An 836,520-nucleotide genomic window follows, 5' to 3' on the forward strand; every position below is an offset into this window, starting at 1 on the left:
AACGTGGGCATGTGTAGTTACCAAAGGTAATGTAGTTTCACTGGGCCCATTTATAAACAGTGCTATGGGATGGTTTATGTTTTACCCGCGAATTTGCATGTTTGAATAGTTTTTTCTGATAAGTGTTCCGGTAGACACATGTTAAAATTAAGCCTGTTTATGGGTATAGTGGCGCTACTAGGAATGGGGGGTTTCTGTTTGATTTTGTACTGTTAACCAAGGGCGGGGTGGGTGTGGGGGAGGTAGTTGTGTTGCTGTTTGAAATACAGAATATAGTAATGTGGAGATATGGAGCTACTAAAGGTGATGTAGTACCACTGGGAGCACTTATAAAGCACCCTATGGCATGGTATATGTTTTACCCGCAAATTTGCATGTTTTAATACAGTTTTCTGATGAGCTTTCCAGGAGACATCTGTTGAAGTTAAGGCTGTGTATGGCTATAGTGGCGCTTCTACGTTTGCTTGGGCTCTTTCTTTTATTGTGTAAAGTTAAGCAAGGGCGGGTGTTGAGGTGGTGTAGTGGTACTGTGACTATTTATAAACCGTCTTATGGTATGGTGAATGTTTGAGTTGCAAAATTGTAAGTTTTAATAGCTTTTGCTGATGAGCGTTCCAGCAGACACCTGTTGACATTAAGTCTATCTATGGCTATAGTGGCGGTAACGGGAGTGCAGAGGCTCATTGTTTGATTTCGTAAGGTTAAGCATGGTATGGGTGGGGGATGTGCGTATGTTGCTGATTATAAGACAGACATTTGTAACGTGGGAATGTGTTGTTAGTAAAGGTAATGTAGTTTCTCTGGGCCCATTTATTAACCGTGCTATGGTATTGTTTATGTTTTTCCAGCGAATTTGCATGTTTGAATACTTTTTGTTGATAAGTGTCCCGGCACACACCTGTTAAAATTAAGCCTATGTATGGGTATAGTGGTGCTACTAGGAATGGTGGGGGTTTCTTTTTTAATTTGTATGGTGAAGGAAGGGCGTGGGTGGTTGTGGGTGTGGGGGAGGTGGGTATGTTTCTGAATAATACACAGAATATAGTAACATGCAGATGTCGAGCTAATAAAGGTGATGTAGTATCACTGGGTACAAAAGGGGGTGGCGATGGACGGAGCATCAGAACCAATCAAACACTCACACCCAGTCAACAGATCTGGGTTTGATCCATCACCATTCTTTAGCCCACTCTGCCACCCCAGTTCAGACATGGCCATATGCAAATCAGTCTGACCCTGTGCCTCATGGGAACAGTCCAGCCCGAACTGCCAAGCCATGCCTTCCCTGGACCGGAAACAAGCTTCCTAGGACCGGTTTCTGGCATTTCAGCCGTCTTCAGCCAGGCTTGCTTGAATCCAGTGGCAAAGTGAGCAAGGGACTCACGTCTGAGCATACCCTGCCAACTTATGGCGAACAAAGCGGTACAAAAGGGGGTGGCGATGGACGGAGCATCAGAACCAATCAAACACTCACACCCAGTCAACAGATCTGTTGTAGTATCACTGGGAGCACTTATAATGTGCCCTATGGCATGGTATATGTTTTACTCGCAAATTTGCATGTTTTAATACGCTTTGCTTATGAGCGTTTCAGAAATTGGGGGTGCTCTAAAAGGGGGGGGCAAAGCTCTTAAAGGGGTGTGGGCAATTCAAGTTGGGCTGTGGTCTAAATCAAGATAAGTATCATTGTGTGCTTTAGAAAATCCTCTCCAATTATCCTACGTTTGGAAAAAAACATTCTTTAAAGGATTTCCCTTCCTTCTACAACGTGGGTAAGGTAGCGTGATGTCTCCAGTTCTCAGTAGTGAGCAAAATAAGTATACGCACATCGATGTGCATGATCTCACTGCAGTGCAATAAAAAATTTAAAAAACTTGATTATGTTTGCGAGGGCCGAAAATAAAATTGAGTATGTTTGCGAGGGCTGAAAATAGAGACTGATAGAGACCCTTTTGGAGGCTCCTTGAAAATAAGTGCTGATCTTTAGACTCGGCCCAATTAAAGCCCAGCATTCGTCTATTCTAAGCACTGCGCCATAAAACCATCTTTTAATTGATGCATACATTACTACTTATATACATACATACATCTGTTCCTGCACTTATCTTAAGCATCTATGAGCGCACTTGCCTATTTTAAGCACTGTGTCGTTCATGCAACCATACGCCTATATATCCATAGATACATCTGTCCCATAACCAATCCTAAGCATCTATCAGTCTACCAGTCTATCGTAAGTACTGGTCCCTGTATTCATTTATCCTTCTATTTATACATTGATACATCATCAATGTATATATGCATTGATGCATCTGGCCATGCATCCACTCACCATTTATTCAACTATACGTTCTTATTTTCGGGCATCGCCCGCCCAATCCTAAATAGGACGTATTATACTCATCCATCCAGCCTGTTAAGGGGTCGAAAAGGTTTGCGAAAAGCATTGACAGGCAGATTATTTTATAAAGAATAACAAAGCTTTGAGTTGCTCTTTGTGGAGCATACTTCACCATCCTTCTCTGGTGGTGTTTTAAAGAATGGTACATATAGCGAAAGAAATGTAAAGGAGCTTTTAAGTGTAAGACGTTAATTTAGAAACATAACGTTTTGTCGAGTTGTATATAGGTACACTGTTTAAAAGTGGCCGTGACTGACAGATACTGAATACCTGTATTTCTTACATTTAAGAAAGTATACCAGAGAGGTAATTTGGGGTGGTGAGAACCTTGATTTCTATATTTCCGTGTGAAGTACAGTATAGGAATTTAAAAGCAAGTGGAAAGCTTTTATGTTCATATTAAAGAGGGGGTGTGACAACTAAGTGAGGCAGGCAAAGAGTGTGTTTTCGTAGCCCTAAAACAAGAGAATGTGTAAGGTCAGAGCAGGTTCGTGCTGGAGTTGCTTGCTTGTGGTGGTTTCAAGAGGCGCAAGCAGAGCGAAATTTCAGGGGAGCCTAATTTTTTCAGCAATAGGCAGAGTGGGGATGTAGGGGCTGTAAAAAGGGGTGAAAAAGAACAGAGTGTGTTTGCTAATTACCCCACGATGATGTTGCTCCTGCGTTGCAAAAAGAGAAGGGAAATTCTGAGAGAAAAAGTGTCTTTTTAAAGGATTTCCCTTCTCCTACAATGCGAGTCACCTGGCATGATGTCTGAACTTCTAAGTAGTGAGTAATGTGCATGCTCTCACAGTCTCACTGCAGTGCAATAAAGAAAAAAAAAAGCGATGAGGTTTGCGAGGCCCGAAAGTAGACCCCCATAAAGACCTGTTTGGAGGCCACCTAAAATAAAGTGCTGTTGCTCAGACACCCACAGACACCCCTCCTCCCCCGCAGTTAAAACCAGGGGGGGCAGTGTTATGTAGCTAAAATTGTAGGCTAATAATGGTCATTTTTATGTGTGCTTTTTGGTTGATAATATCATCTTAAGTACATAGATTACATTTTTAAAAAAATACTATCTATAAAGTTGTCTGTGGTGGGTTGCAAAGAGAGTGGTGTGGGGCGGTGGGGTACGGCGGAGAGGTGAAAAGTATGAGGTAGTGCAGTTACATATAAATTGTAAAGGTGTTTGTAAATAAATAAATACTTGCTGTATGTTCTATGGCACTACTTGTCATGTTAGTGCTGCTCTGTCGTGTTCAATCACGTTGCAGCACTGGGTGTGGAAGTCGTTAGTGGAAGTTTTGTAATTGTACGTTCGAATTTTAACATAGTGAACAAATGTGAAAAATAATTGAATCTATTTTTTTTTCAGAAAAATATTTCGTTTGGATTCAAATTTGGAAATGCCAAGAAGAAATAAATATAAAAAAGAAAAGAGAAGGAAATATATATTTGTGCAAAAGGCAAAAGTTTGTATTTGGAAAAAATGGGAGTAGTACAGAAAAACTTTGTTCTACTATAAGTACAAGATGAAAAAGGGATCACACAAGAGGAAAAATAGGAATTTTTCAAGTAAGGTGAAGCAGAGTTCACTTTCAAATACCAGGAAAAGGAAAGATGATAAAGAAATAGTATCTGTTACTCGGAGACAAAAGGAGTTTCATGAAAATCGTCAGGGACTGTTTCGATCTAGAGTGATTCAGAATTCAATGAAAGAATGCTTCAAATATAAAAGGAATGTTTTTGAATTGAAAGAGAAACAGCGTATTGAAAGTATAGTGGATAATGCTTTCAATTTAAAACAGAAGTTTTTCATTGTGATTTTGAAGAGAAAGTATTAAACAGAAGGTTAAGTTGTTACAAGGACTAGATCTATGTCACGTAAGAAAATATACTGCATTCTCTGACTTGTCTTTGAAGAAAAGTTTGTAAAAGTGTTTTTTATCAGTTGAGGATGTTATCAGTATGTTATTCAGAAATGCGGACGTTTGTGAGGAAAGTGTACTATGTAAAAAGTTCTGCATTATTTTTAAGTGAACTGATATAAGTCTTTTATATGCTTCTTTATTAGTTGTTCAAAAAAAGTGTGATGATATTGAAATACAATATTTTGGTTCAGAGGAGCAGTTCATAGGATGTGGAAGTTTGACAATTACAAATGTTGGAGGAGATGCGAAAGTGATTAGCACTGATCAGTTTGAAGAAGAAATTGGAAAGTTTAATGTAGTGTAGTGTGAAATATGAGACTATGTTTGTGTTTGTTGTCGACGTACTGATTATAAAAGCCAAAGTAGGAATGTTGATTTGTATTTGAAATGTGAAAAGGAGAACAATGGTAAGTGGGTAGAATTTACAATTTACTTGTTGGTGGAAGGTCAATTTGAGTTAGGTAGTGATCAACGTATATGTAAATATTGTTATAACAAATTAGAAGAGAACAAAATGCCTTTTAGAGCAGTACATAATAACTTAGAATTAGTAGCTATTCCGGAGGAACTGGCAGAATGGAATACATATGAGTATGTTCTAATTCAATGTGTTAATTCTTTTCGAACTATAATTCGGATGGAGCCTAAAACATGTAAACTGTCACCAACAGACTTTCAAAGAGGTTTGAAGGAAGAGTGGTGTACTTACCTTTGGATTTTAAGAAAATATTGAAACTATTGCTGGAGTGAAAGAGGAAAATTAGGCAGTAGTCATTCTAGTAAATGTTGTAGTAACAAAAAGTTGGAAAATATGGAAAGATTTTGTGGGTGTTAATAAAGTTGAAAAGGCTACCTTATATCTTATAGAGAACAATATTTATTACAAAACTGTAAATGTGGGTGAACAGGTAATAAGTTTAGAAGAAGAATCTTGTTGATCGATATGCTGAAGCTGCAATCGGTACAGGTGGATCATTATACCGTCCACCTTCTCCTGTAGGAAACAGCTGTGGAAAATAATGACCTTCCAAGGTTTTCTCCCATACACTTATTGGGGTTCCCTGTGCTTTTTACATTTCAAATAACTCAATGCTGCTTTCTATTACTTCTTTTGAATGCAAAGGACATATTGTGTAATGTTCATAAATATCTTCAGTCCTTGACTTGTCCACTTTCTCTATTTGACCACTTGAAATTTCAGATTATATTCTGAAGATCCTAGATCTCGACAGTGCATTTTATACATATTTCACCTTTTTGGTTGAAAGTGATCTGAAAAGTACGAGGTAGTGCAGTTACATATAAATTGTAAAGGTGTTTGTAAATAAATAAATACTTGCTGTATGTTCTATGGCACTACTTGTCATGTTAGTGCTGCTCTGTCGTGTTCAATCACGTTGCAGCACTGGGTGTGGAGGTCGTTAGTGGAAGTTTTGTAATTGTACGTTAGAATTTTAACATAGTGAACAAATGTGAAAAATAATTGAATCTATTTTTTTTTCAGAAAATTATTTCGTTTGGATTAAAATTTGGAAATGCCAAGAAGAAATAAATATAAAAAAGAAAAGAGAAGAAAATATATATTTGTGCAAAAGGCAAAAGTTTGTATTTGGAAAAAATGGGAGTAGTACAGAAAAACTTTGTTCTACTATAAGTACAAGATGAAAAAGGGATCACACAAGAGGAAAAATAGGAATTTTTCAAGTAAGGTGAAGCAGAGTTCACTTTCAAATACCAGGAAAAGGAAAGATGATAAAGAAATAGTATCTGTTACTCAGAGACAAAAGGAGTTTCATGAAAATCGTCAGGGACTGTTTCGATCTAGAGTGATTCAGAATTCAATGAAAGAATGCTTCAAATATAAAAGGAATGTTTTTGAATTGAAAGAGAAACAGCGTATTGAAAGTATAGTGGATAGTGCTTTCAATTTAAAACAGAAGTTTTTCATTGTGATTTTGAAGAGAAAGTATTAAACAGAAGGTTAAGTTGTTACAAGGACTAGATCTATGTCACGTAAGAAAATATACTGCATTCTCTGACTTGTCTTTGAAGAAAAGTTTGTAAAAGTGTTTTTTATCACTTGAGGATGTTATCAGTATGTTATTCAGAAATGCGGACGTTTGTGAGGAAAGTGTACTATGTAAAAAGTTCTGCATTATTTTTAAGTGAACTGATATAAGTCTTTTATATGCTTCTTTATTAGTTGTTCAAAAAAAGTGTGATGATATTGAAATACAATATTTTGGTTCAGAGGAGCAGTTCATAGGATGCGGAAGTTTGACAATTACAAATGTTGGAGGAGATGCGAAAGTGATTAGCACTGATCAGTTTGAAGAAGAAATTGGAAAGTTTAATGTAGTGTAGTGTGAAATATGAGACTATGTTTGTGTTTGTTGTCGACGTACTGATTATAAAAGCCAAAGTAGGAATGTTGATTTGTATTTGAAATGTGAAAAGGAGAACAATGGTAAGTGGGTAGAATTTACAATTTACTTGTTGGTGGAAGGTCAATTTGAGTTAGGTAGTGATCAACGTATATGTAAATATTGTTATAACAAATTAGAAGAGAACAAAATGCCTTTTAGAGCAGTACATAATAACTTAGAATTAGTAGCTATTTCGGAGGAACTGGCAGAATGGAATACATATGAGTATGTTCTAATTCAATGTGTTAATTCTTTTCGAACTATAATTCAGATGGAGCCTAAAACATGTAAACTGTCACCAACAGACTTGCAAAGAGGTTTGAAGGAAGAGTGGTGTACTTACCTTTGGATTTTAAGAAAATATTGAAACTATTGCTGGAGTGAAAGAGGAAAATTAGGCAGTAGTCATTCTAGTAAATGTTGTAGTAACAAAAAGTTGGAAAATATGGAAAGATTTTGTGGGTGTTAATAAAGTTGAAAAGGCTACCTTATATCTTATAGAGAACAATATTTATTACAAAACTGTAAATGTGGGTGAACAGGTAATAAGTTTAGAAGAAGAATCTTGTTGATCGATATGCTGAAGCTGCAATCGGTACAGGTGGATCATTATACCGTCCACCTTCTCCTGTAGGAAACAGCTGTGGAAAATAATGACCTTCCAAGGTTTTTTCCCATACACTTATTGGAGTTCCCTGTGCTTTTTACATTTCAAATAACTCAATGCTGCTTTCTATTACTTCTTTTGAATGCAAAGGACATATTGTGTAATGTTCATAAATATCTTCAGTCCTTGACTTGTCCACTTTCTCTATTTGACCACTTGAAATTTCAGATTATATTCTGAAGATCCTAGATTTCGACAGTGCATTTTATACATATTTCACCTTTTTGGTTGAAAGTGATCTGTCTTCTTTGTCATATGCAGTGAACCACATACTTAAAACCAAAGTTCATCAATAAGTTCTTTCTGCAAAAGAATTTGTGGAGAAACTTCAAGAAAGAGATGAAAATTTAGAAGGACACTTAATCAATTTGATGGCATGTCAATGTGGAACAAATGAGTATTGGTATTGTCGTCATGAAGAACTCAAGTGTATGTTACGGAACGTAGGTACAAGAACATGGTTTGTCTCAATTAGCTGTGCAGAGTATGCATGGGAAGATTTGCTTGACTTTCTAAGAGAAGCGAATTCCATTATAAAAAATGTTGAAATAAAGACTTGTGGTGAACTGTGTTCATTGGATCCTGTATATGTGTGCAGATATTGTAATGATAGGTTTCAACCTATAATGTCTTTTATCTGCAATAAATAGAATACAGCTCTTGGAGAGGTTACAGAATTCTTTTGGAGAAAGGAGTATCAAGCAAGAGGTGCACCTCATATACATATGCTACTATGGATAAAGGATGAACCTAAATTTGGAAATGATTCTGGTGAAAGAGTATTGTCGTTCATTGAATAGTACGTGACATGTGAGATACCAAGAGAAGAAGGAGATAGAACCTTGAGAATGAGATAGCAAGTTTTACGTTTCCAAAGTCACAATTGTTGAAAGTATTGCAGAAGAAACTACAACTTTAAAGGAAAATTTTACACCAGATGTCGGTTTGGTTTCTCCTGTCCAGTCATTTGTAAAGGAAGAGTAAATTATTTTTTTTCTTCTGTAAGGCACACAATAACTCCGAAATCTCAAAAGAATAACTACAAGTTAAAAAGAAGAGAAGTGTCAAAGTATATAAATGATTACAATCCAGTCATTTTAAAAATGTGGAATGCGAACATGGACATTCAGTATGTTGCAGATAACTCAATTGCTGTTGCATGTTACGTTACATTGTACATAACAAAATCAGAAAAAATAGAGATGAAAGAACTGTGTGAAGAAATTACACAAGAGAAAAGTCTTAGTAAAGAATTGTACAGCTTTACTTTGAAAATGCTTTCCCACAGAGAAATTGGATTGTATGAATGTTCAGACTGATTGTGCTCTTCAAGTTTAAATTCAAAGTCACGAGGAATCATTTGGGTAAGTTTAGGTCTTATAACACACAAAAATCCTGAGGTCTATAAAGGCAAAGAGAAAAGGTGGTATGTAGAGTGAGGGAAAGAATCCTAATGTACGTGGTGGAAGGGCAAACACTCCGAAGACGTGGTCATATAATCACCCTGGGTAACTAACCCCATCACATGGGATATTCATCCCAAAGAGAATCTCAAACTCTCAAGGGGCAACAAGTCCCTCAGCGAGAGGTGAGAGCTTTATGCTGTAAGTATTATGCACTGGGCAGTGGACTGAATCCACATATGAACGAGATGTGAGTGGGGGTTGCAGTGCTGGTGAAAAAGTAGTGCAAAAAGGAGTGTATTAAAACTAGTGACGGGACGGCCAGGAGAACTCGGTTAGACAACGCCGTACCGATGCTAGATTAAAAGGAGTGAAGGCACCACTAATCCGATGTAATCAGTGGAGCAAGGTATGAGGTAATGGTCGACATGTTTCAGCCGTGGCGCCTAACTAGGCTCGGCTTTCATCAGGACCTAGTAAGCTACTGCAAAAAAGAACGTAACAAAGGATATAGAGGGCACCCTCAAGTTGCTTGTAGGGTGCGCGTGTCCTCAAAGATACATACATCACCTAGACAAAAAAAGAGAGGACTCAGTGTCAGAATGTGGGACATGGTTGCTCAGTAATGACAAGTGTAAATGTATAAACTTAAAGCAAACTCCACTCACCCGTAGAAACTGGGTGGAAAAAAGGACCTCCACCTGGCAACCGCTCAGGAAGGAACACCGCTCTGAAAAAAAGATGTAAGACAGCTGAAGGGATAGTGGCTTACATGTCATGAGCGAGTGTGAGAAATGTGAGTAGGTCATCTAAAAACGAGGGAGACTAACAAAAGCAGTGTTTGCACAGAAAGTTGAACTGAGCAAAGATCATCGTTTGCCAATCGGAAGAAGCGGGATTGGAAACGTGACCTGGGCTGAGTAACGGGTTAGAGCGATGTGAAATAGCACATGTCTGTGTAATAGTGAATCAAAACCAGGACATATACTTAAAAACATCGCTCGAAGTTGAAGGGATAATTGCCTTCATAGTTATGTGAGCCACAATGAAAACAGGGGCTCAGGAGCCCAACGAGCAAGAATCCTACCTATCCGTCGGGGAACCGGGCTGGAATGAGCCTGCAGCCGGAGGTCCCGCGGGGTTAGACGGAGGCGGATAAAGTAAGAATGTGTCAGCAGAAAATGGACCAATCGCGGAGCAGGTAGTTCGTGCTCGCAGGAGCGGGAGCCAATGCGGAGCGGGGAGCCGCCCGTATGGCAGTAACCTAGGTGATCGGAATGTGGCTGACAAGTAGAGGCTGACGCTGTCAGAAGTTCAAAGGTAAGAGCGCCACACTTGAGTAGGGAGATGACGTGGTAGCGCACTAGCGCAAGGAATGCGGAAACGCACGTCTTGTAGCAATGCTAGCTGTCATAGCGCGTGTTGCTCCGTGATACCCAAGACGCTGAGGAGGGTGCGAACGCAAATGGGAGAACGGCTCCAACAGCGCGGAGGGTGAAAAATGCACTGTGTTTGCCGGGAAATAGATGGCGAGTAAATGATAACGCTGCAAAGAATAGTACATCAGCAGGGGGTGTATGTGTCGGTGTACAGAAGCCGTGCAGAGCAGATGCACGCAAAAGTTTGTCACGACAATAGATTAATGTGAAGGCTAGATAGGAGGTGCCCATGAAAGCGGTGTGAGGCCTGGGTCAGTAAGTAAGGGGATACGGACGGGCCAAGTGTGTTATAAAGGAATATCATCGTTCAGACCCTGAACGTGTGTCTTCAATTTGTACACCCACCTCTGCTCACGTTTAAATAGGAACGAGGAGCTATCTGTAAGATATGGTGGTATGTAGGGTTTGTCAATGACTGTCCAGTGAAGGTCATTGGGTGCATGATTGACCTCTAGAAAGTGGTTGGTAAGTTTGGTAGAGGAGGGACCACACCGTATCGTGCTCTTGTGTTCCAAAATGCGAGTTTTGATGCGGCGGGTGGTCATTCCAATATATCTCAGCCCGCAGGGGCAGGTTATCAGATAGATCAATTGAGAGCTGTTGCAATTGCTGTGGCTTCTAAGAGTCCACGGTCTGCCAGTGCCAATGTCAATTTCCTTGGTCACGGAGGTGAGGCTGCATGCAGCACAGGAGCCACATGGGTAGTGGCCCACAACTGGAGGGAGACCCCACAGAGTTTGTTGGGTGCATCTTTGATTGGTGCGTGGGCGGGTGTGTACCAACTGGTCTCTGATACTGCTACTGCGTTTGAACGCAAAAAGCGGTCTAGGCAACCCTACTTCACCTATGTTGAGAATTTTCCAATTGGATAAAATGATTTTCTTAAGTTGGTTGGAAAATTGACAATAGGTGTGCACACAAGTGAGTCTATTCTCGGATGCCTTGGGGATCTTAGGTGCCAAAAGAGCCTCCCGATTGTTATTCGCGGCTCGTTTGGAGGCTCTGCGGATCAAATGTTTGGGATAGTCTCTGGCCTGCAATTGTCTAGATAGATTGCTGGCGTGTTCCTTGTACTTGTCAGTAGAGGAGCAATTCCGTTTGAGGCGCAGAAACTGGCCGAAGGGCAGGTTATCACGCAGAGCTCGTGGGTGAAAGCTATCATATTTTAAAAGGGCATTCACCGCCATGGGTTTTTTGTATAGCTCAGTACTCAAGCGGCCATCCGACGGGGTTATCAGAATGTCAAGGAATGGTAGATGAGTCTTAGAGTACTCACAGGTGAAGTTCAAAAAGGGGTCGCAGTTGTTGTGCCAGTTCTTGAAAGCCAAAAGAGAGGAAAGAGGTCCCTGCCAAAGTGCGAACACGTCATCTATATACCTCTTCCATATTTTGATGTGATTTCTATATGGATTACTGGTATTGAGCACATGTTGTTCCTCAAAAACATGAACGTACAAATTTGCCAGGCTGGGAGCAAAAATGCTCCCCATTGAAGTGCCTGACACTTGCAAAAACAACTGTTCCTCAAATTGAAAGAAGTTCTCTTTCATGGCGAGCTTGGCACACGACATGATAAATGAAACAGGAGTGACTAACTTTGACTGTGCTACAGAATTCTTAGTTTCTTTCGATGTAGAGTCATTGTACACATGCATCCCGCAGGATGAGACTTTAGCTGTCATCGAATCTCTCCTGCTGGCAGATCCACCTGACTCCATCACTCCTGTTTCATTTATCATGTTGTGTGCCAAGCTCGCCATGAAAGAGAACTTCTTCTTCTTCTGGCAGGGACCTCTTTCCTCTCTTTTGGCTTTCAAGAACTGGCCCAACAACTGCGACCCCTTTTTGAACTTCACCTGTGAGTACTCTAAGACTCATCTACCATTCCTTGACATTCTGATAACCCCGTCGGATGGCCGCTTGAGTACTGAGCTATACAAAAAACCCATGGCGGTGAATGCCCTTTTAAAATATGATAGCTTTCACCCACGAGCTCTGCGTGATAACCTGCCCTTCGGCCAGTTTCTGCGCCTCAAACGGAATTGCTCCTCTACTGACAAGTACAAGGAACACGCCAGCAATCTATCTAGACAATTGCAGGCCAGAGACTATCCCAAACATTTGATCCGCAGAGCCTCCAAACGAGCCGCGAATAACAATCGGGAGGCTCTTTTGGCACCTAAGATCCCCAAGGCATCCGAGAATAGACTCACTTGTGTGCACACCTATTGTCAATTTTCCAACCAACTTAAGAAAATCATTTTATCCAATTGGAAAATTCTCAACATAGGTGAAGTAGGGTTGCCTAGACCGCTTTTTGCGTTCAAACGCAGTAGCAGTATCAGAGACCAGTTGGTACACACCCGCCCACGCACCAATCAAAGATGCACCCAACAAACTCTGTGGGGTCTCCCTCCAGTTGTGGGCCACTACCCATGTGGCTCCTGTGCTGCATGCAGCCTCACCTCCGTGACCAAGGAAATTGACATTGGCACTGGCAGACCGTGGACTCTTAGAAGCCACAGCAATTGCAACAGCTCTCAATTGATCTATCTGATAACCTGCCCCTGCGGGCTGAGATATATTGGAATGACCACCCGCCGCATCAAAACTCGCATTTTGGAACACAAGAGCACGATACGGTGTGGTCGCTCCTCTACCAAACTTACCAACCACTTTCTAGAGGTCAATCATGCACCCAATGACCTTCACTGGACAGTCATTGACAAACCCTACATACCACCATATCTTACGGATAGCTCCTCGTTCCTATTTAAACGTGAGCAGAGGTGGGTGTACAAATTGAAGACACACGTTCAGGGTCTGAACGATGATATTCCTTGGCTATCTTTATAACACACTTGGCCCGTCTGTATCCCCTTACTTACTGACCCAGGCCTCACACCGCTTTCATGGGCACCTCCTATCTAGCCTTCACATTAATCTATTGTCGTGACAAACTTTTGCGTGCATCTGCTCTGCACGGCTTCTGTACACCGACACATACACCCCCTGCTGATGTACTATTCTTTGCAGCGTTATCATTTACTCGCCATCTATTTCCCGGCGAACACAGTGCATTTTTCACCCTCCGCGCTGTTGGAGCCGTTCTCCCATTTGCGTTCGCACCCTCCTCAGCGTCTTGGGTATCACGGAGCAACACGCGCTATGACAGCTAGCATTGCTACAAGATGTGCGTTTCCGCATTCCTTGCGCTAGTGCGCTACCACGTCATCTCCCTACTCAAGTGTGGCGCTCTTACCTTTGAACTTCTGACAGCGTCAGCCTCTACTTGTCAGCCACATTCCGATCACCTAGGTTACTGCCATACGGGCGGCTCCCCGCTCCGCATTGGCTCCCGCTCCTGCGAGCACGAACTACCTGCTCCACGATTGGTCCATTTTCTGCTGACACATTCTTACTTTATCCGCCTCCGTCTAACCCCGCGGGACCTCCGGCTGCAGGCTCATTCCAGCCCGGTTCCCCGACGGATAGGTAGGATTCTTGCTCGTTGGGCTCCTGAGCCCCTGTTTTCATTGTAGCTCACATAACTATGAAGGCAATTATCCCTTCAACTGCGAGCGATGTTTTTAAGTATATGTCCTGGTTTTGATTCACTATTACACAGACATGTGCTATTTCACATCGCTCTAACCCGTTACTCAGCCCAGGTCACGTTTCCAATCCCGCTTCTTCCGATTGGCAAACGATGATCTTTGCTCAGTTCAACTTTCTGTGCAAACACTGCTTTTGTTAGTCTCCCTCGTTTTTAGATGACCTACTCACATTTCTCACACTCGCTCATGACATGTAAGCCACTATCCCTTCAGCTGTCTTACATCTTTTTTTCAGAGCGGTGTTCCTTCCTGAGCGGTTGCCAGGTGGAGGTCCTTTTTTCCACCCAGTTTCTACGGGTGAGTGGAGTTTGCTTTAAGTTTATACATTTACACTTGTCATTACTGAGCAACCATGTCCCACATTCTGACACTGAGTCCTCTCTTTTTTTGTCTAGGTGATGTATGTATCTTTGAGGACACGCGCACCCTACAAGCAACTTGAGGGTGCCCTCTATATCCTTTGTTACGTTCTTTTTTGCAGTAGCTTACTAGGTCCTGATGAAAGCCGAGCCTAGTTAGGCGCCACGGCTGAAACATGTCGACCATTACCTCATACCTTGCTCCACTGATTACATCGGATTAGTGGTGCCTTCACTCCTTTTAATCTAGCATCGGTACGGCGTTGTCTAACCGAGTTCTCCTGGCCGTCCCGTCACTAGTTTTAATACACTCCTTTTTGCACTACTTTTTCACCAGCACTGCAACCCCCACTCACATCTCGTTCATATGTGGATTCAGTCCACTGCCCAGTGCATAATACTTACAGCATAAAGCTCTCACCTCTCGCTGAGGGACTTGTTGCCCCTTGAGAGTTTGAGATTCTCTTTGGGATGAATATCCCATGTGATGGGGTTAGTTACCCAGGGTGATTATATGACCACGTCTTCGGAGTGTTTGCCCTTCCACCACGTACATTAGGCTTCTTTCCCTCACTCTACATACCACCTTTTCTCTTTGCCTTTATAGACCTCAGGATTTTTGTGTGTTATAAGTACTTTGTTGGGGGATCCAATCCTGTGCGGTCTCTAAACTTTCTCCCTCTGACCCTCCGGTATCTAACCGTTTTGTAACTAGATTTCATGTACAGCTTTCTAGCTGTGGGTCTGTAACACGGCACATAGGTAGTGCCTTAAACTGCTGTGCAAAATTAACATTTTTTTGCTGGTTGATTTCTTCTCCGGTTGTGCACAGTTTGCACACACTTTATATTCATCCTTCTGTGAGTTCTCCTCTTCTGACTCCTTGGTTGAGACTTTCTTTACTTTGTTTGCACTTATTCAGTTACTCTTATAATCATGGCAGAACGCCTTGGTTTAACGTTTGATGACACAGTAGCTCAAGCCATCCTTGATACACCCAGTATTATGGACACCTTCCAAGGTCCTCCAATCAGCGCTGAGGTGGATTGGACCAAGGTTCTAACTTTAAAAACATCACACTCTCGAGTATATATCCACGGGGCTATTATGACCGAATATTTGAGAGCCAATTGTGCCCCGACAGGACTCATTGTGACGAACGCTCCCAGACTTTTTCTGGACGACAAAACTTTTCTCAATGATTGGTCCCTAATAGCATGGAAGTGCACCAGAGATTGGCTTATTCTTATCATAAATACCGCCAAACGAGTTGCCGACGCTGTGTTAATTGAGATCCAGGCCTTGGAATCACAGATAAAAGTGACACTCACTGGTGCACTATTTAAGAAACAGCAAGAGGAATCCAATAAACACAATAAAGAATTCAAGGATTCAGTATTGATGACCAAGATCACCAAATTCAGAAAAGATTTGGCACGTTTCTCATTAGAGAAAGTGTACCCATACACGAGTGCTGACTACGTGCCTCCTCAACTCAATCGACAGGGCCGTAGGTATGGATCCAACTATTCCACATCAGGCAGTGATGACTGGTCCAGTGGGTCAGACACTGCTTCAGGCGAAGATTCTTCATTGAGAGGAAACAAAAGGAGAGGTGGAGGCAACAGGAGAAACCAGAGGGGTACACCCAACCCTATGTATCCTTCTCAATGGTGGCCCCCTGCTGCTTATAACTACCCCCCGTTTCCACCATTTGGACAACCCCCTCCTTTCGGACAACCCTGTCCCTATCCCCCTCCTCCACAAATGTATTCCAACCAGCCTTTTTTAGGGTTTGGCCGAGGAAGGTCAAGGGAAAGGAGACGGAACCAAGTCCAGTGGTCAGACCAGCAACAAGGAACTCCATCATCGAGCTCGAGGGACACTCCAGCCGTCCCGAGCACGAGCACAACCTAGTCATCAACTTATCCAGCAGAGTTCTTACACAGGACGAGAAGTCCCTCCTGAACAAAGGATTAGGATTTGTTCCTTCCTTCAAAGGAGACATGTTCTCCATTAATCACGAACTCGCTCAATTCTTTAGAAAAATTCACTTGAATTTCTTCTTTCGTGCGGAACCCAGCACTTCTCTAAGTGACCAGGACTTGAACACGGGCCTACGTGTTAAATCCACTTTTAATCCCTTGCCCAGTCAAGTCCCTCCACAGGTACTCACGTTTGAAAAAGCAGTGACCTCACAGATATCTTCCTCCTGTGCCTCAGGAAACCGCCAATACCAGAACCTTACCAAATTAGAGCGCCTGGCTTTGCGCTCCCTTACCTCTGATGATTCTATAATGATCAAGCCAGCTGACAAGGGTGGCGCCACTGTCATCATGGATACCACTGCTTATCGCTCTGAATGCTTGAGACAGTTGGGCAACACCAATTTCTATCAACCGCTTGCTGAAGATCCTACCACTCGTTTACTTCAGACCATTCGGATCTTAGTGAATGAAGCCAGTACCAATGGATGGATTACTTCTAATGAAGCACAATATTTGGTCAACTCCATTTCCACTGTACCTTATTTCTACATCCTTCCCAAGGTACATAAAAACGTGAATCCTCCCCCTGGCCGCCCCATAATTTCAGGACTGGGGTCCCTATTGGAACCACTGTCGGCATTCGCTGACCACTTCCTTCGTCCTTTTGTGGCCAAAATGCCAACGTACCTTAAGGATACCAAGGATATTCTGATCTTACTTGAAGACTTGTCCTTTGACTGTGCTACAGAATTCTTAGTTTCTTTCGATGTAGAGTCATTGTACACATGCATCCCGCAGGATGAGACTTTAGCTGTCATCGAATCTCTCCTGCTGGCAGATCCACCTGACTCCATCACTCCTGTTTCATTTATCATGTCGTGTGCCAAGCTCGCCATGAAAGAGAACTTCTTTCAATTTGAGGAACAGTTGTTTTTGCAAGTGTCAGGCACTTCAATGGGGAGCATTTTTGCTCCCAGCCTGGCAAATTTGTACGTTCATGTTTTTGAGGAACAACATGTGCTCAATACCAGTAATCCATATAGAAATCACATCAAAATATGGAAGAGGTATATAGATGACGTGTTCGCACTTTGGCAGGGACCTCTTTCCTCTCTTTTGGCTTTCAAGAACTGGCTCAACAACTGCGACCCCTTTTTGAACTTCACCTGTGAGTACTCTAAGACTCATCTACCATTCCTTGACATTCTGATAACCCCGTCGGATGGCCGCTTGAGTACTGAGCTATACAAAAAACCCATGGCGGTGAATGCCCTTTTAAAATATGATAGCTTTCACCCACGAGCTCTGCGTGATAACCTGCCCTTCGGCCAGTTTCTGCGCCTCAAACGGAATTGCTCCTCTACTGACAAGTACAAGGAACACGCCAGCAATCTATCTAGACAATTGCAGGCCAGAGACTATCCCAAACATTTGATCCGCAGAGCCTCCAAACGAGCCGCGAATAACAATCGGGAGGCTCTTTTGGCACCTAAGATCCCCAAGGCATCCGAGAATAGACTCACTTGTGTGCACACCTATTGTCAATTTTCCAACCAACTTAAGAAAATCATTTTATCCAATTGGAAAATTCTCAACATAGGTGAAGTAGGGTTGCCTAGACCGCTTTTTGAGTTCAAACGCAGTAGCAGTATCAGAGACCAGTTGGTACACACCCGCCCACGCACCAATCAAAGATGCACCCAACAAACTCTGTGGGGTCTCCCTCCAGTTGTGGGCCACTACCCATGTGGCTCCTGTGCTGCATGCAGCCTCACCTCCGTGACCAAGGAAATTGACATTGGCACTGGCAGACCGTGGACTCTTAGAAGCCACAGCAATTGCAACAGCTCTCAATTGATCTATCTGATAACCTGCCCCTGCGGGCTGAGATATATTGGAATGACCACCCGCCGCATCAAAACTCGCATTTTGGAACACAAGAGCACGATACGGTGTGGTCGCTCCTCTACCAAACTTACCAACCACTTTCTAGAGGTCAATCATGCACCCAATGACCTTCACTGGACAGTCATTGACAAACCCTACATACCACCATATCTTACAGATAGCTCCTCGTTCCTATTTAAACGTGAGCAGAGGTGGGTGTACAAATTGAAGACACACGTTCAGGGTCTGAACGATGATATTCCTTGGCTATCTTTATAACACACTTGGCCCGTCCGTATCCCCTTACTTACTGACCCAGGCCTCACACCGCTTTCATGGGCACCTCCTATCTAGCCTTCACATTAATCTATTGTCGTGACAAACTTTTGCGTGCATCTGCTCTGCACGGCTTCTGTACACCGACACATACACCCCCTGCTGATGTACTATTCTTTGCAGCGTTATCATTTACTCGCCATCTATTTCCCGGCGAACACAGTGCATTTTTCACCCTCCGCGCTGTTGGAGCCGTTCTCCCATTTGCGTTCGCACCCTCCTCAGCGTCTTGGGTATCATGGAGCAACACGCGCTATGACAGCTAGCATTGCTACAAGACGTGCGTTTCCGCATTCCTTGCGCTAGTGCGCTACCACGTCATCTCCCTACTCAAGTGTGGCGCTCTTACCTTTGAACTTCTGACAACGTCAGCCTCTACTTGTCAGCCACATTCCGATCACCTAGGTTACTGCCATACGGGCGGCTCCCCGCTCCGCATTGGCTCCCGCTCCTGCGAGCACGAACTACCTGCTCCGCGATTGGTCCATTTTCTGCTGACACATTCTTACTTTATCCGCCTCCGTCTAACCCCGCGGGACCTCCGGCTGCAGGCTCATTCCAGCCCGGTTCCCTGACGGATAGGTAGGATTCTTGCTCGTTGGGCTCCTGAGCCCCTGTTTTCATTATAGCTCACATAACTATGAAGGCAATTATCCCTTCAACTTCGAGCGATGTTTTTAAGTATATGTCCTGGTTTTGATTCACTATTACACAGACATGTGCTATTTCACATCGCTCTAACCCGTTACTCAGCCCAGGTCACGTTTCCAATCCCGCTTCTTCCGATTGGCAAACGATGATCTTTGCTCAGTTCAACTTTCTGTGCAAACACTGCTTTTGTTAGTCTCCCTCGTTTTTAGATGACCTACTCACATTTCTCACACTCGCTCATGACATGTAAGCCACTATCCCTTCAGCTGTCTTACATCTTTTTTTCAGAGCGGTGTTCCTTCCTGAGCGGTTGCCAGGTGGAGGTCCTTTTTTCCACCCAGTTTCTACGGGTGAGTGGAGTTTGCTTTAAGTTTATACATTTACACTTGTCATTACTGAGCAACCATGTCCCACATTCTGACACTGAGTCCTCTCTTTTTTTGTCTAGGTGATGTATGTATCTTTGAGGACACGCGCACCCTACAAGCAACTTGAGGGTGCCCTCTATATCCTTTGTTACGTTCTTTTTTGCAGTAGCTTACTAGGTCCTGATGAAAGCCGAGCCTAGTTAGGCGCCACGGCTGAAACATGTCGACCATTACCTCATACCTTGCTCCACTGATTACATAGGATTAGTGGTGCCTTCACTCCTTTTAATCTAGCATCGGTACGGCGTTGTCTAACCGAGTTCTCCTGGCCGTCCCGTCACTAGTTTTAATACACTCCTTTTTGCACTACTTTTTCACCAGCACTGCAACCCCCACTCACATCTCGTTCATATGTGGATTCAGTCCACTGCCCAGTGCATAATACTTACAGCATAAAGCTCTCACCTCTCGCTGAGGGACTTGTTGCCCCTTGAGAGTTTGAGATTCTCTTTGGGATGAATATCCCATGTGATGGGGTTAGTTACCCAGGGTGATTATATGACCACGTCTTCGGAGTGTTTGCCCTTCCACCACGTACATTAGGCTTCTTTCCCTCACTCTACATACCACCTTTTCTCTTTGCCTTTATAGACCTCAGGATTTTTGTGTGTTATAAGTACTTTGTTGGGGGATCCAATCCTGTGCGGTCTCTAAACTTTCTCCCTCTGACCCTCCGGTATCTAACCGTTTTGTAACTAAGTTTAGGTCTTGCCTGCAAACGAAATGGAGTCTTGAAATGATTTGAAGAAATTGAAGAATTAGCAGTAAATGAAGCAGACAGTACAGACAATCTTAAAACTAATATGTTGGACACGTACTAACCGAAAAGGAGTCAAGATCTGGAACTGCTATGTCTGTATGAAGTACTTCAACATTACAGCTTGAAATGTTAAATAGAATGTAAAAGAAGGAAAATATGCAGTAGTTGGATGTTATGGTTGTTTAGTAAAACATGCAAAGAGTAATCTCATAAACCACAAGAAAGTTAGTTGTGAAAGTTTAGATAAGGGAGAATTTTACTATTTAGCACTTCTGCAAGTGTTTAATTCATGGTGTAGTGAAAGTGAATTATTTGGAGACGTTGACTGTTACGAAGATTCTTGTAATACATGTAAAAGTAGCGTTGCATGTACAATTTTTGGTATATATTTAAAAATGTTGAATGATGAAGTTGAACAGAAAAAAAATATTACAGCTGAAATTAGTAATGAAAGTTCTCAAGATAGTGAAACTAGTGGTCCATGTAGTCACGATCTTCTTGGACGAGCAATACTGAAAAATTAAGCAGCCATTGCTATGCATGAAGTTGAAATTGCAATGCCGTACAGCAGGTCCGAACAGTGAAACGGGGTCTTGATTCTATGATTCAGGATGTCAGAAGTTAAAGTCTGTGATAATTTCTGTGTACCCCCTCTTACCAGGTGCAATCAACTCTAGGTCCCAACAGTGGAATGGCGTCTTGATCCCACAATGGATGATGTTACAACTGCATCTGAGAGTGGAGATGAAGGTACTCCCTTCGACTAGGTGCAACTAACTCTAGGTCCCAACAGTGGAACGGTGTCGTGATTCCACCATGGATGATGTCCGATATTACCTGCTGCTTGTTTTTCACAGAACTCACTCTATTGAGGTGCATCATACTCTGTGCTTCCATAGCTAACTGCTGTACAGGATTATTGGGGTTGGTTGAGTGTAGTCACTGGAGTACACCGTGGTACAGCAGGTCTGAATACTCAAACGGGGGCTTGATGCTATTATTGAGGATGTCAGAAGTTAAAGTCTGTGTTTATTTATGTGTACCACCTACGACCAGGTGCAACCGGCTCTAGGTCCTAATAGTGGAATGATGTCTTGATCCCAGAATGGAAGATGTCCAATATTACTTGTTGCTTGGTTTTCATAGAACTTCCTCCGTTGAGGTGCATCAGAAACTGTGCTTCCGTAGTTAACTGTTGCACATGATTATTGTGCTTCGTTGACACCAGTCAGTGGAGTACACCGTGGTACAGCAGGTCCGAACAGTGAAACGGGGTCTTGATTCTGTGATTGAGGATGTGAGAAGTTAAAGTGTGTGATGATTTTTGTGTACCCCCTCTGATCAGGTGCAACGAACTGTAGGTTCCAACAGTGGAACGGTCTTTTAATCTCACAATGGAGGATGTTAGAACTGCATCTCAGAGTGGAGATGAAGGTACTCTGTTTGACCAGGTGCAACCAACTCTAGGTCCCAACAGTGGAATGGTGTCTTGATCCTAGAATGGACAATGTCCGATATAACCTTTTGCTGGGTTTTCACAGAACTGTGTCTGTTGAGGTGCATCACACATTGTGATTATTTAGTTAACTGTTGCATATGATTATTGGGCTTGGTTGACTGCTTTCGGTGAAATAGACCGTGGTATAGAAGGTCTGAACAGGGAAACGGGGTCTTGATTCTATGATTGAGGATGTCAGAAGTTAAAGTTTGTGATGATTTCTGTGTACTCCCTCTAATGAGGTGCATCAAACTCGAGGTACCAACAGTGGAACGGTGTCTTGATCCCACAATGGATGATGTTAGAACTGCATCTGAGAGTGGAGATGAAGGTACTCCTTTTGACCAGGTGCAACCAACTCTAGGTCCCAACAGTGGAATGGTGTCTTGATCCCACAATGGACAATGTCCGATATAACGTGCAGGTGAATTTTCAGAGGTCCTTCTGTTGAGGTGCATCAGACTTTGCGCTTCCGTAGTTAACTGCTGCACACGATTAATGGCCGTGGTTGACTGTAGTCGGTGGAGTACACCACGGTACAGCAGGTCCAAACAGTGGAACGGGGTCTTGATTCTATGATTGAGGATGTCAGAAGTTACAGTTTGTGATGATTTGTGGTACCCCCTCCGATGAGGTGCATCAAACTCTAGGTCCCAACAGTGGAACGGTGTCTTGATCTGACAATGGAGGATGTTAGAACTTCATCTGAGAGTGGAGATGAAGGTACTCCCTTGGACCAGGTTCAAGCAACTGTAGGTCCCAACAGTGGAACGGTGTCTTGATTCCACAGTGGAAGATGTCCGATATTACTTGTTGCTTGGTTTTAATAGAACTCCCTCCGTTGAGGTGCATCAGACTCCTTAGCTAACTGTTGCACATTATTATTGTGCTTGGTTGACACTAGTCGGTGGAGTACACTGTGGTACAGCAGGTCCGAACAGTGAAATGGGGTCTTGATTGTATGATTGAGGATGTCAGAAGTTGAAGTTTGATAATATTTCTGTGTACCCCTTCTGATCTGCTGCAAGCAAGTCCATGCTTTCGAATTGAACGGTACATGGCTGTCAGCTGGTAATGAATAGTGAGTCTGGCCTACAATGAAGACAGAAGTGTTCACAATTCAGATCGAGTGCTGATTGTTTAATTATAAAATCCAGTAGTCAAGTAACTACAACGTCTATTGGAATATACATATTATGCTTTTAGCATACTTCTTTGAAGACATTTTTTGAAATGGCTTATAGGTTTAGTAAAATGACCACGTTTAATTTGCAAGTGCAAAGGAACACTGAATAGTCTACACTGTAGACAGCAGAAATGGTATTTGAATTGTTTTGTTTCATTTATTGCAGATTTTTCTGCAATTTATGTTGTTATCACATTATCACATGGATGATGTCATCAGTGATGTCATCAGTGATTCCCAGAATTAAGAAGGCACGCACTGGAGGTAAAGCTTTCTCTTACCTCGCCCTGAGTTTTTGGAATAGCCTTCCTCAATATCTTCGCGCTGAAATGACCCTCCTCCAGTTTAGAAAGCTAATCAAAACATATCTCTTCTAACTCCTTTGATAGGGTCGCATATCTGTTACAAGCGCAGAGATACCCCTCGGGGTGATTCAGCGCTATATAAAATTATAAAATAAAAATAATAAATTTGAGATGTCATCAGTGATGTAATCAGTGATGTCACTGACCGTGTCATGAGTTATGTAATATGTGACGTCATCAGCAGTGCATTGCGGGCGCGCAATTTATTGTTAGCTCAACTAACTATAACTGGTGAATTTCTCTGGTTTTATATGAGGCAAATGCCCAACTAACTATAACGTTCCTGAAACCTATAGTTTTTGCAGTGAATATATATATATATATATATATATATATATATATATATATATATATATATATATATATATATATATATATATATATATATATATATATCTCGCTCCAAAGTCCACCTTGGCGTACTGCACTCTTGAGACGGGTGCAAGATAAGTGGAGGTGGGTCCACTTAAATATGAAAGGCTCAGGTGTAAAAACACAATGCACTCACGGGAAGTTCAATCCTTTATTTTCAAAGCACACATCGCGAGGACGCGTTTCGGCGTTCTTGCCTTCTTCCAGCTCGCATGTGCTAAACATTACGTGGATGTGTCCGTTCTTTAAATTGAGAGAGCAGGATGCTCATTGGATGCGGTAGTTGGTAGGGAGGGAGGGATAGGTCGATCAATATCCAGTGTTGTATACCCCTTCAGTTTGTACATCTCCCATTACTGCTAACTCTGGCACCTCTCCACGTTGTATGAACATCCAAGGAAATCCCTCGTCTGCCACCAGGTTTCAGGATACATAGCGCTGGGGTCGGCATATTTCCGATATCCCTCCAGTCTGTATGGCTGGCGCTTCTGCGACGCTGATGCTTCTGCGCCCAGTGGCGGTGCAGGACGTAATTTACCACGCTCCGAAGGCCACCATTTATGCATGGCATATAAGAGCACAGCATTTCCCAAAAAAATTTCAACAGATTAACTATCACAAGGAAGCGCATAATATGTCCTCCATGTGCGCACGGTGCGCAAAGCGCATCGTGCGTACATGGCCCATCTAGCGTAACGTGGGCACGCGGTGCGCGTAGCGCACCGCGTGCCCACCGTGCGTGCACGGCACTAACTGCGTAAAGTGGGCGCGCGGTGCGCGAAGCGCACCGCGTGCTCACTGTGCGCGCACGGTGCGCGAAGCGCACCGTGCGCGCACGGAACGAACTGCGTTAAGTGGGCGCGCACGCCACGAATGGCGTAAAGTAACTTAGCATTTAAAAAACCGTACAAATTCACTGAAAAAACCATAGGTTTCACACACGTTATAGTTAGGAATTAGCATTTAAAAAACCTTGCAAATTCACTGAAAAAACCATAGGTTTCACACATGTTATAGTTAGCGGAAATTTTACTGATAAAAAACCAATGAAATTCCCCCGTTATAGTTAGTGCAGGAAACTATAACTCACGCGACCGCAATCTTCTGCTGATGACATATGTGTCTTTAGGAAAAAAAAATATTTGTAATATATGTATAGCTAAAAATTTATGGAAGAAGACATGGGCAAATAAGTGTCTAAATACAGTATTAGCATCAGCAGAGGATTGCGGTCGCGTGAGTTATAGTTTCCTGCACTAACTATAACGGGGGAATTTCATTGGTTTTTTATCAGTAAAATTTCCCCTTTACATGTTTTTTGCCTTTGTTTTTCCTCCCCCCCTCAGAGTGCGAGAGAGAAAATGGCGGCCGCCGCTTCCTGGTTTCGACCGATTCGAATGTTTACTAAGATCTAACAGCCAATCAGAATCGCGCTCGCGCACGTCACCGTACGCGTACGGTAAGCTAACCGTAAGCGCACGGTAAGCGCACCGTAAGCTGCCACAGATATATATATTGATTTAAATGCTATTTTCTCAGGATGTACTGAACAGATTTACACCAAACCTACAAAAGGCACTTCCTTGACCTGTAGACTACCTCTCTGCCAAATTTCAAGTAACTCTGTTCAGCCGTTCGGGCTGTAGCTGTGTCTAAAGGTCCTATGGAAAAATGCATGGGAAAAACGCGTTTTGGGACCCCCCTTTTTTCTCAGCCCCCGCTTGACGAATCTCCCCGAGACTTTCAGGGTAAGAGCGGAGTGTAGCGCCCCACCTATTTTGAAAATTTCGCAAGGATTCGTCGACCGGCGCCAAAGTTATTCCAAATAGAATGTTGCGGTTTTCCTATGGAAACAGGGTCCTAACTATAACTATCTACTGGCGACCGCCAGTAGATGATATATATGTATATATATATATATATATATATTCACTGAAAAAACCATAGGTTTCACACATGTTATAGTTAGCGGAAATTTTACTGATAAAAAACCAATGAAATTCCCCCGTTATAGTTAGTGCAGGCAACTATAACTCACGCGACCGCAATCCTCTGCTGATGCTAATACTGTAATTAGACACTTATTTGCCCATGTCTTCTTCCATACATTTTTAGCTATACATATATTACAAATATTTTTTTTTCATAAAGACACATATGTCATCAGCAGAAGATTGCGGTCGCGTGAGTTATAGTTGCCTGCACTAACTATAACGGGGGAATTTCATTGGTTTTTTATCAGTAAAATTTCCGCTAACTATAACATGTGTGAAACCTATGGTTTTTTCAGTGAATTTGCAAGGTTTTTTAAATGCTAATTCCTAACTATAACGTGTGTGAAACCTATGGTTTTTTCAGTGAATTTGTACGGTTTTTTAAATGCTAAGTTACTTTACGCCATTCGTGGCGTGCGCGCCCACTTAACGCAGTTGGTTCCGTGCGCGCACGGTGCGCTTCGCGCACCGTGCGCGCACAGTGAGCACGCGGTGCGCTTCGCGCACCGCGCGCCCACTTTACGCAGTTAGTGCCGTGCACGCACGGTGGGCACGCGGTGCGATGACAAAGCAAGAAAGCACGTCAACAAATCTGTTTCTGCTTTCCTCCGTGACTATGGTATGGGTGCCATTTACCACAACAACTTGCGTTATGACATGCAAGACATTTATAGAGGAGATGGTGTGCACTTCAATGATGAAGGGAACAAAGTCTTCCTCTTGAACCTTAGACTCTGCATCGGTACTTACTTGTAGGTACCACTAAAAAATCATTTCATAAACACAACGGCTCTTTTTAGAGCCCCCTAATATCTAAACACTTAAATCTGATTTTCATTTTTTTTTTTTTTTTTTTCTACCGTACGCTTACCGTAAGCTTACCGTACGCGTACCCCGTGATTTTTTTTAAAATCAATAAATGTTTTTTTTGTACTTTTCTGTCCTTCTTTGACCCCCTTACAAATGTTAGGGGGTCTGTAACTCTCCTCATTGCCCCCTTTCCTTGTTTTCACTCTTTTTTTTCAGAGTGAAATACACAAAATGGCGGCCGCCGCTTCCTGGTTTCGGCCGATTCGAATGTTTACTAAGATCTAAGAGCCAATCAGAATCGCGCTCGCGCACGCCACCGTACGCTTACCGTAAGCGTACGGTAAGCGTACCGTAAGCGGGCTCAGATATATATATTGATTTAAAGGCTATTTTCTCAGAATCTACTGAACAGATTTACACCAAACCTACAAAAGGCACTTCCTTGACCTAGGGACTACCTCTCTGCCAAATTTTGAGTAATTCTGTTCAGCCGTTCGGGCTGTAGCTCGTTCTAAAGGTCCTATGGAAAAATGCATGGGAAAAACGCGTTTTGGGACCCCCCTTTTATCTCAGCCCCCGCTTGACGGATCCCCCCGAGACTTTCAGGGTAGGAGCGGAGCGTAGCGCCCCACCTATTTTAAGAAATTCGCGAGGATTCGTCGACCGGCGCCAAAGTTATTCAAAATAGAATGTTGAGGTTTTCCTATGGAAACGTGGTCCTAACTATAACTACCTACTGGCGACCGCCAGTAGGTAATATATATATATATATATATATATATATATATTTTACCTACTGGCGGTCGCCAGTAGGTAGTTATAGTTAGGACCCCTTTTCCATAGGAAATCCGCAACATTCTATTTTGAATAACTTTGGCGCCGGTCGACGAATCCTCGCGAATTTCTCAAAATAGGTGGGGCGCTACGCTCCGCTCCTACCCTGAAAGTCTCGGGGGGATTCGTCAAGCGGGGGCTGAGATAAAAGGGGGGTCCCAAAACGCGTTTTTCCCATGCATTTTTCCATAGGACCTTTAGACAGGGCTACAGGCCGAACGGCTGAACAGAATTACTTGAAATTTGGCAGAGAGGTAGTCCTCAGGTCAAGGAAGTGCCTTTTGTAGGTTTGGTGTAAATCTGTTCAGTAGATTCTGAGAAAATAGCCTTTAAATCAATATATATATCTGAGCCAGCTTACGGTACGCTTACCGTAAGCTTACCGTACGCGTACGGTGGCTTGCGCGAGCGCGATTCTGATTGGCTCTTAGATCTTAGTAAACATTCGAATCGGCCGAAACCAGGAAGCGGCGGCCGCCATTTTCTCTCTCGCACTGAGAGTTAGGTTGTTAAAAAAAAACAATACACATGTAAAGGAGCTGTTTTGACAGCTCACGCACACATAGCCATGATGAGGGAGTCCCCCAAGACCCCCAAGGCCAAAAATGCCATTTTTATTTTTTCGCTAATTTCGCCGATTACGCTTACCGTACGCGTACGGTAAAAAATGTTAAAAAAAAAACACTATCCACACTTTCCCCACCCCCTGTGCTTTTGGTGTCCGGAGGCCACCCAATGTGCAGGGCTTATCAGAGGTGTGAAAAACCACAATATTTTTAACAAAAATAATAGAAGAAAAAATTATCCACATTCTCTCCACCCCGTGTGCAAATGGTGCCCGAAGGGCACCATTTGTGCATGGCTTATAAGCACCGTAAGCACAGTAAGCACCGCGTGCTTACTGTGCGCGCACGGTGCGCGAAGCGCACCGTGCGCGCACGGAACGAACTGCGTTAAGTGGGCGCGCACGCCACGAATGGCGTAAAGTAACTTAGCATTTAAAAAAACGTACAAATTCACTGAAAAAACCATAGGTTTCACACACGTTATAGTTAGGAATTAGCATTTAAAAAACCTTGCAAATTCACGGAAAAAACCATAGGTTTCACACATGTTATAGTTAGCGGAAATTTTACTGATAAAAAACCAGTGAAATTCCCCCGTTATAGTTAGTGCAGGCAACTATAACTCACGCGACCGCAATCTTCTGCTGATGACATATGTGTCTTTATGAAAAAAAAATATTTGTAATATATGTATAGCTAAAAATGTATGGAAGAAGACATGGGCAAATAAGTGTCTAAATACAGTATTAGCATCAGCAGAGGATTGCGGTCGCGTGAGTTATAGTTGCCTGCACTAACTATAACGGGGGAATTTCACTGGTTTTTTATCAGTAAAATGTCCGCTAACTATAACATGTGTGAAACCTATGTTTTTTTCCGTGAATTTGCAAGGTTTTTTAAATGCTAATTCCTAACTATAACGTGTGTGAAACCTATGGTTTTTTCAGTGAATATATATATATATATATATATTACCTACTGGCAGTTGCCAGTAGGTAGTTATAGTTAGGACCTAGTTTCCATAAGAAAAGCGTTTTTTGTTTTCCCAATAACTTTGGCGCCGGATGACGAATCTTCACGAAATTTTCAAAACTCGTGGGGCGCTCCGGTCAGCTCCTATCCTAAAGTTTCGGGGTGATTCGTCAAGCGGGGGCCGAGAAAAAAGGGGGGTATCAAAACGCATTTTCGCCATGTTATTTCCCTTAGGAAACTTTAGACACGACTACAGCCCAAACTGCTGAACGGAATTACACCAAATTTGGCAAAAAGGTAGCCCTTGGTTTAGAAAGAGACCTTTTTTTTTAAATGGTGTAAATCTGTTCAGTAGTTCCTGAGAAATTCAAAAAATAGAGGTCAAAAAATCAATTTCCCATAGGAAACTTTAGACACGGTTACAGCTGAAACTGCTGAACGGAATTACACCAAATTTGGCAAAAAGGTAGGCCTTGGTACAGACCCCAGGGACCGTCAGGATTCAAGGGGACTTAATCTCCCAACTTAAAACGGCCACAGGGCGTGTTTGCACACATGTCAACGCAGGCCCCCCTCCCTTCACCACTGTGCAAACGCGCCCCGTAGCGCGTTTTAAGAGGTAGTTTTAATCCCCCTGCCCTATTATGTGCTAGGGACTTACAGAGGAGGTCATGCTATTCACAGGAGTACCCCAAAGCATAGTGTTCCCTAGTGTATGCAGGTGTTTTCACTGTATTTTAAGTGTCTTTTAGCACAGCACTGGCTCTAGGCCTAGTTAGTCAGAGTCAGTTACCACCAGTACCCGTCTGAAAAAGTTGTGGGCACAGGATGATTTTGCAACAAGGCCTCTTTCTGCTACTCTGTTGGTTCTTTCTGCACATGTCCTGCTTCTTCCTGCACTTATCTTAGTCTTCATGGACTTCTGTTGCTTCTTTCTGCATTTCTTTTACTTCTTTCTGTGCATTTTTTCTTCTTTCTTCACATGTCCTACCTCTGTAGGCATAGTTAGAAACTAGCATTTAGAAAACCTTTGAAATTCACTTTAAAAAACATAGGTTTCAGGCACGTTATAGTTAGAAATTAGCATTTAAAAAACCTTTGAAATTCACTGAAAAAACCAATAGGTTTCAGGCACGTTATAGTTAGAAATTAGCATTTAAAAAACCTTTGAAATTCACTGAAAAAACCATAGGTTTCAGGCACGTTATAGTTAGAAATTAGCATTTAAAAAACCTTAGAAATTCACTGAAAAAATCATAGGTTTTAGTGAAAGTTATAGTTAGTTGGATATTTCACTCGTATAAAACCATAGAAATTCCCCCGTTATAGTTAGTTCAGCTAACTATAACTCGTGCCCCCGCAATGCACTGCTGATGAAGTCACATATTACATCACTCATGACATGGTCAGTGACATCAGTGATGACATCACTGATGACATCTCAAATGACATCACTGATGACATCACTGATGACATCATCCAGTGACAGAGTGTTTCTGTAAAGTTTAAACATGTTTAATATATATAGGGAAAGGCGTATTGAAGAATGAGTGGGCGTATAAGTGTCTGAATCGATGATTTAGTAGGTGTGTGACTGACTCTACAAGTGAGTGATTAAACTTATCTTACTGAATGTATGGGTTAGTGAGTAAACTGAGTGAATGTCTTTATCCGTCTGTCTGTTGGTGTGTAAGCGGCTGCATGGGTTTGCGAATAGCTACATGAGTGTCTATATGGATTATTGATTGGTTGTCTGAGTATCTGTATGGGTGCCTGAGTGTTTGTGTGGGTGGGGTGTGAGTGACTCTGTACATAGATGTGTGAGTGGGTGATTTACTGGGTGCATGGTTTCAAGAGTACATCTGTGATGGACTGTATGGGTGGGTGAGTGTGTGTATGGGTGTGTTAGTGAGTGAATGTATATCTCAGTTGTATATGTGTGGGTAACTACATATGTGAAAGACAGTATATATGTGTGTTGGAGTATATAAATGGGTATAAGTGAGAGTGTGTGATTGTGAGAGTGGTTGTATGGATGAGTCTGTGCTAGTATCAGTGATTGTATAAGAGCGTAAGTATGTGCTAGTATTTGTATGAGTAAGTGAGCTGGTGTGTGTATAACTGTATAGGTGAGTAAATGGCAGTGTGATTAATTATTTGCATGACTGACTAGGTGTGTGAGTACCTCTACGGATGAGTGGTGGTGTGTGAGTTTCTATATAGGTGTATGAGTTCATTTGATAGTCCTGTACTGAGTGACCATAAGTATGAGTGACTGTATGGGTGAGTGAGTGGATGTGTGTGTAAACCTAAGAATCAGTGAGTGTGTATGTAGTTATTGCTGTTGGAGTGTCTATGGTTTTGAGAATGGCAGTTTGTAATTTAAAGTGGGTATATCAAAGGTTATATTAGGGTGTGAAAAGATGCACCAAATTATCACATGGATGACGTCACCAGTGATGTCATTTGAGATGTCATCAGTGATGTCACTCACCATGTCATGAGTGATGTAATATGTGACGTCATCAGCAGTGCATTGCAGGGGCGCGAGTTATAGTTAGCTGAAGTAACTATAACGGGGGAATTTCTATGGTTTTATACAAGTGAAATGTCCAACTAACTATAACTTTCCCTAAAACCTATGGTTTTTTCAGTGAACTTCTAAGGCTTTTTAAATGCTAATTTCTAACTATAACATGCCTGAAACCTATGGTTTTTTCAGTGAATTTCAAAGGTTTTTTAAATGCTAATTTCGAACTATAACGTGCCTGAAACCTATGTTTTTTTCAGTGTATATATATAGATATACGGAAGTTAAAATTGAAAAAGTACTTTATGATCAAGGACGGTAACAAACAGCAAGGGGAAAGTGAAAATCATGCTAAAAATGACATAGTAATGGGTCCCAATCTTCAGGTATCGGATGCACACGTTACTGACCCTACATGATTTAAGTGATGAAACGAATCAAGAACAAAGAGATCTAGTAGAAACAGGGTCAACACAAGAGAGATTATCAGCGTTCAATTTAACTCATCCCAGTGCAGGTAGCAGCCCCTTTAAGGCTAAATCTACATTCCATCCCATGATGCTGAAGGATGCAATAGATACCTTCCATGACAGATTGACAGAGGATGTTAAAGAACTGTACTGCAACACCACGCAATGCAAAAAGAGATTAAAATTTAGAAATCAGCAATATGAGAACCTTTTTAGGAAACTTAAAAATAATCAAGAAGTCATAATAAACAAAATGAGGGAATGTTGTTATTTGGCCCTGCAAGGAATACATTCAAGAAGCACAGAAACAACTTAACAATATTGAATGCTACGAAAAAACTAACATGACTGAATACAAAAAAGCATTAGAGAATCTGAAAAAAGAACTGTATGCATGGAAAAGGCAAGGACTGATTTTCAGTCAGGAACATACATTTCTTCAAAATGATTTCCCAGTGATCCCAGCGTATCTCATTCCAAAAATACTCAAAGAGACAATTCCAATGCCAGACAGACCTGTAATATCTGCCATTGTAGGAGTAAGCGAACATGTAAGTCAATATGTGGATCATTTCTTGCAGAACTTTGTGCAAGCACTCCCTTCATATATAAGGGATACAAATGTTTTTTTAAATAAGATCCAACAGATACAATGGGATGAGGATTTACTTTTAATAACATTGGATATAGAATCGCTCTATACGAGCATAGATCACCGGGTAGGATTAACTGCTATCAAGCACTATCTGGATACAAGACCATTGACATTCCACAGTCACAATTTAATACTCCTTGAATTAACAAAATGGTACCTTTTTAACAATTTCTTTATGTTCGACAAAGACTTGTATTTGCAAAAACGTGGAGTAGCTATGGGGGCCGGTAGGATGGTGGGAGGAACAGGTCCTAAGAGGAAAATATGCTAAAACTTTCACCACCCATGTATTGTATTGGCTACGATTCATAGACAACGTATTCCTAGTATGGAGGGGGGATCGGCAAAGTGCTGACAATTTTATTTCAGAGTTCAATACCAATGATATCAATCCTGAATTTACATCTAAAATTAGTCAGCAAAGTGTAGCCTTTTTAGACACGACAATATATGTAATTGGTGACAGGCTTGAATCTACCTTACATAGAAAACCCACAGCGGGTAATACAACATTATTTGCAGGGAGTACACATCCTAATCACCTCATCAAGCGTATCCCGTACGGGGAACTCCTTAGATTGAAGAGAATTTACAGTACTAGGGATGAGCTAGAAAAATGCACTCATGATATAATATTGAGATTCAGAGAACGAGGATACAGTGAGGCCATTTTAAAGGAAGCCTGTGAGAAAGCAGACCTGGTAACTAGGGAAGCTGCATTAACAAGTAAGAAGAATAAAAAGCATCAGATCTGGTGTGCAACATTACTGATAATGACAAAGAAAGGACAGCCCCACGCTTAATCACAACGTACAGTAGACAACAAAGGCAATTGAAAGCCCTCATTAATAAAAATCGGCCTATATTAATGACAGATGCAGTACTTGCACCTTCTTTGCCCACCAAATCGACAGTTACTTTTAGACGCGCAGTATCTATGCGGTCACAATTGGTAAAAAAACAGCCCAGAAATAATATTGATGGCTTGAACCAAAACAGGGCTTCTTCAAATGCAAGCCAAGCCGTGCCTGCAAATTTGGTACCAACAAAACTCATTATGAAACACCCTTTAGTTCTAAAAGCATACTCATTAGAGGCCACTACTCATGCCGCACTGAATATGGAGTGTATGTTCTTAGCTGCACATGTGGCTTGAACTATATTGGAAGTACCAAATTGCAGGTACATGTACGCATACTGCAGCATCTAAGGGCAATTGTAAATAATGACAGCACTTACCTGGTCGCGCTTCATTTCAAGAAGGTGCATGACAACAATCTCGAATGCCTATCATATTATGTGATTAACGCCATTCCAAAACTGCGGCGCGGGGGCAACAGAGAGCGTATGCTGAGACAACTAGAAACTCGTATGATTATTGAGTTCGACAGTAAGGCCCCCAGAGGACTCACTAATACTGAGGATATGCATAATTTTCTATAAACAGTCATTTGGATGCATCTTTCATAATCAGCACATAACTCAGCATTAGCAGTACAGTTTGGTATGAAGCTCACTCCAAAATTAAGATAAAGATAAGATATGAGATTATCAGCCATTTTAAAATTATTAATTTTTTGAATTCTTTTTAAACCAATTTTTTAAAAATAAAAAACATACAAAAAAACCCATAAAAACAATCGTATAGATGTGTATATTATCTGAGCAAATGTGCACTCTTAATGTACTGTATAGCACAATGCACCTTTTTCAGAAAATTTTGCACATGACGAGTTATTAAAGCACAAGGAACTTTAGGAGGTAGTAAGGAGGTAAGACATCTTATATGTTCATAGAAGTTTTCAGATCCAAAGTGGATAACGGGAACTTGGATATATGTTATAACATAGTATTCAAGATTCAATACTGTGGGAAAATTGAAGAAAAGAGTGACGAGTTTTGCAAAGCTTCTCTAATTCTGCATTCATGTAGATATAAGAAATGATAATTGTGACCAATTCATTACTTGCATTTTAAGAAATACCTTTTCTAAGTATTCTTTTACCATTTTATATGATATATTTATACAATTATATTTATATGTCTATTTATTTATTTACATACACTATAGAGTTATTAAACTCATTATGGTAACATGTATTTACAATGAGGATAGAATGCACTTTCCAATTTTAAGTTCGAAATTGAGAAAAAGCATGATCCAGAGTATTTAGAATTATGGTAACTATGAAATATATTATTCATGAGTCGATGGACATTTTTAAAAGTATGTAAAACAAGATGAAGTATTGTTTCATTGAGTATAAGTTTGCCAATAGTCTTTTCTCTATGTTTAGGGGTCACGTGACACAGTTGTAAAAGCAGAAAAAAATATAAAAAGCTTCAACGCAAAGCAGTCTTTATGTGATGATCAAGGCCGGTTTTGCCGGCCGAAACGCGTCATGACATTTGAGAATTAAATAAAAAGACTATTTGCACAGGCAAGTAGGAGTTCTTGCAGTCTTTATCGCCGTCTGGAAGTTAAGGATTTGTTTTCAGTTGGAATAGATAGATAGGTAGATAGATAGATAGATAGATAGATAGATAGATAGATAGATAGATAGATAGATAGATAGATAGATAGATAGATAGATAGATAGATAGATAGATAGATAGATAGATAGATAGATAGATAGATAGATAGATAGATAGATAGATAGATAGATAGATAGATAGATAGATAGGTAGGTAGATAGATAGGTAGGTAGATAGGTAGGTAGATAGATAGATAGATAGATAGATAGATAGATAGATAGATAGATAGATAGATAGATAGATAGATAGATAGATAGATAGATAGATAGATAGATAGATAGATAGATAGATAGATAGATAGATAGATAGATAGATAGATAGATAGATAGATAGATAGATAGATAGATAGATAGATAGATAGATAGATCTCTCAAAAATGTCTGAATGGATTTACACCAAATAACAAAAAGTGTTGTTTTTCGACCAAGAACTACCTTTCTGCCAAATTTGCTGTAATTCTGTCCATCGGTTCGGGCTGTAGTCATGTCTAAAATCCCTATCAAAGTTAACATTGGAAAACCACTTCTTTTACCCGCACCCCCTTTTTCAGGGCTCCAACTTGACAGACCGCCCCAAATTGTTCCGTGCACAAGAATGACAGGCACTTTTTTGGGGTAAATTTCACTCGATGATTCGTCAAACCACCAAAGATATAGGCAAGTAAAAAAAACGCTTTCCTATGGAAACTTGGTCCTAACTATAACTACCTACTGGCAAGTGCCAGCATCTAAACCAAAGGTGACAGCCTCTATGTGGTTTGGTAGAAGAGAAGGATTTGTCAAATGCTTAAAATGTAAAGCTTGTGTTCATGGGATTAACAGCACCATATACAAAACAGGACTCTCTAATAGGGAGATGAAAATTAAGGGTCAATACACATGCAAGATGGATTTTGCTGTTTACGTACTTCACTGCCCTTGTGGCCTGAGGTATGTGGGCAGCACAATCCTACCAGTCCATAAACGAGTGCTGCAACACTTAAGAACCATCAAAAATAGGGATAGAACTTATCCGGTGGCACGTAATTTCGAGCAACACCATTGCAAAAGCACAGATGGACTATCTTACTTTGTAATTGATGCAATCAAACCCAATGTGAGGGGTGGAACCCGGGAAAAACAATTAAGAAGGCTAGAATCTTCTTATATAATAAAATTGAACAGTGAAATCCCAGAGGGTCTAAATATTGAGGAAGACCTACACCCCCACCTGTAGTTAATTACAGCAATCTGTAAGCCCTCTTCCCTTTCGCTATGTTTTTATCTGTTTTTTCACTTTATACAAAAAACTATGAAAATGTTTATTTTTTCTTTAAGCACTTTCCCTTTTTTAGAAGACATCGATATGTTTATGTACAAACCATCTTTGCCATTTATAGATGCCCACTTGGGCTGGAATGTGACATTGTTACATTAAGATGTTCCTGTGCCTGCAGAGCTGTGACTATCGTGCAGGAATGCTATCTGCCTATTGAGACTTTATATTGGCAATCTCCCCCCAAAATTAGGTGCATGCCGATAAATGCGTATCTATACGATGTACAGCAAAATATTTTGTCACGTTGTTAAATTGATTCGGTTTTTCGGCACATGTCTATAAATGTGTGTCAATACAGGGTGCAGCAAAATCGAAATGTTATACATTGCTGCCATGTTGTTACATTGATTCGTTTTTAATTTAGGAATCATGTTGGGCAAAGTGTTTGTGTTTTCTTCAAACATTGTGTTTTGATTGTAAAAACTACCAGTCTGTCTTCTAATGCACTTTTTAGTAGTTTCACATGTCACACGGCACTTAAGTAACATTTAAAAATGGCTGAACACTTTTTTGGTAAGCAAGCCTGCAGGACAGGTAAAACGCGTCCGACAGCTGACAATTAAATCGTAATTTTGTCAAGACACGGTGTTGTCATCCTTTGTTGTTCGAGGGAAAGTGTGCTGATTCGTATCGGACTGTGCTTGGGTGGGCCGCAAGATGACGCGCACTCTGGTTTGGAGCAGTGACTGGTTAACACAAGCAAATGTTGCATATATATATATATATATATATATATATATATATATATATATATATATATATATCCAAAACAGCACGAGTTTGCCCATAAAGGAGAGCCACACACACAGGAAGGTAAGTTTGCCATTTTTAATCATGACGGTACAGCACAGCAGAAAGGATATCTTCTCAAAATAACAGCTGCCTGACGGGTTTCATGCTACCTTGCATTTCTTCAGAGGCAGTTAATGGCACACAGCGTGATGTGGCGGCAGTACTTGTAATGCAGATCAGCTGCCCATGTGGGCGAAGACTCGCGCTGAGCCTGCTAGTCATTGAAGTGCCGAAAAATAAAAACTACAGTGAGTTGCTGCCACGCTGTGAAGATTCTGCCCTTTAATCCCAGTGGATGGTGAAGAGTACCTCATTATCTGTGTGAACAATAGTCTCTCATGAAACGGCCTCCTGCCCCCAGCGCTGATCGTCGTTTGACTCCAGCAGGTCCACTTTGCAGCTTCGGGCTCCCCTGCGACCGGGACCAGCCGTTAAACATCCAAAACAACACGAGTTTGCCCATGAAGGAGAGCCACACACAGGAAGGTAAGTTTGCCGTTTTTAATCATGACGGTACAGCACAGCACAGCAGAAAGGATATCTTCTAAAAATAACAGCTGCCGGACGCGTTTCATGTTACCTTGCATTTCTTCAGAGGCAGTTAATGGCACACAGCGTGATGCGACCCCCCTTTTTTCTCGGCCCCCGCTTGACGAATCACCACAAAACTTTCAGGGTAGGAGCGGAGCGGGGCTTGCCAAAGGTTTGGAAAATGTTGCGAAGATTCGTCAATCGGTGCCAGACTTATTGGAAAATAGGTCCTAACTATACCTATCTACTGGCGACCGCCAGTAGATAATACATATATATACATATATATATACATGATATAATCAAGACTCCAAGGAGTTGAGACGTGTCTTTTCTGTCTGTTGTGATTAAAGAACTCACAAATACCAGAGACGTTGTCGGAGTAGCTGTTTTCGTTTCCCAACTACTACTGGGAATTGATAGAATATTGAAAACAGTAAAAAACAACGTTTGAATGCTACACGTTACAATCGGCTAAAAGTGGGATCAGATAACCCAGGTAGTTCAGAAAAATATTTGCAACATTGTTTCAATTGAGAAACCGGCAACTTTAAAACGAACATTACTAAACCCTGGAGGAGATCTATAATCCCAACAGTTTCTTTTCTGCTTATACCAAATAATTACGTGACTGCAAATAAAGTGCCAGGAATCACACAGACATCCAAATAAAATGGAAAAAAGAGAAGCAAAGAGACAAGAACAACTATTATCTATGTTTGAAAAGGGAAACCAACAAAAGGAAACAGACAAATCTCAGACATCAGGAAAGACAGACACAAAAAGTAAAATTCGACAGTGGGAAAAATTAAGTAAAAAGGAAATCAACAAATCCTGGGAAATAATATCACTTCGTAAATATTTGGAAGTACAAAGAGTCCCAAGAGGTCTAAGGATTTTATTAATGCCTAGCCACCAAGACGCAACCAACGACTTACTACAAGAATGGGGCGAACACACCCTTAACTCATCGTTGGGACTAATTAACATACTGGTGAAACACGGCGAAATAGCCTTACAAAAAATCAAGGAACAATTACAGGATTTGGAAAAGGAACTTGAATCTGCAAAACTGAACCCTGAAATGCTAAAATTCAAAGAGGACTTGGAAGGCCAGATAGATAAACACGAGGACATTGTACGTAAACGCAAACACAACAAATTCGTGCGAGACACTATCGATTATGCTGAGGGCAGAATCTTTACCTTTGCAAGGAAATTTGATCCCTTCCAACAACCGGGATTGGCAAGTAACTTAACGGCCACATCCAGCAGCTTCTCATCTCTGGCATCAACAGACCCAAGCGGAGGCGAATCGGAAACCCCTATGGACAGTACCAAACAGGTTTTTTTAGGGGACATGCGCCGCGTCTTACAGCAGCGACAATGGGAACAGAATCAGTCGGCGCAAAGACAACCCCGCGGTCGAGGCAGAGGAAGACCATGGTACCAAAGAAAAAGAACCGAAGGGGCCGAAGAAACAAGCAGCAAGACAGAACAAACTGGTATCAAAACCAGGAGCATGAGACAGAGGAAAGACAAATAACGGATGAATTACAAGTGGTAAATCTGTCCAAACACGAACTATCCTCAGCAGAAATCTCACTTCTCAAACGTGGTATCAATTATTGTCCTGTACAGAAAATGGATTTAGCCCAAATGAGAATAGACTTCTATATCAGAAAGATTAAATTGGCGAAATTCTTTCTGGAAAACCAAAATAAAACCAAACAATCAAAGTCACTGGAGCAACCAACGTCAACACTATTGGCTAAAGAAACCAGTGACTTCCTCATATTACTCAATCTAAATGCGGAACAGGGGGAAGAGATACCTTTAGAAACAGCATGCCCACAACTGGGAGCAGGTCTAAGCAAAAAGCGTCCGAAATCAAAATTCTACCCACAACTACCGCCCGGCAATAAAATCGACCTCTTTCAGGAAGCAGTTGTCCATGACCTCTATAAAATGAAAAAGATCAAGTACAAGGACAACCTCACTAAACATGAAAGAGAAGCACTTGAGAAACTAGCTAAAGATCAAGACCTGGAAATCAAGATGGCCGACAAAGGTGGCAACATCGTGATATGGGACAAAACCCTTTACATTACAGAGGCCATGAGACAATTACTGGATACCACATATTATGAAAAATTACAGACAAATCCCACAGCAACTTTCAAATTGGACATGGATAAAAAACTAAGAACATCGTCTGCACAAAACCTGATAAATGAGGAGGAAAGCAAGTACCTCAAGGTTGATTTCCCTAAACTGGCAACAATGTATTTTCTCCCGAAAATTCACAAACATCAAACAAATCCACCGGGGAGACCCATCTTATCAGCCAAAGGATCCTTACTAGAACCCATTTCAAATTACATTGATTTCTTTCTGATCCCATACGTAACCAAATTACGTTCATACATAAAGGACACCACAGATCTGCTAAGAATCCTTGGAACAATCAAATGGCAAAGTACATATCATCTAATCACAATGGATGTAGTTGGCTTGTACACCAACATCGACAACGCATTGGGCTTGAACGCCATCAGTTTCTTCCTACAAGACAGAAATATACACTACAAACACCACAACGATATGCTCTTGGACATGATCCAAACATGCCTAACATGTAACATCTTCTTGTTCGGTGAGGACCTCTTCCGGCAAAAGAATGGGGCGGCTATGGGTTTTTCATTCAGCCCTAGCTACGCCTGCTTAACAATGGGTTGGTGGGAGGAAACAGTTGCATGGAACAACCTGAATGAAAAACATACTAAACATATAGTGAGTTGGACTCGCTTCATTGATGACCTATTCATTATTTGGAATGGAAGGACTGATGAATTTGAGGATTATTTCTCCATACTTAACAACAGTACAAAGGGATTGAAATTCACCTATACAATCAGCAAAGAAAAAGCGACCTTTCTAGATACTGAAATCTATGTGAAAAATGATCATCTGGAAACAACACTTCATCGCAAGACAACAGCCACCAATGCGACTTTGGAAGCAACAAGCTTCCACCAACCTGCCCTAATATCGAGCATACCGTACGGTGAATTCTTACGTTTAAGAAGAATTTGTAGTGAAGAATCTGAGTGGAAAAAACACAGTGCTGGGACAATTCAAATATTCAAAGCCAGGAAATACAATGCAAAAATTGTTAATCGATGCTGGTCTAAAGCCAACAAAACCTCCAGAAATGAATGCCTCAAACAAAAAGATTTGGAACAACCATCTGATGCAGACCCCATCCGATTAATCATGGATTTTTCGTTAGAATCAAGGGAAGTAGCCAAGATTATACAAAAAAATTGGAAAATCTTACAAATGGATGGCACAATTGGTGAAAAAATGGGATCCCAAGCTACAATAACATTTCGAAGAGCAACCAATTTGAAGGATCGACTTATACACAGTCATTTACAAATCAAACAACCAAAGGAAACTTGGCTCAAAACCAAAGGTTTTATCAAATGCCACAACTGCAAGGTATGTCAAATTGCACAACCCATCTCAGAAATTTCAATGGCCAGTGGGAAAGTCTGGCACATACGAAACTTAATATCTTGCAAAAGCCAATACACCATCTACATCATTGAATGCCCATGCAAGTTAAAATATGTGGGGAGCACTATATGCGAACTAAAAAAGAGAATTTTAGAACATGTTCGCGCAACCAAAAACAGAGACAAAAATAATGCAGTGGCAAAACACATGGACACGCATCACAATGGCAATTGGAAACTGTTGAAATTTCATGGGATAGAATCTATCCCTACCTTGACACGCGGTGGCAACAGAGAGAAAATGCTACGCCAACGGGAATCACGCCATATCCTGAATTTCAGGACCTTGGCACCCAATGGATTGAATCAATCGGAAGAACTCTACATACATATCTAATTATCAAACCGCACAAAAACACAGCAACTGAAATGAAAATAAACACTCACTGCTCACCCTGGGAAACTAAGTGAGACACTCCGCTGGAGGAGACCCAAAGTGCACCACAAATTTTTCCTCAAAAAAGGAAAAAGGTCGATCACAATAAGACTGATATTAGTTTGATCTAAAATAATTTAAAAACTCATCATTGAGTAGGACAAACAAGATACTATAACACTTGGGTATAACCAATTATTGTGAATAACCACGGTGTCGCAGGTTTGCAGGAACTGATGCAACTCATGCCATGGACACATGTGAAAGTCGACCTGATAATGTTGATTTGTTTTTCACTATCCCGCCCCTCTTTGAAAGAGTTTAACTTTACCATGTCTGAATGTTTCTTTACACTTCACGGATGTATTTGTTTACACATATAAAATTATCGGACTACAACTCCCATAAGTCAATGGAGTGAGTCCTGATGGGAACAGGAAATGAGGTAATTAGCATTTCCTTTGAAAGTTATTTTCTACATTTAAAAACCAATCATGTGATATGTTACAATCGACCGTGACCAAGGTATTGTGAGAATACCGAAACGCGTTGGTTTTGGAGACCTGTGTGTCTGGCACGATTGCTGATGGAATACTAAAATAAAACTTCTACAAACTGATCAAACTGGAGTGCGACCCTGATTTCTCCCACGGAGAAGACTCTTGGCATATATATATATATATATATATATATATACACACACACACACACACATATATATATATATATATATATATATATACACACACACACACACACATATATATATATATATATATATATATATATATATATATATATGTTTGCCACTGATGGAAGGATGTAATTCCTGAAACGTGTTTGGCTGCACAGATTGATGCTTTTCCTGTAGCTGCTTGATGCATGGTGCCTTCAGTAAAAAGACGAACGATTTTCTGCTGGTAGCTTCTTTCAAACTGAGGGCTACTCATTGTTATTATATATGTATCCGCGTTTTCCAGGCCACCCAAGGAGCAGATCAGTGTGGTTTGAGTCATTTTGGGGACTCGGGAGGAGTGATTGTTTTAAATTGCCTCGACTACTACAGCCCTGAACAGCGTTATTGAAGGTATCCTGATGGTTTTGTTTTACAGACATTGCCGGCTGAAGTCACTTGCCTAGCATCCGGTGAGAGTGCATGCTGGGACTTGCAGTTTACTACTGGGATTGCAGGTCTGTGTGTGACTTTTAACTGGCCTATCAGGAGAGCCACCAATGGTGGAACGACTGGAGGAACTTAAACGGAACTGTGGTTGATCGGGGGAGGAGCGGGCATTTGAGAAAGGCAATGTCCGAAACGCGTCATGCCCATGCTCTTTGAAATAAATCCCCTATTTGAAGTACCCCATGGTGTCCCTCCAGTTCTTTCAAGCAAAAGGATCTCTTTGTGGCATATGTTGTGTGCAAGTTCTGGGCGCACATGAGGAGACCCGTCTCAACAAGAGGACAGAGTCATCCGGGGCAGCTTCGACACTTTCTTTGTATTCATGGTAATGGATAGGCTCTGACCCGCCACACCCGCCCGCGGTATCTGTGCCGCTGTTAACTGCAGTTCGTGACTCCACGAAGGAATCCGGATCACTGTATCCACGTTTTCCAGGCCACCCAAGGAGCGAATCAGTGTGGTTTGAGGCGTTTTGGGGACTCTGGAGGAGTATTTGTTTTAAACTGCCTCGACTACCACAGCCCTGAACAGCGTTCTTAAAGGTAACCTGATGGTTTTGTTCTACAGACATTGCCGGCTGAAGTCACTTGCCTAGCATGCGGTGAGAGTGCATGCTGGGACTTGCAGTTTACTACTGGGATTGCAGGTCTGTGTGTGACTTTTAACTGGCCTATCAGGAGAGCCACCAATGGCGGAACGACTAGAGGAATTTAAACGGAACTGTGGTTGATCGGGGAAGGAGCAGGCATTTGAGAAATGCAATGTCCGAAACGCGTCATGCCCATGCTCTTTGAACTAAATCCCCTGTTTGAAGTACCCCATGGTGTCCCTCCGGTTCTTTCATGCAAAAGGATCTCTTTGTGGCATATGTTGTGTGCAAGTCCTGGGCGCACATGGAGGAGACCGATCTCAACAAGAGGACAGAGTCATCCGGGGCAGCTTCGGCACTTTCTTTTTATTCATGGTAATTGATAGGCTCTGACCCACTACACCCGCCCACGGCATCTGTGCCGCTGTTAACTGCAGTTTGTGACTCCACGATGGAATCTGGATCACTGTATCCACGTTTTCCAGGCCATCCAAGGAGCGGATCAATGTTATTTGAGGTGTTTTGGGGACTCGGGAGGAGTATTTGTTTTAAACTGCCTCGACTACTACAGCCCTGAACAGCGTTCTTAAAGGTATCCTGATGATTTTGTTTTATAGACATTGCCGGCTGAAGTCACTTGCCTAGCATGCGGTGAGAGTGCATGCTGGGACTTGCAGTTTACTACTGGGATTGCAGGTCTGTGTGTGACTTTTAACTGGCCTATCAGGGGAGCCACCAATGGTGGAACGACTGGAGGAACTTAAACGGAACTGTGGTTGATCGGGGGAGGAGCGGGCATTTGAGAAAGGCAATGTCCGAAATGCGTCATGCCCATGCTCTTTGAAATAAATCCCCTATTTGAAGTACCCCATGGTGTCCCTCCGGTTCTTTCAAGCAAAAGGATCTCTTCGTGGCATATGTTGTGTGCAAGTTCTGGGCGCACATGGAGGAGACCCGTCTCCACAAGAGGACAGAGTCATCCGCGGCAGCTTCGGCACTTTCTTTGTATTCATGGTAATGGATAGGCTCTGACCCACCACACCCGCCCGCGGTATCTGTGCCGCTGTTAACTGCAGTTCGTGACTCCACGAAGGAATCCGGATCGCTGTATCCACGTTTTCCAGGCCACCCAAGGAGTGAATCAGTGCGGTTTGAGGCGTTTTGGGACCTCTGGAGGAGTATTTGTTTTAAACTGCCTCGACTACCACAGCCCTGAACAGCGTTCTTAAAGGTAACCTGATGGTTTTGTTCTACAGACATTGCCGGCTGAAGTCACTTGCCTAGCATGAGGTGAAAGTGCATGCTGGGACTTGCAGTTTACTACTGGGATTGCAGGTCTGTGTGTGACTTTTAACTGGCCTATCAGGAGTACCACCAATGGCGGAACGACAAGAGGAATTTAAACGGAACTGTGGTTGATCGGGGGAGGAACAGGCATTTGAGAAAGGCAATGTCCGAAACGCGTCATGCCCATGCTCTTTGAAATAAATCCCCTGTTTGAAGAACCCCATGGTGTCCCTCTGGTTCTTTCAAGCAAAAGGATCTCTTCGTGGCATATGTTGTGTGCAAGTTCTGGGCGCACATGAGGAGACCCGTCTCAACAAGAGGACAGAGTCATCCGGGGCAGCTTCGACACTTTCTTTGTATTCATGGTAATGGATAGGCTCTGACCCGCCACACCCGCCCGCGGTATCTGTGCCGCTGTTAACTGCAGTTCGTGACTCCACGAAGGAATCCGGATCACTGTATCCACGTTTTCCAGGCCACCCAAGGAGCGAATCAGTGTGGTTTGAGGCGTTTTGGGGACTCTGGAGGAGTATTTGTTTTAAACTGCCTCGACTACCACAGCCCTGAACAGCGTTCTTAAAGGTAACCTGATGGTTTTGTTCTACAGACATTGCCGGCTGAAGTCACTTGCCTAGCATGCGGTGAGAGTGCATGCTGGGACTTGCAGTTTACTACTGGGATTGCAGGTCTGTGTGTGACTTTTAACTGGCCTATCAGGAGAGCCACCAATGGCGGAACGACTAGAGGAATTTAAACGGAACTGTGGTTGATCGGGGAAGGAGCAGGCATTTGAGAAATGCAATGTCCGAAACGCGTCATGCCCATGCTCTTTGAACTAAATCCCCTGTTTGAAGTACCCCATGGTGTCCCTCCGGTTCTTTCATGCAAAAGGATCTCTTTGTGGCATATGTTGTGTGCAAGTCCTGGGCGCACATGGAGGAGACCCGTCTCAACAAGAGGACAGAGTCATCCGGGGCAGCTTTGGCACTTTCTCTTTATTCATGGTAATTGATAGGCTCTGACCCACTACGCTCGCCCACGGTATCTGTGCCGCTGTTAACTGCAGTTCGTGACTCCACGATTGAATCTGGATCACTGTATCCGCGTTTTCCAGGCCACCCAAGGAGCGGATCAATGTGATTTGAGGTGTTTTGGGGACTCGGGAGGAGTATTTGTTTTAAACTGCCTCGACTACTACAGCCCTGAACAGCGTTCTTAAAGGTATCCTGATGATTTTGTTTGATAGACATTGCCGGCTGAAGTCACTTGCCTAGCATGCGGTGAGAGTGCATGCTGGGACTTGCAGTTTACTACTGGGATTGCAGGTCTGTGTGTGACTTTTAACTGGCCTATCAGGAGAGCCACCAATGGCGGAACGACTAGAGGAATTTAAACTGAACTGTGGTTGATCGGGGGAGGAGCGGGTATTTGAGAAAGGCAATGTCCGAAACGCATCATGCCCATGCTCTTTGAAATAAATCCCCTGTTTGAAGTACCCCATGGTGTCCCTCCGGTTCTTTCATGCAAAAGGATCTCTTTGTGGCAAATGTTGTGTGCAAGTCCTGGGTGCACATGGAGGAGACCCATCTCAACAAGAGGACAGAGTCATCCGGGGCAGCTTCGGCACTTTCTTTTTATTCATGGTAATTGATAGTCTCTGACCCACTACGCTCGCCCACGGTATCTGTGCCGCTGTTAACTGCAGTTCGTGACTCCACGATGGAATCTGGATCACTGTATCTGCGTTTTCCAGGCCACCCAAGGAGCGGATCAATGTGAATTGAGGTGTTTTGGGGACTCGGGAGGAGTATTTGTTTTAAACTGCCTCGACTACTACAGCCCTGAACAGCGTTCTTAAAGGTATCCTGATGATTTTGTTTTATAGACATTGCCGGCTGAAGTCACTTGCCTAGCATGCGGTGAGAGTGCATGCTGGGACTTGCAGTTTACTACTGGGATTGCAGGTATGTGTGTGACTTTTAACTGGCCTATCAGGAGAGCCACCAATGGCGGAACGACTGGAGGAATTTAAACGGAACTGTGGTTGATCGGGGTAGGAGCGGGCATTTGAGAAAGGCAATGTCCGAAACACGTCATGCCCATGGTCTTTGAAATAAATCCCCTGTTTGAAGAACCCCATGGTGTCCCTCCGGTTCTTTCAAGCAAAAGGATCTCTTTGTGGCATATGTTGTGTGCAAGTCCTGGGCGCACATGGAGGAGCCCCGTCTCAACAAGAGGACAGAGTCATCCGGGGCAGCTTCGGCACTTTCTCTTTATTCATGGTAATTGATAGGCTCTGACCCACTACACCCGCCCACGGTATCTGTGGCGCTGTTAATTGCAGTTCGTGACTCCACGATGGAATCTGGATCACTGTATCTGCGTTTTCCAGGCCACCCAAGGAGCGGATCAATGTGATTTGAGGTGTTTTGGGGACTCGGGAGGAGTATTTGTTTTAAACTGCCTCGACTACTACAGCCCTGAACAGCGTTCTTAAAGGTATCCTGATGATTTTGTTTTATAGACATTGCCGGCTGAAGTCACTTGCCTAGCATGCGGTGAGAGTGCATGCTGGGACTTGCAGTTTACTACTGGGATTGCAGGTCTGTGTGTGACTTTTAACTGGCCTGTCAGGAGAGCCACCAATGGCGGAACGACTGGAGGAATTTAAACGGAACTGTGGTTGATCGGGGTAGGAGCGGGCATTTGAGAAAGGCAATGTCCAAAACGCGTCATGCCCGTGGTCTTTGAAATAAATCCCCTGTTTGAAGAACCCCATGGTGTCCCTCCGGTTCTTTCAAGCAAAAGGATCTCTTTGTGGCATATATATATATCCACTGAAAAAACCATAGGTTTTACAGACGATATAGTTAGGACTTAGCATTTAAGAAACCTTAGAAAATCACTGAAAAAAACATAGGTTTAAGGGACATTATAGTTAGTTGGACATTTGACTCATATAAAACCAGAGAAATTCGCCTATTATAGTTAGTTGAGCTAACTATAACTTGCGCGTCCACAATGCACTTGTGATGACGTCACATATTACATCACTCATGACATGGTCAGTGACATCACTGATGACATCACTGATGACATCATCCAGTAAATGTGTGTCTTCATGTAAAGTTTAAATATTTTTCATGTATATCTATGCCAAGGTGTATTGAAGAAAGAGTGAACTTACAAGTCCCTGAATGGACTATTTAGTAGGTGCGTGACTGACTGTATAAGTGAGTGATTGATCATGTGTTACTGAATGTATGGGGTTAGTGACTAAACTGTGTGAAAGTCTGTATTAGTGTCTCAGTTGGTGTATAAGCAGCTGCATGGGTTGGTGAGTAGTTACATGAGTGTCTATATGGGTTATTGATTTGTTGTCTGAGTATCTGTATGAGTGCCTGAGTGTCTGTGTGGGGGGGTGTGACTCTGTGTGGGTGATTCACTGGTTGTATGGATTCAAAAGTACATCTGGGAAGGGCTGTATGGGTGAGATAGTGTGTGTATGGGTGTGTTGGTGACTGAATGAATGTCTCACTGGTATATGTGTGAGTAACTACATTTGTTTTAAGGCAGTATATGTGAGTGTTGGACTATATAAATGACTATACGTGAGGGTAAGTTATTTGAAGGAGTGGGTGTATGAAAGAGTGTCTGCTTTTATCAGTGATTGTATAAGACAGTAAGTATGTGTTAGTATCTGTATAAATAAGTGATGTGGTGTGTGTATAAATAATGCAGTTGGTGTGTATAACTGTATACATGAGTAAATGGGTATGTGATTGATTCTTTGCATGACTGACTAGTTGTGTGAGTAAATCTATGGATGAGTGGTGGACTGTGACTGTATGTATAGGTGTATGAGTGCATATTATAGTACTGTATTGATGAGTAACTGCATGTATAAGTGAGTGGATGTGAATGTAGACCTAGGAAATAGTGGGTGGTATGTAGTATCTGGCATTGTTGTTTGTATGGTTTCAAAAATAGTAGTCTGTATTACTATTTTAGAGTGCGTGTATCAAAGTTTATATTAGGCCATCAGTATGTGCATCAGATTATCAGGTGGATGATGTCATCAGTGATGTCTTCAGTGATGTCACTGACCATGTCATGAGTGATGTAATAATGGACGTCATCACCAGTGAATTGCGGGCGAGCGAGTTATAGTTAGCTCAACTAACTATAATGGGCACATTTCTCTGGTTTTATATGAGTCAAATGTCCAACTAACTATAACGTCCCTGAAACCTATGGTTTGTTCAGTGAATTTCTAAGGTTTTTTAAATGCTAATTCCTAACTATAACGTCTGTAAACCTATGGTTTTTTCAGTGAATTTCAAAGGTTTTTTAAATGCTAATTTCTAACTACAACGTGCCTGAAACCTATGTTTTTTTCTGTGAATTTCAAAGGTTTTTTAAATGCTAATTTCTAATATTTATAAAACCTGTATTTTTTTCTATTTTTTTTGTAATATTTTGGAACTCTATTATCCTTTTTTTTTTATTTGAAAGATATGTAATGTTTTATATCTTCAAAAAAAAGTATGTATATCGTTGGTATTTTTTTTGGGGGGGGAGGAGAAAACTGAAGTCCCGTACCGGTAGTGTACCAAGCTCCATCAGCACGCGAATCCTATCCCCCATATTGCTAAACTCGTAAAGGATGTGCATTTCATATCCGACCGGTTCGTGGCACCGCGTCCCGTGTAACATCATATACGTATGTGGTCGCGCCCAACTGCTACTTTGGTATGCGACGGGTATGCTGTACCAAGCTGCACCTTACGTTATTTACGGATGGGGTCACGCCCGCTGCGCGTTGCATATGCGATGAGTGCACGCTGCCAGGCCGTGTTACGTCACAGACGTATGGTGTCGCACCGGGAACGCCATTCTCTCATTTTTTTTTCGCCTCAAAACTATATCTAAATAAGTTTAAAGTGTATATGAGAACAAGCGATAATCTAAAATATTTTAAAACGTTTATATATTTCTAACTGTAATAAACTTATATTATGGTAATATTTTCTCAAAATCGCGTCGGTGCGGCCTCCTTACGCGCTTTGTGCGCGATTGCCATGTGACCTTAAAGAAAAGCATTTGATTGGTTCCTAACATTTCCCATTGTAACAGTTGGAGGACCCCACCAATTTTAGCCATTCTCTCTACAGCGTTTGATGAGAGACTCCTCTTCTGCTTACAGAGCTTTTTTGAAATCGTTTTACTATGTACACATATCTGACATTACACACAACATGCAACCATCATCTTCATCAATATTCATGCTCTGTAAAGTATCCTTCCACCTGTGATAGCCATGCATCTAAAAGCTACATAACAGAACTTTTCCCCACTGCCAGAGGTAACATGGTTGACTATGCTATCCACAGCACAATGTAATGTGGTACTGCCCAGGGGCAGTATTCATGCATAGATAATGAACACACGGACACAGATAGATAGTGGAAGTGGGTACGGGCACGTGCGCTCGACTCCTTTTTATTACCAGGGTCACATATCCAGTGACGTCTGTGCTGGATGCGTGTGGGGTGAGTGTAAACCAGCTCTCAGGGAATGGTTGCTGCTAGCATCAACTACAACAGTAATCATTGGATCGCACACAGAGATTCAATAATAAAAGGGTCAATAGTTTTTGCTGCAGTAAGGTAGGGACACTAGATGTGAAATAATACAGAAAAGATTCTATCATAAAAGAACCATAACTTGTGGTATACTAAGATACAGGCAGTAGATCTGAAATAATACACAAAAAGATTTTATCATAAAGGGTACATCAGGTCTACTGCACTTAGATAGCCACATCAAAAGCATTCAGCATGTGCACAGCCTGCGATGATGCACGCTGCGGGCAGGCAGTACTAGGAGCAATGTTTGTTGCCTACAACACTACATCATCTGCAATAGCGGCTCGATCTGAATTGTAAACACTGCTGTCTGCAGTGTAGGGCAGAGAGCAGTCAGCAAGGGCCCACAGCCACGTGGCGTTGACTTGAGCTGTCCTGTTTACCGTTACCGAAGCAACAAAAACCGTGTGCAGACCCTATGATGATGCGTATGCATGGGGCAGACTGAGCGCACTGGAGCAATGTCTTTTGCCTACAACACTACATCATCTGCAATAGCGACTCGATCTGAATTGTGAACACTGCTATCTGCAGTGTAAATTGAAGGCAGTAGTGAGCACAGTCTTCCATGAATACCTTTTCTCACTTCCTCTTCACAAAACACAACAACATAAATTACACAAAACTCTGCAATAAATAAATCAAAACACTTCAAATTACAATCTCTGCTGTCCACTGTGTACACTGTTATTCAGTGTTCTTTACCACTACCAAGAAGAATTTGGTCATTGAACTAGAGCTATCTTAAAAAACTTCTTCAAGCAAGTATACTAAAAGGCTATTGTGTATATTTCAATAGACGTTGTAGTTAGTTGCCTACTGGATTCTGTAATTAAACAATCACCACTCGATCTGAATTGTGAGCCCTGCTGACCGCAGTGTAGGCCAGAGGCAGTGGTCATTAACGCCTCACAGCCATGTGCCGTTGGATTCGGAAGCATGCAGTTGGTTGCACCTGATCGGAGGGGGTACACACAAACTTTAACTTCTGACATACTCAATCACAGAATCAAGACCCTGTTTCACTGTTCCGACTTGCTGTACCACGGTGTACTCCACCGACTGCAGTCAGCAAAGCCCAATAATCATGTGCAGCAGTTAGCTACGGAAGCACAGAGTCTGATGCACCTCAACGGAGGGAGTTCTGTCAAAACCAAGCAGCAAGTAATATCGGACATGGTTTATTCTGGGATCAAGACACCATTCCACTGTTGGGACCTAGAGTTGCTTGCACCTGGTCGCAGGGAGTACCTTCATCTCCACTCTCAGATACAGTTCTAACATTGTCCATTGTGGGATCAAGACCCCGTTCCACTGTTCGGACCTGCTATACCACGGTGTACTTCACCGACTGCAGTCAGCCAAGCCCAATGATCATGTGCAGCACTTAGCTACGGAAGCACAGAATCTGATGCACGTCAACGGAGGGACTTCTATGAAAATCAACAAGCAGCAGGTAATATCGGACATCGTCCATTCTGGGATCAAGACACCGTTCCACTGTTGGGATATAGAGTTGGTTACACCTGGTCAAAGGGAGTACCTTCAACTGCACTCTCAGTTGCAGTTCTAACATCGTCTTTTGTGGGATTAAGACACCGTTCCACTGTTGGTACCTGTTGGACTACTGTGTTAGTAGTATACAGAGCACTCCACGGTGCTGGGACTCAGGCTGGGTGCTGTCTGCCTGTGTCGCGGTAGCCAGCGTTGATCTCAGGGGCCTTCCCAGCTCACCGACCTCGGCCCAGGAACTTCCACCAGCACGTGATGGGCCCTCTTTCACATTCAACGGTGTCGAAGGGTGAACTGTGGGGCATATGTGCGTCGCAGAGGCCATGACGGTTTCTGGGTAGCAGCAGGCTGAGAGCATTATTCCCGCAGCCACCTTCGCTCGCGGTTACTTGCTACGGTAACCATTGACTCGGAACCTCGCTATCCCTGCCCCATGTCGGCTTGAGACATCAGGAACCTATCTATGAGTTCAATCTCATTGCCTCGTCAATTATCTACATTTCCACTTGAGCGGCTGCTCTCGGGAGATATTGCTCCTTAACTCCTTGTGATACCGCGACGTGACCAGTTGGCCCTCTATCATCGCGCAACGGATTATAAGCTTGCCAGCAATTAATGGAATTAACCGTCCTCACAAACAGAAATAGGGGCGCTTATCGATCTTGAAGCTTCCCCGACCGTAGTTTGAAAGGACACTTATCGTAGTGGTTCCCTCTACAGCCCACCCTGTGATCGCTTCCCTGTCTTACTTGATGTTCCGTAGGATTTGAACTTGGGCCCCCTGTGATTATAGAAAACGCCCTGAAGAAGGTGGCACCCTTATGATTGGGTGATTGCACCGAAACGCGCGTCGGCGTGTCTTTTTGTACGATCTGGCGTGTCCCTTTGTACGATTTAGTGGTGTCCAACATATTAGACACTTCAAGATTGTGAGGAAATTGTTCCTCTGTATATTTACAAATATTTTAATGTAGAGCAAATGTATGTTTTATGTTTGGGTTGATTGTGTATGATTGTATGGGTTGTTTGATGAGAATGACTGTTATTTAATTGTTTATACACTCCTCCAACACCCCTATGGGGGCCCATTTTGATTTTTTGCATATATCCTTTTAAAAAATCTGTCTTTTTGCTTATTCTGAGCACATGTGTTTTTTGTATATTAATCAACAAAATTATTAAACAAAAAGAATAAAGAAAAATATTATCTTTAATCACAATTTATATTTGTTTGTGTGCTCTCTTCCCAATGGTGTGGCCGTTGACGACCAATAGTGGGTGAGTTATTAGTGAGATTTATTTGATCCATCTTTATCTGAATAGGTAGAGCATTACTTCTGTTCGAGTTATTGACCTTCGCTCACAGCGTCAGCCTCATGGCGTTGTAAGCTGCGCAGACCTGACAGACATGTTCACCATTCCAGAAGAGAACCACACCCAGAGAAATGTGCCTTTCATTCATACCCCTAGGCTAGCCTTCTGTATGGCGAGCCAGCCCACTACGCTAAAGATTTGGTGGGGAGGGGGCACATACGCGCTATGTTTTCATAATCTTCCCTACTGACTGTACTATCATGGTTGCGTCCACTATTGACTTCACTCAATAGACCATCAGTGTATGTTGACATGTACATGTCTGTGCTCTGCATAATCAAGTCTGTCCGGCACATCCCCTCAACACTTTGCATTGTATACTTTTATAATCGAGAATCATTTGCCACCTTCGCACATACTTTGCTCCCATCTCTCCCCGCATTCTGCATTGTGTGGCAGAGGTGCCATGCCATATTGGGTTTGTGTACATGGCTAGCCACGGTTCCCACAGTATGTAGTGTCGTTATGTCTGCTAGGTGTACATGTTGTTTGTCATGTTGTATGTGATTATATAAGGTAGAGTGTTTATTCACGAGCAGTGGTTTCTCCCATTTACATATCGCTGTCTTAAAAGGATACCGAAGTTTTTCTCACAGGTGAAAAGTGGGACCACAATGGCAATCATTCATTACTATGCAAGAATGTCCAACTGCACGACGCTTCTAAGCTTACAGCCCTCAATCTTGTGTGCTTTCTTAAAAGCATGCCAACGCCCACAATCAGACCAACATTCACACAGCTTTCTAACGGCAGTTATCTGGTTCTTAATAACATGGACTGCTTCGCAATGTGAGCTGGCATACCGTATGTCCTTACTGTTTCAAACCGGATAACTTCCTCTGGCAATCTCTATTCCCACCCACACAAAGTAACTCCCAAAGTTCAACTTGGCCTTCAATACCTACTTTGAAAACAGATTTTATTAAACGGAGCAAACTGAAAGCGCTTTTGTTTCAAACAGAAGTGTCCCTCACTTCTCCAAAAGTAATTTATCGACTGCAGATAGCACAAACTTCAAGTAAAATACACTCCCTTTTAAATACGAACCTCCCATTACACTTTTTGAATTGTTACACAATTTTCAGCACATCTGACATTTAAGGTCTGGCACACTTTTTTAACATTGTCTCCTCCGGACTTCTCACAGGCTTTCAAACTGTTTTTAGTCTAATACCAGACTTCCTTCATTCGATCATCTCTGGAATAACAGCAACAGTGCCCATAATTCTCGCTCTGTTTGCGGCCATCCTACTACTATTTTAGCTTGTTAAAAATGGCTACGCTCCCTGTGGTAACAAGCATGTCCGACAGAATACGCCTCTACGCGAAGCTACATCAATACCGTGAAAAAATTGAACAACTTTTCGGCTGCCTGCCTCTATCTATTATCGGAGCCAGCTACAACATGACATTTATTTACACATATACAATCTGCGTGCAACCATCTTTTTATTGCAAAACTTGCCCAATCGACTGGCGAGTGGATCTATGCCTTGCCAACATCCCAGCAAACGCTCCCGATATCCAGCAGGTAATGGAGTATCCTGAAAACCATGAACTTGATTGTTCGGGCAGTGGAGCAATGGCAGATGCAATGCAAAAAGGTATCCTGGCGGAATGGGATTTCTGCGCAGCCGTGAAAGATCTCCTGCTACGTGCGACCTTTGACAACATCGCAGATTGCCTGCCAATTCAAATTGCCGCTCCAACATTCAAGGAACATTACTGTCTCTTCGAGGATATGAATTGGATCGCTTCGCTTTTCTCACACGAAGGCAACAATCGCCTCATGGAACATTATGCATCTCAAGCCGCTGAAGAACTTCCGGACTGCAATCTCCAAGACTTGTAAGAAATTCACTTTATTCTTGGATTGATTTTTTCCAACTTTTTTGACTTTTTCCTATTACATTTTTTAATACACTTCAATTGAACTATTTTCATATAATAACTTTCTTAGTATGCTTAGGCATTTGAACTCTGTTTTCATTATTGGCCCTTACCTCTCCATACTAACCAGGGATGGATGATTTATGGCCTATGCAAATACGCTATTTACTTGCTAAATTACCCTAAACCCGACATCCATTTTGAAACCATATCTATTCTTTGTACACACGTCTCTCTGCCTGCCTCTTATCCACGAAGCCCTTTCACAGAAATTAGCTCATCCTCAGCCTCTGCTCACGAACTGGCGATCAAGATAAAAAAACACAGCATTGTTTAGGAACTGGTTGGCACAGTGTGGTAATCGTATCCTACCTTTATTTTCATTCTACAATTTACAGTCATTCATATCTAATAGGTATTGTTTATGTCACATGGAACTGTAACATGTAATGTGGAATTGACTGATGGAGAAGCTTAGCTTCTTATACAGCAGAAGCGTTTGGAGTTTGCCTCAGCTGGATGCCTTAGCTCTTGCACCAGTGGTTCCATTTATGGCACTTACATAAAGACACTTTTTATATAACTTGCAGACTCCATCGATTTATCCCACACAGCCACTTTCTTAAACACACCTGATTTCACCATTTGTCTTCTGTGGCATTGCAACATTCTGCATTATATTCTTCACAATTATTTCTTTATTCCTGCTTACTAAAACACTCCATTTGAGTCTTCAGACCGGTTGGGGTGAGCAGTTTGCTTCCCACTCCCGCTATAGTCTAAACCCATACCAACACCACTTTCACAGCTATGCTACAGCGGCCAGTATGCTACAGCGCCCAGAGCACATCAGTGTACAGCAATCAGCTCACGGTTTCATCCCGAGTGTACTGGCACCTCACCTCAGCACCATCTCACTCTGGTCAAAACAGCACTTTCACACCACTAGGGGTGAATACTTCACTTCACACTCCCTGTATAGCACACCCTAACCACCCCACAGAGCTCACACCGCTATACTCTAAACCCATACTAACACCACTCGCACAGCTATGCTACAGCGGCCAGTATCCTACAGCACCCAGAGCACATCAGTTTACAGCAATCAGCTCACGGTTTTATCCCTGAGTGTACTGGCACCTCACCTCAGCACCATCTCACTCTGGGCAAAATAGCACTTTCACACCGGTAGGGGTGAATACATCGCTTCACACTCCCTGTGTAGCTCACCCTAACCACCCCACAGACCTCACAGCGCTCCTACCCTCCTCTTTCCTACTCTTTTCACCCTTTTTCCCCTTACTCGCTTCAACGGAATCACAAAATGGCTGCCAACACTTCCTAGTTGCAACCGCTTGCACCGCTCGCAGCCAATAAGCAGCAAGCTCGTGCTTGTACTGCCTCAACCAATCAGAAGGCAGAATTCCCAAATATCGATATCTGTAAATTTCGATAATTCTCCAAAACTACTGAACGGATTTACACCAAATAAACGAAAGCGTGCTTTCTAGACCAAGACCCTTCTCCCTGCCAAATTTGGGGTAATTCCGTTCACCCGCTCGACCTGTAGCCTATGGAAATTAACATGGAGAAAACACGTTTTGGGCCCCCCATTTTCTTGTCCCCTCCTTGACGAATCATTCCCAAACTTTCAGCATAGGAGCTGACTTGAACAAAGAATTAGTTTGGAAAATTTCATGAAGATTCATCAAACGACGCCAAAGTTATAAGCAAAACAAAAAATGCTCTTCCTATGGAAACTTGGTCCTAACTATAACTACCTACTGGCGACCGCCAGAAGATAATATATATACATATATATATATATTATTCCTCAAGAATGCCCAAGCATGCAGGGGCGCACTCACAGCAAGTCACACCATCCGGCGTCATTAAGCAGGAGATGAACACACAAAGCTGCTCCTTGATTGCTTTATTGTGACCTGACGCGTTTCAAAGCATTAGCTTCTTTCTCAAAGGTCTTTATATATATATGTGTGTATGTGTATATATGTATATATATGTGTGTATCAACAACGATCCTGAAATTTCAATCCACAAATAGTCGGCACAGGCTCCAAATTCATTTGTGCTTTTATTGTACTGTTACATGTCCATGACGCGTTTGGCCGCCATCCGTGGCCTGGATCACATGTACATCTATATATATGCAAGGCATGTGAATGGACTATAAAGCGATTGGTGCCTTGCCGTGGCTTTACAGGTCAAGAGCTGTAAGTCAATGGTTCTTTGATAGGATGTTGAAATTATTAACAATGACTTTTGCTGATTTTATTTCGTAAAGTCATTGGTGAATTAATTTTTTTTAATGAACTATTTTCTTACCCTCCTGCCAAATCCAACCAGTATGCCTGTGATTGACTAGTAAATAGATATTCAATAATGGTTCGGTGTATTTTTTGTGTTCTTCACCGTCAGTGCATAATCTCTCTGTAGTGAACACCTGCTGTCCACACATCTTCTTGGAAACGGGTCACTAAGGGAATAACCTGTGCTATGTTTTGTTTGGATCCTACAAGGTTTATTTACCTAGAAACCCTTGTAAAATTGATTCATTGAAAACACATATTTCTCTGACATATTAGGAATTTACACTATAATTATCTATATAAAATGTATTTAAAACCAGGATGTACACAGCCAAAACACTGGATCTGTGTGGAAGGGTGAGTGAATGAATGAAAGAATATGTAACAGGTTGAATAAATAGATGAATAATAAATGAGTGCATGGGTGGTTAAATGAGCAAGTGATGAAGTGCTCAGATGAATGGATTAGTTAGTGCCTGGTTGGATGAATGAATGGACTAATGGGTGCAATTGATGGATGTTGGATAAATTGATGAGTGTCAGTATGTGTAAATGCGCAATGCATACTGTTGGAACTTTTATAGGAGTCCCAGGTAAGAGTGGGGTACTGGTCTCATTGTATGATAATGATAATGTCCTGAGGCTTCACCTCACTATTGAAACCAAAACTGAGCAGATGCATGTGCCTTTATATTTTTATTAACAATTGGGAATTTGTTTTCTTACCCACTAAAGCAAAGGTCTTCAAACTTTTGGATGCCGTGACCCCACTGTCAAAATTGTCAGAGGTAAGGACCCCTTCCTGACAAACACCTAGAACTTGGTACTCCTCATCACCGACAACCATAAACACCCCCAGTTTACATGCCAAATCATTTTTACGGTGGGGAAATATTATTAAACAGTGTTTAGCAAGTCAAAGGTTTGTGGGCGACTGGTCACAGGCTAACTACACAGAAATCAATCAACAGTAAAAACAGTCCATCAGACCATAAAACAGGCCAGGAAGCAGCCAATAAAAAGCCCACACACTGACCTGCCTGGCCAACCCTTTGGGCACTGCCAGACTGCCCTATAGGCAGGGCTACTGGAATTATGACGCAACGGAAGTACCAAATTATGCCGCAGTTTCAAACTTTTAAAGGCCGAGCTGTATTTTGCAAGGTATAGGAGACTGCATGCATTTGTGCTTTCTTCAGACAATATTTGAGGTCATAGAATAGAATTCAACAGTAAAAACAGTCCACCAGACCATAAAACAGGCGAGCAAGCAGAATAAAACCAAAAAGCCCACACACTGACCTGACTGACCATCCCTTTGGGCACTGCCAGCCTGCCGAACAGGCAGGCCTACTGGAAAAATGAGGCAGAGGAGGACCAAATTATGCAGCAGGGTCGATTAAGTTGTGTGGTAAGAAAATGTAAATAATGCAATGTGATGTGGCATTGACATTTTTACACATGGTAACACTGGGCAAACATTTCATCTCATTAGTACCAGTTTATAACCAAAATACAGCAATAAACAAAAGATGTCTAGTCATCCTTTATGAAGGACCTTCTACTCCGCAGTGTCGCCACATTAGAATCTCACCTGGCCCTGGTGGGAGCAGCAGGGGTCCCCTAAAACCAGGGCCATCTTGTGCAGAGTTAGGCAGTTTATCCACACCTCTTCCCTCTCACCCCCTCTCTTTTATCCTTCTCCCCTCTCTCAACTCTGGAGCCCACTCTCCCTTTGCATGCCATTTTCTTTCACCTCTTTTTCCAACTTCTGAACTCTCCCCAATCAACTGCTCACTTCACCTTTAATCACACCTCGGCGTTCTTTCTTTTCAATACCCTCATCTCTAACAGTCTCTCTCATTTACCTCATGTTCTCCCTGGCCTGTCTCCTCTCTCAACCCTTAGCACTTCTCATTCACCTCATGTATCTCCCTTGAAATTTCTGTCTTATCTATTTGTATCTTACATTTCTCCTGTCGTCCCATTCATCATTCCCATCTCTCCTTTGTTCGTCCACACCTTCTTGAACCAATGTCCATCTTTTCTGTCACCTCAGCACCCACCCCAGAACTCCCTCTATTCCCCTATCACTGCTCCCCCTCACTCATGTTGCATCAAATTCTCTTTTTACCTCACAGATCACCTCTCAGCTATCTTCTCTCACCTTTTAATAGTAGCCCTCCTCTCTGCCTTCACTTTTCTCTCACACTCACCTCTCCTCTTGCGTTTCCGCACTTCCTTCGCCACTTCACGTTTCTCCTCATCCCTGATCTCTCAAATCGAATTCTCTGACTCCCTCAACTCTCTCGGCTGTCTTCTCTCATCCCCTCTCCTCTCACCCTTATCTTTCCTCACCTCTCACATCCTCCCCTCTCATCCCTCCCACTCTTCCACGTCTCTCACCTCACCTTGCCTCCTCTCACATAACTCACATCATTCAACCCCTTGTCTCAAGTCCCTTCTTACACCCGCATCCCACCTCTCACCTCTGGCTCCACACCTGTCTCCTTGCCTTCCAATCGGCCTCACATACCCCCATCTCCAATCCCAAGTCTCTGTCAGTTTAAGTATGTCTGGCCCTGTCTCTCAATATCTAATAATCACACACAGACAGTGCCTTGTCTGTCCAAGCTCTTCCCCTTCATCCCTTCAGTGTTATGCCCCCCCCTCACTTCCACCAAGCACACTGCCCTTCTGTCAGCAGCATGACGGCATTGCCATTTCTAAAGGCGAAAGAGCATCTGCAGACAGCACCACTGCCCCAACCCTGCCTCGGGAAGAAAGTAAAAGGCAAAGCCCCTGAGAGCTTGGGTCCGAGTGCACACAACATGTGACGCCTGTGGTTGGATCCTCTTTATTTCATGTGTTGAATACTCAATGATAATAACACATGATTGAGTTTTGAATGGCCAGTTTTGTCTTAAAAAACCTTTTTTGTTGGAAAGATTGTTCCTTCCGGTTGCGCAAGTGGGAATTTGACTGCCTCCCTAGGGGACTTTAAAGCAGAGATAGAAGTGTCACCTTGAAAAGCATGTGGGACAACTTTCCAATAAAAGTCGAATAACAGATATCAGTAAGTGAATCTCATGCCATTTACCAAATGTAACTGGCTTGGTAGATGCCACTAGATGCCACTAGGACAGTGCACAGTGGGGTTTTAAGGTGTGTAAGCAGTAGTGGGGAGAACTGAGCTGATTGGGGTAGTTGATAACAGTAAGTGCCCTGCATGCACACTCACGGGGAAGCAAGCACAGAGAGAAGTGTGAGCTGCAAGGGGATTTCCATTGGCACATAGTGCATTTACCTCTGAGGTCTGGTCCTTGGGTTTTGTTAAGAATGACTAGTTTTATGAAAAATACACTGAGAGCCAGAGAAAGTGTAAATGCACAATGTTTACTATGATTAAAGCCTGGAATGCATTACCCTGCAGGTTAACTTACTGTAGTATCTATGGTTGTTTTGTCATGACATACTGAATGTTCTGTCACCTCCTTGGTGATGGAATGTTTATGCATGAACCCTCTGTATTCATTCCGTGGAAGCTGTCGTTGATGAGCAGTAATAAAGACGACACCTGCATTTACAAGTTGTATTGGTGGTCACTTCACTTACCTATACTTGAAAGCACTTTTTGCACTTTATGATAGATAATGTATTTTTAACTAATGTATTTTATCAAATGTTTTTTATCCACTTTTATGAATATGTATGCTTTTGTGATTTTAAATGACTAAAATCGAATAAAGCTCATTTTGAAATTGAAATCTGACTAGTTTTGTCTTTGAAAAAAAAAAACATTTTAGTTTAAAAAGTTTGTTCCTTCCATTGGCGCAGGTGGGAGTGTGACTGCCTCCTCTCCCTGCCCCCCTCCCCTCCCAGCCCAGGATATCCAATGTGGGCTTTCCTCAAGCCAGCTGGACGAACGGAGGTGGGATAACGGCAACAGCTAACAGCGAGGGCAGAGCAGAGGAATTTCAAAGGCAGCAGTGGGGAAAGGGTGGGAGTGAAAATAAAGGATGGTTTTAGATTCCAGTTCCAAGTAGAAGTGGGACCGGGAATGCACAACCCCCTTTTTATGACTCCACGGCCCCCCTGGGGGTTGCACCCCACAGATTGAAGACCCTTGAGCTAAAGCTTTAGAATTATTACACTTTATAGCTATTTAAAATACACTGCTACTTCTTTATCCCATGTTGTACAATGCTCATTCAGCCTAATTGTTCTAGGAAGGTCAGTTTCATTATGAAATTGGCACAATGAAGCAAGAAATGCAGATTTAGTAAAAGTCAGATATTTTACTCTAATTTACTTTAATTCCTCCAAGGTCATCTCACTCTTTCTTTCCACCAGAGAAAAGCCCAGCATCTGCGTATTAGTTTTGTATCTGGAGTTTCAGTTGTATCACTTGTTCTTTCCTCTTTACAACTGAATTAAGAGAAAGTGTATAAATGCAGTGCCGAAATATATGAAATTTAGCATTACATGCAGGGGCGGCTCCTCCGCAATGGCGGAGGAGCGTCGCCCCACTATCTCAGAGGCAGCAGGTGAAAAACAAAATGATGTTCTATCATCATTTTAATTTCCATTTGCCAGCTCTGAGCCAGCGTTGTAGATAGGGGCGGGTCTGACGCATTAGAAGGGGAGGAGGAGTACTATGTGCACTTCTAAGTGCGCATGTGTGTTTGGCCGGCCGTCTCAGGCCAGCCAAACACACATATGCTCTGAGGTTTCTCCAACGCGCTGTATAGGACAGCCGGGCTGGAGAAACAGCACACACTCCCTGTCCTGAACAGAGCATCTTTTCGGCCTGCTTAGGCCAATCCCTGTGCTGCTCTCATAGCATGAGAGCAGCTCAGGGATTGCACAGGGAGTCTGATGCTGCCCCAGTGCCTACTGGGACAAGATAGACCGAAGCGCATCCCGGGTGGTGGCCAGCAGCTTCAGGTAAGTGTTTTTTATTATTAAAACCCCCTGCAGCTCCATCTCCTGTTCTCCCCAGCACCCCCTCCACCCACCCCACCACCTCTTCATTGTGTCGGTCACCACTGATGCCGCAACTGACCCGGAGGAGGAGCTGTGGTCCGTTGAACTTACAGCATCCAGTATCATCGGGGAGGCAGGGATGGAGACTTGTGTATCACCTGGGTGTGTGCCGTGAAAGTTATGAAGAATGCCGTCCCAGCTTGCTGCTATAGGGTTTTTACGAAAGCCTAAGGTATCCTCAGGGTGCAATGCCACACTCTCTGCCCATGCACATACCAGCAGCAACTGCCTCCAGGCCATGAAAGGAGCAGGGTCAGGCGACTTCCATCGTTTCATGATCAGGCGCTTAGCTAGCAGTATGAAAGGCCTGGGCGTAGGTCGTAGAGTTCTGCTACGCTGAACTCTGCGAAGTTACCAAAAAACCTCTGCGGAGTTCCAAAAGTGGCGGAGTGCTGTGCGAATTGCCGTTCTCACTGGTCTTTCTGCCGCTCGGGTTGAAATTCTACCCGAGTGGCAGCTCGTGCTCGCGATCGTACTGTTTGCGAGCGTGAGTGGGGAAAAACCTCTGCTGCACTACGCAGAGCGGAGTTTTCTGCACTCCACAAGCTGCGCAGAGTGCAGAAAACTTTGCAAACTCCGCGAACAAAGTGGAGTTCACCGCCCAGGCCTACTTTATACCCAGCTCAAGAAAGCGGAAGGTGACCTTCAAACATTTGCCTCCAGGGTAGAGGTGCAAGATATACTCCTCCCAGTTGTGCGATAGGATGCAGCCAGTGCAGGCAGTTAAGGCAGTGCTGACCGAGTGCCAGTAAGTGTGCAAAGATGGGCAAGCCCACAGCATGTACAGGAGATCAGCATCATTGACCAGGCACCTAGGGCAGGTTGCATCCGGTCATATAAAAATCTATTTATTTAGGCAGGGGTGAGGTATGCTCTTTGAAGTATGTAATGTTGGATTAGGCCGAAGTGAGCGTTGGAGGAATATAAGTGGGACTGCTCAGCAATCCAGCCCACTCCTTATCAGCGAAGGGGTGATGTCTATCTGATTCCCAGTGCTGCCTCAGTGGCATTAGCTTCACTTCTGCATGTTGAGGCAATGAATCAGTGAACCATTTAGTGAGATCCCTACCCCTCCCCATGACGTGCAAATACTGGAAGATCAAGCGTTTAGTGTGTTCTGTGGCCATGTCTCCCCATTTATTACCCAGAGCCTCAATCAGGGAGTTATATAGTAAAACCTGGCCGGCAGGTAAGTCATTTATTTCTGTTAGTGTGTCATAGGGAAGTAGGGTCCCATCCTGATATAAATTGCCTGATTTTTGAATTCCCGTCTCTAGCCAGTCCGACAGTTCCGCAGCTGATGTATAGGCGCCCCCTCGCGGTGTGCCTTGCAGGGGCAAGGTTGGTGCATATGGCAATGTAGCTTGTGTATTATAGATGCTCCTATGGAAGCTTTGGTATGCAATCCCCCAAAAGCAATGGCTCGGGAGTTCTGCACTTGGTGCAGGGGTGAAATAGCCAGACTAAGAATGCCAACAATCAGGGCAGGCAGGGAAATAGCGGCAGTTTCACCTAACTGAAGTCCTGCCAGCCATCTTGCTATCCATTGCAACTGTGAGGCAAGATTGTATTGCTCCATATTGGGAACTGCCGTTCCCCCCTATCTGTTGGTAAATACAGCTTGGTAAGGGCCACACAACAAAGGAAGTTCCATGTAAATTCTCTCAAATGTATGAAAAAGAGAGGGCGAGATGTTCAGAGGCAGGCTGCTGAAATAATACAGCAGCCTGGGCAGTGCCACTATTTTCAGTAGAGCTATCCGGCCCGTGACCAACAGCGAAATTGTGCGCCAAAAGAACATATAAGAATGGAGAGCAGTGATCTCCCTCCCCAGGTTACCATCAAGGAGGTCTTCTTGCTGATTATATATTCTAACTCCCAGATAATGGAAAGTGTCAGGTTGCCACCTGATGCGGCCTCCGTTGATGGTGGGGGGTGGGTATGGGCACCCAGACTCGAAAGGGTAGAGGCAGGAATTGCTCCAATTAACCCGCAGTCCATAGAGGACTGGGCTAGCGCGATTGGAATCGATCATGCATCTCTGAGGTATATCAGAATATCATCCTTGTATAGCGAGATTATATGCATGCCATCTCCCAGGCGGATACCCCAGTCCACATCCTGCACCTGAATTGCTACCATTCCATTCATAATCTTTATTTCGATCACTATGGACCATAAAAGAATACAACAAAATTGCATAAAAGATTTTTACACACTAAGAACATTTAGATGGGATAAAATACATAAAAGCAGTCATATTTAAAAACATTCAGTTGATCACTTGCTCGTATTGGACTTGATATGACGATTTCTGGCAAACCACATTGCTGTTAGGAATTTGGCAACTGCAAATGCGGTGGGAGCAGATAAGTCTGTCTTTAAAATTCTGTATGCGGGAAGGTAGTTCCTAAAACCTAAGTTTTTCAGGAGTGGGATAAGCCAATACTTCCGAGATCTGTTATATGCTGGACAGAAAAATATAATGTGCAGGTCATTCTCACGTGGATTTGCACATGCTGGACAATGAGCCGTGGTGTAAGTTTTAGCCCCTCTTTTTTGGCCCCCCTCTCTTGGTTCTTCTCCTGTTCCCTCCTCCTCAGTTAAAACTTTAGGCATAAAACTTAACTCTCAACTCACCCTTCACTCCCAGGTTAGCTCTGTGGTATCTTCCTCCTTTCTCTCACTGCGCACTATACGCAGGGTGTCCCGCTTCTTCACTTTCTCTGCCCTCAAACTCATCATCTTGGCCATGGTGGTGTCCCGCCTGGACTATGGGAACGCCCTGTATGCCGGTATTCCTGCATACAGTCTGCGTCGCCTACAACAGATACAAAACCAGGCGGCTCGCCTGGTTTTCAATCTCCCTAAATTTCACCATTCTACCCCACTTCTGAAATCACTTCATTGGCTCCCCGTGCGAGCTAGAATTCAATTCAAGCTCGCATCCATCACTTTTCTGGCCCGATCGGGTTTGGCGCCTGCCTTCATCTCCTCTGAGATTGTTTCATACGTCCCCACCAGGGCTCTACGTTCCTCCTCTCAGTCCCTCCTCACCATCCCACGCTTCCGGAGAAAGAAGCGGGGGGGATCCAAATTTGCTATCCTTGCCCCCACCCTCTGGAATTCCCTTCCCCTTGAACTTCGCTCCATCACCCTCTACTCACAATTCCGCAAATGCCTTAAAACCCACTTATTCACAAAGTCCTTTGAATAAATGCTCCCTCTGCCCTCCCTGCTTATAACCTCAGGCCCCGTTAGATATAGCGCCAAGAAACCGCTGGTATACGTGCGCTCTAAAAGTACTTTCAAACTCAAACTCAGTGTTCAGAAGGGTACCATATCGCCACTGCATGTATAGTTTCCTTGTTAATGGGGGGCCAACATCATCTAAAACGGGCTCTAAACTATACAGATCTTTTATAGCAAGGAAGTGGTTGGATAGGGATCCCTCGCATGTAGTCTCCAGTATAACACGTAACTTGTGCTCAAAATAAGCGTTTACTAGAAGTTTACGTGGAGTCCTACAGCATACATTCTCTGGATTGAGCCACAGATCCGGTCTTCCCAAGATTTCAAAAGTGTTCTTGACATATTTTAGCCACGGTATTTCTGTCACTTTTGGGAGGCGCAAAATCTCAGCGAGTTCAGCCCTATAATTTGATAGTTCTGGCGAACTCCAGATCCTGCGCCAAAAAGTCAAGGGTTTGAGTCCCAACTCCTCCGTAATTGGTCTTCGGCCCAAGCCGAGTCTTAAAGGGATAAGTGGGGTGCTAGATGGTAGTGCTGCCAGTTGTCTTATAAAGTTGTTCTCAATTATCAATAGTTTCTGGTCAGCTGTGTGGCCCCATATCTCACCCCCATATAAAACTGCCCCTCTAGCCTGTGTTTTATAGATTTGGAGGGGTGGGCCCAGTGGTTTATAGGTTGACCTGGATAATGTCCTAGATATACCACCCATTAGCTGTGCCAGTTTTAAGTGTACCTTAGTTCTGTGCGAGTCCCAGGTCATAGTTTGATTGAGCGTTATCCCCAAATAATCAAACGTAAAGACCCGCTCTAGTCTGACAGACCCTATCGTGGGGTTTGGGCGGGTGACAGGGGGCGGGTTGAAAATCATGTACTTAGTTTTAGACGCATTGATTTCCAAACCACGCTCACTACAAAAATTCGAGAACCCGTCCAACACCCGTTGTAGGCCCATGGGGGATTTGGAAAGCAGCAGGGTGTCATCTGCAAACATAATTGCAGGCAACCTGCTGCCGTTGAGCTTGGGGGCATCGATATTATTCATCCCGGATAGATGTTTAATAACCCCATCCACAAAGAGGCAGAACAGGGTCGGTGCAAGCACACAGCCCTGTCTAACCCCCATGTGTACGGGGAAACCATCCGATAGAGCTCCCCCTCTGCCACACCTCACCCTAGCAAAGTTGCCGTGGTGTAATCTAATCAACATTGATAAAATGTCAGCCGGGAGTCCTAAGTCGTTTAAAACAGCCCATAGTTTATCTCTGCATACCAAGTCAAACGCAGCACGTAAATCAACGAAGACCGTGTACAGGGTGCCACCCTCAATTACCACGGTCTTCCAGTATAAAAGATTGAGGCGAAAGATCTGGTCTGTGGTTGAGACACCCTCTCTGAACCCGGCTTGATAAGGGCTCAGTATATCCCGCTCCTCGATCCAATTTTGGAGGCGGTTAAGTATCAGTCTACCGAAAAGCTTTTGCGGAACGTCGATAAGACTGATAGGTCTATAGTTGGATGGGAGCAGAGGTGAACCCTTTTTAAATATTGGGACGATCTCCGCGCCCAGCCAGGTATTAGGCACTTCCATACCTCCTAAAATAGAATTGAATAGTACCAGTAAATAGGGCGCCCACACATCGGGTTCGTGTTTGAATAAATCGCCCGGCAGACCATCTAGCCCGGGTGCCTTGGCTGGTGCCAAGCGTCCTATAGCCTCGCGAACCTCTGCTAATGTAAATGGGGCCGCCTTGAGTTCTTCACTTCCAGAGTAAACAAAATTTGATCGCGCACCGGGGGGTGCACTATATAGGTACTGGAAGTGATTTTTCCACGCCATAGGTGAAATATTGGGCTCGATTGCAGATGGCAATGCTTCTGAACCTGTATTCACAAAGCGCCAAAATGCACGGGAATCACCACGTGCCAGGGCAATCTTGAGCTTCTTCCATTTGTCATGCTCCCATTCGCTTTTTGCATGACTAGTCAGGCGCTTATAGGCCGATCTCCTGGCCCTAATCTCGTCGCGCCCCATCCCCTCCTTTAGTGAGGCCAATAGATCAATTTTCGCCTGACGACAGGTAGTATTGTACCAGGGGGGGCGCAAGGAGCATCCATTTACCCCTTTTGGGGTGGTGAAAAAACTTCCTGACACTGCCTGGATAAGATCCTCATGAAGCGAACCCCACAGTTTATGGGTGTCCTGGATGTTGTCTTGTTCCAGTAATTCACATGCTTTTACGAGTGTGGGGACTACTCGGGCATAAAGCCTGGATAACTTCTCTGGATTAGATACTAATCTCTCCCACTTCACTCGTCGTCGGTTGCTTGTAAGACATAATCCCGTCTCAATTAACGGCAAATGTGCGCTCCTGGCCTCAAGGCCAGGAAGATTATATTCCAGTTCCAAAGCGTCGTGGTCACTATCCCCCCTTGGGAATACACAAAAATCTCTAATATGTGTCCACGAGGCCATACGAGCGAGAATATAATCAAGCCTAGATTCCCTACCCCCTCTATTATATGTGTGTTTCGTTGGAATATCGGATTTTGTCCGACCATTGCAGGCCCGTATGCCATATTTTAATGTTAAAGAAGTAATTTGGACAACTAAAGGTGTCCATACTCTTGGGCCCGGTGCCTCCAAAGGGGGTATAGACCAGAGCGCATCCTCCTCTTGGGCTAGACCGTCCAATGGGCCAAAAAGTGGCTCATAATGACAGTTTAAATCGCCACCGATTAGGAAGGGGGTGCCATCGGGAATTTCGCTTAAAGCATCCGCAAGCTCCGCGATAGTGCGTGATTCTTGCATACCAATTACTGGCCTGGAATAGACATTAACCAGCAAAAGCCTATTTGAGTTTGGCCATACCAACAATACGACAAGGATGTCCTCCTTGCTAAGGGGGAGTAGAGTAGCCCTACATCCCAAATCGGTAGCCACCCAGGTTGCAAGTCCTCCCGAGGGACGTCCCTTGCCTCCCCATTTCGCGTTAAAGGAAAATGTGGCGAAGCCACTGTATATCACCTCTTCTCGTGCCCAAGTCTCCTGGAACAAACATATATCTTTATCCTCAATATACGAAATCCAGTCTGGGCAATGCAGTTTATTAGGCAATCCCGCCACGTTCCAGGAAAGTAGCTTCAATGAAGGGGAGCTGGCACTGTTTGGAAATACATTTGAGAGTGAACCACTACTAGCTTGTAGTTCCAATGGGGTGTTAATAAGTATATTACTAACTTGAAACTCCTCCATCTCCCTTGTAAAGGTTGGGGGGGGAGCACGCGGAATTTCTCTCTCACCAATAATAGAGCTCTCCTCAATATTGAGCTCCACTGTGGGAGGGGTCGTGCAAATTTGGAAGGGCGTTGGGTCATCGTCTTCACTATCCACCCCACTACCCGTTTTACTCAGTCAATCTACCATGTCTAGATTACTGTATCTATTTTGAATTGGAAAGTAGTCATCATATTGTGTTCTCGCGTGATAGGGAATCCTAATTTCTCTGTTGCCCCATTTGCCCCTTCTTCTATTTACTAATTCCCAACCATCTTCCGCCTGATCAAATCTTGGTGGTGGATAAAAAAAAGATAGCGGTAACACTTGAATTAAAGTCCCTTTGTCGCGGTATGGCCAACTACATATGTGGGAGACAGTCCAGGGTTCCCTAAAGTTCACCAGGACACAGTCTCCAGGGATGGATTTCCTGGTGCCGCCAAGCCATGGTACTCTTCTTACCATAAGGACCTCACTCCTTGCGCATTCGGAAAGGGGTCTATTTGTGGAAAGCCAGTTAATAACCTTATTTTTAAGAGATTCCACAGATTCTCGCGAGGATTGCTTTAGTTCGGGGATGCCTGCCAAAATAATTGTATATGGACTTGCCTCTGGTGGTAGATTTATTATCCTATGATTATTGTCGTTAGCATTAGACTGGGTTTCAATTCCACATGTGTTTCCTATCAAATCCGGGGGTGGCGGATTAGTATTTAAGGAAGAGGGTTGGGTTTGAATGGGGTTTACCACAGGGGCCATTTCTTTGGCTGGCGGGGCTGGTTTATCCATCTCAGTAGTGTGGCTCAGCCCTGTTTCTAATGGTTGGGTATCTTTAGTCCGGGCAGCCGATAAGTGTGCCAGAACTTTTTCAATCTTGAGAAGACAAATTTCCATCTTTGTTAATCGTGCTTCCAAAGGTTGGAGCACTATCCTCATCAAGGCTCGGATATCAGAAAGAGTGATGTCCTCCTCCTCAGAGTTGATGTTAATAGTGGTATTTGGGGAAATCTGCCTTGGTGTTTTAGGAATTGGTGTTTTTTTTATTACTGGCGTATTTTGTCCTTTCTTAGATATACCCTTTTTCTTTCCTTCGTTCGGGGTGGGATTCTTAACAGGTTTCGGCTTTCTCCCTCGAGAGCTCTGTACCCTCACTTTACTTTTTGGAATTGCTCCCTCCCTCTCTCTCTGCCCTATCAGCTTTTGCTGGTGAGCCCCTATGTTAGTAATTCCCTCCATCAAAGACAGGGCAGTGTTGGGTGTAGTTGGTGGTGGGGGGGGCCATTGGAGATGGTAAAGGTATTAAGGTGTAATCTACCGGGGCCGAGATATCACACTCAGTATCAGGGACAATAGGGCCAATCAATCCGACTGTGTCAAACATAACGCCTACACCCCTACCCCCAGCATCTGATGATGTATGTTCAAGTCTTTGTACGGGGGTTGTTGCATGGGCGAGAGGACCCAGGGACGATCTCCTTACCCACTCTATTTCTTGGGAAGTACGTTGTTCTAAAGTGGTAATTTCGTCAATAAGGAGTGACCCAGCCTTTGCAAAATAAGTATCCAAAGTACCTTGTGGCTTCCCTGTGGCCATCGTGGTCTTGCTTCTTGTTTCTCTTGTAGTCATTTTTCAAGTGCAGGCGTTGAGTGGCAGTAGAGAGCGGAGACCGGGGACAATGAGCCGAGGCCGTTCACGTCCGTTCTCGAACGGCCTCAAACGGCCCGCTCTTTGCCTGGTCTTCGCCCCGGGCTACGACCCGCACGCGTCCCGCTGGCGCGTGTAGGCGGGCCCTTGTTAATTTGGAGGGAGGAGGCAAGAATAGGGGAGGAGTCGGGAAGAGGACCAGGTGCAGCTGGTAAGTGATGCGCACAGCACCCTGGTCCTCGCAGTCCCGAAAGTAGAGTAATCCGGCTTCCAGCAGCAGCCTTTCCCCAGAGCAGAGTGCAGCGTCCCTCTCAGCATGGAGGCAGGTCTGATAGGGAGCCCCAACCGATGAGCAGCAAAGTCCGAGCCTACGAGCGGCTCTGGCGAAGCGGGGGCCGCGAGGCGTAAAGAGACTGGTGGGGGAGGAGTCGGGAAGAGGACCAGGTGCAGCTGGTAAGTGATGCGCACAGCACCCTGATCCTCGCAGTCCCGAAAGTAGAGTAATCCAGCTTCCAGCAGCAGCCTTTCCCCAGAGCAGAGTGCAGCGTCCCTCTCAGCGTGGAGGCAGGTCTGATAGGGAGCCCCAACCGATGAGCAGCAAAGTCCGAGCCTACGAGCGGCTCCGGCAAAGCGGGGGCCGCAAGGCGTAAAGAGACTGGTGGGGGAGGAGTCGGGAAGAGGACCAGGTGCAGCTGGTAAGTGATGCGCACAGCACCCTGGTCCTCGCAGTCCCGAAAGTAGAGTAATCCGGCTTCCAGCAGCAGCCTTTCCCCAGAGCATAGTGCAGCGTCCCTCTCAGCGTGGAGGCAGGTCTGATAGGGAGCCCCAACCGATGAGCAGCAAAGTCCGAGCCTACGAGCGGCTCCGGCGAAGCGGGGCCGCGAGGCGTAAAGAGACTGGTGGGGGAGGAGTCGGGAAGAGGACCAGGTGCAGCTGGTAAGTGATGCGCACAGCACCCTGGTCCTCGCAGTCCCGAAAGTAGAGTAATCCGGCTTCCAGCAGCAGCCTTTCCCCAGAGCAGAGTGCAGCGTCCCTCTCAGCGTGGAGGCAGGTCTGATAGGGAGCCTCAACTGATGAGCAGCAAAGTCCGAGCCTACGAGCGGCTCCCGCGAAGCGGGGGCCGCGAGGCGTAAAGAGACTGGTGGGGGAGGAGTCGGGAAGAGGACCAGGTGCAGCTGGTAAGTGATGCGCACAGCACCCTGGTCCTCGCAGGCCCGAAAGTAGAGTAATCCGGCTTCCAGCAGCAGCCTTTCCCCAGAGCAGAGTGCAGCATCCCTCTCAGCGTGGAGGCAGGTCTGATAGGGAGCCCCAACCGATGAGCAGCAAAGTCCGAGCCTACGAGCGGCACCATTAGTAGCCCGACTGCTAGGGCAAAGAATAGTGGAGACAGCGGAAATCCATGCTGGGTCCTGCGGCATATTGGTAGGCGACGGAGGTGTAGCGGTCAGTCCTCACCCTGGCCATCGGCATTGTGTATAGCAAGCGGATCAAGTGGAGAAATCTGCCCTCAATTCCGTATTTGGTTAGGGTCGCAAAAGGGAAGTCCCACTTCAAGGAGTCGAAGGCCACCTCGAGGTCAAAAACCAGACACCCATAATTGAGCCACTGCTGATGGAAGTAAGTAGAGACCCTGAAGAAGCATCTCAGGTTTAACGAAGTACTATGAGATGGGACAAAACCGTTCTGGTCGGCATGGACCAGAGCTGGAACCAGCGGAGCCAGGCGGCCAGCGAGTAGCGTAGCTAGGATTTTATAATCCGTATTTAACAGAGAGGATGGAAAGATCCCAGACCAATAGGGTCCCTGTTTGCCTTAGGCAGAGAAACAAGTAGCGCATCACGTAGTGTAGTGGGGAGCAGGTCAGCCTCGAGCCTGCAAGTGTGGTATTAATGTATGTGCATATGTCTTATAGAACTCAGAGGCAGACCAGTCTTACCCTATGCAAGAGCTCTGACGGCTTCTCGAATCGCAACAAGTGAGATCGGTTCCTCTAGTTCTGCGTGTTGCATTGGGTCAATGACAGGGAGCTGCAGCTGAGAGAAAAAGACTTCAAAATGTTTGTTGTCAAAGGTAGTGATCGAGGCGTATAGAGTTCTATAGCGGTGAGTCACTTCAGCATGAAAGTCACATTGCGTGTGTAACAGTTGTCCCATACAATCCTTAGGGCTTGGATAGGGTGATGTGCTTGTTCTTGGCTTATAAACCATGCTAGAAGGCGTCCCTCGCAGTCCGAGGCCGAATGTGTGTGGGCGGAAAGTACTGCATGTTTATGCACCTAAGCATATTAGGAGAGCAGCAAGTTCCTCTTGTTTTGCATCCAGTTGAGGTGACACTCCAGTCTCCTCACTAACCTCGTCTCCAACCGTAAGAGTCAAATGCTCAATTTATTCCTATGGCATCATTAAGATGTTTACAGATATTCCAATTAATTCCCAAACATCTCCCAGTGACGGTCATTTTAAAAGCTTCCCATTCAATGAGTCTGTTGTTTGTAGAGCCCTCATTGAATTCAAAAACATCGGCCGTTGCAGACCCAACTGCTTCCTGAAATGGTGGGTCTTCCAAGGCGGAAGTTTGGAAGTTCTATGTGGATACAACCTGTGGGGCTGCTTTCCATTGTAGTTGCAATGATTTAGGATTGAGATCTGAGTGTGTGCGGCCGACGTATACAGTGTGGCCGAATGTGAGAAAGAGTGCTTGTGATCCTACTATGTGGTCGATGCGGATGTGCAGGGTGTCAGGTGCCAAGTATTTTGAGTACCCTCTTGTGGTGGGATTGTGTGAGCACCATATATCTACCAGAGACCAGTGGTACAACCAGTCACTCAATGCGCAAGCATTCAATACAGAGGAGGGGGAAATTATCTGGCTAGTGTAGTGTTGAGGACAGCATTGAAATCGCCTCCTATCAGCCATGGCTTTTCGCTTCATTCTGCTAACATAGCAGATAGAGTATGAAGAAATGTTGCCTGATCTGAGTTAGGGACGTATACTGTCCCCAACGTGAGCTGTAGCCTGGTGAGGCAGCATCTTATAAGTACATATCTTCCATCTTTGGCTACCTTCACCTCCTCAGCAACAAAAGGCGTCCCTGCCCATACTCAGATCAGTACCCTACAGCGTAGTATGAGTAGCCGGCAACAAACGCATTACCAAGCCAGCAGCGGCAGAGCCAATCAGACTCCGGAAGTGTCAGGTGGGTTTCCTGCAGGAGGGCCACATGAGCAGATCTGCGTTTCAGATGGGAGTAGAAAGAATATCGGCATGAGGGTGTATGCATGCCGCTTACGTTCCACATGATAATGTTAGTGTGGGCCATGCCTGGGTTAGTATTTGGTGCCACATGCAATGTAGCTTTTCATGATAGTAAGGGCCTGATGCGCACTGAATGTAGCCTAAGTGGGGGGGGGGGGGAGTCAACACAGGGCAATAAGTGAAAAATAAAAGTAAAGGTTAAACAAGTAGAACATTTTTGGAGTAGATATGCGGCAGGGATCTGCCCAACCTGTATGACCAAACATTGGCAATTTATCAAGAATCTTAATCAGAGAGTAAGGAGCATGTGCAGCAGAATAGGTTTTTTAACTGCCTTTCACCCCTGATGTAATGTGTATGATGTCCCAGTTGTCATACATAGCGATCCATGCAATAGGCCTGGACCACAGGAGGATGGTATCCTGCCTCTTGTTTCTTGGTGTTTGTAAGTCCTGTTGGTTGTGTGGGTATCACCATTGCAGCAGATGTAATTGTAAGTGACCCGGGCAGCTCAGATGTGGTGCTTGTGATTGCCCAGCCAAGTCAGATGATTTCATCAGAGGTCTGTGGCATCACGTCTGGTGGCACCGATGGTTATATCCTGGACGACCTCGTGTTTGAGGAGCCATCTTTGTTGGAGGACTTCGCAGAATCATTGCCCAGATCTGAATTTTTGGTTTGGGTATGTGTGGCAGCCGCCATCTGCAAAACCCATCTCCTCTCTGTTATCACCTGTTCCAGGTTTGGTACAGCCTTGGGCAGCACGGAGCAACTAGGGAGCCACCACCAACCACGTCAGCGGGCTTTGATGCCTCCGACCAGCTTCTCAGTTCCAACAGGGCAAGGATACCTGGACCCTCCATCCAGTCCCACGCATCCTCGGGGGAGTCAAAGAAGCGGACGTTATATTTATCTACTACTCAAAGGCACGCCGGCACAGCTGGGAGTTTCATATGATGAGCTCACTGAGGCGACTCTTGACAGCAAGGAAACAATTTTGGTGCTTCTTCACAGATAGTGTGTAATCCAAAGAGAACATAACTGAGGCGCTTCATTTGATTCTTTTTAGTTGGTGTGTTTCTTGCAGTATGCTTTCCCGATCTCTTTAATTGAGAAGGCAGAACAGAGAGTGTCTGGGGTTAGCCCCCGGAGGTGGCCTCTGTGACAGTATGCGTTGCACCCGTTCAAACTGCAAAGTTGGGGGACAGTGCCGTGAGAGGCACCAATTCAAGGATCCAGGCTTCCACAGCATTCCAGCCTTCCGCGCCCTCTGGAAGTCCCACTACCCAAATGTTGCTGCGTCAGGATTGATCTTCAGTGTCCTCTATTCGATCTTCCAGGGTGTTCATAGGCCCATCAGCGCCTGTATCAAGGTTGTGTGTTCTTGGGTGATAGGTTGCAGTTCCACCAGCGCAAGTTCTATGTTGTGTTGCTTGTCAGCTAGTTTGCGCTGATCTGCCCGCAGAAAATTGAAGCCTGTGGTCACTTTATCTATCTTGCTTTCGAGGGAGGTCCGCGTACATTCCAGCATTGCACCAATTTTCTCTACGGTCTAGAAGGGCATTGTCCAGCTTGGCACTGAGTGTCACATCTGATTGCGGTATCTCTATCCCCACGTGTGCTCCTGCTTGCTCTACAGCTTCTGATGCAGGCTGTGCCAGGACAGATGGAGCAGTTGAACGCAAGTGACACATCACTATTTGCTGGGCAGTGAACATCTAATGGCCTGTGAATGTCCATTAGTGCCATTTGCACAGACCAACTAGGATTGAAGGCTATGGTTAAAACAGAAAACCAGAGGTGCCTGCCCTCATGAGCTGTAAGTCAGTTGGGTAGTCAATCCGTTAATCTGCAGCCCCTACAATCTCCTGAAGCTGATCCCTGCGCCACACCCCCACCAACCCACAGGCCCCCCAGATGCAGTCCAGAACCCGTCCAACCCCCAAACCCATGTAGGAGGTGGTGGGGAGAAAGCAAGTGGAGAGGAGGGAGCAGAAAGAGAAGGCTAAGCAAAGAAAGGTAGGGAAGGAACACAGGGGAAGCACCGCAACAAATAGGACAGTAGCAACGATGAACTTGGAATACAGGGCTCTGCGCTCCAAATCACAGCCCTCCTGAGGGATATGGTGCAGACACCCCAAGTCCAACAAGGAGACAAGTACCGGCAGGTCTCACTCCCCCCCTTAGAGGTCAGAGCACTCCCCCGAGTCCCCCACCCACTGCCTGTGTAGAATGACCTGGGCCTGAACTGGCCCCGGGTCCTTGGCCAGTAGGAGGCAGCACTCCTTCACTGACAAATAGCAGAGGTCAGTACAGGTGCTGTGCTCCTCCAGGCATGGCCAGGCACATGCATGGCACCCTGCAGTTCTGGCGTCTCACCCAGCATCTGCGCAATTTGGCGGGGGTCAAACCTACAGGCCCGCAGGCCACGCCCAGCGGGGATGTGTGTTGCAGTGTCTCCCAAATGTCAACAGGTCAAAAAAATGCTACCTATTCAGTCCTCAGTCATACAGTTCTCCCAAGCTAGAAACCCAAACGATACGGCCTGGGTCCGATCCTACCCCCGGGCCTGCGCCAGCTGCACAGCGCTATCCAGGGGAGGAGGGGGTCACACATTGAGACTGCGATCGGCCCATCAAGTGCTTCCCCCCAGCCACCTACTCCCAGTCAATCATATCCTATGCCACCCAAGGGCCAGGCAAAAAGAAGAGAGTAAGAAGCAGTAGGGCCAGGCCCCTAGGAAATCCAATTCAGCCCCCCGACCAACTGAGCGATACGGCCTAGACCCAATCCGACTTCCGATGCGGCACGAAGCTGGCTACCATGTATGGGGGGCACACCATGTTGCAGCAGCAGGCCCGCCTGAAGGTCCTAAGATGCCTCCACGTGCCATAATCACCCCCTTGTGACATACGGGAGGTCCTCTCCTCCAGTGTGTGGCGGGACAGGCAGAATCAGGCCTCTCGCCCAACAGCCTCCACAATAGCATGGGAAGGCACAGTCAGTAGCTGGAGGGGGACGGGGACAGCCGTGTGGGTCAGGGTCTGATCGAGCCTCCAGAGACCCACAGCAAGCCACGCCTCCGCCTGGAAGAATGGCAGCGGGGGAACGGCTACAGCTTCCACCACCCATTCCGTCAGCAAGACAAGCTGCTGGGGCCCTCCAGCAGGGCCCGCAAACACTCACCACCTCTCTCCGGCCTCCAAGCCTGTGGCTGTTGCGATAATTGTACGGGGCTCCAAAAATCTGGTCAGCTCCTGGCTCAGTATGGGCAGCAGGTACCTTCAATTCTGCCCCACTGCAACTGCCACCAATGCGCGAGGGCATTGATTCCTGAGATGAGGGAGTTAATTGGGATGAAAAAAGTCAGGAGACTCAAAAAGTGGGGCGGCCTAAGAAAAGTAACAATGAATCCTTTCCAAGAGTTGTGGCCTATATAATTAAGGGTGTGGCTTAGAACATGTACGCTAAAATCCTATGCTTCCCACAGCATTAACCCAACCAGAATTTCAGTGTCTTTCTGTTACCGCATCCAGACATATCACTCAATAACGGGCAAGCTGGTATTTAGACAGAATATCGGAAACAAGAAAATTGTGGGCCAAAATATTGTGTCAAGAATATTGAGCACAAAAACATTGTGAAGGTAGGTTTCTATAGGTAAGCAATGTTTTACTATATATAGCTCCACATATATATTATCTACTGGCGGTCGCCAGCAGATAGTTATAGTTAGGACTGTGTTTCCATAGGAAATCTCAAAATTCTATTTTGAATAACTTTGGCGCCGGTTGACGAATCCTTGCAAAATTTTCAAAACTAATGGGGCGCTCCGCTCAGCTCCTACCCTGAATGTCTCGGGGGGATTCGTCAAGCGGGGGCCCAGAAAAAAGGGGGATCCCAAAACGCGTTTTCCCCATGCATTTTCCCATAGGACCTTTAGTTGAAGGTACAGCCCGAACGGCTGAACAGAATTACTTGAAATTTGGCAAAGAGGTAGTCCTCAGGTCAGGGATGTGCCTTTTGCATATATATTGAGTCAATCTGTTCAGTAGTTCCTGAGAAAATTGCAGTTAAAGCACATAAATATCTATAGCCGCGCAACGTGCGCGCACCGTACGCGCACGGTGCGCGCACCCCAACGTGCGCGAGCATAATTCTGATTGGTGGATTCATGACAGTAAACATTCGAATCGGTCGAAATCAGGAAGTGTCGGCCGCCATTTTGTTTGTTTTGAGTGCGAGAGTGAAAAAGGAAGGTGGCGAATGTGAAAAGGGGGCAGGGTAGAGAGTTTCTGACCCCCTAGCCTTTGTCAGGGGGTCCCTGAAGGACCCCGAAGGCAGAAAAAAACATTTTAATTTTAAAAAATCGCGGGGTGCGCGCACGTTGAAAAACCAAAAAAAAAAATGTTTTAATACATAATTTATTGTAAAATAAATATATAAAAAATATAATAATAAATACATAACTTAGCATTTAAAAAACCGTACAAATTCACTGAAAAAACCATAGGTTTCACACACGTTATAGTTAGGAATTAGCATTTAAAACACCTTGCAAATTCACTTAAAAAACCATAGGTTTCACACATGTTATAGTTAGGTGGACATTTTACTCGTAAAAAAAACAATGAAATTCCCCCTTTATAGTTAGTTCAGATAACTATAACTCGCGCGACCGCCACTCTATCAAAAGGATGATGTCATCAGTGATGTCATGAGTGATGCCACTGACCATGTCATGAGTGATGTAATATGTGACGTCATCAGCAGTGGATTGCGGTCGCGCGAGTTATAGTTATCTAAACTAACTATAACGGGGGAATTTCATTGTTTTTTTACGAGTGAAATGTCCACCTAACTATAACATGTGTGAAACCTATGGTTTTTTAAGTGAATATATATACATATATATATTCACTGAAAAAACCATAGGTTTCAGGGGCATTATAGTTAGCTGGACTTTTCACTCGTACAAAACCATTGAAATTCCCCCGTTATAATTAGTTCAGCTAACTATAACTCGCGCGCCTGCAATGCACTGCTGATGACGTCACATATTACATCACTCATGACATGGTCAGTGACATCACTCATGACATCACTGATGACATCTCAAATGACATCACTGATGACATCACTGATGACATCATCCAGTGAATGTGTGTTTTTCTGAAAATTACATATGTTTTATATATGTATATCTCAAGGTCGATGGAAGAATAAATGGGTATATAAGGGTCTAAATGGATGATTTGTTTTTTAAAAATTGATTGTATAACTGACTGATTAAGTGTATCTTAGTGAATACATGGCTCAGTGAGTAATGTTTAAATATGTAAATATCTGTATCAGTCTCTCACTTTGTGTATAAGTGGCTGCATGGGTTGGTGAGTAGCTACATGAGTGTCTATATAGGTTATTAGTTGGTTTTTTGAGTATCAGTATGAGTGTCTGTATGGTTCGGTGGGGGGTATTACGTAGTGCATAGGTGCATGAATGAGTGACTCACTGTTTGTATGTGTTGAAGACAGCATGTGTGCAGGACTGTATGGGTGGATGAGTGTGTGCATGGGTGTGTTAGTGAGTGAATGACTGTCTCAATAGTGTCTTTATGAGTAACTACATATGTTTTAAACTAGTATATGTGACTATTGGTGTATATAAGTGAGTATATGTGAGAGTGAGAGATTGAAAGAGTTCCTGTATGAATAAGTATGTGTTTCTATAAGTGATTGTTTAAAAGACTAAGTATGTGTAAGTTTCTGTAGAAGTAAGTGTGGTGGTGTGTGTATAACTGTTTATGCAAGTAAATGGATGTTTGATTCTTTATTAGCATGAGTGACTATGTGTGTGAGTAACTCTATGGATGAGTGGCATTGTGTAACAGGATGTATAGGTGTATGAGTACATATGATGAGTGAGTACATGTATGAGTGACTGTATAGGACTGTTGGTGAATGAGTGGATGTGTATGTGGATCTTAGAATTACTGAATAGGTTGTTGTAACTGATATTGGTATGTCCATTGTTTTGAAAATTTTAGTTTCTATTTTTGAATGTGTCTATCAAAGGTTATATTAGGGGGAGAGGAGGTCTGCCACTCTATCACAAGGATGATGTCATCAGTGATGTCATTTGAGATGTCATCAGTGATGTCATGAGTGATGTCACTGATCATGTCATGAGTGATGTAATATGTGACGTCATCAGCAGTGCATTGCGGGCGCGCGAGTTATAGTTAGCTGAACTAACTATAACGGGGGAATTTCAATGGTTTTGTACGAGTGAAAAGTCCAGCTAACTATAACGCCCCTGAAACCTATGGTTTTTTTAGTGAATTTCTAAGGTTTTTTAAATGCTAATTCCTAACTATAACATGCCTGAAACCTATGTTTTTTTCAGTGAATTACAAAGGTTTTTTAAATGCTAATTTCTAACTATGCCTACAGAGATAGGACATGTGAAGAAAGATGAAAAAGCGCACAGAAAGAAAAAAAAAGAAATACAGACAGAAGCAACAGAAGTCCTCAAAGATGAAGAAAAGTGCAGGAAGAAGGATAACGTGCAGAAAGAACAAACAGAAGAGCAGAAAGAAGCCTTGTTGCAAAATCATCCTGTACCCTCAAATTTTTCAGACGGATACTGGTGGTAACTGAGTCTGACTAACCAGTCCTAGAGCCAGTGCTATGTTAAAAGACACTCAGAATACAGTGAAAACACCTACATACACTAGGGAACACTATGCGTTAAGGTCCCCCTGTGATCAGCATGACCTCCTCTGTAAGCCCCTGGTATATAATAGGGCAGTGGATTAAAACTACCTCTTAAAACGTGCCACAGGGCGTGTTTGCACACGTCACCTCAGGCCCTGTCCCCTCACTTCCCCACTGTGTAAACACGCCCTGTGGCCATTTTAAGTTGGGAGATTAAGTCCCCTTGAATCCTGAGGGTCCCTAGGGTCCAACTAGACCACTAGGTACCTCCAGTAAGCACCACAGAGCTGCGTTGCAGAGAGATGTAAAAAGGGGCACGGCCTAGACCACCTCTCTGCAACGCAGCGCAGTGGCGCTTACTGGAAGCACCTGGTGGGCTTGTTGGCCCCCAGGGTCCCTCAGGATTGAAGGGGAATTATTTCCCCAACTTAGAACGCGCCACAGGGCTTGTTTGCACATGTGAACTCAGGCCCCGTCCCCTCCCTTCACCACTGTGTAAACACGCCCTGTGGCCGTTTTTAGTTGTGAGATTAAGTTCATTTGAATCCTGAGGGTCCCTAGGGTCCAACTAGCCCACTAGGTACCTCCAGTAAGCACCACAGAGCTGCATTGCAGAGAGGTGTAAAAAGTGGCACGGCCTGGACCACCTCTCTGCAACGCAGCTCAGTGGCACTTACTGGAAGCACCTGGTGGGCTAGTTAGCCCCCAGGGGCCCTCAGGATTGAAGGGGAATTATTTCCCCAACTTAAAACGCGCCATAGGGCGTGTTTGCACACGTCACCTCAGGCCCCGTCCCCTCCCTTCCCCACTGTGTAAACATGCCCTGTGGCCGTTTTTTAAGTTGTGAGATTAAGTCCCCTTGAATCCTGAGGATCCCTAGGGGCAAAATAGCCCACTAGGTACGTCCAGTAAGCGCCATTGCAGAGAGGTGTAAAAAGGGGCACGGCCTGCACCACCTCTCCGCAACGCAGAGCAGTGGCGCTTACTGGAAGCACCTGGTAGGCTAGTTGGCCCCCAGGGTCCCTCAGGATTGAAAGGGAATTATTTCCCCAACTGAAAACGCGCCACAGGGCGTGTTTGCACACGTCACCTCAGGCCCCATCCGCTCCCTTTACCACTGTGTAAATGTGCCCTGTGGCCGTTCTAAGTTGAGAGATTAAGTCCCCTTGAATCCTAAGGGTCCCTAGGGTCAAACTAGCCCACTAGGTACCTCTTGTAAGCGCCACAGAGCTGCGTTGCATAGAGGTGTAAAAAGGGGCGTGGCCTCAGAACACCTGTCTGCAACGCAGCTCCCTGGCGCATACTGGAGATACCTGTTGGGCTAGTTGGCCCTCAGGAACCCTCGGTATTGAAGGGGAATTAATTCCCCAACTTACAACTGGCCAGGGGGCGCGTTTGCAGAGTGCTGCAAGGAGGGGGCGTGGCCTCCGGCGCGATGCCGGTCTTTTATTTATTTTATTTTTTTAAGAAGGAGGGCTGTGTGGCCCCCCTTCTTTTTCTAATTTACTGGCCCTGGGGACCCCATCCCCCAGGGCCTGCACCCTAATTTTTTTTGTTGAAAAAAATAAATTTGGCCCTCTCAAAGCCTTAATCGGCCCCGGGGACCCCACTCCCCGGAGCCGGCCTTTGTTTTTTATTATTTAAAAAATATATATATTTATAGAAACACCTAGGACATGCTGGACAAACCGTATGTACCTATCACCATGACGATTTGCGTGATATTCATTAAAAGGCGACTATGCATAGAATGAATCCACATGGAATGTATTTACATCGCTAGTGAAGCTCTGACGTGTCTGACGCCCTACCGTGCCTAATCTCGGCAGCCCGCCGGTGGCTACTCTCCAAGTAGACACCCTTGTCGTTTATTTATACAAACATGGGTAGCTATTGACAGGCACATTTAATATACACGCACACCAAGCCATTCAAAGGGGAATCGACAAAAATTCGACCAAACTATGCAAGAAATCCCCCTCACGGTTAATAAAACACACATCCACCGCCGGATGTGTAATACTTTTTATTTTACAATCTGGAAAGGAGACGAACCTCACTTGAGAGTCACAGCGTGCTCCTGGCTGAGCCCAATGCTATGTTACACCCACCAGTGCCCGCCGAGTGCCTCACACCTCTGTGTTTTATTCCACCAGCTAGTGCGTATGCTATGACACTCTCTAGCCCATGTGCACTGTAACACCACCCCGTGAATATGTCATGCCACACTTGCCTTCGCACGGGTTATATTGCCCCATCTAACGTGCCTTCCTCGATGCCTATGTTATAACGCACAGCGCTATGCCATACATATTACAATCTGGGATCCATATCTTTGTCACAGTGCATACGCAACGTTATACTCCCCAGCACATATTTTATATTACAACTTTAGAGACTAGTTAGGTTACACAACACTGCCCTGTGCATATTACACTCCAAGGCGCATATCGCATAGCACGCGCTAGTGCCTGTGCTATCTCGCGCTCTCCAATGAATCTGTCATTGCGCACAATGTATTGCATATTAAATTTCACGCCCCGGTTCATCTTATATCACACTTTTTGGTGCATAGTTTATACCATATACTATATATAGTTTTCATTTTCAATCGTGCTCTCAGGACTATGTTCTATATATCACTGCGTCCCCCTACCCTTTTCACGAGCATTACATTTTGCGATGGGGGGTGGAGGGTCAGGGGGTGTTTCTGCCAAGTGAGCCCGGAGTCACAGTCACAAACGTCCTCTTCTTCCTGAATAAAAGTGAGATTATGCTGCATACTTGTTCATATTTTAAGTAGTTTGCATGGACACACATTTTAAAAACAATAAAGATCCTAATACCCACTTTCTCTGAACAGTTAGCTTGCTGCCCCATCCACCTCCTCCCTATCCTCTGTTGTCTGAATCCATGGACTAGCCTCCTCCCTCCTGCCATGCATGGTCTGATGTGCTGCTGCTGGAGCGGGTTATGCAAAATTTTTGTATACTCATCCCATTTTGCATGTCGTTTTATTAATTAGATTAATTAATTAATCATAATCGTACTAATGGTTTGGAGTGATGTGGAAATAACTAATCAACCTTATTAATGACCGAAATGCACGTGGGATTTGCATCTGCATGGCCTAATTAATGACGTGAACTAAATTTCGTACGCATATTAATGATAGATAATTAGAACATTGCATGATATATGTCGCTTTGGTGATGAAATTGTGATTTGTGCTTTATTTAGTAAGTATAAACCGCATTGAGTGTTGCTTTTGGCTAGATAAATACACACACATATGGGTATTAGCGAGGGAATAACATTACTTAGTCATTTCTATGTATTCATTATGTTTTTGTGTTTCTTTGCTTAAGTTGACTATTCTGGCCTATCAAATGATGGCTGCTTTTGGTGCCTAACCCAACTGCCGACACTGAACCAGGCTTGGGTGAAGTGCGCCTGCGCTAAAAGATGAGCAACAATGGCCCTGTCTTGACCCCAGGCAAGCTGTACTTATCAAGGCTACTGGGAAAGGTGTCAGCGCTACAGACAAAAGGCTTTATTAAAGGACCGGAACCAGCAAGTGTGCTGACAACATGGACTAAACCTTATGGGAACGGAGAGGTTGACCCCTGATCAGAACAGTTTAAAACTAGGGGTGGGCGGAATTTGCGAAAGTGACTTTCGCAAATTATCGCGAAAATGTTAAAAATCTCCACAAACACGCGGAAATATCGCGAAGATGCGGAAGTTTTTTTCCCGCCCGTTCGCGGTATTTTCTGCGTGGTCGCGGCTCGCCAACTTACCCATGCGGTTGCTCGCGGGCGCGGCCATCTTGTTTTCACTCTTCTCGCGGTGCATGATCGCGAGAAGAAAGACGTGATCACGCGACCAATGACATTACTGCGGGCGCGAACTGTCGCGAGACAGCGCAAATGGCTACCAACAATCCAACATCTCGTGGAGAACGCGACCGGATCAGGAAAACTTGTCGGCGAACGCGGGGATTCAGGTAAGGCGATCGCGCTCGAGAATGTATTATTTTACAGCGCGAGCAAGAAACAAATTATCGCTAAGCTGCGGAATGCGGAAATTTTGACATTTTCGCGCTCTCTGCGGAACGCGAAAATGTCAAATTATCGCAATTTCCGCGAGCGGAACGGAAATTTAGCCCAGGCCTATTTAAAACTCAATATTGTTACATTTTGCTATTGAAATTTTTATAAAACCCATACAATAGAGAGGTTGGAGGGTCGCTCTTTCGATTTCCTGATGATATGCTGATGAAGAGGACGGTGACACTGCAGGACAGCTGTTAGCCTGAATCTTTGACGGACTGAATTAATGCCCAAAATCCTGATGAACTTAACCTGCTTAAATTGATGGGCATAGATTTGCGAGATTGCCAGATTTGACATAGAGGACGACTTTAGCCAGAATAGGTAAATATGGATGGCAACTTGATCAAATGAATGATTTAATCTGCAATATTAATATAAATTTGGATTTGAACATCTACAGAAATTAGTTGGGTTGTTTATTCATTGAAATGTGTTAATGAAAAGGTTAATTAGAGTATTAGAAATTCACTTAAATCTACAACTAACAGATCCATCGCGGTCATGAGGGGAATACCAAATGTAGAATCTAGGGCCTAATGAGTATAAGAAGGGTTTGTAGGTTTGTTGCTCATTAGGGTAAAGTGGTATCTTCCTCCCTCATTATCCAGCACTTGGAAGGATAATCGCCTCTCGTACGGACTGATGGTGAGTGTGTGTTGGTGTTATGGGCACCACCAGCGAATGTATGGATAGTGTGCGTGTGTGAGATCTTTTGGTCCGCAACGGTAGGGAGGGATTTCGCACTCCGCGCTGGAGCACTGCCACTGCCCTCCACTTAGCATGATGTACCAGTCCACTCCTCCTGCCCTCCATTGCCCAATTCTATGGCCCATCATTGACCTCCTGATTAGCCTTTGTGCTTAGCTTGCTGCCCCTATTCTCCTTCCCCTTGCCCTCCGATGTCTTTGTGCATGCCCCTGCTCCATCCTTTTTGCCCACCATGTTCCATGGACCTGCCACTCCTATCTACTCTGAGTGTTCTGTTGATCTGCCACTCCCCTCCCACCTGCCTAGCATTGTCAGATGACTGTAACCTGTCCCTGCCACCTCCACCCTGCCTGTCCACATGCCATGCCCCTATCCCCTTCCTCCTGTCCTCCATGGTCCATTTTACTGCCACATCCTTCTGCCCTCCCTGGTCTGTTGTGCTGCAACTGCTCCTCCTGCCTGCCCGCGCGGTCTGTTGTGAGGCCCCTTCCCCTGAACTCTCTTGTCTGTGCCCAGGTCCTGACCCTCCCTTCTATCCTCCATGGTCCTTTGTGCATGCCCCTGCACCCTCCTTCTTGCCCATCATAGCCATTGTGCTGCCACTAACCCTCCCGCATAACCATGCATGGTCTTCTATGCTGCCATGGCCCCTCCCACCTTCCCTGTGTGGTCAGCTAGCTGCCCCTGACCCCCTCCCACCTTCCCTCCATGGTCTGTGTGTATGCCATCATAGTCTCATTGTTGCTCTCGATGGTGTGTTTTGTTTCTAGTGCCCAACCTGCCTCCATGGTCATCTTGCTGCTCCTGCCTTGCCCCCTTGCCCCCAGCCCTCTGTTTCCATGTGCAGACCCCTATTCCCTCCCTCCTGGCTTGTCTGTTCCATTGTAATGCCCCTGATCCGTCCCTCCTGCCCTTTATGGTCTGTTATGCTGCAGCTTTCTCTCCTGTCTGCCCATTATGGTCAGCTAGCTACCATTGCCTCTTTCCCCTCTGTTCTCTGTTGGCCATGTGCATGGTCCTGTCCCCTCCCTATTGCTTTCTATGGATTGTTGTGCTGCACTCCTGTCCCGCATGCGCTGTGTGGTGTATTGTGCTGCTGCAAACCCTGATGCCTGCCCTGTAGGGTCAGTTTGGTGCACCTCTCCATGTCCCTCCTGTCCTCTGTTATCCGAGTCCATGTCCCTACCCCAATTCCTCCTGCCTACCATGATCCAATTTACCATACTTGCGAACATTTTGAACTTGATAAGAGGGAGATTTTGAAAAAAAACTGGGGTATTGAATTTCCCCTTTGAGTTACATTAAAAAAGAGGAGATTATAGACAGGAGAGAGATCAAATAAAGCCCATTTGAGCTTAAAAACATTGGACGTTTCCTGGCTGAAACGGGTCTGTTGGCATGTATGGTTGTACTACCACTGCCTCTTCCTTCTGCCCACAATGGTGTATTATATTGCCACAGCCTCTCTTGCGAGTCCTGTATTGTTGGTGTGTTGCCCCTGCCCCCCTTTCCACTGCCCTCCATAGTCTGTTGTGTTGCCACTGCCCTTCCTGCCTGCCCAGTGTGGTCAAATTGTTGCATCTGCACTCTCCTACCTGCCTTCAATTTTCAGAGTCTGTGCCCCTGGCCTCTGCCTCTCAACAGTATCCCGATGAACAAATAGATTTCTAACATTCTATATTTATTACAAAAGTGTGGAACGCCTGACGTCATCTTGATGTAATCAAAACTGTAATACCTAGAGTATTTCCTTTAGAAATTACTTATATGAGAGGGTCTTATTTGCATCAAAATTATGGTTAGTGCTCTAAAAAACTAAAATGAGGACATATTTTCTGAGTTTTCAGATTAGCGACAAAGAACTTTTACATTATTTGTATTCTTTATGTTTTTTATCCAGTTGACCACTTGATTAAATGTTGCGCCTAAGGGAGAGGATGTGGTGTTACTTCCAGAGCTGCAGACTTTGCAACTGGGGAACCAGGTTGGAGTTTCTGCTTCAGCTTAACATTCTGTGAATCTGGTCAAATCACTTAATCTCCCCCTGTCTACAACCAAAATGAATTTGGTCTTGTGTGATGTAACCAATGCTCATGTAAAGCACTCCAATACCTGACAAGTCTGCACTATATAAAACTGCAAATACTCAAAAAATAAGTGTTTTGCACACTTCTGTCATTAGGCTACACGTGGGCTACATCTGGGTGATATTTGTGCTGCATTTGGGCTCTTTTATCTCTGGTGGCAATCTTAGGAGACTTATTTGTTATCAAGTTTCCTAATTTCCTCATTTACTGCAGTCTCCTCAGTAGGAAATGCTTTCAGTTTTTTACTTTGATTCCATCAAGAATGTATTCAGATATGTCACACATTTTCCATAAATTCTGAATGTTAGCACTTTAGTTGCTCATTAAATCACTGTAGTAAAGCTACTGCTCACCACGGACTCTGCTGCTGGTATTAAAAGTGCATGTTTCAGTCTGCATATCAGAAGTTTTTAATGAAATAGAATAGGATTTGAGAAGTCACTCAAAATGTGCCCTAATTTTTCTTTCTTCAGCGCTAATCATATTTTCTATGGCAAAATGAACCCCCTCATTGTGTTCCTTTTTAAATTAAATGTTTTAAGTGTTACCAGTTTTTTCCAATCAAGATGGCTTCAGGTGTGCCATACTTTTGTCATAAGTAAGACAGTAAGCACTCTAGTTGTTCTTAAGAACACTCTGGGACATTCTGTCATTGAGCTATACTTGGGCTACATCTGGGTGATATTTGGGCTACATTTGGGCTCTTTTGTCTCTGGTGGCCATCTTGGGAGATTTATTTGTTATGAAGTTTCCTAATTTCCTCATTTACTGCAGTCTCCTCAGTGGGAATACTTTCAGTTTTTTATTTTGGTTCAATCAAGAAGGCATTCAGATGTGTCACACATTTGCCATAAATTCTGAATGTTAGCACTCTAGTTGCTCATTAGATCACTGTAGTAAAACTACTGCTCACCAGGGAAGTCTGCTGCTGGTATTCAAAGTGCATGTTTCAGTCTGCATGTCAGAATGTTTTTATGAAATAGAAGAGGGTTTGAGAAGTCAAAATGTGCCCTAATTTTTCTTTCTGCAGCACTAATCATACTTTCTATGGCAAAATGAACCCCCTCATTTTGTTCCTTTTTAAATTAAATGTTTTAAGAGTTACCACTTTATGCCAACCTAGATGGCTTCAGGTGTGCTATACGTTTGTCATAAGTAGGACTGTTAGCGCTCTAGTTGTTCTTTAGAACACTCTGGGAAGCTGCAGTAGAACACAAAGGAATCAACTGACAGTCTCTGCCCTTGTTGGATGTACATGTTTTACTGAGAATGTCAGACTTCATTCTCACATGACTGAGAAAGATAATGTGAATTTACAGAAAATATGCTCTCAGTTTAGCTTATAGATCACCTTCCAAACCTCTGTGGGAAAAGCATGAGAAAATAGTTTTCTCTCAAACATGATTCATGATATCACAGCAGAAGGCTTTTTCACATGGTAAAATCCCCTTAGAACACACCACAATTCCTAAAATGAGTATGGTACCATCAACAAATGATTTATAATGTAACTAAAATCTTAAAACCTTCTATTAATTGCAATGCTTTTTAATGAGGTGCTATCATGTATATTGGTCCCAAGATGGCTGCCAACACTTCTTGAATGAAGTGCTGACAGCCAATCAGATCTCACGATGAGATGTGTGGTTAGGCTCCGCCCAGATATATATGTGATTTTACTTTTGATTTTCTCAGGAACTACTGAACGGATTTACACCACATATGCAAAAGGCACATGCCTGACCTGAGGACTACCTCTTTGCCAAATTTCAAGTAATTCTGTTCAGCCATTCGGGCTGTACCTTCGACTAAAGGTCCTATGGGAAAATGCATGGGGAAAACGCATTTTGGGACCCCCCTTTTTTCTCGACCCCCGCTTGACGAATCACCCCGAGACTTTCAGGGTAGAAGCTGAGCGGAGTGCCCCATTCGTTTTGAAAATTTCACGAAGATAAATCAACCGGCGCCAAAGTTATTCAAAATAGAATTTTCAGATTTCCTACGGGAACTCGGTCCTAACTATAACCATCTAACGGCGACCGCCAGTTGATTATATATATATATATATATATATATATATCCAAGCAAAGGGATCCACATTCCGGGGCACACAACCAGCGGGTGCTCTGCATACAGGCCGGATCCTGGCCACGAAAACCACAATTTCATTCCAAAGATGCGGCACTCGGAAAGGAGATATTTCCAAACAACGTATTTATTAGTAACACAGCTCAAACAACGCGTTTCAGCCTACACGGCCTTGCTCACGGTTAGTGAGTCCTTCTTCTATGGCACTATATATACGCCCAGCTAGCCTTAATGTGGCATTGTGGGAGTTGTAGTGCAGTCACTTTCTTGCTCCCATTGCTCAGAGTATGAGCTCTTACATCAGGGATACTGGTGACTTCTTAAGGATCCTGGATGGTATTTCCTGGAACAACCAATACCTTCTAATCACTATAGACGTTGTGTCACTTTATACGTCAATACGACATGAGGTGGGGCTGCAAGCATGTACCTACTTTTTAAAACAAAGGAAAATCACTGAAATGAAACACACACAAATGTTACTTAGCATGATTGAGATATGCCTTACAAATAACATTTTTTGTTTTAACAAAGAACTCTTTAAACAAATGTGTGGAACGGCAATGGGCATTTCTTTTTCCGTGAACTACGCCAACATCACTATGGGATGGTGGGAAAAGACTGTAGCCTGGAATTCAGACAATCAAGAAGAGATGGACAAGATCATTTTATGGGTCCGTTACATCGACGACCTGTTCCTCATCTGGAATGGCACAGATGGGGACTTCCAAACTTACTTTAACAAATTGAATAACAACGAGATCGGTCTATCCTTTACATATGAGATGAGCAGATCGAAAATTCCATTCCTTGATACTCTCATTTACATTGAAAATGACCAGATCTTCTCAACACTGTACAGGAAGAAAACGGCTACCAACAGCATCCTGCACGGAACCAGTTTTCACCCCAAACCATTGTTGGACAGTATTCCCTTTGGGGAATTCATACGACTCAAGCGTAACTGCTCAAAACCAGAAGACGCGGAGGAGCAAATATATGAATCCATGGAAAGACTTAAACAAAGAGGTTATACTGAGTCCATTTTAAAGCGGAACAAAAAGAGAATTGATGCCAAAACTCGAGCAGACACTCTCATGCCCAAAACTAAACCAACTTCTGAGGATGAGAAACAAGTCCCAAGGTTTATCACTACCTACAGCAAAGAGAGTGGGCTCATTATGAGCAAAATTAAGAAACACTGGCACTTGATCACAAAAGATCCTGATATTGGAAAACTAGTTGGGATAAGACCGACAGTAACGTACAAAAAAACGACATCTCTGAAGGACATGCTTGTCAAGAGCCACTTCGTTCAGGAAGAAAAAACCAGCTGGCTAACAGAACAACGGAATGGGTTTACCAAATGCAACTCTTGCAAGGCTTGCAAAATTGGAAAAAATGTGAAATACATCGCTGAGCCAAATGGAAACACAATAAATATAAGAAAAAGAATAACCTGTAACACCAAATTCGCTATTTACATTATCGAGTGCACCTGTGGACACAAATACGTAGGTAGTACTATCTGCCCACTTAAAAAGCGCATTCTGGAGCACATCCGAGCAGTTAAAAATAAGGATACTACACACGCAACTGCCAAACATATGATATCATGCCAAAAGGGAGATTGGCGAGCAATGTGCTACTATGGAATCGATACCATCATGCCAAATGAACGAGGTGGCGATAGAACTAAAAAACTACGGCAGTTGGAATCCCGCTATATCATTAGATTACAAACTAAGACACCGAAAGGGATGAACAATGATGAAGAGCTTTACGTGCACTTGGAATAACGAATTAATAACTGAGATTTCCATAGCCACCAATGACAATTTGAAATGCTAGTATCTTTCCCGTCTCCTCTATCCCCCTTCCTTTTCCTTTTTCTTTCTTCCCTTTTTTCCTTTCTTACATACTTTAGGTATTGAAACCTTTTTGATCTGACACCAAACTGTACCTTTTTTCACCCCCTTTCCATTTTCACTTTTTGACTACTGACCTTCCGCCGTCTGTCCAATATCGCACTATACTGAGACACCAGGCTGAATCAGTTCTTTGATCAGTTTTTTGAAAAGTTTTTTGAAAACCTTTGCGAATTAATGATATTATTTTGTAAAAATCATTTTGTACTACACAATGACTAAGTTAACATATGATATTATGTAGATCTTAGGTACTATACCATGATGTGCTGATGCTAACTCATTTTCCTGTTAATAACAGTATAAGATCTAATTTCCTTTGGTTAAAAAAGTACAACATTGTATTGACTGCACTACAACTCCCACAATGCCACATTAAGGCTAGCTGAGCGTATATATAGTGCCATAGAAGAAGGACTCACTAACCGTGAGCAAGGCCGTGTAGGCTGAAACGCGTTGGTTGAGCTGTGTTACTAATAAATACGTTGTTTGGAAATATCTCCTTTCCGAGTGCCGCATCTTTGGAATGAAATATATATATATATATATATATATATATATATATATATATATATATATATATATATATATATATATATATATATATATATATATTCCTTCTAGGTCTGTGTTAGCCCCAACATTGCTTTTTGCCCTTCTCTTCCCTGCAGCTGAGCGGAGCAGAGCAGGATTTACAGGCCGTCGAGGCCCCTGGCAGCTCCTGCCCACATCGTCCACACATTGCTGGGGTAGTACTCAGTCCCCCAGCAGACCTTGCGTGTTGCGCAGGAGGTGACGCTTCCCTCCCGTCGCCTCAAGAACAACAGTGCATTCCTGCAACGTGGGACTCGCATGGGCGTGCCCGGGCCGCCCTTGGGCAAAGCCCGGGCCAAGGGCTGGACCCGTCTGCGCCCGTCAGCGGCTGACAGAGGCTGAGCTGGGTCTGGTCTCTTGGTTTTTTACTTTCGATATTGGTACTATCATAACTGGATAATTATCATCTGTGCCCGGTATAGACTATCCCCAAAAAGGCTGTCTAAGAGGCGAAAGAGCTCCGGAAGGTAACGATATTTTAACTGTAGTCTCATTATGGAGAAAAGAAAGGGGGTTATTTAGACCCAACAAGAGAGAAAGGCGATGCACAGAGTAATTCAATTAAAAGTTATTTGACATCAGTAATGGGTGCAATTGAAAATGAAATAGACAAAGTTGAAGCTAAGATGGACTCGGCAATGAAAAGATCAGCTCCTGATGCTGCTAAACCTAGTTCTACCCACGCAGAACAAACACAGAAAGATTGTGATAGTCAGAAAAAATTAACTTCTAGGCCTCTAAAGAAAGTGGATTCATCATCTCCAAGAAAGCTCCGAGAATGCTCACCCTGTTTTGACCATGAACCTCTACGTGATAGCAGATACTCAATCTTTAATTGCCTTAGAAACTATATCACGGCTGCAAAAAAAGCAGGCAAGAACTAAATATAGCAGAACTGCCAAAATGTATACCCTTGGATTCGACCCCTGGCCCTTCAGTCTTACAAGGCACCAATAAGAAGAAAGGCCAAGGGAGAAAATCAATAAGAAAGAGTCCTAAAGGGAAATATGCCAGAAAAAAAACAGGGCCCAAAACAAACCTCCAGTCTAGATCAACTTTGGGAACAATTAAACTCTATATTTAGACTGAGTACCGGAACATTTTGAAAACTTACCATTCAAGAGGGAAAACTAGAGGAAGTAATTTCGGCACAAAAACGATTTATAAATAGAGTGAAGAGACCTGAAAAACAGGAAAAATCTAATGGGCATCTAGGAGTCAACCTTATGGGAAAGTATAGAAGTGTTCCTCCAGACTAAGTGTGCCTCCTACAATGGTGGAAAGCACACAGCTTTGTTTAAATACCCCTCACCCACCAAAGGGACCCTTGGTGGCATGCTTCATCATCGGGGTCTTCCCGCCCCGCTGCGGGGCGTGCTGCGACCTACGACTACATGGGAGCACTGGTTATGAAAAACAATACTATGTTTGGTGTAGAAGTGTGAGTGGAAGGGTCAGTAGTGAGTGAATGAATGAATGGTGAAATATTTTAAAATACCTGGCTCAGTGGAAAAAGTAAATGTTAATGTTCCTTTGAGCTGGTGTCGTTAAAAGTGGGGAATGAGTTGGAGATACTATGCTTTAATGAGCAGTGTCTCCTGCGTCGACATGTTTCGAAGCCCTCCCCTGGCTTCTGTTGGACTTGGCCCTTCTGGCAGGTTCACCCCTGGACTTTTTGGCTTTTTATTGGTGACTTGGTGTGGTAATTTTTTTGGTTTCTGCGCACTTTCCCTGTGTCCCAGGGTAAAGTGCGTGCGTGCTCTGAGTGCATGTGGTGAGATAGGCCTGCCCTCCCATAGGAATGCATGGGGAATGTATGTGTCCCTAGTAGTTCCTGATGCGTGGGGTGTGCAGGCCCGAGTTTGGTATGTGCGGACTCGTGGGAGTGAATGCTGCGCGATGATGTGTGCGGCGTGCATGTACCTAGTGTGGAAGTGCCACTTCTAGAAGTGGGCACTTCTGTGTGCAGTGTGTCTGTCGCTTGATTGGCTGGTCATGTCATGTGACGGGCTAGGGATTCCCCAGTGTCAGGATGAGTCACCCAGTGGTGAATGGGGAGATCAGCAGCTAGATGGGTGGGAGGAGTCCACCTGGGTCCTGAATAGGACAGGGTTTTCCACACACAATGCTGGCCCCGCCCCCTGTGGTGCGACTGACGACCCTAGCCCTGCCAGTGAATAGAGTGAGGGGCTGAGCACATCAAGGGTGCTCCCCAACCAGCTGCGACTGGTTTTCCCCCTCACCCTGAACCCAGAACAAAGGGTTTGCCTGTATAAAAATGGGGCTGTGTCCCCACAGAAACTGTTCTCTGCCAGGATCTTACCTGAGGGGGGCTGCTGCTGCTGCTGGACCAGAGGACCGCCACTTGGACTACCTCCCTGTCTGGAGGCCCAGTGAGCTGGCTCTGGGTCCAGCCTTGCCCCCCACCCCTGCTTTGCTGTGTGCAGGGGAGACTTTTGCTGGATTTTGTGGTTCTTTTGTCCTTTAAGCACTGGGAGCGCCTTATTTTGCCCATAAGCGCCTGGAAGCGCTTTTATCTCCCTTCAGCGCTCAGGAGCGCTTTGTTGCTGCAAGCCGGTGCCCACCCGGCATTTGCCCCGTTCTGGGCCGATCCTGAGGTCCCCTGGCAGGTGCCCACCCTGCCCGGGACATTGCCGCCCTATCGAGTGCCCACCTCGATTTATAGCATTTTAAAAAGCGCCGGTGCCCACCCGGCATTTGTCCGCGAATCGCCCTCCGGCGCCCGACCAGGAAGTCAGGCGGGCCGGGGGCGGGTCTCCGGGACAACCGGAAACGGAAATAGGAGGGCGGGAGCCTACCCCGCCTCCCACGAACACTCGCGGCTAATTTGAGCCCCGGAGCAGGCAGGAGCCTACCCTGCGCCCCGGGGCACTCCGGAGAGAAGCGCCGTGTCCCCCACCCAGGCGGGAGCCCACCCCGCACTGGGACGTGTGGCCTTCGTGTTCGGAGCCCGTAGGCTCCGCCTTCCAGTCAAGTCCGCGAGGAACAAGCCCCGCAGACCGAGTCCTGCCTTCGCCACCTCTCCCCTAGCCGGTAAGTGAAAAAGGGAGTTCGGGTGGGGAGAGGCAGAAGCAGAGCGGCCCGCTCCACAGCGGACCGCTCCAACGGGGGGCATTGTTTGATTTAGAGCCTGTTAGGCTCCAACGTCTGGGGACATTTGTCTCTCGAGTCCCTGAGAGGGACTCCAACGACGGGGCACATTTGCATAGAGTCCCGAGGGACTCCGACCACGAGGCCCGCAATATTTTCTTTGAGCGCTGGTGCGCTCCAACGGCCCACATTGTTTTTGAAGAGCCCAGGGAGGCTCTAAACCTAACGGGGGGCATTTTGTTCATCAGCAGAGCGGCCCCGGAAGGCAGCGGGCCGCTCCTACGTTATCTAGGGGCATTCTTGATTTCGAGCCCACGAGGCTCTAACAGGGCACATTTGTTTATTGAGCCCACGAGGCTCCAACGAAGGCGCACAGTATTATTTAGAGCCTGCGAGGCTCTAGGGGGCATTTCATTTGTTTCAGAGCCCTGGGAGGCTCCAGTGTTGGCCCCATCCTTGTCCTACAGCTGCCCAGCACTTAGTGGGCAGCTGCAACGTTTAGGTTGTGGCCTCTGTGTGTTGGCTGGCGCAGCTTGCGCAGCCTTGCCCTAACATTTGGACACAGGGCGCCCTTGCCCCTTCACGGCCAGTTGGCCTGGGACTGCCACAGGTGGTGGCTTATGTGAGTTCTTGCGCAATTGTGTTCCGTTCCTGCACCTCTGAATGTGTTTATGCGTCATGTGCTTTGCTTTACACCTCTGAATGTTATGCATCATGTGTTTATGTGCTTAGACCCCTACAGGTATTGTGATACTTAGGTGGTTGTTTTCTCCCTAGTACAGGTGGTGCTAGTGAGGTCCTGATTCCCTGCGCAATACTTTCCTAAGGTGGTTAGGGTTGCGTAGGTGGTACTTACCTGATACCAGTAGTGACTGGTGGTGTGCTAGGTGTAATTTTGTGCAACAGTAATTTTATTTCCTATGTTCTAAGAGTGCTAATTCCGGACAGTGGTCCAGGTGGCCCTGTCCCCTGTATATATAATCCCTTGTAAATTCTGCCCGTGCCTGTTGGCACATTGTAGAGTGTGTGTTTTTATCTAATGTGTTGTGTATAATACAAAGGCTATTTTTATAGAATACCTTGTGTGGAGTTTCCTTTGTGGTGGGCCTTGGGTGTTGTTGCTGGGTGCGCGCGCAAACGCTTTACACATCGCCTCAGAGATAAGCCTGACTGCTCGTGCCAAGCTACCAAGGGGGTGAGCAGGGGTTATCTTTGGCGTGTAACTTCCTTGCCCTGACTAGAGTGGTGGTTTCTGCCTGACTTTGGCGCAAGCCTTAGCCAACCAGAAATCCCATTTCTAACATTGGTGATCAGCGGTGGGATTTGGACTTGCGTTTGCGCTGTACCGCAGCGGCAACTGGCCGCACTACAAAACTCTGCATTTAGATAAATCACATGGTATAGGGATTATTGTTTTAAAATTGTTTTTAATTGTCATTTCTTTGGAAATGTGGTTTTGTGCACTGTGAGTTAGGTGTCCCTAGCTCGGGAGGGTAGATCATCCCCCTAAGTGCATTGTGTTTCTGGATTCACCAGAGGGTGGGATCCAGTGGTGGCAGCGTAATAGTGTCCTGTACATTTGTCCCCCGCCCTGCGCCCAGAGTTGGTACCTGTGTCACGTGGTGGTCAGGTTGAGGAATCAGGGGTGGTAGAAACTGCCTTACCAGTCCGAGGGGAGGGTTGTGTGTGTGGATGAATGGTGTGTGGCACTAGGCAAGTGAGTGTGAGTTCTCTGGGTTAGAGAGCTTGCTGAATCTTTTTGTGAATTGTGCTCCTGTGTGAAACTCAGACCCCTAGGTTCCCTGTATAATTGTTACCATAACGTCCGCCAGAATGGAGCCTGCTTGTGATCCCTATGAGCTAGCTTGGCGCCAGAGGCAGGAGTTAGAAAGGTACTGTACAGAGGAAGAGTCAGAAGAGGAGGTAGAGGATGACAATACCTGGACGCCAGTAGAGAGTGAGGACCCCATAGGTAGGGCGTCCCGTGCTGGGTCCAGCGTAGGAGGCAGCGCCTCATCCCTTTCCCTGTCCCCAGAGGAGTGGGAAGATAGGAGGAAAGAAAGGGAGCACCAGCTGGCGTTAGAGAAGCTCAGGTTAGAGCATGCTCAGGCTATGGCGCAACTGGAGGCCAGGAAGCAACAGCGAGAGACTGAGTGGGTCTTGGCGCGGGAGAGGGTAGAGGAGGCTGAGAGGGCCTCCACCAGAGGCAAAGTAGCTCTGGAGGGTAGACTATCCCCTGCGCGCAGTTTTAATTTTCTGGGCTCCCCAGGGAGGGTTGAGTCCAGTGGTAGTAGCGATGTAGATTCCAGTGTAGGAAATCCCAGTCCCAGTTCCCCCAGTCTGGTACCTGTTCCCCAGGAGGAGGAGTTAAGGTTGAAATTCAGGGGCAGTAGGAAACTGTCTCACCAGACTTGGGAGGAGTTTGTGGATGGATGTGAGGATGCAATGTTTGATTGGATTTCCACAGCAAGTGATTTTGATATACTGTGTAATCTGGTTCTCAAAGAACACCTGCTCAGTTGTTGTGTGCCAGGGCTGCGCCAACACCTGTTGGGGTGTGGATTGTCTGAGCCATTTGACCTGGCGGAGGAAGCAGAGCGCTGGGAAAGGGCTAGAGGTTCTCTAGAGTCATTAGGGAGTGACTCCAAAAGTAGTGGGTCAGGTATCTTCCAGCCCAGCGTGGTGGAAGAGGCTCAGTGTAGCCCAGCTAGGTCCCAGGATAGCGAGGAGGGTGTAGGGGCTCACTGCCTGGCTCAGTGGAGCAGGAGTGAGAGGGTGACCGAGGGTCCCCTGACGTACGAAACCCTGCCTCAGGACTTGGATGGTTCCATGAGGGAACACCAAGTTGGGGACCTAGGCTGTCCTGTTAGCCCATTTGAGGGAGATCTCCTGGTGAGTAGAGGACCTGGAGCACCTGTAACCAGGGCTCCTGTGGTTCTAGAGTCTGGCAGTACCGCTCCGGTAGGGAGGGTACAGGAGTCCAGTGTGAGGAGTGATTGGGGGATGAGTTTCCCAGTGGAAGAGCCTGTGGGTCAGGGACTACCCAGTTGGGCTAGGATCCCGTGTAGTGACCAGGGTGGCACCACTTCTGTTCTGGGGGATCTCCGCGCACTGTCAGGTGGACAGGGGACGGGAGATCAGCGCCAGACAGACAGTCGCTTGACGTATGTGTCCTTTGATAGCCTCAGGGGGATGGAGTGGAAATCCCCAGAAGTCCTGGAGTGCCAGGCAATTATTCCACCAAAGGTTCTAGGCCGGAGGTTGGGAGGCCAGGTTCAGGATCAGCCTGACCTGAAGGGTGGGACGTCTGTAATCAGCGTCCCGACCAGTTCTTCTTCCAGAGGTACCGCCCCAGTTGGTAGGGAGCAGGGTTCTGGAAGGGGGTGCAGAGGGTGGGAGAGCCCACCTCTGCCCCCGGTACAACCTGAGGGGTTAAACCCTGGGTTGGAATGGCGTTCTAGGTGTACCCCTCGCCAGAGGAGGAGGAACCCTAGGAGAAGAGGTAGGGGGAGGAGAGCTTTCCCTGAGACTCCTGGTCCGCCTGAGGGTGTAGACCCTAGGCTGGAGAACCAGTGGCAGTCTAGTCCTGTCTTTCAGAGAGGAAGAGTGGAGAATGGCCGCTATGTGCCAGGGGTTACTACCCCCCACTCTGTGGTTAGGCAAAGACCAGTGGCACCTGGGTGGCCTAGGGCCTGGTCTTGGCCGCGGACAGCTTGGGAGTACCAGTGGGGTAGCCCAGTTGGTCCAGACAGTGGTGTTAGAAAGAATTCCATGGGTTCACCGTGGCGTAGAACCGGAGGGTGTCCCTGCAGTTGCGGGCCCGCGTCCGTGTTCTATCGCCCCAAGCAGGGAAGTCCATCACGGTGGTGATTGGTCTGCCCTGCGTTTTGGCTGGAAGGGGGTTGTGTTGGACTTGGCCCTTCTGGCAGGTTCACCCCTGGACTTTTTGGCTTTTTATTGGTGACTTGGTGTGGTAATTTTTTTGGTTTCTGCACACTTTCCCTGTGTCCCAGGGTAAAGTGCGTGCGTGCTCTGAGTGCATGTGGTGAGATAGGCCTGCCCTCCCATAGGAATGCATGGGGAATGTATGTGTCCCTAGTAGTTCCTGATGCGTGGGGTGTGCAGGCCCGAGTTTGGTATGTGCGGACTCGTGGGAGTGAATGCTGCGCGATGATGTGTGCGGCGTGCATGTACCTAGTGTGGAAGTGCCACTTCTAGAAGTGGGCACTTCTGTGTGCAGTGGGTCTGTCGCGTGATTGGCTGGTCATGTCATGTGACGGGCTAGGGATTCCCCAGTGTCAGGATGAGTCACCCAGTGGTGAATGGGGAGATCAGCAGCTAGATGGGTGGGAGGAGTCCACCTGGGTCCTGAATAGGACAGGGTTTTCCACACACAATGCTGGCCCCGCCCCCTGTGGTGCGACTGACGACCCTAGCCCTGCCAGTGAATAGAGTGAGGGGCTGAGCACATCAAGGGTGCTCCCCAACCAGCTGCGACTGGTTTTCCCCCTCACCCTGAACCCAGAACAAAGGGTTTGCCTGTATAAAAATGGGGCTGTGTCCCCACAGAAACTGTTCTCTGCCAGGATCTTACCTGAGGGGGGCTGCTGCTGCTGCTGGACCAGAGGACCGCCACTTGGACTACCTCCCTGCCTGGAGGCCCAGTGAGCTGGCTCTGGGTCCAGCCTTGCCCCCCACCCCTGCTTTGCTGTGTGCAGGGGAGACTTTTGCTGGATTTTGTGGTTCTTTTGTCCTTTAAGCGCTGGGAGCGCCTTATTTTGCCCATAAGCGCCTGGAAGCGCTTTTATCTCCCTTCAGCGCTCAGGAGCGCTTTGTTGCTGCAAGCCGGTGCCCACCCGGCATTTGCCCCGTTCTGGGCCGATCCTGAGGTCCCCTGGCAGGTGCCCACCCTGCCCGGGACATTGCCGCCCTATCGAGTGCCCACCTCGATTTATAGCATTTTAAAAAGCGCCGGTGCCCACCCGGCATTTGTCCGCGAATCGCCCTCCGGCGCCCGACCAGGAAGTCAGGCGGGCCGGGGGCGGGTCTCCGGGACAACCGGAAACGGAAATAGGAGGGCGGGAGCCTACCCCGCCTCCCACGAACACTCGCGGCTAATTTGAGCCCCGGAGCAGGCAGGAGCCTACCCTGCGCCCCGGGGCACTCCGGAGGAGAAGCGCCGTGTCCCCCACCCAGGCGGGAGCCCACCCCGCACTGGGACGTGTGGCCTTCGTGTTCGGAGCCCGTAGGCTCCGCCTTCCAGTCAAGTCCGCGAGGAACAAGCCCCGCAGACCGAGTCCTGCCTTCGCCACCTCTCCCCTAGCCGGTAAGTGAAAAAGGGAGTCCGGGTGGGGAGAGGCAGAAGCAGAGCGGCCCGCTCCACAGCGGACCGCTCCAACGGGGGGCATTGTTTGATTTAGAGCCTGTTAGGCTCCAACGTCTGGGGACATTTGTCTCTCGAGTCCCTGAGAGGGACTCCAACGACGGGGCACATTTGCATAGAGTCCCGAGGGACTCCGACCACGAGGCCCGCAATATTTTCTTTGAGCGCTGGTGCGCTCCAACGGCCCACATTGTTTTTGAAGAGCCCAGGGAGGCTCTAAACCTAACGGGGGCATTTTGTTCATCAGCAGAGCGGCCCCGGAAGGCAGCGGGCCGCTCCTACGTTATCTAGGGGCATTCTTGATTTCGAGCCCACGAGGCTCTAACAGGGCACATTTGTTTATTGAGCCCACGAGGCTCCAACGAAGGCGCACAGTATTATTTAGAGCCTGCGAGGCTCTAGGGGGCATTTCATTTGTTTCAGAGCCCTGGGAGGCTCCAGTGTTGGCCCCATCCTTGTCCTACAGCTGCCCAGCACTTAGTGGGCAGCTGCAACGTTTAGGTTGTGGCCTCTGTGTGTTGGCTGGCGCAGCTTGCGCAGCCTTGCCCTAACATTTGGACACAGGGCGCCCTTGCCCCTTCACGGCCAGTTGGCCTGGGACTGCCACAGGTGGTGGCTTATGTGAGTTCTTGCGCAATTGTGTTCCGTTCCTGCACCTCTGAATGTGTTTATGCGTCATGTGCTTTGCTTTACACCTCTGAATGTTATGCATCATGTGTTTATGTGCTTAGACCCCTACAGGTATTGTGATACTTAGGTGGTTGTTTTCTCCCTAGTACAGGTGCTGCTAGTGAGGTCCTGATTCCCTGCGCAATACTTTCCTAAGGTGGTTAGGGTTGCGTAGGTGGTACTTACCTGATACCAGTAGTGACTGGTGGTGTGCTAGGTGTAATTTTGTGCAACAGTAATTTTATTTCCTATGTTCTAAGAGTGCTAATTCCGGACAGTGGTCCAGGTGGCCCTGTCCCCTGTATATATAATCCCTTGTAAATTCTGCCCGTGCCTGTTGGCACATTGTAGAGTGTGTGTTTTTATCTAATGTGTTGTGTATAATACAAAGGCTATTTTTATAGAATACCTTGTGTGGAGTTTCCTTTGTGGTGGGCCTTGGGTGTTGTTGCTGGGTGCGCGCGCAAACGCTTTACACATCGCCTCAGAGATAAGCCTGACTGCTCGTGCCAAGCTACCAAGGGGGTGAGCAGGGGTTATCTTTGGCGTGTAACTTCCTTGCCCTGACTAGAGTGGTGGTTTCTGCCTGACTTTGGCGCAAGCCTTAGCCAACCAGAAATCCCATTTCTAACAGCTTCTCATCAGGACCTAGAAGAGATCCCTTCTACACTCAAATCAAAACTGTGTATTTACATATAATCCTTGCACTGCCTCGCCACGGAGCCGTGGCGAGGCAGTGAGGAGGTAACCTTCATATTTGTGTGACTATAGGTACCCCTTCCCTCCCGTTTTAAAGGCTCATGGGGCATGATCTGGGCAATATAAGAAACCCATTCAGCAATATACCTACTGGGGTATAGTATACTGTGCATGTTAAATTTATGTGCACTACTTAGTTAGGATTATATGTAAATACACAGTTGTTTTGATTTGATTTCCAGGGCCCGGAGCAAGGATAGGAATCATGCTAGTTGCCTGCCAACGACGTGCTCTGCATTCCCTGTAAGGCTGTAGACTTCCTTACTGGGGGTCTACACTACCCCAGTATAAGTCTACTAGGGTATCACTCTATTGTGTCTGGATATCATACCACATCTAGGGAACCAGACCATTATTAGTGCACCATTCACTTGCCTAGGTCCTGATGAAGTGCCACATGACCCGCTAGGGGCAGTACAGGCACGAAACATGTCAACCTACTACACTGCGATAGCCCCTTAGGAACTTTGCATCCACGTAGGGCTCCAACACATTTTAACTAAGCTGGAACTACCTTAGCAAATGAATCATTTCTGAAGAGGACTGCTCCGGACTTATTTTAAACCCACCACCCCTGTACTATCCTACCCTGCCCTCACACCCACATGCACCCCACGGCTTCTTCAAAAGATCTCCGCCAAAGAGCCCCGTTTACGGGAGGCCGTTCGGTATTGCAGCGCCGGCTCGACGAGGAGCATGGCCCAATGATGAAGCCTGACACACCTCGGGGTGTGTGAGGGCATCACAAAGAAAGACCTCCCCTTCCGCTGTACTCCCTGTTAGGAACTGCACACCCCTTGATACACATGACATCACAACACAACCTTTGGGTTTTTTTTATTTACCAAAAGTCTATCTACTAACAGGACGTACACACAGTTTAATGAATTCTGATTTTAAAACAGGTAAATTGGCTTCCCTGAAACCGCTAATTGATTTCCCCCTCTCGAATAGATTTGAAGCTTTGTCAGGCCTGGAAGCACAAGACCAACAGCCAATGATTTTGGAGGATACTCACACACAAAAAGAGTATTGTGTCCCGCCATCTGTCACAGCTTACCCTGTAGCTAACACTGACTTTGTTCATGAAAGTGACCTAAGTTTTGTTACATGGAACATCGCGGGTCTCTGCTCTAAGATCGACAACCGGGACTGGAAAATGCCACTTGAACAATACAGAATAGTTTTCTGCCAAGAGACTTGGACACTGGACCCTTTACATATCGATGGTTCTGTTGGTTATTATGTACCTGCTGTTCCATCAAGAGCGGGTTGAGCCACAACGGGTTTAGTCACCTTTATATCAGCCCGATTGTCAGATATTGCAGTCAGAGTTGTGTGTAAATCTCAATACTATCAATTGCATTTAGTTACCATATCAAAGTCGCCAAATCTTCTTTTAATTAACTATGATTATGTTTTTGATCCAACTGTGACAAGTATTGTAGATGATCTAGATGATGCCATAACCCTAACCCAGAATAATGATGTTAAAGATTTGCAAATATTCTGGGTAGGGAATTTCAATATAATAACTTGTGACACGGGTACAGGAATCTTGTGGCATTCATGATGAGAGAGATCAATCTCTGAAGCACTTTAAACTCACGCAGTATGGTGATTCACTGAACAGAGTAGCCTTCGCTAAGAATCTGAAATTTGCACAAGATTTGAAAGTGACAAGCACCCCCCAGATTCCAACATATGTGGGCCCTGTATCTTCCTCGACTATTGACCACATCCCAATTAGTGAAGAGCTATCACAATTCTGAAAGGGCTGTATAGTTAAGGCAAGTTGTGTGAGTGATCATAATCCCATTGTTCTAACTCTAAATCTGTCTGTGAACACAAAAAGGGATAAGAAATTAAAGCCTAAGGTATTTATTTATTTATTTAGAAAGTTTTGTATAGCGTGAACGTGACCCTCGAGGGTATCTGAGCGCTTTACATAGAGATAACAAGATTAGCACTTGGTCAGATCCCCATGCATATGCGTGAGAGACAAACAAATCAACAATTACGAATAGGCTAACTGTGGTTGGAGTATAATACAGCCAGAGCTGGGCAGGATAGTCTACATAAAATGCGATCTGAGTCTATTCGCTGACATCGCTCAGTTGATTTAGGGTAAGAACTTAGACAGTAGGTATGATTTGGCTTCTCTTTTGAAGGCGTAGGTGGAGGACAATAGTCGAAGGTCCGTCGGTAAAGAGTTCCAAATCTTGGGAGCGACAGTCGAGAATGCTCTAGCCCCAGTTTTCTTTTTGAGGGTTCGTTGGGGTTTCAGCAATAAGGTGAGGGCACTTCGAGAGGGTCTGCTGCCCCCTGATTTTTCTAGTTTTTGAGCCAGGTAACTGGGTGTGTTGAAGTGTAACGCTTTGTGCGTCATGCAGGCAATTTTCAGTTGGATTCTTGCTTCATGTGGTAGCCAATTTAAGGTTTTTAGGGCTGGTGAGATGTGTGCATTTCTTTTAGCTCCGAGGAGAAGTCTTGCTGCTGCACTGAGAGAGGCTCTTAGTGGTGCTAGTTTGTATTTAGGTAGGCCACATAGTGTGGCACTACCGTAATCCAATCTGGGTAAGACTAGGGCTTGGACCGCTAGCTTTAGATCTTCATGTGGCAGGTATAGTTTCAGTTTCCGCAGAATGCTCAGTTGGTAATTTGCTCCCTTGGTGGCAGCATTAATGTGACCCTGCATATTTAGGTGTCTGTCTAATGTAATACCTAAGAATCTAGCAGAGTCTATGGTGTGGGGCGAGCATTTGCGGGCTGTAAGATGATTCAGCCACAGATCCTTCTTGATGCTGTTATTTGATGAAGAGTTGAGAAAAAATTCCGTTTTATCAGCGTTGAGTTTGAGGTGGTTAACCATGAGCCAGAGGTGTGTATTTTGTAGGATGAAGTTGAGGGATATAATGTCATCTGGAGATGCAATTTTGAGATATAGCTGGGTGTCATCCGCATCCATATGGTAGTGATATGGTGGTGGATGTTAGCTGATTTTAGGGGGTTTGCAAGAGTGGTTCCAGGAATAAGTTAAAGAGAATGGGGTAGAGAGCGGATCGTTGAGGAACACCAAGAGTTATTGCTTGTGACTTAGATAGAGATTGATTCATTTTGACTCTTAAGGATCTGTTTTGGAGGAAAGAAGCGAACCATTGTAATACAGCCCCTGATAAGCCCATTCTTTATGCCAGTAGTTTTAGTAGGGTGCCGTGTTTGACGGTCTCAAAGGCAGCAGATAAATCAAGCAATATTAGAAGGCATGATTCATTCTTGTCCAGCATTTTTAGTATGTCATCTACAATATGAGTAAGGGCTGATTCTGTGCTGTGATTTTGACGGAAGCCTGATTGGAATTGATCGAGTAGTTGAAACTTTTCTATGTGACTGCAGACTTGTTTCTGACACATTTTTCTAAGAGCTTAGCCAGAGTAGGGATGTTGGAGATGGTCCTGAAGTTATTAGGGTCAGAGCAGTCTGCCATAGTTTTTTTTAGAATGGGTGTTACTTGACCGATGTTGAGGTAGTCTGGTATAGTGCCTTGGCATAGAGAGGCATTTACGATCTTTGACTAGTGGGGGGATACAGGTTTTGATCTCTTTGAATATGCTGGGAGGTAGAGGAAGGTCGAAATAAGAGGATTAACATGAAATGGGAAAATGTTGACAAAAGCTCTTTTCCAACAGACCTCATGAAAAACGATAAACTCGACATTGAAAGAGTGCTATCAGACTCCGCTTCACCAGAAAATCCTATAGGGGTTTTTATATAAATTTGAATATCACTATGTCAGATAAATTGACCAAATCCAGTAAAAAAGCTCCAGAGAACCCAAGATAGTTTAATAAAAACTGCTCTGAAGCCCATAGGATCCTATGGTCTGCCTTAAAAAAAGACCCAGAGTAACAAGGAGGAAATAGCAAAAGCCAGTAAAGATTATAAGAGGGTTATTGGGGAAGGAAAAGTCCTGGGAAGACTTAAAATTTGCCTCAAGCCTCAAAGACTCACGTGCATTCTGGGAGGTGGTAAACTCACCCCCTATGACTGGTGATGAAATGACAAAGTTAGAAACTGTAGTGCCAGCTGAAGCTTGGGTTAATCATTTCTCTGATATTTTCTCACCAAAGCTAGGATTATCAAAGGGCCCATCTGCACCAAAAATCATCTATGATGAGAGATATGCTAAGGCTTTAAGTGACTCAATAGAGGTGGGGATGTTAAGTTGGCAAGAGACAATAGTTTCACAGAGAAAGCCCAGGGTCCGGATAGAATTCCTGTTGATTTATCTAAGTATTTACCAGACTTCTGGGCCCGCTGATAACAAAAATCCTCAAGGCAGCAATAGTGGGCCCATTAGTTAAGACCTGGCAGGAAGCCAACATAATCCCAATTTTTAAATAGGACGACAAATCCCAGCCTCACTGTTACCGCCCAATTTCCTTGCTAGATAGCTCTGTCAAGATCTTAGGCAGGGTCATTTTGGCCAAATTGGAACTATGGGCGCTCGAACACCAAGCACTCTCGATATACCAGTTCGGACTTCTGCCCAGGCTGAGTACAGTGTAACAAACATTAAATTTGGCACTAATTGTCCAAAAGTACACTAAATCCCAAAGGGGCAGTATTCATTTAGCATTTATTGACCTAGCCTGTGCATTTGAACCAGTAAACCACTGCAAATGATGGTCCATAATGTCACAAATGGGAATTGATGGACGCAACTCAGCCTCAGTACGCTATAGTAGCAGAGGAGATTTAACAGAAGAATTCCCCTCTGGCATAGGGGTAAGGCAGGGGTGTGTCCTGGCCCCTTTCCTCTTTTTATTATCTAGATATGGACTGGGAGACCAACTTTGTGTGGTGCGGAAGGATATTCCAAGATTAAATATGTGTATAATCCCCGTACTATTATACACTGATGGTGCTGTCCTGATAGCCAGGACAGCAAATGGCCTACAAACACTGCTTGACTCTTTTAATGCTTTTATGAATGACTTGGGGCTAAAAGTTAATCGTAGGAAATCTTTTATAATGAAATGTGGATCAAAAAATTCTGAAACGAGGATATTTTTACTGGGGGGTGTGAAGAAATTAAAAAAGTTCTGTATTTTACGTATCTGGGGGTACCATTTGATGCTGATTTTAACTGGAAACATGTTGTAAACATTAGAATGATGCAATTCTAGAAATCCAACGATGCAGTTTTTATATACGCTAAAAGACTTGGTCAAAAAACGGCTAAGGAGATTTTATGTATTCGTAAGAGCAAGAGCCTCTCAGTGGTAACTTTTGGGGCTGGGGTCTGGGGACATGTACATTGCAAATCATTACAAATAATGTAAAATAAGTTTGTAAGGAGACTTCTATCTGTGCCCCATAGCACCCCTGTTGCGTTTTGCCATGAAAGAGTAGAAATGGGTGACCTGAAAGATAACACTGCATTATAACTGCTATTGTTTTGATTAAAAATTTGGAAAAATCCTGAGGCTAACCTTTGTAGGACAATATTGTCTGATTGTATGGGGCTGGACAAGTGCCTGGTTAAGATATGTCAAAATGAATTTAGCTAAAATGGGTGTCACAGAATATTACAGAAATCCTGACACCCTAAAGAAAGTTTCATCCGCCTCTAATAAATCTTTTTTTTTTTAACAAAGTCATCAGCGGACAGATATTACTCGGAACATGCCTAATCATCTAGAGCCTTTCTCCCGGGCTACAAAGAGAACCCGCACTATTTACAAATTGGTCTAAATGAAAGGAGGAAATTTCTGCTGACTAGGTTGCGGCTAAAAATAATTCATTACCTAGTCGCTTTCCCTATTCCAGACACATGGTTTGCATCACTTCCAGTATGCCCTTGTGATAGTCGTTCATGCCTTAGCACTATGCGCTTTATTTTATTCTGTAGTTTTTATGCCCCCCAGAGGAAGCGATTTATTCGGCCACTTTTACTTGCTGTTGGGATTAAGAAACGACGAACTGGCAATGGAATATTTACTCTCATTACAACAACTGAAATTATAGTTCATGGAGTTCTGTTACACCGAACTCTGCAAAGTGACCAAACATCTCTGCTGCGCTATGCGGAGTTCCACAAGCTGTGGAGTGCCTTAGGTTGTGGCATTCACGCTGATTTTTAGTGCCAGGTGTTTTTCCTACATTGGAAAATCAGCACAAATGGCACCATGTGCAGCGCAAGAAGGAGCAGCTTCCAGTTGCGGCCAGCATGACTCGCAGGTGAGGGGGCGGGGGACGTGCGGGGAGGGGGGACGCATGGGGAGGGGGGGTTAATCACATTTTTTTTTTAAATAAAAAAAGTACCTTTGCCTCCGTCCTGGACTCCCGCGTCTCCTGCTCTCTCTCTGCTCACAGGAAGCAGAAGCAAGCAGCCTCCCTCTCCTCCCCTAAGCCAATCACAACGCTGCAATGGCAGCTTTGTGATTGGCTAGGACACCGTCTGTACAGGCGTCTATTGGGAGGCCATTTTCTACATGCCCGCTGCTGCGCTTGGAGAAAACGGAGAGCGCTATGACTGGTTTAGTCGGGCCTGGGGGCGACCAAACAGGCAGCGCCCATAACATTGGGCTAGCCACTCCTCCCCGACTCACCCAACTGCCCGCCCCCAACCAGACGTACCCTTCTGCTTTCTCACAGTGTGAGAAGCAGAAACGTAAAATGGTATTTCTACCATTTTACCTTTCTGCTTCTCGCACTGCGAGAAAGCAGTGGGGTGAAGCTCTGACGCTCATGTGGAGGAGCCGCCCCTGGCATCTTCTTTCTGCCACTCAAGTAGATGCCCTACTCAAGCGGCAGGTTCCTCAACGCGAACGGACGGTTTCTCAGCACGAGTGGTAGGGACCATCCGCTACCGCCTGCGTTGAGAAATCTTGCCAGGAGGTGGTTAAAGTAAGATTCTCCTTGCTCACGCTCGCCAACTTAACATTGACGAGCATGAGCGAGGAAAAGACTCCACTCTGCGGAGCCGAGTTGTTCAGATATCCGCGCGCTACGCTGAGTGGGAACAAATCTGCAAAGTCTGCAAGCAGAGCAGAATTTCACGCCCAGGCCTAATATGTATCTCCAAGGTATGCAGATGTGGAGCTAAGGATAGTAAATCTATACTTACCTACTTGCACTTACCTTTTCAATATTTTGCTCCTCTATATATTTTTGACAAGGTATTCTGTCCACATGATATTTTTGTTTCCGATGTTCGGTTCCTGATCTGGGCAAGCCAGACCTTTTGGCTTTGCCAATACTTATTAACATTATCAACTAACGAGTAACAACAATTTATTTTGGGGTGAATAATTAGAATTGAAAATGTTTTACTTCTGAAAATATGAGACAATTAATTTAGAGTTATAATGTCTTGTGAGTGTCTCTGTCACTCAAGTTCTTCCCCTCACGCGTTCTCTGTTTGACGCGTATGCCCTTCTCCCCTGAAATATTTTTTAAATCTTCCACCAGTGTATCTCACACCTCCTTTCTTTACTCTTCATCACACTCTTTTCTCACTCCCCTGCATGTACTTCCTTGCATCTCTTTCAATTCACCTTCACTCTGCACACAATTAGGCGTGCGCGAAATTTGGTGCAAATTGCGTTCGCGAAATGATGTAAACTCTCTGGAAAATCATGCACAATTACACATACATGTTCAGAATGCAAATCTGTCATTCAGTGACGTATTTTAGCTCGAACTGCTTCCTCTTGTCAATTTTTGATGCAAGGATGCCTTTCGCGCTTAAAAAATAGGTCAAAAAACACAATTGACGCAAACAACAGCCGCTTCCATTCCGGCGGTTGGCCTTGTTCCCGAGATAAAATGTTGCAGCAAATGGCAGTCATTTGGGGAATTTCACATCATAACCCTAACGTGACACTCCCAATACTATGCAAATTAGTCTGGCGTCATGAATGAACGTATCTTTTGAACCCCCTTCATGACCCACTGGCAGGCCCTGTGAGAAACTCTCCGTTTCTTCTGCCTCAGCTCCAGTCCTGGCAGGGAATACTATAAACACAGGAGGTGACGCAGATCACAGCATCACACTTGAGAAGCTGGGATTCGAGGCCTCATTTAAAAACAACGAGGGGGCGGGGCTCTGAATTTAGAGGGAGGGCTTCCCAGCATAGAAGACCAAGCTGCTTGAATACCTGGGTGGGAGGCCTGTGGTTTCCAGTGAGAGGGGGGGGGGGGGGTTCAGTGAGCGCGAGGAGTCCACTGCAGAGTGACGGTGGGTTTTCTGACATTATGCAGTTGGAACCAAGCTGCTGGGTATGTATGGTGGGGGGTGGGGCAGGTGGGGGTAGAGTTAAAAATAGCTCTTTGGTTTCTGATTAAATGCAAGGAGAAAGCATGTCAGGGTGAAAGGTCAAAGTGGTTGAGTAGAGGTCAATATAGCTTCACGGTATGACATTATCACCCACGGCAGTGGGAGCAGTGACGTAACGCAAGATGATCGGGGACTGATGATGAAAGTGATGCAGAATGTGATGACTGATGAGGGGCCCAAGTCTCCTGTATCTTGTAGCTATTGCTTGGCCTCAATAGGACCCCCAAGAGAGGTTAGGGGCCCCTTGGAGGGATACACCCCTCCCCCTCGCGTGCAGGTGCTGCAGGGGCCCGTGCTGCGCCCCTGAGGGGGGTGATACCCTCTTTCATAGCACACAGAAGTGGGACTGACTTCCTCCCTCTCTGATATTCTATTCGGCGGTGTAATATTCTCTTTAAAACCCACGTCAGTGGGAATGATATCCTCTTTCACAGCACACAGGAGTGTGAGTGACATCCCACCCCCGGTCAGTGTGAATGATATCCTCTTTCATAGCACACAGGAGTGTGAGTGACATCCCACCCCTGGTCAGTGGGAATGATATCCTCTTTCATAGCACACAGGAGTGTGAGTGATAACCCTACCCCTGGTCAGTGTGAATGATATCCTCTTTCATAGCACACAGGAGTGTGAGTGACATCCCACCCCTGGTCAGTGGGAATGATATCCTCTTTCATAGCACACAGGAGTGTGAGTGATAACCCTACCCCTGGTCAGTGTGAATGATATCCTCTTTCATAGCACACAGGAGTGTGAGTGACATCCCACCCCTGGTCAGTGGGAATGATATCCTCTTTCACAGCACACAGGAATGTGAGTGACATCCCACCCCTGGTCACTGGGAATGATATTCTCTTTCATAGCACACAGGAGTGTGAGTGATAACCCTACCCCTGGTCAGTGTGAATGATATCCTCTTTCATAGCACACAGGAGTGTGAGTGATAACCCTACCCCTGGTCAGTGTGAATGATATCCTCTTTCATAGCACACAGGAGTGTGAGTGATAACCCTACCCCTGGTCAGTGTGAATGATATCCTCTTTCATAGCACACAGGAGTGTGAGTAACATCCCACCCCTGGTCAGTGGGAATGATATCCTCTTTCATAGCACACAGGAGTGTGAGTGACATCCCACCCCTGGTCAGTGGGAATGATATCCTCTTTCATAGCACACAGGAGTGTGAGTGACATCCCACCCCTGGTCAGTGGGAATGATATCCTCTTTCACAGCACACAGGAATGTGAGTGACATCCCACCCCTGGTCAGTGGGAATGATATCCTCTTCACAGCACACAGGAATGCGAGTGACATCCCACCCCTGGTCAGTGGGAATGATATCCTCTTTCACAGCACACAGGAATGTGAGTGACATCCCACCCCTGGTCAGTGGGAATGATATCCTCTTTCATAGCACACAGGAGTGTGAGTGATAACCCTACCCCTGGTCAGTGTGAATGATATCCTCTTTCATAGCACACAGGAGTGTGAGTGATAACCCTACCCCTGGTCAGTGTGAATGATATCCTCTTTCATAGCACACAGGAGTGTGAGTGACATCCCACCCCTGGTCAGTGTGAATGATATCCTCTTTCATAGCACACAGGAGTGTGAGTGACATCCCACCCCTGGTCAGTGGGAATGATATCCTCTTTCATAGCACACAGGAGTGTGAGTGATAACCCTACCCCTGGTCAGTGTGAATGATATCCTCTTTCATAGCACACAGGAGTGTGAGTGACATCCCACCCCTGGTCAGTGGGAATGATATCCTCTTTCACAGCACACAGGAATGTGAGTGACATCCCACCCCTGGTCAGTGGGAATGATATCCTCTTCACAGCACACAGGAATGTGAGTGACATCCCACCGCTGGTCAGTGGGAATGATATCCTCTTTCACAGCACACAGGAATGTGAGTGACATCCCACCCCATGTCAGTAGGAATGATATCCTCTTTCATAGCACACAGGAGTGTGAGTGACATCCCACCCCTGGTCAGTGGGAATGATATCCTCTTCACAGCACACAGGAATGTGAGTGACATCCCACCCCTGGTCAGTGGGAATGATATCCTCTTTCACAGCACACAGGAATGTGAGTGACATCCCACCCCTGGTCAGTGGGAATGATATCCTCTTTCATAGCACACAGGAGTGTGAGTGATAACCCTACCCCTGGTCAGTGTGAATGATATCCTCTTTCATAGCACACAGGAGTGTGAGTGATAACCCTACCCCTGGTCAGTGTGAATGATATCCTCTTTCATAGCACACAGGAGTGTGAGTGACATCCCACCCCTGGTCAGTGTGAATGATATCCTCTTTCATAGCACACAGGAGTGTGAGTGACATCCCACCCCTGGTCAGTGGGAATGATATCCTCTTTCATAGCACACAGGAGTGTGAGTGATAACCCTACCCCTGGTCAGTGTGAATGATATCCTCTTTCATAGCACACAGGAGTGTGAGTGACATCCCACCCCTGGTCAGTGGGAATGATATCCTCTTTCACAGCACACAGGAGTGTGAGTGACATCCCACCCCTGGTCAGTGGGAATGATATCCTCTTTCACAGCACACAGGAGTGTGAGTGACATCCCACCCCTGGTCAGAGGGAATGATATCCTCTTTCATAGCACACAGGAGTGTGAGTGACATCCCACCCCTGGTCAGAGGGAATGATATCCTCTTTCATAGCACACATGAGTGTGAGTGACAACCCACCCCTGGTCAGAGGGAATGATATCCTCTTCACAGCACACATGAGTGTGAGTGACATCCCACCCTGGTCAGTGGGAATGATATCCTCTTTCATAGCACACAGGAGTGTGAGTGACATCCCACCCCTTGTCAGTGTGAATGATATCCTCTTTCATAGCACACATGAGTGTGAGTGACAACCCTACCCCTGGTCTGTGGAAATGATATCCTATTTCATAGCACACAGGATTGTGAGTGACATCCCACCCCTGGTCAGTGGGAATTGTATCCTCTTTCATAGCACACAGGAGTGTGAGTGACATCCCACCCCTGGTCAGTGGGAATGATATCTTCTTTCACAGCACACAGGAGTGTGAGTGACATCCCACCCCTGGTCAGAGGGAATGATATCCTCTTTCATAGCACATAGGAGTGTGAATGATATCCCCCTCTGGTCGGTGGGAGGGATACCCTCTTTCATAGCACACAGGAGTGTAAATGACGCCCCACTCACCCCTCTGGTCGGTGGGAGGGATACCCTCTTTCGGAGCACATAGGAGTGTGAATGACATCACCCTCTGATCAGTGGGAGTGCTATCCTCTTTCATAGTACATAGGAGTGTGAGTGACACACCCTCTGGTTATTGGGAGTGACATCTTCGTACATAGCACACGGGAGTGACATCCTCTTTTACAACACGCACAGTGGGGGGGGGGTGATCTGCTCTGCATCTTCTGATATCCTACTTAGAGGTTGACATCCCCGGGTAAGAGAGGGAAAGACCCAGCCCTGCATCTGGGTCACCACGTGGTAGTTCACTGGGTCGCCAGAGGTCGCTGTGAAGCCTGTAGTGACACGTTTGAATCCTTGCAGGGCCCACTCACTGGTTCATCCTTCTGAAGTCGATAAAACGCATGGGGATTGTAACAGTGTACTAAGTTAACCCCAAGTCTGAGGACGAGATGGCCGCCGGTCCCTCCCTAAGCCCAGACTCCCCTTTCCCACTGTAAACCTATTGTTAGTTTAAACAACAACTGTTCTTTAATTTATGCGGGACGCCAAGGGGTGGGGAGGGGGCAGGCCGTGGTACCCCCAGCTGTATGAGGTAATTATGATGTTTTCCGTAATTGCTGACGGCAGGGCACACGCACACCCGGCAGCTGAAGGAGAGGGGCGGCGGGCCGGGGGCTGCTGATGACAGGCCCTCCATTGACTGGGAAGCGATGGGAAACAAGGGGCGGCCCGGCCCGGGCCCCGTGACAATGGGAGGTCGGACAATGGGCGAGGGTAAGCCGGACACGGAGCTGAGGGACAATGGCCGCAGCGGTGGGTGTGACGGGCGCAGGCTACGCGCGCAGCGCTATGGCACGAAAAGGGCACAGCCCGGGACCCCGGCTGAGGAGGGATGGCTGAAATGCGTCAGAGCAGGGGAGGGGGCTGTGATGAGCATCACAACAAGAGAACAGGGGCAGAGAGAGTCTGTGAGGAGCGACCACCAGAGACATGGACCCAAGGTCAAGGAGGGGCTGTGAAGAGCGACCACCAGAGACATGGACTCGAGGTCAGGGAGGGGCTATGAGGAGCGACCACCAGAGACATGGACCCATGGTCAGGGAGGGGCTGTGAGGACCCCCCACCAGAGACATGGACCCGAGGTCAGGGATGGGCTGTGTGGAGCGACCACCTGAGACATGGACTCATGGTCAGGGAGGGGATGTGTCGTGTGACCACCTGAGACATGGACCCATGGTCAGGGAGGGGTAGTGAGGAGCGACCACCTGAGACTTGGACCCATGGTCAGGGAGGGGCTGTGAGGAGCGACCACCTGAGACATGGACCCATGGTCAGGGAGGGGCTGTGAGGAGCGACCACCTGAGACACGGACCCATGGTTAGGGAGGGGATGTGACGTGGGACACCTGAGACATGGACCCATGGTCAGGGAGGGGCTGTGAGGAGCGACCACCTGAGACATGGACCCATGGTCAGGGAGGGGCTGTGAGGAGCGACCACCTGAGACATGGACCCATGGTCAGGGAGGGGCTGTGAGGAGCGACCACCTGAGACACGGACCCATGGTTAGGGAGGGGATGTGAGGACCCCCCACCAGAGACATGGACCCGAGGTCAGGGATGGGCTGTGTGGAGCGACCACCTGAGACATGGACTCATGGTTAGGGAGGGGATGTGACGTGTGACCACCTGAGACATGCACCCATGGTCAAGGAGGGGCTGTGAGGAGCGACCACCTGAGACATGGACCCATGGTCAGGGAGGGGATGTGACGTGTGACCATCTGAGACATGGACCCATTGTCAGGGAGGGGCTGTGAGGAGAAACCACCTGAGACATGGACCCATGTTCAGGGAGGGGTTGTGAGGAGCGGCCACCTGAGACATGGACCCATGGTCAGGGAAGGGATGTGACGTGTGACCACCTGAGACATGGACCCATGGTCAGGGAGGGGCTGTGAGGAGCGACCACCTGAGACACGGACCCATGGTTAGGGAGGGGATGTGAGGACCCCCCACCAGAGACATGGACCCGAGGTCAGGGATGGGCTGTGTGAAGCGACCACCTGAGACATGGACTCATGGTCAGGGAGGGGATGTGACGTGTGACCACCTGAGACATGCACCCATGGTCAGGGAGGGGCTGTGAGGAGCGAACGCCTGAGACATGGACCCATGGTTAGGGAGGGGATGTGACGTGTGACACCTGAGACATGGACCCATGGTCAGGGAGGGGCTGTGAGGAGCGACCACCTGAGACATGGACCCATGGTCAGACAAGGGATGTGACGTGTGACCACCTGAGACATGGACCCATGGTTAGGGAGGGGATGTGTCGTGTGACCACCTGAAACATGGACCCATGGTCAGGGAGGGGCTGTGAGGAGCAACCACCTGAGACATGGAGCCATGGTCAGGGAAGGGATGTGACGTGTGACCACCTGAGACATGGACCCATGGTCAGGGAGGGGCTGTGAGGAGCGACCACCTGAGACATGGACCCATGTTCAGGGAGGGGTTGTGAGGAGCGGCCACCTGAGACATGGACCCATGGTCAGGGAAGGGATGTGACGTGTGACCACCTGAGACATGGACCCATGGTCAGGGAGGGGCTGTGAGGAGCGACCACCTGAGACACGGACCCATGGTTAGGGAGGGGATGTGAGGACCCCCCACCAGAGACATGGACCCGAGGTCAGGGATGGGCTGTGTGAAGCGACCACCTGAGACATGGACTCATGGTCAGGGAGGGAATGTGACGTGTGACCACCTGAGACATGCACCCATGGTCAGGGAGGGGCTGTGAGGAGCGACCGCCTGAGACATGGACCCATGGTTAGGGAGGGGATGTGACGTGTGACACCTGAGACATGGACCCATGGTCAGGGAGGGGCTGTGAGGAGCGACCACCTGAGACATGGACCCATGGTCAGGCAAGGGATGTGACGTGTGACCACCTGAGACATGGACCCATGGTTAGGGAGGGGATGTGTCGTGTGACCACCTGAAACATGGACCCATGGTCAGGGAGGGGCTGTGAGGAGCAACCACCTGAGACATGGAGCCATGGTCAGGGAAGGGATGTGACGTGTGACCACCTGAGACATGGACCCATGGTCAGGGAGGGGCTGTGAGGAGCGACCACCTGAGACATGGAACTATGGTCAGGGAGGGGCTGTGAGGAGCAACCACCTGAGACACGGACCCATGGTTAGGGAGGGGATGTGACGTGTGACCACCTGAGAGATGGACAAATGGTCAGGGAGGGGCTGTGAGGAGTGACCACCTGAGACATGGACCCATGGTCAGGGAGGGGATGTGACCTGTGACCATCTGAGACATGGATCCATGGTCAGGGAGGGGCTGTGAGGAGAGACCACCTGAGACATGGACCCATGGTTAGGGAGGGGTTGTGTCGTGTGACCACCTGAGACATGGACTCATGGTCAGGTAGGAACTGTGAGGAGCGACCACCTGAGGCATTGGACCCATGGTCAGTGAGGGGATGTGACGTGTGACCACCCGAGACATGGACCCATGGTCAGGGAGGGGCTGTGAGGAGCGACCACATGAGACATGGACCCATGGTCAGGAAGGGGCTGTGAGGAGCGACCACCTGAGACATGGACCCATGGTCAGGGAAGGGATGTGATGTGTGACCACCTGAGACATGGACCCATGGTTAGGGAGGGGATGTGTCGTGTGACCACCTGGGACATGGACCCATGGTCAGGGAGGGGCTGTGAGGAGCGACCACCTGAGACATGGACCCATGATCAGGGAAGGGATGTGATGTGTGACCACCTGAGACATGGCCCCATGGTCAGGGAGGGGCTGTGAGGAGACACCACCTGTGACATGGACACATGGTCAGGGAGGGGCTGTGATGAGCGACCACCTGTGACATGGACCCATGGTCAGGGAGGAGCTGTGCGGAGCGACCACCTGAGAACCCATGGTCAGGGAGGGGCTGTGAGGAGCAACCACCTGAGACATGGACCCATGATCAGGTAGGGTCTGTGAGGAGCGATCACCTGAGACATGGACCCATGGTCAGGGAGGGGCTGTGAGGAGCGAACACCTGTGACATGGACCCATGGTCAGGGAGGGGCTGTGAGGAGCGACCACCTGAGAACCCATGGTCATGGAGGGGCTGTGAGGAGCGACCACCTGAGACATGGACCCATGATCAGGTAGGGTCTGTGAGGAGCGACCACCTGAGACATGGACCCATGATCAGGTAGGGTCTGTGAGGAGGTACCACCCCATCATGGATCCAAGATCAGAGAGGGGCTGCAAGGGGCAACCGCAACAACACTAGACCCAAGGCAAGGGAGGGGCTGAGAAGAACTACCACCCTAGTTTGAACCAGTGGCGACCACTATTTACCGGGGGTGTTGGGGCATGGTGGGGGGATGGGAAGGATTGCAAATGTAAAAAAAAAAATTGTACTTACCTTCATGCCGGCCACCCAGCTGGCTGCCGCCTCTCGGTGCGCTCGCCACTGCCAGCGCTGCCTCTCGCTCCTGGAAGCAGGAACAGGAAGCACCCAGGCTCCTGACTCCTCTAGGGAATCACAATGCTGCAATGCAGTGCTGTGATTGGTCTGAGTGCCATGGATTGGTGCTGTGGCAGGGAATGGGAGTCTGGGGCATGTTCTGCACCCAGGCTGTAATGCAGTCTGGATGCAGAACATGCAAAGTGCGCATGACGGTTTGGCCAAAACATCATGCAACGAGCTATCTCAACCAGAGACCTGGGGTCAGATAGAGTCCATCACTAACCACCCCCGCAACTGCAGAACCAAGCTCAGAAATGGGCTGTGATGAGCAATCTCAACCAGAGACCTGGGGTCGGATAGACTCAGTGAGGAACCACCCCCCACAGCTGCAGAACTAAGGTCAGGGAGGCGCTGTGACGAGCGATCTCAACCAGAGACCTGCGGTCAGATAGAGTCAGCGAGGAACCACCCCCCAGCTGCAGAACAAAGGTCAGGGAGGAGATGTCAAGAGCGATCTCAACCAGAGACCTGGGGTCAGATAGAGCCAGTGAGAAACCTTCCCCACAGCTGTAGAACCTAGGTTGGAGGGGGGGGGGGCTGTGACGAACTATCTCAATCAGAGACGGGGTCAGATAGATTCAGTGAGGAACCACCCCGCAACGGCAGAACCAATGTCAGGATGGGGCTTTGATGAGCGATTCCAGCTAGAGACCTGGGGTCAGATAGAGTCAGCGAGAAACCACCCCCCAGCTGCAGAACCAAGGTCAGGGAGGAGCTGTCAAGAGCGATATCCACTAGAGACCCCCGGTCAGATAGAGTCAGTCAGACACCACCCCGCAGCTGCAGAACCAATGTCAGGGAGTGACTGCGACGAGCGATCTCAACCAGAGACCTGGGGTCGGATAGACTCAGTGAGGAACCACCCCCCAGGTGCAGAACCAATGTCAGGGAGGGGCTGTGACGAGCGATCTCAACCAGAGTCCTGGGGTCAGATAGAGTCAGCGAGAAACCACCCCCCAGCTGCAGAACCAAGGTCAGGGAGGAGCTGTCAAGAGCGATCTCCACTAGAGACCCCCGGTCAGATAGAGTCAGTAAGAAACCGCCCCCGCAGCTGCAGAACCAAGGTCTGGGAGTGGCTGCGACGAGCGATCTCAACCACAGACCTGGGGTCGGATAGACTCAGTGAGGAACCACCCCCCAGCTGCAGAACCAAGGTCAGGGAGGAGCTGTGACGAGCTATCTTCACCAGAAACCTGGGGTCAGCTAGACTCAGTCCCTGTTTTCATTTGAAATAAAACAGCTAAAACCAAGTCATTTTGCCCAAAATTGAACTTCTTCAGGGCTGCAATACATTGAATAAAAATGTATAATCAACACATAAATGCATAAATATATACATAATACAAAAAAGTGCCCTATCCATAATACCAGCATCACATGAATTCCATACAAACAAATGCGCACATTTAAAATCAGAATAAAAATACTAAGATTCAATAGTGTCCTGTCATAACAGTGATTTACCATCTGAACTCAATGCAAGGACTGTGCAGTGCGGCTCTGCAGGGCTCTACGTCACTCTTCTTCCAGCTGTCCTGTACGCAGCCCTCATTTTATCCCAGTCGGCCTGAACTTGTCCCAGTCCAGCGTGACCAGATACGCGCAGTTGGAGCTTCACGCCTTTTTGCACAATTTTTTCCTAAAACTTTCTTGCCTCCCCTTAGCTCATTTGCAATGGTACTGTCCATCCACACTTATGCGGTACCTGGTCGTACTCCCCTAATCTATGTCACTTTGAAAGCTAGCACGAGAGACATGCGGAGCATTCTGTGCACAGTATCACAGCTGGTACAGTGAAACTGGGAATGACCCATTAAATCAGTTACGGTTCCTTTGATCGCTCAATGGGAGAACACAGTGACAGCTTGCATTTAGGATTAGGACATCCACTGTGAGATCCGTTGTGGAGGGGACCCAGGGAATACTGAACCCCGACATGCAAGAGCAGCATTCTTCAACGCAGAGCCTGGAAAAATATGGCACATATTAGGATGTGCAATGACCTCTAAACCCCTGTGCACAGATAATCACAATGCAATGTACTTTTCATTTTGCACTGATATATTTCATTATATATACTGCAATCATTTCACAATTCCAAATTTAATAATGAGTATCAGAACAATACTATTCCTTTATGGTCTAATAATATTAGCCAAAATGGCGACTAGCTGTTAAATGAATGTGTTTATCTACTTAAGTTTGTATTTTGTGGCACTCCGTCTTTCGATTGCTTCCGAATACTAAATGTTTGCACACTTTTCCAACGTTTCCCTTCCGACTCATGTTTAGGCGAGTAGCCAGAGCGCAGTTTTCAGGTGTTTCTTGACTTTCGCTTGATTTGGCTCTCAGGTTTGGGTTTAGGGAGTCAGAGAGCCTACGGCCCTGGACAGTCTCCATGCTTCGCAACACAATATATATGATGTTCCATTGAACAATATATATGATGCTCCATTGGACTAGCCCTACCTAACAATTAGGAATCTAGGCTAATGTCTGTCCACTAACTGAGCTCCTAGTGTCATTGGAAATTCACTAAAAGAATCCCAAAGTTTAGATTTTAAAACCCTCACCCACTCCTGCTTCATCATCGGGTTCAGCTCCGCGCTAGGCGGGCACTACAATGCCTAGGGGGCGCTACAACCGCAGAAGGGGGAGGGTACTTTTTTTTGGAGCTCCTTTCACTGCCTGTTATCATGATAGGTGCTTCAGTGATGTGGCGGTTGATTGTGAAAGAAAAGAAAATCTAGAAAAAGGGAGTCTTCAAATTATCTTAAGAATCCCTCATGCATATGCTTTAATAATGGGAGTACCTGTCAAAAGTAAAAAGGGTCTTGAGGACAAAAAAATCAGAAGTAGTTTGGTGTTCCCTCTGTGATAGTCTACGTTTCACACCTAAATTTGCCCAAACAGGTCATTTGACGTTTCGTCAGGACATACATTAATATTCACCCTACCCTTGCTGCATATAAATAAGGCTTCAAGTTTTCAGTTTTGACCAATTTTTACAGATAAACACAGACAGGAAATATCTATTTCCTGTCTGTATTCATTTTTAAAAGAGGAAAAATACATACATTTTTGCTTCCTCTGAGTGATTCTCCTTGTTGTATTTTATGAATTACAGACCAACTGCTAAGCAAATAGACACCATGGGGATTTAAAAACAGGAGGAGATTCGCTTAAATACAGGTTTTCTTTTTACATATATTGTAATGCTAATATTTTCCTGTTGGAGCAGAGTTTTTTAATGTTTGCCTGCTTAATTTGCTAAAACACGAAAGGCATCAAAGTATGAGTGCATGTTTATCAGTTAAATGAATGTGGAAAGAAACCAATTTATGACTCAATTTAATCTCAAAACATAAAAGAAATATGGACAAATGCCAAAAAATTGCCCAAAAAATAAATATAAATAAATACAGATGGAAATGTAAAAATAAATAAATATCCTAAACCCAGAATCCTAAGGTATAAACTATCAAAAATTACCCTAATGTAAACTACTCCAGTGAGTAATTCAGCCTTACCGAACCTGCCAGCGTACACTCACATGGAATAGGTGAATCGGACCCAGGAGTACAGGAAAGTGCAAACACTGAGTAACAGTTTTTCCTTACAATGATTGCTGTGATCATATCTAGAGTATGAATAAGCTACTCTATGGACCAATGTCCAGATCCCATAAATAGGTCTCAACAATACTATCAAACCGCCATAACTCTCAGAACTATCGGCAATAGATATTCATAGTGTAAACAAAGTTACTGATCCGAGTCAGATCAGTAACTAAAACCAAAACAAAATATGCAACAAGTGTTTTTTTCTTCTGTTTTGTTTTAGAGCAAGAGTGGGAGCAGAAGGAATGGGGCATAGCAAGCAATGGGAGGGGTTGGAAGCAAGACAAGGGGGAACGCCAATGCAATATGGGGAGTGCTGAAGATACAGAAGCAACACGGGGAGGGCAAGGGGACATGGAAGCAACACTGGGCAGATGAAAAACAGAGAAGCACACAGGCAGGAGCAACAGGGAGGTTTGCGGTGAGAAGCACACAGGGACAGGCAGCACCATGAGTGGGGAGCGAAGTAAATGAAGGAGACGGCTTGAGACACATGCACTGTCTGTGAGTGATAAAAGAACAATTGATGTACAGAATGCAGAATAATGTTATACATTCACCCCAGTACAGAGATCTGACCCTAAATCCATCGTTTTTTTGCTCACCATGCATCCTAGGATCGGTTTCGGGCTTTCAGCCCTCATCAGCCAGGATAGCTTGACTCCAGTGGCATGGAGAGCAAGGGACCCACGTCTGGGCATACCGGTCCCACTCGGGGTGACAAATGCAAAAAGAACAATTGATGGACAGAATGCAGAACAATGTCATACATTCACCCCAGTACTGAGATCTGGGCCTAAATCCATCGGTATTTTGCTCACCATGCCATTCCAGTTTGGACCCAGCCATATGCAAATCAGTCATGACCCTGCACCCAATGGGAACAGTCCAGCCCGAACTGCCAGGCCAGGTCCTCCCTGGACAAGAAACAAGCATCCTAGGACCGGTTTCGGGCTTTCAGCTCTCATCAGCTAGGATAGCTTGACTCCAGTGGCATGAAGAGCACTGGACCCACGTCTGGGCATACAGGTCCCACTCGGGGTGACAAATGCAAAAAGAACAATTGATGGTCAGAATGCAGAACAATGTCATACATTCATCCCAGTACAGAGATCTGGGCCTAAATCCGTTGGGTTTTTTGCTCACCATACTGTTCCCGTTTGGACCCAGCTATATGCAAATCAGTCTTATCCCTGCGCCCAATGGGAACAGTCTAGCCCAAACTGCCAAGCCAGGTCCTCCCTGGACTGGAATCAAGCATCCTAGGACTGGTTTTGGGCTTTCAGTCCTCATCAGCCAGGATAGCTTGATTCCAGTGGCATGGAGAGCATGGGACCCATGTCTGGGCATACCGGTCCCACTCGGGGTGACAAATGCAAAAAGAACAATTGATCGACAGAATGCAGAACAATGTCATACATTCACCCCATTACAGAGATCTGGGCCAAAATCACTTGTTTTGTTGCTCACCATGCCATTCCAGTTACCTCATCAGCCAGGATAGCTTGACTCCAGTGGATTCAAGCTAGCCTGGCTGATGAAGGGTGTTACCCAGAACCCCGTCCCAGGATGCTTGTTTCCGGTTCAGGAAAGTCCTGGCTTGGCAGTTCAGGCTGGACTGTTCCCATGAGGCACAGGGTCAAGAGTTATTTGCATATAGCTGGGTCTGAACTGAGGTAGCAAAGTGAGCTAAAGAATGATGATGGATTCAACCCAGATCTGTGACAGGGGGTGAGTGTCTGAAAAGGTTCAGCGTTCCTTCCATCATCTCCTTGTGCCTGTCTGTGAGAGCTTACACAAAAAAGTAAAAAGTAAGTCCCTGACATTCAGCACACACACCAGGCAATTACACACATGGTGAAGAGTCAATGCTCCATGGGAGGAAAAAAAGCAAGATTGACAAGCTTGAACACAAATAAGCAGGCAAATGAGAGTGATATGGAAAACCAACCAATGGACAGAGTTGAAGGGGCTCCAAGCACCTCTAGCTTCATAGTAAGCCACAAAATGCCTCGCAACAGTAGGTTCAACCTAAAAAGGAATGCCTGTCCTAACCAATCCCATTATCGGCTCAACTATTATGGAGAGGCAGACTCAAACACTTACAAATTATCCCATGGGTACACAGCAGAGCATCTTTTTAGAGGAATGATGCCGTTAGAGTAGAGAGAGTGACAGTGCACTGGGGGACGTGGATAGAAGCTGCTATCAGCACAATGTAAAATCTGCGACTTCGCGAAGGGCAACTAGAATCCTTCCGAGAGATAAGGAATGAGCTGTAATTCATGCAAGACCAATATTGGAAATACTTTCAAATGACCTACCGTCTGAAGGATCATTAATGACCCAAACTCTGCACTCTACCTGAACCCCAGAGCCCGAATACCTAATTAGGTGGAGACAACACAACAGGGAGGCTCAGGCCTCCATAAAACTTTACCAAATCCCCACTTCTTTTCTCCAGTGGAAGACGCCCTATGATTGAAATGGGAATCTGCCCTTAACCACAACTACTCAACAGAAAACTGGTCCCTCAAACCAGAGATTCAAGATGTACACCATAGGGAAGTGCGCCTCAGATTCATCCACTTTAGGTTCCTCCAGCACTTGTACTGGTCACCTTATACATTGCAAAGAGATGGCTCCAGTGAGTTTCCAGTTGTTGAAGATGCGCACAACTGAGTAGTGACCTATACTATATATTCAGTGGTCTTGTACGACCATGACCCCGTACTGGATGGAAGTTTGGAGACCCACATCCATTTAGTGACAGCCTAGTCATTCACATGGATCTGGCTGGCTGTACTCCACAACACAGCTGATCTACATGACCTAACGCCACACTGGCGTAGATCGCCAACGATACCCCAAGTGATGGCCAAGCTATCATACATAGACACTGGCTCTCTCCCACCAGACCGACAGAAGAAGAACGACTGGTGGAAATGTTCAAAATGCCATCTTACAATCAGAAATATATAGGTTATAGGATAACATTTCCATCAATCTTGACCTAAGGCCTAACTGTTTAGTACAAGTTAACAATAAGCGGAGGGGTCCTCAAACTCAAGGTGGCAATGGGACGATTTGTCGCCTAACTTACTAGATGTTACAAAGCCGCCTTGGGAGTGGGAACAGAATAGGCATGGGTGGGATATGAAGAAGATCATATACGTGGTATGCTGACAAGTTTCATGAATATATTTCCAGCTTCTCGAAGGTACTTGCACGTGAGGAATAGAAACCTCCTGTATGTTTTGTAAATGTAATAAATAAAGACGACAAAAAACAAATAAAATGGGGTTCTATCTCCAAGGGTGACATGAGGGAATGATTCAAGCACCCTTGGTTGACTTCAAAAAGTCACGGATTTCTTTTACTGTGCCCTACGTTTATAGGTTAAGTCAGTGAGGCACTAGTAAGCAGAGAAAATATCCCCTGGAAGTAGAAACACAAGCACTCTATTCCTTTTTCATACACTCCAATGGCTATATAACAACAATTACAGAGTCATAATCATTAGTGAACCGGGGGCGTGGCTAGCCTCCTAAGATGGCGGTCGAGTCCTGGTAGAGGTCCGGTTCCTCGGGGGGTTTTACTTCTTCTGTGCCGTTTTCCCCGGCCATCAGACGACTGGGGATACCAATACCGATGCGCTGGAGTACCCTGCTTTGCTGTGTGCCCTGAGTGACCCTCCAGACAGCGACGCAGAAGGGTTTGGAGCCTGGGCCTACTCGCCGCTGTGATCGGGTGGAGGCCTGGGTCTGAACTGTGATGCGGGCCTGCACACGACGCGTGCAGCCCGGCACGTCACGGGGCGAGGCCCGCTCGAAGATTAGAGACATCCGGAGTGCTGTGGGACCTGGCCGAGCACTGTGACAGCCGTAAGCCCCTAGCCCCAAAACAGCGCCATATCCCCTGTGTAGCCTGCTTCAATTCCTAGAAAAGCCACGGGTGGGCAGGCATGCTGCGCGGTGACCCCCGCGAGGCGATGGCGGGCGGCCGCGCGGCCTGAAACCCGTGCCGCCCCTGAAACATCCGGCAGCGGAGAGAATCGCATCATTGCACCTGGAGGACCCGTCAGGATACAGGCGGTGAGTTGCGATGCCTGCAACGGCCCGCATTGGCCCAGACATTTCGCCCCATGCCTGTTTTCCTTGTCAAAGCACGCCGCTGTGTTCCTCTCTCGCGGTCTCTGGCCCGGGGTAGCTCCGAGGAGTTAAACGTGGACCGGAGGCCGCTTCGGAATGACTGAGCATTTTCCTGATATTACCCCACGGCTATTGAAGGCTTCTCCCCCCCCCGCGGCGAGCAATGCCACAGCGGAGGCCCTGCGTTGTCCTTGTCGTGCTGCCGGGCTCTCACGCGCTCACCCCGAGGTGGGGCCTGCATTGCCAATACGGGGCCTTGATACCAGCCGGAGCGACCTGCGGAGGCTCTGCGGCGCCGTGAACGTGTGGGGAGGTGCACGACCGGATAAACTTAATCAGCGCCATCAACAAGCAGCCTTTTCCCGAACTAATAGCTGTATGTACCTTGCTCTGGGACCTGCACTGGTTGGCTTGACCTTGCCAGCTATAGTGCGGTCCTTTTGTCTGACAACCCTGCTGGTAACTCTGCGAGGAGAGTGCTTTCACTGATTCCTTCACAGACAATTGACTTTTCAGACGGCGCAATTCTGTCAGTGGCATACACTCACAGCCCACCAAGGGGTGGTTTGGGCCTTCCCCTACAACCACACAGAGCTCTGCCACCACCTCTTCTAGTCACCCGCTTGGAAGAGACCACTCTACGCCAGCACGGTCAACCCGCATCATGGGCAGAGTCAGGGCGAAGACGCTAGATGGACAACAGGGAACGGGTCCCCCCGCCACCATGGCGGAGCTCTCCAGTCGGCCTTCTTCACCAAGGGCCATATCCTCGGAGCTGCTGGAGAGTACGCCCAATAAGTTAGATCTAATTCTCAAGGAAATCCGAGATTCCAGGGCAGCACTCGAAGTACAGATTGGCACGCTCACCACAGGCCTTACATTACTCAGGGCGGACCACGGAAAATTGGCTGACACCGTCAAGGACCATGGACAATCCCTCAAGGATCTGGACCCTCGAGTCATGGTAAATTCCACAACTTTACGACAGCTACAGCAACAGATGACAGGCCTCCTAGATCGGGTGGAGGATGCAGAGGGCAGAAATAGACGCAACAACATCCGCGTCATTGGCCTACCAGAACGCAGCGAGGGTGCCAAGGCAGCAGAATTTATGGAGGCATGGTTCAGGGACCATATAGCGCCAGAGGGACTCTCCCCATACTTTTGCGTTGAACGGGCCCATAGAATACTAACCGGACCACCCAAGCCAGGCGCACCACCTCGCCCACTAATAGTCAAAATCCTGAATTATAGGGACCGCGATATGTTGTTACAGAAAGCGAGGGAAAAAACACTGATTCAGTTCGAAAACCACTGCCTTTCGTTGTACCCCGATTACACCATCATGGTGCAGAGGCAGAGATCGTCCTACCAATCTGTAAAAAAGAAACTCCAGAAAGCGCAACTCAAATACGCACTTCTGTACCCTACCAGGCTGAAAGTTATTTACGACAAAAAAACTCACTTCTTCGAGAGCCCCGCAGATGCCAAAGAATGGCTTGAAGTTATGTGTCTTGGTTCTAGCCAGTTCAGCCACTCTGACCTCTCCTCACAGGGCTCTGGTAAACTCCCGAAACTGGGATCTCGACGATCCCAGACTTCCAAACAGGGCAAGGGTGGCACAGGACCATCGTGCAAACAACAACGTCGTGACCAGGAGAGGGCTCTTGCTGTCGCCGGGGCTTTTTGTGAAGACTCCAATAAAATCCCCACTGACTTAGAGGACAGCACTTTTCGGATTCCGAGCACAGTATAACTCTGTTCCCCACAATTACTCCCACGGCGGCAGACAACATCATTGATAGTTGAACGCTGAGGAGATCACTCGACGAGCTTGGTATACCTCCGGAACTGCTGTTAGGCAAGCGCTTATGCAGATAACATAGACTACAACTCCCGGCATCCATCGTATCCTTTTTCGTAATCCTACATTCGAACATCCTTATCATGTTATAACTCGTATATCAATATGGAGGGTCGGGATTGTTGCTACCAATGTATAATTAGATTGCCTCTATCTGCAGACAAATTAGGCTTTGTTTTGTGAGGACTCCGGCTCTAGCTTAAGTATGACTATTTACTGCGGAAATACTGTCTATGACATGTCTAATTACAATCCCCCCTCTGCTGGGCCCCGTAGAGCCACCAGGAAGCCGACCTTACTGTAAACACAGCCATGACCAATGACGGCGGCCCCCCTACAAGTGTATGCACCGTTATCTGTTATGTACTTATTGAGAATTGTTGTTGGACCCAGCACAGTTCGAGCGCTGAGCCATGTTTTGTTAATGTTCATGGGGAATGGGACTACTGGTCGATCTCGGTCTATTGGCTCCATACACACTGGAGCTTCATCCTATATACAGTGACATGCCCAGTACAGTTACAACTTTAGGGTCTTACAACCTAATCACATGGAATGTACGTGGTTTGGGGGCGATTTAGAAGCGACATCGTGTACATGCGTATCTTCTCAGGCGCAAAGCCCAGATAGTGTTCCTACAAGAGTCCCATTTAACCGAGTCCGAAACACAAAACACATGCAAAAAATGGAGGGGACAGATATACTCCACTACCTACTTGGCATTCACCAGGGGGTCGACTATTTGGGTACGCCACGGGGTCCCATTTGTTGAACTGGAACGCCGGGTTGATGACCAAGGGAGATACATACTATTAAAAGGCACTCTAGACGGATCCCTGGGAATCCTAGGCAGTGTTTACGCCCCTAGCTTCGAACAGGACCGCTTCCTGCACCGTCTGGGTGTGGCACTGGTTGACTGAGATGGTATCCCCTGGGTGCTGGGAGGAGATTGGAACGCTGTGTTAGACGTTACCCTAGATAGATCTCACCCTCCCCTTCATGGTACGAACGCCATCAAACTGGCTGACCTGTTTGCTACCTGGGCTGGCGGTCGGGTGCTTTCAGACGCATGGCGATGTCTACACCCTACTCACAAGGAATACTCATTTTATTCTCCGGTACATAGTCTTCATACCAGGATCGATAGATTCCTCTGCTCTAGATCCAGTGTTACCCAGGCCTGCCAATCCACATACCTAGCTAAAACCTTCTCAGGCCACAACCCCCCAGAGCATACACTTAACTGGGTAATGTGCCCACTCGAGTGCCCACCTGGAAGTTACACCCGCAACTACTAGAGGACACCCCATTTCGAACAGCCCTTTCTAACACCATCACTAATTATCTAGCTGAAAATTGGAACACAGTCTCTTCTAACTTAATTGAATGGGACGCACTAAAGGTGGTGGTAAGGGGGGTCGTCGATAGGGCAGCTAGTGGGGGCCCGACAGGAAACACACCAACGATTACTCAGGGTCGAACAACGGATGACCACGCTGGAACAGGAAGCAGTGACAGACCCTGATAAAAAAGAGGAGATATAGACTGTCCATATAGAACACGCGGAAACACTAGAAACACTACGGATAATTGATCATAGGGCATTCCAGCAACGCAAACACACAGAGGCAGACAGGTCTGGCACACTACTAGCCCGCATAGTACGGGATAGGCCCGATCCATCGGTCATAACTAGCATCCGTACACCTAACGGACATATAGCCCATACCCAACGAGAAATAAACTCAGCCTTTCATGATTACCTTACTACGCTTTACGCCGCACCCACACCTGTGGACAACTCCTCTATTGTAGAATTCTTGCAGGATTCAACCATAAGGGAATAGATGGCCCCATAACCCAACAAGAAATTCGGGCTGCGATAAAAGGTCTGAATCGTAGCAAAGCGCCTGGGATCGACGGGCTACCTATTGAATTTTACCATACATACTTAGAGGCCCTGGTACCTACACTGGAGTCGGTATATAAAGCTGCCTTCGAGGCTGGCCATTTACCACACTCCACCATGCAAGCGCTGGTCACTTCATTACCCAAACCAGGACGGGAAAGCCTGAACTTGCCCAATTATAGACCCCTCTCCCTGCTAGCGACTGAATACAAAATCCTCAGTAAAGCCCTAGCCAATCGTATCCAGCCCTACCTTAATACACTCATACATAGTGACCAGTGCGGATCCCTGCCAAACCGTAGCACGTCTCTCAACACCAGAAGATTACATTACGTAATGAAGGCCAATCCGCATGCTTATCAGTCCGCGGGATGCATAGCGCTAGACCTCCGACAGGTCTTTGATTCTCTCTCCTGGGAATTTATGTCCATGACTCTTCAAAGCTTTGGGTTCCCAGACACATATCTTAGATGGGTACGCCTCCTATATACCTCCACCACAGCCCGAGCCCGTACAGGTAGTTACATTTCTGACCAATATATAATCCACTGGGGCACGTGACAGGGGTGTCCGTTATCTCCCTTGCTGTTCTTTCTTGCACTGGAACCCCTGGCAATAGCACTTAGAGGGTCGGCAGAACGGCTTGGCATACCCATCGATGGTGCGACCCACCTAATCTCCATTTATGCAGACGACATCCTTCTGTATTTACGTGACTTGACGGCCGAGAATACTCCCCTTCCCGATATATTTACCACTTTCGAACATCTCTCGGGTCTGGCTTTAAACCCGGGGAAATCTATGGCTTACTTTTTTCAGGAAACACCATACCCAAATAACCTGCGATTCGGCAACTATGCTTTACCAGTGGCACCCACCACCTTTAAATACTTGGGTATTCAAGTCTATAGAACACAGGTAGATCAAATTGAAGGTAATATAATGCGCGCCATAACAGCCCTCCGTGCTAGTGTGGCCTTTTGGTCCTCACTGCCGTTGTCAGTGATGGGGCGTATTGCCATCTCAAAGATAGTGATGCTCCCTCGAATATTATATTATTTTGTGAATTTACCTGTTGCAATCCCACAGTCTATTTTCAATACATTAAACACCATACTGGTAGACCTTATCTGGGGAATGGGCCGTAGACGAGTAAGCCTACGGAAACTCCGACTAGAGACCAGAAGTGGCGGTCTGGGAGCTCCTGACTTCAGAGCCTATTACTACGCTAGTCAGCTCCAATGGCTATCTTACTGGACCGCGGGGAGAAATTTACAGGAAATCGGGTACACGCCTGGAGATTTGGATCGGGGCGCGCTACACTCCCTGCTCTTACCTAAGGCCAAAATTCCCATGGACAGCGCCCCTTAGTGAAGACTGCCCTGCAATGCTGGAGGAAGGCATTATCATATACCTCCCTGACGGCCCCCTACTCGATGAACATCCCCCTCTTGTGTATCCCCACACCACAAGGTAGGCTCACGAAGACCAGGATGCATGATTGGATGGAGGCGGGAGTGGAGGACGTAGGGGCGTTCTTTGGTGACGGTAGCCTGCTTGACCACGACTCCTTTCTTCAGGCTACGGGTGCACCATCAGGATTATTTTTACCACACGCAACTGTATCCCATTACATAAAGAACACATGGGCCCCACAGCGCAGCGAACCCCCACAGCATAAAGTGGTACATCTCTTATGCTACATGGGTAATGGGGGACACCTGGTCCATTGGTTGTACGCAGGTATTCAGGCACACGCCACAATCACACTTACTTCCCTCAGAACGCAATGGTCCGAGGATTCTAATACGGAAATCACTGATAAGGCATGGCAGTGCATGCTAGAACACCCAAAAAGAGTTTCCCGTAATGCAAAACTAAAGTTAATTCAGACTATGATCCTTCATAGGTCGTAACTCACCCCCAAGAGGATCCATCGCATGTTCCCAGACGCTTCACATTGCTGCCCCCACTGTAAAGGGGACGAGGCGGACTTCCTTCATATGCTGTGGTCGTGCCCCCGCCTTCAGGACTACTGGGAGAGAGTTAGTCAATCCCTGAGCGAAGTCACACAAATCCCTGTCTCAGACGACGCCCTGAACTGCCACATGGGTCTTCGTAGACGCTCAAAAGTCCAGAAGGTACGACTGAGATTCCTAGACTTGGCCCTCATATTGGCAATAAGAGCCCTCACCATGAGGTGGAAATCCCCCAGATGTCCAGCGATATCCAGCTGGCAAGATGACATGATTCAATGGGGAAAGGCGGAAGGTGCAGCCCTTCGGAGGGAAGAAGAGAGGGGGCTCCGAAAGCAACCCATTTCGATGGAATGGGAGATCATGCTACATGAATTCGAATCACTTGACTTACTACCCCCACGGAGTACCCCGACCCCCTAACACACAGAGTCACGATGCGACTCCTTCACATTAGGTTCCAGGACTCGGACCCATATTGTATATTCCGCGGTCACTGCGGACCCTCCAGAATTGTACTACTAGCATCCCCCTTTAGGTTACAATGGACACTGTGGACACCGGCCGACCAGGAGTGTGGGTTGGGAGGGTTAGGGAGGGAGGGGACTTGGTTGAAGCTGTTATTCATGTTACCTGGAAATGTAAAAACTCTATGCTGCAAATTTATCTGTCATAGCTGCAATGATCTGATATTCACGTTGTCGCCAGATACCATCTGTTCTTCATTTCCTGTCGAATAGTACGAAAATGTATGGTAGTTTAATGCAACGTATATGCTGTACCTATTGTAAGTGCAAATCTCTTTATAATATTCGTTGCATTGGAGTTAATGTCATGGTCATCAATAAAGTATGTTAAAAAAAAAATCATTAGTGAACCCACGTACTGTGGCATAAAAATTTAACTCCAAGCTGAAATGTAGTGCTAACACAATTTATTTATATAAAAAAGGAAGCAAAATATGCCTCAATCCATACACATGTTAAAACCTTCATGAATCACCTAGGAAGATAAGCATGAAGTAATACATACACTTTAAAAACAAATACAGTACTTTTTATAAAAGCGTGTATCTTGTACATTAAAAACACAACATTTTCAAAAAAACTGAGACCCATAAAGTACAGTTATCATGTTCTGTTACAACTAAATGTGATCCAAACATAAAGTACAGTTATCATGTTCTGTTACAACTAAATATGATCCAAACATAATACATTATACAGAGAGATCTTTTGGTAAAAAATATTATTCTTATCCAAATATCCCTTGTTTGTTGGATTCTTTGTAGAAAAATGCGTTGACGCGTTTCGGTGGTATCGGAACTTGTTTAAAAAACCACGTTCTTCAGGACAAGATTTTTTAGAGGGTCAAGTTTCTCCACGTTATAAATATCTTATTGTGACAACTGAAGAATTTTGTCACGTGGTCCGTGTGTATATTATCTTATTCATAAAGCTTCCAGTTGAAATGGCCCCCGCATCCCGTTCAATCTCTTGCCGTAGGGCTTGATATCTGAGGGATGCACCACACCTTATTTTGTGTCACCGCTACATGCCCCACCTTTCCTTCTTTTCAGGTAAACGCAATGCCATATATATAATAATTTGGCTGCTGAACCTTACATTTTAAACAATTACTTGTTCTGCAAAATTTTCTGTGGGAGTCCATTATTCTACCCACATGTTGAGATCTGTCCTGTAGACTTCTGATATGTCTACCTAGGTTGATAGGTTTTCAGCGATTCTGACGTGCCCGCTGTGTCTTTATATCACAGCGTCCATGCTCCGTCTGCCTTGAGGCACTAGTGCCAGACAGAATGTAACTACAGTGCTGTTCACAGCAGAATTATAGTGCAGGAGAGCTCAAACAGTGCAAACAACCAGAATATGAGTTGCTGTTTTTCTCAGATCTTGTGTCTTTCACATTATTTTTCGCACAAACTGAGTTGTTGCATAAAAAATGGATAGGAGAACACATTTGCCGCTAAAATATATTGGTAAATAACAGATTTGCATTTTGCATAATTACCTATAATTTTGCATAATTATCCTGAACTTTTGTGTAATTATAATTACATGAAGCAGATTATGTGAATTTAGCCCACCCCTAAAAAAGAAACCACCACCCAAAATGAAAAGGGCTACATGCAAGCCAAGCTGAAATTTTCATTTTGCCAAGGGGCTGGTTCTCAAAGTCACAAGAGTTCAGTCATCCAGATAACAGGGCTACTAGGGATCCAGTAGGCTGGACCTCATGGCATTGGCTAATGTTCAAAGGGAATAGGTGATGTTACAATGCGTGGTGTTACCACACGGTAGGTAACAACGCGGTCGTTACATTGTCCGCGTTGTTACCACACATGGCATTGCATCGCAAGTCGTTCCAACGTCTTGCGCTAGATGGCGCGCTGGACTTAGGAATAGTATAAATTACTTTTCCTACTCCAGTTAGCGCAACAGCAGGGAAGGTGTTGGATTTAAAATCCAACACATTCCCTGGTGTTGCACGCCACTTAGCACAAGTCGTTAAAACGACTTGCGATCAAATGCCATGCGTGGTAACAATGCGGACGATGTAACGTCCACGTTGTTATCAACCCACGTGGTATTACCAGCGTTGTAAACGCAGTCTCCCGTTCAAAGGAGAACAGTCACCGGCCCAAGTGATATAAGAGTCAATTTTAATACAGACAGGCTAGCCACCACAGAGCATCTCCTGGAGTACCAAACATTAAGGGTGTATTTTTTTAAACCAGTCAACAGTGGTCAGGGTTTCAGGTTATCTGGAGAACCATGGAACCAGGGTCTCAGACTGGACCCACTGCATTACCAGACCTGTCTGGTAAACTGGGATATCGGTGCAGGAAGAACCGAGACGTGGTGTGGTAAGTTGGGCTGGGGCCAGGGGGTGTAGGTTTTAGGGTTGGGGGCTGGGGGGGCAGTTTTAAGGGCTGGGGCAAATTGTTAGGGCTCAGGAGAGGGGTCTGGGGTTGTTTTTTGGGACTGGGGCTGGGTTGTAGGGCTCATGGTAGGAGGTCAAGGTAGTTAAAAGGGCTGGGGTGGGTAGATTAGAACGCAGGAGGGATGGAATTTAGGGCTCAGGGCAGGGTGGGCTTGGGTGGGATCTTTACCACGCATTTATACCTTTACCAGTCATGCACGGCAATGGTAAAGATGCAATCATTGTAAAGACTCTGTGGTTAAGGCATGTTTAGTTTAGACATGTGTGGTTGTGTCATACAACCATCTCAATCTGAAAGGAGCAGAGATGTGCTCCCGCAGCGCCATGAATGATCAAGAGAGGGTAGAAGACAGTACCTGTCTCCTGTAGAGTACCGCAGGCTCCATTCATTCCCCTCTCATATTAGCCTCCACATGGAGAATCTCATATCAATTTTTTAAGAGAGCAACATAAAATTGCATTATTATGAAGATAACACCTAACTCTACCTAAAAATATCCTCACCGAGCAGCACAGAGGGTTTCAAGTCATCCCTCCAGCTCTTTGAATCTTAAATTTCAACTAACTTTCTGAAGGCCTTGTCCTGAGATAGGCAACCATGCTCAATCTGAAATTTGCCTGGTTATGACCATTAAATGGTCAAATGATAATTTGTAAAAACAAAAAAGTAAGCAATAGTTATCCTTCAATTGGCTAACAGGGAACGTTAAAGAAGAGAAGTATTCTTAGTACAAGAAATGAAAAGCAATTGGTACCTAGAGTTGTATTATTACTACAGATATCTTCCTATCTAAAGTTGCCTGCTATACATAAATGTCAAAAGCCTTTCAAACGCCCATGAATTTAAGTACAAAGTTTGTGCTGACATATAGTGCACATAAGGGATATGGGTGTTTTTGCTTATAGGATTGCCACCATGTCTTCTGTAATCAATCTTGTGCACTGAAACCAGATGGCATAACCCATGCCAGTCAAAATGAAGAGCCCGTTTATGAACCATAGTTTTACACCTGCTCCTTTGAACTCTTCTTTCTACAACTGCAGAGATGTACACTTATGCCAGGGGATGAGTAAGTTGCACCTATGTGCATGGAATCGAGAATGAAAGATGCCACCTGAAGACAGGTTTAGAGCACCCACTGGTCTCCTATTACTGGGTGAAGTAGGTCCTCACTCACACTATGGTTCCAGAGAACCTACGTAGGTGGAAAAGGCCAGAACGAGCTGAACAGGTACATGATGGTGATCACTGATGCACGGCCAAGAGTACATGTAATAAGTAGGATTTCAGAGGGTGGGAACAGCATAGACAGCACAAGCTGGGAGGAGCAGCTCTTGTGAGTGTGAGAAGATCTGGGAGAGAAAAGGAAAGAATTCGGTCTTTATGTGAATATTTTGCAGAGATGTATTTATTAATTCCAGTTTCATTTTGTGCTGACAATATCAAGTATTATGCATACCTCTGGTGGACAATTAGATCTGACAAATTGTATGAGATGGACATCATGTTTACTGTAAGAAGTTAGGCTATTAGTTGAGGTAGTAAGAGCCCATCTCAGTGATAATCACAATCTTTGCCAGTGTGAACCATTAAAATCACTAAACAAACCTGAGCTCAACCCGCGATAGTTATGGCACAGAGCAGACAAGCTTAACTTAGAAGCAATGTGTAAGGTAGTTATGCACTACTAAAATAGTAATCAAAATGTAAAACAATAAAAATCCCCCCAAAAATTAGAAAAAAGAAAGTAAAATTAATAAACAAAATTAAAAATATCCAGCTAAGGGAACAAAGAGATATGAATTATTAAAGTTTAAAGTGGACATAGCGCCAAGAAGCCCAAAGTGCCAATGATAGTAATTGGTTGCAGTAGAACAGGACTTCGGCTCAATTTGACGCTGACCATGATGGACCGCTTATCAGATATACTAAGAAGGTTTGACCTGGTCAAAGATTTTTTCTCCTGACTTTAATTCTTTAAGTTCTAATCCACCACATTTTTAAAGACCCTCCCCTCTGTCTGCGGGCCTCAGGTGAGGCACTTAAAGACTCGAGGGGCAGCAGGGAGAGTCCAGTGTAGGTCCAGTTTGTGATCAGCTGGGCAGTTGTAGGAAAGGCCTCTTGTTGCTTGTTGTATCCCAGTATCTTGAAAAGGAGGTCAGCTGTATGACCCTTGAAGTCCACTTCTTTGTCCTGTTTACGAGAGAAGGAGCAGGTACTGTCTTGATGGCTCTTCTCAGGTCTCAGACAGTAGGTTCTTCTGATCCTCTGAAGGTCCAGGATTGTTCTGAAGTGGATGTCTGTAGATGCCACAGTTATGCGTGCAACACATTAGTGAGTGGGAATGGCCCCTGTGGACACCCTAATCAGTGGAGTAAAGGTCCATGGGGCCAATCCTACCCGCTTTGGGCATTTTCAAGATGGCCGACATCTTTGACCACACTAAACGTGGGCTCTGAGGGCTAGGTGTGTGTTTGGGGAGTGTACTATAGTGTCCGCCAATATCTAACACTAAAATCCATTTATAGACAGTTCCTCTACCCCCAACAAACTCAGAGACAGACGCCTGGTCAAATCAAAGCTGAGCTTTCAGGATCCAGAAGGCAAATCCACACATCACATAGTGTTTTGACCTACTGTTTCCCTCCTTTGAAGTGTGCTCCAAATGTTATGTGTAAAACCTCAAGCAGTATTTGGAACTCTAATGTCAGAGAGCTTGCTCACAAACCCACCTCTTTAGTAACTTTAAGCCAGTTCCTGGGCAGCTGTCTCTACCACCGATGTTGATGCCTGGCTGACCAGAATGACTAAAGCGAAGGTGGGCTCAGGTGTGAGCTAAACTGCCTGTGATAGGGAGGCCTCTTTGAAGTGTACCAAGGGTTTGGGCAATGGTCTAGTCAACAGGAGGACAACACCTTCCCACACCCAAGGCCCTTTATCTCTGTCTCTGTCTTGGGTTCAATTCACACCTCACCACAGGTGAGCCATCAAGCTGCCAGGTGACAGTTAAATATTTAAAGAAAGGCCTCCAAAGGCTTTATGCATCAGAATTTCCTATTACATTGAATTTGATTAACCATTAAAAAGAGTTCTTGAAATATTTCTGTAACTGTTACTAATCCGAAATTAGCCTTACACGGTGTTATAATGTAATCTGACTTTTCCCTCTAGAAGCAGCCAGCTTGCTACAGTGAACATAGCTTTTGCGTTTTCACTGCAAGGACACATGGAATATTAAACTCCTACATGTCATACTTTTAAATACCATGCATCCTACCCTATTGGCAAAATGGCGTACCTTAGGGGTGACATATTAATAATTAAAGGAAGGTTCAGACTTGTCAAAAGGGTTTATTTTGACAGGTCGAACTGTCAGTTTGAAACTGCACAGCCAGGCTACAGCGGTAGATATGGAGACATGCTTTTCTCTATCACTGTACTCGTGGGCACAAGGGGGCCTTCAGAATAATTGTGATATTTGTATTTACAGGCCCTAGGTACATTTTGTACTAGTCTCAGATATGCTTTATCAGAATATTCCTTCAAAGTACAGTTTCGGCAGAACATGCAGTGCAGTTGAAAATGATCCCACAAAAAACATGTGCAATATTTCACCACATTCACCATCAATCATTTCTATTTTGGATGAAAGTGTTGTGCCCTTCACTTTCCTGCAAGACCCAGACTATGATAAGCATGCTTAGGAAGAACTGAGGGGCTTCCACCGGTGGCAGGCCTCAGCATTGACTGCATGAGTGCTGAGTGATGTGGAAACAGGTACCAGGTAGAATTCGCTGTTCAGCCTCCCTACTCTGGATGCTTGTTTCCTGTCCAGGGAATACCTGGCCTGGCAGTTCAGACTGGACTGTTCCCATACAAGACTGATTTACATATGGCTGGGTCTAAACTGAAACAGCATGGGGCGCAAGAAAACCAATGGATTCATCCCAGATCTGTGACTGGGGATGAATGTTTGATTACTTCAGCATTCCGTCTCATCTGCTCTTTTTGTTTTTCCATCTTATTCATAACCCAGAGTGTCCCCGAGTCATTCTGTGCAGTCATGGATTTCAAGCACCTGAATCATTTTGGGGGGTTCTTTTACATTTTAAAATGGACTCTCTACAGCAAGTTAATGAACAAGCATTGGCAAAGCCAATTGGTCTGCCTATACAAGAGTTATTGACTTTGCCAATGTCTTTTAGCCATGTTATAGAGCAACGTGGCTGTGCAGCATGGCTAAAAGTAAAGTTTAAAGAGTCATGCGGCTCTTAAATTTAGTGTCATTTTTAACAAAGGGTGTAGTCTGAAGATTGGTTGCCATTTAGCAAAATGATGACACAGGAGGTTGTTGAGAGAAATATATGCTGTGTATGTTAGAGGTAATAACAGTGTGAAAAAACACATAGTTTTGCCTTTACTTTCTGCATAGCTAAAAGCCATGGGAAGGGGAGAGGTTGTGGCATAATGGACAGAGCTGCCGACTTTGAAGCTGGGATACCAGGTTCGAGTTTTAGCATTGGCTCAACTTCCTGTGATTCTAGGCAAATCACTTACTCTCCCACCTGCCTGCCAAAATGAATGTGTCATTGTGTAATGTAACTGGTGAGCATGTAAAGCACTCCAATACCTTCGGTTCGTGTTTGCGCTAGGAAAAACTGCATAGCAAAAAAAAAGAAATTAAAATCACATTATCAGGAGGCAGCAGATGCTCTCAGAGCAATGGAGACCTCTTACTGAAACCTCCCCACTTCTGTAAGAAGGTAGCTTATGACAGAGCATTCTCTGGTGTTGCACCAAGAATATGGAACTCACACCCCCCAAGCATCAGAAAGATCTCATCCACATCAGTTTTCAAAAAAGAAACTAAGACTTTTCTTATGCCCAAGTTCATCCCAAAAATAACAAAAGACCAGACACTGTCATGATACCTTCTAGATCACGGACTATGTTAACACAGATAGATCTCTAGTAATCGTTCGGACATGTATGTATGTTGTAGTAAGCACAAATGGCCCAATCTGATTATTTACGCGTGTTACTGTTGCTTAAAGGTTTGTGCCAAACCTGCCGTCAAATGTCCTTGGTTATGGAATTGTGAAGCACTCAGATACCCTAATGGGGTCATGTCAGCACTATATAAAACAGGGAATAAATAAATAAAAGCAGCAGTGACGAGGGAGGTAGTGGGGGGAGAGGTGAAGCAGGGAAGTGGGAGAGAGGAAAACACAAAAGGAGGTGGAAGAGAAAGACAGAAAACAGTGACAAAGGTAGAAAGTAAGGATGAAAAAGAACCTGCAAGAGTGAAATAAATGACAAAACTTTGGGCACCAGCAAATATTAGTTTACAAATTAAGCACTGGGTTCCTGAGGGACTGGCCCTCCAGGAGGGTCCCCTTCCAGGATCATTTCTTTTTTAGGAAGATCATTTAGCCACAACCACTCTGCCGGTCAGTCAAACCCTAGTCCAATCAAAAGAAAAAACTGATGTTTGGTGAATTTGGTTCTGAAGTGCTGTAGTCTCATCGCAGTTTTTGTTTTTTCAAAGTACTCAAAAACAATCAAACTGGTGTAGAAACAGTGAGCCTGTGGCAACTATCCTTCCAAATGGTACTCACTTACAGGCTTTCCATTGGTTGGGCAATTTAACATTCTCTTGGGATGTGTAATTACCAGAATTGTGCAATTATGACGGTTGAGTAATTAAGAGTAATTTGGGGCTAAAATCCCACCGCAGGAGCACAGGAACAATGAACTAAGAGAAAGCAGCGGCTGCTGCTTGTTTCGTGAAGCATATAGAGATGTTTTCTTATTGCAAAAGACATCCTCTGGCCCGTTTTGGACACGAGGGTGCGTTTTGCTCTAAGAAAATAGCGCTAAATGCTGGATTGCGCTTCTCACGTAAAGCAAGCTGTCTAAAAATAGAAAGATTCCATTTTGGTGAGGTTGGGGACATCGGGATCAGGAGACCGCCGTAGACCCACCCTTTGCGAGCCCTTCCCAGGGTCAGAATGGCATGGCTTCGTTGGTAACTCAAAGCAGGTTCTAATTATCAAAAAGGAGATCATTTTGCTGCAGAGATAGCTCTGTCCACTCAAGAGACAAAGGCGCAATGTTGAGACATTGTGATTTCGAAGGGGGGATGGGGGCCTGGTGTCCCATGGTTTGCATGGGGGCTCATGCAACTCAGTTTGACGCGCATGACAGCGGCTATCACATTTTCAAGCAAATGTTTTTTGAGGGAAGTCCCCGCACAAAACTAAGTGGGAATTGTGTTGCATATAGCAACACCGTTAACAATGTGTTCAAAATTGTATTGTATTGCAATATTTATATAGCGCTTACTACCCAAATGTGAAGCACTGAAGCTATAGGCTACACGGACAATATATTGTGGAAACTCTGAAAGCACCTGTAGACGTCAGCACAGACCTAGGCCATTAATAGTCATGCAAAGTAACACACCCTAGTGTGGTGTGGAATACAAGCGCTAAGTGGAATACAAGCGCTAAGGGAAAAGTCGAGGTGGGTGACAATGCAGGATTGTTCAATCCATAATACGTGAAACAATGCTGCAAAGTACACATTTTATGTGAGAACAAAAGCCATGCAAGATGCCGCTTAATAACCTGTGCCCCACTGAGCGCCGCCATACAACGCTTTGATTTGCAAGAACATGGTGCATTCAGTGATGTCATCAATGCCACTTTATACATATGTTTCTTTGCCAAATTTGGCAGTTTGTGCAACACATCTAGTTTTCGTTCATATTGCATTGCACAAGTAAATGTGTCCGTTACTATATTAAGCACTTACGGTATTGTCATGACAAACACACAAAGCAGGAAGGCAATTGCTCAGGGTGACATCCCAACCCATTCTTTTTCGCCCACTGTGCCACTCTTATGCAAATTGGTACTGATTCAGTTCCTTAAGGGGACAGATATATATCATGGCGACGTGGTCTCACCATTGGACTATTCACATTGCATCCTTTGGGTGGCCTAGGAGGAGCCCTGTTCGTTCCCTCCATTAAAACTAATTTGACGAATGCACATGATAATGATTTCTAAAAGGAATGTCCAGAGTGAATACTTGTCCTGCTGACATGAAGATATATAGGAACCCAGTTAAACTAAAAAAGAAACACGCTGAACATAAAAATGCAACACCCTCGAAGATAATATCAGACTCCTGGCGCAATGTATCATGTGTACACCGGTCTCTGCTGCCACCCACAGGTATAGGGGACATCTGCAAAAAGAAAAGGAATACAATTGAAATATATACTGCATTAATCAACTAACATTAGAAAGAGACCGCCAGGCACTCTGCTGCCATCCAGAGGTACGAGGGGAACACTGCAAAAAGAAAAGGAACACAATTAATATAAACTGAATTATCTACTAACAACAAAAGAGACAGTCAGATAATCTGCTGCCACCCAGAGGTTTAAGGGAGCACTGCAAATAGAAAATGAACATAATTTAAAGATACTGCATTACCAACTAACAACGGAAAGAGACCACAAGGCACGCTGCTGCCATCCAGAGGTGTAAGGGAGCACTGCAAAAAGAAAATGAACATAATTAAAAGATACTGCATTATTAACTAACAACAGAAAAAGGCGACCAGGCACTCTGCTGTCACCCAGAGGTATAAGGGAGAACTTCAAAAAAGAAAAGGAACATATTTAAAATATACTGAATTATCAACTAACCACAGAAAGAGACTGCCAGGCGCATTTAATTTGCTAAAATGTTCGACCCTGAAAGATCGGCTGATACTATACTTAGTCATCAGGTCCGTCGCCGCTGCTCTTAAACTATCATCATTCCCACCGATGCCATTATTAGGTCTGGCTACACTGAGTTGTGAGACCTTTTGTTTCCAATTACATAACGTATACTTAGAGCGGGCTTTGGAGCAGCCTCTTGGTGATGAATGGATATATATATATTTTATTTGCTGTTGAATCAAAGACATCCCTCCCTGTCCTCATATTTGTTCCACCCGGAGCACTTTGGTCTCATAGTGTATAAGACATGTTGCATCTTTCAACAACATACAGCACTTCATGGGAGGGCACATATTTTCTTGTTCTCTCCCCCTTTTCCAAGATTACCTGCCATGTTTGCATATGTACCGTGATACATGCGTTCGGACACCAGTTCTGACAAGCACTGGCAAAGCCAATAGGTCAACCTTTTGAAAGCAGAGACTAAAAAGGCTATTGGCTTTGAATTATTTTACCAAATGTGTCCAAAGGAAGGTAGACCTAAGCACCTGCCCTATTTTTGAGTTGGCAAGTGTCCTTAAACTACTCAAGGACTTTTGCTCCCACACCCCTCACAAAAGTCTTGGCCCAAAAACTTTGTGCCAGATGTACGAACAACTGGTTGTAAAATACTTGTTGCAATTAGCGACCAGTATGTTTGCATCAGTGTGGTAATTAGCAAAGTGACCTATGTACTAATAGGTTGATTTGCAAATTAGCAATTGGTAGTGGGTCGCAATTTGACCTACCACATGAATAAGGTAGGTCACAGATTGTGATCTACTAGGAATAATAGCCATCACTGGCATGGTGTCTAGCTGAGGTCAGCAGACCACCGTGCCCAGGACTGCTTTAAAATAAAGCTTGTTTTTCCTTTCAATGTAACCCTATTTCCTTAAAAGAAAAGAGGATACATTTAAACAAACAAAAAAGAAAAGTGTAATTTTCATTTTTTTAAGAGTAGGCAGTGGTCCTGCCTACTCTTAATTTTTTTTCAACATTCACAAGGAGAGAAGGGGTCCCCTTGGGACCCTTTCCCATTTGTGAATGGCTTAACTCTTCCTTTGAAGATGTGGTAAAATATTAATATTTTGTGACCTGAGTTCAGTCATGAAATATTAACACATAGCATTCCAATTCGGTAATTGTCAGAGAATCCCTAAACAGGCTTCTTCCATATGCTGAATCGGTATTTGGTCACAAATGCAAATTGTGATTTGGTAATGTGTTACTGAATCGCAGTTTAGGTTTGATATATTAGACAAAGCTTTTTGCCATCGCAAAAAGCCTGTTTCTGCAAAGTAAGCCATTTGCGACTGCAAAAAGGTTTTGCACATCTGGCCCTTTATTCTAAAATTACACTTTGATTAGAACATTCTAAGCCCTGTATCAGAACTTCTTGTAGAGGGCCACGAGGCACACAGGGGCCACTGGACCCAACCGTGGGGGTTGCGGCCTGTAACTCTTAATGTCTCGGGGTCCGACCTACTATGGATCCTATGCAACTAGGCCAAGCACCCTTTCTGTACTTCACTGTCAGTGGTAGACATGAACGAACAGCCTAAGGCTCCTTCGGGGTGGAGGTGTAAATACAGATTGGTGAACACTGACTCACAACTCTAAGAGCAGGCAGAAGCAGCTTTAAACCAGTGTCCATACAAATACTCACATTTATTGAAAAGAGAATTATTTAATTTCTAATTCTACTTATTCAAAGAAAGATTATGACATTCACAGACAATAAGACCCTTGAGGTCGGGGCGCTAGTGTTTCAATGACAAGTCCCTGTGCCACTCTTCCTCACAATGCAATTGAGGTTATTCCCCATTCACTGGTGGCCACATCCAATGGATGCTCAACTAGCAGGCTGTATCTCAGGAGTCCACTCTGATTCTTAAAGTCAAGTCAAAAGAGTATTAGCGCCGCAGCTATTTCAGCAGTGTATCCGCCTGGGCCTGGTAGGCTCGAAAAAAGTGATACCAACTCCAGCAGGAGTGAAACGTGCAGCGTCTCAGAGTGCGCCTCATCCACAGCCACTCACAGGAGCTCCAGTCCGGATTAGGTAAGTCGGCTGCACATGGACTCAGCGTCTACACTCGGCAGAGTGATAGGTGTGGGATGGTATGAAATGTTCCCTGGGTGGAACACTGGGAGTTTCCCTGTGAGAAACACTGCATAGGGAGAATTCTTGGGTGGGTACTTGCTGCATCGAGGAACACACCGTTATACTAGGAACCCTGCTCAGGCGACTGCCGAAATCTGAAGTACATTTGAAATACACTATACTTCGTCAAGCTTTCAAGACTTGCTTTATTTTCAAGAACAAATACATTGATTTAAGCCCTGATGAAGTTCCCCTTGAGGGAATGAAACGCGTTGGCTGACCATCTTTTTACCAACCCAAATCTATTTTGAATTAAAGAGGACATTTAGTCATAATGTTTTGGCTCATTGGACTATCTCATTCGTGCACCCCCTCTTTCATTTGTTTATGTTTTATTGATCTGGAGCACAGTAGCGCCACTCAGCGGCTGGCGTATGGGGATGATTGCACAACAATTATTACATTTGTCTTGAGAACTGATGTGAGGTGCAGCAAGAAGGGCCCGCCGTTGCTGCAGTTGGAATATTGCTGCTGGGTGATTGAGAAGACAGGACACATAAAACTGCTGTACTTACCAATCGGAGAGTGAGTCTCCTTTTTAGTCGTGATGGGCTGCTATCAACCTCAACATGTCTTCATGAGTCAATTTGCCTGGAGTTGTGCATCAGGTGCAGTTCCTTCATGGCACTGTGAACAGACATGAAACTTCAGTCTCTGCCAACCGTACTGCTGAGTGAGCGAACGAAGTTCCAAAGGTCTGTGGAGGTAGGCCGGCTAACAAGAATCTTGGGGGTATTGGTTCCAAGCGAGAAGAGCTGCATTTTTGTTCTGACGTGTGACCCCACAACAAGCCCTTATGCCTTCCCAAACAGGCGTGATGCACACTCATTGTTTGCGGCCATCTTAGGTATTTGGGGCGCGCAACCCCATAACAAGCCCTATTTCTATAAACACAACACACGCTCAGTGTTGGCAGCCATCTTGGGTAGTTGGGATGGTACCCCTCCATTTGGATTAACATATGCCCAATTCATGATCGAAACACACCCATCACATGTGCAACATGTTGGCCATTTTAGGAGGCTGGAAATCTTACTCTTACCTATAAGTGAATTTGAGTCTACTGTCATTTTGCCTGCATCAGCTGTCGGTGACAGGCACACCAGAGTACATTTACAATAACTTATGATTTGACTTGCACCAGATGCATATACAGTCAAGTCAAGCCAAAACAACTTTATTCGGAAAAATACCATAAAAGTTACAGTTAAACACAATATATCAGGTCAGAATACACTCAACATGTGCATTCAAAAATAATTTGTCCAGTACTAATAGCTCAGTAAAAATATTTAAAATCAGATCATATCACATTTCAAATCAGGTGATTTCCAGATAATAAAATAAAATGTGTAAATGTTAATCATTGCACTAATTCATACTTTTTTCTCACTGCTAAAACTATGCGTATAAGTGTAATACTGTGCACCTTAAATCTTGTGTCTCAAGACATTGTACATATATCATGCTGTGCTTATAACAAGTAACATTTTGTGCCCGCAGAATTGGGACTAAAAATTGTTTCCATGGAGTGCGATATAAGGTACAAAATATTGTAAGATGGGTAGTGTTTTGCTGAGACAAGTTGTTGCAAGAGCATCTTGGCAGGCTTGTGAACCAAACAAAAACAAGTCAGGTAAAAATTGTGTTGTGAGTTACTTGAGGTAGCCAAGTAGGTTTATATACGATATGGGAACTATACAAGACTACGCTCGGCATGCAATGGGATTGTTCTGCAAACAAATAGGAGAGTCACCCCGATTAGCCAAAAGGGATAGGGTAGTTTAAAACTGAACAAAAGTTGATTTCCCTTTTGTACTTGCTTGTATCTTTATCTTTACTTTAGATACATCAACTCCCCATTTAAAGGAGTACACCTTTGGGGGAGTATGCAACAAAATTATAAAGCAAACTAAAATAATTTTTTTAAAAACAGCCTCTGTCTCACTACCCCTCACAGGGATTAACGTTTATTAAAAAAATATATTGACCACACATTCATGTTAAAAACATAGGGCCCGATTCAAGAAGTAATCTGAGACAAAATCCTAAACTTACTACTTTTGGTATTCACAGAAGGCATTTAGTAGTAGTAAAGTTAGGATGTTGTCTTAAATCTGTTTTACGTCTGTCTTAAGTCTGTCTAAGTTTGTCTTAAGTCTGTCTTAAGTTTGTCTTAAGTCTGTCTTAACCTGTTAACCGCGGTGTAAAATCTGCCACGGTGCGGGTAAATTCTTGCGCGGGCGGGGCTGTGTCGGCCAACAGACGAGCGCAGCACTGCAGAGGTAGTGCTCACGACGGCCGTTGACCGACGGGTGCATCGAACGGGTTAAGTCTGTCTTAAATCAAACTTAAGTCAAACTTAAGACAAAATCCTAACTTTACTACTATTAAATGCCTTCTGTGAATACCAAAAGTAGTAAGTTTAGGATTTTGTCTCAGATTAGTTCTGTGAATCGGCCCCATATTGATAAAAAACACAAACATTAACACAATATAAAAATACATAAATCATTTCTTTACAATGCTATGTAAAAATATATTTTAAAGAAGTCTGTGGATGCGGCGTTTAAGTCGAGGTCAGAAAGGTTAACACCGCCCCCTTCAGGACATATATATTACAATCAAAGTCTATAAGAGACAGAGAAGCAATCAATTACTCAAATGCATTATTACCCATTTACATACACTTTACGATTTACTCTGAAAACAGGGAATTTATCATTTTCACACTATATACCCCTTTTAGGTTATGTGTCTCAATATTTACTTAACATTTTGTTCATGATTCTATACATATATTAGTTTACACTAGATGATTACATCTTGACCACCATTTGTTGGATCTCACTCCTTTGGATGGATTAACACATATTATTCGTTGCTACATTTGCCTCATAGTATTATATTGCACCCTATTGAGAACAGCTAGGTTTAGCAAACCATAATGGTTAGCAACTTTTGTTCAGTTGGAATTGTTCTGCCCTCTCTGGTTTTGGAGCAAACTTTTAATCCTTAATTTACTAGTTTTATCCATCTGCTCAGGATTAAAAATATATTTTGGGAAACAAAGCTCTGGCATAGATTGCTTGTTTTGAGTGAGACAAGGTCTTTTTAGAGAATTATTTATCTCAAGGCACTCTTTTAGTACTAGTCTTGAAAATCTCTCTTCTGGCAAGAGTCAAATTTTAATCCATAGTGACAGAGGGGCTAATCGTATAGTATCTGATGTGTATTTACCTCTAATTTGGTGTGATGAATGTAGGTGGCAGCGCTCATGGGTACCTCAATGGAGTCCACATAAAAAAGCATTTTCCGCTCTTTGAAGAGCGCCAGAATTAGCGTGTCCCCATACAACTGCCCCGTATAGAGCTTCTGGAGTACATTTACTAGTAAACAACTGTAGCATCACCTTCGGGGTCTGTGTCCAGCTTGTTTGCATAGGGAAAGATTGCCTTGGTCACCCTTGTAAATTGCTGTGATCTAGTGTTTGCATAATTCCCAAGTAATTAAATGTGGTGACCTTAGTGACCTCTGCCCCCCCCCCCAATGAAGGGGTGTTTGTTTTTCCACTCGTCATAATAAAAGTTTTGCTAAAAGTTGCCTTTAGATCAAGTTTGCTCATAAAAATCATAAAAGCATCCAGAGGCGGCCAGTACGGTACAGGTGTGGTGGGGCAGGGTGACGGGGCAGGAAGGGGTGTGGAGGGAGGAAGGTTGAATAGAAAATTCACTTACCTGATCGCCGCATCTCTCCACTGCCTCTCCCACTTCATCCCTCCGCTCCGGCTGGAAGAAGGCAGCTCCCAGGCTTCCCAGAGCCAATCACAACATTGCAATGCAGCGTTGTAATTGGTCTGAGTGCCACATTTCAGTGCTCGGATGGGAAATGGGAGCCTGGGCATGTTCTCCACCCAGGCTGCAGCCTGGGTAGAGAACATGCAAAGTGCGCAAAACAATCATGCGCACTTAAGAGTGCAGGAACCACTCCTCCCTCGTTACAGGAGCCCGGCCCAGCCCAACTCGAACCTGGCGGATACTAAAAATAAAATGATAATAACCTATGTTATTATCATTAACAAAAATCTTTTACACTGCTCCATGAGCGGTGGGGCAACGCTCCTCCGCCTTCGCAGAGGAGCTGCCACTGAAAGCATCTAATAAAATCTGGAGGGCATTTGTGGTTCTGGCCAAAAGTCCTGCATCGTTGGCATATAGCAAGGTTGGTATTGGGTGTTTGCCTACAAGGGGCACATCAGCACCATGTTGAGCAAGGAAGGATTCCAAACCATTTATGTATAATACAAATAGGAATGGGGCTAGGATACAGCCTTGGCGTACGCCACGCTCAGAGCTTAGTAGGGGAGTACATTGTCCATTTGGGCCACTTCTAATTCTGACTACAGTATCCATATGTAAGTTCTTCAATAGGATGATGAGGGCAGTGGCCGCTCCTCCTCTATGGCGGAGGAGCGTCACCCCACTGCTTTCAAGCAGTGCGAGAGGGGGAAACATAACATGGTAATAAATTTCAGTTATTATCATGTTATGTTTTCTTTGCGGGTGGGTGGGCGGAGCTGCTCTGCTCAGGGAGCAAGGCAGGAGCGGAGTGGTTTGACCACTCAAGTGTGCCAACCATTCTGGGCCGGTCCACAAACCAATCTCGGGCCACCCAAACCAGTCATGCACACTTTCCCTTTCTCCATGCAAGCTGCATTACCGTCTGCATGGAGAACAAGACCAGGCTCCCATTCCCTGGTTGAGCGTCCAATGCAGCATTGTGATTGGTCAGTGGAGCCTGGGAGCCTACTAATCACAACGCTGCAAGCAGCGTTGTGATTAGTCAGTGGGGCCTGGCTGTGCAGTGCTTTTGGAGAAGAGCAGGAGCTTGAGTGGAGACGCGGAACCCGGTGGGAAGGTAAGTTAATTTTTTGAAATTATTATGCGCGACCACCTGCCATCCGCAACCCCCCTCCCTCCTACAGCCTGAACCGCGAGCCACCCGCCCCCTCCCGCTAGCCTTGCCGGCCAGCGCTGCATGAGGGCCGCTTCCACTCTGATGGTTTATAACAATTCCATAATTTTGTGCAATTTACTTTGTCGAAGGCACAAAACAGGCCCATAAAAGCCATGTGTACTGAACGTTGCCTGGCCCTGACATACTTTGCTATTATTAGAGAGAGATTAAGGGACTGTTCAACTATGCCGATGCCTGGGCGGAAGCCATATTAGACTGCTGATAAGACAGAGTTTCAATTGGCCCAGTCCTCTAGTCTTGTAAGATCTTAGAGGTTGAATCAAGGAGGGAACTTGGTCAGTAACAATTTGGACTATTTCTGTCCCCTTTTTGAAAATGGGGACTATGACTGCTTCCCTCCATGATTTTATTGCGGCGTCCTGGATAACTGCGTGCAGGACATTGGTGATGATTGGAGCCCTAAGGGTGATGTCGGACTTAAAGATATCCACTGGCACTCCATCGGGGCCTGACATTTTCCCTGGGGAAGATAACTTAATTGCATGGGCGACTTCATAAACTTTAATAAAACTATTATGATTAAGGGACGCCACAGAGTTCACATTTTCAGCTGGATTACAATCAATGCTACCGAAGTTAAAGACAAAGGCAAAATCTGCCACAAATCTTTCAGCTGGGATGTAATTTTCGATCTTGGAGGTGCAGTTGTCATATAGATAGGGATGATTTATAATATCACAGAATCTCTTAGTGTCTCTATTTAAAGACCCTACTTTGAGAACCTCTCAGGTCGCTTTTCTAATCAAGTCTTTTTGGGTCTCTAAGGCTGTTTAATACATTGAGCGAGCTTGTCTGACCCTAATGGTATTGCTCGGGTCTCTTTAAGTGCCTCTTAAAGTTGTCTATGAGCTGCAGAACATGCTGAGTCAAACCATCGCTGTAATGGAGTATCCTTTTTGTGAGGTTTGTTGGTGAGCATGCACAAAATCTCAATGGCTGATCAATTCATAGCTGTTTACAATACAGCTAGGGCTGGATTCCGGTGTCAAAAATGGAGTCAAATTTGTTGCTGACAAGATCTTTCAAAAACTGGGTAGCATCTGTTTTATTCATCTTGATTCTTACACCCCTGCTTTCATGAGAGGCCAACTCTCCCTTCTGCACGTGCAGACAACTAGCCTTAATGTTAGGTTAAGGTTCAAATGTAGAAGCTTATGGTCACTCATGCAGTTTGCAATGACCCTACATATTATAAAGTAAATACTAATATTCAAGCTAATTGGTCATGGCATCTTCAGGCCTAAGTCCCTGGCTAACACTAGGTTGTACTTTGTGATCAGTCCGTTCATTATCCTCCCCATATGTGTAATGTGAGGCCATAGATTGGAATTTTACTTTATTTGCAAATAACAGTGTTAAAATCTCCCACCCATATCACTGAGGTTGACTTTTAACACCCATTAATAAATGTAGACAGGGTGTTTTCCAGCATATCTATTACCTCTATAGATCAATTGTCAAAGGTGTTATTATAAAAGTTGATAAGCAACAAGTCACAAATTCCCGAAAAAGAAAAATGCAGAACTTGAAACCAAGCAGAACTGTTCACTAAGACAACCCTAGAGCATGCTATTTTCCAGGAGAAGGGAACCGCCAGGTCTCCTTTGTGCCTGCCCATTGCAGATGGGGTGGCGGGTGGCAGTAGGCGTGATAGCCATCAACATAGAAGTCCTCTGTGACCCATGTCTCTTGACAACAAATGACGTTGTAATGTTTGATAAAGTCCACCCATTCTGGGTTGGATAATTTTGTTCGAATGCCAGCTAGATTCCATGAAAGCAAATTGAAACCTTTACCATTGGTAGTACAATACCTCTGGGGTGGCGAGGATTGGAAATTAGCCATTACAGGGGAGTCAGGTGGTGTCATCCTGTTGAAATTTTGAAGATGCAGAAACTTTATTTTAGTTGCAATCATTCAACATCCTGGATAGAATCAAGGGGAGCATATCTATTTGCTAGCTCAAGAAAGAAGCCCGGAGGGGGAGCGGGTATGCTCAAATGATGTTTCGCAGGGAGGTGAGAGGCCTCGTTATCAAGGGGCGGTGGCATATAGAAATATCCTAAAGGTGTGCATGAATTCTTATAGATGCTTTGGACAGGTAATTCAAGCATTGTGAAAGGTGATTGACCAAAGTCGGTCTTCTGAAAGTTATAACAACACAATCTCTGGATGATTGGTTAGGAGTTTTGCCTACCCAGCTTACCTTTCTGGCAGTAAGGATTTCTTTAGTCAGGTAATTGTGCCAACCCCCATTTTTGTCTATCCAGTGAGCACATTTGTGGATGAGGTCTAGGCCGTTTCCTTGCTGAAAGTTGTAAATCCATACCATCAATCCCTTGTGTTGTGTTCGAAGCATTATATAGTATATTAACAATGGGGATTACGATGATGAAACCTGGCAGGAAGCGATCTCGTCTCCCAAGACAGTTGCTATCTCAACTCGACTCCGATTAGTGCAGCTGAAGATCCTCCACAGAATCTATGTAACGCGACCGCAGCTGGTCCGAATGGGGGGCCTCACAGATGGCACATGTAGAAGGGAATGCACGCACATAGGCACATTCATACATATATTATGGCACTGTGAGCAGATACAGGAATACTGGCACAATATCCACAAGGTCATGAGTGAAGTGCTGGGGGTGGAGATCATGCCGGAGGCACCTAGATGCCTCCTAAACATATGGGAGCCCACCGACCTCACCACCTATACTCAAAACTGGGTAACGCTCGGCTGCACAATAGCCAAGAGAAATATTGCCCAACTCTGGGGTGCCCCAGAGCCACCTACGGTCACAGCTTGGGAGAGAGATTTGGACTGGTGCATGCTAAGGGAAAAGACAGTATAAATCATCCGGGGTTGTCCACGAAAATGGTCAAAGACCTGGTCCCCTTGGAATTCATACCGGGGCGAGATATGTACCCCCCCCCCAAATGGCCGAGGATGATGACTCCCCATCCCTGCAACTTCCAATGTAATTGAATGACTTTATGATAATATCTTGATTTCACTGTAACCCGTAATTTGATTCAGCAATTTGTATCTGTAATGTCGAGAATGTTTAAAATAAAAAGATTTATAAAAAAAACAATGGGTATTACCCTGTTTGAACCTGTGGTGGTTAGGCAAGTGGGAAGGGCGGGGATAGGAACCCTGCAAAGGTTTCTCATATTGATCGTTAAGATGGCAGAAGATTGATGGTTTGCCAATCTCAGGTCACTTCCAGGACACGGGTTATGTTGCGGTTGAAGACACAATGAAATCACAAGTGGCGATTTTAACCTCTAGTGAATTTAGAAAGCTCTGTAGCTCGGTTCAAAATTTTGGATTTTTAGGTCGACCAGTGTGAGAAGACTTTTGCTGTGTTCTGGCCGCTCTGAGGTACATCTGGCGGATGAATTGGCAGCTTCTGTTTGTGTTGCCACCAATCAGATATGTGACATGTTGCTGGATGTTACTTTGACCTGAATTCAAGGCAGGCCTTCTTTCCTTTTGCGTTTAGAGGGTGGTGTATTGGCTGCTGAGCATCAGCGGCCCACAGGGTTATTTAGGGGACCGTGTGCTATTATATCACAGTGAGGGGCTATATTTTGGACCACATTTTGGCTATTTATTTCAGCTTGGCCTTTACTGGACCCGTCACATGGGATCATCTGGTCATCATTTACACAATTTCCAGTTGATACCAGACCCAGATCAGTGGGCGGGTAGTTGTCGAGGCCAGGATTGTTCATGTAAAGAGGTTTGGGAGGGATTCAGAGAAAGCCGCTGAACTGCTTCTATCCTCTCCTCTCCAAGTCCAATCTCAGATGTAATTGCCCCATTACTGTGGTCAAATAATTTGCAATTGAGGTTGACGCAGAAGGGGCAGAATCTTTTTTCCCCTTTGATGGGTTTGTCTTCCTCTTGCCCATAATGATGTGCTCCCTCTAAAGTCTCCTACGAGATTTCTCACCTTATTAAAAATATCACCAAAAATATCACCAAAAGTATATCTTGATTAGTTGATACAATCTCTCTCAGTCCACAATGTAATTGTTGGACGTTATTGAAAATGAAAGTAAAATGAAAATAAGATGCTGTATCAAATTAATTCCAGCCACTTACTTTTTCTACTCCCTGGTCTCTGATAATGGCCTCCACCACCACCTACAGGCACAAGCAGAGGAGCACTCAAAAGGCACTCCCAAGCGCTCAATGTCCTCCAACCTACTCCAGTGTACTCCGACTCTCAAAGCAAGATGATCTTCCGTTTTTCCTTCAGTTTTCTTTCTTTGTATCCTTTGCATATTACAGTCACATATGCAGTAAATATTGATGTTGCCAACAGTGTAATTATTTGGAATATTAAAGTAAAGTACCCTGTGGCTTTGGGAATGAATTCTACAAAAAAGTATGTTGGCTAAAAGCGTGAGGGCAGCAACTAACCCACATACGGTCACCTTATGAAGAGAATTTTATCACCATCACCTTTTCTTCAAGTCCCTGGCACCCCTCCATTAAATTGACAACAGTGGAAAGAGACTTTGAAACGTATTTGGAGGCAACTGACAGTGGCACCTTCACATCAAAAAATAAAAAAATCATGATTGATATATAATTTAGGTTCTGAAGGAAGAAACATTTTGAAAATCTTGCCTTTGGAAATTATCAATGTCTATACCAAGGGAGGGGAAGATGAGGGTTCTGTATCTGCAATGGATGAGTATGCATCCATCATCAAAACGTTGGATAAAGAGATTCAACCTTAAAAAAACCTTGTGCTGGAGCAGTACATGTTTTTGCAACATGCCCAGTTCTCTGGTGAATGAATTGATGATGTTGTTGCCACAGGGTGGGTCAATGAATTCCCTGAAGTGTTCAAGTAGATGTTAGGGAAGTTGAAAGGTTTCCAACACCATATAGTCTTGAAGAACAACACACAAGAAGTGGCTCACAAGGTAGGGAAAGTGCCATTGAGCTTACGGAATGTATTAAAAAAAGAACTAGCAAGGTTGTGTGATATGGGAGTCACTGAACCCATTCAAGGGTCGGAATGGCTCACTCCTGCAGCTTTAGCACAGAAGGCTGACAAAGCATTGAGGCTTTGTGTTGATTTGAGAGATTTGAATGCAAATATATGGATTGATTGTTAACCCTTGCCTAATATTAATGAGATACTAGCAACTTTAGGAGGGGCTGTATTTTTCACTTCTTTGGATATGTCTACAGCTTATCATTAGATCGAGTTTTGTGTTAATTCCAGACATCGCACATCATTTTCAATGCTGGGGGGAGCATACTGCTATTTTCGTATGCCTTTTAGGTTGGCAGCAATGGTGTTTCAAAGATTAATGAATAATAGGACCGCATCCAAATTTGCGTTAATTAGCAATGCCGAGGCATTGTCAATCTATGCAAAATAGGCAGGTACGTGTCATTTTTTTAAGTTCATTAACCACTTTCGTGTAAATCTGACTGTGATTAAACTTGAGCTCCTGTTTTTTTCACTCTTTTGTTTTTATTTATCATGTGTTTTTCAATAAGATTCAGGGTCAAACTCAGATTTTCCCTTTTTTCTTTACTTGCGGAGATGTTGCTCAAGCCCCTTTATCGTAACCTAGCCCAGGGGCGGCCCCTCCATTATGTCGAAGGAGCATTGCCCCACTAGGTGGCAGCAGAGATAAACACGTAAAAAACAAAAAATGATAATAAACCAATTTTATTATTATTTTATTTTTCTTCTTACTTGTGGCTGCCAGCGAGTGCATCATAGGGCCATGCACTCTGTGCAAAAGCAGTGGGGAGGAGGGGTGATGGGCGCTACTAAGTGTGCATGACGATTTGGCTGTCCGTCTTATGCCAACCAAACCGTCATGCACACTTAGCATTTCTCCACCCGGCTGTGCTGTACTGTCGGGTGGAGAAATGCCACCTGCTCTCACTCCCTGTCTGAGCCCTGAAACAGGGCACTCAGACCCATCCCATCGCTTATCTTATGATGGGAATACTATTCCCAGCATGAGAGAAGTGCTGGGATTGGCATCTGGGAACCTGGGCAGTGTGACCAGAATCAGGATCAAAGCAATGCGGCAGGTAAGTTCTACATTTCTTTTTATTTTGTCTGTTCCTCCTCGCCCCATTGCTTCAGATACTGTGCAGCCGCCATTGGCAGTGGCAGCCACTCCATTAGGGCGTTGGAGCACCGCCCCACTGCTTTCTCGCAGTGCGAGAACCAAAAAATAAAATGATATTTTAAAGAGCTGCGAGAAAGCAGACGGCAGGGGTATGCCTGGTTGGGGGCGGGCATGAGCGTATGCCTAGTTGGGGGCAGGCGGGTGGGTGGGCCGGGGAGGAGTGGCTTGCTTACTGTTGTGGCCCTGACTGCTTGGTCAGCCCTGGGGCCGACCAATGCAGTCATGCGTACTCTACATTTTCTCTATGTAGGCTGCATGCAGCCTACAGAGAGAAAATGGCCTCCCTACAGGTGCCCGGGTGGGCACCGTCCGGGACTCCCCACCAATCACAACACTGCCATTGCAGCATTGTGATTGGCTTACAGGAGAGAAGGGAGCTGCAGCATGCCTGTTCCTGTTCAGAAGTTGAACACGCCAACGCGGGACCCCGGCCCAGGAGCTCAGGTGGCACGGACCCGGTGAGGTAAGTTTTCTTTTCTATTTATTTTAATTTTAAACTACCCCGGCCCCTCCCACGAGTATTGCGAGCCGCGACTATTTCTGTGCCTTGTTGTAAACATTGCGCTGTGCAATTCTTTACCATTCCCTCAATGCGGTACAGCAAATGTTCATGCAACATTACATTGCCCGCTTTTAGTAAAGCTGAGACCGATGTTTAAACAGGTTCTTCCATCCTTCCCGTGACTTCAAAAAGATGGGGTTGGGTAAAAATGCAATTTATTAGTGCCTAGAGTATATTACATTTAGTACATGCGCTTCATGTGTGGTTATTAATGTTAACGAATCCACAAAGTTGCTCTACACGTGTTGGCCTGTACTCCATTAGTCGGCATCTTATTAATGCAGGCTGAAGACCCTGCAGGCAGGGCTTTAAGTGGGCCGGTTCTCACCGGTGCTGAGCACCAGCAGTTTTTTAAACGGGGCCTCAAAATGGGTCTCTATCGGGCTCTGTTTTGTACCTTGGCACAGGTGGTCCGTTTTTTTCCGGATTGCAGTGACAGCCTCACAGGCACATCGATGTGCACTGCTCACACTGCTCACTTCTCACTAGTGGAGAAGTTACGGCATGACGTCATGCCAGGTGAGTGTTCTAAGTGCTCTTGTGTGCCCTTTTGCTCCTTCTGTGCCCCGCTGCCCGTTTTTGCATTCTGTACCCCATGCCCCCTGTTGTGCCTGCTCGCCCCCTCGCCGCTCCCGTTCCTGCATCCCCTGCGACCCTGCCCCCTCTGTCCCCATTCGCTGCCCCCCTGCCACCCACCTCCCGCCTCCCAGCTGCTCCTCCCTCCCACCTCCCCTTAAATGGCGCCCGCTGCGCGGTGAGGAGAGCGACCCTTGACCTTGCCAGGTAGGTCACTACCCCCCGCTGCAGCTCCACCTGCGTTCCTGCTGTCACTGCCGAAGTCGAGGCCCTCCTCCACCCGCAGGCTACCTCCTGCGCCTCATTCCTGGTGGCCAGTGGTGGCCTTAGGTTTGTTGCTTCTCTGAGTGCCCTTGTTGCAACATTGCCGTTTTCTTCTGCTCTGTGTGCCCTTTTGTTCCTTCTGTGCCCCGCTGCCCATTTTTGCCTTCTGTTCCCCGTGCCCCCTGTTGTGCCTGCTCGCCCCCCTCGCCGCTCCCGTTCCCGCCGCTGCATCCCCTGCAGCCCCGCCCCCCTCCGTCCCCATTCGCTGCCCCCTGCCACCCGCCTCCCGCCTCCCAGCTGCTCCTCCCTCCCACTTCCCCTTAAATGGCAGCCGCTGTGCGGCCGCGACGCTGGCGCGCCTAAGGCAAGCCCGTCTGAACCTGGATCGCGCCCAGCACCAGAACCTCTGGCCCCCGCACCAGCCATGAAGACCGCCTCCGATACGACGCCAGCACCCTCAATGCTGTCAACTCAGGACGGACTCTCACCTGCTGCAGGGCCGCCCGAAGTGCACCCACGGTCCCACCACTGCATCCACTTCACCTTCCGGAAACCTGTCGCACATCACCGCAACCTACAGATCCCCCGTCGCTGCTGGGGCAAAATCACCAAAGTACAACTGCAGACAAACCTCGCACTCAACCCACCGACCAACCCCTCCAACCCTGACGATGGTGCGCGCACCCTCAGACGATGGATGGACGACTGCGCCAACACCTTAGCCCCGCTGAAAAAACAAACCCTCAAAGACACCAGCAAGAGAGCCAACTGGTTCACCCCAGAACTCCTAGCATCAAAGCGCACCTGCCGGAAGTTGGAGAACATATGGCACAGCGATAAGTCGCCGGGCAGCCGCGCAGCCCACCAAGACGCCATCCACAACCACCACCACCTCATCAGGATCGCCAAGAGGACCTCCTTCAAAGGCCGCCTCGACAACAACGCACACAACAGCAAGGAGCTCTTCAACATCATGAAGGAACTCTCCAACCCCAGCTCCAACGCCAACGACATCACGCCTTCGCAAGCCCTGTGCGACTCCCTCACCACCTTCTTCCACCGCAAGATCGCTGCATCCATGACAGCTTCAACCCCCGGACGACCCTAACAGGCCCCAACACGCTGGACCCACCACACCCCACCGACCACGACCCCCTGACAACCTGGGCCAACGTGAGCATCGATGACACAATCAAGACCATGGGCACAATCCACTCCGGCTCGCCGTCCGACCCTTTTCCTCACCACATCTTCAACAAAGCTGGCAGCTCCATCGCACCCCACCTGCACAACACCATCAACCTCTCCTTCGAGACCGCGACCTTCCCTGAGAGCTGGAAACACGCTGAGATCAACGCCCTACTGAAGAAAACCAAGGCGGACCCGAGCGAACTCAAAAACTTCCGGCCCCTCTCCCTGCATCCGTTCCCAGCTAAGGTCATCGAGAAGATAGTCAACATCCAGCTCACCCACTACCTCAAAGACAACAGCATCCTGTACCCCTCCCAGTCAGGATTCCGCAGCAACCACAGCACCGAGACCGCCCTCATCGCCACCACAGATGACATCAGGATCCTACTGGACATGGCAAGACGGCGGCCCTCATCCTTCTGGACCTCTCCGCCGCCTTCGACGCCGTCTGCCACCACACACTACGCACACGACTCCACGACGCAGGGATCCGAGACAAGGCCCTGGACTGGACCTCCTCCTTCCTCTCCGGCAGAACCCAGAAGGTCCGCCTCCCCCTGTTCCGATCCGAAGCCTCCGAGATCATCTGCGGTGTCCCGCAGGGATCTTCCCTCAGCCCGACGCTGTTCAACGTCTACATGGCGCCTCTCGCATGCATCGCCCGACATCACGATCTCAACATAATCTCCTACGCCGACGACACGCAACTGATCCTCTCCCTCACCAAGGACCCCCTCACCGCCAAAACCAACCTCCACCAGGGAATGAAGGCCATCACCGACTGGATGGAGGATAGCCGCCTTAAGCTGAACACAGACAAGACGGAGATCCTCATCCTCGGGCCCAACCCCTCAGCATGGGATGACTCCTGGTGGCCCGCATCGCTGGGGACACCCCCCGCACCTACCAACCACGCACGCAACCTGGGAGTCATCCTCGACTCGAAACTCACCATGACCAAACAAGTCAACGCTGTCTCCTCCACCTGCTTGAACACCCTCCGTATGCTCCGCAAGATCTACAGATGGATCCCGATAGACACAAGGAAAACAGTCACCCCGGCCCTAGTCAGCAGCACACTCGACTACGGAAACGCCCTCTACGCCGGAGCCCCGACCAAGCTCATCAACAGACTACAAAGAATCCAGAATGCCTCTGCACGCCTGATCCTCGACGTCCCGCACCGCAACCACATCACCACCCGCCTGAGGAGCCTGCACTGGCTCCCCGTCGACAAAAGAATCTCCTTCAAGCTCCTGATCCACGCACAAAAGGCACTCCACAAGACCGGCCCAGCCTATCTCAACAGTCGACTCTCATTCTACGTACCCAACAGGAAATTCCGCTCCGCTGACCTCTCTCTGGATACCATCCCACGCATCCGTAGAACCACAGACGGAGGCAGATCCTTCTCCCACCATGCCGCCAAGACGTGGAACACCCTCCCCCTCAACCTACGACAAACCGAAGACCTTCTAACCTTCAGGAGATGACTCAAGACCTGGCTGTTCGACCAGTAGCAACAGCACCGCCCCCACCCACTCCCCACCCTCAGCGCCTTGAAACCCCTTGCGGGTAAGTAGTGCGCTTAACAAATTATTTGATTGATTGATTGATTGATTGAAGGGAAATCCTTTAAAGAGAGTCCATTTCTCTCTGGATTTCCCTTCTCTTTTTGAAACGCAGGAGCAGCACCATTGTCTTGTGTCACCAGGGCTTTCAGTGGAAGCATTTTCAATATTATATACAAGCCATAGTTGCGGCGTATTTATCTTATGCAACTATTATTTATCTTATGAAACTAAGCACCATTGACAAAGCCAACAGTCCTGACTTGTTGTAGGTATGGTGTTTCTTGTTGTATCATGTCTGGATGCAGTGACAGAAACAACAAAATAAAAGTCGGGCGGCACCCTATGCTAAACACAGATTTGTAGCTTACGTGTTTTAAGCCACGCCCTTAATTACATTGGCCACGCCCCTTTATGACACCCCACAGTTATTTTTATCCCACTTAAAGCCCTGCCTGCAGGGTTCACTCTTCAAAGATCTAGCAATGTTTGAGTCAGAAGCGCTTCAAAAATAGGAGCCGTAGATCTGTCTATTTCGTACAAAACGGTAAAAAAAGGAAGGGTTTCCAGTCCAGGAACAGTTGATGGAGTGGCTTTGGTATTCACATCATTCTGAGTCTAAAACGGGCTGGAGGGGCTCTCTGCCGCTTTTTATTATTTTTTTTGCATCTTTTATATAGCGCGAACTCGACCCGAAGGTATTGGAGCGCTGTACATGAGCACCGTATTTACATTACATATTCGGGGGCACGGGGAGATTAAGTGATTTGCCCATAATCACTGGATGTGGATGCGACCTCAAGGCTCGATCCCTGGTTTCCAGCACCAAAGTCGGTAGTCTAGCCGATGGACCACACCAGCGGCGTCACTAGGGTTGGTGTCACCCAGTGCGGTAACTCATGGTGACGTGCGGGCCGCACCCCCCTAGTGACGCCACTGCTCGGGTGCGCTCTTCGAACAGCACCAATTACACAATGGGGGAAGCCAGGCGACTGTCCCTAGCAGCACCTGCGGTCGGCGAGCGAGGGGAAGTCTGCAGCCAGGGTCCAGGACGCATACACTGTGTAACCTTCTTGATATTGACACTCTCCGAGGCTTTGTCTTCTCTAGTAAAGAATATGTCTTGCAGCTTCCTCCATCGCACTAGCATCTTTGGTCCCACTAGCACCTTCGGTTGTGAACAGACACACACACTCATCATCCCGTGATACTAAGAACCTGGCTCTGGCTGCCTCCGGTCCTAGAATGGCCTCTGCAAGCGCTTCTGCCTGGGGCCGGATTTGGAGCAGTTTCAGAAACTCTCTCTCATCCTGGTGGCCTCCACCCTAACAATCCACTCTGGCCTCTTGGCTTGAGCTTCTCTGCCAGCCTGCTATCTGTCCTCTCCAACACATATATACAGATCACACACGTACAGACACATCTCACGCATCGCAAACATAAATTGACTCATTCAGCCTTAAAATGTGCCATTCTGAAAATTTTGGGTCATGCATTTAACATACCAGAACGGAGACATATCGGAAGCACACGCACAGATCACTCACAAAAACCGGTCTCTCGGAGTCAGACAAGCACACACCGCTCATTATCACACCTATCCATACCAAACGTGCCCCTTCCTTCCACACACAAACTCACTGATCACACATATCTAAACTGTAACCACTCTCCCTGCTCACAACACACGTTCACACCGAAATATACACAGACATCTCGCAGCTGTTTCCCACCGCCCATATAGGCCGATAGCACGTATACAGACAAGTTAATTCACGAGTATGTACATACACACTCTGCACACTGACACTCCATCCATGCAGATAACACACGCATATACCCAGAGTACACCACACACGGATCATTTACTTACGAACCAAAATAGGATCGCATACAGATCATTCACACATGACCAGGCCACACATTCCCCACGCACCCATACCGACTATCTGCACAGCTACCTACACCCCAAATGCACACAGTAATCACCCCCACACACAGACAGGGCAGAGAAACTAGATGATTCACACCTACGCACTACAATTATACGCATTCAGATATTATATACACCATAGCACTCACACCTCTATGAGTCCTCCACATACATATGCGCACATTGCTTGACCATGCAAGTATACACCATTTATACACACAGAGGACACATACACAGCAAATACACAGGCACACAATCACTCAGCAACTCATCGCACACACCAAGCAGTTTGACCATGCAGGCTCGCCTGTCATGAGAAAAACGCACTTTGAGCGCCTTTTTAAATATGCCAAAATGGGAGAGATAATGGGCAACAGCGGACTAAATTGATTTTGGAGTTTTTCACCAGCTAAGAGAAAAAAATGCAAACACCTCAGGGGACAAGTTGTTATTGTAACAATGGAAACTAATGCCTTACAGTTCATTTTAACAGCTACGCCATCTGATCCGCGGCCGGTGAAGCACTTCTGTTGCCAATCAATCTTGCATTTTGGTGTCACCCCATGTGGTGGTGTCACCCGGTGCGGTCCGCACCCCCCGCACTCCCCTAGTGACGCCACTGGACCACACCCTCTCCATCTCGCTTGAATAGGCCGCTGGTGGTCAGGGCAGTTAAGTGTATGTTGTAATGGAAGAATGGTCCGGATTCAGAATGGTATCTTCATGTAGTTTATTAGGTAATAAATAAATGAAGTAAGGTGCAGATGAAGGAAGAAACAAAACCAAGAAAACAAGTAAGAAAGAAACCCCAACAGGTGCAGCCTGCTTGCTGCTCAGCCCTACTCTCAACTGACATTCATGCACGCATACAACACTCTATGACATCATACACTCATACTAACATTCTACACCATACACTGGCTGAGCAGCAAGCTGGAAGCAGATACCACAGTGTATTGCAGCACTTAGCAGCCCCTGCTACATGAGTGCAGCCCCGTACCCCATGTGCTTGCACACGTATGTGCTGTGCGCCTGGCCACATGCCACCGAAGTTATTAGGGTATTTACTCAGATATGCCATCAGTTTTTAAACCCACACATCAGCTCGCTGAGCTCTAAGTAAACAACAGGCACATTGCAAATGTTTGCAGGCTATTGAGAAAGTAAACAGCGTTGTTGTGTCTGCCGCAACCTGCTGTGTCTGGGGACTGTAGCCGCCAGTTGATGGCTGTCATAAGACACACCACCCCGGGAGCTGCCCGTCAAGTCTGGGCTGGGGCTGCAGTTGTTAAGACTGTGTGACTTTTCACTCAGGCGGGTGCCTGTCAGACTCCAGGAACGCAGAGCTTGCGCCTGTCAGACTCCAGGAACGCAGAGCTTGCGCCTGTCAGACTCCAGGAACGCAGAGCTTGCGTCCTAACAAGTTGTCCTGACGGCTTTTACTAACACACCCCAACTCAGGTCCAAGGGGGGCCGTTTTATGGTCGACGCTTTCAAAATGTGGCACATGGGGAGACGGTGGGTGAAGGGCTCTAGGAGTCTTGGGTGCCTAGTATGGGTTGTCTGATTGATGTTTAGTTAATTGGAGAATATATGTGGCTGTGGGGGTCAAACACTTCAGGTGCTGTTTCCACTTCAGGCCCTCTTTCCCTTTCTTCATATTTGATGTACAGACAGAAGCCGCCCAAACTGTTGAAATCTGTTATAACATTACTGGTTACTGTCACCCACTGGAGCTGACTTTCCAGTCCATTCTCTGCCCCTGACCTGTCACTGTGTAAACAAGGGAGCCGAGGGGGTCATTTATCACCTGCGGGAGCCTCCACGTTAAAAGAAAAGTCTCATGCACGCTTCCAATGGCTGGTACGCAGGGTTTTAAGTGGGCCGGGTCTGTCTGGGTCTGAGCACCGGCAGTTATTTTCAGGGGGCCCCGAAACGGGTCTCTATCGGGCTCTATTTTCGGGCCTCGCAGAGGTAGTCCGTTTTCTTTTTTTTTTCTTGCACCAAACGTATTTTGCTCTTGCTGGAATTGCCAGGCTAGTTGCTGAGGCCGCTGACCTTTGTGCACACTGTGGATCCTTTCATGCAGATTTTTATCATATTATGCGGGACTGTGGGGAAGTATCACAGTTTAGGACAGAAAGTCCTCTCTTTGACCCCTTCGATGCGTATGACGGAGCGGTTCCATCATGCGCGTCGGTCGCGCTGTGCGCATGACGGAACCGCTCCGTCATGGCCCCGCCCGCGCACGGAACCTTCAGCACAGCGCAGTAATCCGCGCCACGCTGAAGGGGTTAATTAATGACTTTTCAGGCACCTCTCTCCGATTCATTCTGCGTAAAGTTTTGTTTTTTGGGTAAGTTACCTAGAACTAAGGATAATAAAAAAACTTGTAATTTCATTGATGTAGCGCCTTATTTTTGGTAAGCGTAAGATTGCGATCCTGCAACCAGCCTCCAAGAACACACAGCCGCAGCCGAGTTCTTCAAAGGTCTTTAAAAGACCATTTGTTTGTTAATGAGGCTTTGTTGTTTTTCACCCCTTTGTAGAGCTCCTGCAGCTCCACTCTGCCTATTGCTTGAAGAATTAGCCCCCCCCCTCGAAATTTGGCTCTACTTGCGCCTCTGGGGAGGGTGTATGGCGTTATCCATACATATCTTAATTTAGACCACACCCATACTTGGATAGGCCACACCCCTTCAAGAGGTTTGCCCCGCCCCTTTTAGAGCACTCCCATTTTTTTTCCCACTTAAAGCCCTGCTGGTACGATACAAGCTCGCAGTCTTAAAAACAACATTACAAATGTTTTGAATATCTTATAGGCTTGGGCACGCAATAAGTCATGAATAGGAGTGTGCTTTATTAACCGGCAATGCTGTCAAATATGCCCTTGTAAATGGAATACTGATTCACAGCCTGAACAATCTGGAAGCCATCGGGGAAATGAGTGAGACAATTGAAAATGAGCGAGTTATGTGGCCTAATGATGTGCGCCTGGTGGCTGGAGGGGCACATGGGATGTGGTTGACATACATTGGAGTGTAAAAGACACATAATGTCTGTAAGGTGCATCTCGAGGCACTGGGTAATATGTGAAGACTTATGAGGTATGTGAGTGGCACACATACCCTACGACGGAGAGCTGAGCGGCCTATCGCACTTATTTAGGGGATATCATGGAATCGTGTGGTGTGCGCTTGACATGGGGTGCGTTTCAGAGAGACCTCGATTCTGTGAAAGACATAGAATGCGTGGAAGTAAGTAAGGTGTGTGTGAAAGGTCCATGGTCCAAGGGTCTGTCTGTATCGGTCCGTGAAACATGGCATGCCTCTTGCAAAAATGAGGCGTGCCATAGTTGGCATATTGGGAAAGTGTGTAGGTGTTATACGGGTAATAGCTCGGTGTTTAATATGAGGCTGTGTATACATGCGCCCGATTTGGACAGCATGTGTGTGCCCACTCGGGGGGTTTTCGAGGGTCACGTATGTGTGTGGCATATGTCACGGAAAGTATAATATCTCAATCAGGCAAATAAAGCAGGGAAGGTTTGGTAACGACGTGCGTTCCCTTGAGGCTATGCATCGTAGGCCTTATGTTCTTGATTAACCCTGGGTTGATTGACATCTATTACTGCCCCTCTTTGCAATTCATACAAGACCATCTGTGATTACTTGCGAGCCTTGTTACATGAACGTCAATGTTTACAGTGCCTAAATATTGTGTCCAGTTTCTTGTGGACAATGGACCCTGGGTCATCTGATGTCCCTTCACGCCTACTTGATCATAGCTATCTATTTTTACATGAACGTACGTTCACAGGTCACTGTGCGCATCTTTTTATATGAATATTGAGCTACATGCTTCAGATGGCCCGCGAAATGAGCATCGATTTGTAGGTTAATATGGAGGACCCATACGGTAGAGCCAATTGGTCAACGTGTTGCCTTGGATTACAGTGTTTGGTTTTATTTAGATAAGCACAGCCCTCCATCATGCTTCTGCTGCTTCATGTGATATTGGGCATTGGGTTACTGCGACTACCCCACTTCTAGTGAACACCCTGCTCATGGTCTTCCTGCTTCCTCAAGGTTGAAAATGTACCATTTGTCCAATCTTTTTTTTGGGGGGGGAGAACTCCCCTGAACCCCCCTTAAGTTGTTCAGTGCACTACGGCAATAATTTTATGGCTTACCACTTTCAAATGTCACCAGCCGCCACTGGATTCAAGTTCATTCAAGTTTAAAGCAGCCGCTCCATGTTTCACAACCCGCCTGCACTTTTAAGAGGCGAGAAAGATCCCCTTGCAGGAGGGTGCAGTGAGTGGCTGCACCTGCCTGCAAGGGGTTGTCTGGGGGGGTTCACAGGACCCCCTATCACACCTCCAGAGGACTGCCAGTAGGGGGTTCAGTGACAGTGAGCCATCTTTTTGGTGGTGCACTGACAGTTTTCCTCCTGACAGCTTCTTTGCCTTGGCACTCGTGTCTATAATACGGCACTCGTGCAGAGGAAAAGGGATTCCCTCATTTGCATGGGGCCACGCTCCCATGCAAATGAGGGTCACACTTTTTGGTGACAGCACTGGCGCTATATCTGCACTAGCTGGCTCTATATAGCGCCATCGCCATCTGTGTTAGAGAAATAGCAGCACAAATGTGTGTGGCCATTTCTGTAATACTAAAGCGCCCCGGGAGCACGCAAAGCATGCGCCCATGCCTGTTTCACCCCGCGGCACTAAGCATAATATGGCCGCAGGTACTTTGCACAGAGGCAATATGTTTTGCCTGCTCTGCTTCTCTCTTACTAATGGACCAGGAAGTCCTACTTAGATTAACCTCACATGTGCATGGAAAGTGCCTTGGAGAATAGTAAGCTAGGTCTAATATGTAAACATCAGAGACTGTTGTTTTCTCTATTATAACAGGACACAAGATGATGGGATGGGCGAGTGGTCCATCTCTTTGAGAACGCTGTGCAGCCATGGCTGCAGTTATTGTTAACATTTTGCTCTTCTAAGGGCACAGACTCTCCACTGTGGAACTGGGGTGGACCCATGCAGTGCTATTCAGTGGATTTGGTTTCAAGCACTTACACTTGGTTTAAGATGGTTTATGCAGGGAGGGGAGGAGACCAGTCACAAGAAGCATAGAGGGGGAACCGCAACAATGACACCATTAAACCCTATAGCACACCCTACCCTTAAGGGCTACATACAAAGATAGAGAGCCCCAGCAATGGCCCCCAACGCTCATGCACTCAAGCCCTCTCACAGACTTACACAGGGATGGCAGCTAGGTACTTTCACCACTGGGATGGCTGCAAAAAGGCCTAGACCAGTACTAGTAATCATCTAACTGTTAGTAGTGTCATTGCCTTGGCATGCGTATGCCTCTTGTCCATGTTAAAAGGAGTACCACTTTGCCCCCCACCCATACCCACACAGCGCCTAACACCCTTTTGGTGTTCCAGCTTACAAAATATCGCAGAGCTCTTATCAGGAGCCTCCTGGCACAGGTCATGTGAGGAAGGAAAGTGCCAGGTTTGTCAGAAAGAGAAGATGCGGAGCAGGATGCCCCATGGATGCTGGAGCCATATTTAGTTCCTCCTCCCTCTGCAGCATTCCTCCTTTGCTGCTCCATCTTTACATTGATTCCTTGCCTGGTCCCCTCCCCTCTCTATTTGCAGTTCCTTTCACTCATCTGAATTTCCCACGACCCCCTTTCATCGGGTTTAACCCCCCAAGCCACCCCGTCTCGCCCCCTTTCTTCTGCACTCCCTATGTTTTTTTCGTGCTTCAAGTAACCCCAAAAGATGGTGTATTATGATTAAAAAGAAAACTACAACGCTCATAGATGCAATGGCATATGTTGTATTTCACTGCTCTAATTCTACAATAAAAAATGAAACTAAAAACGATGGTATGTTATGAAGCACAATAAATAAATAAGGCAGGCAGATGTCAGCGTCATACTGCGTTCTACAATAATCACTGCATTGTGTTGAAATGACTCCCAGGTGGCCTCAGGTCACGTGTAACACATTCAGTCATCCATTGCATTTTAGCCAAAACTCTGTTGCATGATGGGACCTGTAGTTTCTCATAGTTTACTAATATCACATATGGACTCTCATATCCCAGCATGCAAAGCGCTGTTTACTGAAGCCCCATGACCTTCCAAAGAGTCAGCTGGAAGCGGACCAGGACTTCCACCAGCACATCTTTTGTTCTGGTTTCTGATTTGCTTTCAATGCAGACTCCGCAGCAGCACAAAGAGGCGGCGGGGTCAGCAGGAACGGTGCAGCGAGCAGAGGCCTTCCATGGGGAGCAAGCCAGATCTAAAACAACCACTTCTAAAACCATCGATGCTCAGGAAAACCCAAATGTAAAGTTGATGTTTTATCCATATTCACTAAGATTGGCAAAGCTGCCCAGAATGTGCCTGGTTATGGTCACCAGATGGCTCCTTGTCACCAGGGCCACATAATCCAGTCCTGGGCTTGTGTGTAACACCATGATGCATTCTGGTACATGTGCCTTGATTAAGTGCATTGATCCCATTAGTATAAACTGCTACATTGGAATAGTTTTGTGAGAAATAACCTCGTAGTATGGATTAAGTTGTAAACCTTGAGTTTTGGGAGAGGGGGGTGGGGGTGAGTAGATCTTTAAAGATTTTCAGATAAAAAGACTCTTCACTAAGTTTCACTCAAGGGCATCTTGACAAAGGCAAAGTAGTTCTCAGGAGGTCACAGTCATCCCAGATCTTCTCTGGTGCAAATCTGAGTGAATAAAGTAATAGATATCTGGAGTGGAGCAGCTAGGAGACGTTCAGAAACCAGCAGTAGCTGCCAAGTGGCCCAACGCTCTTGGATGTCACCTGCGGCCGTCCTAGCTTTTTAGCCAATCATACCAGGTAGCAGGATTTTTTAACTGAAAAAAAAGAAAAGGCAGAAAATCCCAAACTGCATTTACCTTGCTGTGTATACTGTTACCAAGTGGCTCCATGTCATGTGTAATGCCATGAGCCAGTCCTGACTTTCATTCATAAGCATGTTGCATTCTGGAGCTTGTAGTTTGGCTTCCAACACTACCACTATGGACTCAAAACACCCAACAAACTGAGGGGTATTGGCTAACATCAACAGTGTTTCCTTTCTCACAGACAAGGAGCCCGGTCATGGTGGTGTTGCAAGCTTCCCCCATGCACAAAAGAGATAAAATATTGGTGAGCACCAGAGAAAGCTACCCTATGTCACAATCAACGTACGTCAGGCAGCAATAGTGCAGGGTAGGGCCCAGTCACTGCTGTCCTGTAGGCCATACAGATCTCTGTAGCTAATGCTTCATCCACTGAGGCCATGGTATGGGTGGATTCTTGAGACCCTTTCACCTTAATGACATCATAGGAAGGGACATCACATGACCTGTGAGCCTGAATTTTCCCCTGGATGTGATTGACATACCTTATGTATGGACTATGAAATATGTTATTGGCTTAAATGATTCCCTATTGTGAATACATTTTGATTCGATTCATGATCAAGGCACTGACATTTGAGTGTAAACACATACTTTTTCATGTGTTTGCAATAATGAAACATGGCAAAAACTTGTAGAAAAATGTGTTTGTTTACAGCTCATTTTTTTTTATTTAATCAGAAGAGTGCGCATTGCATTGTTGAATTCATTTATTTTACCAGCGCCAATGCATGGGCCCAGTGGAATCTGCAGGAAGTAGCCACTGCTCCTAAAGACACTTTGAATTGTGGCGGGGGGGGGGGGGGGGGGGGGTACGAATGAGCTTAACCTCTTTCCAGATGCACCCTAGAAATTAACTCCATTACTTTCAAAATATATGCGTGCTCCCCTACGTCCACAATGACCTCCATTGTGCAAGTGCCAGCATGTTGTCGTGGATGCCTCCCACATATGCCATGGTGCCTCCTTAGGCCTAAAATTACATATAATGTGCAGATGCCAGAACTTTGCCAGAAGTCCTATCCACATACCATGAATGATCCTTATGTCAAAATTAGGTTATTGTGTATCGGGATTAGCATTTTGTCATAGTGGTCACCCCACACCCCTCCCCCGCCTGATGCCACAGTTGTTCTCTCATGTCAAGAATTACATTCAATGTGCCAGTGGAAGCATTTTGCCACTGGTGGCCCCCATGCCAAGAATATCCTCCAGCATTTCAGCAAGAGCGATTTTCCATGGGTGCCCCAATGCAAATATATGCCTTTAGTATACCAACGTGAGTATGCAAGTATTTTGTCACAGGTTCTTGTCAAGCTACAAATTGCCTCCAATTCCCCAAGCAATCAATCAAGGATTTATAAAGCGCTGCAAATCACCTATGAGGGTCTCAAGGCGCTGGAGTTGCTAAACTCTTCGTGGTGATCTGTTTGTTTGAACAACCAGGTCTTAAGTCCTTTCCTGAGTTGCCGGAGCGATGAGGCGGTCCTGAGGTGCAAGGGAAGGCCATTCTAAGCTTTGGTCACCAGGTGTGAGAAGAAGCGTCCTTTGCTGTTGCTTCGGCAGATTCGCGGGTGTCTGCAAGGAACAGGGAGGTGGATCGTAGGTTGGTTGAAGGTCATGAGTTTGTTGATGTATGCTGGTCCTTCATTCTGCAGGGCTTTGTATGCGTGGGTCAGCATCTTCAAATGGCATCTCCCTGGATCGGGAGCCAGTGTAGCTTCTTGAGGTGGTGTGTGATGTGGGTCCATGTGGGGAGGTCGAGGATGAGTCCTGCAGCTGAGTTTTGTACTGTCTGTAGTCACTCCAGGAGGGGTGTACGCTGATTTCTACGTAGAGTGTGTTCCTGTAGTCCAGCCTGTTGGTGACTAAAGCCTGCGTGATGGTCCTTCTGGTATGACTGGGAGCCACCTGAAGACTTGCGGAGCATGCATATGATGTGGGAGCAGGCGGAGGGGACTGCGTTTACCTGTTTCTGCATAGATAGCTTGCTGTCCAAGATGATGTCGAGGTTGCGGACATGGATTGTCGGGGCGGAGATGGGCTGAGTTCCATGGCAAGGTGTTGTTCCCGAAGATGAGCACTTCCTTCTTGTCCGAGTTCAGCTTGAAACAGTTGTCCTTCATCCAGTTGGGTGATGTTCATCATAAAACGGTGGAAGTTGGCTCTGATGATGCAGGGTCTTCTGACAGTGAGAGGATGATCTGAGTGTCGTCGGCTCCCCCAGCACTAGCATTTTGCCTTAGGTGTCTCTATAAGCCAAGAATTACCTTCACTATGTCAGGACCAACTGAAGACTCACATGCATAACACCACATTTTCATTCACACTTCCATTCACTTGTTCACAGTCATTCTGCCTCACTCACTCCCTCTCACTTGTTCATTCTCTCTCGCTTGCACCCATTCATTCTCATGTATCCCTTGAATCACTCTTAATCTCACTCACTCATTCTTACACATTCACTCTCACTCTGACTCACTCAGACTTTCAGATTCACTAATTTGCAACCACTCTTATTCTCACTCACTCATTCACACACAGTCTCACTTATTCTCACTCACTCTTACCACTCATTCTCACTCACTTTGACATGCTCATTCTCATTCGCATTTACACTTACTGTCAATCACTCTCACTCATTTCCAAACTCACTCATTATCACACACTCATCACACTCTCCAACATGCCTTCATGCTCATTCTTACTGATTCATTCTCACTCATTCACTTTCACTCACTTGGAGTCTCTCTTACTCTTACTTACTCATTCTCACTCACTCTAACTTACTCATGAGCAGTGACACAGTCTCACACATCCTCACTTTTACTGCCACTCACTCTCACTCACTTTTACTTGTACACACACGCTTACACAGAAGCACGTGCTCACACACACACTCTATCTCTCACACAACCATACTATCACTGCACGCATGTACACAACACACATTTAAACACACTTTCTTTTTACTTATTTCAGCTGCCAGCGAAGGTCCCATTCCAGTTTCCCACGCTCCAATTTTTAAATTAAACTAATAAGGATAAACAAACTGTTATTTTTTGTGAGCATATAAAAAATGTACATAAATAAGGCAGGTTGAGGCCCTGCCCCCATCAGAGGAGCGAGCTCCCCTGTGTTTTTGATACTGCTTTACCCATCATAAAAGTTCTGCTTTGCATAAATGTAGAGAAAGGCATGTATGTGGCACGCAACTGATCTACGAACCCTGATGGTTCCCAGCGTGAACCAGAGACCACAGCAAGGAATGACCGCGCGATGACGAGGCTGTGACAGTAAGAGGCTCTCAACTTCACCCTAAAAGAGGAAGCGAAACCGGTCTTAGGAGGAAGGACACGTGTGTGCAGGAAAGAGGCCTATAGTAGCATTCTTCTTTACAGTACTAACAAGGCCATGATGTCAACAGTCATACACCACTTCTCCTTCTGTGTTTCTTATATGGATGAGATGCTGAGCGGCTCTGCCTGTCTTTAAGACTGTGGCCTGAAGGTTACATGAATATCTCACGTAGCAGGTGCAATAAGCCATAGAGCTATTTTACTTTAAGCAGATCTGGTGACATACTGTGTCCTTGCAATAGCTTTTTAATACCTCATTATGAATTTGGCAGAGAGGTAGTACCGGGGAGGAGGAGAGGGTTCCTCTCCGCCACACTATTAGATTCCCAGTTTCCACTAGCTCTGAATAAAAAATTAGCTAGCATTCAAGCCAAGAATTTTCAATTCTATTTAGGACACGGAGGCTAGGATTATGCTTCTCTTTCTATTTAATTGCCACTCACAGCAGCAAATCAAAACTTTTTGTATCTAAACAAAACTACACATCCCATGATGCTCTGGGTATACATCACTTCCTGCATGACCCTATAAGAGCCACCATATCCATTACGTGAGCCTCTTTCTTTGCTCGAACGTTTTTAGTCCCAATAGAATAATACAAGCCCAACAACATCCTCCAACGTGGAACAAACCAAACTGGAACATTAACGTCATCTTAACCAGAAGTACTGCTACCCCATCTTCTTCTCAGAACCTGAAGGGAAGGAGATACAAGAAGCCCGTAATTTCTGCTTAAAACCGAATAATCAATACATACGGGTGGGTAAGCATTACAAATGTTATAATATAACCGGGTGGGATAATCCTCGCCTCCGTGTCCTTAATGGAATTGAAAATTCTTGGCGCGAATGCTAGCTAATTTTTTATTCTATTACAGGACCAGAGGCTTCGGATTATGTTAGTTTAACGCTTATCAAATACAACTGAAGCTATATCACCCACCAGTTTATAATAAAAGTGTTTAAAAGTTGATTCAGAAGACCAGTCAGCAGATTGCATGATATCCTGAACAGTAGAACCCAACATAAAGGTCATGGAGGCCATGGCTCCACGCACAAAATGCGCTCCATACACTTGGGTATCAATACCCGCCTCTTGCATGACTGACTAATCATCTGGCTATAGTAGCCACAGACACTGTTTTATAGGGTTTCTACAGAGCAATTAACAATTTAGCCACACCATCAGATTGTATAGATCTTGTACATTCCTCATAAGCCTTTAGACATTGAACCACACATAGCTTTGCATTACCAGGAAAAGCATGGTACTCATCACTTCTCGATAACGTCTTAGTTCTGGCAGAAATGTTAAAGGAAACTCCTTCCGGAGTAAATTCTCTACCTGTAATATCCAGGGCTTTCACATCAGAAGACCGCCGACAGGCAGATAGGCATAAATGCATAGCTAACTTACATGATAGTTGTTTCCTCGTCAACATGTTATTATGTGGCCATTTGTCAAATAAGGAAAGAACTAGAGACACATCCCACAGAGAGGAATACTTTGGTTTAGGAGGGTTCGCTAATACCTTTTAATAACTTACAAATTACTGGATGCATACCTACCGGCTTGCCTTCTATCGGAGAATGAGCAGCTGAAATGGCCGAACAAAAATTGTTAACCGAGCGGTACGCCAGACCTTCCGATGCTTTTTCAGACAAAAAATTTACAACATGGGGTAGGTCAGCCCCCACGGGATCCATGTGTTGTTCCACGCAACAACGAACCCAGCCCTTCCAGGCCGAAGAATATCGTTTCCTGGTAAAGGGAGCCCAGGTTTGGTTGATGAAAGTCGGAGCTTTGTCTGAAAATTCCGGCATTTCCCATCTTTGCCTGAAAGCCTCCAGGCCATCAGGCCCCAATAACATCATCGGGTGTATTTCTCCATGAGGGCTCTGGAGCATCGTCGAGGATGACGGAATCATCCTGGGGGAGTTGCAGCTCTTCTCCAATAATATTGGGAACCCAGATGGGGGGTTACTAAAATCACTTCTGCCAGATGGCGAGACATTTGGGTAGTCACCCTGGGAATCAATATGTATGGGGAAAGGCACATCCGGCGCCAGTGCTAACGGGTCCGGTCTCCAGGTGAAGAACTTCTCCAACTGTCGATTCAGTCTGGACGCAAAGAGGTTGATCTCGCAACTGCCCCAAATCGCTTGCAACCAACTGACTATCTGGAGTTGGAGTTGCCAATCGCTGTAATCCTTGAGGTGCCGGGGTTTCCATTCTGCTACTGTGTTCGAATACCCCAAAATATATTCGGCTATCACCGATATCTGATGATTGAAGCAGTAATGCCAGAAGTCCTTTGCTATTTCTGCAAGCAGAGAGGACCTCGTGCCTCCCAATTTGGTGATGTACCTCACCGCTGAGATCCCGCTAAAAGTTCCAGACAGTTGATGTGAAGATCGAGTTCGCGCAGGGACCATCGCCTGCCTGCGGAGATAGCTCCGAAACGCGCACCCCAGCCCCAACGGCTGGCGTCGGACTCTATAACTACCTCTGGCTGAGACCCGAAAATGTCTCTGCCGTGCCATGCCTCCACGTGGCTCAGCCACCACTGTATTTCTTCCCGCACTTCCTGGGAGAGAGGGACAACGTCTGTGTAAGCGAGACCTTTCTGAAGGTGTTGTATCTTTAACCTCTGAAGGGCCCGATAATGAAGAGGACCCAGAAAGATTGCCTGTATGGAGGAAGCCAGAAGACCCACGATCCTGGCAATCGCTCTGAGTGAGACTGTTTGCTTGGATAACAGCGTGGAGAGCTCCTTTCTGATGACTTTCAGTTTGGAGCGGGGAAGACTCAACTGGTTCGTCTGAGAATTTATGACGAACCCCAAAAAATCCACAGTTTACGAGGTAGAAAGAGCTGATTTGGGTTCGCTGAGCACGAACCCCAGGTTTTGCAAAGTAGTTATGGTCGTTTGTAAATGCTGAACAGCTACATTTGGCGACTGCGCCATGATCAGTATGTCGTCTAGATAAACTATCATGCGAATACCTTTTTCTCGCAGGTGAGCTATCACCGGTTTCATTACCTTGGTGAAGCACCATGGTGCTGAGGAGAGCCGGAAAGGAAGGACCAAGTACTCGAACCACTGGTTCCACCATTGAAATTGGAGGAAACGGCAGTGAGGAGGAAATATAGGTATGGACAGATAGGCGTCTTTCAGGTCCAGCCGGACCATCCAGTCTCCTTCTTTCAGAAGATCCGCCAAAAGATGGATGCCCTCCATCTTGAAGTGCTTGTAGGTCATGAACTGGTTGAACTCTTTCAAATTCAATACTAACCTGTGACCTCCGCCCTTCTTCTGCACTAAGAAAATATTGCTGCAAAAAACGGGAGGGCCCTCATTGCAATGCGCTCTCAAGTGTTTCTGCAGCAATTCGTCTAGTTCGGAATCGATTAAATCGCATTCAAGTTGGGAAAAAGAAAGCTGTCTGGGACATTTGTCCTGATAGGGAGTCTGATAGAAACCTAAATGGAACCACTGAATTGTCTGTAGATCCATGCATCCTGAGAAATTCGAAACCAACTGTGTTAGAAAAACTGAGTGCAACACCCCAAGGGTATTAGAAAATTGTCAGGTGCACTTACCTGCAGAGTCTGGGGCTTGGAAACCCCCTCGGTGGCCACCTTGTAACAAAGTGGGGTTATCTCCAGAGGAAAACCATACTTATGCGGACTACAACCCCCTATCCTCCCCCTCTTATCTTACCTCAACAGGACGAACGGAGTTCCATGTCCGTATCGGATGAAACCGAAGAGTTAGAAGAAGGCGCCTTTAACTGGGGACTCTCGCTCAGCGAATCCCCGCCCCCGTATGACGTCACGCCATACCGCCCAAAAAGGAGGAAAGTGGACAGGAAGCGGGCGGGCAATAACATGGAAGAAGAAAAAGACGAGACGGGACGGAGCGTGAACCTGTTCAGAGCAGCAGAAGAGACCAGAGGGAGGCGAGCTGGAACATCGACACCAGCGGAGGCCAGGAGTCCGCCAGGAGGCCCTCGACACCGCGAACAGTCCGGCCACGCTCCAGGTGGAGCGTGGCTCCTCAAGGTACAGGAGCGGGTATCGGGTTGGTTCGGGAGGCGGGAGGAGCGTCCGGAGGGCTAACCAGGTCTCTCTCTCTCTCTCTCACTTCAACCCCCTTCGCCACTACCTCGGGCACTCTCACGGAACCCCCCCCCCTTTTCTCATAAAGCAGGCGTTTTGGTGAAGATACCTCGGCACGAGGTGATCCCTCACTCCCCGGCCCTTATTACAAATAAGTGTCAGAAACTGTTTTCTAAATCCCGTTCTCCTCTGTCCCATGATTCTCTCTAAACACGGAGCCCACAGAGGGACGGCGAGACCGTAGACGCGCAGAGGACCACATAGCCTTGAGAAGAAGACTGACGCCTGCCCATAAAGGACCCTTAACATCCTCCACAGAATCACTTAGAAGACGTTTAATAAGTTCAATAAAAGAATCGTTCACCCCCCACAGGAGTCACGTTGCTCATTCCTTTCCACACTTGCAACACACCTCTGTGGAAACTCCTCTGGTTGAAGCGTTGTCTGGTGGGGTAGAAGGAATCCCACTCTCCGCGGCCCCTTCTCTAGTCTCCTCGCTAAGGACCTTGGGAGAATTGGCGGCCTGGCGAGTGTCCTCGGCCTCGCCCGGCCTGGTGAAAAAATCCAGCCTGAAAGACTCATTTGATGCCAGACTAGGCCTTATCTAGTGTCGTGAACGTGCCCAGGTACATGGAACCATCTTTGACAAAGCGTTCTCCGAAGAGATTGCCCTCTGCCAGGGGCCCCGGTTCCACTGCAGCCAACTCAGTAAGGTTGGAGTCCATCCGCATGAGAAGAGACTTGTGCCATTCCGTAGATATAGCGCAATTCGCGTTACCTAATGGGCAAATGGCACGTTGGGTCCACCCCCGCAAGGACATCCGGGTCCACCGCAGTGCCAGACTCTTGTGCCTCTAAGGCCATTTCTAGGATCTTGGCGAGAGGGCCTGCCACGTCCTGGAGTTTGTCCTGGCAGCCTCGCCAGGCCCGATCAATACCTTTCTTTGGGTCCTTGGGGAACTTCTTGAGGAAGGTAAGTAGACTTGCGTCCATATCCGGAGTGTCTGCAACCTTGTCCGGAATATCGGGTCTGGGACATTCTGAGCGTAATCTATTATGCACCTCTTTATCAAAGCTCCGTTGGAGATTATCATGCAGTTATGCCACCACTTCTGGCGCAGGAGCCCAGTTCGAAGACCTAGGGTGGACTATGTCGGCAGGGTTGAAAGTGAACGGGGTAGACATAGTTTGGGATCGGTCTTGCTCCATGTGTTTTGTCTTCTTAGCCTTTTTCTTTGGGGGAGCCTCATCAGGGGTGTCAGTCTCTGTGGTATCAGTGTCCATGTCTGTATCAGTGTCAAGACGTTTGGCCTTACCAGAAGGAGGTAGTGAGGAAAGAGCATCGGCATGAGACCAAGACTTAGACTGGGGCCAACTAGTTGTAGTATTCTTTGCTGGTTCAGCTGGGGAGTTAAAGCTGTGATGTTTGGAAAATCGCTCTAGCTGTTTCGTTATTGACTTTAACGCAGCAGCCAGGGCTTGCTGCACAGTCCCAGGAACTGCATTTTCAATGGCCTTGTTCACAGACTCCTGGACGGAAGCATCAAGGGCCTCCACAATATTATCCTCCAAGGAAGGGGTAGACACTTCCTCTTCATATAAGTTGTCATCCTCATAACTGACCCAATCTTCCATTTAAGGGCAGAATTATAATTATATTGGCCAGAAAAAAGGAGTAGCAGGGGGAGCCAACCCACAAATACAGCCAAATAAGAGTACCTAGCTCCTCAGCAAAGCTATATAAATGTTCTTGTAGCCCACAGGGCGTAGGGAGAGCCAAGAGACAAGATTTGTAAGGAGTTTGTGCACACTCCAAGGCCAGCTCACTCTTTCGGCCAGCTCAGGCGTAAAACAGGGTCTCTTCACTGAAAAAGCTCTGAGTTAATGAGCTCCGGAGCAGTTTAGGGATGAATACGACGTGCGTAGCCCAATCCTACAAAAAAATAGCCCAATTGGGCTACGCACGTCGGATCTGTAAAGCTCTCTTAGAAGAAACGCACTGGCAATTAGGGGAAGCCTGTAGCATTAATTTGAGCCACTGATCACTGCCGACGGCAGCGCGGTACTCCAGTGCCTAGCGTGGAATCACTCGTAAGCCCGACCGGGCCGTCTGCATTCTCAATAGTTACCGCTGTCCTAGCAGGAGTTCGGCGGGGCGCCCGGGGGCTGAAAAGCACTAGCGCGATGCTCGCGCTAACTTTTGACAGGAGTAAAGCCTTCAGCGCGAAATACGCGTTACATTAAGTGAAGCTTTTAACATTAATGCAATGTGCACGTACAAACAATACATTGATTTTATGAACGGCAAAGCGATGCACGCGCGTACAAGAATAACCAATGTTAAGCCATTTCAATGTCAGAGCATGTATAAATTAAGCATTGCAAACATATCAATAGTAAATAAAAGCATTGAACACTTAACTTCCTGCGTGAGCAGTAAAGAAAGAGGCTCACGTAATGAATATTGTGGCTCTTATAGGGTCATGCAGGAAGTTATGTATACCCAGAGCATCATGGGATGTGTACTTTTGTTTGCATACAAAAACGTTTTGATTGGCTGCTGTGAGTGGCAATAAAATAGAAAGAGAAGCATAATCCAAAGCCTCCGGTCCTGTAATAGAATTATAGGGTCCTCAAACACCAGATGTGATTGTTCCAGACCAGGGAACGCTGGGCTCGAACTCGTGAGCGAGGCTGCAGGAAGCTGTTGTACCTGACTTCCACCTGTTCGCGTACTGCAGCACCAGTGAGCAGAAGTAGCTTCCCTTGACTGAAGTTGAACCCGCTGTACCCTCCCTCCACCCCCCACTGAAGCACAGGCCGCCACACATTTACCATCTGCTACAAGCAGGGGGTAAATGTTTGGATTTGAGGCCCTTATTTATATAGGAAAGGGCACAAACCCTCAGAATTAGTCCTGGTATTCCCAAATCCATGTGTTATTCCATAATCTGGGGGGAATAACTGTTATCCCTAGATATATGTGCAGAGATATCATCCAGAGTCAGAGTTTACCTATATCCGTGGGACTAGCGCTAGCCTTTCTAACAGAAACACTGTTGAGCACGCACTGGGAGGCCTTGACACTGTCACCCCCTTATGGGAGCAGGAAGTCGCTGTTCCACCCTCTTGGAGGATTAATGTGGTCTTTTAGACTCAAGGGCTGGACCTTCTGGCATTAGTCTTGACCTCAGACCTGGACCAAGTCCCAGTAGACCATCTTTGCCGGAGCTGGGTGCAGATGAAGAGCGACTGTAACTTTGCCTAATGCTGTTTGTAAGCGAGATGCAAGTTGCCACTGCTGGGGCTAGCAGCATCAGTGTGATTTAAGGCACTTTCTAAAGAGACGAAGATGCTACAACCCTCATTGCCGCTCAGTCAAGTCTGAAATGTGAATGTTTGGCAGCCAGAGACTCTCGGCACGCCCATTGTCAGGTGGATCCAAAGAGTTCATAGACGGAATGGTCCTCACATCAGCTCATGTGATACCATGCCGCTTCACTACTGATTGACTTTCGCCCCAGAGCAGGTGTCGGAACTTTCTAGACTGTTATGACTAGGAAGAGAGGATGTGCCCTTGCCCTATCCATTGAGAGCAGAGGCGCAACCAGAGACAAATTTCCGGGGGACTAAGAAAAAATTAAGGGGGTGGCTGATTCTTCCAGCAACAGGCAGAGTGGAGATGCGGGGGCTTTAATATAGCCTTATAGCCTGCCGTTTTTGGCTATACCGGCTTTTAAAGGCCCGCTCCCGCGTTAAAGGCCCAAGCCAAAGGCGAGGGACTTTAACAAAGGAACGGGACGTTGATAGCCGGTATAGCCCGCTACGAAGGGCTATAGGGCTATTAGAACATTCTGCCACTAGAGGGCAGAATGGTCTAACAAATAAAACAAAGGCCTCTCGAAGCTCGAGGGGATTTAAATCCTCTCGAGCTCCGAGAGGTCTTTCTAAAACATTGGAATGTTGCTCTGCGGGCCTTTACCGGCAGGGAGCACTCCATAGTCTTCAATGGAGATTCAAATGATCTAATAAGGGGTGAAAAACAACAAAGCCTCATTAACAAGCAAATGGTCTTTTAAAGACCCGTGAAGAACTCGGGTGCGGCTGTGTGTGTCTCCGGGAAGCTGTCTCAACCCGGGCTGACAAACATGACGGGGGTGCTGAAGCCCTTTGAGCCCAATGGGCGTTGCGCGTGATTGAGAGTAAGGACTGTCACAATTGCAGAGTGCATGAGATTGAGCCATTAGGGCTTTTTATGTATGGAGTTATGATATATGTTCCCTGATTCAGTGAATTATTTCCAGTGGCAGATCAAGTGGGGGTGGTCTGCACTGAGCGGTATGAGTTTGGGGGCGGTGGCCTCCTCCCCCCGTTCGGCCATGTGGGGCAGCAAAAGCAGGATTCATTCGGCAACACCCCCACCCCCTGCTCTTATGCCCGCTGTGGGGCAAAGGCCTAGCTACGCCACTGATTATTTTTCCTTGCCTAGCTGTTCTCAATGTTTGCGACCTTCTATATGACTGCATTGCTTATATATTAATTACAGTTAAAGAACGGAAGAAAATAGGGTGTCCTGCCCTGCTAAACTTTAGGAACACCTTCATTTTTAGAGACATCTCGCAAGAAATGTGTACAAATATGATAGTCTCTTCAAAATTCACAAACTGTTTCACCTTAGTACATCACATTGTACTAGTGCATTGAGGTCTTTTTTTGAAGAGATAGTTTTCAAACAAAAATTTAGAAACATTTATTCTTCCCCCCACTCTGAGAACAATGGCAAGTGAACTAAGAGGCAAGTGAGTTGTTATGTGCACTCTTTGGGTGGCCTGGGCTACTATTATACATGAACAAAATGATAGTTTATGAAATCAAACACAGAAGAAGGTTTTGAACAGAGCACATCCTGACGTCATGTATTTCCAGGTCCTCTGATATGTGATAGTGAAATAAATGAGGTAAAGTGAAATAAAACAATTGCCTAGGATCACACAGTTTGGTCAAGTGGGGAACTCGGGATTGATCCAAGCTTTGTGGTTTCAGATTGTGCAATTCAGTCACTAGATGTACAAGGTTTGCTTCCCCTACACAGTCCTTCCCCATCACAACCCTTCCCCCACCCCTTGTCACCCTGCTGTAACCAATGCGTCCTTCGGCCACACCAAAGACCACATTTTTTGGTCCCTTGGAAAATGTTTGCGAGTACCCATGGCATATACACAGCAACAGTACACGTTAACCACAGCTTAGTGCTTTTGTAAAAGAGAAAGTGCTGGGGCTCAAAGTTTTGCTCAAAAGCACACGGCTGGTGCTATCAAACATTGGGGTGCCGAATACCAAGCCTACCTACTCGCTGCTCCAAATCCTGCATCTTTCATCTAACCCCAGGCACTCCCTGGCCCTTTATCTCACTCTAGCGGTTCGTTTTCATTCTTGCTTTCTCCCTTTGTCTCAGTTTTCCCATGTTTCTCTTCCGCCTTTCGCACTTGTGCGTTTTTCCCTGTCATGCTCTAAGTCAAAGTCTGATGAAGGACAATAAGTGATGGTCCCCACAAATGAGTGCTGGTGGACCCCACCTGCAACCACTGGCTGAAATTAAGCAATGGCCACAACCCTTGGCGCCACCATACATACTTACATCATGGTTTCGCCATTGTGTCAAAGCGTATAGTTAAGATCAAATTTGGGGGACATTGGTCCTATTGTTCACAAACATCTACATTTTGTAAGTCTGTTGAAGTCATCGCCACTTGGCCTTTGTTTCTGCCCCCCCAATCAGTGGCTTCCTTGCTTCAGCATCCTTCATCTATTGACTTGAGAAATCTTGGATTCGCCCACAGCAGTACTTTAGTCTCATTCTTTTGGCTAGGTGTATGTTTCTGCCTCTATTGTGATGCATGAGGGGCTATTTTACATACAGTATGGTTAATCAACGTTTATTCACATTTTTCCCTGAAAAGTACAGTTTCTCATCATACAAACAATGCATTAATGCTCCTCTCCCTGATCACTGTGTGTCCACAGTGGCTCTTTCCTAAGGGTGGAAATAACTTGTGTACTTCCATGCAGCAGAATCTCAAAATTACCTAGGCTGTCCGCAAGATTACAGGTGAATTATGCAAGACGAGTAATTATGTGTTTAGCGCTATTTCTTAGTGGAAAAATGCGATAAGAAATAGTGCTAAATGCGACAGAACATGAATTGTGAATGCAAGGAGCCGCGTGTGATTGCTGAATGTGCATTTGGAGTAGGATTTTCCCCGACTTACTACAGGTATTTAGCACTATTTTATTAGCACAAAATGCAACCTTGTATTCCAACATGAAAGCAAGGATGCATAAGAATAGTGAACACGAGTAGCGCTCACACTCACTAAATGTGCTCTTTTGGTAGGATTTTCCTTCCAAATTACTCTTAATTACATGCACAGGACTAGTTTGCATAATTACTGGTAAGTCTGCATCAAAGAGTAATGTGAAATTACCAAAAATACTCCCAACTACTCTAGCTTAATCCTAATTCTGCCAAGGTCTACTCTTTCCCTGCTCCTCCAGGATGTTCTCATAACTGGAGCATGCCCTGTGGCTTCTCTGCCCTGCCATTGGGCCGATGCTGCTGTTAAGCATGCCAGGCAGCTGCCCCCAGCTGTACTCAAATATTGACAAAGCCATCCAGCGTGACTTGAAAATCACAATGTGAGCCAGACCTATTGGCTTTGTCGGTGTTTTTCTCTATGCAGGATATGGATCATGGCTTAGAAGGATTGGCACTTCAGGGGTCTGGCATTTCAAACATATCAGTCCCAATAAATCATTTTCTAAAGTGGAATCTAGATACTGATTTTCTGCTTATTTTATTTTTATTTTTTCCAGAGTTTCTATCGTGCAAACGTCTATCAGGTATCGGAGCGCTTTACATAGCACCAGTTGCATTACACAAGGACACATTCATTTTTTGTTAGGCACGGGGAGATCAAGTGATTTGTACAGAATTCCAGGATGTTCAGCGTCATTGCCGAGACTCAAACCCAGTTCCCCAGATTTGAGATCGACCACCCTAGCCGTTAGGCCACATCCTCTCCCCATTGGTTTCATTCTGCGTTTAGATAATTGGTTTAAAGTAAACAATGATATTGAGAATTATTTCATTTTCTTTGAGATATTTGCTACAAGGCTGGCGCGATCATGCCACTGGAAAGATCATTTCCCTCAATCTTCGATAAATGGAAGCAAAAATGCAGGAAATTTCACATTGTTCTTGTCAATAAGTACATAAATAAATACTAGAGGCTCATCATTTTGTGAAGCAACTAGCTCAGGGCGTCTGCTCTGTTCACTAGGCCCGGGAAGAATTTTTAATTATGCTTGCTAAATTGAAGGAATTTGCTGAATTTGCCTTATTCTTTTAATGTTGAGTTCCAGCCAAATTCCGGCAATCACACCGCGGCGGAACTTTTTTGCCGCTCGACAAATCCGTTGACAACGGGAACAACACGATGCTCCAGCAAGCAAGCTGGCAACTGGGATTTGGCAACCTCTAGCTTGATTTCCAGTCACCAGGAAGACTTCTAGTGTGATTTTCTAAAGCCAGCGGTTCGGGTTAGACGGCCGCTTCTTGAGTAAATTTTCTACTTGAGTGGCATCAAAATCAACTCGAATGACAGTGTGCACAGCTTGTTGCGGTTAGCGCTGATTTTTTTCAGCACAAAACACACTACTGGCACTGAATCGTACCATGACTTGCATTTTTGCTGCTTGTTGGCGGAACTCTGTAGAATCTTGCTTAGTTTTTATGTGACTTCGCGGAATTCCGCAGAGTGAAGTTCAGCAACTTCTGCCCATCGTCACTTTTTACATGGGTGCTTGGGTATAAAGTTAAAACAATTTCTTGATGTCACTCCACGAGCTGTTGACCTACTTGAGTTACGTCGTGATGGTGGGCCCCCTGAATATTGAAGCCACAATATTGATGGGACATAATATCGAAGACAGGATAGCAAAAGTAAAATATTGACGAGTATGTAAGTCTAGATTTTCTATGCCTAACTGCATATTTATGTAGCTATGCTGTTGCTCTTCAAGGCACACAGATGTGGAGTTAGGTGTGGCTCACTGGTTAGAGGCGGCAGACCCGTAAGCAGAGAATCGGCCAGGGACCAGGGTTCAATTCCCGACGCGGCAGGGTCGTGGACCAGGGTCAAAAACAGACTTGATAATTCTCGCCTCGGTACCTACTCTAACCAGGAACACACTCGGCAACTCTGGGCATTAAGCTTGCCTCATCTCTACAACGGCCCCCCACAGACGCCGGGGATGCCTGGTTTCACCTTGGAGATACCCAGAAAGGGACCACCTCACAGGGATAGCCAGGACGGGTTCCCCAGCGGTCTACAGCGCCGGGACGCCCCGTTGCTGGGGCAGCTGTGCGCTTTACAAGTCTACAACATTTACATTTACATTTACATTTAGGAATAGTAAATCTATACTTCGCTATATGCACTTGCCTGCCATTCTTTTGTCTTTCAATATCCTACCCTCGATATTCTCTTACCACCATATAGTTGGCATCGTTATTCAGCAGTACTGATAAATCGAGGTTGTTTTGCCCCTGAGATGGTTTCTGAATCCAGGATTAACGCAGATTTACATTCTTGTTTTGTGTCTGTGTTATACATGCTCATAATATTCATAGGATTAACTTTAGTTTAGACTGCATTCATGGTAGGTTTTGATGCTGCAATCAAAATAAAAAAACATGTAAAGCATCACCCACATATCAAATGATACTTGTAGGAAAGTGCCCCTTTTGACATGGTTACCCCCACTTTTTGCCTGGTATCTGGCGCAATTTTGACTGAAAGTGTGCAGGGTTCCTGCTAACCAGGTCCCCAGCACCAGTGTGTGTTCTTTCCCTAAACTGTACTATTGTTCTATAATTGGCATCCCTCTTAGGTCTCCCGTAAGTCCCTAGTAAATGGTACCCCTAGTACCTAGAGTATTGCAGCTAGAAAGGGCCCCTAAGAGCTGCAGCACCAATTGTGCCACCCTAAGGGGCCCCTCAACAAGCTCATGCAAACTAACATTGCTGCGTGTGTGTCTTGGTGCAGAGAAAACCGAAGAGTCGACATGGCACACATCCCTTTGTGCGAAACCTGCCAGCACTACATGTGGTATAGGGAAGTCACCCGTACCACATGCCTTATAGCCCGCAGGCTGGGTGCACTATGCCCATGTAAATTAAATTGATATTTGTATAGCGCACTACTCACCCGCAAGGGTCTCAAGGCGCTTGTACGAATACCGCTGTGGAACCCATCCTGGCTTTCCCTGTGAGGCGTCCACTCCTGGGCACCCCCACGGTGGAGGCCAGGCATCCTTTAGCATTGTGGGGGCCGTTGTGGAGATTAAGCAAGCTATTGCCCAGAGTTGCAGAGTGGGACTCCATGATTGGAATAGGCACCGAGGCGAGAATTAACAGGTCCGTGGAATCTTTTGAGCCCAAGACCCGCCGAGGCGGGGAATTGAACCCTGGTCCCGGGCCAGACCTCTGCATTAGGGTCTGCCGCTCTAACCATTGAGCCACACTTCTCCATGTGAGGACATATCTACGAGAGTGAGTATGTCCCGACAATATCTAAGTTCACCATTAGATATTACCAGTGCACAGGGAAGCCGTAACGAGTACATGGGCAGGACACTCATCATTACGAGTTCCCCAGCTATATGACGGCTTCACTGTACCCCAAGGTGTTTGGTACCAAACACCTCGTCTTAATAAACCCACACTGATGCCAGTGCTGGATTAATTGATAAATGCACACAGAAAACCTACCTACAACTAGTATGTTTATTGACTGGTCTCGACCAGCCAGCCACCATTGACAGGTTTCTAGCATCCTGAGGTGAGATCCTTCGCTCTCGGAGGTAAGGAACAAAGCCTGCTCTGGTCGGAGGTGTTCACACCTCCTGCAAACAGGATGGGCATTCCAGGGCAGGAAGCTTCAAAGGCCTGCCACCTTTGTTATGCGACCCCAGGCTTCTCCAAATAGTGGAGTTGCCACCCGCCTATCTTGACCCCACTTTTTGGTGGCAAGGCAAGCAGGAAGATTAGGAGGAGTGCCCACTTTCAGTCAGCACCAACCTTGGGGGAGGCCAGCGGATGTGGAACCCACTTTTCAGATTCCTTCATGTTGTATTGGACAGAATTAACATTCTAGAGTTAGGGTTGTACCTACTTCCCACAGGAAGTGGTCACATAGAGGGTATAGACACCCTAAAAGTAGGTAGCGCAAAAGCTACTTCCTGTCACTCCCCATCAACAGAAGGAGGAAGAAAAGCCAATGCCGGGCACTAGCTGCACCAGAACTTTGGACTTTGGCGCGAAGCCCTGCCATCCTCAGCCCTCTCTCGACAATCATGACAGAGTAACTCGTCCTGCAGGCTGGAGAACTACCAAAGCCTTGGGTAGCCAGCACTTCGACAAACACAGAAAGTCTCCTTTGGAGTAGAGGAGCTGGAGGCACCGACAAGCAGAGTCCGCTCCACCGCCTTGCAGCTCCCAACCCAACCGACGCCGCAGATGACCAGGAGAAGGTACTCGTGCGCTTGAAGGTCAGATTTGTCTCTCGAACAAGTGTGAAGATACCAGGACCAACCAGCGCCGTGCGGCACCAACTTATGGGGTACCAGATGGCCTGCATCAAACACCAACAGCAAGAGTCCAATCCAGATCCTCACTGCACCAGGATCAAGCAGCCATTGAGGGATGTCAGCATCACTGAGACCCACTTCAAGAGTGCCGCGGTGCTTTGATTTTGCCCCTGCCAGCTGTTTCTCCCTGACAGTGTGGTGAATCTTTGTGCAGCCAGCCCAGCTGACCTAACCACTCTGCACCCGAGACGCCAAACCTGGTTCTGGACGAATTGGCTCTGCCCCCATGCTACAAGACCCTTTGCAACCTAAGCCCCCTTTTGGGAGTCCTTGTACTTGCCTGCAAGTCCCCCTGTGCAACCTCTTTTCAGATGGCCCCGCTTCCCTATCGCACGCCAGCTCCCAGCCTCACCAGCACCGTGCTCCTAGTAGAACACCGGCGGTTCCCGAAGATCTGCTGGTAGTACTTTGAACCTTGGATGACTACTACTCCAATCCCGGTAGGTGAACCCCAGAAACCGACTGCACCTACCTTTATGCAGCTTTGACTTTTCCTCCCTTAGGATTGCATTGTGCGTAAAAGCACACAGGTTCGAATGTTTACTTACCTGTGAATATTTTTAACGAAGACTATACTTACCTTGAAATAAAGTTCCTGAGTTTAAAACATATATAAAAAGAAGTTTTATTTGTCTAATTTGGTCTCAGATTTATTCTTTGTGTGTGTGTCTCATTTATTACCTCTGTGACTTCAACAAATGCTTGGCACTATCCTCTGATAAGCCTAACTGCTCACCCACACTACCACAAAAGAGAGCGTTAGTATTATCTACTTTAGCCTCTGTAAACCAATTGGGGACCCACTGGACTCTCTTCACAGCGTACTTTGTTTTAGTACACTATATAGAGAGCCAGCTTTCTACATTGGTGGATCAGTGGTGGGGTCTATGACTTGTGGTTTGCGAATACCACTTGGTAATTAAGTGACTACACAAATAAATCCCAAAACTGCCTTTAGTTACAAGTGAATTTTTTCGATTTGCCAATTTTTTCCTAAATTTCTAAAATCAACTGTTAGAGCCTTTGTTAAGTCCCTGAAGTTTAAAACTGTTTACAATTTAAAAATGTACTATAGTTTGGACTAAGAAAACTTGTGTTAGGATTCTTGTAGCTCCAAAAAGGTTCCAACTTTAGAACAAGGATGGAAACTGCAGGGGTTGTGGCTATGCAGCTCAACCTTACCCCTAATCTGCAGCTTACCTTTAAGCAGTTAAGGACACTCTGCAAAGAGTACGAAATAAAAACTGGGTCAAACCCTGCCGACTTTGGTGTGGGAAACCAGAGTTCGAGCCTCGAGGTTGCGTCCACATCCTGTGATTCTGGGCAAATCACTTAATCTCCCCGTGCCTGAATGTGTCATGTAAATACGGTGCTCATGTAAAGCGCTCCAATACCTTTGGGTCGAGTTCGTGCTGTATAAATATGCATAAAAAAAAAAAAGAAAGAAAAAGGGCAGCTGCCTTTAGCGAGGGCTCAGGTCGCATAAGGTACACTGAAGAACTCCCTGACGAGGAGGTGGCTCTTCTTGAAAGATTGCCCCTAAGAATAGCCCTGTAGGACAGGGTAGTGGCCATAGAAAGGGAAAGGACAGATTTGAGTTTAAGACCCATAAACGGTGGTGGCACTTAGGGACAGAGAGAAACCTTGACACTAAAATCTCCAAAGGGATAGTTCCAAAGTATTCAGACGGTGACATCACAAAATGGTTCACAGCACTCAAGAGAGCCTGTAGTGCAAGGAAAGTCAGCCAGAAGTATTGGGGCTCTCTCCTTTGAAAACTGTTCTCCAGGAAGTGCAAGGATAGACTTCTGACAATGATGGAAACATTAGCTGAGTCCTATGACGCATGAAGGGTACCCCGATTGAGGGCTTTGGACTCCCCACTGAAGAATACAACCAGGTACAACGAGACTCGAAAAACCCAGAGTCAATCCTGGGTAGATTTTGCAGACTTTTCAGTGAAGACACTATGTGGCTGGTTGAAATGCAACAATGTGAGTGACTATGAGTGACTATGAAGGGCTGTATAATTGGATTATGAAAGAACACCTATTAAGTAGTTGTTATCAAGAAATGTTTCACCAGTTCTTGGTAGACCTATGTCCAATTTCTCCACAAGAATTGGCAAAGAAGGTGGACCATAGGGTCAAGTCTAGGGTGACCAAAACTACCACTGGTGGGGGTGACCAAAAGAAAGGGGTATTAAGCCTCCAACAGAAAAAGAGGGTGCACATCCTCAGGAGAAACCTAAAGAGTCTTCTAAAGGCCCTCAACAACCTGCTAAGGAGGGTGGGCCCGAAAAACTCCTCACAACCAAAAACTGGGTACCAAGGTAAAAATTGGCATTCCAAAAAGGCACCGTGTCACAACAGTCAGAAGACTGGACACCGAACTGGAGACTCTGCCTGCCCCAAAAGGAATCTCCTAAGTATTGCCTCAGATATCATTGGAATAGCAAGTCTCCCGGCGGGATCCCTAGTGTGCCCTGAGCGAACCAGAGAGCAGTCAGAAGCAACAGACGTCTCTGAGGGTGGGGTGGACCTTGCAAGCCTAGCTGTTTGGCCGACTAATATGGGAAAATACAAACAGCAGCCCTTGATTAATGGGATTCGAGTAGAAGCCCTGCAAAATACAGGTGCCAGTGACACCATGGTGTCAGAAAAGGACAGTACCTGACTGGACAGATGTATCCAGTCACCAATGCAGACAATGTCAATAAGGTCTATCCCATGGCAATGGTGACCTTAGAATGGGGAGGGGTTGCTGGCCTGAAACAGGCAGTGGTCTCTTCTGCAATCCCAGTCGAACGTCTACCAGGGAATGATTTGGAGTCCTCAGTTTGGGCTGTGGTCGACCTTAATTCCCATGCAGCCACGATGGAAACCCAAGCACTGAGCAAGGCTAAGGATGAAAAAAGAGGTGTTGGAGCCTCAAATGATAGTCCAACCCTCCAAGAGAAAAGGTAAGTGATCTGGGAAGCCAGCTTCTGAACAGCCACAAGCTCACGTCCCCTCTCCTCAGGGAGAAGATCTGTCAGCCCCGGAGAGAACTGAGCCCCGGGAATTGGGTCTTACACCGCATAGCTCCTAGGCTCAGGGGGATATTCTAAGGAAGAGCTGTGCCTACTCTTAAAACAAAAACCAAAGGAACTGGGGTGGCAGAGTGGGCTAAAGAACGGTGATGGATTAAACCCAGATCAGTTGACTGGGGGTGAGTGCTTGCAATGTTCAACACTCCGTCCATCATTTCCTATGGTTTGCTTTGTTCGCCATAAGTTGGCAGGGTATGCTCAAACGTGAGTCCCTTGCTCACTTTGCCACTGGATTCAAGCAAGCCTGGCTGAAGACGGCTGATTAGCCAGAAACCGGTCCTAGGAAGCTTGTTTCCGGTCCAGGGAAGACATGGCTTGGCAGTTCGGGCTGGACTGTTCCCATGAGGCACAGGGTCAGACTGATTTGCATATGGCCATGTCTGAACTGGGGTGGCAGAGTGGGCTAAAGAACGGTGATGGATTAAACCCAGATCAGTTGACTGGGGGTGAGTGCTTGCAATGTTCAACACTCCGTCCATCATTTCCTTTGGTTTTGCTTTGTTCGCCATTAGTTGGCAGGGTATGCTCAGACGTGAGTCCCTTGCTCACTTTGCCACTGGATTCAAGCAAGCCTGGCTGAAGACGGCTGATTAGCCAGAAACCAGTCCTAGGAAGCTTGTTTCCGGTCCAGGGAAGACATGGCTTGGCAGTTCGGGCTGGACTGTTCCCATGAGGCACAGGGTCAGACTGATTTGCATATGGCCATGTCTGAACTGGGGTGGCAGAGTGGGCAAAAGAACGGTGATGGATTAAACCCAGATCAGTTGACTGTGGCGGAGTGCTTGCAATGTTCAACACTCCGTCCATCATTTCCTTTGGTTTTTGCTTTGTTCGCCATAAATTGGCAGGGTATGCTCAGACGTGAGTCCCTTGCTCACTTTGCCACTGGATTCAAGCAAGCCTGGCTGAAGACGGCTGAAATGCCAGAAACCGGTCCTAGGAAGCTTGTTTCCGGTCCAGGGAAGGCATGGCTTGGCAGTTCGGGCTGGACTGTTCCCATGAGGCACAGGGTCAGACTGATTTGCATATGGCCATGTCTGAACTGGGGTGGCAGAGTGGGCTAAAGAACGGTGATGGATCAAACCCAGATCAGTTGACTGGGGGTGAGCGCTTGCAATGTTCAACACTCCGTCCATCATTTCCTTTGGTTTTGCCCTACTCTTAAAAGCCAGAGACAGCAAGCTGCTGCACAGGAACAGAGAGATGTCAGTGGCTCCCACAGGACGTATTGGGAGGAGGGACTCCTATACACTGAGGCTAGGGACCCCAAACCTGGTGCCAAGAGACGAGTGGTAGAGCCTCAGCAGTTCAGAGAGTTTCTCCTCACATTGGCATGACATCGCCTTAGCTGGGCATCTTGGCCAGACCAAAACTTGGAGAAGGCTTGTCAGTCACTTCTACTGGCCAAACATGCCCCGAAGGTGAAGGAGTTTTGCAGCTCTGCATTTAGCAGAATTTTCTTAGCACAAAGTGCACCCACGCTTCAGAAACAGACCTGAGGCTGCATTTTGTGCTATGAAAAGAGACCTAAATGCAACAGAACACAAACAGAAGCAGCAAGCAGCCACTGGCGATCGCTAAGATCCTTGTTCCTGCGGTAGCATTTTGGGCCAGTTTAATTTGCTCATAATAACATGAACGGGCAAAATTGCATAATTTTCAGTACCTTCACATCAAAACAGTAACACGGCATTAACAAAAGAACTGATTACTCTGGTGAAATTAAAATGTGGCCCCGGCCTAGTGTGGATTTGTATTTTTGGTTACAATAAAGTGTTGAACTTTCACTGCTGCTGCTATGTGACTTGGAACAGTGAACCTTCCATTGAGGAAGGTGGGTCAGGCTGATAAGTACAAGCACAAGGCAAGTTCGGTGCAGCTCCAGGGGAATCTGAGATCAAGCACACATAGCGTTATTAAGGTGAAGAACATACGGGTGATTGCACCTAAACAGACCTATAGTCTAAATACAGAAGTATGCTGTTCCTCAAGAGGGCTTTTAATGATTTAAGAAATGTATGAGTCCACAAGATCAGGAGGAGATTCCTCCTTAAGGAAAAAGACCCTCACACATCCGGCAGACTAGCTGTCATATATCGTCAGCATGTGGCCCAGATGTCAGGTTTCATCATTAGGTCTGCTCCGAATCGGGGCGGCGCTGCAATCCCCGATCGGCGACCTCAGTGGCGCCTTTTAGTGGAGATCTTTATTCCTTTAACTGCCGGTAGGTGAGTGCAGGTGGGGGCCCTAAAGTGAAAGTATGTGGTGGAAATAGTGTGTTAAAAGTAAGTAGTGGGGATCCTAAGTAACAAGGTTTATTTAATGAGAGGGGTCCCACTCTTAATTAAAAACAATAACATGCGTAATACTACAGTTAAGATGTCTGTTTTACGCTATAGTGATGAATGGTCAACATGTTTCTTGCATGGGTTTACTATAACCGCAATTCTTCAGGACCAAAAAATTCACACACTTATTGGTAGTGGTAGCAACTAATAAGGCACTTACCACTAATACAGCACCCTAATAAGTGGTTACTTATGGAGGTGAGGTAAAACGCCCTGAGGTGCAAGGCTACGGGTTCCAACGAGATGGCGCTGGATACCGACACTGACTAGTACAGTGTCACTGGTCCGCAGTGCGGGACGCCTTCAATCCTACCCTGTGTCCGCGCCGACTCGGGGGACCGGGAGTCTCTGGGAGCTGTCACACCGGCTGCTGGGCGTGTCCTCCCCTGATCTGTAGGCTGCTGACATGGCTTGTCCATAAACCAAAGTCAACCCTGCCAGAAATGTTTAAATCTGCCAACGTCAGGACCCAGGAGGCCATGATGAGAATGGGGTCACAGGGTCATGGTTGAATCTTGGTAGCCCACCCAGCTCTGAAAGAAGCCCCTTGGCCTGCAAACCACTGAGAAAATACCAGAGATAGAATGGCCAGTCCGTCCAGGGCTGCAGGGCATGCCCTTTCGTGGTATATAGCCCCGGGCTATATGACACGACTTGTCCTCTCTACTGTCATAATGGCCACAGGGCCTGTCCTCTTTCCTATAACACTGCTGAGAGCTTGAGTCCTGCTCTGGCTACAGAGCTTTCCTTTCTCCTGTCACACTGGTCACAGAGCCTGTCCTCTCTGCTGTCAGACTGACCTCAGAGCCTGTCCTCTTTGCTGTCACACTGCCCACAGAGCCTGTCCTGTCCGCGGTCAGACGGACTCTTCAGAGCCTGTCCTCTCTGCTGTCAGACTGACCTCAGAGCCTGTCCTCTTTGCTGTCACACTACCCACAGAGCCTGTCCTGTCAGACTGGCCTCAGAGCCTGTCCTGTCCGCGGTCAGACGGTCTCTTCAGAGCCTGTCCTCTCTGGCTTACCACGTCGGTGTGTTTGAGTGCGTCATCAGAGCCCGTCTCCAGGTTCTTGAGTCTTTCTTCCTCCTCTGTGTTGGTTCTGTTGCAACACTCGTGGCTGGTGATGTTGCGCTGCCTGGCAATGTGGGCTGTGAAGGGGCGGGGCTCGGGTACCTTGTGGTTTTGGTTTCTGTTTACCAATGGGGCGGCAGTGCAGCGTGCGCCCCTTCAACATGGTGAAGCGAATATCTAAATAGAACGTGCATTGCCGTCGTTTAAAAGCGTCACGCGAAGGTGGCAGGAGTAAATTAAATGTGAAAGTAAAAAAAAAAGAAATTGAAAAATGCTTCCAGCATAGCCAGCAATAAATAAGAAAATCTACCCAAGGCATCACTTTCTTGTGCGATTTTGCCATATAATCTATGCACACACGAAGCGATAAGGCGCAGAGTTTCACTGGGCGCTATACAGTTTACAAGTGCGGCTACTGTTAGGTTTGTTTAGCCAACGTAGCAAAAGAAGGGCAGAAGGACTCGAAAGGCAGTGCCACTACAAGAGTCATTTTGCTCATCTCAAGGAAGTTTAATAATCAGAGACCTGTTTCGTCCGGGAATGTGTATGTAGCTGGCTTACTTCGCCATTGGAGACACGTTTTCCTTATACCAAGCCATTTTAATGCCAGAACCGTAGCTATCGTTGGGGCAACATGTTAAGTGACACCGGAGCCTATCGTTGCGACGGACCCTGTGCACCTCAGTTATGGTTGTCCTTTGATACACACCGATCGTCAGGATTCAGGAGGCCAATTTCCCATCTTGCATTGGGGCCCCTGGCACCCTTTCCCTACCACTGTTCAATGCTATAGGCAGAGCTGCCTAGTTTCCCAGGTCCATAAGTGAAGAGTTAAGCCAGTCCTGGGTTTTTTCTCTTAGAAATCTGGGATTTGGAGTCGTATTTAATCCGGTCTACAACCGGGACTACACGTCCCAGAATTCTATTTAGAGAAAAACGGGACTGTCCTAACTAGTCATGCATGGACCTGGGAAACTTGACAGCTGTTTATGTCTATAGAGATCAAAATTATGCGGTAAAATTACAGAAATGTGGAGAAGAAAAAGTCCCCTCCGGGTGCCTCAAGGGAGCGGAAACACTTCAGACAGGTGTGTCTCCGTTTGGTTGAATTTTGCTTGAAGCGCATTTTCCAGGAGAGCGTATTCACAGCCATATCAAAGCTCACACTTAATCACCCCTCCCACGCTCCGCCCACTCCCTCTCTCCTCGACTCCCTCAGTCTCAGCACTGATTCCCACCTTTCCAGTCTGCACACTTACACAGGGCACTTTCACCCTCTCTTCCGCGCCCCCTTATTCTCTCCTCCTGTCCCTCACTCTGCCCTTTCTCAGAGTACTGCTCCCCCCACCCCGCCCTTTCTTTCCTGTCTCACATCTGGATCCACCCCTGCACTTCTGTTTCCATCCTGTCCCTGTCTCACATCTGGATCTCTCTCTTCCCATCTGTCCCGCCCTGTTTGTCTCTGTCCCGCCCAGTCTCACCTCTGTCCCTCCCTCTTTGTCTCGGCCCCGCCCACTCTCACCTCTGCTCCTCCCACCCCCCTCCCACCTCACGCTGCTCTCAGGGAAGTGACAGCAGAGTAAGTCCGCTTGCCGGGGCTCCCTGCGCTGGGAGCGGAGCAGACTCACAGGACCGGTAACAGGACCCCCAGGAGCTCGGAAACCCCCTCCCGCCCCCCCCCCAGCTGACCCCACTCACTCCTCGCCCCTCTGGCCCACACAGCAGGCAGCATGTCGGAGCGCAGCCCCCTCCTCACCTACCGCCTGGTCAGCATGTCCACGGAGGTGGATGCGGCGGGTGGGGGCCCCTCCAAGGGCAAGGGGGGCCGCAGGAAGAAGCTCTCCACCTTCTTCGGGGTGGTGGTGCCGACCCTCCTCTCCATGTTCAGCGTCGTGCTCTTCCTCAGAATCGGTGAGTGCTGGGGGTGCAGGTGGGGTTGGGAGGGAGAGAGTTATCACTGAGAGGATAACGGAAGTGTCACTGAGGAGGGAACAGTGCTACCAGTGAGGTTAAACACCTGAGCTGTCATTGAGGGTAGGGCTAGAGATGTCCTTTGAGGAGGGAAGAACTATGACTGAGGTAAGGGCAGAAGTGACACTGAGGAGGACAGAGGTATCACTGTGGAGAGAGGGCAGATACATCACTCAGAGGATATCGGAAGTGTCGAGGAGGGGGAGCAGGCCTGTCACTGAGGTTGGGAGCAGGCCTGTCACTGAGGTGCAGATCAAGCCTGCCACTGAGGAGAGAGCAGGCCTGTTACTGTGGTGGAGACTGGCTCAGTCACTGAGGTGGAGAGCAAGTGGAGAGCGGACCTGTGACTGAGGTGGAGAGCAGGTCTGCCACTGAGGTGGAGAGAACGTCCCTTAGGTGGAGGGAGAGCAGGCCTGTCACTGAGGTGCAGAGCAGGTCACTGAGGTTGAGAGCAGGCCTGTCACCGAGGAGAGAGCAGACCTGTCGCTGAGGTGGGGAACCGGCCTGTCACTGAGGTGGAGCAGACCTGTGAATGTGGTGGGGAGCAGGCCTGTCACTGAGGTGGGGAGCAGACCTGTCACTGAGGTGGGGAGCAGGCCTGCCACTGAGGTGCAGAGCAGGTCACTGAGGTTGAGAGCAGGCCTGTCACCGAGGAGAGAGCAGACCTGTCACTGAGGTGGGGAGCAGGCCTGTCACTGAGGTGCAGAGCAGGCCTGTCACTGAGGTGCAGAGCAGGTCACTGAGGTTGAGAGCAGGCCTGTCACCGAGGAGAGAGCAGGCCTGTCGCTGAGGTGGGGAGCAGGCCTGTCACTGAGGTGCAGAGCAGGTCACTGAGGTTGAGAGCAGGCCTGTCACCGAGGAGAGAGCAGACCTGTCGCTGAGGTGGGGAACCGGCCTGTCACTGAGGTGGATCAGACCTGTGAATGTGGTGGGGAGCAGGCCTGTCACTGAGGAGGGGAGCAGACCTGTCACTGAGGTGGGGAGCATGCCTGTCACTGAGGTGCAGAGCAGGTCACTGAGGTTGAGAGCAGGCCTGTCACTGAGGTGGGGAGCAGGCCTGTCACTGAGGTGGGGAGCAGGCCTGTCACTGAGGTGGGGAGCAGTCCTGTCACTGAGGTGGAGAGCAGGCCTGTCACTGAGGTAGAGAGCAGGTCTGCCACTGGGGTGGAGAGTAGGCCTGTCACTGAGGTGGAGAGCAGGTCCCTTAGGTGGAGGGAGAGCAGGTCTGTCACTGAGGTGCAGAGCAGGTCACTGGGGTGGAGAGCAGGTCCGTCACTGAGGTGGGGAGCAGGTCTGTCACTAAGGTGGGGAGCCGGCCTGTCACTGAGGTGGGGAGCCGGCCTGTCACTGGGGTGGGGAGCCGGCCTGTCACTGAGGTGGGGAGCAGGCCTGTCACTGAGGTGGGGAGCGGGCCTGTCACTGAGGTGGGGAGCGGGCCTGTCACTGAGGTGGGGAGTGGGCCTGTCACTGAGGTGGGGAGTGGGCCTGTCACTGAGGTGGGGAGTGGGCCTGTCACTGAGGAGGAGAGCAGGCATGTCACTGAGGTGGAGAGCAGGCCTGTCACTGAGGTAGAGAGCAGTCTTATCACTGAAGTGTAGAGCAGGCCTGCCACTGAGGTGGGGAGCAGGCCTGCCACTGAGGTTGGGAGCAGGCCTGCCACTGAGGTGGGGAGCAGGCCTGCCATTGAGGTGGGGAGCAGGCCTGTCACTGAGGTGGGGAGCAGGTCCCTTAGGTGGAGAGCATGCCTGTCACTGTGGTGGGGAGCAGACCTGTCACTGAGGTGGAGAGCAGTGAAAACAGTGAGGAGGGGGGTGGGTTAAACAACTCTGGGGGAGGGTGGCAGGCCTGCGCTGTCACTGAGCGTTGCGGTTAGAGTTGTCCATTGAGGAGAGCAGAGGTATCACTGAAGTGAGGGCAGAACTGAAACTGAGGAGGGCAGAGGTATTACTGAGGTGAGGGCAGAATTGACACCGAGGAGGAGTGAGCTGTCTCTGAAGTGAGGACTGAACTGTCACTTAGGAGGGCAGAACTCTCACTGAGGTCAGGCCAGAACGGTCACTGAGAGGAGGGCGGAACTGACACTGAGGAGTGCATCAGTATCTCTTAAGTGAGAGCTGAGCTGTCACTGAGGAAGGCCGAGCTCTCACTGAGATCAGAACTGTCACTGAGGTGAGAGCGGAACTGTCAGCTAGGAGGGTCGAGCCATCACTGAGGTGAGGGCAGAGCTCAGTAACTTAGGAAGTGGGCATAGCTGCCGTCAAGGTGGAGTTCAGAACTTCCACTGAGGAGGGCTGCGCTATCAGCGAGATGAGGAAAGAGCTGTCACCGAGGAGTGCAGAGATATCACTGAGGCGAAGGAAGAACTGTTTCTGAGGAGGGGAGAGCTGTCACTGAGGAGTGCTGAGGTATCACTGAGGCGAAGGAAGAACTGTTTCTGAGGAGGGGAGAGCTGTCACTGAGGAGTGCTGAGGTATCACTGAGGCGAAGGAAGAACTGTTTCTGAGGAGGGGAGAGCTGTCACTTACTTGGAGAGCTAAATAACTCAGGATGGTGGGGGTTAAAACTTCTACTATGAAGGGTAGAGCTGTAACTGCAGTGAGGGCAGGACTGTCATGGAGGAGGGCAGAGGTATCACTGTCACTGAGGTGAGAGCTGAACTCTCACTGAAAAGGACAGAAGTGTCACTTAATAGGAAGGGAGAAGTATTTAAGTTAAGAAGAGAACAGAGCTATGTTAAAAGGAGGGCAGAGCTGCCTGTCAGGAGGAGAGAGCTATCTCTTCTGAGATGAAAGGCGGAGCCTCAGTGAGGAGAAGAAAGTTGAACATCACTTAACAGGAGGGCACAAGAATCAAGGAGAAGGGAGAAAGGATTTTACACCGTAATAGAAGGTCAAAGCTGTGTAGGAAGTGCTCAGAGATGCTGCTGACAAGGGGGGGGGGGGAGTTGGGGGGGGGGGGTGGGCTCTCACTGATAGGATAGCAGACCTTCCATTGAGGAGGAGGGCGGGATTACATAACACGGGAGGAGGTCGAAGCTATCGCTGCTAGGAGAAAGGAGCTGTCTCCGGCAGAGAGGACAGAGATACATCTTTGAGGATCATTGGCGGAGACAAGATCACAGGGCAGTAAAAGACTTCTAAAAACTAGAGAACAAGTTGCTAATGTAAAACACCGTGTAGCCCTGTATAGACCTAGGGAGGATTTGTGACGTCATCCGAGAAGTCCCAAGCAGCGAGTTTAAGAGTCAGTTTTGTAGCTAAACCTTAATAGCAAATGTTATGCTTTTTACATTTTGGACCAGACCTCAGTGTCCCCCTTCATCACATCTTTTAAGGGGACATTTCTAATTCCCTTTGTTAAGTTTTCTGATCTTAGTAGACAAGTACAATGCACAGTAACCGAAGGTTTTCCACGTAGTTCTGGTTTGTAGTGAAACAACATTGGCCAATAACCCTCCTCATGCCCTCTTGGTCAGAGGATGGGCAGGAAGCCGCACGGGGGCTTCAGTTGTGCCCTGTGACCAGGGCCCCAGCCCATGTTGGGCTTTCCCTGTGCCCACGGCCTGGTGGGTATGGCTGGAGAGTCAGACGAGTAGATGTTGGGTGTCACAGTACGAACAGCTTCAGTAAAGACGTTGAAGATGGAAATGGAAATGTGATATGTGATGTCACAAGTGATCTCGCCTGTGACGTCATCCTTGACATCAGGTATGATGTCACAAGCATTGTGTGGGGGAGTTATGGTTGTGAACTCACCATAACTGGCTCATTTCAATGGTTTTATGCTTCTTAACAGAATACTCTTTGACTGACATTTTTAAAATATGTTTTCTCTTGTTTGTTTTGTTGTAATATTAGGGTTCGTTTTAATTAGGGGTGGGAGTAACTCATGTAATTCCGTGTCGCGTAATCGCGCACCTATCTAAAAATTCCACAATATTAAGCGAAATTACCTAACAGTAATACTGCATTTAGAGCTTTTTTTGTTCATGCAAAAATGCTCTTTTGCATCTAAAATGAGGATATATTTTGCGTTAATAGCGCTAAACAACAGAACATGAATAGCGAGCGCCAGCAGCTGTCCGCGCTCGCCAAATGTGCACTTGGCTGTGGGATTTTCCCCCAACTCACTCCCGACATTTAACTCTAGTTTCTTAGTGCAAAATACACCCTGGCATCCAAAATGAACACGAGGATACATTTTGTGGATAAGAATAGCGCTAAATGCAATAAAACATAACAGCAGCGCCAGCGGCTCGTGCTCGCTAAATGTGCTTGTGTGGTAGGATTTCCCCCCACAAATTACTCTTAATTGCACAAGCGCGCAAAATTGCATTATGCTACGTCACGGTCATGCAATGGAATTGCTGACATTAATCTGATTGCTCTGCCGTAATTAAAATTGCGCCCAGTGCCTAGTTTAAATGATTAATTCTCATCTGTGTACACAACCACGACTTCCTAACTCTCCTGGAAAACAAGCTAAAGTTAAGGTTTCTGAAGTGTCGTCTGCGCCTATAGCACAAAACCCTGAAAAGCAATGAAATACACAAGTGGCAGCAGTACCCTTACCTTATCTCTCACCAAGATGAATTAACTTAACCTTAAAATACACCTCCTGCCATCACTTGTGGAAACGAGAGCCAGGGTGAGTGTGTTGATGAGTGCTTGATTGTGCGTTTGCTTTTTTTTTATGGAGTTTTTTTTTTTACAGTTTTATATAGAGCGAACTTGACTCAAAGGTATCGGGCATCAGAGCACTCTACAGAGCACCAGTTGCGTTACATGAGGACACACATTCATTTTTGTTAGGCACGGGAAGATTATGTGATTTGCCCAGAATCACAGGATGTTCAGCGTCATTGCAGAGACTCGAACCCGGTTCCCCAGGTCCGAGGTCGAGCGCCCTAGCCAATAGGCCAACTCCTCTCCACCAATGGGCTGGAGTCAGATAGTTTTAAGGTGTGGGCAATTGCGCAGGGCCGCCATCTTCCAGGGGGCCCCGGGGAACTGAACGTTGTCTCTATTTGACCATTGTCTGTACTATTTTTTACCTAAATCTCTCTGCCTACCATTACCTTCAAGTTGTTCCTTCAAAACCAGTGTGAGCTGAACCATTTTTGGGGGCCTGAGCTAGAGTATTCAGACTGTTTTGGTGTGCCCTTTTTAAAATGTAACATATAATTTAGTAAGGTGTGACACGTGGGCTAGAAAAATGAATACAAACATTCAAAATTTAGTCTTAACTGGGTCCCCAAAATAGTTTTGGCCAGGACCCCCAAAATCTTTTAGACAACGCTGGCTGGATTGACACTAAATTGCACATGTTCCTTTGTGTTGTAGTGTATTGTTATTTTGTGAGAATGTCTGTGATTGTGGATGTGCTCGGTTAGTGTGATGTAATAGTCAGGATGTGTTATTGTACATATAACACACTCCCTGTGTGCCATTGCATTGAAGTACTTTAGGTATTTTGTGCTGGCAATGTTTGTATCTATTGGTTTCCAGTCATGTGTAAACCCTATAAATGTAATTTCCGATACTGTTCATTGCGTAATGTGGTTTGTATGTGTGATAGCTTGTTTGTCGATGCGATGGGAGATTGGTAGGAGAGGTAGTTATGGTTAAGTTAGTGTGGTGGGGTGGAAAGTACAGTAAAGGTGGTACCTTATTTGTGAATTTGTTGTCTTTTCAGGTTGGTGCTTTAACCACTATTGAGACTTGACAACGTTAACTTTCCTTAACTCTGTTTCATTTTCAGTGAATGTAATTGTTTTTCATTGAATTGCACTTGTTATAATGGTTGAGGGAGCATCATTTTTAGGTCTTGCTGTCTACACAGCGCATGCGCTCTGCTGTGAGATGTACTGTTTGCAATTCATTGGGCTTAGAACCCGCCCACAGCATACCATTGGTTGTTTCGTTATCACTCATTTTTATTCTTTAGATTGCTTTGCTGCCATAAGCTTTCGTTTCTTTATTGTGTTAGCGCCTCCATGGAGCATGGGCCAAGTACATGCTTTCTTTCTTGTCTTTGTTCTTTCTCGTCTTTTTGAAACACACTAACTTAATTTTTTTTTAAAGTATTTTGTTATTATTCATGGATGTGCAATTTGCCTTCCTACTTTTAACAAAGGCATACAGCTTCTTATTTACATTGCTTTCACTCTATCTGCCATCTTTAATGATGGTTTAGTTACTTACAGGCACAAGTGTACTACTCCACCCTATCCACTCTAGGCCGCTCTACTTTATGTCACTCTACACCACTCAACTCCTCCCACGCTACTCTATGCCACTCTACTGTGCACTACTCTACTTTATGCTACTCTACTCTGTGCCACTCCACTCTACTCTGTCACTCCACTCTATTCTATGCCACTGCACCCCACTCTATGCCACTCCACTTCACACAATGCCCCTCTATTTCACACAAGGCCACTCCCCGCCACTCTGTCACTATACTCTACGCCAGTTTATGCCACTCTACTTCAGCCATTCTACTCTACTCTACTCCACTCCACACTATTCCACTATACTCTTCGCAACTCCACACTGCTCAAGTCCATGCCATTTTATGATACTTTACCCCTCTTCACTCTACCGCACTCCACTTTACGCCACTGCAGTCTACCACACTTTACTCTATGCCACTGTATGCTACTCTATGCCACTCTAGTCTATGCTTCTCCACTCTATGCCACCCCATGCCACGCTACGCAACTCCACACCACTCCAAGCCACTCCACATAATGCCACCCACTCTACGCCACTCCACACCATGTGCTCCACTGCTCTCTATTCCACTCCACTCTGGCACTCACCTGTATGCCACATATATGCCACTCTACTCTATTCCACTCTACTCTACACCACTCCACTGTACACCACACCATGCCTCTGTACTCTATGCCATTCTACCCTAAACCATTCTACCCTGCTCTAAGCCGCTCTACACCACTCCAGCCTATGCCATTCCACTCTGTCGCTCTACTCTGCGCTACTCCAAACAGTGCAACTCTATGCTACTCTACGCAACTCCACTCTATGCAACTCTTCGCCACACCGTACTACTCCACGACACTCTACACCACTCCACTCTACGCCACTTTCGTTTATGCCACACCACTAATATTTAGCCATGCTGAACAGCAGCCATGCGTCTGTACAGCACGGGGGAATTACATTGGCAAAGCCAGTAGCTCTCACATATGCAACACCTCTCACATAAGCAACACCTATTGGCTTTTCCAATGCTTGTTATTTTTATGACTCGAATGGCAGGCATTCATAATCACACGGAATTGAGCATTTTTCTGTTATCGTAGTGTCTGAGAACAAAATGATGGGTATATCTTAAATGAAGATGACGTACTATCGTAAGGGGGGTTAAGTAAAGCTGATCAGACTGGTAAAGTCTGGTTTGTTGATGTGTTTTGGTTGATGTCTGCGAATAACGAATTCAGTAAGATTGCACATCATACCTAAACTAAATCATAGTCTGCGTGTACCAGGTGTGAGAGTTGTCTCCATTTGGACAAGGTCTTTAATTTGATGTTTGTGAATTGTTGAAATCAAAAACCATTTATAAAGCGCCTAATTCCTTTGATGTCAAGGTGCTAGGTTGTCTAAGAGCCCCTGTGTCTATTGGACAAATAATGCAGAAATCTGTAGTCTTTTTCTTGAATTCTTTGCCCTCATCCATCAAACTTGTGGTAAAAGAAGAGTGTTCTAAAGTCCTTCCAAAGAAGGTTTGTCTCCTATGGCGGTGTCAATGACGCCACTCTTGAGCCAGACCGACACCTACTGGTCTTTAATCCTCAGCCGACATACAAATTGCTTCTCACTCCCAGGCTCCTATCCCTCTCCATCTTGTTGCTTGCCCGTCTTTTCCTCCCATCCCTCTGTGTTGTTGCTTGCCCTGCAGTTCCTCCCATCTCTGTTTGTGTTGTTGCTTGCCCTTTGCCACTCTCTCCGTGTTGTTACTTGCCAGCTCCCACCCATTCTCCTCTCTCCATGTTCTTGCTTGCCTCTACCCACCCTGCTCCATCCCGTTGCTTGCGCCCACCTGTCCTGCCCCATCCTGTTGCTTGCCTCCACCCACCCCATCACATGTTATTGCTTGCCGCTTCCCGCCCTGTACAATGTTGTTGCCTGTCCCCCCCTGCCGTAGCCTGAGTTGTTTCTTTCCCCCTCCAATCCTCCAGCCCGATCCCGCATTGTTGGTTGCCCCCATCCTTCTAGCTGTGTCATAGCACTTTAAGAAAAAATAATTGCAGCATCTCCACTGCCTGGCATGTGGCTAAAAACATTGACAAAAGTTGAAATAGGCAAGACCCTCTGGCTTTTCCAATGCTGGTTCATTGAGCTCTGGATGTGGGATTGGCTTGGTCAGAGGGCGTTGTAGATCGCGTATGCATTCCGTGGAGGACAGCAACTTTCCCATGGTGCCACTGTTGGAGATATTCTGAGCTCTGTGACCACAGCTACCTACTATGTCAGGGTTGTATTGAAGTGCGTTGGATGTGTGTGTCATATTCCCTCCCATGCATTCTTTCTGATGTCTGTCTGTGATGTTCTGTCTAACATGATCTTTGTGTTTTAAGATGTGTCTCAATAGTGGGGTATCCTCATATCATGTCTGTGTTAGAGAGTGTCTCTGGGTCTTGATTTAAATTTGAAAATAGTGACCATATAAATGTGAATGGTTCTTTTGAATGCCTTTTGATGAGTTGGGATGGTGTCTCATAGTGCTAGTGCAATAGGTCGCTATGTGAAAGCCTACAACACGATGTATCTATGATGTGTGTTATGAATGTGGAATATTTGTGTAATGTGCTAGACTAAATTTAAGTTCCATGGAGAATTGTCTGGTTGGTTTTCTATATGGTATACTTTCCGATAATACTGTGAACGAAGATTAAGCTTCTAACGTTTGCAATTTGGGCCACGTGGGATGCTATTGAGGTGTTCCATCTGCTGGGCTCTCTTGGGTGTTTGTGTGCAGCATATCTTGTGTGATCCACAGTGGTTCTAAGGCAGCGGTCTCCAACCTTCTCTTTAACCCCTTCAGTGCCCATGACGAGCTGGACTCGTCATGGGCCGCGGTGGCGCTGTGCCCATGACGAGTCCAGCTCGTCATAGACCCCGCCCGCTAATGCAACGGCCGGCACTGGGCGGGGAAAGGGGCGGGCACTGAAGGGGTTAATCAGAGCTACTTATGTTCAATGACACTCATCGAGAGCTTCTAACAATAGGACTGTTCTAATAGTGACCACATCAGACAAGAGTACATTAGTGGTCACCATATGCAAGATTACTGCCAGCAATCATTTCAGTGCATCAGGCATGGTTGGCCGCAGTAATACTTAAAAGCTTTATCACTATGGAATCAAGATGGGTAACACATGACAGCCATAGCCGCAATGCCTCTGGTACCAAAGTAATAGCATTTATGAAACGGTTTCCCAATGCCACTTGATTTATCACTCAAATATACGTCTTATATATAATTTGGAAACTCAGCTATTTTTCTCCAAATATCAGCTTATGAGTTCTTCAAATAAACATATTTTCGTCTCAACTATACATTCAAAACTTTGTTATGCATATAATAATTCAACCAAGTAAAAGCTTCTAAATTTAACAGTTTGGGCTGTACGCAGGTGAGCTACTAACGGGTACGTGGAGAGCTGCTAGTTAGTAGCTCACAAGCTACTTGTTGGACAACCCGTTCTAAGGCATTTCCCATTGTACGGTAGAACATTTCTTTTCTACCCCCAACAATAGCCTGCCCTGTACACAGTTTGGGTCTTCATAGTAAATGAGTCATATCTGGGCCCAATTCCAAAGCCTGGACTGAAGTCTAGCAACATCTCCGCATAATGCAAAGCTTGCATTTTGGAAATAACGGCTCTCCGAAGAACTCTTCGTTCTTGGCTGGGACCTTCTGACTGATCTTTAAATTTAGCAAGGCCCTCGTTGTTCCTTTCCCAGTTCATGGTTGGGATTTTCTTCTGTTCCATGTCGACCAGAGTGATTATGTTCTCAAAAGTATTATTGCCCAGTTTAGCGTAAAATTTGATTTCCGGTTAAATGAATAAACAGAGCAGGATTTCAAGCTGCTCGGTTCCATTCAGAACCGGACTCATCTGGGATCAAAGAAGTAGGTACTTCTCTGTACCGAGGGGTTTTAAGCCCACCTTATATTTAGCGGGGCTGATCATGCGGGTGATGATATAACTCAATGTCAACAGATTCTGGGTCTGAGCTTTTCTTTTCTTTCTTTATTATTTAATCATTAACTTCCGGAGTTATAAAATGAGTGAACTAGATCCTGGGGTGTCAGAGAGCCTTACAATAGAAACATAGGTTAATTTCCAACAATAACAATAGCCAAAAGAACAGTCAGAATTAAAGCACAAATATAAGCACATAAAACCGGATACTACTGGAAAAACAACAAGCATTAGAAATGCAATAGGTCTCGCTTTTTTTAGTTGGAGCTATTAGCATAGCTCAACAGCTACCAGACAGAAATTGCCACTTTGCAGGTGCCGAACAGAGCATTGCTCCGTGAAACGGCCTGAAAGCCTAAAACGATGTTGATAGCCTACAAAATAAAAAGGCAGATCAGGATGACCAGGAGGAACCGAGGACGTATTGGGATGGCTAAAGCAGGCAAACAGTGAGTGGGCAAACACCTGGGCATGATCCAAGCACGCAAAGGCGGGAGAATGACGATTCTCCAATTATCATACAGAGAGAATCTTGATTTCATTAAAGACAACGGAGGCTGACATTATGCAATAACTTTTATTTGCTGCCCAAGACATGCAGCCCTTTAAAGTGTAACAAGTACATCATAGATAACACATTCCAAATAACAATAACAAAGCGCCATTGCAACCAACTATGTTTCTCTTGGAGCTGCGAAAAGATAGACAACTTCTTCCAAGATAAACGTCATTATGACTTCTTTACAAAGATGTAGAGTCTAGAATAGAAAAAAGGAATATTGGTAGCGACTATTTCCATAAATCCATATAAGTAACATTTGATATAAATTAACATTGATAAAACATCCACCAGGGAGTGGTGGGAGGGATAATGTCAGCCTCCGTTGTCTTTAATGAAATCAAGATTCTCTCTGTATGATAATTGGAGAATCGTCATTTCATTACAAGACCGGAGGCTACATTATGCCAGTTTAAAGCTCTGCAATGCTACGTGGCTTACATGTTCTACAGGTTTAAGATAAAATCTAAAAGTGGAAGCATTTGACCAATCTGCTGCTTTGAGGATATCTGAAAGGGAACCTCCTCCCCAGAAAACCTTACCTGCCATAGCCCCTCGGGAAGAATGAGCGCCAAATTTGGATAAGTCAATACCTGCTTCCAACATCACCGTTCTAAGCCATCTCAAGATAGTAGCAGAAGAGATTGCCTTGTCGGGTTTAGCAAAAGAAATCAGTAGTTGATTTTCATTCATAGGTCTAAAAACACTCATTTTCTCTTCATACACTTTCATGCGATTTACCACACAAAGTTTGGGACAGTCAATAAAGAACGGGTGGAAAATGTTTTCCGACATTGTTTTGGTCCTTTTCCATATCTCAAATAACGCACCATCTGGGGAATAAATCCTATTAGAAATGTCTTATGCTTTAACGTCTAAAACTCGTCTAAAAGATATTAAGCAAAGTAGTGTGGCTAACTTAATGGAAAGTTGTTTCCTTGTAAGGAAAAGGTTATCAGGCCAGGATGTAAAAAGGTCGAAGATAAGATTTACGTTCCATAATGAATCATATTTGGCTTTAAGAGGACGTTTCAGTCTTATTCCTTTCATCACTCTAGGAACTAGGGGGTCAGTACCGATAGAGAAGTCATTTAACAAGGAATGTCCTGCAGAAATCACTGATCTGTAACAATTTACTGTTCTATAGGAAAGTCCTGATTCAAAAAGGTCTGCTAAGTAGTTTGCTACCTCTACAACAGGTGCGTACACGGGATCCATACCCGTTCCATGCACCAACTACATCATTTTTTCCAAGCACCGATGTATCTTCTCCTTGTTCCTGGAGACCATGACTCATCCAATAAGTTTTTAGCCTCTCCTGAAAGGCCCGAGTATCTTCTTGAACCCCTGAAATCTTCCAGGCAAGAAGGTTCATCTTTCCTTCTAAGAGAAGAGGATGTACTAGGGGTGGGCGGAATTTGCGAAAGCGACTTTCACAAATTATCGCGTAAATGTTTAAAATCTCCGCAAACACGCGAAAATATCGCGAAGATGCGGAAGTTTTTTTCCCACCCGTTCGCGGAATTTTCTGCGTATTCGCGGCTCGCCAACTTACCCATGTGGTTGCTTGCGGGCGCGGCCATCTTGTTTTCACTCTTCTCGCTGTGCATGATCGCGAGAAGAAAGACGTGATCGCGCGATGCATGACGTTACTGCGGGCGCGAACTGTCGCGAGACAGCGCTAATGGCCACCAACAATCCAACATCTCGTGGAGAACGCGACCGGATCGGGAAAACTTGTCAGCGAACGCGGGGATTCAGGTAAGGCGATCGCGCGCGCGTGAGACTGTATTATTTTACAGCGCGAGCAAAAACCAAATTATCGCTAAGCTGCGGAATGCGGAAATTTTGACATTTTCACGCTCTCCGCGGAACGCGAAAATGTCAAATTATCGCAATTTCCGGGAGCGGAACGGAAATTTAGCCCAGGCCTAGGATGTACCTCTCCATCTGGTCCCTGAAGGAGGTCCAAACTCCCTGGGATAAGGCGTGGAGTTTCTACTGCCAGTGCCATCACGCCTGGGAACCATATTTGAGAATTCCAAAAACGAGTAATTAGAACAATGCGGCAACGCTCCCTTTGAACTTTCAAGAGAACTCTCTGGATTAGTGCGAAAGGAGGGAAGGCATAACAATTCAGTATGTCCCAAGGCTGGAGAAGAGCGTCCACTGCAGTTGCTAGTGGGTCTGGCCTCCAACTGCAAAAAAGATTTTTCTGAAAGGTCAGCCTGCTGGCAAAGAGATCTATCTCGACGGGCCCCCACAGATCTTGAACTCTGTGGAAAACCGAAGGATTCAGTTTCCAGTCACTGGAGTCTCTTAGGAACCTTGAGTTCCAATCTGCCCTTGTGTTTAGATAGCCTGGGAAGAATTCTGCCCTCAGAATTATTTTGTGATTCCAACAGAAATACCAAATCTTCTTGGCTAGATCTGCTAGAAGCTTTGACCTTGCTCCCCCTAATCGGTTGATGTAGGAGACGGCTGTGAAATTGTCTAATTAGATTAGAACTACACTGTTTTTCAGGGTAGACTTGAAGCTCATTAGTGTGTTCAGGCTGGCTAACATCTCCAAGCAATTTATGTGTAGAGTGAGTTCCTCCTGGGACCATTTCCCCCCAGTTTCTATTTTTCCTAGTCTGGCACCCCAGCCTAGATTGCTCGCATCGGATTCCAGTGTGTGATTTGGAGTATTCCCGAATATTGCTTTCCCAATCCAACTGTCTAGGTTGTTGCGCCACCATAGGAGATCCTCTCGAGCTTCCAGAGACAGGGGAACGATGTCCGAGTACCAAAGACCTTTCTTCAGTCCTGAAGATTTTAGTCTCTGTAAGGCCCTGTAGTGAAGGGGCCCTGGGGAAATTGCTTGAATGGATGAAGATAAGAGCCCTACTATCCTTGCTAGTTCCCTCAGGCTCACTGTGTCTTTGGACAAAACATAGGAAACTTCTTTCTTTATTTTTGATAATTTCTTCGAGGGAAGTTGTAATTGAGTTAGAGGTGTGTTCCCCTGAAAACCTAGAAACTCAAGGCTTTTTGAAGGGGTCATAATGGATTTCTCTACATTGATAATGAAACCTAGACTCTCTAGGAGATCTACAGTCCATTTCATGTGAGTCAGTAATTCTTCCTAGCTTTGAAACATCAATAAGATGTCATCTAGGTAGATAATCAATCAGACGTATTCCTCTTCTCCTTAAAGAGGTGACCACTGGCCTCAGGACCTTGGTGAAGCACGAAGGAGCTGAGGATAGGCCGAAGGGCAGACAGCGAAACTGGTAGGTTATATTCCTCCATACAAACCTTAGGTATTTCTGAGAATCTGGATCCATAGGGATTGTAAACTAGACGTCCTTGAGGTCTAGTTTTATGAGCCAATCTACCTCTTGGAGAATATCTCTCAGAAGATGTATACCCTCTATTTTGAAGTGTCTGTATACAAGGAAGGAGTTTAATTCCTTTAGATTTATTATGGGGCACCAGCCCTTTTCTTTCTTTCTTTTTCACGAGAAAGATTGTGCTCACAACGCCCGGACCAATGTTTGAAACAATAAGAATCACCCCTTTGGCTAACATTTGACTCACTTCGGCATCTACTAGCGTGGATTGTTCTTGGTCTAGTGAAAGTCCTCTGGGTTGTTTGGTCTTATAAGGAGTAGTAATAAAATCTATTTTGAAACCTTTTAGTCTCTAGGACCCAGGCATCGTTTATTATGGATGACCAATTGTGGCTGAAAATAGAGAGACTTCCCCCTACCTTTGGGGGAAGAACCAGGAGGAGAGCTCCTTACCTTGTTGTCCTTGATCTTGCAATCTTCCTCGATTGTTTCCTCCTCGTGTTCGACTGTTGCAGCCTCTCTGGGGGAAGAAGCTGTTATTCCCCCGATAGTATTTTTGAAAAACCGCATTGGTTTTGTTGGTAAAAGGACCTGTTATATCCACGTCTCGTAGCTGGTCCTGCCCTGACAGCCCTTCCAAAAACTCTTCCTCCGAACATGCGTCTCATGTTTGTTTGGGCTTTGTTAAAGGCGGAGAATGTGGAGATGTATTTACCAAGTGTCTTAATGAAGGTCTCTGAAAAGAGTAGACCATTCGGGTCTCCTTGACCAACTTTGTTCGCTAGATCTCCCAACTTGGGGTTCATGCGCACTAATATTGCCCTTCATCTTTCGGAGGTTAGATTGGCGTTAGCGTTTCCAAGCAGGCAAATGGCACGTTGGCTCCAACCTCGTAGGAGTTCAGTTTCAACCAGGATCCCATTCATTGAGGACTCCTCAGCTAGGTCCAAGATCCTGGCAAGGGGACCAAGTGTGTCTAATAGTTTGTCCTGGCACTGCTTAAGGCAGCGTTCCAGGCCTTTGCGAGGATCTCTACCGGTCTTGAATAGGAAAGTCAGAAGTTCAGGGTCAAGGTTGGGAGTCATGCCAGCCTTGTTATCCAAAAAGGGTCTTGGACACTCAGATTTCATGAGATTGCGAGAACCTCTTTCGAGGGGTTTCCTTATCCAGGCCTTAATACATTTAGATACATGATATAAAGGCCACCATTATGAACCTCTAGGATGGGTGATCTTTGAGGGGTGAAACATCTCAGACCCTGACGGGCCTTTAATAGAGTCAGAGTTGTTGCTAGATTGCCCCAGGTCCTCATCAAGGAGGTCATCATCAAATTTCTCTTGGGGATCAAAGACATATTCGTCAGCTTCATCATCAATATCAAGTAAAGACAGGTAATCATCGTCATCTTCGATGATGTCTATTGTGCCGCGATGGACACCTGGTCATTGTGTGCCGCGAGGGACACCTGTGCTTTTTGCGCCATGAAGGTCACTCATTCTTTTTGTGCCACTCGGGGCACCTAGGTCATTTGTAGCGCACAGGCTACCAATCAATAAAACCCTGTCATTGGTAGCTCAAAGGTTACCATGAGGCTCAATGTTTTTAGATTTTTTTAAGACCTTACCGCCTTTTTTGGAGAGAGCGTCTTGCTCCTCTTCAGAAGAGAGTGCTGGGTCTTCTCTAGGAACATCCCTTTTTCTTTTGGCAAGTGCTGCCTCCACAGCGTCCTTTAGGGAGGACTTTAATTGCCTCTCAAAGAGGTTCATCAGAGAGGTCTCAGTGAGAGGAGACTCTTTACTAGGTTGAGAATCGCCTTGAGACATAATGCCTTTATAATCCCCTTTTTTTTTTAATTAAATAGAAGCCCCAGAGATGTTGCTTCAATAAGGTTTCCCTTTAAAAATAAAATTGTTTTCTTTAAAAAACCTTATTGGGCAAGTTAGGAATTATTAAACTGACCAAGGGTAAGGAAAGCGATCGAGCCGGCAGAAAGATCAGCTGTTTTGGATCCTTGAGGAAAGAGGTGATGCGATCGGAGGTAATCTCCGTGTGATGATTCAAAGCGGATGCAGACATGTCCTGTTAAAATGTGTCTGCCGTCCACTAAAGATGTGCAAATGTTGTCCTCAGTGTGGACTCATTGGTTTGAAAGCTGACCTCAGTGAAGACACGTTGATTTTTTTGCAAAAAAAGGCTAAAAGCAAGTGCTTATAAGTGGAATAAAACAGTTTTTTGTTTTTTTTTTAAATAAAGGGAAAAGAAGGGAACCCAACCATAAATTGGAAGGGTGTCAATGAACAGAAAGTTAAACTTACTAGATAAGGATAATATTATCTAAAGTGCAGCCTACGTGAATGAATCTGTGAAAATAATCAAGTTTAATCCTATACAATTGCATCAAAAGACATTAAGCATAGGAGATAGGAAGAAGTTGTACTTAACTGTCCTGCAGCAGCGAATAAAAGAGGAACATAGTTGGTTGCCATGGCGCTTTGTTTTTGTTATTTGGAATGTGTTATCTATGATGTACTTGTTACACTTTGAAGGGCAGCATGTCTTGGGCAGCAAATAAAAGTTATTGCATAATGTAGCCTCCGGTCTTGTAATGAAATCAGACCCAATTCACCAATAAAAAACACACATTTCTAAATGTTACAACAACGAGCAGATGGCAATTCATTGTCATGCCAAAAGCTGATAGAGGAGATAACAACAGGTCTTGCATACAGTGCATGCACGCTGACTAGGCTCAACCTAAAAACTGTGAGCAGTGTCGGATTGGAGTGTCTTTAGGAATTGCAAAGGAGTGAGGGTGAGACAAACACAAACAGAAACTCCAGGAGAGATTGGGGATGTCAGGTTCAGCAGTCCCGCGAAGGAGTCAAGAACGTTTAGTTCGGAAGGTATCTCTGGATTAAGAGGGAATTTAGTTCTCTTGTGAATGATTCAATTGATGAGTTGATGCACATTTCCAGAGGAATTAAGTTCTAAATTTTCAGTGCGCATTCAAAGAACAGAAAGATGTTTTTATGCTTCTTGAACTTGGACGGTTCTAGGTGGAGAGTGTTTACAGTTCTGTGAGATCGTTATCCACCAGATGATGTACGAGGTATAACCGAGTGCCTATACACAGGGCTTTGTGGGTAAAACAAGCAGGTTTAAAGAGGTTTCTGGCTTCAATAGGGAGATAGTGAGGGAAGAAAGCACTGGGACAATGCGATTAGACAATCTTGCATCAGTGATAACTCATGCAGCAGAGTTCTGGGCTGTGCTTATGTGGAATGTACATCAGGGCGTTTCACAGGAAGAAGGTGTTCCTGTTATTCGACCTGGAGGCAACTAGTGCGTGCTACTTGTTTGAAGTCTTAAATAAAGCGATTCATGAGTTATTCAATGATAATGTGTTTTTCTCCTGGTGGGTGGTAGTGGTAGATGATGTGTATCTTGGAGGATTTTGAGGCAGCCATGTGGAGAGTTACTCAAAAGTATTCAAAGGCAGAGGAGCTCTCAGCTCTGAAGCATTTGAGAGTACAGGAGTTTTTGTGGGAAACTGCAAGACCTCCTCCAGGATGGCCCTCTCAATCCATCCGTAAAACTTCAGAATCGGGAGGAACAAATAAATCATTCAAAAGAGGGGTAGAATTAGTGAGACGGGTTCCTGTAAGGAACAGCGGGTCCAAGTCGTGAAGGCGAAGGGCCTTAGCAATCTTGATGCAGTTGTTCGCAGCATACCTGCTGCTCAGTTTGTAGGGTCTTGCGGTAACCAATATATTGAAAAGTTAGTTCCACTGTCACGCCCTCCATGAACATCCTTCATGTTGCAGGTTTTTAGGTCTCGGCCTGACGTGAGCAGCGCATGCGCTGCACTTGTCATACAAGGGCTTCTTGGAATTGATACGATTCCATAAGTCGTGTCTCAGCTCCGCCCCCAATTTCTATTGGCGCACGTCATTTACCATCATAGCTTATGCTAAACGGAGGCTTCTAATTGCAAATGAGGCTATTTAGTCCCTCCTGGTTGCTGCCTTGTCTCCTTTTGGCCCCGCCCACCGGAATTGGATCGTTTACTGGTGGTGTGTTACTATCTCCTTTAATTACAGGGTGAGGGCTTCTTTTGTCATTCCGGCTGGAGCGAATGTGCATGCTGTGTACTTATTGTCATTCCAGCTTGTTTTTTTTTAATGTTTCCGTCGTGTCGGTCCGGAGGTGCACTCGCTGTTCCTGTTGCACACGGTGCAAAGAGGCTCACTTACTTTGCTTCTTGTTTAGTATTACTGGCATGTATCACAATTATTAAAGGAGCCACTCCTCCCGCAAGCTCTTAAACACTCCAGCGGCACGCAGGGACCGCCATAGCCATCCCTGTGTATGCCATACGCGAGTGTCCCACTCTACACAGTTTAACCAAACATAGACTTCCCGAAGCTGTGGTTGCCGGATTGCGCTTCAACGTTCGTCCTGATAGCTACTGGTCCCCACGCGGCTTTCTAGACGCCTCAGTGACCGCCTCCCGATCCTGCTGCTTCTCCTTTTGTGAACAGCTTCGGTGGCTATGCCACGTCCATTATTATGATGGATCACAATCGCCCCCTCTTGAAACAGCCCACCAGCCCATGGCTTACTGTTTCATCTACAAAGTAAAACTGCCTTGTGTACCTCTTTCTGTAGCCATATTAGAACAAGTATCGGTAACTGTCCAAAAACCTCTTATGTTATGAACGGACGAGTGGCAATGTGGCGACGGGGAGCAATAATAAAGGCGACACAACTTTATTTGTTCCTACCATACGCCTACCGCCGTGACATGTTTGCATACTGCCTTGTGAGTGGCCCATAGACGTGTCGATCGAGTGATGTCACATTTACATTTTCCGTGCAGTGTGTGAACGTTGGCAAAGGCAGTGTTTCGCTGGAATGCACCCTCGCTGTCCTTCCTGACAGCAGTTGTCTGCTCAGTCAGTGCGGAGAACAAGGGGCGGCTTGGGTTTCTGCTGCCTGTAGAGAGCCAGGACACCTCTATGGCATGCGCTGTAGCAAGGGCGGAGTGGGTTTCCTCTCACGGGTAATACCTTGCCATGGATGCTGAGAGGGGCATCACCAGCGCTGAAACTTGGCTTGACAAAGTTTGAGGTTTGGAACCAGCAGCACTGACCGCAGGACCATCTGTGAGACCAGCCTGCTCCACTCAGCGCTGAGAAGTCTGAAGGGAGAAGCAATGTAATAAGCAGTCTGCTGGGAGAAGCAATGAAATAAGCAATGTGTGTGAGTGCGTTAGAAAAATACAACAAGGTGCTAGGGTAAAAAGAATACACTCGGAAACCACAATGAGCGCTTCTGCAGCCACCGGGGTCTTCGTGCTGTCTCTCACAGCCATACCAGCCACCTGCCTGTTCAACATTGTGGCTGCAACCAGCAGGTGAGGTGGAGAGCTGCCTTGGGTGGCTATCAGAGTGCGCGGGATACAGGCACGCGCCACAACACAGCTGTGCAGCATATCTGGGCAGATCTCAGACTCTGGCTTTTGGGGGTTGAATGGTTGTCTAGCTGCCTTTAGGAATGCACCTCCCAGAATCTGCATCATAGAGTACAAAAAACACTCGGGACGAATGACTGTGAGTGGATTTGAAAACTGGAGGGTGATACAGCGACAAGTGGGGTTTATTTCTAAGTTTATTATATAGCGCTAGCTAGAGCCGTGGGTATCCGAGCGCTTTACATAGAAGTAAGAACAAGCATTGAAAAAGCAATAGGTCTCGCCTTTGATTAAGTTAAAGCCATTTGCTTTGCTAATGGTATTGTATAGCAAAGCAAATGACTTCAACTTAATCAAAGGCGAGACCTATTGCATTTTCAATGCTTGTTTTTAGACTGATCCTCCCAGTCCCAGAAGCCTCCACATTCGTCCCTTTATCTGTTTTTTTTTATATCACATAAGGGTAAAATACCCATATGTTATAAAGATATTGGATATAAGGCTCTATGGAGTTCAAACCCCAACAGCTGGCAATGTCATCCAGTTAAACACAACACGAGAATTGCTTAGTGGGTAAATAGCAAAGTGTTACTCGTAGAATAAAAAAAAAATATATATATATATATATATATATATATCTATATAATGTTCTGCAGCTGGAATATTCCGCCTGACATGCAAGGCCAGGGGCTGTAAGTCGTTACTTTGTGTCTGTTCTCTGATATCTAAAATCCCCCCCAAGGAACCTTTGAGATGGAGGAAATTCCCCGGGATTTGAAAATGGATTACGAGTGCAGAACAAGGAAAAATAATCCCTGCAGCCTCATCGTGGTTTGACAAACATCAGGCTGCAGAGACTTGGTGAATTTTAATTGCGTAGCATGAGACAAAGTCCGGGACCTTAGCGCTTCTGCACATAGTGTGAAATTCCACAAATTCACCCACCTATGAAGGTGTATTTGAAAATTCATCCGGGCCTAACTGGAAGCTAGCAGAACGTTCTACCACAAAGTACGAAAAGTAAGGCAGATGAAAGATAATGGAGCTTCAAGGCGACACGTAATATCCCTTTGACAGCAGGGAGCATTTTATTCCATATAATACATGGTTTCTTGGTCACTTTCCACTCAATCTCCTGTTAAAGTGCTTGCTTTTGCCCTTTTTCATGAAAAAAGTGTTCTTGTTGCGGATGCATGCAACAAATGTAACGCCTGTAGTGTAAACAGAAATATTGCAACATTGTTCTGTAATATATTGCAAAACTGTATGAAGCATTTTGATTGAAGTCAGCTTGAAAGCGGACTGTGTGGTTTCGGGTGTGTAGCAACCTTCCGAAAGATTCCTTTTTTAGGTTTTGCCTGCCAAGCGCTGTGCTTGTGAAATCTCTTGTATTTAACGTATCTTAAAAGGGGGCTCTTATCAGTTTCCATAGCCTAATTACTGTGTTCATTCGCTTTTGTGTGGAACTTTTTTTTGTTAACTTCCCTTGGCTGCACACATTTATAATACTTCTACCAAAGCTGTTCACACTGTTTAAGCCCCATTCACTGTCAAGATAAGATCTCTTCCCAGGGAAAACATTTCTAACAGTATGCTGGAATGCTTTCTTTTTATTACTTAGTTGTGTAAAGTAGAAGATTTAGCCTTAGAAAATTAGTGGCATTTCCTACTCATGCCTCAGTACCTTTCTTTGCACTTTGCACTTTGTAGGCATAATTGGATTAATTTTTTCAACTTAATCTATTCGGTCATTATGATCAAATCCTAAATGCTGTAATAAACATTGCACAGTGAAAATAAAGTTAATATACAAGAGCTATGCTATATTTGACTACTTAGCAGGCAGACATAAGTGCAGTTACCTTGCAAACAACAGGGTCATGATTTGCATGATGCAGCAGGTGCAGTAGCACCGGTCCCAAAGTTGTCAGAACCCTTCTAAACACATAATATTGCCTTATTTGACTACTAAACAGGCAGCTACAATTGCAGCTACCTTGCAGTTTGAAGGGACTTGAGTTGAAGTGTGCAGCAGGTGTAGTGGCCCCAGGGCAAAAGCTTTAGGTACCCCACTAAACTTAGATTATTGCTGAAAGTTACAACTAAACAGGCAGTCACAAGTGCAGTTACCTTGCAGACAACAGGGTCATGACTTCAGTGGTGCAGCAGGTGCAGTGACATTAGGACCATAAGCTCTAGGCACCCCATTAAACACCTACAATTGCTATATTTTTCTGCTAAGCAGGCAGTCTCAAAAGGAGTTACCTTGCAGACAATAGGGTCATGATTCGAATGGTGCAGCAGGTGCAGTGGCACCTGGCCCAAAAGTTATCTAAACTCCTCTAAACACCTAATATTGCCCTATTTTACTACTATATAAGCAATCACAATTGCAGTTACCTTGCAGTTGAAAGGGGCTTTATTAAAATGGCGCAGCAACAATTCAAAACACTTTAACAGACTTTCAGTAACTTATATTGACAACTACTCAGCAAGCTACAACTTACAACAAAAAAACAGCTTATTATTAATCAGATAAGCGAAACCTAATGCATTTACCAATGCCCGTTTCTCCAGGAAAAGCTCACAGTGAGTGCAATACATCAACATTTACCTCCAGTTTTAGATAAATTAATAGGAAGGGAAACTGAAGGGGTTATCTTCCCTCTAATCGTCTGTGTGTTTGTTAATATTCTCCCCAGGAAGTTGCTTTTTGCTTTTCTCTGGCAGGGGCACTGTGATGTCACAATAAAGTAACAATTTCAATGTTTCACAGGGGACTCATGATGTCACAATTGGAGTGTAATAAACTATAAATATTATGCACAGTTTAGGGATTACAAGCTTCCATGTTCATGTACGGGATAGGTTTTCCTGTTGTGCATTATATGGATACTGCACATTGCGTTGGGGTTCTGCGACATTTATTGGAACAAGGCCCGAGCAGTGCCTGGGAATATTTGGTTCAATGTCTTGTTTACTTCTTGTTAGGGCAGGTCTGTCTCTGCTGCCAGGGCACGTTATAAATCCGGACCTGCCCCACTTTGAAGAACACAATACCATGAAGTGGTAAGAGTGTGCTCCAGTCGCTCACTGACTGTACCTCTGTGCGCTGCTGCCTTCTGGCTAGGATCCAGCTATACAAATAACACACCCATACATTCCACTCACTATTCCTATATCGTTCTTGTCCTCTGTGATCACGGTACCATCGAGCACCAAGGGCCACATGTACGTAGCTTCTTAGTTGTCGTAAACAGCCTATTTTGCAGAATCGGACCGTTTGCAACTGCAAAAAAGTCTTTTTGTACGTACAGAGCCCTATTTTGTGATTTGGTGACCTATTACCGAATAACATAATGGGTTAGCAATTCAGTATTCGGAACGGGCCTGTTAAGGACTTCCCTTCCTAACAGCCACTCGCAGTGCCATGTACGAATGTTTTGCAACCGCAATGCTGTCACAAAGCATTAGTTTTTCATCGCCTACTTCAAGTAGGTGGTAACCCAGTCACAAACAGGAAGGGGTCCACAGGGGACCCCTTCACCCTTGTGAATGGCTTCGCAAACGTTTTATATGAGCAGGCAGTGGTCCCTCGGAAACTTTTCATTTTTGTTTTAGAAATGCATCACATTTTCCTTTAGAGAAACTGGGTTGCATTTTTTAAAAATATTTGCTTTGTAAAAGCAAACACAGACACGGTGGTCTGTTGTCCTCAGCAGGACACCATCCCTATGTTTTTAGCGATTCCCAATAAGTTGCAAATTCTGTCCGACCTCATGAATATTAATGAGGTAGGTCAATTGCAACCCCAAGGAATTGCTAAAGGTGTAAAGGACACATACACACATAGGTGTTTGCAATTTCTTAATAGTGAATCGCAAAAATCCGCTATTAAGAGCTCGCAAAATGAAACTTCCGTACATGGGACCCTAAGTCTTTTACTTTTGGTAGTTAATTTTTCTGGAATTTTGGTCAGATTTATGCCATTAAAGTTTTTATTTCAAATTATATATAACATATCAAGACATGAAGGTAGGATTGAATTTTTGGGGAGCTCTTACAGTCTACTGAGTTACTTTGTGCATGCATATGTGGCAGCTGGCTAAGACTGTATTATTCCAGTGCAAGTATTTTTTAGTTTATTTTCCTGCTTCATGAGGGTATTTGGTCCAAATCAACTAATGTTTTCAATGTGAATTCAATTCTAGGCCTTTTCTCATATTGGTACAGAGCAGGGAGATTTGGTAGTCCATTATATATAGATTTTGTGGTAAGAGTGTCTCTCCTGGCATGTATTATGTACTCGCCATGTTGTGGACTTTTTCAGTGTATGATTTCTGTCTTTTTATTGTTATCCTTCAGAAGTTAAAAAGTGTTGCTTCTTTTTTCAAATCCTCTTCGTAAGAGTGTGTGTAGTGGTTTAGAATTTGGTTATGCATGTAATTGGGTGCTTTTATACAATACTACAATTATTAAAATCAAAACTATGTTATTGTTTTTCCATTGATTTTTTTTTTTTTCTTCATAAAAAGCATAAAAGTGAATTTTACAACAGACAAACTACAAGTTTAAATAAAATAAAAATATCCCGGTTAAAAAACATAAAATAGTTTTTCTTCTTTTTTCTTTTATGGAGTTTTATATAGCGCAAGTTTGACCTGAAAGTATTGGGTATTAGAGCGCTTTAAACGTTGCGTTACATGAGGACACATTCATTTTTGTTAGGCACAAGAAGATTAAGTGATTTGCCCAGAATCACAGGATGTTGCGCGTCTCTCCCGAGACTCGAACCTGGTTTCCCACCCTCCGAGGTCGAACGCCCTAGCCGTTAGGCCAACTCCTCTTTCCCAATAGTTAAAAGTCAATAATACATCTGAATAAAATGCAGTACTTTGTACATCGCATGTTATGCTAAGAATAAATTAATCTAATACCAGGTCAGGAAGGAGCACTCCCCCCTCCCGATAATTTATTGTTGTTATTTCTCAGTCATGCTGGCATAAATTCCACTTGGAAGAAAGTAAGGCACATTTTTGATCTAAGGTCATACCTTGAGAATTGCCAAATGATGTAGTGACCTCTGCCCTCTATGTGATTTTTCAGGCGTCATCCATATTGTCCGGATGAAAACCCCCATTAAAAGCAGGGGAGGGGTTGAAACATCTATGGCATTAAGTTTTGGACTTGATATTATACTTGTGGAGGGGTGGGCAAAATCATTAATGAACTATTTGCCCTATGTTAGCACTCGTTGCAGTCAAACAACTTGCACTTTCAGAGTTTTTCTTCTTTTTTTGCCACTCCTTCACAATCAACAGTCACTGCCCAATGTGGAGCCTTTTTTTAATGTGAATTTGTGTCTCTTTGGATTATTCACTTGAGAATACATCCATGACTCCCCAGTGTGGACGTAGAATTGAATGACTCCGAAGAAATAGCTTTAGATTCTCACTGTGATTTTTAGGTCGAGCCTGGCCAGCTTATGCCCTTCTCTGCGAAGCATGCTGTATTCAGGTAGGGACTTGAAGCTCCGCCCACTCTCCGCCCATATGTTTCATTGGCTTGAATCATAGTCTACCGTAAACTGTGGCTGTTCATTGGTCAATATGCTAAGTAGTTCCTCCTTAATACCGCCTTGTCTCATTTGGTAACCTTTCATGGCGACAGCCCCTGTTACGTGTGTTGTTACTCGGTAGGTTTAAATTACAGCCTCTGAGCACTAGTTTCTCAAATAGCTTTGTCCTGCCGGCTGTTGCAGGTAGGACATGCTCTCTACTAACGCTTTAAATAAAAAAAAAAATATCATGGGCACCGAGCGCATTTGCAATGGAATAAGTTTCGCATTTGGGAGAGTTTAAGCTATTGGTATTGTAAATGACAATGCCTTTTATTTATATGTTTTAAAAACTACACATAAATAAAAGGATTTGTCATTTACAATGCTGATAGCTCAAACTCTCGTAAACGAGAGAATTATTGCATTGCAAATGCTTGTTTATACTTCTTGGCGGGTTCCATTTCAGATCTTCCCTCCGAACTGCATAGTTCCTTATTCTGTTTTTGGCAATTAAGCAGCCTGCATGCTCAGGGTTATTGTGTGTGAAGATCTAAGAGGCTTTGTGCAAATATTAGACATTGAAACCTTTAAGTGGTCGTAGTGATTTACCTTATCTAACATGTTCTTGAGAGACACTAGTCTGAACCAAACCAATACTGACCCGACCCACACCCCCTTCAAGAGGGGCCAAGGCCAGAAGTAAGCGGCACATGGTACTGGAATGACAGAAGGATCATGGCTCCAGGTCAACATGGATATGTTATAATAATGTATTTATTTATAGTTTAAATGCAGTGAGTGGGGACCGCGTGTAAGTTAGAGAAGTGGGAAGTACTTCACAGCCCACCACAAATGTGTTTATTATTCTGGGGCTTACTCTACAGGACTATTTATTTTTTCTTATTTTGGCTCACAACACGTCTGTCTTTTCTTAATAGCCAAAATAAAGGCTCATACTACTGTGTAAGCTGCGTCTGGTGGCTTAGTGGACTAGTGCATCTACTGTAGGAGCCTCTGTTTGACCTCATGGTCAGAGGTTCAAATCTTGGTGGGTCCACTCTGCCTTTCATCCTTCTGAGGCTGATAAAATGAGTACCATTGAGTTGGGCAACAATAAACATCTGATATTCAGCGCCAAGATACCCTTCTCGGTGAATGTGCACTTTACAAATACGTATGGTATGTTATGTGTTTGCCTGTAACTGTGTAAACTACTTTGTAATATCTTGGTTGTTTTTCTGTATATAATCCACTTTAAGACCTTTCTGTGTGTACGTGTTTTTTATGTGTGTGCACAGTGGCGGCTCCTCCACTGTGTCGGAAGAGCGTCGTCCCACCGCTTTCAAGCAGTGCGAGAAGAGGAAACATAAAATAATAAGAACGTTGAGTTATTATCATTTTATGTTTGTGCTGCTTTGTGAGCGGGCGGTTGGGCGGGGCTGCTCTGCTCTCGGAGCAGGGCAGGGGAGAGGAGTGGTTTGTCCACTCCTAAGTGCGCAATTACTGTTTGGTCGTCCCTCTGGGGCCTCCCAAACCAGTCATGCGCCCTTTCCCCGTTCTCCAAGCAGGCTGCATTACATTACAGCCTGCGTGGAAAACATCCCCAGGCCCCCATTTCCTGGTTGAGCATCAAACCAGGATGCTCAAAACCAATCATAACGCAGCATTGTGATTGGTCAGCAGGGCCTAGCTCTGCTTCCTGTTTCTCAAGGAGAGCAGGAGCAGAGACGCGGGACCTGACGGGAAGGTATGTATTAAAAAAACAAAATTTACAAAAAATTACCCCCTTGTTCCTGCGACTCCCCTTTACCCCTGCGATGCCCCGTGACCCTCCTTGCCCCCATGACCTCCCTGTTTGCCCCTGCCACCCCCTGCTTGCCCCCGTGACCCCACTTGCTAGCCCTGTGACCCTCCCGCTTGCATCCGCGACCCACCGTGCTTGCCCCCATGACCCCCCTGCTTGTCCCCTCCCGCCACACGCAAGCCATGCCAGCTGCCACTATGTGTGCAGCTGTCCAGACTTTGCTTAGTAATAAGCCATCTAGTGAAACTTATTGAAGCTAATGAGTGAGCCCCTGCTGGAACTTTCTCAGTATGGAAACCAGTGAATGGCTCATGACCTGCAGGGAACCAGCAAGTGGATTCCAACCTGCAGGAAACCAGCAACTGGATCACAACCTGCAGGAAACCAGTGAGTGGATCACAACCTGCAGTAAACCAGCGAGTGGATCATGGCCTGCAGGGAACCAGGGAGTGGATCACAGGCTGCAGGGAACCAGCGAGTGGACCATGGCCTTCAGGGAACCAGGGAGTGGATCACAGCCTGCAGGGAACCAGCGAGTGGATCTTGGCCTGCAGGGAACCAGTGAGTGGATCACAACCTGCAGGGAACCAGCAACTGGATCACGACCTGCAGGAAACCAATGAGTGGATCATGACCTGCAGGGAACCAGAGAGTGGATCACGACCTGCTGGAAACCAATGAGTGGATCATGACCTGCAGGAAACCAGGGAGTGGATCATAAGCCACAGGGAACCAGGGAGTGGATCACGAGCTGCAGGACACTAGAGAGGGGATCATAAGCTCAAGAAACCAGGGAGTGGATCACGAGCTGCAGGACACCAGGGAGTGGATCATGATTTGCAGGAAACCAGCGAGTGGATGACAACCTGCAGGGAACCAGCAACTGGATCACAACCTGCAAGTGACCAGTGAGTGGATCACAACCTGCAGGGAACCAGAGAGTGGATCACGACCTACAGGAAACTATTGAGTGCATCATGACCTGCAGGAAACCAGTGAGTGGATCACGACCTGCAGGGAACCAGTGAGTGGATCACGACCTGCAGGAACCAGTGAGTGGATCACGACCTGCAGGGAACCAGCAAGTGGGTCAGAAACTGCAGGAAATCAGGGAGTGGATCACGAGCTGCAGGAAACCAGGAAGTGAATCATGATTTGCAGGAAACCAGCGAGTGGATCACAACCTGCAGGGAACCAGCAAATGGATCACGACCTGCAGGAAACCAATGAGTAGATCACGACCTGCAGGGAACCAGTGAGGGGATCACAACCTGCAGGAAACCAGTGAGGGGATCGCGACCTGCAGGGAACAAGTGAGTGGATCATAACCTGCAGGAAACCAGTGAGGGGATCGCGACCCGCAGGGAACAAGTGAGTGGATCACAACCTGCAGGAAACCAGTGAGGGGATCACGACCTGCAGGGAACAAGTGAGTGGATCACAACCTGCAGGAAACCAGTGAGGGGATCACGACCTGCAGGGAACAAGTGAGTGGATCACAACCTGCAGGAAACCAGTGAGGGGATCACGACCTGCAGGGAACAAGTGAGTGGATCACAACCTGCAGGAAACCAGTGAGGGGATCACGACCTGCAGGGAACAAGTGAGTGGATCACAACCTGCAGGAAACCAGTGAGTGGATCACAAACTGCAGAAAACCAGCGAGTGGATCACGACCAAATTTCTGGACACCAGTCTGGTGGCCAGATACTATGGAACCGTTACCGCACCCCAGTAAAAAAGTGAAAAATTTGGGAATCATCATTGATAACAAAATCTCCCTCAAAGACCAAGTTAATGCAGTAGTTTCGGCTACTTCGCATATCTTGCGGTTGATGGAGATCAGGGTGTGTCTAATATTCCCACTACCACGGATAGAGTAATCCCATAGTTACATGCACATACATTCATCATACGCTAGGGCCCATTTCACTAACATACGCTCAAATACTCTACCAGCAATAAATCTGTGGAAGGAAAACACTCCTGAACACCCTGCATCTACATCGAGGTCGATAGGACCTGGTTTTTGTGACTGTCCCTAAGCATAACCTATACAATATATACAACAATTATCAATAATGTAAACTCAATAATTGACAAGAAAGAATATCCAACACCATGTTTAAAATTATATTGCTTTATCTAAAATTAGTCAAAGAAAATCAATCAGAGTAAATCATTTCTCATAGTTACCTATTCTAGCTAAATGTCAGAACGGGTCAGGACAAGTCTCTCGGTAAATGTCTCTCAAGACGAAGTCCCTTCAGCATCGATCCTCAGCAACGCAGATTCACGCGGCAAAGGCAAAATGGCAAGTGGCAAAGAAACCCTCTCTAGGCTAACATCTTATAATATTCTAAACAACAGAAAGATACATTGGGAACATAGAAAAAACCATAATGTCCGCCGGACTTGCTGAGCAGAGCGAGAAGGAAAGGATGTAACATTGCAACATTTGTGAATCTCCGCTCCGGAAAAATACACATAGCAAAAACTACGGAACAGGAACCAAGAAAATAAAACATGTATCACAATAATCCTGCTTCTCCTCGGCCATCGAGCCACAGTTCAGAGCTTCCCTCTAAGGCTCCTTTGTCTCCCAAGGCTGCCAAGGACACTTTCACTTCTCTTGGAGAACTCCCAAAAACTGCTGCCGTCCTCATGGAAAGTTTTTCGACAAGGACCATGGTCAGTTAGCTTCAGGACCACTTCCAGCAGGGGTCTCCCTCGTCACAGTTTTCACATATTCACTCGAGGCCAGGCTCACAAAATCAGCCATCTTGGGCTAGGCCCCCATAGGCCACAATAGACCATCTCAATTAAAAGAAATAAAAACAACGTTACTACAGCATAATGATTAAACAGTGTTAACCCCACTAATACCCTTATGTGTATGCATCTATCTAGCACTTGCAACATAGAAAAGCATTAATTCGGAAAAGCGTTTTGTGCTCAAAAATAAACAGCACACAGCAACATTTAAACATGAAAACACATTTAACTCACGCGTTATTATCAGTCAGCACATTTAAGCACACTCACGTGTAACCCTTTCTTGTTAAGACAAACGGATTGATTAATATAAACACACTTGCACAAAACAAATAATTAATTATTAATTATTAATAGATTAACAAAACGCATAGACATGCTAGAGCTTCAAAAGCCCTGAATTTTCTAAATGAAAACTCTGCTCCAGCACGGTCCTGCAAAAAGATCTTGCCCCTCCTACCCAAAGAATCCCAAAGGATAGTTATATCAGCATTGGCACTCTCAAGATTAGATTATTGTAATAGCCTCTACCTTAATATTCAGGAGGGACTTTTGAAAAAACTACAATTATTGCAGAATGCGGCAGCTAGGATGATCTCTGGCATTCCCAAACATGCCTCCATCTCGGCGGAGATCAAAAGGCTACACTGGCTGCCGGTAAAGAAACGAGTTTTGTTCAAATCTATGTGCATTACACATAGAGCCCTACATAGTATGGGCCCTTCCCACTTGAGAAACCATATTCATTGGTACTCACCCGGTAGAAGCCTGCGGTCTTCAGTGGAAAAACTAGCATTCATTCCAAGGGCAAATAAATCGAACTGGGGTGGGCAAAGTTTTTTAGTCAGCGCAACTAAAGAATGGAACACTCTCCCATTCCATCTCAGAAACACCACAAATCATCTGGATTTCAGGAAGGCCCTAAAAACATGGCTATTCTCACGTTAATGCCTCCCACACCCAGTCTCAACTTAAGGATGGATTTTCTTCTATAGCGCCAGGACACCTCCGGGTATTAGTCGCACTTTATAAATACTAATAACATAACATAACGACCTGCAGGAAACCAGTGAGGGGATCTCAACCTGCAGGGAACCAGTGAGGGGATCTCAACCTGCAGGGAACCAGTGAGGGGATCACGACCTGCAAGAAACCAGCGAGTGGATCACGACCTGCAGGAAACCAGTGAGTGGATCACGACCTGCGGGTAGCTTAGAGCGAGCTGGCGATAAGCAAAGAACATGTCAAACTCTGCTGGAATCTGGTGATAACCCAACTGGAGTATGCAGACATCAGCTGCTTTTGGTAACACAAAATGCCAACTTGTACTTGGATTCAGGCAAAGTATTTATGGTCCAGAAACAGTTTGTTACATAAGAGAATGTGTTGAACATACCATACCCCTATCATGTGCACCAGAGAAGCCGACACTGGGTTAAAGATGGACTAGGTCAATGGGTTTACAGATTAACTTCTTCAACCTGCAGGTCAGCTTGTTCATGTGTTGTTTTCTTCAGTGCTGTCAGAGTGGGCAGGAGCTGTGAGTTATCATAAACTTTTTTTACCTAGACATTCCAGGATTGCTTTTTGCAATCACAGGAAGTCGAAGGGTAATATTATTGGTAAAGACACTGCGAGGCTCTGAAGATTAGGAGGTGTTATGTTATATTGTATTACATAATTTAGATAGCGCTTCATACTTCAGAGGAGGCCTCAAAGTGCTTTAACTGTGGTCGTTTAATCAGGGGGTCCTTTCAGTGCGCATGTTCGGAAGGCTGTGGGTTTGTAGTGTGGTCTTTATGGGAGCATTGGGGGCAGTGCCTGAGGATCAGAGAACTGCTCCAATCAGGGCTTGATTTGTGTGCAGAAGCCAACGACTGGTGAAATAGAGTTGGTGCCCCTTAATGCCATGGATGCACAAGTCTTGAATCCACCTCATGCCTCTTTAACCCCTTCCATGCGCATGACGGAACCACGCCGTCATGAGCCACACGCGGCACTGATTCCCTGCCTGTGCGGGCGAAATAACGAGTGGGCGGAGTCGTGATGGAACCACGCCGTCATGAGCACAGGTCGCCCGTGACTCATGACGGCGTGGTTCCGTCACGAGCATGGTGGTGCCGCGCTCACCCCGCACCCCCCCAGTGCCACAGCGGCATTCGCGCCACGGCGAAGGGGTTAATCCACTACCAGACACTCCCTGCACCTATAGATCACTCTTGAAGGTTTCTGCTTTTTCCCTTTGCAACAGATTTTCTGTCTTTCTCTTCCTTCGTCTTTCCCTTTACTGTGTTTTCCCTCTCTTGCTCTTGTAAGTGTCTGATGCAAAAAAAAATAAGTGCTGGTCCCCAAAAACGAGTGTTGGTGGCCCCCACCAGCAACCACTGGTTCAAATTAAGCATTGGCTCCAACATCTTTTGGAATATATATAGGCCTATCCTATCTACTGAATTGAGTCCCATCCAAACCGCATCCATTTTTTTTAACTGGGTGTTTTTAATTCATGAAACAATTCAATGAACTAGGCCTAGATGCAATTTTTGTAAAGCTGGCGTAATATGAGCAGTTTTGATAATTCCATGTTACTCTTTGACGCAGAGTTACTGATAATAACACGATCAGGCCTGTTTACATAATTGAGTCATTTGGGAGGGGGGGGGGGGGGGGTGGACAATCCTATTGCCAGAGCACATTTAGCAACTGCGCGTGAGCATTCGTGCTCGATATTTGTGTTCTGCTGTGTTTCGATCTATTTCATAGCGTAAAATTAATTCTCGTACCATTTTGGGTGCAAGGTTGCTTTTTGCAGCAACACCAAGACAAAAACACTAGATGCCGGGAGCACGTTGGGGGAAAACTCTACCGCAACAGAACATTTTGCACTATTTCTTAGTGCAAAATGCTTTCTCGCACCCATTTTGGACGTGAGGGGGGCATTTTGTCCTAAGAAAATAGCACTAAATGGCGGGGGAAAGTTGAGGGAAAATCTGACCCCAAGAGCACATTTAGTGAGTGTCAGCGGACGCTCGCACTTGCTGTTCATGTTCTGTTGCATTTAACACTATTTCTTAGTTCAATAAGCATTCTTGCACATATTGTGGACGCGAGGGGGCATTTTTGCATTTTAGATATAGCTCTAAACATAGATGTACTCTTCTTGTGTAATAATGCGTAATCGCAATGAATTTTAAGTAAAATTCCACATGCTTCCTCTGCACTGAATTATATGAGTTTTCGCCCCTCCGGACTTCCCGTAGCACAACCAGAAGTTGCAATTTCCTACAATTTGTGTGGGGGTGATATCGCCCCACTCCCCAGTTCTCTACCCAAATTAGTTTACTGTGTTACTTTATCCACTCAGTGAAGAACTTAGATTCTCTGTTTCACAATTTCTCGTGGCGGCCACACCTAATGTGCTCATCAGCTTCCTCTTAACATCTTCCCCTTATGAGCTGCTCCACTATTAAGCTGACCTTCCCCTCTCTAATTTGCATAAAATGATCCTTGGGGGCAAGGGGAACGTTTGTGAACTCCTGGGTCATTGTGTCGCACCACTTCATCTCCCTTTCTAGTGCTGTGGGTTCGCGCATTGTTGTTGCTGGTCTGTAAGAGTGTCTGCTCTTGTTCACTTTTAGGAGTGTGTCACGCATTTCCAGTTGGAAAACTGGTTGCTGGTCTTAAAATTATGGGTGGGCAGAATTTGCGTAGTCGTGCTATGCAAAGCTCTGCAAAATGGTAAAAAAATCTCCTCGAGCACGCAGAAATTCCGTGAACACTCGGAATTGCTTGTTCCGCCTGTTTGCGATGCCTTTTTCCTGTTCGAGAACGCTGTTTGTGTGCTCGGGGGGAAATATCTCACGAACACGCATTTTGAAAGCGCGAACAAGCAAAAAATTCAAGCCGCAGATCGTGGAATTTTTGGCAGTTCCGCGTTCTCCGCGGAACACAAAATTACCCAAATTCTGCAAATTGCGTGAGCGGAACGGAATTTACTGCCCAGGCCTACTCAAAAGTATTAGGAGTGTGCGAAATTTGCGAAATTTGCTTTCACATAATTATTCAAAATGATGTGCAGGTATGCGAAACCATAATTTTTCACTTTATTCTACAGCGAAAGCTGTCTTTGCACCAAAAATTGGCGCGAAGGAGCATTTCAGCAAAAGCACCGTAAGCAGGCTGCTCGCTTTCTGTTGCTCTTGTGCAAATGGCACACTTGAAGGTACATTTTTTCCACAAATGGCGAATAATTGTGCGAAGTGGAATAATGGCTTTATATGGGGTATTTTGTGTAATAAGTGGAATGTGTGTAAATTCTTGAAAATGCACATTTCCACTGGCATAAGGTCAATTCCGCCCATGCCTAAAAATGTTGTTTTTAAGTATAGAGTCTATTTAGCTGAGACTCTGGTAGCCTTGGTAAGAGAAAAACAGGTATACTCTGGTCACTATTCTGAGAGAGGACTGCCGAATGCAAAAGTTACATTTTTATACCTAACATAGCCAAAAAACAAACTCATTATGTTTGAAGTGAATTAAGTGCTTGCTGCTGATATCTGCAAGACCCGCAGGTTTATTTATTGGTACATGCAGCACATTCTTTCCCTGAAATGAGTTTGAACGTGTTGTGCAATCAGGACACAGATTGTATGACAAAAGGTATACAGAAATGTGTACCAGACAACAGAAGTAGTGATGGGACAACACGTCTTCAACTGGTACCGCTGCAGGTTATGAGTTTGCATCGTAGCTAAGCCATCTCCGCCTTTCATCCTTCCGATGTTTTCATGCCAGGTGGATTCTCAGAGGGCCAGTACTAGCCCATTGACTTTGAGCCAGGAGTGCGAGTTCAATGCCTCTAAAGCATTCTGGGGGCCCAGAAATACTTTCTTGTGAGGGGCAGTTTTTCAGCTCTGCCCCATTAACCCCAAACTCTGCTCACAGCCAAGGGAGGTTCTGGTGCAGTGAGAGACGCCAGCAAATTCGAACCAGTTTAAATGAAATGTGAGTAGTCAATGGTGCCAGAACTGTGTATGTAGTGATCGCTCCAGCGTGCACAGGACTCCCTATGCCAACTTAATCACTGCAGGCTTCAAGGACTGTAGTCTAGCCAGTGTTGCATTGTGCAAGGTGTCTGTCACCATTTCCTGCTTAGTATCCCCTCTAGTGATTGTACGAGGCTGTCACATATTGCTCCATTTGGTTCTGTCACTAGGAAAGGATGTCTCTCACCTGAACTTTGCGTCACACTGCACCACTATGGCAGGCAGCTTGTCAGTTCTGTGTAGCTCACAGTAGACATTGTGCAAGGTTGGCTGTCAGCGTTGTTACTTTGTATCTCTCAACATTCACTGTGTTAGGTTGGTTGTTACCATTGCTACTTTGTATCTCTCAGCAGTTCTCTGTGCAAGGGTCTCTGACACCTTTTGCTACTTTGTATCTTTCAATAGTCATGGGACAAGGCTGGCCGTCACCTTGAGCTACTTTGTATTTCTCAGGAGTCACTTTGCGTGGTTAGCTCTCACCTTTGCTACTTTGTATCTGTCAGCAGTCACCATGCAAGGCTGGCCGTCACCTTTAGCTACTTTGTATTTCTCAGGAGTCACTTTACGTGGTTAGCTCTCACCTTTGCTACTTTGTATCTGTCAGCAGTCACCATGCAAGGCTGGCCGTCACCTTTACCTACTTTGTATTTCTCAGGAGTCACTTTGCGTGGTTAGCTCTCACCTTTGCTACTTTGTATCTGTCAGCAGTCACCATGCAATGTTGGCTGTCACCTTTGCTACTTTATATCATACATGCTGATGGACAGAATGAATCAACGAGGGATATCCTGTTAAACCTTCCTACTTGTTCTATCAAGTTACGGCCTTTCTTGCGGCTGAGGTTAACGCCGCTCTAGGAGCAGTAACGGGGGGGGGGAGAGCTCCGGGCCTAGACGGTATCCTGGTTGGTATCTTCCTCCACACAAGACTAAATGGTTCCGGTATATTGTTCTACTGGCTAACGCTATCGCCCTAGATGCCCCAGTCCCCGACTCCTGGAAAGGGGCCGAGATCATCCCCGTGTTTAAAAAAGGGGATAAATCCCACCCTGGTAATTATAGGGCCATCAGCTTAATAGATTCTTTGCTAAAGGTGATGGGGTGGTTGGTTTTAAATAAGGTCCAAGATTGGATAGATGAGCAGTATATCCTCACCCCTATACAGGCTGGCTTCCGGGCCCACACCAGTACTATTGATAAGGTGTTCCCTTTCATTCTGATATATTGGCGGACGGTGGTCTTAGGCAAGGGCAGCTTGTATGCCGCCTTTGTCGACCTCAAGTCAGCTTTCGATCTCGTCTCCCATAGCAAACTTCGGGTAGTTTTGCAGGAACTGGGGATGTGTCCTGAACTGCTTTACCTCATTGCTCGACTTCATGAGGGCAATTTTGCCAAAATACGATGGGGCTCTCAGGGTAATGTCACCAATCCCTTTCCTATAGAGGAAGGAGTGTGCCAAGGCCCCCACACTATTTTCCCTTTACATTAATGGGATTGCAAAGCTTTTAGAGTCCATCCCCACTGATGTCCCAGTCTTAGCAGGCGTAAACATCCCTATTCTAATGTTCGCTGATGACAGGTTAATTATTTTAAAAAACCCTAGCAGTCATCAGCGAGCCCTGCCACTCTTTGAGTCGTTTTGCCTCCTTCGGGGCTTGGAAATTAACGTGTCGAATATGAAATTTATGGCCTTCAATCAGCATAGTTCCTTCAGAGGAGGCGTACTAATGAGCAACCGCCCCCTAGAGCAAGTTAGTGCCTTCATTTATCTGGGGGTTATTATGCAAAACGAATGAGGTGGAATCGCCAGCTTGACACGGCCACGATGAAGCACCGGCAACTATCTGGAGCTTTGCAAATCGAGTTTAACACCTCTCTCACTAAGCTAGTTAGTCCGGTGCTGCAAATCTACAACATGACAGTTGTTAGCTCTACCCTCTACGAGGTAGACCTCTGGGGAAACGAGAATCTTTCCAAGTTAACCGTTGCAGAAAACCGGTTCCTACGTAAGATCACCAGCCTCCCGCAAAGCACTCCAGTGCGTCCAATGCTACACAATTTAGGTAGAAGAGCACTGGCTGACATAGCGTAGTAGTTTCCAATACTGTACTGGCGAAGAATTTGGTGTACACCAGAACTGCCAACCTTATGCTGCAGGTCAAAAAGATTTCATTAAAGCAGACTGCTCTCACAAAATCCAATGTTTACAGGAGGTATGAGCAGCCCTAGTCAGCATTGGCATGGCTACTCTGTAGGAAAACCCACCATGTGCCCTATTCCCCTTCAAGGAGATCCTAAAAGGAAAATACTGGAAATCGGAGACCCAAAACATATTTAGAAACAGTGACCTGTCCTGATTGACGGGAGGATTCCTAGAAGTCAAACCATCGCCAAGTTTGCAGCAGTATTGGGACATAATAACTAAACCGTACGACCGGAAGCTGTACTTTCAATTTAGGGTGGGTTCACCACCAATAAGATCTTATACAGCAAAATGGGTCACTGTGATAGTACGTGTCCTGCTTGTTAAGCCCAACCGGAGTCCTTGGCCCACCTATTGATTGTTTGCTCAGCATATGCTGCCCCTCGCCAACCGTGGCTCACGCCAATTTGTAGGTTATTGTGCACCAGAGGGAGTAGCGATGCGCAAAGAATATTGCGCAAGGACACACCACCCCCCCATTGTCATTGCATTAGCTAAATTTTAAAGATCACAGACACTCCATGTAAGCTGAAGGTTCTTCTCTGCCATTTTTTCACGTAGGTGCTCACGATGTTGGCTACTCATATATTAATTATTGTATCAAATTTTGGTAAATTATATACATGCCAAGCACCCGGAAAATTAACCTCTTTATTCCTTGTATTATCTAAGGACATGAATTGCAATTGTTTTTAAAAGTTTTAGCAGTTCCAGTCTTTTAAACCATATCAACCATGTTTTATTATTGCTCACGTCAGATTTTAATTCCTCCTAAAAAGGTTTTTAACTTTGTTTATCCTATGAAATATTTATTTTTATGTATCGTGCTTTTATGACATATCTGTCGAATAAAGCTTGTTTGGATTGGGAATGAATAAACCATGCACCCCCAGTCACAGATCTGGGTTAAATCCACTGTTCTTTTGCTCACCAGCCACCCCAGTTCAGACCCAGCCATATGCAAATCAGTCTTGACCCTGTGCCTCATGGGTACAGTCCAGCCCGAACTGCCAAGCCAGGTCCTCCCTGGACCAGAAACGAGCGTCCTGGGACTGGTTTTGGGGCAGCACCCCTCATCAGCCAGACTAGCCTGATTCCAGTGGCACAGTGAGCCCGAGACCCACGTCTGGGAATACCCTTCCCACTTGGGGTGACAAATGCAAAAGAAACAATTGATGGACGGAATGCTGAACAATGTAAACATTCACCCCAAGTCACAAGGATCTGGGTTTAATCCATCATTCTTTAGCTCACTTCGCCACCCCAGTTCAGACCCAGCCATATGCAAATCAGTCTTGACCCTGCTCCCCATGAGAACAGTCCAGCACGAAACGGCCAAGCCAGGTCCTCCCTAGACCAGACACAAGCATCCTGGCTCTGATTTCGGGGTAACACCCCTCATCAGCCAGGCTAGCATGAATCCAGTGACAAAGTGAGCAAGGCTGATTTGTGTATGGCTGGGTCCAAACTGGTGTGGCACGGGGAGCAAAATAAACGATGGATCTAACCCAGATCTTTGTACTGGGGTGAATGTATGACATTGTTCAGCATCACACCCATCAATTGTTCGTATTGCCCTTTGTATCATACAGCATTCTTTGTCTGTCAGGCACCTCGTTGTACATTATATTTCACATTGTAACTCAATCCAACTAACTGACTGCACTCAGATATTTTGCAGCAGCGGAGATTGTACAATGGGATATGAGGCTTCCCCGCCCTGGGCACTGTCCCATGGGGGTTATACAGCCCCGTTCATCTGGGCAGTGACGGCCGCCATCATGGTTACAGTTTGTTTGAATGTCTTTGGGTGTCAAGAAAAAACAAACAGTCTTGTTTGGTTAGTCTCTGCCACACATCTTTGAATGCACCCTAGAGCACTTCTTTCACAAATGTATATCTTCAGGTTTTCTGCCATGTCTTTGATCGCAAGTCTTGCTATCATTTTATACTCAAGCTATTTTTTTTATACTCAAGCTATTTTTTTTTATACTCAAGCTATTTTTGTTTTTTCATTAAGCACATTTGTGCAAAATGTGTGATTTCAGGATTTCCCCAATGCAATTCGAGGGTCTGTGCAAATCATGCCCAGACGGGAGGTTAAAAGCCACCCACGCTACCCTGCGGGCGGCTCAGCTTTCTTTTGGCATCGCCGGTGTCCCATGAGGCCCCAAAAGACATAGGGTTCACCCGAACTTGGTGTATTGCATTTTTTAGTCTACCACATTGGGGGTAAAACCTCAGTAGCAGACCCCGAGAGCAGCGTGGGACTGCCTCTCCAACACAAAAGGCCTCGCGTAGTTCACCTCCATCCCCATATAGACAGGGGTAGGCACACTGGTGCTCTGTGCCCTGTGTTTCCCTTGCAATGGGTGTGACTTGCTTTACTCTGTGCACTCGTTTCAATTAGGCTCAAAATTCAACTGTAACCAATAGGAGTGCAGCGGTCCCTGTGCCTATGTGGGCTGATTGTTACTGATATGCTAAGGTGATTTGTGTACTATTGGTGAAATATGGTGGTTTATGTGTTTTGCCTCGAACCTAACTGCTGCATTTCATGCACTGATGTCATAATGTATGTCATTTGGATTTTTGCATTGTCAGAGTGACGAGTACTATCTCAGGATTTGCAACGTATGTCCAGTATTTATGATTCATGTCATTTTTTGTCTAGTTCTATGTACAATATACTATATATATTTACATTCTCCTTTGTGGAGTATCTTATGCTGTGTATTCATTGTGACACTGGTGTGAGTGTGTTGCACAAACGCTTTACACATTGCCTCTCATGATAAGCCCGACTGCTCTACGCCACGCTACCAGAGGGTAAACACAGGTTATCTTTGGTTTGTAACTTTCACTGACTACAGTGGTGGGTTCTGCCTGGCTTAGGTGCATACCCTAGCCAACCAGAAACCCTATTTCTAACAGAGGACTTACCAAGAATATACAGGGGTCTCCAGCCCACCCATTGCTGATGATTGGCTGGCTTTATTGGCACTCTTCTCTGCTTGCTTATGATTGAGCGGCTTTTCTTTTCCCAGCTTGTCAATCTTGTGTCGGTCCCTCCACTGGAGCATAGTCTTTTCACCATCTCTCTGATTGGCAGGCTTCTATCTATCCACTTCTCACTTTTAAGGAACTTTTTTGGGGGGGTTAAGCCCTCCTTGTGAGTGCTTGTGTTTTCCAGCTCTCTCCTCTCTCCTCTGAACTCCCCACAAATGTCCACCCCCTGTGTTCCCTCTCATGTTCCTCTCCTTCCTTCCTCGCACTCCATGTTGCTGTCGCCCTTATGAGCTTCTCCCCCACTCCCAGAGGTGCTGTCACTTTCGTGTGTTTCTCACTCTTATGGGTGCTTCTCCCCCTGCACTCATTTTTCTTCACTCCCCTCCCCGTGTGTTGCTTTGTTGCATTATGTTATGGAATTTGTAAAGTGCATAGCTGCCCCAGCAATGGGGCTGGCCAGTGCTAGTCCAGTGGCATAAACCACTGCAGAGAAAATGGTGCAGACCATATTTAGGGGAGAGAGCCTGCACAGAGAAAAGCCGGGTCTTTGATGATTTTCGAAACTGCAAGTGTCCCGTAGGATTCAAATATGGAGGGGAAGCACGTTCTAAAGAGCTGGGTCCTTCGGAAGGAGCGACCTCCTGCTCTGACTCTCTTGACCCGGGGAATCGTGGCCAGATTCAAATTGGCTAAGCACAAAGGACATAGTAGGCAGTACAGAAATACCAAATTAGCCAAGATAGGAACTGCCTGGGAATGCAAGATCTCATGGGTAGTACACAAGGCCTTGAAATGTACACGCCTATCCACTGGAAGCCAGTGCAATCTGCGAAGAAGACCAGAAGCCGAGCAAAATGTTGGAAGGGAAAACAGCAACCTGGCCGCAGCATTTTGCACCATCTGAAGTCAGCTCGTGACATATTTTAACTCCCAAGTATAGAATATTGCAGTAATCTAACCTGCCTGCATAATATTTTGACGAACATCGGGGGCGAAAAAACCCAGAATAGGTTTAAGCCCTCTCAATAGCCCGAAACACATGCCTGCCACCGATTTAGTCTGTGCTTCAAAAGATATAGTACTATCCACCCAGACTTCAAGGCTTATGATGTCAGTCTTAGGAAGAGCAGGGGGCCTATGGAAGAAGGCCACGTGTGGTCGCCCCATGAATGAGTGTCTTTTCCTAAGAGGAGGGTTTCGGTTTTGCTTTCATTCATATGTAAGCAATAAGTATCCATCCACTCTGTGACGGCGGATACTCCCTTCTGAAAGTTGGCCAAGTTTGATAAGCGATTGTCAGAAAAAGAGAGCACGAGCCGAGTGTCGTCTGCATATGACACCAGCATAAAACCTGGGATTTTAATCCCCTGAGCCAGAGGTTAAATGGAAATATTAAACAGAGTGGGGCTCAGGGAAGAGCCCAGGGGAACACGGTGACGCAGAGCATGGGATTGGTTGCTGAAGGGGGAGAAATAACCTGAAAAGATCGCTCAGATAGAAACGAATCAAACCAGGCCATTGCAGATCGACCGATGCCGATATTCTGAAGGTGTTGGAGCAAGATCTTATGAGACGCCATGTCGAATGCAGTGCTCAAGTCAAGCAAAATCAAGGCTGCAGATCTGCCGTCATCCAAAATGCTGCGGAGTTGTACTGTGACCGCAAGGAGTACGGACTCCCTGCTGTGCAATGGTCTGAAGCCATTTTGTGTAATATCCAGAATCTGGTTCTCTTCCAGAAACTGAGTAAGGCGAGCATTGACCTGTCTCTCTGTCACCTTAGTGGGTAAAGGCAAGAGCAAGATTGGTCAAAACTTTTCGGGCTGAGAGGCATCCGGAGATGGTTTCTTTAGAAGAGGAATAACTTTGGCATGTTTCCACGGACCAAGGACTGTAGCAGAAGAAAGAGAAAGATTGATCAATTCTAAACATGGTGGAAGGAGGAAATCCTGAAGTTCAGTAAACCAGTCCGGTTTAAGTGGGTCGGTGGGTGAGCCTGACTTTACCTGACAGCATAAGGGCCGCAACTCGGGCAGACCTAGAAAGGGTGTTGAAGCAAGAAGAGGCAGAGACGTACCTGTAATGGCTTCAGGCCTCCCAACAGAAACATCAGGGTTAATATGCAAATGGCTAAACTCAATTTTGCCAATAAAATATTTGGCTAGTTTCTCACAGTGCGTATTAAATGCTCATTGGGGTCAATTGAGAGCGTTGGGTTAATTGTCATTTGCGTGGTTAATACTATTCCTAACTTTATGTGAAAAATAGTCTGCCCTAGATTTCCTGATCAGTTTATGGTAGGGCTTAATGGCGGTGTCCCTGCCGAGAACTCCTGGGGTTTCAGTGAAATGTGAACTCACACCGTGGTGCGCTTCATTCCACCGCACGCGCACGAGACATTCTGCACGAGGGTGGAAAACGTGAGACTAAAGACAGCACGCGCCTGGAGGCGAGGCGCTAGAAGCCAGTGGGCACTGTATTTCTGCAGAGGTGCTGATGCGATCAGACCCGATGGAATCCGAAGGCATTTCCTCATGCCTCTGATAGGCTGGTAAGGGAGGGCAGGTCAGGTGCACTACAAACTCCGAAAGGCCAGAAGAGCTGGGCAGAGTCAATCACGTGTGCAGCTCTGAATGACTAGCGGGCCTGGGGAGATCTTGCGAATGTCAAGCTACTGAAGGGCCGGTAAGGATGGGCGAATCAGTCATCTGTCGGGCTGAAGCTTCTGGGCAGATTTGGAGATGTTTCGACGTGCTTTCAAAGTCCAGAAGGGCCGGGCAAACGCCGTCGCTCCACAAGCTCTACAGGGCTGGACGGAGTTAGTCACATTTCGAACTCTGAAAGGCCAGTAAGGTTTGCTCGAGTAAGTCGAAGGAAGGGTTGAGAGTCCAGAAGGGATGGGTAAAGTCAGGGATATATTATCAAGGCTAGACACTTAAATGTAATGATTCTGCCGACAGACGGGTGCGTCTCAGAGGCCTTTACGAATAAACCGTGTCAGTTACATATCAGGTAACTAACACCTGACCTGGTCTCTTTACAACATATGACACAATGGACTAATATCTAAGCCTCCCTGTCAGCTATTTCATCCATTGCTAAACACTTTAACAAACAGATGGGACAAGTAGCAACGTTTTTGGTTCGCCACTTGCCGACCCTGGAAGGATGGCAGGCAGAACAAGCAATGATTGTAGAAGATAACAGGTCAAGAAGGCACCGGAGGAGTATGTGACCAGCAAGAGATGTATTCACTAGGCACATTAACCCACTGCGTTGCCTTGCCAGCTCAGTTCACACTCAAATACTTTGATAGGTCATCTAGACAAGGTCTTGGGGTGCCTCAGAGTGGAGAGATGCATCCGGCTTTTGGAGTCTGTACCCCCAGAATCTGAAATCCAAGGAGAGACCTGCCGAGTCCGGGCTTGAATAATGTTTACCCTTTTATACCGCTCATCACAGGGACGGATTCGCCTCTTGGTGCTTACGCAACGAATGTCGTCACTGCCAACTCTGTGGCACTCTTTGTGAAGTTAAGAAGAATGAAAGTCTGAGTAGGCCCTGTTGGATTTCAAATCGTAACTTGTAAATTACAGACAAATCTGTGATTACTCAGCCCCTGTGCAGAAGCTGACCCCTTTAGATATGGCAGCTCTTATCAACAGGCGAGCATCAAGTCTCAGGACAGTATGCAGAGAGCGCCCAGCTCTATGACAAATATGGGGAGTGCGAAATTTGTGTAATTTGCTTTCGCCTAACTACATGGAATCTCAGCAAAATGATGCGTAATTTTGTGAAACACAAATCCATCATTTATGATATATTTTAGCACAGAATATTTTCCTTACATTAATTTTGAATGCATTTCGTGTTAAAACATTTTTGGGAAAAAGCAGTAGCCCTTTACACAACAGCCACTCACACTCACACAATCCCTTGCGTTTTCTGTCATTTTTCACCATGAATGGAATGTACGCAGGACATTTTTTAGCACAAAACTCCCACCGCAGGAGCACAGAAACAACAAAGTTAGCGAGCCTGAGCGGCAACAGCTGGTCTTCTTTTGTTGTGTTTAACACTATTTTCTTAGCCCAAAATGCATCCTCGGGTCCATTTTGGCTGTGAACATTCATTTTGCACTAAGAAATGAGTGCTAAATGCAGGGTGATGCACCTTACCTAATTCAGCATAATCGTGTATAATTGTTCTGTAATTTGCGTAATGACGCTACTGCAGATGACGCGAGTTACGCTCACCCCATTCTGCAGGAGGATGACTAGCAGTGTTATTTTGGGTGGATTTAGGCTGTGTTGAGGCAGCAAGGACATATTTTGTTACCCATTGGCTACACCAGTAGCAGCCATATAGTAGCCATTTAAAGAAAATATTTTTGGGGGAGTTTTATATAGCGCGGACTTGACCTGAAGGTATCAGAGCGCTTTACAGGAGCACCAGTTGCATTACAGATGGACGCATTGATTTTGTTAGGCACAGGGAGATGAAGTGATTTGCCCAGAATCACAGGACTTTGAGCATCCCTGTGGAGGCTCGAACTAGGTTCCCCAGCTTCGAGGCCGACCGCTCCAGCTGTTAGGCCACATCCAAGCAAGAAACAACAGCAGCTCTGAACGTTTGGTAAAAATCAGTATACACATTCACCTATGGTGGTTCAAACCCACGAAAACCCTTATGAGCATTTTTTATGATAAGGTTTATTATTGTCCTTTATAGACAGCACATATATATATGTGAAGTCAGCAGAATAATAAACACCGCATCCCAAGTGTGTTGTTATTGTGTGCATATGGCCTGAAAGGAGCTGGACGACCCGGCCCTATGTGCCTTTCAGATGAAACAACCTAAGGGAAAAACCCTGTGTTGTTATATTCGTATATAATTACAATATAAGTTTTAGACACGAACCGCCCAGATGAAAAAACTTTGATTTCCTAGAGCGACATGTAACTGACCCTGGCCCATTCCCAGCACCCTACAGGCTATTCACCCGATCCAGCCTGACTGCACACCCCCCCCCCCCACACCGCCCCCATTTCCCTAACCGTGATACTGACTGACACTGGCCCGTACAGCCTTACTGGCTTTCCTGTGAACCAGTATATCTGAAAACCTCTGCTTTCTTACAGAGACCTGGGCCATACTAGCCTTCCACATTAACCGGAGTGCCTGGAAATCTCCTTGTTTCTGTAAAACGATTTGTGACTGACTCTGTCCCAGCCCTACCAGCCTTTCACGTAAACCACCTGCCTGAAAGCCTCCCAGCTCCCTTACACTGACAAGTGGCTGACTTTATCCTCACCCTACAGGTACTTAAGGGAACAAGACATGGTGAATATATAATAACATGTGACTCACTCCGGCCCAACCCTAGAGCTCTGAGAGTTTCTGGCCTGCCTGAAAACCTCTGGTTTAATGTGCTGATGTGTCCTCCCCTGCCCCAGGCAGTATTATACTGTCTCTTATTTTGCACCAGCCAGTCCCACCCTTCACCGTGGTGAACTTCCGGGATCTTTAATCTCACAGATAATGGCCACGCGCCAGGGGCCTGTACAGCAGCGAGCTACTTCCTGGTGAAACTCAATCGTGCATTTATTAAAAGGAACAAACAACAGAGTAGATTAAAACCTGGGCTTGTTCTCTTTTGTTCCTGGTCCCATGGCCTTTACAATGGGACTTTGTACTGGAAGCAATGGCTGGGGAAGCCCCCTCCTCTGCACCTTCCTTCCTCAGAGTTCACTCACTCCAGACCCTCTCTGTGAACTTTGGGAATGAAAATAAACTGTGCCTCGCCAGGGGTGCTGAGGCCGGTATCTTTCCAAATACAAGTCACCAAAGGAACACCTGCTGCGCCTGGAGCACACCAAGGCTGCTGCTGAGTTGTGAGAGAAAACACCAGGTCGAATCAGCGACAAAACTACCAAGGAAAAGGGAACTCACAGGTAGTTATTAGGGGTGGGTGTAACTCATGTAATTTGCCATCGTGTAACTACGCGGAATTACAGCAAATTTACGCAGAGATACAGGAGGAACATAATCCAGCTAGCGCTATTTTCTTTCCAAAATGGACTAAGTATGAAAATCCCAAAGCTAAAATACAATTGATGGCCTTGGAATCCGAGAGTATTACGATTATATGGGGAAAGCGACAGGGGTGTACATGCGCCCCTCTATTTTTTGCTTTATATATCAACCCCTTTCTAGACGTGCTAATCAAGAAACTAGCCCTAAGACCCGTGGTAGATAACGGATTGGTAACTAAAATATTGGCGCATGCCGACGACGTCGCCATTGTTATACCTAATCCCAATAATGCGACTAAAGAAGTCGAGATGGAGGCAACTAGGTTTGGGCAGATATTGGCGTATCCTCTTACTAGAGGGGAATCTCAAATTATTTGTAATGTAAATACCCTACAAGGGACAATCGGAAGAATGATAGGGCGACTTACCTCGGGGTGGTCATCACTCCTACTATGCGGGATATTATCCCACTGAACTACGACTCTCGGCTGCCCAAACTCCAGAGAGACTTAAGGCGTATCAATAATTTGCACTTGACGATGATAGGCCGTTCCAATGTAGTCCAGATGTTGGTACTCCCTAAATTCCTCTATCTATTCAGGGCACTCCTGCTAGGAGTAGACAACAATTGGTTAAACAAGCATTTACAATGCAACGGTCTCGGCATTGTTAAAGTTAGAGCTATTGTCACTGCTCATGACATTATTTTTGTTTATGTTTTTGTTTTTAACCCCTTCAGCGCTGCGCGGATTCCCCCGCGGTGCTGAAGGGTTCGAGCGCGGGCGGGGCCATGACGGAACGGTTCCGTCATGAGCACAGCTCAACCGATGCTCATGACGGAACCGTTCCGTCATGAGCATCGAAGGGGTTAAAACATTTTAAGAAACGGCATTGTTATTTACAATGTCAATAGGTTAATCACTCTCAAATGCGAGACCTATTGCATTGGCACCCAGACACACAAAGCCTCCCACACACACAGAGCCACCCACAGAGCCACTCACATAGAGCAACCCACACACAAATAGAGCCACCTACACACACACACGCAGTAGCCCACTGACCTATTTACATTATGTGCAACCAACATGACATAATGCAATAGGCAGGCAAGTTCAGATGCTGCTGCTCTACAGAGTAACTTATTTCAGACACAAAATGTGGAAAAACACTTAAGTAAGTCTACGGCTCTGGTTACTCGACTTGTGAAAAAGGTCACTCATTAACCTCAGAAGGTTTGACTGCTCCATTGGGGACCCAAATCTATTGTACCGAACAGTGGGAGAAGGAACAATGGGGCAAGTCTAGGGCTTCTCCAGAAGAAAAACCTTAGTCTCCTCAACTTGTCGTGCCAGGCTCTAGATTATAAGCAAATCAAAGAGGCAGGAAGATGGTCAGTTAAGCTCAGGACATGGGGAGGGGAGGAGGTTGGAGGGGCATGCACAGTGCAGTCATGTGGCCATCCAGAAATCAGGCCCAGACACCAAGTGGGCTGAGCATCACCCATCTTCATGGTAGAAAAAATAACTACCTTAGATTGATGTCACCTTCCTAGAAGACAAGACTTGGCTGTCTCTTTAAGGTTTTTATGGAACAACTGTTTCCCAAACCTTGAAGTTGAATGTTGTAAGGGGATCCTTAGAGTGCCCCATTTGGGCTCTTGACAATATTGGATAGAGCGTTTGTACACCATGTGGAAGGTTTAGGAGCATTACCCGAAACACGGTAATTAAAGCGGATGCAAATTACAGTACCCACCACCCATACCGCCCAGCAAACTCCGATCACCCTGGACCCAAAGATAAAGCTTCACAAGACATGGCTGCTCCAAACCAAACAGAGAAGCCTCTCTAAATGCCACTTATGCTCTGTTGATCCTCTCTTTCACTGACGTTCCTTGAGCATATAAAGTATAACCACATGCAAAATATAGGGGTGTTCATATTCAGGCTACGTGGAAAAGAAAGAATGAAAAAATTGAAAAAAAGGGGGCAATAAAGGCACAGGCTACCTTACTAAGGAGTGAAGCACTAAAGAGACACTCAGTAGACCGGGGAAGAACTCACCATCAGTCGCATATAATGGAATATTGCTTCCACCAGAAGGAAGTCCGAAGCCAATGGATCAGAATACGATCGGATCTATAAGTATGAAACGTAAAACAGTACATGAACTGTGGATTAGTTGGATAAGGAGCAAGAATGACCACTGATCTAAAGTTTTTGCACACTGCTTTATAGAAAACAAAGATACTGTGCTTATACTTGGAGCAGTCTGTTTTTCAGAAGTCAGTCCGGATGACAATGGGTTAACAACTCCATAAACTTTACAATGGTCAACCAGGAGACTCAGCCGGAGCGGGGTCTGTAATCTAAAAGAAGATAAAGAAAATGACCTAATGGGAAAAGGAATTCAGTGCAGGGATATAGAGAACAATCAGACAAATATCCACAAGAGGATACTTAAAAATATGGACTACCGATACAGGTACATATCAGCGACAGTCCGATAAGAGTCAATGAAGAAAAGGACATTTGAAAAAACTATAACTAGGAGGACGGCAACATATAGTGGTGTGCTCATGAGGAAACAATATACCCCATGAGAAGAAGCTAATAAAGTGGCAAGGTCCTCTATATCTACACCAGGGGAAAGAAAAAGGCGAGAATTCTTACTTCTGGTGAGCACGGACGGTCGAGCTGTCACCCCGGCGTCTATAGTGATCCAAACCGGGACAGAATTCAAGCACAGGTCCCAACATGCAGGGGGGAAAGCAGGTTCTCCTGAGGGCGATATCAAAGATCCAGCGTCACACGCATCCATGAGCGTGGGAGGGTCTGTCTTGGCTAAATATCCAAGGCTGCAGGCGATTGGTCGGATGTACAACCCAGTTATTTATTGGTCCGCACGCCAACAAAGCCAACGATCCACATGGGCGACGCTTTCCGAGGTATGTCTGGGGTACTAGATAGAAAAAACAGACTATCGGTTAGTGCCGCTTACATCAGAACAGCGTTCTGCTAAATAGAGAAAAGAGAGGAACATAGCGCCGCCATGATAAGAATGGAAAATAAAGCGAGAACTAAGTTCTAGAGTTCATACATCATGACATGGAAGTCCCGTACTGCAAAAAAGAAAAATTGGAAGTGAATGGGTGTCGAGGGCCCCGATCTATATAGGGGGATGGAAGTGCCGAACGCCCACTTATACCCTAAGGTGATAGTAGAAAGGGTCCCACGAGGGGGAAAAGAACAAGTAAACAAATATAGAGATAAATGGGGGGATTAGATGGCTTGCTCCCAACTACTCTCTCTGTGACTCTGTTGAGAAGGGTGAAAGTGTCTCACGTCCCAGCGCCTTACCTGGCGAGAGCCATGAACACCGCCGCCTTTCTCCGAGGTCAAGCAGAAATGCCTCTGAGAAAGGCAGCGGCGTTTTCGGATTCGGGGGTGTGTTTTTCTTTCGTTCCTCTTGCCATTGGCTGGAATGTTTACATTCCAGAGAACGTAAAGAATCGAAAAAACACGCCCCCGAATCCGAAAAAGACGGGGCTTCTTTGGAGAGAGAAAGCTCTTCTCCAATGGCTGACCAGCATTTAAGAGGCCAGCCAATGGAGAAGAGGGAAGAAGAGGGGCGGGTTAAAGCCCCACTTCTAAAACATGAAATCTCGCGAGCGAGACTGCGCAAGCGCAGCCTTCGCTAGCCGAGTCCTAAAAACTGGAACGTTTGCAATTATTTCTTTTGGGAATATAAATGAGTGAGAAGGGCTCTGAAGTTTTTGACTCACCGATTGGACAGAGGAGGATGGGCCGTACCCTGCTTTAAGTACTATCTCTGGGTTGCGATTCATGGGACCAATAATAATGGGCTGTAGGGGGCAGCAAGATGAATTGGGGATCCCTTCGAGCATCTATGAACTGACACTGGTCAAGGATGTCAAGGGATGTTTTTTAAGAATTCTGGAGCCCCATTGCGGCAAAAAAGTTCGGTTTAAGGAGGTCCAGGTGGCACATAGAACCTGGGTGGTCTTAAAGGGCAAACTCAGGATCTTTCAATATAATTCCTATACTATACTTAGGGGTCCCATCAGATCCTGCAAGTTTTTCAAGATGGACTTTGTGTGGCATGGAGAAAGGCGGGGATACGGAAGCGAGGGGACTGCTTCTCAGATGGACACTTCAGCACTTTGGCAGCTTTGCAGTGTAAATATGGAATAGCACAGCATTTAAAACAAAAAAAAACCATAACTACAAATAAGAGACTTTGCTTTAAAATTGAATGAGGAATTGATATCACTGGATAAAATAAGAATTGTGGAGTCTCTAAGTGTTGCTGGTGGAATTAAAATCCGGGTTTTATAAAGGCTGTTAATGGTGACCAATCTATATGATTTAACCGCCCAATAAGGAAAATGAGGTTGTAGACTTGGTCTTGCCCCAAGGATGTTTGCTTTCTGGAAGCTTTAAGTATGGGACATGAGGTGCTGCTGATTGCCAGGTTGAAAAGACAGCATTATAAGACATTATACATAACAAGCATTGGCATAGCCAATAGGTCTCGCCTTTGGGACCTTATAAGTGTTTCGTTATCCAGCACAATATCTTTGGTGCAACATCAACTGTTGCATGGCTAAACACTTATAAGGTCCCAAAAGAGCTGTGACATGCTGGTGACTTGTGACTGCCAGAAGTGCTCGTTTTTTTTTAACTTGAATTAATAGATGCAAACACGGGTGCTTGCAGTTCTCATTTACGGTATTTGGAAACTGCAGAATGGGAACGTATGCAAAACTGACCACATAGCTCGACTGGCCAGAGAGGCACTGCGCCAGGCGGGAGTGCGCCAGAGGGGCTCAGCTTCAGCAGACATAATCTTTGGTGTCGGGGCTCTTTTTGGCGTTTTCAAGCTAAGCAAAATGTATAGAGGGTGAGGCATGCACTCCCGCTTGAATAGAAGGGTGGTGATAATCGTATAATAAACTGCCAACCGAACTCAATACGTATTGCTGTGAGCTTTAATGAACAATAAGTGAAGAATTGGGAAGTATGACTCTTCATAGTAATGTATCTGTATGTAACACTTGACGCCACAGTGTTATTGCTCCGCAGCACTGTAAGGAGCATGTGCTAAGTCAATGACACTCATTTTATCGAGCTCGAAAGGTTAAAAGGGGGAGTTGTCCTGCCCGGATTCGGTTCAGTGATTTGCAGGTGACGCACAGACTTCCGGGGAATGCTCATCAAACGTTTTATGCGAGAGGAACGGTGCGAGAGAATGAGAGCACACAGAAAAGAGTGTGAGTTTGAGAAAGACAGAATAGAAAAACATGAAGCAGAATTAAAGAACGGGGGACCAAGGGAGAGAAAGGGGGAAAGAAAGAAAGAGAGAGAGAGAGAGAAAGAGAGAGAGAGAGAAAGAAGGAAGGAGTTTGAGAGGAAATGTGAGAGAGAGATCAGGAGAAACAGTGAAAGGGAGTATGTGGAAAAACGTGAGAGTGAGACAGAAAGAGGGAAAGAAACATACAACAAGAGAGTGAATGTAACAGAAAGGCAGTGAGACAGAATGTGAAAGAGACCAAGAGTTTATGCGTTCTTAGGGGATAGTGGTCTTAAAACCAAAGAGATAGGCAAGGAGGTTAGAATGGGTGTCGGGTCCATACTATATAAATATCGCCTCGAAAAGGGACATGAGCCTCCCCTCAATAGAGCTCGGCTGCCTACAACCCAACACTCTGACATCCAAGTGCCATCCGAGGCCTCATGGCTTGGTACCCATTCGTAATGACTTCCAATGTACAATGATTGTGCCCAGGCAAGAATGAATTAACATGTATAATCCCACAAGACACAGATGTAGGCCTATGGACATTTTTCTTATCATCGCTATCCCAAAGCCAAGCTTCTGGACCCTTTTGTTCCTCGGTGACCTGAACTGAAGTACTTTCATCCTAATCCAAGGGGCAGCTAGTCTGCCGTGGACCAAAGAGTTAGGGATGCACCTGCTAAAATAAGCCTTACATTCTTTACCTTAGAGAAATGCAATAGCGAGCAATGGCTCAATTGTATTGAGAAAAGACTACAGATCCCAGAATGCATTATGTTATTTAAAAAAAGCACAAGACTGGGACACAGTCCCAGTGTCCTATGGTAGCTCCAATGAGGAGGAGCCCATGCAAGCAGCTGTCCTAGTCCCCTCCTTTGTGCTTTCGCAGTAGCAAAGCATAGATTAATTAATTCTGTTTTAGTACAGTAGACACCCCCAGACAGTTAATTTCAGGGGATTTTTTTATGAGCCACCCTACACAATGAGTTGTTTTGCTTTCTTGCAGATGCACCACAAAAATCATTGGGCGGCCGCTTTCAGGGAAACAAAATCCGAATGACAAGCCTAAATTTATCTGTGATGGAGGGGGAATCTCTAGAGAAATTGAGTACATTGCACATGTCCAGAGTTATGTGTGTGCCTTGGATCACATTGCCTAATTTGCGTAGCTCCCTCAGTTAATCAGCATGCACGTTTTAGGACCCTCTGACGCAAAACGTATGGGCCTCTTAAAAATAGTCCTTTATGCAGAACAGCTAATGAGCATTACGATACCACTGCTGTTATTTATTCGGATGAATAATTCGCTGAAAAGGTTTCCTTTATTTTGGTCCTGTGTTAGATAGATTGCATTCTCGCACTCAATTATAAGTGTGCTTTGTTGGAATTCTAGCTGAGCCCAGCGAAAAAAAGATCTAAAAGAAAAGAGCGAATGCATAATTTATTCCCGACACTGAGCATACTCGTGGAATCCCAGTCAATTACCATCATTATGGAATATGGAAATGATATGAATAAGAAAGAACTCCGCTCGACACGTTGCATTGTCGGGCGCTTGCGGAGGACGCAGCAATGCACCGAGCACACGCGAAAAACGACGTCAGATAACGGAGATAAACACCGCAACACATCTGAATAACCTACGCACATTTTACATTTTCAAAGACACCAGGTAGAATGGCTGGATTATTTTGGACAGAACTGCTCCATTTAGTAGATTAAACTAAAATGGTTGCTCGTGTTGGAGCCTGCTCGGTATTGGTTTATGGAAATCCTGACTGGTAAAAATAATTTTTGACAGAAAAATACTGCTTGAAAAAAATGACCCGAAACAAGACAGGATACCTCTATTGTATCTCGTAAGCACGCCAGAAATTAAATGAAAGCCTTTCTGAGAACAGCCATCGGGGTTGCTATTCTTCTTAGCTGGAGGAGCACACGGAATCAGAAAGTCAATTTTTTCTCGAAGCGGCGTTTTCGTTGCTATGACAACGAAAGGAGCTTTCGTTATCATAGCAAAGAAAATGCCGCTAGATGGCGTCGGACTGTCCACAGTCCCTACGGACTATGGACACGCGCATGCTGTTCTTTGCTATGGACACATGGCAAGAGCAGCCATGTTTGTCCATGCAGACGCGCGCATGCAAGCCTTCCGCTGAATTGATTCCAAAAGGTCCTCGCAATAGCGAGTGCAGCGCATGCACTGCTTTCGCTAGGCGAGACCTAAAAACTGCATAGTTGAGGTAAAAGAACAGATTTGAACTGTCCGCTTTGCGGTGATAGTGAAACGGATATTGTGTATATGTTTGTCGGACAGTTAAATATTGTGGTGGCATGGTTAGGCCCAGACCCCCCCACCCCCTCTTTTCAGCTAGGTTCCTTGCAGTTTATTACTTAGAAGAGAGTTTATATCTCTGCAAATGGAGAAGAGTAAGAGCTAGAGAAGCTGGGTGCCGTTATCTGGTTAGCAGTCAGTAGGTGGTCGGCGGCTCTATAGTCCCGTTCACTAAGGGGTCCCGGATAAGGAACATTGTACTTTTAACACAAGAGTAACTATCCTATATGCAACAATCCTTAACAGGGCCGGACTGGTAACACAAACCTGTCCCGGCAATACAGCTGGAGTGGCCCTGGGGGAGTTTGGGGGGGGGGCTTGCAGTTGAAAAGCACTACTGCCGCCGGCCACTTTAGCACTGCAGCCAGTTTTGTTACAGGGGGCCAAAATTGCAGTACTGCTGCAAAACCAGCTCCCAGTAACAAAATCACCTCACCGTTCTAAAACCGGACCCCACCCTTCCGGCCCACCATGAAAACGCCGGTGCACGCTATGGCTAGTCCGACCTTGATCCTTAATGTCATTTTTTAGAAAAGAATTAGGGGCCAGATGTACAAAGCTTTTTCTCATTTGCTAACGGGCCGATTCTGCGAACGAAAAAAAGCATTTTTTGATGTACAAAGGCCCAATGTGCAAATCGAAATTAGGAATGGGCGTGTTTAGGACGTCCCTTCCTAATACGAATCGCAATGGTATGTGTGAATGTTTTGTGACCGAAATTCACTTCAAGTAGATGGTAACCCATTCTCAAATGGGAAGGGGTCCCAAAGGGACCCCTTCCACATTGTGAATGTTTGTAAAAACATTTTTTTAAGAGAAGGCAGTGGGCCTTACTTTTAAAAAATGAAAAGAAAACTTTTCATTTTTCTTTTTGAAACTCATCCTGTTTTCCTCTAAGCAAAACAGGCTGCATTATTAAAAACAAAAAAAAACATTACGTTATTGAAAAGCAATCACAGACATGGCGGTCTGCTGGCCCCACTAGGCCACCATCCCTGAGATTTGTATGATTCCTAATGGGTCGCAAACCGAGACCTACCTCATTAATACTAATGAGGTAGGTCTATTTGCGACCCACTCGGAATCACAGAAAGTATAAAGCACAGTTGAGAACATAGGTGTTTCTGATTAACAAATCACAAATATTTATGATTTGGTTATCTCAAACCCTAACCTACATACATCTGACCCTAAATATCATGAAATATGTATTTTTACTTGGTTTTCACTTTTTTTTATTGATAAAGTTTTATTGAGCGCGAACAAGACCCAAGCGGTTATCAGAGCGCTTCACATTTAGGTTAGTAAGGATACAATAGAGGGGAAAGAACATTCATTACATAGATGTTTCTAGCATGGTAATGCTGGGCTTCCCGGGTGTAGAGCAATGTAGTCAACAATCATCGCATCAGAAGAGCGGGCAGGAAAACGATCAGCAGAGCCGAGGCTCTCCAGAGCAGAAACTTGTTCATTAGTATTGTTTTCACTTCCTTTTTGAAAGAACATTACCTATGTATCGAAGGATGAATGATGTGATTTAAATGGCTATCACTCCAATCATCGAGAATACCATCATTAGGTTGCTCCTGTTTCTGTATTAGCTTTGGTTTTATTCTTCCTCAATTAAAAAAAATAATAATTCCTCAATTAAACAAGCATTTACAATGCAACGGTCTCGGCATTGTTAAAGTTAGAGCTATTGGCATTGCTCATGACATTATTTTTGTTTTTAAAACATTTAAAGAAACGGCATTGTTATTTACAATGTCAATCGCTTAATCACTCTCAAATGCGAGACCTATTGCATTTGCACCCACACACAGAGCCACACACACAAATAGAGCCACCCACACACACAACCTCCTGGGAGCATGCCCACTACAGCGCTATGATCATCCACCTTGTCTACAGTGAGATTTTGTGACACACAAGTGTCAAAGTGAGTTTCTGCAATCCCTTATAAGACCGTGTGGGTGATGTCCCTCTTACAATTCATGTTTCAACCTATAAAATGAAAAAAGATAGGCGCAGAGTTCTGAATGCTCGCCTTTAACATAGCTTCCCTGTAAGCTATGCAGGTGCAGTTTACCAATATGCTCATCTATATTGAAGATTAAAAAAAAATAGTTGGAGGTTACAGCCCCATAAACTTGCTAAAAAGAGTTAAATACCACCAATCACCTGCACATTCGCATTAGACCAAGCCAACGCCCTATAAAAACCAATGCCAAAGGTGAGCTTTGATGTGTGCACTTTGTCAGTGTCTGCAAGGCAAGCTGTATTGGAGTATGGACTTGAAGCTCCGCCCACTCCCCACCCATATTTTTAATTGGCTTGTCTCATGGTCCTCTGTAAATGCTGGCTTCTGATTAGCCAACAGGCGGCTTCTGATTTGTTAACAGGCTTGTTAGTCCCTCCTTAGTACCGGATTCCTTTCATTTGTAACCTTCTGTTGTTACACGGTATGTCTTACTTAGTCTGTAAGCACTATTTTGTTTAATGAGTTTCTTCTAGTGCAGGTACGACATGCTTTCCTGCAACAGACGGCGTGCCATGCGCGCTTTCACTCTCCAAGCAGCCCGGGACAATGGCGGACGCTTTCTAAAAAAAAAAAAAAAAAATCTTGCATTTACAAGAGTTTGAGCTATTGGCATTGTAAATGACAACACCTTTTATTTAGGTGTTAATTATCAAAAACGATAAATAAAAGGCATTGCCATTTACAATGACAATAGCTTAAACTCTCGAACATGCTAGACCTATTGCATTGCACTGCGTGTTCCATAAGGCAGCTTTCACCTTCCCCCAGGTCAATCAAGATATTGCATTCAGTAAATAGATTTGGCGGCGTGTCTCTATAGCACTCTAGCTACACATATTTAAGGAACAAAGGTATTGACAGTGCGATGTAGGCTCTCACCCAAGCACGCCTTTGTAACTGTAATGAAAAATGCTCTACAAACCATCAGCAATAACAAGCCTATAATAAAGGACTGTCCGCGCTGCACATACACGCTTCCAATGCCATATAACGAGGTACAAAACAATACTCCGCCGTGTGATAAAATACAATAGGTCTCGCCACTGGCATCTCCGTGTGCACAATAAATAACAAAAGTTAGAGAAAAGACAGTCGCCCGCATTCTGATGCTTTACAAGCGTCGGGGCTCTATTTCAACTTTCCAACACTGCGTATATAATTTTGTGCGACCCAATAATGGATTTTGTATACCACATGCTTCCAGAATACCAAGAGTATGTGTGGTTGCTCGCGCGGTGCTGTGTCTGTGCACCATGTGATTTTCTATGTCTAGGCGCTTTCTCCCCAGGCCACTTAATGGAGTGCGTGATTTTGCATAAAGCCCTCCTACCGCGTCTTGCTAACTAACACTGGGCGGCAGTGAACAAAAGATCGAAAACTCTTTGGCGGAGCCAACAATATTTTAAGCTTACCCCAACTTCCGTCTGTGTGCGTTTCATTACCATACGAAAGATAACGGCCAGCACTCCCCGCTCGTGTCAAAACAAACCGGAGAGCAGTTTGTACAGAGGCGTCTAGCGGTACCGCTAAACAAGTGGCGTAACCAATTACAGTTTGGGCACCATATGTTTCGTTGAGAGTGCAAACACCAATTCTATAGAGCTAACCAGGGGGTGATAAATAGGCTGTTAATTCCAAACTGTCTTCGCGTTTCTTTCTGTCTCGATCTGCTTGCCTCTCTCCCAATCTGCTTCCCCCAAGTTTCCATAACTCGCCACTTACACCCCTGTCATTTGCCTTCCCCGCCCCATCATGCCTCTTCTGCACACCCCCTGCCATTTTCTGTCTGCCATGACTGTTGAATGCTCAATGTCTACAAACCTCCCCGAAGGCTGGCCTACTTTTCTCCCCATTTTACTTCTTTACCTGCCTTTCTGGAAGCCACTCGCGCGCCACCACAACCAGATATAAAGCTCGTGGCCACCCACGCTTTTCTCTGCCTGCCTTCCATCCCTGCCACCTCCAGCCGCCCACCTGAATCTACCTCCCCGCCCACCCTTTCAAAACATGGGCAAATGTAACTCCGTACCGTGGCCTTTATTAACGGTAGATAGAGATGAAGTCTTCAATATATGCATGAAAATCAGTTTTCTCGTCCTGAGACAAGTTGGAAATCCCACAGTGAATTTATGGTTAATGTCCCTGCGCAGATTGCGTTAAGTTGTAACCTTTGCATGAGTACCGAAGAAAAAAGCGTAAGTGGGGAAGGACCCCCTCATTGGATGACTTCCAACCCAAACGGATAACAATGGTATGGCTTGAGAGTGGTTTTCCTTGCCTCGAGGGCTGCAAACATCGAGGGAGTAAAATCTAAAACGCAGTGCATGGGAAAGGCTGAAGGCCTGGGAGTCGTGGAAATGCACTATACACATCTCAAGCTCACTAGTCAAGAAAACATCCATGGTGCACTTAAGGAGCCAGGCTCGGGGTGCACACGCTATACTGAGCGAACGACTATACTTCCCCGTGGATAGTAACAATTTGCCTGTAAACAAAGGCGGTAACACGCATCGCAAGGCCGGCGGCAGTATGTGCTATAAGCCTCGCTTGCTCCCGCTTTCGAGCCTGTTTACTTGGCCTGCACGCCTCCACTGCGTGCACCTGCGCATACTTACCCCGAGGTAACCCAAGCAGAGCGCGGTCCTTGGTGGGCTGGTCCGCTGATCTCTGGGCCCCCGCTCCAGCGGGGTGAGAGGGGAGGGGTCCGGCTCCAGGTGTGCTCGCCCACCACTGCCCTCAAATGCATTTATGTGACCACTCTGGGGCCGACACTGGGCCCCTCCCCCTGAGCGGGTCCCGTGGAGAGGCAGCCTAGAGGCGAAGGACGATACACTGCCTCCTACGTGGTGCACGTTGAATAAAAGGCCTATCTACATACTCCGTAGTTACAGCGTTTTCATTACGTACGCAGAAAGTGCACACTTATTCAAACACGGCTCACCCGCTGCACATTTGTTCTACGTGTGTATTTAGTCACGGCTGGCATGAAGAGCAGGGGCGAGTGTAGGCGGAGGGGGCATCACATGTTGCAGACAGTGGTTTAAACAGGGGGCAGGCAGCCTGGAACCCCGCTGCCTTTCTCCGAGGCGAAGCAGAAATTCCTCGGAGAAAGGCAGTGGCGGTTTCGGATTCGGGGGCGTGTTTTTCTTTTTCTCTCCTCTTGCCATTGGCTGGAGGAGATAATCAGAAAAGTAGCAAAAAACATGCCCCCGAATCCGAAAAGGACGGGGCCTGTTTGGAGAGACAAACCTCTTCTCCAATGGCTGGCCAGCATTCAAGAGGCCAGCCAATGGAGAAGAGGGGAGAAGAGGGGCGGGTTCAAGCCCCTCTTCTCCAAAACATTAAATCTCCGGACATCCGGTTCTGCCTTCGGCAGACCGGATGGTCCCTGGACCTAAAAAATAAATAAATGGACCGGAGGATGCCATTTTCACTTACAAACGAGTGGTAAATGCAACAAAACATGAACAACAGCAGCCAGAAGCTGCTTTTGCTTTGTCCCTTTGCTCTTGTGGTAGGACGTTTTGATGCAAATTACTATGAGTTTTGCAAGTGGGCGTAATTAATTTTGTGTCACAAGAGTAATACAAATTTTCCAGAATTACTCTGATTACTCCAGCATAATTAAAATTTAATCCAGGCCTGGTAGTTATTTCTTGGGGTAAAGTTAGACGGCGTAAGATGAAGCCGAGGACCCACTACAACCCGTTGCACAATTATGCATCTTTCACTCTAATAATGTACCCCAAATGCACCAAACGACCGAAAGAACGCAAGTGACCAGAAGACAGGTGATTTTTGTTCTTTGGCACTATTTGTTTTATTTACATAAAAAGCATCCTTGTGTCCAAAGTATATGTGGTGACACATTTTGCCCTAAAACACATTGCCAAATGCCAGTTTTGTTCTTTGTGTAATAACATCCAATTTCACTTCATTTTGATGAGATTTCGTGTAATTATGCAAAAGCAACTAGCGTGAATTTCACACACCCAGAGCTGATAAACATCCCCGTTATTCACTGTTACCCATCTATAATTTTATGTTATATATGGCCCAGCAAAATCATCAGCCCTGGCTTTCAACTGGTACATTGGGGTAGAGGAGGTATGGGGAGCCATATGGAACATGGCTTCTCCTCCCTCTCCCAAACGTAAAGGAAATAATTATAATAACTGCATTCCAGCCACCCAACCCATCATCGCCTCTGCCATCCACCCACCTCTCCTCCCAAAGCTGCATGCCTGCTCTCCATTGGAGCAGAGAGCCAGCACTGTGCTGATAGGCTCCCAGAGAGCTGTGACAGACCAGTCTTGAATTCCTTTATGACTTAGCAAAAGTGGGAAACAACTTTTGTTATACAGTTTTGTTACGTCAGAGCAGTGAATAACCAGATTTAGAATCTGGTGTCCATAATGGTGGTTCATTATATCTGGAGCCATATATAACATATGCTAGGGAGATAGCAGTTTTAGTAAAAATATAAATCACTTACTGGTGGTGTCAAGCTAACTGCAAGAATTGTGGTGGGTTCTAAAATGATTTGAACCTGTAAAAAATGCTTACAGTCTGCTGGAATGTGATGAATGTTTGTCTCGCATGCTTTTCTAATGTAAAATAAATGTAGCACTCCAGAAGCTAAAAGTAATGTACATTTTCTATAAATGCTCAAATAGCTTTATCTTCTATATCAGAGAAAATTCTAACATGCTAGTAAAACACAAACTTCCAGAGCAGCAATTTGTCAGTTGATTCCCCACTGCTCTCTTGCAGTTTCACCACAGAGTTCCCAGAAGCAACTAGAGCGCTAACATTCTATATTCATGACAAAATGGAGGAACACCTGGATGCCATGTTGCTGAAAAAGGAACTTAAACCTCCTCCTATGAACGCGGCTAAAGTAAATGATCATGGATGGGTCAGTTCAGATTTGAAACCAGCTATTTCAAAAACAAGTGAAGGGAATATGATCTTTCATTATTTACAGCATAATATATTTTTTAAGGTTAAACATGGTTAAGGAGACAGATCCCTACTTAAGCTAATTCCACATGTTTCCTCAGGCTGCCCATCATCTCTGTTACTGAACACCTACTTAACTTTAAAGAAGTAACAATTTGCTAGAAATACAAGTTATTTATTCTTCTATTTTGACGATTGTGTAAATATATTTTTAGAGGAGCAGAATGCTAGTTGCATACACATCTAATATTAATAGATTTGTGCTCCTGTGGGCAGTGGGCCCACATTGACTTCAAAGTCATTTTTAACATGAGTAAAAATATAAGAACATTATAAAAACACATTTAAAATGCATATATAGTGTTTATAAAAAGTATTTTTATTTACCTTTTAAAATGACTGCTTTTAAAGTTTGTTTATTAAACCACATATTAAAATAAGTAAAACTGTAAATCAGAAAGAACCATGTGGTAAATAATTGAAAACACAGAAAAAACTGCCAGGGGTATACAATTTCCATAGACCGGGTACACTTAAATACACCTTACAAATACGTGGAAAGGAATGTTCACGGAGACCCATTTAATTCAGGAACTCGTAGAAGCACAGATCAAAACAATTTTCATAAAATACATTCAGTAGGTATCGGAAATCTCGCCCGATTCCAAACTCACAGAACGCTAGTTACCTTCGAGTGGCAAAGCTTCCTTTAACCAACAACAGCCTACAGCTTATTATCTGAGAGACAATATAAAGTCCTTGAACTGTGACTATTTCATAGAGATTTCTTTCTATTGTCAGGGATGAATGTTGAACTCCAGAAATGTCTTTTCATTGTCAAAGATAAATGTCCAATTTGACATGATACTTACAAAATAGCACATGACAACCACGATTCTTCATACAGAGTAATTGATAACAGCCAACACGTGTTTCACAAATAATTACTTTTTCAGGGCTCAAATTCGCAATTCTGAAAGAGTTAGTCATTCTGCTAATTAATTTGATCTTCCAATTAAAGCTGCCTCACTTATGAATACAAATTAAAGTATCTTGAAATAGCTCAGTTTTCATGTACACATTCAGCCTTTTGCACAGGACATTGGTGATTCCAAAGCTGTCTTCTCCAGGAGCATCTCTCGCTCGTGCTGTTAGCTAGATAAACACGGTAGTTCGTTATTAGAACTCTGTGTTCTTAACAGGCATCTGTTGGGTGAAGAAGGCGTAGTGACGCATTGTTTGATATGGTAAAGTGGCTTGTCTAAAGTGCTTGTTATATGAATATCCTAGCCATATCTCATCTGGCTAGGAGCCAATCAAAATACAGAATTTTGGTAGTCTATTGTTGTCTGAGTTACAATTGTGTGTATACCTCGTCCACCCACATGCTCAGGTGTAGGTGACGCGGCAACATTTTAATGACTAGGTCATGGCTTTTTAAAGACGTGTGTGCCGTCTGGATTCCTTAATATGTATCACTGACAGTGCAAGTCGCTAATCGGCTTTGCACATTTATTTGTTTTACTTTAATGTCATCAAAACATGTTGGATTTACAGCTTTTCTTGTTCACATGGTACAGATGCAGGTGCACAGTTTGACTGAAAATCCTTGGCCTCTGGTGAAAAGCATCTAACATGCAATATTGTGGTCTATATGCCTTTTAATGTCACTACTTAGAGCACAAGCTGCAACTTTTGGTTTTCTCAATGTTCCTCCTTGAGGAGCCTGAAAATATAAGAATGAATGGGTGAATGCATTAGTTCAGCCCTAGGACCTCACTCTCAGCTTCCATATTGCTGAAGCCTGCGATGTTAATTCCTTGTAGGATATCCTTCCTATAATGGCCGGGAAAGTGCACACAAAGTCCCCCACCTTTTACAAAACACTTTTCCTAACAAAAGGGAGTGTGGATTCTCCGGCTAAAGACAACATCCTGCATCACAGGAAGCATGCTAGTATACGACATATAAATGACAAGCTGCCATCAAAGAATGGCCTTCGTTGGTAAAACACAATGGCTGTTGTCCTAAATGGCGATACCAAGAGATGACATGATCTACCATGACCTTCGCTATATAAAACCGCCCATTAATAAAAATTATCTTGGAATGGGTGAATACGATGTCAACAAAGACCATGATATGTGCAGGCCCAACAACAGCAATACCAATAAATGCAATATCAATGTATGCCTTAACCTGTGGCCGCAGGACCATGCCAGTACCCGTCAATGCAATGTCAATGTATGTCATAACCGGCACCCGTACATAGGTGTCGACACTGCAACGACGATATCAATGTATGCCATAATTCATGCACAAATGACGATACTGTTGCTAGTAAGAACAATGCCGATGTACGCCATGACCCAAGCAAACATATCCGTATCAACACCAGTAAGAACAATGTCAGTGTATGCCATCACAAATGTATACACCATGTTAAGGATGTCGATAAAAATGATACCAGTGGCTGCAATATTATTTTCAGGAGTTCTAATGACCTTGCATTGCTGTCCAATTCACCCAGGGTGACCTTCTCATCAACCCTGAGTCCGAGATCTGTGGTTAGACAAGTCCTACAACCCACACCCACGCCTATCGAAAACCAGGTCACAGGTGGGGTCCCTCTTTACCTATATACTAAGGCATCCCCATGGAAAACCCTGATCAATCGCAGAGATAGATAGTTGGACCACAAACAGGTTTGAGAAAATTGGTCCAATAAAACATATTTGGCCAGTGGCTCGCATTCTCTAAAATACCACAAAGCTAGATATCACATGCAGATAGAAACACTCAACCAATCAGGACACAACACACACACCACATGTAGGGATCACACGCTCCTCATGCCGGACATCTGGACACATACACAGGCCCACACTAGCTCTCCCCGGGGCGATAGCCATCTGTATCCTTATCAGATGCCGCCTTTGTTGATTTATGACTGAGATGCTTTTTTGGAATGTAGAAAATTGCTTTATTGTACCTCATGAACTGTATATAATACCGGCCAAACCATTAACACTGAGAGACTTTGAGCAGACGCACTTTGTCGAGGCTCTCCTGGCCACAGCATTTAATGGAACCAATTTCTTCCTGCAAGGCCCCAGATATGTGAGCGCAAGCAAGATTTGACGGTCCCAAGTGCCATTTTCTAATGTGGACAGTCGCGGTCACAGGGCTGCTTCTAGTAGATTTGCTGCCGCTTGAGTACATTTTCCACTTGAGCGACAGCAAAATCAACTCGAATGGCCGCATGCTCATGCGCACAGCATGGTGCCGTTCGCACTGATTTTTCAGCGCTGCTCGTACTACTGCTGCTAAATTGGAGCATGAGTAGTGTGACATACATATTTCCATCTATTGGCGGAACTCCACGGGTTCCACCCACCCTTATTGACCGGGTCCTATGTAGGGACTTTCTAACTATTAAATCAATCTGGGTAATAGATGGTGGTCAGGGCTGAGTTAAGCAATTAGGGGATACCTACTGGTTTGAAGACTTTTCACTGCAGGATCTTTATGCATGAAACCTGTTTTATGCACTTCCCTCCTAGTTACCATGCAAAGAAGCACTGGCCCCTCTGCACAGCTCAGGTTCACAGTGCACAGGGCTGCCAGGGGGACATCCCATGGGCTGCATAGTGAACCTGAAGTTATAGTGTGTGCGTGTGTCAGTGACTAATGCAAAAACAACAGTTGATGGACAGAATGCAGAACAATGTCATACATTCACACAAGTACAGAGATCTGGGCCTAAATCCATCGTTTTTTTGCTCACCATGCCATTCCAGTTTGAACCCAGCCATATGCAAATCAGTCTTGACCCTGTGCCTCATGGGAACAGTCCAGCCCGAACTGCCAAGCCAGGTCCTCCCTGGACTGGAACCAAGCATCTTAGGACATGTGTCCGTGACTAGCACTCCTCCTGGTTGAGCTTTTTCAATGAGAGGATTTCAAGATGGAGTTTAGGTCTTGTGACCATGTTCTGATAAGCCATGGCTTGTGTCCAGTCTTTGCTGATTTGGGGTTTTCCAACATTGAGTGCTGGGAAGGTGTATTGGTTTGAGCCTTTTTAGCATCATGGCATGTTCTGGTGATCCGTGTTAACTCCATGTCTGTGCCCGCTGGACCCCTCTCTGTCTCCCCGGTGTCTGTGGCACCTGTTTCTCCACTGTCTCCTGTCCACCCAGCCTATTGTTTCCCTCTCTTTTTGCCTATATCTCCCTTTATCTTTGTGCCCTGAACCAGTATCTCTGTCCCCATTTCCTTAAATTAGTTTATCCTTGAATCTTCATGTCCCAATTTATTTGTGACCTGCTGTTTCCATATCTACCTGATATAGTGTCACTTTCTGTTTGCCCCTTTCTTTCAGTCCCTTTGTCTTAATTCCAGTTTACTATATGTCTGTTCTTGTGCCCCTGCCTCCCTCTGTGTGAAGACCGGGGTACTCCTTCCAGGATCACAGTTTGGTTCAGTTTTCTTCCTAGTATCACAGGAGTGATCGTGACACCTGCCTAAATGATCTCACTGTCCTGCAGGCTTCAGAAGGGGCCCAACAAGCAGCTCTTCCTTTCTCAGGTTCAGTTTTGAGCTTCTTGTTTTTCTTTTTATCATGGTGGGTTTCCGGCTGCTGCACCAGTGATATCTCAGAATGAATTAAACTGTGTTGTTCATTGGTAGGGACAAAGACCTGTTTTTCTGGAAGATGATTGGACAAGTAAACCCAAGCGAATCTTTTCTGCTCACTGGGCAAGCGTCTTCGGGGCACCACTGCGTCAGGTTTCCTGAAATAGAGATTTCTTATATATTCCATACTAAATCAGATGTTGATTTTCTCTGTAGCTTGTGTTTTTGTGTGGCTACCTGGTATAATGCGTAAAATCTAGCACCGAGCTTCTGTTGGAATTGTCAGTTCCACTCTACGCTGGAACTAGTCAGACATTGCCAAACATTGGACCTCTGGGAGCCCCCAAATGCTTGGCACATGGCGAGCTGCGATGGACTGGTGTACCAAACTGGAGGAACCAATATATGCAGCCAGAGGCTACATAGCAGAATTAGGAGTAAATGGTGAGCTTTTTAGAAGTTGACTTAAGCTTCACGTAATGCATAAGACCGATAACGCTCTACACTGCAGCAGTGTGTACACTCTTATGTTTACCTGTTCTTGTATATGCATCATAAAATAAATACAATCTTGTTTATTAATAAAAGCTGAAACTGGTTAGGGTGATGTATAGACAGTGTTTAATTTGCAAAAGAATATGGGTGGGCCCAAATTTTTACTCAAAATCCTGTTTCAGCTCTATCGAATGCTGGGGTGCCGAATACCAATGGTGCTCATTCTAGATTCCATCTCACGCCTCTTTAACCCACCACCAGACACTCCCTGCCTCTTCATCTCACTCTTGCAGCTTCCTTCCCATCCGTGCTTTCTCCCTCTGTCGCTGTTTTTCTGAATTTCTCTACTTCTTTTTTTCCAGCTAATGTTTCTTCCATCTCTGTCTCAACGCCCATTGAGGGAAAAATAAGCCCATCTCAGAAAAGGAGTTCTGGTGAGCTCCGTCTGCAACCACTGGCTCAACCTAAGTACTACGTACGGATCTCCTATGAGTTGACTCTCCGATGCCTCCTTTGAGTCATCGTTGATCCGACAGTTGCTCTTCTTCGTTTGCAGCGGGTTTGATCTCTCTCTATAGAGTCCTAAAGTTCAGAAGCTCTGTTTCTGCTTGGTCATGGAGAGCCTCTTCCAGCATACTGGCTGTGTCCTCCAGGGAGTTCTTATCACTGGAGCTGTTATTTTGGTGTTGTTATTAGTTTTGGGAATGGACTCACCTGCTGCCTTAGCAGTCATTTCAATATATAGATGATGTTGATCTGAAGATAACTTTCTGGTCCACGTTTGACGTTTCCCGGCTGTTCCATGTGTACACTGTATATAATGCTGTAGTTTTTGTAAGTCTTTATCCGGCTTTATTTTTGCTGGTTCTAAGGTTGAGTGCCTCACTTAGGTGTGTGGTCAAATGTTTCTCCTTTTTTCACTGTTGTCACTCACATCCAGGATGTCTGTGGCTGAGGCATGTGGTTAAGTGTGTATTGCCTCATTTCCCAACTCTAGGGGTGGTTTGTGCACTTCATGGCACTGTGGTTTTTGGGTAAGGCGAGTTGCTTGGTAGTTGTCTGCCAGGAGCTGCTTTGCTTCACTTCAGAAATAAATAATGGCTAGTTGGTAGGTAGTCACTCTTTTGCCAAAGGTCTATCAGACAGGTTCATTTGTTGGCTCTGTGGAGATGGCTGTGCTCGCCTGGCTGTTTTGATCTTCCGCTAGGTCGTGGTAGTTGCTTTGTGGTTCACAGGGTGATGTACCTTTGACTGTTGGTCAGTCTTTGCGGTTCCAGTCTCTTCATTCAAGTACAGGCTTCTGCACTCTGTAGTAATAACGTTTTGGCTTGCTTCTGTTTCTGAACCGAGTACTTGGTGGTTGTTGGTGCCGTGTGTTAAATAGTAACCCACAGTGGCGTGTTTTCAGGCTCCAGGATATTTTTCATGTGCGGGTTTGGCCTTGATATTGAAGACTTGCATGGCCTTTGTGACTTAGAATGAGCAGGAAATACATTGAATAATTACTATTTACTATTATTTTTTTTGATAGCCCAAATCTAACCATCACAGTATTTGAGTCCTTCCCGCCCATTTCTCAAGCGGGTGCTGATTTGGTATCCGCAAGGGATGGTTGGAAGTCTTCGCTTCTTGTACAAGCAGACTGGGGCAGTCAACTTACAGGGTATCCTAATTGTAGCCGGTAGGATAATAGGTCATTGTATATTTTTGTGTGTTGGTTTACCTGAGCCTATTGAAGTGATTGATTGTAGCTCTACATAGGCAAATTATGTACAAAGCATTGACCTTCACTGTAATTCTATAGATACGGGTTGCTGTGAATGAAATAAGCATTGTAAAACTGGATACCAAATCTGAAATCCGAGCACCCACCCAAGGCCAAATTAAATGTTCCTGGTCAAACAACTATACGTCAGTTTAACTCGTTGACCTTACCTACCAAATTTGGGTACTCCTAAATGTAAATATGTCCAGGTAAGTTCACCACAAAAAAATTATTATGGGGGCTAGTCACAAAGGTTAACTTGAACATCAGTTAATCTACACATATAAATATACTCTTACATCTGAGAATCTTTACTACTTTCGGATAGTCACCATTTTCAAGTGTAAAATTATTTTAAAGTATAATTTTCATATCCCCATCCCCTGGATTTAATGGTTGGAACCTAATTTACAAGTGTAAAGTTATTACTTGTAACTTTTTACACATAGGCAGAGATCTCCACCACCTGGGCTAAGATCACCATGTGATGAAGTTTAGGGAAATGTTTATTAAACTTACAAATAAGTTAATTTAAAAAAATTATGTTAAATATTAATGTAAATATATTTAAAACATGTATTTTAAATGTTGAGAAGAATAACACTACGTGGGTCTTAATTGAGTATTTAATTATTTTAATATATTACAAATAAATTACAATTATTTTTTTAATTAAAATTAACATAATTCCCACCTGAAGTTTAAACAGTATTTATTTATTTATTATGTATTAAAAATTATTAAGTTATGTATATATTTAATCAAAATAGATGGTTACAGGCATATAATGTAACATAAAGTAATACTTAAGTGTGTGTGCAAACATATATACATATCTTTTTTTCACTAAAAAAACAAACATTATAATAAGGTGGCTATGTCAGTGGCAACATTTGTTTTTTATAACAAAAAACATGAACAGAGATTCACCAGTTATAGTATAATTTGCACCCCACCACGTAATTGTTATGACCTCACGTTACATAATTCATGACATGTTCTATGACATCATTTAGGACATCAAGGATGACATCGTTGATGACACCACTGATGACATCATCCAATGAGTGTTTTAGTTTGTTTTATAGTTTATATAGGGGCGAGTAGCTACCATATTACTTTCTCATGAGAGTTTCACTGTCTGCAAAGTCTATAGAGCAAACACTGTTCACCCACTTTTCTACTCGTATAAACTCCATTTTTCAATGTAGATTCGGAGTCTGTGAGTTGATACAGATAGCCGCTGTCCGTAACAGGTATTCATTTTGGAACAGGCGTTGAGTATCTCGAGTAACTTGGCCTTCTCTGAACATTTGTTCACATATTGAACACTGTGTGCAATGAGGGTCTCCCTTATACCTGTTCTTGATTATTGATGTGAACTGGGCTATGTGTGGAGTGTATGGTACAGGGTCAATGTTTTACATAACACATTCTTCCTACACCAAAGGGAGGTGTATCTGTGATGGCATTAATGATTCTACATATGAGCTATTTTGTACTTACTTCCAGGCCTCTAATGCAATACACGTTTACCTAGTAATGTGAAAACAGGGAGCTTGGATGATGTCATCGGGGGTGTCACACAGGGGCGTAACACGTGCCCCCGCATCCACCGCAGTGCGGGGGGGGGCGAGCTGCAGGGGGCCCCCTCCGCCCAGCATTCGGGCCTTAGAGCTCTGGATTAAATCCGGATTGGGGGCCCCTCCGTGTACCTTGCAGGGGGGGCCCCTCAGCTTTCGTTATGTCATTGGTGTCACAGGCAGTCGCGCGCGCTGAGCTTCTGTAGATCTGCACATTGGACACAAATGTGAGATGCGTTTCTGCGCAGAAGCCACTCCTTGCCAGAAAATAATAAAAGGGGAAGAACCTCTCCCTATCGGGGAATTAAAGGGAGGGGTCGGGAGAGGTTCTGTCTGTGCGTGTCATTGGGTGTGACCCAGCGCGCAAAAATGCTGCGCTGCCCGGGGAGCTGCCTGTAAACTCATTGTGCCCAGTTACTCTTTCCGTATCACGTTACCCGTCCTGCGTGTTTACGTTGGCAGCTCTGGGCCTGTCTGTGAGCCAATAAAGGCCTTTGAAAGTAGCGTATAAATTTAAAGTCGGGGATTGATTGCTTCTGAGACGTATACACTGGCAGCGTGTTTCTACACCCGGGGGCGAACACTACGAGTGGGAAGCACCGTTTGGCTGCAGCGTAAATGCAGCTGTAATCAAGCATTGGTAGGAATACCCCGGCCATGGATACAAATTTGAAGAGCCGTGGTGTGCACCATGTTGTTCAGGGAAAATTACAAAGGTCTTTTATTACGAAGTTTGACATCTGCCAGCTTTTGTGTCTGCTTTTCTGAACCTTTTCTTTCTGCAATAATTGCTCTATCATAGCGCCTGCTGCTCTACTGTTTCTGTTTCGTAGCACTGTAGTTGAGTTATAGCGCCAAGACGCCCACGGGCATACGTTGCGCTTTATACATTTAAAAAATAAATAAATAAATAAACTGTAGATGACTTGTTTAACTACTACCCACTCCAGTAATATTACACGTATTGATATGGGAAGGATGAAGAGCGCAGCTGGCCATGCGTGGAATCAAACGTGTGACCTGCAGGTGACACGAACATGTCACGAGCAAGTGCTTAATTAACTGGATAAACCTGTCAGGTGGGCGCAGTCCAATGAGGGCATGGGAGGTCTGGAAGTTATAAATTTACCTTTGCCCAGGGCTTTAAGTGGGGCGGGTTCTGCCAGGCTACAGACAGAGAAGTATTTTAAAACGGACTTTGACACGGGCCCTACATTCTTGTCCTTAACTTTACAGACAAAAACATCTATTAATTTCTAAACAAGGATGGAAGGTAATCTATGGCGGCACATCTGTCCCTGTTTACATTTCACTTGTTTTATTCACTCTTACATTGCCTAAGAGTGTTTGCTTTTTTCCTTATTTTCTTTTTCCAGATGTTGTGTTTCTGTGTTTCTTTCCATTAAACATATGACTCTGGTACTGTGAACGTAGTCACCTCTAGATGTTGTGATGACTTCAGGATACGGCTGGGTGTTCGTGACTGGGCACTATTGAAAGTTCTGGTGTTGAAGTCCAGTGGCGGTGGGCAATATTAATTAATGGTTGGGAACTCACCATAAATGCTGCTACCTGCCAGGCACTCCAAACCGATGCTCCTCTCCCACCGCCGATCCTGGGGGTGACAAGGAACAGGAAGGAAGGGGAAGGACTTCCCTCCTCGTGCAACGCGAATCCAACCAATCCTGGAGCTGCAGAGCAGAATCCAACCAATCCTGGAGCTGCAGAACCCAAATCGAACCAATCAGGATTCGTTGGAGCAGGCTAACCCAGCACTTCTTTTGAGGCTTGGGGGCCTGTGCCTGCAATCCTTTGGCTGTTTTACAGCACTGGGATTGTTATACTAGAAGTGATTTTGTTCGTACATTGCTCTATGAAAGTTAGCATTCGCTGCACCATTTTGTATCTGGGCGCCGTTTTGTATTGTGATCGAAACTAATCCTTTGCTGTTTCCAAGAAATAGCCTCTTCTTAATAACGTTTCTCCTAAGCTGGGTTTTGCTACACTAATGAATGCACTGTTCTTATTAGCACATACCTTTCCCACTAGTTAGAGGCCATCTCCCACTTGTCTAGTGGCAGGAACGGCCAGAGTAACCTTGAATAGTAGATAGTGTGTGTCCGGCCTCAGAATGGAAACTTACTCCCTGTATTTCTTTTTTCAGCTGCATCTGCTTGGAAAATTCCACTATGGGCGTGTTTCAGCCCAGTTGTGAGATGTACATAAATGTATCTTTTTGCTTGTTGATTTCAGTCCCTCTGCAGCACTCCTAGCGACTGGGCAGACCGGGCTCCTCTCTGAATGTATCTGAATAAACAGTTATTGGTTTGTACACTCTACTGTCTGAGCGACTCTTCATTATAGTATGGAAGGCTGAGTGGTGGTCGTGAGTGACCCTAATTGGGCCATTTCCTTCAGAATTACTGGGCCTACAGTTTGCATGTCAGATTGGCTGGCTGTAGGCAATGCATGCGTACTGAGCACCGACAACGTCATCCTGCAATCTGAAGGAATCTGCCCCTCCCACTCATTACGGCCGGCGGCATAAAGAAAAAAAGAATTGTGATGACCATTTGATTATTTTGTGTTTATTGCTGCACTCGCAGCAAGTGGGGCGACGCGCTTCCACCCATGAAGAGAAACCCATAGTCCTCCCTGAAGTAATATCAGCTAACTGTGGGGCTGTATAAACGTATTATGATATATACGAATTGGATGCATAGAAAAATGCAACAAATATTGAAATATATTGGTTTAGCTGCAAGGCTGGGCAGTGGGCCTGAAGAATGGTCCCATAAGTCTATAATGGAACTGAAACATGTTGACCGGGAGAAGGATGCAGGTTACCCTATAGAAGATATGTTGTAACCTTGTGGCAAGTGTGTGCTGTGTATCCAGTTTTATTTATATTTAATATCGCTAGTTATCAAGGCAAGATCTACCTCCCCTGGACACCATGTAGACAGGGTTGGGTTTATGACAGATGTGTAGGTCATACTCTTTCACCCACCAACCCTTCCATTTGGTACACGTAGACCTGTTAGTTGTTTCGCTTCATGCTTACCTTTACCACCTTGTCATTTTTGCCTGAATGTTACAGTCCTTGACTGTAAGCAGTTGCTCTTACGTGAAGAGTTCTACTACTGCTCGTACATCAGTGCTATGTAAAGGACCAGCGTGGAGTGGTATTTTTCTGTATCTTTGTCTAGTGTGGAGGTGATAATGATGTAAAATAAATAATGTTGCATGCTTTGTCTTGTGTATTCCATGCATTGACAAAACACAAACTTTTTGGGACTTCATTAAACAAGCTTTTGGACAACCCCCCCCCCCCCCCATCACTGAATAAGAATTAAATGCCACCATCTCTCCTACTTCCACCCAAAAGGTTTGGGAGAACAAGGTGTTCAGCGGTGTGCTTGGGTTCTTTATAGTCACTGCACCGAAGGTCAGTTGTGGCTGCTACTTAGCGGGGGTGGCAGAGCCAACGGGGGAGGGAGGGGTGGAGGGTAAATTAATTATAACAACAACAAAAAAACACTTGCCTGCAGGCCAGCCAGCACCTCTCGGTCTTCTTCGGCTCTTTGGTTGACTCCAGGAGCAGGAAGCAGGAACCAGGAAGCACAGTCTCCCAGACTCCCCTAGCCAATCATGATGCAGTGTTATAGCAGCGTTGTGATTGGTCTGAGCACCATGGTTCGGCTCTCAGAGAGGGACTGGGAGCCTGTGCATGTTCTCCACCCAGGCTGTGCATTACAGCTGGTGGAGGAAATGCAAAGTGCGCATGACTGACCGGCCAGCCCAAGATGTCCGGCCAAACCGTTAGGTGCACTCAAGTGCACATACCACTCCTCCCCCTGGCTGCTGCTCTGGCCAGCCCAACCCAACCCCACCCCGCACCTAATCAGGAACAGAAAAATAAAATAACAACATTTTCGTTATTATCCTTTTATTTTTCCTTTTTAAACTGCTCGCATAGAATTGGGGCGACGCTCCTCCGCCCTAGCAGAGGTGCCGCCGCTGCCAAAGGTATAGTCTTAGACTGTGGACTCTGGCTTTTCAACAAGAATTTGACACTTTGAGAATCTAGCCAGGTTCCCTACACACAACAAACCTTGGAAAGTGCTGCGGTCGCTCTCTCCACTCCTCTACGCCTTCATGTCCCAGAGGTGGGGTGCACCTGAGAACTCATTCAGTATGATTTGAACCCCCGCCGCCTTAATTATTTGGGTCCTTGTCTCCGAAGATAGACATTGACGCATTCAAGAATTGACCACCAACGACACCGTGCTGCTGGACACCCCTTTTCTGACATATTCTTAAATGCCCCAGCGTGCATGGGAGCTCAGTGGGTTGAGTTCCTGCTACTGAGATTTGTGAGTTTGTGTGCAGATGGGGTTGAGGATGCGGTGTGTTGGAGGGCACTCACTCCAAAGGGCAGCTCAGTTGAGATGCCTCCTGTGAGTATGGTCATTCCTAGATTCACTTTATAAGCCTTGGGGGATTCATGGCAAATTATTGAGCCTAACACGCAAGAAGAGCCTGGGGTCATGGCTCCGACATTTTTTCACACACAAATCCGCGTTTTGGTGTCTGTGACGTCAGCACTTGTGTGTTGGTTTTTGAACATGGGTGGAGCTCTCTGCCTCTATGCTTTCTCTGTGCGTTCCTGATTCCTTGCATTGTTTTACCCATCTTTAGTTTATCTCTCTCCCTCACCCAGTGCCTTCTTTCACCTGCAGCTCATCTGCCTCCCAAGCTTTTTACTTCGTTCAAAACCAGATGCTAAACATTGGCTCCAGCGCTGCCCCCTAGTAGGAGAAGTCATTCACTTTACAAGACTCTTCCCTCAGTCACCGCTTCCTATTGTTTCCTTTCCCATTTCCTGTCCGATGTAGCGCTGTTAAGGGTCATAGCACAACATAAGGCACTATACCAGAAACCAAAAAATATCACACCTTTCTCTCAGTTACTGGACTGTGATTGTCGGCAGCTATGTTTTATTCTGTGGTCGAAGTGGGCGGGATCGGCAGGGCACGGCGTGCCCCTACTTCTTTAATTACATTGAGTCCGTTCCTCTACTTTCTTATTTTAAACGTGCCTCCCGAACCACAGAAATCACCTAGGCTGATAGCGAAGGCTCGGCTTTTGGGGATGGGCGGAACGGCAGAAACTGGAAAATTAATCAGTCTTTTCTTTCGTGCCCAGAGAAGACAAGGACAGTATCCAGTTCTCCTGCCACTGCAGCTGCCCCCCTCTCTTCGTCCCCCCTCTTCCCTCTTTCTGTCTCGCTCCTCATTTAGTGAAAACCGAGACTTCAAGAAACGGGTATTACCCTCTCTTTCCTCCTTTGGTTTATTTGCTCCCCTGTGAAATGGATCCAAAAAAGAAAAACACTTTGCTGGACACCTCGTCTTTTTCTGACATTTTTCAATTTATAAGTGCAGCCTCGGGGTGGAGAGAAATTAAACATTCAAGATATGAAAAATAAGTAACTAACTAAAGGAAGACAGAATGGTTAAGGTGGCCAGATTGATTTATTCACACCTAAACACATTAGCGCCACTTTACAGAGAAGCGCTACTTTTGTTTTCTCGTCTCTTTGAACAACATTGTTTTCCCTGGGCGGGGAAGTGCACTGTTCCTGCAGGTACTGAAATACCTGCTTGGGGTGAATTGGAAAACAACATGTGTACAGTGGCTGTGTGTTCACAAATGTGGTCTTTTTAAACCATACTGCTTATGTTTTGTAAGGATATAAGCAATGGGCATTAAAATGGGTCCCTTCTGGGCCCTGTAGTCATGGCCTTAACTTTTCAGGCAAAAGCACTCACTGATTTCGGAATAATGAGTGTAAAAGTGCTAGGGTAACCATGTTGTTCCTGCTTACATTTCACATGCTTTACTAACGCTTGCATTCCCTAGGAGTCTTTGCTTTTTCTAGGATGAAATTCTTTTTTAGGCAGCATATTGCTCTTGTCTAGTGCGTAATTTCAATTGAGTCATATCCAGGAGTTTATAGCGGGTCAGTACAGTGCAAGTTTATCTCGGTGGGGCAGTATGGTGTTTATTGGGGGAGAGGATGTGGCTCTATGGTCAGAGCTGCTGAATTTGGAACTAGGGAACCAGGTTCAGCCTTCATGACCAGACCACTCCCCTTGAGGGAGCACATTCCCATGCTAGACCTTAGAAGGCCTTAAAGGCCCTGGTGTCTTAGCACCAGCAGGTGGACCCTGGCAGTGGCAAGTGTGGGTTAACCTTGAAGACCTGTCTGCCACAATTCATTCTGAAGTTCACCTCCCGTCTTGCAGGCAGGCCTATGAAGCAGCGCACCATGGAGTGACAGACTGAGGTCACAGGACCCTTGAGCAGGGTGGCTCTAGGGCAGTACGACCTCACCTGGCGCTGACTTCAGGTGGTGGAGTCGTGTTTGCAATTATAATGGTTTTAAAAGCACTTGCTGCCTCCTTCCTGGCCGCCAACAATTTTCGGCAACCATGAAAATGTCATGATAACTCCAGTGATTAATGTTCTTAGTAGAGAGAGATGGACTTTTGTCTAGTGGAAGGGTTGACTCCTGGAAAGGAAGCACAGACGGTTAATGTGCCTGCTGCTAAGAACATGTACCATGCAGATCATAAAGTGCACATGATGTAAATAGGTCAGTGGGTTACTGCTTTTGTCAGAGAGACCCTATTGTTACTTGAAGTTAATAAGTTAAAATCCTAACATAGAACAGTGAGCTATTAAGTGTCATATAAGAGTTGCATGCAAACCTGAAGGTATAAATTAGTGCGTTATGGTTTTTTCTCCGGTCTTTGATTATTCTAATGTTGCAAAAAAAAGTGCATTTGGGTAGAAATCAATTCTGATTATTAAAGAGAATCCCCCAACCATGGTATTACGTTTTAAATTCTGAGTTTGTAGTTTCTCCGGACCAATCACTATTAAACTATACTGCCCACTAGTATGGTTGTCATGTGACTCATACACCTTGTAGTCCTTTGTCTTATGTAACATTTCCTACACAGTGATTTACACACATATGAATGATTGTCTCTGTGTAATATGTGTGATGTAAAATGCTCTGACACCCTACACTGGCATTAGTGGTGCTGTACATTTTCTGATACTTTATTATTTTGACATTTTTACACATGCTAACAGTCTCTGCTAAGATTTCGCCTTATTAGTACCAGTGGAACATACAACTGCAGCAGAAAGGGACCAGTCAACCTTTGCAAAGGGCCCTCCACTTCACAGCAGCACAAGTCACATTATTTAGTAACTTTTGATCCGTTTGAGCTATAAACAATTTATTAGTTAAAAGGGTCAGATTATGCAGCAGATGATATATTATGTGGCAAATATGGCACGGCCATAATTATGTGGAAAACATTTGCAAACTAGGATATTTTGCCATTAATGTTTGAACTGCTCTTGTGGAAAAAGGGCGGAGAAGTGCTGATAACAAACGCCATGGCTGGGAGACAAATGGCTTCCGATTCCACTTTTAAGGATATTTGGTATTTTAATGTCAAAAACTCATATTAAACCTTAAACGTGTGTATCCATTGGTTAAATTAAATAACGTAATAAGCTGTAACCGGTTAGTGAAATGGGAAACAAGTACTAAAAATTGGAATATTTTGCTCTTCCTGACACCTCTGACTCCGCCCACTGACCCAATCCACGGGTTATTCCCGCCCTCTGATTCTCCGCCCACAGTTCCCCTACTTTCCCCCCCCCCCCCCCACTTCGACCACTGGTCTTATTCTGAGTGTGGCATGCATGCATGAATTTATCCACTGTTCTGTGTCTGCAGATTTGCCTGTCCACTGTGTTTTTATGCCAAGAGGGTGGCTTAGTGAGTTAAATGCCCACCCCTGACATCTGCGGTGATATCCAGGTCATTAGATCGAATCTCAGTATTGCTGACTCAGCTTTGCATCCTTCCAAGGTCGGTGAATCGAACTGTTGTAGCGCTCCATACACCACATCCTACTGACAGACACGACAGCAGTGGCGTCTGCTTCTCGCCGCCGTGTGAGCCTGACACGAGCTGCTCTGTGCCAGCAGCCTGCTCATCACACGGGAAATGCTGCTGTGTAATAACACCAATAAATGACACGGATTTGGTGCGGTCTAATGATTGACTAACCGGTTAACAAATGTGTGTTTCTCACTACTTCTGCTTCGTGGGCCCCGCCCCCGAGGGACCCTTCTTGGAAGTCCAGCTCCTTATGAAGTTAAAAGGGGACGTGTTACTTGGAGCCCTGGGCCGCGGCGGGGGAGGGGGCGGGGAGGGGCGGCTGACACGGCGCCTTGCACAATCCCGGGGATTTAGATCTTGCAAAGTTATGTTTTTTCCAGCATTTCCGATAGACCGCATGTCAACAATATAGAGAGGGTGGGCCTTCGGGGATCCCCCTTCAGTGATTGGTCACGTTAGTTCTGCCCCCTGCAGCCATTTCCACTATCTCTCACTTGGATCAGCCCCTGGAGTAAGGTGCAGTTATACATTAATAAAAAGTACTCCAAGTCTGGGAAATGTACACATCAGAGTGAAGCTTGTAGAGCAAGTCAGACATTTTAGTCTCAGAGCAAGGCTGTTGTACCATCCACTGCTCTAAGTGGGCCGGGTCCTGCCGGTGCTCAGCAGGGCTGTTGTACCATCCACTGCTTTAAGTGGGCCGGGTCCTGCCGGTGCTCAGCAGGGCTGTTGTACCATTCACTGCTCTAAGTGGGCCGGGTTCTGCCGGTGCTCAGCACCGGCAATTCTTAAAAGCAGGTGCTGAGACGGGTCCCTATGGGGCTCTCCATTTGTGCCCTCACCATGTGAGAGACAAAAAAAATCTCAACTCTGCAGCAGCGCCACCCTTCACCGCCTTTGATGTAACTTCAAAGACACTCGTTCTAGTTCTTTCAGTCTCATCATTTCAGAACTGAAGCATTTTCATTACTCTACACAACAAAGCCAAATCCGTTGCTTAGTCGTCTTAAGAAACTAACAACCATTGGCAAAGCCAATAGTCCTGGCTTGTTGTAGGTGTAATATAACTTGTTGTATTATATATCTGGCTGCAATGACCGAAGCAGCAAAATACCGGTCGGGTGCCGCAGATTTTTAGCTTGTGTGATTTTAAGCCACACCCTTAATTACATTAGCCACGCCCCTTTGAGAGACTCTCCAGGTTTTTTTTCTCCCACTTAAAACCCTGGTACCATCAATGAACGGAGCTGCGGTGCAGCTGTACCTCACTGCACGGTAACATCGGCCTCGCTACCCACAATTCCTCTTCTTAAAAGGGCCTGCTACCGCGTCAAGGCTTGCCCGGCCTGCCTTGCCAGACTGCTCACCACATCCCTGCCAAGTAGGTGGTGGAACCTCAGTCAGCTTTGAGATGCGCTGGAAGCAATGAATGTGTCGGCAGTGTGTGCTGCTCTCTGTAAGTCTCGGCATTAGAGGAGTCGGCCGATGTTGAAACAGCGTCTTAAAGACCGGACCAGCCAGTGGCGGCTCCTCCCCTAAGGAGGAGGGGCGTCCCCCCTCCCCACTGCTCAAAAGGAAAAATACAATGATAATAACTTATCGTTATTATCACTGTATTTTTCCTGTGTAAGTGAGTGGCTCGCGGGGCGAGGGGGGCGGGGCTTGACAGAGCAGGCGTTGTTTGCACCCCCTAAGTGAGTATAACTGCTTAGTTGGCCGTCTGGCCGTTTCTTTTTTTTTTTTACTTTGCATTCTTGTACCTGGCTTGTTTTGTCTAATTGGGAAAGAGAAACAAGCACATAATAAAGCCAAACAAGCATTTGCAATGCAATCAGTCCTGCCTTTGGGACCTTATATGTATTTAGCTATGCAGCACATTAGCCTGGGTGCTGAAACATCTACTGTTCTTTAACATGGAGGGACAGTAAGCACCAAACTGCGTGACACGCCAGGTATGGGAACACATGGAGAGAAATATTGCCATTCAGCGGGAAATGGTATAGGCCAAAGCTCTGTTCTTAATATAAAATCAGGGCCTTCGGAAGTCATATCACTGAAAATACAAGATTTAAAAAAAATATTATCTATGGGTGCTCATGGAAGACAATTTCTATGGACTGGAATCTAGAGAATGCTAAAGTGATTCTGGTGTTTTACTGACCTCTGCTGGTCATTTTCTATCAAGAAAGTTAAATTAAGGCAGTTGCCAGAAAAAAAGAAAGTCCCTCCGCAGAAAGCAATTCTGGTATTTTACTGACCTCTACTGGTCGTTTTCTATCAAGACAGTTAAATAGAGGCAGTTGAACAGAAAAAAAGTCCCTAAGCGGAAGCACACAAGTCCTAGAGCTGATCTCCAGAGCCCACAAAGTACATATACATATAAGTATATACTAAAGTATATACAAGAGGTCTTGAATGTTTGATCTAAAAATTAAACTGGACAATCTGCGCATCTGACATGGAGCACGTGGAGATCTCTGTGTCTTATATGACATAAAACACGTCAGGGTGACTTTTGCTTGATAAAGATATTTCTTGCACTGTTCCAAAGTAACATACATCAGAGCCACAAAAAATGGACGATGACTGAAACAATTCATGGGACAATTTTAGAGACAGTTCTTCCAGTCATCACTGTTTCCATTGTTTTATGGTACTTGTAGCTTACGATTTTTCCACCATAAACCTGAACTATATGTTTCTAATGTAGACAAAACGTGCATTGTCAAAGCTAAAAGCTCTACCATTGACTGCTAGGTTTTTGGATCGAGTGAAGTAAAGTGGCATATAAGGAGTTGCGTAGAGTGAAGTGGTGTAAAGTGTCGTGGAGTAGAATGTTATGGCGCGGGGTGGTGTAGAGTGGAGTGTCAGAGTAGAGTGGACTGTCATAAAATAGAGTTCATATAATAGGGTCGTAGAGTGTATAAGTCAGGTGTCTCCTACCAGTAGCTCGTAAGCTACTGTATCTCTCCAGCTACCTCTGAGTAGATCACCTGTGTGCATCTCAGCTCATCAAATTAGAAAGCTTTTGCTTGGTTGAATTAATATACGTATTACAAAATAAAAAAATCTGCAACAATATTAATATTAGTACCTCTCAATGCTCTCCTTTGAACATAAGTAGCTCTCAGTAAGATTGGAGACCCCTGGGATAAGAGTAGGGTCGGGTGGCATAGAGTGTCGTAGAGTGCAGTGTCGTAGAGTGCAGTGTCGTAGAGTGCAGTGTCGTAGAGTGGAGTGTCGTAGAGTGGAGTGTCGTAGAGTGGAGTGTCGTAGAGTGGAGTGTCGTAGAGTGGAGTGTCGTAGAGTGGAGTGTCGTAGAGTGGAGTGTCGTAGAGTGGAGTGTCGTAGAGTGGAGTGTCGTAGAGTGGAGTGTCGTAGAGTGGAGTGTCGTAGAGTGGAGTGTCGTAGAGTGGAGTGTCGTAGAGTGGAGTGTCGTAGAGTGGAGTGTCGTAGAGTGGAGTGTCGTAGAGTGGAGTGTCGTAGAGTGGTGTAGAGAAGAGTGGAGTGAAGTAAAATGGTGTGGAGTGGCATAGAGTGTCAGAGTAGTGTAAAGTGTAGTAGAGTGGCATGCAGGGGCGTGCTGTGTAGGAGCATAGAGTGGAGGAGTATATGATCGAGTGAAGTAAAGAGGCATAGAGTGAATCGAGTGGAGTAGAGTGGGGGTGCATGGGGTGTAGAGTGAAGGGAAGTATAGTGGAGTAAAGTGTCATAGAGTGGCATAGTGTACACTGGAGAAAGTGTCACACACTGGAGTCGAGTGGAGTGGAGTAGAGTGGCATTTGGGGTTTGATCTGGGTACTTTTATGAATATGCTTTTTTAATCAAATAAAGTAAAATGAAGTAGAGTGAAACAGAGTGTCATAGAGTGGAGTGTTGTAGCATGTAATAGAGTGTCAACGTGTCATAGAGTGCAGTGGTGTAGAGTGGCCTAGAGTTGAGTGGAGTCTCATAGAGTGGAGGGCTGTAGAGTGTTGTAAAGTGTCTTCGAGTGGAGTAGAGTAGAGTGGAGTGAAAAGTCATAGAATGGAGTGGCATAGCGTGGAGTCTCTTAGAGTGAAGTAAAGTGGTGGGGAGTGAATTGGGGTAGTGTGGCTTATAGTGGCATAGCGTGGGTTACAGTGTCGTAGAGTAGAGTGGCGTAGAATGTATTCATAGTGTGGTAGTGCAATGCCATTACAGACAACACATTTTCAATTGAAATGGCCATTACATTTGCACTCACACACAGTTTTACTGATAAAACTATACAGCTCACAAATGATGATGTGTGGAAATGGCATCAACCTAGTTTAATGGTTTGTTTTGATCGTATTCAAATATTTATTTCCAGCACACTTCAAAATTACCAAAAATGTGCTATCATTTGTGCTTTCCTAATTCTGATATTTTTTGAAATATTTGCACAGTTCATTGCAGGCATTTAAATTTTGTTGTGTGCTAGAAAAAAGCCTTCAGAAAATAGGTAACATAAATTTGAAGACTCCACAGTACCCAAAGGTGTCACTGCGATCGCAAAACAAAGACGCTCCGACAGAGGCAGGGAGAGCAAATGAAAAACATGAGAAGACCCTACACAGAATCAAAGGGAAAAAATCCACTCCTTTCATACCCCAAGATTGTCAGATAAAGCCTTACACTTTGAAGTCGGAGAAATAAAAGTAAACCTCAAGCTCCCTCTGAAGACAGAGCCTCACATTTGACCTCGGTCTTTGACTGCACAGGAAATGTCACAAGATAAGAACAAGATTTAAAGGCTTGTTTTACAGAAAGTGAGCGCTGTAGAAGAATACAGTAAACAGGTTATGCTCCACGAGAATGGACTACCTCAAGCTGGACAGCATACAAACAAAGGGAATGAAATGAAAGTAACCAACTGTGAGTTACAGACCAGATGGTAAGCAATGGGCAGAAAACATGCTAGGTCAACTTTCCGAATGTCTCCAAGAAGTCTTTAGCCAACCAGGCATCAGCACTCTCGGGTAGACTTCGAGCTAAAAAGTGTTTACATTTATGCAACAGGTACCCCTTACTTAGAGTGACCACCTCCTTCCACATCATCACAGACACTGTTTCTAGTCTTGGAATTTCATGTGATAGGCTAATGCATTCTGAGTAGTGTCTTCTTTTGCTCCTTTTAATTAATTACCTTAACACATCTGAAATCAATGACTCATAGGTGAAATATCCAGGACTATAAACAGTGTCCGTAATGACCTAGAGTGAAGTGGCCCCGCCACCCTTACTACAACTAATTAATGCCCATTACCGCTATACCCCATAAACAGCTTTGACAAGTCTCCCAGGTTGATGTGTTGGTCCGGGCCAGGTTTTCTTTTTTATTCTGGGACTTGTAGTCTTGTTTATTCCATTATAAAACAGGACTACAAGTCCCAGAATGCAAAGGAAAAATCCTGGACTGGAGGAGCAAATCAGGCATGGACCAGCGAAACATGGCACCTAAGCATAAAGTTTTTCTTGTATCCTGGGCAAAAAGCCAAAAAGTATTATGCTGGCCCTGTAGGCTGAGTGCGTTCTTAACAAGCTGCCAGGCTCACAATAACTCTTTCTTTTAATGAATAAATGACTGGCCGGTGTCTCTGCTGTGCGGCCTGTCTAAGCCTCCTCTTCGGTTGGGGGTGGGGTGTTGAAGCGCTAGGTGCTGTGTGGTGTTGTCCTGTGTTAGGCAACAATTTCCTTTGGGGTTTTCCTTACTCTCGCTTCCCTTTCTGTGATATTTGAAATCATAATCGATAGCGGAGTCTGGTAGTTCCCTTTCTTGTGGCTGGGAAAAGACTCAAGGTCACGTAACTCTTGGGAGCCCCTGCCATTTGTCACTGTGGAAATGTAAACGCCCTGAAGCTTCTTGCTCTGTGCTGTCGAGCCCTCTATTTAATGATATCAGATCATATTTGAGTGTTGGCTAAGCCTGTCTGACTGGTTTGATCAGCACAGTTCTACATATGAGCCGCTGCTTTTTCATTTCTGGCTGCCGGCTATTACAAACAAGCCTTTATAAAGCCAATAGTTTTTGTTTTTAGGTCCAGCATCAGCACACATGCGCTGTCTGCAAGACCTGCTGTAATCACTCTATCTGGAGTGTAATCCCTCCGTCTGCTTTAATTGGTTCACCCCTGCGTCGCTTGTGTTTCCTGGCTCCTTATTGGTGGTGCTCCTGACACTTCACTTCCGTTTTATAGTTCAGGAGCACTGGCCAACTACAGTTTCCTTATGCTGTAGTTGTTTCCTTTGAGTACTACTGTCCTTTGGGTACTACTTGTTTAAAATTTAAATTTGTGCTAATGTTACTATGTACAGGGGCGCCACGCTTAATGTTTTAGCACTGCGCCCCTCTCATCTTTCTTTGCAAGCGTTGTGCTTTATATTTAGCATGGCACCCACTTGTTGCTGTTTTTTTAAATGTATTTCTATGGCACCCACTTTATTGGTCGCTAAGCACATCAATTTTTTTTTTAACATGGCTGCAGCACTTTGTTTTAACACGGCACCCACTTGTATTTTAGGAACTACTTACGTAGCTAAAGGATGCGCTCAGAAAGGTACCGTCCCGGGACCTGGGAAGTACAAGAGCACTTGTTCGCCTCTATTCATAAGAAGCGTTTGCAGACCCTGAGAACGTGCACCCCATGCTTTAAAAAAACCATGGGCACGGAATCTGTCAAATTCAAAAGCGTCTTTAAATACCGTCTAACACATGTATAATTGTAACTAAGACGGGGCACGCAGTCGGAGATATCCGCTCTGTAACGGTACGAACAGACTTCTAAGATATACCACCTTTGCACACGCGTTTATTGTCTGTAACGTGGCACGGCATGCTAATTTTGCCAAATTTAACATTGATATCTTTCAGTACTAAGTTATGGGAGAGAGATTACATTATGCTGAATTTGTTACAGTCAATAGAGGAAAAATGAGTATACTATATACCACATAAATCTACACATTGTCCGCTCATGCTTCCTGTGGCATTGTGTCCAGGACTCTCCTCCAGGGAGAAACATGGAAACAGGACTGGCCCTGAGTGTTTTCAGCCCTGTGCCCGCACTCACACACCTCTTAAGGGGCTGAAATTGATTGATAGGTCAGCTAACTGACTGAAAATGGAGGGCAACACGAGTCAGGAGAAAGTTCTGAGGACCCATCCATCCACCTAGATCCTGATTCCAGACCATGCCCCTTACGAGTTCAAAATGCACAATCGTCACACGTAAATACAATCGTCCACCTCTGTTGTCATAAAACACGGTAAATTGTGTGGCATCCATTTAAATTATCCTCACTATACTGTTTTAGCACATGTTTTACATTACCTATTGTATTACCTGACTAGACATATTGGCGGCTCACATGCCACTGATTTCATGCAGATATTCGTAAGTCATCCTGCTTGAAATAACGTTTCGGAGCTAAAATAAGCCCTCGCCTTGGCTTCGTACTTGGATTCATTTGGTAATTTCGTTTATTGAACTCTTAGATTTTCAGACCTTAGACGCCAGGATTCCTTAATGGTCTGTAAGACTTTGCAAATAAATGTATCATGGATGTAATGGGTTTGCGGGGTACTCGCGCCTCTCTGGTTATGGTCTTAGTGGCCTCTAAGCACACACTTTCTTCATTTGATCAGCTCTCCATTAATAACCTACAGCAGCAAGGCAGTGGAAGCCAGGAATGTTTAGACACAATACGCACAATTGAGCAACATTGAGAACACATTGTTCTTTGGAGAGATGTATACTGCCAAAATACAAGTAAAATGAGCATTATCAAAGCCAATATGTCTGGCATATAAATAAAAAGTGCCTGGATGCTTTCATCCGTGCAGTCATGCACTCTAACTTGTTGTCCATGCCCTCAGTCACTCATACATCTGTTCATTGACCCGTTGATTCATTCTTGCATTAACACAAACAAACATTTACAATACCACATACATACAAATATGAATTAATGGAGAGTTACAATGATTTATGGGCCATACCTATTGGCTTTACTGCTAGTTTGTGAGGGGTGTGGGACTGCTTTCATTAGTATGTGTCTACTTGTCTGTGAGGGCTTTAAGAGCGCTAGAATTGTGTGAGACTGCTGTTCTGTGAGGGGTGTGAGTGCTGACATATGTTTGGCGCTGGTAGTCTGTGAGGGGTGTGAAAGTGCTTCGGGTAGGGCGCGACTACTTGCCTGTGAGGGCTGTAAGAGTGCTATTCTTTTGTGAAATGTGGGACCTGTCAGTGGTGTGAGACTGCTCCTCTGGGCTGAGTGAGTCTGGCAGTCTGAGCGGTTGCAATGTTACTAATGGCCTGTGAGGGGTGGTAGAGGGCATAATTTGTTTGTTGTTGTTTTTTAATGGAATTTTATAGCGCAAAGTTGACCCGAATCGGGTATCAGAGCGCTTTACATAGCACCAGTTGCATTACACATTCATTTTTCGTTAGGCACAGGGAGATTAAGCGATTTGCACAGAATCACAGGATGTTGAGCGTCATTGCCGAGACTCGAACCCAGTTCCCTAGATTAGAGGTCGAACGCCCTAGCCGCTAGGCCAACTCCTCTCCCCTTTGTTGTTTCTGAAGGGTGCTGTGTGAGGAGTGGACGGGGCTTCTTGTAGTGTGTGACTGCTTGTCTTTTACGCATGTGAGAGGCCTGGCTGTATTTAGGGTGCATTCATTTCCCACCATTTGTGCTTTTACAGTTTCCGTCACGTTTTTGGCGAGACCCTAATTAAAGACAGACAATGCACTTTTTTAACGAAGCGCGAATCTAATTCTTGAAATGACGCTTCAGCAGTCAGTTCTTTTGCGCCCAGTTCTTTTGCGCCACTTATGTGAGCCTGGCTGCTCAGCTTCCCTGACGAGAGTCCTAAAAGATTGGGTGGGGCATTAATGACAAAGGCTTCCTATTAGATGGCCTTTGAAAGTGATGGACGGCAGGCCGCGCCCACTCAAACTCCTGCATGTACCCCCGCCCCCTACATTATGTGCACACATGCTTTTGCCTCCTGAATCCCAAAGCATCAGTTACACCAGTGAACAGTTCCTCACCCCTCTCCCCAGATCCCTTGGTGCCTGCAACACTCACCAGCTGCTGGAGCCTGTAGTCCCACAATAGTGGGCCCTGGCAAGATGGACTGTAGCAGGGTCGGTTTCCTATGGGGCGATGAACAAGAATTATGAATGGTGCATTGACATAGCAGAGGAAATGAATGCTTGGGGTAGAAATGGTTCATTGCACCTAGGGTGGGTACAGAGGAGCTCATGAATAAATACACAGGTAGATTGCAAGGTCAGCTTGCACATTCATTCAGAGGACCCTCTTCAGAGGCCCGAGTGGAGTGCTGACGGCCATACCTGTCCTGATATCGTAAAGACGTATGTGAATTGTTCTTTGCTTGACTCCCATGGGAGTTTTTACTTCTTTATTACTCTATATGTTAGAGAAGATTCATCTCATATGCAGATTGTATACGTTGACTTCTCATGATGTATTTTGGGAAATGAATACAATGTTTCAAAAAACGTGCTTTAAGTCCTTCCCGCTCAAGTGTCAGTGGAACAGCCCTGTCCCCTGCAAACCCTAAATTATCTGAAGGGGGTTCCCCCTTAATGAAGGGGTTTATGCTGAAATACATTGATTGACTGCCCTAATAAAGAGTAGCTGCTGAACTAAGAAGAGGTTTCAATGTCATTTTGTATTCCTCAGACATACACATTGTGTACATTTCAAAATTTGACTAAGATCAACCAGCTCATACGGCCACACGACCAGTGCACCCGTGGTGGTGCGCGATTGTTAACACTTTGATGCACTTCAGTTTGGAGTATTCAAAAGAGTTAAACTCTCATAGGGTTTCTGGGCTGCAATCCACAGTGATGTCAGAGGTATGGAATCTACATTCATGCCAGAGGTATGGAATCTGCATTCATGCCAGAGGTATGGAATCTGCATTCATGCCAGAGGTATGGAATCCGCATTCATGCCAGAGGTATGGAATCTGCATTCATGCCAGAGGTATGGAATCTGCATTCATGCCAGAGGTATGGAATCTGCATTCATACCAGAGGTATGGATTCTGCATTCATGCCAGAGGTATGAAGTCTGCATTCATGCCAGAGGTATGGAATCTGCATTCATGCCAGAGGTATGGAATTCACATTCATGCCAGAGGTATGGAATCTGCATTCATGCCAGAGGTATGGAATCTGCATTCATGCCAGAGGTATGGATTCTGCATTCATGCCAGAGGTATGAAGTCTGCATTCATGCCAGAGGTATGGAATCTGCATTCATGCCAGAGGTATGGAATCCGCATTCATGCCAGAGGTATGGAATCCGCATTCATGCCAGAGGTATGGAATCCGCATTCATGCCAGAGGTATGGAATCCGCATTCATGCCAGAGGTATGGAATCCGCATTCATGCCAGAGGTATAGAATCCGAATTCATGCCAGAGGTATGGAATCCGCATTCATGCCAGAGGTATGGAATCCACATGCATGCCAGAGGTATCAAACCCGCATGCATGCCATAGGTATGGATTCTGCATTCATGCCAGAGGTATGGAATCCGCATTCATGCCAGAGGTATGGAATCTGCATTCATGCCAGAGGTATGGAATCTGCATTCATGCCAGAGGTATGGAATCTGCATTCATGCCAGAGGTATGGAATCTGCATTCATGCCAGAGGTATGAAGTCTGCATTCATGCCAGAGGTATGGAATCTGCATTCATGCCAGAGGTATGGAATCTGCATTCATGCCAAAGGTATGGAATCCGCATTCATGCCAGAGGTATGGAATCCGCATTTATGCCAGAGGTATGGAATCCGCATTCATGCCAGAGGTATGGAATCCGCATTCATGCCAGAGGTATGGAATCCGCATTCATGCCAGAGGTATGGAATCCGCATTCATGCCAGAGGTATGGAATCCACATGCATGCCAGAGGTATCAAACCCGCATGCATGCCATAGGTATGGATTCTGCATTCATGCCAGAGGTATGAAGTCTGCATTTATGCCAGAGGTATGGAATCTGCATTCATGCCAGGGGTATGGAATCCGCATTCATGCCAGAGGTATGGAATCCGCATTCATGCCAGAGGTATGGAATCTGCATTCATGCCAGAGGTATAGAATCCGAATTTATGCCAGAGGTATGGAATCTGCATTCATGCCAGAGGTATCGAACCCGCATGCATGCCATAGGTATGGAATCCGCATGACTGCCAGAGGTATGGAATACGTATTAAAACCTAAGGTATGGAATCTGCATTCATGCCAGAGGTATGGAATTTGCATGTATGCCAGAGGTATGGAATATGCATTCATGCCACAGGTATGGAATATGCATTCATGCCAGAGGTATTGAATCTGCTTTCATGCCAGAGGTATGGAATACACATTGAAGCCTAAGGTATGAAATCTGCATTCATGTCAGAGGTATGGAATCCGCATGAATGCCAGAGGTATGGAATCTGCATGAATGCCAGAGGTATGGAATCCGCATGCATTCCAGAGGTATGGGAATACACATGCATGCCAGAGATATGGAATCCGCTTGCATGCCAGAGATATGGAATCCGCATGCATGCCAGAGGTATGGAATCCACATGCATGCCAGAGGTATGGATTCTGCATTAAAGCCTAAGGTATGGAATATGCATGCATGCCAGAGGTATGGAATCCACATGCATGCCAGAGGTATGGAATCCACATGCATGCCAGAGGTATCAAACCCGCATGCATGCCATAGGTATGGATTCTGCATTCATGCCAGAGGTATGGAATCTGCATTCATGCCAGAGGTATGGAATCCGCATTCATGCCAGAGGTATGGAATCCGCATTCATGCCAGAGGTATGGAATCCGCATTCATGCCAGAGGTATGGAATCCGCATTCATGCCAGAGGTATGGAATCCGCATTCATGCCAGAGGTATAGAATCCGAATTCATGCCAGAGGTATGGAATCCGCATTCATGCCAGAGGTATGGAATCCACATGCATGCCAGAGGTATCAAACCCGCATGCATGCCATAGGTATGGATTCTGCATTCATGCCAGAGGTATGGAATCCGCATTCATGCCAGAGGTATGGAATCTGCATTCATGCCAGAGGTATGGAATCTGCATTCATGCCAGAGGTATGGAATCTGCATTCATGCCAGAGGTATGGAATCTGCATTCATGCCAGAGGTATGGAATCTGCATTCATGCCAGAGGTATGAAGTCTGCATTCATGCCAGAGGTATGGAATCTGCATTCATGCCAGAGGTATGGAATCTGCATTCATGCCAAAGGTATGGAATCCGCATTCATGCCAGAGGTATGGAATCCGCATTTATGCCAGAGGTATGGAATCCGCATTCATGCCAGAGGTATGGAATCCGCATTCATGCCAGAGGTATGGAATCCGCATTCATGCCAGAGGTATGGAATCCGCATTCATGCCAGAGGTATGGAATCCACATGCATGCCAGAGGTATCAAACCCGCATGCATGCCATAGGTATGGATTCTGCATTCATGCCAGAGGTATGAAGTCTGCATTTATGCCAGAGGTATGGAATCTGCATTCATGCCAGGGGTATGGAATCCGCATTCATGCCAGAGGTATGGAATCCGCATTCATGCCAGAGGTATGGAATCTGCATTCATGCCAGAGGTATAGAATCCGAATTCATGCCAGAGGTATGGAATCCACATGCATGCCAGAGGTATCGAACCCGCATGCATGCCATAGGTATGGAATCCGCATGACTGCCAGAGGTATGGAATACGTATTAAAACCTAAGGTATGGAATCTGCATTCATGCCAGAGGTATGGAATTTGCATGTATGCCAGAGGTATGGAATATGCATTCATGCCACAGGTATGGAATATGCATTCATGCCAGAGGTATTGAATCTGCTTTCATGCCAGAGGTATGGAATACACATTGAAGCCTAAGGTATGAAATCTGCATTCATGTCAGAGGTATGGAATCCGCATGAATGCCAGAGGTATGGAATCTGCATGAATGCCAGAGGTATGGAATCCGCATGCATTCCAGAGGTATGGGAATACACATGCATGCCAGAGATATGGAATCCGCTTGCATGCCAGAGATATGGAATCCGCATGCATGCCAGAGGTATGGAATCCACATGCATGCCAGAGGTATGGATTCTGCATTAAAGCCTAAGGTATGGAATATGCATGCATGCCAGAGGTATGGAATCCACATGCATGCCAGAGGTATGGAATCTGCATGCATGCCAGAGGTATGGAATCTGCATGCATGCCAGAGGTATGGAATCGTATTTATGCCAGAGGTATGGACTCCACATTCATGCTACAGATATGGAATCCACATTCATGCCAGAGGTATGGAATCCACATTTATGCCTGAGGTATGGAATCCACATTCATGCCTGAGGTATGGAATCCACATTCATGACAGAGGCATAGAATCTGCATTCACGCCTGAGGTATGGATTCCACATTCACGCCAGAGGTATGAAATCTGCATTCATGCCAGAGGTATGGAATCTACATTCATGCGGAGGTATGGAACCCACATTTATTCCAGTGGTAAGGAATCCACATTCACATCAGAGGTATGGAATCTGCATTCATGCCAGAGATGTAGAATCCACATGCATGCCAGAGGGATGGAATCCACATACTTGCCGGAGGTATGGAATAAAAAAGTATCTGATACCTGTTTAGCTGCTGCCTAGACATTCTGCTCCCCAAATATAACTAGAATTTGTTTAACCCTACTTGTGATGTTGCCTGCGATATTTCGTCCACATCATGACAATGTTGTGCTGTTAGCCCTCCTTTCAACAGTAGCCAGAACATTGCTCTGGTTGGCTTGGCAAATGAACATTGCAGGTGGCACATTGTTGGTTTGGCACTTGCTTTTTTCCAAAAGCGTCCGGTTTGCCATCGGTCCTGCCCCTTCAGGGCCATAAATTATTGCTAGCTCTCTATAGCATCAGCTGGACTTGGTGCTGTACCTGGGTCATAACTTTGAGCTGATGTTCCCACAGGGCTTGAATGATCTGAAGATCCGGAGAAGGCCTGCTTGCGAGAGAAGCAGCTGACCCCTCCAGAGAGGGGAGGAGATGCCCTGAAAGGGACACAGACCCAACAACCATTCCCAATGCAATGTCTTGCGTTACTGAAAGTTTGAGATATTGGCATTGCAAATAATAATGTTTGTTATTGATACTTATTTTTTAAATATCCCATCAGTAGCATAAGCAAGGGTGCAGTACCTTATATGGCTAATAGAGACCCCTTTACAACTCCACTGGGACACCTAGTAACAGCCCGTGGTATTGCACTCTTTTTTTTGCTTTGTGGATTTGATTTTATTACTTATGCTACTGCAGGGATGTTTTTTAACCATAAAATAAAATTGCATTTGCACCGCCAATAGCTCAAACTTTCAGCAATGTAAGACCTGTTGCCTTGCAAATGCTTGTTATATAGTATATGTACACAGTGACACAATCTCATGCACATATATGTCTTGGATGCAGAGGGAGTAACATACCTGTAGGCATCTATGTATATACATGCAGGCAGACTCCTGGAGCAAGACACGCTTAAAGAAGTCCAAGGACTTCATTGGTACTTATGTAAACAGATCACCAGACATCCAGCCCTTGCTAACATGTGTCCTAGAATGTAGATCAACTGAGACGTGCACACACACACACATACAGACACACACACATACACAGGTGGTCACATTCACTGATAGAGGGACAGATGCAGCTTTGATGACCACCACAAAGTTCCTCATACCCGCAGTGCAAATAACTTTGTAGGGGTGGAGTTAATTGGGGGTCACAGGTAGGGGTGGGCGGAATATTTCATTCCATCCTTGGAATCGGTTAAATTTTGGTCACTCTGTGTTACTCTTTAACATGGGGTTCTGGCCAAATTCCAACAAATTGCCGCATAGCAGAAGTTTTTTCCCACGAGGCACCATAAAGTCTAAGTTGGCGAGCGCAAGTGAGATTTGGCCTCTCCTAGTGTGATTTTCTTACACGGCAGGTGCCTCTGGTACGCTGTCGACCAGAGCATTGCGTCTGTATAGATGTTAAGTGAGAAGGGCATGGACAGTCAGTTCAAAGTCTGCTTCGAGCAGAATAGCCTTCAGTTTGCACAGCATGAGCGGGTGCTTGGCGGATATAGTGGTCTCCATACATATCTGTAAATGCTTTTTAATGTAATAGATCATTCACAAATAAATGACAACATTGATGTGTTTTGCAGATTCTAGTGCCTTTCAGCAGGTTTCTTTGGGAGCTCAGTGTCTTTTTTCGAATTTGAGAGATAAGGAAGAGCTAAAATGTAGGCATGGGCAAGAAATTCCACTCAGCTCGTGGAGTTTGCAGAGTTTTTCTCACTCCCCGTAGAGCGCAGAGTTCTGATGCGGAGTGGAGTTTTTTACTCCCACATGCTCGCCAGAGTTAAGTTGGCGAGTGCAAGTAAGGAAAATCTTACTCCAGACCACCTTCTGTCAAGATTTCTCAACGTGGGCGGTCGTGGATGGCCGCTACTGCTCACATTGATAAAGCTTCTGTTCGCGTTGAGGAAGCTGCTGCTTGAGTAGAACATCTATCAGCGCCCTCTTGCGCTGCGCATGGTGCCGTTTGTGTTGATTTTCCAGTGCATTCAAACATCTGGTACTAAAAATCAGTGCGACCGCCCCAGCCTAACGCACTCGACACTTGCGGAATCTGGGAAGTGCAGCAGAGTTTTTTGGTCACATTGCAGAGTTCCGCGTAGGGAAAATCTGTGAATTACAACCAGGCCTACTAAAATTCACAATGATGCTATTAATGGTTGTTTGTTCACTAAATATATTTGAAGGCTGCAGAGTATTTCCTCTAACAATGAACAATCCTGTACTGTAAAGACCTTGCAAAGAAGATAGCATTATGTCAAACAGAAAGAGGAACTCTGGGAAGGTGCCATTTTATGTGGAAAGAATGCAGAACCGAAAGAGGAACTCTGTCACGGTGTCATTGTAGGTAGAGAGAAGGTAAAACAGAAGAACTCTGGGGAGATCCCAGTTTAGGTGGAGACAAATCCAAATAAATGTTCCTTCTTCTTATAGCAAAGCATTATATTACTGAAACCCAATCTAGGCCTGGGAGGAAACAGCAGTGCATTTACCATTCGAAGATGTTATGATCTCTGTCAGATGAGTGATTGTGTTTTGCTGCGCTAGAGGCCAGTGTGCCCTACTGTTCATCTGAGCCATCAGGTTCCCTCAAACTTCCACTCCCCTGAGTCTGGTTTCCAGTAGCTACGAGGCCCATACCAGTACTTTCCAAACTTTTTGGAACCACAACCCAATTTTCACAATTACAAACTTTTGCAACCCACCTAGCTTTATGGACATGAGGTGGGCGATAGTTTAATGTTTCATGTGTAGTGCACTGTCATTTACACAGAGCAGATCTTTCATTGTAATGACCACTACATTTGTACAGGCATACCGTTTTACTGATAAAACTATTTTGTGCACATCTAATAATGTGTGGGAATCGGTATTCTTTAAAAATGTATCATTTGTGCATCAAAAAGTAAAAACTCTTCATTTGTTTTGATCCTAATAAAATCTTAGTTTTCATCACACTTTGGAATTATGAGAAAACGTGCTTGATTTTGCTTTTCTAAATGCTGAATCTGTACAGTTTATTTATAGGTATTTACGTTTTGTGGTATGTTACAAAAAGTGGCATCCTGCCGCCTCGCCTTTCACATAATTCACTTTACATTTCCTTCCCTCACTGCAAAGCGAGAGCAGTTTGTAAACACCAACCCCCATGTTTAAAAAAAAAATAAGCAGACATTTGTCAGAAGGCATAGCCTGGCATGTGACCTCTGTCTTTGAAAGAGTATGTGATAAGGTAAATACAGAATTTAAAGGCAACTTTATGTACTGCTTGGACTTTCGTCACCTAGCAAAAATCAGCTGTCGTCCCACGATTGGGTCTCGACCCACTGTTTGATAAACAGTGGTCCAGATGGTGTTTATTGCTAACGTGGAAGAGCTGTGACATCTAGCGGTCAGATGAGGGAGTGCTGCTTAACGAAAGAACCAAGAGATTTTATTCCGACAGAAGGCGATTACGAAATAGCATATTTACGGAAGCTAAAGTGCAAAATCTTAAAAAACTCAGGGTATGTACAAATGTTACACTAAAAATTAGCCTAGTAGTTTAGTTTGCTTAAAAAACCCCAAACAAATTGCCTTCAAATTTCAAAAGCAATGTTGCTAGACCGACATAGCCTGGAGTATTGGAACCTAACCTTTAAAACATTTTCCTTCGCTAAATGTTTTCTCAACTATCACGCTTGTCAGTTAATTTGGGAGGTAATGTTGCCCTGGAAAACCCAAGCCCCAGCCATATGACCATTTTACTCACACAGAGAAAATTCTGTTGTACTGGTGCACTTTTAATTGTGAAAAATTCCAGTTAGGAGTGTTAAATTACATTTTGTGATTAAAAATCATTGACATTAATTTGCACTCTTTGATTGTGCTATTCGCTATCCTCAGCGCCTCCGCGGTGCAATAATGCCTTCGTGAATTAAGCCCAACATCTTATAGAATGTGCGAGGAAACATTTCATTTTTCATTGTGTGCTAAATAAATGGTTCACACAAATAAACACATCGATGACACCCAGTAAAACATGACGCTGATGCACACACATAAAGACTGAAATATGCCTTTTTATCATCGGGATCACGGGCCACTTGATGTCACTTCATGTGACATCGTCAGAGGTCAAAGGGCGATGTAATGTCCCGGACATTTATGATTGGAGTTACATCACACCTTTGAGGCCCTCACTATATATGTTCAGGGGCTTCTGATGCAGTAGTAGTTTTCCAGAAATGTTGATACCGCCGGGAGCTGTAATTTTGCATTACCCCAATGGGTGCGGTATTACAGCATTACCGCATAGACCCTCAAGAATGGGAATCAATTGTGGAAATCGGTGTTTGCACACACATCTGCATTTCTTGCAATATTTTGGCCATTTTTTTTCCCATTGAGACACAGTTTGATTCGTGATATCTCCCAGAATGCATTTATGTAGCGGAACTACCACCTTTCTTGTAATCCCGATTCGGGCGGTATCTCGAGTTGCAGTCAGAAGCGGTATTACAACGTAATGAGGTTACGAATGCTGCTGGTCTTACTTCCGCTCTTGGTGATTCCCACACTTCTAACCACTCCATCCTGTTGTCTCGTCTGGTGGAAGTGGCCAGGGTGTCAGAATCCGTTGTCTGCTTGCGCCATCTTTAACCATTAGGAGGACGTTGGGAGTAGCCTTCTGTGCCTTTGTGCCGTGTCATCTCTATTTTGTCCCCCAGGGGTACAGCCTGTCATGTTTTATTGTGTAACATTTCAGTTGCGCTGCTTCACAACTGTCTGTGAAGGTTAACTCTAAGAGTGTTCCATGACTAGTGTCAATCTGTTTCAAAACATATATCACAGTATTCAGAAGTGGAAAACCTACACTCCTTTCACCTCAAGGATGTAGTTTGTGTTTTTTTAAGCTCTGGGCGAATTTTTCATTACGCTGGCATCATTTCGGGAATTTGATGTTACGCTTGTTAAGTCAAATTCATAAACATACACCACTAAGCCACTTTGCGTAATAATGCATGAAAGAAAATACTGAACATGCATGGGGAGGACAGAAAACCAGAGGCAGCAGTTTGCAGTGTAAATGTGTCTTTGTGCCTACAATTGATGCGAAGACGAATTTCGCACTAGAATAAAATGCGCAGTGACGGATTAGCATTTTATGAAAATTTGCATAAATATACAAAAGCAAATTACATGAATTTGGCACACACCAATTTTTTGGTATGATTCAAGAATAAAGGTAACCCTTTTATTGGCCCATGACCCCATAATTCCACTAGGAACCTTCAAACTCCTCTTCTTGCCAAAGAGCAGCACTTCAGTGGGGCATGGTGTAATTTACTTCCTTCTGGTACTTTTAGGGAGGCCCTCTACCGATACCACGTGGCTGTCCCAGGTGCTGAACAGGGGCCATGAAATGCACAGCCTTTAATGAAACAAGAAACTTCTCCGACACTTCTCAGCAGGGATGCAATAGTTTTAATGGGAGAGTACCTGCACTTCTTTTTTTTTTTGTTGCATATTTATATAGCGCGATTTCGACCCGAAGGTATTGGAGCGCTTTACATAGCACCGTATTTACATTACACATTCAGGCGCGGGGAGATTAAGTGATTTGCCCAGAATCACAGGATGTGGACGGGACCTTGAGGCTCGAACCCAGGTTTCCTGCACCAGAGGCGGCAGCGCACTTCTCACCACCGGTGCAATAGTTTTAATAGGAGACTACTGCCACTTCTAAAGGGGGTGCAATACTTGTAATGGGAGAGTACAGCCACTTCTAAAGGGGGTGCAATACTTGTAATGGGAGAGTACTGCCACTTCAAAAGTGGGGGATGCAATACTTGTAATGGGAGAGTACAGCCACTTCTAAAGGGGGTGCAATACTTGTAATGGGAGAGTACAGCCACTTCTAAAGGGGGTGCAATACTTGTAATGGGAGAGTACTGCCACTTCAAAAGTGGGGGATGCAATACTTGTAATGGGAGAGTACAGCCACTTCAAAAGGGGGTGCAATACTTGTAATGGGAGAGTACTGCCACTTCAAAAGTGGGGGATGCAATACTTGTAATGGGAGAGTACAGCCACTTCTAAAGGGGGTGCAATACTTGTAATGGGAGAGTACAGCCACTTCTAAAGGGGGTGCAATACATGTAATGGGAGAGTACTGCCACTTCTAAAGCAGGTGCAATACTTGTAATGGGAGAGTACAGCCACTTCAAAAGGGGGTGCAATACTTGTAATGGGAGAGTACAGCCACTTCTAAAGGGGGTGCAATACTTGTAATGGGAGAGTACTGCCACTTCAAAAGTGGGGGATGCAATACTTGTAATGGGAGAGTACAGCCACTTCAAAAGGGGGTGCAATACTTGTAATGGGAGAGTACTGCCACTTCAAAAGTGGGGGATGCAATACTTGTAATGGGAGAGTACAGCCACTTCTAAAGGGGGTGCAATACTTGTAATGGGAGAGTACAGCCACTTCTAAAGGGGGTGCAATACTTGTAATGGGAGAGTACAGCCACTTCTAAAGGGGGTGCAATACTTGTAATGGGAGAGTACAGCCACTTCTAAAGGGGGTGCAATACTTGTAATGGGAGAGTACTGCCACTTCAAAAGTGGGGGATGCAATACTTGTAATGGGAGAGTACAGCCACTTCTAAAGGGGTTGCAATACTTGTAATGGGAGAGTACTGCCACTTCAAAAGTGCGGGATGCAATACTTGTAATGGGAGAGTACAGCCACTTCTAAAGGGGGTGCAATACTTGTAATGGGAGAGTACTGCCACTTCAAAAGTGGGGGATGCAATACTTGTAATGGGAGAGTACAGCCACTTCTAAAGGGGGTGCAATACTTGTAATGGGAGAGTACAGCCACTTCTAAAGGGGGTGCAATACTTGTAATGGGAGAGTACTGCCACTTCTAAAGGGGGTGCAATACTTGTAATGGGAGAGTACTGACACTTCTAAAGGGGGTGCAATACTTGTAATGGGAGAGTACTGCCACTTCTAAAGGGGGTGCAATACTTGTAATGGGAGAGTACAGCCACTTCTAAAGGGGGTGCAATACTTGTAATGGGAGAGTACTGCCACTTCTAAAGGGGGTGCAATACTTGTAATGGGAGAGTACTGCCACTTCTAAAGGGGGTGCAATACTTGTGATGGGAGAGTACTGCCACTTCAAAAGTGGGGGATGCAATACTTGTAATGGGAGAGTACAGCCACTTCTAAAGGGGGTGCAATACTTGTAATGGGAGAGTAGTGCCACTTCAAAAGTGGGGGATGCAATACTTGTAATGGGAGAGTACTGCCACTTCTAAAGGGGGTGCAATACTTGTAATGGGAGAGTACAGCCACTTCTAAAGGGGGTGCAATACTTGTAATGCGAGAGTACTGCCACTTCAAAAGTGGGGGATGCAATACTTTTAATGGGAGAGTACTGCCACTTTTAAAGGGGGGGGATGAAATACTTTTAATGGGAGAGGGGGTGCAATACTTTTAATGGGAGAGCACAGCCAATTCTAAAGGGGAGAATTCAATACTTTTAATGGGAGAGTACTGCCACTTTTAAAGGGGGGGGTGCAAAACTTTTAATGGGAGGCAAACAACACTTCTCAGCAGGGCTGCAAAACTTTTAATGGGAGAGCACAGCCACTTCTTAGGGTGGGGGATGGAATACGTTTAATGGGAGAGCACAGCCACTTCTAAAGGGGGGGATGCAATACTTTTAATGGGAGAGTACTGCCACTTTTAAAGGGGGGGGGATACAATACTTTTAATGGGAGAGCACAGCCACTTTTAAAGGGGGGGATGCAGTACTTTTAATGGGAGAGCACAGCCACTTTTAAAGGGGGGGATGCAGTACTTTTAATGGGAGAGTACTGCCACTTTTAAAGGGGGGGTGCAAAACTTTTAATGGGAGGGAAACAACACTTCTCAGCAGGGCTGCAAAACGTTTAATGGGAGAGCACAGCCACTTCTTAGGGTGGGGAGAGGGAGGGGTAAAAGTGCAAAACTAATAATTGGAGAGTACCAACACTTCTCAGCAGGGCTGCAATACCTTGAATTGGAGGCTATCAACCCTTCTCTGTGAGAAGCAGGCACTGTGACTACTGACACTTGTATGTACACGTCCGCAGATCCGGGTCTCCAACAGTGTCCGTTATTATCCACGAATCCATCGATCCAGTCTTGATCCTTAGTGCATCTGCCCATCTAATCTGGTTTAATCAGGGTGTGCAGAGGTTCAATTCAGACATACTGAGGGGACCATCTGCCTAGTGTGAGGCAGAGTGCTAATTAAAAAAAAGGGGGACGGCGCTAGAACACAGCCCAACGTTACAAATTTATGTATGTAATTAGAACAATGATTAGCTTACATTTAGAATTTCAAAATCACAAGTTTTATTGACTGAAATTTTCTAAAACAGGCTGTTAAGTAATTAAATTAATGAAACGGCGCAAGTGATTATTATCTACAGTGACGAGGTGAATAAAGTGCATAAGTGACAAGATCAAAGTGTTTGATCTATGCGTGCTAACAAACAAACAATTCTCACATATTTACAAATGAAGGTTTTTTGAGAACAGGTCCAGTGTCAAAAAATAATACAAGTATCTCAAACCCAGGGGTTAAACCACATTCATTTGGAGGCAAAGAGACCTTTTATGCAATGGACAATTAAAACCGTCGACGTTTCGACCCTGACAGTAGCAATAATGTAAATTAGTCAATGCGGGTCTTCTTCAGGACAAAAAGATGATAGGCCAGCCGGTTCCTCGAGTTGGATCGTTTCCAAAAGGCTGGATATTGAAGAATAAAATTAATTTGATCAGTAGATCCTGGACTGGGTGGATTCCACTGTGATGCTGGGGCTGGAATTCTGTACTTCTTCCAACCCCAGTACTCAAACACAACCTTCTTTAGTCAGGCATATCCCAAATAACACGAAAAGTTGGAATACTCAAAATGTGTGCTCAGTTTATTCATATTTTCTCATCGTGAAGCCAGTAATTTTAATTTAGGACGATTTGCACAGTCACAAAGGAATTACTCAAGTTCCAGGAGTGACTTGTCTCCTGTTGCATGCAAATTAGTCTATGCTCTCAAAGAAGGTCGCTGATGCCTCTCATTTAATTGACAACAAGCGAAGTCACTGTTCAGTGTTCACTCGTGACAAATCAAATCGTAACTTTTTTGTAGCAAACGGGCAGCAAGGATCCGTGCTCTGTTTCGGGCACAGTCGACTGGGCACTGGGAGAGAGGCCCTGTATCCAGTCCCAGCTGGACCTGACTGGAGGCTAATGGACCAGCAGGACTGCATAGACACTGCATGTCTGCATACGCAAGGGTGACATGGAATAGTGCCCATACTCTAGGGTGACCCTTGCCATGCACACTGGTAGTGCCTCAGTGGAGATGGAGGATGCATACACGGTCAGCAAATGCTTGCCCTCGTGGCTGGAGACCATCTGCGCCTACCATGAGGACTTGCATACGATGCACAAATCGCTGCATGTTTTAGTGCACTACTTTGGCCCAGTGGTGTAGCAAAACCTGAGGGGGCCTCCCTGCAAGATACACGGAGGGGCCCCTGTCCGGGCTTAATCAGGAGCTCCTCAGGGTAGTGTGCTGAGGGGGGCCCCAAGCACCGCGATGCTGCAGGGGCCTTTGGTACACCACTGCTTTGGCTCTTCAGTAAAAGCTCTGAGTTTGGGAATTGGACTACAGAAATCTAGGCTACAAAGTTAAAAAAATAAAACCTATAAAGTACAGTGCATGAAAAATATCGACCTACAAAAATGGAAACATGCTGCTAAACCCACAATCAAACATGTATCCTCAAACATGCTATGGCACTTGTTAAAAAAGCAGTCCTCCTTGATAGACTAGTATTTTAAACCACAGCATTCAATTGGTGGGACTGTGCTTGGAAATAAATATTCAGGAGTGTTTTAAAGGTCGAAAGTATCCTACATACTTTAGTTTGGTCTTTATTTGTGTTGCCTTCTTTTTTAAGTTTTTATTTTTGTATGGTGACTTGTGCTTTTGCATGGGGGCAGTGTATGAGGGTGCAGTGTTGGGCTTCAGAGTTGCAGAAAGAGAGGATAGCTTATGAGTCAACATTTACAGTTGTGTGGCAACATCAACGTGTTTTAGGGGAAAGGATCAGGCAGTTAGAAATCACTGCAAGAAATGGTCACCTATAGTTATACCTAAGGGTAGTGAATGCATGTTCATTTCATCGGTGCTGCTCATTGTGCCACATAGTATCCCGGGTGGGATTCCAGGTGTTACTGAGATTCACCGTATTCATGATCCAGCTGCATTGATGAAGAGGAAGATGGTGAGAAGTTAGAGGTGAGCTGCTAATCCCTTGTGTCTTTTTCCTCTCTTCTGGTAGGTTTCGCAGTGGGCCAGGCTGGCTTGTACGAGACTGTGGCCATGTTCGTCGTGGCATACGTCATCATCGTCATGACGGTGCTGGCAGTCTGCGCCATCTCAACCAACGGCGCTCTGGATGCTGGAGGTGCCTACTGTATCCTTTGTTGACATGTGTACTATCAATGTACCGACATACATGATGGGCCCTACTCGGTACAGAATAAGGACAACATATGGGCATTGCCGGATTGCGAGCCATATTGGGGGGTGCCTTACCACTGCCACGTGTAGACTCAAGGAACTTCAGAATTACTTCTTTCAGTCCATTCTTCTGCCCTTTTCTTGTCTTTACCTATTGGGTCTAAGAAATCTGAAATAATCACTCCGTAGACATATAAATTAATTATTTTTGAATTTTATTTCCTTTTTCTTATGTGGCACCCTAAAACCATATTTGATTTACAAAATACCTCTCGCCATTCACCCTCTCTTATAGAGATTTATTATCCATTTTTAAATCCCTGGATGGTAAGATACTGACCTTGTAGTCCCGAGTCAGTTTTGTAGAGGATCACGATCCATGTTGTGGTGCGTGAAGCGGACATGTTGGTTGCATCACTGGATGTGAAAGGTCACTCAGAAGTTCCACCTAAAAAATTTTTTGCTTTCTGAGTGTGATTCATCAAGACCATAGTCACCCATCGATGGTGCTTTACTCTCTTGCATCTCCCATTAATTTGAGGATTTTGTTGGGTTGTAAGAGGCTCTGCCCTAAAACAAGCATTGGTGGAGATATATTATTTTTATGAACAGGACTTCCTCTAGATCCACAAGATAACACCATCTGGACATCTCCTAGCTATGCCCTCCTATCTTTCCCTGTGATGATACATTGTGTTCTCTTCTATAACTCACTGTACTTTTTTCTTAAAGGAGTGGTTAATGCATGCTTTTATCTAATTCTTAAAAGTAATGTGCAAACATATGTTGTTTCCCTTTCACAAAGCCAGCTTATTTTTTAGTAAGCAGTTGTGTTTTCTCCAATGGATTCAGTTCTCTGCAGTGAGTGTCTGGTCTATGAACTTTGTTTGATGCGATTAGAAGGTCTACAAGCTCATTTTTATGCAATGCATTAACCCTTTTCAAGATTTCACCTTCCAATGGAAAATTGGGTACATGGTCCATTGTCACTTCAGTTGATGTGGACTGTCCTTCTCAACTGCAAGACTGCTCGGTCCTGAGCGGGATTCTACAGCCGGGCTCGCCGACACGCTGAACAGCAAAATCCTCCCAGGTTTTCAAGATATCCCAACTGAAATGTATATGAAAACCACTTCAATAATTCAGTTTGGTGGTATTTCAAACTCCCAACTGGATTTTGGTGGTTTTACCTTTGTGGCTTGGCTCGCGGCATCCATCAAAACCTATTCAGTCTCATTGAGGGATCTGGGCCCTGTAAGCCAATAAAAAATAGACTTGGCCCATAAATAACCGTGATTATTCACTCGTAGAAAACATGCACCTTACCCAGAGCTCCTTAAACACCAAGTTAAGCTTAGTTAACTGTAAGTTCATCCCCAAATGTACTATTCCCCCCCTTCGATCCGTATGGCAGGTGCATTCAACATTGCCCATGAGCGGGCCACATACATGGCAGATTTTGAGGATACCCACCTGGGGTACTTTTACAGACCTTAAAAACATGAGTGTTGATTCACCAAACTGCCTCGTGCGGCTGAAGAAGCATCACAGGTGCTTTGACTTCTGGTGGTTTCATAATATGGTCCTCTCATCTCTGAGGAGCTAATGGAAGAGCAAGTAATGCAACCTCCAGATTGTAGAGAGGACGATTCGCGCTCTCTTTCCTCTATGTTCCTCCAACTACTGTCATGGAAGCAGAGGGGAAGCCAGTGGTAGCAGCAGTTACCTCTCGATGCCATTAAATGATGTCTATGAATTAATCTAATTTGGATTCATTTATGTAGTCTGTGGCTACCATGAAAATGCGACATTAATCCATCTCTTGTCAACAAAAGTTGGACACCAACGATATACTGGAGCCGTCCACTAATGCCCAAGATGCCCACTTTGCCATTTTCTGTATGCAGGTTATCTGCATATGTTGAGTTGAGCCCACCAACAGAGACAATGGAGCTCCCCTGTTGTTCTCGGAGACCTTCCCTACTGGTAACGTCACCAGGAGTGCAGGGATGACATTCGGCACAGTTGAAGAAGCTTTTCCTGACCAGCATGGCCGATGGTCTGCCAAACCTGTCGCTCTCTTTGACATGTATTTGTATCCCCTAGGAGCCATAGGAATTGCAACAGGAGGGCAGGTGGAAGTCAGTTTGGTGCCTTATGGTATAGGAGCAAAAAGAACAATTGATGGATAGAATGTTAAACAATGTCATACATTCACCCCAGTACAGAGATCTGGGCCTAAAGCCATCAATTTGTGCTCCCCTTCCCATTCCAGTTTAAACCCAGCCATATTCAAATCAGCCTTGGCTCTGTCCAGGTTTGTAACATTGTGTAAGACGCCATTTTTACAATCTTTCCCATTGTTCAGTGGCACACAATTGAGACAATGCTGATTAATCCCATCAAACCCACAGCTGTCCAGAGTGTGACTGCTTTGCTCTTATCCCCAAGGACTGGAGCTTCTATTGCTACTCAACGCTTTAGAGAGTAGTGGGCAGGAGTAAATACAGTGCTTAATTTGTGCCAGTGTTTGCTGGTACTTAGTATAAGCATATGTTTAACACCGCCACATATTTATCTACCAGAGGGTGGAGATGTTGGTCTTTCTTTTTAACATAAGCAGAGTGTTTAGCAATTTCTCATGCATTAAAAAATAATACCATCGCACCCAGGTCAATGCTACATCTTAAAGTGACCCGAAAAGGTCCAAATTGTCGCATATTTGGGTGTGTGATGGTTAGTAGGTAGAGTTGTTATAGGCATTTGCCAGCACTGGGAAGGGTGGTGGGTGGAGCTATCTGCCTCCTACATGGTATACTGAGAAATATGTTGGGCCCTGGCACTTATTTCATGAATGTATTTATTTATCTTTTAATTAAGCACTGGTAAAATGGCTGTTTTGAGAGCCATGTGTCTGGTTTTGTTTTTTGTGGATCTTTTAAAAGTTTCCTCTGCAGATTGCCTATTTAGGTAACATTCTGATCCACACACATGTGTGCAGGGATCCCTTGCGCTTACTCATCTCAAAGCTTGCGCTAGCCGAGCAAGGATACTCAATATCTAGAAGAAAACAGTAGACATCTAGCCTTATCTGCGATCCACAGAATGTTCTGTGGATAGCCAAAATGAGACATGGAGGTAGGTTGTTCCCTCTGCTTCTACTGTGACCTCATCCTACCCCAGGTAGACCCCCCTCTCTAGGTACCTAATCTCACCACCGAGGTCTAGCTCCAACTTTAGAGGGACCCTCGACTCCCCACTCCCAGGCTAGGACACTCCAGCTGCATGGCCTTTGTGAACAGGACTTCCACAGGTTGCCTAAGAAGACCTCTGACTCTCACCTGAGCCCTCACATCCTCTGGAAATTGCCTGCATAATGCTCTTATCTGTGATGCACATTGTAATATCTTCTTCAGCTCAAAGTCACTTGTTTTTTTTATAAAGGTGGGGCTAATGCCAAAATTGTATACTTCTTAAAGTGATCTGGAATCTAGTTTGTTTCTCTCTGATCAAGCCTTTGTCTGTTTTTTAGAATCCACTTGTATGTTTGTCTGTAATTTCAGTTCTCTACACTGACCCTCTGTTCTGAGAACTTTATTGTTTGGAATAAGAAGGTCCGTGTACCAGTTTGCTGCGATATAACATCACATACCCTTTGACCCCCAACGATATTGTAAATTTCTCCTCCCATCTCTCAGTAGCCTCCTGTTTCCTGGTGAAGTGCTTTAAAGAAGTTCAAGGAGTGGAAACCACAGTTCTTTGTGCTCTGTTACCTTTATGTTATTAGTACTGTCTTGAGTCTTGTGTTCAGCGACAGCAAAGGATGAACCAGGGATAGCTACCATTGCCCTGGATACTCTACATCGTTCAATTAATCTAATTTTTAATTATTTACATAGTGATTGAACATCATGAAAATTTGCCATTGATCCACTGGACGGGGCTGTCCTCAGATGTCCAGGGATGCTGAGGATGCCATTTTCGGTATGCACGTGTAGAGTCACGCAAACCTAGAAGAGTCCTTCTGTTTCTCCGCAGCCGCCAAAATGCTTCCACTGGAAGCATTTTGGCAGCCGCGGAGAAACAGAAGAAATTATAGGAGATTTACACCCCAGACCTCCATAAGAGTTGATATCTTTGAATATTCTGAATTGTTTTACGAAGACGCAGATGGTGAACGAGTATATGTGCACCTACGGAGGGCGCCCCACCACATGCAGTGGGAGGCGTATTGTATCCTGAGTATTTGAGAAACCTATGTGGCGCTGTATATTATGAACTCTGGTCTTTTGATGGGTTGAAAGATCAATGTATTAACCCTGTCCTGAGGAGGCCTAAGAAGAATAAAGGCTGAAACGTGGTTACGTTGACACTTCTAAGGAGGAGTCATTGTAGTGATTGTTTCGAATTGTAGGGTGTCACACTAGAACGACTTGTATTAGTTGACTAGCCTTAAGTGTGCCACCTGGACTACCTCTTAGTGGTCCTTCCAGAACTGTAAGGGGGACACTAGTGAGAATCATTTTTTAGGGTTATTGTGTTTTATATATATGTTTTTTGATTTATGTATAGAATGTGGTGATATATGTTCCCTTTTTTGTGTCTATTTCATCGTGTAGGCATTATTGTCCATGTGGGTTATAAATATGTTTTGATGCATTCAAGCAAGAATAATAATTGTGGAGAGGGTAATTAAATGTGCTCTACTCAAAAATTACTTTGTATTTATTCCTTTATACCATTTGTCATTGTATAGGACTATGACACATGGCAATGAAAAATATGGGTGGAAAGTGGGTGGGGCTTTCAGTGCATACTCCAATACAGCATGCCTCGCAGAGTTAGCAGCGCATGCGCACTGCCACTAGGCTCGAACTAAAAGCACAGACATTGTGACAGGGAATACCATGAGGTTAGGATGGAAAACTCAGACATCACTGTCCCTGGGACAGAGAATCCATTGACACCTGGTCATCGAAGCACTAAGATGGAATCATGGGAGACTTCGACCCTGGTGCACCGCATGCCATCAAATCAGGGAGATGCGTTCATTGGCTGACGGAGATTCTGACACTGAGACAGGGGAACCAATCACACGGGGCCACAATGCTTCTTTGTCAGTCCTGGCTACTGTGCCCTGCAGGAGCACATCATGGCCAGCCCTCTAGTACCTTTGAAATGCAGGTGAGTGGCAGGCCCGACTCCAGGCTGCAGCGCCTACTCATCGAGTCCTGCTGCACTGCAGGGCCATGTCCTGTACCGCTCCAGCTGTGGGACTGGCCATGTCCTGCTCCAGCTGCAGTGCCTGTGCACTGCAGGTCCATGTCCTGTAACGCTCCAGCTGCAGGACCTGAGGACTGCAGGGTCATGTCCTAGACCGCTCCAGCTGCGAGTCCTGTGCACTGCAGAGCCATGTCCTAAACTGCACCAGCTGCAGCACCTGTGCACTGCAGGGCCATATCCTGCTCCAGCTGCAGTGCCTGTGCACTGCAGGTCCATGTCCTGTAACCCTCCAGCTACAGGACCTGAGGACTGCAGGGCCATGTCCTATACCGCTCCAGCTGCGAGTCCTGTGCACCGCAGAGCCATGTCCTAAACTGCACCAGCTGCAGCACCTGTGCACCGCAGGGCCATGTCCTATACTGCTCCTGCTGCAGCGCCTGTGCACTGCAGGGCCATGTCCTACACTGCTCCAGCTGTGGGACCTGCGCACTGCAGGGTCATGTCCTATACTGCTCCAGCTGCAGCGCCTGTGCACTGCAGTGCCATGTCCTATACTGCTCCAGCTTCAGCGCCTGTGCACTGCAGGGCCATGTCCTATACTGCTGCAGCACCTGTGCACTGTAGGTAAATTTCCTATACTGCTCCTGCTGCAGCACCCGTGTACTGCAGGGCCATGTCCTATACTTCTCCAGCTGTGGGACCTATGCATTGCAGGGACATGTCCTGTGCTACTCCAGCTGCAATGCCTGTGCACTGCAGGGCCATGTCCTAAACTGTTCCAGCTGCAGCACCTGTGCAGTGCAGGGCCATATCCTATACTGCTACAGCTGTGAGATCTGTGCACTGCAGGGTCATGTCCTATACTGCTCCAGCTGCAGCGCCTGTGCACTGCCGGGCCATGTCCTATACTGCTATAGCTGCAGCGCCTGTGCACTGCAGGGCCATGTCGTATACTGCTGCTGCTGCAGCGCCCGTGCACTGCAGGGCCATGTCCTATTCTTCTCCAGCTGTGGGACCTGTGCACTGCAGGGACATGTCCCGTACTACTCCAGATGCAGTGCCTGTGCACTGCAGGGACATGTCCTATACTGCTCCAGCTGCAGCACCTATGCACTGCAGGGCCATGTCCTATACTTCTCCAGCTGCCGCACCTGTGCATTGCATGGACATGTCCTATACTGCTCCAGCTGCAGCACTTTTGCACTGCAGGGCCATGTCCTATACTGCTCCAGCTGCGGTACATGTGCACTGCAGGGCCATGTCTATGATGCTCCAGCTGCATGACCTGTGCACTGCAAGGCCATGTCCTACACTCATCCAGCTGCAGCACTTGTGCACCGCAGGGCCATGTCCTACACTCCTCCAGCTGCATGACCTGTGCACTGCAGGGCCATGTCCTATACTGCTCCAGCTGCATGAGCTGTGCACTGCAGGGTCATGTCCTACACTCCTCCGGCTGCAGCACCTGTGCACTGCAGGCCCATGTTCTACACTCCTCCAGCTGCAGCACCTGTGCACTGCAAGGCCATGTCCTACACTTCTCCAGCTTTGGGACCAGTGCACTGCAAGGCCATGTCCTACACTCCTCCAGCTGCAGCACCTATGCACTGCAGGGTCATGTCCTATACTGCTCCAGCTGCAGCGCCTGTGCACTGCAGGGCCATGTCCTATACTGCTCCAGCTTCAGCGCCTGTGCACTGCAGGGCCATGTCCTATACTGCTGCAGCACCTGTGCACTGTAGGGACATTTCCTATACTGCTCCTGCTGCAGCACCCGTGTACTGCAGGGCCATGTCCTATACTTCTCCAGCTGTGGGACCTGTGCATTGCAGGGAAATGTCCTGTGCTACTCCAGCTGCAATGCCTGTGCACTGCAGGGCCATGTCCTAAACTGTTCAGCTGCAGCACCTGTGCACTGCAGGGCCATATCCTATACTGCTACAGCTGTGGGACCTGTGCACTGCAGGGCCATGTCCTATACTGCTCCTGCTGCAGCGCCTGTGCACTGCAGGGCCATGTCCTATACTTCTCCTGCTGTGAGACCTGTGCATTGCAGGGACATGTCCTGTGCTACTCCAGCTGCAATGCCTGTGCACTGCAGGGCCATGTCCTAAACTGTTCCAGCTGCAGCACCTGTGCACTGCAGGGCCATATCCTATACTGCTACAGCTGTGGGACCTGTGCACTGCAGGGCCATGTCCTATACTGCTCCTGCTGCAGCGCCTGTGCACTGCAGGGCCATGTCCTATACTTCTCTAACTGTGCGACCTGTGCACTGCAGGGACATGTCCCGTACTACTCCAGCTGCAGTGCCTGTGCACTGCAGGGACATGTCCTATACTGCTCCAGCTGCAGCACCTATGCACTGCAGGGCCATGTCCTATACTACTCCATCTGCCGCACCTGTGCATTGCATGGACATGTCCTATACTGCTCCAGCTGCAGCACTTTTGCACTGCAGGGCCATGTCCTATACTGCTCCAGCTGCGGTACATGTGCACTGCAGGGCCATGTCTATGCTGCTCCAGCTGCAGGACCTGTGCACTGCAAGGCCATGTCCTACACTCTTCCAGCTGCAGCACTTGTGCACCACAGGGCCATGTCCTACACTCCTCCAGCTGCATGACCTGTGCACTGCAGGGCCATGTCCTATACTGCTCCAGCTGCATGAGCTGTGCACTGCAGGGTCACGTCCTACACTCCTCCAGCTGCAGCACCTGTGCACTGCAGGCCCATGTTCTACACTCCTCCAGCTGCAGCACCTGTGCACTGCAAGGCCATGTCCTACACTTCTCCAGCTGTGGGACCTGTGCTCTGCAAGGCCATGTCCTACACTCCTCCAGCTGCAGCACCTATGCACTGCAGGGCCATGTCCTTGCCTTCTCCAGCTGTGGGACCTGTGCACTGCAAGGCCATGTCCTACACTCCTCCAGCTGCAGCACCTGTGCACTGCAAGGCCATGTCCTATACTTCTCCAGCTGTGGGACCTGTGCACTGCAAGGCCATGTCCTACACTCCTCCAGCTACAGAACCTATGCACTGCAGGGCCATGTCCTTGCCTTCTCCAGCTGTGGGACCTGTGCACTGCAATGCCATGTCCTACACTTCTCCAGCTGTGGGACTTGTGCACTGCAAGGCCATAATCTATACTGCTCCTGCTGTGGGACCTGTGCACTGCGAGGCCATGTCCTACACTCCTCCAGCTGCGAGACGTGTGCACTGCAAGGCCATGTCCTACACTCTTCCAGCATCTGCACGTGTGCACAACAGGGCCATCTCCTACATTCTTCCAGCCACAGCCCCTCTGAACAGTGGGCGAGTCACCTCACCTCTCTAAAGGCTGCAGCACCGCACTGCGGGAAAGGTTACTGTTCTTCACCCATAACACCCCCTGTGCAGTGCAGTACCGTACCCTGTTTGTCAGCACCAGCCCCTGTGCACTGCAGGGCAGGCATCCTGAAGCCCACTCAGCACAGCAGCCTCTTCCTCCCTCACCCTCCTTCCCCAGCAGATGCTGAAAATAACAACCCGAATCCATTAGCACCACTTTGTGATGCTAATGTAGAACTTGCTGCACTCTCTTCTTGCAGGAGGACAGGTGTGCCGGAATAACATTTGAGAAAATTGCCTAAAAACTGTTGAACCCGTATCGAAAACATCTGCAAATGGGTTTCAAATGAAGGGTTAGCTGAGCAGGCGATTAACTCTGGTCACATTATACCAGGATTTTAAGACTATTAAAGTCACACCACTGCTGCCTTTCTGGATGTTGTAATTTGAATGTCTTCGGTGGTATTTGGTGCACAGATCTCTCTGGCCTAGAGTGTGATTGAGTGCTCGATGCTGTGCCCTATCAGCTGTAGAAACAGATCTTGCTGCTGCTGCTTGTGTGGAGATAGGGCGGTACTGTTTGGGTGGGTGGAAACTGTCAAATGCCACCTCAGCTCTGACCCCCCCCCCGGGCGCCCCCGCATGCGCATTTGTGAGGAAAAAGTTGGCAATGAAGCAGGAAGAGGGAGCCCCGGGACGCCGCAGCTCCTTACTTTTAAACATTGTAAGTGATTTTAAAATGAGGGCGGACGGGAGGCGGGTGGCGGGCAACTCTGCTCCGCCGTGGCGTGTGCGTAGCCTGCCTGCTACGCCTACTTCACGGACTGCAAAGTAGGAAGCACTATGCACACTCCGCAGGCGGGGCGGAGCGGATAACTACGACCACACTTAGCTCAAACACAAGATGGGCAAATTGGGACAAGGAAAGCCATCAAATAGGAAGTAAGCAAATGAGATTGACAATAAAACCAACCAATGACAAGCATTGGTGGGCTTTAAACCCATTAGAGGTTTTTGGTAAGTGCACAATAGGTATTTGCTAACCAGATCGGCTTACACTGACTGATAGACTCAACCTAAACAGTTAGGCAGAATGTTTCCCCATTTTGGGAAGAAGAACTTGAAATAGCTGGACTTAGGTGTGGAAATAGCCAGAATACAGGGAGACAATGCCGCCCACTCTGGCACAGAGGCACTTGGGACAGGGAGACACTGACACAAATACCAGGACAGGGAGACACAGGCAATGAGATCGGAGACGCGTCAGCTGGAACAATTAAATACTGTTCAAGCCAGAAAGAGTCGAACAACACTGTGGTACAAAGCTGATCCAGGCTTCAGGCTGAGAGGAACACCAATGCCCCGTGTTCTTTCCACGTCTGTGAGAACCCAGAGAACTACCAGGATATACAGTGTGAGAAGTGCACTATGTGAGTAACTAGTAAAAAAAAGTAAGGCAACATAACATAAATTGTGATCGGATGATGAGAGACAGGGTGATATTGTTCATCGGACTTGGAAACACACCTGCTGCTGGTAAAGGAAGACACTGACACTCACACTGGAAAAGAAATACTTAGGCTATCGAGACACTGACCTACAGATCAAGGAAGAGAAATACAAACAATGATATCTGAGAAACATACTTTTTTGCATGGTGACAGAGGGACAGGGAGACAATAAGACTCATAATGGAGTATGGAGACACTGACACATAAGACTTGAGCTTGGGAGGCTCTGACACACTGGGACAGAGACACCGTGGAGTGGCTCATACCTGAAGAAAGAGACACAGACCATGGGGTGGGAAGACCCGGACAACAGGGACAGAGTAACTTGGACACTGGGATAGAGACACCGTGGACTGACTCCTGCACCTGAAGAAAGAGACACAGACCATGGGATTGGAAGACACGGACAACAGGGACAGAGTAACTTGGACAGAGACACCGTGGAGTGACTCCTATACCTGAAGAAAGAGACACAGACCATGGGGTGGGAAGACACGGACAACAGGGACAGAGTAACTTGGACACTGGGATAGAGACACCGTGGACTGACTCCTGCACCTGAAGAAAGAGACACAGACCATGGGATTGGAAGACCCGGACAACAGGGACAGAGTAACTCGGACACTGGGATAGAGACACCGTGGACTGACTCCTGCACCTGAAGAAAGAGACACAGACCATGGGATTGGAAGACACGGACAACAGGGACAGAGTAACTTGGACAGAGACACCGTGGAGTGACTCCTATACCTGAAGAAAGAGACACAGACCATGGGGTAGGAAGACATGAACAACAAGGACAGAGTAACTTGGACAGAGACACCGTGGAGTGACTCCTATACCTGAAGAAAAAGACACAGACCATGGAGTAGGAAGACACGGACAACAGGGACAGAGTAACTTGGGCATTGGGACAAAGACACCGTGGACTGACTCCTGTATCTGTAGAAAGAGACAAAGACCATGGGATTGGAAGACATGGACAACAGAGACGGAGTAACTTGGACACGTTTATACGTGGAGTGCGGAGGCACAGAGACAGGAAGGCTGCCTTGAAATATGGGACCATGAAAACAAAAAGAAAGAACAGTCTCAATGGCAGGATGAACCTCTGAAGAAGAGTGGTCGTTTGCGCTGGGACAAAGTAGTGCGCCTAATGTTTTTCTTTATTCCTCTGTTGTTATCAAAGTAATGTTATTTAATGTTTGCTGGCGGAGGAAATGTGCTCCCCTGGAAGCGTGTTGCCTCTTGAGGTTGAGTGTTTGCCTGGTGTGGTTGGGATTTACTCTCGTTCAGCCCTAGATTAGTATCTGTTGAATTTGCATATTACTTGGAACATTCTAGAACTGGAGTGGAAACCAACATATATACAGCAAGGTGAAGAAACACTTTTTCAAGCGCACACGCTGCATTTAAAGGGCACTTAGATGATTCTGTACCAGTTAACCTTGCAGACTGCTGTTCTTCCTGCCAGACGGCGTTTATGACTCGGTGGCACCGCTGCTCCTGCTGAGTAGTGGGGGCGGGGAGAGCAGGTTTCAGGCAGTCCGGCGACAGCATGCCTGCTACTATGAAAGTGAGAGCGGAGCTTGAGTTCACACTATATAAAACTGCAACAAAACACAGAACCAAGATGCATTAGGCGCACTTCACGCATAAGTTCACCCCGTTTGTTACTTACTTGGGTCACGGCCCGGCCGCAAATTAGAGTATGTCTGGAGGACTGTCTGTGGCGGGTGGTGCTTCAATGCAGGCTGGCTGAGTTCAGGCGAGGCCGAGTCAAGCTTTCGCAGGTCGCTGAAATTCGAGTTTGCTGTCTAGCCCGCGGCCGAGTCCACATTGATAGTGAGGCTGTCCTGACTCCTGTGAGTCGCAGTTGGGGCTACCCAGTCACAGACCTGGTGGGTCACCGACTTTTCGACTCCGTCTCCCTTGAGTCGGCTGCAGCAATAATTTGGTGGCTGCGGCGGGGTAAAATAGCAGAGATATAGCACGGCGGGGGCCCAAGCTGTGTGACCAGCCTGCTGCACTGCTGCGAGGGGCCCAATCATTAAATATGCAGAGCCACCTTACTCAAACGCCCCGCTCCAGCAGCAGGAATCGGATGTGATGTCCCCGTGCCACCGGCAGCCCGACGGCATGTAGTAGTATGTCAATGGACGATACTTCAATAATGACAGGCTGTTCGTCAGAGCCGCACCACGAGAAATTATTACAATTATGTACTGCTATATTATAGAGAGTGTGAGCCTGTTAGCACTGCTTTAACTCACTGTCACTGCGAGCCCCAAGCTGGGGGCAGAGTGCACACGTCGGCGGCACGCTGTGATTCTTTTAAATAGCTCTCAGTAGACAAGCTGTCGCCATTACGCACACAGCAGCGTATTCATTTTTGCATCGCACTTTCACTTTAAGTGAAAGCGCGATGCAAAAATGAACATGCTGCTGTCTCAGCGGAAAAGCATCCAGAGTGTGCTGATATCCCCCTGTCCTCCCCGTGACCGCCTGTAGACAATCCAGTCCGGATGTGCCGGACGAAAAGGAGACAGGGCGGTAACAAATAAGCCTCATTTCCAACAGGAGGCCAGCGGTTTGCATAAAGGATGACGCCAGCCAATGGGATTGATGGGCGGGGCTTCAAGTCCCCCTCTGAAATCTCCTTGATCACAAGAGGTCTCACAGAGCGAGCAGCACGCATGCGCTGCAACGCAAGGCGAGACCTAAAAATGTGAGCCAGTAACATTGGGACAGGAAGACAAATCCACTGGAACCATGAGACATAGACACTTGCAGTGAGACAGAGACACAGGGGGCTGCAAGACAGTGACACACAGTTTGGTAGAGAGACACAAACAGTGGAGGAGGGATATGCATACTGCGCTACTCTGGTAGTATACCCACCACCCACCTTTATTGTCACTTCAATCCAATGCCTCATTTAAGCAAACTACTTTCCCCAACTCACCTATCCACCCCAAGAACAACATAGACACAAACTCACAACTGTTCCCAGTGCCGTGCGATCATCGCACATCCGTGACCACACACCCTGCTACCAGGCAACATCAGCCTCTATGTTCACTATATCGATGCCTTGAACACAACAGAAGACCACATTACAGAGCTTATGATCGGATGGAAGCTCAGAGACTTTTTAATGCATGGACAAAGTGGTCGATTGTCCAAAGCCCCCAACTTACAGGGGGGGCCCTTGGGGAAGTGGACTTTTTCTCTATCTCACTTCTGTCTCTTCCCCTATCTCAATCCGTTATGTATACATCTTTACTGTTTGCCATTATGTGACATAAATTGGCACAAAATGGGTAATAACATTTACAGTTGTTCTGAACTGGGCTTCCAAAACATTTCTTGCCTGGCCCCCAATATTTTTAAGATGACACTGCTTGCATTACCTGAAAATAAGTACATGAAATCTAAAACATCAAGCTGGCCCTGCTGTAGGCCAGAGAAGATTTTATTGGAAACTAAAAAGATTAATTTTAGAGTGACAGATTTGAGAGTAAGAATTCAAAAAGGATAACGTTTTGTTCTAAACAATTTTCCAATTAAACAAATAGGGATTTGTACAGTTACATGGAAAGAGTGAAAAATTAACCACAAAGGCGTGGAGCAGGTAAATGGGAACATTATCGGTGCATAGGGGCTCAGTTTGAGACTATGTGAGGAGCAGGAAGAGAAACAGACAGTGTGGAGGACAGACAGAGTGGAGGGCAGACAGAGTTGAGGATAGACAGGGGAGGGAAGTGTTCATTCACTACAAAGCCTCTTTGTCCATGGTTTATGAGGGTCTCTTTGGAAGTCCCCCCAATGGTGTAAGATTAGCTCCCACAGCCCCTGCATTGCGGGGGCCCCCTGAGTTCCAGGGGGCCTGCTTAGGCACTGCGCACAGGCAGCTGGGCCCTGGCCTGACGGCTCCTGACTGGGTCTGGGGGGTCCTTCCATGTACTTTGCAGGGGTGCCCCCTCAAGTTTTGTTACTCCACTGAGTCCCCCATGCAGGATACAGGATCTTTCACTTCCGGCCCTCAGACTTTTCATTCTGAGGTTACTATGACCTCAGATCAGCCAATAAGGAAGCTACTTTTGAAGAGCAAAATGATAACAAGCTGAACATCACTGTTCTGCTGGGTTAAGAAATAACACTTCTTTTGGAAATGTTTTTTTCGACTGTGCTGTAAACGAGATTGCAATGGGCTTTCTGATTGGTGACATGTTCTTTCTTAGCACAGAGAGGGGGCAGAGTACTGGTCAGTGTCTACCAGTACATATGTTTTTTTTTCCAAAACACTTCCCTCAAAGACATACACAAATTAAACAAGCAATGGTAAAACTCTCATGGCTTATTTCATTGGTCACAACACCTTTTAGGATAGTTTATGCCCTTGCTGTGAAGGTGCATCTCTATTTAGCAGTAGAATACTTGCACAATAGCTCAAGTGAGTGTTACACTTCATACTGGGGTGTGTGTGACATCTGGGCACAGTTTTGACTTATCATAAAATATTTCAGTAGGTGACTATATGCACTGCTTTGTTATACTTGCAATTTATACCTAGTTTCGATGTTTGCTTTTATGTATCATGGTTGTCAGCAGGGGTGTTTTATTCTGTCATGTGATATGTGAGCCATTATTTTAAGATTTTTTTTTTAAACTGGTGATATGAGAGCCATTTTTTTAAAGATGGTTTTCAGACTGATGAATGTTATGAATTGTATGTACTTTTATCATTTATTATGTTTAAATCGAATAAAGTCTTCTGATGATGACTATTTGCACTGCGGAGTGTTGTGTGAGCGGTGTGGGCCATAGTCCTGTATTCTCTGTAAGATATCTCCATGGGTTCAGTAGTGAAGGAGTTTGTCGCATACATGTTTGTGTTACACAAAGGTCACAAGCTCCAAGCCTGGTAATAAAAAAGTTCAGCAAATTATGTGCAACTACTTGCATGTACCCATTGCTTACAGTAGCGTAGCTAGACGTACTGCCCCTCGGGGCAGCCCCTAAGTTTGCCACCTGAGTGCAGGTAAGAGCGGGGTGGAGGGGTGTGGCTGACAGGCGACTTGTTCTCGGTGCCGGTACTGTCCCCCCACCCTCTACCCCCAGCTACACCACTGACTGCTTAATTTGAGCCAGTTGTTGCAGGGGGAGCCCACCAGCACTCATTTGTAGGGATCAGCACTTATTTTTCATTCTCAGACTTTGACCCAGATAGATCATAAGATAAAAAACACAAAGGGGCAAGAAAGAAGAAGAGAAAGACAGAATAACTATGGCAATTGGAGAAAGCAGGAGACTGCAAAAGTGAGATAAAGGGACAAGGAGTGTCTGGTCTTGAATTAAAGAGGCATGAGCTGGATGAAAGACTATGATGCCTCGGTATTTGGCACCCAAGACATTCAATAGTACAGGCAGGTTGCAACACAATCTTTCAATCTTCTAATATTGATAAAATATTGAGGTCGGCAATGACTAACGGATATTAAATAACAATAATTGTATGCAGTGACCTATGTGGTTGCTTATTTATGATGGAATGTAAATGCTATATTCAGGGCAAACTAATTGTATGATAAACATGAATCCACTAATCCTTTAGAGTGTGTATGTGAAAGGCTTGGGGCCGAGGAAAGTAATATTTTGAATTATAACATTTGTAAGATTGTCATTATTCTACAAACAGGTGGACTTTAGTTATGCCAAAATAAACAACGGAGAAATGCAGCAAAGAGGAAATCTTCCTTTCTGATGTTTAGAAAGTTGCTTGTAGTGAGAAAGATTGCAATGTCACCGGGCCGAGCACAGAGCTCATACAGAAGGAAGCATGTTTTTCATACAATTGCTTGACTTTCGGATACGCCTCTAGCCGAGGCATTGTTCATGTAGTGATGTAGATACAGAAAGTTGCTCAGTGCCTCATCCACCCTCCCCTCTCCATAGAGAATCATTGGGGAGAAAGGTATAAAGAGACCTAGGAATCTGGAAGAGGCAGACACGAAGACTGGTTACTTGTGGAGAATGCCGAAGAGATTTAGGGCCAGATGTATGATGCGTTTCACCACTCACAAACCATTAGACTGGAGAGATACTTCTTACAAACCAATGGCACTTCCATGGGATTTGCAGGGGCACCTAGCTATGCAAACATCTACATGATGAAGTTTGAACAGGAGAATGTACTTAACGATACATCATGGACTGATCATCTCATCATATATCGGCGATATATTGATGATATTTTTATTATGTGGCAAGGAGTAAAACATGAGTTAGAAAGAAAGTTAGTTTCCCTCAATGACATTAATCCGAGGAGCCAGTTTACATTTACGTTGGACAGGCAGAAAATATCATATTTGGATGTTAGCATTGAGTTACAAGACTCAGTAATTACCACCAATGTGTTTAAAAAACCCACAGATCATAACAACACATTACTTTTTGATAGTTTCCATCCTGAGTCTTTAAAAAGACCTCTTCTTTTCTCCCAATTTCTAAGGATAAAACACATTACATCAAATCCAGTTCAATCAAAAGAGACATTGGAAGCTGCAAAGCAGAGTTTTCTAGGACGGCTGATACCCCAGGGAATTAGTGGAAGCATCAGCAGATAGATTAGAAGAGTTCTCTAGACCAATGCTATTGGAAAAGAAAGTGAAATTCACAGAGAAAAGAGAAGTATTTGTTTCCACATGCTCAACCCAATCACCTGATATCAAGAGAGTGATCTTGAATAGATGTGATCTGTTACAAACAGAACCCGATTTTGGCAACCTTTTTAAGGATCATCCAATCTTTGCATACAAACGATCCAATAACCTAAGAGAGTTATTGAAGAAGAAAGAAACACATGAAACTCATCAACACAAGGGGATGTTGAAATGTTACAATTGCTCCCATTGCAATAATGTGATTACAGGTACATCTATCGCACACCCTTGGTTAGGTAAACCCATTAAACTGCACTTTACAGCTAACTGCAACACCCAAAATGTTATTTACACAATACGATGTCCATGTGGCATGTACTATGTGGGGAAGACCGAAAGATCCTTGTGGATTCGCATAACAGAGCACAAAAGTAGGATCAGAACGAGAGTGTTGAGTTCACCTTTAGCAAGCCATTGGGTAGATGCACATCACACAATTGTACAATTGAGATTCACTGTGCTAGAAACTGTGGAGAATCGCAATACAGAGACATGTCAAAATACATTACTCAGAGAGAGACATTGTGGATCAGATATTTAGACATCATGAGCCCTAAGGGTCTGAATGACAAGCTGGAGCTATCCTGCTTCCTGTAGGGGAATACTTTGAATATGCAAAGGGAAATTGTTATTTTGTATTGTGATTAATAGATATATCTTGTAGTAAGGCGATACTTGTCACATTGCTTTTAAGATAACATTCTTATTTTGTTCCTTGACATTTTGATATTTGGTTTTGAGCACATCGGTAACACTTACCTTGTTGATTTGAATAATACGAGCAAAAACAGTTCGCGTATGTATGTGCAATTTTGATGCCATCGGAATAGTTAATTATCGTGATGTTTACCACCGGAACGTGTTGTGATGTTGATGATCTATGTAAATTGTTCTAACAAGTTCATCTGTAATGCATTACGTGAACAGAGTAATGTAGAAAAGTTTATTGGTATGCATTTTATGCACAGGATATGGTGTGATAATCCATGACGCAATGTTTGTTTACATAACTTCGCATGTAACATGGTTTGATGTTGATGCTATTTAAGATGGATGAGGGACGATCCCCTCAGAAAGAAGTATGCATACAGTGTAATGTTAATCTTTTCATGGATTTAGGCGCCATTACTGTTTCAACTACACATTTAGGATCATGCTGTTAGTCTTTTCGAATGGTACTACAGGTAGTTGTTCATTAACTATTCATTTATTTATTCATTTATTTATTCATTTACTGTCATTCTGCTTGTCCCAGAATATGATTGCAATTTCAAAATGACTTTTTAAACTTTTTCCTTTTTACATTCTCTCTTTTTTGACTTTACATTAATCGCACTTTGTTTTGGTGAGCACTTTCGTAGTGGTATTTGGAGTAGTTTCTGATTATCACCTCACTCGTTCTCTCAACATGGCCGCCTTTATTCTGCAGGGATTTAGACAGATATTAGTCCTTCATTTATTTTTTGAACTAGCATGTTACGTGCTTCACGTTTGTCGTGATAGGGTGAATACGAGTTAGTGACTTAATTGTTGCGCGGCTGGCAGCCTCTGATTCTTGGCGTTCGCAATTACTTGGAGAGGGGCTTGGAATCGATGTAGTCCAGTTGAGAAGGCAGCATCAGTGAGTACTTTTCACAGGGGGGGGGGGTGAGCTGACCTATGGGACGAGTTGCTATTATAAAGCCTACATTTACCGGCGTGTATTATTTACAGAATAAAGTTTAGTGCCGGACCGGCACGTTTCATTGAACTATCAATAAAGAAGCATTTTGGTTCTTTTCAGCGTATTTGGATGCCTGGTGAGTTTTGCTTCTTTTACTTAATTACATATCTGTGTAACCTTCACACTACGGCTCATTTCTTGTTTGTGCCACTCTTTAAAACATCGTGTAATCTGGACTCAAGGTCTCTTCACGTTTGACTTGACGGGCACTATCGCACTGCGCAGCAACTGATTTCATCTGAGTCTGGTTTTATATTTTAGGTGGACTTTAGAAAGGTAGATTCATTTAACATTTATAATTTATGGCACAGTCACTTTGATTCAACTAAGATAGTTATGGCATCAGCCATACACTTTTGAGGGTGCACTGGTGGATTTGGGGGTCTTTATTTTCTTTCCTCCCGTTTCTTGTTTACTTTTCAATGGGCTTTGATGTTGTAGAATTGCTTTACTCCTCACTTTCTATGCACGTTGCAATCTATTGATCTTTTCATTTCACGCTGAACTTTATCGAACCTTCCCAGAGAATATGGGTCTATCACCCAGTTATACATATGTTTTAAATGATGAAATATTGATTTATAATTGGATGTATTGGTTTGGTGATTTCCCCTGATGAAGGGTGTTGGATGCACCCGAAATGCATTGGGATTGGGGAATGAGTCAATCCACGTTTTTCATGTTCTATTGAATGGACTTTGAAGCTAATTTTGATTTGGATCTACACTTCATGAGAAAATAAAAAGAATAAAAAGAAGCATTACAGTACGACGGATACAGTTCATGGTTCATTGAGATTTAGTACTGCATAATTGTGTTGATCATTGTGATGCAGCCAACCATATATATTTAAGTGCATTATAACCTTGCAGTAAATGGTAACTTTAAAACAGCTGCTTAGAAACATGTTGTGTTTGGTGTCAAACACCTTGGAATCATACCTCCCCGCCAGTAACTGGGAGGAGGTATGATTCCACCCTTCTAGAGGGACTTATGTGAAACACCGGTACCAGCTTTCATGACCTGGGCATCACAAACTGGAGGCTGCCAGCCACAGAAACGAGTCTGCCCTCCTACTGCTGAGCTGAGCTCGAGCAGGGTAAGGGGAAGGCTTGACAATAGGTTTCCTGTCACAGGGAGATGTGACCACCTCCCAGACAGGATTTAGTGTATTGGGGCTGGGTGGGTGCACTCTGAGAGTGTTTGAAAGTCTGCGCTGGGGGCACATTTGGTGCCCCTGTACATAGTCCAGTTCAAACCGGTTGCAGGAGTCATTTTCTCCAGCTCAGGCGCAAAACTGGACAAAGGACATGGGTGTAGCCACCCCTCTGTCCTGACCCTCCCATAGGTGGGTCCAAACAGTTTGTCCAACCCCTTCCTTGGGTATAAAGTAGGAACCCTGACTACAGGACTTTAGATTTTCCCTGGACTAAACTCTGCAAGCAGAAACCAAGTACTTCAATGATCTACACTTCGCTGGATGACAGAAGAATCTCCCTTGAAGTAAAGGAGTTACTCCCCTGCAGCAGCAGGCATCTTAAAGCATCTGACCAGGTTGCATCTCCCGAGCTCCTGAGGACTCCAAATATTTCTGCAACACAGGAGGTGGGTTCCTGAGCGTCTCCGAGGTTAATCTGAGCTCTCAGCAATTCTGAGACCAGTATCCCTCGTGGGGACCGTGCAACCCGAACCCCTGTGTACTTTTGCAGCAGCATATGCTTTTTGGCAATCCCTGAGGCTGTGCTTTGGGCTACGTGTAGTCCTGTTTTCGAGCAGTATTTCAGCTGAAGATTTCCAGCCTACACACTACGAATGTTCCGTGGGCTAGTATTTCGTGATTCAGCTCGAGGTCCATTCGCGATCCCTGGTCCGTTGGCCTGTGGGTCTCTGTGAAGATAACTTTGACTTTCCTTGGGTTTCCCTGGCTGCTCCAGATGTGTCCTGACTCTCCGTTGCTTGGAGAGTCCCCAGGACCTTGCTGGTCCTCACCGTAACCTGTTTCCTCTGCCTGCGTGGGTTGCAGTTGCCAAGGCTTGTTGATGTTCGATCCGGACACTGACCCCCCCAGCACTCAACATCCTTTGTGAGACAGCTCATCTCCAGATGTTGGTCATTTTTGACGTCTCCTGGTCCTCGTGGGTGCAGAGTCAAGCATCCCATATTCACACCTGAAGCACCCGACATCGGTGGGCATTCGTCTATTGTGCCCCTGGTTACTCTGAAGTAACCCAGACTCTGTCCCCTCTGCTTTCAGGTTCTTCTCACCTCAGATCCAGGCTTGGATTCCACCGGACACTTTTCATCTTCCCGGCAGCAGCACTTTCTCACTTCACGCCATTAAAAATGCCGAGGGTTTCCGACACCACTTGATCCATATGCACCCGGCTCCTCTGGGATAGATAACACAGGTACCTCAGGACTCACAAGGGTGCTGGCCTTAGAATCTTCTATGTTCCAAAGGGTTTGCTTGAAGTCCTCTTCGAAGTGTCCTTAAACTGTAATTTTCCAACCGCAATTTTCCCATAGAGTTGTAAGGCGCTCACGCGTGTGTTCACACACTGCACCCGTCCCCCGTGGGTCTCCTGTGTCACTACTTTGGGTGGTTCCTTGGGGTCCCAGCGATTCTACATGCTCTCAGCACTGTGTCTCGTCAAGTCGGGTTTGTTATACCACTTTCTTAGTATATGGTTTGGTCTCCCCCTGGAGCCCACTGTGAATTGTGCTATTTACTGTCGTTCTAGTGCTTTAATATTGTGTATCTTGCTCTCTAATCTCATAAAGAGGTTAGTAGAGAGTGTTTAGTAATAAACACATATATTTTATATATATACACCTTGTGTGGTTCTCCTTTCATTTGGTCATGCAGGAGGTTATAAACTGGTAAACCAAGCTGCTTTACATTCCTTCGAGACTTAGCCTGAAGGCTGCTCTCCATAGCTACCACTAGGATAGCTTTCAATAAAGGTTGTCTTAAACCTAATCATCAATAAGGGTTGTTTGCACTGGTACAAGGTGCCCACTATAACTAGTGGACAGCATATACCAGGCCAACTTCTCACAATAAGGTGTGGAATTGAGTTGTTGAAGCTCGAAAACATCTTTTGTATAATGCAGCTTTTGAAGCCAGCCACTGACTGTTGTTTCTTAGCATCTTTTATATTGTAAATGTTATGCATCCATCCTCCTGTTGCCTTTTCTGCATCTTACACCTGGAAGTACACGGCTGAATTGACCATGCCACAGATGTTTTGAAACTTGAAGTCTCCATCCTTGACTCTCTGATTCAGATATGATCAGCCGAGCGTTGGGTCCGGAGTTCGGCGGCAGCATTGGCATGATGTTCTTCCTGGGCAACGCCTGTGCCAGCGCACTCTTTATTCTGGGTCTCGTGGAAGCAGTTGTTGACACTTTTGGTATCCCAATAGGTAGGTAAAGCTGTTTCCCATTTTTCCTTAAATATTGTCCAAGAATAATGTTCCCGGTGAACAAGGATGCCTTGATGTGTGAACTTCTCTCTGACAGATATGCAGTTACCGTGATTTACAGGACAATCCAGTTTTTCACACTTTTATGGGAATACACAATTAATTTTCTGACCACATATTTTGTGATCAGGTGGCTGGTGTTACTGTTTAGAGGAATGATGCCTGATTTTTGTATGATAAAGATATGTTGTGCACAACTGAGTGATAAAAACAACAGAGTTTGAGAACCTTCTGGAAGATGAAGGAGAGGTATTGGTGACACTTCAAAGGGTTTTGGGGGGCACAGGCTGGTAAGAAGAAGCTCAAGTGAGAGGAAGGGAGAGATCATATCACAAAACTGGTGAATAAATCATTGATGGTACCAATCTACTGGCAATATATCATGAAATTTGTCTTGAAGAAATATGGGGTCAGCAGATACAATAAATGGAATGTGAAGGTCCAACCTAGATGTATTAATTTGGAAAGTTCTTTTGACTTCCCCTCCCTATTTTCCTCTTAATTACTCAGGCTGGCATAATTGCGTGCTTTCCTTAATTTCGCCTCACAAGAGTAATGCATAATTACTGAAATTACTCTGACGTAAATTAAATTTTGCCCAGACCTAATAATTACAAGACACATGAAATTGAAAACTAAATTTAGATTCAAACACAGTAATTGGCAGGTTCTTTTTAGATAAGTTTTCTTGTGCTGGTCAGACTACCTGCTCGGCACGCGCCGGGACACTCCTTGGTGTAGCTGTGTGTGATATAAATGCCAATAACATACCATGACGTAACATAAAATATACAACCACAGACCGAGGGATGCTCAGCCCCAGTAGCACATATTGATGCAAGGAAGACAAGTAGTCCTTCCTCTATGCCAAGGATCCAAGAACAAAGTTCCCCGACCAGACTGATTGATACCACTAGAGAAGCCGATCAGCTATCCTCAGCACCTCCACTCTGGAGGGAAATCCCAGAACGCACCACTGCGTCCCAGTGGAGTAGGGAGCAGTACTGGAGACTTCACACTTCCTCAGCGAGCTCAAGGGAGTGACACCTGCCTCTTCTGGGTACCACTGGCCATAAATTGTCAGAGCAGGCATCTGACCACAGAGCCACCTCTCTGCAACTGAGCAGGACAAGAAGTGCCTGCCCACTCTCTTCCTACTGAACATCAACGTCATCCCTCACTGGAGGGTGCGGGGTCTGACCTAAAATGGTGCCTTTGTGCACAACAAATGAAAGCCACAGTAGAGAGGGAATACAGGAACATTGATTGGAGGGCTGCCAGCTCACCAGAGAGACACTTGTACTCACTTGTGAGCGTAGCTGTGCGTTGTGGGTGTAATGCACACATACAAGACAGTGCATTCTCTCAATGTAATCAAGGAAGAAAGCTGATCGCTCTGCCTTCCTAATGATGCAGATTCATTAGGACGAGCCAGGGCTAAATTTGTGAAAAAATAAGCGCCAGGGTTCTCGTCAGGAGACCACTGTGGCTTGCACCACACATTGCCCCTGCTATGCTGCCAATCATAGCAACTACACAACTCCTAACCATCACACTCCTACAAGCCTGACAATTCAGACTATTCCAGGCCCCCGAAGCTATAAGAATGGTTTGTGAGGCAGGTTATAGTAATTTTTGATGTATATTGAGTACAAAAATTAACTGTTGTTGTGGTTATCTCTAAATTAGCCAGGCAGTGCCACCCTGTGGCAGAATGTCACAAGCGCCGGTGTTGACAATTAAGTGCCGTGCCGAGCACCGAAAACCATCGGCTCAAATTAAGCACTGGGACGAGCTCAGGTACATCTATTGGATTGTCACTCTTCAAAGGTCTAGCAATATTTTCCGAGACTGGGGCTACAAGGGAGGGGGGGGGGTTAAACTTCTGTAGAGTGCAAGCCTTTAGAAGTGGGGTGCGCTGGTTTAGATTCAGCCGTCTCTGTGAATGAGACGGTCCTCCTGTGAGATTTGTAGAGACTGTTGGGAAATTTGCTCAGGATCACACCACTTAGCGCAGCAACATCACTGCAGCACACTCGTTTTCTTCTCTATTAATGGGTTCACCTTCTGTGCGTAGAAAATAAAGTACGATTTGACACAATCTAGGTCTGGTTAGTTGTTTTGGAACAAAGGGAGTGCAAGAGGCTTTTATTATTTTTGTTAAATTGGTTTGTAAACAAATGGGCTGTATTTATTCTGTGAATATTGTAATTCAAGCAATGGATGATATATCACACGCTTTTTCCTCACTTCACATTTTGCTCACCTCACAGTTATTTTAGTATATATTGTTTGTTCTCCGTTATTTATTATGAAAGCATTCTTTTGAATTCACAAATTTATGTTTATTGATTAAACGGTGTTGCTCGGATGGGGACAGCTGTTCCCTGAGGTCTTGGCTGCCGGGTCCCTGGGGTTCCAGGGTATCCCTGTCAGGTGTTTTTGAAGAAGCGTTACTCAAGTCTCGCTGCCCTTAGGCTGCCCCGACTCCATTTCTTTAACTTTTGTTTTTATCTTTGTTACTCTCTCCTTTCTCCTACACTCTGATCTTACTTCCTTATTCTCCCTCCTTCTGCCAAACTTCACTTCTCGCAACATCACCTTTTCTGATCCCAGTGTCATTTCCAGCTCCTGAACTTGTACGTTTCGAAAAAACACGATAACTCTGGTTTTTTTGTTGTAAGAAATGAGCTGACAGCACTAGGAATTCTGGGAAATGAATAGAAAATGAGCCCTAATAGCGGGGAGTCCATAAAAATGTGCCATTTAACTTATTTGTGTACACATTGTTAAACGTATCGATCCAAGCCGTGGAAACATATGCGCGCTCCCAATTGGATATCACTCCCATCATTAGGAAGGGCTAAAGTATGCACAAATAAATGCCAAAAAACATAAACAAAGGCCATGCTAAGGGCAATTTGTAGAACTGACTCAAAAGACTACTTTGTCGAGGAGTTACAATGCACCCCGTCAAATGACCCCGGATTTCGGAGCAGGGGTGGCAATTTGACCAAAGTCCGTTGTAACACTTCTCACCCGAGCCCCCCCATGCCCCCAAGACCTGCGAGTTGAGCGCTGTTTTTTATTGTATTTCATCAGCTACGTAAGCATCATGTCGGTCATCCTCGCTCGTTTCTGAAGCGAAATGATGGACTGAGCTGTTGTTCAAGCCAATTGCGGTAAAAAAACAGTAGGTGGCACTGCAGTTGCGCGTACAACCATAATAGGACTGGAGTTTTACAAATAACAAACAAGCAATGGTAAAGCCAATCAGTCAGGTATTGTATTGTATTGTAATTGCATTTATATAGCGCTTACTACCCCTGACGAGGCGTCAAAGTGCTTTTTTCGGTGAATAGCACGCTACTCCGGAACCCACAAAGGATTAGTGGTGAATTAGTATAGTGAAAATATGAAAGTAATTTGAGTGGTGGAAATGTCGGTCAGTTATTTGGATTGAGAAGGATAGTGGAGGGATAGAAAAGGAAAAAAAAAAGGTTTGCATTTATATAGTGCTTGCTACCCATGATGGGGGTTAAAGTGTTTTTTCAGAGAGTAGCACGCTACTCTGGAACAGATACAGTGTTAGTGGTGAATTAGTATAGTGAAACATGAAAGTAATTTAGGTGGTGGATATGTTAGTCAGTTATTTGGATCGAGAAGGATAGCGAAGGGGTAGAAGAGGTAAAAAGGTTTGCATTTATATAGCTCTTGCTACCCCTGATGAGGCGTTGAAGTGCTTTTTCGGCAAGTAGTACACTACTCCGGAACCCATAAAGGATTAGTGGTGAATTAGTATAGTGAAACATGAAAATTAATTTGAGTAGTGGATATGTTAGTCAGTTATGTGGATTGAAAATGATAGTGGAGGGATAGATGGGAAGGATTTAGAATTTTTTGTTTTTGTTTTTTGTTTTGGAGCTCACAGCAGTAGGAGGAGGCTTGGGATGAGTAAAAGGGAGGTGAAAGGGATGAATAAAAGGGGGGTGGAGGGGATGAATAAAAGGGGGGTGGAGGGGCAAGAGTCAGATGGAGGGTTTAGAAAGGCTTGTTTTGGGGGATCAGAATAGTAAAAAGAGGTATGAGTTGATGCAAGGAGGGGTGGAATAGGGAGGAGTCTTGAAAGGGTTATTTTGTGATCATAGTAGTGGTATGGGGGTATTAGGTTAATGAGTGAGTGGAGGTAATGGATATATTGATAGACTTAAAGGGTGAGAAATAGGATAGAGCATTGAAATGAGTAGTAGAAAGAGGTTTGAGATGAGTCGGAGAGTTGAGCTAGAGCATATATTGAGAGTGGTATAGGGTAAAAATAGGATAGTGCATTGGAATGAGTAGTAGAAAGAGGTTTGAGACGAGTCGGAGAGTTGAGCTAGAGGATATATTGAGAGCGGTGTAGGGTGAAAATAGGGTAGTGCATTGGATATGCTGAAGTAGAAGAAAAGTAATAAATGAGTGAAAGTAATAAATATATAGATCCAAAAGTAATAAAGATATATATTCCTAAGTACATTGACGGTAAATAGATGCACAAAGGAAGGTAGTGTATGCAGATTAAAGATGCATCAAATAAACTCTGGATTTCAAGTGTTGTACTTTAAATTAGTTTTATTGATTGTTGTATATTTTTTAGATCAATAGTGAAGCAATTGTAGATTAGTAGTTATGATAAAATATTTACTTATTTATGCAGTCACTAATATACATGTTAAAAACATAGAATAATATAACTATCAGTAATATGTACAATTCTTTAGGTCTCGCCTGACCCAGCGCATGCGCTGCTGGTCTGGCGAGACTTTTTGAGAGCGCTCCAAAAAGTGCTACCATGGCCAGCCTAGAGCTACAGTGCATGTGCACGGGCGCGCGCGCCGTGCTTCATCGTGATTACTTTCACTTTCGCGGCCGCATGGCCGCTTTGATGTTTGATCGCATCACTTTAGCGGCCGCTTGGCATAGCCAATAGGTCTAGCTTTTGGGACCTTATAAGTATTTAGTTATGCAACTGTTGCATCGCTAAACACTTATAAGGTCCCAACGGCGAGACCTATTGGCTATGCCAATGCTTGTTTATCTTTGAGTTTAATATAGCACAAACTAGACCGGAGGATATCAGGTATCAGACCGCTTTATATGAGCACCGGTTTCATTACAGATAGACACGGTCATGTTTTTTGTTGTTGTTTTTTTTGTCAGGCACAGGGAGACTAAGTGTTTTGCCCAGAATCACAGGATGTTGAGCTTCGTTGCCGAGTCTCAAACCCGGTTCCCCAGCTTCGAGGTCGATCGATCTAGCTGTAAGGCTACATCCTCCCCCACATTTGTTAATCAGAACTAATGAATATCTATATATAATAATGTTTTTAAATATAAGTATTTTACACATTTATACAAAGCAATACAAATATATAGGTACATATCTATAGTACAAAAAAATGCTTCTATACAAAGAGATATGCTGTATATTTCTATCTGTTTGAGTACGGCAGTGATGTGGGTAACAGCCAATTTTTTAGTAGTTTTCTGAAGATAAGGTGATTATCTGTGCATCTTATGTTGGGGTAAAGAGTTCCATAGTTTGGCTGCTTGAACAAAGAATGATTTGTCACCCATTGTTTTTTTCTTGTATCTTGGGATTTTGAGGCGAGGTGCCACTCTAGAGGTTCTTTTGTTGAATGTGTTTGGTGAATTTATTCCTGATGAAGTGTGGTCCTGTTCCATGTATCGCTTTGTGGGTGATACAAAACAGCTTGTCCGTGGATCTTCTGGCAACCAGTAACCAATGCAGGGCTCTGAAGGCAAGGGAGATGGTGTCCTATGGTTTTATATGTAAGAGTAGTCTGGCACCCGAATTCTGAATCCGTTGTAGGTTTTTCATGGTCGTTAAAGGTGATCCATGGTAGAGGCTATTTGCGTAATCGAGTTTGGGCAAAACAAGAGAGATCTTAGCCTGTACCCTGTGTGGAAATCCCAAATAGGGGAAGATTCACCACAGAGTTTTTATAGTAACGAAGCTTGATCTTGCTGGTTTGTCCACTTGGGCATTCATCGATCACTTGGAGTCCATGGTCATTCCGAAGTTTCTTACTTCCTTCGATATTTTAGGCGGTGTTCCCAGATCATCAGGCCACATGGTGAGCGGTTCATAATGTTTCCAATTGCCAAACATGAGTATTTCGGTTTTGGAAGCATTCATTTTGAGATGGTTCCACGTTATCCATTGATCCACAGCTCTGAGACAACTGAAAATTGGCGAGTTTCCAATGTGTATGGGGCATTGCAGTTGAAGGATTAGTTGGGTGTCATCTGCATAGTTATAGCATGTGAGGTGAAATTGATTGATCAGTTCGAGTAATGACTTCATGTAGATGTTGAAAAACATGGGCGAGATAATAGAGCCTTGAGGGACCCCTGCTTTTTTAGGTCTCGCCTAGCGATGCAGCGCATGCACTGCTCGCCTTGGTGAGACCTATTGTTGTTGGTTTGGTGGGCGAAGGGGGACAGGACATTTACACGCACACGGCTGGCAGCATCAGCACAAGGGACAGCAGATGTGCATGGGCTCGGCTCCCTCAAAGCGCGCAGGACAGGAGATGTGCACGCATACGGCTCGGCTCCCTGAATGCACGCATAGCGTGCTTTCGCTTTCCCCTGGACACAGACATGGCCTCCGAGATTGAGCGGCCATTTTGAAAATACTCATCTGCTGCTCATCTGTGTGTGTGTGTGGGCGGGAGAGGGGGGTGAAAACCTGCAATATTGCGGAGAACCTTCTAGAAGTGGCTGGGCTGGTGAGCCAGGTCTCCAAAGAGGGGGTGGGCACATAAAAACAATAATACCATAAGATCTGGGTCATCCGTGAGTGCACGGATCTGTGGCGCCTGCTCACCCTGTGCTTCTGCGCCTGTCTTCGAATGACCCCAGTAGAGCAGCTGGTGTTGTGCACGGCTGTTCTTGCTTAGGTTGTGTCCTTGTGTGTTTACTTGTACACACACATAGGTGGGCGCGTCACACCTCTCTGGCAGCTAGCGGTTTGTGTGCGCCTCTCTAAGGATCCGTGTCTGTTTGTGGGCGTGACACCCAAGCAGGGGTGTCACCCCCTGTAGATCCTCGTGTGCCTGTGTTCACCTGTTAGGGTGTCGAGGATCCCTTGATGTGATTTCTGTCCGGAGTCCTCGGTCTGAGTGTGCCTCTCTGAGAGTCCGTGTCTGTTTGTGGGCATGACACCTGATCAGGAGTGTCGCCCCCTGTAGATCTGCGTGTGCCTGTGTTCACCTGTTAGGGTGTCGAAGATCCCGGGTGTGATTTCTGTCCAGGGACCTGTAGGCGCCTCCGAGTTCTGTATCTTGTATATTGTGAGGGGTAGGTGTGCTCTATTCCGTCTATTACGTTTGTGACTGGGCCTGGCACCTCCTGTGCTCCATTGGTTCTTGTGTGATTTACCAATCTGTTACATGCCTGTGGGTGTGGCACACAGCCCTGGGTGTGTCCTTTCACTCAAAGGATGTGTGCCAGGTTTACAAGGGTGTGGGTGTGTTGCTGACCGTCTGTTTATTTATGTTTGCTGTTTTTATAGCGCAAACTCGACCTAAAGGTATTTAAGCGCTTTAAACTAGCAACAGTTACATTACACAAGGGCAAGTTATTTTATTGGTAGGCGCAGGGAGATGAAGTGATTTGCCCAAAAACTCAGGATGTTGCCGAGGCTCGAATCCGGTTCCAACTATGGTAGCTCTGGCCGTTACGCCACTTTCTCCCCTCTTCTTTTATAACGTCCCCACACTGTTTATATGCGCAGATTTAACAAAGTGATGTTTCCCATGTCAGCTCGTTGTGGTTTCTCCCACAACATATTTACTGCCCACGCTCAGTATCCTGTACGCAGCAGTAGCACATGCAGTTTGTCCTTTCCTACAGGATATGCTCACGCTCATTAACGTACTCCTCTCCTACAGGATATGCTCACACTCATTAACGTACTCCTTTCCTACAGGAAACTCTCAGCTCGCACTCACAGGTATACTCAGGGATTTAAGTGGGATGAAAAAACTGGAGGGGTCTCTCAAAGGGGCGTGGCCAATATAATTAAGGGCATGGCTTAAAAACACTTCAGCTAAAAATCTGTGCTTAGCATAGTGTGCCGCCCAACTTGTATTTTGCTGTTTATCATTGCATCCAGATATATGAGTAACATCATACCTACAACAAGTCAGAACTATTGGCTTTGTCAATGGTTGTTACTTGCATAAGATAAATAAGCAGCAATTATGGCTTTTATATAATATTGAAAAAGCTCCCACTTAAAGCCCTGGTGACACCACGACAATGTTGCTGCTCCTGAGTTTTAAAAAGACAAGGGAAATTCAGAGAGAAAATGTGAGAAGTTGGCCTGGTATATGATGTTCACTAGTTAAAGTGACCACCTTGTACCATGCCAAGCAACCCTTATGGTGTGGTTGTAAGTCAACCTTTTCGGACTAGCTGCCCTAGTGGTAGCGTAGGCTAAGCAGTCTTTGAGGCTAAACTCATGAAACGTGTTAAGCAGGCTGTTTTACCAAATGTAACCCCCCTTTATACCAATGAAAGGACACCACACAGATATATATTGAAAATATATATGTATTTATTTCTCAAAGTATCCCCTAGACTCTTTATGAGCACAGGAGCACAAATCGTTAAACAAGAATACGTTAGAATACACAGAAGTTGCACTTTATATGGATAGGCCCTGGTGGCCACTCGAACCATATACTAAAATAGTGGTATAAGTACCACGAACAGAAAAGGGAAAAGGCCTAGGGCCTCTAGAATCGCTGGGCCTACAAGGAGCTAACTTTAGTTAGTGACCAGGAGGTCCACGGGTTGCGTGTGCAGAGCAAATAGTCACACGCGGGCTCCCATAGGTTTTCAATGGGTGCGTAAAAGTTACAAAGTTACTGCAAAAAGGATCTTCCGGAGGGACTATGAACTCAAGATTGGAAACACAGACACTAGAGATGATACTCTACACTTGGGCACCGGAGTGCCAGCTTTACCTCACCCACAGGAAGCGGGTGCATAGGTCTCGAAGTGCGTCGGGTTTCTTCTATCTGTTCAATGGAGCCTGAAGACAAAGATGCTGCAGGCGGTCAGTCCAGAAGAGATGCGGTGGATCCCAGAGTGGATCAGAGTTGTAGAAGACCTGTAAGCAGAGGGGACAGTGTTCACAGTCACTAGCCAGTGACCAGCGTGGCACCAGGTGGGTACCAGGCGATGTCGGGTGCAAACAGGAGGAAAGGTGCAGCTTGTCTCTGCAGCCACGTGGTCCCTGAAGGTCGACGACATCCAGGAGTCGGTTCACGAGCTGTCCCACACAGGCTCTCGCTGTCGGCGGTGTCGGCGACTTGATCGAAGCAAACAAGCCTTGGCAAAAGCAATTGTTGTGGAAAACGAAATAAGCTGATGGTTCTGACCAGCAAGGTCAGAGGGACTGCTCCTTTGGAGGGGAGCAAGGGCCAGTCTTGAGCAACCAGACCAGCAGTGTAGTTCTTGAAGTTTGTCGCCAAGATGGCCACTAGCTAACGGGCCAGCAACCGGTTAGGCGCGTCGAGTGGCAAAATGCAGAGGGGCCCCACGCAGATCGTGGAGATGCTGGAGGGCTCACCTTTGGTGCAGATGCTGCTCGGGTGTTGGGCTTCTCAGGACCCAAAGCACAACTTGGAGGAAGCCTCGGTTGTCGCGCTTGCAGCTTGTCGTGGTCTTTTCAAGATGGCTGGCTCCACGTGTCTCGGTGCCTCCACGGGTTCCTTCTTTTCAGGGACTGTGGATTGGGCGGTGAGAGGTCTGGAGGTCCAGGTCTTGTCAGTCTCTGGGCTCGGGCTCCTGCGGGAGGCGGCGGCAAAGCAGACGTTGATTCGCTGGATGGTGCTTGCGTTAGCAAGGTGGTCACTCCCGGACCACAGGGGAGATTGGCTTCAGTCCTCTGTGCGGCAGAGCGTCGAAGTTCCCATCTTCTTCTTGTAGTTAAGTTGATTCCAGGATGTCTGAAGTCTTAGGACACAGCTCCTACCTTTAAGCGGATTCTAGGGGCCGGACTACCTGCTAGGTCCCTCCCTAAGGGTGGGACCAGGAAGGGGGGTGGTTACACCCCAATCCTTTGTCCAGCTCGCCCCAGGTCCAGGGCTGGTGCGCCCCAGGACCAGATTGAACTGGCATATGCACCGAGGCTCCTTGTGAGCCTCAGGCATGTCTGGTTTCTTTCAAGCCCTACCTGACCAATACACAAAATCCTGTCTGGGGTGGTGCACGCACCTCCCCTGGCAGGAAACCCTTTGTCCACACCTCCCAAGCTGGAAGGACTCCCAGCAGCAGGAGGGCAGACTTGTGTCTGTGGTGGCAGCATCCATTTTGTGGAGCTGAGGCTATGTCTGATTTTATCCGGGTTTCAGGTACTGTACATGTCGTGTCCCTCTAGAAGGGTGGAATGCTAACCCCGTCGCCAGAATTGGCGAGGGGTTAGTATTCCAATTCGTATGACACCTTACTCGACATGTTTTGATAAAGCCAAACGAAAGATAGCATTTAACCGCGAGGTTCATAATGCACATAAGAGTATATGGTATGACGATATCTGGAAACAGTAGAAGGAAGTTGTTCCGACCACTGCAGACAGGCTCAGCTCATGCCAGAGCACCATCTCACATGGAACCAAGCACTCTGCCTTCATGATTGTTAAGGCCTGCCATAGGAGTGACTTGTAGGTTAACATGTGTCCCATTTAAGGTTAGGTATAGGTATACTACACCCAAGTAAGAGGTGGTTACCCAACTTACCCCAGCTGATTGATCAGCCAGTTGTGTCAAATTTGTTAGGCCAGGCCAGGGGTGGCACAATACATGCTTCAGCCCCTGGTAGGCCTTAGATACACCAATGCCCTGGGTACCTAGTGTACACTGGTACAGGGGCTCACAGGGTGATCTAGTTCCAATGGGTTATGCACCTAGGGTACATGGAGTCCATTTTAAAGAGAGAGCAGATGGGCTGAGACCCTGAATGGCAGGATCTCAGGCCTACTAAGTCGAAAAACCAGCTAGACACTAGGCAAAAAATTGGGGGTAACCATAGTCAGATATCCACCTTCCTACAGAAAATGACTCTCTTTAAAGGATTTCCCTTCTCCCTACAACCTCACCTTGCATGACCTCATACCATAACTTCTCCACTAGTGAGAAGTGAGCAGTGGACATCCATGTGCCTGCTGTCACCGCAGTCCGGAAAGAAATGGTCCGCCTGTGCCAGGGCACACAACAGAGCCCGATAGAGACCCGTTTCGAGACCCCCTTTTAAACAAGCATTTGCAATGCAATAGGTCTCGCATTTGCGAGTATTTGAGCTACTGGCATTGTAAAATGACAAACCTTTTATCTATGTGTTGGTTTTGAAAACAGAGAAATAAAAGGCATTGTCATTTGCAATGCCAATAGCTTAAAATTTCGCAAGTGCGAGACCTATTGCATTGCAAATGCTTGTTTAAGTATTGTTTGGACAAGAAAGGTGGGGTATGGATGGCATTAGTTCTGTTGTAAAGGTAGGGCCCAATCCAGTCTAGAGCAGTCCCCTCTATGCCGTCTTCATAGAGTCTTTGTTTCAGAGTGTCATGGTCAACCGTGTCAAAGGCAGCCGAGAGGTCCAAGAGAAGTATCGCAGCAACCCCGTTGCAGTCAACTGTGTTCTTCAGGTCATCCCAGTTGGCAAGGAGGGCAGATTCTGTGCCTCTTCCTGGACGGAATCCTGTTTGGAAGTCTGAAAGTATGGTATTTTCTTCAATGAATTGTGACATCTGGGCGAACGCTGTTCTTTCTATAAGTTTGCCCAGGAAAGGTCCATTTGTAATCGGTCTGTAGTTGTCAGGGTTCAGCGGGTCCAAGTTTGATTTCTTCAGTAATGGGCATATGTATGACTTTTTGAGTTCTTCTGGAAATATTCCGGTAGTTAAGGAATTGTTGATGATTCTTCTTACTGGTGCGGCAGCAGAGGTTGTTAGAAGAATTCTCTTGAAGGTTTGCGGTGGATACAGGTCAGAAGGGCTGCCGGCAGCCCTGCTTGCTTTGACCAGGTCCATAAATTCATCGTGTGAAATGTGTTGGAAGGAAGGGAGAGGCGGAGTTAGAGTATTCTTGGATTGTTTTTTTGTAAAAGGTTTAGTACTGGTGCTTTGTCTCTGTTTTAAGTATGAGTCCAATGTGCCTGCTTTGTCTGTGTAATGATTTGCCAGTTTGTCTGTGAAATCTTGAGTAACAGGATGAGCTGCTTCTAGTCAATTTGGTTTACGATATTCAATGAGAATTTTATAGAGTTTGTATTTGTACATTTAGCATTTTAAATTATGTCTGAATTGTATTTTTTCTTTGCTTTTTTGATAGCTGACTTGCACAATCTGTTAATTTTCTGTAAGCAAAGTTTGTCTTGGTTGTCGTTTGTTTTGAGCCAGGCACGTTGCAGCTTTATAATTTGTTGTTTTATCTCTTTTATCTCTGTATTTCTTGAAGGTGCTTGTTTTCTTTTGTTCTGTTGTGTGGTTTTTAGTGGTATCAGGATATCAAAAGCTTCCTGTAACCACTCATATAGTGTTTTTTTAACAGATTTTATTGTTTCTAGATCTCTACCGGATGTTAGTTGAGTTTCTAAGTGTTCCAAATTAAGTTTGTTCCACGTCCGATAGGTGGATGCATGTAAGGTGGTTTTAGGTGCATCTCTTAGTGTTGTTTTATGTTGTAAAGCAAGTAAATTGTGGTCTGACCATGTGACTGGAGTCATCGCTTGAAAGGTAACTAGTTCTGCATTTGCAAAAGTTTCCTCTAGGATGTGTCCAGTGATGTGTGAGGGTTCATGGACGATCTGATGCAGGTTCAGTGCTTCTAGGCCAGCGATGATTGTTTTTGGATGGGCCATATTTGGTTCATCAAACCAAATGTTTAGGTCACCCAGAACGCCTAGGTTTGAGTGCAAAGCTCAAGACTGATTTACATATAGCTGGGTCTGAACTGAGGTGGTGAAGTGAGATAAAGAATGATGATGGATTCAACCCAGATCTGTGACTGGGGGTGAGTGTCTGAAAAGTTTCAGTGCTCCCTCCATCATCTCCTTGTGTTTGCTTTGTTCGCCCTAAGTTGGCAGGGTATGCCCAGACGTGCGTCCCTTGCTCACTTTGCCACTGGATTCAAGGTAGCCTGGCTGATGAAGGGTGTTACCCAGAAACTGGTCCCAGGATGCTTGTTTCCAGGTCAGGGAAGACCTGGCTTGGCAGTTTGGACTGGACTGTTCCCAGGAGGCACAGGGTCAAGACTTATTTGCATATAGCTGGGTCTGAACTGAGGTGGTGAAGTGAGCTAAAGAATGATGATGGATTCAACCCAGATCTGTGATGGGAGTGAGTGTCTGAAAAGTTTCAGCGCTCCGTCCATCATCTCCTTGTGTTTGCTCTGGAGTGCAGTGCTATCAGGTTTGAAACTATGTCTAGAAATGCATCTGGAAAAGTTGCCTTCCTATGTGGAGGTCTGTAAAGAAGCAGGAAGTTACAGGAGGAAGACGGTGTAGGATTGCATCTGGTGAAAAGGGCCTCACAATTTTTTATGGAGTTGTAGTCAACTTTAGTTATATGTAACGTTTGCCTCAACACAACAGCTAGGCCACCTCCTATACGATTTTGGGTGATTGTTTGATAGCCTAGAGGAATGGCTTCATGCAGGACTTGAGCCATATCATCTCCCAACCATGATTCAGTAATGAATAGTATGTCTGGTATTGGGTCAGTTGGAAGGTCATGGATGTGATGTTTGATCTTCGAGAGCGATCAAGCATTTATTAGAAGACAGTTTTGAGAATGTGCTTTGGAGATAGTGTGACTACGTTTTGTAGAGGAGTGAGCAGTATTTTGTGGGCTTGCAGCTGGTGTGTCCATAGTGTTGGTATTCGGTATATGAGGATAGCAATCCTGTAGCTTTTCTGTTTCATGTTCATCGTCAGTTGAATAAGAAGGCATTTTGATGGGTTTACCTGTGTAGGTGGTGGAGACGGTATTTGAGAGTGAGTTGGTGTGCTGTGTTGTTATTGGAGTGTAACCCTGTTGTGCAGTAGATATGTTTATGGCTGAAGGTGTATCAGTTAGGGGTCGTGGTGTAGCTTGTGGGTCATGTAGTAAGGTTCTAAATTGTCCAATGGATGACAGGTGGTTGAAAGAGAGCTGCTGTGATGGTGTATATGTGTTGGGTGTGGTGGAAGAGCTAAAGCTCGGTATTGGAGTTTGTTCACTTGTGTAATTTGAAAGGTGGGTGTATGTTTGTAATTTATGATGGTAAGTATTATGAGGTGTTGGCTTGAGAGATTTTGTTGTGTTGGTGTGTGTGTTATCGTTTGTTTTTGAGAAGTAGTGAAAGGGGATGCTGATGTATTTGTTTTATGAGATGGATTTGTTATAGTATTGTTCGCAAGTGAAAGTTGTAAGGTAAAGAGGGTGGTGATGTGTTTGTGAGTAGAGTGTACGTTGTGTGGAAGACGGGATGAAGTAGAGTTGTGAGTGTTTGTCTTAGACTTGTTTGCTGCAAGAGGTAATATGTGTGGTGTAAATATTGTGTGGTTGTTTTATTATGGTCGAAAGAAAAGAAGAGTGTTGGTCCGAGAAATGATGGAAGGCTGAATATAGGTCTTTTAGTGACAAAATGGGGTCTGTTGTGTATAATTAGAGCAGGGAGTGTGTGTCTGGTTGGGATATAGTTCAGTGTGGTGTGGAATTGGGTTGTGTTAGTCATGAGTGGATTGTCTAGTGGTATAGGATAGAGTTGTGTACTGTTTGTAGGTGATGGTATAAATGTGTGGTAGCTGGGATAGAAGGGTGTATAGTTTGTGGGGTTTTGTAGTGGGTGCTGAGACATTGAGTACATTTGGTGTGAGTGTGTTACTCTGTGGATGTGGGTGGTGTTGGGTGGGTGCTGGTGAATGTATAATTGTGAAACATTTCTGGCCCTGGTCCCGACCAGTCTCGAACAGGCTCAAACAGCCAGTCACCCTTGTCCTCTCCAACCTTAACCTCAATGCCCGGGCTGAGACTTCCTGAACCCTGGCATTATATAGCCCTAGTAATCAGGTGACCCCTTCAGGAAATGAGAAACCTAGCCCTAACCCTAACCAATCCAACACTAGCCCTAAACCCTTGAACCAATAGGACACAAAGCTCTTACAACCAATCATAGCCCTAGTCCAAGAACTCAATCAGGCACAAAACTCTAAACCCTACGTCCAATAGAAAGCCTAATCCCAACCCTAGTTCCAAACCTATACTCAGCAACCAATCACCCAAGAAACCTTGAGCCCTATATCCACTAGAAAACCTAACCCTAGGCCTAGTCCCAACAATAGTCCCATCATTGGCAAGCTTCCCACGTTTTCATTAGTTAATGTATTTTTTTTAAACATACGTAACAGGCATTAAAACATTAAAAAATATTAAAAAGCTGGTATCGTCTAAATGTGGCCCAAGTGTGTTTGCAAACAGTAACAAGCATTTGCATTGAAATGGGTCTCGCAATTGTGAGATTTTGAGCTATAGGCATTGCAAATGACAATGCCTTTTATTTATGCGTTTAAAAAACCTAGAATAATAAAAGGCATTGTCATTTACAATACCAATAGGTCAAAGTTTGAAAAATGCGACACCTATTGCATTGCAGAGAGCGGGGTGTCCCTGAAGTGGGCACTGCGCTCAGCATTAAGGTTGGAAAAAAAAAAAGCAGAAACAGAGCGTGGTGTCCTTGAAGTGGGACCCACACTCAGCAATAAAGTTAATTTAACAAAAGCTGAAACAGAGTACAGTGTCCCTGAAGTGGGCGCTGCATCAGCTTTAAAGTAAAAAAAAAAGCTGAAAGAAAGCATGGTGTCCCTTAAATGGGTGTGGCTCTCAGCTTAAAAGTTTAAAAATCAAGAAGCGGCCGCCATTTTGCCACGAGTGCCGTGTGGGGGGTGGGGAGAGCCTCTTTTAATGTGAAAGGATGCATAGCTCTCCATGTAAGAAGCAGCTGCCATTGTCCCACGAGTGCTGCGTTGGGTCAACTTCTTTTAAAGGGAAAGCGCACATAGCACTCCATACGAGAGCGGCCGCCACTGTCCCGTGAATGCTGTGTGAGTGCTCTGCAAATTCAAGAAGCAGCCGCCATTGTCCCCATTATTCATTAAACAAAATAGTGCTCACCGACTTAAAAAGCGACCTTGTAGCAAGACAAGTAAAAGGTCCTGTTGTTATGGGAGGTTACAAATGCAGACAAGGCATTACCAAGGAGGGACTAACAAGCCTATTCACAAATGAAAAGCAACGATTTAGCAAAGACAGTAACAGGAGCAAATTAATAGATGGGCGGGAAATGGGTGGAGCTTTTATGCCATACCTCAATACAGCATGCCTCGCAGCAGCACCTGCGCTGCCCAGGCTCGACCTAAAAATGACCTAATAAAAAAAAAAGTGAATCCAAAACCAAGATTGATCCACAAGCCTTGACACTCAAGTGAGCTACACTTTAGATGGATATGCACATGTATACAAGCAAAATGTTGTCACTCATAGTGAAGAGATCCAATGGTTGAAGTAATAATATATATATATATATATATATATATATATATGTATATATATATATATATATATACATATGTATGTGTGTGTGTATACGTGTATATATATATATATATATATATATGTGTATATATATTATCTACTGGCGGTCGCCAGTAGATAGTTATAGTTACAACCTAGTTTCCATAGGAAATCTCAAAATTCTATTTTGAATAACTTTGGCGCCGGTTGACAAATCCTCGCGAAATTTTCAAAACTAATGGGGCGCTCCGTTCAGCTCCTACCCTGAAAGTCTCGGGGTTATTCGTCAAGCAGGGGCCGAGAAAAAAGGGGGGTCCCAAAACGCATTTTCCCCATGCATTTTTCCATAGGACCTTTAGACACAGCTACAGCCCGAACGGCTGAACAGAATTACTTGAAATTTGGTAGAGAGGTAGCCATAAGCTCAAGGAAGTGCCTTTTGCAGGTCTGGTGTAAATCTGTTCAGTATTTCCTGAGAAAATAGCATTTAAAAGCATATATATATGTGGGTGGAGCCTAACCACACATCTCATCCTGAGATCTGATTGGCTGTCAGCACTTCATCCAAGAAGTGTTGGCAGCCATCTTGGGACCAATATACATGATAGCACCTCATTAAAAAGCACTGCAGTTAATAGAAGGTTTTAAGACTTTAGTTACATTATAAATCATTTGTTGATGGTACCATACTCATTTTAGGAATTGTGGTATGTTCTAAGGTGATTTCACCATGTGAAAAAGCCTTCTGCTGGGATATCATGATTGAGAGAAAAATATTTTCTCATGCTTTTACCACAGAGGTTTGGAAGGTGATCTATAAGCTAAACTGAGAGCTTATTTTCTGTAAATTCACATTATCTTTCTCAGTCATGTGAGAATGAAGTCTGACATTCTCAGTAAAACATGTACATCCAACAAGGGCAGAGACTGTCAGTTGATTCCTTTGTGTTCTACTGCAGCTTCCCAGAGTGTTCCAAAGAACTACTAGAGCGCTAACAGTCCTACTTATGATAAACGTATGGCACACCTGGAGCCATCTTGCTTGGATTAAAGTGGTAACTCTTAAAACATTTAATTTAAAAAGGAACAAAATGAGGGGGTTCATTTTTCCATAAAAAGTATGATTAGTGCTGCAGAAAGAAAAATTAGGGCACATTTTGAGTGACTTCTCAAATCCTCTTCTATTTCATTAAAAAATTCTGACATGCAGACTGAAACATGCACTTTCAATACCAGCAGCAGTTTTCCCTGGTGAGCAGTAGCTTTACTACAGTGATCTAATGAGCAAAAAGAGTGCTAACATTCTGAATTTATGGCAAATGTGTGACACATCTGAATGCCTTCTTGATGGAATCAAAGTAAAAAACTGAAAGTATTTCCTACTGAGGAGACTGCAGTAAATGAGGAAATTAGGAAACTTCATAACAAATAAGTCTCCCAAGATGGCCACCAGAGACAAAAGAGCCCAAATGTAGCCCAAATATCACCCAGATGTAGCCCAAGTATAGCCCAATGACAGAATGTCCCAGAATGTTCTTAAAAACAACTAGAGCGCTTACTGTCTACATTATGACAAAAGTATGGCACACCTGAAGCCATCTTGATTGGAATAAACTGGTAACACTTAAAACATTTAATTTAAAAAGGAACACAATGAGGGGGTTCATTTTGCCATAGAAATTATGATTAATGCTGAAGAAAGAAAATGAGGGCACATTTTGAGTGACTTCTCAAATCCTCTTCTATTTCATTAAAATATTCTGACATGCAGACTGAAACATGCACTTTTAATACCAGGAGCAGACTTCCATGGTGAACAGTAGTATTACTACAGTGATCTAATGAGCAACTAGAGTGCTAACATTCAGAATTTATGGCAAATGTGTGACATATCTGAATACCTTCATGATGGAATCAAAGTAAAAAACTGAAGGCATTTCCTACTGAGGAGACTGCAGTACATGAGGAAATTAGGAAACTTCATAACAAATAAATCTCCCAAGATGGCCACCGGAGACAAAAGAGCCCAAATGTAGCCCAAAATCACCCAGATGTAGCCCAAATATAGCCCAATGACAGAAGTGTGCAAAACACTTATTATTTTGTGTTTTTGCAGTGTTATATAGTGCAGACTTGTCAGGTATTGGAGTGCTTTACATGAGTATTGGTTACATCACACAAGAACAAATTCATTTTGGTTGTAGACATGGGGAGACTAAGTGATTTGACCAGAATCACAGAATGTCGAGCTGAAGCAGAAACTTCAACCTGGTTCCCCAGTTGCAAAGTCTGCAGTTCTGGAAGTAACACCACATCCTCTCCCCTAAGTGCAACATTTAATCAAGTGGTCAACTGGATAAAAAAACATAAAGATAACAAATAATTTAAAAGTGCTTTGTCGCTATTTGAAAACTCAGAAAATATGTCCTTATTTTAGTCTTTTAGAGCACTAACCATAATTTTGATGCCAATAAGACCCTCTCATATATGTAATTTCTAAAGGAAATTCTCTAGGTATTACAGTTTTGACTACATCAAGATGATGTCAGGCGTTCCACACTTTTGTAATAAATATAGAATGTTAGAAATCTAGTTGTTCATTAGGATACTGTTGAGAGGCAGAGGCCAGGGGCACGGACTCTGAAAATTGAAGGCAGGTAGGAGAGTGCAAAGGCAACAATTTAACCACACTGAGCAGGCAGGAAGGGCCGTGGAAGCACTACAGACTATGGAGGGCAGTGGAAAGGGGGGCAGGGGCAACAAACCAACAATACAGGACTTGCAAGAGAGGCTGTGGCAATGTAATAGACCATTGTGGGCAGAAGGAAGAGGCAATGGTAGTACAACCATACATGCCAACAGACCCGATTCAGCCAGGAAACGTCCAATGTTTTTAAGCTCAAATGGGCTTTATTTGATCTGTCTCCTGTCTACAATCTCCTCTTTTTCAATGTAACTCAAACGGGAAAATCAATACCCCAGTTTTTTGTCAAAATCTCCCTCTTACCAAGTTCAAAATGTTCGCAAGTATGGTACATTGGATCATGGAAGGAAATGGGATAGGGACATGGACTTGGATAACAGAGGACAGGAGGGACATGGAGAGGTACACCAAACTGACCCTGCAGGGCAGGCATCAGGGTTTGCAGCAGCACAATACACCACACAGGGCATGCAGGACGGGAGTGCAGCACAACAATCGATAGAAAGCAAGAGGCCGGGGACAGGACTATGCACATGGACAACAGAGAACAGAGGGGCAAGAGGCAATGGTAGCTAGCTGACCATAATGGACAGACAGGAGAGAAAGCTGTAGCATAACAGACCATAAAGGGCAGGAGGGACGGATCAGGGGCATTACAATGGGACAGACAAGCCAGGAGGGAGGGAGTAGGGGTCTGCACATGTAAACAGAGGGCTTGGGGCAAGGGGGCAGGGCAGGAGCAGCAAGATAGCCATGGAGGTCAGGCAGGATGGGCACTAGAAGCAAGACACACCATGAAGAGCAACAGTGAGACTGTGATGGCATACACACAGACCATGGAGGGAAGGTGGGAGGGGGTCAGGGGCAGCTAACTGACCACACAGGGAAGGTGGGAGGGGCCATGGCAGCACAGAAGACCATGCATGGCAAGTGGGAGGGTTAGTGACAGCACAATGGCTATGATGGGCAAGAAGGAGGGTGCAGGGGCATGCACAAAGGACGATGGAGGATAGAAGGGAGGGTCAGGACCTGTGCACAGACAAGAAAGTTCAGGGGAAGGGGCCTCACAACAGACCACACGGGGCAGGCAGGAGGAGCAGTTGCAGCACAACAGACCAGGGAGGGCAGAAGGGTGTGGCAGTACAATGGACCATGTAGGACAGGAGGAAGAGGATAGGGGCATGGCATGTGGACAGGCAGGGTGGAGGTGGCAGGGACAGGTTACAGTCATCTGACAATGCTAGGCAGGTGGGAGGGGAGTGGCAGCTCAACAGAACACTCAGAGTAGATAGGAGTGGCAGGTCCATGGGACATGGTGGGCAAAAAGGATGGAGCAGGGGCATGCACAAAGACATCGGAGGGCAGGGGGAAGGAGAATAGGGGCAGCAAGCTAAGCACAGAGTTTAAGCAGGAGGTCAATGATGGGGCATAGAATTGGGCAATGGAGGGCAGGAGGAGTGGACTGGTACATCATACTAAATTGAGAGCAGTGGCAGCACATCAGACCATGCATGGCAGGAGGGAGGAGGCTAGTCCATGGATTCACACAACAGAGGATAGGGAGGAGGGGGATGGGGCAGCAAGCTAACTGTTCAGAGAAGGCGGGTATTAGGAACTTTATTGTTTTTAAAACATTGTGTCTGAGCGAACTACTTAAAATATGAACAAGTATGCAGCATAATCTCACTTTTATTCAGGAAGAAGAGGACGTTTGTGACTGTGACTCCGGGCTCACTTGGCAGAAACACCCCCTGACCCTCCACCCCCTATCGCAAAATGTAATGCCCGTGAAAAGGGTAGGTGAACACAGTGTTATATAGAACATAGTCCTGAGAGCACGATTGAAAATGAAAACTAGATATAGTGTATGGTATAAACTATGCACCAAAAAGTGTGATATAAGATGAACCGGGCGTGAAATATAATATGCAATACATTGTACGCAATGACAGATTCATTGGAGAGCGCGAGATAGCACAGGCACTAGCGCGTGCTATGCGATATGCGCCTTGGAGTGTAATATGCACAGGGCAGTGTTGTGTAACCTAACTAGTCTCTAAAGTTGTAATATAAAATATGTGCTGGGGAGTGTAACGTTGCATATGCACTGTGACAAAGATATGGATCCCAGATTGTAATATGTATGGCATAGCACTGTGCGTTATAACATAGGCATCGAGGAAGGCACGTTAGATGGGGCAATATAACCCGTGCGAAGATAAGTGTGGCATGACATATTCACGGGGTGGTGTTACAGTGCACATGGGCTAGAGAGTGTCATAGCATATGCACTAGCTAGTGGAATACAACACAGAGGTGTGTGGCACTCGGCAGGATATGGTGGGTGTAACACAGCATTGGGCTCTGTCAGGAGCGCGCTGTGACTCTCAAGTGATGTTCGTCCCCTTTCCAGAGAGTAAAATAAAAAGTATTACACATCCGGCAGTGGATGTGTGTTTTATTAACCGTGAGGGGGGTTTCTTGCATAGTTTTGGTCGAATTTTTGTTGAATCCCCTTTGAATGGCTTGGTGTGCATGTGTGTTAAATGTGCCCGTCAATAGCTACCCATGTTTGTATAAATAAACGACAAGGGTGTCTACCGGGATTAGGCACGGTAGGGCATCAGACATGTCAGAGCTTCACTAGTGGTGTAAATACATTCCACGTGGATTCATTGCATGCATAGTCGCCTTTTAATGAATATCACGCAAATTGTCATGCTGATAGGTACGTACGGTTTGTCCAGCATGTCCTAGGTGTGTCTATAAATATATATTTTTTAAAAATAATAAAAAACAGTGGCCGGCCCTGGGGATTGGGGTCAAAAAAATATAATTAGGAGACAGGCCCTGGGGGATGGGGTCATCAGGGCCAATAAATTAGAATAAGAAGGGGAACCACACAGCCCCCCTTCTTAAAAAATTTAAATAAATAAAACACTGGCATCGTGCCAGAGGCCATGCCCCCTCCGTGCAGCACTCTGCAAACGCGCCCCCAACAGGCATCTCCAGTATGCGCCAGGGAGCTCCGCTGCAGACAGGTGTTCTGAGGCCAAGCCCCTTTTTACACCTCTCTGCAACGCAGCTCTGTGGCGCTTACTGGAGGCTAGTTTGACCCTAGGGACCCTTAGGTTTCAAGGGGACTTAATTTCTCAACTTAGAACAGCCACATGGCGCGTTTACGCAGTGGTGAAGGGAGGGGACGGGGCCTGAGGTGACGTGTGCAAATACACACTATGGCACGTTTTAAATTGGGGATATAATTTCCCTTCAATACTGAGGGCCCCTGGGGGCTAACTAGCCCACCAAGTGCTTCCAGTAAGCGCCACTGAGCTGCATTGCAGAGAGGTGGTCCAGGCCGTGCCACTTTTTACACCTCTCTGCAACGCAGCTCTGTGGCACTTACTGGAGGTACCTATTGGGCTAGTTGGACCCTAGGGACCCTCAGGATTCAAATGAACTTAGTCTCCCAACTAAAAACGGACACAGGGCGTGTTTACACAGTGGTGAAGGGAGGGGACGGGGCCTGAGTTAACGTGTGCAAAAACGCCCTGTGGCCTGTTTTAAGAGGTAGTTTTAATCCCCATGCCCTATTATATACTAGGGGCTTACAGAGGAGGTCATGCTAATCACAGGGGGACCCCAATGCATAATGTTCCCTAGTGTATGTAGGTGTTTTCACTGTATTCGAAGTGTCTTTTAACATAGCACTGGCTCTAGGACTGGTTAGTCAGACTCAGTTACCACCACTATCCGTCTGAAAAAGTTGAGGGTACAGGATGATTTTGCAACAAGGCTTCTTTCTGCTCTTCTTTTTGTTCTTTCTGCACGTTATCCTTCTTCCTGCACTTATCTTCGTATTTGAGGACTTCTGTTGCTTCTTTCTGCACTTCTTTTGTTTCTTTCTGTGCATTTTTTCTTCTTTCTTCACATGTCCTATCTCTGTAGGCATAGTTAGAAATTAGCATTTAAAAAACCTTTGAAATTCACAGAAAAAACCATAGGTTTCAGACACGTTATAGTTAGGAATTAGCATTTAAAAAACCTCAGAAATTCACTGAAAAAACCATAGGTTTCAGGGGTATTATAGTTAGCTGGATTTTTCACTTGTACAAAACTATTGAAATTCCCCCGTTATAGTTAGTTCAGCTAACTATAACTCGCGCGCCCGCAATGCACTGCTGATGACGTCACATATTACATCACTCATGACATGGTCAGTGACATCACTCATGACATCACTCATGACATCACTGATGACATCTCAAATGACATCACTGATGACATCACTGATGACATCATCCTTGTGATAGAGTGGCAGACCTCCTCTCACCCTAATATAACCTTGGATACACACATTCAAAAATAGAGACTAAAATTTTCAAAACAATGGACATACCAATACCAGTTACAACAACCTCTTCAGTAATTCTAAGATCCACATACACATCCACTCATTTACCAACAGTCCTATACAGACACTCATACATGTACTCACTCATCATATGTACTCACACACCTATACATCCTGTTACACAATGCCACTCATCCATAGAGTTACTCACACACATAGTCACTCATGCTAATAAAGAATCAAACATCCATTTACTTGCATATACAGTTATACACACACCACCACACTTACTTCTACGGAAACTTACACATACTTAGTCTTTTAAACAATCACTTATAGAAACACATACTTATTCATACAGGAACTCTTTCAATCTCTCACTCTCACATATACTCACATATATACACCAATAGTCACATATACTAGTTTAAAACATATGTAGTTACTCATAAAGACACTATTGAGACAGTCATTCACTCACTAACACACCCGTACACACACTCATCCACCCATACAGTCCTGCACACATGCTGTGTTCAACACATACAAACAGTGAGTCACTCATTCATGCACCTATGCACTACGTAATACCCCCCACCGAACCATGCAGACACTCAGACTGATACTCAAAAAACCAACTAATAACCTATATGGACACCCATGTAGCTACTCACCAACCCATGCAGCCACTTATACACAAAGTGAGAGACTGATACAGATATTTACATATTTAAATATTACTCACTAAGCCATGTATTCACTATGATACACTTAATCAGTCAGTTACACAATCAATTTTTCAAAAACAAATCATCCATTGACCTTGAGATATACATATATAAAACATATTTAATTTTCAGAAAAACACACATTCACTGGATGATGTCATCAGTGATGTCATCAGTGATGTCATTTGAGATGTCATCAGTGATGTCATGAGTGATGTCACTGACCATGTCATGATTGATGTAATATGTGACGTAATCAGCAGTGCATTGCGGGCGCGCGAGTTATAGTTAGCTGAACTAACTATAACGGGGGAATTTCAATGGTTTTGTACAAGTGAAAAGTCCAGCTAACTATAACACCCCTGAAACCTATGGTTTTTTCAGTGAATTTCTGAGGTTTTTTAAATGCTAATTCCTAACTATAACGTGTCTGAAACCTATGGTTTTTTCTGTGAATATATATATATATATCTCCAACAAAGAGAGACATTCATTCGGGAAAGGCCTGCATGATGAAACCCATCTCGTACCTGGGATGCAGCGGGTTGTGCAATAAATCAATGTCCGGTTTTCCTTCGCCAAACGCGTTTCGGGCTGGCACGCCCTTGTTCACTGGCAACAAGCAAGACACACACTGAGTAATTTGAACACCTGCTTTTATTCAATTAAGCCCCGCCCCAACAGGCTTCAGGGCATTCTGGTCTTTGCAGTGCTCATCCAGCAGATCAAGAACTGCGATAACATGGTGACTAGACTTGGTAAATTCTCCTCCTGTGACTGTGATAATGGCAGAACGAACTTGTAGCAGTAACCAATGCCGCCCACTGTGGTTTTTTAAATGTATTTTATCTGCGAGCATACGCTGATACCCACTGGGGATTGACAGAGTGAGCACTGCAAAGACCAGAATGCCCGGAAGCCTGTTGGGGCGGAGCTTAATTGAATAAAAGCAGGTGTTCAAATTACTCAGTGTGTGTCTAAACTCTGAACAGAAATTATGTGTAACAGAGAATTAAAGTGACTTGAGGGGTGAGTAAAATCACTCCTGAGGGTCCGTTTGAAACTAATTTGGAACTATATTCCTCATTTTAAATAAAAAATGTCCTTGTTTGTAGAATAAAGGAGATTTTTTATTTTAAATGAGACCCGTCGCACCAAATTAGTTTCAAAAGGACCTTCTGGAGGGGGTTAACATTGATAAAGGAAAAGTAGGCTTATGGACAATGATACCCCCCTATCTTTCCTAAACTATCAAGGTGAGTGATCAAAAAGTAATTTTTAAGGAGGACTGGTAAGGGGTGCAGTGTTAAAAGGTGGGGTCCCTGCAGATAGCGCTGTTTCATTCACTTGTGAAAGATGGCTGCTGTGGAGAAGCCAGGCCATGAGCAGGATTACACACCAGGACAGGATAGTGATGAAATGGGCAGCATAGTGTGGCCAGCTGTCCTAATGGCAGTGCTTAATTTGAGCCAGGGGTTTTGGTGCTCAGCACTGGCACTTAATTGTCAACACCAGCACTTGTGACTGTTTGCCACTAGGTGAGGCTGTCTGGTTAATTTAGAGATGACCACAACTACAGTTAATTATTAATTCAATATACACAAAAAGAACTATTATCTGCCCCTTAAGCCATTCCTATAGATTTGGTGGTCTGGAAAAGTCTGAATTGTCACACTTGTAGGAGTGTGATGGTTAGTAGTTGTGTTGTTACTATCATTGGCAGCGCTGGCAGGGGCAATGGTGGTGCAAACTGCAGTGGCCTCTGGACGGGAGCCCTGGCACTTATGTTTTTTCTCTCCAAATTAAGCACTGCCTAAGGGTGCACTGAAGAGTACAGACGGGCTCGCCTTTTTTCAAAAGTTCGTCAAAAAATCAAAAAAGGACTAGAACGCTGATCACCAACCAGCAAAATGGCAGAACCCAGTGCAAACAAAAGCAGGGGCTGCAATCGCTGATAGAAATCTAAAGGGCCAACAAGAAAATGTATAAAAAATTAATTCAGTAACAAATCTAACAGGTTAGTTATCAGTAGGCCAAAGTCCAAGTAAAAAAAGCAGAAAATTTGGGTAAAACATAGCAAACAAAAAAACAATGAGAAATATGAAAGAGAAACTTATAAAAAAAAATTAAAAAAGCCCAAAAAGCAGATTGTTCCCGACTGTGTAATGCCCAAACCTTCTCTAGAATGGCAGACCTGCGTCAGTCTCGGTTTTAGAGGCACTGCACCCTGCATATGGGTCCCCCAAAAAGGAAAAAGCCTCGAGCCTGGACCTCCAGTTTGTGAAATGTTGGCTGGCAGCTCGGAAAAAGCAGAAATTGCAGTCTCTGCCAGCAGACCAAAGATTCACCAAGGAAGTGCACAAAAACTGAATTTAGTAATAGAGTACAACTCTAGCTATTAGCACCCTAGGTCCAAGTTAAAAACAACAGCCAAACAACTTTGGTAAAGCACAGTAAAATGATTACAATAAAGAGTTTAAAACCGAAACTCCGAAAATAAAGAACAAATAGCAGATGACTCATAACTGTGTAACGCACAACTCTTTCTCTGGATATCTGTGACCTCCCTCTCAGCTGGGTTAGGCTTCCAAGGGAGTGGCATGAGCCATCTGAAAGACTTTAAACTCATCACCCCTCTTACTTATTCAACCCAGTTCCATTCCTCCAATGAAGAATGTAGTGCAGAGCCCAAAGTTCTCAGAACCGCAGGTCATTTTCACTACTGGCCAGACCAAGTGGTCAATCACCATCTCTCCATTTTTGTGGGGTCGCTCTTGGCTCCTGACCCCGCCCTACAAGAGTTCCGTTTTGCGCACGTGAAGGAAATTGTCCTTGTTGAAGCATTAAAGCTCTCATTTCATGAGATCTCTCAGTGACTTTCGATAATGTGCACCGCCCTGAGTTAATCGATAGCCTTCACAAGTTGAGGGTCAGATCATGGGCCCTTGATTGGCTGCGCTCTTAAATGATAAACTAAGGTCAGTCGGTCTCTCTTCCTCCTTTCCAGTCCTCCTCCATTAGAGTTGCAGCTGTCATGCCCACAGGGTGTCTCACTCAACCGGCCTTTGTTGGGCATGTGTGTACCCACCCTTGGGACCTGATTAGATCCTTTGCATTTTCTTTCTTTGCATACATCAAAGGCAGTGATCCAATTGGATGCCAATAAGCCATGGACCATCTCCAATCTCCAACCCTGATTTCTGTGTGTTCCCTCCTGGATGGTTGAAAACAACCTGAAGCTCAGACAACACCAAATGTTTAGGTTTTGAGTCTTCAATCTTTGCAGTTCTCTGAGGGATGGTCGCCTTTTATTAGAACACCTCCCATTCTGGCGACGAGGTTTCAAAACATGGCCATCCTTTTTGATGCTTCTCTGACTTACATTTGACATGTCAACACATTGCCTCATCTTCTTCACTTCCTGCCTTTGGGGATTTAAAAAAAAAGTCTCCCTTTTCTTGCACTAGAGAGTGAAACACATCACCTGTTTCTCGTCTACAATTCAGAAATATGATTCTCCTGATGCCTCCCAGGTATGTCATTCTTAAGGTGTAAATCATGCAGGAAGTAGTGTTTGATGATCATCACTTGTGTGGCTCAAACAATGCACATCTCTGACCTCCTATCCAGCCAGCCTTCAGTGGCTTCAGAATGATGAAAGAATCCTCTTTGCATCTTATGATTGGTCCGCTAGCAGTGTTTGTTCTAGAACCTCCAAGGGCCTCCTCCCCAGCTCATTTGAAAGTCCCTCTAAGTCTGCAACCACTATCTAGTGGTGCTTAATTTGTAAAAAAGTGCTAAGTTCCTTGTCAGGAGACCACTGCAGCTTGCACCACCCATTGCCCCTGCCGGCGTTGCCAATAACAGTATCAACACAACTGATAACCATCACTTTCCTACAAATCTGACTGTTCAGACCATTCCAGACCCTCTAAGCTAAAGGAATGGCTTGGGCAGCGGGAATTAGTTATTTTTAATGTGAATTGAATAAATAAACTATTTTTTCTGGGCTTATCTCTGATTTGGACAAACAGCACCACCATGTGGCAGACTGTCATAAGTGCCGTAGTTGACAATTAAGTGCTGGTTCCGAGCACTGGAAACCACTGGCTCAAATTTAGTACTGCTATCTGGAACAATCTTCCTTAATCCCTATTATGAGGAATCATTATCCTCGCACAAACTACTTAAGATCTTTCTTTTAAGAAAGCAAAACGTCTCCACTGATCCATTCCAAAAGTAGCTTTGGGTTAGGGCCACTAAACCAGTGTAACAGTTCAGACTATGAATATTTAAATCTATTAATAAATGATTTATTCCACAGTCGTATTACACCAATCGCTTCACCGTTAGGAGAGTTGGGTGAGCTCCGTCAGACGCGTTGTGTCGAATAAACTTAGAATTTTCACCATCATCAGAGCTCAGTATGTGTTGCTGGCACTTTAACAAAGAATTCAGAGTTTTCACAGGCACATCCAGCATCCTGTTATGCTGAGAAACAGCAGTACAGCCATTGCTTTAGTTCTGCTCACCTAAGAGAACACTTTTTTAAAATGGTTCAAGTGTGGATAAAGTCGCCAATGTCAACATCAGGCTCAGATGATGAAATACACAGCAGCAGTTCGAGCACTAAAAAGAGTCATGCTTAAATTTAGTAGGTATCTTGGAGACATATTAAAAGCACAAGGAATATTTTGGAATGTTATGACTTATTCCTGCTAGAAGAGGAGGCGGGAGAGAAGAACACCAGGTGATATTAGCGCTAAAAGATATTTAAGGTCAATGCCTGCATCTTTGACAAAGGCACCTGCCTGCTCCTTTCCCAGGCATCCCTTCAAATCCTTTCATTTTGTAGAGCCGCCTGGCTCCCAGGTAGATTGGATTCTAAAATTGCTGAGATCAGAATTCTAAAATGGCCGGGATCAGGCGGCAAGACAGCGGGCTCTGCTGTTAAGACGACTGATCTCCCGGGGTCTGGGCGAGGAGAGTTTATTCGCGCGCTGGCGTGCTATGGGGGGGAAGTCGGTCCAAGGACACGTATTGGCTAAGGGCCGCGCAGAGGTCAAAGAGGTGGAATCTAGGACAGAGGCGGCGTGGTCTGAGGCCGCTCATCGCCCAGGCTACATGAGTTTAAAGAGGTGCTGGAGGACGCTGTGACGGAGTACCCTCTCCCCAAAGTTTAAGGGGTGCTGGAGAATGCTGTGAAGGAGTACCCTCGCCCCAAATTTTGAGGGGGAACTGGAGGACGCTACGACAGAGTACCCTCTCCCCAAAGTTTAAGGGGGTGCTGGAGCACACTGCAACAGAGTACCCTCTCCACACATTTTAAGGGGGCGCTGTAGTATTCTCTGACAGAGTACCCTCTCCCCAAAGTTTAAGGGGGAGCTGGAGAATGCTGTGAAGGAGTACCCTCTCCCCAAAGTTTAAGGGGGCGCTGGAGGACACTGCGACGGAGTACCCTCTCCACCAAACTTTAAATCAGTCGCTTGATCTGTTTTGGGAGCTTTGCTGCATTTTGAATCAGTGCAAATCATATTGAAGCCTTCATCGGATTCGCTGCGGCACCTTGTTTTAAATGCTCTTGGTTTTCAAGGGACTCATCAGATATCAGATCGACTAATAAAGCTACCAATTTTGAGGTGGCTTTAGCCATGATTCGAGGTGTCTCTCTTGTTTTCCACACACTTACCTTTTCCTCTGCTTTGAAGACTCGATCAGCAATGCTCCTTATTTTCTTCACCCGCTTCAGTTGATCAATAAATCCTGATCCTCTGATAAGATTATGATAATTTGTCCTGAATAATCTCAATTTACGATGTCGCTAAACTCGATTAGGCGCTAGAGGTTCCTTATTTTCCGTGCTGGTATTGCATACAAGCCAACAGACCCGATTCAGATGGGAGACTCCTGATTTTTTAAGGCAAACGTGGCTTTATTTTAACTATCTTCCACCTCTGCATCAATAGAAGTAATTGGGGCAGATATATTCCCCCAAAGTCTCCCACTTTCCTTTTCTAGAATGTTGGCATGTACGCCATTGTTCTTTCAAATGTGATGTACGTGCCACATGCACTTTCACTTATAGCCTTGGTGCGCAAGCCATGCTACCAAACGTGAGCCAGGAATGCTTCACCTTTACATTTGCAGGGTGGACTGAAGGACATAGTCCAAGAGGACGCTTCTTTACCTTCATCTTTTGGGTCTCTGGATAACATTGGCGCTAAAATAGCACCAAAGGTGCATGCCTTACCCTAACAGAGATACGTAACGGAAGCGTAGATCAGAGTGGTGTACTTGGACCTCAGAATAAAATCTCACTTCGCTTTGATTCCACCTGCAGTGTGGTGGGCACCCTTAAAGTACTAGAAGCTGTGCAAAAGGGGATAGCCAGTGCTCTGAAATATGTCAATGCACAAACATGGCTTTTCGAACACTAAAATAGGCCTGTATTGGACACATCATTCGCACACCACAAACCGAAGTGCTGACACTTGAATATTGTATGTGATTATTGCCAAACTCACTCATCCATTTTGGATGGATGAAAGGCTGCGTTGACCCCTTTGTCAGGATTAAACGTGTGGCCTGCTTGCACACAGACCTCCTCAGATGGCTTCCCTGAATATCATGCATGTGGAAACAGTTTTGTCTTAATGCATGAGCATGCTGGGCAGTTGCCCGGGGGCCCCACAAGCATAGTGGCTGCATGCAGACCAGAATTTAACACTAATTTTCCGTTAATTTATTTTATTCCTGTGAGTGGTTGTGTAGGCAGGGCCCAGTCCACTGCTTTGCCCGGGGTCCTATAATGCTGTTAAACGGCCCTGTGTGGAAGATGCCACCATCTTACGCGGAGGCCTTGCCTGTTCCCCTTTAACGCACTCCACCTCCCTGGCAGGAAATGCGTCCGTTCGGGTGTACTGGAGGGTAAAAGGCACCCCCCATCCACAGTGCCGCCTCTCAGGGGCGTAACACAGGCCCCCGCAGCCCCTGCGGTGCGGGGGGACCCCATCTCCAGCGGGCTCCCTCAGCACCGCACTTCGACCAGAGAGCTCCAGATTGAGGCCAGAGGGGGCCCCTCCATGTACCCTGCAGGGGGGGGCCCTCAAGTTTTGTTACGCCACTGCCGCCTCTTCAAACCTGCGCTTTCCACTCATTGATCTACAGCCCCCCGCTTCACCCACGTGGTCCATCCCGGCTCTCCTAAGAGTATTCCCGCCTCTAATCGAATCAAACAGGCCGTGCATCAGTGTCGTGGGCAGTAATCATGACAAATGACCAAGGGCGGCGTTTTTATAAGAGCGTAACGAAATGCGGATGTGGAGGCAGCAGTGGGCGCTTGGAAGAGTGGCTAAGAGCCCTTGAGGATGAGCGACAGAAAAGCATCAGCCAGGGAACCGAAAACAGCCCTGGCTAAAATGTTCAAACAAGCCCCACTCCCATCGTCTCCTTGCACAATCTCCCTCTTTTCATTCATTCGTTCTCTCTCTCTCTCTTTCTCTGATTGCTTTCTCACTATCTCCCCCCTCTCACTAACTTTCCTTCTCTCTCTGCTAAAGGCCCCCTGTGCCTGCTGCAGTTAACCAGGAGCCTGGGCTTCTTTCAAACCCAGCCTCCAAGGGTTCCAGCCCACTGAGGAAATCCTGGTGGAATAAAACTGAAGTAAACAAAATAGTGATGGATGGAACGCTTGAATTAATCTCAGCCACTGGTAATTACTCTTGGTCACATTCCAAGTCCATCATTTTGTGCCCACAATGCCACCTCAGATTAGACCCAGTCATGTGCATATCAGCTTTGATCCTGCTCCAATAGGAACATCCCAGCCCAAACTGCTAAGCCAGGTCCTCTCTGAAGCAGTACGCAAGCATTTAAGACCAATTTTGCCCTAGTTGGGGCTCTTCAGTCTGGTGCAACTTGGGTCCAGTGGCAAAGTGAGCATAGAGCCCACGCCTGGGCATACCCGTCACTCCTAGGGCATCACACTGAAGTAAACAAAAAAAAGTGATGGATTTGATGCTTGAATTAATCTCAGCCATTGGTGACTGCTCAGGGCTGCATCCAGGTCCATCGTTTTATTGCCCACAGCGCCACCTCGGATTAGACTCCGCCATATGTGAATCAACATTCATCGTGCTCCATTAGGAACCCCCCATCCCAAACGTCCAAGCAGGTTCCCCTCTCAAGCAGGACACAAGCAGCCCAGCACCGGATTTGTCCTATTTGGGGGTTCTTCAGTCGGGTGCATTTGGTTCTTGTGGCAAACTGAGCATAACATAATATAATTTGTGTACGTTCACCCGTAGGCATCTTGGCGCTGAACAACAGATGTTTATTGTTACCCAACTCAATGGTACTCATTTTAGCAACCTCAGATGGATGAAAGGCTGAGTGGACACACTGGGATTTGAACCTGTGACCATGAGGTCGAACACAGACCCTTGCAGTGGATGCTTTAGTCCACTGAGCCACCAGACCCGGCTCTAGGACCCACGTTCCAATGTGATCTGATTACACCTGTTATTTCCTCGTTTTTTTACCTGCAGTTTTACTCTTTTTCTGGGAGAAATAAACAGATCCGCTGTGTTTTGTAGACCTCATCATTCACATGGGGTTGGTAACTGTTCTTAGCAGCCCCATCAGAAGTAAAAGTATACTCATAATGAGGTCTTAAGTGTGGCCAGAAGAAATGCACTTTTATTGATGTATGGGGAGGGCTCCAGCTGGTAAAATTGTATTGTTCCTGGAGCACCCAAAATCTTTGCTTCTTTCCTTTATCTCTGTATAGCGCCCAGAAGTTTTCCTAAGCTATTTCCACTTTATAAACTGTTCTAATAGATGTGTTCTGATCAATGGTGCACAAAACGCAACAACTCGGATTACTGAACATAAGGCAGCTGGGAGAATTATTCCACAGGTGAAAAAGAGTGTCACAAGACACAGCAGGCCACATGGCAGATGCCTGTGCGTGGAACCACCACCACACAGGCATGACTGCATGGGCTGGGGTAAATATATAGTGTTTCTTGGCAACTGTTTAAATAGTCAGTGGTTCGCGTGTAAAAACACTTTTAGCATAGTCTTAGATGTTACTTACTCATGAAGGTACACTTACTCACCATAAAGCAGTTTTGTAAATCAGACAATGATAATGCAGGCCTACTCCAGAAATGCACACTTAGGCCAGGAGGTAGACACTACTACTTTCAGGTAAAGCTTTGTCAATCATGCAGGGACATTTAGGTGTAAATCACATTATTAGTAGGAGTAAAATACAGCTGCTCACAGAAAGAGCTTTGTTGATCAGCCCATGAGGAAGCATGCACTACTACTCGATATTACTGACTTACACACACCTGTGCTTGGCGGAGTAAAACACTTCTACCCACAATAAAAGCTTTGTGAATCAAGTTAGAATATTCGGGTGTAATTCACATTTAAGGCAGGAGTAAAACACATCTGCTCACAGAAAGAGGTTTATTTATCTGGCCCTTGAAGTATGTACTACTGTAGGATATTAATGAGTAAGTCACACCTATGTCTCTATGCAGAAGAAATGCTTTGGGAATCAAGCTGGGATATTCATGTGGAATTCGGATTTAAGACGGGAGTAAAATACAGCTGCTCACAGAAAGAGGTTTATTTATGAGGCCTTGAGGAAGCATGTACTACTGCAGGATATTAATGTGTAAGTCACACCTATGTCTCTATGCAGAAGCAATGCTTTATGAAACAAGCTGGGATATCCAGGTGGAATTCGGATTTAAAGCAGGAGTAAAACACAGCTGCTCACAGAAAGAGGTTTATTCATCAGGCCTGTGAGGTAGCATGCACTACTGCAGGATAATAATGAGTAAGTCGCACCCATGCCTTTAGTAAGGCACATCTATGCAGAAGAAGTGCTTTGTGAATCAAACTGGGACAGTAAGGTGCAATTAACATTAATAGTAGGAGTAAAATACAGCTGCTCACAAAAAGAGCTTTGTTGATCCAAGCCCATGAGTTAGCATGTACTACTACTGGATATTACTGAGTTAGACACACCTATGCTTGGCGGAGTAAAGACACTTCTACACACAAGAAAAGCTTTGTGAATCAAGTTAGAATATTCAGGTGTAATTCACATTTAAGGCAGGAGTAAAACACAGCTGCACACAGAAAGAGGTATATTTATCTGGCCCTTGAGTAAGTATGTACTACTGCAGGATATAAATGAGTAGGTCACACCTATGTCTCTATGCAGAAGAAATGCTTTGGTATCAAGCAGGGATATTCATGTGGAATTCGGATTTAAGACAGGAGTAAAATACAGATGCTAACAGAAAGAGGTTTATTTATGAGGCCTTGAGGAAGCATGTACTACTGCAGGATATTAATGAGTAAGTCACACGCATGCCTCTATGCAGAAGAAATGGTTTGTGAATCAAGCTGGGATATTCGGGTGAAATTCAGATTTAAGGCAGGAGTAAAACACAGCTGGTCACAGAAAGAGGTTTATTTACCATGCCCGTTGGGAATCATGCACTACTTTTGGATATGAATGAGTAAGGCACACCTATGCCTTGAGTAAGGCACATCTATGCCGAAGAACTGGTTTCGGAATCAAACTGTGAGAGTAAGGTGTAACTCACGTTATTAGGAGAAGTAAAATACAGCTGCTCCCAGAAAGAGCGCTGTTGATGTAGCCCATGAGGAAGAATGTACTGCTCCTGGATATTAAGGAGTAAGTCACACCTATGCCTCGAGTAAGATGCATCTATGGACAAGAAATGCTGGTAAATCAAGCTGGGATCTTCAGGTGTAGTAGACAGAGCTGCTCACAGAAATAGCCTAGTCAACCAAGCCTTTCTGGGGCAGCATTCCAAGGAGATTCAAACTGTGCAGGTTTACCCCTACAACAAACTATGCCATGAAGCCCCTACTGCGTCCAGCAGGGGGCGCCCTCACTATGCTGCTGATTGCTAGGCTGTTGTCACTACTGGTGTGAAGGTTGTAGTTCATCTTAAGATTGTGTCAGTTACATTCTTCACTGTCACCTCCAAGGAGGTGTGGCGAGTGGCCCTTTCTAAATACTGGTCTTCAATGTGCTATGTAACTAAACCCCTTCTAGCTTTTACCTGTTACAGGAAGTTGTCAGAAATAATTTGGATTTTTTTGGATAAAGAGTTGTAAACGCAGAAAGACTAGGGTAGGTTTCGCTGTTTGAAAAGAAAACGCGAGCCCTGCCAGCCTTAAATATTGTGTGTCTCTCTAAAGAGGTATGTTCCTGTGTGAGGGATGGGGAAGTTAGAGTGCTATAAAGGTTAGGGAGCTAAACCCGCCATCGAAGGAGCTCAGTGGAGTCAGTGCCACCTGGTTAAACAGCTCAGCTTCAGGCACCACCCTGGTGCCACCACAAACAACCAGTTTAATGTGACAAGCAAAGATTTAGGGAATCCCGCCAGATCAACGCTACCACCATCCAGCCATGTTCGATCGAAGACTAGGGGATTCATTCGACTGGATCAATTTATCTTCTACAACAGATAAGCTGGTGCCGGTCAGATTTGGACATCGCCTCAGAGATATTACTTGTTGAACAATGTGTGTCATAGTCCCATCACCCGCCAGCTCATGAAGTCCGAGCTCAACAGAACGAGTAAAGATGAACCTTAGTTTGACACCAAACCTATGATGTTGCTTGACGATAGACCTGAGTACGGGCAGTGCAGTGGTAGAACATGACCGCTAGGGACCTAGACACACTCGCTACAGTTCCATGTAGAATGTGAATGGTGGAACCTTTGGGACATCTAAGTGAACCAACACTACTAAAGTGCTGGATTTGTTTACCTACATCACTTGTGATTGGTTAGCTAGGAACCATCTCAGTACCACACCCCCTAGCCCCATACAAGTCTCTACGATGTCATGGAGGATCACATGTTTCGTTTTATCAAACACTATATAAAGGTGCAGTAGTAGGACACAGATTACCTCCGTCCGATAGGTGGTACACCTAGTCAATGATTTGGAGGGTGAATGTCTCTGTGCTACAGCCTTCATCCCTAAAGCCAGAATCATTTACACCCAATACATCATTCTACTTGGTGCAGGACACAAATGAAAAGGGCAACTTTCAAGTACCATAAATAGTTAGTTTCTAGAAATGGGTCAAAAGTAAGGCCTTTCCTCAGTCTCCAAGTAGATCTTTAATAAATGTTCACAAGATCCTCTCCTCTTTAAGAGAGTGAGGTCAACTAACCAGAGGCTGGGAGAGGTTAGAAACATCCAACAAGGTGGAAATTCCTGTATATAGTAATCTGACAAAAGTGGTCAAGGAAGATTCCTCTAGAAGAGTGAGAGTATTTCATGAAGGAATTTCTTTTCACCAACTTAAAAGACTAAATGTTTTTTCAACATTTAGCCTGTTGAAAAAGTATGTGGCAAATGAGTATAATTTTAATTAATTATATGACTAATTTCCACAGGATGGTTTGAAATTATGTTATTGAAAATATATCCCTGTTTCATTTAAATCACATTTTATCAATATATTCAAAGTGTTGAGCAATAGAATATTATATACACAAGCAAAAAATGCTCACCATTAAAGAATTTAACAGAGGTAGACCAGGTTTGTCTAGTTTGGGGTTGAAACTTAGTCAAAAACAGTGTTTTAGACTGACGGGCGATGATTTTGGAAGAAGGATAAGTCACAATATCTTAAAATGTTTGGGAACTCTAGATGTAAGGTGCTATTTTGGGGGACAGTGCTAGAGAGGACCTATGAAAGAGCTTCTGAGCTCTCTTGGCCACAGAATGTATTTGTGCCTGTATGCAGGCCGACTTAAAGTGAATTGCAAATTTTCTTAAGTTATTAATCTACTCAAATTTTTGAGGTGCTGTGTAGGGTTCAAAGTGTACATGTTCTCTAAATGGCTTGTGAGAGTGTTCATGAAATAAAGGAGATATTTACATCCCATCTTAAAGGTTTTTTCCTCTGTATGTACATATGTGCTTACACTTGTGTGCTTTTCTAAGGACTTTTATGAAAGCGATTGGGAGGTATTTAATTTATGCTTTATTCATTGAAATCTTATTGATTCACAGGTGAAACTGTGGGTACGGGCGTCCAAGTCCTTCCCCGATCCTACTGGTATGAATTTCTCTATGGATCCGCCATTCTGCTCTTGTGCCTAGTCATCTGTTTGGTCGGAGCAAGCATCTATGCCAAAGCCAACTTCGTCATCTTCCTCATCGTCATCATCGTGCTGTCCACCGTTTTCATCAGCTTCTTTGCTGTGAGCCCGAAAAACATCCCTCTCCACGTCACAACGGGCAACATCACCCGGCTGGTCAACGGCAGTTTCACCGGGTTTAAACTCTCCACGCTGATGGAGAATCTTTATCGTGAGTATACTCGTTTATTGTCAACATTACATAATCGACCATTAGATAGGACACTGTACTCCTTCCACCCTAAACTTTGGAAAGTGGGAATTGAGACGTCCACAAATGTGTATCGATAACTTGAACAACGAACAAAGCCAAGCATGAACAAGTATTTATCCTCGATTTATGTCCAATATGAGGCATTGACTGAGCTACTACACTTCACCCTGAACACAGCACAGAAAACAGACTCTTCCATCCCACTGCCTTTACCTTACCAGTAAACTACTTAGGACAAAAGTAGTGAGAATGGTTCCAGGTCTCTCCATCTGTGCTATGCTGTCAGCTGTTACCGCCTCTAATAGATTCAGTTGGGTTGATTGATGCTTCTACAGCACTTTTGCAGTTGGGTGATTGGATCCTCATGCACGTCCTCAGGATGTTTCGAAAGCAGCAAGTAATAGATAACCAATATCTAACATTCAAACAACATGATGTCATCTATGCAGATATTGAATAAGACATATACAGTTCAAACAGTAAATACGTACATTTTATTCTGGAATTAAACCAATGAAAAATGGACTTTACAGCTATGCCCTATGTAAATGTTGTGCTAAATAGTCAATATTTTGAGCTTTCACTAAAAGACCCAGATAGTTTCCTCCTTATTATAAAACACAGGATAGTTATTCCTGAGATCATGATTCAATGTTATTTTGCCCCCCATATTCTTTTCAAGGTCCATATTTAGGTTGGAGGAGGTTAGTATGTTGACATCAGGTGAAGGCTGCTGGTAGTATGCAGGTTTGCTGTGTTTCTTGTGAAGGTTCTCCATTGGAGAATCCCTGAATGAGTGGTTGTCTGCTGCTTTTGTTTTGTCTTGCTGTCATGTTTAGGTGTGGTATGCAGGATGGAAAAGGGGATGATGTAGTTGTTGATTCCAGTTCAGGAGTGTGCAGGTCTTGCCTTTGCTTGAGTGTGATGTTCTCATGATGAGGTCTAGAGTGCTGTCTTTGGAATGAGTGGGTTTGATAATGTGTTATGTGATGTGCAGAGTCGCGAGGAGTGGAATTCTTTCATAGTTTTCAGGGGAAGGTCACTGAGGAGGGTGAAGTCTCTGAGACCGAAGGGCTGGGCATATTGAAGGGTGGGCCTCTATTTGTTGAGATCCAGGAGGTCTGTACGGTTAGGAGGCTGTGAGTGAGTCAGAGTCGAACATGGTCGATCAAGAGCTCCAAAGGCTTAGATGCTACTCGTCGATGAGAGTGCAAGGCCATGTTGGGATCCAGGAGGTCTGTACGGTTAGGAGGCTGTGAGTGAGTCAGAGTCGAACATGGTCGATAAAGAGCTCCAAAGGCTTAGATGCTACTCGTCGATGAGAGTGCAAGGCCATGTTGACTTGTGGATGGTGGCAAGTTCTCCTTCTTTCTTCTGTGTATTTATGCGATAGCCAGCCGGGATGGGGATGCCAAGGAGGTGTGTGTCACATGTTTTGTGATGAGGAGCTCTACTATATGGAGTGATGAGATCAGCTGTGTTTAGAGCCTGGATAGCTGCAAAGTGGAGAATATGAACTGGAGGTCATGAGTTGAAAAGTGGAACGTGGATGTGGCGTTTTTCTGTATGGCACGGATTTGTGTATATTTGTGTCTTTTGGTTGCAGGTGTGGGTAACTGGGAGTCATATAGCTTGTGAAAGACATGTGGTGTTGGTGTCTTATCTGTGAAGCAGGGGTTCTAGGAAGAGCGCAGGCTTTCATTGACCACAGCCAGAAGAATCTTATGACCCGAGTTAGAGTTTGGCACATGGGTCACTACGTTACAAGCATGAAAGGATATCCTGTCCACCTTATTACAAGTGCATCATATACTATGACAGCTGTTATAAGGCGGAGGCGATATCCTCCTGGTTTGTAATGGAGTATCAGTCTGCCGAACTCTCATTCAGGCTTTTAGTTATGACATTGGTTAAGACATGGCAGAGACAATCGACGCTCAAAGAAGTTGCATAAAAGAGTGAACAAACGAAGTACTCCAGCCTGCAAAAGCATGCCTTAGGAGTTGAGTGGGAGCGCAAACAGGAACATGCCGTAATAAGGTATCTGTCTACAAGAAATGAACTACTGGGTGGATGAAAGATGAATGCAAACAGTGTGCAGGAGAAGTATAACACCGTGTAGCATCTTTGATCTCTTTTCCCAGTTTGTGTGGATTGGTCAAAAATGGGTGCACTAATTTGATAGGATCCTTGACCATAGAGATGAGCTAATACCAACTCACACCATCTTCTCATGGTCCCTCTTCCACTTTCCAGTCATTTCTTATGTGAGGTTAGTCCACCACTCTGGACAGGCATCTCATTGCCACCTTTCCCCTCATATTCTAAGTAGTTTGGGGTTTAATATTTGTTCTCTCTTCCAGTTGATAACCTGCTGCTGTGCAGGAGTTGATCTTTTACATGATAAGTCCATCTTCTCAGGCAAAGCCAATGCGTTGGCCAGGCTGTGCACTGGATGCACTGATCATGTATGAAAAGCTTTCGAGGGGCAGCTTTCCTTGTCCTGGGCCTGCTGAGGTCCCTGCTGGGTCTAGAACTGCAGACCAGGGGCCCTATTATGTAAAGGGTGCACTTTCCCTGTTTGCGCCTGTCGCACATTAAAACAGGTGCGCCAGGCGCAAACAGGGAAAGTGCGCCCTTTTACATAGAATGCACTGCCCCAGGGGCAACTTTAGAGCCGCTCTATGTTTTCACAGTGCATGCGGCACTCACCTCCACTTTTAAAGGGGATTAGAGATCCCTTTGTAAGCGGGTGCAGTCAGTGACTGCCCCCACCTTCAAGTGGATGTCTGGTGGTCTATGGGACCCCCTTTCCCTCCACAAGAGGGCTGTAATCAGGGGGCACGCTGACAGTGTTCCACAGTTTACGTGGCGCACTGTCAATGTTCCTCCGAGAGCTTCTTTGCCTCTGCGCCCGAGTCTGTGATATGGAGCGGAGGCAAAGGAAATCCCTTATTTGCATGCGGCCACGCCCCCATGCAAATGAGGGAACACCCTCTTGAGGGAGCGCTGGTGCTTTATGTGCGCCAACGCTTTCAGCATTACAGAAGGGGCTGCACAAGCACCTGGGGCCCCTTCTGTAAAACCAAAGTGCCCCAGGGGCATGCAGGCGGGTGCCAATGCCCTTTGCGCCCTAGGGGCACTTGTGTGATATGGCCCCTTGAGATACCAACCTCCATGGCATGGAAGTACAGTTTCTCTAACCTGGGCCTGCTAGAAGGCTTGGAACTCTGGACTGGAAGTTAAGAGAGTCTGAGCATGTTGAGCTTTCACCTGGAGGCAGACATTAGAGGATGCAGCAGTACTCCTCCCAAGAGGAACAGGGATCCTTCTGTGTCTGAAGCATGGGTTCTTCAATAGAGGGCACACAGCAGACACTAGAGCTTGGACTACCTGGATCTGTAGGGATAGAAGAAGTAAGGCGTTTGAGACTGGGGCATCAAACTCAAGAGTACCCCGCCAGCTTCATTTCCATGCTAACGCTGACTCTCCTGCTTTTTGATGGGGCTGGGGGTGTTGCACCTTGCTGCAAGTGTGCAGGTTGTGTTCAGGTGTGTGGATTGCTCCTGGGTAGAAGTCACCCTCTTTGTGTCTGCAAGCAGACCATGGAGAGATTCTCTTTGTCAGCTGCACTCTCTCTGAAGAAGATGAAGACAGGAAAATGAACATGGGAGACATCATCGCATGTAGAGTTCACCACATGAAGCAGACAGAGCATTTGCCAGACACTTGGTCACCCAAAGGAGCTCAATGCACGCCAGCGGTACCGTCCACTGTGCTTAGATGCTGCCTGGCTTGGGGGTTGTGGAACACTGTTTTCCCATAAAGCCCATTGAATGCTCCAGGCAGTCGTGCCATGGTTTGTAGGGGAAGGGATCTTACCATGTTTCCTTGACATGAGATGTAGGAGCAAGCATACATGACTCCTGGCTTCTGCAGCTGTTTCTGAGGCCACGACAGTTACTCAAAGTGCTTCGATGCATGCGTGAAGAGCTAGCTGATGAGAACGACGGAGCAGAGGTGTAAGTGCATGGCGTAGGGTCCAGTAGAAACAATAGTAACTCCCTCGAATCCTCCTTTGGCCTTCTTTGCCTTTTCAAGGCTGGTCTGTGCTGGAAGGTCTTGGGTGAATGTAGACTGGAGGCATTGGCAGTGATGGATGTGTGTACTAGATGCTGCTGTAAATCAAGGGCACTTTCTTGCCAGATGTTCTGTGGACCATTTTGAAAGTCCCTAATTGTCAGATTGATAAAGTGCATTCACTTGTTCCTTTGGCCGGATGATAATATCACAGGAGGCGTAAGGCGGGCCACTTCTGCCCCTGAAGACATTTAGATAAATCATTGACACAACTTAAATGAGTTACCTCAAACCTGATGGCCACCTTGATCCTTCCTAGGACGCTCTCGTTTTCATGGCGGCTCCTGCTGCAGGAGGGATGGACTGGCCCGTAGGGCAACCTGGCCATGTCAGAATGGCTGGCCTGACAGTTAAGCGCATGGGACTGTTTTATTTTATCGTCTGACAGCAGGTTTTACTGTTGACTTCCCTGATATTACCACCAGCATTGCCTGCAGGCAGCGCATGCATGCAATCTCCCACACATTGCCAAACACCTATACATTATGGGGCCCATTTACAAAGGACCACCGCACTTGTGGCGGAAGCCCCGCAGTCGTGGCGGGGCAGGGCCCTCATTCTTGATGGAGCCTCCCCACTGCAGTTACTCCTTGCTGCGGTTCCGCCACGAGTGCAGGGCCCCGGCCACAAATGCAGGGCCTGCCACAAATGTGGAGGCCCCTTGTTAATCAGATTTTGAGGCTTTACAAGTTTAAAACTACCCTGATTTGCAAATGTAGGCCACGTTTTAGTTTTCTGATTCACTAATGGAGGCCATGTTTTTTTTATCACCTGGGACTATTTTGTGCCCAATCCGAATCTGTGCAGCAGCTGTGCTTCAAACAATATGTATCTATATACATACATGCATACATACATATACACATACATACATATATACATACATGCATACGTAGATCATACTTAACAAAGCTTTGTTGACCTTACTAAAGCACATAAATAACTGTTACCCAGTTGCTTGACTTCAGAAGAACGGAAAGCTTAGTTTGCCCTTCGCGTTTGTCACCGTCAGCGACAGCAGATGTCGGCAGAGGGCGCCTCCTCTACTGAGTCGTCTTACAGAAAAGTCCTCTATAGGCGTTGTCCTCTCTCTACCCAACCAATATGGTGCAGTGAACAGAGGGTTGAGATGGCCTATGAAGAGCCTGATTTCCTCTGCCCTTCATTGTAGGCGCTAATTGTGGCCTCTCATTTTTTTTAGATAGGAAGGAGCGTCCGATAAGTTGTATAGTGCCTCATGTTTGGCTGAGGCACCATCACTGCAAACCCCATGCACGTCCGTGATAAGGTCTGGGCAATAGAGGGTCTGGAGAGTTCGGTCATAGCTTGGTTGGTTGAATGTGTCCGATTTCAGGGAGGTGGTCGTAGCCTCTCTGTCTACGCCATGTTTGTTTCACCCATGGGTCTGTTTCCATCCAGGTGGGCAGTCCCCAGACCAGCAAGGACAAGCCAGTGCAAAATGTTAGCAGACTAAGGGGTCAGTCCCTCCAGTGCAGGGTCTGTGTTCTAGTTTTTAGGGGTAGGGGATAGTGTGGACATCTGAAGGCACTTTCTCACCAAGGGTGGTGATTTATTCTGGAGTGACGTCTGTGGCTGACAGTGATTTACCCATCCTTACTGGTATTTCCTGCCTGGATCTAGCAGGAGCAACCATGGCTCATACGGGTACTTTAATTGGGCCGGCACTGTTCTATATTGAAGTGGCAGCTGGTGATCTTTGGAAATGGTGTGCGTAATACTTGCCCGAAGTTTACCTCATCTATATACATATTTGCCTTGATGTTCCCTATATGTCATGAATTACCTTCATTGAGTCAATGCCAACATTAGATTATGGGTATCCCCTTATGCAAATAATTACATACAATATTTTAGTTCCAGAATTTTGCCATTGATACCGCCCTAATACCACGGGTGACCCGTATGTCAAAAATGACTTCCAGTATTTCAGAGCCTGCATTTCATGATGGTTTGCTCTCCCCACCCCATCCCCTCAGACCCAATATGCCATGGCTGCCCTCTCTGATGCAAAGAATTACCACCGGTATGTCAACACCAGCAATTTTCCGTAAGTGTCCCCTTATGTCAAGTATTACTTCTAGTATTTCAGAGTCTGCATTGTGCCTTGGGTTCCCTCCCTTATTCCAAGAATTACCTCGAATGTCCCAGCACCAGCATTTTTCTATGGGTTCCCCCATGCCAAGCATTTTGTCTAGTATGCCAGCGCCAGCTTTATTCCACAAGGGCTCCTATGCCAAGCATTACTTCTAGTGTGGCAGGCCTGCTTTTTGCTGTGGGTGCCCTCTCTTATTGTAAGAATGACCTTGAATGTCCCAGCACCAGCATTATCCCATGGGTTCCCTTATGCCAAGCATTTCCTCCTGTATGCAACCACCCACATTTTTCTATACAGACACCTACGCGGAGAATTATTTCTAGTATGCATTTTGCAATGTGTGCTCATCTTGTGCCAATAATTATCTCTATTATGACAGCTGAAGCATTTTACTTTGGTGCCACCATAAGCCCAAAATCACATGGAGCAGTGCTTAATTTGTGCCGGTGCTTTCCGGTGCTTAGCACCGGCACTTATTTTTTAGGGCCGGGTCTACGCATGATATCAGCTCACTACATTCCAGTAATGCTACAGTCACTCTGTCATCCTGGTAAAGAGCTGATATCCCACTGTAAATCCATACCTGGGTTTCAATGTTGGGCTGATTCGGCGTGGATTTGCACGTAAAATATTTGAATTTGGATGACGCGGCCGCCTGCTTTATAATGAGGCACAAACCTCCGTAAAATATGCCTGGGTGAGGTCCTTGCCTCAGCCAAACTAACAGCAATCATAGCGCTAGTGCGCTACCAATGAATGCTTGAAAATGGATTGAAAGCCCGGCCTCGTCCCTCCTTGGAGAATCGGCAAGTGTTTCCTCCCGAGTCTGACCAATGGGGATTAGTGTCCTCACTTTTCACCCGCCCTAGTCTGTCAGCTAAAGAAGCAAGCAGAGTGTCACGCAGCAGCAGCCCTATAATTAAAAGTTTTAACACAGGAAAGGCAGTAAGTAATGATTTAATTTTCGTAACATGCGCAAGTCTGTCTTGTTTAATGGTTGAGGTACGTGCCCAGAAAAGTGTAACCTCTTATGTCTTGCGCTTGTTTTTACTTAAAGTATGCTAAATTAATTTGCAAATTCTACAGCAGATGACCTGCCGTGCAATCCTGATTGCCGCGCTACCCTGATTGCCGCGCTACCCGAGTGATGATTATGTGTTTGCGTGTTCTTTCTACAACAACCAGGTTTCCAGCTTTCATTTTTTTATTCGTACCATGTTGTGTTCTTTCTTACTGTATTTTGCAGAGATCTGAAAAAAGCATGACGAGCCGAGAGATAGGGCTCTGTAAATATAAAGAGAAAGTGAAACCAATGGTGGTAAGGAATGAGGTGGACGAGTTTACTTGAAACATGGATGCTAGTGATTGCAGTATTTGTTACATAAGGATTTATATTAGTAAATAATTAACCCCGTCATAATTGCAGTTAAGATTATAGATATGTCCATTAAAGAATTATATTACAATGTATTAAACAATACACACACTTGATAGATGTCAGTGCAATCGAGTATGCCAAAAATGTGTCTTGGAATTGGTTTAATGAAAATGCAGCTCATTACAAGGCAAATGTAATAAATGTTATGCACAATTACATTACGCCCACTTTGTGATCAGGACATAGGCTTCAGAATGAAAAAACTCTGTCTCTACAGTGTCCGGTGTAGTATAGTTACCAAGGATGTGGTTTCCCCAGCAATGGTGACCATGTTAAAAGTGTTCCCCAAACTATTCTTGTGGCTTATTCACCAGTTCAGAAATTTGGAAAGGTGGGCCGGTGGGTTGATCACTAACATCTGATCGAGTGAGCCAGTTATTTTTCCCGATGCCCACCACTTACCATGCTTAGAGGCATGGTTACGGACTTCATTTGTACAGTTCAATACGTGGTCCATGTATAAGGGATTTGGATGAATTCTAACTTGCGAGACAGGACTCTCACCATGGATTTTGTTTAACATCCCATTGCATTCTGGGATCTGTAATCTTGGTTTACTTTAATTGTATCCATTGTACTAAAACGAGATTACATAGTTTACAAAAACAAAAGAACATGACTGGATGAGCCTTTCCCTAATGACGTAGAGCCATCAAGGCAACACCAGTAAAGTACCTTGGTTTCCATGGGTGACGTGGGTTTGATTTATCCCTGCGATTAAGACAAACCATCAATTGATCAACTTTTGCTCCATACAAAACCAGAGCGCACCACGTGATGAGCATCGTTGTTTTCTTTAACCAGTATTGCTCCGGAGCAAAGAGGGCATCAATATTCTTTACAAAAATGTTGTTATTGGCAAAATAACTTTCCGCCTCCATTCCTGTGTTTCCGTCCCTTCTTTACTTTGCCTGTCCATCCACTCTTGTCTATATGTCTTTCTTTGCCAGCTCAACTTTTCCCAACTTTAATTTTTTTCAACAGATGTACTCCATTTCCCTCTTTTTAGATCCTCTTTCTCCCATATGTCTCTGTCTCTCTCCTTTGGTTGCACCCTTTATAGCACTCGCTCTGTCTTCATCCATCTCATTACTTTGATTTCTTTCTCTTCCTCATGTTTCTCTCTCTCTTTCTGGCTCTGGCTTCTCTCTCGCTTGTTCTTTATCTCTATTCGCATTCTATGCTGATTTGTATCCACTCATTCTGTCTCCTTTTTTTCATTCCACCCCTTTCTGACTCCCTTTAATCCAGTTTCCCACCCTCCATTTAGCTTTCTGTTTTGCTTTTTCTTTTGCAGTGCACATCTGTGTATCCTCTTACATTAGTTGTACTTTCAGGTACCCTTTCTGGTACACATGTTGTTGAAGATCTTTCAGCAGCACTACACCTACAGAGTCAGAAACCCCTGGCCTACCCAGCAGTGGAGGCGTATTAAGGCATGAGCAAAGAGGGCCCATGCCTTGGGCCCCAGCATTTCAGGGGCCTCCTTATGAAGCTAGCTCTGTTCTGCAGAGCCCTGCCCTGATTACCATGACTAATTCTTTTTTAAACAGATTGTTTTAAATACCGTTTTCCTTTTAAATGTGGGTGATATGTGATAGTCTATTATGGATATTTTGGAGAGACATGCTGTTTTTATGTTTCATGCAACTTCTATAAAAAAGTTTCTTTTAGACCAAAGCAGTACGTCTGAAATGAGAAATGGGAGGGCGTTACAGAGACTATTTGCAGCAATATTAGTGTGCTGCTGCTGCGTTGAATTTCGAAAACACGAGTTATAATCCCTAAAAATTGATGTAAACACATTTAAAATTTGGACAAATGTTCCTAGATCACATAACGTGCCTATGCCTAAAGCCTGTACTACTGGGCACTCTTGTCCACAAAAAATGCATGTGTCAAAGGTTTGAAGCACTGGGTTAATATCAGCTGGCTATTTAATATGTATATGCCAGAGGCATGTGGTAGTGGGCAAATATCAGCTGCCCATATGATGTGGATAGGCTTTCACAACTTGCCATATATATTATACCAACAAAACAAAAGCCTGCACAAGTGGACATTTCTGACTTGGGTAGGTAACATTTGCAGACCTCCATTATATGCACTGTAATGCTTAAAGTCATCTGCACATCTGAAAAGTGTTATTTTCAGATACCATGCTACAGCATTACATACTGTGCATATACAAAGGGTCTGCATTGTATGCTATATGCATATCTGTGACAGTACATTTTACATGAGCATATGATATATGCAAATTTTAGAGACCTGATATGGCATATATTCAGAGGTTTTAGATGTCCATATTGGGCATATTACAGGACTGAATAATGTACTTGAATCAGTTATAGGCAGTGCATATGCCAGAGAGTTGCATAATGTGCATCTTAAAGAGTCCAATATTCTTCATGTGATAGATGCATTCATAGTGGGCTCGTACCTCTCAGCTCTATAATACCATATATTTTTTGGTAACAAGATGAACATGAATCAGTCAAATGCAAATTCCGCAAATTCTCAGAGCAAAAGAATTGAGAAGTGTGTAAGGTGTGCTACTCTCTTCTTCTAATAGAATTGCCAGGGGTAGTTTAGGGTGTTATTTGAAAATCAAGCCTGAGGAGAAACAAAACACAAGAGAAGTAGATAGTAATTCCAGCATTACTTTAGAGTAAGGCCTTTCATGGTCTGAAAAGGTTCATTATCTGCGATTCCAAAAGTTATGACATCCAGTCTCTTTTGTGGGCTTGCCTTGATTTTATTAACAACGTGTTTTGCTGATATTCAGATCGGGTATTACATCTGGCTTTCAGTGCCAGTGGCAGTGTCAGTTAGAGATGTGGGTGGAGACAATATAGTAAGTGGGTGGAGCCAGTGGAGGTAGTGGGTGAAGCCGGGGAGTGGGTGTGGTCTCCTACAAAAGTTTGAGCACCTGTACTTAATATTTTACAAATTAAGCACTGATATGGAGTATGCCATGGCTGACAGCTGACTCACAATCTTAAAACATGCGAACAAACCTACTCTCACTCACTCTCACTCTGCCACTCGTACTCCCTTTCCCATTCACTCTCTTCTCCCTCACTCACACTCTCTAACTTACTCATTCGCACTCATACTCACTACCACTCACTGTTACTCACACAGAAACATTCATTTTCAGTGGTTCTCACTTAAATACGCACACACCTTTTAACCCTCAGTGACTCGCTGTCCTGGTGCAACTGCTCCTGCTACACAAGTGATAGCTACACCGGATTCATTTCCGCTCCCTCTCACAATCTCCAATCTCTCACTTCTGCTAATGCAGTCACTCACTCACTCCTTCTCACTCACTTACACACTCCTACTCAATCTCATTCACTCTCATTCACTCACAAACACATACACACACACTTTCACAGGCAAACAACATTTTTCAGTTCGTTCCTTTGCTGGCACCGCAGAGGTACCATGGCAACAGCAGGAATCCAGTGCTGGACATCGGAACCAGCAAGCCGTGAGTCCCAACGAGGAGCCGGAAGGAGCACCAAGGCCAGACTTGTAAAGGGGAAGACCCACCTGAATCCCTCTCCCAGCTTCTTGATAGGAATGGAAGCAGCCCTGTTAAAACCTGGGACAGTGCTTTGTATCCTGGCCCTGCTGCTCTGTGTGGCTTCTCATTGGCTTCAGGGATGCACTGATGTGCGCCCTGGCATCCACATGTTAGCAGATACACTGTGCTGCCGCCTGAGGCTTGGGCAGTATGCCTGCTAAATAAAATGGATTGTACCTGTGTGAGGGGATCATAGTTGAACTACGCCCCTCAGACATGCACAATCCAGACATCCGGCTTCGGTGTTCCTCGTTTTTAAACAGCACTCTGTTGCAGGATCGTGTCTCCCTTACCCCGTCCCTCCCCCTTTCCTCCTGTCATCAGGAACATGGAGATGAGGCCGCAAGGGCTGACCTGCAAACTGGCATTGTTCATGATAATGTGAACTTTGTGTTTTCTGGTTCCTCATGGGATACTGGGGTGCGTCGTGATATCCCAGAGAAGGAGCCGTCACTGAGGTACTCAGTGCCCGCACTTCTTCATTTTGAGAGGGAGAGTACCCGCACTTCTTCATTTCGAGAGGGAGAGTACCTGCACTTCTTAGCAGAGGTGCAATACTTTCAATTGGACAGTACCGGTACTTCCCAGAAGCAAGATTCTACCCTGGTATTGGATACCTGCACTTCTACTTTTTCATTTCCAGTACTGGGTCATATTATAAAGGAGGACAATGGTGATTCTGGCTGTTTTCAGCTTCAAAGAATCAACGCATGTTGTAGATTCTCCTATGATTTGGTTAGGTGCAATGGTGGTGTTCATTGAGCATTTTGCAGCAAGGGTTGTCCCGAGTTGGCATTATTGGTGTCTTTCACATTGCGCTTCTTGAGGGTTCTTTTATTTGCTGTGTTTTTTTATCAGCCAATGGGTCTGGGATGTGTTCTGCCACTGGATCTTCAGACGCTGCTGGGTGTCATGTCTGAATATCTGGAAGCCATGTTTGAGGAATTTGCTACTCTCCTTACCTCCAGCCTGGGTGCATGTTTTCCAACTGGGAGGTCCAGAATATTTGGTGTATTATCTTACACTTGTTGCCTTCTCAATTTGCTATATTGGTTCAGCACTTGTCTTGATCCATCGTTTCAGCAGAGCAAACGCTCCAATCTCCGCAAGTTCACAGGGCGGCTCAGAGTGAATTGAGCCGGGATAGGGTTGTGGTGCCCAGAGGCTGGTGGTGAATGAGAAGCCCAAAGCTGGAATTAGGCCAAGAAACTTACGGGCCTCTGATGGAACTTTGTGAACTTGGGGGCTACAGCTCCATGCAATAGCCCCACTGATGTTCTTACGCAAGGCTGAAAATGTAGATACGCCCATTGCTTCCATTTGGATTGAAAGTTATTGTGTGGGAAGCTTTAGTCAAGATTCCTTGGGTTCAGGGTTCGTCAGTGGTTTCCGTATTACAACATTTTATTCCTGCACTACACCACACCACTTTATTGTTCAAGATGCTATGGTGTGCTTATGGCAGGGGTTGGGTAAGCCTGCTTAGTGGAAATGCATGAATGAATTCTGAATTCGAAGTGAGAGGCACAACAAAGAATTGATGGTTGGACAACTTCCTGGTGGTCTTTGCTACCTCACTTCTCCCGTCAGGTTATAGTTTTTATGACCCTCCATGTGGGGTCAACTAACTGTCTACTTGGACTTCTTGGCGACAAGAGAGGATGTCTGCAGGGAAATGGCCTTTACAACGCGGGCTGAGACACAAGTTCCGTTTCTCCGCAAGCTCAACCACACTTACCTTAACCACAAATATGCCTTAACCACACATATGCCTTAACCACGCATATGCCTTAACCGCGCATATGTGTGGTTAAGGGAGTGCGTGGTCTAGATGCTGAGATGTGGGGGCCCAGGAACAGGAAGGATGGGAGAGGATGTGGTGAATTAGGTGGCACTGCGGCTGGGTTTGGGGGGATGGAGGGATCATTTTTAAGGATTGGGGTAATTTTCAATGCTCAGGGTAGTTTCTAGGGCTCAGGGTGAGCTGGGGTCGTTTTTAGGGCTCGGGGTAGTGTTTAGGGCTGGAGGTAGTGTCTAAGGCTCGGGGGGTCAGGGTAGTGTTTAGGTTCAGGGGGTTGGGGTAGTGTTTAGGACTCAGCAGGGGTCTGGGTAGTGTTTAGGGCTCGGGGGGTCAGGGTAGTATTTAGGGCTCAGTGGGAGGTTGGGTAGTGTTTAGGGCTCCGGGGGTTCAGGGTAGTGTTTAGGGCTCAGGGGGGAGGGTCGGGGTAGTGTTGAAGGCTCGGGGGTAGTTTTTTGGGCTCAGTGGAGGTCGGAGTCATTTTTAGGGCTCAGGGCGGGATGGTGTGTGATCTTTACCACACATCCGGTTACCAGTCATGCCTTTACCACGAAATTGCATGGTAAATGCATTTGTATTAAAGGAATGCGTTGTTTAGACTCATTCCTTGTTGGAGCCGTGTAGTGTGCAGTGTAGGTGGTGGTTCTTTGACCCATTTGGGGGAGAGGCATTTTGGCTTGTTTTTTCAGGGCAAAAACTGAAGGAGGTGGCACTGGGATGCCAGTTTATGGATGCGGATGTAATGAGGTCAAGAAGAGGTGGAGTGCTGGATATTACTTATAAATAATTGCAGAAGCAAACAGCCTCGAGCATCAATAATCATTTGCTAGGCTACACTGGAATTGTTTCCACAGAAGTTCAATGGAAGTTCAAAAACTCAAATGCCCTCCACTAGATTCAGAAGAAGCATTGTAACTGGTCAGCTAGTGTTTCCAACAGTTGAGAGATGTAAGAAAGTACATTGGGGAAGGGACAAATTGAGAGATGGACAAAAAGAGAAACAAACTGGGGGCTCAAAGCAAGGCCTGAGCATGAAGGAACCAGAGAGAAGGTGCACCAGATCTTTGAGCACATGATTGAGCCAAATTCAGCCATTTCTCTCCCTCTCGGTCTCTCTCTTTGTGCCAGGGCATGTGGCCAGCGAGTAAAGACGCCTTGTTTTCATATGCGACTCTTGCTGTCACAGGTGTGCAGGTTCACATCTCCTTGGGAAGGTATCTCAGTCTCAGCCTGTCGGTGTCAGTGAAGGGATTGGAGGGGGGGCTATCAAGGGCTCAGGCGGTGGGGGCATCACCGGTGCCTGTGTTCAGGAAGGCCGATTCCTGAAACTGCACTCCTCATGGCTATGACTCCCCCGTGACTGGCTCTAATTTAATTTTTGCCTGACCCCTGCGCCATCATAATCTAAGATTCATCAGGGAAATTAAATTTAACGCCGTGTCCTACACTAACCGTGGTGAATTGGAGCTGGGAGAGCTGTAACAAGGCTTTCCGCCCGTAATCTCTCTCTGTGCCCCCCCTGTGCCCCTTCCAATAAACGTCTCTGTGCTAGGAGCCCTCTGTTAGTCAGTTTTTTTAGCTTTGTGGTCAGTTTCCAACTATGAGCTAGAAAACAAGATGGCCGAAGCTGAGACCTTGTGAGGATTGTGCTGACTGTTGTCTTGTATACAGAACTGTGTAGCACATGTCATTGTACATGCACCAAATAAGGACAATAAACTACAGCATGGGTAGACTTGAAAGGGGCACTGTGTGGACCAAAAAAAAACAAGCACTGGCCCATTCAACTCGGCCCATCTGGAAGTTCCCGATGAGGCCCAATAGGCCAGTCCAACACAGGAGATGTGTATGTCCCACCATGTTGACACCTAGGGGTAGTGAGCTTAATGGAACCACTCCACTAGCGCCTTGAGACCCTCTCGGTGAGTAGTTGCGCTTTACCATCCCTGATTGATTGATTGATTGATTGAGCTGGCTCAGGGTCAGCTTGGGATTTTTAAGTCTATACTTATGAAGGTGTATATAAAACTACAATGTTCTGTTAGTTAGAATGTGGATACGGATGTGGCCTAATGGCTAGAACAGGTGACATTGAAGCTGGGGAACTGGGTTCGAGTCTCGGCAGGGACGCTCAACATCCTATGATTCTTGTCAAACCACTTAATCTCCCCATGGCTGACAAAATAAATGTGCCCATCTGTAACACGACTGGTGCACATGTAAAGCGCCCTGATAGCTTTGGCTCGAGTTTATGCTATAATACACCCCCCCTTCCCCCCCCCCAAAAATAAGTCCGGGTGTAGGCACCATAAGGGGCGGGGGTTTATCACCCCTGGATTTTGTACTGGCAACCAAAGAATAAACAGATGCAGACAAAGGATGTCTGTCTAAATCCATGCCGCACATTGCCTAAGTCCCCCTGAAGTGCTGTAACCGACTCTGGGGGGGATGCAAGACCTCTTTGTTTTGTTAAATATTTATTTAATGCCCTGAAGGACTTGAATCTCCTAGACGTTTACTGTTTGCCAAGCCTGGTGAACCAGCACAGTAAGGAAAGGCAGGAGATGCTATATTATGTTTATGTCACTTCCGGCGCGGCTGACTAGAGAAAAGCAGGTATTTTAGGAGGGGCTCCACACCTCAGTGACCACAATTCAATAATTGGCAAAAAGGAAAGGGTTCTTGGAGCCACCATAGACTCTGGATTTTTACAGCTCTTCTAGGAGACTCTTGCAAAGGGCAGCATGGTTTCTGCCTGTCATGTTCTGTCGCCATGTTTAATTTTCAGTGTCTGTGAAAGCATGTAACTACGGGCATGTACATATGTGTGTAATGTGTCAGTTTAATTTAAGGTGTGATAAATGTATTTATTTAACTCCATGTAATAACTGAGCACAAAGCACTAACCTGTGGTTCTAAACAAAATAGAGAGGGATGTAGCTCTACAGAATCTGATGAGAAAATATGTAATCCTGGATTCAAATCTTGGCGAGCCCAGAGGGTCAAATTGTGAGACCAGGGGCCCTTCAATTTATTTCACTGAATAGCATTCTCCTTAATCATCCGGTTTGACAGCACATTGAAGTAATCTACTCAAGTGTCTGTGCGCTACAAAAATCCTACGTTTATTGTTAGAATAATGTTTATTTACATTTAATAACAATATAGGCCATATCAATATAATATATGACAATCTGACACATTTTGGTAACTCGGGCAATGTCGTCAGAGCATGGGTGTATTCTTGAATGTTTCATGTTGAAAAAAAATACTTTCAATAAATGACACTCAATTCAGTAATGTAATCATATGTACTTATTTCAGACTAAGAGAAATGTTGAAAAATATATATATTTTTTATATTTTTAAGTCTTTAACATATTTTTAATTACATTATTTGTCCAATTATATCTTTTTGTGGCTTGGCTTCAGGGATACTGAGGTAGAGAAGGGGGGGTCACCTTATCCGTATAACTAACTCGGCACAGAATTCAATTTTCCTTCCTGATATGTGTGTCTGTTGTAGAAACGTTTGAGCTACTTGAAATCTCTTTCAAAGAAATTGTTTGTGATTTTACTAATTTACAGAGTTTTGTATGACCAATTTCATAATGAAGATCTTAATATTGCGTTGTGTCTTGATATCCTCGCAGCCCGCTACTCCCCGGACTACACCACGGGACGCATGATGAGCTTCACCACCGTCTTTGCCGTCATGTTCAATGGATGCACCGGTATCATGGCTGGGTCCAACATTTCAGGTAAGAGGAACAGTGCGCAATACCTCTAATTATTCATCAAGAAGGAACCTTAGAGGGAGAAACAGGCATCAAGGGCGCCCTCCACTCAACAACAGTATCCTATACAAAAAAAGCCCTTATTGCACGTCACACATCAAGTCTGAATTTTTAGGGGTTCCCCTCTTCTTCTTTTTAAGTGGGGAAGGTCTAATACCTACTTATGAACCCGTCCATATGTGTATTTGAAGATAGAAGCAGGTCTTGTGCTAAAAGGTGATACTTACAAGTTTAAGAAAAATAATACCAAATGTGTGTTTAGGACGTGCCTCACGTCAGCAACCACCAAGGAGCAATTGGCAGGTTCTCGACAACTTGCTCACTCTCTCATCATCAGCACTTTCCCATACAGAAATGAAAACAAGCACCCAAAACATGTTACATGTATGCATGTGACCCAAAAACTGCTGTGTATGGTAAACATCTAAACATTTGTGTTCCCTATAGATCCCCGTCATGGGAGGAGAGCTTCTTTCTTACAAGCACTACAAAACTTTAAAATGAGTTACAGCAGAGCACCCTGCACTTGTCTTTAATTTGTAGTGTGTGCACTCATTTAGAAATCTGTTTATTAAGTTGTAAGTTGCAGTGAAAATCATACGATACATCTTAGAATGGCAGAGAGCATAATTACAGCTGGTGCACAGCAACATCGCAGAACACATCACATAGAATCATAACACTGTGCACCGGTCAAGTGGCATTTAGCATTGATTAAAGTTGTAACCTGTGAGTCTGCGAGGAAAACTATCATTACGCGCAATGTTGTAGTCCCATCACTAGCGGAAAGCGTCAAGTCGCAGTCACTTTTGCCAAAGACGTGTGTTTCCCAGTGCACCCCCAGATCGATATTCAAACATCGCTGAACTGCCCATCCTACAACTGGGGGACTGTCCCTTCTACAACCTTTCAACTAAAACAACAACATCCAACAGCAGCTCACAAGTTTAATTCCAGATGCCCTTCTCCCTCGAACCCCCCCCCCTCCCGGTGAGCCCCCCCCCAACCTCCCACCCCCAGGAACGTCACACCCACTATCATCCGAGTCGCGGCATGCATGGTCACCGATATCAATTCAGGCACCCCCCGCGCCGACTCAGCCCACCAGATCGGACAGCCCCCCTGCGTCTAACGCGGCTCCTGCTACTCGCTACCGTCCCCAGCCAGGGCCGTCCCATCGGGCCGTAACAGGACCTGCAGCATCTCTCCCCATTGGGATGCGATTGGTGTCACCCGGAGGCCCAGTGTTTCCTCCCTCCGAAGTGCCACCTCCTCCGCCTTGGCCCAGACCAGAAAAGAGCCGCGCCACGCCCGTGCAAGCGGCGCCGCGTCTGCCTTCCAGCGCTTAGTGATAAGTCGCTTTGCTACTATGATCCCCAGGTCTATAAAACGAGAGGCAACCCTAACCGCGGGCGACCGATGAAAGAGGTGTAACAGGTAAGTAGGCCATTCAGGGGGAATCTCCCGTCCCGTGCACTCGCGGAGCATCTCGTGTACTGCCTGCCAGTATGCACTCAGTCCCGGGCAACCCCACAACATGTGAAGCAGATCAGCATCAACCTCTGCGCAAAGGGGACAGCTTGCGTCCACACGGTGGAAATATCTATTAATGGCAGCTGGCGTTAGGTAGGCCCTGTGCAAGACGAAAAACTGTATTTGGCGGAATTTCATATTTCTTGGCACCCTCCTTGGCCCCTGCAGCACCCTATCCCATTCTTTATCCGCCATGGGGCGGGCAAGGTCCGCCTCCCACTTCTCGCGTAATGCCCCTAGGCTTGGCGCTGCGTGTGTGCGTAAGGCCGCGGCAAACCATCGAATCAGGTGCCCTCCTCGGCCCAAGACATGTAGATATTGCATCACCAAGTGCTGCTCCGGCTCCTCCCGCAAGTTTCCCCAGTGCCCCGCCAGTGTCTCCATCAGTGCCCGATGGCGGAGAAATTGGCCCCGCGCCAGCCCCGTCTCCTCCGCAAGGGTCTCAAATGGCAAAAGCACTCCCTCACGGTACAGGTCCTCTAGGGTGTGGATATCAGCCGCATGCCAGTCCCTCAGTTCCACGGCTCCAAGTGTGTCCTGACCACAAGGAGAACCCTCCAGGGGTATAGCCGGGGCATAAGGGATCCTAGTACTGGTGAGCCGGAGGCTTCTGCGGTAGCATTTACACGCCACTGCTAACAGCACAGGCATGGGCCGCAAAGCAGCCGTCGTCGGGTGAAAGATCCGTAGGAGCTCTGCCAACTCCAGCGGAGGGCTCCCCGCCGTCGCAGTGTCCTCCCAACATTTGTCCGCCAGCCACCGGGCCACCCGTTGTAACTGCGCCGCCAAATAGTAATGTTCCAGACAGGGCATCGCGAGCCCGCCCTGGCCTACGGGGAGGCATAGCTTGGGCAGCGCGACCCTATGGCGTGCCGCTCCCCACACAAAGTCCCGGAGGGATCGCATGTGGCTGGTGAAAAAAGACGCCAGTATGTACAGCGGCAAATTGGCAAAGTAGTATAACAGACGAGGCAGCACCACCATCTTGACAAGCGCTATTCGTCCAGTGACCGACAGGGCAAGCGTACTCCAGAATGCCATCTGAGACCGAATCGCCGTCACGGCTCGTCCCAGGTTGCCTTCCACCAGGTCTTCTGGCCTGCGATAGACTTGGACTCCCAAGTAACGAAAGGTGTCCGATTGCCACTGCACTCGCACCCCACCAAGTTGGTAGTCGGGGTCCTGAGTGTCGCCCCTGAACGCATATAGGCAGGATTTGGCTGCATTCACCCGGAGTCCCGAGAGCTGTTCAAAGTTAGCCAGGACACGTTCCAGCCCCACAGGGATAGAAGACACGTCTCTGACAAAGACTAGGAGATCATCCGCATAAAGGGACACCTGGTGTACCGCATCTCCCAGGGGAATGCCGTCCGCCAAGTCCCTCCGGAGTGTTGCCGCTAACGGCTCCATTGCGAGCGCAAACAGGAGGGGTGACAGCGGACAGCCCTGCCTGGTGCCACGGCCGATTTTGATGGGGTCCGAGATGTACGGGCCAGTGCGCACTCTCACCGTTGGGCCTTTATACAGAAGTGCCGCTAGTTGGAGAAAGCCAAGCCCCAATCCAAATCTCGACAGCGTGGTCACCAGGTACCCCCACTCCAGACAATCGAAGGCCTTCTCCAGGTCTAAGATTAGGCAGCCCGCCCGAGGCCAGAGTCGGGTGCTCTCCTCCATCACTCGGAAGAACCGCCGCAAGTTGAGGGAAGTGCTGCGCTTGGGCACAAAGCCGTTTTGATCACTGTGCACCAGCGTGGGCACCACCGGCGCCAACCTCTCCGCCAGTATCTTCGCCAGGATTTTATAGTCCGTGTTGAGCAGGGCGAGCGGGCGGTAAGATCCCAACTGGACGGCGTCGCGTCCCGGCTTAAGTAGGGAAATCAGGTAGGCCTCTTTCATCGACTCTGGTAGTGTGCCGTTCTCTAGTGCAGTTAAGTAAAGGCTGTGGAGTTTAGGTATCAGAGACTCTCGGTACGATTTGTAGTACTCCGCCGGTAGCCCGTCCGGCCCCGGCGCCTTCCCCGTCGCCAACAAGGAGATAGCATCTCCTATCTCTTCTACTGAGGGGGGGCATTCCAGGGAGGCATGATGCTCCTCCGGGACCACGGGCAGGTCTAGAGCCTCCAGGAACCCATCTAAGTCACATTCTCGTCTCCTCCCAGTCGAACTGTACAGAGTGGTATAGTGCGCCGTGAATGCCTGGTGAATTTCCCATTGGGTGTGGACCAGCGTGCCGTCAGGGCCAGTAATGGCACCTATTGGGGCACGAGCGGTCTCCTGCCTGATCAGCCAGGCCAGGAGTCGCCCAGCCCTGTCCGACGTGGCATGTACCCGAGCGGAGTGAGCCGCATAGTTAAGGCAGCGTAGCCGGTCTAGAAGTGTGGTATTGCGTGCCCGGAGCTCCAATAGGCAGCCCGAGTCCACGCCACCACCCTCCCCAAGCGATTCACAGGAGAGGAGGCGGGACTCCAGGGCGGCAAGATCCCGTGACAGCTGCCTACGAATGTTCCATGTCGCACCCAAGCAGTGCCCTCTAATATACACTTTATGGGCGTCCCATTCCAGCAGCTCACTATCCGTGGAGCCCTCATTAAGGTCAAAGTATTGGTCAATCGCTGTACCCAGGGAGGTACGAAACTCCGAATCTTCCAAGGCCACTGTCTGAAGGCGCCAGGTCGGAACAGGAGGTCTATCCGGCCGCCACCGGAGTCCCAGGATGAGGGGATTGTGGTCCAAGTGTGTCCGGCCCATATATTCCGCTCGAGTCACCCACGGAAGCACCGAACGGGTGCCCACCACCCTGTCCAACCGAACATGGAGGCCGTGAACCGCCGAGTAGAATGAATACACGCGGTCGTCCGAGTGGACGCTCCGCCACAGGTCAATCAAGGTCCAATGTGACAACCAGGTGGCCAGGGCCCTGGTGTTCGACCCCACCTGAGTGCCCCGCAGGGGCGGGAAGGACCGGTTCAAATATACATCAAGTACGGAATTAAAATCTCCCCCCAGGAGCCAGGGAAGGCCAGCGTATGGTGCCAGCACCGCTGATAGACTGGCCAGATAGGAGGACTGATCTACATTTGGCGCGTAAAGAGACCCCAGTAGCACCTGTTGCCCATCAACCCTCCCATGCACCAGGGTGTACCTCCCCTCCGGGTCCACCAACACCTCCAAGCAGACAAACGGGGTACCCGCCCGTACCCATATCAGCGTGCCTCTAGCGTGTGCCGAGCATGTAGTGCCATACACCTGTCCCCTCCATCGCATGCCCAGCCTTCCCAGTTCCCTCAACGTCATGTGCGTTTCCTGCAGGAGAGCTATAGCCACCGCGTGTCGCTGCATGTATGCATAGACTGAGTACCTACGCGCCGGCGTATGCATACCGCGGACATTCCACGGGACTACATTTGTAACAGCCATGAGTAAAGCCGAATCGCGAGCCCGTGGCGGGGGCCAGGGGCGCCTCCCCAGGGCAGGAGGCAGAGGGCCTTCACTGGACTATGTAATGAGCTGCATAGATAACCCAACAAAACAACAACGCAGAAACATACTATCGTGTATGTGGTAGTGTGTGCACTCATAATTAAAACCACACCACGTTTAGACCATTTTAAGCTGAACAGCCGGCATGTTTGTTTGCCACTTCACTTTTTGGCAAATTATTCAGGGGACGGGGTCCCCATTTTACCTTAAAAATGCACCGGACCATGTGGCTACCAGGTGAACGCCTACCAGCAGGCCAAATGCAGGAGCACGGGAAGAAGTCTACACTCAGTCCCCACCGAGCTGGGCGTCTACCGCCACTCACCTCACACACAATAAGAATATGAGGGCTAATAGTAGAAAGAGGGAAAGGGGAATGGAATAAGAGAGAAAATGGAGACACTGGCTATCACTGTTCTGAGTCATCAATTTTGCTGGGCGCTGACCCCTGCAGGTTCACGAGGAGACATATTAAGACTCTGTCATTAAGGTAACGCATCTAACCACAACAGAAAAATAAATAAACTTTTAGAACATCTCTTCGTAACTAACTCTCTGTGCTCTGCTGTGAAGCTGGTGTTCCTGAAACTAAAGCATGACAAGATTTAGGGGAATGTATATTTCGATTCACCCTATGTCTCCATTAACAAGGTGACTGCCTTATGCCAGGTGCTCTCAAATTCCGATAGGCTTAGATTTTAGGTTATCTTTCACCAACTGCAATAATCTGCAGTTCTTGCTATAATCAATATATCACTTTTCTAAATACCAAATGTACCTACAGAAACACACTCCCCCCTCTCTCTCTCTCTTCCCACCCCCCCTACTATGAGGACTGGTCATTCACCGTAATGAAGTGTGTATTTACTATTCTAACTCCACATGCACTTTGATAGTAGGGTGGGTTAAAAAGCGGACCGAAGCCATTGGGGAGAGGAGTTGACCTAACGGCTAGGGTCTGGGGAACTGGTTTCGAGTCTCGGCAATGCCGCTGAACATCCTGTGCAAGTCACTTAATCTCCCCGTGCCTAAAAAAAATGAATGTGTCCTAATGTAACGCAACTGGTGCTATGTGAAGCGCTCTGATACCTAATTCGGGTCAAGTTCGCACTATATAAAACTCTATAAAAATTAAAAAAAAGTCTAACTGCACTTTGAGTTTTTTGATACACTGACTCGAAAGTACCTAAACACACTACGGGTTCCGGTCCTCATAACACACTGGTTCTCACGAAGATAGTGTTTGTCTGGTTCTGTCAAGGCTTACCTACACTATGAGTACCGAGCCGGTCTCCACAGCATGGGTCACATACACACACACACCGACACACACACACACACACACCCACGCGCACACACACATAGATATGTACCCTTGACCCCGTCACCAGGTAGGTCGCCCCCCCCAGCCGACACACGGTCCTCCTGTGCCGCTGTCCCGCTGCCGCTACCCGCTGTGATCTGACCGCCTCTCCCCACCGAGGTCAGCCTTGCATTGCCTGTGCTTGTTTATTTCTTGTGTCTCTGTGACTCTGATTCTGCCTTTTACTTGTTGCCACTTTTGTTTTACTTTGTTTTACTGCTGTTGTCGTTTTTCACTTTGTGCCCTCTCCCCCCCGCCCCCTTTTGCCTTCTGTGTCACCCACCCGCTCCCTCGCGCTTCCCGCCGCTGCGTCCCTTGCGGCCCCGCCCCCCGGGTATCCCATTGGCCGCCCCACTCCCGCCTCCCAGCTACTCCTCCCTCCCACAGCCCCTCATATGGAGGCCGCGCCGCTGGCGCACCGAAGGCGCGCCAAAGGCAAGCCTGTCTGCGCCCGTCCGCGCTTGGACCGCGCCCAGCGCCAGAACTCCTGGCCCCCGCCAAAGCCAGGAAACCCGACTGAGATACAACACCGCTGCCCTCAACGCACTCAACACCGGACGACCACCTGCCTGCCACCGAGCCACCCCGAAGCGCACCCACGGACCCTTCTCCTGCCTAGACTGCAAATTCACCTTCGTCTGAAACTTCACGCCACCATCCGGGCCAGGCAACAACAACCACCTCAAGTGCATCCTGCTCAACACCCGCTCCGTCCACAAGCACGCGGTCGAACTATGGGACCTCCTCGACACAACAGCACCAGACGTCGCCTTCCTCACGGAAACCTGGATGTACGCCTCCTCAGCCCCCGACATCGCCATAGCCATCCCGGACGGCTACAAGATCATCCAAAAGGACCGCGTCAACCAAACCGGAGGAGGAATAGCCATCATCCACAGGAGCACCATCAGCGTCTCGACCAACTCCGAAGACACCCTCACCACCGCCGAACACCTACACTTCCAGATCCGCACTGACCCCAAGACCACCCTCAGAGAAACCCTCATCTACAGACCCCCAGGCCAACGCACTCAATTCAGCGAAGCCGACCTCATCAGCCCGCATGCCCTCGCCTCATCAGACTACATCCTCCTAGGGGACCTGAACTTCCACCTGGAGAACAACAACGACAACAACACCACCATCCTGCTAGACGACCTCACCAACCTCGGACTAAAGCAACTGGTGAACACCCCCACCCACTACGCCGGCCACACGCTCGACACCATCTTCTCTGCCAGCGACCATGTTACCTTCAGCCACTCCACCGGACTACACTGGACCGACCACAGCTGCATCCATTTCACCTATAAGAAGACCACATTCCACCACCACCCGCAACGGATCCCCCGCAGATGCTGGAGTAAAGTCACCACAGACCAGCTAACCACATCACTGAGCCAGAACCCACCAATGAACACCACGGACACCAACGACGCAGCCCGCAACCTCACACAGTGGATCATCAACTGCGCCGACACCCTTGCACCACAGAAGAACCCTCCAGGCAAGTCCGGCAACAGGAAAGTCACATGGTTCACCAACGCCCTCAAAGAATCGAAGAAATCACGCCGAACCCTCGAGAAAACCTGGCGCCACGAACAGATGACTGAAAACATGACAGCCCTCAAAAACGCCACTCGCAAACACCACCAGCTGATCCGCACCACCAAAAAGACATTGTTCAAAGAGCGGCTGTACAACAACATACACAACAGCAAGGAACTCTTCAGCATCGTTAAAGAGCTCTCCAACCCCAGCGCCAACAGCAACGACATCACGCCGTCACAAGACGTCTGCAACTCCCTCGCCACGTTCTTTCACCGCAAGATCGCCGACATACACAGCAGCTTCTGCGCTCAGACTCAGACTCCGCCCCTAACCACAGAACCAACGCCCCCGACAACCACCCTTAGCAACTGGACTCCCATCAGCACTGAAGACACCACCCACGTTATGAATACCATCCACTCCAGCTCTCCTTCCGACCCATGCCCTCACCACATCTTCAACAAAGCCGACTCCATCATCACACACCACCTCCGGAACATCATAAACAACTCCCTCACGTCCACCACCTTCCCAGAGAGCTGGAAGAACGCTGAGATCAACGCCATACTGAAGAAACCCACGGTGGACCCTAAAGACCTCAAGAACTTCCGCCCCATCTCTCTTCTTCCCTTCCCTGCTAAAGTCATAGAGAAGACCATCAATAAACAGCTGACAGCGTTCCTCGAGGCAAATGGCTCCCTCGACCCATCCCAGTCCGGATTTCGAGCCAACCACAGCACCGAGACCGCCCTCATCGCAGCCACCGACGACATCAGGACCCTGCTTGACAACGGGGAAACAACCGCTCTCATCCTCCTAGACCTCTCAGCAGCCTTTGATACAGTCTGCCATTGCACCCTAATAACCCGCCTTCACAACGCCAGGACCCAAGGTAATGCCCTGGACTGGATCACCTTGTTCCTCTCCGACAGAACCCAGAGAGTCCACCTTCCTCCCTTCCGCTCAGCGGCCACCGAGATCACCTGCGGCATACCCCAAGGCTCTTCGCTCAGCCCAACCCTCTTCAATATCTACATGAGCCCCCTCGCCGCCATCGCACGCAAACACAACCTCAACATCATCTCATACACCGATGACAGCCAGCTGATACTCTCCCTCACCAAAGACCCAGCCACCGCCAAATCCAACCTCCAGGAAGGAATGAAAAACGTCGCGAAATGGATGAAACTCAGCCGTCTCAAACTGAACTCAGACAAGACAGAGGTCCTCATCCTCGGACCATTCCCATCCGCCTGGGACGACTCCTGGTGGCCCACAGCACTGGGCACCGCGCCGACACCCACGAACCACGCACGCAACCTGGTATTCATCCTGGACTCCTCCCTCACGATGACCAAGCAAGTCAACGCCATCTCATCCTCATGCTTCAACACCCTGCGCATGCTCCGAAAGATCTTCCGGTGGATCCCTACCGAAACCAGAAAGACGGTCACCCAGGCCCTCGTCACCAGCCAACTGGACTACGGGAACGCCCTCTATGCAGGAACCCCAGCCAAACTTCAGAAAAGGCTCCAGCGCATACAGAACGCATCCGCACGACTCGTCCTCGACATCCCTCGCCACAGCCACATATCTGCCCACCTGAGAGAACTGCACTGGCTTCCCTTCAGCAAAAGGATCACCTTCAGGCTCCTCACCCACGCACACAAAGCGCTCCACAACACGGGCCCTGAATACCTCAACAGCCGCCTCACGTTCCACACTCCAACCCGCCAGCTCCGCTCTGCCAGCCTCGCCAGCGTACCACGGATTCGCAGAACCACCTCCGGAGGAAGATCATTCTCTTACCTGGCTGCCAAGACGTGGAACTCCCTACCCACCCACCTACGACTGACCCAGGACCATCTCACCTTCAGGAAACACCTCAAGACCTGGCTTTTCGAGCAGTAGCAGCCCCCCCCCCCCCCCCCTCCCCTCAGTGCCTTGAGACCCTCACGGGTGAGTAGCGCGCTCTATAAATGTATTGATTGATTGATTGATTGATAGATTGTATAGCTAGACAGAGATAGACTTGCATAGATACATAGATCAGGAAGATAGATGAATAGGATAGATAGATAGACAGGTCAGATAGATAGATAGATAGATAGATAGATAGATAGATAGATAGATAGATAGATAGATAGATAGATAGATAGATAGATAGATAGATAGATAGATAGATAGATAGATAGATAGATAGATAGGTCAGATAGATAGATAGATAGACAGGTCAGATAGATAGACAGGTCAGATAGATAGATAGATAGATAGATAGACAGGTCAGATAGATAGACAGGTCAGATAGATAGATAGATAGATAGATAGATAGATAGATAGATAGATAGATAGATAGATAGATAGATAGACAGGTCAGATAGATAGATAGAGTTAGTTATTGTTGGTAAGGATCCATCGTCGCTCCTTCTGTATCTAACAGCAAAGCGCCCCCTGGCTCCTGCAGCCCAATTTACTGGAGCGATTTGAGGGGGTCAGTGAAATACTCTTTTCCCGAGCGGGGAGTCTCACTGAACCCCCAAAATACCTTGTTCTGTTTTGCCACACCATGGAGTGCATTACCCCTTCTTCTGTAACCTTTGACCTCCCGGGGCCGTGTGCCTTTATAGAAATACTGGTCCCCGACTTCAGGTAAATTCTGCCTTTTAGTTTTCGAATCCTTGACTGGCCACCGAGGGGTTAACCCGAGGCTTGGGAAGCGTAAAAATCTGTAATAAGCCGAACCGCTAAAGTGGAAAAGAAAGGTCGACAAAATATATTTTCTGTCTGCTGAGGTGTGTTGCTTTGCTTTTTTTCGTACATTTTTTTGCTTTTCAATCCTGCTCAGCGCCGACTGCCTTCTGCTCCCATCTCCCGCCCTGCCTCCTCCTCATCCCAGAAATAATCAGTGGCTGCCTCTGCAATCCTGCCATGCACCTACTTTTGTTAAAATATTCAGAGGAAATGAGAGGCTGGCCGTTAACCCCTGAGACGCCGAAAAAGCAAAGGCAGGGGCTGTTAGAATGACTGTGAAGTGTAGTCTGCGAGTTGTTTGAGGTGCAGTATTGTAGTTGTATTTATATAGCGCTTCAGACCGCTTTGAGAGGCGCTGAAATGCATTATTGGATGGGTAGCTTTGTGCTGCACACTATTTTAAGGAAGTTTGGTGCTGTGTATGAGTGACGAGTGATGTTCTTACCATGTGTGGAATTGCAGCGTTTATCGGTGTCATGTATGATGGATATCTGAGAAACAGCATGTGCTCAGCAGTGCTTAATTTGAGCTGGTGGTTTCCAGTGCTCAGCACCAGCACTCAATTGTCAACATCTGCACTTGTGACAATCTGCCACAAGGTGGTGATGTCGGACTCATTCAGAGATAATTACAACACCAGTCAATTATTAATTCAATATACATAAACAATGTCTATTACCAGCCGCCCAAGCCATTCTTATAGCTTTGGGGTCTGGAATAGTGCGAATTGTAACACTTGTAGAAGTGAGATGGTTAGTAGTTGTGTTATTACTATAATTGGCAGCATGGCAGGGGCAATGAGCAGTGTAAGCTGCAGTGCCCTCCTGGCGAGAGCCTTGGCACGTATCTTTTTACAAATTAAGCACTGGTCAGGTAACGTTAGACAGCTGGTACAGTTTATTCTGGAGGCCCCATTTTGTTTTGAGTTTATGGTGGTTATTGAAGATTTTTAATCCACCACCAAGCCTGTGTGTAGCACTTACACCAGGGCTCTCCACCGGGTAGCTCAGGAGGTACCCGTAGCTAGCCAGCTGCCAGTAGGTAGCTCACGGACACGCAGTCTCGCCTAATACAGAATTCAGAGTCTCTGAAACTCAGCCATGCTTCCACTTGGATACTACCAGCACTGCTAAGTTGTAGACCCCAGAAGTGGCAGCCAGCCTCACGAAGCCCATAGTTATGATATGTTATGCAGATTTGTAGAGCGCTCTATCACCCCGAGGGTACCTTGGTGCTGAGTAGATGTGAGTCTAGTCACAACTAGGGCTTAGTTACACTACTTGAAAAGCAATGTCCTCAGCTTCTTGCAGATTTGAAGTAGTGATGAGCAGGTTTATACGTGTAGTGGCGGGTCATTCCACGCTTTAGGAGTTCAGACTCACTCACAATGGGATTGACAGTTTTCAAGACCTTCCAGTGCTTAATTTAAGCCAGTGGTTTCCAGGGTTCGGAACCGGCTCTTAATTCTCAGCACCGGCTCTAATAGCAATATGCCACATGGGGACGCTGTTGTCTTATTTTGAGATGAGCACAGCAACAGTTGTTTGATCATTCAATATGCATTAGAAATGAATATCGCCTGCCACCGACACCATTCTTATACTTTCGGTGGCTGGAATAGTCTGAACTCTCACACTTGGAGGAGTGTGATGGTTTGCAGTTGTGTTGCTACTGTCATTGGCAGCGCTGGCAGGGGCAGTGGGTGGTGCCATAAATATGTTTTTTGTGAATATGCACATATGTATACATGTGCATGTATAGTAAATTTCTTTATTTCACATGCACTGAAAGCTGCTGCAACCAAACAGGCATGGTCGGCACAGCTAAGAGTGGTGTGGCGATGGGGTGGGGTTGTTTCTTCGATAGACGACGGGATAGGTAAAATTAAATTAAAAATAAAAATAAAACCACTTACCTTGCGCTTGCTGCATCACCGATGTGGCGAGCGCAAGGTAAATAGTTTTATTTTTTTAATTTAATTTTACCTATCCTGTTGTCTGTAAAGACCCCCCACCCCTTCGTCCCACCACTCTTACCTGGGCCGAACGCACCTGGAAATAAACTATACTCTTAACTTTGCTTACCTTGTCCTTGTCCACTACTCATGACCTTGCACCTAATACCACATAGTATCATCAATGACATCATATACTTCTACTAAAACATGATTGAAGACATCGCCAATGACATCAAATATCTCAGCACAAACTACGTTTTCAATTACATCATATTAAGTTTTTCAGTCTCATTGGCTCAGTAGGGTTGCTGCTGAACTCATAAATGCCATTGGAGCCCATGTCCCTTGTGCCACCATCACACACTGCTTTATTAGCACGGAGCTGCATTGTGGGACTTGTAGTTGAATGTTTTCACGAGCAGTATGAAACTTCAGGTATAGAAAGCGCTGTTGGGTATGACGAGGGATCACAATGTGGCTACGATTGATCCTGAGGTGTATGACCCATCCAATAGCAAAGTCCATAGTGGTTTATAGCGCCACTGCAAACGCTAGGTGTGAGAAAAGAATCAAATAATCAGTGCTTAATTTGAGCTGGTGGTTTCCTGTGCTCGGCACGGGCACTTAATTGTCAGCACCAGCACTGATGACCGCTGCCACATGGTGGCGCTGGCTGTCTGATCTAGAGATGAACAGAAGAACAGTTTATCATTAATACAATATGTATTAAAAATAACTAATAGCTAGCCCTAATGCCAATCTTATAGCTTTGGGGGCCTGGAATGTTCTGAATTGTCATGGACAGCGCTTGCAGACGCAATGGGTGGAGCAAGCTGTAGTGGTCTCCTGTCGAAGGCCCTGACACTTATTTTTATTTATTTTTTACAAATAAAGCTTTTCTTTTAATGGTTTCTTGTGGGTATTCTTTGCTCATTTGATGGCCCTTCTGAAATCCGACTGGATTCTGTTCTTGGATGGCTGGATGACACCAGCTCTAACTCGAACAGTAATCTGTTTTCAAGGCCTCTTGCAGCATCAGTGCTGCATTTTAGCTTATCTCTGTGTCCCATTTTCCCCCTCCTAGATTAGACCTCTTGTCCCATCTCTTCACCGGCCTGTGTGGTGACATCAAGGGTGCATCGTGCACGGCACAGCAATGCATGTCAGCATTACCGCATTATATCTCTGACCCCCTGTGGTCTCTGATGCTAACAGCATTGCCGCTCTCAATTCACCTTGCAAATCACAGGTCCTGCACATGTGGACATTGTCGCATTTTACCAATATCCTTGGTGTCATGGAAAGTACACATCCGTTGACCTCTCCAATGAGATCACAGGAAGTGATATCACTTGGCCAATAACCTTGATTACACGACTAATATTGGGATCACATGTTTTAGACACCGTTGAAATCACAAGGAGCAGCTATAAAAGACAGATAGTTAAGTGTACAGCTAACATATGTAAGAATCTGATGGAAGCAGATCAAAGTCAGCCACATCTGGAGCATGAGACCACAGGGGACGTCCATGCCATCCCTTCTGGCACCATAGAAGGCCTGCTACGTCAACACATGGTGGACGAGATGCTGATTAAATCATACATTCACCCCCAGTAAAGAGATCTGGGTCAAATCCATTGATCTTTTGCTCACTACACCACCCCATTTTGGACCTAACCATATGCAAATCAGTCTGACCCTGTGCCTCATGGGAACAGTCCAGCCTGAACTGCCAAAACAGGTCCTCCCTGGACCGGAAACAAGAACCCTGGAACCGGTTTCGGGGTATTACTTCTCATCGGCCAGGCTAGCTTGAATCCAGTGGCACAGTGAGCACAGGACCCACGTCTGGTCATACCCGGTGCACTTAGGGTAAAAAGTGCTACGCAAACAAAGGATGGACGGAATGCTCATGAATCATACATTCACCCCCAGTCAAGAGATCTGGGTTAAAATCATCGTTCTTTTGCTCACTACACCACCCAGTTTGGACCCAGCCATATATATATCTGTCTCGACCCTGCACCTCATGGAGACCAGGGCATCATTTCCGTGTTACTTTTGAGGGATGTGGTGGTGAATAAAAGCACCACTATTTGTACCCCCTTGGTACTAGAGACTCTGTGACCCCTGGACTCTCATTAATGACGTATACACACTTATTTACGTCTTCTCTGCCAGTTGTGCTGCTGCGTGGGCAGTCGCCAAGTACAACTCTTGCTCTGCCCCTGAAGCAGTAAATACGAAATTGTGTCTCATCCTTATATTTGTAACCTCTCTCAAGCTCTCAACACCTCAAACATTTACCATCACACCTTGAGGTGGATTGCTCTTAATTTCTCCTCTTTCCTTTTTCTTCCAGGAGATCTGAAGAACCCCAGCTACTCCATCCCAAGGGGGACCATCACCGCGGTCATCTTCACGTACATCATCTACAACCTGCTGTCACTCATGGTCAGCTGCACGTGCGACAGGTACGTGTCCTTGGCCACGCTCTCAAGGGTAGAGTCCTCTAATGGGGAGGATTCTCCCTGGGTGGGCAAGCTTCATCTGTATTCAAAAGTGCCATGTTGCTCAGCCAGAAACAAAGCTCTCCGAGTGTTCACAAAGTGTTTGTATTCTATGTTAGAAGTGTTAAAAAAGTCTTCGATTTCTTTAGGTACAGGTTCAGATTTACCATTACCAGCAAAAAGACATATTCCCACTGATTGTTTACCTTCCTGCATCTCATATTAAAGGGTTTTCACTCTAGAACCTGGCCTGGGCGGTGAACTCCGCTCCTTTCGCGGAGTGTGCAGAGTTTTCCGCACTCCGTGGAGCACGCAGAGTTCCGAAAAACTCAGCCCTGCAAAGCAGAGCGGATTTTTTTCCTAGCTCATGCTCGCCAATGTGAAGTTGCCAAGCGCGAGCGTGGAAAACCTAACGCTAGACCACCTTCCAGCGAGATTTCTCAATGCTGGTGGTCGCTGATGTTCACAATCGCTCACATTGAGAAAGCATCTGTTCGCGTTAAGGAAGCTGCCGCTCAAGAAGAAAATCTACTCAAGCAGCAGAAGCAGCTCCCTCTTTCGCTGTGCATGATGCCTTTTGCACTGATTTTCTGGCGCGGGACAAACACCCGGCGCTAAAAATCAGCACAAATGGTGTCACCTAACGCACTCTGCCGCTTCCTGAACTCTGCATAGCGCGGCAGAGGTTTTGGGTCACTTAGCGGAACTCCACAAACTCTGACCAGGCCTACCCAGAATAAGTTTAGAATATGGATATGCATTCCTGCTAGATAAAGTCTGAGCTCCTTCTTGTCTCCTGAGATGCGCCAAATATTCAGTTAAAATGAGGCTGTCCGCTCGCTTCTTGTGCCTTGATTTGGAGTGAGTACACCTGAGAAAGGGCTGCAAGGGTGTGTGTAATTGATTACAAGAAATATTTCTTGTCTACTGCTTGCTACAGTTGATGTACTTCTTGACTTGCATTAAAATGATATTACTAGGGAAGAACATTAATGGAGGAATGGACATAGTGCCATTAACTTCAAAGAGGGATAACTCTGGTGGCTATCACCGAAAGGATGAGCAGAGCGGGCTTCCTGAGTATGTTGGAAGGACATGTGTTATCCTCTTGGACCTCTTTTCATTGTCTCCTGAGGTGACCACCAATGTTTCCAACTCCCTCCCTTCTTTCTAGGATCTATACCTCTATGGCAGATGATGCCACCCAATCAGGATTTTTGATGTGGTCTGATGATTTAGTTCCAGAGCACCAGATTATTTTTACCTATTGACCAGCAGCTCGTACAAGATCACATTTCAATGACTCAGTCTCCAGTCAGATTATATCTTGCATCCATCATGGCTGCTACATGCAAGTGCATCTGTGCCCACTAAAGCAACCTAAGTTGGCATCATTGGTGACCCAGAAGCATGCTCCTATCTCAGAAATATTGTGGGCAGCCTCATGGTTCTCCTCATATACTGTCTACAAACACTGGGTTCCAGTTATGAGGAGACAGAGGCTGCTCCATTCTGTCTGATAGTCCCTTGACCCTTTGCAGTCCCTCCATGCCAGGTTACTCAGTTGCAAGTTGGGAAAGAAAGGGAGTTGGGTGAAAAAGTATGTAAAATTTAATCCGCTGACTCGCCTCCACTGTTCATGGTCCCAGGGCCCACCTTTCATTCGGATTGGCCATCCACTTTCCTGTCCCAGTGACACCGTGACATTGAGCTGGACATTCATTTTTCAGGAGTCAGGGGTGAGATGCAGACATAGGGTGCAAGGGGAGTGGATGCTGGTGACCTGTACGTGTTCACCTGTTTTCCAATTTGCTCCACATTTTTTGTGGCGGTTGGGGAATGGATGCTTATCTCAAAGGATGGAGACCATTTTATATAGTCTGTTCATCGACGGACTCTTTTCACGTGACCTTGTGAAGTAAGGCTCGCCCTTCTGCTGGTCAGCTTGTAGGGGTGTCTATCCTGAAGCTGTGGGATATGATGCATTCTAGATATTAAGGAGATAGGGTTTTCACTTTTCAGTGATTTAATACATCCCATTACATATTTGAGCAAATGCATGTATTAGAAAGTAGCATCGCAGCCTTCAAAAGAGAAGAGCGACAGAGGGGCTATGGGAGTCCCGAGTGGACTCTCCCCTCAACCTTAGGCCCTTCCGGGGGAGACAGGTCTATGGTACCTCAACAGAGGGAATAACCTCTCTACTGAGGGGTCGTTGTATGGCATCACAGAGGCATTCCTGTAGTGCTGCATCCTCCTGTTGAAATACTAAAGAGCTTTCATGGAAGAGTGGCTTACGGCTCCTTAGGGCGTGTTTGGTGGGAAGGGTGTGGGTGTATTGTGTGGACTATAAGAGGAGTGTGTTGGTGTCATGAGTGGTGATGACCCAAGGGATGCTCTTACCTTCTCAGGTGTAAATCTGCTGAAGTGTGGAGTGTAGTGAACAGGAGAGAGCGATGGGTCGGCTACCTTCAAACAGCATCTTTGTGTGCACTATGAGAAATAGAAATAGGGGTTTAAAGTGGGGCTTATTTTGCAGGTCTTTTGGTGGGGGACCAGTGGTGTGTGGCTTTTCTGACACTGTGATCGTGTAGCTGCACTTCGACATGCGAATGAGCAAAGAGAAGCGATACATTTTTGAGCTTGAAAAGGACCTGGGACGACGCACATCCCAAGGTGGATTTTCCTACTTTCCGGGACAGATCTGCCTGTGGCAAATCCCTTTACAGGCAGCTCTCGGGTCTTGGTATAGAATGAAACCATGAAAGGTGTCCACCGTCACCGGGCTTCGTATGGCTTCGGTGAGTTGCAGATGGGTACCAGTTGCAGGTGTGCATCTCCAGCATTTTGGATAGGTTCAGAGTATGTTACAGTTGTATTGCAGGCGTCTGACAGATTGAGGTAGGTTCTCATGTGTTCTAGTTATTTTCCAAGTGTGGACGCGGTGTGTTGCAGGTGTTCGGCATATGTGTTCGAGGTGGGTTTTTGTGTGTTATAGTCGTATTTCATCTGTGGACCTGGTGTCTTGCAAGTGTGTGACAGATGTGTTTTAAGTGGGTTCTCGTGTGTTCCAAGTGTGCCCCATGCAAATGAGAGACTCCTTTAGCCTCTGCACCCGCGCCATAAAACAGATGCGGGCGCAGATGCAAAGAAGCTCTCGCGAGGTGCACTGCCCCCCTAATGGCAGCCCTCTGGAGGGTGAAAGTGGGCCCCATGGACCCCGATGTCATACCCTTGCAGGTGGGTGCAGTCACTGACTGCACCCACCTCCAAGGGGATCTCTAATCCCCTTCTAACTGCATGGGGGTGCCCCATGCACTGTGAAAACACGGAGCGACTTCAAAGCAGCCGCTCTGTTTTTCACAGGAATGTGCTGCTCCCAGGGCAGCGCAAGTTCACGGCTGCCCTGGAGGCAGTGCATTCACCCTAATTTGGCACATTTTCCTTGATTGCCCCGGGCACACCTTTTAAAGGTGTGCCCGGCGCAATCAAGGAATATGCACCGTATGTGTAATACGGCCCGCGACATGTTGCAGGTGTGCAACAGATGTGTTTGAGATGGGTTGTCATGTGTTCCAAGTGTGGACGCAGTATGTTGCAGACGTGTGGCAGATGTGTTTGAGGTGGGCTCTCATGTGTTCCAGTTGTGTTCCAAGCGTGGATCTGGTGTCTTGCAGATGTGTGGCAGATGTGTTTGAGATGGGTTGTCGTGTGTTCTAGGTGTGTTCCAAGTGTGGACGCAGTATGTTGCAGACGTGTGGCAGATGTGTTTGAGGTGGGTTCTCATGTGTTCTATTTGTGTTCCAAGCGTGGATTTGGTTTCTTACAGGTGTGTGGCAGATGTGTTCCAGAAGTGTTCCATGTGGCATTTAAGGCAATCCAGGTGTGTTCTAGGTGCACTTTGCCAGGCATTGATAATCTTTCATTGCTTACCTGTCACTGTTGGTGATTGCAGCTACACTTACTTCTTAGGTCTTGCCTGGTTTCCTAATTAAGACAGAGGCTATAAAACTAATAGAGCCCCCTGTCTCCCTCTCCTGCATGTGATTTGTTCTCCTTTGGAGGCCATAACTCCCCAGAAGCGTCCGTCCTGAATGCTGCATGGACCCAGAGAGCGTAGTGTACCGCAATGAATATGGCGCAGCTGACATCTTGTCTGCAGCTTCTTCCGGAAGTCTGTCTCTTACTTCCGCACCAGTGGGGTCAGGATGCAGAGGAGCAGACTCGCTCTCCCACTGCCCTTTTAAACAAAGCAGAACCATCCCCTGTCATTATAAAAGTTGCTTTCACTCCCTAAACTGTACCAAAACCTGGTTCTTCTGTACTCCAAAAATGACTAGACCTCGAGCGTGCACGCTGTTCACCCCTTGTGACCATGGCACAGCCAATCACATGTGAGCAGTGACATTGAGAGATTGGACCTGATTCGCAAAGGGCCTCTGCATTTGTGCGTAGGGCCCGCGGTCGTGGGGGATTCTCCGTAGTTGGGGCGGAGGCCCCGTAGTCGTGGGGGAATCTCCACACTTGAGACGGAATCTCGCGATGAGAATTCTTGTTGCCGATATTCCGCCCCACGTGCGGAGACTCCCCCATTGACGGAGGGGTCTCAACCATGAGTGCGGAGGCCCTTTGCGAATCTGGCCCGTAGTATGCCCTGTACACAGTTCTTTGTGTACGGTAACCTACACATGCAGATAGCTCCCTTTACAAGGCCATGCCAGTCTATGGGTGTGATAAAGGCGTTGGCGGAACTGGGCATCATCTGAAGTTTGGTGGAGCCCCTTCATCAACCACTCAAAGCCCTTGTTTCTTTTCGAGATTGGAGAAACTGACATCCAACTCTGTCTACAAGTGTGACATATGTAATCAGGGACACATTCAAACCTCACCTGGAAGCTCCAACTGGAACCCCCTATGTACATCATGAGAGGAACCCGATGAAGAAGCGCATCAAAAGATGTGAGTGAGGGTTTCTTCCTTTTTAGGTCTCGGCTAGCGAAGGCTGCGCTTGCGCAGTCTCGCTTGGCGAGATTTAATGTTTTTCAGTAGTGGGGCTTGAACCCGCCCTATTCTCCATTGGCTTGCTTCCTAAACGAAAGCCAGCCATTGGAGGAGAGGGGCGTTTGTCCATTTAAGCCCCATCTTTTTATGATTCGGGGGCGTGTTTTTTAGTTTCTTTCTCTCCTCTGGAATGTAAACATTCCAGCCAATGGGAAGAGGAGAGAAAAAAAAAACCACCCGAATCCGAAAATGACGCTGCGTTTCTCCGAGGCATTTCTGCTTGACCTCGGAGAAAGATGGTGGTGTTCATGTGTTCACCTGGAAAATACAAAACACGGGGTCAATATTACTGGCCCAATGGTGAAATACCCGTATCTCGGGGCCCCTCGTCTCTACGAGGAGGCCCTGTCTCCGCTGCGGACGCCGCAGCCTCCGCTCCTTCCGCTCCCGGCCGGGCCCTCAGCTCCTCCTTCGGCCGCCCCTAGCTCAGGCACCCCGGTGAGTTGGGGCAGGGCACCTCGTAAAAAGGTGGCCGAAGAGCAGCAGAGCTCAACTGAGCAGGAAGCCGGGCCCCTACGGGCCCCGGGGCCTCCCAATAAAATCGGATAAAAAAATCAGAGAAGAATCAGAAGTGCGATCTCGTCGGCTGTCACCGAGGGGCTCAGGTTCCCGATGTACAGCTTGTTCATGATCAGCCTTTTCATTGAAAAACCATACAGGGGGAGAAGGAAAAAAATCAAAACACAATAAACAAACCAGCCCTACCGCAGAGCTGCTGAAACCAGGAGCACGGTCCGGGGAAAACACGCACAAAGTCCTGCAGCAAGAAAACTAAAACTAAAAACAAATACCATAAAAAAGCACACGGTGGAGGGGGCGCAGTGCTCCCCCTGCGCCCTAGGATGCTGCGGCTTCCCCGGTTTTGGGTCCAACGCCGGAGTCCTCCTGCTACGGGAGAAGCGCCCTGGGGAGATGCACGGACCCCCCTCCCCTGCTCCAGCCCGAAGATGCGCACTAGCGGGGCACACACGGGGCGCTCCGAGTGGACAATGTCCCTCCCCGCCCAGCTCCGCTTCGTGGCTCGCTCTCTTTTTTAATTTTAAGCGCAGCCTCTAAATAAAAGCTGTCTCAAACATATTAGACGGGGAAAAGCTGCTCGGGCTGGGGAAGAGTGTATTTCCTCCGGGTTGTGGACGCACGTTTCACCGGCTGGGACAGTGTGCACAGGCTACGGGGGCTGCACGGAAGAAGGCGCCTTTCACTCTCACTCCCGCACCGACTCCTGTCCCGCCTTCCTCACCTGCAGCGAGCGCTGTGTGTCTCTTTGACCCGCTTGTCCAGGGCTGCAGTTTTCAGGTGTCCCTCGGGGGACCCCACCAAAAACCCGACATCCTAACCAGTCACCGGGTTGGTGCGGAGATCTGGCATATTTTGAACTCCACCCAACATACTTATCGTTTTGGTGCCTTCCCGTAATTCTCCATATGTGAGTGACACTGCATGCGACGTTGCCGACCGTGTCATTATCAGTTCCTACCCATGACTGCATGTGATGCTTTCCTCCTTTCATGTTGATGCCTTATTGGACTTCGCCAACTATTTATGGGCGTTTAATTTCTCTGCAGGTCAGTTTGTACTGCTCCTCGTGAAACCTCAAATAAAGTTGTTTATAAACCTTAGCTTCTAAGGTGTCTTCAGTATAAGCGCCCCCTCTTTCTTATGGCCTCCCACATTTCTGTTCTTGGCCCTTCACTGGTCCCTCTGCAGTTAAGAGCTGTTCAGTGACAGGCCTGAACCCATCAGCAGCACAACCTCAGGCTTCAAAACATACCCTATCTTTTCTGCCCTCACATATGTACCTCTCTTAGTCCCTCTCAGCTGACCTCGCTGTGTGTCCTCCCTCTTTGTGCTTAGACTCCATCAGCATGCACTGGACATCATTGGCTAAACGTCTCAACCACCAATTTGTTCATTTAATTTGAGAGTGTTATATAGGGTATTCTTGACAGGAGGCTATCAGATCACAGCACACTTTACACAGTACGCTTTGCAAATGCTGAAATGTTGGACCAACTTGCTAAGCACTGGGTCATTGACCCATACCCCGAGAAATGTCATTGTAATTTAATGCAGCACCACTACACCTGCACTCTAACTGCCTGCACTGTCTAGGTGCCTGCGCATGTAAATTCACTCTACCGGCATTACCTGCACCTTGCCTATTCTTGTATGTGGGTGTGTGGCTCTGTGTGTGTGTGTGTGGCTCTGTGTGTGTGTGTGGCTCTGTGTGTGTGTGTGGCTCTGTGTGTGTGTGTGGCTCTGTGTGTGTGTGTGGCTCTGTGTGTGTGTGGCTCTGTGTGTGGGTGGGTGGCTCTGTGTGTGGGTGGCTCTATGTGTGTGTGGGTGGCTCTGTGTGTGTGGCTCTGTGTGGGTGGCTTTTTTGTAGGTGGCTCTATGCGTGGTGGCTCTGTCTGTGTGTGGGTAACTCTGTGTGTGCAGGTGGCTCTGTGGGTGGCTCTATTTGTATGTGGGTTGCTCTATGTGAGTGGCTCTGTGTGGGTGGCTCTGTGTGTGTGGGTGGCTTTGTGTGTGTGGCTCTGTGTGTGGGTGCAAATGCAATAGGTCTCGCATTTGAGAGTGATTAAGCTATTGACATTGTAAATAACAATGCCGTTTCTTTAAATGTTTTAAAAACAAAAACATAAAAATAATGTCATGAGCAATGCCAATAGCACTAACTTTAACAATGCCGAGACCATTGCATTGTAAATGCTTGTTTAAATAAGGCATAGTAGGGGTCAGTACACAACAAAAACAGAACAAGAAGATGTCAGTAGATCTTCCTGACCTGATCAAGGCAGGCTCGTCTTTTTCTTTGATTTCAAAATCCTCTGGTATTTTTTGTTGTGCAAGCTGACCTCAGACACACAAAAAACATGACAGCAGCAGGAACTTAGCAAAATAACACGTGTATCTGCTATGTTGGAATGGTAAATGAAAACGGGCTGCTGGCATCATAATGCAGGCGCATATCACGATGTTCGTGTCACGATGTGTTGTGAAGCTGGTGGTCATCTTGAAGTGTTTTTTTTTTTTTAATAGGAAACCCATTTCAAAATGACCTTCAAATACATGTGTCTGTTTCTTTATGTATGAGCGTGCATGTAATTGCAAAAAAGGCAATGACAAATGTAATAACTCAGCATTTTAGAGTCACAAACTATTGCATTTGCTATTGTTTGTTATTAACTGCAATAGCTTCTATTTTTTTTGTTAACTGTGAAAGCTTTTGGATGGATTTTGTATTAGAGTTAAAACCCCTAACCACTTTCCAAGCTACTCACCACCAAGGGATTCTTGGAAGCAATAGCATCCAGGACCTAAGGACAGTGAGACGAACAGCAGTTTAATGATTGTGCAGGGCACAGCTTAATTTTAGCCAGTGGTTTCTGGTGCTCAGCACCGGCACTTATTTGCCAACAATGGCACTTATGACAATCTGCCACAAGGTGGTGCTGTCTGTCTAATTTGGAGGTCAGCACAACAACAGTTGTTAAGTAATTCAATGTACATTAAAAATGACTAATACCTGCCTCCCAAGCCATTCTTGTAGCTTTGGGGGTCTGAAATAGTCTAAAATGTCACACTTATAGGTGTATAATATTTAGTAGTTGTGCAAGTACTGTCACTGTCCTGGCGTGGGCCCTGGGACTTATTTATTTACAAATCAAGCACTGGTGCACGGAACTTCACATGGTACAGGACCTTGAGTAAAGACCTGAGAGTCGGTCACAGAGGGCAAGGAACACCCCCTCCCCCCAAACCTTCAGGGTTTTCACACATCAAACCCTCTCCAAATGATGCACAGCACAGAAAAAACAACCCATTTCTCATTTTTCCCCTCATCTTTTACCTGGGAAACGTTTAGGTGTTTTTTCTGCTTTATCTCTCACAGTTTGTTTGTGAACATCTCACATTTGAAGAGGACTGTTGCCATTTTTTTACATTATTTTGTGCTCATAAGAAATGGACTTTTTTTATGGTTCCATTTTCTTGCCCAGGTATTCGCTGTCAAGCCTTCAGATTGCATTGCCTGAGTGGCCATCACTGTGCGGCGGGCTCTGGGCCCGCAGATAGCGGTGAAATGCAGCAGTAAAGTGAAAATGGACAAATAGTATCGGGGTAATGTGCTGGTCAGTTTGCAAGAATCACGGTTTATTACAGATTTTAGTGGCTCCTCCATGGTAAATTGTAAGTCAGGGCAGTCACACAACATCACCCTTGCATTCCTTCCGAATATGGCCCCTACTGCTTAGCATGGGCGGCGGAGCGCTTAGAGGCCACCTAGCTGTAGGTGTGTGGAACTCCTGTGGTAGTATTCCCGTCAGTGCCCAATTTGTGGAAAAATAAGGGCCTAATTTAGATCTCGGCAGATGGAATCCTCCGTCATAATTGTAACGGATATCACTTACGGTCCATTAGGATATAATGGAATCGCAATACGGCGGACGGGATATCTGTCACGTTTGTGATGGAATATTCCCCTCCGCCACGGTCTGAACCAGACCCTAAGTGCCAGGGCTCAAGATATTTCTCAGAAAGCCACTGTAGCTTTCACCACCCACTCTCCCTGCCAGTGCTGCCAAATGCCAGTACCAGTGCTACCTACTAACCGTCATACTCCTTCAAAATGTGATGATAAGGACTGTTTCTGGCCATCCACAGCTATAATGGCCTGGACGTGCCGCTATTATTATTTTTTATGTATTTTGCAACATTAAATCATTTGCTGATGTTTAGCAAATTGACAGACCCCCTTTGTGGTGGGCTGACATAACATGTGCTGGTGTCAAGAGGTAAGTGCTGGTGCCGAGCACACCGGCACAAATTAAGAGCCAGTTCCTTCTTGTATCTCAGTGCTCCACCTGGCTGAAGCGGCCTTCCACATGGCGATAGCAAGAAGTCTGCCAACACAGGGCAAGGTAATGGGCTAGAAGAAGTCTACCACTGCCTTGGAGGAGGCTTAGAATAATATCTAACTTGGACAAGAAGTTCCTTACTTAGAGTGGAGCGTAAAATGCAAATATTGAGTAAGAAATGGTGCTAATTACTCAAGAATCTTAATTAGTCATTATTTAAGAATCTAGAAAAACTGACTAAGACAGTGCCAATACCAGAATGTGTACCCAGATATACTACAGAATTACCCCAGTTTAAGCAATGCCATTCTTAAAATCCAGTAATCTCCGGCGGAAAGCTAAAGTAAAACTACCACACTACTAAAGCAGTATGAATGACGTTGCTCAAAATTATGTTATGTGAATTTGTAGAGTGTGGCTAATCACCTGTGAGGGTATCCAGACGCTGAGTAGGGCAGGCCTGAGGTGGTCATACCTGTTTCGTCTGGAAGAGCCATGTCTGGAGGTAAAACTGAAACAACCTGCAAAATGCTCGGCAGTAACAATGCTCTTACCTGATATTTGTAGTCATTTGTGCCAAAAATGTAATGTAATATAATTCATAATTGCAACCCAGAAATCAGTATTGGCATTTTTGGGATAATGGTGACGTGTGAAAATAATGGTAACATCCATGAAGGACATCTAAAAATATCCATGTTAGTTCTGCCTTTTATTCTGAACAAAAGGGTTAATGAGCCAAGGCGTCACCGTGGGTAACCAACCTTGCAGGGGACTTAGGCGTGTGATGACAACCACTGTTTTTTAAGAGCTCTTTCAGGTTTTGGGTAGGGATAAAAGTCTGATGTCCTACTTTGGAGCTTTCTAATCACACTGTCCTCGCACTTCCTCCTCAGCCCCCAGTCTGGGTTTGTCTCCTGAGAGGGTCAACAATGTCCTGCAAAAAACATCCTCATTCCCAGAAGTTAGCAGATATCTGACCCCTGATGTCAGAAAGATCTGCTCTTGAGCCAGTGCTTAATTTGAGCCGGTGGTTTCCAGTGCTCGGCACTGTCGCCTAATTGTCAATACCGGCACTTATGACAGTCTACCACATAATGGCGCTGTTTGCCTAATTTAGAGATGAGCACAACAATAGTTCTTTATTAATTCAATATACATAAAAAATTACTGATACCTGCCGCCCTAGTCATTCTTAAAGCTCTGGGGGCTGGAATAGCCAGAATTGTCACACTTGTAGGAGTGTGTAATTGTTAGCAGCTGTGCTGATACTGTCATTGGGAGCACTAGCAGTGGCAGTGGGTGGTGCAAGCTGTAGAGGCCTCCTGACGGGAGCCCTGGCACTTTTTTACAAATTAAGCACTGCGTTGAGCATGCCATAGAAAACACCAGTGAGGGCATTCCACGCTCACGGTGACTTCAGAATGTCATGCTGTCATGGAAAAAATATCTAGGTACGAAATGTTGGGAAGGTAAGTGTGTATTTGTAAACATAAGTTTACTTTAATTTACTCCCCATATATTTTCCTTGACAACATATCTATATATATTTTAGGTGACTTAGATGTGGTGTTACTGATTGTTAATCTAAACTTACATATATGAATGTTCCGTCTTGATATTTCAGGCCTCCACGTTAACCGCAATATTTTGGTAGCTTGATGTGTCGGTAGTCGATATTTCTATATACAAGTCCAGTGCAGGCTTTGCTCCTTTAAGGGTAAAGTTCTCATATATAGCTCCTGCTCCTGTCATGCTTTGGCTTTTGCAAGCCCCTGCAAGTAAACCTAACCCTCAAGCAATGGCGTTCTGGGGACCTAAGCCTGAGAGTCGAATCAAGCCACAAGCCATTCTGGGATCTCGCCTGCCTCCCTGCCTCTGCACCTCAGCCAATCACCATCGCTGCTGCAGTTCAGGAAGGACCTCAAGTCCTGGCTCTTCAACTGAAGCACAGACCCAGCCCCCCAACCCACACCCAGCGTCTTGAGACCCTCACGGGCGAGTAGTCGCGCTTTATAAGACTCTGATTGATTGATTGATTTTCAGAAAACTGAACTTTTATAACTCTCTTACACTTGAACTTTTGACAACTGGTCCATTGTGGCTGAAGAACATTGGACAAGGCCACCACAGCACCAATTCAACTTTCACTCCAGTAGATGTTCTGAATAGAACATGTGTGCTCTGAAGTAATCCGAAGGGGATGCTCGGTGCTGTGCTAAGCTGCTGTATTTAATTCTATAGACGAGCCTAGCTAGGAAGCAATGGAGCGCTGTACAAGGGCAGAGGCCTTGTCGCGACTCGTTGACAATGAGACAGTCGCATGTATTGCATACAGCGGTGATTCTCCATGGAGTGCTGCATCGACCGCCATTTTGTTCCAGAGCCTGGGTGCGTAGATTGTGAACTCCTCCCTGCTAGCCACCTTCTCCGTGCACGTCTTAGTTTCCAATCCGGCAATGTCATGGCTCCTGGTGTAGCGCTGTCTGCCGGTGGGGTTAGTTTCCCAGTCAGCCATGCCTTCGATGACATACTCATATATGATGCCATTGACTGGTCCTGAAGAATGAAGTGGGGCTGATGGGGAGCCAGTGTGGCTCCTTGGGTGTTACAGTGATGTGCTTGAACGTCTTGTGGCCTCTTGAGGAGGTATGCTGCAGTGTAGGGCATTTCTTTAAGGAGAGCCAATGTGGGCTCTTAAATAATTAAATATTTATTTGAGGTCTACTTGAACAATGGTTGTGTTTTTTCTCCGTTCCACAAGGGGGCGCAGTTGTTTTATGAGCTCATGTTATTAGTCAACCGAGAATAATTTTTAGTTCTGCCCTTCATGCGGATCAACCTCCCTGGTATATGAAGGCCCCTGGTCCCCTCAGACCTTAACATGGGGCCCTTCCTGGAGGAAACAATTCATGAGTCCTCACCCTGAAGCCACACTCCTGAAGAAACTTCAACACAAGTGAATGTGTCTGTTTGCATCACGTAGATGCATCCTAGTGGTTCAAGAGATGCGGCTGTGTTACTGGATAGGATGTTTTTAACGTCCTATGCACGTCATCCAGAGAAACGTAGCTCCTCCCTCTTTTCTAAGACGTCATTATTCTTCACCATACAGCAAATCACTGAATTGTAAAACAAAAGTGGACATTAAATAAATCTGCTCTGTCACACTTACAATGCCAAGGTATATCTCTAAAATATATTTTTTTATACCTTTTATATAGCCCTGGCGTAATTCCAAAAACGACAGAGAAATTTCTGTAATTCCATGTTACTCTTGAGCTAAGCAAATATCGTTAAATGGTCGGAGTGAATTAGGCGAAACTCTTGACCCATGGCCATATTAAGTGAGACCGAGCGGCTGCTGGCGCCCTCTATTTGTGTCCTGTTGCATTTAGCGCTGTTTCTTGATGCAAAATGTAATCTTGCTGCCATTTTGGATGTGAGGAGACATTTTTGCACTAAAAAACAGCACTAAATGGGGAATGACTCTTCTCGCGTAATTAAGCATAATTCTTGGGTAAGTCTGCGTGATTAGGCTCCGCTGAATGACGCGAGTTACGCCCACGCCTACTTAAATACTACACGTCTAAGTATACAATGCACTGCTCTGATGCAGAACAGGACCTAAGGGCACTATCCAATGTAATCAAATACTGGATGGTGTAGTGGTCTAATCCCCGTGTGGCAGCCGTCATCCTATAGTATTCACTAGTACCAGCAGGGCTTTAAGTGGGCCAGGCCTCACCGGTGCTGAGCACCGGCAGTTTTTTAAAGGGGGCCCCGAAACGGGTCTCTATCGGGCTCTGTTTTGAGCCCTGGCACAGGCGGTCCCTTTTTTCCGGTCTGCAGTGACAGCAGGCACATCGATGTGCGCGTACTCACACTGTGACAGCAGGCTGAAGAACCGGGGTTTAACCCAGCGGCGTCAGGGGCACGACTAAGATCTTCGAGTTCACCTGTCTTGGTATACAGAGACACGGAATACTTCTGGATGGCATCAGAGACCAAGTTTATTAGCTGCAGCTAGTAACAGTGATCCTAGAAATACATCACGGTGTAAATTCTCAGGAGACTGCTCATTTTACTAAGGCGAGATGTCTCCTTTGATACCCAATATTCACATTATAAATGTACACCCACTGCACAAAATTCTAGCCAATAAGGTACATTTTCAAACAAAGTGTCACATAACAAAAACTCAATTTACAGTATCCCAACCCAAAAGTTAATTATTAGGAATGTCCCAAATTCAATCTCCACAAGCCGGACAAACCTATAATTGAAAGCATAACCAATGTAATGAAGAAACATATAAAAAAAAAACGGTAACAGATGATGAACAAGATAAGGCATGTACAAGGAAACTAAAAGTTAACGATGTCCTGAACATTGATTGGCAATCTCAGACAAAGATTGATCAGGGAAATTGGCTTTGCGGGGTCAGTTTCAGGTACAGAGGTCAGTTTCTTACAGTTCATTTCAGAGTCAAAAAGAAACCTAGTTAATGTATACATGAACTAAGAAGGCCAGGCCACTTTATTCGCCAGGCTACCTTCACAGGCCTACGTGAGGGCAACACAAAATGGTGGCACAGAACAAAATGGAGTCAGACTCGAGAATTACAGAACCTCAAGGCACATCGATGTGAGCGTACTCACACTGTGACAGCAGGCACATCGATGTGCGCGTTCTCACACTGTGACAGCAGGCACATCGATGTGCACGTGCTCACACTGTGACAGCAGGCACATCGATGTGCGCGTACTCACACTGTGACAGCAGGCACATTGATGTGCGCGTACTCACACTGTGACAGCAGGCACATCGATGTGCGCATGCTCACACTGTGACAGCAGGCACATCGATGTGTGCGTACTCACACTGTGACAGCAGGCACATCGATGTGTGCGTACTCACACTGTAACAGCAGGCACATCGATGTGCGCGTACTCACACTGTGACAGCAGGCACATCGATGTGCGCGTGCTCACACTGTGACAGCAGGCACATCGATGTGCGCGTGCTCACACTGCTCACTTCTCACTAATGGGGAAGATACGGCATGAGGTCATGCCAGGTGAGTGTTGTAGGGGAAGGGAAATCCTTTAAAGAGTCATTTTCTCTCTGGATTTCTCTTCTTTTTTTGAAACTCAGGATTGTCGCAGTGTCAACATGGCTTTAAGTGGAAGCTTTTTCAATATTGTATACAAGCCATAGTTGCTGCTTATTTAGCTTATGCAACTAACAACCATTGACAAAGCCAATAGTCCTGACTTCTTGTAGGCATGATGTTACTTGTTGTATCACATATTTGGATGCAATGACAGAAACAGCAAAGTACAAGTCGGGCGGCACACTTTGCTAAGCACAGATGATTTTTAGCTTATTTTTTTTTAAGCCACGCCCCTTTGACAGACCCCACAGTTTTTTCATCCCACTTAAAGCCCTGAGTACCAGTATGATACAGAACCGAACACAATGTCCACAAACCACATGGGCTCAAGAGTGACAAAGGGAATCCAGCACCATGAAGGCTGCAGAGACCATGAAAGAACTACAGGGCCACAAAAATAGTGGAAATGTGCTGCGCAGATGCTGGTAACATACCTTAACTGGTCAATGCAGTCGCTGCACTGACTCTAGAGATTCACCGTGAATAACCATCTCCGAAGCCAGAATTCGCCCCTTTACCAAGACCCTCTGCCCAGAGTTGCTTGCATTTGGGGTCCCTTCCAGCAGTAGCTAGGCCCAACGCAATTGTTAAGTTTGCTTGTCATATTATATTGTTGTTTGGGTCACGCTGTGTTGATGTCACTGGAGTCAGGGGCAGTAGGGTGGGAACAGATGGAAGGAAAGGTAGGATGCCACCTTAGATGTTACCTTAGCCACGGGTTCCTGATAAAGGTTAGAACTAGTCTAAAAATTACTCTAGTGCCGGACCAGTCAAAAGTATAACTCTTTTGTGCTTGGTTTATAGGTGTGACTCACATGGGGGAAATGTACCTGAATGGGAGGGAGCCATTTGGACAGTAAGTGAAAATCCACCATGGAATCTGCCGTTGCTGGCCAACATTGGACAACCCTCCTTTAGGGGATAGGGAGGGACTCTGGGAGGCGGGGAGAGGAACCAAAGGTCAAGGGTAGAGAGGTGTCAGGTTAGAGGCCAAGTTAATGCCATGATGATGTGGAACAAGGGGGGAAAAGACTGAATTCAAGAACATCTCAAGCATTCATCCACTTAAAGGCCATTCAATATTGCAAGATTTTGCATCTTGAAGAGTGACCCAAGTTACACTTGTTTCAGCTCTCCCACATTCTCCTTTCCATCCTTCATCTCACTTCTCGAAGCTTACTCTCTTATCCTATCTCCTACATTGTCTCTTCAGTTTTTACTTTGTTACCCTTTCTCGCCTTTCCTGATTTCACTTATTTTCTTCTTCTCCTCTACCCTCTTCTGTCCCTTCTCTTTAGCCTACTTATTCTCACTTCCTCTCCCCACTTCTCTCCTCCTCCTCTCTTACACCTCAATGTTCCTGTTTGTCTCTCTCTTCACTCATTCTCGCCCCTTGCTCTCATTTTCTTCCATCTTGTTTTACTTTGCGCACTTTCCGTCTCCTCTCCCTTCTCTCCTTTCTAAGTCTCCCCCATCCATTCCTCTCTCCACCTCCATCGTCTGATCTCCTTTCTTTGACCCATCGTTTCCTCACCATCTTCATTTCTCCTGTTCTCTGAATGACCTCTATCCTTATCAGTTTCACTCCTTATTTCAGTTCGACTGACCTCAGTCTCTCTCCTCTCTCTTCTTCTGCTCCTCTTACTCCTCATTTTCTGATCGCTCCCTTGTCTTCTCGTCCTGCCCTCTCTCCTCTGTTCTTTCCTGATACTCCCCCCCCCCCCCCCCCCCCCCCGTCGCATTCTTATCCCTCTGTGAGGTACTGGGAGTGTGACACTCCTTAAACAAGAAATAGTGCCCCGCAGGAAGGGACACCAGCCTCTTCAAGGCCAGGCTTTCAGAGAGTGGATTAAATATTCAATAGGCCCATTTCTAAGCCTTATTAATACAGAGCGCGTCCATCTTAATGGCACCCGGGCCGTGCCAGGGCGGCGCTGCTCCTTGGGGCTACCCGGCATTGCAGACTGTAAAACACATCTCCAGGACTGCAGATAATGTCTTTGTTAAACTCTGGATTGCCTACTTTTATCATGAATATTATTGTCACTTTAAGTGCTCGTGAAAGAGGGCCAGACATACTGTTTCATTAACTGAGACACCAAACTCTAGCTGTTTGTATAACCTCATTAGGATGTGACAATAGTCCTGTTCCTTGCAGTGCTGCTCTGCGACCGGAAGTCACGCCACCGCCATGTTGTAGGCAGTGACGCAGCGTGGGCCAAAGGGGCGGTTTCCCAGGGTGCAAAGTTCTTAGGGGTGCAAAATTTAAAAAGACAAGTGGAAGGATACGTGCCTTGCCCCGGGCGCTGGCAACCCACGCTACGCAGCTGGCTGCAGGTACTCTTTTTAGGTCTGCCCGGAGAGTCCAGACCTCTGTTTACTTATTGTTACCAGTGCTCACCTATTGTTACCAGTTCTTTAAAATATACATAGAGTGGGCTTTGATTCCACCCAATGACAATTTATCTCTCACCACGTGCTATAAGCTGTTTCCTGTATCATTCCGCCGCTTGTGGACAGCTTCCATTGTAATACATGAGAACTAATTTACATCTCAAACATACACGTAATAATCACGTTTAATTGTTAGTCTGACAGATGCATTATATTCAAAAACCAATTTGTTTTGTGGTTTATTTTTTGCCGTCAGACTTTTCTTTAAAGTTGGCGTCAGGAATCAAATTGAAAGCCAGACCTATTCGCTTTGCCTAGGCTTGTTTAACATGTAATTTGTGTCTGTCACTCCCCCTTACGCCCTGCATCCACACTCCATTTGTTTCCCTGCCATAGATAGTTTGTAACCAAACTCCCGTTGCTGCGCTGCACACATCTTTTCCCTCCTGAGCTGCAATACTTTTCCTGCACTCTTTAGTTTCCTTTCCAAAACTCAGGTAAACATCTCTCACCAAATGCAAAAATTATTCCATCCTCCCTTCAACCATGCACCCACACCTTACATGAAATGTCCTTTCTTGTTATTTTCAAACTTACAGTGCTGTACACTTGCACAGTGCTTAATTTGAGCAGGTGGTTTCTGGTGCTCGGCACCGGCACTTTATTGTCAGCACCGGCTGTTATAACAGCCTGCCCCATGGTAGCGCTGTTTGTATAATTTTGTGAGAAACACAACAGTTGTTTGTATCAAATATACATTAAAATCACTAATACCTGCCACCCAAAGTTATAAGAGAACCGCATTTGTCATTTTTAATGTATATTTAAAGTCTGAATTGTCACACTTGTACGAGTGTGTCGGCTAGTTGTGACGGTAGTGTCATCGGCAGCGCCGGCAGGGGCAAGGGATAGTGCAAACTGCAGTAGCCTTCTGACAAGCGGCCAAGCACTTATTTTTTTCAAAATAAGTACTGACACTGCAGTAAGGTGAGATATAATGTCAGGTAATTACTTGCAAAACCTATCAAACGTGAATACCTTATATGACATAAGAGCTTTATTTTGCTCCATCAGAAAAGGAATTATGTTGTGCTACATACAGTAAGTTATATAAATAGAAATGAGACCATCAATGAGTTAGTGATCTTGGTGCATGAAGTGCTAATCTCTCTGAAGAACCTTCAGTGTAAATAATAGTTTTAAAGATAATACCACCATTGTAATATGATAAATGACACTCGCCTCTGATTGCTTAGTGTCCTAGAGATGTGATTAAATCTTTATCCGGATTCTTACCTGGCTGTTTTATACAAAGGACTTTCTAAATTGGTTTGCTTTGAGTCATTTCAGTGCTTAGTCTTTTCTGGGAGCATAAGATGGTCTTTTATTAACTCTAATAACACAGCACTACTGGTAATTCACATTGATAAAAGTAATTAGAGTGTTTTGTTAATAACCAGTAGGTGTTTTCTTTCTGTAGTTTCAGCATGTTCTTTAATTCTTCTTTTATAAGTAGTCACTTTCTGCTGACAGAATATAATCTTCATAAGACAAACAAGAAAACGACAACAGTAGTTAAACAATTAATAACACTTTGGGCCTGATTACGATGTTGGTCGGAAAGGCTCCGAATGGCATTCTGAATTTTCTAACCCGTGTCGGAACCCATGTTTCCGGCCGATTCAGGAGCATTTCTGACCGATTATGATAGAAGGTAACCGTTTGATCTTTCTGACTCAGTTCCGACTGGCATTTGGGGATCGTACAGGTCTATGGACCTTGTTTCCAACCGACATATTACAATGTAGGAATCGGACAGCCTTTCCAAATTGGTCTGTCCCACATGAAGCGGCTATCGGAATCTGACTTTGGGGGCCCGTGGGGTTACCCATGGGACCCCTCTTTACAACCATGCACCGTGTGGCTGGAACCATGGAGTTCCTCTGGCAGGATGCAAGGTTTCCCAGAACCACCCCTTTTTTCAATGTTTTCGGTCAGAACACCGGCTCTCATTGAAGTCAATAGAAGTCCGATGAAACGGTGTTCGGAAATATCGTAATCGATTGGTTGGAATTGCGGAACCCAAGTCGGTCGGAACCGATTCCGACAAGGCGTCCGTCGGAATGCTTTCCGACCAACATCGTAATGAGGCCCTTAGTGTCTCATTGGTAGTACAAAGGGAATTAAGGGTGTGTTTAGCCTGAAATAATGCTTCTAGCGTGACCGGTGTGGGAGTGGAAGAGTATCGAGTCATTAGTGTGTGTATGTCTCATTCCAGTCTGCCTTATGTCTGGAGAGCCTCCCGTTTTTCTATGTGCAATATCGCGCATTATGTCCCCCAGACTGCCGCCTTCCCTACCGTCCAGAGATTTCCGGAGAGCTCATTGTGCCCTGGTTGTGATCCAAATACGCCTGGAAAGGGTCCCAGAGTAGGGGTGGGCAGAATTGCCAGAATTTGATTCCACAGAATTGCTTTAAATTTTAGCGCGATTCTGCGACTGGGCGAAGTGGGCATTGAACAATATCTTCCTAGCCCAAAATGCACCCTCACATCCAAAAATGGATGTGAGGATGTATTTCGAATTAAGAAATAGCACTAACAAATACCAACTATACTTACAGTGCAGACAGCAGAGTATGTAAGGGTGCGAGGCGTAGGCACAGCAGTGCCAAATGCATTTTGCCACACTTACATACTCTGCAGTAACTACTGCAGAGTATGTAAGTGCATCGAGGGGTATGTAGTGTAAGTGCGTTTGGTATTTGGTGCTTCTGTTTGTACCCCTCGCACCCTTACATACCTTTCAATAATCACTGACGAGTATGTAAGGGGGCCGAGAGGTATGCACTGTAGTGCCTACCCCTTGGTACCCCTGAGTATGTAAGGGCATGGAGGGATGTGCACTGCGGTGTAATCTGAGTTGTATCAGTAACTAAAAAGAAAAAAAAGGTGAAACCATTTCTAAAAAAGAAAGGGTGGGGGAAACAAGAAGTGTGTGGGGGTCTTTATCTAGGTACAAGACATTCTCAGATACAAGTTCTTCTTCAGTGGTCACGTTCCCCCTTAGGATTGCAGGCTCGAGGCCAGAACAGGATGGGCTGGACCAGTTCGGAAAGCCGGGATCCCCTACTGGCAGGAGACATCCTTCTGTTTGGCACTTCGGTTCTGTTAACCTCCTTCTTGGCTTCCAGATGTCAAACTCCGGCTCCCACGTTCATGGCCGAAGTGTGATAGAGCAAAGCAGACTGCTCCCACCCCGCCCGACTCATAATAACCTTCACTGCATCCTCAGTGCTGTGTTTTTTTCTGCGTGTCTCACAACAAAAACACTTCTGAATAACCAAGGTGCTTTGGACAATGAATGGGCCCTAAACATCTCCAGATCTTTCGGACCCATTCATTGTCCAAACCAATATCGCTAGTCTTACCCCTTTTTTCAACAAATCCTATTCACAAGCATAGGAGGTAACTTTACTCGTATCACTCAGATCCCACCCTTGTCCCACACCCAGAGACTCTCCCTCCTGGTGGAGGTTTGTCTCACTTGGAGAACTGAACACTCAAGTGACAGACCCGATGATGACACTGTCCACTACACCGCCCCAACGGAGAGAACATACACTGTTGGTGGTGACAACGTAGTTGAGGGTCTCCGAGACAATCTCTTCGAGTTCCTGGTCTATAGTCTGGTGAGGTTCACCCCTCCCCCTTGATTTGCATTGGATTATAATTGGAAGCTGAGTGAACCCTTTCCTGCTTCTCCCTCCCCCCTCTTGATTAACAGCGTTTGTGATCACACCGTTCTATCATCAAGCGTCATACACTTAAGTGCACCCCTACTTCACTCTTTATAACGTAATCACTTTATATTTGTATTCCGTCATGCACCAGGGCTCGTGCCAGGCGTGAGCACTGGTGAACCAAAGTACTTTCCTACCAAACACCAGGGGTGAAAATGCAATCCTTTAATTTCCCCGCCCCTTGTCTTATGTTCGTAAAATGAGAGTTAGACAGTCATATAGTCCACAAAGACTTACCTTGCAGATTGGATTGTCAAGTAAGAGCCGAGAGGCTAGAAAGGGCAGTCGGGCTGGATAAAGCGCTTTATGCGCCAGACGTATCGCCTCATAGTTGGTCTGGTCTGGGACCGGGACCCAGGGCCAGCACGATGTGATCATGTCTTGTCAGTCCCAGAAGGGGTGACGTGGATGTGAGGCATTTGTGTCATCTGGTCCTTTAGCTAATGCTGGCAACACCACAATACCTTGACAATAACAACTCCTAGAACACTTCACACCCCCCTTCAGAGTGCTGCAAGTATCTGGTCTTACCAGTGCTAATTTGATAGGATTTAATGGCTCAGAGACCATAGTAGATGCAGTGCTTAATTTGAGCCAGTGGTTTCCGGTGCTCGGCACCGGCACTTAAATATCAACACCAGCGCTTGTGGCAGTCTACGATGAGGTGGCGCCGTCTCAGATGACCACAACAGTCAATTGTTAATTCAATATACATTAAAAATTACTATTACCTGCCACCCAAGCCATTCTTATAGCTTTGTGGGCCTGAAATAATCCGAATTGTCACACTTGTAGGAGTGTGATCACTGGCAGCATGGCGGGGGCAATGTGTGGTGCAAGCTGATGTGGTCGCCTGACGAGAGCCCCGGCACTTATTATTTACAAATTAAGCACTGAGTAGATGCCAGGGGCGAGCATTTAACCCACTTAAGTATCTTGACACTTCTGACCCATTCATGCCTTGCCAAGAATCAAGGTAAGTTTCTTAATTAAACCAATGCAAAAGTCAGCCTCTTTCTTGATTGGAACATGAGAGTAACCTTGTGAGAGTCTCCAAAACCTGCCTCTACGTGTCACGTGACGATGCAGGTCACGTAGGACTAGGACGCACCAATGGCCCCTTATCCAACCGGAAGCGCCGTTTCACTTCCGGGGCTCAATATCAGCAGTGTGGCTTGCCACCTGAATGTTATACTGAATAAAGCAGTTCCCCCCTACCCACACCTTGCAGTGGAGGCGGCCAGCTTGTCAGAGGAGCCTTTACAGCCGGACACCATACATGACAATTAGAGGGGGGGCGCCGTGTCCCGGTAATTCAAGGCCTTTTAGGGGCCGAGCCTGTGAATCCGCTCCTTGCAACACTTAAAACGTCCTCTGGCGATTTATGCGGGAGTAAACCTGTTAAGAGAAGCGATTTATGGCCCTCCCGCTTGTACAAATCCTGCCTGTGCAGCAAAACGCCTTCTGTGTGAGGATGTGATGAATGAAGGGCGCTTCCTCGGGGTAATGATGATGTAGGAGCCCTCACAGGTGTGAAGGAGCGGTGGGGGGGGGGGGGGGGGGGGGGGGGGGGCACTGCCGCACTGATCGTAACTCTGCAAGTATTCCCATTTGAGGCCAGTAGAGCTCACTTCCAGCTCTGGCAGGGTAAGACGCTTCACCTCTAGCGCTTAGTACCCCCAGGGGCACCCCGCTGTCCCCCCTCCCCCAAATTAGGTTACCCAATGACACACACGAAACAGTTGTAGGTGGGTAACAATTGCTGCAGGTTTATTACATAATTCCAAGATATGTAATGGGTGGGTTATCTTACGGGCAATCCAAGGGCAGGCAACCATCTGGGTCGCCTGCCCGCCTGATGAGCCGGGCAGCGCAGGAGCGATGCCCGCCGGTGCTGCCCTCCAGGTGATTCTTTCTACGATCACGTGCCGTTGGTAATTCTACTCACGCCCCCCCTCTCGGGGCGGAGCGTCGCATAGCAAGCCCCCGGTTGTTCAGGCCCACAACCGCCCGCAGGACTAGCGGGGCGCCGACACGGCTTCCGGGACCTCCCTTGAGGCTCCTCGTTTTGGCTCAGGCACCCCCTCTGGTGCCGCGCAGAGGTACCCTTTGTACCGGCCTGCTTCCAGATCGGCCTGTAACTCCGCCTGCAACGAAAAGAAAACATTACAACGCTCAGAAACCCCCCCCCCCCCCCCCACCCACGCCTACGCCGGGTAAGCGGTAGGGAGGGAAAAGGCGAGGTGGGCGACAAAAGAGGTCGCCAGTGAGGGTGGGGGAAGGCTAAATAGCCTCCCCCTCACACCTGGGCCAGGAAGTAACACGCATTGCGCGTCACTTCCGGCCCTGCCAACGGAGGGGGGGCTCCAGTCTGTGTCCCCGCCCCCCCCCCCTTAGGGAGGGGGTGGGGAGGGGTGACCGGGGCCCCGGGGCCACTAAGGCGCCGACCGCCGAGTGGCCCCCTGCAGGGGCCGCGGTCAGCGGCATAGTACCCCCAGGGGCACCCCGCTGTCCCCCCTCCCCCAAATTAGGTTACCCAATGACACACACGAAACAGTTGTAGGTGGGTAACAATTGCTGCAGGTTTATTACATAATTCCAAGATATGTAATGGGTGGGTTATCTTACGGGCGATCCAAGGGCAGGCAACCATCTGGGTCGCCTGCCCGCCTGATGAGCCGGGCAGCGCGGGAGCGATGCCCGCCGGTGCTGCCCTCCAGGTGATTCTTTCTACGATCACGTGCCGTTGGTAATTCTACTCACGCCCCCCCCTCTCGGGGCGGAGCGTCGCATAGCAAGCCCCCGGTTGTTCAGGCCCACAACCGTCTGCAGGACTAGCGGGGCGCCGACACGGCTTCCGGGACCTCCCTTGAGGCTCCTCCTTTTGGCTCAGGCACCCCCTCTGGTGCCGCGCAGAGGTACCCTTTGTACCGGCCTGCTTCCAGATCGCCCTGTAACTCCGCCACAGCCCCGGAGGCGGCTCACCGTCGCAGCCAGGGCCCCCCACCAACCCGCTATAGTCTTACCTGCACCTCTCCTATCTAGGGCTTCCTGCAACTAGCTGGAAGGGAACCATCCCTGCAGAAAGAAGAGTTTGACATTCTGTCACCTCATGACAGTTTGACAGCGCTAGCGGGACTCAACCCCTGTGAGATCCCTTATAACCACAGGCCCAAGACTTACCAGTGAGCTATAGCTCCTGTAGTTGTAGATGGCCCCATCTATGTCCCCAAGCCCTAGACGCTATCCTAATCGGACAGGGTCTGCTGAAATAAAGAACCCGTTGGGCCTGTGAAGATGTGCAATAACTATTCGCCCCCCAGCGGGAATGTTACACCAATTCACAATTCTGGGCCTGCCCGCTTTGGCTATTATGACGAGGAGGGTTTTACGTCACAATTGTACAGTCCCCTCTGATAGCTAACCGGGGGCACGGGAGTGCACCTAACTGCCAGCGCGTGACCATGGGCAAGGGGCGACTCTTGCCCCTGCCCACCATCCCTTATACCTTATAGGAATTATGCCCCTACAGATCCCTCAGTGATGAATCCCCTAGGCATTCCAACTTTGGGAATCTGTTTGGCTCAAGCATTGCGCGCTGTCAGTAAAGTTCAAGCATTGGTGGGCGACAAAAGAGGTCGCCAGTGAGGGTGGGGGAAGGCTAAATAGCCTCCCCCTCACACCTGGGCCAGGAAGTGACACGCATTGCGCGTCACTTCCGGCCCTGCCAACGGAGGGGGGCTCCAGTCTGTGTCCCCGCCCCCCCCCCCTTAGGGAGGGGGTGGGGAGGGGTGACCGGGGCCCCGGGGCCACTAAGGCACCGACCACCGAGTGGCCCCCTGCGGGGGCCGCGGTCAGCGGCAGAGAAGCCATGAGACTATATTTCGAGCTCTGTAAGGCAAAGAGGTTCTACCTATGGGGTTGGGACGCTATGAGACTACATTTCTTTCACTGTGAGGTAATGGCACTTCATCTAGAGCGCTGGGAGAGGATGAGACCGCATCTCTAGCACTGGGACATCACGAGACAGCATCTTTAAGGTTTGGAAGCCATGAGACTGCATCTCTGTTGGAAAACGAGGCAGCATCTGTGAGGCCTGCACAAATAACATGACTACATTTGTCCTTCACTGGGAACCAAACACCCAATTGTAGCGCCTGACTCTCAGAGGGTAGCGTTGCAGAGCAGTCGGAGGCTTACTCAAGGGAGGTGGTGTGGGCTAGTAATCACCATTTGCAGGTGCACAAAAATAACACTCCCTAATTGATTTTCCAGTCTGTACTTTGCTTTATAAAAGTAAGAGTACATTTATTAAACACACACACTACTCAATACTATGCACCAATTTACAAATATACATAAGCTGTTGGAATTACTTTGTGACATTGCATAACATCTCCACCCCTCCCGCAAAGGGGGGGTGGGGTCTAGTACCACCACTCCCAAGTATGCACATCAACTTGCCCCCAATGCAGTTAGTTGAACATAACCTGGAGCGAGGGCCCGGCGCACTAGCACCATCCCAGTGGCGACCCCCCCCCAATATCTCAACAAGCATTTAAAACAGGTAACCCTGCCTTGGTGACACATGACCCTGACTGAGCATCTCCTACTGACCATAAAGTATGCACCTCTATATCTTAAGGGCTAGCAGTCTGGGGTCTTCACCTAAGCGCAGCAGCAAGAATCCATGTTTACCCACACTTTAGAATGACAGTACTCATTACCTTAGTTGATCATTTGAATGCATTGCAATTACAGCCTCTAAAGGCATCACAGATGAAATCACAGGATTACGCATATACAGCCAGACACCCTAGCAGGACTGTCTGACAACATAACCCCACTTGGCTTATAACATCACCTTACACCAGCACATCACGTTAAACAAATGAACTTCAGTCCCTCTGAAAGAAACAACTATTAGTAAATGCCTTTCGGCGCAGTTACACCACTTCACCTCCAGGGGATGCCATTCTCCAGACATCCCCAACTCAGCCCTTCACTCCTTTATGCACTTCGTAGTACACCCTCAGCTGTAGAACATAAGTTCCAGCCCAGAAGGTCATAAATGCTGGCTGAGCCCTTGAGGGGTTATTCTTTCAGATGCCCCATGAAACTTATGGGGGGACGGTTCTCCTTTAGGCTGGGGGAGGCTGCGGTGCTCCTGCAGCCCCCATGCACTTTCTTTCACACATGAGGGTGACCCCCTCCTCTGGGGGCCACCAGGTGTCAAAAACTATGTTCTCCCCATGCCTTGCAAGGCATTATGGGGCGCTTCCAGCTCCTTTCTATGCATAAAAGATGAGCGGCTCTCCCGCTGTGCCGGGGAGAGCCGCGCTGGTGGTGCCGGCGGCTTCGTCGCATCTTCCTCCTTCGGTGGGGGGCCCGGTCCCACCCGGACCCCCAGGTGATGATTGGCGACTCGGGGAGCCCACCCCTGGCCGCTCCTTCCTGTTTCTGGGGCCCGGTCCCACCCGGGCCCCTCGCGCCTCCGTTCTTCAGGTTCGGGGTCCCGGTCCCAGCCTGGATCCCCGCATTGCCTCCTAGATGGAGGGCAGCCTGGGGAGCCCACCCCCGGCTGCCCCCGCCGGCTCCCCGCCCGGCCAGCACACTCGCGTGTTGCCGCGGGAGCCGGCCCGACTCTTCTCGTCTGCCTGCTCCAACGGGCAGACACGCCGCATCCTCCTTGGAGCGGTTCTTCGGGGGGGAGTGCAACGGCACTTCCCCCCACCTTCTCTGCACTCGGGTCCCGGGGATGGGGTCCCGGGCCCGAACATCTTCGAGGTCTTCGCACTTGGGGCCCGGGGATGGGGTCCCGGGCCCCCTGAACATCTTCGGGGGGCGCGACGGCGCTCCCCCTCACTCAGCATCGGTGGGGGCCAAGGGGTCTCCTGGCCCCCTGCCAAGGGCCACCTTCACGGGGAGCATGACGGCGCTCCCCATCCTCCGTTTTCGGCGGGGGCCAGGGTGGGCTCCTGGCACCCCGCGGGGGTACCTTCACGGGTGCGCGACGGCGCACCCCGACTTTCCTTCCTTGGGGAGCAGCCCCCGGGACCTGACCCACCCGAGGCAGTTTCAAGACCGGCGGCGGAGCCCCACATGCTTCGTCGTCGGTCCCAGCAAAGGTCGTGTACCTTCTTGGGGGCATATCTCAGCCCCCAGGGGTCCAATCTCCTCCATTTTCACGTCTTCTCACTCCTTGTGGCGCCCCCCAGCCACTGGGAGCACTCTCCTTCACCCTCCGGGTCTCCAAGAGGCTGCCTTCTGCAGGGAACGGTCTTCACTGGCTCCCTGCGCCAGCCTTTTGCCTGGCTCTTGTTCTGGGCCCCTCTTCTCCCTGCACAGAGGCCACTGCTCCTGCACACCGGTCCTGGACTCTACTTCTGATACTGTTTGGGTCCTAGGGGTAGTCAGGGGGTCTCTCCTTCCAACTGCCCATTGCGCCAGGCTCCAGCACCTTCAGCCTCCGCTGACCACACCCCAGAGAGAGCTTCTCTTCCTGTGCAAGCACTTTTTAAAAGTTGAGTAGGGGGCTGGCAGGAAGTCCCTGTTGGTCCTATCAAACAGCGACACATCACTTTCCTGCCCCTGCTCCCTCCTTCTTGTCCAGCCTCTGGGTTTGTTAAAAATGGCGTCGTCCAGTGTCTCTGGCCACATGGCCTCTGAAACCCAACTCCTTTCCTCCTTGGTGCATCCTGGTGACTGGCACCCAGCGACAGCAGTTGATGGATTGGCCTGCAGCCCAACCCATCTTCTCTTCGTGGAGAGGAGGCCCTAGCTTGTGGAAGAAAGGTTATAAATCCATCCAGCTGAGGTCAGCCCCCAGCCTGGGTCTGGTATGGCTGGCTCAGAGAAATATGACCGTTCTGGATGACCCAAAAGCAGTACAAATATGACTTTGGACTCTGCAGAATACTTCTTTTCACATTTGCTACATTGGACTTAAGTGCGTGTCTGGGATCTGTAGGCCTAATGGAAGTTAATCTAGCCCCTGGCTCCACATTCCCATAGGGGAATAAGGCAGTGAAAACACAGTAAAACACACTGACTTTCCCTGGCATGTCTCTTCCATCCTGAGTTCACTGTGGGTGAGTCCCAACCTATGAGGCTCTCCCACCGCAAAAGCTCAATAATGAGGTGCTCAAAAAGTGAAAAATCTGGACGGCCCATAGTGTCAGAACCACCTTCTAACAATCTCTAGCAATGGAAGACCATGAGAATTCATCTCTAGGGCTGGAATGCCATGAGACTGCATCTTTAGAATTGAGACACCACGAGAATGCATCTTTAGAGCTGAGACGCCATGAGACTGCATCTCTAGGCTTGGAAGACCATGAGAATTCATCTCTAGGGCTGGAATGCCATGAGACTGCATCTTTAGAGCTGAGATGCCATGAGACTGCATCTTTAGAGCTGAGACACCACGAAAATGCATCTTTAGAGCTGAGACGCCATGAGACTGCATCTCTAGGCTTGGAAGACCATGAATCCCGCCCGTTGCTTACCATTGGTTGGTTTTATGGTCACTCTCATTTGCTTGCTTCTTATTCGATGGCGTGCCTTGCTTGTATCATGTTTTTCCCTCCTCTGGAGCATGTTCTCTTTATAATCATTTTGATTGGCTGGCTTGTTTCCCTTCACATTCACATTTAAGGGACTATTAAGCACTCCATGAAAGAGCATGTGTTTTCTGGCTTTCTCCCTCTTGTACCGCTTCACCCCCTCAAATGCCACGGCATGCTGCGTTTACCCTCTCCTCCCAGCCTGTCTGTAAAAGCGCTGCAACAGGTATATTTTTGTTTTTGTATGGCTGAAAAGAAGACTTTAAGGGTTTATTAATCTCCTGCATTCCACATAGCATAAGCTTTGGCACACAAAGTCCTTCATGGCACGGAGGCATGGGCCATCTGCAGCCCTCGGTCAGCTGGTGTCTGAGGCAGCAATGACTCTTCCCCTGCTGGCCCATAAATGTAAATGTAAATGTAGTGCATTTATATAGCGCTCCGCACACCCCCGAAAGGGTCTCTCAGGCGCTGTGCTCATACCGGTGTGGAACCTTTCCTGGCCTTTCCCTGTGAAGTGCCCACTCCTGGGCACCCCAAGGTGAAGCCAGGCATCCCAGCACTGTTGGGGCCGTTGTGGAGATTAAGCAAGCTATTGCCCAGAGTTGTAGAGTGGGACCCATGATTAGAATAGGCACCGAGGCGAGAATTATCGGGTCCGGGGAAATTGGGCCCAAGACCTGCCGAGGCGGGAATTGAACCCTGGTCCCAGGCCAGACCTCTGCATCAGGGTCTGCCGCTCTGACCATTGAGCCACACTTCTCCACTACATACATACATCTGCTCCCTGGGGAGTGGAGAGGAGCAAATGGCCAAATCATAGTGAAAGTAAATAACGCCTTGGGAAGTATTTCCCTTTACATTCTGACACTTTCTTATTCTTTTTTAATTCTGTTTGGAGTTTCCTGAATAAAAAGCATTTGAAATATAAATTGCCATTGATACAAATTGAACGCAAATAATTCAGTGTACAGTTATGAGATATCATAAGATTTGTGTTGGTTTTTCCTCTAGTAGGTAAATACAAATTTTTTTTTATAAACAATGCTTTATAGACAAATATTGGCAAAGCAAACAGCTTGGCACTCACATTACAAAGGCAATACCTATTGGCTTTGCTAATGCTTGCATGGGTGTGACTTGATAATGTGGCTATCTGCGTGATCCATTGTTGCAATGTTTTAAAACATGCAAAGAGTGGGCTTTAGCTTCGCCTAGAGTGGTCTGTACGGCCAGGGTCGGACTGTGTCCCAAGATGGGTCCCGCCACACCAAATAAGTGCTACATGTTTGAAATTTGCAATCTTTCGCAACCATTGATTGATTAGTACTTGGGGATAATTAGTCTCATTGTAATTGGATTTAAATAGGACCTGCTACCCCTGCGGAAGCACTGAAAGTTGCGCACTGGCTACGGTTTTACTCTCTGTAAGGGTGAACTGGCCACGTGCACGAGAAGTCCTTCTACTGGTTCAGAGACACTTCAAAGAAAAGGAATCTTTCCTCCTTGTTATCACCTTTAATGGTGAAACGTCTTTCTCACTCTATATTTGGCAGTGCACTCCCAGTGATACAGGCAGTGCTTAATTTGAGACGGTGGTTTGCAGATGGGGCCCACCAGCACTTATTTTGGGGCTCGCACTTGCTTTTACTCATCAGACTTTCACCAAGAGAGAGAACAATGGAGGGGAGGAGGAGGAACAGAAAGACTTAAAAACTGTGACAAAAGAATAAAAGGAAGGATAAAAAAGAACCTGAAAGAGGTAAATAAAGGGGAAGGGAGTGTCCGGTGGGGGAAGAAAGAGGCAAGAGGTGGAGTCCAGAATACGCGTCCTTGGTGTCCGGCACTCCCGCCATCCATCAGCTTCATCTGTGGGCTTCGAGAACAACGCTGGACACCGGCACGCATTCTTTTACAAATTAAGCACTGGCTGCAGGTGGTCCCTGTAGATCAGTCTCAGCGGAGCGGGCGCTGGCCTCTCACAGCAGGTACTCTGCATCAGTCTCTGTACCAAAACCGGACGCACAGCTGGAGACGCATGATGTGCACACCTGGGACTGGTCCAGTATCAAACTGCGCATAAGAGTGGGTGCCGTCGGCACTGTTGGATACTGAAGCCTTTTGGGTTATGTTGAAGCATCCTCGCACTATACACTGTAGCGGAACATAGACCTGAGGGGTTGGTTGAATCCGGTGAGCCTTGAGCAAGGGATAAATGCCTGCATTCTCAGTCCAACCCTGTTTCTCTTCCATTCTGCCTTTTAGGAAACCTTTTCATTGGAACGCATGAAGGGCAATTCTTTACCTTCTATATACATTCTATACAGAAAGCAGTACTTTTGCCACATTCTAATGGCCTGGCACAGCTGTCCAACAACAATTATGTGACAATCATTAGAGACGGCTTTGACTCCACCCACATATTGGGAGCCAGGAGGACGTGTTTTGATTGGGCAGAAGTTTTGTGCTTCACAAAGAAAGTGGGTCCCCTCCACACAGACGTGTTCATTTTGTTATTGATCCAGCTGCCTCTGGTTGAACGTTCAGAAGCACACCCGTGCCTTTGCAATGGTAATAAAATGCCTTAGATAACTAGATAATTTATGGTGTGTTTCTCTGGCAGCAGCACAGATGGACTTACATAGATGTTTAGGTCTGGCTTGACAGTGGATTCATAAGCTTGACCTATTGGCATTGCCAATGCTTGTTTGCCACATTTTCCCCACTAGCACTGGCAAAGCCAGTAGACAGTCGTTAAAGTGGTAAACAGCATTTGTGCATGCATCATGAGCACATCAAAGCCAGAACTCCTTGCCTATATCAATGCTTGTTATTTACTGCTGATGATGGTGAGCACTGGCAGGGCCCGCCTAACTGAACATAGTGACCCAACATTTACTATATCGTGTTGACTCGGCTGTTCCCAGCCCCTCTCTCTTTGTGTTGTACGTTTGGTTGCTGCTGCTCTGGTGAAGCTTGTCCTACCGCTGCCTGTATTGCACCGCTTCTGGGCGCTTAGTGACGCTTGTGAAGGTCATTTCACTACATACACACCAGAACGACGGGCTTTGTCGGCGCTTGTTTGCATTTGCAGCACTGCTTCAACCAAATGTCTAGATTGCCCTCTAGGGCAGTGCGCCTCTGCCCCCCACCCCCCTTTGGGACCAGACTCCCCTCTCCCTGCGTCACGCGCGAGCCGCCATCAAATCCCCCCTGACGGGCGTGCGCAGGGGGGGGACTGGGGCGAGGTGAGTCGGGGGAGCTTTACCGCCACGGCGGCTTCTCCCAAAATTGAATTCGTGGCCCATTTAAGCTTCAGTAATTATTTCGTCGCACCCGGTCCTCATTCATATTCATTCGCAGGATTGTATTTTCTGTCCATGCGTGATTATTCCGTAGATTGAAATCGGTCTGCGCTGTCGGACAGAGAGACTTTTGCAGAGAGGTAATTAAGGCCGAGATAAAACGAAAGAAGAGAGTTTTATTATCTGACAGAGGAGAGGCGGTGGCGGTGCTGGGACGTGTGTTTTTCTTATGTGCCGACTCGTTTCCCGCCACAGAGAACTTTCAGAGAGGCCTGATGCGACTGACAACCTCAACCACTGACGTGACCCTGTCTCAACCTTTGCTGGATCTCACAGGCCTCATATGCGACTGTGCACCTGAGGTGACTGTGTCCCAGCCTTTGCTGCATCTCACAGGCCTCATATGCGACTGTGCACCTGAGGTGACTCTGTCCCAGCCTTTGCTGCATCTCACAGGCCTCATATGCGACTGTGCACCTGAGGTGACTCTGTCCCAGCCTTTGCTGCATCTCACAGGCCTCATATGCGACTGTGCACCTGAGGTGACTCTGTCCCAGCCTTTGCTGCATCTCACAGGCCTCATATGCGACTGTGCACCTGAGGTGACTCTGTCCCAACCTTCGCCGCATCTGACAGGCCTCATATGCGACTGTGCACTTGAGGTGACTCTGTCCCAACCTTTGCTGCATCTGACAGGCCGGACATTAGACTGTCCAGCTGACATGACTCTGCGCCAACCTTTGTTGCATCCTACACGCCTCATATCCTACTGTCCAGCTGATGAGACTCGGTCCCAACCTTTGCTGAATCTGACAGGCCGGACATTAGACTGTCCAGCTGACATGACTCTGTCCTAACCTTTGCTGCATCTGACAGGCCTCATATTTGACTGTCCACCTGAGGTGACTCTGTCCCAACCTTCGCCGCATCTGACAGGCCTCGTATGTGAACGTCCAGCTGACGTGACTCTGTCCCAACCTTTGCTGCATCTGACAGGCCTCATATTTGACTGTCCACCTGAGGTGACTCTGTCCCAGCCTTTGCTGCATCTCACAGGCCTCATATGCGACTGTGCATCTGAGGTGACTGTGTCCCAACCTTCGCCGCATCTGACAGGCCTCGTATGTGAACGTCCAGCTGACGTGACTCTGTCCCAACTTTTGCTGCATCTGACAGGCCTCATATTCGACTGTCCAGCAGACGTAACTCTGTCCCAAACTTTGCTGCATCTGACAGGCCGGACATGTGACTGTCCAGTTCACATGACTCTGTCCCAAGCTTTGCTGCATCTGACAGGCCGGACTTGTTACTGTCCGGCTGACGTGATCCTGTCCTAACCTTTGGTGCATCTGACAGGATTCATATGTGACTGTCCAGCTGACGTGGCTCTGTCCAACCTTTGCTGCATCTGACAGACTTCATATGTGACTGTCCATTTGACATGACCCTGTCCCAAACTTTGCTGCATCTGACAGGCCGGACATGTGACTGTCCAGCTGAAGTGACCCCGTCCTAACCATTGCTGCATGTGACAGGCCTCATAGGTGACTGTCCATCTGACGGTGACCCTGTCCCAAACTTTTTTGCATCTGTCAGGCCTGACATGTGACTGTCCACCTGGCGCGAGACTGTCCCAACCTTTGCTGCATCTGACAGTCCGGACATGTGACTGTCCAGCTGACGTGATCCTGTCCTAACCGTTGCTGCATCTAACAGGACTCATATGTGACTGTCCAGCTGAAGTGACCCTGTCTCAACCTTTGCTGCATGTGACAGGCCTCATAGGTGACTGTCCATCTGACGGTGACCCTGTCCCAAACTTTGTTGCATCTGTCAGGCCTGACATGTGACTGTCCAGCGGAAGTGACCCCGTCCTAACCATTGCTGCATGTGACAGGCCTCATAGGTGACTGTCCATCTGACGGTGACCCTGTCCCAAACTTTTTTGCATCTGTCAGGCCTGACATGTGACTGTCCACCTGGCGCGAGACTGTCCCAACCTTTGCTGCATCTGACAGTCCGGACATGTGACTGTCCAGCTGACGTGATCCTGTCCTAACCGTTGCTGCATCTAACAGGACTCATATGTGACTGTCCAGCTGAAGTGACCCTGTCTCAACCTTTGCTGCATGTGACAGGCCTCATAGGTGACTGTCCATCTGGCGGTGACCCTGTCCCAAACTTTGTTGCATCTGTCAGGCCTGATATGTGACTGTCCAGCTGAAGTGACCCCGTCCTAACCATTGCTGCATGTGACAGGCCTCATAGGTGACTGTCCATCTGACGGTGACCCTGTCCCAAACTTTGTTGCATCTGTCAGGCCTGATATGTGACTGTCCACCTGGCACAAGACTGTCCCAAACTTTGCTGCATCTGACAGGCCGGACATGTGACTGTCCAGCTGACGTGATCCTGTCCTAACCGTTGCTGCATCTAACAGGACTCATATGTGACTGTCCAGCTGAAGTGACCCCGTCCTAACCATTGCTGCATGTGACAGGCCTCATAGGTGACTGTCCATCTGGCGGTGACCCTGTCCCAAACTTTTTTGCATCTGTCAGGCCTGACATGTGACTGTCCACCTGGCGCGAGACTGTCCCAACCTTTGCTGCATCTGACAGTCCGGACATGTGACTGTCCAGCTGACGTGATCCTGTCCTAACCGTTGCTGCATCTAACAGGACTCATATGTGACTGTCCAGCTGAAGTGACCCTGTCTCAACCTTTGCTGCATGTGACAGGCCTCATAGGTGACTGTCCATCTGACGGTGACCCTGTCCCAAACTTTGTTGCATCTGTCAGGCCTGACATGTGACTGTCCAGCGGAAGTGACCCCGTCCTAACCATTGCTGCATGTGACAGGCCTCATAGGTGACTGTCCATCTGACGGTGACCCTGTCCCAAACTTTTTTGCATCTGTCAGGCCTGACATGTGACTGTCCACCTGGCGCGAGACTGTCCCAACCTTTGCTGCATCTGACAGTCCGGACATGTGACTGTCCAGCTGACGTGATCCTGTCCTAACCGTTGCTGCATCTAACAGGACTCATATGTGACTGTCCAGCTGAAGTGACCCTGTCTCAACCTTTGCTGCATGTGACAGGCCTCATGGGTGACTGTCCATCTGACGGTGACCCTGTCCCAAACTTTGTTGCATCTGTCAGGCCTGACATGTGACTGTCCAGCGGAAGTGACCCCGTCCTAACCATTGCTGCATGTGACAGGCCTCATAGGTGACTGTCCATCTGACGGTGACCCTGTCCCAAACTTTTTTGCATCTGTCAGGCCTGACATGTGACTGTCCACCTGGCGCGAGACTGTCCCAACCTTTGCTGCATCTGACAGTCCGGACATGTGACTGTCCAGCTGACGTGATCCTGTCCTAACCGTTGCTGCATCTAACAGGACTCATATGTGACTGTCCAGCTGAAGTGACCCTGTCTCAACCTTTGCTGCATGTGACAGGCCTCATAGGTGACTGTCCATCTGGCGGTGACCCTGTCCCAAACTTTGTTGCATCTGTCAGGCCTGATATGTGACTGTCCAGCTGAAGTGACCCCGTCCTAACCATTGCTGCATGTGACAGGCCTCATAGGTGACTGTCCATCTGACGGTGACCCTGTCCCAAACTTTGTTGCATCTGTCAGGCCTGATATGTGACTGTCCACCTGGCACAAGACTGTCCCAAACTTTGCTGCATCTGACAGGCCGGACGTGTGACTGTCCAGCTGACGTGACTGTAAGGGAAGGCTCGACTGCCGGATCTGGCTTTCCGCATGCGTGGGATGTGTGCAAGCAGGAGTCCTTGCCGAGCGGAGGTGACGGAAGCGTTAGTGAACGCAGAGTCCGGTGTTGAGGCACGCTGAGCCCGAGTTGTGCTGCACCTTAAAGGTGTGGGTGAGGACTTTGAATCGTGCTTGTCTGTGTTTGGGGAACCAGTGTAGCTCCTTGAGGTACGGCCTGTGGTGTGTGCGGCCTGGTAGGTTATAAGTGTGTCTAACCGCTAAGCTCTAGATGTTCTTCTGGTGAGTTGTTAGTTGATCTCGGCGTCGATGGTGCTCCTGCAGTCCGTCGTGCTTGTGACGAGTGCATGAGTGATGGTTTTCTGGGTGTTGCTTGGAAGCCATTTGAAAGGGGTGGCAGCTAGAGGCAGTGCCGGCGTTCACTCGGTCGGCCATGTGTAGTTTGCTGTTGGTGATGACCTTGAGGTTCTGGGCATGGTTGGTGGGGTGGCTCCTAACTCTGCCAGCACCAGGAGGAATCCCGCAGTGATGACGTCGTACCCCAAATCACCTCTTGCGTCTTATTGGTGTTCCTCATCAGTTTCCAGTCATCCACTTGGGGACATTGGTCATGCATGCAATTAACTCGCTATGGATGCTGGCGTCTTGTCCAAGAGGGCGAGAATGAGTTGCGTGTCATCAGCGTAACAAAGGACACTGATGTTATGCGAGCGGATGATGTTGGCCAGAGGGATCATGTAACTGTTGAAGAAGATCGCTTAGTGAGGATCCTTGCGGTACTCTACAGATGAGGCTGCCGGTGCCAAGGCAAGACTACTGAACCAAACACAGCCCTGGCACAAATGCTCAAATCAGCCCCGCATCCTTTGTCTCCCTGCACTATTTCTCTCTTTCCATCCACTGTCTCCGCCCTCTTCTTCCTCTCTGATTGCTTTCTCTCTACTTTCCTTCCCTCTCTTTCCCTCCATTGAAGCCCCCCGCTGCCTGCCACAATGAACCCCAGGGAGCTGCAGAAAGTGACAGAGGTACCGGGGAGGCACTGGGCTTTCGAAACCAATCCCTAAGGGCTCTAGCCCACTGGAGAAATGCCTGGTGGAATACAAGGCTTGTCCTGCCCAGCACCCAAGGTGAAGGATGCCAGGCAGAATGACTGCTTTTTTACCAGTCAGGAAGTGGCAGATCCAGCGAAGAGCGGGTCCATGGATTCCCGAACCCAAATCAGCCCGGCAATTTCATCGGCCCATTCCCCTCCTGGGGTGGTGATTGGAGGGGGCTTGGGGGGGGGGGGGCTGTGGTGCAAGTGTGAAGCACTGCTGCTTTTGTTACTGGTGGCCAATATTGCAGCACCACTGCGTAACTGCCCCCAAGTAACAAAACCGTCCCCACCGCTGCTAAACCAGCCCCCACCCCTCCAGCCTCTCAGTGGAAACTCCCTATGCCTGCTGTGGCCAGTCTGGCCTTGGTATTCGGTGAGTCATCTGTTGAATATTTCTCTAAAACCTTGGGCGGGTGAGGCAGGCGGGAGATCGGCCTGTAGTTGAAAAGCAAGGAGAGGACCATATACGCTTTCTTCAGCAAGGGGAGGGCTGTTGGTTGTGTCGAGGCTTCCAGGAATGTCTCTGGGGCAGTGGAGGTGTTCAGTATCGGCATGAGTAAGTATGTTGCTGATGGGGTGGAGTACTCTGGTATAAGTGTGGTGGGGCAGGGGGTCCAACGAGACTCCAGAATGAATGGACATCATGGTGGTGGTGGTGGTTTAATCGGTGGAGATGGAGGGTCATGGCATTGGTTTGTTGGATGACATTAGCAGCTGTTTGGCAAGTTCCGCTGGATCCGGTCGCAGTGGAAGTTGCTGTATACAATGCTGATGTTATTGTTGAAGAATAGATTGTTGCACAGGTCTTGTGTGGGTGGTTGAGTTGGAAGCAGCCACTGGAGAGGTGAAATCTTTTACTATGGCGAACATGTCTTTGCTTTTGTTGCTGCTTCTTTGATACAGTTCACCAGGTCGGTGCGCTTGGTGGACTGGATTAGTTGGTGGTAGTGTTTCAGGGTGGATTTGAAAGTACTCCTTGCCTTGTCTAGGTCTTCATCTGCGCTCCAGTTGTTTGCAGCGGTATTTCGTCATCCTGAGTTCCTTCGTGAACCACCTGACTTGGGTTCTGGATCTAGTTGAGATGATTCTCTTGTGGGGGACCAGGGCATCGGTACAGGAAGTGAGCCAATTGTGGACATTCTTGATGTCCACAGAGAGGCTGTTGCTGTGTTCTGGACGGATGGTGTTGAGAGCGTTGGTCCAGTATTTGTCAGGATGTTTTTCCAGTTTCGGTTGCCTTGTGGTGGCTTGTGTACGTTGGGATGGGAACGCTGAACTTGGGGGCTATGTGTTGAGTCCAAGTGACCAATGTAGGTCCATGAACAAGGAAACTGTTAAAGGAGGTGAACATGGAGTCCAGGAGGTGTCCAGTGCCTGGGTAGGTCCTTTAACTTGTTGGGTGAGGTCAAGGTTTCTGGGGTCTTTGAGGAGTACTTTTGAATTTTGATCTGCTTGGTCTTACAGGGGGAAGTTTAAGTCTCCAAGAAATACGTCGTTTCTTGGGTCGAGGACGAGGGGTGCAACAAAGTCTGTGTTAGTGGGGTTGGCACGTGATCCTGGTAATCTGCTGATGAGGGTGCAGCTCAGGGTGTAGTTGGCAGTGACATGCCACTTAAACGGCAGGTGCTATATGTCGATGGATGGTGTGTCTGAGATGATGGTGCAACTGTTGACGTTGTTGGGGATGACTGCGATTCGCCTCCGAGCTTTTTGATCTGTCTTTTTTCGGATGATTTCCTACCAGGGAGAGATGGCGGTGGGGATGTCCAATGCCGAGGTGGGTTCAGCCTGGTTTCAGAGAACAACAATAGGTCCAGGGCGGGGTCACCTAACAGGTTCCAGATCTCAGTAACGTGTTTGGCGAGTGAGCGGGTGTTGATGAGCAAGCATGTGAGTGTGGACGGCTGTGCAGGCAGCGGCAGGAATGTGTACGTGCCCGGGTAGCGGGAGAGCGGAAAGAGCGCAAGGAGGAGGTAAGCAGCACATAGGAGGTGGGAGAGCATTAAAAGCAGGTAAAATGGCCCTAGACGTGGGAGCACAGAAGGAGCAAAGCAATGGTGAGGAACCGGGAACGATGCGGAAAAGCGACGAAAGCTCAAAGACAGCACAGCGGGAACAAAGGGACAGCAGATGTAGGCAAAACTGCAGTCAAAAGAAGAGACAAAGAGAGACAACAAGGTCAGAAACAAAGGCAAAATAGCAAAAACAGATGGAAATGACAATGAAACGGCAGAAGCGAACAAACCTGAGTGGATGAGGAGTGTGAGAGAGAGAGCAGCAGGATGGAGAGGAGCGAGGCGGAATCCTAGCTTCGCCCAGAGCGTAATTTGTAAAAAAAATTATAAGTGCCAGCGCTCTTGTGAGGAGGCCACTGCGGCTTGCACCACGCCTTGCCCCCGCCATGCTGCCAATAAAGGTAAGACCACAACTATTACCCATCCCACTTCTACAAGTGTGAAAGTTCGGACTATTTCAGGCCCCAAAAGCTATAAGAATGGCTTGGGCGGCAGTCAATATTCATTTTTATTTTATATTTAATTAATAATTAACAGTTGTTGTAATCAGCTCTAAATTAACCAGGTAGCGCCACCTTGTGGCAGACTGTCACAAGCATCGGCGTTGACAATTAAGTGCTGGTGCCGAGAACCAGAAACCACTGTCTCAAATTAAGCACTGGCCTTGCCCGACCGGAGGACCAGGCACAAGGAAGTCCTAGGGGGCTAGGAAAATAGGCAATGGAAACCACATGATCCAATCTATAGGAGAAGCAGAAAAACAGCAAAGTACAAGCAGTTTATGCTGGATGCTTGGTTGTTCTTGGCCAGCAAACGGTGATGCATAGAGAACCACTGGAAATGCATGTACTGCACAGCCTGCCTGGACTTCCTGTGAACCGGGCAGCTCTTCTGCAGTTCGCTGTCTGCCTTCCTCTCTATTTTTCATCCTTGACTGGCACAAGTTGATTCAGATCGCTATCCACTTACTGCGAATGAAACAAATGCTCAGCCCTAGCTGCTGGTCCCTATCCTTTGTGCAGTGTTAGCGAAGCTTGCCTTGCTGCTTCCCCTGCTACCCCTGTTGTTTGTTAGAGAAGTTTGCCTTGCTGCTTCCACTGCTACCCCTGGTGTGCTTCAGAGAAGCTTGCTTTGCTGCTTCCCCTGCTACCCCTGTTGTGTGTTAGAGAAGCTTGCCTTGCTGCTTCCTCTGCTACCCCTGTTGTGTGTTAGAGAAGCTTGTTTCTGCTTCCCCTGCTACTCCTCCTGTGTGTGTTAGAGAAGCTTGCCTTGCTGCTTCCTCTGCTACCCCTGTTGTGTGTTAGAGAAGCTTGCCTTGCTGCTTCCTCTGCTACCCCTGTTGTGTGTTAGGGAAGCTTGCCATGCTGCTTCCCCTGCTACCCCGGTTGTGTGTTAGGGAAGCTTGCCATGCTGCTTCCCCTGCTACCCCTGTTGTGTGTTAGAGAAGCTTGCCTTGCTGCTTCCTCTGCTACCCCTGTTGTGTGTTAGAGAAGCTTGCCTTGCTGCTTCCCCTGCTACCCCTATTGTGTTTGTTAGAGAAGCTTGCCATGCTGCTTCCCCTGCTACCCCTGTTGTGTGTTAGAGAAGCTTGCCTTGCTGCTTCCTCTGCTACCCCTGTTGTGTGTTAGAGAAGCTTGTTTCTGCTTCCCCTGCTACTCCTGCTGTGTGTGTTAGAGAAGCTTCCCTTGCTGGTTCCTCTGCTACCCCTGTTGTGTGTTAGAGAAGCTTGCCTTGCTGCTTCCTCTGCCACCCCTGTTGTGTGTTAGGGAAGCTTGCCATTCTGCTTCCCCTGCTAGCCCTGTTGTGTGTTAGAGAAGCTTGCTTTGCTGCTTCCCCTGTTGTGTGTTAGGGAAGCTTGCCATGCTGCTTCCCCTGCTACCCCCTGTTGTGTTTGTTAGAGAAGCTTGCCTTACTGCTGCCTTTGCTACCCCTGTTGTGTGTTAGAGAAGCTTGCCTTGCTGCTTCCTCTGCTACCCCTGTTGTGTGTTAGAGAAGCTTGCTTTGCTGCATCCCCTGCTTCCCCTGTTGTGTGTTAGGGAAGCTTGCCATGCTGCTTCCCCTACTACCCCTGTTGTGTGTTAGAGACGCTGTCCTTGCTGCTTCCTCTGCTACCCCTGTTGTGTGTTAGAGAAGCTTGCCTTGCTGCTTCCCCTGCTATCCCCTGTTGTGTTTGTTAGAGAAGCTTGCCTTGCTGCTGCCTTTGCTACACCTGTTATGTGTGTTGGTGAAGCTTGCACTGCTGCTTCCCCTGCTACCCCTGTTGTTTCTTACAGAAGCTTGCTTTGCCGCTTCCCCTGCTACTCCTCCTGTGTGTGTCAGATAAGCTTTCCTTGCTGCTTCACCTGCTATCCCTGTTGTGTGTTAGGGAAGCTTGCCATGCTGCTTCCCCTGCTACCCCCTGTTGTGTGTGTTAGAGAGGCTTGCCTTCCTGCTGCCCCTGCTACATCGGTTATGTGTGTTGGTGAAGCTTGCCATGCTACTTCCCCTGCTACCCCCTGTTGTGTGTGTTAGAGAGGCTTGCCTTGTTGCTGCCCCTGCTACACCGGTTATGTGTGTTGGTTAAGCTTGCACTGCTGCTTCCCCTGCTACCCCTGTTGTGTGTTAGAGAAGTTAGCTTTCTCCTTCCCCTGCTACTCCTCCTGTGTGTGTTAGAGAGGCTTGCCTTGCTGCTGCCCCTGCTACACCAGTTACGTGTGTTGGTGAAGCTTTCACTGCTGCTTCCCTTGCTACCCCTGTTGTGTGTTAGAGAAGCTTGCCTTGCTGCTTCCCCTGCTACCCCTATTGTGTGTTAGAGAAGCTTGCCTTGCTGCTTACCCACAACGTGCATGTGTCTGCCTCTTGTCAACCTCTTGCGGCCTTTCAGAGGGCATAGGTGTGAGTGCCTGAGATGTAATATGGGATGGGGTGTATGCTACCATTCTAGCTTTGTCTTGACCATTCTAGCCTTTCAAAAACCAGACATGAGCCCATATGCGCTGGAAGTAGGGGTGTGGGAGCCAGTGCTTAATTTGAGCCGGCACTTAATTGTCAACACCGGCCCTTATTGCAGCTGCCACATGGTGACTCTGTTTGTGTAATTCAGAGATAAGCAGAACAACAACCACCTGCCATCTAAGCCACTCTTATAGCTTTGTGGGCCTTGGGACTATCTGAATTGTCACAGTTGTAGCAATGTGACGATTAGTAGTTGTATAGATACTCTGGTGACAGTGCTTCCAGGGGCAATGAATGGTGCAAGCTGCAGTGGCCTCCTGATGAGGGCCATGGCAATTTTTTTTTTACAAATTAAGCACTGGTGTGAGGTGCTGCACCACCCCCCAAAATAAACAGACTGGAGTTAAAAATTCGAATGAGCAATAAAGATGCCCTTAAAACTTGTTTTTATCTTGTCGGGTGCTGTGTGTTCAAAGACAAAGGTCAAATGACAGCTATGTCTTGTGACAAATTGCTGCATATTCTTTTAACATGTAAATTGGTGTTCATTTTCCTTTCTCTGGCTGCAAAGCCTGAGAGGATATTGTAAATTGAACTATCTGACAATCTGGCTGGGGTACAGGGAGTTTGAAAGGAAAGGGTGATTGTAGGGTGTCAGTTTTTTTCCTAACAGAGAACAACATGTAAATACCTGTAAATGAATTGTACAAATATTTCAAAGCATTTGAGTATTTAGGAAAGCACAAATGATGCACATCTTTTTGTAATTCTGAAGTAAATATTGGCTTAAATCTTATCTCCACACATTATTGTTTGTGCGCTATACAGGACTATCAGTAAAATTACACGCTCATGCCTAGCCCTTAATAACTGTCGGAGACAATACATGTGGCTGGCTCTTGCTTAGCTCTCCTGACTTTTCAGAGGGCATACATGTGACGTTTCGACCCAGACAATGCGCTATTTAAATGTCATAGCGGGTCTTCTTTAGGACAAGGGAGGTGGCGGATGACAGCCAGCAAGTGTCAGCAAAGTTTCTCAAGAGCAGAGTCTTTGAGTTGAAGCAGTCTTGAATGATCTAGAAAATAGGTGCAGGTTGGCCATTGAGGAAACAATCAGCCACCACGGGAGGGGGGGGAGGGGGGGGGTAAGCATCCGATCCCAACTGCTAACCTGTTCACAATCCTGGCACGGAGTACTCGTCTTGCAGTAGTCTTCATCTCAAAGACTCTGCTCTTGTGTCTGGGTCGAAACGGCGACGATTACATATGGTTCAGCTATTTACAAGTCTCTTGGCTCAAATTAACAAGGAAAGTGCTGCCCAACAGAGACATTGTCCTCCTTCATCCTGACCACCTTGTAGTTATTTTCCTTGTTAAACTGTACATATTCTCACGTTGTACATATGATATGCACTGCAAACCGTCACTGAGCACCTTAAGTCGGTTTATTACATGTCACCTGTAAATGTATTCACTTGACAGCCTTTTCAATTACAATTTTTGTAAATACCTTTGAAAACCTAAAATCATATAAAATAAGAATTTTGCAAACATCCACTAGCCGGTGTTTTTGTGTTCCAACTACATGCAACATACATGTGATTCTGTACAATGTATAATTTGTTTAATTTTTGATTCACTCCTCGTATGTAAAGGGATTATTTCCCCCGACAGAACCACTGTAGCTTCCTATATATACACCCAGGTTCTGAGGGTCACAGGGTTACCCCGTTGTATTTATACCTTATAGTAGGGATAAAGGCGGATCTGAGGCTGGTCAGCAGGCCAGTCCCAGGGACGTACGGGGCGAGGTGGGCGACGAAAGACTATGATCAAAAAGTGGTAGGGTGTACACGGCGGATTTTGAGCCCCATGTATCAAAGTCTGTCGAGGGTGGCGGGCGAGAGGTGATGGGGTGGCCTTCGTCACAAAGACACCCACTCACCCCAATAATATTGGTGTGGAAGGTTAGGTTTAGGGGGCCCTCACTGTGTCACTGGAGTTTATCTGTGTGTTAGTGATGACTAGGCCTGGGCAAAAATTTTGTTCAGTTCGCGGAAATTGCGATAATTTGACATTTTTGCGTTCCATGTCAAAATTTCCGCTCTCCGCAGCTTGGCGATTATTTGTTTCTTGCTCGCGCTGTAAAATAATACATTCTCGCGCGCGCGCGATCGCCTTACCTGAATCCCTGCGTTCGCCGACAAGTTTTCTTGATCCGGTCGCGTTCTCCATGAGATGTTGGATTGTTTTTAGCCATTTGCGCTGTCACGCGACAGTTCGCGCCCGCAGTGACGTCATGCGTCATGCGATCACGTCTTTCTTCTCGCGATCATGCACCACGAGACAACTCAAAACAAGATGGCCGTGCCCGCGAGCAACCACATGGGTAAGTTGGCGACCCGCAACCATGCAGAAAATCTCGCGAACATGCGGGAAAAAAAATTCCGCATCTTCGCGATATTTCCGCTTGTTTGCGATAATTTTAAACATTTTCGCGATAATTTGCGAAAGTGGATTTCGTAAATTCCGCCCACCCCTAGTGATGACCATATAAACATATTTGTGCAAAAATAAATATTCCAGCAGGGATCAGTGCACTGCCTTGACTGCCTGTGGACATCAGGGGTAGCGTGTGTCTGCCTCACCGAGCTTCCATCTCTGCTGCTGCCTGCTCTGAAAGGCTTTCTAAAATCTAAGCACAATGGCTATCTTCAGAACCTGCCCCTTCACCTATTGTATTAATATGTATTACTTTTAAGAAGCATTGCCCTTTTTGCTGATTACACTCCCTATAAATATTAACTAGCGGTGTTCATAGCCTCCCTCCGGCCCTCAATGTCCAAGGTTGCCTTCATGAATCTGATGGCTTTATGCGGAATGACTCGAGGCTTGCGTGGTTGTGTGTGCGCCCGAATCTGCGCGTGATTATGCTAGCACACGCGCGCCCTGTAGTTCGCGAGTTTGGCAGTTACTATGTACCTCTTCAATCCTTCTTATGAAAAAAAAAACCTCTGGATATTCAGTGTGCGGTGCACAGATACAAACATGCTCCCACAGGACACAGGCAGTGTTTTGCGCTGCACAAGATTGCCTCCTACCTGTTGAAATATTCTTTCTTGGCCAGTAGCGGCCCATGCAGGTAAGCGCAGTGGGGCGTGGAATGTAAAATAAATAAATAAATAAAAACGTGAGTCGGTGATGCGGCAAGGGCATGGTAAGTTGTTTTATTTATTTTACATTCCCTATACCATCGTTTGTCACTTTCACCCCCGCCTTGCCCGACCGCGCTTAGCTGCATGGGCTGCTACTGTGCTTGGCCCAGCCACTGTGGCAAATGTGAGAGATAAAAGGAGGCGCTTGTTCACTGTCGGTCACTATATGACCTCTAGAAGCTCCAGCGGCAAACCCAAAGATCTCCCTCCCTGTTGCCCCTTTCATTATGAATGTATCAACGAATAGGGTACTTACACAGTGCTCTGTCACTCACAGGAGAACATCCTGGTGCTACGCTGGAGATTGACTTAACGTGTACATGAGGACACCAGGAGAAGAACCAAGAGACTGAGCTAGATGAAAGAGTGACAGAGAGAGCCCGGGGCAAGAAAAAGCCAGGTCTTCAGACTTCTTTTGAATTTAGCTTCAATGTCAATAAATCGAAGCGAGCTTGGGAGTTGGTTCCAAGCTTTGGTCCCCAAGACCATGAAAGACTTCCCGCCCCGTGATTTAAGTCTGAAGAGTGGGAGTTTCAACAGATTGTCATTGGATGATCTTAACTCCCTCTGGGTCCTGTAATGACAGAACCCGGCATTGAGGTATTTGGGGCCGGTGGAATTAAAGGCTCTAAAGACCCATATGAGTATCTTGAATGGGATCCTCTCGTGGATTGGTCGTCAGAGCTTCGGATGCTGAGCCCTGTATGGGAAGTTTCAGCACCAGACTAGCGGAAGCGTGCTGTACCTTCTGGATTTTGTGGAGTATCTGCTTAGAGCTTCCTGCGTAAAGAAGATTATAGGAGTCAAGTCTGGAGGTTATTAAAGCGAAGTCGACTGTTTTCCTGGCGGCCAGCGGAAGAAATTCTGATATTTGTTTTAGGAATTTGATCAGGTTAAAGCCCGTGCCTGCCACTGCCAGAGGTGGAAAAGGAGGGCGGTGTCAAATTTGATACCTAGTTTTTTTGCTACTTCGACTGTGGTAGGGGGCGGGTTGGAGTCGGGCCTCCATTGGATGGGGATAACAGGTTTGATTTGCTGAACAGAAGAATTTCGGTTTTATCCATGTTTCATTTAAGGTCATTATTTTCCCATCCAAAGGATGACACTGGTAAAGCAATTTTTAGGTCTCGCCTGACCCAGCGCATGCGCTGGTCTGGCGAGACTTATTGAGATGGCTCCAAAAAGTGCTACCAGGCCAGCCTAGAGCTACAGTGCATGTGCGCGGGCGCGCGCGCCGCGCTTTACCGCAATGACTTTCACTTTTGCGGCCGCACGGCCACTTTGATGTTTGATCGCGATCACTTTCGCGGCCGCATGGCCGCTTGACATAGCCAATAGGTCTCGCTTTTGGGACCTTATAAGTATTTAGTTATGCAACTGTTGCATGGCTAAACACTTATAAGGTCCCAAAGGCGAGACCTATTGGCTATGCCAATGCTTGTTGAAGTTGAGTTTGGATCCAAAATAGCCTTTGGTCAGGGATAGGATCAATTGTGTGTCATCAGCAGAGGATGTGCAAGCAATTCCACAGGAGGCTATCAGGAAGATGAGAGCGGCCAGACAGATATTGAAATTCACAGGGCTGAGAGAAGAGGCCTACGGGACTCCGAAAGCAACTGATCTCTTGGTTGCGAGAATTGTCCTAAAGCTGAGAGTTGTCTCCTGTCAATCCGGAAAGATTTGATTAAGAACAGTACCATATGGGAAATGCCAATTTGTTGGATCCGCTCCAAGAAAATGGTGCAGGAGATGGTATCAAACGCTGTGGAGTGATTATGCAATACCAACACCACATTGTTGTCAGCGTCCAAGGTCATTTTGATGATTTCGGATACTTCAAGTAGGGCCAACGTTGTGAAGATCTTTGGTCTGAGCCCATATTGGCGAGCGTGTAATGATTTATAGTTTTCTAGGAACGAGATGAGTTTACCATTGACAATTTTATCCAGCATTTTGGTCAAGGAGGGAAGCAGGGAAATGAGTCTACAGTTAGACTGGATTGTGGGTTCTGCTAGGGGCTTTTTTAGTAGGGGTTTCACAACTACCAGTTTCCAGGCTGTAGGGACTTCAGGCGTGGATATTAATGTGTTGAGTATCTGATTGATTAGTGAGTTAAGTGTATTGTTGTCCATATATAGGAAAGCTTGGACGCATGGATCACGAGGTGAGCCTGATTTACAGGCAAAAATGGCTTGGCGAGATTGTGGTAGTGAAATCTCCCGGAAGGCGCCCAACCTAGTATTGGATGGCCTGTCTTGGGGTGGCTAGTTGTGGCATTGGACGGCGTATCTGGGAGATGGCCAGTTGTGGGGCTGGATGTTGAAAAGCCCCATTGTAGGGTTAGAATCTTGTCCTAAAAAAAGGATGAAATCTGGTCACAAAGGGTCTGGGAGGGTGCATGAAAGGGTTTAAGGATGTAGGAAATATTTGGAATTTTGGGATATCTTTTTGGGATCAAAGTTGGCCAGCTCAATTTGGGCAGTGAAGTGTTCCTTGTTGGTCTCCCTAATCACTTGATGGGACAACAGTCTACACATTTAACGCGCAACACCAAAAATTCTTCCCACATACACCACATACAAAACTACACACTTTGCCACCCATGCACAACAACTGGGTAGGCTCTTCCTCCACCTTACTTTTAGGGCCTTGCTAGTAGTAGGGAAAGCGTTATGTAAATAAAAATAAAATGCAGCACAACACTATGCGAAAGCTTAATGCTGCAACTACTTTATGCTTGGACTGTAGGGTCTGGCATGACAGGGGCTTACATCTTACTCAAGGTGGATCTGAGAGGCCACACCTGGACTCTTTCATTCCAAAATACAGTAGGAGTGACTCAAGCCACAACCATGCAGCATAGTTACTAGCAGCAATTCATGAGACTCTGCTTGCTGCTAACTAGCAGCATTCTTGCAGGAGATGAACAGATTAAATTAGAGGAGTGGGCCCCCATGTATTCATTGAATTAGTTTTTGTCTGGTGCATGCTAGACCATTTGACCAGGGCGACAAAAGGTGTAACATGAAGAAAGAGAACATCTAGAGTAAAACTTAGACTTTCAAACATATTAACACCAAGACCAGCAACAGGAAAATAGGCATATACCATAGTAGTGATTGAAAGTTAGGTGTCCTACGTGGTCAATGCTGCTGCCTGGTGAAGGCCCTTCCCTTAGGGGCGGCCTATAGAATTGCTACTAATCCTATACCACCACCAGCCCAGAAGCCCCTCTTTACCAAGGGAGACATTCACCCAATGCGTGAGGAGATCTTCTGCATAGGGTTGGTGTCCAGGAGGTCTTTAGTAGAGTCCATCTCTGCAGGTCCTTCCCCACCTCTGACCATATTCTAAAGTGGACCTAAAGCATTACACACTCTTTGAGAACTACAGACCACACAGAGGATGAAGGCAACGCAGAGCATCCTTGCAGCTCTCTCTCTGTCCCATCTCTATCCTCTCCAAAAGCACAAGATCGGCTGCGTGGAGGGCCCAGTACCGTATGCAGCACAGGAGGTGGTTTTAACATGTTCTCTAATAAGTATGAACTCTGCATTGGATATGCTGGGTAAAATATCAGCGGTTAATATAACCTTATCTCATCCCTTCTCTCACTCGCCCTTCCATTACGCTGCTAAGCAAACAGGATAAAAGCACCATTCTAACCACTCACGCACAACCCCAAAAAGATTCCCACATAGGCTCACAGCAAATACAACCCTTTAAGCCAAGCACTGCCCACAGCAAAGTGTAGAACCCATATGATAATTCTCCCTTTCCAATAACGTATGAAGTGCACACTTCCAGTATAACACAATACAACGCGTCTGTGGTGTGGGAGGATCAGAGTGGCCTTTCTGTTTCGTTCCTACAGTGCGCACTACACCAAAAAGACCTAAGGCCTGTTTAAGATCTCGGTGGACGGGTTACTCCGTCACAACAGTGACGGATACCCTTTCCCCGAAATATAAATTCCATTATGTCCTATGGCAGGCGTGCAACACCCATTGGACTCAAAGGGCTTCAGCCCTCCCCGTCGTGTGTGGCAGCCCGGGATGAGACAGCTTCCCGGGTACACACACAGCCGCACCCGAGCACTTCACAGGTCTTTAAAAGACCATTTGCATGTTAATGAGGCCTCGCTGTTGTTTCACCCCTTCTAAGAGCTCCTGCCCCCCCTCGAAATTTTTCTTTGGCTCTAGTTGCGCCTCTGTCCTATGGGTTTATATTTCTCGGAAGACGGGATATCTGTCACCGCTGTGACGGAGTGGCCCATCCGCCAATGTCTAAATCAGCCCCCTAGTGTTCACAACTTCCAAGGATATGCATAGAAATGCAAGGATGCTGGAGTGGTTTGTCATGACTTGCTGATTGGCTAAAATAATGCTGACACAATTGTGGCCAACCTATTGCTATCGGGGAGTGGCCTGTGTCCTCTGTGGCTCCTCCCCCACTGACACAAGGGCCGCCCAGGCTATTGGGAGCATATCCTCAAGATTAAAACCCAGCCCTGCTTCCGGTTCTCAAAGGTACAAAGCTCCCACGGCCCAACAAGTCCTCGAGTGTTCACGTTGAGCGTGGGAGAGCGGCGAAGTACCGTAAGACACCACCTACTGGCAGGTAATGGTAATGATCTGGTGTGGGCACTTGGGGGGCAGGCCTAGCTTTCTATCCAAGAAATCAGCTTTTCTAACAAAACTCCTTCATTATTCCTTTGTGTAAATCCAATAAATATGCTAATGCGGGACAGAGGCGGCTAAGGGTCCAGCATCAATTTAGAAGGACGAAGCTAATTGTGTTTGGAACACGGTTCTTTGATGATGGTCTCCGCGCACTCACTGCTCCGCCATAATGGGCCTTGGTCTGCGTGAATAAATGAATGAATGAATGACAATGCGTCCATGCCTCTTCTAAACATTGACATATTGCCGCAGAGACCTGTGATGCATATGGATGGCCCTGCTCAGCATCACAGCCTAGTTAAGTTTGAGCAAGTCTCTCTCCTGAAAGTGCAAATCTGTTGTACATGCAAAAATGTCTCACTCTGGCACCTAAACCTTTTCTCTCTGCTCTCTTACACATTATAATTCTGTGTCTCAATCACAATCTGCTTTCCTTCTTCCACCTTTGCTCTCACTCTCCCTTTTCTCTCTTCCCTAATATTTCACTGTTCCCTTTGTTTTTCTGACCAATGTTCCATGTTGTCACTGCCTTTTCTCTCCCCTCTTCCCATCTCTCTCTCCTTCCCCTGTTTCTCCTTTTGTTTTCTTCCACATTCCCCTTTTTTCGAACTTTCTTCACGCTCACGTTTTTCTGTTTTCTCCTTCTGACTCCCCTTTTCTCTTCCCCTTGCCTGGCATTTTATTTTTTATTTATTTTTTCACTCGTATGTTTTGTAAAGTACCGGCATTGTGTCCCTCATCGACTTTGCAGTGCTCAGAATGTCCCGTGGCGTAGATCAATGCCATGTCTTTGATTACATGAATCATAGTATGACAACCAACTCTAGGGCAGTGCTTAATTTGTAATAATATAAGTGCCAGGGCCCACAACGTTTGGCCCCACTGCCCCTGGCAGCACTGTCCAGGTCACTTAGTGCCACGTGTACAGAATATAGGGATGGTGATTCCTTCATTTCAATTCTTTGTGAATCGCAATTAGAAAATCGCAATTCCTAACTTACAAGAACCTAGAAGTTGGAAATAGCGATTTTCTAATAGAGTCGCAATAGCTCTACCAAAAGATTATTAATGAGGTACGTTGCTCTTTGCGACTCATTAGAAATTGCAGCTATCACAGGGATGGAGGCCTGTTGGGGTCTGCAGACCAGCATGTCTGTGACTGCTTTTTAATAAAGCAATTTTTTTGTATTATAATTTTTTTTATTCAGCCGGTTTTCCTCAAAGGAAATGAGATGCATCTAAAAAGAAAAACAATTAACCATTTGTGTCATTTTCTAAAAGTATTAGGTCCATGGGACCACTGCCCGCTCTTCCATTCAGTGGAGGAGTGTGGCTCAATGGTTAGAGCGGCAGACCCTGAAGCAGAGTTCTGGCCAGGGACCAGGGTTCGATTCCCGCCTCGGCGGGGCTCGGGCTCAATTTCCTTGGACCTGTCTATTCTCGCCTCGGTGCCTATTCTAATCACGGGCCTCACGCTGCAACTCTGGGCAATAGCTTGCTTAGCCTCCACACCGGCCCCAACAGCGCTAAGGATGCCTGGCTTCACCCTGGGGGTGCCCAGGAGTGGACACTTCACAGGGAAAGCCAGGAGGGGTTCCACAGCGGTATGAGTATCAGCGCCAGGAAACCGCAAAGTCGACACCGCAAGGTGGCCGTCTGGTGACAGTGCGCTCTATAAGTACCTTGACATTTACATTTACATTGGAGAAGGGGTCCCATGGGGGCCCCTCCACATTTGTGAATGGCTACCACCACCCTTGAGGTGTTAATAAAAGAATGAATGTTTTGCGACTGTAATTTGGTTGCAAAATATTCATACATTGCACTACAATTTGGTATTTGAAAGGAACGCACTATACATGCCCCTTCAAAATATCGAATCGCTAAACATGAATTGTGATTCTGTAACATATTACCGAATTGCAGTTTGTGCTCTGTACATATGGAAAAGCATACATTAGGTCAGCAATGGCCCGATTGGCGAGCGCAAAAATGCTTTTGTACATATGCCCCATAGTAAGTATTGCCTGGCTCCTCTGCTTTTTTTTAACATGCTATTAGTAAGCTTTGCTCAAAAATAAACAGCGCCACCATGTGATAGACTGTCATAAGTAGGTTCTGGTGCAATGCAGCGGCAAACACTGGCTCAAATTAAGCACTTCTCCAGGGTCTCATGCCCAATAGCAGAGTGGTTCTGGATAGTTACTGATGGGGGTTTCTCCCTTCTTCAAGTCGTCTAGCTTGGTGGAGTGATGTGAACTTACACACCTCCATGAACAGGCCTTCTTTCACAGATGTCTTAAATGTTCCAGCATGTGCAAGTATCTCAGAGAGGGGGTGAAATTGTTCCAGAGTGTTGTATCCAGCACTTGGACGGCTCTTACCTCGTGCGCCTTGTGGATGAAAAGTGCTTTGATCTGCCTCATGTCAGGACATGACCAGGGATGTCCTTATGGACAAGCTACTTCTCATAAAATTAAGCGTATTTTTCTGCCAGAGGGTCTGTAGACAAGACACAGAATTTTGGGTCTGACTCCAATGGCGACTGGCATCTACGGGGAGGAGGGGGACGGGGCATCCTCGCTCCGGACCTCTCCTTCATCCAGGAACTGGATACGGATGCTGGAACTCCCTTGCCCAATCCTAGCGCTGCTCACATGCAGCATGTGAGCAGCACCTCATTGGAGGGAGTGGGCTCCCTCGGCGCTCCACAGCACACTGGAGGCCTGCACTTACTCTCAACCCAGCTGTCTTAGTGAAGGCACCCCCCACCTGGTCACCCCATCCAGATCCCACAAACTTAGACCACACCAATTTCACGTTAAGGCAGAATTGAGGCCGCAGTTTATTAGGCAGTTTAAACTTACAAGCGATCCTTCCACATGCATTACTTCAATTTATTTGAAAGCCTGTGACCTCTGTACCATAGCCAGACGCACTGTGCCCTACATTCAGTGCCGGCCATCATTCACTTCCCCGCCGGGTGACCTTTCACTTCCGGTGCAACCACTTTTGCTTCTGGGTAAGCATCTGCTTCCAACCCGACCGGGTGACCTTTCACTTCCGGTAGGTACCACCATGCATTTCCTTCCAGGTAAGCGTCTGCTTCCAACCTGACCATGTGACCTTAAACTTCCGGTGCCATCACGCCTCCCAACTTCTTCCGGGCCACAGGCTCCGCCCTTGACTATTTTCTTCCGGTTCAACCCCCAAGGCCATTGCGGTAGCTTGCCAGTGCCCCCTTGGTCCTGACTGTTACCTGTTTGTGGCCTGTTCTTGTTCTGCAGATGCTAGTTTAAGTAGGTTCACTATCCTCTGCTAGTAACACACCCTCCTGTAAGTCTCCTCTGCCCCTGCGACTGACTTTTCCTAAGTGTACCCCGCTCTCCACTTTTGAATTTCTCAGCGGGTGGGTGGGTCTTCTCTGTGACATTCCGAAGAGAAAGAGGGTGTTGCGACCCGCGCTTCTGCTTAGATACCCCACCACCTCCAGCCAAATTCCTTGCCTAAATTTATGGCTGGGCTGAACCCAGTGTCCTAATCTGCTGCCCAGCCAGTTCCCTGCCTACGCTCCCCTTAAACTCGCCCTTTCCAGCCGGGTTCTGCTCCCGGGGAGTGGCCTCCACTAAGGTCCCCGGTCCAGCCACATCGCACCCCCCTTTTGGGGTGGGGGGGCCGAACCAAGGGGCATAAGACGGCTGGGTTTAGAGGTTTATAGTGTGCATGTGTGGCTAAAAAGACATGCGCATTTTAAACAGTGCAATAGCAGCCCACCATCCTCCCTGCTGCTCTGTCAGCAGCGGCCCGCCCCTGTCCTGATGCTCAGCTCGTGAAGGGGGATGAAAAATATAAGGGTAATGAGTGACCATTTTGTTTTTCATCTCCGGGGCTTTGGGGGGATTTTAAGTCTAGCGGCGCTCCTCCACTCCAACAGAGGAGGCGCCCCTGTTTGACTCTTTGCACCATTGATGCGAGCCGGTGCAATGTAGTCCATTGTCATCAGATTAAGGCAAAGTCTCAGTGCTTCAAGTGGGAACCCCTAAAGTTTGACATTTTGCAAACGCACATCAATTGGTGTAAATTTACGTTCTTCGGGGCAACCACTAGGTGCAAATGTGTTTTATTGGGACAAAATCATATTAATTTGTAAGAATCTACATAGTTTTGCCCTTAGTTACATTCATTTTGGATCACTTGTATGTGTTTGTTCCAGATTATAGAGCACCCATTTCCTTTTGGACGGATAGTAATCAGACAAGCAGAATTTAAGTGGCAGCTCCTCCACTAAGGCGGAGGAGCGTTGCCCCACTGTGCAAAACGGAAAAAACAAATGACAATAATGTATTGTTATTGTCATTTTATTTTTCCTATTGCATGCAGCCTGTGCACAGTGTGGGGCGAGACGGGGCTGGGCTGCGCAGGGGGAGGAGTGGTTTATACTCCCAAAGTGCGCATGAACTGTTTGGCCGACCAAACAGTTCATGCGCACTTTGCATGTTCCTACCAGGCTGCATCACACAGCCTGCTCAGAAACATGCACAGGCTCCCTGTTCGAGTATGAGTGCCAATCCACGGCCTTGAGACCAATCACAACGCTGCATTGCAGCGTTGTGATTCACTCAGGGGAGCCTGTGTGTCGGGTGCTTCCTGCTGCCGGCTGGACTGCAGAGGAAGAAGAGGACGCAGGGGAGGTGGTGGCTGGTCCGCCATTCTAAGGTGTTTTTTTAAATGTATTAATTAATATCCCATGCCCCCCCTGCACCACCACCACCACCCCCCAGCCTCACCACCCCATCCGGTTGCAGCCGCTACTGCAGAACTTACCTTCTTAGGTGCCTTCTGGGGTATTGTGCACAACATGCTTGCAATACCACCGAATATGTCTTTGTTCTTTCTCTTGGTATCGAAGTTACGCATACGTTATTAACACCTAAAATACATTTGACTGAATATTCTGAGTAAATCATTTCTATATTTAATGCATGTATGATGTAAGCAGGTCATACATGCCTGGGCAGCGAGGCTGACATTTTATGACAAGTGTTTAGAAAAATGAGGTGTTCTTGAAAGAAGATAGTGTTATAATAACACTAAATGAAAGAGGTGTTGTTAAAAAGAAGCTCATGTTAAAATAGTGCTGAATCAGGGATTTCCAAAGTACGGCCCGGGGGCAGTGGCATTAGAAAAGTACCCGCAGGCCCCGCAGTGCGGGGGAGGGTAAAATCCGGCGTCCCCCCTCCATCACTGGCAGGCCACTGGCCAGAAAGCTTCAGACTGGGTCCAGATTGTGGTGGGGGCATGTACTTTGCCGGGTGGTCCCCTTAAATTTTGTTATGCCACTGCCTGGGGTCCGCATGCGACCCTCCTGCTCTTTACATACAGCCCCTTGACAGCGCAAATAGTTTAAAATGTTAAATAAACAGGCAAGCCTTTATTTAAAGGTTAAGTGAAGTTAAGGAAAGGAAGTAACTAGGTATTCCTGCACCACTTAACTCTAGGAACAACTTCATTTTCAAAGCTACCTTGCAGCCAAAATGTAAAAACATGGTAAGGTTTCTTCAAATTTCAAAAAGTGTATTTCATTAACATGCAAACCATTTCAACTGAGTATATCAGATTATATCAGTGCATTCAGAAGTATTTTTTTTAAGTGATAGTTTTACAATATGGATTTAGAAACATTCATTCTCCCCTTCACACTGACAACAATGCAAGTAGTAAACTAAGAGGCAAGTAAGTTGTTATGTGCACTCTTAGGGTGCCCTAGGTATCTATTACACATGAACAACATTATAGTTTATTAAATCAAACACAGGAGAAGGTTTTATACAGCGCACATCCTGAAGTTATGTATTTCAAAGTCCTCTTATATGTGATAATGAAGAAAAAGGAGGGAAAGTGAAATGAAACAATTGGCTAGGATCACACAAGTTGGTAAAGTGGGGAAGCCATGATTAATCACAGGTTTTCTGGTTTCACATTGCGCAATGCAGCGATTATATGTACATGCTTTGTTTCGCCTATAACCACCTTACCGTCCCCTCTCTCTCTCACAAGACCACCACCCTGTGGGTACCAATGCAGCCCTCGGTCACATCGCAGATCAAACTTTGTGGCCCTTGGGAAAATGTTTGCTAAATAAAATGAGGTGTTCTTTAGAGAAGCTCGTGTTAAAATAGTGCTGAATGAAATGAGGCGATCTTTAAAGAAGCTTGTGCTAAAATAAATTAGGCGGGCTTTAAAAAAGCTTGTGTTAAAACAGAGTTAAAAAATAACTTATCAATATATATTTTAAACTATTAATAGTTTGCTCAAGTGTTAAAAACAAACTTTTAAGCACAAGCCGGGCCGGATTGGCTGTAGCGGGCATCAGGCGTTTCCCCGGGAGGCTGTAAGGTTGGGGGCCGGTTGTCCAGCGGTGGGGCTTGGTTTGTTACTGGGGGACGGTTTTGCACCAGTGCTACAATATCTACCCCCAGTAGTAAAAGCAGTATTGCTTCACACTTGCTCCCCCTCCCTTTGGGGGGAAGGAGGAGGAGAGGGGGGTTGGTCCAACAAAATTGCCAGGGCTGCTATCGGTTCCTAGTCCAGCCCTGAGCAAAAGTTCATCTCGGAAGGCTGTTGAAAAGTTGGTGAACTTTAGTGAAAAATTATAATGTTTTAGAAAAAAAAGGATATTGAATTTTCTATGCAACCTGTAACTAAACCCCAACTATAGTTGTGCTACGGCTAAATTGTACTATTTGTATGTAAAGAAGATTTAAAAAATGAGTAGCCGTGTGTTCTGGAACTCCTGTATCAATTCCTTGAAAGGGGTCTCCACATGTTCCTGCTCCAACGTTTGCTCATTTGTATACATCTCATTACAAGTTTATCATGGGCCCTTGACCCCTCCTGGCTGCCACACCTTTAGGTGGACACGGATACTCCAGGTAGCATGCAAACACCACTGCCATTATTAGAATGCTACCTCAAATGCCCCAATAATACCTGGTATATTTTGTTCTGTGTATACACTGGAGGTAGGTTACTGGTGTCACTTTGGAACTAGTTTTTTTTCTTTCTTTTTTTTTTAATTTCAAAATATTTTTATTAGTTTTACAGAACAGGTACGTTCGCATTTTCATTAAGGGTTTCCAGATAAACTTAGTTGATATTACAGAAATTACATGATACTGTTTTGTACACGTCCAGCTGGTCCCCTCTGCGTTGACTAGCTGGGAAAATTAGAGACAGGATAGCAAGAAGAGAGAAGAAAAGAGAGAAAGAGTAGAGGTAGGGTACAAGAAGTGTTCATTCGCTATGAGCCTAGTCTGGGGTTGTATAACTGTGTGGAGGCCGAGTTCCCCCCAAGTGGGCTCACGGGGGTTCATATGAGTCCAGGAGCATGTCTGGCGGCTTCCACATCCCCCTGGTAGCTGGTCTCCAGGGTCAGTTTTGCAGGGCAGTGCTATCTGCGCCTCTGAGGTATGTCACCCAGATAAACCAGCATTTGTGTTATGTCCTAGCAGTATCCTTCCAGTTGGACAGGACCAATTTAACTGCCGTGGTCAGTAGGAGGTCTAGAAGGTCCCTGTCCTGCTGTGCCGGGCGTCGTGTGGTTATGAATGCGGTGGTGAGGGAGGAGAATTCCGGTCTAAGTGTACACCCCAGCACCCTTTTTATTAAGTCAAAGATTTCCTCCCAGAAGTTTTTGAGTTTTGGGCAGTAGAAGATGAGGTGTGCTAGATCCCCCTTTTCGCTGCCGCATTTCCAGGATAGGTCGTTCTCTCTAAGGCCCAGCGAGGCTAAACGAGCGGGGGTCCAGAAGGTCTTTTGGAGGAGCCAGAATTTTGTTTGCGATAGTGCTGGCGAAATTTTGTTACGTGAGGGGGAGGCCCAAAGGAGAGCTAGCTCCTGCTCACTGAGTGGGGTATTGGTTTGTTTTAACCAGTAGTTACCTGTCTTGTCGTTAAGTTTGGTGGAGTTTGGGCGGAGTAGCTTGTAGTGGTGTGATACTTGATGGCCTATTCTATTGATTTGTCATACACTGCATGATTGGCGGGGTGGCTGGCGAGAGTTTGGCTTTTGTTAGGGCTGTTTTGATTTTTAGGAAATTGTAGAACTCCATTGCCGGGAGTTTGTGCCTGTCTTTCAGTGTGTCGAACGTGCTGGGACGGCCGTCTTCCTCTAACTGAGCTGGGTATGAGATGCCTTTCTCTATCCATGCGTCAAAGACTAGGCATTGATCATTGTATTTGAACTTGCCGTTGGACCAGAGGGATTCCCATTTTGAGTTCCTTACACTGTTTTACATATTTTTGTCTATTTTTAGTAGGGCTATTTTTGTGTTTTTGAAGATTGGGCTGGAGGTTTGTGCGAGTTTGTTAGCTGTCAGCGGCACCAGCGGAAACTCCTTGAGTCCTGGTCCCCCAAATTTATAACATGGTGGGGCAGAATAGAGACAATCAGGATGATGATTACACCAATGATCAATTACCTGGTGAGCATACTACCCATACTACTCACGCATGACTTCCTCCGCAAAGTGGATAAACTAATCAGTAACTTCCTATGGCGGGGTAAAAAGGCACGCATTAGTATTCAAAAACTAAGACTAAAAAAATTTGGGCGGGTTAAACCTAGCAGACCTTAGAACCTACCAAACGGCATTCTTGGCAAAGCAAGGAGCCTGCTGTCTGTCACCCCTGCAAGGTTACACGCCAGCATGGCTACTATTGGAGCGAGCCATATTAAACAACCTCGACCCGCTGGTGCTGCTGACAGCTAACAAACTCGCACATACCTACAGCCCGATCTTCAAAAACACCAAAAAGTTTTTTTTTTAATTTCTAATACCAAAAACCCTGATGTGCTTTTTCTTTGCTCACCATTTAGTTATGCACACTTGTCTGTCATATGCCCTTGGGTCAACTTTATTTTATTATTAAACTACCCATTTGCCTGTTGAACCTTAATATTGTTAAATGATATATATATTTCTGTTATTTTTCCCTTTCCTCCACAAACTCTTGTAATTGTTAAATATACTCCTTTTGGACGTATGTAATTTATAAACCCTTATCCTTCCCTGTTCAGCATACTTTCACCCTCGGTTTGACCTGAATGATGTAAATTCAAAATAAAAATAAATCAAAGATTGATTAAATTGATAGTTTTTTAATTCCATTGGTGGGGGGGGCATGTCACATGATAGCAAACTATGAGGCAAAGTTTGCAATTATTACCCCAGCTCCTCGGCATGTTTCCACTTCTGTATTTTTTTAAATATCTTTTTTTGAAACAATAAATGGGCGTTGAAAGCATTACTAAATATTACAGCAATATTTAGTAGCATACCCCACCAATTAATATGTATTGCATTGCTTGCAACTCCCAATTACAGTCATATTGTAATTCTTCAAATTATGAAAAATAAAGCATTGAAAGTTAAAACATAATTCCCATGAGATACAGGTTTTGACACTACAGCAGTGTGTGGGTGATGCTAATAATTAATCTTGTGATGTGCATTCCCCGGAAAAAAAAACACCTGTTGAAAAGAAACGTTGGTAAATATTTAAAACATAGATACAAGCCCTATTCACAAAAGAAAGTTTGGGTGGAAATTTAGATCTCTACCTGATTGTACTTTTGCATTTTATTGGAATTTACAACAGTCCAAGAACTACGCATGGAGAGGTGACCAAGTGCAAGGTTCCAGGTGTGCTTCCAGGAGTGTCATGTGACTCTTCCCACAGGCTGCTGTGACCAAGTGCAAGGTTCCAGGTGTGCTTCCAGGAGTGTCATGTGACTCTTCCCACGGGCTGCTGTGACCAAGTGCAAGGTTCCAGGTGTGCTTCCGGGAGTGTCATGTGACTCTTCCCACGGGCTGCTGTGACCAAGTGCAAGGTTCCAGGTGTGCTTCCGGGAGTGTCATGTGACTCTTCCCACGGGCTGCTGTGACCAAGTGCAAGGTTCCAGGTGTGCTTCCAGGAACGTCATGTGACTCTTCCCACGGGCTACTGTGACCAAGTGCAAGGTTCCAGGTGTGCTTCCGGGAGTGTCATGAGACTCTGCCCACGGGCTGCTGTGACCAAGTGCAAGGTTCCAGGTGTGCTTCCGGGAGTGTCATGGCACTCTTCCCACGGGCTACTGTGACCAAGTGCAAGGTTCCAGGTGTGCTTCCGGGAGTGTCATGTGACTCTTCCCACGGGCTGCTGTGACCAAGTGCAAGGTTCCAGGTCTGCTTCCAGGAGTCAGCGGCATTGGAAGGGGGGTGCGGGTCGCCCCGGGTGTCATCACCGAGGGGGGGTGACAAAATGGCAAAAATATGTGTTTTAAACACATATTTTTGCCACTTTGTCAAGCTGGGGGTGACAAGAATTTTTCCGCACCAGGTACCACCTGTCATTGCTACACCACTCTCAGGAGTGCCCTGTGACCCGTCCCACCGGCTGCTGTGACCAAGTGCAAGTTTCAGGTGTGCTTCTGGGAGTTAAGCTATTCCCACTGCCTACTATTCCCACTCCACGGACTGTACAAACCCACCCTGGGGAATGCCGCTTCCTGTACACATGCACAACTTTTTTGATCCGCAATGAAAAATATTTAATGTGGGAAAAGGCAATCTCCTGCCTCCATCCAATCTGGAGTGATCCGTTGTTCCCTCTTCCCATCCCAGCTGGAGTAACTCTCCAACCATGTCTAGGTTAAAAGGGGTTGTAGATACTTCCAAACTTGCATGGCACAAATTCCTATGACCATCTTGGAATGTATCTTCTCCCTTAGGAGTGGGATTGACTGCTGTGGATGTCTGAGCACTCACGCAGAGAAATCCCCAGAAGTAAACACCTTTATACATTTACCCCAACCAGAAACTTACTAAAGGACTTCTCCCAGGAGTAAATGGGGTATTTATGGCTGTAAACGTATATCTATGGTCAAAAATGCCTTTTTGAACCAGTCGCACAGAATTTTGCCGGTTATAAGTCGCTATCCTGTAACTCCTTCGCGGTCAGGCTGCTCGGCATGGACTTTTCAAAGATACAGATATCTGAGCAGACCCAGCTCCATTAGTACCAATGTTACCAAAAGGGCATTGGTTTCCACTTCTAGACACTCACAAAACTGGATCTAGTTTGCCATTGCCATAGCTGCCAAGGTTTCAGATTGCTATGTGTGAGATTTTCATATTTTCAGTGTAATTATGAGTGACATTTCAACGACTGAGTCACACTTTCTTGCAAGCAAAATCCAGCAATGAAAGGGAGGGAAACATAGAAATATCAGAAATTACACCCATTTGAGCAACGAGAAAGTCTAAGTTAACTGCTTCAAAGCATAGAAAAAAATGATATACAACTCATTTATCAGACTGTAGCCAAATTTGCGGAAAATAGATAAAGCGGCATTTTGGATTAGGATTTGCACATTTACTATTCCAAAAGACGTTACTGGCACTGGCCATTACTTTCACCCACCTCTGCCGTTTACACCACAGTTGTCAAGTTTTTCCTTTGTCATGTTTGACTTTTCCAGCCAGCATGGCGTTTTAGCCAAAAGCAAGTTACATTTTGGGGCCAGTAGTTTCACTTGTAACACTGCAACACAATGATTGGCTAAAGATTAGCCCAGAACATAAACTGCTGTTTGTTATGTGTACTTGATATCCGTTTGAGAGTTTAATACCACTCTCACCACAGTCTCGGCAGGTTGCGAGAAAAACCTTCCAAGAAAGGATCCGTGATTTTTTAAATCACCATTGTTATTATTCTGGCTTGCTTGTGAACAAATGGGTTTAGTCAAATATTCAGCACATACTGTTTTCGCAGGGCTGAATAAGCACACACACACTCGCGTGGCTGGTACTTCGACTCTTTTGCAGGCCGCGACTCTGCGAGGCAAACAGAGTGCGAGTCACCGTGTCAGTTCAGGTTTACCGCCCGCCTTCTTAGTCCAGGGGCCGGCTATCCTCAAGTCTACTGTTGTCCGATGACAGACTGTCCTGGGTGGCCACTGCAACCGCCGGTCACTGACTCCATGACATGACGCTGAGCTCGGTGATGAATAATTGAATTCACCGTGGGACAGCACGCAATGGCGGCCCGGGAATGTGCGAGCACCAGGCAGCGCTTTGAGCACCATGATTAAGGCGGCACCTGCAGACCAGGAGCCAGCCCAATCCGCTTCCTCCCAAAACAAACTCCCTGCCTTCAGCAACAGAACATTCCCTCCCCTCCCCCCCGGCACCAACCTAATTGATGTATCAGACTGGGCACTATTGTTACGTCAGGCTGTGTGAGAGCCGCGCCGCGGAAAGCACAATAAAACATTGTTGCACTGTGCAGCGGGAACAGCTGCCACACTGTCATTCCATGATACAGTTTAGGCAGCGCCAGTGAGACTGACATACTATGCGAATGCGTGACATTGCATTTCAGTGCGGTGAGGTGGAACACCACACTGAAATGCGTTAGTCTAACTCCTGATGCGTGGTACTTGGCAGGTCTGCATTGTGTTAAAGAGTAGATCTCCCTAGCTCGCCTCTCGACTGTTCATTCTGCCTAATCCTGTCCCATCTACAGTCCCACCAGCTCTTCTCCAAGGCCACCCCAGTTTCCAAACCCTGGAGCCACTCCTCTTCCCTTTTTATGTTTCTCACTTTTCTTTTCCCTTCTTCTTCCTGTCCTTTTACCTCCCACGTCTTTTCTCCCTTTACTCCCCCACCACACTTTTGGTCAACTTCATGTTCTTCTACATGCTTCTCTTCACCTCCTCTCCCCACTCTTTTCCTCTCTCTCGCTTCTTCCCCCTCTTTCTCTTCCATCGCACACTCTGCACTTCTGGAGCCCTCTTCACCTTGCTCCCAGACCTGCCCTCCTCTGGTGGCTCTCCTATTACACATCTCCCACCTTACATTCTTGCCGAGCTTGCTTCTTTTATGGCTTCCTCTGTATCAATAAATGTGTATACATTCTCCTGATTGGTCTCAGCTTTGCCATATAATGGACAAGAGTGTATTCATTTTCCAGAAGTGAATACACAGTGGGCTACATCCGGGCAGGCTGCAGTTGCATGCATCGTCTTCCTAAAGTTGTCTTCATAAAACATCGAGAAAGGACTGTTGGGGTGTGTAAGAATAACAAAGTCACACTCCACCACAATGCAGCAGAGGGAGGACATCCCAGAGGCAACACACTTGGAGTCCTCCCTGGCTCACAGGGTCTCTGCTTGTACCACTGCCTCGGCATGGACTCTAAGGGATGCTGAATCTTCGGTGACTCCCTTATTCCCTTGTAATGATGGTAGTCAATCAGCCTGCCTGACCCAAAGACAGTAGCAGCTGGTCAGGGAAAAGTGGTGGGGATGGGGTGGTATGTGGACAATAACAGCACAAAAAAAATAACTTGCCTGTCCCCGCCACATCGTCGCTCTTCTGCTCCTCTGGCTCCACTGTAGCACAGGCTCCCAGACTCTCCTATGGCCCATCCAGACGCTGATCTCATGCTGCTGGCAGCATGAGAGAAGCACCGGGATTGGCCTGGCCGGGCTAGATTTGCACTGAGAGACTTGGAGCTGGTTCCTGCTATCTCCATCTTGGCAAAGCAGTTCGAGTTTGAGACATCTCAGTGCGCATATCCGTTTGGCCGTCCTAAGACAGCCGACCAAACGCACATGCGCAATTTCAGCAGTGCTCACCACTCCTCCTCCATGCCTGTCATTGCATTGGCCCCACCCCCAAGACTTGGTCTTGTGAAGAAAAAAAAAATGATAATAAACCTGTTTTATAATCATTTTATTTTTCAAGTTTTACATCTGCTGGCAGGGTGATGCTCCTCCGCCATAAAAGAGGAGCCGCCGCTGCCTAATGAACACAGATGAAGGACTACATCTAACTGGCTTAATAAACACTAAAAAGACAAAAAAGAATGGATTAGGATGCGTTACTGAGTAATTATCACTGGCTAAGTTTAATTCAAGCATTCCACCCATCACTTTTGTGTATTCCTAAATTTAATGCCCTAAGTGTGACAGTATGCCTAGACGTGGGTCCCATGCACACTGTGCCACTGGAAGCAAGCTGCACCCTACTGGCAATGCCCACATAGGCCACAACCAATCTGGGTTTGCTTGTGTTTCAGCTCAGAAGGGATCTGGCCTTGTAGATCCACTGTTCCTCTTGAAGCAAGACCAGGGCTGATGTGTATATGGATGGGTACTGTCTGACGTGGCACGGAGGGCAAAAAAATGATGTACCAGGATGAGGCCCGAGTCATTAAAAATGGCTGAGATGAATTCAAGCATTCAACCCTTCACTTTATTGTATTCTTCAGTGACGATTCAAGATCGGGTATGTGCTAACGGGATCATCGCTGATTGTCAACATGGGTTCCGTACCTGCCTAGGCATGGTTGAGAACGCCTCAGCTACACCTGGATTTTATTGACCTAAGACAGCTTCAATATGGTTAATAGGGCTCTGGAAACTATGGGCATGGATATGAAAATTGTTGAATAAAAAAGAAAACTTCATTATGGCCTTACAAGTAGACTTAGGCATGGTGCTGGCAGTAAACTAGCCAATGGCTTTAGTTTAAGAAGAGGAGTGAGTCAGGGTTGGGCGCCTGCTCCCCTTCTATTTATACTTTATTCAAAGTACCTGGAGGATCAGCTAGAGATGTCCCTATGGACACTCCATGCTTCCTCCATGACTCCATCCCAGTACATTTCCATGTCATTGATGTCATTTTAATGTCTAGAACAGCGAAGAGTTTAACGTACATTGTATGGAGGATCTTGAGCTCTATGGCTCAAGTCAACCAAATCTAGCTCTGTTGCATACAGGATCATATAATATCTAAGGTACCTTGTTTTATTATTTAGAGGTATGATTTGTCAATACCTGAAAATGGTCTTTATTTCAGATAAGAAAATTATAGTTTATTAAAGCTATGTGTGCAATTTATAACTTTTCTGATGAATTTGGAAGCAAATCATTGACGTGGATAAAGAAAATCTATGCTGCCAAATACATCTCGGTTAGAGTAGACCTCAAGCTACTTCAAGTTGAGAAAAACATTTTTGCAGGAAAATTCTGGAGTTACCCCATGGCACCTTTCATTTCTGCAGGTGGTCACATGTCCTTCCAGAGACTCTTGCTCTCCCTAGAACATGTGAAAGATTCCACATATGATGTCTAAAAGAAAGAATGAATCTTAGAACATGCCTTGAGGTAGTAATACTTCCCTTTTTAGGTCTCGCCTGGCTATCGCGTAAGAGATCGCCCAGCGAGACTTATGTAGGGGCTTCAGAAAATGCTCCCAAAGGCTTCCCAGGCAGATCGGGTGGCGGTTACGCGCACAACCACACGCATTCCATTTCCCACCAGCTACTTCCTGTGCGTGCGCCGCCACACGCATTCAGAGAGATTTAGTAAGGGGCACAAGACCTTAGGAATGCGGTTTATGGCCAGTGCATGTGAGGCATTCGAGCGCGGAGCTGGCATCTGGCATCGGACTTGAAAGCAGCAGACTGCTTTCGCCAGCGCGCGCTCAGCCTCACTTCCTGCATCTCCTCTTACAACAACTAACTTTCGTTATAACTCACACCCCATTTGCTCCTTACCTCTCACCCTTCCTTTGATGTCCGCTTTTCTTATTGTTTACAAACCACGCCACACACTGCTGCACGCCGCACACTGCTGCACGCCGCACACTACCGCACGCCGCACACTACCACACGCCACACACTGCTGCGCACACTGCTGCATTACACACTGCTGCATTACACACTGCTGCACGCCGCACACTGCTGCATGCCTCACACTGCTACACGAAACACTGCTGCACACCTCACACTGCTGCACGCCTCACACTACTGCACGCCACACACTGCTGCATGCCACACACTGCTGCACGTCACACACTGCTGCAAGCCACACACTGCTGCACGCCTCACACTGCTGCACACCTCACACTGCTGCACGCCTCACACTGCTGCACGCCGCGCACTGCTGCACACCTCACACTGCTGCACGCCTCACACTGCTGCATGCCGCACACTGCTGCACGCCGCACACTGCTGCACGCCGCACACTGCTACACGCCACACACTACTGCACGCCACACACTGCTGCATGCCACACACTGCTGCATGCCGTTGCACGCCACACACTGCTGCACGCCACACACTGCTGCATGCAGCACACTGCTGCACGCCGCAAACTGCTGCACACCGCACACTGCTGCACGCCGCACACTGCTACACGAAACACTGCTGCACGCCACACACTGCTGCACGCCACACACTGCTGCACACCACACACTGCTGCACGCCACACACTGCTACACGAAACACTGCTGCACGCCACACACTGCTGCACGGCACACACTGCTGCACGGCGCATACTGCTGCACGCCACACACTGCTGCATTACTCACTGCTGCATGCTGCACGACACTGCTGCACGCAGCACACTGCTGCACGCCGCACACTGCTGCACACCGCACACTGCTGCACGCCTCACACTGCTGCATGCCGCACACTGCTGCACGCCGCACACTGTTGCACGCCGCACACTGCTGCACGCCGCACACTGCTACATGCCACACACTGCTACACGCCACACACTGCTGCATGCCGCTGCATGCCACACACTGCTGCACGCCACACACTGCTGCACGCCACACACTGCTGCACGCAGCACAATGCTGCACGCCGCACACTGCTGCACGCCGCTGCACGCCGCACACTGCTACACGAAACACTGCTGCATGCCACACACTGCTGCACGCCACACACTGCTGCACGCCACACACTGCTGCACGGCAAACAATGCTACACGAAAGCCTGCTGCACGCCACAACTGCTGCACGGCACACACTGCTGCACGCCAGACACTGCTGCACGCCACACACTGCTGCACACTGCTGCATTACTCACTGCTGCATGCTGCTCGACACTGCTGCACGCAGCACACTGCTGCACGCCGCACACTGCTGCACGGCGCTGCATGCCACACAGTGCTGCATGCCTCACACTGCTACACGAAACACTGCTGCACGCCACACACTGCTGCACGCCGCACACTGCTGCACGCCACACACTGCTGCATGCCGCACACTGCTGCACGCCGCACACTGCTGCACGCCTCACACTGCTGCACGCCTCACACTGCTGCACGCCATACACTGCTGCACACCGCACACTGCTGCACGCCTCACACTGCTGCACGCCGCACACTGCTGCACGCCTCACACTATTGCACGCCGCACACTGCTGCACGCCGCACACTGCTACATGCCACACACTGCTACATGCCACACACTGCTGCACGCCACACACTGCCACACACTGCTACACACCACACACTGCTGCATGCCGCTGCATGCCACACACTGCTGCACGCCACACACTGCTGCACGCCACACACTGCTGCACGCCACACAGTGCTGCACGCCGCACACTGCTGCACGCCGCACACTGCTGCACGCCGCACGCTGCTGCACGCCGCACACTGCTACACGAAACACTGCTGCATGCCACGCACTGCTGCACGCCACACACTGCTGCACGCCACACACTGCTGCACGCCAAACAATGCTACACGAAACACTGCTGCACGCCACACACTGCTGCACGCCACACACTGCTGCACGCCGGACACTGCTGCATGCCACACACTGCTGCACACTGCTGCATTACTCACTGCTGCATGCTGCACGACACTGCTGCGCGCAGCACACTGCTGCATGCAGCACACTGCTGCACGCCACACACTGCTGCACGGCGCTGCATGCCACACAGTGCTGCATGCCTCACACTGCTACACGAAACACTGCTGCACGCCACACACTGCTGCACGCCGCACACTGCTGCACGCCGCACACTGCTGCACGCCGCACACTGCTGCACGCCGCACACTGCTGCACGCCTCACACTGCTGCACGCCATACACTGCTGCACCCCGCACACTGCTGCACTCCACACACTGCTTTTATGCGAGTTTATGCTACTGACATTGTAAATGACAATGCCTTTTATTTGTTTTAAAACCAAAACATAAATAAAAGGCATTGTAATTTTACAGTGCCAATAGCTCAAACTCTTATAAATGCGAGACCTATTGCATTGCAAATGCTTGTTCCTCTGGGTGGTAAAATCCAGATTGCATTTTCTTCCATTAAAATGTATCTGGCTGCCAATATGAACTAGAGCAAATATCTTTTCTAAACATCTTTTTTCACCATCCCTCTGCTAAAAAGATTTTCAATGGACTTTAAAAAGTCTTCTGTGCTGTTGGAAGACAGTCCCTGCTGGCAGTGAATACTTTTTAAAAGAATAAGTGCTGGAGCCAAAGTTTTGCTCTGAAGCCTGCGGTGGTGCTATTGAATTTTGGCATGCTGAATTCTAAGGTTGCTTAGCAGTGATTCTACCTCATGCCTTTTTAATCCACCACCAGACAGTCCCTGCCCCTTAATCTCACTCTTGTAAATTCTTTTTCATCCCTGCATTCTTCCAGTGTCAAACTTTTTCTCTCTTTCCTTTCCTCTTCCTTTCCTGATTGTGTTTTTCTCTCTCTTGCTCTGGGTCAAAGTTTGATGAGGAAAAATATATGCCAGTCCTTGAAAAGAAATGCGCGTATGCCACTCCCACAACCACCAGCACAAATTAAGCATTACCACTTGGTAGGTAAACATGATCCATCAATGGCTCTTCCACTTGAAGCAACGCATAATTTTTACCTCCAGTATCTGTTTTTGACATCAAATAAAATTCAGATTTTATATTGAAATGAACCCTACATAGTATTCCAAAGAAACAGAAAGTCTCATTGAGAAATCCCCATTTCCTACTCCCAACGTTGTATTAAATTGTCAAAGTAATTGTAGCATTTATCGTCCAATGTTTTCCCGATCTCGTTTCTCCAGAAGTAGGATTTTTTGTTAGCTTTTAGATGTGAAAAGGGCCCTTCATATGCCATAGATTAGAAAGGTACAACAGGCTTTTGCTGGTCATGGTGGTACTGTTATTGTCGTTTGTCTGTGATATAGTACACAATCGGCCATTAATGTTGAATTGCAACATAATCGATAGTCGAGTTTATCGACATTGTGTAAAGCAGTCCATCGCAGTAGGAAACTTTCATAAATACTCATATGCTGATTTGAATTGATTTGGCAATTTATAAAGCGCAAACAAATACCCGAAGGCGTCAAGGCGCAAATGCTGCAAGAAGTCAATAGATTATTCCAGTTATTCCTTAATAACATTCAATGAGAGGTAAAGGAACCTCTGCGACTCTTCTCAGGAATGTTCCTCTTTCATTAAATTTAAAGAACAGCCACATGGATATCAATCCATAGCTTTGTCACAGATTGTTGTCTGCACTTTAACACAAGTGACTACACCCGGAACTTGTTTAACTGACATCTCATTGTGGTTCTCACTTTGCTCCTTACTCCCTCATCTTATTTCTCATCTATTTTACCACCCAAGGTTTGAGGTTTGCCTTGATGTTCTGGCTGTCAAAATTATTACTAAAAATGATATGCTTGGAAACAAGTGGTATGTGTATTCCTAATGTTACATTGTGAGTATTAAATGCAGGCTGGCCGCCTTCCTGAAAAGTCACCTGAATGGATGACGTGAAAGTGGCAGGTGCGGCCCGTGCAGGTAAGAGCGGGGGCAGGTGGGGGGGACTCGACTTACGACAACAAAGAAAACTTAAATATATAAAAATGAAAACCATGGTTTCCTTTTTTTTAAAATTTGTTTCCCTCGTCGTTTTACGTCAAGTGCCTCCCCCCACCCCCACCCCACTGCTCGTACCTGCATGGGCCGTGCTTGGAAAGTGGTTTATACCCTTAATGTCATTTAGTGGCCAAAATTAATTGGTGACTACATGCCTCTTTGGTCCCTTATGGGGTTCTGGGTCATCCTAATAGTCTTAGGCACTACATTCCCCTCCTTTTACTTCAGGACACCGGTCTCTTACTTTCAAGTAATTATTCCATTTTTAAAGGACCAAAAAATATCACTTCTTTTTAATTTTAAAGTTAATTTGGACTTCAAAAAGTATGCTATTTCAAACTAGTCTTAAAGATTTTTTTAGAAATCAATATTTCTTTATGTAATAAAGTGCTATGTTGTAGGAATATTCGAGATTTTTAAGTAATTAAGCTGTCCAATATGGAGAACTTGGATTACGTACCATAAGCGTCTAGCTAGCACTATATAAAACTCTTGTTGTAAAGCGCTCTGATACCTTCAGGTCTAGCAAGCGATATAGAAAACTCTTAAATAAATAAATAAGCGACTGAGCTACTGCAGCACAATCCTGTGAGAAAATCAGAGACCTAGCACTGTAACCAGGGTATAATCCCCGGAGCTATGTCCCCCCTGTGAAGGGGTGCCTTCTCACTGTGGCTCACTTGACATAGATGCAACCACATGCACGATTACTATATTTCTGTATAGGTTATATCTTATGTTCTAGATTTTAGAGGCTCATTCCTGGTGCATGTAGCAGCACATTCACATAGGTTTGCGGTAGTCGGCTCTCGGTGAGGGTGGTTTTACATCACGACGAGACAGGGGTAAAAAAATAATTCTCAAAATAAAGACAATTTTTGCCTTTTATCTGAAACCTCCACTCGTATCTAGTTGAATCAGTGTCAGCAGTGCTTGATTTGCAAAAACAAAATGTGTGTCAGGGTTCTCGTCCGGTGGCCTCTGCAGCTTGCACCACAAATTGCCCCTGCTACGCTGCCAATGATATTAACCGAACTACTAACCATCACACTCCTACAAGTGCAACACTTCTTACTATTCCTGCCCCCCAAAGCCATAAAAATAGCTTGGGCAGCAGGTAATAGCCATCTTTAATGTATATTGAATTAATAATTAACTATTGTTGGGGTCATCTCTAAATTGACCAGGCAGCGCCACCTTGTGGCAGACTGCCATAAGCGCTGTTTTTGACAATTAAGTGCTGGTACTGAACACCGGAAACCACCGGCTCAAGTTGAGCACTGGGTGGCAGTTTTGCGGAAGACCTGGGGCAAATGTCAGGCAAGGGATTATTTATTTTGAACTGAATAAATTATTTGGCATCACTTCTGTTTAATGACATTTTAATTGTTATTTTGTGTTCCTGTCCATGGCATAGATCATGCCTGTTCTTGTAATCAACACACACAATTCTACCTTCCTTGAGTTAAAATGTGATTGATTGTTATCAATAAGTGAGATTATCTTTACAACATCACAGTCTAATATTCAACACTGACACAGGATGAAGGTGGGATCAGCCTCCCAAAACAGTGTATTGCTTGCATATCTATGGCTTGAGGGTGGAGACCGAAGTGAGAAAGAATGGATACAGAGGTCTCCACAGAAAATTGAGGGCCTTGTTAGGAAAAGGCTTCTGAGTATCTGTTCTTCCTGAAGACTGCATGCTTGGTAAATGGTCAATGTGGGGGATGGGACTGCATTTGGAATTGCTCAGGTGAGGAAGTTTCCAGGCAGGTTCTTTCCTTTGTGTGTCTGATTACTGTGACTGGAGGCTTAATGACAGCCAAATGCAAGCTCTGACGTTTCATTGTGTCTGTGTTGTGAGTGCTCCAGAGTGGAGACAGCCCCAGTGCTACTTTCTCCGATACGGGTCACTTTACACAAATTCCCTACAAAAGACTGTTCTCCTTCAGCAGAGGGAAAGGGGAGGAGCAAATCTAGCAGAAACTTTTAAAACACAACATTCCTGCATTTTGGGTATTCCTTCCATAGACATTTATGAGAAAATGAAACCATTTTAAAAAGAAATTCTCTTCACCCAATTTGTGATGGTGGTGTGTGTGCACATTGGGGTGCTCGTGCCCTACAGTGATATGGCAACACATGCAAATAATATTTCTTTCTACAGTTTTGCATATTATTTCAAAAAGCCTGCACAATATCTCTAAAGTCCTGCTTGAAAACTGTCCTTGACCTAAAAACTTCTCAAATCCCCTTTGTCTTTTGACCTACTCTCCCCTTCCTTTTGTATCATCTGCTCCTTCTCTAAGTCACATGCATGTTTGTCTGAATCCCTATCATTCTAGCTCTGCAAACTGTCCACTTCTCCTTCCAAATATCACAACCTCTCCTTTAGAAGTGATACAATATCTAATCTTATGTAGCACATCTATCAATAACGCCAACCATTGTATGAAATCACATTCCCCCCCCCCCGCTAAAGATCACACCAAACACCTAATGATTTAATCTACCACATTCAAGCTGGAGTGAATGTGGGGTTTTGTTTCCTGAGACTAATTCCAATAACCAACTCTAACCACATAAAGCCTCACCAACCCTGGGTTCCGGAGCAGTGTGCTGCCTGGCGTTAAGTGCTGCAACGCCTCATCAGGGATAGTAAGTGCTATATAATACAATTAAAATATAATTTACAACCCCCACTAAAACTAATAACATAACACTCAGCAGTCAGACAGTTGAATGTAATCCGTACAGGCTGCTTAATAATTCCAGTTTACTGCATGACACTCTTACACTCACATAAGACAAAACTGCTAAGGCTCATGTCCATCACCCCGTGTTATACAAGTCCACAGCAATAAACCACCCATCACCAATTGAACAGGCACAGAATATCTGAAGAGATCATGCCACACGCTGTCGGCCAATGGATGACTTTAATTTAGTCCATCCTCAGGTCCGCAGTAGCTACGTACTACCACATGTCACTGTGACAAATAAGGGATCATTTGAACAAAGTCTCTCCCACCAGATCTATCCAGATCTATCCAGACTTTCTCCCTTTAATCTAAACCAGTTCAAACTTTAAACAAAATATCTCAGAACTGAAAACCCCATGCCGTAATTAGCTAAGTGGATTGTGAATGTAAAACAAAATTGCATAATGGGACCTGCCGAGCTGTTAAAAGCTGCCAGCTTACTGAAAACCATAAACTGTGCGCCTGCCTCTCACATTTCTTCGCCATCACACTGCTAAGCACTATGTCCCAATAGCACAATACCTGCACCTCAGTTGTCATCACTCATAGCTTGGAAACACTTCCCACACAGGATCAAAACAAAAGCAACACACTTTGAAGCACGCACCCCATATGGTGTAATCAAAAGATTCAGTGCCCCACTTAGGGGTGTGGTTCCGTGAATTCTGAACCCATTCAATGAAGGTTGTCGTATCGTGATGATTTTGGTATTAGCGAACCGCGACTGACAAGTGCGGTATGCGTAAGCGTTTTCGTCATGCTACACCGATGGATTCACTGTGTATTTGACGATCTAGTCTGCACCCGTGAGTTCCATTTTGTGCATAACCGCCATTTTTTGGTTGCCCTCACATAGGCTAATGACTACAGGATAACTGTGGCCAAGCGAGCCTCTAGGGACGCATACACCTTAGTTTGAGCTCGTGTTGACTTCAGTTTGACCTGCGTCAACTGACCCTGTTGCCCGAGGCTAAACTTGTTGAGCCAGTACCTTGTTAAGCAGCTGGTCAGATAGAGATCAAAGAGCAGGACATTATTGCTTCTATGGCACACGCACACACCCCTCTATCTTTCTCCTAATCTGTTTCTGCTCCTTACTTTTATGGCCTTATGGCCTAATTATTGATTTGGGTTGAGGTCATTTATGGTGGGCCCGTCCGGCCTGTTCGAACAAGAATGCTGGATTTTTACCTTGTCATTGGCGATGGGTTGGATAACTGAAAGTGGGTTTGTCGTTATGTGATGCCTCTGTAAATATCATCCTCTGATTGGTCAAATTTGTGAATAATTGATGCTAGCCAGGAACATGGTTTTTAGCATAAAAGACGATGCTCTGCTCTATTATGTTGAGCAGTCTCCTGAGAACATACACCGTGTTGTACTTCTAGGACCTCTGTTACTGGCTGCAGCTAATAAAATTGATCTTTGATGTCAGCAGAAGAATCCCGTGTCTCTGTACTCTAAACAGGTGAACCTGAAGACTTTGGGCGTGTCCCCTGCGCCACTGGGTTTAAATCCCGGTTCTTCAGTTGGCGCACAATGTGTGGCGTCTTCAGCGGTACTGGTCCAAGCCTGAAGATCGTGAGGAGCTTCGTGTGAAAATTCTGGAGGGAGGCCTACCACTTCATCGACCCCTGTATGTCGTTGTGGTCCGAAAGTCTTTGCTGCGAAGTTCCCCGCATTCCGACGGCTACGAAGGACTGCTGCCCTGACTGTCGCCCTGTCTTGGAGCCCTTTTGATGACTTGTAAAGCGAGACGATAGACGGGTCTTCTGGCGACGTCATCGATATTTCAGTTAAGTATGAGTGGAGCGTCTCCCAGTCCTTAGTTTGTTTTTGTATCCTTCGGGATCGCTTTGATTTGGTACCTGCAGGCCCCAAAGCCGAGGGACTCGTGTATTCACGAGGCTATCGTTTTGATATTCCCTTGAAGTTTGAAGCAAGCGAAGATGCCTGGTCTTAGCAGACTTGGAAAGATATTCTGTTATGGTTGTAATAGGGATTCCCGATTGGAGGACTCGTGTCCGGTGCCTCCGATTGGAACTCCGACCTATGAGCTCTATTTAAAACACGGCGTGGGCCCCATCACGTATAATGATGTATGGATTAGGTATACTAGGAAGGATGGTGTCCTAAAGTGGCCCCAATATGGTAGTTACGACACGGAAATTTTAGATAATTTGGAAGTCAGACTCTTCAAAAAGAAAGCCCGGCCGGCAATGTTTGACTCTTTCCGCCTTTGGCGAAAGGAAGCCAAACAAAAGGAAATTAAGTTAGCGAAACGAAATAAGTGTGCACGAGGTATGTCGATGATGCAGGCTGCTATACTGTTTAAGGATAATGAGGAAGAGCAAGAAAGCGAACAGATGTTTAGCCAACGTAAATTAGCGGTAGACAAATGTTATCCAGCTTTGCCGCCTCAACAGCAAGAAGAAAAGAAAGATCTTGCGAAAGATCCTTTAATGTTGCACCTATTAAGTTCGCCACCCCCTTATGCTCAGAGTGCTACCGCACCTCCGCCACTTGTAGTTGCGCAACCCCCGGTTGTTTTACCTGCAGTGGTTTCTCAACAGCCAGCTCTCCCTCTACTGGCTACTACTGCCTCGGCGCAGCCTTCTCAAGGGCTGCCGTCTTTGCTACCTCCTTCGTCTGCTACTCCTGTACCTGTGTTGTCTGTTCCCTCTGTCACTGTTCCGACTTCGGTTCCTTCTCATTCTGCTTTGTCTCCTGTTCTTTTGTCACCTTCTCCTTCTGCTCGACGGAGGATGACTGATGCGGTTGCTAGTCTTTTTTCTCCTCTAATGGGTTCATTGGGTATGTCTCCTGTTGTAGTGCGTAAGCAATTGCGTAGTCAATTGCCTGGTCCTGATGAACGGACAGTGTTAGATCACTTGGCGCGTAAATGGGTTACCTTTCCTTTGCACTATGATCTTGAGGGTGTTATGGATGTTTTCCATCAATGGGAAGCACCGAAACAGAGATACGTATTTGATATGATGTGTTCTTTCCTTCGTGAACAGTGGGAAGATAGCGAGGTAGGGCCGACTCTGTATGAGTTGTTCCGTGTGCGGTCCGAGTTTGCGAAAGGAACTATAGTGGGTCTTGATGTTGAAAGAGCAGTCACGACATTGTTGTCGTTTAGGAGTGAGTTTCCTTCTAGGTCATTGTTGGAGCCTGATTCTTCAGTTAGGAGGAAGGCACGTCAATACCCAATGCGTGAGGTTCCTCCCGTTTGGAGACCTGGTGATGCGAATGCTAATCCACCTGTTCTGGCACATTTCCAGCGCGTTTGGGTACATGTTCCATGGAAGCGTGCCGAAGTCCTAGCTCTAAAACAGACTCTGCCTGATCCACGTAAAAATCCTGCGGGGTTTTATAAGGAGCTATCTCAAACTGCGGGTTCATGTATTATGAATCTGGCTCATATAGATATGTTATTTGGTCCACAGCCTATATGGAGTAAGATTCGTCATACGGATCATGCGCAGGAATTAGGTGATACATGGAATAACCTTAGAACTGCAGATGAAAGACAAATACGTGGTGCTAAACCCGAGAATGTGATTGCTGATCTCCCTGGTAGAATTATTGATTATATGAAGACTTTGATGCCTGCTATGCGTGTCGATTGGGACAAGTTGTCTGCATGCAAGCAGAAGAAAGACGAGACTGCGTCCGACTTTTTCACTCGATTTGAAGAGACATTTGCAGACCACAGTGGTCAAGACATGAGTACAGAAGGTGGTCAAAGGTTGTTCGTTGACAAGTTTGTGCATAATTTGCTTCCCCAGTTGTGCAATAGGTTGAAGGATTCTGAAAGTGCCTGGGCTGTTTCTTCGTCAGCACAGATATTGGCTACTGCCCAGTACTATGAGAATAGAAATAAGGATGAGATAGAGAAAGCGGATAAAAAGACTAAAGAACTGAAGACTAAGGTTCTTTTGCAGTAAGCATGCCCGCCTCGCAACACCCAGCGTGATTATCAGCAACCCCAACAATATCAGAGAAACTCGCAAAGGTTGGAGTCTTCTCAACAGCGTTTTTCTGTAGGCCCTAATCAGTGTGCATATTGCAAAGAAGAGGGTCACTTCAAGAATAGTTGCCCGACTTTATTACAGCGCACGAATGGTGTCTCTGGTATGAGAGGTCGAGGTGTCCAACAAGCTCCGCGAGGTCGAGGACGTGGTCTGTCTCAGATTGCGCGTTCCTTGCCTCCGCAGAATTCGATGAATTGTTTTGATCAACAGAATGGTGCGTCTGGTAGGACGGCTCAATACTATGCGGATGACTATTACGTTGAAGGTGAGAATATAGAAGGTAATGATTGCTAGGACAGCCACAGACAAAGAGAGGGAGTCGTTTCAGTTCCAGTAGATCAGAGTGGACCTTATGTTGAAGTGATTACATCAGGTGTGTCAGAGCCTTTTCTGTTGGATACTGGTGCTGCGAAGAGTTCTATCATGTACTCTAAACTCCCTGGCGCACCTTTGTCTGGCTCAACGAATGTTTCAGTAGGTTTTTCTGGCGCCCCGGTTAAAAATCCGATTTCTAGTCCTTTGTCTCTTTCTGTCGGACCTTGTGAATTCGAAGCACCCCTCATTCTGACGACAGGTTGTGGTGAGAACTTGTTGGGATTGGACTTGTTGAAGAGATTGTATGCGACGCTTTATTGTTCTCCTTCAGGAGTACAGCTTACATTGGGAAAGAGAGTGATCTCTCCGATGTATTTGGCTAAAGACCAACTTCCAGCTGAATTGTCTTCTCTTCCTGATTCTCTTTGGGCTACTGGTCCTAATGACGTGGGTCTTTTGGAGATTCCGCCATATGTTGTGACATTAAAGGCGAATGCTAGATTGCCACGCATTCCACAGTATCGTATCTCATGTGATGGTGAAAGAGCACTCTTGCCGATCATCTCTGATCTGATTGAGAAAGGTGTGATTGAGGAAACGAGAGGTAATGTGTGCAATAGTCCGGTGTTGCCTGTTTTGAAAAGAACCGATTCTTCACAACCTCCTGTATATAGGTTTGTGATCGATCTTCGCGAGGTGAATAAGATCGTTGTTCTACAATTCCCTGTTGTGCCTGATATCACCGCTTTACTGACTTTGATTCCGGCCACAGCCACGTGATTTTCGGTGATTGATCTGAAGAATGCTTTCTTCAGCATCCCAATTGCCGTGGAGAGTAGAGATATTTTTGGCTTCTCTTTAGGAGGCCGAAGTTTCCGTTTTAAACGCGCTCCCCAAGGCTATTGTGAGAGTCCATCGATCAATAGTCAAGCCTTGAAGACGCAACTTGATTTGTTGGTTTTACCTGATGGCGCTGCCCTTATTCAGTATGTTGATGATCTTTTAGTCGCTGCTGACAATGAAGAGACTTGTAGAGAGGCTACTCTGTCGTTGTTACGTCACTTGTCTGATTTCCATCATAAGGTTTCTCTTTCAAAGTTGCAATATTGCCGACAAGAAGTTACCTACTTAGGTCACCTCTTATCGAAGGAGGGAAGAAGATTGACCCCAGAAAGAATTCAAGTGATTGCGAAAATGAGTGTGCCTACGACACAGAGAGAAGTGCGTGCGTTTCTAGGTATTACATCGTACTGTAGACAGTGGATTGCTACTTTTTCGTTGCTTGCAAAACCTTTGATAGCTCTTACTGTTAAGGATACTCTGAATCCTATTCGTTGGACTGACGAATGTCAGAAGAGTTTTTCAGAATTGCGTGATGCGCTGTGTTCGGCTCCTGTGTTGGGTACTCCCGATTACAGTAAACCCTTCACATTGTATGTCCACGAGAGAGAGGGATGTGCATTGTCAGTTTTGACTCAACAGTTTGGCGATAAGCAACGTCCATGTGCTTATTTTTCGTCGACTTTGGATCCGGTAGCTAGAGCGTTGCCGAGTTGCTTGAGAGCTACAGCGGCAGCGGCTGTCTCAATCCGACAGTCTGCTGGTTTGGTGATGGACAATACACTGATCGTGATGGTTCCACATGCAGTGGATACCTTGTTGAACCGTACCAAGACACAGCACTTAACTAGTGCTCGGTTGTCAGGTTACGACTTGACCTTGTTAGCAAGTCATGTACATATAAAGAGATGCAACACGTTGAATCCAGCCACGTTGTTGCCGATCTCAACGGAGACAGATGATACCGACAGCATGATTGTTTTCTTAGGACTGAGGAAGAAATGAAAGGGAGGATAGACCTTAGGGACACTCCTCTTGTGGAATGTGATGGTACTTTATGGGTTGATGGTTCGTGCTTCAAGCTTCCGAATGGTGATACGACTGCGGCATATGCGGTTACGACTTTGCATACGATTGTTGAAGCTGCTCGTATCCCACATAATTCAGCCCAAGCAGCAGAGTTGATTGCATTGACAAGAGCGTGTGTGTTGTCGAAAGGGAAAAGAGTGACTGTGTGCACTGACAGCCAGTATGCGTTCAGTGTTGCTTTTAGCTTTGGACGATTGTGGAGAGAACGTGGGCTTCTGACTTCGCATGGGACCAAGATCCAACATGGTCAATTGGTGAATGAACTTCTTGAATCTCTTACTCTGCCGTTGCAAGTTGCGATCGTAAAATGCAGTGCGCATAAGAAAATCACGGATGATGTTGGTCGTGGTAATGCGTTTGCAGATGAAGTCGCGAAAGAGACTGCGAGAGATGTGATGAGTCGAATGTACGTTGCGGGTCCGGCGAGATGGATTCCAGATAGAAGTATGTGTGAAGATACGATTGAGAGTGAAATCCATCCAAGCTGAAGCTACAGAGATAGAGTTGAATGAATGGAGAGAAAGCAAGGGTAAATTGGACTCGAATGGTTGTTGGGTTGAGTTGTCAGAGCATCAGCGATGGTTGTTGCCTGATGCGTATGTACTTCCAGTGGTTACGATGGCACATGGAATGGCCCATATCAGCGTGAAAGGAATTTGTAAGTTGTTGGCCCCAGTATGGCAAAATGCTGGAATTCCTAAGTGTGCAGAGAATTTGGTCAAGAACTGTATGGTCTGTTTGATGTACAATCCTGGTAAGGGAACTCCAACTCCAGCTGGTCATTTTGCTCCTCCCACGTATCCGTTTGAGGCTTTGCAGCTAGATTTCATCCACATGGAGAGGTGCAACAATCTGAAGTATGTCTTAGTGGTTGTTTGCTCTTTTTCTAGATGGGTGGAAGCCTACCCTTTGAAGGACAATACTGCCTTGTCCACAGCTAAAGCCCTTATTAAGGAATTTTTCCCTAGGTATGGGTTGCCGAGAATGGTCTGGAGTGACAATGGGAGCGAATTTGTGGGTCAAGTGATGAAGAGAGTATGTGATGTGTTAGGAATCCGGCAGAAGTTCCACGCTGCCAATCATCCCCAGTCAACTGGTCTTGTTGAGTGCTACAATGGCACGTTAAAATTGAAATTGGCCAAAATTCAAGCGAGCTCTGGTCTACAATGGCCTGATGCTTTGCCGTTAGCCCTTCTGTCCACAAGAATGACTGTGCATTCGCGAATGGGTCTGAGTCCTTATGAGGTTGTGTTCGGTCGCCCGGCAAATATTTGGGGAGTGCCGCGGCCGACAAAATTTAGCGAGATAGAACCCCCTGTATTGCTTGACTACCTGTATGAATTGACGGGTAAATTGCGTGTTCTGCATCAACAGGTTCATGATACATTGCCACAGGAATCTGAAGATCCAGGGCACACCATTGAACCTGGCGCGTGGGTGCTCGTGAAAAATTTTCAGCGAACCAAGAACGAGCAGCCCCGCTGGATAGGACCGTATCTGGTGTTATTATCCACCCGTTCTGCGGTACGAGTGCACGGTAAAAAGAACTGGATTCACGGCGTACATTGTAAGAGGGCCCCTTTGCCTCTGCCGTACGACCGGTGGGTCCAAAAAGGACTTCCTGATTCTGAGACTGAGACCGTGCCTCGTTTTCTGCCTTTCAGCGATGCCCGTTTGATTGGAACAAACACTGAGCCAGAAAGCGATAATCTTCTTCAAGAAGCTGTGCCTCCATCGAATCGTTTGAACATTGTTAAACCTGAGCTACTTTTCCGAGAACAGACATTGCCTGGCAAAGAGCGTTATAATTTGCGACCAAGAGTCGCAGGACAAATAACAAATTAAGTTCCTTCTTTGCTATTTTTTTAAGGTTAGCTCCTCTCCGAGAAACTATTTTGATTTTTGTTTTTCGAACCACCATCCGGGTTCAGCTGTAGGGTCGCGGTGCCAAGTCCTTGGAGTGCAAGCCGCAGACGTTAGGTCGACGGTTCTGGTTGGTCTAAGGGCGTTCCCTGGACTGACAGGCGCACTCCTTAGCACGGAACACCCATCCGCCGTGAGCAGCACGATTAGAGGATGGAGTTTTTCGGGATGGAGAGACCTACTAAAAGAATGAGCTTCAAGAACTAAATGTGTATAATAATGAGTAGAAAACGTTTTTTAATATTATGTCTGTTTATACTGTTTAATGATGTTTTTAATCGGATATGTGACATTCTCTATTCAAGTAACATTCATGCCCACTGCACAACCCATGCCTCCTCCTACTGTTTCTTTGCATTCTTTTCACCCTCTGCCCGAACATGAGTCCATTAGGAGAATGGAATTCGCTAATAATTCCTTTGTTCAGCTTCTGCACCAACACCAGCTAGTAGTGAACACAACTAATTGTTGGGTGTGAGGCCTTATGCCCCATACTACCGATAAAGGTATTCCTTACCTGGTCCTGCCATTTAGCTACAATGGTTCTGTGTGGGCATACAGAACAATGTTCATTTATGCCCTTGAAGTCAACCCCCTACGTTCTGTGAAGGAGAATCCGAAGAATAGTGCTCTGGTCAAGGGAGTAGTCGACATGATGAGAGGAATAGGTTCTTATGAGACTATCCCGAGAGATGAGACGCTAGCGTATATTGGATGGAACGTTACTGGATATGGAGCTAGTCTGAGTGGGAACCAGCGAGCGAAGAGATCCTCCCCGATTTGGATAGTACCCCATCAGGGTCATTACTGTCTGCAAGGTAATGGCAAGAATCCTAGAGCTCAGCTAGGGAAGAGTGTTAGCATTAAGACATATGTTTTTGCATCACAGACTTCCCCACCGTTTCTAGCAGCTAAGGGTACCTACTTCATTTGCCATGACAGAGCGTATACATGGTTGCCCCCTGATTTCTCAGGCACATGTTTTGTCTCGTTCTTGTTACCCCCTACATTTACAGCTGCGGCAGATTACCACAAGATGAGAGTCGTTAGAGGTGTCTTCAGAAGGGAAGATACCGCAGGACAAGAATTGGGAGATTTCTCGAAGGGTTTTCTGCCGTTCTGGGGACCTATGGTTAACAGCAGATACATACGGCAATTGACGAGAGTAGTTGAGTCCACCATAGTCAAGACTGCCGGCGCCCTTAGTAACTTGACTGCTGAGCTCCAGTCGGATCGCCTTATGACTCTTCAGAACAGAGTTGCGTTAGATGTCATACTTGCAGATAGAGGAGGGGTCTGTAAATTGATCCAATCAAGCTGTTGTGTTTTCATTCCAGACAACGCTCCGACAGTTTTCCAAACCGTCTCCAAGCTACATAAGCTCTCCGAGTCCGTACATGTGGACGAAGGAGATTGGTCGTTAATGGGATGGTTCTGGGGATTGTTATCCACCTGGGGATGGAAGATTCTGATGGTCATTGGGATGGTATTAGCTATCCTTTTCCTGTTCTGTCTTTGTATACAGTGTGCTCCTGCTATCTGTGGCCTTTTTGCTACCTCGTGTTCGAGGAGACCTGTCCAGAGGGAGTTACTAAGTACCAGGATGATGCTACAGCAACATCTCAATGATCTGATGAATATAGACCTTGACTCAGATTGACGTGAGTTTAGGTTATTGCCTATGTAAGGGCAAAAGGAGGGTCTGTGGTTCCGTGAATTCTGAACCCATTCAATGAAGGTTGTCGTTTCGTGATGATTTTGGTATCAGCGAACTGCGACTGAGAAGTGCGGTATGCGTAAGCGTTTTTGTCATGCTACACCGATGGATTCACTGTGTATTTGACGATCTGGTCTGCACCCGTGAGTTCCATTTTGTGCATAACTGCCATTTTTTGGTTGCCCTCACATAGGCTAATGACTACAGGATGACTGTGGCCAAGCGAGCCTCTAGGGACGCATACACCTTAGTTTGAGCTCGTGTTGACTTCAGTTTGACCTGCGTCAACTGACCCTGTTGCCCGAGGCTAAACTTGTTGAGCCAGTACCTTGTTAAGCAACTGGTCAGATAGAGATCAAAGAGCAGGACATTATTGCTTCTATGGCACACGCACACACCCCTCTATCTTTCTCCTCATCTGTTTCTGCTCCTTACTTTTATGGCCTTATGGCCTAATTATTGATTTGGGTTGAGGTCTTTTATGGTGGGCCCGTCCAGCCTGTTCGAACAAGAATGCTGGATTTTTACCTTGTCATTGGCGATGGGTTGGATAACTGAAAGTGGGTTTGTCGTTATGTGATGCCTCTGTAAATATCATCCTCTGATTGGTCAAATTTGTGAATAATGGATGCTAGCCAGGAACATGGTTTTTGGCATAAAAGACGATGCTCCGCTCTATTATGTTGAGCAGTCTCCTGAGAACATACACCATGTTGTACTTCTAGGACCTCTGTTACTGGCTGCTGCTAATAAAATTGATCTTTGATGTCAGCAGAAGAATCCCGTGTCTCTGTACTCTAAGACAGGTGAACCCGAAGACTTCGGGCGTGTCCCCTGCGCCGCTGGGTTTAAATCCCGGTTCTTCAGTGGTAGTAAGTGCTATATACATTTTGCTATACATTACATTTTGATGCTGTCATTGGGGCAAATGGGTTTGATTTCATACCCACTATTCAATGGTTTGTGTATTGACACCCCTCTCTCTGTCATCTCCAAGATAGGAAAGTCAAACATTAACATGAGGACCGCAGAGTTGCTCATCACTAGCCAGCCCCAGCCCTTGCAAAGCATAATTTACCTAAATAGACGCATGTGCTCTGGCAAATGCTATTTCCAGAAATGAATCCATGTTCTTTTCCTGGCAGGGAACGTGCATAAGGACGTGCCAGGGCTCCGTGACAGGGGGCAGGGCTGTGGCGTGGGCAGCAAAGCTGGCATCCAGGAGTGGGTATGCAGGATGTGGTGGTGTTTCATTTTCATCTGTGGGGAGTGCTGCCATAAATAATGGCTCCTGCCTCACTTTGATTAGCAGGAAGCCGACTGAAATTGGTTAGAATTATAGCTGTCATGGTCTAATATCTTAATGCACCGCCATTACTTACAACGAGAGGGGTGGTGTGTGCCACGCTCCCAGTGTGTGTTTGTGTGAGAGAGAGACTGTGCCTAGCAGTCACGATGCGTTTACGTGTGTGTGTGTGTGTGTGTGTGTGAGACAACTGTGTTTTTCTAGGTGTGTACAAAATTTGCATAATTTGCTTTTGTGTAATTATTGGAAATTTCAGCAAAACTCCATGTAATTATGTGAAATGCAAAATTGCCACTCGCCACTGTCTTCTCGGTATAAAATGCATGCTTTAGTCCACTTTGGATACGAGAAAGCATTTGGGCTACTAAAATACTGCAAAAAAATAAAATCGCCATGATCAACAGCCACTCACGCTCTGTTGTTTGTGTTGGTCCCGTGATGCGTAATTACCCAGTCTGGCTTAATAGCGTAATTTCTACCAAAATTATGCTCATTATGATGCTAACGCACAGGTCGCCTGGTGCTACATTTTTCATGTCTGTGTAGGGCGTGTCAGTATGGGTATATGTGTTTGCTTTTCTGTGTGTGTGGGATTATGCTTGTGGTCTGTATATGGAGTACATATATGTGTGGGCATGTATGTTTGTGTGGTGGGTATGAGTGCCTTGCAACTCTCCATTGTACCTAAAACACATATGCAAACATACACATTCATGTTCAAACCCCCACGCACACATCCAGACACGTCTGCAGTATTTGGGCCTCACATATGACAACTCATAAGGGGGTCATTATGAGCTCTATCTCTACTTGGCAAACCCTCCGGGGCTGCAAAGTCCAATTTCCACCCACCTGGCATAAGCCTGCCCTCCAAATTGAGAGCTCCCTCTCGGCCTGTCTGGATTTTTTTTTTTTTGCAGTTTTATAAAGCGCTAACTCGACCCAATGGTATCACAGCACTTTACATGAGCACCAGTTGCATTACAGACGGACACATACATTTTTAGGCAGGGGGGATTAAGTGATTTGCGCAGAATTGCAGGGTATTGAGCACTCCCCCTTCAAATACAGTTCCTCAGCTTCAAAGTCTGCTGCTCTAGCTGTTACGCCACATCCTCTTGTTGTTAAGTGTGCTCTTTCATCGTGGTGCAAATATATCACCGCTGTTGGTCAACAATGTTTTTTGTATTTCAGAACCAACCACCCAAAGAGGCAAATATTTCTAAAAAGTGAAAATTTCATGTCCCTACCGTGCCGCGAGTTTTCACCCTCACCCCGCCCAACTTTGCCTGTCTGGGCATGAAATAATATGTATGCACGTGTGTCCGAAATAGGGTGGAGCCTCTGACACATACGGCCGCCTTCTGGAGGCTGCTGGGAAGTGGTTTCCTTTAGCGAAGCCCGCTGAGGCTTCTCCATCTAAATATGGCGGTTCCTCTTAATGTAGGGTGACCAGACGTACCGAACCGCCAGCATGACCCTGCTCACTGGAGTCAGAGGTCACTGCCTGCACCAACTTATCACCAGCCACCATCGTAAACTGTAGTCCTACTTCTATGTTTATGACCTGTTCCGGTTATTTGTTTTGGGAATCTGGGCACCCTATCTCAATGAGGAGAGTGAACTGCAGATTTGCGATGGTTGTCGGTTCCATCAAAATACCCTCCTAAATCTTGTTTGATTGACACTCAATGGTGAAGTGACGCCATTTTCTCCAGTTAGCTTATTACAAAATGGAAACTATTTCAGTTCCACCCAGAGTCTCCTTTGTTGCTGTTTATGTAGCATACATGGCAAGCTGAAATGTCTAATTGTCTCCAAGTAAAAAGTGTCAAAATGTGTGACTATACCCTCTCTTAATGGCATTAATTGTATCTACTTCAGACTAGTCCCTGTAGGGGAAGCATAAACCTCTTCAGTGTACGCACAACCTACTCAGCTATCTGTGTTGTATGTAGTGCTGGCTGAGTCAAGGTCAGAAGCCGGACATGTTTCAGTGTGTGTCTGCACATGTGCTGGCAGGAAGGGCCAGCTTCAGTGCCCAGCTCTGCCCTTCTGTTCTGACAGGCATTATTTTCCCTCCCCAAAGTAGACCTGACAATCTGGGAGTCCACTCTAAGTGCTCCCCAGTTATCAAGAGATATTTGCACCTTAGTTTATCTCTTCTAAAGGCTGGTGCTCTTAAAGTATACACTCAGGCTCATTGAGGGGGGCTGCTGCCCCTCACAAGGGCTAAGAGGTGGCACTTGGCGGTGGCTGCAAATTATAATCTATGGACATGGACCTTTTTGCCTGAATCTCTGATGGATAGGGTGCCTATAAACTAGGGGTGGGCATTAAATTTCGCTCCGCAGGCGGAGTCTGCAGAGTTTTGCCCGCTCCGCATTACACTTTCAACGTGGAGTTACAGCAAAACTCCACCAACCTCTGCGTAGCAGAGTTTTTACACGCGTTCGGTTTGTCAGCAATCATTTTGGGGCACCCGGTGAGATTTTCTCACCATGGGCAGTCACGGGCAGCCGCTACCAGTCACGGTGAGAAAGCTGCAGTTCCAGTAGAACATCTAGTGCAGACCAATGGCCCGGCCCTAAAAATCATCGCAAAGAGCCCAATGTGCTAAATTCCGCCCATTTGCAGCACTATGTGTAGAGTTTTTATGTAACTCTGCAGAATTCTGCAGAGTGAAAATCCACAAGTTGCACCCACCCCTACTACGAACATTCCCCTGTAAAGTGGGGCCGGTTCCTTTCCTCAGGTGTGTAATGTTTGTGTGTGTGTTTTATTTTTTTATATTTTTATGCATGTGTGTTTAAGAAGGTCCCCTGTTGCAACTGTAGAGGTCTGATGCACTGGGAAGAACCACCAATCCTTTCCCTTTAGAGCACCTTGGGCTGCTCTCCACTGACACTTTCCTGGGTTGTGGAGGCTGTTGCCTGACAACTGGACCTCTGTGGTTTCACCAGCATGGCTCTAGTCCACAACCCATTTTGAAGCAGTCCACCCTATACATCTGGAGAGACCCACCGAGAATAGAAAAAAAAGAGTTACGTGCTCCTTAAACAAAGGGAGATTGTCAACTTTGACTTCAAGGCAGAGATTTGTCAGAGGCAAGTCCTTGTCTGCTGCCCTTCTCCTGGCTGGACATCATCTCAGTGAGTCTGTCTGAGCAAAATGAGATGTCCTAAAATGGACAGAGTGACCCAGTCTTGGGGATTCACAACTCTACAAGGTGCAGAAGACTGAGGGGCAATGCCAGGCCAAACCAAGTCAGAGGCTGTCAAACGAGGACCCGAAGGCAGGAGTTCTCTTCATCCACAGTATGGGGGCACCTATAACCTAACCACAGAGAGGGTCGCTTCCTCCGTAGGTCGCACTCTCAGTAAATATTGTTAAAAACCTGATTGATGGGAGCAAAGAAAATAGAGTATGACTATGTTCATTTTTGTAAATAACTGTTATTTCAACATGTTTGCCGAATGACCAGCAGTTTAGTCATTGATTTCAAATTGTTGTATTTACTGCTCCGAGACGAGTTTAGTCACTTGTCTGAGATTAACTTTCGCACTGGTCTCACATTAATTTAGTGTCTGGTTCCAGTTTACTTTAGTTGTGGTTCAAGATTAGTTTAGTCACTGGTTATCCTAGTTACTGGTTTTAGATTAGACTAGTCAATGGTCTCACATTAGTTTAGTCACAGATTCCACATGAATTTGGTCAGGTGTCTCAGATTAGATTATTCACTAGTCCTAGATTAGATTAGTCACTTGTCCTAGATTAGTCTACTCACTGGTCTCAAATTAGTTCAGCCACTGGTGCCAGATTACCCTAGGAGCTGATCCCAGATTAGTCTAGTCACTGGACTCAGATTACTTTAGTCTCTGGTGCCCGATTAGCACAGTCACTGTCCTCAGATTAGTTTTGTCTCTGTTCCCAGATTAGTTTAGTCACTGATATCAAATTAGCTTTGTTACTGTTCCGAGTTTAGCTTTGTCACATGTGCCAGGTTAGCCTAGTTATTAGTCTTAGATTAACCTAATCACTGGTCAGAGGTTAGTTTAGAAATTCATCCCAAATTAGTGTTATTAGTCCTTTATTAGTTTAGTCAGAGGTCTCAGATTAGTTTAGTCACTGCTCCGAGATTAGTTTAGTTGTTGGTCCCAGACTAGTTTAGTTATTGATCCCAGACTAGTTTAGTCACTGATCTCGGATTAGTTTAGTCAGTTGTTGCATATTAGTTTTGTTGCTGGTCCAAGATTAGTTTAGTCACTGGTCTCAAATTAGTTTTGTTAATGGTCTTGATTTAGATCAGTCACTAGTCCCTGATGAGTTTAGTAACTGTTTGCTGGTCTCATATTAGTTAAATGACTGGTCTCAGATTAGTTAAAGGACTGGTCTCAGATTAGTTTAGTCAATGGTCTCATATTAGTTTTGTCAGTTCAGTCACTGGTCCCTGATGAGTTTAGTAACTGATCGCTGGTCTCAGATTAGTTAAAAGACTGGTCTCAGATTACTTTAATCAATGGTCTCAGATTAGTTTTGTCAGTGGTCTTGATTTAGTTCAGTCCCTGGTCCCTGATGAGTTTAGTAACTATTCGCTGGTCTTAGATTAGTTAAATGACTGGTCTCAGATTAGTTAAATGACTGGTCTCAGTGGTTTAAATGCTGCCAATACTTAACAAGCAAGGCCTCACCTACCTGCATCCTATGAGACAAGTGTACATCCCAGGTCATGATCTTAGATAGTCTGAGGCAAAGCTTGCTAGAGTTCCGAAGACCGGAAAAGCCAGAATGGAAGCTTGTGCCTCGTTCTTGGCTGCGAGAATGTGGAACTCTCTCGCTTATGCTCTGAGAGCGTCTCCTTCGGAGAAAGATTTCAGGAGCAAATTGAAAACATGGCTGTTCTGCAATTCGCTCTAAACCCTCTTAGTTGCGCATCTCCAGTGTCTCTCCTCACATAAATCTAGGTCCTAGCGTGGGGGTCACTGTTGTGGTGTAACCAGGCTCTTTACAAATTTGCTTTATTATTATTATTTAGTCAATGTTCTCAAATTAGCTTCATCGCATCATCAACTCATTTAGTGACAAGCGTAGAACCTGCTTGATCTCTGGTTTTAGACTGGCTCAGTTACTCCTCCCAGATTAGCATTGTGTGGGTGATTTAGGTAGGAACTTTAAATAAAAAGAGGTATTGTTTCACTTTTCGAGATGATTTCCACATCCATGTTTGATTTGTGGCATCAATCATGTGTAGAAGATGAAGTAGGACGTCTTGGTTGTTCAGTCTATCACGATTCTCGAAGGATTGGTGTCATAACATCAGAGGATGGTTTGCGTGAATTGAAATGGCGAGGAGTACATGTAATTCTAAGGACCGTGAAGAGTCCTGTGTATGGATCAAAAAGTAGGAAGGAAGCGGCATAGAGAGATTGAAGGTGGATGTTGAGAGTATGATCATCTGTCTGCTAGTTTTCAGTGTGTGCGGTTTGGGTCTGTGGTAATTGATGCAGTCTTTGATATTGAATATTGGGCCATGGATACCAAGCCCGCTGCTTCCAGCTGACCAAGACAGAATAAGAATGAATGTACTGATGAATAGCCAGGGATGGGGAAAGGATGCTAGCCCAGTCTCCAGTGCCAGAGCTACAACTGGCATTTGAACAATGTAGACGGGTATTCCAATAAAGCTGAATGCAATAGTAACTGGTTATTAAATGACTTTAGAGAGATTGAGGAAATATCCCTAGCAGCTCTGTCAAGTTACTCTCTAGTGAGAGGAAGGGTCCAGAGGACTGGAGAGAGGTCGGTGAGACACCAGTCCAAAAAGCAAGGGCTCCGGGAAGACTCTCAACTTTGGAAAACTAAATTTAAGATAACTAGCTAGAAAATGTATTGGATCACTTATAGGTGAAATAAATGTTCCTCAACCTGAGGGGTAAGATTGGGTACCTTACTCCATGTCATCCAAGACCACAGCTCCAGGAATGCATGAGGCAGCCCCATCAAAAGCCACACCATGAACAGAGAGTCCACCAAGGCATGGAGTGAGCAGGCCAGAGCTGCAGGATCACGTCAGTCCGTCCAGGTCTGAGTGGGTGTTAGAGTTCAAGCATCATCAAGTGGGGTCCATAGACAGAGCTCACTTTAACTTCAGTAAAGACTTCAATAACGTTTCAAACAGTAGTATTGTGAATAAATAAAAACAAGCTATAGATAAGCAGGGGGCAGTTGGAGAGGGGGCTATAGGAATGTTGGGGTGTCTTGGGACAGGTGATAATCAACAAAATGGTTTATCTTACCACTCTACATGTCACTGTAGTGATGTCATCTAAAGTACTGAATCCAGGCCTCAGTGCACTGACTGGAGCATTGTAGCCAACTCTGGGGATGATCTGAAATGTTGTGTCAAGTTCTGGAGGCAACATCTGGAATATTGAGTCCAGTTCTGAAGGCAACATCTGAAATATTGTGTCTAGTTCCGTAGGCAACATCTGGAATATTGTATCCAGTTCTGGAGGCAACATCTGGAATATTGAGTCCAGTTCTGAAGGCAACATCTGGAATATTGTGTCTAGTTCCGTAGGCAACATCTGGAATATTGTATCCAGTTCTGGAGGCAACATCTGGAATATTGTGTCCAGTTCTGGAGGCTACATCTTCAACAGTATGTGTAGTTCTGAAGGCAACATATGAATTATTATGCCCACTTCTGATGGCATATTTTGGGTACTGTGTCGAGGTCTGAATGCAGCATCTTAATTATTTGTCCAATTCTGCAGGCCACTTTGTGACTATTGTATCCACTTTGGTGGTTGGGGGGGTCTCGGTTTACATCTTCATAAGAATGAAGGTAGGCGGTCAACCGTACAGGAAGAGGCACCCAAAATCAAGCCCTACCTGTAATGAGAGCTGAGGACTGCAGGAAATGTTGTATGGGAAGATGGCAGAGATTTGGAAATAAAAATTGTGGTTTCAGATTTGGGGGATGGGAGAGTAATGAATGTGTGTAACGGCCCTCTAGCAGAAGTTGTTGAAGGGAAACAAAAAAATTAATGAATGCACGATGGCCTTAGGGGGAAACAAGGGAAGTAGAGCCTTTTTGCTACGTTTGCCGTATAGAAAACAAAATACCACATACATGCTCAAAGCTGGAGACCGAGAGGGCCTGTGTGTCAAATTCAAATGGACAGACCGCAGTGCTTAATTTGAGCCGGTGGTTTCTGGTTCTCGGCACTGGCACTTATTTGTCAACATCTGCGCTTGTGACAGTCTGCCACAAGGTGGCGCTGTCTGGCTAATTTAGAGATGACCACCACAACAGTTAATTATTAATTTCATATACATTAAAAATTACTATTACCTGCTGCTCTAGCCATTCTTGTAGCTTTAGGGACCTGAAATAGTTTGAATCACTTGTAGGAGTGTGATGGTGAGTAGTTGTGTTGTTACTATCAGTGGCAGCATGGCAGAAGCAATGTGTGGTGCAAGCTGCAGTGGCCTCCTGATGAGAACCCCGGCACTTATTTATTTTATTTTTTTACAAATTTAGCACTGTGAGACCGGGTAGACATGGTGGCCTTCTGTGACATCATAATCAGTTTATTTACTATTATAAGAGTCGGGGAAGTCTCATGAGGTGTGCTCTAAAGGAATATTAGGAAGGAAGGAGCACAACAGCATGTGTATTTGTAGAGCGCACATTCACCCAGATGGGTATCTTAGCACCGAATAACAGATGTTTATTGTTACCCAACTCAATGGTACTCATTTTATTGGCCTCAGTAGGATGAAAGGCTGAGTGGACCCGCTGGGATTTGAACCTGTGACCATGAGGTCAAACACAGGCCCCTTTAACGGGCCCCTTAGTCCACTGAGTCACCAGACCTGGTACTCACATGGGCAGCACATCGTGATACCACATGCCCCCTTCCTTACATGTCAGCACAGAGAAGGAACAACTCCAAATAAAAGACACAACACAGAGGGTGCAGGAATAGGAGAGGAGGGAGAGCCAGGAAGATGGCGGCGAGAGAGAGAAGGGGTGGGCGGTGTGGGGGCGCCAGTCGCTGAGGCAGAACTGGGCGCAGAGTGGCTGGAGACAAACTCCGGTCTCCCTCAGGGGAAATCGGTCCGTGATTGCTTGCATGGAGTGAGAGAGACGGCTGAATATTTAATGTCCGCCTCGTCCCCAAATGATAAAGCTTAATAGAGAGGCCAGGCCGAGGGCCGCCTCGAAATCCCTCTGCAATTGATTAGCGAGCCAGTCCCACACAGTCCTCAGCCAGGGAGCGGCTAAACCAGCCATGGCAGGGCAGGGCTCGGCCTGTGAGGGGTGTGGATGGGGTGTGGGAGGAAGGAGTGGAGTCTGCCAGGAAGAGGGAACGAAAGAGCCTGTAGGGAGGAAGACAACAGGACAACGCTGGGTCAGTGTTTAATTTGTGATTAAAAAAAAAAAAATGTTACGTGCCAGGACTCTCATCAGGAGGCCACTACAGCTTGCACCACTGTAGACGATGTAGACTATTCTAGGCCCCCAAAGCTATAGGAATAATAATTTAATTTTTATTTTCAATCTATTTTAGAATTATTAAACAACTGTTGTTGTACTCATCTCTGAATTAGACAAACAGCGCCACCATGTGGCAGACTGTCACAAGCGCCGGTGTTGACAATTAAGTGCAGGTGCCGAGCACCGGAAAGCACTGGCTCAAATTAAGCACTGGGTGTGGGGTGCTGGAAAGTGGCAAGCTTGGGGCTTGAGAGAAGGTGGCATTGAGGGTACTCTGTGGAGGCAGCAGCCATGGCTGGGGTCTACAGGATTGGCCTGGGATGGCGGGAGGATGGTAGGGGTGGGGTCTCTGAAAAGAGGGGCCGGGCTGGGGCCTGTGTGGAGAAAAAGAACAGAGATAGGGCGTATGAGCAGAAAGGTAGGGCTGGGCTTAAGGTGAGAAGGCGATGCTGGGCAGGTGGGAGGGGCCGCGCTGGGGCTGTGGGGAAGTAGCAAATGCTTGGTCCAGTGTGAGGATGGAAGAAATGTGGTGTTGGGGGAGAGAGTGGGGGGGGGCTTTGTGTGGTAGGGAGGTCACTGTCCTGAGGGCTGCTCTGGGCTTGTTGGTAAGGTACCAGGGTAGAGTCTGAACCACTGAAATTCACCAGTTCTAGTTAGCTCTGATACCTATAACTTGTGTCCTAAGGTAACTATAACTTGCACCGCCACTATGCACAGCTTTCTCAGAAATAATTTAATTGCAAATGCTGTAGTGATATTATCAATGGTGTCATAGAAGTTGTCATGGGTGATGTAATACGTTGGGTAATTAGAAGTATAAGTATGAGACGGAGAAAGGCCCAGCACCCACGCCTCTAAACGGTATCTGTAAGACAAAGAGGCGGTGATCCTGCAGAAAGTAGGAGAAAAGTAGAATAAGTAGGTCAAAAGGAGGGGATCCTAATGATCAGTACTTGTTGCCCTCACACACCCGATTGGGTGTCATGCTTCATCATAGGGCATGCTCCTCGTAGGACCGGCGCTGCAATGCCCCTCAAGAGGGCTCTTTATCAGAGATCTTTTTGTTTTCATGCCACATTGGTTGAAGTGTGTGCAACAGAGTAATATGTGTAGGATGGAGTTAAAGCTCAGTGAATTAAAACTGCCCAGAGTGTCTTTTAAGACAACGGTTCCCTTGAGAGAGTTAAAAACAGAGAGATGCTATCGTATGGGTTCAATGAACCAGGATAGCCTTAATGTGCATTTATATAGGGCCTTTAATGGGATCGACATGTTTCATGCCTATCAGTCTTAACTGGTCCTTGGTGTTTCTTCAGGCCCAACCGTTTACCTACCCTACACCTAGAGGGAGAATGTGTGGTTACTATCACAAGTAATTGGAATATCTCTATATTGTTTTTTTCAACCTAAAAGAGACAAAATAGACAAATAAACAATAGAGTATGAGGTGTCGTCTTCAGATTTGAGCGTCATCTCCACATAATGGAACATTGTCGTGAGTGTCATAATAGACATAGCACGTAATCAATGATTCAAGCTCTGTGGGTCATTAGCAGATAAGTGCACCTTGCTGCAAGAAGACTAAAGTGGGCACAAAACAAACACGCAGGGCACAAGTGCAAAGTTAAAAAATGTATTCATCACCCCATTAGAGGGATTCAGAAGGTACTTATGTGGTCCAGCACGGAGTGCGCTTTCGACCTACCCTGACTCTGCTCGCCCCTATGTGCATGGTGATGGCATGCAGGGCGGTATTTATGCCAGGCGTTATTGCTCTGAACAGAATCAGGTGTGTGACTAGTAACACGATGTACCTGGGCAAAATAAAAATAGGCCAATAGGGTACGGTGGCAATCATCATTACCCAACATAGATCCCGGCGTGTCTCCCTGTGTCCGAGTAACGCGGAGAACCTTTGTGAAAGGTTGCGAGGGCTAATCAAACGTGGGTGCTTGGTTACATCGTCATCATTTAGAGGCTGGGCTGCGCTGGCGCTCGCACAGCGTGGTGCAGCAAAGCCTGTGTACGGAAAATTGCTGGTTCAGCACATGGGGGTAAATAACAGCCCATGGCAAGGGCGCGAGTTATAGTTTCCTTAGGGAATGAGTTTTAGTTACCACAGCTAACTATAACTGTTGAATTCCAGTGGTTTTGTACATTTAAAACCTTACGTTGTCACTGCAATTTTCACCTAACTGTAATGTTACTTTACCCCTTGTGTTTTCCAGTGAATTTCGAGAGTTTTTTTTATGTTAAGTAATATTTTATAACCATACAGAAAGCCAACACCCACCGCACAGGACCGAAGGCATGTGTGGTAGCCGCATGGCCCAGCCTGCAGCCAGGCCAAGCTTTCAACGCCCTGCAGGCAGCCAACCACACCCTGCACTTGGCCTTTGGCTGTCCATGGCAAGAGGTTGACTGTAGGGCCTGTGGCCAACTCCCCCCCCACTGCATGCAGCCAGCCCTACACTGCACACTGCAATGGACGTTGGCCAGAGGGCCTGGCCTGCAGCCAGGCTCTCCGTCCAACTCACCAGGAGAGAGCCAAACCCACACTACGCATATCCACTGGCCATACTTGTGAGAGGTTGGCCGCAGGACCTCGCCTGCAGCCAAGCCCTTTGGCCAACCCACCCAAAGGCATCCAACCCCCCAGTAGGCTTTCAATGGCCATGCCACACACTACCATTGGAATGTGCTGCATAGGGTTGGCTTTCGAGCCCTGGGGGCACCATCCCCCCCAGGCCATACTTTTTAAGTTGGGGGTATCTTGTCACCCCCCCTCCAGAGCCTATTGTGCCCCCTGAACTTTATCCCTTGGGCCTCTCTAATTATTAGTGGATGCCCCATTTAGCTCTGATAACTATAACCCTCACTATAAGATAACAATAATTCGCCCCCATCATGCACAGTTTGCTCATTAATAATTTAATTGCAAAAGCTGCAGTGATGTTATCAATGGTGTCATAGAAGATGTCATGAGTGATGTAATATGTTGAATAATTAGCAGTGCATGGCAAGGGTGCAAGTTATAGTTACCTTAGGGCACGAACTATGGTTACCAGAGCTAACCATAACTTTGTCCTTTGGAACACACAGTTGGGGTTGACTTTCAGGCCCCAGAGACACCATCCCTGAGGCCAAAACATGTATATATTAAGGGGTGGGACGCTTGCAACCCTCTTCCCTGAGCCTATTGTGGCCCCTTGGACGCCATCCCCAGGACCCTCTCTAAATTATAGGTGGGTACCATGGGGGCCTTCAGGGGCACCCACCAAGCAACACATACTAAGGGAAAGGGGACATGCAGCCCCCTCCCTAAGCCTCATTATGCCCCACTAACCCCATCACTCCAGGACCAAAGTCAATTAAAAATGGAAGGGGGACCTGGGATCCTTCCCTGGGCCTTATTAAACCTCGGTGACTCCATCCTCGAGAGTGTAATTGAACTAAAAACAGGATGGAAACACGTGGTCCCCTCCCTGAGCCTTCATAGGTCCCGAGGATCCTATCTCCCGGGCCCTATCCTATTTAAAAGGGGTTGGGAAACTTTGTATGGTGTACATTTCCACATTGGGTCAATATACTTATTGGATCTAAAGTTGTCCCTTATCCTTTACGGGGTCAAAACATCATCGACTTGTGTTATAACGAACCATTTCTGGCCCTTTTGAATCCCAAAAGGGGCCCCTGTAGGACAGTGCGCATTTGTGTATGGTTGTGTATGGTTGTTGATGTATATTTAAGAAGCTCTTTATATAATTTATTATGTCCCATTTCTTTTTGGGTTCTTTTTTCACACTGAGCACTGAGAAACTTTTAAATACAAACATTAACTGTATAAAATAAGAATTGGACTATTGTTTTGTGTATAACCTTTCTCCTTTGACATCCTATTCTCTGGTTTGAATTTGCTACATGCAAATATATATCATTTATTCGTACATTGCCCACAAGAACCATAGTTTTTCTAATATAATAGTCCTGTGTTTAGCTCTCCCCAGAGCATGGAACATTTACTGCTATTCATCCACTGCTCTTATTTTAGGAACTTCTTTTATCTTTGATTTTGAGCTCTTCGCAGGAGCGCTTGTGTTTTCACTCGCTCTGAACTCTATTTCTGTAAAAAGGCCTGTAAATCTTGTTCTTATCTCATCACATTTGCTGTGCATTCAAAGACCAAGGTCGAATGTCAGATGCTGCATTCCGAGGGTGCCTGTTTACTTTTCCTTCTGTGACTTTAAAGTGAGAGGATTTTTTTAATTAATGTCCCGGTGATGCTTGCCCATCTCCAACCCCCTGCCGCTAAGCTGCTTAACCGGTCCTCTCTTATCGCTGCTTGCTGTGTGTGTTAGCACTTCATGCTTCTTTGTACCGTGAGTCTACTTAAGGTTAGTATCTGTTGGCTTATTTTTACAACTGCCTAAGCTATGCTTGGGCACGTTTTCCTGTATTAAATATTACAATTTTATGGCCCGTGTTACTTGGTGCCAACCATTGATAGCTGTAGTAAAGCGCATAGATGGTGCTTCAGCCAATTTATTAGTATTTTTGAAAAGCTGAGCGGTGCTCTGGTCTGCTTTTGTTAAACTTTTTAAGTTAATTATGTTTAAAAAATGCAAATGGTGCTCGGATACGTTTGAAACATTTGCCATTACAGGGTCCGACTTTGTAATGCTGCAGTACTGAAGGTTCGTGTACCTGCATGAAAAGCGCTACATGGGCCCGCTTTTCTAGATGCACAGACAAAAGTATTTTATATACTTGTTAGAAATGCTATGCTTGGGCCCGCATTTCTATCTTGGACGCTTAAGAAACATCAAGACAGGGCAGTCCGTTTTAGAGTGCAGGTTTGAGCTACTAGTGGCTCTCTTTTTGTTAAGGTGTGGTACATTAGAGATAAAAGTTGTGTTTTAAGTTACCAAAGTTTGTGAAAGTAAAACAAATATACATGATTATGGGACAAGTTGGTTTTTTTAAAAAAAAAAGCTTTATGATGCAGCCAGTGCTGGCAGCTTCATACCGCTTTTTTCTCAACTTTTTTTGTTACTTTTACCCACCCGCGCTGCTGTACAGCATGGCTAAAAGACATTGGCAAAGCATATAGCTCTCGCATAGGTGAGATATTCACATGTCCCCTCTCTGTTTCTTGCTGTTTTATGTTTTATTTTCTGTCTCCACTTCTGTTTCTCTTATTGTGCATGCAGTGTCTCTCCACTGTGACTGTCTGTGCCTCCATCTCTCTTCTGCTTTGCCCCTCTTTCTCCCTCTTCCACTGCCCTTCTCCATGCCCCGGTCTCTGGTGCCCCCTTATCTGTCATTTATGGCCATGTTGCAGCCAGCTAGAACAAAAACAAGCATTGGCATAGCCAATAGGTCTCGCCTTTGGGACCTTATAAGTGTTTAGCCATGCAACAGTTGCATAACTAAATACTTATAAGGTCCCAAATGCGAGACCTATTGGCTATGCAAAGCGGCCGTGCGGCCGCGAAAGTGAAAGTGATCGCGGCAAAGCGCGGCACGCGCGCGCACATGCACTGTAGCTCTAGGCTGGCCTGGTAGCACTTTTTGGAGCCCTCTCAATAAGTCTCGCCAGACCAGCGCATGCGCTGGGTCAGGCGAGACCTAACAAATGGCAGAAACATTTTTGATCAGTTGAACAGCATTCACAAGCAACAACTTTTGTTTTGTTTTTTTTGTTGCATATTTATATAGCGCGAACTCGACCCGAAGATATTGGAGCACTGTACATGAGCACCGTATTTACATTACACATTCAGGCACGGGGAGATTAAGTGATTTGCCCAGAATCACAGGATGTAGACGAAACCTCGAGGCTCGAACCCTGGTTTCCTGCACCAGAGGCGGCAGTTTAAGCCGACGGACCACATCCTCTCCCCACAAACCAACACACGTTGGAGTTAGTACCACGAAAAACGAGAAGACTGTCCTCACCCAAAACCATGCCCTATTTATATTTCTTGTTTAGTGTAGTTGCAGAAGTCCATGTTTTTTTGTTTTTTTTACTCGCCTCTGTGCTGCTTCCTTGCCTCGGTCTCTTGCTGCCGCCATTGTGAGTGTCTCCACCACCCCCACTGCTCTTTCCATCCTGCCCACACCAAACCTCTGCTCGATTCCATCCTCTCCCTATGTTTATAGCCGCAGTTTTATATGGTTGGAACGTGACACAAGTGCTTTTGCATGAGTAACAGTAGTATTACACAAAGTTGGATTAATTTTTTTCTAGGTTTGAGGATGTTATAAATTATCTTTGTATGTAATTCTGTACTTATACATATGTGTAGCCGGTGTTAGCGTGGCATGACGTCCCTGGGGAATTCATGTGCCAGCTTGAATGCACCATTAGTCGGAGTTTAGGAGGTAATGACAACCCTGTTTTGGCTACACAGAAGGGGTCTTCCTACAAAGCCCCATGCCCTTGCATTAATATTGAAACCCCAGACCATGGGGTGATGTTATCTGCTTTTGCAGCTTACACTGACCTTGCATCTGCAAGCGTCGGATACAGCTGCACAGATGTTGCCTCAGACAGCCAGGCTACCAATCTAGCTAGGCTGAAGGAAGCCTTATAAATGCATGTACAGCACAGCTAGAAAACATTGAGAAAGCCAACAGATCTTGCATCGGGGAGACCTATTGGCTTTGCCAGTGCTTGTATTTTTTGTCTTTGCAGTTTTCCATAGCACAAACCCGCCCCTCCTCACACACAAATATGCTCTATGATGTGGCCTGCGCTGGCTGCATCATAACGCTTTTTTTCAGTGACTTTCAGCCATGCTGAACAACAGATGTGATGCTAGACAACGTGGCTAAAAGAAATTCACATTGACCAGGCCAAAAGCTCGGGCATTGTTGAGACCTAATGGCTTTGCCAGTGCTGGTTTTTTTTTTTTTTTTACCTCAGCCCCGGGGGATGGAGTTCCCAGGGCCTCTCAGAGTCTTGGGGAGGGAGGGCCACACACACACCCTCCCTATGTTATAAAATTAAAAGCCCCCCTTCCAGGCCCTGGTATACAAGAGAGTGAGAAAAGAAAGTGACGAGAGGCAACAGAAGGAAAGAGAGAACCGGACGTAATGCAGAACAAATCAAAACATTCACCCCCAGTCAAGAGATCTGGGTTAAATCCATCATTCTTTTGCTAACCATGCCACCCCAGTTTAGACCTAGCCATATGCAAATCAGTCTTGACCCTGTGCCTCATGGGAACAGGCCAGCCCGAACTGCCAAGCAAGATCCTCCCTGGACCCGAAACAAGCATCCTAGGACCGGTTTCGGGGTTTCGCGCCTCTTCAGCCAGGATAGCTTGATTCCAGTGGCACAGTGAGCCCAGGACCCACATTTGGGCATACCTCGCGCACTTAGGGCGAGAAAGCAAAATACACAATTGATGGACGGAATGCAGAACAAATCAAAGCATTCACCCCCAGTCAAGAGATCAGGGTTAAAACCATCATTCTTTTGCTCACCATGCCACCCCAGTTCTGACCTGGCCATATGCAAATCAGTCTTGACCCTGTGCCTCATGGGAACAGTCTGTACTGGGGGTGAATGTATAACATTGTTCTGCATTCTGTCCATCAACTGTTGTTTTTGCATTTGTCACCCCGAGTGGGACGGGTATGCTCAGACGTGGGTCCTGTGCTCTCCATGCCACTGGAATCAAGCTATCCTGGCTGAAGAGGGGTGAAACCCCAAAACCGGTCCTAGGATGTTTGTTTCCAGTCCAGGGAGGACCTGGCTTGGCAGTTCGGGCTGGACTGTTCCCATGAGGCACAGGGTCAAGACTGATTTGCATATGGCTGGGTTCAAACTGGAATGGCATGGTGAGCAAAGAGCAAAAAAACTATGGATTTAGCCCCAGATCTCTGTACTGGGGTGAATGTATGACATTGTTATGCATTCTGTCCATCAACTGTTGTTTTTGCATTTACCATCATACTTCTGTCAGCAAGGAAACAGTCTCTTTCTCAGATGCTTCTGCATACGTCTGTCTCTCATCCTATGGACCCTTTATCCGCAGATGGCTGTCACTTTTCTTGTGGGGGTTCCAAAGGAGATCTCTCCTCTCTCAGCATCTTGCTCCTGTCTTTTGTCCTCCCAGAGTGAGATCACTTTCCATGTTCTTTGAAACACATGTGCCTGTCTCTCACCCTCTTGGACTGAAAGCCCTCTCTCTGCTCGTGTCCAAAATATACCCGTCCCTTACAGGGGCGCAAATAGAACCAAATTTCCGGGGGAGGGGGGGGGGCTAAGACAATTTTTCGGTGTGGGCTGACTCTTCCAGCAATAGTTAGAGTGGAGATGCAGGGGCTCTAGAAGGGGTGAAACAACAGCGAGGCCTCATTTACAAGCGAATGGTCTTTTAAAGACCTGTGAAGTACTTGGGTGCAGCTGTGTGTGTGCCCGGGACGCTGTCTGAGCCCGACGCTGCCACACACGACGTGGGGGGGGGGCGGGGGCTGAAGCCCTTTGATCCCAATGGTCGTTGCACGCCTGGTCCCTTACCCTGTGTGTCTGAGAGTATCGGCTCTGGAACCCCAGGTGCCTGTCTCTTACCCCGAGAGAGTGAGAGCATGGTCTCTGAAATCTTGCACAAGAGAGGCGTGTTTCTCCCTCTCCCTCAGTGCCAGGGAGTCTCCGCCTGTGAGACAGAGCCGGCAGTAACAGGGTGTCAGCGCCTGGAGGCAGTTCAGGAGTGATGCTGATAGCTGTGTGTGTTTAATGTCGCATATTATCCTTCCATATTTGCATCACTCTGATGTCAATTGTTGTAATGTATCACCAAGCCTTCCCTCAGCGCCCCGCCTTCCCGCTGCCGCGTTCTATCTCGATATGGAATCATCTCGAGGACACCGTGCGTTCCCGCCACACTGTGCCCGTGATCAACACCTGAGATGGAATGGGTGTGAGGGGGGCCAGGCCTCGGTTTCTTGTTGCTACCACATTTATTATAAATATCTGCAAAATTGTCAGACGTTATTGTGGGACCTCGGGCCATACCGGGGGCGCAACGGGTGTTTGCTCCCACTTTCTGCAATCCCCAGGACACTTTGGTGTTACAGAAGGCACCGCAAATGCTTGTGCGTTCCCTCCTGTAATACAGATAGTGCTGGCGCACATATTGCATAAGCGCTATCATTAGAGGGTGTTTCCTCATTTGCATGGGGGCGTGGAGCCATGTAAATGATTGTCGCTTGGCCTCTGTACCCGCACTGTATTACCGACGTGAACGCAGAGGCAAACATGCCTCTAGAAGGCGCACAGACGGTGCACCATAATAAGGTGGCGGACTTTCAGTGCACCTTGACTCACTACACCCACCTGCAAGGGGATCGCTAATCCCTTTCAAAGGTGCAGGCAGGTTGCCGCCTGCGCAGAGAAACACGGAGCAGCTATAAAACAGCTGCTGCATATTACTCTTGAATGTGCTGCCCTGGGGTCAGCGCAGGTTCGCGGCTGCCTCTAGGGCAGCTCATTCTTTCTGATAGGGTGCACTTTCCATGTTTGCACCTGGCACACCTGCTTTAAAGTGCGTTGTGGCAAAACATGGAAAGTGCGCCTTATCTGGAATATGGGCCCTTGGAGAAACAATGCAGGGCTCTCTGAACCTTTCTTTGTTTTTTGCTAGATGCCACAGGCACCTGTTAATAAGTGTTAAAAAAAGAAAAACCAGTGGTGGCTGCCACCTACGGAGAGTGGTGAAGCGCGAAAATAGGAGGTGTGTGCTGGTACATGCGGTGCAAATTACATCAACAAACTTGCCGACACGCATTACAATATCGTAACTTCAAAATGGTAACGTAATGCATGTCAGTGATACATTAAATGCATTTAAAACACTAAAGAAAAGAAAACTCACTTACCTTGTCGCACATCTGTACTCCTGTACTGTGGCCCCGACTCCTCCAGCGTGGGTCTCAGGCAACTCCCCCACCAATCCTGGCGCTGTTCTCATGCAGCATGAGAGCAGCACCAGGCTTGGATTGAGTAGGCTCTCTCGGCACTCCAAGGAGCACTGAAGGCTTTTGCGCGGTCTCAACCCAGCTGTCCAAGACAGCTGGGTTGAGAGGTTTAAAGTGCGCATGTGTGTTTGACCGACACAAGATGGCCGGCCAAACGGACATGCGCACTTTAAGCATAAATGCCCTGCCCATAAGTTCTTTGTGCTGCTGCCAGTCAGCAGCTGCCCTGCCCTGTCCTGATGCTCGGCTCGGGACAGGGTTATTGAAAAAAAAATGGTAATACTTAACAGTATTACCATTTTATTTTTAATCTCTGGGGCATGGGGGTATTTCAATCAATGGGGCAACACTCCTCAACCTTAATAGAGAAAAACATGGCATTTGTCCTTTCGTGGTATGGTGATTTAAGATTTCTTAAGCTTAAGAAAGATGGCAGTTTACTGCAATTAAAAATCCACAAATAAATGTTACTGAATGAAAGTGAGGCCACAGAAAGTGCAGAGCCTGGAGTAGAATACCTTTTCTGAACTTGCTGTCCTGCGATGCCCCTGAATGTATGCACCAGTAGATATTTTAGTACCAATCCACAAAAAGAGTCCATTTAGGAGGAGTCCCTGCGGTGAGGCATGAGTGACTATCAGGCTGAGCAGGTGACTATCAGGTTGAGTCCCTGAGGTGAAGTGTGAGATGTGCCTGAACCTTTGATTTCAGGGTGAGTTCCCTGCGAGAAGGGTAAGGAGTTTCTTAGAAGGAAACTATTCTGCTAGCTCCCAGTGTGAGGGGTGGGTTGTTCCTAAGTCAGAAATTATCACAGTGAGTCCCAAAGGTGAGGAGTGAGGGGCAGCTGATCATCAGATTATCCCCCCGAGTGAGGTGTGATGTGCTCCTTGGCAGAAGTATAGAAGGGTGAGTCCCTGAAGTGAGGGGGAGGTGTACCTAAACCAGTGTGTCTCAGGGTGGGTCTCTGAGGCGAACAAGTATTGGTAGCTAGGGGACCCGTTTGACGCACTACCATGAGTGTTCTATTTCTTTGTGGTTCAAGCAACTGTCGCCCACTTCTGATAACCAGCTACCAATTGGCCATTAATTAAATACATTAGAACACAATCAAGAGACAAGACACGGTACACATGCAAAATTAATACAAGGAACATTAAAAAGGAATGAGTCAAAAAATCCTTTGGTTGGATCTGTGACTTTTTAATGAGAGTCTTCTTCACCAGATGAAGATAAGTGCAGCCAACGCGTTTCGCCTGGTTACAGCCTTCCTCAGGACCAGATCATGCGTCTAGCCAGGCGCATTATTTGAAGCAGACACGTTGTGACAAATGACTCGCCTGTATTCCACGGCGGTTCTTATAGCCACAGTAAGCTCTGAAATTCTATCAGCTGCCACTAAGCAGACTTTATGCAATTGTTGTAAGAAATGACATCTATCCATATGATGCCGTGTTTGCAATGAGTGATTCAACCGCCAGCTTCCAGTATTAATACCCTTCGATTGTGAATGAACGCTGAACACTGGTAAGGGGTGAGATATTTCTTGGTGGGCATATATCAGGATGAGTCCCAGAGGTGAGGGGTGTGATACTTCCCAGTAGGATATATATCAGGGTGAGTTCCAGAGGTGAGGGGTGTGATACTTCTACAGTAGGCGTATACCAGGGTGAGTCCCAGAGTTGAGGGGTGAGATATGTCTTGGTCAGCACATATCAGGGTGAGTCCTAGAGATGATGGTCGAGCTGCTTCTTGGTGGACGTTTATCAGGGTAAGTTTCAAAGGTGAGGGTTGAGATAGTCCTAGGTGGACATATATCAGGGTGAGTTCATGAAGCGAGGCATGAGATACCTCTCAGTAGGTGTATATCAGTGTGACTCCCAGAGGTGAGGTAGTTGGCATCTGTCTAGTTGACATCTAACTAATCCGCACCTTTTAGTTGTTCGAATCCCAGTACTTCTAAAGAATGTGTATTGTAGCTTCTACCTAAGCCTAAAGTGGATTCATTTCCATTCGCTGTTTCTGAGCACTTAAGTTATGACCCAGACATGGGTAGTCCCAATCCTGGTAGAAACTCATCCTCGCTACCCTCTCTTTCCACAGGACCCTCCTCCTCAACAATTATAGCTTCATGCGGGACTTCAACGTCTGGCACCCCTTCGTCACCATTGGCATTTACGCCTCCATGATCTCTGCCTCCATGAGCAACCTGATCGGAGCCTCGCGCATCCTCTACGCTTTGGCCAAGGACGACCTGTTTGGTAAGTGATCTACGAGCCCTCCAATGGGTTCAGACCAGGTGGTTCATTCTTGGGCCCTTTGCAGCAGGACATTTGTGGAACTGGTCTTCTAAAGGGCATCTTGAGTTAAAAAGTGCCAAGGGTGGATGATGTGAAGGTACTTGGACTACAGGAAAGAAAGGAATGAAGGAAGGCAGGAGATAGGGTTGATTCATGGCTGAAAACCCCAAGGATGGAACCGTATAAATCAGTGTGACTACCCATTCTTTATAACGCAGGAGGGCCAGCGGCAATTTGCTGCCTGGCCAGCCAAAAAATGTTAAAATAAAAATAAATCAGAAGGCAGGGAAGGAGACGTGGGCAACCAAGATCGTGGTAGTGGGTGTGGCAGAGGAGCAAAATAAAAGAAGCACAAGAGGGGGAGCAATAGGGAGGACGAGGGGGGATGCATATGAGAGAGAGACAGACACTGGAGTATAAGACGAAGAACACAGATGAGAGCAACACAGAGCATGAACGTGGGGAGAAGCATACAAGCGAGAGAGCAACACCAAGAGCAAGGGAGAGAAGCACATGATCGAAAGAGGAATAAATGAAAGAGACAGCTCCAAAACACATGCACTCTGATCGAGTGGTTAAGTAAAAAAAAAAAAGTAGTTCCCCAAAAGTGAGCAATGGAAGGACCCAAGTAAATAGGGTATGCTCCAGTGGTAGGACAAACACATAATGGTCAAGGCAAGCAGGGTCAGACTGGCGGTAGCAGGTACTGGGCATTTTTCCGGTGGGCCACTAGGGTGGGGGCTGGTTTTGACCCCGGAGGGGGGCCGTTTCTGTTACCGGGGGCCAGTTTTGTAGCATAGCTGCAATATCGGCCTCCTGTAACAAAAGCAGCTGCAGTGTTTTCCACGTGCTCCCCCCCCCAACTCCCCGTGACTGGCCCAACTCAATTGACTGGGACGGTTTGCGTTCCCAGTCCGGCCTTAAAGGTAATCCATTGATTAAGAAGTAGGGGTGGGCGGAGCTCTATTGGAGTTACATATAAACTGGGCGAGATCCTGTGGACATCTCCCAATCGGCAGAAGATAGGCATGTTGCACTGCTCGAGCTGATCAGATCATCCAATACCGTTGTCAAAGTTATAACAATAAGACTATCAGATTTCATAATGATCTTTACCATGGTCATTTTTTTTATGATACAATCTCTAGAATCATCTAGACCAGCAAATCTTAGCTTTTTTACTTCTGTGGACCCCCACTGAATCATAACTGGAATCCCACTGAATCATTATTGAAAGGTGGGGACCACGCCTTAAGCAATTTCTATGATTTGAAACTTAAACAAACGCATACAAATATAAAAACAAAAATACTCTGAACAAATATTTTGTTAAACAAGAAAAGAATGTAACATTTTCGATTTTGCTTCTTTATTTGTATACATCTTATTATTTTATTTCCTAATATTAATAGTATTTGATCTTGTAAAACAGTCGTAGACCACCTGACTAGGCCTCCCCCGAGAGACATCCATAGTGCGTATGAATATACAATTCTCGTCTTTGTGGAAAGAATTTTTCAAAGAGGCTCTCAAGCATCAACACAAAGTAAACCTCAAACAAAAGCCAAGATTTAACCATAAGTAAGATATGGTCCATGGTCAGAGATCACCTTTCACTGCAGGAAATGTGTCGCTGGAGGCCTGTTTTCTGCTGAGTGGACTGTTCTTTCTTACAAAGTCTCTATTGAGCTTTGGAAGAAAGGACAGACATAATAAGGCCACGTTTTGACTTTTCATGGAGGCAACAATTTTATTTGTTTGTAAATACCATTTTATACAGGGTCTGCTGAATGTGTACAGTTTCTTTCTCAAGAAACCTACACATCTGCATAGCATTCAGATTTCTTTCGTATCAAAGTCTGTTTAAAAGGGCAAGCTAGTTGTTTATGCCTTTTTATTGCATAGTGGACATATATTAATTTAATTTCTCCCTAACTATTTCACAACGAATCCTCTTTGGATTCCGGAGTAGCGTGCTACTCGCCGAAAAAGCTCTTCGACGCCTTGTCAGGGGTAGTGAGCGCTATAAAAATGCAATTCCAATTATAATAATTTGCTTTTCCATGTAGCATAATTTTCCACATATTTTTCCACCTTGGGGCATTATTTAGTCCACCGTTACTGCATCATTCCAGTAGTCCTAGTCCCACTGCGCCCGATTTCTCAATCTACTACGGCCTCTTGGAGTAAGTCATAGCCGCTCGCCCAAGCTACTCATAGAGTCAATTGTCCGAAGTGAGTAACTTTGCCATCAACATAGGAGTGCCTTAACACCTGAGAGGCCCCTGGCCAGGAATAATCAGCAACAGATGAACACCTAATGCCTGCTTAGGTGAGTTTTTAGTCTCAGGACAGTGGTCTGTCAAACAACCCCTGTCTTGTATGAGATCTTTAATTTTAGAGCTCTTGAAACACACAAAACTGACTTCAAACCCTCCCATAGCTTTTTTTGGCTGAAATTGATCTGATTACCTCCCTGTTTCTTCTTGGAACCTTGTTGCTAAGATCCATGGACCAGGGGCCATCTGTTCAGTTGTACCACTTAATTCCACTTACCTTGACCACTCTAAGTAGAGGCTCTGACAGCTTAGAAGGTTGCCTGAAAGCAGGCCCGCGAGCCGCCAAGCCCCCGCTCTGCGGGACTGGCTGTGATTCATGCTGACATTAGAAATACTCCATCACCATTATTTGGTCTTGCATTTAGGGCCCTCTTAGCTGGTAATTTACTCCCCAATGGGAGGAAGCGGCAGCACCGAGGGAGAAAAAAAACAAGCCACTTAAGGCAAATAGAAATTCTGCACAGAGAAGAGACCGAGCGGGAAGGGCTCGCTCGAAGGAATGAATTATCCTGCCGCGAGGACGAGATATAGTGGTTAGAGACCTTGAAGTAGTTGTGTTGTAGATGCATTTTTATAGCATCTATTGCTCTTGACAAGACGCTGAAGTTTGTTTTTTGAACGGGTAGGTTTCTCCTACATTGGTTATGCTTGGTCAAGAATATGGGTTGGTTCTCCCGCTTGTGGGCAGCACTGTCTGCACCGACTCTCGGAGACTGGAAAAAAGACATGGATTGGTGCATGATGGCCGAAGAGGTTGTTAATGAAAGCAGGGGTTGCCCCAGAAAGTGGGAGCAGGTTTGGGGTAAGTGGAATGTCTGTAGGGGAAGTCCATGCACAGCCCCCTCCACACTATCTGTTAATGTCTATAACTCAAGATTCAATGCCTTTAATGTATGCAGAGGTGGGACCAGACCGAAGAGCCTGGAGTAACAGTGAAAAATGTAAACCTGCATGCTGAATTACACATTTGTACACACACCTACTGTGGTGGATTTGCGGTCATATGATTTGTTGTATAATCAAAGGAAAAAGTAAAAAAAAAAAAAAAGAGTATGGGTTGGTACTATGTCCTCTGTGAGGAGTGTTTTGGTGTCATGCGTGATGACCGGAGGGATACTCTTATGGCACATATAGCAGAGCGTTGGCATGGACTGGAGCAAAGAGAAGTGAGACCCATTCACTTAAGTTTATACATATCATTGTTGTGCTTGGATGACAGAGTGTGGGTTTATAATTGTACAACTGAGAGTGGTGTGTGGCATGAGTTGGACATATTTGAATGCACGGGATGTTGGGTTAAGGCCAGGCCCTGCAGATGAACCCCACTGCACACATCAAATGCCCTGTGCAGTGGGGGCTGGTTGAGGGCCCCGCTAATGGGAAACGCCATCCACGGCACGTATGCACAGCATAGGATTTGGTGAACATGCCCTGCACCTGAGAAAGGTGTAAGTAATACACCTACAGCCGGCCACTGGGCAAGTAAGAGGGGAAGATGAACTCCTAATGACCTTGGCAAGGGTCACTTCTTTCAAAATACACCCTCTTGCCCTTGGATAAAGCAGGAGGTGAGATCCGGCAGTTTTTTCTCTCTAACCAAGTGGGCAGAGATTAAGAGATGGGACACACACGTCTCACCTGGGGCTAATCAGGGTGTAGAGCAAATCTACCTCCTGTCCTAGGGCCAAGTAAAGGGTTAAAGGCAGCAAATCCCCTCTCTCTCCAAACACTGACCAATGCGGGAAGGGTGCTGACCTGCTCGCTGGCCGGCACCCTCTCCACAGTTCACTCTCCTCCTCATCCTCACGCGGTATAAAAGATGAAGGGGGGGGGGGGCAGCTGCCCTGGCACCCTCTCCACAGTTCACTGTCCTACTCATCCTTACGTGGTATAAAAGATGAGGGGGGGGGCAGCTGCCCTGGCACCCTCTCCACAGTTCACTCTCCTCCTCATCCTCACGCGGTATAAAAGATGAGGGGGGGGCAGCTGCCCTGGCAGCCTCTCCACAGTTCACTGTCCTACTCATCCTTACGCGGTATAAAAGATGAGGGGGGGGGCAGCTGCCCTGGCACCCTCTCCACAGTTCACTGTCCTACTCATCCTTACGCGGTATAAAAGATGAGGGGGGGGCAGCTGCCCTGGCACCCTCTCCACAGTTCACTCTCCTCCTCATCCTCACGCGGTATAAAAGATGAGGGGGGGGGGGCAGCTGCCCTGGCAGCCTCTCCACAGTTCACTGTCCTCCTCATCCTCACGCGGTATAAAAGATGAGGGGGGGCAGCTGCCCTGGCAGCCTCTCCACAGTTCACTGTCCTACTCATCCTTACACAGTATAAAAGATGAGGGGGGGGGGCAGCTGCCCTGGCACCCTCTCCACAGTTCACTGTCCTACTCATCCCTACGCGGTGTAAAAGATGAGGGGGGGGGGCAGCTGCCCTGGCAGCCTCTCCACGGTTCACAGCCTTACTCATCCTTACCCAGTACAAAAGATGAGGGGGGGGGCAGCTGCCCTGGCACCCTCTCCACAGTTCACTGTCCTACTCATCCCTACGCGGTGTAAAAGATGAGGGGGGGGGCAGCTGCCCTGGCAGCCTCTCCACGGTTCACAGCCTTACTCATCCTTACCCAGTACAAAAGATGAGGGGGGGGGCAGCTGCCCTGGCACCCTCTCCACAGTTCACTGTCCTACTCATCCCTACGCGGTGTAAAAGATGAGGGGGGGGCAGCTGCCCTGGCACCCTCTCCACAGTTCACTGTCCTACTCATCCCTACGCGGTGTAAAAGATGAGCGGGGGGGGGGCAGCTGCCCTGGCACCCTCTCCACAGTTCACTGTCCTACTCATCCCTACGCGGTGTAAAAGATGAGGGGGGGGCAGCTGCCCTGGCACCCTCTCCACAGTTCACTGTCCTACTCATCCCTACGCGGTGTAAAGGATGAGGGGGGGGGCAGCTGCCCTGGCACCCTCTCCACAGTTCACTGTCCTACTCATCCCTACGCGGTGTAAAAGATGAGGGGGGGGGGGTGGCAGCTGCCCTGGTACTATCTTCACAGTCCTACTCATCCTGACGGGGTATAAAAGATGAGGGGGGGGGGGGCTGACAGCTGCCCTGGCACCTCCTTCACAGTTCACTGTCCTACTCATCCTTACACGGTATAAAAGATGAGGGGGGGGGGCAGCTGCCCTGGTACTATCTTCACAGTCCTACTCATCCTGACGGGGTATAAAAGATGAGGTGGGGGGGGGCAGCTGCCCTGGCACCCTCTCCACAGTTCACTGTCCTCCTCATCCTCACGCGGTATAAAAGATGAGGGGGGGAGGGCTGACAGCTGCCCTGGCACCTCCTTCACAGTTCACTGTCCCCCTCATCCTCACGCGGTATAAAAGACGGGGGCGACCGGTTACAGGTGCCCCAACGCGCTCTGTTCGCAACAATAAAATTAACTCAGAAATCGTATATTAAAGCGGAGTTAAACCTTGTGAGTTATAATGGTCGCTACTCAACAATACCGAAAAGGACAATAGGTTCGTTCACACGAAAAGGCACTACCGTTACTTGTCCTGAAGTTAAAGTAACCTTTGTCCTCAATTTCATACAAATACCTTCACACGGAAAAAATAACTCCCTTGTAATTTCTGTTTTGTCTCACCCTAGCTACTTAGTTACGCTATAATTTTCCCTCCTACACACCCACCCTCCTGCCTGTTGATTCTCGTATCCACGTCTCAGTTTCACTCTCTACAAGTGAGGGCAGTGCTGGGAGTAAGCGAGTTTATCTGGGTGGGGGAGAAGTTAAGGTAGTACCTTAACTTGGTTAAGGTAGCACCATGATTTTATTTACCAATATTTTTTTCTATATTTTCTGTATTTGTCTCATGAGATTTCCTGTAATAAATGTTTTAAATAAAAAGAAAAGGTAGTACCATAATTTGTGACTCCTATCCCCTTTAAGGTTGTGTGATCTGACCACGTTTACACACCTGTCAATCTTAACTCCCCTTTTACTGTACTTTATATACACACTTACATGTTATATTCAGTCTCTCACTAATTCAGAGTCTCCCAAAAAGTCACATACTTGTGACAAGTGGGGAAGCCGGGATTAGAATGCAGACCTTCTCCATCCACAGATAACAATTTAGCAACAAAAGACGCCACCCCTCCTCCCTGGCACCTGTAAAGCATCACTACAAATAAATGTCGTACAATAAACCCTGAAGTGAAAAGGGCCAAGCACGTGCATTTAAAGGGACAGCTCTGGGTCAATCCGGTAGTTCAGCCGGTAACAAGTGATCTCAAAGCATAAGTGGCCATTTTGTGCAGGAGTCCACGCTTACTTTTATTTGCACTTGTCCGAGATGCACGGTGCATGTAAATAGCCTACTAAAGGCAGATTTCCTGACGTAAGCACTTGAACTTTTTTTTCTTTTGTGAATCAATATTGCTGCCTTGGCCACTCCACACTTGCAAGTCAGCCCAGCCCGGGGGGTCTTTGGTGCCCTAGGGAGAAACATTCCTTGTCTCACCCAAGCACGGGGATTTTACTCCATTCGCCCAGGGGCAGAACAGGCCGGTTTTCCATGAAGTTGGTGTAATAACCCATTAGGTCTCGCTCCAAGCATTGGCATAGCCAATAGGTCTCGCTTTTGGGACCTTATAAGTATTTAGTTAAGCTGCACAATATCCTTGGTGCAACAACACCAACTGTTGCATGGCTAAACACTTATACGGTCCCAAAGGCGAGACCTATTGGCTATGCCAATGCTTGTTTACTTTCTCTTAGTTCGTTGTTCCTGTGCTCTGGCGGTAGGATTTTGCCCCAAATTACTCTTTAATTACTTAAACAGGCGTAATTGTGTAATTTCTTAAATTTTGCCTCATGAGAAATTACTGAAATAAATCTGAATATCTAGCGTAATTAAAATTTCTCTTAGGCTTATATAACACCACTGCATCTGTCGGGCCACAAGGAGATTGTGTGTCTCAATCAGCCGCCACTGGTTGCTGCACCATGCATTTGATACTTATCTGTCTAATATTTTCTGCCTTTTGTTCCGATATTTAAAGTGCTGATCTTTTTAGCTCTAAATGTTACCTTTAAGAAGTGCTCCAGCACTTTTTGCTCAGGTTTGCACTATATATGAGTTGGAAATAAGTGAGTCTCCAGAAGTAAAGTCTTTGGAACATAGAGCGTGCCTGGTCCTGGAGGCAGCCTCATCACTGTATCATAGATTTCGTACCCCTTGTTATACGGTAGCGACGGGTAGCGTGTACGCGCAGCCTGCGCGCTGCTTCCCGCCTCCCAGGGAGCAGATTACCCCTGAGTCCATATTAAGAGAAATACATGAAATCCACAGTTTTGCCCAACTTTATCCAGACCCAGGAGTCGGGTAAATCAACCAAACTTTTTTATTCTACCCCTACGTAGTCTGTTTCTAGCACACGTTCCTCAGTCTGAAAAAAACCCAGCTTTCCCACTGTTTGAGCCACATGGTCCTTTCAGAGATGAGTGCCTGCAAGAGAATCTTTTCATTTCACAATGGACCAGTCCACCTCTGGATGCCCTGAACTATAGAAGTGTTTACAGAGGGCTGTTCAACGTAAGCCAGGAGGCCCAGATTGATGGGTGCCACAGGGATGGATATTTATTAATGTATATTATATATGTAAAGAAAAGTAAAATATTTAAGGGGAACCTCTAGATAATAAAATATTACAGCACATTAACTCATCAAATTAAACATGGATCAGATAATAAACTACTTTTAGTTATACATATTATTTACAGAGTTTCTGCCCACCATGCCATTCCAGTCATAGTCCAGCCATGTGCCTATAAAGGTTGGTCCTGCTCCATCATACACAGTCTAGCCTGAACTGCCATGCCGGGTCCTCTCTGAAGAGGAACAAAAGCCACCCCTGGACTGAGACCGAGTGTGGCCCAAAGAGATTGCCAGCGGCTGGAAACATTCTCGTATGACACCACCATGTTTTTCTTCTTTGTAAATAAGTCTCCTAAAACGAAGGGTAATGCCCATACCAGGGTCCTGAGCTCGCTGTACCCTAGGACTCAACTTCCATCTCGCGGAGGAGGCCCAACATGGGTAAAACCAGTCTGTGGTTGCTTGTGTTCTTGCTGAGAACCAACTAGACCTGGCAGTTCAGCCTGGACCATTCCTTGTTGGGCAGGACCAAGCAGCTGGCTAATCTCTGTTAACAACAGCACAAGCAAGTTAAAAAAACACTGGCTGGAATGTGGCTGATAGTGATTGCAATTGGCCAAGATTAATTCATGCATTCCACCCATCACTTTTTGTGCTACACTGGTGTAAAACGTAGCTTGAGCTGTCTGGGTCTCTTAAAACGCAACCCAAGGTGAACGCTGTTCTTTTCGGTAATCTCCGGAACATCCTGGACTTGCAATCAGGGTCGGATTGGTAAGGCAGGCACTTGGGCAATGGATGAGGGGTCGGTATCCGAGTTCCAGCTGTGGGCTGCTTTTTTGGGCAGCCTGGGGGGCCGATTTGGGCGGTGTCTGTGTTGTTCGGATCCCGCCAGCGGCCCAGAGGATGCCGGAGTGGCCTTTCTGGAGGTAGATGGCCCTCCATTACCTCCCTTCTGTCAACAGGCAGAGGTGTCGCTCCCTTTCTCTTGCTGGGTCGGTGCATTAATGTATGCATATCGAGCGGGGGCAGGGGGCCTGAGCAAAAGTGGCCTCCCTTGTTTTCAGGTGTGTTTCAGCAGTGCGAACTAATCAGTGCATTTAAAAAAAAATCTAAGTAAAGTTAAGAAAACATGCGTCTGTTAGAGACACCCCCCTTTTATAAAACTTCGCTGAGACCGTGTTTTGCTGATGTGGGACACTTTCTTTTAGCGTGCCCGGGCCGATTTTTAATCCCAATCCAACCCTGCTTGCAATGGCTCCCACGGTAGTGTGTTCAGGCCTTTCCTAGGCATTAATAGAGCTCACGAGTAGGAGAGGATGCGGTTTAGTAAGTGAGGTTGAGGACGGGTTTTGGGGGTTGGTGTAGTTTTTAAGGGCCCAGGGTTGGGGTTAGTTTTTAGGGCTGGATGGGTTTGGGGTTGTGTACAGGGCTCGGGGGGGGGGGGGTTTGGCATTTGTTTACAGGGCTCTGGGGGGTTTGGGTTGTTTTTAGGGCTCGGGGAGGGGGGCGGCGGGAAGTGTTTAGTCCCCGGGGGTGGTATTTAGGGCTTGGGGGTCAGATTTGCTTTTAGGGCTCAGGGCGGGGGGCTGGGGTGTGTTCTTTATATCCCTTTACCAGTCATGCATTTACCACGGAATTGAGTGACAGAGGCATGCGTGGTATAGGCATACATTGTTCAGATGTATTCGTTGATCGGGCACCTTTGTAGAGGCACTAGTGGTTTAGCCATGCGTGCCTCTGTAATACAACCAAAGAAAAAAGACCCCTGGGGATTGGGTCCCCGAGGCCTGAAGTGGCTTGGGGAGGGGGGCTGCAGCCAACCCCATGTGTTGACTGCCTGCAGGGTTGGCCACTGGGCATGGCCGCAGTTCAGGCCCTGTGGCCATCCAATGCCGTGCATGGCTGACGGCAAGGGGGTTGGCTGCCTGCAGGGGTTAAAAAAAGCTAGAAATTCACACAAAGGTTAAAGTAACATTATTATTAGGTGAACATTTCAATGCTAACTTAACATTTAATATGTACAAATCCACTGAAATTCACCAGTTATAGTCATCCAAAGTAGCTATAACTAATGCCCCAAGGTAACTAAAACCTCCTCCTTTGCGAAGCACTGCTAATTACCACACATATTACATCACTCATCACATGCTGTATCACATTATTGATCATTTCAATGCAACATTTGCAATGAAATTATTGAAGAGAAATCTGTGCATGGGGCGGAGTGCAAGTTATTTATAGTAATCTTGAAGCATGAGTTATAGTTACTTGAGTAGAACAGGTGATCGTCAGTGGTTTTGTTTGTTTAAATAGTTGCGTTGTCACTGAAAAGTTCAACTAACTATAACATTACCTTTGTTTTCTTCAGTGCAAAAAAAGTGTGTGTGTTATAGTTACGTGTTGAAATACAATAAGAGCTAAAAAAAAAGTGACATTTGCCAGTTATACTTTAGTGAGCTAACTATGACTTTAGACCCATCGAGCCCTCACATTTTACATCACTCATGACATGTTCAATGACATCATTGATGATATCACTGATGACATCTCAATTGACACAATTAATGAAATCACAGGTGACATCATCCAGTCTTGGTGACACTATCCTATGGTGTTAACTACTGGCCATTTGGCATGGATTAGCCAACTTGGAGGTGTGCAGGAGAGTGGCCTTGGCACTTCTTTTCAGCTGGAGATGTCAGAGAGGGCTTCTTATTTGCAACTGTAGGACCCTCCTAGACGGTCAGGCACCAATGACAGTGGGAGAGAGAATTTGTTTGGTCCGTGTTGAGTGGAAGGGGACCTCTTATAAATGGGGGAGTTAATACAGAGCAAAAAAAAGGGATGTCTGGTGGCAGGAGGGTTCTGTCATTTTGAAACCTCATTTCCTGTATACTTTTACAGTAAGGCAAAGAGGAAGTGTTGCAAATGGAGCTGGGCATATGGTGAGAAAGTAGCTAGGATTGGAAAGGTACATTTTCCTAGAAAATTCTCAAATCACTCGTTGAACACAGGATAAGAACATTCTTGGACCTTGGAAGACTACAGCCTGAAGAAGGCCCTAGTGGAAGTAAGAAGTATACTGACTCCCGTTGAAAGAAGAGGACTCAGACTCCCGAATCCTGCTGGCACCCAGGGACTGAAATGCTCCCTAAACTTCAAGGTGTGGGCACCCTGTTTCTCTTCTTCAGGGATTTGTGAAAGCAGAAGGACTCCTGACTCTAAGAGGGCGCAACTGACCACAGACGACTGTATCCTCCGCGACCTGGTTGAAGAAACACCTGATGTCCAGAAGTCCGCCCAAAGAAGCAGGAACTTTCCCAGAAGTTGGAGAAAAATTAGGTTTCCACTTCTCGGTGACCAGAACTCGGTGCAGAGGCTTGCCAGGGATGCTATACCCAAGACCCACGCAGAGCTATTTGATGTGCTGAAAATGGGTTCAGCAGGACCTTGCTGTAAAGGTATAGCTGTGGATTCCTGCCGGCTACAGCTTCCACCTCAGCCGTGCTGGAGGATTTTGAGAAACAGAAAAGCAACTGATTCCGGGTCCAAGCAACAAGTCTATCTATCTCAAGTATGAAATCCACCATTGTCCTAATCAGAGCTTTTGCAATTAGACCAAATGGCTTCGGCAGGAGCTCCGCAATGACATATCTGACTCGAGGGAGCCTCGCAGGCCTCAGATTTGGACCTGGCCCTGCTGAAGGATTTTGACTTTTCTTTCCATCTTTTACCAGAAAACTCGCTTGGTGTATCTGACCTCCACTCCATTGAGTTTGGCCTGAAATCACACTTGGGCACTGGTCTGCTGCAAAATGCTGTTTTTCAATGGCACATTACTGTTTTCTAGGTACCTTTTGCCTTTCAAATATGAAAGTCATATCTTCAGTTCCCCTTATACAATTTTGAATGGTCTTTGTATCTTTTTGCTCTTTGCATTTTCTGAATTGTTCTAGATTTTTGAGGGGATTTTGTTGATTTTTTAACTTTAAAATGTCTGGTACTGCTCACAATTAACACACACTCCTCTAGAGATAGCATTCTATGTCTAGTTCTCCCAGAACTGTGTTCTGATCTAAAGAGATTGTCTATTAAGGTGACAGGGATGACCCCTGGCCAAATTAATAACACAATTTCTGACATAGATTCCGTAGCGCGGGATCCACACCAGATTTCTATGAAAACCACTAAATATGTCAATGAGCTTGATTTCATTGTGTGTAAATGTATCTTATGTGGCTATCATGAAACTCAGGCATGGATCCATCCCTGTTGGACCTGTCAATCCTGGCCTCCTGGACAACCCCTTGTGAACTGTATGAACTGTAAACACTTCTACATTTCATGGCATCCAGTGGTGAACTGGTCTATTGTGAAATCAAGGGATCCTGTCACATGCAGTACCCTCTGAAAGGCCCATGCGGCTCAAACAGTGGGCATGCCAGGTTTTAAGGTTGAAGCGGGCATGCTAGGAATAGACAATGGTGGTGTAGAATAAAAAAGTTTGGATTACATCCCCAGCTCAACTTTTTCCTGGGTTAGAATAAAATTGCACAGAACTGTGGATTTCATATATTTCTCGTAAGAAGCTCTCAGGGCCAATCTGCCTGAAGACTCTTGAATCAAGCTGAAGTGCCCCTTGGGAGACGGGATGCAGCGCGCCGGCTGAGCGTATACGCTATCCACCGCTACCACATATGGAGAGGAGCTGCAATCTATGAAGCTGTGATGAGGCTGCGATGAGGCTGCCTCTAGGACCGGGCACTCTCTACTTTTCAAAGACTTTACTTCTAGAGACTCATTTATTTCCTACTCGCATATAGTGCAAACCTGAGAAAAAAGTGCTGGAGTGCTTCTTAAAGAACAGGTTTAGGGATAAAAAGAGCAGCATGGTGTAAATCTGAAGAGAAGACAGAAAATGTTGGCTAGAAATGTGGCAAATGCCAGTTTGTAAACAGTGGAGGCTGACTGGGAGAAGCAATCGCCTTCTGACTGAATTGGTCCAGTGGTTTTATGTCAATCCATCAATCCGGATTTATAAAGCGCAGCAAATCACCTGTGTTTTGGAACACTGGAATGCTGGATGCTCCACAGGAAAAAATGGAGTGGAAGAGGGCCAATAATGCCTCAGGTCAATAATTCGGGAAGAGGGCCATTAACGGGCTAATGACCAGTATAGCTTTCGGCTGCTGGCTACTATCTACTATCCTTTTGTATAGAACTAACCAGGACATTGAGGCTCCTGAACTAAATGCTGAAGCAGTCCTCCAGTGTACTTTAAATAATATCATTGAATTTAACATCATTTCCTATGGGGTTTTATTTTAAGTCCCTACCTCCATTATTTTCTATGTAAGGGTTTTGCAAAACGAGTGGTTGTCCATGTGTAGTGCTGGATTTACTACAAAAGTGTAAGTTACTGCAAAAGTATAGGTTACTACAAAAGTGCAGTTTGTGAATACAGAAACGTAATAGATCTACTCAAAAGTGTAAACTTACTAAGAAGTATAAGTTACCTTTGTCAATCAAGCTCATCGTGTTCCAGTCTTTGGGCTTTCACTTAACAAACCACGCATACAGAAGTAGCCCTGCTTTATGTCATTAGTGTGAAGTTATGGATTCCAATTTATATATTTATTGATGTTCATAACTCCATGTGGTTCCTTCAGAGAGCTGAATGGATCAAAGGCAAGGATGAAAGTACAAAATGGGTGCTGCATGCTGGGCTAGGTGGAGCCAAGCACCTTCACTTCCATATCCTTCTGGGTATATTTATTTATAGAAAGAGAACTATTATGGGATATGGTACCCTTGGAGTCCTGTAGCGCCCTAAGTCAGAACCATTAGTTGTTTGTAGCGAAAGAGTGTGGCTTTCTCTGATATGAACCTTACAGTCAGGATACAGAATTCTGTGCCATACAAACAAGCAAGGGTAGGGGCAAGGGAAAGTGGACAGCAGATGATCTTTACACTTGTGAGTCACTGGCACATTTCCTTATTTCACTCCTTCGCTTTTCTGTATGGTCTGCCCTTAATGTTCTCTTTAAGGTACGACACAGTTGGGTGCCTGTCCTTTGAGTGCTCTGCCTGCTCGGCTCCCCGCTGCCAGTATTTATCCCCCAAAGGCCAGGCCTGTGCCAGGGACAGTGTGCCTGCTCCTGGTACATCAGAGAGCAGAGCAAGACGTCCTGTATATCCATCACAAAGAGTACCACGAGGATGAGTGCCAGGTGAGAGTCCCCTGTGCCTGGTGGTGATTGGGTTTACGTGCCAGCAGCCATCGCTCACTGGGGTATTTGCCAACTATCTGGATAGAAGCTGCAGAAAGCACTCATTACAGATGCTCTGGTTGTTTCATCTCTTCGGTGGATTAATTCAATTTGTTAAGTTGCAAGATAATACATTAATTTTAAATGAAAGTGTTTGTTTTCAGGGATCATATAAAGGTACCTCATCTGAACTTGACTAAAACAGGCAGACACTCCCGCCCTCTCTCACAGCACACTCACCCAGTCACTCAGTCTTCTCGGCCCTTTGATGTCCCATATCCTATCAATCTAGCAGAGAACTGATATAAGGATCTGGTCTCTCAGTAAGCTCATGTTTCACCTTTGTAAGGACAAAAACCAGCATCTACCTAACAGCCGAGCCATCTGGTCACTTGCTTAGCTTCTCTAAGGTTCTACTGAATTATTTGCTTTTCGGTAGTGTTTGTTGCTCTCTTTGTCCGAGGGTGCCTCTCAAACTGTGGAAGTAAAGGTTCTTCAGAACACCGTTTACATGTATTTATGCATGTATGGCTATCACTGGTCAATATCTCTCCAGGCCTCAGGTTGACCAGGTGCTGGAAAAGTGTTTTAAAAAAGGCATATATACAACAAAGACAACTGGTATCTTCAAACCCCAACAGCAAAGAGCTGGTTTTCGCACAGCACAGACTCGCCCACATCTAAAGCGAGTACCTGCGGGGGTAGATCACACTAAGCACAATGGTCCTTTCCAGAGAATAAGCTCCAAAGCAAACTGTACGCATGAGGAGCATTTCGCAGAAACGACTGCTCGACGGCCAGAGGAGCACAAAGAAGAGGCAGCTAATAACCTCGCTCCCATCCACCCACCACCGACTACCTGTCATGGGAAGACTTAGGTTGTATCTCTCAACTGGACGGAGAGAACCTCAGATCAGTGGGGGATAGCCCCCAACGCCTATAGCTGCGTTGAGTTTCATATGATCCCCCCCAAAACTTCCAACCCTCTCTCACAAGGTCAACATTGAAGAACCGCGGTCACGTCTACAAGAGGAGACTATGGTGATGGTGTCAAAAAATCATCAGGGGCAAGTAGTGTACTCTCTGTACATCCTCATTCCCCAAAAAGTCAAAACACCAAGTCTGATCTTGGACCTCAGAGCGCTAAACTGCTACACCACCTCAAACAACTTCAAGATGGTCAGCTTACAGAAAGTCATCCCGCTACTTCATCAGGAAAACTGTATGATGACCCTAACTTAAAGGATGTCTTCTTTCACTTCCTTCCCACCTGAGGTTTCTGTTTCATGAAACATATCAGTCCAAAGTTCTACTGTTTGAACAAACTACATCCACATGAGTGCAAACAAAATGTCTTGCTGGGGTGGTGCATTCTTATGTTGACGCCACATTCAAGTGTTTCCTTACATTGAGGATTGCCTAGTACAGGGGATACGTCCAGTACAATAGACTCACTGGGAGACTCCTTAAGCCAGCCACCTCTCAAATATGCTAACTTTACAGTGCTTGGTGATTTCAATCTCCATTTGGAATCCAAAGGCTCACCAGGAACAGACAATTTCCTTCAAACTATAGAGCTCCTTACTCTAAAACAATTGTTGGAGCTCCCTACCCATCAGGCGGGCCATACTCTGGATGGGATCTGTTCCAATTTCGCTGCACTAACGGTAAACTCCCCTATCCCGCTAATCTGGTCAGATCATTTTCTAATTCCACTCACAATTGGGTTTTCACAAAGAGGGCGTTCACCCCAATCCTCCCCCGACTCCAATCCCAGACGCCAATGGGCCAAATCAATGAATGATCCTAAGCTAACGATCCAGGCACTGGCGTGTAGACCGGATCTAACCAGTAACCCGGAACAAGACTCGCGCTGTCTCCATACCTGGCTATCAACCGTATGCAATAACCTAGCCCCTTTAGAGAAACACGACAAAAAAAAAAAAAAAAACTCAGAAGGCACCATGGTTTACATCTGATTTAGCAATAAAACAGTGTCAGTGTAAGCAACTAGAACGTAAATGGAGAAAGTCATAAAACAGCGACCATAGTTTAGCCTATAAAAAAAACAGAAAACTCTATCATGACCACATCAAAATCGCAAAAAAAGAATACTACTCAAGGGAAATAATGGAGTCGAAGCTAGACCAAAAAGCATTCTTTAAAATCATAAAATCCTTCACCAATCCCAAAGGATTGCAGAAAGAACTACCCCCTCACAAACCCTGTGCAATGACATTTCCAACTACTTTGAAGATAAGAATGTCAAAATTAAAAAGAATTTTCCTACTACCCCTACCAACAAAGAGTCCAGAGACTCAGACTCTGGCCAGGCCATCAACGGTATTACGACCTTTAAACCAGTATCACTGGAATAAACCTTCAAGACCATTATGACCTGCAAATCAGGATCCCCTTTAGATGCCTGCCCCCCCATGATCCTACACAAACTTATTGACATAGTCAACCCGGTCATAAATCAAATTGTCAACTCCTCACTAAGTACAGGTACTGTTCCAGACGACTGGAAACTCGCTCTGGTCAAACCTCTTAAAAAGAAGCAGAATGTTGATTCCTCGGTTCTTTCCAATCTCCGGCCCATTTCACTGCTCCCTGTACTGGGTAAAATCACGGAGAAGTTCGTGCATAAAGAACTCTCAAGGTTCATCGAATCTACTAATATTCTTCATCCCCAACAATCAGGCTTCCGACCTAGACACTCAACGGAGTCTGCCCTTCTGGAGGTCACGGAGGCAGTAAAAACTCTAGCAGACAAGGGAAAGAAGGCAGTCCTGATCTTACTGGATCTATCCGCTGCGTTTGATACCATCTAGCATGACATCCTTCTGATGAGACTCGGAACGCGGCGGCATCTCAGGTACCGCTCTCGAATGGATTAAATCATTCTTAACCAACCGCAGACAAACAGTCTCCCTAGGCCCTTTTCTTTCAACGGAGAAAACCATAACAACAGGCGTCCCTCAGGGCTCCTCCTTAAGCCCTCTGTTGTTCAACATTTATATGGCCCCTCTCATTTCTCTTATAAGCTCCTTCGGAATCGAAGTAACATCCTATGCTGACGATACCCAAATGATCGTCTCCCCTGACAAGAATAATACAGATGGCGAAGTGAACTTCAAAAATTGTTTATCACAAGTCATACAGTGGATGAGGGATAATCACTTGCAATGTAACACCGACAAAACAGAAATTCTACCTATTGGGACAAATGTTACCTTCATCCCGGACAGTTGGTGGCCAGAAGGAACCACCCCCCCGCCCCCAAATATGGCAAAAGTAGCTAGAAACCTAGGTGTCCAATTCGATTCCGCACTATCTTTTCTCCCTCACGCGTTATCCACAGCAGGGACCTGCTTTAGCTTAATAAGATCACTGAAGAAATTTTTCGATCTAATTCCATTCGCGGCGAAGATATCAGTAGCAGTAGCCCTGATCCTCTCACGCTTGGATTACTGCAATAGCCTTATGGCAGGGACCAATAAAACTACAATAAAAAGATTACAGGTGGTCCAAAACGCTGCTGCACGCCTTGTTCTGAGACTCCCACGCAGATCATCTGCCTCAGCGGCGCTCAAAACCCCGCACTGGCTTCCAACCCATAAGAGAATCCTCTTTAAGATTCTTTTAATTACCCATAGAGCCATGCGCAGGGTTGGACCTAGGTACCTCTCAGCCCGATTCTCCCCCTACACCACCATCAGGACTCTCAGATCATCCACAGCTAATCTCCTAAAACCACCCAGCTTTAAACTAACCACAATGGGAGGCAAAACTGTCGCTTACCTGGGGGCTAAAGCCTGGAACGCACTTTCAATCAACCTAAGACTACAGGAATCCGAATCTCTTTTTAGGAAAGCACTAAAAACATGGATGTATAATATCTCAGATGGCCACTGCTTTGCGTTAATCTAAACACATCATACACGGAATTCCCATTGAACCCTCCCCTTACCTTTGATTCCCTAGCGCCAGGATGCTCCTCGCGGAGTGACAGTTTTGCGCTTTATAAATGCATATTTACATTACATTACAATGTCCCCCCACACTCAACAGGTTATTGTCATGCTGCACAAACTGGGATTCACAATAAATAACGACGAATCGCGTATGTCCACAAGAAACCTTGAGTTTCCTGCGGGTCTCTCTGAATTCAGTAACAGAGAAAGCCTTGCCCAGTGTCCTGTGGCTGCTTCCACTTTACCAGATGCCGCTTGCTCTGGGAGTGAGAATGATACTATTGGGAATCATGGGTGATGTGTTGCTTCAGTTCGGAACTCAAGGTTGTACATGCAATGGTTTTTGGGCAAGATGGTGGTCACAAGTGGCTGGGAACTTGAAAGACCAGTGTTGCTGGAGCTCAGGGTTCAACCCACAAGACAATGATGGAAGAAGTTGTTGTTGGGCAGAACATAGCTTGCTCCACGGCCACAAGTGACCTTCACCACTGACACGCCCATGATAGGTGGGTGAATGTACATGGTCACCCCCACAGTTGAGGGTCAATGGATCCTACAAGGACAGCTCCATCATGTCAATGTGCTGGAGGTTTTGACGTGTGTTAGAATGGGGAACCTCTGGTTGGCACAGGTAGGTACTTGTGACAAGCAGCGGTTCCCCATTCTAACACTGGTGGCAGCGGTGGGATTTCGAATTTGCATTTATGATTTACATACAGTGAATTATTGATCACCACGTAGAGCAGACCTATAACGCAGCCACAGATTGATTGACAGTTGTGCTAAAGAAGAATCTCCACCTTAAGAAACCATGCCTAGCTCAGTCAACGGAGGCGGAGCGCCCTCTGTATTCTCTGGAGTGGATGACATCGATTGGGAGCCCGAGGCACTGAGGAAGTGCACAAATGATGTCCTGAAGGGATATCTCTCCAAGTACAGAATAAAGCAAAGTGGACTAAGCACCAAGGATCAGTACGTGACCGCACTGAGAGCCTGGCACGAATCAAAGTTCCCAGAGAATGCCCGGGAGGTGATACCCCCCGAAGGTGTGTTTGAGCCTAGCAGAAGCCTGTCGCCAGAGGAGTTGGCCGACAGGAGTGCCGCACGAGCACACGAGGTGGAGATGGCAAAACTGCAAATGGAGAGAGAAAGGCAGAAACTGGCCATGGAGCATGAGGTAAAAATGAGGGAGTTGGATCTCAAGGCCAGGAGTTTAGACAACTCACCCTCTGGTGGCAGCAATTCGACAGAGTCAAGGGTGCACATTCCTAAAGATGTAGTCAAAGAATATTATAAGCAGGATGATATTGGGCAGTGGTTTAGGGCCTATGAAGTAGCCATGTCCTCCCACCGGGTCCCTGAGAAGGATTGGGGAGCGGGGTTGTGGGGAAGGTTCCTAAGTGAGGGGCGGGACACACTGCTAGACCTCCCCTCTGATGTCCACACATCCTATCCACACATGAAGGAGGCTCTTATGACAAGGTATGGGTTAACTCCTGAACTGTACAGACAGAGATTTAGGGATTGCACCAAGAAACCTGGTACCACTTATGTAGAATATGTGACCTTTTTTTGCAGAGCGCTGGATGGTTGGGTGAAGGGTAGCAAAGTGAATGATTACCAAGGGCTGTTTGATTTAATTGCATGGGAGCACTTGTCGGATAATTGTTTTCCTGAGCTACGCCAACACCTGATCGATAGCAAGCTGTCCAACCCGAGGAAGCTTGCTGAGGAGGCGTACCGCTGGATCAGCACCAGGGTCCACAAGGGTCCCGTAGGAGGCCCCGCCAAGGGTGTTCAGGGTCCCCAGCAGAAGAGTGGGGGGGACAAGGGTAAACAGAGGGAGTTCTACAGAGGGCCCCAAAGTAATTCCCAAGGGAACCAAGGGAAAGGTTCTCAGCCACCCCCACCCCCGAAGCAGACCGGGGCCCCGACAGGTAACCCTGTTCAAAGAGGGCCCCTCCGATGTTACAAGTGTAACAACCTGGGGCACATTTCCGTGGATCCCAAGTGCCCCCTGTATGGTAAACCAGCACCCTCTGGTGCTCCACCCCCCAAGCAGGTGAATAGTGTAGCCTTGGGGAGGGAGATAGATGTCCAAGGGGCGGGGGATCCCGTACAGATGACCCTAGTCTCATTAGGAGACAGTGAGATGGTCGCTGAGGCCCAGCTGCCCCCCAATACTCAAAAGTATGGGCAGTGGGTGACCATAAATGGCAAGAGGGTGGGAGCTCTTAGAGATACAGGAGCCAGTGTGACTGCTGTCAAGCAACACCTGGTGTCTCAAGAGCAGGTTGTCCCGCACGCATTCTGCCGTGTTGTCAACGCTGACAACACAGAGAGTCAGTGTCCAATGGCTCAGGTTCCCTTTGAGTGGGGGGGGGTCTCTGGTACTCTGCAAGTGGCTGTGAGAGAGGCCATGCCTGTTGATTGTCTCCTAGGTAACGATTTGGAGAGCTCCCCTTGGGAAAAGGTGGAGAAGACAACTCACCTGCGGATGGTGGGCTTGCCTGATTGGGCGTGCGTGACCACCCGGTCGATGGCAGCCAGTAGGGGTGTTGAAGGAACCCTGGAGCCTGAGGGAGAGGCCCAGGAACCGGCCTTAGAGAGAGGGCAAGGGAGGCACGGGAATCCGGCTCCTGACGTTCCCACGGCCCAGGAGGAAGCAGACCTTGAGGGGGATGCCCTGGAGCCTACCGGGGAACAGATAGCCGAACTGGGGGACCTGCCTGAGCTGACCCATTGGCAGCAAGAAGGAGGCCCCACCAGGGAGGAATTCTGCAGGGAGCAGAAAGAGTGCCCCTCTCTAGAGGGTATGCGGCAGCAGGCTGCAGCCCAGGCCAATGGTGATCAGTCCGGAACTCACTTGATCTACTGGGAGAACGACCTCCTATACTCCGAGCCTAAGGTTGCTGAACCTGGGTCAGCCCGTGCGCTGGTGGTACCCCAGAGGTTCAGAGCCTTCCTACTGGGGCTGGCTCACGACGTACCGTTAGCAGGACATTTGGGGCAGGACAAGACCTTTGAAAGGCTTGTCACCCACTTTTATTGGCCCCAAATGCGCAGGAGTTCTGACACTCACTGCAGGACATGCCAGACTTGCCAGGCAAGTGGCAAGAGTGGAAGGAAGCTGAGAGCTCCACTCCAACCTTTCCCTGTGGTCAGTACCCCATTCCAGCGGGTGGGGATTGACATTGTGGGGCCACTGGACCCCAAGACAGCCATGGGCAACAGGTTTATCCTGGTCTTGGTGGACCATGCCACCCGGTACCCTGAAGCCATCCCTCTGAGGACAGTGACGGCCCCCGTGGTGGGACGGGCACTGATGGGAATTTTCTCACGAGTAGGATTCCCTCTAGAGGTGGTGTCTGACAGGGGGACCAACTTCATATCGAAATATATGAAGTCCCTTTGGCAAGAGTGTGGTGTAACCTACAAGTTCACCACACCTTACCATCCCCAAGGAAACGGGTTGGTTGAGCGCTTCAACCGAACCCTGAAGGGCATGATTATGGGTCTCGAGGAACCCATGAGGCGTAAGTGGGACGTCCTCTTACCATGCCTTCTCTTTGCGTACCGCGAGGTGCCACAGAAGTCTCTAGGGTTCAGTCCCTTTGAGCTTTTGTACGGCCACCCAGTACGAGGACCTCTTAGTCTGGTCAAGGAAGGCTGGGAGCAATCTCCCAGGAAACCTCCCCAGAATGTATACAGTTACATGCTGGCCTTCCGGAACCAGACTAGGCGTTTCAGGCAACTTGCTGAGGCAAACCTGGAAGCCAGCCAGGAGGAAATGAAGCGGTGGTACGACCAGAATGCCACTCTGGTTGAGCTTCAACCTGGCCAAAAAGTGTGGGTCCTGGCCCCTGTGGAGCCTTGTGCACTCCAGGACAAGTGGACAGGACCCTTTGAGATTGTGGAGCGCAAGAGTTCTGTCACCTACTTGGTGGACTTGCGGTCTCCGAGGAACCCCTTAAGGGTCCTACATGTCAATCGACTGAAGCCCCACTTGGAGAGGTCCGAAGTGGGCATGCTCTTGGCCACCGATGATGGGACGGAAGAGGAGTCCGAGCCTCTTCCTGACCTCTTGGTAGCCTCAGAGCGAGACGGGTCAGTGGATGGGGTAAACCTCTCACCCACCCTGACCCCTGAGCAACAGGGTGACTGCCGCCAGCTGCTGGGGCAGTTTCCTGACCTGTTCTCCCTGGTTCCCGGTATCACAAATTGGTGCGTCCATGATGTGGATACGGGAGACAGCTTACCTGTGAAGCACAAGGCCTACCGGGTAACTGACAGGGTCAGGGCCTGCATCAAAGAGGAGGTCTCGAAGATGCTTGCCCTAGGGGTGGTTGAGTCCTCCAGCAGTCCTTGGGCCAGCCCAGTGGTCTTGGTCCCAAAGGCTGCAGCGCCGGGTGCCACGCCCGAACTCCGGTTCTGTGTGGACTACCGAGGACTCAACTCAGTCACGAAGACTGACGCGCACCCCATCCCCAGAGCTGATGAGCTCATCGATCGGTTAGGGGCTGCACGGTACCTCAGCACGTTTGATTTAACGTCTGGGTACTGGCAGATCGCCTTGACTGATGGGGCCAAAGAGAGGTCCGCATTCTCTACACCAGATGGGCATTACCAGTTCCGGGTGATGCCCTTTGGGATGAAGAATGCCCCTGCCACCTTCCAGAGGTTGGTCAACCAGGTGTTGGCTGGGCTGACCGAGTTCAGCGCCGCCTACCTGGATGACATCGCAGTGTTCAGCGGCACATGGGAAGAACACCTGCAACATCTCTGGGAAGTGTTGATGGCGCTGCGCAAGGCAGGCCTCACGATCAAGGCAAGCAAGTGTCAGATCGGGCAGGGTTCAGTGGTGTATTTGGGACACCAAGTGGGGAGCGGCCAGGTGGCGCCCCTCCAACCCAAAGTGGAAACCATCCTGGCTTGGGAGCCCCCAAAGACCCAGACGGAGGTGAGGGCCTTTTTAGGACTCACCGGGTACTACAGGAGGTTTGTCAAGGGGTATGGCAGCATCGTTGCCCCCTTGACAGAGCTGACTTCGAAGAAGCAGCCCAGAAAAGTGATATGGACTGACACCTGTCAGAAAGCCTTCGACACCCTGAAAACTGCCATGTGCGCGGCGCCCGTGCTCTTGGCTCCTGACTTCTCCAAAGAGTTCCTGGTGCAGACGGATGCATCAGAGCATGGTGTAGGGGCTGTTCTCTCACAGATCACTGAGGAGGGCTTTGACCAACCCGTAGCCTTTATTAGCAGGAGGCTACTTCCCCGGGAACAAAGGTGGAGTGCGATAGAACGAGAAGCATTTGCTGTGGTCTGGGCGCTGAAGAAGCTAAGACCCTACTTGTTTGGGTCTCACTTCCGGGTTCAGACCGACCACAGGCCCCTCAGATGGTTGATGCAAATGAGGGGTGAGAACCCAAAACTGTTGAGGTGGTCCATCTCCCTACAGGGTATGGACTTTACGGTGGAGCATCGCCCTGGCACGGATCACGCCAATGCTGACGGTCTGTCCAGGTTTTTCCGCCTTAGTGATGCAGAACTCCCTGGGGTAGGGTAGTTCTCCCCACTTTTCAGCTGGAGGGGACACGTGTTAGACCTGGCACCATTGGCGTGGGTCACCCTTCCATTTTTTGTCTGTGCCTCAATGTGTTTTTGTGTTGGTGTTAGCTGCTCAGGGCACTGTGCCACTGCCATCCAGTGCCACAGTGCAAGTGCTCCCTATGGTAAAATGTATTATGTGAATTGACTTCCACGTTTGGTTTATTTGGTTTACTATCAGCCCCTAGTAGAGTGCACCAGGGGTGCCAAGGGCTTGTATATCCAAATGCTGCTAGTGGGCTTGCAGCACTGGTTGTGCCACCCACCGAAGCAGCGGGGTAAAATGTGTCTAGGGTCCGCCACTGCAGACCCTGCGCGCGGTCTGGTACCGTCGCGCTGACTGAGCAAGTGCCCCCACTTACCAGTCCCTAAACCTTCCCTTAACTACATGTTAGTCACCCCTCTGGTAGGCCTGAGCGCAGGGTGCATTGTAGGTATAAGGTAGGACATGCCCTGATGGTGTGGCATGTCTTAATAGTGAATTACAGCCCTTTTCGTTTTTCACTATTGAAGGCTACCTGCTCTCCATAGGCCAGGATGGGCTGCTGGGATCGCTACACGCTGTGACCCCAGTGGACTCAGAGAGCATGGTAGAAAGTCATGTTTAGTATGCCTGAACTCAGGATAATACAATACGTCTTTTAGTAAAGGTTATTTTAATATCCTGGGTTTGCAAATGCTACTTTTAGAAAGTTAGCCTTTGCGTGCCTAACCATCTCAGTCCGCCTCTGTGTGTGTGTGTTCTGCCTAGCAACAGTACAGGAGCAGGGCTGGGGGATTCCAGGAGACAGGTTGGCTGCCAGGTGGTGGGTAGAGAGATTACACCAGGATGGGTGGGAGGAGTGCACCCTGACTCTTGAATAGACCTGTGCTCTGCCACCACAAAGCCGGCGCCGCCCCCTGTGGAGCGGCTGATGTCTCTGCCCTGCTACTGAAAGGAACAAGCCGAGTCACCACAACAGAGTGCTCCAAAACTGGACTGAGCCAGGCCCAGGCCCCCTGGCGCTAAAGAACAAAAGAATCCCTGTATAAAAGTAGGAGCCTGGCTCCTAAGAAATCAGATCCAGATTGAACCACGAAGGAACTCTGCCCGACTAGAAGGACCTGGAAGAAGCTGAAGGAGGAGTAACTTTCCCTGACCTGAGGGACTGGCCTGCAGTAGGTGCCTTGCTAAGGAAGGAGAGGAAAAAGACTGAAAGAGACTTTTGCACTTTGTTCTTCAACTATCTCCAAGGGCTTGGAAGAAGAGCTTGCCCCCTGAACTGAACCCCAGGACCAGTGGGTTCACCGTGTCTCCGCTCGTCTGAGAATTCGAGCCGTGTGCTTTCTCCCGCCGGAGTGCCCTGCGCACCTTCGCATCCCTCCTAGGGCCGTGACACCCAGAAGCCTGGCCGCCTCCACTCGCCGAGAGCCCCGCTCTACCTGAGTCGCTCTGGACCCACGAGTCTGGCCGTCCCGCTTCCCTGTCACCTGCCTGCTACTGGAGCGCGCTTGGTGCCCTTTCGCCCTCCCGCCGGATTTCTAGTGGGGAAGTGAAATCCAGCCTCGGACGGCCGCCCGTACGTCGTAACGTATCCGGCCGCCCCGCTTCACCTCCCAGCCTGAGTCTGACCGTGCCGCCCTCCGCAGTGACCTCCCGCACAGTCCGTGTCGGAGGCCCTGGGCCGCACCTGTCTACCGAAAGCCGCCCGCTGAATTCTTGATCCGGAAGACCCACGAGGTGCAGAACCTGCATCTCTCCTGAAGACTCGTCCAAGCACATCGCACGTTCCCAGGTACAGTGAACTCTCTATCGGACTCGGGGTCCGCAACGTTCTGATTTCCCCGTATCACTGTACCCTGGGTGCCCTGCGCATCATCGTGACTGGACCGACTCAACCGAGCCCTGTGAAGCGCTCGTGATCGAATAAGTTACCAAAGACAAGAACAGTGCCTAATTATCATCTTGTGGCTTCCATTTCGTAACCGTTATTGATGGTCTTGTACATGCCTGCGTAACAAAGAATCTTTTATATAAAGCATCCGTATTTTTGATACAACTTACGCCTGGTGTCCGTTTGTGGGGGATCATTGTGGTTTACTGTGTGTGATCGTAAATGCTTAACTGACTAGCGCCCTGAAGTTTAGCCCTGACTGCTCGCGCCACACTACCTATAGGGTGAGCAGGGGTTGTTCTGAAGGGGTAATTCCCTCGCCCTGAATAGAAGAAGGGACCGCTGCTTGTCACAAGTACCTACCTGTGCCAACCAGAGGTTCCCCATTCTAACAACGTGCAATTGGCCCTTTGAACTTTTCATATAAAACTTCACAACAAAATGGTCCTGATTTGTACGGACAACAGGACCACCGTGTTCTATCTACAAAAACAAGTCACTGGGTGATATGCCATCAAATAAATGCCAAAACATGTCATAGGGGTAGGAGGCAACTTTGCCAACCTGCTAAAGACGCACCAAAAACTCGCAAATTGGAGGTCAACTCTCACATTCTAAACATATACTTCTGTTCGCTATTCACAAGTATGCAAAACACCAAATCGTAATCTCCAGGTACCAACACTCAAGATCCCTGTGCGATCCATATAGATAATTTGGTAAAAGCCATTTACTTAAGATTTTCACCTGCTACCGCTGATTCCTTACATAGTGTGGAAAATGAGGCAGGTATCAATGGGACTAGTTCTCATTGGCCCAAGGTGGCCATGTCGACCGTGGCACAATACTTTTAGAGATGTCCCTTCATCCCCACGAAAGACAAAACCTTGGTCCAGATGTACTCCAATGACATGAAAGGGACGCTGCTACATCCCACCCTCAAGGCACTCTACCTGATGGTCTGGTACCTGAGGTCATTATAATTTGATTATTTACAGCTCCCAGGGGACTGTGTGAAGCTAGAAAGCCTATCACTCAAACATTATGTGGCAAAATGGAAATCCTTTGTCATCTAGAGAGTGCTGAGCCTGGGGTCCTTGGCTCTGGGAGGTCTCAGAGGTACTGAGACTGGGGCCCTTGGCTCTGAGAGGTCACAGAGGTGCTGAGGCTTGCACCCTTGGCTCTGGGAGGTCACAGAGGTGCTGAGCATGGGGTCCTTGGCTCTGGGAGGTCACAGAGGTGCTGAGCCTGGGGTCCTTGGCTCAGGGAGGTCACAGTGGTGCTGAGCCTGGGGTCCTTGGCTCAGGGAGGTCACTGGCATCTGTGGTGCTGACGCTGGGGCACTTGGCTCAGAGAGGCCACAGATATATGTTGTGCTGAGGCTCGGGTCCTTGGCTCTGGGAGGTCACAGATGTGCTGAGGCTCGGACCCTTGGCTCAGGGAGGTCACAGAGGTGCTGAGGCTTGCACCCTTGGCTCTGGGAGGTCACAGAGGTGCTGAGCATGGGGTCCTTGGCTCTGGGAGGTCACAGAGGTGCTGAGCCTGGGGTCCTTGGCTCAGGGAGGTCACAGTGGTGCTGAGCCTGGGGTCCTTGGCTCAGGGAGGTCACTGGCATCTGTGGTGCTGACGCTGGGGCACTTGGCTCAGAGAGGCCACAGATATATGTTGTGCTGAGGCTCGGGTCCTTGGCTCTGGGAGGTCACAGATGTGCTGAGGCTCGGACCCTTGGCTCAGGGAGGTCACAGAGGTGCTGAGGCTGGGGCCCTATGCTCAGGAAAGTCACAGGCATCTGTGGTGCTGAGGCTGGGGCTTGGCTCAGGGAAGTCACAGAGGGGCTGAGGCTGGGGCCCTTGGCTCTGGGAGGTCACAGACGTGCTGAGGCTGGGGCCCTTGGCTCTGAGTATTCACAGAGGTGTTGGCCCTGTGAGATCACGGACTCCAGTACTGCAGCACCGGTGGATTGCAGTTCATTCTAGCACAGTAAGTGCTCTAAGCTCTGTGTGCATTACTTGGGACCCCTCCATCCTTGTGAGACAGGGAGGATGTCACAGATGTCTGTGGTCCTGATGCTGGGGCCCTTGGCTCTGGGAGGTCACATAGGTGCTGAGGCTGGGGCCCTTAACTCTGGGAGGTCACAGAGGGGCTGAGGCAGGGGTCTTTGACTCTGGGAGGTCACAGATGTCTGTGGTCCTGATGCTGGGGGCCCTTGGCATTCACAGAGGTGTCGGCCCTGTGAGATCACTGACTCCCAGTGCCGCAGCACCGGTGGATTGCAGATCATTCTAGCACAGTAAGTGCTCTAAGCTCTGTGTGCGTTACTCGGGCCCCCTCCATCCTTGTGAGACAGGGAGGATGTCACAGATGTCTGTGGTCCTGATGCTGGGGCCCTTGGCTCTGGGAGGTCACAGAGGTGCTGAGGCTGGGGCCCTTGACTCTGGGAGGTCAGAGAGATGCTGGGGCCCTTGACTCTGGAAGGTCACAGAGGTGCTGATGCTGGGGGCCCCTTGGCTCTGGGTATTCACAGAGGTGTCGGTCCTGTGAGATCACGGACTCCCAGTACCGCAGCACCGGTGGATGCAGTTCATTCTAGCACAGTAAGTGCTCTAAGCTCTGTGTGCGTTACTCGGGCCCTCGCCATCGCTCTGACATTAGCGGGATGACAGCTGCGCCTTTCCAGCTCCGAGTGGAGTTTGCAGGTTCCATCGAGTCATTAACTCCGCTGATTTCGCGCATTTCTTTTCCAGGGGAAAGATGACTTGAAATGTCTGTGACAATAGTTCTGCACATTACGCTGTCATTTAGGGTAAAAGGGTGGATATAAAAGCAGACAGCCAGAACCCGGAATGGCTTCTGCGCCCAGGGAAGGCGACGCTTGGTAATTTATATGGAGGTTAGATTGTTTTTTTGTGTTCTACGGTTAACGTCCTTTAAAAAAAAAAAAGTCCCTGTAAATGGTTCAGAAGCCTGTTTACTCGTGGGTGGCTTCTATTAAAGAAAGAAAATTATTTCTGCACTTCTTGTGGGGGGGGGTAGGGGGAGAGGGGGGGGGGGGGGTCCTGAAAGAAATATTCCGGTGTCCACGGCGATGGCTTCTCATTTTCACACTGATGTTTCACCTCGCTCTTGTCCTGGAGTCTTTTCACTTCCCCATTGGTATCATGAGCTTCACTGTGTAATATCCTCAGCTCCACACAGTGGTAGTATCAGCTCCACACTGTGGTACCCTCAGCTTCACACTGTGGTATTATCAGCTCGACACGGTGGTATACTCAGCTCCACGTTGTGGTATTAATTATCAGCTCCTCACTGTGGTATTATCAGCTCCACACTGCGGTATTATCAGCTCCACACTGCGGTATTATCAGCTCCTCGCTGCGGTATTATCAGCTCCACACTGGGGTATTATCAGCTCCTCGCTGTGATATTATCAGCTGCACACTGTGGTATTATCAGCTCCTCGCTGCGGTAATATCAGCTCCACACTGTGGTATTATCAGCTTCTCACAGTGGTATTCTCACCTTCTCACTGTGGTACCCTCAGCTCCACACTGTGGTATTGTATGCTCTGCAAAGTGGTACCTTCAGCTCCACTCGGTGGTAGCCGCATCTCCACACTGTGGTATTATCAGCTTCTCACTGTTGTATTATCAGCTCCACACTGTGGTATTATCAGCTTCACACTGTGGTAATAATTATCAGCTCCACACTGTGGTATTACCAGCTCCACACTGTGGTATTATCAGCTCCACACTGAGGTAACCCCAGCTCCATACTGTGGTTGTAGCAGCTCCATACTGCAATATTATCAGCTCCATACTGTGGTATTATCAGTTCCATACTGTGGTATTATCAGCTCCACGCTGTGATATCCTCAGCTCTTAACTGTGTATTATCAGCTTCTTACTATGGTAACCTCTGCTCCACACTGTGGTATTCTCAGCTCAACACTGTGGTATTATCAGCTCCACACTGATGTAACCCCAGCTCCATACTGTGGTATTATCAGCTCCTCACTGTGGTATTGTCAGCTCCACACTGTGGTATTACCAGCTTCACACTGTGGTATTAATTATCAGCTCCTCACTGTGGTATTATCAGTTCCACACTGTGGCATTATCAGCTCCACATTGTGTGGTATTATCAGCTCCACGCTGTGGTATTATCAGCTCCACAATGTGGTATTATCAGCTCCTCACTGTGGTATTATCAGCTCCACACTGTGTGGTATTATCAGCTCCACGCTGTGGTATTATCAGCTCCACGCTGTGGTATTACCAGCTTCACACTGTGGTATTACCAGCTCCTCACTGTGGTATTAATTATCAGCTCCTCACTGTGGTATTATCTGCTCCACACTGTGTGGTATTATCAGCTCCACACTGTGGTACCTTCAGCTCCACACTGTGGTATTATATGCTCCGCAAAGTGGTACCCTCAGCTCCACACTGTGGTACCCTCAGCTCCACACTGTGGTACCCTCAGCTCCACTTGGTGGTAGCCACATCTCCACACTGTGGTATTATCAGCTTCTCACTGTGGTATTATCAGCTCAACCGTGTGATATTATCTGATCTGCACAGTGGCACCCTGAGCTCCACACTGTGGTACCCTCAGCTCCACACTGTGGTACCCTCAGCTCCACACTATGGTACTATCAGCTCCACACTATGGTATTATCAGCTCCACACTGTGGCATCCTCGGCTCCTATCTGTGTATTATCAGCTTCTTACTGTGGTAACCTCAGCTCCACACTGTGGTATTATCAGCTTCTCACTGTGGTATTATCAGCTCAACAGTGTGATATTATCTGATCTGCACAGTGGCACCCTGAGCTCCACACTGTGGTACCCTCAGCTCCACACTGTGGTACCCTCAGCTCCACACTGTGGTACCCTCAGCTCCACACTGTGGTACCCTCAGCTCCACACTGTGGTACCCTCAGCTCCACACTGTGGTACCCTCAGCTCCACACTATGGTACTATCAGCTCCACACTATGGTATTATCAGCTCCACACTGTGGTATCCTCAGCTCCTATCTGTGTATTATCAGCTTCTTACTGTGGTAACCTCAGCTCTACACTGTGGTATTATCAGCTCCACACTGTGGTATTATCAGCTCCATACTGAGGTAACCCCAGCTCCATACTGTGGTAGTATCAGCTCCATACTGCAATATTATCAGCTCCATACTGTGGTATTATCAGTTCCACACTGTGGTATTATCAGTTCCACACTATGGTATCCTCAGCTCCTAACTGTGTATTATCAGCTTCTTACTGTGGTAACCTCCGCTCCACACTGTGGTATTATCAGCTCCACACTGTGGTATTACCAGCTTCACACTGTGGTATTAATTATCAGCTCCTCACTGTGGTATTATCAGCTCCACACTGTGTGGTATTATCAGCTCCACACTGTGGTATTATCAGCTCCACACTGTGGTATTATCAGCTCCACACTGTGGTATTATCAGCTTCTCACAGTGGTATTATCACCTTCTCACTGTGGTACCCTCAGCTCCACACTGTGGTACCCTCAGCTCCGCACTGTGGTATTATATGCTCTGCAAAGTGGTACCCTCAACTCCATAATGTCGTACATTCAGCACCACACTGTAGTACCCTCAGCTCTACTCGGTGGTAGCCGCATCTCCACACTGTGGTATTATCAGTGGTATTATCAGCTCCACACTGTGGTATTACCTGCTCCACACTTTGGTATTATCTGCTCCACACAGTGGTACCCTCATCTCCACACTGTGCTACCTTCAGCTCCAAACTGTGGTACCCACAGGTCCACACTGTGGTATTATCAGCTCAACAGTGTGATATTAGCTGCTCTGCACAGTGGTACCCTGAGCTCCTTACTGTGGTACCCTCAGCTCCACACTGTGGTACCCTCAACTCCACACTATGGTATCATTATCTCCACACTGTGGTATTATCAGCTCCACACTGTGGTATCCTCAGCTCCTAACTGTGTATTATCAGCTTCTTACTATGGTAACCTCAGCTCCACACTGTGGTATTATCAGCTCCACACTGAGGTAACCCCAGCCCCATAGTGTGGTATTATCAGTGCCATACTGGGGTATTATCAGCTCCACGTTGTGGTGCCCTCAGTTCCGCACTGTGGTATTATCAGCTTCTCACTGTGGCACCCTCAGCTCCACACTGTGGTATTATCAGCTCCACAATGAGGTACCCTCAGCTTACTACTGTGGTATTATCAGATCCATACTTTGGTATAGTCAGCTCAACGCTGTGGTACCCTCAGCTCCACACTGTGGTTTTATCTGCTCTGCACAGTGGTACCCTCCGCTCCACACTATGGTATTATCTGCTCCGCACAGTGGTACCCTCAACTCCTCACAGTGTATTGTCATCTGCACACTGTGGTATTATCAGTTCCACACTGTGTATTGTCATCTGCACACTGTGATATTATCAGCTTCACACTGTGGTACCCACACTCCACAATGTGGTATTATCAGCTCTACACTGTGGTATTATCTGCTTCACACTGTAGTGTTAGCAGCTCCGCACAGTGCTACCCTCAGGTCCATACTCTGGTACCCCCAGCTTCTTACTGTGGTACCATCAGCTCCACACTGTTGTATTATCAGCTCCATGCTGTTGTGCCCTAAGCTCCTCACTGTGGCATTATCAACTCCACACTATGGTACCCTCAGCTCCTTACTGTGTATTGACACCTGCACACTGTGATATTATCCCCTCCACACTGTGGTACCCTAAGCTCCGCACTGTGGTATTATCAACTTCACACTGTGGTATTATCTGCTCCACACTGGGGTAACCTCAGCTATTCACTGTGGTAACCTCAGCTCCATGCTGTCTCTTCACTTTTATGGTGTTTTCCCTCATTTCACCCTGAGGTTTTCTAACCTACACAGTGTAGTATTTTCAGCTACACACTGTGGTACCCTCATCTCCTTACTGTGGTGTTATCAGCTCCACACTGTGGTACCCTCAGCTCCACACTGCGGTATTACCAGCTCCACGCGGTCTCTGCACTTTTACGATGGTTTCCTTAATTTACTCTGTCCTACACAATGTAGCATCCTCAGCTACACACTGTCGAATTATCAACTCCATGCTAATGTCTCTTTACTGTCATACTCATTTCCTTCACTTCCACAACGAGGTATGGTCAACTGCACAATGAGTTATCCTCAGCTCCGCCCTGTGGTATTATCTCTCTGCACTTTCATAGTGGTGTCCTTTTACTTGTACATTAAGATATCCTCAGCTTCCAAGTATGCAATGTAATCCTACACATGGCCTTGGGACCTCACAATACCAAGTGTGCATATTCAAATGTGTAATGAGATGGTGGGAGCAGTCGGTGGAGCGTTCCGTCAAGATGCTGAGATTGGGGTAGGGTCAGATGAATTTGGGGAAGGATGGGAGGGAAGGGTTAGTTTATTTGCTCCATTTCATTTATCCTCTCCTCAGATCTTCAACTATTCCTGAAATACAGTAAAAATTGGACCACTTGGTACTTAATATGAACAATATCGTTTAAGAAGAAATTACCAACATGATTATGTAATGTTGTAAATTACGTACGATGACGCAACTTGTAACCACAATGACTTTCCTAAATCCGACTGTATTGCGAAATCTGATGCACCTATTATAAATGTCTGTTTCCTAATGGATGTAAATTGTTTAAAAAAACTAATAAAATATGTTTAAAAAAAAAAAAAGATATCCTCAGCTGCATAATTTTGTATCCTCACTGTGGTATTATCAGCTTCACTCTAATGTCTCTTCAGTTCCGTTGTGGTGTGTCCTCATCTCCACACTGCGGTATTCTCAGATCCACGTGACATTATCTTCACCGCCACACTGAGGTATCCAGTGCTCCACACTGCCGTAGCCTCGTGCACATGCTAAGTTTGTTTCACCTCCGCACTGAGGTATCTTCTGTGCCACACTGTGGTATCTTCAGTTCCATGCTAAATTCACTTCACTTCCAAACTGGGATATCCTCTATGCCTTGTTGTGGTATCCTCCCGTCTGTGGTAAGGTCTCTTTCCTTACACACTGCGGTATTATCAGATCCACACTCATGTCTATTCACTTTAATACTGGTGTCCCTTCATCTCCGCACTGTGGTATCCTGTTCTCCGTGCTAAGTTGTCTTTTTTGCCACACTGATATGCTCTTACCTCCTCTCTCGAGTAACTTTAACCTGACACTACCACGGCTTCATTTTCACATGGATGGCTCTCACCTCCAGACTGTGGTAACCACAGCTCCCCACTAACATTTCTTCATTGCCACACTGAGGTTCCCTCAGAGTCCAGAAAGTGGAATCCTTAGCTCCAAACTGAGATTGCTTCAGTTCCGCACCACCTCATCTCCACACGGTAGTATTCTCAGATCCACATGAAGGTCTCTTCACTTTCACACTGATGTCCCCTCACCTTCACACGATGATATTAACAGCCCCACAATAATGTCTCTTCAATTCCACACTGATGTCCACTTACTGCAACACTGTGGTGTCCCAGTTACATGCTATCATATCTTCACTCCAACATCTATGTTCCCTTATTTCCACATTGTGGTATTCCCAGCTTTGAAAATACCACATTTTCAATTCCAGACTGGGGTCCACTCACTTCAGCACTGTAGTACCCTCAACGCCACTGTAAGATTATCAGTTCCAAATTGTGGACCCCTCATTTCCACATTGTGGTATCCCCAGCTCTACTCTACCATATGTTCAATTTCACACTGATGTCCACTAAAGTCCAAGCTGTGGTATCCTCAGTATAACTGTTATGTTTTCACGTCCAAATCAATGTCTCCTCAGCTACAGAATGTGATATCCTCCGCTTCACGGTAAAGTCTTCATTTGCACTCCTAGGCGCACTCACTTCCACTCTCTGGGGTCTTAAGTTCCACTCTGCTGCACCCTCAACTTCACACTCTGATCCTTGTGCTACTGCTCAGTGGTCTCCTCATTTCCACTTGCAGGTCTCCCTCACTTCCCACTGAGGTCTTAACCTCTTCTGCACTCACGTCTCTAACCTTTGCACACAGAGGATCGTCTCTCTTCTATGTTTATGACTTTCTAATCTTTCTTTTGCTTGTCATATCATATCTACGTTCTGCTTCCCTCAGGTCCACACTGAACTTTGCTTCTCTTCCGCAATCAAGTCTATGCCGCCTGGTTCTTTGTAGAGAAAAGTCACCAATCCTACATTTTTTTCAAGCTGAATAATTGCTGGGGATATTTGATGTGATACCTAGTGCCCACTAGCGACGGTCCTTGTGAGTTCGCGCGCGCGCGTGTGTGTAAAAGTTTTCTACTTGAATCATTCTCCTGCTAGTATCTCTAGAGATTTGTTACTCCTTACTGCTTGAGTGCATACTTTAAAAAATATATATCGATAGAAAATCGCATTTCACTATGATTTTTTTTGTTGAAAACGTAGTTTATTGGTTGTTTGTACAAACTAATACAAATCCTTACTTGATATTTATCAACATACTCACTAAGGATCAATCAAAAGCCCCCCACCAGTTATACAGTACATGGTATGAGGATATGTAAGCCCTTCACGAGCTGTGCATCGGATAAAACGGAAACCTTCGTAACTTAGTCCCTACACTTAAATACTATGAAAACTGTAAGTTCCCACCCCCCTCCCTCATTCCCCACCAACGACGCAGGTAGCCGTCTCTGTCCTCTTTTACCATACATTCCTAGGAGTAGCTATGTGTTGAGTTATGCGATGTACCCGTCGTGTTCCGGGGCTATCCCCCCATCCGTGACCTGCCCCTCTTCATCGTCATATGAGTCATAGTCTCGCAATGCCTGTACTAGCGCCTCCCATGCAGCCGCCGCCTCTAGCGCCTTATTGTCGTTTCGCCTGCGTGCCAACTGATAACGCAGCGTGCGTTCACTGGTGGCCCATTTGAGAAATTCGCCCTTCCATCTTTTACTGGTGGGACCCACTGTTGCTTTCCAACGTTTCGTAATTTCTCGTTTTGCTAATAGAAGTCCCATAGCTATGAACTTACTCGTAATCTTATTCTTGGGCGTGTGTGGGAACCAGTGTAGTATACTAATGGCCATATCGAACTCCAGTCGCCTCTCTGTCACCTCATTCAGGGTATCCCCCACCTCCTGCCAGTAAAGTCCCATCGCTGGGCAAGACCACAGCATATGATCCAATTCTACCCCAACTCTCGTGCATCTGGGACATGCTGCCTCTTTTACCTTAAAATATTTCTGGATTTTCCCAGGTGTCAAATATGCTCTGTGGAGGATATAGAAGTGCACTAGTTGAAACCTTGTGTTCCTCGTGCTCTTCCAGGCTCGTCACACTATCTGCGCCCAAGCCGTCTCAGGGATATCTTTACCTAGATCAGTTTCCCACTTTCCCTTCAATACAGCCAGGGGCAGCAGGTTTTCATGAAGCATTCTAGAATATAGGCACGTGACCGCCTTGAAGGTCCCTGCCGCCATCATGGTGTACTGGCAGGCCATCGACGTCTTAGGCTCCAGCAGCCCCTCCCTCCAGTGCGCCTGAATCGCTCTTGTAAGCGCTGCATGTAGCAAGAAACCTCCCCTTGGGAGATCAAATCTCTCTTGGAGAGTTTGGTAGGGTAGCAGAGCCCCGTCTTCATATAGATCCCCTACCACTTGCAGTCCTGCTTCTTCCCAGAGTTGTAATTGCGACCAATCTCCGCCGTGCGGTAATGCCGTCAGCATCACAAGCGGTATCTCGGGCGCATACGGATGTAGCACTCCTGCCCTGCTTTGGGAACGATTCCAACAGAGCGCATTTCACTCTGATGGCATACTTTCGCAAAATAGATTTGCTCAAAATATTTGTGAGGAAATAATTTGTCATTTTGTACACCCTTGTGGTGCGGAGTTGGAATCGCACAGTGGGAGAAATAGCGAGCCGGACCACTGGATTTCCAACTCACTTTTCGGAGCTTTGAACAGCCAATGTCCATTTAGAGGTGTGAAAATACCCCAGGACACTGGCACCAACCTCAGCAAGCTCTTTGTTTCCGACCTCAAAGATGGCTAAACTGTTGTCAAGAACAATAAATCCACCTTCAGTGAGACTGATTTTTGCAAAAACATCCACTGCATTTCAAATCTCAGCAGTGAGTACAAGGCAAAGGATGGAGAATAGGAATTCAAGATCAGGAGTCACCGGGGGCAGGTAAGGTTCAGTGCCACCAGAAGTCGCCGGTAAGGTTCAGCACTATCCGGAGTCACCGGGGGCCGGTAAGGTTCAGAGCCACCAGAAGTCGCCAGTAAGGTTCAGCACTATCAGGAGTCACATGGAGCTGGTAAAGTTCAGCGCCACCAGGAGTCACTGGGGGGCAGGTAAGGGTCAGTGCCAACAGGAGTCAACGGGGCAGGTAGGGTTCAGCACCATCAGGAGTTACCGGAAGCAGGTAAGGTTCAGTGCCACCAGAAGTCGCCGGTAAGGTTCAGCACTATCAGGAGTCACCGGGGCCGGTAAGGTTCAGTGCCACCAGGTGTCACCAGGGCAGGTAAGGTTCATCACTATCAGGAGTCACCAGGGGCAGGTACGGTTCAGAGCCACCAGAAGTCACCGCTAAGTTTCAGCACTATCAGGAGTCACTGGGGGCCGGTAAGGTTCAGCACTATCAGGAGTCACCGGGGGCCGGTAAGGTTCAGCGCCACCAGAAGTCTCTGGTAAGGTTCAGCACTATTAGGAGTCACTGGGGGCAGGTAAGATTCAGTGCCACCAGAAGTCTCCGGTAAGGTTCAGCACTATCAGGAGTCACTGGGGCAGGTGAGATTCAGCACCACCAGGAATCTCCGGGCCAGGTAAGGTTCAGCACCATCAGGAGTCACTGGGCGCAGGTAAGATTCAGCACCACCAGGGGTCACTGGGGGACAGGTAAGGTTCAGCACCATCAGGAGTCACTGGGGGCAGGTAAGATTTAGCACCACCAGGATTCTCCGGGCCGGGTAAGGTTCCGCGCCAGCACAAGTCACTGGGGGCAAGTAAGGTTCAGCGCCACCAGGAGTCACTGGGGCAGGTACAGTTCAGGACCACCAGGAAACATCTGGGGCAGGTATGGTTCAGCATCACCGGGGGCAGTTAAGGTTCAGGGTCACCAGGGCCAGGTAAGGTTCTGCACCAGCACACATCACCGGGGGCAGGCAAGGTTCAGCACCACCAGGAGTCACCGGGGGCAGGTACGGTTCAGCACCACCAGGAGTCACCAGGGGCAGGTAAGGTCCAGGGCCACCTGAAGTCACCGGAAGCAGGTAAGGTTCAGCACTACCAGGAGTCACCGGGGACAGGTAAGGTTCAGCACAACCAGGAGTTACCGGGGGCAGGTAAGGTTCAGCACAACCAGGAGTCACCAGGGTCAGGTAAGTTTCAGCACCACCAGGAGTCACCGGAGGTAGGTAGGATTCAGGGCCACCAGGAGTCACTGGAGGTAGGTAGGATTCAGGGCCACCAGGAGTCACTGGGGGCAGGTAAGGTTCAGCGCCACCAGGAGTCACCGGGGGTAGGTAAGGTTCAGCACAACCAGGAGTCTCCGGGGCAGGTAGGTTTCAGCACCACCAGGAGTCACCGGAGGTAGGTAGGATTCAGGGCCACCAGGAGTCACCAGGGTCAGGTAAGGTTCAGCACCACCAGGAGTCACCGATCTTCAGAACAGGGACTCTCTCCCCAACCTTACAGGCTGAATAAGGCCTCCTGGTCAGCCACCCCATCCCATTGTACCGCCTATCTGAGGATGCTCACAGTCTTATTGTGTCCTGGTGGTGGAATATATGACGTTACTTTGCATGGGTTTACACTGCATGCCTTTACAACGTGGTCAGTACAACGATTGCGTTGCTACCACGCATACCATTACAACGCAAGTCATTACAATGACTTGCTGTAGGGGGCGCTGGAGTTTGGAATAGTATAATTTACTATTCCAACTCCAGTCTGTCCAACACCTAAAGCCCCCTACAGCAAGTCGTTGTAATGGTATGCGTGGTAACAACGGGGTGGTTGTACTGACCGCGTTTTAAACGCTGTTTCCCCTGGGGGTGGGGTAGGAGGGGTGGATATTCTAAAATGAGCTCAGGAGGAGAACCCACTGCTCTCCCTTGTACCACTGCTCATACCTAAAGGTAGTGTAGTCCCCTCCATGCCTCTAAGCAAGGCATGGAGGCTCTGGTCCCACGCCCACTACTGCCTGCCTTCTGTTGTATCGCCTCAGTGGAAGCGACTGTGGTCCCACAATGGAGGGCATGCGGGAAAGAAAAGAAAATGTACCAATAGTTCGGTTCACAAAATACCAAATCATAGTGGGTTGCAATCGAAGGTATCTCATCAGTATTCATGAGGTAGGTCGCAAATTGCAACTCACTGCGATTGGATGTTATCATAAGAATGATGTCCTGCCGGGGCCTGCAAACTACCATGCCTGTGATCACATTTTAGAAAAGTAAACATTTTGCCTATTTTAATGCAATTCGTTTTCCGTAAAAGAAACGCCAATGCACATAGGAAGAATATCTTTTTTTTTTAAGAGTTTGCCTCCTCCACAACAAACGTTTGTTTTTTTAACATTCACAAAGGTAGAAGAGGGCCTCAAGGGATTTAGGATGGACTAGCGCCTCCTTTGAGGGTTTCTGGAAAATGTCAATGTTTTGAGACTGTAGTTTAGTCAGAAAACATTGATACATACCTTAACGAATTACTGTTTGGAAAGGATGCTCTAAACATGCCCCTTGCAAATAGTGACACATTATAAGTTTCTAAACCCACTTTTTAATCATGTGACCAAATCACAAAATGGATTTCGAACATTATAAAAGTTGTTTTACAGTCGCAAACACTCCACACTGTGGTATTATCAGTTCCACCCTGTGGTATTATCAGCTTCTCACAGTGGTATTATCACCTTCTCACTGTGGTACCCTCAGCTCCACACTGTGGTACCCTCAGCTCCGCACTGTGGTATTATATGCTCTGCAAAGTGGTACCCTCAACTCCATAATGTCGTACATTCAGCACCACACTGTAGTACCCTCAGCTCTACTCGGTGGTAGCCGCATCTCCACACTGTGGTATTATCAGTGGTATTATCAGCTCCACACTGTGGTATTACCTGCTCCACACTTTGGTATTATCTGCTCCACACAGTGGTACCCTCATCTCCACACTGTGCTACCTTCAGCTCCAAACTGTGGTACCCACAGGTCCACACTGTGGTATTATCAGCTCAACAGTGTGATATTAGCTGCTCTGCACAGTGGTACCCTGAGCTCCTTACTGTGGTACCCTCAGCTCCACACTGTGGTACCCTCAACTCCACACTATGGTATCATTATCTCCACACTGTGGTATTATCAGCTCCACACTGTGGTATCCTCAGCTCCTAACTGTGTATTATCAGCTTCTTACTATGGTAACCTCAGCTCCACACTGTGGTATTATCAGCTCCACACTGAGGTAACCCCAGCCCCATAGTGTGGTATTATCAGCGCCATACTGGGGTATTATCAGCTCCACGTTGTGGTGCCCTCAGTTCCGCACTGTGGTATTATCAGCTTCTCACTGTGGCACCCTCAGCTCCACACTGTGGTATTATCAGCTCCACAATGAGGTACCCTCAGCTTACTACTGTGGTATTATCAGATCCATACTGTGGTATTATCAGCTCCATACTGTGGTATAGTCAGCTCAACGCTGTGGTACCCTCAGCTCCACGCTGTGGTTTTATCTGCTCTGCACAGTGGTACCCTCCGCTCCACACTATGGTATTATCTGCTCCGCACAGTGGTACCCTCAACTCCTCACAGTGTATTGTCATCTGCACACTGTGGTATTATCAGTTCCACACTGTGTATTGTCATCTGCACACTTAGATATTATCAGCTTCACACTGTGGTACCCACACTCCACAATGTGGTATTATCAGCTCTACACTGTGGTATTATCTGCTTCACACTGTAGTGTTAGCAGCTCCGCACAGTGCTACCGTCAGCTCCACACTCTGGTACCCCCAGCTTCTTACTGTGGTACCATCAGCTCCACACTGTTGTATTATCAGCTCCATGCTGTTGTGCCCTAAGCTCCTCACTGTGGCATTATCAACTCCACACTATGGTACCCTCAGCTCCTTACTGTGTATTGACACCTGCACACTGTGATATTATCCCCTCCACACTGTGGTACCCTAAGCTCCGCACTGTGGTATTATCAACTTCACACTGTGGTATTATCTGCTCCACACTGGGGTAACCTCAGCTATTCACTGTGGTAACCTCAGCTCCATGCTGTCTCTTCACTTTTATGGTGTTTTCCCTCATTTCACCCTGAGGTTTTCTAACCTACACAGTGTAGTATTTTCAGCTACACACTGTGGTACCCTCATCTCCTTACTGTGGTGTTATCAGCTCCACACTGTGGTACCCTCAGCTCCACACTGCGGTATTACCAGCTCCACACGGTCTCTGCACTTTTACGATGGTTTCCTTAATTTACTCCTGTGATAGTCTGTCCTACACAATGTAGCATCCTCAGCTACACACTGTCGAATTATCAACTCCATGCTAATGTCTCTTTACTGTTATACTCATTTCCTTCACTTCCACAATGAGGTATGGTCAACTGCACAATGAGTTATCCTCAGCTCCGCCCTGTGGTATTATCTCTCTGCACTTTCATAGTGGTGTCCTTTTACTTGTACATTAAGATATCCTCAGCTTCCAAGTATGCAATGTAATCCTACACATGGCCTTGGGACCTCACAATACCAAGTGTGCATATTCAAATGTGTAATGAGATGGTGGGAGCAGTCGGTGGAGCGTTCCGTCAAGATGCTGAGATTGGGGTAGGGTCAGATGAATTTGGGGAAGGATGGGAGGGAAGGGTTAGTTTATTTGCTCCATTTCATTTATCCTCTCCTCAGATCTTCAACTATTCCTGAAATACAGTAAAAATTGGACCACTTGGTACTTAATATGAACAATATCGTTTAAGAAGAAATTACCAACATGATTATGTAATGTTGTAAATTACGTACGATGACGCAACTTGTAACCACAATGACTTTCCTAAATCCGACTGTATTGCGAAATCTGATGCACCTATTATAAATGTCTGTTTCCTAATGGATGTAAATTGTTTAAAAAAACTAATAAAATATGTTTAAAAAAAAAAAAAGATATCCTCAGCTGCATAATTTTGTATCCTCACTGTGGTATTATCAGCTTCACTCTAATGTCTCTTCAGTTCCGTTGTGGTGTGTCCTCATCTCCACACTGCGGTATTCTCAGATCCACGTGACATTATCTTCACCGCCACACTGAGGTATCCAGTGCTCCACACTGCCGTAGCCTCGTGCACATGCTAAGTTTGTTTCACCTCCGCACTGAGGTATCTTCTGTGCCACACTGTGGTATCTTCAGTTCCATGCTAAATTCACTTCACTTCCAAACTGGGATATCCTCTATGCCTTGTTGTGGTATCCTCCCGTCTGTGGTAAGGTCTCTTTCCTTACACACTGCGGTATTATCAGATCCACACTCATGTCTATTCACTTTAATACTGGTGTCCCTTCATCTCCACACTGTGGTATCCCGTTCTCCGTGCTAAGTTGTCTTTTTTGCCACACTGATATGCTCTTACCTCCTCTCTCGAGTAACTTTAACCTGACACTACCACGGCTTCATTTTCACATGGATGGCTCTCACCTCCAGACTGTGGTAACCACAGCTCCCCACTAACATTTCTTCATTGCCACACTGAGGTTCCCTCAGAGTCCAGAAAGTGGAATCCTTAGCTCCAAACTGAGATTGCTTCAGTTCCGCACCACCTCATCTCCACACGGTAGTATTCTCAGATCCACATGAAGGTCTCTTCACTTTCACACTGATGTCCCCTCACCTTCACACGATGATATTAACAGCCCCACAATAATGTCTCTTCAATTCCACACTGATGTCCACTTACTGCAACACTGTGGTGTCCCAGTTACATGCTATCATATCTTCACTCCAACATCTATGTTCCCTTATTTCCACATTGTGGTATTCCCAGCTTTGAAAATACCACATTTTCAATTCCAGACTGGGGTCCACTCACTTCAGCACTGTAGTACCCTCAACGCCACTGTAAGATTATCAGTTCCAAATTGTGGACCCCTCATTTCCACATTGTGGTATCCCCAGCTCTACTCTACCATATGTTCAATTTCACACTGATGTCCACTAAAGTCCAAGCTGTGGTATCCTCAGTATAACTGTTATGTTTTCACGTCCAAATCAATGTCTCCTCATCTCCAGAATGTGATATCCTCCGCTTCACGGTAAAGTCTTCATTTGCACTCCTAGGCGCACTCACTTCCACTCTCTGGGGTCTTAAGTTCCACTCTGCTGCACCCTCAACTTCACACTCTGATCCTTGTGCTACTGCTCAGTGGCCTCCTTGTTTCCACTTGCAGGTCTCCCTCACTTCCCACTGAGGTCTTAACCTCTTCTGCACTCACGTCTCTAACCTTTACACACAGAGGATCGTCTCTCTTCTATGTTTATGACTTTCTAATCTTTCTTTTGCTTGTCATATCATATCTACGTTCTGCTTCCCTCAGGTCCACACTGAACTTTGCTTCTCTTCCGCAATCAAGTCTATGCCGCCTGGTTCTTTGTAGAGAAAAGTCACCAATCCTACATTTTTTTCAAGCTGAATAATTGCTGGGGATATTTGATGTGATACCTAGTGCCCACTAGCGACGGTCCTTGTGAGTTCGCGAGCGTGTGTGTGTAAAAGTTTTCTACTTGAATCATTCTCCTGCTAGTATCTCTAGAGATTTGTTACTCCTTACTGCTTGAGTGCATACTTTAAAAAAATATATCGATAGAAAATCGCATTTCACTATGATTTTTTTTGTTGAAAACGTAGTTTATTGGTTGTTTGTACAAACTAATACAAATCCTTACTTGATATTTATCAACATACTCACTAAGGATCAATCAAAAGCCCCCCACCAGTTATACAGTACATGGTATGAGGATATGTAAGCCCTTCACGAGCTGTGCATCGGATAAAACGGAAACCTTCGTAACTTAGTCCCTACACTTAAATACTATGAAAACTGTAAGTTCCCACCCCCCTCCCTCATTCCCCACCAACGACGCAGGTAGCCGTCTCTGTCCTCTTTTACCATACATTCCTAGGAGTAGCTATGTGTTGAGTTATGCGATGTACCCGTCGTGTTCCGGGGCTATCCCCCCATCCGTGACCTGCCCCTCTTCATCGTCATATGAGTCATAGTCTCGCAATGCCTGTACTAGCGCCTCCCATGCAGCCGCCGCCTCTAGCGCCTTATTGTCGTTTCGCCTGCGTGCCAACTGATAACGCAGCGTGCGTTCACTGGTGGCCCATTTGAGAAATTCGCCCTTCCATCTTTTACTGGTGGGACCCACTGTTGCTTTCCAACGTTTCGTAATTTCTCGTTTTGCTAATAGAAGTCCCATAGCTATGAACTTACTCGTAATCTTATTCTTGGGCGTGTGTGGGAACCAGTGTAGTATACTAATGGCCATATCGAACTCCAGTCGCCTCTCTGTCACCTCATTCAGGGTATCCCCCACCTCCTGCCAGTAAAGTCCCATCGCTGGGCAAGACCACAGCATATGATCCAATTCTACCCCAACTCTCGTGCATCTGGGACATGCTGCCTCTTTTACCTTAAAATATTTCTGGATTTTCCCAGGTGTCAAATATGCTCTGTGGAGGATATAGAAGTGCACTAGTTGAAACCTTGTGTTCCTCGTGCTCTTCCAGGCTCGTCACACTATCTGCGCCCAAGCCGTCTCAGGGATATCTTTACCTAGATCAGTTTCCCACTTTCCCTTCAATACAGCCAGGGGCAGCAGGTTTTCATGAAGCATTCTAGAATATAGGCACGTGACCGCCTTGAAGGTCCCTGCCGCCATCATGGTGTACTGGCAGGCCATCGACGTCTTAGGCTCCAGCAGCCCCTCCCTCCAGTGCGCCTGAATCGCTCTTGTAAGCGCTGCATGTAGCAAGAAACCTCCCCTTGGGAGATCAAATCTCTCTTGGAGAGTTTGGTAGGGTAGCAGAGCCCCGTCTTCATATAGATCCCCTACCACTTGCAGTCCTGCTTCTTCCCAGAGTTGTAATTGCGACCAATCTCCGCCGTGCGGTAATGCCGTCAGCATCACAAGCGGTATCTCGGGCGCATACGGATGTAGCACTCCTGCCCTGCTTTGGGAACGATTCCAACAGAGCGCATTTCACTCTGATGGCATACTTTCGCAAAATAGATTTGCTCAAAATATTTGTGAGGAAATAATTTGTCATTTTGTACACCCTTGTGGTGCGGAGTTGGAATCGCACAGTGGGAGAAATAGCGAGCCGGACCACTGGATTTCCAACTCACTTTTCGGAGCTTTGAACAGCCAATGTCCATTTAGAGGTGTGAAAATACCCCAGGACACTGGCACCAACCTCAGCAAGCTCTTTGTTTCCGACCTCAAAGATGGCTAAACTGTTGTCAAGAACAATAAATCCACCTTCAGTGAGACTGATTTTTGCAAAAACATCCACTGCATTTCAAATCTCAGCAGTGAGTACAAGGCAAAGGATGGAGAATAGGAATTCAAGATCAGGAGTCACCGGGGGCAGGTAAGGTTCAGTGCCACCAGAAGTCGCCGGTAAGGTTCAGCACTATCCGGAGTCACCGGGGGCCGGTAAGGTTCAGAGCCACCAGAAGTCGCCAGTAAGGTTCAGCACTATCAGGAGTCACATGGAGCTGGTAAAGTTCAGCGCCACCAGGAGTCACTGGGGGGCAGGTAAGGGTCAGTGCCAACAGGAGTCAACGGGGCAGGTAGGGTTCAGCACCATCAGGAGTTACCGGAAGCAGGTAAGGTTCAGTGCCACCAGAAGTCGCCGGTAAGGTTCAGCACTATCAGGAGTCACCGGGGCCGGTAAGGTTCAGTGCCACCAGGTGTCACCAGGGCAGGTAAGGTTCATCACTATCAGGAGACACCAGGGGCAGGTACGGTTCAGAGCCACCAGAAGTCACCGCTAAGTTTCAGCACTATCAGGAGTCACTGGGGGCCGGTAAGGTTCAGCACTATCAGGAGTCACCGGGGGCCGGTAAGGTTCAGCGCCACCAGAAGTCTCTGGTAAGGTTCAGCACTATTAGGAGTCACTGGGGGCAGGTAAGATTCAGTGCCACCAGAAGTCTCCGGTAAGGTTCAGCACTATCAGGAGTCACTGGGGCAGGTGAGATTCAGCACCACCAGGAATCTCCGGGCCAGGTAAGGTTCAGCACCATCAGGAGTCACTGGGCGCAGGTAAGATTCAGCACCACCAGGGGTCACTGGGGGACAGGTAAGGTTCAGCACCATCAGGAGTCACTGGGGGCAGGTAAGATTTAGCACCACCAGGATTCTCCGGGCCGGTTAAGGTTCCGCGCCAGCACAAGTCACTGGGGGCAAGTAAGGTTCAGCGCCACCAGGAGTCACTGGGGCAGGTACAGTTCAGGACCACCAGGAAACATCTGGGGCAGGTATGGTTCAGCATCACCGGGGGCAGTTAAGGTTCAGGGTCACCAGGGCCAGGTAAGGTTCTGCACCAGCACACATCACCGGGGGCAGGCAAGGTTCAGCACCACCAGGAGTCACCGGGGGCAGGTACGGTTCAGCACCACCAGGAGTCACCAGGGGCAGGTAAGGTCCAGGGCCACCTGAAGTCACCGGAAGCAGGTAAGGTTCAGCACTACCAGGAGTCACCGGGGACAGGTAAGGTTCAGCACAACCAGGAGTTACCGGGGGCAGGTAAGGTTCAGCACAACCAGGAGTCACCAGGGTCAGGTAAGTTTCAGCACCACCAGGAGTCACCGGAGGTAGGTAGGATTCAGGGCCACCAGGAGTCACTGGAGGTAGGTAGGATTCAGGGCCACCAGGAGTCACTGGGGGCAGGTAAGGTTCAGCGCCACCAGGAGTCACCGGGGGTAGGTAAGGTTCAGCACAACCAGGAGTCTCCGGGGCAGGTAGGTTTCAGCACCACCAGGAGTCACCGGAGGTAGGTAGGATTCAGGGCCACCAGGAGTCACCAGGGTCAGGTAAGGTTCAGCACCACCAGGAGTCACCGATCTTCAGAACAGGGACTCTCTCCCCAACCTTACAGGCTGAATAAGGCCTCCTGGTCAGCCACCCCATCCCATTGTACCGCCTATCTGAGGATGCTCACAGTCTTATTGTGTCCTGGTGGTGGAATATATGACGTTACTTTGCATGGGTTTACACTGCATGCCTTTACAACGTGGTCAGTACAACGATTGCGTTGCTACCACGCATACCATTACAACGCAAGTCATTACAATGACTTGCTGTAGGGGGCGCTGGAGTTTGGAATAGTATAATTTACTATTCCAACTCCAGTCTGTCCAACACCTAAAGCCCCCTACAGCAAGTCGTTGTAATGGTATGCGTGGTAACAACGGGGTGGTTGTACTGACCGCGTTTTAAACGCTGTTTCCCCTGGGGGTGGGGTAGGAGGGGTGGATATTCTAAAATGAGCTCAGGAGGAGAACCCACTGCTCTCCCTTGTACCACTGCTCATACCTAAAGGTAGTGTAGTCCCCTCCATGCCTCTAAGCAAGGCATGGAGGCTCTGGTCCCACGCCCACTACTGCCTGCCTTCTGTTGTATCGCCTCAGTGGAAGCGACTGTGGTCCCACAATGGAGGGCATGCGGGAAAGAAAAGAAAATGTACCAATAGTTCGGTTCACAAAATACCAAATCATAGTGGGTTGCAATCGAAGGTATCTCATCAGTATTCATGAGGTAGGTCGCAAATTGCAACTCACTGCGATTGGATGTTATCATAAGAATGATGTCCTGCCGGGGCCTGCAAACTACCATGCCTGTGATCACATTTTAGAAAAGTAAACATTTTGCCTATTTTAATGCAATTCGTTTTCCGTAAAAGAAACGCCAATGCATATAGGAAGAATATCTTTTTTTTTTAAGAGTTTGCCTCCTCCACAACAAACGTTTGTTTTTTTAACATTCACAAAGGTAGAAGAGGGCCTCAAGGGATTTAGGATGGACTAGCGCCTCCTTTGAGGGTTTCTGGAAAATGTCAATGTTTTGAGACTGTAGTTTAGTCAGAAAACATTGATACATACCTTAACGAATTACTGTTTGGAAAGGATGCTCTAAACATGCCCCTTGCAAATAGTGACACATTATAAGTTTCTAAACCCACTTTTTAATCATGTGACCAAATCACAAAATGGATTTCGAACATTATAAAAGTTGTTTTACAGTCGCAAACACTCCACACTGTGGTATTATCAGTTCCACCCTGTGGTATTATCAGCTTCTCACAGTGGTATTATCACCTTCTCACTGTGGTACCCTCAGCTCCACACTGTGGTACCCTCAGCTCCGCGCTGTGGTATTATATGCTCTGCAAAGTGGTACCCTCAACTCCATAATGTCGTACATTCAGCACCACACTGTAGTACCCTCAGCTCTACTCGGTGGTAGCCGCATCTCCACACTGTGGTATTATCAGTGGTATTATCAGCTCCACACTGTGGTATTACCTGCTCCACACTTTGGTATTATCTGCTCCACACAGTGGTACCCTCATCTCCACACTGTGCTACCTTCAGCTCCAAACTGTGGTACCCACAGGTCCACACTGTGGTATTATCAGCTCAACAGTGTGATATTAGCTGCTCTGCACAGTGGTACCCTGAGCTCCTTACTGTGGTACCCTCAGCTCCACACTGTGGTACCCTCAAGTCCACACTATGGTATCATTATGTCCACACTGTGGTATTATCAGCTCCACACTGTGGTATCCTCAGCTCCTAACTGTGTATTATCAGCTTCTTACTATGGTAACCTCAGCTCCACACTGTGGTATTATCAGCTCCACACTGAGGTAACCCCAGCCCCATAGTGTGGTATTATCAGCGCCATACTGGGGTATTATCAGCTCCACGTTGTGGTGCCCTCAGTTCCGCACTGTGGTATTATCAGCTTCTCACTGTGGCACCCTCAGCTCCACACTGTGGTATTATCAGCTCCACAATGAGGTACCCTCAGCTTACTACTGTGGTATTATCAGATCCATACTGTGGTATTATCAGCTCCATACTGTGGTATAGTCAGCTCAACGCTGTGGTACCCTCAGCTCCACGCTGTGGTTTTATCTGCTCTGCACAGTGGTACCCTCCGCTCCACACTATGGTATTATCTGCTCCGCACAGTGGTACCCTCAACTCCTCACAGTGTATTGTCATCTGCACACTGTGGTATTATCAGTTCCACACTGTGTATTGTCATCTGCACACTTAGATATTATCAGCTTCACACTGTGGTACCCACACTCCACAATGTGGTATTATCAGCTCTACACTGTGGTATTATCTGCTTCACACTGTAGTGTTAGCAGCTCCGCACAGTGCTACCCTCAGCTCCACACTCTGGTACCCCCAGCTTCTTACTGTGGTACCATCAGCTCCACACTGTTGTATTATCAGCTCCATGCTGTTGTGCCCTAAGCTCCTCACTGTGGCATTATCAACTCCACACTATGGTACCCTCAGCTCCTTACTGTGTATTGACACCTGCACACTGTGATATTATCCCCTCCACACTGTGGTACCCTAAGCTCCGCACTGTGGTATTATCAACTTCACACTGTGGTATTATCTGCTCCACACTGGGGTAACCTCAGCTATTCACTGTGGTAACCTCAGCTCCATGCTGTCTCTTCACTTTTATGGTGTTTTCCCTCATTTCACCCTGAGGTTTTCTAACCTACACAGTGTAGTATTTTCAGCTACACACTGTGGTACCCTCATCTCCTTACTGTGGTGTTATCAGCTCCACACTGTGGTACCCTCAGCTCCACACTGCGGTATTACCAGCTCCACACGGTCTCTGCACTTTTACGATGGTTTCCTTAATTTACTCCTGTGATAGTCTGTCCTACACAATGTAGCATCCTCAGCTACACACTGTCGAATTATCAACTCCATGCTAATGTCTCTTTACTGTTATACTCATTTCCTTCACTTCCACAATGAGGTATGGTCAACTGCACAATGAGTTATCCTCAGCTCCGCCCTGTGGTATTATCTCTCTGCACTTTCATAGTGGTGTCCTTTTACTTGTACATTAAGATATCCTCAGCTTCCAAGTATGCAATGTAATCCTACACATGGCCTTGGGACCTCACAATACCAAGTGTGCATATTCAAATGTGTAATGAGATGGTGGGAGCAGTCGGTGGAGCGTTCCGTCAAGATGCTGAGATTGGGGTAGGGTCAGATGAATTTGGGGAAGGATGGGAGGGAAGGGTTAGTTTATTTGCTCCATTTCATTTATCCTCTCCTCAGATCTTCAACTATTCCTGAAATACAGTAAAAATTGGACCACTTGGTACTTAATATGAACAATATCGTTTAAGAAGAAATTACCAACATGATTATGTAATGTTGTAAATTACGTACGATGACGCAACTTGTAACCACAATGACTTTCCTAAATCCGACTGTATTGCGAAATCTGATGCACCTATTATAAATGTCTGTTTCCTAATGGATGTAAATTGTTTAAAAAAACTAATAAAATATGTTTAAAAAAAAAAAAAAGATATCCTCAGCTGCATAATTTTCTATCCTCACTGTGGTATTATCAGCTTCACTCTAATGTCTCTTCAGTTCCGTTGTGGTGTGTCCTCATCTCCACACTGCGGTATTCTCAGATACACGTGACATTATCTTCACCGCCACACTGAGGTATCCAGTGCTCCACACTGCCGTAGCCTCGTGCACATGCTAAGTTTGTTTCACCTCCGCACTGAGGTATCTTCTGTGCCACACTGTGGTATCTTCAGTTCCATGCTAAATTCACTTCACTTCCAAACTGGGATATCCTCTATGCCTTGTTGTGGTATCCTCCCGTCTGTGGTAAGGTCTCTTTCCTTACACACTGCGGTATTATCAGATCCACACTCATGTCTATTCACTTTAATACTGGTGTCCCTTCATCTCCGCACTGTGGTATCCTGTTCTCCGTGCTAAGTTGTCTTTTTTGCCACACTGATATGCTCTTACCTCCTCTCTCGAGTAACTTTAACCTGACACTACCACGGCTTCATTTTCACATGGATGGCTCTCACCTCCAGACTGTGGTAACCACAGCTCCCCACTAACATTTCTTCATTGCCACACTGAGGTTCCCTCAGAGTCCAGAAAGTGGAATCCTTAGCTCCAAACTGAGATTGCTTCAGTTCCGCACCACCTCATCTCCACACGGTAGTATTCTCAGATCCACATGAAGGTCTCTTCACTTTCACACTGATGTCCCCTCACCTTCACACGATGATATTAACAGCCCCACAATAATGTCTCTTCAATTCCACACTGATGTCCACTTACTGCAACACTGTGGTGTCCCAGTTACATGCTATCATATCTTCACTCCAACATCTATGTTCCCTTATTTCCACATTGTGGTATTCCCAGCTTTGAAAATACCACATTTTCAATTCCAGACTGGGGTCCACTCACTTCAGCACTGTAGTACCCTCAACGCCACTGTAAGATTATCAGTTCCAAATTGTGGACCCCTCATTTCCACATTGTGGTATCCCCAGCTCTACTCTACCATATGTTCAATTTCACACTGATGTCCACTAAAGTCCAAGCTGTGGTATCCTCAGTATAACTGTTATGTTTTCACGTCCAAATCAATGTCTCCTCAGCTCCAGAATGTGATATCCTCCGCTTCACGGTAAAGTCTTCATTTGCACTCCTAGGCGCACTCACTTCCACTCTCTGGGGTCTTAAGTTCCACTCTGCTGCACCCTCAACTTCACACTCTGATCCTTGTGCTACTGCTCAGTGGTCTCATCATTTCCACTTGCAGGTCTCCCTCACTTCCCACTGAGGTCTTAACCTCTTCTGCACTCACGTCTCTAACCTTTGCACACAGAGGATCGTCTCTCTTCTATGTTTATGACTTTCTAATCTTTCTTTTGCTTGTCATGTCATATCTACGTTCTGCTTCCCTCAGGTCCACACTGAACTTTGCTTCTCTTCCGCAATCAAGTCTATGCCGCCTGGTTCTTTGTAGAGAAAAGTCACCAATCCTACATTTTTTTCAAGCTGAATAATTGCTGGGGATATTTGATGTGATACCTAGTGCCCACTAGCGACGGTCCTTGTGAGTTCGTGCGCGCGTGTGTGTAAACGTTTTCTACTTGAATCATTCTCCTGCTAGTATCTCTAGAGATTTGTTACTCCTTACTGCTTGAGTGCATACTTTAAAAAAATATATCGATAGAAAATCGCATTTCACTATGATTTTTTTTTGTTGAAAACGTAGTTTATTGGTTTTTTGTACAAACTAATACAAATCCTTACTTGATATTTATCAACATACTCACTAAGGATCAATCAAAAGCCCCCCACCAGTTATACAGTACATGGTATGAGGATATGTAAGCCCTTCACGAGCTGTGCATCGGATAAAACGGAAACCTTCGTAACTTAGTCCCTACACTTAAATACTATGAAAACTGTAAGTTCCCTCCCCCCTCCCTCATTCCCCACCAACGACGCAGGTAGCCGTCTCTGTCCTCTTTTACCATACATTCCTAGGAGTAGCTATGTGTTGAGTTATGCGATGTACCCGTCGTGTTCCGGGGCTATCCCCCCATCCGTGACCTGCCCCTCTTCATCGTCATATGAGTCATAGTCTCGCAATGCCTGTACTAGCGCCTCCCATGCAGCCGCCGCCTCTAGCGCCTTATTGTCGTTTCGCCTGCGTGCCAACTGATAACGCAGCGTGCGTTCACTGGTGGCCCATTTGAGAAATTCGCCCTTCCATCTTTTACTGGTGGGACCCACAGTTGCTTTCCAACGTTTCGTAATTTCTCGTTTTGCTAATAGAAGTCCCATATCTATGAACTTACTCGTAATCTTATTCTTGGGTGTGTGTGGGAACCAGTGTAGTATACTAATGGCCATATCGAACTCCAGTCGCCTCTCTGTCACCTCATTCAGGGTATCCCCCACCTCCTGCCAGTAAAGTCCCATCGCTGGGCAAGACCACAGCATATGATCCAATTCTACCCCAACTCTCGTGCATCTGGGACATGCTGCCTCTTTTACCTTAAAATATTTCTGGATTTTCCCAGGTGTCAAATATGCTCTGTGGAGGATATAGAAGTGCACTAGTTGAAACCTTGTGTTCCTCGTGCTCTTCCAGGCTCGTCACACTATCTGCGCCCAAGCCGTCTCAGGGATATCTTTACCTAGATCAGTTTCCCACTTTCCCTTCAATACAGCCAGGGGCAGCAGGTTTTCATGAAGCATTCTAGAATATAGGCACGTGACTGCCTTGAAGGTCCCTGCCGCCATCATGGTGTACTGGCAGGCCATCGACGTCTTAGGCTCCAGCAGCCCCTCCCTCCAGTGCGCCTGAATCGCTCTTGTAAGCGCTGCATGTAGCAAGAAACCTCCCCTTGGGAGATCAAATCTCTCTTGGAGAGTTTGGTAGGGTAGCAGAGCCCCGTCTTCATATAGATCCCCTACCACTTGCAGTCCTGCTTCTTCCCAGAGTTGTAATTGCGACCAATCTCCGCCGTGCGGTAATGCCGTCAGCATCACAAGCGGTATCTCGGGCGCATACGGATGTAGCACTCCTGCCCTGCTTTGGGAACGATTCCAACAGAGCGCATTTCACTCTGATGGCATACTTTCGCAAAATAGATTTGCTCAAAATATTTGTGAGGAAATAATTTGTCATTTTGTACACCCTTGTGGTGCAGAGTTGGAATCGCACAGTGGGAGAAATAGCGAGCCGGACCACTGGATTTCCAACTCACTTTTCGGAGCTTTGAACAGCCAATGTCCATTTAGAGGTGTGAAAATACCCCAGGACACTGGCACCAACCTCAGCAAGCTCTTTGTTTCCGACCTCAAAGATGGCTAAACTGTTGTCAAGAACAATAAATCCACCTTCAGTGAGACTGATTTTTGCAAAAACATCCACTGCATTTCAAATCTCAGCAGTGAGTACAAGGCACAGGATGGAGAATAGGAATTCAAGATCAGGAGTCACCGGGGGCAGGTAAGGTTCAGTGCCACCAGAAGTCGCCGGTAAGGTTCAGCACTATCCGGAGTCACCGGGGGCCGGTAAGGTTCAGAGCCACCAGAAGTCGCCAGTAAGGTTCAGCACTATCAGGAGTCACATGGAGCTGGTAAAGTTCAGCGCCACCAGGAGTCACTGGGGGCAGGTAAGGGTCAGTACCAACAGGAGTCAACGGGGCAGGTAGGGTTCAGCACCATCAGGAGTTACCGGAAGCAGGTAAGGTTCAGTGCCACCAGAAGTCGCCGGTAAGGTTCAGCACTATCAGGAGTCACCGGGGCCGGTAAGGTTCAGTGCCACCAGGTGTCACCAGGGCAGGTAAGGTTCATCACTATCAGGAGTCACCAGGGGCAGGTACGGTTCAGAGCCACCAGAAGTCACCGCTAAGTTTCAGCACTATCAGGAGTCACTGGGGGCCGGTAAGGTTCAGCACTATCAGGAGTCACCGGGGGCCGGTAAGGTTCAGCGCCACCAGAAGTCTCTGGTAAGGTTCAGCACTATTAGGAGTCACTGGGGGCAGGTAAGATTCAGTGCCACCAGAAGTCTCCGGTAAGGTTCAGCACTATCAGGAGTCACTGGGGGCAGGTGAGATTCAGCACCACCAGGAATCTCCGGGCCAGGTAAGGTTCAGCACCATCACGAGTCACTGGGCGCAGGTAAGATTCAGCACCACCAGGGGTCACTGGGGGACAGGTAAGGTTCAGCACCATCAGGAGTCACTCGAGGCAGGTAAGATTCAGCACCACCAGGAGTCACTGGGGGACAGGTAAGGTTCAGCACCATCAGGAGTCACCGGGGGCAGGTACGGTTCAGCACTATCAGGAGTCACCGGGGGCCGGTAAGGTTCAGCACCATCAGGAGTCACTGGGGGCAGGTAAGATTTAGCACCACCAGGATTCTCCGGGCCGGGTAAGGTTCCGCGCCAGCACAAGTCACTGGGGGCAAGTAAGGTTCAGCGCCACCAGGAGTCACTGGGGCAGGTACAGTTCAGGACCACCAGGAAACATCTGGGGCAGGTATGGTTCAGCATCACCGGGGGCAGTTAAGGTTCAGGGTCACCAGGGCCAGGTAAGGTTCTGCACCAGCACACATCACCGGGGGCAGGCAAGGTTCAGCACCACCAGGAGTCACCGGGGGCAGGTACGGTTCAGCACCACCAGGAGTCACCAGGGGCAGGTAAGGTCCAGGGCCACCTGAAGTCACCGGAAGCAGGTAAGGTTCAGCACTACCAGGAGTCACCGGGGACAGGTAAGGTTCAGCACAACCAGGAGTTACCGGGGGCAGGTAAGGTTCAGCACAACCAGGAGTCACCAGGGTCAGGTAAGTTTCAGCACCACCAGGAGTCACCGGTGGTAGGTAGGATTCAGGGCCACCAGGAGTCACTGGAGGTAGGTAGGATTCAGGGCCACCAGGAGTCACTGGGGGCAGGTAAGGTTCAGCGCCACCAGGAGTCACCGGGGGTAGGTAAGGTTCAGCACAACCAGGAGTCTCCGGGGCAGGTAGGTTTCAGCACCACCAGGAGTCACTGGAGGTAGGTAGGATTCAGGGCCACCAGGAGTCACCAGGGTCAGGTAAGGTTCAGCACCACCACGAGTCACCGATCTTCAGAACAGGGACTCTCTCCCCAACCTTACAGGCTGAATAAGGCCTCCTGGTCAGCCACCCCATCCCATTGTACCGCCTATCTGAGGATGCTCACAGTCTTATTGTGTCCTGGTGGTGGAATATATGACGTTACTTTGCATGGGTTTACACTGCATGCCTTTACAACGTGGTCAGTACAACGATTGCGTTGCTACCACGCATACCATTACAACGCAAGTCATTACAATGACTTGCTGTAGGGGGCGCTGGAGTTTGGAATAGTATAATTTACTATTCCAACTCCAGTCTGTCCAACACCTAAAGCCCCCTACAGCAAGTCGTTGTAATGGTATGCGTGGTAACAACGGGGTGGTTGTACTGACCGCGTTTTAAACGCTGTTTCCCCTGGGGGTGGGGTAGGAGGGGTGGATATTCTAAAATGAGCTCAGGAGGAGAACCCACTGCTCTCCCTTGTACCACTGCTCATACCTAAAGGTAGTGTAGTCCCCTCCATGCCTCTAAGCAAGGCATGGAGGCTCTGGTCCCACGCCCACTACTGCCTGCCTTTTGTTGTATCGCCTCAGTGGAAGGGACTGTGGTCCCACAATGGAGGGCATGCGGGAAAGAAAAGAAAATGTACCAATAGTTCGGTTCACAAAATACCAAATCATAGTGGGTTGCAATCGAAGGTATCTCATCAGTATTCATGAGGTAGTTCGCAAATTGCAACTCACTGCGATTGGATGTTATCATAAGAATGATGTCCTGCCGGGGCCTGCAAACTACCATGCCTGTGATCACATTTTAGAAAAGTAAACATTTTGCCTATTTTAATGCAATTCGTTTTCCGTAAAAGAAACGCCAATGCATATAGGAAGAATATCTTTTTTTTTTAAGAGTTTGCCTCCTCCACAACAAACGTTTGTTTTTTTAACATTCACAAAGGTAGAAGAGGGCCTCAAGGGATTTAGGATGGACTAGCGCCTCCTTTGAGGGTTTCTGGAAAATGTCAATGTTTTGAGACTGTAGTTTAGTCAGAAAACATGGATACATACCTTAACGAATTACTGTTTGGAAAGGATGCTCTAAACATGCCCCTTGCAAATAGTGACACATTATACGTTTCTAAACCCACTTTTTAATCATGTGACCAAATCACAAAATGGATTTCGAACATTATAAAAGTTGTTTTACAGTCGCAAACACTCCACACTGTGGTATTATCAGTTCCACCCTGTGGTATTATCAGCTTCTCACAGTGGTATTATCACCTTCTCACTGTGGTACCCTCAGCTCCACACTGTGGTACCCTCAGCTCCGCACTGTGGTATTATATGCTCTGCAAAGTGGTACCCTCAACTCCATAATGTCGTACATTCAGCACCACACTGTAGTACCCTCAGCTCTACTCGGTGGTAGCCGCATCTCCACACTGTGGTATTATCAGTGGTATTATCAGCTCCACACTGTGGTATTACCTGCTCCACACTTTGGTATTATCTGCTCCACACAGTGGTACCCTCATCTCCACACTGTGCTACCTTCAGCTCCAAACTGTGGTACCCACAGGTCCACACTGTGGTATTATCAGCTCAACAGTGTGATATTAGCTGCTCTGCACAGTGGTACCCTGAGCTCCTTACTGTGGTACCCTCAGCTCCACACTGTGGTACCCTCAACTCCACACTATGGTATCATTATCTCCACACTGTGGTATTATCAGCTCCACACTGTGGTATCCTCAGCTCCTAACTGTGTATTATCAGCTTCTTACTATGGTAACCTCAGCTCCACACTGTGGTATTATCAGCTCCACACTGAGGTAACCCCAGCCCCATAGTGTGGTATTATCAGCGCCATACTGGGGTATTATCAGCTCCACGTTGTGGTGCCCTCAGTTCCGCACTGTGGTATTATCAGCTTCTCACTGTGGCACCCTCAGCTCCACACTGTGGTATTATCAGCTCCACAATGAGGTACCCTCAGCTTACTACTGTGGTATTATCAGATCCATACTGTGGTATTATCAGCTCCATACTGTGGTATAGTCAGCTCAACGCTGTGGTACCCTCAGCTCCACACTGTGGTTTTATCTGCTCTGCACAGTGGTACCCTCCGCTCCACACTATGGTATTATCTGCTCCGCACAGTGGTACCCTCAACTCCTCACAGTGTATTGTCATCTGCACACTGTGGTATTATCAGTTCCACACTGTGTATTGTCATCTGCACACTGTGATATTATCAGCTTCACACTGTGGTACCCACACTCCACAATGTGGTATTATCAGCTCTACACTGTGGTATTATCTGCTTCACACTGTAGTGTTAGCAGCTCCGCACAGTGCTACCCTCAGCTCCACACTCTGGTACCCCCAGCTTCTTACTGTGGTACCATCAGCTCCACACTGTTGTATTATCAGCTCCATGCTGTTGTGCCCTAAGCTCCTCACTGTGGCATTATCAACTCCACACTATGGTACCCTCAGCTCCTTACTGTGTATTGACACCTGCACACTGTGATATTATCCCCTCCACACTGTGGTACCCTAAGCTCCGCACTGTGGTATTATCAACTTCACACTGTGGTATTATCTGCTCCACACTGGGGTAACCTCAGCTATTCACTGTGGTAACCTCAGCTCCATGCTGTCTCTTCACTTTTATGGTGTTTTCCCTCATTTCACCCTGAGGTTTTCTAACCTACACAGTGTAGTATTTTCAGCTCCACACTGTGGTACCCTCATCTCCTTACTGTGGTGTTATCAGCTCCACACTCTGGTACCCTCAGCTCCACACTGCGGTATTACCAGCTCCACGCGGTCTCTGCACTTTTACGATGGTTTCCTTAATTTACTCCTGTGATAGTCTGTCCTACACAATGTAGTATCCTCAGCTACACACTGTCGAATTATCAACTCTATGCTAATTCTCTTTACTGTTATACTCATTTCCTTCACTTCCACAGCGAGGTATGGTCAACTGCACAATGAGTTATCCTCAGCTCCGCCCTGTCTTATTATCTCTCTGCACTTTCATAGTGGTGTCCTTTTACTTGTACATTAAGATATCCTCAGCTTCCAAGTATGCAATGTAATCCTACACATGGCCTTGGGACCTCACAATACCAAGTGTGCATATTCAAATGTGTAATGAGATGGTGGGAGCAGTCGGTGGAGCGTTCCGTCAAGATGCTGAGATTGGGGTAGGGTCAGATGAATTTGGGGAAGGATGGGAGGGAAGGGTTAGTTTATTTGCTCCATTTCATTTATCCTCTCCTCAGATCTTCAACTATTCCTGAAATACAGTAAAAATTGGACCACTTGGTACTTAATATGAACAATATCGTTTAAGAAGAAATTACCAACATGATTATGTAATGTTGTAAATTACGTACGATGACGCAACTTGTAACCACAATGACTTTCCTAAATCCGACTGTATTGCGAAATCTGATGCACCTATTATAAATGTCTGTTTCCTAATGGATGTAAATTGTTTAAAAAAACTAATAAAATATGTTTAAAAAAAAAAAAAAGATATCCTCAGCTGCATAATTTTCTATCCTCACTGTGGTATTATCAGCTTCACTCTAATGTCTCTTCAGTTCCGTTGTGGTGTGTCCTCATCTCCACACTGCGGTATTCTCAGATACACGTGACATTATCTTCACCGCCACACTGAGGTATCCAGTGCTCCACACTGCCGTAGCCTCGTGCACATGCTAAGTTTGTTTCACCTCCGCACTGAGGTATCTTCTGTGCCACACTGTGGTATCTTCAGTTCCATGCTAAATTCACTTCACTTCCAAACTGGGATATCCTCTATGCCTTGTTGTGGTATCCTCCCGTCTGTGGTAAGGTCTCTTTCCTTACACACTGCGGTATTATCAGATCCACACTCATGTCTATTCACTTTAATACTGGTGTCCCTTCATCTCCGCACTGTGGTATCCTGTTCTCCGTGCTAAGTTGTCTTTTTTGCCACACTGATATGCTCTTACCTCCTCTCTCGAGTAACTTTAACCTGACACTACCACGGCTTCATTTTCACATGGATGGCTCTCACCTCCAGACTGTGGTAACCACAGCTCCCCACTAACATTTCTTCATTGCCACTCTGAGGTTCCCTCAGAGTCCAGAAAGTGGAATCCTTAGCTCCAAACTGAGATTGCTTCAGTTCCGCACCACCTCATCTCCACACGGTAGTATTCTCAGATCCACATGAAGGTCTCTTCACTTTCACACTGATGTCCCCTCACCTTCACACGATGATATTAACAGCCCCACAATAATGTCTCTTCAATTCCACACTGATGTCCACTTACTGCAACACTGTGGTGTCCCAGTTACATGCTATCATATCTTCACTCCAACATCTATGTTCCCTTATTTCCACATTGTGGTATTCCCAGCTTTGAAAATACCACATTTTCAATTCCAGACTGGGGTCCACTCACTTCAGCACTGTAGTACCCTCAACGCCACTGTAAGATTATCAGTTCCAAATTGTGGACCCCTCATTTCCACATTGTGGTATCCCCAGCTCTACTCTACCATATGTTCAATTTCACACTGATGTCCACTAAAGTCCAAGCTGTGGTATCCTCAGTATAACTGTTATGTTTTCACGTCCAAATCAATGTCTCCTCAGCTCCAGAATGTGATATCCTCCGCTTCACGGTAAAGTCTTCATTTGCACTCTTAGGCGCACTCACTTCCACTCTCTGGGGTCTTAAGTTCCACTCTGCTGCACCCTCAACTTCACACTCTGATCCTTGTGCTACTGCTCAGTGGCCTCCTTGTTTCCACTTGCAGGTCTCCCTCACTTCCCACTGAGGTCTTAACCTCTTCTGCACTCAGGTCTCTAACCTTTGCACACAGAGGATCGTCTCTCTTCTATGTTTATGACTTTCTAATCTTTCTTTTGCTTGTCATATCATATCTACGTTCTGCTTCCCTCAGGTCCACACTGAACTTTGCTTCTCTTCCGCAATCAAGTCTATGCCGCCTGGTTCTTTGTAGAGAAAAGTCACCAATCCTACCTTTTTTTCAAGCTGAATAATTGCTGGGGATATTTGATGTGATACCTGGTGCCCACTAGCGACGGTCCTTGTGAGTTCGCGCGCGCGCGCTTGTGTGTAAAAGTTTTCTACTTGAATCATTCTCCTGCTAGTATCTCTAGAGATTTGTTACTCCTTACTGCTTGAGTGCATACTTTAAAAAAATATATCGAAAGAAAATCGCATTTCACTATGATTTTTTTTGTTGAAAACGTAGTTTATTGGTTTTTTGTACAAACTAATACAAATCCTTACTTGATATTTATCAACATACTCACTAAGGATCAATCAAAAGCCCCCCACCAGTTATACAGTACATGGTATGAGGATATGTAAGCCCTTCACGAGCTGTGCATCGGATAAAACGGAAACCTTCGTAACTTAGTCCATACACTTAAATACTATGAAAACTGTAAGTTCCCTCCCCCCTCCCTCATTCCCCACCAACGACGCAGGTAGCCGTCTCTGTCCTCTTTTACCATACATTCCTAGGAGTAGCTATGTGTTGAGTTATGCGATGTACCCGTCGTGTTCCAGGGCTATCCCCCCATCCGTGACCTGCCCCTCTTCATCGTCGTATGACTCATAGTCTCGCAATGCCTGTACTAGCGCCTCCCATGCAGCCGCCGCCTCTAGCGCCTTATTGTCGTTTCGCCTGCGTGCCAACTGATAACGCAGCGTGCGTTCACTGGTGGCCCATTTGAGAAATTCGCCCTTCCATCTTTTACTGGTGGGACCCACTGTTGCTTTCCAACGTTTCGTAATTTCTCGTTTTGCTAATAGAAGTCCCATATCTATGAACTTACTCGTAATCTTATTCTTGGGCATGTGTGGGAACCAGTGTAGTATACTAATGGCCATATCGAACTCCAGTCGCCTCTCTGTCACCTCATTCAGGGTATCCCCCACCTCCTGCCAGTAAAGTCCCATCGCTGGGCAAGACCACAGCATATGATCCAATTCTACCCCCACTCTCGTGCATCTGGGACATGCTGCCTCTTTTACCTTAAAATATTTCTGGATTTTCCCAGGTGTCAAATATGCTCTGTGGAGGATATAGAAGTGCACTAGTTGAAACCTTGTGTTCCTCGTGCTCTTCCAGGCTCGTCGCACTATCTGCGCCCAAGCCGTCTCCGGGATATCTTTACCTAGATCAGTTTCCCACTTTCCCTTCAATACAGCCAGGGGCAGCAGGTTTTCATGAAGCATTCTAGAATATAGGCACGTGACCGCCTTGAAGGTCCCTGCCGCCATCATGGTGTACTGGCAGGCCATCGACGTCTTAGGCTCCAGCAGCCCCTCCCTCCAGTGCGCCTGAATCGCTCTTGTAAGCGCTGCATGTTGCAAGAAACCTCCCCTTGGGAGATCAAATCTCTCTTGGAGAGTTTGGTAGGGTAGCAGAGCCCCGTCTTCATATAGATCCCCTACCACTTGCAGTCCTGCTTCTTCCCAGAGTTGTAATTGCGACCAATCTCCGCCGTGCGGTAATGCCGTCAGCATCACAAGCGGTATCTCGGGCGCATACGGATGTAGCACTCCTGCCTTGCTTTGGGAACGATTCCAACAGAGCGCATTTCACTATGATGGCATACTTTCGCAAAATAGATTTGCTCAAAATATTTGTGAGGAAATAATTTGTCATTTTGTACACCCTTGTGGTGCGGAGTCGGTATCGCACAGTGGGAGAAATTGTGAGCCGGAACACTGGATTTCCAACTCACTTTTCAGAGCTTTGAACAGCCAATGTCCATTTAGAGGTGTGAAAATACCCCAGGACACTGGCACCAACCTCAGCAAGCTCTTTGTTTCCGACCTCAAAGATGGCTAAACTGTTGTCAAGAACAATAAATCCACCTTCAGTGAGAAACTGATTTTTGCAAAAACATCCACTGCATTTCAAATCTCAGCAGTGAGTACAAGGCACAGGATGGAGAATAGGAATTCAAGATCAGGAGTCACCGGGGGCAGGTAAGGTTCAGTGCCACCAGAAGTCGCCGGTAAGGTTCAGCACTATCCGGAGTCACCGGGGGCCGGTAAGGTTCAGAGCCACCAGAAGTCGCCAGTAAGGTTCAGCACTATCAGGAGTCACATGGAGCTGGTAAAGTTCAGCGCCACCAGGAGTCACTGGGGGCAGGTAAGGGTCAGTGCCAACAGGAGTCAACGGGGCAGGTAGGGTTCAGCACCATCAGGAGTTACCGGAAGCAGGTAAGGTTCAGTGCCACCAGAAGTCGCCGGTAAGGTTCAGCACTATCAGGAGTCACCGGGGCCGGTAAGGTTCAGTGCCACCAGGTGTCACCAGGGCAGGTAAGGTTCATCACTATCAGGAGTCACCAGGGGCAGGTACGGTTCAGAGCCACCAGAAGTCACCGCTAAGTTTCAGCACTATCAGGAGTCACTGGGGGCCGGTAAGGTTCAGCACTATCAGGAGTCACTGGGGGCAGGTAAGATTCAGCGCCACCAGAAGTCTCCGGTAAGGTTCAGCACTATCAGGAGTCACTGGGGGCAGGTGAGATTCAGCACCACCAGGAATCTCCGGGCCAGGTAAGGTTCAGCACCATCAGGAGTCACTGGGCGCAGGTAAGATTCAGCACCACCAGGGGTCACTGGGGGACAGGTAGGGTTCAGCACCATCAGGAGTCACTCGAGGCAGGTAAGATTCAGCACCACCAGGAGTCACTGGGGGACAGGTAAGGTTCAGCACCATCAGGAGTCACCGGGGGCAGGTACGGTTCAGCACTATCAGGAGTCACCGGGGGCCTGTAAGGTTCAGCGCCACCAGGAGTCGCTTGGGGACAGGTAAGGTTCAGCACCATCAGGAGTCACTGGGGGCAGGTAAGATTTAGCACCACCAGGATTCTCCGGGCCGGTAAGGTTCCGCGCCAGCACAAGTCACTGGGGGCAAGTAAGGTTCAGCGCCACCAGGAGTCACTGGGGCAGGTACAGTTCAGGACCACCAGGAAACATCTGGGGCAGGTATGGTTCAGCATCACCGGGGGCAGTTAAGGTTCAGGGTCACCAGGGGCAGGTAAGGTTCTGCACCAGCACACATCACCGGGGGCAGGCAAGGTTCAGCACCACCAGGAGTCACCAGGGGCAGGTAAGGTCCAGGGCCACCTGAAGTCACCGGAAGCAGGTAAGGTTCAGCACTACCAGGAGTCACCGGGGACAGGTAAGGTTCAGCACAACCAGGAGTTACCGGGGGCAGGTAAGGTTCAGCACAACCAGGAGTCACCAGGGTCAGGTAAGTTTCAGCACCACCAGGAGTCACCGGAGGTAGGTAGGATTCAGGGCCACCAGGAGTCACTGGAGGTAGGTAGGATTCAGGGCCACCAGGAGTCACTGGGGGCAGGTAAGGTTCAGCGCCACCAGGAGTCACCGGGGGTAGGTAAGGTTCAGCACAACCAGGAGTCACCGGGGGCAGGTAGGTTTCAGCACCACCAGGAGTCACCGGAGGTAGGTAGGATTCAGGGCCACCAGGAGTCACCAGGGTCAGGTAAGGTTCAGCACCACCAGGAGTCACCGATCTTCAGAACAGGGACTCTCTCCCCAACCTTACAGGCTGAATAAGGCCTCCTGGTCAGCCACCCCATCCCATTGTACCGCCTATCTGAGGATGCTCACAGTCTTATTGTGTCCTGGTGGTGGAATATATGACGTTACTTTGCATGGGTTTACACTGCATGCCTTTACAACGTGGTCAGTACAACGATTGCGTTGCTACCACGCATACCCTTACAACGCAAGTCATTACAATGACTTGCTGTAGGGGGCGCTGGAGTTTGGAATAGTATAATTTACTATTCCAACTCCAGTCTGTCCAACACCTAAAGCCCCCTACAGCAAGTCGTTGTAATGGTATGCGTGGTAACAACGGGGTGGTTGTACTGACCGCGTTTTAAACGCTGTTTCCCCTGGGGGTGGGGTAGGAGGGGTGGATTTTCTTAAATGAGCTCAGGAGGAGAACCCACTGCTCTCCCTTGTACCACTGCTCATACCTAAAGGTAGGGTAGTCCCCTCCCTGCCTCTAAGCAAGGCATGGAGGCTCTGGTCCCGCTTCCACTGCTGCCTGCCATCTGTTGTATCGCCCCAGTGGAAGGGACTGTGGTCCCACAATGGAGGGCATGCGGGAAAGAAAAGAAAATGTACCAATAGTTCGGTTCACAAAATACCAAATCATAGTGGGTTGCAATCGAAGGTATCTCATCAGTATTCATGAGGTAGGTCGCAAATTGCAACTCACTGCGATTGGATGTTATAAGAATGATGTCCTGCTGGGGCCTGCAAACTACCATGCCTGTGATCACATTTTAGGAAAGTAAACATTTTGCCTATTTTAATGCAATTCGTTTTCCGTAAAAGAAACGCCAATGCATATAGGAAGAATATCTTTGTTTTGTTTTTTGTTTTTTAAGAGTTTGCCTCCTCCACAACAAACGTTTATTTTTTTAACATTCACAAAGGTAGAAGAGGGCCTGAAGGGATTTAGGATGGACTAGCGCCTCCTTTGAGGGTTTCTGGAAAATGTCAATGTTTTGAGACTGTAGTTCAGTCAGAAAACATTGATACATACCTTAACGAATTACTGTTTGGAAAGGATGCTCTAAACATGCCCCTTGCAAAAAGTGACACATTATAGGTTTCTAAACCCACTTTATAATCATGTGACCAAATCACAAAATGGATTTCGAACATTATAAAAGTTGTTTTACAGTCGCAAACACTGCTGTTTTGCAAATTTGCATGCTTTGCGACCACAAAATGGCTTTGTACGTCAGGCCCTTAGATCCAAAGGACATTGTGAAAGTTTGGCTGGTTTCACCATTGTCTTTTATTAGAAAATCTCAGAAAAGGCAGGAATGTCCTGGCTTTAGAGCTGTGTAAAATAATCTTCTTGATCCTGCCTAAGCCGGACTCCATCCCGTAGAAGCATAGAATTGGTGGTGCTTTTGGCCTTGGACAGCCTTTGCTTGGAGGGGGTACCAGAGTCCTGGTTTTACTGAACATTTCAGCTGCTTTCAACACCATCAGCCATCACCTTCTCATACAAAGACTGCATGTTTTTGTTGCTGTGGTATAGTTCTACATTGGCGTACACATCTTCTGTGGGTGAGCTGAAGAGAGGAGTGGACAGTGGGCCATATTTTACCATTGTTGTTCAATTTTTTTTTATTTTTAGTTTTATATAGCATGAACCAGACCCCAGGTATCAGAGCACTTTACATGAGCACCGGTCGCGTTACAGACGGACACATTCATTTTTTGTTAGGCACAGGGAGATTAAGTGATTTGCCCAGAATCACAGGATGTTGAGCGTCCCTGCCAAGACTCGAACCCGGTTCCCCAGTTTCGAGGTCAAACGCTCTAGCTGTTAGACCACATCTATGGTTATATGCAGCTTCTGGCTGGTTTTAGCCAAGCAGACCAACTCCACTCAACTTGTTAATGGCCAGTTCACCTTGTAACCAGTATATTAGATGCACATTGGCGGATGTGTGATGGATGCATTTTTAAAGATAAATCCAGCAAAGATGGAAGCTTTTTGTTTCAGATTTCCTCTCTAGTCTGGACACACATCTGCTGGCCTGCATTTGTGGGTCTGTGTCCGGCTTCATCCAGGGCCATCAGGAACATGGTCTTACATTTGACCACACATTGTCACAGCTGCAGTGATGTGCTGATACTTACAGCATCTTTAAGTTATTCACAGAATCCTTCCATTTCTTGTCCATTCACAGTTTACCAGCTGTGCGGCTTGTGAGAGGCAACAAACAAGCACTGCCAAAGCCAATAGATCTGGAGTTGGCCACTAGCCCTTTAATTTTGCTCTCTCTTGGTATTTCCAACACTTTATTGTAGGGGAAGTTTCCGCCCGTCATCAATCTAATATAAATTGTTAAAGGCATAAAATATTTTTGGGCTTAAAAAAAAGTACACATTACCAAAGTATTTCCAGGCTTTCAGGCACTGAAGATAACTTGTGTGTGGATGTGCCCATTGCGCAAGGGCACCATACCATTCCTCACAGCAAAATTAGCCAATGGCTGAAGTGGGCTGACTCGTACCCCCGTGATGCCTGCTGGAGTAAAAAAGGGAAAAAAATGAAATGACATCATCAGACTAATGGAGGAATTCTGGCTGAAAACCCCTATAGCTAACTGTTATACACATAATATTAGGAAAATCAAAATGTCTTGGCTAACACCAGATCTAAAAAAAAAGGCCAAGTGGTCTGGCTTTAGATGCCAGCCTCTTTTCTTTACTAATGTTTTTTGTGATGTTTTTGTAAATCTGTTTTGCAGGCAGATAGAGAATCTTGCAAAGACAGACGGAGAGATGGGCAGATTTGCAAGGAGCGATATAGATAGATTTGCAAAGAGTTACATAGGGTTGCTAAGATAAATACAGAGAGGATTACTAAAATAGATAGATACAGACAGACAGATGGAGAAAATGACAAGGTTGCACAGACACATAGAGAGAGTTGCAAAGATATATACAGATAAATAGACTGGTAGAATGTAAAAGATAGGTAGGTAGATAGAGAGACTGATAGATAGACAGATAAATAGGTAGATAGAGAGACAGATAGGTAGATAGAGAGACGGATAGATAGGTAGATAGAGAGGCAGATAGAGAGACGGATAGATAGGTAGATAGAGAGACAGATAGACAGATAGAGAGACAGATAGAGAGACAGATAGATAGACAGATAGATAGGTAGATAGATAGACAGATAGAGAGACAGATAGATAGGTAGATAGAGATAGACAGATAGGTAGATAGAGAGACAGATAGATAGGTAGATAGAGATAGACAGATAGGTAGATAGAGAGACAGATAGATAGGTAGATAGAGATAGACAGATAGGTAGATAGAGAGACAGATAGATAGGTAGATAGAGAGACAGATAGACAGATAGGTAGATAGAGAGACGGATAGATAGGTAGATAGAGAGACGGATAGATAGACAGATAGGTAGATAGATAGAGAGACAGATAGATAGGTAGATAGAGAGAGATAGACAGATAGGTTGATATAGAGATGGATAGATAGGTAGATAGAGAGACGGATAGATAGATAGGTAGATAGAGAGACAGACGGATAGATAGGTAGATAGAGAGACGATAGATAGATAGGTAGATAGAGAGACGGATAGATAGGTAGATAGAGAGACGGATAGATAGACAGATAGGTAGATAGAGAGACAGATAGATAGGTAGATAGAGAGAGATAGACAGATAGGTTGATATAGAGATGGATAGATAGAGAGGCAGATAGAGAGACGGATAGATAGGTAGATAGATAGACAGATAGGTAGATAGATAGAGAGACAGATAGATAGGTAGATAGAGAGACAGATAGACAGATAGGTAGATAGATAGACAGATAGGTAGATAGATAGAGACAGATAGATAGGTAGATAGAGAGACAGATAGACAGATAGGTAGATAGAGAGACGAATAGATAGGTAGATAGAGAGACGGATAGATAGACAGATAGGTAGATAGAGAGACAGATGGATAGGTAGATAGGTAGACAGATAGGTAGATAGAGAGACAGATAGATAGGTAGATAGAGAGAGATAGACAGATAGGTTGATATAGAGATGGATAGATAGGTAGATAGAGAGACGGATAGATAGATAGGTAGATAGAGAGACAGACGGATAGATAGGTAGATAGAGAGACGATAGGTAGATAGGTAGACAGATAGGTAGATAGAGAGACAGATAGATAGGTAGATAGAGAGAGATAGACAGATAGGTTGATATAGAGATGGATAGATAGGTAGATAGAGAGACAGATAGGTAGATAGAGAGACAGATAGGTAGATAGATAGGTAGATAGGTAGATAGGTAGATAGGTAGATAGGTAGATAGGTAGATAGATAGAGAGGCAGATAGTGAGACGGATAGATAGGTAGATAGATAGACAGATAGGTAGATAGAGAGACAGATAGATAGGTAGATAGAGAGACAAATAGACAGATAGGTAGATAGAGATACGGATAGATAGGTAGATAGAGAGACGGATAGATAGACAGATAGGTAGAAAGAGAGACAGATAGATAGGTAGATAGGTAGACAGATAGGTAGATAGAGAGATAGACAGATAGGTTGATATAGAGATGGATAGATAGGTAAATAGAGAGACGGATAGATAGATAGGTAGATAGAGAGACAGACGGATAGATAGGTAGATAGAGAGACGATAGATAGATAGGTAGATAGAGAGACAGATAGGTAGATAGAGAGACGGATAGATAGACAGGTAGATAGAGAGACGGATAGATAGACAGGTAGATAGAGAGACGGATAGATAGGTAGATAGAGAGACGGATAGATAGGTAGACAATCACATAGACAGGTAGATAGCTATCAATCAATCAGTATTTGTTAAGTGTGACTACTCACCCGCTAAGGTCTCAAGGCGCTTTCCGCCTTGATTGGTCCCCTTTGGGACTGGGATATTCAGACAGATAGAGACACATAAGACTAGTAGATAGGCAGGTATAGATAGGATTGCTAAGATAGATATAGACAGATACGACTGGTAGATACTAGATAAATAAACAGATAAATAGAATAAGCAGCACAGCTTTAAGTACTATTGTAATAGTTTTGTGTCTATATAAGCACAACATACAAGAGCGCTGAAAGCAAACTATAAAGCTATAAAAGCAGGACATACAGGCGAAACGGATTTATAAGTAGGGGTGGGCGGAATTTGCGGAATTAACCTTCGCAAATTATCGCGAGAATGTTTAAAATTATCGCAAACAAGCAGAAATATCGCAAAGATGCGGAAGTTTTTTTCCGGCATGTTCGCGAGATTTTCTGCATGGTTGCGGGTCGCCAACTTACCCATGTGGTTGCTTGCGGGCGCGGCCATCTTGTTTTGAGTTGTTCTCGCGGTGCATGATCGCGAGAAGAAAGACGTGATCGCGCGACGCATGACGTCACTGCGGGCGCGAACTGTCGCGAGACAGCGCAAATGGCTAAAAACAATACAACATCTCATGGAGAACGCGACCGGATCAAGAAAACTTGTCGGCGAACGCAGGGATTCAGGTAAGGCGATCGCGCGCGCGCGAGAATGTATCATTTTACAGCGCGAGCAAGAAACAAATTATCGCCAAGCTGCGGAAACCGGAATTTTTGACATTTTCGCGCTCTCCGCGGAACGCAAAAATGTCAAATTATCGCAATTTCCGCGAACGGAACGAAATTTTTGCCCAGGCCTATTTATAAGTTTAATAGCAGTCCTCAAATTAAATACACACCAGCATGACAATAGGAGTGCAGTTATAAACGTGCTTCATCGCATGCGTACTAAAAAAATGACAAGTTCATGAAGAACAGTTTCAAATGGACACAATTTGGTGTGCTATAAAATAGCAGCAGTCAGACAAACAAAGGACACCCCAAAAGGAATTTACAACGCCATTAGCAGGAGATAGGTCATGATAAAGCTGCAACGTGCCCTGTGCTCAACATGGAGGAGTTGATAGAAAGCGCCCTGCGATCACATCTGACTCTAAACACAAAGGCGACCACAAAGGAACAATAAAGTAAAAACAAAAACACTGGCACTGAAGGAAACTAGCTTGCATGTGGATGTGCTCCTTGTGAAAGATCAATTTGCAGTCACTCAAAGTCAAGTTATCCAGTGGCTTAACTGGGCTGACCCCTATGCTTTATGTTGTGGTGGGCGGAAGCAAAATGTGAATGACACACCAACAGACCAATGGATAAAGAGAGGTGGTTGAAAGCTCCTTTATGTAAGTATATTATATATACATATATATATATTATTTTATTTCATTTAAAAGGAAATTAAAAGGTCTTGGCTACCGCCGGACACACATCACTCCCACATTAGGCAAACTGCTCCGGCTACTGACACACAAGCAAATTATGTAATATTCTTTGATTATTGTCCACAATAATATTCACGTGCAATCTCCTGCTTTCAGGGTATCCTCATTTAAGTGACACATCCCCCGGTCTGTAAATCCATGACTCCTGTGCATTTAATGCACTTGGAAGGGACGTTCAGGAGACAGAGCCTCCTCCGTGTCAGGAGCCATGCTATGGAAATCAGTACCTTTTCATTTACATTACTGACTCACACTCACAGAATTTAGGAAACATCTAGCACCTGACTGTAAACTTTGTAGTTGTCTCCTTTTTTGGTGGCAGAGAATCGTCCCTTGTTCCACAGCTCCTTGAAGCTTTGTAAATAGTGCGCCAATATGTAAAGTATATCATAACGCAGCGTGATGATCGCAGCTTTGAGACCCATGCTTCAGGGCCTTCCTTCCGGTGTAGGCTCCAGAGGTGAAACCTGAAAAAGACGGCCCACTCTATACCGTGGATCTTCTGACCATTCTTCGTCAAGAACATCTCCTAATCCCACAGAGGACCAAGCAAGGGGTAAAGCGAAGAGGAAGGCCATGCCCAATAGGGGGAGATGCCCAAAATAACACCAACTCTAGGTGCTGCTGACACCAGCTTTAACTAGTACTGATCTGAATACTTACTGTGAACCAGCTCACCGGCTGCAGAGCCTGGCCAAGCCGGAGTCTCTGACTCTTCCTGCTGCTCATGGAAGCCTAAATTCCTTGCCTTCTTGCTGTTTTCCATGTTTCTCAACTGTAGCTCCTCATGATGAGACTGTGGGCTTTTGACCGCCATGCATGGTGGTGGTGACGGGATATCAGCAAACAAACTGTGGGATACCATACAGCTGAGAAGACTCATCCAAGAAGCGCTAGCTGATCATAGCTACCAAATGATGAGAACACGGTCTTTGGACCAGCATACATGGCGGCAGCAGTTGGATTTCAGATAACACTCCCAAACTGGAATATGCAGCTGGGAAAAGTCACCGAAAAAGTGCTAGCCGACCATAGCCACCAAATGGTGAGAACATGTTCTTTGGAACAGCATACAAGGCGGCAGCGGTGGGATTTCAGAGAACAATCCCATCCTCGACTATGCATCTTGGGAAAAGTCACCCAAAAAGTGCTCACTGACCAAAGCTGCCACATAATGAGGCCATGGGTCTTGGGCGGCTCTGCATGGTGGCAGCTGTGAAATATTAGTAATATTCCATGGGGGCCGTCCTACTCACAAGAAACGCCCAAAATGGCCACCTCTCCTGAAAAGTTAGATTTGACACCTTCCAAAATAAGTGAAAAAGTACTCTACCTATGAGGGTTAGCTAAACCTAAGGAAGCCCTCACTAAATTTAGAAAACTGATATCAGCCATTTTATGTATCCCTGGATCAGAGCCCTTGTGAAATCACCCAATTTTTTCTGGTGTTCTCAGTTAACCACCTCGTGCCGAAGAAGCTTTAGGCTGTCACGTGATGTATGAAAATCAACACCCGGGAGAAATATGTGAAAGTAACTTCTTCCTGCTCCGTGGTGTAAAGCTTACTAAATGTGCAAACCTGCTAAGAAAGGATACCCAGTTAGAACGCTCAAGCTTCCCAGTTCCATGAGCGTGTGGCTCCTCCATTCCAGGTGTTTTATTTGCATTCTGGGATTTGTAGTCTTGTTACCACCATTCTAAAAGTAAGTGTACATGTCATGGAATTCACAGAAAGCTCCTGGACTGGTTGAGCTACTCACAGATGGATCTGGTAAACTTGACGGCTCCTTCCATTTTTGAATGAGAAGTGGGGTTACAAAGGGGCTGCAATGCGTGTGTGAACCAGAAATGTCTCAATTTTCCATTCCTGGACTTTGTTTTTGCATTTGCATGTCAGTGTCATCAGTTGGTTTAGTTAGTCCAATTGCCACAATTTAAATGAACCAAGACTTCAACTCCCAGAATGCATTGTTATGTTAAAGCAAAGTCCAGGAATGGCAAAGTGGAGCATTATGGTCACCCTAACAAGACCGGAAGACAGATAGAAACTACAGGAGGCGCAAATAGAGCCGAACAACTGTCTGTTTCCTTTGGAGTACTATGTTGCTGCCTCGTTGTAGATTAAACGAAAGCAGAAAAATACTCACATTTCCTCAAGTCAGCCTTGTTCCTCTAAATTTCAGTGGCTGAAATATCGGCCTCCATAAGGCACTCTACACCCGCCATCACATTACCTGTTTGCACAGCGGGGTCTTTTATATTAAGGGGAAGTGTTGGGAGGGGGGGGGGGTGTTGCAGGGGAGGGGGGACAAGACAGAGTGTGGCAGCTGCGAGATTTGTGCTTTTGTCTCTCACTCACTACCTGCATAATAAACATTTATCACACAAATCTCTTATAATTTGGGGATAAGGTACATCCTCGGCTGAGTGCGGCAATTACCCGGGCTCGCTCGCGCGGAATGGCGGCGGCGCCGAGCGCGCCCCCGCAGCCGGGCCCCGCCGAGTCATTTACACATTTCACCGGGCGTGCATTTCGTATTAGCCTCCGCCGCGCCGCTGAATTTAAGCTCCATGTTCGGACTTAATGTAACACTATTTCTTCCGAAATGAGTCTGCATAAACAGGGCGGCTAATGGCTTTTACATCTGGAAACAAAGGTGGCGCTTAATCCGACGGTTACGCGGGCTGCCTGATTATTGAGGGGGGGGGGGGGGGGGGGGGGTTTGGGAGTTGTGTTTTGGGGTCGGTGTCTGAACCAGTGGATAGCTGAGAGGTCTAATGCACCCACTGTGGAGATCTGCATGTAACTTCAGCGTCACAGAGTCTTTCATCGTTCTGAGGTCGAAAAAATTAGTCCGTGTCAAAATAAACTGAGGTTCTCAGGGGCTAGAGTCTAGACAAGTAGTATAGTGTACTCAGTGTAATATATAAGCAAGGTCACCGGAATTATGCGGTTATGCTGCTACGGCGCTATCCGCATACTTATGGATTTGACACATAATCTATCATCTGGTGCATAATCTGCAGATTTTAAATTACTAAAAAGTCAAGTTTGACTAGTCCTCTTCCAGCTGCTCTTCCTCACCTTTATTACCAGATACATGGAGGGGGCGGAGTCTAAGGCAGTGTCTACGGCCTGCCTAATCCAATTCTGGTAATTTAAGGCCTCTTCCTCTCCTGTATTTCCAGACAGGATGGGGCAGTAAGGGTATCGGACAGTGCCTTGTGAGACAGATTCCCCCACCCACAGCTGGGCGATGATGGATTTATTTCTCATAGGGCCACTAATACAAGGCTGATCATCCCTCAGGGTATGGGGATGGACTCATGAGTTATCCGTCTAGACCTGAGGCTGTATTTCCACCACAGAGATCAGTCCTGGCAGAGTGAAAATAAAATTAATGATATGATTGGCTTTATGATTAGGGCCAGAGACCATTCGCCCCAGACCCACTGGCGCCATAGACCAGGGCCAACGGGATTATGTGACAGGGGAGGGCAAAATTATGCGGCAGGGTTGAGTAAATAAAGCGGCAAGAAAAGCCACTTTATACGCCTGAATGCAGCACATTTTGTGATAGTATTACTTTATTATTTTGTCATTTTTATACTTTTTAACACTGTCTGGGCACTGGTTGCAACACATTAGTACCAGTCAGCACCCCAGTATCGCAATAAGCAACAATAAGGTGACCTTTGCAAAGTGCTTTCTACTGGGCAGCAACACATGACGCGGCGCTTTTTGTGAATTTTGAACCGTTTGAGCTAAAAAAAAAATGTTGTTAAAATCTGAAAATTACGCAGCAGATGATGGATTGTGTGGCAAATGCGGCAAATCTATAATTGTGCGAAAAAACACAGCTGACGCACATTTGCATGATACAAGTGGCCCTGACATAGACTCGATCAGATCCACGGTGTGCGGGTTGGTCAGAGCATCTGCCCAGATGTTAAAGTCACCTGACATAAATGTCTGCTTCTAAATTCATGTTTTGAAAACCCTTCTACAAAGAAATTGGCAAGGACAAACATGACAGTAAATCTGTTCTGCTTACTGAATCAGTCATTAAGGCACCCACTGCAGAGATCTGTGTGTGCCAGCAATTCTCCAGGGTTAATAATAAGGGTAAGATATCTCTGGTGGTTAGTGCACTTGCTGAAGAGACCTGTGTTTTTTCTAATCACAGCTTTCACTCAAAGTAGCTTAGAGGTGTAATCTTCCTGCTACAATGTACATTTTGAACATGTGGGCCACAGATGTGTTTTTTATGTGGATAGGTAAATGGGTTACTGTTTTGACACAAATTGTTTTGTTACCTGCAGTTCATAATTTGAAGTCCTTCTACTATAGCTCAGTGAGCTATGCACCGACATCAAGGAGGTACATGCAAACTCCTGGCTTGGCTTTAGAAACATATTTTTTTCTTAATCTGTCTTTATCGTAAGGTTACTAATAAGGATACCTTTGAATGGTAATACAGTCTGATTATTGCGGACAGCTCAACACATTGCGTTTGTTTTAAATCCTCACTTACTTTGTGTTTCTCCCAACCTTAAACTCTTACAGGCAAATACATGAAAGCTTTTTGCGATTGCAAACGGTGCGAATCGCAAAAATCTGCCATTTGCGATCGCAAAATTAGCTTTTGTGATGCATGAAACAACTTGCCACATGCAATTTAAAAAATCGCAATTATTTGTGATTTCTTAAATTGCGATTGCATTTATGGAATCCCAAATTGCGATTCCTTAAATGCAATGCAAGATGCCTTTTAAAATAGCAATTTCGCTATTTGGGCCCGCTATTTACCGCGAAATCATACCAGATGGTAAATAGCGGAAACTTTGAAAAGTGCACTAAAGTGCATTTTTCAAAGTTGTAGGTTACAAACACACATGCCCTTGGGACATGTATGTGCACAACATATGTGCACAGATCAATTTCAGGGGTGCAACAGGGTGTCCTTTTGACACCCTTGAAATTGCATGCGCAATTTGCGAGGACCTATTCGTACTCGCGAATTGCACATGCAATTTCCCATTCATTCCTATGGGCCTGTAGGCCCATAGAAATGAATGGAAAGCCATTCCTTATTTGCTACTCACAATTTGCGAGTCGCAAATAAGGAATGTGTAAGAATCGCCATTTTTATAGCGATTCCTACACGCATAGGCTTTTGCGAGTCCTTAATTGCGATTCCTTAATAATCGCAATTAAGGACTCGCAAAATCCTACCTTGATGCATGTGCCTGTTAACATTAACTGCCTACCAGTGATGATGACGTGTGATGTCTACACCTTGTAACATTTCCTGTACATTGATTGACACCCTTGTATGATGTATTACCTTTGTATGAAGTCAAGTTGAAATATGTGCATCCTCGTAGACTGGAACTGAACTTATGCACACTCTATAGACCGCAGTCTAATGTACGTCTCTCAATGGCAAACACATCCTAAGTACTCATTTATGGTGTTTTAATGTAGGAGTGTAGAGCCCTTTGTATTACAGGTAGATGTGTATGTTAATGCACTAGTTTCTTGATTATTTGAGGACTTCCAGCAAGATGTAAGTTATATTTGGATTTGAGCAGCGGGGTGATTGGTTATTGCGGAGTGCGTATTTGCGTACACGCTGGTTTCACAGGATGTGGCCATTTGGTCAACCCAGCATGGTAAAGTTAGTTGTCAGACAAATATTCTGTTGTATAGATTACTAGTTTACACCATGACGTTCGAGAAGTACATCTTTCATACTCTTGTGTTTTTACCTTTATCCATATTTTCTGGTGTAATTAACTTTTATTCCTAGCTCACTCTTAGCCCATCATTCTCTGTTCACTGTTACAGCGCACTCCAATAGGCCACAAGGGCCGTGGAGGGGGAGGGAGCCTACAGAGGGTGGTGGATTTAGATTATAGTAGTGTCGGCGCCTAAATCTATACTACATTTTAGCTCATGGGGCGCTCTTACATCTAGGACCGTGAGCGGTCTAGTTCCGATATGGACTTTGGAGCTCTCTGACTGGAACCCTCGCTTTTCTAGTTATTAGAACCCATACAATGATGCTGAAACATTCTCATAAGAATGCCGACAAATATTCTTGTTTCAATGCTTTATATAAGAATTAAGTGGCAAAATACAGAACAGGTGCCATGAGCAAATTTAGCAGTAAAGCATAAGTCATAAGTACAAGGAACTCGGTACAGTTCGAAAAGAAATCCGGCATAGATTTGCCTTCTAAGGTGGGGAATAGGGGGTCTCTCTTGCTGGCAAAATCCACACTCTTATATTGGGCTTTAGACAAAACTGTTCATACATTCTGTGGGAATACATGATTCTCAGGGTTTGGACCAATAGGAAACAAGAAGAAACATTTTACTACAGAATACATTTGAGGATGCTCTCAGCATAGTGGTACGTTGAGAGTCGCCCGTTCTCCCAGTCTTAGCTGCACAGTTAAGCTGATACTTTGTTTAACATGGGCCTGAGACCGTAAGAGCCATCCTTGGTTTAGAACAAGAAGGGCATTTCTCTGAAAACACTTTCTGCTTACACAAGTGAAACTAGACAAGTTTTATTTAGAACACAAATCAACAACAATTATCACGTGATAGATTGTGATGTTGAGACAAGATGGAGGACAGTGCAAACACAGGCTAATGTTAGCACAAGCTCAAAACGTAATGCTCTTTTTATTGACAGAAAATCGATGCTCACAGTAGTTTGCGAAGAACCCATCCAAATACAATCGGGCATTTTCGTGGCGTCGGCCTCCTGCTCCCGGTCAGTCCCAGCTACGATGCAAGATTACGGAGATCGGACTGGGACAGGGCGGTAGTAGAAAGCACGTTCTATAGTTGGGTGAAACATATTTATCTTACACATCTTGCTTTTGAAAAGTAAGCAGGAAAAGTCATCGTAGTCCTCTTTTTAGACTTTTAAAAACATTCGGTCTTCGGCACACAAATAATAAAATGTATTCCAAACTGAGACTTTTTAATAAATTGTAGGTAAAAAAAGTTGTAGATTAGCTAAAATCCCATTTTGTGTGTTAGGGGGCTGTGCATAGTAGGCCATAGCTAATTGACACGGGCAAACTTTCCACACCTCAAAACTTTGTCAAAATGCAATTCTTTCGATCTTAAAGGAATTTTACCTCCAGCTATCGCAACCCATGTAGTTCAGTACATACACACTATGCCAGAAAATGGCAGACTAATCTCGCTCACGACATTCTATTATGCTGCCCCGGCTTTACCTGTTACGGATGCTGGGATCCTCTTAGCTTGGTCGAGTTGGGCTCCATCCCAAGAAGGATGTCATAGTGTGATCTTAGTCAACTGCTTGGTTTGGACGGGTTGAACTTTTCAGTCCAGACCTACAAAGACTTCTGAATGAGCACAATCACAAGGTCTTTCCTTCATTACTAACCTTGTTGGAGCCATCCTTATCCGTTTTTTTATGCATGGTAGGCTTTTGATTGCATTTTTGTAGACAGACTCAAATACTGATGTCTTGTGTAGTCCAAAAAGGATACTGCGAGTACCATTAATATGGTTGCTCTAGATCAGTGGTTCTTAAACTTTGGACTTCTGTGGACCCCCACGCAATCCTTACTGGAATCCAGGGACACCCATGGAATCATTATTGGAATCCAAGGACACCCAATGAGTCATTACTGTAAGGCAGGGACTCTGGTCTAAGCAATCTCGATGAATTGAACTGCAAACCAATACACAAAAATACAGAAACAATCATTCATCAAACAAATACAAAAATTATTAAATGTTATATTTATTTTATAAACAAATATGAAAAGATTGAAATATTATTTTAATGGGAAGGTTGGAGATTTTCTAAATCCAACTGAAGCCACCCATTGTCCATGTTGTATTCTATTTGACGCACTTGCACTAGTCCCATGAATCAATCCGAGGATGACAACTTACTTTTGTTGCCTCTAATTTCTAATTCCTTCACATTTACAGAATGTTTTAAGATCTTCAAGTTTGCTTCTTTATTTATCTATATTTTATTATTCTTCTAATATTATTAAATGTTCTAAGCAGTCGCGGACCCCCTAAATATGCTTTGAGGATCCCCAGGGGGTCCCCGGACCACAGTTTAAGAACCACTGCTCTAGGTTATTAATTTAGGAATCGAGATAGTGCCTACAAGATTAGGGACATTCGATCAATTTGTGTCAAAAACCTTATGTCAGGGTCCAAAACGTCCCTGTGTTTTCAAACAATTATAACTGGTTTGGAATGGGTCCAAACTGATTTCCATCCACTTGTCTCTTGCGCAGGTTCCTGATTCTTGGCCAGAAATCTCTACTTACATTTGTGTACGGGTTTCTGTTCAGAAAGTTCTAACCATCCAGTTCTCTACTTCTCAGAGATACTGAGCAAATGAGACCGCAACCTCGGGTTTTCTCATCAGTGGCCCACTCAGATGAAGATCTGTGTCACCTAAATTGTTGAATACAATTCTAGATTAATTGTAGGAGTCACCCAGCATGAATTCATTTTTAAAAGTAAAGCAAATGCTGAAATTCCCAAGGAAAAGTTAAATATTCAGAGAGGGTAGCTAAATAATGTAAAATAGAAGTCCAATGGTAATTAATTCCATTTTAATCTCTGAAGATTAATCTCCCAATTATTATTGATCCCCCAAAAAACTAATGGACCCGGCAATTTTAACCTCACATTAACCAAAGTCACCATCCCCAATGCTACCAGTCAGGAATATGCCTAAAATTAGGCACTAAAACAGCTGGGATAATAGTAATCAGTGGCGCCTTAAAGAGCTTTGTCTCAAAGGCTCGTGCTCTGTACATCCTCCTGGATCTGTTCCGCACTCCTGGTTCAGTCGGTCACAAAACAAAACTTCGATTACCCAGCCCCACGTCTTCTCGTTCTGTCTTTCGGCAGCTAAAGGCCACCATCGCAAATGGTCACTCTGTTTACCCATCACTCCCCTCAGATCTCCATCATATCTCCAGCAGGTCATAATCTCTACAAAGTACCCCTGTGAGCCAAACTGGGCAAGCGGGTCATAAGTATACATCAGAACACTCGCAACATGCAGCTCTTCCTCAATTGTTTGTGGGTTGAAAACATCCAGTGCTTGAGCGAGCTTTTTCCAGAAGCTCCCACGCCGGCATAATACATGAAGGAGGAGACAGGAAGCTAAGCTTTCTCTTGGTGTGATCCTAGGATCTGGAATTCTACCAGGATCTCACTGGCTTCCTCACTCCTATCCTTCATGACGGAACTGAAGATCGTCCTGGTCAAGCCACACCACTGTGCAATGACTCGGAAGATGAACCCCAGCTGGTACCCATCCCTTGTCCTGCCACATCCTTGTTCCACTGCTCTGTGATGCTTCCTCTTTTTTTACAATGCTCTGTTGATCTGTTGCTAGGATGTTGCTGTATTAATATATCATGTACAAAAAACGTCCATGGTCTATTACAAGCTCAACCACATGAAGACTGAATTGGTACTAGTCAACAGCAGGAATGATAACACTGAGTTCCAAACTTGGATCGCCAATACTGTTTTTGAGGTCTTCTGCCGTGCCCCGTCTTCCTGTACCAAATAATCTGGATTTCAGATTTGCATCTGTGTTTCGATAGTACTGCTAACAAAAAGGTACAAAGCTCATGATGCTAGCTCATCCTCCTGAAGAACATTAAACCCTTCTGTTCCATGATGCCACCTGTCTACCCAAAGAATTCATTAAGTTCACTCATATTGCCCACATCCTATTTGAACAACACTCACTCCCTCTACCAGCCAGAATCATATTCATAATATACAAAATTGCCTTCATGGCATCACCAACAAGAAACCAGAACATGACCATCTTTGGTTTGTCTGGTACCTCCATGATCCAAACTGCGTAAAGACCATGATACACTCTACTGAGAGAAGACCTTCAGAGACATTATCCATCCAAGCCCCAAGAAACAATTGTGTCTGACGGCCTCGTCGCCGATCTACAGCCTCTCAGGTAAGTGAGAAGGCCCTCCATCTCAGTGGCATAACACAAAATGATTGGGGCCCCCGGCAGAATGTGATATGGGGCTCCTAAGACACCAATATCTCATAGATATTCATAGGTTTTGAGGTGAATAGGAGCTCCTTGGAGGGATCAGAGGACCCCAGAAGGTGCCCCCCCCTGCGCCACAGGGGCTGCAGGGACCTGTGTCATGCCCGTGCTCCATATCTGGCATATGCTTCTGGAGGCTCAGTTAATTTCTCCCCATTTTCCAGCATTCAAAATATGTCAAAGACATCCATACAAGAAGTAAAACATGCTGTATGGCAGGCCTCTGTATGGCACTCCATAGTTTCTTAGACCTAAGTTCCTGCGACATGAATGCAGAAAATGTACATGTGAGAATCAAAAAATCAAAGACCACTGGGTTGGTGCGTAATGAAACTACCGATAACAGCAAGCCATGCTATAACAGGACCTGATCTCCACACTTTAGAAGTCAAAGATTTGTAATCTTTATTTATTAGAAGGTGACAACAAGATGATGCCCCCATTGCAGACTATCCTGAGGCCTCGCACTGGGTGCATCTTTTAATCAACCCATGTCATCTACAACTTGTTCTAAACATATATAAATCATCTTCATTTTGCCCACAAGTTGTGCATCTCTGTGTCCATATCTAAAGTTCCTTTAGGCCCCCTCATGCTGCTGTCCTAGCTGAAACAATGGAGGCAGGGTAAGTTTCCTTTCCCCATATTGTCTCCTTTTTACCCTGAATGTCATTCCCTACTAATAATGAAAGTGGAAGTTGTCTGGGAGTAAATTATAGCAGGATAAAAGTATGCCTCCTCAGGTAAACCTAGAAAGAGCAAGGATCTCTGGGATCTAAGAAAAAGTATAGAATTCACATGGAGGGGTGAAGACAGAAGGGTAACTCCGACCAGGTGATCTTTTGTGTGCTGTCAGGCCAGCAGCCTATCAGGTGCTTCGTCTCTCATCCTCACATCTACAGGGTGGCAGTCTGGCTAGGGTATGAACTATAACCGGAAAAGGGTTCGGCGGACTGGTGTTTGTTCATCTGACTTTGGAAGTCTTCAGCAACACGAAAGGGGGGTGGAGTAGGGAGACCATATTTTTAAAACCAAAAACTAGGGTATTTCACAAAAATAGAAGAATTCCTTAAGTGAACCCCAGAAGTATTCCTTAAGTGCAGAGCATGAGTCTCATCACTTGAGCAGACTGAAATGAAATGCAATGAAAAAGACGTATAGAGCACAAATTAATGCTCAGGGGCATCAAGGCGCTGGAAGCAGTTTGTCCCACAGAAGGAGAAGAAGATGGAAAATAGGAGTTCCGGGATCTCAAACCTCCAAAGCATCTATTGTAAAGTAAAAAGCCAAGTTTTCAAGGCCTTACAAAATGGGGCGTGAGCCTGAAGATCAGAGATGGAATGAGGAAGGGCGTTCCATAGCTTGGATGCGGCCACCGAAAAGGCTCTGCCTCCCCTCCTTGCCTTTCGGGATTTAGGAACAGTCAACGGACTAGAGGATCGAAGCTGTCTGGAGGGAATATACCTTTTGAACATTTCTTTAAATCCTCCAGGCCTGAAGTTATGCCGTGCCTTGTGAACGATGCATAAAGCTTTGAAGGTAATCAGTTTGTTCACAGGTAGCCAATGGAACTTCAGAATCCCTGCCATAACTGATTGAGATTTGGGAACATCACAAATCAATCTTGCAGCTGCATTTTGGACTAGCTGTAATTTGGCTATTACAGTCTTATTGATATCCAGGTTGAACACATTGCAGTAATCTAACCTGGATGAGATCTGTACCAAAGTCACTTGCTTACGCGACGGGAGGGACATGTAAGGAAACACTTTTCTATGAGTCCTGAGCATCCAAAAACAGGTCAAAACCGTCTGATTAACCCCAAGGTTAAGTGATACGATGTTTGTCAACCAGTACTCCAATCTTTGTGGAATCTGTTGGAGTGGGTGATGTACCCCGCATATCTGGCCACCACAGATTGGTTCATATAGATGGTTGACTGCCTAAGGGAAACATCCATTACAACGCAGTCATTACATCACACTGCTTTTACAACGCAGCTGTTACAATGCAACTGCCTTTAAATCGCATTCCATTACAACGCATGCCATTACAACACATGCCATTACAACGCATACTATTACAACGCATGCCATTACAGTGCATTATAAGGTAGGAAATGGAGATTTGTTTAGTTTTAGGGTGGATATGGGTTTTGGGGTAGTTGGGAATAGTAATTTTTACCCCTATACTATCCAACGCTTTTCCTACTGTTGCACTCACTGGAGTGGGAATAGTAATTTTTACCCCTACACTATCCAACACTTACCCTACTGTTGCATTCACAGGAGTGGGAATAGTCATTTTACCCCTACACTATCCAACACTTACCCTACTGTTGCCCTAAAAGTATTATGTGTTGTAATGGTATGCATTGTAAAGTTATTGATTGCAATGGAATGCATTGTAATGGTAGTTTTTAAAAATGTGTTGTAATGGCATGCGTTGTGAAATCATGCGATGTAATGGTAGTTGCGGTGTAAAAACAGCATTGTAAAAGCATGCGTTGTAATTGTTTGCGTTGTCATGTCATATATTCACTGCCAAAGATCAAGGACTCCCACCAATGCGCTGCCTTTTTTGTGACGTTGGGGAGCCTAACCATCATGTTGTGTGGTGTCTGTGTACAACGTACCCCGTTTTTGGGGAGCTGGGGGTGTTGGAGAGCCAGTTGCTGCGTTATGTTTGAACATCTTTTGTGCACTCAGCGAGCTAATATTCTGGCAAAGCACAGCCTACACTTATTCCTGAAGGCAGGGCTAGAGTGCTTTTAATACCAAAACAAATCCAATAATACCGAGCCTTCCATGATCTGCAAAATGAGTGCATAAATCTCTCAGATAATGCAGTCTGTACTTTGAAGAAACCCCATTGTGAGAGTCAAAGTGTAGAACTGAGATGAAGGCTGGAAAGTGCTTTGTAATTTCATGTCAAGAAGTGGCTTCTTCTTTCATGTAAAGTGGCCAGAGCGCCGGGCTCGGAGATTGCATCCTCTGAAAGGCTCACGAGAACAGCGATGTGAGTGTCATTGTGGCTGAATGCATCTCCAGAGCTGGCTGCGCAGCCTCGTGGCACACAGAGCCCCTTCCCCAGTGCTTAATTTGAGCCGGTGTTTTTCGGTGCTCAGCAGCGGCACTTAATCGTCAATTCTGGCACTTATAGCTCCAACTTGACCCAAAGGTATTGGAGTGCTTTTCATGAACACCAGTTAAGGACACATTCATTTTTGGTAGGCACGGGGAGATTAAGGGATTTGCCCAGAATCACAGGCTGTTGAGCCTATGCCGTGACTCAACAGTCAACAGCTCTGGCTGTTGCACCATATCCTCTCCCCACTTATAGGGTTTCATGGTTAGTAGTTGGTTCTGTTATATGCGGCGCTAATAGGAGATGAGTGTGTGGTGATTAAAACTGCCAAATTTATTTTTAACTTGCTTTTACATTGCTGTGAATCAATTGACTGCCTTTTAGCACTGATCTTTTTTGTACCGATCTTTTAAACGTCTTTTTATCATTGTTAACAATACTGCTGCTGCTGCACTTTGTCACTTTTGGGGGGCGATAGCTTGGGGCTGTTAGTATCTGGACGGGTCGCAGTCCTCGTTCCGTCACGGCATACCTGTGCCGATTGTTGCGGAGGGACTGACGCGACTCCGCCCACTTCCCACAGTACTTCCGGTGCAGGGGGCATATGATGGGCGAGACTCGGCTGCCGCGCAGCGGACGCGCGCAGCGGGCACACCGCTGGCACGCCGAAGGCGCGCCTAAGGCAAGCCCGTCTGCGCCCGTCCGCGTCCGAAGCGCGGCCAGCGCCAGCCACGCTGCCGGGATGGTTAGAACGAGCCACTTACGGTGGTCACGAGAGCTACTCCTACGCCTCCAGGGCGCTGTTTGCAGGAGGGCGCATCAGCTTGATTTGGCTCGCTCCCCATTGCCACACTATTGCACAGAATGCGGTCAGACGCTGTTTCAAAGTAAGGTGGACAGGGTGGGGCAGGCTTCCCAGAGTTTTTTCTCCAATCAGAGGTCCTCACTCAGTTTGGGTTTAGTTAACTGTAGGTCGTTACCTAAACATGCGGAGGAGATCTGGTCAATATTAACTGAAGAGAAGTGGGATGCCCTGTTCCTCACAGAAACCTGGTTGATCGCTGACGCAATAACATCGATCTCACTAGCTACCCCGCCAGGGTTCAAAATATGTTTTGCTAATCGTGAAGGGGGAAAAAGAGGCGGGGGGGGTGGCGATTATCTTCAGAGATTCCTGGGAGCTTGTGTCTTCTGCCTCGCTGTTTTTGCATGGTATTGAAGGCTTACATTTTTGCTTCCAGATTACCCCCGCTTTCGCCCTAGTTGGCATTCTTATTTATAGACCGCCTGCATGTGCAGCAACTGCCGTGCAGTCTCTATGTGATATGATTGCCCAAAAATCAGTGGCCTATTCGAATTTTCTGGTTTTGGGTGATTTTAACTTACATGTAGACAACCCAGATTGCGTACAAGCGGCGCAACTTGTGTCATCTTTAGAGGGCGCTAACCTCCCACAAGGGGTGCTTTTTCCGACACACATGGCGGGTCACACTTTAGACCTCATTTTCTCGAATATAAAAAATACTGAAATAGGGTCCCCACTACCACTGACCTGGTCGGACCACTCCCTAATCCCCTTTTCAATTACTCTCCCGATTGTGAAGTTAGTAAAAAAAAAAAAATATCCAGATGGTGCAAAAAATGGACTGGAAGAAACTGTCGGCGGAATCCTTAAGCCCCATAATGAGGGAGAGTCATCCTCAGCTGTCCCACGACCCCAATCTGGATGCAGCTACTCTGCACAAATGGATTGGGGATGCAATGGAACTGTTGCACCAATCAGAATGGGGAAACCCGATAGATGCTCACCCTCGGCGCCTTGGTTTTCCGCGTCCCTGAAGGAACAACAAAGTCATTGCAAAAAACTGGAACGCCAATGGAGAGTAGCCTACTGTGATTTAGCCAAAGCGGTTTATAAAAAAACCGATAAAAGAACTTCATAAGGCTCTAAAAGTTGCTAGACGAGATTACCTTGTAGCACGCATTCAGAATGCGGACCACTCTGGCACAGAAGTTTTTAAAGTAGTTCAATCCTTTTTTAAACCTAAGGCTAGTGAATTGGAGGTTACAGCCTCGGTAGAACGATGCGAAAAAATCGCTAACTATTTCGACGACAAAATCTCTAAAGTTTATGTCTCTTTTACTCCCTCCGAGGCCACTGTAAAACCGGAAATATCTGCAGATGGTGGCGGGAGGGCATCACTCTTAAATTTTACCCAGCTATCGCATCAGGAGGCTTTAGCAGAAATACTGAAATGTAGGTCGGGCGCACCAGATGATCCCTGCCCTCCAAAGTTTTGGAAAATGTTAGCTCCATCTCTGATTGAGGGACTTCGCCATAATTGGAACACCTCCTTAGAGACAGGTATCTTTCCCGACTCTTGGAAACACGCAACTCTCCTCCCTCTGAGGAAGAAAGTTAATGGTGACCCGGGTGACCTTAGCAATCTGAGGCCCATTTCCCTGCTTCCTGCCCCGGGTAAGATGTTAGAGAAAATGGTTCAACGCCAACTGACCCCTTTCTTAGAGCAGAACCGAGCTCTTCATGACACTCAATCGGGTTTTCGGGCAGGTTTCAGTACCGAGACCGCTCTTCTTGAGGTGGCAGAATCGGTAAAATGGACATTGGATTCAGGAGCATCGGCTTTGCTGGTGCTCCTGGACCTGTCCGCGGCCTTTGATACGGTAAACCATGGCATCCTGGTCCAGAGACTACAAGATGCGGGTCTTGGTGGGACGGTGCTAGCCTGGGTACAATCTTACCTAAGTGGGCGTTCCCAGAAAGTTGCTCAACAATCATTTGCTTCTAGACCTAAGCCAATTAAACGTGGCGTCCCCCAGGGCTCAGCCCTAAGCCCCCTGTTGTTTAATGTCTACCTAGCTCCGCTTTTTACTCTTATTGCCAACTGGGGTGTCAAGGCGATTTCGTACGCTGATGACACCCAGTTGGTTTTTCCATTTAAGGAGCAGTCGGCAGATACTTTCAAGAATTTTAAGGGCTGCCTTCAAGATATAGCATGCTGGATGAATGCTAATAAATTAAAGCTGAATGCCGGAAAAACTGAAGTCTTGTTCTTTGGCAAGGGCTCAGCTCCAGATCCAGCACTGTGGTGGCCATCAGAGATGGAGATACCACCAATACCGGGTTCATGCACTAGGAATTTGGGCGTGAAATTGGAGGCAAATCTCTCCTTCTCTGCTCAAATTAAGCAGGTGTCTGCTAGATGTTTTAGTACCTTGAAAAATTTGCGGAAAATTCTGCACTTTTTACCGGAGGACTGCCGAAAATCTATAGTACACGCTACAGTCACATCCAGGTTAGACTATGCCAATAGTCTTTATCTAGGCCTACCCAAATATGCCATAGGACGTCTCCAGATGATTCAGAATGCGGCTGCGAGACTGGTGTTACGAATACCTTTTAAACATCATGTCTCTCCGTATTTACAGAATCTCCATTGGTTGAAAGTGGAGAAGCGAATCCAATTTAAGGCCATGATTCTGGCGTATCTTGCCCTAAAGGGAAACTGTCCTAAATATCTGAAGCAAAGATTGAGCATATATAAACAAAATCGGGTGTTACGTTCAAACTCTCAAACGCTGCTACAAGCCCCTCGCTTTGCGAAGGCTCGTTTGGGAGGGAGGACTTTCACAGTGGGTGCTGCATCACTGTGGAACAACCTTCCAGAGCCCCTGCGGAAGGTAAACACTGAATCTAGCTTCAGAAAAATATTGAAAACATGGCTCTTTTAGGTCTTTGGGCTTTTTCTGGTCGCCACTCAGCTATCTCTAGCGCCGGGACACCCCTATTTGGGGTAGCCGCGCGCTTTATAAATTGCATTAATAATAATAATAATAATAATAATAATAGGAGCAATAAACTGGTACAAGCTGCCTCCTGACTAGAGCCCCAGCACTTATGTTTTCACAAATTAACCACTGCCCTTCCCTCTAGGAGTACTGAGGACCAGCAGCCCCCACCCCCGCCTCAGAGTCCCTCCAGTTCCAGCACTGACGAGAATCCTCTCTTTTGTTAGTCCACAAACCTCACTTTACTGCCACTCCCATGGGCAGTTGTGCGCCACTTTCTTTTGAAATAAAACTAGGAGTGTGCAAAATTTCCATAATTTGCTTTTGCCTAACTATGCAAAGTTTTAGAAAAAGTGCGCAAAATTATGCATAATTACGCAAAATGTGTAACCGGAATATGCACTATATTTTAGCATAAAATACGTCTTCGCTTTGCATTATAGGCGTGAGGACACGTTTCACGTTAAGAAAAATAGCGCAAAAAACAAGCATGGCAAACAGCAGCTGTTCGCGTTCTGGCTGCTCATGTTCTTCCCTTGAGCTCGTGCTAAATGTTTGCTGTGAAAGATGCTTCATTACAGACATTGTGCGAAACAGTTTACAACATAAACATAACAGAATTGTTTTAAATATTATCAAAGAACGGCTCTTTCTCTCCCCAAACATAAGACTCATTCTTGTAGCCCAAGAGCCACGTCATTCTTCTTCTTGCTAGTATTTAAATTAGGATCACGTCTCTTCTTGGGCCCTTAATTCCACAGTAAAACATATGTGCACACTGGCTTCTGATCAGGGAAGGCAGACATGTTGTCACTTTATGTGTAAAAGTCTTATTTTGTCACGTTGTCAGCTGTGATGGAATGGTCTTGATATGAAGAAATGACTCAAATGTGCGTTAATGCCCTCTGCGCAGGGCATTAACAGATGAGAGTGGTCACGTTCAGCGTTCTGAGGACACTGATTCCAATTCCACATGGCTCCTGCCCTCCATCTAAGGTTCCTGTTGTGACTTCAATGACCTCTGTCATCAGGGCTGTCCTAGGGCATGGCAAAGCTGGGTCCAGACCCGGGCACCAAATATACCGAGCGGCACAGCCGGGAGACGTCCTATTTAATGTCATGCAAACAGCAGCTCGTCCATCCCACTTGGTCTCAACCGGGTCCTGTTCAAGACTTTGTAATCAGCCCTTAATGTACACCAGCGTCATTGTTAGCACATCATCCACCCCTGCCCTCCTCCCACCTTCCTTCCACCTCCTGCCGACACAGAACAATGACCCCCTACCACCACAACAAACACCACATTTCTTTTCCGTCCAGGGCGCTGTCTGTCAATCAGATCTAGGGCCAGCCCTGGGCTCCACTGCAGACTTCTGTGCTGATGCCATAGGGCTCCTTTACAGCATCTAGAGATTAATGTCCAGCCTCTGATGCTCAGCAACGCAGGATCCCTTTCCAACATTTAATGCTTTCTGCCCTACCACTGAAGACACCAGTCAATCTTCTGATGGCTCCTGTTCATCTTCTGAGGACACATGTTCATTCTCTGAGGGCTCCTGTGCATTCTCTGAGGACAAATGTTCATCCTCTGAGAGCTCCTGTCCATCCTCTGAGGGCACATGTTAATCCTCTGAGAGCTCCTGTCCATCCTCTGAGGACACATGTTCATCCTCTGAGAGCTCCTGTCCCTCCTCTGAGGACACGTGCATCCTCTGAGAGCTCAAGTCCATCTTCTGAGGACACAAGTTCATTCTCTGAGGGCTCCTGTGCATTCTCTGAGGACACAAGTTCATTCTCTGAGGGCTCCTGTGCATTCTCTGAGGGCACATGTTCATCCTCTGAGAGCTCCAGTCCATCCTTTGATGGCTTCTGCCCATCGTATGATGACCCCATCAATCCACCGAGGGCTCCTGTTCAGTATCTTAGGGCCCCTTTGCACCATCTCAGGGCTCATGTCCAGTACATGAGGGCTCCTGTCCAGCATCCAGGTGCTCCTACCAGAAGGACTCTTGTCCATCATCTGATGGCTCATTTCTAATGTCCGAGGGTTCCTTCAAGCACTTGGTGGGTGGGTTCTGTTCAACCTGTGAAGATCCCTGTCTATCCCTGGCCGCTCCTATCCATGCTGGGCTCCTGTCCATCCTCTGAGGACACCTACCCATCCTCGAAGGGGACTTACCCAGCATACAAAGGCCCGTATCCATTATCTGAGAGCTCATGTCCACTATCTGAGGGCTCATTTACACCCCCTGAGGGCTCTGGTCTACCCTCTGAAGGGTCCTGTCTACCCTCTGAGGGTTCCTGTCCACCCTCTAAGGGCTTCTTCCCACCCTCTGAGGGCTTCTTTCCACCATCTGAGGGCTCACGTCCACCATCTGAAGGCTCATGTCCACCCCCTGGGGGCGCATGTCCACCAACTGAAGGCTCCTGTTCCCCAACTGAGGGCTCCCGTCCACCATCTGAGGGCTCCAGTCTACCCTCTGAAGGGTCCTGTCTACAATCTGCGGGTTCCTGTCCACCCTCTGAGGGCTCATGTCCACCAACTGAGGGCTCCTGTCCACCATCCAAGGGCTCCTGTCCACCATCCGAGGGCTCCTGTTCACCATCCGAGGGCTCCTGTTCACCATCCGAGGGCTCCTGTTCACCATCCGAGGGCTCCTGTCCACCATCCGAAGTCTCCTGTCCATAATCTAAGGGCTCCTGACCAGTAACCATGGTCTCCTGTCCAGCTTGTGATGTTCCTGTTTCAAAGAGCTCTTCTGGGTTTGCAGAACTCCTTCCTTCTTCATATTAAAGAGGCATGATTCTTTCTGCAAACTCTAGCCGCCTCAAAGGGCCGGCAGACCCTCCACCTGTCCACTCACAATGTGCTAGTGTTGTAGTCCTGTCCCTTACCAGGGCACCGATCACAATGCCAAAAAGTGGCACATTGTCAAAAGGGACATTGAAGAAGCATGCAGAGATCCATAGCGTCACCGTCTGCTCATCATTGTGCCCACAGATGCCAGTGGCCAATGGAAGTGGTCTGTCGCGGCCCCCTTCCGCTTTGTGACTATTGACCAACTAACAAGAGGAGACAATACATTTGAAAGCCTTGCGACAGACAGCATGAGCAATCGCAAACTAGTGATACCTTTCCTTGTTATTGAAATTCACAAGGATTCCTAGTATTGTCATTGTGAGTCGAAAAAGTCTGGCAATGTCACTTTGGTACATTGCATTTTTGTTTTTCACCTCAAAAAACCCAGCTCTTTGTACATTGCAAATTTTGCGAGGATGAGACAGTTTTGAAAGTTTTAGCCCTACCTCTCTGCATAGTTAAACAATATATTTTATTCTTTGGATAATCACTTGACTGTATAATGTTTAGACTGGGGGGGGGGGGGAGTTGGAGGAAGAGTTATTTGTCCGCAACGGGGTTATGGGTGCGAACAAGGCAACTGGCATTCTGCCATTACGCATCCATAGCATTTTACGCCGAATTACTCATTCTCTGCACTTACAACTTTACAACCATCTGCTGCAAAATTTGAAGATTTCAAGAAACATAGATTTGCTAGCTCAGTTAATAGTCAGTAAGAATGCTTCACATTCCATTCAAAGGACCCCCGAAACATTATAAAGGTTGATTAGTTTCCTTGCACCCACTGTTTGCTGTGTCTAGTCATTAAAGAGGAGATAATTTTGAAAACATAGTGTTATCATCCCCATGACATATTTACATGTAGTTTAATCAGGGTGGAAAGGATGAGTCCAACACCTTTCCTACTGTTGCGCAGACAGGAGTTGGAATAGTAAATTAAACTATTCCAGCAAACCCCCTAAGGCAAGTCGGTAATACAGCTTGTGTGCTGAACAAATGCGTCCTAAAAGCACGTTCGTTCAAAGACGGCATTCTGAATGCATACGTCCTAAACGCATGCGGAATACCATCATACATTCATGCTTGGGAAACATCCTTTTGAATGAAGCCGGAATCACGCTGTGCCAACACAGCGCCGGCAATAGAATGAACGCGCCATTAGCACGCATTCTTTCAGCACGCAAGTCGTAACAACAACATGCTTTTAGGGGGGCGCATTGGTGAATTGGTATTGAATTTAAAGTTCAACACCTTCCCTTACTGTTGGGCAGACTGGAGTTGGAATAGTAAGTTAAACTATTCCAACATCCAGCACCACCCTAAGGCAAGTCATTAAAATGGCTTGCGTGCTGAACAAATGCGTCCTAAAGATGCCTTTGTACAAAAGACGTTACAACAAACAAATGATGGACGGAATGCTGACAATGCAGACATTCTCCCCCAGTCAAGAGATCTGGGTTAAATCCATCGTTCTTTTGCCCACTACACCACCCCAGTTTAGACATGGCCATATGCAAATCAGTCTTGACCCCGTGCCTCATGGGAACAGTCCAGCCCGAACTGCCAAGCCATGTCTTCCCTGGACCGGAATCAAGCATCCTAGGACCGGTTTCTGGCTATCAGCCGTCATCAGCCAGGATAGCTTGACTCCAGTGGCGTAGTGAGCACGGGTCCCACGTCTGGGAATACCCATCCCACTTAGGGCGAAAAGCGTTACAACAAACAAATGATGGACGGAATGCTGACAATGCAGACATTCTCCCCCAGTCAAGAGATCTGGGTTAAATCCATCGTTCTTTTGCCCACTACACCACCCCAGTTTAGACATGGCCATATGCAAATCAGTCTTGACCCTGTGCCTCATGGGAACAGTCCAGCCCGAACTGGCAAGCCATGTCTTCCCTGGACCGGAATCAAGCATCCTAGGACCGGTTTCTGGCTATCAGCCGTCATCAGCCAGGATAGCTTGACTCCAGTGGCGTAGTGAGCACGGGTCCCACGTCTGGGAATACCCATCCCACTTAGGGTGAAAAGCGTTACAACAACATGAGGCACAGGGTCAAGACTGATTTGCATATGGCCATGTCTAAACTGGGGTGGTGTAGTGGGCAAAAGAACAATTGATTTAACCCAGATCTCTTGACTGGGGCAGAATGTCTGCATTGTCAGCATTCCGTCCATCATTTGTTTGTTGTAACGCTTTGTACAAAAGACGGCATTCGGAACGCACGCGACCTAAACGCATGCGGAATACTGTCATACATTCTGAATGCTTAATCTGTCATAAAATATTTCATTACTCCTAGAAATGCATGTTTGTGGCATAATGTTCTAAAGTATGCAGGTCTCTCAAAAGTGAAGTCAAAGGTTGGAATAATGCCAGTCATGTTGTCTTTTTATTTAGGCCCACTTTGGAAGTGCCTAGTAACGAATAAGAAAAGTAAGATCCAGAGTGCCTATGCGGATCTGGTGGTTTTCCCCCTAAGACACCACCTGTATAAAGCAGTATGAGTACAGCAGGTGGAGTCACTGGATGAAATATCTCAGAATGAGGAATAAACAGGGGTAAAGAAATAGGAATTCTTATTTCCACCAGTAATATCTCATTCCAGGGGAGACCTTCGGGGCCTCCCCATAATACCCTGTATCTCTGCTCCCCCATCAGCGTTGCCAATGCTTCTGGAATTTGTAACTCCAGGGGTCAGAGTTATTGGCTCCAGTTTGAGCCATTCTTAAAGAAGCACTTAATGGTTTTTGTAAAACAATTCTTAGTGAGACACCTACCTAATAAATATGTAATGTTATTATATATTATTGTGTAAGACAGTGTTTGCTGCAAAGATGTCTTTCCACAGCTCTGATATTATTAACACAGAGCAAACCCAGAAATAAAACTCACTTTAAAACATAGCTGAGAGGTGGAGGATAAAAAACGGCACTTTTTGTAGGAACGAAACAGTGGAACACTGCATACTTTTAGAGAATTTGTTTTACTCTGAATTTTATATGCACAATATTTTGAACAGGATCTGGAGAGTGTGAATAGTTCTCTTGCCTAAGAAATCTTGGGTCTATTCACAAAGTTAAATATAAATGTGTAGATTTACTCATGTGTAAATTTACTACTGCACCTAGTAGCAACATAACACTCCTTTACTGTTCACCATTTTCAAATGTAAATTTGTTACTAGCTGCATATTTACATATCTCCACCCCTCAAAGCAGAGGGTGGATCTTGCTAGAACAGTATTCACAAGTATACACTTACTACAAGTAACATTCCACATTTAGGTAGAGGTCTCAGCCAGAAGAGCTGAGATATCCCTATGGTAAAGTATCGGGAAAAATAATAAAGTTTTAATAAATACATATATTCATTTAATTCATAATTTTTTTCAATAATTGTAAAAAATACCCTCACTATCAATGATATATTGTATTACTATTTACAAAATTTCATTAAAACAGGTTTGTTTTATTAATTTTCATTCTTAATAAAAAAAATACATTTTATTTATATTAAACAAAAGTTATATATGAATGTATTTAATGTAGAAAAAATGTTAAATGAAATATTACTTTTAACACAAACACACACATAATTAAAAATGCGATATATATATATTTGTTTTAAGTCCCTACCTACATTATTTTCTATGGAATTGTGTTGTGCTGGAAAGAAGTATATTTACTGCTGTTTAAAGTCCTTTTTGGCTGTATTAATTTTAGAGTGCAGTTTGTGAACAGCACTAGTCTGACTCTTTGGTCAGTGGGTGTTTGTATTTGCATGTCCCTTCCTAAACCTTTCCCTAAGACCCTCTGTTTGATTCCCTTATCCCCTTCTATTCCGTAGTAAATATTCCTCATTTGTCTGCCCCTCTCCCAGGTCCTAACCACATTTGTGCTAAAATATATTCCTACTTCTGCAGAAATGTCCACATATGTCGCAGAGGCCTCGGCATATGAAAGTACTGGAAGTACTACTAAGTGCAGTTTGTCAATAGGTCCATATGTGTTTTATATGGCAGCAGCCTCAGTCTTGGATAATTGTATGCTAATGACACTGTAGCTTGACAACAATGGGATGAATTTACGCAATATTTCTCTTAGAAGTGTATAGCACCAAAAACATTAAGCCCAACATTTTAGCTCCAAAATAAAGAATTATGTAAGGGATCCAATCCATAATTCTAAAAGAAAACACCAAAATATTCTGCATGATTCACGAAGAAAGTAGAACTAAACATAAGTGCAAATGTAAACGTACTACTTTTTGGGATTCTCAAACATTCACAATAGTATGTATGGAAAGCTGCATCTGGTGCGAGTTCCCATGCAAACTTCTTGGAAGATAATACAACGTTCCAATCAGGATCTCATTCCAGGTATGTGGAGTTCTCACTAGTTGACTACTTTGCAAAGCGGGAATTGGATCTTCTGTGCAAATGCACATTTTCTTTCTCAGCAGGCAAAATATCGTTCAGCATCAAGAAATGCCTTTCCCTAATCCTCAATGGATCTATACATGATACATTTCCTTTCCCAGCCTGTAAACCAATATAAATCAGCTGTGGCTGGGCTAAAAATCATACTATACACATTTGTGGACAGTCACACACTTCCAAGCTAACTTAGTCTTGGAACACCCATTTTTGTACTGCTTGTGTTGGATTTATGGGTGCAGGAAACTCCATACACATGGCAGAGATCTCTGCACAGGTAAATTGATTTACACCTGTCAGAAATGCCTTCATGTGTTCCTTTCAGATGTAAAAGAGGAACATTTGGTCCCAAACGTACGTTTATTACTAAATGTATCATTGTGAATATGGCCCAACGTTTTTATTTACAATTTCCAAGCCTATATTTTATTAAGAATTATGAACTCCTTTATTTAGTATTTAACAATCGGTTTTGTTTAAAAAAAACGACGTAATCACTCAGTTATTATTTAATTATTGATGTGAAATATTGGATTAAATTACCACTCGATTAAATATTAATTGACAATTCATTTAGCAACCAATGAATTAATTAACTTTGTGAATCTAATGTATGTTTTAATAAATTATGAATCAATTACAAATCACTTGTAATCAACCAGAGAAATGCTCCCTGTATCCCACAGTTTTTTTAAATGTAGCAAGTCCGCATTATCCATTTGCTGTTCTCCACAAAAATAGGCCTTGATGCCACCATCTTTACAAGATGGATCATAATTCAGTTTCATGTGCAGTACTGGTTGACAATAGTTTAAAATGCTTTATTTTTTTTATTTTACAGAGTTTTATATAGCGCGAACTTGACCCGAATCGGGTATCAGAGCGCTTTACATAGCACCAGTTGCATTACATGGGGACACATTCATTTTTTTTTTTAGGCATTGGGAGATTAAGTGATTTGCCCAGGATCACAGGATGTTCAGCGTCATTGCCCTGACTCGAACCCGGTTCCCCAGATTCGAGGTCGGCCGCCCTAGCCATTAGGCCAACTCCTCTCCCCAATCCCCAAGAAGCTTTTTCTTGATGGCGGTGCTTGTTTATGTCAAAATGAGAGATATACTCCATCTTATTTGCTTCATTTCATGTATTGTATTAAAAAATCAGTTTGTTTTGGTAATTGAATTCACATTATATTCCCTATGTGTTTTGAGATTTAATCCTTAATTAGTGGAAATGATTTCAAGTAATCCCAGTAACATAATTGTAAACTGACAAATAATTTTATAGCTTATTCTACATTTTGTGCAATTAATACACTCTCAACTTTTATCATATAGCAACAATTCTAGTTCCAGTTGCTAGCAAGAATTGTTCTTCTTTACCCAATATTAATACAATAAAATAAAGTAGAATAAAAAAATGAACAAGAAGTAAAATTCTGATATCATGTCTTTTATAAGCTTTTGATATTTTGGTTTTCAAATTCACATTGTATTTGTCCAATATGTCTTAATTTGCATCCTTTATTTTTGGGAAGACGCAGTTTCCTGTCAGCTGTGGAACTCTAGTGTATGTTTGCATAGTGTTCTGGGTAATGTAGGACTGCAGGAAGTTCATGTTCTTGCTTTAGTTCCTTTCTATGTGGTTTATATGTCAAATGTTTTGGCATTTTGCATACACATGTCAAAGTATCAATATTTGAAAAGACATCAACATTTGTGGTTTACGACCTAAAGAAATGTTTTCAATTTATTTCAAACCTAATCAAGAATACCACTGAATTGATCAATAAATTGACAGAGGTCAAAATAGTGATTAAGGTTAGAATCGTTAATCACTCTTGAAGTTACAAATTGATATGGTTCGATTACACATACTGAGAGTTTGCAAACCACTGAAGGTATGCTTATGGAACTTGTAGAAATTGACAGCCCACATTTCCTGAAATTATCATTATCACAATCGATTCAATTTACCAATTATTTCGGTTTTGATAGAAAGACACATCTACCCACAATATGTACAACAGTGAGCAGTAATTCGCAAATATGTATGCAAACTTAAACTACCTTGAACCTCTACAATATCCATCTAGGAAATCAAAGATAAAACAATGATGGTTTTATACAGATGATGTGTTGATGATGTGATAAAAATATGGAAGGCATACATGAAAAATTATCAGTTTTGTCTGATTTTGTTTTTAAAGAAACCTATCACTCAATTAACTTAATTATTACAATTGGAAAACAAAATGTACATTTCCTCGATTCTACAATGTGGCCATGTAATCATCAAATGTGCACATTTATACCAAAGACATAGAGAGAAACACATTGCCCTCATCCAGAATCCATCACCCATCGTCAATAATGAAACTGTTTTGGGTGAACATTTAAGTAAAAAATTGAAAATTAAATGTTGAAATGTAAAAAATGTGGATCTAATTTATCAATTTTACAAGAATGCCAGGAAAGAATATCTATTGTAACCTGAAAACAAGCATTGCAGCAGGATACAAATCAAATGAAGAATTTTTTAATTGTGTTCTTCCTTTCAAAGCCCAAACATTGCAAATCTGAAAAGCCATTGAAAAGCATTGAAGAATACTAGACATCGATCTGTCTGAAACAACAACAGTTGCAAAGAACAAACAATTATTTGTGTATGTAAGAAACTCTAATTTGTGTACTTTGTTAATAAACGTAGCTATAAGTCAAAGATCGCTGCCAACATTCACAACAAAATGCTTTATCTGTGTAAACGGTAGTGGCATCATTGAATTACCTCGGGTATTTCATCCTCTTACATGACATAATATTCCGAATAACACCTATGCAACTTGGAACATAATCTAGCTCATAAAATATAATTAATCAAAAATCTACATTAGGCAACCTGCAAGAAAATGTAAAATATTTAAATCAATCACATTGAATAAAAAAGAAATCAAACTTGGGTAAGCATCGGCAGGAAAATAACTATCAAATATCACATACGTGAAAAAAACACTGAGCATAGGAAAACCTTGAACAAACACTTCATCAATCCGAAGTATTCTGGAAGGAAGGATTAAACTCCGTGGAACCAACCAGCCTAAAAAATAAACAAAAGTTATTGTGATTTTTGTAAAGGAGCATGGAATAAAACTAGAATTAAGAACATGATAAATTAAATAAGCATGAACAAATAACCAAAATAACTTACAAAAGAAGGAAGTAATAATGGTTTATATATGAAAAACTCAGTTTCTTTCAATTGATTGCAACCGTCACAACACAGTCAAATAAAAGAAGACAGTAAAAGCTTACAATACAAAAACAATTCATCACCCACAATGCACCAAATCCAGAATAATCCCACCAACTGGAAAGCACAACTACTGAAACATCAATTCTGACATTTGTTAAGGAATAGAAAGAAAAAAAATAGATATTTTTTAATCCAAGGATACGCCGCTCTCAATAAATCTTAGGTAATTTTTGTTTATTCAGAACACCTATATACATGTATAAATATATATTGCAATTGTGTATGCGAAGTAGAAAACACTTATGTATTAACCACATTGAAAAGACGTAAAGCAGGAACATGAACTCCTGCACTGCTACATTACACAGAACGATATGTGGTTATTCAACAGAAAAGATGGAAACACCAAAATGTCATTAAACATTGATGTAAAAGACCCTTGTAACTCAAATTTGGAGGGAAACGGAGTTTCCACAACTATAAATTATGTAAATTAAAGAAGATATTACGCACAAATAGAGTTTGAATTTGAAAACCAAAATATTTTAGAAAAATAAATGAAAAATATTGGACAAAGCAACACGGATATAATTACAGAATTAAATGTATTCGACATTATTTTATGTTATCAACTTTTTGTAAATAAGAACAGTATTTGTTAGCAATTACAACAGGGATTGTTGCTGTATGATAAAATACTTTATACGTTTTGTTGTTGTTTTCTCCCGATTTTGTTTCAGCAAACACCTGCGGAAAGAAAATCATATCCACGATGAAGGGTCTCAACCTGAAAAGTGTTGAGAATATAATGTAAAAATAATTACCAAAACAAACTGATATTAACTGAATAATGTTTGACACAAAACCAAATACAAATTAGGTAAATCTTTTTTAACGTGTGTGCCCTGTCACCAAGAAAAGGCTTCTTAGATATTGAAATGCTAAATAGTGAACAATCTGAGGGGCCACAAACTGTATGGAAAGCTTGTACTGGTGATATATAGGGATGGACGTAACTTGCGTAATTTGCTGTAGCATTGTTATGCAAAATTACAGGAAAACATGCAAGATTACAGAGAATTATAGAGCCGATTACGATGGCAGTGAGACCGCCACCGACAGCATTTCGGTGGCGGTCTCACTGCAATCATAAGCAACTTTCCCGCCTGCCATATTACAATGGCAGGTGGTTTGTTGGCGGTCGGAAAGACTGACCGTCATGCATCCAGCGGGCTCCTTGAGCCTGCCGGTGCATCGGAGGGAGTTGTATTCCCTACAATGGTGAAAAGGCAGGCGGAAAGGGACTTTGGGGGCCAGTAGCTGGCCCCCCTGCACTAAACTGTGGGTTGGGAAGGGCAGCTATGGTGCCCCCTACATATCCCTGCACCATGTGGCAGGCAACGCATGGTGCCTGCCACGTAGTGCAGTGATATGTAATGTATCCCATTTTTGCATCGCAGCATGTGCTGCAGCCAGCAGCACCCACCTCAATGCAAAATATAGGCATCGTGACCGCCGTGGTGGCAGTTGCACAGTAATGTCTCTGTCGGGACCGCTGACAGCCTGTCGGGCAGTCCCATTTACAATAGGATGGCTGGCGGACGAAAATCCGCTTGCCATCCTAATCGGCCCCTATGTGAAGAGAGTAATCTGCATTTAGCTCTATTTTAATAGCAAAGAATGCACCTTTGCATCCAAAATGGACCCGAGGATGCATTTTGCGCTAAGAAAATAGTGCTAAATCTAACAGAATAGGAACAGCAGCTGCTCGCGCTCCATTCCTGTGCTCTCGTGCTAGGCATTTTTACACCTAATTACTTTAAATTATGCAAGTCGATGCAATTGCATAACGTTTTGTACTTTTGATTCACAAGAGTAACGTGAACGCCTACATTATTATGGAATTACTCTGATTACGCCAGTGTAATAAAAATTTCACCTACGCCTCGTGAAATTTGGACCGAATGATTGGAGTTTACATTGGTACAATTAAGCATTTTAAAATGTCCTAGTGCAAATTTAACAATGCAATATGACTGTACTTATTGTTTTCCATTTTAACCATTTATTTTCTAGTATTATACGTTTTAGTTTCTACATCTTTACTACAGCCACCGAATGTGCATTATACCTGGCCTTTAACCTTTTAAAATGATATATAGTTTTCCTTTCCTTACTGTTAGTCACTTCTGTCACAAATGTGGTCCTTCATCTGCTGTATAATTCTAGTTGCACTTGTTAAAATGGATTAGCTAAGATCCCATCTCTAATTTAGTTGTAATGTAAATTTAACTCTAAAAATTACAAAAGAAACACACTTCTGCTTTTCATAAGGGGGCTGATTTGATGTCAGTCAGTCAATTATCTTTATTCGATTATTAAAAATCATAAAAGAACGAGCAAAAGTACATGTCACCATTTCATCAGATCACAAATTTTTACAAACAATCATTTGATGTCTTCTGCGTGAGCCGGAGTTTTTGTGGTTGGTCTAAATTCACTCCTGGTGCAACAGTCATTCTGAAGCAGTGGTGCGCGCTAAGTATTTCTTCTATTTCTAATTTTGACATTTTTGTTTTTTTAATGCAGGTGTACTTCTTGCGCCTGCAAAAAAAACAGCTTGTGGAGGGAACCCTTGGGTGGCGGTGCTCATGTCCTGGTTTTTGTCCCAGGTAAGTTCCCCAGGTTTAAAGTTTCACTCCTGACATGCCAGCCATGGGCTGTGGTCCCCTAGTGGGCCTGTGGTTGCACCCAATGCTTACTAAAAATGTAATTCAAGAAAACACTGTGTTACACTGTAGTAACGTTGCTGCAGTTTTCAGATAGGCTGTTAGAACTATGTCTAATGATTAAATCAGCCATACAGCGAATGATGTCACAATAGGTCTCAAACCCCAGCAGACGTCATCAAACAAAGGCCTATTGTTTGTAATTGTTAGTAATGCAGGATGGGGGAAAGAGAACTGTTCTTTTCATTAGATTACAGATTTCATTGATTGTACCTATAAATTTGTCGATTTATCTTTCAATGTTTCAAACTCAATCTTCTTGTCCACGTTTTAACCCCTTGCGAGCCTAGGCAGCACCGACATGGCACCGCTCCCTACAGGGGGTCATGTTAGTGAACTTTAATTCAGTTACTAGGGGCCACAGTGCAAAAAGCTGTGAATCTCTGCGCATGTTTTCCCCACTTTACAAAGTAAGGCATACGGGCTATCCACATAGCAGAAAATATGCGTTTGTCAATCTAGGCAATTTGTGAAATTTGACAGAAAACCATTCTTCTTTCACATAAAAAATAGTCCTCATCCCCGACTATTGACAAAATAATTGCACTTTCCAATGCTTTCTGCACCCGGTTCAGGAGGAGGTTTTGAAAAACACTCCAAATGGATGTGAAAATCCACCAAGTCGCGACTCTACTGGTTCCAACCACAACTGCATAGATCACTCTCACGATCACTTCTCATCAACACTCACTAGGAGTCCGTTATGACTGTGGGACATTTTTAAGACATAGGAGTGTGCCTTTGCGGCGAGTGACCTCTCTGTATAATCTCAGTCTGATGCTCTTCAAAGCTGTAGCTGCTGTAAGAATACACTATAGCTAGAAGCAGAGGTCTAACAAAGAACTTGTTCCAGTTCAGCAGGGTCTACCGACAACAGATTGGAGACTGCAACCAGCAAGTTAGTGTAGATTCCAGACCATCAGAGGCAGCCATCTTGTGAGCACATTCTTCACCCAGCTGTTATCATCTACATAACAACGCTTGTCGGCTGTCACACATTATAAATGCATAAATATAACAAATAGTACTTGTAAATAGTCAATTGAGAATTTTTCCCTTTCAGGGTGATTTGTGAGACATCTTTGTGTTATTAAAAACTAAAGGGGACCTACACTCCCCTCCCCCCCAAAAAATAATGTTTTGTCATTACCATTAATGTTTTATGTTATGTCCTATTTATCATTCAAAACTTATTTCTATTTATAATACTTAAGAACTTACACAATCATGTGTCCAGAACCGAACATGTATAACAGGCTGACGTTATATGATCCGTTTCTCTCTTTTTTTTTAAATTTGGGCACAGGGGGAAGAGTAGGTCTTCCTCTTTGGAAAGGCAACACTAAATGATGTTAAACCGGTGGTGTCTCTGCAAACAATTTTAAATCAACAGTACACACAGCGCCAAAGATAAAACAGATTGGGCTACCTATAGCAGACTAACATGGGGAGTCAACAAGTACCTGTGTAGTAGTGTATATAAGTATTAATATATATATTTTCTATGTATTTCTTGCGAGAAAGTGGGTTATTATTTGGCGTGGAGAAGAGTCCATCATAAGTAATAACTAGGGGTGGGCGGAACTCGCGGAATTTGACTACACGGAATTACAAACAAACTCCAGGAGATTCTGCTGAATTTTCGCCAATGAGTTGAAAAAGGCATGTTATGCTGCTTGTGCCGTGATTTAGCTCCAGGATCGCGTTCCACACTGAACAAACAGCGCAAACAGCACCACACGGCGCACCAGTGGACAAGCTTCTTTTAGATTTTCTGCTCGAGAGGTAGCCTTCTGACAGCAAATGGACGCAACCACCCACGTTGCAAAAATCTTGCTGAATGTCCTCTTAGCAAACAAAAATCGGGCTAGGGATACCAAATCTCGCTCACCCCTGCCAATTTACTGTTTTGGCATGCACAGGAGAAAACAATCCACCACATGACAATTAGCAGAATTTGATCGGAACTCCGTATCTTTGATCACTTCAAACCTGTTCTAGGGGCAGCTTCTTTACCACTGGGATTGGAGTCTGTGTGACAGGAAGAACAAATAAGGCGGCCTGTTTAGATGTGAGGGCACTGCCAAAATCCTCATCCTGCCTTGGGAACAGAAAAATCTCCCCTCACACAGGCCTATGTCTCTGCTCTGGGAGGAGATTTCACAACTTATTAAAGGCTTGTGCACTCAGAAGGCTGAGGGCTGCAGTTAGAGGCTAATGCGAATTAGCTTCCAGAAGCTCTATTGAGGCAGGAAAAAAGTAACTTTGTAAAAGTACTTTTTCACAAATATTTATTAAAGATCAACATTCACCAGTGAATTGTTTTAATAAGCATTACAAAGAGTCCACATATGAAATGTCTAGGTGTTTCCTAGCCAAAGATAGCATTATTACATTTAATAGTGCATCTCAAGGTTTCTCTATGGAACAATCATAATTGCTACAGTAAAAATATCTTTTAGGTGCTTGTCACAGTAAGGATATATTTAATATTATCTTTTCTACATGTCGTACTTTTAAATATCATGCTCCCTGCCTTATGTAGGGGATACTTATTAATATTAAAAATGAATGTTTAAATATGTCAAATGGATTTATTTTTTACAGGCTGGATTGCAGTTTTAAAGTGCAGCTGCCAGGCTGCAGTGGCAGTTCCAGGATCATGTTTGTCTAGTTTCACTGGCCAATGGCACAGTAGTGTTGTAGTCCAAAGGTGATATTTTCCATGCCATGGATGTACTTTGGACATCATATAATATGGACTTATAGGGAAGTAAAATAGTCCAATTAGGGGTCAGCCAATTCAACCTGTACTAGGGGGTCAGAACATTTGCACCAGAGCTTGGTCAGCAGTGTCCCAGTGCACAGAGTAAAATAAACAGCATCATCAGTCCACGAGAATGGGGGTGACCAGGGACAAAAGAGGCACTTCCCTACATTCTGTATTTCACTTTTTCATTTCTATTGTATACTGTTCCTTTTTCTTTGTCTTTTCCTTTCATTTTCTTTTCCAATTAGAATCGCTTCTCCAGTTTTGTTACAGCTCGCATTTTCTATCTGTTTCTTTCCCTAGGAGCACTGCCTCCTCTTACAGGCATTGCTAAATAGCACCAGTCCTGTTTTCTTTGTTCCTTTTAAAGTGTTCTGTGCTTTGTCTTTAGACCTGGTGATGATGCACAATGGTGCGGGCCAGGAGAAGTGCAGCTGCCTCATGGTGCCTGTTCGGTCCCACCATAGTATTGCACAAGCGGTGCCATTACTACCCCTTGTTGAGTACAAGAGGAGATCAAGTGAACCAGTTGAGTGGCAATTCAAAGGTTGCCCCGTGTCCACCTCCATCTTGAGTCAGTGAGTCTGGTCACATTGAATTTTATTCCTATAGAAGCTAAAGGGGTGTGTGACCTCATCCCTGGTCATGACTTAGACACCAGAGAGCCTCATACTTTTACAGACTCTTCCAAGATACTTTGGCCTGGTGGATTCAACACCTGAAGGCAGACCCAAATTCAAAGCTGCTTTTGGATTACTCCCCTCCCCTTTCCTGCCATGGACCAATGGCAAAATATGTCCAGTTAATCTGGCCACTAATGCAAAAAAGCATATGCCCTATAAACTGAGATGCAACTGTGCCCTGGTAGTTGCCATCTAGCATTGGGGCACGGTGGAAACTATCCAGCTTCTGATACTGCATTTTCCTTGAACCTCAAGCCACATACTCTGCAAAGCACTTGGCCACCATGTGCTCAGGGCCAAGATGCACTATCGCAGGAACCTAAATAAATGAAACTATAACAAAATAAAGAAAAAAAACAAGCATTTACCTTTCCCCAGAATGCATTTTTATACAGAGCTGATTCGATCCAAGGGCACTGGGGCACTTTACCTGAACACCAATTACATTACATAAGGTCAGATTTAAAAAATAAAAATAATTGGCATGGGGAATTTAAGGGCCTTATTTAGATTTTGGTGGATGGGATACTCCGTCATAAATGTGACAGTATCCCGTCCACCGTATGGATATCCCGTCCACCGTGTCCGTCACATTGGTGGAGTCGTACCCCATCCGTTAAGATCTAAATCAGGCCGAAAGGATTTGCCTAGAATCCCAAGATGTTGAGCCGATGCCTGGACTCGAACCTGGTTCCCCAGCTCTGAAGTCGGCAGCTCTGGCTGTAATGCCACAACCTGGTTCCCCAGCTCTAAAGTCAGCAGCTCTGGCTGTAATGCCACAACCTGGTTCCCCAGCTCTAAAGTCAGCAGCTCTGGCTGTAATGCCACAACCTGGTTTCCTAGTTCCAAAGTCGGCAGCTCTGGCTGTAATGCCACAACCTGGTTCCCTAGTTCCAAAGTCGGCAGCTCTGGCTGTAATGCCACAACCTGGTTCCCTAGTTCCAAAGTCTGCAGCTCTGGCTGTAATGCCACAACCTGGTTCCCCAGCTCTAAAGTCAGCAGCTCTGGCTGTAATGCCACAACCTGGTTTCCTAGTTCCAAAGTCGGCAGCTCTGGCTGTAATGCCACAACCTGGTTCCCCAGTTCCAAAGTCGGCAGCTCTGGCTGTAATGCACAACCTGGTTCCCTAGTTCCAAAGTCGGCAGCTCTGGCTGTAATGCCACAACCTGGTTCCCTAGTTCCAAAGTCGGCAGCTCTGGCTGTAATGCCACAACCTGGTTCCCTAGTTCCAAAGTCGGCAGCTCTGGCCGTTACGCCACATCCTCTCCTCCATTAGCCCAGTGTGTTGCTTTGCTCATGTTGGCAGGCAATATGAGCAAAACAACCCACAGTGAGTCTAATTATGAGAGAAACGGGATTACAACCGTGAAACGACGCTGGGGTACTTATGTTTTGTTAATATGAACTGCGGGATAAACCATAATGTGTTAATTGCACACCCCTCTCTCCTTTTGTTGAGCCTGTGTTTGGAGAACTGCCTGCTGACATTTATTTGTCTGGTAAAATGTGTTACTCCACTGAGAAAATCACTAGTTCAATGAAATTAGAGAAAACAAAAACAGCATTTTCCATGGAAAGGAGGCTTTAACAATAACTACAAAGGAGCCATTTCTTCTCTTTTATATGTTTATACATTCTCCCTAGAAAGGGAAGCAGCCATTACACTGCGGCTCTTTCCACACATATACTTAACCATGCATGTGTTACAACGCACAGCCATGTGTGGACAAGGTATGTGTGTGGTAAGGGTGGTCTCTTGGCGTCGTTAGAGGGAGCGGACCCTTCCACTGCCTCTTTACGACCTGCATCGCGGCTCAGAAGAGCAGGAGAGGTGATGTCATTGAGAGGTAAGGGGGATTTTAAAAAAAGTTAATGCATTTATTTTAATAAAAATATATATGTTTTTAAGTTTATTTTAAAGAGGAAGGATTTGCACAGTGGTCCCCTTTTAGGGCTCAAGGCCGGGGAGGGGTCGTTTTTAGAAGGACATTTGCGGCAGGGGGTAGGGGTCCGCTTCTAGGGCTCAGGGAAAGGGTAGTTTGAAGAAGGACTGAGGGTCGGGGAAGGGGGTTTCGTGAAGGGATCCTTTTCTAGGGTTATGGGGAGGGGTATTTGTTAGAAGGGTTTGGGGCGGGGGCGCGCATGGTACAGAGGAGGGATATTTTTTTTTAATGAACGGATGGGGGGGTGCAAGGGACCGGGTTTAGGACTTGGGGCTGGGAACCTTTATTACGAATATCATATGCCCTTAACATGCACACTTTTACAATGAAATTGAATGTAAAGGTATGTATGCATGGTAAAATTATATTCATGGTAAAGATTATTTGTGGTAATACCATTCAGGTTGTAACGCATGTGTGGCAAAGGCACAGCGGCGTCACTAGGGTTGGTGTCACCCAGTGCGGTAACTCATGGTGTCACCCCAGGACAGGGTGCCACGCTCCCAAGGACAAGGTGGGAGGGGCCTCTGTGGGGCGGGGAGGGGGCATGTCCATCAGATCTGCCGTCACTCTGTACTGTGTGTGCGGGGTGCCTCGTGTCCCACCGTGAATTCGTGGCACAGACCTTACACCTTCCCTCCTTGTCACACCTGTACCCTTGCCCGGGGACCCCATTTACTGTACTAGTGGTGCCGCCCTATTATCTCTCTCCAGTCTTCACCAGTATTTTCTCAGCCCCCCCCACCCCCATGGCCCCCGGTTACTCCGCATGCTCCTCGTTCCATTTGTATCCAATCTGTCCCTGCCTGGGCTCCGGGCGTGGGGCTCCTCCGTGCAGGCTGGTCCGCGGGCGGGGCGGGAGTCCCATTATTTTGCATTTTGGTGTCACGGTGTCACCCCATGTGATGGTGTCACCCGGTGCGGTCCGCACCCCCGCGTGATGCCACTGCATTGCAAAGGAATACGTTCTAACGTCATGCAATGCAACCCTTCGAGAAACATGACGATATGGTCATAACATAAAACCAAAAAAGTGCAGAAATCTGAAGTATTTGGTGATCGAAGTCATCAACAGCAGTGCTCATGACCCCCACACATGATGTGTGTGAGAGGGCTGCCATGTCTATTCCCGGTGTGAGCCTTTGAAACTTTTCCATTTTTTCTTTTTTTTATTCGTGGGAAAAAACACATATGTCCTTAGACCCCCAGCAAATCTGGGGGTGACCCACTCCCGTTGGATGGAGTAACTTTCTGACCACTTCCAGAGCAGGAAAGGACCAGGTTTCAGTTTGTGAGTGCACAGCAATGTGTAAGTTTCTGTGCACGCGATGTAATGCCCACTTCCCACCTCCTGCGTGACATTTACCACTGCAGACTTCTCCACATTTGTTCCAGGGAAATGAACAGTAGTAAATCCATTCACGCCAGCAAGGAATCCTTTTGTGAATTCCTGGCATGCGTAAATGAGGGGTTTTTTTTGTAGTAAACTTTTATTAACAAATGTAAATACTTTTGTGAACTGGGCCCAAACTGGAGAGATTGCAAATGAGATTTTCAAGGCACTAAAAATGAGTTTAAGGCGCCATAGGTTTGTATGTGTAGGACAATGGAATCTAACACATAGAGATGTATGACCCAACTCACAGAGGCTCAAGGGGAAAAGTGATAAATGTCTTCTTGTTTACTCCTACATTTTATTGAAATTTCTGAGTTTTCCAGATATTCCCAACAAACACTAGGGGCCCTATTACGAGTCTGGCGGTCCTCAGACAACCAGACTCGTGGCGGCGCGGCAGTGTCTGCTTCAGCCACCGCCGCACCGGCCGTCCGACCGCCTCATTAGGAGTTGGGCCGTTGGACCAGCCTTGAACCGCCATTCCCTGGCATTGGACCGGCAGTCGGAGGCCGCAATATGCTTGGTGGGACCGCCGTGGTCCCACCAAGCATGTAACGAGTTTCCTCTCCTCCAGGGTTTACATGGAGGTTCTTCCTCCTTATAAACCTTGGAGGAGGGTAAAAAAAAAAGTGGGCCCTACAGGGCAACCCTCTGCCTCAACCGCATGTGGATGCACACGGGGGCAAAACATGTGCGCCCCTGTGAGCATGCACATAGGTTCCTGCATGGAATGGACTTTTGAGTCCATGCTGTGCAGGAACGTTGTAGTGCGGTCCCATTGGGGGGCAATTTCCCTCATTAATGCTCATTTGGGGGAAGCCTACCATTGCAGAGGAGGTGTGTTGTGACTGAGGTTCCAAAAGTTCAATAATAACCTGATGAGTGCCAGAGCAGAGGAAGATGGCGGCATCGTGAGGTGTGAACAGATTAGTCAAAAAGCTGAGATTGCTGGTGGAAGAGAGGGTGAGGTCCCATCGGAGCACCGGCCCCTCTGCTCAACCCACCCTGGCTTCCTGATCCTTCCGAGCTGATCTCAAGACCGCACTCTTCATAGGCCATCCATATCCTCTTCTTATATCAGACTGTGAAGCTCCTGAGGCACATCCACCCTGCCCTCATCACAGCGGCGGTTTCAGAATGAGGGCGGGGGAGCATCGCCTCACCGCCTGCTGGCAGCCATGCACGAAAAATAAAATGGCAATGAAAAGATTTAATTGCCATGTTATTTTTCTGACATGCGCACCGCAGCAGTCAGCAGACCTCGAGCCCAGAAACATACAGGGCGTGTCTTCTGCTGCCGATTGACAGCAGAGGACAGGAGCAGTGGCTGGCTGGATGCTTCAAAGTGTGCATGTCACTTTGGCCAGCTGTATTGCACCAGCCAAAGTGACATGCGCACTTTGAAGCTTTCCACTGAGATGTCTTAAACAGCTGGGTGGAGACCAAGCACAGGCCTACAGGGCCTGAAGGAGCGTCCAGCCAGCCCACTCTTCCAATCCAGATGCTTCTCTCATGCTGGATAACAGCATGAGAGAAGAGTCTGGATTGGTTAGGGAAACTCGACTGCCGATTTCTGAAGTGGAACACCGAGGTGGACAGAAGAAGTTCCACCGTGGGCAAGTACTATTTATTTATTTTATTTAAAATGTTATTCTAGTGTTTTCTCTTTTTACTTTTGGATGGAGGGGTGTTTTATTCTGGGCTTTTGGAGGGAGGGGGTATTTTATTTTGAGCTTTTGGAGAAAGGGGTGGTTTACTTTGGGGTTTTGGAGGGAGAGAGTGTTTTTTTTGTGTGAAGTGGTGGGGCACTTTACTTGCCCCACCACTTTCAAAGGGTATCAGCTAGGGGTGGGCGGAATTTGCGTAATCGCGTTACGCAAATCTCCGCGAAACGGTAAAAATCTCCGCGAACACGCATAAATTCCGCGAACACGCGGAATTGCTTGTTCGCGATACTTTTTTCCTGTTCGCGATCGCTGTTTGCGTGCTCGGGGTGAAATATCTCGCGAACACGCATATTGAGAACGCGAACAAGCAAAAAATTTCGCGAAGTCGCGGAACACAGCTTTTTGGGCAATTTCGCGTTCTCCGCGGAACGCGAAATTACCCAAATTCCGCAAATTCCGCGAACGGAACGGAATTTACCGCCCAGGCCTAGTATCAGCCACCCTTGCCTCATCATATACCAGTTCAGACTCCCATGACAAAGCCCCATCAAGACCTTTCTTCCCCTAAAGGCCTCTCTCAGGATTTCCTCTACAGACACACTCAGAACTCTCCCTGAAGCTGGTCCAGATGCCCTTCCACAAAGTTATATCCGACTATCTCTACAAAAAACAACACCAAGATGTCCTTCTACAAACTCTCACCCATAATCCTTCTTCACAAACTCCAGACCCACCACCTACAAAGTTCTGTAAATATTTCTACCCCACCAAAAAACCAAGACCACTCTGTAAAGTCTCAACAAGATGGCCGTCTTTGAGTACCCATTCCTTGATTCACCCACAAAGCCCCATTCAGGACTCCTCTTCAAAGCCCCTCCTTGACACCCTCCAAAACCCCCATTCAGACCACCATGTACAATATGCCCCTCTCTGCTTTAGTAGCCCTTTGTTGTAGATCTACCAAGATTCCCTGGTCCTCTCATAAGTCGCGCACTCATTCCAGGCCCCTTCTTGCGTTCTGCCATTTGTAGCGCTAATTAATAATGGGCTAAGCAAGAATATAAGCTCAATGTGTTTCTTGTATCGTTTAAAATCAAATTCTGGTGAAAACATGACACATGTATGAGGTTAAAAAGCTGCAACCCCAATATTGTCACTGCTGTACCCCTCACTGAAACGAACATTCTACCTACCACACACTGCATGCGGCACAGCAGGCCTGCCAAGGAGGAGCACTCCACTCCACGCCATGACAAAATGGTATCTGTTGTGCCATTTTGGTTTAGGCGGCCATTTTGAAGCGGGCAGGAAATGCTCATATGTGCACAGACTCGCCCCTTTTAGAAGGTATAATGTTATTGCTATGTGTGGCTTCCATAGGGATATTCTATTGTTTGCAACATCACTTCTATGACAGAGCAACAGTTGATAGCAAAACTTCTTTCCCACTGTTGGTACCTCATAGTTGCTGCCAGGTCTCTCTGAAAGACTGCCGGTGCAGCTCTGCTTGTCTGCTTTGAGTAGAGCTGCAGGAAGGTGAAGTCAGGCAGGGAAGGTGGTGGGGGCTGGTTAGGGATGGCAGGTAAGGCATTTCTTTTTACAACTGGGTCACGGGGAAAAGGTCATGTTATGTACGGCTCCCCCATTACTCCTATGTCCCTGTGTAACAGCTGAAAGCAGGGGGCTGTGACATAACAAAATTATATACGAATAAAAAGTTCACTGCGAGGATATTTTCCCTTCAGGGTTCTGGGTGACATCATAGACAATGCAAGCTTCACTTTCGTTGTCTATTTGATGTCACTTGGAACCCCAACAGAGCATCCCCGTCAATGAATGAATAAATGAATGAGTGTTATTTATGTAGCGCATAGCTACTGCAAGAGTGTTCACTGTTAACATCTATAATTCTACATTTGTTTACACTTTCTATAGAGCGCAACCTGCTGTTGTGTTGGACAATCAGTGCACCTTGAAAAGGCCAGAAGGAAGCGTGTTAGGACACCGTCCAACCTTATACAGCAGGGCGGTCTCTCATGTAACTGACAGCATGCCACTCACGCTTTAGACAACAGAGCTGTCCCTCACGATCTCACACTCATGATTTATACAGCAGAGCTTTCTCTCGTGTTACTTGCGTCCTTCACACTCGTGCCTTTCAGCAAACCAGCGGTGTAGGAAGGGGGGGGGGGGGATGGTGGGTGTGGGCCGCCCCGGGTGTCATCACTGAGGGGGGTGACACAATGGCAAAAATATGTTCGTATTGAAACTTTTTAGTTCAGTCAACAAACGCAACGAAACGCAGCTGAACTCGACGCAGGGGGCGACAAGAAACTCTCCACGCCGGGTACCACCTGACCTTGCTACCCCCCTGCAGGAAACACATATTGTGGGCATGTGCACCCTTCAGAGAGCAGAGTTCACTGGTGTTGCACAGTTCCTACCGTCTTGTGCCCTCTACTCCAGAGCTCTGCCTAATGTTACTCACTTCCTGCACACTGATGCCCTCAGCAGCAGGAAGGTCTCATCTTACCTGCACCCTATATGCTCATACCTTGCCCGGAGAGCTGTGCAGGTACACACCTCAGGCAGCAGAGCTGTGCCTGGTTTTCATGGACGTCATTTATTGGTCACCAGGGGCTGCAGCTGTGACCCCTGCCTTACCCCTTGTGGCCCCTAGCAGTTCCTGTGCGACCCCTGATCTCAGAGGTGGCAAAATCAGTGCCAGGAACACAGCGCCACCTCGTCGATTGGGGCTCCATTCTCTTTGTTTTCTATCAATTTGTTTTACACTAATAGTGAATAATAATAAATTATTCACTATTAGTGTAATAAATGGAGTACAATTAGCCCTTCCCTGCAGCTGAGGTAAGTAGCAAATGCTTTTAAACATGAAGTGTCTACGTGCTTGCGGGTTAGAGTGTGTTTGCATTTGCGAATCTGTGTGTGTGAGTGAAAGTGAAAGACCGTGTGAAGCCACTTTCACTACCCCTGGGGTTTTGGTGATTTGACGTCCATGCTTGTGTTGCTCAGATTATATTCAGTCGTGGCCGGCACTGATCGGAGGTAGAGGGTGGGGAGGATCCGGAAGGTAGTGGGGCAGGGGCAGGAGCAGGAGGTAGGGGGCGAGGGTGAAAGGGGGCAGGACGTGGGGGAAGCGAGAATACAACATTTTTAACTTACCTTCTCAACGGTTCCTCGACTCCATAGTCCTCCCTTGCTCCGCCTTACCGGAAACACAACCAGGCTCCCAGTCAGCCAATCACAATGCTGCCTTAGTGCCATATTCTCCATGGAGAACATGCGAAGTGCGCAAGTCTGTTTTGGGTGGCGCAAGAGGGCTGGCCAAGCAGTCACTGCGCACTTTAGGAGGGTGCTACCACTCCACCCCAGTGCCCGCCCCCTAATGCAAAGTGGGCGGAAGTAGGAAAAAATAAAATGATCATTTTGATAACACGAGTTATCATTTTATTTTCCCTTTGTGTCACTGCAAAAAAGCAGTGGGGTGAAGCACCTCCGCCTTAATGAAGGAGCCGCCACTGATTATAATACTCTAAACGACAGATCAGTCACATCCTGTAGGCCAGGGGTCTTCAAACTAGGGGGCGCCCCCCTCCAGGGGGGCCTCAAGTGATCCCAGAGGGGCGCCAGGCTCTGTCCAAAAGAAGCATTCTGCTGATAACAGTGCTTGGTTTACAGCTGAAATGTAGCTGCAGTAAGTGGCTGTGTAATGGGCTGTCACTAACATCTTCTGTCATTTATATCCTTGATGGGAGAAGGTGTCAAAAGGAAAGGGACTCCAAATATTCTTCAAAACCCCCGCCCCCATTTCTAATAATCATACTGTGGATCAGGGCTTCGAGTGGGGCGGGTCTCACCGTTGCCGAGCACCGGCAGTTTTTAGGTCTCGCCTAGGCAGCGTGCATGCGCTGTCTAGGAGGGCCTTTAGCCATCGGTCTTCACTTTTAAAGCACTGCACTCGTGCTTGTGGCGGCATACACCTTGCGGGAGCGAGCAGCGGCGCTCCACAAGCACGAGTGCAGTGCTTGAAAAGTGAAGACAGCTCTCCGAAGCACGCGTGCACACCACTCGCATTTGCCGTTTTCTTTATTACATTCATGACCAGCCAACTGTGTAATCTTTCTTCAGATTTGTGCACATTCCCTTGTTTCGCGATTTATTTCATTCATGACCAGCCAACTGTGTAATCTTTTTTCAGATTTGTGCACATTCCGTTGTTTCGCGATTTACCTACTGTGATCTTCATTTTTTATTACTGTTTATTGTCACAGGAAGCTTCACTTGCAGTCCCTTTCTTAACTCACTTTACGCTCACTTGCTTTAACTGTAGAACTTCTTTTTACACTTTATTATCTATTACAAAATGGCGCCCATCGTTTCACTGCACTTCACTGCCCAGTGATAGTCCCTTTCTCTCTGTTTACTTTACACGAGCTTTTAACACGTCACTCTCCGCGTTTGGCCACTCGTACCATCAGCGCCATCAGACGCTCCCACACGCCGGTACAAGTAAGTAAATGCTGATAACTTGCATTGAATCCTGCACGCTTTCTTATTTGTAACATACGCCGGGCTCGATGGTTTTCTATTGCATATACTCGCTTTGGTGCACACTCACACCCTTTGGCATCGTTTCGTTATGACCTTCCAGGTCTACAGAGACAAAAAGGAGAGAGTTTCCCAGGTATACCAAAAGGGACCGGGTATGTAAGATTAAACAAAAGAAGCTTCCCTTTTGTATTTACTTAGTATATGCCAATAGTCAGTTTAGATATTATATATTGTGAACCCGAGACCTAGAAACTACAGACCATTACACTACAAGTATCTAGTGCGATAGTATTTATTAAAAGAATTTTATTCAAATTTATTTAAAATATTACAGTCAATATCACTGTAGGTTTAGCAATCAATATTAATTCATGGAATTCATATAATCATCAATCATAAAACACTGATTCAAAATTCATAATCACAGTTACATAAAATTAAAATAAACACGCAATGGATCATTAGAATTGACTAAACATGACAAAATTACAATAATAAAAAAACAACAACAAATATAATTTGTGTCCTCTTGTCGACGCGTTTCGGTGCAAAATTTAATATGTAACACCTTCTTCAGGACCAACACATTAACAGCTCACAAAACCGATTAAAAATAATCTATAAAAAAGGAGGATAGATACAATTAGTGTTCATGGTACTGTCTCATTCTCTATGGTTCACAATATTATATTAAGGTTATCTCAAAGGCCCATACAGTGATTTCTATTATGGACCACTTATAACATAAGGAGAGGGAACCTATGTTATGACGTAACTCTCATTGCCGGGAATGAGTAATTATCCACCCACTGAGTACCAAGGGGGGCATTTTAATCTCGCCGTCATGATATACGGCAGTCTAATGAACAGTGTATTCTCATTTATTTAATGATACACTCTGTTCATAAGTGAGAAAAAATTTTTAAGAGTTTTCAATAGAAGTGCCTAAGCTGCGATAAGATCAGTGGTTGTACTTACACTGAAATTGGACTTCAACTTCAATAATACAAACGACCATAGGAGAGTGTATCAATTCACTGCATACCTATATAACAAGACAAACGACTAGTCTGAATTCTGGTCATAATTAAATGACTGTCCAGGTATTTACGCTGTGGTCATTTAGTTTCTTTTTGTATTAATGGGGAGTACGCTTACCCATGTTCTTACTCAAGCAGTTAAGTAACATCACTCTTCAGTACTTGTGCTTGGCTATTTGTTTCTTTGTTCCAGAGGCTATGTTAAGATACAGAAATTTTAGGTATTAGTCCCCTCTGTATGTTGATTTAGCAATATTTTAAGACCAAGACTCTTAGTAGAACTCACCATTTGAACTTAAGTTGAGTTTCATATAGTTATTCCTTCTTCTTTAAAACTCTATGTGTTGCGTTTTTTCCTTTTTGTGTGTCGCAAACACTATAGTTCTTGGCTTTCAATTAAATTCAGGCCAGTATCTAAAGCTAAAAACCAAGAATACGTGCTATCAGGTTATATACCCCTAATATTTTTAACCAATCAAAGCAGTTAGTTCAGTACTTTGTTTAACTAAACTGCGCAACTGATTTATCATTACCAGAACTTTATTAACCCAGGTGTGCGAGTTAAAATCTTTGTTAAATTCAGCACACCTCAGCAAAACCATTTTAAAACCAAGACTCTTAGTAGAACTCACCATTTGAACTTAAGTTGAGTTTCATATAGTTATTCCTTCTTCTTTATAACTCTATGTGTTGCGTTTTTTCCTTTTTGTGTGACGCAGACACTGTAGTTCTTGGCTTTCAATTAAATTCAGACCGGTATCTAAAGTTAAAAACGAAAATACGTGCTATCAGGTTATATACCCCTAGTATTTTTAACCATTCAAAGCAGTTAGTTCAGTACTTTATTTAACTAAACTGCGCAACTGATTTATCATTACCAAAACTTTATTAACCCCGGTGTGCGTGTTAAAATCTTTGTTAAATTCAGCACACCTCAGCAAAACCCTTGGCAGGCATAAATCTGTCCTACCCCTTTTCCATGCGCCCTACTAGGTGATTAACTGTAACACTTGTGCGCGGCTCTCCAATTCTGGTTTATACATAAGAGGACCACATGTACGATTCCCCGTATAAAAATTCCAGGTCTACAACCGGGTCATGATTATCCAGCATGCGCCCGTACACACAGCGATATACTATTTCCAGCTACTTGTTTACCGTTGTGTTTTGTGAACCGACGGTTTCACCTGTAATGGTAAAATTTATTAACCCCAGGTGGAAGCGTGAAACATTGTCTGCTAACCGTTTCGTAGACATAGAGGTGCAAGTCAACAGCATTGGCTTGCAATAAAATGATAACTAGTGGCTGCGTTAGGAGGCAGTAAACAAAACCTGAGAAATGTCAACAATTTTGGATGAAAGCAGGGAAAAGTAACTGGTGTGTAAAATAACTGGTGCTCATGTAAATTAGCGCGCCAATGCTTTCGGGTCGAGTTCGAGCTATATAAATCTGCAACAAAAAAAGGCAGTATGTGCGTGTGTGAAAATGTGTCCATAATTGTGTATGAACGATTTAGCATACTTTTAGTTTTTAATTGGATACAGTAAAAACAAGATAATAACTTCTATTCCGGAACCAAAATTGATAAGCATGTGCTTTTAACGCTATGAACTAGAAGCGCTTTGTAATGTTTCAATTACTTACCGGTAAATGTCTTATTAGGAGTCCTTTCTTCTGCGCTCCAGTGGTTTCCCAGAAGTGTCCCTCTCCTCTGACAGACGTCATATGCTGTGCTGTGTAGATGCACTGAACAGACTCCAGTGCTGAGCCATACAAAAGACTCGGACGCATCACGTTCCGCCCTCCTTCCAGAAGAACGGGCCTTTTTACTCATACCTTTTTCTGACGCTCAGGGTGGGTGGGTCCAATGCTAGTGTGGAACGTGGGGGCGCCAGGGCGAGACAAAATAATAATATAACATTCCTATAAAACTTTACTAACAAAATGGGCATAGCTGCCAAGGTTTGAGATGGCGTATGTGTGACATTTTCATGACACACAACCATTATCCGTCTTCATTATTCCAAAGTGCTGAAAACCAAACGATCCCTCTGAGGGTAAACAAACCCCAGTGTGTGCTGGTGTACAGATGCACTGCCCAGCTCTTTCTCCTCAGCACCGGGGTCTACAAATGCAAAGCAAACATGCGAGACACCGCATACCGCATACCCAGACCTTCAATTCAAAACAGCTTTCTGTGAAAGATTGCCCGACAGCATGAAGAGCGGCCTAAAGGTTTTTGGCAAAGCATCAAAATGATTTCCACTCTAGAATTTTGCCGAAACCCACCCACAGACAAAATCAATAATTGGCACCTTTGAAAGTGGTAGCTGATCTTTTAACAGTGCTTGTTGCCGATTCTGATCAACTGCGGCTAACACAACAACAAAAAAAACAAGCATTGGCATAGTCAATAGGTCTCGCTTTTGGGACTTATTTAGTTATCCAGCACAATATCCTTAGTGCAACAATATCAACCGTTACATGGCTAAACACTTAAAAGGTCCCAAAGGCGAGACCTATTGGCTATGCCAATGCTTGTTTAAAGGAAGCCTCGAAACGGGTCTCTATCGTGCTCTGTTTTGTGCCCTGGCACAAGTGGTCCGTGTTTTTTCCGGACTGCAGTGACAGCATGCACATGGACGTGCGCATGCTCACACTGCTTATTTCTCACTAGTGGAGAAGTTACGGCATGAGGTCATGCCAGGTGAGTGTTGTAGGAGAAGGGAAATCCTTTACAGAGAGTCATTTTCTCTTTGGATTACCCTTCTCTTTTTGAAACTTAGCAGCAGCAACATTGTCCTGGTGTCACCAGGGCTTTAAGTGGAAGCTTTTTCAATATTATATTCAAGCCATAGTTGCTGCTTATTTCTCTTATGCAACTAACAACCATTGACAAAGCCAATAGTCATGACTTGTTGCAGGTATGATGTTACTTGTTGTATCATATATCTGGATGCAATGACAGAAACAGCAGAATACAAGTCGGACGGCATACGATGCTAAGCACAAATTTTTAGCTTACGTGTTTTTAAGCCACGCCCTAAATTACACTGGCCACGCCCCTTTCAGAGACCACCCTCCCCAGTGTTTTCATTCCACTTAAAGCCCTGCTGTGGATACTGCTACACCTTAGTAAGACCTGCTTGACCAGAATAGTTTGTTTGGTGATCATGTATTTGATTGCATTTTTAAAACGTTAACATAACTAACCTGCAATGTTTAAATAAGTCTAGACATATTTTAATATTGGCAGTTTAAACGAATAATTGTGAAAAAATTTGAAGGGGGCCCCATGATGTTTTTCCCACTGTGGGGGCGTGGCATTCAAAAGTTTGAACACACTGCTGCAGCTTATTGCTTTAGACAGCAGAGTTTGAACACACTGCTGCAGGTTATTGCTTTAGACAGCAGAGCTGTCGCTCACTTCAATTCTATCTTTTACATTAATGCTTTAGACAGCAGAGCTGCCTCTCGGGTTATTCACATCCTGCACACTCGTGCCTTTCAGAGTACACATTGTAGTGTGAGAGCACGCGCCTCAGACAGCAGAGCTGTCTCTCTAGTTACAGTACTCTTGCAGAACTGTCCTTGTGAATTAGTGAATAGATCCAGTTAAGGACACCTGTCACAGGGGGCAGGGAGGGGCGGTTCAGATAAGGCGGTATGGATCTGGGCTGGAAGTGTGAGGCGCAGCTGTCCGCGAGGCGTGACGGGCCGCTTTCCCGCCATTAATCACTGCGGGAGCCCCCCGCGTCTCGAGGGTCCGGGGGACATCCGCACAATCTTTCCTCCTTCCTTCGATCGAAGTGAAAGGCTGAAAAAGCCAACTTTTCTTTCTTATCAGCAGAGCCAGAGAGGCGAGATGTGATGCTGCCCACGCAGAAATCTCTGGATGTTCCCAAACTGCTGCCCTGCACCTGACAGCATCCTTGATGGGGCCTCACCGGCTTCAACTCGCCCATCCCACCTGGTTTGTGAACCCAGGACTGTCCATATGACATATATATATATATATGTGGATATATATGTGTGTGTGGGATCATCGAGGAGGAAAACATAGAATGCCAAAATATCGAATCCCTATCAACGAACAGGTAAGTACAAAAATATGGAATCCAAAATATCGATGTAAAAAATATAGTTCGTCAAAATATCGAATTTTTTAAATGTCTTAAAAGTAATGTAAAATTAATGAAATAATAAATATATTTAACTAAAACATACTTAAAAATACTTAAATAACTTTAAAATTAATAAATAATTAATGTAAGTTAAAAAAATAAACATACATTTTTATTTTGTAATACATATATATATTAACGTAATATATTAATAAAAATGATTCAATATTTTTAGCGTAGGATAGCAGAAGGGTCAAATTTACTATTACCACTGCAGTGAGTGCAAAAGTAGGGAAAGCGTTGGATAGCGGGGGGGTAAAAATTACTATTCCCACTCCAGTGTGTGCAACAGTAAGGAAAGCGTTGGATAGCGGGAGGGTAAAAATTACCAGAGAGTGCAACAGTAAGGAAAGCATTGTATAGCGGGAGGGTAAAACTGACTATTGCCACTCCAGAGAGAGCAACAGTAGGGAAAGCGTTGGATAGCGTTGGGGTAAAAATTACTATTCCCACTCCAGTGATTGGAACAGTAGGGAAAGCGTTGGATAGCGGGAGGGTAAAAATTACTATTCCCACTCCAGTGAGTGCAACAGTAGGGAAATTGTTGGATAGCGTAGGGGTAAAAATTACTATTCCCACTCCAGTGAGCGCAACAGTAGGGAAAGAGTTGGATAGCGTAGGGGTGAAAATTACTATTCCTACTCCAGAGAGTACAACAGTAGGGAAAGCGTTGGATAGAGTTGGGGTAAAAATTACTATTCCCACTCCAGTGATTGCAACAGTAGGGAAAGCGTTGGATATCGTAGGGGTGAAAATTACTATTCCCACTCCAAAGAGTGCAACAGTAGGGAAAACGTTGGATAGCGGGAGGGTAAAAATTACTATTCCCACTCCAGTGAGTGCAACAGTAGGAAAAACGTTGGATAGCGGGAGGGTAAAAATTGCTATTCCCACTCCAGAGAGTGCAACAGTAGGGAAAGCGTTGGATAGCGGGAGGGTAAAAATTACTATTCCCACTCCAGTGAGTGCAACAGTAGGGAAAGTAATGATTTAATATTTTAATAAAAATAAATTAATTATCAATACCAATAAAATATTAATTAAAATTAATTACCAATTACAAAATATTTAATAATTATGTATAAATACCAATACATATTATTTATTAGAAATTAATTACCTATTAATTAATTAACAACATTTTCAATACAAAAATTAATAAATAAAAAATACCAATTAATAATTGACAGTAAATTATCAATACACAAAAATATTTTCAATAATTAATTACAATTAAATTACTTCCCACCCTATTCCCCTATAAAACCACAACCCTGCTATGAATAAATTAATACAATTAAAATAATTACCAATTAATCAATTAATAAAAATGAATTACCAATTAATAAAAATTACTAATCAATTAATAATTAACTATAAATTAATTATCAATATCAATAAACATAAATATTTGCTTAATTACAATTAAATTACTTCCCACCCTAATCCCCTATAAACCCACAACCCGCTACAGAACTAAAACGCAAAATTAAATTAAAAATTATTAATAATTCCTAAAAACTTACTATTTAATTTACTATAATTAAATTAGTTCCCACCCTATTCCCCTATAAACCCAGAACCTGCTATGGAATTAAATTACGCAAAAATTAAATAACATAAAATGTATTAATTAAAAAAAATTAAACCTACATTACAAAATCTAACATACACTTTTAACACATATACTAACATATAAAACACTTAAATTCGATATTATTAAAAATTCGATATATTTTAATGCCTATATTATGTACTTCAATATTTTGACAGTCGATATTACTTACCTGCATTTCGATATTATTAACCACTATATATTATGTCCATTCGATATTTTGTCCATTCTATATATTTTTCTTGATATTATATCTAGTTACCGTGTGTGTATGTGTATATATGTGTGTGTCTGTTTATACATATAAATATACATATGTGTGTGTGTAAAAAAAATATACACACACACACGGGTGTCATATCTTGTTGTCTAGGGGACTGTGTTGCAGTACCTGTGAGTGGCCATGTGTGGTGCTGGACTTACCCCTAGCCTGGGTTCCAATGTGTTTTGGACTTGTTTGGGGACCTTCGTGGAAAGTGTGGAAATGAAAGTTAGGCCTAGTAATGGTCTTACTCTAATGTGGGATGCTGTTTTGTGTGTGCATGTCCTTCCATAAATGCTTTTTTACCCCCTCCCTTAATTCCTCTTACTTAGGTGTAAGTATTCCCTATTCTCCAGCCACACCCCATCCCTGCCACGTTTACTACAAAAACATAGACTTACATGTGAAGAGATCTCTGCACCCGTGGCCGCATAGAAAAGATAGAACAGGCAGATATTGTAGCTCTTAGGTTTGCGAATTCCATTTTGTATCACGTGCGTTTCACTACTGTAGTAGTATTCGATGTATTACAAAAAGCGCTCTGTGAGAAGGCCTGTAGTGTTCAGTAATGGAGGCTATCCTGCAGTTTTGTGCAGTCCTAGAGGTAATTACATAAAGCTTTAGAGACCTCATCACACATCCACTGTCTTGTGCTGGAGCCCACACCTGATGAATAGGGGATAGTTAGAGGTCATGTCCAAAGTTTTGTGTGAAATAATGGAGGCCATGTCTGGAATATACATTTCAGTTCAGAAGGCCTCATTTGAGAAATTGCACCACCATCTGGAAGCCTGACTTGGAATAGTGTGTTCTACCCTACGGTATCGTAGCATTTATACAGCTCTTCGTACTCCTGGCAAGGCTGTGAAGTGCAGCAGGTTCCACAACAAAACTCGAGCGCGCGAATGGGAAAATAAACTCCACTTCGCGCCCGGAAGGAGGAATTCAGGAACTCCGCGTTCCAATACGGATGTGAAGCGCCCGAATTCCGCAAAATCCGCACCCAGAGCGGAGTTTCCCGCCCCGGCCTAGTTCCTGAGCACCTTATCAAATGCATGGTTGAAAAGCCCACTTGTTGTAGACTAGTGCCTATGGTGATTAGGCCTGGGCAAAATTTAAATTACGCCAGCATAATTCACATTATTTTGAATTATGCTTGTTGCACTTTTATGCCACTTCGCATAATTACACTCCATTCATGGAAAAAAGTGTACTGCACATGCCCCATTCGTGGTAAAGGTTTACAGTGTATGCACAGGAACAACAGAACTCAAACCTCTGCTGCTTGCAGTGCTTTTGTTTAAATGTATTTTTGTGCCAAAAAAAGATGCGAGGACACATTTTCAGTAAAATATAGCGCCAATTGACTGATGTGCATTTCTTGTAATAAGGCATAATTTTGGGAAATGTTTGCTGAGATTTCGTGTAAATACGCAAAAGCAAAGTACAAGAATTTCCCAAAGCTATAATGGGGATGTTGGGCCTAGAATATGAGGTTTGGAGATGTCCCCTGAACATGGTGTGGTAAATGTCAGGCACCCCTGTCTGTCTAGCTGACCAGCGCACAACCGCCGGTGGTCCTCAAGACACCTGAAGTCAGGACACCATTGGTCTAGACGAAGAATAGCAAAAAAGAAAAAAACAAGACCACAGGTCTTCCCCTTCTGTGCTCTCAGGATCTGCCACATATCCAAGGCACTGCACCAACTCTTCTTAAATTTAGGAAAGAGCTGTAGAGATACTGCTTTGAAGCACTTCACAAAATGACAGCATATAAGGCTATCTCCACTCTCAGCTAAGCCTCCAATCGGTTGTTGACTGTATCTTTGCCTGACTGTGCAGCACGCGGGCTACCTTTGGGTTAGATTCACACTGGACAAATTTCACGTGTAGGTAATGCAGAGCGTTACGAAATAGGTGCCGTAGTGTATGAGCACCTACTATCTTTTATAGGAACATCTGTATCAATCCATCCGAAAGCCAAAGAGCCTCTAATCCCACTGGTGTGACTGTGAAGCAACCAGGAAGTGTGCTATATGGAGACCACGAAAGCGCCCAAAGGCCAACTCCAGCAGGTACGGCTAACGTACAGCAGAGATTACAGCAGTCACTGACTGGGTCTAGGTGTCCACCTAAGAATATTGATGGTTACACCCAAGGATGTAAACAATTACCACTGTGTAATGACCTACAGCGGTTCACCCAGAAGTGACATCGATGCACTCAACAGGAGCTGGTGTTGTTGGTGGTCAAACTTAGTAACCTTGAAACTGTGATTCTCTCGGTTGAATATAGTTAGTTTTAGGATGATGCGAATGAGTGGCAAGGAAGCGGCTCAAGAAGAGGTTAAAAGATGGGGCAAAGAGAAGGTAGGGGTTCTAGTTGTTGTCCCTCCCAGGCAATATGGGGTTCAAACAGGAGAGATGCCAAAACAAGACGCCCTTAACCTCTCTCGCAACATCTGGACACCTGGGCTGGGTTCTCCAGGAGGAGAAACTCACAGGGGTCAAGAGTGAGAGAAGGGGTGGAGCAACCATCCCACGATGGCCTACTGGTAGGTGAGATGTTGAGTAATGGGCAAGGATGAACATGTGGAAAGGCCCATGCCACTTAGGGGATATTGACGGTCCAGGAACAGAGGATTGGACCAGGAGAGAAACGCCTGCTTGCAATTTGTGAGGGAAAACATACCATGTAAGAGCAACATGTAACACATCATTCAGCTTACAGCATTGATGGGAAAAGGAAGACTGATTGACGGGATACATCTAAGAATACTGACAGCCAGCTTGTACTTCGATGTTCTGCCTGGTACCCAAAGGATGCTGTAAATAAGAGGCGTCCACCAGCAGAATCACGCTTGCCAGATATACTGACACCAAGACAATCTGCCCAGTATTGGTCTGAAAGTCTTGAATGACAGCATAACGAGTAATGGCAAGGAAGACCGATTTTGTGCATTTTTCTATTTTTCAGAATAAATCATACTAAAAAAACATTGTATTCTGTCTGTAGTTATCAATAACAAAGAGTAAAAATGGAAAACTGGGAGCCTTGGATATGTTGTGTTGTGGTATGTTATGTTGTGCTGTGCTGTGCAATGCTATGCTTTGCTATGCTATGCTATGTTATCTCATGCTATGTTATCTCATGCTATGTTATGTCGTTGGCCAAATCAGCCCTGAAGACGCTTCACTGGTACCTGTCTCAGAAAGAGTAAAATTTAGGGCTCTGTACATAGCCCATAAGGCCTTATGGGAAAACGGCCCTGCTATCAACAGGTCTTTCATTACCTCCTACCGCCCCGGAGAATGCCTCCGCTCGACTAACCTCCATCTTGCAGTCATACCTAAAATTAGAAGGGTAAGAAGCGGAGGCAGATCATTTCCCTACAATGTTGCCAGACTCTGGAGCACAATGCCTCTACACCTCCGTGCTGAATCCCGTTATCTTCCTTTCCGGCAACTTCTCAAGACCTGGCTATTCCAGCAATCTGCTTTATAAATTGAATCCGCATCCTCTGTCTATCCGCTAGCGCTGGGATACCCTGGGATAGCTATGCGCTTTACAATGTTAAATAATAATAATAATGTCATGCTATGCTATGCTATGTTCTACTATGCTATGATATGCTGTGTTATCTTATGCTATGTTGTGCTATGCTATGTTATGCTATGCTATGTTAAATTATGCCATGCTAAGTTATGCTATGTTATGTGTTATGCTATGTTATGTTATGCCATGCTGTGTTATCTAATGCTATGTTGTGCTATGCTATGCTATGTTATGTTATGCTATGCTATGTTATGCTATGCTATGCCATGTTATGCTATGCTATTAGAAGCACAAAGAGTAGCCTCCATACCACCTCGGTGCAGAGAAGACCGACATCTGCTCGTAGCTTGTCTCGAGTTGTTTCATAATAAGTGCGCCTGATCGTTAAACAAACACTAATGAAGAACTAGCTGTAAAGTGGCAATTAGCGCTGATTAATGTTCTTGGGCCGCGTGCATTTAAAATTCCCCCGCCCTACAGCACGCCCCTCCTCTTCCTCAGCACGGGTCAGTTTATGAAGAGGAGCACTTTATATTAACAGGGAGGTGTAATTTACTTCTGTCAGGTTAGCATCGATTAGCAGGAACGCTGGGGAAGGCGTCCCCGCTGAGAGAACGCGGCCGCCATGTTATGGAACATGAGCCGTGCACGTTCTCAGGCCTGGGAGGGTCTTGCAAGAAACGTCCTCAAGCAGCCCCTCCCTAGGTGCTGTGCTAACACCCACCCCTCCCCCATCCAACACAAGCATCACCAGGCAGGGGACCTTGCTAATAAAAGGGTCCGGGCGCGTGTGCCCATGGCCAGTTATACTTACTCGGGCCTTTAAGTGGGCTGGGTCCCGCCGGAGCTCAGCACCAGCAGTTAAAAAAAGCAGGTGCTGAGACGGGTCCCTATCGGGCTCTCCATTTTTGCCCTCACCCTCAGGGTGAATAAAAAAATCTCAACTCTGCAGCAGTGCCACCCTTCACTGCCTTTGATGTAACTTCAAAGAGACGTGTTATAGTTCTTTCACTGTCTCATCATTTCAGAACTGAAGCATTTTCAATGTTATATACAACAAAACTGTACCGGGCAAGTACGTGCATGGACGCAGCAAGGGGTGGAAACTATAGGGGCCTTTTTCCAAGAGGGCAACTTGATGCCCCACGACGAGTTTGTGAGGGTTAACAGGGTGCGCGACACCCAGTTTCTGCTCCACGCTGCGATCTCTCGGTATATTCGGACACACTGACGGGCTACGCCGGCGGAACCCTCCACATTCCACCTTCTGCGTTCCCTTCACATAATGGGCCATGGACGATTTTTGGTCAAATGGCTTTATCGGGGCCTCCGGGAGCACACTCAGGTCTCTGTGGCCGCTCTCCGGACACGGTGGGAGACAGATTTATCACGGACATTTAGTGATAAAGAGTGGGCTTATATCTTGAAGTACCCTAAAAAAGTATCCCGCAACTGCAGATTGAAAACTATTCAACTATTTGTCCTTCACAGGGCGTACCTTACTCCCCATACACTGAGTAGGATGTACAACACGGCGGATGCAACCTGCCCCCACTGCCTGGCGCCGGACGCCGACCCCTTACACATGCTGTGCCGCTTCGCCAACCTGGCCTTAATGCTGGCAAAGCGCCTGATAACACAGCGGTGGAAATCCCGCACGCCACCACGTGTTGAGGCTTGGGGAGACGAGGTGTTACGATGGGCGGTAGCGGAGCGCGAGGCGCTGTACCGTGAGGAGAGTCGGGGGCTGCGTAAGCGGCCTAGCTCCCCGGAATGGGCGCACCTGACTGAATTATTCAAAAGCGAGATGGAGGAGGAGGAGGGGGGGCTGTGGTGTCTGCCCCCCCCGGAATCCCCCCGCATCAGCGGCGGTGATCACTGACGGAGATGGGTCATTGGGAGTGAGAGTGTGTGCCTGACTCCGGCGTATGAGCGGTGGGGTGATGCGTGTGGTCAGGTTCCCCCTTTCGTGAACAATGGACTGGCCTCCTTCCTTCCTCATCCGTGGGCTTGGGGTGGGGTTGTCCTCCGCTCCGGCTCGCCATCCCTTGTTTCTTCCCCCCCCTCCCCGGAGGATGCTCTGAGTCCCCCAGACTGAGACTGCTTACTTTGTGGCATGGTTGGGTATGGAGGGTGGGTTCCGGGTGGGATGGGGGGTTGTGGGACAGTTGAGCGGACACCGCTCCTCTTGAAAATAATTGTTCGTAGGCTAGGAATGTGGAGCACAACACTGGGATAGAATGGTGACCATCCTAGCGGTCTTGTGACATTATAGTGATATATTGTGGACAACAACACAATTGGAACGGATGATGCACAAAGTCTGAATTGTATCCGATGTCCCCGGAATACTAAAATGTTTACTGTGATGTGTACTATGTTATACCCGCACATGAAAATCCCAATAAAGTTTGTTTAAAAAAAAAATATATACAACAAAACTGTAGTAGTTGCTTATCCTGTGCAAGTAACAGCCATTGATAAAGCCAATAGTTCCGGCTTGTTGTTGGTGTAATGTTACTTGTTGTATTATATATTTGGATGCAATGACAGAAACAGCAAAATACCAGTCGGGCAGCACGCTATGCTAAGCACAGACTTTTAGCTTAAGCGGTTTTAAGCCATGCCCTTACATCGGCCATGCCCCTTTGAGAGGCCGTGCCATATTTTCATCCTACTTAAAGCGCTGTACTTACTAAATGACAATGTCCCTGTCGTCATGTGGGCGTAGGGCCCAGGAAACCACAGGCATCTCCTGGGACAGGAAGAGGATTGCCGTGCGGGATGCACTTCCCTTTGCTTCACCGCATCAGGTCACCAGCTCTTGTTCAGTGGGACCCCTTGGTTCTCTCTGCATGGTGGTCAAGTGGTCAAAGCGTACTTTCGGAGGTGGTCATTTTTTTAATTAGGGCACATTATGACCGATTGATCCCCCAAAATTATTAATGTTCCATTTATTCTTCATGAAAGGAATAAGGCTTCATTTACATATCAGAATGGGATGGAAGTTAAACATTTTAAGATTCTAAAAAGTCCAAGTACATAAGGGGCCAAACTTTAAGCTCAAATGTATCATAGTGCCTAAAATAATTTACAGACATTTATCAATGTGTCGGACTCAATTAACGTATAGAGTTAAATTGACACAAAGACCATCCATCCTTTTTTGGGGGTTTCAGAAGAAGAATGTTAAGACTGAGAATAAAGTGTCAGTCAATGGATCAACAGGTGGCATCTAAATTACAACAAATATTTGCAAGTATTTTTGAACTTCCAGTGTTTTCCACCCCAACTCTACCCATTGCCAAGACAATACAGTGGGTTCAGTCAAAACTGCAGAGAACACCAAAGTCAGCCACTCAAATCGATTCAAATGTATTTGGAGGGCATCTTTTTGCAGAAGGGATGCTTTTGAAAAAGTGGAAATATGGTGCCTCTGTGTAGGAAAGTGGATTATTATTATTTGGGGTAGAGATGTGTCCAACTCAACAGATAAGGCCACAACCTGCTAGATGTCACAAAACCTAAATAGAGTAAGTGCTCAATTCCTGGTAACAATACACAAAGCAGTCAGCCTTAAATCAAAGACAATGTGTGGAGCAGAGAAACAAAAGTAGAAAAAGTCACACAAAACACAATAAAACTCATCAACCAATTGTATTAGTAAACTAAGGCCCAAATGACAAAGTTCAAGATGAAGAATCAGAGATTTAAATAAAAAACAAATCATGAAAAAACACCAAGAAAACTAAAGTGACCAATGTAATCAATGGACATGATAGGCTGGTACCAAGGGGCAGTTTCATCCTGACTGCAATAGAGCCCGGGTCGTATACACCAAGTGGATTGGTCCCAGTGATAGTCTGAAAGGGATTTTGTCACTTTTTTAAAAGAAACTGTTGAAATTTCTACTAAGTCACACTGCAGAATAGGACTTGTTAGGTTTTGAGAAGAAAAATCCCTTCCGCGAGGGAGACCACTGAAACTGTAGCCGCCGCTGCGCCACTGAAGACTGTATAACTGAAGCCATTCGGTCCCGCTTGCGCTCTGGGGCTTTTGAGGTTTCCCACTGAAAAACATTCGAACTCCAAACTCAGAATGGAACTTAGTCACTTTTTTAGGTGCAGAGATCTCTGGGTACAATGAAGCTGAAATCCAATCTGACAGTGTGGAACTGGCGGTCGGATACCCTTCTTTAGTTACCAATCCAAGGAACTTCCTGTTGACGACTTGTTTTCTGTTCTATATTAGAGCTTCAAAACTGCTTCTCCTTGCATCATAACACAGTGACACTCCTGCACTGGATTTCTTCACCTTGATCCTGATTTGCAGTGTTCCTCTGGAGATAGAGATTTGTCAGCTGCTACTCGGCAGCACCTCCTGAGCTGCATCCAGCTGTATCTGCCTTGTTCTTGGCCTTGTCCAGGAGTTTTTCTTGCCAGATGCATTTTCCTCCAAACTGTGATGCCTTCTCCAAGTCACTTCACTCCAACATGTTCCCTCCGCATGGGGCAAGGTGGCTACTGGAGAGAGTTGCCAATACCTTGGACAAGTCAAGATCAGATTTAAGAAGACTCTAAGATGGCCAGTCCTTGACAGGTTGTAAATCCCAAACAGAAAAGATCCAATTGAAGTTAACTATTGATTCAACTTTGAAGTTACAACTGCAAACTCAAGAACCTTCAAGCTGAGGATGGAGCTCTAAAACAGACCAGGGCAAATATGGCAAATGACATTCCCACTGTTGGTCTCCGTGCTCCTCACTTATCCTGGTAGCCAACTAAGTTGCAAGCATTTTTGCACAGCCTAACAGTGCATTGTGCTTTTCGGCCAGGCCAGGGTTCCTCAGACAGAGCCACGGTTGGATATTTTCTAAACGTCTTAAGTGGGGCAGCTTTGTTGTGGGCTATGCCCATGTGCGTCCGCTGAGGTTCCCGGCCTAAATAACTATCATGCTTTTCTAAATTTGTTCAAGAAGATGCTTGAGAGACCAGATAGACAATCAATCAATCATTCAATCAGGGTCCTAATCACCCGTTAGGGTCTCAATAGACAGTTCTCAGCTCAAGACACCCTTTCCATAAACTCACAGGATAGAATGGATCATCTCTTATGCTACTTTCTTTCTTCAGTTGTTGCCAGAAACTTCCTGGATCAAGAGGACACTTATGACCGTGGTTTGTCCAGGGCTAAAAGTAAAAATTGAAGATGAACTGTTCAGATCTTAAGGTTCTAAGTGGTTGTCAGAGTTCATTGACTTGGTCTTGATGATCGAGCATTGTTTGCGTGAGAGAGTTAGAAAGTAGAGAGGGAAAAGGAGCCGGTTCTGGATTGAGACCTCGAGTCCTTCTTTACCGATAGTCAGACCCTGTCAGTTCCTCATTTCCTTGTTCCTTGGAGGAGCCCATGCAGATTGGTGCAACCAGCTGTCCTCTTTCTGAAGCCTAGAAGATAAGACAAAAGAAGGCAAGATTATGTCTGTACTGTGCTAATCCAAATGATTTGGTCAAGATTGCCCAGTACAATATTACTGAAATGAAAAAGTCCAAGTTCCATCAGCTGTAAGGGATACTCGGACAGCAACAGGACAAATCCCTCGCCTTGGTGGGATATTTTCCTCAGAGGCCATTTCACAACTATTTCTAATTTCAACCCAATTCTAATTTCCTGGAAAGTCAAAAATACTTACTGATGCTATATTGGAATCCATATCTTGTGGCTGTATTTGTACAAAGACTGGACTAGATCTTTCTGGATTCCTCTTCGATCAAAGAAAGTTGTAGAACAGGTCCATATGGTTTCCTGTCCCCCCCTCCCTCTTTCCCCTGGTCCAGTCACCGAAATGAAATGAAATGAAATGAAATACCAGCATTTGTAAAGCGCACAGCTACCTCCGGAGAGGTGTCCCGGCGCTGGGAGCCGTCAGGAAGATTAAGCAAGCTATTACCCAGAGTCATATGGTGCTGGGCTAACCTGCCGCCGGGGATCGAACCATGAACCTTGTGGTCCGGAGTCAGGCACCCTGGCCGCTGCTCCACACCTCTTCCACCAATGTCTGTTCTAATTAGGGTATAAGCTGGAAGTTACTCTGAGACTGTTTCTTTGATGTTATTGCCTCTCCCATTTATCCATAGACCTTTAGATTACTCTAGATGGAGCAGCATAACCCGTGTATTAATTGGAGAACCAGGACTTTTCATCTCGATTCTGTCATGAAAATTGTTACTTTGCTCGAAGCTACTGGTCAGCGGTCGAGGAGGTCAATGATGAAAAGGATTCTCCAGTCACTATCACAACTATGCCCTCTGTCCCAGAATATTATAGAAAACTTGAAATATATTCAAAGTTGTTCGCTTCTTCCCCATAAAGAATTTGATTTTGCCGTCCCAACTCTCCAAATGAATAAGTACCACTTGCTACAATTTACTCCTAGTCTGAGCCAGAGAAGAAACAATGGATGAGTCTCCATTGAAGTCTTTGGGTCTCTTGGGTTGGTAATGAGTGACTTTTTATTGAATTCTTTGCATCTCTGGGGTTGGTAATGAGTGAGTCTCCACTGAAGTATTTGCCTCCCTGGGCTTGGTAACGAGTAAGTGTCCATTGAAGTCTGAGTCTCTTGGTTTGATCTTTACCCGCTGCACCCCATTGCTCTTCTAGGACCCACAAAGATTTCCTTGAGTGGCCATCAGTCCTGACCTGTGTACCTTCTGCTAAGCTGTGAATGCTGGGAGCACACATAGATCTCATAGTGAACCCACTACTCACCAGCTGCCACTAGTACCATCTCATTTGTCCATCGTCCATGATGTTACACAAACGTGCACCTCAACTGCGATCTGAAGCACCTCCCATCCTGTAGGCAAGTGACTCTACACCTTCCCTGGTTCTTCAGTTACTTGTGTGGACCTGGTGCTGACCATGAGTGAGCAAAACTTTTATTGTGCAAGCAACTGATTCGCCTTCACCTGGTTTCTCTTTTTCCCTTCCCCTACTCCTGGGTCATAGTTTCCTCTGTCAGAGCTCATTGGTTCTGGAAGTGATGTTTTCCTGGAGTACAATGGAACCATGTCAGCTCAGTAACTCACAAGCCTTTTGAACAACAGTGCACAATAAGAGTACATTTCCCAGGATTCACGAGATAAAACTAGCAGAGGTGGGACATGCAGATTATTTATGGGGAGAGCCAAGCCAATGGTCTGATCAGATCTTAGAGCACGATCCGAGCCCTGAAAATGTTTGCTATGTAAATCACACATCGAACTACGTAAAATACGGTAAAGCCTCTTCGAAATCCAAGAAAGTGTATTTCCTTAACTTCTCAAGCTTTGACATTAATACATCACATTATAGCACCGCCATTAGAAGTACACAATAGGTTCTCTCACAAATTTGAAAGTGCTTTCATACACGGTAATGAAGAATAAAAGAGTTTGGGTGAAATAAAATATTTGCCTAAGATCACACAATTTAAAGGAGGAAGCCACCATTAATCCAGATTTTCTGGTTCCAGTTTGTACAAATCAGTCAGGAAGTTGGTATTATTTGTCTTTCCTTTTGCTAAGGATTTGCTTTTACCTCTTTGAACGCTTCTGAACAGTTATTGTATAGTGAACTCGACCCGAATGTATTTTCAGTGCTTTATATGAGCGTTAGTTGCATTACACAAGGTCACATTCATTGTTTATAGGTGAAGGGGAATAAGTGGTTCGCATAGAAACCAGTGCTTAATTTGAGCCAGTCGTTTTTGGTACTCGGCAGCGGCACTTAATTGTCAGCTCCAGCTTTAGTCACAGTCCACCACATGGTGGCGCTGCCTGAGATGTGCTCAACAACCATGTTTATTAGGTCCAATGGCATTGAAAAATGAATATCACCAGCCTCTTATGCCATTACCATAGTTCTGTATGGCCTGAAATAGTCTGAATTGTCACACTTGTAGGAGTCCGATGGTTAGGTGTTATGTTGGTACTACTGCCATTGGCAGCGCTGGCAGGGACAAAGGGTGGTGCAGGGTGCAGTGGCCTTCCGAAAAGGGCCCTGGCACTTGATTTTTCACAAATTAAGCAGTGCTAGAAACGCAGGATGTTGAGCCGATGCCGAGACTCGAACCTGGTCGACAATGCAAATGGCTGCATAGCCACCTCCTGGGTAGAATAGGCAGGCAGACCTAAGCCACATGAAAGCTTGGCTCGTAATGGGCTTGGTGTTCCAACAGGACGTCGAGCTGAGCCACAGCCAGGTTTCAGGCACAAGGAGCTTTCAATTGCTCACTCACCTCTAAACACTAGGGCAAATATTGCTCTCATAAAAGTGTGGAAAATGGTCAGTATGTGGTATTATTCTCCACCCTTCCCAATCCGGGTTTAGAACCAATTTTTCCACAGAAACTACATTGCTAGGAGTCACAGAGAGGCTCCGCCACCATCTTGATGGTGGGGAGACCGTTGCGCTCATATTGCTTGATCTCAGCGCGGCGTAAGACACTATCTCTCACCCTACACTAATCAAAACTCTGAGATCCTTGGGTATCCGCGGGTCTGCCCTGGATTGGATTATCTCCTTTCTGGATGGCCGTACTTTTCAGATCTTTTCTGCTACTGATAGCTCTAACATCCACTCATCACCTCATGGGGTACCCCATGGCTCCATACTCAGTCCACTGCTTTTCAACCTCTACGTTAGGCCTTTAGCCAACATCGCTGAACAAGCTGGCCTTACTCTCTTTTCCTATGCAGACGACTCTCAGATCATCTTCTCTCTCATACAGAGCCCAACTTAACATATGGCTTACAACTGGGCCTTAGGAGTCTCGCTACTTGGATGAACCAACACCATCTGAAGCTTAACGGTGACAAAACCGAGGTCTTAATCCTGGGAAAAGAAAAGGACCTCTGGGGCCCACTACATTGGCCTATCGAGATGGGTGCCCTCCCGCAGCCGTCGAGCCATGTTCGTAACCTAGGCGTCTATATTGATGATTCTCTGTCCTGGCATCACCAAGCCGTCAGGGTCACGGCCATATGTTTTACCATCTTAAAATGGCTTCGAAAAATCATTTGGATGCTACCCTTAGCCACCCAAAAAACAGTGGTCCATGCCCTTATAACCTCACGTTTGGACTACGGTAATTTCCTTTTGTTAGGTGCTAACAAGGCTGTGACCCGTAGATTGCAGTTGGTGCAGAACTCTGCAGCTAGACTACTATGCAGAGTTCCCAGAGCGACTCATATCTCTGGCTATCTCCATGATCTTCACTGGCTCAGAGTGGAAAACCGCATAAAGTTCAAAGCTCTGAGCTTTATGTTTAAGATCAAACGGGGCTCAGCACCACCTTATCTGCAGTCTCTCGTCTGCCCCTATGTCCCCAATCGCCATCTTCGATCCTCAACTCTTGGAAAATTTACGGTTCCACGTTTCAAACTTGCCAGGAAGGGGGGGTAGGTCCTTTTCTTATCTTGGCCCCACCCTCTAGAACACTCTTCCTCCTCCTATCCGCAAAGAAACTAACTACACTAGCTTCCGCAGATCCACTAAGACTGGATGTTCAACCAGTAATTCCATTCTTGCCTCTACTATTTTGTACTCAGTCCGTCAAGGCGCCGGGAAACCCTTTTTGGGTAGCTGTCGCGCCATACAAATTCAATGATAATAATAATAATAATAATAATAATATTACATCATTGCATACTCCCACTAGGAGCTAAAAGAAAGAAATGCAGGTTGTGAAAAGTTTTTTCAACTTCACTTTAGCATAGAGGTGCCCAGGTTGGTTAGACGTGCCCTTTTCATGTGGCCAAACATGGCCTCCATGTTGGCGGTGTGAGGAGAGGGGTCAAGGGTTGCTCGAACTTAGGTAGTCAATCAATTAATCATTCAGGATTTGTAAAGCGCAGCCGATCACCTGTGAGGGCCTCGAGGCGCTGAGAGGTAGTGAGTTCCCCTCTCACTGCCTGCAGCGCTGAACGGCTCACGCTCCCGTGGTGGTCGCGAGCCCTCAGTGCTCTAACAACCCCCCACCCCCAGCATTCGGAAGTGTATATGTAAAGCTGATCCATTTACAGCGTAAGTTACAGCTCTCCTCCTCGCTCACCTTGCTCCCCTCCCTGCCTCTGCATCAGCACCCAGGAGCTCACACCACCCCGGGGCTTCACAAAAAGCTTTTATCTCACGCAGGACTCCAAATCCCAGCTAAGAGCGCATAATTGGGCTGATAGCTGCTGTTGCACTCCTGGCCCCCATAACAGGATTGCCCCTCTCCCACCTTCACATCTCCTTTTATCCTGAGGGATGCAGGTAACTCTAGAGGCGCTGCCAGCCCCCCCTCCCTTTTCCTGGCTGCCAGCCCACCCCCTTCACCTTGGGCAGCAGCGGTAAGCCAAAGGCAATTCTTGTACAGTAAGTGTTCTGAGAAGAAGGGTAGAGGGCAGGTGAGGGTGGAAAATGAGGCGGCAAAGCAATGTGGAGTGAAAGAAAAGCAAGCGTGGAGAGAATGTATTCAAGCATGGGGGCAGCCTGGCACAGAAGGTAGGAAGCATACAGGGTGCTTCGGAGTTCCCCAAATTATTGATGTGTCCTGCCGCAGGTCATATGAGCATCTTTACTGACGTCAGACTCCAAAATCATGAGGAAAACACTCATTTATTAGGTCAAAGCAGACATCTTGAGGACATTCAGAAAGCATCCCAGGGAATGCATTACACCCATTGCTTACCATTGGCTCTGTGATTTGTAACTCATATTTTCTTGCTTTCTATTTGCTGGGTTTATTTGTTCTAGGCTGTCCAGATTCAGTTGATCTCTCCTAAGGAGTAAAGCCTTTTCACACTACCTCTCCCTGAATTCTTCCATGAGTGCTCCCTTCAGTAAACAGGCCTGTAAATTTTGCTCTTATCTGGTCACATTTGCTGTGCAGTCAAAGACCGAGCTCAAATGTCAGGCTCAGTCTTTGAGGGAGCTTGGTGTTTACTTTTCTTTCTCTGAATTCAAAGTGAGAGGATTTATGTGACAATCTTGCTGGATACCGGGGATAGAGGAAAGGGTTTTTTCTAGCACACAACAACATTTAAATGAACTGTGCAAGTATTTCAGAATTAGCAGAGCACAAATGAAGCCCATTTTTGGCAATGCTGAAGTGTGTTGGAAACAAATAATTTAATATTTTCAAAACAAATCATTACACTAGGTGATGCCATTTACACACATTATCATTTGTGAGCTGTATCGTTGCTTTTTTTTGTAAAACTATATGTCTGTGCAAATGTAATGGTCATTTCAATTGAAATTGTGTTGTCTGTAATGGCAGTGTGCTACCACACCATGCATACTCCACTCTATGTCCCTCCACTCTAAGACACTACACCACGTCTCTCAGCACCACCCCATGCCACTGTACTCTACTATGCACGACTCTACTTTACACCATGCCACTACACTCTGCACCAATGCACTCTACTTCCCTCTGCACCACTCCATTCCACGCCACGCCACTTCACTGTACGCCTCTCTATTTTACTCTAGTAGAGATGCCTCGTGCAACCATGTTTCTGTTAGAAACAAGGCATCCGGAGCATTGTCCCACAGTGCTGTAGATGCCTAGATAGGGATCAGCAATTTTTAACCTCTTCGCTGCGGCGCAAATACCGCCGCAGCGCTCCCGCAGTGCTGCCATTCCGATCGCGGGCGTGGTCATGACGTCTCCCGGCCGTCGTCCGCACACGCCCATCGTGACTCATGACGGCCGGGAGACGTCATGAGCACGGAAGAGGATAATAAAGAAGCAGAAGTTGCTCCCTGTGCTACTATCAGAGTTTCTTTCTTGATTGATAGGTGGGTTGTGAGCGCAGGCAACACTTCCTGGGATGAGATTGTAGCTGGCTTACCTGTGGGTCTAGGGAGGACAGGCAAACTTTAGAACAGGCTGGTCGAAATGCCAAACATTTTTTAGATGTAAAGACAAGCCTTTCTTGCTGGCAAGATGCAGGGTTCCTGGCCCCTGGGCCCATTTGGGCGTGGTCAGGCACAGACAGTCTTGCCTTAGGTGTGCCCGCTGTGCGCATCCGCACCACCTCCACTCTAAGTATGCGCATAAGGACTGGAACGATAGCTCATGCAGAAACGCAGCACACCTAAAATGGCTGCTAGTGTATATAGAAGCGGGCACTTAAACATGTGGTCCTCGCTTCCTGAGAATTCTTTTTTTCTAAATCAAAAGTCCCTAGGTCCCCCAACGTAAGTATTAATACTGCACAGCACAAGAATTTTTTAAAAGTAACACTCCCACATGCACAGCATAGTAATGCCTGGGGGCAACACCCGACCTTAGTTTAGGGAGTCCACACCACTGCCGCTCTAAGTAGGGCAGTGCACATAAAGACTGGACCGCTAACTCATGTGGACGCACGGCACACCCAAAATGGCCGCAAGTGCATATAGAATGGGCACTTAAACACCTGCTCCTCCCTTCCTGAGAATTTCTTTTTTTTGTATTTTTTTTTTTAATCAAAAGGCCCCAGGGCCCCCAACTTAAGTATTAATACTGCACAACAGAAGAATTTTTCAAAAGCAACACTCTCACATGCGCAGTGTAGCGGTGCCTCGGGGTGACACCCTACCTTAGTCCCTATCACCTCACTCCCATCTAACTATGCCATCGTTCAGCAGGGAGGGCAGGAGGCAGGATTCCCATTATTTTTAAGAACAAATACAAATGCAAAGTTTAGGAGCTACCCATTCCCGACTGTGAAGCTTTGTTTTTCCCCACTGTGCCTCACCCACATACTTGCAGTACCCGGGATCTTGATTTATCGGCCTCCGGGATACGCGGGGGACCAGTGCTCAGTGGCTCCTGACCTCTCTCTCCCTACATCCTCAAAAGTGCCAATTTTACAATCATAGATGATCTTAACATCCATCTTGAAGCTTCCATGTGTCATCTGACCACAACACTTAAAGGATTTGAGTGTGCTGAATCTAGGCCATATAAACTTAGCACCTACTCATGAGGCAGGCCCCCTCCTTGACCCCATTTTCTCCAAAATCACAGATCGCACCAAAGACCCACCCTTGCGATTAGCCTGATTAGACCATATGGCAGTGCCATTCTCTTTCAGGAGCCAGGCTACCCCCTTTACAAGGTTGGCCTACTCTACTACTCAACTCTATGACACTCCACACCACTGACCTCTTTGCTACTAACTGTGAGCCATGCTGAACAGCAGTCACGCTGGTGAATAACATGGCTAAAACACATTAGCAAAGGCAATAGATCTTACATAGGCGAGATCTATTGGCGTCGCCAATGCTTGTTAATTATGTATAGTGCCAACTGCTCATCCAAAACAGATCTTCAATCCTGGCAAGTATGGACCAAGTTCTAAAAAATTAATGGGGTACCAATTCTCATACCAGTTGTCATGGGGAATTATTTCAGTCCAGCACTGCAAGAGTGTTGCACAAACAAATTTGAAAACATGTAAAAGTGATGTACCTATTGTAACTCAATGGACCTCTTTTGCATGTGGCAATAGGTACTTTAAATGATAAATGAAATGGACAAGCATTGGTTTCACTTTTAAGGGACATTATCTTCAATGATCAGAACTTGTGTCCTGATTTGTGTTCCCTTGACAGGAGTGATTGACAGGTCTCAGGCCCCAGAAGCCCATTCAACCTGAAGCCTATCAGAGCCAAGGCAGAAATGGATAAAGAATTTAAGACAACGTGTGGGAATCCCCATGACAGGGCCACCAAAATGGCACAGGGAGTGAAAGTGACATCACACAACTTTTGACATCACAAAGAACACAATTGTGACCTTGTGCCATCCCTGGACCCCCATCTAATTCCCATTTGCTGCAGAATGGCACAGTGTGGAAACTAGAGAAAGGAAACATGGTTGCCAGAGTCCAGCTTTTGCCTTCATCACCACTCCTGTGTACAAGGGCAACACAGGGATAGCCTTTGATACCCCTTCCTACCTGTAAGTGAGATCCACATCATAGATAACACGTTTACCACTAGACTCGGCCAGACTCTGAGTGACATATGAGGGCTCATTTGTTTAAATGACACTGGGCACAAACCCAATGGCACTGGCCATAGCATATCCCCCTTAGTTTGCTGAGAAGCCAGACTTGTGAGCACTAACTACCGGGTCTCCTCCACGTCGTGATCTGACTGGGCATAGGCCGAGCACTGGTTGGACTTGAGGAGGAGAACTCTCTGTTTCTTCTTAGGGTTCTGAGGTGCTTTTAGGGGAACCTGTATACCACAGCATATATGAGTCCTGGGTTTAGGACCATTGAATAGGATGTCCTATAAATATCTTTTTACAGAGGATTAAAAATCGTATCATACTGGTGCCCTTTGTGCTGGGGTATTTTTAAAGAGCTTGGTTAACACAACTTTGTTCTCATAAATGTATGGTTCTTTAGCTCGCGCTGCTTAGCTTTTCATTATATTTGTGCATCCTGAAAATATATATTCCGTATTCAAAGAACTGTCCCTCCCTAAATTTCTGGACCCATGTGTTAAGTTGTTTCCCCTATGAAGCTTTTTCCTGGGTAATGTTGGATTGCTCTTGTCGTCTGTTTCCCTTGAGAACGTGTCAGTGAAAAAGTGCCAATTGTTTTCCATTCCTGGTCTTGTGACTACAGGCCTTCTGAAGGGCTTGTGTAGTGGCCGACATTGTCCCAGAGATATCTCTGCTTTTTTTTTTTTTCATTTTTTTACATTTTCGGTTGGTGGTGTGTTAGTGGGAAAGTAATGTAGAGGTGTTTCAGTAAGCAGACCCTGAGTCAGTAAGCCACAAGCCTCCATACATCTACTTCCACCAGGGCTGCAGCAGGGCCTCGACCCTTCACAGGGCCCCTCAACCCTTCAGGCGGTCCAAATTCAGCTCAAACCCCTTGAATACCTGTGTGATATGGGGGCTTTAGGGGGTGCTTATCACATTCTGCAGGGGTGTCCATCTTTTTGTATTATGTCACTGCCTTCCCCATCATATCCTTCCATCTGCAGAAGAATGCTGGCATTGTGTGCACTGTGCAGTGATCATCGTCATTGAGATCAACACACTGCGATTCTTACGAGTCAGGACTTCTTGCTTTTGCCGCAGGAATCCTACCATAAAGTGGGTTTTTATTCAGAGAATAATGCATCGTAATCAACCCGGAGTCTTAGGAGACATCAAATTTGGGAACAAACAGCATGTTACAGTATGTGGAATGTTAGGAAAAGATCTTCTTGGTGGCAGCTACTTCTGCCAAAGTGTTCCCTGCCTCGCTCTCAATTCATAACTCAGTTGCCTCCCTCTTCCAATGAGATCCCACTTGCTCCCTCATGTTCTCCATGGCTTACAACTTCACAATTAAAATGTCTACCAGCTTTTCCAAGTTAGACGCTTGTTGGTAGACTTCTGGGATGCGGGGACCACACTGCAGTCTTAATAAACAGTTCCCACTAGTGATCTCAGAGAGGGAAATAGAAGAGAATCCTTGGGTGAAACAGCCAGAAAGCGGGTGCAAATTCAGCATTTATTGCAAACTATAAGCAAAGGATTCATTTCTTTCATCAACAGGGCAGAGGAAGAGGTCAGTATTTGCAAAAATGGCCCTTATTGCTCATATTATTTCATACTCCATCAAAACAAAGCAAAAACCCTGCCTGCGAGGGAAAAAAAATATCATAATTAACTATAGCTGTCATCATGAAAAGTAGAGGGTGAATCTTCTACTTCTATGTGGCGCTGATGTGTGCAGAATGTTTAACATTAGGAAGAAGTCCCCCCTTATAGTGAGCAAATGCATCGGCCATGTTGGAATGGCTGTGGCACACTATAAGTAATGTGGAAGTAAGAGGAAGGTCTGGTGTGGAAGTACGGTTGAAAGCGATGTCTTATTGGATGGTCGAGATGAGTTTAGAAATAACTATATATATGTGAAGCGAGCACTAATTAGCAGTATTTTTCCTCAAGAGACCGTGTGCTGTACTGGGTTGCAGCAGCTGTGTGTCGGAGCTGCACCACATCGGATGCAGTGATTCTTTTGCTTATCTCATTTAGCTTCTTTTCATTCTACTATGACTGCCGTGCCCTATACAGTGTGTGTGATGGGAGACTGCACTGCTTATGTCCGAGCACCACTTGTACTATTTAAGAGGCAAGCTTGCATGGCTTCTGCGAGGAATGCAACAGGTTCTGACAAAGAACATTGAACTGGTGTTACCTACTATTTCTGTTCTTTGCTTGTAAGAGGGAATATTGCACTCATTGTCTTGTACTAGTTTTGTGGTCAGATGGGAAGCTTGCGTTGCTGATGACTGAGATGCAGCTCTTTGAGTTGTTATGGAAGCTTGCACTGCTGTTGGTCATGCTGTGCTTGCTTGTGTGTGAGTGAAGAGTTCAGTATTACTGGCTGTACAGAAACTCTTATGAGTAGCTGGTGAGGCATATGAACACATTTTCAATGTACAAATACCCAAATAATTGTCGTTGTCAATGCTCCTTTGGATATTTGTTTTTTCTCACTTTTTGTCTGTCCACTATTGTTTACACCTACATGCAGTCACCCTAGCAAAGGGGTACTACAGGTACCCAGGGCCTGTAAATTAAATGCAACTAGTGGGCCTGCAGCATTGATTGTGACTCCCACTTAAGTAGCCCTTTAAACATGTCACAGCCCTCCCATTTCAGCCTGTGTATGCAGTTTAAACTACCATTTGGACCTGACAAAATAAACTTTAGCCAGACCGAAACCTTCCTTTTTATTATACATCAGTCACCCCTAGGGTAGGCCGTACACAGCCCATTGGGTAGCATGCAGTGTATCTAAAAAGTTGGACATGCACTTTTAACTTTTACATGTCCTGGTAGTGAAAAACTCTTACATTTGTTTTTCACTACTGCAAGGCAAACTCCCTCCATAGGATACATTGAGTTGTCACATTTAATAAGTTATAACTTTCAATTGGGAGCAAAAAGCAATATCAAGTTTGGTGTCTAAACAACTGTAATTTAAAACTCTCTTTGATGATAAAGTTGGATTTTAAGTGACAAATCTCAAAACTACACTTTTAAAAAGTTGGTATTTTCTTGTCCCAACCATTTGGTGCCTGCAACCTGTATGTCAAATGACTAGGTGTACCTCACAGTTGGTCTTTGTGTATTGATCCCAGACAGTGAGACAAAGGGGGAAGAGGTGTTTACAGGCTGGGCTATCTCTAACTTGATGGGAGGGTGGAGCTGTCGCCTACCACATTTGCACATCAGAAAAGCTCTGCCTGAACCCTCTCATAAAGGATTTGACACTACACTTGTGCCCCAGACAAGTTGGGGTCAGGACAGGGAGGGAGAAAGCTCTAGACAACCCAGAGGAGGAAACCTCTAGAACCTTCTCCTACTTCAAAGATGACACCAGTTATAAGTATTGAACCCTCAGACCCAACTCTTGAGTACACCTCCAGACCTGTGGAAGACTCAGATGGACTGCTGTGCTGCTCTGCTGCAAGACGGACTGCTGCCCTGCTACTCTGCTGCATGATTGAAAAGGACTGGACCTGCATCCTGAACCCTGGGCCACCAGCATAACTCTAGGGCTAGTTGGATGGCCTCTTGATCAGAGCTCCGAGGACAGAAAAGGCTCCAACCACTTTGAACTCAGCACCTGGACTCTACTGTGAGTCTCACCCCCCCCCCTAAGTAATACAACCCTAGTCCTGGACCCTTGAAAGTTGGCTTGAAGGTTCTCTTCCAGCTCATCTTTGGTCCAGTGGGCAGAACCGACGCAGTGCGACACAACGCCTCACAGCAATGCAAAGGAGCTGTTGCTGCGTCACTCGTCCTCAATGCAGGACTTCACTGCCACACAGCTCCCCAGAACCACCACTGTGCAACGCATCCTCGATGCACACCTTGGCATCGCAGCCCCGCAGCTCCTCAGAACCTCTACTGAGTGATGCATCCTCGACACAGGACTCCGCATCGCATATCGCAGCTCCTCGGACATGGGATCTCACAATGCTCTGCAACCAAAGTTAATGTGCTTTGTTCAGCGAGCCTAACTGAGTCTCTGTATCTGGCTCATGCTCCATTGCGGTCGGCCTGAACTTGTGACTTTGTCCCGGCCCAACGTGACTAGATAACCACAGTTGGTGCTTTGTGCTTTCAGGCACTATTTTTACTAAAATTCCATATCCTCGGTTCTACTGATTAGATTTTTGTCATTTTGGTCTCAAATAATTTATTACATTTCACTCTATGTTTCTTAATCGACATGGGATCTCTCTTGGTTTGTGTTTTGACTATATTACTGTTTGAAGTGCTGCATAAATCCTTTACACATTGCCTCTAGGTTAAGCCTGACTGCTTTTTTTGTTCCAAGCTACCAGAGGGTTAAGCACAGGTTAATTTGGGGGTTCCCTAACTGAGATTGTGGTTGCTGCCTGAGTAGGGGTTCACCCCCTTCAACCAGTAACCAAATGTATACAGCCTACATCCAAATGGGCACAAGTGTTTGGATCCAGCAGGCCTACACCCCAGTAAGCATAAATGTGCGGGTCTGAGAGGCCTACATTCTTTCCATAGCTTGTATACCAAAAAAAACATCAATGTTGGTGTCCAACAGCCTACATCCTTTCTGTAGCCTACACCCCAATAGGCACAGATGTTTGGTTCTAACAGCCATCCAATCTCTATGGAATTGCTGTGGGGTCACGGTGGACGGGATGGAGGCACAGACTTCAAATTTGGAAATTATGCAGATTTTGCCTATTTAATTAACGTTTCTCCCTGGCCTATCAATAATATTATACATTGGTCCTTAAGCTATTTTGTTTATAGCATCGTTCCATGTTAGAAGTGAGGCATTTTAGGGTCAAATCACAGTTTTGGATTGGGGCTTTGATTTTTTTTAATGCTGTGCTTCGATTTTCATACCCCCCCCCCCCCCCCCAAGTTAAGTGTAAATGAAGACTTTTTATTTTTGTAAGTAATAACCCCATTCGACATGTGATCCAACACTTTCTGTGTTCCAAACCAAAGAGTAACTTCTTGGGGTAACCCATAACTAACTGCTATACTTGTCACCCTTGGGGAGTCAAGGGTAGTATCTATGGGCCTTCCCTACAGCTGGGGAAAGCGGTAACTCATCACAAACGGGGTGGATATCTCATCTGCCATATTACAAGTGCATTATAACCTTCTGTACTTATAATACATCGAAAAGGATATCAGCCATGTTTATGATGGAGTATCCCATCTGGCAACCTCTAATTTAGGCCCTTGGGTATCTGGATGGAGTGTAATAGTACTCGAAGCTCTGGGACACCCGTGATAAAGAACAGTACTCAACACGGACTCAGGCTGAACACACTCGTAGAGAAAGGGCCTCACCATTATCAATTGAGCTATTTTGAAGAGAAATATCAATATTCAAAACAGTGGAGTCTTCAAAGCAAGGACACTCGATGAAATTAGAGCCATAGAACTGGATGGCACTTTGTGAAATTACACTTTTGACACATAGGTGCTTGGATAGCCATAAACGGATGGAGAGGCGGACAGAGAACCCACCATATTTATCAAATATGCAAAGACAATTTGGCATTGTAATTTTGCAAATTGTTTCCTAAATTAATGAGATTTGTAATGTGTGTTTGAAACCGGTGTATAAAACTTGCAGAACAGAGAGGGCATTTGATGCTAATGAGTATCTCGGTGTAGCATATTAAGGTGCGAGGATAACATGTTGTGGACATAACTGACTTTTTTGAGCGAAAACTGGAGTGGAGCTATGTTTAAAAGCAGCCCTTAGTAAAAATGATATTCTTAAAAGGCATCCACAGGATTTCACCCTCACAGGAAGGCAGATTTGCAAACATCTGGAATTTGCAACCCTTTCCAAGTCAGCTCTTAAAATCCTCTGACGGTCACAGGCTTTCAGGAGTACTCATGGGAATTTATTGAGAATTCCTGAAACAGCAGTATTATTTTCTTTTTTTTTATCCACAAGGAGAGCATCTCACTGCAGTTTCCCATTTTGTGACCCACCTGGGGTGACTGTGACCCTGTACTTCCAATGCATAGCAGTTCTGGCACCAGGTTATCGGTTGGGATGAAGGCTGCTTGTGACACTCATGATTAAGGCTCCCTGTTTTCCGTTTTTTACTGATTTCTACAGATAAATACAGACAGAAAACAATGTGTTTCCTGTCTGTATTTATTTATAAAAGTGGAAAAATACAGAAAATTGTGCTTCTTGTGAGTGCCACCCATGCTGTCTTTCATAAATTCCAGGACAACGGCTGAGCTGATAGACTGCTTGGGGAGTTAACAAAACGGATGAGGTTTCTTTAAATACAGCCATACATGCCCACATATCTATACCATGGACCACAGGGTGCAAAACTGCAAATGGTGCAGCTGAACCTAAAAATAAAGTGGAAGTATACAAAAATAAAAATTATTATCCATCTTACCGTAAGTTTTGTTTCATTTCAAGAAAAAATATTTTATGGCTTTATTATTGTTTATGTTTTGAATTAGATTTACATGAGGGTACCAAAATCTTTTAGGTGCCCTGATTGTAAGGGTGGAATAGGGTGGAAAAAAGTTTGTGGATGGCCACAAGCTTAAGAGTATGTGTGAGTTCTCAAACTTTCCAGCGCATCATCACAGAGGTCTTTCAGTTCCCAGTCTCTGTAGAAGTATTTAAATCTTAAGGATTTTGGGGCCCCTGTATCCAATGAATTTTGGGGGGCCTTGTTCAGAACAGCTTTGAATATATGATCCAACTTGAGCTCTTTCATGCCCTCTTTGGCCAGGTCACTGACTGCACAGGCACACACTTCCAAATTCGTGATTATATCTAACATTCAGGTATAATGGCGGGTGTTTTCAATATTGTAACACAGCAGCAGCTTACTAATATTATTGCATATAATCTTGGTGACACCCTCCCATGTCTCATATATGAGGTCATGTATTGATCTAAACAAAACCATTTTATGGATTTTGCATAAAATATAAACAGAACATTTCTCTGCAAAATGTCTATAACAGACTCTCATATATCATCCACATTCTAAGTAAATTAAAGGAAAACATTTTGACAACAATCTGGTTAAGAATTATTCAAGATCATCAGGGCAAGACTGTCTGCAGAACAAAGCTAGCTCTATCGGTGCCCCCTTAAATGCTGGTGCCCGGGGCCAGAGCCCACTTTGCCCATGCCTTAAAACGTCTCTGCCCATCAGTAATATTACTCCATTGATTGTTCATAAAACTGGTTCAGAGGTGCGAGTTCAGCTTTCGAGAATCCCTTGCCCTCGTAAATCAAGCATTGGCTCCTGTAAGTTGAACTTAGCACTGCAATGACTTTCTTAAGTGAGTCGTCTGGCTCTGCAGTGAAGCGAGGCTTCTGCACCTCAGCACAGTCCCTCTCCCTCCACGGACACCAGCTCTCCAGGCTGATGGATGGTATGAATTTGCTGAAAATTGCAATGTATGTTTAGTTACCACCTTAATCAAGATTTTCATTATGTTCCCAGGACTGGAGATTGCAGGGCACACTGGCCCGACCAATAGAAATCCCTATTAAAGAAACATTCGGGGTGGCAGACCGCACCGGTCTGCTCTGCAAATGTCCCTTTGTGGCCTCTGTCTGATCAGACACAATTGGTGCTATTTACAGGGCACTGGTGCCACTTTGTAAAGCTGCGTTTGTACTCTCGCGAGGCCTGGGGAATGAGAGCTCGCGGACAAGCCACTTAGAAGCAACCTCTCTAGTGTCAGGCCTGAACTCATTTCACCCACTTCACTGGCAGCGGCAGCGACTGGTTCTGAAACCACTTCCTAATGCCTGCTTGATAACACCAAGGCAGTCACAAACTATCTACGTGAGCAAGGTTTCGGTAGGAATTGTCGTGAGACTGACCTTCATCCACTCCAAGTTCAGTTTAATATCCTATGGAGGCCCTTATTATGAGTAACTGCTAATACCAATCCCATTGGAATTACAAAAACCACACGCCCGAGCGACAGGTGACAGACATCTCCATAGCTTCCTTGATCTCGCCTTTGTGCTATTCAAAAGGCTGATAGCCATCGCATGGAACGCTGTGGCGGCTCCTCCGCTAAGGTGGCGGAGCGTTGCCCCACTGCTTTTTTTGCGGTGAAAGACAGTGAAAACAAAATGATAATAACTCCTATTATAATTTTACTTTCTTCTACTTCCGCCCACAGCTTTGCGTGAGGCGGCAGGGGAGGAGTGGTATTGGTGGAGCAAGGTTTCACGTCAAAAGAAACTTGCTCATATGCAAACCTCTCGAATAACCTGTAATACTATAACCAACCTGTCCGTGAGTGCTAAAAATGCACCACATTTTACATAATCATATCTATGGGAAGCTTCTCTATGTGCCTTACTAGTCAATAACCCAAGTGTTCTTAAATGGGCGCTGAAAACGCGGGAAATCTTCTGCGCATGCATCCACCACATCATGTGGTGTGACGTTCTTCTGTCGCTTGGGGGGGAACTCTTTGCAGCTGCGCAATAGCTTCTAATATGGCCGCTTTAAAGTAACGCACTAATGCACATGTCGAGCTGAAACGAACCTATGCACGTACTACTAAGCTATTAATGCAAAAGATGTATTAAGTAAATGGGGTTAGAGTAGAAGTAAGTGGTATACAGAGTGAATGTATTTAGGTTGTATTCTACCGTGTTCTTCTTTGACTTTATTAATAGTTCCCATTTGGGCATTGGTGGGTGATCGCGTCTCTGTTTCCATGTGACTTCTACACATGCGCATAATGTCTACTTGCCCTGAACAAGTGAACTAATTTGATTGACTGCCAAACTCAAGCTCAGCAAGGACCTGGGAACCTAACTTCCTGAACCCTACGAGAGGAAATCAAAGAAACATTGCACAACAAATTTATCGATCATAATATGAGATGCTTGTGAGAATAAAGCTTGTGGGTATTAAAATTTAGGGGCGGGGAGTTAGACAATAGACTAAAGAAAAATATTGAACTTGGTATGGTGTGATGTCTTCACCCCACTGCTTGGCCCAATCAAATTGCGGGTGAAAATGGAATTGAAACATTTGGGGGTGGATCATTCACTTTAAATTTGGTATAACAGAGGTAAGTTCTAGATAGTTAGACACACTTGACACTACACACTTGACATACTTGATGCTGATGCTATGCTGGGATGCTGCCCGATTTTGCTGCAATCTGATTGAAGAATCCAACATTAGGGAAGAATCGCGGAAGAAACCGAGGAGGCCCATCTAGGAAGGGGTCCGGATGTGCCGGAGAGAGTAGCACCAGAGAGGGGTGTAATGCTGGTGTTGCACTAGAAGAGGTCACCTTTCCCTGTCCCGAACCTGTCGTGAATCCTTGACTCTCTGATGTCGGGGTCCTCACTCCATTCTAGGTAAATATGTCTGTAGGGTAAATGCTTCGTACTTGCTCTCTGTCCTCTCTCTCTCCTCAGGTGCTGTCATTGCAAGAACTTATTAACGCAAACTGATCATAAGCTAATTGTACTATATTTTCCTGATGGAGATCTCTGGTCTATTCATGTGTATTTGATTTGACTCACAACATTCATTAATTCAGATACATTTTTAAAACTTCTTCTGAGTCTGTGGTTCTTTTAAATAAAAGTTAAATGCATTTATTGTATTTCCTCCCTATTTTAATCTACTACTAGACCTATACGACAGTGCATTTACTCAGGAGACAGGAGTGGCAAGAATACTGGTGTAAAGGGTTTCCTAGGGTAAAACAAAATTGATGACCAGTGGATATTTGCCAGCTCAGTGAGTGTATGAATGTATATGGGCCCAAATGAGTGCTGTGTGTATGAATGTGTAGAGCTGGTACACTCCGCTGCATCAGTAGCACCCTCCTAAAGTGCAGTGTCTGCTTGGACAGCACTCTTGGAACGCTCAAAACCGTCTCACACTTTGCATGTTCTCCATGCAGGCTGCATTACAGCCTATGTGGAGAACATGCCCAGGCCTCCAGTCAGCGTCTGAGCACCGAAACACAGCACTCAGACCAATCACAACGTTACTAGGTCAGCGTTTTGATTGGCTGACTGGGAGCCTGAGTACGCTTCCTGTGGCCGAGTGAGGGAAGACTATGGAGGAGAGACGGGCGAGGAAGAAGCTAAAAGGTAAGTTTTTAATTAAATTTTTTCTTACCCGCATTCCCTGCATCCTACCCCTCCTGCATCCTCCCTCCTGCCTGACGCATCCCCCCCCCAAACCCCGCACCCCTACCTCTCAATGATGCCGGCCACACCTACATGGAAGGCGTCCGCTCCCCCAGATCTCCAGCACTGGTTGTCCACACTGCTGACATGGACACGGCCAGAGGCCAACACAATGCGGCTACTACAGATGTGGGGGTGGAGGGGGAAACAAGGGCCGGTGGCGAATGTTGGGACACCTTCTTACTTCAGGTTGAGGCCAAAAATGATGCACGCTCCTCGTGAAGCATGTCTCACCATCCCACACTTGCACGAACATGGGTGGGCCTCATGGCATGGGTAGAGCAAATGCACCATTCCCCAATCGCACGACTTCCTCTACTCACATGACTGCCATTGTCATGTGATGACGACTGCAATGACATGCTCAGTTGATACCCGCTACACGGCTAGTTGGGAAATGTCTCTATGCCTATGATCATACTTGTCACCAACTTTGTACCACGCCTATGAAACTTAATAATAAAACACATTTAAAAAGAAAAACTCTTGTTTTTCATCATCAGACTTTGACCCAGATCAAGTGATACATGGGAGAAAAGGGAGATGACGGAGGGAGAGAAGGAAACAGCGAGAAAGGTGGAAAGCAGGGATGGAAAAAGAACGCACTAGAGAGAACTAAAGAGGCAGGAAGTGTAGGGCGGTTGAAGAAGGAGGCGTGAGGTGAAGTCAAGATTAGGAAGCCTTGATATTTGACAACCCCGAAATGTATCATCGGTAGTGGTGGGCTCCTAAGAAAAACTTTGGGCCCCTGTACTTGACCGTTTCACAAAATAAGCACTGCTAAATCTGCTGTCCATTGGGTTGATAACCATTTGTCCAGTTCTAGTGCCACATGCAGAAATAGTTTTTTAGGAGTTAAACTGTCTTGCAGGGCCATAGTTTAATAAAAAGAGGAGGATAGCTTTTCAGACTCCAAGAGATATCAAACATAGAATATAATTCTACATAAATTATTGCTACACAGTCGTTTTACTGTTAACTTTTTCATGTCTGCCCTATTTGTATTTAAGTATACAATCATTTGTAGTGCCTGGATCTTGCCAAATGGCAGTGGGCGCTTTGCAGAGAACTTTCTGAAGAGAAACCGAGCAATAAGCAGGGGCCATACTGATGAGTCAAACACCATGAGCCAGATGAGGTGAAAGGGATGAGTCTGTGGGGCTCTCTGAGATGCCAGGAGGGAAAGAGATGGAAAGAGACAGATGGACTCATAACATTCCCAATCCTGTGAGTTCAGCGCGCGCATGACTGACATAGGTTTTAGCTTGTTTGGCACGTGGGAGGTCAGTGTTCTGGTAGAAAGATAGCCACGTGCACATTAGAGTATTTGTGACCAGTTATCTGAAGGGGCAGGTACGGTCCAGTACTGGGTACCAGCACTTCTTTAATTTGAAGCGGAGAGGACCGCACGTCTCAGCATTACTGCAAGACATTTAATGGGAGAGTGCCGGCACTTCTCAGGAGCAAACAGGTACTGTGGGCAGCAAGTACCCGCTCTTCTGTGTTTCCATTTAAAGTACTGTATGGTGACGATACATGGAAAGAGGGCGTTGCAAGTTGTATACACCCAACTGACAATGATTCTTGCTTCCAGTAGGGACCAATGGTGGGTGCTGTAAATGGGGTGATCGAACCTTTTCCATCTGAAGATAAGTCTTGTTCAGTCCTTAAAATGAGAAAAAAAATTAAGAGGCCCGATTCACAGAACTAACTTAAGACAAAATCCTAAACTTACTACTTTTGGTATTCACAGAAGTTAGGATTTTGTCTTAAATTTGTCTTAAGACAAACTTAAGACAGACTTAAGATAGACTTAAGACAGACTTAAGTTAGGATTTTGTCTAAAGTTTGTCTTAAGTCTGTCTAAAGTCTGTCTTAAGTTTGTCTTAAGTTTGTCTTATGTATGTCTTAAGACAAACTTAAGACAAACTTAAGACAAAATCCTAACTTCTGTGAATACCAAAATTAGTAAGTTTATGATTTTGTCTTAAGTTGGTTCTGTGAATCGGCCCCAAGGGCATTTACTCACCAAAGGGAAAGGTGGCCTGGGAGTAAAGTTTTAGGAGGGGACATGTGGGTAAAAAGTGCGAGGGAATGTATTGTAAAAATGCCAGATAAGTCTGTTTATGACTTTTACACTAATAACCATTTATATAGCACTTATTAATTGTTTATTACCACCCAAAGTCATCTTTTTTAGCAACTTTAGAGTAACAACAGATTGAGGAAAAGACAGTGGTTCTAAACAGATGCCTTGTAGTTTGCATGCAGCTCTTTTGTGCAGGTTCCTGCCTCATAAGCTATCTGAGAATGATTTTAAGTTGTGACTTGCATGTTTCACAAAGATCTCTGTACAAAAAACAGAAACCCACTGAGCTATCTACATAAAAGAAGAATCTGTGATCTGCACGTTGCACGTGGTGGTTTACAGCAGGCGCATTGAACCTCTGTGCAGTTTTATGAGGAGTCAAACCATCGACTACACTGCACACAGATCTTTCCTGCAAGTGGATTAATTACCAGAGTTATTAAAACCCCTTTGTAGCCCGGAACTTACCGGGTACCCAAAGATATCTGTACCAAGCGATAATTAGAAATGCAGCCTGTTGTGACCAATTAGGAAAGCCACTCTGTTACTACCGCATTTGTCTTGTTGGCAAATTATTTGGGGCAGAGATTTTAAACATCTCATTTCTAACTTTCGCTCAGTAACAGGTGTGATTCCACACTCGAAAGAATCTAAAATACATTCACCCCCTTTCACACACAGAGGCTCAAACACAATCCCCCCTCACACACTTAAACGCCCATTTCATACTCTCTGAAACACAATCAGTTCCACGCATGCGCATGTAGCACTTCTCATTCTCACTGTGAAACCCACGCTCACAAACTCACTCACTTTTAGCTTTTACTTTCTGTTGGAAGGTGGGTTATTGGTAGGGGCAAATGTCGGTCTGCCACTAGCAATAAGGCCACCAACACATAATAGGACCCAGCATAGGTCTTAGAAAATTATTCCTATGCTCAACCCTTGGTAACGTGGCTGCGAGCAGACAGGCTTAACTTCAAAGACAGGTATGTAAAGCATTCAAAAACACCATTTCAGTAAATAATTAAGACAGAACACAAAATAAAAATCCAACACCAATTTATAAAAATATATAATATTTTTATCTTTTAAATGACACCAAAACGAAAATAATCCACTGTAGGGAACCAGAGATATGAATTTTTAAAGATGAGTCACTTTCTAGGACTTAGAAACCAACCGTGCCCCTTTTAGTCATTTCGTTTTCTCTGACAGGGACACACCTTTAGAAACGGTTCTGAAGAATATCTCACCACTGTGTAGCCTTCTTCAACAGCCGGGGTCCAGTTAGATCTCCTTCCTGAAGTTCTGCTTGCGGGTTCCAAAGTATCCAACACACAGTCCAAGGTTCTGGAATCTCCAAGAGGGTCCTTGAAAGTGTGAAACTTCAATTCCGCAATCCACTTGAACAAAACCCTTTCAAATCCACTGGCACTCCAGGCTGGGGATTCTTTGTGGGGATGTCCAGGTGAGCTCTGTTAACCTGTAGCTTGCAGGGAGTCTACTTCTTAGTCCTTTTGTAGCAAGGTAATCCACAGGGCTGCAGTTTTCAGATGGCGCAGTTTTCAGAGGTCAGGCCTTAGAAGTCTTTGCACAGCAGAACTTCGCAGCAGGGCACGTCTTGCTTCAAGTAAGTTTCAAGCAGCAGATCTCTACTTTTTAAAAGCAGTCCTGGCAACCAGGGCTGGTTTTAAACTGACCCCAGGCTTCAGCAGAGCACACATGCAAGTGCAGAAAAGCTACTGGCCTCTAAACTGCCATGCCCCAGGATACTGGGGACCTCTAGGTAGTTTCAATCCCCTGCCATATTATAAAAATCTAATGTGTTCCTTTCAGCTTGGCACTGGCCCTGGGCCTGGTTAGGCAGAGCCCAGGGTCAGTCAGAGTCAGTTACCACCAGTTCCAGTCAGCAAAAAGTTGGGGGGTGCCCAGGGCACAGGATGACTTTGCAACATAGCCCCCCCCCCCCAAACGAAAGTTGATGGGTTACTAACCTACACCCTGGTAGTCCTCATCAGCTAAGAGGAAAAAACCCGGAAAGTCCATCTGCATTGGCATGGGCAACCCCAGGTCTGTGTTCCACTGTAAAGTCCATTCCCTGTAGGGAAATGGACCACCTTAACAGCTTGGGATTCTCCCCTCTCGTCTGCATGAGCCACCTGAGAGGTCTGTGGTCAGTTTGAACACGAAAGTGAGTCCCAAACAAATAGGGTCTGAACTTTTTCAGTGACCACATCACAGCAAAAGCCTCTCTCTCAATGGCACTCCACCTCTGCTCTCTGGGAAGAAGCCTCCTACTAATAAAGGCAACTGGCTGATCAAGGCCCCCTTCATTTAGCTGTGACAACACTGCCCCAATCCCTTGCTCTGAAGCATCTGTCTGAACAACAAATTATTTTGTATAGTCAGGGGCCAGTAACACTGGTGCTGAACACATAGCAGCTTTCAGAGTGTCAAAAGCCTTCTGACACTCTGGGGTCCAAATCACCTTTTTGGGCCTCTTTTTAGAAGTCAGTTCTGTTAGGGGCCCCACAATGGTCCCGTAATTTTTAACAAACCTTCTATAGTACCCTGTCAGTCCAAGGAATGCCCTGACCTGAGTCTGGGTAACAGGAGCTGTCCAATCCAAACTAGTTTGGATTTTAGCTTGGAGAGGCTGTACATGGCCCCCACCTACCAGGTGGCCCAGGTACACCACAGAACTCTGCCCTATGTGGCGCTTGCTTGCCTTAATAGTCAGGCCTGCCTGCTGCATGGCCTGAAGCACTTCCCTTAGGTGGTTTAAGTGATCCCCCCAGGTAGAACTGTATACAGCTATATCATCCAGGTAAGCTGCACTGAACTGTTCCAACCCAGAGAAGACCCTGTTCACCAACCTTTGGAAGGTGGCAGGTGCATTCTTTAATCCAAAGGGCATTACCTTGAACTGATAATGTCCCTCTGGGGTGGAGAATGCTGACCTCTCCTTTGCTCCATCGGTGAGGGCAATCTGCCAGTAACCTGAAGTCAAAACACAAGTACTCAGGTACTTAGCAGCCCCTAACCTATCAATGAGCTCATCAGCTCTAGGTATAGGGTGAGCGTCAGTCTTTGTGACTGCATTCAATCCTCTGTAGTCCACACAGAACCTTAACTCCTTGGGTCCCCCCTGAGGATTAGGTTTAGGTACCAGCACCACTGGACTGGTCCATGGACTCTCAGACGGTTCAATTACCCCCAGTTCCAGCATCTTAGCAACCTCAGCTTTAATGCTGGCTTTGACATGGTCAGACAACCTGTACAGTTTATTTTTGACAGGTAGGCTGTCACCAGTGTCAATGTGGTGCACACACCATTCAGTGATGCCTGGGGTCAAAGAGAACAGGCCAGCAAACTGCTCCAGCACCTGCTTACAGTCTCTGTGCTGCTGGTCTGTCAATTTGGGAGAGAGTACAACTCCCTCCACTGATCCATCTTACACATTAGTAGAGAAGAGGTCGGGCACAGGCTCAGTTTCCTCCTCCACACCCTCATCAGTGACCAGTAACATGGTCATGTCTGCCCTGTCATGGTGGGGTTTCAATCTATTCACATGCAGGACCCTGTGAGGGTTCCTGGGGGTGCCAAGGTCAACCAAATAGGTAACCTCACCCTTCTTTTCTAAGATTGGATAGAGCCCACTCCACTTGTCATGCAGGGCCCTGGGAGCCACAGGCTCCAACACCCACACCAACTGTCCTGGAGTATACTCAGGCATAGTAGCCTTTTGATCATACCAGTGCTTCATGAGCTCCTGGCTGGCCTCCAGTTTCCTGTTTGCCTTGTACATGTACTCTGCCATTCTAGATCTCAGGCCTAGCACATAATCAAGCACATTGTCCTTTGCTTCCTTAAGAGGCTTCTCTAAAGACTCTCTTAGCAGGCTCAATGGCCCCCTCAGAGGGTGTCCAAACACCAACTCAAAGGGACTGAAACCAACCCCTTTCTGTGGCACCTCCCTGTAGGCAAACAGTAAGCATGGGAGGAGAACATCCCATCTCCTTCTGAGTTTCTCTGACAACCCATTTATCATGCCCTTCAGGGTTTTGTTGAATCGCTCAACAAGACCATTTCCTTGTGGGTGATAGGGGGTGGTGAACTTGTAGTTGACACCACACTCATCCCACATAGCAGTCAGATAGCTGGACAGGAAGTTCGTGCCCCTATCTAACACCACCTCTTTTGGAAAACCCACTCTGGTGAACACACCAATCAGTGCTCTAGCCACAGCAGGAGCATCAATGGTTCTAAGAGGTATGGCTTCAGGGTACCTAGTGGCGTGGTCAACTACCACTAAGATATACCTATTCCCTGATGCAGTAGGTGGGTCCAGGGGACCAACAATGTCCATCCCCACCCTTTCAAAAGGAACCCCCACCACTGGTAGTGGTATTAGATGAGCCTTTGTCTTGCCCCCTGCCTTGCCACTGGCCTGACAGGTGACATAGGAGCTGCAAAACTCCTTTACCTTTTCAGACATAAGGGGCCAGTAGAAATGGTTCACCAACCGGTTCCATGTCTTTGTCTGTCCCAAATATCCTGCCAAGGGGATATCGTGACTCAAAGTCAGGATGAACTCTCTGTACTTCTGGGGCACAACCAACCTCCTGGTGGCCCCCTCCTTGAGGTTTCTGGCCTCAGTATAAAGCAGTCCATCTTCCCAGTAGAGTCTGTGAAACCCACTGTCATCCCCCTCCTCTTGCTTAGAAGCAATCCGCCTCAAGCTCTCAAGGGTGGGACAGTCACGCTGTCCCTGACTGAACTCTTCTCTGGAGGGTCCACCTGCTCCTGTCAGTTCTGCCAAATCTGACAGCTCTGGCAGGGATGGAGTCCCTCCCTCAGAGGCCAGATCCTCCCCATCAGGGTTAGATTCTTCCTGCACCTCTGGAGTTCCCTGGGCTGGCTCACCAGGCCCAGTGCCCTTGTCATTGGATGCTTGGCCCTTTGTTCCAGGGTCCAAGTGTCCAGCCCCTCCCTTCTGGCTAGTCTGTGACCTAGTCACAGCACATACCCATTCCGGAGCTCCAATATTTTCATATGGAGTCCTCTCTCCACCTCTGACCACACAGAGGCTTCAAGATCATTGCCCAGTAAACACTGGACTGGGAGCACCTTTGACACAGCTACCTTCATAGGGCCTGTCACACCTCCCCATTCCCAATCCACCACAGCCATAGGATGGAGTTTGGTAGTGCTGTCTGCATAAGTCACCTGGTGAAACTCACCAGGTAGTAACCTTTCTGGAGGCACCAGTTCATCCAGGACCATAGTTACACTAGCCCCAGTGTCTCTGATAGCCTCAACCTCAGTCCCATTCACTTTAGGCCTCTGCCTGCACTTGTCCATGTTTGGAGGTAAGGCAGCAAGGGTTGCAATATTCACCCCACCCAGGGACACTAAGGTTGCTTCCACCACCTGACTACCCCTCTCTGGGGCACCACTCTCCACCCCTACACTGACACTGGCAATCCCTGTGGATGGCCCCTTAGGGGGGAGCTTCTTGGCGCAGACAGCATCTCCCTGTTTGTGCCCTGGCTGGTTACAGTCAAAGCACTTACCCACCTTTGAGGGATCAAAGACCCTACCATTCTTTCCCTGATACCCCCTCCCTTTGAATTTGGGTTGGCTTGGGGCCCCCCCTCCTTGTGCAGGTTTTTGTGGGTCTTTGGGGGACTCTTGGTTTTGACCTTCCTTCCCCTGGGCTTTCCCCTGGGGAGGGACCTGTCCTCCTTTCTTCTGGTCACCCCCCTGGTGCTGAATGGAAACCCGGGTTCTCACCCACTCATCAGCTGCTTCTCCCAGCTCTCTGGGGTCTGTCAGCTTAGAGTCCACTAGATACTGGCGTAACTTCTCTTCTGCGCAATGAGTCAAAATATGTTCTTTCAAAAACAAACTATACAATCCCTCATATGAGCCAACTGTGTTACCAACAATCCAGCCTTCCAGTGCCTTCACGGAAATGTCCACAAAGTCTACCCAAGACTTTGAACTCAATTTCTGGGTGCCTCTAAACTTCACCCTGTACTGCTCTGGAGTCAGACCAAATCTCTTGACTAAGCATGCCTTCATCTGCTGGTATGATTCTGCATCCTCTCCCTTCAGGGTCAGGAGCCTATCCCTCCCAGCTACTGGAATCAACTCCCACAGGAGTGCACCCCAATACCTAGAGTGGACCCTACTCATTTTAAGGGTCCTCTCAAAAGCTGCTAGCCACTTGTCAATATCATTCCCCTCAGTGTACTTGGGTACTATGCCCTTGGGAAGTTTAGGTTCAAATCTACCACCCCTGGACATCTCAACGTCCTCTTCACTTTCGCTGCCACCATTCCTCTTCTCCTCCTCCCTCTCCCATCTTCTCTTAGCCAGTTCGAATTTCTCCTTCTCCAAGGCAATCAGCTCTAATTGAGCCTGAAGCTGTCTCTCTGCAAGGGACAGTAGTGGTACCTGAGTAAGGGACCCTTCCCCACTCCCACCACCACCTTCATTCACCTGGCTAACACTATTCACAATGGGAGTGGTCTCATCCTCACCCCTCTCTCGGGTGAGGTTGGGGGGGATCATCCTCCCACCCCCCTTGCATCTCCTCAGCTACCCCAGCCCAGGCCATTAGGGACTTAAGCAACGATGTCTTCTTAATCTTGTTGGAAGCAGGCAGCCCCCTAAGCCTACACTGTACCCTAAGATCACCCACTGCCAACTGGGACAGTTTAGCCAGGTCCAGCTCCATGGTTCCCTAGTTTTGGGTCACAAAAAACTAGGCACAACAGACTTAAAACAATTTGGAAAAATCAAAACAATGGATTAAAAACGGTTTAGTCCAAATTCCAAAAATCAAACTCAAAAGTTTTGTTCTAAGGCAATTTAGAGGATTTTTATAATCTTAAATCATTCACTGAAAGGTGTACTTTTTAAATGCAAGTCCACATCCACACCGCTGAACACCAAATGTTGGAAGGTGGGTTATTGGTAGGGGCAAATGTCGGTCTGCCACTAGCAATAAGGCCACCAACACATAATAGGACCCAGCATAGGTCTTAGAAAATTATTCCTATGCTCAACCCTTGGTAACGTGGCTGCGAGCAGACAGGCTTAACTTCAAAGACAGGTATGTAAAGCATTCAAAAACACCATTTCAGTAAATAATTAAGACAGAACACAAAATAAAAATCCAACACCAATTTATAAAAATATATAATATTTTTATCTTTTAAATGACACCAAAACGAAAAAAATCCACTGTAGGGAACCAGAGATATGAATTTTTAAAGATTAGTCACTTTCTAGGGCTTAGAAACCAACCGTGCCCCTTTTAGTCATTTCGTTTTCTCTGACAGGGACACACCTATAGAAACGGTTCTGAAGAATATCTCACCACTGTGTAGCCTTCTTCAGCAGGCGGGTCCAGTTATAACTCCTTCCTGAAGTTCTGCTTGCGGGTTCCAAAGTATCCAACACACAGTCCAAGGTTCTGGAATCTCCAAGAGGGTCCTTGAAAGTGTGAAACTTCAATTCCGCAATCCACTTGAACAAAACCCTTTCAAATCCACTGGCACTCCAGGCTGGGGATTCTTTGTGGGGATGTCCAGGTGAGCTCTGTTAACCTGTAGCTTGCAGGGAGTCTACTTCTTAGTCCTTTTGTAGCAAGGTAATCCACAGGGCTGCAGTTTTCAGATGGCGCAGTTTTCAGAGGTCAGGCCTTAGAAGTCTTTGCACAGCAGAACTTCGCAGCAGGGCACGTCTTGCTTCAAGTAAGTTTCAAGCAGCAGATCTCTACTTTTTAAAAGCAGTCCTGGCAACCAGGGCTGGTTTTAAACTGACCCCAGGCTTCAGCAGAGCACACATGCAAGTGCAGAAAAGCTACTGGCCTCTAAACTGCCATGCCCCAGGATACTGGGGACCTCTAGGTAGTTTCAATCCCCTGCCATATTATAAAAATCTAATGTGTTCCTTTCAGCTTGGCACTGGCCCTGGGCCTGGTTAGGCAGAGCCCAGGGTCAGTCAGAGTCAGTTACCACCAGTTCCAGTCAGCAAAAAGTTGGGGGGTGCCCAGGGCACAGGATGACTTTGCAACACTTTCCATCTCTCACACCTACTCATGGTGTCTCTTAACACTTTTAACAGGTGCAACACCAAGGCTGTGGTTACATTTTTTGCAGTCTGTGTTCGTATTCGGAACATTTTCAGAGGTAGACAGGGGTGTGTCTCATTGGGGCAGAGTCACTTAGGAGGTGGTCGGGCTGCTGTAAGTGACCTAATAAGTTTACAGTTCTATAAGAAACTTTGATCAATAAATGGCACACGGAGGAATCCGTACTAGTTCTACAGTTTTTATTAAATCCTCAATGCATTAATTTAAGTCTAGATTCATGCATAACATTTCCACTTCGGATGTCGGAGAAGGTTCTAGTAAGTACTGCCACACTGCAAATCAGTGCACAGCTTTTTCACGTGCCTGTGTGTATATATATATTCACTGAAAAAAACATAGGTTTCAGGGGTGTTATAGTTAGCTGGACATTTCCCTCATACAAAATCCTAGAAATTCCCCCGTTACAGTTAGTTCAGCTACCTATAACTCGCGTGCCCCCGCAATGCACTGCTGATGACGTCACCTATTACATCACTCATGACATGGTCAGTGACGTCACTGATCACATCACTGATGACATCTCAAATGACATCACTGATGACGTCATCCAGTGAGTCTGTGTTTCTGTAGAGTTTTAATATGTTTAATATATATAGGGAAAGACCTATGGAAGAATGAGTGGGTGTATAAGTGTGTGAATGGATGATTTTCTAGGTGTGTGACTGACTCTATAAGTGAGTGATTACATGTATCTTACTGCAGACTAGTGACTAAACTGTGTGAATGTCTGTATCTGTCTGTCTGTTGGTGTATAAGTGGCTGCATGGTTTTGTGAATAGCTATATGAGTGTCTATATAGGTGTATAAATGCATATGATAGTCCTGTACTGAGTGACTGTAAGTATGAGTGACTCTACAGGTGAGTGAGTGGAGGTGTGTGTAGACCTAAGAGTCAATGAGTGTGTATGTAGTTATTGGTATTGGAGTATCTATGGTTTTGAGAATGGCCGTCTGAAATTTTGAGTCGGTGTTTCAAAGGTTATATGAGGGTGTGAGAAGATGCACTCATTTATTACATGGATGATGTCATCAGTGATGTCATCAGTGATGTCATTTGAGATGTCATCAGTGACGTCACTGACCATGTCATGAGTGATGTAATATGCGACGTCATCAGCAGTGCTTTGCGGGGGCGTGCAAGTTATAGTTAGCTCAACTAACTATAATGGGGGAATTTCTAGGGTTTTGTACGAGGGAAATGTCCAGCTAACTATAACACCCCTGAAACCTATGGGTTTTTCAGTGAATTTTTAAGGTTTTTTAAATGCCAATTCCTAACTATAACGTGCATGAAACCTATGATTTTGTCAGTGAATTTCAAAGGTTTTTTAAATGCTAATTCCTATCTATAATTTATCTCTAAAGCTATGATGTTTAATGATTTTCATTGAATTTCTACATTTTTCATTTTCTGTGTGTCAATTCCTTTAATTGTTTTTTTTAAATACTTTTATCACCTTTTTTTAACTTATTTCTTCAATTAATTCTTTTAAAAAATAAAAAATATTTGTTTTATTGGGTTTTTTAAAAAAAAATTGTTAATGTTTTAAAATATAGTTTATATTTTTTAAAATATTTTTTAAAATATAGTTTTATATTTGTTAAAATATTTTTTAAACTATATTTTCAAAACGTTTTTTTTTTTTTTCTCAATTTTTTGGGTAATCCGCGCACCCAACGCATTAGGAACCGCATTTCGCCATTTAAAAAAAATTGTTAATGTTTTAAAATATAGTTTTATATTTTTTTAAATATTTTTGAAACTATATTTTCAAAACTTAATTATTAATTTTTTTCCCCCATTTTTTGGGATCCGCGCACCCAACGTGTTAGGAACCGCGCACCCTGCGCGCATTTCGCCGCATCTATCTTTTTTACTCTAATTTTCTCAGGAACTACTGAACGGATTTACACCATTTATGCAAAAGGCACGAGTCTGAACTGAGGACTACCTCTTTGCCAAATTTGGTGTAATTCCGTTCAGCAGTTCGGGCTGTAGCTGCGTCAACAGGTCCTATGGGAAATTGCATGGGAAAAACGCATTTTGGGACCCCCCTTTTTTCTCAGCCCCCGCTTGACGAATCACCACGAAACTTTCAGGATAGGAACGGACCGGAGCTGGCCAAAAGTTTGGAAAATTTCACGAAGATTCATCAACCGGCGCCAGACTTATTGGGAATAGAATGTTGCGGATTTCCTATGGAAAATAGGTCCTAACTATAACTACCTACTGGCGACCGCCAGTAGGTAATATACATACATACATATATATATATATATAGATACATATGCATACATATATATATATACACATATCCCACGCCGTGAGGACCGGATCAGTCCACATAGCGTGGGTAAACTCGGACAGAATCAAACAAACACCATCTTTGTGAGGACCGGTGCCTTAGGAGTACCGATCCCCGTATTGCGTTTAGGTACTTTCGAGTGAGTGCATCAAAAAACTAAAAGTGCAGTTATATTTGCCTCGGTCCGCTTTATAAACTACCCTACTATCAAAGCGCATGTGGAGTTAGAATAGTAAATACACACTTCATTACGGTCAATGGCCGGTCCTCATAATAATAGGTATGTTATGTTGTGTGTGTGTGTGTGTGTAAGACAGAGAACAAAAGATGTGAGAGAGAGGTAAGGAGACTAGGGTGTATGAGGCGTATTATGTAAGGGAAGAGGTTTGGGAAAGGGACATAAGTGTGGAGGGTAGTAGGTGGGAGAGGTTTAGTGACCGAGGATGTTGCTAGTGTGTAGTTCGAGAAGGGTAGCAGGTAAGAGGAGTATACAGGAAAGGGACGTTGTGAGAGAGAAAAGCTTGTGAGATTAAAATGAAGATAGATGTCTGACTAGAAGTTACGAGAGAAGTGAGAATGGAGGAGTAAGGTCTTTAAGAGATACATTTGAGAAAAATAATTGAGAAAGAGGGAGACAGAGCGCAGGCTGTTAGATGATAGAGCGAGATGAGGAGTTTCAAGTAGGAGGGTGCGCAAGCATGTTATGTAAGACAGAGGGTGAGTATGAGAAGGCGAAGGAGGATAAATGAGAGAGAAGGATTCAAGACATGTTGAGGAGAAATGAGTCACCAGTGATGAACATGTGAGAGGATGGAAGGGCAAGAAGGGACAGAAAAAGAGAGAAAATAAGGGGATGTGGAAAGGCGCATTTTTGTGTTTGCCCGGGGATAGATCTGTCTTGAGGCCCTTTTAGGCTCGGGTCTCCCCTCTGCTCCCCGTCTCTCCCTGAGCAGAGAAGATCTCAACAGACTGCATCTCCTTTGATGAACATTCATGCCTTTTAGTATCTGAATTGTGTCAGGTGATGCAAGCCACGTTTGAAGCGCCTGGATACCTTATCGGGTGATTAGCTGCACTTTATAAATCCTGATAGATCGATTGATTTTATTGATTGAAGTGCATTGACTTGCCAGTGCTGTCTCTGTGGCCCCCAGTACTGTTCACTTGAGGGGGCTCTCACAAGGAACCGCTGCACTGCTGCACAACTAAACATCCATTGAAGGGGTACAGTGCCAGCCGGTTCCTTTGCAGCTTGCACTACGACATTCACAAACCTCCCATCCACACACATCTTGAGATGCAGCATGGACCGCTGTCCCGCTCCTGAGGCATCAACTGTGACTTCCTCCAGGCACCAGTACCCCAAGACTGACAGATCCCAGTACTGACATATGTACAGGAGTCTTAGATTTCACCTCTAATCTGACCAACACATGACACACTCATAAACCAAGCTGCTTTAAAAAAAGAAGTTTATACCTCGCAGGTAGGCTTGGGCACAGTCTATTTCTTGACTTTACTTTCCTGTCACTCTTTCTTCATTTCTATTTCTTCCTCTTACTTTTTCTCTGGGGTTGTCTTTGCTTGACTCCCTTTTGTTACTCTGTCAGACTCACACAACCCCAGCTGGCGCATGGATCTAGCTGCCTTATCTACAGAAAATGCCAGAAGGATTCTGGGACAGACTAGATGGATGCAGAGAGCCATTGCCAGAGCGGATCCCTGAAGGGATATCTCATTTACTATTTTTAAAAAAAGCTAACACTGTGGTGACTGTTGCTGGTTGTTTACATGCATGATGTGTGTGAACTCCAACAAAGTATGTGAGCAGGGGCTTGGGAGCTCTCAAGTGGCTCCAAATAATGTGAAATGTTCAATCGAGCCTTGATTTTTGTCATCAACGCGTTGCCTGTTGGAATTTTTAAAATCCCATACCTATAATGAGAAAGGCAAACCACAAGTCCCAGAATGCAAATCATTGCCAGTTTAAATCCAGAAATGTCTGCAAGTGTCACACATTCCAGGGAGTCTCTTCCTCTCATGTGGTTTATATCAGGGTATCCATATAAAACAAAAGTCTAATTTCAATGAACCAAACGACTCTGTAAAATGTTAAAAAGTCCAAGTTTTATTTGTTTTTTCCCACTATTTTCTTTCAGGTTAATTAGTGAATTGGTGGAGCGGGCAGATACTACTTTTCAAGCAAATGTGTTTAATTTAAATTTCGTTTTTACAGCTGGTGCTCTTTGCTGGGAAGCTCAACACCATCGCCGCCATTGTGACCATCTTCTTCCTGCTCGTGTACGCGGCCGTGGACATCGCCTGCCTGGCCCTGGAGTGGGCTTCTGCCCCCAACTTCAGGTACCGTACCAACACACCCTGCATGATGTTTGGCCCTACTGGTTGAAGAATGGTTTGTCCCACACAATTGCAGCGGGGGTCCTGCTAGTTTCAGAATGGTTCATCCCACGGTGGAACTGAAGATGCCCTACTTGTTTCGGAATGGTTTATCCCAAGGGTCGTACCGGCTTAAGGCCGCTTTATCCAATGAGGGCACAGCTACTTGTTTGGGAATGGAACATACCAAATGTTCATAGCAGGGGTTTTGTAATAGGCTGAGGCCAATGGGTTCAACTAGTTTATTCCACAAGAGCATGGCTGACATGTATAGTTTCAGAATGGATTATCCCACGTGCACACCATTATGCTCTGAGTGATTTAAGAACAGTTTATCCACGGATGCACAGCTTGTGGACAACCAGTTTCAGAATGGTGTATTCCAAGGCTTTATACACGATAGTTAGGGCCACTGGAATTATGCGTTTGTGCAGGTCAGCGATTTTTGCATTATTATAGATTTGCCGCATTTGCCACATAATACATCATCTGTTGCTTAATCTACAGATTTTAACAAAAAAAATTGTTTCTAGATCAAACAGTTCAAAAGTTAATGAAAATGCAGCGACAGGTTTTTGCCGTGCAGTAGAAGGCCCTCTGCAGAGCTGGACCAATCACCAGCTTAAAGCTATATTTGGGTGTTAAATTGTTACTAATGAGGTGCGGTCAATGCCCATACAGTGTTAAAAAGTTTAAAAATGACTAAATAATTAAGTAATATTATTAGAAAATGAGAAACATTATACCGCACAATTTGCCTTTTCTTACAGCATAGCTACTCAACCCTGCCGCATAATTTGGGCCTCTCCTGCCGCATAATTCCAGTGGCCCTGATATGGTGATTTCAGAATGTACCATCTCATGAGTGCACAGCTTTTTCTTCAGAAGAGTTCATCCCATGAATCTGAGATTGGTTTATCCCAAAGTCACAAACACCGCACAACATCTACTAAGCTAACTCCTATAGTTGTTGAGCAGTTTGTACCTTTGGGTGCTCGTCTTTATTTATTTATGAATGACGCATGCAGCGTGCACAATGTACACCATTGTGCCCCTAATGGCTTCAGAATGGTTTGTCCCATGAGTGCACAGATGGTGTCCTAATTCTGGCTTCACAAGAGGTCATTCTATGGTTATGTATCCGATTGCTTCAAAATGGTTTAACCCACAGGCACACAGCAAGGTTCGGACTAAGATGAGACCCAAAGGTATGGTTTATGGCACTATCAATGGTTTAAGAATGATTTGTTTTGTGGGTAAATGCATTCTGGACCAGTGGGTCAAAGTCCTGATATGAGCTCTTACTGAATTCCACCAAGCCCCAGTGATCTAGCGCCTCTTAGTGTCTGTGAGGAGTACTGGGCTCACACTTGGTAGCAGGCACCAGCAGCAAGGCTTTCCTCATAGAAATGTGTGCAATGCACATGTGACAACTGACCAAACAGCAATACTGCTACGAAATAAAGAACAGAAAAGTCCAAAGCTAGTTAGAGAAAAGGCTAAGGATTTATTAAGAATTATGAAGTTATGTTGTAGCGATCAGGGTTGGTTACTCGGACCCCAGGGTCCAGTTCCAAGGGGTCTCCCACAAGCCCAGAGCAGGAAGCAAATTGTGCAGTGACAAGCTCCTGGGGTTTCTCTGTTTCTGCATCAGCTTCCTTTGTGTTAGTCATGTGTATTTCCCAGGCACAGGGAAGAGGTTTCCCTGACATCAGGCAGTAAAAATGTCCAGTCGCCGGATCACAGCTATGGCTCTCTGTAAAACCTTGAGCACTTTCCATCTAAAAAACACAAATTATTGCAAGACAAAAAGGCTTTCTGGCTGGACCCATCTTCTGTGACCTTGAAGATCAGTGAGAGGATGTCTTCTTTAGCCCTTGGAACACCTTCTCAGACTCAAAGATCCGGGTTAGAGCTGAAGACACTTCTCTCCACAGTCGTATATCAGGCAGATTGGCTCTCCTGTTGCATCAGCGGGCAGCCTTTGCTTCGCTTCGCTTCTCCTGGTCAAAGTAGCCCTCCGAGAGAAAACCTGCAGGTGTTCTTAAAAGGCCAACGTAGTCTCTAATTGGCAAAATTAAATGAAAGTCCAGACAGATTCCCCCCCTAAAGTTTTCAGTAAAGTGATTCAGCTATTTCCAAACTTTCCTTTACTTCTGCAGCTATCCTGGAGTCCTCTGTGGTGCATCAAACCAAGATGTCTGGCCCGTGGGTCACTTCTGTCCCTTTGTGAACACCTTCGAAGGACAACCAGGGCTGCCTCTCAAGGACTATATAAAACCCCACCCTCCATGTCCCAACCATTCCCATCCCATGCTGCAAAGAGCTGTGCTTGTCTCAGTGGATCCACTCTATGCACACTTCTGTATCTTGCCCCCCACCCCTCCTCTCATTGCCTGGAATGGTTTGCTCTAGGGTGGCACAGCTGCTGTTGTCTGGTTGGGGTATCCTTCTTGGCAGGGCTGGTTTACAGGAGTCTAGTTTGTATTCTAGGTAGGGCGGTCTCGCCTGCTGTCCTAGGAGGCACCCTTGTTGCCATCTGTGAAGTAGTGCACAGATCTCTGAGAAGAGAGCAAGGCTGGCTCCCTTCCTCTAATATGTGTGGGGGTGTGTAGCGTCCGCCCCAGCTCAGGAACATGCAAATGATCACGCCACACACACATCTCAATTCCTCAGCGTGTAACTATTAACTGAACATTCCACATCATGAGTTCTATCACCCAAGCACTTACGACACTGTTATACGGAGTCCGTCAGGAACAAAAAGGGTCCTGTCGTCTCTAACTCACAAGACACTACAGGGCTGTTTGATACTAGGGGTGGGCGGAATTTGCGGAATTAACCTTCGCAAATTATCGCGAGAATGTTTAAAATTATCGCAAACAAGCAGAAATATCGCGAAGATGCGGAAGTTTTTTTCCGGCATGTTCGCGAGATTTTCTGCATGGTTGCGGGTCGCCAACTTACCCATGTGGTTGCTTGCGGGCGCGGCCATCTTGTTTTGAGTTGTTCTCGCGGTGCATGATCGCGAGAAGAAAGACGTGATCGCGCGACGCATGACGTCACTGCGGGCGCGAACTGTCGCGAGACAGCGCAAATGGCTAAAAACAATACAACATCTCATGGAGAACGCGACCGGATCAAGAAAACTTGTCGGCGAACGCAGGGATTCAGGTAAGGCGATCGCGCGCGCGCGAGAATGTATTATTTTACAGCGCGAGCAAGAAACAAATTATCGCCAAGCTGCGGAAACCGGAATTTTTGACATTTTCGCGCTCTCCGCGGAACGCAAAAATGTCAAATTATCGCAATTTCCGCGAACGGAACGAAATTTTTGCCCAGGCCTATTTGATACCCGGTCCAGATCGGTTTCCTCCTGGGGAAGTTGCAGGCTCTGTGCATTTATGGCCCATGTGGATGGCTCGTGCATCTTATTACCGCTTCTGTTTTGGGAGTCTGTGGGGCACGAGGCTGCACCTATGAGAGATGTATCCAGCTGTCCCCATGGTCTCCACCAGTATGCAGTTCATCGCATGAGCCCCCTAACATACCTCCATTTCTTTGGGGTAGCTATTGATGCTAGCATGCGGGTTATCAGTTCTGGGTTTGCTAGACAAGAGTCCTCCTTGCTTTGCCTTCAGGTACCTTTGTTTGTTTGTTGTCGCAGATGTATCCATGACATGTAGATGTGTCACTGGAGGAGGTGAGGCAGGTGGGATCTGTGCATTTTGTGGCTCATTCAGCCGGACTGCCGTGCCACCCACTCCCGCGCGGTGCATTTCTTATGCGCATGTGTTTATGTTTCTGCTTTTGTCAAACCAGGGCTAGCTAGTTAGCTCCAGTTTATCCTGCGCCCTTTAACTGGGCTAAACCTAGTCGCTTTCTTTAGTCCCTGGCATGCATAGTCTGACATTGAGGAACATGCACTGGGGCCACAGAGGATCTGTAATCGGGCCCTCACAAGCGGGGCCAGCATATTGTATACCCACACGCGCTCTTTTCAGGGCCCATGCTAAATATATTTCTATATCCCAAACCCATTCTTAGCCCGGCTCTGTGAGATGTTATGTTTAAGACAGTAAACTCAGCCAGGACTAAAGGCTGCCACACACTGGAGTAGCCATAAAATTAAAATACCCCCCACTTTGAACCAACCTTTAATGACACTGAGCACGTGAAGCAAGTAAGCTCAACAGTCGCTAGGTTAATTCTCTTCACCTGTGCATCCACCTATCTATCGATTCATTCATCATCCCACCCTTCCATTCATCCAACCTTTGATCCCTCACCCCTTACTTTCATTATTCCAACAATCCATTGGCATTGAATCCATTATCCATTAGGGCATTGATTCATTCATCCATCCTTTTGCTCATCCACCCACCCTACCACCTTTTCATCCATCCTTTCATTTATCCATTCATTCAACGATCATTTCCTTTATGCATTAATCCATCCATCCTAGACTACTTCCATCCATTTGTCCTTACGCCCTTTCGTCCAACCTTACATTCACCCTTCCTTTCAACTTTTCAATAATTGATTCATTCAGCCCTCCATCCTTGCACCATTCCTTTGTTGTTTTCAACCTTCCCGCCTCTCCCGTTACTCTCCGGTTTCTATCAAACGTCATTTTTTTATTCTTTCAATTTTTTTTTCACATTATCTTTCTTCCCCCACTCACTCGATTTGCTGAGCTATTTTCTCTTTTGATGTTTTCCTATTATTTTGTTTTTCTTTCCCTTTCCTGAAATGGACTCACTTAGCTCCTAGCCCCACCTCGTAGCCCTGCCCTGCTTTTACCTTTGAGGTTTTATGAGACTGCGCCTGCCGTCCTGCACATATAAAACTATTCAACTTTCACTGAGACCCAGATGAATATGCCAACAGGTGCAGTGGCTACCCCCATTCAAGATGCCAAAGCAGAGGTTTACCCATGCCACTGTTGCCATATGATATGAGAAGGGCAACGCATCAAGTTTGTGACCCGAGCCCCACAAAAGCTTCTGACAAGACTCTCTCTGATTTCATGATGGGCCTGGCACGCCGGTTTATGCCCATGGGCAGTGTACCCAATGTATTCCTGCATGAGGATGTGCCATCCATCTTTGGCCTCAGTTGCTTTGCAACATCTTATGCATAGTTTTCCCTCATGGCATTCCACTGCATTGCCATGCCGGCACCTGTTAAAGCGACCTCTGTACCAACTAATGATTACCACCACAGTTTTTTTGGGGGTGGAGTTTTATATAGCGCGACCTCGACCCGAAGGTATCAGAGCGCTTTACATGAGCACCAGTTGCGTTACAGATGGACACACTCATTTTGTTAGGCACGGGAAGATTACGTGATTTGCCCAGAATCACAGGATGTTGAGCGTCCCTGCCAAGGCTCGATCCCGGTTCCCCAGCTTCGAGGTCGACCGATGCAGCCATTAGGCCACATCCTATGGCATGCGGCACGCCTGGCTGAGAGATGCCATCTCATTGGGCATGATACTCAGGAAACTGCCAGAGGCCAAAACATGAAGGACAGTCTGAGTTTTCGGAATAGGATGCTTCGCTCCTCTGCTGTTGAAGTGGGCTCGCCACTACTTCTCCCAGTATCTCTATTACCGTCTTTTGGGGCTCTGTCTATGTTGGCTACAGGCTCCCAAAACTTTGTAAGGGGTATATCATCAAGGGCCGGCGATAATTATCGCTCAGCGCTCTTAGCGCAAGGATAATTATCGCTGGCTAATGCTGGATTGTATCGCTGAGATAGCGTGCTATTAGCAAAGCTTATCTCAAAAGCGAAGCAATTCCAAGCGCAAGCTGCCAATAGTGCGATTATCGCTGGAAATCCAGTGATAATCGCACAACATTTGGCGAAAGCTTGATGCTAGGGCAGGGCATACTTAGCCATTATATCTACCTTCCATTGGATATAATGGCTAAGTAAGACTGAAAGCAGGCATAAGGAAAGTAGCGATAACCGAGGTTAGCGCTACTTTTCTTATCGCTATGCTGCTTAGCGTGCAGCTTGTTAATTGGAGAAATGTCAGTTAGGGACATTTCTCGAGTTATTTAGATGTGGAACGCCACTTTGCATCTCATTAGAGATGCAAAGGGAGGCGTAGGGAAAAAGGGTGCTAACATGAGATTATGCATGTTAGCACCCTCTTGTTAATAGGGCGATAGCTTTATCTCTGCTTTTTTGTCTTTTAAAGCCAAAAAAGCAGAGCTAAAGCCGTTGTTAATATGCCCGATGTTCTTCTGGCATGGGGCTGTGCACCTGGGATCTCCTGCTAGCACTGGGACACTCCTCGGAGTAGCCAGCCGCTTCATGAATCTATCATTCATTCATTCAGGTGGAAAGTGTCGGCGGGGTCGCCGGTGGGAGCTGTGCAGGTAGGGGGCTAGAGCAGATTTGTAGGGCTTGCTTGTGACGGTTGCAGGGGAGCCTTTGCTGCTCCTCCCGGACTTATGCAGTGGGCTGGTGGAGGCCTTGCAGTGCTACTAGTTGCAGCCACTTCCACTGCAGCAAATTTAGCAGAACATGTGGATCTGGACCCCAAAGAATCGAGTCCGGAGTTTGTGGACCTATAATTCTGGGCCCAGAGCCTCATAATTGCAGCTTGGACTTCTTGCTCTGGGTGAAATACCACAACTCGTAATGAGGGCCACAGTATCGACTTGCTTGATATAGGAGGGACGCACTCCGGAAAAAGCACTCCTCTCCTGTAAGAACCTGCAGGTACATGCCAGAGACTGGTGGCCTTTTAAGGTAGAATCAGGGCAGTCTGTTTCCTATCTGCAACATAAGAGGCAAATCACAAAAGAACCAGGATGATAAATTTGTGCAAGGGGCTAACTGAGGCAGATTCAGCATCTCTCCTGATGAAACTCTACTTGAAATTCCCCCAGGAGGCAGTTTGTGTCTACAAAAAGTTATAGTTATGCTGCCTCTGAAGACCCCCAAATCTAGTCTGCTAAAACTGGCTTGAAATCTGCTCCAGCGCAATGATTTTCAGACATTTCTCTATTGGGGTGTTTCCTTCCCCCTAGCATCTAGGCCATTTTTTTTATTTGATTCTGGCAATGTGGAGCCCTCTTGTGGCCATTTGTGATGCCTTTGCAAGGCAGATATACTAATCATATGGCGATAGAGAGGAGTGGGCTGCCCAAAGATTGTATCCTCGCATATAGGAGAATAAATAAATCAGATGAACAATCCGGATGTGAGAATATAATTGGGTGCAGCCTTGTAGAATTTAAATTGAAATGTTCTTTTCTGTCTGATTTGAGTATCCCAAAAAGGAAATTAACCCTCCCTGACCAACCAAGGTGGCGTGCTTCACCATTGGACGGCTCCTTAGTTGGACGCCATATCTGATGGTACACGTGGGCTCCTAGGTGATGGGAACTCTTCAGTGGAAGCCTTCTGAGATAGAAACGGGATTCAAAAACTGGACCAGTGGGATGGAAGACCATTATTGATCCTCACTCTCCCAATATGTTATGATTTTAACATTGCTATTGATCCCCTCAATAAAATAACTACGGGTTTCCTAAAGGCAATTTTTTATTTTTGGATCTGGAAACCAAATTTTGGTCACTTGTGTTATATAGATGGTATTAATAAGACAATTCTAGCACTGGCATACTGTATGACATTTGTGCCTTACGTAGGGTCGCATGGCATACCTGGAGCAGACTTGACACAATGGAGGTAATTTTTGACATGTGAGGGCATCCGTAGCACATTTTGAAACAATGGGGTCAGTCCTGGGGGCGACAGGTTTCATTGACTTTCCAAACAATGAAAGGACTTGATTATTTATTGAGTATCCTTTCAGAGCCTATGATATTTTTATTTAGCAAAGTCATGTGACAAATGTGCTTTAAAGTGCATTATTTGACACCCATTCTTTTTTAATATATTTTCGGAGGTAGAAAGAGTTCCACTACAAGAGGTCTGCTTCGCTCGCTCGCTACAATTCAGGATCCGTATTAGGCCCCATCGCTTTCAAAGATCATGTCAGCTCCATAATATATGTGGTATCTAAAATGCCATTAGTCTGAGCTGTGTTGCTATAGTAATCATGCAATAATCATGAAGCTTCAGATGTGTCAATAATTGTGATGTCCTCAAGGTAAAGGTTATGTGACATCACTTCCTGGGAAGAGTCAAGTTCATAGCTCTTATAATGTCACGTCCTGTAATGTCATGAGGGTCAAAGTGTGTGTGTGATGTCACTTCCGCTACACCTGTCATTTTGATGAAACAACGTCCCTGGCTTATTCCAGACTGGCTGGAATAAGTCGTATGAAAGGAGATATTCATCTAGCAAAAGCTGCCCGGTTCCAGGTTTCAAACACACTTCCAGGACCAGGGTCTTCAGAAGAACCCAAGCCGTGGCTCTCATCGTTACGCGGCATCGCCCATGAGATGGTAGAGGGCAAACCTTCGAGAGTGCTTAACAAAGGGCTTCATGGCACTATGAAGCGTCATGAAAATACCAGGGCTATTACTTCCACTCATACCCCTTACTTCTTCCTGGTTGCCTCGAGCCACGTGTGCCCACAGAGCCCCCAAGCTCCGCGGGCAGCCGCAGAGCCAGTGTGCAGAGTAGATTCCTGAAAGATTGACCTTCAACAATGTCCTTCTCGTTTCTGCCAGTAGCAGGAGTAAGTGCCAGGATGCCAGTGACAAGAAATTTATGAAACTTTCCCCGAGGCAAAGTGCCAGTTTTTTGTGAGCACAGCTTACATTAGACTGTAATTAAATAGATTGGGACTATGTGGGAGAGGGAGGGGGAGGAATGGGAAGTGGGGAGACATTAGAGAGAGAGACAGAGAGAGAGAGAGAGACATATTCCCAGTGAGGGCAGTCTCCACGGCCTGCTACCACAGAACATCACTAATGCAGACAGATGAAGTGATCACCAGATGTGTCAGAGACGCTGCCGCTGACTGTCGGGAGCAGCCAGATGTCCCGGCGCTTTCCAGAGAGCCCCTGATACCGGTGATCAGCTTCATTCTAAGTATTCTCATTCTAGTCAGATCATGTGACTCAGGCAGTAGGTGCTACAGTGATTTGCCCAGGATCAAGGGATTTGTGTGAATTAGAGAAGCTGGGACTAGAGCTCAGATATTCATTGGTGATATAACCACAAACAGTAATATCTTTATTTGTGTGATTAATTAAAACCATTGCTATAATGCGAACAGAAACAGCCAACCCACCATCTCCAACTGGACACCAATCACGACCACAGACACCACCGCGACCATGAAGAGCATCCACTCGGGGGGGCTCCCACCGACCCCTGCCCCCGCACATCTACCACAGAGCCGTGGATAACATCGCACCCAAACTGCAACACGCCATCAATACCACCTTTAAAACAGGCACCTTCCCGGACGACTGGAAGCACGCCGAAGTCAGGCCCCTGCTCAAGAAACCCACGGCAGACCCCACCGACCTCAAGAACTACCGGCCCATCTCGCTCCTCCCGTTCGCAGCCAAAGTGGCAGAGAAAGCAGTCAACATGGAACTCACACGGTTCATCGAAGAACACACCATCCTCGACCCATCCCAATCCGGATTCCGAGCCAACTACAGGATCAAGACTGCCCTACTCGCCACCACAGACGACATTCGCACCCTCCTGGATCAGGGCCACTCCGCGGCCCTCATCCTCCTCGACCTATCCGCAGCTTTCAACACCGTCTCTCATCGCACACTAATCTGCAGATGACGCAAGGCCGGCATATGAGGAACTGCCCTAGACTAGATCCGCTCGTTCCTCACCGGAAGAAGCCAAAGGAACAGACTACCACCCTTCCTCTCCGCCCCCACCGACATCACCTGCAAAGTACCACAGGGGTCATCCCTGAGCCCGACCCTCTTCAACATCTACATGGCCCCCCTCGCAGACATCGTCCGACAACACGGCCTCAACATTGTATCCTATGCCAACGACACCCAGCTCATCCTCTCCCTCACCAAAGACCCCACCATCGCAAAACTCAACTTCCAGAGAGGAATGCAAGAAGTGGCAGTCTGAATGACCAACAGCTGCCTAAAACTCAACGCAGAAAAAACAGAAGTCCTCGTCCTCGGAAGAACCCTTTTAGCATGGGACAACACATGGTGGCACACTGCCCTCAGAAGCCCACCTACCCCCTCAGACCACGCCAAGAACCTCGTCATCATACTGGACTCATCACTCGCCATGAACCGACAGGTCAACGCCGTCACCTCCAGCTGGTTCAACACCCTCCGCATCCTCCGAAAGGCCTTCAAATGGATCCCCCTAGAATCAAGGAAAACTGTCACCCACGCACTCATCACCAGCAAACTCGACTATGACAACGCACTCTACGCCGGCATCAACAAGTCCCTGCTCCGCAAACTGCAAACAATACAGAATACCGCCGCCAGACTCGTCCTTGGCATCCCCCGGCACGAACACATCAGCCAACACCTGTGGTGACTCCACTGGCTCCCCGTGGAGAAGAGAGTCACCTTCAAGATCCTCACTCACACCTACAAGTGCCTGCACAACAACGGACCCAAATAACTCAATGACAGAATAAACTTCCACATACCCAAAAGAAACCTGCGTTCCTCCAACCTCGTACTGGCCGAAACCCTGCAGAGCCGCAGAACCAGATCAGACGGAAAATCATTTGCAGCCAAGACCTGGAACGAGCTACCGGTAGACATCAGACGCACCCCCTCCCTGAACACCTTCAGGAAGACTCTCAAGATCTGGCTCTTCGGCTGAACGGAGCGGCCCCCCCAGCGCCTTGAGACTCTTACGGGTGAGTAGCGCACTTTACAATACCCTGATTGATTGATTGATTGATTCAATTGCTGAGAGTAGCCGACCATGGTTGTAGACCAGAATTTACAGTTTGCTATGGTACCAAAATTCAGATACATCGTTGTCCATGAACAGGAGAATCATGCTACTGAGACAGTATGAAATTGTGCTTCATCTATAAAGACCTGCTTATAGCAGCTCAAAATTGTTAAAAGTAAAGGCACCGTAAAACCATAAAATTAGATAAGAGCACTGGGTCGGTGTGCAAAATTAACAGCATGTAAACTCATTCTACAAGGGAAAAAAACAGAAACACTTAGAAATCTTTTATCAGAGGTAAATCTAATTTTTGCTGCAAAAATTATCACAGTTAAGAGACCTTAAGATCACGGTGTTCTATGGAGGCTGCAAAAAACAAGGTGCAAAACCTGCTGCATTTAGCTTCTTACTACAGTTGGGAGGGAACAGTGTGAAGAACAAAACCATTTTTAATAGTTCCAGTTGAATGTGCAATGTGTCGAGGTGCAAAGTAAGGCGCCATGACACCATATGGTTCAGAGTGAGTAACTGGCCGATGTGCAAAGTCAGCAGCTTATAAGCTCATTCTGCAAGTGACAGGAGCGAAAACAGCTGGAGATAGTGTTTCAAAGGTAATACCAGTTTTCCTGCAGCTAAAGTATTAGGATTAAGAGGCCATAGGACCTAAGGGGCACATGCATCACCGGAAATACTGATCCCAAACTAGCAGATTCGCATTTGGGAAGCATCAACCAAAATGCAAATTCGCAATTTAACTAATAGCAAAATTTGCGATTACCTAAATTGCGAATGCATTTCCCTAAATGCAATTCCAAATTACCATCAATTTGAACTTGATGGTAATTTGCAAAAACTTTGAAAAATGCACTAAAGTTCCTTTTTTTCAAAGTTTCATGTTACACACACACATGCCCTTGGGGCATGTATGTGCGAAACATGTGGTAACATCTCAAATTCTGGGGTGTAACAGGGAGTACCTATTTGGTATTCCTTAATTGCAACTTGCAATTTGCGAGTCACAATTAAGGAATATGTAGGAATCGCAATTTTTGTTGCGATTCCTACATGCATAGGGATTTGTGAGTCCTAAATAGCGATATCTTGAAATTCGCTATTTAGGATCCGCAAATCCTGACTTTGATGCATGTGGCATGTTTTATATCAGCTGCATAAACCCATGTGCAATGTCAGCTGCATTTAGCCTCTTACTATAGTTGGTCGGGCCGATGTGCAGAACAAAACATGTTTAAAAGGTTCCAGCTGAATGTGCAGACTAGCAAATAATTAAGGCACTCCTTTAGGCTGAGAGTCCTTTTCCTTTCCAAGATATTGTAGCATCCTGTCGTTTCCATGTGTGCCTGAATATAAAGGAGGCCCATGGCTTTCTATCGGTTACTGGTGTTCAGTTTCTTAGTTTTCACCATTGCTCAGGCATGGAACGAGGCGCAGGCTAGCTGAATATCTCTGCCAGCAAAGCATGCTCTCGCTGCCTGCCTGCAAGTTCTTAGTCCCTTGGCATTTAAGAGAAGCTTTGGCAGTAGTCAGTGTTTGTGAGTTTACCACATATGCATAGTAGATGTATCACGTCCTCTTTTGCTGCCCCGCACAGGCGGCAGCTGAAGGTTATCTGTGATCGTAAGTGAGTTTACCACATATGCATAGCAGATGTATCTTGGCCTCTTTTGCTGCCCCGCACAGGCGGCAGCTGAAGGTTGTCTGTGATCGTAAGTGAGTTTACCACATATGCATAGCAGATGTATCTTGGCCTCTTTTGCTGCCCCGCACAGGCGGCAGCTGAAGGTTGTCTGTGATCGTAAGTGACTTTACCACATATGCATAGCAGATGTATCTTGGCCTCTTTTGCTGCCCCGCACAGGCGGCAGCCGAAGGTTGTCTGTGATCGTAAGTGAGTTTACCACATATGCATAGCAGATGTATCTTGGCCTCTTTTGCTGCCCGCACAGGCGGCAGCTGAAGGTTGTCTGTGATCGTAAGTGAGTTTACCACATATGCATAGCAGATGTATCTTGGCCTCTTTTGCTGCCCCGCACAGGCGGCAGCTGAAGGTTGTCTGTGATCGTAAGTGAGTTTACCACATATGCATAGCAGATGTATCTTGGCCTCTTTTGCTGCCCCGCACAGGCGGCAGCTGAAGGTTGTCTGTGATCGTAAGTGAGTTTACCACATATGCATAGCAGATGTATCTTGGCCTCTTTTGCTACCCCGCACAGGTGGCAGCTGAAGGTTGTCTGTGATCGTAAGTGAGTTTACCACATATGCAAAGCAGATGTATCTTGGCCTCTTTTGCTGCCCCGCACAGGCGGCAGCTGAAGGTTGTCTGTGATCGTGAGTTTACCACATATGCATAGCAGATGTTTCACGTCCTCTTTTGCTGCCCCGCACAGGCGGCAGCTGAAGGTTATCTGTGATCGTAAGTGAGTTCACCACATGTGCATAGCAGATGTATCTTGTCCTCTTTTGCTGCCCCGCACAGGCGGCAGCTGAAGGTTATCTGTGATCGTAAGTGAGTTTACCACATGTGCATAGCAGATGTATCTTGTCATCTTTTGCTGCCCCGCACAGGCGGCAGCTGAAGGTTGTCTGTGATCGTAAGTGAGTTTACCACATATGCATAGCAGATGTATCTTGGCCTCTTTTGCTGCCCCACACAGGTGGCAACTCAAGGTTGTCTGTGATTGTTTCCATGGTGGCAAATGGAGCAGAGATGGGAGGGTGCCAAATCGGTGTCAAGGGTATTTCTCTTTAGTTGCTTTGGTGAACCCTGTACATAGGTAAGATTGTGGGACGGCCCTGGAGTACCTGTGCAAAGTATACCATCTGTGGGCCCTTCCTGGCAGCACTACTTTGTCCTCTGCTAGGGATACCCTTTTGGCTGTTTTGTGGACAAGCTGTTTGAGGCTAGCTTCCAGCGGCCTGCAGGAGATGGCGTAGGCCCCGTTTATCTATTGAGTCTTGTAAGTAGGTCATTGCAGCACTGCAGTTTTTGGACGGCAACTCCTTCCATAAGTGAACGTTTAATGTGCCAGGCTCAGCTCTCTTGATCTTATACCAGCTTTTGATATAGGCACCTTTGCGTGCGGTTTGTTGCATCTGCATACTGAAATCCAATCTTATGAACCTATATAACCACCATACCTCGATTCCTGCACTGGACAAAACCACATCTCCTGAACTAGAACACACTCCCACCACTAGACTCCCATATGCCACGAGAGTGCTCCATAAGACCTCCTCCCACGTCCGGCACCAGAGTAGCCCACACCTTCTCCACTAGACCACACCTTGCCCACTGCACTGTTCATCCTCTGTTAGACTGCATCTCTTCTGCTAAAGCGTGCCTCCTACGCTGGAGTACACTACACCTTCTGCACCAGACTACACCCCTTCCACTAAACCATACCTCCTCTGCTAGAGTAGAACATACCACAAACATGTGGTACCAACATCACACCAGCTCCATAAGACCATACCAACTCTATTAGGCCACACTTCCTACCGTAGACCACACCTCCAACAAGAAGCCACAGCTCCCGTTTTAGACCATGGCTCCTCCTCGAGGCTGCACCTCCTCCGCTAGATTAGACCAAACTTCCTCCATCAGACAACACCGCCTGGGCCAACTCACGCCTCCTTTGCTAGGCAGGACCACACCATCTTCAGACTAGACCACACTTTCTCCACTAGACCACACCTCGCGCACTAAAAAGCCCCTCCACGACACCAAACTCCTCAATAAGTGAATGCCTTCTCCTCCAGAACAGCCTCCAGCACTAGACTAGATTATAACGCCTACCCTAAACCACACCCCTTTACTAAACCACACATCCTCCACTAGACGACCCCTCCTCCACTATAATGCACCTCACTAGACTAGGCCACACTTCCCCCATCAGACCACACCACCACCACTAACTGAACACCCTCCAATAGACTGGACCACTCTTCTTTCACTAGACTACATCTCCTGACAAAACGGCACCTCCTCCCCTAAATCGCACCTCCTCTACTAGACCTCACCTCCTTCCGAGAATTCACATAATTATGCAGGAAGAGGAATTCTTTGTTTAGCCCTCTTTCTGAATGCAAAAATGTCCGCTTGCATCCTAAATGGGAGTAAAAATGCCTTTTGCGCTAAGAAATAATGCTGAATGCAACAAAACACGAATAACAAGCGCAAGAAGCTGCTCACTAAATGTGATATTGGGGGTAAAATTTTCCCCCAATGCCCCCCTCTGCATTTAGCAATATTCTGTTATTGCAAAATGTCCCCCTCGTGTCTAAAATGGGCGCAAGACGGCATTTGGCGCTGAGAAATAGCGTTAAATGTGCTGCTGGAGTAGAATTTTCCCCCAACTTAATCCCGGCATCTAGCACTATATTCTCAGCATAAAATGCACCCGGGTGTCCAAACTGTACACCAGGAAGCATTTTGCGTAAAGAAACGTCTCTAAATGCAGCAGAACACAAAGTGCGAGAGCGAGTGTCTGCTCGCGGTCCCCAAATGCACTCTTGCACTAGGATTGTTTCCCCCCAAATTACTCTTAATTATGCGAGCAAGTGTAATTTCATTATTACCGGTAACTCCACTTCAAAGAGTACAGAAAGATCTGTAGGAGAGACAGAGTCCATAAGAGCATCTGATGATGAGGGAAAGGGGGAGAGAGTGGACAGTGACGGTGGGCCATGGAAGTGCGGTTAGATGGGGAAAGATACGCAGAAGACAATCAAGGAGCAGAAAACAAGAGCAAGGTTATAGGATGGTTGATGATGGGCAAGAGTTATTGCGTGCTGCGTCTGCTGAGTTGGGCGTTTCATGGTGACTCCATAGTGGTCCCTATCTTGGACCTGTTTGTAGTAACTCCCTGTTGATCGATCCCTGTGTCCTGTTTGCAGTGGCTCACTAATAATCCCTATTATTGACCTGTTTTATTGACTTCCTAACTAACCCCATCCTTTACCTGCTTTTAGTGGACAAGAGCTCAGACAATGGAGGCTGCATAGATATTTATTTGGTAGCCCAGAGATCTGAACCCTATTCTAGTCTGTTACTGTTGCCAATCCTCATCCCTTTAATCTACAGGACTCGTGGCATATGCCCTCCTGCCTGTGCCATCTTTATCGCCAACCCTTCTTCTCAGAAACTCAACCCAGACAGTTTCACTCCCAAACACCCACGGACACCCATCCCTCCATGAGATCCAAGCAGAGGAAGGCTCAGCACACAAGGCTCCCACATTAAATGTCTTAGTCATAGTGGACTTGAGATTACGCATATCAGGGGAAACTATACTCCTTAGAAGCCAATAACGAGTCCTCCAGAGCGGTGTCTCCGGAAGGGAGCTGATTCCAAGTTGCCCAATGTTCTCGCACCTGAAGTTACCATTTGCAGGAACTCTCAGCCCAGTTCTACCAGTTATATTTCTGAACTTGGTAAAACCTCCTGGATTTCTGGGGTAGGGGCTGCAGGGACAAACACTGCCTTGCACCCAACGACCTTGTCATTCTCCACGGGGTGAGCATGGAATGCATGCCAGGACCCCCGCCATGCAGCCTACACTGGCTCCAACACCTGCTCTGAGTAGGAGGTAAATAGAAACAGAATTCCCAGGATCATCGTGCAGAAATGGACCCCATATTCTTGGGCCAACATTGTTGTTCCCCATTCTAGAAACCGAAAAACGAAATTGCACGGTGCAGCAGTGCAACAATTGGATGGATTCGGTAATTCCATCCATAGCAACCCTGCACCTCATAATCAGGCCGTGGGTGTTCTTTTGGGAGCCTGTACTCAGTGCTTGATTTGAGCTGGTGCTTTCCGGTGCTCAGCACTGGCACTTAAGTGCCAGAACCTGCACTTATACATGCCACATGGTGGAGCTGTTTGTGCAATTTAAAGATGAACAGGAAAACAGTTTGTAAATTCAAAATACATTAAAAACAACTAATACCTGCTACCCAAGCCATTCTTAAAGCTTTGGCGGCCTCGAACAGTCTGAATTGTCACAGTTGAAGCAGTGTGATGGTTAGTAGTTTTCTAAGTACAGTGGCAATGTGTGATGCAAACTGTGGTGGCCTCCTGACGGCCCTTATTATTGTTTATTTTCTACAAATTAAGCACTGTTTATACATGTTATTCAGAAGAGCCCCAAAACAGAAATAAAACTTTTGAGGCTGCCGCCGATATCCTGGTGAGGTTGCAAAACCCTCATTGGACATCAACTGCGCCGAGCCTCCACACATGGGCTGGAAATCCACCCTTTGCAATGGTTCGCAGCTCACCTATTGTTGCACCGTGTGATATCGGCTCTCAATCTGCTGGCTGTGCGAATAGAGCCGATATAATGGTGGCACCGTGTGAGTCGGCTGGTCTGGTGTCTGACAAAGGTAGTATAGCACACTATTTTCTCCACTGTTTTTTAATCTTAACCCTTCCTCTGCCTTTGCTTTCCCGGTTGGAGATTCTCTGTTGGAAGCAGTGGTGTTCCACCTCGCCAGTCTGCCGGCTCTGCACGCCCAGCAGCAAAGGACTAACCACAGTTAGGAGAATTGGATGGCTTTCCCCCGCCAAGTGCCCCCCCTCGAACCTGCCGTTTAATGGATGTGCATCTGTAAACGTTGTTTAAGCGCCCCCTCGGTGGTCCGCCGTGGGATGCGCGGATGAGAAATCGGCGACAAGGATGAGCGACGACAAGCTGTCGAGTTGGACCCCCGACAAGCCGGCCTGGCTCCCAGCCAGCCGAGTTAATTCGCCTCCATCAGAGCCTCTCAGCAGAGCGGGGGAATCACCACGTGGACGCACGCAAGACCAGGCCTGGCGCCATGACGGGCGGCGCGTGACGCCGCCCCGCGGCCAGTGGTGACGCATGAGCGGCCAAGCTGCCTTATTGCAATCTAGGGTTCACCGGAATTAGGTATGTCGGTAAGGAGTCAAGAGAGGCCGTGAAAAGGCGAACCATAAACTGCGCCTTTGTGTCAACGCAGAACATCAAGTGCGGTCTGTTCTTTCAAGATATCCCACCGAACATATCTTCTGTAACCCTGTCATGGTGAAGGTAGTGTGTGTCTTTCTGAAAGTGGAACACCTGTTCTCATATCCAGGAGTGGTACTGCTGTAGAACATTCTGTAATCATGTCACTGTAAGCGTGATGTGTCTGTAATCCTGTCACTGTGAAGGTAGTATGTGTAATGTTGGCTCTCGGAAGGTGGTGTGCCTATTTTCATATACAGGCGTGGTACTTCTGTTGAACACTCCGTAATCCTGTCAATGTGAAGGTAGTGTGTGAGCGTGTCTGAAAGTGGAGTACCTGTTCTCATTTCCAGGTGTGGTAATTCTGTAGAACACTCTGTAATCCTGTCACTGTGAAGGTGATGGTTCTGTAATCCTGTCACTGTGAAGGCGATGTTTCTGTAATCCTGTAGTGTGAAGGGTATGTGTCTGTAATCCTGTTAGTGTTAAGGTGAAGTGTCTATAATCCTATCCGTGTGAAGGTGATGTGTCTGTAATCCTATCTGTGTGAAGGTGATGTGTCTGTAATCTTATCCGTGTGAAGGTGATGTGTCTGTAATCTTATCCATGTGAAGGTAATGTGTCTGTAATCCTACCCGTGTGAAGGTGATGTGTCTGCAATTCTATCTGTGTGAAGGTGATGTGTCTGTAATCCTATCCGTGTGAAGGTGATGTGTCTGTAGTTCTATCCGTGTGAAGGTGATGTGTTTTTAATCCTATCCGTGTGAAGGTGATGTGTCTTTAATCCTATCCGTGTGAAGGTGATGTGTCTGTAATCCTATTTGTGTTGTGATGTATATGTAATCTTATCTGTGTGAAGGTGATCTGTCTGTAACCCTATCCGTGTGAAGGTGATGTGTCTGTAGTTCTATCCGTGTGAAGGTGATGTGTCTGTAATCCTGTCACTGTAAATGTGACGTGTCTGCAATCCTATCCGTGTGAAGGTGATGTGTCTGTAATCCTATTTGTGTGGTGATGTATATGTAATCTTATCTGTGTGAAGGCGATGTGTCTGTAAACCTATCCGTGTGAAGGTGATGTGTCTGTAGTTCTATCCGTGTGAAGGTGATGTGTCTGTAATCCTATCCGTGTGAAGGTGATGTGTCTGTAGTTCTATCCGTGTGAAGGTGATGTGTCTGTAATCCTATCCGTGTGAAGGTGATGTGTCTGTAGTTCTATCCGTGTGAAGGTGGTGTGTCTGTAATCCTGTCACTGTAAATGTGACGTGTCTGCAATCCTATCCGTGTGAAGGAGATGTGTCGTAATCCTGGCACTGCGAAGGTGGTGTGTCTGTAATCCTGAAGTGTGAAGGTGATGTGTCTGTAATCCAATCCAGCAGTGTGAAGGTGTTGTGTCTGTAATCCTGCAGTGTGAATGTGAGGTGTCTGTAATCTTATCAATGTGAAGGTGATGTCTGTAATCCTCCAGTGTTAAAGTGATGTGTCTGTAATCCTCCAGTGCGAAGGTGATGTGTTTGTAATCCTGCAGTGTGAAGGTGTTGCGTCTGTAATCCTATCCTGCAGTGTGAAGGTGGTGTGTCTGTAATCCTGCAGGGTGAAGGTGTTGCGTCTGTAATCCTGCAGGGTGAAAGGTTATGCGTCTGCTCTCATACCAATGAGCTGGGCGGCTATAGGTGATGTGTGTGTTCTCTTGTCGGAAGTTGCGTTGCTGTAGAAATCTCTTTACTCATCAGTAAAGGTTCGTCCTGTAGAGTATTCTGAGCACACTATGGTCAGTACTTCTACAAATCTCTGATCGTCCAGGGGTGTTTTTCTCCTATAAACCACGCCCAGACCACGTGAGTGTGCTCTTCTGCCATAAACCACTTCATGGTGTGCTTAGCTCCTGTGGAGCAGATGTGGCGCCTTCCAGTGGCCTGCTGTCGTGCCCTGGTTCATGCAGGGCTTCCAAGTACCACTTTGTTTTATACTTCTATGGCCCACTTTACACCGCACTCCTAAGCATAGCTATGCTGAACTCCTCGAGACAAATCACTTTATTTGGCTTCTCGCTGGACACCATCTGCTGTGCTGTCCCTCTATAGACCGCTTTATTGTCGTCTCGTACATTCCGAATTATCCTTTCACATTATAGACCACTTGATGCTGCGCTCTAAAGATCGCTGGGTTCTGCTCTCTTACAGCGCACGTTACTCATTGCCATCACACTTTAGAGCACTTTATTCTGCTCTCTTACAGCGCATGTTACTCATTGCCATCACACTTTAGAGCACTTTATTCTGCTCTCTTACAGCGCACGTTACTCTTTGCCATCGCACTTTAGAGCACTTTATTCTGCTCTCTTACAGCGCACGTTACTCTTTGCCATCGCACTTTAGAGCACTTTATTCTGCTCTCTTACAGCGCACGTTACTCATTGCCATCGCACTTTAGAGCACTTTATTCTGCTCTCTTACAGCGCACGTTACTCATTGCCATCGCACTTTAGAGCACTTTATTCTGCTCTCTTACAGTGCACGTTACTCATTGCCATCGCACATTAGAGCACTTTATTCTGCTCTCTTACAGTGCACGTTACTCATTGCCATCGCACTTTAGAGCACTTTATTCTGCTCTCTTACAGCGCACGTTACTCATTGCCATCGCACTTTAGAGCACTTTATTCTGCTCTCTTACAGCGCACGTTACTCATTGCCATCGCACTTTAGAGCACTTTATTCTGCTCTCTTACAGCGCACGTTACTCTTTGCCATCGCACTTTAGAGCACTTTATTCTGCTCTCTTACAGCGCACGTTACTCATTGCCATCGCACTTTAGAGCACTTTATTCTGCTCTCTTACAGTGCACGTTACTCATTGCCATCGCACATTAGAGCACTTTATTCTGCTCTCTTACAGTGCACGTTACTCATTGCCATCGCACTTTAGAGCACTTTATTCTGCTCTCTTACAGCGCACGTTACTCATTGCCATCGCACTTTAGAGCACTTTATTCTGCTCTCTTACAGCGCACGTTAATCTTTGCCATCGCACTTTAGAGCACTTTATTCTGCTCTCTTACAGCGCACGTTACTCTTTGCCATTATTCACCACTTTATGCTGCTCCCCTATAGATCACTTTATTCTCTTACAGTTTACATTACCCTTTGCTATAATAAACCCCTTGTTGCTGCTCCTCCTATAGACCACTTCGTGCCATAATCCTATTATGGAGCGTCCCACAGACCCTGTGCGCTACACTTCTTTATCCAAACAGCGGTTTATTCTCTTCACCTATAGAACGCTCATGTATAGGTTGAACTCCCGTAGATCACCTTTTACTGAAACCCTAGAATCCGCAGTGAATGCACAGCCTTGTGCTCTCGACGCGTCCTCGTAGGCAGCCATCCACTCCCCCCCCCCCCCCCCCCCCCCGCACACACACACACCGCCTGTGATTGATGTCTCTGAGTTATTACCGTTCCACAAACACATACTTAAGCCCTCGGCGGCGGCGGCGCGGGGGTTTATGAGGCAGAACGGGGCGGCTCAGTTCTGTACAAGGCGGGCTGTGCAGGCCGACACCTCCCGGGGAGCCGGGGGCAGGGGGGCGGACTTCACCCATGCACGAAACGGATGCAGCTCCGGTGGCCTGCGGCCAGCCTGGCGGAGGGCTCTGTGCAGCTCCCCTGGACCACAGGGAGAGATGTCTCGAGAGCAACGCGAGAGGCGCCCAAAATGATAGTGTCAGAGAGGCCATCGGTACAGTACAGTACAGTGTGGGAGATACTCCCGGTGCCTTGTGGGAGATTCTCACTTCTCAGGTGCTATGGGAGAAGCATTCGTGGTACAATGTGAAAGGTCACAGATGCAATGTCATAGATGCGCCCGGTGCCTTGTGAGAGATGTCGCCATGTCCCAGGTGCCATGTGCGAGGCATCCGTGGTACAATGTGAGAGTTGTGCCCGGTGCCTTGTGGGAGATATCTCCGTGTCCCAGGTGCCACGTGAGAGGCATCCGTGGTACAGTGTGAGAGTTGTGCCCGGTGCCTTGGGGGAGATAACTCTGTGTCCCAGGTGCCACGTGAGAGGCATCCGTGGTACAGTGTGAGAGTTGTGCCCGGTGCCTTGGGGGAGATATCTCCGTGTCCCAGGTGCCACGTGAGAGACATCTGTGGTACAGTGTGAGAGTTGTGCCTGGTGCCTTGTGAGAGATGTCGCCATGTCCCAGGTGCCATGTGAGAGGCATCCGTGGTACAATGTGAGAGTTGTGCCCGGTGCCTTGGGGGAGATATCTCCGTGTCCCAGGTGCCACGTGAGAGGCATCCATGGTAAAGTGTGAGAGTTGTGCCCGGTGCCTTGGGGGAGATATCTCCGTGTCCCAGGTGCCACGTGAAAGGCATCCGTGGTACAGTGTGAGAGTTGTGCCCGGTGCCTTGAGGGAGATATCTCTGTGTCCTGGTGCCACGTGAGAGGCATCCGTGGTACAGTGTGAGAGTTGTGCCCGGTGCCTTGAGGGAGATATCTCCGCGTCCTGGTGCCACGTGAGAGGCATCCGTGGTACAGTGTGAGAGTTGTGCCCAGTGCCTTGAGGGAGATATCTCCGTGTCCTGGTGCCACGTGAGAGGCATCCGTGGTACAGTGTGAGAGTTGTGCCCAGTGCCTTGAGGGAGATATCTCCGTGTCCTGGTGCCACGTGAGAGGCATCCGTGGTACAGTGTGAGAGTTGTGCCCAGTGCCTTGAGGGAGATATCTTCGTGTCCCAGGTGCCACGTGAGAGGCATCCGTGGTACAGTGTGAGAGTTGTGCCCGGTGTCTTGAGGGAGATATCTCCGTGTCCTGGTGCCACGTGAGAGGCATCCATGGTACAGTGTGAGAGTTGTGCCCGGTGCCCTGAGGGAGATATCTCCGTGTCCTGGTGCCACGTGAGAGGCATCCGTGGTACAGTGTGAGAGTTGTGCCCGGTGCCTTGAGGGAGAAATCTCCGTGTCCTGGTGCCACATGAGAGGCATCCGTAGTACAGTGTGAGAGTTGTGCCCGGTGCCTTGAGGGAGATATCTCCGTGTCCTGGTGCCACGCGAGAGGCATCCGTGGCACAGTGTGAGAGTTGTGCCCAGTGCCTTGAGGGAGATATCTCCGTGTCCTGGTGCCATGTAAGAGGCATCCATGGTACAGTGTGAGAGTTGTGCCCGGTGTCTTGAGGGAGATATCTCCGTGTCCTGGTGCCACGTGAGAGGCATCCATGGTACAGTGTGAGAGTTGTGCCCGGTGCCCTGAGGGAGATATCTCTGTGTCCTGGTGCCACGTGAGAGGCATCCGTGGTACAGTGTGAGAGTTGTGCCCGGTGCCTTGAGGGAGAAATCTCTGTGTCCTGGTGCCACATGAGAGGCATCCGTAGTACAGTGTGAGAGTTGTGCCCGGTGCCTTGAGGGAGATATCTCCGTGTCCTGGTGCCACGCGAGAGGCATCCGTGGCACAGTGTGAGAGTTGTGCCCAGTGCCTTGAGGGAGATATCTCCGTGTCCTGGTGCCATGTAAGAGGCATCCATGGTACAGTGTGAGAGTTGTGCCCGGTGCCTTGAGGAAGATATCTCCGTGTCCCAGGTGCCATGTGAGAGGCATTCGTGGTACAGTGTGAGAGTTGTGCCCGGTGCCTTGAGGGAGATATCTCCGTGTCCTGGTGCCATGTAAGAGGCATCCATGGTACAGTGAGAGAGTTGTGCCCGGTGCCTTGAGGGAGATATCTCCGTGTCCCAGGTGCCATGTGAGAGGCATTCGTGGTACAGTGAGAGAGAAGATCATGATCTTAAAACACGAAGAAATGGCTGGTATACTTCTATGAGAACGGTGTTGCAAAGTCATCCTTTGCCCTGGGCCACCCCCCAACTTTTTGCTGACTGAAACTGGTGGTAACTGACTCGGACTCTGACTGACCCTGGGCTCTGCCTAACCAGGCCCAGGGCCAGTGCCAAGCTGAAAGGAACACATTAGAATACAGTTAAAACACCCAACATACACTCGGGTGCACTATGGTATGGTGGAGTACCCCTGTAATTGGCATTACCTCCCCATAAGCCCCTAGTATATAATAGGGCAGGGGATTGAAACTACCTAGAAGTCCCCAGTATCCTGGGGCACGGCAGTTTAGAGGCAGCAGCTTTTCAGCTTTTCTGCACTTGCATGTGTGCTCTGCTGAAGCCTGGGGTCAGTTTAAAACCAGCCCTGGCTGCCAGGACTGCTGTTAAAAAGAAAAGAGCTGCTCAAATTCGACTTTGATGCTAGAAGAACTGGTTAAGGAGGATCTGCAATATTTCTGCAGATTCAGAACCCCTAAAGTCTCCCTTAGTTGCACAGGGGGTGGGGGTCCTGTAGAGATTAGGGAAATACTTATAAAATATGTTTTTATAAACCCTGGTGCTAGAAAACTGGCCCAAGTCATTTTCCCCACTGCAAACCCCATGGCCCATGGGTTAACATGGAAGGAAGTTATTGATTAGTAAATATTGATAGGAGAGGACTAGCGGGACCATTCAAAGACTTCCCAGAATGGTAGTAGTAAATCCAACAATATTATATTGTTGAATTTCTGCTAACGTGTACATACAAGAAGTTATAAGACTTTCTTGTTTGTAGTCCAAATTCAGCCTTCCAGTGGTCTGCCCTGATTGGTCAGAGATAAGTGGATTAGCCAGGCTGCTTTGAAGAGGTGATAAAGAACCACTCTGCTGGGAGGGCAGTGTGCTGGTCTATAGGTATGCCAGGCCAGGAGGTGGAGTCGTAAACTATGCTCTTCAAAGGCAGATGGGAGGCCTGGGTTTCAGTTTCACTTTGACACTCTTGACCCAGAGTCAGGGCTAGGCTTAAGGAAGGTATGTGCAGATGGTAGGGGGAGAGTCCATGGAAATAAGCCATCCTAGGGGGTGTGTTTAGCCAGCTCTTACCTCCTTGCTGGAAAATCAGCCATTATGGATTTGGAAGAATTATGCACTCTGGGACAAAATAATGCCACACTCTACAGGATGTGGTCATAACTATGACCTGGTGCTTGACCCAGAGAATTGTGAATAAGTATCTGAGAGGGGCAGAGCCCTCCAGATCTGCTGCTTGAAACTTACTGAAGCAAGACGTGCCCTGCTGCGAAGTTCTGCTGTGCAAAGACTTCTAAGGCCTGACCTCTGAAAACTGCGCCATCTGAAAACTGCAGCCCTGTGGATTACCTTGCTACAAAAGGACTAAGAAGTAGACTCCCTGCAAACTACAGGTTAACAGAGCTCACCTGGACATCCCCACAAAGAATCCCCAGCCTGGAGAACCGGTGGATTTGAAAGGGTTTTGTTTGAGTGGATTGCGGAATTGAAGTTTCACACTTTCAAGGACCCTCTTGGAGATTCCAGAACCTTGGACTGTGTGTTGGATACTTTGGGACCCGCAAGCAGAACTTCAGGATGGAGTTCTAACTGGACCCCGGCTGTTGAAGAAGGCTACACAGTGGTGAGATATTCTCCAGAACAGTTTCTAAAGGTGTGTCCCTGTCAGAGAAAACAAAATGACTAAAAGGGGCACTGTTGGTTTCTAAGCACTAGAAAGTGACTAATCTTTAAAAATTCATATCTCTGGTTCCCTACAGTGGATCTTTTTCGTTTTGGTGTCATTTAAAAGATACAAATATTACCTATTTTTATAAATTGGTGTTGGATTTTTATTTTGTGTTGTGTCTTAATTATTTGCTGAAATGGTGTTTTTGAATTCTTTACATACCTGTCTTTGAAGTTAAGCCTGTCTGCTTGCAGCCACGTTACCAAGGGTTGAGCATAGGAATACATTTCTAAGACCTATGCTTGGTCCTATCATGTGTTAGTGGCCTTATTGCCAGTGGCAGACCGACATTTGCCCCTACCAATAACCCCCTTTCCAACAAACGGTGACATCCCTCCCAGCAAGTAGAATGGCTTTGAGTAATTGGATTCTGATCAGACAGGTGCACGGAAATCACACTTTCAGCCACAATGATGAATATTTTTTTTTTGGTTCAAAATATTTTATTAAATGATTTTTTCATAGATATTGAACACAATACAAAAAATAATACTGAACAGTAAGGTATAGGAACATATTACAAATACAAGGAATATAAACATCCATTAGCATCTAAATAGAATACCTATAACAAAGCTATTATATGCATAAGAGATATAAATGATAATATAAACATAAAAGGGGCTACATCGAACATAAATTGACTGGTAAAGACTAAAATATGTGCTTTATGTTGAAGAACATGTAATGATATAGGAATCAAGACTGGACCACATGTTAGACCTGGAAGGAGACAAATCGTTAGGAGAACGTGGAAATGAACATTGCCCACGTCTAAGAAAAAGAATCCATTCCCACCATGCATTAACTGAAAGTAATGTAGCGTTCTTCCAATTAGAAGTGATAGATTTGATTGCCGTAGAAATAAGGAAGTCAAACAGTTTACAATCCCTAGGGGATAATGTAGACTTAAGGAGAGCGGATTCTGATCAGACGGGCGCACTGAAGTCACACTTTCAGCCACAATGACGACTCTTGATAGAGATGGTTTTTCTGTTCTGTGAGAATGAATGAAACTAAGGAAGCCCAAAGGGTTTATGTGTGTGTGTGTGTGTGGGGGGGGGGGGGGCAGGTATATTTAATAGTTAACAGGGCGCCGCAGCTGCTGTAAGATTGATAAGCAGATGTGCTCCCGGCCCCACCATCCTCACAGAACACTATTCGGATGGATTATCAGACAGTAGGTCAAGTGCTTAACACTAAAAGAAACCTGTGTCACGAGCCAGGCACTACTCTGCAATAAAAAAAACTGTACGTCCATTGGTACTCTAAGGGTACTCGTACAACTTTGAGCCACTCACAGGTCTCCACATTTTGGGAGGACTTCCTGTTCGTGTAATCTTCAGAAAACCCCTGCTTACTGTTTGCATCATTCATGTCCAAACTCTGTATTAACTGGGTCTCTGGCAACACTTTCACTGCACTTCCTGTCCTACGCTCAACTGGCCGCACATTTAATAATTAAACCAGAGAAGTGTGTTGTGCTGGTGACCGCTCACACATTCGAGTTTGCCAACAACCCTCGTCACAAACACTGCCTCCTGCATCCCAGACACACCTATCAACGCTAGGCGTCACCCTTGCATGGTCCATCCCTTTCCTTGGACTCGCAAAGGACACCAGAGGCCTGACTGCCACCCAGGTGCATTCGGTCTGGCTACAATGCTAGAACCAGAGGCAGAATCCCAGATCTGCCCTCAGAGCCCCTCATTGGCTGGATTCACCCTGGTAAACTATCTGATTGGCTGCTTAGACTGCACTGGTGTGCCTTGTTTTCTGATTTTTAGGGCTGGCATTAACCAGGATCTTTTAGTTTTGTTTAAAGTGTTCTATAGTTACTTACAGGGGCTTTAAGCCCGCCTTCTTCATCCAGTTGTCTGCTGTTGTGTTATTCGCTTTTCTTCCCTTCTCTACCGGATGCAGCGTGGGGCAGTGGTCTAGCTCACTTCAGCCATTGGCTAACTTCCAGCCGCAGCCGCTGCAGGTAAGAGCGGTGGGGCCAGGTGAGGAGGGATTTCGAGAGATGACCACGAAGGAAAATTAAATAAATAATTCATTTTACCTCGTGGTCTTCTCTCGAAATTCCCCCTCACCTGGCCCCACAGCCCCACCGCTCTTACCTGCAGCGGCCGTGGCTGCTAACTCAGTTGTGAGTGACAGCATTTTGCTCTTTCGCAAGGAGTAAATTTGCACGCAAAGTAGTTCCCCCCCAGCGCCTTTGCCCATTACGGCAAAGTGTGCTTTTTGAGACCAGTAAAATATTTGTGCTTTCCACCATTTTTTATGTTGGAAAGAGTCCATCAGCACCCCTAAAAATAAGGTTTTAAAGAAAAGGGAAGCATAAAAATATTGACAAGACAAAAGCCTCCTGGCAGCCAATGCCAGTCCTATTGCTGTTGCCAGTGCTTGTTTTCTATCACACAGGGATTGTAGCATCCTGCCCAGGCTTTCAAAAACTGGTAGGGTGGAAGGGGGCGTGCAATGCCCATAGGGCTCAAAGGGCTTCACCCCCCCCCCCCCCGCCCCCTCCATGTCATGTCTAGCTCGGCCTGAGACAGCCTCCCAGACACACACACAGACCGTTCTTGAGCTGCTGTGGGATGGCTGGTCTGGCGTCTTATGGCAGCCGCACCCAAGTACTTCGCAGTTCTTTAAATACCATTTACTTGATAACGAGGCTTTGTTGTTTTGTCACCCGTTCCTAGAGCCCCTGCATCTCCACTCTGCCTATTCCTCAAAGTTGCAAATTACTTTTGCTGCCACAGTGTGAGAATGTAGTTCCTGAAATGTAACCTTAGGCTTTGTTCTTTTGCAGTTTTCTACATCTCAAACTCCACCCGAAGGTATTGAGGCACTTTGCATGAGCACCGCTTACATTATACAAGGAAAAATTGCTGGAAGTATTAGCCCTCCCACCCTGAAATGTGGCTCTACATTGCTGGAAGTATTAGCCCTCCCACCCTGAAATGTGGCTCTACATTGCTGGAAGTATTAGCCCTCCCACCCTGAAATGTGGCTCTACATTGCTGGAAGTATTAGCCCTCCCACCGTGAAATGTGGCTCTACATTGCTGGAAGTATTAGCCCCCACTGAAATGTGGCTCTACATTGCTGGAAGTATTAGCCCCCACTGAAATGTGGCTCTACATTCCAGGAAGTATTAGCCCTCCCACTGAAATGTGGCTCTACATTGCTGGAAGTATTAGCCCTCCCACCCTGAAATGTGGCTCTACATTGCTGGAAGTATTAGCCCCCACTGAAATGTGGCTCTACATTCCTGGAAGTATTAGCCCCCACTGAAATGTGGCTCTACATTCCTGGAAGTATTAGCCCCCACTGAAATGTGGCTCTACATTGCTGGAAGTATTAGCCCTCCCACCCTGAAATGTGGCTCTACATTCCTGGAAGTATTAGCCCCCACTGAAATGTGGCTCTACATTCCTGGAAGTATTAGCCCCCACTGAAATGTGGCTCTACATTGCTGGAAGTATTAGCCCTCCCACCCTGAAATGTGGCTCTACATTCCTGGAAGTATTAGCCCCCACTGAAATGTGGCTCTACATTCCTGGAAGTATTAGCCCCCACTGAAATGTGGCTCTACATTGCTGGAAGTATTAGCCCCCCCCCCCCCCCCAAATTTGGCTCTTGTTGTGCCCTTGGTAGGAAGTATGAAATCTGTAGACACTAAGACTACTTAAAAACACTAGCCCACCCCCTAAATCGGCAGAGTTGCACATACCCAAAAAGAGTCTGTCCGCAACTGACTGAAAGAAACTGCTGCTTCTTTCTGGTCAGACCCCAGATGCGAGATCATGTTGCAAGTTTTGGGCGAGCACAGGAAGCAGCGGGTGAAAAAAGGCGGGAAGGTGCGTGCGTTTGTGCCGCCTGCTTTCAGCATGACGGGAATGCCCCAAACTGTGCAGCGAACACAGGCTTGCTAAGAGCGAGCGCTCACCACTGGGCTCGTTGACGGGTGAAATGAAAAGGATTTTAATTACCTCTTAGCGAAAACAACAATTAGAGAAAATAGCACCGTCTGCCTAGCGCCCCGCCCCTCAGCGACCGCTCATGCGAATCCATAATGGATGGCCAGCACTCAAGCGCGATTAAGAGACACAACAAAATGCTAATAGGCTCTCTGCATAACACAGAACAACATTGAAAACTTTGGTTAAATGGAGGTGTTCGCTCGCCTCGGCCTTCACTTGCCCCTCTGAAATTTTCTGTGGTCTTTTGCCCCCTCATTATGATGCATATTGCCAGCATTAGCTGAAATTATTCAAGGCCTAGTCCCAGCAATCAGGCTTTCTGAGCTTTTTGATGGAGTGTCTTTCAAAGGCAACACCTCTGTATCATCCTCTCCAGCACTCGTTCGTCCTTTGGAAGACTTCACACTGGAATCGACCTCGATTGCTATATGGTTATTTGTATATCGTATAATTTTCCTTTGCTAGGGAATCGCAGTGCTTTCCTAGTTGGAGTAATCATGAAAAGGCTCTTAGGCTTTCGATCCGGCATTGAAAATGTGTTATCAGGAAGGTGGATAATAAAGTTCCTTTGATGGGTGAATCTTTTAACTTCAGTGAGTTGTAGGTGAATGTGTTGAGTGAACAATCTACAGAATGACGCCACACCAGTTTTAGAAAAATAGCCAATATTTATCTGTGTAAAACAAGACCAAAATGATAAAAATCCAACATACAGGTATTCAAAATACTCATAAAGCATAAATGGACTTTAAAAGCAGCTCCTTGAAGTCGATAGCTCCATCCGGGGCTATCACGGCGTTGTGAACCAACAAGTCCAACAGTTCTGGCTGACTGCGGCGTCGCAGGCCAGCTACAGTAACAGGAAGACGCGCAAAACAGTACCTTTAAAAACGCAGGGTGAACTCCGAAGAGCCAGCATCAGCAGGAGTCTGTTCAGGAGGTTAGTGCAGGAGTCATCGGGGTGGGATGCTTCCGGGTAGCCATGCGCTCTATAAATGCTTTTCCATTCCATTCCATTGGCCCATTGAAGTGACACACGTTGCAGGTCAAAAGTCAGTGCGGTTGAATTCAGGAACACTGGCGTTGGCGGATGTCGGGGCTGCAGTGCGAAGTGGAGCAGTGCGGCGTGCAGTGCCCTCAGGTCGTGGTGCAGGAAGCGGCTCAGTGACATGTCCAGTGGCATCGGTGAGACTAGGGCTGCAGTGCGAATTGTAGTGGTGCTAGTTGCGGTGCTAGAAGTTCACGGTGCAGGCTGCAACATTGTTGTTGCTGAAGCGCTGCCGTCGGCTGATGAACTGGAGTCAATGGCACCGATGTAAGAGCCAGTAAGACTAACTTTTGCTATTATAAGTCTCATTATAATGTGCTCCAGTTTAGGAATGGGGATACTTGGGGTAGAAGAGGGGGCGGAATTTGTTTCTTGAAGTATTCACCATTACACGTTATTCAGCCCAGAATGAAAAATAACATTCCAACTGCTATTTCTGGGTCCAAAACTTCAAGTGATCCCCATTCCAGGTTTAACAACGGGTGCTTTTCGGCTCCTATCCACCAGCTGATAATTAGAAGAAGGTGGCTTGCTGTAGGTCCAGAGATGGGGTGGAGAGGGTATCCAGGGTAAACGGAGCCTATTGCTAGGCTAGACTGGGGGAGCATTCAATGTGCCCCCGTGGAGTGCCATGTGTTTGTTGGGGTTTAGGATGTGATGATGCCCACAGCAGGTTCATATCTGCACCCAGTGTAACTGGAAGTAAAGTTACGACACCCGAGATTACCAGGTGCGGTGACAATCGGCACTTTAGAATTACTTCGTGGGTAGAAGTCAACCCTGGGATACTGCTCCAGGTGGCTCATAATTAGGGCCATAGGTATGGGGAGAACTTGACTGCAGGACGGATCTTCATCTTAGCCTTACAACAGCTTAGATTTCTTCTTTTCCAGTGTGTTATATGTGGAATCCATCGACCGGTCAAGACTACCTTAGTCCCAGCATTTTCATTGGACTGCATTAAAATAGATGCACATTTTGGAGACTTCAAGCACTCAATCTTATTTTCTTCACTCCACCACATCACTTCCACTAGACCACATCCCTCTAGCAAAGCGCACCTCCACCACTAGATGACACCTCCTCCACTTTATTATACGTACACTTCTAAACAACGCTTCCTCTACCAGACCACACCCCCACCAGCCAACATCTTTCACCAGACCACACCTTTTCCACTACACCACGCCTCCTCGATCTGACCTCACTTCCTCCAATAACCCACACTTCTTCCAGCCACAATTCTTCCACCCCACACATCCCTTGCATAGACCACAACTCTTAACAGACCACGTATCATTCACATAAACACAAATAATGCACAACACACCTCTTCCACAAATCCTCCTTCACCAGACTCGATCTGTTCTATCAGATTGCCCCTTTACCACCAGACCATACCATTACAACCAGACCATACCATTACCACCAGACCACTCTTTTCCAACCCCACCCCACCTATTCCAACACACCATGCGTCCTGCACCAGAGCATGCTTCTTTTACCCAATCAGATCTCCTTCTTCAAACCACACCTATTTTTATTACAACACACCTCTTCCACAACATCTCCTTCAAAAGACTCGACCTGCTCTACCAGACTGCACCTTCACAACCAGACCATACCATTACCACCAAACCATACCATTAGCACCCCACGCCTTTCCAACCACACCCCACCTATTCCACTGCACCATGCTTCCTTCACTAGACCATGCTTCTTTTACCCGATCATATCTCCTTCTTCAAACCACACCTATTTCGTTACAACACGCCTCGTCCACAACACCTCGTCCACCAGATCACACCTCCACTACCTGACGACACCTCTTACTTCATAGTACACCCCTTCCTCTGTAGTATGCCTCTTCTGCCAATCTACACATTTCTCATCAGACCACACCTTGTCCACCAAGGGTGGTTGTCTCCTCAACCACCCAAGACCTCTTTTACCAAACATGAATCCATTTATATTGCACAATACCACATGTATTCATCCACACCTCCTATCCCAGGCCACACCTCTTCCACCACAACTCTTTTACAATATCACCCCTTTTGCACCGCACCACATCTTGTCTACCAGACCACATTTACTCCATACTGCACCATCTTTACTCCACCTCCTCTCCTACACTAGATCACACCATCTCCACTAAGCCACTCATCTGCTGTTCTACCACGACTTCATCTCCTCCACTTAACCACATTTCTCCCACTAGTTCACATCACCATCATAAGACCACATCTTCTCCAATAAACCACACCTCCTCCAATAGACCACCCCTCCTCCAATAGACCATACCTCCTACAATAGACCACACCTCCTCCAATAGACCACACCTCCTACAATAGACCATACCCCCTACAATAGACCACACCTCCTACAATAGACCACACCTCCTACAATAGATCACACCTCCTCCAATAGACCACACCTCCTACAATAGACCACACCCCCTACAATAGATCATACCTCCTCCAATAGACCATACCTCCCACTCCTCCACAAGATCATGCAGCCTCCACTTGACCACATTTCTTCCATTAGAACACATCTCCTTTACTAGGTCACATATACTATGATAAACCACACCTCTTTCCTGTAGTTTACACCCCTACAATGTTACTCCAGATCACGCCTCCTCCATCTGACTACATCTCATTCACTAAACCACAACTAATCTGTTGGACTTCACCTTGCCCATTAAACCAAACTTCCTACACTACACCACATAAGCTACACTAGATCCCATCTCATCCATGAAACCATACCTCCTACACGAGCGCACACCTGCCACACTACGATCACACCTCCTACAAACAGGTCTTACTCTAAGCCACATCTGTTCCATCAGGTCGGATCTCCTCCCTGGCAGCAGTGGGCCTCCATCTCCCAGCATAGGTCAGTCGACCCTTCTCCAGTGAAAGAACGCCCTGTTCGGAGATGAATGGTGCCCTTCTCTACCACCACCCGGTTCCTTTTAAAAAGAGGCCAGCTGGTGAGAGTTGGAAAAGGGAAGCACAGCAAAAAAGGCTATGGAAAGCAGTGCTTAATTTGAGCTGGAGGTTTCTGGTGCTCAGCACCACCGGGGCTGTTCATGAGCACCAGTTAAGGACACACTCAGGTAAAGCGCTCTAATACCTTCTGGTGGTGCTCACGCTATATATCCCCCCACCCACAAAAAAAGCCTGCCTTCTGAAGTCTTCATTGCAGATGCATGATGACTATGTAGGCCAACTTCATATGAGAAAGATGCTGCCAGATTTCCCTGCAGGAGGATACTCTCTAGACAAGCAGAGCCCAGATGTACAGCAAGGACAAAGAAAAATAAATAAACAAAACTCATTGGCAAAGCCAATAGGCCCGTACTCACCTGTTAAAGGTATGTCCCATTGGTGTTGGTAATGCTGTTTTTTTCTTTGTTGGAGGAGAGGAATTGCAAAGGCCTGCCTGGGCATCACAAAAGTTACTAGGCCGGAGAGAATGACAGTGGCTGCCAGAGCTTTGAAAAACTGGAAACATGTTTTAAAAGGCTAGCGATACCTTCTACCTCCCCTCAAATCTCCACGTGACCTTAGAGTAGCTTTACAGCTTCTCAACATCACCTAGCATTCAGGGGGAAACTTCCATGATATTTACTCTGTAGCATTTGGGATAAAGGTTCAGTTTAACACATCTCTTTAAGTACTGGAATCAGCCCATTTCAGAGCATCTATGCTTTTGCCACTTACGGTCGATAAAATAATATGCCCTTTGTCTAGAATCACACAATTTGGTAAAATAGGGAAACTGGTTAGAATGATGGTCCTGGAATGCATCATCACTTTTTGAAAATGTGACACAATAGAGTGTTCACCGAGTCAGAAGAACCAGAGTGAACTGGGAGAGTTCAGATGGGAAAAAGTTAGTCCCTGGAATTGAGAATGTGTGTTTTTTTTCTTAGAGCTACTATTGTAAGACACATGAACACGCTGAGATGAGTGGTTCATAGGGGACTCCACAAAGAATTGCGATTTTCCTAATAATATGACAAGAGAATCTGGATTTCATTAAAGACACGGAGGCTAACATTATGCATATTTCCTTTAATGCCACTCTCCTGTATCTCCTATGGTAACCCTTGCTGAAGAAACGAGTGACAGCCAGCCGATCTCTCTATGGTGTGGCACGTCCTTTAAAGTCTCCCTGTTTTTAACTTGCACTGCCACACTCATAGTTGACTCTCCCTTAATGTTTTTCCTTTTTTGATCTTTCATAGATGCATAGAAAGTGGCAGAACCATAAAACACTGCCCACAGCGAGATCCCCCTATACCATAGTTTATCCACAACTCTCAGACTCACTCTAGGTTCCAGTTGCACTTGTGTTCTCATGCTGGGCCTTTCAGAAGTGATGGACTGGCAGAATCTCAGAGTCTCATATCATTTTATCATGTCATATTCAAGTCCAAAGTATTTAAACCAGTGGTTAATTTGTAAAAATAATAAGCGCTGGGACTCCCGTCAGGAGACAGCTTGCGCCAGCCCATTTCTCCTGTTAGCGCCGTATAAAAAAGAACCAACTGCTAACCATGAAAGTGGGGAGAGGATGCAGCATAATGGCCAGAGCTGCCGACTTTGGAGCTGGGAACCAGTTTCGAGTCTCGGCGTTGGCTCAATAGCCTGTGATTCTGTGCAAATCACTTAATTTGTCTATGCCATAAATGAATTTGTCCTTAACTGGTGCTCGTGAAAAGTGCCGGTGTTGATGATTACATTCCAGTGCTGAGCACCGGAAACCTCCGGCTTAAATTAAGCACTGATTTAAACTCTCAGAAAAACTTGCACATCGCCAGGTGGCATTGGTATGCCGACAACCTACCCTGCCGTCTACTACCATCACAGCATTGGGCACTTTCTTTGGCAAATGTTTAATTCTCTTATGGTCAGCAGACTGCCCTTTTAGGTCCAACTCTGTCTAGATCTTAATGTGAGTCAATGAAAAAACATCTAAGGGGTGGAACCTGCTCGCGGACGCTGCATTTTGATTGGCCAAATCCTTCTTGAAAAGAGCAAAAGCTCCAGAGCTTCACGACTGAGGCACACACTTTAAAGGCAAAGTGCATTGCCAATATGCCATCTGGCCAGAGGGCAGAGGGCAGGTATTACTGCTCAAGAAGTTAAAATCTGATGGCTTGTTTATGGAACACTGGTCCTCATGTTTACCCTCCAAGTTAAACAAGCATTAAAAGTCATCAGATCTGTCCTTGGCAAGCTGGTACAATGGTTCCTTTTTATACTACAAGGATGTGCCGCAAAAATACAAAACATGGCCGCCATATACTTCCGTTAAAATGTGTAATTTATTTTTTTAATTGCTTATGTAGCTCTTTCACTAGTGATTTTTTTGTATAAAAGTCTGAGTTTTGCCATGCATTTTGCTATTATTATTTATAAAGACAGAAATATTGTACATTTAACCAGCACTCAAACTGTAGGCAGCTACAATTTAACCTAAATACTTTATAACTTTAAAAAACGGAAACCGAATATGAATCACAATCTAACTGGGCACCTGAAGTGCAGGCAAAATGAAGAGCCACAGCTTAAAGTTAAAAAAAGATCTAAAAGTAAAATCACAATGAAACCAAGAAATCACTGTAGAGAGAGGAAATATTTTAGGTGGATGTGAACAGTGTACAGGCTTTATGCTGTCACTCAAAGTGAAGGGAAGCAATGGGAAAAATGGGCAGAGCCAATGTCCAATGCCACATAAAACATTAATCGCTGGTAACAAGTTTTCTTGAAATCATGATTCGGGCTTGTAGAGTTATTTGAAGGGTTAAGGTTGTGTTAACCTGTAGGATTAGGGAGAGGGTTAGAATAGGGTCTGTGGTTAAACAGATTTAGAGTTATATATACTCTATAGGGAGGGCTTCATGCTATGTTTAGGCATGTTTATGGTTAAAAGTTGGGGTTGGGTTCAGGATTGTGGTCTGTGGTTACTGAGAGAGTTGAATATGTTGTCAGATTTAGGTTAGATCTAAGGTGAGGGAAGAGTAGATTTTAGGGTTATACCTCTTATTTCTTTAGACATTTTCTTTCACTGGTATTTTTCATAACTAGCAATGCAAGTAAAATTGATGTTTCTTCCTGGAGTCTTCTTCATAAACACTTCTCCATGAAGGAGTTCCTGACTCTTTGCATTCGTAAGTTTTACGTAGATCATCTTGTGTGAATGAACAGGTTGGTCCCAAACTCAAACCCCTTGGAGGAAAGTCCAGTTCTGTAGCAGCTTCTGAAGCTTGAGTTGAATCCTATGTCACCTTGAAGATGCTTCCAACCGTTCTCACTTCCTCTTACCCATTCCCCTTTGTCCTTTTCTTCTCTTCTTCCCATAGTTACCTACCTTTGTCTCTCCTTGTCTTGTGCTTTGCCCTTCCCCCCTCAACTGACTCTCATAGAATCTTTCACTTTCTCTCTCTTCGCCTTCTTTCATCTGCTCTTTGTCTCCTCCTTTCCTCAGCCCTCCTCTTCCTATCTTCTCTATATTCTTGTGCTCTTCTCTCCTTTTGATAGATGTTAAAAAAAAAAAAAACAGTCCGAGGACCCTGCACTTGTTTGCATGAAATGACAACATTCCCTCTGTGGCCCTGATTAAATATTAATTTTATCCAGGCCACTGCAATGTAAATGAAGCCTTGACCCTTCTCTCAGTGAGAAATGACTCTCATCAGAGCTTCACAAAGTTGAGACATGTGCCCCCCTTCTTTTGTGGTCTCTGCTTCTTACCTACTACTTATGTTGCCTTCCACCCACCCCTCGTCCCTTCTTTTCTTCTCTGTCCACCACTTTTTCTTTCCCCTCTCATGTGTCTCTCCCTTCTTGCCCTCATGTGTGGCTCCTCTTTCTGCCCCCCATCTCTTTTCGTGCTCCCCTCGCCCCTCCGCCGGTGTAGGGGGAGGAGAGGGCCTCTCGCATCCCTGCTCTGAGTGCAGCGTTTCCTCAGCTGGGTGCATTAATGGCGGCGGGGACGCTGATTGAAATGGTAATTGCCAGAGCTCAGTCCTGCCTAATGGATGTTTTCATTGAGCTGCGTTACTGTGGGAGATGGAAGGCTGGGCAGAGGGGGGGCGGGGGTGGATTGATATCAAACTATTGGCAGCTTCCGGTAGGAAACATGGGGGAGATGGGCAGTTTCAGTATATGTTCCTGCGCCTTCGGGTGGGCGTCCATTCTGACTCATTCCTTATTCTAGCCGGACACACAGTGTTTAAATCATATTGTGGTATGATACTGTGTGTTTTGTAGCGCCAACTGATTTATTGTGGCTCCGTCGCAGCGCTGCAGAAACACAGTTGTCAAAATAAATCAGAAACTAGTATGACAAAAATGCAGGAGAATGAATGTTCTTCTACCAGAAGCGTTAACGGTATGACACTGAATTAAAAAAATATGTAATATTTAATCACTGTTATTATTTTTTAAGCTCGAGTGTGTGATTTGCGGGCCAGGTTTACAAAGCTATTTTGCTGTTGGAAAGCCTGCAATTCGCAAAATCACAGGGTTTTGACTACAAAATGCCATTTTTAAAATATACTAAAACCATTTTACAATGATGTTACTGAACCACAAAATGAGTTAAGAGAGGTATAGCAAAAACGCTATTGGTAAGAGTGTTCAGGTTTTTCCTTCCAAATAGCAATGTGTTATGGTATCTATACAAAAAAATTCGGCTGAAATCCATTCATAGACATTGAAAGGTTACAGACTCCAGAGAACTTTACCAGAGCACCTGCTTGTTTCTAAGAATTGCAGGTACTCTCCAATTAAAAGTATTACGTCACTCTTGAGAAGTTCAGGTACTTTCCAATAAAAAGTATTACGTCACTCTTGAGAAGTGCAGGTACTTTCTAATAAAAAGTACTACGTCACTCTTGAGAAGTGCAGGTACTCTCCAATTAAAAGTATAAGTCACTCTTGAGAAGTGCAGGTACTCTCTGATTAAAAGTATTACGTCACTCTTGAGAAGTGCAGGTACTTTCCAATAAAAACTATTACGTCACTCTTGAGAAGTGCAGGTACTTTCCAATAAAAAGTACTACGTCACTCTTGAGAAGTGCAGGTACTCTGCAATTAAAAGTATAAGTCACTCTTGAGAAGTGCAGGTACTCTCTGATTAAAAGTATTACGTCACTCTTGAGAAGTGCAGGTACTCTCCAATAAAGAGTATTACCTCACTCTTGAGAAGTGCAGGTACTCTCCAATAAAGAGTATTACGTCACTCTTGAGAAGGGCAGGTACTCTCCAATAAAAAGTATTACGTCACTCTTGAGAAGAGCAGGTACTTTCCAATAAAAAGTATTACATCACTCTTGAGAAGAGCAGGTACTTTCCAATAAAAAGTACTACGTCATTCTGGAGAAGTGCAGGTACTCTCCAATTAAAAGTATAAGTCACTCTTGAGAAGTGCAGGTACTCTCCAATAAAGAGTATTACCTCACTCTTGAGAAGTGCAGGTACTCTCCAATAAAGAGTATTACCTCACTCTTGAGAAGTGCAGGTACTCTCCAATAAAAATTATAAGTCACTCTTGAGTAGAGCAGGTACTCTCCAATAAAGAGTATTACCTCACTCTTGAGAAGTGCAGGTACTCTCCAATAAAAAGTATAAGTCACTCTTGAGAAGAGCAGGTACTCTCCGATTAAAAGTATTACGTCACTCTTGAGAAGTGAAGGTACTCTCCAATAAAGAGTATTACCTCACTCTTGAGAAGTGCAGGTACTCTCCAATAAAAAGTATAAGTCACTCTTGAGAAGTGCAGGTACTCTCCGATTAAAAGTATTATGTCACTCTTGAGTAGAGCAGGCACTCTCCAATAAAGAGTATTACCTCACTCTTGAGAAGTGCAGGTACTCTCCAATAAAAAGTATAAGTCACTCTTGAGAAGAGCAGGTACTCTCCCTCTCAAAATAAAAAAGTGATGGTACTCCGTGTCGTCCCATTTAAAGCACTGAGTTTAGGTGAGACTATAGCTGGTCTCCTCCTGTCAGCAGTTAATCACCAGACTCCCTCACCTCCAGGCTCAATCACTCACTTGATTCACTCTTGCTTACCTGTCCTACCTTACTGCAATTCTTTGTCTGGATTAGGACACTGCTGTGTTAGGGCCATCAAAAGGGATTCTGGAAACACATCTGCAATCCGCTAATTGAGACGTTTGCCCCTCAGGCAGGTGTTTCACAGACAAGGGGGAGGGGGGGTCCACAAGCTCAGCCCATGGAACTGGTAGTATGGTGCATCCATCACGCCAAGCAAGAGGAGGATTATGGGATAGCATGCAATGCTCTGGGATCTCCAATGACAGTGGGCCTCTACAGGTCAGCCGTGCGTGGATGGCTGGCTGCTGTTCCCTCATTGAAATCAGTCAACCTGCCCTCAGCATTCAAAAGTGGCATCAGAGACACAGTGCTCACACACTTGTTGCATACACAGTTCACACATTCTCACACAAAGGCAAACTCTTTCAAAACCAATAAAGAAATAAAAACCAAGCACAACTCCTGAAACCGCTCCCAAGCTCAAAAGCTCTCTATGAAATCTTCTTTCAATGGATAAGAAGTGGAAACAGGAAATCTTCACTACCGGTGAAAATTAAAAAGTGTACAGAACTTTGCAGAAGTGTGGAAGCATGTCACCACACAAACAGGTGTCACTGTTTGGAATGAGTACAACTGATGTCAATCTTTCTAACCTGAAATGCTTCCAACTGGAGGATTGTAACAGCTGCCTCACCCTATGAAATCTGTCTACCTCTGGTGCACACAGCCTCGGATTCTGAGTTCTGAATGAATCCCAGGTAGATCCTCAGCCGCACCGTGGTCCGTGAATCTATTTGGAAGGGGCAGGACAGAACAATTAAAAGGAAAGGAAATATACAAGTGCAGAACCATAGTAGATGCATTTTAAAACTTGGAGGCAATGTGAAATTGTATGACCACTTTTTAAACTGGCTCAAATGGTTTGGATTTTAAGCAGTTTTTAGGGAAATTGTCCTGAAAAATGCAGAGTTTGCCACTATTCATCGAACTTGTGGACGGAGAACTCAGCCAACCACGGAGGGCATACCTAGAAAGTACGAGGATGTTTCAGAAATACCCCATAGGAATTTATGGCTTTTAGCCAAGTTATGAACAATTATGGTTCAAAATGAAATATTTTGCCCAATTTTTACAAACAATTTCTCTACGAACCCTTCCAAACATCCAAAAGGACTTGTGGTGACTGATTTACTTTTAATGTGGATCTCAGGGTTGGTGTCTACGCCTCACCAGTTTATAAGTTCACCTACCAGCACTTTTTTTTATTAGGATTGCCATTAGTTATTTTGGGGCCTGATTTACGAAGGTAAACTTAGACCTGAAGTCTGAACTTAGACTTTATGTCTAAACTTAGACTTCATGTCCAAACGTAGACTTCATGTCCAAACGTAGACTTCATGTCCAAACGTAAACTTCATGTCCAAATTTAGACTTCAGGTCTAAACGTAGACTTTAGGTCTAAACTTATACTTCAAGTTTAAACTTAAAGTTTATGTCTAAACTTTGACTTCAGGTCTAAAGTTAGATATTAGGTCTAAACTTAGACTTTAGGTAAAAACTTAGGTGCAGATTTACAAGCCCCTTGTGCCACTTTTGCGCCACTTTTAACATGGGAAAAGTGATGCAAAAGTGGCGCAAGGGGCTTGTAAATCTGCCCCTTAGATTTTAGGTCTAGGTCTAAACTTAGACTTCAGGTCTAGATCCAAACTTAGACTTTAGGTCGAGGTCTAAACTTAGACTTCCGGTCTAAACTTAGACTTCCGGTCTAAACTTAGACTTTAGGTCTAAACTTAGACTTCAGATCTAAACCTAGTCTTCAGGTCTAAACTTAGACTTCAGGTCTAAACTTAGACTTCAGGTCTAAACTTAGATTTCAGGTCTAAACTTAGATTTCAGGTCTAGGTTTAAACTTAGACTTCAGGTCTAAACTTAGACTTCAGATCTAAACTTAGTCTTCAGGTCTAGACTTCAGATCTAAACTTAGTCTTCAGGTCTAGACTTCAGATCTAAACTTAGACTTCAGGTCTAGATCCAAACTTAGACTTTAGGTCTAAACTTAGATTTCCGGTCTAAACTTAGACTTCCGGTCTAAACTTAGACTTCAGGTCTAAACTTAGACTTCCGGTCTAAACTTAGACTTCCGGTCTAAGCTTAGACTTCAGATCTAAACTTAGTCTTTAGGTCTAAACTTAGACTTCAGGTCTAAATTTACCTTTGTGAATCGGGCACTTGGTATATTACTTAAAATCCTTTAGTATTTTATTGTATTAGATGGGCAATTTGTTATTGTATTGTTGCAGGTCTCCCCCAGGAGGTTTCTGCCGTTTTCCATCCCCACTTTCCCACCTGCCCTCCATTCCTCACCCATGTAAATGCAGTTGCACAGCATGCGCTCCGATACTGAATATTAGCCACTTCCCCGCACAAAGTGAGCGTCCATGCAGCCGCCACATCTTCTCTCCCCTTCTGTATCTGCCAGCAGGTGATACTATTATGCACGCTGTACTCTCCGCTCGACTAGACTGCAATTTCCAGAACCGCACAATAAAATAGGGTTTTTTCTGGTCTGCTAAGACTGCTGTTTATTTCAAAGCTTGCGCCACCACCAGCCGCGCATTGTCCGTGGCTCCTTTGAGGCGGGTGTGGGGGAGAAGTTGGCCGTGAGTGGGCTTTTATCGCCGCCAAATGGCCCCATGTTCTATTTGACATTCTTATACGGTTCGAGCTTTTTAGCCAACAGCACTTTGCATGCTGGGATTAATGTACTCACTCTTGTAATTAATGCATAGCCCTTGCACATGTCCCCTTTTTGTCAGGAAAAAAGCATGCTCGCATGGTCTCCCCCCTACCCCCACATCTCCAGGTAGATCTCTTTCTAAAGTCCCTGGAGATGAACAGTAGGCCATATTCATCAAGCTAGTCCCTACTCTTTGTCAATGGTGCAGATTTCCAACTCTTTGGAATTCACAATATGATTCCCGGTTATGCCAGAGAACCTGCCCCTATCGCAGCTTTCCATGTAAGATCCTCGAAACGTTTTCTTTTTTGTATGAGGAAATATACACTTTATTATTTTACATGTGAACAAAAACCGAACAGATAGAAACACACTAACTTTTTTTCTCCATGGGGAAAGATATTTCTCTATGCTACCATCAGTTTAGTAGATATAATCATTCCCTCTCCAGCCTGCAAATAGATTGACAGGAATAAATCTCTGATCATTAGCATGTTGAGGGTCAGAAAATGGTTTGTGAATACATACACCTATAACTTTAAGGGCCTTCAGAAACTTACCATGTGTGAATAAAGAATTGTAAAAACCGAACATACTTCATATTTGTAAAAAAAAAAAGTAAAACAAAAAAAAACTTCCTTCTGCAATCGTGTTTTGCTGCGCTGTATACTGAGAAGTCCCTAGGAAGGTTAGAAATGTGCGTTGTTTTCCCGGGTAGACTCCTACAGAGCATGCGGGTGGTCATTATAGGTAGGTGTTTTTTATTTTTTTATTTACATAAGCTGAGCCACTTGTGGTCTCTTGCTGATTCAAAGCACAGGCTAGACACCAATCCCGAAAGGGGCTACAAATTGAAGAAAGGAAAGTAATTGTTCATTGACACCTCAAAGAGATTGTCAAATAATTATTACATTTTCTATTGACACAACACCAACCGTGCTGATGTTTTTTTTAGAGTGCACAACTTCAGTTACAGACCCAAAGTGAATTCATAATCAGTAGTTGTGGCATGGTGTTGTACCCAATAAAATCTAGCATGAGCTTAGGGACTGGGAATCCCAAAACCCCTCATGAAGCGAACTGTGCCGGTGTAATTGACAACCTAATCTAGGCCATGGTGTGCCATTTCCCAAGTGAACACCAGAGGTTCATCCCATCACACTCACTATAATAGACCCAAACTTTAACAAGCTGGGCTGATGTTTTTGCATGTATAACAATCTTACTGAGGCCTGAGGAAGTCTCTGGGCTATACTCCCAACTAGCAATTTACATCCATTATGCTAGGGTAAAAGAGAAATTCTAGTTTACCCATTGATGTCCTGAGTTTCAGGTATTTTTCTTGTGTGGTTATTTCATATCTCTGGGTTTTCCTGTTTATCATGTATATGAGTTCTGGATAGCTTGTACAATCACCTACATATTTCTGGTTTGAGGTCTTTAGGACAGGAGCGTAGGGAACAGATCATTGAGAAGGGCATCAGATGCTTCAAAGAAAAGCCCCCCTTTTTAAATGTTCTTGCTAAAGTGGTCTGTTGAACCTTGTTTAACCCCTTGTTGACAAAAGCCAACAATAATGTTTACAGCTGATCTGAGGCCTTTCTGTTGGTGTTGCCGCATTATCCACAAGGCGGGAATCTGGTCCAATTGCCTTGCCGTCCTTGCTGTTTCGGCTCCTTTTCCGTATTTAATACGAAATCAGCATTCTGATTTCTAAGGACATTTTGGCTGAGAAAGTAGCTGCTTCCAGTGAGGATACTGCAAAAGGATAGGTTTCAAACTGCCACTTCAGAAATATCTTGAAGTTATTTTTAGGGGGAAAATTGCCACAAGAACTTCTAAAATACTGGAATACTAAAAAATGACTGGGTGTCTATTAATATGAAAGATTTGTGGCACTGAATGATGGAATTAGGAATCCATTTGTAAGGGGATGTATTAAACTGAATTGATGGCTTTGAATGTCAGGAACAGGCTGATTCAATTTCCTCTTAACAATGCAACTTAGAAGTGGTCTGTGTAACTTTGCTTTCTATAGTACTGGGGGAAAGTACCCCTTTTGTTTCTTTGTTACCCCCGTGTCTATAGTCGCTAAAACTCATAATATATTAGACAGAGTGCCAGGGTTTCCTTGCAGGTGCCTTGGTTAATGCAACACTTTCAGGGCATACGTTTTAACCGGGTAAATTGAATTTTTCAAAGTTTCTGATCCAGCGATGGTTCGCTGTTAGTCTAGACACCTGCTTCACGGATAAAAACCTGACCAGAATCGCATTTACCACAAGGTCTAACACCGATGCCTTGAGAATACGTTTGTCACTACAGAGTAGTAGAGTTGAGGTCTAAGTTATCGAATGTGGCGTTTTAATCGTTTAGTTCGACAGTTGTTTTTTTTGGTATTAGATACATTTGATTCGCAGTCCAGTGCTTGCATACGGTAGAAATCAGTCGTAAGTGGTCCCGAGAGCTGTTCTTAAGCTGGAACGAAGTTGTGGTACAGATGAATCTTCCTGGCTGCGTCCTGGTGCAGACTCTTCAACACGCTACACACATGTGCAGAGGCACCGGCAAACTCTGAAGGCGTGCTTTGGCTGTACTTACCCTCGGCTTGTAGACGTGGTGAGGAATTCGATGATCGGATGCTCGCTATGGAAGTTCCTTATTTTCCCATCAGGGCGTATAGCTCCACATACCTCACTTCAGGGACAATTAGGGATTTCTTTTATCCGAGTTGTGATCTGGCTGGAAGCAGGTGTCTGAAGTCAGTGGCATCATTGCCGGAACCTCCCCCCGCCTTGATTCTGGTTCAGTTGCTCTGAGCCGCCTCTCCCGGTCATGAATCCGTGAGCCGCTGGCTCCAGGCAGTGATCCAACGAAGGCATGTCCGCCATGAAACTATTGTGTAATGAACCAGATCTGTAGCCAGACAATTACACAAAGATCTCTGCAACAGGAGCATTGAGTACACGAGCTATCTTCCCACTAGTATACGTGGAGACCAGATACCTGGTAACACCCCAAGGTCTCTTAAAATACCCTCTGGCCGTCACTAATAAAGTAAGTCAATGCAGACTTGCTAATGCACTTTTCCTTCTCTGTTTCTATGAGATATAGTTTCTAAAAATGGTGCCTTTGTTCTAGCAGACCCTAGGCTGGCTGTCAGTGACTCTGTAGTTCTTCACTTCACACTTTCTAGCTCCACCCTTTTTATGCCACCCGTTTCCTCCCTGCTTTGAAGTTTCTGAAGTACATTTTTTCCCATTTCCTATAATGGCGTAATTTAGTTTTCATGAAGTGTGTTTTTTTTTATAGTTCTCTGTGATGCTGTTTATTGCCAAGACCTATTGATTTTACTGTAAAATAAAGCATTGGAATGGGAGCGGAGTCACTCTATTCTTACGAGTGTGTGGTTCTGTTGTCTGTCTCAAGTGTCTGCTTTTGAATCCGTGATTTCCTCCCTAATTTTGTGCTTGTTCCCCCCTAGGATTATTTCAGTCTATCAGTGTTTTGATTGGATGAGTTGTATCCTTCCACTCCTGACTGGTTGACACTCTGTTTTTTAAGTCTCACCTACTGCTTTTAACTGTCTTTTGTCATTTCTTATTTGTACAATACCATCATGAGAGCTGGGGTTTTGGGAGAAGACAGCTTGCCTTGTTAGAGCTCCTTTATAGCGTTTAACTTCAGTCTTGTGTTACTTTCAAGTGTTCTAGGAATAGCAGAGGGAGGTAGGTGACATGAGAGGAGGGGATGAGGGAGTTTTTGCCTTGAGCAAGTAGTCTGCAGCGGTCCTATCTTTCATTTGTTAGGTGTGGCTTCACACAGCTGCTGTTGCCCGATTGTTTCCAAACTTTTTGGTCTTGCCATAGATAGTGAATGTGTTGTTTTTTCAAGACATTTTGTTTACCTCCTGGGAGCATAGAGGCTGCACATTACTTAACATTGGTTGGCTTTGTTGTCACTATTATTCCCCTTCTTCCTATTAGTCAGCTGCCCTAGCCTTCCTTCCTCTTCACATGTTTGTCCCTCCCCTGAAGCATGGATGCATTACTTAGGTCCTATTGCTCATTTTTGTAGGCACTACTTTTTTCTTGTTTCTGTTTAAAAACTCTACCAGATTGATTACTTTCCCCCCCTAACCCCCAAGTTTCTGCCACCCACCCATCCCTCTGTTGTTGTCAGCTTGCCCACAGCCTTCCCTGCCATCTTCTGTCGTCAGCTTGTCCTAGCACCTCCCCTCCTGAAAAAAACAAACAGAAAGGCGTTCTGACGCGACCATCGCTTGCTGCGTTATATAGCTTATTTCCCCACTCTCTGCAACTGTGTTGCCCTCCCATATGCCCTTCTTCCTTGTTGCTTAGCCCCCTTTCCTGCCCCACCAGCAGCAAAAAAAATAGCGCTTTGTTGTGGTAATCGATGGCCACGCCATAACACTTTTGAGAACTGTTACGCAACAACCAGGCAGAGAGAACTGTGTACATAACACAGACATCAGGAAATGTCATGAAAACAGCCGGGAAAAGAAAACAGAAAACTGAGGGAATGTTGGCAGCACAGGGAACATGAACACTCTGGGCCCCATTCACAAAGGGCCTCCACAGTCATGGTGGGACCTCTGCAATGAGAAACTGCAGTGCGGGGCCACCCCCATGACGGCTGGGCCGCCGCCACAAGTACGGGGGGCCTTTGTCAATCATGCCCTTTGAACGTATCACAGGCACCATAAATAATAAACACAACAAAGCAAGCAGAATGGTGTGTACACTACAGGATTCAGGATCTATCACAAACACATCATGCCAGGGGAGGTCTCTGGTGCACACATCAATCAAGATCATACCTCAGTTAAACAAACATTGGCATAGGCGCGACCTATTGCCTTTGCCAGTGCTTGTTTAAAATATGCATAGAGTGGGCTTTGGCTTCGGCTAAAGGAGCATTTCAGTTTCACCACATGCCAGTGGTTGTTTGGTGTATCATTCCGCCTCCTAAGGAGTGCTTACATTCTTATGTATGAGGTCTGATTTAACGTCTCAGGAGTATAGGTCCCAATTACACCCTCATACATGCATTGTACAAAGAGAGTACTCTTTTGTTCACCTCAGAAGGCTTTTAAAAAATATATATTTTAATTTGGACTTCAATTGAAAGCCAGACCTACTGGTTTTGCCAGTGCTTGTTTTTGTTTCCCAAAGTGCCTCCTGTGTTGCATGCACGGTAGCATAAAACGAGGAACCATCCGGGAACCTGCATAGGTTACAGGTGGGAGACGAAGAAGCCTACATCTGCTCCTCCAGGTCAGATCCAAATTCCTTCTCATGACCAAGTCGCATAATGAGATGCCCAATTGGCACATAGAAGTGATTTGGGTGTTTTGACGGTGTAGCCCTTTTATGAGACCTAGTGACCCTTTTATAAGTAAGGAAGACCTCCTGGGCCCCCGCAAGCTGATACCAAATGATCTTTTCAATGATCGTGTCCTTAGGAAGGCTGTGGGCCTCAGGTGAAGACTCTTCCAGCCACTAACCCCTTCCTGGACCCATCCTATCTTGCATTTCTTTCTCTTGATTGAACTAATACATAAAACTTCACGTGGTCAGCCCTGTGTGAAACTTGCTGGACGAAGCTCAAAAAGATGTTTCGGCAGCCGGTGGAACTCTATTTTTATTCTGAGAGGATGCTGAACTCAACATCCTGCTGCAGTTTTTAGCAGCTAACCATAGGAGAAAGCTCGGAAACTGCTCCCTCACCGGATTGACTCCCACCCAATACTTTGGAAGTTGCTGCACTCTGGCTTGGAGCTCGACCGCCATCCGGCTCCCTGAAAATGTCATACGTATTTGTCTGTTTAGCTAGTGTCTCAAAGGTCTTCACCAACCTTAACTGCATGGAACTGCATTGCTTCCTGGGTGTAGATCTGTGAGATGCCCATCTCTACCTTCCTTTGACCAACCATGGTCCTAAACCCTCTCATGTGCTTGCCAATATTACATAGGGTCTTGTGTGAGGTAGGTGACTGCCCTCTGGCCACATTTTTAGGTCTGACGTTATCCAAAACCTTTTGTTTTTATTTAAATCCTATGTATAATGCACCTAATTCTAGGGTCTTTCAGCCAGCCATCTTCATCCATTAGGTGTTATTGTGTATTTCACTTTTTCTTCTCAATGCACCGTATAGCAGGAGGCAACAGATCAGCCCACTTCATCTATGGACTAACTTCACTGTGAGTGACATCAATCTGCCCTTTCGCAGGGAGCACATCCGCACACAAATAAGTTCTCTTCAGTGCCGGGCACTAGTATTGGAACGCGTGTTTGTTGAGACCCCAAAAAATATTTTTTCTTTCAGTCAACTATTTTTCCTTTTAGATTCGTGAGGATCAAGCAGCTCCCCCCCCCCTACCCCCCAACAATACAGTTTTGAGAAAAAAGGGTGACAGAGTAAAACAAGCACTGACAAAGCCAAAAGCGTGCCAGCGCAAGCCAATTCCCCTTGCTAACGCTTGGTGGGACTGCTGTGGAGTCCCTCAGCCAGTGGCTGTGAGCATCTGTTTTCTAAATTAATTGTAACCTATTTTTCACTCTTCCTCTTGGTCCTGCCAGCTGATGTCTCTGACCTCCAGAGGCAGGAAGTGGTCTTCTGGCAGGAAGTGCTCCAGTGAAGAGCATCACAGAGCAGTGTAGCGGTCCCTGCCCCATGCATCACTGTCATTGGAAAGTAAAGAGCCGGGTTTCAGGATCAGGGGGTGAGTCAAATATTGGACCGGAGTCATATTTTTTTTTTTTAAGTTGTATCTAGTCTGGAATCGCTTTCCTCTGCAGGGAGCGGATGACAGCCAAATCGGGCTATTTCTCCAAGACCTGGTGTAGGTGCCAAGGACTGGCAGTGCCAGTGTTGGGCACTGGTACCTCTCCCCAGTGTCATAGTGCCCTCCATGTTGTCGCTTTCAAAGGTCACCCTAATCTCTTTTCCTTTCCTTGACCCTCCAGTAGTAGGTGCTGTCAAACAGCTACACCTCTCCTCTGGGATGCAGATGCAGTACACAGCAGCGCACGCTAGTGGGCAGTGTATTAGAGGTATGAGTTTGAAGAGGGAGACATCTTGAACATAATAGTACAAAAACAAAGCAGTTAATGCAGAAAAATGGTGAAAGTCAGGTGTCTTTACCACTACATACATATTGACATACATACCAAGGTGTCTTTATGGCATCAAATCAAAATAGAACATAAGGCGATAGGATCTCTTCTCATAGGTTACTGCTACTTTGTGTAGGTTTCAGGCTTTTAGTCAGTGGGGATTACTCTGTAGCAGTATGTGCTTGTCCTGTCTAACAGTATTGGCTCACTGTTTGACGATAATTTTCTTTTATATCTTTATCGGAGGAATATGGGAGGATGAGGGATGTTGGCTACAAGCTGAGGTGGCACATCCTGGTCGCCACTATGTTTGTGGAATGTTTTTCAGGAACAACAGTTTTTTAGGTCTGGTTTGATCAGCAGCGGTCGCTACACCTTATGTGAGTACTACAGAGAGGGGTTTTGGCTCCACCCACAGGAGTACTCATTTTGATTGGGCAGAAGTTGTGTGCTTCCACAAAAAATGCTTCCCCACCACACAACTGTGATTTCATTGTTTGTTTATCCAGCTGCCTGAGCCAGCAGCAGTCTGGCTTCCTTAAAAATGTGGGGGCACAGACAGGACACAGTCATTAAATAAAAGTATAATTGACACTGTTTGTCTTTCTCTGGCAGCATACAGATGAGAGGAGAGCAGTCATGAGGAATGTATTGCTAATTTCCAGCCCTAGCTCTCTCCTCTTTCAACATTAAGTTTAGAGTGCCGAGTGCATGTTTTATTTTGAGAGCAGTATGGGATGCACCCAGCTACACTAATCTACATGGATTTCTAGGCCCAACTGGGGAGTGCAGCTATCGAGTGACCTTTAGCGATCAACAAAAAAGAGTTTTCGGAGTACTACTAAGAAAATGGCTTAGGCTCCACCCATACAATGGCTACCCTGAGTACAGGATTTGATTGGGCCAGATGTGTGTGCTTCCATTAAAAGAGTGCTTGTATTGCACTTTTTGGTTTGTAGCAAAACATATAATCCATACAGCAGGTCTGCGTTGATTCTGCTGGCAAGTCCATAGACATGGATATGGTCCTGATCTGCTTCTCAAGGAATATTATGATAAAGACAGAAGGTCTGACTTATTTATTGTGACAAGCATATGTTAAAGTCAAGGGGCATATAAGGGTGGATTACTATTATTACAAATTTAAGCCCACGGATACATTTTTTGTTATATCAAATCTCACAGATTACATTAGTAGGCAAGGGTTTTAGTGCTGGTTTCCCGTGTGACAAACCATGTGTACAGAAGAATTGCACTGTCAGAATCCTTGTTAGGCCCTCTCAGGAGAGAGCATTTTGCTTTGCCAGCTGATCACAGAAAAGCTAACAGTGAAATCTTATTCCACTATGTTACAGGCTGTGGAGAGATATTTTATTACATGTAATCTCACAGATTACTATAGGAGGCAAAAGTTTCAGCGTTGGTCAGCCACTCTGACAAACCCCAAGAGAAAATGATTTTCACACTAATGACTCTGGTTAGGCTCTATCGATATGGTTTGTATATTGTTTTGCTAATTGTAATTCTGTCAAATAATAATCACAAACCTTTGCAGTGAACCACTAAAATCAGTACATAAACATGAGCTTAACCCTCTAGTAGCTTGGCGCAAACCAGTTAGGCTTTACTTATAGGCAATACGTAAAGCATTTATGCTGTACTTAAGCAGTAATGAAGTGACAACACAAGAAAAATGCCAAACCAAGTTAGAAAAATTAAGAATATTTTAATAATTAAAATGACACCAAAACATAAAAAATCCAATACGTAGTAGTACTGGAGATATGAATTGTTAAAGTTTGCATTAAAAATAGCCCCAAAAAACACAAAGCGCCAACCGTGGTCAAAGTCAAAAGCTGAGGATGACAGCATTGATTGGAGCGTGACTCGGACACAAGGAACAGGAGGGTTAAGGTGGAAATTTTACCTTCTGACTTAGAACCTTTTATGGAGAAAAAGAGGTTGTCAACGAGCTGCAACTTGGATCTGAAGCAGGGTTCTATGACAGTGGGTTGCTAAAGACCAGGATCCCAGTGTGGTTGTCAATGTCAACGGGAAAGCTCAGAGCGAGTGAAGGCCGAAGTCCGTACCAGGGATTACCGCACTGTCGATTGGAAACTGCTTGGCATTGGTCCAGATGAAGCCGTCTGGAAGTAAGCACTCCTCGAGCAGGGCAAACCAGCAAGCAGAGGCTGACTGACTTTTCCATGTCGACTGCTGCAACTTTGACAGCTATCCCAGTCTTTGTCAGTTCCCCAGGCAGAAAGTTGGCAGAAGTCCCACTTCTTGCTGTTTGGGGACAAGAGGAGTATACTCCTGGACCTCGTAGCAGCACTTGGGAGTTAAGACTCACTGCAACAGAGGCCAGCAGCAGAGTCCAGGGAAAATCTAGTTGGACCTGGTCTGCCTCTCAGTTGCAAGGATAGGGGCCCCTGGAAGCTTGTTGTGTCCCTGTAGCTCAAACAGGAGGTCAGTCAATGGACACAAGCGTGTCTTTTGTGCAGATAAATAGCGCTAAATGCAACAGAATACGAATATCAAGCACGAACAGCTGCGCGTGCTCGCTAAGTGTGCTCTTGGGGTGGGATTGTCCTGCAACTTACTAGCAACGTTTAGTTCTATTTTCTTAGCTAAAATGCACCCTTGTATCCAAAATAGACATGAAGATGCATTTTGCTTTAAAAAAACAGCACTAAATGCAGCAGCACACGAATAGTGAGCAGCCGCTTGTGCTCACTAAATGTGCTCTCAATGTAGGATTTTTTAACCCAAATAACTCGTAATCATGCAAACAGGAGTAATGGCATAATTATTGATAATTCCATGTCAAAGAGTAACACGGAATGACATAAATGACTCCAATTACTTCAGCATAATCAAAATTCTCAACAGGACTACTTTTAACCCCTACCTTACGGGTGACTTATGAGTATTAAAAAGTAAAGTTTAGGCCTGGCAAAAACTTTATTTTTGCCAGGTCGAAATGGAAGTTTAAAACTGCACACCCAGTCTGCAGTGGCTGACCTAGAGACATGTCTTACAGTGATGCATATTGGGTGTCGCAGTCAGTGCTGCAGCCCAAAGTAGCATTTAATGTACAGGCTCTTGGTACATGTATAAGAATATAATAGGGACTTAGAGTAAATTACATTTGCCAATCATGTGTATACTATTTCTTCCATGTTTAACAGAGAGAGCACAAACACTTTACGAATGGTCAACAGGGGTAAAATACACAGAGTTCTACAGCCAACAAAAATAGTGTTCAATAAAGGGCAACAGAATCCCAGGTGACCGTACAGCAAGGGCACATTTCTAGCAGTTGCCTTATGTGAACATCTGAGCTCAATACACAAGGCCTGAGTAGGTTATGGTGACAATCCACTGATAACAGCAAGAGGTCTGATTGGTTCACTAGGGAACAATATTTCAGATGCCGTAGGTCTGATCTATTTCTTAGGAAAAGTTCCAATAAAGGCCGTATTCCTGACAAACTGATAGTGAAACGGATATGTTAAAGTCAATATGTATTTAATTGTGGATTTATTTTCTCGATATTAAGGCCAATAGGTAAGTAATTTGTTACATTAAATCCCACTACTTTTGTAGAAAAGGATTTAGCTTTGTGGTACCATGTATGATAAACCCCAGGGTTAGTAGATTTGCACTGTAATATATCTTGCTAGAATCTCTTCAGAAGGCCCGACACGCTTAGTTGTCTGCCCGGATCTTGTAATAAAAAAGCAATTACATAAAACCTACATCCATATATAAATATATGTATACATAGAAGGCCCTGAGGTGAACTCCTTTCTGCAATTTTTCTGTGTGAGTATCATTTACACTCTTCTTCCATCCATAACAGCGTACTGCATGGGGTAATGGTCCATTCAACAACAGTCATCGGCTCTCTTACGATGTGAATGACGTCATTTTCTGATCACATGCACACACACACCTGTAAATGAGTGTGTTTCAGTGTCAGGGCTTGTTGGCCAGTTTTTTGGCTTCCAATGTTCTTCTATGTAGTTCACATTTCATTTCTTTGCTTCTCCTCTTTTTTTTTAAAGAGATACTACACCTCTGTAGGCAGTGCTAACGGGTCACTTGCTTGCTTCTCATTTCATCTGCAGGGCGTCTCTTCCCACATGGTCACTTTCTCTAAACCAGGGTTCCACTGTTTGGGCACTCAAAGATGGCCGACACTTTGCTTTTAACTGCTGGTTACCTGTAATCAAGATGATAATCCTGATGATGACTTGGCCGCCATGATTGTTGAGTCTTATTTATGCTTTAGTGTCTGCAAGTTCTACATTTATTTTCATCCGATAATATAAAATCGGCAAAACGATACTATAGAAACTCAGGTATCGAACCATAATCAGAGGGGGACTTCACAATAGGTCAGGTCGCGATGATTTGAAGAGCCTGCTGGCCACAGTCAGAGGTGACATCGGGGACAGCAGGCAGAAGTGGCCTTCAGCCTGGGGCTGTTGATTTTCCAGCCTCGAACAAACTGTAATAGAGAATAGCTGATTGACTGTCTTATAATGAAAATACAGATATGCTGTGTGATCCATCTTGAGAAACTTGAACAAATGATTATTGTATACTGCTTTAGCTAGAATTAGAATAGTGCTTAGAAATAGCCCCAGGATGTTAAGATGCTAAGAATTCAACAAACAGATCAGAAATGTTTCTGCTGCTCTCGCTGAACCATGACATGCTTAGTTGCATATATCTTTACATTCTGCGAGGTACCATTCATATATTAAAGCATTAGGATTTTTAAATAAACATTTTAAAATACATATGACGTGTTTTAGTGCTATTTTGAGTGTGTTATTTAATTAGAAGGAGAGTTTGGAGTTCCACTGTGTCCCTGAATTCATCTCGTGAGACTGGTAGGTACCAGTACACACTTCCTGTGCAGTATTGCTCAGTGGGTTGTGTATAAGGTGAAATGCTATTGAATTTACACTTCGTATTAGTACATTGACTAAGTCATTGCATCTGGGGGAGGGAGTGTCCTCCAAATGGTATGAGGTGGGCGTGCTGCAGGGATCTGAACATTGGTAGACACAGGATTGTGTCATCAATCAACTATTCACCCACATGCAGGATTACCTAATTGATAAGTCAAGCTGTTTGTCCTCTTAACTCGAAAAAGCCATATTGGTAAATGTATTGGCCAATGAGAGTGTCTCTTTGAGTGTCTGGAACGTCAGCAGACATGAATCTTTCAAGAGACAGCTGTCAGTGCCTTTGTTAGGCCTTCTGTGTGTGTTTTAAAGGTCCCGATAAGGATTCCAATCATTCCCTGGATCAAGCCTGGAATTTCGATCATGAATGTATCATTTTAGTAATCCACATGTTTACTTAGCCAATGCTTTATAATATGGATCGCTAATATGTATTTTATTGTATATTGGACTGCCTCGCCTTCACCTGCCTCTGAGAGGTTGGTAGGGATGGTGAGAAGTCAGTCACACAGCTAACAAGTCGACCTCTAAGGTCTACTTGCTGCCAGGCCTCACTATTTAGCTAAGAACAATTCATATGCTAGGATTGTGAGGCCCACTCGTATGATACAATAAGCTCAGCAAAGTGCCAAGAAGGCAGAGTGCTTGTGGTTAAAGAGGCCTGACCTGTCCGAAGATGTCAGACATGACATGGGACAGCTTGATAGCACCACATTCCCATATCAGGATCAGGACCATGAGCAGATTTGGAGCAGAGTAAGTTACACCTCAGCCTTACAAGGCTGGCAGGGCAGAGGAATAGGTAGTCCAATCCCTTACATGGTTGGCAGGACAGAGGAATAGGTTATCCAATGCCTTACAAGACTGGCAGGGAAGAGGAATAGGTAGACTAATGCCTTAGAAGGCTGAAAGGACAGAGGAACAGGAAGGCTAATGCCTCACAAGGCTGGCAGGGAAGAGGAAAAGGTAGTCAAATGCCTTACACGGCTGGAAGGACAGAGGAACAGGTAGTCAAATGCCAGAATCTAATATAGGTTTCATCCCTGAACTCAAACACCATGCACAACACCGACCATACTTCCCACCCATTCTCACTCTAACTGCTACCATACATTCTCTTTCACCACGATGACACTTACCATTATTAAAAAAAAACTACAACCAAGAATTACATTACAAATTAAAATGCATTACATGCCGTAATTACATACACATAGATACACACCCACATATATATTTCGAAAGTACAAACTACCCCTGAACTGTACACATCCCTAAACACTAAAATACCACTTACTACCACTCAACACAAACCTTTTGTAAGCAGACAAAATCCTTTACTATTCCTGTACACTACTCATTCCTAAACCCTAAAATGTCTGCTGTTTCAATCAATCAGGGATTTGTGAAGCGCACTACTCACCCATGAGGGTCTCAAGGCACTTGGGGAAGGGGGGGGGGGGGGTAGTTGAGCAGCTCCGTCTCAACCGAAAAGCCAGGTCTTGAGGCTGTACTGCTGTAAACTACCAATGCCTGAACCCTAAAATCCCATTGCTACCCCTATACACCAATCTATGAACCCCAAAAACCCATCCCACCTCTCCAAATCCTAAAAGCCACCCACCCACCATAACCCTTAAATGGGTTGTAAATGTAATGCATTGTAATTTACCTCACTGTAGTCGGAAATGGGTTTCTGTTTCCTTGTTGTGGGTGTCACTAGTTGTAGTGAATGTGTGGTAGTGGTATGATTTTGCCAGCATCACCTGTAAAAAATCTGTAAGGCTGGGTACAGAACAGTGCCAGGACAGATTTCCCTTTAAAAGCACGGTGGGGCTGTTTCAGATTATGTCAATTACATCATATGTCAGACCAGTTATTCTGAAAGAGTCAGTCCGCCCCTGCACTACTTAACTACATGATGAAAATGAAGTGTACAACTATTAAGATACCTCTACCTAAAATATGTATTTTCCTCCTATGTCAAGAAACCAAAGGTGAGTGAAGACTTTCTGGTCTGGGAAAGACGTATCCCCATACACATTGCATGCCGCCCCTTCGCCCCATATCAACGTCCTTGAGATGATGTCTCAATCTCTGTGATTGAGACATCACTAGTGTTGGGCCGCACAGCTACCCCTCAGCCCCATCTCCAGGTCACTCCTTCCACAGTAAGGTCCTTCCAGCAGGGATCAGGTCACAGTTATGGTCGGAGTTACCCTACCATGCCTCCTTCCCCGACCCACAATGACCCGCCCCTTTAGAAGTACAATTCTGGTTGGTCCTCCCCTGCCCCCACTACTCGGATTGTTTGGGTCAGTACGGTCACCCGTCTCCCTTAGGAGAGCATTTCTAGTTAGTACAGCCTCAGGGTAACTGAGGCACCCCCCACTTCTAATGACTTCACCCATTATGGTGACCAGTTGTCTCTGTGATGGCTGAAGGCAACACAACCCTTGACCCCTCACCCCAGTATTCACACCTCGTCTCCAGTGACCTTTCCCGTAGGAGCAGTGTTTAATTTTCACTGGAGTTTACAGGTGGGCCCACCAGCATTCAATTTTGGGGACTGGTACTTATGTTTCCTCTTCATACTTAGACAGGAGTGGGAGAGAGGAAAATATACAAGGGGGAAAAGAAGGAAAAGGACAAAGACAGAAAAACATTGACAAAGGGAGAAAGCAAGCATGAAACCTTGGCTGCTAGCGTTCGATAAAGGGGCGGGGAGTGAGGTGTGGTGCATGAGGTGGAAGCTAGACTTCGCAACCATGGGATTCAACCACGGACCTTTGTCACTGACAGCTGCAGACTTCTGAGAATCCAAGTTGTGCCCAGCACGTATTGTTTTTAAGGTAAGCACTGCTTAGGAGTACACTTGAGGTGGTCACAGGTTCTCTTTGTGGTGGCTGGAGGTGGGGCTGCCCCTACCTCCCATACAGGGGCATAGCCTCAGGGGGGTGTTTGGGGTGATACACCTCCCTAATAAATGTATTTTCTGATGAATCGTTGGGTTTTCACGCGCTTTCAGTCGGGCATGGTGATGTGTCTGTCATAGTTCAACGGGGATTATGGCATACACAAAGACAAACATGCGCACATACTCTCTCCCGTTCTCTGTTTTAAAAACCTAGAAAATGTTGCTTCATTTACAAAATATTGTGTTTTCTCTTACCTAGTACCCAATCCGCATTCCTCTCCCCTTCCACCGCACCTCTCATGTGCCCTGCTTGTCGTGTAATGTATTTTAACATTATATGCCAGCGTGATTGTTGGAAAATCTGAAGCTCACCCCATCCAATCTTACTGACCAAGCTACGCCCCTGCCCCCATAACTAAAGTGGCTTTCCGGTCTCCAATGAACCCCTCCCCTTCGAGGTGGCGGCGGCGGGTTCTCTTAGTGAGGTCAGAGGGCCCGCCCCTTAGACGCTCACTCCTGGTGGCGTGAAGTACGCTCCTGCAGCCCCCTCCCCCGCTCTTCATTCCACACAGGCTGCAAGAAACCAGGGCTCTTCTCTTTAGGATAGCAACAGTAACAAGTATCGATTCGACATTAAGTGCCAATCTCTGTCTTCACAAGCGCTTTTAAGAACAACACATTTTTTCCCAAACTTTCTTTTCAGATAGTTTTAGATCCTGTTCCTTGTAGTTTCAGTGCTGACAATTTACTAATTTATTTTTTATTACAAATGTCTAGACTCTCCAGATGCCCCTGAGTAGGGAGAAGCGCGGCTTGTTATTTTGTCTTCTATAGCCTGCAGGTATTATGTAATATAAGGTGTATACAGCCTCTTTAGAATGAACTAGTCCCGGATCATTTATACCGGCCATAAAAAGAACATGTCAAGTCTGATACGAAGCCAAGCAGAGCTTTGATCCCCGAGTCTGTGCAACTTTTCTCCAATCTCGGGGCTGAGACCCTCTCTCCAGCTATTACACCCCCTTAGTCATTTATTAAACCGACACCTATAACTGTGGTCAGAACTTCCTTGGTCCAGACCACTCGGGGAAAATGTCAATATTTTTAGGGTTAATATTTGTTCCTTTACCTAAATACCGAAGTGCGGTGCACGTATTTTGTAAGTCTTACCTTTACAAATATGCACGAATAAACGTATCCCATTTAAGAATACCAAATGATGTATGCATATATAGATATATATATATATCTATATACATTTATATATATAGTCACTGAAAAAAAGTAATGTTATAGTTAGGTGAATACTTCAGTGAGAACGTATCATTTTATTTAAAAAAAAAACACTGAAATTCACTAGTTATAGTTATCTTAATTAACTACAACTCGTGCCCTAAAGTAATTGTTGGAAAACGTGGCAGCATCTGTGAGGCCTGCACAAATAACATGACTACATTTGTCCTTCACTGAGAACCAAACACCCAATTATAGCGCCTGACTCTCAGAGGGTAGCGTTGCAGAGCAGTCGGAGGCTTACTCAAGGGAGGTGGTGTGGGCTAGTAATCGCCATTTGCAGGTGCACAAAAATAACACTCAATAATTGATTGTCCAGTCTGTACTTTGCTTTATAAAAGTAAGAGTACATTTATTAAACACACACACCACTCAATACTATGCACCAATTTACAAATATACATAAGCTGTTGGAATTACTTTGTGACATTGCATAACATCTCCACCCCTCCCGCAGGGGCGGTGGGGTCTAGTACCACCACTCCCATGTATGCACATCAACTTGCCCCCAATGCAGGATGACCAGGATGACGTCAAGGACAAGACGATTCTGGAGAACAACAATTCTCATCACTGATTGTTCCTCTGTCAGATTGCCTAGGGCGGCTATAGTCTCGTTTACTACAGCTTCAAGAGTCTTGGTTAGTCTACGTATCAGCTTACTATTTGATATAGTACCTATATAGGGAAAGATACCTTTATTGAAATCTACATACTTGTCCCATGCCGTCTCAGTATAATCGACAACTGGGAGATCTCTCCGCTCTCTTTTGTGTACTAAATGAACATGTCGATAATAATCAGGAGGAGCTAGGAAAACAGGTGGCAAAAGGAATGCGATGTAACAGGTACCATCCCAATCTAGAGGCAGACGCATATATGCCGTTTGACCACATATAAAGTAAGAATGGCGAGAAGCTCTAAATGAAGATTTACCTTGATCACTATATTCTACTGTAGTAACGCATTGGCTATGGCCCATGTGTATGGAACCAACTTTTCTTACACATAATTCACCCTTTACTGGGAATACTGACATAGTGGGCAGAATTAGTTCAACTTCGGTTTTGACATTCAAAATCATAAGATTAGGCGTAAAATTACCTAATTTATACACTTCATTTTCTAAATCAGTTCCTGTTCTACTGGGGTGACCCTCCTTATTAGGGTGACAGACTTTGAATAAAACTAGATTCAGATTTCCCCATATCCAATGTTGTTGATAAACTGCTGTGTCTGGGTCTATGGAATTTAATAAACTAAACCATGCTCCACAGGAGCCATTGTGTGTGAACGGATGTGGAAAGAAAGGCAGAACTCCTTTGTTATTCTGATAGGGAGGGAGTCGGCCACACACCCAACAATTGGTGGCATTACTAGTCTGATGGGAATGATGTAACATACTAATGAAGGTGTTGTTGCGCAGCGCAAGTCTATAGGACAACTCATGTGGGGGTAATTCACTAAAAGAATGTTCATCAGTTATATTGAAAGCACGTTTAGAAATAGGATAATACATATGCAACAATATGCTTGCAGTAACTATTAAAAAACTCAAGGAAAACAAAATTAATAAAGTCACAATACAGTGGCTACGCAGTAATTTACAATAAGCATGTCGTTTTATTATGATTCTGGACTCTACATCATTCAGACCTAAGGGATACATGTCGGGACAGATTCAACCGCTTCACCTTGGAGAGGACTTAAACAATCAAATCGTCCGACAGTTTGGATCTGGACCTGAGTTTCTGCTTATAGAGTTCGGTGCTACTGGCTTCAGCCAAAGGTAGCTTTGAGTCAATGGGGGAAGACACACGAGGAGTACTGTTTGTGTCAGGAGGAAGTCCATGAAATTTCTTTATATGGCTGGAATGCACCCAGCCTTTTCTCCCTTCGATCTTCACAGCTGTTCTGGTTGTCAGCAGGACCAACTCAGGAAGCCTCCACCTTGGCTCCAGTTGGGTTTTCCGATCAAAATTCCTGACGAGAACATAATCGCCGGGAATTACATCATGAGGTTTCACCTCGGTGTTGTCGGGAAAAGCTGCGACTACCTGTGAACGACAAGATTGTAGTGCAGACATCAAGGAAGCCAGGTAATCTGTCAGCATATTACAGTCAACATCAGTTATTTTACGGGGTATAGGCGTCCCCCACATATTCGGTGGTCTACCAAAGATCACCTCATAAGGTGATAGCCCTGTTCGAGAGTGTGCTACCATCCTCATGTAAAATAGCGCAACTGGCAAAGCTACTATCCAGTCCACACCTTTTTCCTGACATATTTTAGACAGTCTGATTTTTAAAAGTTGATTATGTCGTTCCACGAGACCTGCTGCCTCGGGGTGTCGGACACAGTGGAATTTCCACTGATATCCCAACAAAAGCGAGACATGTTTCATTAATTCGGATGAGAAAGGCTGGCCGTTATCTGAATATACAACACGTGGTAAACCGTACCGTGGGAAGAATTCTCGAACTAGCTGCTTGGCAGTAGTCGGGGCAGTGTAATCTGATACGGGATACGCCTCTGTCCAACGGGAGAGAGCGCAGACAACTACGAGAACATATTTGAATCCTCGACAACGTTCCATCTGAATATAATCCATCTGGAGGACTTCAAAAGGATGGTCAGGAGGCTGAAATCCACCCTGCTCTACGGGAACACTCTTTCCTGGATTAAACTGACAACATATCATACAGGTACGAACTTTTTGTTTAGCTGCTGCTCGTAAATGTTTGTTGAACCAAATGTGCTGAATGCTGTCTAGCATAGCCTTCTCTCCTAAATGTGCTGGACTGTGAACTGTAGCTATAATGGCTTGAACCATGGAATTAGGGAGAAACCATACAGATTTCTCCTTCGTCATCCATCCTTGATCTGTCTGGATCCCTCCTAGTTCAGTCCACTTCTTTATTTCTTCTGCTGTGGCATGTGTCTGTATGTCAATTACGTCAAGTGCGGGATCCTTAATTGTCATACACTGTGTTGGTGTCTGAACTATTGGCTTTGTCATGTCTAATGTGCGATTCTGAGCAGTCTGTTTAGCTGTTCTGTCAGCTAAATCATTGCCTTGAGAAATGGTATCAGTAACCTTCGTGTGTGCTTTACATTTCATAATCGATATAGCAGTGGGTAGATGTATTGCGTCTAACAAAGCATGAATGAGGGGTCCGTGCTGAATGTGGGCACCATGGGAGGTTAAATAACCTCTCTCTCGCCACAGCACGCCGAAGTCGTGTACAACTCCGAATGCATAACGTGAGTCAGTGTATACATTAACTTTCTTATTTGTGGCTTGAATACAGGCTTGTGTTAGAGCAATAAGTTCTGCTGCTTGGGCTGACAAAGTATCTATACAATTTGTCTCAATAACTTCAGTGTCTGTTGTGACTGCATACGCGGTCACTAAATCTCCTGTATTTGTTCTCATGCACGATCCGTCTACATACAACGTCAGGTCTGGATCTAACAATGGAACGTCTGTCAAGTCTTGTCTAGGTTTCGTCTTTATTTCAATGATTTCAACACAATCATGAGCTAGTGGGTCTGTTCCAATTACAGGTAATAGTGTAGCAGGATTCAATGTTTTACACCGTCGGATCTCTATGTGTGGTTGAAACAATGTCAGTTCATAACCGGTAAGTCTTGCTATGGTCAAGTGTTGTGTTTGTGTTCGGTTCACAAGAACCTCTACTGCATGTGGTACTTGTACTGTCAATGGGTGTCCTAATACTATGGCATCGCTTTGTCTGATTGCTAAAGCTGTCGCTGCCACTGATTTCAGGCATGCAGGCAAAGCCTGAGCTACGGGATCTAATGTACTGGAAAAATAAGCACATGGCTTGCGTGATCCTGCTTGATCCTGAGTGAGTACTGACAAGGCAGTACCTTCGCGTTCTGTAACAAAGAGTGTAAAATGTTTGCTATAACATGGTGTTGCTAAAACAGGTGCTTGACATAAAGCTTCCTTTAGGCTTTCAAAAGCTTGTGTATGTTCCTGAGTCCAAGGGAGAACAGTCGATGTGGCTGCCTCCTGTGTGGTTAACTGAATGAGTGGTTTTGCTAGAAATGCGTACTGAGGGATCCACTGCCTACAATATGAAGTGAGGCCTATGAAAGCCCGCACCTCCTTTTGTGTCTGGGGTATTGACATGTTAGCAATTAACTGGATGCGATCTGGTGTAAGCTGCCTTCCCTCCTTGGACAGCGAGTGACCAAGATAAATAACTCGCTGGACACAGAATTGCAGCTTAGAAGGAGACACCTTGTGCCCCTTGTCGGCTAGGAAATGTAAAACTGTCAGAGAAGCTTTTTCACATTCTGGCTCGCTTCTCGCTGTGATCAGCAGATCATCGACATATTGAAGCAGTGCAGTATTGACTGGCATGTGGATACTGTCAAGTTCTCGTTTCAGTGCTTGGCTGTAGATGCTGGGGCTTTCTGTGAATCCTTGGGGAGCGCGTGAGAATTTAAAGCTGCGCCCATTTAAACTGAATCCGAACAAGTATTGGCTTTCCGGATCTATTGGGACGCTGAAAAAGGCATTCTTGAGATCGATTACAGTAAAGAATGTTGCTTCGGAATCAATTGCTGTCAACAATGATGATATATCAGGGACCACAGGGAATTGTGGTACAATGCACTTGTTTAGTTCACGCAAATCAATAACCAATCGGTACACTGGTGGGGCAGTAGGATCAGTTCGTTTAAGAATCGGAATTATCGGTGAATTACATACATTGGAGTCTGTTTCTACAACTACTCCCTGGGCAATCAGCTCATCAATGATTTTCAGCAAAGCCACTACAGCATCATGCGGTAACTTGTATTGTCGCATTCGTGGTAGTACCACTCCTGCTTTCAGTGTGACTCGATAGGGTGTAATGTTCATGCAGCCAACATCCGTAGGGCCTTGTGCCCATAGATGTACTGGTAAAGTCTGTAGTCGGGGATCCATGTCTCTAGACACATAGTGACCTTTAAAATCACGTAAAAACAACCTTACTCCTTCCGGAGAACAACATATTATGGCTCCTAGTGCTTTCAGAGTTTTAATTCCTAACAGATTTTCTGGGCATGATTTAGTAAGCAATAAATCTGTAGTTCGTGTCAAAGGTCCTATCGTAAGTGGTAGAGGCTGTGATACTTCATTAACAATAGGTTTTCCTGAAAAACCAAGGGAAACATTTTGAGAGCCTGAGAGGGGTGCCCCTGGAACTTCACTACGTTTTATGGTTGTTCGACTTGCCCCTGTATCGAGTAAGAATTTTCTATCTTGACCTAATAATTCACTATGTACATAAGGTCCTTCTTGATCTACAGGAATCTCGATAAGCGGTAAGTCAACTTCCCTCTCTAGGCTGGTTCATGCGTAACGCTGATACTCAGGGTATTCATACTGTGCAGTCTGATACATTTGTCGTGTTGTGGTTTGTGTGGCAGTAGCAGGCAACGGTGGTGCAGCTGGCACAAACTGTATGGGTTGCTGTGAGGCTGGCATGGACTGTTGTTGAACTGGCATGGACTGTCCATGCTGCATAGCTCCTTGTTCATTCTGATCTTGTCTAACTAATCGTGGTCTCTCCTTTGCAATACCTGTAGCTATATTACGTTTCAGGACTGGACAATCGTGTACATAATGGCCCAGTTGTTTACAGTAATTGCAGGTTCCCTTTACAGGAACTGCAGAATCACCAGAATGTGTCACACCCTTTTTGTGACCATCTGCTGGTACTGTCTGAGAAACTAGCATTTTCATTTTTGTATCCTTCATGCGTCTATGCTCGTGTTCTTGTTCATCCCTAATTCTATTGTGATGATACTGTAACATTTGTAGCATTTGCGACGGAGTGTTACTTTGCCAGGTACTCTCGAATTTCAATATTCTATTCTTTACTGGAGGCAATGCATTTTCCACTAATTTTGTCACAAATAAATGTGGATATGAGTCACTACTTGCTTTTATACCACTATTTATACCAAAACATTTTTCAAATCGAGCATAATAATCGCTTGTGTCTTCATCTTGCTTTTGTTTGCAGGCTGTGATTGCACCCCAATCTTCCTTTTTTGTAGTTAATAAACGTGGCAGTACCTGTACTAGTAAACCTGGTAACAGTTTAACTTTATCCCCGAGCCCTGAACCTGCAGTTCGGCCCCTTTCTTCCTCTGCTAATGCTGTCCAGTCTATCTTTTGGTCACCCACTTCCCACTCTTTTTCTTTCAGTTTTTCATAAATGCCAGCAGGCAAAAGCACCTTTAATATCGTCATAATATCAGGAAAGGTGTACTCTCCCATCAGTAACATGTCTTTAATTTCTCGGTGGAAACCCGCTGGGTCTTTGTCATGACTAGGTACTACTTTTTTCATTTCTAATAATTCCATTTTTGATATGGGTGTGTAAACAAATACACGGTGAAACTCATTGTCTTCGCCTTTTATTGGGTGCACTTCTCGTAGGGGATTTTGTCTATCCATATAGTACGGCGCTCTTTCTCTGCGGGGCAGCGAGAGAGAATCCGGACTTACAAAAAGGACATACTGCTTACGTGACACTAATATCTCTTTAATTAGCTTGTTACTAGAACCTCTCCATCTGTTCGTGAGTAGTTCCGTTAATATATCAGGTAAAGGACCAGGGTCAGCATGTTGGCTCTTATATAATATGAGGAGTTGCTGAATCATATAGATTCCAGCTAAACGTTGTTCATCTGTACTGAGATTAAAAAACGTGTGTGCTACGGTCTCATCACCGTATTTTTCAGGACTGTCAATCCAGTGAACGGCTGATCTGGCTAATTCTTGCTCATCCATGGAATCGAGGAGGTGGTAACCCCTTCGTTCTCGTAGTATTTTATCTGCGGCTTGAAACGAATGTTCAGGAGACTTCAGATTTATTATAGGCGTCGGATACGTTCTGCTATTATTTGGGCATACTGAGTGTATGGGATCAGAAAAACATCTAGCATTATCACAGGATCCTCCTCTGCCTACATAGGCTATGGTCTCTGACTGTCTTGCGGAATTCCCTGATTCGGACACTTCATCTTGCTCAAACTCGTCTGTTCCCAATCTTTCTTCATGAATACGCTCTATTTCTTTACGGATTTTTCGGCACATGGCTATTATACAATTTTGCTTATCGTGTCTCCCTTCTGATATATTCTGACTCCATCTTGTAAGAATAAGCATTGCATTCGGGTCTACCCCCGGGCGGTCTTGATTTCTGATCACACAGTTTATGAGGAAACGTAACAGTTCCCCCTGTATTTCTACTTTCTGGAATTCCATAGCTCTGTTAATACATCCTGGATCTCGTCCTGTTTGAACAAAATGATATATGTTATCTAGATGCGTAGTCATTCCTGGTAACCTTGCTAAATACTCTGCGGCTCGCCTGATACGTAATGATGCCAGGACCATTTCGTCCTCTTTACCAACCACCGGGTCATATCTACAATTTACAAGGAGTTCCTTAAGCGTACGTTCACTTACGAATTTAGGTGTACGTGAATGTACTGACTCTTGAAAGACAAGTTTATTTATTCTAGGTGGTGTAAAGGTAATGCTAGCACCTCCCGTGGCCCCATCTGGGGCGTCGGGTGTGAATGGGTTCGTTGAACGTGACACAGCAACTATGGGTGTCGATACCTCTGTAGAGTCGACTGCGGAGACAGATGCGGAAACAGATGTGCTTGCCGAAGCTTGTGTCGGGACTTGCTGTTGCACGGGGACAGATACCTGATCCTGACGTTGAACCCCTACACCAGACGGTCTATGTGGTGCGGCGTTAGCATACTCGGGAGCTGCGTCGTCTAGATATGAGGAAAGAAAAACATCTTCTGCGGTTCTGGGATGCCCTTTTGGATGTACCTTAATTGGAAATAATGGGGGTGGCAAGTCTTTTGGCATCTCTGGAGCAGCCTTAGGTAGTCCTTCGGCTAGAAGGGGATACATACCATTCATAAGAGCATTTCTTTGTCTATTTACTTGTTCTGATTTCACTCGGATACCTTCCTTAATTAATAGATTTTCTTGAACTTTATTTGAACTTTCTTTACTCCTCTCTTCTTGTCTACGTGCTTTTTCTGTTCGTCTATGAGATTCTTTACGCCATAACTCAACAGCGTCTTTCTGTGATTGTCTGACCTTTCTTTTCCATAACTCTTCCTCCACTTTCATGATGCATTCTGCATCCCAGGTTCCCGCTACGGGCCACCTTTGACTTTCCGGCAATCCCTTGGTATAATCTACCCATAGATCAAGAAACAATATGGCATCTAAGCCATGCTTATGGTACATAAAATGCCCTGGAGTGTCCCTAGGAGGAATAGGAACTGCTTCTTCAAGCACCCCTTTTCTGGTAGTAATCTGTCTTAACTTCGAGAAGAGCGGCATATTGACAACTGATCTGATACTTACTCTTGAACTTACTTAATACGAAAAAAACCCCAATAATGAACAGTGTACAATGAACAATCATTCATACCACAATATGCAAGACATTTCTGAAAACATTAAACATTAAACATTTAACAATGACCGACAATGATGACAGTCTGCCTAACTAATCACCACGCTGAATTCTTGACAATAACTGCATACTTCGGAATACTTGATATACTGCTAAACAGTACATATACACTGCTAAACAGTGCAGACCGGATTTGTGTACCCAAATCCGTCTTGACCGGCACAACCTATGTGCGCGTCAACACGCCTCCCCGGCGATGGTACTCACCGAGTAGCTCCTTGAAACGGAAGGCCTCAGAGAATGGACAGGACTCGATGACTGCGGACAGCGGACCCTCTGGACATCGGGATTTCGAAATATCTGGTGGGCCTCTGTATACCTCGGATCTTGCTCTCTCAGCTAGGCTCTGGTCGGGATACTTCGCACTTCTCACCGCCTCGTCTGGGTTGATCGCAGCCTCAGTCGCCCCCGCTTGACCGGAGGGAGCTTACAGGAAATCCTGCTGGTACGCGTTTATGGTCCGTCCAGCTGTGGCAGGAGACCGGGCCTGCAACGCACCGCCGGCGCGTGAGATGAGAAAGTGTCCCTGTTCGGGCGCCATTATGTGGTAAATAAAATCTTCTTTACCGGACTGAATTTCATACGGAATCTTAAAATAAAGTAAAATAGCTCAAAATAACAAGAGGCAGAATCCGTGGTATAAGAGGTTTTCTAAATGGGCTTTATTCCACTCAAAATGGCCGACTCGAGTCGCGGCCTTCAGGTTCCGTCACCACGAGGGTTCAGGAAGTGAAGTACAATACTTTATTGACAGACATGCATTTTTATAATAAGTACATTACAATGAAACGAATGTAGAAGGCGTAACATTTGATAAGAAAAGTGACATAACAGGTACGTAATCGAAACTAGGCGTAATAAGGAATAAAAGAAACATGATTGGTTAGGATTATCAGACATAGGTGGATCTATAAGATAATACTTGGCATAGATGCGCGCGCAGCAGCATGACGTGTGAGTGACGTGCAACTAGGGGGTGAAGGGACTTGACATTTAGCTCTACATGTGGAGACGAGAAGTCTGGGGGGTCAAGTCAACCTAATCCCAAATCATATCTAACATCCTATGTTTAAAGAACTATGTTATCCACAAGGAAGGACTCTCGGACAGAATCTAGTCTATACTGACTGTGTGCGTGCACAAACGCCTAAGTGTCTATATGAGATGCGAGAGGCAGAAAACTTTCCATGGCAGCAGGGCTATGAATCACTTGCAGGAGGACGGAAAGGCTGAGTCCTTTGCTTGGTAGCTGGAAGAATGTTTACTTAAACTACTAGACAGGAATGCATCGGCTGAGGAGCAAAATAGATAATTCGAAGGTGAAATACAGCTTCTTGGCAGGCAGGCGAAAACTGGCCGAGGCAGGCACCGTTAGCTGCACAGGGAGTAGGACAAAGTTCATGGATACAGATGCGAGCTCAAGCTGAAGCTGTCAGAGACAGAGAGCAGGGAAAGGCTTTGAGGACAGAATCGGGCCTACTTGCCTGAACTGTAAAAATGGAGTAACTTAGCCATATAAAGTCGGTGGCCTTTCATACTTAGGAATCGAATATCCAGCCCATTGATGGCGGATCTGACAGAGAACATGTCGACGGTAGACACACATATATTTGCGTTCTTAGAAACTGGAACTGGAGGGAACATACATGTATTTGTAACATGCATATAGAACCGTTGGGGTCCAAGATAGGGGACATAACTGATCAGGAAAATCCACATTTCCACATGTGGGCTAGCAGTCTGGGGTCTTCACCTAAGCGCAGCAGCAAGAATCCATGTTTACGCACACTTTAGAATGACAGTACTCATTACCTTAGTTGATCATTTGAATGCATTGCAATTACAGCCTCTAAAGGCATCACAGATGAAATCACAGGATTACGCATATACAGCAAGACACCCTAGCAGGACTGTTTGGCAACATAGCCCCACTTGGCTTATGACATCACCTTACACCAGCACATCACATTAAACACATGAACTTCAGTCCCTCTGAAAGAAACAACTATTAGTAAATGCATTTCGGTGCAGTTACACCACTTCACCTCCAGGGGATGCCATTCTCCAGACATCCCCAACTCAGCCCTTCACTCCATGATGCACTTCGTAGTACACCCTCAGCTGTAGAACATAAGTTCCAGCCCAGAAGGTGATAAATGCTGGCTGAGCCCTTGAGGGGTTATTCTTTCAGATGCCCCATGAAACTTATGGGGGGACGGTTCTCCTTTAGGCTGGGGGAGGCTGCGGTGCTCCTGCAGCCCCCATGCACTTTCTTTCACACATGAGGGTGACCCCCTCCTCTGGGGGCCACCAGGCGCCAAAAAAGATGTTCTCCCCATGCTTTGCAAGGCATTATGGGGCGCTTCCAGTTCCTTTCTATGCATAAAAGATGAGCGGCTCTCCCGCTGTGCCGGGGAGAGCCGCGCTGGTGGTGCCGGCGGCTTCGCCACATCTTCCTCCCTCGGTGGGGGGCCCGGTCCCACCCGGACCCCCAGGTGATGATCGGCGACTCGGGGAGCCCACCCCCGGCCGCTCCTTCCGATTTCTTGGGCCCGGTCCCACCCGGGCCCCTCGTGCCTCAATTCTTCTGGTTCGGGGTCCCGGTCCCACCCGGGACCCCCGCCTGCCTCCGCGATGGAGGGCAGCCTGGGGAGCCCACCCCCGGCTGCCCCCGCCGGCTCCCCGCCCGGCCAGCACCCTCGCGTGCTGCCGCGGGAGCCAGCACAGCTCTTCTCATCTGGCCGCTCCAGCGGGCAGACCCGCCGCCTCCTCCATGGAGCGGTTCTTCGGGGGGAGTGCGACGGCACTTCCCCCCACCTTCTCCACCCTCGGGGCCCGGGGATGGGGTCCCAAGCCCCCGAATATCTTCGGGGGGCGCGACGGCGCTACCCCACACCCAGCATCGGTGGGGGCCAGGGTGGGCTCCTGGCCCCCTGCTTACGGCCACCTTCACGGGGAGCGCGACGGCGCTCCCCATCCTCCTTTTTAGGCGGGGGCTAGGGTGGGCTCCTGGCACCCCGCGGGGGTACCTTCACGGGGTGCGCAACGGTGCACCCCGACTTTTCTTCCTTGGAGGGCAGCCCCCGGGACCTGACCCACCCCGGGGGCAGTTGCCAGACCGGCGGCGGAGCCCCACGTGCTTCGTCGTCGTCCCATCAAAGGTCAAGGGTCGTGTACCTTCTGGGGGGCATATCTCAGCCCCCAGGGGTCCGATCTCCTCCATTTTCGCGTCCTCTTGCTCCTGGTGGCGCCCTCCGAGTCTCCAAGAGGGTGCCTTCTGCAGGAAACGGTCTTCACTGGCTCCGTGCGCCAGCCTTTCGCCTGGCTCTCGTTCGGGGCCTCACTTCTCCCTGCGCAGAGGCCACTGCTCCTGCACACCGGTCCTGGACTCTTCTTCTGGTGCTGTTTGGGTCCTGGGGGCAGTCAGGGGGTCTCTCCTTCCAACTGCCCATTGCGCCAGGCTCCAGCACCTTCAGCCTCCGCCGACCACACCCCAGAGAGAGCTTCTCTTCCTGCGCAAGCACTTTTTAAAAGTTGAGTAGGGGGCTGGCAGGAAGTCTCTGTTGGTCCTATCAAACAGCGACACATCACTTTCCTGCCCCTGCTCCCTCCTTCTTGTCCAGCCTCTGGGTTTGTTCAAAATGGCGTCGTCCAGTGTCTCTGGCCACATGGCCTCTGAAACCCAACTCCTTCCACGCTGCCTTCCCTCCTTGGTGCAGCCTGGTGCCTGGCACCCAGTGACAGCTGCTAATTGATGAGCCTGTAGCCCCTCCCATCTTCTCTTCGTGGAGAGGAGGCCCTAGCTTGTGGAAGAAAGGTTATCAATCCCTCCAGCTGAGGTCAGCCCTCAGCCTGGGTCTGGTCATGGCTGGCTCAGAGAAATATGACAGTTCTGGATGACCCAAAAGCAGTACAAATATGACTTTGGACTCTGCAGAATACTTCTTTTCACATTTGCTACATTGGACTTAAGTGCGTGTCTGGAATCTGTAGGCCTAATTGAAGTTAATGTAGCCCCTGGCTCCACATTCCCATAGGGGAATAAGGAAGTGAAAACACAGTAAAACACACTGACTTTCCCTGGCATGTCTCTTCCATCCTGAGTTCACTGTGGGTGAGTCCCAACTTATGAGGCTCCCCCACAGTAAAAGCTCAACAATAAGGTGCTCAAAAAGTGAAAAATCCGTGCGGCCCATAGTGTCAGAACCACCTTCTAACAGTAAGTAACTATAACTCGATCCCCGCCATGCACAGTCTTGTCGTCAATTATGTCATTTCAAATGTTGCAATAATGTTAGCAACCATGTCATGAGTGCCGTTATATGTGAGGTCATAAGTAGAGCATGGCACCCACAGCTGCATTACTGTTGGGGGCCAAACCTTTTGGCTTGGTGGCCCAGTGCCTAACCGTGCCCTCGCTTGCCCCCTTGCAGGAGCCAGCTACTTTTAAAAATGTATGCCAGTGCTCCAGTGCCCACTCTGTAGGGGTCAATGGGGGCTACGGGGGGAGTCCGGCTGCTCTTGCTGCCCCAGCCAGTCCCCCAGCAGCACCATACTGGGATAAGGTGGGAGTTGACACGTTCTCTTTGCTCCCACCCAGGCAGACACAACATTTTTTTTACAACTCCCATCTGGTGGGAGCAGAGTTGGGTTCCCAGCCTGGTAAAGTGCTAGTCGGGTATGTCGGCTCTCTCCGAGACAGGGAACCACGGGGTACAGGGGATGGATTCCCAAGGACACTGTACAGTATCGTCCTCCGGAGATGGGTTCTCCAGGGCCGATATTGGTTCGGGGAGAGGGGCACACAACCCACTCCCCTTTCCCTTTTCTAATAAATTAATCTACTGTGGATGCACGCCCCCTTTCCTTTTTTAAAAGTCAGCCCCAGGGGATAGAGTTCCCAGGGCCCAAGAGCTAGTGGGGAGGAGGGTTTCTGCATGTTGTGTTCCCTTCTATTTGCTTTTCTGCCTCGGGGGATTGGGTCCTCGGAGCCCCATTGAGGCATGGGGAAGAGGGCCGCATGCCACCCTCCCCTTAGTAATTTGGCCCTGTGGCATTTGGGTCCCTGGGGCCTCGTAGAGGCATGGGGAGTGGTCAGTGATTCCCCTTCCCCATTTAATAATATGTCGGGGCCTGGGGATGGAGTCCCCGAGGCCCTATTGCATTCAGGGATGGGGGCCCCATGCACACCTCCCTCCCCCAAAAAAAGTATACATGGACCCCTGGGCTTTGGCTCACTCTGAAGGCCATAGTTATCAAAAACAATGGCAATCACCATTTTTTTCCCATGATCCCACAGGAGTACAGTGTGATCAGGGTTTAAAATGAAAACAACATTGTCCTCAGGTCTAGTGGGGCAGAGTATCCATACCCTGCTTCCTTAAATCTTTTCTTTTTAAGCTTTTTCACCCCTGGGGCCTGATTCTGACTTATAGAGGTGTAGCAGCGGGGCTGCCATGCCACCGCTCCGCTGCCACGCCGCCAAAGCTGTAGGAAAACATCCAGCCAGATTGCGAGGAGAGAGGGCTTCCCTGCTAGGGGCCCCATACTCGCTTTCTAACAGGCTTTCCATGTCAGAAAGCCTGATATGGAAAGCCTGAGGGAAACCGAGCTTCGTAATCCCAACGGTGGCAATGCCGTCCATTGGGATTACGGGCCAGTTTCCGACTGGCCGACGGGCTCCTTGAGCCCATTGGAATCCAGACGGAATGACCGGCCGGCTTCAATTCCGACCTCCTAAATTGTAATTAGGCGGTCGTGATTGAAACAGACGATCTCGGTCGGAAAGCCTCCGTCCTGAGGTCGGAGGCTTCCAACCGTGATTGTATTAGGCCCCATAGACGTAACTATAACTACCCAGTTATATATATATATATATATATTCACAGAAAAAACCATAGGTTTCAGGCACGTTATAGTTAGGAATTAGCATTTAAAAAACCTCAGAAATTCACTGAAAAAACCATAGGTTTCAGGGGTGTTATAGTTAGCTGGACTTTTCACTTGTACAAAACCATTGAAATTCCCCCGTTATAGTTAGTTCAGCTAACTATAACTCGCGCGCCCGCAATGCACTGCTGATGACGTCACATATTACATCACTCATGACATGGTCAGTGACATCACTCATGACATCACTGATGACATCTCAAATGACATCACTGATGACATCACTGATGACATCATCCAGTGAATGTGTGTTTTTCTGAAAATTAAATATGTTTTATATATGTATATCTCAAGGTCGATGGAAGAATAAATGGGTATATAAGTGTCTAAATGGATGATTTCTTTTTGAAAAATTGATTGTTTAACTGACTGATTAAGTGTATCATAGTGAATACATGGCTTAGTGAGTAATGTTTAAATATGTAAATATCTGTATCAGTCTCTCACTTTGTGTATAAGTGGCTGCATGGGTTGGTGAGTAGCTACATGGGTGTCTATATAGGTTATTAGTTGTTTTTTTGAGTATCATTCTGAGTGTCTGCATGGTTCGGTGGGGGGTATTACGTAGTGCATAGGTGCATGAATGAGTGACTCACTGTTTGTATGGGTTGAACACAGCATGTGTGCAGGACTGTATGGGTGGATGAGTGTGTGTATGGGTGTGTTAGTGAGTGAATGACTGTCTCAATAGTGTCTTTATGAGTAACTACATATGTTTTAAACTAATATATGTGACTATTGGTGTATATATGTGAGTATATGTGAGAGTGAGAGATTGAAAGAGTTCCTGTATGAATAAGTATGTGTTTCTATAAGTGATTGTTTAAAAGACTAAGTATGTGTAAGTTTCCGTAGAAGTAAGTATGGTGGTGTGTGTATAACTGTATATGCAAGTAAATGTATGTTTGATTCTTTATTAGCATGAGTGACTATGTGTGTGAGTAACTCTATGGATGAGTGGCATTGTGTAACAGGATGTATAGGTGTATGAGTACATATGATGAGTGAGTACATGTATGAGTGACTGTATAGGACTGTTGGTGAATGAGTGGATGTGTATGTGGATCTTAGAATTACTGAAGAGGTTGTTGTAACTGGTATTGGTATGTCCATTGTTTTGAAAATTTTAGTCTCTATTTTTGAATGTGTGTATCAAAGGTTATATTAGGGTGAGAGGAGGTCTGCCACTCTATCACAAGGATGATGTCATCAGTGATGTCATCAGTGATGTAATTTGAGATGTCATCAGTGATGTCATGAGTGATGTCACTGACCATGTCATGAGTGATGTAATATGTGACGTCATCAGCAGTGCATTGCGGGCGCGCGAGTTATAGTTAGCTGAACTAACTATAACGGGGGAATTTCAATGGTTTTGTACAAGTGAAAAGTCCAGCTAACTATAACACCCCTGAAACCTATGGTTTTTTCAGTGAATTTCTGAGGTTTTTTAAATGCTAATTCCTAACTATAACGTGCCTGAAACCTATGGTTTTTTCTGTGAATTTCAAAGGTTTTTTAAATGCTAATTTCTAACTATGCCTACAGAGATAGGACATGTGAAGAAAGAAGAAAAAATGCACAGAAAGAAACAAAAGAAGTGCAGAAAGAAGCAACAGAAGTCCTCAAATACGAAGATAAGTGCAGGAAGAAGGATAACGTGCAGAAAGAACAAAAAGAAGAGCAGAAAGAAGCCTTGTTGCAAAATCATCCTGTACCCTCAACTTTTTCAGATGGATACTGGTGGTAACTGAGTCTGACTAACCAGTCCTAGAGCCAGTGCTATGTTAAAAGACACTTAGAATACAGTGAAAACACCTACATACACTAGGGAACATTATGTGTTGGGGTCCCCCTGTGATTAGCATGACCTCCTCTGTAAGCCCCTAGTATATAATAGGGCATGGGGATTAAAACTACCTCTTAAAACAGGCCACAGGGCGTTTTTGCACACGTTAACTCAGGCCCCGTCCCCTCCATTCACCACTGTGTAAACACGCCCTGTGTCCATTTTTAGTTGGGAGATTAAGTTCATTTGAATCCTGAGGGTCCCTAGGGTCCAACTAGCCCACTAGGTACCTCCAGTAAGTGCCACAGAGCTGCGTTGCAGAGAAGTGTAAAAAGTGGCACGGCCTGGACCACCTCTCTGCAATGCAGCTCAGTGGCGCTTACTGGAAGCACTTGGTGGGCTAGTTAGCCCCCAGGGGCCCTCAGTATTGAAGGGAAATTATATCCCCAATTTAAAACGTGCCATAGTGCGTGTTTGCACACGTCACCTCAGGCCCCGTCCCCTCCCTTCACCACTGTGTAAACGCGCCCTGTGGCTGTTCTAAGTTGAGAGATTAAGTCCCCTTGAATCCTAAGGGTCCCTAGGGTCAAACTAGACCACTAGGTACCTCCAGTAAGCGCCACAGAGCTGCGTTGCAGAGAGGTGTAAAAAGGGGCTTGGCCTCAGAACACCTGGCTGCAGCGCAGCTCCCTGGCGCATACTGGAGATGCCTGTTGGGGGCGCGTTTGGAGAGTGCTGCACGGAGGGGGCATGGCCTCCGGCACGATGCCAGTCTTTTATTTATTTTAGTTTTTTAAGAAGGGGGGCTGTTTGGTTCCCCTTCTTATTCTAATTTATTGGCCCTGATGACCCCATCCCCCAGGGCCAGTCTCCTAATTATATTTTTTTGACTCCAATCCCCAGGGCCGGCCACTGTTTTTTATTATTTTAAAAAAATATATATTCATAGACACACCTAGGACATGCTGGACAAACCGTACGTACCGATCACCATGACGATTTGCGTGATATTCATTAAAAGGCGACTATGCATGCAATGAATCCACGTGGAATGTATTTACACCACTAGTGAAGCTCTGACATGTCTGATGCCCTACCGTGCCTAATCCTGGTAGACACCCTTGTCGTTTATTTATACAAACATGGGTAGCTATTGACGGGCACATTTAATACACATGCACACCAAGCCATTCAAAGGGGATTCGACAAAAATTCGACCAAAACTATGCAAGAAACCCCCCTCACGGTTAATAAAACACACATCCACTGCCGGATGTGTAATACTTTTTATTTTACTCTCTGGAAAGGGGACGAACATCACTTGAGAGTCACAGCGTGCTCCTGACAGAGCCCAATGCTGTGTTACACCCACCATTGCCTGCCGAGTGCCACACACCTCTGTGTTGTATTCCACTAGCTAGTGCATATGCTATGACACTCTCTAGCCCATGTGCACTGTAACACCACCCCGTGAATATGTCATGCCACACTTGTCTTCGCACGGGTTATATTGCCCCATCTAACGTGCCTTTCTCGATGCCTATGTTATAACGCACAGTGCTATGCCATACATATTACAATCTGGGATCCATATCTTTGTCACAGTGCATATGCAACGTTACACTCCCCAGCACATATTTTATATCACAACTTTAGAGACTAGTTAGGTTACACAACACTGCCCTGTGCATATTACACTCCAAGGCGCATATCGCATAGCACGCGCTAGTGCCTGTGCTATCTCGCGCTCTCCAATGAATCTGTCATTGCGCACAATGTATTGCATATTATATTTCACGCCCGGTTCATCTTATATCACACTTTTTGGTGCATAGTTTATACCATACACTATATCTAGTTTTCATTTTCAATCGTGCTCTCAGGACTATGTTCTATATAACACTGTGTTCACCTACCCTTTTCACGGGCATTACATTTTGCGATAGGGGGTGGAGGGTCAGGGGGTGTTTCTGCCAAGTGAGCCCGGAGTCACAGTCACAAACGTCCACTTCTTCCTGAATAAAAGTGAGATTATGCTGCATACTTGTTCATATTTTAAGTAGTTCGCACAGACACAATGTTTTAAAAACAATAAAGTTCCTAATACCCGCCTTCTCTGAACAGTTAGCTTGCTGCCCCATCCCCTTCCTCCCTATCCTCTGTTGTGTGAACCCATGGACTAGCCTCCTCCCTCCTGCCATGCATGGTCTGATGTGCTGCCACTGCCCTCAATTTAGTATGATGTACCAGTCCACTCCTCCTGCCCTCCATTGCCCAATTCTATGCCCCATCATTGACCTCCTGCTTAAACTCTGTGCTTAGCTTGCTGCCCCTATTCTCCTTCCCCCTGCCCTCCGATGTCTTTGTGCATGCCCCTGCTCCATCCTTTTTGCCCACCATGTCCCATGGACCTGCCACTCCTATCTACTCTGAGTGTTCTGTTGAGCTGCCACTCCCCTCCCACCTGCCTAGCATTGTCAGATGACTGTAACCTGTCCCTGCCACCTCCACCCTGCCTGTCCACATGCCATGCCCCTATCCTCTTCCTCCTGTCCTACATGGTCCATTGTACTGCCACACCCTTCTGCCCTCCCTGGTCTGTTGTGCTGCAACTGCTCCTCCTGCCTGCCCCGTGTGGTCTGTTGTGAGGTCCCTTCCCCTGAACTTTCTTGTCTGTGCACAGGTCCTGACCCTCCCTTCTATCCTCCATCGTCCTTTGTGCATGCCCCTCCACCCTCCTTCTTGCCCATCATAGCCATTGTGCTGCCACTAACCCTCCCACTTGCCATGCATGGTCTTCTGTGCTGCCATGGCCCCTCCCACCTTCCCTGTGTGGTCAGTTAGCTGCCCCTGACCCCCTCCCACCTTCCCTCCATGGTCTGTGTGTATGCCATCACAGTCTCACTGTTGCTCTTCATGGTGTGTCTTGCTTCTAGTGCCCATCCTGCCTGACCTCCATGGCTATCTTGCTGCTCCTGCCCTGCCCCCTTGCCCCCAGCCCTACTCCCTCCCTCCTGGCTTGTCTGTTCCATTGTAATGCCCCTGATCCGTCCCTCCGTCCCTTTATGGTCTGTTATGCTGCAGCTTTCTCTCCTGTCTGTCCATTATGGTCAGCTAGCTACCATTGCCTCTTGCCCCTCTGTTCTCTGTTGTCCATGTGCATGGTCCTGTCCCCTCCCTCTTGCTTTCTATGGATTGTTGTGCTGCACTCCCGTCCTGCATGCCCTGTGTGGTGTATTGTGCTGCTGCAAACCCTGATGCCTGCCCTGCAGGGTCAGTTTGGTGCACCTCTCCATGTCCCTCCTGTCCTCTGTTATCCAAGTCCATGTCCCTATCCCATTTCCTTCCATGATCCAATGTACCATACTTGCGAACATTTTGAACTTGGTAAGAGGGAGATTTTGAAAAAAAACTGGGGTATTGATTTTCCCCTTTGAGTTACATTGAAAAAGAGGATATTGTAGACAGGAGACAGATCAAATAAAGCCCATTTGAGCTTAAAAACATTGGACGTTTCCTGGCTGAATCGGGTCTGTTGGCATGTATGGTTGTACTACCATTGCCTCTTCCTTCTGCCCACAATGGTCTATTACATTGCCACAGCCTTGAAGGAGGGTAGATTTTGTATCACAGGGGGCCCCTGGCCCGTTCTGTCCACACCTGAAGTATGAGACCCTTGTCCTTGCCCTGCCAGCTGCATTTGTAGGCCGTATTAAATTGACCAGCGGGTCCTGTGTTGCTATATAATTATCCTGAGACATCCTTACCACTCAGCCAGCATAAAACCCCTGTGTAGGCCCTTCTGTTCAATATGTAGGCCTCTTTGTTAAATTGACCATAGCTCTGCAATTTTAGTGTATAGCAGTCTGAAGGCAGGTCTGCGAGGCCTTCTGATCCAAACTAGTAGCCCCCACCCTACCCGAGTGCTCCGTGCTCGGTATCAAAGTTCAACATCCCCCTGAAGCTGTCGACATACAGTAGGCTGCATCCTGGACTGGTACTTGCTTCCTGGGCAGGTTTCCCGCTTTTAAGGAAGTGGCAACCGCAGAGCGTCAAGTTAGGAGAACTGAGGAGATTTTATACATGAATATATTGAATTCCCGTACAATACCCATTATTTTCTGCTTGCTCTATGGAACTTACGATAAGCGATTGGCCTGAGAGACTGACCTTTTCACCCAGTCCATTGTCAGCATTAAGTGGGTAAATGACGAAATGTCTGGTAAAATCTGCAGACGAAGCTTTTGGGTAGCATACGTAGGTAGATGTAGCGTGCAAAGGAGCCCACAAAATGATATAAAAAGGGAGCACCCACAGATATCGACGGACTACCTCGCCGTCTGTATGTAGGTTAACAGGCAGTGCAGGTTTTCCCCAAGAGCTGGGAGCTCTTGTCTTCCTTTGCTTAAAATGTCTTGCTCTGCTTTGCTTGAAGTATCTTATTCTATTTTACCTATATGAAATGTCATGTTATGTTTAACCTTTGTTCTCTTTACTTTTGCATTTAAAAGATTTTGTATTGTAATTGCAGGAATGCTTGCTCTAAGAGTAAACGTGAGTGTTCCTAGGTAACATTTTCCTTGGTGTAACTTGTTTCTCATGATGCATTTATAGATGTGTTTTCTCTCTCTCTCTGTCAGTACATTAATTGAGATACAGAGAATATTATGACAGCTGTATGATTATCTGGATTCTGTATTTTGTACTTTATGTCTCTATTCTGCGGTTTCCTTGAAGTTGCATCTTCTCATTAAACTGCCATTGTATTCTGCCTCCAATTCCATGTCTCAGATGTCTGTTTTCTTCATTTTTGGAGCAAGCGTTCCTAGGCACCCCGGCTCAAATTAAGGTGCCCCTTTTGTCCCTGACTCACTCTCCTGCTCAGTTCTGTGGTGGCTCCCGGGGATCTGGGGACCGCCCCTAGCTTCCTTGACCCGTAATAGATATTCCCTCCAACAGCCTCTCTTGCAAGTCCTGTATTGTTGGTTTGTTGCCCCTGCCCCCCTTTCCACTGCCCTCCATAGTCTGTTGTGCTTCCATGGCCCTTCCTGCCTGCTCAGTGTGGTTAAATTGTTGCCTTTGCACCCTCCTACCTGCCTTCAATTTTCAGAGTCCGTGCCCCTGGCCTCTGCCTCTCAACAGTATCCTAATGAACAACTAGATTGCTAACATTCTATATTTATTACAAAAGTGTGGAACGCCTGACATCATCTTGATGTAATCAAAACTGTAATACCTAGAGCATTTCCTTTAGAAATTACATATATGAGAGGGTCTTATTGGCATCAAAATTATGGTTAGTGCTCTAAAAGACTAAAATAAGGACATATTTTCTGAGTTTTCAAATAGCGACAAAGCACTTTTAAATTATTTGTTATCTTTATGTTTTTTTATCCAGTTGACCACTTGATTAAATGTTGCACTTAGGGGAGAGGATGTGGTGTTACTTCCAGAACTGCAGACTTTGCAACTGGGGAACCAGGTTGAAGTTTCTGCTTCAGCTCGACATTCTGTGATTCTGGTCAAATCACTTAGTCTCCCCATGTCTACAACCAAAATGAATTTGTTCTTGTGTGATGTAACCAATGCTCATGTAAAGCACTCCAATACCTGACAAGTCTGCACTATATAACACTGCAAAAACACAAAATAATAAGTGTTTTGCACACTTCTGTCATTGGGCTATATTTGGGCTACATCTGGGTGATTTTGGGCTACATTTGGGCTCTTTTGTCTCCGGTGGCCATCTTGGGAGATTTATTTGTTATGAAGTTTCCTAATTTCCTCATGTACTGCAGTCTTCTCAGTAGGAAATGCTTTCAGTTTTTTACTTTGATTCCATCATGAAGGTATTCAGATATGTCACACATTTGCCATAAATTCTGAATGTTAGCACTCTAGTTGCTCATTAGATCACTGTAGTAAAACTACTGCACCATGGAAGTCTGCTCCTGGTATTAAAAGTGCATGTTTCAGTCTGCATGTCAGAATTTTTTAATGAAATAGAAGAGGATTTGAGAAGTCACTCAAAATGTGCCCTCATTTTCTTTCTTCAGCATTAATCATAATTTCTATGGCAAAATGAACCTCCTCATTGTGTTCCTTTTTAAATTAAATGTTTTAAGTGTTACCAGTTTATTCCAATCAAGATGGCTTCAGGTGTGCCATACTTTTGTCATAATGAAGACAGTAAGCGCTCTAGTTGTTTTTAAGAACATTCTGGGACATTCTGTCATTGGGCTATACTTGGGCTACATCTGGGTGATATTTGGGCTACATTTGGGCTCTTTTGTCTCTGGTGGCCATCTTGGGAGACTTATTTGTTATGAAGTTTCCTAATTTCCTCATTTACTGCAGTCTCCTCAGTAGGAAATACTTTCAGTTTTTTACTTTGATTCCATCAAGAAGGCATTCAGATGTGTCACACATTTGCCATAAATTCAGAATGTTAGCACTCTTTTTGCTCATTAGATCACTGTAGTAAAGCTACTGCTCACCAGGGAAAACTGCTGCTGGTATTGAAAGTGCATGTTTCAGTCTGCATGTCAGAATTTTTCAATGAAATAGAAGAGGATTTGAGAAGTCACTCAAAATGTGCCCTACTTTTTCTTTCTGCAGCACTAATCATACTTTTTATGGAAAAATGAACCCCCTCATTTTGTTCCTTTTTAAATTAAATGTTTTAAGAGTTACCACTTTAATCCAAGCAAGATGGCTTCAGGTGTGCCATACGTTTATCATAAGTAGGACTGTTAGCGCTCTAGTAGTTCTTTGGAACACTCTGGGAAGCTGCAGTAGAACACAAAGGAATCAACTGACAGTCTCTGCCCTTGTTGGATGTACATGTTTTACTGAGAATGTCAGACTTCATTCTCACATGACTGAGAAAGATAATGTGAATTTACAGAAAATAAGCTCTCAGTTTAGCCTATAGATCACCTTCCAAACCTCTGTGGTAAAAGCATGAGAAAATATTTTTCTCTCAATCATGATATCCCAGCAGAAGGCTTTTTCACATGGTGAAATCACCTTAGAACATACCACAATTCCTAAAATGAGTATGGTACCATCAACAAATGATTTTTAATGTAACTAAAGTTTTAAAACCTTCTATTAACTGCAATGCTTTTTAATGAGGTGCTATCATGTATATTGGTCCCAAGATGGCTGCCAACACTTCTTGGATGAAGTGCTGACAGCCAATCAGATCTCAGGATGAGATGTGTGGTTAGGCTCCGCCCACATATATATATGCTTTTAAATGCTATTTTCTCAGGAAATACTGAACAGATTTACACCAGACCTGCAAAAGGCACTTCCTTGACCTTATGGCTACCTCTCTGCCAAATTTCAAGTAATTCTGTTCAGCCGTTCGGGCTGTAGCTGTGTCTAAAGGTCCTATGGAAAAATGCATGGGGAAAACGCGTTTTGGGACCCCCCTTTTTTCTCGGCCCCTGCTTGACGAATCCCCCCGAGACTTTCAGGGTAGGAGCGGAGCGGAGCGCCCCACCTATTTTGAAAATTTCGCGAGGATTCGTCGACCGGCGCCAAAGTTATTCCAAATAGAATGTTGCGGATTTCCTATGGAAACAGGGTCCTAACTATAACTACCTACTGGCGACCGCCAGTAGGTAATATATATATATATAGCTAGTGGAAGCCGAGATTGATGCAAGGTTTTTGTGCAATTCTTCCAGTACTTAGTTATATCATTCTTTAACAATTTTAGATCAAAGCTTAATACTTTAGATCTTTGAGGTGTTAAGTCAGTGCACTGTATTAAATACATTCAGTCTATGCGTGTTTCATAAGACTTAATGGTGGTAGTGTTTGGGGATGGTGACGTTTTCATGTCGAAGCAAAAATGAGAACCAGATTACCCATCTTTATCTGTGCATTGTGACCATCCGCTCCTCATAATTAAACATCTTTATTCATTGTCATCTATTCTTGAATTATTTCATCCACCACACACTCTTCGCTTTCCATCTATTCATTCATTGAGATATGCAGCCCAGACCTCCCTCCATCTATTCAATGATTGGTTCAGTAATAAAAAAATGTGTTGTATAATTTTTTATAAATTAAATTTTTTAACAAAATGTTTGGGCAGAGAACCCCTCCCAACTTGAAACCTCCTTGCAGTGGTCAGACTCGCTTGTGGCATGCAGGATGGGACTGGTCTGACAAAATTTGCCATGGCTGCTTTCGGTTCCCAGCCCGACCCAGAGCAAGATGGAAAAAAAAAAAAGGCAGGCCTTCTCCATCTACAACCTGAAGATCCGGAACAACATCGACAACAGTATTGTTTCGACCCTCCTGCAACTCAGAAATAAAATGAATACATATCTCTTGAAGGAGCACCTATACCCTTCATAAAAGCATTTCCTGTTACCTGCTCCAGTGTGAACAATTCAAATCAGAACACTGAGCTCCCATCCACTCTTCAGCAGTCAGTTCTTTCCAGCTAGGTCTAAGCTATGCAAATACTGTTCCATATGTTCATACATAGAGCAGGCCTAAATCATTTCCCTAATCTGCCTGTGCTATCAGCCCATCTATAGTTTTCTCATATATTTCTTGATTTATTAACCTATTGAACTCTGTTTCACATATTGCTTCTGAATAATATTACGTTAAGAGCGGCTGTCTCTAAAATCAAAACTGATTATTGTAGAGAATTTTCATTCTAAGCCGGGATTGCTGACATAATGTCTAGTGTAGTGTTGTAAAATAACCCCATTGGCTGTACTCTACACACTCGTTCCTTAACTGGTTGGGAAGTAGTTTATATGTATTCTATTGTGTTAGGGTGGCTGAATTAAGCTACTACCCTTTCTGGGCACCCATGAGTGTCCATGCCTCAGTGTTGGGGTGGCTATGAAGTCTATGTCATCAAGGACATTGTTAGACCTGGCATTCTTGGTGTGGTTTTCCCCTGTTTGCCTTCAGACCTCCTGTTTTTGCGGACGTTGTTTTTGCTAGCCTTAGGACTCTGCCCACTTTACCACTGCTAACCAGTGCCAAAGTGCTTGTGCTCTCTCCTTTAAACATGGTAGAATTGGCTTATACCCAATTGGCATATTTAATTTACTTGTAAGTCCCTAGTACAGTGGCACTACCTGTGCCCAGGGCCTGTAAATTAAATGCTACTAGTGGGCCTGCAGCACTGATTGTGCCAACCACTTAAGTAACACTTTAAACATGTTTGAGGCCTGCCACTGCAGCCTGTGTTTGTGGAGCTTTAAACTATCATGTCGACCTTCAAAATAAACTTTTTGCCAGACCAACCCCTTCATTTTTAAGACATATAGGTCAACCCTAAGGTAGGCCCTGGACAACCCCATGGGTGGGGTGCAGTGCATTTAAAAGTTGAACATGTATTCTTAACTTTTACATGTCCTGGTAATAAAAATCTCTTACATTCGCTTTTCACTACTGCAAGGCCTACCTACCCCAAAGGATAACATTTGAGTTACCTTATTATATTAACTATTTGTACTTTCCAAATGAGAACATGTAACCAGTTTGTGTTTGGTGTCTCTGGATTCAGAATTGAAAAGCCTAACTTATGGTGAAGTTGGATTTCTAATTACAATTTTGAAAATACCACTTATAGAAAGTTGGCATTTTTTTGCCTTAGCCATTTGGTCCCTGCAGCCTGTCTCTGGGTCACATGACTGGGTGTAGCTGACAGTTGGGCTTTGTGTATTCCTCCTAGACAGCCACACCCAATCAGGAGCTTAGGCGTGACTGAATGGGCCATCAGGGAGGGAAGGGCTGGGCCCAACCCCACATAGACTGGAATACGCTGTGTCCTGTCCCCACACAAAGGGCTGCATACCCCCTGTATTTAGTCTGGAGCCAGGGTCGGGTAGGTAGGGCACCCATGCACTTCCAATTCATGCCTCTAGAAGCCTCTCCCCACTTCAAAGGCATAACTGGGTAAAAATACTGGACCTCAGACACCATCACTTCAGTACACTGCTGGACCTATGGATACCCTGCCAGGAAGAAGGACTGCTGTGCTGCTACAAGGTCTGCCACTCTGCTGGGCTGCTGCTCTGAAGGAACTGCTTCTCTGCTGTGCTGACCTGCTGCTCTTGCCTGAGTGAAACGGACTGGACCTTGATCTCTTGGACCCAGAACCCAGAGTGATTCGAGGGTTAGTTGGCTGCCCCTTGATCTGAAGCCTCAGGGACATTACAGGCTTCCAACAACCTTCCATCTGCACCTGAACTTTGCCATCTGGGAGTCTAACCTGCCAAGTGGAGCCACCCCAGTCCTGGACCCTTGGAAGTGGGCTTAAAGTTCTTTACCGGCCTCAATGGATCCAGTGGCAACGAAGCATCTCCTCTGCTCCATGGCGCAACCCCGAGGAGATGCTGCGTGGATGGGACCCGTCGCAAAGATCCACATCATGGGCGCAGCCTGCATCACCTTTGGAACTGCCGCTACGTGACACATCCTCGACGCAGGCCCTTTCATCTCCCCTTAACAGCAGCCTCGATGTCGATGACAGACTCTGCTTCGCAGCCTCGCCACTCGTCGGAATCGCCGCATCGCTCCGACTGTGCGCCGCATCCTTGATGCCAGACTTCGCATCACAAGCCCCTTCAATGGGATCCTCGACAATGATGCAGGCCCTTGCATTGCAGCCACCCCGCATCTTGGAACCCAGACATCACTTCGGCTGCTTAAGGCATCTTTGACACAAATCCTCGCAATGCTCCGTAAAATAGTTCCTGTAGCCTGCCCACACTCCATCGTGGTGGGCCTGAACTTGTGACTTTGTCCTGGTCCGGCGCAACCAGAAATCCACAGTTGGCGCTTTGTGCTTTTCGGTGCTATTTTTACCAAAACCCAATTTTTTGCAGACATAGTTTACAATCTGCACATCTAGCCTACAAATGATTGCCTTCAAGCCTGTTAGTGCAGTTAGGTCAGTGAAAGCAAAATGGAACTACAAGACCAAAAATGCAATTAGGTTAGCTCACTGAAGCCCAAGACTGGAAACAATGACCATGATGACATGGAGTGATGCGGTCACCTTGCTCAGCAACCAGAAGAAATCAGAAACTGCCAGCCCATATTTTCCATAGTACAGAAGTTTTTTGTGTGTTTTAAAACCGGCATAGTGTACATCTATGTTTGGGCGTACATACTTCCACCCAATCAAATCCAGTAGGCTTACCTTGCTGTGGTTGAAACAATAATATTGGGGATCATAGTGTTGGTAACCAGCACTGCACACAAAATGAAGGAAATGGGCCCCACTCCAGAGTCAGCGCCTGATAGTATAATACCAGGGATTAGTAGCCATGCCTGATACCCAAGAGAGAGAGCCTGCAGAGGTGTCTAATAGAGCTTTTTGTTTTGACTAACTAGACATAGCATCAGCGGCATACCAGTGTTAATGGTAAATTATTGCAGGCGCATTGTGGTACCTACAGTGCTAAGTGTATAGCATTAGCGGCATGCCACCCGGTGCCAAGTGCATTAGCTTAGCTGGGTGCCTGTTGCTAAGCAAAGAGTTTAGAAATAAGCAGAACATGCAAAATACACAATGTGCGGCCTCCGACGCCAGGCTCCCTGACACTGCTTTCAGTGACCAGTGCGGTCTGTCTCTGTACTGGCGAATACAGATGCTAGATGACGGGACTGGTACAGAGGTTCATGCAAGTTAAGGTGCTGCAAGAGGAGCTTCTGGCACAGAGTCTTGTTGCAGCTTCTTCATTCGAAAGATAGGAGGATTTTCTCTCTCCCTCTGTTTGCGGAGCGTTGGAGCGGCTGCGGCCAAGAGGGGAGGAGTCACCATCCAGTGGCCAGGGAACACTGCCCCCTAGTGCTGCCAATGAGTACTGAGGTCAGCCAACTTCTTTTCTGCTGAGTCTTGGTTCAATGTTTCTCAGCTTTCTGCCCTGGGCCCATCCCCCCACATCCTGCCCACACTTTGTTGCCCCCTTTCCTGTGCAGGGAGCACATATGGCTGGAAGGGAATTTAGTGAGGCCTGGTTAATACTGACGGCGTGTCAAGGGGTGAGAGTGCCTGCTGAGGACAGATTGGACCTAATGAGGGTGACTTTCCTGGTGTGGCAACTGTGCCAACATGGGTGTCCAGTAGGGGTGAGACGCAAGACCTTGAATACTAGGGTGATATCCCAGCTGACGGAGAATGGCTTCATGAGCCACATTCTGCTGATGACTGGGTAATCGATACATGTCAACTTATGTATTTTGGTGTTTTCATATCAAGAGCGGTAAAAGGTCCCATGAACCGCCCTCTTGCTGGCTTGATGATTCTAGTATCAACTGATCATAATCTATCTTTTACATAAATGTTATGGTGTACATTACACACTCGCTTTCCCTCTCAGGTAATTACTGGACCAATATGTCTTATTTCATTACCATATCTGTGTATTTTACCCCAAATACAAATCTGTTGCCTGTTATGATGACGTTGGAAGTATTATTGGACAACATGGATTCTCTTGTTCCTGATGCAGTCCCTGGTATCACGGGACATTTTATTCTAGAATAACTTGTGTATCTGCCTTTAACCCCACATAAATGATTCCAATGACACCTGGGTGGTTCAGAGGCAGGTATTGGATAGAAGAGCCCAGACTCAATAATTATCCAATGGCAAATGGATGTATTGAGGGTGATGTTGTGGGTGACACCTTCTATTGTTCTTCTAGGAGTCCTACCTTGATTTCACCTTCACTCCTGAGACCCTTTTTGAGACACACACCCATGTTTCAGTGCTTGAGAGAGCTGAGAGGGACCACTCCTCTTAGCCTTTTCAGACTTTCCTCATCTGATCTCCAATATTAAATAAACTATTGTAAATAATGTGAGCTAAAATGAGCTTAAATTTGAGAAAATTCAAGAAAACTATTAATCATGAACCTATAAGAACTAATTGGGGGACATTACTAGAGTCTCCTGAGTTTGGCATCACCAGGGTACAAAACTGTATAACACCCATAGACTGATTACGCAACAAATTTGTTCCTGACAACTCTGGGTCCTCTTTTGGTTCTCGTTTGACTTAAATGGAAGACAATTTTTTGCTGGTTCGATCAGGAGGCTTGGTGTGCTGGTATTTGAAAATACATTGAAAAGAAGCATCCAGGAGTTTATTTCTAGATAACAGTGATAAGGCGAGAGCTGTCAAGAATTAGGAATAATCATAAAAAAAATATCAGCATAAAATATTCACTATGATAGTGTAACTGGATGTATCCGATGCTAAAGGAAGTGAATGGTAAAGTAAAAAGGTAGTTTATTGAGCTGTTGTCAAATTTAGAATTTCCTAAATTTGAGTTGATCTCTGGGTATCTCTTTTGCTCAATTTGGTTAAAGGACAACAGGGCCTGAGCAGTCAACTCCTCATCTGATACATCAAATTATTTAGTTTGATGTGACTTTGAAGATCTTATCAGCTCCCTAAATCTGACCAAAGCTGGGTGGTCATGCACAACGTTTTTTTATCATATGTCCCAAGTGGCAGACATCTATTTCAAGGCTAGTGTGTTGAGTTACGAAAAGTACAGGGCATGTACTTGAAACATGGCAGGCCTCCTTCTCGATTTCCATTAATGAAAAGTAAGGCTGCACAGCCCATTAAATTACAAAGTCAAGTAAATTGTTCACCATGGCCTTGTTTCACCATCTTTCGAGAGTACCAGGGTGAAGAGGATTTTACCCCTTTCTCAGACTAAGTTTAGACTAAAGCTTTTGACCCTTTCTCCAATGGCCTGATGAAGGGCTGCCCTCAGGAAAAGAAAGACACTCCTAAACTCTTCATTCATACACCCTAAATCATTATTTGATCCAATCGACCAATCCCAGCTGTGAGCAAAAATGGTAGATTGGTGTATCCCTGAAATGTTATTGAATGCTTTAAAATGACTACATAGTAACACCTGGCAAATTATGCCATGGACAAGTAGCTATTTGCCTGCTGTTGAGATGCCAAGGGGTTGAGTGTTCCGCAGGGTTGTGAGTTAGCACCACCACTTTTTAACCTAGTCTAGCAAATCTTTCCTTAGCATTATACGCCCAGGTTTATTTTCTCCTGATAAGGATCTGGTGCTGCCCTAGCCTTGTTTTACAAGGACATTGCACATTTGACATTCACTGTGCTTGGAATACAGCATTGTCGGTCACTGCTAGAGAGCTTCTGAGTGGACAATAACTTTTCTAAGTCAAAATGTATGTCTTCCCTGTAGTGATGGAAATTAAGATTCACTGAATGGATAAGGTGATGGATGTGGTGCTTATGAATTGCTGTGGACTCGGCTTGGTGGACAGGGCTCAGATCAGATTCACTGGGCCAATTTTGCCTTATTGGAGAGAACTAACCTGATTGATATGAGCGACTGGGTGGGGGTAACTTTGCTTGAAGCTTGGTTTGACTAAGCCCATTGGGGGACGCTTTGCCTGGCTAGTGGGACTGTATCTGATGGGGTGAGTGAGCATTATGGAGATCACCGTCTCTGATGGGGTTAGTTGTGACTGCCCCTCTCCTAAAGTAAGTGACTGTGCCCTGGAAGCATTACTTCTACCTGGCAGCCTGCCATGCCTGATGGAGGTGATGTTGGTGACTGTGTCTTCTGGGATGATTGTTCCTGACGGTGGTCACAGTACCTGATGAAGTGATTACTACACAGTATGTTCTGCATCACAGGGTGGTGTGTTTACAAGCTAACCCTGTGAAACCAGCATTGTCCCCTTGCTTGCTCCTGCTGGTAAGCTCCTGAGTTATTTTGGGTACCATCAGCAGGTAAGCTGTGAAGAGATGTGGCATAGCGACTCGAGCTGCTGCTCTAGAACCCGAGGATCCATGTTCGAATCCAGGCCTCTGCCGTAGACTCATCATTCGATTCTGGGGAAAATCACTCAATCTCCTTGTGCCTAAAAAATTTGAAATATATCTGTGTAATTCCATTCGATCTACAAGATCGTCTTCCAACCCCTCACATACAGTACAGTGCTTTGTCAATTGATGGATAATTTGCACTGTATAAATAGCAATACAGGCATAACCTTTCTTTGAAGACATGTAGTAAGTTTGGTCTTATGTTATAGAGCTAAATCCCTGATAAATACATTGTTAATGAATAGGTTGGACTCTGGCAACAGCCCAATGGTTGGGCTTTCCTTATGTACATTATTTACTTTATAACAACGTTATCAGCTGCACCCACCCCATAGCATTATTTTTTTATTTAAAGAAAATATCGCCCCCCTCACTCTGCCAATCCAAAATAGGGAGGTTGTGGTCTAAAAACAGGACACAGACAAAATCTGAGGTTTCAAAGCCATACAGAGCACATTCCCTCCATACCTCTCCCAACTGATCACTTGCCACCGCCATCCGTCATGGTGTACCCACCTCAATTCCTCATTGTTCCTGGATTCCCAAACACTCTCTGGTATCTCCACACCCACCAAGATAGTGATCTCCGTCCTCACTGAGGTCAACCGTGACCTCAAAACCTTTCAGAACTCCAAGCAAACACCAAGCCCAGGTAAGCCCGCCCCACCTTACTGATCATGCTTAATGTTTTTGCACAGTGATGTCTGCATCCATGGCCCCTCATCAAATTCTAGACATTGCTGCCCCTTATCTGATCCATCTCTATGTTCAATGCTCTTATGCAGCCCTTTTTTATGTAACTTTGTCCAACACTTCTGTTAGAATAGCTATTGATTCTCCCAAAAATATCAATACAAATATAAACCAGTGGTCTGGTGGAGATTGGTTGAACACAAGGGTCTGTTGGTAGCAGCCTTGTCATGGTTCCTAATTACCTCTTAAAGTTGTAGAATACCGCAGGGCCAGAATGTTTATCAGAAGGTTTACCAGGTATAGCTTCCAATAGGAATGGGACCACGTTTGGTCAAAACCCAAATATTCAGCTATGGCTAAAACCTTTCCTATAGACCAGTTCAAAGCCAAATACCTAAAGCTGGTTTTAATCAATGGCTAATGCAGGTTTTCAAACAACGAGTCATTTCATGAACTTGTATATTACTAAATGAAATCAAAGTGTTGCTTGCTTATAATCTGCTACTTGTTTTGTGTTTGATGGTTTTAATGCATAAGTTTTTGTGGTTATTTTAAATCTCTTGTGAATATCACCAACCCTAGCTCAAATGTTCTATCTTTATTGAGGGTTAGGTATATTTTAAACTCAAATATGTTTACATTATTTTATTAAGAACAAATAACAAATAGCAAGCATTGGTAAATGCATTTGGTTTCGCCTATGTGATTAATAATAAGCAGTTTTTTGCTGTAATTTGTAGCTTGCTTAGTAGTAGTACAATCTAAGTTACAGAATGTCTGTTTAAGTGCTATGACTTGTTTATGTACAAAAAGGCAAAATATTGTGATGTTACTAGTGGTATAGTGTGGGTACGTAATAGCAAACGTTTGTAAATGAAATAATAGAATTAAATTGATATAATAGCAATATTATGTGTTTAGAAGGGTTCTGACAACTTTTGGGCCCGGTGTCACTGCACCTGCTGCACCATTCAAATCATGCCCCTAGTGCCTACAAGATAACAGCATTTGTGACTGCCTGTTTAGCAGTAAAATGTAGCATTATTTGGTGTTTCGAGGAGTTCTGACAACATTTGGCCCCGGTGCCACTGCACCATTCAAATAATGACTCTAGTGCCTGTAAGGTAACTGCACTTGTGGCTGCCTGTTTAGTAGTAAAATACTGCAATATTTGGTGTTTGGAGGGGTTCCTAGAGCTTTGGTCCCCGGTGTCACTGCACCTGCAGCACCATTGAAATCATGGCCCTAGTACTTGCTAGATAACGGCACTTGTGACTGCCTGTTTAGTAGTAAAATTTAGCAATATTCTCTACTTAGTGGGGTCCCTAGAGGTTTTTCCCACGGTGCCACTGCACCTGTTGCATTATTCAAATCAAGACCCTTTTAACTGCAAGGTAACTACAATTGTTTCTGCCTGTAGAGTAGTAAAATATAGAAATATAAGGTATTTAGAGGGATTCTGACAATGTTTGGGCCCAGTGCCACTGCACCAATCAAATCATGACCCTGTTGTCTGCAAGGTGACTGCACTTGTGACTGCCTGTTTAATAGTAAATTATAGCAATATTAGGTGTTTTGTGGGGTGCCTAGAGCTTTTGGTCCTGGTGCTACTGCACCTGCTGCACCATTCAAATCATGGATCATGGCCCTGTGGCCTGCTAGATAAATGCACGTGACTGTCTTGTTTAGTAGTAAAATTTAGCAATAATCTGGGTTTAGTGGGGTCCCTAGAGCTTTTGCCCCTAGAGCTACTGCACCTGCTGCACCATTTAAATCAAGCCCCTTTCTATTGCAAAGTAACTGCAATTGTGACTGCCTGTTTAATAGTAAAATATAGCAATATTAGGTGTTTAGTAGGGTGCTTGGAGCTTTTCGTACCGGTGCCTCTGCACCCGCTGCACTATTGAAATCATGACCCTAACGCTTGCTAGATAACTGCACTTTTGACTGCCTGTTTAGTTGTAAAATATAGCAATAGTATGTGTTTAGAGGAGTTCTGACAACTTTTGGGCCCAGTGCTACTGCACCTGCTGCACCAATCAAATCTTGACCCTGTTGTCTGCAGGGTAACTGCACTTGTGGCTGTCTGTGTAGTAGTAAAATATAGCATAACTCTTGTATATTAACTTTATTTTTAACCCAAAATGTTTATTACAACATTTAGATTTTGATCATAATGACCAAACAGATTAAGCTTAAAAAATCTCTCCGATAATGCCTACATAGTGCAAAGAAAGGTACTGAGGCATGAATAGGAAATGCCAAAAACGTTCTAAGGCTAAAGCATCTGCTTCACACAACTAAGTAATAAAAAGCAAGCATTCCAGCATACTGTTAGAAGCTGTCTACCTTTTCCAAGGGAAGAGATCTTATCTTGACAGTGAATGGGGCTTGAACAGTGTGAACCGCTTTAGTACAAGTATCGCAAATGCGTGTAGCCAGGGGAAGATCAGATAAGAGCCGCTTTTCAGATATATTAAATACAAGAGATTTCACAAGGACAGCGCAAAAGCAAAGGTAAAAATTAGTTCATCTGCCATGTCTACTACGGGTGAAAACCAGTTAAAGTGCTTGCCCTTGCCAGTCTCTTCTGCCCCTGGACAAGAGAATGGAAGAAACCAAAAATACATTGCTCATGAGGTACTACTATCTGATAATATATACTTCATAAATTGCAATATATTTCCAGTAAGTTCATTTGAGTGGTTCAGAAGACAAAAGCAGTTCAGAAATCAACACTCTGGCCATGAGATCTTCATTGCTGCCTAATTGGATTATACCAGTATTTAAAATGAATAGCATTTCAATTTAATAAACAAATGAAGTTTTGAAGATTTTTATATTGTTTTTATTTGGTGTTTTTAGAGACTGTGAAATGTAAGTTTAAAAAAAAAAGTATTTATCAATGCCTCACCAACTATTTGTGAATTTTGCTGAATCCTGAATTATAATTAGTTGTTTAGTATACCACAAGCAATTGAACAATACCATCTCAACAATTAGTAGTGTTTTCCTATTTCCCTAAAAGAGTGCTGGAAAGAGAGTTAGAAACTGTCTGCTGTTTTGACCCAGTCGAAGGCATTAGCCGAAACGCGTCGGTCGTTTTATTGTTTTGCTTTGTGTCACAGAAATATGTAGTGTTCACAAAATAAAATAGAAATTTGCAAAATACCTCTTGGAGGCTGAGAATCTGTGCTCTTCCACTACGTTGGTGGTTCGGGAAGAGAACTCGTTGGAAAGATATATAAATCGAAGTACTAATATGCAAAATCTTGTAAAAATGTGACCATCAATGGAAAAAATGAAAATGAAATAAAGAGTGAATATTATACCTACAAAGATCGGCATCTGTGTGCCTCCGTATGGTGAGTCACGGAAGGTGACGACGTCTGAATATCTATCTATCTATCTATCTATCTATCTATCTATCTATCTATCTATCTATCTATCTATCTATCTATCTATCTATTTCTTACTGGCGGATGCCAGTAGGTAGTTATAGTTAGGACCTAGTTTCGATAGGAAAGGCGTTTTTTGTACTTCTTATAACTTTGGCGGCGTTTGACAAATCTTTACAAAATTTTCCCTAAAAAGTGCATCTCTTTTGCTAGTTGCACATGGGAAGTTTTGAGGTAATTCGTCGAGCAGGAGCCGAGAAAAGGGTGGTGGGCCAAAAAAAGTGAGTTTCCCATGTTTATTACCATAGAGCTATTAAACATGACTACAGCCCAAACTGATGAACGAAACATCACCAAATTCAGCAGAAAGCTAGAGATTGTTACAGAAACTGTGCTTTTTGGATTTGGTGTAAATCGGTTCAGTAGTTTAAGAGATATTTAAGGAAAAAGAAATATAGATATCTTATGGCATGAACCTTCCACGAATCCAACAGATCTCAAGCTGAGATCTGGTTGGCTGCCAACACTTCAACCAGAAAGTGTTGGCAGCCGTGCTTAATTTGTAAAAACAAAAGTGTTGGGGTTCTAGTCAGGACGCTGCTGCAGCTTGCACTACCCATTGCCCCGGCCAACGCTGCCAGTGACTATAAACATATCTACTAACCATCACACTCCTACAAGTGTGACAATTCATACTATTCAAGGTCCCCAAAGCTATAGAAATGGCTAGGGTAGCAATTATTAGTCATTTCTAATGTATATTGATTTAATAAACAAGTATTGTTCTGCTCATCTTTAAAAAATTAAACAGTGCACCATGTAGCAGACTGTCATAAGAGCCAGTGTTGGCAATTAAGTGCCGTGCCGAGTACCGGAAACCACCGACTCAAATTAAGCACTGGTTGGCAGGGCAGAATAGGGAGTCGAATGCCTTACAAGACTGGCAGGGCAGAGGAATAAGAATAAATAGTCAAATGCCTTACAAGGCTGGCAGGGCAGAGGAATAGGTAATCAAATGCCTTACAAGGCCGTCAGGGCAGAGGAACAGGTAGTGCAGCCCATGTGGAATGAAGAACGGGGGAGGGGGCTGCAGGAGCGGGCTTCAGACCACCAGGAGCTGAGACGGCATGGGACCCGGGATGTTACATTTTTTGTTTGTTTTGGGGTTTTTTCAATTAAATTCCGCATCGTGACTCACTCCCCGTGCGACCCCACCCCACACCCCCACCTGGGAGTCATGCCGGCTGCGACTGAACCGCTCCTAGCAGGCAGGAGCAGGAAAACTGCCCCCACCAGCTGGAAGCAGACTTTTCATCTGTTTTCCTCATCAGTGATGTCACTGACCATGTCATGAGTGAGGTAATATGTGAGGTTATAAGCAGTGCAGTGAAGGGGCGTGAGTTATAGTTAGCTCAGGCAACAATAACTGCTGAATTTGTATGGTTTTGTGCATGTGAAATCTGAGCCTAATTATTACGTCCCTGTAACCCTTGTTTTTTTCCTAATGAATATTTCAGAATGTTTCACAATTATTCTATTAAATTAGCAATGTTTACATATGTCCAGACTTATTTAAACATTGCAGTTAAGTTCTGTTATCATTTTAAAAATGCATTCAAATACATGATTGCCAAACATACGATTCAAGTCCGGCAGTCCTAACTAACTTGTAAACGTATCCACAGTGTGATTATTAGAAATAGGCCTGGCAGTTTTGAAGAATATTTGGAGTGCCCTCCCTTTTGACACACAGTCCCAGCTAGGATTTGTTTTTTTTAAACATATTTTATTGATTTTATAATTTTAAACAAAGCACAATAGTAGTACGCCAATAAGTATTAATTAGTTTCTAAACATTCAAACCCATATAAATTACAAAAGATGTTCGTGATAGCCCATTGCAGAGCGGCTTTCTGCCGCTCGTTTTTTACAGCTTAAAACAAAGCTCCGTTATCAGCATAATGCTTCTTTTTGGCCACAGGTGGAACCCCCCGCGTTCACGTGAGGCCCCCCTGTTTGAAAACCATTCTATATATATATATAGTGACTTACTGGGAGTTTTAGCTGGTTCTCTTTATTCATTGGTCTGTTGTTGTGCCCTTCACATATGACTTGTACCCTTTACAGCATGGGCATTCGATTAGCCCGTTTCAGCCGTTGTCTTACTTCACTGTGAGTGACAGCATTCTGCTCTTTGGAAACAAGCACATCGGCGCACAAAGTAGTTCCATTCTGTGCCAGAAACTACTATGGTAAAGTGTGCTTTCTGAGAGCAAAAATATATTTTGCCTTTCTCGAAGGATTTTTTTAAATATTGGTGGGGGCCGGGTAACTCCCACAACAAAGATTTATTAAAAAACAATGGCGAAACAAAGCAAGCCCTGGCAAAGTCAAACAGCTGGCAGTCAATCCTAGTTTTAAATATTGGTGGGTGCCGGGTAACTCCCACAACAAATATTTATAAAAAAAAAAAACAATGGCAAAACAAAACAAGCACTGGCAAAGTCAAACGGCTGGCAGTCAATCCTAGACCGATTACTGCCTAAAATGATTGTTTCAATTAGAGTCAGCTCATCCATATTGCCTCTAGCAAAATATAGTGGAGTTTTCCATCGTTCAGCTAGAATTGATATGCCTTATTAAACTACAAACCCTAGTTAGTCTCTTCTACACGCAACGGTTTGTGGTGCAGATGCATGCCTCCCCTCCTCTAAGGAATAAGTTGATATTTCTTAGTGACCTTTGAGCTCCTTGGCCTGCCTCTGACTTACTTCTTCATTCCATTTTTTAGGCCGACGTTCCGCTACTTCACCTGGTACACCTGCCTGCTGGGTGTCGTGGGTTGCCTCGTCATGATGTTCCTCATCAATGCCATCTACGCCTCGGCCACCATCGCCTTCATGCTGGTGCTGCTGCTAGTCCTGCACTACCTGGCGCCCAGCACCAGCTGGGGATTCATCACCCAGGCCCTGATCTTCCACCAGGTAAGGCGCGTGCTGTGCCGGCCACAGCCCCATGCAGTGGCCTCCACTTTTAGGCAATCTCCGCAACGCATCCAATCCGATTGAAATGCAGTCGGTCAAGGTTTGCTTTCAGCATATTGTGGCACTTATCAAAGCTTGTGGTATCATACCAAATATTTTAGATTTAATACTCTTTTTGTGGTGGAGTGACAGACCTCTTTTGTTTTCTGTCACAGATAGTAAGTACTGCATACAATACTAGATAGAATTAGCTGTGGTTCAGCCCCTTGCTCATGACTGGATGACTTTCTTGTCTATCTCAATTCTCTGCTCTTCATTGGATGACTTTCCTTCCTATTCTTGCGTTTGTCTCGCTCCTGGAGTGTTTCTTCTGTACCGCCACCTTTAATTGGCTGAGTTCCATCGTTCCACTTGAGCACATAGCTTTCCTCTATGTTTGCCCCCATATGTCTAGCAGCAGCCCAAACTCTACCAGCAGATCTGCAGCTACCCCCCTCATCCCTCTGCCCAGCCTCATTGTTGTGTTTATTATAGCTTCAAAGAGTCACAAGGGCCACTCGCTTCCCCACTAGACGTTTCTTCTGGTCCATATCCTCACTGTTCGCTTAACAGTATTTATTTTTTACAATTATTTCAGCGAGGGCCTTGAACCTTAACACTGTTAATGGGCCTCTACTTATTCTGTTTAGCATAACACGTACTAAATTTTATAACTCTAAAATGGGTGTCCGCCATCTTGGAAGGGCAAATAAAAGTTTTAATTACTATATTTAAATGGCCACCAGTGCGTTGTGACTTGTATGCATTCAACAGCTGCCATCTTAGAATGATTTTTCTTTGAGAAACCACTCCACATTGGTTGCAGTGGCGTGCATTGTAATATCACAAACTAGTGGACATCTTAAAAAGTGACTTGTTTTTATGAAAACACATTCCAAGATGGCCACTATGCATATTTTTTTCTATTTCTTTATTAAGTTTATATCATACAAATCAAAACAAAACAACCCCTTTGAGAGTCCCAGTAACAAATCCAGACCCATGTTCACATCCACCAGTGTAACAGTATGCAGGGTAAGCACACCCCCACAACCATTCTTGGACCATCCCTCAAACCCCCCCCCCCCCTCCCAGAGGGTCTAGCCACTGCTCAAATGTACAATAGCCTCCCAACCAGCAATCAACCCTAGTGCCAACCGTTCCACATCAGTACATCTCATCCTGATGTCCCAGCCTGAACCTTGCTAGGAGCTTGGCACCCCAGTGCATTGAGCCCCTTTTTGTGAGTAAGAATAGAAAAAACCTGAAAGGGTACAGCAGCAGGTGCCTAACGGGGTCTCCTGTCTTCCTTCGCTTCCAAGTTCTGGATGAATACATCACAAATGGTATATGAAGAAAGCCCATCTCCAGAACCTCGCATTGAGGGCACCCAGAATTTGTGGTGGGGGCACATGCTTGCTATGCGGTATGATGTGAGATGCGTTTGGTGCAGGAAGGTAAATTTGGTAAAGTGAAAACGGGGGTTCCCGGAGACCACCTTCACCTGCTGTAGGGCTTATGCTCACTGATTATCAGTAAACTGCTTTTGGAAAACCATCATCCAGCGGCCCCAGAACCCAACATCCGGTGCCTGCTTATTGGCCAGTAGAACAAGATAAAGAGACGTTAAAAGCTTATGCAGCCGCCATAGGGCAAAACTGTGTGGAGCTGTAGGAGGCTCTGTGCATCCCTGACCCCAGAGCGAGGCAATGCATGATGTACCGCATTATACGTCAGGAATTGTCCCACCAGTATGCCAAATGTTTTGATGAGCTCCTGGAAGGACCAAAGAGTGCCATCACATAAAAGTCCCATGCATGTGCTATACCTGCCTCCCTCCACCCCATTAAGCCATGATGCCTGGCAACCTCTAGCATAGCCTTCACTTGTCAAAGTGGGAATAGTAGGTATGCGGGACGGGGCCTCTTGCCATGGACATATTTCTGCCAGTTTACTGGGCGGCTGACTTCTGATGCGTCTCGTTCGGAAAGTGGGGCCCAGGGATCAACTACCAGTATAGATATGTAACCTGTCGAGAAGATGCCGGACATCCGCCTTCTCACCACGCGCAGCCGCCCGAGTCATTGCAGCAGCCATTGTAACTGAGCGGCTGCATAGTAGAGTTTGCAATTTGGCGACCAAGGCCACACTCAAGGAGCGGTCTATATAGATTGTCAAGAGCAACTCGCCGCCCAGATCAGCGCCAATAAAAGTGAGTTGAGATCAGCGAAGAAACGTACCAGGGGAGCAAAGGGGAGTGCCATAAAATAATATAGAAGCAGCGGCAATACAAGCATTTTCGATATAGCCACCTGGTCCAGCGGAGAAAGTGGGAGCAATGTTCAAAACATTATCGATCTACACACCAAGCTCAGTGCCCTGTTCACATTCCCCTCCAAGAGATCCCCATCAGAATGATAAATTTGTATGCCCAGATACATCAATGTGTCAAATTGACACTGCCCTGTGTGGGGTAGCCCCAGTCATACTCCGAAATCGGGCGGAAAGGGAGCAGGCAAGACATGGCCCATTTCACCTTTAGGCCCAAAATCGCCCCAAAATCATCCATCAGGGCCACCACCGCTGGAAGCGAAACACAAGCGTTCCACAAATAGGCCAAAGCATCATCCATATATAAGGAGACGATGTGATGAGTCCCATGCGCCTCAATCCCCCACTGTTTCGCCCTCATGAGCAGTTGACAGGCCAGTAGATCTACAGCCAAGGCATAAGTCAACGGTGACAGAGGGTAGCCTTGCCTGGTGCCCTGGTGGATGTCGAACTTGTCAGATATCAGCTGCCACCTCTTAACTTCCGCACCCCAAGGAGTCTATTCGAGAGAACCTTCCCCAATATCCTATAGTCAAGGTTCAGCAGCAATAGCGGCTTGTAGAAGCGAACACCTAAGGGGTCCCGGCCCAGTTTTGGTAGTACCACAATTAGGGTCTCCCGCAATGTGTCCAGAAGATGGCCTCATTCCCACACCTCATTATAGACCCCAAGCAGCTTTGGGGACAGGGTATCACTATAAGCAGCATAGTATTCTGTGGGGAGGCTGCCCATGCCCGGAGACTTGTTACGAGCAATTTTGTTTTTTAAACATCTTTTTATTAAACTTATGTCAGTTACAGTATAACATTAACTATCACCTGAAGGTATAAATACAGTCACAGTTACATCAGATTCCATATTTTGTTGCTGTAATCTGGATTGATCTCCACTCTCCCTCCCACTATTCTAGGGTGACTGTCCCCACGCTGCTCTAACTCCCTGTCTACCCTCCCTCACCTATTTCACGGATTCCTGTATGTCTCCCCTAGGTTCCACACTTTCTCCCATTTTTTGGGGCAACCCCTACTCTCATATATTGATTTTAACAAGATCTGCCTTCCATTGGCCTACTGTCGGGGGAGGGTAGCCCCCCACGCTCTGGCTATGTTTCTCTTGGCCACCATCGCCGCCACTGATAACCAAATAGTCTGATATTTCGGCCATGTCTGATCCCCGGTTGCACACAGTATGTGCCATCTGGCCTCCAGAGGCACGGTCTGTCCAATCATCCACGACAATACTCACACCACCCATCCCCAAAATTGTTGTATGGCTGGACACTCCCAGATAATGTGGAAAATGTACCTCTTTGATCACAACCTCGCATGCAGCGATCCGTTGGGATGCGCCCTATCTTGTGCATGATCGTGATAGGTTATGAGCAATTTTGGCGATGGCCATATGGATCTCCTCCAACTGGAGAGGTGCCGCCAAGTCTGACCTCTGTAACTTGGTCAGGTTGGGGAGTGGCAGCCCCAGTAGATAGCCGTGCAATGGGGGCCCAGAGAACCTGGCACAACAGCATACAGGGAGTGATAACAATCCACAAAGGCTTCATCAATATCTTCTTGGGTATTCAAGACCGCGCCCAAATCCAACCAAATCACCCCTATGGCCGGCCGCGATTGATCAGTACAAACCAGTCAGGAGAGCATGCTATCTGCCCAGTCGCGATAGTGCTTGTTTTCAATTTGCCTCAATGGCATGACTAATTCCTGATGCTCTGCCTTTGCCTGGTGAAAGTGCCCAACCCTCTCAGCATGCCACCGCTGTTCATTTTTCAGGTGATGCAAGTTCAGCTATTTACCCTACATTACCCTTGCTTAGTGTCTGACGGACACCCCGCGTGGTCCCAATACAATGACCCCTCAACACCTCCTTTTGTGTATCCCATTCCGTCACCCTAAAGGATGCAGTGCCATCCTAATGCTCGATGTACCTGGGCAGGTGCTCGCCCAAACCCACGTGGAAGGGGGCATCAAGAAGTGAATCAGTTTGGAGTTTCCATGTCAGTATACGAGGGCGGGCGTACCCTCACCTCACCGACATGAGAACGGGCAATGGTCAGACAACGTGCGCACCTTGTATTCCGTACAGACTCACTATGCAGGAAAAGGTCCATGCGAGTGTGAATGTCATGCACTGGAGAGTTAAAGGAGTCTTTGCTATCCTCCAAATGCTCGAGGAACCACATATCGCATACCTGAAAATTGTATGTGCTTCTGCGACAGGTCGCCCCCTCCAACGACGGGACCAAATGGTCCATCTGCACATCCAGCACACAATTATAATCCCTGCCCCATATAGTAGGGGTGTGAGGATCACGCAACAGAGCAGGAGTGAGGAGGTCCATAAAAGGGATCTACCCTGTGAGACTCCTGCAAAAACAGCACCCCAGGAGCTATCCAGACCAGTACCTCCTTACCATACGCCGGGACCGTGGTGCCATACACCTGGCCCCTCCATTTCACGTAAACCTGAGGGATCTCTGTCCGCGTCAGATGTGTCTCCTGCAAGACTGCCATGTGCGTGTCTTCACTTAAGGTAGGTGTGCATGCGATATCACTTAACAGTAGTTGCCATGCCCCTCATGTACCAAGTCAGGAGGTTGTATTGTGGAGTTACATTCCTGTCAGCTGTGCCCATATACTGTGTGTAACATCATTATTAGGGTGAAGGTCACAACCCACCCACGGTGCGACTTCTTGCAGTGACTCTCCATCTCCTCCAACCAGTGAGTGAGTCAGGAACAACAGCGTGACAGTGTGACTAGACCACCGTATATGGACAGCTCAATTCCCCTACTACCAGCACAGTCCCCCCCCACTCCCCTGTGGAGCAAAACCCCATTGCCCCACTACATGCATAAAGAAAATCCATCAAAACAATAATAGATTGAAATGTAGAACTTAAGTCCATTATGGTGAACAAGGGTGTGAGAGGCAACAGTCCATGGTATACGGCCCTCAAACCCCCATGTGCTATGTGCTCGTCTCCCATCCCTGTTACTCTGCCCCCAAATACCGCACAGAGGTTGACCGCCAACAAAGTGAGACACAGAGGTTACCACCCAGGATAGGCAACGCTCTATCAGAGCAAGTCATTCCCCAGAAATGGAGTCAGTGCCAGTCCATGGGACTCATCACTGGCAGAAACCACAGTGTCACCAGAGTCCAAGTCAGAGTCGGAGATGTTATCCGCTAGATGGACCTCAAAGGGGTTGCAGGACTCCTGAAGCACTTCCTCCATTTTAGCTGCCAGTTCAGATGAAGGCGTGTTCTGCGACCTCCTGGAACGCCGCTGGTTCAATCGTGGGATCAGCCAGTCCTCGGAGCCCCAGGTCAATGCTGGTTGCTCCGCCAGTCCCTTGGCATTCAGCCAGGTCCAGGCATCTTTGGGAGTATGACAGAAGTGAGAGGAGTCCCCATCAATCACCCTAGGTTTTGCTGTTAAGGAGAGAGAGTACTTCACCCTTCAGCTTCACAACTGAACCTTTGTGACCATGTAGGAACTATGGCGTCTTCACCTCTGCTGTATAATTCGGGTACACAGAAATGGAGCCGCCCTCAAACTGCCAGGGGCCCTTCATGTGGAAGAGCTAGAGAAGCAAATCTCAGTCTCTATAGTTGATTAACTTCACAATCACGGGTCGCAGTCGAGCCCCCAGCAGAGGAGGTCATCTCAGCAGCCAGTAAGCCCGTTCAATCGAAAATAACTTTGGAATCATACCATCCAATACTGTATCCATCAACCATTTTTCAAGGAAAAGTTCCATATTAGGGTCTTTGGATATCTCCAGGAAACCCACAAAGTAGACATTATTGCACCTTGAGCATCGTTCAGCTTCATCCACCTTCTGCTGCAAGGAATAGACATCAGCCTTCATCCCCTGTCCGTGCGATTGTAGCTCTTGCAGCGTGGCATGCATCGTAGTCAGGGCCGACTCAGTGTCATCCACCCTCTCCACCACCCAATCTGTGCAGAGCAGGACAACATCCAGGGAGGCCGCTTCTATTTTGGATTTCAGGTTGTTTTTTAGGTCCAGGATAGCCTGCAAAATCCAAGTTCCAAAACAACAACGGCGGACCTCCTATGCCGCACCTCGTGCCAATTCCTAAGTATACAGTCGCTGTGCAAACTACCCCTACGCCAGCCGCTGAGTGGCGTCACTGTGCTCCAGATCAGAGAATCATATAACAAATTGGGGGTGCGCAGCTTTAAGAAGTCCACTGAACCAATGAAAGTAGAAAGATAACTTCTTTATTCACAAAGGCCACTTCACCAACAGTAGACCTCCTCTTCCTAGTTACCTGGGGGAAGTTGCTTCTGCTCCATTCAGGTCCACGCAGGAGCATACTGGTCATTAGAAAGGGTCACCGATCTCAACTTCTTCATACTCCACCTATTGTTGCTGATATTAGCTCTATAAGTGTACTCATATGTGGGACACTTTGTTTGCCCTGAAGAAGTTCCCGATATGGAATGAAACGCGTTGGATGGATTGTCTAAAAACCCAATGATTTTTATGAGAAATATTTTGTGAATAAAGAAGTTATCTTTCTACTTTCATTGGTTCAGTGGACTTCTTGCAGCTGCGCACCCCCAATTTGTTATATGAGCCTGCAAAATCCACTCAAACTTGTCTGAATGTTTATCCAAGGTAGCCTCAAGGTTGCACAATGGGCCCCCTGGCCCACTCTCCATCGGGGGACGAGGGCATCCCACCAGCTGGGGAGAAATTCTTAGGGTGCCGTGGATTCAGCATCTTCACAACACGCAGCAGGGTCAATGCAATCACAGGCCCAAACCACTCAAGCACCGACGGTGGGCCTCCCAGTGCCACCAAGCAATCACCGGGCCCGAAACAGCCTGAGCTCCCATCCTGCACCTTTACCAGGTGTCGTAGGACTCACAAGATTGGCACCTCCCAGCTGCCGCGTCAGCAATTACGCTCAAGGCTCACCAACAGACAGTCACATCAAGAGTGGCAAGGGCCCCCATAGGCCGTCAGGCCACCACAAGTACTTCGGTGGGACAGTAGCACCTGTTGCCGCCCCGCTCTCCACAACTGTCCCGCTGGACTGCGCACGACAATTCATCTTCCATCAGTCAGGGGGGCTCACAAGGGTTGCCCCTCACAAGCTCTCAGTCCGCAGCCCAGCACACACTGCAAAGCTCCCTGTGGGCGTGGCCCACCTCCAATATGAGCACAACAATCTGGGACCTCGGCACTCCCCAGTCTCACCATTCCAGCCGGGGAAACAGCGGGGAGGCTCCAAGGACAGCAACTATGGTGTTTACAGGCCAGCAGGAGCCCTAGGCACGGGAAGCCTTGCCCACTGCACCTCTCTGCCAGGCCTTTCGGGTCCCATCTCCAGTACAGGGGAGCAGGCCGCTCCCACAAATCAGGTCGCCGCAGCACCCTGCCCTCAGGGAGAAATACAGGAAGAGCAGAGCTCTTTTAGTACCAGAAGGTACAGGAGTGATGTTGGCTGAATTCCATTACTGGTTGAATTGTCTATTGCCGGAACTGACATCAACTTCCGCCTCGTTGTCTGAAACATCAACAGTACAGTCTGATCAGTTGACTATGGGAGCTCATGATTGGGCATGAAAGTGGACCAAACCATCATACCCTCATCCATCCTTCCCATGTGGAGGGAGTAAGGCAGCACTGTATAGTGGTGAGAGTGAGGTATAGTAGCCGAGGAGTGGATGAGCCACGCGCTGGTCATTAGACAAAGTGATTCGGACTCTGGTGAAGTGGATTATGCAGTAGCGGTTGCCACCGACCAGGGGTGGTAGGGCATGGGAAAGAGGTAGGAGATGGAAATTATAGTAAAAAAATTGCCCTTACCTTTTCTCCACTGTCCGCGGCCGACGCGTCTTCATTCTCTGTCCTCCTCTCCACTCGGCAGGGAGCACCCAGCCTGCCAGAATCCGCTAATCAATCATAACGCTGCCTTAGTAACATTGTGATTGGTCTGAGCGCCGTGGTTCGGTGCTCAGACAGGGCTTGGCAGGCTCTGCATGTTCTCCACCCAGGCTGTAATGTAGCCTGGGTGGAGAGCATGCAAAGTGTGCATGACAGTTTGGCTGGCCTGAGAGAGCTGGTCAAAGCGTCATGCGCACTTTAGGTGCCGCCATCACTCCTTCCCCTGTGACACGCAGGGAGCCCAGCCCCGCCTGCCTGACTTCAGCTGAACAAGATTAACAAACATTATTTCCTTTTTTTTTTTGTATTCAGCTTGCAGCTGAAGCAGTGGGGCGACACTCCTCTGCCTTAGTGGAGGAGCCGCCACTGGGATTATGTGATCTGCAATCCTTTGCAAGATGGTATTGGGGCAGAACGGGGGTCCACCAAGGTGTGCCCTTTCTAGTAAATTGTTTTCATACTGTATTATGTTTTCCTGACAAGGAAAAGCTTTTCCATTCCATAACAATACCTTCCATGAAGCACTGCCACTGTTTCAATACAACTGGCCATATCAGCGGTCCAAAAAGACAAACGCAACTTACACACCATAAACAAGTATTATATCTGTGTACGTTAATTTAGAGCACCCACAACCTATATTGTCACTTGGAGTGAAATATTAGATGTGGTTAATTCTTGGACAGAGTGGTACTCATCTTATCTTCGACCTTTCCAGAATCCCATCCTGACTATATGTCATGTCACCACAGATCTCTACAACATGGTACTTACCTGTCCTCATGGACAAGGAAGTGAGGTTCGTGCGACTGGAGTCACCCTTTGGGCTGACCAGGTCCTGACAATGGCTACAGCCGGAAGTGTTACTTCTTGATCCTGATAACTTCCGGGTTTACATGCGCTCTAATAAGTTCCTTGATCAAGAACAGGGCCATGCCCTTCCAGCGGTGTCACTAGGGTTGGTGTCACCCAGTGCGGTAACTCATGGTGTCACCCGTGCAGTCCGCACCCCCGCACCCCCTAGTGATGCCACTGCCACTTAGGACAACTGGCACTAAGGCTCTTCATGACCACGGGTAACACTGCCACGGGGAGGTTCAAAATAAACAAATATCATAGTGCGCAGTACCTGTAACAGCCTCTCGAGTCCTCTGGCTGGGCTTCTCCAGGGTTAAGCTCCCGGGCCTGGTCTGTGTAGCGTGATAACTCTCCACAATCACTGGTAGTGGTGAGGTAACGCTGCCACGGGAGCTTCGAATGGACTGACCAATTACACAGTGCGCATGCGCACAATGACACGCATGCGCACTAAAAAGGCAGAAGACCGGGGAGCCTAAAAATACATGCAATGACGAGAAAGAGCATAGTGCGGTTGCGTGGGATGATGCGCATGCGCAGAAACACGGGGGAGTGCATACCGATGGGGAGCTGGGAACGATGGCACACCTGGCATTTACGTCTGTTTCAAAAAGTGGATTTAGGGCCAACGCTGTACCTCAACACTCCCCCTACCTCCGCACTCCTCCGTGCCCCGTACCTCCGTACTCCCCTCTGCCCCGTACCTCCGCAGTCTCCTGTACCCCTACCTTCGTCTCCCCTGTGCCCCTACTTTCGCACACCCTTTTGCCCTGACCTCCGCACCCCCCTGTACCCTGCCTCCGCACTCCCTACCTGCGTCCCTGCCTGGGCTCCGGGCACGGGGCTCCCCCGTGCAGGCTGGTCCACGGGCGGGGGTCCCATTATTTTGCATTTTGGTGTCACGGTGTCACCCCATGTGATGGTGTTACCCGGTGCGGTCCGCACCCCCCCTAGTGACGCCACTGTGCCCTTCTAAAGTGCTTTTTTAAAATTAGAAGCTTGGTAGCTGTACTCTGCAAGATAAATGTAGGGGGAAAGCTTTCCAAATATATATTTTAAAAAAAGCCTGTTTATCTTCCTTTCACAAGTGTTTCAAAAAGCCATTATAAAACTGTTCCTGCGGTGTAATGAGTACAGTGGCCGCCATCCTGAGAGCTTCTGCTTAAAAGCTAGAACAGCTGGTTCCCAGCCGCGCCAGTTGAACACAAAGTGCCATCGTTCTAATGGCTGTGAAGTGCAAGACGGGACTCATTGTGGGACCCGGAGCAGCCACGCACCTGGTGCTAAGTGGCACCGCTGAAGCGGCAGCCATGACACCGTCGAAAGTGAGGTAGCTGGAACACAAAAGGCGCACCAGAGTTCATTCCCCAAGCCATTAGCTCAGTTTTTCACACTTATCTCAAAATTCACTCCGTCTGGTGCCTATTTGGAAGAGGTGTGGTGCAGCGGCCAGAGCGTCTGACTCCGGAGTGCGGGGCTTAGGGTGACCAACTGGCCTTGGTGCAAATTCAGGATCGTGAGTGTAAAAATTCAGGACAAAGGGTCAAAATTCAGGACATAAATTCAGGACAGGAGGTCAAAATTGAGGACAAAACTTCAGGACAATAGGTAAGTTTTACAGACACATCAGAGGAGGTCGCGCAATAGTATATAAGTAAACCTAGCCATATCCAAACATATTCCACCATTTGCAAACCTATCCATCATGTATCCTTCCATCTATCATTTCACTCATCCATCCCTTCATCCATCTTTTCACTCATCTATCCATTATCCATCCATCCACCCTTTCACCCTATCCATCTGTACACTCATCCATCCACTCTTCTACCCATCCATCCATTCACTCATCCATCCAGCCATTTACCCTTTCACCCATCCAGCCATCCTTTCACTTACTCATCCATCCATCCAGTCACTCATCCTTCCACCCATCCACCCTTTCAGTCAGCCATCCATCCTTCCTTTCTCTCTCCATCGACCCTTTCACTTAGCCATCCTTCCTTCCATCCACCCACCCATCTACTCATCCACTCATCCACTCATGAATCCATCTATTGACCCTATCACTCATCCATCCTTTCTCTCATCCATTTATCCTTTCACTCCTTTGCTCATCTATTCATCCTTTTGTCCATCTACCCTCCCTTTCACTCACTCATCCATCCTTACATCCACTCTTTCACTCATCCGTCCATCAATTCACCCTTGCACTTATCAATTCATTAATCCATCCATCATTTCACTCATCCATCCACCCACTCACTCATCATCCACCTTTTCACTCATCCATCCTTTCACTCATCCATCCACCCTTTTACCCATCCAGCTACCCTTCCACCTATACATCCAGCTATTTACCTTTTCTCTCATCCATCCTTCCACTCACTCAATCCATCCATCCATCCTCTCTCATTATTCATCTATTCAATCGTTCATTCACCCATTCACCCTTTCACGAATTCATCCAGCCATCCACCCATCCCTTCACTTACTCACTCGCCCACCTTTTCATATTAATGTTGAGCTGAGCCTTTTTGAGAAGAGGCCCATCAAGAACTTCACCCTCCCTGCAGGAGCCATTCCAGGACTGGGACAGAAGCCACCCAGGGATCTACCACAGGGGGGACAGGAGCCATCACAGGCTGGGGGTACTGGAGCCACCACATGGGGGGACAGGAGCCACCACTAGGGGAGGGGGAGGAGCCATCACAGGAGGGGGAACAGCATCCACCAGGGTGGGCACTGGGGTGGGCATGCAGTATTCTAGTATCATCCTGGTCTCTTCCAGGGTGGGGTAGGGCCGCCCTCCTGGATAAGACAACGAGAAGACAGTCTCTCTTTCCAAAATGTTAGTTTTGCCATCCCCCACTGTGATGTACAGTAGTTAAAGGGGATACTCCAAGAGAACTGATTTAACTGATTGGCCTCCATACTTTGTTAATCAGTGTGGATGCGATTGTGCCATTTCTTTATTTTATTACATTATAGACTGCATGTTTAAAGAACCGAGGTTTGCTTACAATTTAAGGACATTGATTGAGCTCTGTGAAGAGAACCATGTGCTGCCTTGGGGTAATCAGGGCCGGTTCTAGGATGTTTGGGGCCCTGGGCAGAAAGGGAATGTGTGAGGCCCCTCTAAATTGCAGAGACATGACGCATTTAGGGCTGTTTGCATCTGAATAGATGCCCCTGCTCCTGAAGCTGCAGCCACTCCCTCTCAGTCACCTTCAAGCACCTCTTAACCGCTCATCAAGGGCGGAAGGTGTGAGGGTTGCCATCCCACTGTGCCTCTCCAAAGCTGCTGGGTATCTGAGCTTTGGTGCTGCATCGGAGTCTGTTACACCCAACCTCAACAGCATCGGAGTCAAGCAGGGAGGTGGGTGGAAGCTGTGCCGGCTTTAGGGTGGTGCGACCGGTGCCCGGTTAAAATTACGATCAAATGGCGTCTGTTAAAGAATCCTTCACGGACAACGGACAGACGGCCGAAATTACGGACTGTGCGTGAAATTTACGGACGGTTGGTCACCCTAGCTCCGGGGCTCACGGTTCAATCCCCGGGGCAGCCCACCTCAGCATCATGTGACTCTGGGCGCTATAGCTAAAAAAAAAACACCCAGACTCCATATGTTATAGAATCTTCACAATCATGACGAGAAACTCTAATAACGCCACAAAGCCATCCTCCTGCAACTGTGTGGTATATAATATTTAGCCCGGGTGAAATTTCCATTATACCAGTGTAATCTTTTATGAATTTCCAGCATTTCACATTGTATTGTAATTGCATTTATATAGGACTTACTACCCCCTGACAGTGACGAGGCATCTAAGCGCTTTTTCGGCGAATAGCACGCTACTCCGGAACCCATAAAGGATTAGTGGTGAATTAGTATAGTGAAATATGAAAGTAATTTGAGCGGTGGACATGTTCGTCTGTTATTTAGATTGAGAAGGTTAGTGGAGGGGTAGAAAAAAGAGGGAGAAAGGTTTGCATTTATATAGCGCTTGCTACCCCATTAGGATTGCTACACGTAAGGCTCAAAGTGAAGTTATTATGTTATGTCACAGAAACAAGATTTCGTTCAAGTAAACATATCGTGGGAGCACAGGAACCACACAAACTGAATACATAATTTCTGTGCCTTTTTTTTGCGTGTAATGCCGCCTTGTGTCAAATTTGGGCACGAGATGACAGAATTGCATTTCGCGTAGGAAAACGTAATTTCAATTTTATTTGGGCATGTTGCATAATTTCTACACAGGGAATTCCACAAGTTTCACCCAGGGTTAATAAATACTACCTAGGAGGATTTACCTCTTCAGTTTGTGCACCACTGAATTCCTATGTAATCTGACCCCAAATCTATATATTCAAAAGATAATACATATATAATCTCTTTAAAATGTTTTATTTTTTTTGTCATGAGGCCTGCTGAGCAAACTGTAATACCTTTGAATGCATCATTCGTAACATGTAACTGACTTGCGACATTTTACAGACCGGGCAGCTCGCACTGGTATTCAAAATACTCACATTTGAACCAATGAGAGGTAACCGTAGAAAGGTCAATGACTCAGGACGAATGTAAAAAGCATTTAAACTGTAACAAAAGCATCGGCTCAGCATTTGCGACCATTAAAATGCTTGTTTTATGTACTAATCCGATTTTGGGAGTCTGAAAAGTTTTTCTGGCACTTAAAATGGAATTTCGAATGGATACCAATTGGGTATCTGGAAGGGGCAGGTTGCCGGCATCCTTTCCAAATACTGAATCAGTGTCTGATGTATTAATGTTTGTGACTGAAATCCACACGCAAAGCACTGATATTTTACTGACACCTCGAAGGAGGTGACAACCCATTTGCAAAAGGCAGGGGGCCCCTCAGGACCCATTTCCTTTCTGAATGTAAAAAAAAAAAAAGTTTTAAAAAGTTTGTTTACAAGGAGTCAGTGATCCGGAGGCTTGAGGGAGGTGGTGACACCCTTGCAACCGTTCAGTGTGTGGTAACTGCCTTCAGAAACTGACATGACCACCTGTGAGAACTTGCAACCACTTTCACAACTTTTCCTCAAGGAGGGTAGCCTTCAGGAAAGATTTAAAGATTTTTTTCAATTTCTATTGAACATTCATATGGCGGGGGGAGGTTCTCTGGGCAGTAATGCGCTTCTGCAATCATGTCCAAATTCTATTAATTACTCCTTTTGAACTTCTGTCCCCACTGTGACCTTCCAAAGGACACTTCAATCACCACAAATACGAACCCAAACCTGGCATTAGGAATGAACTCTACAAGAGCAGAGTAGTGCCCACCTTAATGACGTCAACGTCACAACTATTGCAGCAGTGTGACCCCTAAAACAGTACACCAGACTTTATGCTGCAGGATTAACACCACACAATGCTACACAGATTAACACCATACAATGCTACACATCGAGTCACATTTGTGTTAAAGTAATTCCGGCAAGTGTTCTTGGACAAAACTTGCATTTTATCTACTTTCCTGAAAATATTGCAACAAAAAAGACTCTTCTACACGAGGCATTCCTGACAGGATGGGACAGAAGTAAAAATACACATTGTGGTCTGAGGCTTCTGTCTCCTGCGGCCTTCTGAGTGCTCCATCCTACAGCTCAGTGAGTAAAAATACACACTGTGGTCGGAGGCTCCTGTCTCCTGCGGCCTTCTGAGTGCTCCATCCTACAACTCAGTGAGTAAAAATACACACTGTGGTCTGAGGCTTCTGTCTCCTGCGGCCTTCTGAGTGCTCCATCCTACAGCTCAGTGAGTAAAAATACGCACTGTGGTCTGAGGCTTCTGTCTCCTGCGGCCTTCTGAGTGCTCCATCCTACAACTCAGTGAGTAAAAATACACATTGTGGTCTGAGGCTTCTGTCTCCTGCGGCCTTCTGAGTGCTCCATCCTACAGCTCAGTGAGTAAAAATACACACTGTGGTCGGAGGCTCCTGTCTCCTGCGGCCTTCTGAGTGCTCCATCCTACAACTCAGTGAGTAAAAATACACACTGTGGTCTGAGGCTTCTGTCTCCTGCGGCCTTCTGAGTGCTCCATCCTACAGCTCAGTGAGTAAAAATACGCACTGTGGTCTGAGGCTTCTGTCTCCTGCGGCCTTCTGAGTGCTCCATCCTACAACTCAGTGAGTAAAAATACACATTGTGGTCTGAGGCTTCTGTCTCCAGCGGCCTTCGGAGTGCTCCATCCTACAACTCAGTGAGTAAAAATGTTCGCGGGTGAACGGAGTGTGCATCACTTGTAGGATTACAGAAATATGAAAAGTCCCAACACTTCAATAAATGACCAAACACTTCAATATTCTGAACTCGATTAAGTATATAGCACTACAAAATAGTCAAACCGAGAAAGGCAAGAACACACAACGAAAACCAGTCATTTTGTATTACAGTATGAAAGTTATACAAGCTTTTACACCATCCATTCCAGAGGAAGTAAGAACCATACTTATGAAATGTTGATCAGAATAAGATAAACAAGTCAATTGAATTAAACCCAATGTACCCCTTCTAACCTATACTCTTGTAAAACAAGAAAAAGAGAAAATCAACCAAACAAAAGGCCTTGGGGTGCTTACAAACATTAAAGCTTGGGAATAATTTCCTATTTTTCACACAAGTTCAGGCCATGATTGAAAGGTGGCATTCTCCCCGACGAGTTACCTGAAGTGTCCCAGATAGAGATATTTTATGGTGGGTGCCCACTGTTTGAGTGACTCTCCACGCTTCGTGAGGATTGTGTGTTTGTGGACTCTTTGCCGCCAACATAATCAGAGGGACTCAGGCTCCACCGGGGCTCATCATCGTCCAGCGGCCACTCCCCCTACCAGCAGGGGCTTCATTAACAGCTCGCATCACCCGCTTCGCGGGAGACGCTTCGTGAGGATTGTGTGTTTGTGGACTCTTTGCCGCCAACATAATCAGAGGGACTCAGGCTCCCAGCCTCCACCGGGGCTCATCATCGTCCAGCGGCCACTCCCCCTACCAGTGGGGGCTTCATTAACGGCTCACGTCACCCGCTTCGCGGGAGATGCTTCGTGAGTATTGTGTGTTTGTGGAGTCTTTGCCGCCAACATAATCAGAGGGACTCAGGCTCCCAGGCTCCACCGGGGCTCATCATCGTCCAGCGGCCACTCCCCCTACCAGCGGGGGCTTCATTAACAGCTCGCGTCACCCGCTTCGCGGGAGACGCTTCGTGAGGATTGTGTGTTTGTGGACTCTTTGCCGCCAATATAATCAGCTGGACTCAGGCTCCACCGGGGCTCATCATCGTCCAGCGGCCACTCACCCTACCAGCGGGGTCTTCATTAACAGCTCGCGTCACTCGCTTCGCGGGAGACGCTTCGTGAGGATTGTGTGTTTGTGGACTCTTTGCCGCCAACATAATCAGAGGAACTCAGGCTCCCAGGCTCCACCGGGGCGCATCATCGTCCAGCGGCCACTCCCCCTACCAGCGGGGGCTTCATTAACAGCTCGCGTCACCCGCTTCGCGGGAGACACTTCATGAGGATTGTGTGTTTGTGGACTCTTTGCCGCCAACATAATCAGAGGGACTCAGGGGCTCATCATCGTCAAGCGGCCACTCCCCCTACCAGCGGGGGCTTCATTAACAGCTCGCCTCACCCGCTTCGCGGGAGACGCTTCGTGAGGATTGTGTGTTTGTGGACTCTTTGCCGCCAACATAATCAGAGGGACTCAGGCTCCCAGGCTCCACCGGGGCTCATCATCGTCCAGCAGCCACTCCCCCTACCAGCGGGGGATTCATTAACAGCTCGTGTCACCTGTTTCGCGGGAGACACTTCGTGAGGATTGTGTGTTTGTGGACTCTTTGCCGCCAACATAATCAGAGGGACTCAGGCTCCACCGGGGCTCATCATCGTCCAGCGGCCACTCCCCCTACCAGCGGGGGCTTCATTAACAGCTCGTGTCACCCGCTTCGCGGGAGACGCTTCGTGAGGATTGTTTGTTTGTGGACTCTTTGCCGCCAACATATTCAGAGGGACTCAGGCTCCCAGGCTCCACCGGGGCTCATCATCGCACAGCGGCCACTCCCCCTGTTACCAGAGCCTATTTGGGGAGAGTTAAATCCCGCTACGCGGGATGCGCGCGGGCAGCGCCGGGCTAAGCCCGGGCAAAGGGCGGGCACTCTTAGGCCCTCAGAGGCCGAAAGAGGCTGGGCTGGGACTACCCCCCTTCGATTTGTGGCCAAATAGCGGCCACCCGACTTATAAGGGTGGCACGGGTCTGTGTGTTTTATTTTGTGACCTAGGCCTCATGTGTGTTAATGAGAGGGAGGCTGTATTAGCTACATTCTATCCATCAATATGGGTAAAGTGATTCCTAAAATAAGTATGAGGGTGGCAGGTATGGGGACTTTGGATAGTTATTTGAAACAGGCAGAATCAGCTGTCGTCAAGGAAATTGAATCGGTTGAACGGAGATTGTCCTTGGATCCTATTAGGCACACAGTTTCTTCCTTACCTACAGTGGAACTTGCCCCTAGTGATGCACCTTTGGACAGTTCGTATTCTCGTGTGATCCCAGATGGGTCAATTGCTGACGATAGTCTCACGATTGTTCCTGCCCCTCCACTTGAAATCAGCGTAGCCCCTTCCCCAGTGACTACATGTACAAGGCAGTTGAGGGCCAGACCAGATATGATGACTAATCGTAGTAAAACTGTTCCAGGGAAAAGGAAGGCCAAGAATAACCCACATGGTAGCCGGCAACAGGCAAAACAATCGAGATTTAGCAATTTTGCATCTGGGCTGGATCAAATTAAAGTTAGCGTTCCTCACTTAGACAACGAGGATACGGGGGAGGGAACAAATGACTGTATTAATTTGGATATTGAAAATAGTAGTGGGGGATTTATGTCAGATTTTATCAAGATCCTGGATGCACGTCTTAGATCATTTACTTTGCCCTTAAGGGCTAGCCTGAAACGAATAGAGGACCGCCTCAATGTAATTGAATCTCATCTTAATACTAAGGCTTCAAAGACAGGGCCAAGTACATCGGTAGCTGATTCATTAAGCGTAGTTACAGCTTCAGTAAATAACTTGCTGGACTCTATAATCACCCCACTCCAACAACCGGTACCCCTAGCAACTACCCAGGGCATAGGATCAAGTATTCCACCTCCAGTGCCAAAAGTACTGGAATAACCCAGGGAGAGGAAAGGGGCTCTCGGAATACAATGGGGAGGTTAGGTCCTCCAGCACAGTTTATTAGGAGAGAATTGCCGTTACATTTACCAGCAGAGGCATGTCCTTATACAATAATCCTTGCTAATGTCTCCAAACTAGAGGGTGGAATAAAGGAACATTGGACCTCATTAAAAAATAAGGCCCTCCATTATTTGTCCAATAAAACTGTTTTGGGACAACATCTCGACAGTCATTTTATGATGATTAGAAGGGTCCCGTGGCTGGGCAAGACAAATAAAAACTTAGAGGGAGATTGCATTGTCATAAGTTTTAGATCACCCAGGCTGGTTGACGATATATTGAGGCAGGCTGGGTCAGTGAGAATCCAAAATGAGTATGTTAATATACTCCCTCTGGGGTTTTTCTATCGCCCATCTCAGATTAGGTCAGTGTCTAGTGACCTATTTAAGGGGAGTGGTTTTTATGAATACGCTGTCCCAGTTTTCAACAGATTTGATACTTTTTCTAATCTGGGAGAAAATGAGTGACTAGGGATACAAGAAGATACTATCATCTCTGATATCCCGGTTGCAGTTCCCCCTGTAGTGACACTGGCAAAAAATGCCCCTAGTACAGCCGGTTTTGATCAAGGGCCGACGGATACACAAATAAAGTTGGTTACCTGGAACATAGCTGGCCTGAAAAATAAAATACACGACCCAGCATGGAGAGAATTTATAGGTCTGGGTGACATTATAGGTTTACAAGAAACCTGGGATACAGAGAATACCCTGACTGTGGATGGTTATTCAAGCTTTTTTGTTTCGGCGGAACCATCTAATCTGGGGAGGGCAAAGGGTGGCCTGGTTACTTTAATTTCTGCTATTATTCCCGGTACACATACCCAATTAGACACGGGATCACGTAACTGCTTGGCAGTTCAAATCTCATTGAGTGGGGGGGGGGGGAGACATTCTAATTATCAACTTTTATAACTCATATGATAGAGTTGCCACGACTGATCACCTGGCCACGTTAAATTGTTTTCTGGCTGATTACAAGGTGGTCAATAAAAATCATTGTTTTACCATAGTCATGGGTGATTTTAACATTCATGGATGCTCAGACAAATGTTTGTCATTAGATCCATTAGGCCCGGTCGTGCAAGGGGAGACTCATTTTGAACATTCGGCACAGGGAGATCTCCTTGAAACAATTTTGGCGGACAATGGTTTGTTGCTTCCATCCACGTTGGATGAGGAAATACCTACCTTTAAAGGGAATGGCAGACACTCAGTCATTGACTATATTTTTGTTAGCTCAGCACTAGGGGAAAGGACCCATGGATACGCGGCGGTTTGGTCACATTTTAGCGACCATAACCCAGTGGCCCTTAGCGTTTCGGACCTGTTCATAAAGCCCGTTATAGCTCATGATAGAACAGACAAATTTGATATTCGTCCTACAGATCAGGACCGTAGGATGAGATGGAGCAGAGTCATACCGGGAAACTTTCATACTAACCTAAAAAGGAAGGTAGGATCTAAGATGAATACGTGTCTGAATTTGGAAGCAGGAAATGAGGAGGTTTTAGTGGCGTACTCTGTAATTTGTTCCCAGATCTCAGTAGACCTCGGACGTCCCGGGAAAGCTAAGGACCATGCCGAGTTGGGGTGGTTTGACAAAAATTGTTCGTCAGCTAATAAAAAGCTGAAGGCCGCCCTGAACTGTAAGCCAGTGAATAGGGCCACTGTGGCCTTGTTAAGAAAAAAATATAATAAAGCTTTGTAAACTAGAAAACAGAAGATCCGGGAGGATGCCTGGGAAGAATTATCCTCTGTGGATGTCCTTAGAAACAGCGCCAAATTTTGGTCTGTGGTAAACAAACCTTTTTTCCGTGACCCCTGTAATGACCAATTAGACTGTGGTATTCAGGAACAGTTGTGGTGCTCTCATTTTAAGTCAGTCTATGAAGGGGAAAATAATGGGGAGGTGAATATGCCTACCCCTATTTTGAATCCTTATACTTTATTGGTTACCAAGACCGAGGTGGCTGAGGCCATCGGGAAGATGACGAGCAACAAGGCTCCGGGTCCCGATGGCATTCCAGCAGACCTCTTTAAATCAGATCTTGAGACCTGGTCCATAGTTCTAACGAATGTTTTTAACAGGGTATGTACAGCAGGTATTCCGGACACTTGGTCTGAATCTGTTATCGTACCCATTTTTAAGAAAGGTAGCAGGGGGGATCCCAGTTGTTATCGCCCTATCTCCCTTATTGATTCTGCAGTGGTTTTGGGTAAAATAACAGCTTGGTTGGAGGACACTGATACCCTTTCATGTTTTACAATATGGGTTTAGGAAGGGACGAGGTACCATAGATCAAAGCCTCAACCTTCACCTACTAATTGGAAAATACACTATCGCCAAAAAGGGTACGTTATATTTAGCTTTTATGGACCTGTCCTCGGCTTTCGACCGAGTGAATAGGTCTAAACTGTGGGGATTGCTCCTTAAGTTTGGCATTGATGAAAACATCGTGTATTTTCTTGCTGATTTACATAGGGATCTTACCGCTACAGTTAGATATGATCGTTTAGGTAACTGTACGGGTAAGATTGGGATCACTAACGGCATCAGGCAGGGGTGTATTTTAGCCCCCCTGCTTTTTACCCTTTATATTAATGACTTGGGTGCTGCTCTAACTGAGGCGTGTAAGGATATTCCAAGGGCGGGCAAGTATTTCATCCCGCCATTATTATATGCAGATGATGCCGCCTTAATAGCACGCACAGCAGTCTTTTAAATTTATTTGCTAATTTTATGAAAACACTGGATTTAAGTGTGAATTTCTCGAAATCGCATGTAATGATTGTGGGCAGTAAGCCTATGCACTGTGAAGGGAATGTTCTATCCAGGGCTACTAGATTTCCATATCTGGGGGTTATTTTCGATGATAAATCCACCTGGTCGCCTCAACTAGCTGCTAAACGCAATGCCTTTGCTAGGTCTATTTTCGCCGTTTTGGACTTTGCGCGCAAACTGGGGGTGAAGCCCTTACAGGCTGTGTTGAAAATTTATGCTGCTAAATGTACCTCTATAGCTATGTATGGTGCTGACCTGTGGGGGATTAAAAACGTTAAGGCGTTGCAGGTGGCAGAGGACAAGTTTTTAAAATCCATTTTATCTGTTCCTCAGTCAACCTCCGGATATATTGTTCATCAAGAATGTGGGATAGAATATCTAGCAGATCGCATAGCTCTAGCTCCGTTATTGAAATGGATATCAATATGGTTAAACCCTGAACTAGAGTTGAATCATGAGATTCTCAGGGATTGTTTATCCCTTGAGCAAGGTAACGCTATTCCCTGGTTGTACTATGTTAAGAAATTAACCAGAGAAATGGGTCGTCCAGAATAGTTTGATCACCCAAATAACCTATTAAAGGGGGATGTGAAATGGGTGAAAGATACACATAAGCAGTTGGTAAATTTAGCAAGAGAAGAAAAGGAGCTACTTAAGCCAACAGTAAGGGCTCACCAGTTGCTAATTACTTCTAGTAGTATCGAACCCTACTTGGCCATTGTCAATAACATGAATCATCCTTTTTTATTGACTAAGTTTAGATTGAATAAATTCCATCTCCTGCTCACCGAACGCCCAGGGGAAGGAGAAGGATTTGGAGATTTGTTCTTGTGACAGATTCTCCATCAAAGATACTGTGCACTTTATCTTCTTTTGTAAACATCTGTGCCCTATCCGTAAAAAGTTCATCATCCCTCTTATTAAAGACAAAGGCTTTAGACAAGTTAAACCTGCTCTCTTGTATCTCCAGCTGTTGGGTACTACCTGGGATATATTTAATGTAGCTAACTTTTTGGCAATATCAATGAGATTAAGGAAAAAAATAATTTGGCTATAGTGCAGAGAACGGGAAATTCATGAATTTTGATCAAGTGTTTTTGCTTCTATTTTTTAATATGTTTGTATTGTCTTTTTTAAATGATATTTATAATGTATGTCTTTTACAATGGTCTTGTCTTTGGTGTATTATGCTTTTTTGGTTTTTGCTATGAACCGAATAAAGTATCTTTTGTCTGACTGAGTGCCTCTCCATCATGCGTGCCCTAAATGCTCCTCTCCATGTACATGTGCTGAACATGCCACCAGGACCAGTATTGTCTCTTGGTCTCACAAACAATCTTCCACAGCAAAGAGCAGGGCCATCACAGCACAGGCAGACAAGGCATTGAACAGCAGATAACAGGTCATAACACAGGGGCTCTTTTCTGTTTCCTCATACAAAGTCTTCATCTAGTCTAATGCATTCCAGTGAGTGTTTAATTTGTGCCAGTGTTTGCAGGTGCTCAGTACCTGCACCTAGTTGTAAACACCAGCATGTATTTATTAGAATGCGCCACATGATGGCGCTCTGTGTGTATTTCCTAGAAGAGCTTGTTTGTAGAGCATTTAGCTATTTTTTACACCTTGAAAATGATAATACTAGTACTTAAACCTATAGTTTAAGGTATCAAGCGGGTGGTGCTAGCTGCACTGAACTCATGTGAAATACCACAAGCCTTGGTACTTAATGTCTCATAAATTAGGCACTGATTTCAATAAACGGAATCTCTTAATTTGCACTCATTTGGAGTGTGCGAATGCTGTGGAATTATCCTCATATCACCAAGAGACAACAAGCATTGGCATAGCCAATAGGTTTCACATTTGGGACCTTATAAGTGTTTCGTTATCCAGCACAATATCCTTGGTGAAACAATATCAACTGTTGCATGGCTAAACACTATTGGCAATGCCAATGCTTGTTTACTTCTCTTTTCTTTTTTTGCACAAGCCCGTCTAGAAAAAAAGCTAACACCTTAATGACTGTAAACTGATTTAAAATATCTCTGAGGAAGAGTGGCAGAAGAGATCACATGGAATCACAACTTATGCAACCGCACTCCCTCTTGGAGAAGCGTGCCACATGCGTGATAAACTCTCCAACACCCCACAACGGGGTATGAAGTTATAATACAATACGCTTCTTAGGAAGTAGTGGTACTAAAGGTTGAGCTGCGCTGGGCAGTAAACAGTGGCCATAGGAATTCTGAAAAAGATGTAGCATAGCTACAAGCATACATTGTGAAGGGGACAAAACATCTGCAGTCTTTCCAAGACCAAAGCAACGCAAGGGCATGGTAGACTCACACACATCACAAAGTGGTAAGGATGGACGAGGCATCAAGAGGGTGATTGCCCACTTTATGACGCTGTAGTTGTGAAAGCAGTAGGTGGCTGAGTAGCTCAAGACGGAGAAAGATAACGTGATAGAGAGGTAATGGGAGCAGAGAAATGTCAGGCCTTGGAAATCAATGACGACTTTAGAAAAAGGAGCAGCGTTTTTAGAAGTATAGCTGGAAACTTATTGCATGAAAAGGCACAAATCTTGACGTGTAGCAAAACAGGGATTAAACGAAACTAATATAGCACTATAGGCAAATTTATTGAAACATAAAACGCTGTTACTGATTATATTGAAGATGAGGTTAAAGACACAAAAAAGTTACCTATTTCACTAAGTGCAGCAATCAAAACAAGCGGGCGCCTCGCGCTGAAAGTTAAAAAAAAAAAAAAAAAGCGTGCAGGCTGCAGCGGGAGAGAGAGGCGGAGGGGTGCACCCGCGAGTGCGGCGCGCGCACTGGGGAGAGCAGTCTGCTCTTTTTCAAATTACATACTCATGCTTTTTGCATGCCGCTGCGCACACCCGCAAGGCGTATGCCGCCACAAGCACGAGTATGTGCTTTGAAAAAGAGCTGCACAACGGCTAAAGGTCTTCTATGCAGCACATGCGCGCTGCGTAGGTGAGACCTAAAAACCAGGTGACCCTTTCCAGCAAATCTAAATTGACCTCCCAATAAGGCAGACTGCTATCCCCTTAAATGCAGCCCTATCTTTCCAGCCACCTGAATTATACGTCATTGAGAAACGTATTGCTAGATAAGAACACCTAACAGCGCAACCAGCTTGCAATAGAATCCACATTACGACTTTGCGAGTTTATGATCTACATGATGCACAAATTTAGCCATTCCAGCGTTTAGGAAAAACAAATGTATTAATTGCGGAGAGAGATAATGGTGTAAAAACAGGAAATATCTCTGCCGCCTCTCTTCCAAATGTAGAGTTGAATAGTATGTTTATACTATCCAGGGGCTGTATGCTGATGCCGCTTTCTGGGCTGCGCCTTACGGAAGGGGGTCTGTGCCCTTATTTTTGGCATCTTGAATGCGTACATCAACTCGAAATACCTCCACATTAATGCATGTTTTTTCTGTCAACAAAGTTTGTAAACACAAAGCAGCAATTACTGCCCTGTATTTTTGGGCTCTGCTCCAAGCATAAAATGAATTAGTTCAGAGATATTTTGAATAAACATATGCCCTCTAGACACCAAAAATAAGCGCATAGACCACTTCTGGACTTGCACAGCACAGAAAATGGCCTTATGATACGGCTTCAGGATGTGTGAGCCGAATAATTCAAATTACATTAGTTTTGCTACAAAACCTCACAGATCCTCTCAAGACAGTGACACGCGCTAAAAGGAGGCATACATACACTCAGATGTCGAAGTGGGCGGGATCTATTGGGAACAACGTTCCCTAGCTTTTTTTAGAATACCAATCCTGACCAGTTAAAACCATCATGAGTTGCCCCAGGCTGAAAGGGAAGAAGGTGTCCTGTACTGTGAAGAGAAAGAAGAACTAGACAGCTAAAGAGGAAAAAAGACATGTAGATGTAGGTAATTGGTAAATCAGCAAAGGGCTTTATTAGGTAGAACCATTTGAAGCTTCATGGTGAGAAAGAGTTATTCTTTTTGAGTGGTATTGTAAGGGTGTTGCAAGTTTTGCAATATGTCCTGTTAATGGAAATTTATTAAAATCCGGTTTGCTCTTTGAGTCACGTAAGCATCAAGATGGCCACTTCCCGTTAGCTGTCTCCCATGCCCGCGTTGCAGCCGATACTTGGACATTGTAACTAACTGTATATGGCCAGCGCTTTGTGAGGTTACCTTTATCGGTGCATTCCCTGTATTTTTCATGACATGTATCCTCCAGAGCTCCTCACCGGTCTCTCCTATATACTGCTGCCACAGTTCCTTTCAGGAGAGCAGAGAAAATTCAAGAAAACAATGTGGCTGAGGCTTATACCACTCCCCGTGCTGGTTTTAGCGTCTGCACAGTCTGCTATAGCAGCAACTCATTTTTTGTTCCTTTCCTAGTCTTTTCATTTCTGTTTGCTTGACTTTATTATAGTATTTTTTATTAATATGGGAGGGAAAAATGTGAAGGTCATTAATAACAAGGCAAACAAACAACTTCTTCTCCACTAGCCAAGTCAAAAATTGTAGACAATAATGAACCTTTTTTATCCACTTTATTGGAAGAATTACAAGTGGTTCGTGCCATTACTGACAATATTGTCAGAACTCAAAATATCTATAAAGACATGGCAAGTCTCTCTATGAAAGTCTCTGACAACACAATTAAAATTCAGGATAATCCATAAAAAATTGACAGTCTTATGCCCATTTAAGCAAAGGTTGTACCAATGAGTAATCTGTTACTTGATTTAGAATTGGCAATAAGCAGTAAAACATACACATTTATAATTTGCCAGAAGATGTAGAAGGTAATGACTGCAGGTGGTATCTGGAAAACCTAATAAGTGGTCTTTTGCATTTAAAGTTCCCAGAAAAATTTGAAATCAATAAGGCGTACAGAATTCCTTCACATCGTAATCCAAGTCATACCAAACCTCATCAAATGATCTTTAAAGTACTACGTCACCACCACTTAGTGGTGATCCAGAAAGTGACAATGGTCAATGGTACCAAAGTTTTCATCCATCAAGACTTCAAAAAAGGAAACTGTTAAAATCTGCAAAGAGTTTACAGAACTTAGACCACGACTAAGCAGCTCAGGTTTCAAGTAAGGGCTTTCTGATCCGTCTACCAAGAGAATATGGAAAGATGGTTTCTCCAAGTCCTTTCAATGCCCTGATGATCTTCGTGCCTTCTTAGACCAGCACTCTCTACTCTCCATTGATACGAATTAGACTGATACTTGATGCTTTTGTTCTAGTAGTTACTTATAGCTAGCCTGCTTTTTCTGGGTTTTTTTTTTACCAGGACATTGTCTCGGCTGGTCACTTTTACACAGGCGTGTGTATGTGATGCCAGATTATTATTTAAGTTTCTACATTGTCTTTTCTATGTATTGTTTGACATTCCTTTTCCTCTTTTCATTTATTTTTAGAGGTACTTTTTACTTTTGCAGATTATCTTTTTTCTTCCTTCCTTCTGATCTCTCTCTTTTATGAAAAATGGATAACGTTAATAGAATTAAAATTGTTTCTCTTAAGCTTAAAAGTTTACGACACCCTGTTAAACATATGAACATTTTAGATTACTTGGCAAGACATACAGCTGATATGTTTTTATTCCATGAGATTTATAGATGATACAATTGTATCATACATGAATAAAAGATGGGTTGGTAATATTATATCTTCCGGTGCCATTAACAAAAAAATAGAGTTGCTATGCTTTTTGCAAAAAAACCATAATGTCCAAATACTAAAAAAATAATTCTGATTCAGATGGCTGTTATTTTATAGTTTAAATTAAAATTGATAATACCGTTTTACAATTGATGAATTTTTATGGTCCAACAAACTATGATCCAAATTTTGGGTCACTCTTTACATCTAAAGTACTCAAATTAGGTAATTTTCTGCATATTATTGGAGGTTATTTTAATCTAATATGTGACCCCTTGTTGGACAGAACTTCTCTAGCTAAATATCGTCCTCCCAAAGCTTTTTTATACACTCAAATCCTTTTTTAAACTACCAGACTGGTTGATATTTGGAGTTTGCCTCACCCAACAGATAAACATTTTACTTTTTTCTCTGATCCTCATAATTCCTATTTCCAAATAGATTATTCATTAGAATCCCATCAATTAATCCATTCAATTTCTGACCCTATTAGTCATAATATTGATATTACCAATAAGGCGCTCATTTCTTTTGTTTTGCAACTTAACTCCCTTCAACAATCTCAGTGTAGATGACATGTGAATGTTGCCCTTAATGAAAATAATAAATCCAAACTTTTGTCTGCAATACAGGACTATTTTTCTTTTAATCCAGAAAGCTCTACCTCCTGGTAAATCATTGGGATGCATTCAAACATATGTCAGCGGTGTAACCATATCTAATATGGCGCATGATAACAAATCATTTAACTCTAGAATTAAGGATTTGGATAAACAAATACTTAAGCATGAACACCACTTTAATACATCAAATGATATCACATACAAAATACATTTACAAAAACCTTGTTATTAACTAATCTCCCTGTTAAACAAGGGGGCTGGCATTCACATTTCTAATAATAAGGCTACATTTTGTTTCAGTGCTAATACGTCTGGAAGGATTCTAGCAAATTTGCTTTGTATTAAAAAGATAAAATTCAGATAACTGCAATTCATGGTTCAAATCACAAAATTGCACTAACTCGCAAAGAAATTGTCAATACATTTTTATATTATTATTCAATTTATACAGAAATCCTCCAACTACTGCTACTCACCATATTGATAATTTTTTGGAGTTTTGTAGTTTACCTGAAATTCCTCATTCAGTTACAGATTTCTTGGATTTACCAATTTCTTCAGAAGAGATGGACTTTTATAAGGAATTTTTGCCTCATCTACTCAAAATATTTGCCCACTTTAGTATTACAGGATGAACTTCCGGGTCCTTCATTGAGGCCTTAATTATTTGAATTTTAAATTTGAATGTAATTTATAAAGCGAGAAACTCATTCCCGAGGGCGTCTTGGTGCTATAGAAAACAGGTGTAGGTTGCATATGTGTTGGCAAGAAAGCTCTCTTGCAGGGAATCGACTGCCTCTTAGTCTTGAGAAAAAAGCTAGGTCTTCGAAGATTTACTAAAGACAAGTAAGTCGAGGCTTTTTTTAGCGTTCATGGAAGACTATTCCAGAGCATCGCAGTGGTCCTAAAAAAGCTCTTTCCACCCCGGTTGGTCTTCATAAAATGGGAGACAGTCAGGTTGTTACCAGACCCTGAATGGAGAGTCCTCCCTGGGACATACCATGTGAGCTTGTCCTTGAAATGTCCTGGTCCCGGTCCATACAGTGATTTGTATGCCAAACAAAGGGCCTTAAACTTACACCGTTTTCTTACTGGTAGCCAGTGAAGTTTCCTGATGGCTACTTTAGCAGATTCATGTTTAGGTATTTTGAAAAGAGAGCGTGCAGCTGCATTATGCAGAGTCTGGAGCCTCTTCAAAGGACCTACTGCAAGATTGAGATAGAGATTGTTGCAGTAGTCAATCCTCGAGAGTACCAGGGCGATGATCCCGGTTTTTAGGAGATCACGAGGTAGGAATTTATCAATCTTTTTTATCATTCTCAGGGAGCAGAATGACGCAGAAGTGACACTGTTCCCCCGTTCTTTAAGCGTCTTCTCATTATCTATGAGAAAACCAAGATTCTTCAATTTATTGGTGGGTTTGGGGAGTGGGCCCAGCTCCGGTGGCCACCAGGCCGTTGTCCAAAATGAGGGATTGTTGGCAAAAATGAGAACTTCAGTCTTTGGGGCATTTAGTTTTAGACAGTTTTTGTCCATCCAGTTGCTTACATTACTCATACAGGTCCTAAAGGCCTAGCTTGTCTTCACTTCGGCTTTTGTTAATGATACCACGATTTGAGTATCGTCAGCATAAGAAGTCAGGGAGAACCTGGAATTTTTAAGAAGAGTCACTAATGGTGTAACATAAAGATTAAATAATGTTGGGCTCAGAGCCGAGCCCTGCGTAACTCTGCAAGGCAGAGAAAATGGCCTCGATGTGAATCTACCCAGTGACACAGTTTCTTGTCTATTAGCCAGGAACGATTGAAGAAGCTTCAATGCAGTAGCATCTATCCCCAAGCTCCGCATACTTTCAACCAAGATCTCATGTACTGTGTCAAACACCACGGAGAGATCCAGCAGGATCAAAGTCGCTGTTCCTCCATTATCCAGCACTTCTTGGATATCTTCCGTGGCTGCTATCAGAGCAGATTCTGTACTCCGATTTTTTCTAAACCCATGTTGTGTGTCGTCCAAGAGGAAATATTCGGAGAGTTCTTCCTTCATCACTTTTCCCGCCAATTTGGAGGTGAAAGGGAGCCTTGATATGGGACGATAGTTATTCGGATCCAATGCATTTAGGTTAGCCTTCTTTAGCAAGGCAATATAGAGACGTTTCCATTGTGTAGGAAAAATTTCCTCACTGAAAAGTTTGTTCAAAATTTGTCCCAGGTTTTATGCCATTTGTGTAGAGAGCTGTTGCATTACTTTGGGTGGACAAGGGTCTTGTGGGGCACCAGATTTAATTGATGGGATTAAGTTTATACATTGTTCTTCCAATGTGGCCCTAAAGAAGGAGAAACTGGCTTGCAAGGATATAGAATTTAAGGATTGACCATCCCGTTGGGCTTGCCTAAATTAAAGTTATACATTTTGGTAATCTTTTCTAGAAAAAAAGTTGGCCAAAGCTTCACAGAAATTTTGAATATTTACTGCCATATCGGGACTCACTGGTGTCACCAGTTTTTTATTACTTAAAAGAGAGTTTTATTAGCATCATGAGCGGTTTTTATCTGCTCAGTGTAGTAGGAGGATTTTACAGCTATGATACATTTTTTTATGTTCTGCTAGTTTATTCTTATAGATGATTTGCTCCTTACCATCATATTTCTTTTTCCATTTCTGTCCTTGCCTGCGGCAGTCTTGCCTAGATATCCTAATATCATTATACCAGGGCTGGGAACCTTTCCTTTTAGTTATGGTTCTTTGTTAAACCAGGGCTACAATATCTAGCGCTGAGTTTAACCATAGTGAGAGGTTTTCGACACTCTGCTCCAGATTGTCAACTGGTTGCCGTAGTACTGAAGTAAGGATATCTTTCAGTTTGGCCGGCTGAATCTTGTGCCAGTTTCTACTGGGGGTTTGTTGGACTGTATCTCTGTGCTTGGCAACATTCTCTGTCTTTACCTGCCAGTTAACTGTCCAATGATCTGACCAGGTGAGAGGGAGAGATGGTAATACATTGATGTTTAGGTGGCATATGTCCAGCCTTGTGCGTTGGACCTTTCGAAATTACAGATATCCCTAGTAGGTTCATTGCATCACTACATTTTGAGGAATCTGCGTTAATATCATTTTCCAGATGGAAATTAAAGTCACGTATTACGGAGAAGTTAGCATTAAGGATATGTGATTCAAGAGTCATGCTAAGTTCATCTGGATCTGCTCATTCCTTACCGGTAGAAACCAAAGAATCAGACTGCCACCCTTCCTCTCTGAACCCACAGAAATCAACTGCGGAGTATCCCAGGGATCGTCGCTCAGTCCAACCCTCTCCAACATCTACAAAGCCCGCCTCGCCGCCATAGCCAGACAGCACGGCCTCAGCATAGGATACTATCCCGATGACATCCAGGTCATCCTCTCCCTCACCAAGGACCCCGCCACTACCAGACTCAACTTCCAGGAAGGAATGCAGTATGTTGCATCCTGGATGAGCAACAGCTGCCTGAAGCTCACCTCGGAGAAGACAGAAGTCCTCGTCCTCTGAACCTCCCAGTCAGCATGGGACAACACCTGGTGGCCCACCACCCTCAGCAGCCCACAACCCCCACGAACCACGCCTGAAACCTCAGCATCGTACTCGGATCCTCCCTAACCATGTACTGAGAGGTCAACGCCGCTGCCTCCAGCTCCTTCAACACCCTCCGCATCCTCCGAAAGACCTTCAAATGGATCCTCCCCCTCGAGTCAATGTAGACCGTAACCCACGCACTCATAACCAGCAGACTGGACTACGGAAACGCCCTCTACACCGGGATCAACAAATCTCTACTCCACAAGCTCCAGACAATACAGAACGCCACGGCCAGACTCGTCCTCGGCATCCGACACAAATCATTCACCCAACACCTACGTAACCTCCACTGGCTCCTCGTTGAAAAGAGCGTCACTTTCAAAATACTTACCCACACCTACAAATGCCTCCACAACCCCATACCTCAATCCCTCAACGAGAAAATCTCCTTCCACGTACCCAAAAGAAACCTCAGATCCACCAACCTCACCCTCGCCGAAACCCCGTGCTTCCGGACAGCCAGAACAGGAGGAAGAGCCTCCTCCTACATCGTGGCCAAGACTTCGAACGAGCTCCCGATCGACATCAAATGTGCCCCCTCCCTGAACGTCTTCAGGAAGACCCTCAAGACCTGGCTCTTCGACTGAACAAAGTTGCTTACCCCCCTCCCCCCCAGCACCTTGTCACCCTCACTGGTGAGTAGTGCGCTTACAACTCCCTGATTGATTGATTGATTTGCGAAACTACTTCTTGGTCCCGGAGGACGGTAAATTAGCATTCCTTTTAACGGCTGCAAATCTAGCAGTTGTATGGAGAATGCTATGGCCTCAAAACCGAAGGTAGCTAAAGGCTCAAAGGTAGTTTTAAAATGAGAACGAAAGAAGACAGCAAGTCCCCCGCCCCTTTTTTTTTTGCCTGTCTTACCGATACATGGAGTAACCTGGTGGAGTGGCTGCAACAATTTCTGGGCCCGAGCCACAAACTGCCCAAGTTTCAGTAACAAAAGCCATAGCTACTTGGTGCGTTTGAACCAGGTCTGAGAACTCCAAATGGTGCTTTACTAAAGACCTAGTGTTTAGTAACATACACAAGATAGTTGCAGTTGTAGGATTACAGTCTTTTCTGTATTGCTGACACAGATTGGACCGAGCCATCGGCTGAAATCGGAACTGAACATCTGGTTTGTCTGTCACAGGGAGGCTAGGGAAAGGTTGGGGAACAGATGTTAGGGTTGATATTAAAGTGGCCTTCACCCTTGGGTCTTAACGCCAGTAGGGCCTCCTGGGAGTACTTAATAATCCCTACAGGGTCTGGGGACAACTGGCCAGGCGGACGGGCGCTAGGCGCGGTCCAGGCATGGATGGGCACAGATTGGCTTGCCTTTGGCGAGTCCACTGCGCCAGCGGCGTACACGCTTTGCGTTGGTGCCATCCTCCGTTTATATGAGCGGAAGCAGTGTCTCAGGGAGAAGACTGGATCGTCTCCCTCCCAAGATGGCGGATGAGCGTGGCCCTATGGAAGTAGGGAAATCTAGAGACCAGTCCTCCCTCCACTCAATCAGCAGGATTGCTGCGGTGGACCGGAGAAGAATAGCGGGAATATAGCAGAGCTTTTAACGCAGTAAGACTCAAGTTAAAAATAGAGCAAAGATGCTGAGCACGTGTTTCAAGAATGAAACCATGAAAAAGTGCAACTTGCTAAAATAACTGTATCACATACAGCTAGGGCTTTATGCTAAACTACTTTGGCAATTTCATACTGGTAAGAGGCTTCTTTAAACAATCTGGCACGCAAGTACCTGTCTACAGCCAAACCGCTGCGCGTTGGCACCATCCTCCGTTTATATGAGTGGAGGCAGTGGCTCAGGGAGAAGACTAGACTGTCTCCCGCCCAAGATGGCGGCCGAGAGTGGCCCTGCGGAATTATAGTTCTCCCAAAACCCAACAAAGGTCTCACTAGAGTTTCAAACTATCACCCTATATCTTTAAGTAATCAGAACTGTAAGCTTTATTTGAACATTCTTGCAACCAGATTGTCCTCTGTGCTTGACACAGTGGTTCATATTGATCAGTCTGGTTTCATGAAACAGACACTCTGTGAACAATTCTAGATTATTATTCCATGAGATTGAAGTTGATCCATCCTTGCATTTCCCTTCCGGAGTCTTGGAACAGGATGCTGAAAAAGCTTTTGATAAAGTCCATTGGCAGTATCTAGTTTGAACCTTGTCTGTATTTCATTTTGGCAGTTCATTTATCTGCATGATACCAGCACTCAAGTCCTTCCACCAGACTTTTCAATAATGTTCAAATCTCTAGAAAGTTTTAGATTTGTAGAGTCATCAGACAAGGATGTCCCTTATCACCATTACTTTTCCTCCTTGCTGTTGAACCTTTACTCACTGCCATCAGAAACTCTATTGAAATAGAAGGCCTTATTATGAAGTTGCTATAAAAACGTCAGCTTATGCTAATGATGTAGTACTTTATATTAGTAATTCTAAGTCTTCCATTCCTCTTCTATTACATCTAATTCACAATTACTCACAGATTTCCGGTCATACTTTAAACACTAATAAAACTGAGTATTTGCCTTTGAATGTTAATTTTACCTCTGATATGCTTCCCAACAACAAGCTATGGCATTAAAAAAATATATATCTTGGAATCCTATTTTTTCACACCATTAAGCAATTTATTACATTGAATTGCGAATTCATTCTTAAACATATCAAAGACAAATTTCATAAGTTGTCCGCCTTACATCTATCCTGGTGGGGAAAAATTGAATCCATAAAAATGTTTATTGCTCTAGAAATATTTTACATCCTTTCTATGATACCGACTCGACTCCTCTTAAGGTCTATAAAAATGTAAATACACTCTTACCTAATTTATTTGGAATAACGCAACCTCTCCTATAAGTTATAAAAACATGAAAATTGCAAAGCTGAATGGTGGTTTTGGTTTGCCAGGTTCTCTTAATTATCATAAAGCATTTATTTTAAAGCAAATTTTGTTTTTGTTCAGTCATACAGACTTTCATAAATCTCCATTGTGGCTTCTCATTAAACAAGGATTGATATCACCATTCTCTTTTCCTGCATTATTGACTATGCCTAATGCTATCACATTACTGAAAGGTTCCATCATACTTAAATCTACAAAACTAATTTTACTGGACTTAGACTTTTTCAATCTCCTATTTCACATACCTCAAACTAATTGCTAAAGTATAATCCTTTAGTAAAGCTTGCTATAACTGCAACCTTTTGTCAATCTTGGATAAAGGCTGGCATTTTTTTTTACTGAAAAGATGTATATTATAACAATACTTTTTTCAATTTTGAAGAAAGATAACAAACATTTCTTTTACCTTCCTCAGATATTTCCAAATATGAACTTTTGTGTAATTTTGTCCTTGATTCATTTCCTAACAATGTCCCTCAGAATGTCACCTCTGAATTAGATATTTACATTCAAACAATAGCTATTTCCTCAAATGTTGTTTCAAAGTTTTATTTAAAAAATTGAACAATTTTACAGGGATAATATCAACTCTCTTTTTACTTTTTGGAATACAAAGCTAAATATATCTGCTTTTCATACTATATGGAAGAAAATATAGATGAATAATATTTCTGGCTGGCTTCCTGTTTCTCTATACCAAACCAAATCATCCATACTATTTCATAGTTTATTAATTCCTTTGAAATTCTACAATTCAAAGCTTTTAAGTTCTCCAAATTCTTGGCACTTTAATATGAATGCTGGCTCGTCAACACATATGCTAGAGGAATGCAAAATTGTTTCTATGTTTTGGAAGGAAGTTTGTGATGTTATTACAAAAAACTTTAAAATCTCAAGATAATCTTTCTTATAATATTTTGATTTGTAAATCTATTTCACTTTCTACAAACTAGTCTGATTCAAATAACAATTTACTAGACCTTTTAGTCTCTGCTGCTTTAAAACCAATTACTACTAATTGGAAACATGCTTCATTATTATCAATCCATTCATGGTGGTTATGGATAATGTTTGCTAGAAGGGGAGCTCATTTGACTCTTCTTTTTGGTGTGGTTCATAACTCCTCTACTTGTCACTTATTTTGGAAACCAATTGATGATTATGTAGCACTATATTTATGAATAAGTTGTACTAATGTTATGTAACAGGTTAATATGTAAGAATTTTGAGTTTGAAGGGGGTAGCTCTATCAGGTTTAATCTGTAATGACGTTTGTCTTTAATCCCTTTTTATTTTAAACATACCATTACATTTCTCATTGTATATATAAGTTTATCATATTAATTATCTTGTAATCTTGTATGCACCACTTTCGGTGCTCTTTTTGTATGGTTCATTGTACTATCATAAAATTCAATAAAATATTTTGAACCCCCCAACAAAATTTCTAGTTTGCTCTGGGTACAATTCGATCCATCGTAGATGGATGGAGATCATCATACAGAACAGTAATAATGTGGAGCGAGACCAGCTTATTCTAATTTGAGAGTGGCTTATTGGTTACACCCATAAATTCTTGAAAACCACTGATATATTGATGTCATTTTACTTGGATGGCACAAGTGGATAGTGCTTTGGAAGGAGTGGATTAAATTACCAACAAAGGATGTTGTGACGCATGTAGACATCTTTACAGTATAGGTGGAGATACTAGAATTGATTGAGGTTTTTGACACACAATGCAATATACTCCTTGTTGATACTGAGCCAGATGACTTGGTACTGAGAAGAACCTTTAACTCATGAGGGGTCGAAATGTCAACATATATAACTCTATTGGTTCCCTGATTATTTGGAATCCACATTGTGCTATATTGTGCGCACAAGTATGTTAAACAATTTGGTTATGAAGCAGGGAGAATCGATGGTGTCTTTTGTATATATTTTATGTATTTATGCATACACTTAAGCACTTATTAGTTGTACTGTCATTTGCATATATATTGGAAGAGAATATATAACAGCAACAGAAACCTTCGCAGTCTGATTGTTTTTTGTAAATTCAATCCTAGTGAGAACTTACCACTAGGTTGCCACAGGAATGGATTGATTGTTGGCCTCATAAACACCTGGCATGACTCAAAGTACGCACCATGCAAGAGTAATAAGGTGCAAGGAAAAAATACAAAAACATTACATTAAGAGCTAACACTCTTGGGGAATGCAGGATTAAGTAAAACGTGTAAAATAAGAGAGGGACTAAATCACTGATATGCATTGCCTTAACGTTTTTAACACACTTTGTTCGTAAATTATCCATGCTTTTGGCATTAATGCTAAGGGCATGAAGATAAAGACAGTTTTTTCACCATACAACAAATAACTGGCTTTTGCTATAAAGCACATATTTTTGCCTTTGTGCTTGACTCGGATATTTGGATCGACTACGCAAGGGGACAAAAACCCTGCTTGTCTTTTGGATCAATTTTGCAGGAGAACAAATACAGCAGTTCTAGTTCTTGAGGGGTCAGAGACATGCAGCGAGGGCCTGGTGTGTCACAGTCAGGAAGGTTAATGTGACTATCCCTGGGCGGAGCATACAGAGATGTATTCTGCGGAATTTCACAGAGTTAGTGGAAAATTCTGTGAAATTCAGCGGAGATCTGTGGCCTGGCGGAGTTACATCTGCACGCAACTGCACACCTGCCCTCCTGGGCCTCCCCTCACTCCCGCATAGGAAGGCCTGACCTTACCCGTCCTGAGCCGCCTCCTGTCCTTGGTGGGTGGGTATGGCGCCGCCGGCTACCTTCCTGGTTCCAGTTCCTTCCTTCTCCTGCTGCTGGCGGCACTTGTCAGTGGAAGACGAGTTCAGTCAGCAGCAGGAGTAGGTAAGTCCTAGACTCCTGTCCTCCTGGCACCAGTAAACTCTGCTCCGCTGCGAGTTAGCCGCCCAGGCTTAAATGTGACCAGGAGTCTCAGCACAATATATGTAACGCAAGATTACCATTGTATCACTTACCATTACCGGGGGCAAGGCACCAAATCAGACGTGCGTGCATTCACTCCTACATGTGGCAGATGGGAAAGGGTGGGATCTATGCCTGTGAATGACGGGCATCTGGAATCATGTAGGGATGGAGACTCCTATGCCCGAAACTGTGATGCTGGAAGCATCACTGCCCTTGAGCGGATACTGCCATAGACCACAATGGCAATGAAGGGCTTTAGAAAGGTAAGCCCTGCAGCATGCATCGCAGTAGAGAAAGTTGATTTTCTGCCCGATTTCCGTCTCTTGCTTCAGAGGGAGACAGGACAGGCAGCCTGGAACAGACACCCCAGATTTATATAGATTGATTTATTTCAAGATACGATTGTATCTCTAAATAAAGTGATTTATTTAATATTTGTTTAGGAATGTGTAGGAATTTCAGTTGGGCGCAGCCTCTATAGCTCTAATGGAGACACCACCCCTGTATCAGAAGTAATGGTTTTGGCCAACTGAGCTTTGCTATTAGAGCAATGCATTTCCCATAAGTGCAGAGAAGCCACCGTACCCTCAGATCCTCACACAATGGGTATCTTCAATCCTGTCTGGTGCAGTAGATTCCTCTGGGGAAGGAACCTAACATGGGCCTCTGCAGTGCAGGCCCCCCCCACCCAAATGTTCAGGGGGGCCGAGCGGCCTAAAGAGGGTTTTACTGGCATCAGTCACCAAATCCCGAAATTATAGCCAAAATCTGGCCTACCCACTAGATGAGTTTTTTCCTCACAACAATTGGGAAATATTGCCCTTTTGTGCAGTAAATAGCCCAATCTTGCAACACTGCCCATGATATATCAAAGGATGTGTCACACTCTCAGTGTTTCCTCTGGCTGTAGGATACAAATTGCTACATCTTGTAGGCCCTGGATTGTAGGAGAGCTCCAGGCAGGTTTGTTCCCTCATAATTGCTCTGGTGCACATTTTTATTTCCAGACGTTGCATGGGTAGTTACAGTGCAAGCATCATTGATTGGTCTGAGTTTTTTTTTTTTTTACAAGGAATCGCTTGACATCTGCGTTTGTCCACTCTTTCAACAGGTGCGAAAATATCTCCTGATGTTGGATGTTCGCAAGGACCATGTCAAGTTCTGGCGTCCTCAGGTCCTGCTCATGGTGTCGAACCCCAGGAGCAGTATTCCCCTGATCTCCTTCGTTAACGACCTGAAGAAGAGCGGCTTGTTTGTGCTTGGCCACGTGGAGCTGGACAATCTGGGTGAGCCGAAACACTGTGTGCATGGAGTAAAGAGCTTCCTTGAACCATCAGCAGGTCAAGATATTATATTTGCAAGAAGTAGGCCCTCGTTAGCATGTCGGAAGGCATATCTTACTGTACTTCCAGGGACAGTTACATCTGGTGCCTAACTACCCCAGAGAACTATCTTGAGATTTGTTTTTCAAAGAGTTATATCCTACAATAATTACGATCACTAGAATTATTAAATATTTTTGAAAATATAATCTAAATAAAAAACAACTTTCCGATATCCATATCCTTTTTATGTCCGGCTTGACAAGATCTTTTTCTCCTTTGTATAACTAATGCAACTTTATAGACCTTAGAAAGACTCTCCTGCTCAGAGAAGCATACCAAGCTTTTCATTGGTTTATTGCATTTTGGCCTTTGATTGACAAGATTGTGCATCCATAAAATATCTTGTCCTTTGCCGGGTAATCTTGGGGCCAGGTACGTCGACTATCAACAATAAATGAAAATTTTCAGAAAAGTCTGTGTACCTGAACTCCAAATGTCTGTGGCACAGTACATGGGCCGATAGTGCTAGATTTTTATTAGGGGTGGGTGGAATGTTTCATTCCGCCCGCAGAGTTGGCAACTCTGCATTACTCTTGTAATGTGAAGGTCCCGCCAAATTCCGCCAATTGGCACATCGTGGAATTTTTTCCAGCAAGGCTTCAGAAATTCGAGCGTGAGCGAGATCCCCTAGCACCATTTTCTAATGCAGGAGGTCTTGGTGAGATTGCTGCTTCTCGAGTAGATTTGCTGCAGCTCGAGTACATTTTCTACCCGAGTGGCAGCAAAATCGACTCGAATGGCAGCGCGCTCTTGTGCACCACATGGTACCGTTCATGCTGATTTTTCAGTGTTGCTCATGCCACTGGTGCTAAATTGCAGCGGGAGCAGCGCGACATGCATATTTCCACCCATTGGTAGAACTCCGCTTGAATCTTGCAGAGTTTTTATGTAACGCAGCAAGTTCCGTTCACCCCTGTTTTTTTTTTTTAATCATCTAAAACTGTGTGGAAGGGGCAAGCTCTCCAAGGCGGTGAAGGGTCCTTAGAAGAGGGCACCCATGTAAGGCAGCGCTGCATGTTTTATCCCCGTCCAGGGCAGGTCCAGCAAGAAGGTTTACAAGTCGTGCCGAGGAAGGCACCTATTTTTCAGCTTTTTTTTTTAAACAAAGTGTTTTTAATTTTTTTAAATAAATGTAGGCTCCTATTTGAGAGCTCTAAACATATGGTTTCTAAATAGGTGTGAGCTTAAGTGCAATGTACACCAATGCTTATACTTGCAATATAAACATTGTCAATTATGATTTTACATGAGTCTCATTCCTTGGATAATTAAAATGGTAGACCAACTTTGTTTAGACTGGAAGTGTGCGTCTACCAATGCTGTAAAGATAGTAGAAAGACTAGTTTATTGACTTCTGGTATCACCTATGGCTTTTTAGAAAAACAAATATTTAAATTGTGCTATTATGGTGAATAAGTCAGTTGTACAATCATTTATTCAAAATGATCTTGGTGTGGGTGAAACCTCAACACCCTTGATGAGAATCTGGGTCTGCTGATTTTATAGTTTTGGAATATTTCAAAAGTGCCTTTTGAGAACCAAAGGCTTTTAGAAAATGTATGGAAAAGTTTATAATTTTTTTCAGAATTTCCATTGGGTGGAGACCTCTACTCCTCAAATTGTTCCGGGCTAATTATGTTCACTCTTTCTGCTGACATACTAGGCACAATTCTTGGTGGATGTTCACATTTTCAAAACTCTCCAGCTGCTACTGAAGCTAAATTTCCAAATCTGGATTTGAATAGTTTTATAAAGCACTTAAAACCAAAGTTTTGAAGACACTGAACATTTTCGACAGCCAACGTCAGCCAGGGTGAACCAATGTATTTTTGGGTGTTTCTTGAACTGAGGTGAATTGGAGATGTCTTACTTCAGAATTAAGGTAATTCTAGTGTTTTGACCCAACCACTGTCAGTATCACCTCTTATTAGTTGTTGGTGCAACTTTATACTATCTGCAAATTGCCTCTTCAGATCTCAAATCTCTGGCTGATGCTCACCAGGACTTAGACCAATGTGCAAGAAGCAAAAATTGAAACACAATGGCCAGATATTGTAGGGAGGAAACGGGGCGGTGGGGGCGTGATCAAAGTTGGAGATGCTTCTGACAGCAGGATTAACTACTTTCTGTAGCCAGCCTAATACTTTAGCTGGAACACTTAGGCATGGAGCATACAAGCAACGGAAGAAATTGTCTGATTGACTATGTTTTTTTACTTCTTCCTCTAGACTCACTTCCTTCGGACCCACTGCAGGATCAGTACGACTTCTGGCTCCACCTGGTGGATAGGCTGAATGTGAAAGCTTTCGTCAACCTGACCCTGGGGGACTCGGTGAGACACGGGGTTCAGCAACTCCTCTTCATCTCCGGCTTAGGTGAGCACTGATAAGCGTACTATCCAGCGATTAACTGTGCAGTGCCCATACATAAGGTCATGAAAAACCCTACCTGCCAGAGCTAAACCAAGGAAGAATCACATTTTGGCAAATGAGGGGACTTCCAGACAATCTGGTGCTTATAATAAACTGTGAACGCAGGGTCAGGACCAATCACACATCAGGCTCTGGGAGGGATAGTCGAAAGCTTGGCATGGAATTAAATCTTTCACAGAATTACTGCATTTTGAAAGACCCTGAAATGTACAGATTTTCCAACAGAATGGTATGGCTATGCAGGACCATCACACACGGCTAGAAAGGCATGTGTGATTTGGGGTACATTTCCTCCTGATTGCAGGTCACTGGATTTCATCAATTACATGTTGTAAAGAACTCAAGAAGCCAGTCAGTGCCTTCTTGGGAGAATTGTTTTGGATGTAATGTAGGTGGGGATACGCTTTGGGACAGAGGTCATTGAAAAAGAAGAGTCTGCCTCAAGATCATAGGTGGTGGACACTCCTACAGCCCTTAGGGTAGAATCATTGGGAGAAGTTTGTAGTCGCTTATGTTAGAGGTAGGAAGGAATAGCCACTGATGGGAACAAACCACAAGAAAGGCATTACAAGATGGGGCTACTGAGGAGTGGTGCTGGAATAAGGAGGCAGCACTAACTATGGGGCTAAAGGAGAGAATTAAATCATAACAGGCCGCAGGGAAGGCTATTAAAGATGGATCCTGATGGGGGTACCTGGGATGTAATAAATCACATCATTTAGCTTCAGAAATCATTGTAAAATTGCATAACAAAGCATGCAACTAAAACTTTAGAGTAAATGTGGTTTGCGGGTATCTCACATGACTTTTCTGTGTGCACTTCACAACAAAAATAAATACTTGCAGGAGACTGGTTTGAGCTAACGATATCTCCCAACAAGACATTTTCTGCATAAACAAGTCTCCATTGTTTAAAATATGTAAGCTTGCATAATGTGAATCATCAATAAATACCATGTAACATAAAATTCTAATATTTTGTGCAGGCTTAGTACATGGTCAATGAAGGGCAGTGGTTGACAGTCAAATTTTGAACGAGAGAAAGTGATATTTTTTGCTAACATCATTCTTTTTGTGTCTTGTAGGTGGTATGAGACCCAACACCATTGTGCTGGGATTTTACGACAGCTGCTCTCCACGGGATTTCTTGGAAGAACAGCCAGCCACAGCTACCCAGAAGACAATGAGCATCACTAGTGACAACAAAGACCTGGAGGTCAGCTTCCCACCAGTGCGGAAGGGGATGTCCCCAGGGCGGCTGTGTGCTAAGGAGTATGTCTTCATCATAGCAGACTCCATCAAGATGCTGAAGAATGTAGTACTGGCACGGTACTTTGCAGACTTCGACAAGGAGAAGGCGTTTGCCCATGGAGGTAAGGGCGCCTATGTGGATGTTTGGCCAGTGAACCTCCTGCGCCCCGACAGCAACAGCTATGTAGACACCTGCAGCTTGTTTATGCTGCAGATGGCCTGTGTCCTGACGATGGTGCGCTCCTGGAAGCGGGCCAAGCTCCGCCTCTTCCTCTGTGTAGACTCCACCAGCCCCCGCCCAGTGCAGGAGGAGAAGCTGAGGCAGCTGCTGAAAGAGCTGCGCATCCCGGCCGACATTGAAATTGTGAACTGGGACGCTGTGGCCGCCTTGCACTGGCACAAGCAGGCTGCCACCGCAGAAGAGGAGGACTTTGAGGCCTTCACCAACTTTCCCACCAATGCCAACCGTATCTCTGACGAGTACCTGGAGGCTGTAAACAAGATGATCTTGGAACAGAATACCAAGCGCCCACCAGCTGTTCGTTTCCTCTATCTACCTCGCCCGCCAGCTGACACTGGACTTTACAATCGATACCTCCACCAGCTCGACACCATCACTAGAGACTTGGGTCCTACCTTGTTGGTTAATGGCCTGAGTGCAGTCATAACCACACAACTTTAGAGGCTTGTGCTGTAATGCAAGGGCATGAGTTTCAGACTGGATGAATGATTGACTGAATCAATTAAGGTTTTATAAAGGACAGGAGTAAAGACAAAGACATGATTCACGAAGGTAACTTACGAATCGTAAAGTTACGAGAGCGGAGACTCCGCTTATAAGTTTCCTTCGTGAATTGGTCCTAAAATGTGGATTTTAAAGTGGTTCAAACTAGAACATTTCAACCTTTGTACGCCCTTGTGAAATGTATTCCTTAAGAAAAGAACAATGGAAGGTCCATGGATTTTCAGACATGGCTCCCTGGATGCTATTGTTAAGTAAGAAATTAACTTCTTCCAAATTTATTATGGTGACCCAGGCAAGTGGTCTGTTTTACATTCCAGAGGGAGGGCAGGGAAATCTGTGTTGCAGAGTATCCTAGATTAATGGGCAATTGCAAGATCCATCAAAAAGGGATTTCTAACAACAAGAGAACATTCTATTTTTTATATGAAAGATTTTGCATAGTTTGAAAGCACTTTATCTGTTTTTACCTACTTAGTGAACAATAGTACCTTAAGTGGAGAATTTCACAAGAGAATTTAGAATGAGAATTACCTTCTATACAAGAACTCGGGAGAGAAACCGGTGCCTCCCTCTGCTATTTAGGAAAGTGGCCTAGAGCATGAAAAGGGAAAGATACAATCAAGTTGTGTGGCTGCGGTGGGTGTGTGAATTTAAAGTCTTAAGGCCTTTACTTGAAGGGTACTTGCAGGTAATTTATCCATAAACGGGAAATTTGATTATTTAAGAATATATTTATAATCTGCTACTTTCTATAGGGCTTCTATAAAGGGACTGTCCTTTGCCTCAACCTGTAGGGAGCCAAGTGACTGATAAATCTTATCCCTTTTCATAATGGATCTTGTCTTCCCTAATAGGCGTAGGATTCTGTAGAATGTGTCCAAAGTGTTTATAGCAATCGGTATTTCGTTCAATATAACATCAAAAGGAAGATGTACCTAAAATTGCGACAAGTGAGGTTGGGTAATGCCTCACCTCGCGGCTCCAACACCATGATGAATCAGAGAAGCAGTCAGGCGGTTGCCTTTCCAGAGGTGATTGGTCTCCAACTAAAAGAGGAGAGTGGTAAATACTCAGCTCTGTACAATTGTTTATAAAGTTAGGGCATCACCAGGAAACCTCACACATTGATTGGGAAACAGTGCGATCAGATACCATAGGATGAAGGGCAAAAATTGCCAATCAATTATCCGACATAGATCTCTACTGAGTCCTGGATTACAGGTGCTCCAGTCCATAGAGTAAAGCATAGATGTGACAGTGGTGTTCTCCTCACAATTAAAACAAGCATTGGCATAGCCAATAGGTCTCGCCTTTGGGACCGTATAAGTGTTTAGCCATGCAACAGTTGCATAACTAAATACTTATAAGGTCCAAAAAGCGAGACCTATTGGCTATGCAGAGCGGGCGTGCGGCCGCGAAACTGAAAGTGATCGCGATAGCGATCACGATCACACATCAAAGCGGCCGCGAAATCGCAGTAAAGCAAGGCGCGCGCGCCCGCGCACATGCACTGTAGCTCTAGGCTGGCCTGGTAGCACTTTTTGGAGCCCTCTCAATAAGTCTCGCCAGACAGCGCATGTGCTGGGTCAGGCGAGACCTAAAAAATAGTATATATTTAATTTAGTATCCTTCAGTTACAGATTTTACATGCCTCTTAGTGTCTATGTTAATACTCACTAAGTGCTGACATGAAAGAGAGAGGTCATTTGGCTATTTTTGCTATCAGGTTGCCCATTCAAATGCTTTAATTAACAAAATGAGTTATAAGTGTGTAATTGCTTTTCAGGAAGAGAACAGGTCAGCCTGTTTTATGGGGGTAGATATTTTTCTATAACTGGCCAGTAATATCACACTACTCATTTGCTATTGGTTAGAACTTTGTCCTGAGAGCACCTTGCCATATTTTGGCATCAACTCTACTGCGAGCTGCGAGCACTCCAGGGCTTTAGTTTGGTTCTATATTGGTATGATGTGGTTGAACTGTGAAGAGATTTCCAGATCTTGCATTCTCTATCCTGGTAACACCAAACGTTTGTCGATGTAAAATGCTAATAAGCGTGATAGTACATACTGATGCGGCATACTGTTTGGAACGGTGGTCTGGTGATGTAGAGTGGAAGGCTCTGCATGCCATACACACACACCATGCTTTAAATTGCCTACTACTAATGTTAAAGGGAGCCCCATGACATGCCGCTAGTCCCAGGGAATTATAATAGTGTTGACGTGGCCATTTCACAAATTTATGGATCCACACCAGGCAGTAGATAAGAAAAGATGGCAGATGGAAATATAGACCATTGCCTTAGGCCATGTAATAAAACTTGAAGGCGGTAACATATGACCTTAGAACACCGGGAAAGCTTCTTCAGAATTGAACCTTATGCCCTTTTTCCATGATGTGTTTTTCTTTAGGCTCTCTTAATGGCAGATGTAAGGATAGCCCCAGTATTTAGACCGGCCTATGTGTAGATGCCAGGTTTTAGCAAGTAACCCTGATTCCTTCCACTCTGAGAGAATTCCAGTGCCGTTGATGATGTACCATCACACTGCCACCACACATGCCTGCAGAGGCCAACACTTGTGCTGTTTACTTCTTCCTCTGCTACTTCGCCTGTACAAGGTTGTCTGTCAATTTGCTCTTGAAAAGGGACGCCTCCAAATGTGGTTTCTTCTTCCAATTAATCAGATTCTTCCTGGACCCCACCTTTACCTGGGAGTAAGTTGACAATGAGTTGGATTTTAACGTGTGTTTCAGCTCTACCTATTTGCAAACAGGAGTATGTTGATGATCAGGGGTCTGGACTGATGGTTTTGTCAGGCACAGGGTCTACCTTGAGTTCTTCAGTGGGTTAGCCCAGTGGTGTGACACATAGGCTCTTAATGGCTAGAGCCATGCCAAATATTCTAGATAGATATTCACTTTTAGAACCAATTAATGGAAATTCATCTTGTTTTGAAACTTTGACAGTCTGGCGTGGCTCCTGCGCTTGATGACCAACACAGAATGCCTCTGGGGAAGGCCCAAGATAATCTACGTTCTTGGTCATAGAAATTTGAATATTTTTGTCTCCTTCACTTTTTCTGCATGGTCCAATCTACGATTATATCATGACAAGATTGGGACCACTATCTCCTACCCAGCTTACCAGTCGCTACCTCCTCCCAGTCTATGAAGGTGGCTCTATACATAGTTGCACAGATAATTTCAGGCCTCCTGAATCTTTTAAATGTCCACTCTCTTCCTTTGATCACTCAAAACCATTTATAAATGGGTTCTATTACCTTCAAGGCTGTGATTTTGCATTCACAGAGATTCCTGGATACTAAATCATATATCTCCAAGGTTTGGCTGATTTCCGCAGTATATCTTGATATCTGTGATTCTCATTCAATGCACCCTATTTCAATCTCCTAAATTCTATTCCTACAACTCCAGAACTTCGAACTCTTTGTCGTTCACTAAAACCTATCTGTTTGAATTAAGGATTGTGCATAGCAGGTTGATGCCTCCTAACATTCTCACTCTACTGCGAGTGAATTCTGCTTTGATGGCATACTTAATTCTGTTCTCTCGAGTATGGCCTGCTTTTGACTAGGGGCGGGCAGAGAACTCCGCTCCTCAGTTTAGGCAAAACTCCGACTCCGCAGTCGAGCGGAGTTCACCCCGGGCCTCACAGTAAAAGTTCCCCGCCTCCACCCCCCCACCCCCCCTAATAAATATTTATTTTTAGAAATAAAGAAGAGTAAAAAAACGCACTTACCTCTATCGCAGCATCTCCGGGCTCTCCTCCTCCTCCTAGCCGTGGTCTCTCCTGTAGAAACCCCTACGTCAGATGTACGTCAAAAGTACATCATGGTAGGACTGCGCATGTGCATGCAGTCCTACAAGATGTACGTCTGACGTAGGGGTTTTGCAGAAGAGACCATGGCGAGGAGGAGGGCAGCCTGGAGACGCCGCAATAGTGGGGTGGAGGCGCGGAGCGGAGTTCCACTGAGTGTTTGCCCAACTCTGTGAACTCTGTGTGCTGCAACTACGACAGCTCCGCCAGGGACTGCAATTTTGGAAGACTATTATCTGTTTTCAACAAACTTAGCTCAATGTGTAAGACTAGTCCCTCGTTCTGTACCAAATAATAATTTGTACAAGACCAATGCCGATTCAAACCAAAACAATGCAATGTGCAACCCGTGCGTTCTTCTAACCAAAATAATGCAATGTGCAACCCGTGCCTTCTTCAAACCAAAACAATACAATGAGCCACCCGGGCCTTCTTCAAACCAAAACAATGCAATGTGCAACCTGTGCCTTCTTCTAACCAAAATAATGCAATGTGCAACCCGTGCCTTCTTCAAATCAAAACAATACAATGAGCCACCCGGGTCTTCTTCAAACCAAAACAATGCAATGTGCAACCTGTGCCTTCTTCAAACCAAAACAATGCAATGTGCAACCTGTGCCTTCTTCTGACCAAAATAATGCAATGTGCAATCAGTGCCTTTTTTCTAACCAAATTAATGCAGTGTGCAAAACCAGTATCTACCTCTGAGCAACATCATGCAATGGGTGACATTAGAGCGGCTCCTGAGCAAAATATTGCAATGTTAAGGACCAGTACCTACCTCTGACCAAAATAATACAACGACGTACAATTGTGCCTCACTGACAAAGTTATTGCAGTGTGCAAGTGGAGTGTCTCCTTCTGAACAAAATAATGCAATGTGCAGGACCATTATCTACTTCTAACCAAAATATTGCAACGTCAGAGGCCAGTACCTGCCTCTGACCACATTAATGCACATGGTGGTACCCGTGCCTGCTTCTGGACAAAATAATAAAATATGCAAATCTGACTAAAATAATGCAGTGTGCAGCATCAAGGCTTGTGATCCATGGTCAGAAAATGTACCTACCTGGCAGCGTCACCTCGGAAGACCTACAGGCAGTCCCAAATAACATGCTTGTTCTATATGGAAATTACTCCTATGTGCAGCTTGGTTGCAGGTAGTGTAAATTGGGACTTCTTGCTCCAAATGAACATGCATGTGATGCTTTGACACTGTATCTGGAAGCAGGAGATGTTTAGGTGGACTCTGTTACATCAAACTTTGCATCATATGTCACTTTGTGGTCAATTACATGCCGTGCAGATCTTGACAACGTAAAGGGTACATAGTGATGAGCCTTCCATATAACGTATGCATAGTTGTGCGCGGATAGGGCCAGTGCAACTGAACATTCTTTGACACATTCTGTCACCACTGCGATGTGCAGTTTCACCATTGGCAAGCCAATTGGTGACAACGCATTCCAGAACACTCCATGAAAATTGAGGCTGAGGCTCAAGGCTGAGAAGGTTGTTCATGTGGCTCTCTCTAGGCACCTTGAAGCTGGCAAACTCTTACACCCATCCCAAACTGGGTTCCGCCCCTCTCAAGGGACTGAGACAGCTCTATTGGCAGTTGTAGAGGATTCTAGAAGGATCCTTGATGCAGGTGGCTCTTTAGCCGTGATATTGTTGGATCTCAGCGCGACATTTGATACGGTGAATCGCCCTGAATTGGCTGCGTTCTTTCCTGGAGGACAGATCCCACCAGGTCTTTGAGGGCCGAGGCCATCTCAAGTCCCAGGCCTCTTTATTGTGGAGTGCCTCAGGGGTCTTCCCAGAGCCCCACTCTTTTTAATGCTTATATGGCCCCTCTCGCGGACATTGTTCTACCTTTTGGGGTGCACATAATTACGTATGCCGAAGACACCCAATTAGTGGTGGCATTTAATTACAAAAGCAGCTCCCCAACCTGTCTGGACCCCTGTCTCGAGGAGGTGATGAGAGGGATGTGCCATTCCCATCTTAAATTGAATGTTGACAAGGCCGAGCTTATGCTGCTCGGTAATCCCTCCCCCCTCGAGAGTTCTTCCATCTGGCCAGCATGTATGGGTCCTCCGCCTGTCCCCAAACCTGAAATAAAGAGTTTGGGTTTCTGGCTTGACTCTGAGCTTAGCATTAAAACCCAAGCAAGGAAAGCTGCTGCTGCCTGCTTCGGCATTTTAAGAATGCTGCGTAAAGTGTTGCCTCTGCTTCCCCCTCTAGCAAGGAAGCTCGTGGTCCAGGCACTTGTCTTATCCGACTATGGCAAAGCCCTTTATCTCGGTGCCCCCGGTGCGGTTTTTAAGAAACTTCAAATCATGCAAAATTGCACCGCACAGATTCTTGAGGGTGTCCCTAGCCGCCAGTCAGCTAAACCCGCCCTCAGGACTCTACTTTGGCTTCCTATTCAGGAAAGGGTCCATTTTAAAGCCCTTTGTACCACCCATAAGATGCTAGGGGGTGAGGGACCGGATATCATTTCTTCTTTTGTCCGGCCCTATCAAGCCAACAGACAGTTACGCTCGAATGACCTCTATTTGGCGTCTGTCCCCAGAATCAGGAGGTCCAAAAGTGGCGGCCAGCTCTTCTCCTATAATGCCGTCAAACTATGGAACTCCCTGCCGCTGCAGCTACGTAAAGAGTCAGACCATTCCGTCTTCCGTAAGAAGCTTAAGACCTGGCTTTTCCCAAATTGATTGCCACAGTTAGTGAGGTTCTGCCCTAGCACTGGGATGCCTTCGGGTAACCATGCGCTTTATAAATGCTATTAAAAAAATAAGAAAAGGTTACATTATTAGCCTTGTCTGGGAAGGCTCTGGAGTCAAGTGATCGAGTGATTCACTTAGTGTGTTTTGTACAGAACGCGTTCTGACAGTAGGACTCCTATGGGTGCCTGAAGGCTTCAGGCTCAAGTCTCAACGCCATAAGGGCCTGAAGAAGCAATACTTCAAGGGGAATTTCGTAACTACAGAAGATAGGGCACACTGAAGAACACACAGGTTCTGTAAGCTCTTATTAGACTAAGGAGGCACTGCTTCAAGGTTAATGCACAGTCTACATCAGGGTTCTCCAAACGCTGTCCTGGAAGGGCAGTTCCATGCCAGATTTGCATATCCCCATTTGGATAAATATAGTTTTTCTTGAAGATCTGCCATGGATCCGGCCCTCGAGGACCAACTTTGGAGAACCCTGGCCTACATCTTCACCAGTTCCCTCATCAAACTTGGTTAGTCACTCCACAGTATCAAGACACGCCAGATCACACCACTGTTCGACAAGCACGGATGTGGAGGCTAGCCGCCCATGCACACTACTTCAGAGGAGACCACACATTTCCACACAGCTTTGTACAGACATACACTTCTCTCCTTTACATTTAACAACAAGATACACATACAACAACACCACACTTCTTCTTCCCCACACATTACTCTTCCCCTAAATCAACCCAAAAAACCTGCTACTTTCTAATGCACAACAACATGGACAACTAGCACTCCAGTCGAGAAATGTACCGGCACGCATTCACCTGGTGTGAATGCAGTGATCTTGGGGCTGCCCAGGGACGAGCTTCCACTCCACACACAAATGCACTCTTTGCACGCACACACAGTTGTTCACAGGGCTGTCCCCTGGTCGAGAGCAATGATCATCGGTTTAATTTATGAGGGTGCCAAAATGCTATTCCTCTCCTTTCCTTTGTTTTCACTGGTCACCAGTGTCGTAATTACAAAATATACCATACGTTGTAGCAATATGCTGAATACTGTAGGTTCTCTGCATTAGATGAACACTTTTAAGATGAATATACATAAAAGTTAGTGTAGAGACACTCCACATCAGCCCAGATCTTCAAAAGCCACCTCCATCATGCTGGCCAGGCACACCATGGCAACGAAACACTCCAGATCACGCATTCTCAAAGAAGCTTGGACCAGGGGGTATCCTCGGATCAGAGGATGTCGCACGATACTCTAAATCGGTTCCAAGATCAGACACAAGGTCTGGGCAATCTCAGTTCATGTCCTCTGTCCATTCGGTGTTGTTGCATCGGCTAAGTTGAACCTCAAAATGGTCACTCCAGTTTGTGGGAAGATGTTACAGTCTTTATCTTACTGTCCATGTATCAAAGGCCCCTATTTTTATACTAGTAAATGCAATGTGAGTGATTGTCTGCCGTGCAGCACATGCTTCAAATCAATACAAAAATCAAATGTATTGAAAATTATTTTATATGAAGTCAGCAATGGCATTGGTGTGATGCATATGAGTACCTGAACTTTTTAAATATTATGTACAATTTCAAATGTAGCTCCCACAAAATGGGAGTTCTGACTACGAAATGTAAAATGTTCTATATTTTTAATTGAGAAATTTGAGAGCAAATAAAATTAATAACTGCGTGTTTTTAACATTTTTTGTTTTTGCAAAAAGGGTCATCTGATTCGGATAATATTTTTAAAAAATTCCTAGTCAACTCGAACAGTGTACTAAGAATTTAAGCAAATTTTGCCTGTGTTGTTTATAAAAAGTATAGAACTGCTCGGATTGTTTCACTTAACACCTGAGCTAATTGAGAGAAAGTGATGTGCACTGTAGAGTTAGGTGCAATTGTTTCCAAGAAGTAAATTGGGTGGAATTGTATCCTATCCTACTTCTCTGGAACCTGCTGGAAGCATTTTCCTTTCTCCTCTCTTCACATCCGTGCATGCTCAGAACAAGTACACTCCACTCTGATTACGAGTATGAAACCCAGAGGGGCGGAAACAAGTGAGGTGTTGGGTGTTAACAACATCATTCAAAGCCCAAATCAGCAGCAATTTATCTGTTCAAGAAGGGAAATGATTTCTACCAAATTGTAAAGACCAATGATTGTGATATATTCAGCTGAGGAGGCAATATAGCCTAGACCCGCCGTAACAGGCTCTACCGGCCATTAAAGGCCCGCTAGAAAGGGAGCGGGCCTTTAATGGCCAGTAGAGCCTGCTGCGGAGGGCTCTAAGGCTATAAGAACATTCGGCCCCTAGAGGGCAGAATGTTTTAACTTGTAAAACAAAGGCCTCATGGAGCCAGAGGGTGTTGAAATCACCTCGGGCTCCGTGAGGCCTTTGCTAAACATTGGAATGTTGATGCTCCGGGCCTCTACTGGCCATTAAAAGCCCGGAGCACTCCATTGTTATTAATGGAGCGCTCAGCATTCTAATGTTCTAATATCTGTACACAAAGGTCAGAGTGGATTTATAGTTTGTGAAAACTAATTTATTAAGCACACGTGCACCAGAAGGTCCTTTGGCGTTGAAGTAGAACACTAGTTGGAAGGATTATTTTTTACTCCAATTAGACCCTAAGGCTTGTTTAAACAGCCAGGGCTTTAAGTGCTTCCTGAAGGCAAAATATCCACAGCTTGGCGGATTGTCCATGGCAAGAGATGAAAGTAGCGGGAGCCAACACCGCAAAACTCCTGCCTCCCGCTTCTGAAATTTGGGAAAAATAATTACATTAGATTGGGCAGATTTTAAATTATGGGAAGGGACAGGTCTTGTAATCTTGTCTCAGGTTAAAGTAATGGAATGCACTCCGTTGTAGTCTGCATATGCCAATTTTAACCATATTGAGAATCCAAATTTGCGTGCCTGCTGGGCATATGCCTTGCCCCAATGGCACGTGATTATAGTCTATACTGTATGGGGCGACATTTCGTCCCAATCCCAGCCGCACAAAGCAAGCGTATAAATACTTTTACAATCTAATAAACTCATCTATTATACTCCTTTTAATCAATGCTTTTTTTTCCCAAATTTCTAATACTTTGTCTTTTTTTCAATCCACGTGTAAGGTGTCATGTTTTTTCAAAAACTTCCAATGCTCGAGATGTGCCCATCCAGACCTCTTTCAAGAACACGACGAAAACATATGATTTGTCCTTGGCAGTATTCTTTTATTGCAACCCAATGCATTTCAGGCTTAAGTAAGCCCTTCTTCAGGGGTAATTGTAAAATTACAATTTTAGGAAAACCAATTAATTAATTGCCCTTTATATCACATGTTAATTAATCTGTAATAACCTAATTACTTGAATGTAACCAAAGTACCATTCTAAAATAAACCCGGTCTCTATCCATATTCATATAGTGTGATCAAAACTTTTATTTAACAAAACAGAAAATCAATCACCAAATGTAACAACTAATCTAATGACGCCCCTACGTTATCCCAAAAATACTGTAGTCATCCCATATTGTCTTCCACACGTCACCCACGTGAATATAAACTCCCGAGTCACCCCTCATCTAACAACCTTTCCGATCTCCTCCCACTCACTCGTTCTGTCAATCTGAAATAAACCAAAATCACCTGTCACAAGGCACTCTCCCCTCTCAAAACTTCCCAACTCAAACCGCTCTCCTTTCCCTTCTTTCAAATCTCCCCTGAACGAGCTCTGGCACACTCACAGCATACTCCAACCACCCCATCATAAAACATAACATACCTGCCAGCACTCCATCCCGCTTACAACTCAACACCTACTTCCGTAAACGTGTTTCCTCCCTCACATAACCTCCCATTTTAAACAGTCAACAGAAAATCAAACCCCTCCCTCCCGCGTGCCTGTTAATTAAACACCTGACATTCGCTCCGCTCTCAAAAACTACAACACCCATAACTCTCTATGTTTGCATAAACAAAATAACTAGTGTAATTACACATGCCTATTAATGATTTTGTGAATAAAACTGCATTACAAATTATTAGTCATGTTAAAACCAATGACCCAGGCTTAGATGTTTAATGCCGTGGTCATTTTCATAATGATGTCTTGCTCCATGGACCTGATGGTACGCCTTACAAGTGCCACATATTTCGGAGCTAAGCTATTTACACTCTTAAAAACTAAGGGGCATTTTATCAAGCACGGCGTTAAAATTATCGCCGCTTTAGCGGCAGAAAACTGCCGCTAAAGCGGCGATAATGGGCTTGATAATATGCCCTGGAGAATTCCCATAGAAGCCCATGTTCACACCAGAACACCAGAAGATGATTTTGACGCCGTTTCTGGATAATATGCCCCTAAACAACAATGTTTAAAATCTGTCCTTTGTTGCACAGGGAGCCAGTGTGGCTTTTTCAGCAACGGTATGGCGTGGGTATGCCTTGGAACATCAAAGATTAGCCTGGCCGCCTCGTTCTGTAGCACCTGAGGTATGTGTAGAAGATTATTTGTGCGGGCGGGCACATTTGGCGGAGTCTAACCTGGATAAAATATAATCCATAGCCATTACTTTACATGCTTCTATAGACCCTAGGGGGGTATTTTCCTTATAGTTTTAAAAGGAAAGTGCATCCCTCTTGAGTCTAGACAAAGTACCATCAATCACTGGTTAATTTGTAAAACAAAATAAGCGCTGGGACTCCCGTCAGGAGGCAGCTTGCGCCAGCCCATTTCTCCTGTTAGCGCCGCCTAAAACAGAACCAACTACTAACCATGAAAGTGATGGCCAAAGCTGCCGACTTCGAGCTGGGGAACCAGGTTCAAGTCTTGGCATCGGCTCAACATCCTGTGATTTTGGGCAAATCACCTAATCTCCCCGTAAATGAATGTGTCCTTAACTGGTGCTCATGAAAAGTTCTGGTGTTGATGATTAAGTGCCGGTGCTGAGCACCGGAATGCACCGCCTCAAATTAAGCACTGCCATCGATCATCATCCCCAGGTTCTTAACCACTGGTGAGCGGACAGGCAACAGGCCTACATCCATAGGCCATAATGTTGATCTCAAGCCTTAGTCTTCTTTCTTAGCAAGACAGCTTCTGTTTTATCTGCATTTAGTTTAAGTTGGTTCCTCTCCATCCAACCGCAGATTTAATTAGTACATGCTCAAACAACCATAACAGACATAATATGGACGTACAACCCAGGTAAAATTTCATGTAGTAGGTGATGGTGCGTTGGCACAACATACTGCTTCTGATTCCAATTATGGGTTCTTATGCTGCTCAAATCAATATGTATTAAATGGAATTATCTACTTTTCCATAAGGGTATGTAATAACACGTTTCAGCCACGTAAACATGTCACTGTTTTTTTTGGGCCTTCACAAGGAATATGGATTAAACCACTTGTGAGACAAAATTAGTGGTTGTGAAACATATTGTTAAAGAAAACTGCAGTACTGTTAAGAGGCACCTTTGTTGTTCCCTTGAAAGCATTATAGCCATGATCCGTTTGAATTCTTCGAATGCTGTCCAAATAATAATAACTTGAGTTTTATGTAGCCCTTAATACCATACTTCTTTAATTAGTAAACACTACAGACAACAAACACTACAGCTGCCTATGTAAATGGTGCTCAATTTAATAACTCCCAAAAGTGTGCCTCTCTGGGGACTCAAACCCATGACCTAAATATCACTGTAGATATTGACGGCAAGCATGGACTCATTTAGGGCCCATTTAAGAGTCTGGTATCCATGGACCGCCAGACTCATGGTGGCGCGGCGATTGTGAGGTAGGTAAAAACTGAGTAAATTAATAAATAAAAATATTGTTGTCCCTCAAGGGCCTGTGGGCCCCAAAGAAAAACAGTGGGAGGCAGGCAAAAAATCTAAAAAACTAGTTACTAAATAGTTTGTGTCCCATTAGGGCCCACAGTGACTATTAGATGCAGGAGGGCAGGCAAATATGAAATAAATTAATTCATAAATAGTTGGTGATCCTCCTGGGCCATAGAGCCCCTGTGGAAAGTGGGGGAGGAGCGGTCAGGCAAAACTCAAGTAAATTAATCAAAAACAACTTGTACTACTGACTACATCATCGTCCACAAGCACAAAAATATAAATTTGGAAAAATACATTAGGAAAAAAACAAAAATGACATGGGCTTTAAAACCCACTGGTTCAACAAAATGGCTGGCAAGAAAGAAGGCACGGAGAACAAAGGCAAAAAAATGGACTTCTCCTTATAGCAGCAAGGAGGGAGGCATAGAAAACTAAGATGAAATGGCCACCTTTAACACACACTGGCTCAACAAAGTGACGTCGCCAAATGGCGAGCAAAGAGGGAGGCATGGAGAACAAAGACAAAAATTGCCATGCGCATACACTGGTTCTACAAAATGGCAGTTGCTGCATGTCCAGCAAGGAAAGAGGCATGGAGTGAAAAAACAAATAGACGCTTATGACACACAAACACAGAATCTACAAAAGGGTTGTCACCGCATGGAAAACTAAGGGAACATGCTGCCCTACCCTGGCTAGAGACATTTTCCTACCCTCCATCAACAAAAAAGTGCAGTATTGCGGGGAAAGATCTGCACAAATATACACCCAAAATGTGACTGGGCTTATACATGGGCCTACCAATAAAGCAGCAGCACCAACAATTAAACAGCAACAATAAATTCAACAGGCATCAAAATGGAAGCACTGAGAAAAGTTAAAAAATAAACTTTAAAAATGGAACGAGCACAAACAGTCAACAATCCTTCTGCAAAATACTTTTAAAAGTTGAAGAAAAACAAATATTCAACCATCTCACACAAACACACACAAATGGAGGGCAAATACATGGGAAAGAACGAAGGGAAATGACTGCATACTCGGACCTGGATGTGGTCACATGGAGCCACCCCAACCGTAACCACCCACAGGCACAGGCAGACCAAAAAAATAAATATTTGACTTTAATACAAGACCACCCACATGCCCCTAGAGTTGAATGAAAATGTAAAATAACAACATCCAAGCCCTGCAGCAGCTGGCCCCAAATGTAAAACCCACCACAGTATGACGACAAATCTGGACAAAATTCACCAAAACATAGGGAAAGTGAGAAAATGTTATTAACTCCAGACCTCCACCTTTCTAAAATATAAATTATCTAATAATCCGACATAGGCAGAGCTGCCTGCGCCCTGCGTGACTTAACTCGTTCCGTGCTCATGACGGAACCACGCCGTCATGAGCCACGGTTGCCGTGAGCTCATGACGGAGTGGTTCCGTCATGCTGCGGCGGTTGGCGGCCGCGCCGCCCACGCGGCGCTGTTTCCCCGCCTGTGCGGGCGATTAGCGCCGTGGGCGGAGTCATGACGGAACCACTCCGTCATGAGCACAGCCCAACCGTGGCTCATGACGGAGTGGCTCCGTCATGAGCACCGCACCACCGCGCTGCCCCCCCGCACCCGCCAGCGCTGCGGCGGAATTTCCGCCGCAGCGAAGGGGTTAAAGACTAAATGGCTATCCACAACAAACAAACAAACAATCAAAATAGGGGTGCCTGCCAACACAAGCCTTTTTCCAAAGAACTGTACTCAGCTCACTAGATTTTCCAAAAACAAGTACTGATTCCAACCTCCAAGGGTGGATGATGTAGTGTAGATTGTAAACAAAGGAAGAGGGAGGATCCTGCGAACCTGGGACAGGAAGCGAAAGTTGATATCATGTGTACTAGATCCCCACTCCCTCTGGAGGGTTCACTGGGTAACCCAAATGAAGAGAAAAGAAAATGTGCACGTGCAGTGTGTCCTTGCAAAGGACATCATTTCTATCTTCCATGGACTCTCACAATACAAATTTTAAGCACAATCCTGGGAATTACCCAAAAAGTTGGCCTGGGCGGAGTTCCGCAGGACCCAAAAACTCCGCTACGCAGAGTTCTGCAACTGGCAGAGTGCATTAGGTCATGCCGTTCACGCTGATTTTTAGCACAGGGTGTTTGTTCCGCACTGGAAAATGAGCGCAAACTGCACCATGCACAGAGCAAGAGGGCGCTGCTTTTTTCTGCAGCTTGAGTAGGTTTTATACTCGAGCAGCAGATTCCTCAACACGAATGGAAAGTTTCTCAACGTGTGAGCGGTAGTGGCCATCCATGACTGCCCGAGTTGAGAAATCTCACTGGGAGGTGGTCTGGAGTAAGATTTTTCTCACTCGCCAATGTAACATAGCAAGGAAAAAACTCCACAATGCGGAGCAGTTTTTTGGAACTCTGTGCGCTACGCCGAGCGGGAAAAACTCCACAAATCCTACGAGCGGATCGGAATTTTATGCCCATGCCTATCTAAAAGATGAGTGATGGATTCAAGTGATGAGAGACAGTATACATTTTACAAAGAGAGTCTACATAACGCTCTCCCAGGGGTAAAATTAACTGCACTATAAAACGCCTGTCCTCGAGCGACATTCTCCCCAAATCCCGGAGAATGGCGGGGTTACAATTTATGAGTACCCCTGGGTTGATTAGAGTGACAAATTACCAGGGGCATCATCAAGTAGTGTTGTGATTCAAGGCTACTGGCCAGAAACACAGAGGGTAGTGCAGAATACACGTCATTGAGTCAAGATGTGACTGCAGATTATCGCCCAGGCCCATCAGAACGAAGAAGGTAGAGGAGTCATTCTTCCCCCCGCATATTTGTAAATCTTGAAACGAAACAGGTTCTCCACCTATGAAAGGCCCCGGTTCACTTTGATGAGCGGGGATGTGTAAAAGCATCTGACATGGCTTACTAATGGTGACTTGTTAACATTGGATAACCGTGGACACGCCCCTAGTACTTTAAATCTCAGACCTCTGACTTCCCTTTCAGAAGCTTCTCCCTCCCCCAACAACAGGACAAGGAAAATGCCAAAGGAAACAAACTAATCTATAAACAATTTAACTTTAGCCTTTCTTGGCTGCACAGTCTCAGCCTGTGCTTCTTGTCTCCCTGGAGCTAATGAACTCACTAATCTTGATAATGCTATGACCCTTCAGATGATGGACAGGGCTGCGCCAACGAAATCATAAATTGCAGGAGAAGATCCCACGCTCCAGGATGCGCTGCAGAAAAGCGAACTGAAAGGTAAATAATCATGATTGATCCTGAGAACACTTGAGAGGAATCCATAAAAGCAGAATCCAAACCACCGTCCTACAGCACTCCATCAAATTGAAGTCTAATTAAGCCAGCGCACTCTCCTTCACCATTAAAAGTATCTTCTCTGCAAGGTTCAGTGAGTTCTGGACTCAAGACAGATTGTAAACATCATTTTTAGTGGAGAAATTCAAAAGAAAATAATCATTGTCTCTGATTGCCAATCACACAGTTGTTTATACCATGAAAGTCTTTCATCAATCCAACCACAAACAAAATCATCACAGAAATTGATCTTGATACCGTACAAAAATCTATCCTGCCCATAACCCGCGTCATTTAGCAAGGCTGCTATCCCCCAAATTCACAAAGGACTCTACCTCGTCACCAGCAGGATTGTCAACGCATCGCTGTTGCACGGTGTCTTCTCCACCTCTCTAAAATCTTGATGCATCCGACAAATTGAACTTTGAACCTGCTAACATTCAAAATTGACCATGTATCCCAAACCTTCCACACCTGGGTAACAAATGTGGAGACCCATGTCTGAGCAACGTCTGCAACACATCACCAAACGCAACCTTCTTGCATCCTTCTAATGAGGATTGAGGCTTGAGGCTTTGTGGAAGCACCGAGACCACAGCCCTGCAGGAGTGGATGATGGAAGCTACTGGACCTCTTTCACTGTCAATCATGGAACCCTTCTGAATCCACTTACATGTGAAGGGCCTGGGTCGGACCTTTCTGTATAGACGTCCTCCTTCCATGCAGCAGATCACCTTTAAAGACTGAAGTGCCTATTTTCGAGGAGGTTTGCATCATTTTTGCATGACGCAACATGGTGCATGCCGGTGTGAAACAAATCTTAAATAAGATTTATGAAGCCACGCAAAGCCAATTTGCATGGCACTGAGTGGCTTTATTAATCTGGAGTAAGGCAACGCAGCGCAAATCACTGCGCTGCATTACTCTTCCCTGGGAAGGTGTTCCATGAGCGTTGCGTGGGTGCTCTCATGCAACTCCCATGATTTTCGACGCATTCCCAGATGTGCCAAAGTGTTACGCCTTCCCAGGGGAGGTGAAACGAGGAGAAAGCTCTCTATTTCCCCTCATTTCTTCCTTTTTCTATGTGAGCTGAATTCTACAGCACACACAGGAAAAAGAAAATGCCTCCCAGGAGTGTTTTTGTGCCGTTTCCTGCACAAAACCAATCCTGCATGCAAACCAGGCACCCTTGCACCATGGAGCAAGGATGTGTACGTTGGCGCTAGGCTACCAAAAGGGTGCCGGCTCATGTGAAAAGACAGAAATGCTCCACATTGCCTTAAATACCGAGCATTCCTGCACTTTGCCCTATCACACAGTGCAGCGCAGCAAGGTATCTTGCTGCGCTGCAGTTCGTGACAACTCCGCAAATAGGCCCCTGAGTCTTCCCATTCACCTTCTTTACAACTGCCCCATGTCACGCCAATTCTATCTAAGATGCTATTTAATCGCTTCATGGAACCCGGGTGTCAATCAGAGTGGCAGAAGAAACTGCACTTCACAGATATGCAGCTGACACCCACAGTTACTGACTGGACTTCTGATGTTTCGGTCATCGTAACAGACGTAGGCCTGCCTTTAACCTAGGGATGAGCTCAGGTGCACTTCTGCTCATATAGACAGGAGGCCACTGATCCTCAGCAGTCTGTGGAAAGAGAGGGCTCTTGGTGGCTTCTTCGACCACATTGGCACTGGCCTTTTTACGTTTACCTCTGACAGAGGAGTCTACTGGCCCTCAACAGCCATAGGAACACCTGGGAGGGTGGTGGCTTGTTAGTGTCCCGGGCACCCGCCTTTTTACCTGCGACAGGTAATCTAGTGACCCTCTCATACAAAATCTGTCTAATCCCTCACAATGGGGTGTCTCTTTCCCAGAGTGTGTGCTCTCTGATTTGGCTGTACGTGGTATATATGAAGACCTAGCACATTGTAAGAAGTAGTAGTGTAAATAGTGCCCTATGCAAGGACACAGTCTCTATAGCACGTGACAGTGGTTGCCTGCCTACCTGTGGCCTACCTGCTTTTCTTTCTTGGAGACCCTCTAGCAGCTGTACCCACTTTCTGCTACTGAGTGTGCGTCCAGCCCAGTATCTGCCCTACAAACGCCCCTGCAGAGCCAGCCTTGTTCTGACTGGCACTGGTGCCAGGGCATTGGGATGGACAAGCATTGCATCATTTGCTGCTTCTCCTCCCTCTCTGCCCTGGTTGGTTGGAAAGTTTCACAAAAGCGGTGGCCCTCTAGAAGCAGGCATTGGGCTAGAAATGGGGTTTTGAAGGCACATGGGTCAAGACTGATTTGCATATGGCCATGTCTGAACTGGGGTGGCGTGGTGAGCAAAATAACGATGGATTAAACCCAGATCTGTGACTGGGGGTGAATGTCTTGCCAATGTGCAACATTCCGTCCATCATCTTGTGTGTTTTGCTGTTCGCCCTGTGTGGGAAGGGTATGCCCAGACGTGGGTCCCGTGCTCACTACACCACTGGAGTCAAGCTATCCTGGCTGAAGAGGGGTGAAACCCCAAAACCGGTCCTAGGCTGCTTGATTCCGGTCCAGGGAAGACATGGCTTGTCAGTTCGGGCTGGACTGTTCCCATGATTCACAGGGTCAAGACTGATTTGCATATGGCCATGTCTGAACTGGGGTGGCGGGGTGAGCAAAATAACGATGGATTAAACCCATGTCTGTGACTGGGGGTGAATGTTTTGCCAATGTGCAACATTCCGTCCATCATCTTGTGTGTTTTGCTGTTTAGAAGGAAGCCCCACAGTCTCTCATTATGCACATAAGTAACTGACATTTTACCTTTTCAAAATATCTGCATAAAAAGGCACCCTAAAATCATGGATGATGCCTTTGGTCACTTTTGGCTTTGTATGCAATATCAGTTTGCCTCCTGGCACTTACCTTTCTGCTGATCCCTTTGCAAGACTGGGCTTGAACCTGCCATCATGGATGCTATGTGTACTAAGAACTGGTCCTGGCAGAGGGGGCTACATATGTGTGAGTAGTTTTATCCTTCCTGTTTTTACTGGTTGGATTTAGGTACATGCAACTTTGCTGTTCCAATGACAAACACAGGGGGTACACCCTTTGTTAGTACCAAACCCTACGTTCAGTGTACAGTGTCAGCCTCGCAGAATGCCCTCTTTCCATGACAAATGGTTGCGGGCGTGTAACGACAGGTCTAAGTCTGACAAACAATGTCTGCCTACCTTTAAGAGAGGTTCATCCAGAACAAAAATTGATTACTTTTTGATTTGGGTAACTACGCGGGATAAACTTGTTGACTTCAGATTAGATGACCGGGAAGATAGTGACCACTACCCATTACATTTGAAGCTCTCGGGACTCCTGATTAAAGAGAAATCCGTCCCTGAAGTTCCAGTCATCTTACCAGTCTTGGATAACAATCGCAGGTCTATCAAATGGATATTGGGAAACACAGAGAACCTAAATGAAATTTGTAAGTCATTCTTTATAGTCTTCTCTCCCTCTATTCATCTCCCACCCATTGATCTCCCCATAGTTGACTTACATCATAAACTGTCTGACATCTTAAAAAATTATTTTAACTAAAGCCCCTTCGAGGAAACCATTTGCATCTACAGTAAAAAGCAATCATACCAATCCTTGGTACACGAGGGACTGTAGCAGGGCTAAAAAAAATCCTAGTAAAAACACTAAAATCTAAAACTCCAGTTGAGGTACATCTAGGTAGAGCCCAGGATAAGAAAGCGCTAATCTTAGCCCAACGTAATTGGAATGATTCTAACTGGGATGATTTGTTGGAGGCAGCAAGGTCAGGAGACAACAGGACCTTTTGGGAAATCATAGCTCACATGAGTAAAAATTCCAAAACTCAGATTGAATGCTACCTGAATCCGGGTGTTTGGGAGGAACATTTTACCAAGTTATCTGAAAATAATTTTGTTGACCATTATACACCCGCTTACTCCCTATTAGAGATTATTCCATCAGATCCCTACTTTACCCTTTTAGAGACAAAGTCAACCATAGAAGGTGTAAAACTGGGCAGGAACCCTGGGCCAAACAAGTAGAGTTATTGCTCCATGATTTAACGATTTAGGTCCCAAATGTTAATTGACTGTGTAAATTCATAACCTCGGATGCTTCGATCCCTGACACCTGGAAAGGTGCAGAGATAATACCCATCTACAAGATAGGGGACCGCATGAAGCCAGGCAACTATAGACCAATTAGCCTCCTGGACATCCTATGGAAGGTCTACATAAGGCAGGTTTTAAATAAACTTACTGATTGGACAGAGGCCACAAGGAGCCTGACTCCCTACCAGGCGGGATTTAGATCTAGAGTAAGCACCACAGACCAAGTCTTGAGGCTTATCCTGATCGTCTGGAAATATACTAGGCTGAGTGATGGGCACTTACATATAGCATTTGTAGACCTCAGGGCAGCCTTCAGCTTAAACCCTAGGGGATTGCAGTGGGCTTCGCTTAAGGAAATGTGGGTTCCTGATGGCCTGCTTTTCCAACAAATAAGATTACTCCAGGACAATTATGCCCAAGTCCAATGGCAACTGACTGCATCCCTAAATGTAAAGGGGTGAGACAGGGGTGTGTGTTAGCTCCCACACTCTTCTCTCTCTAAGTAAACAATAGTATAAGGGCCCTACTTGAAGGCAACATTGATGCTCCTAAACCTAAATGGGTTTGTGTCCCTGCACTTATAGTTGCAGATAACACTTTAAATTTCACAGACACCTAGAGGCCTGCAACAGCTATTTTTGTAAAAATAAGGTTCTGGAGATCAGCACATCCAAGACAAAATTCATGGTAATCAGGCCCCATAAGCCCTTTAGAGGAGCCCCTGAAACAGAGGAAACTGGAGCGAGTTTTTAGATTTGAGTAATTGGGGTTCATGTTGAATGGCAGGGTTTTGTGATCTCCTCCCATCCTCAAATGTAGGATTGTGCTCCAACACCAAGCCACGGTTAATTTTAACAAGCACCAGGCAACATCATCTAGAGCACTACTCCCTGCCATAGGCTTGTATAAGCTAAAGGCTCAATTTGAGGCCTTATATGGTGCTGAAATTTGAGGCCATGCAAATGTCTGAATCTCTTACGCTGAGTGAGAATACGTTTGTTCGCTCGTTCCTTCACCTCCCAAAGGTTACCCCTCCTTGTTCATTGATGTAGCACTTATAAGAGTGGAACACAGCTGTGCTAAGACCTCTTCTATACTGGGTGAGGATCTGGACCATGCACAAGCTTATGCCGTATAGGAAGGCGGTGGCTGATCTATTGGTTTTACATAAGAAGACCACCTCTCCATGGTTCAGGCACATCCACTTATGGTTTTAAAGGCTGGGTCTTATGAGTTTTGGGTCTGATCTGGCCTCTTTAAATTTTTCCTCGAAAAAGCAATTGAAATCCCTTTATTGGAATTTTTTTACAGCTAGCCTCCACCGAAGCTCCACTCTGGGAAGACTGTCCAGCTCTTGACATACAAGGATAGACTGTAATTTGAAGACTTACTGGAATCCCCCAAGCACAATTGGCCAAGTCCCCTGTATCTAAATTTCCGATACGACACGCTCAAAATAGGGTCTTTTCCATCTCAATGGATAACAGGCAAGGCCGCAGTCGATATTGGTACCTGCCCTATGTGCCAGTCGCTTACTAAAGAAAACATCAACCAGGGCCTGGTTTTGTATCCTGTCGATGTAAAGCCAAGATGCAAATGGAGTCGTCCATTATGCAACCGTTTAGGCTTCAGACGCCACAACGAAGCATTAAGGGCACTGAAGAGTGATACATCTACCTACACTGTGATTATTATGAGTAAATATCTACTCGCAGTAGGGCTATTGAGGAAACAAAAAAGTCTAAAGTTTTGCAGTCAAGATGTAGTAGATTCTCATAAGTGCCATAGTCATCAGAGACTAGTTTAATAAAGTGTTTTTTATAAAAGACAGCTAATTGCATTCCTTGTACCTTTTCATGTTTATTAGTGCATCTATCTTTTATGAGTTTTGTATGTCTTTATGAACAGAACTCAATGTACTAGCAGTTTAAATACGTATCTCATTTGCCTCAAGGCCGCTATCGTTAAATTTTTAAACTCCTTTTTTTAATCTTAATAGCACAATATGTATTAATGATACTTGCATTAAAATGTCACTTCAGTATGTCTATCCTTTTAAGCCTGTTTTTAACATTTTTACCTTGCATTGGGTCTTTTACTGAAAAATATTTTTGTTGTATGCTTTTAAGGAATGTAATTTTCCAAAATAACCTATTACTACTACTACAATTGCAAATACAGACTGCAGTCTAAGAAGCATCAGGTCCGGTGGCTCTGCGGATGAATGCATTTTCAACAGGTATCTATGGGCCTGATTACGATGTCACTGGTCGGACCGACGACAGCCCGTCGTCAGTGGTCTGATCGCCAACAGCCCTTCGGTTCAACCGCCATAGTACAATACTGTCAGTCGAACCCACAGCTGTCGGACGCAACACCACCACCATGGCCAGGATCATAGATCCCGACGGTGCGGCAGTTGGAAAAGCATCTCATAATGGTGGCGTTCCAAAGCAGGCACCGCCGTCCAGATTACGATATCCCTTTCCGAAAACCTTTAGAGGGCGGGGTAGGGATCCCACCATGTAAAGGTTGTCGGAAAGGGATCAAGGGGGCCCCAAACAGGACCTGTGGGCCTCGGAGCCTGGATCAAAATGTGCGGGGGGCACATGTAGTGCCCTCCCTGCATTAGCACTGTTGTGTGTGAACCGTGTGCCATGCACAACATAGTGCATCGCACACGGTGCACTGACGTGCTGAAGGCGCTGCACGGAGGTGACATCTGCTGCAGCACTTTCCTGTGGCCGCAACATGCCCCCGCCATGGTACCACCAATTTCCAACTGTTAGCCCGGCGGTCCTATCACGATTCAGCAGTCGGACCGCTGCATGCTTGTCGGGCGGTCTCCCGACCTCTGCAATGTCTGTCGGTGGTCTGACCATCCAGCATCATAATGAGGCCCTATGTTTTGGCCTCTTGGTCATGGGTTTGAGTCACAGCAGACCTTCTAAGCCTTTCATCCTTTTAAGGTTGATAAAATGAGCACCGTTGAGCTGGGTTAAACCGAAAGAAGAAAGGTGGAATGATTGCCAAAATCTCAGCCCCTGCATTCCAGTCCATCTTTTTTTGCACACTATGCCCCTTCAGACAGGGACCCGCCTTATTAAATCAATCCTAGTTCTGCTCCAGTGGAACCAGTCCAGAACCAACCTGCCTGGCAAGTTTCCCTCCAAAGAGAAACACAGGCAATCACTGACAGGTTTTGGCCTACATAGGCTCCCTTAGTAGCATCCACTTTGATTCCAGTGGCAAAGGTAGCATGACATATCAGGGCATACTCATCACACTGAAGAAAACATAAAGGTACTTGGAGGAATGCTTGCAGTAGCTTTAACCACTCTTGATCACTTGGGCCGCATCCCAGTCAATCATTATTTTCGCAAATTATGCCACCTCGATTTGGACACAGACAGCCATATGCAATGGGAACAGTCCAGCTCAAACTCATTTATTTACAGCACTTGCAAGGCAAATGTGTGGTACAAAGCACTGTATGCAAACACATTGTTATTATTATTGGTTTTACTATTGTTTACTGTCACGCCCCTGAAGAACTGAACTCAGGACAAATTGAACCATTGTAATTTAAGAGTTCTATTGTGCTTCCCACCTTATCAGGGTTGCAAGTTCTAGTATCAACTTAATGCTAACTAGGGTGCGTCTATTCCTGGATGGTGTCGGTTTGTCAAGTGGGTGCCCCCTGATCCTTGGGTGCCACTTGCACCAGAAAACCTTGTTTGTGTTCAGCAGCCCTCTCTAAGATACAGGCCCCTGAGGTTACTGCTAATGCTGTGCCACCTCATTTTCCATCAAATAGTTTTCCAGAAACTAGGACTTGTGAACCTAAGTAGTCAACTGCCACCTCATTTTCCATCAAATAGTTTTCCAGAAACTAGGACTTGTGAACCTAAGTAGTCAACCTGAATGGTTGATGTGTTCTGTCCACCAACCCAGGAATAAGGCAGCCTTGCTCTCCTGGAAATATCTGCTTTAAACTAGTCTACACCACCCCTTGCTAGCCAGTTTCCTTTTTGAACTTAGGTCAATTTAGAGTTTGTTTCTTGGGGTTTTAGAATGTAGACATTCAAAAACAGAACTGTAGGGTCTCAAACCTACTAAACGTAAGATGTTAAGTCATTGTAAGGTGTGGTAAATGGTGAAAAAGTCAGATAGGTAAATACATATGTGTAGCAAACCATGTCTTGCCCCTTTGACTGGAGATCTGGTTCACAAACAAAGTTGTGGAACACAGGCCGCAGAATCACATCTATGTACGGGTGAAAATTTACAACTTTTTGGGATTCACAAACATGCCCATTTGTACGCATTCCAGGCATACTGTTAACATGAGACTATTCCAAGCGGATCACTGCCCCATGTACAGAGTTCTTCATAGCCTAGAAGTACACATAAGGGGAATAGGAACCCCTTATGCAAATAGGCACTTTCTCTTTTTTGTCTATCATCCCATGGAGAAAATATTTCTTCCTGTACATAAAGCCCTTCGTCTTCATCCTCAACAAATGTGTGTGTGATCTGTCTCCCTTCACACCCCTGAGGGGTGGAAAGGGTACAGAGAGGAGTTTGGTAAAACCAATAAACAAACATTTTTATGAATTTTCCCAAACGTCCAAGACAAACCACCCATTGGAACAACACTTTCTGTTCCTCTACTAGGATTTCTGAGCAAAGGTTTCTCTGCACTCATTGGGGAGGGCTCAGCCCTCATAAATGTAATTTAATCTGCCAGGATTCCTTTGTGAATCCCTCTAATGGGGCAGAAAAAAGTTACCTTTGGTCATATACATGTGTTTCCAACAGTGCTTAATTTGTAAAATATTAAGTGCCAGGGCTCTGACCGGGAGGCCACTGCAGCTTGCACCACCCATCGCCCTTGTCATCGCTGCCAAAACGACTACTAACCATCTCTCTTGCATGTAAATGCGACAGTTCAGATTATTCCAGGTCCCCATAGCTAAAGGAATGGCTGGGGAGGCAGGTATTAGTAATTTTATTGTATATTGTATTCCTAAACAACCGTGGGTCTGCTCATCTCTAATTTAGATTAGCAGCGCCACCATGTGGTAAACTGTTCTAGGTATGGTTGTTGACAATTAGGTGCCGGTGCCGAGCACCGGAAACCAATTAAGTGCCGGTGCTTAGCACCGGAAAGCCCCTGCTCAAATTAAGCACTGGTTTCCAACCAAATTTACTTTTGTGAATAGGGCCCTGGATGTGCACATCCCCCAAGATTGACTGAAGGCTTGCGATAACTCCTCCCTTTTTCAAGTCCTAGAACATAGAGCAACAGGGTTGGGACATCATATCTCGGCACTGTAATATTGTGGAAGGCAGTATCTCCGCTCAAGAATGTGCTACAAAGTTTGGGATTACTTTGTTGATCTTCATTTTAACCACCCTGTTTCCTCTGATATACCAAATCAGTGGCAGTGCAACAGCACCCATGGTCCTGGGAATCTAGTGGTGAAAGACTCACCAAAAAGAGCCTTCAAGGAGGGTGAAGACCTCAGTCAAGGCCATGATGGATGCAGGCCCCAGTCCAGAACTTTTCACCTACAAATCACTGTTTTCTGGTTTTTTATTCGAATTAGATTAAAATGCATTAATTCACATATAAGTCCAGGACTGGAAAAAGTCTCTGTAACAACGTGGAGGGGGGCAATCATTAGTCCAGGGCATAATTTGCTTAATGTAGGGACATTCTCATTATGCGAAATTCACTAAAGAGAATTTACAGCGAAACATGGCACTCGGGGTAAAGATTTCCCACAAACGCACACGAACAACAGAACGTGAGCAACTGTTGTTGATGATGCTTTGTTCAAATACATCACAAATTGGTGTGAGGATTCCTTTCACTCTAAAATACAGCAAACATGACTGATTTATATTTTGCGTAATTTTATCAAAAGTTTGCGTAATTACGAGAAAACTACTTATTTGAACTTCACACAACCCAGTGGTCATTCTGCTGCAGAGTAACCTCCAAGTGCCACAGATCTTAGAGAAAAGACATCACATGGCTGGCCATTTGTGTATGATTTACTGCACCCTTCATGCCAGTGTACTTTTATGATCGATTTAATAGTGCTCTACTGTCGTTGCATTTATGCCAATGCCATCAAAATGTATACATACATAAATATGAGCTGCAAGGTATTTTCTTAATATAAATATTCAGAGAGCATTCCCTCAACACAGTGGCTTATTCAAAATCAGATTTTTATTCATCATAGTGTTATAAAAAGCTCACTACTTACTAACAAAAAAAGCAACAGCAGCCCTCCAAAGAATTGGGGAGCTGTGATCCCCATAGCCAACTTCCCCTCCTTGAGGAAGATCAAGAAAAGTAAGTTGGAGCATCTGTACCAAGATTATGTGGAAAAAACAAATATTGTTCATGATCGATATTATAGATCATCGACGGGCACCAAGTCAAAAGAAGCCGACATCAGATCCTCCTCATCCTGCTGGTAGATCGTGGTGGACCACGACATCTTTATAGACCACCTGGGAGAATTGCTTGAGTTTCAAGCTGGCTCCTACAATTGTTTTTGCCATTCCTACCGAAACATTTGTATGACAATGAACACCCAGTGGCCAGACATCAATGTGTGTGTAGTGATGTCCAGCCAGAGTCCTCACCGTCACCTCAGCGCTTCAATATCTACATGCAGGAGCTCACAGGTGTAGAACAAGTGAAGGTTATGGCGGTAAAGAAAAAGAACGTAAAATACCCAATGCTTCAAATTGAAAGAAAATGTTTGTCTAATCAAATGTTCCTCATTTAGGAGGCACATCTAGGAATCTATGAAATCCTTTTTCCATAGGTCTTTGTATCTGTCTGTCTTTTGTACATCTCTCTTCGCCTAATGATCTACTATCTTTGGCATCTTTCACCATTCCAGAAGTCTTTGCATGTTTAGTTATGGCGCTCTGGCATCACGAACAAGGCAGCGTGAGACTGCCGAAACACGTAGATGTGATTGTTACAAAAATAAATTACAGAGTGACCAATTCCTCTTGGAGTGCTGGATGATTGTTATCAAGTGCGATAATCTTATGCAGATATTTAGAAACGTGGTGGACGTTTCGTGACCAGCACCACCGACGCTTTGGAAGCATGCCAGTGTAATCGACAAAATGAATCTTTACGAAGGAGACAGGCGTGCCCCCCGTTAGACTGTACCAGAACACTGCCAGAAGCGGAGAGGAGTGCGCAAACCTCGAGATGAAACCCAGAGCCGGAGATCGGAGGATCTCGGAGACGTGGTAGAATACTTGCGGCAAACTCCGGTAAGCTGGGCAAGTGAGGGAAGCAACGGGAGTCGGTCTTGGAAGTGGCGACATCTCACAATATATTATTTGAGTTAAAAAACAGTGACTAATCTCAGCTAGAGGGAAGACACCGGACGTTAATATGACTGACGAGAAGTCTGCGGCTAGGCAACAGGAAGCCTTAAAATTCTTTGAAGAAACTGCTCTACTGGCGCAAAGGGACAGAGGTGTCTCAGCTCGTACGGGTATTAATGAATTAGGAAAACAATTGCAAGAGTATGAAAAACTTAAAGAGAGATCTCACGATGGTGGGAAGTGGCGTCTTTGTGCCAGTATCTACAAGTAAGGCAAGTCCCATGTGGGCTGCGAATAATGATCACCCCTATATATGAAAATCCGCAATCTGAAATGTTGTGTGAATGGGTGGAAAATAGTGCCACCAGTTCTACAAACATGATCCGCATTTTATTGAAATATGCTGAACACGAAAGACTGTAAGTGGTAATCAAGATAAAGGAATTAAATGACATCTTGGAAAGAAGTGAAGATAAAGCCAAAGTAAGCAAATGCAAAAGGGAAATGAAAATCAGGTTGGAGAAATATGAAATACGCATAAAAGATAGAAAAGCTACTGAATTCCTTTGCGATCGTCTGGATTCCGAATTAGGGCGTATCTATATGTTTGCTAAAAAATTTGATTCTGTGAGGAGACAAAAGATCCAGCGTGGTCTTATTGAACAGCAAGCAGCTCCATAGAGCGAAGCAAGCTCAGAGACGGGCTCAGAACAGGAGCAAGAGGAACAAAGAGGACGAGGCATAAGAGATGTAAGGCTCGTTGTTACAGATGAGTTCCGTTTTATGCAACTGGAGCAACAAACAGACCATCGTACTATGAGAGGTCGCGGGAGAGGAAGAAGCAGAGGAAGAGAAAACAGAGAAGAGAAGAGGAGGAGAAGGATATAGGAGGAGCACAAGAATGGCAAACAAAAAGATCTATGTGCTCCAATGCAAAGAAACCAATGAAAAAATAACTGACAGCAAAACAATCATACATTTGAGCACTATGGTTTTAACTGAAGATGAACAATCGGTATTAGAATTGGGACTTTCCTACTGCAATTTTAATTATCCTAACAGCAGAATGGACCTACATCGATTTATTCGTAAACTCAAATTATCTAAAATGCATTCAAGCCGTAACCTTCAAAACCCCTCTGTTCATGGAGTACAACCAGGTCCTCTTGATGAATCTAATATCTTAAGCTTGAGTGATGTACCTGTCCTCGCAGATCTATTGACACTATTTGATGATGCCAATGTGGAAATGGAAAGTACAGGCAATCCACCTGAAAGCGATGAATCAATAGAACCCCTAACCTTTATTTTAGAAACAGACGATCATACCCCATTTTGGCCATCCTCCAGATTCACACCACAGTTGGCACAAGACAATCTGGACATCTTTGGTGAAAATGTAACAAAAGATTTTAAACAATTGTATTATCAAGGTACTCAAAAAAAGAAGAAAAACAATCCAAAAAGCTTTAATACATAAAACTGTTGCTAGAATACAAAAAGAAGATGGTTTCTTGGTAAAGCCTTCGGACAAAGGAGGAAATGCTGTGCTTTGGGGCCGGGAACTGTATATGAAAGAAGCACTTAGCCAACTAAATGATCGTGCTTGTTATCACAGGATGATATGAAGGAATATGAAGGGGTAAAGGTACAATTTTTTGCGAGACTGGAGGTGTGGAGACAAGAAGAACTGGTAAGCTGGGATGAGTACAAGTTCATCAAACAGGAAAAACCAGTAATACTGCTCTTCTACATGTTCCCGAAGGTGGATAAGAGTACCACGACTCCACCTGGCAGACCGTTAATTTCTTCATGTGGCAGCTTGTTTGAAAACGCATCAAAATATATTGATTATATTTTAAACCCCATCATAAGAACACTAACATCATTTATTAAAGACTATGGATTTTCTTAAATGTATATATGATATACGTTGGAATGAGACAACTATGATACTGGTGACTCTTGATATTGCCACTTTATACACCAGTATAAGACACACTGATGGTTTAAAAGCGACAGAATACTTTTTGAATAGGAGACCCATGAGATTCCTAAAACACAATCAAATGATTTTGGAATTAATGAAGTGGTGCTTGACAAAGAATATATTTTTATTTGGTGAGGAATTGTTACAGCAAGAGCAAGGGACGGCGATGGGCACCTGCTTCGCCTTCAGTTATGCTAATTTGCATCTTGGCTGGTGGGAGGAGCAGGTGCTCGGTGGACTGCCCCTGGAACAGGGGTCGGAATAGATATTACTGTGGGTTAGGTTCATAGACTACATTTTCGTGCTGTGGCAGGGCATGTAAATGGACATAGAACTATTCATCAAGGACCCTAACCAGAACACTCTCATTCTTAGGTTTGTGGGGCAGTATAGTAGAACCTCCATAGACTTTTTAGATATCAGGATAGGACCAGTGGGAGAAAAACTAGAGACTACTATTTTCAGAAAGGCCACAGCTGGCAATACTATTCTCCATGCGGGCAGTTCCCACCCTGCACTGCTGATTAGGAGTATACCTTTTGGGGAGTTTTACAGGGCATGGAGAGCTTGTAGTGACCCAGATGAATACTGTAGAATAGAACAGGCAATGATTGGCAGGTTCATCCAGAGAGGGTACTCACCAGATGCTATAAATGGAGCAGCCATTAAAGCCAGGAATCTTGAGAGACAGAAGGTGTTGTTCAAACCATCCAGAACCCAACAGAGGAAAAATAAAAAACAGCAACAGGGACTGGAGAATCCTAGATTTATAACAATGTTTGACATCAAGCGCAAAGAGATTAGGTCCATTGTAAATAAACATTCGCATCTGGTGAGGGATGACCCAATATTGGTCCCTAAAGTGAACAAACACCCAGACATAACCTACAGGAAGTCTAAATCATTAAAGGATTTGATTGTGAGGAGCGAATATCATGAAAGGAGGGGGGGGGGAGCTCCCACATGGCTCCAACAGAAACCGGGTTTTAAAAAGTGTTTTAAATGCAAGGAGTGCCAACATGGTATGAACCGCATGCATTTTAAAACATTTTTTAATAAAACCCTTACTATCAAGAGCTTTTTAACTAGCAGATCAAGTTTTGTTGTCTACTTGTTGCAATGTCCCTGTTTAAAAACCTATATAGGAAGTACAACTTTACCCGTATAAAAGAATTCTGCAGCACCGTAGAGCAATCATTAATCAGGATAGGACTTATCCGATTGCAAGACATTTCGAAATCCATCATCAAAGTAATATCCCTTAAGCTTACAGTATAGCAGTATAGCAGAAATCCACAGAAAAAGAAGAGGAGGAGATAGGGAGAAAGAACTCAGAAAACTAGAAACATATTTCATATTAGAGTTCAATAGCATGGAACCGCATGGGCTGAATGTAGATGAGGACTTGTATACCTGCTTATATTAAATGGATGATGAGATTAAGAGAATGATGATGAGCCTGCACACTGTGGAACCATTTGTTTTTTTAAATTTATCAGTGTAAAGACGAAATACGAAGGACATTGCCACTGGTTATTGATGAAAACCATTTTGACGTAGTTTTTATATTTATTACGATACAGTACATCTTGGGAGGTCAAATTGGAGAGAAATGTAAAAAAGAGAGAACTCTTCTAAGGGAAATTGTTTGGTATAAAAAATAATTTTTAAGTGTTTTCAGAAGTATATGAGGTATGTTTTTGATTTTTATAAAAATAATATACTATAAAGCACTTGCACTTTAGTATTTTAGTACTGTAGAAGAGCATGCAAGAGTCAGGAGAAAAGGTACTGATTCATGTTTACCAAAGCACTAGCACTTTTTTGGGAGAAAATGAAATATAAGATATCGATTTTTTTAAGTGTATTGTGAAGTATATGAAGTATATTTTTGATTTTATAAAAATAATATACTGGAAAGCACTTGCACTTTAGAAGAGAATGCAGGGTTCAGGTGGGAAGGAACTGACTGAGGTATACTAAAACATTAGCACTTTTTTGATAAAATTGTACTAGCACCTTCATCTAATAGTCGTCAGAAAGAATTTTGCACAGGCACTTTGATTGAAAAATTGACTGTCTAAAACAAATATATGGAATGGACATTAGATTAAAAACAGGGCAAACTACGTGATTAGAAATTGATCAACTAAAAACTGGAATGAGAACGCAAGTAATTGATTTTTCTGCGAACTATATAAATCCAGACTTGTCAATCGTGTATAAAAGTGGTGCCTTGCTATTCAACTTCAAGCAAATATCCGTTTTTATATGTGAAACGAAGTACATGTAATAATTGAATTTGTTCTTCTGTCCACAATGTATTTATATTGACATGCTTAAAGATGGCAGCTGCTTTGGAAGCAAAAGAGGGCTGCACGGTGGTCAATTAAAATGTAGTCCTTTGTTAATGTCTTTAGTTGAAATGTGTATTTTAATGAAAAAGAAATGGCTCTCTGGCATCGTGAACAAGGCAGAGTGAGACTGCCGAAACGCGTAGATGTGATCATTACAAAAATAAATTACAGAGGGACCAATACCTCTTGGAGTGCTGGATCATTGTCATCAAGTGCAATAATCTTATGCAGATATATATAATATATATATATATACATATAGTTTAACAGTTAGAGGTATCACATTGGTTAAACATGTGGACATTAAACAGTACATCTCTCTGGGATACCAATTATATAAATCAAGCTGCACTATTGCCATCTTGTTAGCTATGGGTACTTCACCATTATGCAGAATGAAGGAGAAATCCAGTAAATTATTAATTAAAAATTATAAATTACCTGTGTGACACAATGTGGAGAATTTTGGCAATAAATTTGCAACTTCACAATTAAACTTGACCGTGTAGTGTAAAGTATGTCAAAAAATATATATGTGTAAAATAAGTGTGTGTTTTTTTAAATGTGGAGGCTATTTTGGCAGGAATTTTCCCTTTAAATGTCTTGTCTACACACTAAAACTCTATGACCCTGTTGAAGGCTCTGGCCGAAACACGCTGGTCTACTTGCTTTACTGTTGGTGGATATGAAAATTGAATAAAAATAACAACTTACAAAACTGCTGGTACCAACTGTGCTGCTTTCTTCAAAGCCCTCGGATTGTGTGGGGGGGGGGGTGGGGTTGTCTTGAAGAGTGTTTGTGTATATATATATATATATATATATATATATATATATATATATATATATATATATATATATATATTATCTACTGGCGGTCGCCAGTAGATAGTTATAGTTAGGACCGTGAATCCATAGGAAATCTCAAAATTCTATTTTGAATAACTTTGGCGCCGGTTGACGAATCCTCGCGAAATTTTCAAAACTAATGGGGCGCTCCACTCAGCTCCTACCCTGAAAGTCTCGGGGGGATTAGTCAAGCGGGGGCCGAGAAAAAAGGGGGTCCCAAAACACGTTTTCCCCATGCATTTTCCCATAGGACCTTTAGTCGATAGTACAGCCCGAACGGCTGAACAGAATTACTTGAAATTTGGTAGAGAGGTAGTCCTCAGGTCAGGGAAGTGCCTTTTGCATATATGGAGTCAATCTGTTCAGTAGTTCCTGAGAAAATTGCATTTAAAAGCACATAAATATCTATAAGCGCGCACCGTGCGCGCACCCTAACGTGCACGAGCATAATTCTGATTGGTTGTTACATGTCAGTCAACGTTCGAATCGGTCGAAATCAGAAAGTGTCGGCCGCCATTTTGTTTGTTGTGGGTGCGAGAGTGAAAAAGAGAGGTGGCGAACGTGAAAAGGGGGCAGGGTAGAGAGTTCCTGACCCCCTAGCCTTTGTCAGGGGGGTCCCTAAAGGACCCCGAAGGGTGAAAAAACATTTTCTTTTTTTTTTTTTTAAATCGCGGGGTGCGCGCACGGTGCGCGCACGGTGAAAAACCATAAAAAAACATTTTTAAAAACAAATTAGCATTTAAAAAACCGTAGGTTTCACACGTTATAGTTAGGTGGACATTTCACTCGTAAAAAACCAATGAAATTCCACCGCTATAGTTAGTTTAGATAACTATAACTCGCGCGACCGCAACTCTATCACAAGGATAATGTCATCAGTGATGTCATGAGTGATGCCACTGACCATGTCATGAGTGATGTAATATGTGATGTCATGAGCAGTGGATTGCGGGCGCGCGAGGTATAGTTATCTGAACTAACTATAACGGTGGAATTTCATTGTTTTTTTACGAGTGAAATGTCCACCTAACTATAACATGTGTGAAACCTATGGTTTTTTGAGTGAATATATATATATACGCACACACACGCACAACAAAAATATGCAGCACTCAAGGAGTCACAATTAAAGTTTCTTTTACCACATAAAAGTAGGAGCAAACATATAAATGTCAAAATGTTTCAACCTTCCAGTTTTGATCACGGCTGGTAAGTCCTTTTTTAGTGTTACTTTATATACTTTTCCAGCTCTGACTATTATCTAGGAAATGCAGTTCGCAAATTATCAAAACAATGAAAATGAGTGTAATCCACACCAAATCATAAACAACAGTCTATCAAATCACTTCTTATTATTTTAGAATAACGATTGTTCCCTCATTGCTTATCAAGTCTCTGACTATCTCTTCGCCATCTATTCTTAAATTATGTAAGACGTATTTGTCACTGTATAAATGTGCTTATTGTCACTGTCTATTTCACCATTTGGTTAGTTTGTGGCAAGTCCATCAGACAATTTCTCACTTCACCCAGGAAATGTTAACTTGTTGTTGTAGTCTAATTCGCATGTTATGGGAGTGCCAATGAAATAATTCTTTGTCGCATTCAGTTATTGTGATTTTACTTAAATAGATGGCTCTTGGTTGTTACCAAGTTACAATGAAACTTACCAAGTTACAATAAAGGGAGAGGAACCATCTATTTTGTGTGAAGTAGCTCTAATGGAGTGTGACCACAAGTTGATACATTATAACTCCCATAACAAGCCACCCATTTTAATCTAGCAGAAACTAGCAGACATACATACAAACTCATCCAAAAGATGAAATTGGCAAAACTTTATGCAATGAAAAAAGATAAAGGTGTTGAATAGAATGTACCAATAAAATAGAAACAATCAGGACTGTTGATAGAGCAGATCCCAGACTTGGATTCATTTGCATGAACTTGTAATGGGAGATGATCGCTCGCTCACGGAAAGTCCAGATCTACAAGAATGGGAGATTTTTAAGACCTATGTTCATGTCCATTAGCAATTCTAACAGAAATCTACATTCTACCCTATATTATCCGCAGGCAATAAAATTATGTTTTTCATGACCTCGTAGAAAAATAATTTGAAAATTTGAAAAGAGAAAAATAATGGTGATCAATTTGAAAACCTGAGAAAATAGCCATCAAAAGTCGCCAGAACGACACGTCCATTATAATAAAAGCTGCAGATAAAGGCAGAAAGATAGTGGCCATGAATACAGTAGATTACAGGGGTAGAGCGACTACTAAAAGACGCATCCCACTACGCAAAAGTATCTATAACCCACATGGAACAAATGAAATCACAACTTGATTTTAAATTCAAAGGTTGGTTAGAAAGAGAGCTTATCAATAAAGAAGAAGATAAGTTTCTGAAATAAATGGATCTGATGATGCCGACTATTTTCTTTCAAAAATACACAAAACACTAAAAACCTGTAACGCTGAAACATGCTAGTATTTTTATGTTTGTGTCTACTTTCGTGTAATTAACAAAACTTTAATTGCGACTCCTCGAATGTGGCATATTTTTGTAAATAAATTAATGCAGGAGTACAGCCTCCGGTCCGAAAACTTACCTGGAATAATATTTTCAGGTTCTGATGAAGTCACTGGTTGAAATAACATTAGACGAAACACGTGCTGGCTACAAGTTTGTGCTTTTGTTGGATGTATATGAATATTTGGAAATAGAGCGTCAAGTTTGTTATATCCACTACATGAAAATCTGAAAACAGCAGCAAATAAAAGAAAGAACTACAACGACAAAATCATGTGAACTATCAAATGTAATTGTTAATATTGGGTGCTCAGGACCATCATGTAGCTGGGTTTCATCAGTGCCCATCACATTCTGGTGATGGCCGTAATGGAACTGACCAGCACCGGGACATTACTGCTCCTCCAGTTATGCCCTCTCATGAAGAATAGTGCATCCCGCCTTAGGCGGTAAGGCCGAATGTAGGGGTGACTTACTTATACTGCATTCCATCTATCTTTCCATCTATCTATCCATCCATCCATCCATCCATCCATCCATCTATCTATCTATCTATCTATCTATCTATCTACTCTATCTTTCTATCTATCCACTCTATCTATCTATCCACTCTATCAATCTATCCATCCATCTATCCACCTATCCATCAGTTCATCTATGCATCCATACATCTACGCATCCATCCATCCATCTATCTATCCATCCATCCATCCATCCATCTATCCATCCATCCATCCATCTATCCACCCATCCATCCATCTATCTATCTATCTTTCCATCTAGCTATCCATCCATCTATCCATCTATCCATCTATCCAAATATCCAAATATCCAAATATCCATCTATCCATCTATCCATCCATCTATCCATCTATCCATCTATCCATCTATCCATCTATCCATCTATCCATCTATCCATCTATCCATCTATCCATCTATCCATCTATCTATCCATCCATCCATCTATCCATCCATCCATCTATCCATCTATCTACTCTATCTTTCTATCTATCTATCCACTCTATCTATCCATCCACTCTATCCATCTATCTATCCATCTATCCACCTATCCATCAGTTCATCTATGCATCCATACATCTACGCATCCATACATCCATCTATCTATCCATCCATCTATCTATCTATCCATCTATCTACTCCATCTTTCTATCTATCCACTCTATCTATCCACTCTATCTATCCATCTATCTATCTATATATCTATCTCTCTATCTATCCATCCATCTATCCATCTAGCCATCTATCTACTCTATCCACTCTATCCTATCCATCTATCCATCTATCCACTCTATCCATCTATCCATCTGCTCATCTATGCATCCATACATCTATGCATCCATACATCTATCTTTCCACTCATCTATCTATCTATCTATCTATCTATCTATCTATCTATCTATCTATCTATCTATCTATCTATCTATCTATCTATCTATCTATCTATCTATCTATCTATCTATCTATCTTTCCACTCATCTATCTATCTATCTATCTATCTATCTTTCCACTCATCTATCTATCTATCTATCTATCTATCTATCTATCTATCTATCTATCTATCTATCTATCTATCTATCTATCTATCTCCGGCGAGCCCCTCCCCCCCCCCCATCTGTTCATCTACTATGTCTTTATGTTTGCCTGGCTCTCCAGTACTACAGCTCAGTCTCTTCTGTCTCTACCCGTCTTTATCCTGCAACAATCTCTCTTCTGTCTGTCTCTCTCCCTCTCAATCTCTGTCCCTACCATCTCAGCAACACTTTTTCTCTCTGCCTCAGACTGTCTGTGTCAGTCGCTGCCTGTTTTTCGGTCCAGCAACTTAGAGTTTAATTGCAACATTTTTAATTAAGTGGAGTTTCGCTGCTAATGAAATAATTTAATTTTCTAAAATTATATTTTGCAAATTACTGGTTGACAACTTGGGCAATATAAATATTATCTCGCGAGCAGCTCTAACTCTCTGGGTAAACTAACTGTCTGATGTGGCAGTTTGTACCCTAGACCACATCCTATTCTCTCACAAATGTAAATCATTTTTATTGCTGTATTTAATCCGAGCGGGCGCACATCTACAAATTGCTAAATTAATTTGTGAAAATGAGGAATGTTTCCTAGTGACAAACTCTGCACAGTATCAGTTTAGAAGAATCCTGTTTATAAAAGATGACAAAGTATTACACCTTGACGCTCTTCAGTGCCTGCTATGAAGTCACAATGTCCTGCATAAATATGTGCAATAAATAAACAATTATTGAACAGCCAATAGGTCTTGCTTTTTGTTAGGAGAAGTATTTGGTAATAGTTGGACAACTTTGTACCTGATGTACCTTGCATTTTCAAAGTCAGTGCAAAGTCCACTGCAAAGGGGTTCCAAGTCAATAGGAGCTGCTGTGCAAAGGTATCAATGGTTTGCCCTGATTCCTGCAAAGTCAATTGCAACCACAAACCACCATATGAATCACTACTGAAATGTGCAAAATCTGCAAAGTTAATAAAAAATGCTAACAATAGCAAACTTTGCACAAGGCCCACCTAAGAGCAATCAAACTGTACATTATAAAAGGAGCCCCTTTTCTAGTTTGCATATATGCAAGGAGGTTTGTCACTTTGCAATTTTTTGCAGTCCACTGCGACTACCCTTCCCGTTTACAGTGCGACAGATTCTCAAATAATACGCAGTGCAAAATAACTGTCTGCAAAAAGGTTGGAATCCGCGTCCCTCATTAATGCAAAAAGTTGCAAATGCTGGAATGGAGGACAGCATGGGACTGCAGCCCACCCTCCCAGCAAACGGCTGCATTGCAACGCGGCGACTACAACACAAGCACATTACGCATGGTGGGCTGCTCTTCCGTTGAGGCCACCTTTACACGGTGAAGCGCTTCAGCTTCCCCCCTCACCAGAAAGGGAGAGGTTGGTTGTCACGCAAGTGCAAAACTTGTTGCTTCGACCAGACTCTTTTGTGCATCAGACTCCAGGAGATATACAACACAACTCAGTAATGCATATTTTATCAACACATGGCAAAGGGTGAGTGAATCCTCTTGGGATTCACAATTGTCAACAAATCACTGTAGAAGGTGTTCACCCTTAAATCTATCTTACTGCTCTTCAAAATGTTTTTCCCTGACTGTGTCTTCAAGTGTTGGATATATATATAGCTATATATATATATATATATATATATATAGCTCAAATGTCCATGGACTCGATAATTCTCGCTTCGGTGCCTGACCTAATCATGGGTTCACACTCTGCAACTCTGGGCATTAAGCTTGCTTAATCTCCACAACGGCCCCCCGCGGCGGGATGCCTGGCTTTCACCTTGGGGATGCCCTGTAGGGGCTATCTCACAGGGAAAAGCCAGGACGGGTTCCCAAGGCAAGACATGGCTTGGCAGTTCGGGCTGGACTGTTCCCATGAGGCACAGGGTCAAGACTGATTTGCATATGGCCATGTCTAAACTGGGGTGGTGTAGTGGGCAAAAGAACGATGGATTTAACCCAGATCTCTTGACTGGGGGAGAATGTATGCATTGTCAGCATTCCGTCCATCATTTGTTTGTTGTAACGGGTTCCCAAGGCAAGCGCGGAGATACCCCTTCGGGGGTCGATTCAGGCGCTATATAAGAAACATAATAATAATAATAATATATATATATATATATATATTACCTACTGGCGGTCGCCAGTAGGTAGTTATAGTTAGGACCACGTTTCCATAGGAAATCCGCAACATTCTATTTTGAATAACTTTTGTGCCGGTCGACGAATCCTCGCGAATTTTTCAAAATAGGTGGGGCGCTACGCTCCGCTCCTACCCTGAAAGTCTCGGGGGGATTCGTCAAGCGGGGGCTGAGATAAAAGGGGGGTCCCAAAACGCGTTTTTCCCATGCATTTTTCTATAGGACCTTTAGACAGGGCTACAGCCCGAACGGCTGAACAGAATTACTAGAAATTTGGCAGAGAGGTAGTCCTCAGGTCAAGGAAGTGCCTTTTGTAGGTTTGGTGTAAATCTGTTCAGTAGATTCTGAGAAAATAGCCTTTAAATCAATATATATATCTGAGCCAGCTTACGGTGCGCTTACGGTACGCTTACCGTACGCGTACGGTGGCGTGCGCGAGCGCGATTCTGATTGGCTCTTAGATCTTAGTAAACATTCGAATCGGCCGAAACCAGGAAGCGGCGGCCGCCATTTTCTCTCTCGCACTGAGAGTGATTTAAAGCCCAAAAACATGTAAAGGGGCTGTTTCGACAGCTCCCACACACATAGGCATGGTGAGGGAGTCCCCAAAGATCCCCCAATGCCAAAAACGGAATTTTTATTTTTTCGGTAATTTCGCCGATTACGCTTACCGTACGCGTATGGTAAAAAATTATTTAAAAAAAAATCATCCACACTCTCTCCACCCCGTGTGCAATCGGTGGCCGAAGGGCACCAATTGTGCATGGCTTATCACAGGTGAGATAAACTAAAATATTTAAAAAAAAAAAATAAAAAAAAAAATTATCCACACTCTCTCCACCCCGTGTGCAAATGGTGCCCGAAGGGCACCATTTGTGCATGGCTTATAAAATATACGAAAAATTAAAATATTACCTTTCAAAACGAAGTACATCATATGTCCTCCATGTGCGCACGGTGCGCGAAGCGCATCGTGCGTACATGGCCCATCTAGCGTAACGTGGGCACGCGGTGCGCGTAGCGCACCGCGTGCCCACCGTGCGTGCATGGCACTAACTGCGTAAAGTGGGCGCGCGGTGCGCGAAGCGCACCGCATGCT

At 45.7% G+C, this 836,520-nt stretch overlaps 1 protein-coding gene across 1 annotated transcript; it reads left to right on the top strand.

Moving 5' to 3' along the window:
• Positions 1–195,188: 195,188 nt before the first annotated feature.
• Positions 195,189–805,000, top strand: LOC146786162 (solute carrier family 12 member 9-like). The gene is made up of 13 exons (XM_085635689.1): positions 195,189–195,543; positions 296,861–296,995; positions 318,842–318,979; positions 356,542–356,841; positions 373,624–373,731; positions 388,768–388,879; positions 493,082–493,239; positions 593,901–593,983; positions 656,874–656,998; positions 753,686–753,878; positions 792,018–792,192; positions 794,520–794,666; positions 795,809–805,000. The coding sequence occupies exons 1-13, from the start codon at positions 195,363–195,365 to the stop codon at positions 796,654–796,656; spliced, it is 2,703 nt and encodes a 900-aa protein (XP_085491815.1). The 5' UTR covers positions 195,189–195,362; the 3' UTR covers positions 796,657–805,000.
• The last annotated feature ends 31,520 nt before the right edge of the window (positions 805,001–836,520 follow it).

The sequence above is a fragment of the Triturus cristatus genome, chromosome 11 (assembly GCF_964204655.1).
Source record: "Triturus cristatus chromosome 11, aTriCri1.1, whole genome shotgun sequence".
Taxonomy (NCBI): domain Eukaryota; kingdom Metazoa; phylum Chordata; class Amphibia; order Caudata; family Salamandridae; genus Triturus; species Triturus cristatus.

What these genes read in the sequence shown, in the direction of transcription:
- LOC146786162 (XM_085635689.1), top strand. Translation starts at nt 195,363, where the DNA reads ATGTCGGAGCGCAGCCCCCTCCTCACCTACCGCCTGGTCAGCATGTCC. An exon ending in CGTGCTCTTCCTCAGAATCG is followed by an intron (nt 195,544 to 296,860) that starts GTGAGTGCTGGG and finishes CTCTTCTGGTAG; the next exon opens with GTTTCGCAGTGGGCCAGGCT. An exon ending in GGCCAAGGACGACCTGTTTG is followed by an intron (nt 493,240 to 593,900) that starts GTAAGTGATCTA and finishes TTTTTAATGCAG; the next exon opens with GTGTACTTCTTGCGCCTGCA.